The sequence below is a fragment of the Daphnia pulex genome, chromosome 2 (assembly GCF_021134715.1).
Source record: "Daphnia pulex isolate KAP4 chromosome 2, ASM2113471v1".
Lineage (NCBI taxonomy): Eukaryota > Metazoa > Arthropoda > Branchiopoda > Diplostraca > Daphniidae > Daphnia > Daphnia pulex.
Genome location: NC_060018.1, coordinates 11,513,839 through 12,575,805, shown reverse-complemented (window position 1 = coordinate 12,575,805; position 1,061,967 = coordinate 11,513,839). Strand labels below are relative to the sequence as shown.

The 1,061,967-nt window shown below is 40.0% G+C and overlaps 173 protein-coding genes, 30 long non-coding RNA genes, 84 other non-coding genes and 2 pseudogenes across 425 annotated transcripts; 157 read left to right on the top strand and 132 right to left on the bottom strand.

Annotated features, from left to right (window-relative positions):
* Positions 1 to 155: 155 nt before the first annotated feature.
* LOC124205229 lies at positions 156 to 575 on the top strand. The gene is made up of 3 exons (XR_006879255.1): positions 156 to 202; positions 268 to 365; positions 435 to 575. It is a non-coding gene; the product is annotated as an uncharacterized LOC124205229 (long non-coding RNA).
* Positions 576 to 2,483: 1,908 nt separating this feature from the next.
* Positions 2,484 to 4,057, bottom strand: LOC124210410. Of its 2 annotated transcripts, none has more exons than XR_006881186.1 (5): positions 3,908 to 4,057; positions 3,636 to 3,799; positions 3,197 to 3,542; positions 3,000 to 3,128; positions 2,484 to 2,894 (listed from the first exon to the last, which is right to left on the bottom strand). It is a non-coding gene; the product is annotated as an uncharacterized LOC124210410 (long non-coding RNA). The 2 variants fall into 2 exon arrangements; XR_006881185.1 differs by having other exon boundaries at positions 3,000 to 3,125; positions 3,908 to 4,056.
* Positions 4,058 to 4,370: 313 nt separating this feature from the next.
* Positions 4,371 to 15,363, bottom strand: LOC124210409. Of its 2 annotated transcripts, XR_006881183.1 has the most exons (6): positions 15,219 to 15,363; positions 15,026 to 15,144; positions 6,836 to 6,927; positions 5,841 to 5,956; positions 5,375 to 5,755; positions 4,371 to 4,630 (listed from the first exon to the last, which is right to left on the bottom strand). It is a non-coding gene; the product is annotated as an uncharacterized LOC124210409 (long non-coding RNA). The 2 variants fall into 2 exon arrangements; XR_006881184.1 differs by lacking the exons at positions 15,026 to 15,144; positions 15,219 to 15,363 and adding an exon at positions 6,986 to 7,129.
* On the top strand, positions 9,674 to 10,918 carry LOC124210408 (fibroblast growth factor receptor-like). Its single transcript, XM_046608459.1, has 4 exons — positions 9,674 to 9,785; positions 9,850 to 10,143; positions 10,207 to 10,336; positions 10,402 to 10,918. The coding sequence occupies exons 2-4, from the start codon at positions 10,111 to 10,113 to the stop codon at positions 10,698 to 10,700; spliced, it is 462 nt and encodes a 153-aa protein (XP_046464415.1). The 5' UTR covers positions 9,674 to 9,785; positions 9,850 to 10,110; the 3' UTR covers positions 10,701 to 10,918.
* On the top strand, positions 11,046 to 15,063 carry LOC124210404 (putative ankyrin repeat protein RF_0381). Its single transcript, XM_046608455.1, has 3 exons — positions 11,046 to 11,248; positions 11,716 to 14,763; positions 14,826 to 15,063. The coding sequence occupies exon 2, from the start codon at positions 11,749 to 11,751 to the stop codon at positions 14,719 to 14,721; it is 2,973 nt and encodes a 990-aa protein (XP_046464411.1). The 5' UTR covers positions 11,046 to 11,248; positions 11,716 to 11,748; the 3' UTR covers positions 14,722 to 14,763; positions 14,826 to 15,063.
* Positions 15,364 to 15,731: 368 nt separating the features above from the next.
* Positions 15,732 to 23,824, bottom strand: LOC124210403 (F-actin-uncapping protein LRRC16A-like). 7 transcript variants are annotated; one of them, XM_046608448.1, is made up of 25 exons: positions 23,377 to 23,638; positions 23,101 to 23,198; positions 22,925 to 23,035; positions 22,712 to 22,839; positions 22,478 to 22,652; positions 22,337 to 22,410; positions 22,103 to 22,267; positions 21,935 to 22,029; positions 21,747 to 21,788; positions 21,311 to 21,498; positions 21,168 to 21,245; positions 20,913 to 21,094; positions 20,532 to 20,826; positions 20,344 to 20,459; positions 20,130 to 20,267; positions 19,624 to 19,963; positions 19,176 to 19,553; positions 18,941 to 19,099; positions 18,832 to 18,849; positions 18,340 to 18,745; positions 17,961 to 18,240; positions 16,992 to 17,860; positions 16,798 to 16,908; positions 16,545 to 16,579; positions 15,732 to 16,468 (listed from the first exon to the last, which is right to left on the bottom strand). In XM_046608448.1, exons 1-25 carry the CDS (start codon positions 23,420 to 23,422, stop codon positions 16,256 to 16,258), a joined length of 4,740 nt encoding a protein of 1,579 aa, XP_046464404.1. In that variant the 5' UTR covers positions 23,423 to 23,638; the 3' UTR covers positions 15,732 to 16,255. The 7 variants fall into 7 exon arrangements, with proteins under 7 accessions (XP_046464404.1, XP_046464405.1, XP_046464406.1 ...); XM_046608449.1 differs by lacking the exon at positions 18,832 to 18,849 and having other exon boundaries at positions 23,377 to 23,637; XM_046608450.1 differs by lacking the exon at positions 21,747 to 21,788 and having other exon boundaries at positions 23,377 to 23,637.
* A 1,042-nt stretch (positions 23,825 to 24,866) lies between these two features.
* On the bottom strand, positions 24,867 to 28,246 carry LOC124210405 (transcription factor IIIB 90 kDa subunit-like). 2 transcript variants are annotated; one of them, XM_046608456.1, is made up of 11 exons: positions 28,062 to 28,246; positions 27,595 to 27,899; positions 27,389 to 27,525; positions 27,220 to 27,324; positions 26,765 to 27,147; positions 26,609 to 26,705; positions 26,293 to 26,544; positions 26,013 to 26,225; positions 25,835 to 25,948; positions 25,576 to 25,765; positions 24,867 to 25,503 (listed from the first exon to the last, which is right to left on the bottom strand). In XM_046608456.1, the coding sequence occupies exons 2-11, from the start codon at positions 27,891 to 27,893 to the stop codon at positions 25,275 to 25,277; spliced, it is 2,019 nt and encodes a 672-aa protein (XP_046464412.1). In that variant the 5' UTR covers positions 27,894 to 27,899; positions 28,062 to 28,246; the 3' UTR covers positions 24,867 to 25,274. The 2 variants fall into 2 exon arrangements, with proteins under 2 accessions (XP_046464412.1, XP_046464413.1); XM_046608457.1 differs by having other exon boundaries at positions 28,080 to 28,209.
* A 942-nt stretch (positions 28,247 to 29,188) lies between these two features.
* Positions 29,189 to 31,139, top strand: LOC124210407 (retinol dehydrogenase 12-like). Its single transcript, XM_046608458.1, has 8 exons — positions 29,189 to 29,478; positions 29,550 to 29,786; positions 29,863 to 29,998; positions 30,081 to 30,154; positions 30,239 to 30,304; positions 30,386 to 30,429; positions 30,495 to 30,584; positions 30,657 to 31,139. Exons 1-8 carry the CDS (start codon positions 29,223 to 29,225, stop codon positions 30,759 to 30,761), a joined length of 1,008 nt encoding a protein of 335 aa, XP_046464414.1. The 5' UTR covers positions 29,189 to 29,222; the 3' UTR covers positions 30,762 to 31,139.
* Positions 31,140 to 32,678: 1,539 nt separating this feature from the next.
* Positions 32,679 to 33,555, top strand: LOC124208037 (short-chain dehydrogenase TIC 32 A, chloroplastic-like). The gene is made up of 5 exons (XM_046605730.1): positions 32,679 to 32,694; positions 32,758 to 32,823; positions 32,902 to 32,942; positions 33,023 to 33,112; positions 33,192 to 33,555. Exons 1-5 carry the CDS (start codon positions 32,679 to 32,681, stop codon positions 33,294 to 33,296), a joined length of 318 nt encoding a protein of 105 aa, XP_046461686.1. The 3' UTR covers positions 33,297 to 33,555.
* On the bottom strand, positions 33,379 to 35,863 carry LOC124208027 (putative fatty acyl-CoA reductase CG5065). Its single transcript, XM_046605722.1, is given in 11 exon segments — positions 33,379 to 33,389; positions 33,466 to 33,481; positions 33,700 to 33,721; positions 33,789 to 34,042; positions 34,108 to 34,354; positions 34,413 to 34,548; positions 34,617 to 34,739; positions 34,742 to 34,797; positions 34,867 to 35,012; positions 35,078 to 35,326; positions 35,410 to 35,863. Coding segments are annotated over 11 exon segments (1,458 nt in total). The 5' UTR covers positions 35,608 to 35,863.
* A 737-nt stretch (positions 35,864 to 36,600) lies between these two features.
* Positions 36,601 to 38,713, top strand: LOC124209073 (mRNA-capping enzyme-like). Its single transcript, XM_046606941.1, has 6 exons — positions 36,601 to 36,823; positions 37,172 to 37,712; positions 37,778 to 37,963; positions 38,026 to 38,123; positions 38,197 to 38,387; positions 38,464 to 38,713. The coding sequence occupies exons 1-6, from the start codon at positions 36,753 to 36,755 to the stop codon at positions 38,541 to 38,543; spliced, it is 1,167 nt and encodes a 388-aa protein (XP_046462897.1). The 5' UTR covers positions 36,601 to 36,752; the 3' UTR covers positions 38,544 to 38,713.
* Positions 38,714 to 42,955: 4,242 nt separating this feature from the next.
* On the top strand, positions 42,956 to 45,039 carry LOC124203462 (mRNA-capping enzyme-like). Its single transcript, XM_046600135.1, has 6 exons — positions 42,956 to 43,177; positions 43,485 to 44,025; positions 44,089 to 44,274; positions 44,334 to 44,431; positions 44,497 to 44,693; positions 44,774 to 45,039. The coding sequence occupies exons 1-6, from the start codon at positions 43,113 to 43,115 to the stop codon at positions 44,851 to 44,853; spliced, it is 1,167 nt and encodes a 388-aa protein (XP_046456091.1). The 5' UTR covers positions 42,956 to 43,112; the 3' UTR covers positions 44,854 to 45,039.
* A 2,056-nt stretch (positions 45,040 to 47,095) lies between these two features.
* Positions 47,096 to 48,755, bottom strand: LOC124204929. Its single transcript, XM_046602178.1, has 4 exons — positions 48,436 to 48,755; positions 48,001 to 48,289; positions 47,803 to 47,935; positions 47,096 to 47,728 (listed from the first exon to the last, which is right to left on the bottom strand). The coding sequence occupies exons 1-4, from the start codon at positions 48,515 to 48,517 to the stop codon at positions 47,405 to 47,407; spliced, it is 828 nt and encodes a 275-aa protein (XP_046458134.1). The 5' UTR covers positions 48,518 to 48,755; the 3' UTR covers positions 47,096 to 47,404.
* Positions 48,756 to 50,238: 1,483 nt separating this feature from the next.
* On the top strand, positions 50,239 to 52,725 carry LOC124208019 (glutamate receptor 1-like). The gene is made up of 10 exons (XM_046605710.1): positions 50,239 to 50,287; positions 50,351 to 50,412; positions 50,478 to 50,581; positions 51,001 to 51,088; positions 51,153 to 51,311; positions 51,387 to 51,537; positions 51,610 to 51,827; positions 51,898 to 52,020; positions 52,091 to 52,239; positions 52,303 to 52,725. Exons 1-10 carry the CDS (start codon positions 50,239 to 50,241, stop codon positions 52,529 to 52,531), a joined length of 1,332 nt encoding a protein of 443 aa, XP_046461666.1. The 3' UTR covers positions 52,532 to 52,725.
* Positions 52,726 to 53,140: 415 nt separating this feature from the next.
* Positions 53,141 to 54,585, bottom strand: LOC124204532. Its single transcript, XM_046601612.1, has 2 exons — positions 54,230 to 54,585; positions 53,141 to 54,057 (listed from the first exon to the last, which is right to left on the bottom strand). Exons 1-2 carry the CDS (start codon positions 54,378 to 54,380, stop codon positions 53,513 to 53,515), a joined length of 696 nt encoding a protein of 231 aa, XP_046457568.1. The 5' UTR covers positions 54,381 to 54,585; the 3' UTR covers positions 53,141 to 53,512.
* A 1,176-nt stretch (positions 54,586 to 55,761) lies between these two features.
* Trnar-acg lies at positions 55,762 to 55,834 on the bottom strand. The gene has a single exon. It is a non-coding gene; the product is annotated as a tRNA-Arg (tRNA).
* Positions 55,835 to 56,058: 224 nt separating this feature from the next.
* Positions 56,059 to 56,131, bottom strand: Trnar-acg. The gene has a single exon. It is a non-coding gene; the product is annotated as a tRNA-Arg (tRNA).
* A 407-nt stretch (positions 56,132 to 56,538) lies between these two features.
* Positions 56,539 to 57,324, top strand: LOC124209139. The gene is made up of 2 exons (XM_046607020.1): positions 56,539 to 56,593; positions 56,677 to 57,324. The coding sequence occupies exon 2, from the start codon at positions 56,685 to 56,687 to the stop codon at positions 57,195 to 57,197; it is 513 nt and encodes a 170-aa protein (XP_046462976.1). The 5' UTR covers positions 56,539 to 56,593; positions 56,677 to 56,684; the 3' UTR covers positions 57,198 to 57,324.
* Positions 57,325 to 58,700: 1,376 nt separating this feature from the next.
* LOC124206092 lies at positions 58,701 to 60,112 on the top strand. The gene is made up of 5 exons (XM_046603739.1): positions 58,701 to 58,845; positions 58,914 to 59,131; positions 59,228 to 59,350; positions 59,431 to 59,579; positions 59,649 to 60,112. The coding sequence occupies exons 2-5, from the start codon at positions 58,973 to 58,975 to the stop codon at positions 59,917 to 59,919; spliced, it is 702 nt and encodes a 233-aa protein (XP_046459695.1). The 5' UTR covers positions 58,701 to 58,845; positions 58,914 to 58,972; the 3' UTR covers positions 59,920 to 60,112.
* Positions 60,113 to 60,316: 204 nt separating this feature from the next.
* Positions 60,317 to 60,389, top strand: Trnar-acg. The gene has a single exon. It is a non-coding gene; the product is annotated as a tRNA-Arg (tRNA).
* Positions 60,390 to 60,648: 259 nt separating this feature from the next.
* On the bottom strand, positions 60,649 to 60,721 carry Trnar-acg. The gene has a single exon. It is a non-coding gene; the product is annotated as a tRNA-Arg (tRNA).
* Positions 60,722 to 61,299: 578 nt separating this feature from the next.
* Positions 61,300 to 61,372, bottom strand: Trnar-acg. The gene has a single exon. It is a non-coding gene; the product is annotated as a tRNA-Arg (tRNA).
* A 72-nt stretch (positions 61,373 to 61,444) lies between these two features.
* Positions 61,445 to 61,517, bottom strand: Trnar-acg. Its single transcript has one exon. It is a non-coding gene; the product is annotated as a tRNA-Arg (tRNA).
* Positions 61,518 to 61,591: 74 nt separating this feature from the next.
* Positions 61,592 to 61,664, bottom strand: Trnar-acg. Its single transcript has one exon. It is a non-coding gene; the product is annotated as a tRNA-Arg (tRNA).
* A 39-nt stretch (positions 61,665 to 61,703) lies between these two features.
* Positions 61,704 to 63,653, bottom strand: LOC124206028 (chitinase-3-like protein 2). The gene is made up of 3 exons (XM_046603644.1): positions 62,487 to 63,653; positions 62,208 to 62,415; positions 61,704 to 62,129 (listed from the first exon to the last, which is right to left on the bottom strand). Exons 1-3 carry the CDS (start codon positions 63,524 to 63,526, stop codon positions 61,998 to 62,000), a joined length of 1,380 nt encoding a protein of 459 aa, XP_046459600.1. The 5' UTR covers positions 63,527 to 63,653; the 3' UTR covers positions 61,704 to 61,997.
* Positions 63,654 to 63,889: 236 nt separating this feature from the next.
* LOC124204409 (lachesin-like) lies at positions 63,890 to 66,527 on the top strand. Of its 3 annotated transcripts, XR_006878873.1 has the most exons (8): positions 63,890 to 64,050; positions 64,138 to 64,379; positions 64,437 to 64,637; positions 64,695 to 64,891; positions 64,962 to 65,084; positions 65,230 to 65,369; positions 66,013 to 66,254; positions 66,293 to 66,527. XR_006878873.1 is itself a non-coding variant. In XM_046601474.1 (7 exons), the coding sequence occupies exons 1-7, from the start codon at positions 63,999 to 64,001 to the stop codon at positions 66,174 to 66,176; spliced, it is 1,119 nt and encodes a 372-aa protein (XP_046457430.1). In that variant the 5' UTR covers positions 63,890 to 63,998; the 3' UTR covers positions 66,177 to 66,527. The 3 variants fall into 3 exon arrangements, 2 of the variants coding, with proteins under 2 accessions (XP_046457430.1, XP_046457435.1); XM_046601474.1 differs by having other exon boundaries at positions 66,013 to 66,527; XM_046601479.1 differs by lacking the exons at positions 66,013 to 66,254; positions 66,293 to 66,527 and adding an exon at positions 65,466 to 65,605.
* Positions 66,528 to 66,790: 263 nt separating this feature from the next.
* On the top strand, positions 66,791 to 69,875 carry LOC124204432 (lachesin-like). Of its 2 annotated transcripts, none has more exons than XM_046601488.1 (6): positions 66,791 to 68,021; positions 68,291 to 68,400; positions 68,473 to 68,672; positions 68,732 to 68,857; positions 68,951 to 69,090; positions 69,183 to 69,875. In XM_046601488.1, exons 1-6 carry the CDS (start codon positions 67,976 to 67,978, stop codon positions 69,329 to 69,331), a joined length of 771 nt encoding a protein of 256 aa, XP_046457444.1. In that variant the 5' UTR covers positions 66,791 to 67,975; the 3' UTR covers positions 69,332 to 69,875. The 2 variants fall into 2 exon arrangements, with proteins under 2 accessions (XP_046457444.1, XP_046457452.1); XM_046601496.1 differs by having other exon boundaries at positions 67,269 to 67,368.
* Positions 69,876 to 69,916: 41 nt separating this feature from the next.
* LOC124204406 lies at positions 69,917 to 70,698 on the top strand. The gene is made up of 2 exons (XR_006878866.1): positions 69,917 to 70,086; positions 70,186 to 70,698. It is a non-coding gene; the product is annotated as an uncharacterized LOC124204406 (long non-coding RNA).
* Positions 70,699 to 72,914: 2,216 nt separating this feature from the next.
* LOC124188814 (fasciclin-3-like) lies at positions 72,915 to 85,006 on the top strand. Of its 6 annotated transcripts, XM_046581689.1 has the most exons (11): positions 72,920 to 73,486; positions 78,504 to 78,700; positions 78,797 to 78,902; positions 79,028 to 79,150; positions 79,712 to 79,915; positions 80,026 to 80,225; positions 80,300 to 80,459; positions 80,532 to 80,645; positions 84,291 to 84,324; positions 84,410 to 84,653; positions 84,761 to 85,006. In XM_046581689.1, exons 1-11 carry the CDS (start codon positions 73,447 to 73,449, stop codon positions 84,920 to 84,922), a joined length of 1,584 nt encoding a protein of 527 aa, XP_046437645.1. In that variant the 5' UTR covers positions 72,920 to 73,446; the 3' UTR covers positions 84,923 to 85,006. The 6 variants fall into 6 exon arrangements, with proteins under 6 accessions (XP_046437648.1, XP_046437646.1, XP_046437645.1 ...); XM_046581688.1 differs by having other exon boundaries at positions 72,959 to 73,486; positions 80,300 to 80,645; XM_046581692.1 differs by lacking the exons at positions 84,291 to 84,324; positions 84,410 to 84,653; positions 84,761 to 85,006 and adding an exon at positions 82,146 to 83,618 and having other exon boundaries at positions 72,915 to 73,486.
* Positions 85,007 to 87,882: 2,876 nt separating this feature from the next.
* LOC124210414 lies at positions 87,883 to 92,687 on the top strand. The gene is made up of 9 exons (XM_046608466.1): positions 87,883 to 89,074; positions 89,137 to 89,491; positions 89,677 to 89,849; positions 89,960 to 90,105; positions 90,551 to 90,595; positions 90,694 to 90,809; positions 91,500 to 91,754; positions 91,842 to 91,934; positions 92,144 to 92,687. Exons 1-9 carry the CDS (start codon positions 88,542 to 88,544, stop codon positions 92,303 to 92,305), a joined length of 1,878 nt encoding a protein of 625 aa, XP_046464422.1. The 5' UTR covers positions 87,883 to 88,541; the 3' UTR covers positions 92,306 to 92,687.
* Positions 92,551 to 97,729, bottom strand: LOC124210413 (serine/threonine-protein phosphatase 4 regulatory subunit 4-like). Its single transcript, XM_046608465.1, has 9 exons — positions 97,588 to 97,729; positions 97,333 to 97,513; positions 97,016 to 97,266; positions 96,816 to 96,938; positions 96,646 to 96,743; positions 96,022 to 96,576; positions 95,710 to 95,941; positions 95,187 to 95,637; positions 92,551 to 94,309 (listed from the first exon to the last, which is right to left on the bottom strand). The coding sequence occupies exons 1-9, from the start codon at positions 97,658 to 97,660 to the stop codon at positions 93,076 to 93,078; spliced, it is 3,198 nt and encodes a 1,065-aa protein (XP_046464421.1). The 5' UTR covers positions 97,661 to 97,729; the 3' UTR covers positions 92,551 to 93,075.
* Positions 97,730 to 97,823: 94 nt separating this feature from the next.
* On the top strand, positions 97,824 to 98,570 carry LOC124210420 (DNA-directed RNA polymerase II subunit RPB9-like). The gene is made up of 4 exons (XM_046608476.1): positions 97,824 to 97,984; positions 98,052 to 98,106; positions 98,161 to 98,234; positions 98,299 to 98,570. The coding sequence occupies exons 1-4, from the start codon at positions 97,824 to 97,826 to the stop codon at positions 98,486 to 98,488; spliced, it is 480 nt and encodes a 159-aa protein (XP_046464432.1). The 3' UTR covers positions 98,489 to 98,570.
* A 397-nt stretch (positions 98,571 to 98,967) lies between these two features.
* Positions 98,968 to 104,137, top strand: LOC124210415. Of its 4 annotated transcripts, none has more exons than XM_046608469.1 (11): positions 98,968 to 99,083; positions 99,153 to 100,585; positions 100,651 to 100,663; positions 101,178 to 101,476; positions 101,541 to 101,740; positions 101,808 to 102,048; positions 102,122 to 102,233; positions 102,302 to 102,600; positions 102,660 to 102,940; positions 103,008 to 103,913; positions 103,984 to 104,137. In XM_046608469.1, the coding sequence occupies exons 2-10, from the start codon at positions 100,520 to 100,522 to the stop codon at positions 103,132 to 103,134; spliced, it is 1,638 nt and encodes a 545-aa protein (XP_046464425.1). In that variant the 5' UTR covers positions 98,968 to 99,083; positions 99,153 to 100,519; the 3' UTR covers positions 103,135 to 103,913; positions 103,984 to 104,137. The 4 variants fall into 4 exon arrangements, with proteins under 4 accessions (XP_046464425.1, XP_046464424.1, XP_046464423.1 ...); XM_046608468.1 differs by having other exon boundaries at positions 98,971 to 100,585; positions 103,008 to 103,544; positions 103,625 to 103,913; XM_046608470.1 differs by having other exon boundaries at positions 98,973 to 99,083; positions 100,409 to 100,585.
* Positions 104,138 to 104,737: 600 nt separating this feature from the next.
* Positions 104,738 to 106,550, bottom strand: LOC124208012 (glutamate receptor ionotropic, kainate glr-3-like). Its single transcript, XM_046605697.1, has 8 exons — positions 106,542 to 106,550; positions 106,356 to 106,462; positions 106,197 to 106,257; positions 105,964 to 106,122; positions 105,745 to 105,895; positions 105,243 to 105,664; positions 105,036 to 105,184; positions 104,738 to 104,966 (listed from the first exon to the last, which is right to left on the bottom strand). The coding sequence occupies exons 1-8, from the start codon at positions 106,548 to 106,550 to the stop codon at positions 104,738 to 104,740; spliced, it is 1,287 nt and encodes a 428-aa protein (XP_046461653.1).
* A 1,961-nt stretch (positions 106,551 to 108,511) lies between these two features.
* Positions 108,512 to 110,086, top strand: LOC124210416. 2 transcript variants are annotated; one of them, XM_046608471.1, is made up of 6 exons: positions 108,512 to 108,679; positions 108,741 to 108,965; positions 109,031 to 109,221; positions 109,279 to 109,501; positions 109,572 to 109,674; positions 109,748 to 109,956. In XM_046608471.1, the coding sequence occupies exons 1-6, from the start codon at positions 108,584 to 108,586 to the stop codon at positions 109,894 to 109,896; spliced, it is 987 nt and encodes a 328-aa protein (XP_046464427.1). In that variant the 5' UTR covers positions 108,512 to 108,583; the 3' UTR covers positions 109,897 to 109,956. The 2 variants fall into 2 exon arrangements, with proteins under 2 accessions (XP_046464427.1, XP_046464428.1); XM_046608472.1 differs by having other exon boundaries at positions 108,516 to 108,679; positions 109,751 to 110,086.
* On the top strand, positions 109,926 to 109,998 carry Trnar-acg. Its single transcript has one exon. It is a non-coding gene; the product is annotated as a tRNA-Arg (tRNA).
* A 1,043-nt stretch (positions 110,087 to 111,129) lies between the features above and the next one.
* LOC124208004 (glutamate receptor ionotropic, kainate glr-3-like) lies at positions 111,130 to 113,331 on the bottom strand. The gene is made up of 9 exons (XM_046605686.1): positions 113,248 to 113,331; positions 113,034 to 113,134; positions 112,861 to 112,960; positions 112,624 to 112,782; positions 112,143 to 112,293; positions 111,833 to 112,062; positions 111,640 to 111,762; positions 111,427 to 111,575; positions 111,130 to 111,367 (listed from the first exon to the last, which is right to left on the bottom strand). The coding sequence occupies exons 1-9, from the start codon at positions 113,329 to 113,331 to the stop codon at positions 111,130 to 111,132; spliced, it is 1,335 nt and encodes a 444-aa protein (XP_046461642.1).
* A 6,681-nt stretch (positions 113,332 to 120,012) lies between these two features.
* LOC124210419 (interferon-inducible double-stranded RNA-dependent protein kinase activator A homolog A-like) lies at positions 120,013 to 121,778 on the top strand. Its single transcript, XM_046608475.1, has 4 exons — positions 120,013 to 120,946; positions 121,015 to 121,153; positions 121,219 to 121,418; positions 121,479 to 121,778. The coding sequence occupies exons 1-4, from the start codon at positions 120,769 to 120,771 to the stop codon at positions 121,556 to 121,558; spliced, it is 597 nt and encodes a 198-aa protein (XP_046464431.1). The 5' UTR covers positions 120,013 to 120,768; the 3' UTR covers positions 121,559 to 121,778.
* Positions 121,779 to 123,214: 1,436 nt separating this feature from the next.
* On the top strand, positions 123,215 to 126,598 carry LOC124210418. 2 transcript variants are annotated; one of them, XM_046608474.1, is made up of 5 exons: positions 123,215 to 123,459; positions 124,037 to 124,255; positions 124,319 to 124,509; positions 124,567 to 124,789; positions 124,860 to 126,598. In XM_046608474.1, the coding sequence occupies exons 2-5, from the start codon at positions 124,082 to 124,084 to the stop codon at positions 125,049 to 125,051; spliced, it is 780 nt and encodes a 259-aa protein (XP_046464430.1). In that variant the 5' UTR covers positions 123,215 to 123,459; positions 124,037 to 124,081; the 3' UTR covers positions 125,052 to 126,598. The 2 variants fall into 2 exon arrangements, with proteins under 2 accessions (XP_046464430.1, XP_046464429.1); XM_046608473.1 differs by lacking the exon at positions 123,215 to 123,459 and adding an exon at positions 123,818 to 123,977.
* Positions 125,857 to 127,804, bottom strand: LOC124207996 (glutamate receptor ionotropic, kainate glr-3-like). The gene is made up of 9 exons (XM_046605673.1): positions 127,721 to 127,804; positions 127,509 to 127,609; positions 127,337 to 127,436; positions 127,097 to 127,255; positions 126,870 to 127,020; positions 126,560 to 126,789; positions 126,367 to 126,489; positions 126,154 to 126,302; positions 125,857 to 126,094 (listed from the first exon to the last, which is right to left on the bottom strand). The coding sequence occupies exons 1-9, from the start codon at positions 127,802 to 127,804 to the stop codon at positions 125,857 to 125,859; spliced, it is 1,335 nt and encodes a 444-aa protein (XP_046461629.1).
* A 7,450-nt stretch (positions 127,805 to 135,254) lies between these two features.
* LOC124210412 (interferon-inducible double-stranded RNA-dependent protein kinase activator A homolog) lies at positions 135,255 to 158,823 on the top strand. Of its 2 annotated transcripts, none has more exons than XM_046608464.1 (4): positions 135,255 to 136,193; positions 136,262 to 136,400; positions 136,466 to 136,665; positions 158,524 to 158,823. In XM_046608464.1, the coding sequence occupies exons 1-4, from the start codon at positions 136,016 to 136,018 to the stop codon at positions 158,601 to 158,603; spliced, it is 597 nt and encodes a 198-aa protein (XP_046464420.1). In that variant the 5' UTR covers positions 135,255 to 136,015; the 3' UTR covers positions 158,604 to 158,823. The 2 variants fall into 2 exon arrangements, with proteins under 2 accessions (XP_046464420.1, XP_046464419.1); XM_046608463.1 differs by lacking the exons at positions 135,255 to 136,193; positions 136,262 to 136,400; positions 136,466 to 136,665 and adding exons at positions 154,072 to 157,991; positions 158,060 to 158,198; positions 158,264 to 158,463.
* Positions 138,462 to 143,568, top strand: LOC124210411. Of its 2 annotated transcripts, none has more exons than XM_046608462.1 (5): positions 138,462 to 138,706; positions 139,284 to 139,502; positions 139,566 to 139,756; positions 139,814 to 140,036; positions 140,107 to 143,568. In XM_046608462.1, the coding sequence occupies exons 2-5, from the start codon at positions 139,329 to 139,331 to the stop codon at positions 140,296 to 140,298; spliced, it is 780 nt and encodes a 259-aa protein (XP_046464418.1). In that variant the 5' UTR covers positions 138,462 to 138,706; positions 139,284 to 139,328; the 3' UTR covers positions 140,299 to 143,568. The 2 variants fall into 2 exon arrangements, with proteins under 2 accessions (XP_046464418.1, XP_046464417.1); XM_046608461.1 differs by lacking the exon at positions 138,462 to 138,706 and adding an exon at positions 139,065 to 139,224.
* Positions 153,659 to 153,731, top strand: Trnar-acg. Its single transcript has one exon. It is a non-coding gene; the product is annotated as a tRNA-Arg (tRNA).
* A 3,469-nt stretch (positions 158,824 to 162,292) lies between the features above and the next one.
* Trnar-acg lies at positions 162,293 to 162,365 on the top strand. The gene has a single exon. It is a non-coding gene; the product is annotated as a tRNA-Arg (tRNA).
* Positions 162,366 to 162,716: 351 nt separating this feature from the next.
* LOC124209440 (integrator complex subunit 11-like) lies at positions 162,717 to 165,457 on the top strand. Of its 3 annotated transcripts, none has more exons than XM_046607428.1 (12): positions 162,717 to 162,836; positions 162,900 to 163,042; positions 163,112 to 163,294; positions 163,361 to 163,477; positions 163,539 to 163,637; positions 163,694 to 163,987; positions 164,049 to 164,267; positions 164,346 to 164,459; positions 164,525 to 164,842; positions 164,905 to 165,047; positions 165,114 to 165,240; positions 165,302 to 165,457. In XM_046607428.1, exons 2-12 carry the CDS (start codon positions 162,917 to 162,919, stop codon positions 165,353 to 165,355), a joined length of 1,794 nt encoding a protein of 597 aa, XP_046463384.1. In that variant the 5' UTR covers positions 162,717 to 162,836; positions 162,900 to 162,916; the 3' UTR covers positions 165,356 to 165,457. The 3 variants fall into 3 exon arrangements, with proteins under 3 accessions (XP_046463384.1, XP_046463388.1, XP_046463389.1); XM_046607432.1 differs by having other exon boundaries at positions 162,726 to 162,836; positions 162,880 to 163,042; XM_046607433.1 differs by having other exon boundaries at positions 162,742 to 163,042.
* Positions 165,458 to 165,544: 87 nt separating this feature from the next.
* On the bottom strand, positions 165,545 to 166,188 carry LOC124209474 (dual specificity protein phosphatase 19-like). Its single transcript, XM_046607471.1, has one exon. The coding sequence runs from the start codon at positions 166,186 to 166,188 to the stop codon at positions 165,583 to 165,585; it is 606 nt and encodes a 201-aa protein (XP_046463427.1). The 3' UTR covers positions 165,545 to 165,582.
* On the bottom strand, positions 165,545 to 167,367 carry LOC124209459 (tRNA pseudouridine synthase-like 1). Its single transcript, XM_046607445.1, has 3 exons — positions 167,156 to 167,367; positions 166,937 to 167,086; positions 165,545 to 166,874 (listed from the first exon to the last, which is right to left on the bottom strand). The coding sequence occupies exons 1-3, from the start codon at positions 167,200 to 167,202 to the stop codon at positions 166,157 to 166,159; spliced, it is 915 nt and encodes a 304-aa protein (XP_046463401.1). The 5' UTR covers positions 167,203 to 167,367; the 3' UTR covers positions 165,545 to 166,156.
* Position 167,368: 1 nt separating this feature from the next.
* On the top strand, positions 167,369 to 168,812 carry LOC124209466 (succinate dehydrogenase [ubiquinone] iron-sulfur subunit, mitochondrial-like). Its single transcript, XM_046607458.1, has 6 exons — positions 167,369 to 167,545; positions 167,608 to 167,747; positions 167,810 to 167,953; positions 168,011 to 168,206; positions 168,269 to 168,370; positions 168,428 to 168,812. The coding sequence occupies exons 1-6, from the start codon at positions 167,498 to 167,500 to the stop codon at positions 168,641 to 168,643; spliced, it is 846 nt and encodes a 281-aa protein (XP_046463414.1). The 5' UTR covers positions 167,369 to 167,497; the 3' UTR covers positions 168,644 to 168,812.
* A 374-nt stretch (positions 168,813 to 169,186) lies between these two features.
* On the bottom strand, positions 169,187 to 169,934 carry LOC124209488. Its single transcript, XR_006880927.1, has 2 exons — positions 169,668 to 169,934; positions 169,187 to 169,587 (listed from the first exon to the last, which is right to left on the bottom strand). It is a non-coding gene; the product is annotated as an uncharacterized LOC124209488 (long non-coding RNA).
* Positions 169,935 to 170,012: 78 nt separating this feature from the next.
* LOC124209405 (tyrosine-protein phosphatase non-receptor type 14-like) lies at positions 170,013 to 175,490 on the top strand. Of its 5 annotated transcripts, none has more exons than XM_046607388.1 (17): positions 170,013 to 170,104; positions 170,171 to 170,322; positions 170,406 to 170,600; positions 170,660 to 170,706; positions 170,773 to 170,901; positions 170,962 to 171,059; positions 171,127 to 171,197; positions 171,266 to 171,424; positions 171,503 to 171,591; positions 171,653 to 171,788; positions 171,858 to 172,898; positions 172,987 to 173,111; positions 173,178 to 173,553; positions 173,630 to 173,789; positions 173,858 to 174,021; positions 174,085 to 174,894; positions 175,307 to 175,490. In XM_046607388.1, the coding sequence occupies exons 3-16, from the start codon at positions 170,427 to 170,429 to the stop codon at positions 174,211 to 174,213; spliced, it is 2,898 nt and encodes a 965-aa protein (XP_046463344.1). In that variant the 5' UTR covers positions 170,013 to 170,104; positions 170,171 to 170,322; positions 170,406 to 170,426; the 3' UTR covers positions 174,214 to 174,894; positions 175,307 to 175,490. The 5 variants fall into 5 exon arrangements, with proteins under 5 accessions (XP_046463344.1, XP_046463336.1, XP_046463327.1 ...); XM_046607380.1 differs by having other exon boundaries at positions 172,987 to 173,553; positions 175,307 to 175,324; positions 175,391 to 175,490; XM_046607397.1 differs by having other exon boundaries at positions 170,027 to 170,089.
* A 17-nt stretch (positions 175,491 to 175,507) lies between these two features.
* LOC124207987 (ATP-dependent RNA helicase me31b-like) lies at positions 175,508 to 177,611 on the top strand. Its single transcript, XM_046605661.1, has 10 exons — positions 175,508 to 175,602; positions 175,666 to 175,738; positions 175,801 to 176,035; positions 176,094 to 176,237; positions 176,296 to 176,390; positions 176,451 to 176,573; positions 176,631 to 176,759; positions 176,920 to 177,100; positions 177,270 to 177,481; positions 177,546 to 177,611. Exons 1-10 carry the CDS (start codon positions 175,508 to 175,510, stop codon positions 177,609 to 177,611), a joined length of 1,353 nt encoding a protein of 450 aa, XP_046461617.1.
* A 1,247-nt stretch (positions 177,612 to 178,858) lies between these two features.
* Positions 178,859 to 180,687, bottom strand: LOC124209480 (28S ribosomal protein S2, mitochondrial-like). The gene is made up of 6 exons (XM_046607483.1): positions 180,523 to 180,687; positions 180,201 to 180,453; positions 179,763 to 179,780; positions 179,661 to 179,709; positions 179,169 to 179,605; positions 178,859 to 179,106 (listed from the first exon to the last, which is right to left on the bottom strand). The coding sequence occupies exons 1-6, from the start codon at positions 180,588 to 180,590 to the stop codon at positions 178,906 to 178,908; spliced, it is 1,026 nt and encodes a 341-aa protein (XP_046463439.1). The 5' UTR covers positions 180,591 to 180,687; the 3' UTR covers positions 178,859 to 178,905.
* Positions 180,688 to 180,726: 39 nt separating this feature from the next.
* Positions 180,727 to 183,834, top strand: LOC124209431 (serine/arginine repetitive matrix protein 2-like). Its single transcript, XM_046607416.1, has 5 exons — positions 180,727 to 180,875; positions 181,217 to 181,280; positions 181,339 to 181,495; positions 181,554 to 183,069; positions 183,140 to 183,834. Exons 2-5 carry the CDS (start codon positions 181,248 to 181,250, stop codon positions 183,465 to 183,467), a joined length of 2,034 nt encoding a protein of 677 aa, XP_046463372.1. The 5' UTR covers positions 180,727 to 180,875; positions 181,217 to 181,247; the 3' UTR covers positions 183,468 to 183,834.
* A 360-nt stretch (positions 183,835 to 184,194) lies between these two features.
* On the top strand, positions 184,195 to 188,071 carry LOC124205907. 4 transcript variants are annotated; one of them, XR_006879501.1, is made up of 7 exons: positions 184,195 to 184,375; positions 184,431 to 184,578; positions 184,678 to 184,816; positions 184,892 to 185,263; positions 185,331 to 185,486; positions 187,379 to 187,694; positions 187,775 to 188,071. XR_006879501.1 is itself a non-coding variant. In XM_046603491.1 (6 exons), the coding sequence occupies exons 1-5, from the start codon at positions 184,275 to 184,277 to the stop codon at positions 185,483 to 185,485; spliced, it is 915 nt and encodes a 304-aa protein (XP_046459447.1). In that variant the 5' UTR covers positions 184,195 to 184,274; the 3' UTR covers position 185,486; positions 187,226 to 187,348. The 4 variants fall into 4 exon arrangements, 3 of the variants coding, with proteins under 3 accessions (XP_046459447.1, XP_046459454.1, XP_046459434.1); XM_046603491.1 differs by lacking the exons at positions 187,379 to 187,694; positions 187,775 to 188,071 and adding an exon at positions 187,226 to 187,348; XM_046603498.1 differs by lacking the exons at positions 187,379 to 187,694; positions 187,775 to 188,071 and having other exon boundaries at positions 184,505 to 184,578; positions 185,331 to 185,573.
* On the bottom strand, positions 187,764 to 188,259 carry LOC124205932. The gene is made up of 3 exons (XR_006879511.1): positions 188,192 to 188,259; positions 188,005 to 188,109; positions 187,764 to 187,886 (listed from the first exon to the last, which is right to left on the bottom strand). It is a non-coding gene; the product is annotated as an uncharacterized LOC124205932 (long non-coding RNA).
* A 19-nt stretch (positions 188,260 to 188,278) lies between these two features.
* LOC124205925 lies at positions 188,279 to 189,653 on the top strand. The gene is made up of 4 exons (XM_046603510.1): positions 188,279 to 188,784; positions 188,848 to 188,910; positions 188,975 to 189,067; positions 189,133 to 189,653. The coding sequence occupies exons 1-4, from the start codon at positions 188,508 to 188,510 to the stop codon at positions 189,606 to 189,608; spliced, it is 909 nt and encodes a 302-aa protein (XP_046459466.1). The 5' UTR covers positions 188,279 to 188,507; the 3' UTR covers positions 189,609 to 189,653.
* A 2,021-nt stretch (positions 189,654 to 191,674) lies between these two features.
* LOC124206686 lies at positions 191,675 to 192,501 on the top strand. The gene is made up of 3 exons (XR_006879695.1): positions 191,675 to 191,725; positions 191,942 to 192,100; positions 192,172 to 192,501. It is a non-coding gene; the product is annotated as an uncharacterized LOC124206686 (long non-coding RNA).
* Positions 192,502 to 192,718: 217 nt separating this feature from the next.
* LOC124204807 lies at positions 192,719 to 196,214 on the bottom strand. Of its 3 annotated transcripts, none has more exons than XR_006879128.1 (10): positions 196,071 to 196,214; positions 195,885 to 196,006; positions 195,702 to 195,785; positions 195,125 to 195,241; positions 194,908 to 195,051; positions 194,332 to 194,582; positions 194,160 to 194,219; positions 193,972 to 194,077; positions 193,504 to 193,640; positions 192,719 to 193,128 (listed from the first exon to the last, which is right to left on the bottom strand). It is a non-coding gene; the product is annotated as an uncharacterized LOC124204807 (long non-coding RNA). The 3 variants fall into 3 exon arrangements; XR_006879126.1 differs by having other exon boundaries at positions 192,726 to 193,128; positions 194,908 to 195,075; XR_006879129.1 differs by having other exon boundaries at positions 192,726 to 193,128; positions 194,332 to 194,585.
* On the bottom strand, positions 196,214 to 200,314 carry LOC124207977 (annotated as a pseudogene).
* A 453-nt stretch (positions 200,315 to 200,767) lies between these two features.
* LOC124209065 lies at positions 200,768 to 202,935 on the bottom strand. Its single transcript, XR_006880765.1, has 3 exons — positions 201,981 to 202,935; positions 201,842 to 201,905; positions 200,768 to 201,767 (listed from the first exon to the last, which is right to left on the bottom strand). It is a non-coding gene; the product is annotated as an uncharacterized LOC124209065 (long non-coding RNA).
* A 547-nt stretch (positions 202,936 to 203,482) lies between these two features.
* On the top strand, positions 203,483 to 204,181 carry LOC124207972 (gibberellin-regulated protein 14-like). Its single transcript, XM_046605638.1, has one exon. The coding sequence runs from the start codon at positions 203,483 to 203,485 to the stop codon at positions 204,179 to 204,181; it is 699 nt and encodes a 232-aa protein (XP_046461594.1).
* A 4,783-nt stretch (positions 204,182 to 208,964) lies between these two features.
* On the bottom strand, positions 208,965 to 239,613 carry LOC124209859 (nuclear factor 1 X-type-like). Of its 8 annotated transcripts, none has more exons than XM_046608084.1 (13): positions 238,999 to 239,613; positions 227,585 to 227,740; positions 223,509 to 223,700; positions 223,244 to 223,427; positions 222,742 to 222,807; positions 218,256 to 218,351; positions 215,540 to 215,683; positions 215,145 to 215,453; positions 214,146 to 214,571; positions 213,009 to 213,238; positions 212,803 to 212,926; positions 212,428 to 212,702; positions 208,965 to 211,515 (listed from the first exon to the last, which is right to left on the bottom strand). In XM_046608084.1, the coding sequence occupies exons 1-13, from the start codon at positions 239,260 to 239,262 to the stop codon at positions 211,066 to 211,068; spliced, it is 2,916 nt and encodes a 971-aa protein (XP_046464040.1). In that variant the 5' UTR covers positions 239,263 to 239,613; the 3' UTR covers positions 208,965 to 211,065. The 8 variants fall into 8 exon arrangements, with proteins under 8 accessions (XP_046464040.1, XP_046464049.1, XP_046464058.1 ...); XM_046608093.1 differs by having other exon boundaries at positions 215,540 to 215,680; XM_046608102.1 differs by lacking the exon at positions 238,999 to 239,613 and adding an exon at positions 233,260 to 234,374.
* A 383-nt stretch (positions 239,614 to 239,996) lies between these two features.
* On the bottom strand, positions 239,997 to 242,299 carry LOC124209914 (hydroxymethylglutaryl-CoA synthase 1-like). Its single transcript, XM_046608162.1, has 7 exons — positions 242,035 to 242,299; positions 241,694 to 241,937; positions 241,304 to 241,630; positions 240,928 to 241,240; positions 240,679 to 240,849; positions 240,388 to 240,611; positions 239,997 to 240,318 (listed from the first exon to the last, which is right to left on the bottom strand). Exons 2-7 carry the CDS (start codon positions 241,917 to 241,919, stop codon positions 240,215 to 240,217), a joined length of 1,365 nt encoding a protein of 454 aa, XP_046464118.1. The 5' UTR covers positions 241,920 to 241,937; positions 242,035 to 242,299; the 3' UTR covers positions 239,997 to 240,214.
* A 1,791-nt stretch (positions 242,300 to 244,090) lies between these two features.
* On the top strand, positions 244,091 to 245,903 carry LOC124209923 (39S ribosomal protein L3, mitochondrial-like). The gene is made up of 8 exons (XM_046608172.1): positions 244,091 to 244,307; positions 244,394 to 244,487; positions 244,568 to 244,786; positions 244,851 to 244,985; positions 245,066 to 245,226; positions 245,295 to 245,484; positions 245,565 to 245,668; positions 245,738 to 245,903. Exons 1-8 carry the CDS (start codon positions 244,207 to 244,209, stop codon positions 245,856 to 245,858), a joined length of 1,125 nt encoding a protein of 374 aa, XP_046464128.1. The 5' UTR covers positions 244,091 to 244,206; the 3' UTR covers positions 245,859 to 245,903.
* A 273-nt stretch (positions 245,904 to 246,176) lies between these two features.
* On the bottom strand, positions 246,177 to 251,819 carry LOC124209843 (5-oxoprolinase-like). 2 transcript variants are annotated; one of them, XM_046608065.1, is made up of 20 exons: positions 251,531 to 251,819; positions 251,223 to 251,388; positions 250,945 to 251,136; positions 250,642 to 250,874; positions 250,410 to 250,572; positions 250,058 to 250,348; positions 249,733 to 249,993; positions 249,365 to 249,665; positions 249,080 to 249,305; positions 248,883 to 249,021; positions 248,539 to 248,816; positions 248,334 to 248,481; positions 248,170 to 248,282; positions 247,978 to 248,103; positions 247,757 to 247,910; positions 247,461 to 247,690; positions 247,282 to 247,393; positions 246,743 to 247,211; positions 246,585 to 246,682; positions 246,177 to 246,516 (listed from the first exon to the last, which is right to left on the bottom strand). In XM_046608065.1, the coding sequence occupies exons 2-20, from the start codon at positions 251,382 to 251,384 to the stop codon at positions 246,370 to 246,372; spliced, it is 3,843 nt and encodes a 1,280-aa protein (XP_046464021.1). In that variant the 5' UTR covers positions 251,385 to 251,388; positions 251,531 to 251,819; the 3' UTR covers positions 246,177 to 246,369. The 2 variants fall into 2 exon arrangements, with proteins under 2 accessions (XP_046464021.1, XP_046464030.1); XM_046608074.1 differs by having other exon boundaries at positions 251,223 to 251,390; positions 251,534 to 251,773.
* A 37-nt stretch (positions 251,820 to 251,856) lies between these two features.
* On the top strand, positions 251,857 to 254,422 carry LOC124209904. The gene is made up of 3 exons (XM_046608150.1): positions 251,857 to 252,775; positions 252,861 to 253,104; positions 253,178 to 254,422. Exons 1-3 carry the CDS (start codon positions 252,607 to 252,609, stop codon positions 254,295 to 254,297), a joined length of 1,533 nt encoding a protein of 510 aa, XP_046464106.1. The 5' UTR covers positions 251,857 to 252,606; the 3' UTR covers positions 254,298 to 254,422.
* A 3,253-nt stretch (positions 254,423 to 257,675) lies between these two features.
* On the top strand, positions 257,676 to 257,748 carry Trnar-acg. Its single transcript has one exon. It is a non-coding gene; the product is annotated as a tRNA-Arg (tRNA).
* A 1,308-nt stretch (positions 257,749 to 259,056) lies between these two features.
* LOC124207567 (uncharacterized protein DDB_G0271670-like) lies at positions 259,057 to 294,431 on the top strand. Of its 2 annotated transcripts, XM_046605115.1 has the most exons (5): positions 259,057 to 259,671; positions 274,238 to 274,297; positions 291,508 to 292,549; positions 293,515 to 293,703; positions 293,855 to 294,431. In XM_046605115.1, the coding sequence occupies exons 3-5, from the start codon at positions 291,607 to 291,609 to the stop codon at positions 294,427 to 294,429; spliced, it is 1,707 nt and encodes a 568-aa protein (XP_046461071.1). In that variant the 5' UTR covers positions 259,057 to 259,671; positions 274,238 to 274,297; positions 291,508 to 291,606; the 3' UTR covers positions 294,430 to 294,431. The 2 variants fall into 2 exon arrangements, with proteins under 2 accessions (XP_046461071.1, XP_046461064.1); XM_046605108.1 differs by lacking the exons at positions 259,057 to 259,671; positions 274,238 to 274,297 and adding an exon at positions 290,083 to 291,366.
* Positions 294,432 to 300,993: 6,562 nt separating this feature from the next.
* On the bottom strand, positions 300,994 to 302,778 carry LOC124207647. 2 transcript variants are annotated; one of them, XR_006880076.1, is made up of 2 exons: positions 301,920 to 302,778; positions 300,994 to 301,259 (listed from the first exon to the last, which is right to left on the bottom strand). It is a non-coding gene; the product is annotated as an uncharacterized LOC124207647 (long non-coding RNA). The 2 variants fall into 2 exon arrangements; XR_006880075.1 differs by having other exon boundaries at positions 302,142 to 302,778.
* On the top strand, positions 301,616 to 324,265 carry LOC124207583 (tRNA dimethylallyltransferase-like). Its single transcript, XM_046605127.1, has 7 exons — positions 301,616 to 301,808; positions 305,317 to 305,454; positions 306,090 to 306,463; positions 313,202 to 313,346; positions 317,193 to 317,314; positions 323,117 to 323,327; positions 323,413 to 324,265. The coding sequence occupies exons 1-7, from the start codon at positions 301,650 to 301,652 to the stop codon at positions 323,893 to 323,895; spliced, it is 1,632 nt and encodes a 543-aa protein (XP_046461083.1). The 5' UTR covers positions 301,616 to 301,649; the 3' UTR covers positions 323,896 to 324,265.
* Positions 324,266 to 325,011: 746 nt separating this feature from the next.
* On the top strand, positions 325,012 to 325,984 carry LOC124207608 (MRG/MORF4L-binding protein-like). The gene is made up of 3 exons (XM_046605157.1): positions 325,012 to 325,278; positions 325,378 to 325,499; positions 325,565 to 325,984. Exons 1-3 carry the CDS (start codon positions 325,158 to 325,160, stop codon positions 325,823 to 325,825), a joined length of 504 nt encoding a protein of 167 aa, XP_046461113.1. The 5' UTR covers positions 325,012 to 325,157; the 3' UTR covers positions 325,826 to 325,984.
* Positions 325,985 to 326,113: 129 nt separating this feature from the next.
* On the top strand, positions 326,114 to 329,236 carry LOC124207593 (TATA box-binding protein-like 1). Of its 2 annotated transcripts, none has more exons than XM_046605145.1 (5): positions 326,114 to 326,360; positions 326,776 to 327,112; positions 327,181 to 327,434; positions 327,496 to 327,590; positions 327,657 to 329,236. In XM_046605145.1, exons 2-5 carry the CDS (start codon positions 326,795 to 326,797, stop codon positions 327,887 to 327,889), a joined length of 900 nt encoding a protein of 299 aa, XP_046461101.1. In that variant the 5' UTR covers positions 326,114 to 326,360; positions 326,776 to 326,794; the 3' UTR covers positions 327,890 to 329,236. The 2 variants fall into 2 exon arrangements, with proteins under 2 accessions (XP_046461101.1, XP_046461095.1); XM_046605139.1 differs by having other exon boundaries at positions 326,232 to 326,613.
* A 1,175-nt stretch (positions 329,237 to 330,411) lies between these two features.
* LOC124207613 lies at positions 330,412 to 335,994 on the top strand. 10 transcript variants are annotated; one of them, XR_006880070.1, is made up of 11 exons: positions 330,412 to 330,625; positions 330,687 to 330,753; positions 331,682 to 331,737; positions 331,807 to 331,883; positions 331,983 to 332,083; positions 332,143 to 332,309; positions 332,381 to 332,481; positions 332,587 to 332,732; positions 334,386 to 334,524; positions 334,589 to 335,446; positions 335,503 to 335,614. It is a non-coding gene; the product is annotated as an uncharacterized LOC124207613 (long non-coding RNA). The 10 variants fall into 10 exon arrangements; XR_006880061.1 differs by lacking the exon at positions 331,682 to 331,737 and adding exons at positions 335,796 to 335,864; positions 335,936 to 335,994 and having other exon boundaries at positions 330,413 to 330,753; positions 335,503 to 335,615; XR_006880068.1 differs by lacking the exon at positions 331,682 to 331,737 and having other exon boundaries at positions 330,413 to 330,603.
* LOC124207526 (bumetanide-sensitive sodium-(potassium)-chloride cotransporter-like) lies at positions 331,010 to 336,338 on the bottom strand. Of its 2 annotated transcripts, none has more exons than XM_046605041.1 (23): positions 336,031 to 336,338; positions 335,776 to 335,949; positions 335,397 to 335,663; positions 335,137 to 335,305; positions 334,964 to 335,059; positions 334,876 to 334,894; positions 334,573 to 334,810; positions 334,392 to 334,506; positions 334,185 to 334,324; positions 334,004 to 334,109; positions 333,835 to 333,935; positions 333,533 to 333,770; positions 333,329 to 333,450; positions 333,128 to 333,263; positions 332,846 to 333,057; positions 332,545 to 332,786; positions 332,336 to 332,484; positions 332,130 to 332,265; positions 331,960 to 332,069; positions 331,787 to 331,901; positions 331,585 to 331,724; positions 331,412 to 331,523; positions 331,010 to 331,339 (listed from the first exon to the last, which is right to left on the bottom strand). In XM_046605041.1, the coding sequence occupies exons 1-23, from the start codon at positions 336,052 to 336,054 to the stop codon at positions 331,207 to 331,209; spliced, it is 3,294 nt and encodes a 1,097-aa protein (XP_046460997.1). In that variant the 5' UTR covers positions 336,055 to 336,338; the 3' UTR covers positions 331,010 to 331,206. The 2 variants fall into 2 exon arrangements, with proteins under 2 accessions (XP_046460997.1, XP_046461004.1); XM_046605048.1 differs by having other exon boundaries at positions 332,342 to 332,484; positions 336,031 to 336,337.
* Positions 336,339 to 336,515: 177 nt separating this feature from the next.
* LOC124207541 (golgin subfamily A member 1-like) lies at positions 336,516 to 341,299 on the top strand. 7 transcript variants are annotated; one of them, XM_046605089.1, is made up of 9 exons: positions 336,516 to 337,388; positions 337,643 to 339,345; positions 339,408 to 339,503; positions 339,558 to 339,662; positions 339,717 to 339,779; positions 339,976 to 340,038; positions 340,099 to 340,203; positions 340,273 to 340,424; positions 340,485 to 341,299. In XM_046605089.1, exons 2-8 carry the CDS (start codon positions 337,755 to 337,757, stop codon positions 340,350 to 340,352), a joined length of 2,103 nt encoding a protein of 700 aa, XP_046461045.1. In that variant the 5' UTR covers positions 336,516 to 337,388; positions 337,643 to 337,754; the 3' UTR covers positions 340,353 to 340,424; positions 340,485 to 341,299. The 7 variants fall into 7 exon arrangements, with proteins under 7 accessions (XP_046461045.1, XP_046461034.1, XP_046461025.1 ...); XM_046605078.1 differs by having other exon boundaries at positions 336,516 to 337,395; XM_046605100.1 differs by having other exon boundaries at positions 336,967 to 337,395; positions 339,567 to 339,662.
* A 573-nt stretch (positions 341,300 to 341,872) lies between these two features.
* LOC124207636 lies at positions 341,873 to 345,154 on the top strand. 2 transcript variants are annotated; one of them, XR_006880073.1, is made up of 8 exons: positions 341,873 to 342,011; positions 342,077 to 343,009; positions 343,067 to 343,230; positions 343,560 to 343,668; positions 343,736 to 344,190; positions 344,253 to 344,346; positions 344,417 to 344,696; positions 345,086 to 345,154. It is a non-coding gene; the product is annotated as an uncharacterized LOC124207636 (long non-coding RNA). The 2 variants fall into 2 exon arrangements; XR_006880074.1 differs by lacking the exon at positions 344,417 to 344,696.
* Positions 345,155 to 345,892: 738 nt separating this feature from the next.
* Positions 345,893 to 349,141, top strand: LOC124207503 (extensin-2-like). Of its 4 annotated transcripts, none has more exons than XM_046605009.1 (6): positions 345,893 to 346,654; positions 346,733 to 346,861; positions 347,050 to 347,295; positions 347,360 to 347,508; positions 347,568 to 347,750; positions 347,848 to 349,141. In XM_046605009.1, the coding sequence occupies exons 5-6, from the start codon at positions 347,684 to 347,686 to the stop codon at positions 348,438 to 348,440; spliced, it is 660 nt and encodes a 219-aa protein (XP_046460965.1). In that variant the 5' UTR covers positions 345,893 to 346,654; positions 346,733 to 346,861; positions 347,050 to 347,295; positions 347,360 to 347,508; positions 347,568 to 347,683; the 3' UTR covers positions 348,441 to 349,141. The 4 variants fall into 4 exon arrangements, with proteins under 4 accessions (XP_046460965.1, XP_046460970.1, XP_046460978.1 ...); XM_046605014.1 differs by having other exon boundaries at positions 346,221 to 346,654; positions 347,357 to 347,508; XM_046605022.1 differs by lacking the exon at positions 346,733 to 346,861 and having other exon boundaries at positions 346,221 to 346,654.
* Positions 349,142 to 350,685: 1,544 nt separating this feature from the next.
* LOC124207496 lies at positions 350,686 to 351,384 on the bottom strand. The gene is made up of 5 exons (XR_006880010.1): positions 351,341 to 351,384; positions 351,158 to 351,277; positions 350,964 to 351,075; positions 350,799 to 350,904; positions 350,686 to 350,735 (listed from the first exon to the last, which is right to left on the bottom strand). It is a non-coding gene; the product is annotated as an uncharacterized LOC124207496 (long non-coding RNA).
* Positions 351,385 to 352,327: 943 nt separating this feature from the next.
* Positions 352,328 to 356,203, bottom strand: LOC124207484. 3 transcript variants are annotated; one of them, XM_046604990.1, is made up of 8 exons: positions 356,013 to 356,203; positions 355,622 to 355,735; positions 355,480 to 355,554; positions 355,344 to 355,415; positions 355,059 to 355,283; positions 353,698 to 354,997; positions 353,010 to 353,632; positions 352,728 to 352,921 (listed from the first exon to the last, which is right to left on the bottom strand). In XM_046604990.1, the coding sequence occupies exons 1-8, from the start codon at positions 356,040 to 356,042 to the stop codon at positions 352,853 to 352,855; spliced, it is 2,508 nt and encodes an 835-aa protein (XP_046460946.1). In that variant the 5' UTR covers positions 356,043 to 356,203; the 3' UTR covers positions 352,728 to 352,852. The 3 variants fall into 3 exon arrangements, with proteins under 3 accessions (XP_046460936.1, XP_046460927.1, XP_046460946.1); XM_046604980.1 differs by having other exon boundaries at positions 352,328 to 353,632; positions 355,059 to 355,280; XM_046604971.1 differs by having other exon boundaries at positions 352,338 to 353,632.
* Positions 356,204 to 356,553: 350 nt separating this feature from the next.
* On the top strand, positions 356,554 to 357,155 carry LOC124207478. The gene is made up of 3 exons (XR_006880007.1): positions 356,554 to 356,865; positions 356,931 to 357,028; positions 357,098 to 357,155. It is a non-coding gene; the product is annotated as an uncharacterized LOC124207478 (long non-coding RNA).
* A 1,537-nt stretch (positions 357,156 to 358,692) lies between these two features.
* LOC124207463 (extensin-2-like) lies at positions 358,693 to 361,941 on the bottom strand. 4 transcript variants are annotated; one of them, XM_046604938.1, is made up of 7 exons: positions 361,743 to 361,941; positions 361,180 to 361,645; positions 360,973 to 361,101; positions 360,539 to 360,784; positions 360,326 to 360,477; positions 360,084 to 360,266; positions 358,693 to 359,986 (listed from the first exon to the last, which is right to left on the bottom strand). In XM_046604938.1, exons 6-7 carry the CDS (start codon positions 360,148 to 360,150, stop codon positions 359,394 to 359,396), a joined length of 660 nt encoding a protein of 219 aa, XP_046460894.1. In that variant the 5' UTR covers positions 360,151 to 360,266; positions 360,326 to 360,477; positions 360,539 to 360,784; positions 360,973 to 361,101; positions 361,180 to 361,645; positions 361,743 to 361,941; the 3' UTR covers positions 358,693 to 359,393. The 4 variants fall into 4 exon arrangements, with proteins under 4 accessions (XP_046460894.1, XP_046460885.1, XP_046460914.1 ...); XM_046604929.1 differs by having other exon boundaries at positions 360,326 to 360,474; XM_046604958.1 differs by lacking the exon at positions 360,326 to 360,477.
* A 738-nt stretch (positions 361,942 to 362,679) lies between these two features.
* LOC124207459 lies at positions 362,680 to 363,289 on the bottom strand. The gene is made up of 2 exons (XR_006879989.1): positions 363,138 to 363,289; positions 362,680 to 362,748 (listed from the first exon to the last, which is right to left on the bottom strand). It is a non-coding gene; the product is annotated as an uncharacterized LOC124207459 (long non-coding RNA).
* A 161-nt stretch (positions 363,290 to 363,450) lies between these two features.
* On the bottom strand, positions 363,451 to 365,605 carry LOC124207453. The gene is made up of 5 exons (XR_006879988.1): positions 365,367 to 365,605; positions 364,776 to 364,858; positions 364,251 to 364,713; positions 364,095 to 364,188; positions 363,451 to 364,024 (listed from the first exon to the last, which is right to left on the bottom strand). It is a non-coding gene; the product is annotated as an uncharacterized LOC124207453 (long non-coding RNA).
* A 5,416-nt stretch (positions 365,606 to 371,021) lies between these two features.
* Positions 371,022 to 393,838, bottom strand: LOC124188603 (ecdysone receptor-like). Of its 4 annotated transcripts, none has more exons than XM_046581341.1 (9): positions 393,632 to 393,838; positions 384,017 to 384,582; positions 383,174 to 383,733; positions 373,399 to 373,581; positions 373,194 to 373,334; positions 372,541 to 372,761; positions 372,270 to 372,437; positions 371,819 to 372,191; positions 371,022 to 371,732 (listed from the first exon to the last, which is right to left on the bottom strand). In XM_046581341.1, exons 2-9 carry the CDS (start codon positions 384,346 to 384,348, stop codon positions 371,491 to 371,493), a joined length of 2,220 nt encoding a protein of 739 aa, XP_046437297.1. In that variant the 5' UTR covers positions 384,349 to 384,582; positions 393,632 to 393,838; the 3' UTR covers positions 371,022 to 371,490. The 4 variants fall into 4 exon arrangements, with proteins under 4 accessions (XP_046437297.1, XP_046437298.1, XP_046437300.1 ...); XM_046581342.1 differs by lacking the exon at positions 393,632 to 393,838 and adding an exon at positions 387,212 to 387,542; XM_046581344.1 differs by lacking the exon at positions 384,017 to 384,582.
* Positions 393,839 to 394,027: 189 nt separating this feature from the next.
* On the top strand, positions 394,028 to 396,682 carry LOC124188604 (26S proteasome regulatory subunit 8). The gene is made up of 8 exons (XM_046581345.1): positions 394,028 to 394,203; positions 394,490 to 394,637; positions 394,689 to 394,912; positions 394,972 to 395,164; positions 395,233 to 395,365; positions 395,429 to 395,582; positions 395,686 to 395,895; positions 396,161 to 396,682. The coding sequence occupies exons 1-8, from the start codon at positions 394,192 to 394,194 to the stop codon at positions 396,299 to 396,301; spliced, it is 1,215 nt and encodes a 404-aa protein (XP_046437301.1). The 5' UTR covers positions 394,028 to 394,191; the 3' UTR covers positions 396,302 to 396,682.
* Positions 396,683 to 398,086: 1,404 nt separating this feature from the next.
* LOC124188563 (WAS/WASL-interacting protein family member 3-like) lies at positions 398,087 to 402,919 on the top strand. 2 transcript variants are annotated; one of them, XM_046581281.1, is made up of 5 exons: positions 398,087 to 398,517; positions 399,399 to 399,750; positions 399,827 to 400,086; positions 400,164 to 401,163; positions 401,700 to 402,919. In XM_046581281.1, exons 2-5 carry the CDS (start codon positions 399,435 to 399,437, stop codon positions 401,804 to 401,806), a joined length of 1,683 nt encoding a protein of 560 aa, XP_046437237.1. In that variant the 5' UTR covers positions 398,087 to 398,517; positions 399,399 to 399,434; the 3' UTR covers positions 401,807 to 402,919. The 2 variants fall into 2 exon arrangements, with proteins under 2 accessions (XP_046437237.1, XP_046437238.1); XM_046581282.1 differs by having other exon boundaries at positions 398,113 to 398,517; positions 401,703 to 402,919.
* On the bottom strand, positions 401,445 to 405,967 carry LOC124188562. Its single transcript, XM_046581280.1, has 4 exons — positions 405,788 to 405,967; positions 404,648 to 405,722; positions 404,488 to 404,572; positions 401,445 to 404,415 (listed from the first exon to the last, which is right to left on the bottom strand). Exons 1-4 carry the CDS (start codon positions 405,879 to 405,881, stop codon positions 403,078 to 403,080), a joined length of 2,592 nt encoding a protein of 863 aa, XP_046437236.1. The 5' UTR covers positions 405,882 to 405,967; the 3' UTR covers positions 401,445 to 403,077.
* A 700-nt stretch (positions 405,968 to 406,667) lies between these two features.
* On the top strand, positions 406,668 to 409,186 carry LOC124188564 (argininosuccinate lyase-like). The gene is made up of 12 exons (XM_046581283.1): positions 406,668 to 406,870; positions 406,943 to 407,113; positions 407,212 to 407,346; positions 407,432 to 407,532; positions 407,662 to 407,855; positions 407,951 to 408,011; positions 408,077 to 408,117; positions 408,176 to 408,273; positions 408,360 to 408,503; positions 408,578 to 408,658; positions 408,726 to 408,832; positions 408,904 to 409,186. The coding sequence occupies exons 1-12, from the start codon at positions 406,748 to 406,750 to the stop codon at positions 409,073 to 409,075; spliced, it is 1,428 nt and encodes a 475-aa protein (XP_046437239.1). The 5' UTR covers positions 406,668 to 406,747; the 3' UTR covers positions 409,076 to 409,186.
* On the bottom strand, positions 409,099 to 411,606 carry LOC124188565 (protein C3orf33 homolog). Of its 4 annotated transcripts, none has more exons than XM_046581288.1 (8): positions 411,402 to 411,571; positions 411,112 to 411,317; positions 410,936 to 411,041; positions 410,632 to 410,875; positions 410,004 to 410,563; positions 409,883 to 409,942; positions 409,431 to 409,811; positions 409,099 to 409,361 (listed from the first exon to the last, which is right to left on the bottom strand). In XM_046581288.1, exons 5-8 carry the CDS (start codon positions 410,070 to 410,072, stop codon positions 409,191 to 409,193), a joined length of 681 nt encoding a protein of 226 aa, XP_046437244.1. In that variant the 5' UTR covers positions 410,073 to 410,563; positions 410,632 to 410,875; positions 410,936 to 411,041; positions 411,112 to 411,317; positions 411,402 to 411,571; the 3' UTR covers positions 409,099 to 409,190. The 4 variants fall into 4 exon arrangements, with proteins under 4 accessions (XP_046437244.1, XP_046437243.1, XP_046437241.1 ...); XM_046581287.1 differs by having other exon boundaries at positions 410,647 to 410,875; XM_046581285.1 differs by lacking the exons at positions 409,099 to 409,361; positions 409,431 to 409,811; positions 409,883 to 409,942 and having other exon boundaries at positions 410,206 to 410,563; positions 410,647 to 410,875; positions 411,402 to 411,592.
* A 769-nt stretch (positions 411,607 to 412,375) lies between these two features.
* Positions 412,376 to 417,168, top strand: LOC124188560. The gene is made up of 11 exons (XM_046581278.1): positions 412,376 to 412,482; positions 412,548 to 412,680; positions 414,645 to 414,738; positions 414,807 to 414,966; positions 415,032 to 415,429; positions 415,497 to 415,781; positions 415,850 to 416,054; positions 416,125 to 416,268; positions 416,334 to 416,496; positions 416,564 to 416,963; positions 417,044 to 417,168. The coding sequence occupies exons 2-11, from the start codon at positions 412,561 to 412,563 to the stop codon at positions 417,100 to 417,102; spliced, it is 2,028 nt and encodes a 675-aa protein (XP_046437234.1). The 5' UTR covers positions 412,376 to 412,482; positions 412,548 to 412,560; the 3' UTR covers positions 417,103 to 417,168.
* LOC124188561 lies at positions 417,160 to 419,045 on the bottom strand. Its single transcript, XM_046581279.1, has 3 exons — positions 418,708 to 419,045; positions 417,939 to 418,085; positions 417,160 to 417,866 (listed from the first exon to the last, which is right to left on the bottom strand). The coding sequence occupies exons 1-3, from the start codon at positions 418,995 to 418,997 to the stop codon at positions 417,326 to 417,328; spliced, it is 978 nt and encodes a 325-aa protein (XP_046437235.1). The 5' UTR covers positions 418,998 to 419,045; the 3' UTR covers positions 417,160 to 417,325.
* Positions 419,046 to 420,558: 1,513 nt separating this feature from the next.
* LOC124209094 lies at positions 420,559 to 423,560 on the top strand. 4 transcript variants are annotated; one of them, XM_046606975.1, is made up of 11 exons: positions 420,560 to 420,760; positions 420,832 to 421,035; positions 421,095 to 421,188; positions 421,367 to 421,557; positions 421,635 to 421,758; positions 421,823 to 421,923; positions 421,987 to 422,173; positions 422,238 to 422,606; positions 422,685 to 422,908; positions 422,966 to 423,125; positions 423,207 to 423,560. In XM_046606975.1, exons 4-11 carry the CDS (start codon positions 421,411 to 421,413, stop codon positions 423,341 to 423,343), a joined length of 1,449 nt encoding a protein of 482 aa, XP_046462931.1. In that variant the 5' UTR covers positions 420,560 to 420,760; positions 420,832 to 421,035; positions 421,095 to 421,188; positions 421,367 to 421,410; the 3' UTR covers positions 423,344 to 423,560. The 4 variants fall into 4 exon arrangements, with proteins under 4 accessions (XP_046462917.1, XP_046462931.1, XP_046462938.1 ...); XM_046606961.1 differs by having other exon boundaries at positions 420,559 to 421,035; positions 421,104 to 421,188; positions 421,370 to 421,557; XM_046606982.1 differs by having other exon boundaries at positions 420,560 to 421,035; positions 421,104 to 421,188.
* A 456-nt stretch (positions 423,561 to 424,016) lies between these two features.
* On the top strand, positions 424,017 to 426,999 carry LOC124207318. Of its 3 annotated transcripts, none has more exons than XM_046604719.1 (9): positions 424,017 to 424,177; positions 424,254 to 424,338; positions 424,786 to 424,973; positions 425,048 to 425,159; positions 425,225 to 425,370; positions 425,430 to 425,886; positions 425,954 to 426,396; positions 426,463 to 426,622; positions 426,682 to 426,999. In XM_046604719.1, exons 3-9 carry the CDS (start codon positions 424,806 to 424,808, stop codon positions 426,840 to 426,842), a joined length of 1,647 nt encoding a protein of 548 aa, XP_046460675.1. In that variant the 5' UTR covers positions 424,017 to 424,177; positions 424,254 to 424,338; positions 424,786 to 424,805; the 3' UTR covers positions 426,843 to 426,999. The 3 variants fall into 3 exon arrangements, with proteins under 3 accessions (XP_046460675.1, XP_046460684.1, XP_046460668.1); XM_046604728.1 differs by having other exon boundaries at positions 424,018 to 424,177; positions 425,225 to 425,307; positions 425,951 to 426,396; XM_046604712.1 differs by having other exon boundaries at positions 424,018 to 424,177; positions 425,951 to 426,396.
* A 1,036-nt stretch (positions 427,000 to 428,035) lies between these two features.
* On the top strand, positions 428,036 to 430,147 carry LOC124189049 (mitochondrial amidoxime-reducing component 1-like). 2 transcript variants are annotated; one of them, XM_046582012.1, is made up of 7 exons: positions 428,036 to 428,235; positions 428,546 to 428,762; positions 428,837 to 429,013; positions 429,090 to 429,267; positions 429,354 to 429,562; positions 429,625 to 429,699; positions 429,828 to 430,147. In XM_046582012.1, exons 1-7 carry the CDS (start codon positions 428,208 to 428,210, stop codon positions 429,955 to 429,957), a joined length of 1,014 nt encoding a protein of 337 aa, XP_046437968.1. In that variant the 5' UTR covers positions 428,036 to 428,207; the 3' UTR covers positions 429,958 to 430,147. The 2 variants fall into 2 exon arrangements, with proteins under 2 accessions (XP_046437968.1, XP_046437969.1); XM_046582013.1 differs by lacking the exon at positions 428,036 to 428,235 and having other exon boundaries at positions 428,350 to 428,762.
* A 381-nt stretch (positions 430,148 to 430,528) lies between these two features.
* On the top strand, positions 430,529 to 432,121 carry LOC124208503 (tRNA-specific adenosine deaminase 1-like). Its single transcript, XM_046606263.1, has 3 exons — positions 430,529 to 430,621; positions 430,691 to 431,297; positions 431,369 to 432,121. Exons 2-3 carry the CDS (start codon positions 430,695 to 430,697, stop codon positions 432,080 to 432,082), a joined length of 1,317 nt encoding a protein of 438 aa, XP_046462219.1. The 5' UTR covers positions 430,529 to 430,621; positions 430,691 to 430,694; the 3' UTR covers positions 432,083 to 432,121.
* A 277-nt stretch (positions 432,122 to 432,398) lies between these two features.
* On the top strand, positions 432,399 to 439,092 carry LOC124202608 (telomere-associated protein RIF1-like). 2 transcript variants are annotated; one of them, XM_046598968.1, is made up of 13 exons: positions 432,399 to 432,709; positions 432,775 to 432,893; positions 433,023 to 434,994; positions 435,065 to 435,391; positions 435,464 to 435,734; positions 435,800 to 435,968; positions 436,031 to 436,828; positions 436,899 to 437,571; positions 437,636 to 437,784; positions 437,853 to 438,364; positions 438,440 to 438,673; positions 438,734 to 438,855; positions 438,926 to 439,092. In XM_046598968.1, exons 2-13 carry the CDS (start codon positions 432,775 to 432,777, stop codon positions 438,956 to 438,958), a joined length of 5,379 nt encoding a protein of 1,792 aa, XP_046454924.1. In that variant the 5' UTR covers positions 432,399 to 432,709; the 3' UTR covers positions 438,959 to 439,092. The 2 variants fall into 2 exon arrangements, with proteins under 2 accessions (XP_046454924.1, XP_046454927.1); XM_046598971.1 differs by having other exon boundaries at positions 432,448 to 432,709; positions 435,464 to 435,713.
* A 758-nt stretch (positions 439,093 to 439,850) lies between these two features.
* Positions 439,851 to 441,277, top strand: LOC124209167. 4 transcript variants are annotated; one of them, XR_006880806.1, is made up of 4 exons: positions 439,851 to 440,042; positions 440,105 to 440,256; positions 440,318 to 440,520; positions 440,935 to 441,277. It is a non-coding gene; the product is annotated as an uncharacterized LOC124209167 (long non-coding RNA). The 4 variants fall into 4 exon arrangements; XR_006880809.1 differs by having other exon boundaries at positions 440,312 to 440,520; XR_006880808.1 differs by having other exon boundaries at positions 440,105 to 440,261.
* A 599-nt stretch (positions 441,278 to 441,876) lies between these two features.
* Positions 441,877 to 444,007, bottom strand: LOC124207965. The gene is made up of 4 exons (XM_046605624.1): positions 443,592 to 444,007; positions 443,269 to 443,506; positions 442,419 to 443,196; positions 441,877 to 442,095 (listed from the first exon to the last, which is right to left on the bottom strand). The coding sequence occupies exons 1-4, from the start codon at positions 443,758 to 443,760 to the stop codon at positions 441,877 to 441,879; spliced, it is 1,404 nt and encodes a 467-aa protein (XP_046461580.1). The 5' UTR covers positions 443,761 to 444,007.
* A 1,177-nt stretch (positions 444,008 to 445,184) lies between these two features.
* On the bottom strand, positions 445,185 to 446,937 carry LOC124208752. Its single transcript, XM_046606632.1, has 3 exons — positions 446,652 to 446,937; positions 446,329 to 446,566; positions 445,185 to 446,261 (listed from the first exon to the last, which is right to left on the bottom strand). Exons 1-3 carry the CDS (start codon positions 446,815 to 446,817, stop codon positions 445,208 to 445,210), a joined length of 1,458 nt encoding a protein of 485 aa, XP_046462588.1. The 5' UTR covers positions 446,818 to 446,937; the 3' UTR covers positions 445,185 to 445,207.
* Positions 446,938 to 448,299: 1,362 nt separating this feature from the next.
* Positions 448,300 to 453,651, bottom strand: LOC124203296 (calcium permeable stress-gated cation channel 1-like). Of its 4 annotated transcripts, none has more exons than XM_046600033.1 (16): positions 453,082 to 453,651; positions 452,927 to 453,009; positions 452,562 to 452,594; positions 452,181 to 452,315; positions 451,925 to 452,116; positions 451,685 to 451,870; positions 451,535 to 451,615; positions 451,248 to 451,446; positions 450,994 to 451,181; positions 450,774 to 450,933; positions 450,506 to 450,706; positions 450,248 to 450,426; positions 450,043 to 450,179; positions 449,700 to 449,980; positions 449,042 to 449,238; positions 448,300 to 448,970 (listed from the first exon to the last, which is right to left on the bottom strand). In XM_046600033.1, the coding sequence occupies exons 1-16, from the start codon at positions 453,286 to 453,288 to the stop codon at positions 448,850 to 448,852; spliced, it is 2,580 nt and encodes an 859-aa protein (XP_046455989.1). In that variant the 5' UTR covers positions 453,289 to 453,651; the 3' UTR covers positions 448,300 to 448,849. The 4 variants fall into 4 exon arrangements, with proteins under 4 accessions (XP_046455989.1, XP_046455973.1, XP_046455998.1 ...); XM_046600017.1 differs by having other exon boundaries at positions 449,589 to 449,980; positions 453,082 to 453,605; XM_046600042.1 differs by lacking the exon at positions 452,562 to 452,594.
* Positions 453,652 to 453,736: 85 nt separating this feature from the next.
* On the bottom strand, positions 453,737 to 455,873 carry LOC124204834 (bifunctional coenzyme A synthase-like). The gene is made up of 4 exons (XM_046602054.1): positions 454,832 to 455,873; positions 454,572 to 454,769; positions 454,263 to 454,505; positions 453,737 to 454,202 (listed from the first exon to the last, which is right to left on the bottom strand). The coding sequence occupies exons 1-4, from the start codon at positions 455,603 to 455,605 to the stop codon at positions 453,825 to 453,827; spliced, it is 1,593 nt and encodes a 530-aa protein (XP_046458010.1). The 5' UTR covers positions 455,606 to 455,873; the 3' UTR covers positions 453,737 to 453,824.
* Positions 455,874 to 456,088: 215 nt separating this feature from the next.
* On the top strand, positions 456,089 to 458,001 carry LOC124204840 (collagen alpha-1(XVIII) chain-like). Its single transcript, XM_046602062.1, has 6 exons — positions 456,089 to 456,416; positions 456,522 to 456,668; positions 456,762 to 456,951; positions 457,020 to 457,117; positions 457,228 to 457,359; positions 457,469 to 458,001. Exons 1-6 carry the CDS (start codon positions 456,263 to 456,265, stop codon positions 457,489 to 457,491), a joined length of 744 nt encoding a protein of 247 aa, XP_046458018.1. The 5' UTR covers positions 456,089 to 456,262; the 3' UTR covers positions 457,492 to 458,001.
* A 2,258-nt stretch (positions 458,002 to 460,259) lies between these two features.
* LOC124205577 (glutamate receptor ionotropic, delta-2-like) lies at positions 460,260 to 462,847 on the bottom strand. Its single transcript, XM_046603028.1, has 7 exons — positions 462,250 to 462,847; positions 462,058 to 462,164; positions 461,897 to 461,984; positions 461,635 to 461,793; positions 461,420 to 461,570; positions 460,680 to 461,324; positions 460,260 to 460,601 (listed from the first exon to the last, which is right to left on the bottom strand). The coding sequence occupies exons 1-6, from the start codon at positions 462,391 to 462,393 to the stop codon at positions 461,068 to 461,070; spliced, it is 906 nt and encodes a 301-aa protein (XP_046458984.1). The 5' UTR covers positions 462,394 to 462,847; the 3' UTR covers positions 460,260 to 460,601; positions 460,680 to 461,067.
* Positions 462,848 to 464,795: 1,948 nt separating this feature from the next.
* Positions 464,796 to 465,412, bottom strand: LOC124209129. The gene is made up of 2 exons (XM_046607011.1): positions 465,260 to 465,412; positions 464,796 to 465,181 (listed from the first exon to the last, which is right to left on the bottom strand). The coding sequence occupies exons 1-2, from the start codon at positions 465,340 to 465,342 to the stop codon at positions 464,953 to 464,955; spliced, it is 312 nt and encodes a 103-aa protein (XP_046462967.1). The 5' UTR covers positions 465,343 to 465,412; the 3' UTR covers positions 464,796 to 464,952.
* Positions 465,413 to 465,487: 75 nt separating this feature from the next.
* On the bottom strand, positions 465,488 to 466,681 carry LOC124207960 (glutamate receptor ionotropic, delta-2-like). The gene is made up of 5 exons (XM_046605613.1): positions 466,638 to 466,681; positions 466,477 to 466,564; positions 466,215 to 466,373; positions 466,000 to 466,150; positions 465,488 to 465,904 (listed from the first exon to the last, which is right to left on the bottom strand). The coding sequence occupies exons 1-5, from the start codon at positions 466,679 to 466,681 to the stop codon at positions 465,648 to 465,650; spliced, it is 699 nt and encodes a 232-aa protein (XP_046461569.1). The 3' UTR covers positions 465,488 to 465,647.
* A 2,742-nt stretch (positions 466,682 to 469,423) lies between these two features.
* On the bottom strand, positions 469,424 to 470,234 carry LOC124205972. Its single transcript, XM_046603579.1, has 2 exons — positions 469,844 to 470,234; positions 469,424 to 469,765 (listed from the first exon to the last, which is right to left on the bottom strand). Exons 1-2 carry the CDS (start codon positions 469,996 to 469,998, stop codon positions 469,537 to 469,539), a joined length of 384 nt encoding a protein of 127 aa, XP_046459535.1. The 5' UTR covers positions 469,999 to 470,234; the 3' UTR covers positions 469,424 to 469,536.
* Positions 470,057 to 471,731, bottom strand: LOC124207949 (glutamate receptor ionotropic, delta-2-like). Its single transcript, XM_046605604.1, has 7 exons — positions 471,414 to 471,731; positions 471,222 to 471,328; positions 471,061 to 471,148; positions 470,799 to 470,957; positions 470,584 to 470,734; positions 470,259 to 470,488; positions 470,057 to 470,194 (listed from the first exon to the last, which is right to left on the bottom strand). The coding sequence occupies exons 1-7, from the start codon at positions 471,555 to 471,557 to the stop codon at positions 470,057 to 470,059; spliced, it is 1,017 nt and encodes a 338-aa protein (XP_046461560.1). The 5' UTR covers positions 471,558 to 471,731.
* Positions 471,732 to 477,561: 5,830 nt separating this feature from the next.
* Positions 477,562 to 487,679, bottom strand: LOC124202969 (vang-like protein 2). Its single transcript, XM_046599505.1, has 10 exons — positions 487,023 to 487,679; positions 482,031 to 482,229; positions 481,604 to 481,950; positions 481,197 to 481,323; positions 480,328 to 480,876; positions 479,868 to 480,023; positions 479,619 to 479,795; positions 479,290 to 479,476; positions 478,954 to 479,162; positions 477,562 to 478,631 (listed from the first exon to the last, which is right to left on the bottom strand). Exons 2-10 carry the CDS (start codon positions 482,190 to 482,192, stop codon positions 478,413 to 478,415), a joined length of 2,133 nt encoding a protein of 710 aa, XP_046455461.1. The 5' UTR covers positions 482,193 to 482,229; positions 487,023 to 487,679; the 3' UTR covers positions 477,562 to 478,412.
* A 7,943-nt stretch (positions 487,680 to 495,622) lies between these two features.
* Positions 495,623 to 497,996, top strand: LOC124205600. The gene is made up of 2 exons (XR_006879405.1): positions 495,623 to 497,763; positions 497,912 to 497,996. It is a non-coding gene; the product is annotated as an uncharacterized LOC124205600 (long non-coding RNA).
* A 2,704-nt stretch (positions 497,997 to 500,700) lies between these two features.
* LOC124205586 (protein FAM177B-like) lies at positions 500,701 to 501,907 on the bottom strand. Of its 2 annotated transcripts, XM_046603046.1 has the most exons (4): positions 501,812 to 501,830; positions 501,617 to 501,730; positions 501,329 to 501,547; positions 500,701 to 501,258 (listed from the first exon to the last, which is right to left on the bottom strand). In XM_046603046.1, the coding sequence occupies exons 2-4, from the start codon at positions 501,638 to 501,640 to the stop codon at positions 500,938 to 500,940; spliced, it is 564 nt and encodes a 187-aa protein (XP_046459002.1). In that variant the 5' UTR covers positions 501,641 to 501,730; positions 501,812 to 501,830; the 3' UTR covers positions 500,701 to 500,937. The 2 variants fall into 2 exon arrangements, with proteins under 2 accessions (XP_046459002.1, XP_046458993.1); XM_046603037.1 differs by having other exon boundaries at positions 501,617 to 501,907.
* A 4,721-nt stretch (positions 501,908 to 506,628) lies between these two features.
* On the bottom strand, positions 506,629 to 509,486 carry LOC124202707 (RNA-binding protein 42-like). Its single transcript, XM_046599090.1, has 5 exons — positions 509,348 to 509,486; positions 508,874 to 509,279; positions 508,650 to 508,815; positions 508,390 to 508,584; positions 506,629 to 506,865 (listed from the first exon to the last, which is right to left on the bottom strand). Exons 1-5 carry the CDS (start codon positions 509,389 to 509,391, stop codon positions 506,747 to 506,749), a joined length of 930 nt encoding a protein of 309 aa, XP_046455046.1. The 5' UTR covers positions 509,392 to 509,486; the 3' UTR covers positions 506,629 to 506,746.
* On the top strand, positions 507,178 to 508,324 carry LOC124202713. Its single transcript, XM_046599101.1, has 4 exons — positions 507,178 to 507,518; positions 507,664 to 507,916; positions 507,995 to 508,064; positions 508,140 to 508,324. Exons 1-4 carry the CDS (start codon positions 507,319 to 507,321, stop codon positions 508,211 to 508,213), a joined length of 597 nt encoding a protein of 198 aa, XP_046455057.1. The 5' UTR covers positions 507,178 to 507,318; the 3' UTR covers positions 508,214 to 508,324.
* A 70-nt stretch (positions 509,487 to 509,556) lies between the features above and the next one.
* On the top strand, positions 509,557 to 515,755 carry LOC124202702 (zinc finger protein 236-like). Of its 2 annotated transcripts, none has more exons than XM_046599076.1 (25): positions 509,557 to 509,732; positions 509,799 to 509,917; positions 509,995 to 510,138; positions 510,202 to 510,336; positions 510,420 to 510,782; positions 510,843 to 510,995; positions 511,065 to 511,185; positions 511,251 to 511,402; positions 511,473 to 511,641; positions 511,713 to 511,800; positions 511,875 to 512,007; positions 512,073 to 512,212; positions 512,286 to 512,506; positions 512,573 to 512,759; positions 512,840 to 513,080; positions 513,149 to 513,265; positions 513,326 to 513,595; positions 513,664 to 513,716; positions 513,790 to 513,922; positions 514,002 to 514,134; positions 514,217 to 514,349; positions 514,422 to 514,636; positions 514,695 to 514,870; positions 514,946 to 515,104; positions 515,178 to 515,755. In XM_046599076.1, the coding sequence occupies exons 1-25, from the start codon at positions 509,657 to 509,659 to the stop codon at positions 515,568 to 515,570; spliced, it is 4,224 nt and encodes a 1,407-aa protein (XP_046455032.1). In that variant the 5' UTR covers positions 509,557 to 509,656; the 3' UTR covers positions 515,571 to 515,755. The 2 variants fall into 2 exon arrangements, with proteins under 2 accessions (XP_046455032.1, XP_046455021.1); XM_046599065.1 differs by having other exon boundaries at positions 509,796 to 509,917.
* Positions 515,756 to 516,448: 693 nt separating this feature from the next.
* On the top strand, positions 516,449 to 516,952 carry LOC124188353. The gene is made up of 3 exons (XR_006872322.1): positions 516,449 to 516,637; positions 516,713 to 516,777; positions 516,867 to 516,952. It is a non-coding gene; the product is annotated as an uncharacterized LOC124188353 (long non-coding RNA).
* A 750-nt stretch (positions 516,953 to 517,702) lies between these two features.
* LOC124209083 (glutamate receptor 2.9-like) lies at positions 517,703 to 518,871 on the top strand. The gene is made up of 4 exons (XM_046606948.1): positions 517,703 to 517,910; positions 517,988 to 518,110; positions 518,189 to 518,337; positions 518,426 to 518,871. Exons 1-4 carry the CDS (start codon positions 517,752 to 517,754, stop codon positions 518,697 to 518,699), a joined length of 705 nt encoding a protein of 234 aa, XP_046462904.1. The 5' UTR covers positions 517,703 to 517,751; the 3' UTR covers positions 518,700 to 518,871.
* A 5,024-nt stretch (positions 518,872 to 523,895) lies between these two features.
* Trnar-acg lies at positions 523,896 to 523,968 on the bottom strand. The gene has a single exon. It is a non-coding gene; the product is annotated as a tRNA-Arg (tRNA).
* A 266-nt stretch (positions 523,969 to 524,234) lies between these two features.
* On the top strand, positions 524,235 to 526,450 carry LOC124208879 (retinol dehydrogenase 14-like). The gene is made up of 8 exons (XM_046606750.1): positions 524,235 to 524,816; positions 524,893 to 525,129; positions 525,206 to 525,338; positions 525,414 to 525,481; positions 525,544 to 525,609; positions 525,684 to 525,727; positions 525,885 to 525,974; positions 526,045 to 526,450. The coding sequence occupies exons 1-8, from the start codon at positions 524,561 to 524,563 to the stop codon at positions 526,147 to 526,149; spliced, it is 999 nt and encodes a 332-aa protein (XP_046462706.1). The 5' UTR covers positions 524,235 to 524,560; the 3' UTR covers positions 526,150 to 526,450.
* Positions 526,451 to 541,318: 14,868 nt separating this feature from the next.
* Positions 541,319 to 542,824, bottom strand: LOC124204493. The gene is made up of 6 exons (XR_006878938.1): positions 542,737 to 542,824; positions 542,481 to 542,669; positions 542,261 to 542,393; positions 542,087 to 542,179; positions 541,882 to 541,998; positions 541,319 to 541,809 (listed from the first exon to the last, which is right to left on the bottom strand). It is a non-coding gene; the product is annotated as an uncharacterized LOC124204493 (long non-coding RNA).
* Positions 542,825 to 543,111: 287 nt separating this feature from the next.
* Positions 543,112 to 544,164, top strand: LOC124204519. The gene is made up of 4 exons (XR_006878956.1): positions 543,112 to 543,221; positions 543,337 to 543,577; positions 543,664 to 544,022; positions 544,088 to 544,164. It is a non-coding gene; the product is annotated as an uncharacterized LOC124204519 (long non-coding RNA).
* A 13-nt stretch (positions 544,165 to 544,177) lies between these two features.
* LOC124204508 lies at positions 544,178 to 545,285 on the top strand. The gene is made up of 3 exons (XM_046601597.1): positions 544,178 to 544,620; positions 544,682 to 544,853; positions 544,927 to 545,285. The coding sequence occupies exons 1-3, from the start codon at positions 544,249 to 544,251 to the stop codon at positions 545,139 to 545,141; spliced, it is 759 nt and encodes a 252-aa protein (XP_046457553.1). The 5' UTR covers positions 544,178 to 544,248; the 3' UTR covers positions 545,142 to 545,285.
* A 10,764-nt stretch (positions 545,286 to 556,049) lies between these two features.
* On the bottom strand, positions 556,050 to 556,914 carry LOC124209652. The gene is made up of 3 exons (XM_046607746.1): positions 556,758 to 556,914; positions 556,445 to 556,674; positions 556,050 to 556,372 (listed from the first exon to the last, which is right to left on the bottom strand). The coding sequence occupies exons 1-3, from the start codon at positions 556,876 to 556,878 to the stop codon at positions 556,226 to 556,228; spliced, it is 498 nt and encodes a 165-aa protein (XP_046463702.1). The 5' UTR covers positions 556,879 to 556,914; the 3' UTR covers positions 556,050 to 556,225.
* A 1,813-nt stretch (positions 556,915 to 558,727) lies between these two features.
* Positions 558,728 to 559,614, bottom strand: LOC124207164. The gene is made up of 3 exons (XM_046604493.1): positions 559,495 to 559,614; positions 559,285 to 559,427; positions 558,728 to 559,186 (listed from the first exon to the last, which is right to left on the bottom strand). Exons 1-3 carry the CDS (start codon positions 559,597 to 559,599, stop codon positions 558,934 to 558,936), a joined length of 501 nt encoding a protein of 166 aa, XP_046460449.1. The 5' UTR covers positions 559,600 to 559,614; the 3' UTR covers positions 558,728 to 558,933.
* Positions 559,615 to 559,668: 54 nt separating this feature from the next.
* On the bottom strand, positions 559,669 to 561,250 carry LOC124207942. Its single transcript, XM_046605595.1, has 6 exons — positions 560,847 to 561,250; positions 560,638 to 560,744; positions 560,474 to 560,567; positions 560,235 to 560,393; positions 560,017 to 560,176; positions 559,669 to 559,922 (listed from the first exon to the last, which is right to left on the bottom strand). Exons 1-6 carry the CDS (start codon positions 561,012 to 561,014, stop codon positions 559,669 to 559,671), a joined length of 942 nt encoding a protein of 313 aa, XP_046461551.1. The 5' UTR covers positions 561,015 to 561,250.
* A 358-nt stretch (positions 561,251 to 561,608) lies between these two features.
* Trnar-acg lies at positions 561,609 to 561,681 on the bottom strand. Its single transcript has one exon. It is a non-coding gene; the product is annotated as a tRNA-Arg (tRNA).
* A 196-nt stretch (positions 561,682 to 561,877) lies between these two features.
* On the bottom strand, positions 561,878 to 563,503 carry LOC124206777 (fatty acid hydroxylase domain-containing protein 2-like). The gene is made up of 6 exons (XM_046604175.1): positions 563,320 to 563,503; positions 563,142 to 563,245; positions 562,927 to 563,072; positions 562,660 to 562,844; positions 562,457 to 562,586; positions 561,878 to 562,386 (listed from the first exon to the last, which is right to left on the bottom strand). The coding sequence occupies exons 1-6, from the start codon at positions 563,415 to 563,417 to the stop codon at positions 562,147 to 562,149; spliced, it is 903 nt and encodes a 300-aa protein (XP_046460131.1). The 5' UTR covers positions 563,418 to 563,503; the 3' UTR covers positions 561,878 to 562,146.
* A 1,362-nt stretch (positions 563,504 to 564,865) lies between these two features.
* On the top strand, positions 564,866 to 566,998 carry LOC124206734 (retinol dehydrogenase 11-like). The gene is made up of 9 exons (XM_046604172.1): positions 564,866 to 565,141; positions 565,201 to 565,461; positions 565,548 to 565,784; positions 565,866 to 565,998; positions 566,068 to 566,135; positions 566,276 to 566,341; positions 566,421 to 566,464; positions 566,555 to 566,644; positions 566,721 to 566,998. Exons 1-9 carry the CDS (start codon positions 565,063 to 565,065, stop codon positions 566,823 to 566,825), a joined length of 1,083 nt encoding a protein of 360 aa, XP_046460128.1. The 5' UTR covers positions 564,866 to 565,062; the 3' UTR covers positions 566,826 to 566,998.
* Positions 566,999 to 567,798: 800 nt separating this feature from the next.
* On the bottom strand, positions 567,799 to 569,942 carry LOC124206750 (fatty acid hydroxylase domain-containing protein 2-like). 2 transcript variants are annotated; one of them, XM_046604174.1, is made up of 8 exons: positions 569,878 to 569,942; positions 569,462 to 569,611; positions 569,248 to 569,391; positions 569,072 to 569,175; positions 568,859 to 569,004; positions 568,607 to 568,791; positions 568,401 to 568,530; positions 567,799 to 568,339 (listed from the first exon to the last, which is right to left on the bottom strand). In XM_046604174.1, exons 2-8 carry the CDS (start codon positions 569,476 to 569,478, stop codon positions 568,064 to 568,066), a joined length of 1,002 nt encoding a protein of 333 aa, XP_046460130.1. In that variant the 5' UTR covers positions 569,479 to 569,611; positions 569,878 to 569,942; the 3' UTR covers positions 567,799 to 568,063. The 2 variants fall into 2 exon arrangements, with proteins under 2 accessions (XP_046460130.1, XP_046460129.1); XM_046604173.1 differs by having other exon boundaries at positions 569,462 to 569,580; positions 569,683 to 569,913.
* A 165-nt stretch (positions 569,943 to 570,107) lies between these two features.
* On the top strand, positions 570,108 to 573,957 carry LOC124188800 (mRNA-capping enzyme-like). 4 transcript variants are annotated; one of them, XR_006872489.1, is made up of 7 exons: positions 570,108 to 570,346; positions 570,529 to 571,036; positions 571,095 to 571,277; positions 571,341 to 571,438; positions 571,515 to 571,708; positions 573,077 to 573,253; positions 573,364 to 573,957. XR_006872489.1 is itself a non-coding variant. In XM_046581660.1 (7 exons), exons 1-7 carry the CDS (start codon positions 570,243 to 570,245, stop codon positions 573,132 to 573,134), a joined length of 1,218 nt encoding a protein of 405 aa, XP_046437616.1. In that variant the 5' UTR covers positions 570,108 to 570,242; the 3' UTR covers positions 573,135 to 573,338. The 4 variants fall into 4 exon arrangements, 2 of the variants coding, with proteins under 2 accessions (XP_046437616.1, XP_046437617.1); XM_046581660.1 differs by lacking the exon at positions 573,364 to 573,957 and adding an exon at positions 571,800 to 571,872 and having other exon boundaries at positions 573,077 to 573,338; XR_006872490.1 differs by lacking the exon at positions 573,364 to 573,957 and adding an exon at positions 571,800 to 571,975 and having other exon boundaries at positions 570,109 to 570,346; positions 573,077 to 573,338.
* Positions 573,958 to 576,893: 2,936 nt separating this feature from the next.
* Positions 576,894 to 577,682, bottom strand: LOC124188801 (fatty acyl-CoA reductase 2-like). Its single transcript, XM_046581662.1, has 2 exons — positions 577,223 to 577,682; positions 576,894 to 577,145 (listed from the first exon to the last, which is right to left on the bottom strand). The coding sequence occupies exons 1-2, from the start codon at positions 577,573 to 577,575 to the stop codon at positions 577,133 to 577,135; spliced, it is 366 nt and encodes a 121-aa protein (XP_046437618.1). The 5' UTR covers positions 577,576 to 577,682; the 3' UTR covers positions 576,894 to 577,132.
* A 1,214-nt stretch (positions 577,683 to 578,896) lies between these two features.
* On the bottom strand, positions 578,897 to 582,118 carry LOC124207934. The gene has a single exon (XM_046605588.1). It carries the CDS (start codon positions 582,116 to 582,118, stop codon positions 578,897 to 578,899), a length of 3,222 nt encoding a protein of 1,073 aa, XP_046461544.1.
* Positions 582,119 to 585,697: 3,579 nt separating this feature from the next.
* On the bottom strand, positions 585,698 to 586,360 carry LOC124207924 (alpha-(1,3)-fucosyltransferase C-like). Its single transcript, XM_046605578.1, has one exon. The coding sequence runs from the start codon at positions 586,358 to 586,360 to the stop codon at positions 585,698 to 585,700; it is 663 nt and encodes a 220-aa protein (XP_046461534.1).
* Positions 586,361 to 590,310: 3,950 nt separating this feature from the next.
* Positions 590,311 to 592,717, bottom strand: LOC124188799 (annotated as a pseudogene).
* A 1,402-nt stretch (positions 592,718 to 594,119) lies between these two features.
* On the top strand, positions 594,120 to 597,708 carry LOC124188798 (ABC transporter G family member 20-like). Its single transcript, XM_046581658.1, has 13 exons — positions 594,120 to 594,190; positions 594,360 to 594,450; positions 594,520 to 594,757; positions 594,850 to 595,272; positions 595,337 to 595,430; positions 595,503 to 595,903; positions 595,981 to 596,191; positions 596,272 to 596,449; positions 596,517 to 596,632; positions 596,712 to 596,782; positions 596,868 to 596,956; positions 597,024 to 597,200; positions 597,266 to 597,708. The coding sequence occupies exons 3-13, from the start codon at positions 594,576 to 594,578 to the stop codon at positions 597,571 to 597,573; spliced, it is 2,250 nt and encodes a 749-aa protein (XP_046437614.1). The 5' UTR covers positions 594,120 to 594,190; positions 594,360 to 594,450; positions 594,520 to 594,575; the 3' UTR covers positions 597,574 to 597,708.
* An 874-nt stretch (positions 597,709 to 598,582) lies between these two features.
* LOC124188797 (ABC transporter G family member 20-like) lies at positions 598,583 to 603,294 on the top strand. The gene is made up of 14 exons (XM_046581657.1): positions 598,583 to 599,042; positions 599,185 to 599,607; positions 599,672 to 599,765; positions 599,893 to 600,216; positions 600,309 to 600,526; positions 600,597 to 600,807; positions 600,876 to 601,053; positions 601,121 to 601,236; positions 601,300 to 601,370; positions 601,426 to 601,514; positions 601,588 to 601,764; positions 601,826 to 602,720; positions 602,792 to 602,832; positions 602,924 to 603,294. Exons 1-12 carry the CDS (start codon positions 598,936 to 598,938, stop codon positions 602,128 to 602,130), a joined length of 2,313 nt encoding a protein of 770 aa, XP_046437613.1. The 5' UTR covers positions 598,583 to 598,935; the 3' UTR covers positions 602,131 to 602,720; positions 602,792 to 602,832; positions 602,924 to 603,294.
* A 362-nt stretch (positions 603,295 to 603,656) lies between these two features.
* LOC124188796 (elongation of very long chain fatty acids protein AAEL008004-like) lies at positions 603,657 to 604,862 on the bottom strand. Its single transcript, XM_046581656.1, has 2 exons — positions 604,485 to 604,862; positions 603,657 to 604,419 (listed from the first exon to the last, which is right to left on the bottom strand). Exons 1-2 carry the CDS (start codon positions 604,540 to 604,542, stop codon positions 603,788 to 603,790), a joined length of 690 nt encoding a protein of 229 aa, XP_046437612.1. The 5' UTR covers positions 604,543 to 604,862; the 3' UTR covers positions 603,657 to 603,787.
* Positions 604,863 to 605,367: 505 nt separating this feature from the next.
* On the bottom strand, positions 605,368 to 608,019 carry LOC124188793 (putative fatty acyl-CoA reductase CG5065). Its single transcript, XM_046581653.1, has 8 exons — positions 607,825 to 608,019; positions 607,509 to 607,757; positions 607,298 to 607,443; positions 607,059 to 607,243; positions 606,859 to 606,994; positions 606,545 to 606,791; positions 606,208 to 606,461; positions 605,368 to 606,138 (listed from the first exon to the last, which is right to left on the bottom strand). Exons 1-8 carry the CDS (start codon positions 608,017 to 608,019, stop codon positions 605,913 to 605,915), a joined length of 1,638 nt encoding a protein of 545 aa, XP_046437609.1. The 3' UTR covers positions 605,368 to 605,912.
* Positions 608,020 to 608,063: 44 nt separating this feature from the next.
* Positions 608,064 to 611,294, top strand: LOC124188794 (putative fatty acyl-CoA reductase CG5065). Of its 2 annotated transcripts, XM_046581654.1 has the most exons (10): positions 608,064 to 608,294; positions 608,383 to 608,749; positions 608,812 to 609,308; positions 609,378 to 609,626; positions 609,695 to 609,843; positions 609,902 to 610,071; positions 610,155 to 610,287; positions 610,366 to 610,609; positions 610,668 to 610,921; positions 611,045 to 611,294. In XM_046581654.1, exons 3-10 carry the CDS (start codon positions 609,096 to 609,098, stop codon positions 611,184 to 611,186), a joined length of 1,554 nt encoding a protein of 517 aa, XP_046437610.1. In that variant the 5' UTR covers positions 608,064 to 608,294; positions 608,383 to 608,749; positions 608,812 to 609,095; the 3' UTR covers positions 611,187 to 611,294. The 2 variants fall into 2 exon arrangements, with proteins under 2 accessions (XP_046437610.1, XP_046437611.1); XM_046581655.1 differs by lacking the exon at positions 608,383 to 608,749 and having other exon boundaries at positions 609,169 to 609,308.
* A 2,025-nt stretch (positions 611,295 to 613,319) lies between these two features.
* LOC124210437 lies at positions 613,320 to 614,852 on the bottom strand. Of its 2 annotated transcripts, XR_006881191.1 has the most exons (4): positions 614,636 to 614,852; positions 614,431 to 614,573; positions 614,162 to 614,376; positions 613,320 to 613,659 (listed from the first exon to the last, which is right to left on the bottom strand). It is a non-coding gene; the product is annotated as an uncharacterized LOC124210437 (long non-coding RNA). The 2 variants fall into 2 exon arrangements; XR_006881190.1 differs by lacking the exon at positions 613,320 to 613,659 and having other exon boundaries at positions 614,132 to 614,376.
* Positions 614,853 to 618,928: 4,076 nt separating this feature from the next.
* LOC124210435 lies at positions 618,929 to 622,052 on the bottom strand. The gene is made up of 3 exons (XR_006881188.1): positions 621,859 to 622,052; positions 621,674 to 621,796; positions 618,929 to 621,604 (listed from the first exon to the last, which is right to left on the bottom strand). It is a non-coding gene; the product is annotated as an uncharacterized LOC124210435 (long non-coding RNA).
* A 4,234-nt stretch (positions 622,053 to 626,286) lies between these two features.
* LOC124210436 lies at positions 626,287 to 643,645 on the top strand. The gene is made up of 3 exons (XR_006881189.1): positions 626,287 to 626,389; positions 643,388 to 643,457; positions 643,554 to 643,645. It is a non-coding gene; the product is annotated as an uncharacterized LOC124210436 (long non-coding RNA).
* Positions 629,123 to 632,703, bottom strand: LOC124210422 (ABC transporter G family member 20-like). Its single transcript, XM_046608483.1, has 11 exons — positions 632,182 to 632,703; positions 631,650 to 632,072; positions 631,492 to 631,585; positions 630,979 to 631,415; positions 630,643 to 630,853; positions 630,382 to 630,559; positions 630,199 to 630,314; positions 630,059 to 630,129; positions 629,890 to 629,978; positions 629,634 to 629,810; positions 629,123 to 629,568 (listed from the first exon to the last, which is right to left on the bottom strand). The coding sequence occupies exons 1-11, from the start codon at positions 632,358 to 632,360 to the stop codon at positions 629,261 to 629,263; spliced, it is 2,283 nt and encodes a 760-aa protein (XP_046464439.1). The 5' UTR covers positions 632,361 to 632,703; the 3' UTR covers positions 629,123 to 629,260.
* On the bottom strand, positions 634,039 to 659,159 carry LOC124210421 (ABC transporter G family member 20-like). Of its 6 annotated transcripts, none has more exons than XM_046608480.1 (13): positions 654,285 to 655,098; positions 653,942 to 654,200; positions 653,388 to 653,810; positions 653,230 to 653,323; positions 652,743 to 653,084; positions 652,443 to 652,660; positions 652,159 to 652,369; positions 651,912 to 652,089; positions 651,737 to 651,852; positions 651,603 to 651,673; positions 651,451 to 651,539; positions 651,197 to 651,373; positions 650,720 to 651,127 (listed from the first exon to the last, which is right to left on the bottom strand). In XM_046608480.1, the coding sequence occupies exons 2-13, from the start codon at positions 654,121 to 654,123 to the stop codon at positions 650,820 to 650,822; spliced, it is 2,409 nt and encodes an 802-aa protein (XP_046464436.1). In that variant the 5' UTR covers positions 654,124 to 654,200; positions 654,285 to 655,098; the 3' UTR covers positions 650,720 to 650,819. The 6 variants fall into 6 exon arrangements, with proteins under 6 accessions (XP_046464434.1, XP_046464436.1, XP_046464435.1 ...); XM_046608479.1 differs by having other exon boundaries at positions 653,942 to 654,174; positions 654,285 to 655,085; XM_046608481.1 differs by having other exon boundaries at positions 653,942 to 654,206; positions 654,285 to 654,640.
* LOC124210432 (ABC transporter G family member 23-like) lies at positions 637,029 to 639,159 on the bottom strand. The gene is made up of 4 exons (XM_046608495.1): positions 638,467 to 639,159; positions 637,890 to 638,312; positions 637,729 to 637,822; positions 637,029 to 637,599 (listed from the first exon to the last, which is right to left on the bottom strand). The coding sequence occupies exons 1-4, from the start codon at positions 638,583 to 638,585 to the stop codon at positions 637,483 to 637,485; spliced, it is 753 nt and encodes a 250-aa protein (XP_046464451.1). The 5' UTR covers positions 638,586 to 639,159; the 3' UTR covers positions 637,029 to 637,482.
* Positions 639,303 to 649,820, bottom strand: LOC124210426 (putative fatty acyl-CoA reductase CG5065). The gene is made up of 9 exons (XM_046608486.1): positions 649,760 to 649,820; positions 644,321 to 644,533; positions 644,003 to 644,251; positions 643,789 to 643,937; positions 643,521 to 643,690; positions 643,293 to 643,425; positions 642,982 to 643,225; positions 642,578 to 642,831; positions 639,303 to 639,738 (listed from the first exon to the last, which is right to left on the bottom strand). The coding sequence occupies exons 2-9, from the start codon at positions 644,531 to 644,533 to the stop codon at positions 639,603 to 639,605; spliced, it is 1,548 nt and encodes a 515-aa protein (XP_046464442.1). The 5' UTR covers positions 649,760 to 649,820; the 3' UTR covers positions 639,303 to 639,602.
* Positions 639,874 to 642,424, bottom strand: LOC124210431. Its single transcript, XM_046608494.1, has 2 exons — positions 641,654 to 642,424; positions 639,874 to 640,147 (listed from the first exon to the last, which is right to left on the bottom strand). The coding sequence occupies exons 1-2, from the start codon at positions 642,388 to 642,390 to the stop codon at positions 640,060 to 640,062; spliced, it is 825 nt and encodes a 274-aa protein (XP_046464450.1). The 5' UTR covers positions 642,391 to 642,424; the 3' UTR covers positions 639,874 to 640,059.
* On the top strand, positions 645,256 to 647,437 carry LOC124210427 (gastric triacylglycerol lipase-like). The gene is made up of 9 exons (XM_046608488.1): positions 645,256 to 645,480; positions 645,569 to 645,791; positions 645,881 to 645,907; positions 645,970 to 646,060; positions 646,130 to 646,376; positions 646,467 to 646,622; positions 646,731 to 646,815; positions 646,912 to 647,057; positions 647,144 to 647,437. The coding sequence occupies exons 1-9, from the start codon at positions 645,286 to 645,288 to the stop codon at positions 647,327 to 647,329; spliced, it is 1,356 nt and encodes a 451-aa protein (XP_046464444.1). The 5' UTR covers positions 645,256 to 645,285; the 3' UTR covers positions 647,330 to 647,437.
* Positions 647,543 to 649,765, bottom strand: LOC124210425 (putative fatty acyl-CoA reductase CG5065). The gene is made up of 8 exons (XM_046608485.1): positions 649,547 to 649,765; positions 649,227 to 649,475; positions 649,013 to 649,161; positions 648,738 to 648,907; positions 648,526 to 648,658; positions 648,215 to 648,458; positions 647,887 to 648,140; positions 647,543 to 647,810 (listed from the first exon to the last, which is right to left on the bottom strand). Exons 1-8 carry the CDS (start codon positions 649,757 to 649,759, stop codon positions 647,675 to 647,677), a joined length of 1,548 nt encoding a protein of 515 aa, XP_046464441.1. The 5' UTR covers positions 649,760 to 649,765; the 3' UTR covers positions 647,543 to 647,674.
* Positions 659,160 to 660,570: 1,411 nt separating the features above from the next.
* On the top strand, positions 660,571 to 661,720 carry LOC124210430 (elongation of very long chain fatty acids protein AAEL008004-like). The gene is made up of 2 exons (XM_046608493.1): positions 660,571 to 660,720; positions 660,800 to 661,720. Exons 1-2 carry the CDS (start codon positions 660,657 to 660,659, stop codon positions 661,579 to 661,581), a joined length of 846 nt encoding a protein of 281 aa, XP_046464449.1. The 5' UTR covers positions 660,571 to 660,656; the 3' UTR covers positions 661,582 to 661,720.
* Positions 661,721 to 662,041: 321 nt separating this feature from the next.
* On the top strand, positions 662,042 to 674,922 carry LOC124210428 (galactose mutarotase-like). 2 transcript variants are annotated; one of them, XM_046608490.1, is made up of 6 exons: positions 662,042 to 662,169; positions 672,576 to 672,788; positions 673,495 to 673,768; positions 673,831 to 674,362; positions 674,490 to 674,613; positions 674,675 to 674,922. In XM_046608490.1, the coding sequence occupies exons 1-5, from the start codon at positions 662,100 to 662,102 to the stop codon at positions 674,565 to 674,567; spliced, it is 1,167 nt and encodes a 388-aa protein (XP_046464446.1). In that variant the 5' UTR covers positions 662,042 to 662,099; the 3' UTR covers positions 674,568 to 674,613; positions 674,675 to 674,922. The 2 variants fall into 2 exon arrangements, with proteins under 2 accessions (XP_046464446.1, XP_046464445.1); XM_046608489.1 differs by lacking the exon at positions 662,042 to 662,169 and adding an exon at positions 671,715 to 671,935.
* Positions 674,629 to 676,797, bottom strand: LOC124210429 (calmodulin-lysine N-methyltransferase-like). 2 transcript variants are annotated; one of them, XM_046608492.1, is made up of 9 exons: positions 676,718 to 676,790; positions 676,543 to 676,646; positions 676,282 to 676,478; positions 676,157 to 676,218; positions 675,686 to 675,923; positions 675,479 to 675,553; positions 675,302 to 675,365; positions 675,018 to 675,146; positions 674,629 to 674,892 (listed from the first exon to the last, which is right to left on the bottom strand). In XM_046608492.1, exons 2-9 carry the CDS (start codon positions 676,621 to 676,623, stop codon positions 674,824 to 674,826), a joined length of 915 nt encoding a protein of 304 aa, XP_046464448.1. In that variant the 5' UTR covers positions 676,624 to 676,646; positions 676,718 to 676,790; the 3' UTR covers positions 674,629 to 674,823. The 2 variants fall into 2 exon arrangements, with proteins under 2 accessions (XP_046464448.1, XP_046464447.1); XM_046608491.1 differs by having other exon boundaries at positions 676,543 to 676,797.
* A 203-nt stretch (positions 676,798 to 677,000) lies between these two features.
* LOC124210424 (choline transporter-like protein 1) lies at positions 677,001 to 681,172 on the bottom strand. The gene is made up of 15 exons (XM_046608484.1): positions 680,683 to 681,172; positions 680,463 to 680,573; positions 680,214 to 680,356; positions 680,052 to 680,138; positions 679,866 to 679,965; positions 679,732 to 679,795; positions 679,544 to 679,652; positions 679,393 to 679,471; positions 679,044 to 679,289; positions 678,869 to 678,975; positions 678,537 to 678,802; positions 678,237 to 678,403; positions 678,041 to 678,133; positions 677,871 to 677,963; positions 677,001 to 677,786 (listed from the first exon to the last, which is right to left on the bottom strand). The coding sequence occupies exons 1-15, from the start codon at positions 680,734 to 680,736 to the stop codon at positions 677,580 to 677,582; spliced, it is 1,926 nt and encodes a 641-aa protein (XP_046464440.1). The 5' UTR covers positions 680,737 to 681,172; the 3' UTR covers positions 677,001 to 677,579.
* A 2,194-nt stretch (positions 681,173 to 683,366) lies between these two features.
* On the bottom strand, positions 683,367 to 683,946 carry LOC124205457 (enoyl-CoA delta isomerase 2-like). Its single transcript, XM_046602898.1, is given in 3 exon segments — positions 683,367 to 683,543; positions 683,546 to 683,624; positions 683,692 to 683,946. Coding segments are annotated over 3 exon segments (312 nt in total). The 5' UTR covers positions 683,851 to 683,946; the 3' UTR covers positions 683,367 to 683,469.
* An 11,320-nt stretch (positions 683,947 to 695,266) lies between these two features.
* LOC124188816 (RNA helicase Mov10l1-like) lies at positions 695,267 to 698,976 on the top strand. Its single transcript, XM_046581695.1, has 4 exons — positions 695,267 to 696,172; positions 696,235 to 696,612; positions 696,680 to 697,203; positions 697,267 to 698,976. The coding sequence occupies exons 1-4, from the start codon at positions 695,460 to 695,462 to the stop codon at positions 698,916 to 698,918; spliced, it is 3,267 nt and encodes a 1,088-aa protein (XP_046437651.1). The 5' UTR covers positions 695,267 to 695,459; the 3' UTR covers positions 698,919 to 698,976.
* Positions 698,977 to 698,995: 19 nt separating this feature from the next.
* LOC124188821 (peptidyl-prolyl cis-trans isomerase FKBP8-like) lies at positions 698,996 to 701,037 on the bottom strand. Of its 2 annotated transcripts, none has more exons than XM_046581700.1 (8): positions 700,853 to 701,037; positions 700,565 to 700,752; positions 700,341 to 700,475; positions 700,034 to 700,242; positions 699,853 to 699,967; positions 699,625 to 699,792; positions 699,338 to 699,559; positions 698,996 to 699,279 (listed from the first exon to the last, which is right to left on the bottom strand). In XM_046581700.1, exons 1-8 carry the CDS (start codon positions 700,905 to 700,907, stop codon positions 699,202 to 699,204), a joined length of 1,170 nt encoding a protein of 389 aa, XP_046437656.1. In that variant the 5' UTR covers positions 700,908 to 701,037; the 3' UTR covers positions 698,996 to 699,201. The 2 variants fall into 2 exon arrangements, with proteins under 2 accessions (XP_046437656.1, XP_046437657.1); XM_046581701.1 differs by having other exon boundaries at positions 698,996 to 699,251.
* Positions 701,038 to 701,224: 187 nt separating this feature from the next.
* LOC124188818 (UDP-glucosyltransferase 2-like) lies at positions 701,225 to 703,421 on the bottom strand. Its single transcript, XM_046581696.1, has 3 exons — positions 702,199 to 703,421; positions 701,909 to 702,128; positions 701,225 to 701,817 (listed from the first exon to the last, which is right to left on the bottom strand). The coding sequence occupies exons 1-3, from the start codon at positions 703,298 to 703,300 to the stop codon at positions 701,520 to 701,522; spliced, it is 1,620 nt and encodes a 539-aa protein (XP_046437652.1). The 5' UTR covers positions 703,301 to 703,421; the 3' UTR covers positions 701,225 to 701,519.
* A 2,820-nt stretch (positions 703,422 to 706,241) lies between these two features.
* Positions 706,242 to 708,047, bottom strand: LOC124188820 (UDP-glucosyltransferase 2-like). Its single transcript, XM_046581698.1, has 3 exons — positions 706,900 to 708,047; positions 706,609 to 706,843; positions 706,242 to 706,542 (listed from the first exon to the last, which is right to left on the bottom strand). The coding sequence occupies exons 1-3, from the start codon at positions 707,963 to 707,965 to the stop codon at positions 706,257 to 706,259; spliced, it is 1,587 nt and encodes a 528-aa protein (XP_046437654.1). The 5' UTR covers positions 707,966 to 708,047; the 3' UTR covers positions 706,242 to 706,256.
* Positions 708,048 to 708,093: 46 nt separating this feature from the next.
* On the bottom strand, positions 708,094 to 710,036 carry LOC124188819 (UDP-glucosyltransferase 2-like). The gene is made up of 3 exons (XM_046581697.1): positions 708,924 to 710,036; positions 708,632 to 708,851; positions 708,094 to 708,562 (listed from the first exon to the last, which is right to left on the bottom strand). Exons 1-3 carry the CDS (start codon positions 709,984 to 709,986, stop codon positions 708,259 to 708,261), a joined length of 1,587 nt encoding a protein of 528 aa, XP_046437653.1. The 5' UTR covers positions 709,987 to 710,036; the 3' UTR covers positions 708,094 to 708,258.
* A 3,548-nt stretch (positions 710,037 to 713,584) lies between these two features.
* Positions 713,585 to 716,445, top strand: LOC124206563 (la-related protein 6-like). The gene is made up of 2 exons (XM_046604163.1): positions 713,585 to 714,220; positions 714,440 to 716,445. Exons 1-2 carry the CDS (start codon positions 713,786 to 713,788, stop codon positions 715,529 to 715,531), a joined length of 1,527 nt encoding a protein of 508 aa, XP_046460119.1. The 5' UTR covers positions 713,585 to 713,785; the 3' UTR covers positions 715,532 to 716,445.
* Positions 716,446 to 718,916: 2,471 nt separating this feature from the next.
* Positions 718,917 to 724,075, bottom strand: LOC124206412 (enhancer of mRNA-decapping protein 4-like). Of its 4 annotated transcripts, XM_046604150.1 has the most exons (15): positions 723,849 to 724,073; positions 723,579 to 723,787; positions 723,230 to 723,514; positions 722,914 to 723,158; positions 722,740 to 722,852; positions 722,488 to 722,674; positions 721,596 to 722,423; positions 721,386 to 721,520; positions 720,956 to 721,306; positions 720,533 to 720,884; positions 720,286 to 720,451; positions 720,108 to 720,216; positions 719,911 to 720,033; positions 719,683 to 719,846; positions 718,917 to 719,626 (listed from the first exon to the last, which is right to left on the bottom strand). In XM_046604150.1, the coding sequence occupies exons 1-15, from the start codon at positions 723,896 to 723,898 to the stop codon at positions 719,440 to 719,442; spliced, it is 3,504 nt and encodes a 1,167-aa protein (XP_046460106.1). In that variant the 5' UTR covers positions 723,899 to 724,073; the 3' UTR covers positions 718,917 to 719,439. The 4 variants fall into 4 exon arrangements, with proteins under 4 accessions (XP_046460106.1, XP_046460105.1, XP_046460109.1 ...); XM_046604149.1 differs by having other exon boundaries at positions 720,286 to 720,884; positions 723,849 to 724,075; XM_046604153.1 differs by lacking the exon at positions 721,386 to 721,520 and having other exon boundaries at positions 723,849 to 724,075.
* A 204-nt stretch (positions 724,076 to 724,279) lies between these two features.
* LOC124206491 (uridine-cytidine kinase-like 1) lies at positions 724,280 to 728,989 on the bottom strand. Of its 3 annotated transcripts, none has more exons than XM_046604159.1 (13): positions 728,854 to 728,989; positions 726,788 to 727,004; positions 726,615 to 726,714; positions 726,444 to 726,550; positions 726,209 to 726,379; positions 726,070 to 726,141; positions 725,748 to 725,999; positions 725,470 to 725,679; positions 725,322 to 725,405; positions 725,159 to 725,260; positions 724,922 to 725,087; positions 724,733 to 724,861; positions 724,280 to 724,637 (listed from the first exon to the last, which is right to left on the bottom strand). In XM_046604159.1, exons 2-13 carry the CDS (start codon positions 726,965 to 726,967, stop codon positions 724,618 to 724,620), a joined length of 1,593 nt encoding a protein of 530 aa, XP_046460115.1. In that variant the 5' UTR covers positions 726,968 to 727,004; positions 728,854 to 728,989; the 3' UTR covers positions 724,280 to 724,617. The 3 variants fall into 3 exon arrangements, with proteins under 3 accessions (XP_046460115.1, XP_046460113.1, XP_046460114.1); XM_046604157.1 differs by lacking the exon at positions 728,854 to 728,989 and adding an exon at positions 727,164 to 727,825; XM_046604158.1 differs by lacking the exon at positions 728,854 to 728,989 and adding an exon at positions 727,094 to 727,532.
* Positions 727,608 to 729,208, top strand: LOC124207918 (dynein axonemal assembly factor 11-like). Its single transcript, XM_046605566.1, has 8 exons — positions 727,608 to 727,653; positions 727,710 to 727,750; positions 727,822 to 727,948; positions 728,018 to 728,192; positions 728,289 to 728,461; positions 728,523 to 728,742; positions 728,812 to 728,977; positions 729,113 to 729,208. The coding sequence occupies exons 1-8, from the start codon at positions 727,608 to 727,610 to the stop codon at positions 729,173 to 729,175; spliced, it is 1,011 nt and encodes a 336-aa protein (XP_046461522.1). The 3' UTR covers positions 729,176 to 729,208.
* Positions 729,209 to 729,212: 4 nt separating this feature from the next.
* Positions 729,213 to 732,245, bottom strand: LOC124206527 (putative aminopeptidase W07G4.4). Of its 3 annotated transcripts, none has more exons than XM_046604160.1 (12): positions 731,812 to 732,245; positions 731,656 to 731,712; positions 731,503 to 731,566; positions 731,267 to 731,399; positions 731,067 to 731,212; positions 730,888 to 731,005; positions 730,706 to 730,821; positions 730,462 to 730,637; positions 730,031 to 730,404; positions 729,743 to 729,965; positions 729,563 to 729,675; positions 729,213 to 729,491 (listed from the first exon to the last, which is right to left on the bottom strand). In XM_046604160.1, the coding sequence occupies exons 3-12, from the start codon at positions 731,547 to 731,549 to the stop codon at positions 729,354 to 729,356; spliced, it is 1,584 nt and encodes a 527-aa protein (XP_046460116.1). In that variant the 5' UTR covers positions 731,550 to 731,566; positions 731,656 to 731,712; positions 731,812 to 732,245; the 3' UTR covers positions 729,213 to 729,353. The 3 variants fall into 3 exon arrangements, with proteins under 3 accessions (XP_046460116.1, XP_046460117.1, XP_046460118.1); XM_046604161.1 differs by having other exon boundaries at positions 731,786 to 731,847; XM_046604162.1 differs by having other exon boundaries at positions 731,503 to 731,712; positions 731,812 to 731,952.
* A 517-nt stretch (positions 732,246 to 732,762) lies between these two features.
* Positions 732,763 to 734,402, bottom strand: LOC124206632 (ras-related protein Rab-10-like). Its single transcript, XM_046604168.1, has 5 exons — positions 734,175 to 734,402; positions 733,999 to 734,059; positions 733,798 to 733,936; positions 733,639 to 733,728; positions 732,763 to 733,580 (listed from the first exon to the last, which is right to left on the bottom strand). Exons 1-5 carry the CDS (start codon positions 734,299 to 734,301, stop codon positions 733,392 to 733,394), a joined length of 606 nt encoding a protein of 201 aa, XP_046460124.1. The 5' UTR covers positions 734,302 to 734,402; the 3' UTR covers positions 732,763 to 733,391.
* Positions 734,403 to 734,776: 374 nt separating this feature from the next.
* Positions 734,777 to 736,993, top strand: LOC124206579 (protein lifeguard 1-like). 2 transcript variants are annotated; one of them, XM_046604164.1, is made up of 5 exons: positions 734,777 to 735,028; positions 735,401 to 735,509; positions 735,599 to 735,755; positions 735,817 to 736,078; positions 736,142 to 736,993. In XM_046604164.1, exons 2-5 carry the CDS (start codon positions 735,428 to 735,430, stop codon positions 736,508 to 736,510), a joined length of 870 nt encoding a protein of 289 aa, XP_046460120.1. In that variant the 5' UTR covers positions 734,777 to 735,028; positions 735,401 to 735,427; the 3' UTR covers positions 736,511 to 736,993. The 2 variants fall into 2 exon arrangements, with proteins under 2 accessions (XP_046460120.1, XP_046460121.1); XM_046604165.1 differs by having other exon boundaries at positions 734,889 to 735,028; positions 735,406 to 735,509.
* On the bottom strand, positions 736,989 to 739,756 carry LOC124206475 (dynein intermediate chain 3, ciliary-like). Its single transcript, XM_046604155.1, has 11 exons — positions 739,489 to 739,756; positions 739,264 to 739,425; positions 739,126 to 739,199; positions 738,872 to 739,059; positions 738,543 to 738,796; positions 738,331 to 738,484; positions 738,081 to 738,273; positions 737,882 to 738,017; positions 737,677 to 737,823; positions 737,222 to 737,620; positions 736,989 to 737,158 (listed from the first exon to the last, which is right to left on the bottom strand). The coding sequence occupies exons 1-11, from the start codon at positions 739,681 to 739,683 to the stop codon at positions 737,126 to 737,128; spliced, it is 1,935 nt and encodes a 644-aa protein (XP_046460111.1). The 5' UTR covers positions 739,684 to 739,756; the 3' UTR covers positions 736,989 to 737,125.
* Positions 739,757 to 739,867: 111 nt separating this feature from the next.
* LOC124206648 (isochorismatase domain-containing protein 2-like) lies at positions 739,868 to 741,051 on the top strand. Its single transcript, XM_046604170.1, has 4 exons — positions 739,868 to 740,133; positions 740,205 to 740,326; positions 740,399 to 740,529; positions 740,624 to 741,051. The coding sequence occupies exons 1-4, from the start codon at positions 739,950 to 739,952 to the stop codon at positions 740,772 to 740,774; spliced, it is 588 nt and encodes a 195-aa protein (XP_046460126.1). The 5' UTR covers positions 739,868 to 739,949; the 3' UTR covers positions 740,775 to 741,051.
* Positions 741,052 to 743,944: 2,893 nt separating this feature from the next.
* LOC124206664 lies at positions 743,945 to 744,443 on the bottom strand. The gene is made up of 2 exons (XR_006879693.1): positions 744,367 to 744,443; positions 743,945 to 744,291 (listed from the first exon to the last, which is right to left on the bottom strand). It is a non-coding gene; the product is annotated as an uncharacterized LOC124206664 (long non-coding RNA).
* A 1,077-nt stretch (positions 744,444 to 745,520) lies between these two features.
* Positions 745,521 to 747,516, top strand: LOC124206606 (protein lifeguard 1-like). 2 transcript variants are annotated; one of them, XM_046604166.1, is made up of 4 exons: positions 745,521 to 745,645; positions 746,192 to 746,331; positions 746,397 to 746,673; positions 746,752 to 747,516. In XM_046604166.1, the coding sequence occupies exons 2-4, from the start codon at positions 746,192 to 746,194 to the stop codon at positions 747,115 to 747,117; spliced, it is 783 nt and encodes a 260-aa protein (XP_046460122.1). In that variant the 5' UTR covers positions 745,521 to 745,645; the 3' UTR covers positions 747,118 to 747,516. The 2 variants fall into 2 exon arrangements, with proteins under 2 accessions (XP_046460122.1, XP_046460123.1); XM_046604167.1 differs by lacking the exon at positions 745,521 to 745,645 and adding an exon at positions 746,025 to 746,094.
* A 129-nt stretch (positions 747,517 to 747,645) lies between these two features.
* LOC124206459 lies at positions 747,646 to 751,769 on the bottom strand. Its single transcript, XM_046604154.1, has 2 exons — positions 751,537 to 751,769; positions 747,646 to 751,427 (listed from the first exon to the last, which is right to left on the bottom strand). The coding sequence occupies exon 2, from the start codon at positions 749,977 to 749,979 to the stop codon at positions 747,715 to 747,717; it is 2,265 nt and encodes a 754-aa protein (XP_046460110.1). The 5' UTR covers positions 749,980 to 751,427; positions 751,537 to 751,769; the 3' UTR covers positions 747,646 to 747,714.
* Positions 751,770 to 773,530: 21,761 nt separating this feature from the next.
* LOC124207912 lies at positions 773,531 to 775,939 on the top strand. The gene is made up of 10 exons (XM_046605553.1): positions 773,531 to 773,658; positions 773,732 to 774,056; positions 774,137 to 774,256; positions 774,336 to 774,443; positions 774,508 to 774,798; positions 774,881 to 775,104; positions 775,175 to 775,349; positions 775,426 to 775,490; positions 775,594 to 775,813; positions 775,875 to 775,939. The coding sequence occupies exons 1-10, from the start codon at positions 773,605 to 773,607 to the stop codon at positions 775,937 to 775,939; spliced, it is 1,647 nt and encodes a 548-aa protein (XP_046461509.1). The 5' UTR covers positions 773,531 to 773,604.
* On the top strand, positions 775,857 to 776,557 carry LOC124208106. The gene is made up of 2 exons (XM_046605828.1): positions 775,857 to 776,355; positions 776,422 to 776,557. Exons 1-2 carry the CDS (start codon positions 775,971 to 775,973, stop codon positions 776,481 to 776,483), a joined length of 447 nt encoding a protein of 148 aa, XP_046461784.1. The 5' UTR covers positions 775,857 to 775,970; the 3' UTR covers positions 776,484 to 776,557.
* A 4,238-nt stretch (positions 776,558 to 780,795) lies between these two features.
* On the bottom strand, positions 780,796 to 782,788 carry LOC124209667. Its single transcript, XM_046607769.1, has 2 exons — positions 782,468 to 782,788; positions 780,796 to 781,955 (listed from the first exon to the last, which is right to left on the bottom strand). The coding sequence occupies exons 1-2, from the start codon at positions 782,606 to 782,608 to the stop codon at positions 781,131 to 781,133; spliced, it is 966 nt and encodes a 321-aa protein (XP_046463725.1). The 5' UTR covers positions 782,609 to 782,788; the 3' UTR covers positions 780,796 to 781,130.
* A 5,928-nt stretch (positions 782,789 to 788,716) lies between these two features.
* Positions 788,717 to 791,438, top strand: LOC124208689 (protein lifeguard 1-like). Its single transcript, XM_046606549.1, has 5 exons — positions 788,717 to 788,861; positions 789,829 to 789,940; positions 790,028 to 790,184; positions 790,260 to 790,521; positions 790,602 to 791,438. Exons 2-5 carry the CDS (start codon positions 789,856 to 789,858, stop codon positions 790,968 to 790,970), a joined length of 873 nt encoding a protein of 290 aa, XP_046462505.1. The 5' UTR covers positions 788,717 to 788,861; positions 789,829 to 789,855; the 3' UTR covers positions 790,971 to 791,438.
* A 777-nt stretch (positions 791,439 to 792,215) lies between these two features.
* On the bottom strand, positions 792,216 to 793,438 carry LOC124208067 (RNA-binding protein FUS-like). 2 transcript variants are annotated; one of them, XM_046605785.1, is made up of 2 exons: positions 793,321 to 793,438; positions 792,216 to 793,183 (listed from the first exon to the last, which is right to left on the bottom strand). In XM_046605785.1, the coding sequence occupies exon 2, from the start codon at positions 793,177 to 793,179 to the stop codon at positions 792,439 to 792,441; it is 741 nt and encodes a 246-aa protein (XP_046461741.1). In that variant the 5' UTR covers positions 793,180 to 793,183; positions 793,321 to 793,438; the 3' UTR covers positions 792,216 to 792,438. The 2 variants fall into 2 exon arrangements, with proteins under 2 accessions (XP_046461741.1, XP_046461733.1); XM_046605777.1 differs by having other exon boundaries at positions 792,216 to 793,191; positions 793,321 to 793,410.
* A 1,172-nt stretch (positions 793,439 to 794,610) lies between these two features.
* On the bottom strand, positions 794,611 to 798,108 carry LOC124205944. Of its 3 annotated transcripts, none has more exons than XM_046603556.1 (10): positions 798,009 to 798,108; positions 797,786 to 797,940; positions 797,333 to 797,720; positions 796,204 to 797,272; positions 795,998 to 796,119; positions 795,838 to 795,913; positions 795,688 to 795,766; positions 795,440 to 795,612; positions 795,172 to 795,349; positions 794,611 to 795,093 (listed from the first exon to the last, which is right to left on the bottom strand). In XM_046603556.1, the coding sequence occupies exons 2-10, from the start codon at positions 797,914 to 797,916 to the stop codon at positions 794,712 to 794,714; spliced, it is 2,598 nt and encodes an 865-aa protein (XP_046459512.1). In that variant the 5' UTR covers positions 797,917 to 797,940; positions 798,009 to 798,108; the 3' UTR covers positions 794,611 to 794,711. The 3 variants fall into 3 exon arrangements, with proteins under 3 accessions (XP_046459512.1, XP_046459500.1, XP_046459508.1); XM_046603544.1 differs by having other exon boundaries at positions 797,786 to 797,952; positions 798,009 to 798,106; XM_046603552.1 differs by having other exon boundaries at positions 797,786 to 797,945; positions 798,009 to 798,103.
* Positions 798,109 to 799,363: 1,255 nt separating this feature from the next.
* On the bottom strand, positions 799,364 to 799,436 carry Trnar-acg. The gene has a single exon. It is a non-coding gene; the product is annotated as a tRNA-Arg (tRNA).
* A 499-nt stretch (positions 799,437 to 799,935) lies between these two features.
* Positions 799,936 to 800,761, bottom strand: LOC124205961. The gene is made up of 3 exons (XR_006879523.1): positions 800,682 to 800,761; positions 800,421 to 800,513; positions 799,936 to 800,223 (listed from the first exon to the last, which is right to left on the bottom strand). It is a non-coding gene; the product is annotated as an uncharacterized LOC124205961 (long non-coding RNA).
* Positions 800,762 to 801,012: 251 nt separating this feature from the next.
* On the bottom strand, positions 801,013 to 804,507 carry LOC124205937. Its single transcript, XM_046603530.1, has 9 exons — positions 804,276 to 804,507; positions 803,806 to 804,211; positions 802,667 to 803,750; positions 802,461 to 802,582; positions 802,320 to 802,389; positions 802,156 to 802,234; positions 801,914 to 802,086; positions 801,645 to 801,822; positions 801,013 to 801,567 (listed from the first exon to the last, which is right to left on the bottom strand). The coding sequence occupies exons 1-9, from the start codon at positions 804,386 to 804,388 to the stop codon at positions 801,165 to 801,167; spliced, it is 2,628 nt and encodes an 875-aa protein (XP_046459486.1). The 5' UTR covers positions 804,389 to 804,507; the 3' UTR covers positions 801,013 to 801,164.
* A 1,192-nt stretch (positions 804,508 to 805,699) lies between these two features.
* On the bottom strand, positions 805,700 to 805,772 carry Trnar-acg. Its single transcript has one exon. It is a non-coding gene; the product is annotated as a tRNA-Arg (tRNA).
* An 827-nt stretch (positions 805,773 to 806,599) lies between these two features.
* Positions 806,600 to 809,988, bottom strand: LOC124208740 (zinc finger protein GLI1-like). Its single transcript, XM_046606623.1, has 5 exons — positions 808,975 to 809,988; positions 808,724 to 808,885; positions 808,303 to 808,576; positions 808,063 to 808,218; positions 806,600 to 807,764 (listed from the first exon to the last, which is right to left on the bottom strand). Exons 1-5 carry the CDS (start codon positions 809,818 to 809,820, stop codon positions 807,691 to 807,693), a joined length of 1,512 nt encoding a protein of 503 aa, XP_046462579.1. The 5' UTR covers positions 809,821 to 809,988; the 3' UTR covers positions 806,600 to 807,690.
* Positions 809,989 to 815,134: 5,146 nt separating this feature from the next.
* On the bottom strand, positions 815,135 to 817,976 carry LOC124205241 (glutathione hydrolase 7-like). Its single transcript, XM_046602629.1, has 7 exons — positions 817,438 to 817,976; positions 817,200 to 817,351; positions 816,710 to 817,119; positions 816,337 to 816,633; positions 816,076 to 816,268; positions 815,678 to 816,003; positions 815,135 to 815,613 (listed from the first exon to the last, which is right to left on the bottom strand). The coding sequence occupies exons 1-7, from the start codon at positions 817,600 to 817,602 to the stop codon at positions 815,435 to 815,437; spliced, it is 1,722 nt and encodes a 573-aa protein (XP_046458585.1). The 5' UTR covers positions 817,603 to 817,976; the 3' UTR covers positions 815,135 to 815,434.
* A 110-nt stretch (positions 817,977 to 818,086) lies between these two features.
* LOC124204120 (ragulator complex protein LAMTOR3-like) lies at positions 818,087 to 819,247 on the top strand. The gene is made up of 6 exons (XM_046601136.1): positions 818,087 to 818,190; positions 818,280 to 818,314; positions 818,412 to 818,470; positions 818,535 to 818,598; positions 818,686 to 818,758; positions 818,828 to 819,247. Exons 1-6 carry the CDS (start codon positions 818,185 to 818,187, stop codon positions 818,960 to 818,962), a joined length of 372 nt encoding a protein of 123 aa, XP_046457092.1. The 5' UTR covers positions 818,087 to 818,184; the 3' UTR covers positions 818,963 to 819,247.
* A 26-nt stretch (positions 819,248 to 819,273) lies between these two features.
* LOC124204102 (endothelin-converting enzyme homolog) lies at positions 819,274 to 825,509 on the top strand. 2 transcript variants are annotated; one of them, XM_046601118.1, is made up of 15 exons: positions 819,274 to 820,020; positions 820,472 to 820,585; positions 821,266 to 821,503; positions 822,203 to 822,418; positions 822,508 to 822,797; positions 822,861 to 822,959; positions 823,047 to 823,223; positions 823,327 to 823,398; positions 823,472 to 823,548; positions 823,618 to 823,964; positions 824,054 to 824,210; positions 824,322 to 824,534; positions 824,603 to 824,715; positions 824,776 to 824,915; positions 824,987 to 825,509. In XM_046601118.1, exons 1-15 carry the CDS (start codon positions 820,003 to 820,005, stop codon positions 825,161 to 825,163), a joined length of 2,448 nt encoding a protein of 815 aa, XP_046457074.1. In that variant the 5' UTR covers positions 819,274 to 820,002; the 3' UTR covers positions 825,164 to 825,509. The 2 variants fall into 2 exon arrangements, with proteins under 2 accessions (XP_046457074.1, XP_046457080.1); XM_046601124.1 differs by lacking the exon at positions 819,274 to 820,020 and adding an exon at positions 820,060 to 820,401.
* Positions 825,510 to 825,565: 56 nt separating this feature from the next.
* LOC124204199 (ATP-binding cassette sub-family F member 3-like) lies at positions 825,566 to 828,932 on the top strand. Its single transcript, XM_046601247.1, has 13 exons — positions 825,566 to 825,720; positions 825,872 to 825,977; positions 826,038 to 826,242; positions 826,302 to 826,504; positions 826,573 to 826,677; positions 826,748 to 827,107; positions 827,171 to 827,353; positions 827,435 to 827,608; positions 827,676 to 827,780; positions 827,929 to 827,998; positions 828,063 to 828,243; positions 828,317 to 828,537; positions 828,610 to 828,932. The coding sequence occupies exons 1-13, from the start codon at positions 825,633 to 825,635 to the stop codon at positions 828,763 to 828,765; spliced, it is 2,157 nt and encodes a 718-aa protein (XP_046457203.1). The 5' UTR covers positions 825,566 to 825,632; the 3' UTR covers positions 828,766 to 828,932.
* A 136-nt stretch (positions 828,933 to 829,068) lies between these two features.
* On the top strand, positions 829,069 to 832,144 carry LOC124204210. Its single transcript, XM_046601256.1, has 8 exons — positions 829,069 to 830,023; positions 830,200 to 830,451; positions 830,634 to 830,781; positions 830,879 to 831,009; positions 831,107 to 831,229; positions 831,299 to 831,438; positions 831,603 to 831,843; positions 831,924 to 832,144. The coding sequence occupies exons 1-8, from the start codon at positions 829,909 to 829,911 to the stop codon at positions 832,034 to 832,036; spliced, it is 1,263 nt and encodes a 420-aa protein (XP_046457212.1). The 5' UTR covers positions 829,069 to 829,908; the 3' UTR covers positions 832,037 to 832,144.
* Positions 832,145 to 832,894: 750 nt separating this feature from the next.
* Trnaa-cgc lies at positions 832,895 to 832,966 on the bottom strand. The gene has a single exon. It is a non-coding gene; the product is annotated as a tRNA-Ala (tRNA).
* Positions 832,967 to 833,670: 704 nt separating this feature from the next.
* LOC124204849 (NACHT and WD repeat domain-containing protein 2-like) lies at positions 833,671 to 846,837 on the top strand. Of its 2 annotated transcripts, XM_046602074.1 has the most exons (33): positions 833,671 to 833,900; positions 834,004 to 834,092; positions 834,150 to 834,210; positions 834,281 to 834,306; positions 838,488 to 838,517; positions 838,601 to 838,804; positions 838,882 to 839,026; positions 839,092 to 839,317; positions 839,399 to 839,760; positions 839,836 to 840,279; positions 840,347 to 840,537; positions 840,597 to 840,735; positions 840,802 to 841,003; positions 841,083 to 841,293; positions 841,373 to 841,617; positions 841,678 to 841,824; positions 841,901 to 842,006; positions 842,084 to 842,256; positions 842,603 to 842,626; positions 842,874 to 842,940; positions 843,022 to 843,174; positions 843,235 to 843,390; positions 843,460 to 843,516; positions 843,590 to 843,685; positions 843,756 to 844,077; positions 844,136 to 844,463; positions 844,531 to 844,642; positions 844,703 to 844,809; positions 844,876 to 845,022; positions 845,084 to 845,263; positions 845,335 to 845,600; positions 845,665 to 845,783; positions 845,849 to 846,837. In XM_046602074.1, the coding sequence occupies exons 1-33, from the start codon at positions 833,798 to 833,800 to the stop codon at positions 846,404 to 846,406; spliced, it is 5,796 nt and encodes a 1,931-aa protein (XP_046458030.1). In that variant the 5' UTR covers positions 833,671 to 833,797; the 3' UTR covers positions 846,407 to 846,837. The 2 variants fall into 2 exon arrangements, with proteins under 2 accessions (XP_046458030.1, XP_046458040.1); XM_046602084.1 differs by lacking the exon at positions 842,603 to 842,626.
* Positions 846,838 to 847,687: 850 nt separating this feature from the next.
* On the top strand, positions 847,688 to 849,183 carry LOC124204145 (transforming growth factor-beta-induced protein ig-h3-like). The gene is made up of 6 exons (XM_046601169.1): positions 847,688 to 847,879; positions 847,966 to 848,059; positions 848,138 to 848,391; positions 848,454 to 848,652; positions 848,723 to 848,929; positions 849,005 to 849,183. Exons 1-6 carry the CDS (start codon positions 847,748 to 847,750, stop codon positions 849,097 to 849,099), a joined length of 981 nt encoding a protein of 326 aa, XP_046457125.1. The 5' UTR covers positions 847,688 to 847,747; the 3' UTR covers positions 849,100 to 849,183.
* Positions 849,184 to 849,588: 405 nt separating this feature from the next.
* Positions 849,589 to 851,394, bottom strand: LOC124204140 (transforming growth factor-beta-induced protein ig-h3-like). The gene is made up of 6 exons (XM_046601155.1): positions 851,170 to 851,394; positions 850,924 to 851,026; positions 850,615 to 850,844; positions 850,331 to 850,529; positions 850,042 to 850,248; positions 849,589 to 849,875 (listed from the first exon to the last, which is right to left on the bottom strand). The coding sequence occupies exons 1-6, from the start codon at positions 851,344 to 851,346 to the stop codon at positions 849,733 to 849,735; spliced, it is 1,059 nt and encodes a 352-aa protein (XP_046457111.1). The 5' UTR covers positions 851,347 to 851,394; the 3' UTR covers positions 849,589 to 849,732.
* Positions 851,395 to 853,727: 2,333 nt separating this feature from the next.
* Positions 853,728 to 855,501, bottom strand: LOC124204130 (transforming growth factor-beta-induced protein ig-h3-like). Its single transcript, XM_046601144.1, has 6 exons — positions 855,276 to 855,501; positions 855,039 to 855,141; positions 854,730 to 854,959; positions 854,469 to 854,667; positions 854,180 to 854,386; positions 853,728 to 854,013 (listed from the first exon to the last, which is right to left on the bottom strand). Exons 1-6 carry the CDS (start codon positions 855,450 to 855,452, stop codon positions 853,871 to 853,873), a joined length of 1,059 nt encoding a protein of 352 aa, XP_046457100.1. The 5' UTR covers positions 855,453 to 855,501; the 3' UTR covers positions 853,728 to 853,870.
* A 1,452-nt stretch (positions 855,502 to 856,953) lies between these two features.
* On the bottom strand, positions 856,954 to 858,291 carry LOC124205989. The gene is made up of 4 exons (XM_046603601.1): positions 858,082 to 858,291; positions 857,878 to 858,000; positions 857,570 to 857,721; positions 856,954 to 857,489 (listed from the first exon to the last, which is right to left on the bottom strand). The coding sequence occupies exons 1-4, from the start codon at positions 858,232 to 858,234 to the stop codon at positions 857,240 to 857,242; spliced, it is 678 nt and encodes a 225-aa protein (XP_046459557.1). The 5' UTR covers positions 858,235 to 858,291; the 3' UTR covers positions 856,954 to 857,239.
* A 115-nt stretch (positions 858,292 to 858,406) lies between these two features.
* Positions 858,407 to 859,710, bottom strand: LOC124207902. Its single transcript, XM_046605543.1, has 6 exons — positions 859,504 to 859,710; positions 859,309 to 859,415; positions 859,097 to 859,181; positions 858,861 to 859,022; positions 858,553 to 858,763; positions 858,407 to 858,429 (listed from the first exon to the last, which is right to left on the bottom strand). The coding sequence occupies exons 1-6, from the start codon at positions 859,666 to 859,668 to the stop codon at positions 858,407 to 858,409; spliced, it is 753 nt and encodes a 250-aa protein (XP_046461499.1). The 5' UTR covers positions 859,669 to 859,710.
* Positions 859,711 to 860,604: 894 nt separating this feature from the next.
* LOC124208125 (protein lifeguard 1-like) lies at positions 860,605 to 862,326 on the bottom strand. 2 transcript variants are annotated; one of them, XM_046605852.1, is made up of 5 exons: positions 862,087 to 862,324; positions 861,872 to 861,878; positions 861,595 to 861,727; positions 861,250 to 861,511; positions 860,605 to 861,162 (listed from the first exon to the last, which is right to left on the bottom strand). In XM_046605852.1, the coding sequence occupies exons 3-5, from the start codon at positions 861,690 to 861,692 to the stop codon at positions 860,785 to 860,787; spliced, it is 738 nt and encodes a 245-aa protein (XP_046461808.1). In that variant the 5' UTR covers positions 861,693 to 861,727; positions 861,872 to 861,878; positions 862,087 to 862,324; the 3' UTR covers positions 860,605 to 860,784. The 2 variants fall into 2 exon arrangements, with proteins under 2 accessions (XP_046461808.1, XP_046461800.1); XM_046605844.1 differs by having other exon boundaries at positions 861,872 to 862,326.
* Positions 862,327 to 864,941: 2,615 nt separating this feature from the next.
* On the bottom strand, positions 864,942 to 870,753 carry LOC124207893. Its single transcript, XM_046605531.1, has 2 exons — positions 865,192 to 870,753; positions 864,942 to 865,076 (listed from the first exon to the last, which is right to left on the bottom strand). The coding sequence occupies exons 1-2, from the start codon at positions 870,751 to 870,753 to the stop codon at positions 864,942 to 864,944; spliced, it is 5,697 nt and encodes a 1,898-aa protein (XP_046461487.1).
* A 1,003-nt stretch (positions 870,754 to 871,756) lies between these two features.
* Positions 871,757 to 872,935, bottom strand: LOC124207349. The gene is made up of 3 exons (XR_006879904.1): positions 872,744 to 872,935; positions 872,422 to 872,576; positions 871,757 to 872,338 (listed from the first exon to the last, which is right to left on the bottom strand). It is a non-coding gene; the product is annotated as an uncharacterized LOC124207349 (long non-coding RNA).
* A 21-nt stretch (positions 872,936 to 872,956) lies between these two features.
* LOC124207882 (glutamate receptor ionotropic, delta-2-like) lies at positions 872,957 to 874,281 on the bottom strand. Its single transcript, XM_046605521.1, has 7 exons — positions 874,151 to 874,281; positions 873,931 to 874,034; positions 873,736 to 873,826; positions 873,511 to 873,669; positions 873,263 to 873,419; positions 873,066 to 873,178; positions 872,957 to 872,986 (listed from the first exon to the last, which is right to left on the bottom strand). The coding sequence occupies exons 1-7, from the start codon at positions 874,274 to 874,276 to the stop codon at positions 872,957 to 872,959; spliced, it is 780 nt and encodes a 259-aa protein (XP_046461477.1). The 5' UTR covers positions 874,277 to 874,281.
* Positions 874,282 to 877,087: 2,806 nt separating this feature from the next.
* On the bottom strand, positions 877,088 to 877,836 carry LOC124209757. The gene is made up of 3 exons (XR_006881055.1): positions 877,730 to 877,836; positions 877,542 to 877,632; positions 877,088 to 877,455 (listed from the first exon to the last, which is right to left on the bottom strand). It is a non-coding gene; the product is annotated as an uncharacterized LOC124209757 (long non-coding RNA).
* Positions 877,837 to 879,622: 1,786 nt separating this feature from the next.
* LOC124206066 lies at positions 879,623 to 881,290 on the bottom strand. Its single transcript, XM_046603697.1, has 4 exons — positions 880,791 to 881,290; positions 880,574 to 880,702; positions 880,257 to 880,405; positions 879,623 to 880,142 (listed from the first exon to the last, which is right to left on the bottom strand). Exons 1-4 carry the CDS (start codon positions 880,899 to 880,901, stop codon positions 879,812 to 879,814), a joined length of 720 nt encoding a protein of 239 aa, XP_046459653.1. The 5' UTR covers positions 880,902 to 881,290; the 3' UTR covers positions 879,623 to 879,811.
* A 9-nt stretch (positions 881,291 to 881,299) lies between these two features.
* LOC124206072 (glutamate receptor ionotropic, delta-1-like) lies at positions 881,300 to 882,509 on the bottom strand. The gene is made up of 4 exons (XM_046603707.1): positions 882,177 to 882,509; positions 881,871 to 881,977; positions 881,659 to 881,749; positions 881,300 to 881,567 (listed from the first exon to the last, which is right to left on the bottom strand). Exons 1-4 carry the CDS (start codon positions 882,315 to 882,317, stop codon positions 881,394 to 881,396), a joined length of 513 nt encoding a protein of 170 aa, XP_046459663.1. The 5' UTR covers positions 882,318 to 882,509; the 3' UTR covers positions 881,300 to 881,393.
* A 2,029-nt stretch (positions 882,510 to 884,538) lies between these two features.
* On the top strand, positions 884,539 to 885,300 carry LOC124206350. Its single transcript, XR_006879692.1, has 2 exons — positions 884,539 to 884,712; positions 884,850 to 885,300. It is a non-coding gene; the product is annotated as an uncharacterized LOC124206350 (long non-coding RNA).
* Positions 884,849 to 886,765, bottom strand: LOC124206339 (protein rolling stone-like). The gene is made up of 4 exons (XM_046604141.1): positions 886,472 to 886,765; positions 886,182 to 886,398; positions 885,990 to 886,109; positions 884,849 to 885,927 (listed from the first exon to the last, which is right to left on the bottom strand). The coding sequence occupies exons 1-4, from the start codon at positions 886,553 to 886,555 to the stop codon at positions 885,512 to 885,514; spliced, it is 837 nt and encodes a 278-aa protein (XP_046460097.1). The 5' UTR covers positions 886,556 to 886,765; the 3' UTR covers positions 884,849 to 885,511.
* Positions 886,766 to 887,579: 814 nt separating this feature from the next.
* LOC124207871 (protein rolling stone-like) lies at positions 887,580 to 890,470 on the bottom strand. Its single transcript, XM_046605510.1, has 4 exons — positions 890,392 to 890,470; positions 888,354 to 888,584; positions 888,175 to 888,294; positions 887,580 to 888,089 (listed from the first exon to the last, which is right to left on the bottom strand). Exons 1-4 carry the CDS (start codon positions 890,468 to 890,470, stop codon positions 887,686 to 887,688), a joined length of 834 nt encoding a protein of 277 aa, XP_046461466.1. The 3' UTR covers positions 887,580 to 887,685.
* A 112-nt stretch (positions 890,471 to 890,582) lies between these two features.
* LOC124188601 lies at positions 890,583 to 891,841 on the top strand. 3 transcript variants are annotated; one of them, XM_046581337.1, is made up of 4 exons: positions 890,583 to 890,723; positions 890,820 to 891,128; positions 891,211 to 891,378; positions 891,462 to 891,841. In XM_046581337.1, exons 2-4 carry the CDS (start codon positions 890,823 to 890,825, stop codon positions 891,567 to 891,569), a joined length of 582 nt encoding a protein of 193 aa, XP_046437293.1. In that variant the 5' UTR covers positions 890,583 to 890,723; positions 890,820 to 890,822; the 3' UTR covers positions 891,570 to 891,841. The 3 variants fall into 3 exon arrangements, with proteins under 3 accessions (XP_046437293.1, XP_046437292.1, XP_046437294.1); XM_046581336.1 differs by having other exon boundaries at positions 890,604 to 890,727; XM_046581338.1 differs by having other exon boundaries at positions 890,637 to 890,724; positions 890,817 to 891,128.
* A 99-nt stretch (positions 891,842 to 891,940) lies between these two features.
* On the top strand, positions 891,941 to 892,626 carry LOC124188602 (NADH dehydrogenase [ubiquinone] 1 alpha subcomplex subunit 7-like). The gene is made up of 4 exons (XM_046581340.1): positions 891,941 to 892,104; positions 892,166 to 892,262; positions 892,324 to 892,429; positions 892,490 to 892,626. The coding sequence occupies exons 1-4, from the start codon at positions 892,039 to 892,041 to the stop codon at positions 892,548 to 892,550; spliced, it is 330 nt and encodes a 109-aa protein (XP_046437296.1). The 5' UTR covers positions 891,941 to 892,038; the 3' UTR covers positions 892,551 to 892,626.
* On the bottom strand, positions 892,623 to 910,237 carry LOC124188600 (KICSTOR complex protein SZT2-like). Of its 5 annotated transcripts, XM_046581332.1 has the most exons (41): positions 910,016 to 910,237; positions 909,693 to 909,941; positions 909,484 to 909,627; positions 909,307 to 909,427; positions 909,153 to 909,232; positions 908,873 to 909,090; positions 908,702 to 908,808; positions 908,421 to 908,627; positions 908,203 to 908,349; positions 907,936 to 908,136; positions 907,510 to 907,872; positions 907,239 to 907,436; positions 907,043 to 907,179; positions 906,879 to 906,976; positions 906,607 to 906,809; positions 906,243 to 906,536; positions 903,481 to 903,811; positions 903,200 to 903,406; positions 903,024 to 903,117; positions 902,778 to 902,952; positions 901,168 to 902,707; positions 900,713 to 901,098; positions 900,512 to 900,644; positions 899,976 to 900,437; positions 899,778 to 899,908; positions 899,014 to 899,698; positions 897,953 to 898,951; positions 897,706 to 897,828; positions 897,557 to 897,639; positions 897,335 to 897,436; positions 895,992 to 897,076; positions 895,613 to 895,924; positions 895,408 to 895,543; positions 895,102 to 895,336; positions 894,851 to 895,032; positions 894,645 to 894,785; positions 894,365 to 894,579; positions 894,107 to 894,299; positions 893,637 to 894,030; positions 893,153 to 893,577; positions 892,623 to 893,077 (listed from the first exon to the last, which is right to left on the bottom strand). In XM_046581332.1, the coding sequence occupies exons 2-41, from the start codon at positions 909,932 to 909,934 to the stop codon at positions 892,913 to 892,915; spliced, it is 11,694 nt and encodes a 3,897-aa protein (XP_046437288.1). In that variant the 5' UTR covers positions 909,935 to 909,941; positions 910,016 to 910,237; the 3' UTR covers positions 892,623 to 892,912. The 5 variants fall into 5 exon arrangements, with proteins under 5 accessions (XP_046437288.1, XP_046437287.1, XP_046437289.1 ...); XM_046581331.1 differs by having other exon boundaries at positions 909,693 to 910,237; XM_046581333.1 differs by having other exon boundaries at positions 897,980 to 898,951; positions 909,693 to 910,237.
* A 259-nt stretch (positions 910,238 to 910,496) lies between these two features.
* On the top strand, positions 910,497 to 915,173 carry LOC124202664 (phosphatidylinositol 4,5-bisphosphate 3-kinase catalytic subunit alpha isoform-like). The gene is made up of 16 exons (XM_046599016.1): positions 910,497 to 910,684; positions 910,768 to 910,932; positions 910,990 to 911,150; positions 911,208 to 911,509; positions 911,576 to 911,786; positions 911,851 to 912,267; positions 912,336 to 912,471; positions 912,549 to 912,886; positions 912,954 to 913,057; positions 913,120 to 913,259; positions 913,329 to 913,522; positions 913,590 to 913,884; positions 913,950 to 914,133; positions 914,209 to 914,478; positions 914,540 to 914,645; positions 914,713 to 915,173. Exons 2-16 carry the CDS (start codon positions 910,800 to 910,802, stop codon positions 914,866 to 914,868), a joined length of 3,147 nt encoding a protein of 1,048 aa, XP_046454972.1. The 5' UTR covers positions 910,497 to 910,684; positions 910,768 to 910,799; the 3' UTR covers positions 914,869 to 915,173.
* Positions 915,174 to 915,238: 65 nt separating this feature from the next.
* LOC124202672 (mRNA-capping enzyme-like) lies at positions 915,239 to 917,282 on the bottom strand. 2 transcript variants are annotated; one of them, XM_046599029.1, is made up of 6 exons: positions 917,118 to 917,282; positions 916,138 to 916,681; positions 915,904 to 916,071; positions 915,739 to 915,836; positions 915,471 to 915,661; positions 915,239 to 915,406 (listed from the first exon to the last, which is right to left on the bottom strand). In XM_046599029.1, the coding sequence occupies exons 2-6, from the start codon at positions 916,576 to 916,578 to the stop codon at positions 915,327 to 915,329; spliced, it is 978 nt and encodes a 325-aa protein (XP_046454985.1). In that variant the 5' UTR covers positions 916,579 to 916,681; positions 917,118 to 917,282; the 3' UTR covers positions 915,239 to 915,326. The 2 variants fall into 2 exon arrangements, with proteins under 2 accessions (XP_046454985.1, XP_046454994.1); XM_046599038.1 differs by having other exon boundaries at positions 916,138 to 916,678.
* Positions 917,283 to 921,955: 4,673 nt separating this feature from the next.
* LOC124189010 (mRNA-capping enzyme-like) lies at positions 921,956 to 923,342 on the bottom strand. Of its 2 annotated transcripts, none has more exons than XM_046581960.1 (3): positions 923,155 to 923,342; positions 922,175 to 922,715; positions 921,956 to 922,112 (listed from the first exon to the last, which is right to left on the bottom strand). In XM_046581960.1, the coding sequence occupies exons 2-3, from the start codon at positions 922,613 to 922,615 to the stop codon at positions 922,029 to 922,031; spliced, it is 525 nt and encodes a 174-aa protein (XP_046437916.1). In that variant the 5' UTR covers positions 922,616 to 922,715; positions 923,155 to 923,342; the 3' UTR covers positions 921,956 to 922,028. The 2 variants fall into 2 exon arrangements, with proteins under 2 accessions (XP_046437916.1, XP_046437915.1); XM_046581959.1 differs by having other exon boundaries at positions 922,175 to 922,718; positions 923,155 to 923,341.
* A 1,050-nt stretch (positions 923,343 to 924,392) lies between these two features.
* Trnar-acg lies at positions 924,393 to 924,465 on the top strand. Its single transcript has one exon. It is a non-coding gene; the product is annotated as a tRNA-Arg (tRNA).
* A 2,723-nt stretch (positions 924,466 to 927,188) lies between these two features.
* LOC124203441 lies at positions 927,189 to 928,751 on the bottom strand. 2 transcript variants are annotated; one of them, XR_006878536.1, is made up of 8 exons: positions 928,564 to 928,749; positions 928,400 to 928,506; positions 928,152 to 928,342; positions 927,859 to 928,068; positions 927,670 to 927,797; positions 927,536 to 927,606; positions 927,404 to 927,472; positions 927,189 to 927,340 (listed from the first exon to the last, which is right to left on the bottom strand). It is a non-coding gene; the product is annotated as an uncharacterized LOC124203441 (long non-coding RNA). The 2 variants fall into 2 exon arrangements; XR_006878530.1 differs by having other exon boundaries at positions 927,859 to 928,342; positions 928,564 to 928,751.
* A 449-nt stretch (positions 928,752 to 929,200) lies between these two features.
* Trnar-acg lies at positions 929,201 to 929,273 on the top strand. The gene has a single exon. It is a non-coding gene; the product is annotated as a tRNA-Arg (tRNA).
* Positions 929,274 to 930,006: 733 nt separating this feature from the next.
* Trnar-acg lies at positions 930,007 to 930,079 on the top strand. Its single transcript has one exon. It is a non-coding gene; the product is annotated as a tRNA-Arg (tRNA).
* A 411-nt stretch (positions 930,080 to 930,490) lies between these two features.
* LOC124203399 (mRNA-capping enzyme-like) lies at positions 930,491 to 1,011,431 on the bottom strand. Of its 2 annotated transcripts, none has more exons than XM_046600119.1 (6): positions 1,010,993 to 1,011,431; positions 1,010,025 to 1,010,565; positions 1,009,781 to 1,009,951; positions 1,009,601 to 1,009,698; positions 1,009,335 to 1,009,525; positions 930,491 to 930,585 (listed from the first exon to the last, which is right to left on the bottom strand). In XM_046600119.1, exons 1-6 carry the CDS (start codon positions 1,011,079 to 1,011,081, stop codon positions 930,506 to 930,508), a joined length of 1,170 nt encoding a protein of 389 aa, XP_046456075.1. In that variant the 5' UTR covers positions 1,011,082 to 1,011,431; the 3' UTR covers positions 930,491 to 930,505. The 2 variants fall into 2 exon arrangements, with proteins under 2 accessions (XP_046456075.1, XP_046456074.1); XM_046600118.1 differs by lacking the exon at positions 930,491 to 930,585 and adding an exon at positions 1,009,065 to 1,009,260 and having other exon boundaries at positions 1,010,993 to 1,011,430.
* LOC124203425 (mRNA-capping enzyme-like) lies at positions 936,544 to 938,651 on the bottom strand. The gene is made up of 6 exons (XM_046600120.1): positions 938,489 to 938,651; positions 937,531 to 938,068; positions 937,292 to 937,462; positions 937,126 to 937,226; positions 936,863 to 937,056; positions 936,544 to 936,780 (listed from the first exon to the last, which is right to left on the bottom strand). Exons 1-6 carry the CDS (start codon positions 938,506 to 938,508, stop codon positions 936,701 to 936,703), a joined length of 1,104 nt encoding a protein of 367 aa, XP_046456076.1. The 5' UTR covers positions 938,509 to 938,651; the 3' UTR covers positions 936,544 to 936,700.
* Positions 939,418 to 939,490, top strand: Trnar-acg. Its single transcript has one exon. It is a non-coding gene; the product is annotated as a tRNA-Arg (tRNA).
* Positions 939,943 to 940,015, top strand: Trnar-acg. The gene has a single exon. It is a non-coding gene; the product is annotated as a tRNA-Arg (tRNA).
* Trnar-acg lies at positions 940,991 to 941,063 on the top strand. Its single transcript has one exon. It is a non-coding gene; the product is annotated as a tRNA-Arg (tRNA).
* Trnar-acg lies at positions 941,516 to 941,588 on the top strand. Its single transcript has one exon. It is a non-coding gene; the product is annotated as a tRNA-Arg (tRNA).
* Positions 942,564 to 942,636, top strand: Trnar-acg. Its single transcript has one exon. It is a non-coding gene; the product is annotated as a tRNA-Arg (tRNA).
* Positions 944,139 to 944,211, top strand: Trnar-acg. Its single transcript has one exon. It is a non-coding gene; the product is annotated as a tRNA-Arg (tRNA).
* On the top strand, positions 944,666 to 944,738 carry Trnar-acg. The gene has a single exon. It is a non-coding gene; the product is annotated as a tRNA-Arg (tRNA).
* Trnar-acg lies at positions 945,717 to 945,789 on the top strand. Its single transcript has one exon. It is a non-coding gene; the product is annotated as a tRNA-Arg (tRNA).
* On the top strand, positions 946,242 to 946,314 carry Trnar-acg. The gene has a single exon. It is a non-coding gene; the product is annotated as a tRNA-Arg (tRNA).
* Trnar-acg lies at positions 946,767 to 946,839 on the top strand. Its single transcript has one exon. It is a non-coding gene; the product is annotated as a tRNA-Arg (tRNA).
* Trnar-acg lies at positions 947,294 to 947,366 on the top strand. The gene has a single exon. It is a non-coding gene; the product is annotated as a tRNA-Arg (tRNA).
* Trnar-acg lies at positions 947,819 to 947,891 on the top strand. The gene has a single exon. It is a non-coding gene; the product is annotated as a tRNA-Arg (tRNA).
* Positions 948,346 to 948,418, top strand: Trnar-acg. Its single transcript has one exon. It is a non-coding gene; the product is annotated as a tRNA-Arg (tRNA).
* Positions 948,871 to 948,943, top strand: Trnar-acg. Its single transcript has one exon. It is a non-coding gene; the product is annotated as a tRNA-Arg (tRNA).
* Positions 949,922 to 949,994, top strand: Trnar-acg. The gene has a single exon. It is a non-coding gene; the product is annotated as a tRNA-Arg (tRNA).
* Trnar-acg lies at positions 950,447 to 950,519 on the top strand. The gene has a single exon. It is a non-coding gene; the product is annotated as a tRNA-Arg (tRNA).
* On the bottom strand, positions 951,649 to 951,721 carry Trnar-acg. Its single transcript has one exon. It is a non-coding gene; the product is annotated as a tRNA-Arg (tRNA).
* Trnar-acg lies at positions 952,174 to 952,246 on the bottom strand. Its single transcript has one exon. It is a non-coding gene; the product is annotated as a tRNA-Arg (tRNA).
* Trnar-acg lies at positions 952,701 to 952,773 on the bottom strand. The gene has a single exon. It is a non-coding gene; the product is annotated as a tRNA-Arg (tRNA).
* Positions 954,278 to 954,350, bottom strand: Trnar-acg. Its single transcript has one exon. It is a non-coding gene; the product is annotated as a tRNA-Arg (tRNA).
* Positions 954,803 to 954,875, bottom strand: Trnar-acg. The gene has a single exon. It is a non-coding gene; the product is annotated as a tRNA-Arg (tRNA).
* On the bottom strand, positions 955,330 to 955,402 carry Trnar-acg. Its single transcript has one exon. It is a non-coding gene; the product is annotated as a tRNA-Arg (tRNA).
* Positions 956,384 to 956,456, bottom strand: Trnar-acg. Its single transcript has one exon. It is a non-coding gene; the product is annotated as a tRNA-Arg (tRNA).
* On the bottom strand, positions 956,909 to 956,981 carry Trnar-acg. Its single transcript has one exon. It is a non-coding gene; the product is annotated as a tRNA-Arg (tRNA).
* Positions 957,433 to 957,505, bottom strand: Trnar-acg. The gene has a single exon. It is a non-coding gene; the product is annotated as a tRNA-Arg (tRNA).
* On the top strand, positions 957,946 to 958,018 carry Trnar-acg. Its single transcript has one exon. It is a non-coding gene; the product is annotated as a tRNA-Arg (tRNA).
* On the top strand, positions 958,473 to 958,545 carry Trnar-acg. Its single transcript has one exon. It is a non-coding gene; the product is annotated as a tRNA-Arg (tRNA).
* Positions 958,998 to 959,070, top strand: Trnar-acg. The gene has a single exon. It is a non-coding gene; the product is annotated as a tRNA-Arg (tRNA).
* Trnar-acg lies at positions 959,523 to 959,595 on the top strand. Its single transcript has one exon. It is a non-coding gene; the product is annotated as a tRNA-Arg (tRNA).
* Positions 960,575 to 960,647, top strand: Trnar-acg. The gene has a single exon. It is a non-coding gene; the product is annotated as a tRNA-Arg (tRNA).
* Positions 961,102 to 961,174, top strand: Trnar-acg. Its single transcript has one exon. It is a non-coding gene; the product is annotated as a tRNA-Arg (tRNA).
* Trnar-acg lies at positions 961,629 to 961,701 on the top strand. The gene has a single exon. It is a non-coding gene; the product is annotated as a tRNA-Arg (tRNA).
* On the top strand, positions 962,154 to 962,226 carry Trnar-acg. Its single transcript has one exon. It is a non-coding gene; the product is annotated as a tRNA-Arg (tRNA).
* Trnar-acg lies at positions 962,679 to 962,751 on the top strand. Its single transcript has one exon. It is a non-coding gene; the product is annotated as a tRNA-Arg (tRNA).
* On the top strand, positions 963,206 to 963,278 carry Trnar-acg. Its single transcript has one exon. It is a non-coding gene; the product is annotated as a tRNA-Arg (tRNA).
* Trnar-acg lies at positions 963,733 to 963,805 on the top strand. Its single transcript has one exon. It is a non-coding gene; the product is annotated as a tRNA-Arg (tRNA).
* On the top strand, positions 964,260 to 964,332 carry Trnar-acg. Its single transcript has one exon. It is a non-coding gene; the product is annotated as a tRNA-Arg (tRNA).
* Trnar-acg lies at positions 964,787 to 964,859 on the top strand. Its single transcript has one exon. It is a non-coding gene; the product is annotated as a tRNA-Arg (tRNA).
* On the top strand, positions 965,837 to 965,909 carry Trnar-acg. The gene has a single exon. It is a non-coding gene; the product is annotated as a tRNA-Arg (tRNA).
* Trnar-acg lies at positions 966,364 to 966,436 on the top strand. The gene has a single exon. It is a non-coding gene; the product is annotated as a tRNA-Arg (tRNA).
* Trnah-aug lies at positions 966,891 to 966,963 on the top strand. Its single transcript has one exon. It is a non-coding gene; the product is annotated as a tRNA-His (tRNA).
* Positions 967,417 to 967,489, top strand: Trnar-acg. The gene has a single exon. It is a non-coding gene; the product is annotated as a tRNA-Arg (tRNA).
* On the top strand, positions 967,944 to 968,016 carry Trnar-acg. The gene has a single exon. It is a non-coding gene; the product is annotated as a tRNA-Arg (tRNA).
* Trnar-acg lies at positions 968,996 to 969,068 on the top strand. Its single transcript has one exon. It is a non-coding gene; the product is annotated as a tRNA-Arg (tRNA).
* Positions 969,523 to 969,595, top strand: Trnar-acg. Its single transcript has one exon. It is a non-coding gene; the product is annotated as a tRNA-Arg (tRNA).
* Positions 970,048 to 970,120, top strand: Trnar-acg. The gene has a single exon. It is a non-coding gene; the product is annotated as a tRNA-Arg (tRNA).
* Positions 971,098 to 971,170, top strand: Trnar-acg. Its single transcript has one exon. It is a non-coding gene; the product is annotated as a tRNA-Arg (tRNA).
* Positions 971,622 to 971,694, top strand: Trnar-acg. Its single transcript has one exon. It is a non-coding gene; the product is annotated as a tRNA-Arg (tRNA).
* Positions 972,684 to 972,756, top strand: Trnar-acg. Its single transcript has one exon. It is a non-coding gene; the product is annotated as a tRNA-Arg (tRNA).
* Positions 973,734 to 973,806, top strand: Trnar-acg. Its single transcript has one exon. It is a non-coding gene; the product is annotated as a tRNA-Arg (tRNA).
* Positions 975,798 to 975,870, top strand: Trnar-acg. Its single transcript has one exon. It is a non-coding gene; the product is annotated as a tRNA-Arg (tRNA).
* Trnar-acg lies at positions 976,325 to 976,397 on the top strand. Its single transcript has one exon. It is a non-coding gene; the product is annotated as a tRNA-Arg (tRNA).
* Positions 976,850 to 976,922, top strand: Trnar-acg. The gene has a single exon. It is a non-coding gene; the product is annotated as a tRNA-Arg (tRNA).
* On the top strand, positions 978,952 to 979,024 carry Trnar-acg. Its single transcript has one exon. It is a non-coding gene; the product is annotated as a tRNA-Arg (tRNA).
* On the top strand, positions 979,477 to 979,549 carry Trnar-acg. Its single transcript has one exon. It is a non-coding gene; the product is annotated as a tRNA-Arg (tRNA).
* On the top strand, positions 981,055 to 981,127 carry Trnar-acg. Its single transcript has one exon. It is a non-coding gene; the product is annotated as a tRNA-Arg (tRNA).
* Trnar-acg lies at positions 983,156 to 983,228 on the top strand. Its single transcript has one exon. It is a non-coding gene; the product is annotated as a tRNA-Arg (tRNA).
* On the top strand, positions 991,085 to 991,157 carry Trnar-acg. Its single transcript has one exon. It is a non-coding gene; the product is annotated as a tRNA-Arg (tRNA).
* Positions 998,689 to 998,761, top strand: Trnar-acg. Its single transcript has one exon. It is a non-coding gene; the product is annotated as a tRNA-Arg (tRNA).
* Positions 999,212 to 999,284, top strand: Trnar-acg. Its single transcript has one exon. It is a non-coding gene; the product is annotated as a tRNA-Arg (tRNA).
* Trnar-acg lies at positions 1,003,738 to 1,003,810 on the top strand. Its single transcript has one exon. It is a non-coding gene; the product is annotated as a tRNA-Arg (tRNA).
* Trnar-acg lies at positions 1,004,783 to 1,004,855 on the top strand. Its single transcript has one exon. It is a non-coding gene; the product is annotated as a tRNA-Arg (tRNA).
* Positions 1,005,830 to 1,005,902, top strand: Trnar-acg. The gene has a single exon. It is a non-coding gene; the product is annotated as a tRNA-Arg (tRNA).
* Positions 1,006,878 to 1,006,950, top strand: Trnar-acg. Its single transcript has one exon. It is a non-coding gene; the product is annotated as a tRNA-Arg (tRNA).
* Positions 1,011,432 to 1,011,575: 144 nt separating the features above from the next.
* LOC124203373 lies at positions 1,011,576 to 1,016,150 on the bottom strand. Of its 2 annotated transcripts, none has more exons than XM_046600117.1 (3): positions 1,015,990 to 1,016,150; positions 1,012,173 to 1,012,902; positions 1,011,576 to 1,012,106 (listed from the first exon to the last, which is right to left on the bottom strand). In XM_046600117.1, exons 1-3 carry the CDS (start codon positions 1,016,075 to 1,016,077, stop codon positions 1,011,686 to 1,011,688), a joined length of 1,239 nt encoding a protein of 412 aa, XP_046456073.1. In that variant the 5' UTR covers positions 1,016,078 to 1,016,150; the 3' UTR covers positions 1,011,576 to 1,011,685. The 2 variants fall into 2 exon arrangements, with proteins under 2 accessions (XP_046456073.1, XP_046456072.1); XM_046600116.1 differs by lacking the exon at positions 1,015,990 to 1,016,150 and adding an exon at positions 1,012,963 to 1,013,111.
* Trnar-acg lies at positions 1,015,488 to 1,015,560 on the bottom strand. The gene has a single exon. It is a non-coding gene; the product is annotated as a tRNA-Arg (tRNA).
* A 730-nt stretch (positions 1,016,151 to 1,016,880) lies between the features above and the next one.
* LOC124207861 lies at positions 1,016,881 to 1,023,324 on the bottom strand. The gene has a single exon (XM_046605502.1). It carries the CDS (start codon positions 1,023,322 to 1,023,324, stop codon positions 1,016,881 to 1,016,883), a length of 6,444 nt encoding a protein of 2,147 aa, XP_046461458.1.
* Positions 1,023,325 to 1,025,490: 2,166 nt separating this feature from the next.
* Positions 1,025,491 to 1,027,716, bottom strand: LOC124188989 (protein lifeguard 1-like). Of its 2 annotated transcripts, none has more exons than XM_046581929.1 (5): positions 1,027,594 to 1,027,716; positions 1,027,072 to 1,027,177; positions 1,026,749 to 1,026,971; positions 1,026,429 to 1,026,690; positions 1,025,491 to 1,026,365 (listed from the first exon to the last, which is right to left on the bottom strand). In XM_046581929.1, exons 2-5 carry the CDS (start codon positions 1,027,148 to 1,027,150, stop codon positions 1,025,997 to 1,025,999), a joined length of 933 nt encoding a protein of 310 aa, XP_046437885.1. In that variant the 5' UTR covers positions 1,027,151 to 1,027,177; positions 1,027,594 to 1,027,716; the 3' UTR covers positions 1,025,491 to 1,025,996. The 2 variants fall into 2 exon arrangements, with proteins under 2 accessions (XP_046437885.1, XP_046437886.1); XM_046581930.1 differs by having other exon boundaries at positions 1,027,072 to 1,027,172; positions 1,027,594 to 1,027,614.
* Positions 1,027,717 to 1,027,724: 8 nt separating this feature from the next.
* Positions 1,027,725 to 1,032,464, top strand: LOC124188986 (phosphatidylinositol 4,5-bisphosphate 3-kinase catalytic subunit beta isoform-like). 4 transcript variants are annotated; one of them, XM_046581925.1, is made up of 8 exons: positions 1,027,725 to 1,028,047; positions 1,028,193 to 1,029,374; positions 1,029,439 to 1,029,685; positions 1,029,749 to 1,029,928; positions 1,030,004 to 1,030,398; positions 1,030,470 to 1,031,268; positions 1,031,336 to 1,031,772; positions 1,031,845 to 1,032,464. In XM_046581925.1, exons 2-8 carry the CDS (start codon positions 1,028,214 to 1,028,216, stop codon positions 1,031,971 to 1,031,973), a joined length of 3,348 nt encoding a protein of 1,115 aa, XP_046437881.1. In that variant the 5' UTR covers positions 1,027,725 to 1,028,047; positions 1,028,193 to 1,028,213; the 3' UTR covers positions 1,031,974 to 1,032,464. The 4 variants fall into 4 exon arrangements, with proteins under 4 accessions (XP_046437881.1, XP_046437878.1, XP_046437879.1 ...); XM_046581923.1 differs by having other exon boundaries at positions 1,027,905 to 1,028,046; positions 1,028,211 to 1,029,374; XM_046581924.1 differs by having other exon boundaries at positions 1,027,906 to 1,028,046; positions 1,028,189 to 1,029,374.
* Positions 1,032,452 to 1,034,433, bottom strand: LOC124188987 (zinc finger protein 184-like). The gene is made up of 4 exons (XM_046581928.1): positions 1,033,780 to 1,034,433; positions 1,032,919 to 1,033,660; positions 1,032,734 to 1,032,851; positions 1,032,452 to 1,032,660 (listed from the first exon to the last, which is right to left on the bottom strand). Exons 1-4 carry the CDS (start codon positions 1,034,281 to 1,034,283, stop codon positions 1,032,540 to 1,032,542), a joined length of 1,485 nt encoding a protein of 494 aa, XP_046437884.1. The 5' UTR covers positions 1,034,284 to 1,034,433; the 3' UTR covers positions 1,032,452 to 1,032,539.
* An 885-nt stretch (positions 1,034,434 to 1,035,318) lies between these two features.
* On the top strand, positions 1,035,319 to 1,036,120 carry LOC124202520 (uncharacterized protein SYNPCC7002_A0175-like). The gene is made up of 3 exons (XM_046598868.1): positions 1,035,319 to 1,035,570; positions 1,035,666 to 1,035,875; positions 1,035,955 to 1,036,120. The coding sequence occupies exons 1-3, from the start codon at positions 1,035,399 to 1,035,401 to the stop codon at positions 1,036,065 to 1,036,067; spliced, it is 495 nt and encodes a 164-aa protein (XP_046454824.1). The 5' UTR covers positions 1,035,319 to 1,035,398; the 3' UTR covers positions 1,036,068 to 1,036,120.
* Positions 1,036,121 to 1,036,976: 856 nt separating this feature from the next.
* On the top strand, positions 1,036,977 to 1,038,410 carry LOC124206793 (protein sll1483-like). Its single transcript, XM_046604176.1, has 6 exons — positions 1,036,977 to 1,037,050; positions 1,037,121 to 1,037,226; positions 1,037,309 to 1,037,517; positions 1,037,592 to 1,037,796; positions 1,037,865 to 1,038,092; positions 1,038,168 to 1,038,410. Exons 1-6 carry the CDS (start codon positions 1,036,988 to 1,036,990, stop codon positions 1,038,266 to 1,038,268), a joined length of 912 nt encoding a protein of 303 aa, XP_046460132.1. The 5' UTR covers positions 1,036,977 to 1,036,987; the 3' UTR covers positions 1,038,269 to 1,038,410.
* Positions 1,038,411 to 1,038,900: 490 nt separating this feature from the next.
* Positions 1,038,901 to 1,040,936, top strand: LOC124205509 (transforming growth factor-beta-induced protein ig-h3-like). Its single transcript, XM_046602955.1, has 6 exons — positions 1,038,901 to 1,039,516; positions 1,039,588 to 1,039,702; positions 1,039,792 to 1,040,000; positions 1,040,074 to 1,040,275; positions 1,040,352 to 1,040,564; positions 1,040,644 to 1,040,936. Exons 1-6 carry the CDS (start codon positions 1,039,331 to 1,039,333, stop codon positions 1,040,763 to 1,040,765), a joined length of 1,047 nt encoding a protein of 348 aa, XP_046458911.1. The 5' UTR covers positions 1,038,901 to 1,039,330; the 3' UTR covers positions 1,040,766 to 1,040,936.
* LOC124205493 (proton channel OtopLc-like) lies at positions 1,040,815 to 1,045,029 on the bottom strand. Of its 2 annotated transcripts, none has more exons than XM_046602936.1 (14): positions 1,044,831 to 1,045,029; positions 1,044,690 to 1,044,752; positions 1,044,201 to 1,044,619; positions 1,044,035 to 1,044,127; positions 1,043,935 to 1,043,947; positions 1,043,756 to 1,043,857; positions 1,043,546 to 1,043,645; positions 1,043,024 to 1,043,164; positions 1,042,791 to 1,042,951; positions 1,042,065 to 1,042,727; positions 1,041,956 to 1,042,001; positions 1,041,759 to 1,041,898; positions 1,041,597 to 1,041,701; positions 1,040,815 to 1,041,530 (listed from the first exon to the last, which is right to left on the bottom strand). In XM_046602936.1, exons 1-14 carry the CDS (start codon positions 1,044,846 to 1,044,848, stop codon positions 1,041,321 to 1,041,323), a joined length of 2,274 nt encoding a protein of 757 aa, XP_046458892.1. In that variant the 5' UTR covers positions 1,044,849 to 1,045,029; the 3' UTR covers positions 1,040,815 to 1,041,320. The 2 variants fall into 2 exon arrangements, with proteins under 2 accessions (XP_046458892.1, XP_046458899.1); XM_046602943.1 differs by having other exon boundaries at positions 1,044,252 to 1,044,619.
* A 3,563-nt stretch (positions 1,045,030 to 1,048,592) lies between these two features.
* On the top strand, positions 1,048,593 to 1,051,255 carry LOC124208792. The gene is made up of 7 exons (XM_046606665.1): positions 1,048,593 to 1,048,688; positions 1,048,797 to 1,048,949; positions 1,049,017 to 1,049,240; positions 1,049,314 to 1,050,370; positions 1,050,438 to 1,050,630; positions 1,050,699 to 1,050,810; positions 1,050,868 to 1,051,255. The coding sequence occupies exons 3-5, from the start codon at positions 1,049,048 to 1,049,050 to the stop codon at positions 1,050,580 to 1,050,582; spliced, it is 1,395 nt and encodes a 464-aa protein (XP_046462621.1). The 5' UTR covers positions 1,048,593 to 1,048,688; positions 1,048,797 to 1,048,949; positions 1,049,017 to 1,049,047; the 3' UTR covers positions 1,050,583 to 1,050,630; positions 1,050,699 to 1,050,810; positions 1,050,868 to 1,051,255.
* Positions 1,051,256 to 1,061,967: the final 10,712 nt, after the last annotated feature.

Here is a 1,061,967-nt window from a genome sequence, read left to right as displayed (position 1 = left end):
CCAAAAAGTTGACTTAGCGCTCAGTCACTTTCCATCCAATAGACCCATCATGTTGTCAAAAGCCTAAAACTCATGTGTGAAGCTCACATATCGTGGAATACAAATGTGTGGAGACGAGGCATTTCCCCATTACAGCTACCACACCAACCACACCACATCAAATGCCTTACTAAATTCAGCACCATTCACCCATATGATAAAGGTAAGCATCAATATAACCTATCAACACGCTACTGCAATACTACATGACACTTTCTTTAACATCAGGAAATTTACCTCAACCTAAGGAGTAAGCCTGTTGGTTGCTGTGATTTCCATTTTTACGGTTTTTTATCATGAAAACTTCAGTGTGCTTGTTAGTTTAGGTAAAGATTGAAATGCTTTATTAACTGTTATATTTTCAATTCATTAATGCAATACATTTTTTGTTACAGAGCACATAATAGATCCTTAAGCCAATGCTGACCTTTGTCCATAAAGGAAGAGGGACATCCAGCAACGTTCTGCTTATATCTTCCCGACGTACGCTCATCTAGCTTCACTGCTTTTGCTGCTACAACTTGTCTTACTTCACCGACGAGTTGGAACACTTCAGTGGTCGCTACCCTTTGCTGTTACACACCTGCAGTTACTCACCACGGGATTATGCCCAGGTACCCGACAATTGTCTTACTTTTGTAGATTATCTACTAATAATCTAGTTGCGTTAAACTCTGTGTCTGTGTAATAATTCCAAAATCAGGCCTTTCTTGCGCGCAAACAAAGTTTTACTTGGACGTTTCTTTTTTCTAACGCTAGATGGCTTTTTGAAAATTTGCAGCTGTCAAATAGTCAGTTTCAGTTACTTTGCACATCTTTTTAAACATTTATTGGCAGTTATTTTGTTGAAATATTTAGTGATAACTAACGATAACTATTCCCCCAACAAAGCTCACTTGGTAGATTTTTAAAAATGTGTATTTTTTTCTACTTCCGGTTTTCTCATTTCTGTCAGTAGTTTAGTAAATATTGATCTGACGCACAAAAGAACCCCATATTCGTAATCCTCGTAAAATTTGTGGTAAAGTTCATGTTCTGTTTTTTACGTACGCGTACTTCCGGTTTCAAGAATTTTCCTGAACTATAGTTCAGGAAAATTCTCGATTTTGGCCAAATTTTGGATTTCGTTTAAATCACACCTAATCGACCCCAAATTTCATGGGGATCACGAATATGTGGTTTAATTTGACGACAGCTCAATGGTTGAGGCGCTGTGGTTACTTCCGGTATACTTCCGGATTTTTTTTTAAAGACTAGCAAGTGAGCTTTGTTCTGTTTACAGTTCTCAACGTTGCAAGCTTGATTTAAACATTAACAAATTGCATATTTAAATCTTTGAGCTAAAAAACCTGATTATTTTTTCTTTCTGTATTATGTAAGTTTTATTGGCATGTCAGTAAATAAGAATTGTTTTCTCTTTATTCAGGTAATGCAGAGGAAATTTCGAGAAGATGGACACCATAACGTCGCCGGTATCTCCAAAGTGTCAGCGCGGATCATCATTTGTTGTTGGTAATATGTGTTCGTTTGTGTTAGTTAACCCGTTGTCTGCCACGCCTTTGTTCTCCCCTAGCTCCTTCGCACGGGCCGCGCTGTTCGGCCTCGTGGTTTTCATGCCGCGGGGTCGGAGAGTCGCCAAGCCCAAAATTTGCCGCAAGGCAAGCCTGTTATAAGGCAATGCACATAGTTCCCCCTTTTCAGCACGGACTTGTCAGCAATGGCAAGTCCTACTTGGTCATGGATCCTTCTGACGTGGCGCGTAAAAAAGTAGAGTACAACCTGCGGGTTGTATGGCGTGGCAGCTAATGGGTTAACTTAGTGTATGTATATGTGTATGTATGTATGTGACTGTAAAATGTGGTGGAATTGTGGGTGGAGGTGGGACAATATAACATAAATCTTTAAGTGTTTTGTTCATTGTTTCTAAATTTATACCAAGTTTTGTTTAGGAATTGTATCAATATATTTTTCTCAATTTCAAATCTCAATTTCAATATGCAGAGGTCATTAGTTTTGAAAAAATCAACAGTTACAAGTTTCTTTCTTATTTTGCCCTTGAAACGTCATCGTCAAACCACAAAAACATGTAGTAATAGTCAAACATAAAACAATTTACAACTCGGCATACTGGCCTTGAAGAAATCCAACACCAAAAGACACATGTCGCAGTACTCTGGAGCAACGTAGGTTGTAGTGAAGTAAACTGAAGCCATGGTGTATCGTGACGGTGACTTCGTGGTGTAGTACTCCGCTGCCTTCGTGGTGTAGTACTCCTCTGCCTTCGTGGTGTAGTACTCCACTCCCTTCGTGGTGTAGTACTCCACTCCCTTCGTGGTGTAGTACTCCACTCCCTTCGTGGTGTAGTACTCCGCTCCCTTCGTGGTGTAGTACTCCGCTCCCTTCGTGGTGTAGTACTCCGCTCCCTTCGTGGTGTAGTACTCCGCTCCCTTCGTGGTGTAGTACTCCGCTCCCTTCGTGGTGTACTACTTCGCTCCCTTCGAAGTGTAGTACTTCGCTCCCTTCGAAGTGTAGTACTCCGCTCCCTTCGTTAGTATGTTGGTGTTGACGTTGTTGTTTAGTAAAGAGGCGGCGTAGTGAAGGTTGTGAAGTTAGGGGAAGAAAAATACTTCGGAGATTCAGCGTAGTAGCTCGGGCCAACATAAACTGGGGTGGCATAAGTTACGGTGTAATACTCTGGAGCCTTTGTGGTGTAGCACTTGGGGACCTCAGTGTAGTATCCGGTTGTTGCGTATGTTGTTGTTGAAGCCCGCCAAACCCAGGAGAAATCAGCACACCATTGGTCGATCCAGCAATCAACGATACGACACCCAACAGCAGCACGACGCCATAGTTCACTAGCAATTAATAAATTTTAACATTAATATCCTATTATGGTACTGGTGTATTAACAAATAGAAAAAAAGTATAGTTGATTCAGTACTCTATAGAAAAAATTTTACCTTTATTTAAAACTTGTAATGCGACGAAGAATGAAGTTGACGACAAATAGATCACGCAGTTACTGTTGCTGTAACGGAGATGCTCACTCGGCTGCTGAATTATTTCACCTTTTCTCTCCTTTCATACTGCTAGACAATAAATAATTTGTTTATTTGGTAAGTTGGCATAATAAAACTCCACGTAACAGAATATTTACCCATGATAAGTGGTGGTTATAGTACCACGGTGCCTTGATGGTGTAGTACTTCGGAGCCTCGGTGTAGTAATCGACCCTTTGGTAGTGTAGCTCGGGGAAGAAAAATAATACTGCGGGGATTCGGTGTATTAGCTCAGGACAGCATAAGTTGTGATGTAATAATCTGAAGCCTTGGTGCAATACTTAGGGATTTCGGTGTAGTAACTGGTCGTTGCGTATGTTGTTGTGTAGTAAGGCGGCGGCGTTGCGGTTTGGTATCCGCCTTATCCAGGAGACATCGGTACTCCAGTGTTCGATCCAGCCATCAACGATACAACAACTAATAGCAGCACGACGGCATAGTTAACTAGACAATATTAAATATTCAACAATAACGGACATATTATCAAATAGAAAAAATAGTGATACAAAATTCCACGTAGAAATACAGATTATTTACCCGTGATTGCGACCTGGTAATACGACGAAGAATGCAGTTGTTGCCGGGTAAGAGATGCTCACTCGATTGACTTCTGTTGCCTTTTCTCTTTCCTTTTGAAAGATTTTCTCTCGTGGTCGACATCAACGATACAACACCCAACAGCAACACAATGCCATAATTAACTATGCAATAAACAATCGGAAATTATTTTTCGAAAGGTAACTAGTCGTATCAACAACTAATAACAAGATAGAATAGATTTACGACTCGAAATAAAAATGAACATTTACCAGTGATTGTGAACTGATATTACGACGAAATATGGAGTTGTTGCCGTGTCGGAGATGCTCACTCGACTGATCCCTGCCAACTTTTCTCTCGCCTTTTATACAATTTTTTCTCACCCCTCCTCTTAAGCCTAATGGCTATATTTTACCTTCTTGATAATGAAGCAAAACGCCCCGTTCTCACCCAACCTCTACACTAATGCCTGACACCTTTTACGTAATGATCTACACGACCTTCGATTGAAATGCAAACTGGCCTTTCTTTCTGCAGGTGACTTTGCCGGGGATGGGTCTACAATAACCAATATCAAAATGAATACCAAATAGCTTACACTTGCGGCTATTGTACCTTTTAGATAATGAAGCAACACGTGTCATTCTCACCCAACCTCTACACCACTGCATGACACGTTTAACGTAATGATCTCCGTGACCTTCGAGCGTCAAGGTCGTAGAAACTGGCCTTTTTCTTTCTGCAGGTTGACGTTGCTGGGAATGGGTCTACAAAAACCAATATCAAAATAAATATCAAATCATAAATGATGATGGCTTAAATTTTAGTCACTTTAAAAATACCACATTTGAGTCATTTGACTCGTTTCTTCGGTGAATGAATTCCATTTCGAACCGTTTGAAAGACAGTCGGCTTTTTTTTTTAATATTCTACTGCAAACTTTTCTAAGTTTCAAACACATAATCCTTGCACCTGCGATCGGAGAAGAAAATCTAAAAAAGATAAAAAAAGGTAAATTATTAATATAAAAAAATACAAATCAAAGCTTCTCATTAAACGGTTGAATAAAATCAATAAAATAAGATATTAAGAACGCAATTGCTTAAGCTCGATAGACTGTCAGAGTTCGTCCGCTACGTTCACAACGCATAACTAAAAAATGAACTTAAATGATCCTAAATAACCACCCAGGAGAAGCAGGGGGAATCGTATTTCCACAACTGATTTAGGAGTATCTAAAACGCAAATCAAATGATTGATTGACAATACCTGAACTCTAGGGCTATGGATTTTGTAACCGCAAATCAACAATGAGATCCTACTAGCAGCTTTTTAATAACATAAATGAATAACATTTACAGGAGCTACCCTTACCCTGTCTTTTACATTGACAGGTCTATCATCTTGAATAGTTGACGATAGTTGATTACCGCCAGAACCTATCGCGTGTCGTTTGATGCTGCATGAACAAAAGGGAAAACAAATTTCACCCTGTTACATAACCAACGCGTTTCTGCCATAATAAAGTATGCGCAAGTAAAACAATGTTTTGACACTCGCTTTGTTTTCGTTGCTAAGCAGTAAAATGGGTTGAAATTCGGGTTTTGCCCTTCACACCGAATGTAGACGGAAAGGACTCGGCTCGGATATATAAAGGATCGTTGGCTGCAAACAAATTCACATTATTTTGAAGCATTATTCATGAAGCAAAAGCTTCATGTCGTATCTAGCATTACCCTTTTTAAGGATTCTTCGAACACGACTGGACGATGTGTTGTAGCCCTAAGTCTATCAAGGGGAGCCTTTGTCCCAGTTGAAATTTCCTTTTGTCCAAGGATTACAAAGGCAACCGGAGAAGAGAACGCGTCAGGTCATCCCGAACACGAATGTTTACAACATTCGGACCGCACGGCATGTCACCATCACACTTTTTCTTTTTGCTGTTCTGACCCGCCTTTGACGTTAGACAGCGTAATAGATGCCGACGCCTGAAACAAAAGCCAAAAGGCCTACGAGGGGGGGTTGTTCTTGCACCCAAGTGCGGATGTATCCAAAAACTCCGTAGCCGTGATATGACGCAGAGACGAACCGCCAGTCTCCATCCTGCTTTGATTCCCCTGTTGTAAGTAAATTGTGAGACCAAAGTAATATTAAATTGTAAAGAAAAATGTAAACTAGTGGCACGATTACTGATATAATTACATTCAAAATGACACTGATCCATGCACCACGAACGATGGCGCAACTCGGGAATGCACCTTCTTAGAAGCTCCGACCCCACTTCAACCACCATTAGAGTGGACCGCTCTCATGGTAACCTAAATATGAAAGTAAATTAATCTCTTGGTGGCTGAACGGCAATGACACGGTTCCGTATTGGTATTTCGGTACCATTGCTATTGTATAGTACGTCATTGCGTACGGGACTTGAAGGCCAGTGACAGAGCCTAGGTGCACATGTTGCACAAATACACATACGAATTCGATACGACACACAAATATGTTACACAAATATGATTTGCATACGCATGTTTGGATCACTGAGCTGCAGTGGCATTGACACCTTTGCGATTGCCGAGTTTTGCAACAGCTAAAAGAAGAAATTCAAATGAGGAACTAACTTCCCGCCTCGGTCTACGGACCCACAAGGGAGCATGGGCATGGCCACGGGGGAAGTTCCTGGTGGCGCTCAACCATGAATTTACAACTTATCTAATTTCACTTTAACATTGATATTTCTTTTTCAGTAAAAGACAAATCTCTTTCAAGACGCTTGACGTCAACTAGGGGAGGACAAACAAAACTTCACCCCATTTGACTAACACAAAGTTCTGACAGTGACGGAAAATCAATCGACTACCGATCTCAAAGGGAAAGCGTTTCAAGGCATAATTCCACAGTACTTTTGGTTAATCTCTGGCCTAACTCGTTTTAACGTTATTATTGCAGCAGACCTGATGACTTGTAAATGACAAAATGGTAACGCTTGGTAAAAAAACCAACCAACCAAAGTAACTTTACCTGAACTGTAAAATGTAGATTGTTTCAGATTTTACAACTTGCCCTTTTCTAATAACATGACATTAATAGCTAACATGTTAATAGTTTCCAGTTTCAATCACAACAGCTAAAGGTTGCAACAACCTGAATTTGGCAAAATGAAGAGGGGGTGATGAAAAACAAATAAAATTTGTAACCTGAAGATTGAATGTAAAAGGCATCTATCTCTCTTCAGCAGCGAACAAAACAATTGTAGTTCACCAGCTCTAAAGCAGCAAAACCAGCCACACTGAAACATAAAAAATAAATATTAATTCTTTTCTCTTCGCATAATACAATAGACATACAATACAAAATGAAGAACTGAGAGGTTTACACGACTAACATAAACCATGTAAGATGAACAAATATTGCATCACATTTTTTGGATGATGGCACTTGGCAGTCACCTGCCTCTTCTGATACGCAGACCACTAAAATTAATCTTCAAACATTAACATTAAGCTAACATTAAGCTCGAACTCGGTAATCAATTTTACAAAATTTACAACAGCAAACAAAACTTACAAATTACAACGCTTGTAAAGTGATTTATACCAATACGGTAGGCACTTTCAAAACTCTGATGCCAGAAGACCGCAAATGAAATGTGAATCGTAACCGTTATATTATATTCTTTAAGCATTTTGACGTAAAAATGCTGCCATGTCATGTGAATCCGATTCCGATATGCAGACGATTCATTGACGTCGTGGCATAATCCATCTGACGGTACGTTAAAGAAGCTTGATGGGCAAATTGAAAGTTAAGACACGTCACACGTTGTTCGTCAAGGGCAAAGTCCTTTTCAGTATGGAAAAAGGGAGCGTTGTCATCGAGACTTTCGAGAACCAATAAGTATTTCTGAACAAAAATCTTACTCTACCTCTAGTCTACCCCTGTTCATAACGACGTTTCTCTCGAATATAAATCGATTTGTTTCTGGGCATTTGGCATCAACATCAAGTTCATTTCTCTACCAGATTTAGTGAAGTCAACAGCATTTGCCACGCTCATCTCACATTTCTAGCTGCCAAATTCCAAGTGAAAATGGAAGAAGCTTTTAATTGGTTCCGCCGTGGTTACGAACTAGTCAAAGTGAATTTTCAATGGAACGTTCAAGTGCCATTTCTGCATACTACAAACGGTTGGGAAGAGATGTTGGAGTCGTCTTTCTTTTCTTCGAGTGAAATTCCTGGACGTCAATGGACATTAGCACTTCTCGTCGAGAGTACAGAGTTAATAATCTACGCCTTTTACTACAAAGTCTACAATTTCGCGGGACAATCAGCAAACATTGGAGACCCTGTTCTACTGAAAATCTCCATTGTTAACAAGAGAGGGCAAAAGGTTCACCAGCAAGTGCTTCAATCAAAACCAGGTTTAAACATGCATTTCAGATTGTCTAAAGAGGACATTGAAGCATCCGATTGTCTTCAATCGGACGGCAGTCTCACCTTCTACTGTAAGATTCTGTGTCATGTGATGAAGGAAATCGATTCACCGGTTAATCCTCCAGTTCTCGAAATTGACTGCTGCAAAGAGTTGGCTACTGAATTTGAAAACATGTTTGATGAAATGCCGTTTAGTGACGTGACTATTAATGTTCACGGCCGTGAATTCCCCGCTCACAAGTACATTTTGGCGACCAGAAGCCAAGTCTTTGCTGCCATGTTCAATCACCCGACGAAAGAGAAATTGACCAATCAGATTGTAATCGAAGATGTCGAGCCGGAAGTGTTTCACCAACTTCTCCGCTTCATCTACACGGGACGCTTGACTTCAGTAACGATGGAAGCAATGGCCGCCGCCCTCTACATCGCTGCTGATAAATACCTGCTGGATCGTCTGAAATTGGAATGTGAAAACTATTTGCTTTCTAAAATGTCTTCCGTGAGTTGCTTAGAACTTCTTTTGCACGCCCATTTGCTCAACCCGGCGAAGCAATTAAAGAAGAAAACGATCCAGTTCTTTCGTCAACACTCAGGCGATGTAATGGCTACAGAAAAATGGAAAAAGGCTAGACAAGAAAATCCCACTGCATTATGCGACATTCATCAAATGGTATTGTGCAATGAAATCTCATGATTAATTGAAAACTTACTGGAATGGAATAATAACGTCTTTAAGGCAGGAATGTTGGATGAGCAGAATCAATAAAAAATTCAATTTAAAAATTAAAACCAAATTACAAAATTAATTTTTCCACCCGAACAGAATGTGAAAACCAGTACTATCCAACCGTTTAGCAGACTAATCGAGATAAGGAAGAAGCTGTATGGACAAATTGCAAATGGTGTTCGGGTTTTTTGCATAAACCACGGAACACATATAAATAATTAAATCACACCTCTGAATAATAGTAAATCTCTAACCAATAGTACATATATAGGATACTCTAAAATCAGAACAGTATCCCAGTCGAAAATTTCCAAAGAGTTTTGTGCTTTCTTCTTTTAGAGCGTGGTTCTGAGTACAAAACCGGTCTCCGGAAACTGAGCAAAATCGACTATCAGTTACAGAAATTCAATTGTCAGCACAAATAATTCAATTTTTATTGCTGACGTTTAGAGATTCCCAATTGCTGCGTGAAACAAATAATTCCAAATTTGATAATTCCATCCTAAGCATTTCAAAGAGCAGACTTTATTCATTTACACCTAGACGGCTGTTGGATTCCTGATGCCCGAACTTTTTTGAATTCAAAATTTCGAAGAAGGGAAAGCTTTATCAACCAAGCCAATCAAGACTGTTATACAATCTCGAAACCACTTTCTCAATTTGGCTTTTCACGCTGGCAGAACCCGTAGGGCACGGACATCAGCATACCGTAGACAACCTAGACCTATTATAACGTAAACGTAATGTTGCATCTTCACCTTGAAGGATGGATACATAGGACAAGCCATGACCCGAATTTCCTTTAGAAATTGATATGCAGCCCGAAAGGTAAAAAAACAAACTATAATGATTTCATACTGCAATTAACGCTTATTACTCCTACATTCCTCAATGATATGGCAAGCCCATCGGTTGCTAACAATTTTGATGAGCATCCATTATCTAGCACAATGGATAGCTCATCCAAAGATAGCTCGGAATTCTCACGTAAGTCTGATAATAGAAATACTAAAGATAATGAACAACCCAATTGACGTATTGATTTTCAAAGAAGCAAATGACAATGTTCCTGCAATACCGGACACAGCCATCAGCATAAAAACGAGTGATTTAATTTCTTGGTCGTTGCAAATAGCTCGAGGGATGGAATTCTTGGCCAGCAAAAAGGTGACGGGCGCAATTTGCTAGATTAGATTTCATCTAAATTCCCCGATCCCTTATACAGGTTCTACATGGCGATTTGGCCGCCCGCAATGTTCTTTTGGCCAATCACGGAGTCGTCAAGGTATCCGATTTCGGTTTGTCGAGAAAAATGAAAGATTATATTTACGAGAAGAAGGAAGGGGTAATTAAATCGATTCGTTCTTCTCATGGTGATTTATGGTTAAGCTAATATTCTACATGACAGGAGCTGTTGCCAGTCAAGTGGATGGCAATCGAATCCCTGACTGATCACATTTTTTCCAGCCAATCGGATGTCTGGTCTTACGGGATTCTATTGTGGGAATTCTTTTCCCTCGGCAAAGTTCCCTATCCAGGTGAGAAAAAGAAATACAAGTACTACATTTCCTAGATGCTATCCTATTCTGCTCATCTCACATAGGCATGAATGGCAGAGTCCTTATTGAAGATTTACGAAATGGATATCGCATGAAACAGCCGAAATATTCGCCCAATGTCTTTGGAGAACTGATGAGAAACTGCTGGCAAAAGCACCCGAAAGAAAGGCCAACGTTCTCTCAGATGGCCGAGAAAATAGAAAAATACATCGAGTTGTTGACGATCTCAGACTATTTGGACATGAATGAACCGTGCGAAAACGTTCTGGCCAAAGAGATCGACGACCCATCCCCGACTTATCATTTGGAAATTGTGAAAATGCAAAGCAACAAATCGCTGTAAGAACAAACAGACGTTGCTGTGAGCAGAGATACGTGAAATCGCTGAATCTTCAATTGGAATACAATGAACTAACAATCTACACAAGATAATTCGATACCCAAATAAAATAAATCACTTCGTGAAATTAATAAATATTTTCAAAATAATGTGGCGATTTCATAATCTCTATCGTATTTTTCTGTAGTTTAAAGTGAAAGTGTCTGTTCGGCACAGCTCAGCCGGATGCGTTTAAAAGAAATGAATAAAACCCTTTTTTACGTTTATCGTTTGAAAACCAGATTGCCCCCAGCGTTCTTGCCAGTCCCGCATGACTCACGCAGCAGCTTATCACTAGCCGTGTAGTCAGCCGCAGTGTTGCTCGACGTTTACAGAAGAAAGGAAGCTGCACAAGTGGCTGATCTAAAAACATCTCACTCAAATCAGTTCAAGTTGGGGAATTCGAATCTCGATTCGAATACAAAAACTGTAGCGACCGAGACTGTTCATCTTTGAAAATAAGCCACGAAAATTATTTGTAATCCGGCGATTTGATTTCTATTGTTTAAAAGGTTAGTGAAAAACAAACAACAAAAAAATTATCCAATTGACATGTCGCATAGTCAAGATGATTGCGCATTCATTTAAAAGTTTTAGAGTTAGTGTTAAGAGTAAAAAAGAATATAGAACGGCGTTGGTTTTTCACTTGTTGAATACACTCAAGGACAAACGCGGACAAACGCTCAACATTTTCTGGAATTTAGATATTTCCTTTTTGAGAGTCTGTTGACAAACTGAAAGGGTTCTTTTTGCTGATGAAATCTCACTGTTACTGCTGGCTGGTAATAAAATACGGCCCCCAAGGGCTGTCACCACCGTCTAGCCAGTATAGATGGTTGAATGAAGATACTACGCATGGAGTCGGCAATACGAGTCCGATTGCAAATAACAGTGGGCTTTATGTTACTATGATTAAATTAAAAAGATGTGCGTAGTATCGGCAATAATTAATGGCTGAATCTTGTTTACTATCCAACAGATTCAAAAGGAAAACAATCGACAACAGGAAACAATGTCCTTTTCATCGTGCGACCTGCCAACAGGGAAACTCTTTCTCAGGAAGTTGCTCTACGTTCAACATGTGGATAAAGCAAAGGATGTGACCACTGAAATATCCGAATTAGACTTGAAAATCAATGTCTTGGACTACAGCTTCAACTTTCGCGATAAGGATTTGGAATTCCCGCTCAATAAAAAACAGGTTTCCGGCCAGTCTATCCTGGACATTTTGAAGGATTCTCTACCAGACTTTATCACCAACGTCTGGGTCTACTCCAATCCTCTATTTCAAATATTTCCAGTCGTTCCAGTCCGTTCTGGGTTGTTTCACGCCTACGTCGTTTTCACAACGAATAAAATACCCTCGTCGCCGTCCAGTGAAATGTGGTGGTCGCTCGAGAAGAATGGCAAGTACATAATTCTGCAACAATCGCCCAATAAAACGGACATCATAGACACAACATTCGATGTCAACCAGGGAAAAATTGGACCGCGACTTTTGCCAGTGGAAGAACTGGAAAGGGCAGAAGGCAACCACGGATCCCTTGAAAATTTATTGGAATCTCTACTGTTTAGCAGTCAACTGGGCATTCATTATCACCTTTTATGGGCTAATTGCCAGAGATTCGCATCCTACGTTTTCGAGAAAGCCAACGGCGAAAGGAAAAAATGGACGTCGGGAACGAGTGGGTCAGTTCCAAATGAAAAAGAAACTCTCTTCGGTGTCAGTGCGGATACAATTAGATACAATTCGTTTCTACAAAATGAACTGATTCCTTTTTATCACGCCATTGTCGAGAATGAAGAAATGTCCGTATTTGAGAGCATTCTGGCCAACTACACCAGCGAATCAATAAATAAGAAAGACTCTCAGGGCTACACTCTGCTCGAGTGGGCTGAAGCATTTTCAAGGGAACATGTCAAAAATTATCTGATTACAGAGAAAGGCGCTGTCCAATCGGAATCATTCCACCGCAATGTCTTATTTATAGCTCTACAGTATTTAGATTCACAAGACGAACTAAACGATCCCAAATTATCTTTCGACGGAATTGACATCACCAGCGTGAATGGAACAGGTGACACGGCCCTGCATTGTGCGATATACGGAGAGAAATGGAAATTAACCAAGAAAATTCTCGAAGAAATGGAAAAATTTGCAATGCCAATAGTTGACGCAATCAATCACATGGGAGAGACGGCGCTTCATCTGATAACCAAATTGACTTGCCCAATTGAAACGTTCAAAAATATCCTCGGTAAAATCCATCGAGAAAAAGTTGACAAGGCCGACAAAAACGGATGCAACGCCTTTCATTGGGCAACTATAATATGCTCACCGAAGAAAATGAAATTACTATTAAAGAAAGGGGCAGATATCGACGCCAAGACAGTAGACGGACACGCCGCCATTCACTTGGCCTTACAGGGCGAGTTGAACATGACAAGCAAACACCAAGTAGTAGAACAGCTGTTGAAGTACAAAGCAGGGAACACTACAGATACGATTGATTGTACACCACTTCATCGTGCCGTTATGTGGAACGACATTTCGCCCAAACTGTTTCAGAAAATATTGGACAGGTATCGTGATAATGTTACGGCGCAAGACAACGAAGGGGACACACCTCTTATGGTGGCATTATACAATCAATCGGAAACTAAAGCGAAGGAACTGCTGAAATACTCACAAGTTAATGTCAAGAATAAAGCCGGTTGGACAGCGTTACACTATGCTGCAATGTGGCCAGACATGCCAGTTGATTTGTTCAAGGAAATTCTTGACAAATCAGACGATGCAAATGCACAGGACGACAAAAGAGATACACCACTTCACTGGGCATTACAAAACCAATCGAAAGGTTCAGCTTATCAACTTTTACAACTAAAAAATGTGGACGTTAATATAAAAAACAACGATAAGGAGATGGCGATTCATTTAGCAGCTAACTGGTGGGAAATGATTCCTGCCAAACTCTTTCGATTAATAATGGATAAGACCAATGATATCAACGACGTAACCTATAATGGAAACACTGCACTCATCATGGCGTTGATGAAAAGATCTGAACTTAAAGTCAAGGAACTGCTAGAGCATAAGAAAAATGTGAACGGCACTTTTGTTGAGGTGATAAACGTCAATGTCAAGGGTAGCGATGATTTAACAGCGCTTCATTGGGCCGCTCGGTGGCCAAATATTCCAATCGACTTGTTTAAGACAATCTTAACAAAGTCCACTGACAAAATCGCCAAGGCGAAACACGGGATCACCCCGCTTCACTGTGCTCTAGCGAAAAAATCGGAAAATGCAGTTCAAGAACTACTGAAACAAGAGGCTGTTGACGTCGTCAACGTCGGGAATGACAATCATCGTACAGGGCTACACCTTGCTTCTAGGTGGCTGGACATCCCAAATGATTTGTTTCAGTCAATTTTAAATAAATCAACCAACATCAACGCGCAAGACAAGGACGGCAATACTGCTTTACACTTGGCGGTGCGATTCAAATCTACAAGTACAGCAAAGAAGCTACTAGAAATAGTGGACGTTAACATAAGGAATATTGGAAACGGGTCGATACTACATTTTGCTGCTGTATGGCCAGAAATTCCGTTAGATTTGTTCAGGGAAATTCTGAACAAAACAGACAATATCAACAATCAAGTCAAAGACGGGAGTACTGCTCTTCAATGGGCATTGATGAACAAGTCAGAAACAGCAGTCCGAGAACTACTCAATCAAAATGTCGATGTCAACATCAAGAACAATTATCAACTTATAGCATTACATTTTGCTGTTGCATGGCCGGAAATTCCAATTGATTTGTTCCAGATGATTCTACAAAAAACCGAGGACATCAACGCGAAAGACAAAAATGGGAAAACTGCCCTCGACTTGGCCTCATACTATAAATCGCAAGATTTAATTCAATTGCTAGAAGAATTCGGTAAACTGTCACTCACAAAGCAAAATAGAGGTGAATGACCGACAGGATAACGAGGTCAGCAATCTGATGCATGCACCAAGGTGAACACTTTTCTGATCGATTTTAATATTATCTAAGTTTTGAGTTGGTATGTTGTTTTTAGATGTGTACAAGTTTCCAAATTTCAAACGGATCGCGCAGAGGCATTGTGTACCTACAAATTGGGCTTTGACATTGATCAACATGCCTGGCTAACTGGTGGTGAGCAGGAAGAGCGGACAAAGAATGATTGAAAGATAAAGTTTCAACTGTACTTCAATAACAAGAAGAAAGAATAGATTTACTGTGTAAACTGCATCCTACCTTTCATGTTGATGTCGAATTAAACAGTTTAAACCGTCCTTCAGGAATCGGGCGTCGATTTTACTCGTCTTTTTCTCAATGGCGTCACATTTTTCCAGGTCGAGCAAATTAAATCCATCCTTTTGCTGAATAAATAAATAGTAAACGATTATCACGGTAGATACAATGATACTCTCAAAACAAGAAATTTTACCGGGATTTTGTTCTTCAGTGCAGATTTAACGAGGAAGTTAAACAAGTAATTGATGGGACGATAGCGTTAAGGATAAACAAACACGTGTTATAGACTACGGATTGTACGCAGCCCTGTACGGACAGGGACATTAGGAGTTAGGACAACTGACAGCTCCAGATAACTGAGAGTTCGTCTGCTACTCCGGCTGCTCACGCGCCATCTCGGTGTGGCCAGTGAAAGTAGTTCTTCAACTATTGATCTGCCAAAGCTGGATTGTCAGCTACCACAGCTACATGCGCTGCGTAAGTGCGTTTGCAAGGTTATACCCGAAGGGCTGGCTGTTAGTGATTTTTTTTTCATTAAAAAAATAACAAATAAATAAACAAATAGAAAATGATCCCCCTTGTTATATATCTCCTGATGCAACCAAGGATGACTCTGGTTTCGTTGAGAATAAATTCAAATCTGTATATGCTTTCGCGTCTTCTTTTTTATCAGAGGCAATAATATGTAATAAGAAAAAACTTAATCTAAGACAATGACTCTGATGTGTATGCAATCATTACACGATGTTAAAATAAACAAGTTTGTTTTAAAAAGAAATTCCCTGGGGAAAAAGGTCACAGAAACGGGGAAAAAAAGACAAGACGATATGACACAGTCAAGATATAAACGAAAATAAAAAGAATAAACATGTTGGAGAGGAAAATTATTTACGGTGGACAATGGTATGTCGAATCATTGTGCACTCATTTTCAATATAATCGATACTTTCGTCAAGTAATACGAAATGTTTTATCATGGCGGCAGGTTGGAATTTGAATCGATGTATCGACTTGGCTTATAAAGGAAGATAAGAGAATCTAAGAATGATGAATAAATCTCGCGACTGAAAAAAAAAACTCGACAAATACGACTGATATATAGATTAAAATATGAATGCGGGATATATACTGTACGAAGACAGATCACAGCAACGGGGGCCGACATTAATCAATTGGCAAAGCAGTCGACCTATTGATTGCATGGTCCACCGTCACGTTAAATTGATTGCCTTACACGTCGACGGCATCTTCAAGGGAAAAGTTGTTTAAAATTAAAGACGCTGGGGATTGCTGGGAAATCAAAGGCTGCTGCTGCTGTTGCTGTGGAAGCGTAGCCTGTTGGTTGAGGAACCCGATGGAACTCAGAGAATCTGGCCCATCTACTTGATCAACTGCTGCACCATCCTTGGGCTCCGAGAACTCAGCTGGAAGTCCGTCCGGTTCCTACACGAGTAAGGGAATGCAATTAATAATGAGGGCCAAACACTTGCGACAGGAATGAAACATCTAAACTATTTACCTCATGAGAATGTTTGTTGCTACGGCGGACAACATCTACGAAAAGGGTGAAGGTGGAAGGAGGGATACGAAAGAAAAGAGGTTGGAGAAAATAAAATAAGAAAATCGTGCACAACTCAATTCATGGAATTTAGGGAAATCAAGGCCAGACTAACTAGATTCGAAATTAACTACACTATTCGAAACGTGCAGAAATAAAATAAAAAAATTTAGAAAAAAAAAATGTATGCAGATAAAATTCTTCCCAGACTTACCGGAATTTGAATTATTAAAGTTGACTGCCGCAGCCATAGCCCGAACTTTGCTCGGCTTGACAGCTTCTTTAGCGTCATTTTCTTTTGCGGCATCAGAAATATCAGTATCTTCTATACAAGATTAATGAAAGGAACAAAGATTGAATGAGTTAACTGCACTTGTATAGTTTAAAATTCTATGGATAATTTCATACCTGTTTTCTTGTCGGAACCGACTATAGACCAAGGTCGAGGTTTGGGTGCCAGTGGCGGGGGTTTTAATTTCGTCAAAGAGTTCCTTGATTCGCTCTTGATTTCCGCACTGGAATCGCCATTATTGGGCGACTTGAGCGGATCTGTCACGTTGATTCCGGTTGAGCGCAACCGGACGCCACTCAGAGGATTGGCCTTTGCGTCACTGGTAGGATCGGGTGAAGGTGAATCGTCGACAACCGTGCTGGTAGCTCTCAGTCGAATCTGATTTAGCGCATTCGATTTGTCTTCCAGCTTGGCCGTCTCGGCTTCTTCCGCTCCGCCTCTGTGACGGAGCCGGAAGCCGGTTAACGGGTTGGTTGATTTGTTACGCTCTGACTCCACTTCCTCCAGTCCCGTTGGCCGAACAAAGCGAGCATTATTTCTTTCCGGCAATTTCGGCGGTTCCTGATCTTCTGGCGTATGCGGTGTCGGACGCAGTCTGATTCCTCCGAGCGGATTCGGCGACAGGCTGTTGGCTTTACTGGGCTCGGGTTTTTCAGACCGTTCTGAAAAATCCGATTCCTCAGAGTTCTGCTTGTGCAGTATGCCGGAAATTCGACGCTCTTGCCTGGCTTTCATTTCAGCCAAGACGTTGCCTCCGACACCAATGCCCAACTTGGATGGAACAGCGGAGCGTTTGGGTGCGGCAGGTTCAGCTTCATCTTCAACTAGTTTCGGTTCAGATTCTGGCTCCTTGGTCATGGATGAGAGTTTGGTTTTGGCCACAGGAGATTTGGTCGGCGCTGGCGGTGGCGAACCATCGCCCGTCGGTGACGGACTCGGATTTTTCCCAAATATGGAAGACAGCAATCTAACTCCCATCCCACGACTACGACAAACAAAATGGAGACACACAAAAAAAATAAACGAGCCGAGTCATTAAAAAGCGATTGAAACGTTCAGCGAATAGTTGGCGAAATAATTTTTACCCAGAATCTTTCCGTTTCTCCCTAGTCACTGAAGACAAATCATCTTCGCTCTTGCGTTTTTCCTTCTCCTTTAATTTGACGGCGTCCTCGTCCAGAGTGAGCTCCTCCCTGCTACTGCTCCCAGCAGTTTCGTCACTCGGTTTGTCACCTGCCACCGAACGATGCATTGGGCTGCTCTCTGCCGACACGCTTTCTAATGAGGGCGAACCCAGCTCAGCGCTGCTGACACTGCCCAGACTACCTCGCATCCGGCTACTGCCTAAACTTACGCTGCTCCCACCTGTTCGCAAAAGACAACAAGGTAAATACAAGAAAACAAATAAAACGAGGACACGTTGATAAGCCTTGAAAAGAATGCTTGTTATCATTAACGCCGCACCTGTCGTGGTTGCCATTGTAGTCGAGTGAAAGAATGTGTCAAGCCCTTGGCTAAGATCCCCGTCGACGTCGAGACTTTCTTGCGACGCCGTTTCAGAGTTGCCGCCGACGCGCAGTGCGGCACTTCGGGTGGGCAAACGTGTCTTGGGTTTCTTTGGCCGACTCAGGCCCAAATGTTTCAAGGGAGCCGATTTTCTAGACACATCGGCTTGAGACTCGTCTACGTTGACTCCAGGTTCTTCTTCGTTGGCGTCAGGATCATCATGACCGCTGCCCAGCTGCTCGTTCAACGGTGGAACCAGGTCGGGAATGTCGTCAGCAGAGGCGCCTTGTCCCATGCCGACCGTCGATTTCGGACGCAATTTTCGACTCAGCAAATTTCTTCGTTTGCTGGCCACTGGAGTGGCCTGTCAAAATGCACGAAAAAACCATTAAAATCCGATTTCGTCAGAGAGCACGAAGTGAAATTTTGAAGTGGCATGCAATCACTTACGAGATTGAGGTATTCCAACTTATTAGAAGCGTTCAAGCGTTTGAGTTTTCACGTTAGTCAGTTAGTTCAATTGTACCGAAAAAGCACGAAATGAGTAGAGAAAACTTACCACTGGGGAATGATCCGATTGTTGATTGTTGATGGTATCTTCAGATTCATCTCCGCCGTCCTGGGCGTTCATTTCGGTGTTGATTCGTGTTCGCGATTTGAGTACATCTGGCGTGGACGAGCGTTTCTTACAGTCTAGGGGTAAGTTGGAATCTCCAGCCTGTAATGATACGCATCAGTCAAATGTAAAAAAATGTCGATAACAAACCGTGACATAAGAGATAAAAAGATGATACCAAGGTTTTGTAAATGTTAGTCAAGGACTGAACCACTTCATCCATAACGCCGTCAGAGACCGTCCGACAGAGTGCGGCTGACATCTTATTGAACTGTTCAGTCAACTGCAGAATGGCATTGTCCATCACAGCCTTCTGGATAACACTGACGGGGAAAAGCGATTGGTTCTCGATCGATTTGCGTAGCTGTTCAGTGGCGACCGAGTCGCTCATAACGGTGTTGCAGTGCTGCAGGGCGCAATGCCACAAATTGTCCCCAATGCTTTGCAGATGAGATGTGAGCAGAGCCTGAATTTCGTCGACCATGGGTTTCATCGACGAACTCAACGATATGTTATCCTGAGCCACTTCAACGCTGGACACTAATTTTCCGAGAAGCTAGAGATAAGGGAGGTTTAATGTTAAAGATTTCATCAATGTTTGTTTTGTCTTTACAACAATTATTTACCTCCTTGGCCGAGTGGGCGTCAGATAGAAGGTTCCGAGCATTTTCGATATCGCTGCTCCTGCCCTCGCTACCCTGTCTCTGGAGGCTACGAATGGCCTCGTTCACTTGCATGATAAGCCGATCCACCAGCTGATTCTGAGAATTATTATGCGACGTTTCGCTCTTTTGCATTGAACGTACAGAAGTCGAAGGCCCGTTGGTCGAGGGACCAACCAGCGACATGTTGCGCTGTAGTGCTTCTTGTATTTGCTTCCAAAGAATGTCGACTTTGTCGGTGCCGGTTTTAGCGGCTACCATGATGTCGTGCAGCGGGTACGATAGGCACCTCAGTGTTCGGTTACTGAAATAGCAAAACAATGGGTAAACACCAAAATGACAACAAACACAAAAACAGAGGGGTTGGAATGAAGGTGGGGGGCTTGTGTATAGGGTGTTGAGCCGAGGCTGTGTGTTTTTGTTGAGGCGCTAATGTGTTTGGCGTATGCAAATCGGATTAAGGAAAATACCTTTCCAGTGCGTAGGCGATATCACTGTAACCGTGGACGGTAATGCTATTCCGGTCAATCGATAGCGCTCTTAGGGACGTATTGATCTGTAAGGCTTTGGAAAGGAGACGAGCGCCCGGGTCACCCATGTAATTACCGCTACAAGTGGAACAGAAACCAAGCAAATTTGTTTATCAGACGACTACCCATGCGAAAATCGAAATAAATGAATTACTTTAGGTCCAGATGCTGCAGCGACTGATTGCTACCGACCGCGTTGATCAAACTGTACAGCTCGCTCTTTAATTTGCAATCGACCAAACATAATGCCTCGATGACACAGTCCTCTTCCTGCAGCCAAATGTTTCGAAATCAATTTTCGGAATTTCGTTTTATTAAAAAAAAAATCTATTTTTAACTGACCTGCAAGAGATGAACGAAAGCATCAATGACGGTCGTGGCATGTTTCGATTTCATGTTCTGAAAGTTCTTGTTGAGGATAAGCTTTTTCATGGACTTATTCCGGCTTATCGAGAGTAGGACACCAGCCATTTCCACATCGATCCCGTTGTCGCTAATGTCCAAAGTCGAGACGCAACGGACGCCGTGAATGCATGACTCAAGGACGTGACATCCCCCATTGCCCAATATATTGTTGCTCAGATCTAATGTGACATTGTCGATAGATTCATTGCACGCCAGACCAAGGAGAAGATTCCTAATGTACCAGATTATCAGATTAGTCACAGTAACAAACACAAACAAATTTTAAAAAAAATGTTGATGGCGATCAAGTTAACTTACTTTAGTGCCTCTGGTGTAATCTTACAGTGGGATACGATAATAGTACGCAACGCCAGAGCGGAAGTGAAATACTGCTTAAAGGAGGGTGGCAGCTCTTTGCCTTTTTTGGTGGAAAAGTAATTTTTCGACAAATCGAGGTGACGCAGATGAGTCGTTCCTCCACGCAATAGAGCACCAAATATCTACGCGAAAGATCAAGGGCATTATGAAGAAAATGACGTCGTAGGACATATTAATGCTGTGGTCAGCTCTTACCGGTTCAAGTGCGATATCGGTGTTTGATAAATTCAAAAATGTCAGCACATTCGGTTGGGCGAGAAAGCTGCAGATCGTCTATCAATTGCGAAAAAACGGTTTTAAACTAGTTCGCAGTATGGGTTCATAACCTTAATCCTTACATTGATATCATCTTTGGCGACGTTACTGCTCAGATCGAGATGTTGCAAGGACGAGGCCATGCACTTGTTGAGGACAAGAGCATGCCCTATTTGAGCCACGCCTTTTCCCGTTAGCCCGCAGTGAGAAAGCGAGAGTTTCACTAGACCACGATGGGCTTTGGACAGTGACGAGCTGAGATGCGTGGCGCCTGTGAAAAGAAAACGTGAATTGAGCAGAGCGTAAATAAGACGAATCTGAATAGAGTGAGTCATAGAGCGAACCAACAACTCATTCTGTCCCTCGGCAAACAAAAACAAACACGGTGTGAATAAAAAAATGCGTGACGAGCAACGGCACAATTAGAAACAACAAATTCAAGCACCGAGTTGAATCTAGGACGACAAAGCTAAGCCACACACACAAAAAAACACGCAGGCCTATCAGTAAAACTTTGACCTTGTCTAACTTTGGCCAGGAAACCGCATAGGCTAGCAATGCCTGCATGCAAGACGCATACAAATGTGAATGTGCATGAAATCAAAAAAAATTAATTAAGTAAAAAGAAAATTCAAAAACTTGTTACTAGAAATTGCAAAACAAAAGAAGAAAAAGGCCAAATAATGATCGTGAAAACGGATTCATACCACGATCTTCGATGAGATTGTGCGACAAGTCGATTCCGTGCAGTGAGCTGTTTGAATTCGATATGATGGCCATGCTTAGCTTATTGGCGAAATCCCTGAGATAAGAAATGAAAAACAAAAGATTTTAAAAAAAGCTCATGAATGAGTTATGTTACAGATTCCGAGTACCCTTTGAAACCAGCATTGTCAACATAAATCTCTTCGAGAGTGGTTGACTTCTTGAGGACGGCTAAGAGACGTTCCGAGCACTCGTGTGACAGCTTCAAGTGACTGCAACGGAACTGTAGGAAGAAGGAGTTGAGCTCCAAAGCGGCGATAATAGGAATTAAATCCCTAAAAATAATATGAGTTCATTACACGGGATAAAAACAAATGACTATTTGAGAAAAGGGTAGAACTCACTTGGGATCTAAATGGTCAAAATCTCGAAGGTTCAGCTCCTTCGAGTTGTGGGACATGTATATCGTGTCCACATCCTAAATTGATTTATAATAGCTGTGCAGATTAGTGTTGAAGAAAGTAGACAATGAGTTAACTACTTACCCAAGCAACCTCTTCCCGATACGGCAATCCATAATAATCACACATGCAAGCATATTGACGAGAGAAGTTTCCACATGGAATGCTTAATTCGCTATCGTTACTGGAACCGCGAAGGAGATTGGAAAGGTTTTCCATCCTACCGACTGGGCTGACTTCAATACGTCGTACCACTTGACTGAAAACAAAGGAGGGATTAGAATTTGCAACTTGCACTCGAATGATTCAATCCTTTACTCAATGGGAATCCCTGGAAATAAGTCACTAATTGCTGTGACTATGGCAGTGATCAGAGAATCGGAAGTTTGGTTCAACTCCTCTTGGGTATGGAAGGAATAAACCTTGTCCACAGTAGACAAGGTGAGCTATCAAAGGAAAACACAATTTGATGTTCAGTCTTAATCACACAGCATTGAAAGCAAACAAAGTACAAAACAATGATTATTATACCTGTGATAATTTCTTGCTCTCGATGGATTGCAAGTCAAGGTAGTGGAGATTAAAGTCAATTTTAGTTGGAATTTTAGGAGTAAATACAAATAGTCGACATGGAGTAAAAACCTGTCGGAACAAATGATTGAAATAAAACCAGACACAGAGCTGCGATTCAAGTGCAATATGCTTACGAGAATCCTGTTTTCCATTTTATCCCCTTTGGTTTCCATGCGTACAGCTCTCCTCTCAGTGATTTTGACATGTTTACCAAGTACATTTCTGACACTCTCTGGTAAAAAGAGAAAGAGTTATTACTGTGTTGACAATCACATAGAGAAAAAGAAGCTAGACAATTCTTAGAAATAGGGATACGCCCAATTTATCGGGGTAAATAAACAGTTAAACACACACTGACACTCAAGCCGCTTGCACATAGACGATATATGTAAACTAAACGGTTCGTTTACCGTGAATATCATGAGTGAGGGTATCCTTTTTATCACCGAGAGCCATTTTGATGATTTCCTACGAACGCATCCAGAAGAGTGTCACAGAAACCCAAAAAGTGTGTGTGTGTGTCGTTATAAAAAAACAAACAAAAAACAAACAAATCTCTGGCTAACGAGTTGGCTTGAATAAATTCATTGACAGCGGTCTTTTGTGTGTCTTCCTTCCGCAGCTCATAGTTGGGCCACTACTGCACTGGGCTGGGGGCTTGCAGCAGTGACAATTCTGTTCACTAGTAACACACGATGCTGAGGTGGCGCTAATAAAGCGACCCGTTTCGAACGTCCCTTTCTTTTTTGTTAACGAACGATATATCTGTTTTCCCAATCTTCCTTTCTTCTTGTTATATTTAAAAAAGCCTACGCAAAAGAAAAAGTTAAGCCCACGCTAATCGAAACTAGGCATCTATTCTCGATAGTTCTCCGTGTGAATTTTTAGAAAAATATCTAGCGTGGGGAAAACTCGGTCATAGTAGATTTTCATTATTTCTCGTAAAGAATTTTAAGAGGAATAGACATTCTGCGGCTGCAGGATGCAGTGAAACTCTAAAAGAGAAAAGAAAATCGAAGGTCTCAAGTGTTGGCAGTCGACACGTACGTCTCCCCACTTTACCCGACTGACTTGATGTGGTTTTTTTGTTGTATCTTGGCGATGGAAATGTGCTGATTCAACGTGTATCTTCTTCCTTCATTTAAAAGGATCTCGAAATTTTCCTTGTGTACAGTATAAATTTGCCAGCTTTTGTTGACAGATCACACACACACATATAACGGTTAAGATCTAGTATTCCCGTTCTTTTTAGTATTCCACTTGTCTTATTTCATTACACGAGATCGATGCCTACCGTTGACCTGAGTAGTGTTGTACACTTGTATGTTGGGATGATGCATGGTCTTTTGGGACCTAAGCCAGTTTTAGACAACTTTTTTTTCTTCTTTGCTGATTCCGATTCATTCCGGGCTCTCGAATAACATGAAAGCACGTGAGAAGAAATTGAATAAAGATGAAAGCTCGTCCTTACTCTGCAGAACTAACGGCATAGCGTCTATACGCATTAAGTCGTCGCATGCATCCATTATTTTGAGTCATTACCATTGATGTAGATTCTAATCTTGATCTTATTTCTGGTTGTCGGCTCCGAGTGAAAAATCTATACAGCCCAAAAAAATAATAATAATAAGTAACCTGTCCATGTGAACTTGTTTCCCGCTCACGCAAAAAGTTGTCAGTCTAGTCCATTTCGACCGACCGTCACATCCCATACAATCGGCTAACAAGTGGAGCAAAGAAAATAGTCGTAAAAGAAAGACCCCTGCAGGGTCCTATCCTATGTACCCCAAACAATAGATTGATGATCGCGTGGAGCTCCAATGTACGCGTACAAGAGCAGCGGGACGCATTCGATATGCCAAGAAGAGAACAATCAGTCGTTAGACCAATGACAACGTTCTAGTTCCTAGAGTTAAGGGAGGGAGAAACTTCCTTTTTCTTTTATTACGTACCGCAGAAAGACGGTAGCTGTATCAATGGCTATATACTAAAAAATTTCGGTCAGTGGGCGGGGGGAGTCGTGTGAAAAGATCGGCTTCCGTATTTTTAAAAGGAAAGAAAAAGCCGGCCGACATCTAGCGAGAAATACTGAAGAAGGGACAGTTTGCGAGGAAGGAGAGAGCGCCGACAAATTCTGTTGGTTTGACACGCACACATTCAAATATTCAACGGTTAAATAAACGAATGAAGAAACAAAATTTTTTGCAAAAGTAGGATAATGAGAGAAATTGGCATGGGGCTAGGAGAAAAAATAAACAAAATTTTTGTGTGTACACATATTATACGGCATCTCACGAGAGAAGGCTAGCTAGTACTCGTCGTAGTCGTCACCGTAGCCTCCATCTCCGTTGAAGTTGTTGAGTAGGTTTCCGACCGATTCTATTTCCTCCTCTTCTTCCTCTTCCTCGTCCTCGTACAAGTCTTCTGGCTGGGGCGGAGGTGGCGAAGGCGGTAGGAGCTGTTCTTTTTGAGGCTTCGTTTCGGATTTCGTTGCACTGCCTCTGGGCTTCGCAGCTGACAAGTTCACTTTGGCTCCGCTGCTCGGATGCATAATTGAATTAAGTCTCGTGTGCATCAAAGCGCAAAGCATTTTTTTCATTTCGACATACCTGGATCTAGTAGAGGAAGAAACAGACGGTTTGGTTTCCACCACGGGCTCGTCGGACGCGGTTGATGTCGAAGGTCCAGAATCGGAAAGAGATGACGAAGGAGCAAAGGAGAAATCCAAGTCCTTCAATTTATCGTAATTGATTTTATTGGAAATACGTTTGCCGATCAGCATCTTGCCAATCGCTTCACCTGTAAGGAAGGAAAAGTGGTGTCAAACCAGGCATACAAAAACAGAATTACAAAATTAAAATTTATTACCTGGAGTGGACCCCGAATATGATTGCTGGGGTTGCCTCCTGGCCGTCTTTCTTTTGCGCTTTTCGCCCCTCTTTTGCTTCTCTTCTTCTTCTTCCGCCTTCCGCTTTTGTTTGGCTGTTGGCATTGAAATTAATAATGAAACGTTCACCTTGGGAAACAAACGACTATTTATCTTCACCTTCCAATTCTTTCATGAATTCCCCGTTCAATGCCATCCACATGTCAGTAGTCATCTTTGCCTCGTCCTCCGTTTTGATGTACGAGTCCATTTCTGAGTCATCTATTCCTTCCAAATCCAGTTCGCCCGAGTCCGGTGGAGCCTCGTCTTGTTTGCTGAGTTCTTCCTTTTCCACGGATCCCGAGAAAATACCCAAACTGGCTAATGAAGGCCCTAAATAACGTGCGTGAAATAAGTTAACAGAGCATCAGGTGTTTGAACTAGTACGGGGAGTGCTTACTGAGATGGTGGCGTAGTTGAAGGTACGTGGCGCCAGGTGGAGGCATCAAAATAGATTCGTCTGTATCGGAAGTAGTTTTTCGGGCAGTGGGTAAGGAGTTGGCATCAACGGCGGCAGCTTCGGTAGGGGTCAGGCATTCCTTGACGGCTGTCATCGTCATGTCGGCGATGACGTCCTCAACTTCAGGATCGGTGGATGGACTACTTGTCCTGCTGGGGCCGGCGATAGGTGAGTCTGGAATCGCAAGGGCCTCTGTAATGAAATGACGATCCATTACTGACGATGCAACTAGCACAATAGGAGATAGAGACCAAACCTTTGGCGTATTTCGCGTAAGGACCTCGTTTCTTCGCTAGGCTCAAGGCAATCTGCCGGTTGATCTCTTTCTCCAGTTCAACCATCTCTTCTGTCGACTGAACGAATTTCAGAGACGGTTATACAGAAGAATTTTTGGCTAAATTGTTTGCACTACCTCTTCCTCAATTTCGTCAATCCTGTCTTTCTTCCGAGATTTGAGGAAGGCCGGCGGATCGTGTTCTTCTTCCAAGTCCACTTGCATAAACTCATCGAGAGTCAAACTGCTCGACGCAGTCTCACCGAATTCTTGCATGCGTTTTCGGACCGTGTTCTCGTGGACTTTCACCTCTTTGATGACATCAATCACCGTCCGATTAAAGCCATGATATCGGGCAGCAATCAGCAGCGCCGCCCCGCAGAGCCCAGATGGACGTCTACCAGTATGAATCCAATCGCGTTTCATCCGCTGCACAAGTCGTAAGGCAGACCTGGACACTTCGTGAGTCTTATCACCAAAGTTCATTCGATTAGCGTAGCGCATCACGTACAAACAAGGATCTACATTGATGAAAAGGTTAGGGTTGGCGAGTTTCAGAAAATTAGAGGAGCTAAAAAAATGATGCAACTTACCAACTGAGGGAATACTAAGATTAAACATCTTAGCAATCTGCATGAAAGTGTGCCCAAGTGTGTAAACGTCGATATCTATAACATCTGCAATGTCTATCAGAAGATCTAGAAACAAAAGTTTACATAATAAGTAAATATGGAGGCTGTATGGTGTACCAAATAAACCTACGGGCGGTCCCTTCCATGCGGCAAGTAATATAAATGCATGCAGCCACAACATGAGCGGATTTTCTGCCGTTTGTCAAATGACGCTGAAGAGCCATGCCATAAAAATTGACAGCCATGTCTATGCAGTGTTGGTTCAAACTGAAAATCAGATAAAAACATTGTTTCATGACGATATTATTTTAGTTTGAGTTATTAAATGCAAATTACTTTAATTGCTGGCCCATGGTAGTTATTTTTTCCCGAGCCCTCTTCATAGTTATCTCTCTGGACTGTTTCCCATTTCCTCCACGATAGCTGTTGATGAAACCTGTTCCGCCTTGGTTTTCATTCGACACAAACTGTCCAATAGCAGAGGCACCTCCATAGGCATTTTCTTCAAATTGTACTTCTGAAACGATGCAATTTTCTTCAAGAACAGCACCACAGTTTGTGCAGACAACAATGCCTCGAGCATGATCCACATCAACGTCTGTGCCACCACAGCTTTTGCAAGCCTTGCTTGACATTTCCAACTGAAAAGAGAAAGAATAGCAAAATGATTTGAAATGTAAACAAAAAGCACAAAGTGAAAAAGGCTAGAAAAAAACATGATTGCTGCATGCACCCATCTTTCTAAAACCTGCATGCACCCAAGATAAATATTTTTACATCCCGTGCTACTCAAAGATAAATACCTGAAAAACGAGACTCCCAGATATTACGACAAATATTTCATTACAGTCAAATTTATCCACCAAACTAGGAGACGGCAAGACCAAAAACGTCCATACAAGCGATAGGAGAAAAGGAATTGCTCTTCCTTTTGCTCAGTCAAGTTTGTAATAGCAGACGACGTTTCACTCACGCGGTTCGCAACATTGCTACTAGGTGGCAGATTGGCAAGGCTTGCACCAAATTCAAACCATGAAGAGTACAGACTGTTTTTTTTTTACAAGTGTACTTCATGTTTAAACTATTTTACTAAGATTCCGATTGATTACATATCTGGGGACAAATCCACAACACAGTTATGTAATACATTTGTTTTTAAATGTTTTACACTTTCTGGTAATAGTTAGTTCAATCACAGTTATATAATCTGGCATTTGAACACGATTAAATAGAAAATGCTGCCGTTTGCATAATAATGTAGCCTTGTTCAGTTAAAAAACAATAACGTAATAATAATGGAAATACATTTTTAATATAATAATTTTACGGTACGATGCAGGTTTTGAGTGCAAAGTGGTCTTTCTACTTTTACCATTAGAATGTTGCTAAACCGGATTCGAAAACCACTCACTTTCGTAGCTTTTTCTTCGTTGACTTGATCAGATCATTTTTTAAAATTAATTTTTGTGCCTATTTTGAAATGTAATGGCTATTTCGATATGATAATTATATCAAAGGATTTTACATCGAAGATTCAGGGAACGAGCCTATAATCTCTTGTTCCGTAAGCAAGCGCCTTATCCATTGAGCCCCGGGACCACATAAAGACCACATAATTAATACAATCTATGGTTTTAGGGAGTCGAGCTTGGTACTACCATACAAACAATTCCTGGAATTAGACGAAGCAGTTTCACGAAGATAAATCTCGAGCCCCTTTCTAAATTCACACAATCCTTGTTCTTCAAGTCGGCTAAACAAATGTAGAGGGACAGTTAGTTTGGTCTTTTTTTAGAAGTTCTTTTCTGTTTTTTATTACGAGAGAAACTCGTTTCGTACGTATAGTTTGACACACCCTATCTTGTATCTCCTAGGACCCAAAAATCAACGGGAAACGAACTGATTTGTTTTTATATCATCCTTTCTATTTTTTCACCACACAGTTTGATGCTAAACCCAAAGAGATGTGGACGTTTGATTTGTCGTTGTCATTTCTGCTGCAAATTGGGTTGTTGATTACATTGGCACTAGGCTCTTTGAAAGCTTATCTACTTTTGAAGATGGAAGATTGCAAGAGCACCAACAAACTGACGGGCAAAACGGTCATCATCACCGGAGCCAATACGGGAATCGGAAAAGAAACGGCCATCGACTTGGCAAAGCGAGGAGCTCGAGTCGTTCTCGCTTGCAGAAACCTCGACAAAGCCTCCGCTGCCAAAGGTACTAAGAACAATATTTAACCTAATAAGCCTACGACATATTTAATGCATTTCGATGTTGTATTTGTTCAGATGACATTATCCGAGAATCAGGGAACGCGAACGTTGTCGTCCGTCATCTTGATTTGGCTTCGCTCAAATCCGTCCGCAAATTCGCTGATGAAATCATCAAGAATGAGCCTCGCCTCGACATTCTCGTTAATAACGCCGGATGTGTTGTCTATCATGACAAATTGACGGAAGACGGACTAGCCTACCATATGCAGACGAATCACCTGGGCCACTTTCTCCTGATGAATCTCCTACTCGGTAAAGTTTGACTTTTTCGGAGTCCATCATATTATAATGATCTCACGTTAATTCTTCTGGGATTGAATCGATTCAGGATTGCTTAAAAAATCAGCTCCTTCTCGCATTGTCTGCACTGCTTCGATGGCTCACGGATGGACAAAGTCTTTGGACGTGGAAAATTTACACTCCGAATTTTCTTACACCAGCAAAAGCACTTTAATTCACGAAATGTAGGTTAACAATTTTTCATTGGTTTGTTCAATCACGCTAATTGTCGGCTGAAAGTCATTTTTAATTGTATCCCCTTGTTAGATATCTGTACGTGTATTCCAAGTTGAGCCCAGTTCTCTGCACTCGACATCTAGCACCCCTCATCTTCGATTCAGGTTAGTACGAATTGAAATTATTAACTACGCGTTCAAAATGGCACAAATTAATTTAACTTATTTTTTTTTTTTTTTTTTCAAAAGGTGTTACAATCAACTGTTTGTGTCCCGGTGTTGTATACACGGACGTCTTTCGCAACACTTATTCGTGTAAAAATGTTAATCATTCTTTTATTCCCTCATAGATTTTTAACATCTTCAAATTTCCTGTCTTATTTGGTTTCAATCTAGGGTTTCAAATGATTGTCACTTTTGCCGCTCCGTATTTCCTCAAGGTTTGATTTTGCCTTTAATACTAATCACATTTCTCAAAAGGTTAATTTATTTTCTACAATTCCAGACTGCCAAACAAGGTGCGCAGACCAATATTCACTTGGCTGTATCGGACGAAGTAGCTGGCATTACTGGAGAATACTTCACTAGTTGCAAGGTTTAACAAAATTTAAAAAAAGACAAATTTCAACGAGAAATCAATTCGTCATGCTAATGTTCGGCCTTACAGGTAACGGACGTTTCAAAGCTAGCAAAGGATGCGGCAGTAGCAAAGAAAGTGTGGGAGATGTGTGAAACACTAGTCAAGCTTCAGCCGGAAGAACGTCATTATTAATGAAGATGAAATGACACTTTGACTTAGATAAACAAGAGAAAACTGATAAAATCATCTATATAGAAAAAAACTATCGAAAATTCGCACATATTAAAAAATATTACAATTTGATTGTGTACAAATAATCATATACTATTAAAGTGCTAGCTCAAAATATTCACTAACATAACCGGAAAGCCAAGTAACTACTAGTATTTTGCTCTCAACAAATGTTAACCAACAGAATCCCAGAAACATCACATGATATATTTTTTAAAAACCTTACTTTTATTTTCCTGTTTCATAAGCCCGTCAACCGGTTTCCTTATTTACCGGTTTATTTTTCCCGAGGCTAGTAGACTTTCTGGATGAAATATATTCTATCCGTAACCTCAAAAACGTGTTGCATTGACTTCATTTGAAAACAAGATCGCTTTGACCAATTTCGTCCCGTCCCATATACGTTTCCCCTCGGGTCAACAGTGGGTCTTGCTTCTTCTTACACAATCAGTTAGATACCAGCACTCGAAAGATGTGGAGGTTCACGAACAGGACTTACTGGTATATAATCCAGTAAAAAAGGCTAAAAAAAACATGATTGCTGGATACAAGCGATAGGAGAAAAAGAAAATTTGCTCTTCCTTTTGCTCAGTCGAGTTTTTAATAGCAGACGACGTTTCACTAACGCGATTTGTTGCTACTAGGTGGCAGATTGGCAAGGCTTGCACCAAATTCAAACCATTCAAACTAAGATTTCGATTGATTACATATCTGGGGACAAATCCACAACACAGTTATCTAATGCATTTGTTTCTAAATATTTTACACTTGCTGGTAATAGTTAGTTAATCATAAAATTTTATATCTGGCATTCGAACACGATTCGATTGAAAAAAATCTGCCCTAAGCATAGAAATGAACCTTTTTTTTTTTAACCTTGTACGGTTAAAAAACTAAAAATGCAAAAACAGTTTTCGGAAACAATAGTTTATCTTATTATGCAGGTTTCAAGTTTAAGGTGGCCTTTTCACTAGTCTACTATAGAGATTTCTACTTTAGCCGAATTAGAATGTTGCTAGACCAGATTTGAAAACCACTCATTATGTAACCTTACTTCGTTATCTGGAACAGTTTCAGTCCATTTTTGGTCAAAATGGTATACTACGTATACAAACAATTCCTGGAATTAGACGAAGCAGCTTCACGAAGATAAATCTCGAGCCCCTTTCTAAATTCACACCATCCTTGTTCTTCAAGTCGGTTAAACAAATGAAGAGTGACAGTTAGTTTGGCTGTTTTTATGAGTTATGACGAGAAAAACTAGTTTCGTAGTTTTACATATTCTATGTCTATCTCCCCATGCCCAAAAAATCAAGGAGAAACGAACTGATTTGTTTTCATGTTTTCCTTTCTATTTTGGCACCACACAGTTCGATGCTAAGCTCCAAAAGACGTTTGATTTTTCGTTTACCTTTCTGCTGCAAATTGGGTTGTTGATTACATTGGCACTAGGCTCTTTGAAAGCTTATCTACTTTTGAAGATGGAAGATTGCAAGAGCACCAACAAACTGACGGGCAAAACGGTCATCATCACCGGAGCCAATACGGGAATCGGAAAAGAGACGGCCATCGATTTTGAAACACAGAAATTTTGATTTTGAAAAGAAACAGGAATTTTGAAAAAAACGGCTCCTTCCCGCATCATCAATGTTTCTTCCGTCGCTCACACTATGACGAAAACGTTTGACTTGAATAATTTGAATTCAGTGATATCTTGCAAGAACGATGTCCACAACGCAGTGTATAATAATAGCTCATACAATTTTTCAGACCGCCACTGTTATTATTATGAACGGAGTTAAAATTCTTTTCTTTTTTTTTTTCAGATACTGTTGTTCAAAGTTAAGCCAAGTTCTATTTACTCGTCACCTCGCACCCATGATTTCCAAATTTGGTTGGTATTAGACTACGACGTACTTTGCAAAATCTTTATGAAATTTTTAATTTGCCCACACAGGAGTGACGATTAATTGTTTGTGCCCGGGACCTGTAAAAACTGATATATTGCGCAACGCTACTTTTAGTATGTAACGAAAACAGTTGACAGAAGTCGTACGATTTAATTACGCTCATTGATTTCTCAATTTTGTTTTATAAATAGAAGTCAAAATTATTACCGCCTGTATCGCCCCTTTCTTCAAGGTTAGTCACATGCGACACAAAAAAAAAAAAAAACGGCATGCCAATTAAGCGCAAGTTCATTTGAAACTTCCTGATTTCAGAATGCCAAACAAGGTGCGCAGACCACTATTCACCTGGCTGTAGCTGACGAAGTAGCTGACATTACCGGAGAATATTTCACTGATTGCAAGGTAAAAAAAAAAAGGAATAGCTACCTAACAGTTGCTGATACGATTGAATGATTCACATCATTTTGGTTACTATTCTTAGATCACAAAAACTTCCCCGATGGCCATGGATGTGGGTCTAGCTAAAAAATTGTGGGATATCAGTGAAACGTTGGTCAATCTTAAACCAGAGGAACGAAATTATTGATTGTAAAAATAGAAATGCATGGCTTTTCCAATTAAAAAGTAGGCCGGGAAATATTCTAATAGTGCCCAACGAAATTAATATTTCAGTCCATTTCTGAGGCAACCAATGCATGTAGATGATCATTTTAATAAATCACCATTTGATTATTTGATATTTATTTTATAATTACCTCTAATAATGTATGTCTAAAAAACCCAATAATAACAATTACAACAAGAATTGTACGTGCTAGTCATTTGAGTAAAACAAGATCCTTATATCCACCCCCTAAATACTTTAAACGACATCGAAAAAAAAATCTGTGTTGCTTAACATGAACACAAATCACAAACTAATTGGTAAACAAGTTCCACCAGATAGCGTAGAAGAAAAACAATACTAACCCCAACATGAAAAGACGAACCAGGGCTCTGAATCGTTTCATCCTGCACCCAAAAAGAAACGTTCACGTTGCTGTTTACATTTACAATACCAAACTACTTTTGCACTTACCGTTTCAAGTTATTTCTCGCAGCAGGTAATGTGCCCAGGTCGTCTTTGATTAGAAATTGTCGAACTCCTGAAACGTAAACCTCCAAGTAGGATTCCCAGTCGATTTGTCGCACGTCAAAGTTGAAAGTGTTTCGGTCATCATCTGACATCTTGCCCATCAAATAGGAAGCGTTGCGGCTGACAAATTGCCATTCACGAAGATTGTAAAATTCCACACATGACATAACCTTATGCGTTCTCTGGTACAGCCGAGTCTGAAATACACAAGGAAACATAAAATCAAGTGTCACATAAGTTAGGTGCACAGGCCATCACTCACCAGAAAAGGTTTCTTGCCACTCAACCGGGTGACTGCATCCATAAAGAAGGCCGGTATTTTATGATACAGTGCAAGTTCAATTTCATAAATCAGATTGTTGGTTCGTAGTTTGACGCCGGGGCATCTCATCATTTCTTTGCAAGGAAACTTATCGAAGGCACGCATACCCCAAAGTTTGAATTCCCACCATCTAATAGGATTCAGTGTCCCAGATGCGCAGTTATACACCGATATCGACTCGTTTGATCTAGAAAAGATTACAATTATTGTTCGTTATTAAATCAACTATGATCAAAGCTGTATACTCTTCGCAAATTCCTTTATCCCAAGCTGCAGCTATCATCAGATTAATTGGAATGTCAACTGGCATCAAGTCGGTGATGAGTTCAGCATTAGCTTTGACAGTATTTATAAATCCTTTCAACATTCCAGCTAGTACACCTGTCATAAGGAAAATAAAACAACATTACTTTTTCTTTTCCTCCTATTCTATACGATAGTCAGTTTACCACTGTGGCCATTAAAATCATCCACCCAGCCAGGTATGGGTTCCCTTATTGCAGCAATGACAATGGAAGGTCGAACAATCACTAGAGGAAGTCTGCCTTCACATTGAGCTAGATCCTCAATAGTATATTCTCACCGAGAGCTTTTGTGTAAGCATAAACGTTTGGAAAATTTCCAATTAATCTGCCGCAAAATATTTGAATTTGTTGATTAATTAGGCTGACCCCAAGGAAAATCCTTTAGGATTAATACTGTTTAGTGGAGCTGGCTAACAAATGGTCGTCCATCGAGTCCACCAAATCCATCAGCTTTTGGGGATCGAGCGATGCGGGATAAATCTGCTCAGCCAGCTCTTTTTTATCCACATTACTGTAAGTGGTAGAAACATGAACCAACACCTGTGTGTATCAAAATAGGATTAAAATAAATATTAAATGGATGAAATGAATTTGTAATAATGAACCTTCAGATTCTTTAATTGTTGACAGAGGATGAGCACTCGTTTTGGTCCTTTAACGTTACAATCCATGGCCTCCCTGAGATTATTATCGAGCTTGACTCTAGCTGCCAGATGGAAAACGACAGAGACATTGTCAATAAGTTCTCGCATGTCGGTTGGTGAAATGCCAAGATTCGATAATGACACGTCACCGCTGATTGGAATCAACTTTTTTAAGGCATCGGGTTGATTTTGTCGTAGCCATTCAAACGCCTTTTAACACACCAAGAAACGCATCATACAATTACAAAAAAAGCTATTCAACTATTCCAATAGTAAACTCTGAAATATTATACCTGGCTGTTGGTTATCAATTCCCGTAGACGAGTGCTGGGGATCACTTCACGTTTAGTTCTGATCAAAAGGTAAATTTTGTCTATATCCGAACAAGATCTGAGAAGTTTTTCGACCAAGACTTTGCCCATAAATCCGGTAACTCCAGTAACAAAAACAGATCGACCTCCATAAAAATGCTGGATGCTGATATCCGCCATTGCGATAATAACCAACAAGATCTCGTGGCTTTCCAAATCCCAAGTGTGATGTTTTCAGCACGACAGAGTAACTTGTACTAGCTGCTTCACTTCTCCAACAACAATAACGAGGATTCCCCGCACACTAGACTGCATATTATAAAGCCGAAAATTGCCAACGTTACTTGAAAACGTGAAAAATACTGTTATTTGACCATTTGACCATGAGCCCAGAGCTTACAACTACCGGAGGCCAAGACTTTGCATGAACAACTGAATACACGAAGACCAGAGCCCCCACGTGTCCATCAGCTGCGTAGAAAAATGTTTCAAGGTTTCCAAGTTAACGAACCCCCAACAAATATTTTTCACGTGCAACAACAACACTGAAAAATTATTAGCCGGGAAAATAACATTTTATTCGGATTTTTTATCTTTCTTGTACTAACAGCTGCCAACGTCGCATTTGCTGTTCCTTGAACGAGATTATCTTTTCAAATTCGAATGAAATCTTTTCATCTTAAATGTAGCTGTTTAGAAGACGTTTAATTTGTCCAAATTTTGTCTTAAATTGGTTTAGGCATATCTTACGTCATGTTAATCAAGACAATTTTAACCCATTTATGCCCATTTACGAGTTATAGAATGACTTGGCCTGTTTGTTTGTTTTTTGCCGGTTTCCACTTTCAAGTATAATAAGCGTTTCTCGTTTCATTATCAGCCAAAACGTTTAGAGAACATGGCACTTGTGTCTCTGTAACGGGCCAAGGTGCCAGAATGTTATGCATAGGCTAAAAAGTTCTTTTCGATGTTTCCCACGACTCGGTGTTGTTTGTTCAGGCCGACGTTTTTCGATTTCTCGTTTTCGCATTCCCACGGGTGGCGCTATGTTGTCGTCATCCTGTCGTCATCACACGATAATAGTTACATCTCACCCCATTGGTCCCTTGGGTCCACTTTCTGTGAGACGCCATTTCAATTCCAAATAGTAGCGCTTTATCAGTGTAATTCCAAACTCCGAGGGGGAAAGCTGCGTCTTAAAAGTCGTCTCGAAAATTATTGGAAGTGAACGCAAGTCCGTGTTTGATTACCTCTCAATTTGAATTTTGCCGATTTTAAAGTGTGATTAATTAAATCAAGCAAATTGAGTGGAAATTTTTGAGAAGATGGAAGGATCTCGATCAAAGTATTTACGCGATGGATCCGGAGGAAGTGGGCGGAATAAGGCACCGCCGAGGTGAGAGTTTAATCGAAATACTTAACGCCAAGTTTAACGTGAATGTTACAATTTTTTTTTTTTGTTACTTATTTACTAACTTCATAGGAACTTTTAGATCATGTAAGATTTCACGATATTTGTTATAGCAATAAATTTTAAGTTAGCGTCGAATGACACCATGGCTAGTTGCTGTAGCCTACTATGAGTTTCAAATTCTGTTCTGTAATGCGATTCGTGGCAATTTAACACTAGATTTCAAATGTTCTTATGCTAGCTGGCATGGTGATCCCGTTATTGCCCAATAGTTTTACATTTATTAACCGAAAACATAAATAAATAAAACTTAACACGTTTTAATTTTTTTAGCGGGACGTTCTCTCGGATCAATCCGGACACGAAATTTCTTGAGGGCGAAGAAGTGGAAGGTGTCCATCTCGTGAATGACTTTGACCTGGTCCGTCAAATTCAAGTGCGTTTAGGCAAATTTATTCCCAACGGAAAAGATGATTTCTTTTCGGCAATGTGGCCCGTTTCGTTATCAACGGATAACGTCCATTTACTTGCATCGGAGCCTTACGTGGTGGCCCCGAAACCAACTGGACCCCGCTTCTTTCTCTACGTCGATCCTTCCGGCGATATTTTCCTGGAGAACATGACGCAGCACATCTTCCGTGTCGACGAGGATCACGCCATCAAGATGGAATCGTTCGACGGTCGCCCCATCACCGACACCCTTCTAGATGGCATCGTAACAAGAGAAAAATCAAACGGTGCTGACGCCAGCTGTGAAGGAAACGGAGAAGATGGAACGACTAGAAAATTGACTTTTGTCATTTGTGACGCAATCAGATGCAACGGGAAGGATCTGACCAACTCGAGCATTCTTCAGCGAATCGCTTTTGTGAGGGTAAGTAATAATTAATCTGCTTGTACAAATCCAGTCAAACATGAACTCATTTCTATTTGTAACAGGGCGAAATTATGAAACCGCGAATGTTTTCCACGAAAAACCGGATGAGATCCGAGGAGAAAGAGGCGTTTGATTTGGATATTGTCGAGTACCACGAAGCCCATCAAACGGAAAATTACTTGTCTCCTGAATTCGTCGAACGTTACAAATATCCGTATCGTTCGCTAGTCTTTTACCCTCGGAAAAAGGATAGACAGTCACTTGCGCGTTATTGTTATCGTAATTTTATAATCAAATGGTTCTTTTTCAGCTCTACAGAAGCTTTACCAATGAAGACAGCGTCCAGTGGCAGGAAGGGGACCTGCAGGAGTGCAGCTTTCGTCTCAAAATTCCCAAAGGAGTTAAAGAGTGAGTTAACTGCTCATTTTGAGATTATTCTTTCATTAGATAGTTCTATTTTTATTCTTCGTTTTCTTGTTAGGCCAAAAAAAGCTGAACTTCATGTAGGGGGCCCATTTCGGAGAGAAATACTTCACGACCAGATTACTCTGACGGACGAAACTCGGAAGTTGGACGGCTGCATCATTGATTGCCGCTACTTTGATCACCAATGGATCTTCATGAAGCAGCGACTCGATCGCAATCATCCCAATGGAAGGCGTGCAGTTATGGGTGAGAAGTCAATTTTGTTTCATTTGACGAACTAGGATATTTACATTCTTTCTTTTTTAATGTTACTTGTTTCCAGGAAAACTGGTTGCGTTGGAAAAGGCGGTCTCTCGTGACCTGCTGCTGACAAATCTGGAGCAGTCAAAAGGATTGGATTAAAGTTGGTTTCCTGCTGGTTTTATCTTTCCTTGATATTTTGTTTCGAAAAAAAAAAATCAAGACCATTGATTAATCCTGAAAATTTAGAAATGCTTTACCCGGAAAGTGTATCGTTTTTGTACTTATTATTACTTGTGCTATTCTAGAAAAAAATATAATCAAGAAGCTCATCCTATTTTGATTTCCGTCGAGCGAACTCACACAAAGGTAGATTCACGTTTGCCCAATCTACTTACAAGATGTCGCTTTTTTCGTTATCTCAGGGAATATCAATTCTGGCTGCACAGTAAAGTTTCTCACTCAAAACCAATTAACTTAATTTCTTATCCAATTTCATAATTAAATTTTGATTGAATAAGGTGTGAAATAATTAATTGCGTCTTTTTAATAGCTTTTCGACATTGAGAAACATATCCTTCCGTACTTAAATGCCATTTAAAGTCGTCCAGTTCTCTTTGCCAACGCCCTCCGAGCCCCCCTTGTCTATAAGTATCGGACAAACGAACCTCGTAAGTCATTACGTTTGATCAACAAACAAACAACTCCAAACCTTGAATCAAAATGGCTGCCGAACTAATCGCAACGCATTTCAATCAGCTCCCGATCGCTATGAGTTTTTTCCTGGATTCCATTTCCACCCTGGGATCCCTTGTCATCGGGATAGCTTCTATGTTTTCCCTGCTCGTCATCCTGTTGTGTCGTCTGGCATGGACCTACCTTTTCAGCCGACCTGACAGCACCAAATTGCGTCTCCGAGGATTGCCAACTAATGCGGAACCGGATCAAAGCATCGAATCTACAATGGATGCCCTGATGGCCAAAGGTTTCGGCGATCCTGGCGCCCCCCGTCTCATTTCCCGTTTGGAATGGCGCAACCAAATGAACCGCTTCATGGAAATGTTACCGTCGGAGAATAAGGAAGTTATCGACAGGGTGGTCAATCACATCCAAGTGCTTTTGAGCCACCACCAGATGGACCAACCGGAAGTGGAGAAGGATTTAGTTCGTGTTATATGCGACAAAGCCGTTGGGGATCCGGCCAATTCGCATCTGTACGTCCGTCTGTGCCAAAAACTGACGGAGAGTCAAATCAATTGGACACTGGACTTCATCGGGCGACTGTTCCAGCTGGTCGTCGACGAATTCAACCGGCCGCTGGTACAGAAGGATGTCGACCCATTGAAGACAAGCAACAAAACCAACGTCGTCAAACTGATGGCCGCCATTTTCAAGCGGAAGATTCCCCGAGTGCCGGACGAGTGGATCACCGACTGCGTCAATTGTTTGATCCAGCGCCAGGCGGCCAATCTTGACAATTCGACCCAGGAGCTCTGTCTCTTCTTGAAAACGATCCTGATCAGCGAATCCGACCACGATTGCAATAATCTACTCCCCTCGCAACAAAATCTGCTACTGCCCTGCATTGAAGCCTTGCAACGAGCCATCCTCAACCGGAAGTTGACTACTGAGGAGATATCGGAGTCGTCTGACAGCAGCTCATCAGAGTCGGAAACGGACAGCCAATCTGAAACCGAGTCGGAACCGGAAATAAAGACAGTGATGCGGAAGAAGAAGGTTGCAAACCGGAAAAAATAAAATACGCTGCGGCTGATCAATGTTTCTCAGACTTAAATTTCATTTGTCGTAATTCTTAATAATGATGACTTCAGGATAATAAAATAATTTGGATTCTAAAAACTTTGCTTCTTTTTCATTCATTTGCTTGACAATCACAGTTCACATGTCAGCACAAAATTACCTTAATCAATAAAAGCTATAGGATATTATAGCTTGTAACTCTATTTGATATTTGATAAAACGTGTTTAGTTTCACAACGTTTCACGTGAATGTCAAACATTACCTGCCAAAAATCTGTTCCGTGCGGAAGAATATCACGTGAAAGGTCTGAGAAATTGTAAATCAGAAGACCTACACGATTCAATCAATAAGGTGAACAGCCGGCGGGGGTAAACGGTGACGTGTATACTAAATGCACTTAACCTAAATCTATATCGCGCAAAAATAAAATTTTGAAAAAAAAAACTTACGAACAAATAAAGGCAAAACCGAATTGCTCCCGTGACAAATTGTATAGTTCCATTCGTTTCGATTATATGGCAAAGGTGAACCGATTGACTGAACGATTCCGGGCGAATCCACAAAAACGCTCGTTTGATGTGTTCTGTTTGCTGCAATCGAATTCTATTACTCCATACATTCAGAATTCGAATTAAACATGCGATAACCAAAATGTGAACTTATTGTCAATTAACCCTATTTATTATGATACTCGTTCCTACATACAAAAAGGTTAAGTCTGAGAAACTGCAGGGTAGTTTATATCTATAATATAACGGACGTGAATGAAGATCCTGAATTCCATCATTCTTATCTGACCAACGTCCAATAAACTACGGGGAAGCACCATGTAGGGGGGTGGGGGTTCCTGTAGTGTTGCATTACAGTGATTTAAACAAAAACGTTTGAATTGAATAATTTGAATTCAGAGATATCTTGCAAGAATACCGATTTCCACAACGCAATCTATAATAGCCCATACAATTTATCAGACCGCCAGTCCGCCACTGTTATTATTATGAACGGAGTGAACATTATTTTTTCACATACAGTTATTCGTCAAAGTTAAGCCAAGTTTGTTTACTCGTCACCTCGCACCCATGATTTCCAAATTTGGTAGGTATTAGACTACGAGTACGACGTACTTTGCAAAATCTTCACAAAGACTTCCCCGATGGCCATGGATGTGGGTCTAGCAAAAAAATTGTGAGAGATCAGTGAGACGTTGGTCAATTTTAGACCGGAGGAACGACATTATTGATTGTAAAAAAAGAAATGCATTTCTTTTCCAATTAAAAAGTAGGCCAGGAAAAATTCTAATAGTTCCCATTAAACCCACCGAAATTAATAATATCTCAGTCCATTTCTGAGGCAACCAATGCATGTAAATGATCATTTTAATAAATCACCATTTGATGTTTAGTTTATAATAATTTCAAATGTATGTCTAAAAACCCAATAATAACAATTACAATTACAAGAATCGTACGTGCTATTCATTCTAGTGAAGCAAGATCCTTATCCACCCTCTAAATACCGAGCTAAATACTTTAAACGACATCGAAAAAAAAATCTGTGTTGCTTAACTTGAACACAGACTAATAGATAAAACAGTTCCACCAGATAGCGTAGAAGAAAAGCAATACTAACCCCAACATGAAAAGACGAACCAGGGCTCTGAATCGTTTCATCCTGCACCAAAAAAGAAACGTTCACGTTGCTGTTTACATTTACAATACCAAACTACTTTTGCACTTACCGTTTCAAGTTATTTCTCGCAGCAGGTAAGGTGCTCACTGCTCAGAGGTCGTCTTTGATTACAAATTGTCGAACTCCTGATACGTAAATCTTGATGATCCCATTAAGTGCTGTGATGTCTTCAGCACGACAGAGTAACTTATATTATACTATAGCTGCTTCACTTCTCCAACAACAAAAACAATAACGAGGATTCCCCGCACACTGGACTGCATATTAAATAGCCGAAAATTGCCAACGTTATACTGGAAAAAATGAAATACAACTGTTATTTGACCATGAGCCCAGAGCTTATGACTAGCGGAGGCCATGACTTAACTGAATACACGAAGATGAAGAAGATCAGAGAGCCCCCCACGTGTCCATCAGCTGCGTAGAGAAATGTTTCAAGGTTTCCAAGTTATTTAACCTAAAGGGCTGAAGTTAACGAATCCCCCAAAAATATTTTTCACGTGCAACAAAACACACTGAAAAATTGTTAGCTGGAAAATAAAATGTTGTCATATTTTTGTAGTCTTTATTCTCTGTCTTTCTCGTACCAACAGCTGCAACGTCTTATTATTTGCTATTCCCTGGACGAGATTATCTTTCGTTGCAGGGAAATGACATTCAGTAGGGGCAGAGGGCAGTTTTCATCTTAAATGTAGCTGTTTAAGAAGACGGTTAATTTGTCCAAATCTTTCCTAAAATGGTTTAGGCATATCTCACGTCATGTAAATCAAGAAAATGTTAATGCATTTACGAGTTATGGAATGACTTATTGGCCTGTTGTTTTTTTGGCCGGTTTCCAGTTAGCGTTTCTCGTTTCATACGCATCTGTAATATAGGCCTACCATTATCAATCAGCCCAAACTAAACATAAGTTATTTGTCTCCAGGTTTTGTCGACCGAGGTACCAGAATGTTATTGTAGGCCACAAAGTACATTTCGACGTTCCCACCATTGTTGGGGACGCTTGTCTGAGCAGACGTTTTTCGATTTCTGGATTTTCGCATTCCCATGGGGCGCATGGGGCGCGATGATGTCGTCATCACACGATGTTGCATCTCACCAGAGACCATTTTGTCAGTGAGAAGCCATAGCTTTTCGTCAGTGGAATTTCAAACTCCCAATGGAGAGGTTGTGTCTTAAAAGTCGTCTGGAAAATTACTCAAAGTGACCACAAGTCAAGTCAAGAATTTTGTCGATTAAAGTGTGATCAGATCACTTAATCTGAGTGGAAATTTTCAAAGATGGAATTCCAGCTGGAATCAAATTTGCTACGTGATGGAAGTGGACAGAATAAGGCACCACCGAGGTGAGATTTTAATCAAACTATTCAACACTAAAACGTAAATGTTTCAGTTTTATTTTTTGTTACTTATCCTCTGTTAAGTTCATATATAATTTTGGATCATGAAAGATAATTGTTTATAGCAATTAATTTTAAGTGAGTGTTGAATGACACCATTGGTTGCTAGTTCTGGTCGAGACAATCAAACAAAATTTGAAATGTTCTTATGGTATGGTGATCAAGTTATTGTTGCCCAATAGTCAATAAGTCTAACCATAAATTATTAACTGAAATTTTAAATAAATCAATCTTACATTTAAATTTTTTTTAGCGGGACGTTCCGTCGAATCAAACCGGACACCAAATTTCTGGAGGGGGAAGAAGTGGAAGGTGTGCATCTTTTGACGGACTATGATCTGGTCCGTGAATTGCAAGTGCGTTTGGGCAAATTTATTCCCAAAGGAAAAAAGGATTTCTTTTCGGCAATGTGGCCCGTCTCCTTGTCGACGGATAACGTCCATTTGCTGGCATCCGAGCCTTATGTAGTGGCTCCCAAGCCTACTGGACCACGCTTCTTTCTCTACGCCGATCCTTCCGGCGATATATTTTTGGAAAATATGACGCAGCACATCTTCCGTGTCGACGAGGATCACGCCATCAAGATGGAATCGTTCGACGGTCGCCCCATCACCGACACCCTTCTAGATGGCATCGTAACAAGAGAAAAATTAAACGGTGCTGACGCCAGTTGCGATGGAAACGGAGAAGATGGAACTACTGGGAAATTGACTTTCGTCATGTGTGACGCTATAAGATGCAATGGAAAGGATCTGACCAGCTCGAGCATTCTCCAACGTATCGCATGCGTCAGGGTAAATAATAATTAATCCGATTGTAAATCCAGTCAAACTTGAACTCATATCCATTTGTATTAGGATGAAATAATGAAACCGCGAATGTTTGCCATGAAAAACCGGATGAGATCCGACGACAAAGAGGCGTTTGATTTGGATATTGTCGAGTACCACGAAGCCCATCAGGCGGAAAATTATTTGTCTCGTGAATTTGTTGAACGTTACAAATATCCATTTCGTTCGCTTGTATTTTTCCCTCGAAAAAAGGTTTGACAACTACTTGCGCGTTGTTATCGTGATTTTTAATCAATTTGTTCTTTTTGTAGCTCTACCGCAGCTTTACTAATAAGGACAGCTTTCAGTGGCAAGAAGGGGATATTCAGGAGTGCAGCTTCCGTCTCAAAATTCCAAAAGAAGTTAAAGAGTAAGTTTTGCTAATAATCTGGTCGTTTTGAGAACTGTAGAATATGATTCTCTTTCTTCTGCCAGGCCCAAAGCAGGTCAACTTTATGTAGGGGGCGGGGGCCCACATGTGCAAGAAATAGTTCACGGCCAAATTGCGTTGACGGAGGAAATTAAAAAATTGGACGGCTGCATCATTGATTGCCGCTACTTTGATCACCAATGGCTATTCATCAAGCAGCGCCATGACCGCAATTATCCCAATGGAAGGCGTTCAGTTATGGGTTAGAAGTCAATGTTTTTTTCATTTTTTTTCATTTGATGAATTGGCATATTTATTCATTTTTCTTATTCTGTTTTCCAGGAAAACTGGCTGCGTTGGAAAAAGCGGTATCTCGTGATCTTCTGTTAACAAATCTGGAGCAGTCAAAAGGATTAAATTAAAGTTGCTTTCCAGGTTTTATCTTACCTTGTTTGTTTCGAACAATTCGAGACTATTAATTTATCCAGAACATTTGCAATATTTTACCCTACTCTACCCGGAAAGTGTACCGTTTTATAATTGTAATTTGTCCCATTTTTGAAAAATAATAACGCGATAACCAAGAATATTGCCTTATTCTTGTATATTAAAAGTGGTAAAACTCATATAATCCTATTTTTATTCTCGTCGAGCGAAGTAATGTAAATGTGTAGATTCGGAGATTGTCCAATCGACTTACTAGATGTCGCTTTTTTTTCGTTATCTAAGGGAATACCACATTAGGCTGAACAGTAAAGATTCTACTTCAAAACCAATTAACTTAATTTCTTATTCAATTTCATTATTACATTTGTATTGATAAAGGTGGGAAATAATTAATTACATCTTTTTAATAGCTTTTCGACATTAAGAAACATTTCCTTCCTTACTTAAACGCCATTTAAAGTCGTCCATTCCTCTTTGCCAACGCCATCCAAGCCCCCCTTGTCTATAAGTATCGGAAAAACGAACCTCTTATTTTACGTTTGATCAACAAACAAACCACTCCAAACCTTGTATCGAAATGGATAGTAATTGCATAATACCGGAAACGGAATTGGATGATAACGGAATCACAATGCAGTTCAATCAACTCCCGAAACCCATTAGAATTTTCCTGAATTACACTTCCAACCTGGGATCCCTTGGCCAACAGTTTACTCTGTTTTCCATGATCATCATCGAGATCGTCATCCTGTATTGCCGTCTGGCATGGAATTACCTTTTCAGCCGACCTGACAAAACCAAATTGCGTCTTCGAGGATTGCCAAATAATGCGGAACCCGATCAAAGCATCGAATACGGCGATCAATACGGCGATCATCCCCGTCACATTTCCCGATTGGAATGGCGCAACCAAATGAACCGCTTCATGGAAATGTTACCGTCGGAGAATAAGGAAGTTATCGACAGGGTGGTCAATCACATCCAAGTGCTTTTGAGCCACCACCAGATGGATCAACCGGAAGTGGAGAAGGATTTAGTTCGCGTTATATGCGACAAAGCCGTTGGGGATCCGGCCAATTCGCATCTGTACGTCCGTCTGTGCCAAAAACTGATGGAGAGTCATATCGATTGGTCGCTGGATTTCAATTTCATTGGGCGACTGTTCCAGCTGGTCGTCGACGAATTCAACCGGCCGCATGTACTGGTACTTCGTACTTGGTTATTGGAACTATGGGACATTGACCCATTGAGGAGCAATAAAACCAACATCGTCAAACTGATGGCCGCCATTTTCAAGCGGAAGATTCCCCGAGTGCCGGACGAGTGGATCACAGACTGCATCAATTGTTTGATCCAGCGCCAGGCGGCCAATCTGGACAATTCGACCCAGGAGCTCTTTCTCTTCTTGAAAACGATCAGCGAATCCGACCACGATTGCAAAAATTTATTCCCCTCGCAACAAAATACTGCTATACTGCCCTGCATTGAAGCCTTGAAACGAGCCAACCGGAAATAAAGACAGTGATGCGGAAGAAGAAGGTTGCAAACCGGAAAGAATAAAATACGCTGCGGCTGATGATCAATGTTTCAGACTAAAATTTCATTTGTGTCGTGTAATTCTTTATGATGACTTCAGGATAATAAAATAATTTGGATTCTAAAAACTTTGCTTCTTTTTCATTCATTTGTTGACAATCACAGTTCACATGTCAGCACAAAATTGCCTTAATCAATAAAAGCTATAGGGGTCAGCTTGCAACTGTATTTAATATTTGATGAAACGTGTTTAGTTTCACAACGTTTCACACGTGAATGTCAAACATTACCTGCCAAAAATCTGTTCCGTGCGGAAGAATATCACGTGAAAGGTCTGAGAAATTGTAAATCAGAAGACCTTTACGATTCAATCAATAAGGTGAACAGCCGGCGTGGGTAAACGGTGACGTGTACTAAATGCACTTAACCGAAATCTATATCACGCAAAAATAAAATTTTGAAAAAAAAAACTTACGAACAAATAGAGGTCAAAACCGAATTCCCCTCTCGTGACAAATTGAATAGTTCTGTTCGATTATATATGGCAAAGGTGAACCGATGTATTGAACCGTTCAGGGCGAATTCACGAAAAACGGTCGTGTTTGACATTCCGTTTGCTGCAATCGAATTCTATGACTCCATACATTCAGAATTCGAATTGAACATGCGATAACCGAAATGTGAACTGATTGCCAACCCTATTTATTATCTTATTACTCGTTCCTACATGATACAAAAAGGTTAAAAGTCTGAGAAACTGCAGGGTATATCTATAACGGACGTGATGAATGAAGATCCTGAATTCCTACATTCTTATTTATCTGATGACCAACGTCCAATTAGCTACGGGGAAGCACCATGCAGTCTGAGTTATATATAATGCATTACAGCGATTTTTTAAACAAATCAATAACAATCAACCCGACATCAGTACACTAATATAGATTATATATTCACAAAAAGAGTATTAGTCTGACGATGTCCAAATTCTCAATGAACCTTGGATTTAATGCCGGACGAGCGGACGCTTATTTTGATGGCTTTGACTTTGTTCGTCTTCAATGACGAAACAACTGCTGCTGTTCTGGCCGGAGCCGGAAGACTATTAATAGCAGTCGGATGGGATTTTGTTCTGACGGTTTTACGTATTTCACTGGATGAGGTTAACGCTTTCGTTCCGGATGAACTGATGCTGGGAGACGTTTCCTTACGTCTGGCCGTCTTCGTTTTGCTGGACGGTTTCATTTCTTTCTTGGATCGGACAGCAGCACTTTCCCTGCTCGGATTCTCCTTCTCCGTCGGAACATCTTTAGACTGATTGACACATTTAAGGAGATTACACATTTAAACGATTGTTAATTGTTATATTATAACCCTGTTCTACTTACAATTTCGGTTGGAGTCGTAGGCAATTCAGGTAATGTCGATTGACCTTCTTCTGCCGAGTTGTTGTCCCCATTACTATTTCCGTCCGACGCCGCACGATTACCTGAATTATCGACCCGGGCCTTCCCCTTGAACCTGTTTTTTCATTGTTAAAGAATTAAAGTTGATTGATTTTAAATAAAGGTGGACATTGAACTGACCGTGTGAGAGCAGTGGCGACGTTATTTGTGGCCGCTAATCGGCTCATGCCGTTCACCGTGACTTTGCCGACCAGATGCTGCGTCCGGATGTGAAGTTTCTTGAGCCAATCTGCCATGTTCTCGCTGTTGACTTCGTCCTCAGCATCCAGTTCGACTTCCAGGACGGCCAGTGGATTATCCCCTTCGTCATCCGCATCCTCGTCGAATTCCCCGACACTTTTCTTTTTGCAATTGAAGATTTTGCCGGCCACCGCTTCCAAGTTGAACACTTTGACGGCCATTTCCTGGTCTGAACATGTACAAATAAACTCCCAGTTGTATACTAAATCCCTCATCAAACTCTATACACTTCAACTCTAATCAAATAAATCTTCACCCATTCGACATAATAGAAAGAATAAAATTTTGCTAATGATTATATAATGATGTTCTTACCGGCGTCTTCATCGTCGTCCATTTGTAGTAGGTCTTCCAACTGTCTGTCGGGCATAGTCACCGCAACGTCGACGCTGTCCATGTCCTTTCCAATCGATGATTTGCAGAGGACTGACTGAGCCAGGTGGACTCAGTCAAACTGGACAGCACAGTCTTTTGTGTTATCACACGGTGAACACCGTACGTCTTTTACCTACAAATGGATGTCAACAACAAAAAAGGGGGGCCTCCGCACTGGATGGATTTCCTGGTGGCGATTTGAGCCACTCCGCTCGGCGTAGTAGTACGTGTGACTCCGTATGGCAGCACAACACATCCAATCCGGATACAAATCAATGACAGGGGCGTATACTATACGACCATACCCATTTTGAAATCATATACGGATAGGGGGGTTATACATACCGTCGCGATGGCGTGCATAGTTCAGACTGGACAGGAAAAAATTGAAACCATATAGGTCTTGTTTATTCTTATTATTCTGTGTATAGAAATCGACTCGTGACCGAGCTCTCGGCTGACTGTTCAACTGACAAGGATGGAAACAAAAGTTACCCTTGTCGACTTCGATCAATCAAAATCGGTTGGACAAATATCAATAGCGCGCAACAATAACAACTGTACACAGCTCAGCTATATGGATTTGATTTTCTCCGGCACCGAAATCGGATACAACTGCGAATGACTGAATTAGAGTCGACAACAACGCCAAAATAATTCTACCATAGAAAGCTGGATTTGATTGCTGCCAACTCTTGGCATGCAAATTTTATTGGGTGGCGACATCCTATAATCCAGCTTATTTCGGTGAAATAGATGGAACGAGGTCAATCGGCTTTTCTATATGCAATAGCAACGCCGTGTTAAATGGCCTTGTCATCCTGGCAAATTAAAAATGGGTCATACCCTATATAGTTGACTGCTGTTTTGTTCTGTCTTGGTATTATTAATGCGGAGTAAAAGCTTTTAATGTCCAGAGACGTCAATAAAAGCGGCAGCTTACTGTATTATTGAATCACATGTAACATATAGCACAGATGACCCTCTCCATAACAATAAAACAAGGGGACAATAAAAACAAATTTGTTGTTGGCATGTTTTCTCGTACCCCCCCCAAAGAGGAAAAAGGGCACGCTGGGCACGCTATACATTTGGCCATTTCTTATGTTGCTGCAATTTTTTGTTATAGCATTATTCCCCATTGAGATAAAATAATTCCATTAGACTGCGTAACCTTTCATTCCTTTTTTTGGGGAAATCAAATAAGAATTGATGATTTTACCTGCAAAATGGGCCTTTAAAGCCGTCGGGGTAATCTAACACAGTGTGTTACATGGGTAACATTAGAAGCAATTGTATAGTATTGAATCTCGGGAGAAAGAAAGTACTATATACACAGAGTCCCGAACTTTTTGTTTGTTTTCTTTTGTTTTATTGACGTCAAGGTGAATGACAGAGATTGGTCACTTATTATTCAACACAAGCTTTTTTCAAAAGTTAGCCGGGCTTCACGCCAAAAAGCAATCAAAAACTAACTATCTTGTCGTCGCAACTTTTTTGGCGAGTTATATATCTTGGCTTCCGATAATAAGTTGGAAATACATATTATACCGTACGAACGGTACGAGGGCTTATTCTGATATTTATACAATTCATCAATTTATATTGGGTTAAGCCGATTCCCTCAACTCGTCGGTTAAATGATTCAAACTAATGTACGTCGAGTCTTTTATTACGACATTTCGGCAACGTATACAGTATATAAAATGAAATGGCGTCGGCTTATCTGCCACCATTTGCAAGATGATGGTCTTCTACTGGGGTTTCATCCTGATTAGTACCACGGCCGATGGTAAGTTATTATAGTCATTTTTCGTCAAGTATTATTTCATTTGTCGTTTCATTTGTTATAAAGGAAACGACCCCATGGACAACGAGATTATCCAGGGACGTCATTTTCGTATCGGGACGATACACGTAAGAAATTTTGGTTTCCCCCTTTTTTGAATGACGTAACTCTTTGCTGGTTTTTGTCTCATCAGGCCCCTCCATACATCATCATTGAGCACACCGGAAGAAACATCAGCCATGTCAATGGCTTTGTCCACCAAATCGTTGCATGGCTGGCCGAAAAGCACCAGTTCACGTGAGTTTCCCAGGTGAAAAAGTACTTAGAATGTACTTAAGTAATAATATGAAAAACTCAAGTAATACTGAAGGATTTTGGGACAAATACTATATATATATAGGATAAGTACTATACGCTACCAGTGATATAGCAGTGTGTCTTTAGTAATATTGACATTGAAACAAAAAAAAAAATACGCCCACTTAGTGATACTTCTACTTTACAAGGTCCACTACAATAAAATGATAGTTTACTTAAATAAACTATCATTTTATTACAGTGCAAGGCAGTACTTTTTTACCTGGGTTGTCTTTTATTTCGTTACGTTTGTGTAGAGCAACCGGGAAACCCCCGCATGTAAATACAGCAAGGTATACTAACATGTTTATGCAATTCGAATCAATGCGGCCATTGATCTTTTCCACCCCACCGCCCAGTTTTGAATATGTCGGGCCACCCGACGGGGCCTACGGTGCCTTTGTAAACGGCTCATGGAACGGGATGGTCGGAATGGTCATCGCTGGCGTAAGTAGACATATACGTTAAATAATAATCCATTTCATTGTTATTATTCCTTATGTTTGTATAGGGAATTGACATTATAGCCGCGTCTCTATCGGTGACTTATCCTCGATCCCAGGTGGTCGATTTCACTTTTGCATTTTCAGAAGATCCCACGTCGATTCTAATTCCATATCCGCAATTGGACAGCACCATTTCCGGCATTGTTAAACCATTTCAATACGAGGTATAGCCTATACTTTGATTATTGTTGTTAATTTAAATGTTTTTTCTGAGCCCTTTTTCAAATGATTTATTACAGGTATGGATCGGGATTATTCTTAGTATGTTTATCGCAGCCCTAGTTCTCGGATGGATTTCACGATTTGAATGGAGGATGAATCAACAATCATTCCACGGAGAAACGGGATGGTTCCCACATTTCTGGTTCCTCTTCCGAGCCGTGGCCAATCGTAAATGTCCAAATTCACAAATCAAATCAATCACCCTTATAAATTTTTCCTTCATTTTTTATTAATATCCAGCTAATGAAGTCATCACATTCAGTTTGTCAACCAGACTAGTGGTGGCCGCCTGGTGCTTGATAGCTGTCGTCTTCGTCAACTCGTACACCAGCAGTCTGGTGTCTTATTTGATGGCCCCGAAATTCTTGCCCGTCATCACCACCGTCAAAAGTTTGGCAGAAAGTCGCGACGTCCAGATAACGGTGTTGAAACACACTTCAGTCGAATCCATACTATTTGTGAGTAATATTACACGCGTACTATTAATCTTATTATAACAACTAAATCATTTAAAAAATGTTTAATCAGGAGGCGACATCCGGAGTCCTAGCCAAACTGGGAGCCCATCTGAAAGCTCATCCGGAAAACCAGTTGCCATCATTGGAGCACGTCGAAGATGTAGTCTACTATCAGCGCAAAGCTTTTCCCCACGTATAAATTCCGTTAATTACATTCACTATGGCTATTTGATTAATAACTAAATAATTTCTATATTGATTAGGAGGAAACTGTTTTGAAAGTTCGGATAGACAACGATTTTAAAGTTAATAAGAAATGTCGACTGGCCATCGCCAAGGAACCACTTTTCCCGGATCAGCACGGCTTCGCCTTGCACAAGGGTAGCGCTTTAACTGACATGCTTAACTACAAGTAAGTCAAATGAATTATAACTGGGTTATTACAATTTTATTTTCTAATGATGAGTTTTTCAAGTGTTGTTTGGCTACGGCAGTTGGGATTATTCAATCACTGGAGAAGTTCCTTTCTACCTGGACCGAATCGCTGCTCAGTTCCGGTTGTCACTCTACGTTCTCATCCGCATCAAAAATTAACTCTCAATTATCTGTCGAGCGCTTTCCTTTTGTGGGGCGTCGGCGTCGTCGTCTCCACCTTGGCTTTCATATGGGAACGCATTTTGTATTACATGCAATCGATTATTTAATACTTTCCTTGAATTGGGTTAATCGGCACAATTAATAATGACAGTAGCGATCGTGTCGGTAATATAGAAATCGAATACTAAATCACTTTCCGTTATCTGGGCAAACATTAAATAGTTCTTTACTTTTAATAATTCGCACGCAATACAGCTATAGTCTAATCATTGACCTTTTTTAACTGATTTTTATTTTTTTTAAATATGACATTTGAGTTTGTCCATTAGCAAATGTGCACAGGACCAAATGAATTATTTAGTTATCGCTTTTCCTGCCGAGTATATCAAATCGCAATGTATTACACAACATCTTAGATATCAATTGTATTTATTTCAAGGTATCAAGAGAATTATAATTCGAGTTGGATGACTGGGTATAAACTAATAGGACACACTATGAAGGGTATATTACATAAATTTCCTTACAACAGAAGGCCCGAGTTGAACAATTTTTGATTTGACAGAAAAACATCGTTGGAGTAATTCAATTTGGCAAGCAAATGTTTGACCTCGCAACAGAATAGGTAGCCCTTTATAATGATATGACGACTTCGGTAGACGGTGGTCTCTTTAAACCAGGGCATTCGATCGCACACGTCTTGGCAGAAAATCATCCCAGATTCCCAGGATCGATTTTGCCCAAGTAGGGATTGTTAATTCCGATGAAGGCCGTCGCCCGGCCGACCTTTTCGTCCCAGACTATCTTCCAGAAATACTTTGGCACCGGTACATGTCCTTTGCCGTTTTGATCGGTGATCATGTGGATCTCCTGTTGGTTGTTGTTTAAGTCGGGCAACGTGAATGTTCCATAAGTTCCTGTGATGATGACCAAAGTATTCTTACGAGTTTGTCTGAATTCCCGAACAGCTTTTTCGAGCTGATACCAATTGCCCTGATTGATCGACTGCCATTGCGGTGCCGAGTTGACGTAATAATAGGTCGACGTCTCCCATACAATGTTGGGCGTGTCGCTGTCGGCCCTAGCGCTCAAATGGCCTTTGGCAAGATAGAATATGCGTTTCGGGTGTCCGCCGAGGCGCCGATGTAATTGGCCACGCTCGTCAAGTTCAGGATCTTTTTGAGATTCTTCACTTGTCCTATTTCCTTGTAAGAATGGTCGATGAGTGATTTCGATTTGGAATTCCAGGTGTAGAAGAGCTGTTTGGGTCCCCTGCGCCAAGCCATAGTGGATTTTTTAGTCTGCTGCCTCACATGATTTGAAAGTGCCGCCAATTTTGTGTGATGTTGCAGCGTATTGACCGAGTAGAGAGTATTGTCGTTGCTGCGGTCGTGACAGACTTGGTACGAACTTTTCTGGAGCTTGTTGAGTCCAAGATTTCGATTGCAAGAGACTTCGTAGACGGCACTGGTGCTGGTGCCGCAAGGTGCATTCTTTCGAGTGAAACAACAGTCAATTACAACAGGTTTGGTGGTTTTACTTCGATGTATCCATTTATCACAGTTGAATGGCAAACTATTAAGAGGAGCCAAACCCGCCGGAAGCGTCTTGGGATCAGAAGTAGGCCTATCATCTTTGTGCAAACAAGTCAAAATTAAACAGCTTAATAGAATATTGACTTATCTGTGTCCATATGGCAGGCTACGTTATAACACATTATAATAAACCGCACAATTGTATACATATTGAATGATTGTGATGTTAACTATAGCAAATTCATATCAATTTTTATTTATTAGACTTACTACTTGTTCTTGGTCGTTTCAGACGGCGGACATTCGCGGTGGCTGATGTTGTAATGATGAGGCCTAACAATATGATCGACAGGAAAATTGATTTGACTGTCGGACGAAATAGAATGCTGCGTGAGGACTGATGTGCAGTAAATTCCGGCATCTTCAATCGCGTATTAATACGCAGTAAATGCCGTTTAAGAGCGGAAAAAACGCTGACACTATACTTAATGATAGGACCAGTTTTATTACTACCGCACCAAATCCTTTGAACCCAGTGGGTTATTTTGCCAGCAGAAAAACATCCACCACACTTCCTATAATTTTCTCCTCCAAAAAACCCAAATTGGACATATTCATATTCTTATCATTGCATTATTATTATTCTGGTTTTTTTCAGGAGGTGGATGTGGTGGTGGTGGATTTGGTATAGTGGAAGGGGTTTATATATAGACGCTTGTGTAGCTGGAAATGTTCCCGGAATTAAATATTGGAAATTCCCAACGGAAAATTTATCTTTTCTGACTCCCCATACCCAATCCTGTACAGCAATCACAATCATCCACAAACCACCATCAGCACTCTGTTAATTAATTAATGTTTAATTAATTCTGACTCAAATGTTTTTTGCTATATATTCTTAAAATATGATATCCGTTAGAAATCATACTTTTATTGTTTGCTAAACTGTGATACCCTACATAATACCCTTCACTGTCATGCGACCGACCTTGCTGCAACTGGTTCACAAAACTGTTGCTCGCCGATTTCATTCTTTTTTCACATCACAGCTGATTATTCCTTCCTCTTGGTGATCCAACGCCCCAACAAGTTCGCCCTCCAAGGCCATTGGTTTGTTATATCCAGCGCGGATGATTGAACACGGGAATTGCCAAAACTTTGCAAAAGTTGTCGTGTTTCTCAGAGGACACTACCTGCATGTTTGCGAAAATTGGCATCCAGCAGCGACAAGATATTTCTGTCCTGTGACACTTGCAGTTTGACAGGTCGATATCGAAACAGCTGAACACTCTGCGAAACGGCTATGTGTAGTTGAAACTAACGGCAAAAAAACATTACGTTACTTTTATCTTTTTTTATTTTACAATTTGAAAAAAAGATGTATACGCTGTGGAGTTACCGTGCGGTTGATATTGATTTGTATACACCGATCGCGGGGATCCTAATAATCAAATTATCATGTGAAATCAACAGCTGCTGTCCGTAGAGTCAGCAGCTCGTATAATAGAGCATTCTTCAATTATTCTAGTCGAAGTCTCATTAACCAGCTGTCACATTTGCGTGACTTTCAAATCAAATCGAATATCACAAAATAGAACTGACCAATCCAATTCCCCTCAAATCTACATACAACGCACGCTTTATTGCGCTTTATTGAGATCTGCAGGCTAGTTGTATGTTGAAAGAACAGGGGTTGTTTAGGAACCACGGCTGTGTGTGTTTTTGATAATATCATCGAAATGACCGAACATATTTTGGAAGTTAGTTAAGGGCTCTTTAGGGAAATTTACCAGCAGTAAAAATGAACGTGCCAGGGATCGAACCTGGAATCTCCTGCTCCGTAGGCAGGCGCCTTATCCATTGGGCCACACGTCCTTGAAATTTCTGGCGTGGTTTTATTATATTAATCCATCTCTGTAGAATAGACATTTGAGAAAAAAAATTTTAAATATAAAATGTACCACGGAACCAAAAACAGAAAACTTTTAGTAATGTCCTTTTTTGAATCTATTTTGTTCATACTATTTTTTATTAAAAACTATATAAAAATAGTTATAGTAAGTAATATTAAGATTGCTCTTTCTTAAAATGAAACAAAATGAACGTGCCAGGGATCGAACCTGGAATCTCCTGCTCCGTAGGCAGGCGCCTTATCCATTGGGCCACACGTCCTGCAGGAAAATGACCAGTCCCATCAAACATTTTGACCACAGGAATATGCAAGTGCCGCAAAATGTGTTTGCATACACAAATTAATTGCTTGTAAGGCGAACTAATTAGACCATTATCGTCTTATGTCTGGTGAAAGGTAATTTTGCAGCCAAATATTCACCAGAAATAATCTGTGAACGTGCGGGCGAAGGAGATTGTCAGACCTTGCGAATGGCGAAGAATAATAATTATCCAAGAGCGACAGACAAAGCTAAACGACCATAGAACGAGGTCAAAACTATTATATGACTAGCCTGCAAAACATAATTGAATAAATATTTACGTAATAAGAGCCATACAGTTGACCAACAGCACCGGCCTATAAATGGCAATTCACGAAGAAAATTCTCATTGGATTAGACGTCTTCTTACACATAGTGTCATCTCTACTGTTCCACTTAATTTCAATCAACAACTTAAAAGGTAATACACATATTCTCAACCAAGTTTATATTACGTATTCTCATTTCCTCTTGTTATTTTCTAACTGGAAAACTTGAACGCAGAGAAAGAAATGTATAAAGAAGCGAAGATTTTAGTTTTATCTTCAGCCATCCTCTTCTGTCTCTTACCTTCATCCCAAGCCACTTCATCTAATTACAATCAAATGCTGAGGGCCAGACCTTATTACGTCGCTCCTCGACCCGATGACAATCATCAACCCAACGCGGACTCGTATCCCGTTCCTCCTCACGCCGTGTCGTCTTACGCCGCACCTCTCGTTGCCATTTCGGTCGATTACGAAACGACTCCCGCCGCCATCATTCCTCCGACCACCGCAGCAATTCCAAAAAGCGAAGAAACTGATCCTTCAAGTATTAGTAGAGACTCGGATGAGAATACTAATGATGCTTATAATAATGCTACCGAAGTTATTTCTCTCGTTCCCGAGGTTGATATTACAACAACTTCTTACGATGGCGAAACAACTTTCTGGGTACTGGAAACTTCGTATGGAGATGCTGCTCCGTACGAAGGTACCACTCACGCACCCATCTACTTATCTACTTCTACGAGTGCCATCTAATAATATATAGCTGATGCCATCGCGGATGACCGTTTTATCGTTCGTATTATAGCCTGCATGTAGTGATATGCTTCAATTGATTTCACACAAATTTATGTTCTAGCCTACCCGTTCTGCCAATTTTTTAAAATGGAAATTGTAAAAAAATATAATAAAATGATCTTCTGCTAGAAGATGAATTTATCCACTCTAAATCAATACATCAATTCTAAAACAATAGAAAGATCGATAAAATTGCTGCTGTCTTTATTGACTTGTTACAAGCTCGAGTGAAATTTTCTCGGCCTTACACAATAATTCAGCCTGGAATTTGAGCCAACTGTCTGTATAGCACGTATATCCTATACATACAATATTGCTACTCTCGTTTCCATGGCGAAGATATACCGAAAGTGAATTGGTTATTCGGGCATTTCAATCCTTAGTACGCCTTAGTATAGTATCATCATCAGTACATGTGGGAGCAGTCGTATGCAAATAATTGAAACCCTTCGTCTTATACCGTACAGGTAACGTTCATTCCGGCTCCAGATTGTAACGTATCGTCGTTGGGAGACCAGCAGGTATATAAATACTGCTGACAACGTAGTCCGCACAGGCTCACTCAAAGTGCTGAGCTATATAGGCCTACCAACATCTTAAACCTAACAACACATTGAATTTTAGGAAGATGGCGAGTTTCTGTATTCTCTTGTTGCTGATGATGGTGCATGCCACCCTGACGAATTCCAACATCGGATTTGGTAAATCGTAACAACCGTGTATCATTGGAAATAAGCTGAAATTATTTTCTGATTTAATTTAGACTCAACGAAGAAGACGATTGGAAGGGAACTTTTAAATGGTCGCCATTTAGTTATTGGGATTATCGACGTCAGATAGCACATTTAAAATTTTTTTAAATTATATCAATCAGATGAAATTTATGAAATAATTAAACAGATTCCTCCATACGTGTTAATCCAACATAGCCCTCTGAAGAATATCAGTCATGTTGATGGTTTCGTTCCTCACATCATTTCCTGGATGGCCGAAAAGTATAATTTTACGTAAGTTCAATTATCTAATCTAAAGTACAAAAACCAATTTTAAAATAATTACAATGATTTTATCTGTGCAAGATTTGAATATGTCGAACCACCAGATGGGGCCTTTGGAGCGTTCGTTAACGGTTCATGGAACGGCCTAGTTGGACTGGTCGTCCGTGGTGTAAGTTAAATTTAAATATATTGCGCAAAAAGTGTACTAGAAAATTATGCATTTCATTTTTTCTCAGAAAATTGACATTGTAGCCACAGCCTTGTCGGTGACTTATCCGCGGTCGCAAGTCGTCGATTTTACATTTTCTTTTTCAGATGACCCAATGGCATTGCTCATCCCATTTCCTCAATTGGAAAGCACCATTTCTGCCATCGCCAAACCGTTCCAACATGAGGCAAATGTCACTTATAAAACCCTTGTTATTAACAAAATTGCTCAAATGATGCTATTATTTAGGTATGGATTGGGATCGGCCTTAGTTTTCTAGTTGCATCCGTCGTCCTCTGGGTAATATCCCGAATCCAACAAAACATTCATTGCCATCCACTTGCCAGGAAAACGGGATGGTTTCCTTATTTCTGGTTCCTCTTTCGAGCCGTGATCAATCGTAAAAAAAAAATTATTATTATTTAAAAAACCAATTTTATTTATCTATCCATCACGCAATAATAATAGCTAACGAAGTCATCAATTTCACACTGGCAACGCGTCTAATCATCGCCGCCTGGTGCCTGATGGGCATCGTCTTCGTCAATTCCTACACGAGCAGTTTGTTGTCTTATTTGCTGGCCCCCACATTCCTGCCAGTCATCAGCACAGTCCAGGACTTGGCAGACAGCCACATCGTACAGATAACGTCATTGAAACACACTTCCGCCGACTCCGCGTTACTCGTATTATAATAATAAAAATAATTTTTTAAAAAGGAAAAAATGATAGTGTGAGATCAATAATCCGCAGCTGTTTTATCTGGCGATTGGTTTTGACAGGCGGCAACGTCCGGTTCGTTTGCCAAACTTGGCGCAAGTCTCCGAGCTCACCCCGAGAACCTTCTGGAAACGTTGGACAACATTGAAGATATCGTGTTTTATCAGCGGAAAGCTTTCCCTTACGTAACATGACGATCGTTTTACACGTTTTTATTATATAGTTGTCACATAAATCATCATTCGCTATTCATCTGTGTGCACAGCAAGAAACTTCGCTTAAGCAGCGAATTTATGACGACTTCAAAGCAACTCGACAGTGTCGCCTTTCGATCGCCAAGGAACCGCTCTTCCCCGATCAAATTGCATTCGCCCTACCCAAGTCAAGCCCCTTGACGACCGACTACAACTACGAGTACGTTACGCTTGAAGGAATCAAATGAAATCTGATCTTTTAATTTTTTTTTATTGTGCGTGTAAAAAGGCTTATTTGGCTCCGCCAACTCGGATTGTTAAATCATTGGGCCAATTCCTTTTTGCCCAGACCTTATCGGTGCTCAGCTCCGCTGGCTTCACTGCGCCCAACTTCAAATGAAAGGCTGACTCTCAATTATCTGTCGAGCGCTTTCCTCCTTTATGGTGTCGGCGTCGGGGTTTCAATCTTGGCTTTCGTGCTGGAAGTCATTTCCACTTGGTGGAACGCAACTACTCGTGTCAAATCATTTGGGTCACGCCATTCTAGAATTAACGCATAGGTTCACATGCTTATAGGACACAAAACTCGGTCACATTCTTATTTTCCTTGTTCTGTGGATAGAGCTGCTGGGAAACTGTGAAAATCTAGCAGCTATAATTGCTAGCTCATATGTCTGTCTCTGCTTTATAGTCTACGTCTAATAAGCTACTTAACTTTAGGACCAAATATTAGTAATGTATTTGCTATTACTTTAAGAGCTGGGTAATGACAAATAAACGGATCCCAGAATATATTATTTTTTCAATGTTTTCAACCTTTTTATCAATGGTTTACTTTAGATGACAAAAAATGCATAACAAATGTAATAGACTACTCGGGATTAGATATTACTCTTTTCCCAGATGTCCTCCACCAGAAACGGGCATTTCTTTGAAACTGAACACGCACGAATTTGAGGACGTGTGGCCCAATGGATAAGGCGCCTGCCTACGGAGCAGGAGATTCCAGGTTCGATCCCTGGCACGTTCAGTTTTCTTTCTTACACTTATGTTTTTTTATTTCCTTAAAAAATAAAGGATGTCTTCATAACGGCCCAGATAACGTAATAGACACTATTTCGTAGAAACTGAAGTTAAGTTTCAAGTAGGATTTTGACAGGTTAAATAGAAGTTCAAAACAAAATTTATATTTGATGAATGAAATTTAACTGAACCATATTTTTATAACAAATGATATCAATATTAAATCAAAATGATTAAAATAGTTTGTTTTTGTGAGAGAAAATTTTTGAACGTGCCAGGGATCGAACCTGGAATCTCCTGCTCCGTAGGCAGGCGCCTTATCCATTGGGCCACACGTCCTATGGGAGAACGTATTTTTTTTATAAATAATAACTTGTTCTTTTGGTCGTTAAATGTTCCAGTTTTCACAAATTGAAAACATGTGCAGATTCTGTACTATTTCCGTATTTCGAGTATTTTCCGTCCTTCACAACATTGCCCTACATGTGAACAAGAAATCCCAGAAATTTCTCTATTTTAAAACCTTCTGCCGTTTGAATACTGTTTTTAAAAAAGCAATTTAATTTGCGAACTTTGTAAATGGAATCAAATTTTTTACACTTTTCTTCAAATGCAGGCCTACTCCTTATTCACTGAGCGCGATTGAGCGTTAGGTCTAGAATCTATGATAAGGTGTAGTTTTTATTCATAAGGACTACTATTGAAATTCATGCTGTTCAAATGATTACACAAGCTATAATTGTCGACGTGCGGTTTTTTTTTACATAAAGCCGCTACAAGAAAACTCTTTATTTGTTACTTAAACATGTAATACGCATCTAACGTTACTAATTCTAAATCTGCAAAAAATATAATTTAAATGATTAAAATTAAATTTTTTATAGCGATTAAATAACATGGGGGCAGGTGAAACAAAATGAACGTGCCAGGGATCGAACCTGGAATCTCCTGCTCCGTAGGCAGGCGCCTTATCCATTGGGCCACACGTCCTTGGAAATTTCAGCTTTTTTAAACTAGAGGACCCATTTCATAGTATGTGGTGGCTCCTGAAATGGTAAAATTTGAACGTGCCAGGGATCGAACCTGGAATCTCCTGCTCCGTAGGCAGGCGCCTTATCCATTGGGCCACACGTCCTGAAAATCGTCTTTCTTTTCAAAACTTAAATTCCATTTTAAAGTTTATGGTTGCCCTTTAAAACAGGCAAAATCTGAATCTGCCAGGGATCGAACCTGGAATCTCCTGCTCCGTAGGCAGGCGCCTTATCCATTGGGCCACAGATCCACAATAAAATCAAATCATAATAGATTAAATGAAATAATATTAAGATTATCGATTTCTATTGCCATCAGTGCGTACATTTAGTTCTACAGTTGCCCTCCTAGGAACGTATTGGTTACAAACATATTCAATGGATTTCTGAGGTATTACTGTAAACTTATTTGCGATTAAATTAATTTGTGGACTAGTGATATATAGTGATATTTGTAGGATGTGACTAGGGTATTCAATACGCAAAAAAATGGGATCTAATAAATACGCAAATAGCTTTATAAAGTGGTTGATTGATGTGTTGAGTGAAACATGGATATGGATATCGCCATCGTCAATAATTCTTTAAGCTGTTAATCCACGTAGTACTGATTTGATCAAGGGAAACGTGTTGTTTCCACAAACGTTGTTGAAATCGTCACAGTTGAGATCGAAGATCATAACACCACCGAAGTAATTACTCCTAATCCACCTTGCCTACAAGAAAAAAAGCGTTTCATTTTAATAACAGCAAATACTACTTAATTAAGACAACAAATGATTCTAGCTAGTTACCTTTTCTTCTAAACTTTGTTCATCGTCGTATGAGATCCAGGTTCTTTTATGATATGCGAAGGGAACCCTGCTTTCTGCGTCAAACTCTCGGATTCCACCGTTGGCAAGAAATTGGCACACAACTGGATATGAGATCTGCCCACCAACACCTACGGTGCCAGCACCTATTGCAGGGGCGTAGAGGCCATGGAAATTCGGATTGTATAACCTGTAAAGATGAAGCATGTAAATCATTATGGGATTTCGGAGATTTTGAAATAGAACAGATCATTTACTCACTGATATGTTTGGCCGTAAGTCGGCAATCCTATAACGATTTTCTCTCTGGGCATTCCCAGTTGAACCCAATAAAATGAGGTCCAGTTTAAATTGACGGTGCTAAACATGTTCCATTCATCTGAGCGAGGGTAGAGCGGTGAGTTATGACCCGTTAGAGGAAGGTACCATTTGAATGAGTGAAAGTCGTAACCCATCAAGGATACAAAATCAACGTATTTCGCCATTTGAGCCACACGATAGCTTCGATCTATAATTGATTTCGAAGCGGCCACAGCGACTGATATCGTGAGATTATAGACAGGATTCTTGTAAACGTAGTAAAGTTCCTGCAGCAACATTTGAAACATAAATCTCTCTTCGAATGGCCTGTACCAAGCGGGGAATTCCCAATCAACGTCGATTCCATCGAATCCGATTTTCTTCAAATACTTGGCTGAATTCACAGCAAACTCTTCGCGATCTTCAAGTGTTTGAACAACACCGTGGAATCCTAAATCATTACTGGCTCCACCCACAGAGAGCAAGACTTTCAACTCTGGGGCTGTTTTCTTCAATCCAATGACTTCTTTGTAAATGATTTCATCTTTGTCACCTATGGGAGTCAGCAAGCCACCGGAAATTTGTGCAAAACCGATAATGATATGAGTGCAGAGGGATACATCAATGTGGCTAGGACGAAGATCGGGCCATTCATCTGTAGGTACTGTGTAGTAGCACACTCTTCTAAAACTGTGATTAATTTGTTGCTGTTTTCTTGTGACATGGTACTTTTTTGGGCCATGGAGATGTCGATTGTGATGTCTTGTTGCTCTACTGTAAACTTCTTGGCGATAAAGTCGATTCGTTATTCCTGGAAGAAATAGTGTAGCGTTCTCCAAGTTCCATTGGTGTACAGGAGGCCCTGAAAGGCTTGTTAGCTTTGTTGAAGAAGTGAAGCCTAAAAACGTCAAGCTTAACTTGGACATAAATCCGTAAATAACGAAAAGAGTACACAGCACAATAGCCGTGCTGAGCAATTTTGAGATCATTGTTATCGTCATTTTAAACTGTATACTAATAGAAAATAAAATGAACCCAAATCACATCACCATTAGCGAAAACTATTTTCTTTAATCACTTAATCAGTTGTCAATATTATTCCATTTCCCACTCCCCCTCTGATTATCTGTCAAAATAGGACGTTGCCAAAATTTCGCTATTTTGAGACGACGCTGCAATGAAAATGAAAATATATCCGATATTGTCATATTGATTCAGAAGTACAGCTACTCATTAAACATTTTCAAAAAACTAACATTTATAAATTTAGAATGAAATAATGAAAGAGTCTTCAATAATTATGCTTTTATTTTAAGTAGGCTGTTAAGGCTACAGGTGGAAAGGCCTCAGGTGAACTTGCGCCAGGTGGCAGCAGTATCGGTGCATTCAAAGAACAAGTTTTGGGAGTGGCGTCTAAATTTCTGTGTTATTTTGATCGATTTTAATTTGGTTTTTTAACATTTGTTTTTGATAATGATTTGGACGAGAATAGCGGCCGTATTGGTTGCCAATTTTTTTATCATCGGTAAGATTATTAATACATATTTTCTTGGTATTTTGTCAGCCAACATCTGGACGTCCTGTCATCGATAACATTTCATTTCTTCCTTAGTTACTGGACAACGATTCCCTACCATTTCATACATCTCTCAGGAGAAAGTAATTGACATTGGTGGATCCATTGAATTAGAATGCTCAGTGCAATACGTCAGAGATTTCCCTGTTTTGTGGATTAAAATAGACAATGTTGACCCCTCCAGGACCATCCCACTTTCCACTGGCTCTAACCTTATTGTTAAAGACAGCAGGTTCAGCTTGCGCTATGACCAAGCCAGCTCCACATACACCCTACAGGTACAAATAATTGTAAAACTGTTGGTCCAAAATATTAATTCACAATGTTGTTTTCAGATCAAGGACATCCAAGAAAACGATGCTGGTAAATACCAGTGTCAAGTCCTGTTGACGGTGACAGAGAAAATCTCTGCAGATGTTGCAGTCTCTGTCCGTATCCCACCCATCATTTTTGACAATTCCACAAGATCTGTGGTAGTCAGCGAGGGAGAAGGTGTCAAACTAGAATGCTATGCTGGTGGATATCCAGCACCAACGGTTAGTTGACTCAATTGTTTCATCCCAGTCATTATTTGATCAATAACTCTCATCCAGGTATCTTGGCGTCGTGAAAACTATGCCGTGCTACCCACGGGAGGTTCCCAGTACCGCGGTAACATTTTAACAATCCCAAGTGTCAGCAAAAACGACCGTGGCACATACTACTGCGTTGCCGAAAACGGCGTGGGTAAAGGCAAGCGTCGAAATATCGCAGTCGAGGTCGAGTTTTCACCTGTGATCACAGTACCTAGGTATGTAAAATTCAATTGATCCTATAGTACCTTTGCGTGTTGACATTCAATGGCATGTTTGAAACTCTAGACCCCGACTGGGACAAGCCTTACAGTACGATATGGATCTCGAGTGCCATGTCATTGCTTATCCACCACCGGCAATCACTTGGTGGAAGGACGAAGTGCAGCTATCGAATAACCAACATTACGCGTAAGAAACCCCTACTCGGTCGGATTGATTGATTTTTATAGTTGAATGATGATGATAAGATTGCGTGTCTTGTACATTCAACCCAGAATTTGTCATTATAGACCATTTTTTAAATTGTTTTTTTTTTTTGTCCTATGTAATTTAGCATTTCACACTTTGCCACTGCTGACGAATTTACCGACACAACGTTGCGTATCCTCACGGCCGAGAAGCGCCAGTACGGCAGGTATTATTGCCGTGCCGCCAATAAGTTGGGCACCGACCAGGCCTCCGTCGAGCTCTTTGGTATGCAATCATCCTTTTTTCTAGGACACTATGTCTCAATATTATTTATTATTTAGCATTTGCCTGACGTTTTTTGTTTGCTTTTTTTCCCCAAAGAAACGGTCATTCCCATTTGCCCGCCTGCATGTGGTCAGAACCTGTTCTCCGTTAGCGTTGCCGCCTCTCTCGGCGGAGTCGACATCATCCTGCCCGTCCTTTTAATTGTCTGCATGTTCCGTCGCATCTTCTACTAAAAACACAAAAAAGAAAAGGAGAAACGACGACAACTACTGGTAAATTTATTGACATTCTAACGGAAATGTGTTGATTTCTATTTCCGGCGGGCTGCGATACGCTTTCTTGAGCACATCATGACTACTCCGACCGGATCCCGTCTCAGATCAATATGTACACTTACTACGGGGAGTAGTGATGGGGTGGAAGGAGCGTGCGATGTATTTTTATGATACAACGGGAAACACCAGAGAGTGGGGGGGAGTTGTGTAATAAATCAACCGCTCCATTGAACTTCACCGGGGAAACAGACCGTGAATCTAAACTTGGCCACTTTTTCGTTATTACTCTTCTTGTTATTCCGCCTTTTATTTCTCCCCCTTTTTTTTAAAATCTAATCGAAGTTAACGTGAACATTTTGTTGTTGCAGAGACGGAGATTGGTTTTCGAAGATATCCGGTCCAACTTCATTGGGCGTCAGAGAGCAGCAACCGAGCAACATCCTTCGATACTTTTCTCAGCATTTGTAGCACAAACAGCTATTCTTATCTCGTGCGAATCTCTTTCTCGTTCTTTTTCTCATGTCTGAATTGATCGTCAACGCACTGCAACTCAATCCCTCCATTTAATTTTTTAGTTTTAATCGACAAGACAAACAAAAATGTTAAACGTTCCATGTTGTGAGACGCTGCTTGCAGTAAAAGAGTATGTAAAAATATGTACCTCTCGGGACAATAGCAAACAACATCAGGTACGTATATAGTATAGGGTGTTTGCACACACACACATTCCATCACTTGTTGACGCTGGTTTATTCTACCGTGTGTGTTTGTAACTGTGCAGGGATTGTCTGTTATTTTTTTATTTCGATCTTATTTTTCATTTCTTTTTTTTAAGCATTAGTGCCACAACAATCCTTTGAACAAATAAAAATGTACCATAGTTTTTTTTTCTTTAATGAATTATTTTGTGTGATAAGAAAGAATTTTTTTGTCTTTTAATAAATTTGGATTACTGCGATCAGGTAATGGACCAGGTGCGATTGATGAAAGACATTATATGTTAATCGACTTATTTTCTGCTTTTCGTTATCATTTCTGGATCATGCAACGCAGCAATCAAAGTTAAAATTCGTCATCTTTTTTTAAAAAATTCGATTTAGCTGAATAAATAAATAATTAATGCACTCACTATAAGTTGAAAAAAAAAAAATTCTCATTGAGTATTCAACATAACTTTGATGGTGATTAGTTAACACCATTAGTTTATAAGTCTAAAAGGCTAGGGAGCGCCCAGCGCCGCCGTCTTCTTTTTTGTCCGTCGTAAATCGACTCATAACTGACGAAAATGTACGATCGATACTTAAATGCAACTATAAAATTAAATTCATATAGCACACTTAACTAATACAATAGTTTTTATAACTTGTAATGGTGGCTTGATGTTCGTATGTGTTTGCTAGGAAGGACTTCATATTTAAATGTTGGAATTCTTATGTACAGCAAGGGAATGTGTGCAAAACTAGAAACGTATTCGTATGTAGATCTACAGAATTAAACGGGCAAAAGAATTGTAATTCCCTTAAGATGAAACATACTAAACTGCAGATAAAATATTTTTTAAAAAGGCGATAATTCAAGTAAACGGCGTAACAACTGAATATCGATACTAAGGAAAGTAATCGATTCTGAAACCGGATATTTCTGGTAAAAAAGGCAGTCATGTTGCGTCCCCGTTTGGAAGTATGCGTGTGGACTAAAGAGTAACGATGGATGAGCAAAAAACGGTATGTTAACAAATAATAAAATTTAGTAAACATTGCAATTTTTAATTGATTTGAAAAGATACACAAGAGAGTCGAAAAATATCCTTCAGAAACATCCCTTTTAAGTTTCAACATAATAGTAAAATTACGGTTTCAGCAACTGTTTTCGATGTGAAAAATCGTTGCCGAAACCGACAGGCTCCGCACCTCTAGAGCAGTGAAAAACACGGATGGTTAAAAGTGTTCTCAAGTCAAAACCAACACACTATTAAATTAACTTTATACATTAATGAAATCTTAGAAAACATTTCTTAAAATCCATCTTAGACCTATCCATAATCCACCTCTGCTGGTTGGCCGACTAGCAACTTTTCCATCTGAACTTTAACTAAACTAAAGGGAAATTTTTGGACAACGACCGTAGCGCCCACACACCAACTTGCAGGCTGTTTTTTTACAACGATAAATGACAACGCTGGCCCCACAAAGTTTTGGTGGGAACAGCTACAGTAGCTGAGTAGACTAGCAGACGAAACGACATACACATTTTTAGGTCTGAAATTGCGAAAAAGTGTCTTGATATCCAAGAAAATTTTGCCAATTACAGCTAGCTCTATTTAGTTGTAAAATGTTTTATCTTGGATTCTTAGCAATTTCGTTCTTTTGTGGTTTAGGTGAGTTATTATCCAACTATAGCTAACTGTATACTATTATATGCTGAGTTCAGCTCCTAAAAGCTGCGTTCAGACTAGACTACAGCGGTCCTTGATAGCTTATGCGTATCGTATGGGTCTATAAGCAACAGTTTCTTCCCAACGGAAAGCCAGTCGCCTTCCATTCTTTATATGTAACATGTACAACACTCAAAATGGCTGTAGTCTGAACAATGCTTAATATGTTTTGTGACATTATTCACTTTCATCATCATTTCTTGTCTTTTCAGTTTTCAGTGAGGAACCTATTATCTTTGGAAATTCTACTAAGGATGTCGTTGTTTTTGAAGGGCAAAACTACACGCTGAGATGCTATGCCGGTGGAAATCCTCCACCAATGGTAGTTTGATTAAATCTTGCTTACTTTTTATTTGATTACTTTACTCATTATTTAATCTTGTTTTTCATTCAGGTGTCATGGGTTTTACACGGCAATGAACCTAATGCTATTCCAGTTGCAAAAAGTTCTGTATATGAAAATTTCTTAACTATATCAAATGCTACACCATACAATTGTGGCACATACAACTGTATGGCTCAAAATGGAGTTGGTAAAGTCCACCAAGAAATAGTGTTCTTGGTTAACTCTCCTCCAAGATCATGTATTCAAAGGTGAGTTCAAAAATTAACTGTAATTGATTATTTTCCTCAATGTTTATTCGAAATCATAGAAAAATATGGACACAAGCCTTAAGCTTTAGCATTGATCTGGAATGTTCTTTCCAAGCATTCCCCTTGCCAGAATCATATTATTGGTCGAAGAATGGAATTCAGCTGTCAAATAATTCACAATACGAGTAAGAAAACTAGTTATTTCTCTTTTGTCTCATTGATTGTATTATTAGTCGATTATGTGTGTTATTGATGGATTTTTTCTTAATCTATTCCAGAATTCAGAATTTTTCTTCAGGACACAATCTTTTTCACACCAAGCTTCGTTTAAAGAATATTGAAAAAAATCATTTTGGAGACTATGTTTGCCATGTAATGAATCAGCTTGGAACTGCTGAATCTTCTGTCACATTGACTGGTATGTATAGTCCCTTTAAGGAAATCTAATATCTACCCATTTTAACATTTTTGACATCTGAATGAAAATGTTATGGATTTTTTCATATGCAGAAGTGAAAGATCCAGTATGTCCACCTGCATGTTCACCTGCTACTACGCTTCCACCCAATGCGAGCGCTGCATCCATCAAGCTCAGCATTTTTTATTGTATTATGTTCTTACCACTGACGCATGTCTGGCACAATTTGAATAGTAACTAAAGAGTTCTACTTCGTCACATCCCAGGGAGCTAAACCAAACAAAAGTAAATAGGTTAATTTAATTTTGTAATATTCACGCAAATTGGGGATTCTCGCTATTTTTTATGGTGCCATACTGCTCGCTGCCATTTCTTGTAATTGTAGGTAGCCCCACGTGAATATTTGTAGACCAAAGCTTAGACCAAATACCTAGACCCAGTACTAAGACCCAATACTTTGACCAACATCACATCGAGCAGTATTTCAAAAGAAACAAATTTGGAACATAACGCGTTCCCCTTCCCTTTTGATGCACATTGATGCCTTAGATTGTTGCTCATCCATATAATATCTTATGTGGAAAAGATGTGAATTCCTTCGATATTCTATACTGATATCGATTCTTTCGTTTGACATGATTCTATCAATTGATTGTCCCTTTTATTTTTGATGTCTCATGACGATTCAAAGTTTTTGAGAATCATTTTTTTTTTATTTCTCTACATTGACTTCAATCATTTGTATTTTTAAGATATTCAATACAGCAATCTCTTGATTTATTGAAGTCTGAGTCGTACATTATTTATCAAAAATTTACGATTCTTGAAAATTTAACACTTTGTTTATTTAAGCATTAATGAACCTTCCACCAAAAAGGGGACAAATGGAAACCAAATTATGCGAATAACCAAAACACCAACGGAAGACAATACAGAGGGAAATACGAATATACCAGGCTAACAACAAATTGGGCCACGCGAAGGATGTCATTTTTGGTATGAATAGCGTTGCAGGACAAAACTACAACGAGACGACATTTTAGTATCATCTTTTTATGTGCATAACTGCATATATTTATAAAAATCTTCCTGTAGTATCAAATCAAGCTCAGTGCGGCGGACAACAGAGCGGTGGATGGATAGTCCAGCGTCCATCGTATTGGTTGTGTTAATTGATGGATGCATTGATTCATGCTTTTTCACACTGTAACACCAATGCTTTCAGACTTCTTAACACGCTGTGTAAACCTAAGTGGTTTCCCGGTAATTCGTTAAAATACATGATTTGTTTCCATGTTGAAATAAAATGATTTCAATTAAGTGTAATGTTTGATGGTCAATTTTTGATTGCAGATGAATTCCTTTTTTTTTTGTGAATAATATATCCCAGTCTTGAAGGGAATTAGATCGACCTTGCCTCATTGAAATTCAGCAGCAGCGTCTACTTATTGGGTTCTATCTTGAGAATCCGGCACGCAACTCCACAGGGATGGAGCGGGGGGATTCTGGCTGACGACCTGTCGACCGACTTACTACTACGGGGGTGGTGTTGTTCAGGTGTAATGTGAAAATATTACTTACTCCAAAACTCTCCTAGTAAACAGGGGGGGGGGGGAGAAAAGAAGACAACATACCTGGCAAACCGGAACGAAAACTACTTTTTCCCTCTCTCTATTCCTAGTCAGAATGGGGAGGATCATAGAAAAAATAAGAATTATGAGTAGTAATAATTCTCTCAAGCTTTTCTAGAAAATAAAAAACAGTATAATTTCCATGGAAAATCATCCGACTGGAACGGTAAGATATCACACACCGCCGCCGTCCGTCCGTCCGTCCGTGAGCGTGTGTGTGTGTGTGAAAGGGGTCGCTTCTTGTTGAAGTGAGGATTTCAATGCAATCAATTCCCCCCTCCATTTTCTCTCATTTCAAACAAGTTTTTCTTCTTCTTTCTCGTTTATTCTTTTCTAATTTTCCCTTTATTATTTTCTCCCCTACTGTACACGAATTTTTTGGATAGTTTTGGGACACGGTCCGCCCCACATTAAATGGAATAAACCGAGCGTGATTATGATGAGCTACCTAATAAATATGCGTAACAACCACCTTGTGTGTGTGTGTCACACGCAATCGACGTGTCGTTTTATTCGCCCCTCTATAATGATCAAATACCGAAACCCAGAATAAAATTACAATTTTGTTGCATCCGTTATTTTTTCTCAATTTGTCCAACGAGTTCCAATTAAGGAAATTGACAAAGTAGAATAATAGAACCAGTCCGTTTTCATTCTGAAATGCTGAATGGGGGATAGTACTATCATCCCTTTTTCTCTTTATAGCTACTAGAGGAAAGACTACTTAGCGATGCAGACGGAAGTCTAGCCATCAGTATCGAGTGTCACACACGAGTCATGGAAAAATACAAAAATGGCTGGAACCACTGGCGCACTGGTGGTGCAAAATAGTCGGCGCGGGGTCTCAGAGTGTCGGGGGGCCTTTTTCAGGCATCCGATTTCAAACCAAAAAAAAGAAGTACACAACTATCATGTCTATCCGTCAAAATTTATTCTGTGTAAACAGAGTTGCGGCTTTGTCACCTTTTGTTTTCTTCCCAAAAAGTTCTTTTTTTTCTGTTTAGTCTCACCCCTCCAGGAAAGTCAAATATTAGCGGGACCCGCCAATTGGTTAAAAACACATATATAGTATCTGGTGTTTCCTCGTGGCAAATATCTTGGGCAAACTGATAAGAAATTCAATGGCCCGAGTAAATACGAAAAAAATTCTTTTTTTCTTTCCTCCTCCGCAAACAGCTGATAATCTTCTCTGCTTAACGTTTTCCCGTTAAGATAGCACACCTCGTTAACCCACATTTCCGTACCGCGAAAATGTACTTTTAATTGCATTTAAAAAAACTATCTGTTTTTTGGAACGCCAAAGAATCACCTGTTTGCAGGGAATAATAACTATAATAATAAAAAGATGGTACCGAAAAAAGAATAAATGTATAAACATGAGAGATGAGAAAGAAGTCAATGAGTCATGAGGTATGTGGCCGCTACTTGTTGACATCACCGGCGTCGTGTGTAATACATTTCCGGTCTAGGCATTTTCCCTTTTCCACATCGTGGAATCCAATTGTTGCACGTACAGAAAAAAAAGATAAAAGATAACTGAATAATATTATTGGGTTAATTGAATGGTTTTCTATTTCGTGTTGTTGTTTCGATTTCTAGACGACAGTTTTGGGTGGAGGTAATCCACACGACTTTGAAAAGAGATTTACTTTTTAATTTTACTTTTTCTTTTAAAAAACACGTGGTCAATAAAGTTGAAAAAAGAAACCCCGAGAAAAATTGTGGCGTCCGTAGATATTTACCTGTACGGCAATGGCCGCCATTACATTCTTCAGGGGATTAACAATTGAATCTACGCGTTTCGATGAAAGAGGGGGGATTGCAAGGCTACCGTTGATTCTTCCAACAGAGAGGGGGGAATCTTTTTCGCCATTTTATTCTTCGACTATGCCACCACCACCTACCCAAGAGAATTCCTGTTTTCAACCGAATGTGTATTCCTCGAGGGAGAATAGTTTTTCCAGACGACATTTTACGAAGGTTACAAGGTAGAAATAGAGATTTAAGAAATAAGATGGTTGATTGTTTTTTGTGGGGTCTAAAAAAACACGAGTTTTAGGTGTGTAGGTGATGGCGGTTGGTCAATTTTTCAAAAAAAGGTAGGAAGAAGGAAAAATGAGACTGGATAGTGGCGCCTCTAGCGGTGGCTGTCGCGCGCCATGGCCCCGCCTGGCAGCCGTTGGTTTCCCCCCCAGTCACCACCCACCCGAACCCAAGCCACCCCACCTCCGTTCTTCCAAGCTGCTGGAAAAGAAGTCGAAACGCTTCAGTCGAGGACGCCGAGTCGAGTTGGAAAGTAGTGTTTGACTTTGCAGTCTATTATTTTTGGAAAAAAACATTTTTTCTTTTCTTCTCCTCTCCAACGTCTACATATATTTTTTCGAAAGAAGAAACGCCTTTAGGCTCCAGCCAATTCCAAATTCATAAAAAGAAGAAGATTTTTTTCGACTGGAAAAAAGCCTTGAGGACAAGAGAAGAAAAAAGGAGAACGAGTTTTTGTTATCTTGAACCAAGAGGAATTCGAGTTGGAGAAGAATAAAGTTCTTTTCTATTGTAGCAACGCACACACACAGTCGGTTGGCCAAAGTAGTGTGTGTTTTAAACTTTGGTTTTGGAGGAAAATTGTGTTGGGCGCGGGATATCAACTCTTGTGCTGCTGCTGGAAGAAGGTCTCTGGTGTGCGAAAAGTTTTTGTTTCTTCGTCCCACCCAAAGAACAAAGAAAAATGACGCGATTGAGTTTCATCGGCCTCTTCCTATTGATCGGTAAGAAACATTTTTCATTTCTTTTTGGGATTGTTGCCTTGACCCTAAAAATGCCATCCCAAAATGATGGGGGGGAAAAGTTTTTACTTTTTGTGGCGCCATTTTTGCACATTCATGTCCGAAAAAAGAAGAATGATTACTGGTGCACACACACAACATATTTCCAGGGCGAGGCTTTATATATATATCTGTCGGTTTTTCATTTTTTATCGAAATAAAAAAAAAAGAAGTTCAGGGGCCTGTGAGTTTGGCGGTTACGGTTAAGGGACCACCACCAGCGTGTTACACACACAACGAAGCGTTGGCTCCAGGGCAAAATGGCTCCTATAATGTAGAAAACTTCTTCCTTCCTCTATCCCTGTATACATTTGATCCTTTTTTTCAGATGGCGTATCATTCCGTTCTGTGTGTAAGCTTCAATCAGAGTCAATCTAGTCCAATTCTCCTTTAAAAGATAGAGGCATAGAAAACCGGGGGGGGGGGAAATGGGTAACTCCCGAGCTGTGCGCACTTTATACATCTTACACACACATCGTGAAGGTTCAATTGAAAAAATAAAAAGGGGGCACACACACAGGAACTGGATGAGATAGAGAGAGACGCTGTGTGCACCACTCGGCGGATGTCGTATTGTTCCCTTTTCCCACCAATTACCTCAAACCCCCCTAGACAGCATAAAATAAAACGACTTTTTTTCTCTGCCCAACATCCTCTTCTTCCAGCTCGGAATCAGACAAGACAGAAATGAGAAAAAGTAATTAAGGTGAACTTCAATCTTTTTTAAAAAAAGTCCCCCCTTTTTAGTCTTCCGGAAAGAAAAAAACAAGATGGAGTCTTTTTAAATATAGAGGAGGAGCTTTTTTTAGATTTGGTTGGGGGCTGCTACTCAGGTACAGGTGGTCGCAGGTGGTAGATACACACACACAAGAAGAAGAAGAGGGGTCAAAAACTTTTTCATCCATCACCCAAACGGAAGTGGCGGATTTGAACCGTTTCTTTCAAGAACTTGCATTTCAAATAATAATATCTGAGCCAAATACAGTTTCGAAGGGTGGATTATATACATGTCCCTCCGCCTCCTGTTATGTTTCGTTTTCCTGTTCACAAGAGAGAGATAACAAAAAAAAGCTCTTGAGCGAGAGATTTCCGGTCAATTGTCTTCTTCTTCTTTTCTATTTGACTCTATTATTATTATTATTATTTAGATCGACGGAATCGAAAGAATTCCCGTTTGTATTTTGGATCCCGTGTGGAATTTGAGATGGGCAGATTTCTTTTTTCATTCGCCAGCACGCGCTTCATCATATATAAATAGCTAAATCTCTCTCGTTTCATCTCTGATGTACTTTGCTCTCTATTTACTCACTGGCTATTCGACCCTTCTTTTTTTCAACACACACACCCACACACGGTGCTGGTTTGTTTGTTTGTTTGGATTCGTAAAGGATATAGATCGGATAGATTCTAGTGTCCGGAGAAACAGCGTGGGAAACTAAGAAGGGCAATCGGATTTTTATTTTTTCAAACATGTTTTTCAACCCCTTTTCTTTTCACTCTCGTCCGGCCGGAATAATTCAACAACCACACGAAAGTAGTAGAAAGAGGGAACCAAAAAACCTTGGGTGAATTATTGATTACGTTCGTTTTTTTTATTGTTTTTTTTTGGGTTTGGAAAAAAAGACCATGGCGGTCGTTTCCTTTTGTTTCGGGTATATAAAAATTCCACGGAGAAGTAAAATAAGGGTATGGGGGGAGATCAAGGAACGAAAACTTTCGTGTGCCGGTTGTTGTGTAGTTGGCAGACGTTGCGTGATTAGCCTCAACATACTTAATTTTTGTTGTTTTGACTCTCGGTGAAAGGTCTCCGAGTCTCTCTCTTCTCGGTCCTGTTTGGGTGAAAGCAGCGGCCTCTATCATCGTTTCTTTTGATTTTATTTGATTTGTTTCTTTTTGATGGATTAAGAAAAACTGGTTGTGGCAGTTCACGTTCAGATTTTGATTTCTTTCTGTCTCTCTCCCCCTCAAGTCGACTTTAATCGTATCGCTTTAACTGTTGAACCAAACAACTCAAATGGGATCAAAAAGTAGCCCGTGCCCAAATGTGAACTCGATTAAACCGGAATTGGAATCATCAAACCAGCTCTTTTATAATTGAAAAGTATATGGGTACGCTCGAGTACACGTAGGGGAAAAGGTTAACGTATTAGAAAGGAGGTGCTGAATATCTTCCAATTTAAAAACCCCCCAAAATAAAAAAAGTTGAGCCGAGAAAAATGGAAGAAGAAACTTTTTTTCTTTCTTTGCATCAACAGCCCGGAACCGAAACTCTTTGAAGCGTGTAGCTCTCCTCCACCTTTTTATTTTTCCATCCAGTTTTCTTCTTATTTCTTATTTCTTTATGGCGTTTTTTTACTTCTAGTTTTCTACTGCAGTCTGCGGTTTTTAGCGAACACACTCACTGCTATTGGTCAAACCGAACGGCAGGTGTACCTTGTGTGTGTGTACGTCATTGTCGTGAGCGCTGGGCAAACACTCTTGAAGTAAAAATGAAATTTTTTTTTTCTATACACACGACCTAAAGTTCGTTCAACCGCCAGTTTTGGGCCTTTTATTCTTTGACTGGTGACGTGGAGTCCATCTTCTTCTTTCAAGTTTTGATTTGAAGATTTAAAATGGGATTTGACAAACAGGATCCCTCCTAATTTTGTCTCTCTTGTCACATTGTGAATGCGAATCATGTCTTGCACGACCGGTGGAAAAAAAAGTTGCAACGTCGCCTGGTTTTCTTCTTTCTTTTGTTTTCCCTTTTCATTTTCTCCCTTGTTGTTTGTTCACAGTTTTTTGGGTGTGTTCCTCTGTGAGGTCCCTCGCCTTTTTTCCTCCTTTCTGGACACGCACGTAATTTTCCCAGTTTTCCAGACGAAGGGAATTTGACACTTGAAGCTAAATGTGGGGGAGTTGGGGTGGGCTGGTGTGGCCTGTAAGAGAAAACGTCACATGTCGAAAGTCAGAAGACACGCACCAAATAACAGCGCGCCGAAGAGTAAAAGAAGAAGAAGAAGAGAGTGAAACATTTCGGTCGTCCGAGGAAAAAAAAAATTATTTTAAAATCGACACCAAACGTCTCGATTTCAAATGGCGGTGTCGCCTTACTTCTTTCTTTTTCCATCGACTCGAGTTACGCGATTCCACTTGAAATCTCTTGAGCGGGGCATTTCGTCTTTAATTTCTAGACTGGAAAAAAATGACAAGAACCGCAGGGGATATTATTTAACAGGTTAGACTCAAGGGAAAGAGAGAGAAAACCTGTTGTCTCCTTATCCGTTTGGTTAATAAATTTCTTTTGACTAAATTTGGCAATGTCGCGCAGAGCCAATCGTTTAGAATGGGTTGAAATAAACGCCGCTATGCGCATGCAAATGACCTGCTGGTGAAAAAAAAAGAGCCCGAAATGATGATGATGATGATGTGGAGAATCAACAATTCTCGTCGTCTAACGGAACATACACTCACGTAAACGGGAATGAGAGAGAAAGAGGAAATCTCTGTGATGGGAGGGAAAAGCGACGCTTTGCCAATGGGGAGGAGGTGGTGGTGGGGTGGTGAGGAGGAGATGCTATATAACTGTGCATGTATACGCTAGCACACAGACAAAAGGGTGGGACGACGGCAGCTGCCCCGGTTGCCCGTAGCAACAAGAGCGAGTCTATCGATTTTTCGCCCCCCTTCCATCCGTCGTCGGATGGAAGAGAGAGAGGATCGGATCCCCTAGTTTTCCAAGGAAAAGGGCGAATGGAAAAAAAGAATATCCTGATGAAAAAAGGGAAGTGGAGTAGGAGTAGTAGGGTGTGTGTAGGGGGGACTTGGGGATAGATCCCGTGGATTGGCGATGATGGACTTTTTAGCGGCACAAATACACATCCACAGCAGCATATGGCGCATACATTTTGAAAGCGACGACGACGCCATTTGCATCCGGAGCGGATTCTCTCTCTCGAAATATCAATTTCTCTCGACGATTGATTTGTTTCAATTCTTATTGTTTAGTACTAGAGTTTTTGTGTCTTTTTCAGTTTCTTTCTCTTTGGGTGGAAACTTGTTTTTTTTTCGTTTGTTCCAGCACTCTGAGGAATAGAAGAGCAAAGTGACCGTTGGAAGCCCTCGGGGTAGATCACAGGTAGATGGTGTTCAAGGTGTTTGGTTGGGGAGTTCGTCGAGTGTGGTGCGTGTGCACTCGATGTTCTTCTTCTTCGGTTCTCTTTTCTATTTCAAACCGTGCCCTCGAGCCAAACGAACCGCGCCATTCGCTTTTCTTCTTCCTTATGATTTTTTGGTTAAAATCTTATTTTTCATTCGGAATTAATTCTTCTTCTTCCCCCCTCTCCTTAGATTTATCAAAAAAGTTTCGGGTTATGTGTATATTATCTATTACATGTTTTAATGCCCAGAGGGTGAATAAAAGAGAAGGGGGGTGGGGTCGTCCCTGAGAACACACAGACAAAAGAAGAAGAAGAAGAAGAAAAACTTTTTCTTTCTTTTCTGAACGAAAAAAGGTTGTTGTACTCTCTTAGACTTCTATTTGGTCGGCCACCACCACCAGCAGCTACTGATCATTTTTTCCCACAGTCCCCCCCACCACCACCACCTCCACGGTATATATCCGAGTCTCTTGGTTGTATTATATCTCCGATGCCGGTGTGATTCACGATCGAGGAGCCAAGCGAAAGAGAGGCTTGGCCTCCCTCTTCTTTTTCCCATGTACTTATTTCCTTTTCTTTCCCGTCTTTCTTGTCGATTATTATTATTATACCTTTCTCTTTTATGACGGGCGTCTGTTCAGGTTCTCTGTGTGTGTGTGTGGGTGTTGTCGGGTGTGTCATTGGTTGCCTCCATCAACCTCAACCAGAAGGGGCAATTGTGACTTTGTTGCTTTTCTTGAGCGCTAGATGGCGCCAGCTGTCGGGCCTAATCGCCCTATGCATCGATAATAATTTCTTCTTTTTTCCGGTTTTGACAGGTGTCGCGATTTGCCAGGTGACGATCGAGCCGCAGAACATCGTCGTCCGACAGGATCAAGTGACGAGGCTCATGTGCAAGACACGCACGCCCATCAAGAGCTGCTTGTGGGAGATTAACGGAGATCTTTACAATTTGGCCGAGGGCAGCCCTTACGAGCCGTTGGGAGTCCTCGAAGACGGAGAATGCGGCATTCAGGTCAGTCGGCCGAACACCAATTTTTATCATCTTGAATTTCTTAAGAAAGAAAAATGGATAAAACGGTAAAAATAAATTTGTGTCTATTTGCAATAGGCCAGAATTACGGATATGGAAAACGGAGTGTGGGCATGCCGAGTGTTCCTCAGCGGAACGAGCAGATCGCCAGCCGAACGGGCCAGCACCAACGTCACCGTTTTGGGTTAGTTATTTATTCTATTTATTTATTTTTTATTTATTTTTACGAGTTCATCCAGTATGCGGTTTTGTTTTATTTTTGCCTGGTCAAAATTTTATTTTAATTTTTTTTTTTTTTTATTTTTGCAGCTTTGCCGCAGATTTCCCTGAGGCCCAGAGACGATCCCATCACTGTCATCGCCGGCGAGAACGCTCAAATCGATTGCATGGTGGCCGACGCCCGTCCCGCTCCTGCCATCACTTGGGTGTTGGGTACACAAAAAACCATTTTCTTTCTTTTTTTTTACTTTTTTGTTTCATCCCTTTTCCCTTCAGGATTCCTGGAATAATCATTTGATAAAAAATGACACACATTTTCCTTGATTGTCGTTCGCTCTATCCCCCAAAAAAAACAATTTTTCCCGTCAAATAGCTGTAGATAGAACCTAATCAAAAAATACCAACGGAAACTAAATGGGGTTAATGATTGCCCAGTGAAATCCTGTCCAGTATTTACTGCGTCCCACTAGATCGAAAGAAGAAAAAAAAAGACTGTGGCTGGTTAACGAACCGGTTGATTTCCTCGAATTCTATTATCAAAGGGGGTAAAAAGGAGAGGGGGATTACTCGTGCATGACAATCTATAAAAATACTTTTTCAATTTAATCGAATTTTTTCTCACAGCTATAAAAGGACACCGTTATGTGTTTGAATTCACCTCGTGATCTCATTCTCCTTTTCAACTTCTGTGCTGATGATTTCTTTCTTTTCGTTGTTGTTGTTGTTGCTGTTGTTGTGTTTGACGTTAATCCCCCAATTCCGCTGGACTTCCAGGTGATCGCGATTTGGACTTCACCAATACCCAGACGGTTATGGAACCGAGACCGGCTAGCGGAGACTCCAAGGTGAGTATCACCAGCAAATTGAACTACGCCTTCCAGGCCGTCGACCACGGCAAGTTACTCCGTTGCGTCACCAATGGCCCGTGGCTGTCGATGGACGATCCTCGCGAGACTTTTGCCCAATTGAACGTCATCTGTGAGTTTGTCTTTTTCTTTTTTGTTCCAGTTGACGACATCTTCTCATTTCTGGGTCGAGCTAACTGTTTCCCAAATCTGATTTTTTTGTTTTTTTAAACCATTTTACAGTTCCTCCTCAACCCAAAGGTGAGATGACTCTCTACGATTTCGTGCTCGGCCAGCCAGGTGACATCACCGTCAACTTTACCGCCAACCCCCGCCCGTCCAGCGTCGCCTGGAAGCTCGACAGTGAGACCGAGTTGGCTGTTGAACCCTTTACCGGTCGTTCCAGCGATCCTCGTGTCGAAGTCTTTGAGCTCAAGAGCCTGGTATAAACATTTGATTTTCAATACGAATTTAATTATTAGAAATTGAATTTTTCTGTTTTTTTATTTCATTCCAGAACGCCACATCCTTCGAGGCCCGTCTGCGGATCAAGACTTTGGGCGAGGCGGACGCGCGTCGCATTTTCCGTCTGATTGTGGAGTCGTCGATGATGAACGGCGAGGCCATCTCACAAGAGTACACGGTGCGCCTGTCAACATCACCAGCACCGGCGCAATGTAACCCGAATCAAATTGAGAACTGTTCGAATCAAGCCAACCAACGGACCGTTGATTCTCGTTCTGATTTAGCCGGCGGAGTCAGTGGCGCCGGAGTTGCTGCCATTGTTATCGTCATCGTGGCCATCCTAGTCGTCACGGCCGTCGTCCTCTACGCCCGCAACACCGGCCGGTGGTGCTTCGCTGGTTAGTCAAATCATTTCATTCATTTCTTATTTTTATTTTTAAGACTTTAATTTTTGGTCGTGCGGTATTTTATTTTTATTTTACCAAAAAAATTTTCTATTCTTTTAGCTCTATTATTATGATTATTATGATTACGATTCTTCTTTACACTTGTCTCTTCTTTCTCTATTGTTCGTTTTTCTCTTCTCTTTCTCTTCCTAATTAGTTAAACCAACAGTCAACACCGACTGCTAGTGTTTCTTTTCTCTCAAATAGTTTCGTCGTAGTTAGAGTCTGGCCATCAACATCTCCTTTCTCTCTCTCTGTCAGATGTAGAAGATCTCTCAATTCTTATTCCAAACCGCCCTTCTCTCCACCCTCTTTCGTCAACCTCCCACACCTCCCCCCTCCGACAAAATTACAAACAAAACAATATTTTCTTCTTTATTTTAAATTATTATTATTAGCTTTAAATATTTTTCTCAATTTTTTTCCTCGACCGGATTAAGTGACACGAAATCCATTTTTATGCCAAGCAGAGAGAGAAAAAAAATTGAGGATTTTTTTCCTTACAAAAAAAAACAAAATCTGGTTTGAAGCAACTACCTTTTTTTTTAAATTACTGACATTACATTTTTATTTCATTTTTATTATTTTTTTTTCTCATAAAATGGCTTAGGGATTTAATATTTTTCATTAACTCACCCAATATCAAACATGCTAAAGAGGCTTTCAATTTAATGTAAAAAAGTTTTTAATTTTTAAAAAACATTTCAAAAAATTAAAAAAAAATCTGTTACTTTTTCCACTATCAGCTTTCTCTTAAAGTTTTTATTTTTTCGCTTTCGTTGTTTTAAAAAAAAGTTGAATTAACGCTATATCGAATAACAGTAAACAAAAAAGGGATTTTCATGTGTTGCTGCTGTTTTTTCTTAACTCGATTAACAATTTTTTATTATATTGTATTTATAGTGTTTTTGTTGCCAATCAAAACCAGCGCTAAATCCGCGTTTTTTTTCTCTCTTTTTTTTTTTTTGTTTTTTTGTTTTTTCATTTTTTTTTATTATTTCGAAAAATCTCCTCTCCACCCACACCCACCCTGATTACCCCCCCACCTCATTGTCGATTGTTTTTTTTGTTGATTGAATTTGATTTTTTTTTCTTTCCCGCAACACAAAACAATTTTGTGTGTCCCCCCTTAAACCACATTTTATTTTCGCGTGGTTTCCCTCCATTTGGATCATTTTTTTTTTGTTCCGTGCGTTCATCAATTTCATCATGGAATCCGTTAATCATCCTCCTGTTGTTGTGTGTCGCACGAAATTTGATTTTTAAAAAAATCATCCGATGTGTTTCTTTTCATTCATCGCACGTCATCCACCCGATGTGTCTGCGTGTGTGTCTTGTGTGTTGTTGTTTTGTTGTTGCCCCCCGCCCCCTTTTTGGTCCGTCCATCACATCCCCCACCCACCACCACCACCCCCTGCCCTGCCCCCGTGTTGTGCGTGAATGCCTCCTTAGGTGGACGTCGGACCGTAGGCGAGGGCGAGTCACAGGCGCGCATCGACGAGGAGAACCCCGGCGAGATCGTCAAGGAGAAGGAAGGCAAAGAAGGGCCGCTCAAGGGAAGCAACGAGAACCTGAACCTCCAGCTGGCCGGGCCCGACGGGGCCGAAAACGGCAACGGACAACTCCCGGCCTCGTCGCCCATCAAAGAGTCTCAACAGCAGACCAACGGTGGCACCACGCCCGATGGCAAAGATACCGCCGTCTGAGAGCTCCACACACACACAGAGAGAAAATTAAACTAAAAAAAAACAAAACTAATTCTAGAAAAGAACACAAGAAATTCCATAGAAAATTTGAAGACCAAAAAAAAATATTTGACACTCGAACAAGAGAACGAAAAAATATCACAGAACACGCAAACATAAAAATGTGGGGGAGAGAGAGAGAAAGAAAATAATTAGTAGTATCGCTCATTTATTTTTCAATGTTTTTTAACTCTCGATTTGATTTTCTCTCTCGAATCAACGTAAAGGGGAAATTTCGATCGCTGACAAATTCTCAAAATATTTCAAAACAATTTTCGACATTTCACAAAAATTTCAAAATTTCATCTCTTTAATTTTTTACTTTGGGCTACGCTTCCAAGTATTGACCAAAAAGTCTCGTCAGACGAGATTTTTGTTTTTATTTTAGAATTCTTTTTTTTTTTTTTCGGGGTTGGTTTTCACGTTCATTCGTTCGTTCGTTCATTTTTCATTTTTACGGATTGAATCATCTTCCATTTTTTAGCGGATTCCATTTTCTCATCTATCCCCTTCCTCCGGAAATTTAAAAACTAAAAGAATATCCAAACTGTGTTACATATTCAAAAAAGAAAAGACGAGAGAGAAAAGAGAAAAAAAAATGTTTGTTACGTCGCTGCTCTGCGTATGTGTACTCTGTATGTATGCCCCCCCGTGTGCTGCTGCCGCTGCTGCTGTGTATAATTTGGCGCGTTAAGTTTTTTCGCCGGAAGGGGTCGGACGTCGTTAGCCGATTTTTTCTTTCTTGTAATCTGATCAACTTTTTCTCCCGTTTGGTTTTTTATATTGCGAAACGAGAGAAAAAGAAAAACAAAACGATTCCGCCCCTTTTTATTTTTTTTATTATCGCTCCATATTCTTCTTTAAGTCTCTCTCTCTCTATTGGTAGTTTAGTAGGAGTAGTAGTTCTTAAGTAGTCTATAAATCATTCTCTATTTTTTATTTTTATTTTTACTGAGTCAAGGTCTCTCTTTCTCCATTTATTTTTTCGTTTCGATTTTCTCCAAAAAGGTTTATTCTTTCTCTCTTTAAATTGAGTGAGGTTTAACCGTAAAATATTCCATTCCATTCTCTCAGCTTTTTATTTTGTTATTCAAAACACTGACCTCCCCCAGAACAGTTTTCTGTGGGTTTGTAAGATTTTTTTCAAAGTAATTCAAACATGAACCAACATCACACAACAGATTCCATTTTTTATTATGATGACATTTTTTGGGCTTTGTCCATTTTTTTTCCCCCAACGGGTTTATTGCCCAATCCCGTCCTTTATGAGAAATTGAAAGACAGAGAACAAAAAGAAAAATCATTATTTGAGAGAAACGAGAACAAAAGGAAAATTCCTTCCCACACAGACACATTTCCAGAATCAAGAGACAAAAGTTTTACAAAGAAGAGATTAATCCGATCGATGTAGTGTTTGTAATTCCCTCCCCTCCATCCCCCTCCCCTCGTTTCTTAGGTGTCTATATTTAAGTGGTTATGTATAAGCTTGTGTGATGTGAGTGTTGCCCCCTCATCCCCCCCTCATCCATTTCTCTTTTGTGTTTGATATCCGATTCGTGTAATTTTTTTTATTTTTCATTTCTCATCTTTTGGCCTCTTCCCATTCAAAAAATACAAACCAAAAAAGACAAAAAAAAAGACAAAAAATGAGAGATTCGTTGTGTCACTTGACATTCACTTCCTTCGACGCGGGGAATAAGGAACAACAACAAAAAAACGACACACAAATCACAAAAGAAACACACGCTCGAAAAAAAAAAACATAAAAATTTCGTCGGTTCACGATTGTCGCCTTTAGTTCGCCATCACGTCTAATATCTTTTTTTTTGTTTCTTTTTTTTTCTCTCCGCAGGAAGCCACTCTGTTGGCGTCAGCACCAAAGAAAGGTAAAAAACCCAAAAATAGAAATATGCAAATTAAATTGTAATATGATGTAACCAAAATTCTTTGATTTTTATTTTTAAATTCAAGTGCGGATGAGGAAGCTGGAGAAGTTGGACCCAACGAGGACGACGAGGACAATGCCGGCGACAACCAGCAGGGAACGACCGGTGAGGTCAAAGTGGAAACGAGTCACAGACAGAGTCTCACCCGCCGGATCTCCAATCTCTACGGGTCGCTGATCAGCAAAGCCGCTCCCAAGAAATCGGATCGCTCGGGGTCTTCCGGCGCTTCGGCCGGAATTGGTAACGCGGCCGCCGATGTCGATGCCAAGGTGAGTGAAGGAAAACAAAACCCTCAAAAGAATGGGGACAGGGACGTCATCATCCGTCAAATTTTGATTTTGATTTTATTTTTTATTTATTTATTCGTCACCTCTAGGAAGGAGCGATCGTGTACGCCGAATTGGATTTGAAATCACCGCCGGCCGAGGGAGGCGCCATCACCGACTCTGCGGCCGTTCGGATGATCAAGGACGAGACGACCGAATACGCCGAAATTCTGCCCGTTAAAGGCAACAACGCCGTCACTCCGACTGAATAAAAATCCGAAAGGTTGACGCTTTTTTCTACCACCATATCCAAAACAAAAAATAAACTATGAATAAAGTGAAGAAGAAAACAAAAAATGCAATTTAAATAAAAAAGAAAAAACATCACCAACTTTTTTTTTTACATCATCAAAAGAAGAAGAAAATTGACCTCAGCACAAGTTTATTTTGTGCGTCACAAATTATTTGACACAAATGGCAACTTTTTTTAAATCATCATTTTATTTCAATGTGCATTTTTCCGTGTTTTATTATTTTTCAATGGCCGAACAATATTTGTTTTTCTTCAAAAACTGCCCTTCGAACATTCATGACAGCTTTCTTCCGGTTTTATTTAAAAAATAAATAAATGACAAAAAAAATTTTTAAGGAATTGCGTGTATGTGTGTATGAGTGTATTTTTGAAATTATTTTTCGCTTGTAAAATTTTTCTCTTTCATTTGTTGTACAAAAACAAAAATCGTGGAAAAAAATCACGGCGAAACATTTTCGAAAACAATAATTATTTCCCGTCTTCCTTTCTTTATATCATTTCTCTCCAATTTTTTAATTTGCAAATTGTTGCATTTTCCATCCTGTGTCACGCGCAACTCTAAAACTTCACAAACAAACAAAAAATGTTTTTTGAGCCTCCCCCCCTCGTTGATGATCTTTTTATATTTCTGAATGTCATTTTATTTCGATGTCGAAATTTATTTCATTTTATTCTCTTTGAAATTCCTTTTGAATTGACCGGGAACAAGAACCATCAACAACAAAAAAACAAATGTGTGTTGTGTATCATTGTGTGTGTTACGTGTGTCAATTTTTTCCTTCCTATCCGACAACAAACAAATTAAAATAAATATACAAGAAGAATTAAACCTAAAGAAAGAAATGTTTTAATTTAATTTAAAAAAAGGGGCGATCGCCATTTATAGGTTTGACGGTCGACTCTTTTATTCTATAGGGGGGAGAGAATTATTTATTAGTTTTGGGCGATAGCTGAAGAAATCTTGAATTACGATCCTCAAGGGCTGGGCAAAGGATAGCCTCTAACTTTGTCGGGACGAAACACACACGCCAAATGGGCGGTTTTATTTCAGTTTTTCGGGGCGGTCCGTGTCGGCTAATTTTTGCGCAATTTCTCGAGCCCCTCTTTTTCTTTTCTTTTCTACGGTTAAACGTGACGGACTTGATATTCTTTACGAGATGTTTTTTTGTGTGTACATCAAAAGAAGGTGGAGGACCCGATGATTCACCTCCCGGCGCTTAAAGGAGAGAGAGAGTCGCCCGTAAATTTCCATCAATATAATAAAAACACACGGGCCATTTTCTATGGGGCAACTAAGCCCCGCGTTTTCTATGTCTTTTTCTTTTTTTTTGTTCTAATCTGAATGAGAAAAAGAAGAGGCTCTTATTCGCCTCCATTCTCCGACACGTTTTGCCCATTTTCTGTTTTTTTATTTTTTTCAAAAATCGCGCCACCAGAGTTTTTTTCTTTGATTATCTCAAATAGTTCCATTATGTTAGTCCATTCCGGACAGTGGAAAATAAGAGGCCGACCGAGATAATGAATTTGTCTATCTACTGTGCCTTTGTGGGGGGTTCTCGACGTCTAATAATTCATCGCAATCAAATAGAAAAAAATGTACATATAACTTTAATGCACATATATATCGATATCTCTTTTTCCAAAGAATATCAAAAGGAGAGATTGTGTGGAACGAATTTTTCTATCGTTCCCGCCTTATGTATATATTCCAGCCCGTGATTACACACGTGAGTCACGAGTCTATATCCATTACATCATCGCGCCCTTTTTGTTCTCGATTGAATATGCAAATGTGTGTCCATCGGGGACCATATTGCGCCCAGGCTTCTTCTATACGGATCCTGATTGGATTTCCAAACGAGAAAGAAATTCACATCAATGTCCATCTTTTTTCATATCAGAAGCTACACACACACACATCTCTACCGTTTTCTCATAACAAAATGGCCGGCCGACGATAAGACATCAAAAGTCGTGAATCATCTGCCGTGAAGGAAGAACTGCCAGCCTCCTGGTTATAAAAAGAAAAATTCTGGAAACTTACTTATATAACAACCCGTATTGTTGGATGGTTGGACAGGGTGTTTCCCCGGTCAGAATTCGTTTTGATATTTTTTGGTTGGGGAGGGGGATATTGCGTTTGTCTTCGTGAGAAAGTTTCCAAGTGTTTGTGTGTGCGCGTACCTTCCACCCCAACCGAAAAAAGTTTTTACGAGCTACGAACAAGGTGTATACAACGTCTTATTATTACGTTACTACTACATATACCTTTACGTGTGTCACACAGGTTTAACGACTTGTCTGAACGAGGGTTACATTCAAAAGAGCTGAGAAAAATGTTTCGTGATCGGCTCGTTTCTTCAAAGCTTTTCCCCCCTTCCGAAGAAAACGACTTGTCAATCACACTCAAATACACGTTGAAAAACTCTATTAATGAGCTTGTAGCTTCAGGCTAGCTAGACACACACACTTTATGCAAATTAACGGGGGACGACGACACACACCGAATAGCCAAAACGAGAGAAATTTGCATTTCACATCTGTTGAGCATCTTTTTTTTTCCACAGTGAGGTGCCATTCAACAAAAAGCTCAAAGAAGAAAATCGTGAGTCGATGTGAAAAACTTGCCTACAGACGTCTACAGACATTCTTTTATTTATTTTTACAAAAAGTATTTCAGAGATAAGAATCTTCTCTCAAGTGCTCATTGGTAAAAAGAAACAAAATTTTTCGTCAGTCATCTCCCACATGCCAAAGACCGAAAAATGTGTTCAAATGCGATACGAAAAATTCCGAGTAACACCACCACAGCAACCACCACGTGCTCAACCCCGCCATTTTGTCTGTGCCGAAATTACAACAAAAGAAAAAAAAAAAAGAAAAAAAGAAAAAAAGTTGCTGTGTGTAGTCAGTCACCATGTGGATATATACTATACAAAAGATAAAAAGAGTCAGCCACTAGCCAGGCTCCGGTTCAGTGCCGTTTCAGACTGGACGCAGTGCGGAACGTCCTCGCTCGAGCTCTCTGAAAAATCCCCTACAACCAAAAACAATCAAAACTGTGTAGTTCTATTCTAGTTTTCGAGTGTGTGTGTCTGAAATTCCTCGTGTGCATCCAGTGTGTGTGTGTGTTTTTCGGCCATTGTGTTTCTTTCAGCTATTAAAACGGTATCAAGAGGGAGCTAGGGGCCATATTGTTCATCGTGAAAATTTAGTTGTCGAGTCACCAAATAAATTTGTGACGACGAGAGGGGAAAAAAAAGGGGGACAAACAACAACAGAGAGAAATGGGCAGTCGTGAAATGTGTCGTATTATTATTCAGAATCTTCTTGGCACCTTTTTATGTGTCGAGTGAAAAAGTCAAAACTTGTCGCGCACAGTCATCACACGAAAAATAAGAATAGACACACGTTCGGTTTTATTTGAATAAAAATTCACCAGAGCTGCCAATTCCATTCAAGGGGATTTAGGCACTGACCACATTTTTCTCCATTCAGCTAGGTATTTGCACGAGGAAACTTGTTTGAGACGCCATTTTTATCACCCTACACACATACATAGTCGAGCTAGAGAGAAAATGGAATTTTATTGGTTATGGGTGCCGTTGGTGTTGCTGCATGTGATTGTCACGCCAGTCTGCCGGGCATTGGTGCCGGAGATATCACTCAAATCCAACAATCACGTACACCCTGCGGCGAAATCGTCTGTCACCATTGGCAATGACGTCATCTCGGAGACCAGAACACTCGGCGGCGTCGGCAAATGGCCAACGTTGAACATTACCCGAGTCAGAACCAGCAGCAGCAGCACAACAACAACTAAATTGGCCATTGACGAGAGTCGGCGCAACTTTGGCGACCCCGATCCTTCGTCCGCCGGCTTATCGTACACGATCCACCATCTGGACACTAATTCCAACCCTTCTGCTGGAGGACCCGGCAGCCAGAGAAGGAAGAAGAAGAAGACTCGTAACAAGTGGAATCATCACTCACCCAGTTCGAAATTTGGAATCGCAGCTGCTAAAACAACGCCGGCCGGCCAACCTTTTTGGACGCGGAATGACATTTTTGAATCTCCGACCACTAAACCACCGCCAACTTATTCCGACCAGTAAAACATTTTTCATTAGAAAATTTGTTTCTTTTAAATTCCATTTTTCTTCTGTTGTCCAGGATGACACCGTCGACTTGCCAATCTTTGACGTCGACTTGCCCGCCTTATCGGCTGCTGGAACGGCGCAGAGAATACGACGTCCGCTGGTATCCGTCGCGGAAATGGGCGTCTGCCATCGTCATGACGGAAGACGATCGCCTCCTGGCCGTCTGGGAAGGATTGGCAAAGTTGCAGGAATATTTCAACGGCTACAACGAGCCGCAAATCGCCATGAACTTGACGTTCCCGCTCCTGACTCAAGTCAAACGCGGCAAACATCCCGGCATTCTCAACCAGGAGCTGAGGGACATCACCTTGTCCGTCCCCATCCCATCTCGACACCAAATCAATCCGCCGTCACCCAACAGCGCAGACGTAAGCCAAAAACGCACAAAATCCCCAACGTCTTAATTACAAAAACGTTCACTGTTGTTGTTTCCCTGGCCACGCCCTCCTCCTTGTATACGTTAACACACACACACGTCTCATCATAATATCTAGGGACATGATCTTTTCTTGTTTAACAATCGAAAATGACTGGCTGGAATTGTTTGGAACAGGTCCTGCTGGATACGGTCGAGTCGAGCACCGTTTTCGTCCAGAGCTTCCGAGCCCGTCTGTGGGACTTGACGGACCGCGCCCTGCGCCACCGGGCCGACCGCTTCATGACAGCGCTAAGGAGTCACGGAGAGGCTTTTCACGACCGTTACTACTATCTCGCGGCGTTCACCAAGTCAGTTTTTGTTTGGTTTTTGGTTTTCCTTTTTGTGTTTTGTGTTTGGTCCAGGGGGGGATTGATGGATGGATCAATTATCTTCTCACTCGTTCAAATAATAAATCTAGGCCCGATAACACGGACAACAACGTCTACGAGATGTGGATTCACGCAACCCGATTAAGGGATCCAGGTCGAGTCCAGCCGGTTATCAAGTCCAGGGATCCGCCGCTCAGCAAAGTGACTCTCCGCACCCGGAAACGGCTCTGTCGTGGTAGTACAACAACATTTTTGTTTTATTTTTGGTTATTTGTTTTGATTGGCCGCACGCGGGACCACCCACGCGATAGGATCATTAGCATAATGACCAGCGCAACAAAATAAGTTCCGCGTGCAATCCCCCCCCCCCCCCCCCAGTGGTGCCGTCAATGTACGGCCATTTCTTTTTCTGTTTCCTACCCAAGTTCCAGTTAATTTAATGGCAGGAGAAAGAAGAAGAAAAGATAAAGAAAAACAAAAGAGGGGAGGATGATGAGGAGGATCGATGACGCCATTTTTCAAACCTAACAACCTTTCCCATAAGGGGGGAGGGGGGACTCTAGTGACCAATAAATCATCTGTTTCTCAATGGCCACTTTTTTGTTTGGAAAAAGAAACTGAATTTTTGTATCAAAGATTTTTTTAGTTTATCATTTTCCCTTTTTATTATTATTTTTAAGGAGTGGAATGCCCGTCGTTTGACGTCCTTCGTGTCTACAAATTCGGTAGGGAGGAACTTTCACGAGTAATGAAATCTAATTGTGCGCATGTCTAAGGAATGAAATTGTTTCTTATTCGTTTTGGGGTGTGTGTGTGTATGTAGGAATTCAAAAGCGACGCTATTTCGACACGGTCCTGATCCAGGCGGGGACCAACGAGTGCGAATTCAACAGCCTGTCCGTCTGGCGAGGATTTATGCCACTTCATCTGTACAAACATTTTCTACTATTTTTTCTATTTTTTTGGGTTTTTAATGTTTGTTCAACGTCTTCATATTTTTCTTATTTTCTCTTTTTTTTTTTAAATCATAAATAAAGGTACAAACATGGTAATCAAGTCGAGTCACGCCGCCCGGCGGTTTCCCGCCGCCGTCTGACGCCGCCAAAAAAGAAAAAAAAAAAAAAACTTGTTGCGCGTGCGCAACGCAACTCCCTAAAAGAAAATCCCAAATAATTTTAAACTATCGACAAAGAAAAATAGCAAGAAATCTTTTTTTTTTCTATTTGTGATTTGCATAAATATTCTTCCGAGAAAAAAAGAAAATTCCGGTCGACAATTCAGAAAAATCGATTGGGAATATTTTCCGATTCGATTTATTGGATTCTCGAGATGAAAGAATTTCGAGTGTGTGTCCCCTTTTTCTTATCTTTGTATTTGTTTGAACATTTTCCGATACTATCAGAGCCTCTCCCCCCTTTAACTCACAAAATCAACAATCAAAACTTTAGTAGAAAAAGGGATTTCTTGCTTTTATTTTTCGACTGACCAATCGGACAATCTCAATATTGACACTCTGGTCCGTCTTTGACAAGTTTGGAATGTTTTCTGCTGGACGTGTTTGACAGGCTTAATCTTTAACTCGTTGTCAATTCTATTCTCATTTCCTGATTGACGTTGTTTTTAAAAAAAGGCATCAACTCGCACTGGGAGGTGCTGGAAGCGACCAGACCTATCGGCATCGTCCATGTCGTCGACCGACTAACGGCCAATCAATCGTTAACGAGCGGCATCGATCAGCGTCTCGGCCAGCTGCGCTACAACAACACCAGGACATCTGCAGCAGCGGACTCGTCCGTCTCTTTTGATTGCAAGCACAATCTGACCGTTTCATTGTACCTGCCTCGACGGTTGCATTCCAACCCACCATCAGCCGGCCTGGGAGCCGTAAGTTGACCATTAAAAAATAAAACAAAATTATTTTTCCTTCTCTAAATGTCTTTTTTATTTTTTAAATATTTATTTGGTTAACAGCCACCTGTCAAGATCAATCGCGTGAACGACTTGATCGTCTACGTACAAACGGTCGGTGGGTCCATTCTCGATCCTGTCCGTTCGACCATCGAGGTTAGTGTCCACTACATTTATTATCTTTCTAGAAACTTAAAAAAAGGGGGGGATTGTATATCCTCTCGCCGTGATGGTGGTGGGTGATTAAGTTCCTGGGGTTCCTTGATTGAGGTCACGATTTGTCGTTGTCACGTCTACAAACACACAAAACATTATTTTCTTCTTCTTCTTCTTCTTTCCCCCCCCTAACGAAACAAACAAAACAGGTGAAGAAGTTTGGCTCACGTCTCAAACAGTTGGGACTGTGCTACAAACCGGGCGAGTACTACCTGGTCGTTTACGATTTCATGGTCCGTTTTCACGGACGCCAAAACGAAATTTGGTTCCTGGCTGACCGTTGCCCATTGAGAGCCGAGCTGCCGACTTGAAATGATCAAATTCGTCATCTTCGTTACGAGCTGCGCGCGCCTGTATAACTACATCATAATTCTCTCTCTCGTCTACCCCCCCAAAAAAAAGGAAAAAATATTTTAAAAATAATTCTTTTTTTTTTATTGCATGTTGTCAAGCCCATTTCTATACTTTTTTTCCTCTTTTTTAAATGTTTATTATTTTATCATACACACAGAGAATCGTATTTTGGGTCGCTGAAAAAAAAACGAACGCGCGAGGATTTAATTCTAATTTGTGAATATTAACGAATTTTTATTTAGAATTAGGTAAACAAATTAAGGATCGTGAATTTTTCTTCTTCTTCGCAATAACAATGTTTGATTAATTATTTAATTACATAAATTTTTTTTAAATGATTGTCTTTGGTTAAAAAAAAACGTTTTTCGCATAATGTAAATAACTTGGGGGGGGGGGGGAGAGCAGGAGGAAGAATAGCGTTTGGTAGTAACTTTTTGTTGGATTTTTTTCTCTTTTTGTTCTTGCAACTCAGAAATTGTGCGGAATAAAAAATAATACGTGTGGGATAGTAAAAAGGGACTAAGAAATCATTTTGCGTGTGGTAAAAACTTAACAAGCGACATCTTTTGGCTGCCATTTTTGTTGTTGTCCCATTTCTTTAAAAACTTGAAAAATGTTTTACGAGAAAATTAAAAAATACTGATTATAACCACAACCGTAATCACACCTCGATCGAAACTTGTTAAGGCGGTTAAATTCAAAAAACAGAAAAATTACGTTTTGGAAATTAAAAATTGGAACCTAAATGTGAGTTGCGCTTGAAGGCAGGTACGGGTAGTTTGCTGTTAGGATTAGGATTGTGATGAAGATTGTTGTTATTATTGTTGTTGTTGTTGTTGCTGCTGCCGACCGAGGAGGAGGAGGGAGTGGCGCTGCTGCTGGATTGGGCGGATTTCGGGAGCGTTGCGAAATTTTTACGCGGCGGAGGTGGCGGAGGCGATGAAGTGGCCGTGGTGAAATGCAAGGATCGTCGCCAAGCGTTGCGGCGAGGCATGGGAGAAGATTCCGGCGGAGTGGCTTCGCTGCTCTTGCTGGTGGAAGTGACCAGTTTACTAAAAGCGGCCGCTGTCTGAGGCTTGCGTAGTTGAGTGGTCAACAAATTCAGAGATTTGATCATTTGAACGGCGGATTCTTCCAATTTATCGGCGGCCGGCTGTTTCCTCCTAAACTGCTGGATCGAGTGGAAGTCGCTGGTCGTTGACAGTTTCCTGGCCGTTACCGGAGTGATGGGCATGGCGTTTTTCATGTCCGACAATTTCACAGATCCCGTCGTCGTCGTCGTCGTCGTGGAAGATGAAGAGGCGGAAACGCTCGTCGCTTTGGCCAGTGATGGACGGGACACACCCCATTTGGTGGGGGTGGGCTCGGAGCTCCTGGCCGGCGGTAAAGTGGCGATGGGAGGAGCCACATGTTTATGAGACGAAAACGAGGCCGTTCCTCCAATGCTGGCCCTGTGACGATTGCGGATGAAGGGATTGTGATGTTTGCTGACCGACAGAAGGTCGTTGGAGCCCAGACAAGTGGACACTGGACGGGCGGCTCGAGGTTTGGGAGGCACGTTCAGATTTTCCTGCGATCGCGATTTGGCGGGGCTCAAGGACTGGGCAGAGTTGCTAGCCGGACGGCGGACGTCTCGTCTCATGGGTGGGGCCACCGTGACTCCGTAGGCGATGCTGGGCTGCGGCTGCACCTGCTGGACACCTCTGGCGATTCCGAAATGCGGCAAACAAGTCGCGGCTCCCGTCGACGATTTCAACGGCGGTCTCAGCCGACTCGCCTGCTGGATGGAAGGGATCCGCGACGATTCCGGCCCGGTGGCAACTTGACTTTTAACCGCTGCCGAATTCTTGATGGATGACGCAAAATGGTTGGCGCCGCTCATCGTCGTTCCAGGTGTTGTCAGCCGGACTCCTGCGTCGCGGTAAAATTCATCCGTGCTCGGGTCCAGGGCGACTGGCTTCCTGCGATTCCAACCAAACAAGGAAATAAGAAAAAAAAAAAAAGAGAATGGCATTATTGGTTTGGTTAGATGTGTAAAAAGGCCTGGAGAGAAAATGGAGAGTCATATGATGCCAGTTAAGATAAGCATAGCGGGTTGCCCATCACTTCTTCTCGGCCGTGTCATAACCCTTTTTCCCTTCCATCCCATGGCCTTTTACCACCTACTGAGCTAAGAAAAGGATCCCCGGGTCTACTCCCAGTTGGATATAATATTTCTTTTATTATTATTATTTTTCTGGTTGTTGTCAAGGTTTTCTTTTTTTTCTTCTTCTTTACGGAGAACTGGCTTGGCCCAGCAGCACCTTACTGGGAGCGAATGGCCAGGTGGGGGATATATACGACGAGACGAGATGGCTCCTGTCTTTTATTTATCTGATTCTTTCCGTCGTGAAAAAAGCTTGGCACCGGGAGAGCGGAAAACAGCATTTGATCACGTGTAATAATCACAGTCGTATACGAACGAATTAAGCAACAAAGAGAGAGAGAAAATGGAAGGAAGAAGAAGAAAAATAAATTTAGTTCTGGATTAATTTCTTTCCAACAAGAGAAAAAACGGACAAAAATGGGAACGAATTTAGAGAAAAAGAGGAAAGACTAGTTCAATTTTGTGAGGCAACGTGCGCTTCGTTGTGTGTTTTTGTGGAATGATTTTTTTTAAATATCGGGTTATTCCCAATCCATTTGAGAATCCCTAGAGAAAGGAGAAATTTGTTATCAAAGACGATGACGCAGGGAAAAAAAGAAGCCAAACAAAAGAAATCCCGAAAAAAATAAAACAGCCGGTGAGTAATGACAAGCGAGCGGGAATGAATCGATCAAGTGAATTGGTAAACTTACTCGTCAGGTTGGGCGGCCGAAGCTGCTGATGGTGGCGATAAAATCGGGGAGGAGTCGGGCTCGTCTTTGGAAAAGAAATTGGAACGTTTCGAATCGCCGGATGACTCAATCGCCGGTGTCTTGGGCGAGACGGGAGTTTCCGACACGGCCAGATCGCGACTCACGCTCTCCTCTTCCATCTCTTTGCGCTTGTCGGCCTCTTCTTCCTCTTGCAATCGCTTAGCCACTTCGGCTGTCTGATTTTGGGCTTCTTGCTCTTCGATCCAGCGGAAGAAGCTCGACAACTCGTTCTTGACGTCGCGATCCTTTTCCGACTCGACTAGCCAACGGACAGCCGAGTCCAGCTCGACAATAAGTCGCTTTTCAGATTCAACGTCCAGTCCACGCAGGGAAATGTGCAGTTTAGGCAACAAGGTGGCGAATCGTAGCCGGACGTTGGCCACTTTATCGCCTGGATGGATGAAAAAAAAGGGAAACTTCAGCTTAAGTTCAGATGGATGAGATCAAATATAATTGTTACAACCTGCTAGACGGATGAGGGGTAAAAAGAATTGCTGGCGGATGAACTTTCTCGACAGGAGATCAAAGAGGACGGGGCAGACACGTAAGAAGAGCATCCGCATGTGGCACGATTTGGCCGAGGCGAGTCGCGAAATGATTTCGCTGCACAAAGTGGATCTCTCCTGACGTCGGCGTTCACTCCGCACGCACAGCATCAACGTTTGGGCGGCCGAAACTCGACAGGGAAGCGGACGCTGGACATTTTTAAGTTAAAGAAAAACGGTAAATTTAGAATTTTGTTACGATGGATTTTCTAAAATTGTTTGGGACTGACCACTGTCTCGATCCGGTGCCAGAGGTGTGGGACAAGTAAATCGTGAACCGGATGACACGGAAGGCACAATGGGAAGGCTGCCAGCTGGGAAAGAATGTCGGCTTGTATCCGCCAAGAGGATGAATTCATCACTTGCTCCTCGCAGCGGAGGGCCGCTTCACACGTTTCCAGCACAATGGCTTCATTAACGAACGGGCTCTGATGGGATGACAGGGGAAGACGGGCGAGATTTTCAATGACAGCGCCGATTTGAGGCACCAAGGCGAAAGTGACATCCGGACACGGATCGATAAGCAGCTGGTTGAGTAGCGAAAGGATGACGCTGCTGAAAGGGTGGAGCTGACGACACAAATCCAGGACGTTGGCAGCAACTGCCCGTCTCACCACAAAGTAAGGATCGGCTGCTAAGGCACGTACGGTCGATATACGTTGAGAAAACGCTTCCGCACCAATAAAAGGCACCATGGCTACGCTATTGACGGCACAGGCGTGACGCACTTCGGCGTAAATCTCCAATTTCTGGCCCGTGTCCGTATGCGCAACAACATCCGGCATCTACACAGAAACCAAATAGCTTTAGGGATCAAGTTGAACACACAACACGAAACGGAAAGATCGAATTACGTTTGTTTTATCTTTGATTGTTTGATGAGCTGATCCAAGAGATGCTAAGCTGTAAAAGTATTCGACGAACCAATCTTTTTCTCCATCTCTCAAATGCGCTGGAAATAAGATTAATAACAAAAGGATGTAATTACAACGAATCGGAAGCTTGACAGATGCTTGTAATTTACTTTGAATTGTTCTAGAGATTCTAGCCCAGTGCTGGGCTAATAAGGGTAAGGTTTTATCTTCTACTTTGGAAGCATGTTCACATATTCTCTGCAGCCATGGGACCATCAATGTTCTGACTGATTCTAAATAAGAGAGGAAAAAAAAGAATTACTGTAATTGTTTTTGTGCTGCAGTAAACAAAAAATTCACAAAGACTAACCTTCATCCAGATACTGCAGTATTGCTGATGCTGTCTCCACTACAACTAGTCTCACTGCTTCCACTTCATCATCTCCCAACTCAAACAAAACAGATAGAACTACCCTGACTGGAATTTTGGCATCAGAATGCTCTCCATTTTTTGTTAAGCCCTTGACGATTGATACCAGTTGTGCACACATGGAGGCCCTAATGGTCCACTCAGCATCTTGACTTAGATTTTGAGTTACTGGGATTAACTCATCCTGGATCCTGTGAAATGAAACAACATTATTTGAGATGTTGAAATTTTCGAATAAAATAACATCAACAACTTACACTTGTTGTTCTAATTTCATTCCCAGCTTTCCCACCAGCTGGCAGCTACCCAATCTGGAGAACGTAGGTTGTGAATCACTTGCCTTATTGACTGCTATTTCCAGCACCTCTTTACCCAAAACCTCAATGGGTAGCAAGTCAATTACATCTAATAGTGTGTCCAGCCATGCATTCGCCACCACTGTAAAAGAAAACAAGTTAAACACATCAGTCCAGTTACTTTCCCAATGGGTGTGTAAGCAGTGTTCAACTCACCAGGATCTGTACTGTCGATGGACGAAAGAATGGACTGGAGGAAGCTTTGAGTAAAAGGCGTAAAGTGAGTCATTTTGTAAACATTCTATTTCTTCGTGAACACTCCCAAATCACAAAACATCTGCATGACGTGTTTTCGCTTTCGCAAGTCGAGCAAAAACCTTTTTTTTTTATTGCAACAACGACAATTCCTGTAGCCTTGAACGAATTCAAAGTTCGATTGCTAGAGGGCTCTGATGGTACTTGCCGCTAAAAGCTCGTTTCGGTGGGACACGAAAAATTCGGGAACTTGTGTTGGCTTTAGAAATTGGAAATTGTTGGCTTTTTTAAACATGTTCACACAAAATAAAAGGGATGACGGACCAGGATTTGTAGGAATTCGTTTCTGTCCTAGTTGGTATGACAAATATTTTGTTTACATTTACATGAAACTTGTGTCTAACTTTCGTTATCAATCTTGGCAGTAACAACATGTTGTATCCCAAGGAAGACAAGGAAAATCGAGCTCTACTTTACGCAGTAAGTGATTTAAAAGAAGATAAATTTGAGTTACTAACGTATAGTTTTAAATAGTGTCGGAATTGTGATTTTAAAACTTTGGCTGATAATCACTGTGTCTATGTCAACAAGATCATGCACGAAATTGAGTAAGCTATACCTTTTGAAAGCAAAGCAAGAGTTTGTTGATTAACACTTTTTGGTTCAACACAGTGAACTGACTCAGATAGTGGCTGATGTCATATCAGACCCTACACTGCCGAGAACTGAGGATCACCCATGTCCCAAATGCACTCACCGAGAGGCAGTATTTTTCCAATCTCAGTCACGACGAGCAGAAGAGGAAATGAGACTTTACTATGTCTGCACCAATTCAAATTGCACACACAGATGGACTGAGTAACATTCCTACCCATCTCTTAAAATTCTCATCAAAAATGTAAACTTTTTTATTGCAATTAAAACGTGGATGAAGAAACATCAAACGGCTCAATCTTCTGTTTACAATTCTCCAAGGGAGTTTATCATGTTTGACTTCAGAGTTGGATAGGACCATCCATACTCAAGTAGAAAAAGCTAGACATGATAAAGAAACACTAGACTGCTTGATTTGTTTGTTTACAATTTCCCTAGAGTTTATCATATTTGATTCCAGGAAATGGGTAATTGGGTATGGCCATCCACTCTCAAGTTCAACTATATTGAATTCAGAAACGCAAGTATTTATCCTTCTTATAACTGAAGCCAAAATCAAACAATATTTTAAGGGAAAATTGAAAATGAGTTAACTAATTAAATGAATTTTTTTTTTATTTTTTTTTATTTTCGGAAATTTTTCGTGTATGAAAGTATCGCTCACCAAAGAAAATTAAATCATGAAAAATGAAATTAAAATATTCTCAGATACTGATCAAACGCGCGAAGAAACTCTGGGTCGTTGGCCTCTATAGGTTCGTGCAGAAAATGACCTCGTGTATCGTGGGTGGCAGGACGTTCAGGTATGTAAACTCTCCTCTCTTCAGTTGATTGAATGCTATGATAGAAGTAATTGAAGGGTTTCTTGCAAGACGGACATTCGCGTTTGATGTGGCACCAATCGACCAGACATTGGAAACAAAATACGTGACCGCAGTCAGGTAGGGACTTGTTGATGTGCGGGCCCAAACAGATTGCGCATTGGCCGTCGTCGTAGATCATTGTGGTTAATTCGAAACCGGAGATATTGTTCGGATTATCGTTTGCCATATTAAGGAAAGTTTTTTCAATGTATGATGATTAATGGGATTATAGTTGGGTGATATATATAGCTTAGAGTCGCAGTAAGACCATTCGCAAGTAACATTTCCGCTCTTTCATTTTACTTTTAAGTTAGAAAGAAAACAGCTACAAAATTAAATTTGATTGATTCAACTCCGTAATGTTATTACTCACAATGTTCAAAATATTTTTCTTGGATAGTAACGACCGCGCTTTTTCAAAATAAGACGAAATTCCATCTTTTGGTCTGCGCCGACATGGAAATGGCTAATGGCGCTCATTTACTTTTTAAAACTAGTCCCATTAATCACTGAAATTAATTTAGAACGAAAAAAAAAAGGCCGTTCGTTGCATGTTTTAGCTTATTACTTTTCAGGTCACGGATATTACGTTGTCCCAGTCGGTAACTCATTTAAAAGTTGATTTCGGTTTATTAAATAACAGGATGTCTAAGCTACACATCTTTCGAAATTTCATGTAAAGTTTGATTCATGTGTACAGTAAAGCTCGGTGTGGGGCTAGGTTTGAGATATGACCTTCCCGGAAGCCGTTGACAGAACGGAAAGGTCTTATCGTTTGGCGTGTATGCTCAGTTGTGACAAAGACGGAGTTAGTCTTTTCTTGAGAAACCGAAAAAAGGAAACCAATATTTTTCAAAACAACAGCACTGGTCGGCCAACTGTCGCTCACGGCCAGTAAGACAACCTGATACCCGCCTTAGCCTTAATCTGTTTTTGTATGTTTTTTAAAAAAGATCGCGGGACGTCAATAGAGATCTACGGGAAGCGGCCTGGGGTCATGGGGAATGTAGACGTTAACATTTCGGCAGGCGGTACTTCTATATTTATTTTTCGTTTTCTATTGGAAATCTGACTGGTGTCTATTGCCGCCGACAATGAAAGCGGTGCGCTAAAGTAGTACAAACCGCAAAGAAAAAAAAAGCGGCATAAAAGTGGCCGTTTTCATATAGACGCCGCACATGAATGTGCTCACTTTCTGCTCGAAAAAGGGTCTAGCCGTGTGTATAGTTCCTGCTGCTCGTAAGAGTCGCAACTCTCCCAAACAGGTTGAGTTACCAGCACGCATGGGTCAACAGTCTTCGAAGGTGGCTGTTCCCGTGTAGTCACGAATCTTCTCCTCGCGCCTCAACTGAATTTTTTGGGTCAAATGCTACAAGATGCGACAGACTTTCTTGCTCTGGGCTCTGTGTTTTTCGTCTCGTCTTCTCTGCGCTGTTGCTCAGGTACGTTTTGATCCCGAAATTTTGAAAGTTTCAAGTGCTAACTCAACGTTCTTCTTTTTATTTAGGAATCTAAATCAAGTAAGTACCCACATCATTCAAATTTATAAATCTATGCGCGCCTAGTTTTATGGCCTAGTTAATGTAAATTTAATGGAGCGAAAGGTCAGCCAAGTCAATTGGAAGGTCACAGCACATTTCAAACCTCTTGACAGTTCAAATGGGAGAAATATACTCCCTAGTATTTCAACAAAAAAAGAACTAAAAATCCGTGATTTCGCAAGAGTGGAAATCCATACTTGGAAAACTGACTGCCATTGAAGTCGTTTACCAACTGACCCAGTGCCTTTTTTTATTCTTCAAATCGTACCAGATAATTATCTTGTTAGTGCAAACCTGTTTGGCTTGTTTCTTTTTTTGATATCAAGCGACAGAAATATTAAATTTTTTATTTTTTTGGAAAGCTTAGAGGTGAAAAACTGAAAAAGTGGGTTCCATGCAAAGTGTAGCGTATAACTGGGACACACCCGGCGCACACCGTTATGTTTTTTGTTTTACGTGATTAGTCTCATTCATTTTCTTCTACACCTTGTAGCCATCTCTTTGGAAGCCAGTGGATACGTGCACAATGGATCGACGGTTCACTACGATGCAGCAGCAGCTCAATTGGAGTTGCAGCTCAAAATGCTAATCCACCCGTTGTCTAGCAAAGGGAAATCGCATCAGCGGGGAAACGACTACAGAGTCGAGTTGGCCTTGGTCGACGGTTCCAAGAAGATGATGAATGATCAAGAGTATTTGGCCTGCAATTTGGCCTTCTCACGATTCGCTGGCTATTGCAAGGAACGCCATATATTCACTCCGATCTATCAAAATTATAGTCACAACCACACGGTATAAAAACAAGTTAAAAACGTTGATTTCATTGTTATTTACTTAAATATGATTGTTCATTTAGAATGACGTAACTGTCCAGTTTGACCACGTCTACAGCGGATGTTACAAGCTTAAAATCAATCATTGTTCTCATGGAAGATTCACCTGCGACTCGAACAAATCTGGGGTGTTCGAGCAGTACCTAGGCTACTTGGAGACAAGTATCCAAGACGTGAACGTCAGGCGAATGAATATGAGCATCAGTCTACATCCAAGTCTAGGGTAAATATTTTTAGAAATTAATTATTCATGTGCTGACCGCTAATTGGCAATTGCTATATTTACATAGGGGTGTTGAAGTGGAGTTTGTCGTCAACTACTTGGAAAACCCGCATCAGATACTCAAATTCAACGAATTTGAGGTGAAAATTAAGAATCAATTCAACCATGCTGTGCGTAAAAGAATAGTGAATAGCAATGTTGTCAACTTCCTGAACTGTACGGAAACGGACGCCAATTGTAGCCTCTCGTCTTCAGATAATTCAGACAATAAGTGCTTTTGTTTGCCGATTGGAAACTACACAGTGGAGGTAAGTTCATTCGCATTTGAATGCTGATTACATCACATTTATAATCAACATTCGATTTCAAATATTTTGAAAGATTGACGTCCTTGACAACCGGTGTAACCACCCGATACAAACGTGCGCCAGCTATCGAAATCCATGCAAACGACACACAAGGACACCTGTATTTATCGATCTATCCAAAAGTGGTAATAAAAAATCAAAACAAAAAAACAATCATCCGGTTTTCCCACGATAAAACGATTCGTTTCTATAGATGACCCCGTTTCTATGACCGTCACGTCTAACGTCACTTGGATTTGGACGAATTTATTACTAGGGCTGTTGGGCCTCGTCTTTATAGCCGCACTCGTCTACTTTAAAAGTAGCTGTATTTTTTACCGGAAACTTTACGGTTCATCAGAGATCACAGCTGAGCAGCATACCCCTATACCTTTACATCATAGCCCTATCGTTAACACCAGAGTATTACTCGTTTACGACACCAACGACGACTCGATTCAGAAAAAGGCCTCAATCCTTCGACAGCAATTGATCTGCAGCGGCGTTTCTATCGTAATCTATTTCCCATAAAATGTTGTATTCAATCGTGTAAATTTAATATCTAATTCTAGGTCTATGATGCTGGCGACCCAGAACAACAAGAAGATGTCATCATCAGGGGAGAAATCCACTGGTTTAACGGCTACATCAACGATCCCAAAGTCCGGATCATTGTGATTCAATCGACAGGTTTGAATCGTTGTCACGAGGAATTGAATCGAGACCGACATAACGGTCCACTGCAACAGGATTTAGACAAATTGTCAAGTCTAATGTTTGTTCTCAGTGAACTGATTGTTCTAGCCGCTTCGATTCGCGAAAATGGTCTATACGGTCGTATCTTCGTCATATCGTAAGTTATTTGACTCTAGAAATGTTATGTAATATACAAATCAAGAAGATTGTCTTTGTATTTTCAGATACGATGACCTCAAGTGCAATTCACCTCGTAATCTATTGACGCCTTACAGATGCTACGAATTGCCGGAGCATTACCCAATGATGATGGGCCAATTGTTCGTTAATCGCAATATTAAAATGGGATAAATTGGGATGACTTTGCTCACATTTACCGTAACGATGTATTACGTAACGATGCATCCGTAACGATTAATAAGGACCTGAAACAAAATGACTGTCTCATATTAATCTATCAAACTGCTCTTTCCAGTAACATTTTTTAATGCTTGCTGAATTTGAATGAATGCTTTTGTGTCTGAATGCTGTTCATTTTTTTTAAATTTTGTGCTTGTTCAAAATTGCCAAATCTCTCATACTCAATTTGTTAATTAAAATATTATATTATTACATCCGTATACGATCAAGAAAGCTGATTGCTGCAATAAACTCATTGTAAAAATTGAAAAAAACAACATTTTCTGGATTGGAGGGGCGGGTTCGATGAATTGGACCACGTTTCACCTTATTGCCAAGGCCAATTAAATTCCAAATTCCGAGTACTGCTTTCCCTTTTCATTTTTTTGCTCGTTTCAAAATTTTGTTTTTACCTAACCTATCCTCTATTTCCATTTTGCAGAGTTTCTTGGCCCTACCTTTCACTGAGTCACACGGGTTTCTCCAGCCAGCACTTGATAACTGTCTCGCCTGGACTCGTGTGATCAAACTCATTTGGCCAGGAGAAACTTTCGCATTCTACAGCTCGTTAACTTTTCTTTTGTGAATTTCTAACTGGATGCAAAGAGTCTGTTAAAAAAACTGCTTACAGCACTATCTCCATTTCACGTCTACTAATGATTACGTTGACGAGCTAATCAATATGTTAATTTCATCGGACTGCTTGAGGACTGGATTTGCTTTCGTTTTCTGTAAGTGGTAATCGATTTTTTTATTTCGTTTCTATTCGAAATCCGATTATTTTACTGATCATGTGTACAGATACTGTTAAATCTGTTGCGGTACCATTCCATATCAAACAAATGTGAAAGAGAAACAATGTTTATAGCAAATGATGGAATGTCGATTTTGATCTCTGCGCATCGTCGCGCGCTCTGGGAAAATGTCTAGCACGACAATACAATATCTGCCTATTGCTTGTTGTTGCGTTATCCGAAACCAAATGAAGTCGAACCACTGGTATTACGAGTTTCATAGAATTTTGATACTATCTTGACAGTATACCTAGATGGAGAATTCACGGTTATTTTTTTTTTTAACAAATTTTCCTTTGTTTGGACGACTGCATTTTTGAATAATAGTTACCTTTTAGCTCTACAGGAATGTGGTTGTCATTTGTTTCTTTTAAACTTTCGCTGGCCTTTTGAATTCGTATGACAGTTCTCGGACAGTTCTATTCTTTTGAATTCGACCGAAAATTGCAACACGCAAGCGGCCAAGTAAACTTTTGATTTGCATTTTCACATTCTTTCCAATATAAAATAATGACTGTATCGAGTCCCGTTAGATAACATGCCCTCGCTATTTGTTGTCAAGAACGATTTCAACACATCAGAAATTTGGCCGAACGCCAAAAACATTTCCAGACAAGTGGAATAATACGGGTTTTTTATTGTTACTCGAATAATTTTTGAAAATAGTCGCAAGGGTATGGGCATTTATTTTTGGGTGATTGTAAATAATATTATTTTCTTAAATTATTAGTAATGTGATACTTTATATTTTAGGTTTCTCCTTATGGGGTTTGACGAGTTTTGAATCGCCGAAATTGTTCGATTGAGAAAGCAAGTAACGAAATTAAAGCTCCGATGCCGAGTATGAAGAAAGCGCTAGCCAAATCTTTAAGGTTCAAACGTCGTAATATTTTAGATTTGTTTTTGGCAGATTCACAGGGAGATGAGTTCCCTAGAAAATATTCATTGCGCCAATGTTCGACAAGTCCAGTTTGGTACAGTTCTAGAATTCTAAAAAGCAGAAAAGTAGTAAGTAAGTCGTGTATTTTTTAATTGTTTCAATTCTATGGAAACCTGTACCCTTGATTTAATGAATTCCTGCGCAGGCTTTTCTTCTTAAGAATGAGACCTGAAAATCCATAGCCTCTGATTGGCTTCCCAATGTGGACCCGACACTTTCCAGTTTCTTGAAAATCCTTGCCGATGCGGAATTTCAAATAATTCACCAACTAAATATGATTAAGAAATTCATTATTCCTCCCAAACTAATAATCAATTTTGATATACATCAGTGTAGGCACAACACCCCGATGCAGCTTTTTGAAAACCAGTTTCTTGATCGGGAATGAAATATTCCGGATGGCGACGAAATATGTCGCCCATTTTCTTCAACGGCCCGCTAGTGGCGCTCTGCTCCCAAATGAAAAATATGAGCGAATGAATAACTGCGAAATCTTTGCCATTGACAAGGACCGTTACCAAAATAATCTCTCGTCCTAAACCGTCAGTTACAACAAGGTAAGGTAAAATTCCTTGTTCCATAACTTCGATACTATCTCCGGGTGGAACGCTCATCTTTCGAGCTGTAATGTGGGCCGTGAGTGTTCCGCTGTAGACGTTGACCATAACCAAGGCAAAGAGGCACCAAACACCAGCCGCCAAACGGAAAGACAATTTTGATTGTCCGTAGGATTGCCAAAACACGGGCCCTTTTTTTTAAATAATTGCTCAAAATTGTTGAAAAAGGACAACAGTCCCGACAGTGAATAATATAGGGGTATAGTGTTACCTTGGTTTATTAAAATTGCTGTAGTGTACAAGACATAGTCACCAATATTAAGCGACTTCGCATTTCTATCCGAGCTATCAAGGTTTAAGGTTGAAGATGCTGAGAAATAGATGGCCACCGTCAGCAAGGACATGAGCATCACTAACCATACCTTTTTTGGGAATTAGCGGTGAACAAAAATTAGGAAACAAATATTTAGATAAGTTAGAAAATGCTTACGGTTGGTTGAAAGGGTTTGATGGTTGATAAAAGCGAGCTCTCCTCAGTCAAAGCGGGAGTAAGTAAAGCGCTGGTTTCGTCTTCGAAGACGCCCACGTAATCAAATAACCGGATGCGTCCAAGCATCATTACGACTGGTGGCCCCACTACATCAAATTCCTTTTTTAAGTCATATAAAATAAGAAAACTTCGACATTTTTGGTAAAGAGAAATTTTTGCAAATCGTCGGGTACCTCACGCTGTAGACGACCAGATGTCTCGCCCCATGCTTCTTTTGATTGTATAATCTTATATCTTGAAGTGAATTAAAAACATTTAATTTAAATAAGGTATCGTCATATCACTGGACTACAATTGTCCGAGAGTATACCGAGACCAAATAAAATAATTACGAGAAATTCAGACGTCTTGAGAGCCATTCGATTGCGTCAGCCCAACTCCCATGGAACGTTCGATTGTTAGTAAGCGTCGTATTTCTAGCCATAAAATGCGGAGGCCTCTGTAAGCATGAACATATGCAAATATCGAGCTACAGTAGGCCTACAGAACGGAATTTTGAACAAAACAATAAATCATACCTCAGTCATTCCGAAATTCAAAAAATCCTCCTGAAGTTGTACCAGAAACACATTTAAGAAAAGAATCAAAATCTGAATCAACATTTCTTTGTACAGAAATTTATTGCGTGTACTAATAATCTAAGCTTTTCAACTACTAATTTATCATCAACTGCGATCTGATTAGTCCAATTGTCTAAGCAGGATTAGACAAAAGCTACTTCACTTCACTAGAGCCTAAACCAAACTGCAATACCAGATTGAGCTACTCCCATAAGTTCATACAGCTGGGTTAATTGCTTTGTGTTATCCAGTGTTGTCCAGCATTTTTGTTTTCGTAAATAATAATGCATTGAATGATGCTAAATATCGAATGATGCTATAGCATCAGTAGTACGTAAAATTGATATATTCATAAATATTGAATGATGCTACTTCAATGTCAATTTTGAGTTCTAGTCAATAGGTTACAGTTCAAATCGAGATAATCGAATCGGTAGTCTATACTTTGCCAATAATTGACATTGGCCATTTGATTATTCTGTGTAGTTACTTGTATCCCCCCTCCAAACTTCTTATAATCATGATTTCATGTTTAATCCCAGTCAAATTTAAATTAATAACCAGAGTAGGCTACAGTGGGTACAACAGTACACTCTCTGCAAACTTTACTGGATCGGACGGAAACGGATAGTTATCATTGTTGTGTTAATAAATCTTTTCACGCTAACTGCTACCGAAATCTCGCCAATTATCGATAGTTTTTGTCGTCAAAGAATTTGATCGTTGGTTGTAATTTTTTAGCGCTATTTCACAACTTTTGCTTTGCCACAAATTCCTTCCGGTATATACACAAACACCGGAATATTTGTCTTGTATTATTGTGATTGGCTGACTGTCGAGATCGATATATTGACAAACGCACGTCGGCCAGAGAACATTTGTTTGTAGTTCTAAATTATTCTAATCAATCTGCAATAACCTCTAAATCACCTTGCAACTTGTTTTTGCTAGCCTCGTAGCTACTGCGTCATTTATTTAATTATTGGTTAGGTTCAATAATTGTTTTCTGGGCATGGCTGAATCTAGACCACACGTGTTAGCAGCTTTTCAACTAAAATGTACTTTTGCAATCGATTCAGCAATCCGCCATTTTTTTTTTTAAGTTTCGAAATAAAAATTTAAATTTACATATTCACATCCGACCTTGAATTTGTTTTATTGGGGCTTTACCGTTTGCCAAGGGGGCCCAAGGCCAATGAAATTCGAGCCTCCATTTTTGTTTCGTTAAAAATTTTGTTTTCCGAACCCTTTCCTCCATTTTCCACTTTTTCTGGCCCTTCCTTTCCATTCGTCTGTTTGTTTGCCCGAGTTTGCCAGGACCTGCAGTTCTTCACAGTAGTCTGTCTCGTGGACACGTGGTTATTATTTGGAGGTGAGAAGAATTTTGAACGACTTGTCACCTTTCCTGTGGGAATTTTGATTGTGCAACCTGATGTGTTTTTAGATCCTGTTGAAGGGGTTTTTACACCAGAAATTCTACATTTATTCTGCGGTGCCGCGTCTTCACAGTGAAAATGTTATTTATGGTGTGTGTGTCAACGTGCCAATCAAGATTCAGCGGACATGGCCCGGATCCTTTTTCTTTACTGTAAGTTTCAAATCAGTTGCATAATATCCGTTTCTCCGTATTCAAAACGCCATTTATACCGATAGCCTACATATTTTCTATATAATTTGCTGCGTCATGTGCTATCGCAACTGTGTGAAACAGAAAAGAAGTTAGAATGCCATCCCACTTTTTTTTGTTTTTTCAATTCGTTGTGTTCAAAGGGCGTGTTGTTGTTTTACAAATAAGGAGTTTTACAAGGAAAACAACGTTATGTGGCAACCAGATAAGCATTACGTAGTTTCCGGGAACGGGTATTTTTTTATTTTTTAGCACGTAGGCCAGCATCGTACGCTGGGAAAAGGTTCAAAGATGGCCATGTGCGTAGCATTCTTTTCATTGACGTACAATCCTTTACCGATTCAAGTCCAACCGCTGGTATTGCGATATCGTGATGGAGAATTCACGGAAATGTTTAATTTTGAAATCAATCGTTTTTTGGACGACATTAATTTTTAACTGTTTGATAGTTGACAGTTCCCCAACTCGGGTATGTGTTTTGTCATTATTTTTTTTAAACCTTTCGCTGACCTTTTGAATTCGTATGGCAGTCTATCCTTTTGAATTCGACCAAAAGTTACGACACGCAAGCGGCCATGTGGACTTTTGATTTCAATTTTGGCCTTGTCTCAAACACAAGTAAATCGCCCGTAATACTTCGCGTCATTTTGGAACTACTAGATCAAGATTTAAATAACACGTCTTCGCTATTTGCCGTCAGTTCAAAGGAACGATTTCAACACATCAGAATAATCGGCCGAAACAATTCCGACCAAGTAGTTTAATCACGAATTTTTATTATTACTCGAACCGTTTTAAAATGTTTTATTTTTTTTACAAGGCCAATGTGTCAGTCAACTTTGACCATGTCTACAGCGGGCACTACAAACTCAAAGTGGAAGAGTGTTGGAGTCGATTCAGTTGTTTTCAAACTATTCACGAATCTGATCTTGGTGTTGTTAGTACCGATCTTACAAACATTGATGTTGCTAGGATGAACATTAGCATTAGGACCACACCTACTGAAATTGGGTAATACGATTGCGAAAAATATTGACAATTTTCTTTGCTCATGTCAACTTATTTCAGAGGAATGGACGTTTCATTTGCCGTCCTATATTTTAACGTCTCAAACGCATTCCTGCCGTTTGAGGAATTTATGGTTTCGCTCATTTCTGTTGACGGCGTTCAATCGTTTAGTCGAAGAGTGATTGGCGAAACTAAAGCGGAATTTCGTTCGTGTAGGAACAACAACGACTCAAGCGTTTCCACCGATTGCTATCAACTTGTCAACGGACAATACATTACGAGGGTGCGTTAAATTTCCACAGTACAAAGTTTAATACGGAATTTCAAGTAACAAATTGTTTCAAACTATTTAGATTGATCCTATCGATTCGAGATGCAATTATCAGAAACAAGTTGTCGCTTCTATTAAACGACCTTGCAGGCGATACATTTTTACGAATATTACCGTCATTCCAAGTGGGTTTTTCAGATTTGCTTAACATTAACTTTTATTTGGCTATCTTATCCCTAATTTGTTGTGAATGTTAAGCAGATCGCCTTAGAAGAGAGGGGAAAAATGCGCTGGAAGACAACAGCAGTTTATTTCAACCGATTGTTAATAATTCAGAAGCCACCGTTACACATTATAACTGTTCGATCGTTTGTCAAGTTTTGAATTTTATTATTCGCATTTTTTGATTTTATGGATGTTTTTTTTAAATTTCCGTGGTCCTGTGGCCCAATGGATAAGGCGCTTGCCTACGGAGCAAGAGATTCCAGGTTCGATCCCTGGCAGGATCGTAATTTCAATAAAATAGGACAATTCATTTTGTTTTTCAACCACCGTAAAAATTATACGTCATTACAAAATTATTTTGAACTAAACAAAATAAATTCCTAAATTGTAGGGAAGCGTAGTCAAGTTCTAATATTGAGCATAGATGATGAATTCCGAGTTAATTATCACTCGATCCCTATTTTATTAATATTTACAAAAATACCGGGTATTTTTTTACAACTAAATTTTTAAGGTTTGACCTAACGTTTCCGTCGTTTGTTTTTTTACGAACTATCGCGTGTCATTGCATTGCATCATTTAGGGCGGTTTTCCAAATTTTCCTTGTGAATTGTTTTTTTACTTTAAGTCATTGACAGTTAAAAATGTCAAACAAGTCGTATCCTTGTGTTGTAGAGCATTGCGCAATTTGAAAATTCCCTTTTGATGTCATCCTAACGTGTTTTTACTCGTCTTCCGTGATCCGGCATTCTAATAACCTGTTTGTGACGTAAATGACAAAGCGGTGGCCTTGGGATCAGGAACACTAAACGGGGAATGCAATGCAAGATAGCGACAAATGATGATATAATTTACTTTTATTGGCTAGATATTCAAGTTTACATTAATCAATTAAGAGTGAGTTACAAAACGTAGCATACGTTTTTAAGGGAAATCAATTCGCACAGCAAATCAATTTCCGGCAAATATCAGGTACCGTTCCAAGCAGTATAATTTGATTGCCAAAACAAAGACAATTGTTTTAGGTTATGTAACAGCGAAGTGCGTGAAAGTTCAATTGGTTGGAATGGTTTGATAGTTTATGTAATGGTATTTTTCTCAATGAACGTAGCGTAACGGGGCGCTAGTTTCTTCGTCGGCAACGCCCTCAAAATCAAAGGTCGGCTGATATCAAATGATTTTTTTTTTGTGGGCCACGGAAATCGAATTCCCTTTTAATTTTTAAACAAAAATTAAGGGGCGTTGTTGATTAAACTTTAAATATTTGAATTTTTTAATGCCTTCAAATCTTTTTTTCTGGGGTTTGAAAAAGAATTAATTGTTATATAACGGATCTTGTTGAATTAAGTTCATGGTAGGATTTTCGTATTAAAAAAAGAGAGATTATTAGAACACTTTAATCAAATATTTTTTCATTAGTTACGCAATTGCTTCTTTTGGGACTTCAAACGTCTAAACTGTTCTGCCAAGAAAACAAGGAATGATATCAGAACTCCAATGCCAAGGATAAAAAAGGCGCTGGCCAGATCTTGAAGGTTCAATCGTCGTAGTTTTTTCGACTTATTTTTCTTTTGAGATTCGCAAGGTGACTCACCAAACGAATATCTCTTGCGCCAATGTCCAACAAGCCCAGTTTGGTACAGTTCCAGGATTCTTTGATAAATATTCGTAATTAATTCCCAAACATGAATTGTTCAATTACGAAAACTTACCCTTTATTCATTGAAGTTTTATGAATATCGCCCTTTCTAAGAATCAGACCACAAAGTCCATAATCTTTTATGGGTTGGCCAATGTGGACTCTGCACTTTCCAGTTTCCTGAAAATCCTTGGTCAAGCGGAATTTTAAATAGTTCACCACCTAGTTTTATAATGAGATACTAATTGAAGCCATTCGTAAACTATAATAATAAATTTCAATTTACATCATTATAGGCACAGCAACCCGACGCAACTTTTTGAAAAGCAGTCTCCTGATCAGGAACGAAATTTTCGGGATGGCGACGAAACATGTCGCCCATTTTCTTCAACTTCCCGGTTGTGGCGCTCTGCACCCAAATGAAAAGACTTGATGAGGGGAAACTGCAAGAACTAATGTAATGAAAATAATTGCAAGACCAAGATGAATTCGCGGGCGAATCCGTCATCAAATGCAAGGTAAGATAGAACTCCTTGTTCCATAACTATCATACTATGTCTGGGTGGAATACTCATCTTCCTAGCAGTGATGTGGGCCGTGAGTGTGCCACTGTAAACGTTGACCATAACCAAGGCAAACAGGCACCAAACACCAGCCGCCAAACGGAATGATATTCGTGATTGGTGGTTTGGTTGCCAAAACACGGACCCTTTTTAAAATGATAATTGCGCAATATCGTTGAAAATGGACATGCTCCCGAAAGTAAATTCTACCTTTTTTGTGGTTTACCTTGGTTTATCAATACGGCTGTAGTGTACAAAAAATAGTCACCAATACGGAACGATTTCGCATTTTTGTTGGAGCCACCAAGGTTTAAGGTTGAAGAAGCGGAGAAATAGATGGTCACCGACAGCAAAGAGATTAGCACCATTAACCATACCTATTTTTTGTAGTTTAAATATTACTTATTAGTTATTACAAATGAATTAATAAGCCGTTAGAAAGGGGTCCGCAACTCAATTCAACTCAATATTTTATAGTTTTTAAATTTTTTTCGTAACGGGTAGGCGTTTTTACAAGCGAAAGTAACAGAGGGTGGGAAAGATAGGAGAATTGAGGTGGAAGGAGCAGCTGGAGGCTTCGCGCTCCTTCGTTACAGCTTTTATTAACACTTTCCTTTTTTTTTCACTTTAGTTTACTTTTTTCTTATTATTTCTAAGCAAATTGGAGTTGCGAAACCCTTGTCCGAAGTGAGGTGTGTCAAATGTACGATTGATTGAAAAGGTTTGACAGTCGATGTAATGGGACTCTCTTCAGTTAACCCGGGAGTAAGTAGAGCGCTGGGTTCTTCGTCGGCTACTCCCACAAAATCAAAGAATCGATTGCGACCGGATGACAATAAAATTTGCGGACCCAGCAAATCGAAATCCTTTTTTTTTTAAACATAAAGTAAGATTTTTTTGTTATTAAAAATCGAAAAATCTTGAAAGAGTTTTGCGATGCCTACTCCACGAAGGAGACGACCGGACGCTCCGCTCCATGAGGCACTTCCGTTCACAATTTGAAGATTACCCGCAATGTTGTTGTTCATGGGAATTATTTTATACCTATTCGTACAGAAAAAAATTATATTAAATCAGAGGAATTCAATGGATTCATTATTAGATGACAGACTCAAACTTTTGACGTCTTGAGAGCCATTTGACCGCTTCTACCCAACTTCCTTGGTACGGTTCATTTTCGATTCCTGTCGAATTTTTCGCCATGAAATGCGGAGGCCTCTGTTATTATCAAAAATGAAATCTCAATTGCACTATCAGTTAAGTTTCGTTGAAACGATCAATTTGATTTAAGCGGGAGAGAGTTAAAGTGTTATAGGTGTAATTTGCTATACCTCAAGCATTCCGAATTTCAAGAGATGCTGATGAGAGTTCACCAGCAATCCATTTAATAGGAGAAATAGAATTTGAATTTTCATATTTCTTGTTCGGCCTCGATTTGAGTTGTGCATGAAACCAGGAGCAACTGGATTTAAAGATCTTCCTTGAAAGTTATATAGGCTAGCCTAGACTTATGATACGAATCTTTACAATGCACAGCAATTTTGAATGCAGTATTCTGCAAGGAATCAATAAGTCGGTTGCTGGTGTCCATCGTTTGTTTTTCGTTTTATGAAGGGAAATTGTTTTAAAATTGGATGCCAGCAACAGTGGTCGTCGTGGTAACGGTTTGTTTTCAAATTTGAATTGACTTGGCATTGACAGTCATCTGTCACGCATAACAGCGATTTTGTTGAATTAATCTGTTAATATCAAACTCGGCACTTGCATCGACTTTGCCTAGCACACTCTATTTGCAGTTGACGTGTATGCTGGGAAATTTCAACGACAAACGAGAAGCGACTGCTTATCCAAGTTTCGAACGTTTTTCACTCGGGATTTCTAAGATCACAATAAGGGAAATGAAACTATCTCAAATAATTTTCAGAATTTGAAATAAAATTTTGAAGGGTACGACAGCAGAAAATTTGTTTTAACTTTTAGCTTCACTTCCCTTGAAAATTAATTGTAAGCTGCGATGATGCCGCAAAATTCACTTTGTAAAACTCGTTAATCCTAGCTTCCTATAGCCAGATCGTTGTTTGGTAGTGAAAAATAGGTTTTGATAGGGATTGAATACAAATTTATTGAATTTACGTTATCTTAACAGAACTTGTGCAGTGCAATTCGTAGGTATGGTGTATACTAACTTAATTCTGAGACAACGTTGCGGATGAAAATCGGAAATTTATTCCCATCATGATGTGTGTGTGTGTCCACATTTAATTAATGCACCCTCGTCGTTATTATCTTACAGCAACGGATAGCAAATAATAAGCGATAAAATAATATGTGAAGCCAATATGCAAGAGAGTAGCTATACCTGTCCCGCATATTCTGCATCACACAAATGGTCAACTCCAAGATTCCCCAGATCAATCATCAAATATTTGATGACAGTCAGATCCGTCACTGGTGGTTTCGGTTCGTTTTTTATTGTGGACGCTCAGTTTTGCATTATTTAACTTTGTGGGATGACAAATTTGGACACACTGCCTTATTTGGCCCCCCAGTGATGAGTTCACCTCCAGGATCGATCATTTTGTAGACGAACGGATGAACGCCGTGCAGTGATCCAAGAGGGAAGTCCGGATGTTGATAGACAAATTATGTTAAGCAATCTGAAATAACTTTCAAATCACCCTGCCGCATGTATTTGGTGATCAGTCCCAGTCCTTTTGTCACTGTGTTTAGCGAAAATTCATTATCTAGATCTGTGTTTGATTGATAGTGAAAAATTAGCTTTTGATACGGTTTTTCTTAAGTTATTGGGTTGTTGGTTATGCAACAAATCTTGCTGAATGCATTTCTGAATAGGAATTTTGCATTACAATTCAGATTATTAGAGAATTTAAAATAGATTGTGTTATTGGTTACGTAATTGCTTCACTTGAGACTTAAGCGTTGATATTGTTCAGCCAAGAAAAGCAACAAATGACATTGAAATTTCAATGACGAGAATGAAGAAAGCGCTAGCTAAATCTCCAAGGTTCAAACGTCTTAGGTTTTTTTTACTGGTTTTTAAGAAGATTTGTTCCTTAGAAAATATTTTCCGCGCCAGTTCAAGTCCAGTTTGGTATAGCTCCAATAATCTAAATAATGAAAATGAAGTAAAAAAAAAATAATACTTGTCCCACTTCCAATAATTCCATATTTTTACGAATCCTTTTGATTGACTGAATTTCTGTAATGGCTGGGTTTTTCTGAGAATTAAACCTTAAAATTCCCAACCTCTTATTGGCATCCCTATGTGGACCCGACGAATTAAAAAAAAAATCATAAACTAAATACCGGTATATTGCAGATGAAATTCGGTTTTTCTCTTCTACCAGTACCAATCACTTTTTCAGATGATAAACAAGAAAATGTTTTTTTTTTTGAATTTAATTTTTCTTCAATAATTTTTTAATATGATTAAAAAATTAATTATTTCTACTAAACTAATCAAACAATTTTTATGTACATCACTATAGGCACAACACCCCGATGCAGCTTTTTGAAAACCAGTTTCTTGATCGGGAATGAAATATTCCGGATGGCGACGAAATATGTCGCCCATTTTCTTCAACGGCCCGCTCGTGATGCTCTGCTCCCAAATGAAAAAGATCAACGAATGAAAACGGAAAAATCTTCCGCAATGGAACCGTCATACCAAAATCATCTCGCGACCTATAAACCGTCAGCTACAACAGGGTAAGATAGAACTTCTTTTCCCATAACTTCTATGCTATCACCGGGTGAAACGCTCATCTTCCTAGCACCTTTTTTGGGGGGAAATTGTTGGGGAAAAAATTTAGTAGAAAAATATTTAGATGGGCCAGAAGAAACTTACGATTGGTTGAAAGGATCTGATGGTCGATAGAATTGAGTTCTCCTCAGTCAAAGCGGGAGTAAGTTGTCAGGGCGAAACAAATTGCATCTGCGTTTTTATTGTAATATAGAACAGGATAGGGAAATACTCTTGGGAATATTTTACCTCAGGCATTCCGAAATTTACTGTAGAAATAAAGAGTGTTCGAGGTGTGCCAGCCACACGTTTAAGAAGAAAAAATAATCACAATCAACATGATTGTCTACAACAAAATGACCAGTAAAATCTAAGTTCTCAACTGTTGGGCTCTAGGAACTACTGGTTTCATGTACTATGGTACCTTGTCTCACAGCTTGGGCCTTTCACTAATAACGCTGCGCTAAGAAGTGACGAAGTGACTAGTTTAACTGATTGTCTAATCAAGTATAGGTGTCGAAAAGTTTAACTTTCCACAGTCAGTAATGTAACACGTTGCGAACAAAGCACGATGGTCATGTCAATGCCATGTTGTCCGGCCTCTGTTGTCGTCCAGTTTGAATTGACAAATCTTGATGTCGATGTATTTTTGAGCTTGAATCCAAATGGAACGTGTCTTCTTCTGTATGTGTCCACTTTTGATGTTACCCAGTCGTTATTCATCTCATTACAGAAACGGATTACGTTTATAAGCGATGAAATTAATACGTGAAGGCAAATGCAAGAGAGTACATGTCGGATATTCTAGAGAAGTTACAATTCCGAGATTCCCCAGACTGTCCCCAGATCAATCGGCAAATATTTGATGAGCTTCAAACCCGCGTCATTGGTGGTTTCGGTTCGTAGCTCATTGTGGACGCGCAGTTTTCTATTACATCGAACTGGGTGGCATGACCAATTTTGACACATTTGCTTTGTTTTGCCCTGGCAGTGTTTGGGTTCACCGCCGGATCGCCGGATGAATTATTTTGTGGATGACAAGCTCAGGGAAATCTGATGTCGATAGGTAAATGATGTTTGAAGCGATCTGCAATAACCTTCCATTCATCCCGCCGCGTTTGGTTGAAGATCGATTTTCAGTTCCTACCGGTACTTTTCTCACATCTCAATTCAAAAGTGAATGACGTCCAGTTTGCGGACGTCATCAACATGTTTTTACCAGGTTTTTACTCTTCTTCAACGATGACTTGCCTTCATGGATTCGACACTCAAAAATCCTGTGGCGTAATTAATGAAGCGTTGGCCTTTGGATCAGAAACAATTCTATCCCTGGCAGGATCTATTGTTTGCATCGAAATTCTTTTAGACATTAGTCTAAATGTCTAAAGCGGAGTGCAAGACACCGACAAATTATGATATAATCTACGTTTATTGGCTAAACATGTAAGTTTACATTAATCAATTGGGAGTACGAGTAGAGTACGTTTTTAATGAAAATCAATTCGCCCAACAAGTAATTTGTTGTTCAATTCAATTTAAATCAAATATGAGGTCTTTGGTATTAATGCACAATGATTTGGTTGCTAAAACACGGACCCTTTGTTAGGTTATGCAACAGTGGAGTGCGTGAACATAGAGGGTAAAGATTGCTAGCCATAAGGTGATGGGGTAGTACCTTCGGTTTTCCAATATGGGTGCAGTGTGCAAAGCATAGTCATCGATAATAAGCGACAGCGTATTGTTATTGTTATCTAAGCGATCAACGTGTAACGTTGAAGAGGCTGAGAATCCAAATATAAAATCACAGCAAAGAGATAAGCATCATTATCCACACATCTTTTATGATAAAAATTAGAATGGCCATTAGGTGGATTATAGTATAGGAACGGCTTGATAGTGGATGCAACGGGGATCTCCTCAGTCAATGCGGTAGTAAGCAAAGCGCTGATTTCTTTGTCGGCAACACCAATACAAATCAAAACATGAGGAGCTATTGTTTATCAGAAACTTGAAAGATTAAAAAGAGTTTGGTAATTACTTCAAATTATTTTTAAAGGGTTTGATGAAATTGATTGTTATTTAACGGATCTTGTTGAATGCAATTCTTGGCTGGAATTCCATTAAGACAACCAAAAATGCGTTTGTAATTAATTATTTCTTCATTAGTTACGGTACGCAATTGCTTCACTTTTGTCGTCAAACGTCTAAACTGTTCGGCTAAAAAAGCAAGGAATGACATAAGAACCCCAAGACTAAGGATAAAAAAGGCACTGGCCAGATCTTGAAGGTTCAAGCGTCGGAGTTGTTTCGACTTATTTTTCTTTGTAGTTTCGCAAGGTGACTCACCAAACGAATATTTCTTGCGCCAATGTCCAATGAGTCCAGTTTGGTACAGTTCCAGGATTCTTTGATAAATATTTGTAATTAGTTTCCAAACATGAATAGTACAACTACGGTGATTTACCCTTTATTGATTGAATTTTAATGAATATTGCCCTTTCGAAGAATCAGACCACAAAGTCCATAATTTTTTATGGGTTTACCAATGTGGACCCTGCACTTTCCAGTTTCCCGGAAATCCTTGATCAAGCGGAATTTAAAATAGTTTACCACCTCGTAGAATAAGATACAAAATGAAGCCATTGTTCGTCAACTAATGATAAATTTCAATTTACATCATTATAGGCACAGCAACCCGATGCAACTTTTTGAAAAGCAGTCTCCTGATCAGGAACGAAATTCTCGGGATGGCGACGAAACAAGTCGCCCATTTTCTTCAACTTCCCGGTTGCGGCGCTCTGCACCCAAATGAAAAGACTTGATGAGGGAAAACTGCAAGAACTAATGTAATGAAAATAATTGCAAGACCAAGATCAATTCGCGGCCGAGTCCGTCATCAAGTGCAAGGTAAGCGAGAACCCCCTTTTCCATAACTTCGATGCTATCTCCGGGTGGAACGCTCATCTTCCTAGACGTAATGTGGGCCGTGAGTGTTCCGCTGTAGACGTTGACCATAACCAAGGCAAACAGGCACCAAACACCAGCCGTCAAACGGAAAGATATTCGTGATTGCTGGTTTGGTTGCCAAAACACGGGCCCTTTTTTAAATAATGGAAACAGAATAGTGCGTGAACACCTCTCGGAGTTCCGACAATTAATGCTATTAGCGACTAGCTGTAGAATGGTTTATACCTTGGTTTGTCAAAATAGCTGTAGCGTACAAGACATCATCACCAAATATTAAGCGACCTCGTCTTCCTAACCAAACTCCCTTGGAACGTTTGATTGTTAGTATGCGTCGTATTTCTAGCCATGAAATGCGGAGGCCTCTGTAATTATCAGGAATATAATGTGTCAAATAATCAGTTCAATTTTCATCGAAAGATTCCATTTACTTAAGGCAGGAAAAAGTAAAATGATATAGCTTAATATATACCTCCAGCATTCCAAATTTCAAGAGATGCTGATGAGAATTCACAAGCCATCCATTTAAGTGGAAAAATAGAATTGGAAGCTTCATACTGTATTTCTGGTTCGGCCTGTGCATGAAATTCGGTAGAAACCAGGCCTCCAACTGGATTTAAATATCTTCCTTGAATCTTATATAGGCTAGCCTAGATTTCTGATACGAAACTTTACAGCGCACTCAAATTTTAAATTCACTTTTCTGCAAGTCGATTGATGTCCATCATTTCTTTTTTATTTGTTCATTAAAGGGAAATTGTTACTAAATTGAATATGCCAGCAACAGTAAACCTATAGACTTCGCTAGACTTTCAGTTTAGATTGCATATCGTCATGGTTACGGTTTGTTTTCAAATTTGATTTGACTTGACATTGGCATTTGACAGTCATCTGTCACGTCCATTAACAATAACGATTTTGTTGAGTTGGGAGACAGGTCACCCTCCTTTTTGAGCAAAAGATAATCATCAGCAACACATTTTTTTATAGTCATACAATGCGGAGGTCGCACCATCATGTCGATGCAGATTATAGGATAGATAATTTTTCCTAGGAAGATATTTATACCTCAAGTGTTCCGAAATTTAGAAATAAGGGCCGTTGAAGGTGTACTTGCAATATGTTTAGGAAAAGAACAAAAATGTGAAACAATATAATTTTACAAAAACAAAATTACTTTTTGTATAGCGATTCTCAACTATTGCACTCTAAAAATAGTTTTTAATGGAGCAGTTGGACCTGGTGTCTGGAAATCAATTTTGTGTCCAAAAGGGCCAATCAGCGTACAGCCTCTTTAAAATGTTGTACGCTGATTGGCCCTATTGGACACAAAACTGATTTACAGACCTGGCAACGCAGGATGTCCAACTGCTCCATTGTTGCTAATCGAACTATTTTGTACTCATCAATTGCTGTTTTTTTTTAACAGACTTAAAATTATTATTCAATCTTTTCCTAAAACTTTAAGATTATCATTGGTATCAACATTGAAATTTAACACTGTACTTGGTGACATAAATAGGGTTATTCCAGAAACATCTATTCTTGCTTTACTGAAGATGTGGGAAATGTAATTAAATTCCAATTCAACTTCAATACTGACAAGCTTCAGCATCATTACAGTTGAACCCACCGTAGAATCCTCCAAGTAGAACATCTTATTAATAATGTCATTCATTTTTAGGGTTGTTTGACCTAGCCCGTATTTTAACGAAGCAAACAATTTTCTTCTCCTCACATTTTCATAATGTCAGTCAATAACCATATTTGGCTGAATTCACGTGAAAAGAAAAACTAAATACTTGCTTTTTATTTTTTATTTACGATTGAAATCTTAACTGGCGTTGCCGTCATCTAAACTCTAAAATTACATTATTATTTTTTAATGACATAGGCGGGAAAACATATGAATCGCGTGGTCGATTATGTATCGATTACTTAATCGATTCGTTTATATTTTGAACACCGTTGACCTTGACCGTTTAAAAGGCTGCAAATTTCAGAACTCATCACAGATCACATTGCAAAACAGTCTTGAAGCCAACAGGTGATTCCTTGGAAGTTGTCATTGTTTTTTGTAGCTAATGCTCAAATCCACAAATAACATAAGAAAACATCACTAACAATGGAACAAGTTTCCCTGAGACCAAGTTCTGCTAAACAAGAAAAGACTTTTGTCAGTGTGTTTCATGAGCTTTGTAAAAAATTTGAGTTTGGAGTAGCCAAGTATAGCTTGGCGGCTGAGCTTCCCCACAGTCGAACTTTCTTGATGAATTTGACTGTAGACATTTTGGGCATTACAGGTATCACCTTTAATTGCTATAAATTATCGTTAAGAATCTGCAATAATTGAAATTTGATCTATCACCAGTTCAAGGCATTGGCTTAACCAAGATGCAAGCAAAGCATGATGCTGCCTATAAAATGATGTTTCAAATCAGGGAGACTTATCAAGCCGGTGGAACTATCAACACTGTCCCCAGAGTAAAACTCGTGAACTGCTGTGAATGGTTAGTTCATTTTGGTACTATTTTACTTTCTACGGGTCTCTTTTATAGACTTTTATCTTGAGCAGGCTGGAAAAATTGGGAACACTAAAGGAAGACATACCCAAACCACCAACAGAACCAACTCTAAATCCAGCTGAGGTTCTCACAGAATGGCGCTTGACCAGACACAGCACTCTTCCTGAATACAGGGTTGTTCGAACTTCAGGTCCTTCTCACTCCAAAACATATTTTATGACTTGCAAGCTTAGTGAACGTGTCACTGAAGGTATCATCATTTGAAATTTTATTCACGACATTTTTGGAAAACACCTTATTTTTGTATCAGGTGAGGGAAAGTCAAAGCAGGCAGCCAAAAATGACGCTGCCGAAAAAATGCTCCAAATTCTGGAAGACGAAGAGTTGTAATAGCTTTTCCGAGAAACGTGATTTCAAAGTGGGGTTGGATATGGAAAACGATGAACTTGTAAAAATTTGTCCCGGTCAGTTCTTGTATTTAGGGCCTACACATTTTCGCTGTAGTAGAGGTAAAGCAACATTCATGTTGATTGTTTAAATTGAAATATGGACTCGTGGCCTTGTAATTTTGCTGTACGTATGTAAAATATTAACGGTGCTTACCATTCTATTCTTGGACGTTTTCGGGTTTATCACAAAAGAAAGTATCATCAGGGTTGTAGATTGTAACAAGTGGACATCCTCCTAATCGAGATCGACCACTCTTCAAGCACACGAAGAAATGCCGACAATCTCGCTTCTGTTTTTTATTGTTGAATTTAGTAATGGAATTCCAGGAGGGTAACTAGACAAATTCTCACTTTTGGAAAACGTTCGTGATCACCAAGTTGCAGTACAACTACGTCGGATTGAACATTAGGATTCGGAATTACTATATCGAGTCCCGTTAGATAACATACCCTCGCTATTTGTTGTCAAGAACGATTTCAACACCTCAGAAATTTGGCCAAACGCCAAAAACATTTCCAAACAAGTGGAATAATACGGGTTTTGTATTGTTACTCGAATAATTTTTGAAAATAGTCGCAAGGGTATGGCATTTATTTTTGGGTGATTGTAACTAATATTATTGTCTTAAATTATTATTAATGTGATACGTTATATTTTAGGTTTCTTCGTATGGGGTTTGACGAGTTTTAATCGCCGAAATTGTTCGATCGAGAAAGCAAGTAACGAAATTAAAGCTCCAATACCGAGTATGAAGAAAGCGCTAGCCAAATCTTTAAGGTTCAAACGTCGTAATATTTTTGATTTTTTTTTGTCGTTTCACAAGGAGATGAGTTCCCGAGAAAATATTCATTGCGCCAATGTGCAACAAGTCCCGTTTGGTACAGTTCTAGGATTCTAAAAAGCAGAAAAGTAGTAAGTAAGTCGTGTATTTTATATTTTTTAATTGTTTAAATTCTATGGAAATCTGTACTTATGATTTAATGAATTCCTGCGTAGGCTTTTCGTCTTTGTCGTCAAAGAATTTGATCGTTGGTTGTAATTTTTTAGCGCTATTTCACAACAACATACACAAACACCGGAATATTTCCTGTGATTGGCTGACTGTCGAGATCGATATATTGACAAACGCACGTCGGCCAGAGAACATTTGTTTGTAGGTATAAATTATTCTAATCAATCTGCAATAATCTCTAAAGTCTAAATCTCCTTGCAACGTGTTTTTGCTAGTCTCTTAGCTACTGCGTCATTTATTTAATTATTGATTAGGTTCAATAATTGTTTTTTGGCATGGCTGAATCCAAACCACACGTGTTTATCAGCTTTTCCACTAAAATTTGTTTCTGCAATCGATTCTTCAATCCCCCATTTTTTTTTAAGTTTCCAAAGAAAAAGTTAAATTTACATATTCGTCCACATCCGACCTTGAATTTGTTGTATTGGCTTAAGGCCAATGAAATTCGAGCCTCCATTTTTGTTTCGTTAAAAATTTTGTTTTCCGAACCCTTTCCTCCATTTTCCACTTTTTCTGGCCCTTCCTTTCCATTCGTCTGTTTGTTTGCCCGAGTTTGCCAGGACCTGCAGTTCTTCACAGTAGTCTGTCTCGTGGACACGTGGTTATTTGGAGGTGAGAAGAATTTTGAACGACTTGTCACCTTTCCTGTGGGAATTTTGATTGTGCAACCTGATGTGTTTTTAGATCCTGTTGAAGGGGTTTTTACACCAGAAATTCTAAATTTATTCTGCGGTGCCGCGTCTTCAGTGAAAATGTTATTTACGGTGTGCGTGTGTCAACGTACCAATCAAGATTCAGCGGACATGGCCCGGATCCTTTTTTCTTTACTGTAAGTTCGAAATCAATTGCGTTATTTCCGTTTCTCCGTATCCAAAACGCCATTTTTACCGATAGCCTACATTTATTCTATTTAATTATTGCTGCGTCATTGTGCTATCGCAACTATGTGAAACAGAAAAGATGTTGTTAGAATGCCATCCCACTTTTGTTTTTAATTCATTGTGTTCAAAGGGCGTGTTTATTTTTACAAAGGAGTTTGACAAGGAAAACAACGTTATGTGGCAACCAGATAAGCATTACGTAGTTTCCGGGAACGGGTATTTTTTTATTTTTTAGCACGTATCGCCCATCATCGTACGCTGGGAAAAGGTTGAAAGATGGCCATGTGCGTAGCATTCTTTTCATTGACGTACAATCCTTTACCGATTCAAGTCCAACCGCTGGTATTACGAATTTTAATTTGGATATATCGTGATGGGGGATTCACGGAAATGTTTAATTTTGAAATTGGTCGTTTTTTGGACATTATTTGTTAACTGTTTGATAGTTGACAGTTCCCCAACTCGGGTATGTGTTTTGTCATTATTTCTAAAACATTTCACTGACATTTTGAATTTGTATGGCAGTCTATCCTTTTGAATTCGACCGAAAATTACGACACGCAAGCGGCCATGTGGACTTTTGATTTCAATTTTGGCCTTGTCTCAAACACAAGTAAATCGCCCGTAATACTTCGCGTCATTTTGGAACTGCTAGAGTTAAATAACACGTCTTCGCTATTTGCCGTCAGTTCAAAGGAACGATTTCAACACATCAGAATAATCGGCCGAAACAATTCTGATCAAGTAGTTTAATCACGAATTTTTATTATTACTCGAACCGTTTTAAAATGTTTTATTTTTTACAAGGCCAATGTGTCAGTCAACTTTGACCATGTCTACAGCGGGCACTACAAACTCAAAGTGGAAGAGTGTAGGAGTCGATTCAGTTGTTTTCAAACTATTCACGAATCTGATCTTGGTGTTGTTAGTACCGATCTTACTAACATTGATGTCGCTAGGATGAACATTAGCATTAGGACCACACCTACTGAAATTGGGTAATACGAATGCGAAAAATATTGACAATTTTCTTTGCTCATGTCAACTTATTTCAGAGGAATGGACGTTTCATTTGCCGTCCTATATTTTAACGTCTCAAACGCATTCCTGCCGTTTGAGGAATTTATGGTTTCGCTCATTTCTGTTGACGGCGTTCAATCGTTTAGTCGAAGAGTGATTGGCGAAACTAAAGCGGAATTTCGTTCGTGTAGGAACAACAACGACTCAAGCGTTTCCACCGATTGCTATCAACTTGTCAACGGACAATACATTACGAGGGTGCGTTAAATTTCCACAGTACAAAGTTTAATACGGAATTTCAAGTAACAAATTGTTTTAAACTATTTAGATTGATCCTATCGATTCGAGATGCAATTATCAGAAACAAGTTGTCGCCTCTATTAAACGACCTTGCAGGCGATACATTTTTACGAATATTAACGTCATTCCAAGTGGGTTTTTCAGATTTGCTTCAAGCAATGAACTATCGCGTGTCATTGCATTGCATCATTTAGGGCGGTTTTCCAAATTTTCCTTGTGAATTTTTTTTTTACTTTAAGTCATTGACAGTTAAAAATGTCAAACAAGTCGTATCCTTGTGTTGTAGAGCATTGCGCAATTTGAAAATTCCCTTTTGATGTCATCCTGACGTGTTTTTACTCGTCTTCCGTGATCCGGCATTCTAATAACCTGTTTGTGACGTAAATGACAAAGCGGTGGCCTTGGGATCAGGAACACTAAACGGGGAATGCAATGCAAGATAGCGACAAATGATGATATAATTTACTTTTATTGGCTAGATATTCAAGTTTACATTAATCAATTAAGAGTGAGTTACGAAACGTAGCATATGTTTTTAAGGGAAATCAATTCGCACAGCAAATCAATTTCCGGCAAATATCAGGTACCGTTCCAAGCAGTATAATTTGATTGCCAAAACAAAGACAATTGTTTTAGGTTATGTAACAGCGAAGTGCGTGAAAGTTCAATTGGTTGGAATGGTTTGATAGTTTATGTAATGGTATTTTTCTCAATGAACGTAGCGTAACGGGGCGCTAGTTTCTTCGTCGGCAACGCCCTCAAAATCAAAGGTCGGCTGATATCAAATGATTTTTTTTTGTGGGCCACGGAAATCGAATTCCCTTTTAATTTTTAAACAAAAATTAAGGGGCGTTGTTGATTAAACTTTAAATATTTGAATTTTTTAATGCCTTCAAATCTTTTTTTCTGGGGTTTGAAAAAGAATTAATTGTTATATAACGGATCTTGTTGAATTAAGTTCATGGTAGGATTTTCGTATTAAAAAAAGAGAGATTATTAGAACACTTTAATCAAATATTTTTTCATTAGTTACGCAATTGCTTCTTTTGGGACTTCAAACGTCTAAACTGTTCTGCCAAGAAAACAAGGAATGATATCAGAACTCCAATGCCAAGGATAAAAAAGGCGCTGGCCAGATCTTGAAGGTTCAATCGTCGTAGTTTTTTCGACTTATTTTTCTTTTGAGATTCGCAAGGTGACTCACCAAACGAATATCTCTTGCGCCAATGTCCAACAAGCCCAGTTTGGTACAGTTCCAGGATTCTTTGATAAATATTCGTAATTAATTCCCAAACATGAATTGTTCAATTACGAAAACTTACCCTTTATTCATTGAAGTTTTATGAATATCGCCCTTTCTAAGAATCAGACCACAAAGTCCATAATCTTTTATGGGTTGGCCAATGTGGACTCTGCACTTTCCAGTTTCCTGAAAATCCTTGCTCAAGCGGAATTTTAAATAGTTCACCACCTAGTTTTATAATAAGATACTAATTGAAGACATTCGTAAACTATAATAATAAATTTCAATTTACATCATTATAGGCACAGCAACCCGATGCAACTTTTTGAAAAGCAGTCTCCTGATCAGGAACGAAATTCTCAGGATGGCGACGAAACATGTCGCCCATTTTCTTCAACTTCCCGGTTGTGGCGCTCTGCAACCAAATGAAAAGACTTGATGAGGGGAAACTGCAAGAACTAATGTAATGAAAATAATTGCAAGACCAAGATGAATTCGCGGGCGAATCCGTCATCAAATGCAAGGTAAGATAGAACTCCTTGTTCCATAACTATCATACTATGTCTGGGTGGAATACTCATCTTCCTAGCAGTGATGTGGGCCGTGAGTGTTCCGCTGTAGACGTTGACCATAACCAAGGCAAACAGGCACCAAACACCAGCCGCCAAACGAAATGATATTCGTGATTGGTGGTTTGGTTGCCAAAACACGGACCCTTTTTTAAATAATAATTGCGCAAAATCGTTGAAAATGGACATGCTCCCGAAAGTAAATTCTACCTTTTTTGTGGTTTACCTTGGTTTATCAATACGGCTGTAGTGTACAAAAAATAGTCACCAATACGGAACGATTTCGCATTTTTGTTGGAGCCACCAAGGTTTAAGGTTGAAGAAGCGGAGAAATAGATGGTCACCGACACCAAGGAGATTAGCACCATTAACCATACCTATTTTTTTTAGTTTAAATATTACTTATTAGTTATTACAAATGAATTAATAAGCCGTTAGATATATCAAATGTACGATTGGTTGAAAAGGTGTGATAGTCGATGTAATGGGACTCTCTTCAGTTAACCCGGGAGTAAGTAGAGCGCTGGGTTCTTCGTCGGCAACTCCCACAAAATCAAAGAATCGGCTACGACCAGATGACAATAAAATTTGCGGACCCAGCAAATCGAAATCCTTTTTTTTTAAACATAAAATCAGAAGTTATCTGTTATTTTAAAATCTTGTTGAATTTGGAAATTGTTTTTCAATGCCTACTCCACGAAGGAGACGACCGGACGCTCCGCTCCATGAGGCACTTCCGTTCACAATTTGAAGATTACCCGCAATGTTGTTGTTCATGGGAATTATTTTATACCTATTCGTACAGAAAAAATTATTTTAAATCAGAGGAATTCAGTAGATTCATTATCAGATGACCGACTCAAACTTTTGACGTCTTGAGAGCCATTTGATCGCTTCTACCCAACTTCCTTGGTACGGTCCATTTTCGATTCCTGTCGAATTTTTCGCCATGAAATGCGGAGGCCTCTGTTAATATCAAAAATGAAATCTCAATTGCACAATCAGTTAAGTTTCGTTGAAACGATCAATTTGATTTAAGCGGGAGAGAGTAAACGTGTTAGGTGTAATTTGCTATACCTCAAGCATTCCGAATTTCAAAAGATGCTGATGCGAGTTCACCAGCAATCCATTTAATAGGAGAAATAGAATTTGAATTTTCATATTTCTTGTTCGGCCTCAAGTTGATGTGGATGAAACCAGGGCTCCAACTGGATTTAAATATCTTCCTTGAATCTTATATAGGCTAGCCTAGATTTCTGATACGAATCTTTACAATGCACAGCAATTTTGAATGCAGTATTCTGCAAGGAATCAATAAGTCGGTTGGTGTCCATCGTATGTTTTTTGTTGTAGGAAGGGAAATTGTTTTAAAATTGGATGCCAGCAACAGTGGTCGTCGTGGTAACGGTTTGTTTTCAAATTTGAATTGACTTGGCATTGACAGTCATCTGTCACGCATAACAGCGATTTTGTTGAATTAATCTGTTAATATCAAACTCGGCACTTGCATCGACTTTGCCTAGCACACTCTATTTGCAGTTGACGTGTATGCTGGGAAATTTCAACGACAAACGACAAGCGACTGCTCATCCAAGTTTCGAACGTTTTTCACTCGGGATTTCTAAGATCACAATATAAGGGAAATGAAACTATCTCAAATAATTTTTAGAATTTGAAATAAAATTTTGAAGGGAACGACAGAAAATTTGTTTTAACTTTTAGCTTCACTTCCCTTGAAAATTAATTGTAAGCTGCGATTACGATGCCGCAAAATTCACTTTGAAAAACTCGTTAATCCTAGCTTCATATAGCCAGATCGTTGTTTGGTAGTGAAAAATAGGTTTTGATAGGGATTGCATCAAATTTATTGAATTTACGTTATCTTAACAGAACTTGTGCAGTGCAATTCGTAGGTATGGTGTATACAAACTTAATTCTGAGACAACGTTGCGGATGAAAATCGGAAATTTATTCCCATCATGATGTGTGTGTGTGTCCACATTTAATTAATGCACCCTCGTCGTTATTATCTTACAGCAACGGATAGCAAATAATAAGCGATAAAATAATATGTGAAGCCAAAATGCAAGAGAAGTAGCTATACCTGTCCCGCATATTCTGCATCACACAAATTGTCAATAACTCCAAGATTCCCCAGTTCAATCATCAAATATTTGATGACAGTCAGACCCGTCAGTGGTGGATTCGGTTCGTTGTTTGTTGTGGACGCTCAGTTTTGCATTATTGAACTTTGTGGCATGACAAATTTGAACGCACTACCTTATTTGGCCCCCAGTGATGAGTTCACCTCCAGGATCGATCATTTTGTAGACGAACGGATGAACGCCGTGCAGTGATCCAAGAGGGAAGTCCGGATGTTGATAGGCAAATTATGTTAAGCAATCTGAAATAACTTTCAAATCACCCCGCCGCATGTATTTGGTGATCAGTCCCAGTCCTTCTGCTGTCACTGTGGTTAGCGAAAATTCATTATCTTAGCTCTGTGTTTGATTGATAGTGAAAAATTAGCTTTTGATACGGTTTTTCTTAAGTTATTGGGTTGTTGGTTATGTAACAAATCTTGCTGAATGCAATTCTGAATAGGAATTTTGCATCAACAAATCAGATTATTAGAGAATTTTAAAATAAATTGTGTTATTGGTTACGTAATTGTTTCACTTGGGACTTGAAACGTCGATATTGTTCAGCCAAGAAAAGCAGGCCAATGACATTGAAATTCCAATGCCGAGTATGAAGAAAGCGCTAGCTAAATCTCCAAGGTTCAAACGTCGTAGGTTTTTTGGTCGGTTACTCGACACTTTCCATTTTCTTGAAAATCTTTGCCAATGCAGAATTTCAAAAAATTCACCAACTAAATATTGTTAAGAAATTCAATATTCTTCCCAAACTAATAAGCAATTTTGGTATACATCACTATAGGCACAACACCCCAATGCAGCTTTTTGAAAACCGGTTTCGTGATCATTAGGAATGAAATATTCCGGATGGCGACGAAACATGTCTCCCATTTTCTTCAACGGCCCGCTAGTGGCGCTCTGCTCCCAAATGAAAAAGATTAACCAATGAACAACGGAAAAATCTTCCGCAATGGAACCATCATATCAAAATCATCTCGCGACCTATAAACCGTCAACTACAACAAGGTAAGATAGAATTCCTTGTTCCATAACTTCGATGCTATCTCCTAGCACCTTTTTTTTTGGTGGGGGGGGGGGGGAATTGTTGGGGAAAAAATTTAGTAGAAAATTATTTAGATGGGCCTGAAGAAACTTCCGATTGTTTGTTACGAAGGGTCTGAAACATGGTGGATAGAATTGAGCTCTCCTCAGTCAAAGCGGGAGTAAGTTGTCAGGGCGAAACAAATTGCATCTGCTATTCTGCTTGTTTATTGTAATATACAACAGGATAGGGAAATACTCTTGGGAATATTTTACCTCAGGCATTCCGAAATTTAGAGGGGGGCGGGTAGGTGAGTCGGATAAGGCGTCGCTTGGTGATCGGGGGGCACCGGAGACCTGAGTTCGACTCTCCTGGTGAGCATAGTTGCTCCCATACCCGGGCACTACCACTACACATACAATACAGATCTCTTCCTACACAGGCCACTAGTTAGTAAAAATCGTACACAATGATGGTACTTCCATCCCCCTCCTTGGGGCTCCTTCCACACAATACAACACTTACACTGCTCACGCCATCGAACAAAAAACCATAGCAATCTACTATCGCCGGTGCGTAAGGTCATCTAGATTAGAAGACCAGTCTGTGAATAAAGCAGACGGCACCAAAAATACAAATACAAATACAAATTCCGAAATTTAGAAATAAAAGCTGTTCGAGGTGTGCCAGTCACACGTTTAAGAAGAAAAAAAAATCACAATCAACATGATTGTCTACAACAAAATGACCAGTAAAATCGAAGTTCTCAACTGTTGGGCTCTAGGTACTACTGGTTTCATGTCAAGTACTTGTAGACTACTATGGTACCTTGTCTCACAGCTTGGGCCTTTCACTAATAACGCTGCGCTAAGAAGTGACGAAGTGACTAGTTTAACTGATTGTCTAATCAAGTATAGGTGTCGAAAAGTTTAACTTTCCACAGTCAGTAATGTAACACGTTGCCAACAAAGCACGATGCTGTCGTGGTCATGTCAATGCCATGTTGTCCGGCCTCTGTTGCCATCCAGTTTAGATTGACAAATCTTGATGTCGATGTATTTTTGAGCTTGAATCAAAATGGAACGTGTCTTCTTGTGTATGTGTCCACTATTCATCTCATTACAGAAACGGATTACGTTTATAAGCGATGAAATTAATACGTGAAGGCAAATGCAAGAGGGTACATGTCTGATATTCTGGGAAAGTGACAATTCCGAGATTCCCCCAGACTGTCCACAGATCGAATCGGCAAATATTTGATGAGCTTCAAACCCGAGTCAGTGGTGGTTTCGGTTCGTAGTTTATTGTTGGACGCGGAGCATATCTAACATCGAACTGGATGGTATTACAAGTTTTGAGACATTTGTCTTATTTGGCCCCAATGTTTGGGTTCACCGCCGGATCAATGATTTTGTGGATGAAAAGCTCAGGGAAATCTGGATGTTGATCGGTAAATTATGTTTGTAGCTATCTGCAATAACCTTCCAGCCGCCGCATTTGGTTGGACATCGATTTCCAGTACTTCTCTCACATCTCAATTCAAAAGTGAATGACGTCCAGTTTGCGGACGTCATTCGTCCGCTAACAAGTAATTTGTTGTTCAATTCAATTTAAATCAAATATGAGGTCTTTGGTATTAATGCACAATGATTTGGTTGCTAAAACACGGACCCTTTGTTAGGTTATGCAACAGTGGAGTGCGTGAACATAGAGGGTAAAGATTGCTAGCCATAAGGTGATGGGGTAGTACCTTCGGTTTTCCAATATGGGTGCAGTGTGCAAAGCATAGTCATCGATAATAAGCGACAGCGTATTGTTATTGTTATCTAAGCGATCAACGTGTAACGTTGAAGAGGCTGAGAATCCAAATATAAAATCACAGCAAAGAGATAAGCATCATTATCCACACATCTTTTATGATAAAAATTAGAATGGCCATTAGGTGGATTATAGTATAGGAACGGCTTGATAGTGGATGCAACGGGGATCTCCTCAGTCAATGCGGTAGTAAGCAAAGCGCTGATTTCTTTGTCGGCAACACCAATACAAATCAAAACATGAGGAGCTATTGTTTATCAGAAACTTGAAAGATTAAAAAGAGTTTGGTAATTACTTCAAATTATTTTTAAAGGGTTTGATGAAATTGATTGTTATTTAACGGATCTTGTTGAATGCAATTCTTGGCTGGAATTCCATTAAGACAACCAAAAATGCGTTTGTAATTAATTATTTCTTCATTAGTTACGGTACGCAATTGCTTCACTTTTGTCGTCAAACGTCTAAACTGTTCGGCTAAAAAAGCAAGGAATGACATAAGAACCCCAAGACTAAGGATAAAAAAGGCACTGGCCAGATCTTGAAGGTTCAAGCGTCGGAGTTGTTTCGACTTATTTTTCTTTGTAGTTTCGCAAGGTGACTCACCAAACGAATATTTCTTGCGCCAATGTCCAATGAGTCCAGTTTGGTACAGTTCCAGGATTCTTTGATAAATATTTGTAATTAGTTTCCAAACATGAATAGTACAACTACGGTGATTTACCCTTTATTGATTGAATTTTAATGAATATTGCCCTTTCGAAGAATCAGACCACAAAGTCCATAATTTTTTATGGGTTTACCAATGTGGACCCTGCACTTTCCAGTTTCCCGGAAATCCTTGATCAAGCGGAATTTAAAATAGTTTACCACCTCGTAGAATAAGATACAAAATGAAGCCATTGTTCGTCAACTAATGATAAATTTCAATTTACATCATTATAGGCACAGCAACCCGATGCAACTTTTTGAAAAGCAGTCTCCTGATCAGGAACGAAATTCTCGGGATGGCGACGAAACAAGTCGCCCATTTTCTTCAACTTCCCGGTTGCGGCGCTCTGCACCCAAATGAAAAGACTTGATGAGGGAAAACTGCAAGAACTAATGTAATGAAAATAATTGCAAGACCAAGATCAATTCGCGGCCGAGTCCGTCATCAAGTGCAAGGTAAGCGAGAACCCCCTTTTCCATAACTTCGATGCTATCTCCGGGTGGAACGCTCATCTTCCTAGACGTAATGTGGGCCGTGAGTGTTCCGCTGTAGACGTTGACCATAACCAAGGCAAACAGGCACCAAACACCAGCCGTCAAACGGAAAGATATTCGTGATTGCTGGTTTGGTTGCCAAAACACGGGCCCTTTTTTAAATAATGGAAACAGAATAGTGCGTGAACACCTCTCGGAGTTCCGACAATTAATGCTATTAGCGACTAGCTGTAGAATGGTTTATACCTTGGTTTGTCAAAATAGCTGTAGCGTACAAGACATCATCACCAAATATTAAGCGACCTCGTCTTCCTAACCAAACTCCCTTGGAACGTTTGATTGTTAGTATGCGTCGTATTTCTAGCCATGAAATGCGGAGGCCTCTGTAATTATCAGGAATATAATGTGTCAAATAATCAGTTCAATTTTCATCGAAAGATTCCATTTACTTAAGGCAGGAAAAAGTAAAATGATATAGCTTAATATATACCTCCAGCATTCCAAATTTCAAGAGATGCTGATGAGAATTCACAAGCCATCCATTTAAGTGGAAAAATAGAATTGGAAGCTTCATACAGTCCCCTCCATAAGTATGGGATCACCCCGCGCCGTTCCATAAGGCGGCGTGTATTTTTCATATGGGTTTTTCGGGTGGCAAAAATCGAAAAAATGACATAAATTCACCAAACTTGGGATTTATGTCATTTTACGTTTTTTCTATTGTCTGAATTTTTTTCAGATTTTTCCCCCTATTTTTTATGCCTAGAAAAGTGGCGCACAAAGTATCGGATCACTCCGACGGCGGCCATGTTGTCTTATGGCGCAAATGGGCTTTTCATATTGCTTTTTATATAATTAATTTTCTAGAAGGAATTTTTATTTTCAAACCGTGTATACTATACCCTTTCATAAATTTACTCTCAGTTTTTCATGATGATATGAATTATTTCCGAATTTTCCCAGATTTATTCGTTTCCCGAGTTTCTGAAATAAGAGACTGCAGAAGACTTCATTTACGGTTTACAACCTCTATCAGCTGGCGTAGGCCGGAAAATTAGTGTCGTTTCTATACACCACTGGCGCTCTGCTTCCTTTTTTACTTAAGGGGCGTATAGAAACGACACTAATTTTCCGGCCTACGGCAGGCGATAGAGGTTGCAAACCCTAAATGAACTCTTCTGTAGTCTCTTATTTTAGCAACTGGGGAAATTAATAAATCTGGGAAAATTCGGAAATGGTTCCGATCATAATGGAAATCTTACAGTTAATTTATAAAAGGGAAATGTAAAAAGGGTTTGAATATAAAAATTCCTTCTTAAAAATTAAATATATAAAAAGCAATATGAAAAGCCCATTTGCGCCATAAGACAACACGGCCGCCGTCGGAGTGATCCGATACTTTGTGCGCCACTTTTCTAGGCATAAAAAATAGGGGAAAAAATCTGAAAAAAATTCAGATAATAGAAAAAACGTAAAATGACATAAATCCCAAGTTTGGTGAATTTATGTCATTTTTTCGATTTTTGCCACCCGAAAAACCCATATGAAAAATACACGCCGCCTTATGGAACGGCGCGGGGTGATCCCATACTTATGGAGGGGACTGTATTTCTGGTTCGGCCTGTGCATGAAATTCGGTAGAAACCAGGCCTCCAACTGGATTTAAATATCTTCCTTGAATCTTATATAGGCTAGCCTAGATTTCTGATACGAAACTTTACAGCGCACTCAAATTTTAAATTCACTTTTCTGCAAGTCGATTGATGTCCATCATTTCTTTTTTATTTGTTCATTAAAGGGAAATTGTTACTAAATTGAATATGCCAGCAACAGTAAACCTATAGACTTCGCTAGACTTTCAGTTTAGATTGCATATCGTCATGGTTACGGTTTGTTTTCAAATTTGATTTGACTTGACATTGGCATTTGACAGTCATCTGTCACGTCCATTAACAATAACGATTTTGTTGAGTTGGGAGACAGGTCACCCTCCTTTTTGAGCAAAAGATAATCATCAGCAACACATTTTTTTATAGTCATACAATGCGGAGGTCGCACCATCATGTCGATGCAGATTATAGGATAGATAATTTTTCCTAGGAAGATATTTATACCTCAAGTGTTCCGAAATTTAGAAATAAGGGCCGTTGAAGGTGTACTTGCAATATGTTTAGGAAAAGAACAAAAATGTGAAACAATATAATTTTACAAAAACAAAATTACTTTTTGTATAGCGATTCTCAACTATTGCACTCTAAAAATAGTTTTTAATGGAGCAGTTGGACCTGGTGTCTGGAAATCAATTTTGTGTCCAAAAGGGCCAATCAGCGTACAGCCTCTTTAAAATGTTGTACGCTGATTGGCCCTATTGGACACAAAACTGATTTACAGACCTGGCAACGCAGGATGTCCAACTGCTCCATTGTTGCTAATCGAACTATTTTGTACTCATCAATTGCTGTTTTTTTTTAACAGACTTAAAATTATTATTCAATCTTTTCCTAAAACTTTAAGATTATCATTGGTATCAACATTGAAATTTAACACTGTACTTGGTGACATAAATAGGGTTATTCCAGAAACATCTATTCTTGCTTTACTGAAGATGTGGGAAATGTAATTAAATTCCAATTCAACTTCAATACTGACAAGCTTCAGCATCATTACAGTTGAACCCACCGTAGAATCCTCCAAGTAGAACATCTTATTAATAATGTCATTCATTTTTAGGGTTGTTTGACCTAGCCCGTATTTTAACGAAGCAAACAATTTTCTTCTCCTCACATTTTCATAATGTCAGTCAATAACCATATTTGGCTGAATTCACGTGAAAAGAAAAACTAAATACTTGCTTTTTATTTTTTATTTACGATTGAAATCTTAACTGGCGTTGCCGTCATCTAAACTCTAAAATTACATTATTATTTTTTAATGACATAGGCGGGAAAACATATGAATCGCGTGGTCGATTATGTATCGATTACTTAATCGATTCGTTTATATTTTGAACACCGTTGACCTTGACCGTTTAAAAGGCTGCAAATTTCAGAACTCATCACAGATCACATTGCAAAACAGTCTTGAAGCCAACAGGTGATTCCTTGGAAGTTGTCATTGTTTTTTGTAGCTAATGCTCAAATCCACAAATAACATAAGAAAACATCACTAACAATGGAACAAGTTTCCCTGAGACCAAGTTCTGCTAAACAAGAAAAGACTTTTGTCAGTGTGTTTCATGAGCTTTGTAAAAAATTTGAGTTTGGAGTAGCCAAGTATAGCTTGGCGGCTGAGCTTCCCCACAGTCGAACTTTCTTGATGAATTTGACTGTAGACATTTTGGGCATTACAGGTATCACCTTTAATTGCTATAAATTATCGTTAAGAATCTGCAATAATTGAAATTTGATCTATCACCAGTTCAAGGCATTGGCTTAACCAAGATGCAAGCAAAGCATGATGCTGCCTATAAAATGATGTTTCAAATCAGGGAGACTTATCAAGCCGGTGGAACTATCAACACTGTCCCCAGAGTAAAACTCGTGAACTGCTGTGAATGGTTAGTTCATTTTGGTACTATTTTACTTTCTACGGGTCTCTTTTATAGACTTTTATCTTGAGCAGGCTGGAAAAATTGGGAACACTAAAGGAAGACATACCCAAACCACCAACAGAACCAACTCTAAATCCAGCTGAGGTTCTCACAGAATGGCGCTTGACCAGACACAGCACTCTTCCTGAATACAGGGTTGTTCGAACTTCAGGTCCTTCTCACTCCAAAACATATTTTATGACTTGCAAGCTTAGTGAACGTGTCACTGAAGGTATCATCATTTGAAATTTTATTCACGACATTTTTGGAAAACACCTTATTTTTGTATCAGGTGAGGGAAAGTCAAAGCAGGCAGCCAAAAATGACGCTGCCGAAAAAATGCTCCAAATTCTGGAAGACGAAGAGTTGTAATAGCTTTTCCGAGAAACGTGATTTCAAAGTGGGGTTGGATATGGAAAACGATGAACTTGTAAAAATTTGTCCCGGTCAGTTCTTGTATTTAGGGCCTACACATTTTCGCTGTAGTAGAGGTAAAGCAACATTCATGTTGATTGTTTAAATTGAAATATGGACTCGTGGCCTTGTAATTTTGCTGTACGTATGTAAAATATTAACGGTGCTTACCATTCTATTCTTGGACGTTTTCGGGTTTATCACAAAAGAAAGTATCATCAGGGTTGTAGATTGTAACAAGTGGACATCCTCCTAATCGAGATCGACCACTCTTCAAGCACACGAAGAAATGCCGACAATCTCGCTTCTGTTTTTTATTGTTGAATTTAGTAATGGAATTCCAGGAGGGTAACTAGACAAATTCTCACTTTTGGAAAACGTTCGTGATCACCAAGTTGCAGTACAACTACGTCGGATTGAACATTAGGATTCGGAATTACTATATCGAGTCCCGTTAGATAACATACCCTCGCTATTTGTTGTCAAGAACGATTTCAACACCTCAGAAATTTGGCCAAACGCCAAAAACATTTCCAAACAAGTGGAATAATACGGGTTTTGTATTGTTACTCGAATAATTTTTGAAAATAGTCGCAAGGGTATGGCATTTATTTTTGGGTGATTGTAACTAATATTATTGTCTTAAATTATTATTAATGTGATACGTTATATTTTAGGTTTCTTCGTATGGGGTTTGACGAGTTTTAATCGCCGAAATTGTTCGATCGAGAAAGCAAGTAACGAAATTAAAGCTCCAATACCGAGTATGAAGAAAGCGCTAGCCAAATCTTTAAGGTTCAAACGTCGTAATATTTTTGATTTTTTTTTGTCGTTTCACAAGGAGATGAGTTCCCGAGAAAATATTCATTGCGCCAATGTGCAACAAGTCCCGTTTGGTACAGTTCTAGGATTCTAAAAAGCAGAAAAGTAGTAAGTAAGTCGTGTATTTTATATTTTTTAATTGTTTAAATTCTATGGAAATCTGTACTTATGATTTAATGAATTCCTGCGTAGGCTTTTCGTCTTTGTCGTCAAAGAATTTGATCGTTGGTTGTAATTTTTTAGCGCTATTTCACAACAACATACACAAACACCGGAATATTTCCTGTGATTGGCTGACTGTCGAGATCGATATATTGACAAACGCACGTCGGCCAGAGAACATTTGTTTGTAGGTATAAATTATTCTAATCAATCTGCAATAATCTCTAAAGTCTAAATCTCCTTGCAACGTGTTTTTGCTAGTCTCTTAGCTACTGCGTCATTTATTTAATTATTGATTAGGTTCAATAATTGTTTTTTGGCATGGCTGAATCCAAACCACACGTGTTTATCAGCTTTTCCACTAAAATTTGTTTCTGCAATCGATTCTTCAATCCCCCATTTTTTTTTAAGTTTCCAAAGAAAAAGTTAAATTTACATATTCGTCCACATCCGACCTTGAATTTGTTGTATTGGCTTAAGGCCAATGAAATTCGAGCCTCCATTTTTGTTTCGTTAAAAATTTTGTTTTCCGAACCCTTTCCTCCATTTTCCACTTTTTCTGGCCCTTCCTTTCCATTCGTCTGTTTGTTTGCCCGAGTTTGCCAGGACCTGCAGTTCTTCACAGTAGTCTGTCTCGTGGACACGTGGTTATTTGGAGGTGAGAAGAATTTTGAACGACTTGTCACCTTTCCTGTGGGAATTTTGATTGTGCAACCTGATGTGTTTTTAGATCCTGTTGAAGGGGTTTTTACACCAGAAATTCTAAATTTATTCTGCGGTGCCGCGTCTTCAGTGAAAATGTTATTTACGGTGTGCGTGTGTCAACGTACCAATCAAGATTCAGCGGACATGGCCCGGATCCTTTTTTCTTTACTGTAAGTTCGAAATCAATTGCGTTATTTCCGTTTCTCCGTATCCAAAACGCCATTTTTACCGATAGCCTACATTTATTCTATTTAATTATTGCTGCGTCATTGTGCTATCGCAACTATGTGAAACAGAAAAGATGTTGTTAGAATGCCATCCCACTTTTGTTTTTAATTCATTGTGTTCAAAGGGCGTGTTTATTTTTACAAAGGAGTTTGACAAGGAAAACAACGTTATGTGGCAACCAGATAAGCATTACGTAGTTTCCGGGAACGGGTATTTTTTTATTTTTTAGCACGTATCGCCCATCATCGTACGCTGGGAAAAGGTTGAAAGATGGCCATGTGCGTAGCATTCTTTTCATTGACGTACAATCCTTTACCGATTCAAGTCCAACCGCTGGTATTACGAATTTTAATTTGGATATATCGTGATGGGGGATTCACGGAAATGTTTAATTTTGAAATTGGTCGTTTTTTGGACATTATTTGTTAACTGTTTGATAGTTGACAGTTCCCCAACTCGGGTATGTGTTTTGTCATTATTTCTAAAACATTTCACTGACATTTTGAATTTGTATGGCAGTCTATCCTTTTGAATTCGACCGAAAATTACGACACGCAAGCGGCCATGTGGACTTTTGATTTCAATTTTGGCCTTGTCTCAAACACAAGTAAATCGCCCGTAATACTTCGCGTCATTTTGGAACTGCTAGAGTTAAATAACACGTCTTCGCTATTTGCCGTCAGTTCAAAGGAACGATTTCAACACATCAGAATAATCGGCCGAAACAATTCTGATCAAGTAGTTTAATCACGAATTTTTATTATTACTCGAACCGTTTTAAAATGTTTTATTTTTTACAAGGCCAATGTGTCAGTCAACTTTGACCATGTCTACAGCGGGCACTACAAACTCAAAGTGGAAGAGTGTAGGAGTCGATTCAGTTGTTTTCAAACTATTCACGAATCTGATCTTGGTGTTGTTAGTACCGATCTTACTAACATTGATGTCGCTAGGATGAACATTAGCATTAGGACCACACCTACTGAAATTGGGTAATACGAATGCGAAAAATATTGACAATTTTCTTTGCTCATGTCAACTTATTTCAGAGGAATGGACGTTTCATTTGCCGTCCTATATTTTAACGTCTCAAACGCATTCCTGCCGTTTGAGGAATTTATGGTTTCGCTCATTTCTGTTGACGGCGTTCAATCGTTTAGTCGAAGAGTGATTGGCGAAACTAAAGCGGAATTTCGTTCGTGTAGGAACAACAACGACTCAAGCGTTTCCACCGATTGCTATCAACTTGTCAACGGACAATACATTACGAGGGTGCGTTAAATTTCCACAGTACAAAGTTTAATACGGAATTTCAAGTAACAAATTGTTTTAAACTATTTAGATTGATCCTATCGATTCGAGATGCAATTATCAGAAACAAGTTGTCGCCTCTATTAAACGACCTTGCAGGCGATACATTTTTACGAATATTAACGTCATTCCAAGTGGGTTTTTCAGATTTGCTTCAAGCAATGAACTATCGCGTGTCATTGCATTGCATCATTTAGGGCGGTTTTCCAAATTTTCCTTGTGAATTTTTTTTTTACTTTAAGTCATTGACAGTTAAAAATGTCAAACAAGTCGTATCCTTGTGTTGTAGAGCATTGCGCAATTTGAAAATTCCCTTTTGATGTCATCCTGACGTGTTTTTACTCGTCTTCCGTGATCCGGCATTCTAATAACCTGTTTGTGACGTAAATGACAAAGCGGTGGCCTTGGGATCAGGAACACTAAACGGGGAATGCAATGCAAGATAGCGACAAATGATGATATAATTTACTTTTATTGGCTAGATATTCAAGTTTACATTAATCAATTAAGAGTGAGTTACGAAACGTAGCATATGTTTTTAAGGGAAATCAATTCGCACAGCAAATCAATTTCCGGCAAATATCAGGTACCGTTCCAAGCAGTATAATTTGATTGCCAAAACAAAGACAATTGTTTTAGGTTATGTAACAGCGAAGTGCGTGAAAGTTCAATTGGTTGGAATGGTTTGATAGTTTATGTAATGGTATTTTTCTCAATGAACGTAGCGTAACGGGGCGCTAGTTTCTTCGTCGGCAACGCCCTCAAAATCAAAGGTCGGCTGATATCAAATGATTTTTTTTTGTGGGCCACGGAAATCGAATTCCCTTTTAATTTTTAAACAAAAATTAAGGGGCGTTGTTGATTAAACTTTAAATATTTGAATTTTTTAATGCCTTCAAATCTTTTTTTCTGGGGTTTGAAAAAGAATTAATTGTTATATAACGGATCTTGTTGAATTAAGTTCATGGTAGGATTTTCGTATTAAAAAAAGAGAGATTATTAGAACACTTTAATCAAATATTTTTTCATTAGTTACGCAATTGCTTCTTTTGGGACTTCAAACGTCTAAACTGTTCTGCCAAGAAAACAAGGAATGATATCAGAACTCCAATGCCAAGGATAAAAAAGGCGCTGGCCAGATCTTGAAGGTTCAATCGTCGTAGTTTTTTCGACTTATTTTTCTTTTGAGATTCGCAAGGTGACTCACCAAACGAATATCTCTTGCGCCAATGTCCAACAAGCCCAGTTTGGTACAGTTCCAGGATTCTTTGATAAATATTCGTAATTAATTCCCAAACATGAATTGTTCAATTACGAAAACTTACCCTTTATTCATTGAAGTTTTATGAATATCGCCCTTTCTAAGAATCAGACCACAAAGTCCATAATCTTTTATGGGTTGGCCAATGTGGACTCTGCACTTTCCAGTTTCCTGAAAATCCTTGCTCAAGCGGAATTTTAAATAGTTCACCACCTAGTTTTATAATAAGATACTAATTGAAGACATTCGTAAACTATAATAATAAATTTCAATTTACATCATTATAGGCACAGCAACCCGATGCAACTTTTTGAAAAGCAGTCTCCTGATCAGGAACGAAATTCTCAGGATGGCGACGAAACATGTCGCCCATTTTCTTCAACTTCCCGGTTGTGGCGCTCTGCAACCAAATGAAAAGACTTGATGAGGGGAAACTGCAAGAACTAATGTAATGAAAATAATTGCAAGACCAAGATGAATTCGCGGGCGAATCCGTCATCAAATGCAAGGTAAGATAGAACTCCTTGTTCCATAACTATCATACTATGTCTGGGTGGAATACTCATCTTCCTAGCAGTGATGTGGGCCGTGAGTGTTCCGCTGTAGACGTTGACCATAACCAAGGCAAACAGGCACCAAACACCAGCCGCCAAACGAAATGATATTCGTGATTGGTGGTTTGGTTGCCAAAACACGGACCCTTTTTTAAATAATAATTGCGCAAAATCGTTGAAAATGGACATGCTCCCGAAAGTAAATTCTACCTTTTTTGTGGTTTACCTTGGTTTATCAATACGGCTGTAGTGTACAAAAAATAGTCACCAATACGGAACGATTTCGCATTTTTGTTGGAGCCACCAAGGTTTAAGGTTGAAGAAGCGGAGAAATAGATGGTCACCGACACCAAGGAGATTAGCACCATTAACCATACCTATTTTTTTTAGTTTAAATATTACTTATTAGTTATTACAAATGAATTAATAAGCCGTTAGATATATCAAATGTACGATTGGTTGAAAAGGTGTGATAGTCGATGTAATGGGACTCTCTTCAGTTAACCCGGGAGTAAGTAGAGCGCTGGGTTCTTCGTCGGCAACTCCCACAAAATCAAAGAATCGGCTACGACCAGATGACAATAAAATTTGCGGACCCAGCAAATCGAAATCCTTTTTTTTTAAACATAAAATCAGAAGTTATCTGTTATTTTAAAATCTTGTTGAATTTGGAAATTGTTTTTCAATGCCTACTCCACGAAGGAGACGACCGGACGCTCCGCTCCATGAGGCACTTCCGTTCACAATTTGAAGATTACCCGCAATGTTGTTGTTCATGGGAATTATTTTATACCTATTCGTACAGAAAAAATTATTTTAAATCAGAGGAATTCAGTAGATTCATTATCAGATGACCGACTCAAACTTTTGACGTCTTGAGAGCCATTTGATCGCTTCTACCCAACTTCCTTGGTACGGTCCATTTTCGATTCCTGTCGAATTTTTCGCCATGAAATGCGGAGGCCTCTGTTAATATCAAAAATGAAATCTCAATTGCACAATCAGTTAAGTTTCGTTGAAACGATCAATTTGATTTAAGCGGGAGAGAGTAAACGTGTTAGGTGTAATTTGCTATACCTCAAGCATTCCGAATTTCAAAAGATGCTGATGCGAGTTCACCAGCAATCCATTTAATAGGAGAAATAGAATTTGAATTTTCATATTTCTTGTTCGGCCTCAAGTTGATGTGGATGAAACCAGGGCTCCAACTGGATTTAAATATCTTCCTTGAATCTTATATAGGCTAGCCTAGATTTCTGATACGAATCTTTACAATGCACAGCAATTTTGAATGCAGTATTCTGCAAGGAATCAATAAGTCGGTTGGTGTCCATCGTATGTTTTTTGTTGTAGGAAGGGAAATTGTTTTAAAATTGGATGCCAGCAACAGTGGTCGTCGTGGTAACGGTTTGTTTTCAAATTTGAATTGACTTGGCATTGACAGTCATCTGTCACGCATAACAGCGATTTTGTTGAATTAATCTGTTAATATCAAACTCGGCACTTGCATCGACTTTGCCTAGCACACTCTATTTGCAGTTGACGTGTATGCTGGGAAATTTCAACGACAAACGACAAGCGACTGCTCATCCAAGTTTCGAACGTTTTTCACTCGGGATTTCTAAGATCACAATATAAGGGAAATGAAACTATCTCAAATAATTTTTAGAATTTGAAATAAAATTTTGAAGGGAACGACAGAAAATTTGTTTTAACTTTTAGCTTCACTTCCCTTGAAAATTAATTGTAAGCTGCGATTACGATGCCGCAAAATTCACTTTGAAAAACTCGTTAATCCTAGCTTCATATAGCCAGATCGTTGTTTGGTAGTGAAAAATAGGTTTTGATAGGGATTGCATCAAATTTATTGAATTTACGTTATCTTAACAGAACTTGTGCAGTGCAATTCGTAGGTATGGTGTATACAAACTTAATTCTGAGACAACGTTGCGGATGAAAATCGGAAATTTATTCCCATCATGATGTGTGTGTGTGTCCACATTTAATTAATGCACCCTCGTCGTTATTATCTTACAGCAACGGATAGCAAATAATAAGCGATAAAATAATATGTGAAGCCAAAATGCAAGAGAAGTAGCTATACCTGTCCCGCATATTCTGCATCACACAAATTGTCAATAACTCCAAGATTCCCCAGTTCAATCATCAAATATTTGATGACAGTCAGACCCGTCAGTGGTGGATTCGGTTCGTTGTTTGTTGTGGACGCTCAGTTTTGCATTATTGAACTTTGTGGCATGACAAATTTGAACGCACTACCTTATTTGGCCCCCAGTGATGAGTTCACCTCCAGGATCGATCATTTTGTAGACGAACGGATGAACGCCGTGCAGTGATCCAAGAGGGAAGTCCGGATGTTGATAGGCAAATTATGTTAAGCAATCTGAAATAACTTTCAAATCACCCCGCCGCATGTATTTGGTGATCAGTCCCAGTCCTTCTGCTGTCACTGTGGTTAGCGAAAATTCATTATCTTAGCTCTGTGTTTGATTGATAGTGAAAAATTAGCTTTTGATACGGTTTTTCTTAAGTTATTGGGTTGTTGGTTATGTAACAAATCTTGCTGAATGCAATTCTGAATAGGAATTTTGCATCAACAAATCAGATTATTAGAGAATTTTAAAATAAATTGTGTTATTGGTTACGTAATTGTTTCACTTGGGACTTGAAACGTCGATATTGTTCAGCCAAGAAAAGCAGGCCAATGACATTGAAATTCCAATGCCGAGTATGAAGAAAGCGCTAGCTAAATCTCCAAGGTTCAAACGTCGTAGGTTTTTTGGTCGGTTACTCGACACTTTCCATTTTCTTGAAAATCTTTGCCAATGCAGAATTTCAAAAAATTCACCAACTAAATATTGTTAAGAAATTCAATATTCTTCCCAAACTAATAAGCAATTTTGGTATACATCACTATAGGCACAACACCCCAATGCAGCTTTTTGAAAACCGGTTTCGTGATCATTAGGAATGAAATATTCCGGATGGCGACGAAACATGTCTCCCATTTTCTTCAACGGCCCGCTAGTGGCGCTCTGCTCCCAAATGAAAAAGATTAACCAATGAACAACGGAAAAATCTTCCGCAATGGAACCATCATATCAAAATCATCTCGCGACCTATAAACCGTCAACTACAACAAGGTAAGATAGAATTCCTTGTTCCATAACTTCGATGCTATCTCCTAGCACCTTTTTTTTTGGTGGGGGGGGGGGGGGAATTGTTGGGGAAAAAATTTAGTAGAAAATTATTTAGATGGGCCTGAAGAAACTTCCGATTGTTTGTTACGAAGGGTCTGAAACATGGTGGATAGAATTGAGCTCTCCTCAGTCAAAGCGGGAGTAAGTTGTCAGGGCGAAACAAATTGCATCTGCTATTCTGCTTGTTTATTGTAATATACAACAGGATAGGGAAATACTCTTGGGAATATTTTACCTCAGGCATTCCGAAATTTAGAGGGGGGCGGGTAGGTGAGTCGGATAAGGCGTCGCTTGGTGATCGGGGGGCACCGGAGACCTGAGTTCGACTCTCCTGGTGAGCATAGTTGCTCCCATACCCGGGCACTACCACTACACATACAATACAGATCTCTTCCTACACAGGCCACTAGTTAGTAAAAATCGTACACAATGATGGTACTTCCATCCCCCTCCTTGGGGCTCCTTCCACACAATACAACACTTACACTGCTCACGCCATCGAACAAAAAACCATAGCAATCTACTATCGCCGGTGCGTAAGGTCATCTAGATTAGAAGACCAGTCTGTGAATAAAGCAGACGGCACCAAAAATACAAATACAAATACAAATTCCGAAATTTAGAAATAAAAGCTGTTCGAGGTGTGCCAGTCACACGTTTAAGAAGAAAAAAAAATCACAATCAACATGATTGTCTACAACAAAATGACCAGTAAAATCGAAGTTCTCAACTGTTGGGCTCTAGGTACTACTGGTTTCATGTCAAGTACTTGTAGACTACTATGGTACCTTGTCTCACAGCTTGGGCCTTTCACTAATAACGCTGCGCTAAGAAGTGACGAAGTGACTAGTTTAACTGATTGTCTAATCAAGTATAGGTGTCGAAAAGTTTAACTTTCCACAGTCAGTAATGTAACACGTTGCCAACAAAGCACGATGCTGTCGTGGTCATGTCAATGCCATGTTGTCCGGCCTCTGTTGCCATCCAGTTTAGATTGACAAATCTTGATGTCGATGTATTTTTGAGCTTGAATCAAAATGGAACGTGTCTTCTTGTGTATGTGTCCACTATTCATCTCATTACAGAAACGGATTACGTTTATAAGCGATGAAATTAATACGTGAAGGCAAATGCAAGAGGGTACATGTCTGATATTCTGGGAAAGTGACAATTCCGAGATTCCCCCAGACTGTCCACAGATCGAATCGGCAAATATTTGATGAGCTTCAAACCCGAGTCAGTGGTGGTTTCGGTTCGTAGTTTATTGTTGGACGCGGAGCATATCTAACATCGAACTGGATGGTATTACAAGTTTTGAGACATTTGTCTTATTTGGCCCCAGTGTTTGGGTTCACCGCCGGATCAATGATTTTGTGGATGAAAAGCTCAGGGAAATCTGGATGTTGATCGGTAAATTATGTTTGTAGCTATCTGCAATAACCTTCCAGCCGCCGCATTTGGTTGGACATCGATTTCCAGTACTTCTCTCACATCTCAATTCAAAAGTGAATGACGTCCAGTTTGCGGACGTCATTCGTCCGCTAACAAGTAATTTGTTGTTCAATTCAATTTAAATCAAATATGAGGTCTTTGGTAATGCACAATGATTTGGTTGCTAAAACACGGACCCTTTGTTAGGTTATGCTGGGTTATGCAACAGCAGAGTGCGTGAAAATAGGGGGTAAAGATTGCTAGCCATAAGGTGATGGGGTAGTACCTTTGGTTTTTTCATTATGGGTGAAGCGTGCAAAGCATAGTCATCGATAATAAGCGACAGCGTATTGTTATCTAAGCGATCAACGTGTAACGTTGAAGATGCTGAGAATCAAAATATTAAATCACAGCAAAGAGATGAGCATCATTATCCACACATCTTTTATGATAAAAATTTGAATGGCCATTAGGGGGATTATAGTATAGGAACGGCTTGATAATAGTGGATGTAACGGGGATCTCCTCAGTCAATGCGGTAGTAAGCAGAGCGCTGGTTTCTTTGTCGACAACACCAACGCAATAAAAACATCAGGGGTATTGTTTATCAGAAACTTGAAAGATTTTAAAAAAAGTTTAGTAATTACTTCAAATTATTTTTAAAGGGTTTAATGAAATTAATTGTTATTAAACGGATCTTTTTTTGATGCAATTCTTGGTAGGAATTCCATGAAGACAACCAAAAATGCGTTTTTAATTAATTATTTCTTCATTAGTTACGGTACGCAATTGCTTCACTTGTGACGTCAAACGTCGAAACTGTTCGGCCAAGAAAGCAAGCAATGACATAAGAACCCCAAGGCTAAGGATAAAAAAGGCGCTGGCCAGATCTTGAAGGTTCAGGCGTCGTAGTTTTTTCGACTTATTTTTCTTTGTAGATTCGCAAGGTGACTCACCAAACGAATATTTCTTGCGCCAATGTCCAATGAGCCCAGTTTGGTATAGTTCCAAGATTCTTTGAAAAATATTTGTGATTAGTTCTTACAAAATAAATTCAATGTTCAAAGAAAGCCTACCCTTTATCGATTGAATTTTTATGAATATTGCCCTTTCGAAGAATCAGACCACAAAGTCCATAATTTTTTATGGGTTTACCAATGTGGACCCTGCACTTTCCAGTTTCCTTGAAATCCTTGGTCAAGCGGAATTTTAAATAGTTTACCACCTCGTAGAATAAGATACAAAATGAAGCCATTGTTCGTCAACTAATGATTAATTTCAATTTACATCGTTATAGGCACAGCAACCCGATGCAACTTTTTGAAAAGCAGTCTCCTGATCAGGAACGAAATTCTCAGGATGGCGACGAAACATGTCGCCCATTTTCTTTAACGGTCCGCTCGTGGCGCTCTGCTTCCAAATGAAAATACTAATGAGGGAAAACTGAAAAAATCTGTGCTAAGGAAATTAGTTGCAAGACCAAGATAAATTCGCGGCCGAATCCATCATCAAGTGCAAGGTAAGCGAGAACCCCTTTTTCCATAACTTCGATACTATCTCCGGGTGGAATACTCGTCCTCCTAGACGTAATGTGGGCTGTGAGTGTGCCGCTGTAGACGTTGACCATAACCAAGGCAAACAGGCACCAAACCCCAGCCGCCAAACGGAACGATAATTTTGATTGGTGGATTGGTTGCCAAAACACGGACCCTTTTTTTAAATGATATTTGCTCAAAATTGTTGAAAACGGACATGTTCCCGACATTAAATGTTAGCTATACTTTGGATTACCTTGGTTTGTTAATATGGCAGTAGTGTACAGGACGTAGTCACCAATTTTAAGCGTATTCCTATCCGAGCGATGAAAGTTTAACCGGTTTAACCTTGAAGAAGCTGAGAAATAGATGGCCACCGACAGCAAAGAGATAAGCACCATTGACCACACCTTTTTTAACATTTTTATATGACTTCAAACAGATCAATTAATAAGCCGTTAGATGTATCAAATTTACGATTGGTTGAAAAGGTGTGATAGTCGATGTAATGGGACTCTCTTCAGTTAACCCGGGAGTAAGTAGAGCGCTGGGTTCTTCGTCGGCAACTCCCACGAAATCAAAGAATCGACTGCGACCGGAAGACAATAAAATTTGCGGACCCAGCAAATCGAAATCCTTTTTTTTTAACATAAAATCAGAAGTTATCTGTTATTTTAAAATCTTGTTAAATTTGCAATTGTTTTGCGATGCCTACTCCACGAAGGAGGCGACCGGACGCTCCGCTCCACAAGGCACTTCCGTTCACAATTTGGAGATTTCCCGCAATGTTGTTGTTCATGGGAATAATTTGATACCTTTTCGTACAGGAAAAAATTTTTTAAATTAAGGAAATTCGATAGATTCACTATTAGATGACCGACTCAAATTTTTGACGTCTTGAGAGCCATTTGATCGCTTCTACCCAACTTCCTTGGTACGGTTCATTTTCGATGCCTGTCGAATTTTTCGCCATGAAATGCGGAGGCCTCTGTTAATAGCAAAATTTTTTGAATAATCAGTCAAATGTTGAGAGGAGAGAGTAAACTTGTTAGGTGTAATTTGTTTTACCTCAAGCATTCCGAATTTCAAGAGATGCTGATGCGAATTCACGAGCAATCCATTTAAATGGACAAATAGAATTATGATTTTCATATTTCTGTTTATAAGCCCCGGACCCGGTGTAACATGAAATCCGGTTGGAATCCGAATTTCAACTGAAGACAAAGACCTTGTTTCAACTCATGGGGGGTAGACTAGATGTCTAATGTGAATTGTTGCAACGCATGTAAATTTAAAACCCACTGTTTCGTAACAAATCAATAATCGCAGTCTCGTTCATTTAAGGCATTTTAAATCAAAATTATGTCTAGATTAGAATATAGTTAAGGTTACATCGTCATGGTCACGGATTTGTTGTCCAGTATGATTTGACTTAACGTATGACAGTGATATGACAGTCACCTGGGACGTTTAGACAAGAGTTGCATTGAATAAATAATTGAATTAAATATCGGTTTTTGTCTAGACTAGCCTTTGGTTCATAGCGGGCGTGTATTCTGAATTTTCTGATATTGGTATGACAACCCAAAATAACACAATCCGAGTTAAAATTTTCAATCGACGAAAACCGAATGAAGGCCCATCGAATTCTTGTTTAATGTTACCATTTCGACGGCAGATGTGGAAATAATGGAAATAACATAAATATTTTTTTTATATCGCAAATTAGCTTAAACAATTTCAATAATATTACCAGAATTTCGCACTTATTCAGGGAATGAATCGCCAAAAAAAATTTATTGACGAGCAGCAATTTTTTTGTTCGATTTCCGTTGGGATATTATTTGAGCAGCACAGCAACAATGATGCCGTGAAATTCACTTCATATTATCCTGAAGTAATATTTGGCTGAGAAAAATTCTTTTTTATTATATGCTATGTATGGAAATTATTGGGATATTCGTTATTTAACGGGTCTTGTTGAATGCAATTCTTAGTAGGAATTTTGTAAAAGAAATCAGATTATTCAATCGTTTTAATCAAATATGTATTTTGTTATTAGTTGTAACGCAAAATATAATATACATAGTCATCAATGTTTAGCGACACCGTATTTTCACCTAGTAAGTGATCAACTTGTTACGTGGATTAGATGTAGAGAAATCAAATAATAGCAGACGATAGTAAAGAGATGAGCATCATTATCCACATCTTTTTATGATGACAACGAAACGTGTTTTATTGGCCATTAGAGTGTGATAAATGTGCTGTCGGTTCGAACGGCTTGATAGTTAATGGTTAATGTAACGGGATTTGCTTGACTTTCGCTTCTGCTTAACCTCGGTAACGCCCAAGCATCAGAGACGCATCGGCTGCTAACTTCCCTTAGTCAAATGCATTTCATCAAATATGTTATTAGTTACGCAGGTGCTTCACTTTTGTTGTCAAACGTTGAAACTGTTCTGCCAAGAAAGCAAGCAATGACATAAGAACTCCAATGCCAAGGATAAAAAAGGCGCTGGCCAGATCTTGAAGGTTCAATCGTCGTAGTTTTTTCGACTTATTTTTCTTTTGAGATTCGCAAGGTGACGTTTCACCAAACGAATATTCATCGCGCCAATGTGCAACAAGTCCAGTTTGGTACAGTTCTAGGATTCTAAAAAGCAGAAAAGTAGAAAGTAAGTTGGGTATTTTTTAATTGTTTAAATTCTATGGAAACCTGTACCCTTGATTTAATGAATTTCTCTGCAGGCTTTTCTTCTTAAGAATGAGACCTGAAAATCCATAGCCTCTTATTGGCTTCCCTAGGTGGACCCGACACTTTCCAGTTTCTTGAAAATCTTTGCCAATGCGGAATTTTAAATAATTCACCAACTAAATATGATTAAGAAAATCAGTATTCCTCCCAAACTAATAATCAATTTTGATATACATCACTGTAGGCACAACACCCCGATGCAGTTTTTTTAAAACCGGTTTCTTGATCAGGAATGAAATATTCCGGATGGCGACGAAATATGTCACCCATTTTCTTCAACGGCCCGCTAGTGGCGCTCTGCTCCCAAATGAAAAAGATCAACCAATGAACAACGGAAAAAATCTTCGTAGTGGATCAAATCCGTCAAACCAAAATCAAATCGCGTCCTAAACCGTCAGTTACAACAAGGTAAGGTAAAATTTCTTGTTCCATAACTTCGGTACTATTTTCGGGTGGAACGCTCATCTTCCTAGCAGTGATGTGGGCCGTGAGTGTGCCACTGTAAACGTTGACCATAACCAAGGCAAACAGGCACCAAACTCCAGCCGTTAAACGGAATGATATTCGTGATTGCTGGTTTGGTTGCCAAAACACGGGGCCTTTTTTATTTTATTTTTTTTTTTCATTTTTTTAGTAGAAGCACAAAAATGTTTAAAAAACTGAACAGTAGGCTAAATAATAGATATAGGGTGGTGTACCTTGGTTTGTCAAAATAGCTGTAGTGTACAAGACATAGTCCCCAATACCGAACGTCCTCGAATTTCTATAATCCGAGCCACTAAGGTTTAAGATAGAAGAAGCGGAGAAATAGATGGCCACCGCCAGCAAGGAGATTAGCACCATTAACCACACCTTTTGGGGGGAGAAATTATGAGGGACCAAAAATTAGGAGAAAAATATTTAGATGGGCCGGTCAGAAGAAACTTACGATGGGTTGAAATGGTTTGATGGTGGATAGAAGCGAGCTCTCCTCAGTCAAAGCGGGAGTAAGTAAAGCGCTGGTTTCGTCTTCGAAGACGCCCACGTAATCAAATAACCGGATGCGTCCAAGCATCATTACGACTGGCGGTCCCACCACGTCAAACTCCTTTTGAAAGAAAGATAATAAGATAATACTTAAATGTTTGAAGAGACATGGGTCGTATGGAATTTCATGTACCCCACGCTGTAGTCGACCAGATGTCTCGGCCCATGCTTCTTTTGATTGCATAATCTTATACCTTGGAAACAAATTTAAAAACATTTCATTTTAAAGAAGTTATCATCATATTACTGGTCTACAGTTGTGCAGTCGAGAAAAATAATTACGTGAAATTTAGACGTTTTGAGAGCCATTCGATGGAGTCCACCCAACTCCCTTGGAAAGTTTGATTGTTAGTAACCGTCGTATTTCTAGCCATAAAATGCGGAGGCCTCTGTCAGTACGAAACAAATTTCAACTCGTTTACTAAAATACACCACAGGATAGGATTGGAGAAATTTGTTTACCTCAAGCATTCCGAAATTCAGAAATAATGGCTGATCTAGGTCTGCTAGTAACACGTTAAGGAAAAGGGAGAAAATCATAATCAACATCATTTTCGACAGCAAAATGACTATTACGATTCTGAATTGTTGCTGGCCTGTACTATACTGGTTCCACATAGAGCGCCTAAGACTTATATAGCTCACGAGTCCCACTTTTGATATTCCGCTAAACAACGCTGCGCCAAGCGAATAATCTAAATTTTGTCTAATGAGCAACGTAAGTCCAAGTTAATTAGAGCCAGTCAACAATTCAGTTTGGTCAGCAAAGCACGAGATGCTGTCATGGTCATGTCAATTGTCAATGTCAAGCTGCTATCCGGCTTTGTTTTCGTCAAATTTGGATATATTGACATGTCAAATCTTGATTTCGAACTCTAGAGGTCAAAGTGTTATCCTAGCTGCATAACTAGTCAACATGTTCTTTTTTAATTGTTTCTAATAATAAAATAATTTTGTTACCCATCGGCGATTGCCGGTAATAGAGTTGATCAAATTTCCAATATGCCGTAGGATAGCTCAGCACTCACCTGTCTTATACCATTGTCTCTTCTCGTGGGCGGTATGGATGTGTTAACTTAACTCTGAGACAACACTGCAAATGGAAATCGTAAATTTATTCCCGTCCAGATCGCAGCAGGACTTTTGTGCTTAAATCCACAAGGAACATGTTGTATGTATGTGTCCACATTTGATTGACGTCCATAACCAAGTCTTTGTTATTTGACAGAAACGGATAACGTGACAGCGCTGGAATAATAGGTGAAGCCAAATGCAATAGAGTACAGCTGTCTCATAACTACATTGTCTCAACTCCGGGATTCCGCAGATCGAATCGGCAAATATTTGATGAGCTACAAACCCGTCAGTGGTGGTATCGGTTCGTAGTTTATTGTTGGACGCGGAGCATATCTAACATCGAACTCGGTGGTATGACAAGTTTTGACACATTTGCTTTGTTTGGCCCCAGTGGTTCACATCCAGTTGATTAATAATTTTGCAGATGAACTTCTGAATGCCAGAATGATCCAGTAGGGAAATCTGATGTTGGCATAGGTAAATTATGTTTATAGCAATCTGCAATAACCTTCAAATCACCCCACCGCACATGTACACTTGTACAGTTACAGTAATTGACTATCAGATCTAAATCCACAAAATGTCGTTCCCTGATTTAGATTCTTAATCCATCCAACAGAAGCAAAGTTGTGGTACGTATTATTAGCTACTAACATTGTATTCTTTGGTCCCAGAAACAGAAATTAGTTTTAGAATGAAAAAATTGAACGCATTAGAACCGGACGTGTGGCCCAATGGATAAGGCGCCTGCCTACGGAGCAGGAGATTCCAGGTTCGATCCCTGGCACGTTCAATTTCTTGGAAAATGATTTTTATATTTTATTTCTATCCGTTTTCTTTTCTTAAAGAAGTTCATTGAATTATCGCGTCGCCTAAGGTATAAGGCACCTGCCCACGAAGAAGGAGATTTAGATTAAATTCCTCGCAGGATCGTCCTTAGTTAACTTGTTTAGACTTATGCAAATAATCAATAATTCGATCGATGTCATTCGACATCTTATTTATATCGTTTAATCCAGACAAATTTGAATGCCAACAGTACAGTAGAGTTTAGTTTGGGTTGTAACGCCATTAGTTTGTTATTAAATTTGATTTGACTTGACACTGGCGGTTATGTGCCACGTTCATACCAGCGATTTTTCGTCAAACATACGAATCCTGAATTAAATTTGTAAATTTGCGAATGCTAATCGATTGCCAATTGAAGTTTCAAACGTTTATTGTTTAACTTTTGAAAGGGATCGAAATAAGGACGGTGTAAATTTTCAATCGTTATATTTTGAGGTGATTCAACGACAGCAGTGATGACGTGACGTGACGGCTATTAATAAAATCATTATCTTAGCTCTATGTTTGTTAGAAAGCGAAAAATTTGCAGATGATGGGGTTTAAATTTAAGTTATTGTCCGAACATTCCTTATTCAACAGATTTTGTTGAATGCAACCCCGAATAGGAATATTGCTACATCAAATCTAATTACTAGAGCATTTTAACATCAATTGTGTTATTGGTTACGTGATTGCTTCACTTGGGACTTTAAACGTCGAAATTGTTCGACCAAGAAAAGAAGCAAGGACACTGACATTCCAATGCCGAGGACAAGGAATGCGCTAGCTAAATCTGTAAGGTTCAAGCGTCGAAGTTTTTTTGATCGGTTGTTCTTGGTCGTTTCACAAGGAGATTTGTTCCCTAGAAAATATTTCTTGCGCCAATGTGCAACAAGTCCCGTTTGATACAGTTCCAGGACTCTACATTATTATGATAATTAATAAGTCAGAAATGCTTGGCCCACATTCTAATAATTCTAGAATTATTATGAAAACTTACCCTTGATTGATTGCATTTCTGTAAAGGCTCTTCTTTATTAGAAGCAAACCTGTAAATCCATAGCCTCTTTTTTGCATCACCAGGTGGACCCGACACTTTCCAGTTTCCTGAAAATCTTTGCCAATGCTGAATTTCAAAAAATTCACCAACTAAATATGATTGAAAATTAAGTATTTCTCTCCACTAATAAAAAAAAAACTTTTTTTGTACGTACATCATTATAGGCACAACATCCCGACGCAACTTTCCGAAAAGCAGTTTCTTGATCAGGAACAAAATTCTCAGGATGGCGACGAAATATGTCGCCCATTTTCTTCAACGGCCCGCTCCTGGCGCTCTGTTCCCAAATGAAAAAGATCAACGAATGAATAACGGAAAAATCTTCGCAATGCGGAAAATACCAAAATCAACTCGCGTCCAAAACCGTCAGCTACAGCAAGGTAAGCCAGAACTCCTTGTTCCATAACTTCGATAGGATCTACGGGTGGATTGCTCGTCTTCCTAGCAGTGATGTGGGCCGTGAGAGTACTGCTGTACACGTTGACCATAACCAAGGCAAACAGGCACCAAACCCCAGCCGTCAAACGGAATGAAATTCGTGATTGCTGGATTGGTTGCCAAAACACGGACCCTTTTTTAAATAATGGAAACAGAATAGTGCGTGAACACCTCTCGGAGTTCCGACAATTAATGCTAGCGGCTAGCTGTAGAATGGTTTATACCTTGGTTTGTCAAAATAGCTGTAGCGTACAAGACATAATCACCAATATTAAGCGACCTCGTGTTCCTAACCAAGCGATCAAAGTTTAACCGGTTTAACTTTGATGATGCGGAGAAGTAGATGGCCACTGACATCAAGGAGATGAGCACCATTAACCACACCTTTTGGAATAATTGTTGGAGAAAAAATTACGGAAAATTTATCTATGTGGGTCAGAAAATATTTACGATTGGTTGAAATGGTTTGATGGTCGATAGAATCGTGCTCTCTTCAGTCAAAGCGGGAATAATCATAGCGCTGTTTTCCTCTTCGAAGACGCCCACGTAATCAAATAACTGGATGCGTCCAAGCATCATTAGAACTGGTGGTCCCACTACATCAAATTCCTTTTGAGCGAAAGATAATACTTCAATATTTGAAGAGACATGGGTCTTATGGAATGTCATATACCCCACGCTGTAGTCGACCAGATGTCTCTGCCCATGCTTCTTTTGATTGTATAAGGTTATAACTTGGAATATATTAGAAAACATTTAATTTAAAGAAGTTATCGTCATATCACTGGTCTTAGTCGAGAACAATAATTACGAGAAATTCAGACGTCTCGAGAGCCATTCGATAGCGTCAACCCAACTCCCTTGGAACGTTTGATTGTTAGTATGCGTCGTATTTCTAGCCATAAAATGCGGAGGCCTCTGTTATTATCAGGAATGAAATGTGTCGAATAATCAGTTAAATTTTCATCGAAAGAATCCATTTAGTACTTAAAGCAGGAAAAGTAAAATGATATAGCGTAATACCTCCAGCATTCCAAATTTCAAGAGATGCTGATGAGAGTTCACAAGCAATCCATTTAAGTGGAGAAATAGAATTTGAAGCTTCATATTTCTGGTTCAGCCTGTGCATGAAATTCGGTAGAAACCAGGCCTCCAACTGGATTTAAATATCTTCCTTGAATCTTATATAGGCTAGCCTTGATTTATGAAACGAATCTTACGCACACAAATTTCGAATTCAGTATTCTGCTAGGAATCAATCGATTGATGTCCATCATTTCTTTTTTATTTGTTCAGTAAAGGGAAATTGTTACTAAATTGAATATGCCAGCAACAGAGTAGGCCTAGACTTCGGTAGACTTTCAGTTTAGATTGCATATCGTCATGGTTACGGTTTGTACATTGACAGTCATCTGTCACGTGCATTAACAACGATTTTGTTGAATTGGGAGACAGGTCCGGCCTCCTTTTTGAACAAAAGATAATCATCAGTAATAAATTTTTTACAGCCATACAACGCGGAGGTATCTGCCAATGAGGGGAAAAAATGCGTTTGCTACAATGCAGATTCGGATAGGGAAATTTTCTTAGGAAGATTTTATACCTCAAGTGTTCCGAAATTTAGAAATAAGGGCCGTTGAAGGTGTACTTGCAATATGTTCAGGAAAAGAACAAAAATGTGAAACAATATAATTTTACAAAAACAAATTACTTTTTGTATAACGATTCTCAACTATTGCACTCTAAAAATGGTTTAATTGCTGATCGAACGTCGTTAGCCTACTAATCGACGATTGCTGTATTCTTTAAAAGAGATGATCATTGGTATCAATATTGAAATTTAACACTGTAGTTGGTGACACAAATAGGGCTATTCCAGAAAAATCTATTCTTGCTTTACTGAAGATGTGGGAAGTGTAATTAAATATTCCATATTAACTTCAATATACTTTCAAGCTTCAGCCTCAGCGATGTGTTTTACACATATTACATTTGAACCCACCGTAGAATGTAGAATCCTCCAAGTAGAACATCTTATTAAATATGTCATTCATTTTTAGGGTTTGACCTAGCCCGTATGTTTTAACGAAGTAAACAATTCTTATTCTCACTCACATTTTCATATTGACAGTCAAATATATCGGAATATCCATCCATACTTGGCTGAATTCTCGTGAAAAGAAAAACTAAATACTTGCTTTATGTACGATTGAAATTTTAGCTGCCGCTGCCGTTATCTAAATTCTAAAATTACATTATTATTTTTTAATCGACACTAATTTACACTTCATCATAAAAGGCTGGAAAAACATAAATCGCGTGGTCGATTATGTATCGATTACTTAATCGATTAAATCGATTAGATTTTGAACACCGTTGACCTTGACCGTTTAAAAAGCTGCACGCTGCAGATTTCAGAAATCATCACATTGCTGAACAGTCTTGAAGCCAACAGAGGTGATTCCTTGGAGTGGTCATTGTTTTTGTAGCTATTGCTCAAAACTCAAATCCACAAATAACATAAGAAAACATCACTAACAATGGAACAAGTTTCCCTGAGAGAACCAAGTTCTGCTAAAAAAGAAAAGACTTTTGTCAGTGTGTTTCATGAGCTTTGTCAAAAATTTGAGTTTGGAGTAGCCAAGTATAGCTTGGCGGCTGAGCTAGGTGATCCCCACAGTCGAACTTTCTTGATGAATTTGACTGTAGACATTTTGGGCATTACAGGTATCACCTTTAATTGCTATAAATTATCGTTAAGAATCTGCAATAATTGAAATTTAAACTATCACCAGTTCAAGGCGTTGGCTTAACAAAGATGCAAGCAAAGCATGATGCTGCCTATAAAATGATGTTTCAAATCAGGGAGACTTATCAAGCCGATGGAACTCTCAACACTGTCCCCAGAGTAAAACTCGTGAACTGCTGTGAATGGTTAGTTCAATTTGGTACTATTTTACTTTCTACGGGCCTCTTTTATAGACTTTTATCTTGAGCAGGCTGGAAAAATTGGGAACACTAAAGGAAGACATACCCAAACCACCAACAGAACCAACTCTAAATCCATCTGGGGTTCTCTCAGAATGGCGCTTCACCAGACACAGCACTCTTCCTGAATACAGGGTTGTTCGAACTTCAGGTCCTTCCCACTCCAAAACATATTTTATGACTTGCAAGCTTAGTGATCGTGTCACAGAAGGTATCATCATTGGAAATTTTATTCACGACATTTATGGAAAACACCTTATTTTTGTATCAGGTGAGGGAAAGTCAAAGAAGGCTGCCAAAAATGACGCTGCCCAAAAAATGCTCCAAATTCTGGAAGACGAAGAGTTGTAATAGCTTTTCCGAGAAACGTGATTTCAAAGTGGGGTTGGATATGGAAAACGATGAACTTGTAAAAATTTGTCCCGTTCAGTTCTTGCATTTAGGGCCTACACATTTTCGCTGTAGTAGAGGTAAAGCAACATTCATGTTGATTGTTTAAATTGAAATATGGACTCGTGGCCTTGTAATTTTGCTGTACGTATGTAAAATATTAACGGTGCTTACCATTCTATTCTTGGACGTTTTCGGTTTTATCACAAAAGAAAGTATCATCAGGGTTGTAGATTGTACCAAGTGGACATCCTCCTAATCGAGGTCGACCACTCTTCAAGCACACGAAGAAATGCCAACAATCTCCCTTCTGTTTTTTATTGTTGAATTTAGTAATGGAATTCCAGGAGGGTAACTAGACAAATTCTCACTTTTGGAAAACGTTCGTGATCACCAAGTTGCAGTACAACTTCGTCGGATTGAACATCAGATCCGTGGGGGCATGTGAAGTCCAAGATCTTTTCAGCTTGCATTTTAAAAGTGGTTTTAAAGGAAATTTAAACTAATTTGAATATTTTAGTCACCTGAACATTCGGTACGATTAGCCACATCGGGAAATTCGCAAACAGCTTGGTCAATGTCGAAAATTAAACCTTCTAAAGGATTTTTTTTAAAGTTAGGTCTCGTTTGAATTTTGGCACAACGTTGTTTACCTGGCGGGCAGTTTACTTTGGTGGGTGTGCCTTGTTCACATTCACTAAAAGCAAAGCATTCATTTTCGATGGGGAATCTTCCGTATAGTCTTGGGCAAAGGGCGTTTCCTTGTGGTGATTCTTTTAAGATACAAGATTTTTGTGGTCATTGTTTAACAAAGTAATTAGAATACCAAATGTTTTTCTCACGTAAGCGCTTCCTCCTGCAATATTTAACTCTTTGAATCATGAAACAAGCCTGGCTTTCAGACTCATAGACCTGTCCCGCTGTCCGTCTGGACAAAGTTCTTCAGTTGTTTGCTCATCCTTACATAATTGTAAAATAGGTCACACTGATCCTAATCAGCGATGTAGGAAGGGAATCGTCTTTTTCGACACAGCCGCGCCATTCGTCACGTAAGCCAAGATATTTACTATTCATAGGGAAAAAACGATTTTGATTTTGGTGAGGTTCACTCGGTATAATATGGGGAAAGTAACCTGCGAATGCGCAGTAAACCAACGTTGCAACACACTTGACCATGGTTTACGAATTACGACACAGCAATGATTGCTCTTCAAGGACTCGGCACGACATCCTTCATGTACTTTATTACTTGATCTGTACTGCATGACCATTGAGTAGAAATCCTGCTATCTCTTCCACGAACCCCACGATTATGGTAAAATTAGATGGCGATTCGATTTAATACAGAATAGCCAAGGCTCCTTATCTCTTTTGGGTTCTCACGGGTTCCCAAGGAAAGCTTTAGCGTTGATGAGGATGTTTCTGTATCTGTTATCATGAAGATATTGCGTCATTCATACCCTTGCCAACATCCGCTAATCTAGGTTCGACAAGCAGATACATCCCAATAAATGTCAATGAAATGGATCACAATCGTGATCCTGTCAGTTACGGTAAGTTAAATCTTATATGTTATTTAATAATAGTTATCTTTAAAGACCATTATAAAATCTTGTTGTGTATATAGCGGTGTTTTTCATGTTGTTGCAAGTTGATTAACTTATACATAAGGAAAGCTTCCGTTTTAATTCAGCAACTGGCCGATGCGGATGTCCACCCTGACGCCGTCCTTTTCGTCTATCTGACGGCCAGCGGTAAAGACATTGACTGGAGAAAAGACTGCCTTGCCAAGAAGATGTCAGCTGGAACACTCGACGCCCTGATGGGAGACGTTCTCCGCTCCCAGCTGCTGGAACATGCCTCTGAGCTTCCGTGGGATTCCCGCTGGTTCGGCAACGTGTACGGGCATAATTTCAACGTGGACGCGAGCGTCGAAGACTTGCCGGCCAATCAAGATTGGATCGACCTGATGGAAGCTCTCCAAATGAGACGACACATGCTGGACGTTGATGCTCTCTCCGTGGAAGGCGATGAGCTGGAAACAACTTTGTCTCGAGTGGCCCAGTATTTGGTCGTGGCTGCTGAAATGGACGGTCCCGGCCGTTTGCGAACTGCTTCGCCGTTTCCCCGTCACTTCGCTCAACATGCCTGCCGAAGTGGACCGTAGCCAAGCCGTTGTCTTATCGCGACGCTTGCGGCGATGGCTGGAACAGAACGTGAAACCGTTTTTGGACGAAACTCATTCACACGTCACGTGTGCCGAGGACAAAGGAGTGATTATTCTTCGCGATGATTATTCCGCGGAAGGATCTCAGTTGGTGCCCAGCGTCGCCCTCGTCGTGTCTGAAGGTGATATCGACAAGTCGGCACAACTGGATCGTCAACTAAATCGCATCTCCTTGAAAACGGAAAGTGCAAATGGCGCCGCTCAGCTCCATCTCCTGTTTCTGATGGATCACGTCTTGATGCTGGGACATTATCGCCTGCCCTGCGGAATCGCTCAGATGATTCACGGTGCGGAATTGATGGTGAGAAACGTGAAGAGCGCGGCCTGGAGGAGAGATTTCGGCGACGCCACCCCCCTGGATTGGAGCGATTCCATCGCTGACCTGTTTGATCGCCCGTCTCGATTGGCGGCGGAACAACCCACTTGCGTGTTGGCTCAGGCGCAACTCTGCACGTCGACTGATGTTGGCCGGCTCTTCGACGCAGCGTTCCATCACCCAATCGATCGGAATCAAAACCAGAAGACGCTTCTCTTTCCCGCCTTGAAAGATGTCGAGCGGATCCTCTCTTTCGCCGTGGACAGTCCAATCATGAAACTGGTGACGGGACTGGAAATGTTGCTGACCAAGTGTCACGGAAGCCAATGCTCACCGGGGTGTGTCCATCAGTGAAGAACTATTTTGTTACTAATCGACGATCGACGATTGCTGTTTTTTTTTTCTTAAACTAAAAAATAATAATATATTTTTTTTAACTTAAGCGAGTAACATTTTAAATTTCAACCAAATCATAGGATTTTTTAGCTTAAACTTTCTTCCACAGATGGATAGCATAGTATATTAGCGCTGAAATAATATGTGAATCCAATCGGTCCCATGTCCCCTCTATTGTGCATCGCGCTGTTTGTGGTGGTTTCAAGACAAGAAGCAAATTTTCTATTCGAAGATTTCAAAAATCAATCAGCAAATATTTGATGGCCGTCAGACCTCTGTCAGCGTCTGCCAGTGAAGCGCAGTGAAGTTCGTTGTGGACCAAAATTGTCCATAATTGAATTCGGAGGCATAACAAATTTGGACACATTTGCCTTATTTGGCTGCAGTGATGGATTCACCACAGATATGAATAATTTGGTGGATGAACGTCAGTGATCCATCAGGGAAATCTATATTGGTAGATAAATTATTTAAGCAATCTGCAATATCCTCAAATAACCCCGCCCGTGTTTGCTAGCGTCGAAACCAAAATGCGTCATCTCACTCAATTGATCAAATTCCATAAGTTCTTTCATACCTAAATTCACAAACAAATGTCGTTCCCTAATTTAATTTTTAATCCACCCAGTAAAAACTAAAAAGTTTTTGTGTACCTGGGTAGGCCAGAACTTTAATCTTTATGTACTTTTAAGAAATACTCGTTTGCGTACAGGACGTGTGGCCCAATGGATAAGGCGCCTGCCTACGGAGCAGGAGATTCCAGGTTCGATCCCTGGCACGTTCAAATTTTTTTTATTAACATTTTTTTATTATTTTTTGAATTCCCCGTCGTTTTCATAACAAAATGAATTTAATAATCGTGTTGCCCCACCTACGGAACAAAGGATTTTAGAATAGATTCCTCGCAGGATCGACCTTTAGTGGCTTATAAACTGGCTTAGTAAGTTAGTATCTGTATGCGCAGTATTTGCGATTGAAAAAGGGAGTTACGTTGTATTAAACTCAATTTAGACGCTCATTAATAAATGCTCCATTAATTAGATGGGATAAGATTAGAAAATTGGCTTGTCTTCATTTTCAATTTCGAGTTTTCGACTTCCGATTCCGAATTCCAAAATCCGAATTTTCCCCAAAAGTGATCAAAGCTTGAAATATGGCAACAGAGTAACCGGCAATATTTATTTCCAATTTTCATTTAGAAAAGAAATTTTTTCACGCAGTGCTGTTGAATGTTGATGATATAAATTTGAATCAGGTTTGTGGAAAATTTGAAGGACAATTGTAAACTATTAATTAAGGCTTTGGTCGTTTGAAAAAGGCCAATTGAATTCAGCTATGACAGATATCAAAGTAACACCACTTGGGGCTGGACAAGATGTGGGGAGAAGTTGTATTTTACTACAAATGGGAGGAAAGAATATCATGTTAGATTGTGGCATGCATATGGGGTACAATGATGAGGTAAGTTTAGTTTTGGTTGTTCAAACATCAAAGTTTTGTTTGTCCTTACCCAAATCTTTTATTCTGTAGCGACGGTTTCCAGACTTTTCATACATTGCTGACGGAAACTTGACAGAATCCCTAGATTGTGTCATCATATCCCATTTCCATCTAGATCATTGTGGGGCTTTACCATTTATGACTGAAATGGTTGGATATAATGGCCCAATTTACATGACTCATCCAACAAAGGCTATTGCTCCTATCCTTTTGGTAAGATTCTTTTTACATTTCACAAATTGGTATTATGTTACAGCATAATTTATACTTGCCAAACAGGAGGACATGAGGAAAGTGGCTGTAGAGAGAAAGGGTGAAACCAATTTTTTCACTTCAGCTCACATCAAGGATTGCATGAAAAAGGTTATTGCTGTCACTCTGCATCAAACTGTTCAAGTATACCATTATTTACTTCAGCCAGGGTTTTCATATCTTGATTAATTTTTTTTTGTTATAGGTAGACTCAGAAATTGAAATAAAAGCTTACTATGCTGGTCATGTGTTGGGTGCAGCCATGTTTCACGTCAAAGTAGGCAACCAATCTGTGGTGTACACTGTAAGTTAATATTGGAAATCTTGGTTCTGTGCATACCTGTAAAATATATCTATTAGGGAGATTATAACATGACTCCGGATCGACACTTGGGTGCCGCCTGGATCGACAAATGCCGACCCAACATACTTATATCGGAATCCACTTATGCTACAACTATCCGTGACTCTAAACGCTGTCGAGAGCGGGATTTCTTAAAGAAAGTACATGATTGTGTAGACAGAGGAGGCAAAGTTCTCATTCCCGTGTTTGCACTTGGTCGAGCTCAAGAACTTTGTATTCTTTTGGAAACTTATTGGGAACGAATGAATCTTAAAGCGCCAATCTACTTTGCTGTGGGTCTCACTGAAAAGGTAACTTCGATTGAAATAGTTAATCTTTTGAATCCTCTTAAACTTTTTTCCCTTTTCATAGGCCAACAATTACTACAAAATGTTCATCACCTGGACCAATCAAAAGATTCGCAAGACTTTTGTTCAAAGAAACATGTTCGAGTTCAAACACATCCGTCCTTTCGATAAAAGTTACGCCGATACACCTGGTCCAATGGTCGTTTTCGCCACTCCTGGGATGCTTCACGCAGGTCTTTCTTTGCAACTCTTCAAAAAATGGGCACCCAATGAAAATAACATGGTAGGAAGAGATAAATTATAATACAAATGTATATTTTCAATTATTTCAACTAACTGGAATCCTTTTTTCCCCACGTAGTTAATTATGCCTGGTTACTGTGTCTCTGGAACGGTTGGTGCCAAAGTTCTCAGTGGTGCTAAAAAAGTTGAAATTGAAAACAGACAAGTTATCGAAGTGAAAATGTCTGTTCAGGTGAGTTATTAGGATTCACTAATACGCCAAATATCTGTCAATTAATCCCATTCATTTGTTATCAGTACATGTCATTTAGCGCTCATGCCGACGCCAAGGGTATCATGCAATTAATCCAATATTGCGAGCCTCAAAATGTGCTCCTTGTTCACGGAGAGGGCGTAAAAATGGAGTTCTTGAAACAGAAAATTCAACAAGAGTACGGTATCGACTGTTACATGCCGGCAAACGGGGAGTCGGCGTACATTCCATGCAAACCTGTTGTTCCTGTCGATGTATCACTTTCATTGCTGAAAAAAGAAATGGCTCTCTATGATACGGTTGGCGCACCAGACCCGAAACGACCTTGCCGTATGCATGGTGTGCTCGTCATGAAAGACAACGTAAGTGTACTTGATTTAGCTATACTTTCTGCCTACATTTTTATTCATTGTTTTGGCCATAGGTTCTCAAGCTTATGGAACCCGAGCAGGCATTCGGTGAACTAGGTTTAAACCGGCATTCTATCCGATTCACTTCCTGTATCCAACTAAGATTACCCGGAACCGCTATTAGAGCTATGGATCAGATACAGCTTATTTTGAATTCGTAAGAATTCTCAATACTTTTTTTTAAAGATAATATAACTTGAGCATCTTTTGTTTAAATTTACAGACAAAATACTAACTACCCGGTTAAACCGTCTGACGAGGGGTTACTCAATTTGGAGTCGGTTAGTATTAAAATGGAGACGACAGACAAAGAAGATCGCAAATCCATGATGATCTCCTGGGCCTTGCAGGTTAATTGTTGTTTTTAAAAACAAAACCTAATAAAGTTACTGAGTTTCTATTATTTTCTAGGACGAAGATTTAGCAACGTGGATTATGTCTTCACTACGACAAGTCATTGTTTGATAAGGTCGCGTAATCTCTGTGAATTACCTTTCATGAAATGAATACCCTCAATATGTATTGATAAAAAAATGATTAATTTTTTAAATATCACTTTCACGAATATTTCCGATTGTCCGAGTGTAAATTATTTCCTTAATGTTCACATACTTGTGGATCCCAACTACCCGAATTTTAGGAAATTGTAGACAATTGGCATGTGGCAATTCGTGTATTAAGAAGGTTTCACTCTAACTGTTAGGTTTTGAATCATTGTTCAAAATACTAGACTCGTACATCTTCAACTGTTTTACAAATCCCGCATTAGGTTGAGCTCTTGGTCTGGCAGCTTTGACTTGACTTATAGCCTCACAGAGACTCTTTTGTCGACGACACATTAGGAAGGCGACCACGATTGAAACAGAACGAGAAACACCAGCATTACAATGGACAAGCACACGACCGTTTTTAAGCGCTTCATCTATAAACTCAAAACACTTGGCAAAATGACAACTTAGCGGTTCTTCGGGCAAGTCCAAAATGTGAACATCGAGATAGTGAAGGTCAAGTAATTTCTGAGATGGAACTCCGGCAACGTTCAGTACGTGGGTGATCCCATACTGTTTAATCAATTCTGCATCATTGGCAACATCTTGAGAAGCGACAAAAAGGCCTTCCTCTACTTGGCCAACCTGTAGATCTGGTGTGTTATCGATGACAAAACCGTAAGATTGTTCACTCTCCACTGCAACTCCGTCGCCTTCATGAAATACTCGTCCACTCGGTAAAGTCACTCGCGTAGTCACTCGGCGCAAATTTTGTCCCTTAGTTTTCAATAATTCGTTGAGGCTGCTCATCTTGAGGAATCTTGTAGCCAACGTCTAGAAGATACAATCCGTACGGTGGAGCTGTCATAGCTTTCGGATTCCACTGTCCTGGATGATCAAATAATTGACGGGCTTCGTCAAGGTTGATATGACCATTAGCTACAGCCACCACCAGAGCCACCATCCGACGCACTTGTCTGTACATGAACGACCGAGATTTGATGTGGAAATCATAAAAATCAATGCCCGAATACAAAGGATCGTATAAAGGATCAAACAAAGGCCTTCCAGGTTTGATATGGAAAGCATCTATTGTTCGAACAGTAGGGTACCCCGGTGGTCTCCCGCTGATGCCGTGACAGAATGACGCGAAATCTTTAGTTCCTTCAAATAGTTTGCAGACTTCAATAGCTTTGTCCAAACAAAAAGGTTTCTCTATGAAGTAGCACTTTCTCCATTCAATGACAGGATGACACTTAACATCCTCTGGGGTTACACCAATTCTGTAAAGGTAGTGTCTCGAATAACTTGAATATCTTGCATGAAAAGTTGATGGCACAGCTTCCACATTATTCACTGTAAGATTGATGTCAGATTTTTGACAGAACACATGCAAAGTTTTCTGGAGGGTGCGTGGTGGGATGCAACTACCATTCTTCAGAAGCTCCAAGTCAACATGAGCTAAATTGCAAAATGAATGCACTCCTTGATCTGTACTGTTCAATACAGGAAATTAATCTTCATATTACTATAAGCGAAGATTACAGGATATTTTTACCGGCTTGAGAACTGGACACCAGGTTCAAAGGAGGTAGCTGACTTTTTGTGTTGAAGGAATCTTAAAATTCCTTTTTCCAAAATTGTCTGAATTGAAGCTCGGTACGGAATTTCATCGTTGTATATTTCTCCAGGCTGTCTTTGTAACCCCCTGAGAAATGTAAGATTCGTTATTTTTTTACATATGGTCACATATAATTCTATGATTATATTAACATACCGAAAGCGCGTTCCCGAATACGAGAATTTAATGAGATAACGCTGCATTAGAAATTTCGCTCTGTAAACTTTGCAAAAATAAAAAATAGACGGACGGAATCACATCACATTGTGATTTGTGATTATTTCTTAGCAGACGATGCACTTTAGTTGCCAGATTTTGAAAATAATGAATATAGAAGAAATGCAACGCCGAGTTGAAAAAGGAAAAAGGGAAAATCACAAAATTTCCGATCCGACGACGATATACGGTCTTGTTCTCAATCAGCTGCTAGTAGTACAGCTGGGAAAAATAGTGTTGGTATTATTCGTTTTGATTTTGTAATTCCTACTTTTCCTAAACATGGAAAACATAGGCAGCAAGGCTGTTGGATTATCCAGGCAGTACATGGTAATTTATATATTTCATCTAATGGTTATTATAGGTGTACTTCATGTTTACTTGTCGTTCAGCAATTACGTAACCTGGCTACCGCTGCAGCTGCGAAGCCTGCTGTTGCACCTCGAATCAAGAAATTTGCCGTCTATCGATGGAATCCTGATGTCTCTGGGGATAAGCCGCATCTTCAGACCTATGAAGTGGACTTGAATACGTAACACAATTTAAACTCAGAAATTTGAAAATTTTGTGGCATGTCTAACTGTATATGTTTAGGTGTGGGCCTATGGTTCTTGATGCTTTGATTAAAATCAAGAGTGAAATGGACCCTACACTTACATTTAGGAGGTCATGCAGAGAAGGTATCTGTGGCTCCTGTGCTATGAATATTGGTGGTTGCAATTCTCTTGCCTGTATTAGGTAATTTGAAAATATTTTCAAACTGATCCTTTTGTATTAATTGTCTTCATTCTACAGCAAAATTGATACTAATTTGGACAAACCTGTGAAGATTCATCCACTACCACACATGTATGTTGTTAAGGATTTGGTGCCTGATATGAGTAACTTCTATGCTCAGTACAAGTCCATTCAACCTTGGCTGCAACGCAAGGATGAATCAAAGTTGGGGCAGAAACAATATTTGCAGAGTGTAGATGATCGTCAGAAACTGGTATTATTCCACTTGATTTGCACAATAGGTCCTTCTCTACTTTAAATACATTTTTTTAACAGGATGGTCTCTATGAGTGTATTCTGTGTGCATGCTGCAGCACATCGTGCCCCTCTTATTGGTGGAACGGCGATAAATATCTTGGCCCTGCTGTGCTCATGCAGGTTAGGAATTTGCCTAATTCTGTCACGTTGTTCGTACTGCTGACTTGATTATCTTAGGCTTACCGCTGGATGATTGATTCTCGTGACGAAGCTACTAAAGATCGTTTAGATCGTCTGAGGGATCCGTTCTCGGTCTTCCGCTGCCACACGATTATGAACTGTACGAAGGCGTGTCCAAAAGGCCTGAACCCGGGAAAAGCTATTGCCGAGATCAAGAAGCTTTTGACTGGTTTTGCCACCAAACCAGAACCAACAATGAATCCCGCTGGTTAAGGAAAATTATCACGCGCACATTCGCAATTTGAGAAGGGGTGTAGTTGATTTCAGCTCCGCGTTTATTTTACAACCTAAAACGACACACTTTGCCCTATTCTCCTGTAGTTATGAACGAGAAATAATATAAGATTTTGGATGTGTTTCATCTGGAGTCATCAAATTAAAAGACTGTAGACCACGTAAATAATTTTGTTCATATTCGTTGCCCATCGCTTTGCTATAATGATGCCTTGTCCGCCGCGTTCAGTTTAAACTGAAGTCGTTTCATACATCTTAGTGAGGTGGAACTTGATGCCAGAGCAGATTTCTTCAGGTTACCTGTAACCGTGCGATCGTTATGTAATAATTTATTGAGCCATAGAAAATGAAATTGGTTTGCAAAATGGTATTCAAATAGTAGCTACTCGGCTTTCTAGTGACATCTGATCCGGTTGATCCCGTAAGCCGTGTGCTTTGCTGTCTCTTTAATTTATTTTACTCGCATTAAGCGTTGAATAATTTAGATTACGAGTCAAGAAAGGAATCGATGCGAAGAAAATGTTAACTTGAAAATCTTGAAATTTTTATGGTGAACAATTGCATACATCATACAAATGTAATTACCTTTTTTTTACTATCACAAAGCCTAAATCCTAAACTAAAAAAGAGCACTATGTATTTTTAGTCTGTAGTGAAGGGGAGACATTTTTTTCAAATATTGTTCGAGGAACAAACTTTTTCTCCTTCAAGCTTTCCATTTCTTTAGCATCAACATTTTCAAGATTTTTAAGCATTCTCTCATCCCTCTGCTCCTCTACACTGTTTTTAAATGGTGTTGTTCTATCAGATATTATTCGTTCGATATTATATCCAATAACTCCGATAATGGCAGCAAACGGTAACGTAATATACGGTGCATTTACCCGTAGCATATTCATTAGAACAGGCCACATTTTAGGTTTCTAAAAAATTGAAAATGTAAGATTAGATCATTGTTGAATTTATAATGAACAATCAAGAAGCCAAAAAATGCTTAAGCTACCTGTCAATGACCAGCGATTTCTGTACTATAAAGGGGAGTTATTTGCAGCTCCGTATTTCAACTAACTTTCAACTAGACTGAACTTGCAAAAAAATTAAATACAATTATTCTTTAGAATCTTCGATTTGCTCGACTAAGAAAAAATCATTTAAAGTTATGTAAACGTCGACTGCTTCGAGATGCAACTCAGCATCGTAGGCTATTCGATATTATTTCGCAAAGTAATAAAACAGTTTTATAGAAAATTTAGAAATTAAAAATAATGAAATTGTATTGCGTACGATCACAATCGTATCAAATGTAGTTTCTTTTTAAATATAAATTGCTTTTCCAATTAGCCGCAAGCAACGCTGTTAAGAACAAATGATTGCTGTTTATTATTATTTAATATTGTTGTGTTAGAAAAATCAGGTGAACTAAAGGTGATTTGATTGTCGGTATGACGTTTTCCTACTGTGTCTACCCAGAGATTAAAGTTCTATAATCGAATTCTTGACAAATAGTGCCGGCCCTCTAAGGATTCCAAAAATTCCCGTGCGAATAAGTTACGCAAGGAGTCGTTCAGTTTCACAACAACGTTTGTTCTCATTGTCCCGAAAAACAGGAAACTGCACAAAACCTGTGTAGGGTGGTGTTCCATGGATAGCACACTCAGGTTTCTCAAAACTTCTCAAATTTTCTAATCTCTCAGCTTTCCCCTGACATCCCATTTCATATTTTTCTCCCTTCCACAACCAGGTGAAAAATTCAGATGTCAGAATGCCTTTTAAACTGAGATTGAAGAAAAGCAAGCAGTACAATGTTGTGACCAAAACAGTTTTTGTTATTTGTGTAGAACTTCTTGATAATAGTATTGTGGAATGCACTCTTTCAGCAGATAGTCTTGGCTATGATTGCCTCGATAATGTTTGTCAACGTCTGGGGCTCAACCAGGTATCAAATTTTTAAAGAGCAAAAGTTGAAATATTCACTAATTTATTGCCTGTTTACAGCCTGAATTTTTTGGATTACGCTATGTCAGTCAAAAGTCATACCCAAGGTTTATTAGCCCATGATATTTTTCTAAAAAAATATGTTGCTAACATACACCTTTTTTTTAATGCAGAGTACGTTGGGTTGAACTTGATCGTCCACTCAAGAAACAACTGGATAAGCATGCCCAAGAGGCCTATCTGTATTTGAGAATCATGTACTATGTAAATGATGTCAGCCTTTTGGAGGATGAAATGACTCGGTATTTCATAACATCCTGCTACATTGTGAAATTGAATAAGTATTCATATTCAAAATCTAGGTACCACTATTTCCTGCAGCTGAAATCAGATGTCATGGAAGGACGGTTGAGATGTAGCTATAATGAGGCTGTTGTTCTTGCTGGTTACAGACTTCAAGGTATTGATCTATTACAGAGAAATCCTTTTTTCTCAACAACTAACTAACTAAAAAAAAATTATTTTAGCCGAATTTGGGGATCATGATCCTGAGCGTCATACTTTACAATACTTGAAAGAATTCGTCCTTGTTCCCAAAGTAAATAATTTTCCTAAAATATGTTTTTTTTAGTCGGTAATTTTATTAATTACAAATTTTCCGTGTAGCATCTTGTGACTAACGAAAGTCAGTTGGATGCTGTAACCGAAGCGGTAGCTGCGCAACATTCTAAACTACTTGGATTTCCTCAACCTGTAGCCGAATGCTGGTACATTGTGGAAGCCCAACATCTTGACGGTTACGGCCAGGAACGATTTTTAGCAAAGGTTTTTACCCCAATTTTCAAATTCAAGTTTAGAGATTTGAATGCACGCTTTATAAACTTTCTCCGTTTGTATTTTCAGGAAGAACCAGCAGGCGAGGCACTGGTTGCTACGTCGTTGCAAGGAATTTTGGTGATGCGTAACAATACGGAGCGAGTTGTTTTTTACAGGTAGCGCTGTCGATCGTGTTGTTTTCTCTTTACGGTATTTTCAAGTTTTCAAACTTGCTAGGTGGGACGATATAACAAACCTGCTGAATCAAAAGAGAATGTTTGGTATCGAATGCCAACGTAGCGAAGAAAATGTTAACTTTTATTTCGATGATCCTGAAGCAGCCCGTTATGTCTGGAAATTAGCTGTTCTTCAAGTAGGGTCTACTTAAATTACTCGATATTTTAATGAAAACATTCTAATTGTGATCCGGTTTGCTTTTTAGCATACCTTCTACAAACAAACGTTGTTAACTCTCCAGTCCCTGCAATCCCAAGCGACCGAAGACAAAGATATAGACATGGGGATAGCTGGTTTAAACTTGGAATCAAACAGTGCCACTGTCAACAGCAATCTGGTCCCATCCACTTCAATGTTTGAATCTGCAGAGCCCAGGAGTTCCAGTGCAATGGCCGAATATCGCATTGATAGCTTAGGAAGCGTTCGAGCCCTACCACACTCAATTTCATCACCTACTTTAACAGTTTTAAATCCTGCTCAAGCACAAACGCATTTGTTAGCTGGCACTGCGGGCAGTGGTGGAGGATTCGCATCAGGTGCTGGATCACTTGCTGCCTCTCAACAAAATTTACGCGCTTTATTGCCGGCTTACCGTCCTGCACCTGATTATGAAACTGCCGTTCGAGTCAAGTACGGCGACGATATCGCGCAATTGCTTCTCAATCCGACTCCTCCAGTCCAGCAACCAGTACAACAACCAGCAGCTGTAGCTGTTCAGCCATCCGCTCCTGCACCTTTTCAGACACAGCAACAACAGAGTGCCCAACAGCAGATGCAGATGATGAAAATGTACAAACCCCCTCCGCCTTACCCTTATAGCAAAGTTGGCAGTAATAGTAGCCCAGACTTGGCAGTGGCCGTTATTAATGGAGTGGCACCGGTCAATTCAGGATCGATGAGCCATTTACCAGTTACTCAAGCCCAGACAGAAGTTTCTGCCACATTGCGAAACGGCGAGCCCATCTATCAAAATATTCCCTTACGCCAGCCCGGAAGCCAGCCGAATCTCTCTCCGTCCACATCCGCACAAACTGCTTCCCAACCCAGGAGAAAATGGGGTTTGCCTGTCCGTAGCTCTGCTCGTTCTGCTGTCATCAATCGCGTCCAGACCGATTCGCCTTCGTCATCCCCAGCCGCCAAGCGAAGTACCAATGATTCAACGTCCAGTTCTGCTTCCCACTCTCATCACTTGGTTTCACCCGCCAGAGCTGCCCCTGCTGATGCAACTCTTGTCAAGGATCATTTGGTAATTCAACAAATTTTCAGCAGTAATTAGTTGAAATTATAGTGAAGAGGATTTATTTTGCCATTTTCTTACAAAAACGACCATCTAGCGCCAAGAAATGGAATCCCGATTGGCTGATGGCCAACTTCTCCTGGAATTTGAACTGATTCCCAGACGAAAAGCCGGTGCGGATTTTAGCATGGCTGCTCACCCGGATAACGCATCTCGTAACCAGTATGGACAGTTTTCAGTAAATTATTGCGTTGTATTAGTAATTAAACCATTGGTTGTTTCTTTTAGGTATCAAGACGTTTTGCCCTACGAGGAGAATAGGGTTAAATTGACTCCCAGCCGAGAAAACCGAACAGGCTACATCAATGCATCACACATCTCCGCTGCTGTTGGTTCGGCTCAACGCTTCTACATTGCGGCTCAAGGTCCACTGCCATCCACCGTAACTGACTTTTGGCAGATGGTATGGCAAAGTGACGTCTACGTTGTCGTTATGCTAGCCGACACGACGTCAAGCAGCAATAACGGTGGACAGCAAACCCCAACTCACAACACAAAGTCGGTCAGCTCTTTGCGAAGCCACGTCAGCAATAGCAGCATGAATGGTTACAGCGGTTTTATTTATTGGCCGCAACAAGATGCTGCCACATTAGAATTTGGCGAAGTACTAATTGCATTGCTCATGGAATACCTAGAGTATTGTTTTTATTTGTTGCTTTTTTGTTGTTGTTGTGGTTTAGTACAAAATCACGCGGCAGGTTGGCAAACTATCCGGCCGTCAATCCATCACAAAGTTAGATGTAACTCACCTGCCAACAGCTCAACAACGCAGCATTTGGCATCTTCAATACTCTGACTGGGCTGATCACGGTTGCCCCAAAGATGTGACCTCTTTCCTTAGTAAGACAAATTTGATTGGATATTTTGTTTACAATGTTTGGGGTTAACATAAAAATAATTGATTTCAGGTTTTTTGGAGGAGATGGACACAGTGCGAAGACATTCCGTGTCTGATGTTCCACTGGGTAAGAACCGAAACACGCCAGTGTTGGTTCATTGCGGAGCGGGTGTTGGTCGAACAGGTGTCACCATCGCTTGCGACGTTTTACTTACATCACTCGATCACAATGTTGTGAGTATCATTCAAATCTGCCTAATCAAATCATTGGGCTAATGTTCTTTCTATAATCAACAGGTCGTCGACGTCCCGAAACTTATTAATCACCTGCGCCAGCAAAGGATGCTTATGGTGCAGACCGTTGCCCAGTATCGTTCAATATATGCCCTACTACTTGCTTACCTTGGCCGCTCTCGACTCATTTGATCTTGCAATGATATATTTAAAACACACACACACACACGATGCATTCGGCCTTTGATTCAATTGTTGAAAGATGAACAAGCCAATCAACATGTTCCTCCATTTTTGTGATACTTAGGCAATTCATATGATCACCAACCATTATTTGCTTGCTTTTTTTCATAACATACCACTATTAATGAATTGTGGGAAAGCTATTATACAATTTGTAAAGAGTGTTTCAATCACATGCGTTTCTTCAATTTCTATTGCATTTCTACTAACTCCACGATGTGCAGCAATTTTATAGATTATTAACTCACGCCTAGTCCCTATGACGTGCCTTTTTTTATTGATAGAGAATTAAATAATAAACGATATTTTTAAACAACACCTGATCTTCATTCATTTAATAAATAATAAAAATTATCGAATTAATATAATTGAAATTCCCTAGATGCTCTACAATTTGGCGACGTGGAACTCAATATACCTATCCTCCCGCCTCCCCCCTTAAGCCAGGCACGAGTAAGCCCTGAAGGGATGTTTCATTACCTCTAACCGCCACCAGGAGGACTAAACAGAGACTTCGACTACTATCTCTACTCAGATCCCTTTCGACTCTCGCGCAAAATAGATAGACATTGTTCCCGAACATTGACACACTTGTTAATTATTTTCCAATTTAGTCAACATCTTCGTAAGGTTGGTATATTTTCTTCTCTTAATTTCTTCATTTTGAGTGATGTCAATTGTTGAATATTATCCAAGTTTTGTTTTGCTTGCTCTAACTTGTTTGTCACGACCCTCCCCCTATCTGTGGACTGACTCACTCACAAACAGTCGCTGCTTTGCTTTCGATGCGTAGAGCGCCATAGTGAACACTGTTTCTCAGATAAACCAATTCTTTATCCGTTGACATCCTTGCTCGTGTTTAAAAACTTGTCTATTATATCTCAACTACTGGTCTACTAGGTCAGTTTGTCATTTGCTGAGATTTATTTTATTCGAAATTGAATGCTTCAGTGTTACACGATCAAAAGTCTTTGTGTATATGGACGCCGATTCTGTTGACTTACCGCCATTGACAGATTCGATTTTTCTCATTTTATTTCAGGTTTAGTAAGCGACGTTTGTATGTGCACAGAAGACTGAAGCCATAGTTCCTGCTTCTTTGGTTTCACGTTATTTTCGTTTGCAGAAATCGTTCGCCTTCGTTGGAGAAACTTAAGTTCAAGTGATCGTTGTTGAAGAAGGAATTCGGCATTTTGCTCGAAAGTTTTGTTAAGTAAGAAGAAAAAGAAAAGAAGAGAAAACCATGGCAGAAGCCGTTGCTAGTCAGCCAAGCTTAGTGGCCAACAATCATGCCCTTTCGCCGATGAGACCCAGTCCTCAGCCGCTAATTGCGAAGCAGTAAGTCTTAAAAATCATGTGTTCTTTGTTCGTATTTCATGACTGTTTTTGTTAATATTTTAGAGAGAATAACTCTGACAATTTCTGGAAGTCTCAGTTGAAGATCCCACCCAAGGATCGTAGAAAACAGACTAGCGTAATATTCTTTCATTCAAACATCTATGAGAGTTGGGGGTTAAATTTTTGGTTTAATTTCAGGATGTTACCAACACTAAGGGAACAAGTTTTGAAGACTTTTGTCTGAAGCGTGAATTGTTGATGGGTATCTTTGAAAAGGGATGGGAGACACCTTCACCCATTCAAGAGGTTGGAATTCCTATGGCTCTGACTGGGCGTAATATCCTGGCTCGTGCTAAGAATGGAACTGGAAAAACAGGTGCTTATTGTATACCAGTATTGGAACAAGTAGTTCCGTCTGAGCAACACATCCAAGGTACTGACAAGTTTAAGTTTTTCTTACAGTTCTGGGCCTAATTTTTTTTTCTTTGTAGCATTAATTGTTGTGCCAACACGTGAACTGGCATTGCAAACAAGCCAAATCTGCATTGAACTAGCTAAACATTTGGATATTCGTATCATGGTGACTACTGGTGGTACTGACCTGAAAGATGACATTATGAGGATCTTTGGAAAAGGTATTCATTATTCCTTGTTTACTTCCATGCAAGTTTTAACAATCATTGTTTCTTCCAGTTCATGTTGTGATTGCCACTCCTGGTCGTGTTTTGGATCTGATGGAAAAGAAGATTGCGGTAATGGACCGTTGTAAGGTCCTTGTTTTGGATGAGGTATGTGGGAATTATTAAGAGTTCTGTTAGACGATTGTTCTTATTCTTTTGTGTAACTAGGCTGACAAACTGCTCTCTCAAGACTTCATGGGAATGTTGGATCGTATAATTTCGTTCCTACCAGCCAAGCGCCAAATTTTGCTTTATTCGGCAACTTTCCCTGTAACTGTCGAGGAGTTTATGGTAGGTTTATTGGTTCTTGTAATTTGGTTCTTGATTTAACAATGATTGTATCCACAGAGGAAACACATTGATAACCCATATGAAATCAATTTGATGGAAGAACTAACACTGAAAGGTGTCACGCAATACTACGCTTTTGTCCAAGAACGGCAAAAAGTGCACTGCCTCAATACGCTGTTTTCTAAAGTAAGTAAAGGTTTATTTAGATTTTCAGTATAAGACTGATGAGTTATTGTTGGATTCCCCTTCTCTCGTCTGAGAGAAAATCAACACCTGATTTTACTTGAATTAATTTTAACTGCTGTGTTTTAAAGTCACGATATTAATATCTGTGTTGATATTATAGTTGCAGATCAATCAAAGTATTATCTTCTGCAACTCCACTCAACGTGTGGAACTTTTGGCTAAGAAGATCACTGAGCTGGGCTACTCGTGCTATTACATTCATGCCCGTATGCAGCAAGCTCACAGAAACCGCGTCTTCCATGATTTCCGTAATGGGCTGTGCCGTAACCTCGTGTGCTCCGGTAAGATTTGCTTCATCTTTGTAATGTTAAGTGCTCGACTGTTATGATGAACTTTTTGTTGGATTCCCCTTCTTTCGTCTGAAAGAAAATCAACATCTGATTCATTTAATAATGTGAAGCCAAGAAGAGAAAAGGATGTTGAAACTAATCTTTTGCGTTTTTATAACAGATTTGTTCACTCGTGGTATTGACATTCAAGCTGTGAACGTGGTCATCAACTTCGACTTTCCCAAGATGGCTGAAACTTACCTGCACAGGATTGGTCGTTCGGGTCGGTTTGGACACCTGGGTATTGCTATCAATCTGATTACTTATGAAGATCGTTTCGCCCTGCATCGCATTGAGAGTGAACTTAGCACTGAAATCAAGCCCATTCCTAAGGTTAGTCTTGGATATCTCGTGCAAGTATTCATTGTATTTACATTGTTTTATTTTTTCAATGAAGGTCATTGACAAATCCCTCTACGTGGCCGAGTTCCAAGAAGATTCCGAGGAGCAATCAGGAAAGTAAAAAGGCGAGAGAATGTCTTCGAAAAGCGCATGCATCACACAACGTCATGATAGGACACAAAAAAAAATTGAGAAAAAAGAAAAGAAAATGAATCCTGTAAGTGAAATTTATGAAAGGTCGTTCACTGGGACCAATGTATTGAAGATCAGAATTAATGAAAAGCACTCATTAGCAATTGGAGGAGTGCTGCAGCATGTAGGGAAAAAAACCATTGTACAAGAGTAAAAACAAGGATAACTTTAAGCATGCGCTATCGAAAGACTGTTGTAAATATGTAAATTCTCACGGTGGCGAAGAGCCAGTTTTTTTTTCAGTTTAGGAGAAAAGTTTTTGTTTTGTTTTTTTGGGTACAATGTTTTGCGTGAATGGATGTGTGAACGTCGAAGGCTAAAGCGTTAGGGCGGCAGGTTCCGTAAAAGATGAGATTCCGTCAGGGAGTAAGTATGTGAAATGAAGTTTGGGGGGGTCAGCTTGGTACACTTTGCATTGCTTTTGGAATGGAAGAATCTCGCTCCCAAAAGCAGTCCACTGGTGATGTTACAATGGCTCCCTCGTCGAGGAAAGTTTCACCGATATAAGACTTGAAAGCCGCCCGTTACATTTTATATACATAATCTAGCCGACCCACTACCTGAATGTGAATTGTATATTTGTTAACATGTATCGTACCAAAATTCTCGCCCAACTGCGTTTGGATGGAATTTTTCGTACTCCTCTTAATACCGATTGTGACTCTGTGCTCGCCGAATTGCACGAGCTTTATATCCCGAACGCGACAGTTTGCTGATGAACATTACCGAACGTGACCTGATAGAATGAGCGAGATCTCAAGTGTCATTATGCACTTCTTCCCATCTGTATACCCTCAAGAAGTCGACTTCAAAACAACAAAAAAAAACATAAAAATTCTTAGTTTCACCTCCAGAAGAAACAAAAAAAAAATTTTTCTTTTCAATTTCAAGTGTTTGCCGTTTAAACAAATTGTCGAAATTATTAATAAACGCTTTCTGAAATTGAATTCATTTTCTTAATTTTTCTGTGAATTTACTATTACAATTTATAATGATAAAGTATGTGTAATGAACTTTCATTGTAGTACCTTGGGCGGGTTTAGTTTTCTTTAAAAATCAATAACGATAACTAGATCAAGTAAGAAAATGTAAACAATTTTGTATAATGTTTTGGTTAAAATTTGTGCACTTGGCTATTGCTTTCTTTTTAACAACTTAATTAAGAAAGAAAATAAATGTCGTGAAATCCATTTTATTATACTTCACAAAAAATACTCTAGGATCTAAGATGATGGTACTTCTGATTTTTTAGATTTGCCCAACAAGATGGCATCGCGAAACAAATTACAATATAACCGAACTGCTGTTGGGGAATCGTCATTACCCGGTACTGGATAAGTTATCAAATTTGGATTGCTGTTTGAGTCCACAATTCCTATAGTTGGAATACACATTTTGGCTGCATCCCTGACAGCAGTGTGTTCCTGAATGCACACATGTAAACAAGTAAGCTTGAGATTTAAGTCTGTAAGATTTGTACAAATACCTGCATCTGGGGGTTCAATGTGGAAACCATAATGATAAGATCAGGTAATCGGGTTACACCTTTATAAATCTTTTCAGAATTTGTCAAGAGATGGAAATCCCATTCTCTTGCATGAGCATATTCCCCTGCTTCTTTTGCTGCATTTTCTACTGTTAAAGTGTGTTGTGGATAGTGAGATACAAATAAAATTATTCCTCCTTTATAGGCTATATGGGCTGTGAAGTTGAGTGCATCTTGTAACAGTTCAGTTGTTTTATCCAAATCAAAGATGATGTGACCTAGTCGAGATCCAAAAATGTAGGGTTTCATATTGGGATGCAGTGTTCCATCCTTGTGTCCATAGTGCACTTTTGCATCAAACAAATCCTTCAGTCTGAACAGATTCCTTACACCAAAATAATCAGGAAATCGGAGAGGATTTGTGATTTCCTTCAATTCTACAAGTAAAACAAGGTATAATTTTAAGATTTGCAATTTTCCAAATTATCATACCCCTCTCTTTAAGCTCAGTTGGTTGATTAACTTTCAAAGCTGTTGCGTTCTGGCAGTGAGAAGTATCACTTGTGAGTGAACATGTTTGTGTTAAGCACCTACCAAATTTCCAGGAGAAACCTAGAAAAAACAAACAAGAAAGGATTGGAAAGGACAGTACTTTGCAAAATAAATTTAAGTCGAGCTGTACGATTTGTAATTGTTCTAATCATCGTGAAAGCAGAAAAAAAATTCGCCGCACTACTCCTTCAGAAGTTAATAGCAGACGATGTTGTTGCACCCGTTGTTGCTAGGTTACGACAGAATGAGATAAAAACGCGATGAAAAATTTCGATTAACTAAATCGAAGATGTAGAAATGTAGAATATTTGTAATAGAATATTGTAAAATAATCTCCTAATTTCATGTTGAGGATTTAACAAATATTATTAATAAAATTAATGAACTAATTACAGCTGGTACGAAATTGAAAATCATGTATTTGAATGAGACAATGTTATGCACATAAAATTTCCAGAAAACTTATTTTGTCCAGCTGACTTTAGGAATATCAAAATGCTCTGTTAGACTGTCAAGATGTCTGTTAAATTCCTCAACACGTTGCTTGTGAGTCTTAGAGGCCTTTTCTAGAATTCGCTTTTTCTGTTGTTCCTCCTTCATCTGTTCAAACTTCAATTGAGCCTTTGTTTTAACCACAGGCTGCTTGTATGATTGTGGGGTTTCATTTTGCTCTTTAGTTTTAGAAGACTCTCCATCATTCTTAGCCTTTTCCTTGTTCTTCTTCTTAAGTTTCCTAATGGAAGACAAATCAAATTATAAACAAAGAACATGGTATGACCTTAGCTGATAATTATAAACTTACTTTTGAATATCTTTATTAGCAGTTCCTTTCAATTTTAAACGGCCTTTCACAGCAGCCTCGTACTCCATCGTTTATTGTGTATTTGTGTTGTATAAATAACAACGAATCGAGAAAAAATGGCCTAAATGGGTGCTCGAAAATGAATGTCAACCTTTCGTCAACAACTTTGCGTCAATAATGAAGACTAAAATGAAGAAAAGCTTCGGCAACGAAGTATAGATGGCGAGCGGCAGTAGTATCGTTTTGAAGCTCTCAAAGCGTCATAGACCTCGAGCGGAATCATGCAATTGTTTTGAATTAATTTAACAGTGAAGTTTTAAATCCCATTCTTGTTGAAATTTAAGTTATCCAAGGTTAGTATTTAGAGATAAAATTACGTTCAATTCAATGCCATAATCACTGCATGTTGACATCATATGTCGGGTCTGGTAGATAGTGGAAAGGGCTCCATCTCTACCGGATGAATTATAATATTGATTAAATCGTTAATATTCCATCTGTGAAGAATTTTAAGAGGGATTATTTAATTTATTTGCATTAACTGTATAAAGGAATTAGGTTGTTTACTGTTTTCTCAATATTGTTTCAGCAACTATTGTCGTAGAAGTCTACTCCAATCATGTGTCAAACATACCACATCCTTCTTGAAAGTAGACCATGTAAACTGACAAAACTTCTTTTTAAAATGATTTAGCTATTCCTGACATCCACATATCAAAATTAATATGGGATCTCCCAGAAGAGCACAACAGGACCAGGTATTTATTTGTCTGTTTTAACGATTGCATCTACACATTTCAAGATTTCTTTTTTCAGGACAGCAGAGTTGATATCAAAGATAGGCTGCAAGCATTAGCAAAATCATCAAGTGGAGTTAAGAAAAGTTCAAGCTCAACCAATGATAGAACTGCTTCCAAATCCCAAAACAGCAGCCAGTCTGGGAGAGACCGTGGAAGAAATAACAAGCTTTCTAGTGAGTTTTTATCAGTTTCTGTTTGTTTCTTCATAATTTTCATTATTAATATCTTTAGGTCGCAAGGATTCCATGGAACGTGTGATGGAACGTGCAAGAACGGAAGGTGGGAACCGTTGGACAAAAAAGTTATTAGACGAAGAAGCCAAAGATCCTGATCGTTGGGGTCACAGTGGATTCAAAGAAATGTACAAAAATGAACTTGGCATCAGTAGAAGTCGAAGATCACGTTCTCGTGAGAAAACAAGCGCACGTCGTTCGAGATCTCGCGAACGTGCCCATAAAATCGAATCAGGACGGACCACAAGTAATCGAGAAAGAAGTGGTGGTGGAGGAGTAGGAGGAGGGCAGCGCAAGAATGTCCGTCCTCAGATTAAACGTAGTTTTTCCAGCTCTGATCGTAGCCCAAATTCAGATGTCAAAAGACGATCTGATTCGAGTAAACGTCCCAGCAACGGAGCTTCACACGAAAGAAAATTGGTTTCTGACAGATTTGCAAAAACAAATGCCAGTCGAACGAGTAGACTTGATTTGAACAAGAAGCCAGCAGAAAACCGACGTGAACTAGCGTCCAGGAAAGACAGGGTTGTGAAGAAAAAGAGTCCGTTGCGATCCCGCAGTCGTAGTCGAAGTCCTCTTCGACAGACAGAGAAAAATAATGGTCCATCTAGAAAGCAGATTGCTGGTTTGAAGACTAAATCCAGCACGCGACGTGGGCCAGTCTCTCCGCCGGAACGTGGTCGCTCCTATTCCGGCACGCCTTCTCGGTCGTCTACATCCCCAATAGCACGACGTCGGAAATGCTTGAGCGACGATGCGAGCAGTCGAAGCAGCTCTTCACTATCTCATTCATCCTTTTCTCGATCGTCGTCTTCTTCGTCGAGCAGCAGTGGATCATCGACTAGTTCAAGTTCAAAAGAAACTGGCTACCGCAAAAGATCTGCCTTGAAACCCAAATCTCCACCTGCTCCTCCTCGTATGAAATTGAAGGAGCAGCTCAGGCCAGCCCAAGAGTTGCATGCCGCCAAGCAAACTTCTGCCTCCAAGACTGTCAAACGCCCAATTTCAGCTAGCAATAAAGTTGTATCGCCCGTGAAAAAGCGTCGTGCACTCTCAGAATCAGATTCAAGCTCCAACGAGTCTAGCTCTGAAACAGACGACGACGACATGGAAGAAGGCGAAGAAGAAGAGGAAGGGGAAGACACAGGAGAAGGCCCCAATGCTGCCAAGGAACTCAAATCTGGAAACCTGGGCTCTCGCCTTTCGTTGTCGGAGAGATTCGGAAAACTGGCCCAGTTGAGTTCTCAAAGAAGAAATTTGGAGTTGGTTCAATTGCGAATCGTTGCTCCTGTCGGGGGAGCTGCGACGACTGAGAAGAACGTCAGCATTGATGAAGCTAGCGCTGCTCCAGTCATATCGAATGCAAAAGCCGCAAGGGAACGTTCAATCGAATCATCTCAACCGCCCATCAATCATCATCATCACCATCAAATTAAGCATGTCCATCCGCCTGAAGAACCGATTCGAAAAGACGAACGAGCACGAGATGACAGATGGAGAGATTGGCATGAAAGGTTCCGTTTATTTTCAGTTTTTAATTATGTGTTTGCGGTGATTTAATTGTTTCTTATTCTCGTTATTCAGATACGATCAGTACCGACACGTCCAGCCTCCTCGTCAGCTACCACGAGACTGGGATGACATTCGTGTTCGTCACAAATATTATACAGATCGAGGTTATTTCGGCCACGATATGACGTTGGAGGAGCTGTCGCGATGGGAAGCTTGGTGGCATCGCTATCAACTGTGGCGACGTGGCTACGAACATGCTTGGGTGAAAACTCACGGTCCACACGTCCCTGTCGAATACCCTGACTGGACCAATTATAGATCTACCAATAATCGAGGAGAAGTCGTCCAACCAAGTTCGATGAGTTCTTCTATTCGCAGCAGACTTGGATGGAGACGATAGCGTTTCGGCTGATTAGCAGTTCTGACACAAGAGACTATAGGATATTTTGGAACTAAAAGGATTGTGTTTCTCGTTTGTATTTTATGGACTTTGTGGTATGTCGTTTAGACTCCACATGTAAGACTTTGTTTTATCGTCTCACCGTCCGTCAGAATCGACTTGAATCGAACCGACGAATTAATTTACGAATGGAAAATGCTCCTTAGATTTTGTACAGGGGCAGCATAATGCAGATACAGTGATATAGCAAATCATAACATCTTTAATAATATACTAACTGTTCTGCTGATTGTAAAGTGTGATTTGACGCCACTATTGTGCTTACTGTGTATCATTCAGGGTGCAATAGATCAGTTTTAGCGTTTTACAACTTCATTGTCCCATCTCATTCTATCCTTTTTGTTGCCTTGCTTAGATATGTTTAGATATTTATTTAAATATTGCTTCTAGTTTACATTGAATGCTCAATTAAAAAGAAATATGAATATTCTAGTATGTCCGCGTTGATGAGCGAATTGCCTTTACCCGACCAATTTTGATCGATCACATCACCATAATTTCGACTTATATATTTTTTTAATGAACTTGTTTTCTAGATGTAGGATTGTAGGCTACAAAAAAAGCATTTATCCTATATATATAGTTTGGTGAAAGGTGATTGGTGAAATAATAAAATCACAATTCACAAGAATGGCAACAATGTATCTAAGGCAAAGAGTCAAAGTCAGCAGTCAGCACTTGACTTCAGTAAACAGCAGTAGCATTTCCATCTAGGCAAAATTGAGTCGTGCCTAACAACTCCATGATATGCTTGACATAGATGCATATATCGCTGACCGTCAGTGTTTCGTCTGTGGGTTTCAACTACAATATGGAATATCTTCACAACTTGCCCCTTTTCTGTTTCGGTAAATAGTCTTATGTCAGTTGCGGTAGTTTTTAATAACCTACTCTCTGTTGCAGTTCTCCTGCAACCCTTTCTCTGCCTATATCATTCATTTGCTCTATTCATTTTGATGAAAAATGTCTGACTTCAGTCAATAGAATCTGGTATTTAAATAAAAATTCCATTCCAACATTGTTTCTTCGTCAAACTGCTGATCTTAAGAAGGTATATAAATTACTTAAGTTAAGATTGTGTTCTATTCTAAATTCTTTTGTATTTTAAATTGTTACAACTTTGTAAAAATATGTTAATTCAAATGTCAAGTCGGGAAAATTGCAGTCAGATATTGAATGCCAATTGAAACAATACGAATATGCAGTTAGTGAATTTCAAACCTCAAAAACTTCATTGTCTGTAGTGGAAATTGAAGCAACAAAGCTCATATTAACCAATGACGAATGTGGTGGGAAATGAATTATTTGGTTAAGTTTTGAGCACTAATAGGCGGCTTTGCTGAACATAAAATTCTTTTATGTAGGTATTCCTCAGAACTTGACGAGTCGACAGCGTGAATTACTATTTAACGATAACACTCAAACCTGGTCCTACGAATGTGTTCGTCTTCCCGAAAACGAGTTACTGATTTCATCGCCTTCCTCATTGATCCCCTTCATAGAGGGTGATAAGGAAGTTTCTACTCCATGTGTTTCTCTTGAATGCACAACAGCACCTAGTTCTGATTCTATTGTTGCACCATTTGTTTATCGTTGTTCAAGCATGACTGAAATTCCTCTTCGCATATCTACTCGACAAAAAACTCGGCCTCAGAGATACCGAGGTACCGATAATGATTTGAATATGAGACATGCAAGAATGATGAAGGCGAGGTCCAGCTCAACCAAACTTAGAAGTAAGTGTATGCATGTATTTTGGATAGATGTTATTTAGTTAAATAATATGTTTATTTTATTATGCAGAACCATTGATCAATGCAGTCAGATCTGTTAATGTGGAGCCCGTTGTTGAATGTGAAAATTTGGAAAGTTTTCATGTCGATGACGTAGACGGTTTTCTTATTTTTTCATTTGCTAATTCTGAGGATCTTGTCAAGTTTTGTGCTGATCAGCTATAAGGTAATCGTTTTTCTTGTTAAATTAATCAGATAGTGATTTTCTACTTGAACAACGCTTAACCAGAAAGATTAAATTGTTCTTTTTTTTCTCTTTCGACTTTTTGTTTAGTATAGCAATGGTTATTTTGCATTTGGGGTTTATGGTTTTGCACTACATACTTCTTGTTTCTACGTAGAACTGTTAATTAATTAGATTAAATTTCGGGAGTGCTATCTTATCTTGATCATTCTAAATTTAGTTGGATAATGCCTGAAACTGGACAATTCAAACCAGTCAATAATATCGTTAATCATAACTTCATTTGTTGATTGTAATTTGTAACTTTCTCTGGTAACTTTTAACAAAAAGTTAAAGGTACTGTAGATTACATCTAGTAATCACACGGTATGCACTACACTACGGGAAGGGTAAATATTGAGCTAGCGTCTGTTCAGGATTAGTAAGTTTAATTTACTCGATCAAACCGGGCAATCTGATAGTTAGTAGAAGATAAGTGTAGTGATGTTTCGTTAGTGCTTTTTCTAAACGTTAGCGTTATCCGTTAAGTTAACGATGTCTCATTTTTTCACGTTCGTTAACGCCGTTAATTAACGCCGTTAAAAATGTCTCCGTTAACGAAAATTCGACGTTATTTTTACCGTTATTTAATTTAAAAAATTGCACTATAAAATCACTGAAATCAGTCACGGTCTTGATTACTTATATTGAAATTGCTGCTGGCGTTGAACAATGTCACAATGAAGCAATTAACAACTAAAAAAAACAGAAACTGTGGATTAAATAAACGCACAGACAAAAGAAAAAAAAAACAAGTTCCAACTAAAAAAGTAAAGGCCTCAATAAATCTTTATTGCAAGTGAGGAAGACTTTTGCGGCCAAAACTTCTTCCGCCGTCCTATTTTTGTGTCCTAGACAGTGCCATCCGACAATGGAAAATTCGCGTTCAGATGATGCCGAAGAAACTGGTATAACCAGTAAATTATAGGCCAATTTGGATAAGTAGGGGAAACGACCAGACAAATTCTTCCAGTAAGAGATCACATCTTGAACTGGTAGATCCTTAGAAGGATCAAATTCGTGACTTGCAAAGTGGAAGTAGTCTAAAAGTTCAGTTTCAATGCAGTCGAGAGAAGTGGCTAGAAGGTAGGAGCAGTCGAAATCAGGATCTCTTTAATCTGACATGAAATCGCATGAATATAAATCTTCTTTTGAGATCTTCTAACCTCGCAGATGCCACGCTTCTTCACCGTCAACAGGAGCATCAGAGTCTGAATCTGACATTAAAGATTTACACTCTGATTCTAGTTGTTTTCCTACTACCTACTCTACTTATACAGTTTCGTTTGCCACGTTTTGAAAGCAAAAAAAAAACCTCAGAGAAGCTAAGAAGACTACTGCTCACTGTCAATTGCTATTTAAATTCGTTTTCATAGTCAACCTACTACAGTAAAATGTTGAAAGCGCGCAAAAAATACAAATTTCATTTTGAAAAATCAAAAAATTTCATATTTGGCAGCGCTGTTAAAAACAAAATAACGTTTGAAAATAACGTCTGAAAAATGCCAAACGTTAGCGTTATCCGTTAAGTTAACGAACCCCAAAAAAGGTCCGTTAACGGACTTTTTACGTTATCCGTTATCGTTAACGAAACATCACTAGATAAGTGAATATGAATAATAAGATGACGAAATCGATTCTCATTCGCCTCATTATATTTCATTATATTATTCTCATTATAGTTCATCAGCGTAATAGTGACCCGTGTTCATCAGAAAAAAGGTTGCTTTCTTCATCATCAATTTCGACCACTTAAAAAAAACTAGATTTCACCGTATTTCTTATAGATTTAAATAGAAGACGTAAAAATAGCATTTCATTTCTTATCGAGATAGATCCGTGGGCACTTCGACCGGATGGTGCGCTGACTGCTTCGCTAATAGGCATTCCTATTTCATCAGTCAGATGTTGGATTCTTGGCCCATTTGTTGAAATTTTTAGGATTAAGTATCGGACATTGTCAAGCGAGCGCGAGCTATTTTGAACTGAGACATGGAATTTCCTTCTTTAAAAAAAAGTTGGACGTTACAAAACCATCTAATAAGCCAAACGTCGAAAAAAAAAGCGGAAAAATTTACAATAACCATATCAAAAATGTGTTTCTACTCATTACGGTGTACTTCGATATTCTTCATTATGGAATTGAAGAAGGTAATTCTACTATTTTGACTGATGGTTTGTGTTCTTCGAGGTTACTGAATGATAAATCTTTCTGTGTGTATTTTTTACAGGTAATCTAGCAAATGATTTTCACTGGGCCAAATCATCTGAAGAAGTTTTCTGACGGCTGTCAATTTTACCGACCGGCTGTAGGGTACGTCCCATTCCGTGCTCAAAACTTCACTGCAAAAGTATTTGTGTTTTCAAATATATTGTAGGGACAGCAAGTAAAACCTCAAATCTAACTTTAACACGACAATCTTAAGTTTCCCTAAATTAGAATGCAGCAAATGGTGCTCACCTCAACCTCTTTAGTAGTAGTATTGTCTGGCAGTTGTCCTCAAAATAAATAGCAGCATAGAATTGGATCTGGGGAAGGCAGCAATATTTTGGAGATTTACTATGACTTAAATGCAAAAAGTTAATCTGAAATGTGATACTTATTAAATGCCACAGTTATAATTTTAATTGCTGGATAAAATAAGTACCTTGCAAATAGAAACTATTTGGCTTTAGAAGACATAGCTTTCACTATTGGATCCGTACCATTTAATCAGAGCTATAGATACCTGGTCAGTTCATGGCTGTGTTGGCTTCCCTATCCCGGATTCAGGGTAAACGTAAGCCGATTTTCAGGGGGTTTTAGGGCGGAGCTTGTCAGAAGTTGTGAAGTGGAAGAATGAATCAGCGCCATCTAGTGATAAGACGTTGAATACTTTCGGCGGCCATTTTTGTGTAATATGTGAATACGGCGGCCATCATCGTGTATTACGTGAATGAAGCCTAACCATAATTTCTGTAAAAATGGTTGGCAGGTGTGCTGTTCCTGGTTGTAAAACAACATATTACAAAGGAAATCAAAAAGAAAACGAGGTTACCCTGTTTACAATTCCTAAAACTTCATTATCAAAATGGCAAGAACTAATTCCATGTAGCAATTTGACGAGCACCTCACGTATTTGCTGCCGTCATTTTGACGAAAGTGACTTTAAATCAGGGATTGAAATTTTGAACGTGTTCCATCCTTTCAAACGTAGGAATCGTAATGCTGGAGCAATTCCCAAACATTTTCTGATAAATGGTATTGATATTATATTTCCTGTATAATCTGTAAAGCACAGAAACTGAACCATTTTCATTTTAGATACACCTAGTCGACAAGCAATGCAAAATGTTGATGGTTTCAAATGGAGAAATAACCTTAATGGTATTTTTAAATATGTTTATTTTGTTTAATATCAAATAACGCAATTCTTAAATATGTATTGTAGTGGAAGCAAATGCTAGCAATGCATCAGTAAGGAAACGACCAAAAGTAGACAAAATACCTACTACGTCAAAGAGAAAAAAATTTGACAGTACAGGTATTGATAATAGTTCTCTTTATATTTTATTTTGAAGAGCAATTGCTTTAAATTTTATCTTATAGCACCCTCCATGGAAGTTACCTCTACTATTCAAGAATCAATCAACATTCCCCAGGCTGCTGAAGAATTAATTTTTGATCCACTTCCAGATTCAATCAAAGAAAATCTTGCTGTTGTCATGGAAGATACGACAGTTGCATCGCCTTCTATGGAAGCTACCTCTACTATTCAAGAATCAATGGACACTCACCAGGCTGCTGAAGAAGCAATTTTTGATCCACTTCCTGATGTAATGAACGAAAATGTTGCTGTTGTCATTGAAGATTCGACAGTTACATCACCTTCTATGGAAGCAAGCTCTACTAATTTCAAGTCTAATTTTGTGACATTTCAGTCACTAGTAACTTCATCAATGGTACCAAAGAATTGGATATGGTCTTTTGATCAAATAAAACAAATGATTTATTGCATTTCGATGGATCAACTACCAAATGGAAATTATAATGTGAAAAGTGTATATTTTCAAAACAAGAAGTAATGTATTATGTCAACGGAACAATAAACAATTTACACAACCAAACAATAAAATGTAAGAATGTTTGGACACTTAGAAAGAATAAACAATTTACACAACCAAACAATAAAATGTAAGAATGTTTGGACACTTAGAAAAGACTTAGAGGTTTGACAGTTGGATACTTGTTCCTTTTTATTATTGTTTACTTCTTGTAGAAAAGTAAGCTGTGATTGGCCAATGAGTTTTTCATAGACCCTTCCTGATTGGCTGGCTTCACGTAGTAGCTGACACACTCACTAGAGGCGCTCATTCATTCTTCCAAATCGGCTTACGTTTACCCTGAAACCGGGATAGGGAAGCCAACACAGCCATGAACTGACCAGGTATCTATAGCTCTGATTTAATCTCTGTTTCACAAGCACTAAGGCTGCACCTAGGTCAACTTCAGCTGAAATTTTCTGAAAACATTGAGCCAAGAATGCAATAAGAATCATTAGTTAAATTTTGTGAACAAAATGAATAAACAATCAGATGTGCAGTCCCTAGTGTGAGGATTGCATGAGCCCGGAACATGCTGTTGTTGTGAGACAGGGTAGAGTGGAAAGGATTTTTCATCTTCACCATCGTTTGTGATTGACTTTACATTTGCTGTTGCCTTGTAGTATGTAGCCTAGTAGAATGCCACAATGAATAGAAACACATTCTGAATAACAGGCAGGTTTACCTTACCAACTGGGTGTTTTTCCTTTCAGCAATCCACTGTCCAAGCACTGTTGCCTAGGTGCAAAACGTCGGGAATCACTTACAGACAAGGAACATGAACGGATATCACTGCCTTGAGTGCCTTCTCCTCAGTGTAGAAGTTGGACTGGCGTCCATTATCACCTTGGGGATTTCGTCTGTTGTGGTGTGTGATGCTGCGTGGTGGCTTCTTGGTGAAATTTGACAGGGGGAATATTACGTGAGTATGAAAATTATGTGTTACCTTTGTTTGTTAGTTCTTTCAATTGAGTGTCACCGAGCTAGAGCGGACATCTTTTTCATGTTACTTTTAATTTAAACGTTTCTTCTTTCTGACGCTAGACGGCATGGCCTTTGATGTCAGAATCAGTTTAGTTATTACTTTGCACCTCTCTTAAGAAATTTCTCGCTACTACTACAAAGAACTTTTTTGTGAAAACTTTCAGTTTCTGTAAAGGCAACAAAGCTCACTTGTTAGATTTTAATAATAATGTGTTTTTTTCTACTTCCGGTTTTCTCATTTCAGTCAGTAGTTCAGTAAATATTCATTCGACGTACCAAATAACCACATATTCGTGATCCTCGTCAAATTTGTGGTAAAGTTCATGTTTTCTTTTGTACGTTTTCGTACTTCCGGTTTTGAAAATTTTCCTGAACTATAGTTCAGGAAAATTCTCGATTTTGGCCAAAATCTGGATTTCGTTTAAATTACATCTAATCGACCCCAAATTTCACGTAGATCACGAATATTTGGTTTATTTGGTCCGCAGCTCAATGGTTGAGGCGCTATCGCTTACTTCCGGTATACTTCCGGAAAATTTGCATAAAACTAGCAAGTGAGCTTTGTTCTCTGCACAATTCTAAAGACTCCTTGCCTGTTTAAGCAAACAGAAATGGTCTTTTTGATTATTTTTGTGACTTTTGTGACTATCTAAACTAAAGCCGGTCAGTTTTGGACGTGTCTAATAGATGGCGTGAAGGAATATTGTGTTGTCCGATGTTGGCTTATGGCGGCTGGTTGTCTTAATCTATCCTCAGCTAAGTTAAAAATGAACACATAGGCTAATTCGAGTGATTTCGTGTGTAACTTGTCGGTGATGTGTTCTATTCGGTGTACATGTTGGATAACCTTAGTGTTTCTCATCAACTTACAGGAGGAAACGTAGCCTACCGTTGACTATTTTATTCAAAATGTGCCATCGAAATGACACAGGTAACTACCAACACTAGCTTTATTACAGTATTTTTGAAACATACAATCTTCTCATCTTTTATTAGGATTCATCATAATTATCTGCTGTAAGAACTGGACTTGCTAGATCACCAACCCCATCACGGACCAATCTCTCCATTCCATCTTCTAGAGAACCTCGGCTAACTGTTTGGTGGTTTCATGTGTAAGTTCACTTGTCATGTCACAGAACTTTCTTTGTTGCAGTCTAACATGTATTCAAAGTATTGATCTGCACTCACATCTATCTAATGTTATAAGACGATTTCAACTGCAGTATACAGATTACTGTTTAATTATTCTTTTAGATCATAGTTGTCAAGGACATTGATGACACAAATTATTAACAAGGTGACTTAATTTTCTTGTTTTTTATTTACAGGTTTTAAACTATTGGTTTCTAAATTTGCATGACAGACTTTAAGAAAAGTCATGTTGAAGAAAAAGGACTGTGACAGTCAACAAGGTGCTACCTTGTTTGGTAACCAGTTTGGCTACTTCCCTTGAATCTCCCTTTTTACTTCCTTAAGCTTGATTTGAGGTACTGCTTTCTGCTGCTCAAATATTGCTGAAAATTATTGTCAAACTAATCAATGTTCATTCTGTCTACAGGGTAACTTCTTCGCTACTTATCATGGACATTGGACTTCATCCATTGGTGATGCTATAATTCAAGAGAATGCTGTCATTCAAGACTGAAAAATTGTGTAGTTGTTAGACATATCTGAGCTCCCTTCTTTTCTGTGTCCCCATTTCCCTAACTAACCAGTAACCACTAACCAACGCCCGCCACTCGGCTGGGTAATCTTCCTGGCTGCAGTCAATTAAGGCAGTCTCCCCCTGTCTTGATTGACTGTATGTGCGAGTTTCAAAAGCAATTTATCACCCAAATGAGACAAAAAGAGTAGATCAGTTTGTTTTATTTGGTTATAAATTGTTTTAAATTTGCACAGAAAAACAATTTGTCTTGTACCGGACGCTTTGTTTATTAAATTTCAACAATTCTGGTTAATACATAAATTTGTTATTAACTTAATTCATTTAAACTTAATGTAATTAAATGATTTATTTTAACTTAATTTAATTAACTTGATTTTTATTTAATTAAAAAATATTTTTTATTTTTTTATTTTTAATTAAGTTGATAACTGTTTAAGAATTTTTTTTGTTGTTCTTTTTTTACTTTTTATTTGTAACACAATGTAAAAACAGATTTCTATAATAAGTTTACAAGTATAACAAAAAATTGCAGGATTGACTTTGATACACAAATAATAAGTAGATGAAACAATTATGGTTGAGGTAATTTCATCATCTAAGATGACCCTGTTATAGGTTTTGTTGCGACATATCATGTTGGAGGATTCGATCACATACGTTGAAGTTCATCAATCACATAAGCCTACTTAGGATGAAACACAAATACAGATAAAATATTTTCATCAACTCCTTTTTCACAACAGCAACATGAGGCTAACACCAGAATCAGTTACTGCAAGGACTTGCACAATCCAGGATAAAATCTTGAACAGGAATCAGACTACGAAACCGCTGAACATTTTCACCATCCTGTGAGAAAGAAAAAATTGAATTTAAATCAAGTTAACAGGAACTTAAAATTTTCTAATGGTGACAACTGCCAAGTTGGTAAAAAAAATTAAAATTAAGTTTATATTAGGATAAGAGGAAATTCAGTAAATTTGATTAACTCATTTTAATGTTAATAATGGATAGCAAAAATAAGAGAAAATCGAAAATTTGCTTGCTTCTTTAGAAAATCGACAAGGACAGATATCTGATATTAAAGTAAATAACTTCCCACAAAAACTTATCTTATCACACATCGTCTGCGTAAGTTTAGAGTTAAACTTGTGACTGAACACAGATTTATAAAAGAGAACTAGACATTTTCAAAGTAGCAGTCAATAAATTCTGTCAAATTACCACTTCTAAAAGTATTCAAGGCAGCTTTGTCTCAACTCCTGCTTCAATATTTCTGGAGAACACCAGCTGCATGGACAGCATGCAGCAACTTGATGCATCATCATCGCCAAGGCAGGTAGATAGGTTTGTCATAAGTCCTATTGCGAAAAAGAGAAACCAGTCATTTACAAATAAGCCTGTACCACACATAAAAAACATGATGGAAGAAATAAAGAATAATCATGTCAAGTTTAAATTAAAATTAACATTAAATTTAAGCAGCAGCAAATTACTTTAATTACAAGACGAGGTTGCATCAAAATTTTATAAAAAAATATGGAATTTCATGTTTTAGTTTTATCAAAGAAAATTACAATTCAGCAAAAGCTGATGGGGCAGGTAACTTTTTACAAAAACTCAAGACCCAATACAATTTTAATTGGAATTATTAACTTCGCAAATTACAACCGAATATCACAATCAAATTACCATTTCAAGATGACTATCGCTGTTACATTTCAGGATGACACCAGCAATGTAGATTGCTTCCAGAACCTGCAGCTAAATTTGACTTGAACCCCCTTTCAACCACTGGCTGCAACAAAACCACGTGCATGACAGTAATGAAGCTTAAAGTTTACCAAATTCTTCAAAAAATAATGAAAGAAGTCTCTTACCCAAACATGAACTGTAGACCAAATAAACCACGCAAATAAACTAAAACTGACTTTGGAAACCTAACAAGCAAAAGAACATTAAGGAACACCAAAAACATTTTGAGATGTGAAAAAAAACAATAATAAAATATATGAAGTAAAAAAAAGAATTGAAATTCTAACTTAAGCTCACAATTATAAAATGAATGATTCAAACACTCAATTGATAAGGCAGTGAGTTCTTCAAATTTAAAGCTAGCACCACTCTACAGACAGCATACAGCACTTAGGCACACCAGCACCACAGACTGCATGCAGAAGCTCATCACAACAGCGCCTGGTCTTCATACAACAGCTCACAACACTGTTAACCAGCTGGCTGCAACAAATCCAAGTGGACATTGGACTGCCTTGAAAAAGCTCGACTTCACCAAGCCATTAATCCTACTTGGAAAGAAACTTAGTTAATATCAAAGGACAAGTATTAAGTGGCAATGTAAATTAACTTCATTCCTATTTCTTACTGTCCAACAAGTAACCAACAAAACCTAAAGCGAAAGACTTTAATGACAAGAACAGATGTGTACCGCAGGCAAGACCCAAAGTACAAAGCTAAAGTTCTCTCACTGTTATTCAAAAACCTCAGCATTTAAATTTTATTAATGCATCTACAATTTGCAAGATGGAAATATAGTATAATAAACCTAGAATTCTCAAATCGGAAAAATCTTTACATTCAGAAACCCTAATGAAGTAAAACCTAAATTACCTTCGGGATATTTGCGAAGAAGAATGTTTAAGTTGACGGCACTGATCACGAACACCGTAACTGACGTAACTGTCAGCGCCCGGAATAGAACTCTGACGTCAGCGGAATAAGCTTGCCATGTTGCCAACACCAGCAAGTTGCCCCCTGGTGTAGAAGCCAACACGATTACTAAAACAAAATAATTATCTTTTCCATCGAGTTAAAATAATTCATTTACCATTAAACAATAAGTCTGCACAAGCTGCACTTCTACGCATCTCGCAACTGGAAAACCACTGCACCCCAAACAGCCACAACAAAAAAACAGCTCAATCATCAAACCGTCCATGAAAACCTATAAGGACAAGGCAAAAGACCAATAACTTTGTTAACATGAAAAATAAATTACAAAATGCAATTTTCAAATTAAGACAAAAATGAAAGTTTAACTTAAGCTGACAACTGTAATATTAAGCAATCAAATATTTATTGGTTAAAGTAACTATTAACTTCAGTTCAGATTATTAAGAAAACAGGGAATGTCAATTTCTGTTCCAAACCATAAAATTACCAATCTCTACAAGCTGATGAATATCTTTTCATAAACACCGTCTTGATTAGAAGCAGGAAGTAGTTACCATGTCATTTGAATCAAAACTAAGATGCATGGGCCACACATACATAGACAAATATAAGGCTAAATGCTAACCATTGATTTACCCTACGAGTACATTATTACCATTTCAGATTTCCTATTTACATCACAATTTTTTCTCGCAATATATTAGAGAGCAGAGACCCTCTTAAAGACTAACCTTAATTCTACGTCAGCTTAATTCCACGTCAACGTCAGCTATCACGTACACGTACTGCAATGAAGAAGCTTGGACTTCATCAGGCTGTTAAAAGATAAATAAAAGCTCTATTACTATCAGAAACAAAGTCGAAGAATTTTGATTCAAAGAAAGCCTTATTTCTAAGTTAATCAACATTGTTACTTCTTCATTTCACGAAATGTGCAACATGCAGCAAGAGACAACATTTTGGGGAGAAAGTACAGCTACAGCAGGCACCATGGCGCAATTCTTCCAACTGCTCAATGTGAGGAATGGTGGGATCACTAAAACAAACATCAATTCGTTATAGGTATTAAAGTTAAGAATTAAGTTGTTTTCTGTAAGTACCAGTAGACGAGAGAAGAAAAGAAGTTGGGGGCCAACAACCGGTTACGACGGATTTGTTCCGTCGATTGTTTAGCCACCGCATGCAATACGGAGCGGATCAGGTCAGCTTCAAGTAGGTCTGGTTGCGAGGTGTTGGTCAATACCTAAACAACCTGTAGAAATATTCATATGTTTTCTTTCGATTTATTTTATTTGAAATAAAAGAATTCTAAACGGAACCTGAATAGAATACATTGCCGATTCACGGACGATAGCTCCAATATCTCCACGGCTATCCACCGTGTAATCTTCAAAGCCATCGATGAATGTGCGGAATATTCCGGCCAGTGTCACTTGATCAACCCCACCTGTGTAATAATAAATAAAATTGAGACTTATCTCAAAATAAATGAAAATGAGGCCGTCTGTCATTTTACCTGGGCTGGATGGGGCGATCCCAACGGTTGTGCAGACGAGCGAAAGAGCTGTCAGAGCATTTTTTCGAGATTCGGCCCATTGGAGAGTCTTGTCGGTGATGAGAGCGCAGGTGCACAACTGTTGGATGACTTTCGGCAAAGAAACGGTGAGGAGGAAGCGAGGCATTGAGCCCAGGGCTAGTGCGTTTCTTACTCTCGCCTGTTGGTTGTTGCTCGTCACCTCGGGTAGGAAATGGTTCAACAAGGCAGTGAGTTTCTCCACTGGCTGATGCCGGAAGTATTCGCAAATCAAAGCGGTGACGGCGCTGATGGCCGATTGCTGGACATTTGAATCGGCTGAAGCGAGACACTCTCGTAACGCCTTCAACCAACGGTCGACTACAGCGTCCAGCAACGGGAAACCCCCCGAACTAAGATCTTGGATGAAATGGCAAACGGCTATGCGTATTTGATCGCCGCCGAAACTCCGCCAGAAACGCTCCTCCAGGATGTCGATACAAGTTTGGGTAATGGATTCCATCGCGGCATCACCTAAAGGATCGTGAAAACATTGTAGAAATAATTCAGTAAGAAATGACCAGCGGTAACTGACCAAGTTCATCTGGCAGACGACGTTGATGGTCTTTTGCCACTTGACAAAGAGCGCTGATGACTTTGCCACTGGCCAAAATGCTTCCGTGCCGTAAATAAAGTTCAGGATTTGTGCAGCGAGGAAGGATCTGAGTAGAAAGAATCAGTTTCATACTCTCCGGATCGAGGAACGTCATTTGATGCAAGGCCTGAACAAAAATTCTGATTAACAACTGAAGTTAAATGAGCAAAGTTCAATTGCACCACCATGCCATACCTGAGATGTTAGCTGTCGAAACCGTGTCCCAATGGATTACTTTACGATCCACTAAATGCTGGATGAGATGCAGCCGGTACTCTTCGTATTGCGCCACGAAAAGACTGGAGAGAAAAGAGAATTGTTATCAGAATGAAATGAATTTGAAACAGAATGAAACTCACCTGAGTTGGAGATAGGCATTTTTACGTAAGCGAACTAATCGCAGGTAGTCAGAATGTCGATGCCGTGAGGGAAAGTGCCCTGTCGAGCGACGTGTTCCTGGAAGGCAGAAGCGGCAGCCCGTCAGCAGTTGACCTCACGATCGAACACGGTGGTGATGACTAGGGCTTTAGCCAACTGATGGACGAATGGCTGGAGCAGAGACGGGTCGTAGGATCGGGCAAGAGCCCAGCAGAGGTAACAAGCGGCATCACGTACAGCCGAGCCAACGGAAAAGTTACCGCGTAACTCATCGTACAGCATGGCCTGCTCCATAAAAGGCAAGACAGAAGACAATCGCTGGGGCAACAGCAATCCATGACGGGCTAAAAATGAAGAAGAGGGAGACTATTTGTTTTTTAACAATCAGATATAAGCTTCAACATTCAAGACAATTTTAACCTAATTCGGCCAAAGCCAAACATCCTCCGTGCCAGGCCATATCCGACTCCCAGAGTGAAAAAAGTTCCATGATCGATTCAATTGCCTGATTAATAATTAATTCGTTGTAATAATAATAATATTGTTCAGTGTTTTCTATTGAGATACATGAATTACTGAATGTAAGCCACACAACAACAATGAATAAGGCTGATTATTATTACGTCTTCATATTAATATTAAGCTAACCTGGTCGGCAAAGTTCTTTGATAAGCGACTGGTCAGCCGCCTAATGCCTTTTGCTGCAGAGTACCTGTAAAAATAAGATTTTCATGACAAAGGAATGCTTTAAAAAATGAAAGCGATTTAAATTCAGTACTGGACTTCACGGTTCTTGTCTCGGAGGGCTTGCAGGATCTCGTTAAGTACTTCTTCGATTTCTTCCGGCACGTCGTAATCGTGGTCATCTTCATCATTCACCGAAATAGCTGCTTTAGTCTCAACGGGTTGGCTCTGTTGCAGATTGGCAGCTTATGATCTGCTGCCCCGCTGGTATCTCCAAGAGGCAACTCGAGGTTTCAAGAATATCAAACCTGCCATTCAGAAATACATGAAACGTTTTAATTACTTCCAGCTAAATGAATCGAAAAAGGGGCTCACCTATTCGCTGCGTCAGCTTCACCAACGGTTTCTTAACTGTATAAGCAATTCTAACGGTTGGAATTTAATCGTCAGGATGGTACGCAGCACAGCATGTGCATGCTCCATCATTTGTTCTCTTTGCCCATGTTTGAATCTGCCGGCCAACCTTGAAAGAACTCCTTTTTTGAACTGAGCACTATCTTTGGTAAGAGCCTGTTGGAAATAAAAACAGTAAGCTTGACAGTTATTTTCAAGTTGAAAACAAAAGGGCAAAACTCACGAGCCCAATTGATGAATCCCGTCAGATAGGAATCTTTGACATCAGGCCTTGTAAGATAGATTGCCAATACATAAAAGGCCATGTCCTGAGCTTTTGTTGTCCCAGCCAGGTATTTCTTACAGACATTTAGAATTCTGAAAGAAATTTTAATCATCTTAATTCAGAAGACATCAATATTGTTTAATTTTGTTCTTACCTTTCCATGATTGGCTCTGAAGTACTGGTGTCAAATCATGAAGGTGGAATGGGATTTTAACTACAATGCTGAGCCAGAGAAGCAAGCCGTAATGAGTCTCCCATTTTAGTTGCACACCAGCGTCTTGGTTTTCCAAGTAATGTAGCAAAGGCTCCAGATCGGCAGTCTAGAAAGAATTTTGATTTAGACGATTACATCACAGGTAAACTCTATAGTACATTACCTCATGAGGAAGATGTCTTGCTACAACTTTGTAGCCCCTGACTTTCGATATAAAGTAGAGGCATCAGAGGCCACATGTTTCACTTCATAATCCAGCACTTGAACGTCACATAATCCTCTCGAATGATGTTGATGCTTTTAGTGAGTAGTCCATCGAGGTGTGAATCGATCAAATGTGGTTGCTCTTGGTATTGATCTAGAATGAACGAAAACCTTTGCCAGTTTCTCTCCACTAAACGAATATCCGTTTGGTTTGTCTGATGTTGGGCTGACGTCCTCAGTTCGTCAATGAGTTTTTCAACCTCCGAGTGCTCAATGATTCTTTTGAGCACCCAAGTCAAATGACATCGATTTCTTTTTCGGTGCACTCATCTCCAACTTCTAGAGTCATTTTGATTTCTCAAAAAAGTTGTCAAAGAAGAAGAAGGTATGAGATTAAGTCGTCTGCTTTGTTTTTATTTTACCAAGTTGAAATTGTGGCTGCCGTTTATTTCTTTTTCATTTTTTAAAAAATTTAATAATTACGACAAATGGAATGCTATGGCATGAAAACGTTAACAGAACATTTTTATCTGTAATTATTAATCCTTAACATTCTTTCCCGAATTAGTTCTAACTTCTAAGTAACTTAAGAAAACTCAAAATCCATCTATTGCGCTTGGCAGGCGAATTTCATTAATCTCCAAAGCCATCTATTGAGCTTAGCAGGCGAATTTCATTCGTTTCCAATTTTTTTTCCTCCAACCCCACCCACAACCCCACCAACCCCAAAACCCAAAATGCCTCGCCCTAAATCCCTTCGGGAAATTATAATTTTTAAACCATAGAAGAAGGGGATGGGTAGGTGAGTTGGATGAGTCGTCGCTTGATGGTCAATGACATCTTGAGACCCGAGTTCGATTCCCCAGCAGGTGAGTAAAAAAACCTATCCCTCATATCGCCAGATGGCGGTAAACCGTAAGGTAAGCCTTCTCGTTAACAGCCATCATGTGTTCATGCAGGCACTGCATTAGTGGCACTGTTCATACAGGCACTGTAATTTGTAGCGGCACTGTTCATGCTTGGTACTGTAATGGGCGATTATGCATTGCTATGCATCTTCTATCGGAGGCTATGGTTGTTTGCAATTGAATCATATTAGAATGCATTAAGTTGTACTATTGTAAAAGTAATAGACTATGGCGTACCTGAACTAATTTTATCGACATTTTTTTTCTTTTACATCAGTTTCAAATTGTTATTCAACGGATATTTTGTTTTACTTTACGACTTTTTATTTTTTACGACTTTACGCTAGACAAAAGTTCCCCGGATTTGAACGGGGCTCAGGTTACTCGTCATTAAAGAAACTTACTTTTTTAAAAATGTCGTTGAATTTATTCGAAAAACACAAATAAAATTACGAAGAAACAAAGAAAGCAGCATCACAAGAACTTTCGACATGCGTGACTAGAAAATAAAAAATAATGCGATGTTAGCGACATCTAACTACACGAAAGTGATCGTTTTTTTCATTTCCTTTTACACGCTACTAATAGAAAGTGCGCTGTGTAAGTTTTGTGATTTGTTTAAGAACTTATCTCCACTGAAGTATATTTTTATATCTGTGCTCCCTTTCTTTTCTGTTGTCCGTGGCAATTATTTCGGTATTTTCGCAATTATTTCCAGAATCGACCAGAGATGAGAGAAAACTGATAGAAAACAAATTAATTAAAGAAATACTATAAGCCGATGAAGCTATAATGCTATATCACAGGCATATGATGGGAGATGGTACGATTGGTACGTATGAACATAGATATCTCTCAAAAAAGTAATCCCCGTGGGAAAATTGCGGGGTGATTGATGGGGAGTAAATAAGAGTATGGACCAACGGAAAAGGGATGAAAACGACAGGACTCTTAGAAATTTCAGCAACCTCTGCTATGTACCACTCATATCGTACGGTTAGGCACGCTACAAGTTCAGACATTCATTCACCTAATATTCTACACAAATGGGCATAAGAATGTGTGTGCCGAAATTTGCTGCCTTTAATGTCTGATACCTCCGGGGAGCTTTATCCATCTCACATTCTCACGGGCAAATTCACGTTAGAAAATCAGCCCCGTTAAGTTCTTTGGCTTTTCAAATCCTGCACATAAATCAAATTGAGTCAATACAGAGAAGGTTCCAGTCACTTAACATTCCGTCGTTAAGTACCACCATTAAACTACTTCGATGAACATCTAATGCTTATTAAATATCATCGGCAAAACTGCACTGATCATATATAGTTAAACAAATTCGTTTTTCTGCGAGCAAGTTAAAACCTTAAAAAAACTATTTTATGAAAACCCCAAACTCAACGAGTCAGGTCAAACTTATTCGATAACAATCACCAGCATATCTTGATTATCTTCTTATAAATTCCATATCATATTTCCAATTATCGAGATAATTCGTCGATCGTAGGTTGGGGGGACTCTTGGTTGAAAATGTCTTAAGTCTGGACTCTGGACGACAGCTGTTTCTAAAGGATTGACAACCAAATAAATTCTACCATTAGTCCCGAAAAGTGATCTAGGAAAATACATATTCAATAACCTCTTTGTTGCTGATTTCCTATGATTTTGGCTTCCTCCATGTCGCCTTCTATGTTCTAGGAGGGCTCCAATTAGAAAATGAAGAAAATAATCAAAATTGCTGTAAACGTGACTAATCCTGTAAATCCTACTTAACTTACAGATAATCTTTGCTGATCAATGCAATAAAATAACTAGAAGGTTAAGACTAAGTGGTAGTCAATTTCTTCACTTAATGCACAAATCCACAGTTTTTGGCCTATAATAAAGCTGATGTTGGCAGTTGAAGATGTGTTTAGTTTGAAATATTCAAGTGAGAACTGGTTATGTCTATGATCCATGAAAATAACCTGATGAAACAACAGCACAATATCATCAGTAGAATACAGAAATGTTTGAAACAGTCAGCAATCATTTTGAATTTCTCTCCTAGATGACGTCAATCGCGTTCAAAGAGAAATTCTCTGTTTAATTGAAATAGAAAAATCGAATCAGATAAAAATAGAAATAAAATTAGATGTAAATTGTGCCACCGGGAACTTCGACCGTTGGCTATGCCCATGTTCCCTTTTTTATCCGTAGACCGAGGCGGGAAGTTAGTTCCTCAATTGAATTTCTTCTTCTTTTTCGTCTAAAACATTCAAAATCTCGGCAATTGCTTTATTGCTTATTAAGGTGGTTGTCAACGCCACTGCAACTCAGTGATCTTACAGGCGGACGCACACTTATGCACACCCTCTGTCACTGTGCCTTTTAGTCCCGTACGCAATGCCGTACTATGCAACAGCAATGGTACCGGAAAACCAGTGCGGAGCCGTTTCATTGCGGCTCAGCTACCGAGAGATTAATCAAGACACGAACAATAACATTTAAGTATTATACCTGGAGAGCGATCCACTCTAATAATAGCATGAGTGGCGTAGGTAATAGGCTGGTAATAGGATTATCGGTGAAGGTGCAACATCACCAGTGGCGTCCTCTGCTGGTGAACGGGTCAGCGTAATCATTTGTAATAAGAGTAATCACGATTACTTGCATGGACTTGCACGGACTTGCATGGAAATGTGAGGGACAATGTCAATGATGACGAATAAATAATTTTTAAAAAAAATTTAAAACCTGAAAACTCTCACCTTTTCTTTAAACAGCGTTGAAAATGACTACGCCATCTATAATCCACTCGAACAGTTCACGGCTAAAAACCGCAGTTGCAATTGAATTTAAACAAATAATTTGTTTATTTAGGGCATTACGCATTTCCGAGCACTAAATTGAGGACGCTGAAATGATAGCTCTAATTTTATTACCCTATGTACAATTGAATTAAAACATCTAACTAGCAATTATTTCTATTTGTTAGTTGTAGTTCTAAAAATCTAGCTGAACATCAGGGTTCTCCCTTAGCTACTTAAGGAAAAAGTTAGGTAATTATTCACATTAAAAAGTTTCTGTATAGGAAAAAGAATTAAATTATGTTTGAACAATATTTGAAAATTCATGGTGGGAGTAAAAAATGATATCAATAACGATACTGAATGAAATTAGATTTGTTATTGAGTAAATCAAGTGTGTTTTGAACCTTGCAAACTGACTAACGGATGTCCTCCTCTATATAAGCTAGGTAGACTGTAGGTAAAGTACGAAAGATTCTTGCATATCGAAAATGAAGAAAAATTCAAAGATACCTGTCAATTCGCCTACGCCATCAAAGGGAAGGGTGCAATCCATACCAGATAATAAAAAACAGCCGGTGAAACCGCTCACGACAAAGCAAGTCCCGACTGACACCAAAAGAATTCCGGCTCCTGCCAGGCCTACAGCGGCACCACAAAAGGCTCCACAAAGAAAGCCAGCTGCTGCAGTTACTCCAACTCCAACGGCCAAGAAAGGATCACCCCCGGTTACGAAAACAACACCGGCGGCAAGACCACCTCCGCAGAGAGGGCCGGCAACTGCTCCGGGTTCTCCTCAACCAGTCAGACCGGCGCCAATTCCGGCAAAGTCAAACAATCCCGTAACTAACAGAACAACTCCGATTCCGGCTAAACCTGTGTCCCAAGTTACTCCATCTTCAGTCAGACCGCCAGTAGTTCCAGCAAAACCGACAGCAGCTCCAGCAAAACGGGCTCCGGCAACACCTGCTGCAAAACCAACTCCAGCCAGGGCTGCTGGCGTTCCAAACAAACCGACTACTCCTCCAACCGATGAACTGAGCGACCAACAGCCACCTGAAGAGACCGACGGGATTGACGGAGGGAACGATGGAACTACTCAGCCTCCCAAAAAGCCTTCAAACCAAATTTACTGGAAGAAGGTGGGCATAACTGTCCTGAGGTTTTATTTTTGTTTCTGTCTGCCCTAGTTGGCAAAATCAGTGCCCATTTGATATAGCGCGAGTGTAAGTGAGTTGAGATTGGATTGATCTTGCAAAAGGTTGGTCGAATTCTCCTCCTAATCGCCGCAATCAGTTGAAGACTCCATCGTTCCGTGCTGATCAAATGAGTGCTGCAGTTACATGTTCCCAACTTATGCCTTTTCTTGATAATGTAAAAGATTCAAATCTTCGATCAAATAAAATCTTTAAATAAAAACCAAATCTTGAGTCAATTAAAACTTTAATCCTCAACAGTTATTATTTCTAAAATTATTTACCTCTGAATCCTCGTTAAATTACTGGAGATCGAATTAAAAGGACGGGCACAGTGCCATAATCTGGAACACCTTGTTTATAGAGCAAGGACGACTGGAAGGTATGGGACTGGAGCAAGGGCAAGGACGACTGGAAGGTAAGTTTGAAACGCAGACAAACAAACACATTCGCACTGTGAGACGATTTGAGAATGTCAATATGTCTTATTACCTCGCATTCTCTACATGTGCTACTCAACATTGTAGCCATTCTGAGCAATGTGTTTCAAGTTCCAAGAAGATGGGATGGATGAGGTTTCAGTTTGAGAGCACCAAAGTTCGTAGTGGTATCCCGCAAATCCCTGTCAAAAAGTCTCACCCAAAGTAGGGCGCGTCAATATCCCAAAATCCATGGAGCTGTCCATCAATCTGAGCGTCGGAAAAGTCCAATAACATATTTGCATTTAAGGTTCACAACTACAAATAGTGAAAAAAGAGGTATTAGATAATTTAAAGTTGAATTCAACCTTTTAACAGACTAATCAAAATAACACATGCCTATTGTCATCTTTATCTGGGATTCCACAGCAATTTGCAATCAATCGCCTTTCATCGTGAAAACAAATTTTGTTTCTCGTCAGGCCCATGACAACCCTGGTGTAGGAAATGGTGTATGCTTAAAGTGTCCTGTTGTTGTTGATGTGACTTCATCTTACCTGCCATAATGTGTTTTAATATTACAAAAGAAACTATTACAGAGTCATGTATCGGTAGCTCACCTCAGGTGAAGAATAGCACCTCCAACCACTCCAATTTTTCTTTACAGCTTTCTTGAGTCAAACTCTGTTAAATATGAGTGAAACAGTGCTCAACATTTTTCACTGTCAGAAATGCAATTTCTCCCAAGTCACTCCATAATTGAGAAATACTCAGTCATTAGTTATTCTCAAGTGAATCTATCAGGACAAAATAGAATAAAGTGCTTAGGTTGGCTATTCTATCTTTTAATTAGTAACTTGAAGTCATTTAAAATCAAATGAAATTACTTCATAATCCAGATCAGACACGAAACAAGACCTTTTCAATTGACGTCGTAAACATTCTGCAGATGAAATGCAATGTTGCCGTGCGATGTAAATCAACCCCCGTCGCACCGACTGTAAAAATCGTGAAAAAAAACATAAAAGAAACCAAAATAAAAAAGAATTTCGATTTCAAATAAATAAATGGCAGATTTTATCGGATCAATTTGCTATCCCTTTTTTTTTTCTTTTGTGTTGTTCTAGCGCTTACTTTTATTGCAGCAGGTTTAACTCTGGATCAATTTGTTCTCCTACTTTACGGCACAGTCACACTGGCGACGTGTAAGAAAAAGTGCAGAGAAGAAAATCCCGACATTCCCAAATCTATATACACCCCGAGCCTATAGGGAGAGAGAGAGAGTGCATAAAATTATACTGATTTTTATTTCCACAGTCATTCCAATCGGTATAAAAGTCGACTGTGACCCAATCTAAGGAAGATATAAAATAAGGAAGAAAGAAAAAAGGGGGGAAAAGCACAACGACTTGTGATCTCAGGATTTTTTTCCTGGCACGGCTCCCGGAGCAGCCCAGGAGCAGCAGCAGTTCAGCAGCTCCCGGTATATCGTACAGAGCAGTTCTGCGGCAGACAATGGAGAGACTGAGAGGAAGGAGTCACCATGGAACGATGGCGGTGGATATAAGGAGGGATGCATAAAACGGATAAAACTGGTCGTTGGAGGGGGGGAAATCACAAAGAATCGAGGTAAAACGATCACCCCCAAAAGGAGAGTCTAGTTCTAGAGGAGGACATCAACAAGACCGAAGAGAATGAAACGAGTTTCTTTCTTTCTTTCATTCTCTCTTTCTCCTTTTCCTCGTTTGCATCCGTTATATGTTATTTGTGTGTAGCAAGAAACGGGACCGGCACACATTGCACCGAACCAATGGGCCGTGAGGAAAAAAGGAATATAGCCTCATAGATTTCGTATCACGCCGATTCCGGTGCTCTCCCCTCCACACACAACGGTGAACCAGAGCGTCTAGCAAAAAAAAAGATCCTGCTAGCCTTTTTTTTTAGCTTTTTATTCCTTCTGCAGAGACTTGCGTCGTCGTCTCTTATTTATCCCCCCCCCACCCCACCAACCCTCCGACGGCAGCCGGAGAGCAAGGACTGGAATCTAAGCGGCTTTCCTGTGCGCTCCACAGCACCATCATAGTATATATCTCAGACATGTAGAATGATACAATATAAAAAAGGAGGGGGGGGGGATACCCGTTGAAGCTGAATCGATCGGCGGCTATAAGCGCATAGAAACCGAATAAATATCATCGATGGATGTATAGACAGAGAGACATACACCCCGCCATTTTTTGTTTCAGTAAGAAAATATATATTTGAATTAAATATAAATATGAAATATAATTCGAGTGAGAGGTGGAAGAGAACGAAAGTGAACGGAGAAATAAAAATTTAATAAATTTCTGGGCACTTTCAAATGAGTCAGGACACCCCACCTATATACGCTGGGCTCTTTTTTCTTTCTTTGTGTATATGTGTGCCAAGTGATTATACCACGAAAACAACACTGAATATATATACGTGACGCAATAATCAGGTGTATAAAACTTGTTCGGCTGCTAAATCATTAGAAAAAAGAAAGAAACAAAAAGAAAACAAGAAAACCGGTACACGAGCGAAGAAAAGTGCGTTTAATAGCTTGAGGACAGCATGAACAACCCATTCTTCATTCGTTATATAGCGTCTGACTATCTCTGCTTAACAACAAATGATCCCCTCTTGTCCCGATCAAGTACAAAAGAGCTGAAATGATTGTAATTATTCATAAATATCGACGGTTGTGATAAATCAATTTCCAGCTGTTTTTGCACTGGAAATAATAATTGGGATTAGCCAATCGTATAGAGCCCAAAATACACCAAACCTGTCCACCATTTATGATCATTTACGAGTGTGTACCATATATTCCCTACTAATTGGTCGGAATGTCTGACATCGCGACGCATTAACCGACTTTTTGGTTTTTTATTTATTTCTACGCGTATAACGGAGAGATGAAAATCCTCCATGGAAAAGAAGAGGTCAGCAGAGATTTGCATAAACCGTTTTTACCTCTGGTGGTTACATTTTTATTGCCGCATTCCACGTCGCATCGTCTATATAGAAGAAAAGAAAAAAAAAGGTTTTTATATTTTATTTTATCAAGTACAACCGTCGCCACTCTGTTTCTTCTCCTCTTTATAGATAGACATATATATCCTCTCTCGGAGCAAAACAAAATCCTCCGGGGCCAAATAAAAACCCACACACAGTATTACGTATTTTTATTGTTCATTTATTTTTATTTCTTTTAAATAATTCTCTACAATCGGACACACACATGAAACCCAAAAAGAAAAGGAAAAAAAACACGAAAAGGGACATCACAACAAGACACACACACACACACACACACGTACATATTTGCTTTTTACGTAAAATATTATATGATACTGCGCGGTTTTGTTTTGCTCTTTTTGCTTTTTTTTTTTCGTTCGTCATTTGAATAAAATATGCCACAGCCAGAGAAACAGCACAGATACATTAGCATATTATTTAGCGGTCCTTATTAGGCTAGGTATACATACTATAGACTTAATTTTGATCCGACTTTTGGGCTTAAAGCTAATCATAATAATATAACTTGACGTGTGCTGCTGTCTCTAGACGACTCTTCTTCTCTCTCCTTTTCGAATCTCGGTTCTAATCGCTTATTTTTTTAAGATTATATTCCAGAAATAATCAAAATGAATTGAAGAAAAAGAAAGTGTTGCGAAATTTCGCCTGGTCTGCTGAGAGTTGAGTCAATTATTTATTTATTCTTCTACTACCATCACGCCACGATAGTTTTGTGCTTTTATAATTGTTTTTGGGTACCTAGAAATTTTTTTTTACGCGCCCCGTTACGCACACACACACACCTGCTGATTACACACACACACACGTATAAATATATTTATGCCGTGAAAACAAAACGAGAAGAAAATGAACCAACGATTTTCTTATTGGGCTTTTTCTTCTCTCTCTTTTCTTCTTCCACCGGTTAATTACACGATAATAATTACATCATTCATCTTTTAAACAGAGTAAAAAAAGGGGCGGATTAGATTAGATGTAGAACTCCGTTTTGTTTTTCTCTTTTTCTTGCTTTTAGAGATTGGCTCCGGGCGATTATTTGCACCTTATTGCGATTTGACACAAAGTATTGCGTGATTGAAACGAAAAAAGAGAAATGAATTGTTGAATTAACCACCGGCTAAATGTGGAAGGCGAATCTAGAAAATTAAAAACAAAAAGGCGAAATAGTTTTTTCTGATTTTAATCAAAATTGCTATTTAAAAATAATAGCGTTCGTTATTGGTGTGCTTTCCGAATAATAATTTCCTACATTATTAAATAGTAGTTTAAGAGATACAGTAGAATTAAGCACTTGGTGAATAGAACCCACATGAAGTTTTGTATTTGTTTTCCTTTTTTTTTGAATTTTTAATTTTGACAAGGGGGGAGAAATTGGGCAAGGAAGGAAGAAGGAATTTCAAAATAAACGAAATGAATTAATTTTAATTATTATTCCTATAATCCTCCCCCGCTCCCAATTTTCGTCTTTTTCTGGCTACAGGCACGGCGTCAATAAAAGTGAGCGTTTGGTTACAAATAAACGTCTGCGTTGTAATTTTTCGGTTATAATTCAAACAAATAAACGGAGCGAGAAATTTAATTTTCCCCGAAATGTTTTCCAAAAAATTGTCCGAGTGTTGTCTCTGCGTGTATGTGTGTAACTATATGAATGTATTTTATTGTTTGGTATGTAAAAAAAAAAAATCTGTTTGTTCCAAAATGTTATTGTAAGGCTATTTAATTATTATTAGTCCAGTTTTGGGGTTGTAAGGATGAAAAAAAATTGTGTGGGTAAATATACGGAAGAATCAATCGATCAACAACAGTGAGGGAGGTTAAAAGGTAATTTAAAAAAAAAAAGAACACACTCACGTCGAAAAGAAAAATTTGCATCTATCTTGTATAAATATCTCATTTACATGAAGGCCTAAGTTTATTATTAATTTTTTTTTTGCTGTTATTAGAGGCTATATATGCAACACACTATAACTCTTCTGTCAATTATCTTCAGTTCAGCACGAGAAATTATTGCTACGTTTTTTTTTCTTCTTCTTGCAGCGACACAAGACGTCACGCACGCACACACACACACACGACACGAAACTCTTCACTTTGCACTCGATGACGCAACTAAATCACAGCAAAATATATTCAAAAAAAAATAACCAAAATTAAAAAAAAAAAAAAAGTTTTTTTTTTGTAGTGTGTCGGTGTGTGTGTGTGTGTGTCTGTGTGATGTTTAACCAAACAACAGCGAGAGAGAAAGAGAGAGAGAGAGAGACAAAACACAAATGACAAATATAACAGACCAAACCAAAAGTATGCAGATGAACATGACACGATTCATTAATTCATTAATTATTGTTTGTTTGTTTGTTGTTGTTGGAAGCACGCGCACAAAACTTTTTTTGGGGGGAGTGAGGGGCTTCTTCGTACAATTCAATTCGAAACGACTATGGTAAAAAAAAAATTTTTGAATTAACAAACGACATTTTATTAGAAATCCAATCAAAATGAATATAACTCGTCACTAAAAAAAAATCAATTAATGGCACTCGCTTATTGGCTCCTACAACGGCGCGCGTGTGTGGGGGGTGAGGTTTGATTGAACAGAAAAATTTTGTGATTTTTGTTTTTTGACAAGAACGAAATTTGATTTTACAAATAATTCTAAAAAATCGATTATTATTATTTTTTTTCGAAAAATTTTGGTTTGGCGCAATTATTATTCCTCGACGACAATATTTTGTTTTTTATTGCATTAATCTCAACTTATTATAATATATACGTACGGGGATGAGGGGGTTATTTCTCTATTTGATAATAAAATTATAATAGCAATTTTTTTAATTAAATTAAAATTGGAACTAAATAATGATAATAATTATAATCATCCCCTTTTTTTCAAAGTAACAATACTAATAAGTTTTTTGTTTTTAATTTTTCAATTAAAATCAAGAAAAATTGGTTGGTTTGTTTAAATTTTTTGTAAAAATGACGAGTCACCACAACCTTTAAGTGAGTGAGAGAATCGCGAGAGCGTACAAGGAGGGAGGAGGAGGAGGTTATTGCGTTTTTCTCATTTTGTGTGTGTGTGTGTGTGTGTGTATGCATGTGTGTAAAGTATTTTTTTTTTTAATAAAACGGTTTACATGTGTATATATATGTATAATATATATATATAAATAGTGTAGCTGCTATTTTGCCCAAGTCCATCCAGTGACAATCAAAATCCTGGACGGACTTGGATGAGGGGCGGGCATTTCAAATTTTTTATCCCGAATTTTTTTAAATTATTTTGCATTTCAATTTCCATTTCCCTTTGACTTGAATGGCCAAATTTGTTGTTGTTCGTTGTATAAATCAAAAGGAGAGGATCACCACAGTTGCGAGAAAAGAACTGCGCTAGCAACATTTTTAAGGAGCCAATCGAGTGGGCGAATGAGGGCGTGAGGCCAGGTATTGTATACCGTCGTCCATGAGGGATCCGGGACCGTTGGGTCCTCCTTGCTGGTCCACCACTTGGTTGCCGCCCGATGAGATGAGCGGCGACATCATTCCGTAGTCCATGTTGTCGTCCAGCGCGATGAACGAGCCCGTGTTCCACCTGGAAACCGACTGCTGCTGCTGTTGTTGTTGTTGCTGTTGTTGCTGTTGCTGCTGGCTGGACGTGTTGTTGCTCGGTCCATTTCGCTGCTGCTGCTGCTGGTTCGAGTGGTGCTGCTGGTTGGGCGTGATGGTGCGAGGCGATTGGTTGTTGACTCCGTTTCCTCCGCCGGACGGAGACGACGAGAACAAACTCAAATTGGTCGGACTGATCACGCCCGACATTCCACCAACCGGTCCGATGTTCGTATACGTAAATAACTGTTATTTATTTAAAATAATAAAATAGAAAAAATAAGAAAAAAATAAGAAAAAAAAAATGAAAAATTTAGTTCAAACGTTAAGATAAAAAGGTTACCCCCCGTGAAATTGATAAAAAGAAAAAATATCGTTTCTTATTTTTATAATCACGATGGGTGGGGACCCGATAACGGGTTTTTTTTTCTTCATCTTATATGACCTCGTATATATTACGCACTCCAGAATAAAACCATCAATAACGCAGCGAAAGAGAGAGAGAGAGAGAGAGGACCAAATAATAATAAAAATCAAGTTGTATTTGTTTTGTTAAAAAAATTTAAAAACTCTAATTTTATTTCAGACTTAACCCCACAGTCTGAATTGGAACTTAAAAAAAGCAACGAATCTTTTTTTGTTGTTTGTTGTTGCGGTTTGGTTTATCATTTATTAAAATGAATTCGTCAAATGTCTAGACGATTGCGGGCGATTTGATTTGACGACTCGGCGCTAATAGCAATTTTGAATTGCTAACGAAAAATGGATCCCAGTCGTCTGATTTATCCCCCCGAAATTTCGCCTGGCCGTGTTTCATGACCCGAACCGCATCTCCTACCCCCCCAAGTAAATTACAATAACAAAGCTATAGCACGCTCTCTGGTTTGGGTTTTTCAATCTCGGACGGACGCTAGACACACTTAGTTCGTGTGTTGTGGGGCAATCAGCGAATAGAAAGACCATCTCTCTCCTTTTCGGTGATTCTGATGCCCTCCCCCGGGGCTTTAAATAATAATAATAATCATACGGAATTTTCTTTTTCTAGCGCCGGTCGGATGATTTATTTATTAATTTGAGTGGGGTCATTAATTTTCGTGAATCATTTTAAAAAGAAAAAATTGAGGGAAATGATTTTTTCTGTCTAGTTTTTTTATTTACCTGTCCCGATTGCGCGTGCAAGTGAGAGAAGGTGTAGTCGCGCCCGGAGCCGAACGACGAGGAGCCGGCCGATGAGCCACCGCCGGAACCGCCGCTGCCGCCACTGACGCGTCCGTGTTGGAGGACTTCCGAGCCTCCGCCGCCGTTGGATCCGATCGACGTCGGACTCAGCGGCGGACCACGGTTGCCGCCGCCACTGCTCGACGACGACGGGTTGTTATCACCGACGCCCAGAGGAGGTGGCGTCACCGAAGGCGGCGGCGAGTTGGTCATGTCTTCATTTCATTTCAAAAATTAAAAATAAAAATTTTGAATTATTTTTGATTTTGAAAAATTGATGGAAAAAAATGAAATCAAATTAGAAATTCGTCGAACCTGTTGAGCGGATGATGGCCACCGGACGGGCCATTACCGGTGGCGGAGGAGGCGGTAACATGCTGGTGGCGTAATACGATGAGGACGAAAGCTTCATGGTCCCGCGTGACGATCCCGCTTGAACCTGAAAATATAATTTTTGAATTTCGCGGGTTAAAATTTCCCCCGCCAATTTTGAAAAAAAAAAAAATATTTCAAAAATTCACCTGGGCGTTCTGAGTGTTTTGGGCTTCTTGGCAGACGAGCGTGACAAAATCGGAGAAAGTGTCGTGGCCGTTCTCCTGGTACTTGCCGGGCGAGTGAGGGCCGCCGTTACCTCCGCCGTTGCTTCCGCCGGCCCCGCCGTGGCCGCCGTGTTGCGTCGCCACCACCAGTCCCTGATCGTGACCGTAGTAGCTGGACGCGGCCAGCGACACCACAGAACCGTGCTGCAAACCTGCTCCCAACCAAATGTGCGACCGGGCACGAACACAAAAAAAAAACCCCAATGAAACCCCACCCAAAAAAATGGCGGACAAGAAAAGAAAAGAAATAACAGAATTTTAGAAAACAAAATCTTCCAATTTCTCTTTTAAATTAAAAAACAAAATCAATTTTTTTGGGTTGTTATAATGAATTATCCTCGTCTAAAATAATTTGTTTTCTCTCTGATTTGGGGTTTCACTAACAGACGAACAACTAATAGAAAATGATTAAACGAAAAAATATAATAAGAAGATGACAATTTTGTTTGTTTGTTTGGTTGGAGGAATTGGACAACTGCTCACTATAATATTTATATATAATATGTATATATATTTGTTTTGTTTTGTTTCATAGGGGGTTGGATCTATATCCGGGGGGCAATTCATGCTTCGTGCTGTATCATGCTAATATATATATATTTTTCTCATTATGTCATTTTTTGTTTCGGGGGGCGACTATAAGAGAATAGAAAAGTTGTCGGTGATTTCAGATGGGAAATCGGTAGGGTTAAAACAATTCATTTCTAAATTTCGCTGCATCAGACATTCTTTGGCGCTAATCATCTAAAGTCTACCGTCTCTCTCAGATCACTCGACAATATTTAACCGGACATGGGGGGGTCGTTTCATGGGAGAGTTTTGTCTAAAAATTTGAAATTGTAGATGTACACAAATACCGTCGCCCAGTTGATAAAACTCTGTGTGTGTTTTTGTTTGGAATGTGTGTTTTCAAAGTGAAAGTGTTTAGCTCCGTTGGTGTTGGTCTCTCTCTCTACATGAATCTCGCTCGAAAAAATGTTTTTTTTTGAATTTCGCGCCAATTTTTTTCAAAATTTGTTTTTTGTTTTTTTTCGCGGGGATTTTGAATTGGCGACTCACCGTCTCTGCTGTTGCTCTGCAGATGATGTTGTTGCTGCTGCTGCTGGTGGTGTTGTTGGTGGTGGTGGTGCTGTTGGTGTTGGTGGTGATGGTGGTGAGGACTGGCCAGCTGCCGGCCATCGTGACTAGAGATGATGGCGCCCTCATCGGCCGAGGAAGGTCTGGCCGCGCCGCCACCACCACCACCGCCGCCGCCGTTATTATTATTATTACAATTGACACTTCCCGGCTCTATCTTGAGCGTTTTGGAGCCGATGGACGACGACAAGGCTGACGACGACGACGGCGGCGACGGTGGCGACGTCGCCGACGTGATGGAAGAAGTTGCGGAAGAGGAAGACGTGGAGGAAGTGGAGGATGTGGCTGGGATGGGGATGGTCGTGATGGATTGTTGGCCGACGACATTGGCAACTGCACTGCCGCCACCTAAACACACATTTTGGGTTTTTCGTTTTTCTTTTTCTTTTGTTTTGGTCCGTCTTTTTTCTGTAGTTTTAAAATTTGTGCTGGTCGGGAGGGAGGGCACTGTGCTTGTGGGAGGGGCTCAAAATCTCAAATCGTGCACAACCACAGATCACACATAAAACAAGACGCTAATTATCAAGGCCCAATCGACTCCGTCACTTCATCAAATGTGAACAATTTGTCCATTTTGATGACGTGACCCAGTCGGAAGAGCCCCTAGGTCGCTAGTTCAAATCAATTGTTGACTAGCTCTAAAATCATTTGCATATGCCAAAAATTTCCATGTTGTTAAATCTAATCTTTTTTTTTTTATGTCTATCAAAAAAATGTTTGTAAATTTTTTGCAGGTGGGTAATTAAATTAAAAATGACATGCGTCTACTGAAAACTAATTTTTCTTTTTTTCTTTCTCATCAAAAAGATTTTATATGCAAATTTTTTTTTGTTTTCGTCTGTCCGGCGATTTGTTTCCCTGGAAATTTTAAATTTTGGGGGTGTCAAAATGAAAAGAAAATGGAGGAAATGGTGGACTGACCGTGATCCATTTCCGAGTGCCAAGAGGTCTGATTGGACAGCGAGTTGGGACTCTGCTGATGGCCGTAGTAGCTCAAATCGGCGGCCGACGGGATGGATTTGTTGGCGTCGTTGCTGCCCTGTCCGCCGCCGCCGCGGATGATGATGCTCGACGACGTCCCTCCGCCGCCGCTGCCACCGCCCTGCGACGAAACGTCCTGCAGGTCGTCCTCCGTCGAGCTCATCCGCCGCAGTCGCTTGTGCTGGTGGCCGCCACCGCCGCCTCGGGGGTCGATCGGACTCTGCGAATTGCGGTGCAGAGACAGAGGACCTCAAGGAGAAAAATTGGCAAATGAATTCAAAAAATTGGCCAATTAAAATTTGGCAATTTGAAATCAAAATTTGGAAATAATTTACTGTAAGCGCCAGTTGCTTGGAGCATGGAGGCCGAGTGATCGGGAGCCGGTGGCGTGTAACTGTTGCAATAATAAGACGGGGCTTCGATCTTGATGGCGTTGAGCGGCGGCTGGAGCCCGTTGGAGCCCTGCATGATTGACGCTGCTTGGAAACGAGCATCAAAACGAGTCGAGAAAACAAAAGGAGAAAAATCAATCAACAATACAAAACAAAGATTCTAGTCCAACATTTAAATTCATTTCAATTTCAAATTCGTTGATTTAAAATATAGAACTTTAATACAACAGAAATCAAATCAATAAATAATCCATCAAAATTTCTTGTTCTCTTTTTGGAATTTCAAATTGACGCGCCGAGAAAATTCCGAACGCGGAACATCAACAAATCAAAATTCGATCGAAAAAAAACGCATATGTGAAGCAAAATAAAATGTTTTATTACCAGCCGAGGTTTGGTCACGAACTGCTCAAAAATTATTTCAAAAAATAAAAAGTTAAAAAAAAACTAGGGCGTAGTTGATATAATCCGCTGGATTATTTGTTTCCCTACTCAAAGGCGACCGGCTGGTATTTTCCCTTAACTCGCCTATTAAATCTAATCCCCCCAAAAAAAATCAAATGCCGCATTTGAAAAAAGAAAAATTGAGCGCGCCGCCCGCGTTCGCTAAAAGGTTATTCGAGTTCACGACACAACAAACCGAAGCGTCGTATTTTCACGCTGGCTCCGATGCGGAAGAAGATGTAGCGAAAGACGACCTTTCCATATGCAAATGGCCGCCCAAAAAGCCAACAGAAGAAAAAGAAAAAGAGAGAGAGAGAGAGCACAGCCATATAATGTGTGTATAAAAGGAGTTGTTGTCGATCCTCCTTTTATACAACGACCGACTTATACACACGCCTGTGTGTGTAGTGTGTGTAGTGTGTGTACGTGGTATTATAATACGACGGGGCTCATTCCCCCCCGCCGAGAGAGAGAGAGAGCGATAGTATATGTAGTAATAACCGATAGATGATGGATAAAAAGGAGAGAGAGAGAGTCCAGTCGGTTCATCACCGAAAAAAAAAAAGTTTTTTTTTGAAAAACGAACGAACGAAAAAATAGCCGAGTGAGCGGGACTAAACCATCCATCCATCCATCCGTAAAGAGAGAGAGAAGAGAGTTCGTGTGTGGATGTATATGAGCTGCTCTCCCGCTGCGGTTCGAAAGAAAAAAAATTTATTTTATTTTATTTTTTGGCCCGGCTAGAGAGAGAGAAAGAGCTCTAGTAGTAGGAGTGTGTGTGTGTTGGTAATAGTCATCAAACTCTTCTCTTCTTCTCTCTCTCTCTCTCCGTGATGATGGCGCTGCGCAACCATTTATGGGCGGGAGTCTATAATATTCGCGCGCGCGCTCGTATTTATTTTAATTCTTTTTGTCCCGCGGGACACGATATTTTATCTTTTTTTATTTTTGCGAAAAAATAAATAAATAATTTATTTAAAAAAAAAAATAAATTCCACAAGTTTTTTTTTTTTTGTTATCTTCCCTTTTTGTCGTTCGTCGTGATTCACGCATATTATCCCCATCAGATAGCGCAGTCACGACCATTAGCTACGGGGCGTAACATCGTTCCGCCATCTTCTCCCCCCCCCCCACCTTCCAGCTCGTTGGAAAAAATCGCGGTCGAATCGGGAAAAATAAAAACGGATCGCAACGCAAAACAAACAGAAATTACCGAACGCGTCCAAATGTTACAAAAGCCAACGAATTATTATTATTATGCGATGAAATAAATTTCACGAGCGACGGTCAAATAAATTGAAAAACAAAAAATCGTCCAACCGCGAGGCTTTTAAAATACTAATAAAAGCGGACGAAATGTAACATTATTATTTATTTATTTTCATCGGGTCGCGTGCCATTTCGTCATCTATATCTATTGCGGTGATTATTTATTGGAAAAAATAATAATAGCAACCAACGACGCGCTGCAAAATAAATAAAACTGCCTAAAGCCTGAAAGTATATTTATAAAAGAGTCTAAGGTGAAATGGCGGGGAAACTATTTTTTGAAAATGGGTCGACCCCGTGTCTTTCGGTCAATCGATTCAATCCATAAAAATAAATATAAGAAAATGACGGCCAGAGAAATAATATCAAAAACACAACATCACATCTTCATTCAGAAAAAATAAAATCAATTTTTGTCTTTCTTTCCTGGAATAAATCTCATCGAATTTTATTTATTTTCTTTTCTTTTTACCGGAAGAAGATGAACAGGAAGGATATCGTCCGAGGGGTGGATGAGGCTGCAATGAATTGATTTACGATACGACCGATGCTCCAATCTCAGACAACATCCCTACCCCCCCCCCTCTCTCTTTGCACACATTTATGGGTGTCCTGTATTTTATACTCGGCAATAGAATAAATAAAATATTCCCCCCAACTCTCAACGACCATCTCATTGCGAGTAAAATAAGAAAAAAAGGAAATTTCAATAAATTCGCCATCAATAAAATAAAATAAAAAAATGGAGGGGAAATGGACATGGAAATTTTGGATATTTCACCGGACCCTCTCTTTTGTATCTTATTTATTTAAATGTATCAACTTCTATGATTTTTTTCCGCCCCTTTTGATCTCCACCACCGATAAAATCAAAATGGCCGACGCCAGCGCAAAAACCGTTTGTGTCCTACGTACTGATATAAAATGAAATGAGTTGGCGACTTACTTTTGGAGAGCCGCCACAATTCCTTTGATGAGAAGACACCTGTCGCCAGGATCGTGTCGTTGTAGATGACTCCATTGTACGGGTTGTGAGTATATCCTGCGCTCAATCAATTCAAAATTAAAAAGAAAAATTCCAATCAATTTGACTCGACACATCCGCAATTTGAAACTAATGAAACCCCACAACCCCCAAAAAATCAAAAATAAATTCATTTTGAATTTTCTTTTTGGAGAATAAAATGGCGGGATCATTGCCAGCACACACACACATGTGTGTGTGAAAAAACGGGCAGTATACCATCTAAACAACATTTTCTTCTTTTTTATTTTATTTTAGTTTTTGTGTGTGTGTTTAGTTTCTTGGCTTTTGCTGCTTGACCGACTGGGGTTTCTGCCCAAAACGTGTTACGTACATTATTGGCGCTCGACAAATGTTTTGATACACCACGGTCTTAATATCCAAGTCGGGATCTAAAGGCAAAGAGGAAGGAAGATAGGGATAGGGATGTGTTATGACATTGGTGGCCCGATCCCAATACCATCAAAGTTTTCCATTTAAAAAATTTCAAAAAATAAAATAAAAATAAACAAATAAAATTGTGTTGAATTTTGAAATTCAGTTGGGGAATTTTCGGGGCCAAAAAACCAAAGAAGGAAGTGACGAGAGAGCGGGAGCGGATGACTCGTGCTCGTTGTTGTACCTCGACCAGAGCCAAAAAGGCAGCAGCAGCCGAGGACGCGGCCTTGCCCTTGGCACTTTGCACACATTTGCACAAAGTGAGTCGTGGAAAAAAGAGAAGAGCCAACGACCAATGGCATCGGGCACGCAGCAAAAGAGCCAAGGCCAAAGTACAGCCGCGAGCAGCCAAACAACAAACCCGTTTTGATTCCTCCTTCTTCTTTGACCCCGTCGTATGGATACAAGAAGAAGAAGAAGTTTCATTGCGCCCAGGTGCCAAGCACACAAGAGAAAACCTTCGCCTCTTTTGGGCTTCTTCTTCTTCTTCTTCTTCTTGTGCAATAAAAATTAAATTCAACAGAGAAACTGATAACGACGACCGGTTTTTTGTGCGTTCAAGATTGTACCGTTTCGTCCATTATTTGATTTTCTTTTTTTCTCTTTTTCGCAGGTGCAACTTTTTTGTAGTTTCTTCTTCTACTCAACGCTCTGCTGGCCAGGCGAGGCCTCACATCACAAGTATAGCGGCCAGCCAGCCACTTCAATCCATCTCGATGAGAGACAATTTTCGAATCGATCCGGCCAACCGGTTTGGAATTTCTGCACCCAACTAGCCAACCAACCAACCGATTTCTCTAATAATTCATCTGAATTTCGATTGAAAAGAAATCTCTCTAGCTCCAAACAACCCTTGGCAACAACAGTTATACGTTTGTACCCAATCCCCCGTGCCTTGTTACGCAATTGCAATTCGAATTTGGCGCCCATTTTTCTCCCATCCAACTAAACTAAATTCACACATAACCTTCAAGAACCTAAAAATAAAAATCCAATGAGGTGTACAACACCTAGCCGAGTGCGTTTCTCAGAAAATTTGAAAAATCCAAATCTTTTGAGTGAGAAAAGGGGGGAGTGGCGCATCGGTGGGAGGGATGCTCCGCGTTCTAAATCGGGAGAGAAAAAAAAAGAGGATGCGAGACTTTCTGAAGAAACCAGAGCAGAGTCACAAGACACGAGAAAAATAAAAAAAAACCTCAACCAAAATAAATCGTCATATTTTTGTTTTTCTTTTATCAAATGATGAAACTGTGAAGCAAGTTGAAGAAAAAAAAAATCAAAACAGAAAGAGAAAGACGGACGGGTGGAAATGTCTGCCGGACGGAATAATATATATTTACTGCTTGCTCCTGCTGCTGCACCGGCTCTCTCAAATATAGAAGAAGAAAATAAGAGAAGAGATATATATGTGCTGAACCAGCTGGGCCAGCACAAGAGAGCACACACACGCATTCCACACGGGGGAACCTGCAACGTTTTCATCTTCAGTGTGTGTAGTGTGTAGTGTAAGCTCGTCGCCGTGTCTCAGCACCCAAAACCATTTCTAAAAATATATAGACACACACACACACAACCCCGCGAGAGAAGTATATAGTTGAATATTATGAAGATGGGCTAAATCTGGGGTGGCCGGCGGGCGCATGAGCTGGGCGGGAACAACATTTCCCTCCTTATTTTTTCAAATTCAAAAAAAAATAAAATAAAATTCAAACTGGGAAAAAATGCATCGGAGTTTAAATAAAGTGCGGAGCTGGCCAGGCCAGCACCACCAGCGGGAGAAAGGGGAAAAAAGAGCCATCAGAGTGTCGGGCTCAAATACACACGGCCATGTTTAATGGCCGTCTCTCAAAGGAGATGGAAAGGAGGAGGAGGAGGACGGGATCGATGACGTCAAAGACATTCCCCCCCCCCTCACCATCTTCTACTCCTCCAGAGGAATATATTTATACTGCACACACACATCTCCTGGAAAAAGAGAAGAGAATGGCAAGAAGCTTTTTCGGGCCGCCCGTCCTATATACATTTGTCAACACACACACAGAAAACTGCCGGCCCATTTTTTTCTCTTTCCCCTCCTCCTCCTGCTCTTCTGACTTATTATTACAGTCTTATACCTCCATCGCCAAGCTCCCAGTTAATTCAATCTCATTCAACTTGTAACATCATTTCCCTTGTAAGAACATCCATCGGCCGGCCAGCCATTGATTTCTCCCCTGCGGGCGACAGCCATCGAGGTGTACACTATCCCCCCCCCCCTCCTCCCAATCAAGATGGATGGGGTGATGCGACAACATTACCAAACAAATCCCCCCCATCGTCTTCCAGAAGAAAGAAAAAGAATGTGGGAATCAACGCGATTAACTCTGATTCGCAAAGTTAATATCAAGTCTATCAGGGTTGTATATCTCTAATCATCATCCAGCCACGCCCTTATGTGTGCCGTGTGTGTGTCGGTATTAACCCGGAGCTGCTGGGAATGAGTCAAATAGAAAACGGGATTGCATCTTCTCTTAGCTTCTCCCCTATCGTTCGATTCAGTTGCAAATTGGGTGATGCGAGCGAGTAACCGACACACGAGCGACTCTCCTCGTTTCTAATCAAAAGGGGAAGGGAAGCGGTGGGATGGGAGGGAGGGGATAAACCACAAATTTATACCGCCAAAAAGATCAAGGGCGGGCGATGCAAATTGTGTGACTGTTGAAAAGGGCCGGCCCCCCCCTCACCAGCGCCCATCCATCCGCCCAGCCATCCAGCGACACAGCAGAAAAAGAGCCAGTCGATATCGATCGGGGGGCCAGACGATCGACCGATCATTCCTCCTTCCCTACATTCTGCCCATTCATCACATCATCCCGCAGTCTCAAATAAAAAATCAAACATTTTTCAAAAATTTAAAAAATGGCGCCAAAAAAATATTTTTTGAAAATTCAAATAAAAATCCCTCCCCCTTTTGTGTACACGTTGAGAAAGGAAGGAAGGAAGTAAAGGGGGTGTGTTTTCTAGCGGGGGTGGTGGTGATGGGAGAGCAGAGAGTGATCTAATCGATAGCGCCGGGGTAGTAGAAGATCCTGTTTGATGAGAGCGGGGGGGTAGTAGTAGTGCTGACGCCACACTCGTGGGGTTACGAGTGACTATATATGCACCGATGGATAAAGATGGAGTGGGAGAAGAAGAAGAAGGAGGAGGTCGCCTCTTTTCTCGGTGACGGGCCGTGACGGGCAAAAGAGAAGAAGAAGAGGATGACACACTATATAACATCTTATAGGAAAATTATTATGATCTATCTTAATTCTTAACTCTTCTTCTTCTTCTTTTGGCCTGTAGGCTTTTGTTGGTGGGGTGGGAGCAGCTCCTGCCGGCTCCTGATGACGACGGCCATCGTCCAAGTCCCGGGGAGGAGGAGGAGGATGACGAAAAACAGGCGGGTTTGGGTGTGTGTGTGTGTGTGTCCTCCAATTGATGATCAATCAAGAGTTACACACAGACGAGGGATCAAGGGGAGAGGAGAGCTCTGCAGCAGCTACACACAATGTGTGTCTGAAGGGTAAAAAAGAAAAGAAGAGTCTGCATGGCCGGCCCGCCCACTTCTTCGCCCACCCTCCACCCCTCCTCTTCTTCTTATGTGTAACAGAAAAAAGGCCGGCATCGACTCTTTTGATAGAGTTGGGATGTATCAAGAGTTGAAAATACATTTTGATTCAATTCCCCACAATTTGATTAGAAAATCAAAATGGGCCAGGGCCTTTTTATTCCTACCCGGTGAGGGACGGACATGAGCTTCCAATCAAAAGGTCACCATCCCCACCCACCCCATTGGGTGGTGGGTTGAGGATGATCTAATGAAGAAACTCTTTGCGAGCGGGGGGTGGGATGTTTCTTTTGGCTGTTCACCAAGAAAAAATTGAATTTACCCCCAAAAATAAAAAAAAATATTCTCAGCGGGGAAATTGAAATTTTTTTAAATTTTTACCTTTCAAGTTGCGATCGTCGTCCACCTTGTCGCCAGTATCACAGATCCCGCTCAATGTCTCCGCTCCTAATATAAAAATTGAAAATTCAATTCCAGTCAATCCATACATAATTAAAAATCAAAAATCCAAGCCAGGCAAAGAAAAATGTTGAAATTAAAATTGCTCGTCACTAAAACGGGGCCGGACTGTTGCGCGTTTGTTTCTTTGGCTCATTCCCAACACACACACACACACAAAAATAAAATAAAATAAAAATTCGACTCCGCAGCCAATGTGGTATATCATTTAAAAATAATAAGAGAGAAAGAGCTGGCCGGGACAACTGCTGGGAGAGAGAGGAATATCATTCAATCCGTCACGGCGAAACACACAAAAGTTTGTACAGGCTAAAGCCCAGCCACGGGGGCCGGCCGTATAAATCATCAAATGGTGCTGGGTCAAATCACAAATATGTGACAAGAGTAAAAAGCGTCGAAATAATAGTATACACAAAATCAGTACCGTGGCTGTTGATAAAGTTGGCCAGGTAAAGGTCCAGTTCTCTGACGGAGACGTTGATGTGATAGGGATTGACGCAGAGGCCCGGATGGAGGCAATCGGGCGACTTTTCCAGCCGCTCGCCGTCCGTACTCTCCAGCGGAATGGCTTTGAACAGGATGACCATCACCAAATCCAGCCGCCAAACCTTTTTTCAATTTGAAATGAATTTTTATTTCAATTTAAAAAATGAATAAAAATTGGAAAAATTGGAAATTTGAATGTTTACCTTATCGGCTTGTCTGAGACAATCGATGCGTCTCATTTTGCCCTTCTGGTCCGGATTGGATAGGACGCACATGGCCGGCTTCTTGCCCGTGATGCTCAGCACGAAATCTTCCCGGCACTCTTGCGTGATGTCCTTGCGCAGTTTGCCCAGCAGGCGGCTGGCCCACTTTTGCTTCACCTCAGGTTTCTCGTTCTGTTTTTATTTTATTTTTTTCATCCCAAATTGACACAGAAAAGAAAAAAAGAAATAAATAATTCAAATTAACTTTAATTTCCCCGTTGGGATTTTTTTTTTTCTAGTTAAGATATTCATCTGAGTATAAAGAAGAGAAAACCGCGGCAAAAATCATAAACAAGTCAATAAGTGCCGGGATAGATGGCCCAGCCGCCCAACCGCCTTCTTCCCAATAGTTTTTTCTTGTCTATTCCTTCGTTGGTTGGTTGGGTTATTTTATTTTATTTTATTTTATTTAGCCGTTTGATGGTTTTACGACGGGCGCCGCGCGCGCTGATGCAACAACAACAACAACAACAACACGGAACATGTTTCAGGCGTTTTCACGTCTAAACTCTCCTCTGGACACACAACTGCTGCTCCAGCACCACCACAGCACTGCTGCTACTTAACAAGAGAGTGGGGGCAAGAGGCGAGCGCATTTGCATACGAGACGAGATTTTCTCTCTCTCTCTCGTCTCTTAGCGACGACGACATCCGATCGACGAGAAATGATAAAACCAATAAGAGAAGAACAAGAAGAAAAAGCCAAAAGGGAAAAAGAAAGAAAAAGACTCTTTCGCCATATCACTCCCGTCTCCCAGGTATATAAGATCTTCTTCTTCTTCGTCGTCGTCGTGTTAAATGCTGGAAAAATCCGACTAGGAATGTTGGGTGGGTGCGCAACTAATAATCGATCCGTCTAGGGGAAGGCCAACAAACATTTTGTCGTCGATTGCAGGGGGGGAAATGTTGTGCGTGACCGACGGCACTGGGAAATTGTTATACAACATTATAAGCCGTATGCGCAAAGAACTTTGAATTCACGTAATTGTGTGGAATGTTGGCCATCAAAAATATGCGACTTTTCTTCTTCCAAACGGAATATTTTTTGATTCTTCCAGAAAAAGAAAAGAAAAGAGAAGAGAGAGAGAGGAGATATAACCGGAGAGTCAACTTTTTGGGTTCTCTCAAAGGAGATAAAAACGTCCTTGCCTCGAGCGGGAAATGATTATTTTTACGAAAAATCAAATAAAAATTTATACAAAAGGTTGACACCAAAAGAAAAAGAAAAAAGACGACACGACAGAAACCGCAACTATTTCGATGATATTTTTCCAATTCAGAAAGATTAAAAAAAATAAAAATAAGAAAAAACCAGAAATTTTGATTTTATTTATTTTTTTGGGTTGAAAAAAAAATAAATAAAAAAATAATTTCTTCATTGGAAAATAACAAACAAACAAAATCAAATCAATAAAAAAGAAACAAGACAATTTGTGGCAGTTGACCCAGAGAGAGAAAAAAAAAGAGAGGGAAGGGGGGAGAATAGATACAGGACGTGTTTCTTTTTCTTTTTCTTTCGTGAGTGTGTGTGATATTGCGCACGAGCAGAGAACGAGCAGCGCGTTCTCTTCACGAACGCCCCATGTTTTGTTGCTGTTGCCGTGATGACGCGACGCGACCGACCGACCGACCGACCGACGACCTTCCCAAGGCCCTCATATGCTAATCAAGTCGTTTCTCTCTCTCTCCACAGCACAGAGTCGTTCCCCTTCTCTTTTTATTCCCCCCCCCCCCGTCTTCCATAATCTTGCGTCTCCGTTTTGAAATTGAGCGCGCGCGCGCTCAAGACATTTCGTCTTTGCCACATTTTCTACCCTACTCGTTACGTCAATTTGAAATCAATTTAAAAAAATCCAAATTTTCAAAATTTCAAATTTTTCAAATTACCCGCCATTTTGCGAATTTTCTAAAAAGAACAAAATAATTTAAAAAAAAATACGATGGTGGGAGGGGGGGGGGATTGGATGACCTAACGAAGAAAAAAAGGCGAACGAAGAGAAAGGAGGATAAGGTGGAGAGAAAATAAAAGGAATACACGGGTGGAGAAAGAAAAAAGCTTTTCTCTCTCTCTCCGTGTGTGTGTGTGTATGTGTGTGGGTATTGTGAACGCATAACCCGGAAGTCCTTTTTTTTTCTTTTTTTTTTCTTTTTCGCATGTAAAAGAAGAAGAAAGAAGAAGAAGAAGAACTTAATATTTTATACTGACGTCATACACCTTCTCCCCACCAAAAAAGGGGGGCACAGCCATCTTTAACCCGGGAAAAATCAGGAAAAACCGTGAAGAAGAAGAAGAAGAAAAATAAATATAAATCAGTCAGGCCAACTCCGCAGCAGCAGCAGCAGCACTCCTTTTTATGTACACATCTATATGGCCATTTCCCGCGCTCGGCTCAATCAAATCCATCACGTTCGTTACACACACACAAGACACAATTCTTCTTCGTCTTCTTCTGGCTCGGTAATCATTTACAGTACAGAACACGACGGAATGCGTGTAATTGGCGATTCGTTTTCCAAAAAAAAAAAAGACCCGCGAATTTTGAAACAACAAAAAAATCAAAATAATTTTTTTTTAAACAATCACGAACGGTAAATTACAGGTCCAATTAAACCCCCCCGAAAAATAAAATGCTAAGCGGAGACTGTGATGATAGTCATCACCGCTACAACCGTTTAAAAACCTCGTGAGCGATTTGTTGCGTCACATTTAGCCCTTCCCACCTTTTCTAGTAAATCAATCAAATTTTCCCGCCGAATTTTCAAATTTTAAAACGACACCCAAAAATTTTCAAATTTTAAATTTCTTCTTTTATTTTCCAGTAGGAAGAAACGAAGAAGAAGAAGAAGCTTCTGCTTGTTCTTCCCCACTCCCCATCCCCCACCGCCTGGAATATATAATTATAGAACTAGCTCTCCTTCTAAACTTACAGGAGCAGAGAGGAGAGAGAGACAACCGGGAAAAAAATAAAAAATAAATTTCGGGAGGATAACCCGATGGCGAGAGAAAATCAAAAAATCGAAAAATCATCTCAATCATACACGCACTGCGATATTATTACATCAGGTGAAAGTCGAGAGCTACAGCAACTCTTCTCCACTCGTCAGTTTTGCCTTCGAACCCAAATAGACGCAGAGAGAGCAGGAAGAAGAAGATCACGGACGCCGTTTTTTATTTAAGTAGAGCACACACAAAAAAAAAGGAGTTTGACGTCATCCCAAACATCTTTTTCTTTTTGTTTGTGTGTCCACCATTTTTGTTTCCCCCCCAATCGAGTTGAAAACTTTATTTCTAATAAAATTACAGTTGGTGACTGCAGAAAGTTGAATAAATCTCCAGTTGGAAAGTCAAAACTCCTCACGCGTCCACATTTTCTCGGGTTGAAATTATTATTTCCGGAGTTGGTAAGAAGAAGACGGGCGGCTGTTTGAACAGCTCAGCCTAAAGATAGGCTTGTCTGCTGCTGCCCGACGTTCCCCTGAGCAGTGAGTTATTAGACGCCACACACACCACCAGCAGCAGCAGCAGCAGCCGCCGCTCTCCTTTCGTTCCAGCATCTTGGTGTAACCCGACAAACTTCTAGCCCAGAGTTTTATATATATATCTATATCTATCTAGAATACTATATATCTAGAGAGAGAGAGAGACGTATAGTATTCCGGCTGCTGCTGCTGGGCGGAGCCGGCCCAGTTATAGGACTAGGCTAAAGCCAAGAGGCCTAATACGTCAAAGGCAAAAGTCAACGACAGTCGCCGCATCTTATGTCGTTTCATCTCACTCGACAAAAAGGTATAGTAGATATCGACATTGGGAGGTCTTGACCTCAAAATAAAAAGAACGACCATCTTCTTCTTTTATTTCTTAATCCGGAATGATGGAAGAGAGGCCTCAGGGTGGGCAGGTCCCTCGTCGTCCATCTCACTCCACTTTTTTTTCGACTTTTTTGACACATATGACATTTCCACTGGGTCGCCCCCCAATCATCTTTAAGTTGAGAAATGGATTTCTAAAGAATTACCTGAAGTTCTTCCTTGCAGCGACGCTCCTCCTCGAGCGACATCCGCTTCTCGTGCTTCTTGAAGTACTTGCGTTTGGCCGCCTGCAGGTTGAACCACGTATACGAGAAAGACTTGACGTGAGGCAGCAGCGCCTCGATGAATGGATGAAATTCATCCTGTCAATATTTGAAGAAGAGAAAAAAAATTCATTTTAAATTTCAATTCAATTTAAATGATCAAAATAAAAATATTTTTGTTTTCTTTTTTAAAGTGTGTCTCTCGTATGGAAATGACTAAAAGGGCTGGCCAGATGGAGGTTAGATACTCGCAGCACAAGAGGGGGGTCTTCTCTTTCTTTCTTTTTTTTTTATTTTTTTGAATTTTTTTTTATTTTCCCGCTTTGAGGTTTTCTGCATAAATCTGACAATCGAGAGCTGCAAGTTGTGAAAGAAATCGCTGGAGGACGGGCCGTGTAGAGAGAGAGAAAGAGAGAGAAAAAGAAGTTGCTGGGCGCTATATGGCTATCACGTAGACACATAAGATACGTGGCCGGGCGAATTTAGCGCACGACGCCTATACAACACAGCCGACGGCGGAAAAATAATCATAAAATAAAAAATTTCTTTTAATATAAATATATATATTTCTATTTCTTTTCTTTTCTTCCGGGCGGAGGAGGAGAAGAAGGAGGAAGGGAAGCTTACAACAGAGAGAGAGATACGGGGGGACTCCGTCCCTAGTGTGTGTCAGCCCGTTTGTTACACACACACGCAAGACATTTCGCTTGTCCGGAGCCAACGCCGAGATTCTTGTTCCGTTATTGGATGTAATATATTGGAGTAGATGAATCCCCACCCCACCCCAAACCCCTTCCTTTTTCCCTTCATTACATGTGTCGGACGATGAGATTTCAGGGGTGGAATAAATAAATCAGAAAATATATTACGCAACATCTCTTTCTCTCTGATTAGATTAGATTTCCCGGAGTAATTTTTTGTTGTTTCCTTTATTTTTTTTTCTTTTTTAAACGAAATTTCACGCGTGAAAGTTGATCGACCTGGCCTAACAGCTGACCTAGTCACTATGTTACAACTACTTTCTTTGTGTGTGTGTGTGTGTATTTATGAATTTTTCATTTGCGTGACCCAGAAATGGTAAAGGAGAGAAAGAGAAAAAAAGGCAAACTCCGGCTATTTATCGTCGACCTATTCCGCGTGAGATTTTCTTTCCCTACAGGAAAAACTAAAAAACAAGAAACCCTCCACACCTTTAAAGATTTGAAGAAAATAAAATAAAATCGAGAATTTATCCATCAAAAAATAGAAGAATGTTTCGTTCTAATAACAAGTAGCTCTGATTGTTATCCGGGCAGCCCATCAAGCTCCCGTGGAGCTTTCAAACTGTCAATATTATATTTTAAAAAAAGAAAAAAAAAGGCCAATGAACAAAGATGGAAAAACAAACCTGATTCTCTCTCCTTTCATATTTAAAAATTTAAAATAAAAATGTTCACAAAAATATTTTCGCGCTCCCCTTCCAAATATTCAAATCGCCAATTAAGCCACCCAATGTTGACAAACTGTCACTTCTCAAAATCAAATCAATTTCCTCGCAGTCCAGCTTTAAAAATAAGAATATTTCTGATTTATACAAGAAATCTAAACAAGATTTTTCTTTTGAAATATTCTACATAGATGGTCTTATACTATTACTAGAGCTCTCGGATGTTACTCCGTGCACTCCTTTTTTTTTCTTCCCGGATACTCCCGAGTTGCTCCTACTACTACAGCACTAAAAGAAAGAAGGAAAGAGATAGACAAGCTAGACAGCTATATATACGGGGCAGGAACTAAGAGAAAAGAAGGAAAAAGAAAAAAAAAAGAGGTTTGCGTGAGTGATGATGATCACTTTCTTCTACATGGTGGAAAAAGAAAAAGAAGAGCTCTATATATAAATCTATATCCCAGTTATATAAGGCGGAAGGAGGAAGAAGAAAAGAATCTGCTGTGTGTGTGGAGGGAGGGGAAATGTATCTCTCGACTCTCTTCGATAACGTTTCCTCCACTATATGCCAGTAGTAGTGGGCCCTTTAAGAAGAAAAAAAAGACTCAGACAGAGTCTCTACGGCGTTTGACGCGAGGCCGTGCATCAGTCATCCCGTCCTCTCTTTCTCTCTCTCTTGTCCCTCGTACACGATCAAATGTATCGAGGGGAAAAAATAAATATCAAATAATCTTTGATTTTCAACAGCTAATCGTCAGACACTACGAGATTCTCTCTGTGAATAGACTCGCACCAGGAATTTTGGTTTTTCACACACAAGTTAAGATTCCCCCCTCCCACGTTACGTGTGTGTATAATAAGCGACTCCATCACATCGATTCGTGAGTCCCCCACACGCATTCACGGCACGTCGTCACAATCTCCAACCGATTGAAACTCGATTTTATTTTCCCTTTTTTTATTTGTTATTTTTACACTCGAAAAAATCAGAAATTCAACGTCCGACCTTGCCCATTTCCTCACATGACGTTCCTATTTTCTCAAGGGACGGTGGTATACACAAACCCTGGTCAGTGTGACATTTGTTTCACGCTAGCCGGACACATCAACAAATAAATTTGACAGTTTCCTAAGGGATCAGATCAGATTAAAAAAATTGGGCAATTCTTTGATTTTTATTTGATTAGAATTATTACGCGTTAGTGTTTTATTTCCCCGCAAAAAGGTGAAATAAATTAAAGGTGCCATTAGGACGGGAGGGAATACAATAACGTGTCTTCTTCTTCCTTCTTTGTGGACGCGCCACGTACATAAAATGTCGGGTCCGTTGATTTATTTCTCTTTTTGCATTTTTCTTATCATCAAAGGAAGAATGGGAAATTTATTGTATGACATCACCGCATTCATCTCGTTGCGGGAATGATTATTCCCCCCCCCCTCTCCTCCATCTCTCCTGTGTGTGTGTGTGTTTGTCTGTTGATGTGCGCAGTACACCCTACCTGGCGCTGACACCCGCATGATCCATCGCCGTCCTACCAGAAAGTCTTGAATCTTCTTCTTCTTCTCCTCCGTTTTTATAACGCAATCCCCAGCGTGAAAGGATAAATATCTACGCCTTTTTCTTATTTTAATATCTTTCTATGTGTCATTATTTTTTATTTTAAACTGCCGAGATATCATTACGGGGATGGATCATTATTACATTCCGCGCAAAACATTTCCTGGGAAATAATAAAAAAATTTCTTGTTTTTTTTTTTTTTTAAATGGCGCGGGCGGACTAGTAAAAACTAAAAAGGATTGACCGTGGTGCAGGATAGAAGACAAAAACAATTTCATCGCTATAACCTTTTTGTTCTTGGTCACGTCACATTTTGGATATCAAAAGAAGACGAACTTTTGTGCGCCACGATCCATCAGGTTATAATAATTAGGGCGTTGTGCGGATCAAATATTTTCTCTCTCCTTTTACGTCGATGATTTTTTGTTATCGAATTTGAAAAAAAGAAATTTGGCGCCTTTTTGTTTTGTTTCATTTGAAAAAAATTCGAACGGCGCCTGCGTTCGACGACGACGCTGAAGGAGGAGACACACACTTGAAATAGAACCCGTGGTGCGTCTTCTACCAACAGCCCCGATAGGAGATGTTAATTTACGAGCGTGTGATATGCATCTGTCGACCCGACGAGAGAGAGACTCCACCCTTTTTTCTTCTCTCTCTCTCTCTCCTCCCGATATATATCTACACTACACCTATACGTGACCTTATTTCGCGCAAAATCGAAATTTTTTTTTCAAATTTCCCGCCTTTTAAAATTTTTTTTTAAATCATTTGAATAACATTCAAAATAAAACCCCAAAAAGAAAAAAAGAAAAATATAGGGTCCAAGAGGGAGCGATCGAAATAAAAGGGAAAAGAGCTGTGCTGTGCGCGTCTTATATATTCCTGGAATAAATATCTGCTGGCGTTGTAAAAATAGATCACACCCCTCCTTCGTTCCTCCGTTCGTTCGTTCCTTTTTTTTTCTTTTCTCCCGAAAGTCCCTCCGCCGCACCATCTTCAACAAATAAAATAAAAATGTGTGTGCCGGGCCAGTGCGTCTTTTACAAAAAAAGAAAAAGAAAAGAAATTCTCTCAACCTGCGCACAAGCCGACAATCCTCCCGCGTTTAAAATACGAAAAAGAAAAAAAAAATGTTCCCGGCAGGAGACTGGAAATAGCTCCAACCCCTTTTGCATGTACAGGCCACCAGGGGTCACCCGATGAACCGAAACGATTTTTTTTTTTTCCTTTTTCCCCAATTGAGTCCATTCACTTTTTATTTTTATTTTGATTATATTTGAGTCGGTTCGGTTGTTACGGGATTACACCAGCGCGGGTCAGAGAGAGAGACACTCTATCGAGTTTGCGGACACGTTTGAACTCCGCCCGTTTGGCCGTGCGGATCCAAGGCCGTTAGCTCTTTTTTCTTTTCTTATTTTTATTATTTCGTCCCCACCAGCGCAGTTGTTGTGTGTGTGTGTGTGTGCTGTTTTGCATATGTGTGCGTGTTGTGTACGTGGATGCAATGCATACGGGCTCTAGCACGTAGACAATAGAGACTCACGCAGAATCATCATCATCACCTTTTTCTTTTATTTTTCTCATTCCTTCGTGAATTGTTAAGAAAATCAAATGAAAAAATAAAAATGAAAAAATGTAAAATTTACTCGCCGATGCTAATCGATGGGACCGATCGATTTACAGTCGTTGCGGAACTGTGTCGAAATGCGGAAGTCGCTGGCATCGATCGCAATCCAATAAATAATTATGATAATCCTTTTTTTTCTTTTTTCTGATTTAGTAATCCTTTCAGTCCGTCCATCTTTTTTCGCCCGTGTGTGTGTGTGTGTTCTTTTGATCGCCATGTTTTCCTGTACTCTCTCTCTTTCTCTTCCATCCTTCCGTTCATCATCATCAGCCCACCCCGGGACCCATCATCATCATCATCATCCGAAAAAGGGACTGTCTGCCGGCGAGCCGGGCAAAAAGGTATAATATACTATCCCGATCTTCTCTCTCTCTTACACCAAGGCTCGATGGAGATAGAGAGGACATGTATAGTACTATCCAAAGAGATATAGCTTGCAGGATCGCAGCAGTAGAAGAAGAAGAAGAAGAAGAAGAGAGATGAGACGGAGCTGCGGCTTGACAGGTCCTAAAAACCATTTCCAACCGGGAATGATTGAACGAAAAGGAGTGGCAAAAGAAGAAGAAGAAGAAAAATTTCCCCCTTTTTCTTCTTCTAACTCGGGAGAAAAAAGAAAATTCTTTCATCCAAACATTTCTCCTGGGAGAGAGGAGATGTTTGAATTCAACAAGAAAATGTGGATCAAGATGATGATGAACTTTGCAATGCCGCCGATCGATACATAAAAATTCGAGCTGCCCTAATCTTTCATAGACACACTCGAGGGGGGGTTTACTAATCGTCTTAATCATAATATTTCTCATTAACTAGGAGGAGCCAGCCGGACAGTTCAAGGACTCGACCAACACACACCGAAAAATGTGAGACACACACGCGTGCGAGCAGTTGCTTAGTTTTCGCAGAAGCGCCAAAATAAAACGGGTTTGATTAGATAAATATCGATCGGATTGGATGGATGGGGAGGGGATAAATACGGAAGGGGATATATAGGCAGAGCTCTTACCATGGTCATTTTACCGTAGGCACTCGCTGCTGCTATATCCGAGTTGTCATAGCGGACGGTGGCTATTTTGGCGCCGGTCCTGGGTCACTCCTGGGCGGCCACAGAATTTTCTTGGAGAGTCGAAAACAACCAAAATTGTCGGGGGGTAATGAAACAACCCAAAAAAAAGCGGGTCGATTGTGTTTTGTTTTTGTTTTTTCGAAAGGAAGGAACTCAGAAGATGTTCATGTTTTTGTTGGGAGTAGTCTGGACGGGCAAGAAGAAGAAGAAGAAGCTGAGCTGAGCTCGGCAATATATAGAAATGAATGCGAACGAGAGAGAGTAGGAAGAAGAGTAGGAAGTCCGGGCCCCCGCACCCAACACGAACGCACACAGTAGAAACAACAACAACAACAACACAAGACCCCCGACGACACTCTTGTTGTTTCAAGCCAACCACTTTTTTCTTTCTCTTTTTCTTTTGAACTTTTTTTTAACTTGGGGGAATTTTCGAGTTTCAAATTATCCCGCCAGTCGACTGAATGAATTTCGTCGCATTCAAATGAGGCCGACGCTCAGGTACTGCACACACGACGACAAACACACAAAACCCAAAACCCCCAAAAAAGTTGCAGTTGTTTTTTTTTCTCGAGAGGTTGTTGGTCCACTCACGAACGCACCGCGAACAACACAACCGAAACAAAATTCTCTCGTCCACGAAATAGAAAAAAAAAGTTGTGAATTTTCACGAGCCGACGAAATATTCAAATCAAAAGTTGTTGTTGCCGTGTGAATCTACCAACAACAACAACAACAACAACAAAACAAAGTTTGGGGGCTCACAAACAACACTCGATTCACTTGATTTTATCAACTCTCCTTCGTCGAAAAAGAAAAAAAACAATTTCTCCCGAAAATCAAATTTCGCGCGAAATTCAAAAAATCCTCAAAAAACTTTTTGAGAAATTTTCTCCTGCGATCGCAAAATCGACCCGAAAACCGAAAAACTCAACCGAAAAAGGTTTGAAAAAGAATAAAGGGAAAGGGGAGAGGAGAGGAGAGACCAAAAACAGCGCGCGGCCGTCACGGACACACAACAACAACACACTGAGCTCGGCTCACGCTACCGCTGGCACTCTTCAAGGCAGGCGAAGGACGCGACACACACACACAAGTTCTTTTTTTTTATTTTCTTTTTTATTTTTATTAGTTGGATTTTTTCCTTCTTTTTTTTGTTGTTGCTCTGCTGTGCAGTGGAGACTCCGCCCATTCCCGCACGCGCGCGCATCGTCGGTTGGACGATGGGTGGGGTGGTGGTCCTCCCTTTTACCGTTTGCGGGAGTTTTCGGCGGATCGGATCGGATCGCCAGACCGCATTCCCAGTTCTTTTTCGTTCTTTTATTATTTATTCACTAACTTATTTTTTTATTTTTTGGGTTGTTGTTGATGTTGTTGCTGGCTTCCTCATCTCGTCCGTCTCTGTCGCCCACCTCCTCGATTATGTCCATTTTTATATAAACGGGAGAGGAAGAAAAACGAAAATTTCGCGGGGAAAAGGTTCAAATTTGATTTAAAAGAAGAAAAAATAATAAAAATTTGGGGGATTTGATTATTTTCGCGCGACCCACGTCAAGAAATAAAAAAATCTGGGGAGAGCCACACACACTAAAAAAGAGTTGCACCATCAGAGAGTGCCATCACGCAATCGTTTGTTTCTTTTTTTTTTATTCTTAAGGAGAAGCGAACGAGGAGGAGGAGGAATCTGTAAATTCGAAAAAGAAAAGAAAAAAAGGCTCTTTCGTGTGTGTGTGTGTAATTCAAGCGTTTAATGATTGGCTAATCGTTCATCAACAGCAGCTCGCAGAAGAGAAAAGAGACTGTGAGAGTTGCTGACCCTTTGCCGTGGCTCATCAATCATCGTAGTTGATTGTAATTCTTCTTTTTATTTTTATTTTTATATTTCTCTTTCCCACTTTGAGCGATGGGGCCAGTTGGGAAATATGAAAAGGACCGGATGATGATGATGATGAAATGAAGAGAGAAGAAAAATTAGATATTTTTCTTCTTCTTCTTCAATTTTAATTCAAGTAAAAATAAATGGCCAACGGCTTTTTCCATTTGGTTTAGACATTTTTTTTAAAGAAAAAATAATCTCATTCTCGATATTTATTCCGACACGGGCGTGTCCCACTAAAATAAATATAAATCTTTTTTTATTTTTATTTTTCGTCGAAATTTAAAAATTTGAAAAAAGAAAAAAGAAACGAAAAAAGTTGTTTTTGATTTTCTCCAACACGTTTCCATGGCCCCGTAATTCCGAAAAATTGTTGCTCCTCTCATGGATCGCTGAAACATTTCTTTATTTATTTCATTACACGTTTTGTAGTCGGTTGGGTTTTTAAAGGTTTTGTAACCAACTAATCGGACGGCGATATCTCTTCCATATGCAGATGACTCTTTTTCTCTATAGCTCTCTCAGTCGGGCGAAACAGGCGAGAGAGTTACAAGTTACAGGTCCATCTCGTCTTTTTTTGACGTTGACACTTGTCCAACTCCCGGACATTTCACGCTAAACAACGATGGCGTGTGCCAGGGCTCAGTCGACTGTCAAAATGTGGTACAAACTACATTCTCACACCTGTGCTTGTCTTTTTTTTTCAGGTGGTGGAGCGACACACACAACCGGGGCGCTAATTAATTATTCATAAAAAAAAGAAAACAAAAAATCCCAGGGCCCCCCGCTAAACATTTTCCAGGAAAAAGAAGAAAATTTCAAAGCGCGACAGATAACAAGACAACGAAAATAAGTCAATTCGAGTTAACCCGAATTACATATCCCCCTGTGCATTTCTCAGTGTCTCAGCATCTTTTGTTAGTGAAGGGGGGATCGTATATATAGGATCGTCTGAGCCGGGAATTCAATGGGCCAGGAACAGGAAATATATAGAACTGGAAGCAGGAAGCGATTGACTCGGGATGAAATGGCTCGTAAAAGAAAACAAACAAGAAAGAAGAAGAAGAAGCTTCGGATAAAAACCAAATCAAATAAACCTGGGAAATAATAATCCACCAAGAAGAAAAAGAAAAAATCCTCCTGTATTATTATTATTATTATTATTATAGTATCCTGAGCGCAATAAACATATCCCAGAAGTCTCGGCAACTCAGTTCAGAGCATCCTGGATGCTCCCAAACTCGACTAGTAGCTTTTATAGATGCGGACCAATGGGAGTATATTATGTCGTCCCCCCTCTCTCTTCTTTCGATCCTAGCTCTGGGCCATTTCGCTGGCGTTTGTCTTGTTACACAATTGACAATCTCAGATGTCATCTAATATACTACAGAATATATCCCCCCTTTTTCTTTTTATCTCTTTCCCGGTTCCCCCCCATCGGGCTACAACATATCATTGTGTCTAGTCTCCTTGTTGTATCGACCGTTTTCGACATTGTCCATCACCCAACTTTGATTTCATTAACGTCTAGTATTTTTTGTTGTTGTCTTTTTTTTAGTGCGGCAACTAACTCTATTTGTACACACACACACACACGGCTAGATGCTTCAATCAAGAAAAGAGAAAAAGGTGTCGGAAGATGTATACATTGCCCCAGCAACGTCACAGGATCTTTTTTTCCTTTTTCCGACAGAGCACATCCTCTGTAATAAGTAGATATAACTATCTATCTTCTTCCCTTCTTACACACACACACACATATATCTCTCTGGCCCTGGCCCCCCCTTTTGCCTATACATGTGTGTACACGCTTCACATCCGACCAGAGTCAATGACGCGTGAATACATCTACACGCCGAGGGGTTATAGAGCCTCTTTTATAGTTTTCCTTTCGATCCTGCGAGTTCGATATTCTTTACAAGAAGGAAGGAAAAAAAATATAAGAGGACATCCTGAATAATATAGGACACAGTTCTCTCTCTTTCTATACACATAAAACTTTCTTCTTCCTGAGCTTCCGACTTCTTGTCGGTACATTGAGGCCGAGGCTAACGTCAAAGATTGTGGTGCATCATCTTCCCTTTTTTTACCCCTGTTGTTGTTGTTGTTGCAACAACCTTTTGATTATTTATCCCAAAAAAAAAGGCGAGCGCGCGCTCAGTTTGAAAATCAACACACAAACCTTTCGGTGGGATGATTGACGAGATCTTCTGCAGGGGGAAATATAAAAATAAAAAAAACAAGAAATCGAATGTAAAGCCGACGCTAGAGGCGCATGGGTTCGGACATGTCAGTTAAACACGCACTTTGCCGTGTTGTTTGGGGGGGAAAAATTGTGATGAAAAAAAGAAACGATCGTAATGACGAGCCCGCGGTAGCCCAACAACCCAACAACAATCCATCTATAAAAACCGAAAAGAAAAACAAGAGCCCCTTGCAAGAATCATTAAGAGTGCACACACACAACACTAGCCAAAAGCTCCCATCCATCAAAGACACAACGGACATCAAGCCTGGGCGCGAGTTGGTGAAAAAATATTTAAAAAAAGTAGAGCAAAAATAAAATACAATTTCTTATTCTTTTTTTCATGCGAGAGAAAAAGAAAGAAGAACTTATTGACACACGACAAAAGAGTTGTTTGGAATATTTTATAAAAAAGCTTTTGTTACGAAAAAAGGATCGGTTCACGTTTTCAATGGATCCTGGGATCCGGATTAGCATCGATATTGCTCAACTTGGCTTTTAGGTTAAAAGTTTTTCACCGTTCAGAGAAGAAGAAGAAGAATTCCGGGTTGATCAACGATGTGGCATCCGCACCGTTAACGGTTACACATAGAAACGCTCCTTTTTCCTAACGACTCCTGTACTAGCCTGGCTGCTCCTTAATGATGCTGGAGGGGGGGTAGCCTAAAAGATGGGAAGGCTGTTAAAAGGAATCTCTCTCCCCCCTCTCTGTTGAAAATGTTTTGGGGGGAGGGAGGGCGGGATGTGAAAGCGTTCCTGCCAATCAAGTCCCAAATAGTTGCAACCATTCTTGTGTGCCTTTTATATTGAACGTTGGTGTGTGTATCTGTGTGTGTGTGGTGGAGGAACCATCAGATTCACTCTCAACTCCCGCTAAAGGGGGTGGAACGAACGAACGAACGAACGGGAAAAAAAAGAGTTGGTGTGCTGTAATAACCCCCCGGGATAGAGAGAGACGACGACGACGGTCTTCCCAAATAAGTCCGTTGGGGTGTATCCTGCTAATTTGATCTGAGGTTCTCTTTTTTCTTTTCTTTTTCCCTCGTCGCCCGTTAAAATAGGAGAAGACCCTGGATAGAAATATATAACAAAAAGGGGGGAGAACCTATCGTCGTCATTTGCTGACTGTTGCGGTCCTTTTTCGTCGTCGTCCCCCCCCCCTTTCATCTTGCCCGCAAAGTCGTCAGGGACGTCTACGCCCATCGCCTAATAGAATAGGGGGAAGAAAATCGGGACATTTCCCAATGAATCCCTTTCAAAACACGCGCAATCCAATTCGGGACTATCAAGGCGCCCATATTGCACGCCCAGCACCTCGGTCACTCTTTTTTTTCCAGAGAGATCTTTATTAACTCATTTCTTTATTCGTTTAAACGCGTTTAAACGGTGACGTATTAACCAAGAATGGGAAAATTCAAGGCTAAAAGTCAATTCAATAATCAGAGGCTAATCAAACCAAAAAAGATTCACTTGAATAATTAAGGGTGTGAAATTTCAGCAAAGAAATGCACCACATTCAGAATGGAAACAACCAATCAATATTATTGTGAGGTTATCCTACCTTCTTCCACAGAAAGATGCTGCAACCTGAAGCTCGCTGCCTTGGTGATCTGATGAGCAAATGGTGTTGGGGAATTGAGCTGGTGTTCGATGGAAAGATGATGTGGTCCATCACAGGAAAGTTGAGCAAATTGAGTAGAAAGAGCATCAAGCAGCATGTTGAATTAACTTGATGAGACGGTCCAAGAGTTTTTTGGCTATGCACCTGAGAGCTAGTCATGCCATGAAAGTTACGATAAGCCATGCTTGAAACCCAGCAGAGCATGAAACACAGTCACTTGAAACTGTTAATGTGAATAAATATGCTGAATTAGATGTAGAATAACGATAGAGCACGAGGTAATTTACACTTTGCGTTTTTACGTCTTATGAAAACACGTGGTGGCTTGGCAATTGCCATGGCTTGGCATGCTGCTGAGTGTGCCAGCCATTATCACGCCACCGAAAACCACATTCGTTGAGAAATTGTTTCTTTAATCATCACTGATTTAGATCAGTACTTTTTTTTTGTTTCAGAAAAATTTATTTGTTCACGAAACCAGCAAAACTGGATTGAATCGTGCTGTTAAAACTGGCGCTATTGAAATGATCACATGTTAAAATGTCCTCCAAACTCCATCTGGAGGCAGATGGCTTCACCAGGCGTTACTTTCTTTTTTTAGTCCCGCCTTCCGTCTTGAATGCCCTCTTATCGTGAATAAAAGAAATGAATTTTTAAAATTAAAAATTCAACTCCAAACGCCCAAACTTTATGAAAATTGATGATTTTAATAACGAAATTGTTTTTAATTTTTAGTTCTTTTGGATTTATATGTAAAATACACGAAAGAAATTCATAATTACCAAAAAATAAAGTCAGAATCAACGAAAATATGTCAAATAGTTAAAAGTGCAGAAATCAGGAATTTTTCTGATCGTATAAAAGAAACGAATAAAAAACTTTTATTAATACCTGATAGAAGGTATTAAAGATTAATAAAGAAAAGAGGCGACTCTTTCATAACTAAATTGTCAAAATGTATTACAGTCGCGTTAACTGATTGGCTTCAGAAACAAGATAAGCATTATTTAGTATTTACCCTATCTAAATGAAATTATATGTGTGTAGAACTACTTAACTTTTGTTTTTAACGAACGGGAAACATTTTTGAAAGGACAACATATTGAATTTTTCAAATTTTAATCCATTCAATAAATGCTGGCTCGTTAAGGAATACCTAGGGACGACGGGCGTAACTACGCCGATACTTGGAATCAATTTCTAAAAGGTAATACGTTCCTGGAGTCAACGTATCCAACGAGTCAACGGGTTGGTACGGAGCTGATCAAAGACGAAATGTATCATTATTGAACCTCTAAGTGTGGAGAGAAAGGACAAAAATACACTTACCTTTATTATAAGCATCTTCTTTGGCTTTCAAAATGGTAGTGAATTCAGCGGCCGAAACGGCACTTCGAGCTTCCAGTCGACTTGGAACATCATTTATTAAAGTTAATAACTTCTCAATCTTCTCTTGATCTTTACTAACATGCAAAGAGAACATGGTGGAAGCCAGTCCCGAACCGTACGAAAACATACCGATCCGTTTACCCAGCAACGATTCTGCAGTTGTACTAAAGAAGAAGAAAATATATTTAGAAAATTTTTATGTTAACTTGAACTGGAACTTTGATTTCTTACTTGGCCAGAAGAGACACCAATCCACCATACAAGGACGGAGTGTACATATTTCCCACCATACTGGCCAGCATCAGACTAGGAAGAGTCTTTGTTTCGAAAGCAGCTTTACTACACTTGACTGCAGCTTGCTCCAATTCTCGATTAAAATAAGTTTCTTCTAATTCTAAATGTCTAAAAAAACAAACAATGGAAGGAAAATATTAAAAAAGATCTTACGTAATAATAAGGAAATTATTTTTGGTTCGTTACTTGAAAGGCACTAGATCAGGATATTTGCTGTCGGCATTTTCATTGCCATTTTTTAGATGAAAGACATAATCGTTGACGCATAAGCGTGCGAAGCTCTTTTGCACCAACTTGCAGTAGGGTGCGTGAAAGCAAAAGTAATCAAAGTCATCTAAGCTCACGTCTGGACGGCCATCTTTCTCACTGTGCCTCTTGAAACAAGCGTCAAGGGCACTCAGATAGCACTGGATGGAGATTTTCCCATCGACGGTGGGGAATTCGGAAGACAAATCAGGCTTGTAGAAATCGTAGACATTTACCATATGAGAAGATTGTACTGCAATCAAACAACATAGAAAATATTAGTCTTTTTTCAAATTGAATTAAAAATGTGGAATACTTCTGTTGAAAGTGAGAGGAGCATTTGGTCCTATGAGCATAGCTACTGCACCTGCACCTCCGGTGGGCCTGGCTGGACCGGGAGGATACACTGCAACATCGCCAGCCACGGCAATAGCATAACGACCATCCCAAAACTGAGATTGGACCCAGCATACAGCATTGAACAGGGCAGCTGTTCCTCCGTAGCATGCATTAGTTGTGTCAATACCAACAATATCTGTATTTTGGCTGGGCTCAAATAACTGCATCAATACCGATTTGACACTCTTTGATTTGTCAATTATAGTTTCAGTACCAACTTCTAATCTTCCAATTTGTTTATAATCTGCAGAGAAAAGGAAATCAAAAACTTTTGATTTGGAGTGTGAACATCACCGGGAGTGCATACCTAATTTGTTCTTTTCTAGTAGTCTTTGGACGACTGTTAAACACAGAGAATGGATATCTTCCCTGTCGTTACAGAAACCCATCTTGTGCTGACCGAGTCCAATGGTATATTTCCCTTTGGAGACACTGTCAAACTCTTCCAGGTCACTTTGATCGACATACTGGTTGGGGAAGTAAATTTCCATTGCCAGAATTCCCACATCCTTTGGATTTTCATGCGAGTTCATGTTGAATAAATGAGCAATCTGAAAAAAAAAAACAGGAAAAGAAACGGAATGCAACACAGGTTAAGAGCTACCGCAATTTACAAGCGTCTTACTACACCACAGAATAAAAACTAACCGATAAATAGCAACAGAGAGCAGTCGAAAAGACAAGCGAAATTGAGCCGATGTTATTCAACCCTCATGCATTCGAAACTAGTGATCGAATGAGGGGGAAATGAGAACCGTTTTCCTGTTTAAAGCGGCACAGATGAAATCCGCTTTCAAATTATGTTCTTACGTAATTTCGAAAAACGTAAATTAAAACGGATTCAAAACGAGTTTCTTGATTTGATCATTTCTGGTTGTGTTTTTGGCCTCAAGGCACTCACAACCGGAGTTGTCTTTCATGATATTTTACGAGTTTGATGCGCTTTCGGCTTTTGTTTCAAGTTAAACAAAAATTATTTTACTGTAGTTGACATCATAGTTTCTTTTTTGTTTTATTGAGTCAAGAAGAAGTAGGGGAAATTTGAAAGAGAAAGTTTGAAGACATTTTTTTTTGTTAAACGTGTTTATACGAATATGGCAACCCTTAAGGCTTCACTATTTTCAGCGCTGATGAGAAGAAGAGTTTGAATAATGAATAAATTTAGCTAGATTTAGAACTTTTATGTGTTAAAATCTCTTCTGATATTCTAGCAGATTTTTCGTGTAGTCGATTTAATCTGTTCTATATCTAAGTCTCTGTAGGCGGTAGGCCCATGTCTAGACTCTAGACTAGTAATTATATAGATTTATAGCTTTCAAAACTACAATACTACATAAACTAACTAACCTTTCCAACAAAAACAGGAAATTTTCTATTTTTCTACTTAACCTAAATCTATTGGTAATTATATTACTGCTACAATACTGGATAAGGTAAACTAACCTTTCCAACAAGAACCAGAAATTTTCAATTTTTTAACTTAACCCAAATCCATTTGTAATTATGTTACTACCATATTAGATAAGCTATCAATTAACTTTTCCACCAAGAACCAGAAATTTTCAATTTTTGTACGTAACCCAAATCTATTCCAGCACTTTTCTTGTAAAGAACTTAATACAAAAAAAAAAATAAAAAAAATAATTCACACCTTTGTGAACATTTTGATTTCCTTAAATTAAAAATTACGTTGAATATTCTAATTCTACTTACATGCAAATATGTTATTTTATCCACAAATTTCACATTTGCTAAGAAACTAAATTTTCTATTACAAATTTACTAAGCATGAAACAGGTTCGCTTCTAGTAACTCCATAAACCGGAACAACTAAGGTTATCCGAAAGGATTCTTTACCAAGTTAGTCCTTTATAGCGTCCAGGTACCTTATATACGTGATTCGATTCCAAAAATGGCCGTGAAACTCACATAGCGAATTTGTATTCGAATCTCGTCCTGCTGAGCTGTAATTTACATTTGACTATAGAGAGCTTCACCTTGAATTGCAAATTTGAATGTTTGATGAAAGTAAACGAACAGCGTATTCACTGAACAAAGTTTTTTCGGAGAACTCATTCTCATTTCGCTCAGGGGTTCACTTTATACACCATCAGAACTAAGCCCGTACAGCAGGATTTTGAATCAAAGATCACAAAAGTCATCGCTGGGGTGATCTCGGGCTTGAGACGTCGTAACCAGTCGATAATCTTTAAGATCAAGGAAATGAAATGACTGCTTGAAGTCTACATAGCATTGTGCTGCGTCAAAACTCAAAAGAGCTATTTTTGGTTAGACTGTTTCTTATTCGTATAGAATATGATTTATTATTATGACTTCAGACTTTTTACTAACACTCGGTCAACCAGTCGGGAGGACGACAATTGCTAACTAGGACACCATTTTCTAAATTTGAATTTCCAGCTGTCACATAACTCATAAATCTACTGTAAAAATCAATTCTATGTACAGATTACAGAAGATAGCCTTATGAATTTGGCTCACTCCTGGGGGCAAAACCATGGAGAATGAACGATAAAAGGAGAGTATCCGTGACTGTGTTCTCTGTGACCCGACTAACTTGACCGACTCTGTCCTTACAAATCGAAACAGATTTTACAAATTCCAAAACTCCTGATGTTTTTTTTTCAAATCTGCATAAAAATAAGGAGATATATAATCTATCTGGCAACAAAGTAACTGACGGAAAATTGAGCAGACGACAAGTGTAATGAAAACGTGAATTGTGAATGTTTGATTTTCTCAGTCCACAAAATATAAACTGCTAATTTATTTTTGCAAAAGACATTTATTGACTGTGAAATGTCGACAGTAGGACTTCTTCGGACTCTCTTCAATCCCAAAATATTACCATCTAATGTGACTCAGCTGCAGTCATTGAACAGAAGTCCATTCTTGCTTGGGTATAAAAACTCAGAAACATTAATGACAGTCTGGTTAAAAATTGTTTCTTGTTATTTAATACTCTTATATTATTGTTATGTCAAAGGTTTTTATTTAACCATGAACAAGTAAGAAATATGTCTAGAGTGAAACGAAGAAATACACATCCAGGATACTGGCTTCCACTGAAGAATGTTCAGGTAAAGTCATAAACTTTTTTTCACTTTACCAAAAAAGTAATTAATATTGATTTTAAATTTTTTTGGGTATGTTTTATTAGAAAAAAGATGACAAAATTTCAGCTGACAATCTACGTTTTGTGAGAGAAGTTATTCAGGATAAGTATAAGAACAAATCTCCCCTCAAAGGGTCAGAGCTTCAAATAGAGAAAACAGAGTGGGATCCTAAAACCAAAAGAAGTGGTGTGATTGCAAGAAACATTGGACGACAACAAATGTGGGACAAGGCTGGAAATAAAATTGTCTGCACTGTTCTTCATGTATGACATATTCCTTCTTTTTTGTATAATAAAATTTTTTAAAACTACTTTTTGCGCATCACAGGTTTTGGACAATCACGTCATTCGTTACATACCACCAGAAGAGTATGTAAAAACTTCGAGGGGTGCCATTCACTTCAAAAATAAAACACCGTTAGGATGTTTGGTAGTTGGAGCTGAAGCTACAAATCCTGAAAAGGTTAAACATTGATCTATTCACAATCCAATACATAGTTCCATTGAAAAAAATCAAATTAAATTCAATTTTTCCCCGCATAGTTCACCAGGCAATACTGCAATCTTTTTTCCGAAGTTGGTCTCTTGCCTAAAAAGACATTGTCTCGTTTCATCATTACACCCAACGCAGCTCTGCCTCCATGCACACCCATCACCGCAGGACATTTCCTCGTTGGGCAGGCAGTAGATGTCTATGGGAAAACGTAAGTTTACCTGCTTTCAAATTGTGTTAGCGGAAAAGTGGTTTCTAAAACACAATTTTTTTGGGCAGAATCGATCACGGATTTCAGGGTGTGGTAAAACGTTGGGGTTTCAAAGGTGGCCCAGCCTCTCACGGTGCCACCAAGTTTCATAGAAGGGGAGGTACTATCGGAACTGGTCGAGACAAGGCTCGTGTCTGGCCTGGAACAAAAATGCCTGGACATATGGGGTCTGAGCGGCGATATAACAGAGGTCTCATGGTAAACAAACGTCATTTAAAAAATATGTTAAGTCGAATCATAAAATAATTGGTGAAAAAATCACTGGTTTTCCCTTTTAGATCATGCGAATTAATATGAAGTACAACGTCATTTACGTTAAAGGGACTGTGCCAGGTGCCACCAATTCAATCGTGCGGATTTTCGACACTCTTTTACCCTTGAGGTGAGTTGACAACAAACTTTTTTGCTCTTGAAAATCAGAAATCTAATGAAATTCATTTTGAAACTATAGAAAACTCAAAGAAGCTCCACCTCACCCAACATATTTCCCTCCAGAGGACGGAACACAAAAAGAAGAAGACATTTGGGATTCTAGCCTTCACGTATATGGTTCACCTTCCATTTCTGTCTAGTTGACCGATATCGATGCTTAGTCAATAAATTGTCTTGGAACCATTTTAAGCCGATATGTTTAGGGAACGCAATTGCGGAGGAAAAAAAATAATAATTTAGTGATGGCTTCAATTTTATATGTTCGTCTTGGCAATTAATTGTCAACGAAGTTGTCTTTGAATGTCGAACATCTCGTTAAAACCTTAAGTTACATGAAAGTTAAATCTCCAGTAGTTCGGCTTTGCAAAGTTTTTCTTTGTACGTTGATGCCGAACGGTCGTTCTTATTCGTAATATTTCGCTTTTTCTATTGAAATATTGAGATGAAGAAATACGTAATTTGAAGTTAAGTCAACGATAAAGTTTTATATTAAATTATTATAAATCTATTACAACAAACTTGAAAACTACTAGAAAATTTTAAGTATAGCTCCCTTCACCGGAACAGACCCCACTGAAGATATTCGGGTTTCTGGCCTCCACATTCTTCTTTCAATTATCTAATGGAAAATTATCTATGGGTTGAAATAATTTAAGCCGATTCTTGTAGAGAACGAAATTCGTAAACGCTTCCTCGCTCAGTAAATTTTGTTGCGATCGACGGTGAATTATGTTCGTTATCTTCGTCATCTTTTCGGCCATATCCACCTCCGCCCGGAGTTAGGAGTTTAAAAGTGTCCTGTAATAGGAGAAAATTATTGTTTAAGTATATTTTCTCTATTTTATTGCTCAAATTCCTCGTCTTACTCCGGCATGGACGGGCACTGAGCATTTCGCCCCCAAATTCAATAATACTCCATCTCGACGAAGTAATGAATTGCTTCCTTTGGCACCTTCTTCTCCGCCTAAATAAAACATTTAAATGGAACACGTTTCAGAAATTGATTTCAGATTTCAACTATCACCTTCTAGTCCGTAGGGAGCGTACACACGCCTCTCGGTGAGCACTGATAAAGTCATTGTTTTCCGGAATAGAAGCTCCCTGCTGATTCCATCCCCACCTCGATGTTTTCCAAGTCCTCCACTTCCGTTTCGAAGAGAAAAGGATCGCAAGATGATTGGGTACCGGCGTTCAAGTACCTCTGCGTCAGTAATGCGAGTGTTGGTCATGTGTGAATGTATTCCGCTCCTTCCGTTCCAGGTGGATCCAGCGCCTGACCCACCTGCTACCGTCTCGTAATATCCCATGGTTTCGTCGCCAAACGTAATGTTGTTCATACATCCCTGTGAAGCTGCGCAAGCTCCAAAAGCTTTGAGGACAACGTCTACCACCCGCTGTGAGGTCAAAACGTTTCCACCCACTACGCCGGCTTCAGGATACGGATTGAGAAGACAGCCTTCCGGAATGATGACTTGGACTGGAACAAGGCAACCCTATTCCATGGAAAGAACAACGTTAATTATCTGTCATGATACATGATAGACGATGATGGATGAGACCAACTTGATTAAGCGGAATGTCATGACCCACAAGGGAACGTAAACAGTAAATGATTGCCGACAACGAAACGGCGCGAGGAGCGTTCGTGTTTCCCCAGACTTGGCAGCCGGTCCCACTGTAACAGTAGACGGTAAGATTATTACGCCATCAACTTTCAATTCTGGGTTTATATATATGATTACGTAAAGTCAAATGTGGCGGATCCTTGATTCGGATCAATAGCGACCGATAAACGGATATTGGTTCCATCATCCATGAAATCCTCAGCTTTCAGCATCCGCCCAGACTTCTTGGCTACTTCTTTGAGCAATGACCGAACGGCATTCTCGGCATTGTGTCTCACATAACTCATGTACTGCTGAACCACTTCTATGCCATAATAGGCCATCAGTTCGCTTACGAGGCCGATACCCTAAGAATAATTAACGTTTCTTTAATTGTTGTCTTCTACTTCAGGAAACAAGCGGAAGAGTACTACCTTTTGGTTAGCTGCTACTTGAGCACGAAGGTCAGACAAATTATCATGCAAATTACGCGTGCCGGAAGCGCCAGGTATGTCTACCTTACCAGGAGCATTTAAAGCGTCAACAAGTTCCGCCTCTTTGAACTCTCCATTACGTACCAACACGAAGCTGGAAAACGAAATGAGAATAAGTTAAATCGCAGGTCTGTTTGGTTATTCAATAAGAGTAGAAATACCTTGTAAAAACAGCTCCCTCCTCATTTAAAGTATGCGAATGTGGTGGCATAGAGCCAGGTGTGATACCCCCGATATCAGCGTGATGTCCACGACTTGCAACATAAAACACTGGTTTGGGTTGATTCCTAAAGAAAAAAATTTAGTTAATAACTGCGATTGGTGAATTAGACTTCAAATAAAAATGAACATACTCCCAAAAGACAGGAGTGATAACAGTGAGATCAGGTAGATGAGATCCACCAGCCGACGGATGGTTTGATAGAAAAACATCGCCCGGAAGTATATCGCTACCTCTTGAACGTAACTAAACCGAAAAAATTAATCTTTTGCCACAAAGACTTTACAGAGTAATTACTTGATATTGGACAGCTTCTTGCATTGCTCCGAGATGAACAGGAATATGTGGGGCGTTTGAAACTAATCCTCCATCGGGTCCGAATAAAGCGCAAGAAAAATCCAATCGCTCTTTGATATTGGTGGAAACGGCAGTGCGTTGAAGGATTCTGTTTAGATTAGCATTGATGATATTGGTTGGTTGTCAAGTAGATCGGCATATTTACCTTCCCATCTGCTCTGCAATACTCATGAAACGATGCGAGAAAATCGAAAGCTGAACTGCATCGAGTTCTAGACTAATCTTGTTGGTCGGCGCGTCGTGAATGGTAATTCGCAAGTCACCTTGGACAGTCAACTCAGCTGTCGAGTTGGGTTCAACAATAATGGTACCTAGTTGATCAATAATCATAGCTGGACCCGGAATGGAGTGACCTGGCAATAGATCTTTTAACATAAAGACTTCACATTCTCTGTAACCACCCTCAAAGTAGATGGGGCTTGTCTGAATAAGACGAATGAATGCAAATTAACAAAAACCATTACAATCATTTCAATTCAATAAATGTACCGCAACAGCAGTCGCTGGCGAAGAGGCAGCCGAGAGAGATTTGACAGTTTGAATGCCCGTTTTAGCGATCCCTCTAACTCGAATATCGTCGACAATTACTAGACGCCCATCAATACTGAAGCCAAACTCCGTTTTATACCTAAAAACAAGGGTTAAAAAAACTCTTTGAATGGAATTCGATTATAGATTTCACTCACTTTTCGATAAACGATTTCATGAAATCGCCGTGCAAAGTCATTTGATTTGATCCTTTATCATCACAATCTGCTGGTTCACAAAGAAGGGCGCAGTCCGTTCGATCGTAGCGCATATGAAGATACGGTTCGGTATGTATCTGATCTGAACGAAAGCCTCTCTCCAGCAGGGAGTCTCGACATCGCTCTGCTAACTGAGAAATTCTTTGATCGATGTACTTGAAATGATCTAAACACCCAACACAATTAAGGAAACATCACGGCAATTCTGCTTGAATAATAAATTACCGATTTGGTAGGGTTTGCTACAAGCTTCTTGCTCCTCACGAACGACGTCTGCCAGGGCCATGCCGTAAGCAGACAGGATTCCGGAGTACCGATGAATCAGTACGACTTTCATGCCCAGGCTACGAGCTATGGCACAGGCGTGCTGCCCTCCCGCACCACCAAAGCACGCCAATACGTGGCGTGAAGTATCGTGGCCTTTGGCTTGGGTAAGGGCGCGGATCGGTCGGCACATGGCCTCGTTGGCGACATTGATGAATCCCATAGCGACTTCTTCCTCAGTCATGTCGAAGCGCTCGTTCACCTGTAAAAAATTAGCATGCGGATATGTAAGAGACGGCATGCAATGATTCATTCATGATTGATTAAACCTGCCGGGTAAGTTGTTGAAACGCTTTCGTGGTAGCAACCGAGTCTAGAGGTTCATTTTCATGTTTTCCAAAAATCTTGGGGAAATAGTCAGGAATCAGACGGCCGAGCCGAAGATTGGCATCCGTCACAGTCAGGGGTCCCCCTTTCTTGTAGCAAGTGGGACCAGGATGGGCTCCAGCTGATTCAGGACCCACAACAAACATTCCATCGCGGAAAAACAGCATCGATCCACCTCCTGCTGCCACAGTATTGACGTCAAGCTAATGAAAAAAGACAGCATGATGTTTTTGCTGAATTCTTAAAAGAGAATGAAAGGTTTCAAACCTGAGGGGCCTGAATAGTTACACCGGCGGTTGTGGTTTCAAATACATGCTCCCATGCACCGTCGTAGCGACTGACATCTGTCGATGTACCGCCCATATCGAAGCCGATGACAGGCAGATTATTTGAGACCGATCCGTAAAGCGTGCGTGCATAACCAACTACACCTCCAGCCGGGCCAGACAGAATGGCACGGGAGCCACTAAATGTATCCATTGGGGTCAGACCACCGTCACTCTGCATGAACAGAACGTTTACACCTTCGAGCTCGTTTTTGAATCCAGAACAGAATCCCTGAAAGAATTTTAAAAAAATATATAGAAAAGTGAACAGAACAAGCTGTTAAAAGTGGAACCTGCAAATAACGCTGGATGTGAGGAGTCAGATAGGCGTCAGACGCAGCTGTAAAGCCTCGAGGAACGATTCGCATCATAGGCATAATCTTGGACGACAAAGAGACACTTTGGATTCCTACGCTACGGGCAATCTTTTCAATAATTTCCTCGTGAACAGGATATCTGTTAAAAAATGATGAGAAATTATTGATACACTGTTCCTGTCGAAGCTGATTTAGTAACAGAGCTTACATGTAAGAGTGCATTAGCACTACAGCGATGCTTGAAATTCCTATCTCATGAATCTTTTTCAGTTCGCTTTTTAGATGTTCTTGATCGAGTTCTTCGATGACCCATAGTTTCTCGCCATTAGTTGCATCTACCTGCCTTCCTTTCGTGGTCAATTGGCACGTTGGATGGTCCAAAATCACTCGTTCTTTAGCTTCAATGACTGCTTCATACAAGCCTTCAGGCATTTCAATTTTCTTACAAACAATAAATGGTATGTTAAGTGTATGCCAATGAAATATTGCAAAAAATGTTATAGATATTTACCAAGTCAAAGATTTTTGGTCTGGCTTGGTTTCCAATATACAAAAGGTCTCTAAATCCACTAGTGATAACTAGAGCCATTCTCTCCCCTTTTCTTTCGAGCAAGGCATTTGTGGCTACAGTTGTTCCCATTCTTATCCATTCAATCATTGAGGTATCCACTGGTTGGCCAGCAGGCATTTTGATTCCCAACTCCTATATTCAACAGAACCAAACAAAATGACAAAACAATGTTAATAATCCTTTTGATTATGTAGCCAATTTGTATGTAACAAATATACTTCTTCAAGAATTCTTCTGATTCCCTCTCTTGGAGCATCAGGATAATTTGAAGGATCAACGCTAAGTAGTTTTGTTACTCTCTCTTTTCCATCAGGGCAAATAGCATAGACATCAGTAAAAGTTCCGCCTCGGTCAATTGCAAATTTGAATTTCCCAGACATTTCCCTGAAAAAAATAAAAAACCATTCAAGTAATCATGTTCAAATTATCCACAATCGAGAAACCAAAGTTAACATCTTTTAGAACATGAAGGTTATAACATTTTAGAACAGATAATCAAACATGAAACTAATTACAAATCTTTTACCTTTGATAATTAGGAGGTTGGTATTTGGTAACAGCAGCAGAAAGAATGTACAAAACAGCACAGCACAAAGTTTTGTAGAATAATCTGGTGTAACAGCAGAACACTGACCGCTTAGTGTTTCATGTGTACGAATTTTTAAGGATTTTTACACAACGATTATATTTTCAGGAGCAACAAACTGCTTTTGTTAGAATGTGATTATTGTGATAACGTCTAGCTACCAAGAAGACAAGACCCAACACCCAACAGGTTTTTGTTTTGATAGAGATCAGCTGCCAAGCAGACGAAACCTGAAAATCTAGCGGCATTTTTAAAAAGGGAACTTGAGACATGGCAGCGCGCGTTCCGCGCTCGATCATATTGTATGCAAATCTTGCTATTGTTTTCTCTGTTCTAATCTTACAACAACATTGTGTATATTTCCATGAATATTTCTTTCAATTTACGTACCGTATCAGTTCATAGTGTACCAATTACTTCATTTCAATGCGGATTTTTGTAGATAAGTAACAATAACGCTCCAATTTTAGTTTATTTTCTTTCACACTTGTATCTGTCATTTAGGGAGATAATAGGCGAGATTTCAACCCATTGTTCTCTGTTGGCTCTATGAAGCCGATTTCGCAGACAATATTTATGGATGTGATGAGAGATAGAACATCAACGTTCTTAGCCCTTTCTCCGAAATGGCGAAGTCAACAAGCGTAGCGAAGGACACAAGGAAATCGTTGGTTCAAGGCCTCTAGTCTGACAAGTAGTAGGCAAGAGGCATTTCTAGAAATTCATGGCGTATAGCCGAATACCAAAAGCGTTATAATTAACCTCTAGAGAAACTATCATTTCCACCGTTTCCATGAAGTAAGTCCACCAAAATCCTGGTGTGCTTCATGTTATCATTCATGAGTAACAGCTGCTACGACGCACTATACAAGTTCAGGACTGGGGAGTCAGACAGATGAGACATACAGTCGTGAACCGATCTTTAAATATTCATTTGTAGAATTTCCTTCTATTTTGTCAGTTTGATGAAATTTTAGTGCCCTAATTGGTTGATCCAACTGTAAATATCATTCAAAATGCCCATAGTGAAAATTGTGAAACCTCTTTTTAAATTGTGCATCAAAAGCATTAGCACAAATTTAGAAATCAGTGATTGCGTGGATAAGCTTAACATAGGGAATAAGCGAGATAACAACTTGGTCGGAATTTCCAAAATAAGCAATTATCCATTTATTCATCAGTTGCGTAAGTTTCTAAATAAAAAATATGTCAAGTACAATTCATCCTAAATTTAAATTTGTCTATATTTTATTTTTTATTTTTATTTCAGCCGCAGTTGTTTCAGAAGAAATTTTTAAACATCTCTGGAAAGCAGAAGAATCGCTTTATAAGAAAATGCTTCCCGAACATATTACGAATGCACCGTATTTGCATTATTTGAGGCTTTGTCCTTATTTCGAAGACTTTTTGCATTCCATCCCAAAGTTTGGAAAATTGCAAATATTGGAAATGCCCCGCACTGAAGTTGGAGATCTTTGTTTGAAACTCGTAGGAACTTACTGCCTAGATCTCAGGTGGAATTATAATTTTGTTGTTATTATCAAACAAGCTTTAAATTAATTGTTTTTTTTTACCCCTATACAATAGAGTGTTGAATGTTTTTGCTTGCAGTAAGGTGACCGATATTGGAATTCAATGGCTCTGTGTTGACGACGATAATCCTGAAACGGTGAAGGACAGACCGGGTCAATGCAAGGCAATTAAAAAATTAAATGTTTGCTTGACCAAAGTAACAGAGGAAGGAATTAAAACAGCCCTCAGGAATTTGCCCACTTTGAGTGCTATCTTCCACGAAACTAAAATCTTTCAAGTCTTGATAGAATTGACTGAAACGAGGCTGGATCAAAACCAGAAGCGCGTTCCATTCTCATTATCCAGGCTCATTGTATCTGGCCTCTTTTTATCGACTTGTTTAAGTCGTAATCTGGGGCTGACGTCGTCCATGTGCCCTTCGCTTCACAAGATAGACATGATTTTGGAGAAAGGACTCACCGATATCGACCTCCAGTGTTTAACGTCCTTAAAAATGCTCCGCGAAATCAACTTTTACAGGAAAACGGGTGAAGAAAGAGAAGATATTGACATCACTTTCGATGGCGGAGTGGCTAAACTACTGGAGGAAATAGGAAGTTCGCTGGAGAAGCTGGGTCTCTCTTGCTTTGATGTCGTCAACATTTCGACCATCATCCAATTGTGTCCCAACTTGAACTTCCTGGCCATCCATCATACTCGCGATAGCGGTAACAGGGAACTGTTGGAAAGTGAAATCGACCGATTCAAAATCGAATGGAGGAGAGAAGAAAAGCAAATGTTGAAGAACCTCGCCGTTCTTTTTTGCGGTTACAACATTCCGTCGGAACTTTTGCTCTGGCTTTTGAGCTTCCCCTCGCTGGTGGATGTCCGGCTCTTTTTTTGCGATTCGTTGACCGACGGCCTTATAGAGAAAACCGTCAAACGTCGCCATTTTCAGAATTTGAGGGTGTTGGCGCTCTTGCGTTGTCACCTGGTGACCAATAAGGGAATCGACGCATTAATGGTCGATGGTAATTTAATCAGCGAAATGTTTTTCTCTCATTGCAATCAATTGACGCTGAAGAATGTTTCCGATTGGCACAAGCTCGCCCGTAAGAAAAATTGGGAATTGTTTTTCTACATGCAAGAATCGATTACTCATGTTACGGCCAAGTTTGGTGAACGAAAATTCTGATTTTTGTTTCTGTTTAATTCTGCTGATTTTATTTCCTCCAAGTATTCATGAAATGTTGTATGTGATTGGCAATCGATATCCGCTCCAAATCATCTGATCAAATACATATGGCGACAATAGAAAAATGTGCGCGTGTTAGTATTATTGATTTAATGAATAGATAACTTTATTTGCTGTCGAGTCAATTGGGATTTGATGGCAATATCTAACATATATAGTTTCAATTGGCTATTACTTTCACTGTTATTGTCGCAACCGTTCCGGTCGGTCGCTCTCTTCATCAGTTTGCCAACAATATAAAAAAGGTTGGTTGTCAATTATTTGATTCAAATGAAATTGAACTATACCCTAAACATCCATACAATTTGTAAATATTTTAACCGCAGGATGAAATCATTTCTGTCAGTCACATTTCTGCTAATCTCAGTCGGGATAACGACGACCGTGTCCGATCCTGTGAAGGACTGGAGACAAGGCGACAACGGTAGGTCACGCTGGGCCGTGAACTGCGTATTCCGGATTCTACAAATGGATCCGATTATTGGGTCTGCTGTCGTCGTTTTAGCGACTCCAGTCTAGAGACCTATACCAGTTCAAAAGGCTTGTGTATTATGTTGAAAAAAAACGAGTTACGATTTGAAAGCTGTCACTTTTCCGCAATTGAGCGGTAGCCTCTGCGGCTACATTCCCAGTCGCACCCGTCAACCATATTAGTGAAATTGTATAACAATAAGTCTTGAACTGCCAATAAATATGAAATAACAGGACGAGGTCCATCCGTGTATTGACGTTTGTGAAGACGGGATTAGTTTTAATACAGTTAACAACATTTTCGGTCAACCGATTCGTAGACAAATTCTTCTTACAATCTGCTTAGCAGTACATTAAATAATGATTATAGTTGAAACTATTGAATCGAAAGAGCGTCGCATTTCTGCCAATTCTGGTCAGCGCTTTTAAGTTTCAAGTAAGACTTTCGGATGTGCTCCAAGAGTTTCGCCAGGGTGTCCGAGCTGATCGTGTTCTGGGCCTTCATCTGCTTGAGCTTCTTCATCTGGACGCGGAACATGTGAGTCTGCCTGGATATCAATTTGGGAATGATGGCGTGAACGGCGTCGTGATCCAGGGCTTCGCTGATGGTCTTTTTCAAATTGCTCCTCAATTCGTGAAACGCGTCGCTGGGCATGGGCCGGGCAATGCTGACGTTGTCCAAAACTGTCGGTTCCAAAATGGCCAAGTTATCTGAGATGCGCGAACTGATGTCCAGGAAGAATTCGGCCGCCTCGTTGTACACACGGGTCAACCCTGTGGTCATTTTACACGTCTCACGTTCCATCCGCACGAGACTGTCGCTACTGGTGCCATTAAACAGGGCCAGTTTTCGATTGAGATTGTCCTGATTCTCGACCAGTCTCTCGATGGCGATGGAAAGCTCATTGTCAACCTCATTCCATTTTTGAATTTGTTCTGTCAAGTTATTCAACTCGATAGTGGAGCAGTTGCTTTTCCATTTGGCGTGTTCCAGCCTGGCATTGGAATTGGCCCACTCTTGATCGGAAGGTCGCCCGAAGCAGACGGACGTCGACGTGTAAGTGATGGGCCACCAGTTCCATTCCCAACTCTCGAAGCAATTGACCGAATCGCTCCTCATTTTGAGCGATTGCCATTCATGCGAGGCCGATTCCAGTTCGGCGTTGTCTCGTTCCAAACGCAGGGCCGATTCGATGCTGGAATTCGTGACAGATTGAATGGCTTTTTCCAATTGCCTTCGGCTGTGGGCGGAGGAATGTAGATGTCCTTCGACGATGTTGATTGCGTTTTCCAGATTCATTAGCTTTTTGCCCAGCGAGCCGTTGACGACGACTTTCATCAGGTGAAACAGCTGCTCGAATTTTCTGGCAGTCGACAGGTAATGGTGGGCGATTCTCTTGGTGGATTCAGTCACGTTTCTCAACGGCTGCTCGACGAATTCGAAGAGGCGATTGGAATTCGAATAGACATCCAAGGAGCGGTAAACGTGAGTTAATTGATCGTCAACTTGGGTGGAGAGCGAATCAATTCGCTCGGCGCTGGCGTTGGCCACTCTGAAGCTGTCGACCAATTTCTTGGTGATTTTCAGCATCGACGCTTGAAATCTCTTCGAGTCTTTGGCAAATTTTCCCACCGTCACCAGCGGGAAATTCAATTGAGGAATTTGAATGGCGATTTCACCTTGGAAGGTGCACTCTTTCTTGGTGAAATCATCACTGGGCTTGACTGACAAAACTGTTCTAGTGGATTCCGTGCTATCGAGAGTCCGATTCTGCTGGTGATTCAAATGGACAACTAACGTGATCAACAACAAAATAATCCAGAGAACGCAAACGATGAGACAGACGACTCCAGTCCGTCCGCCGCACCAAGAAGAACTCGATGAACCCCTCCGTTTAGACTGACACATGCTGAAGCTGGGCGGCCACTCGATGGACTGTTTCTGGGTCGATTGCAACCAACGACAGTCCTTTTTATAACCTATGCTATTTCTCTTGTATTTACGAGTTGCCTGCTGGGTTTTGGCAACACGCCTTCACGTTTCACTCTGGCCAGCCTGATAAGCAAACCCGGTTGCTCCGTTGCTTATCCTGGATGACTGTAACATTTCCCTTGAGGCGATATCCAGCTTCGACTTACGGTCACGTTCTCAATTTCTTTTCCGGTTTGCCCAGCCCAAAGAGCTTTCAAGTTTTTCTCCTGCTCTCTCTGACAAGGGCATGAACGATGGTTGAACGGTCTGCTCCCTTTACATATAACCATACCACGAATTAAAATATAATTAACTCGTTAATTAATTTTTTTGGTTTTTTTTTCTCGTTCACGTCGACTGTGTCACGAACACGCAACACAAAGTGCGTGAAACAAATTAAATTTCGGATTGATTAAAATGTAGAAGAGAAATACAAGGAACAAATCTTGATCTCATTAAAAAGAAAGTAAATACATTTTCACGAGTACAAAATTAATAGCTTAATGAAGGGAATTCGAAACAAGATATCAAAATTTTGTTTCTGAAAAACCCTTAACTCGGGAGATCCCCGAAATCCCAATCTATAAGTTCAATCTTCTGTTCAATAAACGGGGATCGACAATAAATTTATTTTATTGCGTTTCAAGTAAAAGTATTCTTGTTAACTTTGTTAAATAAATTTTAGGAGAAAACGAAAGAAAAAAGGAAAATGTCTTGATGAATTCTAGTGGGGGGGGGGGGTGATTTTTCTTTGCATCATTTTTACCTGTTTTCCAACCAGAACTAGATCTAGAACACGCATATTTGGAAAGGTAAAACGTTTACAAGAAAAAGTAATGAAAATATTTTTAGTGTAAATTTTTGTTGAAGTTGTAGGTCCTGTGGCCCAATGGATAAGGCGCTTGCCTACGGAGCAAGAGATTCCAGGTTCGATCCCTGGCAGGATCGAGACAAATGAATAACTGTGGAAATTTCTCAGTGAATTTAACCTTTCGTCGTATTTTACAGAACAAATGGCAAAGTTAATTGGTGATAGCTTCATTAGTTATAACTTGGACAGGAATCAACACAGCCACTATATACTTCGAAAACCTGGATTTCATTTGAATATTGGGCGTGCCCGCATTGGCAAGTCTGTTTTATGAGCGGGTGAAACTGATTAGAGAGAAATGACCCTGGCCGCCCTTTTGGGACATTTCATTGGCTTTGCTTCAAAACTGAATAAAATTGTTTGATTATTTTTTTTGCCGACCAGCAGCTATTTTTTTTTTTTACTATTATTTGTCGCAACCGACTAAGCGACTCGGTGACTGTGACGGCCTTGTGCGAAAACCCTGTTCAATACATACATGGTCTGCGATTGGCTCATTGTGCTTTGACGAGCATCGACGAAATGTTTTTCCAACAAAGAGCTCGCATCAAATGTGGAAATCCCCCTTCACGGTTCACGCAGAATTAATGAAATTTTTCGAAAGGTATGATAGTGTTGTTTGTGCCCTCGTGATAAATCGACGTAAGTAGCTAGCAGCCTGTTTAGCAGGTTCTTATCGAGAGGTAAAAAGGAGATCGACATACAAAAAACTAAAAAAAACAAAACACGTCTTACAAACATTTCCAAAAGAGGAAAATAAAATAATCGACAAAATTCAATGTTAATTCTTGGTGAATTTTTAAATTAAAATTAATTCGTTATTTATGTTTTTTTTTTGTTATTGGTGGTTCACATTTTTCCATCACCCAAAATAGGACTTTTGATTTGGGCAAGAAACATGGTTTCAACTCAATTATGCCGATTTGTTTCATATTACATATTCACATTTCTTTTTAATTTGTTATTTACTTTAATTTTCACTTTACATGTATGTAACGCGAAACCTTTACTTATTTATGAAAAGTTCCGTCAAGACTTCTGCCTATGCTGCAATTGCCGCATTCCATGCACCGGTAGAAATCGTGAAAAAGGCTTTACGAGGAAGCAAATTAGAAGATTACAAAAGAAAAGTACAGCATCATGCAGGATGTGTGTGTTACAAAAGAATATGGAAATGATGGAATCTATGTGTATGTATTAACCATGTATGCATCATCAATTGAAAATTAGTATAAATAAAATTACTCCCGTCATTTACCAACAATTTTATAAAAAAAAATTATTTCTTTTAGTCACGAAAAGAGGGCGTTGGCGAGGCGGGAATAAAATAAAGAAGCACGCGGTGAAGTTATCTGTCCCCAGATGGAGTCTGAAGAACATTTTAACATGTGATCATGATGTTGATGATTTTCAATGGCGCTAGTTTTAACAGCACAATTGAATCCATTTTTGTTGGTTTCGTGAACAATAAATTCTCCTGTGAACAAAGAAAAAGTACTGAACAAAGTCATGTTCGATTAAAGAAGCCATTTTTCTGCGAATGTAACATGCCATGGTTTTTGGTGCGCGTGATAATGGCTGGCAGTCCTGGCACACTCAGCAGCATGCATAAGCCACCACGTGTTTTCGTAAGGCGTAGGAAACGCAAAGTGTAAAATACCTCGTACTCTATCCTTATTCTACATCTAATTCAGCATATTTATTCACATTAACAGTTTCAAGTGGCCATGTTTCATTCTCTGCTGGGTTTCAAGCATGGCTTATCGTAACTTTCATGGCATGACTAGCTCTCAGGTGCATAGAAAAAAAAACTTGGACCGTCTCATCAAGTTAATTCAACATGCTGCTTGATGCTCTTTCTGCTCAATTTGCTCAACTTTCCTGTGATGGACCACATCATCTTTCTATCGAACACCAGCTCAATTCCCCAACACCATGTGCTCATCATCAGATCACCAAGGCAGCGAGCTTCAGGTTGCAGCATCTTTCTGTGGAAGAAGGTAGGATAACCTCACATAATATTAATTGGTTGCTTCTATTCTAGATGTGTGGCCTTTCCCTGCTTTAATGCCACACCCTTCATTTCACTTCGTGATTTTTTCTTTGACTCGCCGCGAAACATTTTTTGTTGGAACTGTTTTTAGCCTTGAATTCTCATTCGTGGCAAACATTTCGCCATCCACATTTTAAGATGCTCTGATCGCGATCGAAGTAGTGCTAAAATTAGACCACTGATACACCAGTCAAACTACGTTTTAATTTAACATTAAACTGGTTTCCACCTGAATTTAGAAAATTATCCCAAGGAAACGTTGAAATCGTGTTTTTAAAATATATCAGTTCCCAAACAAAGTTGTAAATCACTGAGAAGTTCAAACTGATCTCTTTTTGGATTTTGGTAAAATTATTTCTTTTTAATTTGATGGAATAATTTAATTCAAAAACACGACAAACTTCTCCACCTATTTTTTCTTGGAATTCTTCGGTTATGCCTTTTGCTTTATTAAGTAATAGTCGAGACCAGTTCTGCGTTATTGTTGACAGCGTGCGTTTGATGTAGAATGCTTGATTGCGCAACTTTTGCCTTATTCGTGACTGGAATAATTTGATACCGTAGACAATTTTGGTCTTCCCATTCATTCAAAATCAATCACGAAAATTCACGAAAATCCATGTCCATGTCGTTTCCGGCTACTAGGTGGCGTGGCAGTCGCGGAAATCGAATCGAACAACTCTCAATTCGATTCGCCGATTCAAATTCGCCTGTTGAAACAAAAAAAAATGTATCGCTTCTCTTTTAAGTGTCCCCTTAACGAAGAAATGGATTCCGTGTGAATCGAACTTAATTCCCTTTATCGAGGTGAATCACCAAGGCTGAGAAATTGAAAACAGCGCGCCACTAAAAAACGACCGAAAAGTTTTTCGAGACGCAGTTATGGGTTGGGTTTTTAAAACAAAAAGTGAATAGGAGAACCCCTGCGTGATGGATTAGGTAACAGAGTAGATGGGATTTAGATTGGCGTCGGCGGCGGTCGACTCTGTGGTGCAGTTACGAAAACAAAAAAGGAAAAAAAAAGCAACACGTTGGGTGCCCTTCGTCTGGTGGGGGATGTGTGTGAGGGGAGTCTCGAATGGATATGGAAGCAAGGACCCAATATACAACATATCTTTAACGACATCCGATACACAGAGAGAGAGAGAGAGAGCCCCCAGTGATTAGGTTGTAAGTGAGTAGCCCCCTGTTGGAGATGGTGGCCGGGGCCATCAGCCAAGGGCCAAGAATCTATCAATTCCAATAGTATAGTCATAGCACAAGGCATTTTGTTCGGCGTTGATGGCGTGGTGTGTCGAGCTCGTTCACACGACGGACGGACGGCCAATGCGCGGCCTTGTTGTTGTTGGCTGGCGACTGGGACGGACTGGGTCATCGCCGGCGATTAGCCCCTTGGTATCATCAGACTCTCTTGGTTTTTGTTTTGTCATTTCTGTTTTTGTTGCGAAAACTTCAGATATTTTTTTTTTATTATGAAAGTCTGATAAAATTGAGATTATGGCTCCCATTTGTTGGACGAACTTTGCAGCCCCAGTCGGTAACTATATCTATCCGCTGTTGCAATAGCGAAATCCAATCCAAAACTAACGACTTAACGACTCGCTTCTCCCCAACCCATGCCGAGATAAAATAAGATGCGACGTGAACTTGTTGCGGGATTTGTCGCCCGCAATCTTTGTCTCTCTCTGCGTGAAAACGAATCAGACCGGCAACTCTTTTTATCCCATAAAACGCCGAAAATCAAGTTGAATCTACCGCCGGTCGGTTCGGGATCAACTGGTTCTCGGCGGCGTGTTCATATGCGCAGTTTTTTTCTCTTTGAAAGAAATCTTCCGTTTGAGAGAACCATGAAATGGAGATGACATTGAATGAGAAACTCTACGACGTATACCAACGAACGAAACGACTGGGTGACCTCGCCAAAACAGAGAGAGATGAGCTGAATCGGCAAAATTGATTCTGTGTGAGAGAGAGAGAGATGTAGTCAACGACACTCGAGAACTTTACTACACCAGACAACACAACACACAAGGGTCCTCGACAGATTTGTTCTTGTTTCCAATGAGCTAGGAGATGGGGGGAGAGAGAGAAGTTGCCCGGAGAACGTTAGATGGTCATCAAGTTACGGTGGCAGCAGCAGCCCCGGTTCGACGATGATTGCCGGCTGCCTTGGAGAACAGTTATAGGTCGGGGCTGCTCATGTTTAAGAGCAGCATTTTCAACATGATGTACCCGTTTAAATCAATGTTGTTGTTTAACCCCGGCCTCTTATCGAACCCGGCAGTTGTACTCTGGCGTGTACATTGTCCCTCCCCCCCACTTACATACTCGATGGGAAAAAAAGAAAATTTGTTTTTATCTATCAGGTCGGCGATATGGTGGACTATTCATTGATTTTTGCAGTTATCTCTTGTAGCGAGTGAGGGAGAAAACCGACTCGAGTTGATGATGATGATGAAACTTTGTGTGTGAGAAATGTCTTTTGGGGTTGAAAAGATATGGACGAGAAGAGAGAGCCCCCCTCTCAGTTTGAACAAGCCGTAGGAGATCCTTAAAGGCGCGCTATATTTGAACAGAGCTGCAAAACACACCAGTCGCGAGCTGGTGTATGTGCTGCGGTGCTCTATATATACAGCGTGTCTCAGACTCCTACTGCGTGCATGTAGATTAGGTTTTTCTCGGGGTGTCTACTACTGAGGCTCCCTTTTTTCTCTCTCGATACGTTTGTAAGTTACTTCTTGGGCTCCCTTTTTCTTTCCTGTCCTTGCTCAGAGATGCCGACCGTACGATAAAACAAAACTTTTGGGTTCCGTCTTTTCTATATTCTTTTTGAAAATGTTTTGTGTGTCCTTCTCCCCCCTACATCTTCTTATAGGCAGGTTTGTTTTTGTTTCAATGGATGTCTTATCAGGAGACAGATCTGTCTCCTAGACGGATCTATAGGAAGAAGAGAAAAAAACAGGAGACAGACTAGACGCGCGTGGAACGTGGAATCCTTGGATATCTTTCGGGGTGAATGCGGAAAATAAGACTGGCAGCTCTCGATCTAGAGCTAGCAGAGATATGTGTCGATACATCTAGCTGCGAAAGGGAATAATGCCAACCGACAGGATTCTATTTCGTTTCTTCTTCTTCTCATGTGTGAATCGATTCCAGCACCTTATTCGTACACACTCTAATTAGATGCACACATATGCATCACAGTTTCTTTTTTTTTCTTTGAAAATTTTTTGACTGATGGTTGCCGATTGACAAATTCTAGAGGGATCAATTGTTTTACCGCGTCCTTCACCTTTTTCATTTTTTGTTTCAATTCCCTGGAGTTTCGAGTCCAATCCGACAAATTTCCAGGACTTTTTTTGGTGGGGGGAATGGACTTAATTGGAGGTATTTTTTGAAGGTTATATATAAGCTTGGAAGGAAGCGTCTTCGTGGAAAAGCCACATTCACTTTTATTTAATTTCTACCGAGTATAAGACGGCAATTTAATCTCTTGGACGTCTGGAAACGTTGGCGCGATTGCACCATCATCCCATCCGCCACCTTACTCGTCGGTTTTTCCGAGTTGTCTTTTGTCCATTCTCATTTCCCTTTTTTTCCGTATTGAATGCATATCTTTCTCTCATCTGCCGGGGGGGGGGGGATTTGACAGGCACATGTGGCATAACACTCGCACAGGTGAGCAACATTAGCCTGTTCGCCTCAATAATAAAACCATAGTGGCATATCGCACACTGTTTCCGGTTATTTTTTCTAGGTTTGCAGAGTTCATTTGAGGTGCGTAGGTAGTTAGCACTAGGTTGGGCCGCCATCCCCATGAATTGGACAATGCGACAGCCAGAAAAGGAGAGATTGATAAATTGACATGTCAGACAGACCAGAAGTTGGTAGGAGGAGAAAGGAGTACGGTAAAAAAAAGTAGATATTTGTGAGTGTGACACCTGTCTAGGGCTATCATGAAAACGAGGGGGGAGGAAAAGGCTGGACACTCGATTGGAACAGGTGTCGGTTGTAAATGTCTGACAAACTCGCCAAAAAGGAGGGTAAACGGTGTGTCTGCGTGTACTATACCGACCAGTATAGTAGGGCAGTATAATACGATAGTATGTGTTACACTCAATATAACCAACAATTTACCAACACCGCACACTTTTACTGGAATATTCAATTGTATCGTCGTACGTTACACCATTTTCCTCCTTTTTTTCCCCCGTTTGTCTGTCTGTCTGCAGGGACAGATGATGAAAATGCCGAGGTTGACAAAAGAGGATGCCCCCTTCTTATTTTTCTTTGAAAAAAAAAAATGAAAAAGAAAAAGACACAAGTGAGATAAAAAGGAGGATTGGATGATGTGGACAGGTGTGTTGCCTCTATGCAGCAGACGTTTTCTCCCATTTTATTTTTGGCAGGTAAGAGCTTCTTGACACTCGAGAGGCTCGTTCCTTGATCCCTAGCTGCTTCCACTCCATTCTGGTAATAGGCGAGCGTATATGACAAAAATAAAATCAAAAAGATAAGCCAATCCATCAACGGAGACAAGGTCATTTCTTCTTCTTAACTTTCCCCTTGAAAATGATAACCTAACGAATATTCAAAAAGAAACAAAAAATCTCTGTGCTGCTGCCTTTTGCCTAAAGAGGGAAATCGATCACAATGAAGAGGGGCTACTGTCATTCCTTTCGCCCTCCATCTACCGAACCCGAAGGTTGGTAATTGTATATCTGCATCTATCATGACTGGGAAATCTTAATTGGCAATAAATGGGAGAGACGGAGAGAGAGAAAGCAGACGATTGTCAGCAGAGACCAACAGTTATTTTTGGCTTGTGCCGGACCTTTTTTTTTTTACTTTCCAACGCCCTCGGTCCCACCCCACTTGAAAGAGCAGCAGCTGCCCATAATAATTTTCGCTTGCGCCGTCGAATAATAATCTCACAATAACACACACACACAACAACAAACCACCCGTAGGAGCGGCGGACCGCTAGGGGAGGACACGGGGCATTTATTAATCGTTCTCTATTTCTTTTTTTATTACATCACTGAAGAGGAGGACGAAGGTTGTGGGGTACAATTGCGAGAGCAATCCAACAACACACACATAAAGTTCATAAAGTCAACAAAAAAATATGAGGGGATGAAAAATTGTCGTTAGAATTCGATGGCCACCCAGAGCGAAAAATAAAATAAAAGAAGCCAAAGAGAGCTAAACAAGACAACACCTGAGATACGAAATACTCTAGTCCCACTGGGGTTTGGTAGCCAGTAAAAAAACTATTAATATTTTTATTATTATTTGGACTAGAAAAGGGACGACAACAGTTTGACCCTTTTTTACTTTTTTGTGGCTTTTTTTTTTCATTCCGGCCAAATGGAAAGCATATGCCCGAATAAATCAAGTGAAAAACTAAAGCGCATTTCTCGAGCATCTTCTTCTCCTTGTTGTTTGTTTCCAAAAGTCGAAAAGAATTTCGTCGCTAACAAATTAGCTCAGACGCTTGTCAAGACACTCCTCCTTCGGCTGTCCTCTCCCAGGTTTTTTTTGGTATTTTCCAACTTTTCAACATTCATTTTCGTGTGAGAGGCTATCCGTTGGTCTTCCCCCCACCCGTCATTCGACTTCACTTTGGTGCATGCATCTCTTATCGTCTTTAATGAGCCTCCCACGACATGGAGGAGAAGAACCCCCCCATCTCTCAGAAGTCATTAACTTTTGCTCCGTACACTCTGTGAGAGAGACTCCCGAGCATATAACTTGACCTTCTGTGTTATCTGTCATCAATTACAGCCGCTCTCTCCGGGGTTAGAAATTTTAAGTCAATATACGTAGGCCACAACACTTACTACACTTGCTACTGCTACTACTACCACTATTCAAACAAAAGCGATATGGGTCGTCTACGAAACATATATTTCTTGATTCCTTGTTTGTTATCGTTGTCTAATGAATAAAAAGAACATTTTTTTTTGGCCAGCCAGCCAACACACAATCAGATGACATTAATCAGCCGCGCTCAGATGGAATTGTGCGCAAATGTATGATGGTTGTGCGGGTTTTTCTATGTGTGTGTCTGGATGTGCAAGCCCGTATGTTTGCGATTGCCACAATAATTTTAGCAGCCACTAGTGAAAGAAGAAACTTATTTTTTTCCTCTTTCTTTCTGTAGCCTGTGAATGTCATACGAGTTGAAGGAGGGAGAGAGATATAACTTGATCTCTCCGATATCGTGATGGATGATGACACTAGGGCTAGAAGAATCGTTTGTCCTTTGCCGATTTTTTCTTCTTGCACCCCCTAAAAGAAGATGAAGAAGAAGAAGATGCTGGGCATATGTGTGTGTGTTGTTATACGAAGACTTTTGAAAAGAAAGGTCGGCAAGGTTATCGACTCCTCCCACCGAGCTAGCAACTTTCTCTCGGCTGTAACCGAACCGAATTTAAAACCTCCGCGTAGTACAATTTTCGCTGGGCCCCCCTTTTTTTTGTGTCTTTGCTCTCCTTATATTTGGGCGTTTACAAGTGAAATACTAGAACATGGAATTTCACCAGAGTTGCTCGGCCTGATGATTCACGATAAAAAAAAAGAAAAAAAATCAAGTTACATTTTTTTTTTTTTTGCCTTTTTAAAAAAAAAGATTTGTCCTTTTTATTTCTTGTAATATTATTTAAAAAAATTTCCCACTGGAGGGAGACAAGTCAATGGGACTGTGCCCCCGTTACGTCTTTGGTCGTCCGCCATCTGTTGTTGTATCTCGTCTGTTTCACTTTATTTGGTTATTTTCACACTGTTTCTCTCATCTCATCATTTGTGTGATTTTTTTGAGATTCTCTTCTGGAGGGGGTTTACTTTTTTATTTTCTCCATTTGGGGCTTTGAGGGGCAGACAAGAGGGATGGGGGAGTGAGCTGCGTTTGTTATATTGTTTTAGATTTCTTTCTGGTATATAGAAATGTTAGAGCCGAGCTCATCCGAGACGTGCGGAACGGATGAGGTAATTGGTGGAAAAAAGAAGAAGACAACAGGTGCCAGCCGCACCGAAGGGGGGCCGAGAGGGGAAGCTCTGGGTGTGTTTTTTCTGGACATCATCCGCCCCCTGAAACAAAAAAAAAATAACCAAACTAACTTTTTTTAAAAATCGAAGAAGGAAGAAGAAAAAAGGGTAAATAATAATAACAGCCCGTGAAGTAGCCGCCAAAGTCATATACACCTCGAGTTAACAATAGATGAAAATAGATTAGGCCTCTCTCGCCCAAATTGGTGGTTTGTCGAAATTGAATTGAATTTCATTAGACTTTTGCACGAGATGGAAGAAGAAGAAGATTTATTTATCCGAATCGATCCACATTCTATATTGGAGATTGTTAACACAAATCGACCGTATCTGATGATGTGCTACCCCTGTGAATCAGTTCGTTAAAAAAGAAAAGAATGGAATATGATTCATCTTTCTCCGCTGGATTCCGTCCGCTTCCGTGAAGCGGAATGGATTTCCCCCTTACCAAAAAAGTGCCCTGTCGCGTCACTGTCGATCCTTATTTGATATCGTCCATCATCAGAGAAACTAGACGGTTGCCGCCCACACAATATCTATAAGGTCTCTCTCTCTCGCTGGGTGCACTCTGCTGTGCATACCTGTGGGAGAAGAAATAAAAGCAGTGCACACCTCTTGTTTGTTGAATAGAACGAAAATCAACTTGATGGTTTTCTGCTTGGAGAGAGAGAGAGAGAGAGGGGGGAACTTGAATTTTTCCCGCTGAATCATTCCACAGTGGCGGCAGGTCGGATGGCCATGAATGGGAAGAAAAAGGGACTTTTTTTCTTTTCTTGTATGTAGCGAGTGACCCTGGGTCCAGGTCCCAATATCACACTCTTTGGCGCTCCTATGGGCCCCAGTGTATCTTTGTTGTTTCCGTTGGGAGAACCCGAAATCTGAAGAATGAGAGTAGAAATTTCGCCGGTAGAAGAAGAAGAAACTGCTTCTTCCCTTTTTGTTGTGTGTCTGTCCATTCAATGGAAGGAAAAAAAACCATTGAAGAAGAAGGGACAAATACCAATTTTGTATGTAGGAATGGCCGTTGTGCGGTCAGAATTCTTTTTCACATGGACGAAAATGGCGATAAGACTTCTTCTTTTCAAATTCGTCTTAGGTCGTTTTTCTTTCTTGAAATAAAAGATGCGAGGTGAAGTTTCTTAAAGCTCAGGAAACTTTTGGGGTTCATCAGAAACTCTGCAGGGATCAACTCGGTTTCCTACAGTTTATTTTTTAGTATCCGCTTCTCTTTTTTTGTGTGTGTGTGTGTTCATTCTCTTATTTTGTTTCATTACCGGAAGGACCTTATGACCGCCCCGGTTATGTATACTATTGAATGAAACTGCCCCCACCAACACACACACACACACAACAAAGCAATCGTTATAATGTCTACTATACTCTGGGGCCATCAATTTCCAACCTTGTGAATGAGTCGTTTGCAATCGTTTCTACTCAACAGAGTAATAATAGAGCCTTTTTTTTCTTCTTCTCTCGATCTTTGTCCGAAAGTCGTAAAAGAAAAAAAACACAGTATACACACGTACGTGTCCGTGGACAATTTGCCATCACTTAGTGTATGTTTGTTGCTAATAAAAGAAAGGTGTTGGGGGGGTTTGAAAAAAAAAATGAAACATGTGTGTGCAAGTATGTCTTTTTCTCTCCGGAGGGCCGTAAAACATTTATTTTTCAGCTACTACTTTAACACTTGTTGTACAGAGCTATAGGGGGATGATCCCGATGGATAGGTGTAGAAAGGGATCCATCAACGACTCTGATATGGACGGTTGGACACAATGGCGAACAAGAGTGTAAACATTCGGCTGCTGCTGGTGTGGTCCCCCTTTTTTCTTCCTATACTGGATGGTATATTACTGATTGCCGTACTAATTAAACACCTGCCCTGGACTGTGTCGAGCATCTGGTTCTATCAATAGATAAATCCCAACCCCCCTTGGAAAAATGTTTCATAGAAAGATCAACATGGGCCTCTTGGATGATGATGGAAGAGTTGTTGTTTCTCTCTTCTTCCATCTGAACATTTCTGGGCCCTTGGGGTGTCCTGTTGTTGCATTTTGGACATCGGAGGAGGAATAATAAATGCGGCCGGGGCTGTACACAAAAGTGTGTGTGTGTGCCTATTTGGGCATGAATATTTCGGGGAGGGATATTTACCTGATGGATTGATTGATAGGCTGAGGTCTATAGTCTCCCAAGAAAAAAAAAAAATTTTATTTCTTTTTTTCTTTTCAAGCTTTTTGATTTTTCACACATGATTTTTTCCAACCGTCTCCTGTGTGTAGTAGTAGCTCTCTGACTTTGGTTGCTAAGGGGTCGTCGGGTACAAAGGTCGGTCACATTTCTTTCCTATACGGGGTTTCATTTTTACTATGATTTCGAATATCTCTCTGCTTGTGTGTGTGTGTGTGTGCTGTTTGACGTTGTTGAATAAACAAGGCGTGGCAAGCCAACGAGAGAGTGAACAATTTTTTCTTATCGGACAAGGACCCCATTCGCATCCCCTCTGTTAACCTTCAGAGCTTCACTGACCGCATATTTGTGTTTTTAAGTTCAACACACACACACAGAGAAAGTCTACAGGCGGACAGATTACGTGCAAACACACTAAATCCAATCTAACCTGAACCCCCCGCGCTCGAAACCCCTACACTCTGCGCTTGTCAATCAATAACTGCGAATCGAATTATATAGCCTTGGCCAAAAGCGAAAATTGTGGGCGGGAAATTTGAAAAATCAAATTTGCCAGTCACACACATTTCATTTTTTTTTTTCAAATATTCCGCCTCTTTTTTATTTTTGTTTGACAGTTTTTGAAAATGTCTCGAGTTTTTGTTGTCGTCCAAGCAAATGTCAATATTGACGCGGGACTTAGGGAGTCATGGGGACTTGGATATGGAAGAAGTTGTGACAGACGTGGGATCAAAAACCACGGCGCTTAGTTCCGGTCCATAGTCTCCCGTATTTTCTCTCGACAGAAAAGTCTCACCCCAAAAAAATAAAAGAAGAGCTTGTGCATCATCTCTAATGCTCTAGATTTGTTACCCTAGTCCGTAACTTTTGCCTTATAGCTCTGAGAGTTCTTGCGACAACTACCGGGATATGATATAAATCGCTCCGCACGGAGATAACTCCCGAGAAAGTGGAGAAATGTTTCTTAAAAAAAAAGCTTGGCGCCCATTTATCTCCCTGTCGCATTTTCTAGACGACAAGAAAAGGAAGAGCTCGGCGCGTGCACGGCATTTGTGCGGATGGGAAGGAAGAAAAAAATAAAAGTTTTCGGATGATGAAAGAGAGCATCCTCCTCCTTCTTTGATTTCGTAACAGAAAAATGGAGTAGGTGTGTCCTTGTAGGAGAAGAATACGGTACAAACACACAGAAACCTTCAGCAAAGGTTCGTCTGTACTCCTATTACAACTCGGTTTTGTATGTACGTACAAGAAGAAGAAAAAACGAGAGCGCAGAAATATCCTGTTAGACCACACCTGTCCTTGTACAATTTATTTCTCGCTCTCCTTTTTTGTGAACGCACTCGAGGCCATTGTGTAGAGTGAAAGAGACGGGAGGAGAGAGAAAGAAATAATACAGAAACCTTGGTTATAAGATTGCAAGGTCTTCCAAGATGCGCTCAGCCCCGACACACTCAAAAGAAAAAAAGATAGGAAGGTGTTTTTGTTAAGAGACTCTAGACGACTGTACGGTGGTACGGTAGGTGTTTGCGTGTGCAAGGTCCTCTATGGGTTAGCCAACACATGGCGTTTTTTTTTCTGGGGGGAAGAGCAGCTGTACCGCAGACAATTGCGTCGGTACCGTACAAGGATCTAAGCTTTTGTTATGAAATACATTTGAAATTGGGCGACATGTTCCTCCAGCACTGGTGCTGAATCGCGCGCACACCGAAATATATATCTGGAAAGAAGAAGAAGAATCGGGATTGTGTTTTGGTCGGTGTTGTAATAATGTTGCGGCCCGATCGACAAACCTCAAAGAAGAAGAGAAAAACCCCAACTGGGTTTTTACCCCCGTCCTATTATTATTAGTTTGTTTTACAAAACGTTACACGAAAAACCACCGGTGTATTATGTTTTGTTACGGTCGAAATGTAAAACTTTGTTTGGTTGTTTTTTTAAAAATGCAATTGACTTCGTTATTTCTACCGCTAGTCTTCTTCTTTCCTAGCGGTCAGTGGTCACCGAGCTCGGCCAATCATGCCGTAGTTGATTATCTATTAGTTTATTTTTGAAAGATATTATACGGAATCGTAAGGTTATATATCCCCCCGCACCAATTTACTGGCGGAGCAGCAAGTTGTCCATTAACGAAGGTAGGAGGAGTCGCGAGGTCGAATGATTGTTATTTTTTTACAAACAGAGAGAAAAAAGCGAGCCCGATATAATAATGATATAAACCACCGCCATTCGTCTATTTTTCTCTCCCCTGCTCGGGATTTTTATTGCGCTTTATTTGTGGTCGGTATAATTACGGCCGGCCGGTATTTACGACTCGCCAGACGGAGGTGAAACATCTCTCATCATCCCTTCTCTTTCTCTTGTTGCTTTGACACAGTCATCGAGATGTTTTTTTTTGTTTTTCTTTTGGGAGTTCGTACCCGTCGTTTGACCCCTCGGAGGGCCTTCCCTTCAACGCTTTCTCTCTTCACACACACAACATTCGGTTGCGTAACACACTAACAAAATGAAATCAAAGTGGTTAGGTCAGATGACTGGCAAGTCTTTTTTTTCTTTCTCTTTGAAGGAGATTGTCTGTTGGCTGATGGTTTTCCTCTCTTCGAACCGTTTCGAAATACAACAATCAGTTTTGGCTGTTTGTATGTATAATTCCCCTTGGCTGGCGAATTTGCATATTCACGTATACAGACAGACGAATAAATAACAAGTGGTGTGATTTTTTTCTTTTTAGACTTTTGTGCTCGATTTTTCTCTGTGCTTTCGGGGAATTTTTATAAATAGACGAATTTGACCTCCTGCTTCTGGCTAATTATCGCTAGAGGTACGCATTCACGCAGAGTTTGTGTGTGTTTGTCGTTTAGATAGCCTGAAATCTGTCCTTAGCAACAGGAGCGTCTAAAAAAGAGGTAATTCCAGCTCTTTTATATAGATGGTCAGCTGGTTCGCTCGCCTGATGATCTTTAAAAGGCGTTTTTTTTCGTGATAGGAAAATTTGAAAAAGAAAAGAAAGAAAAAGTGGGGAGTTTAGAATAGATGTATTATCAGCTAATATAGGCAGCAGTGATGAGGAATGCTGTCGGGACTAGTTTTTATTTTTATTTTTTGGTTTGGTTTGGTTTGTCGTTGATGCCCCTCGTCCACCATATTTGGGGGGTCAGTCCTTTGTATTTCTCGGTATTATTATAACATCCATGGCAAGAGTCGATTCTTTCGATATGAGCAACCATTTTTTTGTTTGTTTGTTTCTTCTTAATTTTTTCAAGAAACATTTTTCAATCAAAACACGAGACGAAGTTTTTATTTAAAAAAAAAAGATTTGACATTTTTTTATTTTGTTTTAACTCCCTTCAGCTTTGTGTTACCAAAAAGATTTATCTTCATGGTTTAATTTTATTAATATTTTTTTTTTTGGTTCTTCTTATCTTTCAATCTCATTTGACAGAGCAAGCCCCCTCTCTACTCATAAGAAGTTTTAAACAAAATAATATATTTTTTTAAGATAATACAAACCTCCTTTTTGTCTTTTGAAACAAATCGAAAAAGAAGAAGCTCAGGAAAATAATAAAAAAAATAATAAAATTCAATATTATGTGAACCGGCTCTTGTGTTATCCTTCCCATGTGTGTGTGTGTGTGTGTCTGGGGTTCTTTTGCGGATCTTTGAGTAACTCGACACGCCCTTTACTATATAGCTGCTGCTCCTATCCTGCTACCGACTCTTTACAAGGGAGAGAGAGAACATAATAGCTTTGTATAGGCCTATTTCTTCCCCCGACACACAGACACATGCACGAAATTGTTCCAGTTTAGGCCTTTAAAGATTCAGCCGAAACTGAAGAAGAAGAAGAAGAGAAATTTTCATCATTTGATATAATAGAGAGGTCTATATACGAGGAATAAAAGAAGAAAAATACAATTTTTTTTCTTCTTTCCTTTTCTTTATAAGGCCCCCCTACATACAATCCTTGTTTGATGTAGATATAACGGACGATATGTCGATCTACCGCCCTTTTGATATCCCGTCTCCTTCTTTTGACCGGGTGATGACGGAGCCGCTTCTGGCCGAGCAAATCATCAGGTAAAAAAATAGAAAAGAAAAAGCTTTACAGCACACACACACACAAACTAGAACTAGAACTCAATCGCAATTCTATTGTATTTGATTTCCCCCCACCGTTTTTCGGTGGAGACCACCCTCCTATTTTTTCCCTAGTCTGACCCAATCACTGGGCTCGCAGTCGCGTCTAGAATGTGCAGTCGACCGTAAAAAGGAAGAAGATGGAAATAATAATAAAAATAACAAAAGCCAAGAAAAGAAGAAGGTCCTTTTTTCTTCCTACCGAGGCTTGTTGCTTGACCGTTTGATGGACGAGAGGGACGAGGTGGTGGTAGGTGGTCAGTTCGGCGTGAAATGTGATCTCATAATGTAAGAGACAGAAGGAGGGCAGACACAGGGCTCTTGGCCAGCTCAACGTCATTTATATATAGTCCATAAACACTATATATCCAACAGTATACACTTTTGGTAAGAGGGGGAATGAAATTCGACCGAAAACGGCGGTGCTGGGGAGTTTTACGTTTCCCCGATTGAGAGAACACACAACGGTCCCTCCGCATTTCTCTCTCTTCTTTTTTTTTAAAGGGACTCAGGGAAAACTGGGCCCGGCAGATGCATCGATTTTTCCAGGAAAATGTAGCCATGGATCGCGGCTGCGACTAGACTTTCGGGTTTGTTTTTAAAAGTCTACAAAAATATGGGGGTATCCCGTTTTTTGACAGTTGAGACTTTGTATTAAAATAAAAAACCCTGGAAATTTAATCCAACAAATTTTTAAATTGAAAATAGATAGATTTTTGTTTTCTCTCTATCTCTCTCATTCCGAACCATTTAAAAACGGGAATCGACTATGTGTGGATTATGTAACCTATTTCTCTCTTTTAATAGATCGCATTTCTACCGACGTTTTGGGTGCGTTTGGGGGGGGGGCTCTCTCTTTCATCACTTTATAATTTCTATTTCTAGTGTCATTTCAAATTACTTTCACAACTGTCGCTCCTGGCGGCGCTCAAAGATTGCGAATTAGATTTTATTAGTTTGAAAAAGGAAAAAAAAAAATGAACGCGGGCTCAAAGTCTATTTTTGAACCAGCAATTTCAAAATTTCTAAGATTAGATTGATATTTATTTATTTAGACTCTCGGCTGAATGTGTGTGTATCATTTTCGAAAATAAATAGAACTATTTTTTTTTTGTGATTTACTTTTCTTTTTTTTCTAGTCTGCTGTTGCTGCTGCTGAACGGTTGACATTTCCGGCACGCCGCATTTCGTCTGAAAAGGTAAGCAACACACGTAACATTATTCCGTTTCTTTTTTGTACCTGTTGGCTGTAATGAGCGTCTGTCTGGCTCCTGTCTGCGTGAGTTGCCATCAAAAATAGCAGACGAAATGAGAGGCAAACAACACGAAAAAAAAATGATTGTTACGGCTGGCCCACTTTTATATTTTTGGGGTTTTAGTCTTTTGATTAACTGTCTGTTGCGTTGAAAATGTTGTAACGCGCTAAAAGCGATGGGACATGTCGACTTTTGCTTACACACGAAGAAACGTCCATCAAAACACGAGAGAGAGAGGACTGTTATTAAATGGATGATACAACAACCAGTTCCGCTGCGCACACTCGACGCGGTGTATTATATATTTTTGGGGGGGTTTGAAAGAATTGGATTTCTTCCAAATCAAACAAAAAGGGGGAGACGACATTTTGTTTGTTTTGGTTCAACCGGGGAATTCACTGGAAAAAAGATGAAATCTCTCTCAAAAAGTTGAGCGGGAAACGAAAATGAATGGAAAACCTTTTTTTTTTTTTCTGTGGAAAAACATTTCCGAAATGAGCCGGAAAGAACTCGTAAAAAATAAAAGAAATGGGAAGAATTCGTTTTTCTATTCCATTTCTTCTATTATTCGAATCATTCCGTCGTGTTTTTCTTTTTGTTCTTCTTCTTCTCTACTGAACGTGAAGGAAACGAGTTCACGCACATCGAAACTCACCGATCTCATAAAACATTTCTTTTTTGTCTTTCTTCTAAAAAAAAACTGAAAACTAAAATAGTTCGAATGTTATATAAAACCCCGAAATTTTTTCCTAAAAAAAAGGCTTTCAAGCAGCTGCATCGGAGTAAAAAAGAAAAAATTTCCTGGAGAACTCCGCCTACCCTGTAAAACCCCAAACTTTTCGAGTCAGAAAAGGAAAGAAAAAACCGTCCCCCAATTACGAAAGAAAATGAAAGAGTTTAAGGGGGAAGAAGAAGAAGAAGAAAAGGGTAAAAGATGATGGTAATCTTTTCCCTAGTCTATTATGAATAGGTACATACAGAGACCAAGTATAGATGTAGTGGGGACTCCGCCTCGCCGACTTGTGGGAGGAGGACAGTTAGACAACCGGAAAGTAATGTTACAACAAGGCGCCCATTTATTTTCGCCAGTTGGGAGAGAAAGAGAGCTCGTAAATAACCGTAGAGGCGTCAATGGAAAGAAAAATGCCTTCTTTGCCGATTGGCTTTTTGAATTTTCTATCTATCTCTCGGCTGCTGTCGAAACTGAATTGGATCAAATCACATCATTCGCTTCGATTGGCGGTTTGAAAAATTGTGTCGCGCCACTTGTCGGTAATATTATGATCCCCTCCAGGTGTTGAATAATGGAGGTTTTTTTTGTCGAATGAACGATGAATGATGAATCCGTGAGCCCCCTTGTGTGTGTGTGTATGTGATCCAGATTCGAGGGGCCCAACCACCTTTACGGTTGTAGCCCCCCAACTACCCCCAATTGGAGAATAACAAGGGCTCGCTAGGTGAAAGAAGCTGCGCAACAATTGAAAAAAAACAAAAATAGACCTAGTAGACAAAGGTCTAGAAAAACTGGAAAAAAAAGATCCCTTATAAACTAGCTTCTTTTCCCTATCCTATTGTTTGGTCTCGGTTGTGTCGTTAGATTGTATATACGGCCGAAGTAACTCTCTACTGGGTTATCCGTGGGAATCATGTGACAAAAACCTTTGGCGTCCCCCCATTTTTTTTAAATTTTATTTTACAATTTTTTTTGTAGAGACGTTGATGTCAATCAAATTATTTTTTCGTTGAATATTGCGTTATTTATATATTTACTGCTTGGAGAAAAAAAATGATTGGTCTGCGGCTGCCGAGCCGGACGGAAGCGGTCAATATTGTGCGAACGCCAACGAACAGTCACCCTTAACTAACTTACACGCACAGCCAACTGGAGTGAGTGTCTGTTATTGGGTTTCTTTTTTTTTTCTGTTTTCTTTTCCTTTCTTCTGCCTACGCATTCGGAAATTACATTTATTTAATAGACAGACAGACACAGAGAGAGAGATAGGGGCTGGTCGTTCTTTTATGATTATTTTTTACTCGCCATTTGAATTCCCAGGTAATGCTACACCTGTAATCTATACCGTCGCTGCACAGGTATGGTGGCATGATATAATAAAAGGTCCGTGCAATGATTCAATCGTCTAATGTTACCAACTACTTACTGTATTACAGGTATTTATGGCCGTTGTTACGGGCTGCCAACTCCCGTTTTCCCGCGCTTTTCTCGTCGTCCTTTTTTTTATTTTATTTTATTTTATGGGGCGGCGGCGGTGGTGAAAATTGATGAAAATAATAATAAAAAAATGCGCAACCATTTGATTATTACGTGCTGCTGAACAGAAAAGAACTTATACTTATCAGTAGTATACGGCAGTGCGTAAAAAACACACATATAGGGGGGTGGATGTTATTTTTATTTTACATTTTTTTCTTGGGGGGGATTTGAAATTGCATTTCGCCTATGAATATAGCGTGCCCAGAGCGGTTAAGAAGAATTTTTTTCCTTCCCTAACTACCAGTTACAAGAGCGTGAAAAACAACAATAACAGCTGTTGTTTGTTGGCGGTGGTGGCGGTGGTGTAACCCGGTCCAGGAAATGCCTGGCGTTTATGTTGGCGAGACGTCGTTCGTTCGTTTTTTTATTTTTCTTGGAATAGCCAAAAGAAAAAGGAAGAAATTCGGTTCACGTGCTGGAATTGAGTTGACGTTTTTGAACGATATTGGAATGAATGAATTCACCGTTTCTTATCTGTGTGCACTGTGGCGCGGGTTTTTTAAAAATGGATTGCGGCCGAGTCAATCAACAACGAACCCAACGACGACATTTACAGAGAGAGATAACGTTGCTACTTATCAATGGGCGGTGGTTGAGGTTGTTTGAACTTTGCTGAGGTCTAGCGATCTCCGCTAAAAAACAAAAAATTTTAAATTACAAATTTTAGATTTAGTAAGCCCCCTTTGATATCTAACCACAAAAATGTTGTTCGTCTACCATACATTTTGGTTTAAAAAATTTTTATTTCAATTTTATTTTTTAATCAAAAGAAAAAAAAAACTCGCTTTATCATTCAATTGTGTGTCTTAATTCTATTTTTTTATTTTTTGAAAAATCGCCTAATCTCCCCGTAGGGGATTGAAAAATGTTATGCATGACAATCGAAAAAAAAAGAGTCGTAATAATCCTGATTACGTCATTGCCCTTTTTGATCCGAGATCACAAACAAATTGTTTTGTAATCAATTTCTCGACGTTTATTGTTTGATTTGGGAATTATAGATGGACAGAGAGTGAGTGTGTGGATAAAAGGAGGGCTTATATGAACGCACGATCGAGTGTGTAATGTGACCTCGTTATGCACAAGGGCATAGCCCGAAAAAAAAATAAAATAAAAAAACTGGTTAGTGTTTTTTTAAGAGACTCGTTACGTAACTTTTTTTTTTTTTTAGAAAATTCTATAAAAATCGTGTCTAATTTTTAAAAAAAATTTTGTCGGAAAAAATTGAAAAATATGTTAAAAAGGCCTTGTCTAGTCTGCTGGTGACGTGCAATCCAGACAAAAGGCCGTGGTGAACGACGGCCGTGGCGACTTTGACTGAAGGACGGGCGCGAGCGCGCATCAGAAAACCTCAAAAATTATTATTTTCCTTTTTATCTTTTTGGCAACACAAATTTTTGGTATTTTATTTTAGACTGAAAAATATGTACGAAATGACGGATGCGATGACGACAGAAACAACTTTGGGCCGATTTTGATTGAACGCTTCGATTGTCGATTGGTGCAGAAAGCGCAAAGAAATGCTGTCCGCTTTTGATCCGAGTCATTTATTTATTTTGTTGAATTTTGATTATTTGGAAGTGTACGGTTCACTTTTGTTGGAGCTTTTCTTCTTGTGTTGAAATGCTTGATGATGATGCGATTGTTGCGGTTGTCGGAGCGATATTCCCGTCGGCGGGACCGATGGAGAGAGAAAGAGAGAGAAATAAAAGGAGGTCAAAACACGCGGGAAATCTAAACGAAACAATGAAGAACAAAATAATAATTTTAAAAGAAACGGGGGTAGAAAAGAAAACTTTGCTTTCACGCCGGGGTTTTGTAGAGTTTTTTTCAAATTTTTATTTCGGTCATGGCACGCACACAAGGCACCGAAAAACCATCTGCTGCAATGTGGCAGCGCCGGCTGCTCCCGACGCCCTTCGTATATTTTTTGGTTTTTTGTTAGTGAACAATTTCCCTGAATGTCCCCCTCATTTATATTCACATCAATTCGCATTTTCTGCATTGCTTTCCGGCTCTCTTTCCCTCTAAAATTTATTTAAAAAACAAAAAACAAAAAAATCACGTCGTCGGCGGGAATTTTGAAAAAAAAAAGTGATTTTCTTTTCTTTGCCCCTTTTATTTCTTGGCGGGAAACACGTGACCGGCATTCTTGAAAATTCTCCTTATTTTTCTTTTTTTCTTTCTTCCTTTCCTTTCTTTCGTTCCCGCTGCATAACATTGCGTAGTATTCACGCCCCGCGGGCTACGTTCAGACCCGTCTGCCATAGTCTGGAGTCCCGCGGGTGGTTCTCTTTAAAGAAAAAAAAAAGGTGGAAAAGGTTTTGGTGTCTGAACGTTTTTTTTTCTTTCTTTCTTATTTTTATTTTGGCCTTGAATGAATGTAACAGCACGATAACGTGAAACCGCACACAAGAGAATTACACAGTCTGGTAGGTTTTTCGTCTGTTTTGTCATAGTATTACCCCCCTTTAATTTCAATTTTCTATTTTTTTTTGCGTTATGAAACGATTGAAATGGTAAACGGGAAAAATAGTAATAATAATAATATTACGGTCGACCCTTTTCCTTAGCTTGCAAATGAACACTGACGAAAATAACTCGTAGTAGTAGTAATAGTAATCGTAGTAGTAGTAGTAGTACGACCGGGAGGAGGGGTAACGGGAATAAAGTGAATGTGCGTATAGACGGGAGAAAAAAAAAACTAATTTGCATTTCGAATCGCCCCGGGGCGCTCCCTTTCCCCCGCTCCCTTCACGAAAATTAATGCGTGTTTTTTTTCTTTTTAAAAAAATTTTTTGGCAAACACGCAACACCCCCTATATTTTGACGCTCACGCGGTCCTATACTCTCGTGCATTCTTCGACTCCCCTCAATAAAAATGGGAAATGGGTTTGACCGACATTTTTTTCTTCCACGACGAACGGCGCCCAAGGCGCTTTGGAGAGGATGGCAGGGAGACTATTAGGTCATCGTGAGTCTCTAGAATTTTGAAAAGAAAAAGAAGGTACGAGAGAATTAAAATACAATACAAAATATTTGATTGTCGACGTTGGTCGAAGGCGGGAAAAAAATAATAGGCAAATATTTGAAATTGGCCATAGCTCTCACTCAATCTTTCTCATTTTGTTTGTGTGAGTAGATGATGTTCGATAGTCGTCGACGTCGTTTTCTCTTTTATTTTTTTCAATTAGCGCTCACGTTCAAAACTCTTTTAAGGTTTCTTTTCTTTCCCGAAGGCCTCTCGTGTGTTTTATTACATTTCACTATTTGACGTAGTGGCTCGTAGAGTTTCCGGTGGAAACTGGCGGCGCCAAAATGTCGTTTGAAATGTTGTCACACACCAAAACAAAAAAAGAAAAAAAAACTTTTGCGTGTATAGTAATATTATGGTTTTATTATAATGGGACCGGGACCCTGTTATCTTTTCTTTGCTCGTTGACTCAAACGCTGAGAGAGAGGACATTGTGCAATAAAAAGATCTCGAAACGAACCGCAACTCTTTGGCTCTCAATTAAAACCGAGCGACTAAACATCATCACAAACTCCCAACAGGTTCTCTTATGTACTCTCTCTCGGCTACTTCTCTTTTGGAGTCGAGTTGCAGCAATCAGCAACAAATCGGTGTGTCTCGACAACGAACAGAAATTAAGAAACCAAATTTTAGTGGCTGAGTGCAATTTAGCCAAAAAAGTTTTTTGGGTATTTTTTTTGGGGGGGGTATTTGGTTTCGGGATAACCGGGAAATGAGACAAGTTCTTTTCGGCAAAATACCTGTAGACGAGATTAGAGCGGGAAAAAAAAATCAATTCGCCAACCCAAGAGTCTTTTTTTGGGGTTGTGTTTTTAAAATGGTCATCATTCTCAAACTAAGAAAAGGCGATAAGAAATTTATTTCTGTTGGTTTTCTTTTTTCGTTGTTGTCCCTTTTTCTTTTTTTTGCGTGAATTGCTTCACGCTCGGCGGCGCCGACTGTAATCTCTGACCATTTCTTACTATACCCGGCTGCCAGTTGTGTGTCTCGTTTTTATATTCATTCGCAGGGCAATTAAATTGAGTTGCTAGTGTTTCTTTTATTTTTATTTATAGATTTTTGCATTCGTCGTAGTCGTCGTCACAAAAACCCAAAACTTTTTTGGTTTTATCCATCGAGTTTTTTATTTTTAAATAATTTAAAAAGAAAGAAACGCGAACCATTTTTGAAATTGGCGCCACTCGAGAGTCTCGGCATCTGTCACGCGGTTCGAATCCATTATCGTCTAGCTCCTCTTCTTGTTTTTCTTTCTTTTTCTTTTTAGCTCTAGCTTTCAGTTTCTGTTATTGTTATGGCACGCACGATATGCCACCCATTGTGACAGGCAGTGGTCGCACCGGTGGTGTGTGGCAGATGGCGCGTGACACGGGAGATGATTCCCATCTTCCTGTACACAACCAAATATAAATGCAGCAAGAGGAAATGGAATATAGAAAGGAGATGTAAACACAAATGTGTTCTATCTTTTTTGAAATTTTTTTTCCATCTGTGATCTAACGACTAGGAAGGCGGAGGGGATAGTAACGAAACGGGGGTCGATGGATACGTTTGGATACGTTTGGGTGGGGGGAAATGATGATCATTTTGTCATTGAAAATAATATTGTGGGAGGCATAGTAAGAAATTTGGGTCGACAGCCGTTGCTGGTGGTGCATCATCAGTAATTTCTTTTATTTTTTTACCTTTTTAAAAAATACAAAAATAAAAGATATATCCGCAAAGGGCCGCGAAAGTAACCGCCCACCTCATTTCAGCCTGGAGGTAGATGATTATTATATACCCCCCCCGATGGCGTCTCGGTCGCCGCAAAGTCGGCGAAATCTTTTTTTCCTGTTTTTGTTTGAAAAATAAAATAATTATTTGTCTTATTTTTTCACTTCAGACGAACTTTGTCCGTCACACGCTCGAGCCAAACGCACAAACTCTGTGCGAATTTTGTATTGCGATTGAAAATTTGCCAAAGAATTCGGACGAAAAAAATGTCTTGTTTTGTTTTATTTGATTAATTTTACATTTTGTTTATCGAGTAAATGAAGAAATCGTTTGGTGGGAAGCCAAAGGGGGCGTCTTATGTCTTGAAAGTGATTTTTAAAAAGAAAAATTGTTGGACTCACATGACCAAGCAGAAAATGGAATTATTATTTTATTTTTTTTTTACCTGTGTTTTTTAAAAAAAGGTAAACAATTCCCTTTTCTTGTTGTTCGTTTTCACATGTCAGTGACGGAAATGGTTCACATTCGAAGCGAAATGAAGAAATCTTCTTTTGACCCTCTGATGTCGGCTTTTGTTACACGTGTGTGTCTAATGTAATGTGATTGTGAACAACACACGTAACAAGAGATTTTTCCGAGATTTTCATCTTTTTTGTGTCGTGTACTGCAGTCAAAACCAACACTGATGTTGTGTGTCTTGTTTATTTTTTTTCTTGTTCATTCACAAAGAAACGAGGTGCATTAAGACAACTTTTCTTTTTTAAAATTATTATTGAAATGGTGGAAGGGGGGGGCTAGGCGTGTTTTGATGGTCATCCATCACAGGTTGGCTTTTTTCTGGGAATGGATATAAATAAACGCGTTAATGGATTCGCGGAAATTGAGCTTTTTGATGAATAAATCAATTCCCGCGACGGGTCAAACATCTTTGAAACATCCAAATCATTTGTCATTGAGTGCAGACGGACTCTGCCAAAAGAAATTTGATACCAACCGCGCCAGTACGAGACTTGATCGACCTCATTTTTTAACTGCCGGCGCATTTGACGTTTGGCCAAAATTGGAATGATTCCGCGAATTATATAAACTTACCTTTTTATTTTGAAAAAAGATGCGCGCCATTTGATTCCCCTCTGTTGACATGTTTTCAAATGAAAATGAAAACGCCTGTGAAAATATGCCAAAACAAGAATGGGAAAATGAAAAATAAAACAATTGGAATGTTTCATTTTTTCCCCTTTTTTATCTGGTCGGTTTTTTCTTCAGCAGAAAATTCCTTCGTCATCATCATCATCGGTGGCGGTGATGTGTGACAGGTTCTCTCAAAAGAAACAGGTATTTTTCAATGAACAAAAAACAAATTTTCAGGAATATCTAATTGGTTCATCAGAGAGAAAAAAAAAGAAAATAAATCAATAGGGAATCAGCGAAATCCTTTTTGTTATTTTAAATCTGGCGCCGTACGGATTCATTCCTTATTAGAATTTCACGGTCGGAAGATTTTTGTTACTTTTTTTCTTTCTGCGGCTAAAGTATTTCCCCCCTTGTTGTTGTACCAGCACCACCACTACAACAACTACTACTACTACACACGGAGATCTACTATCTCTGTAGTACTACTGATAGCACCTACTTTTTTTGCTTTACTATACAATCGCTGTGAGAAACGCACAGGTACTCACTTCCCTCCCAAAAATGGGAAAATAACAAATTCTTCTTCTTCTTCTTTTCATTTTGGAGGGAAATTTCTGTGCGACACATTCATTGAAACGGACGGATGAGCCTGTCGACATTGCTGGATTAATCTATATATGTATATTTTTCTAATCAGATTGCCGTTGTGTACTAGCTCTTTCTTTCTTTTCTGCATTGAAACAACAAGAGCTAGTAGGGAAAATGGTGAAATGTGTACGCAAACACAAAAGAATGTTTTGTTTTGATTCAGAGCCGCATGGATGGTCGGTGGCGATGTTGGATCTAGACCGAGACAGCTTTTTTTTCTCTTCAAAGAAAAATGTATATGGTTGTTGTGTTTGTACACGTTGGCAAAATAAAGAGAAGGTTTTATCTCTGGAAAAAAAGAAACAATATTGGTGCTCTGTGTCTGTGTGTGTGTTGGGGAAAAAAAGCTCTTTTGGAGCCGCTGAGCTATTGTTGTCGGGTTGACATTCCCCGACAGTCTTCTTCTCTTGGCCAAAGAAAGAAAATGGTTAGATTGATATATATATATTACATTTGTACAGTAGAAGCTGAGGTATTTCGATTGAATTCAAGTTTCAACGGGAATGCTGTTGTCATGATTGTTTACAGCCAGTTCACTTGTGCGTGAAGGTGATCCGATGATGATGATGACTTCTTTTTCTTCTGTTTCGTCTGTCTGTTCTTTTTTTGGGATTTTTGTCGAGCCACCCGTGAAGATTCTATTCTTTTTGCAGGCTCATCCGATCGTGAAACGCCTTTTGAAACGATCCCGGACGATCGTGATTGCGAAAAAAATTCCAAATCGGTAGACTTTAAAAACAAAATTAAATCTTTAGACAAAAAATCATACGCATTTTTATTTTTTTAATTTCTTCTAGCCGAATTGTTAATGTTGTACTAGATCAAACCGGATTTGGCGGAACACGAAATTTGGTTACTTTATTTATTTTTGTTATTTGGTCGTCCCCTCGAGAAAAATTGGCAATGGCTTCTTCTCTTTTTCTTTCTTCTTTGAAATCTTTTTTTGTGTATTCCTTTCGTTGTTGTAAGAAAAGAAGAAGTGGCCGATGTGATTCTTTTTGGCGTTTGTGTCCACCCGATTGTGCCAAACCCGTTTTCGACTATTTTCCCCTTTTGGTGCGAACGCAAATACAAATCAGAAGGAAATGAATAATGGATCTAAATACTATTCAACTGTGTGCGACAGTCGAGAAAAGGCTTCCATTTCTTTTTTCTTTTCTTCATATACCTGTCAACTGTGCGCATATAGAAAGAAGGAAACATCAATAATCATTGAAATGGGATTTTGTCTGATTTATTTTTATAACTATAAAAATAAACCAGGAACAAAAAAAAAAAATATTTCTTTTTTAAGAAATAATAAAAAAGGTCGCCATTTTGCACTGTGCGTCCTCGGCTGTTTGCGGCTGGACAACAAAAACATATCGGCATCGTTATCGTGGAACTCTTAAATTTGTTTAGGGTTCGCCACACTTGGCAAACACAGGTGTATAGTACTACCCCTCAACTTTTTCTTTTTTTCCATGTGTGTATTTGACTGTCTGGTTCTTTTAAAAAAATATATATTCAGGTCACTATTCTATTTTTGCCGGACCCAAAGAATTGTCTTTTCACCCCTGACGTGAATCATGAAAATATTCGTGTTACCAAACATCCAAAACCGGATGAATGTTTTGATGAAAAATCATCCTACCTTGATTCCTTTCTCTCTCGTTTCTTCACGTAAGACGTTGGGGGGGGGGGAGAGAACACACGGAGGGTGTGAAATTACATCAGACGTCTTGTTTATTTTATTTGAAAACAAAACGTTTTGTAGTAGAAGAAGAAGAAGAAAATTGGCGTTTTCTCATCAGCGTCGTAAGCAGGAAACTCATTCGACACCAGTTGGGCATTCTGGAGCGGCGTCTCTGAGGTTTTATTTGATTTAAATTAAATTTTTTTAAATTTTTTTTTTTGGGCGGTAGGACAATCTAGACGTCAGCGCCACCACTTCTTCAATTTCTTATTTTCTAGAGAGAGAGGGGGGTTGGTTTGTTTGTCATTGAATATGTAAATTACATGCCGTCCGTCTGTACGGTTTGCCGACTGCATAATAAGAATGGGAATGACGTCGGTAGTCGTCGGAGCGATTTCAGTTCGATGTCTACCGTTTCGTCTAGCCGACAGAAAATAATATTGCGGTGTGTGAGCTGAATGAATTTAAACAGATATAATAATAATAATAATAATAATAATACAAGTTGCATCAAACGAGCCATAGAGCGAAAAATAAAAAGGAGGGGGAGAGATGGAACCGCAAACATCCGGCGGCGGATTATATACGTAAGGCAGCTATATAGCGCTATATAGCTGCGGATATCCCGCCGAGCTTATCTGACGAGGAAAAAAGTGGAGGGTTTTTTCGAAGATAAATTTATTTAAAAAACAAAAAAGAACAAATTTTGTTGAATTTTTGAAAATGTTGCAAGTTTCCATCGGCTATACAAAAATTATTAATTCAATTAACATTGTAGTTCAACATTGGAAACAAGATTGACAAGGCTAAGCCCAGCATACACACACACCTGGGGGTGACACAGTGTGGAGATCAATGGCTGAAAAAAAAGGTGATGGGAGACGAGGTTTATTTCTTTTTCGGTTACCTTTTGTGTGTCGATAAAGCAACTCTCCAGGTGAAACGGGGGGAGGAGGAGTCCGGACATCCGACAGCGGATCATGATGGTCTTTGGTTTGACACCTATTGTGTCGTCCAACTTGTGACTGTATATTTATAGTAAGGCCAAGAATGCTTTCTTTTATATCTCTATCAAATGCCGTGTGTGTGTATTCATCTCCTGTCGATTTTGTGATTGACACCAAACAGGACAAAAATCGCCGCCATTTTCGGTTGTTTGAAGAAAAGAAAAAATGCATGTACATTGGCTTTTTCTCAGTCAAAAGTTTCCAGAGCGACATTGTTGGTTTTCGTCGGTCTTCTTAATAGAGATTATTGTTAGTTTCATTATCATGCATGTTCTCCTCGGCGTGTAAGTGGTTTAAATATCGATCGATCACATACAGAACGAGAGTATTAGACGTCGAAGAAACCTTTGAGATGTCTGCCAAGTTACGTCAGAGAAAATGTAGGACAGACGGTCGTACGGCTGCACCTTGTCGTCTATACTACTATTGATTAATTCAATCACGAGAAACACTAATAAGCCAATTAATATGAATTGATTATTATTCCTCGTTGATTTGTTTTTCAAACATTTTCGTGAATAATCTCTCGATTGCGCAAAATATTCGTGCGATATGAGAAATGGAATTTTTAAAAAGTCGTTCGGGACGTGCGTTATCAAAAAATGACACGTCAAGTTGGCGCCCTTTTTATCAAACCGTGATCTTCCATCGAATCGTTTCGCCACAGTTTTGTGTGTCTATCTGTCTGTGTGTGTAAGTTTCAACATGTTTTTTGTGTTTGAACAACTTTTTTTGTGGACGTCATAAAAGATCTGCGAGGAGCCGCAAAAAAAAACTGAAGAAGAAGACACAATGAAAGACACATGTCTGGAACGCAGACAGCATGAAAAAGACGAGCTGGGGTTGTAAGTTGAGGAATATGGAAGCGAAAAAATACAAAAAGGGGAAAAACAGAAGTACAACAATATGAGACGCCACGAACGAGTCTAGAGAAAAAGAAATGCCGTGCAACAGCTGTTGTACATTTTATTTATTTTTTAAACCATTTTTATATTACAGTTTTTCCTCCTAAATGAGAAAACCATAGAATTCAAATTGAAGCCGATTTGGAGGGAAAAAAAATTGTAAACCTTGAAGAGAAAATCGGATCACAATTGTTGTGGGTACTACTACAAAAAGGCAATTTTTATTGCTGCCAACACGTGCACTACTTGTGTGCTCTATGTCTCTGTGTTAAAAAATAGGGTCATCTCAGGTCAATTGCAGTCTATAAAGTAGTTGTTTTCTCCCCGCCACTCTCTCCGTTTTTCTTATTGATTTTCAAAAATGCCGCCAAATGGTTCGCCGCTTTTTTCAAGTGTCGGAAAAATCAAACAATTTTTTGGCGAAAAATATCGAAGCCAACGAGATTTTGTTGTGTTTGTAACATAATAAGTTGAACCATATTTTATTTGGCGATAGATAACACGTTTGAGTGTGAAAGCTAGAGAGAGATGTCTATATGTATTTAGGTTAGATGTGCTGATGCCGATGGAAAATGCGTGTGGCGAGATAGTGGGAGAGAAAAAGAGTTATATTAGTTTGTGTATACACAATATCGAGTGTCTTATTTTTAGTTGTTTGAGCTGAGAGAAAACTGACTACGTGACCATTTTCCCCGTCAAAACAAAAAATTCGACTATTTCTTTTTTCGGGTGAATGTGTGTGAAATAAATAAGAGATAAATTGGGCGTTCAATAACCAACGATAGTTGACTGCCATATCGATAGCGGTTACAGTGGCTGCTGGGGTTGTTGTGTATGGGTATCTATGGCACATTTTCAAGGATAGACACACCACAAGTCTCTATGTATTTTGTGTAATCAAGATGAGATAATATGTTGAAAAATTACAAATTTCATTTCTTTTTTTCTTTTTTAAAAAAAAGGATAGGTCAGCATTTATTTATTTTCTGTAACAAATCTAACGAGTTCGTTAACTTTTGATTGGATTTCCGGATCGGATCGTTTCAAATTTGATTCTTCTTTATTTTTACGACCTAATTTTGAAATAACCTCCCCTTTGAAAACATTTGATTTGTTTAAAAAACCGGTTGCGACTCATTATTCTGCTGGCGTCTAACGAGCACATCCGTTTTGATTACCGGCTTATTTCCATCTAATGTTAAATTTGAGTTCATAATAAATTCACCGAGTATCTTTTCAACAGGTCCCTTTGTTCTTCTTCTTTTATTGGAAATTTGATCCGATGATTTGTTCCCCCAAGAAAATATCTTCAAGTCAAGCAGCTCCGAATAATATCACAAGGAAGAAGAAGAAGAAGAAGATTCCCTTTTGTTATTGTTAACAAAAAATAACTAAAGAGAGGGGCTGCTGGAAGTGGTGGCATGTCCGGCACTTCTTTTCTCTCCCTGAAATTTATTTTTTTAAAGGTAAGATGGGGGGGGGGGGAAATACGATACTCTATGGTAGTACCGTGTATTATTGTTGTGCTTTTTTTCGGTGTGTAGTAGTAGTAGTAGTAGTAGTAGTGTAATAAAAGAAGAAAAGAGTCAGAAAAGGGCCAGCTGAGAAAAGGGGCACAACTAAACTTTGTGCTTGGATATTCTTCTTCTTGAATATCGTTGAGGAATAAAGTGTCCACTACCGGAAGTTTAACGTGTCCACTAGACAATTGTCTTGCTGTGTGTAGTAGAGAGCCAAAGTGTTTGGGCAATTTTGAATGAAAAAAAGAAGAAAAAATATGTTGTTATTGATGACATTTTCTATTTTGTTATCTTTGAATTGTCCTCATTCCATTTTGACGTGTTTACCTGGGCGATTTGTTGTTTACTCAGCTATCAGCAATTTTAATTCCATTCAATCCTGTTGTCACGATAACAATTTTATTTCATTAGGTAACAAGGATTTATCAAGTCAAATGTGAATGAAAAATAAGAAAACCCCTTTCCGAATTGTGTGTGTTGCCGGGCAAAATTGGTCGTCGTTTTCCACCGGGATTTTTACGACATTCATTTTATGACCTAACTTTTTTGTTACATTTAGAAGGAAAAATAGTTATAGGAGGAGCTAGTGGGCGGACAGAATCGTATTTTTATTTATACCTTTCCTTTTAACCTTTTTCATAATAATCTCAATTTAAAGTTGAAAGAATTTCTTCTTCCGTTTGACACGCGCGTCTAGACTCTCTACGCACCACCTGTACAACATGGCAGCAGTCTGGAACGACCGCAAAGAAACCGCAGGTTGTTGCGTGTACGTTGGAAAGTCTACCGAAGAAGAAGGATGTCCTCAGTATTATATTCTATCAAATCAATATTTGTCTCTCAATAATAATGGGATATATAGAGTTGTTACACACACACCTTTTAGTAGTACCAGCTTTTTCTACGTGTGACACACATATATCTCTCATAAAAATATGAAACGTCTGTTTTATTTTATACCGTGTGTGGTGTCCTTGGGGTGATGAATAATAGACCGGATACGGGTTCTCATCTGCATCAACGTTGTTTTTTGGGGGGAAACAGGTAGTTGAACTAAAATGGCGATTTCATAATTTTTCTAAAAAAAAAAAAATATCGTTAACGAGACGACTGTTTTTAATTTACTCTGGAGAATAATTCAGACAACCTCATTTGTTTTTTTCAACGCCGAACCAATCTCTAATGAAAAATCTACACAACTTATTAGTCTACTAATGAGGCCTGAAATTGCAAAAGAGATATTTTCCAATAAGTAGAAAATGAGCTGTTTCCGGTGATTGTAAGTAAACATCTTTAAACATTTCTTGACATGTGAGAAGGGATTTCATCCCCAGTGTATGTACATGTCGACACATCAACACGGTATTAAGCATTACAAATCCCTCCCTCATTTATACTTTTTTACACACGGATTATACCCCGGCCATTCTCGAAGAAATTGATCAGTATCATTTATTTGAACTACTAAATACCCTGCCATTCAAACATTTAAAAAAGATTACAATCAACATTCCACAGCCTCCTATTTTTTTTACGATTAAACTCTTTCCCCATAAAAAGTTATGCTATTCAGAGGTGGAGAGAGATTTTCTAGAACCCTAGAGGCGCTCCTGTACGTTTTTAAAAAAAAAGTCGGCCATCTTGGATGCGCGTCTTGGAGAGGGGAGGGGGGCACAAAAAGATGAAGAAAAATCATAAAAACTGGGGGTAGGGTAAGGAAAAATAAAAATGGTGGGGGGGGGGGGTTCATAGGGAGGAAACACAATCCCCTTGGGGAGGTAAGGGAATCCACCACCGTCTGGAAATCGTCCAGGCATGTACAGACTATTGGAGTGTGTGTGTGTGTGTGTGTACCATATAAAAAGGGGCTTATATGGTAAGGCTAACACACACCCTATGTCTGGTTTTTTTGTTTGTGGGTTAGGGAAAATCATCGTCTAGTCTAATATTATTTTTTCGCACACACCAATTTTTGTACATGATACATTTTAATCCCATTGAAACAAAATTTGCCCGCCAGAAATGTTTGTGAATTAAAATTTGAATTTTTGCGCCATTGTTGTTTGACAATCTTTTTAACAGACGCTACTTAAAAAGCTCTTGTTACACACACACACACTTGTTTTTTAAGGCCAATATAACAAGTGTCATTCGAACGACCCTTGGAATGACGTCACGTCAAATTTTATGGACATATTTTTTAATTTCTAGAAAATCTTGGCGAGTTGGGAAGGTCAAAGGGGAGTGAAAGATAACTTGTGGGTGGTGAAGAGGATGGGTCTGAAAAAATGGGATTACTTTTTTAGTTGTTTTCCCCCCTTTAGGTACTGGAAACATTTAACCTGAGGGGGGGGGGGGGGTGATGGGGTGAAAAATTATTGCAATCGAGAAAAATCATTTCTAGAAGATTCCTTGATTTTTCTTCCAATTTTTCCCTCCAAAATATTTTTCTGACATACTTTTGCGTTATATTTTAATTTCCATTTGATTATTGCCGGTTTTTATTCCGCATTTTAGTGCAACCATTTCCCTACGCGCAACTCATGCCGGCTAGTGGGCACTTTAACGGGACCGGTTAGTCATTTTCGCTGAAAGTAATCATTGATAAGACTTGATTGACTCATTAAAAGATGATTCACCTCATGAAAATGCATTGAATGAAATATTTCAATAATGACAGTTGCGAGAAATGCCCAAGAAAATTGAAATTATTGTTGGCAAGGATCTAGATTTCTCGTAGTAGTAGTGTGCGGAGCGATACAAAAACGATCCGCCCTAAAGGCATCGAACACCCACCCACCCCCTACTACTAGCCTCCTCCCCCCTCTTTTGAAAGGGCCTCTCTCTCGCTTCTTAGACAGCCGTTCGAATCCTTTTTGATGCCAGTCACAGGGTGGATGTCGAGTCGGTAACATTGTCTCTCTCCAACTCGCTCTGAAACGTCCCTTTCAACTATTCGAAACGATTCGATTAATTCTGTTCCCGGCCAATACCCATTACTCTGTCTGATCAATTTTTCATCACGACGAAACAAATAAGTGCACAATTCAAACGGATTATCCAACTTGTTTATTCGACTTTTTTTTTAAACACCGAATGTCACGGTAAGAAAAATTTTTACTTAATTTTTTGGGTGAGGGTTTTTCCATTAAAGGTGTGTTGTGTGTGTGGGAAACCGGCTTTCACATGATGATTTCACCAAAAAACTTATTAAATTATTTCTTTTTTTGTTGAATTGAATTCAGGACGTGCGAGTGTGTTGTTGGTCCGTGATTTTGTGTTGAAGAGTGTTGACAAGTTTTCTACCCAAAACACTTGAAAGATTAAAAGAAACAATTTGTGAAATGGCAGCCATCAGTTTTTCATCGATGATGTGTGAACCGTTTTCTTTCGGTCACAACGATCCGCTCTTTTCGTCCACCGGCATCATGACATGTTCCGATCTCCAGTTTGACATGCCCACGCCGCCCGTCTCTCCGACTCGCAGCAATGACATCGACATTAAAGTTGAAACAACAACGACGACAGCCATCGAGGAAGATCTCGACCTCGGATTGGGCGAATTGATTAACGGAATTGACTTTCTGGACGGATTCGATCCAGATTCTTGGCTAAACGATTTACAAACTGATGCTGTCGTGCCCGAAATTCTCCTCTCCGATAACAATAATACGAAATGTGATGTCAACGAATTGAGACACGATTGCATGTGGGCTGGACATTGCCCAGCTGAAGAGCATCGCGGCAAGAAAGACCTAGTCCAGCTGCCTTGTTTGTTGTCATCTAGCCCTCCTGAATCGACCGTTTTATCCTTGGCCAGTTGCTTACCCTGCGTATTGCCCGTTGTCGGTGGTAGCCGAACCCGACTGGATACATTGGGATCCATCAGACCTGAAACGCCACTCTCCCTGTCTGATTCTGAGCTGGACGCCGATCAGTTGACCAGCGATGAAGGAAGTAACAACAACAAAGGTCGCCATTCTTCTTCTTCATCGTCTTCCTCCTCCTCATCATCATCTTCTGGCGATGAATCCGAGTCTGATGAAGATCGACCCATCACCCATTATCAGGCCACTCTACCGCCCAATATTCATCCGGTGCGGAGTCATCAGATCCGTAAAATCAACAACAAATCTCTGGTCAAGATGGTGGTGTCGCCATCGCTCATTACCGATCACAGTTACAGTCACAGCGATCATTCTTACCACACTCAAAGGAGACCGGCCATGCCCGATCATCACATGGCCATTCCCTTCGACCTTGGTGCACCGACACCTTCCGATTCCGGTAAGTTTTGTTTACTTTGATAATAATATTAAAAGAAAAATTGGTTAAGAAATATATCGTGCAGATCCGGTTTTGTTGTAAGAGAATTGGCGGGGCAAGTTCAATGGCGTTCTTTTATTATTCTTTGGCGACCTTGAATAGATATTCAGACAGCGATTGAATTCTTAAAAAAAGGCAAACCTTGAACGACTAGTAGCGCCACTAGACGGCTGTCAACTGTAACTGGGCATTTATCACGCTTTTTTTTCGCTACCCACTTCCTCCATGACTCATGACTTTGGCGCCCTTTTAAAAAATATTTGATTTCATTTATTTCGCGTATATTCTAATGGGTAAATCCACCAGGTGGCACAACTTTTTCCCCTTAAAAAATTTCACCATACGTTGTGCAAGGGGGATCTTTTTAGCAATAGTTTTATTCCCAAGGACAGACACCATCTGCCCGCGCGCAAACTCAGTCCGTCAATGACGCAGGGCGGCGGTGGTGGGTGGGCGAAGCTGCTGCTGGATTTTTGCCGCGCGCGCGGATGTATTGAACGAGTCTCTCACGATCACGTGACTGTCTGGCGGTTTTTTTTTCTCTCCATCACGACATTTCTTTTGCCGACTGGAATTTTTCCTTCTTTACTTGATGCCTGGGAGGCATTTTTTAACCACCACCACTACCACACATGGGATGATGTTGTTATTTCAATATTTAAAGTGGCGGGCGCCCGAGGCTATCTTGCACGCCAATGTTATTTGGTGGTGGCTGGTTGGGTCCATTCACGTTCATGTCCTTGAAATAGCTCGACCGTGCGTTTTTTGTTTGGTTGTTTTATTCCCGCTCTTTTTTCGATAGCCTTTTGTAGGGTTATGCAAAAGCCCATGAGGAGAGAGCCTTGCGTCACAGCAGACGCTCCTTATTTGGCCATTGTCTATGTTTTTCTATATTACTCATTTGTTTGTTTTTCATATTTTTGCAGAAGAAGAAATTGATGTCGTCTCGTTGGGTGAGGTGTTGCGGATGAATCCGTCAGCTGCCGTTTCTTCCATGACCACAACATCATCGCATGGCAAGTCATCGACAACGACGTCGCTCACCACTAACCTAACCACGACGACGTTGACCAGCAGCAGCACCTCGGTCGCTCCGCTACGACTCAAACTGAAAGGTAGGTCCAGTCCGGAAGGATAGAGAAATGGTTGGCCTTGTGCCCGTGTTGCGCCACTGTCTAGACATACGGCCGTTAAACTGTTTTTGGCAGACGACGCTTTGCAAGTTTGATGGAAAAATAACCCCTAGAATTTCCTATGTTTTTGCAGTTGCACCTGCTGCTGCTGGTAACGGCCAAGTTTTGATGCGCAAAGCTCTTCCGTCGCATCCGTCCGCCTTGGTTAGACAGCAGCTCCAATTGGCTGTGGCGTCTGCTGCTCAACAGCGCAAGCATTCAGAGTCGTCAAAGAAATCCTCTGGTGAAATCAAGTTGAAGAGCAACAGCCACCACAGCAGCGAGCGGAGCAGCAGTAGCAATAGTAGCAACAGCAGTAAAAGACCGCGGTCTTCCGGCAGCGGCGAAAGCGGTTCCAGTTCCCCGCGGAAACGTTGCTCCCGGGCGGCTAGCGATTCGGAAGACAGCTGCGAAAAACGCTCCCAGCACAATTCGATGGAGCGTCAACGAAGAGTCGATCTGCGTAACGCTTTCGAATTTCTTCGATCGCTCATTCCTGACCTGGAAGCGACGGATCGAGCGGCTAAAGTCGTCATTTTGAAAAAAGCCGCCAACTTTTGTCAAGGTTTGACCAATAGGGAAAAACAATTTGTCGCCGATAAAGACGCCCTGCAAAAACGTCAAGAAATGCTCCGCAAGAGATTGGCACTGCTTCAGCGCCGGCGCTAAAACACTAAATAATTATCGTCGTTATTATAACAATTATTCGAATTAAGTAGACCAAAATTTTTCTTCTTTTTTTGCCTCCCTTTATATTTTTTCACTTAAAACAAAATTTAAAAAAATTAAAAAAAAAAAAATTAATAATCCAGCTAAAACCTGGATCGCACAGATATGCGGGAAAAATACTAGGTTTCAGTTAAATACGAATTAAAATTTTTTTTTCTGTTCTCCATGTACAAAGAGGATTATTCCGCTTTCCGGATAAAAACAAAAATAGCCAAGTGGATTTAGTTTCTTTTTTTCTTTCGTTGGGGTAGTAGATGTCGGGGCGAATTAAATACTAGCCGCTCCCGTTTTTTTTTTTGGATGATTCGAGTGTTTTTTGTACAGCGGTATGAAACACGTTCGGAAATAAAAAGTAAAATTCAAATTAAAAATGATTACATTGTACAAAAACAAATCTTTTTTTCAGTCGGGGTTTTTCTGTTTTTTGTTCTCGAGCGACTCGGAGTTCGCTTTGAAATAATTAGATTTTGTTCCCTTTTTTTCTCTCCCCCCTGCTACTACACATACACACACAGAATGGCAAGATTTATTTTTCATTTAATTTCGGTTTAGTTCGGACGTAGCACACACACATACACAACACACACACAGTTTCTATTATATATATATACATATATATATACATTTATATAATCTATTCGGATGGAAAAAGAATGTTTGTTTTTTTTTGCTCTACTTTTTTGTGTCTTAGCTCCCCTCAGTTATTATTATCTAATTTGCGTGTAATGTGTCTCAATAATCCCCCTCCCGCCCGACGGTACAAAAGCGACATTGTGTGTATCTTTCGAGTGCGTTTTCTTCTTCTTCTTGTGGCGAGTGATGATTCAAGTGTACAACTATACTACCACCACACGGGGTGTGTGAGTGTGATGTGATTTTTTTTCTCTCGTGTTCGTTGGGTGTGTAAATGATAGCCCTCTTTTCGATTGTGGAAAAATTTATTATCTTTTTTTCCCCCTTATTTCACGTCAACACAGCAAGTGCCTTTTTTCGTTTATTATATTAAGCCATGTGTTTTGTAATTTTTTTTTTCTGCTTGTCAAACAACTAATTTTTTTCTAGCGGGATTTGATAGATTCAAAAATATCCAAGAGATAACATATCAGTTCATTTAACATTTTTGTTTTTCCTTTTTTCACGCGGGGTATTATTTTTAATTTTTGTTCTTCTTTTGTAGTAGGGGTGCTTCACAATTATTTTGTTTATTTTTCATTCTGTCGAGCTCCGAATTTTTTGCGAGTCCCTTGATTGTGCATCATCACAGTGCCTTGTCTTTTGATTTTGCCCGGAATTTTCTTAGTTGCGGAAAACAGAAATTCGATAACTTTTTTGTAATTTTTTCGGGAATTAATTTTTTTGTATAAAGCGAGCTTTTTGTGTCTCCCGAAATAATTTTTTTCGTCGACTTTTTGATAGCGGCTGAAAAGCTTGGACGTCAGTGGTACACACACATTTAAATAATTCAATTTTTTTTCTTCGTGGCTTAGCTCATTATTTTTTCCCTTCTAAAATTTTGTCTTTCGCGTGTTCGTTAAAACTTGCGTGTGTTGAAAAATTAGCATCGGTCACATCCACACACATCATCTGTCGTTCCATTTGTCCAATTTGCAATCAGGTCGAAACTCGGAAAATAAGAAAAAAAATAACGAAAAAAAATCTACTTTTTTTCTTTGTTTTTTGGGGTGTAAAATGAAAAATCTGCTCAGGAAAGAATTACACTTTCATTCGTCTCTTTTGCCAATATTACCTCCTCTACACTGGTTTATCTTTAAATAGAAGACAATTCAATCAGAAAACTCAACTTTGTTTCTCAAAATTCAGAATATATCAAATAAGTAGTACAGTCTATAAATATGCTAAAACAACCAATCAATTCAAAATCCCGTTCTCTCTCTCAATCCTGAAGTAAATAATTCAACGCAAGATGATGTGATGATGATGTTGTCCCTACCCCCCCAACTAATTTACTATTATTATACATAGAAAAAAATTTACGAGTGTGAGTGTGTGAGCTGTTTTCTTCATTTGTGTTACCCCTTTACCCCCCCATACGATGTTTTGTATTTTTGCAAGATAAAAAGAATGGAAGAAAAACGCTTATAATACGATTGTTCGGAACAGAAGGAAAAAAAAATAATAATAAAACGGAATAAAAAAAATTTTTTTTTAGTTCAACGGATTTGTCCAATTGTTTCATTTTTATTGCGGCGATTGGCAACTATTCGATAACGTTTTGATTGCAATCGGCAAAGTGCTGCCACGCAATCGTCTCCAGCCCCAACTGGAAATTTTTAAAAATGTTTGTTTATCTAGGGTTTCCATGAAAGATAATGAGCTTAAAAACGTGAAAGGCCAGTTTGAAAAATTTTAAAAATCAATAAAAACACTTCACAAGATATATTTTTTCCCTATTCGAAAGAAAGTTTCATAAAAACTGGCTAATCTTGATAGAGAAAAGGTTGAATGGTCCCTTATCGTTTTCTAACCGACCTCTACATGGGACGTGACGTAATCCCCCCCATAGAAACAAGAGAGAGATGTGTTACAGCTGCGTCCTCATTCACGACTATCGATGACTTCCTTCTGGCAAATTTACATAAATGCAAATGACGTCTATCCCGAAATTCCTTTCCAAAGTCTCTTGTCTTTTTCACAAAAAGGACCCGTTTTTTCTTCAAGAATTTCAATCAAACAAAATAAATTTTAACCAGAAAGAAAGAAGTAAATAAGAATTGTGGTGGGGTGGTCTAGATGGTCTTTTTCCCACCCTCGTTCGAGCCAGAAACCAGCCGACCGTGAATGTAGTAATAGTTCCCCTATAGCAAATTACAATACTCTTATTGACAATGGACCAGCAGAGTACGCAGGTACTGTGAAGTTTCCTTGCGTAACGGTAACTCTTTTAAAAGAGAAACGACGTTGGAAATCGTCGGAGGCGAACGGCGGTGTAATTTCCTCCACGAAAAAATAACAATTTCCCGACATTATTATTTTTCACGAGGAATTTCCCGCCTTTTTTCAAAACTGTCGTCTGAAATTTTTTTACGGCGTCATTTCAAATCGCCGATGATTTTTTGGTTTTTTAGACAGATGCTCATTACATTCAACACCTTTTTATTTTATTAGTTAGTTTTTTTTTGCTGGTGGACTATTTAACTGTTGTTTATTATTCAATTATTTCTCGCTCGACTCGGATTATTTTTATGGAGATTGCATTTCCCGCCCACCGCGTATAGTAAAAAGAAAAATTTTGCCTTTTTACAACCTGTCGATGGATGCGCACACCGCGTCTCGTTACCCAATTTACGTCAACGCTGATAGTTCTCCGCCCCACAATTTCCTCTTGTAATAAATTTCAAAAAAGAGCCGAAAAAATTTTCAATTTGGAAACGACCCGCTGTGGACTGGCAGTTCGGACAGATGCAGAAGTCCAACTCGGAAAAAATTGGGATTCCCAAGGTTCCCGTGTTATTTTGTTTCTTTTTCTACCCAGTGGCATTGCTTCATTCATTCGTTTGTATCTTATTAGATAAATGGAATCGAACAAACACATCCAAAGTCGAGACTTTCAAAACACATTTTTGATTTGATTGACTTATCAGCGCTCGGCTCCCATTTGGAGGCGCCAACTGGCTTTAAATAAATTAGCAGGGGTCAGCAAGAAAAGGATCGACTGGAACGACTTTGTGTCTCAGTTGGTTACGCCATCATCATCATCCGAGGAGACTGAGTGTGGATAGAAAGGGAGCCGATGCAAACCCTCCCCAAAAAATCGGGAGATAATGTCGTTGGCGTACGAATATTTTATGTACAAACGTGGATTGAATGAGAGAGAAAAAAAACTAGTCTCGTCTATTCTTATCAGCCACTCCATATTGATTTCAAATTAATCTGGAATATATTTATATGTTGATCGCTAGTTGAAACGAGTTTGTGTATTGCTGTGTAACCTTATGCACTTTTGGTCGTTTTTCTTCTACAACAAAATCTCCACCATGCCAGTATATAGTGAGAGACGCATATAATGTTTGTTACGACACTGACCGATATCTCTGATTAGATTAGTACAAGTTCCAGGGGCGAAGGGGGTGTTCAATTTAGATTCGAGTTCCCATTTAGGTCACAACAACAACAACCAGCAACTACTGTCTTGGATTGGTTGTAAGCATTCCGCGCTGCCTTATATTCCTCTCGGGTTGTCGTCAACCGCCAAATAAGCCGGTCTCTACAGCGCTGCTCATGTCCTTTAATTAAGCAAAAAAATACGTCGAGTAATTGGATTGATTTTTAAGGTGTTTCCACATATAAGGATTGATTTTCGCCAATTTCGTTCACTCGGCTAAAAATACTTTTCTGTTTTTTGTTATTCCAAAAGTGGAAAAGAGAATAAATTTACTCGTTTATGACATTCCCTAATGAGGGAAAAGTTTAACATTGTTTTGGTTTTTTCTTTCCACCGGGGGGTAAACATTTTACCTTAAAACAGTGAAGTAAGGGGGGACTAGACAAGGTAAAATAATAAAAAAAGAAGCCCCACTGTATACTTTTACCCTTGAATATTCTTATGGTTCATCATCAGCCGACTAAACGCTCTTTTCTTAATTACCGTAACGAAAGCAAAAGGTTCAAGTAAAAAAAAAAAAGCTAATAAAAACCTTTGGCGTACCTAACAAACCCCCCCTCACTCCCCCCTGAAAAAAAAGGTAAAATAATTGTTAAGAAAAGGAAGTCGACACAATCAAAATCATTCAAAATTCGCCGGTTTAAAAAATTATAAAAATGAAAAGTGTCGGGTGTTTTTCCCACCACCCATTGTTATTCGGAAGGAGGGACTGTCATTGATACGTGTGTGTATAGTCGTAGTAGCTCTTAATAATAATAAAAAAAAAACGAATGAAGAATTGAAAGAAGAAAATAATAATAAAAGGCTTGGCTCAGTGTGTTGTTCGAGACAACAATAGAAGAATGCCTGCGTGTGCAACCCGAGCTGTTGGATCATAATTCAACACTCGGAAGAAGGCCAATCACACCACACCACTTTACTATAACACAAGCAAACAAAACAAGAGCAACAGCAAACCAGACGTTTTTGAACTGTGGGAAGTATCATATTTAATAACAATCAAACTTCTTTTTTTTTTCTTTTTTATTAACAAAGCAGACGGGAAGAAGCCAAAGACCATTAATAATAATGGAATCATTTTTGGAACATTTTCCCCCGTCCGATTAATTCATCATCAGACAGACACACGTACATTAAGCAGCTGAATCTATATTATAAGGGGGGAATGCTCCATCTCCACAACGCCGTCAATTAGTTTGTTACACACTGAATTCAGTTTATCTAGCCTACTTTCGTATTCATATATTATTTGTCCACCGCGTGTGCTGGATTAAACACTGACAGACATTTAGAACAGACCCAGACTGGCGCCATATTCGCACCTGTCGACAGGGGGGAAAACGTCGTTCGGAATTAGAGCTATAGCTGGTCCTTGATTGACGCACACTTTTATCGTGACGCGAATGGAAATATTCACTTTCTTTTATATTTTTCTTTTCTTTCATTAGCTTATAAACACGGATCTTGATCGATTAACTATTTTATTTTTACGGATACGCCATTATCTTGTGTGTGAAAACCTACACATTGTCCACTTGTTTATCAGTTTGAAACATTTTGTATTTTGACCGAGTGGAGAAGACCGATAAGGCGTGTAACAGTCGGCTGTGAAATTTGAAATTCATTATTCGGACAGTTATTCAAATTTCCCCAACCCACCGCCAAAGAAGAAGTGGAAACTGTCAGTCTCATTCCCAAAAGTTGAAATGATATTTCCAATAAGGCAAATGTCAAATTGGCTTCAATCAAATTATCCAGCCATTTTCCTTTGCTATATGAAAATACTCTTCAGCCTGTACATACCTTGTATAATCAATGTCAAGTTGTCGGCTGGAACAAGAGAGTCTCTAGATAAAATCCAACAAAAATAACCTCGGCTGCTACTACCCCCAGTCGGTCGGTCTATTTCCGCCAACAGAAAAAGAAGCTCCTAGCACCGCAATTCCTCTTCCTATATACCCCAGTAGTATATTTAGTGCACCCATGTTAGGAGAAGAAAAAACAATTTCCTCTTGACCGTCTGTGTGTGCCGTGAGAAAGTGGAGTAACACGTGTACGCACCCCTCTTCCACCTTATTTTCTCCAAAGGAAATAATCATTAAGGGTTTTTAGGGTCCTTGGCCGTTTGGTGGGGTGGTGTAAACAGCTCACGCTCGACTTGCACAAGCAACTGATTGTTGTTCATAGAATTTCGTGTGCTATCTACATATTAGGATTAATCATCTGATAATTTTAAAAGTTGACCGGTTTTCCTATCGCCATCACTCAAACAAAAAGTCTAAACGTTTAAAATTCAAATCGACCTTTTATGGAATATTCACCATCGGGAATGATGTATTTCATAATTGAGAAGAATGTTTTTTTTTTTCTTTTTTTAAAAGATTATATTTTGGCTCCTGTGGCAAAGCTAATGTGATTTCTTCTGGTGATTACATATATGCATGATGGCCAGACTGGATGAACCGGTTATGAAACAGGTCGTAAAGGTCATCCTCAAAAAATTCAGTTTTTCCCCTGGCAGCCAGAATGTGTATAGAAAAAAGAGAATTGCATGTTGATGATGGAAATAAGAAGAAGAAGAAGATTCTTTTGCAGCAGCTGATCGATGACCCCCGCTATATACGCCTCCGCTGGTCACGTTATTTACCTGCAGGGATTTGATCGCCCAAAGAAAAGAAAAAATGAACAATTGAGGTATGAAGAAAAATAAAAAAAATTACAATTTTTTCCCCCTTTATAACATGTACATGTTTTTAAAAATTGATTGATTTAAATCTAGAGAAAAAGGGGGACCAAGTTATTCAGGTGGACCGTAACGAAGTTCATGGTTACGAAAAACGGATTGTCGTTAATGTGTGGTTTTTTTTTTGTCGAAACTGTTAAAAAGAATTTCTTTGGGGGTGATTTTGCCAGGTTGAATGGCTGATGAGCTCATAAAAGAAACGGGAAAAAATGGTAAAGGGGCCAGGGCCTCGGGGTTGCGCTATGCGTTCGTCGATTGTCTCCCAAGTGTGTGTAGTGTTTTGGTGTTTTAAAGATGGCGGCCGTGGGGTTGTCAAGAACCACCACGAGACTTTTGAATTCTCGTTTGCCGGTGATTGTCGTGTGTGGGGCAACCGGCACTGGGAAATCGAAACTCGCTCTAGAATTGGCAGTGAAATATGGAGGTGAAATCATTAGTGCCGATTCTATGCAGGTATTTCTATTTTCCCCCCTCCTTTTAGTCTTGTGTTCTCACATCTTTCTCTCTGGTGGTCGTGAATAAGTCATAAACGTTTTGTATTCCGTGCCACGGCCTCCCACTTACGTCAGCATTGTGCCAAGGTGCCGCATTGTTAAAGATCCCCAGGTCTACAACAAGTCTGGCTGCTTTAAAGTTTGATGCACTACTTTGAATAACAATTTTCTCTTTTCTCGAAAACAGCCAGGCCTGTGTTGAGTTGTAGGGTCAGTGCAGCAGCCATTGGAAGCGGTTCAAGCCCACCACTGCAGAATGCGAACAAGCCATAAACTAGATTCAGCGATTAACCTCTTTCTAAAAGAAATAATCTTGGCTAGGTCTGGGACCGGTGATTTCACTTTTTCGACTAAGGGTCAGATAAGTTCCATGCCAGAATGCAGACAAGGCCACACCATCAGAGGCTCTAGAATCCTTTTTTTTTCTATTTTGCCCGGAATCCAAGTCACTGCTGCCAGTTGAGATTCCAAGGCCTGGAAACAAAAAAAACTTGTTTGCCTGTGCCCGTTTACGTCACCAGGCTCCTAAATCACGTTTTTTTTCTTTCTCTTACGTGGTGGGTTCGGCCTCAGTTCGAAAAAGAAAAAGGAAGATTATGGTCGTACATTCCCGCTTGAAGCTCTCCCCAGACACAGCCTCAAGGAGGAAAAACATTCACCTTCCTTCCTTCTACCATTTTAACCGTCTGGTCTCGGTTGTTGTGTCCGTAAGCTTCTTTTCCCCCCTCTCTTTAACACACCCTCTTCGTTCGTTCGTTCGTTCGTTCGCCTCTTTTTATTTTTCACGCATTTCTTTATATAGAGCGCGTGTGCGCTCGTTCTATTTTCAGGTGCGCGCCATGCACAAAGTTCAATGACTCGACTAGAGCAGGGCGTGGTCCTTCCTTCTTGTTTTTGGCGGAGTCTCTTCTTAAATTTATCGACTCGCTCTTTTTATGAGTTTCATCAGCCAAAAAAAGACCGAAGAAGGTGGGCGACGAAATGTTGTTGCACAACCCAGCGAAGAGAGCTTCGAGTAAACGATCGAAATTGGATAGAGTCTTCGTGTGTGTGCAACAACAACAAGGCGAGAGCAGGGCAGACTTAATTGGATCCACGATCGACCTCCCCCCTGGCCCCTTGTACACATTTTTCTTGTTTTACCAATTTGAACATTCCGAACGCTCCCGCCAAAAAATGAAAAAACAACGACGTAACTTATTTTTAGATGCATTTACGAGGGACAAGAGACAGACACACACATAACAAGGTCGACACAAAAAAATACTGTACAACTTGTAGGGTGTTGGAATGACTGGGCTCCTTTTATTTCTGCCAAGCGAAAACAGAAATGGTCAAAGAATTTTTCGATCGGTCCGCACGTGAGTCGGCCACGTGACGTTTGATTATCCGTGTGTGTGTTTGTGTCCTCAATTGATTGTTATTTGCTCGATGACGGGACAGATTCTCTCTGATCAAATAAAGTGGAAAAGATAATTTTTCCAAAGTTACTTTTGCGATAGCCGATAGTACAGCGTTACATATTTTTCGGTTGCTGCTGTCTGCCAGCTACGAATCTAAAACTGCGCCGTTTATGATACATCCCCCACCTCCCCTATCTCTCTCCCGCTCTTTCAGCGATGGCGTGAGAAATGGGGAGGTAAGTGTGGGAGGCTTGTCTGGCGGTCAAGGACGATCACGCGGAAATCACGCCCCTCTTGCACGACCCACATGAGCCGAGCGATCTTACGCCAAAAGCAACAAGACAAAAAAAAATGCGTATTTCTTTTGTTTTTTGTTTTATTGTGTGTTTGGAATGTTGTGTTTGACATTAATCAATTGATATGTATTCATAATTTGCTGGGGGTTGAATCTGAAACTTTATTAAAAAAGGAGAGAGAAAGAGACGAGCTGTGGTTGATTAAAGAACAAATCAGATCGGATGACGTGTCGGGAGCGTTGGTGGTGGTCGAATTCGTGACTGGGCGCCTTTTTTTTCTTAAATTTTATTTTCTGCCTTTCGTGCGGAATTTCCCGACCGCCGTGAACAATTTTTATATTTTATTATAGGCGAAATTCGTGAGTCGTCTCGACATTTTTTTTTGTGTTCGCTCTTGACCGCAGATCCTTTTTGTTTCTTCGTCCATTTGCGCCGCGAGTCGGTGACCATCCCTGCCCTGGGGCTGTTGTACCTTGAACAAGTACAACAACCGCGGCAGTCGGCCAAAAAATTGAGAGCCCCGACAGACATTCGCACGTCAAAGTTAAAACAAACCAAAAACAAACGAGAATTCAACGATTCCTGAAATTTTTTGGGTTTTTTCTGGGTGTGGTCGATTGGCGCCACCTGTCACTATTTCTCGCCATTGGTACAAACTCGTTGACAATTTAATTAATCGATGGCCAATCTATGGAAATGATTTTCAATGTCGACAGCACATTCCCCATTTACGTCGACGTTTCATTTCGCAATGCCCTCAGACGCCCAGGTAAACCGAAAAAATAAGTCGATAAAGATAAATTTCAGGGACTTTTTCTGTCTCTCCTTTCCTCCAGCCGTTCGTACCCAACGACCTCACGTTTTTTTTTTTTTTTTTTATGTCAGAGAGAGCGGGAGTGAGGTGGTTCGTATGAGGTTGCCTAAACCAGCCGCTAGTCGCAGTTCTGCCAATAAAGTTGCCTAGCTCCAAGGTTGACGTTCCTGTTGTTGTTTGTTGTGGGGGGAGTTTCGATTTCACAAAAAAGAAACGAAACCGGCACAGCGACTACTGCCCATTTTCGTCGTGCGCCTTTAGAATAATCGTCTAATAAAAAAGTCCTTGAGGGAATGAGAAAATGGCCTAACTCTCTCGTCGGCCGCAGCCTCACACACACGGGAAAAAAATTATCTAATCGGTCGTCTAGCGGCGACGGCAGGGGGCCCCGGCAGCACAGCCCAGCTCAGCCCAGCTCGGTCAGCGCCCGATTTCATTCAAGGACCGCCACCACTCGCATACATGTACGTCTTTGAGGCCGTTGGGATCAAAAGTTGTCGGTAACTCTTGGCAACCGCGAAAAAATAAAAAAACCAAAATTAAAATTGTTGTCTTGTCGACATGATAATCTCCCCCCTAAAAAATAGGCCGGCAGCCGGCTGTTTGGTTGCCTGTGGCCGGCCAGCGAATGAATCGAAGACGCTTGTTGTCATGAAACGTCGAAGGACGTGACTGCCATTCAAAGGTTGATCCCGTTGGCTTGTGTTCCTTTTTTCTTTTTTTTTTCTTTTATTTCTTGTTTGTTTTCATTTCGAAATGCAAAAGATTAATCAAGTGGTGGGACAGAGAGATAACACGTTTGAATGGGCCGGCACTCACGGGACGCACACACAATGTCCGTGAATCAACGCAGAAAAACAAGAGTCCATTTACGAAACCAAATTGTCTTTTGATAGACATTGTCTTTTCTTTTACATCATTTTTATCTTTTATCTTTTTTTCTTTTTTATTCAGATCTACCAAGGGCTGGACATAATCACGAATAAAGTCACGTTGGAAGAGCGGCAGCTCGTCCCCCATCATCTCATCGATTGCGCATCACCCTTGACCCGCTGGACCGTCGTGGACTTTCAACGCAAATCGTTGGCTGTTGTAAGTTTTTCATTCATTTAATTTCTCGTTTGGAAACTGCTGGGCGGTCGGTCTGTTCCGGTTGCTACGAGCTTCCGTCCAGATCGCGCCATCCGATAGCCAATGTGTGTGTGTGGTTGTCGGGTGTTGCCGCCCAGCTGTCAAATGTGCAACCGGATGACCCCGTGGTTTTGATTATTTCTTTTTTTGTTGTCTGATTTTGAATGGAAATGTCGTTTCTGTGTGTGGTGTCTGCCACTGGGATTTTTTTGATTTGACTATGAGCGCTGAATCAGCAGTTTTTGTTGCGCTCCTTTTGGTCGAAAAACTTTTGGGTTGTTTGGGATGACCTCTTGGGTTTTCGGGGCATCTCGCGGTGTCCAGTCAACCGTCGAGCAGTGGCGATCCCCATCGGTTCAAGGTCCTCCGGGATTTTTTCATTTCCAAATTAAAAATTAAAAGAAAACGAACTGACGTTGTGTCTCTGTCTGGACCTTCTCCAATTCCTAGAAAAAGAAGCGATTGACACGTAACGACGACTTGGGAAAAAGTCCGCGGACGAGATATTGTTGGACCGGTTCCCCTCCCCCCTACCCATCCCAAAAATGTTCTATTAATACGAATTTACTACAATTAAAAATAATTTGGGCCGACAGATTGACGACTTGCTGCTCAACGGACGGGTGCCGGTCATCGTTGGCGGGACTCACTACTATATCGAGTCGTTGCTATGGAAAGTGTTGCTGGACGGTGACCACAAGTCCGGCCAGGACCAGACGACTTTGCTTTACGAACGAGACGAGCAGCTGCGACGGCAACGGCCGTCCACGTCCACTCAGACGGCCCAGACGCTCGACGACGGGAACGATAATGACGAGCTACTTTTGAAATTATTACCGTTGGGCGAGGTGGGATCGGACGCCAAGGCGCTGGAGCATTTGAGCAGCGCCAGACTTCACCAGCTGTTGAGGAAGGTCGATCCCGTTATGGCCGACACTATACACCCGAATAACCGACGTAAAATCTTCAGGTAAACCGGCCAAATTCTTTCCGTCTTTTTATTTGGTTGAAATTTGAATTTGAATTTGGTGACCGCGCCCTTATTATTCAAATTTCGATCGGCAATGATGAGGGAATTTCCCGGGAGTATTTCGAATGCAAAGAATTAACGAAATCATTATCAAAATCAACACGAAATGACAAGGGCACGCGCTTGATGGGAGGTAATGGGACTATCGAACCTGTTGGTCGAAATTCCTTTTTTAATTTGGCGGTTCCAAAGTTTTTGAAGGCAAACAGATTGACACGTAGACAATAAACAGGAAAATAATCGGAATAAAAAAACAAAACCAAATTTTTAAGGTTGATGGGTTCTTCTTGTTTTGGGGGGTTGTCTGGGGCTCGGTCCCTGCCGGGCAAGGACAGCTGGACCGAAAGAATAATTTTGTCCATGCTGCAACAGTATATATCTGTCAACTTAATTAAGACGTTGGAATTGAGCTTTTCTTTTTTTCTTTTTTTCCTTTTTTCTTGACATGTTGTCAACTGAAATGGATCGAAGAAAAAAACAAGAAGTCTAATAAATTCCACTGAAAGAAAGGGGAGGGCAAACGTTTTAATAAAAAAAAAATAAGACGATCGAACCCAAAAAAGGCGGTAAATTTGAAACCGGTTTTATTTTATTTTCTTTAAAATTAATTCTTTGTGTGTGTTTGATCGTTCCTTAATTCGAAATTCAAACGAACACGGAAATCCTCTTTTCTCTTTTTTGGGGTTGTAGAGAGAGAGAAAGAGATATCAAACATATTATTATGTATTCAATCACGTAATCATTTGTGAGTCGCGCTCATTTTTCTTTGGCTCTTGGGCGGCCCGGAATCTTTTTTTATTTTATTTTATTTTTGCGATATTGAAACGACATTCGTCGCGCAATATAAAATACCCAGACAAACTAAACTTGGTGTATACGTGCATGGGTCCTGTCTGTCTGTCTGGATAGTTTCCTCGACTATTTCAAACGGACGTCGTCGTGTGTTCTGGCGGGAAACTTTTGGTAAAGTTGCTGCCGAGACGGCAATTTCCCAACTTGTTGTTTTTCTACTTGCTGAACTTTGTGGTCGGTTCCAGAGTTGGTTGTTCAATGAATGTTTGAACGCGACCCGCTTGCAAATTACCCGCCGCACACTGGTGTAGTAAAAACGGGAATCTATCCGGAATGATGGACATCCTATGCGTGTAAACGGATTGCGCCTCTAGTCTTGGGAGGGGTAAACGAAAATTTTCCAAGTTCATCCGGTCCGGAATCGACTTGAAATCTATATTCCATTTCTTTTTAAAATTAAAAAAAAACGGAAGAACTTTTTTTTGTTGTTTAGGGGATTTGTTCCCATGGAACAAATTCACCCTAGAAGAAATAAGTCGACCAAAGCCCCTCAAGCCGCCGCCGATGGCGTCTTTAAATCCCCCCCGCTGTCTTATTTTCCCTTTTGTTCCAAAAAAGGCAAAGAAGAAGAAGAAGAAAATAATACAAGAAAAACAGTCTGAAGAATCTATACGACCGACCGATGGTGTGTATTTGTGAAGCTAATATCCACCAGCCAACACAATGGGGGGAAGGAATAGGAAGAAGCAAAGTGGAAGGGGGGTAGAGAAGAAAAAGATAATATATATCCGGAATAGTGGTGGCGATGGTAGTACCAGAGGGGGGATGTGTGTACATGTAAGTAGGAAGAGAAAACCCCCGCGCCTATAGGTCACACTTCCGCCGCTTCCGCCGTCGCCCGCTCTACTCTGAGGCACTTAACATTAGTGCGCCCACGTATATACGTATATACCCATCACTATACTTTTTCTTCTTCTTCCCATCTGACGTAATTTTTCGATTCTTCCTTTTTCATATAATTTTTAGTCGTGCCCATATTTATTTTATTTTTTCGTCTGGTGTCAAAGGAAATGCAAATGACGTTAGCGCATCAAGTTTTGGTGCAGGGGATTATTTTTGTTTTTTATTCGAAAGAAGGGGAAGCGAATCAATTGGGTTGATGCCACGGAGCGCGCGCACGTTCTCCAAAGAAGAAGAAAAACAAAAATATGATTATCTTCCATCCAAGACATTCCTGTTGGATAAAGAAGAAGAAAAAACAAAAAAACAATGGGGAGCTGCTGCTGGCCTGGCGCAAGCCACACACACTTCTTCTTCTTCTTCCAGTTTTTAAGACCCACAACCGGCTTGGATTCCTTTATTTTTTTCTTCTTGTAAATCGGTTCGAATTTTTATTTAAAATTTTTATTTTATTTTATTTTTTTCTACTCTCGAAAAACCCAGGGGTTGAAGTGGTAGAATTCGGTAGGATGATGACGGACGGACGCTCTTCTTCTTTCTTTTTTGTTTTGGGGTGGATTTGATGTTTCTAACTCGATAACGATGCTGACCTTCGTAAGGGAAAAAGATTATTTGTTCTTTCTTTTCTCGGTAGTGTGGAACCCGGCCAGGTTTCCGTGTTAAGATATTCCACGTGTTTTTTCTTTCCATTTTTTCTTTTCTTTTTAAATAAAAAATATTTAGATATAATTTCACCCCTGGTTTTTCTGAGAAGAAGAAGAAGAAAAATGCTTTTTTGGGAGCAGCCTATGGCCTGAGGAATGATGTCGTTCGACGAGCATTGATGATCCAACTGGAACACTGTCAGAAATGTGTAGTAGTAGACCTTTCTGGTGCGGACCCGGTCCAATTTATTTCGAATTACTTCAACGTTTTTTTTATTATTATTTTCGTTGGGATGGCTACTGCTCTGACCGGTAGCCACGTAATAATTAGGGGATGTTTACTTCTTTTTATTTTCCCAAAAATAAAATAACAAAAAAGGTGGCGTGATTTTTTCTGTTTCTCCCCGTAGACGGGCATCGCTCACTTTCTCTTCTATTTTCGAATAGAAATTTTTTGTGTTTTTTCTACACCAGAGGTTCTCTAGCCAAAGCATAAAAAGTTACCAAGGTCTGTTATTTTTTAAAGGGTTTTTTGGGTCCAAATCGCTAAAATAAAAAGACAAACAAAAAATAAAAATAAATAAAATGTCGAGGGCACATCCAACCCTGACCGGTCTAAAGGTAAAGAAAATCCTTGTTGGATTGATTGTTGGCCTCAATTTGTCATGTGTGGACATTTCTCGTTTTCTAACGGACGCACGGATAAAACGAGAAAAACAAAATAATTTCAATCAGCTCTCATTTCTAAGCAAATGATATGCAAACAATGGATTTTTATTTTCGAAAAAATAAAAAGAGCGATCCCCCACCCAGATTGTCCAGTCACGTGAAATTCCCTCCTTTTAGCACTGCAGCGTATACCCCTATTTCGGCGATGCTATCGCCCATTTTGCTCGTTTTTTATCTGCGAAACAAATTCCCGTTTGGTCGTGAGGAAAAAAAAAAGTTGAAAATTTGCGGCTAAAAAGGAAAAAGGTGAATTTCTGGTGAAAACAAAAAGGTTTGCGCAACAACCCCATAAAGAACAGAGCGGGTATATAGCTGGTAAACATTGGCCCCGGTGGGTTTGCCAGCTGTTGTGTGTTCCAAAGCGCTGAATAAAAAAACCTCCCAATCAAAATCAGTCGATTGTCAATCATTCCGTTAGATTTAGATTTAGTCTCTCTCTTTGGTTGTTGTCTTGCTAAATTTGCATAACCCTATTGTTAACTACTGGCGTATTTTGGTTTTTACTTTGCCCGTCCGTCCGTCCGTCCTAGCCAAGGAGGAGAGAGCGCCTAGCAACAAGAATCTATCCCCGTGAAGAAGAAAAAAAAATCTGAAATTGTTGCGTGACGAGCTTCTTTTTCCGTCCTCTCCAAAAAATTTGTATTTTTTTTTTCGGGTCGAAATTCTTTTTCCCATTTTGGTCGAATCTCAAGTAAAAAGAAGGATCGACTCTTCTTCTTCTTATTTTTAGAAGAAGAAGAAGAAGAAGGGCGATTCTTTGTTGATCGCTTCAAGTTGTTTCCTCCCACCCCCTCTGAACGGCTGCCACTTGTTTTCCCCCCAACAAGTACGAAAATAGCCGCCAGTTTTTATGTAATCGCTCGTCTCATTGAAAAATAAAGTGTAACGAAGAGTGTGTGTGTGTGTGTGTCTGGGATCTGCCGCCGCCGCCGTCGTTTCATTTCCCAAACGTAAAAGTTTCTTCGGGGGGTATACACAGGCAGTAGTAGTCGTCCAATAAAGAAAAGAAGAAGAAGAGAGAGATGCTAATGTCCTATCCCCCCCTCTTGTTTCTTAAATATGCCCCTCCATGCTCGACATTCTTAGCTGTCAAAAACTTTTTTTTTTCTTTTCCAAAAGGGGAATGTGTGTATTTTATTTTTTTATTCGTCCCTCTCGTCCCGTACGTGCTCGTGCCGAGACGCTCGCAACCGTCCCTCAACTCCCCTATATCTTTGGGTAACGATTGGAAACGCTGGAAATTCATTTGGAAATGGCCAAACTCAAATAGGGGGAAATGATTTTTGATTTTGCGCTTCTAGACGAAACGTTTAATTGATTTTGTATCGGGAATTTGTTGGTACTCTGTCGACTCGGACGACCTTGCCGATCCTTCCACCTTGTACTCTGGGAACTCTTTTCCTTCGTGACTTTTGCTCCTTTTTGGGTCATTTTTCGAGTTTGGTCTTGATTGACGATTCAACTCACGTAAAAAAATAGGGGGTGAATTTCAACCAGAAAAATGAAAATGTTCGTCGCCCATGCTACCGCATTGTCAGCTCATGTTTTCTTCTTTTTTCTTGGTGCCCATTAAATGTTTGAAATTTCTGTTTCTCTCTCTTCCCGCCCATATTTTTTCTCTCTCTTTTTTTAAGATGGAAAAATGCGTTGATTGACAGCGTAAAACATTTCAAAAATGGCATTCTTAACATTGTGCACCCCCCTTAAAAAAAAAATACTGAACTGAACTTTTATCTCAGATTTTGATTGCATTTTTTTTTTCTCTATAAATTCAATGTCTTGTAGGGAGGGGGGAGGTTGGGGTGGGGCTCAAGAGAGCCGAAAATATTATTCGAAAAAGGAGATAATAAAAAGTAGGTCTGACGAAGAAGAAAACACGGCGCGAGGTAGACCCCAGCGGTTTGTTGTCTGGACGAGCCAGACGGCACACAAATTACCTGATTTTCTTTTTTCCCATTTTTTATTTCATTTTTGTTGTTTGTCGACATAGGGATTTTTTACCTTTTTTGATTTTTAAAGTGGAAAAATTTATTTCAGCCGCTACCAGCCGGTTGTGTACCTGTGTCTGTGTCCATCGGATGAAATTCTAATTTGTGTGTGTGTGCTGTCGATTCAACCAGAGTCCGTCTCGTCTGAATCACATAGCCCAGGCCGTCTTATTTTATTTTTTCCAACCCGACTGGGATTTAAATTCAATTGGAAGATGATCAGGTTTCTTTTGATTTTTGTTTCCCTTTTTGTGTGTGTTAAATTGGGAAAATGTCACTCGCCTCTCTGCGGGTGTGACTGTCGTTTTGATTTCGACTGCTTTTTTTTTTCTTTTTCTTTCCGGATATACACAAGAGGAGACAAGGCAGACAGAGGAGAGACAGGAAGTGTCGTGTTATTGTCGACTAAATATAGTTTTTCCCCACTATTTTTTTGTTTGGTTAAGTTCCAACAAAAACACCACCACCACCACCACCACCCCCAAAAATAAAATGAAATAAAAAAAAAATAATAAAAGAGCCTGACAACATTCCACACGATTTTATACTTTTGAAAAATTTTTTGTAATTCGACAGTAACAACAACAACAAGGCACCCCTAGCTTGCTGCTTTCACACAGCAGACGCTTTCCTAATTCATCATGGGGAACCTTGTAAAGATTTGGATTAGACACGCCGTCAGAAATAGATGTTCAGCCATTTCTATTTTATTTCCGCTCTTTTTATTTTTCAAATTTCAAAGTTTTTTGTTATTTTTATTTTCTAGTCGGTACTTTTAATCGCATCAACTTCTTGTCTTTTGGCGGGTGATTAGCTCCTCCTCCTCCCCCCTTCATCATTTCCTCACCTTTCTATAAATCTATTTGTAAGGGCTGTTCAATCGCCTTAAATCGTCAAAAGGGTATAGAATATAGAAAGACTCTCCCGTTTAAGCCGGCCGTTGGAATTTTCTAGAAAATAAAGTATAGGGGGGTGCCTCTGGGTCCGCTCCGCTCCGGTCCAGGTGCCTGGTGCCCAGGTGTCTGTAATCTCATTACACCGTGTGATCCTTTTGGCTGACTACTTCATTGTGTATACTCTCTCCTTGTACAGTTTGGTTGTTCCTTCCTTCCCAGGCGGATGAAAGGCAACTTCAAACTAGACGCGTGTTTCTTTCTGGCTGGTCGGGAGTTGTTAATCATTTTGCGGCATTCTAATTTGGTTGTTGTTGTTGTACTACGTCACCTGGACAACGCTCCCATCGCTTCATTAGCATTTAGATGATGAAAGTAACAAAAGGGGCGCTCTCTGCAAATTGTATTTTTATATTTTATCTACCGTCTCTATTGAAAACGAATTTCCCCATTTGAATTTCTTTGATCGCTCGTCCAATCCAATTGCGATCCGTGTCAATCGGAGCGTGAAAATGGGCGGGGGGAAATCTCCCCTCTCGCCCTTTTGATTTATTTTCCCTTTTGACAAATTGGTGATTGAGAATCAAAAGGTGAACTAATCATTTCGTTTCTTTTTCTTTTCTTTTCTTTTGAATTGTATGTGCTGGTTCGGTTGAACGAACGGGCGGGCAGGTCTCTGCAAGCGTGGCAACAGCACGGCCGACCCCATAGTGAGCTGCTCCGGTCGCAACGGGACTCTGAGGGAGGCTCGACGCTGGGAGGTCCCCTCCGCTACGACGCCGACCGAACGCTCATCTTCTGGGTCCAATGTCAACAGGTAAATCAAAAAAAGTTTGAAGTAGTCTAAGTTTAAGTCTAGTCGGTGCCTGGCCCAACTTTTGAATCATTTACCCGCCATTTTCCTTGGTTGCAAAATTGATTTGAAATTTATAAAAACAAATACGACGAGATTAGGAGAAGAAAAGAGAAAAAACTGGGGCGGATTAGAGAGCTCTCTCCCGGTGAATACTGAACTCGATTTTCAATTGATAATGAAGTTTTTTTTTTTACTCTTATAAGTCGCTCGAGTATACAGAAGTTTCCCTCTCATCTATTTATAGGATTTCGTAATGAGATTCCGTAGAGATTTTTCTCATGTCGTTTTCAGTTTTGGGTCTGGTTTTGAGGACAGTGGAAAAGTATTTTTCTCGCTCTATGCGGACGCACATTGTGGACACGGTTTGCTACTTAACAAAACGTCGTCGGCTGCTGGGTGCCGACTGTGCGTCTCTTTTTCTCTCTCTCCTTTTTTTCGGCGGGATTCTATTTTTAAATTATGAACATGGCGAAGGGACAAGGCAAGAAGAGAAAAGAAAACAAGAAAAATGGGGAAGCAAAAACACGAAAATAAAAAAGGCGAATGCGAAATACAAATGCGAATGGTAATCGATACACGCAAGTTCAGCGACAAACTCGCGACAGAGTCTCTCATTTGCATGTCCTTAGATGGGCGTGTCACCTTGGCCAGCCGCCGCGCTCTCGTTTGTTATTCAGAGTAAAAATAAAGACGCCAAAAGATTTTGGATTTCTTCTGGAAAGTGTCGAAATTATCAATTGGATTTTATCGATTTATAAGTAGAGAATTTAGGCGATTTAAAAAAATAAATAAAAATTTGAAAATGTAGTCGTTCCCGCCGTGTTTTAGGAGATCGGGAGCCAAAAGGAAAAACAAAACTGCGGGGATGAGAAAAAGATTTAAAAAATAACTATCAAATAAATAAATAAATGGTAAAAATAAGGAAAACAAAAAAAGGAAAAAGAAAAACAATTTTATTTTTCACGAAAAAGAGACGGCGGCCAAGTCCGTGTGAGACGGTCTGCGTCCTTGGAGGGTCTCACCGGGTGTCGTCTCCTCTCTCTCTGCGGCCGCTCACATCGGAAGAAGAAATACGGAAATAAGAATTGGGTGTGTCGTGCCAAATAGGCGAACGAGAAAGCAAGGAAATTGTGAGGCTCTCACCATTTTGTTTTTCGGTCGTCGGGGTGTATAGATAGGCCAGTGGAATTAAAAATAAGTTTTTGTCTTCCTTCTTCTTCTTCTTGTTCTTGGAACGGAGTTGCGGGGGATCCAAGTTCAACCACCCAGACACTGGACGGGGGTAGGACAGAGGGAGGAAGGAGGCCAAAACAACAGGGTGGTGCCTCGGTGTTTTTAGCTTTGCATAATTCACGGCGACGTCCTAGCTGCTGGCCTTTTTCTCACTCAACACCACGGGCTAATCAAGACGTGTCTTCGACGACGCGGCCAAGACATTGTGTGCTCTTACACGACAGACGCTCTGTGTGTGTCTGTGTCTGTTTGTTCAGAGCTCCAAGAAAAAAGAAGAAGGAAAGAAATTTTGATTTTTCTTTTTCGTTCCAAAAGTCACTGGGCTACTCTACCTTTATGGCATCGTAGAGGATAGGAGGAGGAGGCCGTTAAGGAGCTACTGGGACACGTAAGCCTTCACATCTGGCTGTTGATGGATGCCCTTGTTTTTCTTTGGTGACTTTTTCAGTTATATTTATATTTTTATTTTTTTAAACAAACTCTGGGAGATTCTTCAAAAGAGACACACACTTGAAGGGATTCGTGTGGTGCTAGCGGGGGGGAGGCACCAGACGATTTCATTTTTCCTTTTTTCTTTGAAAGAAACAGTTGAAATCGGATATCGTTTCTTTATTTTTCTTCCTGCGGAAGAGAGCCAAAAAAATTAATAAAAAACACATCCAAATTTGACACGCACCAAATTCACACATTTGGCGCGCGACTCCTCCCACTTTTGAATTTCTTCAATCGATATTATTTCTTCATTTTTGTCTCCAAATTTTTATCCTTTTTTTTTAAAAGTCGGCGAAAGGGCTTCTCTCGTTTTCTTCGGGCTAATTTAAAATAATAATTAAAAAAAAAGACTTTGGGTTGTTTTTTGTTTTTTTTGGTTGTTGTTTGCGTGTTGTTCCCGTCTGCTTAACACGCCGAACAAGGGCTGTGGAGGGAAAGAGACTAACAACAAAAAGGAGGGGAAAACGGATACCCTTGGTTCGATATTGAATTCCTGCCCATCGTTACAATAACACAACAGCAGTAGGTCGTCGTCGTCAGCTCGGTCGGCCGACAAGGTTAAGGGGGTTGCTCCGGTTGCTACTACACGTGAAGACGAGGGTGTGACGGGGTTGGAAATAAATTAATTCAACGTTATTCTTCTTCTTCTTCTTTTCAAGAAGCCGCTTCTGAATTATTTAATTTTATTTGTTTTTTTTTACGACTTCAACCGACTCGATTTCTTGATCTTTTTGTTTGGTTTGTTTCGCCTACAACCCTTTTTTTACGGTCAGGATGAGTCTGATACGAGAGTTAACCGACCGAACGAAGGGGGGAAGAAAAAGTCAATCGGACTAATCCGCCAAAGTCCAGTTTATACTTTGCGTGCGCACAAGGATAGAGAGACTCAATAAGGCTAGTCCCACAGTCCCAACTTGTTAATGAGTTGGTCAAGCCTCATTAGAGAAGTTAAGGTCATCGAGTCGGAGAGAAAGGAGTAGGGCGCCCTGGATGGTTTTTATCATAACGAAACAGCGGCGAGCGTGTGCGAGCATCGAGTGGAAAGAGATAATATCCAATAATAAATGACAATGACGCCAGTTTCTCTAGGACATTGTATGTAGGAGAGAGACCTCCTCCTTAGAGGAGAAATGAGAGCTCTATGCTCCTGGGCTCTTCATCCATCAACTGATTGACCGCCAAAGTCGGTCGGTCGGATCGTTAGCGCGCCAGAAAATCCGCCCAAATCTGCTTCGATCATTTCTTTTTTGTTGTTTGTTGTGTTTTTATTATTATTTTTTTATATTTTGTTTCTTCTGCGCAAAACTCTTTTTTTTTCCCTCCGGATTTTGTGTACGTGTGGTCGGGCTGGGATTTTTTTTTTCGATTGGACGACCTCTGATTTGGGTGACATTAGCCCAAAAGAACATTTGAAAGTCGCCTCTTTTCTTATTCGTCACCTACTCTGGAAGCGAACGAATTTTTTTAGATTTTTTTTTTCTCTTTAAAAAATGTTTAAAATTTTGAAAAAGAAAAAATTATATTAATCAAGAGAAATATGTTTGTTATCTTCAACTTTTTTTTTTTAGAAGTCCGAGAATTCTGTCGCGCCAAAACATTTCAAACAATTTGAACGATCATTCAAAACATTTTTTTTGTTGCTCCTTTCACCTTTCATTTGGAAATTGAATTTTAATTAAATTCAAAAAAGGGAAAATTCCCCAGACTATTTGAAAAACCAACACATTCACGTCTTGATTGCCATCATCGAATTTATAACGAAAAAACCAAATTAATGAAAAGACAAAAATGATTAAATTAAAAACGAGCAACTGCGTACAGGAGAGAGAGATAAAAATGATGTTCATCCCACCGTTTGCAGGTCGGGCCCTCGAGCCGAGAGCGAACCGATCGATCAGACTACAAACAAGAAAACAAGAGCGGAGTCAGTCTGCGCTAATTCTTTTTTTCTTTTTTTTATTTTTTATTTCTTTCATATTTTTCTGTTTGTTTCGTAAGTATCTCCAACAAGGAAATAACTTCATTTTTTCCTTTTTTTTTTTTATTTTTCACCTCAAAAAATTCCTTTGGACGAAAAATCAGGAGGTGCTGGACCGTCGACTCGATGCCCGTGTGGATGACATGATGTCTCGCGGCCTTGTAGCCGAATTGGCCCATTTCCACCACCTTTACAACGAACGGCGCCTACAGGATGAAAAAATCAAGTACCGTCTCGACACATTCTTCCTCGTCTTCTTCTTCTTCTTCGACTACTTTTCTCACTCGCGCCATTTTGGCTAAAAATAACGAAATCAAAATTAGTGTGTCGTTATGGCATTGCCAATGCCACACCGGATTGGCTGGCGTATGGCATTCTACGAAACAAAAACTTGTTTTTCTTTCTGTTTTTTTAACTGTCGTCTGCCTCCGTAATACTATTAAATTGCGTCCGAGTTTATTTTGAGACGACGAGCGGGGGTTAGCCCCGAACTACTGTACATTTTCAAAATGCAAAAGTTACAACAGTTTGTTTCTTCGCTAAACTTAATGCGGACCCTCTTTCGTGATTTTCCAAACATGTCGTCGGGATTCTTTCGCATTGTTTGTGAGAGCAGCTGCCGGCCCCGAGGCCCTTTTTTCTAGTAAGCCAAAAAAAGAATAGGAGGGAAAATATTTGCAATTCAAATTCACGTTCCCTTTTTTTTCTTCCTTCTCCCGCCGTCGTCGGATTGATGGACTAGTGGTGCCCTCTCCTCATCTCATTTGTTTGCAGCCAGGATAAGAGATAGGTTCGGATAGGATTTAGTCTGTAAATAAGTTTGATCACGTTTTAAAAGAAAATAGAAGATTGGCTGTTCGCTATATACTCGGGCGGAGGGCGCCGGAAGGAGAACTTTTAGCTCGTTGATAAACGAGCGGGAAGGAGTAAGGAAACTCTGGCGATAGTAGAGGGGCCTTCATTATCGCGACACAAAGTTTGGGAGTCAATAGAGATGGAAGTAAAACTACTACTACTACGACGCACACTATGCTACTTATACTACTACACAAGTTTCTTCTTGACTCCAACTTACTACCATCACGTGACAGCTCGGCCAATCAGAGCGAGATTTTGATCAGTGGGATTTTTTGCCGCCAATTTTTTCAAATGATTTATGATATTCATTCTTCTCTTTCTTGTCTAGTGCGGCGTCTATTCCGTTTCGGTCAATATGTTTTTGCCACGTTTGAGTGAATTTCTACAGTCGCCCCTTTTTCTTTGCTCATTTGGGTCCAAAAGTCTCTCCATCGTCCAGCCGGAACGGCCGCCGCGGTATCTCTTTTCTTTTCCGTCTTTCAGTCGCCCACCGAAACCAAAAAGAAGTTTGTTTTGTCTTCCTCTTTTGGCGGAATGGAATGAATTGTATGGCGAAAAGAAATCAAATTCTACGGCGCGCTCAGCGGCGGTGGCGCTGCGTGCCGTTGCGCAACACATTTTTTCTTTTTTCGGGAGGCAAATCAAATAGAAAAGACCCCCAAAAATATGGGCGCGCGTTGTAATCGAGAGTCAAAACGGACGCCACGATAGTGTATGCAAAAATATCCATCTCTCAATATAAAAAAGAAAGAAAAAGGTACATATTTATTTTTTATTTCATTTTCTTACCTGAACCTACACACACGCTAGGCATTTCGCGGAATCGGAGGAGCGATGAACTCTGCTGCTGACGGTCCCTTCCCTTTTTTTATTTTTTCCTTCCTGATATCTGACGTGAAGGTTGTCTGTACCAACGTAGTAAAAAACAAAAAAGAAATATGAAAAAAGGCGAAACAAGTACCGACGACGACGATGTGAAGAAGGAGAAGAAAAGCGCCAAATTCTTTGCCAAATGGGAGCCATTCCAAGAGTGACTTTTTCGGCGGTGGTTTTTTTTTTCTTTTTTCGGCTCCTCTCTCGTGGGACGACAGTGTGAGTGACCTGTTTTTTCCTCCTTCCCTCATCGTCTACCTACGCGCATTTATTTTTTAATTCAACCAGAATTTCTTGGAAAAATTTGAAAAAGTTTTTCGGCGAAAAACATTTCCCCCGTCTCTCTCACCTTGAAAAATGTTTGAGGAGATTCGAATAGTCGACGTCCTTGTCTATCCCCTATGTGGCCTTGATTCGTACATTTGACTATTGCGCAATAGGGTCGGAACGAAAGAGAGAAAATTCGTTCGCTCTTTTTTTCTGGCCTATTGTCTTATCGATCGGGTGTGTGCACGATGTCGACGCATGTTGTGTGTATATATACAGTCATGCGTGAAAGTTTCTTGAACAGGCAAATGGCTCTCTATGTTTTCAGTTTAATTTGACGGAAGGGATACTACGGTGCCTACCGTACCCCCGATATTTTACGCCCTTTTCTCTTTTTCTTTATATTCTTCTCTTCCTTTACCTACGAAAGAAAAAGAGAAAAAGGCGCAAAATACTGGGGGTACGGTAGGCACCGTAGTATCCCTTCCGTCAAATTAAACTGAAAACATAGAGAGCCATTTGCCTGTTCAAGAAACTTTCACGCATGACTGTATAGCAGTCTGGGCCTCTGTGTGTGTATGGGTGATTTTGATTTTCCCGCCTTGGCGACCGCGCCATTTCCCAGACACATCGGGCCCGTACCCCGTGACTCCCGACGTTTCACGTGACTCAGCACCGCCCACCGCAGCCCTAACGTGTACGGGTGGCGTGATGGGGTATGGAGCCGAAAGTTTTTTTCTCTTTTTCTTTTTTCGCCAGGGTCTTGTGTCGTTTTCTGGCGCGTTGGCCAAGCGCAACGTCAGAGAGAAATGGGGCCGACTCACGAGAGAAATGCGAAACTTCTTTTCTAGTTCAGCTGCTGCTGCTGCTACTGCTGCTCTGTTGTCACCGTATAAAGAGAGTACTACAAACTGCTATCTACTTCTTTTTTTTTACTAGTGTACAGTCGTCGCAATCGGTCGTCTGTTTGGTCGAATGTCGACACACTAGCGTGTCACGAAAATAGCCGCTATCGGAGGGAGTCCAACTGGGCGGGAAATTCGGTTTCCCGTAGAAAACAACCTATTTTTTTTCTATTTTATTTTTCCCATCAACAACAACAACAACAACATCCCGGGGTAGAGAGATTTAGATGCGACGCTGTTAAGTTGTTTGTCTCAAAAGTCCTTGACTGACCCAACCAAATTAAATTTTTGTTGACCGAAATTTGTTTTCCGTATTTTTTGGGCTCTGTTGCGCAACATTTTTTCGAGTGTTACATGGCGGCCAGGAGCATTTTAGATAGGGGGGAGCCATTTCTATAGGTTGTTGTTGTTGTTGTTGTATTACTCCATCACCGGCCGTGCCAAGGACAACCTCTATTTGGCATTGAGTGGGCCCAGAGTCGAAGGTCCTCCTCAGATACTCTTGTGCTCTATCTCGACTCTCTACTCTGAGATGTTTTTCATTCCTGGCGGCCGAGAGCGGCTGGAGGAATTGGCGTCGAGACAAGAGTCAGAGAGTGGGGACCAGCTTTTATTTTGTTGTTCACGTAATAATTCGAAGGCCGACGTCCAACGTCGTAGGCTCTAACGCGCAAAAAGTTCCTTTCCTCTGGTTGCTAGGAAGGAAAAAAAAAAGAAAAGTCCAGGGACGGACAACCAATTTCTATGGTGAGAGTGTGTCTGTCTGTCTGTCTGGCTGGCTGGCTGGTTCGCTGGGGCTGGTGTAGAACAAGCTCCCGTTAGACGTCCTTGAGCGCAGTTTAGCGACGTCGCCACTGGCGGCGCTACCGTCTATACGACGCCACCCCTTTTTTATTTCCTTTTTTTTGGGAAATTATTTTCATTTTCCAGGGTTATGGCGTAACTTGTTATCGATAAAGAAGAGCTTTTTGGGACGCCGTTACGTCATCGATTTCTTTTGCCACTTCCCAGTTTTGTTGTCGTTTTTGTTTTTTTCTTTCTTTCGTTCTCTTTTCATTTCGATGTTATTCATAGCTCCCGCCCCTGGTTACTTCACTCGATAGGAAAAAATGGGCGATTATTTTTGGGGGGTTTTTATTTTAGCAAAAAAAAAAGGAGCTCTGGGACGTTTTATTGGATCAAGATGCGGGATGCATCACGCGAAGCCACACCAATGTGTGTGTGTGGCTGTGCGTGAATTCCTGCCATTGGAAGTTGTCCAGGAATCATTTCGGGGACACTTTTTCTGCACGCGAAAATGCGACGCAACTTCTCTCACACACGCCCAATCGATACCCTTGAGCTCTCCGGCGTTCCTCACTCTGCGCGTTCGTGTCTGGCTGCCGTCTTGGTGTAGTCGTGTGACTCGTCTGTATAGGGGGGGGGGGGGGGGGTTATAGATCCCCCCCATCCCACCCTCCTAGCCCCCCCTACAAGGACCCCGAAATGCGTAGTAGTAGTAGTAGTAGTCGAGCTGGATCGATTACACACGGAACCGACCAGAGTTTCCGCTTCTTCTTCTTCTTCTTTTTTGTTCATGTCCATGTCTGGCGTGTCTGTGTCTTACAGCCCGGGACTTTTGAATCAATACTCTTAACAGAAACTTATGAAGCTCTTGTATGTATGTATGTACGTCTCTCTCGTCTCAAATATTAATATAGCTAGGACAGGTGACTCGACTTTTAATCTTTTGTTATTTTTTATGGCCCATCTGGGCCTGGCTCCCGCTCGACGGGAAAGAGAAAACAGAAAATATGGAACGTTTGGGGGTGAATTATTGCGCACTTTTTTCTTTTCCTGATGTCGCCGTCGTCGCCCTTTATCCCCCCGTTTCTCTCTCGCCGTTCCAGAATTAGATATGTCTGTATGTGTGTGGCTTTTCTCTCAAGCAAAACGGTTTTTTTTTCGTCTGCCAGACGGTCGGGAATTTTTCGGTCCCGACGTCGTTCGTTCGCCAGTCCCCGGCCGAGAGGGAAATTCCTCACGAGTAATCCCATTTCAGTGGTGGAGGAGGTCGAATAATAATGGCCCGTAGAAGAAGAACGAAGAGAATTGAAATAGAAAAACGGTGTATTTTCTCCCGACGTCGACTTGTGTGACGGTATGTCTGTGCACAAGTCTACTGGCCCATTTCCCGTTTGTTTTTTTATTACCGTAGACGACCTACTTGAAAAAATAAAAAATAAAAAAAAGTTTTTTGATAATCCCGGCGCAAAAAAAAAGAAATTTGCCCCTTTTTTTCACCGTGTGATTATTTTCTTATCGAATCCGTTTTCTCTTTCGGCCCTCCGTAGAAAAAGAAAATCAAATAACCGCATCTCTCGAACGATTTAACAGACGCCGTATACCCTACGGTCTCCCACCCATTTCGATTCCGTCTGGCCTTCGTCTTTCTATTGGACTTTGCGAATCGCCACCAATCACGTGGCTCTCTCTCCCTACTCCCGCCACGTAGTAAAAAAAAACTACTATTACTACGACTACTACGACTACTACTACCACCGTAGAGTGTGTGTAACACATACACACGCGCGCTCTCGCTCACGTCAACTCGAATCAATTTATTAATTTCTTTCTTCTTCTTCTTCTTGGCTTGTGTTCTCATTTTCTTCATTCTACTCTCATTCGTCCCGCCCATTTTCTTTTTTTTTATCACTGTACATAATTTTCCCGCGGGAATTTCGCTCTTATCTTTTCGCATCTCCATTCAAAATTCTTTTTTTTTTTCTGCGCGTGATTTTCTCGCTAGATAACAAAAAATGTCGACGTTCAATCCCAAAAAATGAAGGGCAGTAAAAAATAATTATTTTCGTCGTAAATCAATCGGCTGACTGACTTCTTGCATGGAAGGAAACGAGAGAACAAAAAAAAAGGCGATGGAATTTTTTTTTTTGTTTTTTATTTTGGGTATGAGGATGGAATAGTTTGGGCGTATTCCACGTCATCACGATGAAGGAAAGAAAAAAAAGAAGAGTAATTTCCTTTATTTATTAATTCTTTTTCTTTTTTTGTTTTTTTTTTTTCACGAAAATATTTTTCCCGTCCTGCGCCGCTGCTCTGTCGTGAATTGAAAATAAAAAAAATAGGGAAGCGGATTACACCATCGGCATTTTCCAGTCGATCGGACTGAAGGAGTTTCACGAATTCCTGGTGCTGCCATCTAGCGAGCAGACGACTCAAACGGGACGGCGTCTCCTCGACCAGGGCGTGGAGGCCCTGAAAAGCCGCACCAGACGCTACGCCCGTAAACAGACGAAATGGATCGTCAAGCGTTTCCTTGAGCAACCCGATCGCCAGGTGATTTTTGAATACCATCAATCAAATGAAATCAAATCGGCCGATTTTCTGATATAATTTAACCAAATTGTTTTCTCATTCTCAGGTGCCTCCGGTGTACGGACTGGATGCCACGGATGTGACCGAGTGGAACGAGAAGGTCCGCGACGTGGCTTTCCGGATTGTCGACTCTTTTGGCTCCGACGAGGAGCAAACGGGAGACGGGAGCGAGTGCCGGCCCAAGCCGCTGGCCGTCGCCGAGACGACGACGCGGGAAGAGCAAACGTCCTTTCACTGCCCGCTCTGCGAAAAGGTGACGGTCGGCCAGCGCCAGTGGCAAGAACACCTCGGCAGTAACCGACACCGCAAACTGGTCAAACGGGCGGCGACCAACGGAGACGGCCTCGACCAGCAGTCCAAACCTAGACGACGCCAACCAAGGAGCGCCAAGACGGACCGAGCTGACGAAGACGAAACAAACGCGGGCGGATCGCAGGAGGCGGCTTTGACATCCGCTCAGGCTGCCCAGGAGGAACAGCAGCAGCAGCCACAACTACCATCACTACAAATAGATCAGCAGACCTCTTAAACAACCAACGTTAGCGCGCCCAGCCTGCCCGGCAGACTTTGAAAAACAACACAAAAAATTCCCGTCTCTTTCCCTCTAGATCTTTTCTTCTCTTTCCGGAAAAGTCCTTAAATGATCCGGCGTCGTTTAATGATCCGCTTCCCTTTCATTCTTTTTTCTCTTCTCCAGGGCAGCCCGGCGTGTTGTGTGATATTTCTCCCGTTTGCCGGCCAATGTTTCGCACAATAAAACCAAAATTTGTAGAAGGAAAAAGCTGAAACTGAATGATAGTCAATTTGTCTGTGTGTGTGTTTTGTAAATTCTTTGGCTGAGCTGGGAAATGTTTGGGGGCTAAACGGCAATACACAAAAGTTTAGTACTAGACAATGAAGAGAGATGGAAGCGATTTCTATGGGTTTTTTATTTTGCTTTCTTTTCACCGTTGAAATAAACGCTGGCTGGTTTTCTACGCCTCAATGGAGTCGGCCGGCCTGCACGGCAGTTATATCATGTAATAACAGTTGTTTGGAGAGGAAAAAAATTGACCAATAGCTCTTTTTGTGTTCACCAGCATTTATTCCGTGTGGGAGGAGGAAATGGCTGTTTTGTGTCGGGACTCTTTTCCGCTTATTTTATTTTGATTTTACAGGGCGGATATTTCGTTTGCATTTACACACACACCAACGCCAAAAAACTCTCCTCCGTATTATTTTATTTCTTTTCCTTCCCATTTTCTGCTTACGCTTCGTGATCGTGATGATTCAACTGGTTGTGACCTTGGGAAATGGACACGGGAAATGGGAAAAGTATTTCGTCGGAATGTTTCGCCCAGGACATTCTAAGAACCGTGCCTGATTTATCATTCGACAATCTTGGTGTTGTTCAGATAACGATTAACTAACGTCGCTGGATTAAATAAAACAGGATGTTTGTTTTGTTTTGTTTTCTCTCCATTTTGGCTGACTGAATTAATTTCTGTCGGGTCAATTATGAAACATTTATACAACAACAGTTTTTTTAATTAAATTGTGAAAAAGAAAAAAAACAAAAACAAACTGACTAGCAGTTGAATAGTTGAATCACAGATGGCGTGTCTGCTAGCATAGCAGACGCACCTAATCCTACCAAAACCAAATCACAGATGGCGTTGCGGAGTGTGTGTGTGTAGTATTTTCACTTGTCAGAAGGGAGCCGGTTGTTATTTTCGTTTTCCTCAACCACTAGTCGAACGTCGGAGAAATCTCCATTCAATATCAACGTACTCAGTTAAAATCGATTGAAATATGGCCGTTAAAGAAAAAACTGAAGGAAACGAAGAGACTTTGGAGGCTGCAGAAGTGGAATGGGGTACCGTCGATAACGAATTGCAGCTGTTACAAATTCTGTGTGGCACCAGACCCATAGGTAATAAGATAAACGTTTGAAAATGACGACGATTTTCTACACTTGTTTCACAGCAGGTTTAATTTGTGTTAAATATTTAAAACATTTTCTTTTTTACAGGAATTAGTAAATACTTTCAAATGGCCTGCATCGTAGAAAAACTGGCAATGAATCTGAACAAAGAAGTCACTTCCAAAGGTGTTTGGGATCACCTGGCGAGCTTGTACGATCTCAAGAAACTGGTTTGTTCACTGTCATTAATATTCACTGTATTGTTTTGTATTAAAGTGTTTGTTTCTTTCTCTAGGATGAGCACGAGACGATTCCTTTCCCCAACGAAGAAATGGACTTTGTCCTTTCCACTGAGGAGTATGGCGAATTGATGGATAGCAAATTCAAGGATGCTGAATCCAAGAAAGTGATAAAGAAGGAAAAGGAAGAAGTTAAGAAGGAAAAAGTTCCTGAAACACCCCAGCCAATTGAAAAGAAAGCTGTGAAAAGAACAAGAGCCAGCACTGCCCCAAGCCCTGGAACACCGCAAATCACTCCAAAACGTCGACGAATTTGAAAACAAGAAGATGAATGACTTTTTTTTTTTTTACCATGTCAACTTTTTCGGCACTCGTACATTATTGATTGCGAAACCGTTTAATGAAATTTTGTAACTCGGGTATTGTGTTAAAAAAAAAATTTCGGCCGGACTAAAAAATGACCGCCCACTTCAAAATCATGCGTTTGAATTTTTATTCGTTAGAAAAACCTTTCCATCTTCAGTTTAATTACCTCACTTATTTTAGAGAGTTAAAAAAAAGTTGTCGATACGATTTCCTGTTTCTCAAGTGTATGAAAATTATAATAATTAAAAATGAATTCGACGTGACCACATTTCGAAAGAGTTGTTGGAAGAGGCATCGGAAGGAAGAGAATGCACCGGTTTTGTAGTGCGTTTCATTGCCACTTGAAAGCGCCCCAGTGCAGCACTGCGAGCAACTGTTTGTTCTGTTCTTCGGTTTTTTACAGAGCCCTCGCCGACGATGTGCTGGGATTTGCAACGTGTATTTTCATTCGTATAAAAAATTGATTGAAGAATTTATCTAAGTCGGGTAAGAACAACATTGATCAATAGTAGGTTTCTCTATCGATTCCAAAACGAAGCCAAAGTTGAGATAATTTAAGGATGAATCACCATTACATTTTCGGCCATGTGATGTCGCCCTATGAGTGTGTGTCTGTGTGTGTATCAAGTGAAGAGAGGGAGGACGTCACACACTGAATTCTTGAAAAGCTCATCAAATTATGTGTGTTTTGACCGGTTTTCTCAATCTGTTTGGCATCTAGTTGGAGTAATTTCAGACGGTAGTTGAATTTTTAAGTTGATCTCGTGGTTAGAGACACACGATTCGGGCTACAAATGGATACCGCCTGATACGGCTATTGCCCAACCAGACACCCCTTGTGTTTACGTTAACATCGTTTCAATATTCTAATTTAATACGTTTTTTCCCTGTCTTTTCACAGTTGTGGCTCTCGGGAAGGAATGGCCATGACGCTTCAAGGATCTGTCTTGACCAATGGAAACACTGCCACGAACTTTGTTCCTCTCAAACTGGAACCCAACAACAAAGACTCACCGGAAGTGTTTCTGAACGAAGCCAGCAATGGTTTTGGTGATTGTGAAAAGAATGGATTGAACAATGGTGAAGTTATTGAGGAAGTTAAAGAAACACCTAGTGAAGAGCCAGTCATTGATATTACAATCAACAATGTGGTATGCAGTTTCAGTGTTAAATCCCATCTCAACTTGAAGCAGATAGCTCAGAATGGCTACAATGTTGAGTACCGTAGAGAAAATGGGGTAAGATTCAGTCACAGTCTCTAATCGTTTTCACAGTTTTTGGATTTCAATTTACGTTTCTGTTGCAGATGGTAACCATGAGATTACGGAAACCCTACACTACAGCTTCAATCTGGTCCTCAGGAAAAGTTACCTGTACAGGGGCAACAAGTGAGGATGAAGCCAAACAGGCCGCTAGACGAATCACTCGTTCGGTCTCCAAACTAGGCTACCCAAAACTACGCCTAGTAAATTACAGAGTAGTCAATGTTCTGGGAACTTGTACAATGCCTTTTGCGATAAAAATAACGCCTTTTTCAGCCAAACACAGAGATATAGCCAGGTTCGTAAATGTTTGATGAATTCGTTTTATCTGTGCTGACGTGTGTGTGGCTTTGATTCAGTTATGAACCTGAATTGCATCCTGGAGTTACATATCGTCTCAAGGAACCTAAGGCCACCCTAAAAATCTTCTCAACAGGCAGCATTACAGTTACAGGTATACACGATTGGCTTGTGAGTTTCTGGTTCATTTTTGTTAATTGTTTGATGCATTTCATTTCAGCGCCATGCGTGGGTAACGTCCAATCAGCCATCGAACACATATACCCCCTAGTGTTCGAATTTCGTAAAGAACGATCTCCTGAAGACATACGAACAATGCAAGCCACCAAACGGTCACGCGGGTTTAAACGCAAGTGTTCCTCAGATTTTGGCTTCGAAGCTGATGAAGAGTGTATCGCAATCGACGACGAAGAGGAGGCGGAAGACTTTGACAGTGATCAGAGCCACGATTAAACCGTTCAGAATCACCAACTAAAATTACGTATCACAGCAACCGAATCGTGGGTCGAGTCGTTGAAAGCAAATTCAGACTCAAGTTGGAAATCTCTTTGGTGCTCTTCTTCCCCTTCCTGAAATCCGTTTGGCCACTTCGCTGTCAGTACGACCAAACCTTTTTCAGCTTTCACTCTTTCGATCCCAACGATCTTGTATACTATCATCTAATTTTTCCCCCCTCACTTCTCCTCCCTTTCTCTACACCCTGTCACTAGCTGTTCGAACTTTCAGTTATCAGTTTTTTCGAGGCGGATTCACCTTTCATTCGCGACCTTTCGTTGGTTGGCCACTATCGAGGTTAATAATTGTTGTTCAGTTCAATTTTTTTATTTTTTTTTCTAATTCTCATGAATACTCTTCTCGATTTAGTAGTCCCACCAACCAAACGTTTTACCGTTAGGCTAAAGCTTAAGGTCGTGTGTCAGATGTGAAACAGTCTTCCGCTCCTTTTGGACATTGCGACTTTTGAATTCTGACGAAAAAAGAGTTGACGGAAATCAGCGTTCAAACTCTATTTAACCCTCTCAAACGATTTTCATCTTCATTTTGCGTCTGAAGAAAGGATACCCATTTTCGAAGAGACGACAAGCACTCGTCAAAAATAACGAAACAAAAAAAAGTAATTTAGGTCCAGTCGATTCTTAAACAAATCGCCAGCCTTTCTCCTATTCACCACGTTTGATTGTAGTTTAAAACAGTTAATATTTCGTTCTTCGAAATGGTGCTTAAGGCTGTCGGCCTGCTTTTGAGTATCCTTAATTTGTCTTTCGTTTCGTTTACCCCCCTGATTTATTTTTTCCTCCTCGGTCGTGTCCCATGTTATAGTCTACAATGTACAATTACGCTCTTCTGGAACACGGGCACGTGCCCTAATTTTCGTGTTAAACATGGAACAAAATTTTGGTTCGCAGGTTCCGCTTTTTCTGCTCCCTCTCAATACAGAAACTGACGAATCCTTATTTCCCTATTTGAAACTAAGATCCACCCAGAAGAATGAGAACACAAGGAGTCATCAGAATCGTTCAAATTGTATTGTTTTTTTTTTCTTCCCTTCACGAACGACTGCGAAGTCCAGTCACCAAATTGCCCTCCGATTGCTCCTCAGCTCTAGCCCCCCTCCTCCTCCCCCCCACTCCCCCCTGAAAGCGGGTTGATTGCCTCAGTTCAGCGAGCAATAACAATCGGATGATACCAATGCTTGTGAGTGAGTGTGCGAATGCGTGTGCGTGTGTGAGTGTGCGTGTCAAACTTACCTTCCAATCGTCCTTGCCCAACGGTTCTCAATAAACGAGATTTTCCAGATGATGGAACCGTGTCCTTCATTTTTAATTCGATTGTGGTTTTATTGTCGGGTTATTATTAGATTTGTTTTCTTCTCCTCATTTAAATCATTTCAAGTATTTGTGCTAAAGCATTGCCTTGACTGATTTTAGTTTGACAACAACCGTGTTTTGCCCAAGTAGCAGTATTTATTTGATAAACGTATCGCGTGAGAGGTAAATCATTTTACATACAATTTGTGTTTAGTGTTAATTTTTTTTTTATTTGACTCCAGATTTAATCGAAATTACTGGAACTTTTACAGTGTCGCATAACACGGGAACATGCAGTAGCAGCACACATTTGGTCAAAAATGGAACGATCGAGTCATCCACCGGTGACAGCGAGTAAAGGAAAATGCGACAAAAATCTTAAATTCAAGCACCAAGAGAAAACTAAAACCTTTTTCCAGGAAATGATGTTCCAAGTCTTCTGGTCTGAGGAGTCCAATCGCTTGTCACGTCAGTCAAGTTGGTCTCTTGTGGTGGCTGTTGGTTATTCAAATATTCAGTCTATTGGAGGAGCTGCCGTCTTCTTTTTTAATCCCCAGAACAAGCCGCCGCTCCGGACAAAGAAGGATTTTGTGGCTTGTCCAGATGCTGTAAGGGCCAGTTTTGCTGGTATTAATTTCTCGGAAATTTATTTTACCTGAGCTGCTGTCGGTTTGGCTGAAACTGTCACTGTAAGGCTGACAGGAGCCAATTTGTTTTGGCGGCAACCGGGAGTTGGTTTATTTGTTCGTGAGCGGCTTTACCGGCTGTTTTCTAGGATCTGGGATGGATTGCGCTTATTCGTTTAGTGGCGAAGACGAGACGAACACACTGGTATATTACTTTTTTTTTTCCTTTTTTATTTCTATCCTAAAATAAGAATCTTCGTATTTGATGTACTTTCTAGCTGGCATTTATAGAGGAGGGCATCCGTAAGTCAGCTCGGAAGATTCAAAACGCACTTGATTTAGACCTGATTTAGACTTGATAAATAACCAAATTTCATTCATTATCGTCATAAGTATAAGTTCAATGCACGTAAGTCATAATTTATGTAGGGCTATGGCATTTTTTTTCATGTGAATAATTACCCAACAACTACCTCACGGTCTCACGCTGCCATTTTCTTATTCTTCTTGCTTGTATTGGCTGAATCCTATGCAGAGTTGGGCGTCGCTCACCAATTTGAGAGCGCGCATATTGGTTATTAGGAAAAATAATACTGAATATGAATTAATGACATGTAAATTCACTTGATATAATCGTAGCTCGTAAGAACGGCAACAACGCAATCTAAAAAGTTACACATTTAGTGGAGGAGGAGGAAGATTGATCAGCTGTGCGAGGTGTGTATGACCAAATGTATCGTCACAAAGTGGTATCTGTACGTCAGGTGACACAATGGAATTTGTTTTATGCCGTTATTTATTTTGAGTTACTTGTAGGTAATAAATACTTGAGGAAAGATACGCATTGTGGAGATTGTCGCCTTCCAGACAGCATTTTTTGTTGGTAAGTCAAGATGTTAGTGTTACACGTTATTACTGTTTATGTTCATGTTTGTATTCACACGTGGGAAATTTCAAGTTTCAAATCGTTAAAATCAGTTAGATCTTACACAACATATCATTTTGAGCAAGATTAAATTTAAAAATGTTTGTTTAAATAATTAACCTTAAAATTCCAGATGTTATGTGATGTTCTAGTTTAGAAGGTATATCACGAACTGCTGCACGAGCCTTCTCATGAATAGATTTTGACAATATTGTAATTTTTTAAAGACATATATTCATAATGGGTTTGTTAGAACCACAAAGGGTGCTAAACTTAAGAGAAATCAATAGAAAGTTTATGGGAATGGTTAGAGCTATATTTTCAGTGGGTATCTTATAATAATAGCCACGTAATTTTATTTGTTAGACAATAGGATCTACTATGTCAACAAATAAAAAAGTGGCCTTTTGTTTAAGAATAAAATGTTAAAACGGACGTTTGATTCCCACGCACGAGCATGAATGGAGGCATGTTCGCTGTGAGAGCTTCCAGCCAGGCCGTGTAAAGTGCATTAAAATCTCCTTTTGGGGGTATCGGCAAAGTCCTGATAGCAAAATCGAAAAACGTTTAAATATTTTGTTTGTTTAATTCCGATTATTTAAAGAAAGATTATTACATAACGACCAAGTTTGAATCCGAAGAGTGAGACAAGAGTAATTCCCTTAATCTCAGATAACGATTGGTTTTATACTGGAATAGTTCAAGGTCTTCTTCCTTAATGCGAGGTCCTATAAATAAGTTGATCTGAAAACAACTCAATTAGTGTACAAAAGTAATAAAAAGCATTACCACTTTCTCCTTGATGTAAGAAAGATCGAATCTGGCCATCAAACCATAACTTTGTTTTGTTTTTCGGCTCTGCGTTAACGTAACTGATCACCACGAGGTCGGAGTAATCAATCCGGAATTTGGAAAGTAAAACTGCCATCCTATTTTTTTGGTGTACGAAATAGATCTAATGCATTTTTTAAATAGAAAGAATTAAACTAACCCCTTCTTTTCATCTTCCAGTTCCTGAACACCGGACGCCGTACAGAAAATGCGCAATTTAGTCTCTGACCAGTTTGATCGACTGTTGATGATAACCGGTAACAATAGTGTTAAGCCTATTAGTCAATCAAATTCAGTGTATAAAAGGAAATCGAAATTTATTTTTGATTTTACCTCCATCGTCGCTCAACCACCAGACATCTATGGTGTCCTTTTTCTGTTTTTTCTGGAAAAAGATGACTCTATTCATCAAACTTTTTGGCAATTCGTTTCCATCGGGATCTCTACGTAGCAAATGGTAAGTTTAACTTTCATTATTAATAACGTGGTTATAATTTATGCACCTAAAAGAAATAGCCTGCTTTTTCATTTTCTTGCTCTTTTTATCTTGCGGAATTCCGAACTCCACCTTTTGGCTGCCTTCAACCTGATCTGTGGATTCTGATTCTGCTATCGTTTCCAAGCTACTCGTGGTCATTACTGTCACGTTTTGAAACGAGAAGGATGTTCATAAACACTTGAAGGTATTTTAAAAGATATGATTGTGCACTGTTACTTCTCGTGGGATTGGTAATTGTCGAATTGTCTTCGCTAGATTTACTCTTCATCAAATCGTCAATGTCAGCCAAGATTTCCGTGCAATCTAATCCTTCCTGTAGTCGAAGGATTGCGACGGCTACATTCATTTCGAATCCAGTACTAAAATGTTCAAATTGTTTTCTCTTTGAACTTTAATATTTTAATGTATTATAAACTTACTGTATTGTCAGCACATAATCATCCAGTGATTTTCCATCGCAGGTCAACCAGTCGTTTTTGTATCCCATCATCAGGATGTTTGGCTTCACTTTGCCCAATCCCGTGAGGCCAAGCATTGAAGCAACGCCCGTGTGTAGATTCGAGTTATCCGCAACGGAACAGAATCCCTTGATGTTGGCGAATCGCAGGTATTTATAAGCTTTTTGCTGCAGTTTTGACCGCTTTTCAAATGTCAGTCGTTCCTTTTCATTATTCAAATAGAATTCAGTGTTATTTTTAAGATTCTCAGGTATGTTCTTACTTGAACGATATTGGCGCTGATCATCAGGGAATTATTTTTACAGATGAGATAGGCAAAGTCTACCAGAGCAGGGCGAGTGGTGGGAAGTCCCGTTAGAACCAAAATCTGTGGCCTGTAGTTTTTGACATGTTCCTCGATGTGAACGAGTTGTTGAATACTATTCAGAGCGGCGCGATAGGTCTGTGCTTGAGTAGATGATCCCCAGTTCACCTCTTAAAGTAATAGTGAAATGTTTGATGATAGTCTCTTTCTTAACGTACTGATGGAACACTTTAGCCTTACCTGGTTTTCGGTAAAGAACCAACAAATAGAAAAACAGAATAATGGCTATTGTAATTATTGCTAAAGGAAGGCTCATGAGGATCATGGACGCGATTGACAAAATTCCCGTGAGCAAACTCAGCCATTTGTTGTAGTACTGAAATTATATCAGAGCAGTCATTGACTCATGGAATCTTTTGCATTTTCTTAGTTAGATACTACCTTAAAAGTAGGCCGCCATCCGATTGGTTTGATTAAACTAACGTGGAAAGTGGAAAAATTTATGAGGGCAAACGTAGCAAGAAAGAAATCCGAGATCAGCAAGGCTATTGTATCCAATTTAGCTGGAAAAAATTCAGTAGATTTTTTATTAATTATTTAAAAAAAAACTTAATCTTTGGTTTTTCTGAAAATGTTAAAACGTACCTATCAGAACGAAAGCCAGGGATAGAAGGAAAGTAAAAGCGATCGCGTTGACAGGCTGCTTTGATTTCCCATATCCAATCCCCAGAAAACCAACCATCCAATAAGGGTAGAGGTTATCTGCTGCGATTACTTTCAGTAACTCTGGGCAAGAGACGAATTCAGACAGAGCTGAACTAAAGGTAGCGGAGATGCATCCCAAATAGTTGAGGGGAGCAAATGCAGAGATTAAAGACATCGCCTAAATTGCATTTTAAAAAATTATAAATTCATTTCACTTTCAGAAATTCGATCTACACAAACACCTGGTAATCATGATAAAGTCCAAAATGGTTTTCGGTACTGTTTGCTAAGAAGACGTTTTCTAAATAAGTCATGTTGGAAAATTCTATAACTACCCCAGTAGCTAAAAATAAGCAAACAGGTTAGACAATGTCGTTAATAATTTTGTCATTCCTCTGACAATATTATTACCTTCCCGTGTCATTGTGGCAGCACAAATGATGGCTACCCCGGCGTAAACTGAACTGCAAATAATGATGGCTAATATGGTTCCTTTGGGAATAGCCGAGTTTGGGTTCTAAATTAGATTAAATTTGAGCGTGTAAAGTCTTATCGAAATGCACCGTTCTTAACCTTATGGCAGTAATCGTACTTTTAAGTCACCGGATACGTTTGCTCCGGTGAGAATGCCTATGCTTGCCGGAAAGTAAACTGAAAATACAGAAACAAAATTCTGCAAATGTCCGTCCGTGATGGAGTAAGCTGGTTTCCAGTTCTCGCTCATCAGATTCACTGCATTAATACATTTTTAAGTTAGCATTGTGGTCGAACATTTATTTTTTTAAAATTTCAGGTGTACCGCTGTAGCCAGTGAATCCCTTTGCTTTTTCCAAGTCATCCGACGGGCCCATAATGCTTCCAGCAACGAAGTTAGAGAGGGAAATCATCATAATGAGCAACATAATATTCTTCATCTATAATTGTAAAATTTGGTAAGTTGTGTGCTAAATTGTTTTACGTCTATGTTAAGAGAATCAAACCTTTGTTTCATAATAGGATCCAAGTCCGCAGAGAGTGCAAATGAATAACATGGTGAGGGTGCCGATGATGCGAATGTTATTGTCACCTCCATCTAGGATTATCAATCCGCCATATTCCTTCATCATGTCCTGCACGGTTTGAGCGAAACCAACGGCGTTGAGGGAGGAATCCATCGCATTGGCGATGGTAAAGATGACGCCGATTGAACCTCCAAACTCAGGACCCAAAACTCTTGACCTAATTTCATCGGTTGTTAGAAGTAGGTTGTTTTGTTTTTCATTATTATTCTTATAATGCCTTACATGACAAAATAAGTGCCGCCTGAAATGGATAATAGCGTAGACATTATTCTTGATTCAAAGAACGATTTTGACTAAATGAATTTATTACCTCCACCGATCTCTCCATTTGTTGAGATAGCGGACATGGACAAGGCCGTCACCAAAGTGATGAACGTCGAAATACCGATGATAACCAAAGTTTCGCCTTTGTGTTTAACAGAATATTTAATAGATTTTAAGTCCGATTAGGTTTTAGTTTTGAAACAGCGAAAAATAGCTCACCTAATCCTGCTTGCCCTACTACCCACGAAAGTCGCAAGAAAAGCATAACACCCCAAATGCTCATCATATTGCGGATTAAAACTCCTTCGATCCAACCGAATTTGACGTCTTCTTTTTTAGTTTCTTTCACGGTTTCCTCAGTTATTTTTGGCCCACTCTCAGTTGGTGTCTGACGATCACGCGAATTATCGCAAATCGAAACGTATGAATGTCGTAAACAATGCCATTTTGAACCGCAATCATTTAGAGAGAACATTTACCTCCCCAAAATCCTGAATCATTATCTCTTCGTTTACTGAAGGTTGGCTAGGTAAAGGATTGCACAAGTCTTGCAGGCTAGGTCTGATGGATGTTTGTTTCTGATAGGAAATCCGGTAATTATCGATACTAGGAATGACATCCCGGCTCACGTTGCGCATCAATTGGCGGAACGAAGCAGCAGAAGCCCTCCCCTTTTGAATCAGAACTGAGGCTCCTAAGTATTCCAAACTGTTTCTTTTACTCAGTACTGGTGTTTGTTTAATTTCCTATGATTGGAATTTGCATGATTAACTAATCAGTTTGTAAAAAAAAATATTCAAATTTATTAACTGTAGCTTCTTATTTATCAGCAAATTATTAAATTTGGAATTGCTATACCTGATCGCTTTCCATTATAGGAGACAATGGAGGCATTTCGTGCAATGTGGGAGAGTCTTCTGTTGGACCCATCACGTTTATTTTAGAAGGTAATTTTCGAAAACGGCTTTTATTACTACCAAGTGCATCACTCGTTGGCTGCCATTTTTCGTTGGTGTAGTGACTTTCGACTGACTTTCAACCAAATCAAATCAGCAACCAAGGAAATCAGAATCAGAAGTAAGAATTTTAAATTTCATTTGCTTGTTTACTCACATTTTCAAATGCTGGATTGTCCATCCTTTGGCCTAGTGTTGTACTGACACAGAGTTGAAATAATTTAGTGAAACCAAAGAGCAAATTTTTCACTTGAAAACAATAAGCAGCCAATATTTTTTTATTGGGTAAGCAAAGTTAATGTCAGATCCAACGCATCTGAACGCCACAAGTCGGAGACTTGTTTGATTAAATTGTGCCTCTTTGATTTCTTTTGCGATTGTTTATATAGCATAGGGAGTTGTTATTGACGCAAGGCATTTTCCCTTTTGAACGTGTTAAGATTTCGGAAATGAGTACCATTCCCTATCACTACCCAATCTTGCCGGTGGTAAGCAACAAACAAGAGAATTTAGCTGAGAATCGATTTAGTAAAACAGTTAACGAATGGAAGTCGATATTTCATTAGTTGCGCGCGTCAGACGATTTGGCCAACTACAAATCTAGACTGATTAATAATTAGTCGAATTCTTCAATTGAGTGTAGTACGCCAAACGTTTAAAGCAATTGTGGATAGCCTACATTATTGCTATTTTGTGTTGTGTCTATCGTATGACGTACTACGAAGAAATTCTCACTGGGATTTCGATAGAAATTCCACTCTCGTCTACGATGACGTCTAATTGCGTAAACCGTGATTAAAATCTAGCATTCAAACCACTCAACCGAGTTTACTTTAGAAAATTTGATGACGTGAGTGGCTACTGATAGATTTTTATTAATTCCCGTCACGTACCCAATAACCTTAAAGTGATCGTGCATGTTTGAGTTTACAGCCATTAATGCCACCTGTTTATTTTATTCCCATACTGTTTTAGAAAGATTTTGTATTATGTTGGACCAATAGGAGAATTCTTTAATGTTATTGTTCGCTGCTCTGAATTTTTTTTCTGCTTAGCATTTGTTTGCGGGTCTCCAGGTCTGCTGTAGCCTTTTCAATTAAAATCGATGACGTAAAACGAGTTGGTTCACGAATAAAAAAAGAAAAATACATAGAATAGAATTTGATTGTTCAAACACTCTCTTTCAAAATTAGGATCAACAGGGAAGGGCATGTGGCATGTAGTCAACGATTGACTTATATTTATGTGTGCTCAATGCTGACGAAACGATAGTGTTTGATATGTATAACCTTTTGGTTATACATCCGATTGGTTTATTTTCTTTATCAGGCTATCGTTTGAAAGTATCAAAAACTTGTTTTCAGAACGTTGCTTGTATCATTACCAGGAATATCAAATGAAACTTATGTTTTATCGTCCACTAGATGCTGGACTTTCACCGCGCGAACTTGCAGACTTGCATGTGCACTGGCGAGACTTTGGAGGGTGCCTTCATTCTTTCTTTATAAATGCGTAGTAAGTGGTGAGTTTCCGTTCAGTTTGAAATATTCGCCAACAGTCGTGTCAACAAAACTGAAGCTAGTCTCCGTATATTTTCAACATCTGTTGACAGTTGATCTATAGATAAGTTAAACCTTTTCGTACTGTACACTTCATTTAATTTTTTTAAAAATTGGCTCGACAAATACTTAAAAAAAAACAGCTCAATCCCCCCTCCCTCCAAACTCACTAAACACGTTTTGAATGAAAATGGCCATGTTTCCGATTAGATGGATCCTCATCATCTTTTGGGCTTTTGCCGTTCGCTGTAATTGCCAATCAGAAAACTTGGGTGCTTCTTCTTGGGCGAAACTGCAAATCTCACCGGATACGTTAAGTTCCATGGAATATGGCAATTTCCTCATTGAAATTTACGAACATGCTAATAATCACAAGATAACGACAACTGCCGGCGACAAAAAATATTTCTACTCTCCCATTGCGCTACTGGACCACAAAAGTGCCGTTAGTAAATTCAACAAGGTGACGAAGCAATCAGAAATGAGATTCCGCATTGAAATGTGGAACGACAAAGTTCAAAGTGAAGTTGTGAAACATTTGAAGGAAATCGTCGGCCAAGAAATTTTAACCAATAAAGTGAGAGTCATTCCCTTGGAGAAGGTCATTCTCACCAGCAAAAGACCTACAGTGGATTATTCGCTTTATCCTGAGTGGACGAATTATGACAAGAGCAAGACCCTGTGGTTTTCTTTGTTGTGTTACGACCAAGAAGTCTGCGACGAACTGGCCGAAGAAATGCAATCCGATCCAACCCAATTCGACCATTTAAAACTCCTCTACAGTTTGTCGTCGCAGACGTCGCAAACCAAACAGACGACCATTAGCATAGACAGCGTCACTTCCGGTCAAATGGTCACTAGTCTTTTACAGAAATTTGGAGACAAAAAAGAAGTTTTTCTTACGGCCAATGACGAGAAGAAAATGCTGACGGAAACGGCCACCAACATCCGAATGGACACATTCGACGACTCCGAGGTCGGATCTCCGGACACGGAGTCTCATATTTTGAATATTTTAAAGGATTTGCTGATCACTTCCAGGATGACCATCAAAGAACCAAGTGAAAAGATGTGGGACTCTGTTTTCTGGAATGAGGACAATTACCGACCGGACAAAACGACGAAAACTTTGAATGAAATTATTAACAAACTGGACATGGAAACTCAAAAGAAACTAGCAGATATGTTTCAAAAAGCGGAGAAGCAATCGGAAATAATCGAAAAATTGGCTTCGAGTAATAAAGACGCGGAGAAAAGTCAAGAGGAACAAACTCGTCGCGTAAATCAATCGAAAGATGCGAATCTAAATGAAACGAGTAGATCAAAAGCAACAGAAGAAGAGCAATTTAGCCGCAATCAAATTGCAGATGGCAATTCTAAAACCAACGAAGTTGACACGGAAGTCAGTGGGCAAGGGTACGGATTTAGTGGTAGCGCCAAAGTCGGAGTAGAAAATAGTAACACGCAGAATACCGAACGACAGAGCGAGATGAGGGAAAATGCAAAGAAAAGTTTGAATAGATACGCCAGAAATTTAGAGAATAAAGAAAGAATGCAACACAAATACGACTCAAACAGTTGGGCTGACGTGGACAGAATCAGTTCGGCGATTTCAGAAAAATTAGCAAACAATTCCGATAGTTCCCGGCGGGATGAAATTTTGAAAGAAGACGTGGAAAAGCTATTACAAGAAAGCAGAGGTCACGTCCAATGGGACGGAGAGAAATTCGTACCGAAACCTATGCAACTAAGCAGAATCAATTTGGGCAAATTTCGTGACTCTCAATCGTTTCAGGATCGCAATGTTCGTGTCCGTTACACGAACGCAGAACTGTCGGCGCCTATTAAATTTGTGGAACACGCAGAATTGACCGTCACTGATGAATGGAACCATTTAAAGGACGAACTGAAAGGTTTGAAACAATTTGTAGACTTAACGAAACATTTAATTCACAATAATTAAATTGGTTTGCAGACATGAGAGAACTCTTAAACACAACTCTGATGAACTTGGAGAAAACAAATACGGAACTGAGTGTTGTGAGAAGTGTTGTAACTAATCAATTAGAAGGTATATTTTGAATTATTCTGGAATTAAATAAATCCTAAATTAAACAAAAACATGCGATTACAGGCACTAAACAGGAGTTGTTGAAATCGAAATCCGAATTAGAAAAAACGAGGGAAGATTTCAACATAACCATCTATGATTTATCATTAAAATTAAATGGTATTAGTGTTATATTGAAAATGAGAAAAATACTAAATTTCAATTTTAATTTAGCGACTGAAAAAGAATTGAACGAAATGAAGATCAGCGTCGAAAACTTGTCCATGGAACTCAAAGGTAAACCGGATATTAAATAGATGGGAGAACTAAATTATCTTTATAAAAATATATTTTAAATAGTTCTACTATATGCTAAAAAGCCGATACATTGCTTTCTCTTCAACCTATGTTAAATTTATATTATTATTTTTTTCTAACAAAATATTTCAGATTTACAAAGAGATTTTTTTTTTTGTTCCCTGTGATTTTGTAGAAAATTCGCAATGGTTTAGCTATCCAAAAGGCACCGAATCCAATCTGAGAGAAGAACTGAAAGGTATATTTTATATTCTAATAAATTAAGATTGTTTTAATTAAGACGAAGGAAATGGTTCAGCAACTTCAGGTCAACTGGAAACTATAACAACTGATTTGGCCACAACGAGAACGGATTTGAGCAGCACGAATTCCGCTGTCGTATATTTGTTAGCAATATTAAAAGGTATAAAATTATAAATAAAAAGTTTAGTTTTATATGACAAAAAAATAAAATCTGAATTTTCTTTCGAAGCCCGAACGAATGAAATTGCAGATATTGGTAAAATGCCAACCAACTGTAAAGATCTTAATCGAATGGGACATATAAATTGAGCGGATTCTTTTTGGTGAAGGGATCGGAAAAGATGGAAATGGTGTACTGTGATTTTTATCCAAATGAAAATGGTAGGCCTACGATATGTTTACGTTCCTGGGTTATTTATATTATAATTCTTATATTCGCAGATTTGCAGAAATTGATCGGATACGCTGACGTTAAATCGGCGCCCGTCCATTTCTACGTCCAAAAAAATGATTCATTTTACACACCCAGAACTCCAATTCCTTTTGATTTTGCTCGGGTGAACCAAGGAAATGCCATGGATTTGACATCAGGGACATTTACGGCACCACTACCGGGAATTTATTTCTTCACATTCGGGGGAATGGCGCGATTTTCATCTTCTAATTCTTCTGCTTACTTAGAAGTTGCTCTGCATTTAAATGGGGAGAAAATCGGATTTGCTTTGGTTGAAGAGGAAAATGTCGTCAGTCATCAATATAGTCAGTTAACCCTTCAATCGACCCTGAACTTAAAAAAAGACGATCGAGTCTGGGTGGAGATTACTTCCATAAGGAACTCATTTCTGTTGAACAACCAAAAACATTACACCTATATCACCTGTTTCATGTTGGAGGAAGAAATTGTCGGATCCCTTTGAATGTTGATCATACGAAATGCCCAATTGACAATAATCGACTGACAATTTGCTCGAATTTTTCATTAGATTATATAAGGTATCGATTCTAATTCAGGGGTATGAATTTCTTTAGAAAAAGACGCTTTATGTAGTGTAGTCATGGTTGTAGTGATTATAATAGCACACAACGCGTTACACTTTTTTTAACCCTCTGGCAAAACCGAACCAGTAGTGCCACTGAACGGAGTGAAATGCAAAGTAAAAAAACGTCGACTGCGTGCCCTGAAATAATTCAAACAAGTGGTGTTCTTATTTCTTTCTTCTTGGTGATAATTGATAAATACAGTAATACAGCATTGACTCAAACTTGATATAGTCATTGATTGAAAACAAAAGATATAGGCTAGATCATGTTGAAAAGAACTTTTGTTTTCAATAGGAATTCTCAATTAAGGAATTAATAATGACAAAATATTGGAAACTGATACACCCAATGTGGGCAAAACAATTTTATTCTGTTCTTAACTTCTTAATCACAAGTTCACAATAACCCCTCATTAAGTGAGGCCTAAGGTAAAAATTGAAATGTAATATATTGTGACAAATTTTTAAAATAACTTTTTCGTTTATGTGAAGGAGGAGGGGAGTATATCTTAACAGTGTTATAGGAATAGTTTTACTGCTTCGAACCCAACCTGCTATCAGTAAACTAAACAGAGTTGATTACAAGGTTGTTATTATGATCATTGAAGAAACTGGAAAAAGGAATTTGGAATTAGAGACATCACCACCAAGTCCAGCTTATATCAGACAACCTCTTATCAAGCCCTTAAAGGAACATTCATACTTTCTGTCTCATCTATTTCAATACTGCACGAAATTTATCAATAACAAGAATCCCTTAGCAACATAATTTTTCCCCTCCCCCAGACTTCGAAGAAAACATACACTGTTGTATGTTGTTAAATTAACAACCTGGAAAATTCGCAGGAGGTTCTTGATAAAATTCATACAGTGAGGACTGGTGGATGTCCTGATCCAGCATTTATACAGAACATTGCAACAGAAACCAGTAAATTATTTCTATTTAACTGATTCAAATTTTGTATTGCTTGAACTCTTTCGTTTCTCTATCAGATGGACGGGCCGTTTATAGTGCGCAACTCTTCTCTCTATACCTGTAAACGCAAGATAGCGGAAGCGCCCAAATTGTTGCCACCAACTATCACAGAAGAATAAAGATTGCTTGGATCTTTGGGTTATTGATGAGCACTTCCACGAGAAGATCGAAACAACTGCTGCCAGTACGACCACCTGATTTAAAGAACTGAAGAGAAACCCAAAGCGGAACTAAAAGCCCAAACAGCTGATCGCCCAACGTACTACCTAAGAACACCATTCACCAACTTAAGGTTGCCCGCCTAAAACACATCCTGCTGGAAAGTTGAATTGCCTGGGAACAAGTTGACGTCGTTGGTGTCTACGCAGCCGAAGCAACTGGAAGCCCTATGGACCTATTTCATATCCCCAAAGACGATGAAACATCTTAAGTTGTTAAGATGAAAGTCGGTTCCGCTTCGGGACCCGCCTAGCCTGGGCTAGTTGCCCTAGGCTCCAGCCCATGATAACCGCCCAATCAGCTTAAGCGCAGGCCCAAGACCACCCTGCTGCATCCGGTGACGGAACAAGAACAAAGCTACTTTATTGTTAAAAGAACTGAAACTGTCAGTTTCAGCTCAGCTCTTAAACTCTTGCACCTGCTTGATCAGCTTCCCCGTTTGGAACGAGCGATGCATCGACCATCTGGCCAACAGCAACAGACTGCACCAAAATGTTAGTGATACAGATACCGCGAGATCTGAAGACCGTGGTGCAGAATCTTTGGTGGTTCTCTCACTCAATAACTAGCTGTTATTCAAGAGCAGCCCAGGAGCAGATGCTGACTCGTGGTCATCAGCCACGAAGCAGTAACTAACCAATCAAGTTAACGGTTTGGACCTCAGTGGCTTGTGCATCTGCTACAGCTTCCACGACGGCTCGTGCCACCACCAATGTCGCTCTGACTTCTACGTAAGACGAATAATTCATTTACTAAATTGGTTCTTTTAACATTTAATTTAATTTAAGGTTGTCAGCAGTAGAACGCCGGGGATTATCAGATCACCAAGATCCCATGGAGTTGCTCAACCAACCAACAGGTTGAGAACAAGATTACAGAGAGACGCTACTAACGACTTGTGGAGTTTATTAGAGACATCACCAAGATATCACCATTCATTCAACAGAAGTTGGTTAGTGTAAATTTATTTACGGTATCTTTACAGTATTACAGCCGAGAACGAGTGCTGACGCCTATTTGCCTTGCTCATCAGTGACACCTTGTAGAAGAATGTCGTAGGCTATATCGTCTGTTTTATTCTCTCTTCGCTTTTGTTGAGTCGTTCGTCTTTTAGAATGTCTCTCAAATTTCAAGTGCACTGTTTAGACTTTAAAAGCTTTTAATTCCCAATTGTAGAGACTTTTTCATTTCAATATCTTAGATCATGGTGGTAGTAGTAGCGACACAATTTTTAGCTCATATTTATAAATGTGTCATTTGCCTATGTTGGTGTCCATGCAGTATATGCAGTGTTGAACAGTTGGGTTAAATAGTCAATGTTGCCTGATGGCTGTCGGTCTTGTTTTATCGGCTTGACATGTCGTCTCTTGCTACCTGTACCGGCGTTGAGGTAGGCCTAATGCTTGATGTTTCGTTCAGTTATTGACTTTTAATTAAGATCTCTATTCTTTTTTCAGTTTAATCGTTTGCTGCCGTTCCATAGACTCGATCCATTGGCAAAACTGAGGAGAGGTTGCTGAAATTCAAGACTCGTCAATAAATTATGTAGATGTAGACAAATTACAAGTGCATATCTGGGCTCCCTTCTTCAGTGGCCCCGTTTCCCTAAATAACCACTAACCAACGCCCGCCGGTGGTCACTCACTCGCTGCCGAAAGCCTACTATGATGCATTGCTCTCTTAAAAACTGTTCCTCGTCTCTCTTTGCTCTTTTTCCGGTTTCTCTTAACCATGGCCGGGTAATCTCCCTGGTAAAGTCAGTCGGGCAGTGTCTCCCCCTGCTTGACTGGCTGCAGTTTGAACCGGACGGTCTGTTAAAATAAGAATTTAAATCGAGAACAACGCCTCCTTTGAGCGGCCCGGACAATCCTGAAACCTTTAGGGTTGCCATTTCGTCGAGGCTTAAACGAGGGTAAGTAATTACACGTTAGTCAAATTGCTAAAGCTACTGATTCAATTGTTTGTATTACCCAGATGACGCGGAGGTGTTTCCTATTGAGGGGTTTTGGTGACCAGGAGTCACTGAACGAAACGCTAAACCAAATGAAAAAAAAAAACATTAAAAAAGGTAGGCCCCTAATGCTAGATACGACATGAAGCTTTTGCTTTTGCAGAAAATAATGTGAATTTGTTTGCAGCCAACGATCCTTTACTATATCCGAGCCGAGTCCTTTCCGTCTACGTTCGGTGTGAAGAGCAAAACCCGAATTTCAACACATTTTACTGCTTAGCAATGAAAACAAAGCGAGTGTCAAAACATTGTTTTATTTGCGCATACTTTATTGTGGCAGAAACGCGTTGGTCATGTAACAGGGTGAAATTTTTTTCCCTTTTGTTCATACAGCATCAAACGACACGCGATAGTTCTGGCGGTAATCAACTATTCAAGATGGTAGACCTGTCAATGTAAAAGACAGGGTAAGGGTAGCTCCTGTAAATGTTATTCATTATTGTTAAATAGCTGCTAGTAGGAGCTCATTGTTGATTTGCGGTTACAAAATGCATAGCCCTAGAGTTCAGGTATTGTCAATCAATCATTTGATTTGCGTTTTAGATACTCCTAAATCAGTTGTGGAAATACGATTCCCCCTGCTTCTCCTGGGTGGTTATTTAGGATCATTTAAGTTCATTTTTGAGTTATGCGTTGTGAACGTAGCGGACGAACTCTGACAGTCTATCGAGCTTTAGCAATTGCGTCTAATTTCTTATTTTATTGATTTTATTCATTTTATTCAACCGTTTTATGAGAAGCTTTGATTTGTATTTTTTTATATTAATAATTTACCTTGTTTATCTTTTTTTTTTAGATTTTCTTCTCCGACTGCAGGTGCAAGGATTATGTGTTTGAAACTTAGAAAAGTTTGCAGTAGAATATTTAAAAAAAAAAGCCGACTGTCTTTCAAACGGTTCGAAATGGAAGATTTATTCATTCACCGAAGAAACGAGTCAAATGACTCAAATGTCAAATGTGGTATTTTTAAAGTGACTAAAATTTAAGCCATTATCATTTATGATTTGATATTTATTTTGATATTGGTTTTTGTAGACCCATCCCCAGCAACGTTAACCTGCAGAAAGAAAAAGGCCGGTTTCTATGACCTTGACGCTCGAAGGTCACGGAGATCATTACGTAAAACGTGTCATGCAGTAGTGTAGAGGTTGGGTGAGAATGACACGTGTTGCTTCATAATCAAAAAGGTACAATAGCCGCAAGTGTAAGCTATTTGGTATTCATTTTGATATTGGTTATTGTAGACCCATCCCCGGCAAAGTCACCTGCAGAAGGAAAGGCCAGTTTGCATTTCAATCGAAGGTCATGGAGATCATTACGTAAAAGGTGTCAGGCATAGTGTAGAGGTTGGGTGAGAACGGGACGTTTTGCTTCATTATCAAAAAGGTAAAATAGCCATTAGGCTTAAGAGGAGGGGTGAGAAAAAATTGTATAAAAGGCGAGAGAAAATTTGACAGGGATCAGTCGAGTGAGCATCTCCGACACGGCAACAACTCCATATTTCGTCGTAATATCAGTTCGCAATCATGGGTAAATGTTCATTTTTATTTCGAGTCGTAAATCTATTCTATCTTGTTATTAGTTCTTGATACGACTAAGTTACCTTCGAAAAATAATTTCCCATTGTTTATTGCATAGTTAATTATGGCATTGTGTTGCTGTTGGGTGTTGTATCGTTGATGTCGACCACGAGAGAAAATCTTTCAAAAGGAAAGAGAAAAGGCAACAGAAGTCAATCGAGTGAGCATCTCCGACCCGGCAACAACTGCATTCTTCGTCGTATTACCAGGTCGCAATCACGGGTAAATAATCTGTATTTATACATGGAATGTTGTATCAATTTCCATTTTTTCTATTTGATAATGTGTCCGTTAATGTTGAATATTTAATATTGTCTAGTTAACTATGCCGTCACGCTGCTATTTGTTGTTGTATCGTCGATGGCTGGGTCGACCACTGGTGTACCGACGTCTCCTGGATAAGGCGGATACCAAACCGCAACGCCACCGCCTTCTACACAACAACATACGCAATGACCAGATACTACACCGAGGTTGCACTGTTGGGTTTACAGTTAAACCACCAAGGATCGAGATTATTACACCACAACTTGTGCTGCTCCTCGAGGTACTACACCGAGGCACCTACTGAGACTACGCAACTACGTATGCTGCCCCAACCTACGACACCGAGGCTCCAGCTTATTACATCACCAAAGCTGTCGAATTCTACACTGGATCGCCAAAGTACAACAGAAATCAGTCAAGTAAGCTTGACGACAACACGACACGAGCGACACCCAACACGGCAACCCCGAAGTTTCGAATAAACTTCGTTTCAAACAGTGTAACGGCAAAAAGTGAAGGTGAGTTCTTTATTATTGTAATTTTGTGCAACATGTACTAATGACTTGTTTTCGTTCCTTGTCTGTCTTTCGAACAAGACGAATTCGACTGCAATCGCGTCGAATTGAATAGCAAAGATAACATATTCGTACGTGTACACCGCGCCGTTAAACTTGACATTGTCGGTCTGCAAGCCGCACTTGACGACAAGTGCGTTATTGCCACAGGTAAACATTTTATGCCAAGCGAAATTTGTCTTTAAAAGTCTCAATGATAACACCTTTACGGAATGTTGAATAAATTTGATAATCTTCCTGCTCGATAGTATCTAAGAGTCTATTTAAACTGCTAGCAATTTATTTCTGTGAATTAGTTCTACGAATTCCTCTAAAAATGGCCTTTATTTTCTTGTTAGGTGTTAAACGAAAATCTTTTTCAATCCCTGAGCGGTGCCCTTAAAGATGCCCACGAGCACGTAGCGCTGTTCCGCAACATTGATGGCGGTAACATAGGTCGAGTTCTCCGTTCTCCTAAATATTTGAGCCAATGGACAACCGAGAAGGTGAAAGCGGAAAGTGTTAATGGTTTGCTCAAAGCTAATGTGGAGGGTGCAATTTTCGAAGACTACAAGGTCGCATTGACCTTAAACGATGGTCAAAAGGTAAACAGTTATTTCAGTACATGTTTTAGCGATGTTAATTAAAATCTAAAAATTATTTCAGCAGATTTAAACTGACAATGTCGTCGCTGCTGTCGGTTGGTTGGGACGCAAACACGGATTTGGCTGTTGCTTTTGGTTTGGAAATAAAGGAGAGGAGATTTTGGTGGTTATCGAGTGAATACCGAGCTTGAAGCACGATCGAACGTTTGGTTGGTAAGAATCCTTGAACATTTTATTTCATATAAATTGTACTACTGTGATATTTTTATTAGGCTGGAGATGTTACGTTCTTTTGTGATATCAAATTGGGTCGCTGTTGTATGGAACATGATCACCATGCTGTTGTATCAGGGCGATTGGCTGGAGAGAACAATACTGGCAAAGAAACATGGATGAAAAACTGCAGTGCACTGTTACCGAGTGCATTCTTCGTCGTATTATCAGTACGCAATCGGGTAAATATTCTGTTTCACGGAGTTTGTATAAATTATTTGTATTTTATCTGTTTATGTACCATATTGAATATTAATGTTCAAATTATTTGCTGAATAGTTGATTGTGATTTCGTGATGTCGCCGTTTGCCGTATCATTGAAGGCTGGGTCGATCACTGGTGTACCGATGTCTCCTGGGTATGGCGGATACCAAAGCACCACGCCGCCGCCTTGCTACACAACGACAACATTCGCAAGAACCAGTTACTACACTGAGGCACACTATTACTACACCACCAAGGCTCCAGAGTATTACACCGAAGCTGATGCTGCCCCGAGTTACAACATCAAACGTACTACACCGAAGCTCCCAAGTACTAAAACCACCAAGTCACCGGAGTATTACACGTATGTTGCCCCAGCTTGCTGCACCGAGGCTCCCAAGTATTACCTAGTTCCTAGCTACTACACCGAGGCTCCAACTTATTACACCACCAAAGCGGCTGAATACTACACCGAGCCGCCCAAGTACTACACCAACAAGGCTCCCACCACAACTTGTGCTTCCCCGAACCTCTACACCGAAGCCCCGAAGTATTACTCTGCCCTAAGCTACACAACTACAACTGAGGCGGCCAAGTACTACGCAGCCCCAACTTACTACACAGCGGCTGCTCCTTCGTACTACGTTGAATCGGAATACTACACCTAGGCTTCAGTTTACTACACCACAACCTACGCTACACCTAGCTACTACACCGAGGCCCCTATGTACTACACTACCAAGGCACCTGAGTATTATAACGCTATTTACGCTGCTCCGACCAACTACACCGAAGCTCCGAAGTATTACTCCATCCCGAGTTACTACACCACTAAGGCACCTGAATATTACACCACACCCTACGCTTCTCCAACTTACTACAGGGACGCTCCTAAATATTATAACTATGTTCAGATTTGTCGGTCATATCTTAATAGTTACTAATCACTGGGAATTGTTGATCTTTAATAGGGAAATAATTTTTTTTTAACCTGGGTAATCATTGTGTACGACTTTTTGCCACCTAAAAGCCTTAAGTCATTGCGACGTTTTCTTATTTTGGTTGGGTCTTTCCTATTTCGCATGTTAGAGGTGACTATTGCTCTAGTCGCTCCGCATTCCGACACATTCTAGTGTTTGGACGAACTTCATTTACAGGGCAAGTTACGAAAGAGACGTACTTTGTGGTGTTCTAAAATTGTTTGATGTTAACAGCTCTCTTTTTAACTTAAGTTGGCGTAACAAAAGAGTTGCAGATAGTGTGTGGTTCATCATAGAAGTTTTATTTGAAGAATCTGAAGTTGATCAATCGCGTGCCTATAACTTATGTAAAACTTAAGTTGTAAAAAATATACAAGTCGTGAACTAAACATTTTTTGTATTACAAATTATGCATGCGACATAGCAAACACAAACATTAAAAGGAATTGCTTTTTGTAGTCCCACCTCCACCCACAATTCCACCACATTTTAAAATCACATACATACATACACTTAAGTTAACCCGTTGGCTGCCACGCCATACAACCCGTAGGTTGCTCTCTACTACTCTACGCGCCACGTCTGAAGGATCTATGACCAAGGTGGAACTTGCCATTGCTGACAAGTCCGGGCTGACACGGTGACAGAAGAATCCATCACCGCATCGACAAGGGGGAACTAGGGTAGTATGGTGCATTGCCTAACAGGCGCCTTGCGGCAAGTTTTGGGCTGGTGCGACTTTCCGACCCCTCGGCATGAAAACCACGAGACCGAACAGCGCACGCAGCCCGTGCTAAGGAGCAGGGGAAAACAAAGGCGTGGCAACCAACAGGTTAATTAACACTAACACATATTACCAACAACAAATAATGATCCACGCTGACACTTTGGAGATACCGGCGATGTTTTGGTGTCAATCTTCTCGACGTCTCCTCTGCATTACCTGAATAAAGAGAAAACAAATATTCTTACTAAGTGAAATGCCAATAAAAGTTACATAATACATATAGGTACATTGATCTGTTATTTTTGGCTCAAAACTTTAAAGGCGCGCTTTAAATTGCTTAAAATCTTGCTAACAATATTGAAAACTGTACACATAACAAAGCTCACTTGCTAGTCTTTAAAAAAAATCCGGAAGTAAACCGGAAGTAGCCACAGCGCCTCAACCATTGAGCTGTCGTCAAATTAAACCACATATTCGTGATCTCCATGAAATTTGGGGTCGATTAGGTGTGATTTAAACGAAATCCAAAATTTTGCCAAAATCGAGAATTTTCCTGAACTATAGTTCAGGAAAATTTTCAAAGCCGGAAGTACGAAAACGTACAAAACGAAACATGAACTTTACCACAAATTCGACGAGGATCACGAATATGTGGTTCTTTTGTGCGTCAGATGAATATTTACTGAACTACTGACTAAAAAGAGTAAACCGGAAGTAGAAAAAAAAAGCAATTATCGAAAATTTAACAAGTGAGCTTTGTTGGGGGAATAATAATCGTCAGTAATCACTAAATATTTCAACAAAATAACTGTCGATAAATGTTTAAAGAGATGTTCAAAGTAACAGAAACTGACTGTTTTGACAGCTGTTTAGACTGCAAATTATCAAAAAGCCATCTAGCGTTGGAAAAAAGAAGCGTCCAAGTAAACTTTGTTTGAGCGCAAGAAGGGCCTAATTTTGGAAACTATTACACAGACACTGTTTAACGCAAAATTGGTATATAACCTAAGAAAATAAGTCAATTGTTGGATACCTAGGCATAATCCCGTGGACTGCAGGTGTGTAACAGCGGACGGAAGCGATCTTGAAGTGGTCCAGAAACTCGCTAAGTCGCCAGTGAAGTAAAACAAATCTTGTTCAAAAGCAGTGAAGCTAGATGAGCGTGCGTCGCGAAGATAAGGATGGAGAAGAATGTTGTTGATAGTCCTTCTTCCGTCATGGACAAAGGTCAGTATTGGCACAAGAATCTCCGTGCTCTGTAAAAACAAATTTTTTCATTATTGAAAATATAACAATGAATGAAGCATATCAATCTTTACCTTTTTTTTAATAAGCACACAGAAATGCTCATGATGAAAAACTGTAAAAATTGAATTCACAGCAAAAAACAGCATTATTCCACATGTTGAGATAAATTTCCTGATGCTAAAGAAAGTGTCATGAAGTATTTCAGTAACATGGTGATAGGTGGTATTGATGCTTACCTTATCATATGGGTGATGAATTTAGTAAGGCATTTGACTTTCATCAAGCAGATCCGGTACATGTGCATACACATGGCAGGTTATTCACTTCACACGCTTCATGTCTCTGAAACTGAAAGTGGCAATGGGACAAGGAAATTCTCTATGTTACTTATAAATTGACATAAATTTACCCATGAGAAATAAAACTGTACCTATTTCTAAGCTGGGTTGCCTTCTAAAGAGAAGTAAAAACATCCATAACAAAAATCATGCTGTTGCAGGGTGTGCCACAAAAATTGCAAGATTCAGAAAAGTCTTATGGTTCAGGAAACCTATGTAATAAATAATAAGAAAATCTGAATTGTAATGGTCTGGTAGCAGTAATGGGGAAATACCTTATCTTGGCAGATTTGTATTCCACTACATGTGATCTTCAAACATGAGTTTTAGGCTTTGTCAAAGAGCATGATGGGCCTAATGGATGGAAATTGACTGAGCGCTAAGTCAACTTGTTGGAATGACTGACACTGACAGTATGCATCTAGAAGACTAGAATTTGAAGAAATAAGTTAGTACAGTATAAAAATAAGGAAACTAGGTCAAGATAAACCTACATATGATACGAAATTCAATTTGGTAATTGAAATCACAGGAATATAAGTATAAATTAGCTACAGTTTTGTTTCGCCCTTTTCGGCTTCGCCTCGTTTGTAACAACAACAAAGGCGACACTGGCGACATCTTGAGTTTTGAATCCTAAGTTGGTTGTACAGTCGTAGCTCAAATTATCGGAGTTCTACTGTCTCCGTGTCTCGTAGTGGAGTTCTACTGTCGAGCACTGGAGTTCTATTGTCGGGTATTTTTTAAAAAATAAAATATTGGGGTTCTATTGTCGGTGGAGTTCTATTGTCGGGTATCTTTAATAATATTGCAACCAAATTAGGATTCAAAACTCATTACCAGATGTCGCTAGTGTCGCCCTTGTTGTTTTTACATCGTGAAACGAGGCAAAATGGGTGAGACAATGCTGGCATCCCGTTCCGGTTTGCGAGGTTCCCGTAGGAAATAATATCAATTAAAAATTTAAAAAAGCAAAAGTAAAGTAAACATGAAATTCAAAATTAATTACATGAATCTATCGGTATGGTGAATCAGGAGGGGGGGGGGGGGACGGGGGTGGCGGGCTTCGCCCGCCAACCCCCGCCCTCCCCCCCTTCGCGCTTCGTTAATCGCTTAAATTACCGTTATACATTTACATTAAATAGTATCAATCAAACATAGGCCTATCGGAACATAAAAAAATATCTGTGAATCATTAGGGGTGCGACTTAGGTGTGGCGGAGGCTTCGCCCCGCCACCCCACGTCGCACTCTCTTTTTACCTTAAGTTACAACAAAATTTATTATTTTCATAAGCAATATGAAATAAAAAATAATTAGTTATAGTTAAAGAAAAATCTATAAACAGTTAGAACAAACCAAACCACAACACCCAACAACCCTTGCACCAACCCCCACCCCCTCTTAGGCTCTTACGCTTCGTTTTTCGTTTAAGTTATTTTGATATTTTTACTTGAAATAGTATTATAGTAATTATGATCTTTTTGTCTTTTGGATGCAAAAAAAATTAGAAATAAAAATTAAGGAAATTAACCTGGAATAATTCGTGCATGTTGTGGGATACATCATTCGCTTTGCGTTCTTCTTCGTCCAGTCTAGACGCGCGGAGCAGTTGTCGTTCTATATTCTCATGGCCGTAAAGCCATATAAGAAAATGAGCGTGCAGTGTGAGCCTCGATTGTTCTTCAACGAGATACAGGTAACCTTTAGGAACACCAAACACACCTCCCGATCTGTATGGCAATAGCTGGCTTCGATTCCAACCCAAGACTTTTTTTATAACCATCTTCAAAATGCGTTGAAAATGAAGGGCAGCTGCAACGGGATGTTTGGCCAACAGTTTGAATCGCTTTTCCCCTGTTGGAACGGGATTTTCGAAATTAACTGCTTGAGATCCCAGTGCGTTCACAACGATCTTGAATGATTGAGTGTCGTCGGGACTCACGGTAAACCATATTTGAGCTTTTCCCAGTGAATTGTGTGCTGCATACACCTTTTGGCGATTTCGATTTGCTGCTGCCTGTGAATGCTGCATGGGTTGCGTAGAAATTCCGATGTCCGTGAAGAAATCTATTGCTAATCCGTTTAAACTCGCTGGAGGCAAGGGAAACCGGCAGCCTTGACTTGCTGCTTCGGAGCAGGTAACTTTATAACCATGGGCAGCTCTCAAATCTTCCATCGAAACTCGTCCATACACTTCTCCTTTGGAATTTGTAGTGCCCCTCTCTGATCCTGACAATCGAGAAGGAAGAATGGAACGTACATACGCCATATTGGACACTTGCTGGCGTGTCACCATGTCGTAAATGGGTAAAACAAAATCCACTTGCTGGAATTGTCTTGAACTTAAATTAAGGAGGTGCTGAACTAATGCTTTTCTCGAAATTGGATTCTTCCGTTGCTCTCCGAATCCACCACATCCAAATGGGAATAAATCCGGATAATGGAGCTCAAGGTAATCAGGGTTGGAATCCGACATGAATTCCTTTTCTGGGCGAACAACATAAGTAGACGAACTTTTATTCGTTCCCAGATCATCTTTGCTAGTCACCTCATTTGAAGATGTGCCTTTAAATGCATATAAATATAATTTTAATATAATATTTAACGCCAAACCAATAATAATCAATTACCTTCGTCAAGTATCGTGTGTAATACACGAGCTATTTTCCCATGATCGTTGATCTCTTCCGGTTCTACAGTTCCAATTGTAACAGTTGCGGATTCAAAAACCCCGTCAAGAAATTCTTCATTTGATCTAAACAGAGAAGGTCCACCTGTACCGTTGTCGAATTCAACTGATTGAACTAAATCAGGATCTTGATGAGAATCTTCAGTTTCCTGTTCTGTCGTAAATAGCATGTCCACTGATGTTTTATCAGAAGGCAAATTGTTGATTGCATCTTGATCTATTTCAACGTTTTTCATGACTTTGTTACCAACATCTCGGAAAAAGCGTAAAGAACTAGCAATCTTTTCGGGTTCAATAATATAATCGGACTTCACTGATGCCATCTTCCCTCTTGATACAGCTGTTTGGTCGGAAGCCATTGGGGAAACGATCAATACCCGAATTGCTGTAGTTGCAGGGGCCATCGGAAGCTTCTGCCTTACTAGGGCTGTATTTAGACGGTTTGAATAAACATGACCTGTTAGCCGCGTTCCACTAGTATCAGAGTAACAAGCCATTCGACCGAATGAAGTTATTGGCCGAATTAAGGATCTAGAGGCAAATGTCATTTCTCGTATCGCTTCCGGAAGTTGACCAATATAGTTGCCATGAGCAATCGCAAACTTGGGGATCTTGTTGTGTTGAAGAGCTGTTAAACATCCGTTAGTAACGCAAATGTAAAGTTGAGATTTACAACAGTTCTGATATTTCACTAAGCATTTTTTGTGGTGAATTTCCAGACCTCGGGGTGATATTAATAATCCTTGAAACCGTGGATCAGCTGGAAAGTAATGACTAACATCATATTGCTGTAGAAGAAGTGGATGTAAAGCTGGGACTTCATTAGGCAATCCAGAAGGTTTACGTAAAACACTGAAAAAACTGATTGGCAGATCAGCTGCACTCATAAGTTTGGTTTCCAAATGACTAAACATTTCATCACAAACAGCACAAACGACGATTTCGGAATGGTATTCTTTATAAATTGCTTCAGTAATAGATACTAGTTGCTCAGACGTAATTGGATGCGGAACCCCAGCTTTTTCTAAGCAAGCAAGTTCGTCGGGAGTAAACAATTCTTCATTCAATCTACATCTCTCTCTGCTCTCACATGATTCAAATTTGTCTTCTGTTCTTCGTTGTGGCTTTCTAACGCCTCTCCGAGCACTGATGATTGTACGGGATTGCGAAACACTTTTCACTGCATTTTGAGACTGTTCAAGACTATCTGTTTCTAGAGATTTAGCCTCTTCACGACGCGACTGGGGAAAAATATTAGAAATTAAAAAAAGAAACAAAATTGTCAGTCATTATTATTATTACCTGTCTGTTCACTTCAAAACTTTCCCTTATTTCGTTATCAAATATTTCAGAACGTTTAACGCCTTTTCCAGCATTTATGATCGCCCGGCATACTGGAACCCTTTTTGCTGTCTTTTGAGAGTATTCAATCTTATCTGTTTCTTGAGGTAAAGGCTCTTTGCGAAGCGTTATATTATCAAACACAACGTTTCGAGAACGTTTACGCTCATATGTTTTACGTGACTGCTGAGGGAAAATAATAGATATACAATAAAGATGAAAATTGTCAGTCATCATTATTATTACCTGGCGGTTCACTTCAAAACCTTCGCTTATTTCATGATCATCTATTTTAGGGAAATTGTTAACTCCAACAGTCTTCAAAAATTTCAATATTAGGTGAAGAAAATTACTAAATCATATGAATAATTTTTCTTATTACCTTGTGAATAATTTCTACTCTTTCGCTTATTGTATTATTATCATCTATTTCTGGCAGATTGTTAGCTCCAAATGTCTAAAAAAACAATTAAAATATTAAATATTTATCTTAATTAGACGAATAATCCTGTTGTTATAATCACTTGTTTACGCTTCGAACGTTTCGGAGGTTTTCTATTTGTATTTCCAATACCTTCTTGAACGTGTTTCTTTATTGGTTCACATGAAACTTCAGCAACAGCCTCATTGAAAGCCACCTGATAAAAACATAGAGCGTTAAACTTTAGGTTACATACATCACAAGATGAATGTATGTATGAATACAATTTCAATACACAACAAAGAAAATGATTCAAATGCATCATTCATTGAGCCTGATTAATTAAAAAATCCGCTATAGTTTAGGGCTCTACATAAGACTCACTTTATCAGATTCAGTCTTTAAAACTTTTTACATTCCAAATACACAATAAGTCTATGCAAAAAAAATCTCAATGACCTAGAGAAGTGAAAATCAGTCATATTCCTTATTACCTGATTAGACAGTGGATTACTTGAACTCATTTTTTTTCGCGATCCTCTTCAGAAGATAATGGAACATGACAGGCAAGACTGAAAAAAACAAAACAAAACTGCAATAGCCTATTGATTCACCTCCAAAAGGATCGAGCCTTTCTTCAAAGTTGAAACAGTCGTTATTGATACGACAGCAAATTATATTTCAGGCGTGCAAGTAAATAAGCCATCTATGGGGTAAATAAATATTCAATAGGTTAATCAGGTCATACTGAACCAGCGGTCGATCTCCTTTCTCTATACATTCTAATTCTTTTAGGCGCGCAGTTCAAACCGTTTTCCATTTTCTACGTACAAACGCCATCTATTGGTGAAATTTCGAACTAATCCTCCGTGTGTGCAAACATCTATTGGGGAAATTTCGAACTAATCCTATCTATTGGGGAAATTTCGAACTAATCATCCGTGTGCCTCCCGTATACCAAAAAACCTGTACAGAATCCCTACGGGAAATTGGATGCGAATTAATACTTATATTCCTGTGATTTCATATACCAAATTGAACTTCGTAACTTGTGTAGGTTTAACTTGACCTAATTTACTTATTTTTATACTATACCAACTTATATCTTCAAATTTTAGATGCATATACTGTCAGTCATTCTAAAAAGTTGACTTAGCGCTCAGTCACTTTCCATCCAACAGACCCATCATGTTGTCAAAAGCCTAAAACTCATGTGTGAAGCTCACATATTGTGGAATACAAATGTGCGGGGACAAGGTATTTCCCCATTACTGCTACCACAACAACCACACCACGTCTAATGCCTTACTAATACTAAATTCAGCACCATTCACCCATATGATAAAGGTAAGCATCAATACCACCTATCACCATACTACTGCAACACTTCATGACACTTTCTTTGGCATCAGGAAATTTACATCAACCTCAGGAGTAAACCTGTTGGTTGCTGTGATTTCCATTTTTGCGGTTTTTTGTCATGAAAACTTCAGTATGCTTGTTAGTATAGGTAAAGATGGAAATGCTATATTAACTGTTATATTTTCAATTCATTAATGCAATAAATTTTTTTTTACAGAGCGCATAAAAGATCCTAATAAGCCAATGCTGACCTTTGTTCATGACGGAAGAGGGACATTCAGCAACGTACTGCTCCATCCTTATCTTCCCGACGTACACTCATCTAGCTTCACTGCTTTTGCTGCTACAACTTGTCTTACTTCACTGACGAGTTAGAACACTTCAGTGGTCGCTACCCCTTTGCTGTTAAACACCTGCAGTCACTCACCACGGGATTATGCCTAGGTATCCAACAATTGACTTATTTTCTTAGGTTATATACCAATTTTGCGTTAAACAGTGTCTGTGTAATAGTTTCCAAAATTAGGCCCTTCTTGCGCTCAAACAAAGTTTACTTGGACGCTTCTTTTTTCCAACGCTAGATGGCTTTTTGATAATTTGCAGTCTAAACAGCTGTCAAAACAGTCAGTTTCTGTTACTTTGAACATCTCTTTAAACATTTATCGACAGTTATTTTGTTGAAATATTTAGTGATTACTGACGATTATTATTCCCCCAACAAAGCTCACTTGTTAAATTTTCGATAATTGCTTTTTTTTCTACTTCCGGTTTACTCTTTTTAGTCAGTAGTTCAGTAAATATTCATCTGACGCACAAAAGAACCACATATTCGTGATCCTCGTCGAATTTGTGGTAAAGTTCATGTTTCGTTTTGTACGTTTTCGTACTTCCGGCTTTGAAAATTTTCCTGAACTATAGTTCAGGAAAATTCTCGATTTTGGCAAAATTTTGGATTTCGTTTAAATCACACCTAATCGACCCCAAATTTCATGGAGATCACGAATATGTGGTTTAATTTGACGACAGCTCAATGGTTGAGGCGCTGTGGCTACTTCCGGTTTACTTCCGGATTTTTTTTAAAGACTAGCAAGTGAGCTTTGTTATGTGTACAGTTTTCAATATTGTTAGCAAGATTTTAAGCAATTTAAAGCGCGCCTTTAAAGTTTTGAGCCAAAAATAACAGATCAATGTACCTATATGTATTATGTAACTTTTATTGGCATTTCACTTAGTAAGAATTTGTTTTCTCTTTATTCAGGTAATGCAGAGGAGACGTCGAGAAGATTGACACCAAAACATCGCCGGTATCTCCAAAGTGTCAGCGTGGATCATTATTTGTTGTTGGTAATATGTGTTAGTGTTAATTAACCTGTTGGTTGCCACGCCTTTGTTTTCCCCTGCTCCTTAGCACGGGCTGCGTGCGCTGTTCGGTCTCGTGGTTTTCATGCCGAGGGGTCGGAAAGTCGCACCAGCCCAAAACTTGCCGCAAGGCGCCTGTTAGGCAATGCACCATACTACCCTAGTTCCCCCTTGTCGATGCGGTGATGGATTCTTCTGTCACCGTGTCAGCCCGGACTTGTCAGCAATGGCAAGTTCCACCTTGGTCATAGATCCTTCAGACGTGGCGCGTAGAGTAGTAGAGAGCAACCTACGGGTTGTATGGCGTGGCAGCCAACGGGTTAACTTAAGTGTATGTATGTATGTGATTTTAAAATGTGGTGGAATTGTGGGTGGAGGTGGGACTACAAAAAGCAATTCCTTTTAATGTTTGTGTTTGCTATGTCGCATGCATAATTTGTAATACAAAAAATGTTTAGTTCACGACTTGTATATTTTTTACAACTTAAGTTTTACATAAGTTATAGGCACGCGATTGATCAACTTCAGATTCTTCAAATAAAACTTCTATGATGAACCACACACTATCTGCAACTCTTTTGTTACGCCAACTTAAGTTAAAAAGAGAGCTGTTAACATCAAACAATTTTAGAACACCACAAAGTACGTCTCTTTCGTAACTTGCCCTGTAAATGAAGTTCGTCCAAACACTAGAATGTGTCGGAATGCGGAGCGACTAGAGCAATAGTCACCTCTAACATGCGAAATAGGAAAGACCCAACCAAAATAAGAAAACGTCGCAATGACTTAAGGCTTTTAGGTGGCAAAAAGTCGTACACAATGATTACCCAGGTTAAAAAAAAATTATTTCCCTATTAAAGATCAACAATTCCCAGTGATTAGTAACTATTAAGATATGACCGACAAATCTGAACATAGTTATAATATTTAGGAGCGTCCCTGTAGTAAGTTGGAGAAGCGTAGGGTGTGGTGTAATATTCAGGTGCCTTAGTGGTGTAGTAACTCGGGATGGAGTAATACTTCGGAGCTTCGGTGTAGTTGGTCGGAGCAGCGTAAATAGCGTTATAATACTCAGGTGCCTTGGTAGTGTAGTACATAGGGGCCTCGGTGTAGTAGCTAGGTGTAGCGTAGGTTGTGGTGTAGTAAACTGAAGCCTAGGTGTAGTATTCCGATTCAACGTAGTACGAAGGAGCAGCCGCTGTGTAGTAAGTTGGGGCTGCGTAGTACTTGGCCGCCTCAGTTGTAGTTGTGTAGCTTAGGGCAGAGTAATACTTCGGGGCTTCGGTGTAGAGGTTCGGGGAAGCACAAGTTGTGGTGGGAGCCTTGTTGGTGTAGTACTTGGGCGGCTCGGTGTAGTATTCAGCCGCTTTGGTGGTGTAATAAGTTGGAGCCTCGGTGTAGTAGCTAGGAACTAGGTAATACTTGGGAGCCTCGGTGCAGCAAGCTGGGGCAACATACGTGTAATACTCCGGTGACTTGGTGGTTTTAGTACTTGGGAGCTTCGGTGTAGTACGTTTGATGTTGTAACTCGGGGCAGCATCAGCTTCGGTGTAATACTCTGGAGCCTTGGTGGTGTAGTAATAGTGTGCCTCAGTGTAGTAACTGGTTCTTGCGAATGTTGTCGTTGTGTAGCAAGGCGGCGGCGTGGTGCTTTGGTATCCGCCATACCCAGGAGACATCGGTACACCAGTGATCGACCCAGCCTTCAATGATACGGCAAACGGCGACATCACGAAATCACAATCAACTATTCAGCAAATAATTTGAACATTAATATTCAATATGGTACATAAACAGATAAAATACAAATAATTTATACAAACTCCGTGAAACAGAATATTTACCCGATTGCGTACTGATAATACGACGAAGAATGCACTCGGTAACAGTGCACTGCAGTTTTTCATCCATGTTTCTTTGCCAGTATTGTTCTCTCCAGCCAATCGCCCTGATACAACAGCATGGTGATCATGTTCCATACAACAGCGACCCAATTTGATATCACAAAAGAACGTAACATCTCCAGCCTAATAAAAATATCACAGTAGTACAATTTATATGAAATAAAATGTTCAAGGATTCTTACCAACCAAACGTTCGATCGTGCTTCAAGCTCGGTATTCACTCGATAACCACCAAAATCTCCTCTCCTTTATTTCCAAACCAAAAGCAACAGCCAAATCCGTGTTTGCGTCCCAACCAACCGACAGCAGCGACGACATTGTCAGTTTAAATCTGCTGAAATAATTTTTAGATTTTAATTAACATCGCTAAAACATGTACTGAAATAACTGTTTACCTTTTGACCATCGTTTAAGGTCAATGCGACCTTGTAGTCTTCGAAAATTGCACCCTCCACATTAGCTTTGAGCAAACCATTAACACTTTCCGCTTTCACCTTCTCGGTTGTCCATTGGCTCAAATATTTAGGAGAACGGAGAACTCGACCTATGTTACCGCCATCAATGTTGCGGAACAGCGCTACGTGCTCGTGGGCATCTTTAAGGGCACCGCTCAGGGATTGAAAAAGATTTTCGTTTAACACCTAACAAGAAAATAAAGGCCATTTTTAGAGGAATTCGTAGAACTAATTCACAGAAATAAATTGCTAGCAGTTTAAATAGACTCTTAGATACTATCGAGCAGGAAGATTATCAAATTTATTCAACATTCCGTAAAGGTGTTATCATTGAGACTTTTAAAGACAAATTTCGCTTGGCATAAAATGTTTACCTGTGGCAATAACGCACTTGTCGTCAAGTGCGGCTTGCAGACCGACAATGTCAAGTTTAACGGCGCGGTGTACACGTACGAATATGTTATCTTTGCTATTCAATTCGACGCGATTGCAGTCGAATTCGTCTTGTTCGAAAGACAGACAAGGAACGAAAACAAGTCATTAGTACATGTTGCACAAAATTACAATAATAAAGAACTCACCTTCACTTTTTGCCGTTACACTGTTTGAAACGAAGTTTATTCGAAACTTCGGGGTTGCCGTGTTGGGTGTCGCTCGTGTCGTGTTGTCGTCAAGCTTACTTGACTGATTTCTGTTGTACTTTGGCGATCCAGTGTAGAATTCGACAGCTTTGGTGATGTAATAAGCTGGAGCCTCGGTGTCGTAGGTTGGGGCAGCATACGTAGTTGCGTAGTCTCAGTAGGTGCCTCGGTGTAGTACCTCGAGGAGCAGCACAAGTTGTGGTGTAATAATCTCGATCCTTGGTGGTTTAACTGTAAACCCAACAGTGCAACCTCGGTGTAGTATCTGGTCATTGCGTATGTTGTTGTGTAGAAGGCGGTGGCGTTGCGGTTTGGTATCCGCCTTATCCAGGAGACGTCGGTACACCAGTGGTCGACCCAGCCATCGACGATACAACAACAAATAGCAGCGTGACGGCATAGTTAACTAGACAATATTAAATATTCAACATTAACGGACACATTATCAAATAGAAAAAATGGAAATTGATACAACATTCCATGTATAAATACAGATTATTTACCCGTGATTGCGACCTGGTAATACGACGAAGAATGCAGTTGTTGCCGGGTCGGAGATGCTCACTCGATTGACTTCTGTTGCCTTTTCTCTTTCCTTTTGAAAGATTTTCTCTCGTGGTCGACATCAACGATACAACACCCAACAGCAACACAATGCCATAATTAACTATGCAATAAACAATGGGAAATTATTTTTCGAAGGTAACTTAGTCGTATCAAGAACTAATAACAAGATAGAATAGATTTACGACTCGAAATAAAAATGAACATTTACCCATGATTGCGAACTGATATTACGACGAAATATGGAGTTGTTGCCGTGTCGGAGATGCTCACTCGACTGATCCCTGTCAAATTTTCTCTCGCCTTTTATACAATTTTTTCTCACCCCTCCTCTTAAGCCTAATGGCTATTTTACCTTTTTGATAATGAAGCAAAACGTCCCGTTCTCACCCAACCTCTACACTATGCCTGACACCTTTTACGTAATGATCTCCATGATCTTCGATTGAAATGCAAACTGGCCTTTCCTTCTGCAGGTGACTTTGCCGGGGATGGGTCTACAATAACCAATATCAAAATGAATACCAAATAGCTTACACTTGCGGCTATTGTACCTTTTTGATTATGAAGCAACACGTGTCATTCTCACCCAACCTCTACACTACTGCATGACACGTTTTACGTAATGATCTCCGTGACCTTCGAGCGTCAAGGTCATAGAAACCGGCCTTTTTCTTTCTGCAGGTTAACGTTGCTGGGGATGGGTCTACAAAAACCAATATCAAAATAAATATCAAATCATAAATGATAATGGCTTAAATTTTAGTCACTTTAAAAATACCACATTTGACATTTGAGTCATTTGACTCGTTTCTTCGGTGAATGAATAAATCTTCCATTTCGAACCGTTTGAAAGACAGTCGGCTTTTTTTTTTAAATATTCTACTGCAAACTTTTCTAAGTTTCAAACACATAATCCTTGCACCTGCAGTCGGAGAAGAAAATCTAAAAAAAAAAGATAAACAAGGTAAATTATTAATATAAAAAAATACAAATCAAAGCTTCTCATAAAACGGTTGAATAAAATGAATAAAATCAATAAAATAAGAAATTAGACGCAATTGCTAAAGCTCGATAGACTGTCAGAGTTCGTCCGCTACGTTCACAACGCATAACTCAAAAATGAACTTAAATGATCCTAAATAACCACCCAGGAGAAGCAGGGGGAATCGTATTTCCACAACTGATTTAGGAGTATCTAAAACGCAAATCAAATGATTGATTGACAATACCTGAACTCTAGGGCTATGCATTTTGTAACCGCAAATCAACAATGAGCTCCTACTAGCAGCTATTTAACAATAATGAATAACATTTACAGGAGCTACCCTTACCCTGTCTTTTACATTGACAGGTCTACCATCTTGAATAGTTGATTACCGCCAGAACTATCGCGTGTCGTTTGATGCTGTATGAACAAAAGGGAAAAAAATTTCACCCTGTTACATGACCAACGCGTTTCTGCCACAATAAAGTATGCGCAAATAAAACAATGCAAGTGATGTGCACGTCAACGGGATTTGTTGACGTACCAAAAAAACGTAGAAGTCATACGTATTTTAAAAGTACTACGTAATAAGTCAAAAAAAAAACGTCAACGTAACGTAAATTTTTTCATACTTCAAACGTATGACGTTACGTCACATATACATCATTACATTATTTATTGCTATTGCCCATAATATACACAGATTGCATTTGGAAAAAATAAGAATGAAAATTAAACATGGAGGGCTATTTTTAGAAGAATTAAAATTTAATAAATTTAAAATGGCAGACGAATTTTCGCAAAGCAAATGTTGCCAAATTTTTAAAATTGTTTTTTGACTTTTACGGTAAACTCATAACTGGACTTTTTTACACGTCAAAAGTATACGTAAAAAGTCAGTATTTTTTTTTCACTTACGTAGAAGTCACCGTAAACTTCAAAAACAAGGAAAATTGACGTAACGTACGACGTAACGTCAAATTTTCGAATAAGTCACCGTATGACGTGCACATCACTGCGTTTGATGCTGCATGAACAAAAGGGGAAAAAATTTCACCCTGTTACATGACCAACGCGTTTCTGCCACAATAAAGTATGCGCAAATAAAACAATGTTTTGACACTCGCTTTGTTTTCATTGCTAAGCAGTAAAATGTGTTGAAATTCGGGTTTTGCTCTTCACACCGAACGTAGACGGAAAGGACTCGGCTCGGATATAGTAAAGGATCGTTGGCTGCAAACAAATTCACATTATTTTCTGCAAAAGCAAAAGCTTCATGTCGTATCTAGCATTAGGGGCCTACCTTTTTTAATGTTTTTTTTTTTCATTTGGTTTAGCGTTTCGTTCAGTGACTCCTGGTCACCAAAACCCCTCAATAGGAAACACCTCCGCGTCATCTGGGTAATACAAACAATTGAATCAGTAGCTTTAGCAATTTGACTAACGTGTAATTACTTACCCTCGTTTAAGCCTCGACGAAATGGCAACCCTAAAGGTTTCAGGATTGTCCGGGCCGCTCAAAGGAGGCGTTGTTCTCGATTTAAATTCTTATTTTAACAGACCGTCCGGTTCAAACTGCAGCCAGTCAAGCAGGGGGAGACACTGCCCGACTGACTTTACCAGGGAGATTACCTGATTACCCGGCCATGGTTAAGAGAAACCGGAAAAAGAGCGAAGAGGGCCGAGGAACAGTTTTTAAGAGAGCAATGCATCATAGTAGGCTTTCGGCAGCGAGTGAGTGACCACCGGCGGGCGTTGGTTAGTGGTTATTTAGGGAAACGGGGCCACTGAAGAAGGGAGCCCAGATATGCACTTGTAATTTGTCTACATCTACATAATTTATTGACGAGTCTTGAATTTCAGCAACCTCTCCTCAGTTTTACCAATGGATCAAGTCTATGGAACGGCAGCAAACGATTAAACTGAAAAAAAGAATATAGATCTTAATTAAAAGTCAATAACTGAACGAAACATCAAGCATTACCTCAACAAACCTCAACTTCAAAACCACTGGACACCAAACAGCAACACCATAAACAGCTCAGACATCATACCGACGATGAACTCCTAAAAGGAAAAGAACATTAATGAATCAATTACGTTTTGAAATGTGTAAAAGGGTACCGATAATAAAATTTACTTAATTTAAAATTAATAATTAATTTAAATTGAAAAAGAAACGAGGAAAGAATTATGTACAATTGTACATCTAGCATCTACTTTCAATATGTTATAAATACTTGGTAATACAATACTGAGTGGGAATTTTCGTTCAAGATTGACTGGAAGAAAATTAAAAAAAAACTGTGGAAGTTGACCAACAATGTGGCTATCTTTGAACGGAAACAATTATTTGGAAGGAAGAAATATTACCCTTAATTTTCTACAATTTAATCTAATTTTAAACTTGTCAATTGAATACAAAATTTAAAAAACAAACGAAAAAAACACAAGACTAATCGAACAAATATCATGAGAAATAAAGTACATCAGGAAGGGGATCAAACTATACAAAACATGTGGAAGAGAATTAGGTAGGTAATAATAAATGCATGTCCACAAAGTTATTCTTTACCGTTTGCAGAAGGAACAAATACTTAAAAGTTTTAGCTTGTCCAATGAAGACATTTTCAAAGCTGAAAGCAAACATTCAGAGTATTACAAAAGACTCTCAATGGCATATCATTTGGACTTCCGATTGTACGGTCGGTCTAGAATATGGCATTCGAGAAGTCTAGAATCTAGATTCTAGATACTCTGGAATCGCTGGAATGAAATGTTGACGGGTTGACGTTTACAAGTTTTGTTTATGTTACAGCATAAACAGCGTTGCGACATAACGAACATGTATAAGATGGTGGGCAATGAAAGCTGCTGAAAATCTGAAATCCGTAAAAACAAAGAAAATACTTAAATTTTTACTTGGACAGTATTGTCACTTGATTTCTCCGACATTAATAATAATTCTACTTCGATTTTGTTTGTACGTCAAAATTAAATAAACCAGATCGCTGTCACTTATTGCCAGATCGATACCATACAAATGTGGTTTCAGCAACCGATACTATCCAGCCCCATAGCGCAACTTTCTTTCTATCGCTAAATTCTCATTAAAGTATTTCGATTGTTTTTTTTTCCTTCTTTAAGATTATTTAGCTCCGCCCTTCTTTATCCTACATCACATGAATGAATAAATGCCATCCGCACTTCAGTGTTGTTTTTTGTCGTCACTCTGACAAGAATGAACTTTCTTTGTTTATATGAGCCTCTAGCGCACTATCGCTTTCTTCCACCGTAAAAAAAATGTGTTTCCTTATGTAACCAGGAAAATGGATTCAGTTGGCCTTGACCGTGAAATATCAAGTCTCAAACGTGATGGAATCACCAGCACAGTCTGAGTGGGGTATGTGGGGGCGAATGGGGGAGGTCTTTACACAATTTATTTTAAATTTCAAATGCATCTGTCGAAAGTGAAAATAGAACGACTTTTATTTATAAACGTCCTTGTATTTTCTAAACGTCAGCGTAAAAGAATATCACGAAACTAAAAATTTTTGAATTATAGGCGGTTCTACAGTAATAAGATACTTTTTTTAAAAATGAACATTCTTGGACCCCCTGCACCAGTCTATCGTTTATATCTAGCAAACACATTGGATAGATATCGTGTAATCAATCAGGGTGTGATCACAAAATAATTCAAAGTAATTTAATAGAGCGACGAGTACAGATTTTTATCATCAAAATTGATCCTTGCCAAAAAAAAAGGCAGTTTTTATGAAAACAATCTCGAATAAATGTTTCCCGGCAAAACAGCTTATTAATAGTGACAGTGATGGAGTGACGATGGTCTAAAATAAGTTAAGCGAAGCACTGTGCGACAAGAGGACAATGCTGTGAGTGAATACATTTCTCTAATGACGGAAACATATACGAAAAGCATAAAAATATTATTAAAAAAGCAAGATGTATAAACCTGAAATGAGTGAAGCAATCGTGACTAGCGTTTCAGTTGAATACTTGAAAATCCAGAAATACCGGTGCACCTCTCCTGAGAATTGACGTTATTTTATAAGCGCCATTTGCTTCAGAGTTGATATAATCTGGTGGGGAGGAAAGAAAAAATGACAAACGAAGTCACGATGTTTAGAAGAAAAAAGTGAAATAATTAGGTCCGCATTGGCAGTAATAATAACAAGGAATTCCGACTATTTTCCAGTCCATTTTTTTAATTTTTAAATAATAATCGTCAAAAATCTCCGAATTTACACACAAGGAATTTTTTAAAAATTTAAATTTCTCACGAGCCCAGTTGATTTTGCAAATATATATATAGTGCACCGTCATTTCCCGCACATATAAAACAGGTTATTTAAAACAGAACAGGAAAAAGGCCGAGCCATGTTTTTATATAGCTGTACTCAATTCCCTCTGCCATCATCAGAGCCCACGCAGTTTGAGTGAATATCGGTTCAATTAGTTGCTGTGTGTTCTTTCCCGGTTATCAAAAGACGCGGCGGGCTCTTATGGTCCATACGAATAACTTCCCAAAATAGCCCGAAAAACGTCCCGAGGCATAGATTTCTGTAAGGAAACGCGCACCGAGTCGTTTCCTATTTCGTTGATGAATTCAATTCGTCCACACAGCACACAGCAACAGTATGTGGATTACATTTTCGATAGAATATACGTATGTATACATACCAGTCGAGCTGGTTGCCATGATATATATTACCTCTCGGAACTCACAACATGTGCAATTCCTCGAAAACAAACAAGCCCAAAAGAAACAGATCAACATCAGGAGAGACGGGAGAGCTTTTTGGGTTTCAAAAATCACTCTCCAGCAGAGAGCTCTGTGTGCATATAATATAAATAAATATGCGGGATATAATTCCGCCATAAATAACTGTGTAATTTTCTGGTTTCGCTCCATTTCTGGATCAAAGTGAAATCGTTTTTCCAATTTCGAGCGAAATCGTTCACATTATATTGCGTAGACATAACACCTTTTTATATCCCTTTAGGGGGGGGGTGTGCATATATTTCACGTGCATGAGATGCATGATGCATATTTGAGCCGTCTGTTATATAGAGATCGGAATTCGGATAACGCTCTGATACTTCCAGCAACGTCGCAATAAAAACACAAAGTCTTTGAAGAATGTGTTTTTTTCCTCCGCGCTCAAATCAAAGGCCGTTCCGTCCATTAAACACCCGAGAGCCGCTGGCGCAACGCACGAAATTATATTGCGCAGGTAAAACGAGATGATTATTTGGGTTTCTTTTTTCGGTGTTTAACGTGTGTATAAATGGTTCATCGGTCGGTGAGATGAATTTGAGACTTTTAGTCTAATTCCAGTTATTAAACGCCATTGGGGAGGCGGAGGTGACGGACCTTTACTGGAATAAACAGAGCAGCATAAGGAGCCGGCCCACAATACAAATAATCAATGCAAATGATTCCTGCCCTACGAGCTCTCAAAAGGGAGAGATCGCCTACGTATGACGGCTGACGCTTTTCTAATGAATTCCGACAGAAACTACAGGAATTATCCAAAACTTTGCCCGGGACAGCAGCAGCATCCCAGCAGCAAACAGCTGTGACCGCTACGAGTTCACATATTCTCATCATCATCATCATCAAAAAATGAAGGTGAAAAATACACAAAATCTGTTGTGCTGGCGTTGCTGGCAGAGGTGGAAGAAAACTCTTGTTCGAAAAAAAGTTTTTTTCCCATCTGCTGCCGTGTGTCTTTTCAGCTCGTGTGTTTATGATTATTTGGGTGGAAAAAGCTTTTCGTTGTTGTTGTCGACCAAGAATGTCCCAAGGTTGCAACAGCTGCCATTTTCACGAAAGGAAAAAATTTAAAACAAAATTATTTTCACCAAGTCTAGAAACTTTTCTTTGAAATAAATCATCTTATACGTGTGTGCAACACATTGGGTGCGAGAGTTATACTTTATTTTATTTGGTTTGTTTCTGGAGGAAGAAGAAAAAGTGACTTGACGGGAAGAGTCGACAAGAAAGATTTCGGGAGTGATATGATAATAAATATACTCGTTTTATTTAAATTTTTGACTCACGAGAATTGAAATGACGCCACGTCTAATGTCACGGGGAAAAGAGTCGCGTAACGGAATTAGCGAGAGATGCCGCCAGATATATACGTGTCAATCTTTTTGCGTCAAGTTGATTTCAGTTTGAAATAAAAACAACCACCCAAGTTGAAAGATCGGACGACCCAAAAAAAATATGTCTTTGCCCATTTTGGGACGTGACACCTTATAAGAATTTCCGTGTCAAAAACTGTTGACTGACATTTGGAAATTCAAAAAGTGTCGGAGAATAAACGGGAAAAAAAAAACAATTTTTTTTTTGAAAAATTCGATAATATTATATAATAAACGTTAATTTCGTGTTTCATGTTTAATAATGTTATGCCGAGAGAAATCAAAAGAAACAACAACAGAATTTGTTTTTTACACCACACACAAGTAGTTTACATACTTCACACACACACGTAATTATTTCATGGAGCGAATTAGACATGGACACACACCGAGGCGCCAACGCAATTATCTTCGCGAATTAATTTCTTTTTTTTTTTAATTCAAAAAATCTTTTTTTAATTTTTGTTTTCCACAAGAATTATTTTATAAAAAAAAGTGAGGGTGTAATAGGGGGAACACAATCAACACGCCGGCATACACATTTTATTTAATTGTTTTTGTTTTGTTTTTTTTTAGTTATTGTGAATCATCGTAATAATATAGAGCACTTCCGGATGAATATATTTATATGTATACATATAGTTTAAAAAAAGGTCGCGTGTGTGTGCATTTTATATATAAAATAGGAGAAAGCAGCGCCGTGTAATAATAACACACACACCAAAAAGGCAAAACTTGTCATTTTTGTTTTTCAATTGAAAAAGCAAAAAATTCAAAATTTCGATGGAAAAAATCGTTTCAAAAATCGAATTTTTTTTTAAAGAAATAAGAAATACAAATTAAAAAGGCTCTTCAAGTCTCTTACAACAGAAACGAACCTTTCAAAAAGTAAAAACAAACAAATAAAAAAAAAAACAATTCGATTTTGCATCTTTTTGTAAATTTATGCACAAAAGTCCAGATAGAAACAAAACTGATTCGAGACACAGAGGAAAGAAGGAGGGTTATATAATAACACACCACATGATTTTAAAAAAAATTAAGAAAAAATAGTTACGTGGTATCTTGTTGTTTTGTTTGGGGGAGAAAAGAAAACACTGTCAAAATTAAAGACGGAATAATTAATTAAATCAACCGGACAAAAATAGCAAAAAAAAAAAATAATTAAAAAAGAATTGATTTTTTCCCCTCCCTTTGTGTGTGTGTGTATGTGTGTGGATTCGAAAAAAATGAAACGGGTGAGGAAAATGGCGTTCACAGTTTTTTGTCGTAAGTAAAGGAAGAAAAACAACTGAATAGATATTGAGGGGAAGGAAACAAACAAAATTGTTTTTATGTTACAACAAATAGCACGGCAAGATGTCGAATTGGTGAATAACGATGAACAATTGTTTGACGCGCAACTTTTTCCACGTTTACATCATTTCTATTAATTTTTTTTTTGTAATTTTGTTTTTTTCGTGTAGAAAAATATATAAAAATGGTCCACGCTCGTAAACTCGGTCGGTGTACATGTCGGTCACGAACGTCTCTTTTGAATTTCTTTTTTTTTTTAGAGTTGACTTTTTCAACAGAGAGAGAAAAAATTGGAAAAAGCGGATCGAAAAATGTGTTTTCTGGTTTTCACGAACGAAATTAATTTCTCACGAATTTTTATTTTAATAATAGTACCGCGATGGATCGATTTTTTCTGAATTCTTCTTGGCCTTGGTTATTTTTGTTTTTCACTCGCCCAATTTCTAGCGCCGATAAATTACCAAGTTTTTCTCTGTACAACATTCGATAAATATTTTTTCTTTCTCAAACAAAAATTCGTTTTTTGGATTGACACCATCTTCTTTTTTTATCTACGCGCAAAAATAACAAGAAAAAGATTCACAACCCCATGCTTTTGAATTGTCCGTTACATCCAATCAAATTTTTAAAAAAATTATCTGCTCGTTTAAAGTAGATTTTTAGCTAATCGGCCATTTTTAAAAAAATCTCACAACCCAATTAGAAGTGAAAAAAAGTTAATTTCGCGATAACAAATGATTACACAATTCCAATGTTTTTCTTCTAAATTACATAAAAATGGATTTTCCTTTTTTCTTTTCTGTTAAGACTCTCTCTCTTTCACACGATCTAATAACGCGCCAAGAGAGATTGCGCGTCTCTCTCAGGTACTGATTTTCTCTCAAATTCCAACAGGAAAAAAATAATAATTATCGATCGCACCAGAATTGCCCAGCCCTCCCCCAAAGGATCTAATTAAATGAAAAAAAAAAAAAATAATCCCCCCCAAAAATATTAAGGGAAAAAGAGAGAGAGAGATCTCAAGGGCCAAGACAACCAAAAAGAAAAAGAAACAAAATTTGTATGTATATATATATATATATATATGGGGCGGGGTGTGTGACATTTTTTTGTCTGGTAAGTTTTGTGTGCGAGTCGTTAATTTGTTTGTGTGCCCGGGGCTTTTTTCAAGGGAGGCGGAAGCGAAGAGGAGAGTTGGTAAGGGGGTGGGAATAGAGAGGAGATCGTTTTCACGAATGAACGTCCCAGATTTCGGCGAGGAAGGGCGGCAGTTTCTTGTTTTTGAGCTTGAGAGAAAAGCACATCTCAGAGTTGAGGTTGCCGAGCGTGCGCAACTCGGTTAGCACCGACAGGAGCTTTGCGAATTCCGTCATCGGCCGCACCCGGTGGTTCATCACGTAAGCCTGAAGCGCTTCGAGGTAAATCTCCTGAATCTTTTCCACTTTTCTCGCCTCCACCAATCCCGGTCGTTCTATTCAAATAAATTTTCAAATTTAAATTTTAAATAAAAAAGGCGGGAAAAATTTGAAAATTTCAAAAAAAATTCAAATTTCTCACCAGAGAAGATGACGATGGCCGTGAGAAGGGCGTACTCGGCATTGTCGACTTTCATCTGCGACATGCTCTTGCCGAAGCGGAAGAGCGGCTCGGCCGTGTCTCCGACGCCGGCCATGTTGTACGACTCGCGCGTGTAGGGCAGGTTGTTGGCGAAAACGATCGAGTCCGTGTTGGCGTCGTAGCGTCGGGCGCAGCGCAGCATCATCACCTCGCTCGAGCACGCCTTGAGCAACGTGATCTGATCCTCGCGCAGGAGCGTGTCGAAGCCCGGCAGCCGCTTGGAAAACTCGACCGTCAGCTGCACAGTCAGGATCGTCATTTCCGTTATGTGTTTGAATTTGGCGTCGGCGTCCGATTCGTGAATGCCCGACGTCTGCAATAAAAGTAAAAAAATCGGAAATTTTAATTTTTTGGAAAGAAAAATAAAATTTGATAAAAAGAAAAATCTTACGGAAATTTTTCTCAGATCCTCTTCGGACGGTTGATCAAATTCTTCCTGGAAATAGACGAGCCGATTGATGAGCTCCTCCTGCTCGGGACTGAGGGGTTTGACGGCCAACCCGTTGCCAACACCTCCGTTGGCGGTGCCGCAAACCACCATGGGTTTCTCATCCAACACCTGTCGGTTCGGCCACGCCCATCAACAACAACAACAACAACAAAGAAAAATTATAGATGAAAAATTCCAACAGGTTGGAAATCTGTTCCTCCTTTACACTTACGTGAATGTGTTGCTGCTGTTGTTGTAACTGCTGCTGCTGCTGCAATTGTTGTTGCTGCTGTTGTTGTTGCTGCTGCTGCTGCTGTTGTTGGTGGTGGATGGCCTTGATTTCAGGCTCTTTCATGTCGGGCGATCCCAGCGAACTGGAATTGGGCCGGTCCTTTTCCTTTTGCGCTTTCTTGGCTTCCCTTTTGACGGCGCACTGGTACTCTGGAACGACACCTGGACAAACCCAAACAAAAACAAAAGATAAATTTAAAATCATTCAATAAAAACATAAGAAGAAATGATGAAACCCGTTTGGCAAATATTCAAGTTTCCATTAGACAATGGAAGCCTCTCATTCCAATTAACAACTGGAAGAAAAAGAGACGGAATTGAAACCGGATGTCTGCCCGATCGCCCAAACCCATCTCTGATTTACATACACGCTTCATTCTCAAACCCCCGAAAAACGTCTCATCATTCAACACCGCCAGCGGCCATTATTACAGAGACATGAGTGTAACGAGTAAGTTGATGGCTGTGGGAACACGTCGACACAAAAAACTACTACACGGGGGCCGGCACATAATAAATCCAAATGGCCATCCTTCGGGATGAAATTGAAAACGGATAGGAAGGAATGAATTAACATTAACATTAACAACTTACATTCCGGTCGCATGCCAACCGTCAGGCACTTTTTCAGTCGGCACTCTTGGCACTTTCGCCTCATGTACATGTCAATGTCGCAGCCGTTGCCGTACTTGCACTGGTACACTGCATTTTTCGTGATACTCCGCCGGAAGAATCCTGCACCGGATAAATTGAATGAATTAATGATTTGGAATGATTCATTTGATTGATGATGTCATACCTTTGCATCCTTCACAGGTGAGGGCGTTGTAGTGGTAACCGGAAGCTCGATCACCGCAGACCAGACACAATTCCTCCTGTTGTCGCGGTACGGGACCTTTCTTCTTCTTGGCATCGGCAAAACTGTCAACCGAGTAACCGCCACCGCCATTGACGCTGCCCGGCGGCGACAAATCTTCTCGACCTGCCAAATATATTAAAAAAAAAACAAAATTTAATATTTTTTCAAAAAATCGATCTATTTAAATAAAATAAAATGAAAAACATCTGGAGACTAAAAAAAATGATGAAATCAAGATGTTTCAAATTGAAACGACATGCGTCATAAAAAAAAGGGTTTTTTAAAAATTCTTGAAAAATGTGCACACAAAGGGGGGTAAAAAAAATGTTTTCCTAGAAAACGTTGGCCAGCAGTCCTCTAAGCAACATAAAAATTCGGAGGACACGCAAGGACATGTCGAAGGTCCCACAAGAGACACTTTTTGTCTTAATAATTCCGGAGCCGATTCCGCGGAATATTAAAAAAAAAGAAAAATAATATAAGGTTTTTTTTTTTAAGGCGAACTGGTTTTCTTGTTTGTATGCCGCACCCCCCCGCTAGGGATGTAGCTAAAAGAACCTTTTTCCCTTCATCCCTCTGCGCCTTTAAGCTAAAAATCCTCAACCAGGTCTCTCTCACAGGTAGCAACTGACGCGACACACAAAAAGAAGCTTCTTCAACAGCCAATGGAGAGAAAGAAATAGAAAAATGGTTTCAGTTGGTCTAAGAAAAACCACACGATTGAAATGTGGTTTTCGATTCACATACACACGGTTGGTTAATCGGCCGAAAGAGAAGGTGGAATGAAGGTGACGTCGACCTTGAAAAATAAGAAAATAAGAAAAATCTAAAAGCGCCGCGACGCCACATTTCCTTCCTCCCCCCTTCTGTTTGACGATAGGGCGGGGCGTTACCGTGACGACGCCCTTTACCAAATCAAAGACACGACACACACACAAAAACCCGTGTGTCATCTTCCCGATCCGGTAAAAACTACAAAGGAAAAATTTGCTGGAAAAAAGGACCTGAAGTTGAGGATGTGTCGGAGGATCGTCGGCCGGGCGGGACGGCCGGACTGTGGCCGCCGCCCGTCGACGATTGGGGACTGACGGATGGCCCGTTGATGTCCAGATCCCACAGATCCAAATCGACTTCGCCAATGTCCGACGATGGGAGCGAATGCTCGTCGGACGGACTTCCGCCGATCCTCTGCTGGACATGTCCAGCAACCTGGTGGTGGTGGTGGTGCAAACCGGTCAAAACGACGGTCGTGGCTATGCCACCGCCATTGGTGAAAGATGGCGGTTGCATCAAACCGGTTGATGGCTGCTGTGGAGTCGATCCGCCGTAATGCAGATGTTGTTGCTGTTGTTGATGATGATGATGGCCGTTGGCCGTTGTCGTGCTCACAGCGTTACTGCGCATCACTTGGCCGGGCAGAGAGTAACTGGCCAGCATTTTATTAGCACCGCGAGTCACGTGACCGTAGGGATACTTGAGCTGTTGCTGCTGTTGTTGCTGCTGGACTCGGTTGTTGTTGTTGTTGGACGGCCACGAAGACGGAGAAGATGTGGTCATCGGAACAGACGACGACGAACTGACTTCACCATGATCGCCCATGGTCATTTTGTCAATAAATTGAAAAAAATCAAAAAGAAGAAGCTACTAATTGTTTCGGTCGTATGCAAAACGAGTTAATTAACGAAGCTTGCTGCTGCTGGGCTTATCACGGTCTTTGCCCCACGTCGGGCCACATGATTGAATTGAAGAAAAAAGGGAAAACGAATGGTGGCCGATGTCAAGGACGACGGATGGCCCAAAAGCCGCACAACATTCAGTTTTTATTTCCCTTTGGTCCTCCACGTAACCAGATACTCCGCCAAGGTTGTCCGCCGATACTCAACTCCACAACTAATAACCGATCCGTTGGAAAATCACGACAGTCAGCGAATCAATTTACACTTTCGCTCTCTACAGTTCTAACGAAATTCACCTTTTAATATTTTAAATAAAACCCCAAAAAATAATTAAACACTCGCAAGTAAAAGACAAGACTGAACTGGTTGACGTCGCAAAACCGACTGCTAAAGAAGTTGGAACTTGTTCTCGGCTCAACCACTCTCTCTTTTTATTCTTTTTATTCTTTCAAAAGATATTCGGAAAAGAGAAGAAGAAGAAGAACAAGGGACTTTGTGTGTGTGTGTTGAGGGGTGGAGGATAGTTTCAATTGGCTCCGCCTCTTTTCTTAGATTCGGTTTCGGCAACTCGACCAGGAAACATTACACCCACCATTTCTGCTACTGCCACCTGATGAAATATTTTTTCGTCTGCAAAATCGATTCCTCCCACTTTTTTGGAGGGGGCGGAGTTTAGACTGGGAAAAAATGGCTCAAGTCACGTGCTTTTACTTTTTGGCATTGAAAAATAAATACGCTCGACAGTATTTTTTTGGCCAGAAGCTACTTTTCAGCTTGAATAATTCGTTGAATTATTTCAGAAAAATAAGAACCAGCCCCGAGGCTTGATCGAGGTGTGCAAGAGGAGAGCCTCGAGCTAAAAAAATCAACAGGTAAAAAAGAAAAAGAAGAAAAGGAAGACGAACACAGAGAGAGAAGAAAAATGATGATGAAAAGGAAGAGTGATCCAAAAGATGTTTTCAAGGATGCCCTCGGGCCACGCACGAAGGCCACATACACACACAGGTAAAAAATAAGCGAGGGGGTGGGAAAATAAAGATGGGGCGCCCTTCTTCACGTGTGTCTCCGTGTTAACACAGAGACACACAGAGAGAGCCCCAATCGAGTCTTGTTTTGTTTCTTTGGAGAAAAAATATATATCTTTTTATTTAACACACACAGAAAGAAAAAGTCATCGAACCTCTAACGAAAATTGTTATGAGCCTACGCCCGAGGGCTAACCATCTGTTGTTGTTTCTTTTTATTGCCGGTTGGCAAGGGGGAAGGAAAAACCCCCCAGTGACAGCGACGCACTGGTCCAACCCCAACCGGCAGCAGCAGCGGTGGCCATCTTGATTTTTTCCCAACTTCCGAGTTCCGACTTAATTATCAAACAAACAACAAAGTCGGTTGGAATTTGTGGCATGTGCCGCCCCCGTCACACGCAACGCGTTACCCAACAAAAGGAGTTGGGGGGTTAAACGTTCCAACTAATCTCACGTTACACTTTTCTGAGAGATAAAATGAACAACAATGAATTGGAGATTTACTTTCTAAATTTAAAAAAAAAATAACAAACGTCGGTATGGCACCCCCGGTCGTTGCACTTTTAAAGGAAGTTGAAAAAGATACAAAAGTAAATTTGAATAAAACACTCTCGATTTCTTCCAAAAAACCAGACGAAATTTTTCCTTTTAAGGGAGGGGGGAGAAAAGGTGACGTCACCTTCTGTCGTGTAAAAGGGACCGTGAATTGCATTCCCCCACCACCACCAGAAAGGTGCACAACAGGTGCGCAAACAAGAGGCAAAAGGGTTTTCTCTTTCGGTTGGTTTGGCGCTGGAAGCTTTTTTCTTGACTTTGGTCGTTTCGTTCGTTCGTTCGTTCATTTTTTCTACAAGGACACGACAATTAAAGTCCGGGAAAAAGAAAAAAAAATACACACGACGGCGACCACCACCACGTTTTTTGGTAGCCGAAAGTAAAATCAGACAAATTGAAGGTGAATTTCATCATCATTCAAACGTGAACGCTGATGATTACACACGTATCTCTCTCGGGGGATTGTAAAAAAAACTAGACGAATATATATGTCTATCATTTCGGAATTGTTTTTCTTATATTTCTTATTTTTTCTTTTACGTTTCAAGGGACGCCAAACATTTCACCCTTCACGCAGAGTTGATTTTTTCCCGGGCGCCGCGACGCCATTTTGATTTTTCGACTCTTAAATTCCTCTCGTTTCTTTTTTATTTTTATTATTATTTTCCCGATTTTTCCAAGGACACGGAACAGACGGAGCGTTGCCGAAATTCTCTCCGCGGCCAAAAAAAACTATTGAACGAAATTTTTGAGACACATTGCGGCTGCACACTAAACTATAAATACTATTACAGGCGCGCATCACTTGATTAGCTAAGCGCGTCGTTACAATCAACTAAGAAAAAAAGAGAAAAAATTTAATTCCCGGACCCACCCCTCACATTTTTGGTATTGCATTTTTTCTCAGTTTCACGCGCGGGAAAATTCAAATTTTTTTGAACGTTGAAATTATTTTTTCACGTTTGATGGATCGATACAACAAAATTGTATAGTCAGTAGAGTAGAGAGGAGGGTGGGATGGTTGCCTGGTTTTCTGTCCCGAAAAAAAAAATGCGATCGTGAATTCGGTCACGGCTCTGTGGATCAAAAGTCAACGTCCCGCGTTCAAAAAAATGGAAACGAGAACGTTCTCAAAGTCATTCCCAAGAGAAGAAAAAAAGGGTTTCAATCTTCACGGGAGCGTGATGATATTGAATAATAATAAAAAAAAGGGGGTTACTCAATTCAAATTTAATTCAATTAAACTGATCATTTAATTGATTTAACTATTAAAAATATAAATGTTTAACGATTAGTTTTCTTAAAAAAATAAAAAATAAATTAATGTATTGGAAGAAGGGGGTAATCAAATGGAATTTTATTAATTTTGTTATTCACGATGTAAAGTATTAAAAAAAATAAAAGTGAAAAGCTTGCGGCAAGGTGAACGAACCACCCCAAAAACCGACAAACACAAAAAATAAAATAAAAATCTCCTTTTTCTTTCCGGCTTTCAAGCGGAACGAATTACGTCCACTCGATTCCCTTTTCCATCCATCCCGCGGACTTGTTTTAACGATCGTCTCTATCTCGCCCACCAACAACAACAACAACACATACTCGTTGTTTTTGTATAATGTTTGTTAAATGCTCTTCTCGAGTTATATCATAAATATCGGCCTTGTTTTTGCTTTTCTTTTCACTAAAAATTTCATGTCGGGATTTTTCTTCTTCACCTGTTTCCGTCTGCCCAACAATGGCGCAATTTTCAAGGGCGTGTATATCCTCGACCCGCATATCCTTTTTTATACATTTCCAACGGCCGCAAAAATCCTTAAATATATTCATGGTAATATTACGCCATCGTCGTTTCTTCTTTCTGGCTTGACGACAGACAAGAACCCACCACTCCACTTGACTACAATAAAATTCGAGTTGCCCTTCGAGGAAAAAACTGGTTATTGGGTACGATGGCTATCGGGGTGAAAAAGTTAAAACCAGGTAAAAAAGGAAAGAGAAAACCCCCACGGGAAAATTTCGAATTTTTCCCCTTAAAAAAAGATTTCTTACACTCGAAAAACACACCCTTGGAAACAGTGGAAAAGTCAGACTGTCAACCGTTTTACGATTGAGATAGGTCTGGTTTTTCTGACTGTAGAAATGTGATAAGAATGATTTTTTTAAGTTGAATGAATTGAAATCAAATGTCAGACGATATACCCCTAGGGCTATTTTTCTCTCTCTCATCAACACCTGAAGCCATTCGACGAAATATCCAATCCATCCCAATCTTTTTGATTGGGCGTGGCGATGGTGGTGAATACGTGATGGATTGCACGATCTTATTGCCCCCCCCCCCCCCACCACTCCCGGGCATCCAATTTTTGTTGTTTGCTTCTTTTTAAAAAGAAAAATTACAAAATAAAATCCAGAGAGCTAAAAAAATGATTATTTTCTCGGTAACTTTTGTGATGTTGTTGACACAATTGTTACGTTGCCGATTGCCTCGGGCTAATCAAATCAAGACGCAATAACATCCACCTCTCTATAAAGGACTGCTCCGGGAACCGCGTTTTTAATAACTTTTTTCTTTTCCTCGTCGATTAAAAATAATAAAAAAAAAGAATCTTTCGATGAAAAGGAAAATGTAACAAAAACACACACCTGTTGTGTTGTCGTCAACAAAGATTTTCCAATTGTGTGTGTGTTTGTGTGTGGCGTCGCATTTGAAATAGAGACAAGGCCGGGAAATTCAGTAGGACGGTGGTGCGGTCAACACCACCACGAAGGAAGAAGAAGAAGAAGATAAAAAACAAACGAATGAAATCAAAAAATAAAGGGAAATAACCGACCTTGGCCGCTTTGGGATGAACAAATATTTCCAAAACTTTCTCTCTCTTGTTCTACTAGTGGGAGAGAATGTCTTGTTGGGCCTATGGTCTGTGTCAGTCCAACATCATCATTAGTTGAAACAGTATATAATCAATGTGGATTTCTTCCCAATCTGGATTACATAACTTGGGGAAACCGAGTTTATCTGATCATGTTTCTTCCTACAGAGTTTTGAATTTATGAATCAGACAGACACACAACAAGCTCGGGAAAAAAGATGGTGGTTACAAGTACGGGGGATAATTAACCTTCGGACGTCCTTGGTCTAACGTGCGGGAAGGTAAAAAATGAACTAAAAAAAAATCAAAGACGAAAATTGTCCCAACTTGTTTTTTTTTACGGAATGAAATTGTGGGGGCCATTATTAATTAAGATTTGTTTTTTTTATGACATTTTCCGAGTGAATTGGTCTCGTAGCGCCCCATCACGACATCTGTCGCACTCGTTTTGTGAAAACATTATGACTCGGTAATAATTATCTATTTCGGGAGAGAAAAAATAAATAAATAAGAAAGGGGTAGGGAAAAAATTCCCCATCTCTGGAGCAATTGAATTCGTAAGTCACGCTCAAAGTTAAAAAGTAAAAAAGGTCTAAAGGGGAGAAAAAAAAAGAAGACAAATAATCATTCGTGAGTGGTGATGGTGGCGCCATCATCTTTTTTTCCCCACTTCAATAAACGGCCATGACCGTCAACTTTCTCTCGTCTGACTTAACAATTCACATTTCTTTTTTTAAATTTTACGCGCTCTTGTTTACGCGGGTTTGAAAAATGAAATAAAATGAAATAATTGCCCGGGTTATTTGGTCTAATAAAAACATTTCAAATGATTAAACTTTAAATTCTACGGAGTATTATTCGTTACGAAAAATGCCATCAAAATTGAAAAAAAAAATTATTTCTTTTTAAAATTTTTAAAAAATAAAATTTTTATTCTTCAAAGTGCGCGCAACAGGTGCGCGCGGGATTCTTCTTCTCCTTTTTCCTTGCGGGAGTATTTTTTTTTCACGGAACTCAGCGGGATAGTCTCATCTGCCATAATGTCTGCTCGAGTAAGAAATATACCGACGACAGATGGTCGAAAGAACCACACATTTTACCATTTATTTATTTTCATATTTCTTTCTTTAAAAATAAAAAAAATATTATTTGAAAGGCATCTAAAAATAGATCCGGCTGCCGTACAATCAAAAGAAAATTTGATTTAAATTTATTTTTACTTCTTAGAATTTTTCAAAATTTTATTTCAAAATAAATAAATCATTTTTCCTTTCTTGTAATTCAAACGTCGATAAGGCACTGCTATATTTTTCCTACCCACTTTTGTTAAAAAAACGAACAAAAAAATATGTATAAAGAAGTCGACAGGAAATTCGGTCGTGACACTATTTCCCCCTCTATTCTTCGATTAAGGGAAGAATTCTTTTTTCCCCCTTGCGTGCGTGTCGTGACTTCCATTATTGTGCGCAACTGCGACCGACAGGAAAACGAAGCAAGGAAATCGCGACTGCGTGCTTTCTATTATAATGCGTACAGAATAATAATAAAAAAAGCCCATTCTTGGATGGATGGATGTATAAATACACGTAGAGTGTGTAATCATCCTATAATCGCTATCCAGCGCGACGCTTAAAAATTCTTTTCAAATGTCGCCATCAACCAACCGCAGGTCAACTCTCAATTCTTCTTCTTCCGTTTTTCTTGATTTATTTTTCGATGATTTATTCTTCTAGAATTTTCCATTGAAAATTAATTTGAATGGGGGGAAAAAAGTTCAAAATTTTTTACTTTTTGAAATTTTTTTCCGTTTGAAAAAATTGGCGCCATCTGTGGATTAAAAATACAACTGGACATTGAAATTCTTTAGTAGCCCTCGGGGCGTTGCGGAACCGCAAGGTTGAGTACACCCAACAAGGCGAAGAAAGAAAAAATACGGGGAGAGTCAATTGTTGAAAAAGAACAAATAATAATAATAATAATAAGACATAAAATAAATAATTGAACGCTCCAGGAAATGGCGCGTTTCGTTTTTGTTTTCTCCCAAAAAAAGAAAAAAAAAAAGTTAATCAGAAAAATCGTGACTCCCGAAGTGACTCTCCCACCACCACCATCACCACCCACTTGAAACGATTTCAGAGCCCGCGGGAATGTTTGGTGGCGCATCGCCGAACGAGAAAGTGGTGCTCCGACTGGCTCTTTCTGGCTATATTTAGTCTATATATAATAAACGCCCTACTTAACACTTAACACAAAATATAAAAGTCGCTCTCAGCCTGTTTTATCTATCCAAAGAATATTTTTCTGGTTTGGTTCTAGGAACCGTGTCTGGTGTTTTTGTCTCTTCGTCACCCGTTTGACACCTCCCCCCCCCTTTCTCCCCAAGTTGGCCGACCATTATATAGCCGATATCGGTTTTCTTTTGGCCCTGCCGTTTTTGTTTGGCGTCTCGACTTTGTCTTGTCGGTCGGTGACGGCGACCGAACGAAAAGAAAAACGGCGCTCACGGATATCGAGGTCGAAGCGTCGCAGGTGAACAAGGAACAGAAAAGAAGAAAAATCCCAAAAGAATAAGAAACAAAATAAAACCCTGGGGCGAAGGTGAACGTGGAGATTGAAAACTGCGATGACATTGCGCCACGCCATTCTTCGGCGTGAGTCTCGCTCCGTGAATTTTAACTTTAAGGGCCTTTTTTTTGGTTGCTGTTGTTGTTGCTGTTGTTGTTGTTGTTATCTGTCCGAGTTTTGTTTTCTCGTTTTTCTTGGTGAGGGACCGACCGGTTGAAACCGATAGGGAAAAAAGAAAAACTTTCTAAAACTTCTTGTACGCACAAATTTGTCTTACCAAACGGAACAAAAGACATATCAAGGCTAAATAATCTTGGGCGCCCAACTCTCGTCGCCATTCTTTTCTTTTTGCAAATAAAACCCAAATTCAAAACGCAATTTTGGTTATTTTACAAAATCATTTCAAAAGAGCTGTTGGCATGTTTCAAAAAATTCGAATTTTCCCGCGGTTTCATTTTCGACCGCTAGATGTCGCTGGCGCCAAGCGGCGAAAAATACACACACAAAAAATCCCAATCGAATAAAAAGTAAAAATGGGATAAAATTCTTAATCTAATTGACTGGGCCCTATAGCTTTACTACCCCACCCCATCCACTCCTTTCTTCTTCCATCCGGACGCCGTGTTATATTATACACACATATATAGAGAGCAGAGAGAGCCCCAACAACCGACCGCGGACTCAACGGGCGGAGGGCACAACCCAAAAAGATCCGGTTTTACGTGTGTGTGTGTGTCGATGGATATTCTTTCCCCTCTCTCTCTCTTCCATTCTAACCGTCTCGGCACGTGATCGTGACCCTCAATTGAGGCTTTATCGACACACACACACACACACACGAAAGTGTGTTACAAAGACGGACGGACGGCTCGTTTCACGGAATCCTTATAGGAAAGCGGATCGATCGCTTCTCTCCTCAATCAAAGGCGATGGAAGAAAAAGACGACGGGGGGTGGTGGTGCTCCAGCTACACACATAGAAGCTACAAGGGTAAAATGCAGAAAAAAAAGTTGTTGGAACTGACCCAATTTGCCTCCACCGCCTCCGCCCGGACTGAATGGCGGCTCGTAGCTGCCCGTCGACATGGGCGACGGCGAGTAGCCGTTGGACGATGAGATGACCGAAGGCGGCAAGGTGGACCCCCGTTGTTGTAATAGTAGTTGCTGCTGTTGTTGCTGTTGTTGTTGCGATTGGCCGTCCAGCATCAGCAGCCCGTCGTTGGCTCCCCTCATCGACATGGAGGAGCTGCTGGGCGGAGGCGGCGGTGACATCGAGTCGACCGACATTTGCCCAGGCGACGGCAACCATTCCTCCATGGCGCTGCTGCTGTTGTTGCTGTTGTTGTTGTTGTTGTTGATGATAATGTGGTTGTGTCGGGAGCGCTTGAGCGGACTCGGCGAGTGGACGGAGCCGCTGGTCGACGCCCCCAAGGTGGGCGTCGTCGCTCCGCCGTAAAACGAGTGGTGCGGATGGTGCGGATGCGAAGACGACGGAGAAGACGAGTGGAGCAACGACATGGAGATCGGGTGCATTGCGGCCGAGGGCGACGTCGGAGAAGGTGAACTACCCAATGGGCTGCCTCCCCTAAAATAATATAAAATATAATAAATTAATTAATTAATTGCATTAAATTAAATGGAAAACGTTCAAACTAATTAAAAAAAAATATTTTGACTCCACCCATTCAAGGGTTGTGGATTAGTAAAGAAAAAAAGGATCAAAGAAGCAAAGAAGAGGATCGTTTTTGTTTTGTTTTTTGATGAAGCGCATGCGGATTGACAGAAATTTTGTGAGGCGGGAAATTCGAATTTTTTGGGGTTTTTTCAAAACACCAAACCGTTTTTTGTTTGTTTTAGGTTTAGATTACCCGGTACTGATGCGGGAGCGTGATCGACGGATCGAACTAGCCGAGGACGGAGAAGGAGAAGAACAAGAAGAAGAGTTGTTGTGCAGTTGTTGTTGTTGCGTGGTGGGCGAGTCGGAGGTGGAGCGCGGCTCCGTTTTGATGATGGTTGCAACCGAGAGGACCGACGAGGCCAGCCGGATTCTCTGCTGCTGCTGTTGCTGTTGTTGTTGCGGAGGAGGCTCACTACTAATCACCACACCTTCCATACTGTTGATTCGATTACGGGAGGCTGGCCGGTAAAACACCCGGCCGCCGGCCGTCGTCGACGAACGTTCCAGCTGTTCCACTTCCATTGTTCCGCTCACACCGCAAACCGACACTTTTTGTTTGATTTTTCTTTTTCTTTTTTAAATCTTTCGGTTCGCCAAAAAGTCCAACAACAACAACCCAAACGACACTCTCACTTGATGGAGGAAGACTAGCCCCGCCTTTTTTATTTTTTAAATTTCAACTTCCAATCAACAAACAGAAAGAAGAAGAAGAAGAAGAAGGAAGAGAAGGCGGTCGTGACAAGACAAATCTTGCACCTGCAAAATAAAAAATAAAAAAATTTCAAAAAAAGAAATTCAATAAAAAAGGGGCTAAAGGGTAAATAAGATTTCACCACACACACACACAGAGAGACACACAGACTGGAAATCGGACAAGAGTCAGCTCGTTGGCTGACCTCCGGCGTGACCCAACAACATCCTGTGGCCCGGTCGGTAAAATAGCTGATCAGATCAAGGACTCCGGGAGTCTTTTTTTCGTGAGTTTCTCTCTCTCTCCTACACCTAAGCTACTGCTACTACTACACCCCAGTCTATTTTGACAATGTCACAGCTAGCTCGTGAGTTGCAACCAATTTGGGAAGGAGAATTAAATTTTTTAAAAAACTTGTCGTTTGGAAATTTCGGGTAGAACCGGCTCCAACTAAACAACCGACACCCCACTCCCGACAGTCAAGAAAATCACGAAGGACACAAGGAGAGTCGGTACACCGGCGCAGAGTAACGAGTTTTCTCCCTCCTCTCCATCTTGGTCCGTTCGTGAGAGATGACGATGATGATAAAAGCTCAACTGCAAGTTTTTTTTTGGTTACACGAACGAACGAACGATGTAGAGAGAGAGGAAGAAAACCTTGAAACTGGTTGGTACCCCACCAAACTTGAATGCAAATCAAGTCTGGAGAGTATGTATCTCTTTTCTTTTCTTTCTCTTTTGTTATATTATATCCAAGCATATTATAGCCGAGGGCAACAAGCAGAGCGAGCAGCAACAACAACAACAAGGTTTCAAAGTTGTTGTCTTCTGTCTGTCTCCCAATCAATAAATTTGTACATTTTTCTCAGACGAAAATAAAGACAAAAAAAGTAGAACACGGGGGGAGAAATATTAATATTAACCAGAGCTCGGGTTATTCTATACCTGACGACTTGTCGGATGACAGACAGAGAGAAAGAAGAAATTCGAGATATTCCCGACTGCGGGATTCGGTTCAACGAGGGGAAGAAAAAAGAAAAGAAAAGAAAATGAGAAAATTCATATATTAAAAAAGTCTTAACTCTCCGATTCCGTTTTGTATTCCGAGATGATGATGAACCTTTTTTTTTATATTTCGTTCGCCCCAGTTGGGAGAATCGCCCACATTGTTCTCCCGAATAACAGAAAAACCCCGAAAAATGCCAGCCAATCCAGACGGACAGATCCGGTTGCAAAACTATGGAAAATGTCACGCGGCGTCAAGTTGAATTGATCCACAAGTCTATAGTATCCGGCGGATGTGACAGAGAGTTTTTCTCTTTTTTACATTCTTTTTCTCTTATTTTTTTACTTTTATTTCGTCGGGAAAAAAAACTACAACACCTGTCGGGACTGGGGTATAAATTTAAGAGAAAAAAAAGCCGCGCGCAATCATTTATATATTTCCTTTCCGTTCCACCGCGATTGCTTTAACGATTTCCCAATCATAAAAAGAAAGAAAAAAAAACCCCACGCGCGCGCTCCGGATTAATCAAGACACTTTTTCTCTTCTAGACACACAAAATAACTACAACAATAATGACGTCACGCTTTCGAAAGACGGTGTAATATAAAGAGTCACGTGACTGATGGAAAGTTTCTTTTCTTTTGGGTAGGATTGACCCCCCCCCCTCCAAGGTCACACCGGATTTTTAAATTTTTATTTTCTTTGAAAAGGCGTGGCATTTCAGAAATAAGGTCATCCGAGGTTGAACCCTCCCATCAACTCCCTGACAAGACCCAAGTCTCAATAAAAATAAAAAATGTTTGAATGGCGTCCCATATTCCCAGGCTACATCACCTGTACTTACTACACACCCGTATAGTTGTAGACGGGGGAAATTAGGTCTGCTCCGGGGGCCAACAAACCCAACAGGTGCACCACAACCAGCACATGTCGGACAAAATCAACCCAACTACACACACACAGAAAAAGAAGTTGGCAAATAAATTAAGAGAGTAAACACAAGACTTGATTCAACTCTCTCAATCAATGGAGACAAATAAATATAAAAGAATCGAAATGAGGGCACTTGGCGTCTCATCATTGCGCCGGCGAATGGAATTATTGTGCAACTCGCACACACACAAACACATTTGTCGTGACAAAGACAGATGGTTGATACACACGTCTGCCTGCCTGCCTGCGCGCGTGTGTATGTAGAAAAGGGTGGGCGCCCTGATCGTTCAAGGTAAACGAGTCGACTCGTCGACTTTCACGCTCTGATGGTAGCGAAATGGTTAAGTCGCTGAAATAATCAAATATCCAAAAAAGTTCCATCAGAAAAAATAAAGAAAAAAAGAGTTCGACGTCAACCAAGGACACGTATAACTCTCATCCATAAATGGCAAATCGAGCAAGAAGATATAACAAAAATTCCCGCCCACCCCTGCAGCAGCATTCAAACCCTGGGTAGCCCGAAATAGTTTCAATAAAGAATCCCCCCAATCCAACACAAAAAATATTTGTCAAATTCAATTTTCACGAAAATCCTTTCGACGCGTGTCGTGTCTTTTTTTCCCGACTTTTTTAGGTCATCCAACGCCTTCAGCTTATTTCGCCTTGCACTTTCCATGGCCGCCTTTTTTTATTTTTTGGGGCCCCCAGTTCCCCACTGGCACTACAAGGCGTAGAGACGGTAGGGAATTATTTACCTGGAAAAAAAAGGATTCTTCTTCTTCTTGTCTGTCGACTAAAGTGAAATATATCCGATCAATGTTGCATGATGCGAGTTGACACACACACAGACACACACCAAACAAAACTTGAGACAGTCGGGAAAAATATACAAGTCGTCGAATCGAAAAAAACTGCACACAACTTTTTTTTAGACGGGAGAAGAAATAACAAAGCAGCTGCAAGCTCTCTCTCTCTCCACTCCAGCGTCCGTGTACACACTAATACCTGGAGAAGCGGGCGCGGGAAGACGGAGGTGGCGCACCTCCCTCCTAACCTTCTCTCTCTCTCTACACGAAGAAGAAGAAGAAGAAGAAGAAAAGAGAGAGCTAAACAGCACACACGAGGAGAACGAAAAAAAGAATTCTTTTTATTACATGATTATGGGGCCCCTCTACCAACCACCACCACCACCATCATCAACTTCTTCTTCTTCGGGCCGGCACATTCCGGTTTTTTTTTACCTGGTGGGAGGAGGAGCTTGTGTCATACACCTGGCGGCTATGGGAGTCAACCATTTTGGGTTTTTCGACCTCCTTTCTCGTTTGGTAGAATAAAAAAAGAGTCGGCGTAGAGTTTTTATTTTCGGTGGATGGAAAAGCCGCAGAAAAAACCCATTTGAAACGCTCTCGTTGCAAAAGAGAGGAGAGAAAAGACGAGAGAAAAAGTGACCGCAAAATAAGAAAAAAAAATGACACAAACAGGAGCAGAACAGCGTGTGCCGCCCGCTTTCGGGAACTCCCGAAACAAGAAAATGAGGTGGCGGTTTAACCCAGTTACCAAGAAAGAAAGAAAGAAAGAGGCTTTAGCTTAGTCTCTCTCTACCGCCCGTCGTACCTAAACACACTTACTACAATTGGAAACTAGGCCAAACCGTAGAAAAGAAATCATTTCTTTATTTATTTTAAAAAAGGACCCAGATTCCAAGAGTTAAACAAAAATGACGTTAATCTTTGTATTGAAAACCTAACCTACGCATTTGACCTGCGACAATTTCATTTTCAAGGGTCCGAATTTCTGTGAACGACAAAAAGTTGATTGAACGCGAGGGAGGGCGGATTGATCCCGGGTTCCGATTAGGGCCACCTAGCGGCGGGATGACGTCACTTTCTCTCCCGGTGCTCTGTGTGTGTGTGTGCACACACGATATCGTCGAACAAGTTCAACGACCCGTACGTATAGGAGACGAAGAAGAATGATTTGACATTTTTCTTCTTCGGGAGGGGGGGAAAACCCATCAAGTGTGTGTGGACACCCGTCCAGGGGACAGTCCAGTAACTCTACAGCCTGGGCGGGGATTACAAATCCGTTCATATATCATGTCTCTAATCTCGTTCAAGCCTCAAACGACAACAAGTCAAGTGAAGGCGCGAAACATAAATAAAACACAACAAAATATTTAATCCCTCCCAGCAGTCTTGCATATTACATCAAATTCATTTTTTAAAAAAGTTTACCGACGCCCAAATCTATAATCTGTGTGTGTATGCGGTGGCGTATAATCCAACCAATGCTTCAACACGTTCGGGAGAGAGAGAGGGGGAAAATATTTAAAAAAAAAGTAAAAGGTTCAAGGTTGAACTAATCCCTCATAGATTCGTGAGAGAATAATAATTGACATCCTGTTGTTCTTTTCTTTCTTTGAAAAGAATGGAAAGTTATTCTTTTTGTCTTATTCCCCCCTCCCTCTTTCTAGGATTCACGCCGGGGTTGTTTAAAAAATCCCCGACACAAACTTTGACTTTGTACAGGTACCACCACGACTGGATTTTTTAAAAGACTAAAAACTAAAGGACTCATTGTGTATGTCGTACGGTACCTCCACTCGTTCGTGGTGTAGCAAAACCGGATGTTTCTCCACGATACATATGGGGTGTGGGTGGGGTAAGGGGGGACAACATTTTTGAATACGTAATGAAAATGTGTGTGTGTGTGGTGCCGTTTCCGGGTTCTGTAAACACACACACGAAAAACCCCGACAATTTAAAAAAAAAAACAAAGTTTAAGGAACTTTGTTCTTTTGTTTCTGTTTGATTAAAAGTGGTTGTGTCTACACGAACAAATTGTTTACTTTTTTTTTTCAAAAAGACCGCCATTTTTCTCTCACCCCCCGAGTGAAGAAGAAAAACAAACATTTAAGTCAAACTGGATTTATTCCTCTTTGAAAAAGTATTTGGAGAATCGCTGGCATCTCGGATTGACGGATGGTTATCCATTAGATTCCATCCATTCCTTCTACCACCTCTCCCCCTCTTCAATGATGTAACGTGACGCTCGAAGACATTTTCCCGTGGATATCCTGAAGAATGGCGAGTGGTGGGCAATAAGCAAACAAAAAACAAGGAGCTCGGGACTAAGAAGAGTGAACGAACGGGAAAATTTTCAACGCGTCACTGCGAAACTTGCAATTTCATCGCTCATGATGAATAGTCACTTTGTTTGAGGCAATATCCCCCCCCCCCCTTCTCTTGTTGTTCTATCGATTGCGCCGCGGGACAAGAAAAAAATAACTTTCTTCGAAAGTTAGTCCCCGTTTTTCATATTAAAAAGAGACAAAAACACAAAAAATCGATTTGCAATGAAGGAGAAACAAGGAGGTAGAGCTAATACAAAATGGCATCAAACAGCCCCCGAAAAAAGCGAATTTCTGGGTTATTATACAGTTAGCGTCTATCAGGTCTGGTGACGTCAATAAGCGTCGGTCGGCGTCGTGCCAGAAAGAAAAATAAAAAAACAAACAAGTGAAAGTGTGTCACTTTCGACTAGACGAAAAACTCTACAACGGTGGACTCACGCCCATCATCCGTCTCTCCACTTCCGTCCGATCGTCCGTGAACAATGACCTCTGCCACGTTTATTCCCGTATGTTTTTCCCCCCTTTAACACACACGATCACCATACAATCCTACCGCGCCCCTAGACCTTTTAGAAATCTGGTCCTTTTTATTCTTTACTTCTCTCCCGACAACAAATTTTCAGCTGACTAAAATTAGAATATTTCTCGTGAGGTTCTTTTTTCCTTGTTCCAACATTGGCACAAACCAAGTCCTCCCCCCCTTCCGACTTCTAAACAAAACCCCAAAAAAATAAAAACAGAGTTTGAGATGGAGCCAGAAAAAAAGCCGAGTATAAAGAGAGCGTGAGTCTTGACCCCGTCACCACTCCCGCACGCCCACCACCACCACCGCCGTTGCCGCCGCACAGACACACAGAGCCAAGTCGAGCGCGGCGGATAAGAAAAACTAGGTCACGCCAGATTATTACATGTATATACTATACTATATACTACCTCCCTTGTTTTTATTCAAACACACACACAGTCTATAGTCTACGCAGGCTATGTGCGCGACTGGGGCAAGTTAACAAATAAGAAATACTGTGTCGCTTTTGATAACAATTCAATGTGACGATAAGCGGCCAACGTGAATACGTAATGCCCTCAAGACGGACGAACCGAATCATTTTCTTTTTCATGTCTTAAGAGGGAAAGAATAAAAGAATAAAAAAAGACAAAATCAAGTTGTCGTCATGGCAACGGGGTCAACAATCACGTCGAGTCTATCCATTCAATATTACAACAGACACTGAGCAAAAAGAAAAAAAAAAACAGAATCTGCAGTTGTTGAACCCTATTGGCTTTGTTTGGGTTCGCAGAACATCACACACACAATACACAATGTAAGTGTGTGGCACGTCAGAGAGCCGGTAAAATGTGGAGATGGAATGAAGGAATTTATAGCTCACTTGACCTCCTTTCTTCAATAACTTATCCATCCTCTACTGCTGCTGCTGCTGCTACCCTATTGGCCATTTTCTTCTTCTTCTTTTATATTTATAGAGGAAAAGTATAGTCCTTTTAGAAAGAAAGAAGAAGAAGAGTTGATTGCGTTTTTCTTGGCAAAGTGCCTCACCAAGTAAGTGGGCGTTACCCCCACCCACCACCGCAAAAAAATCTACTACTTGTACAGTACGACGTCTCCTAACCATTAGACTCCCCCCAAAAACCCCCCATAGTGAGGGAGGGGGCAATTTCATCAAAAGCTCCAGAGACTCGGTCGTATATATCCAAACTTATAAGCAGGGGCGTCGTTTATCATCATCCCACCCGGAGAAGAAGAAGACAAAATAAAAGTAAAATGATTACATCAAGTTAGAAAAAAACTTCTTTTTGTTTCGGCCATCAGAGAGTTGGTTGACTTCATCATCTAGTAGTCATCACGACCGCAACCGCAAACGGTCGGTTCTCGGATATCCCAACCACCCGAACGCCTCAGAGGTTTTTGACCAAGTTTTACGCGAAGGAGCCTAGAAAACTTTGTCCTCGGGAGTCGACGACGTGAGTAGTGAAAGTGAAATAGGATCACATGACACATTCCACCGTCAGCAGTAGCACACACACCCCATTGAGAACCAGGAGAGAGAATTAAAAGCAAATTTGTCTTTTGATGTTAAAGAATTGGGTGATGAGATCACGTCTTTTAGGGTCCAGTTCATCACGAGGGCCACATGAACTCAATCAAGAGACGCTTTTTTTTCCCCCCAGACTCTCCACGGGGAGGTTATTTCTACTTGTGAAAGTCAATCACGTACCAATTCAAAGAAATATATAAAAACCACCACACGCCCAACCCAGACGCTATTCACTTATTCAAGAACGACATCATCACATGTACAATTCAAGTCCAGGACATTCACTTTATTATGTGACTTTGGTGGGTTTGCTTAAATTTTTACTTTGGGTCACATTGTCCATCCCCCCAACTCCAACCCGCTTTGTATTTTTTAACCGCTAGAGAATTTGTTTGCGTTGACTAACAACACGCGTGAGTCTAGTCCATCCTTTGCTCGACGTTAACAAAATTTCGTTTGAAAACATAAAAAAGAAAAAGTAGCGAATTCAGCAGACTGACGACAGTTGCGTGCGGGATGTGACCCCATTCTAACCGTTTCGGGAGGGGTCGGCAGAAAAGGAGGGGGGAGGAGTCCCGCCCCCCGTGATTCTTTTTCGTCTGCCTAGTAGTAAGAGGGGGGGTTCTCTTTTTTCACGTCGCTCTATTTACCAACAGTGCGTGAAAAGAAATAAAAATCTGCAACCGTCAAATACACAAGAAGATGCCAAATGATTTCCAGTGAGAAACACACGGGGGTCTCTCGTTACCGAACGCGGTTGTCACGGCGCAGAAAAGAATCGCACTGATTTCCTGTCTTTGTGTGTGTCTGTGAGCTAATGTAGTCGAAAGGCCCTCCCATTGAGAGAGAGAAAAAATAAGACGCCCACGTTCAATCCCGATTCCTATTCAAATTAAGTTGATTTATCTCTTTCCCGATTTCTTTCTAAAATTGGCAGAATATTCTCGGTAGTAACCGATTTGACGATCGACGAGTGCGAAATTAACGTCGTCCCTGCCTACCTGATGCTTTATCCCCAACGACAAATCCCCGACATTTCTTTCTTTTATAAATAAAAAAAAGGAAAGTTTTGATGTATAAAAAGATTGTGGACGTTCAACTCGGTCAACCGGGAACGATTGCCGAAAAATCGATACAATTCTGGGTCTACACGAGTGGGTGGTATCAGAAGGTAGAAAACTTTTCTTTAAGTAAAAGAAGTTTTGGCTAATTATTGGAGGGGAACCAAAATGGGTCGTATTAGAACCAAAAAAATTTATATCTGTGGGGAATTTGAAGGTAAAACCCACAATTTCTCCGAATAGGAGGGACAAAAATACGCCCATTTCTTTGGAAAACTCTTTTGGTTTCGACAAGATGTCTAAAAATCCTCCTCCTCCCGTTCAACAAGAAGAAATTGAAAATTCATTTCATCAATGATATTTTTTCAAAAGATCTTATTTACATCGTGAGCGCGGGCCTGTGGGTTGTGTAATCTGATTCCGTTTGACCCGGCGTGTTCCGTTTGTGTGGCGCGTCTTCTGCCTCTCGGTCGTGCAACAAACGGCAAAGTTTCGAAATACAAACAAATTTAATTTTTTTCAAGGTTACGAACTTGAAAATGTATGAACACGAGACATCAACACACACACGACACTTTTGGCCGAAATGTTTAGAAAAGAAATTTTCTCTCTTTTTGTGAAAAGCGAATTGGGAAAAATATAAAAACCACGACAGACAGACAGACAGAAGAACCGCGGGTTGTTGGCGAGATTCCAACAACTTCTATCTAGTCAAACTCTACCATATATATACACACACACACACACACCAACTCGCCATGTATATGTACGGCCTGAGAGAAACTAGGTCAGCCACTGCGGCATACATACACACTTGATGGGGAGAGAGAGGGGGAAAGGGAAAAACATTGGAAAATGCCTGGGAAAAAAGAAAACACACACGAGAGAGAAAGAGCTTTTTAAAGATGGAGGCCGATGGAAACTTACCACTAAGAGTCCCGATTGAAGTAAATCAAATTTGCACCAATTGTTTTTTGTTCCTCGGTATAATGCACAGTCAATTTAAGCAGGCCGAAAAACCAAATGAAAAAAAAATCCGAATGCAAAACTCGATTTTTCGGTTACCAACACACTAAGCACACACACACCAACTGTCGTCCGCTCTGTCTCCGGCGGACTGCACATGAAAACTGAGTTTTAGGGGAGGAGAACTCAGACCACGACTCACCACAACAACCGAAACTTTTAAGTGAACTCGGTTTATATTCAGATATTTTTTAATATTCGAGATATTAGTTTTCGAGATGATTTTAGTCTTGGGAAAATTCGTTTTGGTATTTAATCATTTATTTCTCTACAATGTTTTTACCAGACGCTTAACTGATTTTGTAGTAGAAAACATGGCCGACGTTCCTACCGTCGCGCAAGCCGATAGGGGCGGTAGACGGTTGAACTAAACAGTCAAACAGCTTGTCATCCTCTGGTGAAATTTTTCCGAGCTCGTGATAAAATTTGGAGGATCGCGAAAACGCCGATTGAACGTTTAAATGAAAAATCACGTAATTCTAGATTTAATTCCTTAACAGTCTACTTATTTGGCATTCGTCCTTGACATTTGTCATCTACCCTTGTCGTAATGCAGTGCTGCTGCTTCTCATTCATTAACTCTTTTGCAGACGTAGCACCGAAGAAGAGCATTAATTGTACAAATAGAACAACCATGAAATTTTTATTTTCTCACTAACATTGTGTTACATAAAGCTCTCAAGTGTATCAAATAACTAGCAATTCCTTTCGTTCCGAAGCTCCATAATTCATGCAGGCTAATGTGTATTACTGTTTCAGATGATGGAAGTTGATGTGGCTCCTCCTAAGGGAGAGGGTCTTAGGCAATACTACATCACCAAGATTGAGGAGCTCCAGCTGGTAGTTGCGGAGAAAGCACAGAACCTTCGAAGGCTACAGGCACAAAGGAACGAACTCAATGCCAAAGGTAAATGGAAAGTTCTCGTTTTCTTTCAATCATGCTAATTTTCTCCTACAGTTCGCATGTTGAGGGAGGAATTGCAGCTGCTGCAGGAGCAGGGATCATATGTCGGTGAAGTTGTCAAAGCCATGGACAAGAAGAAAGTACTTGTCAAAGTTCACCCAGAAGGTAAATTTGTAGTGGACATTGACAAGAACATTGATATCAACGACATCAAGCCCAACTGCAGAGTTGCTCTGAGAAATGACAGCTACACACTGCACAAAATTCTCCCCAGTAAAGTAAGTGCTTGAAATGTTACAGTAAAGTATTGTTGTATATTTACGGTGTGGTGATTTAGGTTGATCCGTTAGTGTCTCTCATGATGGTGGAGAAAGTACCAGACAGCACTTACGAAATGGTTGGAGGCTTGGATAAGCAGATCAAAGAAATCAAAGAAGTCATTGAGCTTCCCATCAAACATCCGGAGCTCTTTGACGCCCTCGGTATCGCTCAACCTAAAGGTGTCCTACTCTACGGACCCCCAGGAACAGGTAAAAATAGAACACCATTTATTTCTCTTTAATTTCGTGATTATTTCATAATCGTTGGTGTATTTCAGGTAAAACACTTCTGGCTCGTGCCGTCGCTCACCACACGGACTGCACTTTCATCCGAGTCTCTGGCTCCGAATTAGTTCAAAAATTTATCGGTGAAGGTTCTCGTATGGTTCGTGAACTTTTCGTCATGGCCAGGTACCGATTTAGATGTTGAAATTTCCCAATACAATTGATCAACGTTGAATTTTTAAAATAAAGGGAACACGCTCCTTCCATCATTTTCATGGACGAGATCGATTCCATCGGCTCTTCGCGTATCGAATCTGGTAGCGGAGGTGATTCCGAAGTTCAACGTACCATGTTGGAGCTGCTGAATCAGCTCGACGGTTTCGAAGCCACCAAAAATATCAAAGTGAGCAGCCGTGTACCAGCTGGAGGGGGGAGAATTGTGTCGATTGTGTTTGAATCCTGTCAGATCTGTTGACACTGTCCCTCTTTCCTTTCGTCTCATGTAGGTGATTATGGCCACGAATCGTATCGACATCTTGGACCCCGCTCTATTGCGACCCGGCCGCATTGATCGAAAGATCGAATTCCCGCCACCAAACGAGGAGGCTCGCCTCGACATTCTCAAAATTCACTCGAGAAAGATGAATCTGACTCGTGGCATCAACTTACGAAAGATTGCCGAGCTCATGCCCGGCGCTTCCGGAGCGGAAGTCAAGGTTTATATCTTTTTTCTACACTTTGATTGGTTTTTTCCTCCCTTCTAACATTCCACACCTATATAATATTGGTTGCATATGTGCAACAAATACTCTTGTGAGTAGTGGGCCACATGATTGCCTAATCGTATCAGATTGGCGAGCTGCACAATCGAGAGCTAATTGAGGTCCACTTACTGATGCACTTGAATTAACCTTTGACTATTTGCGCTCTGTATCTGATGTGATCGCATTAACATCCTCTTTGTGGTTTTTCAATCTCCAGGGTGTTTGCACAGAGGCTGGCATGTACGCTTTGCGCGAACGGCGCGTCCACGTCACTCAAGAAGATTTCGAGATGGCCGTCGCCAAGGTGATGCAAAAGGATTCCGAGAAGAACATGTCCATCAAAAAGCTCTGGAAGTGATTTGTTATCCTTTTACTTCGAATCCAACGGTCCGATACTGGACGAAACTTCATCGCACTCACTCGGCAAGCAATCAACTAAAAATCAGAAACAAAAATTTAGAAAATTAACAATAATTCGAATTCATTGAAAAAAATATGGCTGTAATCCCGAAAGCTTTTTCCATTTTCATTTCACAAGATTGAATATTTCTGGACTTGTTCCACGTTTGAAAATCCTAAGCCTATCAAGCCCAGCCCACGTTGTCATTACTTATTTCCTTCTTCTCTACTGATTAAGTGATATCCTTGAGGAAAGAAGTGATGTACCGATGGATTTTCCAAACGCTCGTTATGCCAATACAAAGAGATCAGAGTGCGCTAAATAAAAGTTGACATCCCAAGACGGGGTGGTTCATTCAGTTTGGATTAGATTAACCTTGAGAAGTTGATCGAAAGAATCAAGAATTTAAATGGTGGTCGTATTAGACGTAAAAACTTTTGCTTTGACGGTAGAAGCTTTTGGTATCAAATATTCCATAAGATAACTACGTTTGGATGCCCTTGAATAACAGAATAAGGAAGAAGATTGTATAAGAAAAAAACTGGTAATGCCGGATTTATTCCCAGAATCTCGGATGAGTTCCATCCTTTTTTCGTGCAATGAAAGAACGCAACTAATTTCGACTGCATAATACAGCTCGGATAAAACGGAACCAGATTTGATTAATTTTGGTTGCGCATCGAAGAACGTGAATAAATCTAATCCTGTAGAGATTTGTTTTTGAGAAATTCTTCAATAATGAAGGCTTCATTGTGAACACAACTCACTTGGGCGGCAACTAACGAAAAATCCTGTCTAGACTCTAAACATTTATCTTTGATAGATTCCTACGTCAATGCTGGGAATTTCAAGTGCGTGCGTTATTTCGCCCTCATTAACTGTTGGAAATCGATCGTGTGTCTTAATTCCCTTAATTGATGCCAACAAGCTGTGAAATGCTTCTGAATAAATTGACGTCGTTAAGTATGCGCGCTGCTCTGGGCATGGGGGCAGTGCAATAAAAAGAACTGGCATTTACGTACAGTTGTGAAATCACCAAATTGGTTAACGGCACTTGACGTTGGCAAACTTCAAACTTGAGGAGCTATTTAAATGGATACATTTCAACACCAGTGAATAACGCTGACTCAAACCACGGCCAAAACTTTTGAATGAGCGAGGCTAATTTAGCAACGCATGATTCAACAACAAAACCTGCTGTAGCAGGGAAGACCATCGAGTCATTGTATTGAAATGATGCAAGCAAGTTTCACCTATATTGACGCTGGATTTTCTCAGCGATATTGGGACATGCCTTCAGGTGGCATTTCACTAGAAACCGGCTGATTGATTTCGACTGGTTACTATACACAACTTGAATTCCAAATGAACATCAATTTTTGATTCGAGTTTTTAGCACTCTTAAGCAAAGTGGCTTTTTTTTAATTTGCATGTGTAGTTGCGCAAGTCGTACAAGATAAAATCTCCAGATTACACGCAATCAGTGAATTTCTCTTGAATAACAACTAGATCAAGGGCGTAGTCAAATTAACAAATTTATGTTTTGGGGGGAAATTCTATTATTCAAATTTTCATCTTTTTAAACGAATTTAAACGAAATAAAACGCAATCGACGTTTGCTGTAATGCAAGCTAATAAAAAAAACAACTGTAATTTCATTCGATTTGTTTTTCAAATCAAACGGAAAATTGATTGAACGAAATTAAATAAATCTGGCAACGTGTTACTTTTACCGACCCCCCCAGCGATACTGCCGACCGCCGCCAGAGCGCCTGTGTTGGGGCAGTGGTGGTGGGCTATAGACTAGTGTACACTGCAGCAGTAGAAAGAAGGTTTCGTGTAACGTTGTCTTCATATAGGTATTTACTGTCGTGTGTGAAGTGGGTTTGCAGGTGTCTGAAGACACAGTTTTACCTCGGCAACTCCAACTGTTTACGAGGCCGAGCCTCGCCAATGTCAAACGCCGTTTGCATCGAACAGAAAACTCGGCTAATTCAATCAATATGTGGAATGTGTTGAACTCTGTGTGCAACGCCGTTGATTGAGAGACTCATTGCTGGTTTCAACCCAGTGTGTGTGTGTGTGTATATGTGAGAGTGTTTATTCGATCGAGGAAAAGAGAAAAACGGGTCACTACAACCAGAAATTTGTGTTCGTTTTCCAACGTCATTAAGGTGAGATTTTCTGATGGCTGACCGCGGACTTTGGACTGAATTTCTCTCGCCGAGCTTTCACGTCCTCCCACCAAACTTTTTTCTCCTACCACCTCCCACCGCCGAAAAAAAAAGAATAATAAAAAGAAATAAGAACGACGGTGTATGAAATCGTGTGACGTGATCACATGTTCACGTAAATTGAGTTCATTATTTATCAGACGAAAGGAAGTTGTTTGCTGTTTTCTTTTCAATCGTCACAGTTATTATATTTCTTTAAACGAGAAAAACGAGTCGAAACGAAAAGGAAGTTGGCGGCTTGGCGATAAGGTCGATAAGAGTGAAACAACCTCACAGAAAAGAAAGAAAGAAAAGCAGAAGTAGTTTTTATTGTTCCCGATTTCACCCCCACACGTGAAAGCCCAACGGGCACGAACCATCGTTTTGTTTGGCCATTCCATTGCGATTGAAAGGTCCCCCCCCCCTACATTATCGGTCTCTCTTGTAAGGTTTGATTGCCTAATTTATTCCAAGTGGAAGAACTGCAGTGACGTAAAAAAGCTTTTCTTTCTTTCCGGAAGTGATGATGTATGACTGTTTACGTGTGTGTTGCCGTAACGCCCACACTCGTCTTGTTGTACCTGTTGGTGGCCAACCAGCGCCTCCCAAAGTCTGAAAAGAACTAAGATTAGACTCTTGCTATCTAAACAAAATATATATATATCGATACCAAAAGTTTGAGAAAGGAAAAAAACGTTTGAAACATATCCAGACAGACGTACACGCAGAAAGAGAAGCCCCTGTAACCGCCTTGTTATTTAATCCGGTGGGAGGAAATGTTAATATTCTCTCTGTACTTTTTATTCTTTTTGGCTTAATACAATGATTGATTTATCTTTCAGGATACACTAGGAGGTTGGAGAGAAAAATAGAGAAAAATGCCTCCTCCGCCACCTCCGCCGGGTCCTCCTCCACCACCCGGACCTCCTCCGCCGCCGTCATTCGGCGCCAAAGGACCCAGCACGTCTAAAATGGGCAAATCGGGAGGCGCCGATGATCGTAACCAGCTGCTCAGTTCTATTCGCCAGGGAGCGGCGCTCAAGAAAACGGTGACCAACGATCGCAGTGCGCCCGTCATCGAAGGGGGAGGCAGCAGCAGCAGTAACAACAACAAACCCAGCGGGCCGAAACCGTTTGCCGTGCCGGCCGTCAGCAATGGGACATCAGCGCCTCAACTGGGCGGACTTTTTGCTGGTGAAATTATTTTTCAAGACATTTGACAGGCCAAGACAAAATACGTCATGATTCTTATAACTCTATCTCAATCCAGGTGGAATGCCGGTTTTGAAAGCGACAGGTAGAGGGCGACTGGGCCCAGTCAATCAGAATTCGTCCGGCGGTGGCGGCGGCGGCCATCCAGGTGGTTTAAGCAGAACGCCTTCAACGGAAATGGCTCCTTCCAACACGCCGTGGAAGCCCAAAACGCTTAATGGATCCACATCCGGCTCATCCATCTCGTCCGCCTCGTCAGTCAACCGAGGACCTCCGCCACAGCCTCCGCCAGCCAGCAGGAAACCGTCGCTCGTAACGGTACATCTAACCGTTTCTCTCTTATCGTCACCTGTTTGTTTATCTTATCAAATTTTCCTTTTTTTATTTTTTAAAAGAGTGACTCGACGGATAATGTGTCGTACGCTCGGAATCCGCCGAGCGTGCCCACCAAACCGCCGACTTTGAATTTCGGCAAACCCAATTTGGCACCGAAACCGCCTCCGATGGAATCGAAACCCACTAGTCCCGTTCCGCCTCCGGCTGGAAGCGCTCGAGCTGGGAGCGGGACATCTGCTTCGACTAAACGACCTTCGCCACCTCCCAAATCGCCCAGCATCGCCAGTATGAGCATGAATTGGCCCGTCAATCCGACGAGTCCACCTCCGCCGCCGCCGCCCAGTGCCAAACCGACGGTGGCCCGGGCTCAGAGTCTTCGATCCGTCAAACCAGGAGCTCCGGGATCTTCGGAAGTCGAAGAGTCCATCATGGAGAGCCAAGAGAGGCGGAATCAGAGTTCGCAGGACATTTCATCACCTCCGGTGGCTCCTCCGCCGCCGCCCAACCGATACGCCACCTTACCACGCAACGCCATTCCGCCGGCAGGAATCTCCGGAGCTCCTCGTGGCCCATTACCGCCGGTGCCGCGAGCTCCAATGGCCAACGGTGTTCATTCCAGTCCGGCCAAAATCCGGCCACCTTCAGTGCGTCCCCCGCCGCCTCCGCAGCGGATCAATCCTCCTGCCTCAATCCCTCCGCCGCCGCCTCTTAGTGCTCCTCCGCCACCTCCGCCGCATCGAATGAGCCCAGCACCTCCGCCACCTCCGTCGTCTTCCATCATGTCGAACAGGTCGCCCGGCATCTACAACAACAGCGGCCCGCCGACGCCGCCCACCCGTGGATCTTCCATGCAGCGGAGTAGCGGCTCGGTGACGTCGCTGTCGTCGATGGTCGTCCCTCCGCCACCTCCGCCACCACCCAGCGTGGCCTACGCCTTCCAGCAATCGTCGTCAGCCGAACCGGAAGACTTTGAGTCGCGATTCGCCAGCCGCTTCCGCCCGCTGCACCACATGCCGTCGCCGGAGCCCTTCACCAACTGCCAGAAGCTTTACCCAACGCGTAGGACTCAAACTTAAACATTTCTAAATCTAAAAATTTTAAGTGTTAGACAAACAATTGACTCGACAGTTAACTTACTTACAAATGTTTTCATTTCAATGAGAGAAAAGATTTAAATTTTTGGGAGAAACTTCTTTGGCTTTTGGGTTTCAAGACCTTTGATAGGGTTTCCTTTTGATTTATTTTTATTATTCCGGTTATTGGCTTATTTTTACGCTTCACAGCTCAAGTGTACATTTCTTTTTTTTTTTTTAAATGGGCAATGGGTTTTTTTCTCGTCATTTTGTCTCTTAGATGTCAAAAGTCTTATAATTCTTCAAAGTAACTGAACTTGTCAGGAAACTTTGGAGAGCTTATTTGTTTAACCGCCTTGTCTGACGCTTATTTTTTTTGTGTATTTTCCCGGCTTCTTTTTCTCTCCTCCTGGTTATTCCTATTTTATTATTGGAAATCAACATCTTCTTCTTGGTGTGGTGACGCTTCTAAATTGACGTCCTTGTTACCCGACACACCCGACACATCCCAACGACCAACAGTAGCCAACCAGAGTATGAAACGCCAGCAAGCGCCGCAGCCGCCAACGATGCAGCAGCCCAGCAATTCCGGATCGCGTTGGCCCAGCAGCAACGCAGCTCCTTGCTGAAATTATTTTTTACGAATAATTACGTAACTCGTCGAGCTTTTTTTCCTGCAGAGATGGAGAGAAAAGAACAGACAACTTTGGGGTCGTTTGGCGTGTTGCTTCAATGACTGTGATCGTCCTTGTGCCCATTGAAGAGATGTCATCAAACAACACCTGTCTTCTGTCATTTTTTTTTGTTACGTCCGTGTTCGTAATTGCAGGGGAGGTGGAGGTTCCGATCACTGGAGATTCGCAAGATGAAGGAGGAAAAAAATAAGTGCCACATACAGCCATATTAATAATCGATTATTGGTCTAATGAAACTTGAAACGATCGTTATTAAAAAATGTTATTTCTCTCTCCCCCCGTGTGCATGAAACTGCTCTTTCTTTTGTCTTTTGTTTTAAAATGATGTTACGTCTAGCAAATTCAAGAAAGAGTAGAAACGAATATAAAGGGGGGAGTCTATATGTTGTAAATAATTTCTTTTTTTGTCGGGTGCCCCGTTTAGTCAAAACGCGATTTATTATTACTACTATTTTTTTTAAATCCACCCCTCAATTTTCTTTAACCGTTTCATGGCGGGAAACCTGAAGTGCGCTTAAAATCATTTATTTCCCGTGTGTAACTACTATTTACCATTCTGTATTTCCGAGTATATATATTTTTCTTTCTTTTTTAAAAATTGGCGTGCTTGTATTTGTGCGTGTATGATGGAATTTTCGGTAAAAAAGAAAAGAAATTAGAATAAGAATGCCCACTGTGTGTAAAAGAGCTTTGGTTGTCACGCCCGTTTCCTTTTTTGAACGTGGCGCTCTATTGAGCTGAAAGAAAAAGCAAACAAAAGGGAGGAAGGAAATCTATATCCTCGAAAAGGGTGTGTGTGTGAGAGAAATGTGTGTTCAACCAATCCCCTTTTTTTCCCGATATACGATTATTATAAATATGCCTCTTAAATCATTTTGTCAACCTTTTATGGTCTTGTTTTTCCTTTTCTTACTATTTACCCTTTTGTATTCAACTATATAGGCCTATACATGCGAGTGTGTTTCATCGATCGATTTTTCTGCATTCTCCATCGTTTGTTAACTATACATAATAAAAATGCCCAGAATAACAACGAACGTTCAAATATCCGAGTGTTAAAAAATTGAAAAATATCTTTTTTATTCAAGGAATTTCTAAAAAAAAATTCTAATAAGAACTGAACGATCACCATATTTCCTGCTGAAAGCTATGTGGGGATGTTATGTAATAATCAACTTGGGAATAAGTAAGAAAATTTGTTATTTTTACATGTGGAGAGACGTTTCACGGTTTGGACTAACATCTCCGGCATCCGAATTGGAAACAAGGGTCTCTACCGAAATGGTCTTGGCTTGACGGGACTGGTGAGAGACACTGGCGTGGGCCGTCTTGGTTTTCCTGGTGCTGCTGAGGCTGTCGGCCGTCGTCGTGCTGGAGCGGCGCAGCAATTGATTACGCCTTTTGGCCCACCAGCCGCGGTAGAGGAGGTAGACGCGTCGGTTGCACGTGAAGGCCACGAAGATAAACAGACCGCCCATCGAGTTGAGGATGACGTAAATGAAGGTGAAGATCATGCCGGCCGTCGAAGACGGGTCGAAACAGGCGGCGATGAAGGCGAAGATCCAGGCGAATCCCATGACGGTCGACATGCGGGCGTAGAGTTTCAGCTGGCACAGGGCCCTCTGACGCCTGGAACACTGGCCCTGACAGGCCGATGAACTGTAGATGATGGCCACCGTCCGGACGAAGAGGACAATGTTGGCTACCAGAGCCAAGGCCAGCGGCAGGCCGAAGAAGACCATGTTGGCCGTCGGATTGCTGATCCAGCAGAAGAGCTTGCCGTACTCGACCTCGAACTCACCGGTGCAGTCGCAGAAGTTGATGGCCACCGCCACGGACACGATGGCCAGCGGCAGGCCGTAGGCGTAGAGGCTGTAGCGCGGAAGGATTTTCGAAGGCTTCCGGGGGGCCGCCGACCATCGGCCCAGCGTCAGGAAGAGGTCGATGGCCATAACGTTGGTCCAGAAAATGGATGCCAATCCTTCGTAGTGGACCAAAATGGCGGTGGCCACGCACAGCTCGGATTTCTGGTGGACCGACAGCGACATTCCGATCATGATGCACAGCTGGAATCCGGATGTCATTAGACACAAATTCATAACGGCCAATCCGGCCAAATTCCGCAATTCCGGAAAGATCAAATACGTGACGATGGTGGCCATCATGGCCAGGATCGAGATGGACATCAAGCAGAGCGTCAGGTAGGATTCGACGATCAATGCCGTTGGCCATTTTTGAGAGATGTACAGGCAGACGGCCAGCCCTCCGTCCGGAAGACTTTCGTACTCGCCCGGCTGCAGAGTGGGATCGATGAAAGGGATGGATCCGTTGTAGAGGACCGTGTTGTTGTCGAAGAAAATGAATTCCGTCTGGTTCAAATGGATGACGTTGCACGACGTGTCTTCGATGACACTCCGGTTCTCACAGACGGCCACCGAGCCGGACAAACTGGTCAGAACCGACGAATTGGACGAGCCGTAAAAGAACAAATCGGCCATGTACTCGCCCGATTTGTACCACTGATCCGTCGCTTTGATGTAGACCTTTTAACAATCGAGAGATGATTAAATAATAATTGTTAATGAAATAAGAAAAGATTAGATATAATAGACTACTATCAATTCGCTTTGATTCGTTTCCGTGTTGTTGGTGACGTCGATCACGAATTCGTCATTGTGGTAAATGGCCGTTATCCCACCTCTAAAAAAATAATCGACCTGTCAATTTCATTATCTTTTAAAGAGATAAGAGATGATGGTGAAATATATATCCAACCTGCACCAGTTAGCGAAAGTGTCCGTTTCCGATGGGACGGGCTGTTCGTGGAGACCCACCAGTTGGCAAACGACTCCATCAATGACGGCGATCAAACGATCCTGGACGATCAAACTGCCCATCAGAGCGACAACGCTGTCGATTGTCGGCTCGTCCGATCCATCTTCCGCCTGACTCAGCCAGAAATCGATCGTCAGCGATCGCTGCTGGTCCATCATCGGCGCCGCCGGCTTATTCTCCTTGGCCGTCCGGTTGATGAAAGCCACGTCCAGGTTGGTGATGCGCCCAGGATCGATCCCGACGAAAGCCGCAAAAACGGGAGCGAAAGAGTCTTGAATGATGGCCAATAAATCGTCGTCGGAGATGTTGCGGCTGTCGTAAATGGCGTCGACGTAGAGCGTCAGCTGGATCACTTCCAGCTCCATGACGTACGTCATCCGCCAATCGGTCTCCGTTTCGTTGGCGTCGATGTAATCGCAGAAATCCTCCTGGAAACCGTGGACGTGGCCCGGGGAGCAGTAGATCCGGCGGCAGGCGGATGCGAACGGATCCCAAACGTAGCCGGAAGAACATCCGTGATCCTCCTCCAGGTAGTCGAGCATGCTGATGAGGAATTGATAGTATTCACTGTTGCCGAAATTGATCAGGACGGAGAAGATGGCCGGCAATTCCACGTGATGTCGGGATGACGATGAGTCGACCTCGCCGGAATAAACCACTTCCGCCATCAACCTGTTGGTAGCCGCCGGCGGGCAATGCCAGTCAGTGGCCTCGTAGAGATCGGCGGGCCTGGTCGATCGATGGCCTAATTGATCGGACGGAAGATTGCTGTTGTTGTTGTCAACATTATTGGGATTCAAATGACCCTCATGGTGATGACGCTGGCGGCGTCGACGACACCACCAGCCGGAATGATCCGTCAGGCAGCATTCTTGATTGTCTTGACTAGTCGTCGTCTGCTGGCCTAGATCTTTGTTGGTGTTGAATTGATTCGAATCCAAAATGTAATTCAAAACTCGAGTCCACGCCGGATTGACGGACGCCAGTTCCCGGTGGATCAAATCCAATTTAGTCGCTAATATTTGTAATTATTCATTAAATAATCAACGTGATGTTTTGATTGCGTAATAATAATAATACCTAAACTGGAGGAGCAATCGTCAGGTAATAATAAGACGAGGAAGACGAAAGAGAAGACGGAAATGGACGACAGGATTTTCCGCTTTTTCGACATGGCTAATTGGCTGGGATCGGATGGCGATTAAAGTTAAGTGAACTGTCGGTTGTTGGCGGCGGTTGACTGAGCATTCAATGACAATGATACTCGTTAATAGTGACTAGACGAGAGCGATGATGACAATCACCGAATATAGCGCGTGCGCAACAGCAATCACCGACCCCTATCTATCGCGCTCTTTGATACCAATAGATGCAATAACATAATAGCCCGTCCATTAGTAATCAAACCAATTAGCTCGCTACGTCTCATAGTCTCTCTTGTCTGTAAAAAAAAAGGTTTTCCGGCTCGTGATTATCTTACGTTATATATCGTTCACGGTCGTCTATTTGTTTATTTATTATCCACGGTCACCTAGAAGCCTCTCAGCGATTTGACCAGCACTTAAATTCACCAAATGACATTGTGGAAAAAAGGAAAAGAAATCTGTAAGGTTATTTGGGAGATAAATAGACACACACACATTTTCGAAAGGGAAACCCATCAGAAACGTTTTGTGTTTTATCTTTCGTGTCGTTGGGTTTTCTCCGACCTTTGCTTGTCACGATTTCAACCCAAAAATCAATCGACCTTAAAAAACAATTTCAGTAAAATATTGGAAAAAAATAAGAATGGATGTTCTTTACTTTCGCTGTCTTACATACAATGTTTGCATATAATCAGCTGATGTTGTTGTTGTTTGTCGATTCCCAGAAAGAACAATGGCTCTAGACAAAAGATAAGAGAAAAGTCGTGATACTTAATTCCATAACACGACTCCCCAGCAGCACTGGCGACTATTGAGAAAACTTTCGCCACAGTCAGCGATCGCGCAGACTGTTGTTATCTCAATTCCTTTGAGACGGAATCGGCGGACGGCAGTGATGGAAGAAAGCGGAGGGAAACTCTGGGGTGGCCGGTTCAGCGATCGCCGGATCGATCAAGTGATGGAGCGATTCAATTCTTCCATCAGTTACGACAAGCGCCTCTGCTACGTCGACATTTTGGTATTTTTGAATAGCTAAAAATATTTTCCTAAGAAATTTTTATTAAAATTTCAATTGAAAATTTGCCATCAGGGTAGTAAAGCGTATGCTGCAGGCTTATTCAAGGCCGGACTGGTAGACCAGCTGGAATGTGCCGACATTTGCAACGCTCTGGCCGCCATTGAGGACGAATGGCGCAATGAGACGTTTGAGATCCATCCATCTGACGAAGATATTCATTCAGCCAATGAACGACGACTCAAAGTAAAAAACCACCGGCTCGATCGTGCGGAAATGTTTTTTATCACCCGCGCGTTTAATATATTTGATATAATATCCTCTTCTTATTTTGCCTTTAAAAGGAAATGATAGGGAAGGCAGGTGGGAAATTGCACACGGGCAGAAGCCGGAACGATCAGGTGGCCACCGATTTGAGACTTTGGTTGCGACAAGAAATTGATCAATCCTTGGACAAGTTTCTTGTTCAAATTATCCAGGTATGCGTATAGAGGCTAGACGAGCTTCCAATTAATTTTGTTAAGCCAACCGGAAACAGAATTATTTGTTATTTTTCTTCAAAAGATATTGATCGAACGAGCTCAAGACGAAATGGATATTCTTCTACCTGGCTACACCCATTTACAGCGGGCACAGCCCATCCGCTGGAGTCACTATTTATGCAGGTATGTTATTAAGAAGTGGTGGTTAAATTACAAATATTTACTATACTAGTACTTCCATTTTGCGTTTTGCTAATGACATATGTTATTCAAATTGAAATCTTTTCATTTTCTTTTTTTCCCTGCGTTTAGTTACGCCTGGAGTCTATGGTCAGATGTCCAGCGTTTGATTCAGTTAAGGGATCGAGTGAATGTGATGCCTCTGGGCAGCGGAGCATTGGCCGGCAGTCCGTTCCCGATCGATCGGCTTTATCTTTCGGATCTGTTGGGTTTTGATAACATCACGCCCAATTCTCTGCTGGGTGTAGGCGACCGCGATTTCGTCGGTATGGATTTTATTGATTGATGCAATCTATATGTAGCTCGGGTATATAATAACCTACACAAGATATTTATTACATATATTCTTCCCACTATATAGTCGAGTTTCTTTCTTGGGCGTCAATTTTGAGTTCTCATCTTAGTCGACTGGCCGAAGATCTGTAAGGTTTCAAATTGAAAATCATTTTAAAAAAATATTTTTTCTTTTATATTTTATCGATTTCAGGATCATTTATTCGACCAAAGAATTCAATTTTGTGACTATTGGTAAGATATCAATGCTATCGCGATTAAATTTGTCTGAAACCTTTTTTTGTAAATTCAGCGGATGCCTACAGCACTGGAAGCAGTCTCATGCCACAAAAGAGGAATCCAGACGGATTAGAACTGATTCGGGCTAAAGCTGGACGAATATTTGGACACGTAGATTATACACGGCGATGACCCGATGAGATTATATCACGTCTTGTAAATCCTTCTGGAATCTTTTGACTGGATTTTCTTTGCAGATGGCGGGTTTCTCCATGGTTCTAAAAGGATTACCTTCCACCTACAATAAGGACCTACAAGAGGATAAAGAGGCTCTGTTTGATGTAGTGGACAATCTTTACGTATCTCTTCAGGTCGCTGCCGGAATCCTATCCACTTTGAAAGTATTATCATCGAGACAGCGCAGACCTTATTTCTTATTTTTGAAAGCGATTTGGTAACAGAAATATTTTTGTAGATAAACGCACAAAGGGCAATGGGTGCACTGAGTTCCGACATGCTGGCCACTGATTTGGCATACCATCTAGTGCGAAGAGGCGTTAGTACTATAGCAATTTTATTCAAATGTTTGCATAACTGGATCATGTTAACTATGTGTGTCATAGGTGGCTTTCAGGGAAGCTCACACTATCGTCGGAAAGGTGGTATCAATGGCTGAGGATCAAAAGAAAGAAATGTCAGATCTAACCCTTGAAGAATTGCAGACAGTCAGGTTTCGTATCATCGTCATTAATATGGCGACCAATGTTTTGCGATCTATCATTTTATTACACAATTATACAGCTCGGCATTTGATTCATCCGTTGCAAGTATCTGGAATTACGAACACAGCGTAGAGCAGTATCAAGTCGCTGGTGGGACCAGTCGAAGGGCGGTTCAAAAACAAATAGATGATCTGAAGGCACTTCTTGAATTGCGAAACATCCCTACCGCTTCCAGTAGTACGGCATTGTGAAAGATGTAAACGAATCGAATTAGTCGTGTCAAATAGTTTTATTATTCATCCACTTAGAAATCTCAGATGAATATTTTGTGGTGATAACATGATACACTGCTGTATTTTTCAGTTCTCAATTATAATTTTTGTTCTTGATTGCACAGTACAGCAACTTCCTGTAATATGCCGGATATTTATTGTTATAGTAGACTTGTTGACTAGGTAAGTAAGAAGCCACTACTCCTTCGTTGTGTTTGAGAACAATTGAGGATAGGTCCCTTTGCCTCCAGAATTTCCACCAAGGCTGTTATTAGAAAGTTGAAAGTAAAAAGAATAATTATTCAACATAATAAATAACACATTTTTTGTTTACCCTATGTAAGAGAACTGAAGCGTAAAAGAGATTTGTGTTGGAATTCACACCATAAAGTCTAAACCAAATTACTGGATTTGACTCGAGGGGTGATTTGATCCACCTGTTTGCTCCATCAAGAGTTGTTAGATTCACTCCAATCAATTCAATCTTCAACAAACTGCTGGCAGATTTCTCCAAAAGCTTGTCAGATTGTTTTGGTTGTGTCCATAGGTTTACAATAGGAATGTGCTCAATATGTAATCTGACGGCATAAAGTGGCTGCTGTTCTTGTTGATGTTTGACAGGTGGGAATTCAATTCCTTTCACTTTTCCTTGTAACTTCACGGCTCTTGTAACAAACTCTCTGGGAACAGTTTTGGAAGGAGTGAACTTACTGAACTTGAAAATTCCAATAATTTAAGATCAAATTACTAAAGTAAGGAAAATAAATCACAGTTTAAAAAACTTACTATATGTGTACTTTTGGCGACAACTGCCAAACCAATTAAACCCACAGCATACACGGAATACTGCGTCCATGAAAGACTACAGAAATAGAAATTATCTAGCGTTTACTTTAACTTTGATTACCTGGATTATTCTAATATTCCTATCAAGGATTTCATTAATCCTCGATTCCAAATCAGATGGCTTCTTCATAGTTCATATCACAGTCAGTACATTTCGTTTGATCGACATGACATTTTTGTTTATTTACTTGTTAGTTATCATTTCAGACCACCAGGTTACAGCACTGAATAGAGAGCGAAAATTAAGAAAATTTCGTAGTCAGTTAACTATTTAGAAATTTATTGTCCTGCATTTTACAAGAGCATCGATTCAGAACGCAACGTAAGTAAAGTGCACTATGTACATTTTGATAGAAAAGTTAAGAACGGTTAATAGCTTCCAATGAAAATTTAAAATCCGATAAATATTTCACCAAACGGTAGGATCGGGTAGTGATGAGAGATCGATATATTTTCCCGTTTACATTGCCTCTCTATGTAACAATCAAATTAGGCGCTGATCTAGTTTTGAACATTTGTTCATTGTTTCCTGATTCGTCACCGTTGCGAAGAGACGTGTGATCTTCCGCGTCGTTAGGAATCCCGGAAAACTCTAGTCGAGCGAACTCGTCAGCAAGTATTCTGTGACACATATAATGGCCCATTTGGTATTCAACTCAGACGTCAGCAGAGTCTCTCGCGATCAATACCGTATATATAGTTACCTAGCGCTAACTACCGTGTCGTAGGATGGCGGGGGCGGCGTACTACCGGGGCTATTAAAGCCATCCTCCAGCAAAATGACTGGTGCCGACGCAACGAAATAACTCTGATGATGCTCCATGAAAGTTACGGATCGCCTATTTTTCACGACGAGTCCCACGATGGTTATTATCATTGCCAGAAAAATGGGTATTCCGCATATGATGATGACGAATTCGCGTAAACTCAGATCTACATCAAATTCTAGCGGATTAATAATTTCAATTCAATCCAAATCATTTGTTAACTGACCGAGAATGTTTACGTGAGTCGATGCGCTTATTTCCGACATGGGGTTAGTCGATGACAAATGAAGTAGACATCTCCATTTGCCGTTCTTGGCGGTAGCAGCTAATTTCTACCAAGTTTATAATAGTGGGAATAGTATGGTAAATTATAAATTTAATGATTCGTAAAAATTCACTTACTACGATAATGGCACATTCTCTTAGTTTTTCGTCGACGGAAAACTGGTAGACTTGTCCACTGTCAATTTTGTTATCGTTGATAAACCAACTGCATTCCTTCACTTTAATGTTGGACGAGGTTCTGCAAGTGATTTTGATGTAACTGTCCAACCAGTAGAGTGGATTAGCCGGAGCCATGCTGATATTTCCTCGAGCATTTCCGCAATCTATCGACATAACAACGTCCGGATATTTGAAAATAAAGTTTAAATGTTGGAACCGATCGAAAATGTAAATGTTCTCACACTTACTGATGGCAGATAGCAAAGCGATCAAAAAGAGCAAAGAGAATTTGATCGTCATTTTCTTACAGAGTTTTGACTACAATTTGAGAGGCAATGATGCATCCTAGTGCATCCATGTTCACACTCGGATAGCGCTTGACACACACTGATATCCGGCGCCGAGAAGGCTCTTGGTAAAATAAGATTGCGCGGTTTATGGGTTGCTGTGGAGCTGCGACCCGGCCGTGAATACGATCAGTCGATTCTCACGAAACTATAAAAGAAGAAAGAGAGAGAGAGAACGAATAAGCTTGAGAGGGAAAAGAAGGATGGGTTCTCAGTTTCCGATTTTGAAACTCCAATGTTACATGATCCGTCAGCTGCACTTTATGAGTTTTCATAAAAATTTGTATGGAAACAAGTTCGACGCCTCTACGTGCCGTAAGACCAAGACTACGAATTACCACGCTTGAGTCGCATTGGAAAGGCGGCGACATGGAATTCGATCATTCATTTACAATTCTTTATACATATATTGCGACCGTTTTAAGGAAAAACTGGGAGACCGAATAGGCTATACAATTTTTTTCGCTGAACCAACACAACCAATCGCAACCTTTTTAACACGGGAATGACGGGATGTGTGGTCGAATGGGGACGCACATGCGCTAGATAGATATCAGATGGTCAAATATATTTTGTCGTGTTCCGTGTCGTTTTTCTCTTGTTCGCAAATGACACTGTTTTAAACGATCTTATTCTATAATATTGGATTACCAATGAAGCTGTCGAGATGGTGTATGCATTATTGTAATCTTATACACACGATTTTGACTTTGTCTCAATTTGATAGGTTTAAACCATTAAAATTCAGGAAGCTAAAATTTTTTTCCTGATCAGTTAAAGCCCCTTTCAACTTCATAATTCGATTGCTAACGAATCTTGAAAAACAAGAACTGCGAAAAGAGGTACCATACGGTTCATTCTCCGAAAAACAGATGTCGCTGGGGTGCATTAAGTCTCATTTAAGAGTAGCAGACGACCATCGAGTTTGGAAAGTTTTACCACTTCATTATTCTTCATTTATTGTACTTCTGAATAAGCTTGAGTAATCGTTATTTGTTCATTTTATGATTGCTTTGCGTTTTTAATCTCTTTGTTCATTTTATCTAGAAACGACACATGAATGGAATACGTCGTTGGTACTAAAGTGCCATTGCAACGTGTGACTGTTACGCCTTTCGCTGTATCCACGTCTGAAAGTAATGTGATTGCTGCCATTACCCTACAAGGCGTTCATTTGTTTGTAAGTTATTTCGTCCGTTTATCCAACACGCTGCGTACAAGTGGGATGAATCGAATTTGCCCAATCCTGTTCTGCTTCCTCATTGGAAGATCGTTGGGCCTCGACTTCACAGACCAAGTCTTTGACGGGAAACCACTTGGCTTATTGGCAGCTTTTGGTGATTTCAATTCTGACAAGCTCACCGATGTGTTTGTGATTGACAATCACCAACACAGTTTTGGTGTCCTGCTGGCTTATACTGAAGCACCATTTTTAAGAAGAGAACATTTTGACTGCAACCTTGGGGATGAAATGATCAAAGGCCTGGTGCCGGGGGATTTCGATGGTGATGGTGCAATGGATGTTCTTGTTCTGAGCCAACCTAAAGCTGGCTTTTGGTCATCGGCATCTGAAATATTTAACATTTACATTGCATGGGGAGAACTAACCAAACTGGAATGCCCCATCCAAGAAAAGCCAATTTTGCAAACAAAAGGCCATCCCCTAGTCCTTGACTATAACGGAGACATGATTTCTGATCTCTTTGCTCTGGACTCTAACGGGACCCGCCAGTTTTGGATCTTCAATACCAGCCGTCAAGTCGATCGAATAGTCACTATGGAAGCTGACAATCCTTTACGCATTCCCCATTCTCACGCTTTCGTCGATTTGGATGGCGATATGTCAACCGATCTCCTCCTCACTGGCAAACACTCCTTTGAATTGTGGCGTTTTAACGGCACCAATGGTCTCCAGCTGACTCAAACAATTCCACTGCCTGTCAAAGGAGCCGCCGTCATTGGCCAATCCATCTTTGTCGATGTCAATTTCGACGGAAAACTGGATCACCTCGTGCCCGTCTGCTCAGATTACAAGTGCTACAACAGTAGCTTTTATATTTTCTCCGACAACCAATGGCAACCTGTGCTATGTGATTTGAAAGATCCTTCCGGCAAAGCATGGACTTTCCAGCCACCTGATGCATCGCAATTTTACCAAGAAGCCTTGACTGCCCGAAGTGGAGATTTCAATTTAGATGGATATCCTGACTTGCTGGTGACCCTCACCTACAACAGTCAAGTGCGAGCCGTCCTGTTGGAAAATGCTGGAAGCGAGGGAACTGGCGTTCGACACTTTGTTCCTAAATGGGATCTGCTGGCAGAGTGGAATACAACTAGCGTCATGGCCACCATGTACGACATTCAAGAGAAAGGCGTGCTGGACGTGTTGCTGGTTCACCGTCCTTCCGACGGCCAGCTACAAATGGCAGCGTACAAAAACACTTTGGACTACGACGCCAATTTCATCAAAGTCGTCGTCTTGACTGGGCGATGCTTCTCCAACTGTTCACACGGGCGAATTCCCTACGGTACCAACCTTCCCGGCCCGTCGATCAGCTATCGAACAACGCAGCCCAACGGTGAACTGCAATTGGCGTGCAGCGCTCAGTTATCCCAGAGCGCCTACAGTGCACTCCAGCTTCCGTACACGCTCTTCGGTCTGGCTCGATCTCCCAATTTTTTGGAAGCTCTGCGTGTCAGTTTGAGTTACTTTCCAAACACTGCCACTCGGGAATGGACTCAGATCATCCCCAATTCTCAAATGATCATCATCCCGACCCTGGAGGCCAGTTCTAGACATTGGCTCAACAAACTCTTTGTCACTCCGTCGAGAGCCATCGTCTTGTCGGCTGCCGCTCTGGGTGGTTTTGGATTCTTTTTGGCCATCGTCGTCACTATTTTACACGCCCGCGAACGACGGGCCGATAAACTCGAACAAATGGCTGTCGCTAACCGATTCCACTTTGACGCAATGTGAAACTTATTCGCCCCCCGTTCAATTGTCTCTTGATATCTATATGTTTTCAAAATTTTGGTTTTTTAAAATATTTTTCATTCCGTGACGGTGTATCTCCCGTTTCTTGTCAAATAAACCGATTGTTACATCGCTCCGTCTTTGATTCTCATTCAATTTTTTTTATTTAGGAGGTTGTAGCCGCCGTCAATAGGAAGGAGGCTTTCAAGTTCGACCACAGGATCATTACCACCCCGACAGAAATCAATGAAATCCAAAACAACGGTAGGCAGAATACAATCAACGTCATTGTTAAAGATTGTTTCTACTAATTGTGACTGTCCATCCATTAGGTAACCAGCGGGCAGCGTTGAATCGCGATATCCAATTTCAAGAAATTCACGATGTCTTCCTCGACAGGACACTGTCAGCTGGTCGAACTACTGACGAACCTCTGAGCACCGCGTTTCGCCAAGTTGCTTGGTCGCCTTCCGGATTGATTCCATTTCGGAAGTAAGAATTTTGATCAGATTTTCACACATTACCACCGTTTTTATTTAATTTTCAAATGTTTTCAGATGCATTCTGGCTACGGTGACAGCAGATCATAGGGTCACTCTGTATCGAAACGGCTGTTGGGCGTGGGAGGATATCGACCAGCTTTCTTCTCGTTGGTTGCAACAGATGAAAGATAACGATGTGTTGACATCGAGCCAGGTGGCGGCCGAACCAGGCCACAGTCTGGTTTTTACGCTCCACAAAAATCGATCCTACATTCTGGGAACTATGGCTTTGGCCTGGAGTTCATTGTACACGGAAGACACGACGAACTATGCTTGGTTGATCATGTTGCAGCGCAGTGGCCATATCGTGATTTGGAAGGCACAGACTCCGTTTACAAACGTCTCATTTTCTGCCTACCACGATTTACAGATAGTCGATCCCTCCATCGTCAAAGTCCATCCAGGACCTGCTGGTATGACTGCTTTCAAAGAAGAAAAAAGAATATTTGATAATAAAAATAAAACATTTTTAATTTCTAGAAAATCAGATGCTATTGTTTGCTGGATCTCACCGTGGCCAAGTAAAGTGCTGGACACTCTCCTGGGACCGTGAGAATGCTCCGAGTTGCAATTTTCTGGGTGCCATCATTCCTGATGAAGATCACATACCTGTCAGTGCCATCGAAATATCAAATTCCAACGATTACCTTGTCGTCAGTGTGACAAAGAATAACGCTGTCGTGGCCGTCTCTGTCAAATGCGACGGAAACGGACTGCAGTGCGTCGACACCAAATTTGTTTTACTTCCCGGCGTGCAGCTAGCAGGTATATTTGGCGTTATTGTCTCTACCCCATTAAAATAACAATGTACTTTTTTTTTTTTTTTATATCAGGATTGTCGAAATTGGCTGGAGGGAAGATTTTGTGCGTCACGGAAGATTATTTCTTGAACGAAATCGATTTAACCATTAACACGGAAGGTGTTTTCAACGGATTAGAAGTGACCCAAATAACAATCCCATCTAATCCAGTCATGTTGTGCCGCGGAATAGCTACATCCTGGTCTGGTGATGGTTCAACACTCTTCGTGCTCGAGAGGTACATCTAACTAACTAAAAAAATCCCTGAAATTATCGACTTGTCAATTCATTTTGTCTTCTTTCAAAAGTGTCAAAGTGGCTTATGATCACCTCAAGTGCCGTCAACCTAGCAGCCTAACTGTTTACGTTGGTAGCAACCTGGAAAAAGTTACCTATTGCCTACAAAATGCAGAGAGCATGGAACAGTCTTTGATAGCTTTAGAAACCTACAAGTAAGATTTGAAAATCATTATCATTGAAATTGCATAAACTTCAATCGTCTGTATAAACTGATTAGGGCTCTCAATGGATCCAACTGGGAAAGCATTTGGGAAATGGACCTGGAAAATTTGAATTCCGAAGATGATTACTACGTACAACTGCTCAGATGGTTTGCGCTATTTAAATGCAATGCCTGTTTCGTTGAACGGCGCTATGATAAAGATTTACAAGACGATTTGGTAACTAAATTTCCTTTTGAAATTCTTGCGTGATCATTTCAACATCTTTGAATTAAAAAATTTTCAGAAAATGCGGGCAGATAAGGCCGAGTTTTGCCTCCAGTTGCGCCACATCGAGAAGATGTTTCAAAAAATTCTTGTTAATCGACCGGATGGGAAACTAAGTGCCGACGAGCGTCTCAACGTTTCCCTTGCCTACCAGTTTGTGAACACGCCTATCGTCGCCGAATCAAACACGAAATTGGATCAAACTCTAGTGGAAAAGATAAAGGCAACGTTTCAGATAAAACCAAAGCCACCCAAAGAAGAATGTCTGATCTGTCAAAAGCCAATCCCTTTCGAGAAACGTGAAGATGGGCAGTGCTCTAGCGGGCATAGAGCCCTACGTTGCCGGGCTACATTACGAACTTGCTTCGACAACACTCTCTGCTGTCGTTGGTGTGGAACTCATTATCATCTTGATTCAGGTATTGTCTCAATTATTTGATAAAACTTTGATTTTTCTGGAATTTATTAATGAACTGTTTTTCTTGGGATTTCTTTATAGGGCTGGATTGCTGCATTCTCTGCGGTGGATCGTTGGATTCAAGAAGTATAAGCTTGTGATAATTCAGTTCAAATTCGATTGATTCTTTGATTGAAAATTTCATTAAACAACTGGATACCCTTTAATCTAATAATGTATTAATTATCTCTTGATGTACGCACGTTCGTGTGAGGTCATTTCTTGTTGTGACTAGACTATGTGAAACAAACACATATTTATTTTTTTAATGATAGAAAGTAGATTTGGGAATTTACAGGATTGTTCCAGTATTCGTTAAATTGACTAGAAGTCGGTGGGGGGATCGTCGAAATCAAAGGAAGAACTATCCCAAGTATCTTGACCAGTCCAGCTGCTGCTATTGGCGTCATCCATCAGTAATTCCTGTTCTTGGGTAAGTAAATTTACCAATGAATCCAGTTGAGCTTGATCTTCTTCACTGATGGGCGTTTGGCTCTCCTGGTTTTGAGAACATTGGTGATAGACAGTTAAGAGATCATTAAGTCGGTAAGCGCTATTCTCTGCTCCCTTGGAGCGTGGTGATTCGCTGTCTTGCACGAAATTATCGTTAGTGGCACTGGCCTGCGCTGGAATCGAAATGGACGAACGGCGGTTGATGCCAAGTAGCGAATGAATGACATTGACAGTGGCTTGGGATAACCCGGGAGTTAAAACATTGGCTGTTTTGATGTTAGACGCAGCGGATGCTGAAGCGCTGGCAGGATTGTCGTTCAACATGTCACTCAGCAGTTTTATGTAATTCTTAGCCAGTCGAAGTGTTTCGATTTTGGATAGTTTTTGACTGTCCGAGACGATTGGTGCCAATCTTTTTTTAATCGAATGAAAGGTGTTGATAAACAACACAGTTTACTTATTTGTGATCTAGTCAAGTTAAAACCTGCGCAAATTGTCGAGTGCGCCGTTCAGGCCGTGCATTCGTTGGCGTTCTCGAGCGTTGGCTTTGTGGCGACGAGGTCCAGTTTTGATACCGCGAGTTCTTTTCACTGTCGGTTGTTGGTTTGCGGAAGTGCTAGCAGCAACAGTCCTAGATTTTAATTGTTAGTAATTTGTGTTATTAATTAGAAAAAAAAAAAAAAAACAATTGAGAACATTTTGAACACGAAATCAGATTCTTGTATAGGCCTACGTTTTCTGCTGTTAAAATAAGACTGAACTTGTTTAGATTGCCGAAGTTCATGTAACATCATAGCAAAATTAATTAATTTGTAAATTTGAGATCAAGCGCGTTTTTTTCGGAGTTTCCAATCGTGGTTTTCCCGACGGGCCTATTTATTGTACTGAATCCATGAACTTCAGATACCGACTCTGATCGGTGTTTTAAGTGACCGAGACACAACGCTTACTTTAATTTTATCAGCAATATTAATGAATTAAAAGCGAAAAAAAGCGAATTGAAGGAATGCCTAACTGTTAAGAATGATTAGAATTTAAAAATTGCCATCTACCTTTAAATTAGACATTCAATAATAATCTTTCACGTAGAATAATAGAAAATTCGATTAGTTCTTTCTCGAACAGCAAACGGGAAAAAGGATTGAAAACTATTGCATTAGTTATTTCTTGGATTATTCTTTTAAAAAGTGCAAACATATTAATCGCTACAAAGAATTAATAATTAGCCAAATAAAAAATTTTTTTCCTCTTACCCAGTTGTCAGAAAATCGGTTGACATCATGTTGTGCACGCATTGGCTCAGAGCTTGGAGAGGGTCAGTAGAAGATGTGCTGAACACTGGAACTCCAACTTGCGATGACGAAGAAGTACTGGAATCGGCTGCAACCGCCTGGATAACCTCCGGTTCGTCCTCTTCCGTGAAAAAAGACTCCATGCCGATCGTAGCAAAGGCCTTGTCCCAGCAGCAATCCAAGGAAGAATAATGCTCACCGCACACAAAATACTCGCTTCTAGGTGACCGATGGAAATTATCTACTAACATTTTGCTTGTTTAACTCTATCCGTCGCCATGGAGGATTTGCTGGCAACTGCTCGAAAATCGATCCGAAAACTCGGCTATATATGCATCGACACCGTTCGACTGATAAGCCATCATTTTTTGTTTAGGCGCGGCTTGAATCGCTTGATATTCATTTAAGCGACACCTGAACCGCCTTCTCGTATCATTTTGAACTTTCGCATGTGCTAATCGCGGCGCAATTTTTGAAAGGGTTACATTTTATTTAAACAATTTTTGTAAAATTAGCCCCAGCAATTAAGAAAAAAAAGACCAGAGTTAGAAAAAAGACGAAAGTGAGAATATCTAAGATTCTTAGATTTCCGGCATAAACTTTAATTGAATTTTCGTATAGTACATTTTTATATTCTAAACGTCATTTTAAAAAATTACAGGTACAAAATTCTTTTTGACTTGTCAACCTCTCGATCATGAGATTTTGCAGCCACAGCAACAGCAGTTAATTAATTTGCTGGAAGCCAGTTAGAAACGACTTTGACATATAGCGTGACTCATTGATACGTTTACATTACAGATTATACGTTTTATGATACGTTACTCATGGATGTGTCTACGTTTGCTGCAAATGTCACCGTCTATAGCCAATTAAGTAAAAACCCAGCAGAGCAATAAAGGTCATTATTGATAGTAGCATCAGCACGAAAGATTGTAATCTTTCTTTAAAATATTATTTTGTTATAAAGGTCTTGTTACAACTCCGTGTGAAAGAAAGTGTGACTAATGCTATAGTTGCACCCTTTACGGGCTAGGATAAACGTAGTATAAACCCTAGGCCAACCTTATCTTTTTCATGAAAGGGCGGAGCACAAAATCTGTTTGAAAATCACGCTGAAGCTAGCTCAGTCGCGGTATCGTTCTGGCTGGAGTTAGAACCTGGGTAAAACCTTTGTACGTGACTTTTATAATCAGTGCTGATTCGTTTATATAGGCTACATAACTTTGTATTCCCTATGTTAGTTATAGTGAAAATAAGCGATCCAATGAATTAGACATTTAAAAGAAATAGAGATAGACGAAATGTACGTATTTATTACTGATGAGAATTTCGTAAGGTAGCTTAATGATGTGTTGAAGTCCTTGACTTCCGTTTGTATGACCAACACACTTAAGTAAACAAATACGTCATTATCAAATGGTTTTATCAGCGGTCCCGGCCCATCCTTTTCTCGGGTACAGTTACACCGATTTCTTTCGAATTGTCGTAACGATGCGGCCATAATACACGAGTTGCACCTTATTCGTTTGTATAGTAAGATTTGAAATGAAATCTTAGAACCATCATCATTCACAGAATTTTTTCAATGAATATACTATGTACACTTTGTACAGTGATCTCGTCCGATCTCGGCATTGTCGTTTTTTCTTATCTCGATATATTATTTGGTTAAAACCTTTTTACTAAGCACATTACAGTTTCCGATTAGTGATATACTGTATTCATAATTTATACATAACTGTATTCTTGTTGAAAAATAGTTTCTACGGCCCATGGAGCATGATGGACCGATCGAAACTCGACAACTTCTATTAGGCCGAAATCTTTTGGGGCGAAAAAATTTCGCCTTTCAATTCGAAGCAATTCGTTAATTTTAATATCTGACTAAGCATTTGCTTTCATAATAAAAAATAAAAAATAATAACTTTAAGCCAAACCGCTATCTGATTTGGCAACGTCGTAAGTATCATTGCCGCTCTCTGAGTACCCGCCACTTTTGTGAAGACTGGAGGTAAACACAACACCGAATTCAAGTCTCGAACAAAAATAAAAAATAATTTAAACTTTGGATGATGTAAACAGATCACAGACGAGTGAATGTAATCTGTGCAACCGAAGGGAGTTTTAAACTTGGCCGAATAAAACATATTAAGAACCCCAGGCCCAAACGCCAAACGTCCTTGTTACAAGGCACACTGGGTTGTGCTGAAAACCAGCTCTCTTCTTAGAGCTTGCAACATGGAAACAAGAATTTAATGTGAAGAAATTCAATAACAGATGAAAATTGTAATGAATGAATTTACTCTTTTAAGTTTCATAATCTTTCTATTTTTTGTCTAATTAAGTATTTATAGATATCTACGTATGAACAAAATTCAACACACCTCAGTCCAATCAAATTGACCTCAACTCACAATTGTTGCCCAGAATCGAGAAAAGGTAATCTGGGGTTGAACAATAACATTTTTATAGCTTATTATTGTGTTGTGTGTTGTTTCACTTCGTGTTAAATTATTCCTATGGCTGTTGACGTTACACATGTTGTGCAGTAACCTCCTTATTGATATTCTTCAAGACTTATTCTCAGAAATCTATGTTGAATGTTATTGTTTATTAGTAGGTTAATTCTCACGTAGTAACATACTGGATCCAAAGACAATAATGACACAACTAACTGAAGAATCCAAAGAGAATGAGCGGGTGGCAAGAAAAGGTGTTGACCTTCACTCAAATGAAACTCATGATCCTGGGAACCAACATTTTTCAAAGGATAATTACCTATCCTCTACATTTCTTTCAGTGGACACTGTAAGCAACAATAAATACTTTAAAAAGAAGTTAGGGGATTTTATGTATCTCGTTTGCTTAAAAACCGTTTTGTGCAGACAGATTTTTCGCTCGCCAGTCTATCACTTGATTCCGACATCGTGCTGGATGAGGTACAAAACTCCGATTGCACTTTGCAGCCTCATTTAGATGTCAATGCTTCGACAAGCCCCAGCACTGATGGTAATAATGGCCTGAAAGGATAAAATGAATTCAGAATTCAATTACCTAATTTTTCTTAATTTAGTTATGCACTTCGATACTCAAAATACTGCCAGGGAAGTAATCGGCTTCAAACTGGAAAAAGAGCTTGATGTTGGCCAGTGCGATATAATCGATGGATTTATGGTATCCGAATTTTGCATCGGTTTCCAATGTTCTATCCAAATCGAATTTTGCTTTTATCTAAAGATTCACTCATTCACGACCGCGGATGCCTTGGAACAATTTGTTGCCAGTAGCGCAGCTGAAAAGACATTGAAACTCTCATCTCGTTTGAAGAAAGGCAGAAAATTAGCTCCTTCATTTTTTAGAGACGTGAACAGCATGGATGCTTCATTATTCGTTCTTTCAGCAGAGCCGTATTACGAAGATTACAGTAAGTTATTTTTCATCTATTTGATTTAAGATTTTCGGATAATGGTGATTTAATTTTCAAACAGATGTTCCCTTTCCCCCATACAAGCGTCGCTTGACTGTCGAGTGCAAAAAACGTTTCTGCACCATGGGTTGCATCTGTGATAGCTTGAATTCGACTAGACCATTTTATGAACACTGCAATCATCCTGAATGTATGTTCGATCTCGTATGTTGCTACAAACATAAACTGAGATATCGCGATTCTCCTTCACCAACCAAAAGATACGACTCCCGAGATTTCAACAAGTTTTCTGATAACGCTTTGCTGAAACAGTTGTCATCGATAAAGGAAGAAATCTACTTCAAAACGGATCTCATCGATCGATTAGTATCTGAACTGAATGAGAAGCAATTGGAAATAGAAAACCTTAAAAAACAATTGATGGGAAAAAGTACATTTATAATCTTTTAAGTTTTATTTTATTATCTGTTATTGAAATGTTACATTTCTATTTCACTTATAAATGCAGGTATCTTCAGAAGCAACATTACTCTCCGTCCGTCTCCCCTCCAAAGCGAGGCTTCCGCCACAGTGAAAAAAGTGAAGGCTGAGGAAGATAAGAAAGGGAAGATGAAAGAAAGGCCCAAAGTTGAGATTAAAAAAGAAGCTGAAGGCAGGAGGGTAAAGGCCAAGGTCGAAGTCAAGGAAGCAAAGGGGAAGATCAGCCATGCGCATGCGGATGGACTTTATGCGGTAAAATGAAGTCCTTTTTAAGTTATTCTTATCGCTTTAGCTCTCTTTATTTTTCAGAACTCTTTCCCGTTTGATGAAAGATTTCTCAACAGGCTTGCTGAGAACACCACATGTTCGATTTTTGTGCGACAATTGATGCGACACACGTTTACTTTTGATTTTTTGGCTAGTGCGAATTGTAGTTCGATGAACGATGAACACATGGCCGCCATCATAGGTGATAGATAGTTCGCAGTGATTTTAATTTTTTTTATTATCAAAGTACAGTTTTCTTACTTGCTTTTATTTTTTTATGAAGATGCTACTATGAAGCGGTTTAAATTTTACCATAGAAAGAATGGTGAATTCGTTCATCTGACTCCAGAACTGGTCAAGAAGGTAATTGTGTCTGAATTCAACCTCAAGCAAACGCAAAAAAAGAGGAAAAGGATGTAACCGATTTATTGACCGACGTGCTTTTGTCTAATTTTCTGTCTGAGAGGATTATTGAAACTTATTGTATATTACTTGAAGCGTTTTATATTAACTCCTAAGTTTCCTTGGTTAAACGTTGACGGTGATCCCCTTTTTTCGAATTAAACTTTTGTATTGGTTACCTTTTAAGAACTTTCCAGTTTATAAGTGTAAAAATAAAACATTTTATGTCCAACTATCCAAGTTTAGTAGCCTTCTTTTTCCTACATTCTTAACACATGCAGACTGACACATGGTATGAAAATGTTAAATGCTAATATTCAACGATCAGCATTAAGTGAGTATCATTAATGTAATGAAGTTGATTGAAATTAATTTATGAAATATTGAATGAAATTTCCACTTAATGTCTGCTACGTCTACGTCCACGAGATTTTTCTATGCATGAATTCAAATGATGTGTATTTACCTTTACTTTCTAATTATTCATAGTCATTATTTAAACCGAACCTGTGGACGCATCAACAGAAAGGGAATATTTTTTAGATTACAACCTTTTGAATTTTATCACCATTTCCCCACTCTGGTTTCCCGTTTATTTTATCAGTCATCATATAAACCATATAAACTGATATAAAATTGTAGTAAAATTGGAGTTCAGAAATTGGCAACATCGCCAATTCAAATCCCATCTGTTCAAGCCTCAAGCATTTGTTTTATAGTTGAGTTGTGTCCCTTGTGTCTGTGCTCTGCAGTTTACACACATGGTGGATTTCTGAAACCATTAATCTGTTTTTTCTAAGTTTTCTTCTGAAAACATCATTTTGCCATATCCTGCCGTATGGCAACTAATTTGTATGGATATCTCGTAACATGCACATCACATTCATTCAGTAAAACATCGGATTTTTTTTTTATTTTTCATTTCAAGGAAATTGTCAAATTGATGTGAAAGTTGAAGAACGACTTGGGCAAGATACTGGAAGAATCAATTGTTACATTCTTTCACATATCAGGTATTATGGCTTATTTTCTTATTTATTGTGGCAGATGTTTGAAAAGTGTTACTGGTATATATATCATGCTCTCTGGCCTATTGCCTAAATGTAGTTTTTAAAATCAATGTTTGAGAAAATCCGCTGCATCAAGCCAGTGATGGACATTGTGGTTATAAAATCAAGAACATTGCCCAGCATTTCTCTCTCTGCGTTACTTGAATGACATTGTGTTTTTAGTATTTTCGACTAAATCCAATTCTGTCCCTTTGACTTCCATTCGACTAAATCCCTAAATCATTAGTATAAAGTCAACAGCAAGAATTGTCCAGCTTAATTGAGTGTAATAAGCTTGAACTTTGGATACCGAAACTTTCTACTGATATTTAAGAAAATGAACATTTGTCAGTGATGCTTAAGTACTCATGTACTTCAAAAAATGTGCATTAATTGAAGTCATTTCTACAGGCCTCATGAAATAGTTTATTATGTATCAGAAGGTTCGGTCAAATCTTACTACAACTAGACAAGACGGCGAGCTAAAGGGAGGTGAAGGCGAACGGTATTCGTCAATAAGAAACATTGACGATTTGAGTTACGAGGATAACTTCCCCAAAGGAAATCTGCTCTTTCCAAAATTTCATTCTTCTGAAGACGTGAGACAACTAGCGAAAATTGCAGTAATAACAACAAAGTTTTTTTATTATATTTAAATCATTTTGTGTCGCAGGAAGATTTGCCACCTGTGTTATCACTTAATTCGGAAGTCTCTGTTGACGATTTGGAGTCCAACTGTAGTTCACCGCCTGATTTGACGGCGAGTGTGCCCTTGGAGTCTGATGGTAACTAGAATTAAAATAAAATTTTCAATTGAAAATCATGTTACATTCAGTTACTCGATTTCCAGAATTAGATATAGATGTTTGCATCGCCGATGCTAAAAAAGCTTTAGCAAAAATCGTCTCTAAAAACGAAGTTAGTCTACAAGAGGTAAAAAAGGCCAGATTAGACTCGTATTCTATTGTAGAGTGTGACAAGATAGACGGAAAAATGGTATAACTTGAATTAACGATGTTTTTAATTGAGATTCAATTTTCTGGTTTTCGCTCTAGTTTCATTCATTCGTTACTATGGATGACTTGGAAACTTTTGCTACTGGGCGTGCAACCAATCGAGGAGGAGACCCTACGAATTCCCAATCTGATTCCTTAGAAAAATCTAACCAGGTGTCTACTTCTAATGCTGGACTCACCTGCATTAAAAAAAGGATTGGACGAGACATAGAAAAAAGTCGTCCTTTGTCTAACAAAAAAATTCGGGTTTTTACGATCGATGAATATGATGATTTTGACGAAACAACACCCAAAGAGAAAGAAACATCATCATCCGAATCAGATCTTGAAGTTATCGTTATAGAAGATTACAACGTGAAACCTGGAGAACATACCGAGAAAGTAACGACTGTGCAAGATCCTGATGGACTTATGAATATAGATGAAAAAATCTCTCCCGATAAACGAGATGCGTCATTTGTCATACTTCCAGACGAGACGTATTACGAAAACTATGGTACAGTAATCTTTTTCAATTAATTCCATGTTTAATCAATAATAAAATTCAATTTTTTTTCTAGAAGTACCTGGCCTGTTGAAACAGCCAGGTTTCCAATCCGTGGTCGAATGTGGCAATCGATTCTGCATTATGGGTTGTGTTTGCAGTAGCCTGCATTTATTAAAACCTCGGTCCCAGCGATGCCTTCACATGGAATGCATGTTTGATCATGTCTGTACCATAAAATCGAAGCCTACACCTTCAACACCAACCAAGAACGAGGATAACTCTCTGGCGGATCTTCAAAGCCAAAACTTGTCGATGAAGAGTGAAATTGAACTTCAGAAGGATGAAATTCATGAATTGGAAGTTAGACTATTGCAAAGAGAGAGTGAAATTGAGAAATTGAGAAAACAATTGATTGCTGATCAGCAATTCGCTACTATTGAAAAAAGGAAGAATATCAGGGTGATGACAACCGACGAATTGATGGTGCATGGGAGGCACGTACAAGATGGACATTATGTGGTAAAACACTATTGCTTAAACATTTTAAACAACAAGTTTTCTTTACAATGGTTCGCTTTTTGTCAGGATTCATTTCCATTTAAGAAAAGCATGCTGGATAGCCTGGCGAAGAATACTACTGTATCCACCTTTATCAGACAGCTGATGCGGAAAATGTACACACCAGAATACCTTTCTTTGGAGACTATGAGAAACATGAATAAAGAACATGTGGCTGCCATTACAGGTGTTTAGATCTCTATCTTCAAGAATATGTCTTACTTATAATTTCATCTTATCTCTCAGAGGCTGCTAAAGAACGATTCTCTCTATACCGTGGGAGAAATGGTAACAATTTCAATTTAACTGAAGAGAAAATCAAGCAAGTGATAACTTCAGAATTCAACCTAAAACACAATGCCAGAAAGAAAAGCGAAAAAACATCAGCTGGCCTTAAGCCAGCTTGATTTTTTGCCGCATCTTTTTTTGGCGACATTTGCTTTAGTGGTTAAACGCTTGGCTGTCTATTTTATCATCCTAATCAAATGAGACTGACTTTAATACTATGGGTTCAATAAATTCAACACGGTAATAAATGTAATACAGTATAATCCTTGTAATCAATATTTGTAATTTGTATCAACAATTATTTAACAAATTAAGAGCAAAAAATGTATTACATTAGAGTTCATAAATGTAGAAAAAAAGTACTTCTAGTGTATAGCACTATCTGGTTCATTTACTGTTTATGTTTTATTAATATTTTTAGTTTTTTTAGCTAAGAACTAATGGTCTTGTCTGTTGACCGCAATTTTCAATTTTAGTTGCCGACAAATTCCTTCTTACTACATTTGGCGTTTTTAGGCTATGCTAGATGAATGTGGCGGATTTGACCTTACGTGAACACAACTACACGGAAAATGAACGAAACAGAGAAAAAGAACGATCGAAGGATCGTAAAAGAAATCATGAACTCCGACTCCTACATCCAATCACCACACAGTTTGCTCTGCTGTATCTCAAGACCAAGTCTTTCGACTTTCTTAGGCAGATGAAGAGAAATCTGAAGAAACAAAAGGGCAAAAGTTTTAATTCTACTCTTGCTACGCTACGCAAACAGGTAGAAATTGGAATCCACAAGTTAAACGTTCGAAAGATATTCTAAATATTTCCGTTTATTTAGTGAAATGTCACCATCTCAGACGGATTTGCCAAGTTCAATACGTAAACAGTGACTCGAAAGCTCCTATCTTTCCTACCCCAAATCAGGTTAAAAGAAATTGTACGTTTATCCTTACGATGTAGTTACATTCTTTTTACTCCTTGTATTCAGAAAACTGCAGACTCGGCGATAAAAAGGCGAGATTTCAGCTGTTGGTTCTATGTCTTCCGGCAACACATCATCTTTGAGATCGAGGAAAAAGCTCGCTTTCGGCCGTCGTGGTAACGCAACCTTTCTTTTAATGTAAATTGTAATGATAATAATTTTAGTTTCGCTTCCGCCTCCGTCTGCTCGTGTAACCTACGGTATTCGACCTTATGGTTACTGATCAAATTCGGAGGCTGATCTGAATTCTAATTCGCTTTCCATATCTGTGCACATGTTCCGTTTCTAGCTTTGCAGTAAACGAGGTAAAGACAAGAGAAATAGCTGGCGTAGATTTGTCCTTCTATGTCCTGTCTTCTCTTTTTTTTGTGATTTTGGCAGTTGACACATCAAGTAATTTGAGTCGCACCTTTTCTTCTTTAGCCAATTGACTTGCTATTGTTACCGCCGCCAGCGGACCATCACCAGCGTCGAGTATCTCTCAAAGCTCCCTTTCACCCAATGAATGAAGCCCAAGTTGGAAATGATAAGCGGTAAAATTAACTTTATTTCAATTATATTGTACACTTTTAAGTTTAATTACAAAAAAATTGATTTTTAATTTAAGGAAAGAAATAAAGAAAACACATAATTTGCGTAAAAATATTTGTTAGTAAAAAATTGGCACTGTTGTGTCACAACAATTGCAACTGATGTGTTTCGAACAATGTTTACGTTTGTAAAACGTAGTTTGTTATTGTCGCTGTCGCGTTTTAGAGTTTCAGCGTCACTTCAGGTCGTTTTGCTCTAGTTTCTTCCATTCTATTGTCGAAAAGGATATGGATCAAATAAAAGTAGTTTTAGCTGTCGGAATAGGAGCAGCCTTCTTAGGGGCCGTTGTTTACAAACTCTACAGGAAGTCCAAAGAGGAGAAAAATTTCAGGAAATTGGTTAAGGGTTGGAAAGCGTGCGGTGTAGTGAGTCAACTGCACATTTTCCCCCTTAAATCAGGTCATGGCATTCCTGTAGAAGAGGCATATGCACAAAAAATTGGCCTTGTCAATGGAGAACTTCAAGACAGGTTTGTCATCCCAAATTTTGCTAACATTTGCATATTTTTAATGTAATCTTAACTGCATTGTGGCTTAATTTCAGGTCTTTTATGGCATACAATGAGAACAACAACTTTTTGTTTGGTCGAATTCACCCCAAAATGGTTCTAATCAAAATATCTGTTTCTGGCAACAAAGTAGAATTTACAGCACCCAACTGTGAGTCAATTACTTTTCCAATTCCATCTCAATCTGAAACAGAGAAACAAATCAAAGTGAGGTATGTATTCTTATGTGTAATAATGGAACTTAGGTCAAAATATTTTTTTAATCCATAAAGAACTTTGATATTACAGAATATTTGGAGAGGAAGTAGCTGCTTTTGATTGTGGTGATCAAGTAGCTCAGTGGCTTTCACAATATATTTTCCAAAAAGATTCTGGTGCTAGACTGGCCCACTTGTCCTATCCTAAAGTATCTCCTCGCGTGTTGAAATCCAAGCCGGGCCAGAACTGGTTGAAGCCGACTGACGCGGTAATTAATTACACTATTCAATTTTACAGAAATCACACTAATAAGGCGTGAATTGGTTGCATTGATTTATTTGGGTAAATACGTAGGGATTGTTCTCTAACGCTACCCCATTTCACTTGCTATCGGTGGAGTCGGCCAATGATTTGAATTCTCGAGTGGATGGCGTAGAAATTTCGACTTTAAATTTTCGTCCAACCATTACCGTCAGTGGATGTCAGCGTCCCTACGAGGAAGACGATTGGAGATTTGTCCGTATCGGCGAAGCTGTCTTCCGCTACGTCAAGGGAACCGAGCGGTAAATACTATCTTCCTACCCCTCAACAATGGATCTTATCTTTTCATTTCTTATTTATGTAGATGTATATTACCTACAATTGATCCAGCGACTGGAATAAAAGACCCTAACCAGGAACCTTTACGAACTCTTCGAAAGTATGTACACGCACTCATTTTCGATCCACGTCGATGCGTGTTGTTTGTCTGCAAAATTTTATCTTTTATTATTTTCTCCCCCTTGTCGTTTCGCTCTCTTGTTTTTTCTTCTATGTCTTCGTGTATAGATACCGTCTTGCAGAGGATCCGGTGTTGCGTAAAGCCATGGGCGAGTCTCCTCTCATGGGAATCAGTTTAGCTCTGGAACAAGCCGGAAGGATCCGTATAGGTGATGTTGTCTACGTCGGCCAACTGTAAATTACTGTGTCATCCAAAGAGATTGCACAGTTTCTTGGATTGATTATATTTTTTTATTATTATTTTAGTTGAAACTGGCCTAAAGTTATTTGTTCCAATTCCATTTTTTTGCTACGGATTTTTATTTAAATTTTATTATGGAATTTCGGTTGAATTTCCATTAGTTAAGAATAAATCACGAAAAAATGAACTACTGGTGTTATTGACTATAGTATTTCACAATACCGCGAAGGAATCCTCGATAATTCTAGCTATTACAGCAATAATCGAATCGTTATTGTTAATTTTGTTTTGCAAACAACCATCAGAAGATAGACGCTTCTCCATAATCCTTTCAGAAGAACAATTCATCCGTGATTGAATTGTGAGTCAAAACTGTCTGTAACTTTGTCTTTTTTGCTCCATGAATTTTCGTTTCGACATGTTCCAATACACTACAGTAGTAGAATGATCAGTGTAGCTACACTTTTCGCAATTCAAAACAGGTTCTAATAAAATCTTCGCTAATATCCGCCATCTACTGGTCTAATTTATTACTTGCCTCTTATTCATTTGCAGACGACAACGTCCAATCTCATTTGAAAAAAAAAAAAACATTGTTTTGTTCCGTTTTGAACGACTTGTTTTGAAAGCAAACTCTTTGTTTTTGTTTGTACATTTACATGTAATTCGTTTTTTAGTTTTTATTTATTAAATTTTAATAAAATAAGCTTGATTTTCTTATATCTTTCAGAACAATGGATTCAATCTATGATAGAAAACTTCTGGCGAATCAAGTTGCTCAACTATGTTATAACCATTTTGACAATCTCCCAAAAAAAGGCAAACCTATAGAAGGAAAAGAATGGACTGTAGTAGCTGCATTTGTTCAACAGATTAGACAAAATGATGATACAAAAAGTTCCCTTGAAGTTGTTTCCATGGGTACAGGCTCTAAGTGTGTTGGACAGAATAAGCTGTCAAAAGATGGTGATAAATTGAATGATAGTCATGCTGAAGTTGTTGCTAGGAGAGGTTTTCTCCGATACATGTACCATCAAATGGAAATAGCTGCTTCTGGCAAAGAAAGTGGCCTATTCATTGTGGACCCCATTTCAAAAAAGTTTTTGCTGAGAGAAGGAGTTTCACTTATTTTCTTCTCCAGTCATACACCATGTGGTGATGCATCTATAATTGTAAAGGAAAATAGCAAAATTATGTCTAATACCACAGAGGAAATATTAAAACCATCTGAGATTAAGGTAACAAGTTTTGACGAAGAACCACCCTCAAAAATGCCAAGGTTTGATATTCCAGACATTCATAGAACAGGAGCAAAGTGTGTAGAAGGTGGACCCCAGGTAACAAAAACTTTAATAACTCTAAATTTTCTTTCTTTAATTTCAATATCTATTCCTTAAATATTTCCTAGGATTTAAAGCAACCTGGTGTTAATCACCATGTAGCTGGTGTTTTAAGAATAAAACCGGGAAGAGGGGACCGTACATTGTCAATGTCCTGTAGTGATAAACTCGCCAAGTGGAATATTTTGGGTGTTCAAGGATCTCTGTTAATGAATTTCCTTTCTAAACCTATTTATGTCTCTCACGTTATTATAGGGAAATGCCCCTATAGCCAATCCGTCATGGAACGTGCCTTAATCACAAGATTTGAACATTCAGACAATCAAATGGGAAATGCTGTATTCATGCAGCAAAAACCAGACATTAGTCAATCTCAGATTGAATTCAAATTTGGCAAAGTAGAAAATGATGAAGATGACCAGATGCACCCTTGTCCATCCAGTATAAGTTGGTGTGCTTGTCCTATGAAACAACTAGAAGTTGCAGTGGAAGGAAGGAAACAAGGAATTACAAAGAAGAACCAGAACAAACCGTCATGTCGATTAGAAATCTGCAAGAAGAATTTATTCCAGAAATTTGTCAGTCTCCTCAACTGCTTCCCAACTGATAATTTGCCAATTCATTTAAAAGAGCAGCATTCTGATATTCAATGTATGACATACAATAAAGCAAAGCGATTGTGTTCTGACTATTTTGAAATGTGGGAACAAACGCGCGCAAAAATGCTGTCGACGTGGACTTCAAAATCCACAACTTTGACTGAATTTACTGTTTGTGAATAATTAACTAATACGTTAAATAAACGTTCATTTTAATTCGTACTGAATTTATTTTAAAAAAATATTAAATTATTAAGGGGAAAAGCAAAAGCTTCATTTCACAGAGATTTATCTTGATTGCCATCTAGTAGTCGTGATTTTCGTTCAGACTGGTTTTTAATTTTTTATTAGTTCATTTCATTGCCCTTTCATCTTACTTTTATAAAAGAAATAATGGAAAATCAAAATTTCTTTGTCTAATGTAATTTTTTTTTTCATGTAAAATAATTATGATGAATTTTCGAACTAAATCAGAGCTAAATAACCAAAAGATCTAATAGGAAGACACTGGCAACGTCTAATGTCTTGTTATGATGTTCCCGCCTTCACGAACGAAGAAAACCTTAACTTCTCGTGCAGTAAGCTGGCATTCGCTATTCAGCAGTAATTCTTATCTATTCGAATGTGACAACCCATTTTAATATTCATGCGGTATTGTTAAATCGACAAAGTAAAAAGTATTCCTTTTGAAGTATTGCATACCAACAAGATTACATAAGTACGAAGACTCCTCAAAACCAGCAAAAGTCGTTCGTAGAAAGACATTTTTTTTTCAACTCTTTGATCATTCAATGTTGTTGGGCACTAAAGGTATATTTACATGGAGTTTTTACATTTTGTTCTAGAGAAATTTTGAACATGTTTCTATTACTTAGATGTCTGTAATAAAGTCCCCGACCAAGGCTGTCATGGCTTCACTTTTGAAGAATATTTCAGATCTAAAGAATGAAAAGAATCCCAAGTCCCATTTGATGATTTATGAAACATTGACTCAGTAAGTATTAACATTACATCACTCACTGTTTAACATGTGCTTTATTTGTACTTGTTTGCTTGATTGACTATTCATGATGCCATGGGTTGTACAGTTGAAATATTCTTATATTTTTTCTTGTTATTACAGGTTAGGTGCTAAAAGTTCTCTATTCAAAGATGAGTCATGCAATGATAGTCTGCATTCTGTTGCGATACCAGTGACTCTTCAAGATATCTCTACTGGGAATGATAATTTAGTGCTGGCTGCACTTAGTTTTTTGGGAGGCTTGCTGCAAGTGGTGAAATTCCCTTTAGACAAACAATTGTTGGTTGTTGAAGTACTAACTGAAAAGCTTGGCAAAGTTTCTGAAAAAAACCTATCAAGAAAGCTTATGTGGAGCCTTGCCAACATTCAATTTGACACCCAGCTTCCTGAATCGCATTTAACAAAAATGCTCAAGGCATCCTGTTTGTTCTTGCAAGAAAATCCTCCTGTTCTGTCACTGAGCACAGTTTGCGAATCTTTGAACGCCTTACGGAATATGGGAGTGAGAAACAAAGAATATTTCGCAAAGAATTTACCGATGGTTCTGACTTTTGTGATTCCGTGGCTATTCAACGAAGCAGATCGAATTCGTGAACTTTCTCTTGGCTGTCTTGAGCCATTTACAGCCAATATAGCCAAACAAAGACTACTTGATACTTCATTTCAAGTTCTCCTTAGGAGTAAGTACTATGGTGTACTGTCGCAACTAGTCCTGGGTGAATCTGTTGACAGCTTGAAAATCTGGAGTTTCCTCATTCAAGCTTTCGGAACCGAACTCCACGAATCTGTTTCTTTGCTTAATGAGTTGCTGAAAATGGAAGAGAGTGCCTTAAAATGCAAGAATCCGGTCTATCGCCAGTGTGCCTTGGAATATTGGAAGTACATCATTGATTGTTTCGCATTGAATGCTGTCGTATTGAACAACTCCAAGAGAATAAAACTGGTTCTAGTGCCACTCAAATCAACAGACACACGCACGGTAGATTTCTCAAAAACCAAAATTGAGCTATGGTGGTATTTGCTCAACAGACTTGGACCCGACGCAACTCATCGTTTTCAAGAAGTGACATTGCCTCTTCTCACCTTCTGCTTTGGCGCTCAGGATGAAAAACAACAAACTAAAGGAACGGCTCTCGTTTTCTCCAACATCTTGCCCTTGGCAACAACCGTTTTAGCTGGAATTCTCTCACTTGAAACGGAATTCAAAATGAAACCGACGGATACTGTTGAGCTGTCTCGCTCTTATCCCTACCTTAGTCCTGAAGATTTCCGTTTGAACGTCGACAACTTCCGTCGATTTTCTCTGCTGACCCTTAATTTAAAACCAACATCGGAAAACACTAACGGAGTTTACGAGCTTGTCATGCGATCCTTCATCGAACGATGCTGCTCTTCTAATCTAACAGAACCACTAAAGGTGTTTATTCACGACCTCATGAAAATCATTACGTCTAAACCAGCACTGATGGAAGTCGTCTTTGACGTGCTCACCGCAGCCTTCAGCTTTTCTCTTGTAACGGAGCTGGTCACGGAAAATATGACTTGTCTCTTGCAATGGTTTGTTGAAAATGAGCCCCTTCCTGCACACCCACTCGTCCGTTTCCTCTCCAAGTTCTTCGAAGCCGCAATTATTTGGAATGTAGCGAAATTTACAGCGAAGATTACTGACACACTGCAAAACTTAAGCCACTCCAAAGACCAAGAATTCAATGCATCAGCCGTTGAACTGTGGAGTAAATTTGCGAGTGCTCTGATTGCTAAGAGCCACGTCATTCATTTGCCTAATGCCCACTTGCAATCACTTCTACTACCTCTTACCTGGTCTCGTATCGAGTCTGACGAGGGCGTCTTCCTCCCGTGGTCTACGCTCTTATCAACATGGGCGAAAAAAGATTCTTCAGTCTTGGAAAAAGTTCTGAATCCTCGAGGATTAGAAGAAGTTGATGTCGAGGAATCCACAATCCATTCTGTGCTATCAGCTCTTCGCTCAGAGTTATCTTCGCATTCAAAGGACATTTCTTCGTGGATCAAACGCTGGACAGCATCTTGGATTAAACTCGCTGACATTGCAGAGGTAAAACAATGATTATGCTTAAGCCCTTATTATTCTATTAATCCATATAATTTCCTATTTTTTTTTATAGAATAAGAAGAAATGTACGGATTTGTTCGTGAATTTTCTATCAACGGTAATCGAGGAGCTAAAAGTAGAGGGGAACCCCGATTCATTGCTGACGCAAGTGAAATCGTGTCTTCAAGGAAACACTCTTTCGAAAGAAGTGTCGAACATTCTATATGGAATATTCGGTCCTGCGGCCACTGCTTTTAAGACACCAAATGTCCTGAAGTTGCGCAAGCATAATAATATTTGTAAACTGTTTTCAACTTTTGTTCAACGTAACCTTCTCCCGAGAAACAAGCAAAAGCCCAAAGCCCTCGACGATTTTGTTGTCATTCAAACACCCGAAAAGGTATTTACTTCAGTGTTTCATTTCAGTGTTTTTCATCTTTTAAAATTGAATTTTTTTTTTTTTTTTTTTCAGAAAAAGCGTGTGCTGACGGAGCACCAGAAAGAGGTGATGCGATCCAAGAGACGATCGACGTGTGGTGTACCCGCCATGTATAACGACTTGTCCCAGAGTAGTCAAACCACAGATTCAATGGATACTCAATCCGTAAGTGAGTTCTCAGTTTCTGCAGCTGCTTCCAGTTTATCTGTTCTGAAAGAAGAAGACGCACTTCTTGAACCCCCGGTGGTTTTGCAACAAACGGAAGTTTTGAACGAATTGCCCGGTAATGGAAACCAAATTGTTGGTATGATTATTATTTTTTTATTTACGCGTGCCCCTCTCCTCCTCTAAACCATTTTTCTGTTCAAGGTCCTGCAAAAACAGATGATCCAGCTACCCTCAGTGAAATGTTACAGGTAGATTTGAAGTTAAGAAGCAAAGTCAGCGTTCAAGTGGATAAATTGCCATCCCGCCGATCACTTCGTCGATCCTTGCCTTCTTCAGCCACTTCGTCCCAATCTCCTTCATCAACAGAAGAGTAAAAACAATCGTAATAATATTTTGTTCAAACATCTTATTCCGTTATTCTTTTCCAAATAGATGTATGGAAGTATTTCAACGTCCGGGACCAGCTTCAAGGAAAAGGGGATATAAAAAGCCTGTTGCTGTTGAGAAAGAAGAAGAAAATTGCGTAATTGCAACCACTTTGGAGCCACGAATTGATGAAAGTCATGACAAAGAAAATGGATTGGCCGATACTCAACCGACTCGAACTTCCACCTCGTGTTCCAGTTCGCCTCGTAAAACTCCGCCTCTGGAACCTTCTCCTACTGCGGTTGACAAGCAAGAGGATTCTACTCCGCCTCTGGAACCCTCTCCTACTGGAGTTGACAAGCAAGAGGATTCTCCTCCGCCTCTCGAACCTCCTCCCACTGAGGTTGACATGCAGGAGGATTCCCAGGTTACAGCTTCTGTTGTGCCTGACGAGCCGAAAGCTGGTCCGATTCCAGCTAGTGATTGTGACATAGAGGAAGTTGCAACTCCCCAAGTGATGGAACCTAGCGCCGAAGTGAAACCTGTACCTAAAAGCGAAAAATCTATTAGCGACGACCTTGTTAACGATTGGGAGGACAGCGATGAAAGTATGGTGGTTGATCCCAATGTGCCTGAAATGCCAAAAGAGGTTACAAGTGAGACATCAATTCCATCTACTGATTCTATTGAAGCCTCCAAGGAAAATTCGACGTCTATTGAAAATATTGATCTAACTTGCACGTCGAAGACGGACGATGAGAAAGTTCCTGCTGTTGACGTAATTTCTGAAACAACACCGTCTGCCATTCAAGTGGCCGAAGAAGCAGATACCGTGGAAGCATCACCTTTAACGTCTGAGCAACTGTATTGATTTATTTCGTTTATTAACTTGTGATTTGAAACTAAAATATTTTATTTTATCTGTTAATTTTAGGAAATCATCGAATGATAATCCTTTATTGGAAAACAACAACGTTGAATCTTCGGTTGATTCTGTGCACCCTGAAACAGTTCAACAGAAAATACCAGTCGTTCCATTGAAGAGTTTGATTAAGTCTTTCAGCTTACGTTCGAAAAAAGTGATTGTTCCAAAGATTGTCGGGCCGTCTCCTAGCAGCGGGAAACGTGGAGCTCATATTTTGGAGCTCTCCCGAAAAATACAGAACGAACCTCCCAAGAAGAAATCCAAAAGAGGAGAATCTCCTCAGAAGGAAACAGTGGAGTCCACAGTTAGTAGCGCCTCTCTGGGGGAAGTTGTTGTTACTCCGGAAGGATCTCCGGCAAGAACTGCTCCATGGCTTCCTCGCACCTACTCACCCTACGCTAGTCCCAGTACTGGAATCTTGAAAAAGAGAGGACTTCTAGAAGAGTCTGAAGATGCTTCAGAGAATTGTTGCTCACCTGCATCTAGCGCGTCCAAGTCCCGCCGTGTTAGCTTTGCCGATCCGGAAGTCTCCCACAGCGTCAAAATATCGCCAATTAAGAAAAAACTATCAAGAATTCGCACGCGTCGTTCGTTGATTAGAACCTATGATGATTCTCTGTCCGATGAACAACCTACAGCTGAATTGATTGGAAAATTGGAAAATGTGTCCGGATCTTCAGAGGTACGTATCGAATATGAACTTATCGACCTGTTTGGATGGATTTTTAATGTTATTATCTATCTAGAAATCTCCTGACGATGAAACTGTTCCGGCCATCAGTGGAAGTATTACTGCAGATCCACAAGCTTCTTCGTCCGTAGAAGAGCAGCATACTTCTGATTCGATTATTGTCACTCAGGAAACGAACTCGCAAACCGATAACGAAGTGTCACAGTACGTCATTCTAATAAAATCTATAAGAAAACATTAATTTGACGCTATATTTTGCCTTTATATCACAGGATTTTGACAGAAAAGAGCAGCCACTCATCAGAAACTCAAGAAATTGTGGATTCGGAAGAAATACAACGAACGGCTATTTATCCAGCGGCCACCGACTGTATCGATTCTTTGGCGCTAATTGTCGATCGAGTGACGTCCCCTACATCGAAAGGTCCTATATTGGCCGTTCTCGAAAAACTTGGGGTCCGCACTATCGGAGACTTCTGCGCCCTATCTGAGACTGACATCAAAGGACTGGATTTCAAATTGCCTCAACATGAAACGATCAAACAGTTTTTAGAAAGCCATTTCGCCAGAAAAAGTTCTACGAGAATTGAAACACAACCACTTGAGCCAGAAAACTCCAGCTTGAACGATGCGAGCCCATCAAGAGCGGAAAAAGTTGAGTCTGAAGTGGCCATTCTGTCATCAGACGAAGGAAGATCCGACGATTTGATCAAATCGTCTGATGAATTGAAAAGCGAGGAATCCAATAAAACACCTGATTCATCTCCTAACGGACAGATAATAAGTAATAATTATTTTTTTAATTGATTTTAGTTTTAGCAGAGTAAAAATTCAGGCATTTGTCTATCGTGTTATTTAGCTGACAGTCCAGAAATGCTTTTCTCATGCCCGTCGAGCAGCAACGACATCAACAGTTGTAGTGTGCTAGCTAGTCCCGAGACATCAGATGATTGTGACGAGGTTACTGACGATCTCATGGAAATATCTCCCTGTAGAGATGAGGAAAAGTTACCCGCACCAAATTCTGATTCTTTAAAGACACCAACAACAGTTTCTGATGAAATTGTTCTACCTGACGCCAATCCAGCCAATGGTATGTTTAATTGTTGTTGTTGTTCAAAAGCTGTACTACTAATTTGGCTTTTATGAATAGATGTCTTACGACTTTCCGCTGATGACGTAATCAAAATGGTTGAACATCACCCCCAAAAAGACGAGATTATTTCATCAATCATCAAAAAATATATGTCGCTGTCTTTTACTGTAAACGGAAAGGTATGTGAAGTAATATTTTTGGTATGGAGTTGTATTATATAAATATTTTTCCTTTTTGGATCTCTTCTAGGTATTTCCTTTTCCTATTCCGAATAATTTGTAGTTAGAAATCAAGTCTATGTTTTACCGTACAAACGAATCAACGAAACATAATCCATACCCGAGTTTTTAAGGCGAAATGTTTCTTCTGCTCATTTCCCTTGTTCATAGGTGTAATACACGGTTTTTTTAATTTTACTAATTGATTGTGGTGTATTGCTCTATATCTATAATTTGTTGGCACTAGAGGGAACGTTAGCCTATTAGGTAACAAATAACCGTACTTTGAATAATTAAACTTCATTTGTGTGCAATTTTAGTGATTCCTTCATATGGACATTTATAAATTATAGCATCCATCAAAGAGGATTCCCTTATAACAATGGCTGTAGGAGAATCTGAAATAATCGTGGTTGTCGAAAGTTTTCCTCGTTAACTTAACGGTAACGATAACGAAATGGAAAATCACTGAAGTGCCAACACTAGTAATCTTCAGATTAATTGCAGCAACTTTTGCAAAGTCACATGAAAATATGCAGGGCCATACCAACATGTGTTGTATTTATATGAATTTTTTACTCAAGCAGTAGGTAGCAATTGAGTTGACTTAAGTTTATTGCATTAATGATGGCATATTTATTGGAAAATTTCCTTTAGATTCAAAATGACTATTTGATGCCAAAGTTAGTTGGAAATCCAACTCAAACACAGATAACCGTTGCTGCTGCTGCCTTACAGCCACAGGCAGGAGAATTATTCTCTTCTTCAGAAAAATGTAAGTTTAATTTTTTTGTATCGACCCCTATACCCCCCATCTATTCAGATTTATTTGTATGTGATGTTTATCCGAATATTCATTTCTCGTTAAGTCGTTAGTCGTGATGTTAAGCTTCGGAAACAGAGTACGGGATCGGGAAGTCCAAAATGCCCAAAATCCATCCGTTCCGTACAGTCAAAAGTGGTAATCATGAGGGAATCTTTTGGCTGTCGGTAGGTGGCTAAAATGGATTGTCCTCCAGCCACCAGGTGACGCGAGTGTCTTCGTGAGGACGAAATATTTCGCATTTGTTTCCGAGACGCTGACTGAAAGTGTAATTCAATTTCATTAAGGAATTGCGGTGTCGATCTAAATTTTCAGCCATGAAATGGTAATAATAGTTTGGATTTCTTAAATTTAATTAATCTTAGATGTTTCTGTCTGAATTTACAGGCAATCTGGCGTTATAATTTTACTTGGCCAAATAATGTGACGACGTGGGTGGAAACTGCTGTCCAATGGTCCAATGTCGGCCATTGTTAACCTATACGGCTGTCGGCTGCACGTCTTATCTCGTGCTGAAACACTTCGGACTTTCGGAGCTAGTAAAGTAATGTTGTTGATTTTCCTGCAATAATGCAATAGGTTTTATTGGTTAAGTTTCAGATTGGAGAAGGAGATCCCTTTGCTCAACTATTGCAGAACTTGTGAACACGACAAAGTCTGAGCTTCTTGGCTGTTCATCAACATGGTTTTGTTGCAGTCAGCTGGTGAAAGATGTGATCAAGTCAAGTTGAGCTGCAGGTGCTGCATGCAGTTTATCAAACTGGTGTTATCCCAAGTGTCACTCCAGAAGACTTCTGGAATTGGTAATTTTATTGATATTTATATTGGTTGAACATGGAAGTCTTGTGCGTTTCATGCTTGTTTTCTAAATTTTGTATTCATTTGATAAGTTTACCTCTGATGTGTTGTAGAAAATTAGGTGTAATATTTCTTCCTTCCGAATAATTGTTTCCGTTCAAAGATAGCCACATTGTTGGTCAGCTTCCACTGTTTTTTTTTGTTTTTTTCAATTTTCTTCCAATCAAACTAGAACAAGAATTCCCACTCAGTATTACCAAGTTTTTATAACATATTTGAAGTAGATGTACAGAATTCCTTCCTGGTTTCTTTTTCAATTTAAATTAATTACTCATTTTAAATTAAGTAAACTTTATTATCAGTATCCTTTTTCACATTTCAAAATGTTATTGGTTCATTAATGTTCTTTTGCTTTGTAGGAGTTCATGGTCAGTGTGATGTTTGAGCTGTTTATGGCGTTGCTGTTTGGTGTACAGTGGTTTTGCAGTCCTTTTCCAGTCGAGAGATGCTCTGAAATGGAGTTTGTGTAGACTTGCAGTTCAACAACACACTAAAAATGTGTCATTTGCCTATGTTGGTGTCCATGCATATGCTGTGTTGAAAAGTTGGGTTAAATAGTCAATGTTGCCTGATGGCTGTCGGTCTTGTTTTATCGGCTGCATTTTGTCGATATGTCGTCTCTTGCTACCTGTACCGGCGTTGAGTTAATGTTTGATGTTTCGTCAGTTATTGTCTTTTAATTAAGATCTGTATTCTTTTTTTTTTTTCAGTTTCATCGTTTGCTGCCGTTCCATAGACTCGATCCATTGGCAAAACTGAGGAGAGGTTGCTGAAATTCAAGACTCGTCAATAAATTATGTAGATGTAGACAAATTACAAGTGCATATCTGGGCTCCCTTCTTCAGTGGCCCCGTTTCCCTAAATAACCACTAACCAACGCCCGCCGGTGGTCACTCACTCGCTGCCGAAAGCCTACTATGATGCATTGCTCTTAAAAACTGTTCCTCGGCCCTCTTCGCTCTTTTTCCGGTTTCTCTTAACCATGGCCGTGTAATCTCCCTGGTCGAGTCAGTGTCTCAGTGTGCAGTGTCTCCCCCTGCTTGACTGGCAGCAGTTTGTACCGGACGGTCTGCATGTACACGAAAACGAAATGTGATTACACAAATGGCACTGTCATTATCATCGAGTGTGCTAAGTCTTTTGATTTGAATCATTCGAGACACAACACAATACATTATTAACAATCGTGAATTCCACAATTTCCTTTTATTACGCTTGCATTCCATGACTTTGCCAATAACAGATTAAATCGAATAAATGAACGCAGAACTCTTAGGATTCGGAAAGCAAAATTTGTACATTTATTCTATGGAAATATTCAAATCCCAATTTTTCTTGGCAATAAGGGAACACAAATCCGTATAGGTTTGGAACCTAAGATTTGTACACCCTTTGAGGTTCATGGTTTCTAGAGAATTGCAGCCATTAACCAAAAACGCTTCGATACCACTACCCGTCACTGAACTACAATAAACTAGTTCAAGCTTTTTAAGGTGCTCAAACTGGTGATATTTGACGGTCTTCAACAAGACATCATCAGTGAGCGCAACGCATCGAGAAATTCCAATGGTGTTAAGCAAAGGAGATGACAATGGGGCTCTTCGGGATCTGTTTTATTTAGCCGATTTATCTGGCAACGCAGCATGGTTCGAGACTTTTTTGAGGGAAGAACGGGGAGAAGAGGGAGAATGGGGCGAGTGGGAGGGAGGAGGGCGTACGAAAAAAAAGGGGACCCACGTTTCCTCTTCTCCCCCATTCGTCCCATTCTCCCTCTTCTCCCCGTTCTTCCCTCAAAAAAGTCTCGAACCATGCTGCGTTGCCAGATAAATCGGCTAAATAAAACAGATCCCGAAGAGCCCCATAGTAACATAATAATATCGACTGGAATATATGCAACACAATATAACACTTTCAGTTCTTTCAAAATAGGCGGCTTCTTCTCGATCTTGAAGAGATCTCTTTCTTTCTTAAACGAGCCCAAGACACCGCCGATGTACAAAGTAGTTAAATTTGGGCAAAATTCGATTATGCTGGAAATACAGACTAAATGTAAACTTTCCAACATGAGAGTCTTCAAAGATCTTCCAAATACTTTGAGAAGTGGAACCACACAACCATCAAACGTGATTCCAGTTTCGTTTGGTAGGCCTACCCACAATCTAGACCTATAAATGTCAATTTTATGAAGGGACTTAATGGACAATAAACATAAAAGGTCCCTGTCTTTGAGGTCCTTTGTGACACAAATTGAAACATTATTAATTGAATGGCATAAGGAGAGCGCTAGTGGAAGACTGTTGTCTTTGTAGGGTGCATCAGAAGTGTACAAGGTAGAGATTGAGAACATATTATTATAACGACCGGGCTGCTTTGAATCTATCGCTGATTGGGATAACTCTACCAATGCATCTACAATATAAATATTTTCAAGGACCTTCAAGGACAACAAATTTTGTAGCGCAACTTGAATTCCTTGCTTTGTAACACTAGTAAAAACAATACTTAATTTTTGGATGGTCTTGCAAAGTTTTGATTTCCCCATTCCCGGAAAATCAACACCAGCACAAAGCCATCGAATTCCATCGTCTGTCACGTAACTGCAAAAATTTAAATTGAGTGACCTGTTTTTAGGCAAGAATTAATACACCATATTCTCTTGAAAGAAACCAATTAAAAATAATAAGCTGAAATACCTTAATTGAGAACAATAAATCCCAATATTTTGTAAACCGCTGTCATCCACTAGCGTTTTTTGAAGGTGTAATATATGCAAATTTTCAAGCTTGGGGAAAAAACTCAAGTAACCATCAAAGTACACAGGAAAAGTTAAACGTTGAATTTGTGGGGTGATGAGATAACTTAGAATATTTGGATGTTTAAGTTTTTGGGAGCTGATGAAAGATTGCATGATTTCTTCCACAAGCACAGCAGCTAAACATGTGAATATGATGACACAACAAAAATCATGATTAGATTGAAGAGATAACAAATATGTATTATTCTGTGGAAAACTTACGTAATTGATGAAATGCATCATTGCAGATAAATAAAGAATTGACAGTGGTCACATCGCCATACCCATTAACTGATGAAGGGTCAGCTGCAAATTTACTACTTTCAATGGCATTTGTAATACATTTTATGCACAGTTTAACGAGACTTTTGGTTTCAGACACTCTTGGCATGGTGACGTTTGAAAATGGTGTCAGTTGACCAAGATCCAAGTGGTATCACTAAAACTCGGGGGTCGGGGAACTAAAACTCGGGAAATGCACTCGGGGGAAGGGAAAGAAAGATTCAAATAGGCATTTCGAGAAAATAAATTCACTTCTTCATAAAAGAAATTCACTTCAGCCTATGTTAAAATTCAATAAAACTTTGCTACAGGGCCTAGCTAACTTTTGCTAATGTTGCAAACACTGAACACAACAATAAAACGGGCGTCCCTAAACTGCGAAAGCGAAACGCGAAACGCGAAACGCCTAAAATGCGGAAAAGCTGTGCGAAACGGACCAAAATTTTGGGACCGTTTCGCGGGACCAAATGCCGGAGGGCATACTAAAGAGCGAAACATCTTGCGAAACAAATAGTTTTCCTTTTCCCCACAGAGGTCCAAATTGACGGAGATTGCCGCCATTTTTCATTGTCTCACGCTATGATGAGGCATTAAAGGAGGAAGGAGGTAGGGGGGCAATCAAATTCGATTTCTTCGGCCACTACCCCTGTTATGTTTTAATGCGCATTTTACGATTAAACTAATGAATGACATAGAGCAGCACGGTATGGTGATATTTGTAAATAATAATATATTAGATAATGGCACAGGGATTACTATACATTACATTAAATTATTTAAAACAACTAGTAGGCTACGTGCACAAAGAAAAATTGGCCATTACAGCATGAGTGCCTTAAATCAAGCTAAAAATCAAAGCTCATCCCACGATCCCATGTTCCAAATGAAGCTAAAATTTAATTAGCTAAAACTTTCCTTAAAATTAAGAATGTTAATCTGATTGATACATGAAAACGAGAAGTTCCATTAATTTTTTATACCAAAAAATTTAATAAAAACACCTATTGCATTCAAGGTAAAATTCCGTATTCATGGTCAACACACAAATAGACCGGCCATAATAAGGTGCGCGAAACTCGTAGTCGCTTCGAAAAATTGAAACTCTAACAATTTGTTTGTTGATGGCGTCCATTCCATTGTCGTCTGCTACCAAGACGTTTACACTGCGACGTTTCGCACACACCGATTTCGCAGTTTAGTACGGACCCAAAGACTAAAATGCGAAACAGGGTCCCAACTTTTTGGTCCGTTTCGCACAGCTGTTTCGCATTTTAGGCGTTTCGCGTTTCGCGTTTCGCTTTCGCAGTTTAGGGACGCCCCAATAAAACTGCCCTCCACCGCACAGCGCCGCCAAGCGGATACTGTCATAGCACATTATCGAGTGTGTTACTTCTTTTGATTTGAATCATTCGAGACACAACACAATACATTATTAACAATCGTGAATTCCACAATTTCCTTTTATTACGCTAGCATTCCATGACTTTGCCAATAACAGATTAAATCGAATAAATGAACGCAGAACTCTTAGGATTCGGAATGCAAAATTTGTACATTTATTTTATGGAAATATTCAAATCCCAATTTTTCTTGGCAATAAGGGAACACAAATCCGTATAGGTTTGGAACCTAAGATTTGTACACCCATTGAGGTTCATGGTTTCTAGAGAATTGCAGCCATTAACCAAAAACGCTTCGATACCACTACCCGTCACTGAACTACAATAAACTAGTTCAAGCTTTTTAAGGTGCTCAAACTGGTGATATTTGACGGTCTTCAACAAGACATCATCAGTGAGCTCAACGCATCGATAAATTCCAATGGTGTTAAGCAAAGGAGATGACAATAGTAGCATAATAATATCGACTGGAATATATGAAACACAATATAACACTTTCAGTTCTTTCAAAATTGCAGGCGGCTTCTTCTCGATCTTGAAGAGGTCACTTTCTTTCTTAAACGAGCCCAAGACACCGCCGATGTACAAAGTAGTTAAATTTGGGCAAAATTCGATTATGCTGGAAATACAGACTAAATGTAAACTTTCCAACATAAGAGTCTTCAAAGATCTTCCAAATACTTTGAGAAGTGGAACCACACAACCATCAAACGTGATTCCAGTTTCGTTTGGTAGGCCTACCCACAATCTAGACCTATAAATGTCAATTTTATGAAGGGACTTAATGGACAATAAACATAAAAGGTCCCTGTCTTTGAGGTCCTTTGTGACACAAATTGAAACATTATTAATTGAATGGCATAAGGAGAGCGCTAGTGGAAGACTGTTGTCTTTGTAGGGTGCATCAGAAGTGTACAAGGTAGAGATTGAGAACATATTATTATAACGACCGGGCTGCTTTGAATCTATCGCTGATTGGGCCAACTCTACCAATGCATCTACAATATAAATATTTTCAAGGACCTTCAAGGACAACAAATTTTGTAGCGCAACTTGAATTCCTTGCTTTGTAACACTAGTAAAAACAATTCTTAATTTTTGGATGGTCTTGCAAAGTTTTGATTTCCCCAATCCCGGAAAATCCACACCAGCACAAAGCCGTCGAATTCCATCGTCTGTCACGTAACTGCAAAAATTTAAATCGAGTGACCTGTTTTTAGGCAAGAATTAATACACCATATTGAAAGAAACCAATTAAAAATAATAAGCTGAAATACCTTAATTGAGAACAATAAATCCCAATATTTTGTAAACAGCTGTCATCCACTAGCGTTTTTGGAAGGTTCAATATATGCAAATTCTCAAGCTTGGGGAAAAAACTCAAGTAACCATCAAAGTACACAGGAAAAGTTAAACGTTGAATTTCTGGGGTGACGAGATAACTTAGAATATTTGGATGTTTAAGTTTTTGGGAGCTGATGAAAGATTGCATGATTTCCTCCACAAGCACAGCAGCTAAACATGTGAATATGATGACACAACAAAAATCATGATTAGATTGAAGAGATAACAAATATGTATTATTCTGTGGAAAACTTACGTAATTGATGAATCGGATTGCAGATAAATATAGAATTGACAGTGGTCACATCACCATACTCCTTAACTGCCAAAGGGTCAGCTGCAAACTTACTACTTTCAATAGCATTTGTAATACATTTTGTACACAATTTAACGAGAGATTTGGTTTCAGACATTTTAGGCATGGTGACGTTTGAAAATGGTGTCAGTTGACCAAGAATTATCTCAAGGAAAGACGTTGTTAAATAAGGGACCCCTGTATTTCGTGGATACGTGGAACGTGTACCGGTGTTCCGTGGAAAATGCTCCGTGGAAACTGGAAAGCTTAACTCCGCCCTGAAAAGGGGGAGGGGAAGCCAACTCCTCAAATTTCACTAAATTTTTTTTCTGTTTGGACTTTGGGTTCCATCAGAGTATCAGACTGATCAGAGGTAATAAGGATTCGACAAGATAGTATATTTTAATGACTCATTACTGAGAATGTGAAGAAAGGGACTTATTTTTTGATAAGAAAGAAGCGAAGGAGAGAATTTTGTATAGGTAAAATGTAAGTCGACTTAATCAATAAATCTGTCATTAAAGTGAAAAGAAAAAAAATTAACCCAAAAAGGGATTAAGGTATAATAATGCGACTTGTCTTACTCTTAAGTTATGGTTAAGTCTTAATAAGATATGCTTCTTAAGTAATAAAATAATCATACTCGAGCAGCTTTGAGCGAGCAACCTTGACTTGAACAGCATTTTGTTTTCACAACAAGGATTTTTCGCAGCGTTTAGTAGCCTAGAATGTGCTACCTTATAGAAGCAAATAAGTGTTAAGTTGTGACGTAAAAACTAGGATGATTCTTGCCGACTTGTGTTTCTTTCAAACTGGATTGAACTTTGAACATTACCTTCATAACTTCATTACCCCCTCCCCCCCCCCTGAGTGAGGGTGGCAGGAGTAATGGCAGCTAATAAAACGTTTTACGGTATGAGTAGGCCTATATGACCCAGACCCTGGATTACGCACCTCACGTCCTCACTCAACTGTAGCCGTGTCGTGTGAACTGTGAAGACGTTACATTTTTTATCCCGTCAGTAAAGTATTTTGATTATCGCGCCTTCACGAATACGAATAAGTGTAGAAACAACGAAACAACTTTGTGAAGATCTAGATCTGACGCGCAGCTAGGGTAGAGATTTTACTTCAAAGTTTTAAGCAAATCAAAAGGTTGTTTTGGTTATTGAATACTTCTTGACCGTTGGAGACTGCCAAAGTGGATCCCAAAGCCTTTGCATTTGTACCCTTCACGCCAGACAAGGATTTTATTGGAGTGTTTCATTTTTACAATAAGGTCTATGTTGCTGATAGACAAGATTCTATTTAATAGCTAGACAAATTTCAAGTCGTACGTGTGACGTGTAGGATCCGTTTTTTGTACAACGAGATCGGAGCATAGTCCGCGTTCTCACGGTCGAAGTTTGTGTTGACCACTTGACCCCTTTATTGGATAATTTCAGAATTTTTGGAAAATTACTTTATCCAACTTTACAAAGCAAAAAGGAAACCGTAAAAAAAGTAGAATAAATTTAGTCAAATGAATCCTTATTAGTTAAAGCTTAATAATAATCGAATGTCGAAATAAAAGTTATATATGGGATCAAGCGTTAAAAAAAATAAAAAAACTGAAAGTTAAGGTTTAATGTTTATAGTTTGGGCACATTTAAAAGTAATACAGTATTAAAATTTCGATAAGACAATTCGTTTCAGTTTATAGCTTAAAGCATTCCACCAGTTTAAGGATCCAACATATACCCAGCCAGCAAATATCGATTAAGATTTCCACCACTTTTCAGTGAAACTGCCACAGCGAGAAAAGACAATGGAAAAGCAGATGAAAAGATGATCTGAATTTGTGGATAATAGAGTCTAGAGAGCACTGGCGCATACACAGACGAAACAGTGGGAATTGAATAAGGATTGCCCAATAAGAAGAACATGATTGAGCATTGGCTCTTGGTAGAACAAATACCGTAATTTTGGATAAGTGAGAGATGGGTCTATCCGCTATTAGTCAGATCGATCACATATACAGTATGATGACTTAGAGTTCATAGAAACACCAAGAATAGATGGGATTAGGGTAAGATCCGTTAAATAAAGCAAAAAAAAAAGGCAGGCGGTATAAACAACATGAATTAGGATTGTAGTAAGGCCCATTTTAGGTAGAATTCTTAAATATTTTCTTGATCATTGTTGTATTTCTGGTAAGAATAAACCTGTTCGGCAGGAACCGCTCTGTCACGGCACGGAATGGGTTGTTGTACCGTAGCAGTATCTCCACTGACAGCAATCCTTTTCAAAATAATTACGATTCAATTAAAATTTCATAATAAACGAAACGAGAATGAAAATTAAATTCATACTTGTTCGATCGTCCTGAATCCAAGGCAGAAGTAGTTGCTATGGTCTCCATTAAGTGAGCGGGACCATTGCATTGCGACTCGGTCAACACTTCAGGTAGGAAGATATTATTATGTTGTCCTTGATTGTTTACTGTAGAAAAAGAGTCAACGCGTTGACGGCCAGGACTGTTGGTGCTGCCCCTCGGCTCGGAGAATTTCTGCAAAAAAATTGAAACGTTGACATGTTGACCAAATGCAGATTTTTACAAAAACTCATTCAATAATAAATTAAGTGCAATGGCTGTTTAAGAGTCGGGGTAATTAGTTAGCTAACACCGAAGTAATTAAAAAGATGAAACGTGGCTGTTAACACTACTACTAACCATCTACAAGATCAGGATCCATGGGATTATTTCAAAATGCATAAAGGCAATTCTAGCGAAATCAAAAGCATCAACCACCATAAAGTTAAACTTAGTCATCGTGCATTATTAGCTACTCCGCTAAAGTAAGGACAGGAAAGAAAGAGTAAAGAGTAAAGAAGAAAAAGCCAAGCAGCCTAGCGTACACCAGCATGGTAGGTTTCGTTCGATTCAGCAAGCAATAAGTCTTCGGCAGTCGGTGGAAGATTGGGTTCGTGCAAATCCGTTTCGTCCGTATCACGACGACGTTGGCTCACCCGGTATGAAATGGGCGCCAGCCCACGGAACCAGCGAAACGAGGCTTGAACGAACACCAGGAACAAAGTGGCGCAGAACCCAACGAGGGCAAATATTGTCACGCCAAACAGACCGTAACGCAGCAGCGAAAAGAAGAAAATTGTCATCTGCAAGATTAGAAACGCAATCATGACGAAGTTGATGGCCGTTGTGTGGATGTTCTTGTTGATCCTCGAAGGGGCGTAGGCAAAAAATATATTGTAGCGATCCACAAAATGTTTCAGAAGGACATAGACAAAGCCTGTGGTTTAAAGAATAAAACGATATATTTTTGTGATATCCATTTAAAGTTAATCGACTTACCGAATGGTGTTATTAAAGGACAAGAGACACTGTACATGGTAATCAATGAAAAGTTTAGCAATGTCCAAGCATACTGAACTCCGAAATTGAATTCCCACAGTAAATTACGGCGTACACCAGGAACTTCAGCTCTCGACCTAATGCAAATTGATGAGAAGAATAAACCACTAAATCCAATTTAAAATGTCAAATAGGTTTTTCTTACTTGGCACAGGACAGTTTGCAGGCGTACATAAACAACTCGGAAAATCGCATGAGCTCCAACGCCGTTCCAATGAAACTTGATGTGATGACATAGTTCACGAAAAAGGCACCATTGTCAGGTAAGAATACGCACTCCCAACGGTAGGTTTCATTCGATCTGGTGGCCCACTCAAAGAAAGCCTTTAACAAACGCAAATGATGTTAATCCATCGCAAATTTTAAAAAATAAAGCCATGAAAACATTGAAGAGATAGCTTACTTGCGCGCTAGTCAGTCCTAATGATGGTAAGATAACCACCATGAACATCAGAAAGATGAAGGTCTTCCTCATAATAGTGTGGTTAGCTGTAGATTTCGTCCAATGACTCATCCATTCGTCGGAATAGGCGACCATGACCGGCATCAGAGCTGACGTCGTCCACAAGAGGAGAGTTGGTAAGAATTGAGACAAAATTGGACTCTGCGAATACCAAATTACGAGTTATGTAATACGAGACTGTTTGCAACAACAAAAATTGAGGTCATACCATTTTTTCAATTTTGCTAGTAATGTTAGAAAACTGAAAGATGTCCAGCGTATTAACAACGACAGCCGGAGTGGTCAGGAAAAACAGCACGATGAACAAAAAACTGTTAATCAGAAACGACCTCAAGTACCAAAATCGCGATGGGATTGCCAAGTTTCCCCTATTATAACAAAGGACATTATAGAACTTGAATTAACCTTAATTAATGTAATCTAATTACCAATTGATCTCATCTGGACGTGGCGCAAAATCAACTGACCAACGGTGAGGCTTAAAGATAACACTAAGGCTCGAGCTTCCTGGGTTTGATCCACATCGCCAATTGGGCCTATGATCTTGTCTTACCCTCGCCGCTTGAATGTTTGAGGCGAAGGTTATAAAAGCTATTCCAACTGGTCGTTTGATAGCCTAAATGCAAGATAAAGTAGTGGTTACTAGACCACTACGACATTTTTTCATTTAAAAAAAATATACCTTCAGTTTTTCTTGATCAACAAGTGACGCTAGTTGCCTTTCTTCGCTCGTGTAATATTCGGCTGCGTCAATTTTCGATTTCGGGCAACAAGGATCGCAACAGACGCAGATATTACCACAGAAGAATGGACGGACTAACATGCGATTACCGCTCATGGCTTCACTGACACTATAATTCCTGGCGTGTAGTGCAAATTGTCTAAAATAAATTTAGATGGGAATTTAAAAAAAGGATTAGTTGCTAGTAAATTTCAATTGTAGTGAAGTAAAATATTTGTTTTCTATACCTTGCTCTATCTAGTTTAATTAGTTTTGACAAATTGTAAGCAAACTGTATGTCTATTACTTCATATTCGGGGTACGCTTCACTGCAAGTGCACAAATAATGGGCAATTTGATTAAAAATACATAAACTGCGATTAAAGTTTTTGTCTTACTTGAAGTGCTTTAAAAGATCGGCTTTGTTGCAGCGCGACCGTGGGATGTGGTTGATCATTAAAGTCCTCGATACTGTGGAATCAACTTCAGGGATGTCAAGTCGCTTTGAAAAATGCCGCATGATAAAAATGGCAATAGGAACAAACAGTATCGAAAGACCAACGTGAATCCACAGATACCACGACCTAATAAGAAAGAATTAGTACATCTTCCACTTACAGGCTTTTAACTATTTATACTTTGGGTCCAAGTTGCTGAGTGTAGTATGGCCGAATTGCTTTTCGTCGCCTTTAAGGTCACCTTGCATATTGATGGGCAATGCGATACCCAAACTTACAACCATGGTAATCAACATCAGTACGATAATGTGTCGCTGGAATGAGAGGTACTGAACAGCGTCGTCCCCGCATTTTGAACGAATCTGATCATCCCTATAAAATAGAAGAGTTAAGGGTGACCGAAATTGGCTACGACTAAAAGTAATTTAATTATTACTTTATTCTAAAAACCGCTAATATCCAAGAAAACATTCCGTGATCGTAATGGGAACCTGGATCAAAGGAGGGTGCAGCCTTGTGGTTTTCGGAATCTCCATCTCGGTCTTCTCTTCGATAGAAAATTTGCGTCCATCTGAAGTCAATAAAATTTTGTTATTTATAACGTTTTGTTTGAGTTTTTATTGATAATAAATTGCTCAGCTAGCGTCCCAATGCCAAGCCAACCAATGAAATGTTATTGGTCACCAAATTTCCAAGTTAAAAGAAAACCCTACACCACTAGGCAAAACAGTTAAGAAAAGTTGTTTTTTTTTAAGTCAGGGGAAAAACTAGATAGCAAAATCGTGCAAAGGGAGTCAGCAAAAAAGAAAAAACCTACATGTTATATTCACTGAATCCCGGGGTAGTTTCTCTGTCAACAGCAACAAAAAGATAGGGTGTGAACATAATAATGAAACTAAGTTCAAATCAATTTGAAAATTGCTTTAGCTCTCCATATTAATAATCTAAATAATGGGTGTTTGGTTGTAAGGGTCTGCACAATAACACGATGTTCAAAGTAAAAACTATTAATTACTTTACTAGTTAAAATTACTTGACTTGGATAAAATGTTAACAAATCAAAATAATTGAATAAAGGAACAAGATGTTTTCATGCATACGAAAACACCTATTGCTATCAACAAAGAAGGCAGAAACTTACAACTGTCAAAAACGAAGATAATTATTTTACAAATTATTTACCTCCTTTCTCTTCTTTGAAGTAATGCCATTCTGCCATAATTCCAAGCATTCTTCCTTAGAACTGAAAAGAGGATTATGAGGCACTAGATATGAAAACACAAAGGGAAAATAACCAATTGTCGCTCATGAAGGATACTAAATTTAGAGGTACATACAATCCAAGCAACGAAATTGATACACAAATTTTGTGGAATTCCTTCATATCCTCCAGGAATTATAACCAACATTGAAGAATTTTTGGGTCTGTAGTAATTGCAGTGTGAGGTGTTTTCAGCTCTGATTATGTTGACCATTTGTGAAAACTCAGCCGCACGGCTATAAAAAGTCTTTTCTAAAACTGATGTGATCTCATGGCCGTCCATTTCTGAAAGAAATGACAACAGATGCGAAGCAAAATCCAATAATTGGGGTTATCAACTTCCACAACTTGATGAGTCAACTCAATAACAAGGCAACTACTGGCAAAATGAAAGGCCCCTTCGTGAGAAATTAGAGTTCGTCTGCTTCTTAAAGAAAACTTAAGGGGTTTGCGTGAGTCGTATTGATGATTAACGGATAAACGGATCACAAATTTGTTACGCAGCTCTCATTTTCTTTATTAAAATGCAATTTCAGTTTAAGCTCCTGGACTCCTAGAACCTAGACAATCTGACATATTCAGCTGACACTTGGAAAGTTAGAATAATCTGAACAGGAAACTAGAAAGGGTATGCCCAAGTATCGATACTTTGTAAACACGATTACAAATCTTATATCGATTCTAAAATGTTGATACTCGTAAATTTTACGAATTTTGTCAATTTTCAAATGTAAAAATAAAACGTATATTTTTTTATTTTGATACCACATACACCGTAATAAATTTCTACACACACAAGGCCAAATAATAATGCAACTTCTAATTTTCAAGAAATTCTTGCACAAATTTCCAGGCTTTTAGGACTTGAGCAGCTGTGACTTCAGGTTCCCAACTAGAGCAAATAACGACATTAGCGCTGGCCACCCGGTCACTGTTGCTGAGCTGGCATTCAACGCGCTTGGCTGCCTGTTCTGGCGATAATCGATCTCGTTCTACGATGCGTTTGATTGCCTCTTCTTTTGGGATCATCGCAACCCATACGTCAGCGCAATCTTCTTGCCATCCTGCTTCTAAAAGAACGGCAGCGTCAAGCACGACTACACCTTGGAAGTTTCGTTCCCTAAGCTCGTTGATTTCCTTGGTGTATAAACGACGGATCTCTGGCCACACCATCATGTTCAGCCTTTCCAAGTGCTCCTGCAAATTAAAATTAAATTAAATCTCCTTCTGCATCAAATTCCGCTTTTTAAATTATACCTTGTTCGAAAAAACTAGAGGTCCCAATTTTTTCCGATCAATTTCGTTGTCTTCATTTAATATGGCTGGTCCAAAGTATTCAACCATTTGATGGTAACACTCTGTTCCCTTTTTATAAGCCAGATGACCCAATTGGTCGCACGAAATGGTGTGCGCACCCAAACCTTTCAAGCGCTTTGCAATCGTTGATTTCCCACTCGCGGTGCCACCGGTCAATCCAATAACGAAAGGCTTGGTCTTGAACTGCGAACAACAATTTAAAAAAGAGTTAGTCAAAATAAACTCTAAAGATCCTGATCAAAGTCTTACTTTGGGCGGTTTAATGTGGGATCCGAGAAGGCGTTTCCTAAATGACGAAGAACTGATTTTGCTCTCCTCTTCTACTCCGGCATGATGATCGTCAATTATCGAAATGGTGTGGATATCCAATAGATTCATCCCTTTTTCTTTTCGTAGTTCGTTGATTTTGAGTCCTCCTCTTTGGGTTTCTTCGCTTACAACCAACAGCTAAGATAATAAACGTTACATTATGATACAAGGTTTTGAATAATGTGTTTAAACTTAATTACTTGTAGAGCAGGATCGTCTTTTGTGGGCCCATAAAGATCTGTAATGGGGACGACACGGTATTCTAGTCGAGGCTCGACATCCATAAGGAACTCCTCCAGCTTCTTGATTCTTGTTTGACAAGGTTCAATCAACTCCCACAGCTTTTTTGTTTTGATCATAATGCTGTCAGTGACGCCAATTGTTAAACTCTTTTTGGCCCTCAATATTGCTGCTGATATTAACATTTTGTGGCCACTATGGAGATTGTCGAAGGTACCTCCTATTACAACATGATCATACATTCTATCTTCATCAGCAGTATTAGGAAGGTCCACAAACTTTTTCTGTTGTGGTTCTAGATTCAAAGGTGTTTCACAGTCACTCAAATGGGAATCAACCTGCAACACCTCATTGGTCATTCCATTTCGCTTATTCAAAATATACTCTGTGAATGACTTTTCTTGATTTACAGTGATCACTGTATCAATTAAGCAGCTTGTTTGCACTTTGTTTGTACTGGAATCATTCAAACTCAGTAATGAATCCTTGAAATCAGTCAGTATAACTCTGGTGTCAAAACGGTCAACGGCACTTCTGGAAGATAAATGGTAAATCTGATTAACAATTCTGTTGTAGGTTGAAATTTTGGTTTCAGATAGAGGAAGGCCTTTGACTTTGATGTAAAGAAGTTTTTCAGCCTTCTGAACTGCTGCTGAGACAATCTTGGATAGCAACTTGGGATTGATTACAGAGCTAAACTGTAAGAAAAGTATGCCTGTATTAACTGGGGACATTTTTGACAAGATCCTGAGGTAGTAGGTTAATAACGAATTATAGAGAATTAAGTAACCAAATACAACTTATAACTGCGTAGCTCTTTTGGTTTGAGCATGGGTTTGAGTTACCCCACTAACTCCTGTACCGCAGTCGTTTTCCAAAACTTGTGTCGTCTGTTTTGTAAACAACTCATCAGCTTATCCGCCAGAGTTGTCAAATTAGGAAGCGGTAAAATCAAATTTGGAAAAGTTGCTGGGAAACATTAACAATAACCAGTAGGATTTCAGCCTTAGTATTCTTAGAAATTATAAAAAAAAAATAACAGGAATGACTTGCTTGACTAACAGTTAAGAAAAGATTCAATTGTGTTCGTCTCGTTCCATATAGGTTAATTCAAATCAGATCACGCCTCCGTACACCGACAGAGGCGTGTAAGGTGTAACCAAACCTGCTAATGAATAATTTTTGTCTTGCTGCCACTAAAAAAATAAATATTTCATTATTAGAACAGTTGAATTTAGCCTCGAGTGCTGCGTAGACGTAACGTCCCCTGCGAACTTAATTTTTTAGCAACAACGCGTTTAGAAATATTTGAAGTAGTAAAAGAGTATTTTGCTTGTTGAAACAATTGTGTCTCATACGACAAAGAGTGGGGTACAGGATCAATTAGCACGATGACACGAAAAATGGAATTGCCGGGAAAGGCCGTCAGAAAGTCCAGCTATTGGAACAGACAAATCTTCTATGCGTGTTGCGTGTTGGTTCTGATGGCGGTAGCTTTTGCAGCGCTGTACTGTGGCGTACTATACGGATTGAAAGATGATACAGGTAAACCATTTTTTCAAATTGAATTTTTTAAAGGGTTCAATAGGAATTGAAATGAAATTTGTATCCCAATTTTTACCTTTTTCTTATCATCTTTTATGAACATAGAATTAACTACCGAGAATAACGTCACGTCGAGTGAGAATCGCATTCCGATTTCGCCACAATCCGTTGAAATCAATCCGCCAACGCCCCCGCAACCGATGAGTAACTCGACAACAAATGCAGATGTTGAAAACGTGCCCTACGTCACAGGTAAATTTTAAAAACCATTTGGATATTACAAAACACGTACAACAAACTAACATCTACATGACGGTCATAATTATAATTCAAACGTTCGTGCAGAGATGATTCCAGCACCGACATCGTCATCGAAGGTGATGTCGGGATCGCAGTGTGTTCCCCGCAATTTAGCCTATTGCAACAACACGCTCAATTACACGGAAACGGTTTATCCGAATTTGTCGGGCGACCTGTCGGAAGATGATTTCGTCAGAAGCTGGGCGTTCCTGCAAACCGTCATCGATTCGTATTGGTGCGTGTAAATATGTTTTCTTGACACACAGAAATTAATTAAAAACTTATTCAATTGTTTTCTTGTAGTCACCCGTTGATTGAACAGTTTGTCTGTCAAGCAGCGCAGCCAGAATGTCGTCCAAATGACAAAATGCCAATCGGTCCCTGTCGTCAACTTTGCCTCGGTAAAATTTCAAATTTCTGATTTATTTATTGTTAATAACCGTTTGATTGAAATTTAAATAATAATCGACAGACTTTATAAAATCATTGCTATTAATCTCAATTTTATTAGAGGTGGCCAAGGCTTGCGATCCTCACATTTGGTCGATTTTGGAGAAGGAGAAGATGATGTTCAACTGTGAGCAGTACGCGATGGTCGACGACCTGAATTTGTGCTTCCATTCGATGCCAGTAATTACGCCAAGTAAAAAAACATTCTGAATAAATCTCCTTTGTTTTCTATTTTACCAACGTCATGAAAAAGAAAAAAAAAAGAATATCTAATCGAGTGGAATTCATTTTCTATGTGGCAGGCTACGTCAATGCAAAAATGTAGCTCTCTTGGCTATTACCATTGAATCATTGATCAATTCTTGACTGGTGGCCGTAGGACATTTTCATTTCCAGACACGCACATAACCAAAAGAATATAATATGAAATTTCCAGTACGTCATAGCAGTCCTGTTAACTCTTAAATTATATGTCGATAGGCTATATCCAGCGTTTTCTCAAGTTATCTTTGATTTTGGTCAATTATTTTAGAGATTATGAATTAACCCTCGAAATTCCTGTTTTATTATAGTGTTCCAGGCGGTTCCAGGTAAACTTATTTTTCTTGTGGCTGGTATAAATTGCCTCGAATTAGTACATTTTCATTTAACCCTGTTTGACATTGGAAAACTCGTTATTATGTGCATCAAGATTGCGAAACGCTCTTTTCATATACGAAATACTAAATTGCTAATACAGCCAAGCAAATTTTTGTGCAGCGCATTCACGTGCCAAATATAATTGCTTTTCTTATTACTTCATCGAAAATACAATAGATGGAAATTTGTTCAAAAACTTCGTGCTGTGCGGTTATAGCAAAATAATTAACATCGAAGCTTGGGGAACCCTGGGTAATTTAATAACTGGTATACCTGGAAGAATTTTCATTTTATAGGGGTTAAGCGGATTTGAGTTTGCCGCGGAAAAAATTACTTCGTATATAAGGTAATATTTCTTTATCGCTCGTCATTAATAGCAACATATTTAAGTCAAACTCTGCAAATAGAACATGGGGTCTCGCGATCAGCTCACTGATTAATTCAACAGCTAGAAAATTGAAATATGGATAATTATAATTACCATCACATCGTTGCGAGCCCTAAGGGCGAAGCTAATAATCGCATACGCAGAAAAATAAAAACCATGTCACTTTGTCTGTCTGTATGTAACGCTCCCTAGCTCGGGCGTTTCACGACAGATTTCAGACATTTTGGTCTTAAAAATTAGACAAAAAATATGCGGTGCGACCAGAACAAAAATAATTCCATTTACTTAATTAGTTCTCCTGTAAATAATGAAAAACTGCTAAAATAATCGCTTGACGACTAGTGACATCTGGCGGTTGCGACTTGCGAAAAGGATGAATTGTGAATAAGTCCGACCTAACAATAGGCCCTGAATTTGTCATTTAAGACAGTTTTTAACTGGCTTACGACTATCCCTTCGCGGCGAGCTGATAAGCTTGCTTTTCTATATTCTATATATAATAAAAGAACAAGCTTTTGGGGGAGGAGCTTATTCATGTCACGCACAATGTCACGGATAATGTCACGAACATTTTGGGGGAGGAGCTTATTCATGTCTCAAGGGGGAGGAGCTTATACCAGTCGCTGCCTAAACATGCCCAAACATGCCCAAACATGCCAATCACCACCAGATGTCTATAGCGTCGCCGTGATGACGCAATCTTTGAGGTCCCAAACATGACGCAACAACCAGCATCACCACCAGATGTCAATTGCATTTTATTATTTATGGATTTTAGTCATTGAACTTTATGTGTAAAAATAGGAAAATATGAGTTGAGCAAACTAAACGTAATTAACTTGCAAGGATATTGAACTGTGAATGAAATATCCCACAGGATTGCAGTTGCGAAAGGGAAGTGTGGATACGAGGTTATATAAGGGCGCTTCGACACGAAAGAAGAAATGAAGAAGTGCTGGAAGCGAGGGAATCGAGATTGAGTGCTGATAGGGAACGTTACGCCGAAAGGATGTATATGTTGACTCACGAAGACGAAGCAAGAGCAAAAGCAAGAGCGGAAATGAAAATTTTGGCCAATAATGAAACCAACACGAAAAAAATCTTTCTGTACAACTGTTTGAGATGGAAAACGTATGAAGAAAGAGAATTTTGTATTCCGGAAGAAGGTGAACTTTGTATTGAACCAAGGCGTTTGTTCCAGCACTTATGTTCTGGTCTTCTTGCCCCTCAAGCCAATGTAGTTGAATTTAAAACCTACCATACTACATCAACTAGAAAAATAATGCATCCCGCATTTAATGTTTTCAAAATATTGGATGGAAGAAGATACTACTACGTTTCCGCCGAACGTCAAGTCAAAGGCGTTGTCGTCCAGTTATCCAGCAACGAAACATTTGTACTGAACAAACTCTCAGGTGTTCCCAGATGTGACGCAAAGGATTTGCACCTTCAGTGCACTAAAAAGGTTCGGCTAAGTATTGCGCAGTTGATAAGGATCCTCACCAAAGAAGATTTTTTAGACAAGCCTTACTCGTTATTGACTAACAACAGCCAACAGTTCGTACAAAAATTAAACCATCTCGTTTCAATAGCGAATAAGTGAGTTAAAGTGACTTTTGTTGATATGGCATTATACGAGGTGGTTCAAATGGCTTCGGCTAACGAACGGCATAATTATTCTTGGAGGTGATGTAGTGCTTGTTTTCGCATGAATACACGATATTTCAGTACAGCCTGTTGTTGATAAAAGAAAAAAAAAACGGAAATAAATGTGGGATCGATTGTTGCGCCTTATCCATTGGGCCACAGGACCATATTAATTTAATTAAGTATAAAGTTTCATCCGATGCGGACCTCCTATAAACATTTGTTGTCTGTCCTAACTTTTGAACTTCGTAGAACAATTTTGGTGGTCAAATTAATTCATTCATTCTCGCGTGTGACCGGGTATGACTGGCATTATATTCCGCCGTTTGAGCTTTCACTTTCATGATAAACATTTCATATTTGTTGAAGATGAAATGAGGTGGTTTCCATTTTATTGTAATCTATTGTAATCGCTTTAAACTTTCAGTAGGCCTACAGATCGACACTTGTTCCAAATTTAAGGAGATTAAATAAGAACTTTATTGTACAGAGTTGCTTGTGGATTATAGTTATTAAAAAAAATCACACCTTATTATTGAAGTGGGCAGATGAATTTCTCCCTTAGAAACTGCATGAAGGCTATTAAATAGCCACCAAAAAGAATCAGAAATGGTAGATGCAACTGTTCGAGTTTGATTTGATTGCTGGATCTCTTGGTCGCAACGCCCTTGCTGTTGTAGTCCAGTCGACACTGTCCGGGCGGTTTCTCATAGACATCGAACCAGTGATCCCGCAGTCCAGTGTCATAGAACCACAACGATCTAAATGATTTAATCCATAATTATTTTAAGTGGCTGAATATCATCTTACACGATTAAATAATTATCAAATACTCTTACGCTCGTTGGATTTCTTCTTTGTAGGGACTCGATTTAGGAACGGCCAAGTACATGGGCTTCCACGAAGTTGACTCGAACGCCATAGCCAGACGGCAACTTCTTTGGAAATTGTACTTTCCCAGGAGAGCTACGCCAGCTGAAAATGGCTGTTGCATTCGAGAAATGAATATCGAATTATAAAAGAAACAAATATGAATAAGATAAAAAATTAGCTTATATAACTAAAATGGAAACGCAGTTCTCTTGCTCTAAAACCGAAACGGCCAGTTCATCGAAGGAGAATTTCCTGCAATCCAGTGCACATTTCTTGACTCGATCGGCGATCATTTTCAGATCACCATTTTGGTATCGCTATTACAACCGCCAAAATTAATTTGTGCTAGTTAATTTAGATTATATACTGAGACAGATAAACCTCCATCACCACCCGCAAATCGATGTCTTGAATAGATCCGATTAAGACAGTGGCCTTGTAATTTGTGGCAGTAGCCAAATCGCGAAAGGAATTGATTTCGGGTCTTTGATAAGTCACCGACATGTAAGACCTCAAAGTCGAGTTGTAAATGTTGACGAAGACAAAAGTTGCGAAACACCAGGTCGCAACGAGAAGTTTCTGCGATGGTTGTCGGCACGGAAAATATACCCCTTTTCAACAAAGTGAAGAATTGACTGTGCTGACAGCAGCTGTATATAGTGCGAGATTGATCGACACCAATGAACAATATCATTTTGATTCATACCTTGAGAAATCGTGGTTCCATACAAGTGCCATAAAAAATGCTCAGCACTCATCGCCGGCCAATCGTTAATGCGCAATCGTTTTGTCAGGTAAGAAAAAATGACAGAAAGGGCACAGATTCCTATTCCGGAAGATATCCCTCCGATCCATATCTGCGAAGTGATTTACCATATTATTTGTTTGTGAATAACCTACATAGTCGTAGTAGTTTATTACTCCGATCGAAAAGACGTCGAAGGCGCTGGTAAATGAAATGTTGGCGTCGGGATATTTGACAAGGATGCCGGTGTTGTCGCCGCGTACGAATCCACAGAATTCAATGGCTTCGTACCGCTCCAGTGAGACAGTCAATGGCAATAAACCGATATCGGCTTCCTGGATTAATTTTTTGTTTAAACAAATTGTTTGATTAATTTCAGAAATAATAAAAGTTGAATATTGAAATCGACTTATTTTAATAATTTTGCTATTTTCGTACGAGATTAGCGACGGCTCCTATAACGCCGTTCCAAATTCCGTTGTTCTTAACTCCCAAGGTGTTTTCACGAGCAGGGAATATTTTGTAACTATAATTATTGGTGTTAAAAATGGTCTCAGTCACAAATGCTGGTTTTCGTGAACAAACCAATAAATACTTACGTGAACTTTAGCTTCTGCGACAAGTAGAGTAAAAGATGATACATGTGGTGTGAATACCCAGTAATGTGGCCGGATGAATTCCGCAAAATGGAAATGTAGGGTGGAAACTGAAAAGTTAATAATTCACGCATATACCAATATAGTAGCTTACAATTTAATTTTTTAAATCTTTTTCAAATATGTGTAGCCTACATGTCCTGTAACGACTCGTAGTTCCTTTCCCTGCAAACTGCCTCGCAAGTAGACATCGCTGCTGTTAGTTGCGTTCGTGATTCCAATAAAAATCACCGAACCTACAACCAGAAACGCAAATTTTATTTCTCTGGTTGCGATCATTTCCTTTGCGATCCTCTTTGGCTGAAAGATCCTCGTTTACTTGCTAAACTCGTTCGTTTATATCTCGTTTTCTACATCCATGCGATGCTGTTTACCGTTGAGTTAAGACGTATATGTTTGCACGCGATTCGCATCGATTGCAGATTCAAATCAATATTGAATGCGCATCTCACTCCCACGTGTGGTTTCAGTTCTCTTCAGAGTACACAGTAGACTAGACGCTAGACAGCAAGGTCCAATTCGTCGTTTTATTTTCGCGTCGTTTTATTGCGAGCCCTAAGGGCGAAGCTAATAATCGCATACGCAGAAAAATAAAAACCATGTCACTTTGTCTGTCTGTATGTAACGCTCCCTAGCTCGGGCGTTTCACGACAGATTTCAGACATTTTGGTCTTAAAAATTAGACAAAAAATATGCGGTGCGACCAGAACAAAAATAATTCCATTTACTTAATTAGTTCTACTGTAAATAATGAAAAACTGCTAAAATAATTGCTTGACGACTAGTGACATCTGGCGGTTGCGACTTGCGAAAAGGATGAATTGTGAATAAGTCCGACCTAACAATCCGACCTAACAATAGGCCCTGAATTTGTCATTTAAGACAGTTTTTAACTGGCTTACGACTATCCCTTCGCGGCGAGCTGATAAGCTTGCTTTTCTATATATAATAAAAGAACAAGCTTTTGGGGGAGGAGCTTATTCATGTCACGCACAATGTCACGGATAATGTCACGAACATTTTGGGGGAGGAGCTTATTCATGTCTCAAGGGGGAGGAGCTTATACCAGTCGCTGCCTAAACATGCCCAAACATGCCCAAACATGCCAATCACCACCAGATGTCTATAGCGTCGCCGTGATGACGCAATCTTTGAGGTCCCAAACATGACGCAACAACCAGCATCACCACCAGATGTCAATTGCATTTTATTATTTATGGATTTTAGTCATTGAACTTTATGTGTAAAAATAGGAAAATATGAATTGAGCAAACTAAACGTAATTAACTTGCAAGGATATTGAACTGTGAATGAAATCACCACCAGATGTCTATAGCATCGCCGTGACGCAACCAAGCCCCAACCATGACACAACTACCAGAATTGCATTTAAGTTTGCAGTTATTAAACTAAAGGGTGGTTATTTTTAAATTTCAATCAATGAACTTTATGTGTAAAAATAGGAAAATATGAGTTGAGCAAACTAAACGTAATTAACTTGCAAGGATATTGAACTGTGAATGAAATATCCCACAGGATTGCAGTTGCGAAAGGGAAGTGTGGATACGAGGTTATATAAGGGCGCTTCGACACGAAAGAAGAAATGAAGAAGTGCTGGAAGCGAGGGAATCGAGATTGAGTGCTGATAGGGAACGTTACGCCGAAAGGATGTATATGTTGACTCACGAAGACGAAGCAAGAGCAAAAGCAAGAGCGGAAATGAAAATTTTGGCCAATAATGAAACCAACACGAAAAAAATCTTTCTGTACAACTGTTTGAGATGGAAAACGTATGAAGAAAGAGAATTTTGTATTCCGGAAGAAGGTGAACTTTGTATTGAACCAAGGCGTTTGTTCCAGCACTTATGTTCTGGTCTTCTTGCCCCTCAAGCCAATGTAGTTGAATTTAAAACCTACCATACTACATCAACTAGAAAAATAATGCATCCCGCATTTAATGTTTTCAAAATATTGGATGGAAGAAGATACTACTACGTTTCCGCCGAACGTCAAGTCAAAGGCGTTGTCGTCCAGTTATCCAGCAACGAAACATTTGTACTGAACAAACTCTCAGGTGTTCCCAGATGTGACGCAAAGGATTTGCACCTTCAGTGCACTAAAAAGGTTCGGCTAAGTATTGCGCAGTTGATAAGGATCCTCACCAAAGAAGATTTTTTAGACAAGCCTTACTCGTTATTGACTAACAACAGCCAACAGTTCGTACAAAAATTAAACCATCTCGTTTCAATAGCGAATAAGTGAGTTAAAGTGACTTTTGTTGATATGGCATTATACGAGGTGGTTCAAATGGCTTCGGCTAACGAACGGCATAATTATTCTTGGAGGTGATGTAGTGCTTGTTTTCGCATGAATACACGATATTTCAGTACAGCCTGTTGTTGATAAAAGAAAAAAAAAACGGAAATAAATGTGGGATCGATTGTTGCGCCTTATCCATTGGGCCACAGGACCATATTAATTTAATTAAGTATAAAGTTTCATCCGATGCGGACCTCCTATAAACATTTGTTGTCTGTCCTAACTTTTGAACTTCGTAGAACAATTTTGGTGGTCAAATTAATTCATTCATTCTCGCGTGTGACCGGGTATGACTGGCATTATATTCCGCCGTTTGAGCTTTCACTTTCATGATAAACATTTCATATTTGTTGAAGATGAAATGAGTTGGTTACCATTTTATTGTAATCTATTGTAATCGCTTTAAACTTTCAGTAGGCCTACAGATCGACACTTGTTCCAAATTTAAGGAGATTAAATAAGAACTTTATTGTACAGAGTTGCTTGTGGATTATAGTTATTAAAAAAAATCACACCTTATTATTGAAGTGGGCAGATGAATTTCTCCCTTAGAAACTGCATGAAGGCTATTAAATAGCCACCAAAAAGAATCAGAAATGGTAGATGCAACTGTTCGAGTTTGATTTGATTGCTGGATCTCTTGGTCGCAACGCCCTTGCTGTTGTAGTCCAGTCGACACTGTCCGGGCGGTTTCTCATAGACATCGAACCAGTGATCCCGCAGTCCAGTGTCATAGAACCACAACGATCTAAATGATTTAATCCATAATTATTTTAAGTGGCTGAATGTCATCTTACACGATTAAATAATTATCAAATACTCTTACGCTCGTTGGATTTCTTCTTTGTAGGGACTCGATTTAGGAACGGCCAAGTACATGGGCTTCCACGAAGTTGACTCGAACGCCATAGCCAGACGGCAACTTCTTTGGAAATTGTACTTTCCCAGGAGAGCTACGCCAGCTGAAAATGGCTGTTGCATTCGAGAAATGAATATCGAATTATAAAAGAAACAAATATGAATAAAATAAAAAATTAGCTTATATAACTAAAATGGAAACGCAGTTCTCTTGCTCTAAAACCGAAACGGCCAGTTCATCGAAGGAGAATTTCCTGCAATCCAGTGCACATTTCTTGACTCGATCGGCGATCATTTTCAGATCACCATTTTGGTATCGCTATTACAACCGCCAAAATTAATTTGTGCTAGTTAATTTAGATTATATACTGAGACAGATAAACCTCCATCACCACCCGCAAATCGATGTCTTGAATAGATCCGATTAAGACAGTGGCCTTGTAATTTGTGGCAGTAGCCAAATCGCGAAAGGAATTGATTTCGGGTCTTTGATAAGTCACCGACATGTAAGACCTCAAAGTCGAGTTGTAAATGTTGACGAAGACAAAAGTTGCGAAACACCAGGTCGCAACGAGAAGTTTCTGCGATGGTTGTCGGCACGGAAAATATACCCCTTTTCAACAAAGTGAAGAATTGACTGTGCTGACAGCAGCTGTATATAGTGCGAGATTGATCGACACCAATGAACAATATCATTTTGATTCATACCTTGAGAAATCGTGGTTCCATACAAGTGCCATAAAAAATGCTCAGCACTCATCGCCGGCCAATCGTTAATGCGCAATCGTTTTGTCAGGTAAGAAAAAATGACAGAAAGGGCACAGATTCCTATTCCGGAAGATATCCCTCCGATCCATATCTGCGAAGTGATTTACCATATTATTTGTTTGTGAATAACCTACATAGTCGTAGTAGTTTATTACTCCGATCGAAAAGACGTCGAAGGCGCTGGTAAATGAAATGTTGGCGTCGGGATATTTGACAAGGATGCCGGTGTTGTCGCCGCGTACGAATCCACAGAATTCAATGGCTTCGTACCGCTCCAGTGAGACAGTCAATGGCAATAAACCGATATCGGCTTCCTGGATTAATTTTTTGTTTAAACAAATTGTTTGATTAATTTCAGAAATAATAAAAGTTGAATATTGAAATCGACTTATTTTAATAATTTTGCTATTTTCGTACGAGATTAGCGACGGCTCCTATAACGCCGTTCCAAATTCCGTTGTTCTTAACTCCCAAGGTGTTTTCACGAGCAGGGAATATTTTGTAACTATAATTATTGGTGTTAAAAATGGTCTCAGTCACAAATGCTGGTTTTCGTGAACAAACCAATAAATACTTACGTGAACTTTAGCTTCTGCGACAAGTAGAGTAAAAGATTATACATGTGGTGTGAATACCCAGTAATGTGGCCGGATGAATTCCGCAAAATGGAAATGTAGGGTGGAAACTGAAAAGTTAATAATTCACGCATATACCAATATAGTAGCTTACAATTTAATTTTTTAAATCTTTTTCAAATATGTGTAGCCTACATGTCCTGTAACGACTCGTAGTTCCTTTCCCTGCAAACTGCCTCGCAAGTAGACATCGCTGCTGTTAGTTGCGTTCGTGATTCCAATAAAAATCACCGAACCTACAACCAGAAACGCAAATTTTATTTCTCTGGTTGCGATCATTTCCTTTGCGATCCTCTTTGGCTGAAAGATCCTCGTTTACTTGCTAAACTCGTTCGTTTATATCTCGTTTTCTACATCCATGCGATGCTGTTTACCGTTGAGTTAAGACGTATATGTTTGCACGCGATTCGCATCGATTGCAGATTCAAATCAATATTGAATGCGCATCTCACTCCCACGTGTGGTTTCAGTTCTCTTCAGAGTACACAGTAGACTAGACGCTAGACAGCAAGGTCCAATTCGTCGTTTTATTTTCGCGTCGTTTTATTGCGAGCCCTAAGGGCGAAGCTAATAATCGCATACGCAGAAAAATAAAAACCATGTCACTTTGTCTGTCTGTATGTAACGCTCCCTAGCTCGGGCGTTTCACGACAGATTTCAGACATTTTGGTCTTAAAAATTAGACAAAAAATATGCGGTGCGACCAGAACAAAAATAATTCCATTTACTTAATTAGTTCTACTGTAAATAATGAAAAACTGCTAAAATAATTGCTTGACGACTAGTGACATCTGGCGGTTGCGACTTGCGAAAAGGATGAATTGTGAATAAGTCCGACCTAACAATCCGACCTAACAATAGGCCCTGAATTTGTCATTTAAGACAGTTTTTAACTGGCTTACGACTATCCCTTCGCGGCGAGCTGATAAGCTTGCTTTTCTATATATAATAAAAGAACAAGCTTCTGGGGGAGGAGCTTATTCATGTCACGCACAATGTCACGGATAATGTCACGAACATTTTGGGGGAGGAGCTTATTCATGTCTCAAGGGGGAGGAGCTTATACCAGTCGCTGCCTAAACATGCCCAAACATGCCCAAACATGCCAATCACCACCAGATGTCTATAGCGTCGCCGTGATGACGCAATCTTTGAGGTCCCAAACATGACGCAACAACCAGCATCACCACCAGATGTCAATTGCATTTTATTATTTATGGATTTTAGTCATTGAACTTTATGTGTAAAAATAGGAAAATATGAATTGAGCAAACTAAACGTAATTAACTTGCAAGGATATTGAACTGTGAATGAAATCACCACCAGATGTCTATAGCATCGCCGTGACGCAACCAAGCCCCAACCATGACACAACTACCAGAATTGCATTTAAGTTTGCAGTTATTAAACTAAAGGGTGGTTATTTTTAAATTTCAATCAATGAACTTTATGTGTAAAAATAGGAAAATATGAGTTGAGCAAACTAAACGTAATTAACTTGCAAGGATATTGAACTGTGAATGAAATATCCCACAGGATTGCAGTTGCGAAAGGGAAGTGTGGATACGAGGTTATATAAGGGCGCTTCGACACGAAAGAAGAAATGAAGAAGTGCTGGAAGCGAGGGAATCGAGATTGAGTGCTGATAGGGAACGTTACGCCGAAAGGATGTATATGTTGACTCACGAAGACGAAGCAAGAGCAAAAGCAAGAGCGGAAATGAAAATTTTGGCCAATAATGAAACCAACACGAAAAAAATCTTTCTGTACAACTGTTTGAGATGGAAAACGTATGAAGAAAGAGAATTTTGTATTCCGGAAGAAGGTGAACTTTGTATTGAACCAAGGCGTTTGTTCCAGCACTTATGTTCTGGTCTTCTTGCCCCTCAAGCCAATGTAGTTGAATTTAAAACCTACCATACTACATCAACTAGAAAAATAATGCATCCCGCATTTAATGTTTTCAAAATATTGGATGGAAGAAGATACTACTACGTTTCCGCCGAACGTCAAGTCAAAGGCGTTGTCGTCCAGTTATCCAGCAACGAAACATTTGTACTGAACAAACTCTCAGGTGTTCCCAGATGTGACGCAAAGGATTTGCACCTTATTCAGTGCACTAAAAAGGTTCGGCTAAGTATTGCGCAGTTGATAAGGATCCTCACCAAAGAAGATTTTTTAGACAAGCCTTACTCGTTATTGACTAACAACAGCCAACAGTTCGTACAAAAATTAAACCATCTCGTTTCAATAGCGAATAAGTGAGTTAAAGTGACTTTTGTTGATATGGCATTATACGAGGTGGTTCAAATGGCTTCGGCTAACGAACGGCATAATTATTCTTGGAGGTGATGTAGTGCTTGTTTTCGCATGAATACACGATATTTCAGTACAGCCTGTTGTTGATAAAAGAAAAAAAAAAACGGAAATAAATGTGGGATCGATTGTTGCGCCTTATCCATTGGGCCACAGGACCATATTAATTTAATTAAGTATAAAGTTTCATCCGATGCGGACCTCCTATAAACATTTGTTGTCTGTCCTAACTTTTGAACTTCGTAGAACAATTTTGGTGGTCAAATTAATTCATTCATTCTCGCGTGTGACCGGGTATGACTGGCATTATATTCCGCCGTTTGAGCTTTCACTTTCATGATAAACATTTCATATTTGTTGAAGATGAAATGAGGTGGTTACCATTTTATTGTAATCTATTGTAATCGCTTTAAACTTTCAGTAGGCCTACAGATCGACACTTGTTCCAAATTTAAGGAGATTAAATAAGAACTTTATTGTACAGAGTTGCTTGTGGATTATAGTTATTAAAAAAAATCACACCTTATTATTGAAGTGGGCAGATGAATTTCTCCCTTAGAAACTGCATGAAGGCTATTAAATAGCCACCAAAAAGAATCAGAAATGGTAGATGCAACTGTTCGAGTTTGATTTGATTGCTGGATCTCTTGGTCGCAACGCCCTTGCTGTTGTAGTCCAGTCGACACTGTCCGGGCGGTTTCTCATAGACATCGAACCAGTGATCCCGCAGTCCAGTGTCATAGAACCACAACGATCTAAATGATTTAATCCATAATTATTTTAAGTGGCTGAATGTCATCTTACACGATTAAATAATTATCAAATACTCTTACGCTCGTTGGATTTCTTCTTTGTAGGGACTCGATTTAGGAACGGCCAAGTACATGGGCTTCCACGAAGTTGACTCGAACGCCATAGCCAGACGGCAACTTCTTTGGAAATTGTACTTTCCCAGGAGAGCTACGCCAGCTGAAAATGGCTGTTGCATTCGAGAAATGAATATCGAATTATAAAAGAAACAAATATGAATAAGATAAAAAATTAGCTTATATAACTAAAATGGAAACGCAGTTCTCTTGCTCTAAAACCGAAACGGCCAGTTCATCGAAGGAGAATTTCCTGCAATCCAGTGCACATTTCTTGACTCGATCGGCGATCATTTTCAGATCACCATTTTGGTATCGCTATTACAACCGCCAAAATTAATTTGTGCTAGTTAATTTAGATTATATACTGAGACAGATAAACCTCCATCACCACCCGCATATCGATGTCTTGAATAGATCCGATTAAGACAGTGGCCTTGTAATTTGTGGCAGTAGCCAAATCGCGAAAGGAATTGATTTCGGGTCTTTGATAAGTCACCGACATGTAAGACCTCAAAGTCGAGTTGTAAATGTTGACGAAGACAAAAGTTGCGAAACACCAGGTCGCAACGAGAAGTTTCTGCGATGGTTGTCGGCACGGAAAATATACCCCTTTTCAACAAAGTGAAGAATTGACTGTGCTGACAGCAGCTGTATATAGTGCGAGATTGATCGACACCAATGAACAATATCATTTTGATTCATACCTTGAGAAATCGTGGTTCCATACAAGTGCCATAAAAAATGCTCAGCACTCATCGCCGGCCAATCGTTAATGCGCAATCGTTTTGTCAGGTAAGAAAAAATGACAGAAAGGGCACAGATTCCTATTCCGGAAGATATCCCTCCGATCCATATCTGCGAAGTGATTTACCATATTATTTGTTTGTGAATAACCTACATAGTCGTAGTAGTTTATTACTCCGATCGAAAAGACGTCGAAGGCGCTGGTAAATGAAATGTTGGCGTCGGGATATTTGACAAGGATGCCGGTGTTGTCGCCGCGTACGAATCCACAGAATTCAATGGCTTCGTACCGCTCCAGTGAGACAGTCAATGGCAATAAACCGATATCGGCTTCCTGGATTAATTTTTTGTTTAAACAAATTGTTTGATTAATTTCAGAAATAATAAAAGTTGAATATTGAAATCGACTTATTTTAATAATTTTGCTATTTTCGTACGAGATTAGCGACGGCTCCTATAACGCCGTTCCAAATTCCGTTGTTCTTAACTCCCAAGGTGTTTTCACGAGCAGGGAATATTTTGTAACTATAATTATTGGTGTTAAAAATGGTCTCAGTCACAAATGCTGGTTTTCGTGAACAAACCAATAAATACTTACGTGAACTTTAGCTTCTGCGACAAGTAGAGTAAAAGATGATACATGTGGTGTGAATACCCAGTAATGTGGCCGGATGAATTCCGCAAAATGGAAATGTAGGGTGGAAACTGAAAAGTTAATAATTCACGCATATACCAATATAGTAGCTTACAATTTAATTTTTTAAATCTTTTTCAAATATGTGTAGCCTACATGTCCTGTAACGACTCGTAGTTCCTTTCCCTGCAAACTGCCTCGCAAGTAGACATCGCTGCTGTTAGTTGCGTTCGTGATTCCAATAAAAATCACCGAACCTACAACCAGAAACGCAAATTTTATTTCTCTGGTTGCGATCATTTCCTTTGCGATCCTCTTTGGCTGAAAGATCCTCGTTTACTTGCTAAACTCGTTCGTTTATATCTCGTTTTCTACATCCATGCGATGCTGTTTACCGTTGAGTTAAGACGTATATGTTTGCACGCGATTCGCATCGATTGCAGATTCAAATCAATATTGAATGCGCATCTCACTCCCACGTGTGGTTTCAGTTCTCTTCAGAGTACACAGTAGACTAGACGCTAGACAGCAAGGTCCAATTCACGGGCATATAATAAAGTTCATGGCCAATACGAAAGACATAGGTTACTGGGGATCACCCGCACTTATTGGCTGATGTGAGGTCGAATCAAGTAGTAATGAACGGGCCATTAATTCTGTAAACGTTCGGACCCCAATTAAAGTGTCCAACTCTGTTTCGTCTTCCGTCCGTAAACTATATCAAGTATAAAAGTCGTCAAACGGCACGTGTATAGCCTTTGGCAAACTCATGAAATCGAGGCCAGGTCAACGACGGAAATTATTGTAATGATCGCCTTCAATTATATTGTCAATTTTGAACTTTGCGCTTGTTCGTAATAATGAAAACAATTCATTGATCTGTTCTCTTCTGTTTTGTTTTCCCCTTTTTCTATTTTATACGCAGGGCCGGAAACGCGTCAGTGTTTCCAAGGCTACAAAACTTTTTACTGATGACCAGCAGACTCTTGGAAAAAGAAGTATAAATGCTGCACTTAACATTCAAATATTCATACACACGGGCTCAACGGAACTCATATCCTTTATTTTGGACAAATCTGATTCCTTTTTCAGTTGAAATGTCCTAATCTATTTTTTCGGTTGTAGCCATCAGCAGCATTGCTCATTGATTTCCCGAACCGGAAAGAGTGCTGCTAAATATTGAAATTTCAAATCTGGGCCACTTCCCGCCCGCTTGTTTATTTGTTGATTACAATTCTTTTCGAACGAATTTTTTCCCGTTCTCGCTCACGAGTTTGAACGGTGGCCACCAGAGCGTGTTGCCCTTTTTCAAATATCCCCTCCAAAAAAATCCAAATGGTTCATCAATTTTTAAAATATAAAATGCGCAACTTTCAAAAATAGAAAATTACATGCACCCATTTGATTATAGCGGGGAAAAGCAGTGGAAATATATGAACTGATGCGCGGCGCTAATCAGCAACAGGAAAAAACTAAAAACTAAAGAGAAACAAATTCAAATGTTTGAATATGTTCGAATCGTTCGCTGTTTTTACGAGCTGATCATGAGCGACGTAAATCAAAAATTCCCCCCAGAAAAAAAATGTTCATCTTCATCCTGTGGAGTATTTCTCGCTTTGATGCGGCACACACACACACGGCCATGTTATGCCCATTCATTTCCTCGTAAAATAATCCAAAAAACCTTCGAAAAATTGTTTTCCCTGTTTCTATCCTTTCATCAATAAAAACTGGAAAGATTCTTTGGTTGTGTCTTGTTATATACTATTCCCACACACAGCATCTCGGCCCAGAGACGAGATAGATGTAGCTCTAGTTTAACAGCAAACCAAATATCCATCCATCTATCCGTTGTTTGTTTTTATTTCGGTCCCAGACTCTTAAAAACCCCCAAAAAATTTGTGTTTTCTTTGGCCTTTTTGCTGGCCACAGCCAAAATATCTAAAAGGCATCACTTTCTGTGTGTTCCAGGTATATGTATAGTATTATTTTAAGGCAGCAGCAACAGGACATGAATATCCATAGTTGCTGCTCGTGCATGTTGCTGGACTCTGGAACTACCGGCTGCTGGCTGCTGCTGGCTGCCACCCTGTCGTAAAAAATCGAATAAAAAAGGCAGAAAAGAATAAAAAAGGAGAGATACAAACATCCAACTACTACTACCACAGCGCAGATATCTCTCCGAGAGCTGGGCCCTTTTGTGCTGTGTGTGTCGCTGATGCTCACCTGCCTCTATCTCTAATATGCGGTTCTTTTTTTGTTTTGTTCTTATATTGTTCCGACGGTGAATAGAAAATCGAGTCCCGCGTCCTATCATATCCACTGTGTGTGTGTGTGTGTGTGTGTGCTGTCTATGTATATATGCATGTCCGCGTCTGTTTTTGTCTGTGCGTATAAAGTGGGGCCCCACCGCATCGTCTCTTATATGTTTTCTGTTCTGTTTTTTCTTTCCCTGTATACGAAATGAGCTGAAATGCCGTGGATTCGAAAACAATTAGGCGGCGATTTACGACGGGACCGACGTTGTAAAACCCACAAGCGACCTGTCGTAAAACGAAAACAGAAAACGAAAATCAAAGAAGGAGAAAAGAACAAAAACCCCCAAAAATACAACGCGCGAGCCAAAAAAGTCTGAAAAAACAACTTTCGAATCAAATAACGGCGGGAGATATAAATTATATGATTTTGTTTTGTTTTTGTTTTTTTTCTCCCGCTTCTTATTACGTAATATGTGTTACAGAATAATGAAATTGACCCAAAACGATCAAACGGTTCTTTGACTTGTTTGGGGCTGTTTTTAAAATTTCCCGCGTTTATTTTTTTGCTCCTTTTATAACCTTCGTAACCTCACGTATTTTTTATTATTGAATTTACTTATACAACCCCGAAGAATAAGAGTGCATTGGCCAACTTGATTTACAATACATGCTCTGTTGTGTGTGTGTGGGTCTGATATAGCTGGTAACCGAATCAATGTATACACGTACAACATAAAAACCAATAAAACCGTTGAGAAAATAAAAAAAGGAAATTGTTTTGTTCTTTTTTTCTTTTTGGTTTTCTTTTACGCACTGAAAGGTAATTTCCTCACTCCCTTTTTTCTCTTATAAGACTATTTTTTTTTTTACTTTCCCGATCAGAATCGGCCTTTTTTTCTATACGTTCAGTCGTGCAGGAAGATGGAGACCGATGGAGACTACGACTACTGGGCCCCGATGCGATTGGGCGGTCGTGATCCGGTCAAATTCGGTCGCGGGAGAGTGAACACAGAACACAGCAGCAGCACGGGAGTGTATATATTTTGTTTCCAGTCACGTTGACTATTATTCAAAATAAAATAAAAAAGACACTGTAAATAATAATAATAACAACCGTCATAAAGTTAAAAAAAAAACGAAAATCAAACAAAAGGAATATTTTATTTGTATTCTTTCTGATATCTCTTTATAGGTTATGTGTGTATGCGTCAGTAGGAGCAGAGTCAGTCAGTAAATCTCAAAACTACAAGTCTCTGCTGCTGTTGAGACAAGCATCTTTCTCTTGCTGCAGTTGCAGCAGACGTTGTAAAACAAATCAAAGCTACATTACGTAATATATAGACAGCGAGGAACGTTCGAGAGCAGAAAATGAAAATTTAAACAAACCAAAAATTGTTTTTGAAATATGGCGCCCTTAAACAACACACAACCACTCGAAAAAAAGTTAAGTATATGTAAGAATAACTGCGCAATATAGAGCTACACTTTGAGCCATCAAAGCAGCAGCGCAGTGCAACAGGCAGGTCTAAAACGTCTAACTGTTATCGCCCGTCGTTATAGACATTTCGTCATGTTACTTTAGTTTTTTTTTTTCATTTTTAATCATTATTTTCTTCTTCCTACCTCCTCTAGCTCTCGGTGATAATAGAGTGAAAAATGGGCGCATTAGCGGGTCGTTATTTCAGTTTGACCAGCCGAAAAACTCGAGGAATAAAAAATTTTTTAAACAAAAATGAACGACGAGTTTTCACGCGAAAAAACCAGTGAGGTACCATCGAGAGCTGCTACCTGTGTGTGTCTGTGTGCATTTACACACACACACACACACTTGACGCGTTCTTAATGATAAGGTGCTGCTGCTCCAGCACGACGTGTGTAAATGTGAACGAAGAAAAAATATAAAGAAAATCAAATATAACAAACGACCCGCTGAAGATCTATGCCCGGGAGGTTCACAAACACACAAGAAAAATAAAAAGATTGGAATCCAAGAGAGAGTTGGCTGTTGTGCTGATGATGAGGAATTTAACTCGGTCGTTTTTGTTCCATTATTCCAACATTCTCCCCATATTTTTATGTTGGAACGACGTTCGAGATGATGAGAGACCCCGCCATTGGCTTCATTAGCGAACGTGCACATTTCGGTGCACAGCACACACGGAAAAGTATTTTGCTTTTATTTTTCTATTTTCTTTATATCCCCCCACCACCGAATTTATACCTGTTTTTGGTCGTGTGTGTGTTATTTACTTATGGGGAGTGAGAGAAAAACGCGGGCGTGTGCTGCTCATCGACTGTGGCTCAACTGCTGCTGCTGCTGTTTGAACAGTGCGCATACACAACACGCAATTGCCCCGCGGAGAGCCCAGTTTTTTGGTGTCCATACCATTTTTCTTATTTAGTTTCCCAAAGCTCATGGCGCATATTATTCAAAAAAAAAACCAGCTTAGAATTTACCGAAGCCAACAGACTGGCAGACACATAAGGCCACAGAACGATTGCTCATGGCCACAGGGCGAATATCTACTACAGAAGAATAGAATCCTACAGTACAGCAGACGAATAGAATAATGATATAACGCGAAGTAAGGAGCATACTAGATAGATTTTTAAAAAAATATTTCTTCGTTGCTCACCTGTCGACGCTCGGGATGGGCCCTCATCATCATCATCATCATCATTTTTTCCCGAACGAAAAAATCTTTGGGCCGGAAAAAACCTCCTCCACATTCTCACAGGTTCTATAGCTCTCTCTCTCTCATAGAGTTCTGGCAGTTAACTAACTAACTAACTCTATAACTAACCAGTTGAAATTACAGACAACATTTTTCACATTAGACTCATTTGCGTGTGAAGGGTTTTTTTTTTATCGCTCTGGAAATTTTTGGCGCCATTCAATTTATTTGAAAAATGAGCAGCGCGCCAAATTCAAATTCGCCCAACTTTGGCCTTGTCACAAATCAATTGAATTGTCTAACCGATTTCGCTAGCTCGATCAATTTATTTCAATCAGAATTCTTTTCCCAAAACTAAAAAAGGAATGTCTATACACATTTCTCTGGCACACACGAAAACCTTCGATAAGTTGTTTGTTGGTTAGACTCTCATTGGAGAGTCGCTTACATTTTTATAACCGGACGGGAGACGAGCTGAGAGAGGGCGGCTCCTCATATCTCTGTGGGTCTCTCCCGACAGACATGATGAAATATGCAAACTGACGTTGAGCATTCGAGATATACACACACACATCCCATCATCATCATATATATATCCAGCAAAACATTCTTCTTTTTTGGGCTGCTGCCGAGCATCCGGAGCTTTTTAGGAAAAGAAAAAAAATTTATTTTTCTATTTCATTTGATTTTGATTTTAATTTTTTTTTTCCTCTTCAGTGGCTGTACCGACACGGCGGAGTGACTTTCCTTGTAGTGCAATAAAAAGATTCCAAACGTCAGGGTCGTCTTACAAGCTATACAATGACCACACATGGCCAAAAAAAAATCACGCGGGACGGTCGCTGGGGCAGAAAGAAGAAGACGACGACAGCCCCTGGCAGCCGGCCCTTTCACGTCTTTTTTGTTAAGTGAGTGGGTGCAGAAATGAAGGAAGTGAACGTCCTCGAACCCAAATGAAAAGAGAAGCGATGACGTAATAATTCTTTTTCAAAACTTTGTGGCGCGCTTAAATCACGGTCATTTATTTTTTTAATTCTTTTTTTTTTTAAATAAACAAAATTTTGATGGAAAACATTTTTCTCATCAAAAGGTTAAAAAAATGTTGATGATGGGCGGTGATGATTTGTTAAATGGTTTACATCATCGCCACACGGGTCCCGCAGGACATGAATGAACGAGTTTCAGCCAAAACAAATAAATAAATGTCTGCCAATTACTCAACGTGAAAAACTCCCGCGTGAAAATTATAAAAAAAGAGAAAATTTTAAATTTTTTAAAATTGTAGATTTTTTTCAAAAAATGGCAACACACCACACGAACATTTTATTAAAAGAGTTTTGTTTTGTATACACAACACAATGTACTTTTTTAATAATCATTTTTTTTTGTATTTTATTTTTCAAATGGAGGGGGATGATGACGCATGGCACCTACATTCCACCGTGTGTTGTGTGTACTTGTGTCTAATAACTTCGTTGTTGCCAACAGAAATGGGGGTGTCAATTATTACACACGTATACAACACATCGTCGAGAAAAGAATAGGCGAGAGAAATAACCAAATAACAAAGGGAGAAAGTCGACATCAGCGATTGTTATTAGACCAAAAACAAAACAAAAAAAGAATTTCTTTTTTTAAATCAAACAAAATAAATCAGAGCCCGCGTGAACAATGGCCAATTTTTGCGTGGGTGTCGGGAAATGAAATTGTTACGGGTGCGAAGAATGAGGTTCCCTTATTTTTATTATTATTATTATTATTATTATCATTATTTGCCCTCGACTATAACATGATTATGTACACACACACAGGAAAAAAAAAACCCCAAAAAACATATTGTTGAGCCAATCATATTATTAATCAGCGCGTCTATAATTATTAGCCAAAAATGGACGAAACAATTTTATTAATTATTATCGAGTCCGGAGGCCATTAATTCTTCTTATCTTTCGATATGTTTGCGAGTATTTTTTTTCTGAATATTATCAACGATCAAACCGGAAATAAAAAAATTGGGGGGGTTGCACGCAAGAAAAGGACACGAATTTTACGCAAGACGACTAGTTTCTTGTTTCAAAAATTATTATCCAGCGCGGGAAAATAAATTTTTTTGAAAAGAAAACGAAAAAAACAAAACAAATTTAATTGGTCAAATGAACTGAATTATTTTTTTACAAAAATTTATTCCGTCGAGTCCGTCCGTCCATCACTTGAATATTTCATCAGACGGAAGTTTCGGAACTGAGCCGCAGGACAAACTTGTTGGATTTGGGTTCGATGATCTCCTCGGTGATGTTGAAGTGCGGCAAGTTGGAGATGCGGCAAAGGAGCGAGACGTCGCCCTGCCTCAGCTGGAACACGGTCCCGTCCTCGATGCCACGCGACAGGAGGACGTCGCACACCAGCGACCACGTCTGAATCGGACACTTTTCCTTGTCGTTCTATTTAAACCGCCAAAAATTAAATTCAAACATTTTAAATTTTTATTTTCAGCGGGAAATTCAAAGTCGATCAAATATTTTGTGGACATTTTTCCGCGCCAAATTCGAAAAGCTATTGGCCATAAATAAATTGACTGCCAATCAAATGTTGGAATTTTGTTGGAAAATTTTTAAAGCGGGAAATTTGAAAAGAGATTGAGGGGAAATTTACGATGAACCAAAGTGGCCCTTCACGGACGTCGGGAATTCCGAATGAAAAATGGGGTCCGCTTTTTTTTTTTAAATAAAATAAAATAAAAAAAGAAATGCGGACGAGTTATACCTGCATGACGGGCGAGGCAGCCAGGAACTTTTCGACAAAGGCGCGGGCGGAGAGGTCGTGACTGAGGCAGATGGCCAGGTGCTGGAGGATGGACTCGACCGTGTGGCGCGGCTGCTGGCGCGTGATCCTCAGGTACTTTTGCAACGGGCGGGCCATCGACGGGAAAATCGCCTGGGCCGCTTCGTAAGGATCCATCGGAACGGCCGGTCCTTTTATTCCACCCCCAAAAAAACATTTTTTAAATAAAAGAATTTTAATATTTATTGGTGTTGAATATTGCCGCAAGGATAAGGAGGGAAAAAAGACATTTGGTTGTGTATAATTGTTGACATGTACCTGGTTCCGCTTGAAGTCGTCGGATGTGGGTGAAAGCCTCTTCGGCGGACGTGACCAAACGGGCGCGCCTCTTTTTCAAACGTCGTTCGTATTCGTGCTCTTCGTAAAATCTCTCGTTGTGGCTGGAATTGTTGCGACGAGCCGTCGTCGATGAGCTGGTCGTCGACAAAACGCCACGGGCATTACCCTGGAACATTTCCCGCCACCCAACAAAAAAAATTCAAATTTTAATTTTAAGTTTAATTCAATTAATTTTAAGTATAGTTTTAATTATTTTTAGTTTAAAATAAGAAAAAAAGTTGAAATGAAATTTCGTCGGGTGGACTTACCGGATTGAGGGAGCCGTGATTGTTCTGGGCGTCCAGGTCGTAGAATTTGAACGAGGACGAGTGGGCCAACTTTGAGCGGCTCCTCCTGGGCGGCAGCCGCTCCAGGAACGGGTTGTAAATCGGAAATTCCGTGTAGTACTTGTCCAGCAACCAGACGGCGGCCCGCTGGATCGATATCTGATGGCCAAGAAGAAAAAAACAAATCTAAACGATCGAAATAAAATAAGAAAAACAACAAAATTTGCTTACGGCTCCGATCGGGTAGCCCCTGGAAATGCCATCGGGACTGCGGATGACGTGTAGGTAATACCTGGGCGGCATTTGGCGGATCTCCAGGAGCAAAACGGCAGCATAGTGGACAAACAAAAGAGCGTCGACCAGCGACAAAGCGAACGTCACAATCGCCTGGATAAAACCAAAAATAAATAAAACAAAAAAACACAAAAATGTTGTAATAAATTCGTCGAGAGATGAAATAAAACGGCGGGCAGACACGGAATGCATCCGCCATATTTGTTTATTCCGTCCGAGTGAAAAAAAAAGATAAGTTCAAGCTGTGATTTGAACTCACTCACCACCCACAGAATAAACCAACCAACCAACCAAGAAAACTATTACACCGCCCGCTGTTGCACGACATGCCGGCCCTGGACCGGCCTGGAACCCAAAAATAAATAACAAATGAAATTGAAATGGATATGTAATTTACCTTGTAGTCCAGCTGATCCTGTTGCTCGACCACCCGAACACCGTAGAAAAGGCAATAGGCGAAAGTGGTGACGAAGACCAGGAGGAGGACCAGGGTCCTGAGGAAGAAGATGCGCGGCATGGTGGCCCTGGTGGGCCGCCAGAAAACGGCCCAGCTGCCCAGGACCAGCAGGACCAGCTTGACGGTCAGGGTGATGAGCAGTCCCTCGCACTCGGCCGGGCAGCGCAGCTGCTCAGAGCGGAGTGGAACGATCTGCATCCGCGGCAGGAGGACCATGGCCACGGGCGTCATGACGGCCAGGACGGCCAAGACGGCGGCCGTGATGGAGCCCAGGTAGCGCTGGCATTTAAAATTCCAGCCAAGGTGGCCGCCTTGGCTTTGAAACTGGCCCATGGCGTTGGACGACCAGGCCGGATCGTTAGGCCCTCCGTCGCCTCCGCCACCGCGTCCGCCGTCTCCGCCGCCCAGCCTCGACACGTCATCCATCGATCCGGAGGCCACGGACGTGTTGCCCGTCAGAGCCGTGGCGTTGTCGCCCCATCCGTCATCCTGTTGTGTGAATCACCAGCCCATTCAATCAATTGCGCAACATCAAATTCATTTGAATCAAAAAAATTCATTTCCATTTTTTCTTTTTCTTTTGTGTGTGCGGACGGACGCCGATTTACAAGGTCCGGCGCGGCTTTTTGGTTGGACGGATTCTATACATATCTAAATATTTCTGTTTACACGAAAGACTTTTCTATGCAGGGGGAATCGATCAACGGCGCCGTTTATATTCCACAAACAAAAATAGCGCGGGAATATTTGAATCTCATTGAAAATATTCCAAAATTTGAATAATAAAACAACAAAAAGTTTTTTTTTACCTGAGGTAGGATCTGGACTTCGATGACTTCTTGGTGCTGGTTGTTGCTGCGGTCGCCGAGGACGGCCGACGTTTGCATGGGCGACGATGAAATCGGGTGATCCCGGTGTTGTCCCGCCCTTGCGCTCCTGTCAAAGCCAAACAACAACCACAAACAAAAAACATTTTTAGATTTGAAATTATGACGCCATCGACTGCAGGACTGCAGGTTCATTTACTTTGATATCAACAGCATTAAGGATAGGATAAACGTTGCAGCTCCATGAAAGGCAAGGAACAAAACAAATTTAACAACGGCTGGTCCGTCTTTTTCGTTCAATCCTTTTAAGGCTCAAGACGGGCCACGCCAGAACACCTGGCCCGTCTTGTTTTTATTTGAGTCAGATTTTAGTTATAAAAGAAACGGACCTGTGCGATCGGTGGTGGCCGGAACTGGTGCTCTTGCCGGACTGGGTCGAGGCCAGCGGCCGGTTGCTGTGCTGGTGCTGGTGGCGTGAGGATCTGGAGTGGGCCCGATTGGAAGACGACAGGCCGCCGGCCATGGAATTGGAGTGATCGGAGCGCAGCGATTGGTTCTCCTCGCGGTCGTCCACAATGACGTTGTTGCGGTGATGGTGCGGCGGTGGCAGCGGTGGCTGGGCGACGGGCGACTGCATCTGCTGCTGCTGCGGATGGCCGACGTTATTCCACATCTGATGGCCGCCCATCTCCTTAGCGCCGGACGATGATCCGTTCATCATCAAACCGCCGTTTGTCTGTTCAAACAAAATTTATAATTTTTGGTTTGAAAAATATTTTCCCGTCCAGCAGAGACGGGCCATTGTCAATAACGGACCTTGAGGGCGTGGCCGTTGTTGCCGAAGACGGGCGTCGATCTCGGCGAGCCGATCAGCGACGGAGCGTTGGAACTCGAATTGCCTCCGCCGATTTGGTGATTGGATCCCGATCCGGATTCCGGCGAATCCGAGAGCATGTAAGTTGTCATGTTGTCGTACATTCGTTCCAGCTAGAAATTGGGAAAATTTTCCGCTCGGCTGGAAAATTGAAAAAAAATCAAAAATCAATTTAAAATTCCGTTAGATAATAGAAAAAAGAATAAATTCGATTGAATTGATTAACGCCCAGGAGAAACCCAACTGGTCCCGTTTTGTTCCAATTCCAAATCGAGAAATTATAACAAAAAAACATTTTTCTTATGTAATCTCGTGAATCGTTTAGACGCATTTCGTGCACTGGCGCGTGCGCCAGCCTTATATTCAAATCGACCTGCTCTTTCCAGTTCATCTTCTCCACCAGTTTCTATCCTTGGAAAAAATAATAATCGTACCCGTCGTCTTTTTTTAAAATGATTTCTGGTTTTTTGTGCGGGTTTTTGACGGTGACACAACCACATTCTCTTCCAGTCCAGCAGACGTCCAGTCCAGTGCGTTGACACTATCGCTAAATCATCAAGACAGAGCCCAGGCATCACAAGAGAAATATTACCCTCGAGCCATGGACGGCCAACACTTCCTTTTAGGAGATAGAGGCCATACAGCTGCAGCTGGACAACACACACCAGCACCGTGTTGTCTATAGTGTCACGCTGTTGTCGTCGCCTGGGCTGCTTCTTTCTTTTTCCGAGTTGTTGAACAACTTATTAACGAGATTTTCGCTTGTTTGTTAGACCAACTAAAAAAAATAAATCTGAACAATCTTTTTATTTTTTGTTTCTTTTCCAAAGTTCATTGGACCCGCGTCTCAAGTCAGCACTCAGCAGCAGCTCTCGTCTCTTTCTCTATTTTAGCCTGAATCTAATATAACGGTGAATTCCGGCCGGATGCTAATATAACCGTAGATAAGACTGCTGTGAGATGCCAGCAGCTTAGTAATTCTATCTCCCATAGAGTTGACACACTGGAATAATATTTTTAGAATTTATTTTATTCCTTTTTTTTATATTTTGAAATGTGTCGGAAGGGTTCAATCCGGTTGGCACGGAATTGTGTCGAATAATATCAATGTGACGATGTTTTTTTTTATTTTTTCAAATCTCCCGCCAGAATAACAGCTGCTGTTGTAATTTATATTTGTGTGACGGAATGGAATCGGAACGTGCCCGATTTTGTCTTCTCTCCAGCCAAGAAAAAACCTTTTTTTTTATTCCGGCCGGATCTCGAAATAAACTTTTTTGGTGGTGGCAGGAGGAGGGTGTGGAAATGGATACATCGGATATTATACCGGCGGCGGCGGCGGAATTTCTCACAGGAAGAAGAAGAAAAAAAAACTAATCCCTCCCGAGAAACAGACGGGAAAAAATAAAAATAAGATACGACGACTGTGGGCTTGTGTAAACCTAGACGACCCAGTGCCTGGGCACACACACATATCTTCTTTCTTTCTCCCATCTCTGCTCGGCGGGAGTTTGAACATCCATTTAGCATCGGAAGAATAATAATATCGGAGCCCCTCTTTCATTTCTTTCTTGTTTCATCCGCCATCGATCGCGCATCATATCAAATGTCTCGAACTCTCGACTCTTTTTCCCCCATCTATATCCATCGCCTGTGCAGTTGAACAATTTTTTCTATTTTTCAAATAAGTCTAAAGATGTTTTGGGAATAGAAATGTGCTGGTCGGCCATTTTTCGGTGGGATTGAAATAATAAACGTCAGGCAGAGGCCCAGAGATCATCATCAAATAGCATCTAAACAGCCAGGCTGCCAAAAAACTATAGACCTCTATCAGCTCTAAAAGCCAAAAACAACATTGTTGTTGTTCACAACAGTATAGGGGGGGAAACAAAATTCTATAGGGCGGCCATCTTCACGCCGGATCCATCGTAAAAAAAAACTTTTTCTCTGTGTGTCTATGAGATTGTCCGATAAGAATATAGAAGCGCACAAGAAAAATATTTTAAAAAAGATTTTTCTGATTTTTGTTTTTTTTTCACGACCACGAATAAGTAAGAAAGGAAAACAAATGTCACACACAGGTGACACACAGCACTAAACAATCTCTCATCATTTCGAAAAAAAGAAAAAAAATGTTTTCTTGAGATGGTATTCGGCTTCGTCATCTATCTCTTAGTAGATGACCGTCATCATCTTCATCTGTTTGGTATTTGTCGAGCTACCAACAGGAGCACACAGCCAGCCAGGTTCCTTTTTCCTTATATTCAAGGCAACAACAACAACAACAACTTCGGGATTTGTGATTTAAAAAATAATAATCCTGCGCGGTTCTGCTGTAATAAGCGCAACATTTTCTCTTTCTCTCGTGTATTTTTTATATTTATATTTGAAATCTAAAAAAAAGATGGCTACGGGCTACCAGCAGCCAACAACTTAAAGGCTCGTCATGTAACACAACGCTATGAAACATGGAGATAAATGAGGCAATTGGGCCCATCAGCCATGCCAAAAAAGGGACACAACGGCCGCTCAAAAAAATAATAAAAATAAAAGAAAAAAACAAAACTTTTTATTTTATTTAATATTTTTTGAAAAAAATAAATGAAGAGCGCGAAAAACAACATTTAAGCGCGGGCGGTCTTGGTGAAGAAAAAGAAAAAATGTTGTTGGTTGTTGTTGTTGGCTGCCGGAGAAAGAAAAAAAGAACGACGAATCGGCCAGACATATTCGAGACCGTCTTTTGTTTTTCTCTCAACAGGTAAGAGAAGAAGAAGAAGAAGAAGAAGGTTTCTTGTGGGTGTAATAAAAGAAGAAAACGGTCGCGCAACAGTTCCCCCCTCCCTGAAACCGAATGGAATGAAGAAGAAGAAGAAAAGGAAGAATGAAGGAAAAGGGAGAACCAGGTGTAGCCTGGAGGGAAGCTGAGGGCCAAAAAAATTCAACATTTTCAAGTTCCTCCGGTTCTTCTTCTTCTTCTTCTGGTATCCCCCAACAACAACAGGTGAATGGCCCAGCAGCAAGACAACCAAGGAGAACCGCCACTGTTGCCATACCGCATCATTATATTACCTTCTTCTATTTTACTATTTAACATCCCAGCAGAAGAAAAGAGGGGGAGAAGAGCTTCTTCCTGTTTTATCTAAAGAGATCGAGTTTTTTCAACCCTCGTTTTCATCAAAGTTGAGATTGATAGATTTCAACCCACCGAAAATATATCTAATACAACCGCAAAGAAGAACTTTTTAAAAATTTTTATTATTTTTCAAATTTTGGCGCCGACTTATTTACGACTCCGCTATGGGCTACTACTTGAGAATTTACTTTTTTCTTACGATAAACATCTCTCTCGATATAGTTGCCGGGGCCAGTTGGAGAATGTCACGAGTCTATAACAGCACGGGTGTCATAATATTTGGTCAAGAGCTGCTGCTGCTGCTGGGACGCTGTGTGTATTAGATATTTAGTTGAGTCTAATAAATCTCTTGAGTGGTATAATTAATCTATATATATATTTATCCTGTTACTGGATAATCTTCTTGTCGGTATATAACACAGACGATTGATGGCAGAAAAAAGGAATTTTGGTTGGTTGGTTTTGGGATCCATCTGTTCCGACATATTGGGAAACTGTTCAGTCTATTTAATGAGCTCATTTGTGCATAGATATTTTTTCGTCCATCCCATTTTGGGTGTATCGGATGATTGGCCAGGGTGAAATATTCGTGTAATTGGTCTCTCTCTCGTCAAAGCAGAAAGAACGAAGCAAGAAAATGGATATGCCATTATGAAAGAAGAAAAAGATTTCAATATCTGACGTTTTTCTTATCTACGCGTAAAATAAATAAGGGCGGAGCCCCCTTTTTTTTAGTACGAATTTTTTATTTTGGAAGAAGACAAAAATATATACGACGACAACGTCTAAACCTGCCGAATGACTTTTTTTCTTTCTTCTTTTAATCCAAACAAGGATGGGTTATTTATTTTCCCTTTATTTTCTTTTTTCGTCAAGGAAAAAACAAGTTCAGCCATTATAAATCGACCGGTTTTTCTGTTTTTCTTTTTTCTTGTCTCAATAATATATTAATCTATCCTCTCCTCCCCGATGATATCCTTTTCCCCTCCAATAAGATTTCAAACAAAAAAGGACCAAATCTCGAATTTCCAGTTTTTAGTTTCCCTTTTGATTTTAATTCCATTTAGCCATGTCGCCTTGTAGATTTTTTTGTTTTTCAAAACTTGGCGGGACCAGATCTTACTAATGAGATTTTTTGATTTTTGTTTTGTTTTGTTTTCCCTTCGAAACAATCCGCGTCGGGTCACGAATACTTAACAGCGACATCTCATCCCTACCGGTCTGCATTTATTTGTTAAAACAAAACAGATGGAACATATATCGAATGGAATCAAAACCAGATCTATTTTATTATTATATTCAACCTGCTCTCATTTCAAAAAAATAAAATTTCTCCAGTCGAATCGTTCCAGCTATTATTTAGTCGCCTTATCTCCAAATTTAGACGTTTTAAGCCAGTTTAGATTTGCGCAGAAAAAAACAAATTTATTTTATTTTTCTACCGTCCGACGAACGACGAACGACGACGAAAAAGAAGACATTAAAGAAATGCCGTAACTTTTCATCTTTTCTATTCAAACATTTTTTTCCTTTTTTTCCCGTCGTCGTGTGTTGTCCTTTTATATCATTTCTCTTTTCATTCGCCAAGGGGACCTTGTGCTATCCCCGTACTACGGCCGCAAGGATTATAAACACCGGGCCAGAAATAATATAATAATAAAAATATCTTGTCACCGGGATTAGAATGCCAAAAAAGAAAAATGTTTGGTGTTGCTGCTGCTGGACAGCCGTTGGACAAATAGCGTTTCTTTCTTTCTTCTACTATTTTAGAAGAAGAAAAATAAAATAAAAAAACACTCACCTTTATATTTTAATTTGATTTCAAAATGTGTAGGAGTTTGTTCCGGCCTCGCTCTGCTGCTGCTGCTGGTGTCTTAAAGAAAAACAGGATGATGATGTGCAATTACATCCACACACACACAATAGTCGCTGCTGCTGTTGAAGTTGTTTTTTCTCTCCGGTGTCTGATTTCAATCTACAGCACCGGTGCTGGGGTGCGCACTGCTGGACTTTTTTTTCGGACGGATCGATTGTGTCTAATAATAATAATCCATATACAACGCGCACGAATAAATCACAACTTTGTAAGCAGATAATCCATAATGGAAATCCCTGGGAATCGTCTCTGATCTTATTATTCCCTGGAAATATAAGCGATTCACTGCTGCAGACGACACTCATGTGTAGTAGTAGATCGACACTTTTTTTCTTCTTCTATTTCTTAGAAATTTCTTCCAGATCTTCTCCGAGTACACCGGAAAAAAAAAAAATAAATAAAAATCTACACAGACACACACACACACACAATCACACGAACAAAATAATAAAAATTGTTGGTTGGTTGCTGCTGCTCCTGGTAGCTGCTGCTGTTGCGGCTAAGCGTCCACACTCGACTGAGCTGCTCCGGCACGATAAAGCCACGCCATACTCTTCTTCTTCTTCTTCTTCTTCTTCTTCCAGCTCTTTTTTGTATTTTTATATATAGTACATATATTTATATATACACGGGGAAAGGGAGAGAGAAGGGGGGGGGGAATGAAAAGAAACGAAAGAGAATGAAAGAATGGTTAAAAAAGGAGAGAAAGAGAGAAAGATGGAAGAACGTACCCTGTGGCAATGCGGTTCCTATTGGTGGGTTTTTATTTTTCCCAGTCGTGCTAGCTGGGGTTCCAGCACTCTCGTCGGGTCTTTGGCACCCCCGAAAAACACAACTGCAACCGTAAAAGAAAAGGAAAAGAAAAAAGGATAGACGGACTATATCCACTCTACTAGATTCTCTGTGTGTGTGTGTGTACATTCATAGACGGACACTTGGCGTCAAGCCGAAAATAAATATCACGAGTAAAAACACACCATTGCGTGACCGGTGAAAGGATAAATTTGTTTCTCCGGATGAATAAAAATGACATTTAAAAAAAATAAAAACAAAAAAAAAAACAATTGAAGTGGAGATAATCAATTTTTCTGAGAAATCGAATCCGCTTATATTTTTTCGTGTACCATTTTATATTTTTAAATTTTTCTTATCGGCCTTGTAATAGAGAAACACACAGTTCAGGTCTCACTAAATATATATACGTCCGTTCCGCTCGAGTTGAGCCTGTCCGGTTCACCGTCCATCCAGATCCGAATTGGATAATAGTATATAAGGCTCTTGGTTTTATTTTTTCTATACAACACCAAATCATTAAATGGAATTAGATGAAGGAGAGAGAGACAGTGGAAACTATACAGCTCCCCACCTTTTTAATATCTTTAAACACAATAGAATTTGAGAGATGCTGACCGCAGCTTTTCTATGTGATGAAAACCGCATCATTGACGCAGGAGTTGAACGTCCATTTAACATCAAGGTTATACCTGTTTATCGATAGATATAAAAGATGATGTCAATTTCACCCCAAATATTTCTTTCAACACCGGTTATTGTATTTTATAGTTATTATAAACAAAGAATAATGAATTTAGCTCCTAGTTTTACACACAGACATTCTTCTGCGTTCTAAATCAAATATAAAAAGGGATCAACGTTAACTTGAAATAAATTGGAATGACAAGAATTTCCGTCGAGATAACAAGCGAATCAAAAAATATTCCAAAAATTAAATTTTTCCATTCTCTTTTTTTGGCTTGGCTTATATATACGCAACATTCCGGAAGGATATTTCATTACGTTTTGGATCTATCTCTCAGCTTGAGGGACATTTGTGAGTCTTCCGATTTTTTCCCCCCGAAATTTTTTTTATTTTTTCAAACTGCCGGACACACACACAACAACAAAAGGATCGACCACTAGACTCCCAAGCTACACAGTATATACGTACACGTTTCGCTGGCTACATCTTACATATGCGGTTTGCTATCTTAGAAAATACCCCCAAAAAGAAATAACATGACTTAATCATTCCAAGGCCTTTTTTCATATTCTTTTCTTTTCTTATATTCTAGATGGTAACGCATCGTCAATTCGTCTGAGGATTGGCTGACGAAGTCAAAAAAGAAAAAGGGCTGTCGCACGTCAATGACGCCAGGCCAACGTGAGAAAAACCACGGCGGCTTTTCTTCTTCCCTATATAACATCCGAAAAAAAAAATGTTTCATGAGAAAATCACGTCCTATCGCGGTCGTACATAAAGAGACTAATCCGCTCACCATCGTTAGAGTTATCTCTCTCCCTTATATAACTATTTGAATGTTTTGTTGTCAGCCAGCCAGCCAGACGGACACACTTTCCCGCAGTCTGAGGTACGTCGACGAGCCAGCATCCGCCGTGCACGAAGATGGAAAAGACAAAAACAAGAGTAATATTACACATAGAAAGGGGGTTGTTGCTGTGATGTATAAATAGACACTCTCAGACGACGGTCTGAAAGCAGAGAAGACGCTCGGTGATTCATGATGGTAAAATGTGCTGTACAAGAGCAGAGCGCACAGGTCCCTGTTGTCTATTACACACCAGTGTTGGATGATGATGATGTGTGGCAATCAAGACGGACAAATGGCCTCGTATAACCCAAAAAGTTTTTTTTTTTTTATTCCGAGAAAAAAGTTGAAATCCCACCGGAGGGGCGGAGAATGTGGCACAAAAATTTGTTTTCTTTTTTTCTTTTTCTTATTTTTTTTGGCAAAATGTGTAACTCACGAAAAATCATCTCTCGGTGGGTGGGATACAAGTGAAAAGTGCCGGGCGGTTATTTTTTTCTGGTTTTTTTCACGCCGACCTATCCACTAGAGAAAAAAGTGTTGGATGGATATGCGAGCGGCGGAGGCGTGAGAGAGAGAGACTCTTTTTTTGATAGTACGGCACAGGTTATATTCGTCTGACGTGATGACCTCCCGAACTTGACATCTTCCAAGTGAAAATCTTTGTGTGATGTGTCTCGGGGTTTTCATTTTATTATTAGGAGGAGTTTGGAAATGACAAAAAAAAAATCTAGTCGACACGACCGCTGGATTTTTTTTTTTTCAATTGAATAAAAAATCCCCCGAAATTTCCATTTGTTATATTTCTTACATCTTGTTTAGCGTGAATCATTCAACGTCAATTTTTCCGAATAAAAAATAAAATAAAATTTCGATTTTTTTATTTTTTTTTTTTATTTTCGATTTTGCAGTTTGACGTGAAAATGATTGATAAGAGCGAGTTACATTCTATTACCACATTAACTGTGTATATGTAGATTCCCCTCTTTTATTCGGTCTATTGAAATAACCATCACACAGAGGACCCGCACAATTCTTCATAGATATGCAGATGAAATGAAACGCGCGTCTTTTATAACTTACAACAGTCCCGGAAACTTGTGCAAGTGAGCCATCCGCCGGATTATAATTTTCATTTCTTCGGACTCTTATACATAAAAAAATAAAAATAAACATTTTTTTGATACGTTTCATGTTATGCCGTTGTGTGTGTCACGACCCTTTTTAAGTGGATGTAATTGACAGAATGATCTATCATCTCTTTTTTTTACTTTCTTTATTCTTTCCCCCCTATATAGCAGCAAAGAAAATGTGTCTTTTTGACGTCCCCATTTCTATTCATTCAAAGGGGAAAATGTTAAAATGATGGGCATCACATCACCGCGCTCTCGTCTATAAGAAAAATATTTTTTCGAATATTAAAATATTAAAATAAAAAGGAGAGAGACACGGGCGCGAGCATTCCGACGAATGGCGCAATGATCCATCGCTACTGCGCGTTGGCCAATGGACCGGTAAACCAAACCAGAAAATTTCTATATAATAACATTCTTTTAATAGAAATGATAAATTAACGAGTCCAGCGCGCATATAAAACTGGTTCACAATCACACATCTTTCCTGATTTATATTTAGAGCACTTTTCTGGGATTTTTCCGTCTCAATTTTGATTTAATTTGAAGAGACAGACGAGACCAAGTTCGTGCCGTGACGAGTGACCGTGACGGATATTTTCGTCCCTCTAAAATGTTGGAATATTTCCATCGATAATTTGACGACTCAATTAAAGTCAATGACGAGAAAAAATCAAAATAAAAAAGGGAAACGACAGTGAAGGAACGTTTTGCTCGATAGGCCATGTTCCTTCATATTATTCGTGAGCGGTCGTCACCATAGCAACGCGCCCTCAACAGCACACCACACCACCAAGAAGACGTGTGTGACGCATAGTTCCAGGAAGAAGGGTGGGGGGGAAAGCATCAGCAGCAGCAGTATATAGAGTCTATCCAGCAAAACTTATTGATCTGTTACTTTCCCCCATTTTCCCGTTTGGGTTCGTTACTACGACGGGAAAAAACCTACAAACATATTCCCCCCTCTCTGTCCTTCAGTGTCGGTTATATGTACACAGCACACGTCTATATATACACACACAAAAGAAGGGGTGTGTTATATTGCGGAGGGGGTGCTATGTCGTCGGATGTTATCCGCGTCTAAGGGCGTGACCGGGAGTATCTAGAAATTGGAACGTGCTGCCCCTCCAGTCAGCTGTGTGCTGTGTATGTTTATACAGGAGTCGGACAAAATGTATATGCTGCTGGACTATTAAGAATTGTAACATGTAAAAAAAGGCAAACGGTTGATTTCTTTTGAGATATTAAAGTCAGCACTCAGCAGCCACCAAATCGGGTGATTGCAATCAAGAGCGATGTACATTCGTGAGTTTGTTAGTCGGATGATGGATGATCCCTAGCCAGTCCCATACAGCCTGTTATATAGTAGATACCATAGCTTATAAAGGGAACGAGAAATATTATATAAGAAGAAGACGAGTTGCTCCATTTCGATGTGCATGTGAATATCACGCGAATGAATCACCGTGTGCTGCACACAGGCTGTTATAATATCTTGAGTCTGAACACACATACAGATAGAAGTGGGTGATGGAAATGGATCAAAATAGTTTGGTGAGGGACAGCGGAGAGCACCGATTTTTTGTCTTGTGTGTGTGTGATGGATTGTTGTTGGTGTGTGTGTCCTGCTATCCGAGTGTGTCGGTTATAATTGAAAACAACGGCGTAATGAACTTTTTTTCGACTATACTGTATATTCAAACTCTCGCGGTGGCATTCCCGCGTTTTTGTGTTTCATTCGAATTTCTGTTGTTATTCAGTTTTTCAATTGAGATTCGGCCAACTGTGGACACGCAGGGCATGGACTGTTGACCGTAAACGGAAAACAATGAGACGACTCCCCGTGAGAAAATTTTTTTTTCAAAAGGCGTTTGACCTATTCAATTTTCATTTTGAATGAATAAGTGGGCGGGACCCCCATTTTTTGGCTCGTCCAAGCAAATCAAAAAGACTCGACATGTAGCCTACTATATAATGAAAGCTTCCGGTTTTTTCTTGAAGGAATATAATAAAGAAAACAAAATTATACACAGACAAAAGAATTTTGATGATTACACACAATAAAACAAAAGCTGATGCTCAACGGCACACGGAAAAGGTAATATAAAAGGCACTTTTTCGATTGTTATTATATTATATAATAAACTCAACTATATAAAGTTAGGTGTGGCCACCCTTGACACTATCCGGAGAATCCTTTTTGGCAAAAATGTATTTAAAACTATTTGAAAAATGAAACATTTTTGTTTTTTTCTAAATAAAAGTTGATTGTAATTATCCTTTTCATCAGCTTAATTATCAAAGGGAAAAGAATTTCACGCTTGTTAAAAAATATTGTCTAACGAGTCGTCCGGCGAAAAAAAAAAATCGTGAAATAATTTTATCACTTTTGACTGCTGTGCGCGTCTTATCATTTCATTCCTCCCGGTTTTTCTTTCGATGTAATCAGAACTCACAAATTCCCGAAAAAATAATGTGTAACATCTCAAAAAGCCACATGGGAAGAAGATAATATAAAGAGAGCAGGTTGTGTGAGTGCTGTGAGCAACAATAGACAAGAGTGTAGAGCCTCAGATTCAAATGAGAAAACACATTCCGAGAGACGCAGAAATGATAAGACATTGAAGGTTATCATTATCAAAACCAGAGACAATGGAATATAAGAGCAACAGCAGCAGCAGCAGCCAAAGAAATAATGAATAGACTCGGCTCTTTTATGTCGTTGCGTGTGTGGGACGAAATGGCCTATTAAGACGGGCAGCACAGCTCTACATAATGTCTATTAGCGCATGTAGTATAGAAAAGAAAAACGCGAGCAATTGCATTTCCAACCGCCAGCACTTCTAGAGTAGTAGCCTACATGTTTAATACACAGCAGATGGTCTCCAACAGCTCTAGTTTAGACATTTACAAGGCTGTTCTTGTAATATACATGGGTGGGCCCCACGTCTAACTAATCCCGCCAAAAGTTCCACATTTTACACGTGTACAGGGCATATATGAGGCTTGGTGGTGTGCGGCCATGTTCTTTATTCCTGTCAATCTCTCTTTAATAAGGTTTCAATCTGATGTGATGGAATAAAATACAAAATGGTGGCCGCCTGCCACTCATCATCTCTGGGGACTTCTAATTCCCTCGCATGCTGAATTCGATTAAAAGACGAGTTGTGCACATCAGCACAGCCCAGCACACACCGGACCGACGTCATATTATATAAATAAGTTGCCGCCTATATAGGGAGACGTTCTATTGTCTACATGTGCTGTGCCGCAGCAGCAGAGACTTTTGAAGTAACTACGCACGCGAAGTACGACCAGGAGCGACCGGCGACCCCATCACAAGGCCGCCTGGGTCGTAAAGAACAAGCGAAACAACAAAAGCGCGGCGGGAATAAATGTAATAAGAAATAGAGAAGATGATTATATAGGACACATCACTTTTCAGTGTTCTGGTGAAATAGAAAATGTAATGGAAACGATCTGATGGAATTTCGAGACCCAATCAAACGGAAATATGAAATGATACACCGGAGAAATTCAATAAGAACTCATTATAATCCATCGTTGTATAGCTACACACGAACTTCCAACAAACCAAAGATAATACAAACGAATGCGATAAGATATAAACAGCTGCTGGCCTCCTTGTGTTGCTGTATAGTCCTTCTCTTTTTCTTTATCATTTCCCTGGGAATGTCTAATTGTCTGTCTATATAGGAGCGGGTGAAGAGAGCTACAGCGGCCGTCAAACAACGCTGTCACGATCTCTGTATTTATAAATCAAGAGGTCAGGACCGAAAAGGATATAACTGCCAACGCTGGAATAAAGAAAGAATACATATGAAAAGAAGATATATAATATATTAAATGACGTACTACTACATAAAGAACAACTAAATTCCGGAGGGCAATTGATGGAAATGAACATCAAGCAAAGACTTATATTTCAGCATCAGCAACACACACCCGAATTTTCGATGATTTTAAATCATCGAGAATATATTTAAACCCGCGGCATGCAGCTCAATCAACTGCTGCGCAGCTAATCATTTTTCTTTCGGGGTCTCTTTCTAAAAAACCGTAAAAAACTTGTTTGATTTTTAGCATTACAATCACGTATATAATAAAAATTAGGGGGGGGGATAACGAAAGCTAATACACAAAAGAATAAGAAAAAGAAAATAAGTTGTTGATGGAAAAACAATCGAAGACCACTCTCATCTATATAGTATTGAGAATCAAAGAAAAAAGACAAACTGGTTTATCTATTGGAGATTTTGTGAATAACAATTTCCTATTGGCCGTCGCTATAGCTTTTCTATATATGATATGAAGTTGATATTCTCCTTGAATACTAAAAGATTGTCGAGGGACGGCGACGAGTTGGACGGCGGGGGATGACCAAGTATGGGAAATTACATATTAAATGCCAAGGTTGTTTCTTTTTCAGAGATGTGGGGGGGGGGGTATATAGCTATATACATAAACCAACAAGAACAGGAATTAAACACACACACACACACAGCACACAGTAGCAATTGGATAAAAGTTTTTCTAGTTTTTCTGTTTGTGCTGTGTAGACATTTGGAGATATTTATTTTTTTGTCCATTTCTCTCTCTCTCTCTCTCTCGCTTGGGAATGTAAATGAGAAGCTTTAGAGAGAGACCAGTTTTTATATTTATATTTTGTTAATTCTTTTACTGTTGCTGGTTGTTCCTGGAAAAAATAACTGACTTCTTTATAGGGTTTTTTTTTTATTTTTTCATTTCAGATTTGAACAAAATGTGTCTGCCATCGTGAGTGACATGTGAATTCTATACCCGCCACGCCCAAAATGGTGGTTATCTCTCTAAGAAAAATGGTCATTATATTTTCGAAAAAAGTACCTATACAATTTCGCTTCGTTGCACTGATGCCAAGTGACTGCTCTTACACCATCTGCGACTTATTAAGTAGACGTTAAATCATTGAGCATCAATTACTTGCGCTAGATAATATCTGATCTAATTCTCAAACGCGTCGTATAATATTCAAATGTGTTGCGTGACACGACGAATGAATTCAACGAAAAGATTTTTATTAAATAAAGGACAAATTTTTCCCTCCGAAAAATAATTATGTTGATTGATTCTATACGACGGTCTAAACCGCGCGCCAGCAGACCCACCAGGGGTGACGGTGGCGGGGACGACGACATGTTCATTAGTGAAGAAAGCGCTCCCGCGTGTGTATATGGCAGCATAGCAGCAGCAGCAATGGAATATCTTCCCGTCTGCCTCTCCCCATTTTCTACACGCTCCATTAGCTCGTTAATGCATCCGTCTTGTCTTTTTCTTTTCTTATTTTCTTATTCTTATCTGTTGCGCTGCGCACACAGTCGTCATCCTGCCTGGCCCCTGCGTGCACGGCACGAAAAAGCCGAGACTAACAAACTGGAAAGAAAAATAGGAAAAAGAACAAATTTCCCAAGACTCCCGAAGTTCAACGAATGAATCTATCCAGCATACTACCTACATATAATATAATACCCATTTGTGGCAAATGTCATCGCACTCGACCTCCACCATCCAGGGAAACTGGTTTTTCTTATTCTCTTATTAGATGCTCGAATTTTTGATCACATCACAGCACTGAATACAAAAAGATTTCTGCTGATTAGCTCAAAACAAAATATAAATCACCGGAGCGCTCTCATTCCTTTTCCGGAATTATTTATATTTCCAACTTCAAACAAAAGTATATAATAGTAGTAGAATAATAATGGCCTTGCCAAAAAATGTGTGAGCAAGTTTAGGGCACCCTGAGCTTAAAAACCAAAAACTTAGACGGTCAAAAATCGTAAACTTAAAAATGTTTTTCTTTCCTTCAAAAAATCAAGTCGCGATGAATTTTTGGAAGTTGTTTGAGGTGCCGGACATCATGGCGGCACTGGCGGAAGGTTCCTCAGTATCCCGAAGAAGGATGCTGCTGCTGGATGGTTGCGTGGCCGTTATTGCCAGTTGCTAATGGCCCGAGTCGGCCATTAACTTGCTGAATAATTACGCCGACAGGTAGTTCTTGTCGTTATTTTTTCTTTCCCTTCTTTTTTCTTTTTAAAGATGAAAAGAAAAAGGCAAATACTACATGTTAAATCTTTTTTTTTTTTCGATTTTTCCGAGCATCATGATGATGGGCGGCCATTGTATATCCCGATATACATATACCGTGAGTGATTCCGATCCGATACGCTTTCGTAAATGTTCCCGCCCTTTTTTTTGAATTTTTTTCTCCGACACACATTACAGCAGAGAAATGTTGAACATTTCCACAACAAAGAGTTATAGGCGCCGGGATGTAACACTCTTATTCTCATCCATCCATCCATTTTGGTATTTATTCTTTTCTTATTCTTATATATCTATTCCTTTTGAACTTGTCGTCGTTATGTAGCTATATACATTTGAACGCGGCACGATTCACGCTCGCCCGCATCAATCGTCCGCTATGTGTTGAGCTCTTCTCTCCGCAGCACTCTTATATATATCTAAGCATAATAATAGCCGGCAGCTATGGAATATATTGTCAGGTTATTCGACTCATCATCCGCATACCCAAACGGCTTCGGGCGCCAATTATTGCCCTCCAAAATTCATTTTTATCTATTTCCCGAAAAAGAACGAAAAATTCAAATTTATTCAAATTAAGAAAAAAACACAAAAATTGAACTGCAAAAAAAAAAAAGATGGACCATTTCTCAGGTATCCCGAGCCATGGGACTTGTATTATATTTGATGTCTATTCCGGCGCGTTGAAGTAATTAAAAGACACTAAAAACAAAAAATTATTTCAGACGTAGAAAAATATTTACGTGAAAATAAAAATTTATTTATTCTTTTGTTTCGACGAGTGTGTCTGCAGACGTCGCCGCTCTTTTGTCTCGTTTTTCCCCTTCGCCCTCGAAAAGTGACGAACTGGTTCTTATATATTTCTTCTCTCGGAAAAAAATTATAGACACAAAATTTCAAAAAAACCAACAAAATTGAAATAAAACAGAGAGAAGGACTGTGAGCGGCGGACCGTCAAAACATCTCGGCTAGGTCTTTTTTTTCCGCTTGACGAGGTCGAAAAACACAAATTTCCCAAAAGCGGATGAGGAGATGTGCATGTTCTTCTTCCCCTTCAACAGTCGGTGCTGGGGCATGGAGACCACACGCATACTCCAGCAGGTATAAATGTTATTAAATAGTATAAGGAAATGTCTAATCTTTTTTCTTTTACTGTTTTCTTTCAAAACAATTTTTTTGCCTTCCTTCTTGTTGTGTTATAAACCGACCACCACGTACACGTATATAATCACCGGGCAATAACGACAAGGACCCTGTCGACAATACACAGCGACAGCACAAAACTGGCGATTTCATTTCACCTTTTTCTGCTGAAATGGCAAGACAAAAAACAACAAAAGCGCTCTTCAATTTCTCCCAAAAAAATTTTCTCTCTCTAATTTCAGTTTGGTAGACATAAAGACCCACCAAAAAAAGAAGAAAGAAGAAGATTCTTGGCATTTTTTAAACATCTTTGGGTGCTGCGCTTGGCCTTCTTCTTCTTATATGATGTCTGTTGTGTGTATATAGGAACCCCATCAGTTATTATCATGATTTTGCGGCTCCCTTTTCGTCCCCCCACCAAACAGTCTAATAGTAGTAACCATCTTTTTTTTTGAATTTATGGGTGCCCCAGCGCAGTTGTTGCATAGTCTATCCCTTCATGTCGCCTCGGCTATTTTCTCTTTGTAATTTCTGTTTCCTGATTACCTTTTCCGTATAGCGTATACACAGAAACCTTTCGGCCATTAATTACAACTTCAAAAAAAAGGTCAGCCGTGTATGTATGTACGTACCTTTTCCTTATTTTTATATTTTGACCGACAAAAAAAAAATAAGAAGCTATACACACATAGACCATCCCACTTCTTCTTTTTCTTCTTCTTCGCCTATTATACAACCCCGTAGGAGACGATAAATAATAACGACCGTTTCGAATCGAAACCGCCCGAGCGACTTTTCTTTTCTATTCTTCTCCTATACCTACTCCTGGAAACTGGAAGTTTTATATTTCTTTAAAATAAAAAAATAAATAAAAATGACACGGATTTTATTTTTTAAACTTTTAAATTAACATTTAAAAAATTCGGGACTTTTATATAGAAAAATTTTGGTTTTTCTTTTGTCAAAATAAAATAAAAGTTTGTTTGACGCCGAACGCAGAAGCATCATCAGCAAGCGCCGTCAGAAAGATTCACGAAAACACTGGGAATATAGGAGGAGGAATAATTTTTTGATGGAAATCTTTTTTTCTTTCTTTTGAGATGGAATGGATTATGGAGGAGGGGGGGGGGGGGTTATGGCGTGTTTTCCCACCGGCAGGAAGGAGAGAAAAACAAGGAGGGACATTGCGATAGCACGACGACGAAAAAGGGCAACATCAGCATAGAGAAAGAGAGACCCCTCTTTGTCGACAATAATGACTATCATTTGCCGATGATGAAGAAGGCAAGAAGAAGAAAGACGAAGCCAAAAAAGCTAGCTGTTATGGGCCGTGGTGTGTGTGTACTACTTCGTGTATATGGCCGCTGTTGATGTGTTTTTCCTCATTTCTTTTGATTCGAAAAAATATTACATATAACCATTGCGCTAAAAATGTGTTTTTCTTTTTCTTCTGTTGGGGTCCGTATATAATCATCCCTGGGCGCCCCGCTAAATATCCATTTGCGGTTTTATTTAAATAATTTATAAATAAAGAATAAAAAAATTTACGCTCCGGGTGAAATGAGAAAATTTCAGAAACTGTCACGAAACTTTTGATTGTTTTTCTTTCTTTTTTCGGGGTTAATTAGCATTTTTCTAACAAACAAAAGAAGAAGAAAAATGGTGGATTCAATTGAATTTGACTGGATATTATTACGCTTTGTGTGTGTTGTTCTGTTTGAGCGCATTTTCTCGTTCCCACTGTATGTGTGTTGTGTGTACACCTTTTCATCATCTCTCGTGTGTACATATATACATGTGTGTGTGTACTGCCCTTTGTTTTCAATTTTCCCTGCCGACTCTATCTAGCAGCTCGGTTATTTTGGGTTATTTCCAGCCAGAGAGAGGAGCTCTAGCTGCGTGGAGCCCAGCAGTGCGCACCGTTAAGTGTGTGGAAGGTGTTACAAGGGATCCGCGCCGACAAGGGAGTGCAAATGTTGAGTCTAATGACGGGGCATTATCCATTTTATTCCTTTTCCAAGAGTCAAAAAAAGAAAAAAAGGAAAGAAAAAATTCGGCCGCCCCGCTGTTCGACTAATTCGATCAAATTTCAAAAAAGAAATAGAAAAAAGACCCGACCGTATTGTAGAAGCTTCTCAGTGTGACTGGACGCTGAGATGATGATATCATTCTTATAGTCGCGTCGAACAACAATAACCCAGTAAAAGAAAAAAAAGAGTAAGAGCAGAAGCTAAATTTATACCAACTTCATTCAGTAGATAGAAGAGAAAAAAGGTGTGTAACACATTCACCGCAGAAACTCTTCTTAGCTCTCGATTGCTCTGCTGTGTAACTATATATAGGGTCTCTTTTGTCTACGCAGTCGGGGTACAATACCCCAGAAAACTCAGAGGAGGTCTTCCCCCCTTACATGGTAATCAGGTATAAAAAAGAATAGATAGTAGCTACTAGACGAATGAATAAACGAGGAGCTAGGAAAGAAAAGAAGAAAACAGTAATCATGTGTCGAGTCTCGAATGGAAAAATACAAGGCAGCAGCAGCTACTATATACCACGGCGCGTCGGAACGGAGGGAACATTTTTCGATTGTTTCCTTCTGTGGGAAAAGAAAAATCAGGGTACGAGGTGGAGAATGGGAGTCGGAAAATGGCGTGACAAACTCACGACAAATTGGGCCGGCGTATACAGTCGGTAGCGTCAGCATTTTTTTTTCCTGACAGCTTCGCGGAGATTATAAATTATGTACCGAAGAAAAAAGAATTCATGTCTTTTTTTTTTCTTTTTTCACTCTCGAATTTGGCGAGAAAAATAAAAGACGGGGGGAAATCTCGGAGTCACGCAACACACGAAAACCTCAACTCGATAATGAAAGACAAATATTGGTACAAGACGGCGCTCCCTTACATATAGCCAGGCTCTTCATATTTGAACGAAACTCTCTCAACAGTTGGTAAACATTATAGTACAAAATTTTTGACAAGGGAAAAACGGCTAGAAATTTGCTTGTAAAGCGGCCAGAATATTATTTAGGGAAACAAAACAAACCTAAAGGCATGAGCAGAGCCATCTGTTGGTGTGGATATAGTGGGAAGAGTAAGAAATAACACATGATGTAAATAATGAATGAAGGAACTAGATGTGGGTGCCAGCGGTGGCTGGCTGGTTTGGAATGACTTTAGGAAGAATCGAAGCTGGGGTGCTAGTTTGAGGAACTTGTGGACGGTTTGGGTTTGGAGTGGACGGACTCTGATCTCTCCACCCTGCCATTTCCAGATCGACAGCTCTCTTCTCAGCCTTCTCTTCTTCTTGCATCCGTTTAGCCTCATCAATTTCATACTGGTATTTCGGGGCAGTGATCCCAAGGAAGTCTGCAAGAGTTTCCCCGACATAATCACAGGCAGCCAGGGCTTTGGAAGACACATGGGAGAACCAAGGGATCCACGTCATTGTTTTCTAGAAATGGAACAAGACAGAAAAATAAATCTTCATGTACAATTCATGTTTGAGTTGGAAATGGACTTACAGGATCTACCAGGGAGGTACCGGCAGGGACCTGGTAGACACCTTCTTCATCGCTGCTGAATTCTTCATAGACCCCATCGCTGCAGTGAATGTATCTTTTCACTTTCCTGCCATTTCCATTTCTGTCAGGCTGAATTGGACTTGACAGTTGTCCCAGAGTAGACTGTTCCAAATTGACACTGACAGTCATATCTCCAAGGCTATCCCCAGCACCACTAGACTAAATAATACAATCAATAAACAATTACACAATATCAAAACACGTAAAAACTGTCGTAAAAATACACACCTTGGCCGTTGGCAGATCCTCCATAAAAAGAAAAAAATAACAATATCCGGGAGGAACGAGCGATGATAAAATTCGAATATAGATTGCCACCTGGCAGTGCAATCACACAGATAACTGCAGTGTTAACAAAAAAAAAGGGAATAAACTGCTGCGCCGGACTAGATAATGGGGAAATTCAGAGAAAGCTATAAAAACCTCTGCAGTGGATTGCAACAATCATGAGGCAACAATAACAAATCGAAATATCCCTGGCAACGTTGCGAAATAACTTTTTTTTCTTTTTCCAGTAAATTCTATTTTCTTTTCCTGCTTTCAAATTGCAAATTGATTGCACCAGGAAAAGACATAAAGAGAACTGCATTCAATAAATAAGAGATGCTAAGATTTACTAAGAAAACTCCAACCTCAAAAGATTTTACCTTAAGTTTCTTCTACTCAAACTAATGAAAGGTTGACAATTTTCGCTCGGTTGTGTAAACACGCGTTTCAGACGGCCCTGAATGTGGGCCTTCGTGACATTTCAATGAATACCAAAGTGATGAAACGCTAAATGTATACTAATCTTTCCGGTTGGCAGGAAAGTCTCAAAAGATATAGTTGAGGACGCAACACATATAAAAGGCCCCCTTCTTCTTCTTCTTATCTTTTCTCTATACATGCTCTTCAATAGCCAAGTCCGATCGTATATAATCTGTGGAATTTTCGTCCCGAACTTACGCGTTCGTTATAGTCGCTTTCAAAGTTGTCGAAGCGACTTTTTTCCCTTTTTTGAAGCCGATCAGGAATTCGCATTCTCCCGCTCTAATTTGAGTACTCAATTTATATAAAGAAATGTCTGAAAGCGGATGAGAAAGGAAAAAACATTTTCAACCGTCGTCGGCAAAAGTTCACACAAGTTTTCTTTCTAGCTGTATGTGTATAAAATCCACCACCATTTTCGCGTGCTCATATTATATTGCACAACAGCTTGGAGAGCGTGGGAGAGCATCTAAGACAGATCTAAGACTTGAGATGCACTCTAGGAAATTTGGATGTAAAAGAAAACGAGCTAAAAAAACCCTTGGAATAAGCAAACAACACAAATCGAAAATTTTTTTTCTGGACAGCAAAGCAAAGCCCTACAAGCAACATAATAATATTACACACCAAAATTATAACTCTGTGCAGTTGTCGTCAGTGCGTTGGGTATTATACAAAAGCCGGGAGCTGTTCCGCATCACTCTGCGGACTCGCTAACACTTTAAAAAAGCTGTGATGGCGTAGTTTCTTTTTCAAAAGACTTGGAAAAATTCGTGCTTGACAGATTTTATTTTATTCTGAAGGAAGAAAGAAGAGAGACAGGAAGCTGGACACGGGCGAAAGACATGGATTTGACAGATATTATTTGATGGTTTCATGGCTATATGCCGTGAGAATCTTGTTATCACGCCCTCAAGATCGTGTCGACGCACCGAATCAACTCTTCACTCTCTGAACAAATACACTTCCGCTCAAATATTGGACCTCACAATCGAAATAGTAAAGCGGAATTTTCTTTCACCGCAATTCTGAGAATCAAAAATGAAATCCTCTGATTATTATGCACACGGCGGTTGCGCCGGTTGTGGGGTGTGTTTGTGTAAAAATCCAAATATTTTCCCCCTCCAGCCAGGAGTCTATCCATCTCTAATATAAATATTATTAATAACCCATCAAGCTAAGTAGCGTCTAATGCGGTTATAAGTCTCGGCACTATACGTGCTGCAAGCCTACGCAACAACCCAAAAATGTTAAAGGGTTGATGATGATTGCGCGACGGACTAATAAAATAAGTGAGCGTACGTGAGCCCCAAGAAACTTATTAATGGTATTTTTAAAAGATGAAGGTAATATCAAAGGTATAAAAAGCAGAGACATTGGACTTTGTAAAACTTTCTTTTAGAAATCTTTCGGCTCTGCTGATGTTCATCCACTATTCAAATGTTGAAAGCGATCGTCAGCAAAGTAGATACACCCTTGACCTTATAGGAAGAGATAGATCCTAAATATTTAGTCAAGGCCTTTGAGAGCGAATCTATAGTCGAGAGAAAATGTTTCTGAATTGGTCAATCGAAGACTTGGACGACAAAAGGATCTCCGCTATAGCTGATGGTCGGCCGCTCCACGTTTAATGAGATTGGCCTTTTGTTGTTGCCCAACAATTCTTGACGGCCGCCTCTCCTCTATCGCCGTGGTCGGAATGCGGGAATAGATAAATGCTTCAGGTATACATGTAGTCTATTATAACAAGCTGACGTCGATCAAAGTGAGTGTACAGCAGCTGCTGTATAAGTGTACGCATGGAAAGGATTGGAAGAATGGCCGACAAATTGGTCCTCGAAACATCGTGACTTTCTCCCAAAGATTAAGTTTTTCCCCTTCCGCATGGATCCTCTATATAGTTCGTCTATATAGATTACTTTCGTTTACAACAAGGAAATCGGGAAACTTCCGGAAACTTCCGACTACGTGCTGTCGCTCCACCGACGGAAGAGAGTTATTTCCCTATATCAAAAGAAAAGAATTCATTTGAATTTCATTAATTAACAATCCCGGTCCATTTTTTTAAAGAGCTCCACCATTCCATTCGATTCCATTTCTATGTTATTTTCAACTTGATGAAAATTTGGTTGTGCTGCCGCATCACAAACTGGTGAGTGGCAGACAGCCAGAGCTAAATTGCAAAGTTCCGCTTATTATTATGTCTAGCGTATTAATGGTTGCGTTGCTGGCAGCTTCGATTTCAGCTTCAAATCCTTGGTGTATCAATTATAAGCCCTTCTCCTATACACAGCAGCAACCATGTCATCCCTTCATGTTCGTGAGATTCTTGTCGCGGCGCTAGAAACTGTCGTTTCCGCCCACACCGGTTGTCAATGGCGACATGGAGCTTGACACATTTGCGCAATAAGAACCTTTATTGTATTATATACATGACACGACGAGGTGAAGGTCTATTTGTCACTTGAGAGAAAAATAACAATCAACTATGTATCAAAAGAGTCTTTTTTCCCCCGGTATATTATAACCGCCAAGCTTCTATAGCTGGCGGTATATTACAACCAACCCAAAAGTTATCATTCGAGTGTCACGGCAACATGACTGGCTTCGACAAGGAGAAGAAGGTGTATACGCCAGTACCGGCGTCAATCGATCACTTTGATATTTCACAAAGAAAAGCTTTTTCTTCACTTCCACCTCAAGTTTTTCGAGTTCAAAAAAAAAAAGGTATCGTGAAACATCTAAATGAGTGGGTCTTACATCACCACCGGAAGTCTATGCTGGGAGTCACGTCTATACCAAAATTCATTGTTTCATCGACATATATCTCATAGAAACAAAAACCGTCAGATCTCTAAAACAATAGCGCAATTCTGGTTGATGAGGCCATCGGTGACCAATGAACATTTGAACACGGGTCGGGAATGATGAAGCGATCGAATGATTGCGCCATCTCTTCAAATATAGAAAGCGTGTATCACTTTTAGAATAGCAGCACACTATACGGACGTCACGGTACATGTACACTTTTCTTGATTGAATTGCCAGTCGAGCTCTCTTCCGTCTTTTCTCTGTACATCATAAGCCAGCACAGCGACCGAGGCGCAGTAGAGACGAAACCAACAATTATTGGAGTCTTGTTTCTCTCCAGCAGTAGCAGCTCTATAGGACATGTAAAGGTTGATGGCCGTTTCTGTAGAATATGCTCGATATAATATCGTAAGAGGAGAGCGGAGGAGAGCCCCCCACCAATGTTATTAATATATACGAGCCCCAGAGTCCGCGTATCATAAACTTCAACATTCTTCTTCTTTTTCCGTCGACTTATTTCGCTGTAATTCCCCGTAGACTGTCACGATCATTTCTACGCATCGAGTTTGACAAACTTAAGCAGTACACTTCATTTTCTTTTTTTTTTTCCAGGGAAAAGAATAACGTAGGTGGAGCTAAAAGTTACAACCAAATTACATAAATACTGACGATTGATATCGCGTGGGAGGGTTTTCAACAAATTATCTAATGCACTAAGACAACATTCGATCGTTTTTGTCCTTCGGGGAGGAGAGTGTCACTCGTGTAAACTTAATTACCACGCTGAGCTGACTTGTTCTGTCTAGTAACAATAAACGTGACAAAAGTGTTGACAGATAGACTTATAGAACTGATAATAATAATACCTGGAATCCTTTCAACATCAGACATCTCCCACTCTCTTTTTCCACATGTCCTCGTTAGCACAAGTTAACACACACTCTACTTACTTTCATCTTTCGGGGGACTCGTACCGATCACGACGCTACTCAGTACTCACCCCTCCCGTTTCCAACTCTTCTACTTTGGTTCGAGTACTTACAAACTACACAGATAATACAGCCTACGAGATTCATTTATTCAGAGTGCACGCCAATTTGAGCCATTTCAATTATCCATTCGCACATCTATATGTACGAGCTATCACCAAATTTAGATGATAGATTCCTAACTAGTCGCAATTAAAAGGGTAGTACCAGGGTAGTACAATCTGATCCAACCAACTTTGATTTTTTCACGCGCCCAAGGGTGGATGAGTATACAGTTATACACACAGGATTGTTCGAAAATAAATACACGTCGAATAACCTAATTGAGCCAAAGCTTCTCTCTACGAACTAATGGTGTATATAGTCGATTTTCCCCTCCATTGACTCAAAATGGCCCCGCAGTTGGTTACGCAGCAACACTTCATCGGAGACAGCAGCTCGCCACTTGCGATGAATGGTTTCCATGAAGACTTCTAATCGACTACTGTAATCACTGTTCACAATGCAACTTGGTAACCCCTGGCAAATAATTAACGCCAACGGCGTCACGGGTGGATCCCGACAGCTACATGGCTCTCAATCGATCATCATCCTTGTAGGTATTATAGTCGAGAAGCCTTAAAATACTATTTAAGCCTAAAGTTGTTTTTCGCTGGCTAAGTTCAACAAACCTTGAAGAGAAGATGGACCAAGTTTTTGTTCTGGAAATCTTGTTGATTGTAATGATTTTCCATTTGGGGATGTCATAGGAGCAGTCTGATCAACTCATTAAAGTAAATTAGAGAAGCGGGGGGTGGAATTTTGGAGAGAATCATCGGCGCTTGCCCAGCAGGACGTCCTTTTCCTTTTGTCGCTTCTTCACCTCGTCAATGTTGCGGTTCTTCCAATTGCTCTTGCGCAATTTGATGGGCCGACTTCCCACGTACTTGCCTGTTGAGCGAAAAAAGAAGACAAACAAAATGAGAAAAATCATCTGACATCCAATCTAGATCGAATCCAGCCAACATAATAATACGGCTTCATCACCCAACACACAAAATGCCAACTCGGGCAGCATGATGTAAACCAAACTGTCGGATGGATGGCTAGGGCAGCAGCAATCCGGCTCAAAGACAAACAAGCGGGGCACGGCCCGGAGTAGGGGAGAAAATGATCAACCGCATCAAACGACGTTTCAGGCGCATGTGCATCCCCCTCAAAAGAGAGACTATAAGAACCCATAGCGGGGTCGTTCATGCCCTCAGAGCGAACTCAACTTTCTACAGTCGATGGCAGGTTAAGTGGCGCTGCCATTGACACCTTGTTGCCCCCCGCCAAAAAAACAGGAAATCAAATTGGAAAGAAACCTTCTCGATAAAAAACGGAAAAACAACAACACAGAACATGGAGTTGCATTTGATTTTGCGAACCATCTGCCTCGTGGCCCTGATCAGCACTTGTACCGTGGCCGACTCAACCAGCCGTGGCGGCGATTCGCTGGAGGATTCCTTCTCCTTGATGGGTCAATTGGAGAAGCGCCAGTCGTTCAAAAAACTACGATCGCACAATCCCATACTCATTTATCACCAGTCTATCCGACAACCGTAAGTTTTAGACCCTTATATTCCTCTAATCCTTACGCCCAACCCTCTGTTGGATTTGTAATTTTGTGTCGATCCTGTAGTTTTAAGTTTGAGTGCAGCGGAACAAGGATAAAAAGTTAATCTGATTGGGAATGATTAAAAACAGACGGTACCTCCCAAGAATAAATAGCCATAGCGAACCGCCAGTGAGCGAACGAGACATCCCAAGACGACTCATTCGGCGCGGGAATAACAAGACTCATTCTAATTTGCAACCGCTACTCGTCTGGAACCATCAATTGCTGCCCAATTTCTATAACAAGCGACAGCCGCCCTTCTTCATAAGCCCGTTGCGCAAAGACGGTTACCCCGGCGGTAATACGAAGAACAGTTTGGCCGTCAAACGATCCGGTGGATGGGTAATGAAACTAGATTATTATTATACCTAAAAATGTCTCGTCGTTAAGTTGACGTTTTGGCTCTCTCACTTTTTACAGCTATCCAAGTCTTATGACGAAACGAATGCACAAGGATTTCCCTACGAAAAGTTCAACTACGAAAATAAAGGTTGACTTTGGTTCATTTTTAAGTGTTTTTTTTTTAAACAAAAATCTAATTTTCGTCAAACTATTTTCTGATTAGATTATTACCAGGTTGAAAACGATTTCAACGAGCCCGAGTTCGAGCCAGCCGAAGCCATGAATGAAGATTTTTAATTGCCATGAAAATTATTTTTGTTCATGCACCACACACGATTGATGCTTTACCATACACATTCCCACAAATGAAATGATCGAAAAACTAATAAACTGAATGGAAATTCCAAATGTTTCCCTCGTCTCATACTACCAAAAAAAAAAAAAAAATATGTAATTGTTGGGAGATCACTTACCGTTCATCTCTCTCATAGCTCGGGTGAAATCCGTAGGATCTTTGAAGCTCACGAAGCCAAAGCCTTTCGTTTTATTGGAACGTGCGTCTCTGATCACTTTTGCCTTCTGAAATGACGGAAATTTGCCGAAAACGCGGGCCAGTACCTCATCTGTTACATCATTGCCAAGATCACCGCAAAAGATTCGGTAGTCATCTGAAAATGAAAGGAAATGATCAAATAGGAAAGTTAAAAATCATGTAGTGTGAAGAAAAAATTACTTGGATCCCATTCCAGCAGCGAGTCGTCTTGCCAAACTGTACCACCAGCCGCCCTGACAAATTTTTTGGGTTTCTTCATTTTTTGTACTTTGGGTTCTTCTGTTCCAGCTTTGACAGTTGCTGAACCAACCGTAGAAGATGGGGCCCTCAAAACAGATGGTCCGCTCTGAAAACATAGAAAGTTCTATCAACAAGTTTTACAAAATGTTAATTGCTAGTCTTACTGCTGCTGTTGGAACAACTTTAGTTGGGGATTTGGCTTCAATTTTTGCCTTTTTGGCTACAGGCTGTGGAGTTTTGATCAAATTCGCAGTTGCAGAAGTTGATGATGATGCCTTAGCCTCTTTTTCAGGTAGATAAAGAACAGGTTTGTTACTGATGATGGCTGTTCCGACACTTGAAGCTATGCTGGAAGGTGGTGCAGATGTGGAAGAAGAAAACGGCTGGGAGATAGAAGAAACTGTTGGGCGTACTCCAGCCCTTTGAAGCTGTGTAGGCAGAAAGTGTGTGGGAGGCTGAAACTTTTGCTGAAAAACTCCTGGTGCCCCAGAAGTAGGACGTATCATGTTTGGTTTTAAAACAGATGGTATGCTAGGTTTAGACGTGGAGTTGGAGATTTCGGCCTCAAACCTGTCGCATTTCAAAAATATTTTTTAATACTAAAATTTACGGAAGTCTTAATTCTTTAGAATTTTTACCTTTCCATTTCATCTTGCATTTGTCTTTGAGGAAAACTAGCCATTTTGAAAACAGTAAACAAAATTCGTTCACAAAACACCGCAAACACAAATTTTGGTTCTTCTGCACGCTTGTTAGCACGTTGCCAAGTGCAATCAAACATTTCACTCATTTCCGTCGCTTTATTTGGGTTTATTTTGATCGTACGACAACGTCGTATCCTTACAGACGACATGTTGTTTTTTTTGGAGAATTTTGGTTCGGATGGCGATTTCTGAAAACACTTGACTGACACAGTTTTAAATTTTCAAAGAAAAAACTAAGCTAATATGGAGTTATCCACGAATGATTGTGATGGAACTAATCCAGCCACTGCATTCAGTTTCGTCCTGTCAGACTCACTAGGTAATAACTAGAAAAACTATTTCCAAATTGTGTAATGGCTTGATAGAATTGCATTTCTGATAGGAGGAACTGAAATTTTGGATGCCGAAAGTGCTGGCTCAATCATATTTCCCACAGATTTTGATATCAACAAGCTGCTGAAAACAGGGAATGGAGTGCAGGTGCTGTTCATAGATTCTTCACAGGTTAGTTGCCACTTGCCAGCACATCTAAATGATGCACAAAGCCTTTTTATTTGGAATTTGTTTTTATGTCGTACAAGGTTGGCATTGTTTCTGAAAATGGTGCAGCTATCATCACAAGCTCACCCCTTCAAGATGAGATTGAAGGTGGTGAGCAACCCAATTTGACAGAAATACAAGTTGGCAGAAATCATCCTGACAGTTTTCATGTCGAAACTTCTATGGTAATTGCATCTAATGTATGTAGACAATGTTGTTCATGTTAATTATCAACATCACTTATTTAGATAAATGATGTGTTATCATGCTCAGAGTGTGGAGCTACATTTAAGAAAAATGCAGACTATAAAAGGCATCAGCTGCAACATTTAGACAAGAAGCCTCACCAATGCCCCAACTGTAACCTTTCGTTTAATGTCGAGGTAAGACTTGTCTTGCCAAATCACTACTACTAATTACCATAATACCAATTTTATTTATGTCATGTTATTTCATTAACAAATAGAAAAATCTTAAACTTCATATGGCCTTACACAATACATCAAGTCAGTGTCCAGAGTGTGGGAAGAAATTTTCAAGACTGGCCAGTTTAAAAGCTCACATCTCCCTTCACATTGAGGAAGATACACTTACCTGTCAGCAGTGCGATAACGAATTCGAGACTATGAGGGCTTTACGGCGTCACATAGAAGAAGAACACCAACTGAACAAAACCGCACCTTTAACGCTTGCCGAACTGAATCACTCATTTAACGGTTCGGCGAATCGTGAAACAGATCCTGTTATAAAAATCTTCCCCTGTAAGCAATGCCATGACAACTTCAACACTATGAGGGCACTAAAGGAGCATTCGAGATATCATCAGAAGGTACCGAAACTGTAGGAATATTTTAATTGAGTCTTTTTACAACTTTGATTTGTTAAACAGGTGAATTCTATCTTGTCTTGCAAGAAAAAAAGTAAAAACAACAAAGTTGTTGGAAAACCACGTTTCAGATGCTCTCACTGCTCTATGGAATTCGATAAGCCGAGTCTCCGTGCTCGACATGAGCGAGTTCATACAGGCGAGCGGCCTTACAAGGTTACTCAATTTTAAAAATATTACATAATCAATTTCGATACTCAAATAATTGTTTCATTCATTTGATAGTGTGATCAATGCAATCGGGGTTTCAGTCAGAAGAATTCGCTGGTTAGCCACCAAAAAGCCATTCATGGACGGGAAAAACCCTACCAATGCACGTTGTGTCCTTACGCCTCAAGTCAGAAAGGTATCTAGCATGTTTAAATTTTTGTTAATTGTGTGCATTCTAATAAACGGAATATGATGCTGTAGGAAACCTTCGAGCTCATGTTCGGCGTCTACACCTTCTTGCCAGTAGCGAACAACAAGGAGACGTTCATCGCTGCGATGATTGCAGTGCCGTATTCAGGAATGTATCGAGTTTGACATCTCATATGAGCAAATTTCATTGTGATGGCATCCAGGTGTGTGTGTTTTAAGTTTATATAGGTTTTGCCTTTTTTTTTCTTTAATGACTATTTCCTTCTTTATTAGACGCATTTGACAATGCCACAATTGCAAAATTCAGATTCCATGGCAGCTCTGAATATAAATGACAATGACTCAGCGCCACGGGACGATCTCAGCCACAAGAACGATATCCTTCAAAAGGCTCTGGAACGTATCGGATTACCACTTTCAGATGGTGGCACGGAGAATTCAGGTGTGACAGAAATCTTATTCATTATTTTCTTCTGAGGTTTCATCCGTACATGGGTTACATTTGTCTCTCAGATCAGCGGAACGGAGAACAAAATAAAACAAAAGAACGAAGTGCCTGCACCACTACTCTCGTAGATAGAGCCAATCCAGCTAAACTAGTGTGAGTCTAATAAATTTACGTATCCCGTGTTAAAGCAATGTAGAATGGCAAGTTTACGATATATTTTTTTAAAGGCAATATGTTGTTGAATATCGCATGGAGAATTCTGTTCGCTTCCTATTGTGCGGAAACTGTCCGAAGCGGTTCAAGAAACCGCTGGATCTGGTTCGTCACCTTCGTATTCACAACTCCATTATGCCTTATAAGGTATTTTCTTTGTTGAGTGTACATTCAATACCGAAATTCCTAATAACCAAATTTTGTCTCGACAGTGCCCTGTTTGTCACAAAACGTTCCGTCTCAAATCCACTTTGATGTCTCACTTGAATTCGCACAATGGGACCAAGGCGTTTGAGTGCCCTGTCTGTTGTAAAAAGTTGGCCAGTCAGGCAAGCCTTGTTCTTCATCAAAGGTGAGTTCCAGTTAATCGTAGTCGGTTTACGTCTGCAGTCTGAATAATATTGTATTACACATGACTAAATTAGGCTCCATACTGGGCAGCGACCTTATTGCTGTCAGTTCTGTGGCAAGCAATTTCGACATCGGAGTTATTTCAAAGTACACCTCCAGGCTCACCAGCGATCTGCCAAAAGCAAAACTAAGACTGCTCTCACATCGGAAGAGCCACGAATAGCGAGCGATAGCTTAAAAACGGGTGCAAATATGTCTGTGACGCTGGCTGAACCATTAGAACTAACCGAGTCGGGTAATGAATTCATTGCAAAGCTGCAAACCAGTTGGCATGTTGAACAATTAATGTTTATCCTATTAGGAATCCTCCCGAGACAACCGGTGAATGCCCAGCTGTTCAGCAGATCAGAGGAGAAAAACGGCACGCGTCAAATCCGTCCTTTTAAATGTTTGCAGTGTGGCGCTGCTTTCAAGAAATCTGCTCATCTCAACCAACACATACAAACTCATTCGGGATTGAAACCTTTCACTTGCAACATCTGCCTCCGGTTAGTTTCTTTTTGTTGTTAAACAAAATTAGGTTAAAAATAACTGTGCTTCATTAAATTGATTGATTAATCTTTCATAGGAATTTTGTTTCCAAGTGGGTTCTCAAAGCTCACCATCTAACGCACGAAAGAACGTCTGCTCCCAACTTTCAATGCTCGGAATGCAATCGCAGTTTTACTACGCGGGGTACACTGAATCGACATAAAGCAAGCCATAGTGATTCCAGGCCTTTTATATGTCCTTACTGCCAAAAGTCCTTCAAGACTTATTCGGTTTGTAAAAAACACGTAGGGACCCACACAAACGAAGTCATCCATATGGTAAAGAAACTCGCAAATGGGTTCATTTACAGTTACAAGCTAATCGATTTTTTTTTTATTGTTTGCAGCAACAAGCGCAGTCCTCTTCAGAACTGCCTGAAGTTTCCATTGATGCGGAGGCGCTCGAAAATTCAACAACATTACCACCAATGTCTGAAACCCAAACCGAATCACATTGGGATTTGGTAATTATTTTTATCAATAGCTTTAAAATAATTGAATTCCATGTTTGTTTGATTTTCTAGTTGAATTACGAGCCAAGCAACATGCCAGCTGATAGCAGCACAACTCAGCCAAGTGACGAATCTACTTTAAATGGAACGAGAGAAGTCACCGACGTACATAGTCTTCCTTGCACGACGTCGACCTTGAGTGATGCTTCCTCCTTTGGTCCCATGCAGCTAGGCATGGAATTCGATGGTGAGGAGGCGTCCGATGTTACCGACGCTCCAGCCCACTCTGATCTTCCAACATTGTACGACAACCAAGTTCTGTCGCAAAGCTTTACTTTCCAGGTTGGAAAATCCGTACATTGAAACAAGGAGGCAGTTAATCTTCAACTATTTTCTGTTTCCATTCGCAGGAATCTGAACTACTTACTGCACCAACGGAGGATTCTAAAAGAGAAGAAACCAAGTATGTACATTTTGTTTTTAAATTTAGATTTGATTTGGTGTACTTCATGTTTGCTTGTTGAATGTCGGAAAAGATGTCTTTCATGCGGACGAGAATTTAAACGAGCTTCCCATTTAAAGACCCACATGCGAAGTAACTGTGGAGCTAATAAATCCCACGTTTGCCCTATCTGCACCAAATCATTCGCAACCGCTCAAGCTTTGACGGTAAGTTGTCTGAATCCGTTAACGTACTTAAGGAAAGCCTTTTATTGACACGTCATTTGAGCGACCTTGGGTTTAATAGGCTCACGAAAAGTCTCACACCGACCCAGACCCAGAACCTATGCACTGCGTGTGCGATTCGTGCGGGCTCAAATTTCTGTCGTTTCAGCTCTACTTACGTCACACCGAAGAAGGATGCACTCAAACTAATGCTCGTACGTAGGAGTTATCGATTACATTTCCTATTAACATTATAAATGGAAAGAAAGTCTTAATCTACTTTACTAATTGTTACAGTGGAAACGAGCTTTAAAGATCAGGACTCGGCTATATTTACTGATACTTCTTCCACTCAAGGAGGTGTTGCCAACGTTATAGACAAGATTTCGAAAAGCCTTAAAGAGTGCACTCAGTGTAACAAGAGTTTCAAGTAATAAGGGTTGAATATGTAATCGACAAAGGCCTTGCAATTCTAATTATTTTTTTTTACTGTTGTGTTTAGAAAACAATCGGATCTTGTTCGTCATATGAGAACTCACACGGGGGAACGTCCTTTCGCCTGCGAAATATGTGATAAAAGTTTCACGCTCAAATCCACTTTGACGGCTCATTCGCGTACTCATTCTGCCAATGGTAACAAGACTGTGTCGTGTGAGCTTTGCAACGGCCTTTACTCATGCCGGAACACGCTTCGAATCCACATGAGAATTCACACAGGCAAGTCGAGGAATTCATTATTTTGAATAGTTTAGATTCACGGCCTTTTCTTTTCTAGGGGACAAACCCTTCAAGTGTCCGGAGTGTAATTTGTTCTTCCGGACAACCGGTCACCGACAATCTCACCTCAAGAGTCACCGGAAAGCTGCCCAGGCAGTCGGTAAACCCGGTGCGATCCGCACAGTGTCTTCTGCCGCCAACAAGAGGAAATTAAAAGCTAAGTCGAACAAACAGGTAAAATCCACCCAAATTATTTCGTAGTTTTATTTATTCTTCGTTGTTGCTAAGCGCATATTTTTTTCTTTGTAGCGAGTGTTGAACGGAGACATGGATTCTGAAGCTCATCTGGCGAAAGTCATCGCGATATCTGGCGACCTGTCGAATCAACACAATTCTTTGGGCGATCAAAGTGGATCCCTGGGCAATTTGACTGTGAAATTCCACTTGGACGAAGCCGGCAATGTCCAAGTAATACATATCGCTAGTTCTAGTTCGTGTCAGTTGAATTGAAAGTTAAAAAAAAAAATTCCTTTTCTTTTAGTTGCCAACATTGGACTCGACCACGTTGCTGGACTTGAGGGACTTGAGCGATCTTTTCCTGACCCAGAGCGATGGACAGGTCCAAGGGATCGCATTGACTCAGGAGATGAATTTGTCGCATCTGTTAACCGTGAGCGAGTCTAACCGGGACGAGCTGAGCAGGAATCTTATGAACTCTGAATCCGGTTTGCGACTTTTGACGGGAAACCACGGAGGAACAATGCTCGTTTCCAGTTCGCATGCGGATCAGCACCATTCTGAAGTAGAGGAGGGAGCAGATCACACTATTATGCTAGAGGCAGTCGATCCTGTTGTTATTTTGGGAGCTTCCAGCGAAACAAGTCCTGAACGGGTGTCGGTAATTACGGCAAGAAATCGCAACTTCCAAAAGTGAATTCAAATGTTCAAATTTATTTTTATTTGAAATAATACTGTTTCTCTGACACTACTCAACGATCGGTCATTGAGTTATCGGACATTTGCATCTCGCTTATTAGTAAATTTTGTGTTTATTATCATCGATTATCATATTTCTGGAATTTTATATGCTCTCTTAAAATAAAATGTTTGTATAAATTACATCGACATATAATTTTGTAATTAAAGAAGTGCACAAAATTTCAAATTCTGTCTATTGTGAACAATGAAAAACAAAAATGTTACGTTTTGCTCACTTAATCGCATGTAATCTTACCCACCTCTCTTTTGATACCGCTTATCGAACTTAGCCAGTGCTTTTATCGATTAGATAGCGGAATTCATTTCAAGTTCTCCACTTCATTAATTTAGATTAGTAACATTGATTAAAAGTAAACGGAGTCGAACTCAATTCAAAGAAAAGTAGTCGCAGCGGAATTATTAAACTCAATCAGTACTTTCAGTAGTCGATAAAGCCTCAACCTATTTTGGTTCGCTCTGTCACCGCATGTGAAAAACCATCACAACCACATTCATGAATGAAATAGTCTGCGCGATGCCCCAAGTTTTATTAAACCTTGGACCTTTTTTCTCACATCTATCCGTACGTACTTTCTGCATTAGTGCATCATGGACGGAAGGAGCGAAACTACTTTATATTGTCCCCGATTCCTGTTTCCCTGGTTCATTAGCAATTCAGCGAGCAGAAAAAACGCGCTCGGTAAATGAAATATTCTGACGGTGGACTGGCCAATGTTCCAGTGAGTATTAGCTAGGGTGATGCAAGGCCAAGCCCCAACTACGTCATTAAAAAATAAAATCACGGGTGACAGTCAAGTATCGAGCCGAGTTGTCTCCGTTACACAAGGGCCCTTCAATCCCCTATCCAGTCTGCCACCGTATCTATAGTAGCCTATCAGAGATGGTGTATATAAACGCAAACTTGCTTCGTGGTTTTGTTGAAGAAATTGTTGGCCATCATGCTCTTTTACCACTGGATCGTCGTACTCTGTAGCTGTGCTGTCCAGGATGGAATAGCTAGCAGTATGTACACCATAACACTGTTAAGCCACTTTAGTAAATGTTGGATAATTTTGACATTCCGGTTTATATTAATAGGCACATCAAACACAGTTAAGAAGTCAGTACTTGGCGGACACCATTTGATCATTGGAACAATACACGTAAGAAATTTGAATTTCTTTTTAAATGTTTATTTTTTTTTATTCTGGCTAACATGATAGAAATTACGATAATCAATACGTTATTACAGATTTCTCCGTATATTATTATCGAACGTTTTGGAACACGCATCCGCCATGTTAATGGACACGTCCACCAAATCATTGAATGGGTAGCTAAAAGACATAATTTCACGTGAGTTATTTTAAAACAGTAAACAAGACGTGTTATGCAGCGCGGGAAATAGAATTCCGATTGTTTTGGATTTATTATTTTAGTTTTGAATATGTCGAACCGTTGGACGGAGCCTATGGTGCCTTTGTTAACGGATCGTGGAATGGATTGGTCGGATTGCTCATTCGTGGAGTATAAATAGAAATAGACATTTTATTAAATAGATTAAATAGGCGTTAATTAATAATGTATGCCAAAAAAAATCGACATCACTTCGTTTGTGGTTTTTTCTAGGAAATTGACATGGTGGCAACAGCTTTATCTATAACTTATCCGCGATCCAAATTCGTTGATTTCACTGTCGCCTTTTCGGACGATCCCATCTCGTTACTGATTCCTTATCCACGATTGGATAGTACCATCTCTGGCATCGTGAAACCCTTTCAATCTGAGGCATTTGAATAATTATACGCACAATAATGATTTACGAATGATTCGCACTTTTGTTATTTTATATCAAATTAACAGGTATGGATTGGGATTATACTTAGCCTGCTGTTTGTGGCCATCGCCCTCTGGCTGATTTCTCGATTTCAAGTAAACAATTATCCGCAATCGTTCCACGGCGACACGAAATTGATTCCCCACTTTTGGTTTCTCCTCCGAGTCATATTAGCTAATCGTAATGAGTTTTTATCTACGATCCCGTTAAAGGTCATACGTATATCTGTCTAACTTTTTAGCCAAGGAGGTTGCAACTTTCACGTTGGCGACGAGACTGTTGGTGGCCACTTGGTGTCTGATGGCTGTTGTATTCATCAACTCTTACACCGGAATTTTAGTTTCCTATTTAATGGCTCCGAAATTCCTGCCGTTGATCACCACAGTCCAAAGTTTAGCGGATAGCCGGGAGATCTCCGTAGCGGTGTCCAAACACACATCAGTGGAAGCTGCACTATTTGTAAATACTGAATAAAATTCCTTTCTTTCTTGCAATTGAAGTTAAAATTATTAAAAACCGGCTTGCGGCTTCAACAGGCTGCAACGTCCGGACCGTTGGCTAAAATTGGCGATCAGCTCCGAGCTCACCCTGAAGACCGGTTGACAACCTTGGAGAACATCGAAGATAAAATCTTTTATCAGGGGAAAGCATTTGCTCACGTAATTTTGAATTGTATAACCTTACCTTACAATTTAACATATTATTATTATTTTTTTTAACAATAAAATATCGAATAGGAAGAAACGACGCTGTTTGTGCGAATCCACGATGATTTGTTATCTACTAGACATTGTCGCCTAGCGATAGCCAAGGAGCCGCTTTTCTCAGATCAGCAAGCCCTTGCCTTGCCCAAATCAAGTCCCCAAACAAGCTTATTTAACTACGAGTAAGTTGTTACATGTGAATAACCATTCAACCTCTTTGATTTTTTCTAACGAAAATAAGCGGATTGCATTGGTTGATTTTTTTTAAAGGATTGTATGGCTACAACAAATGGGTTTGTTGAACTATTGGCGAGCTAGCTTCTTGCCGAAACCAAACCGGTGCTCAGCTCCGGTTCCTACTTTGCGCTCAACTCCCACTGAAAAATTAACACTAGATAATCTTTTGAGTGCTTTCCTGCTCTACTTTGTTGGCGTCGTTGCTTCGGTCTTGGCTTTTGCTTTGGAGCTCATTTCTCGGAAATACAGAAATCCCATTAAAATAGACGAAGCTAGTAGGCCCAATGAGTCTGTAATACAACTTTAATCGAATTCGTAAAGTGCACTCGTGTTACATAGTCTCATAATAGGTTTAAACTGTATAACAAATTTAATGCAATGCAAATAGAAATTGTAATTGTAAGAGTCATGGATTTAGACCGAAGTTACACACATTAAAACTACTTTTGTGCATTTCAATATTTTAATTCGAAACACTTACAACCATCGTACTTCGACAACCATATAAAATAATCAAAACTTTTCCTCATATCTAGCTATTATCTTTTTATCTATCCTGCCAGGGATCGAACCGTGAAGGTCTTGCTCCGTAGGCATGCCCCTTATCTATTGGGCCACAGGTTCTCACATTATGACAGCAAATTTGTCTGTACATTTAATTAATTGCCAGAAATAAAATCAATCATTCCCTATAAGTGTGTCTGTGTGTTGGTTTCTGTGTACGTCTTTCTTAAGGCAGCCGACGCCCGACGGCTATGCTTCATTATGTTTTTTTTTCCTTCTTGTCAATTTCTCTTTGAACTCGATCCTCATTTGCATTTCAGAATAATACAACAATAAAAAAAGGGAAAAAATTTACAAGGCAGAAAAATTCGTTTTTTCTTTCACAACAACAACCATTTTCATTTGGCCCCGCCCAAATTTCACTCAGTTTTCCATGTACTGTACTTGGCCTGAAGATGAATTTAATTGCATTATGTTTAAACACTCACCTGCGGTACAGTTGGCCTTGGCCCCAATGAAAGATAATTCAAAACGTGAATTTTTAATTCAAACGTGAATCCAGGCTTTAGGCTTGATCGTTACCATTCGCTTTAAAGTAAATAGCTTGGATATTGAATTCAAACGGACCGCTTTATTAGAAAAAATAATAGAAAGCAAATGTAGGACCGAATAAGAAAAGTGACATGGACCAGCAAATAATCAATCCCACCATGAAAAGGGAAAATAAGTACTGGGGACTTAAACCAGGTTGGAAAAAAATAAATGATTTCAAAAAAGCTCGGCGTCTCGTATTATTTAATTTGGAATTTGTTATGTTCACACGGCCACTATTAGGCATCACGGGTCGGCCAACAGACCCGGTGGAAGACGACTTGATACCATCAAGCTTGATGTTACTTGCTACATTTTCAACAGCCAACTATGCGTTAGAGGATAACTGGTACCCGTAAGGAAATCTCAACCCAACCCCAAGAGACTCTTTTTACGTGTCACAACCCCTTAGCCCATCCCCGGCTAGGGACCCATAGTTTAAACTGCCCAAGTGTGTCCACCGCATCGCTGCAAATGGCTTGCCCTGGCTGTAACAATTTGTTGAATCAGTTGACGCTACATAATCGCTTCCTGAGGGAGCCACAGCGGCTGTATGAGCAACTAACAATTCTCACTTGGGGGTTCGAACCCTGGTCTCAACGTGCACCGCTGCACTTAATATTCATAAATGACGCCTTATCCAATACACCCACTCGCTCCCTCATAATGTTTGAAAAAGAAAATATTTTATATTTCAGTGGATGACATGGAATCGGGTGTAATATTTAAACACAAGTCGTGAAACAAAAATGCGATTAATTTAAAAAGATGCGCACAAAAAGCCCAAACTATTCTGGCAATAGTCGATGGCCGCCGACCCGGATCAGTTCCTGGCAGTTTGTGCAACTATAAGAGTTTTTTTTTTCCTTATTTTTCTTTTATTTATATTTATTTCCTCCTGAATTTTAATAAAAATTCTTTCAGTTGTCCCTATTAGAATTCGATGTTTTTTGCCACTTCACTATATTCGGTTGTTCTATATTCGCGTTTTAGCCTTAAACAAAAACTACGTCAGTAGATGGTCGCCAAACCCGGATAGATTTGAGTCGTTTTTTTTTTAAATTATAAATTGCAGTTTAAAAAATTACAAAAGTTATAGCTTTATTCAAAGTACCTAATCACAACAGTCAAAGATTTCTTGCCCGAGGTGAAACAAAGACAACAACACCACACTCCATTTGCTTGTGTCTTAATAATTCAAGCAAAGGGTAAATCGACCCAAAGACTTTAATACAGCTACAGCTCTGTATAACGAAAACATTGAATTTGTTCGATTAGATTCGTAAAAACTTGTTCATAAAATTCAAGAACGGAACTGACATACTATACAAATATTTTTTTTCTTATGTACCGTATCTCATTAACTGCCTGACAAAAAAAAAAGAAATGAGCATGAAGCTTACAATTTGATTTTAATAATTTAATTTGTTGTTTGTTGTCGAAGATTATTTTATATATTTGTCTTTGGCATTATAGAATGTGTACGTATGTATGTTGTAAGCTCAGAATATTTTGACACACATTTCGATCAATAAAATAATATCTTTTAGTTTCAGGAGCTATAGTCTTGAATGTCAATTGTTATGCCTATATATGCGAGGAGTCCAAAATCACTCTTATTCTTATGGTCCCCTTTTACCGAAGGGGGCAGATGAATTTCTCCCTTAGAAACTGCATGAATGCTAGTAAATAGCCACCAAGAAGAATCAGAAATGGTAGATAAATATGTTCGATTTTAATTTGATTGTTGGATCTCTTGGCCGCAACGCCTTTGCTGTTGTAGTCCAGTCGACACTGTTCGGGCGGTTTTTCATACGCTTTTAACCAATATTCCCTTAGTCCAGTGTCAAAAAACCATAACGACCTACATAATCAATCAATATAGTACACATTACCCGCCAAAATTTTTTTTAGAAACTGTGTCATCCTATTCCGAACAAATAATTATCAAATACTAACGCTCGGTTGATTTCTTCTTTGTAGGGACTCGATTTAGGAACGGCCAAGTACATGGGCTTCCACACCGTTGACTCGAACGCTATAGCGAGACGACAGCTTTTGGAATTGAACTTCTTCAGACAAGCTATGCCAGCAGCCCAGGGCTGAATTAAGGAAATTTATATCGAGTTATAAGAATAAAATATGAATAGATAATATAGCGCTTATTACTATAATCGAAACGCAGTTCTCTTCCTCTAAAACGGAAATGGCCAGTTCCTCGAAGGAAAATTTCCTGCAATCCAGCGCACATTTCTGGATTCGATCGGCAATCATTTTCAGATCACCATTTTGGTATCGCTAAATATTACAACCACCAAAATTAATTTGTGCTAGTTAATTTAGATTATACTGAGACAGATAAACTCCATTATCACCCGCAAATCGATGTCTTGGATGGATCCGATTAAGACAGTGGCCTTGTAGGGTGTGGCAGTAGCCAAATCGCGAAAGGAATTGATTTCGGGTCTTTGATAAGTCACCGACATGTAAGACGTCAGAGTCGAGTTGTAAGTGTTGACGAAGACGAAAGTTACGAAACACCAGGTCGCATCGAGAAGTTTCTGCGATGGTTGATGGCATTGAAAATGGTTCCCTGTATGAAGCGAAGAATTGAACTGCAGTTGCTGTAAGAAATATCGAAAACTATCGAGTGAGTTTTACCTTGGGAAATGATGGCTCCATACAAGTGCCATAGAAAATGCCCAGTGCTCATCACCGGCCAGCACTCATTAATACGCAATCGTTTTGTCAGGTAAGAAGTTCAATGATATAACTTTTTTAAAAAAATTGAGTTAGATATTACTGTTAACGAGAACACGTCGAAAGCGCTGGTAAACGAAATATTAGCGGCAGGATATTTGATAAGAATCCCGGTGTTGTCACCACCCACGAATCCACTGAATTCAATGGCTTCGTATCTCTCCAGTGAAACGGTCGCCGGCACCAAACCAATATCAGCTTCCTGGATTAAATTCGTGAAACAATTTTTTTTTTAATCTCAGAAAATAAAAGTTAAAATGGAAATCGACGTAGTTTTGTTCTTACGAGATTGGCGACGGCTCCTATAACGCCGTTCCAAATTCCGATATTTTTGACTCCAAAAGTGTTTTCACGAGCAGGGAATATTGTGTAACTAATTATTGGTGTTAAAATGGTCTCAGTAAAAATTGCTGCCTTTTCGTGAACAAACCGATAAAGATCGCTTACGTGAACTTTAGCTTCTGAGACAAATAGAGTAAAAGATGATACATGTGGTTTGAATACCCAGTAATGTGGCCGGATGAATTCCGCCAAATGGAAACGTAGGGTGGAAACTGAAAAGTTAATAATTCAGTTTTAGTAACCTAGTTGTTAGACATAATGATTAAAAATGTTTTGTATAACATGGCCTGTGACAGCTCGTAGTTCCTTTCCTCGCAAACTGATTTGCATTTGATTCGTCGGGGTATTATAGACGTCGCTATCGCTACTTGTGTTCATGATTGCCAATACCAACACCAAAAAACAAATTAGAAGAGCAAATTGAGCAAATTTGCCCTTGTTTATGACCATTTTCTTTATTAGCGATCCTCTTCGGTCGGAAAATTCTGATGTACTTGATAAACCCGATCGTCCCCTTGGTTTATATCGTTTCCTATCCGGGTATAATATCGTCGATTTATATAACCACATGAGGTCTTTGCACGCTATTCATATCACGCATATCCTACATCGATTTGAGATGAATAAATAGTCAAGGTTATTCAGCTTTTGGCAAGAGTCGTGGACATCCTTCCATATCCCAAAGAGTTTGCCATAATACCCAGCAACAGCGGACATATCTATAAGATGGATGACGTTCACGGTCAACACAGAAAATGCATTGCTGAATTACCCAAAAGCCAAAACTATTGGCTGTATTATAAAAGGTTAGCGAGGTTAGCTAAAGATGTAGTATATCGGTTCAATGTTTTGCTATCTATATAGAAGTCTCTCCTGCGAATCCGTGCAGCCGCCAACTCGTTGTAGCTATGGCATCGGAGGTTGGCCGTCGTAAACAACACGTACACCCTGGTGAACGCTATAGACCATTTTTTTGCCGACCGGTATTAATAGAAAGATCGATTGTCATTTAGTAGAGAGACATATTTACGTTCTTTATTTCCCTTAAGAAAAACCCAACGTAATTAATCTCTTTCAAAGTTTTATTTCCTTTTTTGGGTTTTTAGGAAAACTTGTTAGCAAAGCTCCTTTTATAGAGAAATGCTAGAATAAACAAATTGAATGGCGCATGACAATTCACTAATTGGTATACGGGGATAAGTTAATCAGTTTCCGTGAGTAACAGGTTTATAATTCCAGAATTGCCTTCTAAATTTTACCAAAATAAACACTTTCTCCGTCATAATCAATTTCCTTTACTGAATGACGATCCTGCCAGGGATCGAACCTGGAATCTCTTGCTCCGTAGGCAAGCGCCTTATCCATTGGGCCACAGGACCATATTTAATATGGGAAATCAAATTCAAATTAAAATGAACAAGAAACGAATAGGGAAAGCGGCGAAAGTTTGATTTGGGAATGATTTACAGCCTTGAGGGCGTGTGAAAGAAGAATTTTGAATTCATGAAAAAATATAGCGAGAAACGCGGTTCGTTGTGTTTGGCTGTACAGCCAACGGCATTGTGAAAGGGGCGGATGAGAACTTTTTATTTTCTTTCTCTTTAGTCCTTACCCCGAATATAAACAACGTTTCAACCTTGAACATCATCTGCGTTAGTGCATTGTATACCGTACACCTTGGTTGTCCATCTTCAGACTGTGGTCTCAGTGAGTTTCTCTTGCAGTGTGCTCCGAATCTCCTCTTCTACTCCATCGTCAAATGCACACCTGTTATTTAATCTAGTCTTGACTTAAACACCAATTTCGTTGAAATATTTCGCAGCTTTATGCATTATTTATGCCGTGTGTAACAGGTGCCGTGCTATACAAGACTAAGAATTTACCGAGACTAAACACAGCGGGTAGTTATTGCTGTCCGCCATATCACCGGTTTAACCAGAACCACATTTCTTTTAATTCGCCAGTGAAAAAATGTTGACGTTTCTGTTGGCGTTACCTTTTTGGGTGAAAATCGCATTGCTCGTTCTGTTAGTGCTCTCTGTTTTGAAAGCTCGTCTCGTGCTGACGATGGGCGTGTGTAGAAGTCGAAACAAACTGACGGGTAAAACCGTGATCATCACCGGAGGCAATTCGGGAATCGGCAAGGAAACGGCCATCGACTTGGCAAAGAGAGGTGCTCGAGTGATTCTCGCTTGTCGGGACCTCAAGAGAGCAGACGACGCTAGAGGTAAAGTTTGCAATAGTTACGTAATTACGTACCGCAATCAATTATAATTATCGTTCAAATTCGCTCATTTTTGCAGACGACATTATTCGGGAATCGGGCAACAATAATGTGGTTGTCAATCAACTTGATTTGGCATCTCTGGCGTCCGTTCGCCAATTCGCTTCTGAAATTCTGAAGAATGAGCCTCGACTCGACATCCTCATCAATAACGCCGGATGTGTGACAATGGAGAAAAAGTTGACGGACGACGGACTCGAGTATCAGATGCAGGCTAATTATTTCGGCCACTTCTTGTTAACAAATCTCTTACTAGGTATATGTTATTTGAGCGCTATCCTAACTTACAGTCTCTTGAGTCTTATTTGCTGTTTTAATCCTAATCACTTCAGGACTGTTGAAAAAATCAGCTCCGTCCCGGATCATCAACGTCACATCTGTCGCTCATTCCTTTATCAAGACTTTCGATTTGAACAATTTAAATGCGGAACTCTATCACAACGGCAGCAGCTTTTATAACTCGATGTAGATTTCAAATTCTTCTTTAATCTGTTTGCTGTCATTTTTTAACGAAATTTTATTTGAATTTTTGGGTTTTAGTTATTATTACTCAAAGTTGAGTATAATTCTTTCTACTCGGCACCTCGCCCATTTGATCTCCCAGTCCGGTGAGTGTCGATATTCAAATAAAGCTTGCCAGCAATTTTCAAACTGGATTTATTCAAAATAGGTGTGACTGTCAACTGTTTATGTCCTGGGGCCGTTAATACCGGAATATTCAGGAACGCTTCATCATGTAAACAATTCAAATGAATGTTGCTACCCTTACTATTTTCAATCTAATTTTTTTCTTTTCATTTTTCTGTATAGTGTTCCAGACAGTGGTCAGCGCCCTAATTCCTATATTCTTCAAGGTAATGTCTTTCTTTTTTTTTAAGTAGGTTTTATTTTCATGGATGTTATTAGTTACATATGTGCAGATTATTTCGCAGTGTTTTTATTTTGTCATTAATTTGCAGTTCATAATTTTTAATTTGCGGTTCTTAATTTTTAATTTTACTGTGGTTGCAGACAGTTAAACAAGGTGCTCAGACCACTATTCACTTGGCTGTGGCTGACGAAGTCGCCGACGTTAGTGGAGAATATTTCACCGACTGCAAGGTCAATAATTCTCTTGTAATACTCGTGGTGCAATTTTGTATTCACTTTCATACTTTTACTTTTGACACAGATCTCACAAACATCGAAGTTGGGCATGGATGTTGGCCTAGCGAAGAAGCTTTGGGACATTAGTGAAACGCTCGTCAAACTCACGCCTGAGGAGCGACAATATTGAAGATGATTAATTTGAAAGAAAATATGACTCAAAGGATGATTCCAATGTGCTGTAGGCCTATATATTATTATTCTATTATTACGGTAGTAAATGTTGGTTTACTGTGGAAAAAAAACAGTAAAAGCTTTGTAATTAGTACACATCATCATTCATCAACTCATCTACAATTTAGATTGAATTTAGATCTTTAATCAAACTGTAATGCACTCTCTCGGTGTTTGAGATCTCATATTAAAGCTTAAATTGACGATGTAAGCACAATCAGAACACCAAACAAATATAAGGTCTAGTATGATCACTATGATGCATATATTTCAATCGTACTAGTTCCACTCATATTCCCACAAGAAATCATAATAACATAATCAAATTTTCTTAAATTTTAATTTTAATCTCTTAATTGTCGATCCTGGAATCTCTTGCTCCAACTCCGTAGGCAAGCGCCTTATCCATTGGGCCACAGGGCCGCTTTTAACTCAAGTTCAATTGATTTTTAAAATGTTGTTTTATTTTCAGATGTCTGACGATACTGATATCATCCTCTGTAATAACTCAAGCCAACATCTTACGTGAACATGTCGGAACAATATGTGAGGAATATTATGACTTTCTTTTGATCCATGTCATCGACACATTTTGATCAGTATAAGATAGCCTGTGTAAAAAATGACTTTCCAGAATACAATTTCTTTTTATCAGGAACTATTCGGCTTGAATTATAACGTTAATTGTATAAGACGACACAAGGTAAATTATGGGGACGATTCTAAAATTACTACTAGTATTACTAGTAGTACAGCTACTGCTACGGCGAAGTGGGAAGATGAATTTCTCCCTTAGAAACTGCATGAATGCTAGTAAATAGCCACCAAAAAGAATCAGGAATGGTAGGTAAAAATGTTCGAGTTTAATTTGATTGTCGAATTTCTTGGTCACAACGCCTTTGCTGTTGAAATCGAGTCGACACTTTTCGGGTGGTTTTTCATACGCTTCAAACCAATAATCCCGCAGTCCAGTGTCAAAAAACCATAACGACCTACACAAACGATCAATATAAAACATAATATACCAAACATAATTAAGAAGCTTTCTTTTTAACGAATAACAACAATCCTAACTAACGCTCGGTTGATTTCTTCTTTGTAGGGACTCGATTTGGGAACGGCCAAGAACATGGGCTTCCACGAAGTTGACTCGAACGCCATAGCGAGACGACACCTGTTGGTATTGAACTGCTGTAGGCAAGCTATGCCAGCAGACCATGGCTGAATGCAACATATATAAATAGATAATGAATAATTAGAAAAAAATTACGTTCATTAGCTACAAATAGGTAGCTTGTTGGTTATTAGTTACTATAATCGAAACGCAATTCTTATCCTCTAAAACCGAAACGGCCATTTCCTCGAAGGAGAATTTCCGGCATTCCAATAATGAACATTTCTGGATTCGGTCAGAGATTATTTTCAAATATCCTTTCTGGGATCGTTAAAAACGCGAAAATCACGTAGGATTTTTATTAGTTAATATCGGTTAATATAGTCAAGTTAAAATGACGAATAAACCTCGGTGATGCATTGCAAGTCTGTGTCTTGAATCGATCCGATTAATACAGTGGCCTTGTAATGTGTGGCAAGAGCCAAATCGCGAAAGGAATTGATTTCGGGTCTTTGATAAGTCACCGACATGTAAGACGTCAAAGTCGAGCTGTAAATGTTGACGAAGACAAAAGCTACAAGACACCAGGTCGCAACGAGGAGTTTCTGCGATGGTTGTTGGCACGGAAAATAGGTCCCTTAAACAATATCATCCGAAATTTAATACTATAAAAAGTGGAGGAAATATGCAGTAAAAGTAAAAGACAGATAAAAAATAATTAACCCTGAGAAACCATGGTTCCATACAGATACCACATAACAATCCCAGCGCGCATCTCGGGCTTTTCATTTACAGCACCCAAGCGTTTTGTTACGTAAGAAAAAATGACAGACATTGCAACGATGGCTATTCCAGAAATTACGAAGGCGATCCATATCTGCAGGTATAATATAATATCGAATGATAATTTTGTTTTTAAAAGAATCGAGTTTAAATTTGTGAATAGTCGTTAAAATACTCCTATTGAAAACACGTCGAAAGTGCTGGTAAATGAAATGTTAGCGGCAGGATATTTGATAAGAATTCCAGTATTGTCACCACCTACGAATCCACAGAATTCAATAGCTTCGTACCACTCTAGTGAGACAGTCAATGGCACTAAACCAATATCCGCTTCCTGAATTTAAACATGAGAAAACATTTGTATATATATTATACTAATCTGAGAACATATATTCGTTCGAATGACAATAAATCGGCGTATTATAAGTTTGTACGAGTTTTTCTATTGCTCCGATTACTCCGCTCCAAGTTTCGTTGTACTCCACTCCATAAGTGTTTTCAGGCGCAGGGAATATATTGTAACTATTTAAAAAAAAACGGCCTCAGTCACAATTGTGCCTTTTGTGCCCAGAGGCCAAAACTTATAAAGACTTACGTGAACTTTAACTTCCGAGACAGGTACAACAACTGTTGGTAGAGATAGTCTGAATACCCAGTAATATGGCCAGATGAATTCCGCAAAATGGAAATGTATGGTGGAAACTGAAAATTGAATATAGTAGTATACATTCCAGTTGTATATAATACATTATACATGTGTGGGATCAGATGATGCTATGGTTAAAATGTTTTACATACGTGGCCTGTGACGACTTGTAGTTCCTTTCCTCGCAAAGTGCTTTGCAGGTTTTGCAGGATGGCGTTGACTTCTCTACCATTAGATGCGTTGGTGATTCTAATCAAAATCACCATCAAACATACCAGAAACGCAAATTTTCTTCGGCTGGTTAAGACCATTTTCTTTGCGATCCTCTTCGGTCGGAAGGTTCTGATGTAATACTTGCTAAACTAATAGCTCACGTTCGTTCCCTTTGCGTTTATATCGTTATTCTCTATCCGAGTGATATACCGTCGATTAATGACATTTCTTATTGCACGCAATTCATATCACGCATATCCATTGTTGTCATATATTATCGATTGTATATATATAGACTAAATAAATATTTTAAGGCGCGCGCGCTATGCAGCTATTGGCTAGAGAGCGCCTGTTGGGCATATCTCAATTTGATGCTGATGAGTTTGCCATAACTGCAGACAGATTTAAGCATTTATGGTATGAAGTTCATGACTAAAACAAAAGATTTTAGTACTTGTTACTGAGTTTCCCGAACTGATTGTCTGCAATAGGTCAGCGGTCAGGTAGAAGCACATACGTCTGAAAGCTTTATTGAGCACTATCTATATAAAAATCTCTCCTGATGACATGCAATTGCCAACGTGTTGTAACCATGACGCCGGGAGTGGACAGTCGTAAACAATATATCTAATAATAACTCACTGGTGAACGCTCAACCAAAATAATTTTTGATTGCATATCGAACAAGCAGTAGTTTGTTCTGTACACTTTGTCGTTTCGTTTCGTTCAAACGTTTTCATATCGATATATAATGTACAGTCCCCTCCATAAGTATGGGATCACCCCGCGCCGTTCCGTAAGGCGGCGTGTATTTTTCTAGTTGGTTTTTCGGGTGGCAAAAAGTGAAAAAATGACATAAATTCACAAAACTTGGAATTTATGTCATTTTACCTCTTTTGTTTTGTCTGAATTTTTTTCAGATTTTTTCGTTCATGGGATAGGCCTCTAAAAGTGGCTCCAAAAGTATCGGATCACTCCGACGCCAACCATGTTATCTTATGGGCTTATGGCCCGAACTTGTTTTTCACATAGCTTTTTATATATTTAATTTTTAAGAAGGAATTTTTATTTTCAAACCGTGTATACACTACCCTTTCATAAACTAACTGTGAGTTTTGCATGATGATCCGAATTATTTTCGAATTTTCCCAGATTTATTCGTTTCCCGAGTTTCTGAAATCAGAGACTGCAGAACACTTCATTTACGGTTTACAACCTCTATCAGCTGGCTTAGGCAGGAAAATTAGTGTCGTTTCTATACACCACTGGCGCTCTGCTACCTTTTTTACTTAAGGGGCGTATAAAAACGACACTAGTTTTCCTGCCTACGCCAGCTGATAGAGGTTGTAAACCGTAAATGAAGTTTTCTGCAGTCTCTGATTTCAGAAACTCGGGAAACGAATAAATCTGGGAAAATTCGAAAATAATTCGGATCATCATGCAAAACTCACAGTTAGTTTATGAAAGGGTAGTGTATACACGGTTTGAAAATAAAAATTCCTTCTTAAAAATTAAATATATAAAAAGCTATGTGAAAAACAAGTTCGGGCCATAAGATAACATGGTTGGCGTCGGAGTGATCCGATACTTTTGGAGCCACTTTTAGAGGCCTATCCCATGAACGAAAAAATCTGAAAAAAATTCAGACAAAACAAAAGAGGTAAAATGACATAAATTCCAAGTTTTGTGAATTTATGTCATTTTTTCACTTTTTACCACCCGAAAAACCAACTAGAAAAATATACGCCGCCTTATGGAACGGCGCGGGGTGATCCCATACTTATGGAGGGGACTGTATAAGGTTATCGGATTATTTCGATCCTCAGGGATCGAACCTGGCATTTCTTGCTCCGTAGATCAAGCACCAAACACAGCAGAGGCGCAAGTTTTATAGTTGGTATACGAACCATTGATACGTCTGTTCCTCCCAGTCTTGACGCAGGATTAGTTTTGTAATCCAGGATTGTCCGTTATCATATTAGGCCTACTAATATGCCATATTGTCCAGGCGAGTCCGAACTTGAATTATCTACGACATGTCAGTGCTGATGTCACATCATCGAAATTCCGAATTTGTATTAGCTATAATTAATTAACGCTTCGCTCTCTTCGTATGTGCAAGTATAAAACGACCATTTCTAACAGAATGGAATAACTGGATGTGTTTTGTGATTTATGTGTTATTACAGGTACAAAAGTTGGTATTTTATGGCAACAGTAAAAGTTTTGCATCAATTGGTCCATCATACATCATCAACTCATCTTCAATTTACAGCATCTTCTTCAATCAATCTGTAATATACACTGTCTCGGTGTTTGAGATCTCGTATGCTTAAATTGGCGATGTCATAAAATCATAACGGCAAACAGATATACGTATAAGGTGTACGATATGATGCACGTTCATTTCACCTCATCACCACAAAAAACTATTATAAATTTCATCTTGACTAATGCCACATCTTGTTATCTTGTAATCGTCGATCCTGCCAGGGATCGTATCTGGAATCTTCTGCTCCTTAGGCAAGCGCCTTATCCATTGAGCCATAGGACCATCACTGTCTACATTAAAATTGTTTTTCTGATGTCTGATACCATCCTGATATCATCCCCTAAAATTTCCTTTCAGGAACTATTTCACTTGAATTATAATGTAAATTGTATTTAGGACGACACGAGGAAAATTACAGGGACGATTTTAAAATTACTATACGAGTAAATTACTAATACGGCTACTGCTTCGATTCTCACGAAAAATTGAATATGTCGAAGTACATGAAAATGTCCAAGTTTAGTTTGATTTGTTTATTGCAAAATAAACACTCCTACTCCTGCGTGTTATTCATCGCATTAGACCAGAAGCCAAGAAGTCCGATCCAAGTCATAGAATTTCTCCGCGACTTTTCATTTCAGAAATTTCGAACTTTTTTGTCGTTAGCGGGTCACGCAATTGGTCCTGGGCGCCTCATCAGCATAGGGGAGAACGGGGCAATTGAGGTAGTGGGTAACTTGGCACCCACCGTATTTCGTCCTCTTGCGACCGAGGGATTGTATTTTAAAAATTACCAGTTATACTCTTTAATAATGCGCATCTTTAAAAAAAAATTACTGAAATAGTCCAAGTAGTATGGGAACAAGAAATAAAATAGTTTTTCTACCCTTAATTCGTGTCGTCCATTTCGTTTTCTTTTTTCTTTTGTGGAATTAGTTAACTTAAAATTTATGAAAAATAAGTTTCTGAAAGGAAATTCTTTCTTCTTTCAGAAACCAATTTTTATTTATTTTTATTAACAAAATTATTGCTTGAAAACGCAGTAATAACAAAGAAACCTTTTCTCGGGGCAACTTGTGTGGCTACCGGTAAGAATAACATGGGCCGTCCTACCCCGCGTACATGAGCATGTTGCCCCCCGACTCGACCCACCCTCCTTCATTTTCAAAGCGCTTTTGGTTTTTAACAAAGCAAATTGTCATAAACTAGAAATACGCTTTTGATAGCTGATTTTTTCCTCTTTTCTTTAAGCCTAGCGGGGATAAAAAATATTTAAAAATAAAGAAGTGGGGACTCAAAAACAAAAAAAGCGCCAACTAGTACAACTCTCCCCTACTCTTGTTCATTTGAAGAATTTAGATGACGTTCTGCTGTCGTCGTTTCTGTTAACCACATAAACATCTTTTATAGTTATCTCCTCCTATCGGAAACAACAATGGCGTTACAGCGTATCCTTAACCGGATTTATCAAGTTTTTAAATTTTGCGATAAATTTGATCTCTTTTCCCATGGTAAATTATAGACGATTTACGTAACCGAATTTAATTTTTTGAATTTCTTAAATTTAAAATTAATGAAATAAATATGCATAGGTGATGGCTACTACCATCTGTTGAACTGCCTACTACTTAATAGGAAGTAACATAGTAGGAACTCAAAGCGGATGAGTGTGGCAGCTTTACAACACTGGCTAAAAGAAATAGATTTACTGTGTGCGGTAGCCGGTTGTTCCGAATCGGAGCCAGACGAGGCTTCCCCAGCCGCAGCAACAATAGTTCCCTTCGGCGCGTAGTAGTCGGAGCAGAAAACAGTCACGGAAGAGTTGCCGACAGTTGCGTACGAGTCGCATAGAGTTGCGGACAAGTCGCAGTCGGAGTCGTTGCGCAGCAGCGCAGTCGCTGACAGTCAGTCAGAATAGAGTTAAAGTCCGTTTATTGTATGTGTAAGAGCAAACTAGGTCGCGCCTGCCAGCAGGTAGCCGTGACAGTAAATCTAGTCCCCCCTTTGTATCGTTGAATATTTCCGTATCTTTAAATACATTAAGTTAAATCCCAACCCCCCACGCGTTCTGAACACCGGTAGAACCCAAGGAGCAATTAATTTTATTTAGAGTTCCAGTCAATTAAAATGGTTGCTTTTAGACGTAAGTCACGGTATTGTCACCACCCAAAAATCCACCGATTTCAATGGATTCGTACCGTTGCAGTGAAACGGTGGCCGACGCAGTCAAAACGGCAAGGGCGTTCCATAGAAGGTTGCACTGAGGAAAGATATGAAGATGAGGTGGCCAGGGGTGACCACTGGAAGAGACGACGTCGACTAAAATCGATCTGAGAGATGAGAAGATAGGGCAGTGAAGAATGAAATGTGGAATAGTCTTGGAGGGGGCACCACATAGGCAGGAAGCGGAAGGAGAGAGGCCGAAACGGTGTTGATATGAATTTAGGAAGCATTGGCCGGTGATGAACTGGGTGGAGGTGGCATTAGTTCTTCGTTCTAGCAGCACATTTGCAGACCGCACAGCTGGGAAGAAGGCTTTGGCACTTAAATTAGGCGATATGAAGGCCCACTATTTACTCCAGATGTTCCATAGCGTGGACCTAATCAGCTGTTTCACATGTCTTGGGGAAAAAGGGGCAAACAAAGTCGAGAAAGGAGAGGGAGATTGCGCCCAAAAACGGGCCAGGATGAGACCCGGTGATTTTGCACTAGCAGTAGTAAAAATATGACAGAAACTGCCGAACGTCGCTAGAAGGGCCAGATTTCTTGCCTCAATTGGATAATGCTGCGTCGCAGGCTGCAGAAAAATTAGTTTTTCGGGAACAAAAACCTCGCACGCAGAGAAAGTCTGCCGGTATTCTCCAATTTTCTCCAAGGCAGCAGAAAAGGCTAGGCTCATGCCGGTGCGGAAAGAGATCGCTGAGGGAAGCGAGAAATTAAGAACTTCGCGGATTGCACTAGAGTCGGTGAACACAACACTAAAACCAGCCGCACCGCGCCTGTGATGGGCAAGAATAAAGCAATAGAGGGTGCTGGGAATACTTGGAAGGAGAGGGATAGCCATCACGGACGAAAGCAGAGTGAAGAGAAAGATGTTCCAGGGTGGGCAGTTTGTGAGAAGAGAAAGACTGACACGAGGCAGCAAGTGGTCTTTGTTCACGAAGGAGAGGCGTTTGTTAATGTTCTATTCGTAGTTCTATTCGTACCTTAGGTTGGTGATACTTCCAATGACGCCACTCAAAGTTTCTCTAGACTTGACTCCGTCATGGATGCCTTCAGCCGCAGGGAATATTGTTTTATATTATTTTTGGTGTAAAATGGTTTCATTAACAATTCTGCTTCTTTTGAGTGAGCCACCGGAGACATTTGTAACAACCCTAAGTGCTATAACCAGCATTAGACTATGGTCGCACATACTATTTGAATTGGAAGTTAACTTTAAACACAAGTAAATCATGAAATAGTCTTAAAGAAATTATATTTTGTTTCATATTATTTTTAAATTTACAACATTACTATTCAAATTCATTATAAAATCACATGTTTGCATGCAGTTGAAATTCTCCCCATAGATGTATATCATGTTTGATTTCTTGCGAGGATGGGTAGGTATTTAGTCAGTTAGTAGTTAGGCTTAGAACAGTAATAGAGGGCAACACGCAGCAATTGGAAAATAAAGAACTACACTAACATATAGAAAACTTTCGCTATACGCTCTTGAAATTGAAGATAGAGCAGGCTATCTGCATTGATGATCATCTGGTGCATTGATTGTCAAATAACAAGGAGTCGCCTCATTTACTGTCGAATTTGGCTGTAATTGCTCACGGGAGGAATACACTTCTACATCCTGACCTCGATCCTGACAAACTTGTCAAATGAAATACATCAACGTCAACCAAAATCGCAGCGTGACAAATTACAGGAATTTACTATTCACGTGTGAAAAGAAGAGACTTCGCGACTCTGTTGTCGTCACAGGATCGGAGATGGTCGTTGTCGCTAATTGTGTGGATGTTGCGATCCGGTTTTCATGTACTGTTGTCCAGTTGCGATCGAACCAGCCTGAGGTGCTGAACGACAACTTCACGACCATTACATTGCAAAATGAAATGTAAGTCTCGTTCTCGATGTACGTTCTCGATGGACTGAAAGGATAAAATTTGCATCGTCCATTTCAGTTAGCTATATATATGAAAGAGAAATTGTAGTCAACTAAATAACCATTTGAAAAGAAATGAATTGTTTTTGTTATGACAAGATTACCCATCACATTTTCCCCCCAAATAAGAAATTAAACTTGTCCTACTTCGATGTAACTGGCACTGTTAAAACGGTTACTAAATTTTCGGGGTTGCCAACCACGAAAAAAAACGGAACGCCCCTGAAATTTTCGTATGTAGCCTAAATTTTCGTGGTTATTGGCACGAAGTCCGCTGTTCTTAACATCTCTAAATATTGGTAGTTGTGTAACGTATTGCGAAACGTCACCGAATAAGATGAATTTAAAAAGGGACATAATCTGTATTAATCATATTAGTTTCACGTGACTATATGTGGAGTGCGAGACTTCTCCAGCATGAGACGGGCAAATGCATTCAACAAATAATACAAATAAGGTCAGATATAGGACAGAACAGTGCATAGCCAATTGCTACCAGTGCACAGACGGGGAATAACTCCCAGCGTACTGCCTGAGGCCTCATCTCGCCTGCACAACTAGTGACAACTGACTAAGGAAATGAGTCATAGAGACTGAGCTCTATAAGGAGTGAGCCAACACTAGACCGCGTGAACGGCCTGGCATTGACTGAAGAAGAACGGCATTGGGTGGGCTTTTATACTAGTTAAGACAGAATCAAGAGACAAAGGCACATTATTAAATAATAGTCGCCCTTTGTTAAGGGTACCCCCAAGTAAGTTGACGTGTGGAATGACCGCTTGTCAATACTATTCGGGGGTAGGCCTAACACTATGGGAACGTACACATTTACACACGATTTATGGGTAGCTCTAGTTCTACAGTAGCTACAGTATTACTGGCGCCGGGCGGCGTCAGGTTGCAGCATCATCAGCTGTGCTGAACAACGCTTCGTTACAGTTGCAAGCCCCAAAAATGCATGGTTACAATAATTAAAAATGTGGTTGAAGGAAAAGATGAAAAATGTTTTATTCACAGTACCATTCGAAGCATGTCAGTTTTTGAAGTGAGATATAAATGTTTAGTACGTTGGAAACATGGTTTGTGAAGAGTGTAAACGGAATAATCAGACAATTATTTGGGAGAGAGAGCCATATGGAAATTATCTTCTCTCTTGACAACTATAAAAGACTGGAAATTTTTATCAAATCTAACTGATCGGTAGATTTCACAAACGAACACGAACTCACCATCATGAGAAAAAATATTGACAATCAAACCAAATGCACTTCTCTGATTACCAGACAATGGACACGCAAGAACGCTTTCATTCACTTTGAACTTATTTGAGCCAATGGATATCCACTTATACACACGCAATGACATATCAAGTTTATCAAAGTTGAAAAAACAAGCGACTTGGCCAGCAAAAGAATTGTTACTAAGACATTTAACTTTAAATGGGGACACGAGAATTGGAGAGGGCAGGAACATATCTCCGGCAGATATAAATTGATTGCATTGCCACTGCTGGTGTCTCATAGATAAGGTGTACGGTGGGTCAATAAAATTTTTAATTTTTCTATGCAATTGCTTGAAATAACTATGCTTTGCTTCAAACCTCATACACCAGAAGGATTGAAGCGGACCTAGCAACCTAATAAATCTAGGGTAGTGAACAAGGTGATGCATTTTGGGTATGATTGTGCATCTCAACAAAGATTTGGGGTCGTTTCTTTTGTAGGATTGGAAATAATGTTCTTGATACTCAACACAGAATTCTTCAATCAACAATTCAAGTTTAACTAGTTCAAAAATCTGATATTGATTCTAAGAAGACTAGCCGACAAATCTCGAGAAGAGTGATGAAACAAAGCCTCCAAGCCTCCTCTCTGTGACCATATTTGAAATTTTCAATAATGTGGTTCAATGTTTTCAATTTAAAAAGTTTGGACTTAATGCAAAAGGGGAGAACGGGGTCATCCTGGACAACATTTTTATTTTTCAATTATTTCTTTTTGTATTTATTTTTTATGAAATATTTTTTACATGCATTGTAAAGTATCCTCTTGTCTACCTACTATATTTTTTATTTATTTTTCCGTTTGAAAATAAAGGAGTTGTAATGATTTTTACAAAGTCAATTTTTTGTACCTTCGCGAAAAAACGTGGGGTCAAACTGGACAGGCTATGTATGAGATTGGACAGTGCTAATTAAAGGCACAATGATCCATGACAAAAATAAAAAAAAATATTTTCGAATTCTCTGTCCATTCTTTAGTCATCCACACTAAAATGGATAAAATCGTGCAAAAAACTTAAGAGTTAGTATTAGAGTTATGAGTGTTTCTGTAAAGAGGGGGCTAGATTGGACATTTTACGGAAATTTGGGCCCTAAGGCTACTAAGCTCCTCCCACTGCTATAGTTAGCGTTGTCCAAATACACCCCTAAAACTGCTGTCCAATCTGACCCGACTCTACACTTTTTTGTATTTTGCTTTTATCTTTTAATGTACTTGACATTAAAATGTAATTTTTACGGTAAACATAAAGGAATGAATGCTCTAGTTATATCTAGAATTTTTTTTATCACGGTATCACGTTTGTATGTTATTTTATAGCTATTGAAATCGAAAAAAAATTACATCACACGCCCCTATTATATTTAATTTGGGATAACATCCAAAATAATCACGCGATCTCAATAACAAGTTTATCCCTGATGTAAAACACCAAATTCTACATAAAAAATGAAAAAATAATTTCATCTTCTGAACTGAGGGAATAATTACATTTGTCCAATATATGACCCGTGTCCATCATGACCCCGTTCTCCCCTACATGATAAGTTTTGAAATAACAAGGGGAAGAATTCCTTCTAGAATATCATGCATAAAATCTGGTGGCAATCCCCCAATTACATGAAAGTGGGCCAGCTCATTCAAAATAGAAGTGCCCGTTATTCCGTATAAACGTTCAAAATGTTCTCTTAGACAAACCATCGCAATGTTGATCATGCAAATTTTTTTCTCTGGGAATGAATTGGTTATCTCTAAATTTACACTGGATGTCTTCTGCGACAGCCAAACAGAATCCGGAACCCTTTCGAAAAACCAATTTTAAAACAACCAATCTGATGACTACCTAGATTGTCTGCAATAACTGCAGCAAGTGTCCCTTGAATAGTTCGCACTTCCCCAAGAATATTCATTTGAACGCCAGCTTCTAGTTTTTCAAATCTTCTACAAGTGGTCTTAGCAAAACATTTAATCCGAACTGCTTCATCGTTGTGTTACGAAAAATTGAAACTACATTGATGGCTTTAAAGGTTGACCTGTCCTTTCTTTTCAGATTACCAAGAGAAAAGTAAACAAAAACAAGTTTGTTTTTTTAGAACGCTTTCCTTTGTCAGCCGTAATCGAAGCTTCATCAATGTACAAAAGAATTTTTAGGGATCCAACACAAGTCTTAAAAAGGGAATTTACTTTAAAAGCTTGCCCACATTCATAACTAGAATATTCAGTTGTCAAAATTTTCTTAACCTCAGTTACTGCACTATAAACATCCTTAAAGTTTAAAATTCTCTCCAATTGTTTTAAAATGGGGACATAAATATACTATTTTGGCTTAAAATGTTGATCCTTTCCAGTTTTGTGACGACCGAAATCTGCTGCCTGAATAGGGAGGACGATGTTTACTGGTTCAATCATTCCTGTGTAAATATCAATAATTTTCAACTAACACATGATTCAATATGAAAAAAAATAGAATCACTACTAACCAAAGTGTTTAACAAAGTATTTGTTTTGAGTAGACTGGTGTTTGAGTTGAGCAAACGGGGTTTCCTTGCAATCCAAAAGACTAGACAAAGCTGACATGGGGTCCAATTTGTTTCCCACAATTAGTCGGATAGCTTCTTGTATGTTGGCTTTTATAGCATTGTTCAATAATTCTGTTCAGATATATACATAAGTCATGATGTACTGAATATTTACTTGTGTCAACTTTTGTTCAGCTAAAAGCTTTAGAACAAAATTACGGAACTTAAGCCCAAGTCGATTTGAGGAAAAAGTTTTGATCCAACATCATGGCCAGTATTTGTCGGAACATCTAAATGTAACAACAGTTACAATAAGTTTAAGACTACAATAAACCTGAATTTACCATTACCTAATTTCTCTGTTGAGTCAATATTATCTGATTGTTTAGGGACGACGCAATCAAGCATGCGAAATTGGGAAAAAATGACATTAGACGTAAACCAACGGCAACGCCTTGATACTGAGTGTCTAAACTCTTCTTAAGTTCCGAGCACTTCGAATAAAAATGGCGGTTAATGGTGGACGTGAGGGTAATTTTTGCAAGTCTACAAAATGTGTGTTTGTAAAGTTAATCAATGGATCAATTAATACGTCTTGTGACATTGTCTTACAAAACGAAGTTCAAGAAAAAAAAGAGAACCGATCTAAAGAAAATTGCTCAAGTCCTGCAACAGAAAAGTAAAGATCTGTCATCGGTTTTTGTCTCTTGTGACAATTATTTTTTTCAGAAACTAAGCGATGTAAGATCCAATACTTGGATCAAAATTGGGGACAACTCGCCTGTCAAAGATAAAAGTGAAATCCGTTGCGTCGTGGTGAAAACAACTAGTTTTACACTCCTTCTTGATGAAGATAACCCAAATTCTTGTAGTGTGATCAATTCCACTGCAATGGTCAAACATGTTCCACGGCCAAATTTCTCAATCTCATCAGATGAAGAGTTTTCAAGCAATTCTTTGCGACCTGCCACTTATCAGCAACAAATTCCTCGTTCAGATATTTCTGACATTGAGTCTGGTATCATTGATTACTTCTTATATTTTGCTATTACAGATATTTTACTAATGAGACTCCATTGAAATTTAGATGGTGAATCCCAACAAGTTGATGATAGTGATGGGCAGCGTATCTTTACTCAAGTTTTCCCCATTGTTGACAGACAGGACAGGGAGTATGTTCGACTCAATTCTGCTACATGCAAGTTGCCAACCTTTTTTGGCACTCAGTTAACTGAAAAGATGAACGATACAAAACAAAGTTTGACAAGTAAAGACTACTTAGCCATCTACAGAATACTTGCCAACTCAATCGAAGAACACATTCTCCATCCACACCCTGATTCCATTCGTTTTGTTGTGGATAGAATGCTGTCAAAGTACCCAAATTTAATTTTGGACAAGAAAAATTCCATTGCAACAAACGTGAGTATGCTGTTATATGTTCAATACTGTACTTAATTCAATTTCCAATTGCATTTCATTCTCTAGGGGGTATTTTATTACAAAATTCAACGGTTTTTTTAGTATAAGAGAAATAAAAACGAATGCACGTTTTCGAAGAATGGAGGCCCTGTTACGACTAAGACATCTGGAACTGATGAAAAGAATCCATCTTCAAAGAAAGTGTGTTTACAAAATGGGACAGAGAGGGGTAGCTACAAAGGTGGTATTTGTTATTACAAGTTAGTTGTAGTACTTTCTCTCTAATATCCTCCTATTGATTTAAATTTAGATGTCGACATGGTCTCTTACAAAGCCAATGTGGCAAAACTGCTTGAGGTGTGTCGAAATTTTGGCGACCAACAAAGCGTTAGATATTTATGCCCTAGTGGCACATTTCCTCCCTTGGACGTCCATGGCACGTCTGTACATCCGAGCCATATCCCCATCCATTTTGAAAATTTTGGATCAACAGCAGATAGCTATTGGATGTCTATCATCGATATCCAATAGATATCCCTTTTTTGTCTTTTAGTTTATCCACCCGACGTATATTATGCATATATAATTTATTATTAACTAATGCGCTGATAGATAATAAAACAAGAAACTCGTCGCACTCAGAATTTTAATGTTAATACTTAGTATGTACTATCGTAGGGAAAACTAATATACAGTAAACAAAACAATAAGATGTAAATGAAAAGAAAGGTTTATTTAATGAAAAATGAAATTCATAGTATACAATTATTAGACAACAACAAAGATGCAACGTGGTAATAAATATTCGTCTTCCCATTCTCCAAAATCCCAATCTTCTCTACGGTCTTCTCCTTCAGGTTCACCTTCGGGATCACTTCCATATTCGTAGGAGTCGTATGAATCTTGACTACTATCATATTGGGAATCGCAGTCTGTGAGAAGGTGAAGATCGACTGTTTCTTGAAGAGATGAGTCAGCAAAATCGTGAGGAGGTAGCGGTGAATCGTGAAATGATGCGCCAAGTTCTTCTTCTTCACTCTCGACTAACGGTGTCGGTTGAAGAGGTGGTGTTATTGAGCCGTGAATTAGTGCTCCTTCCGCTTCAAGGTGAGCGGCATCTTCCCTGATTCTGTTGCGCAGTTGTCTCTCACTGACAATGGTTCTCTGTTTTCTTCTCATTGCTGATTGCCGAGCGTCTATTTAATCTGAAAATACAATTATAGAAACTGTAATTAATTCATAGCAAAAATAAATTGCGAAATAGGGATTAAGTTTACCAGCGCTAAAGAATCATGCATCAGAGAAAATCACTGGCTGTTGACAGCAGCATATGTTAGGTTGTTCACATGAGTTGTTTACATGTGATTTAAGAAAGCAACGTGAAGTTTTGGATTCTATTAAAACATAAATTAAGACAATTTAGAGAAGCTGAAAGTATAGTAATGGACAAAAATTTATCGATAAAATAGGGAAAAGGTTTACCAGCATTAACCAATCTTGAAATCAAGAGAGCAAGAACTCGATGAGAAAGCACTAGCAGCAGTTGGGAGATATATCCAACACAAGACCGAGCATCTATTTAGTCAGAAAATACAATTATAGAAACTGTAAATAATTCATAGCAAAAATAAATTATGAAATAGGGATTAAGTTTACCAGCGCTAAAGCATCATGCAATAGAGAAAATCCTTACAGCGATAAATCACTGACTGTTGACAGCAGCATATGTTAGGTTGTTCACATGAGTTGTTTACATGTCATTCAAGAAAGCAACGTGAAGTTTTGGATTCTATTAAAACATAAATTAAGACAATTTAGAGAAGCTGAAAGTATAGTAATGGACAAAAATTTATCGATAAAATAGAAAAAGGTTTACCAGCATTAACCAATCTTGAAATCAAGAGAGCAAGAACTCGATGAGAAAGCACTAGCAGCAGTTGGGAGATATATCCAACACAAGATAAAGATGAAACAATCTTGAAGTCAAGACGAGAGCAATATCTCTTGAGAAAGCACGTTGTTAGAGCTACCAAACACACGATAAACATGTGTGCTGCTTCATTATCTGTAATGGCGTAATGTAATGGCATAAAATTAAACTATAAGCGATCATTAATAAAAATTCCACTTACGGCTGAAAGAATATCAATAATAATGATGATGTTGCTAAAAGTTAACCACAAAAATAGCTGTAAGTTATTTACGAGCGTTAGAAAAAATTGTAGCCATTTGACAATGAAAAGAATGAGATCGCGTCTTTAAGATGCACCGTTGCCGGTTGATAAATATTATTACGCTTTAGGTAAAATATAGTAAAATAAATAACATCGTTCATTGCGTAAAGTTTTTGACTGTGTATGAGGTTTTAATAAAATTTATATTCTATTTAACAATACCATTCATTACAATATTATGATTTAATTTAACATGTAATGAAGGCGCTATATGAACCGGGAACTGGCAACATACGTACCACTTCCGATCTATGCAGTCGAAGCTTCTTTCATTTTGACGCGTCTTACAATCTCTTACACTAACGTGTTCAACGTTCAATCGTCTCTTATCCTCTTGATCAGTCATTTTAAAGTGTTAAAGCAGCACTACTTAGCTAATAACGGTAACTATTGTTGTTTATTACTATTGAATGGTTTTAGTTTTTCAATCCCCATATTTATGTAGTCCATACATGTACTGCCACGCATTGTCGTTATAACGCTAATTTCTTTTCCTAGATAGCTAGTATGGCCGGAGTATACAATTCATTTCACATAGCTGACTTATGGATAGCAGGCTCTACGAAAGAAGTCTGTATTGTTCATGATCTCTGGTTGTTAGATGATGGGTTGGCATGCCTTTGGCCACCGGCTTCCATGAAGGTTACATCACATGTAAAGCTTCAAAAGCTGCTGCGTTTGAACACAAAGCCATCATCAATTTGGATTCGTTATTTCTGTAAAGTTCGCAAGTCCTTTGGTAAGTTAGAAATCAAAACACACAATTGTGTAAGTCAATCTTATTCGCTTAAAATTTACTGATAGTTTATTTATCCTTCCTTACAGAAACCTTAGAAAATGCCGAACTATTTTTCAACTCAAGAAATGTGGAATTGAGTGAACAATCAGCTGCCGAAGAAACAGGAAAAATTCCCTTGAAAAGAGCCAGAAGACCAACAGAAAGATACTCACCAACTCTAAGCTCAAATGAGTCATCTAGTGCATCGGAATCTGATGAAGAAGCAGAAGCTGCTTCAAAATCAGCAGCTAGTAGAATCAATCGAAGTTATTCTGCCAGACACTATCTGCAGTTACCTAATATTCCAATGCCCTCTGCTCCATCTATCATTTCCGGGCTCTCCCCGTCTTTATAGAGGCTCTTACTGGGGTTATTAATGGATCATTGGAATCAACTAGTAGTAGAGGTCTAAATTTTATTGTTTTAATTTCAGTTCTCTTAATTAATATTTGTCCTTTTTTCACATTCCAGCAACCAGAAAGAATGTGGACAAAACACAGCCGCAACAAACCCAATCTTCTCTCTTCGCTGGCATGCCGTTGCATGACGAATTGTGCCATGTTGCTAATCCTTCCGCGAATCCTGTGCGTCACAAAAGGTCTAAGCTTACAGCTAACGAGTGCCCTCCATTGATGCGTCCCAGCCACAATCCCGCTACTAGTAGAAATCCTACTGCTAATAGAAATCCCTCTGTTACACAACCGGTATTCGGTCCTACCGCTCCACTTACTGTCAGTGTTCCTTCCCCGGTTCAGGTTAGCTCCTTGCTCCAACGGCCATCTTCAAATCGAGGGGATCAGTTTCAATCAGTGCTGATAAACATGTTAACAAAGCAACAAACTCAAATTGACGTATTAATTCTGAACCAACAAGCGTCATCAGCTGATGCAACAATTGACCAAATGCCAGAATGGTTGCCGATCAACGACTACATGCAATTCCAGAGACTCAACAGGACTTTAGCATTTACTCCAGGTGTAGAGAACAAAGTTCGAGACAAACTGGTAATAACTTTGTACTTCATTTACAACAATAATCTTTAACTTTTCCGTTTGTAATTTACAGCTGGCTTACTTCAATTTTATTCATGGGAAAACTGCTGCTAATATGATGACTCGTTGCATGGGTGCACTATTCACTAATTCTATGGCTGGAGATTTGAACTGGAACGGATTAGCTCGGGAAGGTGTAGCAAAAGGAAAATTTGGCAATTCAGAAAGCCAAAAACTAATTCACCGTAATTAATACTACTCTGTTTAATAGTTTATTTTTTAATATGAAGCCTTAATAATGATGCATTTAAATTTTAGTTGCTGTCAACCGGCGATTCCCACAAGCTTCAAAGTTTGAAATGGAGAAGGGCTCCAAGGATTTTCTCCGACACGCCCCAGCGCGCGTCAAGCAAACTGCAGCCAGAGCTGAGAAAGAGGAAGCAGCTATGGTTGCACATGCTGCTGGTGTTGCAGCCGGTGCACGTCATCCCTTGGATCACAGTTACGATAATGTTGAAAGTAATAACTACTAGAAGTAATTAGTGGAAATCAACATTCGACTATTTTATGTGTGACGAATATTTTGTTCAAAAACTGAGAAACCTTACTTTAATTTATTGTATTTATGTCTCTGTTTTTGTACCGTTTATCAGCAATACACACAATAGTCGAACTCGAATAAAACTAAATTTTTATTTTAATATATGCATGTAGGAAAGAGGAGGGGAAATTCTAGTTCGATAAGTAAATTTTAGGGCAACAATTACCTCATAAAACGAGTCCCGGGGTTATTTTTAAGACGTCGTGGGGTTATTTATAAGACGTCTCTGGTAAATAGAAAAATTCGTCTGTAAGACATCTCAGTGACTTGGTATGGAACGGTAATTAAGACGTCCACAATACATCCAGATGTCATCTATTGGGATCAACACAAAACCAAGGGTGGACATCCACAGGCCATCGTGTGCCACTAGGGTGAAAGCAACTTTCGATGGACGAAGAAAAGAAATTGTATCAAATAAATTTGATAACGTTCATCATATTCTACAAACTGCTTGTCCAGTATTGAAGGAATTGAACCAAGCGGACTATGTGAGTAAATTTTTTTTTCTTTTTACATTGAATTGTACCTCACTGACATTTGTTTTCTACTAAAGTTCCAGCTTCTATGAGAGTTTGAAATGGTGACGTGTTCTGGAACCTGCCGAAAATTCATGGATAACTGGGTGACACATGTACCGCTCATTCTGAAGTATGCAGTTAGGACGAAGAAGAGAAACGATGCAGTGAGCAAAGTCTTTCAAACGTACCAGGAGTCTGACATACTCAACTCCTTCGGTAATGAATCCAATTTTTATTTTCATCTTATTTTTGCTGATTTTGTTTGATTACTATAGAGACTCAAGCATCCATCGCCCTGGAAATTCTTCCACTTTTGATCCCGGTCAAAAACAGAAAAGAGGTTGTTGTGGTTAATTATTTTTACTACGTAGAGGAGGTAATCGCTTATACAATCATTGTGTTACAACATTCTGAAAAATCATTATTTATTTGGGATTCTGTCAGCCTAGAAGCCGTCCTAAAGAAAACACTAAATCGCCCGCCATTCATTCTCAACATAGGGGATTCATTTCACATTATTGTGGATAATCAAGTTTTATTAACATCCAATTCCTTGTGTGATTCGCTACCGAACATATTTGCGGCCTATTACGTTTTTTCCATCGCATTTTGTTATTCATTCAAAGTGTAATTCTTGGCTTTGAAGATGAACACTCCAAAAAAAGTCCAGTACTTAAGATGTTCGTTAAAAATCTTGAAGTTGTCAAAGCATCGCTACCCTACTAACACAGCGATGTACCATGGATATGACTGCAGCGTACTCCCAAGGATAAGGGAGATACAAACAGCATATCCATGGAATGCTTCATGGTGATCCTTATTTCCCCTTCCCCGCACGTACCATTTGTATGTCCCTTGAATATACCGGTTTGTGTATACACAGTATCCTTAAATAACATCCATCTTTGGATATGATTTCTGTCAGAAATTAAAAGATAAAAGTCTACCTCGAGACTTGAACTACTGACTTTCAATTCCGTAAAAGGAAATAGAGATATTCTTTAGCTTTTTCGTCCACTGTGTACCTTATATGGTTATACTGTGATGCACATTCTGTGTATGTACCAAATGGTATCACAACAAAATCATACCCCCGGGTATATTACTTTGACGTACAATCAGTATATTAATGAATATACGCTGGTGGATCTACGATGAATATTCTTTATTTCATCCCATCCTAGATCCGAATAAATTTATACCTACGCTATACTACCGCCCCCCAATTGTGACCTGGATGTATTCATCCCATATTAACCTACATCTTACATAAATTGGATGGGCCGTGTTAGTAGGGTAGCATTAAGTAAAATTGCTTAGGCATTGTATTTCATTGTTTACTCTCAGTTAACAAGTTGGCTTTGAAAAAGTTGTTTGAAATACAATAATTTACACTCGATTTAATGAACCAAGTTTCCTTTTATTTACATAATCTAGGGTATAATAGGTCATAGCTTTAGATCCTATAATTTGATGTTAAAAACTTCGAAAAATTAGTACCGTCAACCACGAATTTTTCGTTGTGGTTTATTATACGACTTTTTCGTAGCTAACAACCACGAATCTCCGACTATTAATTTTTGGGAGCTACAACCACGAAAAAGTCGTGAAATGTTTTAACAGTGGGTGAATAAGTAGCTGTTCATTTTTACGACAGAGCAAGTCATTTGAACTCGCTGACCAGCAGCAGCTGTGTAAATGTTGAAGGTGCATCCCGTTTTTGGATACCAGTTAAATTCCCCTTAAATGGCCAAATGGTTCCATTGAAAGATCTGGTTTCGTTGACGAGACACACTAGACAAGAAATTCATCATATAACGTTATTGTTAGTTAAAAAAATGAAATATGAAAAAACCTCATCAGTGATCAGTTTCTCATCAGAGTAGCCGTTCTACCTTGGAAAACGGGTTGTTTCGACTGTGTTACTGCTGGGAGTGGCTCAACAGATGTCCACTGGCAATTAAACCAATCCAGGTAGGTGGAACGAGCAGTGACAACCATCGAATAATAATAACATGTGAGTCAGCAATTATAGCAACGTTCCAATCGCGCAACTAATTTAAAAAATTTATTTTTTGGTAAATTCAATTGTAGTTACAAATGACATACTTGTAAATCACTTGTAGAAGTGGCATATTGACGACTGAACAGGAAAACCGAACCGATCTATTAGTTGAAACTTGAATAGCAAAATCACGCTATCTCCGCATTTTTGTATCGTAATCAGCGAACGGTTGAAAGGTTCCATTGGCCGTTGCTGCTGAGACGTCACGACTTGGAACGAAAGACCCAAATAAAAAAGAGGGTGAAAAAGCAGTTTAAGATTGGCGCTATTTATAACTTTTGAAATTAATAGCTGCTACGATTGTTGTATGAAGGGTTCCCATCTGCATTCAAACTGATCCCATTCGTCATTGAATAGTAAGTTCGGTTTCCTACAGGCACACGCCCATTTCGCGCCGACCTGTAATGAAAGAAAGTTGTATTAATCAGAAGAATATTTAGGAATAATTTGAATATCAAAATAATGTGGAGTTTTCGATTGACGTCCAATTAACTTCCAGGGTCAGTGAGATTAAAATGAGAGCAGGAAAACTGGATCCGCTTACCGGTAAGATACAATAGTCAAGTAGCGATATGAAGAAATTGCACGGTGTGAACTCTCCGTGAAACCACTCTCATACCTTTACTTTTAAGGTACTCGAAGTGCACCGAAGCTCCGTGCGAAAACTCAAATTCGGTGCGTAGACATCTCGGCCAAAACCAACCCGGCCAAGCTAACTCGGCCAGGCCCGTTTTTTGCAGCACGCTAGTTTTATTATCACACAATCTTATATACATTTATAAATTAATTTTGAGGTTGGGACTTTAAAAAATATTTTCCGATTTAAAATTTTTCATTTAGTTTGGTAGTAATACTTTTGCAGTTTGCATGGACTTATAAATTTTTCGAGATTGAAAGTTTTCCATTATTGTAAATGAAGTTTTTCGCACCGAACTTCGATTATGTTTAACTGTTCGAGTGACCTACTCGAATTCTCGAGTAAGTTCAATAAGGCTAGTTCTGCGTACTCGAAGAGGTAACCGAAGGGCTTCGGAGCGCCAGAGTAACCGAACTCGGGTATGGAACTCGAAGGTCGGTATAGGGTGTACAACCCTTTGAGTACGCTAATGGTAATCGAAGGCATACTTGAAGAGACCCTACCCGGTCTTCGAGTACCCAAAAAGAATGAGAGTGTACCCAAATTTTGTAAAAAAAGCACATTTGAAATCGGTGATATCCTACTCTATTTTACCAGCTGACGCAACAATTTTTGAAACTGAACGAGTCTATGTTGCTCCAGGAAAGGAAAGTCCAACTGGGATGTACAAGAAATTCCACCATGGTAGGTAAGTAGAAATTAGGTGCATATGTCTCTATTAGAAATCACAATAGTTTATGCTTTGCTTAATTTTTCCACACTTGAAAAATGAAATAAAAGAAAAAATAATTGTATTAATACTTGCTTCAGCTCAAATCCCCGGTCAAATGTTGAAACCACTTTGTGGTTAAGACGGACAGCGAACCAGAAACTAATTAACAAACCTAGGTTATTATATTAGTAGAGGTTGACGCTGGCTATACGGAAGCTGTCGCCGTCCTTTCGGCAGCTCCGTGTGTATGCCTCCGATCTCTCTCGATATGTATTGACTTGTATATACTGACCTCTGTGTGCTCTTAAACTTGGCTTAAAGAGAATAAATAACGTCAGAACGATGAGACATCAGCTACGTTTCACAGAAGTCTAAGAACTAGAATGAAAAATGTAGTGTTCGTAGTCGGTCCAAAGCCGAGCTTACTCTACAAAGCCAACGAAAACAAGAGGTATTGATGTTATTCATTAAATCAGCTATTAAATCATCATTAAATCCTTCTCGACTTCAAGGGAGATATATGAGGAAAGGTTGAGACTCAAGAGTAAAGTCAGCACCGTGGTTTCAGTGCCACACTCTGTAAAACCTGGCCTGGAAACTTATAAAAAGCCAAAATTAAGACTCAATAGTGTCTCATCGGCATGGTTTCATTGCTGAACTATAGAACAGCAAAAGTTGAATATAATCAAGATGCGATCAAGTTCAGCAAAGAAAAGGTGTCTGAAATGAAGTTTCGTCAATGTTTGTCAAGTTTGTGGTACAATGAACAGCATCCAAAAGATCATCACGGTATTTTTTATTATCACGAAAACTGGCTAATTTTTCCAGACACCGAAGATAATTTTCCGACGCTGCGGACTTTGTCAATAAGAACAATTCAAAATAACTTTCATACCTTGAAGATAAATCTGAGAGAACTACCATTTTCACTGCAGTGGGAAGTTCATCACCAATCTGTTTGATTATTATTTGGAAGAAGCATCAAAATTGTTAATAAGTTTAAGTTAGATTTTAAGTATTTGAACTGTAGTTTTTTTTTGTTAGGTACTGTTGTATTATAATTATTTAATTTGTATTTCTAAATATGGACTAGTCTATACTCTGAAGCCGTTTTGAAACCCCTGCTTTATGAGGTAATCGTTAATCACCTGATTGGACGAAATTCCAGTGAGAAGTACATTATCGTGTCGTATTTTTTTGGAGGAAGCATAAAAATTCTGAAGTATAAGTCTATCGACGAAAGTTTTTTGTTCTCTTGCATTTTAATTATTTATTTTGTATTTCTATGTAGGGCCTAGTTTCAGGCAGTTTCGCACTCATACCTGAACTATCGCTTCCTAAACTGACTTGAAAAATTACAACTTTACAAAATTTATCTCTTTTCTTCCCCACGTCCTGGCCTCCAGAGATTACGAAATCTGAACGTGCGTTGTGGAGGATGTGAGCATGTTGGATAGGTGGAGAATGCGGCTATGAGGCAGAGGTAAATCGTAAATAGGGTTATTGAATATATCGACACCGAAGATAATTTTCCGACGCTGCGGACTTTGTCAATAAGAACAATTCAAAATAACTTTCATACCTTGAAGATAAATCTGAGAGAACTACCATTTTCACTGCAGTGGGAAGTTCATCACCAATCTGTTTGATTATTATTTGGAAGAAGCATCAAAATTGTTAAGTTTAAGTTAGATTTTAAGTATTTGAACTGTAGTTTTTTTGTTAGGTACTGTTGTATTATAATTATTTAATTTGTATTTCTAAATATGGACTAGTCTATAGTCTGAAGCCGTTTTGAAACCCCTGCTTTATGAGGTAATCGTTAATCACCTGATTGGACGAAATTCCAGTGATAAGTACATTATCGTGTCGTATTTTTTTGGAGGAAGCATAAAAATTCTGAAGTAAGTCTATCGACGAAAGTTTTTTGTTCTCTTGCATTTTAATTATTTATTTTGTATTTCTATGTAGGTTCTAGTCTCAGGCAGTTTCGCACTCGTACCTGAACTATCGCTTCCTAAACTGACTTGAAAAATTACAACTTTATAAAATTTATCTCTTTTCTTCCCCACGTCCTGGCCTCCAGAGATTACGAAATCTGAACGTGCGTTGTGGAGGATGTTAGCATGTTGGATAGGTGGAGAATGCGGCTATGAGGCAGAGGTAAATCGTAAATAGGGTTGTTGAATATATCCCCAAAATAGCTGGGTGGAAGTTATCCAGTTATAACTCTCGATAACCCAGGTAGCCTAAATTTTTCTTGAGCAAGTCAGAAACTTTTCAGTGTCCTGCTACAGAAAAATCTTAGCAATATAATAATTCATTTCATCATTTGGTTCTACACATTTTTTCTTTCATTTAGAGTCAAGTTGATATTGCTATACACTATAGCCTAGCTGACTACAGTATTTGGGACTCACTACTTATAGTCCAGGAGCCAGCCTACAATGACGCACATTTTGATTGGCAAAAGGTTTGAAGCTAGAATATGAAAGAGGGGGGTGGGGCGAGTCATGGACTACTTAAGCTAGAGGACGGGTCACTTCGTCAATTCCTATGTCGGCTACCATTTTTTTTTTGTTACTGAAATCAATAGAGCTTTAGAAATGAGCTATAGTTTATTAAATTATCCCTATGCGGCAAATATTTAATTTCGATGATATTCTAATTAGAAATTGACGGAGGTGCTCGTTAGTTGTCGCCGCCTAGCGGTGATTGTTGGTTTACCACTCTATGATTCTCTGGTTTTGCTTTGGTTTGGTTTGATTAGGTGCGTCTGCTATCTGTGATTCTCTGGTGATTCTCTGGATTCTGTTTGTTTCTAAAAACCATAGTTTAGAATTCTTAGCGCTAGGTGGAGACAACCAACGAGCACCTCTCCCGTTCCCCTCAAAATTTAAGCGCAAATATCTTTTTTTTTTAATATCTTCACAAGAAAGGAGCTTTGGAGACTTAGAATAGCTTTTTAAATCTCTATCGATTGACCCTTCTTAAAAAAATATGATTAAAAATTCACCCGACAAGCTATAACACGGCGGGATAGGACGAGGGTCCCGTCCTCTAGCTTAAGTAGAGTCTAAAAAACTCACGTCTGGTCCGCCAGAGCGGCCGCGTCTAAGCGTGACAGGTTGCCAAAGTCGGCGTGAAATACAAAAAATTCCACTTTCTTTGGCAGGAAAAAAACTTATGCCATTTGATAGAAATAATAATTAGGCAGTGGCCTAGAGTGGCACGGAATCTCCAATCTAATCAAACTTAACGCCATTCGATAGAGCTCGTTAAGCCGATTCGAATGGTATATGAGAAAGTTTGTGCAAATGAACGCATCCCTGAGTAAATCGACTTTAAAGTTTTTGGTTTACCGGGCTTCCGTAGCGTCCTTGGCCGCCCCTTTGCGCACCCCTGAGCCCACCCCTCGTCCCTTGAGGGATCACCCCTATTTTATTTCTCGGTACCTGAGAGCCTTTTTTTCGAAAAATTTTTGTGCGCCACCGGACTCGAACTCGGAACATGCTTGCTCAATATGTTCTACTAACCGAGAACTATAACCACTATAAGTCTATTAGTACAAGACCAGACGTTTTACACGTCGCAAACATAAAACCAGACACGGTTAAAGATAGGGGGTTTTGGTGAAATTTTACATATTTGTTGGCATGTATCATAAACATACAAAAAAATAGTTCAAATCATGATGAACACAATGGCGTAAGACCAGACGTCATTAAAAGTCGTTTTAATCAAACCAGACGTTATTTTGTTGTTCAGTTTGACAGATATGCAATAGATATTCGGTTACTAACCGAATTTAATTTTTTTAATTTAAAATTTTCTTAAATTTAAAATTAATTAAATAAATATGCCTAGGTACTAGGCTACTATATCATCTGTTGAACTGCCTACTAGGGGAGACCGGGGCTAAGTGGGACACGGGGCTAAAATGTACAGGACAGTTTTGTTATGTAAAAATTTGTTTTAAAATTCTGAAATAAATACAGCGTATTTTAAATGATGTTTTATTGGTTTTATTTATCCTCTTAACTTTTTTTCCCGAATTTCTGATTAATTTTGCGAGTTTTATGGGAAAACCCAAAAAATGGGAATCAGAAAAAAATTTTTGGACGTTTAGTTTTCAATTTTTTTTTATAATTCTATAAATATTTTTATAAACCCAGATAGCTATTTGATAGGGTTTTCTTTCTAGTTTAAGATAGTATTTTTATTTTATAAAAAATGTGTTTCTAAGTATTTGATAATTTAGTTTATTTGTTTTTGTTTGGGTCCGGGTTAAATGGTACAGCCATCTGTTGCCAGGTTAACGATCAAAAAAGATCGAAAAAAAGACATCATTACTTTTTTTATTGTATCTCCACTTATACTCAATATAATAAATAAAATTACAGTAATTCTGAAAGAGTAATGAATTTCCTTTTCAATACTACGTCTTTCAATAAATGTAATCCATCCGTTGCAGAGAAAAATGGAGTTCCATTTTGCTACTGGCTCTGTACCGTTTAACCCAAAAAAAAATTTTTTCTTCTTTTTTTCCTCTTTACATTTAATTAAATAACTGTTACATAGTTTAACGAAAAAATATGAAAAAATAGCCTAACGTAGAGAAATGCATGAGAATCACTCCTATACTTTAATTTTTTCTTAATTCTTATATTTAAAAAATTGGCAGCGTAAAGAATAAAAGTGTCCCACATAGCCCCGGTCTCCCCTACATAGGAAGTAGGGAACCCCTAGCGGATGAGTGTGACAGCTTTACACTGGCTAAAAGAAATAGATTTACTGTGTGATGTAACCGGTAGAACCCAAGGAGCAATTAATTTTATTTAGACTTCCAGTCAATTAAAATGGTCACCACCCAAAAATCCACCGATTTCCATGGATTCGTACCGCTGCTGCGGTGAAACGGTCGCCGACACTATAAAGCCAATATCCGCTTCCTGGATTATTCGTGAAAATAAAAATGAGCATAGTCTGAGAATTATGCATATAATTAATTAAAAAAAGAAATATGACATGCAAAGGCTGATTCCACTGTAGGGGAGAGTGGGGCGATCTGGCTCACTTTTTTTCTTTTAGCTCCCATTCCTTTATTTTCCACTGTATTTAGATCCACCAAATCTTAAAAGAAAGAGAATTCTTCCTGCTTTAAATGGTGATTTTTTCAATCCGATCTAAATAAATTAAGACTAGGTTATTGCCGATTTAAAAAAAAAAAAAAAAAAAGAGCAAACCCGCCCCAGATACGGGGTCACTTGCTCACACCGCCGGGGTGTCTCGGCCCCTGTATTTCTTACGGAAAAACCGTTGACTGACAGTAGAAACTTAAAGTTTAAAAAAATAACCCAATATGCAACCCACCAACGGAATATCAATTAAAAAGCTTAAATAAGTATGGTAGTTGACTAAAAACACGGAAAAAGTCGAACACAAATGATTTTACTGCTATTTTATGCATATGCAATTTTATGTAAGCCAAAAAGCCCCGACACTGTGTGGCCGATGCGCCCCCAACAAAGGGGTCTTAGTAGATTATTGAATATCTCTTATTTAAACTATTGTAAATATAAAGCAAACTAAACAGGCTTAAAGAGGAGATAACGTAGAGAGTATTTTACATATTTTTTTTATAATTTTAAAGTAATCGGGAAAGCCAACACTTGATTCGAAAGTCAAAGTAGGACGACCCAATTTTAGACGAAAAATTTTACTTTTCATTCCTCAACCGTTCGTCGTACTACCATGAAATTTTGTTTTAAGATGCGCATTACTAACATCTACATCTCCTGATTTTTTGAATATTTTATTGCAATTCTAACCCATCAAGAAATCAATTGAGCCTACCGACCCGAACGCCAGATCGCCCCACTCTCCCCTACTGTAAATTATTCTTTCATCATTACCGTAGTGAATTCTGATTTACTTTGAAAAAGTCTCGGAAAAAGTTGGTATTTTAAAATCAGTAAAAGCTTATCATTCATTCATCATCTACTATTTTCATCTTTAATCAACCTGTTATACACTCTCTTGGTGTTGGAGATCTGATAAGCTTAAATTGATGTAAGTACAAACAAATATAAGGAATGATGCATGCTTCAACTGTTCTAGTCCTATTCATATTCCCACAATAAAACAAAACTTAAATCATGACTAATACCATTAATAAATTTTTTATATTTCTATCTTAATTTTTACTCTTTGATCCTGCCAGGCACCGAACTTGGAACCTATTGCTCCGTAGTCCGTAGACCATTAATAAATTTTTTATATTTCTATCTTAATTTTTACTCTTTGATTCTGCCAGGCACCGAACTTGGAACCTATTGCTCCGTAGTCAAGCACTTTATACATTGAGCCACAAGGCCCCCGATTTCATTGGTTAAATTATTTTTCTTATGTCTGCGCCTGGATAAAAAATGACTTTCCAGAGTACTATTTCCTTTTATAGGAACTATTCGGCTTGAATTATAATGTAAATTGTATAAGATGACACGAGGTAAATTATAGGGACGATTCTAAAACTATAGTATTACTAGTACTAGTACTATTGCTTCGGCGAAGTGGGCATCAGATTATGAATTTCTCCCGGAAAAACTGCATGAATGCTAGTAAATAGCCACCAAAAAGAATCAGGAATAGAAGGTGAAATTGTTCGAGTTTAATTTGATTGTCGTATTTCTTGGTCGCAACGCCTTTGCTGTTGAAATCGAGTCGACACTTCTCGGGTGGTTTTTCATACGCTTCAAACCAATAGTCCCGCAGTCCAGTGTCAAAAAACCATAACGACCTACACAACCGATCAATATAAAACATAATATTCCAAACATTTTTAGAAGCTGTCTTTTTCACGAAAATTAATACAATCCTAACTAACTCTCGATTGATTTGTTCGATGTAAGGGCTCGATTTGGGAACGGCCAAGAACATCTTTCCACGAAGTTGACTCAAACGCCATAGCCAGACGACACCTTTTGGTATTGTACTGCTGAAGGCTAGCAATGCCAGCAGACCATGGCTGAATGCAATAAAGAGATAATGACTAAAATAAGAACGAAAATTTGATTAGTAGCTACAAATAGCTTATTACTATAATGGAAACGCAGTTCTCTTCCTCTAAAACGGATATGGCCAGTTCCTCGAAGGAGAATTTACGGCATTCCAATGAACATTTCTGGATTCGGTCAGAGATTATTTTCAAATATCCTTTCTCGGATCGCTATATAGAAACGCGAAAATTACGTCAGGATTTTTGTTAGTTCATATTGTCAAGTTAACGACGAATACAAACCTTCGTGAGCATTCGCAGGTCTGTGTCTTGAATGGATCCGATTAATACAGTTGCCTTGTACTTTGTGGCAAGGGCCAAATCGCGAAAGGAATTGATTTCGGGTCTCTGATAAACCACCGACGTGTAAGACGTCAAAGTCGAGTTGTAAATGTTGACGAAAACAAAAGCTACAAGACACCAGGTCGCAGCGAGAAGTTTCTGCGATGATTGTCGGCACGGAAAATAGATCCCTTAAACAATCAGCCGAAAAATACTCGTGAAAAAGTATATAGAGGAAATGCAGTAAAAAACCAGATCAAAAAATATTAATTACCCTGAGAAACCATGGTTCCATACAAGTACCAAGCAACAGTCCCAGCGCGCATCTCGTCGGCCTTATTTTCATTTACGTTAACACCCCAGCGTTTTGTTACGTTATAAAAAATGACAGACATTGCAGCGATGACTATTCCTGAAAATACGAAGGCGATCCATATCTGCAGATCCAATTATATATTTTTGTTTTGAAGGATCGATTTTCAATTTGTGAAAAGTAATAGACGTTAATACTCCTATTGAAAACACGTCGAAAGCGCTGGTAAAAGAAATGTTAGCATCAGGATATTTGACAAGGATCCCGGTATTGTCACCGCCCACAAATCCACAAAATTCAATGGCTTCGTACCGCTCTTGTGAGACGGTCAATGGCACTAAACCAATATCAGCTTCCTGAATTAAGACATGAGAAAACATTTGTACTAATCTGAGAATAAATTGGTTTGAAAGAAATATCGACGTATTAGTTTGTACGAGTTTGGTGATTGTTCCGATAACTCCGTTCCAATTTTCGTTGTACTCGACTCCAAAGGTGTTTTCAGGCGCAGGTAATATCTTGTAACTATTTTTTAAAAACGGCCTCAGCAACAATTGCGATTTTGAGTGACAAACATAAAAAAGACTTACGTGAACTTCAACTTCTGAGACAGGTACAACAACTGTTGGTAGAGATAGTCTGAATACTCTGTAATGTGGCCGGACGAATTCCGCAAAATGGAAACGTATGGTGGAAACTTAAAATTTAATAATACACGTATATTCAAATTGTATACAATACACTACATGTGGGATCAGATGAGACTGGTCGAATGTTTTGTATTATACGTTGCCTGTGACGACTTGTAGTTCCTTTCCTCGCAAACTGCTTTGCAGGTGATTTCGCAGAATGGCGTTGGCTTCTCTACCGTTATTAGTTGTGTCCGTGATTCTAATAAAAATCACCAAACACAGCAGAAACGCAAATTGTCCTCTGCTGGTTACGACCATATTCTTTGCTGCGATCCTCTTCGATCGGAAGGTTCTGATGTAGTACTGGCTAAATTCGTTCGTTCCCTTTGTTTATATGGTTCTCTAATATATCCGATTGATACCGTCGACTAAAGACATTTCTTATTGCTGCACGCCATTCATATCACGCATATCCTACGTATCGATTGAAGACTAAATAAATATTTGAGGCGCTATATATGCAGCTTTTGGCTAAAGAGAGCGCCTGTTGGGCATATCTGAATTTTCTGATGAGTTTGCCATGACACTGTATAGCTGAACTGACAGATTTATACGCATGGATAAAGTTCATGACTAAAACAAACGATATGTACTACTAGTTAGGACTTTCCCGAACTGATTAGGTCAGCAATAGGTCAGGTATAGAAGCTACGTCTGGAAGCTTTGCTATCTACAGAAATATCTCCTGCATGATATGCCATGAATTGGCCAACTCGTTGTAACCATGACGCCGGGAGTCGGCAGTCGTAAACAATATACCTACAAATACACACTGGTGAATGCTAGACCATTTCTTTTTTTTATGTATGAATATACTCGAATGGATATAGATTATTTTTCCCTGTTCGATTAAGGAAATTTAATTTCATCGTTATGCGCAAAGAATGTTTTCATTTCTTTATTGCTGTATCGATTTTATGTCGGACCAGCAAGAGTTCGTTCAAGTTCATTTGTAAAATCGTTTCTTTTCGTTCGAATTGATAGTGCGAAGATTTGGGGTCTTCAGCAATTTAGGGAACACTTAGGAAAATTTATAAATTTAAAAATTTAGAGTTTCCGATTTCCCGCTGATATTTATTTCGATCCTGCCAGGGATCGAACCTGGAATCTCTTGTTCCGTAGGCAAGCGCCTTATCCATTGGGCCACAGAACCTTATGTATTTAAAACTCCAAAAAAATAAAATTATTTAGGAACGTATCTACGTGCGCATTTTTCGATGCCACAATTTTATTCTCGGGTCTACCACAAGCCAACATCTTATTGTGAACATGTCAATATATGAGAATTGTAATTTTTTAAAATTCATCAACACACATAGGGCATTCATCAGTATAGGTAAAAAATAACTTTCCAGAGCACTATTGGCCTTTTAGGAACTATTCGGCTTGGATTAAAATGTAAATTTTAATAGACGACTATTAGCAGAAGTCTAAACATTTCTGAGCTACACTGGAGCTACAGTCCCTCTTCGTCGAAGTGGGCAGGTTAATTTTTCACGAAAAAATTGAATGAATGCTAGCAAATAGCCACCAAAAAGAATCAGGAATGGTAGGTGAAAATGTTCCAGTTTAATTTGATGGCCGAATCTTTTGATCGCAACGCCTTTGCTGTTGTAGTCCAGTCGACACTGTGCGGGCGGTTTTGCATACGCTTTTAACCAATAGTCCCGCAGTCCAGTGTCAAAGAACATGAATGACCTAAGTAATATCGATCAATATGACACGTATCATTTTAAGTATAGCTACTAATATGCTTCTTATTCTCACGAATAAATAATTATTTCTAAAATACTGACGCTCGGTTGATTTCTTCTTTGTAGGGACTCGATTTGGGAACGGCCAAGAACATGGGCTTCCACGAAGTTGACTCGAACGCCATAGCCAGACGACAACTTTTGGCATTGAACTTCTTCAGACTAGCGATGCCAGCAGCCCAGGTCTGAATTCGATAAATCAATATTAATTATAGGCTAAATTGAGAAACAAACACGATGATGATGTCTCACTATTAACGAAACGCAGTTCTCTTCCTCTAAAACCGAAACGGCCAGTTCCTCGAAGGAGAATTTTCTGCAGTCCGATGAACATTGGTCGATTCTGTCAGCGACCATTTTTAGATAACTTTTCCGGGGTCGCTACAAACGGGAAAACTACCTTGGATTTTTGTTTGTTAAAACATGTTATATATACTGACAGACATATACCTTCATGATAACCCGCAAATCTATATCTTGAATGGATCCGGTTAAAACAGTGGCCTTGTACTTTGTGGCAAGAGCCAAATCACGAAAGGAATTGACTTCGGGTCTTTGATAAGTCACCGACATGTAAGACGTCAGAGTCGAGTTGTAAGTGTTGACGAAGACGAAAGTAACGAAACACCAGGTCGCAACGAGAAGTTTCTGCGATGGTTGTTGGCACGGAAAATAATTCCCTAAAACACAAACAACAGAAAAATACTCGTGAACAAGTGACAGCGTGAACAAGTGATTTAATAAAACCGATTATTAATTTAAGATAAAATTTACCCTGAGAAAACGTGTTTCCAAAAAAATACATCAATATAGTCCCAGCTCTTATCTCGGGCTTATTTTCATCAACGTTAATACGCAAGCGTTTGGTTACGTAAGAAAAAATGCGACAAATGGTAACAATTGCTATTCCTGAAATTATGCCCCACATCCATACCTGCGGACAATATCATCAGTGTTAATTTTTTGAAAGATTTTTGAATGATGGACATTACCTCGATTGAAAACACGTCGAAAGCGCTGGTAAATGAAATATTAGCGGCAGGATATTTGACAAGAATCCCGGTATTGTCACCACCCAAAAATCCGCAGAATTCAATGGATTCGTACCGCTCCAGTGAAACGGTAGCCGGCACTAAGCCAATATCAGCTTCCTGGTTTAATTTTTGAAAATAGAATTAACAAAATCTGAGAATTATTTGTCGAATGAATTAAATCGTCGTATAGTTCGTACGAGGTTGGTGATTGTTTCAATGACGGCACTCCAAATATCTATAGACTTGACTCCGTCATGGATGCTGTTTCCAGCCGCAGGGAATATTGTGTAACTATTTTTCGGTGTACAAAACGGTTTCAGAAACAATTCTGCTTTTGATTGACAAACATAAAGACTCTTACGTGAACTCCAACTTCTGAGACAGGTACTGCAAATGTTGGTACATGTGGTCGGAGTAGTCAGTGATGTGGCCAGAAGAGTTCCGCAAAATGGAAATGTAAGGTGGAAACTGCAAAGTTTAAAAAACAATTTAATTATAGCTATTATGTTATCGTAATAAATACGTAAGATCCAATGCTTTGAAATGAGTTAATGATATATAGCCTAATACATGTCCTGTGACGACTCGTAGATCCCTTCCTCGTATATTGCCTTGGAGCTTGTGCGGGATATGATGGACCGCTTTTCCTTTGCTGCCGCTAATACCTGCGTTCGTGATTGCTATTGCAAGCACCAAACATAGCAGAAGCCCAAATTTTATTCTGATGGTTACGACCATTTCTTTGCGATCCTCTTCGGTCGGAAGGTTCCAATGCACTTGGTAAACTCGTTCGTTATTTCTTTGGTTTATATGTCATTTTGTATCCATCACGGGTCATTTCGTCGATTGCTCAACACGCAATTCACGTCACGCATCACAACTACGTCGACTGTAGATGAATAAATAGTCAAGGTTATTCAGCTGTCGGTAAGAAGCCTGTTGGAACTCAACTTATATTCCCGGTGAGTCTGCAATTTTCGCTCTATGCTGCTGAAGTCAGAATCATCCATGAATGAACTTCATGGCCAACCGCCAACGCAAAGGTTGCATTACTCTATTACCCAAACTTTTTATATCATAAGGTCAAACTAATATAATACTCGATACTTTGGCTCACTAATCTTTCTATTTATATAGTTGAAGTCTCTCCTTGATGCATCAGTTGTCAACTTGTTGTTACCATGACGTCGGGAGTGGACAGTCAGCATCAGCAATATACACACTGATGAACGGTAGGCCAACTTTTTCGTTATTAGATAACACGGCCTATTGGAAAGCCACGTATTAATTTGGAAACCACTTTTTTTCGAACGACAAAAGGCTGATATTAATCGATCCTGCCAGGGATCGAACCTGGAATCTCTTGCTCCGTAGGCAAGCGCCTTATCCATTGGGCCACAGGACCGTCATTTTCTTGTAGAAACGATTTAATTACGTTATACACATGAAGCCGGCAGGGAGGCTTCATCTAATTTAGTAATTTCTATTCGTGTCTGCCATCGTAGACCTAGCTTAAAGTCGGTAATGCGAAACATTAATACGTCTGTTCCGCGCAGTCTTTGCCTGGTCTTGGCGCAGGATTAGTTTTATAATCCAGGATTGGATCAAATCGAATTCGAATTTGTATTACAATGATTACAATTGATCAACCTTGATTCAACCTTGATTCAACCCCCGCTCTCTTCGTATGTACAAGTACAACGACCATTTCTAATAATAGAATGGAATAACTAGATGTGTTTTGTGATTTATGTGTTAATACAGAGCCAATAACGCCAATAAGGTTATAAATAAATTAAATATGCTGACAGCTTAATTCTGAAGCATGAGTCTTTAATCATCATTTCCCGTGATTCATTTATGATCTAACCTACTTGATATGAGACTTCTTGCGAATGTAAGATTTGAAACCTTTATCCGTTCCATGGAGCCAGTCTAGGAAATAGGAATGACTGTAACAGGCATTGCTCATTATGTGGTGGTAGTTGTGATGCTCGGCAGATGGCAACCACGGGAACTCGTAGCCCGTGTGTTCATTCACGCTCCTCAGCTGAACGAAAGCGTACCACACCCATTGCGTAATTATGTGAGGGTTCATTAGGAGCGGACCCTGTTAGAAAGAATTGTTTTGTAATAACTGGATCGGCAAGATATAAAAAAGGCGATAGTTGTGCACGTGCCATAGCTGCTGCACTCAAGAGCAAGAAATATTCCGTGCCGGTGCTATACATGGAGGCTATGGCGACAGGTGCGCGCCATTCGTGATGTTTCTTGTGAACTCGGATGTACAGTTTGGGATGGTGGATCAGTCTGGCAGTGAAAACAGTTGGTGAGACAACCATATTTGCATTAGAAATACGCTTACACGGCTTCTACTAAATACCTGTGCACATAATAAACTCCGACCTCCTCAAAAATGAACAAGACCAAAAAATCAATTAACGTGCGCTCGACGGTTGGTAGCTCTTGAATTTCTGGCATTCTGTTAATCATTTTCTGGAAATAATAGCTGGCGACGAGCAGTGGAAAAGCGATGGCCCACTGATTGACCAGCACTACCCTGATGGTCTTTAAAAAAATAAACGAAAATGAAGTAACGCACCAATTCACCGAAATTAACCGCGATTTTAATCAAGTTGAGTGGAAATACCTCGGCAAGTTTATTTAAGTCGACAGGCTCGTTGGTACCTGGCTGAATTTTGTATCTCATAATCCATTTGGGCCAGTTGTAGTAGTCCAGAAAAGCGAACAAGATGCCAACACTCCAAAATGGAATTTGGATAGACAGCACAATACCTGTTTTTATTTTTAGTAGACTCAAATGTTATCGCAGAAAACCAATTAGTCAAATAAAAAATTTTTTACCCCAGACGTACAAATTCCAGTCGTCCGTTCCAACCAGTTGAAGAAATGTTATCCATTTAGACTCCGTAGCGACACCAACAACTGTCCGAAACTGTTGCATAAGTCTGTACACGACAAGACAAAAAGCAACGAAATTAGACTACCATAAATCAACACTATTTGATTTCCACAGCCTTACGTCGTCAGCGTGTGGCCATAAAAGACGGGAACAAGAAACAAAGTGCTGGCAAAGAATACTAGGAATCCGCACCATCCGGCCATTCGTTTGGCCTCCATACCAAAATAGAATCAATAGAATGATGAATTGTGCAGCAATGAATAGACTTCCACTCGGTCCGATTGTTGTTTCACAATTACCAGTGTCGAGCAGGCGGGGTCATATATGTTGCTTAACAGTATAGACAGTATATACGTTTCGCCTTTCGCCTTATTTGTTGTCAAGGGAACTCCCCGTGTAAACCTGTTTGGGTATACAGTCGGGGATACTATACAGCCCCGTTGGGCACTAAAGGTTTCGTCTCACTTCAACTCGATTATACACTTTTTGGATTTATTGCATATGCAAAAATACGTATTCCAAGTAAGTCGCCATATATTTTGGACCATTTTAGTGGCCAGCGGTGGCGAGTTGCTTGACTTAACATTGACAAATAACCGTCAGGTACGAAGCGAAAGGAATCACAGAGCTTTTGTTAGTTTTTTAAAAAAGCTATGTGCATATGGGCCTCGCAGCAGAAGATTACCGGAAAAGTTCTACGTAACGAAAGGTATGAAATGAAGAAAATAGCTTTGGTTTAAATTAAACTACTGATTTATTAATAAATGCATTTCTCGCCAATACTACAATAGTTATATCTAAAATAATTCCAAATGCAGTTAATTGGCATTGTCACCTGCGTCAGTTTGATTCTGATGTTGGTCAAAAATAAAATGAAAAAAGTAGGCTATACCCAAAGTAATTCAAAATGAAATAAAGTAACGTAAAATTTTTTAAAAGTAACAAAACATGGGAAAATAAACGAAAAAAAGGAAAGAAAATAAAAAAAAAGTTAAAAAAGAAGGTAGGGAGAATAGAAGCAAAAAAAAAAATTATACTTATTTTTAAAAAACAAATTTGAGTTGATGCGGACCCCTTTGTGTTTTCTTTTCTCTGGCCTTGCTGCAGGCGCTGCAGGTCTAATGCGAATTTAAACGGAGGTGGTGATGACTGATGAGTTATAGTAGCTATGACCTCACCTTGAAAGTCATATCTAAATAACCTCATCCATCAGACGTGTAACGAGAATGGCTTTATAATCGTGTAAGATTAAGCAAATTTCTCCTGTTTTCAGGTTGTTGTTGTTGTTTTTGCGTACCGTTTGTGAACCGAAAACTGGTTTCGGGTGAAAATGCAGATAAGTGAATGGCGACGTTATAGACGATTCACGCTGTCCCGCTCTCCCACTTATTCAAATCATTCAAATTCTCCTTTTTTATCCTTCGCCATTTACATCAACAACTAAACTATTTACGTACTTTTGCCAAGTTCTTTTCGGCAACGCATGTGAAGAAAGGTAAAGGCGTCGATGATGCGTCTTTGAAAAGTATCTTTTAATTTTTCAAAGACATGCAGTATATCAGCAGAGTTCACTCTAACGCTTACTCTTTAATTATTTTTAAGAGCATCATTTCTTATTATCGGCCTGATGACAAGTTATAACAACAGTCAACAACAGTTACTGTAATTTATGACTATGCTGTATACATAGGTATACATGCAGTCTCTGTTGCCGATGGCATTACACGCACCAATGGAACAAAAGAGATTGTCTCTCTCCGTTCAAAAGAGCTTTCTAAATTCCCAAGCGCCAGCAGAAGGCCTCCGAACTCCAGCGCGGACAAACAGAATTGATTACTACCAACGCAGCATCAACAGCAGTTGATGGAAATTTTACATGAAGACTCCGTCATCATCCATCCTCGATTAATTGAATCATTGGAATCTGGACATTTTCAGAAAGGTAAGAACGGCTGTTAAAATTCAAATTTATTTTTTATGGCTGATTCTCTGTTCCTATAGGATATTATACAATGTTGACGTTTGTGTTGTCATTACCTTTCCTGATCGGTTTGCTCGTTGTGGCAACCCTCGGGGTCGTCAAAGCTTACCTGCTGATGATGAGGGGAGTGTGCAGGAGCACCAATAACCTGACGGGCAAAACGGTCATCATCACCGGAGCCAACACGGGAATCGGCAAGGAAACGGCCATCGATTTGGCCAAGAGAGGTGCTCGAGTCATTCTGGCTTGTCGAGATACTAAGAAAGCCCTGGCTGCCAAAGGTATCAATTAATTATTTGACGATTGACAATTTTTGGGTACGATGAAACATTTCAACAAATATTTGATTTTGATTTTTCTTTTGCAGATGACATTGTTCGAGAGTCCGGTAATGATAACGTGATTGTCCGTCACCTTGATTTGGCCTCGCTCTGGTCCGTTCGCCAATTCGCTTCTGAGATTCTGAAGAATGAGCCTCGACTCGACATCCTCATCAATAACGCCGGATGTGTGACGATGGAGAAAAAATTGACACCTGACGGACTCGAGTATCAGATGCAGGCTAACCATTTTGGCCACTTCTTGTTGACCAATCTGTTATTAGGTAAGACGTAGGCTATGTTCCGATATACGCTTATAGGATTTAGTTAATTTGTGTTAACACTTTCATTTATTATTTATCTAGAATTGCTAAAGAAATCAGCTCCATCCCGGATTATTAACGTCTCCTCTTGTTTGTACACCTGGAAGAGGACTTTGGATTTGAACAACTTGAATTCGGAGCTGTCTTATAACAACAGCAGTTTATATCACGGAGTGTAGATTTACTAATTTACTTATTTTGATCATGGCGGGATTTTTTAACGTTTTTTTCTCTTTTTACGCAGGTATTACAATTCTAAATTGGTCCAAGTCCTATGCACTCGGCATCTCGCACCTCTGATTTCTCAATCCGGTAAGTAAATAACGTAACAAAACAAAACAGGCTCTTATTGGGTTTCTGAACATAGTTACAGAAAGTAAATTTGAGTTACTAAATTAATTAATCTTTAATTTTTAATTTTCTCACGGCATTTGACGGATGAATTGGAAAAGGCGTTACGGTTAATTCCGTGTGCCCGGGTCTAGTAAACACTGAAATATTTCGCTCGACTTCTTCTTGTAAGAAAACAAATTTTAAAAAATAGTTAATTTCCAAATTAGTTTCTAATTCGATAAACTATTCCTTTGATTCGGCTAGGGTTCCAAATGGCAGCTTCCTTCGTCCTTTTTATTTTCTCCAAGGTATATTCGGCTTGGTTTTTCTTAGTTTGGCAATCTTATTTTAGAATAAGAAATTATTTTCGAATAAGATTTTTTCTTTTTGAAATTCAGACAGCTAAAGAAGGAGCGCAAACTTCCATTCATGTAGCTGTAGCCAGCGAAATCTCTGACGTCACTGGCCAATTTTTCTGTGATTGCAGGGTAAAATCGAAATTCATGTTCTGTCTAAGACTTGTTATTATTTTACAATTCTATTTGCCATTGAATTTATTTGCAGATCATCAAAACTTCAAAGTTGGCCGATAATCCCAACCTAGCAAAGAAGGTGTGGGAGATCAGCGAAACTTGTGTCGATCTGAAACCGGAAGAGCGGAATTACTGAAAAGTTATGCCCTATCTAATCGGCGATAATCACCCAGGAAGAAAGTATCCGTCATAAAACGTCTTTCAACAGGAAAACTGCCTCAAGTTCGATTTGAACCTTCGTGTTCTTATTTTATTCATCTTCTTATCTTTTTTTTTTGTTTTATGAGCGAATAAACGTTTCTATCCTTACGCTATATCTACAAGCCGATCAGGATTATTCACTAGGATTCATACGGAAGGAGCGATCGCGCTGGTTATTTAAGAAATCGAAACCATTGCCTAACAGCAAACGCCTCTTTCCATATGTTTGTTTGACTATGTATTTCCATAATTCGCTGCAGGCGAAATTAGCGTGATCCTGCGTGACGGTTTATGCTTTGCTCACAGCATGTGACAAGTCCAAGAGAGCCATCAGGAAGTTGAGTAATACTTTTACGGTGCCCGCCAGCCAATAAAGTGTTCGTAAACTTCTGTCGCAGTAAAATTCAGAATTATAATAACGCGTGTGTTGTGACAGGAATGCTGTAATAAAATCATAAACATTGCTCAGTGTTCCGCCAGGCCAGTCACGATTTTTTTTTTACTGAACAACTTGTTGAACCAGAAAGAATAATAAGAATGATAACAACACGCAATGACGAAAATAACCTTCGATGACGAATCATGTTCAAATAAAATTGGTAGTATTACAATCGAACATTCCAGAAAGCAACAAACTATACTTTCGGTCATAAAAGAGGTGCTGATGTCAGTTTGATGGCCTGAATAATCAAGGTTGTATATTTTAGATATGTCCTAGGTTTATACTTTCACACGAAGGTAATTTGTTTTTCTATTGGCACCTGTCTGTCATATAGATATTTTATTAGTGATACGCGCGAACGAATGGAGCATTGTGTTTACGTTTATACGACAGCCCTGTCTGACATTCAAGATACAAATTTATACTTGACTATAGGCAAGATTTTTTCGATATGATAATAATATTCTTTCCAAAAACAAAGAAAATTGTATTATGTAATAAGATTAAGTAGGCTAAATGGTACAAACAGGAATACAGATCGCACGCACGTAACCTATTGCAATCGAATAGACAAATCAAAATTAGCTATGACCAGAGCTGACGTTCTGTACCCAAAATCAAATATCACAAAATGTTTCCCTCCGACATTATCCTTACCTCACAGACATTTGTGCAACAATTTCAATGAAACATTAAGCTCGAAAACGCCACCAAATGTTTTAAATGGTACTTCAATTGGCATTTGAAGTTTCCAAACGTTCAGTAGAATTATTCAGAGCTTTTTTGCGTGACATGTAGGATCGGAAACCTTTATCCGTTCCATGGAGCCAGTCTAGGAAATAGGAATGACTGTAACAGGCATTGTTGATTATGTGGTGGTAGTTGTGATGTTCGGCAGTTGGTAACCACGGGAACTCGTAGCCCGTGTGTTCGTTCACGCTCCTCAGGTGAACAAAAGCGTACCACACCCACAAAGTGAGTATGTGAGGGTTCATTAGGAGCGGACCCTATTTTAAAAGACAAGCTTTAATTTCACTGAATTAGTGGGTAACTATAAGAAGGACATACCACAGCTGCTGCACTCAAGAGCAAGAAATATTCCGTGCCGGTGCAATACATGGAGGCTATCGCGACGGGTGCGCGCCATTCGTGATGTTTCTTGTGTACTCGGATGTACAGTTTGGGATGGTGGATCAGTCTGGCAGTGAAAACAGTTGGTGAGACAACCATATTTGCATTAGAAATACGCTTACACATTGGCTTCTACTAAATACCTGTGCACATAATAAACTCCGACCTCTTCAAAAAGGAACAAGACCAAAAAATCAAATAACGTGCGCTCGACGGTTGGCAGCTCTTGAATTTCTGGCATTCGGTGAATCATTTTCTGGAAATAGTAGGTGGCGATGAGCAGTGGAAAAGCGATGACCCACTGATTGACTAGTACTACTCTGATGGTCTGAGAAAACATTTAAAAATAATAGATTTAGGCTGACAATGTATAATATGACATGGTACTGTAATACCTCGGTAAGTTTATTTAAGTCGACTGGCTCGTTGGTACCTGGCTGAATTTTGTATCTCATAATCCATTTGGGCCAGTTGTAGTAGTCCAGAAAAGCGAACAAGATGCCGACACTCCAAAATGGAATTTGGATAGACAGCACAATACCTGTTTCAATTTTAGTAGTCTCAAATGTTATCGCAGAAAACCAATTAGTCAAATAAAAAGGATTTACCCCAGACGTACAAATTCCAGTCGTCCGTTCCAACCAGTTGAAGAAATGTTATCCATTTAGACTCCGCAGCAATGCCAATAACTGTCCAAAACTGTTGCAGAGACCTGAATGTCAAATCCAAAATTACTAAACACTTCAAATTAGTAGGCTAGCTAAGCAGCAATTAGCGTAGTTACGTCATTAGCGTATGGCCGTAGAAGATTGGCAAGAGCAGCGAAGCCGTAACGAAGAGAAGTGGTTTCTGCCAACTTGACTGTTTCATCTCTGCGATGATTATATTTGGACTTCGTGTGACTTCTAGTCGAATCCCCGTTTGCAACCTAATGTTGGCAGAGAAGAAAGGCGGGTCTTAAGGCCAAAATAAAAGCATATAATATTAAAAGGACTTACATAACACATAGAGCCATTAGGCGGTCCGTCACGGCAATAAATTTGATTGTTCCCAAGAAGCAAGTGAGCAAAGGCGTCAATTCATGACGAATAAGGGCTGAAGAAATCGCATTCACTACCTGAAAGTTCTGATTTTATTATTTATTTCGGCTAGAACAATTTTCATTGTCCGTAACAGAAAGTAAAAATAAAAACAAAATAAATAAATAAACTGGAATTACCAAATGTTTCAATGACGAATAGGACGTCACACAATCGTCTCAAACTGAGGCAGGTTTCAATTTAATAAATGATTTCATTGTGAAGTCCACGATTTTGATAAAATGTCTCTAAAGGACATTTTAAGATCTCTAAGCTTTGATAGCAAGGGTCAGCAGCATTATCTTCTCTTAGGGGAATCAGTAATATGGGCTAACAGCTTAGTTTAAAGTTTCATCAAAGGATTTGAATGAAGTGCCTTTCACAATGGCGGTGTCAACGGAACACAACAAAAAAGGGGATAACTCACTCGTCAAAAGCACAAAAGGGGTGATAATGTCAAAAATGCGCGCCAACAAATGGCGATTTCTTTTTCGTGATCGCATTATTGAATTGCGCGCAAGTTAGTGTGTGTGTTAGGCGCGGAAGTTATTTCGCGCAAATTAGATACTGTCTGCTCTGCTGATTCAGATTCACATTCACTGAGTGATTTAAAAGACGTGTGCTGAAGGCTGATTGTGATTGCTACAAAATATTTAGTTATTTACTTAGCAACACCGTTTATTTTCAAAATTGTTTCAAAATGAATCGTGGTGGATCCAGAAAGCCACGGCGAGTTCCGAGAGACAAGCGGTACCCAGATAAAGCGTTTTCAGAGCTTGTTCTCAGTCAAAACCAACAACCAAGGTATACAAGGAAATCATCAGCAACTTCCATTAGTAAAAAGTCTAAAATTGTACACAACATAGTTAATAGAGAAAATCAAAACATCAGTGGTTAAATGCATGACGTTTAAACCACTATTTGATTGAAATTATAACCAGAAAGCTTAACCTTACGATTTATTTTGTTTGTGTTTTATTTCACAGGTTATCACATCAATTCCTAACCAAAGAACCTGACATCCACTTTATGGATGAAGAACCTGTTGAGGGTGTCAGTCTCGTTAGAGATTTTCAACTTGTCCGACAAATGCAGGTCCTGCTAGGAAATTATGTTGGAGCTCGTATATTTGAGCACACATTCTTCCCAGCCTTGTGGGCCATTCCATTATCCATGGAAAACATCCATCAGGTCCTGTCGAAGACTCATTTTATGATGCCTAAACCATGTGGACCCCGTTTTCTACTTTACATCGACTCTTCCGGCCAAACTTACTTGGAGAACATGACTCAACACTTCTTCCTCGTGGACACTGATCGCGCCGTTCAATTCATCTCCACTGATGGTCGAGCAACAACCGACACCGTCCTCGATGGCATTTTTACCAAGGATGAGAAGGGCGGAATACTGACGTTTTTCGTCTGCGATGCCGTTCGATGCAATGGTGTAAACCTCACGAAAATGAACGCCTTTCAACGCATCGCATTTGTCAAGGTAATTTCATGAATACTTCCTCGCGTAAAAATTCTTATAAAAACATTTTTTTATTAAGGAAAATTTGATGAAGCCGCGATTGAATGCGGTGGAGCACCAAACGATATCCATTAAGAACGAGGTTTTCAATTTGGATATAGTGGACTGCCTGGACTGTAATTCAGCTGATTTTCTGGATACCGAATTCGAAAAAGAGTTCAAATATCCACTTCGTTCTTTAGTCTTCTTCCCACGAAACCAGGTTAAATCATTTTTACTGTTTCATCGCAATTCAACTTGATTTTTAAAATTTTGCGCCTTTTAGGAATACGTCGGTGGGACGTGTACAAATGTTTTAAAGTGGACAGAAGATGAGAATTATGAGTGTGTCTTTCGTATCGTTATTCAGAAAGGGTCAAATGGGTAAGTTCTCACCGAGTTCCTTTACTAAATTGTAACATCATTTTTACTTGTCCTTTCTCTTCGTTATTTCGTGTAGGACTGACACTGCCGGATTGCAGGCGGTTGGTGGTCCGGGTAATCGTGAAATTTATTTTGCCTCTATCGACATGACGGATGTAATCCAACAACTTGATCTTCGCATCGTTGAGTGTCGTTTCGTTAACGGACAATGGATTTTGGTCAGAATCAGGAACGATCGCCCGCATCCCCACAGCAGACGTGCCATTATAAGTATTATTTTCCAATTTTTTTAATTGAAAGCAAAACAAATTTCAACTCTGAGAGAAGCATAATAGGTTAATTAATTCATTCGTTTGTTTAGATAAATTGAACATGCTGGAAAATCCCGTGACGAGGGAAACTTTAAGGACAGCTTTAGACAAGTCTAAAGAAAGGTGCTTAACTCCACATAACTGAATGTCGAAGTCGATTAGAAGAAAAATAGCTAATAAGCTAGCTAAGTCCCGAACTACAAGGCGAATTCACTTTTTTTTTTTCGTACGTTTCATTCTGTAGGCCTACCAGGATTAAATTTTCCGATTTTAGTTCTCTTGTTGGTACCATTGCTTTAAATACTGACTTATCAAAAAGTTCTTTCTTGCTGCGGGTAGAGTACCCAATCGTCTTTAAATAGTTATTTGCGCACTCCAGCTACATAAGTGTCTATGTTAGTTTCCCAGTCGATTTTGCGTACGTAGAAATTCAAAGTACTCTGCTCTCTATTCGACATTTTGTCCGTCAACTGGACAGGGTTGCGGCGTTACGAAATTTCATTGGCGCATCGCGTAAAATTCTAGAAACGTCATCGTCTTATGCGCTCTCGTGTACAACCGTGACTGTGACATACAAAGTACATTTGATAATTAATAATATTAGCAACTAGGCTATAGTCGACTATATAGCCAATTTGCCCTGCCTATTACTTGCCTAGTGCCCACCGACTTTGTCATAGAGTCTTGTATAACGCTTTTGAAGGTTGGGGAGGGGCCATTCCGAAATGAACTTGTTTTCCCAGTTGACGCTTGTAGTGCATAAAACATTGAATTTATTTCCGGATGATCTTCATTTGATATTGCGTGAGAAACAGTTGATTCGCCGTCACCGATGTCTTGATTCAGATGTTTTTGGTAAACCTGTCTATTTAACAGTTGCTCTCTCTTTTCAATCAGAGTTAAATGATTCTATATGATGGCCGCTCTTGCGCGTTGGCTGTTATAGCTCTCGATAGTAATGTAACCCAGTCCCTTTAGAATGCCGATGGCGCCTTTTAGGTGTCGTCACGCAATCGAGTTATTGACCCCAATGACCCCTTCCCCTCCCGAAATTTTATTAGTTTTCTTGCCACATCCCATCCCAAGAAAATCGTTGAGTAGTGCGGCAGATTGGGTCCTTTGTATTTTCGAGGGTGATTAGGATGTAAAAATATCTGATCTAATGATGCATGCGTCACACAGTTCCAAAGCAAAGTAGTAACGAGTTTTACCATCTTTTTCTAATAATCAGCCTCATCAATTAACACTTTTTGAGACGCCATAAAATCGCATAAAATTTGTTTTTCACGCGGTCTTTCAGTTTTTTAATTTCATCTTTCTCCTATAGGCGAGGAGTCACGGACCTCCTCTTCAACTGCAACACTTTGGAACTGTACGTTCCTTAAGAAACACTGGAAACGCTCTGTTGATGAAAAGCGGACAACAACATCAAAGTGAGAATGATATTCCTGTGAGCTTTTGATGTTTGCATCTTGTCGGAGGAGGAGAATTTTCGGACTGACTGGTGAGTCCCTTGACAATTTGTCTTTTTCTCTTGTGAATGTTGTTTAGTAAAGGTTGTGTACATAGTAATAGCGTTTCGTCATCTCTATCACTTTTTCATTTCATTTGCAGCATCAGTCGTTTTCGAATCGATTTTGAATTTCTCTTTGTGCTGGGTCTTCGTTACGACTTTTGATGTGGTGAATCGCGCGTATTTCTATCCGGACGTGTCCATCTCACCTTATATACTGTAGTTGTTGCAGTTGCTGATCGAATGATAGGAGGAAGTCGGCCGCTCTTTTCTTTAATTTCGTCAAATTGAGCAAATTGGCGTGAAGGAGAAGTTTGATTTATGTATTATTCAACGCCCATTATTTATTGTTGTTTTTTTCCTTTTTCATGGCGACTCAACAGACACAAAACACACTACTGGCTCGATTTACCCTTTGTTGAATTATTAAGACACGAGCAAATGGAGTGTGTTGTTGTTGTCTTTGTTTCACCTCGGACAAAATTCTTTGACTGTTTTGATCAGGTACTTTGAATCAAGCTATACCTTTTGTAATTTTTTAAACTGCAATTTTAAAATTTAAAAAACGACTCAAATATATCCGGGTCGGGCGACCTAACTACTTACGTAGTATTTTTTTTTAAGGCTAAAGCGCGAACTAAAATTTTAACATTAAATACAGTGAAGTGGCAAAAATATCGAATTCTAGGGACAACTGAAAGAATTTTTTTATTAAATTTCAATCAACATAGGCCGCAGGAACTGATCCGGGTCGGCCGGTCGGCGGCCATCGACTATCGCCTATATCGCCAGAACAGTTTGGGCTTTTTTGTGCGCCTCTTTTTAAATTCGCCGGATTCTTGTTTCACAACGTGTGTTTACATTTTACAGTATCGATATCGATTCATCATCGATACACCCGATTATTTCATGTTTGCTGGTCATCCACTGAAATACAAAAGCATTTTCTTTTTCAATTATTAAGAGGGAGCGAGTGGGTGTATTGGATAAGGCGTCATTTATGAGTGGGTGCAGTGTTGCACGTTGAGACCAGGGTTCGAACCCCCAAGTGAGAATTGTTAGTTGCTCATACAGCCGCTGTGGCTCCCTCGGGAAGCGATTATGTAGCGTCAACTGATTCAACAAATTGCTACAGCCAGGGCAGGCCATCGCCGTAGTGCGGTGGACACACTTGGGCAGTTTAAACTATGGGTCCCTAGCTGGGGATTGGCTAAGGGGTTGTTACACGTAAAAAGAGTCTCTTGGGGTTGGGTTGAGATTTCCTTACGGGTACCAGTTATCGTCTAACGCATAGTTGGCTGTAGAAAAAATGTAGCAAGTAACATCATGCTTGATGGTATCAAGTCGTCTTCCACCGGGTCTGTTGGCCGACCCGTGATGCCTAGTAGTGGCCGTGTGAACATAACAAATTCCAAATTAAATAAAATTCGAGACGCCGAGCTTTATTGAAATAATTAATTTTGTTGCAACATGGCTGAAGCCCCCAGTACTTAATTTCACATTGGGGATTCCCTTTTCATGGTAGGATTGATTGATTGCTGGTCCATGTGTCCAGATTTAGGTAAAAGTCACTTGTCTTAATCGGTTCTCAAGTCCTCAATATTTATTTTATGTCATCTTTTGTTTTTTTCCGGTTTTTTCTCACTGGGAAACTTCTTGAAAAGGCCTTTGACGATAAATCCGTGTACGACCAAGTATCTTGTATACTGCAAGCATCATAGGACAGTATATGCTTGAAGCCTTTATGCACTAACTGTAAAGAAGAAAGTTGGTAAAATAACAGTGTTAAGATTTTTTTCTTCTTTTACGAGTGAACTGCAGTGGTGCTTGTGAATTCCGGGTCAAAGCGCCTCCGTGCTGCCCATATCTATAGGAGCTACTGGCATGTTGCTACTACAAAATGCGCTAATTTGAACCCGCGAGATTTAAACTTTTGACTTGCACATAAAGCCACATATAGCAAGAACCGAAAGTAGTAACGGTTTGAGTAGACCCGCACATATACCGAAATGGAGGATGGGCAAGCTTACGGGATTTAATCCGTGGAACAAACGGAAGACCTCGCGGAAGACAAAAATCTTGATATACAATGCGATTCGAAGTTGACAATAAGTTATAAGGGCATTGATTTTCATTTTTCCACGCTTGACGACGAACAATCTGCACAAGAGAAAATCGCCATTCACTGTTGCACTCAGATTCATCTTTTGCAAGAGGTGCTCATCGAGAGCTTTTGTTTTGCAAGCATAAACGTTTAGCTGTTAAAATGTGCATAATTTGTCCCATCATACTGTAGTAAACTCCACTTCAAGTGGAGTTTACTACAGTATAGGACGAATTGGACCACTTCGTCCCAGTGTAAATGCACACGATTATTTTTCGCCAAGAAGCTTGGATGGTTTGACAGCACATGTTTGAAAATTTCAACTTCTATTATTTATTGTACGACCAAAATAACAATTTTTTAACGATAAAGAAGTAGTCACAGTCCAAACTCCAAAGGCTATCTATATAAATGAAGCTGTATATGTTTAACTATTGTATAAGCTAGCCCGTATGTTAGTAATAACCGCTGTTCCACTTACAATTCTAGCTCTGATTTTAGAGGAAGAATATGTGCTGATTTTACTCTGAAAAATTGTTCATTTTCTAAAATATCCTGAACAGTAGACGAGTTATTTGTGTTTTGGAATAAAAACGAAACTATCGACGAAGTCTCCGTCGCGAATTTGGTCCAGAGGGCGTAGAGGAATAATAGCATCAATCCCAAGATGACAAAATGAACCACCATCCTTAACAGTTTCATCCTGTTAGAAACAGACAATTCAAAATTAATGTTTCAGAATAACAAATTCTTTTTTTTTAGCATTCAATATTACTTGTTCAAATTCTTTCTGGCAGCAGGTATAGGGAACTCAAATCGTCTTTGAAAAGATATTCACGAACTCCAACCGCGAAAGTAGTCATGTATGTCTCCCAGTCGATTTTTCGTACGTCAAAGTTGAAAGTAATTTTTTCTTGAACTGACATCTTGTCCATTAACTGAGCAGCATTGCGACTGACGATTGCGGATTGCGACGTTGGTAAAACACGTTCGTCGACTGGCTGCTGCAGAAAAGTAGCGCAAGTCCGACCAAAAAGATCAAATTTACTTTTCAAATGTGTCCAACTGCTTATAGATATTGACTTGTTCAAGATCTTTCTTGCTGCGGGTAAAGTACCGTACTCAAGTCGTCTTTGAATATTTTCTCATGTTGTTCTCATTTCTCATGTTTTTCTCATCATTTGACATCTTGCCCGTCAGCTGGACAGGGTTGCGACTAACATAATTTCTTTCGCGCATCGTGTAGAATTCAAGACATCCTATGCGCTCTCGTGTACAACCAGGAAATCTATTCGGTTAGGTTAGGTCCAGAGAATTGAAATAAAGAGTCGGCGACTCAACGTGCAAGAACAAGCCTGGGTAATAACATAGTTTGTGCAAGCGTTTTATAATCTTGGGCTATGTGCACTTGCGTTGTTATATATAGACGGGTAAAATTAACGATCTTTAAGTCTTATACGAAAAGAAACCAGGCAATTTGCTATTTTCTCTCATATTTTAGTAATTAAACGAAACATTGGCATAGAAATAAAGTTGGTGCGTATACGAAACACTATCCCATCAGAAACTCTTGGGAAATAAAGTGCGATTGGTGTAAGAAAATATTTCGGCTGTAAAATTTTTAATAGTAACCGAGGAATTCGAAGGATGAATAACGGAACAAATATCAGTGGAAATATTTGAGTTTGACGTACAGACGAAGTTAGACAAGAAAAGGTAAAAGAAGAAAAATATAACCCCGATGAAACGAAGACGAATCAGCATTTTCAATTTTTCATCCTGTCAAAAATTATGAATTAAAAATGCAGATTTAAACTTTTCATCCGATAAAAAATTACTCTGATGCAGATACTCACTGTTTCAAGTGATTCTTTGCATTAGGCACGGTGCACAAGTCGTCCTTGAATAGATGTGTTCGAACGCCGAATACATAAGCGTCCATGTATTTTTCCCAGTTGATTTGTCTTACGTCAAAGTTAAAAGTATTTTTTCCTTGGAGTGACCTCTTGTCCATTAACTGAGCAGGATTGCGACTGACGATTGCGGATTGCGACGTTGGTAAAACACGTCGTCGACTGGCTGCTGATAAAGACGAAATGACAAACACTGCTCGTGAAAAACAACAACCCCAAGACACTGTGTTGAGCATTGAACTTTTTTTCCGTAATATCTTCAAATGTTTTACACGGAAAAGGGATTCGTTATTCATTTTGGTGAAGAACGTCTTACTTATGCAACTTTTCTAGGCTCAACCAAATATCACACTGGATATTTAGCTATTTTTTGACGTAACGTTATATAGAAAGTGTTGACGCATCGCTCCACACTGAGCCATCCCACGTTTTGTTGCGATCCGTTACAATTCGTTGAACTATTTATAACTTGCTTTTTACTCTTAGTGCATCCAACAAAAAGTATTCCTATTTGTAGTAAAATTCATTTTATGAAGTTTGTTCAAATTAAAAAAAAATGCAAGAATCAATTACTATTTTGATAAAAATGTACGCACAATATTCAGATTTTGTAAGAAAACACAGTTATAGGCTATACCAATTTCACAAGTCACAATTTTGAAGCTGCATTTTAAAATGAAGATCATGGTCTCACCGCTCCTGGGATTGTGGCATTATTCATGTGATAGACGTTAAATGTTAAATATTCAAATACTGAAACAGTACACGGGTCGGGTTATTTTGTCGGATCGGTTAGGCAACCTTTGTTGAACGTCTGGGCTGTCTTGCGAAACCATTTGTTGATGCTGACTGTTTTTCATCTTCTAGAGGCAAAATCGATGGCTCGTCAAAGACGACGACACATTCCGAGACTTCGAACTCGTCTTTGATGAAAGGCTCACTAAAGATTTATCACTGGCTTTTGACTTTGAACGTACAAGAAACCCAAAATTTTTATTTTTAGCTATAGACGTTTTTTTTTCAGAGTTATACCTCGTAAAGAACCAAGGAAGTTACTGTATAGCGGCACGCGCGTATACACATCGAACGTGGAAGCTTTTGAAATTTGAATGACACAACAAGTCAAATATATGAAATTTTAAATGAAATTTTATTCCGATTGAAAACGAGAAAAAATCAAAGCACGAATAAAAGACATTGAACCAGCCCTACAATCGATAATGGCCAACTTGCTCGTCCGCTACCTCCAGCGCAACGCACGTCAAGAACCGATGGACTCGTTTGAGGGTAATGAAACCCCCCGTCAAGGTAGTCAACTGCTGTACACCGGCGTGGAGTGAAGACGACCTAGTCCTTTTTCTGTAGAGGTTTTGTGATGGGTCAACACTTTCGTGTTTTCCCATATACAACTCAACTCGTACAGTGCCAAGGATTTCGGTAATCCACACTCGCAAACACCAGTGCACCGCAGCAACTCCGTTGACGGGTTCATCCACCGATTCTTTCGGATTGTCGCGAGGAGGAGCGTCATCGCAAGCCAACAATTACCGATGGCTAGACTGACTGTTCAGCATTACTCATCATTTAACTTAAATTAAAAAAAAAAAAGAAAAAAAACTATTGGTTACCGGCTTGCAGTAGTTTTTGGTAGACCTGACGGCATTTTTCTAAAGTTCCCGAAATGGTAAGGAATTTGTTTTCTGGAGATGGGCGGGAAATGCGCACGCTGTTTTGAAAATTTAATTGTTTAATGTAAGTGGTTGAGTAAACCTTCTTAGTAAGAACCAAGTTCCGACATTCGATCGTTACAGGTAGATTATCAATCACGTCGCTACAGGCGGCCCTGCGTCCCTCAGCATCTCCGTCGTAAATGTAAAGTGTATCCTCGAAAAAACTTAACTTCACTCCATACTCCTCTTGTAATCTCTTAATGTTGGATCCAGCTCGTCCGATGACTCGCCCGCAGTCTGACTTCTGAATTCCAGTCACGACAATCTCGTCATAGTTTACTTCTTTCGTCACGGATGACAAAATGACAAAATCGGGCGATGACGCATTTGAAGAAGGCTTTTTCGTTGGCTGTTCAACTTGTTTTTCAGCTATTACGAGGCCTGTTGGAGAATTTTTGGTCGAGTCTGTTTGACCTGTTTTAGTCATTTTAGTGACCTCCGTTGGGGGTGAATTCGTCTGGGTGGTTTGTTTATTCTTTAGTTCGCTAGCAGCCGACCGCCGGAGTTGAGTACTTGACGGAAGACTCTCGGACTTGATAATCGAATCTAAACCGTCGCCACTCGTCACCGTGTACCCATTCATTGGTTTGTTCTGGTAGCGGGCATCGATAGATGCGAATTGAACTTGTTGTTTGGCAGACCCTGCGGCTGGAACAGGCTGTTTGGTTTGGTCAATACGATCCGGTATGTTGTAGGGTCGAAACTGCTGTTGCTTCGTTAAAAGTCGAGTCGTTTCCTTATCGGACTGAAATCCACAGGTTACGTCGTCACAGGTCCCCTGTTCGGTAGTCAGAATTTTGCTCGGTAGTTTCTTTGATTCACAGCCAAATTCTTTTGTCGCCAACTTGGTGGTTTGGAGAGTGGACGCAACTGGCTCGTCAGCACTTTTTGATTTTCTATTTTCAACTGTGTTGGTATTAGGACTACAGGGCTCATTTCGATGTATCCAATTGCGTTTTCGTAAGTCGCAAACGTCTTGGACCATAAAACGGATGCGGTTTGAGATGTTGTTTTGTTTCGTGATTGTTTCCATTGCATGGAAGTAAGAATTCATAATTCCGATGTTTTTCTGGTTCTCCAAGCCTTTTCCGATTGTTGTCAATAAGCGACACAAGGACTCAGTCGCTTCCTCGTCCGGTGCTTGGAGAAGACGACGTATACAACTGTGCATGACATTTTCGGAAATGTTTCCCACCTTGTAGAGCTCTCCAATGAACTTGATATTTCCTAGAGTTATTCTTCGGTTCCGTTCTACGAGATCATATAGTTCCGTCTCAAGTAGTTTCTTCTTCTCTTTCGTGTCTGCATTTTCTACTTCTTCTCTCTTCTTCTCAACGTCAACGAGGGAATCGCTGTCCTTTTGGAACACTTTCTGGCAGCGAGAAAGCAACAACTTTCTAAAAGTGACAATTTCTGTTGGATCGGTTGAAGATGCGACTTGTTTGGTGGCCAATGCCTGGCACATTTGAGCGTACGTGGCGGCATATATTGGTTCATCTAGAGCTTTTTCGAAAAAAAGTTTAATAACTCCAGAGAGACTTTCTTCATTATTAATTTCCAGAGCTACGATCTTTGCCAAGAATCGCTCGTGGCTGGCCGGCGTCATCTTGTTTAAAATCCCGCGCACCGTTTTGAGAACCACGTCTGTTGCTGATGTGACAGTGGCTGCAGCGGGCGTCGCTCTTCTTGGCTTCCACACATTTGATGTGTCAACGACACGCTCTGATGGTTTCATATCAAACAGCTTTATCTGTCTTTTTGGTGGAGGTGGTGGTTCGGTTATTGTGGATGAGTTTATGCCTATAGTGCCTTTACGGACAATCTCAGAAAGAAGACATTGGGGTTTCTTATTGCCAAAAGATTTTCTCTGCATGAGAAATGCACGATCGTAGGTTTTCGGTAGGGAATAAGGCAAAACTGTTATGTGACTTGTGTCTGTCTGTGTTCCCTGGGAGGATGCGTTCGGCACAGTTGGTTTCTTCGATTGTAAATCCAAAATCCTGTTTTCCAAGTTGGAAACTGTTTCCCTCTGGTTTTCAAATGACGAAGAAAGTGATTTAACATCGGACTCGGCTTGTATCAATTTCACAGCGAGATCTTCCTTCTCCTTCGTTAGTCGTAAACAGTTTTCTTCCAGTTCAGAAATCTTGACGTGGCTGTTAATTTCCATTTGGGCTTGTTTTTGACCCAAAAGTTTGTTTTCGAGTTTCGATTGATTTAACTCAGCAACTAATTCATGGTGCGAACGGTTCAAATCATCCAGTTTTTGATGGTGTTCCTGTTGCTTGCGGGCATGAGACTTTATCAACTGATTGTTTTTCACACGCATCAAGCTGTCGCGAGCCAATGACGCTGATACAAATTTTTGTCCGAGTATTTTTTGTCGTAAACAACTGTCCTCCAGTTCGGAAATCTTCAAGTGAAGTGTGCGTTCCATTTGGGCGTGTTGGTGCTCCAAAATCTCGTTATGGTGTTGAGATTCATTCAACTTAGAAATTAATTCATCGTTGGAATTTTTCAAGTCTTTGATTTCGTTCTCGTGTTTTTGTTGTTTCGAGACGGAAGATTTTCTCAATTTAGTGTTCTTAATTCGCAAGCTGTCGCGAGCCAATGACGTAGCTACGAGTTGTTGTTTGAGACTGTTAACTACGTCATGATCAGGTTCATTCGGCTGTTGTCTGTCTACTTGCACTTTAAGGTGTTGTTCGTTGTGCAAATTTCCCGCGACAGAGGTAACAGTCGGATGGGTTTGGGATCCGGTCGGATCTTGTTCGAGAGACACACGGTTGTTGTGTGTGTCCGTCGACGATCCTGATTGAGAGACCGGGATTAGCAGGCGTGGATCTGCTGCGATGTTAAAATTCGGGGAAATGGGTCGCATCCATTTGAAACAACGGATGGCCCAATTTGGGAAAAGAGAGTCTGGGAAAAGTCTGTCGTCCGATCTGGGATGTGCCTCAAGGGTCACTCCCGAACCGGGTTGTGAGTCCGATTGCAGACGTGGAGCTGCGGGGACGACAGAAGTCAGGGAAAAAATGGAATCCTCTAGGTGGAAAAAGAGGATCCATTGACGCAAGAAAAAAGCAAGGAAGTTTGTAATAGGATTCATTTTGTTGTTGTGGGAACAAAAGTGAAAGCTTGAATATCTTGGTCAGATTTGTGCGCCCTTATATCAACTCGGATCACGTCAACACTATTGGCACTCGTTCATTGGACTAGTTAACTTAAGTTTAAAAATACATTTTCAAGTTTACGCGGAAGAAACTATGATGGTTTGGTTCATTTTATTTTTCCAAACATTATACAATCAATTTTTTTATTAATTAGCGTCAAATTAATTAAAAAACTTAAAAAAAAACTATTGATGGAACTCCATTGAACGAACTTGAACCTTCAACGTGTTTGAACGTGTTTGAACGTGTTTGAACATGTTTGAACATGTTTGAAACATCAGTGAATTCGATAATCTGCGAAAAGGCATAGTTAATTTGGGTTTAAAAATACCTTTTCAAGTTTACACGAAAGAAAATATAATTTCTACGTTTGTTTTATTTTTTCAAATATATTACAATCATCTTTTTCATTAATCATTATCAATTCCAATCAAATAAATAAGATAGGAACATAGGAGGATAGGAATAAATAAGATGTTGGACTGAACACCGCTTGACTACCTTGAGTGTGTTACGTCGGCGAATTCGGTAATCTAGAAGTGTAGCTAGCTCCGCCCATTTTTCAGAAATAGGCGATCGTGCACTGCGTTCCCCTAATATTTTTTAAATAATATTTAATTACCCTTTTAACAGAGTTGGTAATGTTTTGAATCGTTTATTTGTCCTACCACATAGTATTAGAGATTTATAAAAAATGCCGACGTCACAAAATGTTAACGTTGTATTTTCTGTTTTTTAAGAAAACACATTGTCAATTCACAATTCTACAAATCACAATTCAAAGTTGAATTTAAAACAATTAAGATCATATGGTTCCACTTCTTCTGGGATTGTGGAATTATTCAAAACGATTGCCCATTAACAACAACGTAAAAAACGCTAAATATGTATACGAATGCTGAAATGTTATACAGGCGTCGCGGATTATTTTGTCGGATCAGTTAGGCAGCCTCTGTTGAACGTCTGAACTGACTCTCGAATCCATTTGTTGCTAACTGAAATTTCAGAACGATTTGATTTCTAATGTAAAAAATCTTTCTAAATTTCTATGAAATGATTCAGCTGAGCGAAATTAAATAGGACATAAAACTCACCCCACTTGTGACCCAAAACGACAGGGCAAGCTCCATGAAGGGTATCGGGATTACTTAATCGTTACGTTTCAAATTGTACCAAAATGCGGCTCCGCCTCGGACGGGTCTGACAGCCACACCCGCCCGCGGGAATGCAGTTGACCCTCCTCGCTCTGCAAGTCTACATCGTTGAGCTATTTGAGAAACAAAGCAACGAGTTATAATTAACACTGATTTTCAATAGGATAGTCTATAAACCAGGGAGTGTTACGTAAAACATGAAAGTGGCGATCCTATCGCCCAGACGCCCATGGCCTTATCCCGGGGAGAGAGTTTCTCCATCTGAAAACAATCAGCAAAATGTTTAGGTAATTAATCACCATATACGACAACATACACGTAAGACGTAAGTGAATTAAAATACTAAATTCTTCATCTGTTTTGTTTTTCAATAGGTAGTCGTGATGAGGAGAATAATGCCCACCAATTCCATAATTAGCCACCTGATGAAAGCATCATGAAAAAATCTTGATTCATATGCCCTCCTGTAATGGAACAATTTACGGCCAAACCTGAAGGATCTCTGCATCGCCCCGCGAAGAGTTGGTTTTTAAACCGTTAATGAGGGAAATCCTTCGGGAGAGTCTATCCATCAAAGGGTGGACTTCCGCAATCCAGCATCCGCAATCCAGGCCGTTTTCGAAGTCTTAAGGCTGGAGATGCTGGTCATTTCCGAGCTCGGCTCTTTCCTCAACACAGTTTTCGACAACTACATAATAATTCTAGTTTTAAAATTATGACACTTGCATAGTTGACTAATGAATTTATGTTACCAAAGGACTGAAGGAGTGGCCAATTCATTGACTGTTTCGATTTCTTCGTCACTCAGAACATCATGTAATAATTCATTTTGTAACGAAATTTCTCATAACTTATTGGGTGTGGCAGCTAGGCAGGCTAGAATTAGATGGGTAATAACATTTGGTCAGTATAGTAGGGCTTCCAATATTTCAAAAAAGAATCACAGTTGAATTAATTAAGAATTTTTTTCAGTTAAATTACAATACTCAATTTCAAAACCACTTTTATCGTTTTAGTTTAGACTTAAGAGCGGTTTGGATTTAGGGGAGGAGTCTATTTTATGGTTTCTAATCTATCGATTTCTTTGGCTAATAGAATAGTAGAAGAAAAGTCAAAACAAAAGGGTCGTCTGCTGATTGCTATCGTTCGTCAGATCAGGAAACGCACACGGGGACGTAGCTGCACGAAAAATAGTCTACAACAAATAAAATCCCCAAAACGTGGTCGTCTTGTGCACTTTATAGAATCTCTTCGTAGTTCGTACACACCTCATGCTGTTCAGCAGGTAAATAAAGCTAAGAACACAAGTAGAATGATTATGGGAGTGTAAATAGAAGACACCTGCTTGTGAAGTGTTAGTTTCTGACTAGCATGTATTATGTAAGCCCCCTGTCAATGCATGGCAGTTTGTTTGCACTATGTAGTAACCTTTTCCTTTGTGCAGATTTCAGGCCTCAGTCAGCCTTCAACAAGAATGCCTATGCAAGTTTTGCTCGTGCTGCTATTCACAGGTCTGTCATCAGCAGCAATTTCACTATCATCGCTTGGGTAACGATTTGTGTTTGATTCAACTTTTATTCTGTTATCTGCTTGATATTCTAATGACTGCACAAATGCAGCTTGAACGTGGAAACTCTAAATTCTCCTGTTTATTAAAAATTTGGGTTTACCCTGTCCCTTTTAAACTTTTCATTATTTATTGTTCTGTAGATATTTCTCATGAACCAATTTTTAATTTTTATTTTTAGATAAACACCTGATTGGAGATACTACCGATGTTGCTCGATACGTGTGACGGATATCTTCTTCCCCTTTCTTTGAATCTCCTCTGTCCTCGTGTACACCCATGAGAGTGTGGGGGTATTCACGAAGACTCCCTTTTTTCCCATTCAGCCTGGTGGATTCACTTTCAACTTTTCTGCAGATGGATGGAGCACCTGGGGATGCCTGGCTGTATTTCCCGGGCACAAAGGTAGGACAAATTTATCTCTATTTTTCTATTTTTACTGTTTAATGGCGTTGTCTTTACTTGGTCAGTCTTTACATGGTACGGATTACGATTATTCCTGAGATAGGCGCTTGCCTGTAACCATTTTCACTTGCCAGTTTTGTTTACTCAGTTAGGGTTAAATACTCATTTGTTGAACGACTGCATATTTTCCACATGAAAGTTGAACTCGAGTTTATTCAGCCTCAAGACATCAAATGCATTTATCAATCGAATTGTCAAAATTATTGGAGACCAATTTCATTGCATTCTATTTGCCAGTGTAGTAGATGATGTAGTTGTTCCCGTCTCCCAAGAAAAATATCTGCACTGTGTTTTTGGGTGCCATTATGATATCAATTCGGGGTAGTAGCCTACTTGGTTATTTTTTCGTCCTCGTGAAGTTTCTTGCACAGATCGCAGAAAGCGTGTTGCGCCATTTGCACCACTCCACTTTCCACTCGTTGGTGATCCTTCCACCAGAAATATTCGTTGTAAAAATTGTCGTTGGCGTTGAGCAATAGCAGGTACTGGGCCAGTTTCTCCGGAGTAAAATCCAGGGCGTTGATGTACCAATGATGGGGGGCGAACTGGCTGTAATTGGGCCCACCGTAAACGATAGGAACGATATTGTGGTTCATGATTTCAAAGAATTTCTCCATCACGTAATCGTTGCAGATGAAATTTTCAAAGGACAAGTAGAATTTGTATTCCGTTTCCATCATTTCGTAGTATTTTGGATCAGACACGAAATTTGTTTTGCTGTGAGGGCAACTGAAATTGCCGCATCCGCCGTAAATATCGACCGGAATGTATTTGCTCAGTTGTTTGACGTACCTTTCTCGCAAACTGTTTGTGGTGCAATGAGACGCCATCCAAACGACCGGGCGCGTGTTATTGGCAGCATAATTCCTGGCGGATGGAAGATGCATCGCTTCAATCATCCGGTGCGTCTCTTCAAGTGTTTCTGGGGCCGTCGATTCCGGATGGATGCGACCGTAAAGCAGCCGGACGTCTGAATTCAATTTGTAGCTCATGGTCCAGTTAAACCCGAGTTAAACAAATTCCCCATTTTAGTAACGTCAATTGTGTGCATCGAAATGGGCGATTCTTGGGTCAGAAAAACGAATCGCTGATGCTTTTACCTATTGAAATCTGGCATGCGAGACTTCCATAGCTCATGCACATGCACTAGGATGGCATCGTATTCTTCTAGAGGCAAAATCGATGGCTGGTCAAAGACGATACAATCTGAGACTTCGCACCCATGTGCAATGAAAGGCTCGTGTTACAAGCCAAACGGGGCGGTGTCCAGAATTTGTGGGCTGTTCCAAATTAAAATCGTTTTGTTTTTGCGAATCAATCCGGTTATTTCTGAGAAGGGGTCGAAAACGGAATACTCGACAGGTGTGTACAGCTGGAGTAGGAAGACTAAATTTGTTAGCACAAATATCACCAATGACTTCGTTTTCACTGTGGATAAAATTCTGTGATGGGAATTGTTTTTCATTTTGATTGTGGTTATTTTTTTAGACACTTTAGCGGATTAAGGATGAGGGTGGGCACAATTGAACGTGTTACAATTCCGGGTAAAAGTTGGATGACTGCACTCAAGCCGTGGCCTTTTCGTTTCGCCTTCTGTGTTTGACGGCTCTATTCGATGGAACGTATTTCATCAGGAAAAAGTGATGCCGAAGTCTTGTGTCGATTATTACCAAAGGTCAGGTTTGTTTCCCCCTATCTGCCGGAGGTAAAATTATGTCCCAAATATACAGCTTTTGCCCCCCTTTCCCTTTTTATCTGATCAATTGATCATGAAGGGGCAAGTGACATGACCTATGACAACTATAGCAGCCACCAGCGGCCTGGGGGAAACAGATTTTATCAGTTTTGTTTTAAATTTTGAATTGCTGGAGCTGGAAGCGGTAAACTCGGAGAAAAAATTTTTTTCTCAAGACATGAAAATTGTTATTTGATTTTTCGTAGAGTTTCAATTTTTAATTTGATGGATAAATTAATTCAAAATTTTAAGTCATGTAATAGTCTTTTGCTTTTAAATATTTGTTGTATCCAAGTGGGATAAAAAGGATCACACTGGTTACCATCACCCCATTCCAAGTCCAGATCCGGATAAGTTTGGATGTCATTGTTTTCCTGCTCGTGCAGTTTTTGACACAAATAACAAAATCCGTGGCGTGATATGTCTTCACTGCTGTACTCCTCACTGTAGTAATCCTTCCACCAGAAATACTCGTTGTAGAGCTCATCGTCTTCGTCCAGTATTTTTAAAAATCCCGCCAAATATTTCGGTTTGAATTTGCGAGCGTCGATGTACGAATGAGGCGGTGCGTGTTGACTGTAATGGAGCCCTCCGTAGACGACCGGGACTATGTCGTGAGCCAGAATTTTGAAAAGCTTTTCAGTGACGTAATCTGGACAAACGGCATTTTCGAAAGACAAGTAGAATTTGTAAATCGACTCGATCGCATGTCGTAGCATTGCGGGTCTGAACTATGCAAATCGTGACGAGAACAAGACAAGGTCCCGCAACGCCCATACACACGACGTTGGCCGTAAATATCACAACGAGAAACCATCCAGGCGATTGTTTTCGTCTTGTTGTGATGTTGTTTAACTTGATTATTACGAGCTTTTTCTCTTAATTGTTTAACCTCTTTTGACGTCCTGGGAGCGTTTTCTTTCGGAATGACTCGGCCGTAGAGTAAAGGAATATCGGCGTCTATTCTGTACGTGATTGTCCAGTGGAAAAAAATTGGCTAATCGAGTCATGTCGTAGTAAGGAATCAGCGCTGGGGGAAATTCTTCCGTGAAAAAGACGAGGCGTTGAAGTTCGTTGCGCTTGTTTGGAAATTCTGGTATCATCAGCTGATCGGCAGATGTGAATTGGTCATTAAGTACAACGAAGATTGCGTCGTAATGTTCTAGGGGACGTTCTTCTCTTTTATCGACGATTTTGCATCAAGTGTAAGTGCAATTTTGATTGGCAATAACGTCTTTGCCCTTACCAAAGATTCTTACTTCCGCTCGTTCCAAAGCATTCCACACTAAAATTGTTTTCGTTTCGTTTTTCTGACGGATTTGGTGCTGCTGATCACTTGTTTTAATTTCTGTTGTTTCTGTTGGAGTAGTGTTAAAATGACGATAACTAAACACGAAATACCCTATAAAACGAACGAGAAAGTTAGAATTTTGCTGATTGAAAAATTGCCGTCGCTATTCGCAATTGCAATCGCAATTGCCGGGCAACAGAAAGAATTTTTATTCAAATTCAATTAAAGTAGGGGAAAAGGAAAAGAAATAAAGAAAAATGAAAGAAAAAAAACTCTTAGTTGCTCAAACTACCAGGAACTGATCCGGGTCGGTGGCCATCGACTATATTGCCAGAGCTTTTTGGGCTTTTTGTGTGCATCTTTTAAAATTCATGGCATTTTTATTTCACGACGTGTGTTCAAATTTTTATCGGTATCGATTCATCATCGATACACCCGATTATTTCATGTTTGCTGATCATCCACTGAAATATAAAAGCATTTTCTTTTTCAATGATTATGAGGGAGCGAGTGGGTGTATTGGATAAGGCGTCATTTATGAGTAGGTGCAGTGGTGCACGTTGAGATCAGGGTTCGAACCCCCAAGTGAGAATTGTTAGTTGCTCATATAGCCGCTGTGGCTCCCTCAGGAAGCGATTATGTAGCGTCAACTGTTTCAACAAATTGCTACAGCCAGGGCAGGCCATCGCCGTAGTGCGGTGGACACACTTGGGCAGTTTAAACTATGGGTCCCTAGCTGGGGATTGGCTAAGGGGTTGTTACACGTAAAAAGAGTCTCTTGGGGTTGGGTTGAGATTTCCTTACGGGTACCAGTTATCGTCTAACGCATAGTTGGCTGTAGAAAAAATGTAGCAAGTAACATCATGCTTGATGGTATCAAGTCGTCTTCCACCGGGTCTGTTGGCCGACCCGTGATGCCTAGTAGTGGCCGTGTGAACATAACAAATTCCAAATTAAATAAAATTCGAGACGTCGAGCTTTATTGAAATAATTTATTTTGTTGCAACATGGTTGAAGCCCCCAGTACTTAATTTCACATTGGGGATTCCCTTTTCATGGTAGGATTGATTGATTGCTGGTCCATGTGTCCAGATTTAGGTAAAAGTCACTTGTCTTAATCGGTTCTCAAGTCCTCAATATTTATTTTATGTCATCTTTTGTTTTTTCCGGTTTTTTCTCACTGGGAAACTTCTTGAATAGGCCTTTGACGATAAATCCGTGTACGACCAAGTATCTTGTATACTGCAAGCATCATAGGACAGTATATGCTTGAAGCATTTATGCACTAACTGTAAAGAAGAAAGTTGGTAAAATAACAGTGTTAAGATTTTTTTCTTCTTTTACGAGTGAACTGCAGTGGTGCTTGTGAATTCCGGGTCAAAGCGCCTCCGTGCTTCCCATATCTATAGGAGCTACTGCTAATGGCGGCTACTGGCATGTTTCTGCTACAAAACGCGCTCATTTTAACCCGCGAGATTTAAACTTTTGACTTGCACATATAGCAAGAACCGAAAGTAGTAACGGTTTAGGTAGACCCGCACCACCCGCACATACCGAAATGGAGGATGGGCAAGCTTACGGGATTTAATCCGTGGAACAAACGGAAGACCTCGCGGAAGACAAAAATCTTGATATACAATGCGATTCGAAGTTGACAATAAGTTATAAGGGCATTGATTTTCATTTTTCCACGCTTGACGACGAACAATCTGCACAAGAGAAAATCGCCATTCACTGTTGCACTCAGATTCATCTTTTGCAAGAGGTGCTTATCGAGAGCTTTTGTTTTGCAAGCATAAACATTTAGCTGTTAAAATGTGCATGATTTTCTCATACTGTAGTAAACTCCACTTCGTCCCAGTGTAAAGCACACGATTATCTTTCGCCAAGAAGCTTGGATGGTTTGACAGCACATGTTTGAAAATTTCAACTTCTATTATTTATTGTACGACCAAAATAACAATTTTTTAACGATAAAGAAGTAGTCACAGTCCAAACTCCAAAGGCTATCTATATAAATGAAGCTGTATATGTTTAACTATTGTATAAGCTAGCCCGTATGTTAGTAATAACCGCTGTTCCACTTACGATTCTAGCTCTGATTTTAGAGGAAGAATATGTGCTGATTTTACTCCGAAAAATTGTTCATTTTCTAAAATATCCTGAACGGTAGACGAGTTATTTGTGTTTTGGAATAAAAACGAAACTATCGACGAAGTCTCCGTCGTGAATTTGGTCCAGAGGGCGTAGAGGAATAATAGCATCAGTCCCAAGATGACAAAATGAACCACCATCCTTAACTGTTTCATCCTGTTAGAAACAGACAATTCAAAATTAATGTTTCAGAATAACAAATTCTTTTTTTAAGGTTCATTATAACCTGTTCAAATTCTTTCTGGCAGCAGGTAGGGAACTCAAATCGTCTTTGAAAAGATATTCACGAACTCCAACCGCGAAAGTAGTCATGTATGTCTCCCAGTCGATTTTTCGTACGTCAAAGTTGAAAGTATTTTTTTCTTGAACTGACATCTTGTCCATTAACAGGACAGGGTTTTGGCTGGGGAAATTCCACTCGCGCATCGTATAAAATTCTAAACAAGACATCATCTTGTGGGCTCTCTTGAATAGCCGAGACTTAATGAAAAACAACATTTAATTTCACTAGTCTATGCTGCTTGAATAACGTAACTACAAATAGCTAAAGAGAGAAACTCACCACGAAAGGCTTTCTCCCACACAACAGAGCGATTGTGTCGAAAAAGAGAGCCGGCAGATGGTGATATAGGATGATTTCAATGTTGAAAAGGAGGCGATTTGTTTGGAGCTTAATGTTGGGATACCTCATGATTTCTTTACACGGAAATTCATGAACACCACGCAAACCCCAGTTTCTGAAATCCCGCCAAATGATGGGGTTTAAAGAGCCAGATGAGCAGTTGTACACTCGAATCTGATCGGACGATCTAATAGAATATGTTAGGTAATAATCGGAATAACGAACAGAATTCAGATCTAATGCTGAAATTGTACTTTGTACATGTTGCTTCATCCCATGCTGCCGCTAACATCAAATTGATTGGAAAATCAACAGGAATAATATCGGCAATAAGTTCAGGATCGACTCGTACAATTTGAATAAGTCTTTTGCTTGTTCCAGCCAAAGTGCCTGTATAAAAATTCCCCCACGGATAACTTAATTTAGCTACTTCCTCTAATTATATTTTTCTTACCGCTAGGTCCATTGAAATTATCGATCCAGCCAGGCAAGGGCTCCTGTACAGCAGCAGTGACCATAGAAGGCCGAACAATCACTAGAGGAAGTCGTTGTTTACCGCTTTCAAACGTCAAATCTTGCAGAAGGTGTTCCCCCAGAGCTTTCGTGTAAGCGTAAACATTCGGGCTTGTTCCAACCAATCTGCCAGAGGTATCATTTTAGTCTAGTAAATTATTTCTGGTGTAGAATTTGTACTGATTGGTGATGCTGGCTAGGAGCTTGTCATCCATGCAGTCGATTAAATCCAGCAGCTTTTGGGGATCAAGCGATGTAGGATAGACTTCCTCCTCAATCGTATCTTTTTCCACGTTGTTGTACGTGGTAGAGACGTGCACAAATGCCTGAATTTAAATGAGGCCACAGGTAATATTGCACAGAAAAGAAGGAAAATGTTTTGGAAATTTACCTTAAGGTCCTTTAATTGCCGACAGAAGATGGCCACTCTTTTCGGTCCTTTGACGTTAGAGTTGATGGCGCTTCTCAGATCGTCATCAAACGTGACACGAGCTGCCGAGTGAAAAACGACTGAGACATTCGCAATTAGTTCTTGCATGTCGGAAAATGAAATGCCGAGATCTGGCAAGGTAACATCGCCGCTTATGGGAATTATTTTTTTAAGGGCGTCCGGTTGATTTTGTCTTAGCCATTCAAACAACTAACCAAAATCGAAAACACATTTTTGATTAAGCTGATGTGCCATTGTGTGGTCTTTATTACCTTGCATTTGATCATTTCTTGAAGACGGAAACGGACGTCCTTGTCAGTTTTAGGTCTGATCAGTAAGTAAACACGGTCTATCCCAGGACAAGACCTGAGGAGTTTTTCAACCAAAACTTTTTTCCCATAAAACCAGTTGCCCCGGTAATGAAAATTGACCGACCGACGTAAAAATCGTGTATGCCCAAATTCAACATTTTACGCTGTTTATTACTCCCCTGTCTTTTCGTCGTCGGATTTAATTGCGCGGTTACTTAACAGTTTTAGCAAAAACGTGAACCTTTAGGTGTTTTGTGCACAGCGGACCGAAGAAGTTCGAATGTTGAACCTCTCATGTCCCCACGCCTTTATATAGTCTCCTCTAAAGTAAGAAAGATCTGTTCTAAGAAAAACTGTTTCCTATTCGTTCAATTGTAAGTACATGCGCGCCGCTGCTTCGCATGTTGCACAACGCAAAAAAAGAAGGAAAGTCGTTTTTGCATCATATTTTTTGGTAATTTTTTGGTATGGTGGCACAGAAAGTAAGTTGAAGCGTGAATGAAGCCTGAATGAAGGCCTGCCGGATCTATTTTGATGTTTATTTAATAGCTCTGTTTTAATAGCATGTCAGCCCACACATGTATTCGGACATCATCAATCTTGAATGATGCTGTGAGTGAATGCCCATAATTGAACTCACGAGTCAAGATCAAGGAACATGACCTTCAAAAAGGGGGTTTGGGGTACATGTGCGCGAATGTTAACCACCAAAATACTTTCACCTTCAGTTTTACTTTGGGATTGGGAGCGACGCAGGTTTTTCATCCGTTCTTTTGAATAACAATATATAGAGAAGAGACTATAGGCGCGACTATATCCCAAGGAAATCTGAAGAATACAAAGGTTGATTTTGCGGTCACGATTATAAGAATCCTCGTTCATCATTGTACGATGAAATCCAAAAATCGTGATATGTGCCTCAAAGCGTAACATACAGGTATTTTTTTTTTAATCTGCTTATTCCGGGTTGTTCTTGATCGCCAGCTGAATCGTGTTGCGTTGCATCATTTGGCTTGGGCTTTAGGACCCAGCTGTTAAAGTCTTTTAAATTTTTGCTCACGAGGAAGGGTACATACATTCGCAGAGAAAAGAAAATGCAATCACCAAACAGACGAAAAAGGGAAAAATCGAAAATTCTTTCATTTTCGAATTAAATTACAGAATAGAGCTGGCGAAAAGTTTGCTTTATAGCTGTTACTAGTCAATTGGGGGAAGCGGAATTATTACCACACATCCTGGTTACTGTCGGGAAGCCATTTCAATTCGTCCTTTTGACTTTCAAATCCGGCTCTACAAGATTTTGGCATTTCTTTTTATTAAATCTCCCATTATTAAACGTATCCGCGTACATATCCACGGGAAATCGGTAGATGAAGGTTGAATTTGCGGTAACGACCACAACATTGATAATTATGTGGGGTTCACCGAGTACCTCAGACTGGTTTGCCATCCCATAATTATAAACCAAGTTGCCAAAGAATCGTGTTTCTTTGTCTCAGCAGCATTGACGTAGCACTTTCTCACTTGTTTATTCATGCACATGATTATTCATTCTCACTTCATCATCATTATGTTTTCATGGTCGCCATCTCAGACTGTAATATTTTAATTTGCTTTCGGCGTGTAGTTTTCCCCTTGCGCAACTTTTCGTTCTCGACATCCGTATTCACTTACGCCCATAACAGGGTTTTTTTTTAATTATTATATCTTTTACCTACAGTCCTACATGTACTCTTCAAGCTGCTGGAGGCTTTTACAGTATGTGGGTGAGTATAGTTGCGTTCAAGGACGAATTTTGCGTTTCACGAGTAGACTCCAGAAAGCTACCACCATTTCATGTCCATTTTTGAAACCATTCGAACCGTCTTAATACTTGTTCTCGCAAAAAAAGAAAGAAATAGAGACTAATCTTGTTGTATATTACCACCATTTAAGTTCATTCAGGAATCGGCCAGAGAGGAACTGCGTCTTTTTTAGTGCTTCCGTGTTTATTTCCGTCTGTCTTGAACACAGCTACCGGAAGCTGGTAAGTTTAGTAGAATAATTACATCGTTGTAATAACTTTTTCATGGGCTTCGTACTTTATACACAACAGGGAAAGAAGATCACCTCTTTCGGCCAATCAGTAAATTTGGATTTTCTTTTACTAAGATGACGAGACGTGTGGAATTTGTTTCACCGCAAGAATCCAGCCAAGAAGAAGCGTTCAGCAAAACAAGTGATTTTGCAGCTCAGGGTGTTCTAATCCGCAATGCAAGTAAAATCTATGGCGTCGGCAAGAAGCGCTGTGCCGTACTCAACGGAATCGACATGAGCGTTAAGAAAGGAACCATGTAAGACAAATCTGATTTTAAAATTGTCTAAGATGTGCACACGACATAATTCGGCATGAGTTTATAAATAATCCATGGCTTTGATATGACAGATACGGTTTACTTGGTGCAATTGGCTGTGGTAAGACGACCCTGTTGAGTTGCCTCGTCGGACGTCGCCGGCTGAATAGCGGAGACATTCTCGTCTTGGGACATGAGCCTGGATCTCCGGAAAGCGGAATCCCCGGTCCAAGGGTCGGCTACATGCCGCAAGAACTGGCCTTGTTCGGTCACTTCAGCATCAAAGAAACACTCCACTATTTCGGCCGCATCTACAATTTGAAAAAAGATTTCGTCAATTCGCAATTGGAGTTTCTGTCGAAATTGTTAGACCTTCCCCCGAGTCATCGTTACGTCGGGACGCTCAGTGGTGGCCAACAAAGACGCGTCTCCTTTGCTGTCGCCCTTTTCCATGAACCGGAGCTGCTCATCTTGGACGAGCCAACGGTTGGCGTTGATCCTCTACTCCGGCACAGGTAACTGTTTGAATTTTTCCGCCTTAAAATAGCGACAAGTTAGTAAATTAATTGTGCATCGCAGTATATGGAATCATCTTGTCCGTCAGAGTGTCGACCATGGTAGAACAGTGATAGTCACCACTCACTACATCGAAGAAGCTCGACAAGCCAACACTGTACAATTTTATAGCATTCCTTTTTTATCTACGACATAATAATTTTGATATCTTATTGATCCGATTTTCCAGATTGGGTTGATGCGATCCGGCCGTTTACTGGCTGAAGATTCTCCGGATAATCTTTTACAAGAGTACAACCTGTCATCATTGGAGGATGTTTTCCTAAAACTTTGTATGGCAGACTGTGGTAACGAAGACAAAACTGCCAACAGGATCCCAACACAGCAGCAGCAGTGCACAGGAGGCATTGATAACGTGGCTTTTCATCCTAGTAGCAGTGAACTGGACATTTCTGGAACGGAAAATTCTCGGCGACTAAAACTCGAAAATCAAACAAGTTTTCCCAATTTGAATGGAACGAGGGTCAGCAAACGGCCAAATCGAATTTGCAACAAGTCTGTCCTACCGTCTTCTAATCGACTGAATGCACTCATTCGAAAGAATGGCTTGCAAATGTTTCGAAATATTGGGTACGATGATACATAGCCTAAAGTTAATTATTTCTCATTCATCCCGGTTAATAATTTCAAATTTTTATCCTTTATAGAATGTTGTTTTTTATCTTCCTCATCCCAGCTATTCAAGTAATCCTCTCGTGTCTGTCATTGGGGGGAGATCCATCTTATCTCAAATTGGCCATCGTTAACGACGAGCTGGATCCGAGTCAGGATCGTATCTGCAACTACACGACGACCTGCACTTATTCCATGTTCAGTTGTCGCTATCTTCGGTTTATAGACAACACGACGGTCATCCAGGTTGAATTATTTCCACTTAAACACTAATAAGAAAACCATGGATGATTGAATTAACTTAATGAATTTCCTTGGATTTGCAGGTGCCATTTCAAAGTGTCTTGGAAGCTCTAAACGCGGTGAAACGAGGGAAAGTGTGGGGCGTGGTCCATTTTCCTCAGAATTTCACGAACGAGTTGGTGGTCCGACGGGCGGATGGAAAATTTGCGGACAAGGAAACGATCCTCGCCAGTCGCATTGCCATTACTCTTGATTCTTCCAGTGGGTTTATGACCTTTAATTTTAATTTTAAATCCATTTGACGTTGGATTCCTTTGATTCACGACAGGTCAGCAGATTTCACTGAGTCTGAAACAGAGTCTGATTGAGGCGTTTGAAGACTTCAGCAAAGACATTTTGGCGGCTTGTTCTTACGAACCAACAGCCCTGGGAATTCCCGTCACGGTATAAATCAATCCTGAATCAAATTAATCTTATTCTATCATTTATAAATGCAATGTTCAATTTCCCATCCGCTATTCAGTTTTTAGATTCGATTTACGGTAAAAGTGAACCGTCTTTCGTGGAGTTTGTTGCTCCCGGAATCCTTCTATCGTAAGTCAATGCATGAGTTTCTGACTCCTCCATCTTCCGTATAATTCTAACGCTAAAAAATTAACTGCCCCTTTGACATTTGTAGGGCGATTTATTTCATTGCCGTCTCCCTGACGACTGCTGTTTTTCTCAGCGAACGAAAGGCGGGGCTCTTCGATCGTAGCATAGTCGCCGGTATGGAAATTGACGGATTCTTTCATTTAATTCTCTGTAATTCAACACGAAATTATTTGTCAAACAGGTGTCCAAATGTCTGAATTTATGATTGCTCACGTTGTCAACCAACTTATTGTGCTGATCGGTCAGACGATTTTCGTCTACATATTTGCGCTCCTCGTCTTCAAGATTTCCTTCCACGGCAGTTTAGCCCTGGCCGTCCTCATCACTCTCCTTCAAGGACTCTGTGGCATGTCCTTGGGTAATTAGCCAATTGCTATTTATTAAATAAGCTGCTGAAATCATTTGGGATATTTGATTTCGCAGGTTTGATGATTGCATCTCTGTGTGACGAGTTGACCAGTGCCATCCAACTCTGTCTAGGCAGCGTTTATATCAATCTCTTTGCAAGTGGCATTTTGTGGCCCACGGAAGGTATGTCAGTCTACCTGCGCTACATCTGTTACGCAATGCCTCAAACGTATGCTCTCGAGTCGCTGAGAAACATCTTCGGGCGAGGGTGGGGCGTTGAACGGCCCGAGGTTTACGGGGGCATCTTGATCAGCTTCGGTTGGATTTTCTCACTTCTTGGTTTGGCTCTCGTGATTGGTCGCATTCGCAAATACGCAGGATAAATGTATTAAAGTTCATCGAATATTAGAGGCCAGAAAAGCAGTAGAAAAGCATAAAATTATAAAACGCAATTCCTCTTTAAGTATGGGCGTAAAATGTAATACGCGTGAAATAAATGCGCTGATTTATCAACTTAATTATTTGCGTGCTGATGATTTGTGCATCCTCATCTAACGTAACAAGCCTTAAAAGCATTTCCATGAAAGTAAACGCCACAGTAATTGTTAAACTTGTTAGCAAGTCTACCATTCAATGTCTGAAAATCATGGTTTGAATAATAATAAAATATTAGATTAGAAACTCTTCAGATTTATTTTTTTAGGAATTCTCGCCAAATTGAAAAAAATACGCAAAATAAGAAAATGTGTCGTAATAGCAATTCAGTTTGATCTATTGGTTCGAAAATAGTTAATCTTTAAATCAATTCATGCTGAAAATACCTTGAAAAAGTTTTGCAATCATTTTTAGTTGCTGTTTATCTCTAAGTTCGAAATAAAATTAAAATGACAATTCCAACTGCACAGGCTATTATATCTATAACTTATTATTGTTTATTTGTGGAGTGTGTATACCTATAGAGGCTAATATGATGCGCTTTCTGCAGCACGACTTCATACCGTAAAGCGCAATCGATCAAACAACAAGATTTATTATTCTAATATTAACATGATTTTGTTTTCTTTAAAATCTTATCCTTTGATTGCGTACACGTGTTTTTATGCGACCTTGAGTCCTTGACTAACGCGGAGGCGAATATTTCACCTTTGGAAGTGAATGCGAGTCGAGCGGAGTCAAGATCAAGGCATAGTACAACTATACTATACTCTACGTACCAAACTGAAGAAAACCAGTTCTGCTGTTAGCAAGGTTATTCCCGGTTATTCCTTTACGCCGATTACTGTGTGTAACCAAAAAGTAGAAGGCTTAATTTCGCTGTTCGTACATTCCGGCATGTTTTATTTGAATTCCTGGAAATCTTTGACAAATCGGAAGTCGAATGCTTTATAATCGTTATGGAATCAAGGACAACTGTGGGATGGGCTTTGCTGGTTGCAGCATTGACTCGAACATTACTTTTTAGCTGACAGTGTTAATCTTGTGCCCAGTTGTCTGCATCCTGTAGGGATAGAAACACATAGATAAAACGCGCTAAGAATTTTAAACAAATACTCATTGCACAACAGTTTTCTTAGTGAATCGGACGTACGAGACGTTGAATGTGGGAATGTCATCGCTCGCAATTTAAGAGAGAGAAGTGCCAATCAACCACGATAGTCTTACTAGCAAAAATCATTCAGCCTGTTCCTTAGTACTGCAATCGCTGATTAGTTTTTTAAGAAAAGACCAACGAGATTATTATTGCAATGAATAAAGGAGTCCTTGTCCAAAATGCGACTAAAACCTATGGCGTCGGAAGTGGTAAGTGTGCAATACTCCAAGGGCTCGACATGAACGTGATAAAAGGAACCATGTAAGTGATTTATTACAATGAATATTACTTCATTTATTATTGTGTTTGTCATTGAAAAAGTAATAGTTGTTCATGCTATATTATTGAATGGAAATGTTGCTCTCCAATTCTTTTAATTTATTTGCAATTTCATTAATTACAGATACGGTTTGCTCGGAGCCAGCGGTTGCGGTAAGACGACCCTGTTGAGTTGCCTCGTCGGACGTCGCCGACTGGATAGCGGAGAAATTCTCGTCCCAGGACATACGCCTGGATCACCGGAAAGCGGAATCCCTGGTCCAAGGGTCGGCTACATGCCGCAAGAACTGGCCTTGTTCGATTACTTGAGCATCAAAGAAACGCTCCACTATTTCGGCCGCATCTACAATTTGAAAACGGATTTCGTCGACTCGCAATTGGAGTTTCTGTCGAAGTTGTTGGATCTCCCCCCGAGTCATCGTTACGTCGGGACGCTGAGTGGTGGCCAACAAAGACGCGTCTCTTTTGCTGTCGCCCTTTTCCACGAACCGGAGCTGCTCATCTTGGACGAGCCAACGGTTGGCGTTGATCCTCTACTCAGGCACAAGTGATTGTTTGAATTTTTCCGCCTTAAAATAGCAACAAGTTTGTAAATTAATTGTTTATCGCAGCATCTGGAATCATCTTGTCCGCCAGAGTGTCGACCATGGTAGAACGGTGATAGTCACCACCCACTACATCGAAGAAGCTCGACAAGCCAACACGGTAGCCATAAACAAAAGATAATTTTAAAACATCTTTTGAACTGAAGCACAGAAGTGAAAATGATTAGAATAACGGGTCATTATTATCTGTGTAAAATGAATCGATAAGTAATGGTATCATTTTCCAGATTGGATTGATGCGCTCGGGTCGGCTGCTCGCGGAAGACTCGCCGGAGAATCTGCTAAGAGATTACAACCAAACTTCGCTGGAGAATGTATTTCTGGAGCTTTGCATGAAAAACGACGAAAATAAACTCACTTCGATTGTCACAAACGACATAAGTTGTAACCAGACTGAATACAAAAATGAACAGACACAACAATCGCAGGGAGGCGTTGGCAACAGGGTCTTCGACGAAAGCGCACTGTCAAACGTAACTGAAACGGATATCGCCATCCAACTCCAGAATCATAACAATTGCGACGTTATATCACCAACTGATTCTTTTGTGGTAACACAATTACTATCCATTATTCATTTTTAGCTTTCTATAGTTTATGTATATCAAATGATTTATTTTGACATTCTCCGTCTGCCGAGCAGAACATATCACATTTCAATCCTGACATCTGTGTCACGACTGATAAGTCTGACCGGTCGGGCGGAAGCGAAACGAGCAGCGCACTTCAATTTACTGGAAGTTCCAACAGTACGACTTCCGGCAAACGTCAAAATCGGCCCTTCCGGGTGTCCCTGCCATCCCCGCATCGCCTCATCGCGCTCATTCGAAAGAATTACTTGCAGACTTTTCGTAACATTGGGTGAGCGTTTTTACACTTTTCATCAAATAATTAATTACTTACGATTTGATTATTATTCCCTGCAATGAAGGATCGTCCTATTCATCTACTTGATGCCCCCCTTCCTGTCAACTGTTTTTAATGCGACTCTCGGACATGACCCGATTGGCCTCAAGTTGGCCATTGTCAACGATGAACTGGATCTCAGCCAAGGTCGAATCTGCACCAGCAACACAACGGACTGCACTTATTCCATGCTCAGCTGTCGCTACCTTCGCTACATCAAAGATAACATTATTCGGGTCATTTTTATTTTTCGTCTGGCTGGACAAACTGCCATGGAATTATAACTCTTTCCTGATTCCTATAGGTCCCATACGACAATGTATCAGAAGCTTTGGACGCTGGAAGGAATGGCCAAGTTTGGGGAGTGATCCATTTCGGACATAATTTTACGGGGGAGTTTGAGATTCGACAGGATGCTGGAGATTCGGCAACGTTAGAAAACATTATCCGCAGTCGAATAAGCGTCAACATGGATTCGTCAAGTGCGATGATAAAAATTGTTTTGAATTCATTTTATTATTTTAACCTAAACAAACTTTTATTGTTTAGATCAAATCATCTACTCTTCCATCGAGAAATGGATATTGGAGGCATTTGAAGATTTTTACAAGGATTTTATGAGATCGTGCGGACATGAACCAGAGGCTGGTTTTATTCCTTTGGAGGTATTGTTCAAATTTTTGTTTTGCATCCGTAAATATCAATTTACCATAATTATTTTATTTTAGTTTCTTGATCCCGTTTACGGCCAAAATGATACCCCATTCACAGAATTTCTGTCTGCTGGAATAATTATTTCGTAAGTTTTTATCTATATAATTTTCATTCCATGATTCATTGTTTTCTTTTTAAAGTCTTGTGTACTTCATGGGAGTTTCATTAACGGCTGGCGTCTTTATTACTGAAAAACAACAAGGTCTTCTTGACCGCAACTTGGTGGCAGGTAACAACTAACACCTCGAATTTGAACTGCGAAAATAGATTTTATAATTCCAAATTTGGTTGATCTTTTACAGGTGTGAAGATGACCGAAGTTCTAATGAGTCATTTAGTCAATCAATTTACCGCAATGATTGGTCAAACTGCGTTGGTTTTCTTGGTTATGTTATTGATCTTTAGCATTCCGTGCCAGGGGAGTTTGGTTCTAGCTGTATTCATTACTTTTCTTCAGGGTTTTGTGGGAATGAGCTTCGGTAATTTTTGTCTTCATTTTGCATTTGATTATTTCACTTAATAATCAGTTAATTTATTTAGGTTTGCTGATCGCCACTGTGTGTGATGATGAAATTGGCGCCCTTATACTTTCGCAGGGAAGTTTTCTTCCAATGATAGTAATCAGCGGAATTTGGCCAATCGAAGGAATGTCGTTTTACTTTCGCTATTTTGCATACTGCTCGCCGATGACGTATGCCATTGAATCTTTAAGGTGTGTTTTCACTCGAGGATGGGGAATAGAAGAAACCGACGTCTACGTGGGAATCTTAATCAGCATTGCTTGGATTTTTTCCTTGTTAAGTTTATGCTTGATTGTTTTACAGAAGCGCAAAAATTCTAGATAAAAATGATAAAAATTGAAAATCTGGATGAAAGCATTCAAATTTTGGTATACTCAGTTTGAACGAATAAGAAAAATTGTATTTCCATTTATTTTATTAGCCATTTCGGTCTTCTGATCGACGATGACGAAATACTTTCTGTTTCTAATTTTCTTTAGGTTGCATAACATAAGAATTTTTGTAAAATTTGATGAACAAGTTATTATTAATAAACCTACTTCAGTTTTCCAAAGAGAAAGTTCAGTTTTATTAGACGGTCCGTCACGGCAATAAATTTGATTATTCCCGAGGACGGGTAAGAAATCGCATTCCCGCGCAAATGAATCAGCTGAGTCAGCTTCCAGTCAACTGCTGATCAGCTGATGGCCTGGTGTGGTCCAATGCTGATCGTGATGATTCATTAACGGATTGACTGATCCACACGTTGACGTGATTTGTGACTGATTGTTGATTCCAACCGGTGTTTGAATAATAATCACCAAATATTCGTCGTAACATTTGACACCGTTTATTCTAACGTTAAAAAAATTCGTGGTGGATCATGATCTGAACATCTGATTATTCTTTGTCTACAAAACCAACAACCCTATTAGGTACAAGAAAGTTATCAGCAATATTATTTTCATTAGTTAATGTCTTGTATTGTTTCAATTACACAATGTAGTCAATAGATAAAAACAGAAAAGTAGCCGTCAAATGCAAGAGGTTAGAAGTATTTTTTTTACTGAAATGTGTTAAAAGCTTAACCTGCTGGTTATCATATTAATAATTTGTGGATCATTTCACACTTTCACAGGTTATTACCACATCAATTCACAGCAAACGGACTTGACATCAACTTTATGAACACGGAACCTGATGTGTTGAGGGTGTCAGTGTTGGGTGTCAATCAATTGTTAGAGATTCTTGTCTGAAGACCCAAGACAGGTTCTTCTAGGCAATTATGTTGGAGCCTGTAATTTGAAAACACGTTGGAAAGAAGAATCCACTAAATTGCACACATCTGTGTCAGCTCTTCCGGTATCAAATCTAATACTCCAACCTTTCTTCGGAATTTCTCTTCAACAAAGACTGTAAGTGAATCCATCAACTGCTTTTAATTTTTAAATGTTATGTGTAAGTTGAGATATGAATAGAATTTTGCAAGATTGCTTATGTTTAACGTAAAACAACTCGAAGTTACACAAAAGAGCGTAGAAAAAAAATAGCCTAAGTCTCATGACAATAAGACGGCTTATTAACCTGGCTTAAAACTCTTTCCCAGACGATTGTACGGAATGTACGCACGTCGAAATTGAAAGTATTCTGCTTTGCATTCGACATCTTGTCCATCAGCTGGGCAATTGTACATAGATTAATGTGTAGGTTTTCTAAACCAAAATGGCATCTCCCATTCCTGATGGCATGCCTTGGTGTTGAATTTGAACGCAACATCCAACTTAACAGTCAACTCTTTTTGCATTGAAATTAAATTTATTCCACATCTAATTTTTTCGAGTAGGTTACTAGAATGCGATGTTCTCATTTATTCTTGCCATTTTGGTCCGGCGCCGATGAGATTTTAGGTTGAATAACGTAAGATTTTTTGTAAAATTTGATAAACAAGTAGAGAAAAAGTAACTGGTGGCCACCGATCCACCAGCAGTAAGCAACGGGAAAATCACATTCGATGAAAATCAACTGGAAACAGTGGATCAATCCCACGACGAATTGTGTGATCTGAAGGGTGGTGAGATGTTTCTTCCAACCGAGGAATTTTTGATAGCGTGGTCCCATCGCTGCCATGAAGTAGTAAAAGTACATGACGGCGTGAACGAACGTGTTGAGAAAAATAAAAAAAAGTGGCGTGTCCTCCGAAGACGAATCTGGCCCCAGGCCAAGTGTTGACCACAATCAATCCGTGATGGATGACGTAAAGCGTCGTTATTTGACTGAACTTCTTGCGAAGAACAAAGAAGAACGTGTCGATTAAATCGAAGAATTTCAAAATATAGAATAAGTAGCTTGCCCTGAGCATTCTCAAAGCTGATTCGCTATTCGAATAGTCAACTGGCTGACAAGTGAAACTGTAATTGCCACTGAGCCAGCCGTAGCGGCCTAATTCGTAGAATAACCAGCCGTTTGAAACGATTTGAAATAAGTTGTAGACCAATAAAGCCTCCTTTAGCTTATAAGCTGGTCGATCTTTCATGTACTGCGGACCCCATATTTTGACGACGTATACGTAAGCCAGGCAGATCACGATTGGCATTATTGGGGAGCTCATCAAAGGCCAATCGTCCACTCGTTTATCTGGTGGGTTTTATGAATATAGGAAAAGTTAAAATGCACACGTTTAATTTTATTAACCACTATACCTCGTAATTCCCAGAATCTTGTAATTTCGTGTAGGGTCGTTTTTATGATCGACGTCATCGTGTAAGAAATAATCGCAGTAGCCTGAACTGAAATGTCCTGATTGTTCTCAGATCTTCAGTAGTATTTATTTAAGTCCTGCTGTTGTGCTGAAACGTTGCACCGCTTCGATAGGAATAGCCTTAGTAAGCAGTCTATATACTTTTAAAATTTTCTCTGATTTCGAAATTTTAATTTGCATAACCGTATACTAACTACTTCCATGCAAAATTAACTTGAACAAACAAGAGATTCACCTTACTGAGCCTGGTATGGACTCACTGCGAATAGATTGAAAAGGCTTTTGACGTAAATATACGTGTACGATCAAGCATCTTATATACTGCAAGCATCTTGTAACAGAATATGCTTGCAGCTATTATGCACGACTAACTTTAAAAGACAGTTGATATGATTTTTTTTACGAGTGAGACTGCAATGGTGCTTGTGAATTCCGGGTCAAAGCACATCCGTATTGCCAATATCTAGGAGCTACTGGCATGTTGTGAAATGCGCAAATTTTTACCCGAGATGTAAACTTGTGACCGGCACATACAGCAAAAACCGAAAGTACTAACGGTTTCAGTATAGACGCGCAAATACCAAATTAGAGGATAGGCATGCTTAGGGCATTTAATCCGTGAAACAAACGGTAAAGCAAAAAATAGAAAAATTTGAACGGGGATTTACCTGTATCAGGATGCTCGTTTTCACTTTAGAAACGTTTTGGTTGGGTTTATTTGTGTTGAATCTTTGAGAGAAACTTAATTCATTTACAACTGCTCCGTATTTGAGGGAAATTGTATAAATCTTTTAGATTTTTGTCAAAAACGTATAAAAGCTTACTCGTGCGGATTAGTTATACTTTATTATGGCTGTGGTCTGTGGAGATTCCAGAAAAAAATCAAAAGTGATACATTGCAAGTCGAAAGTAGTTTTTTTAAATGTTGATATACGATGTTATTTGACAGATAAGTTATAAGGGCATTGATTTTCATTTTTTCACGCTTGACGACGAACAATCTGCACAAGAGAAAATCGCCATTCACTATTGCACTCAGATTTCATCTTCTGCAAAAGGTGCTCACCGAGAGCTTTTGTTGTGCAAGTATTAACGTAATAGCTGTTTAAATATGAATGATACTGTGCGTAATTTCTACTTCGTCTCAGTATACCGCACCCGACATATCGCACGATTAATCTGTCGCAAAGAAGCTTTGATTGTACAACAGCAAATATTTAAAATTTAACTTGTTTTATTATACAACTGGATAAAAAAAATTTTAACGATGAAGAAGTAGTCATAGTTCAAAGGCTATATTATTAGTAAAATGAAGTTCTATGCGTTTAATTGTTGTATAAGCTAGCCTGTATGTTTGTAAAAATTCCACTTACAATTCTAGAACTGATTTTAGTGGAAGGATATGTGCTGTTTTTACTCCGCAAAATGTTTCATTTTCTAAAATATCTTGAACGGTAGACGAGTTATTTGTGTTTTGGAATAAAAACGAAACTATCGACGAAGTCTCCGTCGTGAATTTGGTCCAGAGGGCGTAGAAGAATAATAGCACCAGTCCCAAGATGACAAAACGAACTACCATTCTTAATAGTTTCATCCTATTAGAAACAGACAGTTCAAAATTAATGTTTCAGAATAACAAATTTTTTTTTAAGGATTCATATAACCTGTTCAAATTCTTTCTGGCAGCAGGTAGGGAACTCAAATCGTCTTTGAAAAGATATTCACGAACTCCAACCGCGAAAGTAGTCATGTATGTCTCCCAGTCGATTTTTCGTACGTCAAAGTTGAAAGTATTTTTTTCTTGAACTGACATCTTGTCCATTAACAGGACAGGGTTTTGGCTGGGGAAATTCCACTCGCGCATCGTATAAAATTCTAAACAAGACATCATCTTGTGGGCTCTCTTGAATAGCCGAGACTTAATGAAAAACAACATTTAATTTTACTAGTCTATGCTGCTTGAATAAACGTAACTACTAATAGCTAAAGAGAGAAACTCACCACGAAAGGCTTTCTCCCACACAACAGAGCGATTGTGTCGAAAAAGAGAGCCGGAAGATGGTGATACAGGATGATTTCAATGTTGAAAAGGAGGCGATTTGTTTGGAGCTTAATGTTGGGATACCTCATGATTTCTTTACACGGAAATTCATGAACACCACGCAAACCCCAGTTTCTGAAATCTCGCCAAATGATGGGGTTTAAAGAGCCAGATGAGCAGTTGTACACCCGAATCCGATCGGACGATCTAATAGAATATGTAAGGTAATAATCGAAATAACGAACAGAATTCAGATCTAATGCTGAAATTGTACTTTGTACATGTTGCTTCATCCCATGCTGCCGCTAACATCAAATTGATTGGAAAGTCAACAGGAATAATATCGGCAATAAGTTCAGGATCGACTCGTACAATTTGAATAAGTCCTTTGCTTGTTCCAGCCAAAGTGCCTGTATAAAAATTCCACCACGGATAACTTAATTTAGCTACTTCCTCTAATTATATTTTTCTTACCGCTAGGTCCATTGAAATTATCGATCCAGCCAGGCAAGGGCTCCTGTACAGCAGCAGTGACCATAGAAGGCCGAACAATCACTAGAGGAAGTCGTTGTTTACCGCTTTCAAACGTCAAATCTTGCAGAAGGTGTTCCCCCAGAGCTTTCGTGTAAGCGTAAACATTCGGGCTTGTTCCAACCAATCTGCCAGAGGTATCATTTTAGTCTAGTAAATTATTTCTGGTGTAGAATTTGTACTGATTGGTGATGCTGGCCAGGAGCTTGTCATCCATGCAGTCGATTAAATCCAGCAGCTTTTGGGGATCAAGCGATGTAGGATAGACTTCCTCCTCAATCGTATCTTTTTCCACGTTGTTGTACGTGGTGGAGACGTGCACTAATGCCTGAATTTAAATAATGCCACAGGTAATATTGCACAGTCAAGAAGGAAAATGTTTTGAAAATTTACCTTAAGGTCCTTTAATTGCCGACAGAAGGTGGCCACTCTTTTCGGTCCTTTGACGTTAGAGTTGATGGCGCTTCTCAGATCGTCATCAAACGTGATACGAGCTGCTGAATGGAAAACGACCGAGACATTCGCAACAAGTTCTTGCATGTCGGAAAATGAAATGCCGAGATCTGGCAAAGTAACATCGCCGCTTATGGGAATTATTTTTTTAAGGGCGTCGGGTTGATTTTGTCTTAGCCATTCAAACAACTAACCAAAATCGAAAACACATTTTTTATTAGGTTAAGCTGATGTGCTATTGTGTGGTCTTTATTACCTTGCATTTGATCATTTCCTGAAGACGGAAACGGACGTCCTTGTCAGTTTTAGGTCTAATCAGTAGGTAAACACGGTCTATCCCAGGACAAGACCTGAGGAGTTTTTCAACCAAAACTTTCCCCATAAAACCAGTTGCCCCGGTAATGAAAATTGATCGACCGGTGTAAAAATCTTGAATGCTGACCTTCTCCATTGTGCCAATTTTTTATTTCACAGATTATTTCCTATTTTCACTTTCTTTCCTATCAAATTCGGAAATTTTTATTTTTGCAATCCTACTTTACTTACGCACCACCTATTTTTATGTAACAGTTGCAGAATTAAAGTGAAGAAAGTTAGAATCAACTTACTACTGAGCTCATCGGACAAGCTGCTGGAGAGAGTGAAAAGATTTTCGACAAAAAATTCGTGTACGCAGTCGTCTTATATACTGAGGCTAAGAGGAGAAAAGAACCGTTAAATGCGCAGGTACACGAACAACAGTAAAAAGAATTTTTTTTTTTTAGATATTATTTTTCTTTTTAGTTAGTGGTGAAAGCATCCTTGCAACTTCTAGGTCATAGCGGCTCAGCTATCCATATCTTGCAGCTATCGCTCGTGTCGTTGTTGCGAAATGCGAAGCACGAGATTTCAGCGCATTTCAACTTGTGACCGGCAAGTTCAGAGCCAACTAACGGTTTAGAAAGAAAGTACCGAGTAAGAGCACGCTCAGGGCATTTTATCCGTGCGGAGTACATAGAAAGCAAGAGGCAGCAGTTTTCATCGGGGGTTTACCTGTACCAACCTGTACCAGGATGTTATGTTTTCGCCTTAAAAACACGTGGATTTTTTATTTGGTGGCCTTTGGAGAGATTTCAGAGAAACTTCATTCAACTCACTATATTTGGAGTATGCAGTTGTTATAAAGGGCCCAATGCTTCAAGGTGAAGGACCGATGGAATCTTCGACTACACAATAAAACCGCTTAATAAACATACTCTTATAGGAAGGGACTCCAAGACAAGTGGGTTGGACTACGCAGAAATAGGTGATGACATCTACGAAAAGAACAACAATGTTGAGGATTTAAGCGTTCAAGTTTGGTTCCCATGCTGGTCTCTGCAAATAAGTTTCTGCTGAGGGGAGAAGAAATGCATAAAAGAAGCGATAGTCGGAAGGAGTCATCGTTATACTACAGCAGCACTGGTGGGAATTGGTCTAAGAAAAGAAAGTCTCCTTTCGCTCTTTTCGTTTGAAATCCGCACATCAGCATTAATTAACGTCTTCTATATGGCAGAATCTAAGGATATGAGCCAATTGAGCATTGGCGAATTTTACGAAAATCGATCCATTTTTATTACAGGAGCCACGGGATTCATAGGTAAAGTTCTGGTGGAGAAGATTTTGCGATGTTGTCCTGGCGTGGAGCGTCTCTACCTGCTGATGAGACCGTCAAAGGGTCAAAGCGTCGATTACCGCCTTCGAGAATTCATCCAAAATGAGGTAAGCCAGCATTCTGCTTTTATTGAACTAACGCCAAAACAGAAATGAGTTCCTAAAATTGTTTTGCAGATATTCAGTAAGGTCAAAGAACAGCAGCCGAAAGTGATGGAGAAAGTCACGGCCGTGAGAGGCGACGTGACATTACCGGAACTGGGTTTGTCGCCATCCGATTTGCAGCTGTTGATTGAAAATGTGTCTGTCGTGTTCCATTCTGCTGCCACAATCAGATTCAACGAGGAACTTAAAACGGCTCTCGTTATGAACGTGAAAGGGCCGATGGAGTTGCTCGAAATTTGTCGCAAAATGAAACATCTTGTGGTTGCTAATTTCTGCTATCGCCATGATTGCTTAATACATTATCAACTAATCCTGTCTATCTCTTTTAGGCATTTGTACACGTGTCAACTGCCTTCAACAATGTGGACCGGGAGAAAATTAAGGAAGAGATTTACTACAATCCGAACGTGAATCCAGTGAAATTAATTGAATACCTCGATGGTCTCGGCGACGAAACACTTAAAAATATGACGCCAGAGTAATTAAGAATGATGACGTTTGAATGTGGACTTATTTTAATATCTAAATTTTTCTAGACTAGTGGGTGAGTGTCCAAACACGTATGTTTATACCAAAGGCTTGGCCGAGCAACTGCTGGAAACTAAACGTGGAAGCGTTCCGTTGGCAATTGTCCGGCCATCCATCGTGACTGCGGCTGAAAGTGAACCTTTTCCCGGTTGGGTCGACAACATGAACGGTGCAACAGGTGAAACGAACTGAATGCCTTTTTTTCAAATCTTTTTATAGCATAACAGCAAATAAGAGATTGCCTATTCCTACAAATGTTAGGTGTAATCGCTGGTATCGGAAATGGATTTATTCGCGTTCTGAAAGTAAAAAATAATCTGGTGGGCGATTGTATTCCAGTTGATTATCCAATCAATTTGTTGATTGCTGTGGCTTGGTTCATAGCAACTCGAAGGTAAAGTTAAAAAAAAAATCAGTTTTGATAACTTTAATTTTGGAAACCTATAAAATAATTTTGCTGGCATATAATCAGGCCGTCGGGCGTTCCCGTGTATAGTTGCACCACTGTTCATCGAAACCCACTGACGTGGGGTATGCTAAAACATTGGGTCTTGCAATCTTGGTTGAAATTCCCTACAAAAAAAATGCTGTGGTATCCCAGCGTTCATTACATAACTAACAATCTTTCGCTCAAAATCAACCAGACGTTGTTTCACTATCTGCCAGCCTACTTGATGGACTTGTTTATGCTAGCGACGGGCAAACGCGCAAAATGGGTATGATATTCGCAACGAATTTAACTTGGTTGTGAATTATTTGAATCATTAAATGCAGGTCCGGCTCTACATGAAAGCAGATAAAGCTATTGCTTCTCTTGAGTTTTTTACGACACATCAGTGGCGATTTATTAGTGACAACCCAATTAATTTATTGGAGGAGATGACCACCAAAGACCAGGAAATGTTTTACTTCGATGTCCGAAATATAAACTGGCAAAGTTACTTGGAAAATTACATCCTAGGTATTAGGCAATTTACCCTTAAAGATGATCCTACCACTCTTCCCGCTGCCAGAACAAATCTCAAAAGGTATAGGCTACACTTAATTTGCATCGCTAGCTTTTTTAGCTATGTTTTTCAACCTTTTCAAATAGTTCCGTCAGTATATACTCTTCCTTTATATCTCGTGTTTTTTTTTAAATCAATTTCTAGGCTGTACATGGCGCAACTCTGTATACCACTCCTGCTGTCAATTGTTATTGTTTTCGTTTTCAAAAGTCTTTTACTTTCATTTATTCTTTATCATGGAAAAACTATTTGTTTTGTTACTGAAATTTTTTCCTTTCATATTTGAAAACAACTAACGTAAACAAAGAAATACGTTAATGATTTGGAAATATTTTCTAAACAATCAAACGTAAAGATTCGCGATTTGCACCAATAAACTAGCTGAAAAATTCTACACGTGTTGATGAAATTAGACAAATTTTAACTTGACTGACGCAAATTTCAACAAAAACGAAGCTTTGCAATACATCCGTTCCGACGGTTCCGTACAGTCAAACGTGGTAATCGTGAGTTATCGTGAGGGAATCTTTTGGCTTTTTGGCTGTCGGTAGGTGGCTAAAATGGTTTGTCCCCCAGCCACCAGGTGTCGCGAGTGTCTTCGTGAGGACGATAAACTTGTCATTTGTTTCCGAAACGCTGACTGAAAGTGTATCATTCATTACGGAATTGCGGTGTCGATCTACATTTTCAGACATGAAATGGTAAGGCTAGTTTGGATTAATTAAATTTAATTAATCTTAGACGTTTCTATCTGAATTTACAGGCAATCTGGCATATAATTTTACTTGCCCAAATAATGTGACGACGTGGGTCGAAACTGCTGTCCAATGTCGGCCATTGTTAGCTGTACCTTTACGGCTGCACATCTCATCTCGTGCAGAAATACTTCAGAGGTAGTAAAATAATGTTGTTCATAAATTTCCCTGCAATAATGCAATAGGTTTTATTAGTTGATGTTTAGGTTGGAGAAGGAGATTCCTTTGCTCAACTGTTGCAGAAATTGAGAACACGACAAAGGCTGAGCTTCATGGCTGTTGTATCATAAACATAGTTTTTTTGCAGCCAGCTGGTGAAAGGTGTGATCGAGTCAAGTTGAGCTGCAGTTGCTGTATGCAGTTTATCTAGCTGGTATTATCCCAGGTGTTCATGGTCCACTGCAGGAAAACTTCTGGAATTGTTACTGGTTGAACATGGGAAGTATTGGGTTATTTGTTTGTTTTCTAAATTTGTATTCAATTGACAAGTTTACAATTAGATTAAATTGTAGAAAATTAGGGGTAATATTTCTTCCATCCAAATAATTGTTTCTGTTAAAAAGATAGCCACATTGTTAGTCAGCTTCCACGAAGTTTTTTTTTTTTCAGTTTTCTTCCAATCAAACTGGAACAAAAATTCCCACTCAGTATTACCAAGTTTTCATAACATATTGTAAGTATATGTACAGAATTCTTTCTTGGTTTCTTTTTCAATTTAAATAAATTATTATTTAAATTAAGTAATATCAGTACCCATTTTCCCATTTCAAAATGTTATTGGTTCATTAATATTCTTTTGCTTTGTAGGAGTTCATGGTCAGTTGGAGCTGTTTACGTTGTTGCTGTTTGGTGTCCAGTGGTTTTGCAGTCCCTTTCCAGTTGAGAGATGCTCTGAAATGGAGCTTGTGCAGACTTGCAGTTCAACATCACTCTTAAATGTGTCATTTGCCTATGTTGGTGTCCATGCATATGCTGTGTTGAAAAGTTGGTTTGAATAGTCTATGTTGCCTGATGGCTGTCGGTCTTGTTTTATCGGCTGCATTTTGTCGATATGTCGTCTCTTGCTACCTGTACGCTGTACCGGCGTTGAGGTAATGCTTGATGTTTCGTTCAGTTATTGACTTTTAATTAAAATCTCTATTCTTTTTTTCAGTTTCATCGTTTGCTGCCGTTCCATAGACTCGATCCATTGGCAAAACTGAGGAGAGGTTGCTGAAATTCAAGACTCGTCAATAAATTATGTAGATGTAGACAAATTACAAGTGCATATCTGGGCTCCCTTCTTCAGTGGCCCCGTTTCCCTAAATAACCACTAACCAACCAACCAGGAGGAAGGGAGATGTTTGGTCGAACGGGGACTTGCAAGGCGCATGATTCGATGAAATCTGTTGGAGGGTCATGAGTCTAAGCCGGAAGCCTACTATGACACACTGCTCTCATAATAACTGCTCCTCAGCTCTCTTCGCTCTTTTTCCGGTTTCTCTTAACCATGGCCGGGTAATCTTCCTGGTCGAGTCAGTCGGGCAGTGTCTCACCCTGCTTGACTGACAGCAGTTTGGACTGGACGGTCTGTTTAATATATTATTTTATATAAATATGTTTGTCAATTTTGTTGATTTTGTATAAATATATGATGAAAAATAAATCGAAAAATGAAGCAATTGTAAGTTTTTATAAATGGTTTATTTATTAAACTGCTGACATGCAAGCAGGGGGAGACACTGACCGAACAGGAAACAAGAGACGAAACATCGACAAAATGCAGCCGATAAAACAAGACCAACAGCCATCGACAACATTGACTATTAAACCCAACTTTTTAACACGGCATATACTGCACGGACACAAACATAGGCAAATGACACATTTAAAGTGAGATTTTGAACTGCAAGTCTGCACAAGCTCCACTTCAGAGCATCTCTCAACTGGAAAGGGACTGCAAAACCACTGTACACCAAACAGCAACACCATAAACAGCTCAAACATCAAACTGACCATGAACTCCTACAAATCAAAGGAACATTAATGAACCAATGAACCAATAACATTTTGAAATGTGAAATATGGTACCGCTATTGAAATTTACTTAATTTAAAATTAATAATTAATTCGAAATGAAAAAGAAACCAGGAAATAATTCTGTCCATCTACTTCCAATATGTTATAAAAACTTGGTAATACTGAGTGGGAGTTTTTTGTTCTAGTTGGATTGGTAGAAAATAATTAAAAAAAAAAAAAATCAGTGGAAGCTGAGTAGCTGACCAACAATGTAGCTATCTTTGAACGGAAACAATTATTTGGAAGGAAGAAAAACTCTAATTTTCTACAACTTAATTTTATCTTATACTTGTCAATTGAATACAAAATTTAAAAAAAAAACTTAATTCCCAAGTTACAACCAATAACATCAATCAAATTACCGATTCAAGAAGTCTTCCTGCTGTGACAATAGGAATAACAACAGTTTTAATTCCCAAGTTACAACCAATAACATCAATCAAATTACCGATTCAAGAAGTCTTCCTGCTGTGACAATAGGAATAACAACAGTTTGATTAACTTCATGCAGCAGCTGCAGCTCAACTTGACTCGATCACACTTTTCCCACCTCATGAATGAAACAAAACCACGATGATGATACAACAGCCATGAAGCTCAGACTTTCTCATGTTCTCAATTTCTGCAACAGTTGAGCGAAGGGATCTCCAACCTGGACATCAACTTAAAAAACCTGTTACATTATTGCAGGAAAATTGATCAACAAAATTACTTTACTAGGTCTGAAGTGTTTTAGCACGAGATGAGACGTACAGCCGTGTAGGTACAGCTAACAATGGCCGACATTTCGGTGAAATGGACAGCAGTTTCGACCCACGTCGTCACATTATTTGGCCAAGTAAAATTATATGCCAGATTCCCTTTAAATTCAGATAGAAGCGTCTAAGATTAATTAAATTTAATTAATCCAAACTAGCCTTACCATTTCATGGCTTAAAATGTATATCGACACCGCAATTCCGTAATGAATGATACACTTTCAGTCAGCGTTTCGGAAACAAATGACAAATTTATCGTCCTCACGAAGACACTCGCGTCACCTGGTGGCTGGGGGACAAACCATTTTAGCCACCTACCGACAGCCAAAAGATTCCCTCACGATTACCACGTTTGACTGTACGGAACCGTCGGAACGGATGGATTGCTTACCGGAAACTCTGTTTCCGAAGCTTAACATCACGACTCACGAGAAATGAATAATTAGATACACATCATATACAAATAAATCTGATGAGATTGAGGGTATCCCCATTACCCCTAATCTCCCCAACGGTCCAGACAAAAAATAAAACTTAAAATTTTCTGAAAAACATCCTCAAGTTGGCCAGCTGCCGTCCACCAAACCTGGATTGTACTTTGTCGATCTTTTCGTCAATCAAAGTAAATTAAAATTTTTAAAACTCTGGGGGATTTCTTTCTTAATAAATTAGTTGATTGATTTATAACAGGTCGAAAGAATCAACATCGATTTGCAGTCGAGTGAGTCGACCCTGGTTACGTACTAACACTAACCAACTTGACATCAGTAGTCTACGAAGAACCTGGAAAACCGTCCGCCTTCTTCTTCAATTAATATTTGTTACAAGAATCAGACCGGAAAATTTTGAAGAAAAAAGTTTTAGAAAGCAGATATCCTATTGATAATGGGTAGTAGAACTCGAATTCAATTAAAGTTTTCTTTGAAATAATTGGTAAGCCTATCACAAGTTGATCTTCGTGCCCTTTTTCAATACGTCACGTCAAAGAGACGTTCTCAATAAGGTTTCCCTTAGAGTAAAATTTAGTAAACAATAAAACAACGCAATATCACTGATCACATATGGCAATACTTATTAAAAGAAAATGTTGACGCGTTTCAAATGACCGGAAATTAAATAGGAAGTAGTCAACTCAAGCAGAAGATCAATCAACAAGTTCGTTTGAAATGGGAATCTTTTTGTGATACCTCGCCAGAGCTTATGGAATCTGAGACATTTCGGCCAAGGTCACGCCTATACCAACATCAAGTTATGGAAATAATAAAAATATAATTCTAGCTAGCAAAAGGAGAAAATTATTTCAGAAAGCAATGGTAACACTTATTTCAAACAGATTAAAAACCCGTATATCGAATGCAACCACATAAATTAACCCTTAGAGAATAGAGAAAGAGTTTGAATTTCAGCAATGACAACATTTTGTAGAGGAGCAATGGAAATATATTTGGAACAACCAATGACAGGGTTTTGTTTCTTCATTTTATTTGTAAGGTCATTTCGAAAAACAAAACAAGAAAAAAAAATTACTGAAACTGAATCTGAAATCTGAATAACTCAACTGCATTGTGCAGACGCTTTTTCAATTCCAACATCACTCTAGCGGTAGACTCTTAAACTGGCATGATAAATTAAAAGAAATGAAATTTTAATTTTATCAGCTACAAAATACAACTAATTTAGTTCGTAAAATATTCCGTTCACATTGCACCCATCTTTTGATTCCAATAAAAGTGATTCTATTAACGTAATAAAAATTGCGCTTTTCACTCACAAATGTAAAAAGTAAAAAAACTTGGCTATGAAATTTATTGTAATTTGATCGTTAGCAATAACCGGCATTTTGCTGTGCACAACATACGGAACTTTTAATTGTTTCTTGGTTATCTTACAAATTTCATGAACAACAACTATTGAATATTCAAAGGTATTTTCAAAATACAATTGCGCAATGTTGTATTGCGCAGTTGCATTGATGTTGCATTGCGTAATTCTGGATTGCGCAATACACGTCTGTATGACGAGCATCACCCACAACTCCTTTAAGTACAAATTAATCAATTCAAAATTAATTTAATTAAGTTGAATGTAACTGAACATTCAGCGTATAAATAAAATCTTTGATATTAAAAAGATTTCAATAGTTTTCGAGGTCAAATTAATATGAAAACCAAAGTTGAAAAGGGCAAAAGTTGATTGCGGACGCCCATGTCGTTGGCCGAGGTTATAAAGCCTCGACGGTTCTGCCCTAAATATCACGAAAAATTTTCTCGAGCTATTGAGCAATTTTCTACCAACCTTCAACCAAACTCTAAAAAATGGAAGTTATTTTGGCTTGCTTGTTTGTTCCTGTGTGGGCGATGTTGATTTTTTACGAACATGAAAAAGATGAGCCTCGTTCCCAGAACAAGTCTGTTGCCTCTCCGGCAACTCCCAACCAGACTGTAAAGCGCGGAAACTCTTCAGCCGAATCGATCACCCCGGCTCAGACCGTGAAGAAACGCGACTCGAAACATAATTCGGTCTTGTCCGCATCCATTCAACCTGACAGGAGATTCCACCGATCCTATTTCGCCGCCCTGCCAACAATCATTGAAAACCAAGAAGGAGAAGATCTTGCGGCGGAAGTAGAGAACTTGACGGCGGAACTTGCCAAGTACGTTTTGCAGCAACAACAGCAATCGGCTTGTTTACCTATCGATCAAACCGACCCTAAAGAAGAAGCGAAGCATGATATTCTCTGTGACAACATGACAGAGGTGACGCAAGAGCGGGACGAGCTTCAAATGCAATTGTGCACCCTGAATAAGGTACTGTCGCAAGAAAACGAAAAAATACAACATCTGGAAAAACTGTTGAGAGAAAAAGAAGATATCTCCACACAACTTGCCAAGGACAAGGCTGCGAGTAATTTGGCTATTGAACATCTGAACAACTCCTACGAAAACCGTATTGTTGAATTGCTAAACGAGCTTGCGGTTGCCAAAAATACCGCGAAACCCATCACCAAAGAAGTCGGATGTGGAACAGAATTGGAGTTGGCCGTTGCATGCACACAGACGGAATGGATAGCCAAAGACGTTGGGTGTGGGACAGAAGAAGTTATGCCAGATCCGGCTCAAAGCCGTAGTACCGGACAAGAAGTAGTCACAGACGAATCCTGCGGGTTTACATTAGATTTTCAAATCATGCAGCAATGTAAGAACCCTCGACGTTCGTTTTCGATCCCGGCCCGCGAAAGAACCAAGCCGCCCGCCCCTGCCGCTCCAAAAGCGCAGGTTCACTTCCCCGTCGGAGATGTCCGGTACAAAAATAAACCCATGAGCGGGTATGTGGTGAATTCGGATGGGACGCAGGTGATTTATGGCGGTGCGGTCCCATTGACCCGAAAACCTACACCTGCCATTCCAACTAACAACACGGAAGCTGCAGGGCCGCCCGCCTTGGAACAACCGAAACAAAAACCCTGCGCCACCAACGACCCGGTCAAGACAGACGATCTCGTGGTTACTTCCATACCTATTGAACGAGTTTCGCTCCCCGGCAACAGGTTAATGTTGAAGAACGTTCCGGGTGGAGATTATGGAAGAATCATCGGTGGTGGTGGCTCCAACATTCGCCGCATCGAAATGCAATATCAAATTGTTGCAAGGCTAAACACATCCCCCGACGGTAATTATTCATTCTTGATCACCGGAAATACGGAAGAAGTGAGGCAGGCAGCTGCAGATGACATCGTCGGTGGACTTACGGTTACGGCAGAATTTTCCAACTCGAAGCTGCCAAAGCGGATTAAGAACTTTAGGCTTAACGAGATCGGCAGACAACATTTTGTAAGGATAAACCGACCCTCCGACAACAACGGGATGATCACACTAACCGGAAGATTGAGCAGCTGTCAATCAGCGTACGCTGAAATTATGGGCATCAAGGCAATCAACTAAAAGACACCCAACCTCAAGAACTACCCTAACTTAACTGACGGGACGAAACTAAGTAAACGGCGATTGCCCGAGCAATTGAGTTGTTTAAAGTTGCCTTAACCGGTGGCTTTGGATGACGACTTTGTCTCGAGCAGTTGACCAGGTGCCAGGTCAGTTACCTCCTTAATTGGAGGTGGCTGATGGCACTTCGTTTTATATGGTTTATTTTGCTAGTCTCGTCAATTTTGTTTTTTGTTTTTCTTTTGTAAGTTCAATAAAAATCTTTCTAAATTCAAAAAGTGTAAATTCTCATTATTTAAAATTAAAAAAAAAACTGCAGTTTAGGGGCCCGTCAAGGGATTTATTAACAGGTGGAGGAAGAGAACAACTTCGTTTTTTTAATGTTGATAAAATTCTTTTTATCAAAACGAATGTCACAAATTGATTGGAATCCTCGTTTTCGAAAACAGCTGACCACTAAGCTAAGAGTTGGACATATGTTTTCCTTTTCGTGAAAAATGGTTAAAACATTATCCTTAAAAACGGAAAATAAACTTTTAGACGTGTCTGCATGTCTCCTAAGATAATTTTGCTCACTTTGCATTTGATAATGTTCTGTATCTCCACTGTTTCACGGCTTAGATTAAACCCCCTGCAAGTCGTTCAATTTTCCTCGCTTCTACGCTGGTATAAAAAACAGTGGTGCCAAATTCAATTTAAAAAAACAAAAAACAAAACCAAAAAAAAAAAGAAAATTCAATTTAAAAAAAGAAAGTTTGTTAATCTGCCCCTATATCTCCCAATATCTATTTCATAGCCGATAACCTATTTTATTTCACATATCTCTGCGGGATAAACACACGGAACAAAGGCCAGCCCTTTGCACGAGCCTTTGCATACCAGGCGAGCTGTCGATGCCACGCGCAGCTGAGAATGAAATAAGATATTCGGCCCAGGCTTTAATGTGTGTTGGCTGGGCAGCATTTTAAAACAGACCAAAAATCAAAAAAGCATTTTTCAAAAATTTCTCTGCGAGTCAACACATTTTCAGTTAGTGTTCATCGATAGATCCCATCCCATACTGAGGTCGGAGACATTGCCTCGATAAAAACTCTACAACATCGTTACATACAGGCGTAACTATCAAAATTATACCACTGGATTGTTTCATACTTTAAACTAATAGCCGAAAAATAATAATTGCACAGAATACATTCGCCCGATTTGTCTGACAACTTACAACAAACCGAGTTACGTCAACATTCAAGTTACCGTTGCCGGATGGGGTACAACTATGACGGTTTTGACGCAGGAGTGCACCACCGAAATGCTTAGCCGTGGGCCATGCAACGTAAGTTTCTTAATCGAAAATAATTTTTTGATTTCAAATATTACGCAGAACGATAATGGAGGGTCGTTGATTTTCAGAGAATCAAATGGCCGATGGAAGCAGATCGGGATCGTTTTGTTCACCTCTAGTCAAGGTTGTCAGACAGGCTATCTGTACGGTTACGCACGAGACTCAGTTCCTATTCGACGAGTTCGAATCATTTCCTTCTTCTTCGCTAATTTCCGTTCTATTGGTTAAAAACAGGCAGCCGAGTCGTCGTTGATTCTCTGTTAATTGGCTGCGGAATTTTGATTGTCCTCGTAAACACAATCATAGCATCAAAGGCATCCTCATTGGCTTTTTCAAGTTACTGATTCAAAACTCAATTGTTTCCCGCGTTCGCCATTAGCATTGCTCAGAAAGTTTTCTTCCTCAAGAGTAATTTATGAAATCCACGGGAAATGCCGTCGAATAAAAATCAAAAGAAAGATTCAACAAATGTTCAAAAAGTACAAATCAATAGAATAGAATCAATTCCGATAAAAAGAAAATCTTCAAATATTAAATGAATTCAAATATTTGAACATCTATAGCGTAAAATAATGGGATTTCAATCGTCTTTGATGACGTAAGGTTTAATTTCAATCAATTAAATAATAAAAACAATCCAAACGACCAATCACCTTCGACGCCTGACAATCAGTGAACAAAGGGTTCCAAGAGATTGTTGTTGTGCAACAACATAACCACATGAATTTCTGAGCAACAACAGGAAGCGCAAACCCTCGCACAGCCCAACAATAATAGGATCCTGGGATCCTGGCAACTTATTCTCTCTACGCCATGTGTCAATTGCGGCACACTAGTTTCCATATGGGAACTCGCATCGAGCGGTTAGAACGACGATTCGATGGCAGGAAAAGAAAAAAAGCCGAACTGGAAGAGCTCCGTCGGTCCTTGTCACAGCTTAACCAGACCTGCCAATCGGCTATTTAAGCGTATCAAGCGAAAAGTGTCTTTCCACCGGCCATATATCCATTCAGCTTCAATTCATTTGAGTCTCCCGTTCCCAACCAATTGCACAACCTGTCGCCTTCCTGGGACAACAATTTCACACATGATCAATTCAGTGGCCTGTTCATCCCACGCCCAGCAAAAACGATTCTTGGATGATTCTAATTCTCAGGCTGAGTTTGCAAAGCACAGCCGGCATAAACATTTGGATCTCCTGGCAGAAAAACAGCTTGTTATGGGATCCGATACGCAAACTGAATCACAAATGACTGGGCAGCAGCTGCCCCCCTCTGGGAAACACCCACGAACCAACAGGTAACTGATTCAAGATAGATTTCAATCAATAAAACACAGAAGTAATGCGAAATTTTCACATTTGAAAAATTCACAACCAGTGTTCTTATTCCACCAGGAAAATACATGAATTTCTAGAAAAAGATAAACCAGCTCATCCTTTCCTAAATTCATTCCCCCACCAACCGGCGGTTGTACACGATCATTTTCTTACACATAAGGTGTGACGCATTTCCACGAGAAAATTAAACAAATGGCCTATAAATCAAATGAACGGCGAGAATAAGAAAAAGCTCTACAGTTCGCTTCTTTCCTGGCAACAGATTAATTGCCTTGTCATAAAATTCAAAAGTTGTTCAAGTCTACGGACTAATCGGATGGAAAGCGGAAAACCCTTGGCGATTGAAAACTTTTCTGCAACACTCGATGGAAAAATAAAATCAAAAATTTATCCTACCTTTAAATGGCGATGCAGAAGACTCGAGTCAATTCCAATCGGGCGTTTTCTGGCTTGACAATACTGGAAGGAGGTAGTTCTATTCCTAACAGTTTTTCTTGAAATCGTTTGGAACCATCTGAAATAAGAAAAATATGTTAATGTCAAGAATTGTTCGAATAGTTTGTAAAACGAATCACAGCTGTACTAGATTAAACGGTATAATAGAGTAAATCATCATAAAATTGCACCATCTCGGCTGTTCCGTCGCGAAAATAAGGCAATGGCTGAAGAATTCCGTTAGCCTTGGTTGTTGAGGAATCGCGACAACCTGGAAACAAAATTTTTAGTCTTCAGAAACAAATAAAGAAAAGGTAGGATTGGCGCTATAACTCTTGAAATCGTTGGTCGTTCATGGTAAACTGTTTCCAACTTCAATCAAACTGATCCCCGTTGGTGAAACGAGACAATAACGACAGTAGGATCACTTGAAAAAAATAGACTCTGTTGACAACCACAGAGACAAAGTCCTTGTCTAGGGAAGGGGGGACCTATAATAGAAAGTAGTATAATCTTAACATCAATTTTAGGATCATTTCAATGTCTAAAACGATGTGAAATTATCGGCTCACTTCTATATAACTTCTGTGGTTAGTAAGATTGACAACGAGCGGGAAAACTGGCCCCTTTCAACAGCATTGTAGGAGAGACTTGGCGGGACGAAGAAATAGCACCATCTGAATTCTCCCTTTTGACCGCTTTTGATTACATTATCTAAGGGGTGAACGTTTCCAATGGAGGGCTGAGATGTTGTTTGTTGACAAACTGAAATCAGAAAGGATCAATAAATGTAAAGAATTTTTAAAATTCTGTAACAAACAGCACATCCAAAATTAGTGACATTAAGGGGTAGTTTCCACGGTTCCACGGTGCCCATTCAATTCAAAATTCAAGCACGGGTGACGGGTTCCACGGCTACTATTAAGGGATGGGGGGGGGGATAAGACGATGGAAACAGAATAGCGTTAGTTGCGCATGGTCACAGTGGAAAGAACTTTGAAAACGACAAACGACAAGATGAAGCAGGGATAAAGACAGTCTTCGTCGGAAACACTTTTGAACGACCAAAGCTAATTGAATTCCACTTGGGCAGCAGATCCTTCCCGGAAGGAAAACAACACGTCAACTCTTGTCTCAGTCTGCACATTGAAGCCAGTGAATGCCTATCGAATTCTCTTTCCTGTTGGCACGGCAATTAGGTTCTCTGTAAACATGCGACGAAGATTGTTGCGAAATGAAATATTCGTTTCAAAAACAGAAGGATGCATTGTGACTTTATAACCAGCAGCTTTGTCGCTTAGCAGCTTTTTACTAACACGCGCTATTATTTCCGTTAATTTCTTTTTTTTTATCACTTTGTTTTATCCTCATCCATACTAATTTTAAAATTAGTCGCCAAATCAATGCCTAATAATAATCTGTTAACAATTTGGTTCGTGGTAATACCATCTAAAAGGTCTTATAATAACCGAGAAAACTCTAAGCAAATTACTGCTTACCATGAAAGGAAATCCCTCGCCGATTGGCTGCCGCTTTCTCCATAAACGATTCGATCGGCTATCTCTTTGATATGAATTGAAAGGAACAGAATTAATAAACTTTTTCTGTGTAGATGTCGTCAACCGAAGCAGCATCGCCCACCATATGATGAATAGGAAGGCAATTTTTAATGTGCGTATAATTAAGCGCAGGATCCTTGCATGTTGAATAAATCAGTGAACCATGATAGCTACATCTGTCACCTGAAAATGCAATAATAAATTAAAATGTGAGATTATTCAAAATGCAAGAACACTAGAATATCATGTATACAGCTGCACAGACTGACATATTCCTGCTGAAAAATATTCATTTATACGTCCTTAACTAGATTCGAACAACAGAAAGTCGAAGCCTATGCCACTTTGCTACTACTATGTCAAAGATTTCAGATTGAAACATTATAAAATCACCCTCACCCACATTTAAGGCTGTAAACTTCCCAATGTAGTTCAGACCGGATGTGCGACTATGAAACAATGGTTATGGCAACTAGTGTTGATCAATTGTCTGTCTGTCTGTATAATATAACCATGCAGGTCTAACTCTTACTCACACATCTACTAACTAAAATGCATTTTAGCATATACCGCAACTTGAAATAAAGAGTTCAGGGAAGCGAGATCGATTATCATCGTAAGACGTGGGACAATCTGGTACTCCGTTGTACTCGAGTGTTGACTATGCTGTAATAGACCGGTATGAGATATGGAAAACCCTGGATGGAAAACCTTTTGTTTCTTAGAATGGAAATATCTTAATAATTACGAAGGAAATTTAACAAAGGGGGAGGGGATATAACACATATCCTTAACAACAACAGCCTAACAAATAGACTTTAAATATACTTAAGATAGACAAAAACGTAGAGAAAATTAAACCTTAATGAACGGTAGCGCTATGATTATTGAATGAGTTCAATTCCCGGGGCCAAATGGAACAGGAGGTAAAGTCATTCCACGTCTGGTCCTGATGTGGTCCTGAAGAACAGAAGAGGAAACAATGAGCAACAACTCAAATGCCGTAAATCGACTCTCATTGGTCGCATGAATGCGTGTAGGCGCGGCATATTTGACAATTTGAGTGTCAGCATCTCTATGAGGCATATCAGAAGAGAAAAGACTGCTGTTTCATTTCCTGTTGATTGTCATTCAGATCGAGGATGAGTAAATCTAAGATGACCTATTAAAAAAGATGGATTTAGCTCTGCATAATGAATTTAATGATAATGAAACTGTAAATAATGATGATAAAATAACATTCTGTGTCCTCTCTACTTCACACACTTACACTGTTCACCAAACAAGTATTCCAGAAATTTAGGGAGTAAAAGTGACATTCAGAAGATTTAGGCGATATCTGTTTCCATTTCCGGCTTCAACCTCAGTACTCCACCATTCCGACTAAAGCAACAAAATGTTGTAGGTCTGGACTCTGGAAGCTGGAACCTAAGAAGAATAAAAGAAACAATTAGATAACAAGGTTCATAACTGACATAATAGGTACTTAATTTCATTTTTTATAAGAACTAAATTCCTGAGAGACTAAAGAAGCAAAGTTTCATTAGAAATAAAACAAAATAATTTATAAACACTTCTTCAGCTCGATTCCCCCTGCCAAATGTTGACACCACTCTGTTGTTATTTTGTTAAGACGGACCAAGACAGACAGAACTAGAAACTAATTAACAAACTTCAAGGCTATTGTAAGTAGTAAGCCCAAATAGTGTACAATATGAACTTAAATCTTAAACCTAAAAAATCAAAATCCTCTTAAACTTAAATTTTTAAAAATGTGTGGAATATTGAAAATGAATTACTATGTTGCTAAGATTTTTCTGTAGCAATGAAAGTTAGTACTTTCAGTAGCAAGACTGAAAAATTAGTTTCTCAGGGTTTATTGAAAATTTCTAAATTCCACAATTCACCTTTTACCACACTAGTTCGCTGAAATTTTACAATTCTTACTAACTTACTGTGGAAAACTGCTTTCTTCTCACAATCCACACTCCACGGTGATTTGTCTTTGCACTGCCGATTTGTTACCGCACGTATTTTGAGTTTTTGACGTAGGCGTCTCTTGGTAATTATTGGTAATTATTAGATTATATTATCCGACACTCACAACGTGTTCGCCATTTTTTACGATAAAGAAGGGAAAAAGTCCCAATCCAACACATTTTTCCATGACCACGGGAAGCGAGATTCATAGCTCAACGGTTTCGCCATCTAGGCATTTGAGTAAAAAGTTTACTAAATTCATACCCCTAGATGGCGGAGTCGTCGAGCTATGACTAGTTTTAAAAAAAATAGGGCATTACAAACTTCTAGTCTGTGGATGAGTTGAGTTGCATAAAAGAATAGTGCATTTTAAGATAGTTCTACTTCATCAAGTAATTCATGAAGACAACAATTCGGTAAACAGAAAGAAAGTCTGAGGACCAATAAGAATGAAAGACAAGAAAATGTTTTTAAAAATGAAAATCAGAAACATTGAAATAATGAGCAATAAAATATGTCGCACCACGTACAATCTGAAATTGATAAAATAGTACATTAATTACGTAAATTTCTTAATGAGCCTTATAGCGCACATTAAATGTATGTACCTTTCAAGATTGCTTCTGGCCAATGGAAGAGTGGTAGGATCATCTTTAAAAACAAGCTGCCTAATTCCTAATATGTAATTTTCGAAATAACTTTGCCAGTTTATTTTTCGGACATCGAAATAAAACATTTCCTGGTCTTCAGCGGTCATCTCCTTCGATAAGTGAATTGGATTGTCACTAATAAATCGCCACTGATGTGTCGTAAAAAACTCAAAAGGAACAAAAGCTTTATCTGCTTTTGTGTAGAGACGGACCTGCATACAATACGAACGGGTAAATAATGATAATTTAAATAAATAAATAAATATGATGCCGTCGCATATTTAGCTTTAATTTACGCCGTATGCAAATTAATAAATTTCAAATTATTCAAAATCAAATTAATTCCGTAGCGGATGCCATACCCATTTTGTGCGCTTTCCCGTCGCTAACATAAACAAGTCCATCACGTAGGCTGGCAGATAGTGAAATAAAATTTGCGTGATTTTGAGCGAAAGATCGTTCATTGTGCAATGAACGCTGGGATACCACAGCATTTCTTTTGTAGGAAACTTCAACCAAAATTCTACGGTCCAATGTTTTAGCATACCCCAGGTGAGTGGGTTTCGATGTCCAGTGGTGCAAGTGTAGACGGGAACGCCAGTTGGCCTTTTCAAGTTCAGTGTTAAAAATATTGATTTTTCAAAACTAAAATTTAACATCGAGATATTTTTACCTGTGAGTTGCTAAATACCAAGCAACGGCAATCATCAAATTGATTGGATAATCAACTGGAATGATATCACTGACTAGTTTTTTGTTTATTTTAAGGGTACGATAGATCCCTTTACCGACAGCAGCAATTGTTCCTAACCAAGAAAAATTAACCCAATACTAAAAGGTAAGTCATCTTAAAACCAGATAAAATTAAAAGAAAATTCATTTTTGGGATAAAAAAGAGAATTTCACCTGTTGCACCGTTCATGTTGTCGACCCAACCAGGAAAAGGTTCACTTTCAGCCGCAGTCACGATGGATGGTCGGACAATCGCCAACGGAACGCTTCCGCAGTTCGTCTCCAGCAGTTGCTCGGCCAAGCCTTTGGTATAAACATACGTGTTTGGACACTCCCCCACTAGTCTAGAAAAAAATTTAAAATAGTATTTAAAGAGGAGGTGAAGGATAAATGTTATTTTTTAAAAGAAATCGAAATGAATATTTCTTATTGTAGTTACTCAGGTGTCATGATTTTAAGTGTTTCGTCATCGAGACCATCGAGAAATTCAATTAATTTCACTGGATTCACTTTCGGATTGTAGTAGACCTCTTCCTTAATTTTCTCCCGGTCAAGATTGTTGAAGGCAGTTGACAGGTGCACAAATGCCTGAAAGGAAAGAGATGTACAGGATTAGTTGATAATAACCAATCATGACGATACCAGCAATTGGCAACCTCAAGATGTTTCATTTTGCCACAAATTTCAAGTAATTCCATGGGCCCTTTCACATTCATAACGAGAGCCGTTTTCAATTCCTCGTTGAATTTTACAGTGGCGGCAGAATGGAAGACAACAGACACATTTTCAATCAACAGCTGCAAATCGGATGGCGACAACCCCAGTTGAGGCAGTGTGACGTCACCTGTCACGGCTGTGATTTTCGCCATTACGTTTGGCTGCTGTTCTTTGACCTTACTGAATATCTGCAAAACAATTTTAGGATCTCATTTCTGTTTTGGCGTTAGTTCAATAAAAGCAGAATGCAGGCTTACCTCGTTTTGGATGAATTCTCGAAGGCGGCAATCGACACTTTGACCCTTTGACGGTCTCATCAGCAGGTAGAGACGCTCCACGCCAGGACAAGATCGCAAAATCTTCTCCACCAGAACCTTACCCATGAATCCCGTCGCTCCCGTAATAAAAACCGATCGATTCTCGTAGAATTCGACAATGCTCAAATGACCCATACAGGCCATACTTGTTTTCCCCTGCATTTTGTTGTTTAAGAATTGCCCCCCTATTAACATCAATGTTTTTAAAAAAAAGAATGAATGACAGTGCACACCTACAACTCTACTTGAGTTTAAAAATGGGACTGGATCACCAATGATTTTTGCGGGTTTATATAAACTTTCTTGTTTCTTATTGAGCGAATGATAAAAAAGGGCATGTGGAAACTCACACGAATAACTGTGGGGTCCATTTGCTGGTGGCTTGTTTCCAAATGTATGCGAATAATGAATGCAAAGTCGGCTTATTCAGTTTTGTTCAAGGTGACGGTAAGGACATATACACGAACCAATCCCATCGCTCCCGTTATATAAAAATAGAGCGACAATAATAAATACTTAACTGTTCTTTTTAAGGCTTCTTTATCAATAATAAAGAAGTGTTAAAAAAAACATCGAAGAAACTTCGACCAACAAACACCTTAGAAAACTGTCGTGTAATGATTATTTGTACTTTTTGATCCACAATCTTTTTTATATGTGCTTCGTCAGACTGACAACCGGATTCAAGAGAACTTATCAACTCTATTCAAGAAAACTCATCACGAAAACTAGAAAATTCACGTCACGAATAAGTTGATTCAAGACTGGTTTATTTTTGTTGTTGACCAATATTGGGTCCATCTTGTGCGCTTGTTGCCGATCGCCGGACCTTTGAGGAATTATAACCTTGATCTTGACTAGAAATCTCTTTTACATGTGGAGCGTTCCCTTCCATTTTAGTCAAGGTTCCTATAAAATAACCTGCATACGCAACCACAAAACAATGTTGTGAAGCGCGACGGCATTCTATATTTGATAAGCATATATAGGGAACTGAAGAACAAAAAATATGGTAATTTGTTTTTATTTCAACTTATATAACAGCAACTGAAGACTGCCGTTTTCCCAACTTTTCCAAGGTGATTTAATGCACCGAAGGAAATTTGTATTTTGCTATTGTAGATTCTACGCTGTATCTTTTATTTTCTGATAAAAATTTGTTTGACTCTGTCTAGAGTGGTCTTATTATGTTTTTATATTTTAAAAAACAAAAAAAAATTCCTTGATACCTTTCATACTCTTATGCATATATCTTATGCTGGACTTTCAATCGTTGCATTAGCATTACATTTTATTTTTTAATTGAATTGAATTTTTTTATCGATTGACTCAGTCTTATTAAGTATTATAAGTCTTTTAAATGGTGATATTATGTTTTTATATTCAAAACAAAATTCCTTAATACCTTTTATACACTTTAATATGCTGGACTTGCCAGTTTGACTTCCAAACGCTGCATTAGCATTATTATTGTCTTTCAAACCTGTTATGTTATATAAGTAGGTAAAACGAGTCATCGCCCATCACCTTGAAATACAATCATACATAGCGCATTTATCTCATGCGCAATAGGATGCATTGTCCAGGCATGCGATGCCCTTGCATAGCTCCGCAAATTCACGGAGACCAAGACCATATCACATTGCCAGTTGCCACCAATGTATTTTGTACTACAACTTTGGCAATTATTACGTTAAATGCTAAAATCGGTTCTCTTCTTTGCGCATCATTTGCTGGGAAACATCTTTAGTTTCTTTCAAATCACAATCGACGCCCATCATTAGCCTGTGTATTTGCGGATGCGTCCAATAACGAGAGCCAAGCCAAGAAAGGCGAATATCCAACCGGAGCTGATCAAGATGCCCCAGAAAATCTCGGGTCGTTCAATGCCCCACCCTCGACTGAAAATGTTTCTCAGCGATTCGATGGCGTACGTTTGCGGCATCAGGAAACAGAAGTAGCGCAGGTAGACTGGCATCCCCTCTGTGGGCCACAGGACTCCGCTTACAAAGAGGTTGACATAAATGCTACCAAGAGACAGTTGGATGGCGCTAGTCAACTCGTCACAGAGAGATGTAATCATCAAACCTGCGAAATCAAATATCCCAAATGATTTTAGCAGATTATTTAATAAATAGCAATTGGCTAATTACCCAAGGACATGCCACAGAGTCCTTGAAGGAGAGTGATGAGGACGGCCAGGGCTAAACTGCCGTGGAAGGAAATCTTGAAGACGAGGAGCGCAAATATGTAGACGAAAATCGTCTGACCGATCAGCACAATAAGTTGGTTGACAACGTGAGCAATCATAAATTCAGACATCTGGACACCTGTGCAAAAATTAGGAAAGGAAACGAAAGTTCTTATAGTATGGAAAATTTTGAACCTATATTAACTAGGAATACGTACCGGCAACTATGCTGCGATCAAAGAGTCCCGACTTTCTCTCGCTGAGAAAAACAGCAGTGGTAAGGGCGACGGCAATCAAATAAATAGTCCTATAGCAAAGAACACGTATACAAGAAACAAACAGTGAAATATTACGAAAAGCGTTGCTGGAATTTGGATTAAAACTTACGTCAGGATGATTCCGGGCGTAATAAACTCCACGAAAGACGGCTCGTTTTCACCAAAAATCGGATCTAAAAACTAGATGTAAAATTGAGCAGATATTAAAGTGATGGAATAACATTAATTTGATTCAGGGTTGATTAATACCGTGACGGGAATTCCCAGGGCTGTTGGTTCGTAAGAACACGCCGCCAAAATGTTTTTGCTGAAGTCTTCAAACGCCTCAATCAGACTCTGTTTCAGACTCAGTGAAATCTGCTGGCCTGTCGTGAATCAAACAAATCCAATGTCAAATGAATTTAAAATAACAATAGATAATCATAAACCCACTGGAAGAATCGAGAGTAATGGCAATGCGACTGGCGAGGATCGTTTCCTTGTCCGCAAATTTTCCATCCGCCCGTCGGACCACCAACTCGTCCGTGAAATTCTGAGGGAAGTGGACCACGCCCCACACTTTCCCTCTTTTCACCGCGTCCAGAGCTTCCGATACACTTTGAAATGGCACCTGCAAATCAAAGGAAATTCATTAAGTTAATTCTTTCATCCGTAGTTTTCTTATTATAGTGTTTAAAGTGGAAATAATTCAACCTGGATGACCGTCGTGTTGTCTATAAACCGAAGATAGCGACAACTGAACATGGAATAAGTGCAGGTCGTCGTGTAGTTGCAGATACGATCCTGACTCGGATCCAGCTCGTCGTTAACGATGGCCAATTTGAGATAAGATGGATCTCCCCCCAATGACAGACACGAGAGGATTACTTGAATAGCTGGGATGAGGAAGATAAAAAACAACATTCTATAACGGAAAAAAATGAATAAAAAATTGCTATTAGCCAACACGCGATAAGCAAAAACAAGATATAAGGCAAATCGTAAATATCCATATAATACATAGAGAGAAAGGCATTATTTGCATTTTACCCGATATTTCGAAACATTTGTAAGAAATTCTTTTGAATAAGTGCATTCAGTCGATTAGACGATGGTAGGACGGACTTGCTGCAGATTAGCTTTGGTCGTTTGCGTGCTTCGCTGTTGGAATTGATGAAACCACTTTTTTTATTCGTGAAAGCAATCGGGGTTTTAGTTTTACTGTGTTGAAGATTTAGTTCCATCTGTTGCAAATGACCCGTTCCAGATATGTCCAGTTCACTTTTACTAGCATGGAAGGCCACGTTATCGATGCCTCCTGATAGCTGGCATAATGACTGAGCTCCGGTATTAATTTTCTCTTCGTTACCAAAGTCTGCCATACAAAGTTTCAAGAAAACATCCTCCAATGATGACAGGTTGTACTCCCGTAAAAGATTATCCGGAGAGTCTTCAGCCAGCAAGCGACCGGATCGCATCAACCCAATCTGGAAAATCGGATCAATAATTACGAAACGAGAATTATTACACCATAGATGAAAAATGAATTCGATCAAATTTTACCGTGTCGGCTAGTCGAGCTTCTTCGATGTAGTGAGTGGTGACTATCACTGTTCTTCCATGGTCGACACTCTGGCGGACAAGATGATTCCAGATGCTGAGATAAGAAAATAATTTACTAACTTGTCACTTTTTTAAAGCGGGAAAATTCAAACAGTTACCTGTGCCGGAGTAGAGGATCAACGCCAACCGTTGGCTCGTCCAAGATGAGCAGCTCCGGTTCGTGGAAAAGGGCGACAGCAAAGGAGACGCGTCTTTGCTGGCCACCACTCAACGTCCCGACGTAACGATGACTCGGGGGGAGATCCAACAATTTCAACAGAAACTCCAATTGCGAGTCGACGAAATCCGTTTTCAAATTGTAGATGCGGCCGAAATAGTGGAGCGTTTCTTTGATGCTGAAGTAATCGAACAAGGCCAGTTCTTGCGGCATGTAGCCGACCCTTGGACCGGGTATTCCGCTTTCCGGTGATCCAGGCGTATGTCCTAGGACGAGAATGTCTCCGCTATCCAGTCGGCGACGTCCGATGAGGCAACTCAACAGGGTCGTCTTACCACAGCCACTAGCTCCAAGTAAACCGTATCTTTCAAAGAGATTATTTTAAGATTATTTGTTAATTGAAGAGAAAAACAGCACAAATTATAACTGATTTATTTGAGAATTGTAATTAGGTATTAAAATTTTTTTCTTACATAGTTCCTTTCTTGACGCTCATGTCTATTCCGTTAAGCACGGTACAGCGCTTCTTTCCAACGCCATAGATTTTAGTTGCATTGCGGATTAGAATACCTTGGCCGCAATCGCTTGTTTTGCAGGTCGTTTCATTATTTCTGAGCTGATGCGATGAAACGAATTCGACATTTGCCGCCATCACCAAACAAATTCTAGATTCTTCGAAAGATAAGATATTCTTTGGCTGTTTCAGCTGAAAGAATAAATATAGCAAGAGCTTCAGGTAATGTGAAACTAAAGCGGTAGCTGTGTTATATACAGGGAGATTAAACAAGTGAGTGTGTACTAAATTAAATACAGCAGTTCTTCTTCAAATAGGGCTGAATGATTTAACTCTTGTGAAACTGTATTAATTGTCTTAGTCTATCCCCTGTTTTCTTTTCAATAGATATGTATCAGACAACGCGGTTCAGACAACAGTTTTTAAAATGGACAGTGAATGTACTGAATGGCGATGGACTACTGAAGCTTACTCGAGAGTCGAGATCCGAGTCGAGACCCGCCAAACAACCCAACATTTGGTCCTTGAAAGTAACTTCGGTCAACCTCCAACCGCACATCAGAGATCTCCAGCCGTCTCTAGCCCTCTAGCTTTTTTCGGGCTTTTTTAACGGTGTCAATCAGAAAAATTCAAACAGGTTTTTTTTTTTTTTTCCAAACACAAAACACGAAACAAACATTTTGTTGCATTTATATAGCTGATTCGTAATTTTTACAAATGACGAGACGTTTTACTTCGACAGCTTTAATTTTTCAAGTGCAGTTTTTGTTATTTTCTATTTTTTCCCCACAATGTTATACACTAGGTCTATACTAGTGTGGAAGCTATAAGCTTTAGGTAGGTATACATCCAAACTCAATACTTAAACAAAAAATAAATTAGACATACCCTATCCATATAAAGTGAAGACGACGAGCGAACCGGAAAAGTGACGCATCACTGCTTATTTGGAAAAATAAAAATATCATTATTTTGTTGACTTTGTCGTTTCCCTGTCAATTTTGAGGGAAAACAAATCAGATTTGTTTCTCTAATTCAACCTTCGTCCATATCAGCAGATTCCTTAGTAACTATGCTATTTACTATTTAATGTAAAAACGCCCAGTCCCGCTTTTTAGATGGTTATTCAAAACATCACGTTTGGGAAGCGCATAAAACTGTTTCTTTGTTATTTCCAAAGTCAAGCTGAAGGTGAAGCACATGGCCAACAATCCAAGCAAATGCTCAACACATTCTCGTATACCCATTAACCCCCCCCCCCCATCCATCCCACCAAACGCCTTTCACATTCTTTTTTTTTCCATCAAACTTGATTTCTACTTTGGTGATCAATCATGGGTATTCCCATAGTTTCGATCAAGGTTGCATTCCCATATGTTTGGCTTGTTATATAAGCAGAGTAACATCCGGTAACATTGTTATATAAGCACAGTATAACACTGTGTTTATATAAGCATCAAGACAGCTTTGCGGAGGAGAGCCTTTTTATGCCCTATTTAGCTTATTCGTCTAGTCAATAGTCATGGCCTTTAAAAGTTTATTACGTAAAAAAAACAAACATACAAATTTGTAGTAGGCTACTGCAACTAAAAAGATAACGCGCTCCGATATACCCGCGCAATGGAAACACTTTTATTGAATAACACGTCATATCATTATTGCCATAAGCCCGTACCCAATTCGCCCAAATTTGAAAATTTCGCGCTCTAGAAAATCATTACAATTTTTATATGAAATTTTTAAAGCAGAAGGGAAGTATACCCGGAGGATAAGTAAAGCTTATATAAGAGGACCCAGATATCAACCAAATTTAAAAAAAAAAAAAAAATCTCTTCCGGATTGAATTCACTTTTAACTCGAATTTTTGCGCGCGTGTAAAACAATCAAGCATAAACTCAGCAGAGAAATAATCCATGCGATGCTGATTAAAATTCCGGCATAGACGTCAGTTTGTTCAATACCCCATCCTTGAGTGAAAACACACCTCAAAGATTTAATGGCATACGTCATCGGCGAGCAGTATGCAAAATAGCGAAGGTAAAACGACATTCCTTCGATCGGCCAACCAAACCCGCTGATTACTGTCAATGGAAGAAAACTTCCCTGTGAAAGTATAAGGGCGCCAATTTCATCATCACACACAGTGGCGATCAGCAAACCTAAATAAATTAACCGATTATTAAGTGAAATAATAATCAAACGGCAATGGAGAAAAAATGAATTCGTTACCGAAGCTCATTCCAACAAAACTCTGAAGGAAAGTAATGAATACAGCTAGAACCAAACTCCCGTGGCAAGGAATGCTAAAGATCAATAACATAACCAAGAAAACTAGCGCAGTTTGACCAATCATTGCGGTAAATTGATTGACTAAATGACTCATCAGAACTTCAGTCATCTGCACTCCTGTAAGAAATAAATGAAATTCGGAATTAAAATCGGCAATTGTGGCCGTTCAAATTCGAGCTTTTACCTGACACCAAGTTGCGGTCAAGAAGACCTTGTTGCTTTTCAGTAATGAAGACGCCATATGTTAATGAGACTCCCATGAAGTACACAAGTCTTTAAGGAGAACGCAAATTGTGTTAATAAAGTTGCTGCACAAATGATCATTTAAAAAAAAAATTGCATTGATAAAAACTTACGAAATTATTATTCCGGGAGCCATGAATTCAGTGAACGGGGTATCATTTTGGCCGTAAACGGGATGAAGAAACTATGAAATTTCATTAATTCAGTTAATGGCAAAGAGTAAGCCAAATCGCATGTTGCGGATATTTAAAAAAATAAAATGACCTACCTCAAGTGGAATAAAACCAGCTTCTGGCTCATGTCCACAAGACCTCATAAAATCCTTGTAAAAATCTTCAAAGCCCTCCAAAATCCATTTTTCGATAGACGAGTGAATTATTTTATCTGAACAAGAAAATTTGTTATCTTTGGAAATAACTTAATTAATTCAAAAGTCAAAACTATTTTTTTATCGCACTGGACGAATCGATGTTGACGCTTATTCGACTGCGGATAATGTTTTCTAACGTTGCCGAATCTCCAGCATCCTGTCGAATCTCAAACTCCCCCGTAAAATTATGTCCGAAATGGATCACTCCCCAAACTTGGCCATTCCTTCCAGCGTCCAGAGCTTCTGACACATTGTCGTATGGGACCTACACAATAAAAGGAAAAAAAATCGTTTCACCATATCCGTTATCTCTAGCTAGACGGGAAAATGAGAATAACCTGAATGATGTTATCCTTGATGTAGCGAAGGTAGCGACAGCTGAGCATGTCATAAGTGCAATCCGTTGTGTTGCTGGTGCAGATTCGGCCTTGGCTCAGATCCAGTTCGTCGTTGACAATGGCCAACTTGAGGCCAGTCGGGTCATGTCCGAGAGTCGCATTAAAAACAGTTGACAGGAAGGGGGGCAACAAGTAGATGAATAGGACGATCCTTCATTGCAGGGAATAATAATCAAATCGTAAGTAATTAATTATTTGATGAAAAGTGTAAAAACGCTCACCCATTGTTACGAAAAGTCTGCAAGTAATTCTTTCGAGCGAGCGCCAAGAGGCGATGCGGGGACGGCAGGGACACCCGAAAGGGCCGATTTTGACGTTTACCGGAAGTCGTACTGTTGGAACTTCCAGTAAATTGAAGTGCGCTGCTCGTTTCGCTTCCGCCCGACCGGTCAGACTTATCAGTCGTGACACAGATGGCAGGATTGAACTGTGATATGTTCTGCTCGGCAGACGCGGAGAATGTCAAAATAAATTATTTATACATAAACTATAGACAGTTTAAAATGAATAAATGGATGGTAATTTTGTTACCACAAAAGAATCAGTTGGTGATATAACGTCGCAATTGTTATGATTCTGGAGTTGGATGACGATATCCGTTTCAGTTACGTTTGACAGTGCGCTTTCCTCAAAGACCCTGTTGTCAACGCCTCCCTGCGACTGTTTTGTCTGTTCATTTTGGTAGTCAGCGTGGTTACAACTTGTGTCGTTTGTGACAATCGAAGTGAGTTTATTTTCGTCGTTTTTCATGCGTACGCGACAGATAGCTTAAAAGTGCTTTTTTATTTTTTTCCCCGTTTCCCAAGCTTACGTTAGCTTACATTAGCTTATATTTCATATAGTAGCCCAAGAGTTAGGTTTGTTTTGCTTAACGTAGCTAATCTTTTTTTATTCCGTCGATGATGTTTTTTTCCAAGCTTTATTAAGCTGAAAATTACTGATATTTTCCAAGCAGCCTTCATACTTTTTTTTAGTAAGCTTGATTTTACTTTTTCTTTTTCTTCCTTGGTTTTGATTCACCTTAAAGTTACTTGAAATAGTAAAAGTAATGAAAATAAAAGCTTGGGCAAGCTTTCGTTTTATCTTCTAGGGAAAAAATAAGCTGAAAACAGCTAACATTTTCTTATTGATTTTATACTGTATAATTCTGAATAAATGTTATGTTAAAGTAAGCTTATTCTATGCTATGATTAGAAAAGTAATGATTATATAAGCTGAAAACAGCTAACTTTTCTCCTAATTAATAATCAGCATGCTGCAATCAATAGGCTAAATATAAAATCTGCTCTCTTGATCTAGATTTTATAATGTAAATTATTATTTTTACCGATAAATTGACTATTTTATGGTCTAATTTCTTTCGGATATACCCTGCGCTTTTTTTCTATATTGCAAGTATTTTTCATAAACACATGCAAGCCATATCAACTAAAGGCTAAATATACATCGAGTAATATATTAAATTAAAAAAAAATTTAAAAGTAATTTTAATAAGTGATTACGATGCATTACAAGGATTAAGGGAAAGAGAAAAAGAAGAGAAAAATATATCTGGTGTAAATTCGGTAGTATTCATTATTGAAAAATAAAGCGCATCAAAGAATGCCACATCAGGACCAACGGTGACCACCTACAAGGAACGCAGCAACCCCTCATCACATCAGCAATTGGATAGGTGACCCAGAATTTACGAAAAAGCTTAGAAATATAAAAGTTAGCTTAGTTAAGCTTAGAAAAAGTGAGCGCGCGCGCGCCATTTATTTTCCCCCTTTTTTTCTAGGATAGATGAGAATAAGCTGAATCAAGCTTTAAAAAAACAGCAATTCTTAGCTCACCACGGGACCAGCTATGTTTAGCTTATATATTTCATGGTTCTGTGTGTTGCAAAGTTAAGCTTACTAAAACATTACTAAACAACGAAATTTTGCGTTTTTTCTAAGCTTAAAAAAGTACTTCTAAGCTATCTGTCGCGTACGGGCTCCAAAAATACATTCTCCAGCGAAGTTTGGTTGTAATCCCTTTGCAGATTCTCCGGCGAGTCTTCCGCGAGCAGCCGACCCGAGCGCATCAACCCAATCTGGAAAACGGTATAATTATTTATTCACTATAATTTCAAACAGAAAATGACCATTCCAATCTTTTCCACTTCAGTGCTTCGTCGTCAGTTGGATAGATTTTTAAAAGTTTTTTTGTATGGAGCTATTACCGTGTTGGCTTGTCGAGCTTCTTCGATGTAGTGGGTAGTGACTATGACGGTTCTACCGTGGTCGACACTCTGACGGACAAGATGATTCCAGATGCTACAATAAGAAATTAATTTACAAACCTGTCATTAATGTGAAGCGGAATTGTTAACCCAAACACAACCTTTGTCTAAGAAGAGGATCAACGCCAACCGTTGGCTCGTCCAAGATGAGCAGCTCCGGTTCGTGGAAAAGGGCGACAGCAAAAGAGACTCGTCTTTGTTGGCCACCACTCAGCGTCCCGACGTAACGATGACTCGGGGGAAGATCCAACAACTTTGACAGAAACTCTAATTGCGAATTGACGAAATCCGTTTTCAAATTGTAGATGCGGCCGAAATATTGGAGCGTTTCTTTGATGCTCAAGTAATCGAACAAGGCCAGTTCTTGCGGCATGTAGCCGACCCTTGGACCGGGGATTCCGCTTTCCGGTGATCCAGGCTCATGTCCCAGGACGAGAATGTCTCCATTATTTAGTCGACGACGCCCGACGAGGCAACTCAACAGGGTTGTCTTACCACAACCGCTGGCTCCGAGCAAACCGTATCTATAGTCAATGAGATTGCAAATAAATCATAATTGAATTAAGAGGGAAAATGTTTCATTCGGATTTCTCGTAAAATAATTAAAGCAACAAACACTTACCACAATAAAAAAATAATAAATAAAATAAATAAAATAATTAGCAATGAATTTCTTACATGGTTCCTTTTTTCACGGTCATGTCAAGTCCTCTTAGTATCGCACATTTGCTCTTTCCAGCGCCATAAGTCTTAGTCGCATTTTTTACGATGACTCCCTTCATGTTAATGTTTTCCATGCTGAGACTTTTCTCTGCTTAGGACGGAACGTCTATAATAACTGATTCAGAAACTATATCCTCAACTATATAATCAAATACAGACTGAAATTGAAATTACTTTGTAATAATATATGTTATTGTGCGAGACGGTATAGGGTGCGCTACTTTAAGTTACGAGTGACGCCTTAAAAGGCTAATTTTAAACCAATACGTCCAATTCCTAAAAAAAAAACTGTTTTGTAAAGTAAGATACTTCGAGCGCTCTATTATGTATCTCTTTTCACTCCTTCAGGATGTTGGCAACTGGACGCAAATATGGAATTGAAAGCCGTCAAGCAATGCTGAGTCAATGTTGCCAGAGATCAGCCAGAGACCATCCCCTATTTGTCCTTGAAGCCGGTAGCCGGCTATGGCGTACCGTACTAGCTTGTTTCGTCGACAAGGTTTTCGTGAATATTCGTATAAATGAACAGTCGAGAACCGAAAACGTTAAACTGACACGCACGCACTAACCGGTTTATCAGACTGGTTTTTCTTTATAAGTTTTTGTTTTTGTACAAAACTTGCACCATGCGATTTCACTACACACAAGAAAAATGTCTTTGCAATTTCCTGTTGAAGAACAAAAAGAAACATGTCTCAAACTAGCACAGCACTATATCAGCAGGGCACTCCCTAAACGCATCGGTCCAGCATTCAAGAAAAACGATGACGGGCAAATAAAATTGATCGGAGTCAAGTTTGGCAGGTGTAATGCAATAAGTAACCCTTACACTCGACATCTCTCTTACTAAGACTCGCTACGTATTCTAGTAACCGGTGAATAAAAAGCTACTCCTGATGAGTCATGGGTTAATTGCCCACTTATCCTTTTGTTTTGTTCCTTTTATTTTGAGCTACTTCGGCGATATATTAGTGTTATCAAAAAGTGTTATTAATATACGTATACATTATAATATGTAACTGAGGTAAACATTATTACATTAGGTATGAGGATTTCATTGATATTAAATTGAAATTCTAATAGAAATAAATTTATAGAGAAACTAACTCGGTAAGTAGAAAAAAGGTCTGAGGACAAATTAAAGAGAAGGAGAAGAAAATTTTCTGGAAAATAAAAATAAGAATCATTGACAAAATGAATATCATAATCTGTCGCACCATGTACAATCTAAAAATTGAGAAAAATATTAAGAAAAGGAATGTCTTATTCAGCCTTGTAGCGCACATTTTGTAAATTGTTCGAGCGAGCTTTAGCTCGCGATGAGCAATTTGGATTGTTGGGGGAATGGAGTGAAGACATTGACTGTGTGCGACCTCTATATTTCAGCTGCTTCTCAGCAAACAAAAGAACAACAAAAACGGGGGATAGGTGAGAGATGGCGCTCAGGTGGGCGGACCTTTCCCTTAGACACATCAGAATTGGAAGCAAAAACAAACTGTGGATCTGGCTTAACGGAAAATGTGTAAGGTGATCCATGGTTCAAATGGCCTATTTGTTGTTGTTGTTCTGATCGCCTTTATTGGCGGGATTGGGTGAGCCACGGTCGAAATTGGATCTGCGGCTATCATTGTTGTATCTAGCAAAAAGATAGAAGGAAAGAGGAATTAGTGGGCCGTCAATAATCAGATGCTGCACCTAATTCAAGTTAAATAATATAATGATAACGGGAATGAAGTGGGCGGGATGGGTGGTTAGAAGACAGTCAATGTCTTCACTCCATTCCCCCAACAATCCAAATTGCTCATCGCGAGCTAAAGCTCGCTCGAACAATTTACAAATTGTCGGTAAATTCGTTCGACATTGACTGTGTCTTTAAAGCAAGATATAATCAGATATAATAAGATATAAGATAAGACCCCCTGATGGTCGACAGTTACCAACGCCTGATTGAAAATTGGAGCTCGTGGGAGCCCTGCTGGACTGTGTAACATGGATGCGCCACCAAATCGGCATTTCGTCTAAAAAGGCGTCAATACTCTTTCATACGAATAGTTGTCGGAGGGTTCCTTCCCACCGTGCTGCAGCTCTTGCTGGAATGAAAATTAACAAGGAAAAGCTAATACCTCCTTGACGCCAGACAACAGAGAGTTGTGGTTCCGTTGCTTACACCAACTGCTCCAAGCGACCTCAGCGGACTGGTATGCAGGGTGCGTATTCGATCGAATTGCTCCCAGTATGAGCTCGATAATTTCCTTCGGAAAGGTTCGTTCTTCCAGACAACTCCGGAGAACCACCGAGCGATAAAACAGATGGATTCGTTCCTGTCAATGGATGACCCTCCCCCAACGGGGAGATCAGCCTACTTGGATGGGAAGAGAAGGAGCGGAATTTCCGTTGCTAGCTCTATCAGGGACGGGAGGTCAGTGGTGTTGCTAGGGCAATCTCGGCTAGTTTCCTAGTCCTTATTCGTTTCATACTGCCCCCCTCCCTTCTTTAAAAAGGATGCATCCGACGCCCTGGACAAATCCGTCGTCGGGAAAACTGAGCGGACGGCCAGATGTAAAATCTGCCTTTGAAACCACCCAAGAAGGATTTCTAAGAGCCTCTTGTAAACGTGCCGAAAGCGTAAATTGCTCTCTTGACCTGATCAGATGATCATCCGGTTTGGAATCTAAGGGGATCCGAAGAGCACGGAAGTGTGCTGGGGCAATTCTATACCCGTGCGCCGAGATTAAAATCTCATCCCAATAAAGTTCGAGGCGAAGGTCGTTCTTCCGCAGGAAGGTTACCACTCCCCTTGCTAGTCTGGTGAACGCCCATCACATTGAGTTTAAAACGAAGGAGGGGGGGGGCACGAATTCGAAGAAAACGCCCCCATTTAAACTGAAGGAATTTCAAAAGGCCTTCAAAAATAGGAAAAAAAATTGAGACCGACAAGTATGAGTCAATCAAGTTCAACTTGGTGAGCCAACCCGCTCCCGAATAATTGGACGGGATCACAAATAGAATTTAGTTGTAGATATGGGGCCACCGTTGATAAATTCCACCGATCGAAAGCCGGTCTTGACAATTTAACATAAAAACGCGCTATGCGTCCAAGAGAAAAAACCCATAAAAGGAAAGGAGAATAGATTGGACATACCGAGATCCTTTAAAATTGGAATAGCGACCGCCTGAAGATGAAGGGGGGTGGCTGAAATCGCGACTCGATTGGCGTTGATCATGACCACCTTTAGATCCGGGCGCGCGAGGGGCTCCCGCGTTTTCGAGAGCGTTCAGAGTTTTCACTTGCTCGACCAGGGCCTGGGTGAACTTCGGACCGAAGAGGTGTTCTCCACCCGTTGGCAGGACAGCTTTGTCGTCTAGCAGTCCAATATTCTGCGGGTAGATTTGGGCCAGAATGTTGCGGCGTCGCGCGTTCGTGATGTCGTGGTACACCACCGCCCAGAGCTTCAGAGCTGTTTTGACCGCCTTGGCGTCGGCTCGGGATTTCTTCTTTTTCTTGAGCCGACTTGCTAGAAACATGATGGGCTTGACTAAGTCAAGGATCTTGAAGGTTTGATTTCTGTAGATTTTCTCGATTGGGTCGATGTTGACCTTGGCTGCCGAAGATGACTTAACTGCCTTCAGCCGGATGTAGAATGCATCATCTAGATTGGGGTTGATCAGCAGGTCGGCGTTCTTCTTTAGCTTGGGTCTAAAGGCCTCTCTAGCACTTTTCGCTCGAGTGTCATCTAAACCCGATACGACCCAGTCGGCCAAACTAGCTGACTTTTCACTTGAGAGACGAAATTTCTTTACGCCTCCTCTTCTTGATGAGTCGGAGCCTGAACTACTAGAATTTGAGCTAGAATCGCTTGACTGTTCGGGATCCGACATGATGTTTGCACAACGAGAGCGAAAAGAGATCTGATGTGTCTAAGGGAAAGGTCCGCCCACCTGAGCGCCATCTCTCACCTATCCCCCGTTTTTGTTGTTCTTTTGTTTGCTGAGAAGCAGCTGAAATATAGAGGTCGCACACAGTCAATGTCGAACGAATTTACCGACAATTATATATGGTATGTACCTTTCGAGATTGCTTCTGGCCAATGGAAGAGTGGTAGGATCATCTTTAAAAACAAGCTGCCTAATTCCTAATATGTAATTTTCGAAATAACTTTGCCAGTTTATTTTTCGGACATCGAAGTAAAACATTTCCTGGTCTTCAGCGGTCATCTCCTTCGATAAGTGAATTGGATTGTCACTAATAAATCGCCACTGATGTGTCGTAAAAAACTCAAAAGGAACAAAAGCTTTATCTGCTTTTGTGTAGAGACGGACCTGCATACAATACGAACGGGTAAATAATGATAATTTAAATAAATAAATAAATATGATGCCGTCGCATATTTAGCTTTAATTTACGCCGTATGCAAATTAATAAATTTCAAATTATTCAAAATCAAATTAATTCCGTAGCGGATGCCATACCCATTTTGTGCGCTTTCCCGTCGCTAACATAAACAAGTCCATCACGTAGGCTGGCAGATAGTGAAATAAAATTTGCGTGATTTTGAGCGAAAGATCGTTCATTGTGCAATGAACGCTGGGATACCACAGCATTTCTTTTGGGGGAAACTTCAACCAAAATTCTACGGTCCAATGTTTTAGCATACCCCAGGTGAGTGGGTTTCGATGTCCAGTGGTGCAAGTGTAGACGGGAACGCCAGTTGGCCTGTTCAAGTTCAGTGTTAAAAATATTGATTGATTCAAACTCAAATTTAACATCGAGATATTTTTACCTGTGAGTTGCTAAATACCAAGCAACGGCAATCATCAAATTGATTGAATAATCAACTGGAATGATATCACTGACTAGTTTTTTGTTTATTTTAAGGGTACGATAGATCCCTTTACCGACAGCAGCAATTGTTCCTAACCAAGCAAAATTAACCCAATACTAAAAGGTTAGTCATCTTAAAAACAGATAAAATTAAAAGGAAATTCATTTTTGGGGAAAAAAATTTCACCTGTTGCACCATTCATGTTGTCGACCCAACCAGGAAAAGGTTCACTTTCAGCCGCAGTCACGATGGATGGCCGGACGATCGCCAACGGAACGCTTCCGCAGTTCGTCTCCAGAAGTTGCTCGGCCAAGCCTTTGGTATAAACATACGTGTTTGGACACTCCCCCACTAGTCTAGAAAATTTTTTTAAAATAGTATTAAAAGAGGAGGTGAAGAATAAATGTTATTTTTAAAAAAACAAATCGAAATGAATATTTCTTATTATAGTTACTCAGGTGTCATGATTTTAAGTGTTTCGTCATCGAGACCATCGAGAAATTCAATTAATTTCACTGGATTCACTTTCGGATTGAAGTAGACCTCTTCTTTAATTTTCTCCCGGTCAAGATTGTTGAAAGCAGTTGATACGTGCACAAATGCCTGAAAGAGATGTACAGGATTAGTTGATAATAACCAATTATGACGATAGCAGCAAAATTGCCAACCTCAAGATGTTTCATTTTGCGACAAATTTCGAGCATCTCCATCGGCCCTTTCACGTTCATAACCAGAGCCGTTTTCAATTCCTCGTTGAATTTAACAGTGGCGGCAGAATGGAAGACGACAGACACATTTTCAGTCAACAGCTGCAAATCGGATGGCGACAAACCCAGTTGAGGCAGTGTGACGTCACCTTTCACGGCCGTGATTTTCTCCATTACGTTTGGCTGCTGTTCTTTGACCTTACTGAATATCTGCAAAACAATTTGAGGATCTCATTTCTGTTTTGGCGTTAGTTCAATAAAAGCAGAATGCAGGCTTACCTCATTTTGGATGAATTCTCGAAGGCGGTAATCGACGCTTTGACCCTTTGACGGTCTCATCAGCAGGTAGAGACGCTCCACGCCAGGACAAGATCGCAAAATCTTCTCCACCAGAACCTTACCCATGAATCCCGTCGCTCCCGTAATAAAAACCGATCGATTCTCGTAGAATTCGACAATGCTCAAATGACCCATACTTGCATTTCCCTCCATTTTCTTAATGTGAAAAGTGTTTCTCTTAACATTAATGTTTATACTAAAAGGGTGAATATGACAGTGTACCTGCGACTTAGGAATGGGAGTGCTGAATCGCCTAGGATAACTGCTCGCTTATATACTCCGTTTACTTTTCGATATAAGAAAAGGTGATGGCAAACGGTCACGCATGCGCGGAAACTTGCCCAAATACATCTTGGTCCTCTTGCTGGCTTCTTTCCCCAGTATTTGCTCGAGTAGGATGACGAGCATACAGTTGTTGATGATAGCTTTAGTTTCGACCGAGTTTCGCTCGGGTTCAACATCCGTGCGCATCCGTGTTATGCGTTTATATTATACAAATACGCAGATGATTCCATACACGTGCACACACGTACACATAGCCTAGAGCAAAAAATCTGTTAAACTCAGTTGGCGAAAAAACATTTCCCTCTTTCTTTTATGATGAACTTCAGCGAAAAGTATTCTGCCATCTTTTCCGAATTTGCATTCCTACTATGTTTTCATTTCTCTTGTCCTTGACCTTTGTCAAAAGGCCAAATTTATAAATCAATAATATGTTCTTGAGTCTCGGTGGATTTACAGCCACAGGCTATAACAGGCTATGGCACAGCAACAAGTCAAGTTCAAAAAAGGAAAAAAATGTTCTTCGCTGCATGAGGGACATGTTGGGCATTCCGTTTCTTCCAGTTGACTAGCAACAGCCATAGTATCAACTATTCACAACTTCACTCGTCCGAAATTTGACGATGAAAGAATTTTCAATTTTCCAAATTTTCGTTTGTTTGGCGATCACTTATTCGTTTTTCCCCATGGACACACTGCGAATGTACGCACCCTCCCTAGTGATCAGACGTTTAAGAAATTTGAACAACTGGTTTCTCAAACTCAGCCAACTGATGGAACGCCACATGATTCAAGATCCAGAGACCTACATGACGACGGTAAATGATGATTCGTTTCTCTTATTTCTGATGGCTAAGTAAAAACTTATTTAGTTTTCCCTCTCGAATTATACTTTTGAATTCGAAGCCAGAAATTATTAAACACCGAGGATATCCAGTGGAAACCCATCACGTAATTACCGATGACGGTTACATTCTGGAGTTACATCGGATTCCACATGGACGAAGGGAAACGCGAAATGAAACATTTGATCCATCGCTTATTCAGCAGCGAAGAGCGGTTTTCCTGCAGCACGGAATGATGGGTACCGATCACTTTTGGATGGTCGGTTCCACCAACAACTCCTTGTGCAAGTTTAAAATTTTTTTAAAACATAATTGTCACAAAATTGTTTGTTTTTTATTTCAATTGATTTAACTTTTATTTGATCCTGGACAGCTTTCATCTTGGCGGATCTTGGATATGGTGACAAATGATTTCGTACACTCATCGTTTCTAATAGCTAACATATACCTTTCTTTATTCAGATGTGTGGATGGGAAATTCGAGAGGAAACATTTATTCACGAAAACACATCAGCCTCAATCCCGATGAAGACAAGGAATTTTGGGAATTTTCGTACGACTGATTATTTGTTTATTTCACTGATTAGCCTATTCAATTGATTACTCGGAAAATTTCAAACAGTTGGGACGAAATGGGTCGGTACGATATTCCAAACAGCATCGATTACGTCCTCAATGTGACAGGACAGCCAACACTGGGCGCTTACATTGGCTATTCACTGGGCGTCAGCATCTTTTTCATCGGAGCCATCGAAGAGCCACGACTCAACGACAAAGTGGAACTGATGATTGGCATGGGACCGACTGTCAGTTCAGCCCATTTGAAAAACTACTTCCGTTACATGGCGCGATTTGAGATATTTTATCAAGTAATTTAACATTTTTATTTCTCAACAGTATTCAATTTAAAATATTCAGGCTACTTATAATGCGTTTTGCTTGATGTTTTCACTTTTCAGCTTTACCAACGCTGGTTTGGCATCGGAGAGGTTCACGCCAAAAATAGTCTGTTACACACACTCGTTCGTTTGATGGGCAAGTCAAGTGAATTCGGGGAACAGATGGCAAGGCAATGGTTGTCTCAAGTTTTCGGCAACACGGATGACTTGACCAAGGTTTTAAATTATCCGCATTATTTATTATTTAACTATAGCTCGCTATAGCTAGACCATAATAGTTTCCGAGTTGTTCTTAAAATTGATTATCAATTTTCGTAATAACAGGTAGAATTCCATCGCTTAATTAGTCATTATCCGGCAGGTGGGTCGGCCAATACTATGGCTCATCTTTTTCAGAATTATATTGTCGGTAAGCGCGATATGAGATAATAACAAAATAACAATTAATGGAGTAAGTAATAGTATAACACCTTTAACACCAAGACAAAACTAAATTTGATCACAGGTGAATCCTTCAACTACTACGACTATGGACCGGTTGGTAATTTGAAGATATACGGATCAAAATACTCGCCCGAGTATAATCTCACTTTGGTGACCGCACCTGCCATTTTAGTTCACGCCGATAACGATCCATTCGCTCCACCAGAGGTATATATCTATGCACTAGAACTCAATGCGTCATCACCAGGGTTAAATTTTTCTAAATTGGTTTTCGTTGTTATTACCATTGTCAGGACGTCTCTTGGCTGAAGGGTCAATTAGGTAATTTGGTGGATTCCATACGAGTAAATTGTCCGACGTTCTGTCACGGTGATTTTATTTGGTCTCATCGTACATCGGAACTTGTTTACTGGCCTGTGATCCGGCTCTTGCCCGCTCCCTTACCTGTAACAAAAATAACTGTCAATAATTCAACATGATTTGTACCAATAAATAACTAATCTTACATGGGAATTGGGGAGATAATTGAATTGAAAGTATGCAACAGTAGAAATGTTGTGTCGGGACTTGAAAAATATTGGCTAATATTTCACAAAAGAAAAAAATACACAATTTATGTTCAAAATTCTTATAGTAGGTATGTTTTCAGCTACGTCGGTTTATTTCTGTCAGTCAGTAAATAGTAATCTGTGTAACGTTTTTTTTTTTTATTTTTTGTATCCAAACAACATTAATTGTCATAAAAAAAAGCGTACGTTATCAAAATGTATCAATGTTTTTTCTCAATAAATATTATGAGAGCAGAAAAAAATATTAAATTTGAATTAAAAAGAAAATAACTCAGTAAACAGAAAAAAAGCCTGGGGACCAATAAGAAAGAAAGACAAGAAAAAGTTTTTGAAAATGAAAATAAGAATCATTGACAAAATGAGTAATAAACCCTGTCGCACCATGTACAATCTGAAATTGATAAAATTTGGGATTAATAAAGTAAATTTCTAAACGAGCGTTAACGCGCAATAAAAAATGTGTGTACCTTTTGAGATTGCTTCTGGCCAATGGGAGAGTGACAGGATCATCTTTAAAAATTAATTTCCTAACCCCTAATATGTAATTTTCGAAGTAATTTTGCCAATTGATTTTACGAACATCAAAGTAAAACATTTCCTGGTCTTCAGTGGTCATCTCCTTCGATAAGTGAATTGGATTGTCACTAATAAATCGCCACTGATGAGATGTGAAAAATTCCAAAGGAACAAAAGCTTTATCTGCTTTTGTGTAGAGCCGGACCTAAATTAATTCACGAAAGAAAGGTACACCAGTATTTGATTTTGATAATGCAAGTTTAGTTAGGATTATCATACCCATTTTGCGCTTTTGCCCGTAGCTAGCATAAACAAGTCCAACAAGTAGGCTGGCAGATAGTGAAATAAAGTCTGGCGGATTTTGAGCGAAATATCGTTAATTGTTAAATGAACGCTGGGATACCACAGCATATCTTTTGTGGGAAACTTCAACCAAGATTGCATGACCCAATGTTTTAGCATACCCCACGTGAGTGGGTTTCTATGGCCAGTGGTGCAGGTGTAGACGGGGACGCCAGTTGGTCTGAGCAAATTTAACATTTAGTTTTCGACGTATTAATAACAAAAATTCAACTTCAACAAATCTTTACCTATGTAATGCTAAGTACCAAGCCACAGCAATCATCAAGTTAATCGGATAATCCACTGGAATAATATCACTGACTTGTTTTTTGTTTATTTTCATGACATGACAGATCCCTTTGCCGACAGCAACAATCGTCCCTTAACAAAATTTAAGTTATATTTACTTCTTTAGTCATATCGTAACATCAGGTAAAGCAAAAATAAAAATTATTATTACCTGTTGTTCCGTTCATGTTGTCGACCCAACCGGGAAAAGGTTCACTTTCAGCCGCAGTCACGATGGATGGCCGGACAATTGCCAACGGAACGCTTCCACATTTAGTCTCCAGCAGTTGCTCGGCCAAGCCTTTGGTATAAACGTACGTGTTGGGACACCCACCCACTAGTCTAGAAAAATGTTAATATTAGTACTTTACCAAGTCAATGTAAGGGGTTGAAGAATTAATGTTTGACTTAGAAATCGAAATGAATAGGCCTATTTCTCATAGTTACTCAGGTGTTATGATTTTAAGTGTTTCGTCATCGAGACCATCGAGAAATTCAATTAATTTCACTGGATTCACTTTCGGATTGTAGTAAACCTCTTCCTTAATTTCTTCCCGGTCAAGATTGTTGAAGGCAGTCGACAGGTGCACCAATGCCTGAAAGAGTTATACAGCTATGAATATGTAAACACAATCATAAATATTGGCAGAAAATTAACAACCTCAAGGTGTTTCATTTTGCGACAAATTTCGAGCAACTCCATCGGCCCTTTCACGTTCATAACCAGAGCCGTTTTGAGTTCCTCGTCAAATCTGATTGTGGCGGCAGAATGGAAGACGACAGAAACATTTTCCGTCAACAGTTGCAAATCGGATGGTGACAACCCCAGTTGAGGCAGTGTGACGTCACCTGTCACGGCCGTGATTTTCTCCATTACGTTTGGCTGCTGTTCTTTGACCTTACCGAATATCTGCAAAACAATTTTAGGAACTCATTTCTGTTTTTGCATTTGTGCAATTAAATCTCAGAATGGAGGTCTACCTGATTTTGGATGAATTCCCGAAGGCGGCAATCGACACTTTGACCCTTTGACGGCCTCATCAGCAGGTAGAGACGCTCCACGCCAGGACAAGATCGCAAAATCTTCTCCACCAGAACCTTACCCATGAATCCCGTCGCTCCCGTAATAAAAACAGATCGATTCTCGTAAAATTTGACAATGCTCAAATGACCCATACTTGCATTTCCCTCCATTTTGTTGTGTAAGAATTTCCCCCTATAAACATCAATGTGTACGAAAAAGATATGCACACCTACAACCACACTTGATCAGTTTAAGAATGGGACTGGATCGCCAATGATTTTTGCGGGCTGATATAAACTTTCTTATTTCTTGTTAAGCAATCGTGGGCATGTGGAAACCTAGACACGAATCACTGCGGGGTCCACTTGGCTTGTGTTCTTATAGCCTATCTGTTGATGCGAGTTGGCTTCAGTTTCGTTCAAGGTGAAGGTTAAGGACACGGATCAATCGTTTCCACGTACACAACACTTCGTACCCAGTGCACTCTGGCACCGACATCCATATAGAGATGGTTGTTTTTTTATCGGTAGAGATGCCTGCATAAAAACTGTTCCGTTATATAATAATTTTCCCAACCACAAAAAAATATTTATTACTACCGTACTTGAGTTTCAGTAGCGAGGTATATCGCAAGATACACGAAACGATCACATAAATAATTAACAGCTGTAAATACAAAAAGGAATATCAGGAATAACAGAGATATTCTGCTTAGTTTGTTGTTGGCTATATAATATTTGACGTCGCCATTATTGGCTATGTTTCCAACCGTGATGGCCGAAGGTCACATTACATTGACTTAAAAAACCAAACCAGTCGTAAGCTGGTGGTAAGAACATGGAAGAAAAAATTATGAGCCACTTCGAATTTAATCACCGTCCTTGAGTCCCGCCAACAGGCCGACAAGAGAGCACCAAACATGCAAAACTTATACAGTCGCATTTTCTTGCAGGTCAGAAACCACTTCCACAGCCGTGTTATTACTTCATTTGACGCTTTATTAATAATATCAAGCGTCTTATAGTGAAAACTCAGTTTTCACAAATTTTAAACAATTTTGATTCTGATACTTACATTGGACTTACATATTTTGATATCTTTCGTCATTAATCAAACTCAAATTTCCTAACCTCTTTATACCCTATTTTATTTTTTATTTTCCAACAAAAATGTTTCAAGTCATATTTCATAATGTTGATGCACATAAAACGTTAGCCGGATATTCAACTTTTAACTGGCATTTTTGCGTGTGTGTAAAACAATCAAGCATAAACTTAACAAAGCGAAAATCCAGGCGATGCTGATTAAGATTCCCACATAGACGTCGGTTTGTTCAATACCCCATCCTCGATTAAAAACACTTCTCAAAGATTCAACGGCATACGCCATCGGCGAGCAATAGGCAAAATAGCGAAGGTAAAACGACATTCCTTCGATCGGCCAACCAAACCCGCTGATTACTGTCAATGGGAGAAAACTTCCCTGTGAAAGTATAAGGGCGCCAATTTCATCATCACATACAGTGGCGATCAGCAAACCTGCAAATAAATTGATTGCCAATTAAGTGAATAACCGATTGCCAAACGAGCTATAAATTCCTTACGTACCGAAGCTCATTCCGACAAAACTTTGAAGGAAAGTAATGAATACAGCTAGGCCCAAATTCCCCTGGCACGGTATGCTAAAGATTAATAATACAACCAAATAAACCAATGCAGTTTGGCCAATCATTGCGGTAAAATGATTGACTAAATGACTCATCAGAACTTCAGTCATCTGCACTCCTGTAAGAAAAAAAAAATGAAATTAGGAATTAAAATCAGCAATTCTAGCCTTTCAAATTCGAGGTGTTAGTTGTTACCTGCCACCAAGTTGCGGTCAAGAAGACCTTGTTGTTTTTCATTAATGAAGACGCCGGCCGTTAATGAGACTCCCATGAAGTACACTAGTCTTTAAACAGAGAGCTTAAATTATTAAATAAAGCCACGACACAAAGTACATTGAAAAACTTACGAAATTATTAAGGCAGGAGCCATGAATTCTGTAAACGGGGTATTATTTTGGCCGTAAATGGGATCAAGAAACTAAAAGAAAATAATTATGGTAAATTGTTATTTACGGATGCAAAACAAAAATTTGACCAATACCTCCAAAGGAATAAAACCAGCCTCTGGTTCATGTCCGCACGACCGCATAAAATCCTTGTAAAAATCTTCAAAGCCCTCCAAAATCCATTTTTCGATGGAAGAGTAAATGATTTGATCTAAACAATAAAAGTTTGTTCAGGCCAAATTAATTGAATTTTTTTTTAAATCATCGCACTTGACGAATCCATGTTGACGCTTATTCGACTGCGGATAATGTTTTCTAACGTTGCCGAATCTCCAGCATCCTGTCGAATCTCAAACTCCCCCGTAAAATCATGTCCGAAATGGATCACACCCCAAACTTGGCCGTTCCTTCCAGCTTCCAGAGCTTCTGACACATTGTCGTATGGGACCTACACAATAAGAAAAAAAATCATTTATCCATATCGTTTATCTCTAGTCAAACGGAAAATGAAAATAACCTGAATGATGTTATCATTGATGTAGCGAAGGTAGCGACAGCTGAGCATGTCATAAGTACAGTCCGTTGTGTTGCTGGTGCAGATTCGGCCCTGGTTCGGATCCAGTTCGTCGTTGACAATGGCCAACTTGAGGCCAGTCGGGTCATGTCCGAGAGTCAAACTAAATACAGTTGCTTGAAAAGGGGGCAACAAGTAGATGAATAGAACAATCCTTCATTGCAGGAAATAATAATCAAATCGTCGTCAGTAATTAATTATTTGGTGAAAAGTGTAAAAACGCTCACCCAATGTTACGAAAAGTCTGCAAATAATTCTTTCGAATGAGCGCGATGAGGCGATGCGGGGACGGCAGGGACATCCGGAAGGGCCGATTTTGACGTTTGCCGGAAGCCGTACTGTTGGAGCTGCCAGTAAATTGAAGTCCGCTGCTCGTTTCGCTTCCGTCCGACCGATCAGACTTTTCAGTCGTGACACAGATGGCAGGACTGAACAGCGGTGCGCTCTAGATGAGAGATTTCAAATTGAGTTAATTCTAAAAAACTAGGAATAAGTAAGAAAAGGGAAAAAAAATCTGAATTTCTTACGCTGCAAAATTCTATTGGTCTAGAGGATACAGCGTCGCAATTATTATTGTGAATTTGGGGATCGATGGCGATTTCTGTTTCAGATACGTTCAGTTGACTGCTGACGCTTTCGTCAAAGACCACCATGTTGTCAACGCCTTCCTGCGAGTGATGTGTCTGTTCAGTTTTGTAGTCAACCTGGTTACAACTTGTGGAGTTGGTAACAACCGAAGTGAGTTTGTTTTCGTGATTCTTCATGCAAAGTTCCAGAAATACATTCTCCAACGAAGTTAGGTTGTAATCCCTTAGCAGATTCTCCGGCGAATCTTCCGCGAGCAGCCGACCCGAGCGCATCATTCCAATCTAGAATAAGATTTCATCCGGATTTAATTTAATCATTCATTGGTCGTACACAGAAAATGACCATCCCGTTTTTTAAAAGTTTTTTCTCATCTTCAATTCGATGTATATATATATATTTTTAAATCTTTCGTTTGTTTATGGCTACCGTGTTGGCCTGTCGAGCTTCTTCGATGTAGTGAGTGGTGACTATCACTGTTCTTCCATGGTTGACACTTTGGCGGACAAGATGATTCCAGATACTGCGATACAAACAATTATTAATAATTTGTGGCTTGTGTTAATCGGAAATCTTAAAACAATCACTTGTGCCTGAGTAGAGGATCAACGCCAACCGTTGGCTCGTCCAAGATGAGCAGCTCCGGTTCGTGGAAAAGGGCGACAGCAAAAGAGACGCGTCTTTGTTGGCCACCACTCAGCGTCCCGACGTAACGATGACTCGGGGGAAGGTCTAATAACTTCGACAGAAACTCCAATTGCGAGTTGACAAAATCCGTTTTCAAATTGTAGATGCGGCCGAAATAGTGGAGCGTTTCTTTAATGCTGAAGTGGCCGAACAAGGCCAGTTCTTGTGGCATGTAGCCGACCCTTGGACCGGGGATTCCGCTTTCCGGTGATCCAGGCTCATGTCCCAGGACGAGAATGTCTCCGCTATTCAGTCGGCGACGTCCGACGAGGCAACTCAACAGGGTCGTCTTACCACAGCCACTGGCTCCAAGTAAACCGTATCTGTCGAAAGAATTATCAAAGAATTAGAATTCATTTTCCTTATTTATATACGAAGACCTGAATTATTAAAATGAAAGTAGCTATATTTGAAGAATAAACATTATTGATACAAATTTTTAAATAGTTCTTACATGGTTCCATTTTTCACAGTCATGTTGAGTCCTTTGAGCACTGCACAGCGTTTTTTTCCTGCGCCATAGATTTTTGTCGCATTGCTGACGAGGACACCCGAATCACTGGCACTGACGTTGGTTGCATTTCCGAGTTGATGTGATTGAAGGGAAGCCACTGATCCTTCCGCATCATTCGTCATTTTTCTCTGCTGGTGCGATTGTTGGACTGCAGATTGGTTCAGTCAATTCAACTGCGCAGTGGAAACAAAATTGTGGACTGAGACTTAACATTTTTAAAAATGAATTAACGAAATTTAAAACACCAACACTAAATCAATGAAATAGAAAATAAGCTTCGTACCTATAAAAGACTGTGGTGAAATGAAATTTTGGAAAAATAAAATACGAGTGGATTTTTCACAGAACTGATTCTATCGTGCAAAACTTCTCTTGTGAGCATATAAGAAAACATTGCACAAGCTCAGTGTTTTCTCTCTTTTAATCCTATTGGATTGTGGCCAGTTTTTGAATGCGGAAATTGACATCAGCATTTCGTTGCTATGGCGCGTATCACTCGATCATTTTCAGAAAGACCAGCCCCATTGACCGAGAGCGTGAAGTCTAGTAAGTTCCCAAATATGGGACGCATACGCGTAGTTCAGTTCAGTTTCGTTCAAGGTTCAACAACCGTACACGAACAGAAAAATATAAAAAAAAGTGAAAAAAAATCCTGTTAGATTTTGCGCATGGTGCGAATTACCCTAAGAAGCGGTAAAAAAAAAGTCCCGTTGCGACTGTTGCAAAACACTGACTAAGTCTTACTATACTACTACGCCTTCGATGAGAACTGCGGGCAAAAAATAAAAACATCAAATGAAAAATAAACAACACGCAAGAAGGGGATTCCCGGTTCCCCATGACGGCATCACGAAGACGGAATTCACGCGCCTGACTGCTGACCCACACAAATATTATTGAAACTGTAAACAAAACCCTAAAGGAAAGCCACTGCAACTAAAAAAAAAAAATACGGTACGATTTTTTATTGAATGAGGTAGTACATGCCGAACAGCTGACTATTTAATGAGCACTATACACGTTGCGATGCCAGCTCGTATTATGCACTTATACGCCACAATCCATCCGCCCGCAAGTTCAAATATAAATGACTTCCAACTGCGGAGAAATTAGAAATTGTACTCGACGTATAGTCCCCAAACCGGTCCTCGTGGCCAAAAGTTCGAGGTGAACAATCCTCGTCACCTTCCCGGATGTTTGTTTTTCCAAGTTTTTGGGCAAGAGTATCATCTGTCAGATCTGCAAAAAGGAAGGGAAATTCCGTAGTCCGCTGTGGCAGAGAGGAAAACGCTATATTTTAATGAGGTCCAGGAATTCCCGAACCGCGTTTTCATTTTCTTCTTGCACGACCATGCTTGCGTAACATGGCCGATCGACCTAAACCTTGTAAAGCGAACAGCATTCTAGCTGTTATTCGTTTACTCTGACCATTTATGGCAAAATAAGAATATAGTGAGCGTTGTCAAAGTCCAGGCGGTTTACCTACCAAAATTTTATCCAAACTAGTTAAAGATTTTTTTTTTAAATTAAAAGAACAGAATTAGGCAAATCAAAGTTATACGCTGTATTTCACAGACTGTCACATGAAACTCTTAAAGACATAAATTAATCGCTGGAGAGTATATAAAGTGGAAAATACGTGCAGCATTTTTACAAAGAAGATAACGAACAATACAAGGTACACGAGCATACGCTTAACTGACGAATGCAGCGTACACTTCAGATCTATAAAATGAAAACTACAGGCAAAAGTAAAAACCTAGAGTTATATGGCCAAAGAAGTTAAATCGATTAAGGCTACTGACGTTATTTTTAAATTGAAAAATCTGTTATTATATAATTTTGTTTTCCCTTATAGAAGCGGTATACCAGCATATACGTTAAGGCTACGGTCATGTCTAGCCGGTTAATTTGCGAATGCGACCAATAACGAGACCCAAACCAAGAAGTGAGAAAATCCAACCGAAGCTGATCAAGATGCCCCCGTAAACCTCGGGTCGTTCAATGCCCCACCCTCGACTGAAAATGTTCCTCAGCGATTCGATGGCGTACGTTTGCGGCATCAGGAAACAGAAGTAGCGCAGGTAGACTGGCATCCCCTCTGTGGGCCACAGGATTCCACTTACAAAGAGGTTGACATAAATGCTACCCAGAGACAGTTGGATGGCGCTAGTCAACTCGTCACACAGAGATGCAATCATCAAACCTGCGAAATCAAATATCCCAAATGATTTCAACATCTTATTTTATATAAATATCAATTGGCTAATTACCTAAGGACATGCCACATAACCCTTGAAGGAGAGTGATGAGGACGGCCAGGGCTAAACTGCCGTGGAAGGAAATCTTGAAGACGAGGAGCGCGAATATGTAAACGAAAATCGTCTGACCAATCAGCACAATAAGTTGGTTGACAACGTGAGCAATCATAAATTCAGACATTTGGACACCTGTTTGACAAATAATTTCGTGTTGAATTATAGAGAATTAAATGAAAGAATTCGCAATTTCCATACCGGCGACTATGCTACGATCGAAGAACCCCGCCTTTCGTTCGCTGAGAAAAACCGCAGTCGTCAGGGAGACGGCAATGAAATAAATCACCCTACAGATGTCAAAAGACCAGATTATTTTGTTAGCGTTCGAATTTATGGAAGATGAAGGAGTCATGGATTTAAATCTATTAACTCACGAGAGAAGGATTCCGGGTGCAATTAACTCCACGAAAGAGGGTTTACTTTCACCGTAAATCGGATCCAAAAACTGGAAGTCGAAACAAAATTGGATTTTTATATTCAAGTAAATTTCATACTGGATTGATTTATACCGTGACGGGAATTCCCAGGGCTGTTGGTTCGTAATTACACGCCGCCAAAATGTCTTTGCTGAAGTCTTCAAACGCCTCAATCAGACTCTGTTTCAGACTCAGTGAAATCTGCTGACCTGTCGTGAATCAAACAAATCCAATGTCAAATGAATTTAAAATAACAACAAATGGTCATAAACCCACTGGAAGAATCGAGAGTAATGGCAATGCGACTGGCGCGGATCGTTTCCTTGTCCGCAAATTTCCCATCCGCACGTCGGACCACCAACTCGTCCGTGAAATTCTGAGGAAAGTGGACCACGCCCCACACTTTCCCTCTTTTCACCGCATCCAGAGCTTCCGATACACTTTGAAATGGCACCTGCAAATTAAAAAAAATTCATTAAGTTAATTCAATCATCCAGAATTTTCTAATTAGTGTTTATTTAAATGGAAATCATTCAACCTGGATGGCCGTCGTGTTGTCTATGAAACGAAGATAGCGACAACTGAACATGGAATAAGTGCAGGTCGTCGTGTAGTTGCAGATACGATCCTGACTCGGATCCAGCTCGTCGTTAACGATGGCCAATTTGAGATAAGATGGATCTCCCCCCAATGACAGACACGAGAGGATTACTTGAATAGCTGGGATGAGGAAGATAAAGAACAGCAATCTGTAAAGGATAAAAATTTAAAATTATTAACCGGGATGAATGAGAAATATTTAACTTTATGTTTCGTACCCGATTTTTCGAAACATTTGCAAGCCATTCTTTCGAATGAGTGCACTCAGTCGATTTACAGACGGCAGGACGGACTTGGTGTAATTTCGATTCGATCGTTTGCTGACTCGCGTTCCATTAAAATTGGTGAAACTAGTTTGACTGACATCAGCCAGGGAGAGGGACAACGGAAGCTCGTGCTTTTTGTGATGCAAAAGATTTAGTTCCATTTGTTGCGAATTTTCCGTTCCAGAAATGTCCAGTTCACTGCTACTAGGATGAAAAGCCACGTTATCAATGCCTTCTGTGCACTGCTGCTGCTGTGTTGGGATCCTGTTGGCAGTTTTGTCTTCGTTACCACAGTCTGCCATACAAAGTTTTAGGAAAACATCCTCCAATGATGACAGGTTGTACTCCCGTAAAAGATTCTCCGGAGAGTCTTCAGCCAACAAGCGACCGGATCGCATCAACCCAATCTGGAAAATTTGATCAATAAGATATCAAAATTATTACGTCGTAGATGAAAAAGGAATCCTATAAAATTGTACCGTGTTGGCTTGTCGAGCTTCTTCGATGTAGTGAGTGGTGACTATCACTGTTCTTCCATGGTCGACACTCTGGCGGACAAGATGATTCCATATGCTGAAATAAGAAATTTATTTACTAACTTGTCGCTATTTTAAAGCGGGAAAATTCAAACAGTTACCTGTGCCTGAGTAGAGGATCAACGCCAACCGTTGGCTCGTCCAAGATGAGCAGCTCCGGTTCGTGGAAAAGGGCGACAGCAAAAGAGACGCGTCTTTGTTGGCCACCACTCAGCGTCCCGACGTAACGATGACTCGGGGGGAGATCCAACAACTTCGACAGAAAATCCAACTGGGAGTCGACGAAATCCGTTTTCAAATCGTAGATGCGGCCGAAATATTGGAGCGTTTCTTTGATGCTAAAGTGACCGAACAAGGCCAGTTCTTGCGGCATGTAGCCGACCCTTGGACCGGGGATTCCGCTTTCCGGTGATCCAGGCTCATGTCCCAGGACGAGAATGTCTCCGCTATCCAGTCGACGACGTCCGACGAGGCAACTCAACAATGTTGTCTTACCACATCCACTAGCTCCGAGTAAACCGTATCTATCGAAAGAATTATAACAAAAATATTTCCCCATAAATCATGAAATAAATCAACCAAACGCACTAGAAATAAAATCATCGAAATAAATAAAATTTCTTACATGGTTCCTTTTTTCACGCTCATGTCGATTCCGTTGAGCACTGCAAATTTGTTCTTTCGAACGCCATAAGTTTTTGTCGCATTACGTACGAGAATTCCCTGAACAGAAGAGTCAGCACTCGAATCACTGTTACTGCAGTCCGTTGTATTTCTCAGCGACGAAACGAATACCACTGACCCTTCGACGTCTTTGGTCATTCTTAACGAATATTGTGTTATGTTATAATGTTTAAAAATCAGATCAGAAAATGTTGTCAGAAGATTGAGTCGACAAACGAAAATAAGAAGAGCTCTTTTGTCTATGACCGATTCCAAGTGAAACTATTTTATAAATAGTGAGAAGTATTACGTTTTGTTGCTCTCTCGCTATGTTATCCCGTTCAAATGGAAACGGGACCCCAATATAGCGATTTGAGCCTTGTCAGAGCTCCTCTTGGTCCAGCCCTCTTGAACTTCGTCCGCCTTCGTTTTCAGTTTATTGGGTTAAAAAGATGCAACAATATACCGTTATTTCTTATTGCGAAAGCGAAATCATCAAGAAGACAAGAACCATCTGCCACTCTCGTCCGGTATACATACTCATTTATATTAACTTTTTTTTTTTTAATTTCCTTTCATAATCATTTTCATTTCAAACTTAACAAATTAAAATGCCCTTTTCAAATGTTGAGTCTCTCACTATCTCAGCACTAAAAAGCAATTAGTGATGAGCACTTTTCTCCTTGACAATGTGAAGTGAAAATCGACGAGTCATATACTAGTATCTCTCGCCAAAACACAGAGAGCAATGCCCCTTTGTAACTCACGAAATGCTACGTGAGTGGGAATTGCGTGAATCACGTGTTTCGACGAGGGCACAGGGAACACGCAGAAAAACAACCGCGACTACATACCTTGCGGCAAAATCACCGTAAGTCGCTCTAAAATCTGCTTGCACTCCTGATACACTGCTGTAACTTTACAGTTGCCCTTATTCATCGCGGACGCGGCAATCGCATTATATATTGGTTCCCGAAGGAGACCTGCTGCTGCCGGCAGAAAACAAAAAATGATTTTTAGCGTGTAAAATTCGATACGTTTATTTTGTGTCAATCGTCAAGAACAGCTGTTTATTTATTTTTTTCAACTTTATCGCCGTTATACTTTATTCTTAATTCACTGCAATTGCTTTGTTTTTTTTTGTGAACTTCTGTTGGGTGGAATGAAAAGATGGAATCATCAAGGGAAAGGAGTGAAAGGAATAATCAAACCGCACCATGATCAAATATAATAATAAAGTTAACTTAACTTATTTTAGATATTGTTGTGTGTATATATATTTTTGTGACTATAAATACGTTCTCCTTTGTGGATTTAAAATTGTTAATGCTGAATGCAGAACCTCTCGTTAATGTTTACGTCGTTGTATGAAACTTAGAACCGTTAGTTAGCCAGTTTATATTTTACGTTTATATATGTTTACAAAAGCGAAAACGCTGCATATCCTTGTGCGGGGAAATCCCCACTGAAATTCACGGCTTGCATGCATATGCCCATATGCCGTAGGTCCATCCTCCAAAACCCAAAATATTATTTTATATTATTAGTCCCGTTGCTGCTGTGTGTATATAGAAACTTGGACTCGCAATTTTGAACAAGCACGGCGCAGCAGTCTCGTCACTCGTACAACATTTAAACACTGTTGTTATTTCATTAATTGCTTTTACAGTTAGTCGTGCGCAATAATAGCTGCGAGAGTTATTATATACTGTTTCTTTTTCTCTTTCTTTAGCCTTAGTATAAATAAGATGCTTGATCGTACACGGATTCGTCCTCAAAGACCTTTCCGGTCTCTCGGCAGTGAGTCCATTCCCATTTCAGTTCAGGCTGTAGCGTGCTGATTGTTTTAGTCTATTATGATGACTTATTCACTCGTACAAACGGTCGTACACGAAATCACCAGATTATGGGAACTACGAGGTATATTGGTTATTTCGCTATTCATAAAATGAAACGTACGTGCATTTTAATTTTCCCCATACTCATTAAAACCCACCAGATAAACGAGTGGACGATTGGCCTTTGATGAGCTCCCCATTAATGCCAATCGTGATCTGTCTGGCTTACGTTTACGTCGTCAAAATATGGGGTCCGCAGTACATGAAAGATCGGCCAGCTTACAAGCTAAAGGAGGCTTTATTGGTCTACAACTTATTTCAAATCGTTTCAAACGGCTGGTTATTCTACGAATTAGGCCGCTACGGCTGGCTCAGTGGCAATTACAGTTTCACGTGTCAGCCAGTTGACTATTCGAATAGCGAATCAGCTTTGCGAATGCTCACGGCAAGCTACTTATTCTACATTTTGAAATTCTTCGATTTATTCGACACGCTCTTCTTTGTTCTTCGCAAGAAGTTCAGCCAAATATCGACGCTTCACGTCATCCACCACGCGTTACTTGTAATCAGTCCCTGGCCAGGAATTCGATTCGTCTGTGGAGGGCACACCACTTTTTGGATTTTTCTCAACACTTTCGTTCACGTCGTGATGTATTTTTATTACTTCATGACAGTCATGGGTCCGCGCTATCGACAATTCCTCGGTTGGAAGAAACAGCTCACCATCCTTCAGATGACTCAATTCGTCGTGGCATCTCTTCACTGTTTCCAGTGGATATTCATCGATTGCGATTTTCCTGTCGCTTTCTGCTGGTGGATCGGTGGCCACGAATTACTTATTCTCCACTTGTTTATCAAATTTTATCAAAAAACCTACGCTCTCCAACGTAAAGAAGCGGGGGCTTTTTCATCGATGCCAATCCTGAATGACAAAAATAAATGAGAACATTATCCTCGCTTCTATAGGCCTGGTTCCCGCCATGAAATGAATTTAAACGTAAATGTTACTAATTGTTACATTATATTAAAATATTTATTCCCCTTGGTCATGACTTGCAAATAAATAGAAACATAAATTACTAGCCTACTCTCTTCATATCCTCCAGTAACTGAAATGAGTTGTTAGGGTAGTAATAAAATTTCCACTGATGTATCGTAAAAAAAACAACTCAAAGAGAACAATAGCGGAAGCATTGAATGAGTTAAAACTTGACTGTAATCCTAATCATTCCTAGCGCAGCCATTCATACTAATATCAATGATGAATTATTGGCGTCTTCTCTGTATCCAGCAACACAAAGCTGCGCTCATTGTCCAGCATCATATTGTTACCAAGTGCTGTGCGTGCCGAGAAATAATCCGCCGAGAGAGGAAATAATCTAGCGAGCATACCGGCCAGAAAATAGTTTGACTGTAAGAGAGCTACAAGTAACAAGAGAGCATCGCATCCGCAACGCCAGCATGATCTCCTTTTTTGTGTACCTAGTTTTGAGTTCGATTTACGCTGTCAACAAATTGCCGTCCGACACTGGTAAATCGGCCATCCCACACAGCACCGGGATGTCTTAAAGACGTCCTAAAGATGTCAAGTTGTCCCGAGCGGGAATGTCCAAAGGATGTCTCAGAGTTTTCTTAAAGACTCCTTACTTGTGTCCAAAATGACCGGGACAATCTTTCGGATTAGGTTAAAGACTTCCTAAAGACGTTCTTAAGACATCTTGCTGCCGTCTTAAAGACATCCTTGTGACATCTTTAAAAAAGTAAAATAAGCTTAAACAATTTAAATACTCTACCCCTCAGCCCACTTAGGCTACATGATCTTCCATCTTTTCTGATAATCATTCGGCCATTTTCTCTTCGATAAGTTCGATAATTCTTAAACATTTAACACAGGAGCTTTTTTATTTTTGTTTTATCGTATTACAAATTGAATAAGTTAGCTTTGATATCTAACCGGGAATCGAACCGGTGCCTTCCTTGTTACTGTGCCAGTGCTATACGGGTACGTGCTAATTTATCTATGACTAGTAACTTCAGCCCGGTCGACACCGGGGAACTTGGGTCTAGCAAAGTTTGAATCATTGTTTTCACTTTTTTTAAAAGCAAATGAACGTAAGTGAAAGTCAGTTTCGAATGTAAAGAACAAAAATGATAGATGATAATTATACTGAATATATTCCCATACTAAGATAGGAAAATGCGCGCTAATTATTGCATGTTAACCTATCTTAACCTAACCTAACCTATTTTTTGAGCAACCTTTACTGTACGAAACTTATTATTTCACAGTTTAGCGCACTTGGGAACTGCCCCCAAGGCCATGCCCGTGCTCCTTATTGGTCCGTAGACCGAGGCGGAAGTTAGTTCCTCTTTTTTCTCCGTTTTTCCGTTCACTTGGGCAGTGATTTCTTTAAGTTGATGAAAGAACTTCTTTATACACAATATTATGTGTGAAAACCTTTTCCCGGTCTTGTACTGTTGTAGATTTGTTGAGAATTTTGCCTTGTTTTGCACCTTCTATGCAAACGACTTTGACTCCTTCTCTTGAAGTCGCTCTGGAAAAGGCGACGTACAATTGTCCATGGCTGAAAACAGGTTCTTGAAGAAGAATGCCAACCCGATCGAACGTCTGACCTTGTGATTTGTTTATGGTTACGGCAAAGGCGAGAAGCACTGGAAATTGCAGTCTATTTAAGGTGAACGGCAGATCAGAATCTGTTGGAGACATGTTCATTCTTGGAATGAACACACAAAGTCCTTTATTTTTTCCAGAAGAAATTGCTGCAACGATAACGTTTTGACGGAGCTGTTTGATGACTAATCTTGTTCCGTTGCATAGTCCTCGTCTTGAGTCTATATTCTTCAGAAGCATTATTATGGCACCAACTTTGAGTTTTAACGTATGAGGTGGAATTCCAGATATTTTCAGCGTGTTGAGGAATTCTGTTGGGAAATTAGCAACTTCTTCCTCATCACCTGTGATTGTGTCTATGCTCTTATAAACACACTGCTCACCAGGCATGTTTTTGATTATTGCATTGTTTATCTTCAAACATTCATCATTCTTGGGGCATAATATCGCACGGGAATTAACTTCTTCAGAGACATCTTGATCCAATAGATGCTTTGGATCACCGAACACGTGATGAATTAAAGCATCGATTCTTGGATCTTGGTCATCTCCGGTGATATTCAAAGACTTAGCATATTCTTCGGTAATCAGGAAGTCAGGAGGAATTTCAACGACATCTGAACTCAAATTTGCTGTTGTTGGTAACGTCCCATTTCCCAGTTCAATCAGCCAATTTGCGTACTCTTGACTTCCCGCCGTGGTGCGCATGTTTTCTGTTAAACGAAGGTGACGAAAGGTGGACCAACTCTCGCAGTTTTTAATGGTAGCTTCAACTACCTTAACTCGATTTCCATGTTTGACTACTGGCAAACATTGTCTAAAGTCTCCCCCGAGGAGAAGGACTTTATTTCCATAAGGCTTGTTATTCTTAGTCACTTTTTCAGTGACGTGCTTAATCGCATTGAGAGCGTGGTTGGTCATAACAGTAGCTTCGTCCTCGATGATTAGTGCGGCATCCCTTATCAATTTCGCCGAGAAGTGGTGTTCTTCTATTTTCGATCTGGTTGTTTCTGTGATGGGCGGATAAATTTTAAACTGAGAATGATAAGTGGCTCCATCAATCAACAGTGTTGAAGCGATTCCAGTTGAAGCGACAGCAATGATCTTTTTTCCTTCACCCTGAAGAACGTTGATTAGAGTATTGTAGAGAAATGTTTTCCCTGTTCCACCAGGACCATCTAAGAAGAATTGACGTGATTGAAGAGAGTTTTCATCATTGATTGCGGTCATTATTTGATCAAATGCCGCTCGTTGACCAACATTTAATTTAGCCATCATCATTTCCCCTCTCAATTTCTTTTGTCTTTGGACATTCTCATCATTTTCTTCAATTTCAGCGGAAATAAGTCTATCAATCAGTTGGAAATCAGGTATGGGTAGTTCAAAATCTTCATATTTTTCACCATTTTGCACTATCTTATCTTGAATCCATTTTAACGCTAGATTTTTGGCCACTTCTTCTCCATGCCCAGTTCTTTGGTAGTCTTCAGTGAGATGCTGTAGGTTGTTATTAAAAAGAAGTTGCGCGTTCGTCGGACGACAGTGACAACATATGTCGACAAAAAGTTGTCTTAACTGGACTGGCATTTCAAAGGCAGCGGCTTCTTCCATTACTTTTTCCCAAACACTGTCATCAGCGAGAAGATTTCTTGCTATGGCCGCTTGCTTGAATGTGGGATACAAAACGTTGTCGACTGTTCGAAGATATTCAAAACTTGTTGCTCCTTTTACCTCAAGCAAAAGCAAGCGAAGACTGTGTCTTTCTACTTGTTTCACCCCAACAGAATAAATTCTGCCGATAACATTTATTCTCTTCTTTCTTGGCTTCCATTTACGTTGGTTGTTATGGAAGCAGAAATGATTCGGAATTTCGCGATAGTAGTACTGTCTTGCCGATTCGTGATCCTGGTTTAATTTAAACCAAGCTGTCAACGTAGTTAATTTTGAAGCTGCATTTAACACTGCTCGATCTTCAAATCCTGCTTGGAAGTAAACAGGTTGTTCTTGAGGAAGATGAACAGCCAATCGACTTACGGCGTGAGATCGGTAACAAAGTGGGTACTTAAAAAGTCGCCAGCATGCTTCTGGAGCGCTCACGTATCTTGTGTCCAAAAACTGCTTGGTTTCATCCCACACTATTTCCTGTTGACCTTGTTGATTTTCAGCTCTGCTAATTTGAATATTTGCGCAATCATGGCCTTTGTATATATATTTAAATATATACTTGACACTTGTAATAGACGCGCAAAACTCTAAATTGATGTGAGAATTGTATTTCAGGGAGAGATAAGCATTAAAAGGTACAACCCAGCTGTTATCAACTCGAGGAGAGTTGGGCTTGTCGTTTAGAGGATACGATATACCGGTGTCTCTTCTTCTGTAGGTTGGATATCCATTGGAATTAATGACTGTAGATGGTGAAAAAGGTTTTGGAAACGATTTCGTGCATTTACCACCGTCCATGCAGGGTGAGTTTGGATTACTGGTACCACACGGACCATGAATCATGTTGCTCATGATTATTTTGTGAAGTTCTGGGTGTGTTTCTGGATCCGGAATTTCAGCTGAAATTGTCTTGTCGATTTCAGATTCAGTTGTAGGAACGTCATGTTGATCAATCCAAATCAACATATGACAATGGGGTAGGCCTCGCTTTTGAAATTCAATTACGTGAATTCTTGCAACAACAACCCCTAAAATTTGTTTCTCTTGAATATCTTTGATGAGTTCTTTTAATTTAAGTTGATAGACTCTTGCGACAACGTCAGGTCTGTTGGCTGCTACTTGATAGCTCTCGATGCTCTCTGTAATCTCTTGCCACTTTGGATTACAGGTAAATGTGAGGAAATAAGTCGGCTTTCCAAATCTACTGCAAATAGCCATTGCATCTTGATATCCTTGTTTCATCGCTCTTGGACTACCTATGAAAGACGAAGGTAAAATCACAGGTGTCCCTACAGTAATGTTGTCTCTTTCAGCTCGCGTCGTAATATAGTCCATAAGACCATTATACTGTGCGACGTGCAGATCCTTTTGATGCGTTTGAATGTAATGGATCCTGTTCGCCTCAACTTTCACGTACGCATCAACAACATATTGTTGAAACAGCGGTCCTCCGTATAAAACCGCATTAAAAATCCCTTTACGTATCGAGAGTTGACTACTATAAAACTCACACTGAGTTATTCTGGAACGCGGTCCTCTTCTGTTGACGTCATAGATTGGTACTGGAACATCAGGATCAATGTCGACTTCTGTTTCAAATTCTGGTTCCGGTACAATTTCAGTTCGCATCTGGTCTTCTTCGTCGTTTAAGTCTGCGATTCTAGATTCTTCAGCCAATAATTCTTGTTCTTCATCATGATCATGGGAAACATTATCTTGGTCTTCATTTAGATTTCTTCGTTTTAAATTTTGATCCCATCCATTGTCACCATTCGGAAAAAGCAATGGGTACGTCATGGGATCGCACATGGGTTTTTGAGTATCAATCCTAATGAAAACTTTTCCTCTCCGTGGAATTAATAGATGCCCTCGGACATCCCTGTTTTCAGGGGGTGCTCCATCAATGCTTTTAAACACAACCGCAATTTCTTCTCCTGCAGGGCTATTGTATCTTCTTTCATCCTGTGTTCTTCGATCGTTATGAATAACCATCGAAATCACTAACGGAGCCCTACCTTCATCTGCTGCTTGACGGTCCTCTTCCATAGCCACTTGACGCATGTTTTTGTACATGACAGCATATGGATTAACACGACGAATGAGAGCATCTAGTTGTTCCATGAGAGCGCTATCACAGCTTCTGTTTGCTGGATTATTAAATCGTTGTTCGTTCGCTTGAGCAGAATCCAGGAAATATAGTTGCGCGTACTTGAGAGCGGGAGGAACGGATGTTTCTTCATCATAGTATTGAACGGCAGTTGTATTGTGGTACAGTTGCCCATGAATCTTGTAACAATATGGTCCTCTTCCACGTATAACGTCAATGGATGCTCCCAGTGATGCAAATGCGAGAGCATTGTTGTACTTTCGGGCATCTTTGATGAAACTTGCAGATTTAGGATGGCAGTTGGTAAATAACATTTGAAGCAATTCTGGGCATTCCTTAGGAGGAGGGAGAATCACCTTTCCTTTGGAACAACAAAGATTAAATTTCTTGCCACTTGCCAATTCGCCTTTGAAATGAATTGCTCCGCAGAATTCACAACTCACGTCCATTTTCCCACATGAATAAATCTTAATTTTACTTTCATCTAAGATTGGCTTCTGAGCTAGTTGATGAGTCTTCTTCACCTTAGTTAGCCGATTTTGCTCCAAAAATTCTTGTCGGTGACGTTGCTCTTCTTCTGTTTCGACTGGAACAATATCTGCATGATCTTGAGCATACTTTGCTCGTCGTAAATCTTCAGATTCTTGGTCAAATTGTGTCCAATCAACGCTTTCCAAACCATCCAAGAAAATTTCTGCTCCATCGTTTTCAGTTGCCGTCGATTGCTCTTCATTCGCTTCACATGTTAATTCCGCCACCTCCTGTGTTTCTTCAATAAGACGAATTTCGTGATGCATTTCTTCTACGCTACTTCTTTCGTGATCAGCTTCACTTTCTTCTGCAACACGTCGAATCTGGTGGTATTCTTTGTCAATTCTGCGTCTTTCTTCTCTCTTTTCGGGAAATTCCTGTTGACGTACGTTACGTTTTCTTTTAGCCTGAGCAGCCTGATCTTGGATATTTTCTTCTTGGGTGTTTTGACGTTTCCTTTCGGCGTAACGTTCCCTAACAATACGCAATCTCAAATCCCTCGCTTCCGGTGTTTCTTCCTTTCTTTTCGCTCTTAGTTCTGCATTTTTTTTTGCTTTCTCTTCATCAGTTAGTTGTTTTCGTTTGGGGGGCATTTTGAGGGTCAAACACTATTAAATTACTTAATTAAATGACTTAATAACTAACACGCATGCTCCGGGTGGAACAACGACCGACTGCTATATCTGTATCCCACCACAGTTAGCCTATCGGTGATGATAGTCCTTTGCAAGATGGGTGGGGGAAGGATAGGGTTCAGGAATACTTACTTGAAATAAAAAGTCCGGATAATCCGGGATGTGATGGTAGACTCGATGGCGAAGAGGCGAACCGTTTAAGAAGCGTCCTTCAATGGGGGTATGGTTGGTAAACCAATGGAAATTTGGTTGTGAATCCGGGAATAGTTCTAAAAAAAATGAGACCCATTGTTTGATTTTTAAATATTAAATAAGTATAAGTAATTGTAATAATACAACAACAGCTACTGACAGCCAAGGAAATGAGAATGGAAATAAAAAAAACACATTTCCTAAATTGTCTCAAATTTAGGAAAATACCAAAATTTTAGAAAGCGTAAACCCTTCTGAAAAAATCATTAATATGATGGCACTCCAAATAAAGTTTCTGGGAACGTATTCTTTTCAATTATTAGAGATACCCATCAATTGTCATTGGAAGGACTGCGAAGGAGATTTGTAAGGGAAACATTCAAGTTTCATACATTTTCTACTGCGAAGAAGAAATTTGGTGAAATTCTTAGGTTTCCTTCAATTTCTTCTTCGCAGTCTTGTTCGCAGTCTTTCCACTGACAATTGATAGGTATCTATAAATTTTGAAAAGAACACGTTCCCAGAAACTTTATTTGTAGTGCAATCATGTTAATGATTTTATTAAAAGTGTTTACGCTTTCACAAATTTTGATAACTTCCAAATCTGAGATACCATAAGGAAATGAGTGCTTATCTCTGACTACACATAAAAAAAATTCTGGGAAAATAATTTACGGCATGTGAATAGAAAAATTACCTTTCTGTTTGCGGGGAAAAAACTGCCAAGACCAAATAGCATTTAAAAATACTGTTTAAATTGAAAAATTGAACAGAGCAAATGAAAAATTTATCTCCTGTCATTCAACGTCAGAGTAGAAGTGTATTCTGCTATCAAATTAATCTTTCAATTCATATGCGACATCTGTTGAGCAGTTTGGAATCCCTCTAACGGCAAAAAGTGCATATTGTAGTCCGTAAGCCAAGAAAATAGTAAAATAAAATTAAAAACTCTTTATTTGCCCTGAATATGGTAATCAATCAATAACTGGTAATCATTTTAACAACTTTTCTGTCATCTGTAAATTTTACTGTTCTCGCCCATACTTCTTCAACACTTCCCTTCGCCTCTTCTGTTTCCTTTCCTTACTTACATCTAAACTTTCTTTTTCAACATCTTCTTTCTCTTTAACTAATTCTAGATCTGAATCAGTTTCCATTTTTAAATTTTTTTTAAGAGAATAGAAAATTTTCAACTGCGAGAGGGGACTGGCAAAGATAACAATGAGGTCGAGGATGGTGTAAATCCAGATGGCTCTGATGCATCACCAGAACCATCTGGATTAACGCCATCTTCGTTCTTCGACCTCATTGTCTTCTTTGCCAGTCCCCTCTCGCAGTTGAAAATTTTCTATTCTCCTAAAACAAATTTAAACATGGAAACTGATTCAGATCTCGATGAAAGCATGCAACAAATAGATTTTGACAATCTGCAAGTTTTGGATGAAGTAGGCGAGGGCGAAGGCGAGGGCGATTCAATTTTACAATTAATTAAAGAGAAAGAAGATGTTGAAAAAGAAAGTTTAGGAGAGTCAAGCAAGAGTCAGGAAGAAAGTTTAGATGTAAGTAAGGAAACAGAAGAGGCGAAGGGAAGTGTTGAAGAAGTATGGGAGAGAACAGTGAAATTTACAGAAGACAGAAAAGTTGTGAAGAACGAAGAAGGAGAAGAGAAAACTCAAGAAGAAAAAGAATTGTTTGAAAAGTTGCAAGCGTGTAAAAGAAAGAGAAAGGAAGATTTAGAAGAAGAAATTCAGATTACGAAGGAGCTATTCAGGGTGCAAGAAAAGGGAAGAGAAGCGGCAAGAGCTGTACAACTTAAAAAGCAGAAAGAAGAAGAAGAACGGAAGAAGAAATTTAAGCCAGAAGAAAAGGCACGCATTGCGTATCAAGAGGTTCTTCTGATGCACCAACAATCTGAACATCTCGTCATTTTAGCTAATGAAGTCAGGGCTGCTGCTTCGGTTGCTTCAATAGCAGCTTTTAATTACTTGGAAAAGTAAGTTAAATTTTATGTTACCCCAGTTAAAGAATTTTCCAAATTTTCAGTACGCAGGCCAACTTCCCAAAAAAATAAGTGGAAGGACTGCCAAGAAGGATTTTCCAAATTTTCAGAACGCAGGCCAACTTCCCAAAATTGTAAGTGGAAAGACTGCGAAGAACCCTGAACTCCTTCTTCGCAGTCCTTCCACTTATTTTTTTGGGAAGTTGGCCTGCGTACTTAAAATTTGGAAAATCCTTCTCTACAGTCTTTCCACTTATTTTTTTGGGAAGTTGGCCTGCGTACTGAAAATTTGGGAAATTCTTTAACCGTTCTCTACTACACTAAGAAAGAAATTAAGAAAAAACAGAAATTTAGACTAATGATTATGTATTTTTAACAGAGTTACCCAGCATGAAAAAAACTTATCTAAAGTTGCTACTTACCTGAAAAAGGAGTGGGGTGATCGCCAAGGAGAGCGGGTGAGGTTGGAGAATTCCGAAAAAAATCAGGCATCAAAAATCGCCAATGAAAAAAAGAATCCGGAATAATGTATTTATGTATGGAAGTTGTCTGGCTAATCAGTAAATACATTATTTTCTTCAGAAATTGAAGCGAATTTCGAAATTTGAACTTGGTGTAATTTTTTATTTGACTGGTAGATGGCACATAAAATGTTTAATAATTTGGTTGGTAGATGGCGTTCAGAGTTATTTGCGTTGAGAAATTCCCCCTTTTTTTGGTGATGGAAAAATAGCCGCTGGCGGTTTTCACCCCTTTCCAGAGCGACTGGACTAACCAATCACAGCGTGCTCTCATTGGGACAGACACAGGCTCCTCCCAAAAAAGCTTGTTCTTTTATTATATATGGATAGTATTCAGTTTAAAAAGGATAGTTTGTCAATCAATTTAGCGGTAAAATTTGCCAAGTCCAAAACCTAGTAGGATGAAAAGGACATCAGCAGAGGCACTATCATGTCTGTTTCTCCTCTCGAAGACATCCCAGACTAAATATAGGACGTCTTTATTAAAGATTTCCGAACAGGACTATACCTGTCAGGATGTGATCTAAACGTCAATAGGTGGACAAAAACACCGGTATAAAGTTAAGTGTCTTTAAGATGCCTTTAACTTTAAGACGTCTTGATCAGACAAATTTGGAACAATCTTATGCCTTTTTTTTATATTGGAAATTATGAACCCTAGTTAACATTTTGTAAAAATATTGCTCTTTTTACTTGGTATAATATATCTGGGAAAGAGAAATTAATTTTTGCTTAGAGATATAAATGATTTTTTTGGATAGACATAATTTGACAACGCCAGTCGATCGAGAGTCAGACGACCCTGATTGTTTTTGACATCAAAAGTCTAAATGAAATTGAAGTGAAAAAGAGTGCAACCAGTGAACATTTGAAACAAAGTGTCGCGGTAAACAATTCTGATCAAATTATTTTCGTTTACCAGCCGTGTTTAAAAACATGAAAGTTTATTCGATCAACATCATGATTGCAGTTGTTGTTTCTTATATACCTATTCATTTTTGGATTCAATTGAAATGTAAGCATTATTCAGAAAATAGTGAATTACACTTGTTTATTACATGTGTGATTGATAGTTGATATATGTTGTTTATGTAGACTAGTATCTTTCAAAGTAATCTATCTGGTTCTCAGTCAATAATAAAGACAACTTTAAGACACCCTATTTTAATCATGAACTTCATTGAAAAAGTCGTCCCAAATTTGTCTGGTTAAGTCATCTTAACGACACATTTTAACTTAACCCAAACTGGCAAACTTGTCCCAAAGTTATCTGGTTTGGACGTCTTAAAGACACCTTCTATTAGTCCTTTTTTCATTTGTGAAATTGTCCCAAGTTAGTCTGATCTCGGACATCTTATGGGCATCTTTTTTTTGTGTCATTCCTTTGTCCTGCGTTCGTCTTCCCACAGACATTCTAAAGACATCTGTTTTAAGTCCTCGAACAGCCATGTCCTTATAGGTATAGTCCTGGCCGGACATCTTTAAGACGTCCTTTTTTAGTCTGGGATGTCTTTGGGGCTATCGGACATCTTTGGAATGTCTTAAACATGACCCGGTGCTGTGTGAATTTGAATTATTTCATCTTATTGTGTCGATGTTTTTATTCAAAAATTTGTATTGCAGATTTATTATTATTTTTGTTTTTTCATTTATAGATCAAACAAGTACACTGTCGGTGCATGCCACTCAAGAACAATTTGGCGTCATTACTTCTAAAGGAGACGAATCTGTTACTAAGTATACACTGACCAACTTGCATGGAGTGAAAGTGCAATTGATCACCTACGGCGCTGCGCTGACCAACCTTCTCGTACCCGACAAAGAAGGAAAACTTGAAGATGTGGTGCTTGGCTTTGATGATTTAGACGGTAGGATTCTATTATATTATTCATATGCAGATCGCATATTCATCCAGTAAAAGTTTAATTTTTAAATCAAATCGATTTTTTGTTGACTTAATTATGTGATTGGGTGGGAGGTAGGTAAACCCCCGGCCCCCCCCCCCTCCCCCCCTACTCTCAGGATTTTTGAAAACAAAAAACCTTTTAAAACTTTTCCTTTTTAAATTTTAAACTTTTCTTCTTATGTCAGTCTAAGAATATATGCATATGCGTATCGATGCGTAAGTGTAACAAGTAACATAGGGTCTGAATCGAATATAGTCCTGAGTATATATAGAAGTCAATATCAGCGCGAGCTATGAAAGTTTGAAAGTCACGCCAAAAATAGATCGACATCTAGCCTATAGATTTGACCGGAATAACTTAATAACTACCCATCACGGTCTCTCTATATAATATTGGAATAAAAAAGGAAAAGTTCAGAATATATAGAGCACGATAGATGAAGCGGCCATCTGTCCATTATTGCGTGACACTCTATAAAAATTCAATTTTCCCTGTTTTCCCCCACCGGATGATATATGGCGAGTGCAGGCACGTCCATGGAAAGATTCTTCACTCGCGCTATAATTTTATATATAAGCAACAGCAGTTTGGAAACCCAAGTTGATAATTATATAATAAAGCCCGGCATATTTTTTTCTTTTTTTTTTTGAATGGCACATCATCACAGGGTACAGGGGAGTCAAGGCACGGAATCCTTACTTCGGGAGCACAGTCGGTCGCGTGGCCAATCGAATCGCCAAGGGCCGATTTAACTTGGACGGAGTCGACTACCAACTGGCCACCAACAACGGAGCCAATCACCTACACGGAGGCCTAGTCGGATTCGATAAAGTCGTTTGGCGAGCCCACGCCCATCGAAACGGAAGTGTCACCTTCACCTACTCCAGCCCGCACATGGAAGAAGGATATCCCGGCCAACTTTCCACTCAAGTGACTTACACGTAACGTATTTAATTAAGTTAATAATATTTCGAAAGTATCAATTAATAGTTTGTTTTTACAGGCTAACGGATTCCAACGAATTAATTATTGATTTTAAAGCGCTAACCGATCTGCCAACACCCGTCAATCTCGCTAACCACGCCTATTTCAATTTGGCCGGGCACGAGGCCGGCAGCCAGCAACTGTACAATCACCGCGTCCAGCTCTACGCCGACCGCTACACGCCCGTCGATGACGAAAAGATTCCAACCGGAGAGCTGGCCAGCGTCAACGGGACGGCCTTCGACTTGAGATCGGAGACGCGACTGGGCGACGTCATCCACTCGATTCCCGGCGGCGGCTACGATCACAATTTCGTGGCCGGCCATAGTGGCAGAAAATCCTATCACACAAATCTGCCGCTAGTGGCCGAGTTCTGGCATCCGCCGTCCGGCCGGCTCATGAAAGTGTTTAGCAATCAGCCGGGATTTCAACTCTACACGGGAAATTTCCTGCCCGCTGACGACTCGTTGCTGGGCAAAAACGGACGTTTCTACCACACGCACGACGGTTTCTGCGTGGAAACTCAAAATTTCCCCGACGCCATCAATCAGGTATACCATACGGCGCGTCTATAACATTTTTTAAAAAAATCTCGTCCCGTATAGTTAACTGTGTCAATATTGGTTATAACGGATTCTATTTTTATAATTGCTGGTGCCATGGTGCGTGCTGTTGCAGCCCAATTTCCCAGATTCCGTCCTTCGACCGGGAACGGTTTATCATCGCACCACCGTTTTTAAATTTAGCATCAAATGAGTTCATAAAGTTCAAACGAAAAAATAACAGAGCAGCCGTATCACAAGTATAACGTTCGATATTAAAATTGTTTTAAAATTTATTCAACGTTTTTTTTTGTTTTTTAGTTTGAACACACGAAACGGAAGTATAAATCCACGCTTTCTATGAAAAACAATTGGACGATCAAATCACACACGCATCAACAGGAACTAATCCAATTAATAGTAAAACAAAATAAACTAGATTCAAAATTTGTTTAGTACGTCAGAAAAGATCAGCGTTTCCTCAACTGGACCAATAGCGGGTAGTTGTGATCGGAATTGTAATCTGAACTAAGCAACTTCTGTAGAAAAATAAAAATAAATAAATATAACCCTCCTTATTTTTTCAAAAAATGTCGGTATGTACACAAAATAAAAAGGAATAAGCTGCTAGCGCTCGGGAAATATTTTGGGTGACTGTAATAACCTTTTGATGTGAGAGGGTGACATCGCCGTCAAATTCTTCGTCGAGGTAGATATCAAACTTGCCTTGGCAGAGCTCCAGGAACGCGTCTAGTGTGCGGCCTCGTCTCGGTGCCATGATTAAAATTAGTCCCTGAAGAGGAGAGAAGAGAGAAAACAAACACGATTTTACTAGGGTACACATATCATTCAAGCCTATATAAGATTTGAGAGAAAGGACGGAAACAGAACTGAGCATAGGCTCTTTAAAAAACAAAATAACAAGCTACCGTAGTCTATATAACTCACATTGTTCGTTGTTATTCGTTGCATAGTGTCCACTAAAGCTTCCCGGCCGTCGTCGAAAAACAAACTGGGCAAACAAAAACGTCCGCAATTGGAATAGACAAATATTAAAGCTGTCGTTATATACTAGAGTATAATTGAGCGCGTTTATATAGATATGGTAATAATAATTTAGCCTACCAGTCGGCACAGAGAATGACGTCCCACATGGATTCCATTTCTCTAAAGGACGATTCGTTTTTCCAGTCTAACACTCTAAATACATTGTAAGTCATTTCAAATGTCCGTTTGTTATCATAGACACAGCCACAGACGACTATACATGTAAGCATTGACTACTACACCATTGAATATAGCTACTAATATACGTATAAGAATGAAACATACTGGGCGGTTATTGGGCAGGTGCTGCTGAGATTATTGTGCTCAATAATGCGCTTAACGTTTTCTACGGAAGCTGGATTGCCGTCAGTGCAAGCGACTAGAATGGCGTCAGAGGTTTTGGCAACGGCAAAGGAAGCCAGGCACGTCATCCCGCCACCTAGCTCTAGGACGGCTTTCTCTTTGAACACATAGTTATTCTTCAGACAGTAATAGGCCAGCACTTCCTCCGAAGGCCAAACACCTAATTTTGTTTTTTCGCGACGGGTCACACAAGATATACACGTGAGGTTATTATTTATTTTTATTTTGGTTTAAATTCTTGTGCACGTTTTTTAAAATTCTTATTCAATCACGGGGGGTCACTGATCTAATGATACTAATAATGTGTGGTGGTGTAATTCTTTAAATGGAAACGGCCAGTGCTGCCAATCAAACGCGGGGGGTTTTCAATCAAAAATTGGTGTGGTTACTTACAGACATTTCCAGTGTTATTGAACCCTGTTAATTCGTCGATGGAAAACTGATTGATGAGAAACCTAAATTACAGATTTTAAATTCTAATTCTAATTTGGCCTATTCATTTTTTTGTTAAAACTGACCTGACATTGAGAGAAAAGTGCGGGTGGTTAAAGGAGCGGCACTGCAACCACTGGCCGCAATTGTCTTGCCAAAAGACTTTCGACTCGGATTCGGCCCACTCGAACAGGCCGTACAATTCCCTTGAGGTAGTCGTCGTCGGGACAACCAGGTGATGCGAACTGCTTTCATCATTTTCCTTTTCCGTCTTGTGCAGAACCTGCCCAAAAAGTTACAACTGTAAACTAATTAAATATAGGTGATGTGTCCGATTTTAATCAAACCTTGGCCAGCAATTTCCATCGGGTTCTAGCAATCACTTTTGCGCTCTCGGCACAGAGCGATGGCTCCTCTCCATGTTCCATCGAAGCCACGAATGTGAAGACATCTATGAGTTTTACTACATTAGTCGATGCCAAAAGAAGAAAAAAACAAAAAAACAAAAAAAGAAAAAACAACAAAAATGTGTGTGATGTTGTGTGTGTGCACAGTTATCCGGCGCCCGACCTTCTTCCCCTTCGGAGCAGACAACACTGAATGCGGGACGGCCGGGATTTTTGGGATGTTTTTGCTCCCGCGACGTGACACACACACACACACACGAGAGAGAGAGACGTTGCCGAACGGGCCCTAAAGGAAAATAGAAGAGACGAAGCCAATCCAGATAATGGATATCGATCCAACAGCTCTACTATAGCTATGGCTATAGTCTAGCTAGCAGCTATACACAGCAATAGCAGCATTCACTTTGGTTCCATTTTATTGCAGAAATTGAGCATGAATCACTTGTGACAGTTCAGATCGCTTATTTTGTGTTCAGGATCGAGTGAGAGAGGGAAACGATTCATCATCAACGCGTTAAGAAACAATTCTCTACGCTCGCTCCCGCTAACATAACACGGTCTCCGAACACGAACAACACAACCCAATGGTGTGCAAACACGACGACGACGAGAGTGTGTAAACGAACAAGGGCGTAGAGAACAAACGGATAAACAAGTCTAAAGAACGTTGATGACGGTAAACAACCTGATATATATAATAATAATAAAAACACACACACCGTGTAGAATAACGAACGCGGCAAAACACATTCGGCGTCAAACGGAAACAAACGGACACTCAAGAAAAATTCCAACTTGAAGTTAACATCATCTCTTCTTGGTTTTGGTGTGTGCAGTTTACTAGGTACTTTGGTTTGTATCAATGGGGGGGGGGGGGAAATAAGAAAAGAAAATAGGACGACAAATGACTCATTGATCGCCATCGTGTTGGGCGTGATGACGACAAAAAGATCTTTCGTTTTTTTCCTTTTTCTTTTTTATCTGAGAGGAGGGGCAGTCGGACGGAATTGATACGGAGGAGGCGGAACGCCAGTGTTCCAAACGCCAGGCTGCTGCTGCTGCCGGCCGGCATCCGAATCCATCGTCGGGTTGTTATCGTACGCCCCTTTCGGGGGTTGTTGTTGCCGAGCACGATCTCGACCAGCGCGAGCTCGCAGAGCTTTTTGACTCTTTTCGACAAATTCCTAAATAAGAAAAACAAAACAAAAAGAATAATATCACCATCAACTTAAAACTGGGCGACATTTTGTCTAATCATTTGTGTTTACCATTAAACCACGGCTCATGAAATACGGCTGATCCTGTCCGTTGTTTATCTCGCAGTCTTCGCAAAAGCAGATGAAAACGGTATCGATGCACATCTAATCCAAAGTCCGAATTGGTGTCAATTAGACTAACGAAGGGCGTGGCCTAGATTTTTTAAAATGATGATCATTACCTCGAAGACGGAAATGAAGCAATGGGCAATCAAGTAGGCAAAAATGGCCGCCACCAGGATCGGTGTCCAAATATACACAACACCCGGCTTATCCTGTTTTAAAAAAAGAAAAAGAAAATGGGAATATAATTGCATTATATAAGAATGCGGCTGCTGCTGCTGCTGCCGAGCTCGAGAGAGAGAAAGAAATCAATACTTTGATCAATTCGATTCCGACAAAGACGACGGCCGTGACGACGCCAGCCTTGCCCAAGAAGAGGATAAAGTCACCGACAGAGTTGATTGCCATGACCCGCAGGGCGTTGTTGGACAGCATTTTGAAAGCTCGGCCGGCCGACCAGCAGAAATTCTCCCCATAAATGCCTAAATCATTAGTTAATCAAAGTTTAAATTTGAGGATATCATCAAATTCGGTACGTCTAGGAAAGAAATAAAACCCCCCAAGGGCAATCGTAATAAAAGAAATAAACGGTCTACACACGTATAGTGTACATACCTATTTCGATGTAGGCATTGGAGCAGAGTCCCTGAAGGAATTTCTCAAAGCAGTAAAGACAGCACTTGCAGAAACAAGTGAGGCAGGTGACTAGACCGAAGCACGTCGTCGTGGAATTGCGCAACTTGCGCTCCAGATAGTTGAAGAGCATCCGAACCAATTTCATCAAGGCGATGAGCAGAGATCCAAAAGCCAACGAGCCCAAATGGTAGCGGACGGCATAGCCCGTCGATTTGGCCACTGGGCACGACAAACGCGATTTATCCCTGTGTTAAGTAATAAATAATTAGGTAAATAATTTAAGTTCAACTTTTGACTAGCAAGCTATATACCTAGTGAAAAACCATTCAGCAACCGCTCCGGCGATGATAAGGTTCTGGAAGGCCAGGCAGAGTTGCGATAGCCAAAGAGCGGCCAGGATATTGTACCATCGAACGACCTTGTAATCAAATCAATACAATATTCAACTTTTGGTTTCTCAACTTCTACTAGGGCGATGACGCTTACTTGCAAATAAGTGTCTTTCTGAAAGATGACGGTCCCCACTGGCGCTCGAGTTGGCTGGCCGGCGCTCTCGATCCACAATGCGGCGTAGGCCCATCCGGCGCACAAAGCGCACAATGCCAGCAGAGTCCAAAGCGGCTGGATGAGGAGCATCGGCATGGCGTGGACCGATTTGCCGGCTTCGCGAAACAAGGCAGCCACCAGCTCGACCCGCTTTCTCATGGCCACAACGATCAACAAAATCAATACCTGCACATCGTCGATTAAACCAAAATTTCAATTAACATTTCTTGGTTTTTTTAAGTAACCGGATAAGGTGAAAAATAAAAAGACAAAGTTACTTTTAATTTACCGAAACGATTGAGAGGGTGATTGCATAAGCCAGCATGCTGGTCTCACCGGAAGTGCCTCGCATGCCATGCCACGCCCACCTGTATATCATCACGCGTGCGAAACCGGTAACGAGCTGATTTTAAAATGATAACAATAATTATTATTATTACCAGAGGTAACCGGTCCCGCCGAATGAACCGAGGACAAGGGCGACCAGCAGCAGCCAAATCATCGCTCCGGCCAAGAAGCGGAAGAGAACGGTAAGTACCAGCGATAAACCTTGGAAAAAATAAAAATTTTAAAAATGGAATTCAACAATGGGAAAAGTAAAAGGATAATCAAACTTATAAAACTGTACCCAATGCAATGAGGCAGAGGTAAACCACCTCTTTCCAGCACAGTTGAAAATCTATGGCGAATTGCTAAATATTTTAAAAGCCAAATGGTGTAATTTACCTAAAAAAGAATTTGATTGTTTAAATCGAAATTTACGTTGAGAAATTTGGCCAGTCCCGTGGATGTCAAAAACCAGTTGGTCGCCTCAGTGGACGAGGCGTGAATTGCTAAACAGCGGTTCAGGATAGGCGGTGACCTGAATTATAATTTAATCAAAAAAAAAATTTGGGGGTTCCGGTTATATAGTCTAGAAACGAAAGCGTAACGACGAGTTTGCTATACTTGCTGGCCGGACAAGTGATAACACATCTTCCCACGACAACCGGATCCAGATTATGATTCAGAGATAGCGATTCTACATCGAGGAATCTAATGAAATTCAACGAATCCATGAAAGAAAAATGTTTTCAAATTCGAACTGATTGAATTGAGATGTGAACTTACGTCAGCCGAGTCATATCTTTGCCGCTAGATGTGATGTTGGCCAGCGGGTGATTTGGCCGGCCGCATACGTCACCGTCCATGTCAAAGCCGTAAACGAGGCGATTAGTATCTCCTCGGGCAACGGCATAATACAGCCCATATCCCTAAAAATACACACACGCACGAGGAAGAAATTAAAATAATCAACTGGGGCAAGTCCACAGTTGGTAAAATCACAGAAATAGTTAGACTATATTTTATAGAAGATACCAGTCCGCCGAGAAAAGCCAGGAAGAGTGCCAAAAAGAAAATGTCGGTACAGCTGCGCTCGTTGACGACCCCGTCGAAATCCTCTGATTCCTTCCGTCGTCCTCCACCATTCTAAATATGCCGGGCACATCAATCACCACAGTCAACATTTGAAAAAATAAAAAAATTAAAACACAGTTTTAAAAGAAAGTTATGAGTCATTCAATGAACTGATTTTTACCTGTGACGGCCCGGGCTCGACGCGGTCAGATGATTCACAACAACAACACCCCATTTACGCAATGATACGATGACGACACAACTGAAATCAAAACTTTCTCCTGTTTTCGTCTAGAAGGCGAGCCGTGCAAGGCACGTCTTGTAAGGCGACCGGTTTCCCAGCTAATGCCTCCGCTGAAGTATTTTAAATGAGCCACTTCTTTTTTTTTCTTTTGTAGTTTAAGGAAAAAGGAAATTCGGACGATAAAAAAAGCGTAGGCGAAAGATTCACGAAATTCCCTTCGAAACAAGGTCACTGTCGAAATGACGTGGTTACTGGGCTTGTTCTCCTACTTTCCAACAATGCTGGGAAATGATTTTCGAATCGGATATGGGGCCGGCACGACACAAGAGAACGCATGGCTTTTCGGATGCAAGGGCATAGACGTGCTGCAGTCGTGCAACCGCACGCCTTCCCCTCTTCAATGCAACTGAATGGACGTAAAAAGTCGAAGCAAAGAGGATAACAATGAATTAGAAAAGAAATGAAAACAAGTGAAAAACGGTAAAGCGTATAAAGCCCGCAGGTGGAAACAGCCTTTTTGATTCAGACAAGAAAAGCCATCGTCAGTCACATGACCAACCAACAACCAATGGGCTTGGCTCTGACGTGATTCGGGGGGTTGGGTTTTCACGCTGTTGATGAAACGTGTCTTATCATAGTAACTAGTAACTTGAGCCCGGTCGAGACCGGGAACTTAGGTCTAGCTTAAAGTCGGAATCATTTTCTACTTTTTTTTAAAGCAAGGAGTGTTGCACGTAAACAGCGCCAGACGTAACCATGTGTAATTTTGTTTGGCAACGTCCGTTTCTTCATAGGTAGCTGCCTGGTGATAGCAATTCGTGTTATTTAACAAATGTAATATTATTGCGAGTAATTAATTTCCTATGATTATTTCCCAGGTTATTAAGCAAAATGGGTAAAAAATAAGTTTTGATCATTTACTGCTAAATTCTCATGGGCCGTTGCCCATCTGCCCGTGCCAATGTTATCGTAGAAAATCTGCCCAGGCTTCCCAGACAAAAGAATTGTTTTTTCTTGCGTAGTGATAGGCTCTTCTATTGTTGTTATTTCGATAATTATTCGTTTTCTGCCTGCCGATTGGGCGATTGGAATTCAATTGATTTTTTTAATTAAATTCGATTAAATGTTTATTTGAATGTAATCTTTTTATAAGAAAGATATGTCCGTTTACCATCTGCCCGCCAATTTTTCTCGTTGAAAAATCTGCCCGTGCCAAGTCAACAGATTTTTATTTTCTACCTATATTTTTAAATTTTAAATCATTCCGTGGATAAATCGTCCAAAGTTATTTCGCCCGTGGGTTCCTATTCGTTATTCTACCCGCCAATAAATACGTTTTCACGTGAAAAATAATAACATTAATTGCTAAACTGTAAATAAGACGGGACTTGATCTGAGGGGAAATCTATGGTGGGGGCGGAAATCAGTATCCTTCGAACAGAAATACCGATTTGAATTTGGTGCTATTTGACATATCGATATTTGCGGCGTAGAAATCGATGCCACGTACTGCGTTGTGAGTGTGAGCCAGTACCCACCCTTCTTTTTGCAACGGCGCGGAAATTTACCCCATTGTCTTTCCCCCCTTTCCCCTTTGCAGCGACCCCCCTATTTGACCATCAGCAAGGAGGGTGAAAACCTGCGGCGGTTTTCACCCCTCTTGATGGGCGACTGGACTGACCAATCACAGCGTGCTCTCATTGGGACAGACACAGGCTCCTCCCAAAAAAGCTTGTTCTTTTATTATATATGGACTAGTAACTTTATGCCCGTCCAGGGCCGGTCTTTAGTTGGGCTAGTGTAAATTAGCCCGTTATGCAAATTCCCTTGCCCGTGCTGATTCCCCTCGCCCGTGGATCCCTTGCCCGCGAGCGATCGCCTTTGTTTGAGCTTTTAGGCGGTCTTTTGTTCAAGTCGCCGAGCGAGGTCAGTCGTAGCCCCGGGCGTAGTCGACCCTTTCGCAGGTAGTCGCCCGTGGACCAATCACAGCGCGCGCTCACACGGACTTACAAACAGACAGATACACAAACAAACTCCGCCCCCTTTTCCCCCTTTCCGTTTTATAGACAAGGGATAGACTTTTATTTTAAAATAAGAAACGAAATAGTAGGGATTTGGTGGCTACTTAACTGTGTTGATTATTACCAGAGCAGCAGAGTATTATAGTCTATAGCAGAAATAATGTAATGAAACGAATGACATGTGATTTAAAATATCCAACTCTCATCAAGTCATATAAATACCTTGTTTGTGGCCTCGTTCGGGAAGCACCATTTCGGACCCAACCCATGTTCGAGATGATGAACTCTATAGCTGTTTCGAGGCGTTACCTTGACGACGTGTGTAGGTAAACAAACGGCGAGAAAAGTCAATGATTTCAAACCGCATCCCGTGAATAATTAAATGAAGCCCTGCTGCAGTCGCCGAAGGACGTACTGGTACGGCCCTGTGTTTACGCATAAATCCGATTTCGATCGCACAGCGATTATTGCAATTATCAGGAAATCTAAAATTATGATTTATTTTTCTTCATTTGCTATTCGTGATATAAACGGGGTAGATTTCTATCGCATAAACTTAAAAGAAAATTTATTAAAAAAAGTGAATTGACAACATTTTACTAACCAATTCATATATATATTTTTAAAGCTTTCCACCATTTACCCATATACCAGGACGTCTTTCATTAGAGACAATCTGTCTGAATTAAGAAACGGATTTGATTCATTTCGAATTTTTACTGAAGAATTTCATGATGGCTTCCATGCAGTCTTCTGATTGCCAACGCTCCAGCAACGTTCGCATTCGGCATCGTTATTAACTTTGTGCAATATTTCAGTGTCAAACTGGCGACTCAATTGCTTGCTGTAAACTAACGACTGTAAAAGAAAGAGAAGTGAAATTAATTATAGTCAATTTAATGAAATATTTTAGCAATCCTCTCACGTTGATGGGTAGTTCGGACCATTCCTTAATTTTTGGCCACACCTCACTTTGGAAGTTGGCATCTTGAAAGACTTCAGTGACCAGACCTATTTTGCACGCTTCGACGGCAGTAATTTTCTTGTTGAAAAGCAGCATTTTGTTGGCTTTTAAGGATCCCATGAGCTTGGGAAAAGTATAAGATGAGCAGGCTTCCGGCGACTGTCCCAGCGCACTGAAAGGAGTTTGAAACCATCCCTAACATACAGGCAGACGAAGAAAGAACATCAGGATAAAGTAATTCCTGTTTTAATGGGAACTGGAAAAACAGAAGTATCTCGACTACCGAAGAAGGATAGCGGATTCGTCAAACCTGTTAATGGGGTATTACCGAAAACAGAGTATCACAAGTTATCCCACGGAATCTGGTGCCAGGATGAAGGCCACCTGGGGTCGGCTGCAAACCTTCACAAGAAAACAGAAATTTGTCGTCAATGCAAAGAAAATGGTCCTAATCTAACACACAGAAGACATGCATGGAATTGTCCACCTATGAAATATATTCGATCCTCTGCCAATTGTTTTGTTGTTGCCCTGGCAACTAGATCGTCAGGTGGACGAGCGATTCCAGATAAGGTTTTCAATAATTTGCGAAAATGTGTGCATGATAACTTTGGGTAAGAAGAATTCCATTTGCAATTAACATTCAAAACTATTTTTTTTTTATTTTAGGAAAATTCGAAATTTTCTAAAAGAGAGTACAGGAATGGACTACGAAATAGGGTAGACCGGACCCATATTGGACAGTTCCGTTTTTTTTTTCTATATCTCCCATCCCCTTACCCAAAAGAAAGATTTTTTTTGCAAAAACACGCGGAAATAGTTTCCGCACACCCATGATTTTTTTCAGTTACGTACCTTTAAAATGGTAAAAGTTATAGAGATTTCAATTTTTTGGGGTTTTTTTTACCAGACAAGGGTAATATTGGACAGACGTCTGTACCATGTTAGACAGGTTATTAAAAGAGGGATAGGATAAATAAAAAATTATGAAAAAAATCAGGAAATGTAGATGGTAATGTAGTCAAACCCCAAACACATTTTGGAAATGATATCTTTAAAACTGAAAAAGTTTTCTGATCTATATTTTTATGAGAACAGTTTTTATTTCGCCCGTCACTCTTCGACAAAATGTCACTGTAAGTGGGGAAATTATTTGCGAATTTTTTAGGGTTTTTTTTATTTCTTGAATATCTCAGGCAATAACCAAGAGATTTTGATGAAACTTATAATAGTTAAAGATTACCCCACAAAGAATAAACTATAGAAAAATTGGATTTTTAAAATCATTTTTACTATTTTTACCGACCCTGTCTAACGTGGTACAGTGTCCAATATGGGTCCGGTCTCCCCTACACATCATTACTGAGGCAGCTGGACACGGATCTATCCATAGTTTGTTATCGGATATGTTGACACACGACCAGTCTAATATAGGATACTCCGATCTCCACCTTCCACTGGCATATGTAGCCGATCTTTTTAAATTTCACTACATGCCCGGCTGGAAAGTCTCAACGGAAAACTTGCAAGCTATTTACGTAAGTTTCATAGTCCCCCTTTATTACTTCAATTTTCCCACATCTTCATTCTTGTAGGTGGCTCTCCTGAATGATCTAGAAAATGCTGGAATTCCACCTTCTGATGTCATCTTCATGTCATTCGGTGACAACATCATTTCGGCTGAAGAATACGGTGTTTATCCCGATTTCACCATTTTTAATGGGCAATCGTTGCTCGATAAGATTTTTGGAAATTCGTTCCCTTAACCTTACCGTACCAGACTGTACAGAACCGACGTTAATGGGTTTTTGTCAGCCTGCGGGAATCGTAAAAATTAATTCGTTATTTAAAAAAAAAAGAAACAGCACCTCCTTTCCGGTGGTCATTTTCAGTTCTTTGGAAGATTTTCTATCAACCCTTATTTCTATTATTTTTCCTTCATGCATGTCTTAATAGATTCATTGATTTTAAAGACTTGAAATAGTGTATTGGACATCTATTAACATATCCTGTAACAGAAAAACCCTTGAAATTTGTAAAACAATCAGAATTGTCATTTCAAATTTATTGAAGTGGTAATTTTAAGTTCCTGGAAGATTTTCTATTAACCCTTATTACTATTTCTTTTCCTTCATGCATGTCTTAATGGATTCATTGATTTTAAAGACTTTGAATAGTCTATTGGACATCGATTAACATATCCTGTAACAGGAAAACCCTTGAAATTTGAAAACAATCAGAATCGTCATTTCAAATTAATTGAAGTGGTCATTTTCAGTTCCTGGAAGATTTTCTATCAACCCTCTTTCTATTTCTTTTCCTTCATGCATGTCTTAATAGATTCATTGATTTTAAAGACTTTAAATAGTGTATTGGACATCGAATAAACATATTGTGTAACAAGAAATTTGTTTAAACTTGTAAAACAATTTATATCGTCATTTCAAATTCATTGAAGTTGTGTTTTGACTTCCTGGAAAGGTTACTATCAACTCTTATTTCTATTTCTTTTCCTTCATGAATGTCTTAATAGATTCATTGATTTTAAAGACTTAAAATAGTGTATTGGACATCGAATTAACATATCGTGTAACAAGAAATTTGTTTAAACTTTTAAAAAAATTTATATCGTCATTTTAAATTCATTGAAATTGTTTCCAATCGATGTTTATTTCCAAATCGTGGTGGAGACTTTTCCTATCACATGAATTAGTATTTTTCGTGTTAAATAAGTATAGAATACTCTATTTTACAATAATTATTAGAAGAAACTCAGTACATGTGACAGGTTGCATTGGTGTTGAAGAAATACGAAAAAAACGTACAAAACATCTAGCCTGAAATATTTCCAAATCATAGTGGAGACCTTTCCTATCACATTGATTAGTATTTTTCGTGTTGAATCAGTATAGAATACTCTATTTAACAATAATAATAAGAAGAAACTCAGTACATGTGACAGGTTGCATTGGTGTTGAAGAAATACCAAAAACATGTACAAAACATCTAGCCTGAAATATTTCCAAATCGTGGTGGAGAATTTTCCTATCACATGTATTAGTATTTTTCGTTTTGAATCAGTATAGAATACTCTATTTTACAATAATTATAAGAAGAAACTCAGTATATGTGACAGGTTGCATTGGTGTTGAAGAAATACCAAAAAAACGTACAAAACATCTAGCCTGAAATATTTCCAAATCATGGTGGAGACCTTTCCTATCACATGTATTAGGATTTTTAGTTTTTAATCAGTATAGAATACTCTATTTTACAATAATTATAAGAAGATTCTCAGTACATGTGACAGGTTGCATTGGTGTTGAAGAAATACCAAAAAAACGTACAAAACATCTAGCCTGAAATATTTCTAAATCGTGGTGGAGACCTTTCCTATCACATGTATTAGGATTTTTAGTTTTGAATCAGTGTAGAATACTCTATTTTACAATAATTATAAGAAGAAACTGAGTACATGTGACAGGTTGCATTGGTGTTGAAGAAATACCAAAAAAACGTACAAAACATCTAGCTTGAAATATTTCCAAATCATGGTGGAGACCTTTCCTATCACATGTATTAGGATTTTTAGTTTTGAATCAGTATAGAATACTCTATTTTACAATAATTATAAGAAGATTCTCAGTACATGTGACAGGTTGCATTGGTGTTGAAGAAATACCAAAAAAACGTACAAAACATCTAGCTTGAAATATTTCCAAATCATGGTGGAGACCTTTCCTATCACATGTATTAGTATTTTTCGTGTTGAATCAGTATAGAATACTCTATTTTACAATAATTATAAGAAGAAACTCAGTACATGTGACAGGTTGCATTGGTGTTGCAGAAATACCAAAAAAACATTCAAAACATTTAGCCTGAAATATTTCCAAATCGTGGTGGAGATCTTTCCTATCACATGTATTAGTATTTTTCGTGTTGAATCAGTATAGAATACTCTATTTTACAATAATTATAAGAAGAAACTCAGTACATGTGACAGGTTGCATTGGTGTTCTAGAAATACCATGAAATATTTCCAAATAGTGGTGGAGACCTTTCCTATCATATATAATGGTATTTTTCATGTTTAATCAGTGAAGAATACTCTATTGTGTCCAATACACCATTTTAAGTTCATTGAAGCAATGAATTCCAAAGGAATCATGTAAGATTAGAAATAGAAACTTTGAAAGAGAGAAATAAGTTCAGTAGCTGGGCCACACCATTTTTGCTGAATATGAATTTGCTATTTCGATGGTTTCACTAATCCAAAAGATTTCTTTCTTACAGGATGTGTTAATCGATGTCCAATACACGAATTTAAGTTCATTGAAGCAATAAATTCCAAAGGAATTCATGTAGGAATAGAAATAAATTCGGTAGCTGCGTCACACCATTTTTGCTGAATATGAATTTGCTATTTTGATGGTTTCCCTAATCCAAAAGATTTCTTTCTTACAGGATGTGTTAATCGATGTCCAATACACCATTTTAAGTTCATTGAAGCAATAAATTCCAAAAGAATTCATGTAGGAATAGAAATAAGTTTGGTAGCTGGGTCACACCATTTTTGCTGAATATGAATTTGCTATTTTGATGGTTTCACTAATCCAAAAGATTTCTTTCTTACAGGATGTGTGGATCGATGTCCAATACACCATTTTAAGTTCATTGAAGCAATAAATTCCAAAGGAATTCATGTAGGAATAGAAATAAGTTCGGTAGCTGCGTCACACCATTTAGCTGAATATGAATTTGCTATTTTGATGGTTTCACTAATCCAAAAGATTTCTTTCTTACACGATGTGTTAATTGATGTCCAATACACCATTTTAAGTTCATTGAAGCAATGAATTCCAAAGGAATTCATGTAGGAATAGAAATAAGTTCAGTAGCTGGGTCACACCACTTTTGCTGAATATGAATTTGCTTTTTTGATGGTTTCACTAATCCAAAAGATTTTTTTCTCTTTAGGATGTGTTAATTGATGTCCAATACACCATTTAAAGTTCATTGAAGCAATGAATTTCATAAATAAATAAATTCCCTTATTTTTTGGTATTTCTTCAACACCAGCAATGAAACCTGTCAAATGTAATGAGTTTTCTCTTATAATTATTTCAAATCAGAGTATTCTTCACTGATTAAACACGAAAAATACCATTACATGTGATAGGAAAGGTCTCCACCACGATTTGGAAATATTTCAGTCTAGAACTTTGGGACGTTTTGTTTTTCTTCAACACCAATGCAACAGGTCACATGTTATGAGTTTTCTCTTAAAATTATTGTAAAATAGAGTGTTTTACACTGATTCAATACGAAGAATACCATTATATTTTATAGGAAAGGTCTCCACCACGATTTGGAAATATTTCAGGCTAGATTTTTGGAACGTTTTTTTTTTCTTCAACACTAGTGTAACCTGTCCCATATAATGAGTTTTCTCCTATAATTATTGTAAAATAGAGTATTCTACACTGATTCAACACAAAAAATACCATTACATGTGATAGCAAAGTTTTCCACCACGATTTGGATATATTTCAGGCTAGATGTTTTGGACGTTTTTTTTTGTATCTCTTCAACACCAATGCAACCTGTCACATGTAATGAGTTTTCTCTTATAATTATTGTAAAATAGACTATTCTACACTGATAATACACGTAAAATACCATTACATGTGATAGGAAAGGTCTCCACCACGATTTTGAAATATTTCAGGCTAGATGTTTTAGACTTGTTTTTGGTATTTCTTCAACACCAATGCAACCTGTCACATGTAATGAGTTTTCTCTTATATTTAATGTAAAATAGAGTATTCTACACTGATTAAACACGAAAAATACCATTACATGTTATAGGAAAGGTCTCCATTAATCAAATGGCAGCTCCGCGAATCGAAGTCGCGCTAGCCATTCAGTCGATAACAGCCGTGCTGGCAATGCGCCAAACCGCATGAAACCTTTGCCGGAATCGTTGATTTTTTATATGAGGTGAGCACATAAAATCTTTCCTTTCTATAGGGGAGAGGGGGGTTAGTTGGCAGGTGGGGTAAGTTGGCATTTTGCTATTTAGACCTCTTACAGACCAAAACAAATCAAGCCTTTTACACCAAATATGAAAGACAACATCTAGATTGCTCATACAAAATTTCAAAAGTATACGACTTCCCCAACAGGAGTTATAGCAAAAAGAAAAAAAAACGGCAAAAAGTTTTTTTGGGCCTCTCAGCACTTTTTATTTTTCTCATAGTGTCTCTAAGTCGTCGTCTCTAAGTCTCTTAGAGTGTCAGAAAACCCAACCAAAAAAGAATTAATTTTGTCTTATTTTAAAAAGAAACCCGACATTTCTACATTAACAAGCGATCCACGATTCAAGTAGACCGAAATCATGGAGGGGCTTTCCAGATCTAAATCCGGAAAAGGCCTTAAAAATATATAAAAAATACAGACATGTTTGTCTTCGCACGCCGGATTTACCTGCGTTTGCAGAATTACAAAATTCCCACCCGTTTAGGAGTTATTTAGCTCTAAAGTTTGGGTTTTTTGAATTTTGTCAGAAAGTGGGGGGGCTTTGACATCCATTTTCGGAAAAGCGGGGGAGCTAGGGAAAAAACTAATTTTTTAAAAAGGTTTATTGCATACTCAACCACCGAAATCCAAAAGGAATTTCCTTTCCGGATTTTATTGGTTGAGATATGACTGATTTAGTGAAAGGATTATTTAGCTGGTTTCCCTCCCTGGCTTGCAGCCATTTTTTCGTACGGTCCGCTGCGCTCCTGGCGGAAGCCAGCAGAAGGTCTTATATATCGGCCTTCTCATTAGACCCATTGCATTTATACAGGCCTTCATATATAGTGAACCCAGATTTCTTATTGGCCGATGTATAAGACCTTCTGCTAGCTTCCACCAGGAGCGCAGCGGACCGTACGAAAAAATGGCTGCAAGCCAGGGAGGGAAACCAGCTAAATAATCCTTTCACTAAATCAGTCATATCTCAACCAATAAAATCCGGAAAGGAAATTCCTTTTGGATTTCGGTGGTTGAGTATGCAATAAACCTTTTTAAAAAATTAGTTTTTTCCCTAGCTCCCCCGCTTTTCCGAAAATGGATGTCAAAGCCCCCCCACTTTCTGACAAAATTCAAAAAACCCAAACTTTAGAGCTAAATAACTCCTAAACGGGTGGGAATTTTGTAATTCTGCAAACGCAGGTAAATCCGGCGTGCGAAGACAAACATGCCTATATTTTTTTTATATTTTTAAGGCCTTTTCCGGATTTAGATCTGGAAAGCCCCTCCATGATTTCGGTCTACTTGAATCGTGGATCGCTTGTTAAAAAGTTATTTAGTTATCAATTTATTTGTTCGAAAATCACCCTGTGGGGTTAGTTGTCAGTAATTTTGAGGGGCATGTTGGCATACAGATTTCTCACGAGATGCCGAGTTGAAAGTTTTCAAAATTCGACCTAGAAATTTTGGAGCAATGGAGAATCGTCAGGTGCCAACTTACCCCGTAGGTTGGGCAAGTTGGCAGACTTTTGTTTGCAGTTTTTCTCAATTTCACAATTTCGTATAAATGAACATTGTAAACACATACGATCAATTCACAGAGAATTGAAATCTGAATTTGATTTATTCATTCAATTTGCAAAATGTGTGGTCAAAAAATTCAAATAAATTCACAAAAAGTGACCCTGCCAACTAGTCCCCCTCTCCCCTACGAACCGTTCCAACTTTTCCTTGATGCGCTTGGGTGCGATTATGCTTAGAAAAAAAACTATTTTACGTACATTTAACCACTCTCCTATCAGAAGAAAGTCTCCTAATGTAAATAATTGATACAAATAGTCTTTATTCTAAATTAAGCACAATTGCAAGATCATTTTGTTCTTTAAAGACTTTGTATAAACCCTACGCTTTCCTGCGTTTTTTTTTTGCTTCTTGTGTTTCAGTCTTAAGGGTTGATAATCTGTGTGGGCATATGTATGTGAGAAGGTCTAATAACCCCGAGACGAGCGAAGTTTTTCTTCGTCTTTGCCAAACTTTTGGTTGACATCATTCAACTGATTGTGGAGACGTTTGAGCTCTGCTTCAGCTTCAAGCCATTTCTGGCGTCAAGCTTCCTGATACAAGGCAAACTTGAGGAATTCTAAAAATAAGGAAAATGTAAATTGCAATGATTCCCACACACTGTCTTGAGAAATACCTTTTTAAGAACTATGACGTAGAATTTTTTCGCTTAATACATCCAGTGTGAAGTTTTACCATGTCAGCATTGTTGGTTTTTGTGGAATAGACTTGATGCACGACTAGCAGACGAAGAAGTTGAAGATGAAAGTATCCAACATCTTGGAAATGCAAGTAATTCGGCAACGAAAGAAACAATAACGAGATTTGGCAATAACACCCTACATTTTTGAAGCATGTAAATTTTCGTGAGTTTTCTTTCGCAGAAATTTTTCCCTTTTTTTACATGTCGTTTGTAGTACTGGAAGCTACCGTCATTAGCGCTAGTGTTTTTTGTTGCTAAATTTGAATTTGTTTATGTTTCGTTTAAATGTTTTGTAATATGATGAATAATAAACTGAATTAAATACAGAAAAATTTCGTCTTGTTTAATAAATTTTTTTCTTTTCATTAATGATAGTAGATTATTCTATAATTTCCTTTACATTAATAATAAAAATTCGAAGAGCTGTGATTGGCTACAGAAAACCGCGGTGTTCTAAGCGTTTAGAACATTCAAAAAGCAAGCAGGGAAAAGGGAACACTGAAAGAATCCTAGTTTTAGGCAAGTAATCAAAATGGAAAGTCGTATGAAACAGTTTCGTAGAGGTGTTGTGTGTAAAAAACCAAACGGTCCAGATAATTGGAAATACTCTGATTTTAAAGCAATTCTCTTGAAGAACAGCAACTGCCCGGATCTTGATTCGTTTCTAATCAGCTTTGACTATCACAGTAAGTAACAATCTGAATTTATGGTTAAATGCCCATCTCGTTGTGTTAATTTTATGCCCGTATCTTGCATGTCGTTGAAATGAATATTGTTTTTAATTTGTCTTTGTGTAGTGGGGGGGCCAAAAAGAAACTTGTATGCCCAAAAAGAAAAGTGGATTTATCAAATTCGAGGTGGCCAATGGTGTTATTCCCAAAACTTATTACTACAAAGAACCACACGGAATTCAATGTCAACATCCCGCTCATCTTGGTTCGTCGCAGTCACTTGATGTTGAACACGATTTTTGCGAGAAATGCATTAAAACTGGTGGAAATATTCTTAACCAACACTATTGGACACTGCCTAAATTGATCTACTTACGGTCAACATGTCCGATTTTTTTCGTGGTTTTAGTAAGTAGAAGTTCGACACATATGACCATTTCGAATTCTATGTACGAAGCCTTGAATGAGACCATCATTGAAAACAATAGGTAAACTTACAGCATATAGTTATTTTTTTCTTAAATAACAAAATTCTTATTTTACAGAAAAATCGCAGATGTATTAAGACGTGAAACTGGGTTACAGTACGAAATTCATGTGATTGCGGAAGTCGGGATACAAGGATCCGCTTTGTCAGCGTTGGTGGATTCGCACGGTCATCTTGGCAACGAAGAAAACAAACTACATCTACCAGCAGCGGACATTTCCAATCTGTTTTTTTTTACAACACCTACCGCTCAGCCAAGTTTGGTTATTTGTCCAACTCTCCAGGAGACCTAACTGGCAAGCTCTCAAACCATGTAAGTGTATTTCACAATAACCAAATTGTAATTCACTAACAATCTTTCTCCACATTTAGATACATAATCTAAGGCTATTGAAGAGAGGAGGCATCAACCCATCTGATGTCTACTTTATGTCTTATGGAGTCCACATAAAAAAAGCCGACAACCAGAAAATTGGCGTAGAGCAGAACTTTACAATGTTCAATAAAAAAAAAAATGTTGGAGCGGGCCGAGGAAATCAAAACAAAGCAAAATTATCCTGACAGCACTAAAGCCAATATCGATGGGTACATCACCGGAATGGCTAAAGGTATTTTAATTAAACAAATATATTCCTAATAAATTTTAATAAAATTCCTTATTAGAGGGTTCATCTCGCGTTCTGCGCAATATAAACAGACGCAAAGTCAGAGTTCAAAAGAAAAAATGAGTACCCGCTTGTAATTTTCCTTACTTCAGCCAATAATAAATGCTAATGAAACCGACTTTGGGAATTTTCTTATTTATTTAACGTAGGGGTGGGGGTTATTAGACCTTCTCACATACATATGCCCACACAGATTATCAACCCTTAAGACTGAAACACAAGAAACAAAAAAAAAACGCAGGAAAGCGTAGGGTTTATACAAAGTCTTTAAAGAACAAAATGATCTTGCAATTGTGCTTAATTTAGAATAAAGACTATTTGTATCAATTATTTACATTAGGAGACTTTCTTCTGATAGGAGAGTGGTTAAATGTACGTAAAATAGTTTTTTTTCTAAGCATAACGTTGGCGAGACAACTACTCAGCAAACACTGGCCGTGCGAAGACGAGCGTAACCTCTTCTTGGCATACTTAGACTGGTTGCGCCTATTGCACCGTGGAGTCCACGGCCCTCTAGTGTCACATAGTGCTATTGCACCGTGGATCCACGGCGCTCTAATGTCACTTTGTGCTATTGCACCGTGGATCCACGGCGCTCTAATGTCAAAATATGCTATTGCACCGTAGAGTTTAGCACACACACCGTCACGTTTAACTAAAGTAACCCTGTGTCGTAAGGCTGGTGCTCCTTATGAAGTAATTGCCGACACTCGCACATCCAATAGATAAGGACTGATAGGATAAGGACTGTAAAGCATGCTCTCCCAATACTGCCTCCCAAGATTCACCTTGTGGCTTTAACACAGTCACTCCTACTGCGGTTGCTCATAATAGCAATTATGTCAGCTGTGGTCGACCTAGTTAAAAACAAATCGTATATAAGTGTCGACCCTTTTAACCTTCAAAAAGAAAACGGACCTGCATTGAAATGTCCAGCAACTACAGTTACTTATGTTAGTATACGCTAGCTAGCGGCATATGCCGCTAATTTTGGAACACAAAGTTCGCTTTCTGCAAAGGGCTTAAAATAAGACTTAATCAACATGTGATGCCCAATGGTTGTCCAGTGCAAATTAGATTTACCTACGATGGTACATGTGAAAAAAATTTGCGATAACAAAGTTGGAACGCATAGAGAGACCTCTCCATACCCCTGCTGGAACTAGCTCGTCCGCGCCACCTGGTATCCACGGCGCAATAGCATATTTTGACATTAGAGCGCCGTGGACTCCACGGTGCAATAGATTTTTCCTAGACTTAACGCTGCGGACTATCATTCTTTTACACACATACACCAGCACTGGTATTAGCACGTTTAATTAGCGTGGTTCCTACTGCTTTGCGTGACATAATAGAATTTATTTTTATTAATTATATGTTCTTTCCGTGACCACTAGATGACAGAAGAGTTTTAGTTTTTTTTACTACTAGATGGCTTATTAAAAAGCACATGTTTACATTTTCTCAGACTCAAAAAATCAGACTCAAAAGTCAGACTGCAATGCAAATATTCAAATGAAATCTCAGTTTTGAAATTTTGAAATAGAGTATTTAAAACAACGAGGATAGTTAACTGTTAAGCTAATCGACCTGTGCTTTCGGTGATTCAATTTACTTTTATCAAGATGTTTCAACAATTTTGGGATATACTCCAATCTTTGGTTCCCTATGAAACTGACCCTGGCTTTAGTGAAGACTTGCTAGAAGTTCTGTTTGAGGATGATGGATCTCACTATGAAACGGAGAGAATTAGTGGCACTGTGACCACGTTGCGAGAGAACCAAACTTTAGCAATAATCAATCATGATGTTTACATGGATTTGTCAGTTCCCATTCCCGGTGGAAAGAAGCTTCGCCTGAATGACTTCATTGTTGCTGTGGTGAAGAGACGCTGTGAGAAAGATGATGCATGGAGGGTAGAAAGAGTGGAAATGGTTGAAAGAACTAATAGCTGGAAGAATAGAAAAGATAATGAAGATCTTTACGACACACAAGAAGTGCAGCATTTTCACAATGGTGGATGCACTGATCAGTCTGCTGAACACCTCCAGTCTAAAACAGTTGTTGGGCAAGTCACAAGTGTTTCTAGTAAAGTTATCATCAACAATGGGGAATTTGAACTCTCTCAAAGTAATGTTGATGGCATTATCTATGTTGTTGGAGACTGGATTACGCTGAAGATTCTTTTTGATCCTGAAGAAACTGAAAAAAAGCCAAAATGCACAAGCGCTGAGCCTTTGAGAAAATGGAAATTTGAAGGCAGAATCAATATCTTTCAAGAAGACAAAGGAATTATTGATAATGACATTTTTTTTAATGTGGCAGTATGCATGAACGGGTAATAAATCTCTTTTGATTATTCAAAATTATTATTTCTTTAACAAACCAATTATTTTTTAGGTACAAACCCAGTTTGAAAGATTTCGTTCACGTAACCGCTATTGAGAGCAACGCTGGTGGTGAAGATTTCATGTGGCGTGCCATTTCTGTAGTCCCTACCTCCAATTGTGGACGTTCAACACGAAATAACGATTTATCTTCAACTCGAATTCTCAAAGAAGCTCGTGAAATCGCTATCGACAAAGAAACAAATTTCGGTTCCATGGAAATAGCAACTCAAAAGGAAATTCGCATTGAAGTAATGAACGTCGACTTGTTCGAGCACACATTGTTAAACGCTAAATTCCTCAACACGCGAAGCAATTTCGAAATATGCAATCAAAGTTTCCCCGTCATCGTACCTGTCAATGGAAAAGTCTACATTGAGATATTCTTCAAGTACTACATAAATAACTCCTTTTTCAGTCGTTTTATGAATTAATTCAATCCATATTTTTATTTTCAGGGCCACTACTATGGGGAAAATGGATGACGTGTTGGAATTGGACTTTGGGAAATTCATCGTTGAACGAACCGTGAGTGCAGAGGTCCGAGGAATAGAAAATGTTGCTGGCGAAAATTCGGCGGTTCCATTTCTAACGCGCTTCAAACAGCGGCAGTCAATCAGTCGTCGACAAGTGATGGAGGACGAATCACATCGAGACTCTAATTGGGTGATGAAAGGAATCCGGCCCTTCAAGCCTCCGCCATTTACAACCCTGCGATTGGCCGAGTATCCAGTTCCGCGCTCTTTATGGCAAGCGGTTCAGCAGAAAACTGATTTGGTTGCGAGCAATACGTCGTTGGGTGATATTTTACAGCCAAAGAACTACTGCATCAAGTTCCAGACACTTTTGCATCTGGAAGAAATCGAAACGACCACGCGCTTGCGCGATTACGACATTGACAGGGCTTCACTGAAACCAATGGGTCCTTACTTGGCCCTAGAAGTCATTGGATTGTCAGAAAAAAGACCATCACTTGTTGCAGGTGAGTTAACAATTTCTATGATACGCTTGTGACTGCATGCCAATGAAATTTATTTTCGTTTAGGTGATGGAGTAATACTCTCAAATCCATGGGGAGGAGGAGGCTTGTGTTACGAAGGATTTGTCCACAAAACATTGAAATCAGAAGCACTCATCCAGTTCCATCCAGACTTTCATCAAAAATACGACGGGGAAGACTACGCCGTCCGCTTCGTGTTCAGTCGGACGACGATGCGGCGCTACCACACGGCAGTCGAAACGTCGGCCAAACACCCTGGATTCAAAATTCTGTTTCCCAACGATCCCGAAGTTCGCCCGCCGCAGTTCAAGTTGCGCAAGACGAGTTCCGTTGCTGATCGTCTGTTCCAAAAGAAATCGGAAGAAGATCAAATTGACTGGGTTAATCCTTGTTTAAATCGCGAGCAACGACGGGCTGTCCTCCGCATTCTGGAGGGTGTCCATCGTCCCATTCCTTACATCATTTACGGTCCGCCGGGCACAGGCAAGACGGTGACGGTGGTCGAGGCAATCTTACAAGTATTTTTGTTGTGCCCACGCAGCCGCATTCTCGTTGCCACACCATCCAATAGCTCTGCGGATTTGATTGCTCATCGGTTACACGAAAGCGGCCGAGTCAGCGTCGGTGAATTGGTCCGTTTGAACGCCTTCAGCCGTAATATGGACACAATGTCTGAAGCCATACAGCAGTACTGTATGACGTGCGACGAACTTCAAAAGGCTATTCGCCACCGCATTCTAGTCACGACGTGCACTACGTCAGGAAAGGTTTACACCATGTGCCTTCAGATCGGACATTTCACTCACCTCTTTATCGACGAAGCTGGACAGGCCACTGAGCCGGAAACTCTAGTCTCGGTCGGCCTGATTCGCTGCGATTCCAATCCGGGACAGATCATTCTAGCCGGAGATCCTAAGCAGCTGGGACCTGTGTTAATGAGTCAGCATTCTTCTTCCTATGGATTAAGCCTTTCCTTGCTGGAACGATTGTCGAACAATCCGCTCTACTCGCGCAGCAAATCGTTCGCCGACAGTGGCCACTACAACCCCAATCTACTGACGAAGCTTGTCCGCAATTATCGGTCTCATCCTTCGCTCCTAACTTTGCCTTCTTTGATGTTTTATGAAAATGAGCTCGTGTCCTGTGCACCAGTGGAGACGGCCGAAAAGATGGCCCATTTCAGTTGGTTGCCCAAACCTGGAATTCCTCTGCTCTTCCACGGCATCCGCGGTGAAAACTATCAGGAAACTGACAGTCCCTCTTGGTGCAATCCGGCTGAGGTCTACCACGTCATCCGCTACTTGCAGCTGCTCCTCAACGCCAAGGTGGATCCAATCAACGTCGGTGTCATCACACCCTATCGCAAACAGGTTGAAAAGATCCGCAGTTTCATCAAGTCCAACGATCTAGTCCCGTTCAAAGTGGGCTCTGTCGAAGAGTTCCAAGGCCAAGAGAGGGACGTCATTATCGTGAGTACCGTTCGCTCACACGAGTATTACGTCGATCAAGACGTCATCCAGCATTTGGGATTCCTCCGCAGTCCCAAGCGATTCAATGTCACTGTCACTCGTGCTAAATCTCTGTTGATTGTCATCGGAAATCCACATTTACTTGTCCACGATGAACATTGGGGTCCATTCCTCAAACACTGTGCTCAACTAGGCGCTTACACCGGCTGTGATTTACCTGATTTGTAATGATCAAACATTATTGTGTGTGTAATAAGAAATACAATACAAGGAATATTTTCATCAATTTAAGGGTTTCTAAAGCGTTTTAAGGAAGGCATTTATTACTTTTTCGCAAAAAGAAATGATTGCGGCCACTTAAAGTTACGAACAAGATAAGGGAATGATTCCATTCAAACTGATGACGAATAATTTTTTTTTTTTTAACTTAAACCGGTCGATAGGCCTTGAAATTTTCCAAAGCAACTTCATATTTGATCAGCAGCTTACACACGAACCACCAACAAATATTTTAGAAGAGTTTGAAACGGTATGTAACGTAGCTGGCAACGACTGCAGTCACTGCACCGATCATCAATGTCCATGGCACCTTTTAAATGTAAATTAATTAATTTGAAAAAGAGAAAAAGCCTCCCATTTCAACTGACCGTCAGCTTAACTTTGGGCTTTCCTTGCGAAGTGGTGGGTGCTGGTGTAGAATTCAGATTGAACATTTTCTTGTATAAAGACTTCTCCTTCTGAACTTCCAATTTCTGCTTGGCTTGCAGGCGCATTAAATCTTGCTGGACGATTTTGGTGGATGGATCGAGATGTAAAGCCCTCTCCAACAGTGCTATTCCTTCGCCCATTTTACCCATGGCCGTAACAATCTGTTTGAAAAATGTCAGACAAATAAATAGCGGTTGATTTTTTAGAATAAAAACGGTGCACAAACCTTGGATTTGCGGTAGATTGCCTTCACATTGTCTTTCTGGCATCTCAAAACATTGTCCACTGATTTCAGAGCTGCATCGTAGGCCTCGATTTTCATTTGTGCTGCTGCCATGTTATTGTAGACTTTTAGCCGGTCATCCAAGATCTCTTGCAATTTCTCTGGAGAATCCTATTGAAAGAAGAACAATCTATGCAAATCCCAAATAACGTTAAGAAGCCAAATTTGTACCGTTTCTGTTTCATTTTCTGTGTCGAGATAATCCAAGGCTCTCCGATAACACTGAATAGATGACGTGAAATCTCCTCTGCTGTACCACCAGTTGCCACGTTCGCGTTTAGCGTTTCTGCAAGTAATATACATGTTGGAATTCACCGTATTGCTCGCTCGGAATATATTTGACGGTGCTTACCCTATCCGGAGTCTTTCGTCGATGTTGACCAATTCTAAATCTGTTTCTTTAGATACCTCTAGCAGTTCAATTGTGTAAAGAATGGTGGCCTCCGGTGGAATATCTTTGCCATTTCCGAGACTTCCATAAGCAAAACGTGGCTGAACCTCCACTTGACTGATTTCGTGACAGTCCATCAATGCAACGATGAGATCGATGCCTTGAATAACCTGGATTGAAAGCATATGAATCAGTAAAATATATACTCTGCTTTCTCTCTCAATTATTGTCACACATTTACAGTTTAAATTAATGCTAAACTTTATACCTCCAAGTCTCCAAGTTGGAAAGAGAACTTTTCTTGAACATCAACAGCTTTACCATCTACAAGTTGGCCAGAGATTTTAATTGTGCATATTTCATTGGTTGTTGGTCTGGTGTTTGGTATTCCCTTTTTGACGGTCTGTAATTGATGAACAAAATGAGTTTGTCATCACTTACTGTAATTGATGATAAACATATACAAAGATCATGCATTTAAGCTAAATTCACCTTCTTTTTCAACTGACCACTGCCCAAAATATCAGCCCAGGCCCCTTCAATCAATGTTGTGTCTTCGATATTATCCTTGTCTGGAGTTTCCAAAGGTTGCATCTTTCCAGCCTCTTCATCAATGCTCGGGTCTGGAACTTTAATTTTTTGGCTGTCTTCATGCTCTTTGGTATCCTCACTAACCTGACCTGAATGCGTAAGCAACGTCAGCCAACCAAACGAACCGAAAATACGTGACTTGAAATTGAAGGAAACTATTCTTGAAATATTTCAATAGTTGAAACAAACCTTCGGGTGTAACAATCTCTTGGACAGTTTCTTTGGTTTCAGTAGACTCTTCCATGATGATGAACTTTCAGGTAACCGAGTGTTCTAGAAGAGTTTATTTGATACCAGCCAGCAGTTACTAAAGAACCAGATTTTTATTGACAGGCTACAGACTACTAGCAGACGACGCCACGACGGTAGAACGTCGACCGGCCTTTTTGAAACTCAAAATCTTTACAAAATCAATCGAAATCGAAACTAGTTGGTATCTACGCTATTTGCTATTATGTTTATATCTCACGGATTAGTATGCAAATATTTGCTAAACATCTATAAATATTTGAAAGTTGAGTTTTGTGTGTTTGTCGCTTCATAAATCTTCTGTCGTTTAAGATAATTCAACAAATAAGTACAATCCTACTTCTTTAACAGTATAAAAATTTGATACGCAATATCTTTAAAACTAAAATAAATGTCTCTAGAGTATCACTTGTTAAGTAGTGACAAAGATCTGAGCTGGGGAAAACGAACGTCAAATCGACGTCAAAATGTTGTAAGAATTTTCTTATCTGTTAAATTGTTCATGTTGAAACACTTTGCTTCGTGAAAAAGAAGGAATAAATTTATTCATTGCTCAAGCAATTTATACAAGTTCCTGGAAAACTTGACTCTTAAAATCTAGGTTCTACTACTCTTGCTTGCTTTTCTTTGACATTGCAGTTGCCGCCTTGGTTTTATTAGTAGACCAGCAGCAACGCAAACACAAGAAAACGAGCCAGAGTGGAAGACTGGCGATCAGAACTAACACGAGGTACACATCAATCAGCGAACGCTGGTAAGGTGCCAATTTGCGGGATCCCAATCGCAAGTGGTCCATCGATCCATTATGACGAATCACGTACTCGGTCCAGAAAACGGCACGTTCTAACGGCGACTGTAATTGATCACGCAAAAGGCCGGACAATCTTTTCGCAGCGATCGAAAAGCTGCACAAAAATTCACGAACGAAAAACGATAAAAACAAAATTATACATAGTCCAAGGCTTTCAGCGGAAATCGTTGCGTAATAAATAATACCTGCGATTAAACAGCAACTTCTCAATGGCTGCGCTCAAGGTACTTTCGTCGATATCCCTCCATTCAAGCTGCAATGCGTAACCGTCATTCACGGCCCGAGCTAAATTTAAATACTGATCAATGCCGAAAGGCAATCCCAGTACGGGTACACCGTGAAAAATGGCTTCCTGTAAACTGTTGAGTCCTCCGTGAGTGATAAAACCCCGACAGCCAGAATGTCCTGTCAATTAAATTAAATGAATACCGATTAAAAATGAAATGTTCCTATAATTTTCAGATTATTGTATTACCTAAAAGATCTTGTTGCGGCAACCAAGGAATGGCCAAAACGTTTGAAGGTAAATCTGTCCTCCTTTTGCCCTTCCATTGCCAAACGACCCGCACGCCGGGCAAACGTGCGAAGGTCCCGATGAACGACTGGATAACCCGTTCGGGCATGTCTTCCATTCGCTGTAGGCTGCCCACGCTGAAGAGCAAGAAACCGCCGCCGTCGTCCGATCGTCCCGATGATAAGAAAGTCTCCAAATGGCTGGGCAGAGCCTGGGCCGGCCGGCAATGGAGTCCGCCCACTTCGACGACTTGCGGCGGCAGAGATCTTGGATAAGTGAAACTCGGGTGGCTATTAGTGAAGACCATTGTCACATTTCTAATGATGTTCTGAACGGGCGGGCAGCCCGTGATGCCGCCCGTCTCCTTGACGATGGCCGGGATCGTCAATTCTTCGTACAATTGCTGTAAGAACGTGCACATTTTCGTGACTACGGTGTTGATGGTTCTCTGTGCCAGATTCATCTGATCGGTGTAGCGAGTGAAGACGAACGGCACGTAACTCGTGTGCTCATCATCGCCCAGCACGGTGGCCATGCCCGCGAAAAGAGTGTTGGGACTGGTCACAATCAGCGGCGCTTGAAAGTGCCAGGCCAGCGGAGCGCTGGCCGTGCTCAGTACCTGTGAGGCGATCACCAGATCGAATTGATCGTTGGCCATCATCTGCTGGACTCTGGCGTCGCCGTAAAGGGCCTCGGTAACCTGGCGGGTGTACCTGAACATGCTGAGAAGCAGCAGGTGAGAAAAGCCCAGGTTCCACCAATGATTGGACGATGAAAGTAAACTGTCGAAGGCGTTGGGATACTGGGACATGTCGACGGTTAATTGGTCGAGGACGATTTCGCGAACGTTATTACCATCCAGCTGGGAAAATTCGGCGGTGAAATAATTGGTGACGACGGTGATGTCATGTCCTCGACTCACCAGCTCTCTCACCAACGGCACGTACATGTTCTTGTGGCTTTTCGTGCCAAACGGGGCCGATATGAGGATACGGGATCCTTCAATAATAACGCTGGTCGAGGCCATCACAATTAGAAACAAAATCGACGCTGATTTCACCATGTTCTGTTTTTTTGTGTGTTCTCTTGTCTTTAACAACTACACGAGCACTCAATCATGTGCCCGTTTTGACAAACAACTGCCGTTGCCTTCGACGAACGACCCCACATCAAACTAAAAAGCGATAAAACATTATTATCTACTACATTCTACCTCGGGCTAAATCTAATCTTACCCCTTTTAAATCATTCTATATATCGTTTCTCCTAAAACCTTTATCATTTGGGTACGAATTGGCCCAGGGGACTAAATTTAGCCTTCGAAATGTCGCAAATAATATCCTCTGAAGAATTAAAAATCAAAATCATGTTGGGTATATACATGTATACCATTGAGCCACTGAGAGTACGTTCACTCCCTGTGTGCACATTTGATTCTCAAGGGTAAATATATCTAAAAACACATTCAAACCAGTTTCCCAGCACCTATATATACGTCGAGAGCGCCATCGTATATAAGAAAAACAAATCTCATTGGGCTAAAGATATTCGAACAATAATCAATGGAAATATGCGCGCAAGTCATTAAAAATGCTGCTGGGTGCGGTTCAACAGCTACAGTCAAACATTGTATACGCGCCAGACTCTCTACCGTCTTGACCTATAGTCTCCCCGCCATTGTTATTATAACGCTAGCTCATTTGTCTCAAAGAAATCGAAATGTCCAAAAGTGGGTAAGGCACCGCACCATAAAAAACAAGTTTTGTGCCGTTTTTTGAGATAAATACTCGGATAAATAAAACAAAAGAAATAATAATAATAATGCGGTGCGATGGCTTCATTCATATCTGCGTGCGCCGTTTATTATCACAAACTGCGGCATTTTTGACCCTTTGTGTTGGCTGTCGCTTTTGGTCACATGTTAGATATCTTTCTCTCCTTATTTAGTCACGCTTGGGAATAAAATATGCGATCTCCAGTTATAGATTTCCATTTGAAAAATTGGTTATAGCGGGTATATAGTATCTTTATAACCTACGGGCAGAAACTGTCGCTTGGTAACAATACCCTTTCTAGGAATCATGTCGAAAATTTCTTTTGAACACTTTTTTCGTGATTTTGTTCAAAAAAATGAAAAATAATAATTACATACATTGCGCGAGCGTGATTTACAATTCGTAACGATGTGTGCATTTCCCAGAAATATTATATATACGTCAGGAATAATCAAGAATTGATTTATAGACTTTTTGGGTTTCAGCTCTAATCACAGCATTGTCCAGTATAGTATATATAGTATATAGTTTAATCACCATCAAGCAAAGAACAATTTGAATTGCAAATGAGCCGGGAATAATAAAATATAGTTCCAGACTGTGCTGTAAGATCGAACACACAGTCTTTCTGCTGCTGCTGCTGTCCAATCGATTTTATCTCTCCGCATTCACATAACCAAATAAGTATACAAAGTTAAACAGGAGACACCCCGAATATATATCTTGTGTGTCTCCAAGCTTTAATACATTTTCCCACGCTCCGAATCAAAGTGATGTATATAATTATGAATAAACATATTCCCGTTATTATATTTGTCTCTCTAGCTACACAACAGAATAAATGTTTTGAATGAATGGGCACGCACGCAAACGCTGCTGCTGATAATAAAACTGGAATCAAGCGGTGCTGTGACGTTATCAGAATGACACGGCGGATCTAAACTTTCGCAAAAATCGCACCCATAAAAATGCCCTTTCGCCGATGGTAATTTTCAACACGAACCCGGCCCCTATACACAGAGAGAGGTGAAAAAGTCCCAATCTAAATATGGATATACTTTGGGAAAGGGAATTTATAAGGCTGTGAATAAATTTATATACGTGTTGTGCTGTGTGTGTGTATTTCTCTAAATAGCGGATTGGCGTGTTGATGTCGCAATAATATTATAAGAATGAACGAAGTATATAACGGGAAAAAAAAGTGCAAGCGCGCGTGAACCGGGCCATTATAGATAGTGAACTAAAAGGAGGTGACTGTGATGGTCGTCTCGCCAGCACGAAGATCGCCTGTAGCGATATAATATAAACGTGTGTAAACCATCAACATCTCGATTATCAAGTGCTGTTTCCCCCGCGCACACACGACCGATTAGTCGATTCAATATTTTAAGATGTCAAGGAATTATATAATTGTATAGCTAATACATAGAAAGTGTTTTGAAATTCCCGCTAAAACATTAATAAAACATTTACCTGCATTTTTATTCAAATAATCAATAGGCGCGCACACACACAAAACTTAATCGCCAACAATCTTTTTTATAGGATCACTTTCAACCATCTCGGCATGTCAATTTTTCAAAGAGACTAACTCTCCAGCATAGGTTGGAAGTCCAGACTTCCTATTCTCAACACGCCGCAGAGTCACGACTCTGCTGGTTGTATATAATAGTAGTCGCCCTTGAACTACATTTCTGCGCTGCTCACAACGAAAATGTTGTTTTTTTGTTTTCACGCTGGAAAAAAATGTTTCCCATAATTGTTACAGCGTGAATTGTGCTGTATAGTGAAAACGGGTTTCTATCCAACTCCCCAACCAAAAAAAAAAATGGTTTCATTCATACAAAAGCCCGCGCGTTTCACCTGCTGCTTTTTTTAAACATTTTCTTTCCAGTGGCGTCTATATAATATAACACGATGGCGTCATTATGTAAATTCCTTTTTTTTTTCGGTCTAGTCTATTATTGCTGTCACGGTATAATACTTTGCTGAACAACTGACTATGAGATGCCGACTAGGCTATATATTTTATAATGACCAAATGGCCGAGCTCCACTTCTCACTCGACCTCAATATTCTTTTACGAGACCGCCTTGGAACAATGCAGATATTTTACACGCCGACTTTATTTTTATTTTTCTGGCTGTCATATAATTTTTTCGGAAAAATTCTCTGACGTCCAGCGAAAAATTGAAATTCACGTTACAAAATTATCTATAACAAGTTTCATTTGTTGGAATTAATTTATTTCATCTTTTTATTTGTGTCGACTTGGCTGTTGCCTTGACGACGGCAACAGCAGATCCGCAAGCAGACGAACGTCAAGAGTAGCGGGACGATGGCCGAGATGATGATGATGAGATAGACGTCGATCAAATTGCGTTGAAACGAATTCAAATGGCGCGAACCCATTTTCAGCTGCTCAGTCCCGTGACGGATCACGAATTCCGTCCAGTAAACGGCTCTCTCCAGCGGAGTTTGCAGTTGGTCGTGGAACAAATCGTGTTGCTTCTTAGCCGCCGTTGAATAACTGCGCCCAATTCAAATATTAGTTACAGTTACATAATAACAATAAAACCGCGTTTGTATATAATACCTAACGTTGTTGGAATTGTTATTGTACAATAAATCGATAATGGCGCTCGTCAACGATTCCTGATTGATTTCAGTCCAGGCCAGTTTAGTTGCGTAGCCATCGTCGATTGCCCGTCTCATATTTAGTTTCTGGTCAGTCCCGAAAGGCAATCCCAGGACCGGGACTCCGTGATAAACCGCTTCCTGAAGGCTATTCAGACCTCCGTGAGTTATAAAAAGCTTGCAGTTTTTGTGTCCTGTAATAAAATTATGTAATGAATTGAAAAATAAAATAAAATTGTATAATGTATACCCAATAGATCCTGCTGCGGTAGCCAAGGGATGGCCAAAACATTTGCTGGTAAATCGCTCCTGACTTTTCCCTTCCATTGCCAAATAACTTTTTGTGGCAGCCGGGCGAACGTTTGAATGAACGACTGGGCCAGATCCTCGGCCATTTTCTCCATGGGCAACATGCTGCCCACGGCAAACAAAATGAATCCAAAATCATCGGAATCGCTCAGGAAATTTTCCAAATCCTGCGGGAGCGGGCGAGCCGGGCGGCAGTGAATTCCGCCCACCTCGACTATGACGGGCGGCATGGCCCTGGCGTAATTCAACGACGGATGAGTGTTGGTGAAGACCAGCGAAATGTTTCTCTCCAATTCCAGGAGAGGTGGGCAGTCCGGCAGGATCGTCTTCCGAACGATCGCATGGATTTTGTCGTGATGGAACTGATGGATGAAATAGCCAAACAGATGGGTGGTGAAGGTGTTGACGGTCCGCTGGAAGAGGTTCATCTGGTTGGTGAAACTGCTCATGAAAAACGGGACGTGACTGGGCTGTTCCTCCTCGCCCAGGGACGTAATGACGCCTGGAAAAATGGCGTTGGGGGTCATCATGACCAGAGGCGCTTTAAAGTGCCACGCCAGTGGGTAACTTGCGGCGTTGAACGTGATGGAGACCATGACCAGATCGAAATGATTATTGGCCATTAATTCTCTGACTCGTTGGTCGTTGTAGAGGGTCTCAGTGATGATCCCGGGACGAGTGAACATGTTTTCCACGCCGAGAGCCATGGATTTGAGCAGGATCATCTTGGAAAGCATCGCATCGAACGGATTGGGGAAATGCGACATGTTGATGGCCAATTGGTCGAAAACGATTTGATTGACGTTGGCCGTCTGGTCCAGGTCGGAGCTCTGGTAGTTGGTTAGGACAGTGATGTGGTGGCCTTTAAATGCCAATTCTTTGACCAACGGTACGTACATATTCTGGTAACTTTTAGTGCCGTAAGGACATGAGACTAGAATTCTAGACGCTTCAATTAACCCGATAACAAATAATAATAATAATAACGTAAACTTGTTTAACACCATTTTCTTTAATTGTGTTTTTTGGAACAGCTTTTGAATGTGACCTGATTGGTAACAAGACTGCCGAAATGTATCGACTACTTTTGACTCTATAACGTAACAATTTATCTTATCACCTTTTATCTATTTGTTTGCATAACGTGTAGATCATCCGATGTTGTTAAGTCAACAATGGGTCGTATTGACACAATTGTTTTAAATATTTTGTCGAGTCACGAACAAATATTGTATAAGGGAAGTTCTTCTGTATTTAAAACACGCCATCCATATTTCTCTGACTTAAAGTGACAATTGAATTATTGCCGTTTCTTTTGCTCATTTCTGACCGCTGCTGGTGGGGCTGCCGGCCGCTTATTAGCGCAGCAACATTTTCTCACGCAGAAAAAGAGCAAAAGGAGAGGAATGATGAAGAAGAGAGAAAAGACGAAATAGACGTCGACCAGGGCCCGCTGGTAGGGCGCCAAGTCGATGGATCCCAACCGCAAATGGTCCGTCCCCTTGTGGCGCAACACGAATTCCGTCCAGAAAACGGCCCGCTCCAACGGCGGTTGAATTTGATCGCGAAACATGCCGGAAATTCGTTTGGCCGATTTCTTGTACCTTTTTTTTGAATTCATTTTTAATTTGTAATAGTCTGAACCGCCATAAAATGAATTGAATTAGATATACTTTGAATCGTGCAGAATTTCTTGGATGGCTTTGGTTAACGTTTCCTGGGTGATTTCTTTCCATTCCAATTTGGCAGCGTAGCCTTCCTTCACGGCCCGTCCAATATTCAGCGTCTGATCGGTGCCGAACGGGAATCCGAGAACTGGAACTCCGTGATAAACGGCCTCTTGCAAACTGTTCAATCCTCCGTGAGTCAAAAACGCCCTGCAATGTTTGTGACCTGTATATTATGAATAAATTTGAATAAATTAGCATCTAATAATTATTACGTCAAATTAATCTAAATTTGGACCTAAAAGATCCTGTTGAGGTAACCAAGGAACTGCCAGTACATTGGCCGGCAAATCGCTTCTGACTTTTCCCTTCCATTGCCAGACGACTCGTTGCGGCAGCCGGGCGAAAGCTTTGATGAACGACTGGATCATTTCTTCCGGCATGTCTTCCATTTTGATGGCGCTGCCGATGGCGAAGACGACGAATCCGGCCTCGGAGGAAGACACAAAAGTTTCCAAATCATCCGGAAGCGGCCGGGCCGGCCGGCAGTGGAGTCCGCCCACTTCGATGACCTGCGGCGGAAGTGTCCGTGGGTAGCTGAAACTCGGGTGACTATTGGTGAAAACCAGCGAGAAATTCTTTTCAATTTCAATGAACGACGGGCAATCAGGATCGACCATCTTTTTGAAAATGGAATGAACCGAATCGATGTGCCAGTCGTGGACCAGAGTGTTGAATAATTTCGAGATGAGGTAATTGCCCAGCCGTTGGTTCAGCGACATTTTGTCGGTGTAGGAGGACAGAATGAACGGGACGTAACTGTAATGCTCCTCGTCACCCAGTAGGGCCGCCCGTCCTGGGAATAAAACGTTGGGACTCATGGCGATGGTCGGGGCTTTGAAGTGCCAACCGAACGGATAGCAGGTCAACCCGCAAGCTTCCGAGAACATGACCAGGTCGAATTTCCCCTTGGCCAGGAGAGTCTGGATGCGTGAGTCTCCGTAAGTGGTTTCGGCAACCATGGCCGGGAAGGTGAACATCATCCGGGCCACTTGGACGCCCATTTCGATTTTTTCCCGCCACGTTCCCGTCGTGGCTTTGAACATGTTGGGAAAAATGTTCGTGTCCATGGCCAGCTGCTCCAGCAGGATCTGATTGACATGGTCGAGTTGGGCCACTTCGCCAATGTCGTAATTGGTGATGAGAGTGACGTGATGGCCTCTGCCCACTAATTCTTTGGTCAGCGGAACGTAGACGTTTTGGTGGCTCTTGGTGCCGTGAGCGGCGACGATCAGGATCCGCGATCCTTCCGAAACTGCTAACCAGGCGACAAAGACGACTAGAAAAATGACCAACTTCATTTTATTTTAGATTCTGGCACGCTACTACACCAGCTGACGACTGATTCTGTTTTTCTTCTAGATATCAGTCACGTCACTATTGTTTTTTATCTCATTATATCGTGATACAGCACTTTGTTTGAGGTCAATATAATTCTTTATCGCTCGGATTCATCAACCTAAGATAACGATTGATTTTTAAAAAATTCGAAATTGAAAGTTTTTCCCGCGGCCGCTAGATGGCGTTTTATTTTATAATTTAACGTATAGATGGCGCTGAGCGCTAATATGAGAAAGCAGCGGCCAGTCAACAACAAAAAAACCAAAAAGGTCCCAACAACAAAAGTTCCAATTTCGAAAGAGTTTCCCGTAACGAGAAAATGAGGTCCAGAGCTCCCGAGATAGGGACAGATGCATTTATTTCTTTTCTTTTACGACCTTTTTTTGTTTTTTTTTGGCCCGATTGAGAACAAGGACTTGAGGGCCTTCCATTGTTTTCTATACTGGGAATCTTTGGGCAAATGATGGGAATCATCTGTCACCAAAACGAATAAGAGAGAGTAAAATCCCATCCCACCCGAATATCATATTTAAATTACAAAAGAAGAACAAAACAATGCTACGATTTGTTACATAATCGTGTAGCATGGCTCTCGGGCAATCGGTTTCCACTGGATATGGAATTCTGGACTATTCGCAGAAATCCTCCTTTCGCATTTAAATGTAATACAAAAAACCTGAGTGCGAGATGAGCCGATTAATCGGAAAAAAGAGCGAAATGATTTGGTTATTCAGAGGACGATGAACCGTCAAGATGTTCCCAAAATAAAAAAAGGAAACACACACGTGAGTTTTGTATATTTGTGTGCATATATTTATATTTCGCCATTGTTGCTCACGTACGCGGAACGGGGTTTTAGAAAGTGACGAACACGTTAGACTTTCGCTCTGTGCGTGCAGCGCCCAGGAGAGGAGAAAATTCCATCCGGGTTTTCTCCAGGAGAAAAGAAAGTGAACCCCACACACAACCACTAGCATAACCGATCTAACATGATTTCCCCAATAACCGAAAGAGAACCGGAAGAGTTCAGCGAACGACCCCCGGCGATCAGTTACTAAGGCAACAACTCGGGCAACAACCCAGCAACAAAAAGAACAGCCCAATAAGTTTGACGACCGACAAGAGATTTCAATAGATGAACAATGTCCCCTCTCTTTCTCCCTCTGCGACTCGTATCTGTACATCAAAGCGCAAGGATCGTCGACACGGCACGAGTGTTGCACCACTTGTTCACGATCTCCGCTCGTGATTATATTACCAAGTGCATTAACACGATGGCTATAGGCCAACTCTGAAGATTTTTGAATAGCAACAATGAAAAGTTTGTCAAGATTGTACGAGACGTTCACCTGCTCAGCACGAGATTGCTGCTTTTGATGAACTTCCACCCTGCAAAGCCTTTTGGAAAACGTTTACCTTTGATCATTTCCTTTGGAGATAACGAAAAATATATATACTATTGCTCATATAATACATTCGAGAGAGTACAATATTCTCCGTTTGGAGTTTGACCGGTAAATAGAGCGAAAGAAGAAGTTTTTGATCGAACCAATGCCGACCCCGTTCACTAACTAATGAAACCGGCAGCAGCTAGGCAATATAGAGAATCGAATAGAAAGTTGCATCACCACCACCAGCAACTATACCCCCCGCAGTTGAATGGCTTTTTCTTTTCTCTCTCTCTGCCTTTAGCTGTTTAAATTGAAAATAAAAATTAGGACCGTGAGCTGAATGACTGGACTAATAATAATAATAATCAGAAACCGGTTGCCATTTTTAAAAAACCGGAACGGCTTGGATTTTAGCCCTGAAAATGCTGAAATTATAAAAATATCTCAAATAAAAAAGACAAATTTGTTCGTACATTTATATAATAATAAAACAAGGTCAGCTGTGAGGTTTCCTTGTTTGGTCCTTTATTATTAAGTTTTGCTGACTGGATGTGTGTGTGTGTGGGCCGGCCATGCCCGAAACTGCGTGTCCCGGCACAAGGTGGACCGGACCCATCGTTTAAGTAACAGGATTTGTCGTACGATGAGAAAGAAGGTATAGGTCCTGAAAAACCTTTTGCCTTACATGGAGCGAAAAACTTAACAGAATACCTTGACGTCACACATTTTCAAATTCAATTTACTGGCTATAGGCTACTTTGTGTGTGTGTGTGCCATCCTATTATTCTGCACGCCCCAAGTAAAGTCATATTGACACCAATAACGTTACGGCGACACTGGCTGTAATAATATGCATAGTAGTGTAAGTTGTTAGGTTTCCTCTGTGACTCATTGTACAGGTAAATAAGCCGGATCGTATGATGGATGCCCAGCAGAAATGGCTGACGCAAGGTTTGGTGCTAACCGTCTTAAAATTACACACCAACGAGACAGTATAGGCGATGGTATTTCGCTCTTAATTAGATTAAATCAGCAAAAAGGTAAAATAAAAGCTGCAATAAATATCGAACAAGGTCGTTGGAGAAAATCGTATTATCACAGAGAGAAAACAAAATGGCGGAAAAACAGAAATAAAATGTGCCATACTTCTTAATGTTCCGAATTGCTGAATTCACCGCAAGGCCACACACTCGTAAAAGATGAAGAATATAAACGATTGTCTTATTTCATTCACAATAAAACAAGAAAAAGAGTTTGGGAAAAAATGGTGGGAAATGATTTAACGGCTATTCAGACTTTATGACATAACATTTGATTGGATAGATTTTCGAGACTGGCGACCTTGAAAAATACAAAATGGTTGCCCTCAAATAATGTATCATCTTTGTTGCCAGGTGTGACGAGATGAAAGGAAATGGGTTAATCAAAATTTTGATTTCGACGTCGCCAGCTCATTCGTTTATCACGTGGACTTTACATCCGTTTTATTGCATAAGGTTATCAGGAACGAAAAAAAGAAACGAATCGGAAGGATCCCGAATATGTGGAACTTTGCCCGGGCTTACCTTATGTATTAAAAAGCTCTTTGTCCGGTGTGCGATCACGCCGTTTGGCCGTGATCAAACCCATACCCCAACATTTGCCGAGAGGATAGGAACGCATAAGGTACACCAAGGAGTTTGAAACAAAAAGATTTTCAGTGACGGCCATTTTGGTTCTTTTTGGAGTCGGGGAGAGCAAAATTTTTCTTTCCTTACCCCCCCCCCCCACTCCACGTGGCGAATCTCAACAAAAATTTTCCTCCAAAACGGGAAATGTTTAAATAAAATCCCCGAAAAAAGGAAAAGTAAAAAATGAACTTTACAGCTCATCGTTTGCCCTATAAAACGTAATCATCCAAAAGCGGTAAAAATCTAAATTCAGACGTCATTTGACGAGAGTATCTTCTCGAAAAAATGGGGGGAAATGATGAAATAAAGTGCCAGACTTGAAATGGCTGGCGGGTAATACCCCCCCGTCACCACCCACACATACGGCCACCGTATCGACGTCAAGAGCCGAGTCGACTAACCAGTAGGAGCTCCCCCCCACCCCACCATCTACGTCACTACTACCCAGTCCCCACTGTGTGACGTCACTCGAGTCACGGGTATAAAAAGGCTCAGTGGTCAGACGGCTTGAATCAGTGTTTGCGCGGCAGATCACGCGGACGGACGAGACCCACAACTCGCTTTTGGCTGCGCTTTCTCTCTTGTCTCGAATTCCCAATTTGGTTTCATTTGCAACAACAACGCGAGTTTTTCTCTCTCTCTAATCCAAAACATTTCAAAAAGAGTAAAAAACAAGATCTTCAATTTTACTCGAAAAAATGGCGCCCAATCCCAACGAATGCGTGGTGGTCCTGCAGATGCAGCAATCAACTCCAACACCTCAAGAATTGGCCGGTCAGATGATCAAGATTGTCACCAGCGACGTCGACTCCACTTCGGAGGATGGTGAGCATTTCTACGACGCTTCTTCGGACATTGGCTGTGGCAACGGCGGCGTCGGCGATGGTAATGACGACAGGTCGGACGACAGCGCTCCAGAGGAGGGAGCCAATGGCGGGAGCAACAAGGCCGATTCTGGCATCGAAGACGTGACTTTCGAGATACCCGACGCCCAGTTGGCAGCTCAAATTGTTGAGCAGGTCGAATTCTACTTTTCCGACGCTCACATCCTCAAGGATGCCTTCCTCCTCAAGCACGCCCGTCGCAACCGTGATGGATTCATCTCACTCAAACTCATCACCAGCTTCAAAAAGGTAAACGCAACTTTCCCTATTAGACTTTTTTGATTCGATTCGATTCCTTTCACTTCTCTACAATCGTTGTAATAGGGCCGTCTGTGCATTAATAGCTCGAGACCTTGGCCCGTTTCCAACTCTAGTGAATGAAAGAAACTGAGACTGAGATGTCAGTGTATGTGAAAACTGAAATTCAATTTTTCTTCTTTTGGCTTTTGTGTGTCTGCCCCTGTACAGGTGAAACACGTCACCAAGGATTGGAGAGTCGTGGCTCACGCTTGCCGGACCTTGTCCAAGGAGCTGGAAGTCAACGAGGCCGGCACCAAGGTGCGACGCGTGGCTCCTCTACCCGAAACGGACGAGACGAGCCCATCTCGCACCGTGGTGGCTATCGGCTTGGCCGTCGACAAGGCCAGCATCGAAGGAGTCGCTGAAATGTTTAACGGCGTCGTCCCGCAAGGCGCCATCGGATTGATTCGCATCCTGCGACCTGGAAACACCATCCCGCCCGACGTCCGCCAATGCGCCAATCGCCATCAGGACATTTTGACGTCCATCTGCGCCGTCGTCGAGTTCGAGCAAGCCGAAAGCGCCAGGGCCGTTTTGAAAGATGCGGCCGCTCTGATGCCGGCCGGCGTCAAATTGGTCGAATTGGCCTCACGACGCAATGGCGGAAGCAACAAAACTTCGCCCACTTCGTCTCGTCCCGTCACTCCCAACTCGTTGCCGCCGTCGGAGAACAACACGCCAAACAATCGACGCAAGCGTCGCGGCGCCACCGCCCAGCCCAAATCGGTGGTGTCCGCCCTTCAGGATTCCGACGCCGAGGCTCCGAGGTCGCCGTTTTTGCGCCGTCACCACCACCAGCAAAACGATTCGACGTCGTCGACGCCTCTTCACTCGCCGCAACCGCGCCGTCACATGCCGGCCCATTTGACGGGCAACAGCCGCGGCGGCTCCCGCCAAAACAGTCCCGATCTTCACCAGATCACACGCCCCAAATCGTCAAGCTACTCTGAAGCCATGACCATCAACAGCAGCAGCGCTACAGCGGCCGGAACAGCTACTCCGCCCGGATCGCATAGCCCATGGGTCCGCCGTCGTCTGGGTTTGGTGGCATCGGCAGCTGGTGGCTCCGGTGGTCAGGAATCGGGCCGATCCAGTCCATTGGTCGACAATCGTCTCTCCGTTCCGGCCAATATTGTCCGCATGCCCAACGGGCCGGACGGCACTCGCGGCTTCCATTTCCAGCAAGGACAACAACAGCAGCACGGTAAGCCGCGTTCAGCCTCCGCTCCCGAAGTTTCGCTCATGGTGACCGTTTTCTAAACAACAACAAAATTTAATCAAAAACACGCGCGGGAAAATTTGAAAATTTAAAAATTCACCAGCGAGGAAATTTCAATATTTTTTTTTTTTTTTTGTTTCTTGTAATTTTGTTCTTTAAAATTTTTGTGTTTGTGTGAATGTGTGTGAAGTGTGAATTGTGAATTTGGGGTACCACCTGAATGGCAAAAGTGGTACAAAATGATTATATTATTAATAATTAATTATTATCTGTCGAAAAGTTTAGTTTTTTGCTAAATAGGCAGCTTTTGAGTTCAATGCCTACAAAAACTTGTTCTTTTCTTTTTCTTTCATTCTTTGAAATTAAATGGGGGGTAAAATAATAACAGAAGGAAATAATCTCTTTTTACGTTAATTATCATGTTATTTCTTCAAATATTTTTTGGGGGGGTCGGCTGTGATAATTCTTGAGTGTTTGTCCATTTATCATCGAGTGTGTCCAATTTATTATTTTGTATAATCATCTAATTCATCGGATCTATATATTTTTTCTTTTGGTCACCAACTAGTCCCTCTCCCCTTCTTCTTGATTATATAATAACCGACCCATTCAATTTCTTTAGACTCATTTTTTTGGAATTGATTTTCCTCTTTTTCTCAGACCCATTCCATGATTTGAATAATTCTCCAAACCCCCTCCCCACCAATCTACCCTCGTCGTACCTGTAAATATTAATATTAATTAATACATCGCAAATTTATTACTCTAATTATTAGATAATCAAATCCGTCGCGGATATGGCAAAAAAAAAACTTGTTGTTGGGATTTTTGGTTGTTGGTCATTTTGATTGTAATTTAAAAATATCTCGTGTAAGAGGAAGAAATGTGGGTGAATAATATTCTATGTGTGTCATGATGAAAGAAAAACAATACACTTTGAATTTGTTGGTTGAAATAGTTGGAAAAAGAGAAATTTCTTTCGCACCCACAACAACACGAAATGAGAACGACAAAGTGAAATTTTGACACAACTGTTTGGTAGTGTAGTAGTATTTTCTACTACTACTACGTGTACTTACTACAGTTCCGGCTTTCTCTCCACTGTATAAAAGAGAACATAAATAATTTGCTTGCAAGTCATCGGGAGTCTATAGTGGCGGCCGTGGCCTACTTAACTTTTCTCTCCGTGAAAAGTCGCAATCAGTTAAGCCAACGCAAACGACAAGTCTATAACATTGAGCGACTTCCTTATTCTTCCCGTTTTTTTCTTCGTGAATAAATGATCGTTTCCCTTATTCGCTATGCGGATGTCAATTGATCGAGGTCGATTACGTCAATTTGATCAAGTGTTACGGAAACAGGCATTGTGTGTGTATACAAATGAATAGGCTAATTGGCAAATTGCCGTCCGTTTTGTCTGTTTGTTTTTATAGCTATGAAAAGTTGTTTCCATTTATTTTTTTTAAGACTCCGGTTCACCGACGGTTATTTTCCTTTCTCCCTCAATAATCAGTGGAGAAAAGAGAATAGCACCGTGACTCACGACACTATTGTCACACTTTCTCAACCGGGAGTACAACGAGCAGAGATATTACAAGTTACGGTCTAGATAAGGTACAACATTATTATTTATTCCGGCGTGATAAAAACTACGCAACCAACGGAACCTTTTGTGCTGAGCAATCAACCGAGATAGTATAAAAGCCCTTTTTCACTTCAATGTCATCTGTACAAAAGCGGAAGCGGAAACATCTGAAGAACGAAAAACGAGGTCACTAGAGGAAATTCAAACCGTATACACGCACACACTATCATCATATCCTGGGGGTATTGCAACGTTCAAGAAAAATGTACAATGATGTGTTTCACAACATCCGAAAGACCTCGGGACGAGTTTTGCGGGAAACCTTGAAAAACCCCAAAACAGACGGGGGGGGGGGATAAAATAAACGAACGCGTCAACAACACCTCAAATAAAAAAATCCCGCGGGCGGAAAAGAGTTGCTTCTCTACTTTCGTTGTACGCATTATACACCCATGATTTCCCAATCATCGGTTTTTGAGATGATGCAATGCGCCAACTAATACAGACGACGCCATTTCCGGCTTTTTGGCTGCTGCTGCAACCTCACGATGAGACGGCGAAAGGTGGTTGTGTTTCTTTTTCGGTTGTTGTTGTTGTTGTTGCGGCGACGACTATCTAAAGAAAAACAAAAAAATGTTCACGTTGACTGGGACACGTACGCCGCCCCCCGGTGCTCCAGATGAACCCGAACTCGACTAAACACGGCCACTTTTATCGCGCGTGAATTTTTAAAAATAAATAAACGTAAGGAGGAGTAGAAGAGTCCAAAAGTTTGGTGAAACAAAAAACAAGCGAGTTGTCAACAATGTTTGAAAATACGCGATCCCGTGACCGTTACATACTATCCCGTGTATACAGACAGACAGAGAGAGATATGCGGTTCTCGTATTATTTCCGCACGCGACTCACGGCAGACGAGCAACGTGACACAGAAAAGAAAAAAAGAGGAGGTTGGGAAGGAGGTTGACGATCTTGTTGTTGCGGGATGATAAAAATGGACTTTGGGGGAGAGTCGAGAAAATCGAAAATAAACTGCTGACGTGAGCGTCGGGACGCCCATTTCACGTTGTTTTTCTGCAAAGTTGCGCACGTGACGCAACAATACCCGAAAAACAAAGTTGCACCACCATCGCAAAAGCCAAAAATTGTGAAACGCTTACCAACTAGGAAAAAAAAACTTGTTTGTCTCACCCAAATTATCTTCTACACAACAATTCTCGTGGTGGTGGTTTATATTACTCACACAATTGTCCCGGGTGGACTCGATGGCCATACAACTGAATGAACCAATCACAACTCAATGGCGTGATGGTTCAAACATCAGAAGGAAACAAAAAAAAATAAATGTGTTAAGGGCTGTGTTGTCTGGGAAAGAGACAAGACATCGTTCGGGTCTCGCCGCCGCTGCTGCAACGTGATAAAGCGGAGGAGAAAAAAAACCCGGCACGCATATCCTCTGCGACACTAGGAAGCGATAACGGCCAAAAAAAAGAAAAAAAAAAAGGAAAAATTCCAATGGACTTGATGTTGCTTAGTGGATAATCTAAAAATAAATAAAAATAAGAAAAAACTGAAATCCACGTGCTGGATTCTTTTTGGTCACAACAATCCTTGGGCGAAGGGGAAGAAAAAACGCAACAGCGTCACAGCAGCACAGCAGCTTCATGACCTCCAGACACTCTATTCAAAATGAAATAAACTTATTGAATTACAAACATGTGCGCATTTACCCACCGCCATCATGTTGGTTTGTTTAACCACAACAAACCAATGTCCTTCGGGGAGGAAAAAGGAACTGGTATTACGTGCGATTGTACAACAAACAAACACACAACCGTATCTTTATTTGAATTTCCTTGTATTATGTTTTAGTTTTGTACGTCACGTCTTCTCAGATTTTAAAGATCGCATCGCTTCCAAGTTGATAAGTTTCTTTGTTGTGCGACAAGAAATTGAAGGGGGCAAAGAATAAAGGAGGAAGAAGAGCAAGCGCAATATTTATCGATTACTAAATCAACACAACATGGAATAAAGACAGCGGTTAGAGCTAAACCTTTCTTTACCTGGGGGGAAATTGAAAAACACAACAAAACGAACCGAAAGAATTATCAAGTCACGATCATATCAAGCTGCTTCGGTTTTTCTTCAAAAGATTAAGTAATGTTTCTTTTTTAAATTGGCAAAGGGAAAATTGAACTTTGCTTGGGATGGAAAATTGAGAGTAGCTAGACACGCATCGGGGAAAAAATTAATGAAATCAAAAATCTGGGAAGGAAAGAAATGCGCACCATTTCATCGCTGTTATTTTTTTTTTTCAAGGAAGGACCTGTTGTTGGTATTTTGTTGCTCCTTCAAAAGAAGGTCCTACTTGGCTGAAGCCAATGGCTCGGCACAGCGCAGTAACATGCGCAATTGACGTTGCAGTGTGACACTAAGATTGTTGGCCAGCTGGGCATGCAAATTCACCACCAGTTGAGGCATCACCTTGGGTGCGTGCTCCTTAATCTGCGGATCTTGAGTGTTCACAGCCAAGAGTGCTTCTTGGAGATATCTGCCAAATTCAAATTCATTAATGAAATTCTAATTAATGGAATGTTTATCATTTACTCTAATTTCAATTCAGTCGACGAGCCAAGATCTGCAGATAGTTGCTGGATCAACGCCAAAAGGATTTGTGGTGGGAAGACGCAAGGATCCGAGGCGAAGAGTTTACCGGCATCGACTTTTGAGCAAACGAACGTTACCATACTCAAGTCGTTCATGTAGAGCGCCTGAATCATTAAAACAAATGAATATTCATGAAAAATTACCGCATGAAACAAAGAACTCGGTTACCCTCTGGAAAGCTTCGAATAATCGTCCTTGGTCAATCATGTGTTTCAATTGGATTTGATGCTCGGCTGGCGTCAGCTCCACCACCGCTGGCGTCACAGCGCGCGATTGAATTTGGGCGGCTTGCTGGAAGGGAATAGATAATGAGATTAACGACGAAATAAAAAATAAAAAAATGGTAAATAGGGTGAGAGAATTACGTGAACTGCCAACATGGCACCGTCCAGAGCCGCTTTCTGATCCTTGATGGCGTGTTGCATCTCGGACTGGATCACAGGAGTCAAAAGTACACGAACCCTCTCCGGAAATCTGAATTAAACAACGAACATTTCAATAGAAATTCTAATTAGGTTAGAATTTGGATAGATTAGATCTTACTCGTGAGAGATTTTCTTCAATTCCGTCTTGGTATCGGACGAAATCGACTGCCGGACTTGGTCCAAAACGACGGCAATCTTATCCATGGTGGCGTTGAGTTGAACGGCCGATTCCTTGTCTTGCAGCCTGCGGTGTCGTTCCAGGTTGCTCTCGATGTTTCGTACGACTGGTAAGGTAACGTTATTCATATTGAAGTGACGAGTGACGCAAATCCTTTCTGAATAGTCATTTCTAAATGAATGCTCACACTCGGTGATCCCCTTGGAAAAAGTGTTGTGCAGCTGGGCGAAGAGTGTCTGGAACGAGACTTCCAGCGACGGAAGCAGCTGTGACGTGATGGCATCCTTGCAGCCGCGATTCATGGCCGACACGGCCGCCGTCGAAGTAGCTTGGCTGTACGCATCGATGATGGACTTGTTCTGCGACAAATGGCTCATCATTTGCATCGTAGAGTTTTTCAAAAACGGTTCCAGTTTATTCATCTCCGTCGCAATGACCGATTGCAATTCCTTGCGGATAAAATCAACACTTCGTTGCTCCAGTGTATGCGCCTTGTTCTCGAATTCGGATCGGATCGTCGACTGAAGTTTCGACACGGACTAGAAAATAATAATAATAATAGAAAAATACATCAACAAGAAATAATTAACTGATTTCAATAGTCAAATACTTGTTGGGTTTTTGCCGGAGAATTAACTTCGTCCAACTTTTTAGTCTGGCGATCGAAATAAACGGCCAAAGTGGATTCCATCTGAGCGATCCATGGAGGCTGGATGGGTTCCGGTGAGTGCATCCGAGTCATTTCCGCCTTCAACTGACCAATCTCGCTCTTCAGTTGTTGTTGTTCTGCGCGTTGAGCAGAGACGAGCTGAACCAATTGGTCCAGTGTCTGTTGCATCATTTGCATCTGAGCAGAATTTCCGGCATCCGTTTCGCGCACTGGCGGCTCTTTGGGCCGTTGTAGTTGTTGAACGTTGAGTGGCGGAAGAACGGACGGCCACGCTGCTTGCGCTGGCAAAGCCTGGATGTGTGTCGGGGTGTGTTCAAATATTAGACACCAACATATAACCCAATAATCAATAGAATAAAGCGAAAGCTACTTCAACGACAAGGGCTTCTTTAAATAATTCCAGCAAACTGCCGTTTAAATCCGCAGATACGGAGGAAGGAGTAGGAGCTGCAACAGCGGAAGTAGGGTAAGTGCATAGCGGATCCTCAACAGTTGGTGCGTTATACTAGATTTTAAATGAGGTGTGCAAATAGTAATTACAAATGGCAAATGATCGGCAAATGATCGAAATACGCCCTACTTTATCCATGATGGGGGATGGTCCTTTGCTGTTGACCGAGGCTGAGCGACCCATAGCCGGCGATAACGAAATGGGATAGGCCGATAAGGCGTCTTGAAGGGCTGGACCTGTAGGCACGGTGGCGGAAGAGGTATCGGGTGACTCGATCGAGCCTTCCGTCATAGGTCTTGTTCCCAGGATTTCTTCTACTTCGCGACTGGGGCTGCTACCCCCACTGGGAATGCCGTTCCGCTTCGGCGTCGTTGATGAGGTAACCTCAGGTGTCGGTCGTCGTGGGCTTGAAAGGGCCAGGATCTCACCTGATGCAGGCGGCAAGGGACTCACGGTGCCTGGTGAAGTCACAATCAATTGCTTTTGAGATGAGGAATCCGTGTTGGTTTTGGCTGGAGAGACGAACGCGTCGGGTGTCAACAGGTTGATGTGGTTGGTAGCGGATGCTGTTTTGACTACATTCACCGGTTCATACTCCGACGTGGTGTTGATGGTGGAGAAGGAGGTTCCAATAGCCTCGCCCAGTGGGACCGAAGTCCCCAATTCAAAGACTGCTTTGCACTTTTGCAGCGACTTGGGCTGCACTACGAACATCTTCATTATCACTTTACTGGCCTTTTCATCTCCATCAAAGTCCTCGTCACCCAATGGCTGGGAAGGTGGCCTAATTGAAGCTTCCCGGATGGCAACACTAATGGCTGAGAAAGGCAACAGGAGTTGAGTGATGCTGCTCACTTTCGAGATGGTTCGTTCTTCCGATTTGGAAGGTACTTCGCCGTCATCAGAGAGCGGATTCCTCTCTTCTGGCTCCTGTTCTATGTGCATAACGTACAAAGCCTATTGACAAAATTAGATTGGTATGAGAGTTGAGTAAATCAAAGAAAGGTGGGATATAAATAACCTTGCGATGAATGTCGGAAATAAGAAGGAATGAAGCCGACAAGTCGAGTGTCATTTTTTGGATAATGGGAATAGAATCATCCGATTTGAAACGGATCGTCTGATGGCACTTCCACAATTCACAGGACCATAGCTTAAACTCTGTGTTGTTTTCCGCGGATGTGACTGCCCACTTCCACAGCGGACATCTATAGACGAATCGAAGAGTGTCGTTGAGGATTGGAAGAAACAATGCCGAACAAAATAGACTTACTCTCTGATAGTTGGATGACTGAGATTGTCCAAGAAAATAATGCCTGAGAGTCTTTTTCCTTCATGTGGTTGCCACTTGTGCAAAATTTTTGGAATTTCCTTTTTAATATTGACCTAGAATAAAAATTGCAGCATTTAGCAAATGCCTAGTTAGTTAAAAGTAATTTTCACATACCAAAAAGAATCTGACGTAGCCATCCAAACTGGCGACAGCAATTGCTGTTGAATCTGGAGAAAATGCCACATCAACAACAGCATCATCAAATGAGGTAATTTGAGTGGATCCAGTAGTCACACTGGGGTAGGTGACTGTTCCATTGATATGACCCAGATGCCATATTTCCACACGGCAATCATGTACCGCTGCAAGCATTAATGCATGATCATCAGCATCATTTCTCAAACCATCACTCAATTCATCTGTGAGAAAGAAAATCAAACAAGAAAATTAGTATAACAAAATACAAATTCTAATAGAAATAACAACAAACCTAGAGTTTTGGGATTTTCTGGGACATAGGGACACCAGACTACACGATGGCAGTCGGTGGCAGTAGTAATTCCATCGGGATTCACTTGCAAAATCAATTGAGCAGTTGATCCAATGATCTCATGGACGAGAAGGTAACTATATTCATCGACAGCAGCCACAAGTATCCTTTTCTCATGGAACGCAAAAGACAGGTCTCGAACAAAGCCATGGAATCCCTTTAATAGGATTCTATCACTGCTCCCAGTTCTTATCACTCGAACCATGCCAGCTGATTTTCCGGGGACTAAACAACCAAAACAGAATTAGTGAATGTAGTTAAATACTTGCACATTGTTGGTATTAATAACCTGTCAGTGCATATGCAAAATATTGCCCCTTGTAATGAGTGGCAACCAGGTTTCCCCAGTGGAAAGCTTTATCCCATGATGAATCAACTATATTTTTAACTTTGATCTGTGAGCTACCAGAACGGTGCCCTCCATTAACTGGATAAATAACAACATCTTCTGATGATTTTGTTGCAACACTTTGCCAATCCATCGCCTCTGAAAACATACTGTAAAAATATTTATGTAATCAAGTCTTTCTCAATAATTTGTTAAGTAATAGTCACACACATGGTAAGTTCCTCATCTTTGCTCGTTTGACCATTAAAACTGCAGCTCATGGTGAATCTCTCGACGGGTGTATAATCAGCGAGAAAAACCAACCACGTGCGATAAAATACAGATGAATTTTACAAAATTTTCTAACTGAACTAATAAAGACAAACGACTCCGACGAAATCGACCGGTGTGCAAGTGCAACAAACTGTGTGTCTGATTTCGCTTCGTCGTAACTCGTAACTGCTGAGCCGAAAACAAAAGAAGATCGCACCGCGGCTTACAAACATGTTGATAAACAAACGTTTATCTTTGTTTTTCCAAGATTCGGCGGTAAATGTTGGTTGTTGCCTAAAATGCCTATGCCCAACAAACTATTTAATGTCTTTATTTAATTCATTTCATTGAAATATAATTTTTTTTATTGAAATGAAGAAAAATGGCCGTTTATAACACATTAACACAAAATGTATTATTGTTCTTTTTCACGAGTTTGCCAATAATCAGTTAGTAAGTATAATAAACTAAAATAGGAGAAAGCAAAAATTTTTATGTTCTTTTCTGTGTAAAAAAACATCAGATTGACTGAGTGGAAACAATAAGAAAAGACATTTAATTTAGTCTTCTATGACTGTTTGGTCCAGATATTAATCTGTAAGATTTTTAAATCACAATTTTATAAGAGAAAGAAAATTAAGTACTGAGTGGTCTCTTGCATCATATAGGGGGACAGAAAAAATACACTAGGGGAATCCAGCTATTTCAAATAATTAGGAAATCTTCTTTACATTTCATTAGGGGGTTCTGAAAATTAACAACAACAAAAATGTTTAGAAGATAATTCAATTATTTAGAAGATGAGTAATTTTATTATGAATAATAGATAAAAATCGACGAACCTGTGCCAAAGTATCGGTCTCCAAAATTACCAATACCAGGCTTGACAAAGAATTTTTCGTTGATTTCTGGGTCAACTGCAGAGGAAACAATTCTCACCCTGGGAAAGGCGTAGGCAATCGAATGTACACCTATTTATAAGCAGAAAAATAAAGCATCGATTAAGATGATTTCTTTTCAATTTTGATTACCTGAAGCGGCCATCAGTAAGGAGGCGACTAGGATATTTTCCTCAGGAACGTCATGATCAAGGAGCACCCTGATCGCCATCATGGCTGCAGCTCCAGTCGCCACAGTTGCATCCATCAAAATGACTAGATAGTCTTTAATGTCACGAGGTAGTCGAAGATAGTACAGCTAAAATTCATTTAAAAAAAAGGAACTTGTTATTAAGTAATGTAATAATAATAAATTGATTAGCTATTTACTTCAGGTTCTCCTGTTTCGATGTTATTCTGGATAAGGATTTTCCCGATACGAATATCTTTACATACTTCAGAAAGTGCTTGTTCCATAGTTTCTCCAGCTCGCTAAAGATACGGTATTTTTTAAAAATATTTTATGGTATTTATTTAAGCTTTAACCAATTACCAAAACGGAAACTCCAACGATTTTATCAGTAGCTATGCGCTTCCCTTGATATGAAACTCCTTGTGGTGTGTCTACCGTGGTATCCTAAAGAAACAATCCATTTCTTTAATAACAACATTTATGCGTATCTTAATTAGGGAGGTTATACCTTAAACGGCAGTAAAGACAGAGCAAACTCTATTGTTAATCGAATCAGCCGACGTGAATAGAAGATGAATTCATCACGAGGAGTCTCTTTGTTACGAATGAAAGTGTGTAAACCCTTGACTTGCGGGGTTAACGGCAGAATATGAAGAGAGTTTGGCAGTGGCTGATCCACTTGTGCGGTAGCCAAGATGGGCCTTAACTTGAAACCTCTCTGTGGAATAAAGAACAATAATTAGAATAACCAATCGTATTAATTCCAAGAAGTAATATCGTGCACACCAATTGTAGTTGCGTCTGAACGTGTTGCACAATAAGACTGATGGCGACTTCATTGTCACCACCACGAGGAACGATAATATCAGCGTGCGCCATCAGAGGTGCAATGTAGTGCTCGAACGATGGTTTGACAAATGAACTGTATTGTTTCAAGACTCCCTCTAGCTCGCGTCCGCGTTGAGAGATGTCGCGCCGCAAACGCCGCGCCAACCGTATATCCGAGTCCGTGTCAACAAATACTTTCATGTCCAGCAACTGATAAGAAATGGTTCCACTTTTTAAACAGAATGCTTTTCAATAGTCAGTGTGAAGCACATCTATTTACCGAAACAATTTCCTGATTGTAAAACGTCAAAATTCCCTCGAAGATAATCACGTTGGCACCATACATGGTTTTCTGTTAGATAACAAGAAGATAGAAAATAAAGAAAACTCTGAAATCATATTATCGTCAAATTGCGTACAGTCTTGGTTTCCCGACTATGCGTGATAAAATTGTAAATAGGGACTTCGACACTCTTGAAATGTTTCAAACGTTGCAGTGTTTTGCGCAACAATTCAAAATCAAACGCGTCTGGGTGGTCAAAGTTGTACTCGTTTATTGCTGCCTGATGATGCTGCTTATCGGTTAACACCTAAATTAAAGATAAACATGACAATAGCTTTGTTTTGCAATTACAGAAAGTATGGAGACTTTACCTTATAGAATGAATCCATACTAAGCAGGGTCACCCACGGATGCCCCAGAGATTCGATTATCTTGTTTGTAACGGTCGTTTTACCGGAGGCGCTTCCTCCGCAAATTCCTGTGTTTAATTAAAAATGAGCAGGTAATTAAAAATGTTCATCTAAGAAAGGGGAATTATTTACCAATGACAAAAGGTTCAACATGTTGCCCAGAAAAGTTGTACCACGGTGGTCTACCAGCAGTGTAAAAAGTTTTTTGTTCCTTTGTCCTTAGGATGAAATCCTAAAAAATATATTTGAAATGGTTTTTATTCATCTTATTAACCTGGATTTCATAATTAAAATTTTACAATTACCTGATTAGTTGTTGTTACAGCGGCTTTAGCAGCAGCACTCTGTGACAAAGTTCTTTGTCTTCTGGTTCTAGGAGATTTGGGTTGAGAGCCTGCAGACGGTGGTCTAGGTGGAAACTGAGGTGACAAGGGCGCTTCACCTTCAATCCTTGGAGTGTCAGATTCAGTGATATTACTATCCATGCCTGAATCACTAAATGGCCACTCATCACCACCATCACTATGGATAGAAGCTCAATTTTAAAATATGCAATCAATGTAACACTATAGATTTAGAAAATATTTGTAATGAAAATCAACGCGATCTACTTTGGAGTTATCACAAGTAGATCCATATTGTGAAGAGCTCCTGGCAATAGTATGTTGAAGCTCTGTATACCTTTCTGAACTGGCCGAGCTCGGAGGGTCGTAAAACCTCCCAGCCATCTCTTGGTTTGGCTTTAAAGTACGCCAATCACTTAAGTAGGCGTTGTACAAAATTTGCAGATTATTCTTTAAAGAATCTGGGATGAAACGGATCGATATTTGCACGCGCTTCCCAGGTTAACGGTAAGAAGAGAAGGAAAGAATAAATGATGTACGTCGTCTGCTATTCTAATTAGTCGGTAACCCATAGCAACTAGAGTTGTTTTTAATGGAATTTGTAATCTAAGGATATCACCATGTCTCAACCAACCTCAAGTAAGAACAAGATCCAAAATTAACTGTCAGCAGATTCGAACCCAAGCTTAAGAGTCGAATATCTAAAATTCTAGCTGATGATGTGTTTTCCCTCGTTGGTTTCAGAACGGTCTAGCCTTTTTTTTTGTAAGTCTTTCTAATCATGCCAATCTCGTCGGATTTGGAAACCGCGCCCGTCTGGATCGAAAGTATTTGCGAGAAAAAACTAATTAAACTTTTTTTTTTTGAATCTGAACATTTACAGTAACACGCGATTTGATTCGAAAAAGAGCTGAGCATAACGAGGTAATAAAAATTAGTTAAAAATATTTTGTAGTCGGTTAAAATCTTTAAACGCAGACACATCACGCCGAAAGGGGGAAATTTTCTCTCTAGAAGAAATCGCCCTCCATCAACAAAACATATGCAAAATTGAGCACATCGACTTGTGGTGTCCTAGTTTGAAGATAATCTACCTACAAGCCAACGAAATTTCTAAAATAGGTTTAAACCTTAAATAACTGGCTGATGATGCAGAACTCATGACGCTCAATGTTGCAATGTACTACGCAGAAAACGTCCGTCGGTTCAAGAACTTGGAGTATCTCAATTTGGCGTTGAATAAAATTGAAATTGTGGAGAATCTGGAAGGGTGCGAGTCACTCAACAAACTGGATCTTACACTCAACTGCATCCGCAAACTGAGCAGCCTCACGTCTCTTACCAACAACTATGCCCTACGGGAAATGTATGATAACCGGCAAAGCAACCTAGATTTTGTGTACACTTTCTTCAAATAATTTCTAGCCAGCGACTGCATGTATTCTTTTGTTGCCATTTCAAGATACCTGACCGGCAACCCTTGTGCAGCGTTCAAGTTTTACCGTTTATATGTCATCGGTACTTTGCCCCAGTTGGAATCTTTAGATGGAGTGGCTGTTTTACATACCGAACGGCTGGCGGCAAAAGCTAACTTTGATTACATCCAGTCAGAAATTTTGGAACAGGAATCCATCAGTAAGTGAAAATGGTGAACGTGACGTTGCACACTATTAAGACGACCCTTGTTGGTATTTAGAAACGCACAATCCGCCAATTGAACGAGCCTCCGAAATCCGCCGTCAGCTACGCAATGAAAGAGAATGTCTAGCTACAGCAGATCAGACTCCTTCAAAACCGGAGATAAACCGCCTGCTGGTTTCTAAAGATGGCCGTGTTTTGAATTCTAATCAAGCAGAAGTCAACTTTAAATTAGTCGAAGAAGACGACACTATCATATTGACCGTCAAACTTGCAAAGTTAGTATACTAATATAAGGGCTTTAGCTGTAATCACAGAACATTTACACATCTAGTTATTTAAATCAGGTACATGGACACGTCACTAATAGATGTAGACGTTCAACCTACCTTTGTTCGAGTCATAATCAAGGGCAAATTATTGCAGCTGGTCCTTTCAACTGAGGTGCAGAGCGATAGATCCGTGGCACAGCGTTCTCTGGCTAGTGGTGATCTAGTCGTAACTATGCCAATGGTAGGTCCGCTTCCCAGCCTTCTCTCGAATAAATCAATCGATGGAAAACGTTTTAGACCTTGAATGACTTTTCCTGTCATGGCTACCTGCGAGAGATAATGACGTCTTTTCTTTTTATATCCTATTGCGCACCAGGTTAAAGATGTCGTCAAACCCAGAGACAATTCTGATATTCCTGCTTTAGAACCGATTGCTTGACAAATATAAACATTAAAGGTAATTAAGAGAAAAGACAACTTCAATCTCTTCGTTTATACCCCTCAACATTCCCATTTAAAAAAAAAATACTTGACTACAACAAGTGTGACTCGATTGAATCCGAGTAAAAAATTAAGGGAAAAAAATTAAACTAAACCAAAGTAATATCCAAATGAATTCATTGGAAAAACTGTGGTAGGTAATAACGCACGAGGGCGAGAACAGGAGCGGCAGACGGAATTCCAGGGAATGGTCCAGACGATCCTGCAATATCCAAGTGCGAATACGGAATAGGCACAGCTCCATCGATACCATGCTTTTGGAATAAAAAGAGGAAATCATTTACATTCTGGTGTAAAAGATTTAAAAATCTTTGGGAATTCTTACCTTGTTTAGCCCTGATGTCACAATAAGGAATGCGGCTGGGGCTTGGTGGCCACGTGGAGTGCGAGACGACGGCAAGTTGTTGCACTGCAAAATATCTTCATACTCCGATTTGCCTACAAACAAGGAACAAATGGTCAAAACAATGTTAGAGAAATCAATTGAAGCGTTATAGCTTATTACCCTTAACGAATGCATAGTCCTCTTTCCGAATGGTTGAGATTTCAAACATATCGCCTAGAAGGCTTCCAGCTTCCTGGACTTTCTGTGAGACTTGCTGACGAGCAGCAGGTCCGTTATCCAGGATGATGGAATACGGTTCACCCACCGTCAAATAGGCATGTCCAGTGAGCGTAGCAATTGTCATAAGCTGAGGGTTAACGGCCTTCACGGCTTCTTCTTTCAACTTGAATTGGAAACAGAAATTTAGGAATGTCGAATCAAAATCTGGAAGAACAGAATACTTCATACCTTGCACAAAACATCGGCCATGGCCATTCTTCCTTCTGCATCAGTGTTTCCTACACGGACGCGGATACCGGCTCGAGAAGTGATAATCTCATCCGAAACGTAGGCATTTGATCCCACACTGTTGCGTACCATGGCCATCGCTCCAACAACTTCAACGTTGGCTGGTTTCAACTCATCGACGACTTTCATGAACGCTGCAACTGCGGCCGAACCGCATTTATCACGATGCATACCCGCCATCACACCTCCAGCTTTGATATCACAGCCACCAGTATCGTATGTCACGCCCTTACCAACCAAATAAATGGTCTTTTCGATAGGTCCCGATCCTTTGTAGCGAAGATAAATCACTCGACCAGCATGTCGATCAACATCTGCACAAAATTATAATTAGTTTCAATGAAATAAAATTATATGCAAGATTTCTTTACCGTTGGCGCATCGATTAACGGCTGCGAAAAGAGGATATTCCTTTTCGATAGTTTTAACGTCAGACACCACTTCTACGCTGATTGAACTTCCTTGGAAGAGCTCTCTGACGTATTCTTCCACTCGGGGAGCAGCCATTCTTTCAGGATCGGATCCACCAATATCCCTTCCAGCAATTCTGTGTCATGAACATATTAACACAATGAAACTTTATAAAGCATTGTTTGCAAATGGCGTGAACTTTACCTTCCGCTCTCCAATGCCAAGGCAAGCTTACGAACTGACTCTGCAGCCGGACAGTCCAAACCAAGAATTTCGGCTTTATTTGCTTTCGCAGGAATGCATTCTCGAATTTCCAACGGCTATTTAAGAAATTCATTTTAAAAACGAAAGTACGAGAAATATAAAAAAAAAAAATGTTTACTGACCACATATAATGCCTGCAGAGCTCCAAGTACGCTGACTAGATTTCCGTGTTTGTACAATGGATTGTTTGAAACAGGGAGCAGCGAGAGCAAAGGTCGCTTGATTCCAGCTGCCAGAGCTCTGAAGATAAAAATAATAGTTTTAAAATTCTGGAACTATGCATTCATTCCATTATTATCACCTCTTTACTCCTTTTTCAGCAGCTTCTCCATAGCTTCTTACATCACTGAAATCTTTATTGAGAGCACCAGTAGGGGCATAAACAGTCCTGCCAGTGGAATGAGAAGTAGCAACTACACCACCTTCCTCTTCAAACGCAGCATCAACCTTTCAAGAACACTTTAAATATAAATCCCAGTTAAAATGTTGGTGTCATAATACTTTGCTTTGTTGCAACAAATGTTCAGCATGGCTTGAAGTATTGTTCAGAGAATCTGAAACCAGCACTACACCATCAAAACGAGAATCAGATTCTGCCCCAGCCTTGCAAGCTTCAAGGGCACATGCTGCCCACCTACACAACCAATTAAAATTAAAAAAGTGAAACTAATTCAATTAAACATGGCTAAACTAAAAAGATTTCCAACAAATCCAAAAATGTTTAAACAAAAACATACCTAGCACCAGTTGTTGTCATCCTCAAAGACTGAACTGAAGAAAGCATAGAAGGCTAATGGCAAACTACAAAAATGTGAACAGTTTAAGAAATCTTTTGTTTGATTATCTTTTGTTGAGTTAAGGAAGTACAGCCTATGAGTTCAAAGGTTTACCTTTATCTATCAGAGCTGTCAAAAAAATTGATCTTTTCAGACTCTCCAAATTGTTATCTGTAGTAGATGAACAAACACGTTAACAGCCAATTAGCGCCTCAGAATATTTAGTTTCCAAGTTCAAAATTACACAAATACAAAGAAGGAAGAACGAACCGGTTTTTGCTTTTGAAGGGGCGGAATTCCAATTCAAGACTGATGAATTTGCATTTTCTGTTTACGGTGTAAATTCACACACATCGTCTGCTTCTGAAGCAATGACGTCAGATTTCAAAAATCAATTTGTTTCGATATTCTCGTTCGCCAATTGGCAATTGCGATTGCGAAACAACATTGAGCGCAAGACGACAATGGTTAGTCAGCCACTCCGAGTTATTTATTTCACAAAAGGAAGTGTCTTGTTTTGACAAGACACACCCTTAAAATGTACAAAGATCATTGCCTCGAATAATGTTACAGGAAGATGAAGGTTTACAAAGAAAGAAAGAGGAAGTTGAAAGGGTTTTAATAACTTAAGAAAACTACTCATGGCATACATTTTAGTAAAACTTGTGTCCAGCTAGAAAAAGTAGAGGAAAACGAGTCGTACGACGTATACTGTAACTGTATTGACATGTCCCAATAACTGTAAAAGCGCTGAGTGACCTTTTTGGATCTGCTGGGACTCTGCTGGTATCTCATTTCCAACGATAAGAAATCTACGCATCTATTCGTCAGTGGTCCCTATCTGAGTGACTACAATCATATTTAATTTTTTTTTAGCTCAGGCCAGTTGTTTTGCCAATATTAAACCCTAAACCTTGAAGATAAAATTATAGCGGAAGTCAATGCTTATCTCTCTGATGCCGTTGGTTGAACAAAAAAAGATGAAGCAACACCCACACCGAAAACCCGCTGCGAAGAAAACGTTTTCTTGTTCGAAGGAAAAAACCCATGAAGTAATCGCTTTATCGCAATGCTTCTGGTCAGACTATTGCACTAACTGAAGAAACTCAAGTCTACTGGAGGGTAACACAAGTTGATGATTCATCCGCATCGATATCGACATACCATCGAATTTTATCCTATTGATTGGTTATAAAGAAAGAAAAGAGTATATATTGTTAGTTATTATGAAAACGGCTCTGTATTTACAAGCTTCAGCAATAAGAATCAGCAAAAAAATGGAAATTTCGGATGAAGAATGTGTGTGGTTTAGCGCAGCAGGTTACAGGGCCAACAGTAAGGAAAAGGACGCCTTTTCTTGCATCAAAGTTACTTCGAAACAGTAAAGTCACCAATTGCAGAAAGAAAAGATTATCGTGGCATCCACGAAAAAAAAAAAGCAACTCGGACAAAAAGAAAGAAGTTTTCACAAACCATTTAGAGTAGTTCGGTACAAGGCAAGATTATTGGAAAATGGAATTGGATTTTGAGTCGAGCAATAACGCCACCGGCCAAATTTGAACTTTTCGTTTCTTTTATTTTAATTAGTCAGGTGAAAGGAGACGTGTTAAACGGGTGTGGATTGACATGTCTCCTCATTCTGTCAACAGCTCTCAATTTAAAATCACCCACTGAACCTTCAAAGAAGAATGAGGATAAACAATCCATTAAATACCATCTCATTTTGCTTCTTTCCCTGTTTTGGTTACAAAAATGCCGGTCTAATTGCGCGGAACTTCAACGTTGATCACATCCATGTTTAATTGGGCGCTTAAGAATTGAAGAAATTTGTGTGTTTATTATTACTACTACTAACAGCACCGATTAGATTGGCGATCATTGCGACTTCCTTCCAGTGGGACGCGATCTAAGGGCTCGGCTTGCTCTCGTCCGCAAGTTTTGGTCAAGATCGCTTGGGCCAGTTCATAGAAAGCACTCTCAATGTTGATATTGGCCTTAGCTGATGTTTCCATAAATCTTATTCCATGTTCCCTGGCAATCTGCAATCATAACATGTCATTTTCAAGATAACCAAGAACAAGAAATTGATTAAATTACCATCTCTCCTTTTTCTTTACTAACTGCCCTTTTGTCTTCAACATCACATTTGTTACCAAGAATCATTTTCTCTACATCTTCATTGGCATGCTATGGAAAAAAATGGAACAAATTTTATTTCTGGTTCCTTAAATTATTATTCATGACTATTATTATTACCTCATCTATATTTCTGAGCCATTTTGCAATGTTGTCGAATGTTTTCACACTGGTAATGTCATATACAAGCATGATACCCATTGCTCCACGATAATAAGATGTTGTGATGGTGTGGAAACGCTCTTGACCCGCAGTGTCCCTAAAAAGTACAATGTACATGTTAAACCAAGATAAAGTTTTGAGAAATTTAATAATTTTTACCATATCTGAAGTTTGATTTTTTTCCCTTGCAGCTCAATAGTTTTGATCTTGAAGTCGATACCTGCAATTGACGAAATAGTGACGTTTTAAAAGGCAATCATGTGAAAAAAATCTTGTCAGGGGTGCGGCTGGGAAATTTAAAAAAATTTAGGGAAAATGAAGATCCATTAGCTCACCAATAGTGGAAATGAATGTTGTATTGAATGCATCATCAGAAAACCTGAACAGAATGCATGTCTTTCCGACACCTGAATCCCCAATCAGCAATAACTTAAACAACAAATCATACGATTTCTTTGCCATATCTTTCAATTCTCTTTTACGAACGGGTTCTGCAACTCTTCACTACACTCTCAGACTCAAACCATATGATGACGGAAAACGAAATAGAACAAAAATGATCACATTCACGATTAAACGGAGAAGGCCTTGGTCGTTTGAGATCATTAACAAGTGGCTCCAACACCAACTTAACTTGTTTTTCATAAACTTAAAAATAGGCGAAACCGTAAATTCATTGGCATTATCTTTAACAACTTTATATTTAATGCAACGAAATCTTTATCATAATTTAGCTTAATCTTTTCAAAATTTACTTCCTAATTTGTTTGTAACATAGGTGGCGCTAGTTGAATCCCCATAAAATTTCGCGCGACCAAGTCGATAAATCCGCGATAGCAAAAATAATACAAAACCTTACGTATTGAAGACTTGACAACTACCAGAAAAAACTTCTAATGATTTAACATCAAACTGCACTACGCTAAGTAACCATCACTTAAAATTCTGTAAAATTAAAAATCTTTGACATCTTCATCTTCGTTTGAAAAGTGGATTTACAAGTGGAGGAGGGAACAAGAATGGAGACGAATAGACAATTTGTCAGGCCTGGTTTAATAGTTAGATATCACTGAATCCATTTTGTATGCTTGTTTGTGCAATCCAATCGTTTGCTTGTTTTGGACTTTGTATGACGTATCGCTAAAACACCTCTTGAGATAAGAGTGGGTGGGATATTTTGCGATTCGAAGTAAGTTTCAAACTAACCCATTTAGCTTTTCTACTTGATCACATAGCTGTCAAGAAATTCACCTATTTGAAGCTAATGCCTAAATAGCGGCTTTTTGCATGTCGTTGATGGGGTTTCTAGAAGGATCGCAGTTTAAGCTTCTTAGTAATGTTAGTTGTGCAACAACATGGACTCATGATTCAATATCTCAATATTTATTTCTTTTACATCACCTTTCCTATAGAACTTTTGAATGATATTTTAAAAGTTACCTTTATTATTATTAAAATATCTGAATGGAAGTGGTCTTGATATTGTTATCTCGTCATATTTTTCTTCAAATTTTTGCTAGGCCTTCTCTCGTTCTTGATTAATTTCATGCATTTTGCTTAGGGAAGGCTTTTCCTATTAAAATAAAACATGGCATCTCAACCCAACCACCCAACCTACCCTTCTCAGCCTGGGCAACCAAGCTATGGCTGGGCTGTCCCGGTAGATCAAGGTGATTAAGTCATCTTTTCAGTTTTGAATCCCAAAACTTGTACGACGGCTAAAGGCCAGATATTAATGTATATGTGTTCAACATTCCAGGACCACCACCTCCGTACAATTCAAATCCACCGCTTAATCCACAACCACCCGCAGCTCCAGCCAACAACATGTACGGTGGTGCAGATTACGAATCCGGAGGACTCGGCGATGCCGCGTTTTCCTTCTCTGAAAAGTCTATCCGTATGGCTTTCGTAAGGTATGGATTAAAAACTTTACTACACGATCCCATCATAAAATAATAACCAATGTCATTGCAGGAAGGTGTACGCGATTTTAATGGTGCAGCTTGCCATCACAGTGGGATTCATATCTCTCTTTGTCTACGAACCGAACGTCAAGATGTACTCCCGTCAACATCCTGAAATGTGGTGGATCGCGTTTGTCATGACCTTCGTCCTTTTAATCGTTCTGGCGTGTTGCAACGATTTCCGACGACGCTGGCCTTTAAATATTATTTTACTGGGACTTTTCACGGCTTGCGAAGGCTTTATGCTTGGCGCTGTCTCGTCTCTCTACAGAGTACGTTCAAGTATTATTTTTGGTTGTAATGGTATCCACTAATCCAATTATACTTGTTTACAGTCGGAAGATGTGCTAATCGCCGCTGGTATCTGCACGGGGGTTTGTCTTGCGCTCACCATTTTTGCTATGCAGACTAAATGGGACTTCACGGCTTGTGGAGGAATCCTTTTTGTCTGCGTCATCGTTTTATTCATTTTCGGAATCGTTGCCATCTGCATTCCCGGAAAGGTTATCCATCTCGTTTATGCCTCGCTGGGTGCGTTACTTTTCAGCGTTTATCTAGTCTTCGACACCCAATTGATGCTCGGTGGTAAACACAAGTACTCGATCTCCCCTGAAGAGTACATCTTCGCAGCTCTTAATCTCTACTTGGACATTATCAACATCTTCTTGTACATCCTAGCTATAGTTGGCGGCTCACGTAACTAAAGGGTGTTGGTTTTCTTCCCAATTATTCAGAAATCTCCACAGAGTTAATTTCTTTAACCTAGTTAGTCATAGTATTTTGTCTGTCCATAATTTTTTTTTAACATTAAACTAATTGCTTGAGACCGTAATCTCCTCAAAATTGCTGTTACTTCATTGGTTTCCGTTTAGCTTGATGTAACCATTCCACGTCCATTGCTATTATCTATTATATTATATAAAGTTATCGGGCATATCAATGGACGAAATCAATGGATAAGGTACTCTTTAGAAATATTGAGATACGGTTGTGTTTCTCTCGCCCCTTTTTTAAGTTGGAAATTCAGCCAACTTGCCATTGACGTTATTTGATTTCGAATTCATTTGGTATGGCCATAAATGTCGATTAATGTTCAAGCCCCCAAACATACGCTTTTAGTTGTGGCTAAAACATTCATTCAGTTGTGAGCTAACAAAGTGTATTGAAATAAACCAAGTTAAATCATTTCAAATGGATTTATTTCCGATGTGAGGAAATAGGATTCAATAGGAACACGAAAGTTGGGAGAGATCGTTGAAAATAATCGTTAGTAAAAATCGAAATTGTTGTTATTACATACTTTGATTTAACAAAGACATTTACTTATCGTCGATTCCACGGGAAAGAATATCCTGTTGCAAAATGTTAAATGTGTTAGGGTCTTTCAAATACTGGACTATAATAATTCATTTTACCTGATTCATAGTTTCAAAGAAAGCATCTTCGGCTGATTGTAGGGTTTGATCCACGGTGGGTTCCACTGGCTGGGAGATGGATAAGTTGATTTGACTTCCCTGGTTATCAACGGCTGGCATCATATCAGCAGAAGGTTCGATACCATTTTGTACAGCGTCGTTGTTGCTTGTATTCTCCTTATTATTAAGTGCCTGGAGTGTTTCCTTCAAACTCTCAAACATTTTTTTAGATGGAGAGGTGGGAGACGGAGGTTGCTGAACCACCAATGAGCCAGTTGACTGTGTGACTGACGCAACTGCCATATGAAATCCAGATGCCGTTTTGGATCCTTGTTTACCCTTGCCGTCTTTAGTCCGCTGCTCCAAAGTCTTTTCTCGTCGGGTTTCTCGTTCCAGTAACTAAAACAGTTGATTGGGTTAGGACACACAAAATCGAAATCTCCTCTGAAACTTACTGAGGTGAGCGCTGCTTTATCGTTTTTGGTAACCGACGACAAATTTTCGCTTATTTGAATAACGGACAAGCGCCCGTCTTTGCTGCCCACTGCCATGATTTTTCCCTGTTCTTGGGTGCTCAGACTTAAAAGCGGGGAATCGCTAACCTATATTGTAAAAACTTGTAAAATTAAATGTTTATCATTTATAATGAAATGATCCCACCTGTGTGCATAACGTAGGATTGAGCCGCTGGGCTAGAATATCCCACAGGTAAAGAGCTCCGTCTGTTGCAGCAGTGAATATGACGGACGGCCGTGTGTAACTCCACGCTCCGGCCAGTAACTGGACATTTTGATTCCTACAACGTAGAGTATGAAACAAGTTATTATGTGAATCTGCTTGTCAACATAAACGAACACACTTTAAAGTTAAAATGGGCGAATCGCGAATGTCCTCGGTCCAAACATTCGTGGTCCAATCCCCAACGGTCAAAAAGATTTTGGGCAATTGCGGGTGTCGATGTAGACCGTGAACTGGGCCCAAGTGTGCCTCGTATTGGCACATTATCCTCTCCGCTGTTGTTCGGGCTCTTCTGTTGCAATTCATCACAATACCTGCAAATTGGCAATTCATTTTTTTAAGTGAAATGTATTAAGAAATTAGCTGTTTACCTTGACGTGTTCCAACTAGGAATTTGTTTGGCATGGAAGGATCGTACTCGAGACAACTAGCAGATAAAGCGCTTTCCGATCGAGGGTTTGAACTGGGATCCAGTAAAATTGCGTCTATTGGCGCATTTAATTTTCGCATGTCCCACCAAAGAACCTAAATTGTTAATCATAATCCAGATGTAATAATCAAAATTTTGTTATCGTGTTTTTACTTGGCCGTCGCCAGAGGCGGAGAAGAATTCTCCTCCAGCCTTTGAATTGCTCCAAATAAGCGAAGTGACACTTTCCGAATGACCGACTCCAATGGGGACACATTCGACTGGACCTTGACTCTTACGAACGTCCCAAATTCCCACAGCGCCAAAAATTGTTCCACCAGCTAAAATGTGTTGGTCACGAGGATTGAATGAGACTGAACGTAGTTGACTCATGCTGCGTAAAACAACTTCCGGCTGCACTGCCCTTTCTATCGATTGGAAATCGGATCGTTTGGAAAAAATAAATAAATAAATGGACAAAACAAGCAGGTCAATGTCAATACCAATATTCCAGATGTAAGAATCGTTTTCCTTGTAATCAAACAGATTTTTCCAAAAAGGATCTGAATAAGCAGCGGCCAATTTGGTTCCTCCATCGGGACTCCAACTAAGGCCAGTGACTGCGCGTTTTATCGGCGACGGATCCTTTAACATATGAATGGTTCGCAGGGGATTCGGATCTGGCGTTTGTCTAATTAATTTAAAAAAATAATCAATTGAAATAAATTACATATTCATAGAAGTTCAATGACTATACACATCGGGAGCATCAGTAAAATAATCCTCGTAGATGTTAAACACGTTGTTTTGTTTGATGTAATGTTCCATTTGCTGAAAGAAAAAAATTTCAGACATTTTGCAAAAATTAATTGAATCAAAGTTATGCAAATTCAACCTGTCCGAGATTAAGCACAGCTTGAGAATAAGCTTCATCCTTCTCGATTTTCTTGCGATAACGAGCCGTTTGATCGGATTCATGGGGATTGACGTCGCGAGGCCAACCGCCTTCTTTGTGATAAACTCCTCGGTTCTCGGTCGAAGCACATTCCGTATTGATCTGCAGTATCAAATATTTTATTAGGTTTGAAAACCCATTCATGAGCTTTGAAAAGAGACTCACGTGAAGAGCTGATATATCACAAGCCTGGCATTGAACTCCGATTTCCTTATTCTTGGCTATAGTAAACGATGCCGTGAGTTCCCGATCAGGGAAAATGTCGACCGATTGCGATGAATGGAAAACGGCATCGGAAAAGTTACATTTTCTTTTGCTGAGCAGTTTGATATCACGACGCACAACACAAGTAAGATCCATTTTTGTTGGGACCAACAAGAGTCATAAATGTATCAGGTCCCTTATAACATTGGTTCCGACATTGATCAAACTGGCACGGTAAATGGGCAGCTGGGCACACGCACGACTGCACGATATAATTTTTAGATAAAGACGCATTGTGCTAATAAACGTAACTGGCTCCACCTCTGCATTGCGTGGCAATAGCATGTTGACGAAGTATTTTCGTCGTTTCAGACGTTTTTCTCTCATTTGACATTTGTTGCGCTTATTCAAATTCGGGTAAAATGAACAAGCTACTTCTGGGACGATTTCCGGTCGAAAAAAGTGCCCTTTTTGTCTGTGACATCCAAGAAAAATTTGCCCCGAGTATCAAATATTTCCCACAGATTGTTGCTAATACCAAGAAAATGTTGGCATCTGCCAAAATTATGGATATTCCTGTAGTGTACACTGAGCAGTATCCCAAAGGTATACTTTTAACTATACTACAAGCTGATAGATAAGCTTCATAGAATCATAGACCTTCTTTACACTTTCAGGATTGGGGCATACTGTACCAGAATTAAACATTACAAAATATTCCAAGAACAAATTTGAAAAGCTCCAATTTTCAATGATGATCCCTGAATTGGCGAATCACTTGAAAACCGATCTGAAGCACGTAAGATTTTTCCTTATTCATTCATCCAGTTGCACACTATTCTCAATGACTAGGATATTTTCAATTTTACAGGTAAACACAGTTATTCTATGTGGGATTGAAACACATGCTTGCATTCGCCACACCACCATTGATTTAATTGAACAAGGCTTCAATGTTCATGTTGTTGTGGATGCCTGCTCTTCCCGTACCATGGTAGACAGGTAAATCGCTCATGATATAGGTCAACCCATGAAATTTTAATCCCTACTCTACTAATTGAAAACTGGAGTAAAACATTTGTTCATCTGCATTTAGGAAATATGCATTGAAAGCTGTTGAGCGAATGGGGGCTAATTTGATTACAACAGAGAGCGCAATTTTTGGTTTTGCGCCGGACGCGGGTCATCCCAAATTCGGACAACTTCGTAAGCTGCTCATAGAGCCATCAGCTGATACGGGGCTGTAAGTACCTGACGAAGAACATACCGAAATAATGTTCCGCAGTTTTTTTCCTATACAATAAAGTGAAATCATCAATTGGAAATAAGCCTTCGTTATAAATTAAGATTAATATATGTTGGAATAAGTTACGTTGTTGTTAGCTTACAATAGTGTTGATATACGATGTTTAAATGTTGAAAGGCTTGCAGAAAATGATATTGATTTAGTTAGCCCAGAGATGAGTTAGCCTATCAACATGTAACTTTCCTCTATAAAAGAAATACACACAGATACTGAAATTACCAAGGATCATCTGGAGTAGATTTCTTTTACCGATTTATCCTCGGGTTGTTGTATTAAGGGGTAGCTCCTGTTAAATATTTTCGGATTAATATGGTATTTCAAGTAAACTTTTCCATAAGATGTAAAAAAATTACCCAAGGAATTGGCATGCGAGCATAACATATAATATAATACACTACTTAATAAAACACGGAAATGTCGGTATTTATTAGATTAAACCTGTATATTTAATCTGTAATTTTTAATTTTCTGACAGTTAGATGCTCTACTTAAGCACCAATCAATCACCAATTAAATAATTAATCCCCCAATGCTTATCGTTATTTCCAGTTGGTCCTGCAAAGGTCATATAGCTTGATGGACTCGTTAAACACTTTATCCCTGAGGTATATTTATATACGAAGGTCCTTAACAATATAGGGTGTGGGGTATAGGGGGTAGGGTAGTAGTAGCTAGTAGTGAAATTCAGAGGGTTTAATGTCCATTTAGTGTTCCTTTATACGTTTCTTCCCTGAATGACCAATCGTCACCAAATTTTGTACATAATTCTGTCAAAATTTGATACATGGCGTAACGGGGTTTTCATTTGTTTTCATTACTGTTTTAAAAATTTAATTTGCGTACTTGTTACCTAGCTGGTTGCCGAATCCTAGGCAGTGAATTCGCTTTTTTTGCGTAACCTTCCAACTGTCAGTGCATGCTCAGCAGTGTAAACAAAAACAAAAAAAAAGTTTGGATCTTCCCTAGCAAGACAAGTTTTCTGCTACGGGAGTGGAGAGTATTTATTATTTGATTTTGTTTTTATGTTCGATTTCGATTTCGTCTTTATTCTTCTTTTTACTTTGTATTTTCCCATTATTACTTTTTTAAATCTTTTGTTTTATTATCACCTCTTTTTGTTTACTGTTTTTTGTCTTGATTTTAATAAATTTTTTGATCAAGTAAAATTTCTATTCCTCCTTTTTTTAACAGTTAGTCATCAACCAAGAAGTTGAGGAACATTTAAAAATATTTGATTATACTCATTTTGAAGCTCTGGGTCATCTCTCTCTTCTTCCCTTGTCCTCTTCACAGTCATCAAGATCTTCTGGTGGTCGTGAAGAGTTACCACCGATCTTCCACTTCCATTTACCTCCGAAAGCTTTTTAAGTGTAATTTTTCAAAAATTACAAATTTATTTTTCGAGATCGAGATTCGAACCCTAAACAATACGAGTGGCAGCCCGAGTTCCTAACCATTAGACCAGCATTGACATTTTTATATAAGGGAATGCTTGGCCCGGTTGGTGAGTACACCAAATAATGTAACAAAAGTCGAAGTAAAGCAATGGTAATATCGCTAGCGACGCTACCATCGGTATCGATTTCGGAACCGGTCGTAAAACACTTAGGTTATATGCCTTAATTATAAAGATTTTTTCAGCGGTGGTTTAATCTAACTGCTATAAGAGCACATCCATTTCTTTGTAGTTAATATGTAACTAATAATTTTTCTAATTCCATGTTACTATAGTAATAAATATTGCTATAACTTAATCTAAACATGAAGTGCGACGTGGGGTGGCGGGGCGAATCCTCCGCCATTCATAATTCGCACCACTCATAATATTACAGATTATTTTTCAATTAGTTATAAAGAATCAATTATGGAAGATAATAAAGGGAAACAAAATTTTCCAAACGTTACAGTATGTATTAATCTACTAAAACCTTGATTTTCTGTCTCTTTAACGTTTAAAAAAATTACCGAAGGACGTTACCGAAGGAATCTTGTTCATTGATGAATGTCACGTACAGTAGGAAGCGCCTGGCGTATCTCGGTCATGACTCATGAGGAATCGACGTGTCATCAGAATCGGCATAACTCCAGACGACTAATATTGGTCCAGGCTTATTTTCTAAACAATAACGAAATAGTGAATCATTAGCTTCGAATATTTAACTGTTGATTTCAAAAGTCACAATAATTTTACCCTGATGATAACATTTGCGAATCTCCGGTGTCGATGTTGCGTCGGAAGCGAATAATGCTCCATATGGTTCTTGGTAAGTTGCGCTCACCAAAACGACGTTGGAATTGTCATCAATTTCACCGCCTAACACTAATATCGATGCTAACAATTTATCAAATCTGAACCAGAATATTCATTTAAAAAAGACACATACTTTGACAATGTAATCCAGACCGAGTTCGTCATTGTATCCACCAATAGCTCCGTCGCCAATGGCTCCTGGTTGACCAATGCCATTTCCAAATACGAAACCCATCCAACCGGTGCAGTTGGTTTGCAGTTCCATCTCAATTTCGCTTGTTTCGTTGATGATCGTCCAGCGCAGAATCATTGGTCCATCAGGGTCTAGTACTTGCTCCGTTGCTCGTTCTCCATAATTACATCGCCGAGTTTGTTGTGCGCTGGCAGAGCGGAACAAGTTGCAAGGATAATGGCAACTGCCATCAAACCAAAGGTGCAGAATAACTTCATTTTCTGTTGGACACAAAATTGAACAATTAGTGAAACAATCAGTGAAATAAGTCATATCGACTTGAAAACGTAAAAAAATAATGGTGTATTATACCTACTTGATTGTTGAATAGAGAGAGAGATCAAAAGTCAGCTGGCACTCGAATGTTATTGTTAATATTCCACTTCGATCCCGCGGCTCTTATATAGGTCTCAACGGTCTCAACATCATTCCGAAATCTCACCATATGGCTATAATCATGCATGCTTATTGTTAATCTGAAGGACGGACATATGGTATAATTTACTATTGCACTTTGTAATCCAAAAAGATTTTAAAGAAGCTCACCATTAAAGTATTAATCAACACATAAAGCAATGTTGAACCATGCACAGTTGTTCTGATTTGATTTACATTGCACTCTGTCAACTATTGTTTAACGTAATATTTATTCTGATTACAGTGTATCGGTACACAAATTTTAAAAAATCTGTTTCCTTAAATCAAATATAAAAAAAAAGAAAAAAGGTTTCATGGAGATATCGGGGATTGAACCCGAGGCCTCTCATCACATGCGAAGCGAGCAAAAATAATTAAGATGTAAATATATTATTTCGAGTATTATTTAACAAAAGGAAAAAAAAACACGTACCTCACACAATAGCTATTCGCGTAAGCAGTCACTTGAAAGACTCATATAACGTATCTAACAAGGAGCTTATTGTATGCTCGTATCAGATTCAGATTATATATAATCTTTGATGTAATGGACTTCACCTGTTGGATGAGAGATAAGTTGAATTAATAATTAGTCCTTTTAGGGGATTCGAACCTAAGTCTATGAATACCTACAATTTAGTCCTTTTTGGAGATTCGAACCTATGTCTGTGAATATCTTGAATAGTGAAGTAACGCCCTATCCAACTCCCCTACTGCGCGCCCGCTGTTTCTTATCGTAATTTTTATTCTGTTTCCAGTGTAATTTTAAAAAATCAGTTTCTTAAAAAAAAAAATAAATAAATAAAATGAAAATAATCAAGTAATGAATGTCACCTGGTGGATGGGAGATAAGTTAATGAATAATTATGCCTTCTTGGAGACTCGAACCCTAGAATGTGAATACCTTTTAACTACGAAAAAACGCCTTTTTCCGACTCTCGTGCGATGTTGAATAACACCGAACAAATCCTGCAGGCCATATACAGTTAGATAGGAGAAAGGGGAGGAGATTTTCGAGTGAGTAACAGTTTTGTCACCTCTGTTATATCACGTAGGAGCGCTCTTATGATTCATAAATGAATCAGACAAATAAGCACAGGGAAACTTTGGTCGCATGGATGCCCTTTGGTCTTAAATAAATAACACAAGTAGATCTGGTAATTATAGAATTTGTATGAGGATATCAATTATCAACAGGCTACTGACGGAAGCACATATAACAACGTAATTTGCGTTAAAAAAATTAATTTCCTTAATTCAATCTTTAGAATTAAAAATCAATCAGCAGATTTTAACAGTAACATTTAGAAAATGTTTCTTCATTGACAAATTTCGTTGAAAAATCCGCTGGCCCAACAAGGGCAACCGTAGTCGGCTTTCGGCTAGCGACGTAGTCCATGACAAATAATATCACAGCTGATTCTCGAGTCCAATAGTTACAGTATAGCCTTATAGGCCTGCGCGGAGATCATTTAAATTTCCTTAAAAGTTCACTATAGTTAATGGGACATTATAATTTCCTAGAAGTTGTACTTTTAGTGCTGTATTCCTATAAAACATAAACCCATTCAGCTTATAAATTGTTAGATTGGCGCTCTCGCTAGTATTCCTCCTATCCTGCTATGCCACAGGTGCAGACTGCAGTCTAGCGAAGGGAGAAGTATTAAGTGGCCTCAACGAGTTCAAAGTGAAGTATGTTGTCGGTAGGGAAACGGGAAATATTACATAATACAAATCTCGCCGGAATCGTACGACCCGCCACTAGTGGCGAGCTCGAGAATCGCCCGGTTGAAATCTCCCAAACTTATAAGGAAGACAGTCGTTTTGCCTTTCCTTCTTATTCAGTCTGTGGTATGACGTATCACTCAAAAACTTGTTTAAAGATAAATTTGGGGGTATATTTCGATTCAAAGTAAGTTTCAAATTATTTATGTGCGCTGTTTTATTTGGACACATAGTTGTCAACGGTTGTCAAGGAGCTCATCCATCGCAAACTCCTAATTACCGGCTTCTAGCACGCCACTTTTTTAAGTAACTTTCTAAAAATTTTGCTGTTAATGATTCTCTTTGCCATTAACTGTGCAGCAACATGGACCCATAAACAAGACACACGTGTTAAAGGATACAAGCGACTTGTTGACTAATTTTTTATTTTTTGTTCGTCTATTCTTCGTGAAAAAAAAAATCTCTGATAGATCTAGCCCGAATCGGCGTCACAGATGAATGGGACACTGGATATCATACAAGAAAAATCAATAATTGTATATAGCTGCATAACCAGAGAGATACGAGGGCGGTGGTTATCTTCCGGCGGGTTTTAAAAAGGGATTTTTTTCCCGTGTAGGGTGTGATGTTCATAAGGTGTACAATTGCGAATTTGCACAGCAATTTAATAATATTTAATATCGTTCAAACATATATATACCTTTCAAATAAAAATTCTTCTTACTTTTCTTAGATGGTAGAACCGCCTAAGAAACAACCACCTGCGGTTGCAGAAAAAACCATGGACGATGACGCAGATTTGGAACCCGGAGAGCCCGGCGATGCTGCCGCTTTTTCCTACACTGAACACTCAATCCGTAAAGCTTTCGTTAGGTATTGGAATTCAACTTTACTTTGTTACTATATCCCATCATGCAATAAAACCAATGTCATTGCAGGAAGGTGTACGCAATTTTAATGCTGCAGCTTGTCATCACGTTGACAGCCATATTTCTCTTTGTTTACGAACCAAACATCAACTCTTACTTCCGTAAAAGTCCTGAAAATTGGTTGATTGCGGTTGTCATCGCTTGGTGTTTGGGCTTAGCCCTTTCAATCGTTCTGGTGTGTTGCAGCCGCATCCGACGACGCTGGCCAGTGAATATGATTTTACTGGTACGACTTTTCACCATTTGTGAAGGCATTGTGATTGGAGCTATGTCGTCCACCAAGAGAGTATATATACATTCGAGTGTTACTTTTGGCTATATAATTGTATCCACTCACCAAAGCACTTTTGTTCAATTTTTACAGTCGGAAGATGTGATAATTGCCGTTTACATATGCATGGCTGTTTGTCTCGCGCTCACCAATTTTGCTATGCAGACGGAATGGGATTTTACGAATTGTGGAAGAATTCTCATTACCGGTTTGATCGTCCTAGTTATTTTCGGAATCGTTGCCGTCTACATCCCCGGAAAGGTATACGATTTCGTTGAAGCCTCAATGGGCGCGATATTGTTCAGCGTTTATCTAGTCTACAACACCCAAATGGCGTTCGGTGGTAAACAATTGGCAACTTCCCCTGAAGAGTACGTTTTGGCAGCCAACAGTATCTATGTGGACATTCTTAACATCTACATCTACATTGTAGATTTAGTGCGACTCTCACATATCTAAAGAATGTTTTTTTTTGTTTTGTTTTGTTTTTTTTCAATCCTATTATTCACACCAGAACAGAATTATAATTATTTTACCTATGTATTTAGTCATATAGTTATTGTCTAAGTAAAAACGATATAATCTTTGCCATTTCTAGAGAAAAAAAATTAAACAATATTACCTGCGGATTACCAGGGTGTATTTTATTATTGGGATTTGAAAAAATGATATTCGTTAACGAAGTTCTTAAGTATTTTGTAAATAGTATCAGGCAAATCAAAAAAATTTTTGATTTAGATTTAGATTTTAGATTTTTATTTATCAAAATTTTTTTTTATTTGCCTGATAGCGAATACCATTTTTATGTGCTACTTATGTGTGATGTAAGATTCAAATACACTACTAAAAGGTGAATAATTCTATCTTTAATTTAAAAAATAAATCCTATATTGAATGAAGCAAATGAAAAGACAAATAAAGACAAATACAATATTAACTTGTGTTTGAAAGAAATTTATTGAAATCAACTGACGGAACAGTGCTGACCAAAACTGAAAGAAATTAGCTGAAATTTAATCTTGGAAATTCTTGACAATAATTCCAATCGGCGTCTTATTAAATTATTGACTGAAGAAAGTGGCGTAGAGCGGGCGGAACCTGGTCCTCGTCGAATAGAATTCCACTTTTGTGCAAGACTTGAGAAGCCAAACACCTCAGAGACGGTGGCGGGACGTAGTTGATGATAAATTGAAGGTCAGGATCGGGATGGCCCTGACTGGCGAGTTGACTTTGCCATTGCTGGAAGAGCATCAAGGGTGTCCAGTCGCTTTGGTCCAACTGCTGGTCAATGCGGGCCCCGTATTCCAGCAGCATCCGAGATTGGGCAATAACGCTGTCACGATTCATGGCCAGCAAGTGGAGGGGAGTCGCTCCGTGCAGGTTGGTGGCGCTGGGATCGGCTCCGAGTCCAAGGATCAACCGGGTCACAGACAGAAGCAGCTGCGAATCCTCGGCCCGAGTAATAGTCGGCTCTTCCTCGTCGCCATGGTTACTCATCACTTCCACAAATTCCGCGTCGTCTCGTTCGTCCGACCACATCTGAGCATCCCGGTGATGGGCACACGACGGACATCCGCTCACGTCAGTGCTGTAGTCGTAGTCGTATGGATCAATGACTTCATCCTCCGACAAATTAGAAACGTCGTCGTCACGCACATTTTGGCTCTCATCACCATCAGCAGGAGCAGGGCTAATATCAGGGCTGTCAATCAAGTCGCCGCCAGCGTCAGCATCACAGTCGCTGCTGCTGTCCAGGTCGCTCCCATCATTGGAGTTGCTCCAGTCAAATTCGCTGTTGTCGTCTAGCCCATCATCACTGTGGCCATAGCTGCCGGTGAGTGAGCCGGACACTTGGCTCCCGGAGTCGCTGCTGCTGCTGCTGCTGTCGTCATTGTCATCCATGTCGTGAGGAATTTCAGCGACCAGCATGTGACCGAGACTCGTCAGATTGCAAATGGTGTGCAGGAGATTCTGATTGGCGTTTCCCCACCGGTGATCCTTGGCGATGAAGAGCGACAGACTGCGCTCAAACTGTTGGCGATCCTGGTGGCTCCATTCTGGCGTCATCTCGCTGGCCCAGAAAATCAGTTCGACGATTAAACCGGCCAGACTGACCAGAGTGTTGGGGTAGATGTTCTCGAGTCTGCGATTTGCCTGCAGATGAGACATGTAACTGCAAGCGAAATCGAAGGTGGCCATCAGACTGGCAAACGGGAATTCTTCCTGGCCGGCCGGCTTCTTCTGTCGTAGATGGGCGACACTTTTCGTCATGATGTCCAAGGCCCAGTTGACTATACGACTCGTCTTCCATCCCTTCCACTCGAGTCCTTGCTCCGATTGCTGCAGAAAGAGCCTCAACGCGCGGATGCTGGCCTCGCCGCTCTGCTCTTGCTGGCCGAAGGAATAGACGGAAGCGCATCGGCACAAGTAGGTGAGATTAAAGATGTGCGGACCATCAGGATGCACCATGTCCAGCACTCGCTGGCTGACCAAAAGTCCCTGGGTGAAGAGCTCGAAGGTGTTGCTGGAGAGTTGCTCCAGTTGTTCCAATGTGGTAAACTCGGACGTCAAGCCGAAAGCCAGGCCAGCTTCTGATGGAAGAATAGTTTTGGGTAGATCCGGCTCGTCGGCCGCTGTCGAGTGACGAAGATGCAGGGCTGCTTTCCAGTACTTGAGGCCGTTTTGCGGGGCTGGATGCGTTTCGTAAAAGTAAAAATTGACTGCGCCCATCAGTTCCAGAATGTTGATCTTTTCTTGTCGGCCGTTGGGACTGGAGACGATGGAATCGATCATTCGGTCGGTTTGATGTGATCTCACTTCCGCGGTAAGGAGGTAGGCGGCAATGTCCAGCTCTCCGCAAACGATAGCCGCGTACAGGGCTGGGACGTCCAGGTATTCGACGCCACCGCACACGAATCGTCCGATTTGCACGATGGGAACGTCCAGTTTGTCAACCAAGAATTGAACCATTTCCAAATTTCCCAGCTGGATGGCCACCAGCAGCGGCGTCTGCCCGTGTTCGTTGTACGATGTCGACAATTCGGTGGTCACTGCCGGCCCGTGGGTTTGCAGAATGTCAGTCACATCTTGACTGGATCCTCCGGTTACAGCCTGGAAAAAGGCCTCGCAGTCCTCGTAAGTGATGAGCTGGGGATCCGTTGAAGGGAGTGGATACGAGGCTGGTGGCGTATAATTTGCCGGGACACGCCTCAACACTTTTCGCCATTTCTTGATCATTCCCATCGAATAATCTTCGTCGGACCAAAATCTTCGCCAAATCTTTCGCCAAACCATTTTGACTTTCTCACGAGATTCCTCCATCTTGTTTGCACAGGTTAATGACAAGTTACGTTATATCTAAAAGAACACAGTTAAGATAAACGATGGGATCCTTCAGATTTTCGATCCTTTTTATATCAACGGGAAGAGCCAGTTTTTGTTGGCAAGTCGACCTCCTCCTGCAATTACGATGATATCTCGAAAATGTGCCAACCGATTAACTTGAATTTTTTGGCGTTGAATACGTTTTAATTTTTCAAATATTAACCAACAGTTTTATTTCATGCAGAGTAATACAATTTAATTTTATAATCGTTTCAATTCAACGTTTTGACTCGCGCCGATCGGTGTAGTTTGCAATGTGGCCGCTTGGGGGTGAATTGCGCAACGGCAATTAGGACATTGTGTCGCAACACATTGCGCCACATCGTGTCACAATACATTTGGAATTTAGACCACCGTCAGAATCGATCCCGTTTGCAACTCCATTGGCGTAGTTTCAGGTACGTTGTTTTCCTGTCGCTGAAGATTTCAACATACTGTAGTAACAAGTCACAAACTAACAATAATGAATGACAGATCAAAATACCGAGAAATACTAGACTAATTACAATTTACAAGTCTTCCTTGTTAAATAATTGCACATAGTACGATTTTACTTGCTCACCTGGGGCTTTTTTCCACAACAACATGCACAACACCGTGAACATGCGATCAAAAATGCCGCCATGCACACATAAATAAGTTCGGCATCCACAGGACAAAGTTTAATATAGGTCTATTCGCTGTCAAACTTACTACTGACTATACTGACTTGTTTTCTTGACTTATTACGTACGCTACGTTATTGTGATTGTGTTGTAATTATTCGAATGTTAATCAACAATTTTATTTCATATAACAGATGAATACAATTAGATTCGATTATTGTTTCAATTCAACAAGTTGCAGTCCAGTCGATTCGCGCCGATCGGTATAGTATGCCAAATGTGGCCACTTGGGGACGAATTGCGCAACGCCCATCACGACATTATGTCAAAATAGAAAATGCATTTGAAATTTCAAAATGACTCAAGCAGGAAGCGATTGAATTGTTTTTTTGTTAATTTGCCGATAGTAGATTATACACAATAATTTGTTCTTTAGTTGGGAAGGGGAATGTAACAATAATATTAAAATTTAAAAAATAAATATACGTAGATTAAATTATAAAAATAAATTTAAATTTAAAAAAATTTAAAATAAGAGATGAGTTGTTGTCTTTGCGCTTTTTCTTGTGTGTCGCGTTGTCTTTGCTATCACGCACGTTGCATGGAAAGGAGCAGAGAAACGCAGAAATTAGCAGTCGCCACCGCCACCACCGTCGCCACCGCCACAACCACCATCGCCACCACCACCGTCGCATCCGGCGGACGCACCGTCACTCGAAGAACAATCGATGGTAACGATCCCGTCTGCACCGCCATTGACGTAGCCTTGGTTTGCCGTCACTAAAAACAAGGTAAATGATTGACCGATCAAAATATACTAATACGTAGATGCTAATTGTTCTTCTTGTCGTGAATAATTGCAGTATAGAGTATTTTTTAACTTGCTCACCTGTTTTCCCTTGTTTACCACAACAACAACATAAACATAATAACAACGTAAATGACAAAACGGACAACAAAGTTATTACAACAACGCAAATTGTATCCATATTGCAGTTGAATAGTTGTCAAACTCGATAGGAATAATTCGATTATCTTGTATACTAAATAATATTGACTGAATTTATTCTTGACTTGTTGAACTTCAGACCACTATCAGAGAAGCGTTGTTTTGAAATAGGTAAAAGTGGGCACGTTTCGTCCATTTTTATATACTTGTGTTTTCCTATAAGCCAATCAGTTGGCTTATTTTTCGCGATTTTGGGGTTTTGGGTTTTCCCGGGGGAAAACCCAAAACCCCCAAAATCGCCAGAAGCGTCTATGGATTATGGAATGGGTACATGTTCGAAACACCGTGTTTCCTATGCACGCATATATGCATGCTATGCACGCGAGAAAGATGGCAGTCTCTCATCCCTTGATTGGGGAGGAACAGCAAGGGTATGGTGCAAATGGTGCAATATCCGTGCGTAATAGTTAGGGAAAGAAAAATTTTTGCACAGACTATCTCCTTTTGTCAGCTTTTTTTCTTCTTCAGGAAGAGTTAGTGTGTGACTTTAATTCGCGCCGCAATCTTTCGCAACAATGGGTCAAGCTAGGCAAACATTTTTGTTATTTTTGCTCGTTATGTTGTCTTATCAGAATTGATATAAAACACCGCGTCAAGCAAGGCCAAATGTTATTATCAGATCCCAACCCGATCCCAACACAAGTTATCAGGGAAATAATTTATTAAAGCTATATAACCATTAAAAGCACATAGGCCTACACATCATAAATTGCACAATGCCGGGTTAATAATCTGGTTCTAGTTTTATTTGGCGATCCATTTTTGCTGTCGGCTTGTTTTAATAACATTGTCCTCTTATGATGATGACTTAACTGACTGGGAGATATTTCACGTGCGTTGCGATAATAGGTGTGTGATGCAATAATGCAATGGACAGTTGCCACATTATGTCAATAAATTTACAATTTACAGATTATTGCTCGTAAGCGACAGAGTTTCTTTTTTAGTTGCACTATGTAAAGGCACAGAAAAGTTCGTCAACCAGAAATAACCGAGTCCAGCAGCACTTTAATCAATCCAAGTCCAGCAAACGGGAGTCAATACCAGCAGTATAGGCTTATGCATCGCTGTCGCCATTTCGTAACTTGGCAAGGGATCGTTCTCTTTGTGAACACACGTTTCATAAGAAGGAATAGGGGACAAGTTGGTGCGCTGGCCTCAGTTGGATGTTTGTTAATGCCTCCCGGGCCGAGATTCCACTTCAATTAATGAAGCCTTTCTCCGATTATCAAGCCCGTCTATATTAAGCGCCTGAGCAACCACACTTGTTTTTAAAGTGGGCTCAAAATTTGACAGCGGTACAGATACGCAATAACCTAGTCCAAGAGATAAAATGTAGACACCAGATACCTACTTGAAACCGCAGGTTATTCCTAAATTAAAGTACCGGGCTGGTTAAAGGCATAAACCATACAACGTCATCGCTAATCCTTAGTAATACAACGTCATCACCAACCATGGTAGTTTCTGGTCTAAAGGTAATTATCAGCTGATTTTTTTACTTTTTTCTTGTCTGGGAGAATTCCATTCGAATTAGACTGGAAAATTAAAAATAATATTATCCTTCAGCAGGTGAGAAAACCGCTTTAATTGTTGTTGATCGGTGTGTTTAATTCAGGTTTGCTTAATTAGGAGAGAGGTCGATTTTTTATAATTTTGTCTATCGATATCTTACGAATGACTATAATTAGAATATTACTGTCATCTGCATTTCGTTTTCGTTTACAACTTTACAATAAATTAGCTACAAGTTCGAAAAGGTCTTTATAAAGAGACGAAGTTTTTAGATCCCAAAGATAACGGTATTAAGATCACTATTTTGGAAGCGTGGCTGCACCTGCACGAAAAATAGCTAGCAGGACAAATAAAATTTCAAAAATGTGGTGGTCGTGTCAGCTCTGGTCGTGTCTATGGAATCGCTTAATACACAAAAAAGTAAAAGCAGCGGTAAATAAAACCAAGAATATGAATTGAATGATATTAGGAGTTTAAATAGAAGATTATACTTGTTCCAAGTTTGTGAAATGTTAGTTCCTGACTAGCATTTGGCATGAAAGCCCCCTGTCATCATGCATGGCAGTTTGTTTCCGCACCATGTATCAACCTTTTCCTTTGTGCAGATTTCCGGCCTGAGCTAGACATCATGGGACATTCCAAGCCAAAACGACAAAACCTTACCGCGGTCATATTCTCGAATTATTTTTTTAAAATGATAAATCTTAAATATAGGTCAAAATAAGACTTTTTGTCGAAGGGTTTTGAAAAATAAGGGGATGGGTGGGCGTGACATCGATTTATATTTTTCGTAGGCCTACCCTGTTGATACCGTATTCATTAAATTAAAATTTTTGTATTTTAAACTAAAATTAAGGAGAAACTATTGATCAAAATGTGTTAAGGGAATAACAACTTAATTTTAGAAAAAAATCGCGTCGAAATCGGACGACCCAGGTGGCAGCACCATCGATATTTCCGAACGCTAAAACTACTCTACTTTGAACTATGCGCTAGGGATGACGTCACAAGTTTTTCCATATTTTATTCGATCATAATATAGTAAGATATAACTAGTTTAAGTATACAAAAGATGGTAATTCTAACTTAAGTAGAAAAAATTTAAAAAATTCCATAAAATGCAAAAAGTGTCAAAATCACTCTTTTTTGAAAATTCACAGAAAAGGTGTTGACACTTTTTGGTTCGTGAAAATTACACATTGTATAGCTTAGTATGTCTTCAAAAACATATCACAAATTTGGATGTACATTATTTTTGGTTTTTGAGTTATAAGCGTTTTTCTGTGATATGGTAAAAATTAAAAGTTCAATAGGAAAATTTATTTTAAATTTTTTAAATTTTCAGTAAAAAAATAAAAAAAATATTACGTGCGATTAGCCGATTACCAGAGTGTATTTTAATGTTGGGATTTGAAAAATTTTGATTTCGATTTTTGATTTTTGATTTTTTTATCAAAAATTTTTTTATTTGCCTGATAAGTGATAACGAATACCATTTTTTCAAAGCCCGACATTAAAATACATTAAAATACACTCCCATTCCGCGGGGAAAGGGAGCACGTGCATCAAAGGCATAGGTAATAAAAACGAAATTTAAAAATTCATAACTCTTGACCAGATTGCGGAACAAGTTTTATTCTTTTACCAGATGTCCATCATACTACCACCTATAACTGGTACAAATTTGGCTTCAATCCGAAAGACCAGATTTTTTCAGCTGACTATTAACAAAATATTTTTGAACTGAGATTGCTCCATTAAGACAAAATCTTTTTTCAGTTACAAATACATCATTAGAAAGAGAAAAAAATTCTCTTTTTATCGTTATTTTTTCGTAATTTTAAAAGAAATTTAAATGACCTGCGCAGTAATTTAAATGAAAAAAAACGCGATAAAATTTGTAAAAAAACGCAAAACTTTAACATTTAATTAAAGGCTTCCCGTTCATGATAAAAAAATCCTTTGATACAATGTTTCTTCATGTTATGAAGAACACGCGATAAAAAATGAAGCAAATCAAATTTTTTTGCGACGAAAAAATTCGAAATTCGGCGGAATGACTTACAAAAGTATCTAGACTCTAGAGACAGTTCTGACTTTTCCGACCCAATCGTTGATTCTTCGTTTTCAGACGGATCCATTCAGTATACAGTAGGCACACAAAGTATCCGGACACCCGAGAGAACCTTTTGGGAAACCGCTGTTTTCGCAAGGCGAAAAAGTAGTCAAATTTTTATTCGATTTGAATGAAAATTTTTCTGTGGGTTCTCTCGGGTGCCAGGAACAATCCTAATTTTTTTTTAGAATTTTTAAATAATGGGAAGGGTAGGTTTTTGTCGAACCCTAAAAGTATCCGGACAGTAGAGAGGCCCATATGTAAATGGGCTCACTTTAGGTTCAAATTGTGACTCACTGGGAAGTGCTAGAGAAACGCAAACGGTCTTAAAAAAGATCTGCGTTTCTTCTATGGCACCCGTCACGAGTCACGAGTCACGATTTTTTTAAACAATTAATATTCTTTCCATTCCCACCCTCAAAATTGATTTCGTTCAGATCTCCGTTTATGATAGCCATGCACTGCTGCCGGGTCTACGGAATTTCTTACTCTCCCCCCAGTACCTACTAAACCCCTTTGTTTCAGAAAAACGTGGGGGGGGGGAGAGTAAGCAATTCCGTGTCTCTGATCAAACCTTAAATGGCTCTGATCCAACCAGGATCCAACTAATCGCAAAAAATTTGCAATTAATCTAAATAAATTAGATGGTGAGAAGTGGTTTCAGTTCAGTCCCTCGCACGCCCCCTGGATCACCCATATTGTTTCATCCCTTCGAGGGGTTGTCAACTCGATCCGAAGGTGTACGGATCTTAAATCCAAAAATTGATTTTTTCAGATTTTTGGGATTTTTTCAGATTTTTTGATTTTTTCAGATTTTTACGATTTTTTGGATTTTTGGGGGGATTTCTAGATTTCCTTAAGATTTTTTCGATTTTTTAAAGATTTTCGTGATTTTTCAGGATTTTTAAGATATTTTGCAAAATTTTTTTAACTTATGTAATAAACAAGTTAAAGACAGAATCCTTTTATTAAGTTTTTCATTTCCATAACAGTGATATCGGAAGAAAACAAAAGTTGGGACTCATTATTTATCACAGGGGGAGGCAAACTACATATATAATTACTACAGCAATGATACCCGTGCGCAAACATTGGCTGCTCGATAAGTGTTGTAGTCTTGGTAGTCTCTGTGTGTCTGTGTATTCTCTAGTGCCGCCTCGGTGGTCTCGACATGGAGGAGGGGAAGATGGGAGGCCACCTAGTGGTAGACTTTACAACATCTCCCCCCTTTAACCATAAACGAACGAACAGAAATGAATGCGATCAAAACGGAAAATGAGAATGCGAAAAATAAACCAACATGAATGAACAATGAGGATGTGTACGAAGATGAATGAACAATGGGTAGGTGAGATGAAAATAAACGCATGAACAATGAGTAGTGAAACGATGAAAAATGAAACGACAACGAACTGAAATGACATGAAGATAAATTGGACGGGAGACTGAAATGTCGACTTGCGCCGTTTACTGAGAGGGTGGTGGAGGTTTAATGTAGCGTCGGCCCGAGCGGGTAACGCCAAGGGCGGCCACAGGAGCATGTTGACCACTGCTGGCCGAAGGGGGCACCCAAACCACCCGGTCACGAACGGGAATACGGGAAACAAATAAACGAGCGGGTGAGGCCGGAATCTCTCGAACAGGACGGCTGGGCGCTTCAACAGAACGGACTGGCGTAGACTCTTGTTGAGCAGACGACTGGAACACGGAAGACTGTCCAGACGGAGTATTGACACCAGCGACTGGACGGGCCGTCCTTGCGACGGCTGACTGGACAGCCACTGATGAACTTCCACTCGGCTGAACCAAAGCCGACGGTTGAGTGGGTGGAGCGACAACCGGGCCACGTGAAAAATGCGGACGGGAAGGTTGCATGGTCCGCTGATCGGCTGTCGGTCTGGTCGCGTTATCGACGTTAATTGCCCAGCGTGTACGACGAAACAGACGCCCATCAGTTAAGCGGACGATATAAGAGTGTGGTTCTGGGCACACCACATTTACGACACCAAGTTGCCACTTCCCTTTGATCAAGGCACGAACACGTTGTCCTACAGTCAACGCAGACGACCGAACACTCACTGGGCGGGGTTGAACAAACGCCGCCGTTTGTTGGCGACGAGACAACTCTTGACGTACAAACGACGCCGGCACCAGCTTTGGAGATAAGGATGCGTCGAGAAAAGGCAGCACACCACGAAGATTACGTCCTTGAAGTAGCACTGAAGGGGCCGGTAATGAGCTGGACACCGGGGTCGAACGGATGGCTGCCAGGGCCTCCCATAGTGACTTTCCTTCAGCAAACATCTTCAGCAAAGTGCGTTTTACCGTTTGGATGTGTCGCTCAACCAGTCCGTTGGATTGGGCGAACTCGGGACTCGACGTCACTTGCTTGATGTTCAACGACGCACAATATTCACGGAACTCCGCACTGGAAAATTGAGTCCCGTTGTCAGACTCCAACTCCTCTGGCCGTCCAAAGTCACAGAAAAACCGTGACATCTCTTCAATGATGGCTGACGACGTTGTTGATTTAAGGGGAACGACACACGGCCATTTGCTGTATGAGTCCACCAGCAAAATATAGTTCACGCGCTCAAACTCGAACAAATCAGCAGACACCAGCTGAAAGGCGTAATCCGGAAGCCGGACGGGATGTAACAGCAGCTTAGGGTTTCGACCACGGTTTTCTTGGCAAACCGAACAACTGGCCACCATATTTTTCACTTGATCCTCCCAACCGGGCCAGTACACTGCTGACTTCGCGCGTAAAACAGACTTCGTTTCACCGAAATGACCGTCGTGTATACCCTCCATGGTCTCGCGACGAAGGGACATTGGAACCACTAAACGACTGCCACACAATAAAACGCCTTCCACCATTGACAAATCGCTCCGCACCGACCAATACGGTTTGACTGAAGCCGGACACTGAGCACGCTTCTCAGGCCATCCTTTTTGAATCACCGTTTTCAAAAGTTGCAGAGTAGGGTCCAAGGCCGTGGCTTCGGCATAACGCTTCCTTGTGGACACGGACGTAACGAGACTATGAAGCACATGATGCACTTGGTCTTCACTATCCTGGGTGACGTCATCCGTGAATAAACGCGGTGAAGGTGCACGGCTCAAGGTGTCGGCGATGAAAAGCTCCTTGCCGGGCTTATACACAAGCCGAAAGTCGAATCTTTGCAGTTGAAGTCGCATCCGTTGGATCCTTGGGGAGCAAGTTGCTATCGGCTTTTCCAGCAGACCAACAAGCGGTTTGTGGTCCGATTCAACGGTCACTTTTTGTCCATAAACATATTGCCGGAATCTCAGCAAACCAAACTGAACCGCCAGCAGCTCCTTTTCTATTTGACAGTAACGTTTTTGAGTCTCAGTCAGTGACGTGGACGAAAAAGCCACCGGCTGGCCATCTTGCAATAACACTGCGCCAATGCCGATGGGCGAAGCATCCACTGACACCACCAACGGTTTGGAAAGATCAAATAAACGTAAAACCGGCAACGAAGAAATGGCGGACTTGAGGGCATTTAAGGCTTGATCTTGTTGTGCGTCCCACACCCATGCCGCATCCTGCTTCAACATGTCACGAAGAGGTCGCGTTAGAACAGCCAAGTCTTTACAAAATTTGTCCAAGTACGTTACCATTCCAAGTAAGCGTATCAACCCGTTTTTGTCCGTAGGAGCCGGCATCTTCACAATAGCTTCCACTTTTTCAGGATCAGGCTTCAAAGATCCATTTCCGATCACATGACCCAACCAGGGCAGATTCTGAACAAAGAATTGGCATTTCTTTAACTGCAACTTTAAATTCTTTTCTCGGCAACGTACCAGCACTCGGCGCAGATTACACTCCAGTTCCTCCATTGTTTCTCCCATCACCAAAAAGTCGTCGAAGTAAATCAGCACTCCGAGCAAATCGCCGAACAGCTCCGACATGGCCTGAAGGTAAACTTCGGGAGCCGAGATGAGGCCAAACGGGAGCCGCAGGAAACGATATCTTCCTTTGGGTGTCGCCATGGTGCACAAATATGAAGATCGGTCAGACAGGGGTATTTGGTAAAAACCAGATGCAGCGTCAAGGCTACAAAAATACTTTGCCTTACCAATCTTTCCAAACAGCTGTTCCACCGTCGGCACCATGAAGTGTTGCCGCTGTATAGCCTTGTTCAAGTCAGATGGATCAAGACAGATACGGACGTCTCCATCAGGTTTTCCAACTACCAGCATTCTGCTCACCCACTCCGTCGGTTCGACTACTGGAGCAATGATGTTGTCAGCAACCATCTGATCCAGTTTGTCGAACACCTTTTTCTCCAAACTAAACGGAATACGACCCGCCGCCGATACCACAGGATCCACATGATTAGGGCCAGTTGCCAGGCGTATTTCATGTTCAATTGGAAGCTTTCCAATGCCGTTGAACACGTCTGCAAACTCTTTCACGATTGGCGGCTGTAGTTGTGGCGGCGACACGGTGATGGAATGAACACGCTTGATGAGCTTCATTAACTTGCACGCCGGAAGCCCTAAGATGGCTGGTTGACCAGGTTCATTAACCACCACAAATCGAAGCACATAAGCTACTCCACGGCGAACCACTTGTCCCCTGTACACGCCCAGAACATTCAGATAACCACCGTTTGCGCTGTAGTTTCTTACTCGAGGGCCAGGTTCTAAAGGAGCACCATTCGGGCACACACTCACATACAATTCATATGGCAACACATTACACGTAGCACCCGAGTCAAGTTTAAAACGAATAGTTGCCTTTCCATCGACCGCCATATCTTCATACCACTCGTCCACTTTTTCTTCTGTGTAGGTGAGTTGATGAGTGACGTAATCTTCTCCCAAGAATGCGTTGGCTCCTGTCAACTGGCCATCAAACTCTTCCTCCTCGACGGCGTGCAACTGCTGTTGCATAAAAGTTCCGCGTTGAGCAGGCCGCATTGTCGGTTGTCGGTTATCCGTCGGAGGTGCAGGTGGTGGCGCCATCTTACGAGGGTGTGACGTACCTTGTTGAGGTCTCCCAATCGGACACCTATTTGCAAAATGGCCGACCTGCTGACACGCGAAGCACATCACCCTTGCTGCAGAACATTGATCTTTTCGATGACGTCTGCCACAATCCTGACAATTAACATACTGCTGCATGTTCCCGCCAGGTTGACGCGACTTGTTGTAAGAGCTCATGCCCTGCTTTCCTTTTGGCTGGTTGTCCTGTAGGCGATGAACAGTAGACTCTCCTCGTGGCGCCATCTGGGTCAGTTTTGATGAAGCTGATTCACACGCGCGAACAATGTTGCAGGCCGCAGCCAACTTTAAGTCAGTTTCAAATAAAAGTTTTTCGCGCACATGTTCACTGGCCACGCCCAAAACAATCTGGTCCCGCAACACTGACTCAATAACCGGGTCCGAACCATAATTGCACGACGTTACCATACTGCGTAACTCCATCAGCCACGTGTCGAAAGACTCACCCGGTTGCTGGTGACGACGATGAAAAAGGAAGCGATCAAATACTTCGCTTTTTAAGGGCTCAAAATACGTCGTGAATGCAGTTAACACTTCAGCAATCTTCTTTGCATTTGCCGCTGTCAACGGTAACGTCTCATAAATCTTGACTCCCTCTCTTCCGAGCAGGGACAACAGCACTCCAATCAAAACTTCTTCATCCTTCTCGTCCTTACGCGTGGCTTTAATGTACCACTCAAACTGACGACGCCATTGCGCCCACTCCACGGCCAAATTAGGCGCCGTGAACGCAAACGGATCAGGGAACTTCAAGCCTTGGGCCATGGCTGCACAATTTAAAACGTCGGAAACACAAATAAACGATAACCAGGATACACACGCAACAGAAAATGTTGAAATCAACCACGAGAGAGGACGGATGTTCTCGATTGGCCTGGATACAGTTTAGTTGAACCACGTGCGAAAAGGGATGCTTGAGATACGAACGGATAGCGTTGACACTACAGAGCCGTAATTACCACGTAATTACCACGAATCACCCCACAATCAGGGCTAGGGAACGACAATTACCAGTTCCAACTCAGTGTGAAACACCAAGAAACACACCACACGCGAGAAATTGAAAAATTACTCGAGCACTTCTGACACCATGTTGTAGTCTTGGTAGTCTCTGTGTGTCTGTGTATTCTCTAGTGCCGCCTCGGTGGTCTCGACATGGAGGAGGGGAAGATGGGAGGCCACCTAGTGGTAGACTTTACAACAATAAGTCTTCCTGTTAATTGCTGGTTGACATGATCAAAACAATACCAATCACATTGAGCAACCACATTTTTCTCTCCGTCCCAGTTATAAATGATTTGCTTCATCTCATTTTTCCCCCCGGACATCAACATAAAAGAAAGTACACGTCCCACCAAAACTCTTTGTTTCTTTTTTACCTCTACCAGTTACATCACTCTTAAACATACACCAATCCCCAATACGAATTTTCCTTTTTTCCGGAAAATTTATAATCAATTTTTGTGCAAGTAAGAAATTTGAGCTCTGAGTAACTCTTTTGAGGCGATCGTTACTCTGTTTTTTAACTCCATTTTCACAAAGCCATACTATTGTCTGCTTTTTAAAAGTTACTACGGCCCCATCTTCTCTTTTTATTACGATAAAAGGACTAGACAAAATCTCTTGGTCAGTATCACGAACTGGCTTTTCCTTTCGTTTTCGCAATATTTTATCAGTCTGCTTTCTAACAAGGAACTGTAATCTGTAAGCTGCGCGCCTTCAATTGATTTCAATAAACTCTTTTCATAGGAATCAATGAAATTAAAAGTATCCTCTCCTTCGCAAGCAACTTCTTCACATTCATCAAATTCAAAAGCGTCATCATCAGTAGGGGCTGGCGCTTCCAACGACTCGCTTAATTTAAAGGCTAAACGCGCGTCAAAATTGAAAATTTTGTCATCTGAGTCGCCTAAACAAACCCCCAGTGCTTCCAATTCCATTTTGGCGTCGACCCTAGCCTTTTCCATCGTATTTTTACTTTAATCCAAAGAAGGAAGTGTGTCGCACAGGTATGTTTCCTCCGACAGGCTGCCATAACGTTCTTGGTTTTTAATATGCCTCGGATACACAATGTTATCAGCTGAACCGAGGGATGTTAAACGAATGTGGGCATCAGCCTTCCTACATCGGTGAATTAAAAAATCGAGCAAAGTAAACGTCAATTGGGTGCTCCCAACCGGTGAAAAAGAGCGACAAGCCTTGAAATATGACTCGCATGGCTGACTAGAAAAAAGCCAAGGTTTGAACAGCTGTGGTGTGTTGTCTTTTCCTAGCCTGACTATTAACATAATTAACCAATGAGCATTGAGTTCAGAACATAGATATGCATTGGGGGTAACAAAATGTTTACCTAGGGGGTAGGTACAATCACAAGACATCCAATATCTCCAGTAACGAAGACTAAATACTGAAAACCACATTTGGTACACACGGGTTAAAGGATCAAGTTTCTTATCAATAAAGCTATTTGTCAAAAAATCCATAAGTTTAAGATAAAAGATTGTTCCTTCCGCTCCCGGTACTTGTTTCAGTAACGAACGTAGCTTCGGATTGCTTAAACGACGGACCGCATCATAATTCATTTTGTCATCGAAGAAAATATCTCCTTCTCTCAACCCATGAAGGTCTTTGCCGACTTTAGCCATTATCTCGGTTACATGGGCAACACTGGCAATCTTGTTGTCTAGTGGCATAAACTTGTCCAACTTTCCTAAACGGCATCGCCATTTAGCACCGAGATGCGTAGGGTCTTGAATACATACGAAGTCAGAAGAAGAGAAATCAGACACGAAATATGGCACCTCATTTCGAAGACTTTGAAGATGGACTCGACGACTGATTGTAGAGGAACGATGATCCGATGAAGAGTGCCCGGAAGAAAGAACACCCAGTTGCGTATAATACCGCATCAGTTTCATCTCTCTGGAATCCCCATCAGAAGAAAATACCAAAATTGAAATCCCAACAGCTTTTAACTTTTGTTTCACGTGCTCAAGCCGATATTTTACATCAACTGCAGTGAATTTATTGTTAGTTCCAAACGAGTAGAGCCGAATGCCTGGGAGACCATCAACAATTGGTTGGATGATTCCAATCATCACCAGGTTGAAACATGAAAAAAAAAATAATTGGTTAATTGCTAAATATTTGTCAATTAACGCTAATAACACTTTAGTTTTCTTATTTGAATAGCAAGGAATTATTGAAATACACTTTACCTTGCTCTATCGTACTGGCCAAATTGATGCACAATGTCATTTGCTGTTCTAACAATGAATGCATTTGGAGCTGGAAAACCATTGTTCTGTAGTGGTCCAGAGAAGCCTATCAAAGAATTCGTCTTTTCATAGTATTCCACACGACCAATTACTCCTGTTGCATCCTCGGACAGACAGACAGTCAGTGGAGCGTTGTTTGTAACCAAGAAGTCCTTCACTGCAGAGTAGTTTACACTGTCCTCAGTCACCGAGAGATCAAAACGAAGGAGACGATTGTGAATTGTTGTTGGTGACGGAAAAGCTCCAGTAAAATTGCTGTGGAAAATTTCGTACAACCGGCGTCCTCCAAGAATCCATATGTTAAGACAAAAATGCTCAAGCACAGGGTCATCATGACGAAATCCTCTTGACTTTTTCCCTGCTTGTTTCATTGCTTGATTCATCATTCGTTGTAGTAGAGATTGGTTTGATTCCTCTTGAGAAGTCGACTAAAGAGCGTTGAATTTGGCTTCTATGACACTGAGTTTTGATTTGAGACTTTGATTAAGATTCCGTAACTGAATTACTTCCTCAAGTTTCTCAACAAATTTGAAATAGTCTTCGATTCTTCTTTGATTCTGATCACTCGATACAATAGCTTCTCGTTTGTATTGCCGCCTTTGAATTCGATGACTGTTCCATTTCCCTTTACTGCTGGAGGATCCTGACGGCATAACGGTTGCTCCAGTCTCACACCATCAAGAGAGGTCCGGATCTTTCGACGTCTTTTTTTTCTTGGGCGCCGTTACTTCATCTTGATAACCTTTTGTTGTTATAAATGACGTTGAAAATTAAAAACATGTCAGATCCATGGCATGTATGACATTCTACTTACTAGAATCTGAGCTTTCGCTAACCACAGGTTCTGTCAAATCAATTAAGTCATTTTTTGTCCACTCCTAGCTTCTAAAATTGGAGATAAATAATGCTGCATAAGATTTTCATACAAATTTAAAAATAAAAAATGTGTTCATCATTTACCTTCTTCGGCTTCTTGGAATTTTTCAGACGTTTGACGTTTGTTAGTTTTGTCCAACAACGAAGTAATACTATCAGATAAAGCTTTACAACTTCCTTTTGTTAAATGTTCCTCATTTAAATGCCTAGTAAAGTTTGCGATATTCCAAATGCAGTCTCGTTGTTGTGATTTAAATCTTTTTTGACAGAATGCATCCTGAGAAACTCTGAATCTGCATTCGATTGTTGTACCATCAACTCCAAACAAAGATTTGAAGTCTGGAATTTGTTTCTTCATTCCCCAGCGTAAGATATGGTCATCCAAAGAAAGGAGTTCACTTTGTTTGTTTCGAGGTGTGTTGAGGTGTGTGTCTAATGCAGCAGATGTTCTGCGAAGGGAACCAGAATTACTAGATGTAGATGACTTGTCAGGAGAGTTTGAATCGCTTGTTGAGAATAGCTGCTCTTGTCTTTCTGTAAAAAATTAAACAATTATATTAAATCTTTAACTTTATAATATATTAGCAAATGCTATAAAGTCTTATTTTACCAGATGGAACACCCATTGATTGACGTGGCTTTACTTTACAGATAATTGTCCAGCGCTGGACAATTTCTTTGCAAACCTCTGACAAAATTTGGAATGTAACTTTGTGCCCAGGTGAAAGTTTGAACTTGGACGGGCACCGTGAAAAGATAGATCCAAATATTTGTAGTTTTTCTTCTTCATTCATAATTTCGAGAACATCAGGATCACCAAGTACATCTCGGATGTACTCTTCAATCATGACACTTGACTCATTTACTTTAGCCAACGCACGAATTCCACTAAAATTGAGATCGTTAAGTATTTTTTTAATACTTTCAGGTACAATGACCTTGTTTTCTTTTAACAATTCCCATGTATCGTCATCCTCTCTAGAAATACCAGAATTTATAGAAGTCATTTTTCCCATCAAAAATTCCTAGCATGGCCATGGCACTGCAGCAGACAGACCAAGAGACAGACAGAAGCCCAAGGGGAATTATTAACACAGTAAGGGGAATTAGAATCGATAACGAAAAAAATCGATTTTTGTAAAATTTTGTCGATTTATTAAACCCCATTCTTGGAATTTTGGAATTTTGGGATTTTTGGGATTTTTTTTATTTTTTTATTTTTTTTTATTTTTTTATTTTTGGGATTTTTTAGGGATTTTTTTGAAAAAATCCGAGGGTGTACGAGGATTTTTTTGAGTTGACAACCCCTCGCATCTCTTCCCTAATAATATTTTTGATTCACGATTCAGTGATTCGCTCTGATTCAAATTTGATCAATAGTTATATGGACGTTGCTTGTAGACATCCTTGAGAAGTAGTCAAGATCAAACATTTTTAATTTTTCTTACGAGATTACCAGCACATTTGCACTCATGGTATTTGGTTATTCAGTTTGAAAATTCCGATGAATTGTTTGAAATATGTCATTTAGAAAAGCGGCAAGTGTTTTGTGACTGGATTTAAAAGTAATTTTTAAAAAAGAAGAACTGTTCAGCCAAACTATTTTTTGCACATTGATGAATGATTAAAATGACATAGTTATTCAAATATTTAAGAATCGTGTTTAATATCTAAAAGTTAATGTTAGATGCTCATTGTTCGCTTTCATGCAGATGGCTAGTGCACAAGGTGCAGCTGGTGGTGAATCAGAAAAGGAAAAAACATTATTTCAGTCGAAAACAAATAGGAAAGACGATATCAAAGTTTTATCTGCTGAAAATGATGATGGATATAGGCTAACACTGATTTTGCTCAAGTTCCACATGGTGGATTGGGTTGGATTTGGTGGTGGTAATAAATATTTATTTATTTGCCATATCTTTTGCACAGAGAACACTAGCGCCACTCAACGGGAACGGTGGCATCTCTAGGGACACCCTGCCATGACAGTGAAGGGGTCTGTGCAATTGAAACGGAGAATTGAAAAATATTTAAACATGCATAACTAATTAACAAAGTGTGGGTAAAACTTGAAAATTTTACACGAGATGCGCACACGTTAGAGCTATTGATGAGTAAAAAAAATTTCAAATCGAAGTTAACATATCTTTGCTAAGGCCTTTTTTTAATGTTTAAACCCCAATATCCTTACTTTTTTAAATTTAATTTGAATTCCAAATAAATGATTAAAAAGAGAAAAAAATTCTCTATCTTTCCTCTGTTTTTTAAATCTGTAGCACAAACGGTATTGGAACAAATTGATTTTTAACGAAAAAAATCAATTTTTTAAATTAAAAAAACCAAAACTTTGGGATTTTTTAATCTCCCATTCGGTAAACAGGAAAATTTTTCCCTTTACAGAAAATTTTAAACAAACACAATGAACACACTGTAAAAAAATTAAAAAAATCGGTGATGTCGAGCGCCAAAATTAATTTGATTTCAGCGGAATGACCCAGAGTTATGAGTGTTTCTGTAAAGAGCTGGGTAGATTGGACATTTTACGCGAATTCGGGCCCTCAGCCTACTAAGCCCCCCCCCACTGCTATATAGTTAGCGTTGTCCAAATACACCCCAAAAACTGCTGTCCAATTTGACCCAACCCTACACTTTTTTGTATTTTGAAATCTTTTAATGTACTTGACATTAAAATGTAATTTTTACGATAAACATAAAGGAATGAAAACTCTAGTTATATCTTTAATTTGTTTATTAAGGTATCACGTTTTGATGTTATTTTATAGCTATTGAAATGGAAAAAAAATACATCAAACTCCCCTATTATTTTTATTTTGCGATAATATCCAAAATAATCACGCGATCTCAATAAAAAGTTTATACGTGATGTAAAACACTAAATTCTACATGAAAAATTAAAAAAATTAAATTTTCTCTTCTGAACTGAGGGAATTATTACATTTGTCCACCCGAGGAGAATTTTCGCATTGTGTTATACGGTCGGATCAGCACATGCATGTAGAACGCAATTTTAATTCATTATTGGAATGAATTCTCCGTTTTTGAAGAGGAGTGGTTAGAAAAAAGGGCGCTGACTGCGAAAAAGAATTTTCCGTTTCAATGACGGATGAAAAATGCAATGTATATGGTATCCAATAACTAAAATCAGAATCCGTTTAAAGTCATGTTAAAACATAAAATTTTGTATTTATAAATGCTTTCGCTACAAATATTGTATGGCTAAAATAAAAAAATCCTGTTCATTTGGAAGGCCAAATAACTCAAAGACTTTGAAAAAAGCTACTTCGAGGACAGGAATCGAACCTAAGACCGAGGAGCTTTGCCTAGCTTCTCATACCGAAGCTATAACCACTATGCCAACCAGACCACATATTGTTTATATACATTGATAAACAATACAACACACAAAACGAGATAACTGTTGATCCTTTAGTCAAAATGGCCGTCTTAACTCTTTAAAATTATTTTGTGGAAGACGCATATCGTCGTCAATCAAACAATATTGGTTGACTCAAGAATAACCTGACTGTCTGAAGTAGAAACCGAACGTAGGCCATTACCATCTTACGACACTCTAACCACTGCAACAGTTTCAACAAAACAACTCCTGCAATCAAAACTGGTAACTTATATGCATGTATAAAAGATAAGAATAAATGAAAGTCGCACATTATTACTCTTTCATTCAAAATACTCTAAATTCTTCATAATGATTAAATGTTGAAAATTTCAGACGGACGAAGGATTTGAACGTTAAACTCATGCACCGCAACCCAACACTCAAACCACTACACTGATCGTTACGATATAAAGCTGCACAATGTTTTCAATTATAAAATTTATAAAAAATGCGTGGATTTGTTTCTTATAAATGCGTTTATAACTTGAAACTGATTAGTACTTATACAAGCAAGTTCAAATCAAGACACGCAAAGAAGTCAAACATTTCTTAATGCTTACATGTTTATTTCAATATGGTATTACCGGGAAGATTTTAGGAGTGTTTATTGATTGCGGTTTTCATATGTGTGTAGTAAGGGAGCTAAATACCAAATGAGCTCGATATTTTCAAAAGATATTGGGGGGGATGGGTTTAATGAAATAGCGAAAACTTTACAAAAAACGTCAGAGGGGCGCATGGGAAACGTAACACTGCTCAGATTTGAACCAGAAAAGATATGAAACCGGGAAGAAATATAAGGATATGTGAATGCATTGACAAGCTCGAGAAATTTGTGTGCAATTATTTGGGTAATACCATTCTTAATAGCAATATCGACGCATACAAAGGCATCGAATGAATTTGATAAAAATACGTTGTTGGGAAACGTATCACTCAGAACAAAATCAGTAAAAACAAGCTTTTTTGGCCAGCGATTACCTCTATGTACCAATTGCAAAAGTTTGTTTGATTTCTTATTCAAAGTCTTTGCTTCAATAGTAAGTTGCAATTTGTTTTCAATTATCATTCCACACGATGTTGTTGGTAATTGGTATTTACTCTTTTCGATACAGCGGTTTCGAATTTGTTCGGCTTGTAGATTACCACTACGTAAGCACCGTCGAAAAAAGCCTTGAAAACTCTCAAAAGGGAAAGCACTATTCGTTTCAACGCCACACTGATATTTTTGTACGTCCTCCCACAAATGAGTCACCTGATGGCTCACAAACCTGCATGGTATACCGAGCTCAGTGAGACCCACAGAATATTGATTGAAAGTTTTCTTAGCTTCCGCGATATTTGTACTAGAAACTGGTTTTCGGTTGAATGAACCCAAGAGCAACATCCCGTATTGTAACAACATTATATGTTCCAGATCTTCATCGCTTAGAATCCCTTTAAAAAGTGGATACAGGAAATAATACAAAATGTTGCGCTTCACATGAGTTTTGAAATTTCTGCAGGTGGAAAGTTTCCCGACGGAACGATCGAAACCATAAGGGCGACAAAAATTTAAATGACCCATTCGACGGTCAGCTTCAGCTACTTGAGCACTAGAGAGTTTGCCTTCCCCCGAAACAAATATAAACCCTTCAAGTCTACGTCCAAAAGCCCCTTCAACTGCTGTGTGCATAGGATCAATTACGAAGCCTGTCACCATTGGGAAATACATTTCTACAAACGGACTTATATCAGTTGGATCTTTTAAGTGGTCGTCGGCAGAAAACTTACTGGCGTGATACGTCAAAAAATCAGTGTCCGTTCTCTTTGGAGCATTTACATTTTTTAATAAAATTGCTCGATTAACCATGTCCCCCGTCTGAATACAACGATCGCATGACCAATAACCAGAGTGACCCTTAGTACGTTTCAAATACGATCTCATGGGACCATCTGCTATTATGCAGCGGAGTGAAGCAGTAAAACCGCGTCCATTAGTACATACGTTGTCACAATTTGAGGGCGACAAACGACAAAATTCAAGGACAAGATTATACAGAAAGCTAGAGATATCATCGGGCTTTCCCCTACCAACATACAGTACCTACCAGAAGTTTGGAAACGCGCGAGAGGAGCGGAGAGAAGCTTATGTAAAAAGCCGATTTTCGCCGCGTTCCCCAAAAATCGGGTTTTTGACGGAGGGTGTTGAAATTTTTTTTGGAAGTAGCCATAATAGTTGGCTACTTCCTGATTTTTTTTCAGATTTTTATATCTAAGGGGAGGGCAGCTACAAATGGATCCAAAAATTTGGAAACACGCTGTAGAAGCGTATTAAAAAGTGGCTACTTTGCCGCTCTCTAATTAGGGAAAAAATAGCCCTACAAACACGCCAAAAAAAGCAAAATAAAGAGCTTCGTTAGCTCTATGACAAGTGTCATTTTCAAATTTTTTGAGTTTCATTTAATATAATGAATTTTAAATTGAAAATGAGATTTGTCATTTTTGCCCATTTCTCCCCTTCTATCCCACCCCGCGGTGTTGTCGCGATTTCTCCTTTGTTTCATTTTCGGAGGGGGGAAATTTTCGCCTTTGCTCTAGTAGGCGATATTTACCCTTCCTACGAAAATGAAACAAAGGAGAAATCGCGACAACACCGCGGGGTGGGATAGAAGGGGAGAAATGGGCAAAAATGACAAATCTCATTTTCAATTTAAAATTCATTATATTAAATGAAACTCAAAAAATTTGAAAATGACACTTGTCATAGAGCTAACGAAGCTCTTTATTTTGCTTTTTTTGGCGTGTTTGTAGGGCTATTTTTTCCCTAATTAGAGAGCGGCAAAGTAGCCACTTTTTAATACGCTTCTACAGCGTGTTTCCAAATTTTTGGATCCATTTGTAGCTGCCCTCCCCTTAGATATAAAAATCTGAAAAAAAATCAGGGAGTAGCCAACTATTATGGCTACTTCCAAAAAAAATTTCAACACCCTCCGTCAAAAACCCGATTTTTGGGGAACGCGGCGAAAATCGGCTTTTTACATAAGCTTCTCTCCGCTCCTCTCGCGCGTTTCCAAACTTCTGGTAGGTACTGTATAATCCAATAACAAATACAGAGGTGGCAAGCAGAATTTCGGTACCTATTCCAGATGAAGCTGTTGGGCGAACGGAATGTATTCGTCCAAGAATGGGTGTAATGGTAGCAGCATTTTTATCCTCGTTCAGTTTTGCCTCGTCAATGTTGATATCTATTTCGTAATGAGGAATACCAGCTGCATCAGTCATTTCTTCTTCATCGATGAATTCATCTCGGAGCATACCCTTCGCTCTCTCACTTTGTAATTTGTAGTCAAAAGCCTGAATCTAAAAAAATCGTCCGGAAAAAAATAGGAAAAATAAGAAAATATTTGGAAAGGCCACTCAGTTTGCTGGAAAAAGTTGAGGAAAAATTCTATTTTCTCCGGAGATTATAATTGGTAAAAAGAGTGAACAGTCCCTCGGTTACTTAGATATATTATATATATCAAGATGAACAGCCTTATAAACGTAATCTACTAATCTTACCCTATCACGTAATTTTTCCGGTAGAAGACCTGGTTGTTTGCGATATAAGTCAACAAATTGGATCAGGTCCGCATCGCGATGAATGAGGCCAACAGAGGAGCCATTTAAAGCATTCTCAATCCCAAAATGAATATAATGGCCCTCATTTATTGGAATTGCTGCAGGCAGCTTTCGTGGTGTTGATTCATTTGAAGTGATAGGCCAGTCACTACCATCAATTTTTAACAACTCCTTTCCTGTGCTTGGCAGCAATGAATAACAGGGGATAGGCTCGTAAAGTTTAAACAGTGTCAACAGGTACGTCATGTGTTTCTGTTTTTGATTAGTATAGACAGCGAAATGTCTAAGCAGCTGTAACATTGTGATTGAATTCAGTTTGAAGTTATCTGCTTCTCTTGAATCTAAAATATGATTAAATAAATTATAGCTACGATTTTTTTATAAATTTTGACTTTCATGCTAACTTTGTATATCAGGGTCAAAATCTACGTTTCCGTCCGTCACACTATCTGTACAGTCATCACTAGGATTGTCATCCAATGTTCCAGGAACAAACAACTATAAAGTGAAAGACCCAATTACAAATTATAGTGAGCAAAAATATTTTTGATTGATTGTGTCATTCGTTTACCTCATTTTGCGATTGACGCATCGTATCTGCTTCTGGTTTCAATTGCAATTTAGACACCAAGTCAGGGTGGCTCTTCATATTCACCCAAAAATTGTGGGGAACTCCCTGATTTTGCCAAACTTCCACAATCTCATTAGCTCTGCGGCGTAATTTTGATGCATATTTTTTTGACAGTTCACTTATCGGGCGTTTTCTATTATAATAATCATTAAGAACTTTTTCGATCTCATCATCCGACAGTTTGATGCTATTTTCCCTGAAAGAGTTCAAAGCCATATTCCTGCCCCAAAACTAAATGGAAAATTCAGAGAATCACTTCAATCATAGGTTGTTTTTCACTTCAACCACAGTCTACGAAGTTCAGGGAATAGCCGCTGTAAGCTGTAATCATACTGTTAACTGTTAATGATACTGATTAACAAGCGATCCACGAATCAAGTAGACCAAAATCCCGGAGCGGCTTTCCAGATCTAAATCCGGAAAAGGCCTTAAAAATATAAAAAAAATATAATCATGTTCGTCTCTGCACGCCGAATTTACCTGCGTTTGCAGAAAGACGAATTTCCCACCCGTTTACGAGATATTAAGCGTTAAAGTGTGGGTTTTTTTAATTTTGTCAGAAATGGGGGGTGCTTTTACATCGCTTTTCTGAAAAGCGAAGGAGCTATAGAAAAAACTAATTGTATAAAAAGGTTTATTGCTATCTCAACTAACAAAATCCAAAAGGAATTTTCTTTCCGGATTTTATTGGTTGAGATATGGCACATTTACTGAGAGGCTCATTTTTCCCTTTTCCCTCTCTGTCTGGCAGCCATTTTTTTGTACTCTCCGCCGCGCTCCTTGCGGAAGCAAGCAGAAGGTTTTATCTGTTGGCCTTCATTTTAGACCCATAGAAGTCATATCGGCCTTCATATTTATAGGAACCAAGCTGGCTTCCGCAAGGGGCGCGGAGGAGAGTACAATAAAAATGGCTGCCAGACAGAGAGGGAAAAGGGAAAAATGAGCCTCTCAGGAAATTAGTCATAACTCAACCAATAAAATCCGGAAAGAAAATTCCTTTTGGATTTTGGTCGTTGAGATAGCAATAAACCTTTCTATAAAATTAGTTTTTACTCTAGCTCCCCCGCTTTTCCGAAAAGCGATGTAAAAGCACCCCCCATTTCTGACAAAATTAAAAAAACCCACACTTTAACGCTTAATATCTCGTAAACGGGTGGGAAATTCGTCTTTCTGCAAACGCAGGTAAATCCGGCGTGCAGAGACAAACATGATTATATTTTTTTTTTATTTTTAAGGCCTTTTCCGGATTTAGATCTGGAAAGCCGCTCCGGGATTTTGGTCTACTTGATTCGTGGATCGCTTGTTAATCATTATCTATTAATCATACTGATTAATCGATTAAAGCGTGACTAGAACAATAGTCCCCCCCCCCTAAGTTGTAAAAGTGCGCAATCTGATCCGTTGTCTTCTTTCATTCAGAAACGCGTTCATTACACGTATAACTCTCGGGGCAGTCTACCAAGAAGAAATCACAATGGCGAATTTTGACGGTACCAGCTCGTCTCCTCTTCTGAAATTGGCAAAGCAAGTGAGTTCGAATTTCAACTTAAAAGTTTTTTTTGTGAGTGGGTAAAAAAATGTTACTTTGTTTTAAAATGCAGCCAGGTAGTCGTTACAATGGAGGCCCATTTCGAGGGACGTATCCCACGATTGGCCTTCCTCCAGGATCGTCAAGTCAAGAGCTGCTTTTTCACGTGGTCTCCATTGATCCAACCGGGCCTGATGGGAAGTCGTTTGAACTTGTATCCTTGGTGCCAAAAGATTGGGTAGATGTAGATTTCAAATATTTTCTTCATCCCCATCCTGACTTTAATGTCAACGGACTCTACACTTGGGAATGGCTTTTGATTAATTTCAAAAAGCGCAGGTACCCTGAGCTGACTTTTGTAGAATACGACATAATGGATCTTACCACTGAATGCCCTGGTAAGTTCTGTAAAAAAATTTCTTACCTTCGTCTAAAGTGCTGTAATTTATTCCCGAATTATATTTTTGTCCATGTGTAGTTCCTTATGAAGAAGTTGAGAATGAAATTAGTAAAGTTTTAAACACCTTGCAAGAAACTCAGCTAGGAAGCAACGAGAGCCTCGAATCCTGGGAACGACCTCCGAAAGAGCTCTCTTTTTGTATGTAATTTTTAATATAAGGTGATTTCTTCAACTAATTTAATTAAAGTTATCAATGTTTGCCTTTATTTTTCATAAGGCTCTAATGGTGATACAAGTTCGCACGCCCTTATGCAGCTAGCGAAAAGAATGGATAACTCCAAAAACTTGTCTAGAAGCTTTTCTGCAAGTACTCCTAATAATAGACGTAATTATTTTCACATTCATTATCAAATTCTTGCTAAAATTATTTTGTTTATTTTGGTATTTAGCTGGTTCTGGTAGCAAGCCTTTTCCTACTACTTGTGGAAATATTGCGAAAAAGCCTCGAACAATTGTCAGTAAGAAAGGAGCAGCATCAAAGGGAACGGACGATGAGCGAAATTCTACTCATAGTAGAAATCAATCCGTGATTTCTCTTGACAGTGAACCGAACGCAAGTTCTAATCGTAAAAATTCCGAAACGAGATTTACGGGAGTAACGGCTTTAGAAAAACGAAATAGTGTTTCCAATGGTGAGACCGGAATTGCAGTTCAGAACAATATTCCAACAAACACTTCTGGTATTTATGGCGTGTTTCCTTCTTAATATTTATCTTTCTTCTTACTATACTTGATATGTCCCTTTTTCGTAATTCATTTTAGATGATGCAGCTTGGAAAGCCCAAGTGTTGCAGGGCATAAATGCCACTAATTCATTACTGAAGCATTTGATTCCGTCAAAAAAATTTATAGAAACATGTCTCGATAAAAACATGGATCACTTTCGGAAAACGGTAGACCGAAACTTAAGTCTTCCTTTGAACCGGTTAGAAGACGTCATGATACTCAACACTGCTCTAATTGATTTGGATCTATCCGTTAGTCTGGTAGGTCTAATTATTATATTATTACATCGCATTGTGCCAGTCAGATCATTTTACTTTGCTTTACATTTAGTGCGCGGTCCAAATTACGGATCTCGGTCACATTTCGTACTGTTCAACTTTAGCTAAAAGAATAATGGACTGCTTGATGACCCGTGAAATCTGCACGAAGATGCAGTGGAAGACGCGTACCAAAGATTCGCGGCCGGGTATTTGCCCTCTCGTCAACATTCTTTCAATTTTCGGAGGTTTGTACTGTGGTCAATAGCACCCTACTAACGAATGTTTTAATGCCCATTTTTCGATTTGTTCTTTCATTTACAGCAGTGATGACGGCTGTTTTAGAGAAACACAACAAAACCACTTCAATGGCCAAGATTGTTTTTGCCGTATTGCAATATGACCTGTATCCATCATGACCCCGTTCTCCCCTATACAAAACATTGTTTTTGTCTTGTATTTGCATAGTAAGTGAAATATTCTCTTTGATAGGATTTGCAGAGAATTGTTAAAGGTAGAGCTGGAGGTCTCTTGGTGCAGATGAAAATGCAGAACAGTACGAATCAACAAGTGTGTTATACTGGAATTCAACCAATGGCATCTGGTCAGTCAAGGCCTCAGCAGCTTCAACACCCGCTAAACTTCCAGAAATTTCAAAAATTGCTGCATATCGAGCAACAGAGGCTATGCTTGAAGTCAAAATGCTCTACCGGTAAGAAAGAAACTATTTTAGTCTAAAACTTGTATTATCAAAATGATTTTTCGTTTTGCAGAACACTGTTACAAGAGCTGGAGTTGCGTGTTGCGTGATGCAGACGCAAATGCAGAAGAGCGCTAATCAATAGCCGTTGAATGCCGCAGTTCGTCCAATGGCATCTGGTAATATGAGGCCTAGGCACCTTCAAAACTTCCAACAACCACAGCATGTGCGGTATCATAAACCACAGAAAAGACATAACGAAAAAGTCGAAGAGAACGCGGAAGTTTCTGAGACGTACGCTGATTACCTACCACCCGTCAAAATTACACGGAAAGATCCAGATCTGGTTGTGGAAACCGCGTCGCATTTACCATTGGCAGCTGTAGCTGATCGTCCAATCGTCAGTGCCAAAATGATCAATCAAGAGCAAAGGTTTGCATTTTTTAAGAAGAAAAAGGAGAAGAAAATGCAGAAGAAGATACAGAAGAAGGTGGAGAAAAAGAAAGCGGAAGAAGCAGCTGAAGCTGCCACTCGTATCCTGATAAGAAACCATTGTATAAGTTACAAATAACGTAATTCTTTTGTTTTCTTGTTAATAATATTTATCCTTTAAAATCTAGATGGCAGGAATGACAACGATCTATACGGCGAAAAGGATGACTTGATGACCAAATGGGTCTAAAAGCAGCTACCTGTAGTTTAACGTAAAAACTTTAACGTTTTTAAATTTTAATCCGTTATTTTTAAAGTTTCTTAATTTTCTTCCAGGGGAAAAATTCGAAATAAGAAGCTTTTGCAGCAAAATTTCCTCAAGAAAAATTTAAGAGTATGCCGTGAGCCTTGCTTAACTAAAATGCGTTGTGTTTTGTGTGGGTCATGCACAACTCGCGCAAACCCAGGCTTTTGGTGTAATTTAAGCAGTAGGACTGCAGATGTTTATTTTCATCTGTTATCTTCTGTCAATTTCACTCTGCTGCTGGAAATGCTTGTGGCGATCTGAGTTCGTGTGAAAGGTTTTTTGTGCAAAGATTGTAGGATGTGTCAAAATTTATTGAACAAGGATAAACAGGTTGAAAACCATGCGTTCAAAATCTTTAAACCAGTTTTGTAACTTGAATAATTTGGATCCCTATCACGCTGGACTGGACTTTAGTGCAACTTAATTGACTACCTTGATAGATATAATTCTGTTTTCTAATGAAGTTAGAGCTCTCTGAATTTTTTACACCCATTTTTGTCATATTAGGTTAGCGAGTGTAGTTTATGGAAGAACTCAATTGAACCTAGTAAATTTCTTCCGATTCATTCTAAAGGTGCTTTCACACTGCCACTAACGCAACGTTACGGAGCAAAGTGTAGCGTAGCGCCACCTGGTGGTGTCATATGGTATATGGGTATGGTATTTGGTATATAGTGGTATACATTCTTATATCTTATATGGGAACTCAGTGTGTCGACCTTTTCTCGAAACTCTGATTATGATCAACTTAACTGTTAAGGCAAAATAAACTTATTTAATTTGAAATTTCAACATAACAGTCTCAAACTTATTTTTCTAATTTGTGTTTATTATTCGCCAAAATGATTGTAGAGGGAGGTACTATTGAACTGACATCATTGTTGTTCTATTTTCAATTAAAGGTAAACTTTTTTTGTACAATGAACTTCAAAACAATAATCACCAAATAAATGTAGGATATTGCGCATTAATGCGCAATGCCTTTTTCTCTCCTCCATCCACTATGTGCTATCTGGCAACGCTGTCTATCTGACAAGCGCCGTCATCTGCTATCCTCTCCATCTAGTTCTGTCTCTTGTACCATAGCTATGCTTGTTAACTCGTGTGAGGATGGTAAATACACGCAGACCCTGCCTCTAAATAAAGTGACTCTTATTGAAAACAAACCCCTCCGGTAAGAGATGTATTGTTCATGTGTTTATGTGTCATGACATCAAGGCGATCCCCTGACGGGTAGACAATGATACACCACAATCATGTGCGAGTCTCATATTCTATGCATCTGATCTATAACAATAAATAGGTATGAATCGATAAGATTCTAATTCGCGCAAAGTTCTTTTTAAGCATGGCGATTCGTTTCTTTGAATTTAATATTTGATTCTTGTTTAAGTTATCTTAACTCTTAAAAGCTGATATTATTAAGAAAGCAAATACAGAACGCGAAGCTGCCTAGCAAGAAAAAATCATCAAATTGCAAAGAAGTGAGCCAGTTTATTCTTCAACATCAAATTAATTTAAGGAATTAATATAAACAGGGAACTTTAAATGTCTATGAATTTAAAAAGCAGATTTATAAAAAACTTTTCCCATTGTGATTTCTCCGACCTTTTCTTTACATACAAAAAAGTTGCAATATCCTTAAATTCTATTTCCTAAATAGTAGAACAATTTGGAAAAATTCTGTATTGATATTTTACTCATTAAAAAGTGTATAAAGTTGGGGAATATGGAAAGCTTACATCAAGTGTCTTTAAAGTAGGTTCATTCACTTTCAGTTCAATTGAATGAATCAAAATAAATCACATTAAGATTATTTCACACTCCTTCTCATCTTCTGCCCGGAAAATTTTGGCAGTGTTAATCTAAAAGCGGGGAAAATTATTCCCTCTTGGCTTCCAAGAGGGATTTCCTATTTCCATTCAAAGTAGGTACAAAAGAACGATTGTAACTTAAGACAATAGTTCAGAAAAGATTTGATTTCACATACAATTAGACTTGACATCTTAGTTGAATGTTTCCAAGTTAGAATAAAAGAATTGAATGAATTTTTCTCACACGCAAACACAAATCTGGAATAATAGGAAATGCTTTACAGCTTTAGTAGGTTCTTCTCTTTTTGGACTTCTTGGTTTCTTCATTGCAGTGTTTGATTTGATAAGCCCACTGGCGAATCGGGACGCTTGATTGGGAGAAGTCGCATTCTACCCCTTCGTCTTCAGACTGAAAGCTGTGGATGTCTTGATCGGGACTGAAACAATCAGTTTTCCCGACAATCTCTGGAAATGGGAAACAAATGTTGGCTTTTAGTAAAATGAAAAAAATTTATAATAAACTAATATATAAATCATCAAAACCTTTCAAACGGGAGCTGTCGAAGTGATGTAGTACTGAACAGTTAAGTTCCGACTAAGTCCTGGTGATTTCGTACAAATGTAGAATCGCTTGACTTCCTCTAAGCGGGGAACGTCCTTCAAATTAACAGATTACAGTCATGTAAAATTGCACGTAAACTAATCATAACTTACTTTTTAAAAACTCTTAAAACATGTTTTGAAGAGCCGTTGCTTTTAAATGTTACATCGCATCGAAGACCTAGACTATCATGATCCACGGTCGGTGGAATTACTTTGGCGTCCGAATCAGCCACCAAAAACAGATCGTTAGAAAAAAATAATTTCTTCTCTTCTTTTCTTCCTATAATTATAATAAGCATTCAATGTTAAAATTCAAACACAAATATAATATGCGCAAAATTACGGAATGCACCAAAAAAGGGAAAATAATTAGGAACATATCTTTCTTCCCTTCCATCAACGCCAATTTCGACTTTCTCATCAATTCATCCATTTCGGACTTAACTGGGGAAAATTTCTAGTGACCTTCCTTTTGTTCTTGGGCATTTCCTCCTCAGACGAATCGACGGAAGAATCGCTACTTGATGAATCACATGAATCTCGATATTTACTGGATTTGCTGAATGTCTTCTTCTTCTTCTTCCTATCGTTATCCTTAACTTTTAGTGCTTTAACCTTTCTTGAAATAGTCTGGATTGCTGAGCTTGATGACTCTTGCTGCTTTCCGATTTTCCGTCGTTGCCTCTCGAGTTGGGGCGGTATGTGAGCGGCTTCCCCTTGAAGTTGACGGCTGAGCGACAGAGAATTGCTGGATGTTTATTAAAAGGGCTATGAAATCATAGTCGCTTTTGAGATTTTCATCCAAACTAAGTCGACCGTTTGGTGATGGAGTATCCAGTTAGCAGAGAGGGCACTTGATTTGTTGAAAGACATCATCGAACATATTCTTTAAAAACAATGGCAGTAAACATTTAAGATAAGCAATATGCGTCACCACAGGTCTGACCATGAAATCACATATAAACCAAAACATGTAAAAAAAAAAATAAACAAGCAAACCAAACCAAAAAAAAAAAAAAAAAAAAAAAAACTTGGCTCAACATGCAGCATTCAAGACAAAATCTATAATGGCAATTGAGAAATTTTGGTGGGCGACCGTTAACATCATAGCTAGTCTTACGTAGTCTTACAAACAGCGCATGTGCTTATGACACCAACAATGCCGGACATGTTGACTGAATAAAAAACGAACAGCGACTGATGGTTCCAATTTTGTTGTCAATATTTATATCGAGGAACACCTACAAGGGGAGGTCGTTAAAACTTAACATTTTTGTGCCCTGTAACACCCTACTAAGTCGGCGATCCTTTGAAAGTATTATCGAACTCAAGGTTGGAGAGGCAAGGTCATATAAGTGGCAAAATAAGACCTTCATTAAAGTAGGTGATGGCAGCGGTAGCCCAGCTTCAAATTGCAAACCTAGTAGTTCGCATCTGCTACTTGACCTTCTGTTGCCTTCCATAATTTTTAGGTCATCATTTCAGCAAAGAATACACGGACAATTATTCGTCAATTTAAGGTATAAAAATATCTACCCAGCCTAGGAGTAATCAACGGATAGACCGTTGGAAAACATGAGCCCCAGCAAAATGTTCATTATATTTTAACCTTTCTTCGAGATTAGTGTTTTTTTGCTGCTGTTGAACTGGTGAATATCGAAATGAATTTGGAGATCAAAATCACCAGATATTTAAGTATATTTAAGCGAAGAATTAAAATATTTTAAGTCGTTAAAGCCCATTTATTTAGATCTTGGGTTCCTGCTGCGGAAAATTGCTGAGGAAATGAACATGACTTCTAGGTGTTGATATAGAAATTAACACGTGAACCTGTTTGCTGCAAAGAACGCTTTGTATTGCTACTCGCCTAGCCACAATCGTCAACAGCACTGAGTCCCCCTCTCTTATTCCTTTGTCTGGGTAGGTCCTTCTCCCCCTCTCTTCTTTCCTGGCTATCCTGCGTTGCCGCACTGTCCAGTTTGTTTATCTTTTATACTCAACACCTCCCCTCAAACTGGACCCCCAAAAATAAACATGAGCACAGAATACACAGCATATTTGAATCAGACATAAATACTAGGTTCAGTGTCACAAGACAAATAATAAGAAAAGAAATATCAGCCTCCTTTAACTCTTCAGTTACACCTCCCCTACACCCCGAACGCCAATCTTGTCACGGAGATACTTGAAGCGTGGAGCAGCCAGGGGTTTCGTGAGTGCATCGGCCAGTTGCTCCTGGGAGCTTACATAGTTTATCATCTCTTCTGTCATGTCGATCGTAACGCTTCCTTTTTCTGTCCGCTTCTTCTCCTTCTCTCTCACGCCGGCGTTTGTATTGACGGCATTGAGCTCTAACATGCGTAGTGGAGTTGCACTCCCAGCATGTTCTCGGTATACCAGCATGTTGACTGGAAGGGTGGCTTTTTCCTTTGTTCTGACCGTACTGGGCAGGAAGTGCTTGCTCTTTGTGCTGTGATTCATCTCTGTTCGGCTTACTGAGATAGGCAGTATCAGATGTCGATTTTGCTTCTTCGTCGTTGCGCAGGCTCTTGTCCAATGCTATAAGGCGAGTAGTCAGTTTCTTGAGAGTTTTCTCTGCAACAGGCGTGCTGTCCCATGCAAAGGCAAAAACACGGAACTCTGGAGGAAGCGACATGAGTATCTTTGCCATTATTTGATTATCATCAATAGCTATGTTGAGGCTCTTCAGACGGAATGCTATCTGTTCCAACTCAGTCAGGAAGCTTGATACACTTTGGCTTGGTCGAAATGTGCATCCATAGAACTTTGTCCACAATAGAGGTGCATTGTCTGCGGCATCTTCTTCATACTCAGTCTCCAATTTCATCCACATCTCTTGGGCTGTGCTACAAGACATCAGGATCCTTGATTGGTCTTCTTTGATGGCGCCAAATATGTTCTGCATTGCCGTGGTATTTCTCTTGTTCCAGTTGGTTATATCAGCTGCATTTTCAATCACCTGGTCAGCATTGCGTCTCTGATTGTGGTAACAAAACGAGAAGATGGTTAGGTTTGTGATATCCATGGCAGCCTCACATTATCTCAATGTGGAATCTCCCTCACATCATCTCGATGTGGAATACCTCTCACATTATCTCAATGTGGAATCTCCCTCACATCATCTCGATGTGGAATACCTCTCACATTATCTCAATGTGGAATCTCCCTCACATCATCTCGATGTGGAAAAACACTCAGCTGTCTCCTAGATGCTTGCAACTCTAGCACACACTTGTCCACCATCATATGATGGAATTTAGCCAGAGTGACCAAACAGATTGAGAAAGAAACACAAAAAAAAGAGAAATGTCCAGCAAACACAAACACACAAAAAACAAAATCAAGTGGCAGAGATTAAGCACTCACGCCGGGATCTAAGTTTGTCAATTTAATAGTTGGTACCACGCCACAGATAGGCATCTCATATCGCGTTGTTGTCAGGCACGGATCACACACATAAAGAAAACAATAAATCATCAATAAACTTACTTCAGCAGGTTGCCGTTGAGTCCCGTTCACGACTTCCCAAAGCTCAACACTTTGTAACGCCAGCTTCATTCCAAATTTCCAAGACGCGTAGTTTTTCCCATTCAGACACCATACAACATGGCGGCGGCCATCTTTCTCCATCACTCCAGAAAAGAATTTCTAATTTCTTGGGAACAGTTAGCCGGGGACACACACAAAAAAAAATAATTGTTCAGACAGAGTAGCTGTTAGCTGTGCGTACAGCTGGGCCCATAACCTGTTGATATAGAAATTAACACGTGAACCTGTTTGCTGCAAAGAACGCTTTGTATTGCTACTCGCCTAGCCACAATCGTCAACAGCACTGAGTCCCCCTCTCTTATTCCTTTGTCTGGGTAGGTCCTTCTCCCCCTCTCTTCTTTCCTGGCTATCCTGCGTTGCCGCACTGTCCAGTTTGTTTATCTTTTATACTCAACACTAGGAGTCTTCGGAGATATATGGGCAGACGACAGATTACTGTAAGGAGGTTCTACAGATTGATATCTGCGGATGCTCTTCATACTCTGATTCATACTGATTTATCAAATTTGCTCCGAGAATCCACGGCTTGAAGTAAAAATGGTCGTAAATAGACTTTTGGCCATGGGACATCGTGTTCAATGGGTGAGGGTCCGTGAGGCCATGAATCTCATTTTTTGTTCAAGACAGGTGAATCGGAGATTGAGAAGAAGAGAGTATTCAGTACGGGCCCCCTTATCTGTGTTCCATTTTGATGGGGATCATATAACCTTAACATGTAAGAAAAGCTGGTCATTCATGCGAAGTCCGTACATCAATGGTCAAATTTTCAATTCCAATTATCTCGGGAACGAAACAAGATAAAAATCCGGACTTTATTCCATAAAAATCAGCTTGCGATTCTGAGCCGAATAGATCTAGTCCGGATTTTTAGATTCCTTTTCCGGATTACGATTCGAAAACAAATTCCGGAAAACGGGGGTATTTCTCGGTCCGGTTGAGTGGGAGATCGCTTGTTAAAATAACTTCAAAACTAAATTTAGTTTTGAAAAAAGATTTAAATATACGGGAAAATGGGCTATTGAATTATTGTATTATATACATAAGTTTTGATGTACAAGACAGCGTAATTTGATATAAATTGGGCAAACTACGATTTTGTCCAAAAATGCCCTGGTCTACCCTAAGTTTCTTCAAAATTACCCCAAAATTTAAGTTTCAACTATTTTGTTTTGGGGCTGATCACGGTGGAGAGAATGTTCTTAGGGGCCAGTTTATGCTAGTGAAACGTGGGTTGTACCGTGGTAGCTTCATGACTGGTCGATCGGTCCACAACCAGCGTATCGAGCGTTTGTGGGGAGACATACGTGTGGAATTCGTGCACATCAGTATTTTACGAAATTTTTACGTAATACCCCTTAATAATATTTCAAATTTCGAAATAAATAAATTAAAGCTTATGTTTTTACAGGGAAACGGAACAAAAGCGCATCCTTGATAGGTTTCAGAACTTCATCTGTATTGCCTCCATCTCGTCTTTCTTCCAATCATCCAACAACACATCAAAAATTCGTCGACGCCTGGAATGTTCATGGTATTCACACTGCACCGTTATCAATGTCCCCAATTCGAATGTTTATTCGAGGGCTGACATCTTTACTTCGAAAATTTTCTTCGAAGCGGAAAACACAAGATTTACCGAGCTTTTACAGGTTAGAGTTTGCCATAAAAATACAATTTGTGAATTATTTCTTTAACAAATTTTGTGTCAGGATATTGAATTCGAGCAATATATTGAAGACGTCCCATCAATTGTTGTCGATTCAGTTGAGGTCCCGGAAATATATTTTGAGATAGATCGAAGAACAGAAAGGAGCCTGAGAACAAAATATGGCCTTCTGTTTTTAAAGCTAACTGTAAAACGACTTCTGCAATTTTTCAGTCTAATTGTATAATCTGCAATCAAATTTTGTCTGAAATTTTGTCTAAACTCTCTTTTTTATCTACTTTGAATAGAAATAAAAACTCTGAGATAGCATAAGAGACTGCTGTATTATGAAATATTTTCGTTGCATACCTTAAAATAGATTCGGTGAATGTTTATTAAACTATTAGCTATAGTCTACAGAAGTAGTAGTATTTGTGAAATGCACAATTAGGGCCTACCACTCAATGATATCCATCTTATCAATATTCCCAACTTCTTTAAAAAAAATTTAATATCAATAGTTAGTTACGCGTAACTGAATTTGAATTTAAAAGGTTTCGAGTCTTCCGCCCAGTTTCCCGCTCGAGTTTTCGTAACTGATAGTTATCACGCACAGAGATTTTTCGTCCGGTGTCTGGCTTTCCAGCAGATACAGAGGCGGGTAATAAAATTGCACAAATGTCTTCGATCCGGAATCCTTTCCAGAATAAAAAATCATTGAAGAAGAGCTGCATAGAACGAAGGAAACGGCAACTCACCTACATTTGAAGTCAAATAGGTGTTCGCATCGAGAATAATCTGAAATGGAAGAGATTAAACCATTGCACATGATTTAAATACATGCCGATCCTTGCCTGTTATGACGAGCCTACCACACATATTTGCCTCTAAATGCATTGCAAGGAGTACCAAGGGAATTCAAAAATCCCTGATAAAACTTCTCAGTTGTCATCCATGATCACTTATTCAGGTTTTCTTATCAGATGTTAGCACACCATGCCATTTCATCTTTTCAAATCTATTGAATTCAAAAAATTCTTTCAATAAACGTTAAATAGGTGTACACGAATTAGTCACAATTACTCCTTGTGAGTAATGGTGACTAATTTAAAACTCACCTTTATCCATTACCATTTTATCCACTGGTTTTGCAATCCTCAACCAGTAATTGTGGCTGCTGTCTAGTGGTGAGTCCCCAATAGGCAAAGCTAATCCGTGGTTCGGCTCTATCTTTTCTATAATGATTCCCCCTAGAAACTAGAAAATGATTTTAATCATAGCAAAAGAATCAAACAAGATTGAAGTTGAGGTTACCATTCTGATTACTTGCTGCAAGTTGGCAATCATAGCTATGTAATGCAGAGTACTCATCACAGCAAATCCGTGATTTTGCTCTATCCCGACTACATCCACTCCCCAGGCTGTAGAATACTAAAAACATGATTTCAATGATAGATGAATAAAATGATACTGATAAGAGGTTATACTATCACGATTACTTGCAGGTTTGAAATCCTGAATTTGCAATTATGGATGTGTAACAGTGAGTCCTCATCTCTTCCAGATTCATCCCCAAAATAAAAAAAGAAGGGGTTAAATCATAAATGAATAAAACACGAATGAAGTTGAGGTTACCATCATGGTTACTCGCAGGTTTAGACAACTGGGCCGTGACCGCGAATGTTGTACCTGGTACTTTATCACGAACATAACACGAACTCCAACTTGTCACTTGACTGATACTGCTTCCCATCAACATTTCAACATCGACGTCTATAATCTACCTTTGTCTAACAAACCAATTTTTCCAGCTGTGTCACGGAGACAAGCGACCACAGGGCAATCGACCAAAACATTCTTTGTGATCTACCTAAACACAAACTACAGTATCTTGCAAGAAAACCTGACACTTTTGTCACCTGACAACGCTGACAAATCTGTCAGCTTTTTCTGCAAGGTACTGTACATCTAGTGGAAGCAACAGTTGTCGGTGGATGTCCCACCATTCTCAAGTCTGCCACCATCGACTTTTTTAACTCTTCTGTGACGAAGTACATGATTGGGAAATTTTGTGATCGGGTGAATTGTGGAAAACCACAATCCACAAACGTTTTCTACTATCGCCGAGGCAAACGCCATTTTACAAGATTTCACTACGCAGACTAGGTGTGTTGGAATTAGTGATCCTGAATTCAAAGATTTTGTTCACGTTGCATCTGCATCCTATTTGCATCATCCAGGGTACGATACTAAAATTTTGCGATCAAAGAGATAACAATGGAATTGTGCTGCGAAATTTAAAAAAAACATTTCGCTAAGCCCTAAGGGTGTAGACACATATATTTGAGCTGTTTTAAGAAAAAACATCGTACTCGTCTTAGGCCGGACAACGCCCCATATCCTCAGACATATTTTAGCTCTAACAGCGTAAATATGTCTGGTTTAGTGGCAGGTATAGAGACTTTTGGTTTGACCCGGATCGCACAACGGATCGCATAACGTAGAGAGACAGCAGCAGGAAAGGAACCTTGTTGAACGAGTGGGTACACGGGGTGACTATTATGAGTCGCGTTTTCAAGAGAGAGAAAAGCCATCCTTGCGTTCTGCTCCGAGTGATTTTTATCGGGATCAAGCGCTTTACCCAGCTGTAACGGTCCAGGTTTACTACGCGCAAGGTTTTGGTAGAATAGGGCCAGATTACGGGTTTGATCAACGGGATTTCCATTCGCAAGGGACCAGTAGAAATTCGAGAAACGGAGGTAGGCCAATCTAAGACCAGCGTCGGGTGGATTCAATAGCCAAACAGGGAGGTAGAAGTCAATACAATGATGTCGCTCCCCGACGGGAGAAATCAGAGAGACCTAGCAACCTGTAACAAGGGACCGAAGATAGTTTCGTTGATAAAGAAGAGCCGTAAAATGAGGAAAAGATTAGACGATTTTGTTATGGACGATTTAGACGATCAGCATAGACTGCAAAAATTCTACAAGCGCCCATGGTGGCCAAGCAACAGTAAGTCCGAAAAATCAACGGTACCACCACTGGCCACCAAATCAAATCGTGCGTCGGCAGTCAAGTCCGTGTCACCCAAGCCGGGTCCGTTGAAGGAGAGGACTCCAGAGCCAAGTAGCAATGCGGATCCAGCACCGTTAATAGTACCTCAGGAGGTGAGAGATGTGCTTTCGAGTTGGATGACGAAAGGGGTTTTGACGGAAGATTCCAAAACCATTTCATAGAAAACGCTGCTAGATTTTCTAGACAAAGAATTTTCTGTGAAGCCCCAAAACTGGACGTAAGGTTCTCTACATAAGGCCCGAGAGGGAAAAACACAGTTGAATATTGCAAATACATGCAACTCAGAATCCGATCCACGTCTATATTTGGACAACATTTAATTTTAAATACGTCTAGAAAGCGCATGTTAGCAGACCTTGAATTTATGATCGAGTTGCTACTGCGCCTGGGTTTTATTATTAATTTGGAGAAATCTGTACTGGAACCAGCACAAAGGCCAGAATATTTAGGGCCGGTTACGGTTATCGATTCTAATCGATTGTCATTCGCATTGCCAATAGCCAAGATAGAAGCGGTTAAGGCTATGTGTGAAGCAGTTCTTAGCGAAGGTCGTTTCGCTGAGAGAGATAGCATCCATCATGGGAAACTTTACATGGGCAATTCCAGCAATCCCGTACGCACAGGCGCACTACCGTCGTTTACAAAGGTTCGACATTTAGTAAGGTACAAGAGCAAATTCGAATCTAAAAAGCAAGTGCTTGCTCTCGCTCGAAGCGCAGAGGGATCTAAGATGGTGAGTGGCTAACCTAGATAAAGCGAAAGATGAAGTTTATTTTCCTCAAGCGTCGGATCTCGAAATATATACTGACCCTTCCTTATCAGGCCGAAACTACACGTTCTTGGCCTTCACTTTATACCGTAGGACATGCTGTAGGCCCCCTACATATAGTCTAGTGGCCAGTATTTTGAAGCCCGAGGTGCAGAGAACTCGGATGCTTCGGCTGTCATCCGCCAGGAGCGCGAGGGAGAGTGATAAAAAATGGTGACTAGACTGGGTGGAAAATTGGCCAAATGAGGGCTTCACTAGATAATAACCACTACTAATAACTCGGCCAATCTAATCCGGAATGTAAATTCCTTTTGGATTTGTATTGAGGGATGACCGAGCAAACTTTTGGGAGAATTAGTTTTTTTTATATGTTCGCTTTTTCCCAAAAAGCAATACCAAAGACCAACCCCCCAAATTGCGAAAATTTGAAAAAACTCAAACTTTAATGTAACTTATTTTCTGAACGGTAGAGAATATTTTAATTATGAAAAAACCGGCGAATTCGGAGTAGAAAACTCAATTGGCCTGAATTTTTCCGATTTTTAGGTCCCATAGCGGAATGGGGAAAAAACGGAGGGTCCATGAATTCGGTGCGCTTGAGCTAGATGGAGAAAAAAAAACTGCGTATTGCATATGGAGAAGTTAAGTGGCCCCATCGCATTCATAGGGCAACATACGAATATTGTTATAAAAAATCTCGCCTGAATCATACGTCCCGCCACTAGCGGCGAGCTCTAGAGGAAGACAGTGTAGTCTTGTCTTTCCTTCTTAGTCTGTTGCTGGTATGACGCATCACTCAAACACCTCTTAAAAAAGATAAAATTGGGGATATTTTTCAATTCGAAGTAAGTTGCCAACTAATAACCCATTTATTAGCTGTTCTTCTTTACTTAGTCACATTGTTGTCAAGAAATTTATCCATTTCCGGCTGTAAGTAGGATCGCAGTTTAAGCTACTTTTGTAGAGTTGTACATTAGTTGTGCAATAACACGGACCCAAGATTCAATATGCCATTAAAGTTTTCCCCCCAAGATGTTAACTTCGGTAAATGTTTTTGAAGCGTGTTGAAGGCTATTATAGTGACTTCATTGGCAATGGACTTTTAATTTTAAAACATTGATTAGCACTTCCAAAGGAAATCAAAGTTAGATTCTTATTGGTTTAAAAATTGGGGGATCTATTTCAGGGACTCCTAGTGGATTTGATTTTTTCCTTTTATTTTATTTTAATCGAATCTTCGTGAAAAATTACAACTAGTAGGGTGTAGTACGGCCTACGAATCGGCGTCACCATTCATGAATTCCACCCAAGGAAAATCAATAAGTGTGCGCTGCTTACGGCTATTCGCACAGCACACCCAGACTTGGCAAACTATCAACTATCAGTTTCCATTGGCAAGTTTCCTGAGGTGCCAGATAACCGAATTTCGTATTCTCTACAAAACTGCGCCGGGCTTGTTACTTGTTAGAAACCAAGCGAAGACTTGATAGTTGTCAAGAAATCCAACTATCTCATGCTAATGTCTATTTAGCGGTTTTTTTTCAGTTTCTTTACGTCAATGGGGTTTCTAGAAGGATCGCAGTTCAAAATTAAGATTCTTTTATGCTATTACAGTTGTGCAACAGCATGGACCCATGATTCAATATCCTAATATTGATTCCATTTACATGACCTACCCTATGTATCCTGTGATGCTGTGAATACTAGAATGATAATTTGGAAATCACCTTTATCATAAAATATTTGAATATAAAAATGGTCTTTAAACTGTCATACATTCATCTTTAAATTTCATGCATTTTGCTTTATAAGGAAAGGCCTTTCCTACTCAAATAAAACATGGCATTTCAACCAAACAACCCAACTTACTCTGCTCAGCCCGGGCAACCAAGCTCCGACTGGGCTGTCCCGGGGGTAGATCAAGGTAATTAATTCGTCTTCACTTTTTAATCCCGATCCTTAAAGAATGTTGAAAAAAAGGATGTAAGTAATATACATTTAATCATTCCAGGGCCACCACCTCAATATATAAATCCAATAAGTCAACCACCTGACCAACAACCACCTTTAGACCCAGACAACAAAATTTACGGTGTAGCAGAATCCGGAGGGCTCGGCGATGCCGCGTTTGCCTTCTCTGATCAGTCTATCCGTATGGTTTTCGTAAGGTATGAATTCAAAACAGCATGACACTTGTTACTATACACGATCCCATAATAAAATAACAACAACTACCATTGCAGGAAGGTGTACTCAATTTTAATGGTGCAACTTGCCATCACGGTGGCAATTATATCTCTCTTTGTGTACGAACCGAGCGTCCAGTTGTACGCATTTGAACATCCAGAAATGTGGTTAATTACGTTTCTCATGGCCATCGGCCTTATAATCGTTCTGGCTCGTTGCCACGAGTTCCGACGGCGCTGGCCTTTGAATCTGATTTTACTGGGACTTTTCACTCTTTGCGAAGGCTTTTTGCTGGGCACACTCTCGGCTTCCAACGAAGTACGTATGGGTGTGATTTTTGGTTGTATAATTGTACCCACTAATCAAAGTCATTTTTTTTTTTTTTATTTCTCTTACAGTCGGAAGAAGTGCTAATCGCCGTCGGTATCTGCTCGGCTGTTTGTTTTGCGCTCACCATTTTTGCTATGCAGACTAAATGGGATTTCACGGCTTATGGAGGAATCCTCTTTGTTTGCGCCATCGTTCTAATTATTTTCGGAATCGTCGCCATTTGCATCCCCGGAGATGTTACCCAACTCGTTTATCCCTCGCTGGGCGCGTTACTTTTCAGCGTTTACCTAGTCTACGACACCCAATTGATGCTCGGTGGTAAGCACAAGCACTCGATCTCCCCTGAAGAGTACATCTTCGCAGCCCTCACTCTCTACGTGGACATTATCAACATCTTCCAGTACGTGCTTTCCCTACTTCGATTCACACGTAAATAAAGGGCAAAGGACTAAAGGGTGGTATATAGCCTAATTGTTGTCTTCCATTTATTGTCTAATTATTCATAAACCTTATCTTCAGGATTATTTCGTTTAGTCTTAGTTTTAACTGTCCAATAAGTCAAAGTAATCTTTAAAAGAAATTTAAACTAGTTTGTTGTTTTTAATATTTATAATGTAATTGATTGGAAATTGCTGTTACGTATTTTTCATGTATTTTTAGCTTATGCTTTTACTGTTATTACGTGTTTGCTGGTACTTGATTGTTTTCTGTTTACTCGAAATTAACCGTTCCACTATTAACATTTGCTATTTCTATTACATTCAGTCATGAATGAATCTCGAACATTTGCTATTTCTGTTACATTGTATTCCGTTATTATCCATCGAATTCTGTCATCAATGTTGTCAATGTCAATAGATGTCAAAGAAATATATAGGTAGCGGGTAACCTATACTCTTTCAAAATATTGAGATAGATTACGGTTGTACTTCCGCCGTTTTTTTTTTTTTTTTGTTTTGTTTTTGTTTTTTGTTAATTTTGTTGGAAATACGGCGGCCAGTTGCTGGCTGCTGTTATTTGGATCGTGATTTCTGATTTGATTAACTGCGGAACGTTTTTTTTCTTCTTACTAACCAAAGAAAGCGATGGCATTGTTAATGAAAAAAAAATGGTTGCCTTTGAAGAATCAGACCACAGTCTGATTGTATTGGCTCAGGCTAAATAACGTCCAATCGATGCAATTAAGTATATACTTCTATTTTTCTATACCAAGATTTATTAATTTGAGGATGATGGGTTTATTTAGCTATTGTTTGTTTTCCCTTATAGTCTTTCACAGCGGTCGTGAGGTCGTATAACTAATACATATACTAGATGAACACAATTATTGGAACGGAATTCCGAAATGTTTGTTTTAGGCGGTTCGCGGTTATTTGTCGATCATAAAAAGAGTTACGAGACGTATATTAGAATATTACGAGATTCGTGTATAAAGACCTGCTCGTCAAATCTGCACACTGCCAACCTTGAAAAGGCTATTACAGCTTACAGCGACGTTTAGGAAGGACGCTGGAGGCAAATGCTGCGGAAGTTTTAGTTTCCCTGGGGTTGACCTTAATAGGAGTAAACCATGCAGTTTTTATCTGTGTGTTATTATAGGCCAACCCGATTCTTATTTTAGATGCTAATAATTTTTCTTTATGCACGTGTTATTATTTTAAAACATTAAACATGAATAAAAATCGCAGATTCGTTGCCATTTATTTTTTCTTCGCGTAACAATTTTTATATATAAAGTATTTGGAATTTCAATAAAAATAGATAACAGCAAACAAAATGATAAACATTGGCGTCTTGGCAACAAGTCAAATTGTTCCTGCCAAGGTTCCTGCATATTTAAGTGATGGTTATAATCTCATGTCACTCCCGTGGCGTCACTAAGTCATCCAGCAGGTATAATGTGAATTAAAAGCAACGTTTGCTTCTGGCTCCTCGCTTACGTCGACATGCCCAGTCGCTGTCACCACCCCCGCTGTCGCCACCCGAGTGTCCACCACCCGAGTGTCCGCCATCCCCGTTCGAGTGCCCGTGCCCACCCGAGTGCCCGTGCCCCGAATGCCCGTGCTGCCCGCCATCCCCGTTCCCACCTGAGTACCCGCCATTCGAAGGGGAATAACCAGAACTGGACGAGCCAGAATTATAATAAGAGTGAGACGGCGACGAATAAGTTGGTCGGGTGTAATGGACTGGCTGCCGATTGTAATATGAATAGCGATTGACGCTGTGCCTCTGAGGATATCTGTTGTAATATCCGCCGAAAGCAACTGGTCGGCGATAGTATTGAGGATATCTTGCTGGGTAATGGTAACGACGATGGAATGTGCTGGAGGTTTTCAGGACATCGTTGTCTAATACAGGTGACTCTGTTGATTCAGCGGACACGATGGACTCGGTGGATTCAGCCGACTCGTTTTCTTGATTTCCTTCTATCGCCGGAGTACCGCTGGTTAATTTCGGATCGTTGCTTCCGAGTGACTCGATAGATTCAGCGGATTCGACCGATTCGGTTAACGTTATTATGACATCATCTTTCTTGTCTGCTACTACAGCGTCGGTGACTTGAGCATCGACTGCTGCTGGAACAACAGCAGCCAATGTAACAGAAACCAGATGAATAAGTAGTAATACCATTAACCCCGTCTTCATTTTTCTGCAAAAGTAAAAAATAAAAATGGATGAGAATTTATACTGGCATTGCAGCGCACCATACGTCGGGTATACACTTGAAAGAAAAGAATCAGCAGCAGCAGTTTGACCAAATATTAAATTGTTGCAAAGGTAACTTACCGATTTGATCGAACGGACGTCAGAATTGAACAAATAAGACTTCCTCTGCTTCACGTCTGCTTGTTTAGTTGTTTTGGGACAAACTGTGCTTTCACAACAAAGCCTTCGCTCTTTTTATACTCGCCCAGGACCTTTGGGTTAACACTGAGCTGAACGTTATACAAATTCAGCTGCAGGCTAAATTTTTTGAACTCCTTATAGCGTCTTGATGTATATGGACGGGAGACGGCCGTACCAGGCAGTTAAAAAAAACGAGTATTCGGCACCGCCTGGCACCATATATCCATTTGAACAAAAATGCTCTGCGCCGGACTTCCATATAGACTCGCTTGAAGGAAACAAAAATAACCTAAGCATTTATCCCTACGTAAACTAACGGTAAACTGTATTATCGGTTACCTTTCGTTACACAGCCAGCTGAGAAAGGGAGGTGTAACGATGGAAATTGATGACTCCAGGCCATTTGCGGTCGACCAGCAGACTTTGCGTGTGCAACTGTGCATCCATCCTGTCCGATCCTATCCAACACTTGATGCGCCTGTTGCTGGTGTATAGAGCCATCTGTACCCAGTCCGTACCAGGTAATAAATTTGGGACACCTTATACTACGTACCTGGTACGAGGAAGAAGATGACCCAAAACGGCAAAACCTCTCACCACATCACACAGACACACATCCTGCTTCCACCTGTCTTATCCTCACCATCCATTTGATCAGTTACCAAATCAAACAAATGTAAAACTGCTTATCAAGATCTTCTTTTGCTATGCGAATAGACGACAGTTGATTTAGATTTAGCTTTTTATTTACGCAGCGCAATTTCTTGTTCCGTCGTCATATCTTTATAATAGCATTTATTTCTATTTCTATTTACAAATCTACTTATTACTGAATTTTGGTCTGACAATATTGTTTACTTCGTTCTATTAAATTTTACATTTGCAATCTGATGCGATGTTGGTGATACCTACGTGAAAAGAGCGAAAGATTTATGGTCGCTGATGTATCGGACTTTTAGGTTTCGTGTGTCTATTTTGCATTGATTCATTTCCCTACTTGTTCATACGTAGGAATGGTATGGCTAGTAACACACCGTACTACACTATAACCCAAATACGGAGACGTTCGGGCGTGAAGCCTTGGGGAGAAACTGCGAATACGGACAGGTAAAAAACAGTTAACAAATTTTTTTTCTCGGATAACAAATACAGTATTGGTATTTCACAATAATTCAATGTATAATTTGAAAGCTTATAATTAAAATCAAATCTAAAAATGCACTACACTAATACAGTTTGAATTTTGTAGATTGTAATCTCATGAGCGATCGTAAGTCTATACACAGTATATATTTTTATAAAAAATAAAAAATTCTTAAACTTCATTTTATTTACACTGAAAAATTCGAATCGTCTCTCCCCTCTGATATGCAGAATGAATTGGAAGTGGAACTCGTCATCCCCAATTGTGTCGAGAAGGACGACGGGTCTTCGATATTGGATCGATTACTGCGTACGATATTTGAATCCTCTCGGACAAAAATCCTCTTGAGACGAGGCCACAAGAAACGACGGACGTCTCGATTCAAAACAATGAAAATGATGAAAATGATGACGCCACGCAGTGAATTAAGTAAATTGGTGATTTCGAAAACATAGACGAAGTTGGTTCGTAATAACGAGTCATCGTTCAAGTAGATAGGGAGCCACGCAGCGATTTCAAACACCCAAGGAATTCCGGTGATGAAAAAAAGTTTCAGCGCCATTTTGAAACTAAATTTGATAATACTTTAACTTTTAAACGCAAAGGAAAAAAAAATATTTAGGACATTATAATTTTGTTTTGCTTACTCTTGCTGCTCTTGTGAATCTTTCGATGCGTTTCGATTGGTATGCGTTGTCATTCCCTGTTTTCCTCTCCAGCAATGCATTACATTTTGATTGAACAGTAAAGTTAGAAAACAAGCAATGTTGAATATTAGCAAGGACCCGACGGGTGCGTAAAAGAAAACCAGTGCGGAAGTGCCATCTAGATACGTACATATTATTTGCAATTAATGAGAACTTACGCACTGAATATGTATAAATAATATCATAATATCCATTCAAGTAAACTAACCAGCAAACCAGCAATTCAAGAGACCCATGTTGGGATTGAAAATTTCCGAGATTCCAATCTGGGAAGACTGGAATTGTGTGACCAAAGCAGCAATCATTGACAAGACAGGAAAACCCCAACCGAAAGCCGAATACAGAATGAATAGCATTTCGTTGGAAACTTTGAATGATCCACTAAATTTCGAAAACATTGTTTCGAGAATAATCAATCATAAAAATTATCTTTGAAATTTGGGATAAGAAATTTACCTGTAGATACGGGAGTAATCGAAACAGTACACCGTCAACCAGGAAAACGACGCAACCGATGAGAAATAAATAATATAGCCTATGCGTACATGTAAAATATTAATTTAGTCTGCCACATTGTAATTTACATAAATAGAAACAAATTTATACCCATCACTATGCATGAAGTTTGGCCTTGCGGTAGGCTTACTAGTTCTAGTTGAACAATCGACAGCGACATGAACGACTAAATAATTTAAAAAATAATAATCTTTAACTACACTGTAACGTCTATGAAGAGACTAGAACCAATAAAAAGTTTTAAACAAACCAAACACAAGGTAATGATGTGGCATAATAAAATTCGACCAGTCAACATCATCGCCATCGTTGTAACTCTGGACCTCTTCCTACTTCCTCCTCCAAATCCTGATGTAACTAATTTCGCCGAACCTGAAAGACCAACATTTACATTTTTTCCCTAATTATCTACTGGTGCTTAATAAAAACAGAATGGTATATGAAAAGTTATATTACCGGAGGCTGGAACAATAAAATAAATAATAAACGTGGCTAATAAACCGGCGGCCGAAATCAGCAGAAGAATCGGGTAGTGGATTGAAACACGATGAGATTTTGATGTGCAGTAAAAAGCTTTGGGCTGATAGAAAACTTCTCTTTCATTTCGAAGAAGTGCCAAGTCCACGCAAAAAGGCTGGTGCTTCACTTTTAAATCCCAATAATTCTCAAAATAAAAGTGCGTTAAAAGTGACAGACTATTATTTTCTCCGCCGACGGATTCGAACAAAACTTTGTGATGCTCTGATTGCAAAGGAATGTTTTCGATGACTTGGCAAGAAATCGATGTGTTTGCCATTAAGGTGATGGAAATGTTGTTATTCTTCTGGATGTGGTTGTTCAGCGCTCGTGAGATAATGGTGTCAGCATCTGAGTATTCTTCTAATCTCAGTGGCTGACAGGAGTTATCTCGCTCGTCCATCACAGATCCAGATGGACAACACTTGGGCATATTCACTTTAATACTCGACTCGTTGCGAACAACCATTTTAGATGCGGTTTCGTTAATGGTCTGCTTCTCTGCATCTTCTTCGAGTAAATCTTCTACTTTTTCGTTGGAGCAGAAAATGGCGAGATTGGATGTGACGGGTAAACCAACGGGATCCTTGTAGACAATGTCCTCTATGCAATAATTTTCAATAGAAACTAAATTGCTACCGGAATTAATTTCCAAACTGCCGTTCGAGTTTAATACAAAATCGCTTGTTTGTCGTCGGTAGAGAAAAGGGTCGGAGCAAATGGGTAATCCGAACCGGAAGAATAGCTCGTCGCTTTTTGAGAACTGAAGATCATCGAAGAATTGTGTTGAAGCTCCTCTAGTTTCAGTGCACCATTTTTCCTCTTTATTTTGCGAATAAACTTGGTTTCGGTCGCAGCACTTTCTAACAACCGATTTACCGGCAATGGCTGTCAGTTCCGCAGGTGCCGTCGATCGGATAAAATCCAATTGTAATTTTCCAAAATCGTTCATGGCACTTGTGGGAAACGGATGGATGTGCGACGTACAAATAAACGCTATTCTTCTAGCCTAGAGATAAATAAGTAGCAATATAGGAAAGCAAACACATGAATAGAAATGCGAAAAAACCTCTTCGAAATTTCCGTCCAAGAAGTAGTCTTCTATGCAGTGGTGTTCATTTTGTAAAACCCAAAACCGATGCGGCACTATCAGCTGGCCAGATGGCATTGGGTAGAAGAGATCGCCCATTCTCATGTCGGGTTCTAGTAAGAAATCCGGCGTGCAATTGCTAGGAAATCCCGCGTCGATTTCTACATCTTCAATGGCGTATTGAGATGGCACTGTCTGCTCGGAGCCAAAGAAAATCTGCCGAGAATAGTTTTGCGAAGACGGATTGCTGCTGGTGTTGGAATGTTTAACACATCGATCTCTACGATCGGCTACATCCTCTTCCCGATTGAAGTTGTACACTTGGCCTGGACCACAGCATTTGCGAATCACAAATTTTTCCTCTGAGCTTTATTAGTTCAAAATTAAAATGATTTAGGAATTGATTTTGTTTTTCACATAACGCAATTTTACTTGTTAATTGAAGAGTATTGAAGCTGCAAAGATGGAAATGCAGTGCTGGATTGCGGTGGAGACGCGTTTGCCATCAGTTGAAAGTACAAGATGAACCCCAGAATAATAGAAGCTCTTTGAGATATTTCCATGATTAGCTAATCCACAATTTAGGGCTACACTAATAACTGAAAATTAATTAACAACGAATTCTACAACCGAAGTAAAAGTAATATTTCAATACCGGTACGCAGTTTGGAGATGCTTACAACATTCGTATCAGTCCAGCTCACAAAATCGTATGAGACGTAGAAGAAAATTTCCTCATCTTTCAAAGGTATATTCAAGGCTCTTTCAAAAAGCCTTTGGGAACTTTTCTGGGACGCCCTCTTTTCGTCACTAAAAGAATTAAAATTTTTACAAAATTGATGATAAATGAGTAAATGACAGAAGTAATTCAATTTACTCATTTTCAATTTATGACGTATACGATTATACGGAGTTAATACGTACATACGCATGGATTCCATAATTTTCTTATTCTTTTGTAACACACACATCCTGCATGATGCTGTACTTTTCTTTTGTAACCTTCGAATTTCCTTTCTCTAAATCACTTATCACGATTTCCATATTTGTACTTGGAATGCGGCAATCGCAGCATAGACAGCAGTCGTGACGGAACTTGTCATCAATTAAATATAGGTTTTGCGTACATACATGTAAAGAGAAAATTTAAAAGAAATGTAACTATGTGAAATGAAATAAATCTGAATAATTAAGGTAACCATGTCTCTTGTACAAATCAAGACTCCTATTTAGGATGATAAGAAATGTGAACGACCAATCTTTATGAAAATCCAAAAAAAAAGGGCGTGAATGAAGAATTAATTTTACTCTAAAAACTCACCATGAATTAGCATTAAATCTTGTCCGTTATTCTATTTTCCTCTTCTGAAAATTGTTACGCGTATTTGTGAGACTTTGGGTTTTTCCTTACAGATTTTATGGTGATTTTTTTTTACCTTTCGGAAGAACCGGGGGAAGAACCTGCTCAACTGGCTGCTAGCTACTGACGTCTTTCGAAGTTATAATTAATTCTGCATCATGAAGGTGATTTCCAGATTTGATACAAGCTCTTTATTGAAAAAAAAAATTCGCTGATGTTTGTCGAAGCAAAATGAGCCAATCGCAGACCATGTAAGACCCTGTCTTTTTCTGGAATAAAAAAAAGGGCTAGTTATGAACACAGTTTTCGAACTCTGTTGCGACAGATCCTAGTCAACAAAAAAATAGCTGTTGGTTTGGACAAAAATAAAAATGTTATCCAGTTTTGAATCAAAGGCAATGAAATGACCAGCACGGGCCGCCAGGGTCCTTTCTCTCTATTATCAGTTTAAGTCGCTCAAAACCAGGATGCGGGAACGCCCAATATTCAAATGAAATTCAGGTTTTGGAAGTATATAGTGACTATGTTGACTACTGTACAAGTTCTAACCAAAGAAGCTACACCAATTAACTTTCCTAAACAATTCTTCTTTAAAATACAACTAAAACAAATTACTTCAAGCAGAATCATGCATCTAATTCATTTCCTCTCGATCCTGCCAGGGATCGAACCTGGAATCTCTTGCTCCGTAGGCAAGCGCCTTATCCATTGGGCCACAGGACCTTGTTACTCCATGAAAGCAGTGTCATCCACTTGCCTGTGGGTGAAAAGTGGAATAAGAAAAAAAATGCCAGTTTCGCATTACTTTGCTGGTGCATCAAATTACGTTTGGCTGTCCCACAGACACGCTTTAAGTGCGCTGTAGCGGACGCTATAGAATTGCGACTGGCACGTTTTACTTAAAATTTTGTAAATATTTCTGAAACTCTCGGTAGTTTCATTTTGTTGGTTTTTTGTAATTACTTTGCAAAAAGGAAAATCATTTATAGTTTATTCTACCAAGGCTTATGCAACGTGAAATTGCATGCCATTCATTTTATTATTGCGACTGACATGCAAGCTGACATGTTTGCCATCTTCTTCAACTTTTAGAAGAAGATAATACCATCTACTTGTTATTCTCATTAGCCTAATCTCAAAGTCCTTGAATTAAAATAACGACCTTGCTCGTTATTAGCCGGGGAATTTTTCGACAGTTCTAGTCAATAAGGAAAAAACGTACTCCGTACTGTGTTACCATTTATAATCAACGCCACTAAATAGTTGAAGAGGGAGAACAGATACATTTTTCTTACTTTTATAGCGTGTGAAATACGGCCAGGCATCCTCAAGTGCTCCATCCGCAGTAAAGTTGAATACGGCAGCAGGCAGAATAGGTCCTCTTGAATAGACTCACATGGAAGTATGGGACACACGAGGACAGCTGGAGTTTAAAGAATGGGGAAGAAATGATACGTAACTCGACCGACATCGGTAAGTAGTTTCTCCTATCAAACAGAATGCTGTTTATCTAAATAAAAAATAGAAACTGGGTTATGAAAAACATTCACAGAAACAACCAAAAGGAAAAGTTGAAAATGAGAGAGTGCTGGGTAAACCCTAACTGTGAATAAAAAGTAGAATTTAAGGTTTTCATGCAATACACTGCATTTATGTAAATCATGCATAATATCTAGTCACAGGAATAAAAGTAACGAAAATCATTACCCAATCGATGAAACTGAGATTGTTGCTGGTGTCAGGTCATTGCCAACACAATCAAAACTTGCATAACTTGTCGTTATGATAGCTGGCTCAAATCTGCACGAAGGAAAAAAAGGTTATATAGTGCAAATAAACTGCCGTGCATCAACAGGTGGCTTCCATGATACGAAATGTTAGTCAAGAAACATTTCACAAACCTGGAACAGGTTTATCTTCTTTATAAGCTCCCATAATAATTCTATTTGTATTCTTAGTTTTATTTACCTGCTTAAACAGCATGGAGTGTGTATTAAGCTATTCCATAAAAAGACGCGACCACATTTGACACGACGACCACATTTTTGTAATTTTTTGCTATTTTTCGAGCAGACGACACTGATAGAAAACCAATAAAAATACCCCGCGGCCCGCGCCCCCTTAAATTCAAACTGCTCAAAACTATTTTAGCGGTTTTCTCACCCTGCTCGACATCTGCTGAACGGATTAGGTCATTGGGATTATTTTTAAAAAATCAAATAATTAGTTCATTTCGACAAAATTCGAACGAAACCCGAAGACAATTACTTTAAGACCAAAACACACGTATTGGAAGCCAAAAGTGGAATAACGATACTGTATTGGTATTTCCAACATTCACAATAAGCAATGTAGAATGTTATAGCTTATAATAGAACTAAAAAAAAACACTAATACAGTTTGAATTTAGGGATCGATCATGAGTCTATACATTTCTGTAATCAGAAATTGTTAACTTGATTTCGTTTGCGATGAAGAATTCGAATCGGCTCTCTCCTCTGACTTGCCGAATGAATTGGAAGTGGAACTCGTCATCCCAGATGTCGATTGAGTCGAGAAGGACGACGGGTCTTCGATATTGGATCGATTACTGCGTACGATATTTGAATCCTCTCGAACAAAAATCCTCTTGAGACGAGGCCACAAGAAACGACGGACGTCTCGATTCAAAACAATGAAAATGATGAAGATGATGACGCCGCGCAACGAGTTAAGTAAATTGCTGATTTCGAAAAAATAGATGGCGTTGGTCCGTAAAAACGAGTTATCGGTCAAGTAGAAAGGGAGCCAAGCAGCGAATTCAAATATCCAAGGAATTCCGGTGATGAAAAAAAGTTTCAGCGCCATTTTGAAACTAAATTTGATAATACTTTAACTTTTAAACGCAAAGGAAAAAATATATTTAGGGCATTATAATTTTGGTTTGCTTACTCTTGCTGCTCTTTGGAATCTTTTGATGCGTTTCGATTGGTGCGCATTGTCATTCCCTGTTTTCCTCTCCAGCAATGCATTAAATTTGGATTGAAGAGTAAAGTTAGAAAACAAACAATGTCGAATATTAGCAAGGACCCAACGGGTGCGTAAAAGAAAACCAGTGCGGAAGTACCATCTAGATAAGTATACATATAGTTTACAATTAATAATGAGGACTGCTGAAAATGTCTTTTTATATCGTAATTAACATTCAAATAAATTATAACCTGCAAACCAGCATTTCAAGAGACCCATGTTGGGGTTGAAAATTTCCGAGATTCCAATCTGTGAAGACTGGAACTGTGTGACCAAAGCAGCAATCATTGACAAGATAGGAAAACCCCAGCCGAAAGCCGAATACGGAATGAATAGCATTTCGTTAGAAACTTTGAATGATCCACTAAATTTCAAAAATATAGATTTTTGAGATGATAAATAATAATAATAATCTATATTATAAGAAATTTACCTGAAGATACGATAGTAATCGAAACAGTACACCGTCAACCAGGAAAATGAAGCAACCGATGCGAAATAAATAATATAGCCTATGCGGATGTAAAATAAATTACATACGCAAACGACATAAGTTTAGTCTGACTTAAGAATACATGAATAGAAACAATGTTATACCCATCGCTATACATGCAGGTTGACCTTGCGGTACTAGTTCTAGTTGAACAATTGACAACGAAATGAACGTCTAAATAATAATTTTAAAAAAATCTTTTGTTAAGGTATATGAATAGAAGCAATAAAGAGTTTTAAACAAACCAGACACAAGGTAATGATGTGGCATAACAAAATTCGACCAGTCAACATCATCGCCATCGTTGTAACTCTGGACCTCTTCCTACTTCCTCCTCCAAATCCTGATGTAACTAATTTCGCCGAACCTGAAAGACCAACATTTACATTTTTTCCCTAATTATCTACTGGTGCTTAATAAAAACAGAATGGTATATGAAAAGTTATATTACCGGAGGCTGGAACAATAAAATAAATAATAAATGTGGCTAATAAACCGGCGGCCGAGATCAGCAGAAGAATTGGGTAGTGGATTGAAACACGATGAGATTTTGATGTGCAGTAAAAAGCTTTGGGCTGATAGAAAACTTCTCTTTCATTTCGAAGAAGTGCCAAGTCCACGCAAAAAGGCCGGTGCTTCACTTTTAAATCCCAGTAATTCTCAAAATAAAAATGTGTTAAAAGTGACAGATTATTATTTTCTTCGCCGACGGACTCGAACAAAAGTTTCCCAAAACTATGATACATTGGTTGCAAAGGAATGTTTTTTATGAATGGGCAGGAAATTGACGTGTTGGCCATTAAGGTGCTGGAAATGTTGTAATTCTTCTGAATGTGGCTGTTCAGCGCCCGTGAGATGATCGAACCAGCATCCGAAGATTCGTCTTCTAATCTCAGTGGCTGACAGGAGTTATCTCGCTCGTCCATCACAGATCCAGATGGACAACACTTGGGCATATTCACTTTAATACTCGACTCGTTGCGAACAACCATTTCAGATGCGGTTTCGCTAATGGTCGGCTTCTCTGCTGGTGCAACTTCTTCTTTTTTGGGTAACTCCATTTTTTGATCGGAGCAGAAAATTGCGAGATTGGATGTGACGGGTAAACCCACGGAATCCTTGTAGACAATGTCCTCCATGCAATAATTTTCAATAGAAACTAAATTGCTACCGGAATTAATTTCCAAACTGCCGTTCGAGTTTAATACAAAATCGATTGTTTGTCGTCGGTAGAGAAATGGGTCGGAGCAAATGGGTAATCCGAACCGGAAGAATAGCTCGTCGCTTTTGGCGAATTGAAGTTCATCGAAGAATTGTGTTGAAGCTCCTCGATTATTTTCAATGCAAATCAGATTTTGTGAGTAAACTTCATTTCGGTCGCAGCATTTTCTAACAACTGTTTTCCCGGCAAAGGCTGACAGTTCCACAGGTGCCGTCCATCGGATAAAATCCAATTGTAATTTTCCAAAATCGTCAATGGCACTTGTGGGAAACGGATGGGTGTGCGACGTACAAATAAACGCAACTCTTCTAGCCTAGAAATAAATAAATAACAATTTATAAATCAAATGAAAAGAAATTCAAAAAAACCTTTTTGAAATTTCCGTCCAGGAAAAAGTCTTCTATGCAGTGGTGTTCATTTTGTAGAACCCAAAACCGATGTGGCACTAACAGCTGGCCAGATGCAATTGGATAGAAGAGGTCGGCCATTCTCATGTCGGGTTCCAGTAAAATCAAAGTGCTTCCGTATCGATCCGGCGTGCAATTGCTAGGAAATCCCGCGTCGATTTCTACATCTTCAATGGCGTATTGAGATGGCACAGTCTGTTCGGAGCCAAAGAAAACCTGTCGAGAATAGTTTTGCGAAGACGGATGGCTGCTGGTGATGGAATATTTAACACATCGATCTTTACGATCGGCTACATCCTCTTCCCAATTGAAATTGTACACTTGGCCTGGACCACAGCATTTGCGAATCACAAATTTTTCCTCCGAGCTTTATTAGTTCAAATTAAAATAATTTAGGAATTGATTTTGTTTTGTTCGTAACGCAATTTTACTTGTTTGCTGAAGATGGAAATTTAGTGCTGGATTGCGGCGGAGACGCGGTTGCCATCAGTTGAAAGTACAAGATGAACGCGAGGATAATGAAACCTCTTTGAGATATTTCCATGATTATTGGCGATCAACGATTTCGGGCTAGACTTAACTAAAAAAATTAATTTTCAATGAATTCTACAGGATTCTCACAACATTCGTATCCGTCCAGCTCACAAAATCGTATGCGACGTAGAAGAAAATTCTCTCATCTTTCAAAGGTAATATTCAAGGCTCAAAAAGCCCTTGGGATCTTTTCGGGGACTTTAATATATGTCTTCTTCATGAACCTATTGTACGAACGTATTTCTACAATTTTTTTCTTTTTCTTTTCGCCACCAGTAGTCGAAACGCAATAATCATAAATCTCGTAAGTGTTTCAACAGTAGGACCCCTTTGGGTCGCCAACTTGGCTGCTGCTGGGTGTCATTAAAAAATTGTCGGCTCCTTATTAGGTCGCTCATTTAGGTAGCGCTCATAATCGTTGATAATTGACGTCGCGCCAATTTTCGGACATTTGCCAGGTCCCCCCTCCCCTGGCTTTTCCCCATTCGTAACACTTTTCACCTATGGACCTGGCATGTGTTAATTTAATTCTTAATGTGTTCATTTTGCCCTTCGTCACACTCCGAGTGCCGCCCTTTTCGCCCTCGAGCGTGACGTGATTTATATGCCAAAGTCTTGGCCAGGATTATTACTACGTGAGGCTGTATAATGTCTAAAAATGGTTTATTGACTGATTTGCATGGTTTGAAGCACACCAAACACACTAGCAGAAGAGCGCAGTAAATATCTTCAAAGTAGACTGAAGTGAATATGTATAACGCCATACATTTTGCTACAGCTTGGCGGAGTGGCGGAGTCAAAGAACAAGAATGCCCATGGATGTATTGGGTAACGCTGGTCCATCAGTTTAAAATAAAAAATTTTGAAACTGAAAAAGACAAAAATTTATTTTAAAAGTTGAACATGTAAGAATTTTCCGACTTGCTGACCCTGTACGGACACAGCCCATCTCCCCCCTTCATTATATACACAAAACTCGATCCTCATTACCAAACTGGGACGTAGGCCCTATTTCAGTTTATCCTTTTTTTCAAAATAACCCTAACCTTGCCCACTTGCGCATCTTCATGTTACAGAATACGTACTACTCAAAATCACTTCTAATGGAAATGTCCAAATGTTTCCGATTTCATTCAATGAAATATGGTTAGTTTTTTTTAGCTATAACAAAATTTTAGGGGGTTATCTATCCTTTATCGCTGAATGGGTCTCATTTGTGCTACTTATTTCATTATTCTTGACACTGGACAATGAAAAGGTTGACAGAAAGTAGTGGAAATCTACATAGAAAAATTATGCGAATTGTTTTAAAATGATAGTTTGATCCTACCAGGGATCGAACCTGGAATCTCTTGCTCCGTAGGCAAGCGCCTTATCCATTGGGCCACAGGACCTTGTTTTCCGTAAAAGCAGTGTCATCCAACTGCTGTGGGTGAACTGTGGAATAAGAACAAAAATACAAGTTTCGCATTACTTTTTGATGGTGTATCAAATTACGTTTGGCTGTCCCACAGACACGCTTTAAGTGCGCTGTAGCCAGTTGTAGCGAACGCTAACTGGCATGTCTTATGCTTAAAAGTTTGAAAACATTCCTGTAACTCTTGTTAATTATTGTGTAAAAGATAAAATCATTCAAAGTATATTCTATCAAGGTTTATGCAAAGTGAAATTGCACCATTCATTTTATTATTGCGACTAATATGCTTGCCATCATCTTCAACTTTTAAAAGAAGATATTATACCATCTACGTGTTATTCTCATTGTTAGCCTCATCATCACAAAGTCCTTGAATCAAAATGACGACCTTGCTCGTTATTAGTCGGGGAATTTTTCTATTTCTCCTTTCAAATGGGTTTTTGCACGCGTTTTTACATGTCACGCCTACTCCCGCAGTTCCAGCAAGATAACATACTGTGTCTTCAAATGCCATCAAATTTAGTAAAAATCCAATTCAAGATTATGTGATGGAAAACAAATTTTTGCAATTATTGTAAGCCTAAAATTCGATCACCTTACGCCGATAACAGATTTTCATAATACAAAGAAAATGGAGGAATTAATTTTTCCTAACGTAAAATTTCACGGTCGAAAGTTTTGTTTTTCATTTTCGTTGCGCAACCTACTGTCGAATAATGTTTGCAAATAATTTACAAAATCAAATGCGCTGATGGCGGGAATTTTTAGCTTTTCAAAATATAATTTACAATGTCAATTGTCATATATAAAAAAACGAACCGGAACTTGTATTGCAGACCAGCACATATAACTCACTCAAAACGGAAGTGATAGAGAGCACCATTTGAGCAATTAACATCGCATAGTACTTTTTTTTTATTATCAAGAAATTCTAGAGGAAAACAAAAAAATCAGTTTGGCAAACTAAAGGATTTCAATTGGACGCAACGAAACGATCGAATAGGATTTTAGGTTCAAAATCCATCCGCCGATCCAGTATAGCGCGGAAATTGCATTGAAAGACATATAATTAAGGCCGCGAATGTCACACGATTATTATAGTCGGACAGGATTTGGGGACCCATCAAATGTGATTTATAGGCACGTTGAAACGTATAATACGTATTGTGGCATACCCCAGCAATACACGGAAACAAACATGCATTTAAAAAAAAATTCATTTTTTTTTTTCAGCGGGAAAATATACGAAATTCAATTTGGATTTTTTAAAAAAAAGGGAGAGAAAAAATCAGGAACATATTTTTGTTATCGCAAAACGTTACATAAGAGACGAGAAGGACAGAATCGGGTTCGACTTTGGCGCTAGAACGGTCAACAAAACGATTGCAATTAAGACAACAAAAAAAGTATAGTATAGACGACGTGAAAATCACTGGAGTAGCTCGACGAACGCGAGACTTGTCGCCGCAAAACGCGAAAGACTCGATTTTGAGATCTGGTCAAGTTCATTAATTATTTTTTTAAAAAAGAGATATCGAAATAATTTGAAAAAAAAAATTGTCAATCAAATATGACGCAACTGTACAAACAAAGATCATATTGAAAAAGCTGATTGGATTGTTTTGAAGAGAGAGAGAGAAATGATGAGCACACGCCTTCTCTTTTATATTAGGGCGCGCCAAATTCAAATTGTACCATGAGCAGGCGCTGCGCGGTCATTTTGAATCTACGAATGGAAATAATCTCTTCAGAACACATACTATGAAAGACCAATATGGCAGTGGAAGTGAGAGAGAAAATTGACGAGAAAAAATTTAAAAAAATAAAAAAGGTTTCAACATCATCATCATATAAACACTGAAAAACGGCCGGACCGAACAGCATACAGCAGTTGTCTAAACAAAGCAGGACGATGGTAGACCACACAGGCGCTCCACATCGTCGCCAATGGCCGGGAACAGCCAACCACCTAATAAAATAGAACGAAAAAAGGGCCATTTGTTTTTTAAAAAATCCCAAATAAGTTCAAAAGTTAAAAACAAAATTTTTAAAATTAAAAAGAAGAAAGAAAATATTGGGGTCGAGTGTTTAAAAATGGAAACATTTCGCAGAGAGGCACACGCTCCCGATCGTGCTGTGGGTCCAGCCATAGACTTCACCCCCAGCTGCGTCTAACGTATCGCTCACGAGTCGTCATCACGACCCCGAGGGGTCGCGTGGCTACAAACATTCACAGATCATTTTGGAAATCATAAATAATAACGTACCGTTGTCGTCGTGGACGAAGCGGTTCATCTCGGAGAAGAGGAGGCTGCCTTCATCCAGCAGCTGGGCCGTCGAGTCTTCCGAGTTGGCCGTCGAACTGCCCAGCACTTCCCCACCACCGTAATAGTCGCCTTCGTTATGAACCGACCCCACAAAAGCTGAAAAAAAAAATACAAACCAAAACAGATGAGAAATTGAATTTTGGTTTTATTTTTTAAAGCAACAACAAGCGGACAACTTACCGCCATGTTCCCAGTCGGCCGGCGATTCTTCGTAGCTGTTGACGGATGATGAAGTGGAGCCGTGACGGGACTCTCGGCGGGACAATTTCATGCCGGCTTCTTGGCCGCTGTTGGCAGTAGTAGTGGCTATGTTACGAGGTTGGCTCTTTTCAACGTGGCCAGCGCTGCTGTGCTGATCCAGCTGCTTGGTCACGTGATTCTTGACGTGCTTCCGCAACGAACTCGGGTCCGTGTACCGCTTCAAACAGCCGGGCATTTGGCAAGCGTACGGCTTCTACAAAATGTCAATTATCTCATTTAAAAATCAATCTTATTTCCCGCTCAATTCCCCCATTCGTCAATTTCAATTAACCAAATTTGGATGATTTTCTTTCAAAATCAAGTTCTGATTAAAATAAAATAATAATGGGATGAATTATACCGTGTCGATGTGGGTCCGCTGGTGTTTGGCGCGGTCGGAGCTGTTGGAAAAGGTTTTCCGGCACGTCGGGTACTGGCACAGGTAAGGTTTCTCGCCCGTGTGCGACCTCAGGTGAATTTTCAAATTTTCCAGACGCGAAAAAGCCTTGAGGCATCCGTTGTACTGTCATTTGTCAAAATGAATCACCCCAGAAATTAAAAAGGTCATTTCAATATGCAAATTTCAATTACGTAATAGACGATGGAATTTACCGTGCAGCGATTGGGTTTCTCGCCCGAATGGACGCGCATGTGAATGAGGAGCTTGTAGCGGGCGTTGAAGGGCCGGTGGCGACGCGGGCAGCCGGCCCAGAAGCAGGTGAAATCCTCGGCCCGGCGCTGGTCGACGTGACTGCGCTCAATGTGCTGGACCAGCTCCTCCTGGGTCTGGTAGGAGCTCTTGCAGTCGACCCAGCGGCAGTGGAGGACCCTGACTTCTTGGTCATCCCCAACGTTGTCCTCTTCCTCTTCTTCCTCTTCGGCTCCGCCCTCCAGCCGGCCGGCCCAGCAGTCTTCCGTGTCCGGCTGCTGCTGGTGGACGGGCGGGAACTGGAAGGTCTGGTGGTACTGCGACGGTGACGTCATGAACGGCGATTGCGTCATACTGTCGCCATCGCCGCAGGTGCTGACGCTCGACGTGCCCGGCGAGTTGATGATCCAGTCGCTGCCGCTGTAGCTTCCGCTGCATCCGAATCCGCCGGAATAGAATCCGCTCGAGTCGTGGTGGTCGTGCAAGGGGCTGGTCAGGTCCACCATCAGGTTCTCCTCTTTGAGCTCCTGGTCGATGAATTGCGACGGACCCAAATCGGCGCAATAGTTGTCCATGAAGACGTCGTCCAGCATGCTGCACAGGGGATCTTCGATGATGGACGGACGGCCGCTGGCGGCCAACGGCTCCTGATGTGGCGGCCAGTAAAGATTCAACGGCGGCAATTTCACCGGTGAAGACGACGACGCCGGGGCCTGGACGGACGAATTTTCGACCAGGCCGTCGAAACAAACGTGTCCGAAAGTGGCCGTCGCATCTTCTGACGAGTGGCTAATTATTTCGGTAAACATTTTTCCTTTTTTTTCGTTGAAATTTAAAAAAAAAATTTTGGCGGCAAATTCAAAAAGTTTAAAATTTGTTTTCGGGGGGATTTGGGGGGTTTTTCAAGTGGGAAAAGTTGAGAGGGTTTCCAAGCAGTGTTGACTCATCGACACTCGCCAGACTACTGTTTGACACGGAGAAAGTGTCCTCGTTCAAATATATAGAGATGCCAAAGGGCGGCGTAGAGAAGGGAGGAGGAGGAGGGATCCTTATGCTCTACACACAGAGTCAAATGAGTTCATTACATAGATGTGGACGGTGTAGAGTATATAGATCTGTACGCTGTGTGCCATCCGAAGCTGGAAAAAACCTTCGAACCTGCTCAGATCCTATTGGCTGCTAACCGAGCCAGCGAATGGCGCTATAGGAAAAATAAAAAAAATAAAAAGTATAGCGGGGGAAACCAAATAATGTCAACGCCCTCCTAGCTTCATTTGACTCTTTCGCCCTGTTCTAGTTATATACTATTTTACATCATAACATTATTTAGTACTGATTATTATAGCTACTATTTCTATAATAGCTTGTCAATGTTTATCTGTTATTTTTTGGCTGGATCAATTGATATTTAGAATTATTTTATGTTTAATTCATTCAATCGGTTCTTTTTTAGTTAATTTGTAAATGGGTAAATTTGGGAGAAATGAGGAAAATGTTGGACCTATTAACAAATGATGACATGTGTCAATTTGAGGTAATAGGCCTTCAGGGCCATTTCACGTTCGAAACTCCGGAGGAGGCCACTTAAAAACGAACATTGGTAACAGTCGAATGCCACACGAGTCTGGCGATACACACATAACTATATAGCCTAACTAAAACTTCTACAAGGAGGGGTGAAATATTTTTAATTTGTATTTTTCTCCGCGTTTTTCATCATTTGTTTTAAAAGAGAAAAAAAACATAAAAATGGCTGTCTAGAGAAACAAAGTTCTAGTCCTCCCATATTCTATAAGATAGAAGAGCTAATAATACATTTTATTTTTTCCCAAAGTATATAAGAGGGAGGAGGCCATCACACACAGTCGATCGCGCCGGTTGTGTGTGTATGTGTGTATGTATTCTGTACACACACACACACACACACACACTGTTGTATATATGAGCCGGTTGGAGAGACGACGAGAGATGAGGCTGCAGCAGGAGCTGCCGGAGCACAGCAGCAGCAGAGTGTCTCGTTACACGCCAGGACCAAGATAATGGATGACTTTTTTTTTACTTTTTTTTACTTTTTCAGAGTTTTAATATGTACACTTTGCCGGCCCGGTAAAAAATAAAGAAATAAGAAGAGAGAGTAATTCTTTTTGAACAAAAATATTAGATCAAAATGAAAAGACGACAAGAGGATAATAAATTAATATAATGTTCAAGTGTTAAAGAAAATGATGTTTTTTAATTTTAAAAGATGACGACCACTTTTGGATATAGCCCGGCAACAGCGAGCTAACTCTGTATAGCTATAGAGTAGCATCTTTTATTATTATTAAAAGGGAGTTCTCCTCATGTTGCACGGTCGCTGCACAATCCTAGTGTCCAATTAACATACCGAAGATGGCCCCGGTGAACCCTGGGCTGTGCCCTTTCTTTCTCTTTTCACATTTTTCGCTTCTTCTTCTTCTTAACTTGACGGTCAAAAACAATTTTGGGTGAGAGTCTCGGGCTTGATCGATGACCTCAACAGAGAGAAATTCAAGACGAACGAGAGAGAGAGAAAGAGATCCTTCAGTATACTATAGTGTCTCTTTTAAGGAGCCATCACAGTTCACAACATCATCACAAGCGTGTGATGATGTTATCCAAATTGTTTAATGGCGTATTATTATTGTTGATTGGATTTATTTCTATTCGGTTTTTAGGTTAATGATGGCGGGAGGTCGAAAGTTCGAACATGTTGACACTTTTGGGGCTCCCCCCCAAATATTGATGATGTTAGACTGGCCCAGTGGAATATAATGGGACTAGCACATACATTACGTCATTATATATCCAGGCGGTGTACATCTATGGTCTAACTCGACAAAATCCACACAAATAATTGTATCACATGATCTCCTCCTGTCGAAAACGGAGACAACAGCAGAGCGCTCGGCGCGAAAAGGCTCCTATAGGAGCGCGGGATCGTTATTATTATTACGAGCGCGTCAGAGACGAAGAGGAGAAGAGGAGGAGGATGATGATGATGCGCAGTGGTAGCTGAAATCGTTAAGAAGAAAGCGACGCCGATATCCGACACCGCCCGCTCGTTCATTTTCCAGAAGGACAAAAAAAAAAGTTTAAAACTAAAATAAAAAATAAAAAATTTTTTGTTACCCAATTTTATGTTCTTTTTTGAAAAACAATTTCGTTTTTCTTTTTTTTTTTTGAGTTCTGACAAAGTCAAGGATCCGTGCAGATGCGGGACGAAATGACCCCTAGCGACAGCTTGTTAACATTGCCGCCCAAAGCTCCCGAAAAATCATTTCAAATCCCAAATGATAGCCGACGGAAAATTGGAGGCGCGAAAAAAAAAATTTTTGAAAAAATGTTTGAAATTTGAATTCATTTTGGTTTCCAAAAAATCAGGATAAAATGTCGAGAAATTAATCTGATGGCTCGGAGCGTGGACCGACGACCTGTGTGTGTGTGTGTGTCAGGTTAAGATTTTTCCCACACAGTTGAACGGGAGAAAAATGTTGACTGAAAACAAATGCGCGAAAGGTCAAACCCTCTTCGTCAAACGGCACACAAGTCCCGCCGCCCGTCCGTCCGTCCGTCCTAACTCCTAAAAGTTTGACAAAAAAGAAAAATACCAGAGTTCACTCACTGTGGGGATTACATTGTCAGCCATCAGTTATCAAATGAGAGTGTAACAACATTCCAGCTCCCCCCTCAGCTACTGAGAAAAGGAAAATCTAATATTCCGCATTTCCATTTTGAAACGCAGCCACATGTGTCAGCTGAGCGATCAGGGGTGCTGCTTCTGCTGTGGAGGTATTCGGTGTAGTTGCTGCTGGGCCGGCCGGCCTATCCATCACGTCCGTTCCAGCATCGCTGTGACATCTTTTCTCTATGAAATCAAACGAAGCGGAGACAAGATGGAGAGAGAAAAGGAATGAGCCGAGTTTAACCATTTCAAGAAAAAAGAGCTGGTGGTACGATAGGCTCCAACTAATTAGCGAAATTCTAGACTCTCAATCATTCGCCACCGCAGCAGCAGCAGCAGCAGCAGCAGCAGCATGCCATCTTCATCGCCGGCAGCTCAGAGCTCAGTTCAGCTCTATTAGAAACAGATGGGCGGTGTTTTCTTCATGATTATGACGTGCGAATGCGCAAAGGTTTTTCAAACTGAGAAAAGATCTCAGTTGACCAGTCGATTATTTGATTGACAGTCAAATTCTATTTCGATTCAAACGGGTAGTGTCAAATGAATGGGAATGACTCCGGAGTCGATCCTGGGTGATGCCATTCAAATGTCGTCTGATATGGAGCGGGAGCGAACAACGTTACGTACGTACGCGTACGATATTTGCTGCACGTGCAGAGCCGTTGGGGGTAAAAATTGTTCCAAAACATTCGAAAAGATGCGCTCTCCTTATTTTGACTGTACATAATAAACCGCGTAGACGATTGGGTTTCCTAAAAAGCTTTTACTTTCTTTTCTTTTTTTTCTTTTCTTCTTCTTGGATGTTTATGAACTTGTGCACGGACAGAATATTATGTCTCGTCGCTCAAGCTGCGGTTTGGTGTCGTCGTCCTTATAGCTCCGTTTTCGGTGGGCCCATACCAGCCGGCCCAGCAGCCGCCAGCCACTCTCCTCCGAGCTGTAATATAGTCGAGCGGAGGAGGATCTGTCATTGTAACAACAGAGGAACAAGTGAGGGGGTGATGATGACGACCCCACGCGACTCGTTGATGTTTTTTCTTCTTCTTTCTTCTTTCTTTCCCCTCTTGACGCAACCGATTCCACGTCTTTTAAAGAGCATTGCGCTTGCCGCGATTGTTTACTCAACTCTTCAACACGGGCCCCCACCACCACCACCACCACCATCCCCTTGGATGTCAAACTCGGTTTTGGGGGCTCATCAAAACAAAAAGCGGATCAATTTCCCCACTGGAACAAAAAGAAGAAAAATAAAAAATAAAAATGGCAAAAATCGGTTGATGATGATTAATGAAGGAGCAATTCGCGCGTCAAATTGTAACCCAATCTCTTTTCAAACTTTGCCCACAATTTGTGGCCTTTTAACGAGAAACGGAGGGGGGTGTCCCCCCTATTTTATTTCTTACATTTCTCCAAGAATGGAGTTCAGCAAGTGGCCAACTGAGAAGTCAACAAATCTCCTTTTCTCTCTGTGTCTGCCTGTCTGTCTACTAGCTGTACACGTACCTCTTTCGACCAACTTAACCCCGAAAAAACACAAACAGAGAGAGAAAGTGTAATCTTATGATGTGTATCCCCTTTTTCTTTCTTTTTCTTCTTGGTGTGCCACCACACGTTGACAGGCGTTGCTGTTTTCTTTCTTTCTAGTCGACTTATTCCTCTTTTCTTTTCTTTTCTTTCTTTTTTGGCAGTGATCTATTGGTCTGACGACGAAGAGGGTGAACGCCTCTTCGGCTGGCTGTCGAGAGGTGCCGGGGTCAAATGTTAAATCCTACGGCGCTATAGCTCATATCTTCTAACATGGGCCTCTATAGACGGGCGATCGGCTACACACTTGTCATTTTCATTTTTTCAAAAGTTTTTCGAAAGAAACAAAGAAGAAGACAACGACGGCGCAGGGGGTGCACAACTCGGCCAGGCTGGAGAGAAACTGCTGGGCCCGACGCACCAACACACACACAACAGGGTTAAATGACACGCAACAGCTGCGTTGGTATGGGGTAGTAGTAGTAGCTAGTAGTATAGTGGCGCGCATATACTATTGGCTGTGGGTTAGTACACGGCCGCATCATCTTGTGTGGGGGTGACTGAGCCAGCAGGCGTCGCATTTGCATTTCGCGGGAGACGAACAGAGAGAAGAGAGTCAGTGTCACCCTCTTCTTCTTCTTCTTCTTCTTCTAAAAATTTGAATTTTCTTTTTTGTCTTGAGTTTCCCGACTTATTCCTCGAGCTGACACACTTGTCGCGTGATTTACCATTCACGACCCTGCAATCCGAGACGTGAGCGAGGGGGGAAGGTGGCCCAGCAACGACACCAGAGAGCTGGAAAATGAGAAACTCTTTTCGAATAATAATAAAAAAGAAATGTCCTTTTTTCGTGTTCTTCTTCGTTGTGTCTTGTCTAAAGAAGAAAAAAAGAGGGGTGAAACTTAATATTTTTTTTATTGCCTTGTGTGTGGCTACATCAAACGGGCAATAAAAGAGGAAGACGTTCCAAAAAAAAAGACCTAATAAAAAGAAAATGAATTATTGCTGATGATTCTTTGTCAGAGCTGAACTGAACTGATCGCCACCGGGGGGGAGGTTAGAACAGAGTTAAACAAGTTGTGCGCAGATCTTATTCTTCCGGATGGTTTAAACATTAAGAGGCAGTTGTTTCGTGCAAAAAAAAAGTCTTGTTCCATAAAAAGCTGGAAGCGTTTTGAGAAAAAAAAGGCAGTTATTTAAGGGCCGTATTTTACGGCGTAGCCGCCACCGCGGCCGTCTGATTGAGAAGACAAGGCATCGCCACTCTTGAGCACGAGATTAACGGACGGATAGGGCGGAGGACGGAGTAGGATCGTGTGACCCATTTGGGTCAGTGAATTGATTAAGATTTCGGGCAGCTTCGCTTGCGGCATATCTACGAATGAAATGAGAAATGAAATATTTTCGGTGGATTATTGATCCGCAGAAATCGAATTTACCTTCCAGTTCGAGGGAAGAACTCTGCGGTTTGGAGTGGATTCTGGCGGAGCGGATGGCATCGGCGGCTGATTGATTGAACTGGAGGAGATTCATGACGACCTGGGCGAGTAGAGTGGCATCCGCCGAGCCTGTGACGAACCGGGTGCCGCATCGCCCATTCGTTTCGGTCGCAATCACCGGTAAAAGGCCCTGCAATGGACGTTGGCCGGCTTGACCGCCCACATTGTCCGGCAGAGAAGGGTCGTCGTAGAAGCTGGCCATGGCGTTATTCAAGACGTAACCATCGGGAGTCACCAGATGGGCTCCGAAAACGGAATTCAATCCGCTAGGTTATGGGAAAATCGAATCAAATAAAAATTGGCTCGTCAATCAGTTGATTGAAATTCAAGCAAATTACCTGACGACAGCGACGTAAATCTCTTCATTGTCAATCACAGAAACGACTGAAGCGGCAGGTTCCGGCATTGAAGGCACGTCGCTGTTGGGAAGGATCACATTCGGGTGGATTTGCTTCCTCACTTCATCCGCCAGTGTTTTATTGGTCATTTGAGCGACAACCGACGCCACATCTTTTCCAAACAACGGGTCCCCTTTTGACAATGAAAAAGATAATAATGTGACATGAAAGAAATAAATTTTAATTTTAATAATTACGTACCTAATTTCGAAACTTGGTTTTGAGTCACCCTCATAGTTTCGATCATGTCGTGTGTATATCCTAGGGTCAAATAGTCCCTGACAGACAACTGGAAGCCCGATAGGATATTGAGAAGCGAAATGAGCTGGGGACCTGAAGTCGGAGCGGAACTTGTGTACAGAGTGGTTTTCCCATAAGTTCCAGTTATTGCGGTTTCTTCTCGAGCTCGGTACTTTCCCAACTCTTCCATTGTCCAGTCGGCTCCCGCTTTTGCCATGAAATTCACCAGTTTCATGCCCGATTTCCCCTTGTAAAATTCTAAATGAAAAATAAAAAAATGAAGAAAGTTAAATCTGATTGAAATAAATAGAAATTATGTCAAATGTGAATTTACCTTCGGCCCCGTTTTCATTTTGGGCCAGAGAATCCAACAGTTTACCGAAGGCTGGCTGACGAATGACTTGGCCTTCGGCGAGAGGGATGTTGTTGGGAAAGAAGAGCTGGGATCGGCGCAAGGGAGAATCACTCGGAATTCCTTGCACCGCCCCAGCTAGCTGAGATGACACGTTAATCCCGAGATTACTCAACTGGATGGAGGGTTGTAAAAGATCCGCCCACTTCAGTTTGCCAAATTTCTTGTGACTCTCCCACAGGCCACTCAAAAGACCGGGGATTCCCACAGCCAAGGGTCCTTGGCCGTTGACGATCAAAGACGCATTCACTGGTCCGGGGGCTGCGTCTTGAAAGTTGATGACCATTGGTGGCTTTGAAGTCAGGTGGTTGAGTATAATCATAGCTCCACCACTGTCAACATTAATTTTAAAATAGATTTTGAAAGAGGATGCAGGGATGACAAGCATTGCATTTCAAAATATTGATCTCACCCTCCAAGTGAAGTGATGTGAGGATTGACAACACACATGCAGAACATTGCTGCAACTGCTGCATCGATTGCATTACCCCCTTTTTGAAGGGTATCAACACCGATTTGAGAGCATTGCTGGCTGTCTGTTGCAACTGCACCTCGTGGCAGTATCTAAATGTGAAATTTCAATATTAATTTGTTGTGTAGATAGCAGGAATGTATAAATGTTGTCATTGAGTAGAAAAATGGATACACACCTCAGGATCTCCTAGATAGATGCTTATAACTAATGCAATTGTGACACAGATGCATAGAACTCCAAAGCAAAAGATAATCACTCTTAGCCCATCATTTTGTTGGCCAGAACAACAGTTCCCAAATCTTGCTTTTTTGTGGGTTGGAGAGAGTGGAATGGTTTCCATGATATTAAATAGTATTTGATTAATTGCAGTTTGTAGGAATTAAAACATCACAGCGACGAATTCTAAGGCTGTCAGATATCTTGAGTAAACCAATCACGACTATATATAGTTGGAGAAAGTTTTATGACGGGGAAGCGGAAAAATAATAATAATAATAAAAAAAAACGTGTAGGCGGGATCGCCCTGTCAAAACAAGACCCTCCTATGTTTTGTTTTGATTATAAGCTATCAAACAATTCGCTAGATGTCGCGGAAATTTGCAAATTACGCGCGATAAATGAATCACGAAGTGCAGTTCATGAAATATCAATTGTAAACATTCGATTACACGCGATAAAATAATACACTTCATTATAATTAATAATGTATCATTTTAAGTACATCAGATGTTACGTGGCTTAAGAGTAAATGATCACAACAAACTCATCTAGTGGTGACATATGGAAACATTAATTTACTGATTTTCCGACTTTTAGATGGCGCTTTTGTTAATAAATATTTGCTGACACTTGCTGACTTCTTCTGCTAATCTGCTATTGATGTTGTGAACTGTGATTCATAAAAAAGTCACAGACTTGACTAATGGAGGTAATGTTTGTGGGCGTAATTTATTTGTCAGTTAACGATGTTTTTCTTAAATCTTTCTTTAAAAAACTGTTTCTGTTTTCTTTCGGCAGGAATTGCGAAAATATGTTGCGTGCATTTTACAGCGGTAAGTTAAACATGGCTAAACTCTACCATTGATTATATAAGAAAAGTCTTGATAGGTTTATAAACTATGTTTATCTTTTGTACTGCCCTATTTTCAGAGTGGACGGTCTTTTGGCAATTATTATAACTGACCGAGATGGTGTGCCTCTAGTCAAAGGTTTGTAAATATTCAGTATATTGTGATCTCAAATTCATTTCCCGATTTGTTTTTATCTTTACAGTGGCCCTTGATTCTGCACCCGAGATGGCCCTTAGACCAAGTTACCTTTCCACCTTTTCAGCTATGTAAGGGCTTGTTTGTAGAAATCAATTAGCTACGTAATCGTATCCACACAACAAGTCAACATAATTTTTCATTTGTGATTTCCACAGGGCAACAGATCAAGCTGGAAAGCTTGGAGTTGGAAAAAATAACAAAATCATTTCTATCTATTCAAATTATCAGGTATAACAATTTTCAATTACAGACTATTTAAGAAAGTGTTGTGAAACCTTTTTCTCCTGATTGTACTAGGTGATTCAAATGAACAAGAGTCCGCTGACAATAAGTCTGATTGCCAGCAAGACAGCAAACACTGGACAACTGGTCAATTTGGAAAATGACCTTTTAGTTGTTGTTAATGATCTAGCTTCTTCAGTTGTTGAATGAAACAAAAAAAAAATCATTTCAATTCATGTTACAATTTTCATCATATCTTGAAAATCATGGGAAATTGTTTTCATCCGTAAAAAAAACCATGTTTATTCTTCCAATCAATTTTTGTGTTTTTCCAGTTTCGTTCCAACAATATCCATTTAGAGGGCGTATCACTTGACCTTGTGTTAGATCGAATGTCATTATTACATATGCCGTAGTGTGGCGCTTTATTTCGGTCATGCGATCCCACATTGGCCAGACAAATGAACGTCTTGGATTACACTTGAGAAAGCATTATTTCCTGTTCGATGCCCCGCTGTGATGAGGGAACCTTTTCTGTGCATCGGGTCGATATACATTTGGCTCGTCTTATTTTCCAGGTGGTGGCCAACAAATAGTTGTGAAGAAGACGCCACAAGTGTCAGATAGTCGTACGACGAGTGCGTTCCTCTTCTTGACGGCCGCACAAAAGCGACCTGGGGTTTTTATTATTGATCGTTCTTTGTATATAGGGGCCGGGCTGCACGACGTGGAAAAGCTGGCTGCTCTCTCTCTCCATTAGTGGGGGTCCTGCACACGCAGCTCACGGGACGATGGATGCAAAAGGGGGAAAGACGCGAGAGAGTTATGCTGCGCTTGCGCCGGGGCGTTTTCCCAGTTCGCCGCAGTAGGTTATCTACTCCCGGTGGCACCAAGACGTCCGGGTGGCTTGGCTTTAATTTTTTTTTGTTTTAGTCCTTTCGGACAGCTCACCGACCTCTGATGTGTGTTTCCCCCCCATTTGTTTTCCTTTTTTGAGTTGTGTTAAGGATTTTTGTTTGTTTCTGTTTCGCCATTCGCCCGTCGTTCACCTGCTCTTTTCGTCGGTACGTAATTATGGGAACGAAACCCACCCGGATGACGTCCCCGTGTACATGAGACAATTTTGTGTCCATCTTCCTTCTACCTCCAGTTCGATCTGACATCGACATCTGTCTTTTTCGTTGAACGATTGACCTGTTGTGTCTCCTGTTGTGCAACATCAAGAACAATCGGCCAGTCTCTACAAGACAATGAACAGCTACGTTCAGGTATACATCAACAACTTCCTCCTTGAACTCTTCCTGCTGTGTAGTAGTCGTAGTAGTAGTAGTAGTACGTCCACTTCATGCAAGAGCCTGGCCCTGTTTTTGTTTAGCTTCTGTTGTGTCTATGGGGTACTACTCTCTCCCAGCTGTAGAACTAAATCGATTGCCGGAGCTGCTGAGAGCCAGGCGAGAGAGAGAGTCAACCCCATCTTCTCCCCCCTCTCTCCTGTTTGCAACCGAAAAAAGATAGCATACTGTGTTACTTGTCAAGCTAGAAACTCTCTTGAGATTGTTAGAACCAAATAATCCGTTCCCGAGAAATTCGTGAAATAAAAACAACAACCCTAAAAGACATTTTCCTGTTTACAGTGTTCACTGTGATAGGTGATTATTTTCTTCCTGTTTGACTTCATCCGTCTTTTAACTCTTTTTCTTTTCGTACTCTGTTTGACAGATGACTTGTTACGATCACGGTGGCGTCGAAGAGGACGACAGCTCCATCTTGACGGCGTCAGTCCCGACCACCGAAACCGCCAACTTTATCAGCCCAACCGTCCACATCCGCACGGTGAGAGGCTTCAAATTTTTTTCAGAATGTTTAGTCACTTCTTATAAAGTGTCCACAAGACCAAAAATCAATAACTTTGATGTGATATGTACCGAGGCGTCTGTGTGAGTTGGTTTTTCCTTCATGTTTATAAAATTCTCCGCCTCGACGGATTATTGTACGCCGTTCACCGCCGTTAAATGCTTGCGCCAACGAAGCTTAACGGCTCAAGTGATCATTAAATATTTGGTTTTGGCTTTGAATTTCCGTTCTGCCAATGGGCGCTGGAGAACAAACAACCCAAAAAAAGAGTCTAAATATAATCCGTTCCGTGTGCGCATTATTTCCTTCGCCATCTCTCCCATCGCCTTTTTTCCTTTTAAACTCCGTCAAATGTTCCTCTTCTTTTTCTTTTCTTATTTTATTTCAACGACTTGTTCCGGCCATTACTTTCGTGGCTACGGAGCCTCTCCGTCGGCGCGGCCTGACAGATAGACCAAACTAAAAATATTTACCCTCATTTCAAAGCAAAAAGTTTCGTCGGGATTCGACCGTTCCTTTAGCCGTTGCTGTCCCGATTCCCCCCCAAAACTGCGCAATTCTTTTGTTTTCTGCCAGAAAGTTGAACTAATCAGAACTTTTTTTTGTGATGATCACCCACACCGAAAGACAATGTTGCTGATGTTTTGATTGATACACAGTTTCCAGTTGCCGAAGGCGGTGGAGTGGGCGTCTTGTCCGGATGGGCTCGCGTCCGCAACGGCTGGAAATCGCACACGGCGCTGGAGCGTAGCCTGTTGCTGGTGACTTGTGGACTGGTCACACTCATGGCTCTCGTCTTGCCCGCTCTCATCTCGGCCTACGTCAATCTCAAATCGAAACAGGACCTTCGTTTGCTTCACATTAGTCACCGAAGCGGCAACAGCGACTCGGCTTCAGGTTCATCTTCTTTGATTCTTTTATTTTTCTACTCTAACAATTTCCACATCGAAAATCACATCCAGACAATATCAGAGTTCCCCAGTGCGTCATTCGTTAGTTGTTACCCGGGAAACGCTTCTCGGGTGAAACTTATTTTGGGAGTAGAAGAAAAAAAGAAATTCGACGGTATAATTTCATTTGCCAAGTCACTCAGCCAGTAATTAGATGAGAATAATTCTGTTCTTTCTTCTCTCTTAAACGGCGACATTATTCCATAATTGGGGCGGAATTGGACAATGTTGGAAGGGGTTATCAATCGTGCCCGTCGATTTCTATGTCGTTCCACGGGTAACCAAATATCAGCCCGCTTTACAAAGCCTTCATTCTTTTTACTTCCCTGGGCTGCACTTAAATGAATCGAATATCGGGGGGTAGCAGAGTACGCTTGTTAGTGACTAATGAGCATGATTTCCCGTGAGATAGCACGCTTGTCATTAAAAAGAAAATAAATACGGAGAGCCCATATGCAAATGATGACGAAAAATAAAGCGACAATATAAACTACATTAGACGAGTCTCTGCCTCTGCATCTTTTATTGCTATCGATTAGCTGTCACAACGTTGAAATGGAGAGCCACTTTATTGTGACATACTATTTGATAACCTCTTCTTCTTCTTCTTCCTTTGATGGCCGCTTGATTTGAAAACGGAGAACAGATGATGGGTGTGGTTTATGCACGAGCACCGCTTGCGTGAGCGCTTCTGCGTTGATGATGTCTGCCATGGATACGTCGGTCGATCCCTGCCAGGACTTTTTCCAGTATGCGTGCGGGCGCTGGATTCGCACCAATCCCATTCCGGCCGGAAAACCCATTTGGGGCACCTTCGATCGACTTTGGCAGGATAATCAGATCGTCATGAAAACCATTCTAGGTATTATATATCGGCTTATAATAGATTACACATCTTTCTTCTCAACAACAATTCCATTTTTATTTTGGGTCGACTTTTGACTATTTTAGAACAACCGGCCGAGTCTTTGAGCAGCGAAGCGGAGAAAAGAGCCCAGCGCTACTATCAATCCTGCCTGGACGTCAACGAGACAATGGAAGCGCTGGGTGGCAAACCGGTGATTGACCTATTGACTCAAATTGGAGGCTGGCCAGCCATTGAACCGTCCAACGCCGAGGCCGAGAAACGTTGGGTGTTCCAAGGAGCTCTTCAAACTGCTCACAATGTCATGAACATGGGCGGTTTCTTCACCTGGGCCGTGGCTGAAGACGACAAGAATTCATCTCGTCATATTATTCAGGTGAGTTCATCTATCATTTTTCCAATATGGAGAATTAAGGCGAATTTCTTGTTGATGTAACAGATGGATCAGAGTGGACTGACATTACCCAATCGAGACTATTACATCAACAAAACGGAAAGCGACGAAATCCTGGTCGCCTATCTGGACTACATGACCAAGGTTTGTTTTTCCTAGAGCCGAGCTAGTTCTATAGTTGCACAGCGCAATAATCAGAGTAAACAACAACGTGTCGAATTGCATTTTTAGGTGGGCGTATTGTTGAACGCTGCGGTCGACCCGCAAGAAATTCGAAAGCAGATGAAGGACGTCATCGAACTGGAAACTCGTATCGCGCAAATCACCGTCTCGTCTGCTGAAAGGCGAGATGAGGAGAAACTCTATCACGCTCTCACCATTGCTGATCTCCGAAACCTAGCTCCATTCGTTAGTTATTTACTTTTTACCATTAACAACTAGGATGTTGGGTTTTATTTAATCATTTTAACGGTTGTATTTCAATTTTTCGAAACACACCTGATGGTTTCAGCTCGATTGGAATGCCTACTTTCAATCGGCCTTTTCTCAAGTCAACATCACACTCACGCCGACCCACCCGGTGGTATTTATAACAAACATTAAATTCATTTCTTTTATTATCAAGATGTTAATCTTTGATTTTTTTTTACGGTTAGGTCGTCTTCTCGCCAGACTTTCTGCGCAATCTCTCTGTAATCATTGAAGAACTGGTGACCAATGACAGAGGCAAAAGGTAGTAATCTATCGAGATTATTTCTTTTTAAACATTCCCGGAATTCTCATTGAATGATTAACATAATAGGATGCTCCACAACTACATGGGATGGCACGTCGTCCGCTCATACCTGTCCTACTTGCCAAAGGCGTTCAGAGAAGCGGGCAAGATCTTGCGAAAGTTGCTGATGGGCTCGGACGGCAACGAGGAAACTTGGCGCTCCTGCGTGACGGACACCAATAGCGTGCTGGGCTTCGCCGTCGGCGCCATGTTCGTCAAACAAAACTTCCACGGCGAGTCGAAACCGCTGGCCGAAAACATGATCGCCGCCGTCAAAGAGGCTTTTAAAAATAATTTCGATAACCTGGACTGGATGGATGACGAGACCCGACTGGCGGCCAGAGATAAGGCCGACGCCATCACTGATATGATAGGTTGCGTGCCGATGATGATGACGTATTATGGTCCTACTTTTCAACGGAAAGTAATTATAGAACTCTCGTTTTTTTTGGGGTTTTTCCAGGTTACCCCAAGTTTATTCTGAATCCGGAAGAGCTGGATGAGCTCTACGGCGACTTGAAAATCGAATCAAACGAATACTTCCTCAACAACGTCCGCTCCAATCAGTTTGCCCTGCGCCAAAATCTAATTAAACTCAACGAACCCGTCAACAAAACACTGTAATTCTCTCAATTAATTTAATATAATTCATCTAATTGAATTCTGAATGAAGCATAAGCTGCATGTTTCCGGTGGATAATAAAATTAACATATTTCCAACCTACATGCAGATGGGGAATGACGCCGTCGATGGTCAACGCTTACTACACTCCCAACAAGAATCAAATCGTTTTCCCCGCCGGTATCCTCCAGCAGCCGTTCTTTGATAATTCATTTCCTTACGCACTCAATTTCGGCGCCATGGGCGTCGTGATGGGACACGAATTGACGCACGCGTTCGACGACCAGGGCAGAGAATTTGACCGCAATGGCGACTTGGCCCCGTAATTCATATAATTTTAATTTTAATAATAATCCAATAATTATAATAAGAAATAATTATAATACCTAGATGGTGGAATAATGCCACGATCGAACGTTTCCAGAAACGCACCGAGTGTCTCATTCAACAATATTCTTCCTACACAATCAACGGTCAACCTCTAAACGGGAAACAAACATTAGGTAGATTGTTATTTCTACATATATGTAAGAAACAGTTTTTGATTGTCTAGTCTTTAATAGGTGAAAATATAGCTGATAATGGCGGGTTAAAAGCTGCTTTTCACGCTTTCGACAATTGGTCGTCTACTCGCGACGAGGAGCTTCTGCTACCCGGACTCAATTTGACAAGAAACCAACTGTTTTTCCTAGCATTCGCTCAGGTGAGAGTTGATTATTAAAAGTAGCTCACCTAGTACGATTAATCAGCGCTAAATTGATATTGTGTGAGAAGGTGTGGTGCTCATCGAGCACAAAGGAAGCCCTCCATCTGCAGATATTGAACGATCCACATTCGCCAGCCCGTTATCGAGTGATAGGACCTGTGTCCAATATGCCTGAATTCTCGTCAGTTTTTAAATGCCAGCCGGACACTCCGATGAACCCGAAAAATAAATGTGAAATTTGGTAGTTATACTTCCGTGGGTTCATAAAAACGACCTAATCAGAAATACGTTTTTGGGACAAATCTTTGACGCAACTACATTTATCTTCCCTCTTATTGTGTTTGATCTTGGTGTTAATATTTATTATGTGGACAAAACTATACCCCTTGCCAAACCAAATCATATCATAAAAAAAATGATGTGTCGTCGTCCATGATCTCCCAATATCAGTCGTGGGGTTTCATTATAATCATACGTGTTTTCCGTTTAAAAAAAATCATTATCTCTCATGGCCGATTTTAATATTACTATTCTGTAATATCCACGATGAATCAAAAGAAAAATAATGAATACAGCTTTTAAAAACGCCAACGATATTGAAAAAAGTATTAATCGCGATACTTGGACCCTAACAATCGATCATGCTATAAATCGTTTGAACTTGAATCGATTCGTTGGTTCTATTTCTTTCCTTTATTTCTCAAGTAAATAATAATGTCGGAGGCGAAAAGCTCTGCAATTAGTAAAATTCTGAGATCCGAATTTTCTCAGATTGATGACAGCATCTATCAGTATATAGAAGGTGATTGTTGAACAGGATTGGGGTTTTCATTTTTGGTGTGGGGCATGGGAATTGTTTCCTTCGACAGCACGAAATACGTGTAAACCATGTGCTTTGAGACGTCTGAAAAGTGCTAATAGTGTCCCTATTTTTCATTTCACTTTTGATTTAGGTGTATTGGATGTTGGAGATGATTTTCAAAATTCTAATGAAGTCTACGAAGCAATTGGAGAAGTCCTTCATGAGGTCGCTGCCAACAAAGGAGAGGACGAGATCAGGTACTTTCAACTTTTTGCTTCTAAATCACACAACATTTTATATTCTTACTTGTTATTTAGGAAACTATGCCAACAGCTCTTGACAGTTTTAAAACCTGACTTGGTTGACGGCCAGCAGAATGGAGTACATTCTAGTTACAATGGCGGTGAAAGAAAACTCCTCAACAATCCAGTTATGATGAGTGATGCTGCGTCATTCATGAAGGAAAATGATGGAGAGGCCCCAGCTGCAAGTATATGGAATAAACCCAAAGGAGAGGATATGGTAAGTGAGTTCTGTAAATGTTTTCTTAAATCCTTTGTTAAACAAACTTTTGTATGCAGAAAGTTGACACTAGAAAATTGGAAAAGGCTGAAGCCAAACTGCAGCAAAAGCAACAGATAAAGAAGGAGAAAAACTCTAACGCACCTTCAAATGCTACAGCTTCTCAAGTATTGACGAAAAAGGAAACCAGAATGGAAGCCAAAGGCACAAACAATTGCAAAGATATTCGTATTGAGAATTTTGATATTGCCTACGGAGACAAGTAAGAAACAACATCTCTCCTCTTTTGTGCTTAATTTATGTATTTATTGTGTTCTTTTTTTTGTGTAGACTCTTGTTGCAAGGTTCTGACCTTTCTTTGGCTCATGGCCGACGGTATGGTTTTGTCGGCCGAAATGGACTTGGAAAAACGACGTTGCTTCGCATGATTTCATCGTAAAAAAAAATACTTAAAATATTCTTAGCTCTTCACATCATTCAAAATTCTTCCTTATCTAACTTTTAGTGGGCAATTACGGATTCCGTCGCACATTTCCATATTGCACGTTGAACAGGAAGTTGTCGGCGACGAAACTCCAGCCATTCAGAGCGTATTGGAGTGCGACTTCAAAAGAGAAGCTTTACTCAAAGAGGAGAAGGAACTTGGCGAAAAAATGAACGGTCCCAGTGCGGATCCTGAAATGAGCGCAAGATTGTCTCAAATCTACATTGAACTTCAAGCCATTGATGCTGACAAAGCACCAGCAAGAGCGGCGCAGATTTTGGCCGGCTTGGGCTTCTCTCCAGAGGGCCAGTTGAAGGCGACTAAAACTTTTTCTGGCGGCTGGAGAATGCGTCTAGCTTTGGCGAGAGCACTATTCTCAAAGTAAGATCCTTGAATTTAATTTTATTTCCTACACAGTGATTTAAATGAGTTCTAACATTTTAGGCCAGATTTACTCCTTCTCGATGAACCGACGAACATGTTGGACATGAAGGCTATCATTTGGCTCGAGGATTATCTTCAAAATTGGCCTTCCACTCTGCTAGTAGTTTCTCACGACCGAAATTTCTTGGACTCTGTTCCTACCGATATCATTTTTCTACATGCGCAATGTCTAGAAAGTTACAGGTATAACTTTGGCCGACTACTTATTATTCCTTTGCTTCTCGAACATTCGTTGTATTTCATTTTCCCTTTTGCAATTCCCAGAGGTAATTACGAGAACTTTGTTCGTTCAAGAACAGAAAAGTTTAAAAATCAGCAACGAGAGTACGAAGCACAGCAGCAGTTGAGGGAGCACGTCCAAGAGTTTATTGATAAATTCCGTTACAACGCCAAGAGAGCTTCCTTGGTTCAGAGTAAAATCAAAATGTTGGAGAAACTGTAAGTTCATCAACTTTCCTTATTAATTTTAATGACTAACTAAAGAAACTTTTTATTTCGATCCAAGGCCTGAATTAAAACCTGTAGAAAAGGAAGTTGAAGTCATCCTGAGGTTTCCTGAAGTCGAGCCTATTGCACCTCCCGCAATTCAATTGGACGAGATGTCTTTCGGGTACACTATTCTGTTTCGATCTTTATCAGTTTAATTCGTTCTATTCACCCGTCAGCCTCTCAAGTTATTATACCTCACTGCGACCTCTCAATGAATGCATAAGAAGGGAAGTTTCTAAACTAATTGTATGAAATGAATATCCATACAGGTATACTGAAGGGAAAACTATTCTCACTCGTGTTAATCTGTCGGCTGGATCCGACTCGAGAATCTGCATCGTAAGTCTTATGCAAATGACTTGAGTTTTCATAAAGCTTCAATCACGTTTCTTTTGTTGTACAGGTTGGTGAAAACGGTGCCGGCAAGACTACTCTTCTGAAGATTCTTACTGGCGAATATAATCCCACGTCTGGAATGAGGCATAATAGCCGGCATTTACGTATAGGTTATTTCAGTCAGCATCACGTTGATCAGCTTGATCTGTCCTTATGTCCTGTCGAGCTGCTGCAAACCAAATTTCCTGGTAAGTAACTACTCCATGCGTTTCCGTTGGACATGACATTTAATCTTGAGCTTTTTTTCCCCCTTCATTCCAGGTAAGCCCATCGAAGAGTATCGGCGTCTGCTGGGTAGTTTTGGTGTATCCGGTGACCTTGCCCTTCAGAACATTGCTAGTCTCTCTGGAGGTCAGAAATCTCGCGTGGCCTTTGCTGTCTTAGGAACAGCCCGGCCCAATTTCCTCATCCTCGACGAGCCGACCAATCACTTGGACATTGAAACGATCGAAGCCCTTGGAAAAGCCTTGGGGAAATATCAGGTGAGTGCGACTTGTGCTTTAGATGAGATTGGGAAAGTTGTATTTTACGACGATTGGGCAATCTATTTCTAGGGTGGCGTCGTTCTAGTTTCTCACGACGAGCGACTTATCCGAATGGTCTGCAAGGAGTTGTGGGTCTGCGCCGGCGGTTCGGTACGCTCGATTGAGGGCGGATTCGACGAATATCGCAAGATGGTGCAGAGAGAACTCCAAGAGGTCAACAAATAGCTTAATTAATTGTAAATAAGCCCCTATTGGTAAACGAATTTTTTTTTAACCTGTTACCTTACGGATCTTATTGCTTTTTTTGGTCATGATGCGATGAGTTTCTTTTCGACACATACACAAAATTCAAGCTATGACGGCAATAAAAAAACAAAACTTTGGGTGACTGATTTTGTGATATGTCTTATAACATGCATTTTTTTTTTTATGATAGAACATCCGGAAAGGGAAAATTTATCAGAGAGAAAAGAAAGGAGATCATTTACAACGAGCAGAGTTCTAACTTTTTGTTTTGCGACCTATAGGGGAAGGCCGGAAGGCCACATATCAAATGAATCACGTCCGGTCACAACGAGAATCGCGTGTGTGCACTGCGGTGTTTAAGAATCGGGTCTGCTGCGTTTAACACCTTTGTTTGCACGGACATTGTGTGTAGTCAGAGACTTGAAAGTTGAAGGCTTTTGGACACGTGCGTGCATTGTGTTTTTACTATCCAACCTAGTAAAAGCTAGCCGTTATTCTTTTAGATTTTTTTTTATGTTGTAGGAAATTGTTTTCTAACCCTAACTTTTTTACTTACATCGTCCTTCCAGCACCGTTTTAACCTCGACATCAATACGAAACCCAATATGTTGTAGTCAAGTCTAAGAAGGATGTAAAGTCAAGAGTGTTGTAGTCAAGAGCAAAATTCGGTTCAATTGTAAAGCAATTTCTTTTGAAATTTGTTTGCGTCGTAGCAGTGCCTTGTCGGTTGTGCTGTGTTTCTCCGTAGGACCGTTGATAGCCTATTGCACGTGTTATTAACGCTGCTGTGTAATCTGCATTAACGTCTTGTCTCGTTCTGTTTTAGATTGCCGAGGGGCCCCTTTTAGAAACTGATGTCCACATTCTTTTACAGGTTAACCAATAAGGTAGAATCTAGGTCCTTGCTCAACTGCTCACAAGTTGATATCTGTTGGCCTTACGCCGAATTTGGTGGACGATCAGATGACTTGTAAAAAAAAACTTGTTTGAGGATGAGTCCTAAATTGGCTGTATATATCAGCGTGGAAAAAAATAAGGGCAACCGGCACACATTGGATAGGTGTCGACTGGGCTGCAGGCTGCTCATTTTTTCGTTGACACGATTATATTTTGGAAGTAGATATGAATTTGAGTGTATTGATTATCAGCTCTATCCTTGCGGGCGATATCGTTTGCGGTGTAGTAGGTGACGTTGGCACAACCCGGTTTCATTCTAATTTGGGGCGAAATTTATCAGGTATTTTATTTGTATGCTAATTGTATGCATAAGTTAAATTTAATTAGTTATTTATTCAACATCTCATACCACCGTGAAGTGAAATGCTTGTCTATTTTTAGCTTTCTGTTACTCCCGATTGAGTTGCGGCGCACCGATCGATAACAAATGTGTAACTTTCTTTTTTTCTGATTAAGTTGGGTCGCTGCGCCAACAGAATATTTTCGAACAGCCGTGGATGAGCAGTTTCTTCAACTTCTTTGCACCATTCATCAACAGTTTCAACGCCATTCGCAGACCCAATCCCGGTAGAAACTATACACAGGCGGACTTTACGAGTTGTCAGGATCCCGACGGTCTGATAGGCAACTGTCTACCCGCTACAGTTTGCAAATCATACGGCGGCCGCCCAAGTGGTTCTTGCAGAATCGCAGCCGTTTGTTGCATAAGTATAAATTAGAGTTTTCCTTTTTTAACCTTATTAGCTGGATAAACTTTCCAACATGGCCTTGGAGGAGGGGGGGGGGGGTATTTGGGAGAAGTAACGAAATTATTCCACCACGACTCTGATTGTTTTTAGTCCATCCGAATTTCCCAATCATCGGTTATTATTTTATTCCTTTTTTTAAAGATTTAATTTCGAAATGCGGAGAGAAAATGACGTTAAACAACACGGAATGGAGAAATCCTCCTGGGGTGAGCTCAGATAGTTCGTGCAGTCTGATTATTGCGCTGGACAGGGATCTTGTCGAACAAAGAGGCCCTACATGTCAAGTTCGGTATGGTTCACTTGATGAAATAGCTTTGGGCAGTACTATTGATTTCACGTTCTGTTGGTTTAATTACTGTAATCGACATGTTCTGGCGAATGATTAGCTTGGATTTCAAAACCTTCGCCATCGCGCAACCTAATGCATCTACTTCACAGTGCGATACTGGTTATTTCCAAGTGGGCGGAGTCGTAAATGACGTGCCCCTTTTGTGTGGTGACAATGACGGACAACACAGTAAGATTTTTCTTTTCCTAATTTTAAAATTTTATTCTTGGATGACGATCGTTGCCCGTAGATTCGACATATTAATTTGTATTGATCCTTTTGATAGTGTATTTAGAGGCACCTTCGTCAAAATCTGATTTGCTGTTGTTGTTCAAATTCGGCGGATCGACCCTCAACCCGAAATGGAATATCACAATCTCCTTGATTCCATGCGGTTCAGATCTCATCGGTAACATTTTCAAACTTGCCATTTTTTTAACAATCTGTTCACAGTATGAATTTCATTTATCAAACAAAGCTCCAAGAGACTGTCTACAGTACTTCGTCAAAGGTTCCAACACCGTCAAGTCCTTTAATTGGAAGGACACGACCGGAACGCGCCAGTTGAGTAAAATGAATTACAAAATATGTTTCCGAAATGAACTCGTTAATAACCAGGTAAAGAGCATTATTATTTTGGATTTGAAGTATATAGCTGCTGGGCTGTTGATTTTAGTTTCAAATAATCCCGCTTATACTTAAGCTGTCACTTGCAGCTATATTTTTAAAGGCAATTTAAATATTTAGACTACAGAAGGCTGTTATCAATTAATTTATTACAGAGAGCAACTAGAATTTGCTATACTCAGTGTACGACACAAGCTGGTGGTCGTAGTTTTCTACTCAGTGGCCCTCAGACGGGTAATCCTGCGTCCAAAAGCGGCGCAATTAATTGCCCACACAATTTCCTTCTCATCCGCAATGGATTTAATCCTCTGCTGCCTGCCGCTGTTTACGCCGATCGATACTGTGGGGGTGCTCTTAATCCTGCTGCTTTTGAGGCGCCAGCTGTTACAGTTTGCTGTAAGATCCGCATTTCAAGGATACTTTAATTTTCTTGTCACTCGTTTTCTCATTTTTATTTAAAAATCTGTTACTTTTAGCAACCACCAAGGATTTCAATATCATTTATTATACGAATGACGCCGAGGATTCTGCTTCCCATGAAGACGGAAATGCCGGATTTTGTTTAGTTTTCGAGCAAATATTGGCTTGAAATGAAAACTTATCTAATTAATTAACAGTCGCAAAGGTTTTTCGATTGTTTTTCATGATTTTATATATTTCTTGGAATGAATATTTATTTTAACGGTCTTCAAATTCATACGAACTTTTTGTGCACTTTATTTTCTTACCTGCGTAACTGCGTTGCGGCTACGACGGTTCCATGTTTATTTATTTTTTTACTTCCTGTATATTATATAATGGGACTATATCGGTGCATGGTGCATGAGGACGATACTTTCCCAAACTATCCATTGTCTAAAGTATCAACGTATCAACAGCTAAAGTTCCGCACCTACCCTACCTGATAGTTTAAAGTAGGTCTAATTGCGATTAAAGATAAAAAAAGTCAAATTATGCAAGCATATGTAAGGATAAATTACAAAAATAAATAAGATATAAAAATATTATTTAACAAAAAGAAAAAAAAAACACGTACCTCACACAATAGCTATTCGCGTAAGCAGTCACTTGAAAGACTCATATAACAAATCGAACAAGGAGCTTATTGCATGCTCGTATCAGATTCAGATTATATATAATCTTTGATGTTATGGACTTCACCTGTTGGATGAGAGATAAGTTGAATGAATAATTAGTCCTTTTTGGAGATTCGAACCTAAGTCTATGAATACTTACAATTTAGTCCTTTTTGAAGATTCGAACCTATGTCTGTGGAAATCTTGAATGGTGAAGTAACGCCCTATCCAACTCCCCCACCGCGCGCCTGTTATTTCTTAACGTAATATTTATTCTGTTTCCAGTGTAATTTAAAAAAAAATTAGTTTGTTTACATATTTAAAAAAAAAAAAAAAAAAAAAAAAAAAAATTAAAAAGAAAAAAACATTCGTGGAGATATCGGGGATCGAACCCGAGGCCTCTCACATGCGAAGCGAGCGCTCTACCACTGAGCTATATCCCCGTACTATGTCAAGTACTTGCTTTAAAATAGATGATAGTAGAACATCGTTGATTTTTCGTTACACGTTGAGTACTGCTTTCTGCATTTTAAGCACGAAATTCTTGATTATGTTGCCTTTTCACAACAATACAAACATTAAACCGCTAGTTGTAATGGCAAGTGCGTGTGTGAAATGCAATAAAACATTTTGCGAAACATTGTATTTAACTGAAAGCGACGAAAGACATAACCTGGATACTGGATTTTGTTGTCAATATTTCAGATTTAAATTTAGTAAATCTTGGACTCGGTCAACCAAGTGACGACTGGCGAGTAATAAATGTGTTATAAAAAGATACCAAAAAATCAAATTGATTCCTCAGTAGTTGCCAGAAGCGCGTGTCTAATGTTTTCTTGCGTGTTTCTGCGTCCTATTTGCGAACGAAAGAATCGCATCAGTGCTGTCCAATATTCTTGTATAGTTAATACGCAGTAGTAGCCTAATGCCCATCACAGGATAAAATGTTGCGTCTCCAGCTCAATTTTTAAAGCTAACCGAGTTGTTTTCTTATTTCCCTTCCGTAATTTTTCTATTCACTTCATTTGGTCCCTAGTAGAGACCTTATTCTTAATAATAACCATTGTCCAGTCATAGCGTTTTAAGACTTCGTTGAATATAAACATTGTTTGATCGATAAAGACAGGTGCAATGCTGCATTCTCCGACAGTCGGGTAGTCAGGGTTACTTCGACAACAATACACCATCGTCACTGACTAAGTTTTTTGTATATGAACTTGCAGATACCTTCAAAATCGCTGTACTAACCAGTCTGCTTCCAAACTGTTAACATCATGGACGACCAAACGGTCGACAAAATTTTCGCTGGCTCTTTGGGCACCTTGCCCCCAGTCAGCTCCAAAATTGTCCGTATCTTCACCAGTTCCACCTTCACAGGTAAGAAAAGACAAAAAAGAAAAAGTCTATTCTCGCTTTTATTATAGTGGTCTAACTTTGATTTGTTTTTTAACCCTTTTTTTTTGTTATTGCGCATGGGCAGACACTTCGATGGAACGAAACACTTTGATGGCCACAGTCTATCCCAAATTAAAAGAATATTGTAGGGAAAAGCACGGATTAGAATTTCAAGTATGTTATTGACATCAGTTCACCTTTCGACAACAATTCAAATCTTTTTTCAACTAGGTTGTTGACATGCGATGGGGTGTTCGAGATGAAGCTACCGACGATCACATGACGACAGAATGTAAATATTATATTATGAATGAAAATAAATTATGTATGAATTAAGTATGTTTTATTATTATTGAATTAAGTATGTATGAAGGAAATTGAAAACTGTCAACGTCTGTTGGGAATTTATTGCATCCCAACAGTGATCGACATTATTGCTACTGTTAATTCTGTGTAATTTGTAGGGACCTCAACAGAGGGCCCCGATTTTACCCTCTCTTCCCATTCAATCTATTGTTCCCTACCCTACTCAACCCTAAACCAACTATTGAAATACCAAAATGCTGTATTATACGGCAGTGTGAAATATAAGGACGAACTAGCAACAACAAAGGTGTCATCTCTTATCTCAATCTTGGAAGTTGAACGGTCGACACCGCCAACAAGAGTTCCATTTCCAACATGGTCCTTCGAACCGGAGTTTTCTCCAACCAGTGTTAAGTTAGTTTCGCTCTATCACACTCAAATCTTTCTCTCGTTATCTCCTTTTGCTTAATCATTGCCGCCATTTATCAAAGAAAATTGTGTTTAATTATGGCAGGTCAGTCATTTATTAGAATCTTTTTCTCTCTCTCTGAGTTTAACTTGTTCTCAGGGGTCTAGTAAGCAAATAGATCCCTCTAAACAGTAAATTATTTTTCTTCTCTCTCTTGAATTAAAGCTAAAATATTTCCTCAAAGTTTCTTAAAATTAAAATAGGATTCCTAAATCATTTTTGAAGGGGGATTTCTTTTTTTGTCACGTAAATTATCATCGCCTAAGTTGATTATTCTCTCTTCCCTTTCAACAAATTTTTTTTTTTTGGGGGGATATTGCTTTCCAATATCTAAGATTGGGCAAACTTGGGAACTTCCCTACCTCTTTAACGTGTTCACCTCGTGTGAGCCTTAGGTTAAATTCCCTCTCTATCTCTTGATACGCCTCCCGGCATTGTAAAAACGAATCTCAGCTGATTGGGTTCACTGCCCGTTCTTTAAAAATGGGATAACGCGGGAATCTCTTTCCTTTCAAGAATTTTTTTTTGGGGGGGCTTGCTTCCCTACCTCTTAGATTGGGAAAACGCGGGAACTTCTCTAACCCTTCAATGAGTTCGCCTCGTGTGAGCCCCAGGGTGAAAAGACTTAAATAAATTATCGCTCTCTTTGCTATGGCCTTAGACCATTTCCCGAAAACAAATCTCTCTCATTTTTTGAATTAATTTGCATTGTTTGTTATTCAATCATTTGGGTAAATCTCTCTCTGTCTCAGAAGGCACAACGATCTCTCTAAATACGACAGAAAAATATTCTCTTTTTTGGGGGGCTAGGCCGGTTTCCCCTTTAAACTGGAAAAAACGCGGGAAAATTCTCTACCCTTTCAACGCGTTCGCCTCGTGTGCGCCTTAGGGTGATTAAAACTTGAATTTTTTTTTCTCTCTCTCTATTTACAAAGGCCTTCCGCCATTTCGAAACAAATCTCGCGCTCTTACGCTCTTGCATTTTTTGTTTGCTTAAAGGGAAATCTTTCTCTTTTTCTGAGAAGGCACAAAGCGCCCTCTGAGCACAAAATTGGGAATTAGAAACCGCCGTCTTGCGGCAAAAACTCTTTAAATTCTCTTTCCTAAAAATTGTTATTATGCCGTTTGTGGGATTGTAAGGAGCTAGAAAATTACCCTAGCTCCAAAATCATTCAGTTTTTGCAGATATCTTCACATAAAGGAATTCAAAGAAAGTGGAAAAGACAGCAGAATTTAATTCGGCACCACGAATCTCCGAAGACCGAGCAGAACAACAAACAAAAAGGCTAATCAACTTAATCAAAACATTAATTTAAACTAATTATCTTCTTTTCGTACTCTCAGCAGCTCCTTAGGAGCCACCTCCAACTCACAATGGCTCCAAATTACGCAAGAACTTTAATTAAAAAGCATATCACCCGTATCATTAACCTCGTCGAAACGTACAAATCAACAGAAATGACGTTGGAAGCGTTTATCGAAGTCGAAAAATTAGAAAAAAAGCTAGATGGATTCTACAAAACTTATGAGATATTCTCAAAAAGGGTCCAGGCTGAAATGTACAAAGAAGGCGAAGACCAAGAAGAGATCAATGCAGACATCGACACCATGTACCAAACAATGGACGATGTTATTGTCGCCAAAATTCACATCTTAAAGAAAAAACGAAGAGAATGGTTAGACAAACTCGAAAAGGAAGCAGATGACGAAGAATGGGAGAAGGACAGAGAAAGAATGCTCCAAATTCTCCAACATCAGGCAGCAACCCAGGCAGCAAACCAGGCAGCAACCCAAGCACAACTCAATCGGGACATAATCAGTCAGGTGATCGCAGCCATCTCAACAGCCTTTTCAGTGCCCGTCGCTCCAGGAGATGTCAACTTATCACCAACAGCTTCTCAGGAGCCAGCTTCTCAAACAAATCCAGTAATAGAGTCAATTCTCAAAACCCTCTCAACATCTCAATTTGCAGCAGTATTAGTGCCAAACCCAACTCCACTAGAAGTGTCGTCGCTTACGACAACAAGCTGTAGTTTTCAAAACACCCCTTCATACCAGTCAAAAGAAAATATCCAGACGGAAGAAAAAGAGACTGGAACGGCCAGTCTCCCTCACCCACCGAAAAAAGGAGACTCACTCTCGGATTCTCCGGATGGGCCAGACGGATATCCCGACAAAAAAAGGTTTGAAAGGAACGAAATAAAAGAAAATAATTCCTTTGTTTCAAAGTTAGAAAACTCAGCAAATCTGGAAGGAGCAGAAAAAATCCCATCATCGAACGCGAAAAGTTGCTACAGCGACCAAAACGTCAAATCAGCCCAGTCAAAAGAAGTCCCGATGGAAAAGGAGCCTGGAACAGCCAGTCTCCAACAACGACCAAAAAAAGGGCTATCAATCTCAGATATTCCGGTCAAATCCAGTGGAAACAAAGACGAAAAAAGGTTTGAAGACGAGCTGAAAGCAACTAACCTCAAATTTGCAAACTTAGATGGTGTAGATGCAGTGGAGTCCAAAAATCTCTTGAGCTCCTCTAGCAACGAAAAAACTGCTTGCACACTCATTATTCAAGAAGCTCCAGCTACTCCGGCAGAAGCTCCTCGTCCTCTCATTATTCTAGAAGCTCCAGCTACTCCGGCAGAAGCTCCTGGTACTCTCAATCTTCAAAAAGCTCCAGCCAATCCGGCAGAAGCTCCTCACTCTCTTAGTCATCAAGAAACTCCTACTTATCAAGCAGAAGTTCCTGACACATTCAATTGTCTAAAAACTAAAGATTCAATTATTAGGATTCCGCCAGCCGGCTCCAAAGAAAAGGATATTCCTACCTTTCTTTTTTTCCCCTCGGGAAGGCCAGCTGCATCGCTGGAAACACTTAACTCTTTTCCGAGTCAACTTAAACAAACCAACTTCTCTTCTTCTGGAAATTTATCATCGTCGCCAGAAATCCAGGAAGCTTCGAAAGAAAATCCTCAAGAAGCCGCTGCATTTGTCAATTCAACAAACGTAGAAAGCAACCAAGAAATCATTCCGAAGTTCAGATCGCCGTGCAGTCAAGCAGCAATTCTTCCGGAATTGGCCAATCAACAAAACTCAATGAAACGGAAGCGCTTGGAGCCAGTAAAACCAGCTCCTAAACGCATCTCAAGGTTACCAAGTATAGAAGAACATCTCATCAACCAGTTGCTGTTCTCTTATTCGTTAACCCAGGTACCAAACAAAATCGTTTCACATCTTCTAAAAAATATTCTTGTGTTAAAGGACATTGAAGAAGATTCCAACACACACCAATCGGTATGGGATCCTGGTGGCAAACTTCCAAAGAGTCAGCCAACTCTCAATCGGAATCAAATGGAATGGACAATTAACTGAATCCGTAGCCAGTCAACGAAACAGCTCCTCGTAATCCAGGCCATCCGGCCATCCTTCTTCAACCGCATTCTCAGATCTCTAATCCAACGGATATCAAGTCGATCAGGATGTCGAGCCAATTGAACGGGCTCTACTGGGGAGTGTGTTGGGAATTTATTGCATCCCAACAGTGATCGACATTATTGCTACTGTTAATTCTGTGTAATTTGTAGGGACCTCAACAGAGGGCCCCGATTTTACCCTCTCTTCCCATTCAATCTATTGTTCCCTACCCTACTCAACCCTAAACCAACTATTGAAATACCAAAATGCTGTATTATACGGCAGTGTGAAATATAAGGACGAACTAGCAACAACAAAGGTGTCATCTCTTATCTCAATCTTGGAAGTTGAACGGTCGACACCGCCAACAAGAGTTCCATTTCCAACAACGTCTGTCAATGGGACCCAACTTTGTGGTAATGTCAAATTTGAATATCGACAAAAATGTCGCCTGCTTCACGTACACACCGTTGATTGACACTGTTTATATTGTGAACAGGTCTTCTTAGGACAAAAGTATGGCTACCGTCCCATACCAACTTATATTTTAGCTTCTGAATTGGCTCAATTTCGTGAAATACTTTTGACCATGGGTCAAGAAGTTATATTGCTCGACACGTGGTACAAAAAGGATTCAAACGCCGTGCCTCCCATTTGCATTCTCCAGCCTATTTCTTCCATCCTGGTCAATTTCAACAACAAAGTATGCCGACCCAAATTGAGCGAACTTTTATCGTTCAAACCTAGCTGGCTTAATTCAAATCATTTGATGTCATGTAGAGGGTACCGAAGCTGCAACAAGAAGATCAAGCCAAATGGTGGGATACCCTGGATCGAATGCAGAAACTATTGAGAAAAGCTGCCACCACACTCTATGCTCAAGGGCAGCTGGATTTTGATTCAATGCACAATTACTTAATGTCTGGTGAGAAATTAAATTTTAAATGTTTTTCGCATAACCAATTTAATGAGATGGATTATTGTTTTCAGTCACTGAAAGAGAAGTCATCAATGGATTATTAAAAGTGCGAAATACCAAGAATCACGTATTGGCCTACGTCCGTTACATCAACAACATAAACCTTCAGAATTTGAGAAGAGCCGGTCTTTTTATTGATATCGCCAATAGGGCTCTAGATGCTGAAGCCGTTCGCTTATTGGCCAATCTCCGTGATGAACGAATGCCCGCTAAAATCGAACCGTCCAATCTTATGAGGTATAATTTATTAATTTTGACAAAACACAATTCGATGAATGCTTGATGGAAATTTCTATTACACTTTTTATTACAATTCAGATACACGGTGGAGTGGATTGGCCGTGATGGGTTGGCAAACGACACACACGACGAGTACCTTCAGAATTTTATTTCTCATTTTTACCGTAATATTGCGCGGTTAGTGGATCGAGCTATGCGCAAAGAAGATTCAAGCCCTCAAGGGCAGATAGTTACCGAAATCCTTCAACATCTTCACGCCTGCAATAATTCCGTCAAAGTCTTTTACGGGCGAGAGAACGATCTGGAAAAGGTTCGTCGCTACATCCTGGGTCCTTCTATTCAGCCGCTCACTCTTTTCGGAGCCGGCGGATGCGGCAAAACTTCACTATTGGCTAGATCTGGCAGTCTCATCATCACCTGGCTGACTGAAGCTCAGGAAAGTTAGTTTTCAGTCTACATTTTTACTAAAATATAGTCAATTAACTTATTTTTCTTGCTGCTGTTTTTGATGACAGAAGACTCATCTTCTCCTACGGGGGATGACGGAAGCAACCACCCTCCTCCGCCTACCGATAACCGACGCCGTGGAAGTAACATCAACGGGTCGGGAGAAGGATCGAATACCAAGAAAGGAGGTGAGACGGATCGGAGTAACATCAACGGGTCGGGAGAAGGATCGAATAACAAAAAAGGAAGTGAAACGGACCGGAGCGAAAGCAGCAGTAAAACCGATAGCCACAACGACGCTACCAATTTCTTGAAGGAAGAAGAAATGTCCCGTCCGGATTCCGGAAGAGCCAGTCCAAGTCAAGGAACCGCTTCCGGAACATTAAGTCGGAGGAGCAGCACCACCTTGTCAAGACAAGAATCTGACGATACAGGATTCACAGCAAGTGGTGCCAGTAGTCGTCGTCAAAGTTCCAGTGGCATCTTCAGCCCAGTTTCCACCATGACTGACGGTAATTTGATTGATTTTAAAATGTAGAATCAACTGGTGAAGATCGTTGTTAATCAATCCTGATCCAGGTCGAAGTAGCCATCGAGGCTCTATTGCTCTTAGCACTCCAATACAAGAGCATCCAGATCCGGATCCGACATCAGTTCCGTCGACTATCAAAATTAATAAACCAATTAAACCCGTCCTTATCATGCGCTACCTTGGGACGACACCGGATTCCAGTGCCATCACACCCATGTTAATTTCACTTTGCCAACAAGTAATATGCTTATTTGAATTAAAAACACATCTTTTTAAATTCCCTAACATTCGTTCCAGATATCTTATAACTACATGATCCCTTTTGACGCCATTCCGGACGACTTGGTACCACTGACAGCATATTTCAAACAATTGCTGGCGTTAGCTACAAGAGAACAACCGCTTCTCGTTTTTCTCGACTCGGTGGATCAAATCGGTATATACCTTATGAATTAAAACATTTGCTTTCAAACAAAAAAACAATCTTGTCTAATACTTTTAGGTGGAGCTCAGGATGCCAACAAGATGGCTTGGTTACCAACTCGTTTACCTCCCTTCTGTAAAATCGTTGTCTCTTGTGTCTACGAACCGGAAAATCCCGAAATTTCCAAAGACTGTCAGACCTTACGTCGAATGATTGACGAAGAAGATAACTTCATTCATGTTTTGGCTTTGGGTGAAGAGCTGGCCTCTCAAGTCATCCGGTATTAAAACAATAATTGATGTTTTTTTCCGTTTTGTCGAGATCTGATTTACCTTCGGCAATAATTATTTGTTTTACAGACATTGGATGCGCAACAGTCATCGTGATCTGACAAATTATCAGTGGCGTGTCGTGTCAAACGCTATCGCCCGATGTTCGCTTCCGATTTTCGTCAAATTGGTTTTCGCCGAGATCTGCAGGTGGAAATCGTATTCACGCGCCCAGGAAACGCATTTGGCTTCAAACGTTATGGACAGTATTATGATGTTGTTCGAGCGAATTGAAATTCAGGTATACTGAAATTATATAATCGGTTTCAACATTTCGATCGGATCTAATTTTTCAAAAAAATGCGATTGGGTTGTTGCAGCATGGTCGCATTCTGGTGTTTCACGCCTTAGCCTACATCACGGCTTCAAAAAGCGGATTGTCGGAGACGGAACTGGAAGATCTGCTGTCGCTGGACGACCGTGTGCTTGACGATGTGTATCAGTATCACATGCCGCCAGTTAGGCGAATTCCACCTCTGCTGTGGACGCGCATCCGCAATGATCTTCCCAATTACCTGTCTGAAAGAGAGGCTGATGGAGTCTCGGTTCTCAATTGGTACCACAGGCAAGTCCATTGTTACTATTTGACTATATGGAAAATGTCATTCATTTATTATGATGGTAGACAATTTAAGGAAGCGGCGAAGGAGCGTTACTTCAAGAACCAGAACTTGGCTATTTACTTCCACTCTTCCATAGCGGAATATTTCATGGGCACCTGGGGCGGTGGCAATCCCAAGCCATTTAAATACACCGAAATTCAACGAATGCGGTACAAACTATTTGAAAGCAAAACGTACAGCTGAATGTGTATTTTTGTTTAAATTTTTTCTTTTTCTTTTGAATAGATTTAATTTAGCTGAAAAAGAAGGAGAAGCCGACCGCAAAGTTCCACTCCAGCCGCTGGTATTTGTTGGTAAAGACGGCAAAGTGTCTCGCTACAATTTGCGCAAGGTCACACAAATAACTAAACGTTGAACGGATACATTATTTAAGCAATAGCAGCAATTGAATTTCCGCTATTTCTATAGTTTGGAGAGCTGCCGTATCATTTGGTTCGTGCCAGGAGATTGGACGACCTTTTCCATAACGTCTTGTTTCATTACCAGTGGCTCCATGCCAAACTGTCGTCCTGTCCACTTCAGGCCGTTTTATCTGATTTTGAAGACACATGCAACAACCTCGAGGATCGAGAAATGTCCAGGTTTGACTGCAATTTGGGCATGGGCATTAACTTTTCTTTATTTAAAAAAAAAACAAAACAAATGCTAAAACCATGATTTGCATCATATCTGCTAGCATATGCGTAAGTAGTACAAATACGGATAAACATATTATTTTAAACCACACAACATATAAACAAACTAATTAACATGTTAAAAAGTAGACTAGAAAGATAAATTTTGGTTCTAAAATTGAATGTGTTTTCTACACTGACATAATCATATTCCTATGAATTTAAAACTTTAAACGATAAACAAAACCATCCTCACTTTGCACATTCGTGTCCACAAACGCACGCAACACTACTCACTCGTCGAAATCATCAGAGAGACTGTCCGCCTAACTACAAGGTAAAAGTCACAACCCGAACCTTAAGTTATAAATAGCTGAGTAATCAAAGTAGTTTCAAATGTAGTAACATCAAACAATCTTTAATCTGGAAACTAAACCCTTTGTTTTTAAAAAAATAAGCACAATTAACTAACGTTCATTCAGCAGTGATATAAATGAAAACAGGGGCCCGTTTGAGCCCCGCAACTCAATAAACCAATAGCGGATGTTGATTACATTTTAATAATGAAATATTGGTCGTTAAAGGGAATTGATGCTTGTAGCCGATGCTCTGCGTCTTGGAGGAGCCATTTTAACGCAATACCCTGACCTGGTGAATTCCTGAGTCTCTAATTCAACTTTGAAATATCTCTAGAATTTTCACTGAGGATATGTTGCATCAATGTCGTTTCAGCTGGCTTCCCAATTAATTGGTCGCTTGCTGCCGGAAGCCGGAGCCAATTTGAACGTTCGTCGACTTCTGGAACAGTGCGATAAAGAAGGAATCAACAACTGTGCTCTTATGCCTACCGCCCACTGTCTCCACACACCTGGAGGACCTCTGAAAGTATACTTCGTTTTATTCGAAAAATTATTAAAATGATTGTCATTGAATTTTGTGGCTTAGTATTCGTTGGAAGGGCATCAGTTTGCCGTGTTTGGTGTCTGCCTAACGTCGGACGCTCGATTCGTTGTTTCCGTTTCCAACAAGTTTCTCATCTGGGATTTGTCCACTTCCGATTTAACAAGAGCCGTCAATCCGGGAATCGAAGGTGTTTTTCAGGTATTTGTATTTATTGTCCTATCCTCATCCTTTTTTTTTTCAATCATAAAATTCGTATAATTTCACCAGGGTCTGATACTCAGTCCGGACGATCGCTTTGCTGCCGCTTGGACAAACAACAGTCAGGTATGTAAACTAAATAAATTTAATAATTCACTTGATCTCCCGAATTCTTTTTTTTTTTTTTTTTCAAAAATAGACCATCATATTGAACTTATTAACCAGCGAGCAGATTGTGATCAACAATCCACTCCAGGAAGACGAAACGGTCAGAGGAGCCTGCTTGCTCGACACGGTAAATTATAATACTATAATTAATTATTTGCATTGAATTGAATGAATTATTACGTCTATCGATTAAACAGCACTGCGTACTGTACGGTCAAAGCCAGTGGGTGCTGTTGACCATGCAGGGCGTTGCCGTTGAGATCCGCCGTGAAAGGTGTCCGTTAAGTCAGCCGCAGTTCCAGCTTCTCTCCATGGACTTTGAATCGCACGGGAAATATCACGTTGTGTTTTGGACGGGCGACTTGGATGACAAACGGTTAGTGTTGCAAACCATCAACGACGGGCAGCGAACCAGTCCACTCGAACTCCACAGCGCTATGGTGATGAACCGGAAGCGCGATATTCTCTACACCTGCGCGGATCTTAACAGTGCCAACGTTTCCGTCTTCAGATTAAACAGTAGGAACAACATTCTTTTAAAATAAACCACATTTTTAAAAAATCTTTCTCGCTATAGAAGATCAACCAACAGGGAATAATAGAAAAGGTCGTAACTGCAACGATGAAGAATCGGGTCAAGCTGGCGGATGGTGTAAAGGCAACATTCTTGACGGTGATGACTTGCTTCTTCAGTTGAGCTTAAGTGAAACGGAAAATCACGTCTTGGGCACCACTGCCCTCGGTTTCTGCATATGGAACGCTGCAGATTTTGAAAACAAGACGCCGAGTGCCAAAAGAATTGATTTGAAGTTACCCACCGGAGTCAGGAACATCTCCGTCAGTCTGTTGCAATCAAACAGCATTATACTCAGCAAAAACGACGAATTCGCGGTTGCTGGTGTCAGGTTTGAACGTCAATTTGTATTTTATTTCTTTAAATAACCCATAATCTATGAAAATATTTTTGTAAAGGAAAAATCTCTACGTTTGGAAAATTCCTACCGGACAACTAGTCAAAGTCTTGGATGCTCATTTTGGCAGAATATTAGCCATCGTGCCGTACACGATTGGTCCGTGGAATTCGGTAAATCGTTCATTCAAATTTCCCGGTTATTAGAAAAATTGCTGATTGGTCGGATTTTAGGTCATCACTTCTTCAATCGATCGTAGCGTCAAAGTTTGGAATTTGAATAACGTCTTCGAACAAGTTCACGTGATCGATCGTCACGAACTCCAAATTGATTCCATAAGGTAACATCGTCTAACATTATGGTCCGAATCCAAATCTTAAATCAAATAATTATTCTTTCGTTCCAGCTTGTGTCAAACAACCGGAGTGGCCGTGACGGTGACTCGTGGTTGCGTAGGGGTGTGGCACATCCTAACAGGCAAACTAATGGATAAATTGGCGTACAACGCTCTAGGAGCTATCGTAACTCACGCGTTAATCACACAGGACGGCAGGTATAACATCTTGATTTCAATCGATCCTACGATTTCTGATCGATCCTTTCTTTGGATTTAGACACATTCTGGCAGCCGAGTCTGGTAGCATATTGATATGGGAATGGCCGAAACGTCGCGTTTGCTTCCGGGCTGAACAGCCTTCCGTCAAGCAAATTATGCTCATGGAGGAGGACACCAAATTCTTAACGGCGTCTCGTTTAGGACCGGCCAACGAAGGAAAAGCTGTTGTGGTAGTCCGGTAAATATTGGCTTTGGTAACACAAATAGTACCCATTGTTGATGTGTTTTTCGTCATTATTCTCGCTTTAGTGACTGCCCGAATGGTGTGGCTTTATACGAAGTGGAAATTCCGGTGCGAACCTTCCGTCCAGCCATTTTGACCAACGACGGTCTAATGCTGGTTATGCAGGGACACGAAAAGAATCGCGACTACCTTTATGTCTTCCAGTCTCAGACGGGCGTTCTGATACACAAATTCATTCCGCGCTACCAGGGCGCTAAGAAAGATCAAGCTGGCCTGCTGATCCCTGTGCCCGGTAAGGCCACTCAAGTCGCTCTGATGGACCAAGACAAAGGTACACAAATTGATGGCCAATTTAATGGAAAACTAATTTTATCTGCATTTTAATATTTTCAAAGGGGTTGTTTTCGATGTCCGTACAAAGAAACACATCCGCACCATTCGTCGCTGGAGTGGCCAAGTGACCAAGGACGGCCGATTAGGACTCTACGCTCCTTCAAGAGGCGGATTGGAACTGGTAAACAAATTATTTTCGTATCAATTTTGGTCTTTTAATTAAAAAAAAAAACTTTTTTCTTTTAGATTGAATTGCGATCAAGTTCGACCGTCTCCCAGCTCATCTCTCGCTCGGCTGAAGGTGTCTTTACCAACGTGACTAGTTTCAACGCCACCGATCAGTACGTGTTGTACTACCACAGCGGACACAAGACCCTGCGTGTATTCCGAGTTCTTGATGGTCAAATGTTAGCCAATTACCGGCTGGCAGCTGAGCTAACAGCCATTGACACCACAACGGATGGCCGATGCGTAGTGATCGGTACGCTGGATGGTTGTCTGTCAGTTTTGGCCATTGCCGATCCAGCGGTGCCCGGATCGTTTCAGTTTCTCGCGTCGTTACCGTCACGCACTCGACAAACGCGAATTCCATCAGCCGTCAGTGGCGAATCGAGTCGTTCAGATCAGGATGGCGATTCAAATAAAAAGAACCGAAAAGGCGACAAAGAATCCGGAGGTGGCTCCCATATCACGTTAAAAGCGGCCGCAACCGTAGCGGCTTCTTGGGCTAAAGCAACTCAAATAACGAATAATAAAACTGGCACCGTCCAGAAAGTGACGTCAAAAGCCTGCGTCATTTCTTAATTGCACGTACGTCTGTATAACAGTATTCCGTATTTTCCCTTTAATTACTCCACGTTTATTTTGATTGTGCTTAAAGACACTATACTATATGCCTTTTCAAAAAGAGGAAATAATGTAAGACTGTATAAGCTGGAAGGAAGCTTTATAATTCTGGAACCGTCTGGAATGCAATATTTATGCCATATGTATACTCTGTTCTATTTTATTCGACCTTCAAAGTACCGTGTAAAAATTTTCTCGACGTCATATGCTGGAATTTCTAAATCACTTATGTAATAGATCGCTGGATCTAATTCAAAGTGTCAGTTATTGTTTATTCAAGTTTCAAAACAAGAAGAATTTCGTTGAATGTTTTTTGCAGTATTTCTTCTAGTCGTTATCAGCAAACTCGTTTGTTTTGTTTTTTTAAATAAAAATATTGAAAAACATAATTTTCCAGTTTTTCTCCTTCTAAATTATTGATGGATACATGAGGGGGGTTGGCAGGGCGTGCCGTAACATTATATAACTACAAGCAGTGTCAAATCGGAGTAAACTTTCACAAGACCCATTAGTATAGTCAGTCAGAAGCAGGTAAGATAATTGTTATGCTGGCGAAATAAGAAAGGCGACGCGAGCCGTAGGTTTTCTTCGTGGTCCGGTTGTTTTGTAAAACTTGAGCAATGAAATTGTAAACAATACAATGGAGCGGCTCCATTGGAGCCCAAGCGTTCAATCTCCGTATCAAAATCCCTTGTTTGTCGCTACCAGGCTCGGTTGCAGAATAACTTTCTCAATTTCTGGATGAATTTGAAATAATTTTATTTGTTAAATAATATGTACCATTGTGTTGTACCTGTTACATGAGAAATGTGTGCATAATTTTAACAGCCTTCAATCCATTGTAGTCGCCTTGAAATAAAGATGACATTTTTGGCACCTATATATATTTCCTTTTCTCGATAATTACATTGTGGGTACACCCACATCACGGTTTACCTTGATAGTGACGTGGCATAAAAATTGCTAAAAATTTTGACTGTATTTCATTTCATTCAGGGCCGTGTCCGATTTTGTTCGCCCCAGTTCTGGCATATCCCAATTAGAGTTCATTTGAACTAGAAAACCCTTCACATGCAAAACACACCGTATGCTGCAGGTGATGCCGACGTATAGTTTTAGATAAACCGGATTTCGAAATGCATGTAAACAACTTAGAAATAGAAAACGCCCTCTCATTTATACGGAATTGCGAAAGTGTCAATCCCGCTAAAAAGGACTATAAAACGATCTGCTCTCAGAATTAAAAAAAATCAGTTTCATCTGGAAATTGGAAGAAAGAACCCGCATCACTACGCTACAATGAAGTTTCTGGTTTTAATTGTCTCCGCTGGTCTTTTTGCCTCTTCTTTTGCTTTTACTCCGGCTAATCGTCATCCACAAAATGTCCCACAACAGAATCCCAAATCCTCACCTCCAGTAGCACCGTCGTTGGTAAGAAATTAATTTTGGTCCTTATTATAGTTACTTAGCTTAATAAAAATTAATAACTAATCAATGATGTTTTTTATTGCTATCAGGGGAAAATTCCTGCCGTTTTGAAAGAAAATGGATTGACAACATTGGTCGACTTAATTACCAAAGCTGGTTTAGCTGAGACTCTTTCTGGAGAAGGTATGCTGTGGTCTCTATAATTTTCTTTGATTTGATGTTAGACATGGACCTTAAGAAATCCATCGATCTATGATCCAGGGTCTTTCACGGTTTGGGCACCAACTAATGAGGCCTTCGCCGCCTTCGCCGCAATCGACTCGCCGACTCTTGCAGCTGTGTTGAACGACGTCAGCTCACTGAAGGATATACTTACGTATCATCTCGTTCCGTTCAAAATCAGCCCGACTTTGATTCCTTCCGTGCACACTGAGCTGACCTTGCCGTCTGTGCAGGGCGAGATTGTACGCATTAACGTCTACAGGAAAAAAGGATCTTCATTTTCTTCAGAAACCGTGAGAATGTTTTCATTTCATGTTTTAGTAAAAATTTATTTCTTTATTAAATCGGCATTCAGGTTGTGACAGTCAACGGAGGACTAGTGATTACAATTTTACAAGCTGGTAACGGCGTCATCTACGTAATTGACAAGGTTCTCAATCCTCAAGATTTGAAGTTGGGCAACACACAAATCGAAATTCTAAGAGAAACCGGAGACTTCACAACTCTGGTCAAGATGTTTGACACTCTCGGCATCACAAAGATCAGTGACAAAAGTAAGTGGAATATTCAAAGATATTAATGAGTTGTTTTTATTAACAGTTACTTTGTGTTGAATAATTGCAGTCCGACCGAAAACGCTTTTTGCTCCGACTGACGCCGCATTTCAAGCCCTACCTTCTGGAGTCCTTGAAGCTCTGTTTGCCAATAAGGCAGAAATGGGAAAACTCATTAACAAGCACACCCTGTCCGGCACTTGGTACAGCAACGGACTCGTTTCTGGCCCTCTTCCACTCTTTTCTGGCGACACCGTTAAAGTTGTTGTATCTGCCCGTAAGTGGCCTTATCCTTTATTAATCATGCACACACGCAACGTTGTATTAATTATTCATTTTGACTGAACTATAGGCGGTATTAGTGTGGGCAGTGCAAATATTATTGGGGCCGACCTGTCAGAAACCGAAGGAGTGGTTCACGTTATTGACGCTGTCATCCAACTCTGAAATTAATTTTAAACCTGATAAAAATAAGTAGTTGCAAAAAAAGTTTATAACATGACAAATTAATACAAAACCGAAAATCTCAAATAAATGCTATAGTTTTTTCTGAGGGAGGCTTTGTGTTAACTTGATATTTGATGAGACGAAAAAATAACCGCTTTTATCGTTTGTGCGGTTTGGATTTAGGGGAGGGACGATTTCTCAAAGACAGTGAAAGGACAAGTGTCGTTTGTTTTTGTTTTGTTTCGAGGTATAAGTTAAAATAAATGTAGCAGAACGGAATCATGACATTTGAAATTTGTACGAAAAATTGCAAAATGATTTTTTGAAATAAGGTCGATCAGATTTTAGTATTTTACTGATGCTGGTCACTGGATGATTTATTTTTTTAATTTATTTTCTTTTCTAAATTATCAGTAAATGTACTTCTAAATTTGATTTAGCAGTCTATGAACTAATTCCAGAAAAATTTAACCAGTTAAAAAAGTTTATGCAATTATCATTTATTCTTATTCGTGAGTGCAAAAAAATAAGACACATTTATAAAACCCTGTGGTGACTGGTGAGCTAATGGTTTATACAATAACCATTGCTCACTGTCACCCCGTCTCACATTCGCATTAGATATCGTAAAAATTAGTAGTTCTTGATTGGGGCCGTACACATCGCTGATGGAGTTTCCGGTTTGTTTGGAATGACAGCATCGATGACGTGGATAACTCCTTCGGTGTTGGTCAGATCGACGCCGATAATTTTGGCATTGTCAACTGTCACGCCGTCTATATATTGGGAAATCGGGCGAAATTAATTGTAGTTGTGAGAAGGTTAAATAGGTTCATTCACGACATTTTTTGGCAGTAATTCGGATAGTTATGTTGTATAGGTTATGTTAGGGTAGGATCGGTTAGCTTTTAAGGACTTTTATGGCATTCAAATCAAACTTACTTGGAGACACAACAAGATCAAGGTTGCTGCCAGAAAAGACAGGGACCGGTCCAGAAACGAGTCCTCGACTGTAGTGAGTGCCAGAAGCGGTGTGAGTGTTGATAAGTTTGCCGATTTCGTCTTGGCTGGCGAAAATAGCGTCAAGAGCACCAGCTGGAAGAGCTTCAAAAGCGGCGTTGGTTGGAGCGAAAAAAGTTTTCGGGCGATCTGCAACAACACAGAAAAGGTAAAAAATTCATTCCACTAATATGTTTCAAAAATAACACGACTGATTTTGACTATAACTAACATTTGTCACTGACGAGTGTGATGCCGAGATCTTCAAACATTTTGTAAATGATGGAAAATTCCTTGGTGTTTCTCAACACTTCCATTTGGGTGTTTTTGAACGCCAAATCCTTAGGATCAAGAACCCTGTCGATAATGTAGATAATACCATTGCTAGCTCTGAGTGTCTTCAGTACTAGAGCTCCGTTGATGGTAACAGTCTAAAATAGAAAAAGAAATAATGTCTCAATTTTCAAAAAATCAATTGCCGTTAATAATTGCCATTTTGTGCACTATAACACTTACCTCGCCGAAAGCAAAAGAAACCCCCTTTTTACGATAAACGCTGATGCGCACGTTTTCACCTTGCAAAGTGGGAACACTTAGTTCGTACTGGATGGAAGAAATTTCTTTGGGATCATTTTTAAACGAGACAAGATGATAGGAAAGAACATTCTTCAATAGATCAACATCGTTGAGATTTTTGAGCTCACTAGCAGCGAACGCTTCGTTGGTAGGTGCCCAAATGGTGAGCTCTGAAATAAGAGTTATAGTGGTGAGAAATGATGAATTAAATTATGATGAATGAGGTTTTGAATCTGGCGGCATTTATACCTGGTCCATTAAGAGTTTCTGATAAACCAGCTTTGGCCATCAAATCGAGTACGACTGTCAGACCATTTTCTTTCAAAAGAGCGGAAATATCTTTTGGGGTATTCTGAATGAATTATAGATAGAATTTAATTCATTCAGATTTTTCAAATGATTATTGATTTGAATAATATTTATTTTTTGAATTTTTGTCCGGATGGTAGTGTTTAAAACTAAGATAATAATCATTTCTTTTTTTTAACTTCTTACCACTGGTGCTGGTGCTGAGTCCGACCTGTAAGATGGTTGGGCTGGTGTCCGGTAATGGGCAGGTGAACTTGGCTGCTGTCGACGTTGTTCAGGACTATACCTACTCGGAGTATAGGCGACAGTAGATGCTGCTAGGACAACCACTGAAATACAAGCAATCAGGATCAGGAACTTCATCTTGGATACTTGATGATTTCAGTTGCGAGAACAGAATGATTTTACATGTTGAAAAACATGGCTTTTTATATAGCACAACACGGTAGTCACGCCCGGACAGTCGTGACTGCTCGTTGTTGGCCTAGGCAACGTATAAGCTGTGTGAAAATAGGACGGCAACTCTTTGACTTCGAGGGCTTTCCCTTTAACGCCTTCATTACTATGCTTTGAATCTTACAGAAATTATTCAATTGAATAAAAAAGTGGGTTAAAAGACCACAAACTTTAGTCGACGGAAAGTGCTATGCTGGGGTAATAACACTAATTAGTGGGAGCTAGCGGTTGAGCGATATAAGGTCGGATATGGAGTTATCATATACATTATAATATCATATGTTATTACTCTCACTAAATTTATATACTCTTATCAGTAGTGTGACGAGTTAAACTCCCTAAATAGTGTGATGACTGATATAGCTGCATGTGTAATAGCTATAATAGCTCTAAATTTCACGCTGAATTAAAATTTTAATTTATCGTGCTCGCCCTTCAAATAAATTTGGAAATTCCCTAACGGCTAATAAAGAATCGGTATTGCGACCTTCGTCCTACCCAACAATTCTAAATAACACGCTTCTGTGTTCAGTGAATTGTTTTATTGTTCAGCACTACCTTATTCAAGATTTTCCTTATCACTCAAGAATGGCAAAACTGCGGTTAGTCAGTTACTTCACTATCCTATTTGTGGTGAGCGGAACCACGATGGTAATAAAATGGAACTCTGATGTGATTCTGGTGAAAGTCGAACGTATTGAAAGACGGAATTCAACATAATTTAAGCGCGTTCGTTCGTTATTCAAGTGAAAATGGAGCGTGACAGTCTGAAAAACGTGTTGATATCTTGTTTATGATGTTTGCTTATGGGTCGATGTGATTGATGGGAACGCAAATTTTGGAAAACAAGGTTTTTGAAAATGCATGAGCTCACAACATTTCTCACCATATAATAAGTACCAAGGTTTAGGAGTTACTGTGAAGCGTACTGTATACTTACAAAGGCAAACATGGGACTGAAATCCCGGAAAGTTTGGAATCGTAGGACAATTGCTGTCAATTCCTCATTTGAAGAGTCAGGACTCAGGATGACAAATAGTGAGACAGGGCAAAAAGAAACAGCGCAAATTCAATTGATTATTCGTACCATATAGAGACGCATAAAACAACCTGATTAATTTACTAAAAAAAAAAATTTTGAGGCAGTAGAGTAATTGCAAAAATAAGCAACGCCGTTATTCCTTCAAAACGAAAGTTTCCCCATTTAAAAAAAATTCAAAAACCGAAAGCGTCATAGAATTCTCGTTGGTCGTAAACTAGAAAAGTCGCTTAGGACTTCATGACTGCATTAACCATCCGAGTACTGATGTGCCGAGTGTCAAATATAGCCTGAAGTTCCCCCGCGCTCCTCCCCGCGCACACCAAAATCTCTAAATAATAAACACGACAGCTCATATTGGCCCCGATTGATTAATCACTAGCTATATGTGATAATTAATCAACACCATAGTAACCAGTCCTAAAGAGGACGAGGACGAATTTTCATTTACTTTCGAGGAATTTTCAACTGTGGTCTCGATGCATTTCTAACCCTAGAGCCTCGTTCAGACTACAGTGCAGCCTTTGGGAGCGTTTTACGTAAAATAAAGGGTTCAAACAACCGTTTTTCACAACGAAAAGCCAATTTTTTTCTACGATAAGGTTGCTTATTTAGTTGCTTAACCCGAACATACATTTTACGTATTACGTAAAACGCTGTAGTTTGAACGAGACTTTTAACAGAGTCTGAATTCAAGCCAAATTTGAAAGTCGTTTTTCACGAAAAAAAAAACAAAAAGCTGAATCGAGTCGCAATGAAAATCGCCGTCTAACAGACACCGCACCAAACTGGATTGAAGAAATGAAGCAAGCACACAGGAATTTGAACGAATTAGGCTACATAGACAAAATTGGCGTGTTCAAACTGCAGATAAGTTCCTCTGATATTCTTGTTAGAGTAATATTGCGGCTACAAATAAAAAAAATATATACACAGTTTTATTTAACAATAATACTTTTACACAGCCAAAATTATGAGCTCTCATCAATGTTTGTGAAGTTCGTTGTCCAATGCAAATTTCAAGCAAAAAGTACAAACGTTCCATCATCAGATATAGCTATGGTTAGAAGAAACGCCGAAATTATCAGTATCATAACTATGATGAGACATTCATCGTATCCACCCTTAACAACATTAAAATGTGAGTAAAGTTCGATCGTATAATTTAAAAGTAAATGCTAATTAAGAAATAGCCCGTGATCTTTTAAATTTATTTTTGTTTGAAGAAATATTAAACCAGTTAAAAAAGTTTATGCAATTATCATTTATTCGTGAGTGCAAAAAAATAAGACACATTTATAAAACCCTGTGGTGACTGGTGAGCTAATGGTTTATACAATAACCATTGCTCACTGTCACCCCGTCTCACATTCGCATTAGATATCGTAAAAATTAGTAGTTCTTGATTGGGGCCGTACACATCGCTGATGGAGTTTCCGGTTTGTTTGGAATGACAGCATCGATGACGTGGATAACTCCTTCGGTGTTGGTCAGATCGACGCCGATAATTTTGGCATTGTCAACTGTCACGCCGTCTATATATTGGGAAATCGGGCGAAATTAATTGTAGTTGTGAGAAGGTTAAATAGGTTCATTCACGACATTTTTTGGCAGTAATTCGGATAGTTATGTTGTATAGGTTATGTTAGGGTAGGATCGGTTAGCTTTTAAGGACTTTTATGGCATTCAAATCAAACTTACTTGGAGACACAACAAGATCAAGGTTGCTGCCAGAAAAGACAGGGACCGGTCCAGAAACGAGTCCTCGACTGTAGTGAGTGCCAGAAGCGGTGTGAGTGTTGATAAGTTTGCCGATTTCGTCTTGGCTGGCGAAAATAGCGTCAAGAGCACCAGCTGGAAGAGCTTCAAAAGCGGCGTTGGTTGGAGCGAAAAAAGTTTTCGGGCGATCTGCAACAACACAGAAAAGGTAAAAAATTCATTCCACTAATATGTTTCAAAAATAACACGACTGATTTTGACTATAACTAACATTTGTCACTGACGAGTGTGATGCCGAGATCTTCAAACATTTTGTAAATGATGGAAAATTCCTTGGTGTTTCTCAACACTTCCATTTGGGTGTTTTTGAACGCCAAATCCTTAGGATCAAGAACCCTGTCGATAATGTAGATAATACCATTGCTAGCTCTGAGTGTCTTCAGTACTAGAGCTCCGTTGATGGTAACAGTCTAAAATAGAAAAAGAAATAATTGCCGTTGATAATATGCATTTTGTGTACAACAACACTTACCTCGCCGAAAGCAAAAGACACCCCCTTTTTACGATAAACGCTGATGCGCACGTTTTCACCTTGCAAAGTGGGAACACTTAGTTCGTACTGGATGGAAGAAATTTCTTTGGGATCATTTTTAAACGAGACAAGATGATAGGAAAGAACATTCTTCAATAGATCAACATCGTTGAGATTTTTGAGCTCACTAGCAGCGAACGCTTCGTTAGTAGGTGCCCAAATGGTGAGCTCTGAAATATGAGAGGTATAGCGTTGAGAAATTAATTAAATTTTGAATTGATATGATTTTGAATCTGGCGCAATTCATACCTGGTCCATTAAGAGTTTCTGATAAACCAGCTTTGGCCATCAAATCGAGTACGACTGTCAGACCATTTTCTTTCAAAAGAGCGGAAATATCTTTTGGGGTATTCTGAATGAATTATAGATAGAATTTAATTCATTCAGTTTTTTCAAATGATTATTGATTTCAATAATATATTTTTTTTAAATTTGTGTCCGGATGGTAGCGCTTAATAATAATAATTTATTTTTTTAACTACTTACCACTGGTGCTGGTGCTGTGGCCGACCTGTAAGATGGTTGGGGTGGTGTCCGGTAATGAGCAGGTGAACTTGGCTGCTGTCGACGTTGTTCAGGACTATACCTACTCGGAGTATAGGCGACAGTAGATGCTGCTAGGACAACCACTGAAATACAAGCAATCAGGATCAGGAACTTCATCTTGGATACTTGATGATTTCAGTTGCGAGAACAGAATGATTTTACATGTTGAAAAACATGGCTTTTTATATAGCACAACACGGTAGTCACGCCCGGACAGTCGTGACTGCTTGTTGTTGGCCTAGGCAACGTATAAGCTGTGTGAAAATAGGACGGCAACTCTTTGACTTCAAGGACGTTCCCTTCAACGCCTTTCTTTGCTTTGAATCTTAAAGAATTTCTTCAATATACCATTGAATAAGAAAGTGGTTAAAAGACCGCAATATTAATTCGACTGAAAGTTCTATGGGAATAAGATTAATTCGCAGCAGCTGGCGTTTAAGATATGAAGTTGGATATGAAGTCATCATACATTGATATATCTTGTGTTCTTACTCTCACCAAACTGATGCACTCTCAGCAATGCAACGAACTAAAATCCTTAAATCGTTTAATACCGATTTTAATGACTGATAGCTGTTTAAGTTGATATATAGCTCTAAATTTCAATCTAAATTGAAATTTTAATTGATCGGGCTCGCCCTTCAAATAAATTCGGAAACTCCCTAAGGGCTAATAAAGAATCGATTTATCGTGACCTTCGTCCTACCACACAGTCCTACATAACACGCTATTGTTTTCAGTTATATAATCATTTTAATTGTTCACTACCTTATTCAAGATTTTCGTTATTGCTCGAGAAAGGGGATACTGTGGTTAGGCAGTTACTCACTCTCCTATTTGCGGTGAACGGAACCACGATAAAGTGGAGCTGCTGGTGTGGTTCTGGCGAAAGTCGATAAAAACCTTGAAAGACGCGGAGGAATTCAACATAATTCAAGCGCGTCCAAGTTCTATCGTTATTCAAGCGAGGAAGGAGTTATACCAACGGAAAAACGTGTTGATTGCTTGTTTATGCTGTATGGGTTTATTGCGGTCGGGATTGCGGTTTACAGCTGTGACTGTGAACAAAAGATTTGGAAAACAGAGATTTAAAAAAATAGGCCCATAAAATTTCTCACCATACAATAAATTAATACCAAGGTATAATAAGAGTTATACTGGAAGGCGTACTTGAAAGGGCGATAAAGTGGGACGAAAATCTTGAAAATTTGAAATATGGTATGCATATTGCCAACTCCTCATCTCAATGAGTCAGGATGACATAATATTGATGGGAAAAAAGAAACGCAAATCCAATAGATTATTCGTATCACAGATATTAAATACGTAATTTTACTTTATCTGTATTCGTATTTTATTCGCAGTGGTATCACAGATAAAGACCAGCACGGTGATGGAATTTAGACCTGATGTAATTATATTGTCGTCAGGCAATAAGCGGTACACTACATTGAGTATAATGCTGACTATACAGAGATATTTGAAAATTAGAAAAGGTGTGACTAATAAAATTAAACACAAAAAATTGACACACGTAAAATAATGCATAATATGGATTAAAGAAATTAAGCAAATACAAGAATTTGAACGAATAACATAAAGACAAAATTGACGTGTTCAAACTACAGATTAGTTTCTCCAAAGTTCTAAGTATAGATTAACAAATAACAAAACAGAAAATATTAAAAAACAAAGTATATGCTGATGGTGAGTTAAAAACTTCCACCCTTAACCACATCACTACGAAAGTAAAATTCGATTGCAGGTTTGAAAAGAAAAACTAGAAGAAATGCTACATTATTCAATATTCATAGCCCGACCGAGAGCTATATATTTATAGCCTACAGATAATATCAAGCTAAACCGCTATATATAGAAATATATAGGCTTATACGTATCTGCCATTAAATCATCGATAATTTTGTACGACTGTGAATTTTCGACTTGATTAACTCATGTACGAAGGCAATGATAGCCAAGCCAAGCCCAATCCCGAGAATTAAAAAGGCACTCGTCAGATCGGTTAAGCGAATGGGAACTTGTTGGGCGGAACTTTTCTGACGCTTCTTCTGAAAGCACTCGGTTGCTTTGTTTTTGCCAATGGCTATATTAGCCCAGAAATACGTAAGGCCACTCTCCCACAATTTCACCAATCTAAACGAATTTCGAAGAAGACAGATGACAACAATATAATGCCACATAATTAAACGCATCACAGTTTCTTTGAACTGTACCCTGGATCAAATAGGCGAGCGTTCGGATTTCCCTTTTTGACGAGCCAAGAATAATAACCGAGTGGCACCGGCAGCGGCTTGGTAGCGTGAAATCGACACTGCCCTACCTTTTTGTATTGTTGCGCCACAAACCAAGAATTGAAAGCTTGGATCTAGAACAAATCAGATTGTTGCGATTGAAAAAAAAAAACGGTTATTGTTGTAGCTGCTGTACCAGTAGGCTACCCACACAAAGAACAACCCAAAAAATAGTATGATACAGCTGTTATATAGTGGTACTGTTATATAATTATTTGATGGGTACTTACAAAAGGATACGCATATCTGCCGGTCTCCAACATAGCGCTTACTTTAAAGGGATCGCCAAGAATATGACCAGGATATTTACGAGCTTGATCTCCAAGAGTTTTATACACTCCAGTTCTTGCTTGCTTTAAAGATGAACGTATTAAATGATTAGTGGTCGAGTTTCGCTTCCTTTATATTATAGCTTTGTTTCGTTTCTCACTAACCAATATTTGCTCTCCTATCAAAGTGTCGTGTCGAACAATGATCTCAACATCTTTACTAACAGCCAAGTCTTCCAGCGTTTCTATGGGAGGCATCATCTTTGGAACTGTCAGCGATGAAATGACAATACCCGAATAGGAATTAACCAAAACCATGGCACCCAATAGCCAAAATCCAGCCAGAATGCGATACGAATTTCGGTCGAACGCTTCTCTGCAGCCTAAAAAGAAGAAAGTAAGTCCTACCGTGCTCAAATGATCTAAATCAAAAATGATCTAGCGGCTGATTAAGTAATATGTAAGTATATGCTGTCAATGTCAAATAGAATTACAGACCTATTTGACAAGTAACTAAAGGTGGTTTAATATTAAAAAAAAATCCTTATTCAAATTGTTATGCAGAATGCCGTAGAAATTGAGGCATATAGTACATACAGCTTTAAGAAAAAATATTTGGAAAAACAGTAATTTTACCTTGATTTGTCATAATGTTGACTATGTATATCATGTTAGAACTCAATGAGGAATACACTGTTGGTTGACTTGGTTTTGATGAGTCACGCTCTTCCCTATTCATGATGTACACGTTTTTTGCGTTTGTAAGAAGCGGATTAAAGTAGAACCATGTAAAAAAGGTCATCACTCCAACTACAAAAATAATGGTCACCAGAATCCAAAACCAAACCTATAAAATTATTAACAGAACAAATTCATTAAAACTGGTGATTTCGGCGTACTAGGCCTATATTCTATCACGTTAATCTTTACAACACGGCACTCACAGAAGGTTGGAACGGACCAATAAAGGCGAACAGTCGACTTTGTTCTCCTGGTTTCGGCACAATAAGACTCAGCCCGTCGACCCATACGAAGTAACTTGTATAGTCCATCCTATTTATCCGATCCTGAGTCAAGAAAAAGGCGCAAGGGATTCCGTCGATTTTCTACTCCAAAATTCTTTCAGTTACCCAGCAACCAATTTATTGTTAATTAAAACCGTAATTCTTGAGGTTTATACTTTTTCGTTGATGAGTTGGTAAAAAGCTGCTTCGTGCATACCATACCGTTCGACAAGAGATTCATTTACTGGCACCAATGTGTACCTAAAATATTATTGTGTTACAAATGTATACAGGCAAATTTTTGATAGACTTCTTTATATCAACGAAGTCGTGTAATCTGAAAAAAACTCGACAAAATCAAGCATATGCAAATATGACGTTATCCTACTTGAAGTTATATTTGGTTGCTATCCAATGTAAAATGTTAAGTGCTACACCGGTGAATGAGGCAACAGTATTATTCGGTCCTCGAACGAACACATCAAAGGGTGGATTCTGAGGCGTATACATCACGTGGAATATGAGTCAAACAAATGTTAAGGAAAAACGAATCATTTTTAAAAATCAATTTAAAATTATTTACCGGAAAAACGAGAAAATTAAAGTTCTCGCCGCCAAAATCGACGCGCGGTGGCAAAGACGTAGCAAAGCTCGTTAGAAATAAAAGTAAAATCACGATTGATGATGGCAATAAGGTGCCATGAGCAATTTTCAAGCTGATTTTTGGAGCTCGATTCCAATGCATCATGTAAAAAATGAATATTTCAACGCAAATTATCTTGAGTTGACAGAGCAGATGATCGGCAAATGCACCAGTGAAGAATGAAGAACCTTTATTTATATATGACTGGGTTTTCCTGGACTTGGATAAGAAATTGGAATGGTCACGAAGTGTTAAATCTTGTATTTTTGGTTCGTATCTTAGCAACGGCTTGCGTATAGCTATAGAGATGTTTCTCATGAAATGTAGCATGCTACATATGTTTTGCGTTAGTCAGAAAATCTTTACCTGGTGGCACTTTCTCTTCATTATTATTTTAAAATGGAAACTGCTGGTGATGGGAATTTTTTAGCTGGCCATTTCTCACCATAGAAATGTGGGCAAATTTAAATTTGAAAATAAGTATATGATCGATTATCGCGTGATGAGCGGTTATGAGTTAAAGAATCACAAAGCAAACCTGCGTTATGGCCATAAACTATAAGGATCAAGAGGTTGCTCGCTTATTTCTCCGTGTTTACTGTTTACTATCTCAGTGTTTCACACGGAAATCCTACTATCTGTGTGAGTGTTTCCTATCACGAACATCAAATGCAATTTCCAGAAAATAATTTTTGTCAAAGTATTAATGAGCATTTGATACATCAGCACGAACGAACAACTACTCGGAATACTCACATGTGTTACACCTATACACGTCCCGGCTGGTATCGATATGCGTTACAATTTCCCTGAATCAACAATAAGTCAATATAGAAGACCAATATGACGTGCTTGTTTCAAATGCAACCTCTTGTCTTTTTTAATTTCTGATGGCCTTTAACAATATCTATATAGGCTATATAACATCGGAATTCTATAACCTACACGGTCGTGAGAAATAATCAGCTGTTCAAATTCCCATTCCACCAAAAATGGTGGTGAAGTAAAACTCTGAAACCAAATGTTAGATTTTAATTAGGCTAGTTTTATATGTATTTTTCGCTTCTACATGTGAACGATTAATTGTATTTTTATTCAGTAACAAGATAATAATAACGCGCAAAGATTAAGGTGAACAAGATTGAAAATAACTGCACCAAGACAATTTCAGGGAATTCGGGACTTATGTGACCATTATTCCCAATAAAAGTTTGTATGACACTATCGGGAACTGCCACCAACTATTGCCAAAATGTAAATGAAAATGTTGACGATGTCCAAGTAGAGATTGAGAGCAGCAAAGACGTATTCTTCTGGGGAGATGGAGTACCTGTGTTTGCCACCTAGCATCAACTGGGTATCGAAGACTAGATAGATGCTGAAAACAAGGGCACCTAACGACGCATAAACTAAATTGACGACTTTGTCTTGCATGCAGATGGCCATAATGCCGAACATCAATAGGACGATCAGTGAAACAAAGAGGAACCCTTTGCAGACTCCACTGGACGTGATATCCCATTTAGTCTGCAGACTGAATATGGTAATAGAAAGGCAAACAGCTGCGCAGATTCCTGCTGCGATCAGCACTTCTTCACTCTGCAAGGAAAAGATTAATATTTTAAAAGTAATCTTTACTATAGCTAATTACGCGTCTAATAATTATAAACGGCTGATATATTTTACTTCATAAAAAGACGCTATGGCGCCTAGCATTATGCCTTCGCAAATAGTAAAAAGTCCGAGCAGAATGATATTCAGAGGAAAGCGTCGCCGAAAATCGCTGCAGCATGCCAAGACTATTAGCAACACTATGGATATCGAAAACGCAATCCACATAATTTCTCCGTGGTCCTGAGAAAAGCTAGCAACGCTAGGCACGAATACAAAGAGGGCGATAAATCCCATCGTTATAGTTAGCTGAGCCATCAGGATCGCGTACACCTTTCTGAAGTACATCACAAATATAGAGAATATTTTGTTGGCCAGAGAAAACATATGATATTTAAACGATTCATTCGTAATGTCTACCTGACGAATGCCAAGCGAATTGATTTTTCAGAAAAAGAAAATCTGCTGCTGTCGTCGAACGAACCCGATTCGTCGAAATGATTCATTCCGCCGTACATATTGGTATCTGAAGATGGCGCTGTATGAATTGTGTCTAAAAAAAGTATATGAACTTTAAAATTTGAATACAAACCGAACAAACGACGGTCTAGGTATAAAGAGAAAAAAAATCTGGAAATAGGCGGTGCTGGTCAAACCCAGGCGCGTCTTGCTTCCAGCTCTCGTGTTTTTGGCTCACCTGTTGACTGATGAGGATAAGACGTATTAGTTGGTTGTTTTGGTTGAGTTGTCATTTTGTATGTTACACAATAATTTTAAATCCAAAATATTGACGAGATTTGTGTGATAAGAAAACAAAAAGGAAAACTTTTATGAAATAAAATTTTAAATGATCTAGAACTTTTTTTAAACTAAAATGAATCACAATTTTTTTTAAAGAATAAGCTCACTCACGTAGATCACTTGTTGTTTCCATTAGTGAAATAGCCCCAAACGTTATGATAAGAATTTGGGAGATTCGGTATAAAGATATGGATATGCTGGTGACGAGGTAGATATGACCTGATTCAAATTATCAGTTTGTGTTGGAATAAGGTTAACTGAAGTATTTCGTGATTTCAAAAGGAAGATTGCGTAATATAGGCTACAAGAAAGCAAAAGACAAGAACGTTGAGTTCAAACTGCAGGTTGAAACAGTTGCTTTCGTCCATGTCGAAAAATGTTACCTTTCGTTGACGTAATATGACTAACCAAACCAGCATTTATCTCACATCATCAAGAGCTGATATCTCTTGCAAATAACCAACGCGCTCTCTAATCTGTCTGATGATCTTTAGCCATCAGCCCGGTGTGTAAATAGCGCTGGTTTGATATCAGGAAGAATAAATTTTGTTATCTTGTTTGGCCGAGAGCGGCCGAGCTGGCGCATTCAAGTATTATACTACCAATATTCACTACTCTTAAGATAATAATTATTATTTAAGGAATATTGAATATATAATGCTAATTTGGTTAGTCTACTTCCTATACATTATAATAAAAAGAAGATAAGAATCACCATATGCCATATGCGTGTATTGTTTATTCCGTATATAATAATTCGCGGAGGAAAATAATAAAAGTGAAACTAAAAAGTAAAAATAAAAATATAACAAACAAATATTAAAATTCTGGGCAGTTATAGCCATAATAAGACGCTTTATTCCTTATGACTAACAGCAGAACTTCTGACCCGACGGCATTTATACTCGGTCAATTTTCGGGTGTGGGTCCACGGCTGGTCAAAGACAATCACATCACACAGAAGCAAATAACGCGAGTGATGCTGAGGTCTATTGGCAAACAGCAGAGCCATTTTGTAGTTCGTACCGGCGACCACTTGCGATTCGGCCTTCAGAATCTTAATTAACGCCAACAAGTGCGGATGGCTGTTGCTGGCCGTCAGGATGCTGGAGGCAAATGCGGCCATCTCCTTGACATCAGGATCGTTGACATTTCTTACCACGTATCCGCCCGGAATCTGTCTTCTTTCTCTCTTCGAGAAAAATCTGAAACTCTTAAGCTCCAAAGTATTCGTCCACGGCTGGTCGAATACAATCACCTCACATAGTAAGACTTGACCTGTGTTCGTGTTGAGCAGCTCCAGAATCAGCTTGTAATTGGTACCGGACACAACTTGTTTCCAGGCTCTTCTGATCCGGATTAGTTGAACTGCTGGTCCGGAGTCGCTGGCCGATATAGCGCTGGTGGCGAAGGCGGCCATCCTCTTGACATCAGCGGCATCTACCATAGCTGGTTTGTAACCACCCAGCAATGGCTGGCGTATGGATACATCACGCTTGTTGTGTGAATCAGCCGAAGCAGGGCCGTACAAGTTTAGAGCAACTAACATGACAAAAAGAACTGATGCTGTGGTCAATTTTAGCGTCATGATTGCTGTCCGCCCTTCGTCGACGAACGGTTCAAGTACGTCTGTTCAATAATGAAGATGAACAACCCCTATTGGGGCTTTTTATAGGAGATATATAGAACTGTATAGAATAAACCGTTATTCTAAGTTCTAACCTATAGTCTGAGAGATTGCGTATTATAAATATTGAGTTCTAACTCAATAGCATACAGACTATACTGACGACTACTATTATACATAGTGATTATATCGGGCCACAAAAGAAATTACATTAGTCGAAACCTGTATGTAGATTGTAGAAGGATGTAACGGTGTTTGAGAAATAGTATAACGCAAGCTATAGCATTGGTTTCATGTTTACTATATGTTTATTTGCTTTTTTTTTTGTTTCTGACGGTGTGAGGCAAGCCATGGGTTATTGTTACAAGACCATCCTTGCCAACGTTACAACATATACTACTATAGGAGTGAAACCGTGAAACAAAAGACTTTCAAGCATGAAATGAAAATATGCAAGTGTAGTTGGTATCGATGATATACCGATCGATGAGCATTGTGTCTTCTTATTGACCGAGCCAATTTATGGCAATAATTAAAATCTCGTCCCGTTAGAATATAGAAATCATTGATCTGCATCAGCCGTCCAACCAACAGCGCTCAGTCCCTATATAGATGTGACCTTGACTACTCGAGTATCAATGCCCGGCAAAATGTGTCGGTTTTGCGACGTCGATCAAGTTAGCGCGGGGTGATGATGGATCCTGTGGGAATTATCTTAGTCTCATATTATCACCAAGCTATGCATGTTCGCAACTGACTGAGATACTGTTATCCCTATATTTTTTTAGTTGAAATCTATTAACAACCAGTATAGCGACGTCAATAAGTTTCGATCGTCGACCTTCAATGAACACCGGCAGTCCATGTATCATCATTCTACGTCCAAATTTGCTTGCACTGCCATGCACTTTCCCATTTGCATGCAAATAGGAAATTCACTACTACGTACTATAATAATAATTATATTATCCCCCATGCGGCGGGATATATAAGCGATTGCTAATCGGGAATAATAGGAATGATGAACTTTGGGTCCAGATCTTGTCCAGCATCATCTCCGCCCGTTTTAATCGACGAAGAGCGCCAAAAACAATCACCACTACAACAGGTTATTAGTTCCCCTTCTCAATTTCACAAAATTTTACTTATAACAACTATATATTAAATTGATTTTCTTTAAATGGTTTCAACTTAACAATAACTGTGAACTACTCGCGTCACAGCGAACGAAATAGACGGTAGAACGAGAAGCAAGTTTTGTATTTCACGGAACTTGAACACGACAGGGAGAAGTTATATTAATCAGAACGAGAGAAACGTGATTCTTCTTGAGGTTTTTTTACTCTCGACTGCCCGTCGTCTGCTGCTCTGCTTTCTCATCCTCTTCTCTTTCGATGTTGCCAGGTATCATTGTGCCGGTGCACAACACTCCGGCCGCCACGATGGATCGATTATTCCGGTTGCGGATTACTTTCTGAAATGACACAAAGTTTAATTACAGGGCGTAGGTATTCACCGGTTTTGGTTTTAACAACGGCCTTTCGGACGACGCCTTGATTGTCGGGGAGGGTTTTTATCACTACACCAACTGGCCATTCTCCGCGGCGATTGTTTTCATCGATTATGATGACTTCGTCTCCGACTTCGAGACGCTTTGTCGGACGGAACCATTTTTGGCGCTCGATTAAATTTGGAACGTACTCGCGCATCCATCTGGCCCAATACTGGTCTACGATGAATTGCGTTTGCATCCAGCGGCGGCGAGTAAGTTTGTGCGAGTCGTCAGTGATGGTTGGTGGAATGTGGGGCTCGTGACGACCGAGAATAAAGTGGTTGGGCGTGAGAGCTTCTGGTTCGCGGGGGTCCATATGGACGTTGGTGAGTGGACGGCCGTTCAACAAGGACATGACTTCGCTGAACACAGTTTGAAGTACTTCATCGGTGACTGACTGATCTTGGAGGACTGCGCGTAGTGCTCGCTTACTGGATTGCACCATCCTCTCCCAAACTCCACCAAAATGCGGTCCTGACGGTGGCGAAAAATTCCATTTGATGTTTAGCTCGGCCGCGTGCGTAGTGACCCTTTCTGAATTGAGTTTGTCGATTCCTTCTCTTAATTCCTTTTCTCCTGCTACTAAGTTGGTCCCGTTGTCGCTGAATATGGAGGCGGGTTTTCCACGGACGCTTATGAAACGGCGAAGGGCGTTGATGAAAGCGTCGCTTGTTAGTGACCAGACTACCTCTAGATGAACAGCTCGTGTTGCGAGACAAGTGATTATTAGACCATATCTTTTGTCCGTTTTTCTCCCGATGACAACATAAAGTGGGCCGAAGAAATCTAGTCCTACATTTGTAAATGCTGGTAAGAATGCTTGAAGACGTTCTTTTGGCAGGCTTGCCATAATGGGCGGTTTTGGACGGGAGCGAGACAGGCGACATTCGCGGCATTTGTACAGCATTTTTCGGATTTGGCGTCGACCACGGGGCACCCAGTATTTCCATCGTAGCTCACTTAAAGTCCATTCTACACCTGAATGGTGTACCTTCTGATGGGCGTCGGCTATAATGAGGGTGGTTAGGTGGTGATTAAGTCCTAGAATTACGGGATTGCGAGCCTCGGGGGAGATTTCAGCGTGTTTGAGGCGGCCTTCGGCTCGGAGAAGCCCATTCTTGTCGATAAACGGATTCAATTTTCGTAAAGGAGAGGTATTTTTTACGTACTTTCCGGCGGATATGGCGGCATATTCTTGAGGGTATGCTTCGCGACATGCTGCTGACAGACATAAAGTAAGCGCTTGGTCTAACTCATCGGCACGGAGTGGCGTTTTGTCTTCGGCGGGGCGATGTAGCTGGGCTACGCTGCGTTTCAAGTCGTTGAGAGTTTCGTGATGGCGAATTATTTCGTTAATAGGCGCTGATTGCTGGGACGGGATTGGTTCTACATTTACGTGGCCGACTGTTCTTTTTGGGCACCACTCGGTGTCGTTAGTTCCGAGTGGTAGTAGCTCGGCCTGTCCTGATTCGAGAGACAAAGGTTCCGTCAGAAATGCTGGTCCACTTAACCATTGAGAAAAAGATTCTAGCTTGGAGGGGAACATTCCTCTCGTGCAGTCGTCGGCGGGATTTTTTGATCCGGATATGAATCTCCATTGTTCTGGTTCTGAATGCCGGAGAATTTCGCCGACGCGATGTGAAACAAAGCTGGAATAGTTGCAGTGGGAAGAATGGATCCAGCGAAGGACTATTTCTGAGTCCGTCCAGAAATAGTATTCTGCAATGGGCAATCTTAATTCGCCCTTTATCGTTTTTGCTAGTCGAACAGCGGTGACTGCGCCTTGGAGCTCGAGGCGGGGGATAGAGAGTAACTTTAAAGGAGCCAATCGGCCTTTAGCAAGAACAAAGCTCAGATGAATCTTTCCTTTGGCGATGGTTCGAAGGTACGCTACTGCGCCAAATGCGTCGGACGACGCGTCTGAGAATAGGTGCAATTCGAACTGGCTATCTTTAAGGGGGAGATCAGCCGTTCTAAAACATCGTGGGATGGAAATTTTTTCTAACGATGGTAGCTCTTTGGACCAAGAGTTCCATTTCAGCAGGATTCCATCTGGCAACGTTTCGTCCCAACCTATTGCTTCTAAACGAGAGCCTGATTTTCGGGCCGGTACGCGTTCTTGGGTTGTTCGCCATGTCGCTTGAAACAGAATTTTTGCTTGAGTGATAACGGGTAGAAGGATGCCTAATGGGTCGAAAGTACGGGACATTGCGGACAGCATTTGACGCTTCGATGTGACCATTTCCATTGGCCGGATTCGGATACGGTAGCAATCGACGTCGCAAACCCATACGAGGCCGAGCAAGTATTCGATCGGCAATTTGTCGAAATCTAAATTGAGTGACTTGTTCGATCGTTCTGAAGCTGGAATGGAGGCTAAAAGGCGTCGGGATGAGGAAGCAAACGCCGTTAGACGGAAGCCTCCGGACGCGAGAGACTTGACGGCCTGTTTTGAGAAGAGGATGGCTTCCTCTTCGGTTTCGAACGAGTCGCTTAAGTTGTCTGCGTAGAAATTGTCGACGAGTTTTTTAGCTACGGCTGGGAATTGCGAATTGCTGTTTACTGCGTGCTGCAGGACCCAAAATGAGGAAGTGGACGAGGAGATGGCTCCAAAAACTTGCGTCGTCATCTGTAGTGTTCGGAGCGGTTCGTCACTGCCTGGAGTGCGCCATACGAAGCGTAATGCGGATTGGTCTTTGGGGGTGACTCCGACTCGGTGATACATGCTTTCTATATCTGCAGATACAGCGACTAAATACTGCCGCGATCGGAGCAGCACGCCGGTTAAGTTGGAGAGTAAGACAGGGCCACGTAGGAGAAAGTCGTTAAGGCAGACGTTGTTGAATTTAGCTGAACAGTCAAAAACCACACGGATTTTGTTTGGTTTATTTGGATTAGTGACGAAATGGTGTGGGAGATACCAAACCTTTCCGAAAGGGAGTTGCAGCTGGTCGTACGGGACTTCGATGGCGTAGCCATTTGCGAGATGACCTTCAATGATTTCGCGATAACGAATAGCGTTTACTTTGTTTTCTTGGGACAATAAGCGACGTTCGACAGCGTAAAAACGCGACACTGCATGTGCGCGGTTGTTTGGCATGTTCGGGTTTGGTGATTTGAACAAGAGATCGACTTGCCATCCGCAACGAATATTTACGATTGACGATTTTAGGATGCTGATTGCTAAAGCGTCTTCGGGGGAGCTGGGTTTTGTCGCCTGAATGTCTACTCCGAACGTTTCTGTGCTGTAGAATTTTTGTACGAGGTCGATTAGCTGCAAAGTGGGGGATATTCCATTGACGTTTACACTTCGCTTTGCGCTCGGTCCGCGGATCAGAGAGGGTGGAATTTTTCCTACTACCGCCCAACCAAATACTGTTAAATTAGCGCGTGGTTCGTTGTGGCTGGATGTTCGAGAGTCTAAAATTTCGTGCGCGTCTACTATATCCATTCCGATAAGCAATTCTACTTTAGATGAGTCGATAGGAGGCAAATTTAAGTCGGAGAGGTGGGGCCATTCAAATTTTTCTGTATGCCAGTTGATATTACGTGGTGACAGCTGGATATCTGGGACGGTGAAGGCATCGGTTACTTGAAATGTCCTGGCTTTATCGGCAGATTCAATGACGAAGTTGACAACGCTAGAGTCGAGTAGAACGGCGTTATGGAATGACCCGAATCGTATTTTCTGAATAGCTCCTTTGAGGCGAAGCCTTTGTGCGAGACTTGATTTTATAAGAGTGGCTTCACTACCAGGATCAAGAACGCCGAAAGTAAGGATGGTTTCTTTGTCACTATGAACGACTATTGGGGTTATGGCGAGTAGGACGGGTTTCGGCGACGTTTTTGGTGCGTGAACTAATAAAATCTGGAGAGTTGCTTTACCTTTTGGCTGAAGTTTTCCAGGAAAAACGCGTTCGGCTCCATGAATGAGAGAGTGGTGCTTGCCGGGGCAGGCATTACACGCCACGTCGGTGTTCCTGCAGGATCGCCCATAGTGTCCAGGAAGCAAGCACTTGAAACAGTGGTTATTTTCTCCGCAAAGAGCTGCTCGCTGAGACGGCAACATTTTTCGGAATATGCCGCATGCTTCGAGACGATGGCCAGGGTTATCGCTGCAAGCTGGACATGCAGGCCATTGGTTGTCTGCTCGATTGGGTCTCTCGGACGGGCTTTCGACGGATTTTGGAATCTTGAACGCGACGGAATTTTTTAGAATTGTTGGCGGGAAAGGTAGTGCAGGGCGCGGTGGCGGGTTTTGCTTCGGTGCTACGTAATTGTTGAGTTTGGCGCCGCGCAACTCTTCCGCTCCTACAATGGCGTCAATCCAACGGTCAAAGTCGGCTAAGGAAGAGACCTTTGGACGTAGATTGTAAGCATAACGTCCCCAGTCCTGTTGCAAATTGAAAGGCAACTTAGTGGCGAGCTGGTTGACGACCGTTGAGTGCGTGAATTCGTTCATGCTTTGGTCTCCGGCTACGCTAGATACTGCATCCCGGACGAGAGAGGCTAGGTCGGCGAGGGACTTGAAATCGCCGTTACGGAATGATTGGACCATCTGCAAGTGCTGGATGTGGGCTTGAATAATCAATGCGGGCACACCGTATTTGTCCTTTAGCTCGATCCAGGCTTGAGCATAAGTGTAAGAGCCGTTGAAAAGATTCGCCATTCTCTTCTGGATGTCTTCAGTAAGGTTCTCACGCAAAGCTAGCACTTTGTAAAGGTCTGGTAGTGCAGTTTCCTCTATAGTTGCTCTCATCACCTGGGCGAAAGCCGGCCAGCGGCGGCAATCGCCATTAAATCTTGAAATCGCGATTTTTGGCCAATGAGCTGGTGGCGGATAGTTGGATGGCCCTGAAGATGGATGCGTGTACTGGGCTGATGGCGACTGTTGCTCTCTGTGAGACGTGGTTGTATCGAACTGAAGGAACCTTCTTGGCTGCTGGTTGACTTGCGTTGTAACCGCTGATGTTATAGGCGTAGAGGCGAATGGATGGGGTGGTTGTAGAAGATTTTCTGGACAGACGCCATCCCGTTGATTGATTGCCGCTTGAATTTTGCTTAAGTTTTCTTCTCCTCTTTTTTTAATCTCGGCGAGTGTGCGCTCGTGATCTTGCTTTGCTTGTTGCAATTGAGCTTCTAGATTGAGATTTGCATCGAGCGGTGGCTGATGTGAGCGTATGCTTAGGTCCGGTGTTGTGCCTTCATCTGCGCGGCTTCTATGCTGGCTTACACTCCATTGACCGGATGTATTCTTTCCCTTCCGGGCTGAATTTTGGTCCAGGGAGGAGAGGTACGACCTCATTCGGTTTAGACAGCTCCCGTTGGAATCTTGAACGTTGTCGAGCCATGTGATTGCAGCTGCCTTTTCCTCCTCTGATAAAGTTGGCCGGCTGGCGTAGCGCGTATGGAGCGCTACTACTCTTCTCAGGGCAGCTTCGAGTTCGGATATATTACTCCTTACATCGTCGGCCTTCGGCTTCTCGTTCAGAAAGTTGCCAATACGGGTGATGAGTTTCGTGTGAAATCTCTTGGCTACTGTGCGTTGAGCAAATAGCACATGCTTGTCGTTCGCCAAGTCATTTTCGTCTTCCTCCATTGCTTCGATAGCTTGATTGGTCGGATGATGTGAAGAGGCAAGGCAATGTGCTCCTATAAGAGCCGGATTAGTTTGTGAACGAGAGAGACATGATAGAAATTAAATACCCTTTTTGATGTTATTTGTCGGGGGTTCGTAGGTCGATGTTCGGTTCTAGGGTGTTCGATGTTCGATGTTCGATGTTCGGTGTTCGATGTTCGGTATTCGATGTTCGGTGTTCGATGTGCGGTGTTCGATGTTCGATGTTCGAGGGGCGATACAGTTAGATACGGCTAGAATCGCTCTATCAGATGAGAGGGACATACAAAAAAAAACAATTGATTTTCGAGTGCTTTTGGTAATAAAGACTTAATCGGGCAACAATATTCACTCGGGCAGATGTGTTGGGGATATTTGTCAGCAATTCGGATACGTAAATGAAGTGCTTGCCGAACGAGAGACTTACCGAAAGAAGCACGTGCTGCTGAGTCGTTGTCGGCTTCCTTCACTAGCGTTTATCCCGGGTTTCGGCACCAAAATGTGAACTACTCGCGTCACAGCGAACGAAATAGACGGTAGAACGAGAAGCAAGTTTTGTATTTCACGGAACTTGAACACGACAGGGAGAAGTTATATTAATCAGAACGAGAGAAACGTGATTCTTCTTGAGGTTTTTTTACTCTCGACTGCCCGTCGTCTGCTGCTCTGCTTTCTCATCCTCTTCTCTTTCGATGTTGCCAGGTATCATTGTGCCGGTGCACAACAATAACGAACAGCAAGACGTCCTACCCTATAACAGAATTTTTGCCACATCTTGCACTCTCTACTATTACTTTTAATACCCAACCTGCTCATAAAGAAAAAAAGAATAAGAATAAGTTATGGATACAACTTTGCACTTCGTCTCCTTTCTGAGTTGCAATCTGTTGAATTGAATTGCTGACGAAGAATTTTTAGTCCGCACCTATTTCTAAAAGATTGCGGTAAAAAAATGCTTCTGCAAGAAATATAGTACTTAATAATTAAATGTTGGCCTTACAATAATAACTTAATTAACTTATAGGTATGTGTAGTTGTTTGAATTTAAGTGTAACTACGAAAAAACAAACAAAAAGACATTATTCGGGATTTAATGTGTTGGGATCGTTTCCTGGGATTCTCTTTACATATTTTATGTATATAGTTATGTATACTAAGACTATTCTGAAAGTATTTCTGAAGTAGCTATAAATAAGTGGCAGTCTAACTTAAATGTCTGTATAGGGGTCGATTCACAAATGAAGATAGACTCAAAATCGGGCGACTAAAAACACTGGCTAGGCTATTTACTATGGCACAGCATTTTTAGTGCCGCTCCAAAGTTGAAGTGCCTTTACGACGGACAACTCTGCTTCTAAGATTTTCGCGACAGAACTGCACGAAAGCCAACAAATAGCCACCGAAAAGAACGAGAAATGGTAGATAAAACTGCTCCAGTTTGATTCGGCTGCTGGATCTCTTGGACGCGACGCCCTTGCTGTTGTAGTCCAGTCGACATTGATCGGGAAGTTTGTCGAACTTTCCATGCCAATAAAAGCGCAGTCCTACGTCAATGAACCAAAGGGATCTGAATAGAAAAGCAATAGATGATTAGCTTTATAACCGATCTTTGAAGGTAGGCCTATTTTATGAGCAGATCGAAATCATTACTCTCGATTGATTTCCTCAATGTAAGGGCTGGATTTCGGAACACCTAAGAACATGGGCTTCCACGACTGAACCTGTTTCTGGTAAGCCATGGCGAGGCGACATTTTACTCTCTCGGAGTTGTACTTTTGTAAAAGTGACATGCAAGTGCTAATCGGCTATATAGAAAATTAGGAGAAAATATAAAAAAAACTTTTAACATTTAATATCATTATAGAAAAAAAACATTAGGAATAATCTACCAAATTGAACACAGAGAGTAATATTAAAAAATTAACAACTTAAGGTAATAATTCTATCTCACATAACATTCTGCGGTTATTACCAACAAAGCAACGTAGTTATCCTTCTCTAAAACTGGAGTGACAATATCAGTTATAGAGAATTTGTTGCAGTCGGACGAACATTTTTTCACTCTGTCTGCAACAATTCTGTGAGCCTCATTATTTGATAGCTATAGATAGAAAGAGATAGAAAATATGTGAATAACGCATCGACTTAGATTAAACGACTGAATATTGCATGCGGAAATTTCTGTTTACATGTAGATCAATTTCTTGGATAGACCCTGTAAATAGAGTCATCTTGTAAGATGGGTTAGCTGCCAAATCGCTCATAGAGTTGATTATGGGCCTCTGATAAGTAACCGACATGTAAGACGTCAAAGTGGAATTGTAGACGTTGACAAATACGAAAGCTATCAGACACCACGTCGCAGCGAGAAGCTTCTGTGAAGCTTGGCGAAAGCGACAGTAGTCTCCTTGTGAGTTGAAAAAACAACAAAAAAACTGGTAATATGAATCGCCTGTGTAACCAAAAATAATACACGCGAAAAAACCTATACCTTGAGAAACCATGGTACCAAATAAATACCACGCAAAAGTTCCTGCTCGTATTGCGTTATGTTCGCCTACGCCAAAACTTTGGCGTTTCGTCACGTAAGCCAAGCTGATAGAAATGACAACGATCACTAGACCAGAAATTATCCATCCGATCCACATCTGAGCATCCCATTCGAATTTCATAAACAATAATTTCATTAGTTTGAAAGTTGTCGAAAGACAATTCAAAATTGAATCCGTTAAAACTTACTCCAACTGAGAATACGTCAAATGCCCCAGTAAAGGAAACACTTGGATCTGGATATTTAACTAAGATTCCGGAACCGTCTCCCCCTATTCTTCCACTAAACTCAATAGCCTCGTAGCGTTCTAGGGTAATGGCAAATGGTACTAAACCCAAATCAGCTTCCTGAAGAAATATTTTAAGTTAATAACACTTGGAGTAAAAAAAAAATTCCAAGTGATTGACACGTACCCCTCGTAGGATATGTCCAATTATGCCATTCCAAGTTCCGTTTTTCTGCTTGACTCCGTTGGTGTTTTCTCTCGAAGCAAATATATCGAAACTGTGTATGCAAAACTTACGATTTATTTTATTTATTTAGAACGCAAATGACCGCGCCATCTGTTATTGTGAATTTTTTTACTTCAGGATACGAAAAATACTTACGTGAAGTTTAACTTCGCTGATAGATAAAGTAGCTGGTTAGAAAGCAATCCTGAATGTCCAACAATATGGCCAGAAGAGTTTAGTACAATGGGAATAACTGGAAACTGGTTATAATGAAGTTTGAGATAATTAATTTCCAGCACCGGCAATTATATACATTGCGTAATATAGGCCTAATATTTTACGCTACATCAAAAATTGGAATACGGCGAATGCTTACATTTCCTGTGACCACTCTTAGGTTCTTTCCCTGCAAATTGTTGATTTTACTACCATAAATTGTGTGCACAAAAGATTCCATCACCAATAAGTACGTAAGGGCAATAACTTTGATCGTCGACGTCATCGTCTCCCAAGAGGTTCAACCGTAGTGTTCCATGAAACTGAATCCTTCCGAATTTATACACTGTTCTTCCCTGGATGTGAGGATGACTTCAATTGTAAGAGCTTTAATCCAGTGAAGCAAAAGCTGCTTTTGTTTCTACACATGTCACGTATTTCGACTATAGGACAACATCGAATGCTATACAAGAGCTATATAGCTTGCTGCCACGCGGTTATAAAACTTTGATAAAACTGAAATTGAATGGCATAGGCTATCACGTAATTATTGCTCGCTGACTATAGACAAGGCGTTCATTAGTTTTCTTTTGTTATGCTGTACTGTGCCGTATTCTTATAATATTCAGGCTTTTGCCAGCAGCTACTATGCTATAGCAGCAGATACTAAGGCTATAGTTACATGTCTCATTGTCTTTGATATACCGACGCATCATTTTTCTCGTCGAATCATCAGAAAGCGCAAACAAATTTGCCCACAAGTCCGCAGATTAATTTGATTCCTAAATTTGAAATCGCCAAGTTCTTTGTTCTAATAATTGAATTTTATAGTAAGCAGAAAAGGCTTGCACGGCATGCCTGCAGCAAATATCGATTGCAATATCTGTTATTCTTTTGCCCTCATTATTCTTTGTCCTCAGAATTTGGTATGTGAGTAGCATCTCAGGAGCACAGACACGATTATTTTAACAAATGAACCAAGTATTATTATCCTACATTTTCAGAGAATATGCTGAGTTACGCCAAAGCCTATGAGTACATTTCTCTTCAAAGGTCAAGGTCACCAAGAAGCCACCTGCCACCCTCAATCTCTTCCTTCTTCCCGCGAGACCGCGACGCTCATTGGACTATGAAGTTATCGTTATTCGCGTCACTGGAAATTTGATTTTGCTGTTTTTAAAATACTGATAAGTTGTGATTTGACGAGGCTTCGTTGTGTTACTCGGTTACCTGAATACCTGTATCTACTGCATCTACTGTGATGAGAAAAGGACAAACAATTTTGTGAAGTGTTCCTTTTATTCAATAAGCAACTAACATAACAAAAAGAACTGATGTCAATTTTAGCGTCATGATTGTCCTTTGTAGACGAACGATTCAAGTATAGGTATATGGGACAGGAGGAAGTATAGGTAGTTGGGTAAGTTGGGTATACCACACCGTTTTTCGTCAACTTGCGATCAAGCATATTGCATTTCAAGAATTACCTGTTATGGTCTTAATAATGCACATTTCGGATCCAAATATGATCGGTAAGGTCTTTATTCAATTTTTTTCGAGTGCCATCATTTCAGTGTTTATCTCAGAAAAAAAAGGTGTTCGGGATTTGATATTTTGGGATCGTTTCCTGGGATTCCCTATCCGTATTTTATATTCCTTTGAACGTCTCTGAAGTAGCTATCTTGAAATAAGTAAATGGCATATAAAGCAGCCTAATGTATGGTTAAATAAATAAATTAATCGAAGATCAAAATATAGGGTTCTAACATTTTAAACACACTGGCTATTTTAAATTTTAGCCAGTATTTACTATGGCACTTTTTAAATACCACGCACCAAAATTCAAGTTCATTGACGACGAACGACTCTCATAAGATTTTCACGGCAGAACTGCACGAAAGCCAACAAATAGCCACAAAAAAGAACGAGGAATGGTAGATAAAACTGCTCCAATTTTATTCGGTTGCTGGATCTCTTGGATGCGACGCCTTTGCTGTTGTAGTCCAGCCTACATTGATCTGGAAGTTTGTCGTGCTTTCCGTACCAATAAACGCGCATTCCAATGTCAATGAACCAAAGGGATCTGAATAAATAAAGGCCAATAGATCATCAACTACAAAAATCAGTCTTTGAAGGTATCTTATGAGCAGATCAAAATGATTACTCTCGATTAATTTCCTCAGTGTAGGGACTCGATTTTGGAACCGCTAAGAACATCGGCTTCCACGACTGTACCTGTTTCTGGTAAGCCATGGCGAGGCGACATTTTACTCTCTCGGAGTTATACATTTGTAAAAACGATATGCAAGTGCTAGTCGGCTATAGAAAATTAGAAGAAAATATTTTTATTAAAGAACATAAAATTTCAAATTTCGTTGTCGAGGAAAACAGATTAATCTACAGAATTAAAGTAATAAGACTACACTTAGGTCGACAAAGGTAAATTTAATAAAAGTAGTTTAACAACTTTGTAATTCTATCTCACATAACATTCTGTGATTAGGGCCTATTACCAACAACGCAACGTAGTTCTCCTTCTCTAAAACTGAAGTGACGATATCAGTTCTAAAGAATTTTATGCAATCCGAAGAACATTTTTTTACTCTGTCTCCAACAATTTTGTAGGCCTCTTTATTTGATTGCTACAAAAAAAAACAGGTAGAAAATATCGGATTATCGCTTCGAATCAGATTAAACGACTGTGTGCTTTATGTATCATAGACTGCTGATGCATGCAGAAATTTATATTATATACCGTTAAATCAATATATTGGATGGAACCAGCTACACAAGCCAACTTGTAAGATGGGTTAGCCGCCAAATCGCTCATAGAGTTGATTATGGGCCTCTGATAAGTAACCGACATGTAGGACGTCAAAGTGGAATTGTAGACGTTGACAAATACGAAAGCTATCAGACACCACGTCGCAGCGAGAAGCTTCTGTGAAGCTTGGCGAAAGCCACAGTAGTTTCCTTGTGAGTTGAAAAAAACGAACAAAAAACTGGTAATATGAATCGCCTGTGTAACCAAAAATAATACACGCGAAAAAACCTACCTTGAGATACCATGGTACCAAATAAATACCACGCAAAAGGTCCTGCCCGTATTGCGTCATGTTCGCTTACGCCAAAACTTTGTCGTTTTGTCACGTAAGCCAAGCTGATAGAAATGACAACGATCACTACACCTGAAACTATCCATCCGATCCATATCTGAGCATTCCATTCGAATTTCATAACGAAAAATTTCATTATAGTTTGAAAGTTGTCGAAAGACAATTAAAAATTTAATGCGTAGAAATTTACTCCAATAGAGAATACGTCAAACACCCCAGTAAAGGAAACACTTGGCTCTGGATATTTAACCAGGATTCCGGAATCGTCTCCCCCCAAGCTTCCAGAAAACTCGATAGCTTGGTAGCGTTCTAAGTCAATGGCTACAGGTACCAAACCCAAATCCGCTTCCTGGTGAAGACACATTTATAGAGTTAACAATACATTTTCAGGGTAGAATCAATTTTCTAATAATTTCTGAATTGCTTGCCACATACCCCTCGTAGGATATGTCCAATTACGCCATTCCAAGTTCCGTTTTTCTGCTTGACTCCGTTGGTGTTTTCTCTCGAAGCAAAAATATCGAAACTATACGAAAAACGTATTATTTTATTCAAAACGCCAGTAAATGGCCGCCATCTGTTATTGGGATTTCATATTTCAGGATACGAAAAAAATGGCTTACGTGAAGTTTAATTTCGCTGATAGATAAAGTAATTGGTTAGAAAGCAGGCCAGAATGTTCAACAATATGACCAGAAGAATTCAGTGAAAAGTAAACCACTGGTGGGAACTGGCAAATTAAATTTAAGACATTTAATCATTTCCAATTAAACACTTACACGCGTTCTATAATTACGCTACATAAGAAATCTTATAATTTGGTTTAGCTTACATGTCCTGCGACTACCCTTAGGTTCTTTCCCGCCAAACTGTTGGATTTTCTACCATAACATGTGTGTAAAAAAGATTCCAACACCAATAATAAGTACGTAATAAGGGCCACAACTTTGGGTGCCCTCATCTTCTTCCGCGGAGATTCGACCGTGTATAGTGTTCCAGACAGCTGATGCTTCCCAATTTATATACTGTTCTTCACTGAAAGTGATGACATCCTTTGAAAAGGCTTGAATCCAGTGAAACAAACGCTTTGTTTGTATACGCCGATGGATATCGACCATAGGACAAAATCAAAAGCCATAGCTTTTCTTCCATGGTTCTAAAGGGCTCCAATAAAACTGAAATTGAATTACTTCGCGTAATGAGCTGGCGGACTATAACAATAAAGGGTCCGAGAGTTTTTTCTTTTGTGCTGATGCTGTGCTTTCTCAGGTTTGTGCCTGATATAATCTTTTGGATTATACCAATTATACATGTCACTGTCTTTTTGCTGCCAACATATCACTTTACTTGTGCGGACTCATCAGGTAGAGCACAGATAATCGGGCACACAAGAACAAGACAATAATTGGAAATTGTAATTGTTAGATTTATACAATCGCAATAAGTTTTTTGTTTCTACTAATTGAATTTTATAGTGTAATATAGGCCAAAAACAGAAGAAGGCTTGTACCGAATGGCTGTAAATCAATTGCCATATTATCTGCGGATATCTGTTACATTTTTTTTTTAATGACCACGGACCTTAGTCTAATATAGACAGTGCCACACGACATGAAAGCACTTTCTTATTGTCTTGCTTTCCAATGCCCTCTATCGATGAAAGACCCATTGGTTATGCAAGCTTTTCATTCAGTTTTCGTTGATTATATGTTTTGCCATTTCGATTGTTGCTTTGAGGCTTTTCATTGCTGTGTTACCTTGGATACCTGCACCTGTATCTATACTGTGGTAACAAAATGTCAAACAATTTCATGAAATGTTCCTTGTTCGAATTTATAGAAAATACTTGCACGGGGACTAGGATTGCGTGAGAATCACAATGTTCACGACCATCAAAGGCCGCGAGTGGCGCATAGGCTATAGAATAGAATTCAAAAGAAATCAAAGACACAATACATGGCCCTTGTGCTGCCATTTTCCCGTTCCACGGATATCAGCCGCAATGCCGCATATGGCAACAAACAACATTTTAAACAAACATACAAAAGTGCTGCTGTTGAAGCTTTTTGACCACAAGATGTGTATTGGAAAGATTTCGCAAGTCTATATCCTATACTACCACATAAGTTTGTGTGGATCGATGTCAGATCGATCGTTAAGTTCTACATGGTGAAAATGACAAAAGGAAGAACACAGACGAGAGTGTATATACTCATATTAAGCATGACAAATCAATCACGCCCAACACGCGTTGATTTAACTTGATGATAGCTTATTCGGGATATCAGGCCTGTTATTTGTTTGTTTTGGGGGTTTTTATGACATTTCTTATTAATTTATTATACAGAATGGAAATGGCGCTTTTGTGACGCCACCAATTCAATAATTTGTTCAACATATAATTTGAATTCAACGTAGCAATAATGCTGTGCGGATTGCGGTGGATTTGGTGAATTTATGAATTTTTATTCAGATTGAACGACGAATAACAGAGACATCGATTACAGCCCAACAACCGTTGCTCTACAAGTAAGAATATATTAAGGGATCGATCAGAGACTTATTCATATATAATTATATCATTCTGATCGTCGGTGCTGATCATACAAGACAATTTTTTAATTATTTTCTATAGAAAATCGATTTAAAAGTATACTTTTAAATCGCCATCTAAACTATGTTTATGACTTGATCGACTTTTGGAATTAAGGTAATATAGCGCCAATATTTCGCCCATCATAATTTCGTGGGCTCAGTTTTTCCTCTTTATTCTTTACATTCAAAATAACGAGTTTTAAATTTTTCTTCGTCGAGAGGCAACGCCCAATTTGTTCGCGGCAGAATTGCGCAAGTGCCAACAAATAGCCAGCGAAAAGAATGAGGAATGGCAGATAAAACTGCTCCAATTTGATTCGGCTGCTGGATCTCTTGGACGCGACGCCCTTGCTGTTGTAGTTCAGTTGACATTGCGCCGGCAATTTTTCCTCATTTCTGTACCAATAGTCACGCAGTCCACTATCTATAAATCTTAGGGATCTATATATAATTAACGATTGTAATTTGTCAGTAGGTATACTATAACACTAACTTGAAGATAGTTATTTAAAAAAAAATATAGACCCATCAGTTTGAATAATATTGTACGGTTACCCTTGGTTAATTTCCTCTATGTAAGGACTAGATTTCGGGACTCCATAGAACATGGGCTTCCACGACATTTTCTCGTAAGCCAAGGCCAGACGGCATTGTGTTCTTTCGGAGTTGTACTTTTTCAAAAGCAGTATGCCGACTGTATAAGGCTGAAAAAAATACGCATAAGAGATTAATAATATTAACTCTCGACAATTATTTCTTAATTCATTCTCAAATTTTTTATTAATGTTTTTAATATTTATCTTTTACGTATTGTACTATATGTATAATACGAATAAAAATTTTTTTTTGACAAATAAAGACTTGCTGCTTACCAATATTGAAACGTAATTGTCTTTCTCCAATACTGTTGTGGCCAAATCAATTAAGTTGAATTTTTTGCAATCGGACGAACATTTTTCAACTCTTTCGGCAATTATTTTCAGAATCTCATTACGCGATCGCTGCAAAGTAAAGGTATAAAAAAAAACAAAAAAAAACAAGCTTATACATCATTGTATTTCGAGAAGCAGACAAATAAAATATCTTCACCTGTAAATCAATATCTTGAATGGATCCAGCTATGACAGTCGCCTTGTATGACGGTGTGAACGCCAAGTCACGAACAGAATTGATTGTGGGTCTTTGGTAAGTCACCGACATGTAAGAAGTCAACGTGGAACTGTAGACGTTGACAAACACGAAAGCTATGAGGCACCAGGCTGCAGCCAACAGTCTCTGTGACACATAACTCGATGGAAAGCGGAGCCCTATTATTTGGAAAACCCAATATTGCTCATATTGGTGTAAAATAAATCACTGTATGTTTGTATAGCTAATGAGTAATGACGATATACTGTTGAAAAATAAATTCGAACCTTGGGAAACGATGGTACCAAAAAAATACCATGCAACCTTTCTGGCTTGCATTGCGGTCTGCTCACCAGCGCCATCAGAACGGTCAGAGCGTAAATGTTTTGTCACGTAAGTCACAGTTACAGAAACTACAACAACCGCTACCCAAGAAATGATCCAACCGATCCAAATCTATAGAAGCGCGGAATTTTATTAGAAATTGACAAACGATTATATATGTACGGTTCATTTTGAGTGTCACAAATGTTTCATATATTTTATCTTGTAATATTATAAAGATTAAAGCTTAATTACTCCGGTGGGGAATACGTCAAATGCGCCAGTGAAGGAAATACTTGGCTCCGGATATCTGACTAGGATTGCCGTGTTGTCTCCTCCCACTCTTCCACTAAACTCAATAGCCTCGTAGCGTTCTAGGGTAATGGCAAATGGTACTAAACCCAAATCCGCTTCCTATATAGAAATTTTTACACCAAATAACATTTGGAACATAACAATTTCCTAATCACTTTCTAGAGTGCTCGCTATAATATAATATACATACATCTCGCAAGAGATAGCCAATTATGCCGTTCCAAGTTCCGTTGCTCAGCTTGACTCCGTTGGTGTTCTCCTTCGAGGGGAATATATCAAAACTACAAAATGCAAAGTTTTCGATTTATCATTCAAACGCCAATTTTTTTCCGCATTTCCCCCATTGGCCTCAATAATATCGCCAGGACGCGACAGAATATGGAAAAAAAAAATACTCATTACGTGAAATTTAAACTCTTCGATAAGTAAAGCAGCTGCTGATAAAGAAGATCTGCATATCCAACGACGTGGCCGGTAGAGTTCCGTAAAACGGAAATTACGGGAGGAAACTATATGTTAAATAATAAGGCTATTAATTAATTATTTCCGTTTAAAGTTCATATTTTAAACAATATAGCATACACAAATAAGAAATAAATGAGTTTAAAAATTTTGGAAGAAAAAAAAATTCCAATTGCGCGTGCAGCGTATAGTGTAAATATTAGATCAAAAATTACACAGAATTTAGTAGTGGAGTAGACTACTTACATGACCTGTGACGACTCTCAGTTTCTTTCCCTGCAAATTTCCCAATTTACTACAAGAACTTGCGTTTGCAAAAGAATCTAGCAACGCCAAGAGTATTAGGATTACTACCGCCCCAACACTGAACGGTTTCGTCAGCTTCATATTCCTGACTGAAGTAGTAATATGCTAGAAGTAGGAATGCGGTCCTTTCGCATTTATATCCTAGCTTGACGCGCTGCCAAGCTGTGTCGAATATATGCAGGTCATCGAAGCCAATTTGCTCTACTCTCAATCATTGTTGGTAAAATTCAATACTGTTGTAGCTTTTGTGCAATTTGTCTTTGTTAAAGGAAGTTTATCCTATAGATATGGCAGCCAGAGAAAAGACTGAAACTGAATTTGACTGCCGAATATCCCAGGTAGAAGATTCAAACTGCTGGCTATAAAGTACACGCTCATCAGTATTGTATAATAGAAGACCAATAAGATTGCTTTTGTGCTATAGGCTACTTCCAGCAATTTCATGTCTACGATAGCCTATACCGGTTTATTTTAATGGGATCGATATTTAGCGTATAGCCTAGCTAGCGCTATAGCCCTATGCTTCATACAAAGGCGATACAAGTGCGCGTGGCTAATCATCATTTCTGATTAACAGTCATTCTATTATGTCTTTGTTCGAATAATAGACTATTGTGTATGATAGGCTATGTTCGATTTTCTGCACGGCCAATTTGATTTAATAAACCTACAAAGCCGAATACAAAGCTATGCAATATCTAGTAGATGATATGAAAATTTGCTTGTCATCATCCTCGCATCACTTTCTTGTTGACTTACTGCTTAAAATCTGGATTCTCAACAAACTGAACGCCAATTTAATAGACTTTTAGCTGCTGTGTAACGTAATAGCAAACGAAGGTGACCGACCGTGCATCGCCAACTATTTCTTCTTTACTTTTCTTAAAGATGAGATCACGAGTGGATGACACGGGTAAAAAAAAAATCTAATTCTTCTATTCCACGAGCTTCAGCATGTAAATTTACCTTGAGAAAAGCCGGAGAAAAGAGACTCAAATGTGTTTTGCGGTAAGTATTGTCTGAAAGTCATTTTCGCTCTGCTGGTTTTGTTCAAGGAAGACCGCGAGGACCATTAATTATAATATATATTAATAAGTGTTTAGACCTTTTGGAAATTGCATGCTGCGTCGACCTCCCTCGCGCAAAAAAGAAAAGAAAAACCTTCGTTTTCTCAACGCGAGAGCTCCAAAAGGTTGGCCTTGGTCGGTTTTATCTGTAAAAATATAAAATTTCGTATAGAATCGTTTGTTGAATTTGAAATTATGTAGACGAAATTGGCCTATCTGTACCCCGCCATATTCGTGCGAGCACCAGCAGGGAAGAAGAAAAAAAACACGGAAATTCATCGTGACATTGAAACGAATAGGCGAACACTTTTCTACAAAAACCTTGCCCGGGGAAATGAGAAGAAACGTCGTGCAAACGATCCATCTATAAGAAATCGACAACGCCTTGTGTATCCAACATTGCGCTCCTCGCGGTGAATTTATATTTCCGATTTTGTGGAAAGAGAATCATCAACAGTGACCACCATTAATATTCCAACCGCAGAAAACAAGTGCGCATAATTACCCGTCGTTTTCTCTCTTATTGTTTCTAGATGCTAAGATTACGTAACGAGAAATGTTGCCCGAAAGGAAACGAACAATAAGATGTGGATAATAATACCAACGGTTTCACCGACCGTCTCATCGTGAAGAGATTTTTTTTTCACATAAATAATGAAAACAGATGGTCCAAATACGAGAATCATCTATGTCTGAGCTACTTGAGCATTCCAGCTGACGGCTTTTCAAAAATAAATGGCAGTGCACCTTCGCATTACCATTTCACATACTGAGCTTTTCTTTTAATTTATAGAAGAGTCTTATATTCTGAGTAGAAACACCGTTTAAACAATATAGTCAGCATAAAATAGCTATGCAGTTATATAAAGAAGTCTTCGAACCTTGAGAATTGAGCCTTATGGGACATAGGTAGACATAGGCAAACTCGAGAGTTCATTTACTTGTTTAAATTTTTATCTTTATATGGTTTTGGTAGTATAGATAAAATAAATATTTTGAGAATTCCTGGTGAGCTGCTATACCTCGATAAAGTTAATGCACCGGATGACGGCGTAAAAGCCACGCTAGCTGCCGGCGTATACTGTCTCGCCCGAGAGAGAGAAAAAAATTCGAAAACCATCGGCTATGAAAGAACAAACAAGCCCAAGGTTGGCGGCGGCAGCAGGCTTCCTTAATCTTAACGCTTATATATTTGCATTGGCCTTATGCTGGGCGGTTCGAAAAAAAAAAAAAAAAAAAAACGAAAATGCGCATTTCGTATCGTTATATAATATCGTACACCTGCTGCTGCTGGCATGTACATAGGCAGAACCGCAGTATAAAAACGGTCGGCAACGCAACCAGAACTCACACTTTGCATCCTAAAGTCCAACAAGCCAGCTCAACACAAAATGAAGCTCGTATTCTTGGTAAGTTGAATATCTAATATTATAACTTTTAATTTTAAACTGTTGTATTACTATTATTCGATTATTCGGTTACGTTGACCATTTTTGTTTTATTGAATTCATTTGTATGCTGCTCCGATCGCTATGCTATATAATAGCTGTTCGCTCTCTTTGCCGTCGTCGCCATGGTCTCCGCGGTGCCGTTGAGTGGCGAGAAGGGCGAAACGGCGTCACTGGTCGCCGGCGATTTGCACACATCCGAGTCCGGACACAAGGCTCACAAGGCGAAGGGAGCCCCTAAAGCTCACGCTGTTCCTAAAGCCCCAAAAGCTCATGTCCCTAAAGCCCCAAAAGCTCACAAAGGCATCAAAGCTAAGGGCCATCACTAGGATTAAGCGTTTCACTTGATATTCTACCTATTATACAGGTGATGTTGAATTCAATCCGACTTTGTAATACGCCCCGGGCACAAACGAGAAAAAACTTCCAGTCAATCAACACCCAGCACTCTTTTGTATTAACCAATGTACCGACAAAAAAAATTCTCTGTTTTGGTGTTTATTTTGATAATCTTATACAATAAAAATCAAACAATTCGAAAGTGAAAAACGCGCACAGTTGTTTAAAAAAAATAGAAGTTGGATGGGTGAAAAATGGCCAATCTTTCAAAGAAAAATTTATATTGGTCAGCTTATAGGACCTTAGGAAACAAATTGTCCAAAAAGATTTACTCGGACTCCGCGGCGGACCCGCTTAAATGATGAGCGTCAAAAATCAATACCCATATGGTTGTAATAATAATCAACCATCATCAGTTTTCCTATGATAATATCCAATCTGGGACAAAGCCAGGGTTCGATTGAATTTGGAAATGGCCCTTGTCGACCAGCTCGTCTTTAGTTGTGCAAGTGATGAGGACCCGATCCCTCAGTAAATGAAGAGCCCAGACAAGGGCGTGGCCGAGAAAGACGCCAACCGTCAGACCGGCCAAGACAAACGGAATCGTCAAAGTGAGGTTATCCCAATTGAGGACGGGGTAGATGGCAGGAATGCCATTTTCTCTACGACCTCCTGCTGCCCAGTAGATGATACTAAATGTGACGTAAGGTAAGAAGACCGCCAACGAGTGGTGAAAGTGAAGTATACGACACGGCCTTTTGCTGATGAATATGTCGCATAACGTCACTATGCTATTAATTCCATGAATGAGGAAATCCGTGTTCTTTGGCTCTCTTTCTATACAGAATATAAAAATCTAATACTGAAATTGTTAAAGCAAAACACGAAATAGCACTAACCTATCACAGAGAGTCCGGTCCAGAAGACTCCCGAAATGCCAAAGCTGAGTAAGTTTGTTACGTTGTACAGGAACCATGAGAATCGAACCAAGAAAGTAAGGTTGCTATTATTCAAACTATCTATACAAAAAAGGGATTCAAGATTGGTTAGATTATTTAAATTTAAATTTTCAAATACAAATTTTATGAAACCTTTTTGGGAAATTAAAAGAAATTGAATTGGAACAGCGGCCGAAATTAATAAATGTAAAGTTTGCAGGAGGAGTCCGATGTGGCTGAGGTAGATGAACCAGTAGTCCAAATGTTTGCTTGTAGTTAAACAGAACACGACATTTGACAAATAGAAAGCCGCCGTCACGAATCGATAAATGCAGTAATAGCCGGAAACTTGGTTCCGTTGCGATTGCCACTGTTATGAACATAATTGCACACATATTAATTGCCATCATCTTTCTCATTTGAATTAAATTAAAAACGCTCACTGAAAAAACAGCAAAGTCATAAGGCTCTTTGTGGTACAGACCAAAATTCTGGAAAGAATTCTTTGTTGCGATGGGAAATTCCATCGTAAAATTCCAAAGTTAATTGGATACTCAAAATTTATTAAGTAATACTGTCTGGTTTTGTATGTCAATGGCTTTTTTTTTCTCGGCAGATTTTGTATGGACACACGCGCAGTCACTGACAATATACAGTAGGAATCAACTGATTCAGAATATGGTCCGATCGCTTGACACTAACTTGCGTGAATGATCCCTGCTCACGGTTTGCGGCTCGCTCGCATCTTTGCTGTTTCGGGTTTTTATAGACCCGTTTGCTACTTGCTGCATTTGGCGCGATTGGGCTTGTGGAAGGTGACGAGCGGTCACTCACCGAATTAACTGTTGAATTTCAGCCGACAAAGTTTTCACACTACTAAGCTCATACGCATTATTCGTGGGTTGATTCACGTTTTTCTTCGTTCAGTGGTTTTATTGTTGCAGTTAATCATCATGATCAAATTTGATTCGAACATATTTGAGAAATTATAGCGCGCAAAAATTTGAATTACTTGTAAATTTTTTTTTGATTTCCTAATACATATATGATTGCAATGGAAGAGGATTTTCCTTTCGTTCGTTGACCGCCAAGTGAAAGCCAGATCTGCCGTCCAAGACACATCGTTGTACAAAAAAATATTATTATTTCTATAACGTGACTTGATCTTGAACTGGAAATCCCGTTAGATTCTGATGCATGACTCACACGTGCTTGTCCTAAGGCCACCGAATGACATCTACAACTGTTACGATAAGAAAATTCGAAAGTAAGAAATTTAAACATGATCCATCTCTACGGATCCCTTGATACGCGCCTTGATATTGCCAAATTGCAATCGGTAAAAATAAATGTATGTGCTGGTCAGTTTTTTGCGAAATATTTCTTGTTCAATTTTTAACAATTTCACGGCGTAAAATCGAGATGAAAATTCTCAATTTTTGAAGCAAAGAATTTTTCTCGCACGCTATTATAGTTTTTATTGATTTTATTTATTTGATAACCAAACTTTTTATACAGCGCAGTAAAATAACACTTAACAGCTACTAAATATTTACAATCGCACCGTGCTTTATTCCTACAAGCGTCCGCGTTTAAACTCCAACATGGCGTTATTAATGGCAATATGTTTCCTGAACATTTTATATGACAAATAAACTCAAGCAGGGTTATTCCGTAGACTTTGGTGCTTAATATTATTGTGTAACTCAACACCGCCAACGTCTTTATTCGCGCAACTGATCACCCCATCTCTCAGCAAGTGAAACGTCCAGACAAGAGTGTGGAAAAAAATGACACCAACTGTCAATATCCCCATCACGAACGGTATGGTCAAAGGAAGATTGTCCCAGTTGAGGACCGGGTAGATGTAGGAGCCGCCGTATTCATTGCGACCTCCCGCTGCCCAATAGGCGACGGTGAACAAAAAATAAGGGACTAAAACAGCCATCGAATGATGAAAGTGAAATAGACGGCAGGGCCTCTTGCTAATAAATATGTCAGAGACTGACATAATACTATTCATTCCGTGAACGAGAAAGTCAGTGTCTTTTGGTTCTCTGTCTAGAAAATCAAGAAAAAAAAAATCGTGTTTTAGAATAATATTATTGGGAATCAATCGAATCATCTTATTGGCGTCTAGCTATACCTATAAAGGCGATTCCGGCCCAGAAGAAAAATGAAATTCCTAAAGTGAGGACGTTTGTTACGTTGTATAGAAACATCGAGAATCGGGCCAATAGTGGCAAAGTATCGTCGACACCATCATCTGGAAACAGTTAGGTATAATCAACAATTTTATAATTGACGGATTTTTGATGAATGGGCACTTTATAGTAAAATGCGTCACCTTTTTGATGAGTGAAGAGAGACGAACTGGGACGGCAGCTGCTGTTACTAAATGCAGGGTCTGCAAGAGAATGCCAATATCGCTGAGATAGATGAGCCAGTAGTTTCGGTATTTGCTTACGGACAAACCGAATACGACGGTCGATAAAAAGAAGGTCGCAACCAACAAGCGATACATCAGGTAATACCCGGACACTTGATTCCGCTGCGCTTACCACTGTTATGGAATTAAAGAAGAAAGCTTTATTGTGGTAATATACACACACTTACTCTACGTCTAATTCCAACAACATGATGATCTTTTTATGAGTTAACTCTTAATTATTTTGTCGCGGCATGCTGTGATCAACTGCAGTTTCCAATTATTGACTGAAGCGACACTTGAAACATTCACTTTCATTCAAAATGCCAGGCGAATGGCCTCTTGAATGATCCTTAGACGATGGGCGACTTGGAGTTTTTATACCTAACCGCGTCAGTATAGCTAATATTTAACATAAAAGGAGGCACACACAGAATGATGCCGCGGGGCCATATCCGCCTTATACCAAATCGGAGTAAAGAAATTTCTGGTAGTCTCGCGTATTTGTCGAAAGTTTGAAAATAATTTATGTTTCGTGTAGTATATGTAGTTTTCGCACAGGTGCGAAAATGACCAAATCGCCACCTCACCAATAAAAATATCATCCCGACTTTGCTGTGTCACTAAACAAATGTCACATGTCGAAATGCTTATTTGCTTTCGTTCATTGACCTCAGCAGAGCAAAGTAAAAGTTAAATATCTGCCAGCATCAGGTTTAAAAAGGGAGATGATGTGCATATATGTTTAACTGCGGAACTTTCTTTTGGCAGTTTGTTGCCAAAACAGGTTGCTGACGTCAGTCGATCTTGAACTTTTTAACTCCAATCCCGTTATGTTCCGCCTGCAGAATAATGAAATATTCAGATCAGTCGCCATTCTTGGTTTTTTTGTTTTTTTTTGTTTTTTTTTTTTCTAGTTTGGCGTACGTGCGTGCCCTCTACAACATATACAACTATAGCAAAGAATTTCAAAAGGGAAAACTTCAAACAAGTTTTCTATAATTCAAACACCCCGCTTTATTTTTTACCCAAGAATGCACGGGACTGGTCTTTTGGGTCGATACGAAGGTGTTCACTTTTAAACTTTCCTGTGCGTTTATTATTGTCGTTAAAATAAATTAGCAACACGCGAAACGATACAACGTATAACTGACAAGCATTCTTGCATTCTTGTATGGAGAATGCTATGTCCTGGAGCAAAAACTGTAGCTATGTGATGTTTGAAGGGAAATCCCCGCTCTTATAGTTGGACCTAATAATATCAGATTTTTCTAATTTTCAACTAGCAGTTAAAACCAACAAGAAACATGACTAACTAACGGTAACAAACAACTTTTAAACTTATGGCATAAGAGCGTAAAAACACCGCTATAGTCGCTCGTAGCTCAACGAGCGTTCTCTCTATTCAGCATTAACACTGGCTGAAAGTGAAATCCAAAATATGACTAGGACTCGAGCTGTGATATTAATTATTTGTCATGGAGTACGTTGCTAGGCTGCAAAGTTTGTCCTTGTGTTGACTCTGGATTTATCAACGACTGTTGTGATGAAGAAACTTAAAATCCAAAATCCATGGATATGGAATTAAAATCTTATAAAATAGATTTCTGAAGCAGGTTGTTATGTGCTTCTATCGGTAGCCACTTGTCTCTACAAATTTTAGAATCACTAGATCTACATCTGTTATTATTTATTAACTTGAGACCAAAGGGCATCCATGCAGGACATAATCAACATTTCCAAATCTTCTTTTTCTTAGCTTTATTCCTTTATGAATCATGGGAGCGATCCTACATGATAGAACGGAGGTGACAAAACCGTTACTCACATTACAAAATCTCCTCCCTTTTCTCCAACTGTTAGTTGACTCAACAACCTACAGTATTTGTTCTGTGTGATTCAACATCACACGTTATCACTAAGCTGATTAATTACTGGAGCGCAGAGTGTAGAAAATCTGTTGCGCAATGTAAATGAAATCAAAACAAATAGTATAGGCAACGTACTTCAGCATTGCTTTATCTGTTGATTAATACCTTAATAGTGAGGTGAAACCAAGGGTGAAACAATATTTCCGCATGACAAAGTACATCATACCATATGTTCGTCTTTCAAATATAAACAATAAACTTTAGTAATACGGTGAGATTTCGGAATGATAATGAGAGACCTATATAAGAGCCGGGATTGAAGTGGAATATCATCAACATTCGAGTGCCAGCTGACTTGATCTTCACCTGAAACACTCCTCTCTATTCAAAAATCAAGTAGGGTAATACACCATTAATTTGTTTACGTTTTCATTTACATATACCTAAGTTTTATCGGTTGTTGGACTGATTGTTCAATATTGTGTCCAACAGAAAATGAAGTTATTCTGCACCTTTGGTTTGGTGGCAGTTGCCATTATCCTTGGAACTTGTTCCGCTCTGCCAGCGCACAACAAACTCGGCGATGTTATTATGGAGAACGAGCAAGTACTAGACCCGGATGGACCAATGATTCTGCGCTGGACGATCATCAACGAAACAAGCGAAATCGAGATGGAACTGCAAACCAACTGTACCGGTTGGATGGGTTTCGTATTTGGAAATGGCATTGGTCAACCAGGAGCCATTGGCGACGGAGTTATTGGTGGATACAATGACGAACTCGGTCTGGGTTACATTGAAGTAAGTGTCTTTTTTAAATGAATATTCTGGTTCAGATTTGATAAATTGTTAGCATTAATTGCTCACTTTTCTCGTCAAACAGGACAGATGGCTCGATATTAGTGTTGCATCGGAAATCAAACCGGGAGGCGGTGAATTTGATGATAATGTCAACGTCGTTTTGGTGAGTGCAACTTACCAAGAACCATGGAGCATTATTCGCTTCCGACGTAATATCGACACCGGAGATTCGCAAGATGTTGTCATCAGGGTAAAATTATTGTCATTTTAAAAATCAACAGTTAAATATTCTATGCTAACGATTCACTATTTCGTACTCGTTTAAAAAACAAGCCTGGGCCGATGTTAGTCGTCTGGACTTATGCCGATTCTGATAACACGTCGATTCCTCATGACCCAGATACGCCAGGTGCTTCCTACGTGACATTCATCGCTCAATGAAGTGTTTAACAAGTAGATCAAGCTACGTATTAACGTATATGGCCTTTGCAGGGCCAACAGGAAATAACGATATGCATCAATGGGTTAAATTGGGGGTTGATTGGGGCTTAAACTAGGCTAGATGTGATTTTTCTCCCATCCTGTGCTACTTCTATCTATCTGTGAAAGTAAATGCAAATATATGCTGCATTTTGATTGAGAATTTAAAAAAAATACTGATAAATTAAAAATGGTAATCTTATAATAGAAATAAAAATCTTGTGTTTTATTAATTTAATCGAATGAACCTTTCTATTTTTGATCAATTTTTAATTTTTCTCTGGGCAACAGTGTTGCGTAGGAAAATGGCAACGTCCTCGCAACAAAAATAAAAAAGTAGCAGACGCCTTAGTCGCTTATCCGAAACCCAGTCCCAAATACATAAAATCCAAGGACGTGAGAGTAAATCGAAGAATAACTTGCAAAAAAAATGTCTAAAGTTCCACTTAGAGATGTTACACCTCTCTTGTACTCTATTAGAGCTTTTCTGCTAGGGGTATGTTCAACACAATTTCGGTTTGCTTGTTTCTCAATGTGACAATTCTTTTGAATTTCAGCGCACTCATAAATCTCAACTACGTTCTGCCAATGAAATGGCATCTCATGACCAACCTCCACCAAATTTGCCCGATGGCCCTTACCAAAAATTGAGTGGTAGGAGAATATTTATTCTTATTAGCTGTGGAACTGATATTTATTTACAACTTTTGAGTAGGGAGTTACTATTACACACATGATGCCCGTCGTGAAGTGCAGCCACCTACTATTGTTGCAGTGAACTCTAAGAATTCTTTGAAGCTTCCACCCAAGGCTGATTCCAAGTACAAAAGATTGATTTAAAATTGTTCTTCACTCAATGTCATTGTATTTTTTGCTCTTAGGGAATCTTCTGTTGCAGTAAAGAAGCCTATTGCCCCTGGTAAAGTTTTCCATTGGGATTAATATTCAATCTTACTAGAGGCAATACGATGAAATTAGATTGTATGAAAGGAGAATAATAAATGATCTAGAATGTAAATGGTTATGTCTTTTTTTTTCAATCCAATTTTTTATTTCCAACAAACTGCATGTAATTGTCCTTTAATCTCCACAATTCCAAAACATAAAGAAAAGCTGTTAACAAGTTAGTGCAAGCTTTTTGCATTGTTAATAAGACTAGTGTTTACTACTTTGAAGCTCTATCTTGGGAATGAACACACTTGCTAACCATATTTTGGATATCAGATTTAACTTTGCGTAAATTTGTACAAGGCACTCTCCCCGAAAAAACAAACATATTCATAAGCAACATTAACACTTTCACATCAACCCAAAAGTCCACTCCACATGTGGAAAGCACATAAATTTACAAAATCTTCGATGAATCCCTGCATAGCCATAGGTCTAGAATTAAACCCGTTATCCATGGGGAAAGCAGTCGACACGTCCATTTCTGTACTTGGCATTTCTTGACACAGGCTGCTTAGCTCCTGTTTGAAAGAAATTCAAATGATTGAATCTAATCCATGGAATTTCACACAATGAAACTGTCGCCACACACTTACCGCTTTATCGGCAAGAACGTCACAAGAGAGCATCATAGCCGTTCCTGGAAGCCTTTGGTTGAGGACGATGACGTACTGAATCTTCCCGTCGGCCGACGAATAGTGGCGGTGGTTCTCCGGGTAGCGCGAAAGTAAAAGTTTGGCAAGTCCTTGGTACCAACTCACCGGTTGGGCTAGCAAAGGAACGAGTTGCGGCTCGCCGGAGCTTATTGGTTCCCTATGCGACAAGGTGAGCAACTCGCGGAACTCAAAATAAGTGAGGTTAGTTGAAGATGAGGCTGGACTTTGCTGCAGTCGCTGCCAAAGCGTGTCTCTCCGGCAGTGTACTTTGGCCTGGTTAACGATGGCACGTATAAGTTCTTCCGCCTTCCTGGCTTGCTCGCTTATCATGGATTGCATATCTTGCTCATGTTTGGTGTAATAGCCTGGCAACAGAAAATGCAATCAGTGCACTAATGATAAATTAAGTAACAAATTGAAATACCCAAATAGTTGATCACTTCCTGCCGGATAAACATTGGCGACCTCATGTCCGTATGCTTCACAGCAGCAGCTGCTGCAGCCGCCGCCGCTGCAACGGCCGCCGCTCCTGCGGGCGACGTCCGGTTTTCTTCCGGCACAATCGCATTGACGATGATACTCTCCTTTCGTTGAGCGAAGCTCACCTCAGGATTACTGACCGACAGCAGCTCGGGAGTTGGCGTTTTCCTTTCTTTATCCGCCAACTGTAAATCTAAATTGCTCTTGGAAATCTTTGGTTGGTCGACAGAGGCTGGCTCTTTCTCGACGACTTGGGTCGAATCATCCTGGGCAGCCGAGACGGAATCCTCCGCCACACGATCGACTATTTCCAATGGGGGTGCTGAGGCCGCCTTAACCTACAAAGTAATCAATTCAAAGATGATTTGAATGAATTCAACATACTACCAAGCTTATTTATGCAATATGTTTTACCGGAGTCGCCGTAGACACGGTCCGGAATTTGCCTGGTTTCTTCTCCATCAACAATCTGGGATAGTATTCCCGCTTTGAGGTCATGATGACGTAAAATTTGATGAAAATGGTCATTGGATCTTCGCAGACCGATTCGTGGGACACCAACAACGTCACGTCATAGTCATCCGCGTGTTTGAGATCACCATATTCCCTACGAAGGAAGTTGAAAAGTTTGGAAAACATTCAACGCCACATTGCGTCATGAATTTAGCTTACCGTTGTATGGTTTTGAAGGGCCACTGTTTCGCTAAAACATACTCCGTCGTGACTTCATCACTGTCCGAGTTGGTCGAAGAAGCCATCCTGAGGACGTGGAACCCGTAACGGCGCTCGTGACTCAACAGATAATTGAACAGCTGTTCACCCGGAGTCGCAGGATCTTTGAGTGTCAGACTGTTGCTGACGACTTGATTTCTGGCAAAGTTAGGAGCCTGTAGAAACATTCGAGTTAGACAAATAGATTTCACCAATACAGCTCAAATCAAGGTGTATATACCTTGTTGTAATATTTGGTAAAATCGTCCAAGAAGCTGATTAAATGGAAACCGGGTTTTAATAGGTAATGACGGCCAGCGACGAATGAGTTGAGACTGCGAAGGTGGAAGTCGTACGTGAACGAGTGCAAGTGAAGTAGAACCTGCAAGAAAATAAAGACACATAAGGGAATGTGAAGAAGGTGCGCCATGCGAGTGGGTTCATTACTTTGATGTGATCGCATTCATTGAGAAAGCGATCGGTGTAATGCGCTTGGGCCGATGCGATGTGCGCCACGTTAGGAAAAGATCCGCCCGTACCGACTTGCAACAGCCGGGACATTTCCAACGCGTAGACTTTGGTGTAGAAAAAAGGTTCTTGAATGGCAACTTCGCACACCAGGATTCCACCTTTTAAAATTGAAGGAATAAATTGAGTCAAACTTATGGTTCTCGATTTTACTTCAATTCAATTCTCACCTTGATGAGATTTGTGAAAATAAAGCGTGTTGACGTCGGAAGAGGAAGAAGATGATGGCGACGATGGACTAGGACCGCCATTAATTCGCGAAGGATGCGAAACATGACGGACTCTACCCGTCTCATCTCCAGCGAGTCTTTGACTTTTCATAGCGCTTTTAGGGCCCCGTTTGGTAGCCAAAGGTTTGATTTCCATCTGCAAGAAGCCCAGTGTGTGGAGATATTGCACGTATTCCTACCATTCGAAACGTAAAAGAGTAAAAATGAGTTGAAACGATTCACGCAAAAAAGGCAAGTTGGACAGACTTGTAAATAGGCAGAACACAACGACTGGTGCCAGTGATCATCTGTCGGTCTTCTAGGTTGGCGAGGAGGCGAATTGCTGGGACTGTTCCGGCCGCCACTGTTGATGGAATTTCCAGATTCGTGTCTCGGCCGATATCTATTCAACACGAAATGACAATCAGTGGCTATTTCTTCTTTGAAGAATTAGAATGTCAAAAGTATTTACTTTAAAAATTCGTTGTTTGATGAAAGCGTAGTCATGTCCATGTTAGGATCCCGAGTTCTGGCCACCTGGAGTCGCCATTTCGGCAGGAAGAGAAGCGGCGTGAAGCAGTAGTGAATGATTCTCGCTACTTGTTTGAACAGCTGGATGATATCTTCAGTAATCGAAATGTTATTTCCCGAAGATCGCGCCGGACACAGGACCAGCAGCCGTTGCATTTCTTCCCGACGTTCGGAATATCTCTTCTCGATCCATTGCTGACCCTGCCGAGTCACCAGATCTCCTTGATTCCCGTAAGGCGTATTGCTCAGCAGTCTTGATAAGGGTACAAACGAGAATTTCAACGAAATTGATTGACAATGAAGTTGAATGATTCAATTACCTGGCTGGTTTGCTATCCCTAAAAGTCTCCAGATGAGCCAAGTGAGGCAAACTGGACTGACTGGGCTTGCGGCTGGAGCCGGCGTTATAATCGCGTGAGGCGGGCGGGACGTGCAGCTTGACCAAGGCTTCCATTTCCGACAAGACCAGGAACGGATTGTTGCGCAGAGTTTGGTGGGCGTGGACTCTGCCGGAGCACTGCTGATTGTGGAAGAGACCCAGTTTCTGGGCAACGATGCTGGAGAGCAAAGCCCAGCGGGCGTTGTGCCACTGGGCCAGACTGTTGCACTGCTTAATCAACGACTCGTAACTGTCCTTGTTGAAGTTGTACATCCACATGACCCATTCCTGGTCACGGCTGACCGTGGCCCATAGGAGTCGCTGACGCGGGATAAATGGCGAAACCAAAAGGCCGTGTTCTCCGCTCGTATTGACCCTGTCCACATCGCCGCCACTGCCGAAATGGCCGCTTTGCGAGTGAATTAGCCTCACCGCTTCTGGGCAAGGATTGTTTGGAGAATCTTGGGACCAAGAGACGAAGCGCTGATGGGCTCGTTGAACTTTGAGAGCCACTTGTCCGTTGCTGTCCTGCTGGATGTGGTCAGGCAAGTTGATCTCGCCACTCAACGACTCTTTCCACTGCGCCATATTGCGTCCGATCAGGATGTGCGTCTTGTCCAGCGTCGAACGATCCAGGCTGCCCTGTTTGGGACACCTGGAAATGGGCAGGCAGGGAACGTACGGAGCGTCGGGCGAGGGCGAAACAAAAATTTTCATCGACAGCTCGGGCGTCACCGAGGACGAGCAGATGTGAATGACGGCCTTCAAGAGCGACGGCACGCTCAACGGGGCTAGGACGGTGGCCTTCTGGAACTTGATAGACGCCACGTTCTTCTGGGCTCCTAAATTGAACCAATTCTCCAGAAATTTCGAGTAGACGGGATGGAGGATGCCACGTTCGCCCAATTCAAATTTGTCCAATTCCAGCGGGAAAGTGCCGGCGGTCAGCGAAGATGTGACAGATGACGTCGACATGCTCCGTTCGCAGAATCTTTCGATCGGCGATGTCGGACCGGAACTCCTGAACTGTAAAAGAACCAACTCGTCAGTTTAGCCAAAAGTTATTCGTTGCGAACCAAATTTTTTAAAGCGGTGGCAATAACTCAACCAATAAACCCAAATACACAACAGAAAGCGTGAAAATACCACTCGAAGCGTGTGTTTTAATTATTGTCCGTCTAGGGGGGAAAAAAGGATGGGGGATAGTGTTGGTGGGGATAGGTAAACCCATTTAGAATTCCCAATCCAAGCCGAGTGCACTCCCATATCTCGTGATAACTTTACCGTTGAGGTGCTGGACGAGACCGAGTCTAAGAGGAGGAGAGTAGCTCTCAAACGGGCCTGTTTGGCTAAATTGATTGGCGTTGAATTGGATCGATGGCCTTCCTGACAACCAACATTTTCCGTTTTCAAAACAACACCTAGTTTTTGTTTTCAACCCAAATTTTCTGCTGTCGTACCGCGGGCCACAGTTCCAGCTTGCCCACAACAACATTTATGTCTTACCTGAATACTAGAAACGGGAGAAAGAGGTCGATCACGGTTGGAGCTGGTCGTCCCCGAAGTATGTCTCACCTTCCACTTGGGATCTGTCAAAATCAATCCAGTTTTAAAACTTGTAAATAATATTATTGGAGAGTTGGATCAAGTAGCACCTGCGGCTGATTGAGAAGTTAGTGGATGGGATACGGTGGATGTAACCCCCTGACGGTTAGGTGGAAGGCCGCTAAATGACACTGATCTCGAACGAGGGTCGATAGGAATATCCTCCTCGGGAACTTTAAAAAAGGATCAAGAACAACGAGATGATTCACAAGTGAGATGACATGAATTCAATCAAATGTTAAGGCACGAGTTAAAGAAATTGTTAAGTATAAATAAAGGAGAAAGGGGGCTAACTACCGATGGGCTGGATCAACTGCCACTTACGGCGAACGGGGGTGGTCGGCTCGGAACACGGCAGGCCGTCTCCCGTAGCTTGCGGGATCACCACACCATCTTCATCGGCCAGTGCACAAAGAGGGAACGGCAAGAGTCGATACTCTAAAACGACATCCCAAAGAGCATTCTGGATGGCCGATTCTAACTTCTCTCTCAACATGTCCAAACCGATGTGGCCACGCTCCCAGATGCGGAATTCGATGGCCGCCATGGGTCCTGGCCGCTTCCTCTCGATCGCCTTTTCGTAGAGGCTCGTGGTAAGGAATTCTTCAAATTCATTATACATCACAGGGCCCACTCCGCCATCCGTTTTGACGGCTGTGATCGGCCGGGGCCATGCCAGGTTGTTGACTGGCGAACCCTGTCCGTCCACAAGGGAAAATGCAATGCAGGCGATGCCACGATTGCCGGACCCTTGAGGTCGATTGTACAAATAGACATCCGAAGAAGGAGACGGAAATGGAGACGAATAATCTTGGAAGTGATGGCCGGCAAAGTTGTCCATGTACTTTGGCGTGTAAACGACCGAGTCCAGCAAGTTCTGGCGCAGGTAATACGCCAGAGCGGTCAAATACGGGAGAGCACAAGCACGGACAGCTGACTGGAGGACGATGTGAGGTGGCTCGTGCGGTTTCTGGATGAAATGGACGTCATCCGACGTCAACTTGCAAGCCGCATTGCGGCTGAGCAGCGAATGGAGGACTTCCAGCACAGCGTCGTCCAGTTTGTTCTGCAGGACTCGAACCAAATCGCCTTTGATAGCCGGACCAGCTTCCGTGATGCCGTGCACTTTGAGCTGGATGCAATCTTCTCGTCGCAACAGATGTTGCTGCGACTGGTACTGTTGGCTACGGTTAAGCGACAGACTGCCCAAGCTCATCTGATCTCCTCCGACACTTTCTCTTTCGCTAAAGGAGCCACTACGCCGTTGCAGGTCGACGCTGTCCTCATCTAAACCGCCTGGAATAAAAACAAAACAATTCATAATTTTTTAAAAAATTTGAAACAAGTTCAAAACGCACCTCTTTCGCTAACGTTCCAGTTGGATGAGCGCCTGGAACAGCTGTAAACGACACCATCCGCTTCATCGGTATTGTAACGAGAGACGGAAACCGAATCCGAGGGGTTTCGGTGACTGATGCACGACGACTCGTTCAGGCGGAGGTAGAAAACGTTGCCGGAATCTTCCTGGTAGACGAACATGTTGTTGCGGTTGTTGACGCTGAAGGCGCTGAGCACGATGCGTAATTGCTGGACACCTTTCGAAGTACCCAGCTTACCGGGGCCAGTCTTGAGGCGCGGATGGAGCGGGAAGTGGGTCTCCCATACTTGTCGGCATTGGAATGTGCCCGGCTGCAACTTGAGAGTGGCTTCAAGGTAGCCGGGCTGCTCCTGGTAACCGTAATGCAAATGATCCGAGTTGATACGGTGGTAGGAAGGTTTGGTGTGGGCCAAATCGTCCTGATGCCAAATGTCGTCGTTTGTTTCCGGCTCCAATAGGCCGTTGCAGAGCCTCGTATCGTGCAGATCTTTGAGCAGCATTTGCTGGTTGATTAATTTGCCCAGTGCCGTTATGCTGCTGAGCAAATCTTCGTGGATTTGCCTCCACTGTAGCAATTCTTCCGGGCGGGCTAGCTCGTAGCGACAATGGAAGTAGGTCACGACAGCTTCTTCGCTAACTTTCAACACCAGCCAAAACGGAGGCATCTGAAATGAAATTGACAGTTTAGAAAATTATCAATCGATTCCCAATCCGCACAGCTAACACAACACGACAATATTTTACTTTGGGCTTTTCCATTTCCAAATCTTTGAGCCATTCGCATTCATCTTCCGAATCCGAACTGCCACCTTCGTAGCCGTCTTCAGTATTGCGGATGCTGTCCACCAAACTGGACGAATCGCTGTGCCTCGTTCCTGCGGAATAATCAAACGCACAATGATGGATATTTTCACCAAAAATCACTTTAATGAATCATTTTACCTGGAATGGATGTGGTTCCAGATTCGAATCTTCGCTTTGAAGATTTCTTTATCGGAGAGTCGGACTGGATGTTGACATCATCCAGCTTCACGTCAATGTCAGCATCCGCTGTATTGTCACCTTCGCTGTTGGAGACTAAGGTGATGGTGGAATCGATCATGACAGTCGCTTCTTTGGTTGCTTCACTCTCCAATTCCGCCATTGTATCTTCGGCCGGATAGTTCATTCGATCTTCTTCGGCTTCTTCCGGCTGTTCTTCAACCACCAACCCGCCAGTGGCGCACGAATCGGTCGACGTCTGAGCGACAAGGGAGCGACTAGCAGACGCATCACTGGTCAGATCACCGTTCGTCTTGCTGAAGGTGGACGAACCCAACGGTGGATCCAGAGATCCTTGAAATTTATTCAAGCTATTGTTCTCCGTGAGATAGTAGAAAGATCCTTCCTCCCGCAAGCGATGGCCTGAAACGACAAGAGTCAAAGTAACCGCGAATAAATAACACACGCTGTAATAATTTCTTCCGAGTTACGATTACCTTGAATGGACATTTTTTTGAATTCCGCTAAAAAACGACGGGAACTCTCCTGTGGATTCAAAACGAAATGCAACGGAACGATTTTGCGGCGACAGGAAGGACGGTGTGGTGATGAATGAACGTGTTGGACCACCTGAAAACGAACAAGGGAAAAGTCTAGTCGAGTTGGCCGATAACTACAAAGAAAACAATAAGACGTACGGCAACCAGTGTCGATTCCAGCATGGGAAACGAATCCAGCATGAAAGCGACAATTTCATCCCTGAGCATCCACTCAATTTCGGCCAGAGCCGCTTTGACGGGTTTTCTTTGGCCTTCTGGAATGTGCAACAATTGGCGTGAAATGCTTTCAGTACGGTCATCCTCGTCCATCGGCATGGCGTCTTCATCTTCACTCAATTCCGACTGCGAAGCCAGCGTCGCGCAGGGATTGTTGGCGTCCAGGATACCCGAAGAACTGCTACAGAAAGATGTGGTTCGGTGATTATGCGGACCAGGAACCAATTCTTCCAGATCCGATCGGAATGTCAAACAGAGGAAATCCAAAGTAATTTTCAATCCTTTCAAATCCAGCACCGCTGATGATCCTGAAGAAGCGAAAAAGAAAAAATTTGAATTGAATTTCTAATTAAAACCAATTACTGGAGATTCCTTACCAGGGAGAATGGACATCAGATCTCCCAAGCAGGTGGGCAGAGCGTTCAGCGATTGGCTGGTAACGTTTTTCTTCGAACGGACAGTGGCCGTCAGGTGTAGGAAAAGAGGGACAGATGGCACTTCCGCCTCACCTTCGCCATCTTCTTCCCATTCGACGTCATCTATGGGCTCTGATCCGGAATCGGAACGGCCTCCAGTCAACGAACAAGTCCGACTGACGGAATTTTCCGTGTCGAAGGATTGCCGGAATTCGACCATCTCGTTGTCGTCAAGACCGACGCTCAAATTATGGGCGGCCATGTCCGTTGGTACGGGTGAAATGGGATGGTCGGGCGGGCAGTAGAAGTAGTAATCGAAAAGAGACGGGACCGGCTTGAAAGAGAGGCAGACAATTTCCTGGAAACGCGTGCGGATGAGTTTGTGCAAGTGCTTGAGGTTGGCGCAGGGCTGGTGCAGGCGGAGCAAACTCAGCGGGAAATGCCATTTGGCATCATCGTCGTCCACCAAGGGCTCGCCGGAAGAGGACGTCTGCCTTTGATGGCGGAGTACTTCGACGCCGGCCTTCATCTTGAAATCCTTCAGATGCCCACAAATGTTTTGAATGAAAGCCGTAATGTCGACTTCCAGGAGCGTCTCTTTACACAGGTTCATGGCTGCTTCGACGTCACGCGAATGGATGGCACGACCCAGCTGGAGCGAGGTGAACAGGGCTTGGCCCAGACACTTGCAGTAAAGAGCCTCGACGACGGCGCAGTACTGGGAAAGGGTATTGACAGATCCGGCAGAGACTGGATCGTCTGGGATAGGCTCCGATTCCGGTTGACCCGGCACTTCTTTATCTTCTTCTTTTTCTTCGTCATTGCTGGCCGAAATGTCTTCCTCATTCGGGAAGGTGTGGTCCCGACTGAGAGACACCTTGGGATTTTCCCCCCTGGACAGCAATTGGCCCACCAGGTTCGTCAATGGGCAATCGAAAACGTAGACGGGCAGAGTCAACGACGCGAAGACGGGAGCAGATCTCACGGGAGATGAGAAAGACGGCAAAGACGTCACGGGCCGGAAGTAGGAAGCTCCGCTACCAAATAAGGAATTGGACGCTTTGCTGCTGTGTCGTCGATCCGCAGATCCGACTGAACAGCTGGCGTGGACGTGATGGTGCTGGAATGGCTGCGGGTGTGGCGGATGATGTTGATCGTGGGACAAGGGAGCCGTGTCGAGCGAGCCTGCCCGGATGCGAGCTGCCTGAACTGACGAATGACTTGCCAGTCGTGGGCGTTGCTGTCCGGCGAACGAATTGGTCCGCGTAGGACCCAACGAGCACGGCTGCGAAGTCGATTGCGACTGAGAGCAACTCGTCATCTGATCGTCGTCCGTCGTCAAATGTTTAGCGGCTTCCTCATTGGTCGACTTGCTCTCCATCGAGCCTTCATTATTCGTGTAGGGCTCTGTTTCCGGAGTGAAATCCGGCTTGACTTTGGTCAGGTGGGGTGAACGAGTCATCTGCAAATGCTCGTCGTTGAGCATCAGCAATTTCAAGTCCTGTCAATCACAATCAAATTTGTTCAAATCAAATTCATTGATCATTCAAGTATTTAAATCGGTTTCCAACCTGGAAGGAGGCCGGAAGGAGGACCAGCACAATGTGGGAGGAACTCACGCTCTTGACAAAACAACGCCACATGGGCACGCCGCCTTCGCTATTGCTGGCAGCCGGATCTGTACGGTCCTCGTGACAATTGATGCCACTTCGATAACTAATGTTCAGCGGCGTCAGCAAAGATGGCCTGTAATGGAATGTAATGGATGGTGTTTAATGTCTTGTAATGGAAAGGAGAAAGAATAGAAATGTTTTCACCTGCTAGGCGGATTACTCAAGTTAATGTCCCTAGGACTGCGCGGAGTAATTGCTTCACGCGCAGTGGCAAAAGAATCCACTTCCGTATCAGGATCTAATGTTCCGCGTGTTGGAAAAAAAAAAGATAAGATATTAAAATCAAACCAAAATTTGATTGAATCTTTAATCAATTTCACCATTGTTGTTGGGGAAATCGTCGTCTTTGAGTGGACATTCAGAGGCCGCCTGAAGCTCCAGATTTTTGAGCAGCTCACGACAGTCGTTGTCCTGGAGTATGACCTCTTGGAGACCCAACTGGGAAAGCTGGCGCGTTAAGAGATCAAACAGGAGCTCGTTAACCGTATCCGCCGAACTGGGGATGTACCGGACGGGGGACTTGAATTCTGCGGGCCAGAAACATGTGAAAATTGAATTAACTCTATTCAATTAATCCAACAATATCAACGCATACAAATACCTTGAACAAATGTACTGAACATCAATTTGGCTCGGCTACATTTGGGCAAGAGTCTGGGCAGCTGGAAACAGAATGGAACACAAGTGACCGTGTCGTCCTTGAGCGCTTCTTCCGTCCGTCGGTCCCATCCGTTGGGCGGAGTGAAGTGACTGGAGGAATCGTTTCCAACGGCAGGTGAAAACCCATCCCTCCGTCCGTGTATTCCGGGTGACGGCGGGAAGGATTTTTCCGGCTCACCCGCAGCGAGCGCTCGGTCCGCCTGGCGGCACATCAAATTCAGATGCTCAAAGGTCACCAACGACGAAATGCAATCCAAATCCATTGGATAAAACTAAAAAAACCAATATGTTGTCATTAAAATAAATGTATTCAAATCTTCTTCTCCCCACTCCATAAGAAAAAATCTTATCTCTTTAGTGTACACACTTGTCTATACAACCAAAATTTATCATCGTTCATTATCTTTATTATTCACGGCTCTTGACCGCAAAGCCTTATTCCGGCCGGAGGGATTGACCGATAAGCCGCGACTATTTATGATGTGCGCAGATCAGTTTAATCATATCGTTCACCACTCTTTTTCTCTGTTGTTGACTTGTGATAAAACATTCTTAGGCCGGCATGTTTCGGTCTTGACACACACACACACAGACGTAGTTTTACTCATTTCCGGTTATCTCGCCCATAGGCGTCAATATCCGTCCGTGACTTCCGCCCATTTCTTAAGAATGCAACCATAGGGCTAACCTCAATTCATTGCGTACGTGTCGTGTTTCAGTGAAAATATCTTTCCATTTTAAAGTAAACAGACACTTGATATAAAAAGTGCGACCTCAAAGACTCGGATTCTTTATTTTCGATAGTTCGATTGTATTTATTTCTAACCTCATCGACCATCAAACGAATTGTATTTCAATTTTCAAACGACACCAATCAAGAATCAAAGACGTCGGCGGATCAAAGAAGAAAATGATCTGGGGGGAAGAAGTTGGAGTAGTTGAATCTCACTTATATCTAATGTATCAAAGTGGAGATCCACTGCTCCACTTATTCCCCAATCCAGTCAGAAAAAAAAAACTTAATAAATCAAAATCAAAAGAAAAATAGCAATTAAAAGAACAAAAAAAAAAAATAGTAATAAAATAGAAAGTTTTAAACCAATTTGTAAAAGCGGGTGGCGACGAGAGTAGCGACCGTGAGCTGGAAGAGATAGATCTGGCAAATAACGATTGTAAGGGTTGGCGCGACGTTTGGAATTCGCCTGGATCCACTAGGAAACGGCAAATTGCAAAGCGCCGGTAACCTTTTTGAGAACCAAAGACAAAAATGCCGAGATCCCCACTTCCAACTCGACGGGCCAGGCTACCAAAGAGATGCGGCAGGGGAAAATGAAATCTTCAACTTGGGATTTCTTGCTGCTGCAACGAAGAGGAGAGAGGCCTGTTCTCTCCTTTGACGACACAACTCGCAACTGGGCTTGCAGATGGGCAGGAACAAGTAGACCACTCTACCTTTTGGCAGCCCAGTTTTATACCACCCGGTCGAAACGACGGAGCAGAGGTGGCGAGGAGTGTCGTTAAAAGAGATAAGTGAGACCTCCCTTCTCTTTGTCCAGTCAGTTATCTCTGACTAATCAGCAGGTTCAACGTGGACTACACTTGTTCCAACTTTGGGGCCATGAGAAAATTATTACGAAAGAGATTTTTACGCGTCGTCTTTGATCCGCTCGACGTTTTGAAATTAAAACAATTGATTGGTGTCTTTATTGAAAATTAATTAAATCGAATCTTGAGTCATGTCGCCTTTCAATTTTCACGCATTCTTAAAAATTCAATTCGCATTGGTTTGCTTATGCCTCTAACAGGTGAATTTCGAACGTTGCAGGTGGCTAAGATTGGGTAACCATAGCGTTGCTCAACGGTAATCTTATCAGGATCGAAAAAAAAAAAATTTTCAAATAAAAAAAAACTTTGAGGATGATGTCAAGTCTTTTAGCGTTTGGAAAACAACGAGAAAGAGAGGGGAGAGGTTCCTAATCTTTGAAAGTGCAAACAAACCGTATTTGCTCAATAAGCTCACCCTTCGCCGAGAAAGTAAAAAAAAAAAAAAAATGAATCCGATTTTGAGGCAACTCGAAACTACGTGATAACTGATAATATCACGTGCTCAAAGAATATGGAAAGACAGCCAGTGTGTGTTTGCTTCGAGATAAAACTAAAATGTTATTTACTCAAAAATTCGAAATACGGCTCTTAAAATCTTTCGTTATGAGCTCGAAACATGATCTTTCATTCCAAAAAATCAGACGCCGGGTATTATTAATATTTTTCAAAAGGAAACAAGTAAAATGGATTCATTAGTCCAGAAAAAGCAAGGGAGAAAAAAAAAAAGAAAAAAAATCAACCTGCTCCGTTGCGCAAACATTTGGTAAAAGTTTGTCATGCGTTAAAAGTTTTCTTATCTTTCAAAATAAAACTCTGGTCGAGTAGACGTTTACATTCCGGCTCTTGACCGTTAAACCCTGTCAATTGGGCGACGAGATATACAGTTGGAGTTTGCTCGTGTTTCAGATACTAAAAGTACACAAAAAGGTAGAGTCATTTTGTGAGACTTGTGGACTGACAGACCGGGTCCTAAAACCCAGCCTTAAACCTGCCCTTATCTTTTCTTGAAAGACAAACTGAAGTGAAAGTAACGGATTCCCATCTTCTCTAAAAGAAGAACATCACCGAATTAGAAATGAATATGAACGCGTGGCTTACCGATTCGGCCACGTCGTGGTAGTCTAATCCCTGGAAAAACCGTCGCTCGTGCGGTGAATCGCCCACTACTCCTGTTTGGGGTTCGACCCAGCATTCGGTGACAATCTCCAACTGGGCGCCGGACGAGTCCAAAATGTCAGACTCTTCCGTCGCCTCGTCTTCCGAATCTTTTTGGCCGAACGTTCCCGTGCTGTGAGGAGGGAAAAGCACGTACTGTACTATGCAGGCGCAATTTTTGGGATGGTCCGGCGATTCTTCGTCGACCGTAGCCGGAAGCAACTGGCAGTTACGTCCCTAATATATAGCACAAAATAAAGAAATAATGACAGTGATGAAGACGTAATTAGGAAATTGGCTTGATTACCTCCATATCCACCTCCAAAAGGAATGTAAAGATGCCCGAGGCAGAGTGAGCAAAGCTGAAACCTTCTTGCAACCTCATTTTGGTGATGATGGACAAAATTCTGGCAACTGAATTCAAACTGAGAGACAAACCCGGAGAGCCCTGGATGCACCAAATCCATCTTCTATGATGCAAATAATGGCTGAGGGTCGACCACTGCGTACCTGTAAATGACACGAAACAATCAAAATGGAATGGTGACACAGGGCAGCGTCAATAAACGTCGAACTAACCAGGACTAGACGATTGACGCTTAAGGAGGTTGTTATTCTGTCCTACGAACGGATCGTTTGGAACAACTTGGAAGAAATCCACTGGCATTTTCTCGTACCTGATATACAATCAAATGGGTTAAATTCCAATAGGTAACCTACGAGTGTCGAATCGAAAAACATACCGTAGAAGAATCTTCTCTGCCGGTTTCTGCAAAACTTTGCAACAAGGAATGGCGGCCACTGATTTGAACGCATCTTGTGGAAGGGAGCGCTGAGGGAAATTTAAGCTCTGAATGACTTTTTTCAGATCACCCACAACCTTTAGAGACGAGGAAAGAAAATTAGCTTAATTTTTGAGATAGTTTAATGGGGAATTACTTTTTGACGGATAGATCCAGTGGTGCCCCCTAAAAAGGCAATGCGGATCAGAACACATGGCGGTTTGTGTGTTAGCCGTACGAGGTAGAAAGATACCGGTTTCTCCGAGTCAGTGCACACCAGCCCGATATAAGAATGATTTTCCAGGAGGACGAATGAGGTGAAGTCTCGTAGCGCTGCATTCAGAGCTGTTGCCGCCTTAATCGAAGGAAAAAGATTTTCGTTAACTTCAAGACGGTGGAGAAATTACAAAAAAAAAATTTCAGTTTACTTGTCGACACTGAATTGAGTGGTAACGGCCGCTAGTCGATGGCACATGCAGATGCTTGGGCAAAGGGCGATCGTGCTGGAACAGAATGCCGATGCGGTGACAATGCAACCAACGCTGCCAGTAACCAATATCCAAAACACAAATCGGTCTCCAAAAGGCGTCGAACTGTGGATAAGCAAAATCGCTCGACGCGTTGACTAGGGAGCTCTCATTCGGAGGCAAGTAAAAGAGAGGAACTCCACTTTTGATGGCTTCTGGAACCGTGTAGAAAGCTGGATTTGATGAAAACGAGTGCAGGTGAACGAGAAGTTGATCCGTCTCTGACAGATTTTTGATCGAGGCCCAATAAGATTGCACGACCAACTACGGAGAAATCCTTTAAAATTAAAACGCAACATTTTTAATATATAAAAGGGTAAACCCCACCTGGCGGTATCTGGAGCAAAGATCCTGGATTTTTTTGCAGGTAACGTCGTGTAGAAATTCGTAAGGTCCTTGTATGCTGATGCCACACCTGACAGTTCCCTGAGTTATGGGCCATTGTCCTCTAATCGAATACTCGATTTGGATTGCAGGTCGCCATGGAAGAGTCAAGAGGACTTCAACAACTTCATCATCCAGATGGACCTGCGGATTGAAGAAACATTATTGCTCACGTTCTTAACACATTGGCCATCGAAAGAAATATTAGACCTCCTTAATGGTGAAACCCTCTCGAAGTCGACAGGACAAGACGCTGTGCAATGAGCAATTGACTTGATATTCGCTCACTTTCTTCTTGACTCGATGGATAGCGCTGGCTTCGAAGCAGCGATTGGAAAGACTCCAGTTTTTCGAATCCTATTTTAGAATTGAACAAAACGTTTTGAGTAAATCAACAGATTAAGATGATTTATTCTTAATTGGTTTACCGTCTGGGTTGGTCTCAAAAGATATTTTTCAAAGCCCCAAGTTAGAAACTGTTTATGATACACGTTCATCTGATAATCGTAGTTATTGTCCACATGCGGAGCACCACTAAGACAAGTGCCGAAAGTCGTAGACGCCACAAATTCCATCAGGTCATTATTTGGCAAAAAACCTTCGGATGACGCGGGATGGCAAGTTCTGGAACCAACCTATCGGATGAATTTAAAAGAAATGCGTTTTAGTGGGATTGTTTAGATTGTATAAAACACAATTTGATTGATACCTGGACAAATGAACAGGCGATAGTGTTGTGTCGAAGCTGAGAAAGCAAAGCTTCAGACCACCCAGCATCAGTCGTTCCAAACACTCCATCAGTGAAGATGATGATTCCTAGTGAACAGTTTAAAGACGTAAAAATCTGATCATATCATTGATTGAACGTATTAATGGTTACCGGCGCTGCTCTTTTCCGGAAGAAGCTCTAAGGCGAGCATCCCGTAGCGTAGAATGCTGATAAAGGAAACTTCTGGGGTGGCCATACTGATGGTAGAACTATTCGTTGTTTTATCGGACAGGCTTTCAAACAATCCACCGACTATCCTTTCGGCATCTGCCAATTGTGCGTCTCTCTGTTCTTCGACGAAGGTTGTCCAACATGATAATCGGATTTCACTGGAAAATACAAAAGGTGCGTCATCAGTTTTCGTTCGAACACGAGTCCTTCATGAACATACATTGAGCTAAGTTTGAATTGAACCAGATCCACAAAGGCATTGACATTATCTTGCTGTAGTAACCATCCAGCAACAAGGACCTGTGAAATAGATAAAAAAAAATTCCAGAAAGTTCTGAAAATGTTTTAATGATGATGGAATTATTTTAATTTACCTGTTGTCCTTTTGAAACTAGAAATGGTGTGTGAGCAATAACAGTGACATAAATTTTTGGGCAAAATAGAAGCTGACTTCCAGGAACAGTAAACGGTCTGGCTAGTCCTTGAACACAATTTCTGTGAATAGAAAAAATATCAGTAAATGTTGATATTGAAAGGAATACTGAAATTACTTGAATGAAGAAAGAATCTCATCAAGCAAAGTAAATCCTCCAATACAATCCACAGTTGCAGCAGAAGGGCTCAGATCCAGACAGAGTGCAAGACGATATGTGTGGGAGAGAAAAGTCACCACAGTTGAAGGAGTAATCACATATCTAGAATTAATGTAATTTTTAGAAATAAATGAAGAAACATGTTGACAAATGTTGTTATGACATACTGATAAAGATGGCTAGTATCCCAATCCCACTCTATGGGTGTTTCTTGGGGGATGGCAGAGACTATTTCTATTTCTCCCTTGAAGTGTTCCACCTTGTCAGCTTTAGGTATTTGGACTGTGTGATTCAGGTGGTTAAAATACCACTCTGCTCGAGCATTTCTTGATATCCTGTAATCTTTCTTCATCAACAAGAAAAGGTGCTCTGCCTGAAGCTCCATTGTTTCTTCATTTTCTGAACCCATTTTAGAGTTAGAAGCAAAATTTTTCGAAAATCTGTTACCATGGGGCTTTTCACATTTCTAGTGACACGTGATCGAATATACCAAAATACGGAACTTTCAGTAAAGAACCAGGCGAAACCAATAAGAGTATTCCATAGATGAGCCTTGATTAGTATTTATTAAGACGTACTGAACGTAAACAGATGTTTCGTTCATATGAACCTGATTTCATATTATCGCCCCACAAAACACATCTTGATTTACTCGTTTTAGTCCCGTATTATTGCTTTCTCCGCAGTCCACACTCGCGAGAATGTTTTGATCTTCATCAATAAACATTGAATGCCTTCTAGAAACTCCCCCTTCATTTTTTCCTGCGCCCCAAGCGGCAAAAAATAATATCACAACAAATTTAAAAAATATTTTATTCAAACTAAAATACGATATTAATAAAAAGATGATTCATTTCGTGAATTAATTCTTACTACAATCAATTTTAACATAAATAATATGTATCGAACGTTTATGAGCTGGGATGTCTATCAGCGCTCTCTAACGGAACGCCAATTACCTCAAGCGGTTGTCAAGGCTATTTACACATTCCCTTACTCTCGTATTATAAGTACGCTATCCGTTGCTGTATTTCAAAGTCACAAACAGCTGCAAGCGAACCAGCAGTTACTGTTTTTTGTACGTGTTGGATAAGTCCAGATCTAATAAGGAAATGCTTTGAACCAGCTGTCAAATTAGTCGGTTGAACTTGTATACGGGGTATGTTGTGTTGCGTTGACTAGGGGCTGTTCCTACTGTATTCGTTATGCATTGATGCTTATTGACTTTTCGTTTCCTTCAAGTGACGAGGTATAGTGAATTAGTGACATTCAAAATGCCTCCGTCTTCAGGAGAATTATGGGGGCATCCTGTTATGCCATCATCTGTCCTTGTTGATTGTTTATTGCCAAATGGAATTGTCATTCAGTTGGGGTGTGTAAGAGATGCCCCCCTAAATGTCATCAAAGGTAAACTTACAATGTTTATTCCTATAGAAAACTTGTCCATTGCATCTCTGTAAACAGGAAACTTGTGGAGGGAAGCAAAAAAACACCCACTGTTCTATCTCCTTGGAGATCCATCCACATACATTTTTGTTTCCATTTCACATGATGCTGAGCAAGAAGAATTTTATGACGAGTCCCGAAGATTGTGTGATCTGCGTTTATTTCTTCCTCTTTTGAAAGTAAGTCATGTTGTGAGATATTCAAAAATGATTGGATTCAAATATTTTCTTTTTCAGATTATTGAGCCCCAAGGAAATAAAATGGAAAAAATTCTCAACTCAGAGATTGGTTTAGCTGTTGGAGTTGCCATCCATGAACTGGATGAAATGAAGGATCCTGAAGTGCAAGATTTTAGACGAAATATTATGCAGGTTTGCAAAGAATGTGCAGAGTTACGTGATCTTGAGGGACTAGAAACCCAAGCGCTTTTCGCCTATCCTGCAGAAGTTGAGACTAAAAACGACTTTCCTTCGTCAATTGAAAAAAAGCTCGATCGAGGAGAGATAATCCTGTGTATATGGCAGTTAGCAAATGACGGGTATGGCAAAATGACTTTTTGTCCAATGAAATAATCCAGCAATAAAAGCAATTTTTTTCCCCGCAGAGCTGACCAGCAAAAGCTAACAGTTCGGGTGTCAAAAGACGCGTTCCCAGAAACGGTTGTCGCTGAAGCTATCGGCAAAAAGAGTAAAAGCCTCCGAATGTCGCGTGAACAGCAAATACAGCTCATCGACGAACACCAGAAAAGTTTTGTGCTAAAAGTTTGTGGAACCCAGGAATTTTTACTCGAACGATATGCAATTTGTCAGTATAAGGTATTACATTAAATAATTCTGTCATCACGCATTTCACGTAGTAATTGTTGTGCTCCTACTTCAGTACATTCGCCATTGTTTAGCGAAAGGAGAAATTCCTCAGCTCTGCCTGTTTTCCCGCCGCGAAGTTTATGCAAGCCTTCCAGAAAACACTTTGCACATACCGTCGTACATGCGAAGAACTCTTCCAAACCCTCCTACTGGCAATTCTCTTTCCCTGTGGCAACTCAACAACTTGTTTCGAGTGCACATTCTTTGGGCCACTTATGTAAATGTCAGAGACGTAGACATGATTTACGTCCGCGCTGGCCTCTATCATGGCCAAGAGCCCTTGTGCTCCACTAAAGAGAGCCAGCAGGTCCCCTTTAATTCTCCCAAATGGCATCAGTGGCTAACGTTTGAGTTGAATTTGGTCGATTTGCCGCGTGGCGCCAGACTTTGTCTTTCCATCTGTTCGGTTACCAAGCGAAAGAAAAGAGAGGTAAGTTGTTTGCTACCATCAAGATGAAAGTACAGGCCACCACATATTTTTGGGGTTTTCAATTACAGGAACATTGCATGCTTGCATGGGGTAACATCAACATGTTTGACTATCGGAATTCACTGCTTACCGGTAAAGTTTCACTGTCTCTGTGGACGGTACCTAAAGGAATGGATGCACTACTCAACCATTTGGGAACAACCGGTTTGAGAATTTTATCTTATTTTAATCTTTCGATCGGTAATATAAAAAAAATATATATTCTTCGATTTGTCGCGTAGGATCTAATCCCAATAAAGATGCACCATGTCTGGAAGTAGAATTCGATCGTGTGACACCGATGATTTTATATCCGGATAGCAATGCGGTTGAAGAGTATGGTCGGTTTGTTACCAGTATACCGATCGTCGGAACTAGTCTTCCTACCGATTCGGCAAAAACGACTTCCAACATCGAGGGTCTGTTGGAGATTCAAGCAAAAGATCCGCTTAGCGAACTTTCTGAACAGGAGAAGGATATGTTGTGGGAAATGAGGCACGTTTGTTGCAAGAAAGTTCCGGATGCGTTACCGAAACTCTTAGAAGCTGTTAAATGGAACAGCCGCGACAATGTCGCTCAAGTGCGTATTACTTGATAAATCTTTGAAATGGAACTTTGATCATAATTTGTTTTTTACTTTCAATCAGATGTTCCTACTTTTAAATGTATGGCCTCCTGTTGCACCCGAAACAGCACTGGAGCTGCTAGATTGTAAATATGCCGATCCTTCCGTACGGAAACTTGCTGTTAGGTAAATTACGAAATCTGATTTTATTTGAATGAACGATTTATTTTTAATTTTGTGTGTTGCAGGTGGTTAGATAAATCATTGAGCAATGATACCCTCGGTCAATTTCTCCTCCAGTTGGTTCAAACCTTGAAATATGAACCATATTTGGACAATGAACTTTCACGCTTTTTACTAAAACGCTCTTTACTTAATAAAAAAATTGGTACGAAATGTGATTCAAACGCATCTTTTCGAATTAGTTTAAATAAGAATTTGTCTCTCGATTGCGTAGGACACTTTTTCTTCTGGCATTTAAAGTCTGAAATGAATAATCCCTCGATCTCACTCCGTTTTGGGATTCTTCTGGAAGCTTATTGTCGGGGCATAGGAGGTCATTTAAAAGGTCTTTTACGGCAAGTAGAAGCCCTAGACAAGTTAACTAAACTGACGGATGTCTTGAAAGTAAAAAAAGACGAACCCCTAAAGGTAAAGTAGATTTTCAAGTGCTTCGCTTACTTCTCTCCTGTTCACTTTCAACTTTTCCCATTTTCAGGATCGCATGAAGTATTTATGTGAATCAGTGTCTCAGTCGGATTACGTGGATGCGTTGCAGAATTTTACGTCGCCCCTCAACGGTAATCATACCCTCGGCTCCTTGGTTGCGGACAACTGCAGGATAATGGACTCGGCTAAAAGACCTCTTTGGCTAATCTGGAAAAATCCTGATCCTCTTGGTCACGCGATTCAGCCCCTGTATTCTATCATTTTCAAAAATGGTGACGACCTTCGACAGGATATGCTCACTTTGCAAGTCATCAGAATTATGGACAGTATTTGGCTCAACGAAGGTGAACGTCATTTAAATTTCTATTTCAAGTGCCGACTCAAACATTTCTTTTACGACTACTCACAGGACTCGACCTTCGGATGATGCCGTACGCCTGTTTGTCGACGGGCAAAGACGTTGGAATGATCGAAGTTGTACGGCAAGCCAAAACTGTTTACGGTATACAGCGGCAAGGTGGAAAGTTGGCGGCTATTCAAGTAGATTCTACGCAGCTGCACAAATGGATCAAGGAGAAAAACAAAGGGCCAAAGTAATTTTCGACATTTTTAATTAGTCAAGGCTTTGAAATGGAAATTTCATTGAAACAAATTTTAAAATATTTCAGATACGAGCAGGCCATTGAAACTTTTACTCATTCGTGTGCTGGCTATTGTGTCGCCACTTTTATCCTCGGTATCGGCGATCGTAATCCGGATAACATTATGGTCAATGAAGATGGCAGTATCTTCCACATCGATTTTGGTCATTTTTTGGGACATTTTAAGAAGAAATTCGGTATCAATCGAGAGCGAGTACCATTTGTCCTCACAGAAGACTTCCTTTACGTCATTTCAAAGGGAGTCGAGAATCCAACGAAAAGCAAAGCCTTCCAACTGTAAGTGAACACATTAAATGCCAGCATACAGCATCTATATTTCTGTTCTAATTTCATTTAGATTCCAAGAACTTTGTGGACGAGCCTATCTAGCACTTCGACGGCATGCGAATCTTCTCATCACGTTATTTATTATGATGTTGCCTACTGGGATTCCAGAGTTACAAGTATGACATTTGTTGGAAACCGTGTCCGGCGGTGGAATTTTTACTAAATTTTCCTTTTTGTTTTTAGTCAGTAGACGACATCGGGTACCTTCGTAAAACCCTAGCTGTAGAAAAGACGGAAGAAAAAGCTTTAGAATACTTTCAAAACCAGCTGTTTGAAGCTTATGGAGGAGCCTGGACCACGAAGTTGGATTGGTTTTTTCACAGCGTTAAGCATATGTAGAATCCTACATTAATTGATCTGAATTCTGACAGTTGGTATTTTAACCTTCATGACAATTGAGTGTTTGGTTTTACGCGTTATACTAGGTAAAAACGCTTGTGATCTGCTTAAATTATAATCGAAAATGTACAAAATGGAGGAACGACAAAGAAATTGCTCCTCTCCCCCTCGATATTGATCGTCCTGCCAGCCACATTGGCTGTGTATTTAAATTGCCGATTTCCTTGGTTGCCTTTTGCAACATTATCTTCGCCATTAACTAGGCGCTTTTTTTGCAAAAATAAATTCAAATTGTGTTTAAATTACCCGACCCTTTTTTTTATTTCATTTGTTAATGGGACAATTTATTAATTTTTATGGGAAACGAATAGATGGTTAAAAGTTCTATTACTACACTACGACTACATCTACACAAATCGGACTTCATTGCTGGAAAAACTGGTGACAAGCAAACAATTTCATTCCAAACCTCTAGATTTTTCCAGATTTGTCAGGAGAAGATCGCGAGAAACGGATTTTTCAAGCGCTGCCATTTTCTCTAGTGATTGAAATGCACCATTAGATGGGTACTAAAAACGTCAGATGTCAAGAGACGAGTTTACCCATAACTGCACGCCTTCCATTGGGATGATTGCGGTCATGGCGCTGCTTGATGAAGATCCATTGGTGTTCAAAATAGCGGCAATCAATGATGCATCCGTCCAGTGTTTTAATTTCTTCTGTCAGTCTAATCGTGTCGTATTTGATTTCAGAGAGATTAGGACCCCCTGCATGAAGCTCGGCTATTTTTAGACTAAAAGTGTAACGGTGGAAGAAATAAAAAAAACTGCTCTGCAATCAAAATTGTAATAAATTTTGTGTTTTAATAACTCTTTAATTCCTTTCGGAATTTTTAGTCGAAAACTGCATTCCTGAACATCATTTTCCTGCCATTGAAAGACGTCGTAGTTGGTTCCGCATTTGTAGCCCTTCAATGACAGAAAGTATAATCAAGTTAAGGACAAGACTAACCAAACAAGTGCATGTGGATGTCACCTTTGCTCGTGGGCAGAACATGAGCGAACGAAACGGATATTTGAAACGCTGGGCGTATTCATCAGACAAATAATTTTCAGTCTGATACGCTTCCTCATACTTGACAATATCCAAATCAAATGCCTCGTTCTTTTTCACACCGGCACAACTCGGTATCAAGATCTCCTCCTATTGTCACACAAATCAGAATGTAATCAAGAACCTTAGTCAATTACCAACATATTAATAACTTACCCTGACAAAAGTGATTCGTTTGAGAATATTATAGTTAGTCAGATCCTTTCCGTTGCATCTGATAGCGTCGCGAATTAAAAACGTCAATTTTCTGTTATTTCCTTCTTCCTTATTTCCTTCGCAACTGGAATCAGCACCATTGAATTTTTCGCTTGTAATGATCCCATCGAGAACAGTGTCAGTGACAGGTCTCCCGTCAAACGTTTCTATCTTAATGGCGTGATCCTCGTCGACATGAAAGATGTGTTGCGTCATGTTCTCCAGAAAAATATCCCCGGAAGAATCAATGTAAAGCAGAAACCGCGGTCCGGATGGTTTGGGTGCCACCACGTAAGGCTCCGATGCAAGCGAGTGGACATTCTCCGTCGACAAGGAGACGGGCCACATTACAGGGAAAAAATCAGTCTGACCTTTGGCGAATTTTCCCAAACGCACTTGCATTTCACGAATCAGGTCAAAATCATTCACAAGATGTACCCCCGCAACGTCTACATTATCCAGAAATTTGGTGTCAGGGTTGAGGGTGAATTTTTTAGGTGCTCTGCTAAGAATTCAAAAAGAGTCGTTTTTCAGTTGCGTTATAATTTGCCAGATTTTTAGTTATCGCTTAACCGTCGATAAACTATTATTGAAGTATTTGTTCAAACACTGAATCATTCGGGTATGCCAGTTCCAATTATCGCAATGTGCGTTGCCAAATGTCGTTATTATCTTCTTCCGAATTCAATGTTTAATTAGTATCAATTGCGCAAACAAATAAGTTATACAGTATATAGTAGGCCTACACATCCACTCATGACACGAATGCTGATCATTTAAAGTTTATAGCATGTTCAAATATTTTAAAATTTTAAACATCATCAAACTAAATTAACCGGACACTGTACTAGCCACTACAGATCAAAAACATATCGTCACAAAAAGACTAATCCCTCGCCAAAGTAAGAGTATAATAATAAATATAAATAATCAAAACTCACTTCTGTGGCTAATGATGGTGACCTCTTCCTCTCCCATTACGCGAGTAATTTGATGGAGTAGAATACCCGGATCGGCCTCGGTGGTCCATCTTAAATGGATCACAGACGGATGACGACCAGCAGATAAAAACGTGAATTGCGGAAGCGGAACACGTCACGCAGTTATTTTTTCATGGAGGAGGATTGGAGGAGAACTAACTCATGCCAAGTGTTGATCTTACAATTTCTTTGCGATCAGCAACAATAGATTCGTCCCCCCCCCCATTAGTTTCGCAAAAGTAGCCGGGTTTGTCTAAATCAAGACATTTTCTTTGATTTTGCCATCATTATGGCGTCTGTCATGTATGAAATGTATCAATCAAAGATTTAGACCATTCTTCGCCATCTAGTGATGATAAAAAGGAACGAAAATATTTTGCCAATAACAAAAAAACAAAGACACATCACTTGCGAGAGTTGTGCTTCCTCCTTTTATCCTTCATGTTTCCAATCTCCTTTTACCGAGTCCGTATAATGAACCTTGAACGTTTATAGCTTCTAATCCTAAAGTGACAATTTATGATCTTGATGAAAATCTTTTGTGTGAAAGGAACCCAGTGAAGAGATTGGAACGAGCGCGTTTTATGGGCGCAACTCGCAAGCGCGCAACTTATACTCAAGTTTACCGGGTTCGCCAACGCTTCTCAGCTGATAGTTATACGTTAGTCAACTGTACACTGGCGTGCGAGTGAAGATGATCTAATTCCTTTCACCGTGTATATAGAGAAGTCACGATAACTCAACTCGTACACAAGTGCCAGGAATTTCGAAAGTCCTCACTTACATCACACCAGCGACAGCTCACCAACTCCGTCGACGGGTTCATCCGCCAATCCCTTTGGATTGTCACGAGGAGGCTACGTCATTGCAAGACAACAAATATACTGATAGGCAAGTCTGACGTTCAGCTTCAATTGTAACTTAACTTAAAAGAAAGAAAGAAAAAAAGAAATCAACGAGAACCGTTTTGTAGAATTTCGTACACTCGTCGGCAATTGTCTATCGTACCCCAGATGGTAACGTACTTATGTTCTCGACATGGACGATAAATATGTACAGTGTGATTGTAAGCTAATTCTCTCAACAAATAATCCTCGGAAAAGATGTTTTCTTCTCAAATTGATTGTAGGACACTCGATGGTGACTGGCAGGTTGTCGATGACGTCACTACAAGGTGCCAGTCGGCTTTCAGCATCTCCGCGCCGGTTATGAAAAGATTCCCATTGATAAAGCTTACACTAACCCAATATTCTTCTTCTAGCCTTTTTACATTTGTTCCATGGCGTCCGACAACTCGCCCGCAATCCTTATTCGATATTCCAGTCACGACGATTCGATCGACGTAGACTTTTTTTTCTATAGTGGTTTTGATGGAAAATTCGGGTAATGCAGCCTGCGGTTGTTTAGTGCACTGCTTGACGGTTTTCTTTTCATTAAAGGTGCGGGCCGGGGTATTCTCCATTTCGTCAGTTACTAGAGGCTGTGGTTCGGTCACTGGTGATTAAGCTTGAACTGCAGTGGAATTACAAGCTAATGACGTTAAGATTTCAGTAATTTTTGTGACTGGAGGGATGATGGGCTCTTCGATTTGGAGTTGGTTGAATACCGAAGCTACGATTCGCCTTCTGTTTTCGTAGCTTTAGCTGCGTTTTGGATATGTTTAGTTGCTTCTTGCATTGCAGCCAGAGCTTCCGATAGCGCCTCCACTTGCTCTTTAGCCAACTTTGTCGATTTTTACACGGAAGACAAAGTTTCCTCTTGAGTGTCCAAAAGTTTTTGATTCTCTTGTTTTAGTCTCTCTAGTTCTTCTCGGCAATCTTCAGCCTCCTTCTTTAGGTTGTCATTATTTAACTCGAGTAAAGATTTATCGCTTTCCAGGTCCAAATTACGGGACTTTAATATCTTATTTTCCCTCTCCTTTATTGCGAGCATACCTTTGCATATGAAGCTGTCTTCGTTTTTAATTCGTTCTCGTTCCAGCTCGCACATTTTTGATGACAGGATCTCATTCTTAGTTCCTATTGTATATTTCAAATGGATGATTTCGTTTCTGAGCATTTTTGTGGTTTCCCACGTCGAGTCATTGCAGAGCAGAACGGATTTTTCTTTCTTGAGCTCGTCGATTTGAGACTCGAATGCAGTTAACTCTTTTTTTAGTTGAGCGACTTTTGCCTTCGAAGCCACGTCTTTATCCATCAGCTCATCGTATTGCAATAATGTTTCCTTCAATTTATTGTTCAGGTCGTTTGTCGTATTCATCAGGTTCTTTATTTCGTCCGATTGGAAACTCACTGTACGATCTGACAGCTCGAGATTGGTTTTCAGCTTGGAATTTTCATATCTGAGTTGCGTAAGTTCATCGGAATCCAGTTTCTCTTGATTCCGGCTATACGATTCGTACTTAGCCACAGATACCTTCAGAAATTTACCCTCGTCTTTGAGTCTCTCCTTCTCCTCTACTAGGGCTATCTCGTCAACACCGTGCATGGCGCTGACATTGTGAAGCCTATTCTGACATACCCTAATCTCGTTTTTTAGATTCTGGTTGTCGTTTTCTAGGTTTTTCACATACTCTTCGTTTATTTTCGTTGTTGTCCCCGGGAAATGATCAACCGGCGACTTTTCGGTATTTTTATCCATTGAATCAGTACTGTCAGGTAATACGGCAGAGGCTTGTTCCGGTTTCCACATAACAGGTAGGGGTGTTATATGGGTCCGGCTGGTTGCCTCTTGCACTTCGGTTGTCGGAACTTGATTGTTACAAGATTCCGGATTAGGTTCTGGTCTGGTTTCAGTTGTGGTATCTGATTCAGAATTTTTTATCAGTAGAAAACAGACCCAAGCAAATATGGTTGCGCAAACGAATACTAAAAGAGCCATTTTTTCAATAGACGAATTGTTCGTAGTAATAGTATTTAGACTATACTCTTCTAGTTAGCTGTAGCCTATATAGCTTTTGACTCTTCCTTATATAACCTCTGACCGACAATGAAGAGTATGCACGAGAGGAATTTTCGTAATTTTGCTCAATATTTCAATTTTCTATGTAATTACTTTAAACTTTTTTATCTGATTGAAATCAGTAGAATTTTACGATCAATGTTCGAAAGAATTTATTGTGTTAAAATTAATTTTAATGATTGTATCGCCGATTTGAAATCACAGATTATTGGATATGGGTGTGTTTCAGTACCGTTGATCGATTGCACAACTCATTTCTGGCATCTTCGCTGCTTTGTGGGATTTTATTTGACTACCGATGGAGAGAAGTAGAGAACACAACTCAAGATCAATCTTCTTACTTTCGTAAATATTTAAATCCATATATAATAAAAGAACAAGCTTTTGTGGGAGGAGCCTGTGTCTGTCACGGACAGTTTGGGGGAGGAGCCTGTGTCTGTGTCAACACAGGCTCCTCCCCCAAAAGTTTGTATGCGGTTTTTATGGATGGATGGATGATATGGAACACGAGTAACCTGAGCCCCGTTCGAACCCGGGGAACTTTTTTCTAGCGTAAAGTTGGACTCTTTGGCAATTCGCTTTTCTGTAGCTTAATCATCTGCCCGTAATAGATTTTATCGTGGGAAATCTGCCCAGTGACTACCTTACTTGAAGATTTCGTCATCACGGAGATGCTATAGACATCTTGCGGTGATGCTGGTTGTTGCGTCATCAAAGATTGCGTCATCACGGCGACGACATCTGGTGGTGATTTGTTTGGGCATGTTTGGGCAGGATAAGCTCCTCCCCCTTGAGACATGAATAAGCTCCTCCCCCAAAATGTTCGTGACATTATCCGTGACATTGTGCGTGACATGAATAAACTCCTCCCCCAAAAGCTTGTTCTTTTATTATATTTAGAATAGATTTTTACACATAAAGTTCAATGATTGAAATTAAAAATAACCACCCTTTAGTTTAATAACTGCAAACTTAAATTCAATTCTGGTTGTTGCGTCATGGTTGGGGCATGGTTGCGTCACGGCGATGCTATAGACATCTGGTGGTGATTTGATCATGAATAAGCTCCTCCCCCAAAATCGACTGACCAATCACAGCGCGTGACAGACACAGGCTCCTCCCCCAAAAGCTTACATGTTTGGGCATGTTCCATTTTGGGGGAGGAGCCTGTGTTGACACATGAATAAGCCCCTCCCCCAAAAGCTTGTTCTTTTATTATATACGAGCAACCTGAGCCTCATTATATACGAGCAACCTGAGCCCCGGTCAAATCCGGGGAACTTTTGTCTAGCGTAAAGTCGGACTCTTTTTGAATTCGCTTTTCTGTGGCTTAATCATCTGTTCGTAATATATTTTATCGTGGGAAATCTGCCCAGTACCTTACTTGAAGATTATCACGGCGATGCTATAGACATCTGGTGGTGATGCTGGTTGTTGCGTCATCAAAGATTGCGTCATCACGGCGACGACATATGGTAGTGATTTGTTTGGGCATGTTTGGGCATGTTCCATTTTGGGGGAGGAGCCTGTGTTGACACATTATGCGTGACATGAATAAGCCCCTCCCCCAAAAGCTTGTTCTTTTATTATATATGGATGGATGGATGCCCAAACATGCCCAAACAAATCACCACCAGATGTCGCAATCTTTGATGACGCAACAAGTCAACAACCAGAATCACCACCAGATGTCTATAGCATCGCCGTGATGACGAAAGCTTCAAGTAAGGTACTGGGCAAATCCTGCCATTGAAAGACGTCGTAGTTGGTTCCGCATTTGTAGTTAAGGACAAGACTATAACCAAACAAGTGCAAGTGGATGTCACCTTTGTTCGTGGGCAGAACATGAGCGAACGAAACTGATATTTGAAACGCTGGGCGCATTCATCAGACCAATAATTTTCAGTCTGATTACGCTTCCTCATACTTGACAATATCCAAATCAAATGCCTCGTTCTTTTTCACACCGGCACAACTCGGTATCAAGATCTCCTCCTATTGTCACACAAATCAGAAACATGATTCAAAATTCAAATACAAACAGATTAATAACTTACCCTGACAAAAGTGATTCGTTTAAGAATATTATAGTTAGTCAGATCCTTTCCGTTGCATCTGATTGCGTCACGAATTAAAAACGTCAATTTTCTGTTAGTTCCTTCTTCCTTATTTTTCTCGCAACTGGCATCAGCACCATTGAATTTTTCGCTTGTAATGATCCCATCGAGGACAGTGTCAGTGACAGGTCGCCCGTCAAACGTTTCTATCTTAATGGCGTGATCCTCGTCGACATGAAAGATGTGTTGCGTCATATTCTCCAGGAAAATATCCCCGGAAGAATCAATGTAAAGCAGAAACCGCGGTCCGGATGGTTTGGGTGCCACCACGTAAGGCTCCGATGCAAGCGAGTGGACATTCTCCGTCGACAAGGAGACGGGCCACATTACAGGGAAAAAATCAGTCTGACCTTTGGCGAATTTTCCCAAACGCACTTGCATTTCACGAACCAGGTCAAAATCATTCACAAGATGTACCCCCGCAACGTCTACATTATCCAGAAATTTGGTGTCAGTGTTGAGGGTGAATTTTTTAGGTGCTCTGCTAAGAATTCAAAAAGAGTCGTTTTTCAGTTGCGTTATAATTTGCCAGATTTTTAGTTATCGCTTAACCGTCGATAAACTATTATTGAAGTATTTGTTCAAACACTGAATCATTCGGGTATGCCAGTTCCAATTATCGCAATGTGCGTTGCCAAATGTCGTTATTATCTTCTTCCGAATTCAATGTTTAATTAGTATCAATTGCGCAAACAAATAAGTTATACAGTATATAGTAGGCCTACACATCCACTCATGACACGAATGCTGATCATTTAAAGTTTATAGCATGTTCAAATATTTTAAAATTTTAAACATCATCAAACTAAATTAACCGGACACTGTACTAGCCACTACAGATCAAAAACATATCGTCACAAAAAGACTAATCCCTCGCCAAAGTAAGAGTATAATAATAAATATAACTAATCAAAACTCACTTCTGTGACTAATGATGGTGACCTCTTCCTCTCCCATTACGCGAGTAATTTGATGGAGTAGAATACCCGGATCGGCCTCGGTGGTCCATCTTAAATGGATCACAGACGGATGACGACCAGCAGATAAAAACGTGAATTGCGGAAGCGGAACACGTCACGCAGTTATTTTTCCACCATGGAGGAGGATTGGAGGAGAACTAACTCATGCCAAGTGTTGATCTTACAATTTCTTTGCGATCAGCAACAATAGATTCGTCCCCCCCCCCCATTAGTTTCGCAAAAGTAGCCGGGTTTGTCTAAATCAAGACATTTTCTTTGATTTTGCCATCATTATGGCGTCTGTCATGTATGAAATGTATCAATCAAAGATTTAGACCATTCTTCGCCATCTAGTGATGATAAAAAGGAACGAAAATATTTTGCCAATAACAAAAAAACAAAGACACATCACTTGCGAGAGTTGTGCTTCCTCCTTTTATCCTTCATGTTTCCAATCTCCTTTTACCGAGTCCGTATAATGAACCTTGAACGTTTATAGCTTCTAATCCTAAAGTGACAATTTATGATCTTGATGAAAATCTTTTGTGTGAAAGGAACCCAGTGAAGAGATTGGAACGAGCGCGTTTTATGGGCGCAATAACTCGCAAGCGCGCAACTTATACTCAAGTTTACCGGGTTCGCCAACGCTTCTCAGCTGATATAGTTATACGTCAAACTTCGACACTTGTATACAACGACATTAGCACCACAAGCCGGACACGGAAGCTTCATATCTTCACCGTTGTGTAAAAACTTGTTAAAGATTTATAATTAATAGTATTCGTCCCGCAGGTTAAAGTTTAATCTACTCGCATGGGGTTCGGAGAACTGATAAAGGCCTTAAACCGCCTAAAACGTAATTTTAAAAAAGGACAAGAGACAAATTTCCTATTCAACGTATTATTAATGTTCCCGTTTCAGCGTTTTTTGGTTTATTTTCATTTTTCATTTTGTGAATTTTATTCTTAATTTTTTTTAGAATCATCGTGAATGAACTCGATATGGTTGAAATCAATAAAACCATATATTTAAAATAGAGTCTAGTTAATCCCCGGAAGGATCAATGTAATACTAAACTGAACCATCCGCTATAACACCTTTAGAGTTGAATATCTGATACATAAGATCCACTGATATATAAGATCTACCCAGGATTGAAAATAAGGATTGCATTCGAAAAAATATTCTAGAATATCATCGGACGTGTGGCCCAATGGATAAGGCGCCTGCCTACGGAGCAGGAGATTCCAGGTTCGATCCCTGGCACGTTCATATTACCATTTAAAAGATAATTCGGATTCTATTTAGTTCCGAACATTTACTATTCAAATCATTATTAAGCAGTTTATAGAGAAAAAAGACACATTTCCTAGCTCAACTTGGTGTATATCTATTTGATTGTCCAGGAAATAGTCAAGGAAATAGTTTACTTTATCTTAACATTATCTTCGCCATTGACTAGGCGCTTTTTTTGCAAAAATAAATTCAAATTGTGTTTAAATTACCAGTGCATTTTTTCTATTTGTTATTACGATATATGTTATTTATTATTAGAATATCGACTCGATGATTAATATTATAACTATACCATACGTCTACACAAACTCGACCCATTGCTAGGCAAACCTGGCAAACAAACAATTTTACTCCAAACCTCTAGCAATATTTAAATGTGTCAGAAGAAAATCACGAGAAACTTGATTTTCAAGCGCTTCCATTTTCCCTAGAAAAAAGTAAAAAAAAGACCAGCTTTAGAGGGAAGCTAAAATCTCCGTTTCACGTCAGTTATAAAATGTTCAGTTTACCCATAACTGCCCGACTTCCATTGGGATGATTGCGGTCGTGGCGCTGCTTGATGAAAATCCATTGGTGATCAAAATAGCGGCAATCAATAATGCATCCGTCCAGCATTTTCATTTCATCCGTCAGTCTAATCATGTCGTATTTGATTTCGATGCGGTCTTGGCTCCCTACATAAAGCTCGGCCTCTGCCGGACTAAAAAAAAAAATCAACGAAGGAAGAAATTTAAAAAAAATTTCCTTTTCACAAATTGGTTGTTTCATCACTTTTTTATTCCTTTTGGAATTTTAAGTCGAAAACTGCATTTTTGATTGTCATTTTCCTGCCACTTAAAAAAATTGGGGTTGGATCCGCATTTGTAGCCCTTTAATTAAAGGGGAAAAAAATTACGGAGAGACCAACAAGAAAAAGTCAGTGGATGAATGAACCTTCTTTTTTGGATAAAAAATAAAAAAATCCAACGGAAATTTGAATCGCCGAGCGTATTCAACAGACAAGAAATTTTCCGTTAGATGCGCTTCCTCATAATCGACGATATCCAAGTCAAATGCCTCGTTCTCCTTTACACAGGCATGCGTCCTCGGTATTAGGCCTATAATCTCTTCCTGTTGTCAGTTTGTCACACAAATCAGAAAGTAATCAGAAACATGATTCGTATACAAACAGATTGGTATAATAACTTACCCTGACAAAAGCGATTCGTTCAAGGATATTCAAACCAGTCAGATCATTTCCGTTGCATCTGATTGCGTCCCGAATAACGAACGTCAATTTTCCGGTAGTTCCGTCTTCCTTATTTCCTTCACAACGGGCATCAGCGCCATTTAATTTCTCTCTTGTAATTATTCCGTCGAGAACAGTATCCGTTATTGGTCTCCCGTCAGACGTTTCAATCTTAATGGCGTGATCTTCGTCGACAAGAAAGATGTGCTGCGTCATGTTCTCCAGGAAAATATCCCCGGAAGAATCAATGTAAAGCAGAAATCGCGGTCCGGATGGTTTGGGTCCCACCACATATGGCTTCGATGCTAGCCAGTGGACGTTCTTTTTGGACAAGGAGACGGGCCACATTACAGGGAAAATATCCGTCGGTCCTTTGGCGAATCTTCCCAAACGCACTTGCATGTCACGAACCATGTCAAAATCATTTACAAGATGTACCCCCTCAACGTCTTCGTTATCCAGAAATTTTGTGTCAGGGTTGATCTGAGTGAATGTTGGCCTTTAATATGTAAAATATTCAAAATGTTGGTAAGTAGTCGGTTATTTCCCGGTTTTTAAATTCCGTTATCGTTTTCTGGGTATAAACTATTTTTAAAAACAATGAATCATCCTGAATTATTGGGCATATATGTTCCAACTATCGCAATGTGCCTTGTCAAGAGAAACATCACCAATTCACCATTATCTTATTATCCGACCTACGACATTGCGCAAATAAAGCTGTTAAATAGGTAATACTCATTTAAGCTATTTAAACTATTAAAATATTTGAAAACATTTCGACTGAAATTTATTAGGTACTTATTAACAGGCCGGTCAAGAACTAACATATGCTACTCTACCACAGACAATAACGAAAATAATCTTACGTCCGCTTACTACATCTAGTAAAAACTCACTTTTGTGATTGTTGAGGACAACCCCTGGCACGGCGGTCCATCTTCGAACAATGCTTGTCAACAACGGTACGGCTCAACACAGACAGTCTGTCTTGACCTTTGCATAAAAACTGATTGAAGATTTGGAGATTTGTAGTATTCGTGCCGTAGTTAGCGCGTTACCTGAACGCTTGGAGTTCGGAGTGCGACTGACAAAGACAAAGACAATTCAATAGATCATGCAACACTCAACATAAGATTACAATACATCGGATATTATTTTAAAAACAGTTAACCACACAGCAGCGGCAAACTACTTAATTCTAACTACTTAATCGTGAGACGTTCATACTTATTTTTTTTCCCTACTTTATTTCATCAACATACTTTATTTTTAAAGTATCTTCTATAATAAGTAGTTTAACAAGTAGTTTAAAACTACTGAAATATTCCCTTATTATCTTGGCAGGCTACTTTTTTTTACTCCTACTTTATTTCACCATACTTATTTATTTACGCATACTTAACTTTTTTACCTACTTAAAATCTGTCTACTAATCTTAAGAAATGAAAGCACTAATTAAACAATGATGTGAGTAACACATTATTGTATTGAAGTTACAATCAATCGTCAAAAAATGAAATATTACGGAACACATCAGTCCATCAGACTCACTTTGTCAGCATTGGTGTTTGAAGTCTCAGCTTGACTTGAACATGTTGGATTGAGATTCTCTGAGCGTACCTGAAATTAGAGAAATATAGCAGCTTAATTGAAAGACTCACTACGAGTAAATTAAAGACTCACTTTGTCAGCATTGGTGTTCACAGTCTCAGCTTGACTTGAACATGTTGGATTGAGATTCTCTGAGCGTACCTGAAATTAGAGAAATATGGCAGGTTAATTGAAAGACTCAACACGAGTAAATTAAAGACTCACTTTGTCAGCATTGGTGTTCACGCAGTCTCAGCTTGACTTGAACATGTTGGATTGAGATTCTCTGAGCGTACCTGAAATTGGAAAAATACAGCAGCTTAATTGAAAGACTCACTACGAGTAAATTAAAGACTCACACAAAGTTTCGCAGATATCCAACTCAAAGCCTTCTGCTTCCAAAGCTTGCTTAACTTCAGAAGCACTCCACTGAGTGATGTCCATCGCATAGATGAAGAGTTTGGAACTTTTATGTGACGGAAAATTTCTACGAGGAAAGCAAAAGCTAAATTTAAGTAACAAGCACAGAATCAGATAAGACTGCTTACCGAATATCGACTTGACGGCTTCTTATTTCACATAAATAAAACACTATTTCACGGTTTCACCACGAGAGAAGTGCTCTCGTAAAGTGCTAGGAGACATGAGCGTCTTTGACGCTCTAAACGTTGCCGATATGTTTGAAATGTGCAAATTTTCATGACGTTGCCATGTCATGAAAATGTGAAATAACAAAATAATAAATAAAATAAAAACTCCTATTTAAGTACAAATGAACTTAATTAAAAAAGTATAAAATCACCACATTAAAATTGCACTGAGTTATTGGAGGGGCACTTACAATGAACTCAGTTCACACTAAGGCATGCCTGAGTGTGTTTGGTACAAACAATATCACTGATGTTGGCAGAGATAACTAGTTTATGATGATCGATTGAGACTGCATGCCTTCAACATTAGCTGGATAGCTGGCAGCATCTTTACAACAACTAAAGGTGTTCCATGTAACAGTGATGATATGATATCAATGATCTATAAAATAAACACAAATGAGTAACTGAGTAACTATCGTGTAAATAATTTTTATACCTTGGCTTGTGTTGTTGACTAGCCAAGTCAAATCCTTCTTCTAAAAACTTGGAGAATTGGTAAGCTGAACCTGTTCCGTGTAACAGTGGTGATATGATCTCAATGATCTATCAAATAAACATAAATGAACAACTGAGTAACTATCGTGTAAATAATTTTTATACCTTTTTGGCTTGTGTTGTTGACTAGCCAAGTCAAATCCTTCTTCTAAAAACTTGGAGAATTAATTGGTAAGCTGAAGCTGTTCCGTCTAAGTGGTGATATGATCTCAATGATCTATAAAATAAACACACATGAACAAATGAGTAACTCGTCTGCAAGTCTCGTTGTCTGCTTCCTGATCAAAACAAAATAATTTTGAGTATTTTTTACCAAGTCCACAAATCAATTCTTAGCTTACCAATCGATAACCGGAAAAAGTAGCTTTTTAAATTTAAGTATGAATAATTTAAGTAGTTTAGTAGTGTAAACTACTGGATTGCTATAACTAATTAAATATTTAAAAAAAAAGTATGAAAATTTAAAATAAGTAGGCATTTCAAAACTACTTTTTTTTCTAAGTAACTTAAATTGGGGTAAACTACTTTTTTTTTAAACTTTCTGTTCAAATTTAAGTATGTTAACAAAAATAAGTAGGAAGAATCACCATTCAGTAGGCATTTTCCGAGTTAAGTAGGATAAATCCTACTTTTCCTAAACTACTTATTAATACAGCAGTTTTAAACTACTGAAAAGGGCCAAATTAAGTAGTTTGCCGCTGCTGTGCAGCAACATATTATTTCACTTAATATCTTATGTTACGGACGTGTGGCCCAATGGATAAGGCGCCTGCCTACGGAGCAGGAGATTCCAGGTTCGATCCCTGGCACGTTCATTTTGTAGAAAATGTGAATCGATTTTGCTAAACCAAAAGAAAATCTATTTGATAGAAAACATTACATGGGATTACTAGAAAAGTGGCATATCCAAGTTTGAGAGCATATATATGAGGCGTACGACGTTAGTTTACTTTTCAATCCACATTACAGGTGGGAGGGGGGGGACAGTTTGACCTGTGGTGAATTTTCCCAAATTGTGTACGTAAACGGGCGAAAAACACGAGCCAGGTCAAAGTAAGGTCTTCGTTATATACATAATTTGTGTCAGAGTAGATATGAGTGAATGTTGGCTTACATGTTTTGTTGCATTAAAAAAGTTGTGAGTCGTTAGCCATATTTGTCGACATTCAGATTATCGTTTGACTGTTTGAGTGTCGGTAAACACCGTAAACTATTCAACTTTTGTCAACTAATGCCAAACAATGAATCATCCTGAATAATTTGTTTCAAACTATCGCTAACGTCAATCAATGAGGTTGTCAAGAGAAACAGGAAGAGAAACATTACGGTTATCTTTTCGGGTACGACCTACAACATTGTGCAAAAGAAAGCTTATTGTGACTCACAAGCAATTTACTCATTTAAAGCAAGCTATTCAAATATTTGAACATATTTGACATTAATTCTCTGGACACTTTCAAACGTATCCTACCCAAAAAAATTCATCAGTGGGATCCGGAGAAACTACGTGCGGAAATTTTACAAGAGGGAAAAAACGGCTCTCCCATAGGACGTGTGGCCCAATGGATAAGGCGCCTGCCTACGGAGCAGGAGATTCCAGGTTCGATCCCTGGCACGTTCATCTTACCATCTAACAATTTATTCGGATTCTATTCAGTTCCGAACATTTATTATTCAAATCATTGGGAAGTATTTTATAGAGAAAAAAGACACATTTCCTAGCTCAACTTAGTGTATTTCTAATGATTGTTCAGGAAATAGTCAATAAGTAAATAGTTTACTTTAAAAAAATGCCACTTTGTTGATTCACACAGTAGATCAAACAAGATTACAAGAAATAGAGCGGAATAGTAATGAATCTAAATGAAGAGCAGGATCATTTTTCCACTTCAGCGTTTTGGCTTGTTTGTTTCTTTGCTTAGATTTTTGTAACCTAATGGGAATGTCTTATTTTGTTTTTATATTAATAATCGCGGATGAACTTCTGATGGGCGAAATTGATGAAACCATGAACAAAGAACGAGACAAACCGAAGGGGAAAACAATTTTATTCCAAACCTCTAGAATTTTCTAGAGTAGCCAGGAGAAGATCACGAGAAACGGCATTTTCTAGCGCTTCCATTTTCCCTATGGCAATAGAAATCCATATAAGGAAAGTAAAAATTTTAGTCTGACGTCAATTGTAAAATGTTCAGTTTACCTTTAATTGCGCGCCTTCCATTGGGATGATTGCGGTCGTAGCGCTGAGTGCTGATGAAGATCCATTGGTGTTTTCAAAGTAGCGGCAATCAATAATGCACCTGCTATGACTCGGCAACGTCGCCCCCCTCCCCTCCCTCTGATCACAAGATCAGTTGGTCTCGTCTCGTTGGTAGAGAGAATACACACCTGTATCGCTCTCGAATTCAGCCTCTTTCAGACTTCATTCTATGGCGCAGTTGATTTTGTTTTCGAGCCTTTTCGTTCTCCCTGCTCTCGTCAATCCATCCCTCCGTGTTTTCGTTCAATTTTATTTTGTGTTGTGTTGATTTCCCCGGCCCTTGGGTGCGCCCATTGCTGCTAACCACCCCCCTCCCAGCAACCAGCGTGGTTTGTGGGGGCCGCCATCTTGTTTCCTTTGTGTTGTGTGCTGAGTATTGAGTTCGTTTGTGGTCCTGCGAGTCATCCATTCCGTCGTTCATAGTTGGACTATTGCACACATTCACCCACTGTTTTTCATATTTCATTTTTTTTTTTTTGTGATTCATTGTCGTGTCTTTACTGAGGGGCCCACATGTTGCGTGCCCACCATTTTTTTCTTTCTCTACCGTTCATACGCAAGTTTTTTCCGCCTTACAGAGGGCCCACATGTTGCGTGCCCACCATTTTTTTTTCTCATTTCGATTCTCTCTTGGCTGTCTCTATTGCTGATAATCCATTTGTTTCTTTTTAATTGTTGGCCGTATTCATTCCACGTCCACCCGTTCCACGCGGATTTCATCCCGCGGTTTAGTTTCTCCCACCATTCCACCCCCTATCGTCATATATTCGTTTGTGTTTTGTTTGATGGCCGTAATTATTCCGCGTCCACCCGTTCCACGCGGATTTCATCCCGCGGTTTAGTTGCTCCCACTATTCAGCCCCCTATCGTCACATATCTCCACATTGCCGTCCCTTCGGTTCTCTAGTGTGCTGTTTTCTTGTTTCACGCCCTCGTTTCGACCACTCATTGCCAATTCAACCCTACACGCTCTCTTCATTCAATTCATTTTTTGTTTCCTGCTCCTCGATTCATCGTCGTTCACCTGCGTGTTTCAATTCTCCCACCCGACGTGATTCATTCCTCCATTCGTTCCGCTGTCGTGATCATCCTACGCCGGTGCCACCCTTCGTGCAGTGTTCAGTGATTCCCTCGTGTCGCCCAGGTCTTGGGTTAATCCGTGTCCCGCCATGCCTCCCAAGCCATTCAAGCCGTACGGCGTGCCGCCTCCACTAGACATCGAGGAATTCAAAGACTCCTTCGAGATCTGGCACCAGCAGTGGAATATATTCCTTGCTCTGTCAACCATCAACACTGCGCTGCCGCAAGCGGATCGACCGGAATATGTTGCCAACATCTTACTATCCTGCCTCTCCAATGCCACGCTGAAAGCCGTGCTCACCATGGGCTTGACAGCCACCGAGTTGAAAGATGCCGACGTCATCATTGGAAAGCTGCAGGAGAGGTGCAATGCGGGTCGGAATTGCCATGTATGGCGCCAGAAATTCTCATCCCGTGTCCAGCGTGACACTGAATCGTCCGATTCCTGGCTCAGCGATTTGCGTGATCTCGCGCGCAAATGTGAGTTCGAGAAAGATTGCTGTGCCGCCTGCCAGAACACGCGCATTTTGGGCCAAGTTGTCTTTGGCGTTTTCGACGACGAGGTACGCCGTAAGCTACTGGAGCGGGGAGCCAATTTAACCCTGGATCGGGCGCTAACAACACTCCGTACAGCGGAGGCCACCCGGCTTCAGGCGTCCACCATCAAACAGGGTGGTGCAGCCCCCGTCCACCAGCTAAAGACTCCGGCAGCCAAACCACCTATGGGCAAGCCGGCCACTCAACACCGGGATCAGCAGCGCGGACGTCCAGCAGCTCGTTGGCATCCGCCTGGAACTAAGCCGTATGGATGTTGGAATTGCGGGTCAGCCTCTCGTCACGCTAAAGAAGATTGCCCCGCCTTCGGCAAGGAATGCCTAGGTTGCCACAAAACGGGCCACTTTCAGGCCGTATGCACCCAAGGCGGCAGTTCAACCCCGAAACCTGAGATGGCTGGAAGCATCACAATCTGTTCCATCATTCCTGATGACATGGTCGAGCTTGGCGTCTTCCCGGCTTCCAGCAACTCCAGTATTTTCATCCGTGTGCTCCCTGACTCCGGGGCGTCGATTGATGCCATCCCGGCCGCCATGTATAGGAGCCACTTCAACCACGTTCAACTCATTGAGGGCGGACCAAACGCAGTCACGGCCACCGGGGCTGCTATTTCGTCGCTTGGTCACTTCCCGGCCACGTTGTCTTGGTCCGGTGGATCATCCCTCCCCGTGGCCACAGCCATCCATGTCCTCCGTGACCTTCAACAGCCTGTACTCTCCAAGGCTTCTCAAAAACAATTCGGCATGCTACCGGCACAGTATCCGCATTCATGCATGTTAGCCGCGGTTATGCCTCCGCCTTTGCCAGCTTCAGCCCCACGTGATGACGCCATGGCTACATTGCGCGTTCTTATGGCGGAATGCCCTTCAATTTTCGACGGAGTGTGCCGGCCCATGCGTGGTCCTCCGTGCCACTTTCAATTAAAGGAGGGTGCTGTCCCTTCTGCCATCCGCGGGTCCCGTCCCATTGCAGTGCCTCTCATGCCGCGGGTTAAACAGGAGCTGGACTCGCTGGAAGACCAGGGCATCATTAGCAAAGTGCCTGAGCCGACATTGTGGGTCCACCCAATCGTTATTGTCCCAAAGGACGATGGCGGAATCCGCATTTGCGGCGACTTTACGTCGCTCAACCGCTGCATCATCCGGCCCACCTTTGATTCCCCGACTCCGTTCCAGGCGGTCCGGACCATTCCAACGGGGATGAAGTTTTTCACCGTCATTGATGCCCTGAAGGGCTATCACCAGGTGGAGCTGGATGAGGAGTCAAGTGCCATGACGACGTTCTCCACACCGTTAGGCCGTTACAAGTACAACCGTCTCCCGTTCGGCGTTTCGTTAGCTGGCGATGACTACGGTAGACGTCTCGCAAACATTTTCGACGATTTCCCGAACTGTCGCCGCGTCGTCGAGGATATCCTGGTTTTCTCCGCCACTTGGGAAGAACATGTGGACCTTGTCCGTCGCCTGTTCCGCCTCGCCGCTGATCACCAGATCGCCATTAACGTTCGCAAGGTTGTCTTTGCCCAGCCTTCAGTGTTGTTCGGTGGCTACGTGGTAGGTGAGAGCGGGTTCCGCCCCAGCCCAGATTTACTGAGGGCCATCCGTGAATTCCCGGCTCCCACTTGTGTTTCAGAGATGCGAGCCTTCCACGGGCTCTGCCAGCAGGTGGGAAACTTTTCGGACGACTTGGCCCCCGTTCTTCGCCCTCTGGCTCCTCTGCTTCGGAAAGATTTTGTGTGGGAGTGGACGATGCAACACGAGAAGGACTTCAAAGCAGCCCGTGAGTCCCTATCTTCATCTTCCGAATTATCGTTTTACGACCCGGCTTCCCCAACCTCACTTCACGTCGATGCATCCCGCCTCCGTGGCCTCGGTTTCATCCTCCGACAACAGAAAGCCGATGGGAGCTGGAACGTCGTGCAGGCGGGATCCCGTTTCCTATCTGATGCAGAATCCAGGTACGCGATGATCGAGCTGGAATGCCTGGCCGCGGCTTGGGCAATGCGCAAATGCCGCCAGTTTCTCGAAGGCCTCCCCACCTTCCAGCTCGTTACCGATCATCGCCCGTTAATTCCGATCCTCAACGATTATCACCTGGATAAGCTGGATAATCCCAGAATTCTACGTCTTCGCCTTTCCATGCAGCGTTACTCCTTCGTCGCTATTTGGGTGCCGGGGAAGAACAATGTGATGGCTGATGCCCTGTCGCGCTCCCCGGTTGATCATCCTTCCGCTTCCGACGAGATCGCGGAGGGCCCGCAATCGTTTTCAGCCCGCATCAGTTTATTGGATACAATGGAGGGTTCCAACGACGCCAGTCCCGACATTTTGCTGTCCTCCGTTGCATCGGCTACCTCGGCCGATCCGGTTATGCTGTCCCTCCGCCAAACAGTCCTTGAGGGATTCCCGAACGAGAAGTGTAATCTTCCCCTTGAGCTTCGTCCATTCTGGCAGGTGCGGAGCCAGCTGTCCGTCGACGACGCGGAGGGTCTCATCCTGGTTGGCCCCCGTGTAGTCATTCCGACTTCCTTGCGTCAGGAGATCATCCGGCGCTTACTTCAAATGCACCAAGGAGCCACTAAACTCCGTCAGCGCGCCCGTCTCTCCGTCTACTGGCCCTCAATGGACAACGATATCGTCGTGGCCGCGAAGTCCTGCCCATCTTGCACAGAGCGTCTCCCATCTCATCCGGCGGAGCCTCTTCTTCCCCATGCTCCGGCCTCCAGACCGTTCGAGTTTGTATTCGTCGATCTCGGCGCATACCGCGGTCGTGATTTTTTAATTGTGGCCGATCAGTTCAGCGGTTGGCCTCAAGTCTTCCCGTTTCCAGACACCAACACGTCAACGCGACGTGTCATCGACGCCCTCCGTTCATTTTTCACGTGCGGTGCCGGAGCCCCGGTAAAACTGTGGTCGGATGGAGGCCCGCAGTTCAAGTCCGACGAGTTTCTCGCGTTCCTTCGCGACTGGGATATTAGTAACGGCCGTTCATCGCCCCACCACCCCCAGTCCAATGGCTATGCGGAATCAGCCGTCAAATCGATGAAGAAGCTCATCGCGGGCTCTTGGTCGTCGGGGTCATTCGACCCGGACAAGTTTGGCAAGGCTTTGCTTCTCTTCCGCAACGCGCCTATGTCGGGTGGAGCTTCACCATCACAAATTGTATTCAGCCGCCCAACGCGTGATCTCCTCCCCGCGCACAGGCGTTCATTCGCGCCGAAATGGCAGCAAGCCGCGGAGTTATTGGAGAAGCGTGCGCAACATGCAAAGGAGCTTCAAATTCAGCACTTCAACCGTTCCGCGCACCCCCTTCCTCCCCTGGTGATTGGCGACAGCGTGCTCATCCAAGACCATAAAACAAAACGTTGGTCCACTGCTGGGATCGTAGTCGAGGTGGGGCCATTCCGGGATTACATCGTAAAAACGCCAGCTGGTCGTTTGTTCCGCCGCAATCGGCGTTTTCTTCGTGTCATCTCCCACCGGATTCCGCAGCCGCAACCTCCAGCAAGCGCTTCATCTACGACTACCCCCTTCCAGCAGCCTGGTCCGGCCCCTCCGACAGCGCCTTCGCCCACTCTCCGTCGTTCGCGTCGCCTGGCCGCCAAGATCGCTTCTTGAATTAATATTTTGTCTGTTTGTTTCTCTGTCTCTCTTGTTCGTTGTTCTCCTTGGAGTCCATCTTCTCTTACGTCGGCTTTGAGACCCGTTTTTGTTTCTTAATTCAGCAATTTCCCCATATCTATTTGCTCCCCGTGTTTCGTCCCTGGGAGTGTTTTCTCGCCGTCACATCACAATTCAGAAATTCTTTTCCGTTTATGTACGGGGAAAAAGACATGCTATGACTCGGCAACGTCGCCCCCCTCCCCTCCCTCTGATCACAAGATCAGTTGGTCTCGTCTCGTTGGTAGAGAGAATACACACCTGTATCGCTCTCGAATTCAGCCTCTTTCAGACTTCATTCTAGCACCCGTCCAGTTTTTTAATTTCCTCTGTAAGTTTATAATCGCTCGAAGAAATCGCTCAATAAGAAATCGCTCCTCCCCCCCCTCCTTCGCTGTTGATCCTCCTGCCAGCCACATTGGTTGTGTATTTACATTGCCGGTTTCCTTGTTCGCCCTTTTACAACATTATCAATTCGCCATTGACTAGGCGCTTTTTTTGCAAAAATAAATTGAAATATTGTTTAAATTACCAGTGCATTTTTTTATTTTTGTTAATTGGACAAAGTATATAATGTTTGATTATATAATTACGATATTATTGTAGAATATCGACTCGATGATTGATATTATAACTACGTCTACATAAACTCGACCCATTGCTAGGCAAACCTGGCAAACCAACAATTTTACTCCAAACCTCTAGCAATATTTAAATGTGTCAGAAGAAAATCACGATAAACTTGATTTTCAAGCGCTTCCATTTTCCCTAGAAAAAAGTAAAAAAAAGATCAGCACTAGAAGGAAACTAAAATCTCCGTTTGACGACAAATGTAAAGAGCTGAGTTTACCCTTAACTGCCTCACTTCCATTGGGATGATTACGGTCATGGCGCTGCTTGATGAAGATCCATTGGTGATCAAAATAGCGGCAATCAATAATGCATCCGTCCAGCATTTTCATTTCATCTGTCAGTCTAATCATGTCGTATTTGATTTCGAATTTCGTTTTTGGGCCCCCTACATGAAGCTCGGCCTCTGTCGGACTAAAAATATTAACGAACTAGGAAATTCAATTCAAATTCAAATTTTTAACAAATTGGTTGTTTCATCACTTTTTTATTCCTTTTGGAATTTTAAGTCGAAAACTGCATTTTTGATTGTCATTTTCCTGCCACTTAAAATTGTGGTTGGATTTGGAGTCGCATTTGTAGCCCTTTATAATGAAAGGGGGAAAAATTACGGAGAGACCAACAAGAAAAAGCCAGTGGATTAATTAACCTTCTTTTTTGGATAAAAAATAAAAAAATCCAACGGATATTTGAAACGCTGAGCGTATTCAACAGACAAGAAATTTTCCGTCCTGTGTGCTTCCTCATATTCGACGATATCCAAGTCAAATGCCTCGTTCTCTTTTCCCATGGTATACGTCATCGGTATTATGATCTCTTCCTGTTGTCACAAAAATCAGAAGGTAATCAGAAACATGATTCGAATCCAAACAGATTAATAACTTATACCCTGACAAAAGCGATTCGTTCAAGGATGTTCAAACCAGTCAGGTCATTTCCGCTGCACCTGATTGCGTCCAGAATTACAAACTTCAATTTTCCGGTAGTTCCGTCTTCCTTAATATTTCCATTACAACTGGCATCATCATCTGATTTCTCTCTTGATATGACCCCATCGAGAACAGTGTCGGTGATTGGTCTCCCGTCAAACGTTTCTATCTTGATGGCGTGATCTTCGTCGACACGAAAAATGTGTTGCGTCATATTCTCCAGGAAAATATCCCTGGAAGAATCAATGTAAAGAAGAAACCGCGGTCCGGATGGCTTGGGTCCCACCACATAAGGCTTCGATGCAAGCGACTGGACGTTCTTCATGGACAAGGAGACGGGCCACATTACAGGGAAAAAAACAGCCTGACCTTTGGCGAATTTTCCCAAACGCACTTGCATTTCACGAACCAGGTCAAAGTCATGAACAAGATGTACCCCCTCAACGTCTTCGTCATCCAGAAATTTGGTGTCAGGGTTGATCCGAGTGAATGTTGTCCTTTAATAAACATTAAAAATGTTGGTAGATAAATCCGGTTATTTTTTTATTTTTAAATTTCGTTATCGTTCGATTTTGGGTAAACTATTTAAACAACGTATCACCCTGATTCATTTGGGCATATATGTTCCAACTATCTCAATGTGCGTTGTCATCCCAATAATCTTTCGGGTACGACCTACGACATTGCGCAAAGAAAGCTATTTTAAATACTACTCACCAGCACTCACAAGAGCCTATACTCATTTAAACTAACTATTAAAATATGTGAAAATATTTCGACTAAAATTTATTAGGTACTTAATAGGCCGGTAGAGAAGAGAACTAACATATACTAACATTTAAAAAAATGACGTTTGTGACGGTTGAGGACAACCCCATTGACTCCCCGTAAAAAAAAAATAATATCGAGTAAGATACCTCCTAGCACGGCGTTCCATCTTCGAAAATGCTTGTCAACAACGGTACGGCTCAACAGCAAAGACAGTCTATCTTGACCTTTGCGTAAAAACTGATTGAAGATTTGTAGTATTCGTCCCGCAGTTAGCGCGTTACCTGAATCCTTGGAGTTCGGAGTGCGACTGACAAAAAGACAAAGACAATTCAATAGATCAACATTCAACATAAGATTACAATACACCGGATATTATTTTCCAACCAGTTGACTAAAATATTACTTAAGCAAAGAAACATGTATACTAAACTGAACCATACACTATAAAACCTATCGACGCCTATCGAGTTGAATTTTTTATACAAAAAAAATCCACCCAGGATAGAAAGCAAATAATATTAATGAAGGAACACGTTACGGATATTGCAACGGATGTGTGGCCCAATGGATAAGGCGCCTGCCTACGGAGCAGGAGATTCCATGTTCGATCCCTGGCACGTTCATACAAATTGTGGAAAATGTAAGCTTAAGAATCTAAACGAATCGTTAATGGGTTCGATAGGATTGAATAATTAAACAGAAATACAAGAAATAAAAGTATTCGAAATAAAATCCCAGTTAAGAGCAAAGCGTATTTTTCTTTTCTAATTTTTAATTTAGTAATAAGAACGTTTTATCTTGTTTCACACGTTGATGTGGATCCGTCGTGGATGGAACTCTGTGCTTAAAATTAATATAGTCGTATACATATTGCTAAACAACCTGGCAATCAAACAACATTTTCCAGATTTGTTAGAAGATCACGAGATGGAAAAATTAAGAACAAAAAAGGATGAATGTGTTCCACAGTCCATAGAGCCCATCGAGTTTAAAGTTTCATTCCCAAAAATTCATCCCTCGGATCCGGAGAAATTAGGTATGGAAATTTTCAAGGACCAAAATTAAGTGGATTACAGGACGTGTGGCCCAATGGATAAGGCGCCTGCCTACGGAGCAGGAGATTCCAGGTTCGATCCCTGGCACGTTCATACGAATTGTGGAAAATGAAAGCTTAAGAATCTAAACGAATCGTTAATGGGTTCCATAGGATTGAATAATTAAACAGAAATACAAGAAATAAAAGTATTCGAAATAAAATCCCAGTTAAGAGCAAAGCGTATTTTTCTTTTCTAATTTTTAATTTAGTAATAAGAACGTTTTATCTTGTTTCACACGTTGATGTGGATCCGTCGTGGATGGAACTCTGTGCTTAAAATTAATATAGTCGTATACATATTGCTAAACAACCTGGCAATCAAACAACATTTTCCAGATTTGTTAGAAGATCACGAGATGGAAAAATTAAGAACAAAAAAGGATGAATGTGTTCCACAGTCCATAGAGCCCATCGAGTTTAAAGTTTCATTCCCAAAAATTCATCCCTCGGATCCGGAGAAATTAGGTATGGAAATTTTCAAGGACCAAAATTAAGTGGATTACAGGACGTGTGGCCCAATGGATAAGGCGCCTGCCTACGGAGCAGGAGATTCCAGGTTCGATCCCTGGCACGTTCATACGAATTGTGGAAAATGAAAGCTTAAGAATCTAAACGAATCGTTAATGGGTTCCATAGGATTGAATAATTAAACAGAAATACAAGAAATAAAAGTATTCGAAATAAAATCCCAGTTAAGAGCAAAGCGTATTTTTCTTTTCTAATTTTTAATTTAGTAATAAGAACGTTTTATCTTGTTTCACACGTTGATGTGGATCCGTCGTGGATGGAACTCTGTGCTTAAAATTAATATAGTCGTATACATATTGCCAAACAACCTGGCAATCAAACAACATTTTCCAGATTTGTTAGAGGATCACGAGATGGAAAAATTATGAACAAAAAAGGATGAATGTGTTCCACAGTCCATAGAGCCCATCGAGTTTAAAGTTTCATTCCCAAAAATTCATCTCTCGGATCCGGAGAAATTAGGTATGGAAATTTTCAAGGACAAAAATTAAGTGGAAGATAGGACGTGTGGCCCAATGGATAAGGCGCGTCTACGGAGCAGGAGATTCCAGGTTCGATCCCTGGCACGTTCATACAAATTGTGGAAAATGTAAGCTTAAGAATCTAAACGAATCGTTAATGGGTTCGATAGGATTGAATAATTAAACAGAAATACAAGAAATAAAAGTATTCGAAATAAAATCCCAGTTAAGAGCAAAGCGTATTTTTCTTTTCTAATTTTTAATTTAGTAATAAGAACGTTTTATCTTGTTTCACACGTTGATGTGGATCCGTCGTGGATGGAACTCTGTGCTTAAAATTAATATAGTCGTATACATATTGCTAAACAACCTGGCAATCAAACAACATTTTCCAGATTTGTTAGAAGATCACGAGATGGAAAAATTAAGAACAAAAAAGGATGAATGTGTTCCACAGTCCATAGAGCCCATCGAGTTTAAAGTTTCATTCCCAAAAATTCATCCCTCGGATCCGGAGAAATTAGGTATGGAAATTTTCAAGGACCAAAATTAAGTGGATTACAGGACGTGTGGCCCAATGGATAAGGCGCCTGCCTACGGAGCAGGAGATTCCAGGTTCGATCCCTGGCACGTTCATACGAATTGTGGAAAATGAAAGCTTAAGAATCTAAACGAATCGTTAATGGGTTCCATAGGATTGAATAATTAAACAGAAATACAAGAAATAAAAGTATTCGAAATAAAATCCCAGTTAAGAGCAAAGCGTATTTTTCTTTTCTAATTTTTAATTTAGTAATAAGAACGTTTTATCTTGTTTCACACGTTGATGTGGATCCGTCGTGGATGGAACTCTGTGCTTAAAATTAATATAGTCGTATACATATTGCTAAACAACCTGGCAATCAAACAACATTTTCCAGATTTGTTAGAAGATCACGAGATGGAAAAATTAAGAACAAAAAAGGATGAATGTGTTCCACAGTCCATAGAGCCCATCGAGTTTAAAGTTTCATTCCCAAAAATTCATCCCTCGGATCCGGAGAAATTAGGTATGGAAATTTTCAAGGACCAAAATTAAGTGGATTACAGGACGTGTGGCCCAATGGATAAGGCGCCTGCCTACGGAGCAGGAGATTCCAGGTTCGATCCCTGGCACGTTCATACGAATTGTGGAAAATGAAAGCTTAAGAATCTAAACGAATCGTTAATGGGTTCCATAGGATTGAATAATTAAACAGAAATACAAGAAATAAAAGTATTCGAAATAAAATCCCAGTTAAGAGCAAAGCGTATTTTTCTTTTCTAATTTTTAATTTAGTAATAAGAACGTTTTATCTTGTTTCACACGTTGATGTGGATCCGTCGTGGATGGAACTCTGTGCTTAAAATTAATATAGTCGTATACATATTGCCAAACAACCTGGCAATCAAACAACATTTTCCAGATTTGTTAGAAGATCACGAGATGGAAAAATTATGAACAAAAAAGGATGAATGTGTTCCACAGTCCATAGAGCCCATCGAGTTTAAAGTTTCATTCCCAAAAATTCATCTCTCGGATCCGGAGAAATTAGGTATGGAAATTTTCAAGGACAAAAATTAAGTGGAAGATAGGACGTGTGGCCCAATGGATAAGGCGCGTCTACGGAGCAGGAGATTCCAGGTTCGATCCCTGGCACGTTCATACAAATTGTGGAAAATGTAAGCTTAAGAATCTAAACGAATCGTTAATGGGTTCGATAGGATTGAATAATTAAACAGAAATACAAGAAATAAAAGTATTCGAAATAAAATCCCAGTTAAGAGCAAAGCGTATTTTTCTTTTCTAATTTTTAATTTAGTAATAAGAACGTTTTATCTTGTTTCACACGTTGATGTGGATCCGTCGTGGATGGAACTCTGTGCTTAAAATTAATATAGTCGTATACATATTGCTAAACAACCTGGCAATCAAACAACATTTTCCAGATTTGTTAGAAGATCACGAGATGGAAAAATTAAGAACAAAAAAGGATGAATGTGTTCCACAGTCCATAGAGCCCATCGAGTTTAAAGTTTCATTCCCAAAAATTCATCCCTCGGATCCGGAGAAATTAGGTATGGAAATTTTCAAGGACCAAAATTAAGTAGATTACAGGACGTGTGGCCTAATGGATAAGGCGCCTGCCTACGGAGCAGGAGATTCCAGGTTCGATCCCTGGCACGTTCATACGAATTGTGGAAAATGAAAGCTTAAGAATCTAAACGAATCGTTAATGGGTTCCATAGGATTGAATAATTAAACAGAAATACAAGAAATAAAAGTATTCGAAATAAAATCCCAGTTAAGAGCAAAGCGTATTTTTCTTTTCTAATTTTTAATTTAGTAATAAGAACGTTTTATCTTGTTTCACACGTTGATGTGGATCCGTCGTGGATGGAACTCTGTGCTTAAAATTAATATAGTCGTATACATATTGCTAAACAACCTGGCAATCAAACAACATTTTCCAGATTTGTTAGAAGATCACGAGATGGAAAAATTAAGAACAAAAAAGGATGAATGTGTTCCACAGTCCATAGAGCCAATCGAGTTTAAAGTTTCATTCCCAAAAATTCATCCCTCGGATCCGGAGAAATTAGGTATGGAAATTTTCAAGGACCAAAATTAAGTGGATTACAGGACGTGTGGCCCAATGGATAAGGCGCCTGCCTACGGAACAGGAGATTCCAGGTTCGATCCCTGGCACGTTCATACGAATTGTGGAAAATGAAAGCTTAAGAATCTAAACGAATCGTTAATGGGTTCCATAGGTTTGAATAATTAAACAGAAGTACAAGAAATAAAAGTATTCTAAATAAAATCCCAGTTAAGAGCAAAGCGTTTTTTTCTTTTCTAATTTTTAATTAAGTAATAAGAACGTTTTATCTTGTTTCACACGTTGATGTGGATCCGTCGTAGATGGAACTCTTTGCTTGAAATTAATATAGTCGTATACATATTGCTAAATAACCTGGCAATCAAACAACATTTTCCAGATTTGTTAGAGGATCACGAGATGGAAAAATTAAGAACAAAAAAGGATGAATGTGTTCCACAGTCCATAGAGCCCATCGAGTTTAAAGTTTCATTCCCAAAAATTCATCCCTCGGATCCGGAGAAATTAGGTATGGAAATTTTCAAGGACCAAAATTAAGTGGATTACAGGAAGTGTGGCCCAATGGATAAGGCGCCTGCCTACGGAGCAGGAGATTCCAGGTTCGATCCCTGGCACGTTCATACGAATTGTGGAAAATGAAAGCTTAAGAATCTAAACGAATCGTTAATGGGTTCCATAGGATTGAATAATTAAACAGAAATACAAGAAATAAAAGTATTCGAAATAAAATCCCAGTTAAGAGCAAAGCGTATTTTTCTTTTCTAATTTTTAATTTAGTAATAAGAACGTTTTATCTTGTTTCACACGTTGATGTGGATCCGTCGTGGATGGAACTCTGTGCTTAAAATTAATATAGTCGTATACATATTGCCAAACAACCTGGCAATCAAACAACATTTTCCAGATTTGTTAGAAGATCACGAGATGGAAAAATTAAGAACAAAAAAGGATGAATGTGTTCCACAGTCCATAGAGCCCATCGAGTTTAAAGTTTCATTCCCAAAAATTCATCCCTCGGATCCGGAGAAATTAGGTATGGAAATTTTCAAGGACCAAAATTAAGTGGATTACAGGACGTGTGGCCCAATGGATAAGGCGCCTGCCTACGGAGCAGGAGATTCCAGGTTCGATCCCTGGCACGTTCATACGAATTGTGGAAAATGTAAGCTTAGGAATCTAAACGAATCGTTAATGGGTTCCATAGGATTGAATAATTAAACAGAAATACAAGAAATAAAAGTATTCGAAAAAACATCCCAGTTAAGAGCAAAGCGTATATTTCTTTTCTAACTTTTAATTTAGTAATAAGAACGTTAAATCTTGTTTCACATGTTGATGTGGATCCGTCGTGGATGGAACTCTGTGCTTGAAATTAATATAGTCGTATACATATTGCTAAACAATACCTGGCAATCAAACAACGTTTTCCAGATTTGTTAGAGGATCACGAGATGGAAAAATTAAGAACAAAAAAGGATGAATGTGTTCCACAGTCCATAGAGCCCATCGAGTTTAAAGTTTCATTCCCAAAAATTCATCCCTCGGATAAGGAGAAATTAGGTATGGAAATTTTCAAGGACAAAAATTAAGTGGATTACAGGACGTGTGGCCCAATGGATAAGGCGCCTGCCTACGGAGCAGGAGATTCCAGGTTCGATCCCTGGCACGTTCATACGAATGGTGGAAAATGAAAGCTTAAGATTCTAAACGAATCGTTAATGGGTTCCATAGGATTGAATAATTAAACAGAAATACAAGAAATAAAAGTATTCGAAATAAAATCCCAGTTAAGAGCAAAGCGTATTTTTCTTTTCTAATTTTTAATTTAGTAATAAGAACGTTTTATCTTGTTTCACACGTTGATGTGGATCCGTCGTGGATGGAACTCTGTGCTTAAAATTAATATAGTCGTATACATATTGCTAAACAACCTGGCAATCAAACAACATTTTCCAGATTTGTTAGAAGATCACGAGATGGAAAAATTAACAACAAAAAAAGGATGAATGTGTTCCACAGTCCATAGAGCCCATCGAGTTTAAAGTTTCATTCCCAAAAATTCATCCCTCGGATCCGGAGAAATTAGGTATGGAAATTTTCAAGGACCAAAATTAAGTGGATTACAGGAAGTGTGGCCCAATGGATAAGGCGCCTGCCTACGGAGCAGGAGATTCCAGGTTCGATCCCTGGCACGTTCATACGAATTGTGGAAAATGAAAGCTTAAGAATCTAAACGAATCGTTAATGGGTTCCATAGGATTGAATAATTAAACAGAAATACAAGAAATAAAAGTATTCGAAATAAAATCCCAATTAAGAGAAAAGCGTATTTTTCTTTTCTAACTTTTAATTTAGTAATAAGAACGTTTTATCTTGTTTCACACGTTGATGTGGAGCCGTCGTGGATGGAACTCTTTGCTTGAAATTAATATAGTCGTATACATATTGCTAAACAACCTGGCAATCAAACAACATTTTCCAGATTTGTTAGAGGATCACGAGATGGAAAAATTAAGAACAAAAAAGGATGAATGTGTTCCACAGTCCATAGAGCCCATCGAGTTTAAAGTTTCATTCTCAAAAATTCATCCCTCGGATCCGGAGAAATTAGGTATGGAAATTTTCAAGGACAAAAATTAAGTGGAATACAGGACGTGTGGCCCAATGGATAAGGCGCCTGCCTACGGAGCAGGAGATTCCAGGTTCGATCCCTGGCACGTTCATACGAATTGTGGAAAATGAAAGCTTAAGAATCTAAACGAATCGTTAATGGGTTCCATAGGATTGAATAATTAAACAGAAATACAAGAAATAAAAGTATTTGAAATAAAATCCCAATTAAGAGAAAAGCGTATTTTTCTTTTCTAACTTTTAATTTAGTAATAATAACGTTTTATCTTGTTTCACACGTTGATGTGGATCCGTCGTGGATGGAACTCTTTGCTTGAAATTAATATAGTCGTATACATATTGCTAAACAACCTGGCAATCAAACAACATTTTCCAGATTTGTTAGAAGATCACGAGATGGAAAAATTAAGAACAAAAAAGGATGAATGTGTTCCACAGTCCATAGAGCCCATCGAGTTTAAAGTTTCATTCCCAAAAATTCATCCCTCGGATCCGGAGAAATTAGGTATGGAAATTTTCAAGGACAAAAATTAAGTGGATTACAGGACGTGTGGCCCAATGGATAAGGCGCCTGCCTACGGAGCAGGAGATTCCAGGTTCGATCCCTGGCACGTTCATACGAATTGTGGAAAATGAAAGCTTAAGAATCTAAACGAATCGTTAGTGGGTTCCATAGGATTGAATAATTAAACAGAAATACAAGAAATAAAAGTATTCTAAATAAAATCCAAATTAAGAGAAAAGCGTATTTTTCTTTTCTAACTTTTAATTTAGTAATAAGAACGTTTTATCTTGTTTCACACGTTGATGTGGATCCGTCGTGGATGGAACTCTTTGCTTGAAATTAATATAGTCGTATACATATTGCTAAATAACCTGGCAATCAAACAACATTTTCCAGATTTGTTAGAAGATCACGAGATGGAAAAATTAAGAACAAAAAAGGATGAATGTGTTCCACAGTCCATAGAGCCCATCGAGTTTAAAGTTTCATTCCCAAAAATTCATCCCTCGGATCCGGAGAAATTAGGTATGGAAATTTTCAAGGACCAAAATTAAGTGGATTACAGGACGTGTGGCCCAATGGATAAGGCGCCTGCCTACGGAGCAGGAGATTCCAGGTTCGATCCCTGGCACGTTCATACGAATTGTGGAAAATGTAAGCTTAGGAATCTAAACGAATCGTTAATGGGTTCCATAGGATTGAATAATTAAACAGAAATACAAGAAATAAAAGTATTCGAAAAAACATCCCAGTTAAGAGCAAAGCGTATATTTCTTTTCTAACTTTTAATTTAGTAATAAGAACGTTAAATCTTGTTTCACATGTTGATGTGGATCCGTCGTGGATGGAACTCTGTGCTTGAAATTAATATAGTCGTATACATATTGCTAAACAATACCTGGCAATCAAACAACGTTTTCCAGATTTGTTAGAGGATCACGAGATGGAAAAATTAAGAACAAAAAAGGATGAATGTGTTCCACAGTCCATAGAGCCCATCGAGTTTAAAGTTTCATTCCCAAAAATTCATCCCTCGGATAAGGAGAAATTAGGTATGGAAATTTTCAAGGACAAAAATTAAGTGGATTACAGGACGTGTGGCCCAATGGATAAGGCGCCTGCCTACGGAGCAGGAGATTCCAGGTTCGATCCCTGGCACGTTCATACGAATTGTGGAAAATGAAAGCTTAAGAATCTAAACGAATCGTTAATGGGTTCCATAGGATTGAATAATTAAACAGAAATACAAGAAATAAAAGTATTCTATATAAAATCCCAATTAAGAGAAAAGCGTATTTTTCTTTTCTAACTTTTAATTTAGTAATAAGAACGTTTTATCTTTTTTCACACGTTGATGTGGATCCGTCGTGGATGGAACTCTGTGCTTAAAATTAATATAGTCGTATACATATTGCTAAACAACCTGGCAATCAAACAACATTTTCCAGATTTGTTAGAAGATCACGAGATGGAAAAATTAAGAACAAAAAAGGATGAATGTGTTCCACAGTCCATAGAGCCCATCGAGTTTAAAGTTTCATTCCAAAAAATTCATCCCTCGGATCCGGAGAAATTAGGTATGGAAATTTTCAAGGACCAAAATTAAGTGGATTACAGGACGTGTGGCCCAATGGATAAGGCGCCTGCCTACGGAGCAGGAGATTCCAGGTTCGATCCCTGGCACGTTCATACGAATTGTGGAAAATGTAAGCTTAGGAATCTAAACGAATCGTTAATGGGTTCCATAGGATTGATTAATTAAACAGAAATACAAGAAATAAAAGTATTCGAAAAAACATCCCAGTTAAGAGCAAAGCGTATATTTCTTTTTTAACTTTTAATTTAGTAATAAGAACGTTTAATCTTGTTTCACATGTTGATGTGGATCCGTCGTGGATGGAACTCTGTGCTTGAAATTAATATAGTCGTATACATATTGCTAAACAATACTTGGCAATCAAACAACGTTTTCCAGATTTGTTAGAGAATCACGAGATGGAAAAATTAAGAACAAAAAAGGATGAATGTGTTCCACAGTCCATAGAGCCCATCGAGTTTAAAGTTTCATTCCCAAAAATTCATCCCTCGGATAAGGAGAAATTAGGTATGGAAATTTTCAAGGACAAAAATTAAGTGGATTACAGGACGTGTGGCCCAATGGATAAGGCGCCTGCCTACGGAGCAGGAGATTCCAGGTTCGATCCCTGGCACGTTCATACGAATTGTGGAAAATGAATGCTTAAGAATCTAAACGAATCGTTAATGGGTTCCATAGGATTGAATAATTAAACAGAAATACAAGAAATAAAAGTATTCTATATAAAATCCCAATGAAGAGAAAAGCGTATTTTTCTTTTCTAACTTTTAATTTAGTAATAAGAACGTTTTATCTTGTTTCACACGTTGATGTGGATCCGTCGTGGATGGAACTCTTTGCTTGAAATTAATATAGTCGTATACATATTGCTAAACAACCTGGCAATCAAACAACATTTTCCAGATTTGTTAGAAGATCACGAGATGGAAAAATTAAGAACAAAAAAGGATGAATGTGTTCCACAGTCCATAGAGCCCATCGAGTTTAAAGTTTCATTCCCAAAAATTCATCCCTCGGATCCGGAGAAATTAGGTATGGAAATTTTCAAGGACCAAAATTAAGTGGATTACAGGACGTGTGGCCCAATGGATAAGGCGCCTGCCTACGGAGCAGGAGATTCCAGGTTCGATCCCTGGCACGTTCATACGAATTGTGGAAAATAAAAGCTTAAGAATCTAAACGAATCGTTAATGGGTTCCATAGGATTGAATAATTAAACAGAAATACAAGAAATAAAAGTATTCTAAATAAAATCCAAATTAAGAGAAAAGCGTATTTTTCTTTTCTAACTTTTAATTTAGTAATAAGAACGTTTTATCTTGTTTCACACGTTGATGTGGATCCGTCGTGGATGGAACTCTTTGCTTGAAATTAATATAGTCGTATACATATTGCTAAACAACCTGGCAATCAAACAACATTTTCCAGATTTATTAGAAGATCACGAGATGGAAAAATTAAGAACAAAAAAGGATGAATGTGTTCCACAGTCCATAGAGCCCATCGAGTTTAAAGTTTCATTCCCAAAAATTCATCCCTCGGATCCGGAGAAATTAGGTATGGAAATTTTCAAGGACCAAAATTAAGTGGTTTACAGGACGCGGGCCCAATGGATAAGGCGCCTGCCTACGGAGCAGGAGATTCCAGGTTCGATCCCTGGCACGTTCATACGAATTGTGGAAAATGTAAGCTTAGGAATCTAAACGAATCGTTAATGGGTTCCATAGGATTGAATAATTAAACAGAAATACAAGAAATAAAAGTATTCGAAAAAACATCCCAGTTAAGAGCAAAGCGTATATTTCTTTTCTAACTTTTAATTTAGTAATAAGAACGTTAAATCTTGTTTCACATGTTGATGTGGATCCGTCGTGGATGGAACTCTGTGCTTGAAATTAATATAGTCGTATACATATTGCTAAACAATACCTGGCAATCAAACAACGTTTTCCAGATTTGTTAGAGGATCACGAGATGGAAAAATTAAGAACAAAAAAGGATGAATGTGTTCCACAGTCCATAGAGCCCATCGAGTTTAAAGTTTCATTCCCAAAAATTCATCCCTCGGATCCGGAGAAATTAGGTATGGAAATTTTCAAGGACAAAAATTAAGTGGATTATAGGACGTGTGGCCCAATGGATAAGGCGCCTGCCTACGGAGCAGGAGATTCCAGGTTCGATCCCTGGCACGTTCATACGAATTGTGGAAAATGAAAGCTTAAGAATCTAAACGAATCGTTAATGGGTTCCATAGGATTGAATAATTAAACAGAAATACAAGAAATAAAAGTATTCTAAATAAAATCCCAATTAAGAGAAAAGCGTATTTTTCTTTTCTAACTTTTAATTTAGTAATAAGAACGTTTTATCTTGTTTCACACGTTGATGTGGATCCGTCGTGGATGGAACTCTTTGCTTGAAATTAATATAGTCGTATACATATTGCTAAACAACCTGGCAATCAAACAACATTTTCCAGATTTGTTAGAGGATCACGAGATGGAAAAATTAAGAACAAAAAAGGATGAATGTGTTCCACAGTCCATAGAGCCCATCGAGTTTAAAGTTTCATTCTCAAAAATTCATCCCTTGGATCCGGAGAAATTAGGTATGGAAATTTTTAAGGACAAAAATTAAGTGGATTACAGGACGTGTGGCCCAATGGATAAGGCGCCTGCCTACGGAGCAGGAGATTCCAGGTTCGATCCCTGGCACGTTCATACGAATTGTGGAAAATGAAAGCTTAAGAATCTAAACGAATCGTTAATGGGTTCCATAGGATTGAATAATTAACAAGCAATCCACCACTCAAGTGCACCAAATCCATGGACCCCCCTTATTTTTCCCATTCCGCTATGGGACCTAAAAATCTGAAATAATTCAGGGATATCCAATTTTTTACTCCGGATTCACCTGTTTTTGCAGAATTGAAATATTCCCTGCCGTTCGGGAGATATTTAATGTTAAAGTTTGACTTTTTTCAAATTTTAACAATTTTGGGGGGTCTTTGGCATCGCTTTTTGGGTAAATGCTAACCTTAAAAAACAAACAAATTCAACCAAAAGTTTGCTCGGCCATCCCTTAACAGCAATCCAAAAGGAATTTACATTTCGGATTAGATTGGCCGAGTTATTCCCAATCTAGTAAAGTGTAATTTTGACCAGTTTCCCACCCAGACTAGTCGCCATTTTTTATGACTCTCCCTCGCGTTCCTAGCGGATGACAGACGAAGCTACGCTTTCCTGGCCTTCACTTTAGACCGGGGGACATACTGTAGGCCTTTTCATATAGTCTAGTGACCGCCAATATGAAGCCTGAGGTGTAGAGAACTCGTATGCTTCGTCTGTCATCCGCTAGGAACGCGAGGGAGAGTCATAAAAAATGGCGACTAGTCTGGGTGGGAAACTGGTCAAAATTACACTTTACTAGATTGGGAATAACTCGGCCAATCTAATCCGAAATGTAAATTCCTTTTGGATTGCTGTTAAGGGATGGCCGAGCAAACTTTTGGTTGAATTTGTTTGTTTTTTAAGGTTAGCATTTACCCAAAAAGCGATGCCAAAGACCCCCCAAAATTGTTAAAATTTGAAAAAAGTCAAACTTTAACATTAAATATCTCCCGAACGGCAGGGAATATTTCAATTCTGCAAAAACAGGTGAATCCGGAGTAAAAAATTGGATATCCCTGAATTATTTCAGATTTTTAGGTCCCATAGCGGAATGGGAAAAATAAGGGGGGTCCATGGATTTGGTGCACTTGAGTGGTGGATTGCTTGTTAATTATTCAATCCTATGGAACCCATTAACGATTCGTTTAGATTCTTAAGCTTTCATTTTCCACAATTCGTATGAACGTGCCAGGGATCGAACCTGGAATCTCCTGCTCCGTAGGCAGGCGCCTTATCCATTGGGCCACACGTCCTGTAATCCACTTAATTTTTGTCCTTAAAAATTTCCATACCTAATTTCTCCGGATCCGAGGGATGAATTTTTGAGAATGAAACTTTAAACTCGATGGGCTCTATGGACTGTGGAACACATTCATCCTTTTTTGTTCTTAATTTTTCCATCTCGTGATCCTCTAACAAATCTGGAAAATGTTGTTTGATTGCCAGGTTGTTTAGCAATATGTATACGACTATATTAATTTCAAGCAAAGAGTTCCATCCACGACGGATCCACATCAACGTGTGAAACAAGATAAAACGTTCTTATTACTAAATTAAAAGTTAGAAAAGAAAAATACGCTTTTCTCTTAATTGGGATTTTATTTAGAATACTTTTATTTCTTGTATTTCTGTTTAATTATTCAATCCTATGGAACCCATTAACGATTCGTTTAGATTCTTAAGCTTTCATTTTCCACAATTCGTATGAACGTGCCAGGGATCGAACCTGGAATCTCCTGCTCCGTAGGCAGGCGCCTTATCCATTGGGCCACACGTCCTGTAATCCACTTAATTTTTGTCCTTGAAAATTTCCATACCTAATTTCTCCTTATCCGAGGGATGAATTTTTGGGAATGAAACTTTAAACTCGATGGGCTCTATGGACTGTGGAACACATTCATCCTTTTTTGTTCTTAATTTTTCCATCTCGTGATCCTCTAACAAATCTGGAAAACGTTGTTTGATTGCCAGGTATTGTTTAGCAATATGTATACGACTATATTAATTTCAAGCACAGAGTTCCATCCACGACGGATCCACATCAACATGTGAAACAAGATAAAACGTTCTTATTACTAAATTAAAAGTTAGAAAAGAAATATACGCTTTGCTCTTAACTGGGATGTTTTTTCGAATACTTTTATTTCTTGTATTTCTGTTTAATTATTCAATCCTATGGAACCCATTAATGATTCGTTTAGATTCTTAAGCTTACATTTTCCACAATTCGTATGAACGTGCCAGGGATCGAACCTGGAATCTCCTGCTCCGTAGGCAGGCGCCTTATCCATTGGGCCACACGTCCTGTAATCCACTTAATTTTGGTCCTTGAAAATTTCCATACCTAATTTCTCCGGATCCGAGGGATGAATTTTTGGGAATGAAACTTTAAACTCGATGGGCTCTATGGACTGTGGAACACATTCATCCTTTTTTGTTCTTAATTTTTCCATCTCGTGATCTTCTAACAAATCTGGAAAATGTTGTTTGATTGCCAGGTTGTTTAGCAATATGTATACGACTATATTAATTTTAAGCACAGAATTCCATCCACGACGGATCCACATCAACGTGTGAAACAAGATAAAACGTTCTTATTACTAAATTAAAAATTAGAAAAGAAAAATACGCTTTTCTCTTAATTGGGATTTTATTTAGAATACTTTTATTTCTTGTATTTCTGTTTAATTATTCAATCCTATGGAACCCATTAACGATTCGTTTAGATTCTTAAGCTTTCATTTTCCACAATTCGTATGAACGTGCCAGGGATCGAACATGGAATCTCCTGCTCCGTAGGCAGGCGCCTTATCCATTTGGCCACACGTCCTGTAATCCACTTAATTTTTGTCCTTGAAAATTTCCATACCTAATTTCTCCTTATCCGAGGGATGAATTTTTGGGAATGAAACTTTAAACTCGATGGGCTCTATGGACTGTGGAACACATTCATCCTTTTTTGTTCTTAATTTTTCCATCTCGTGATCCTCTAACAAATCTGGAAAACGTTGTTTGATTGCCAGGTATTGTTTAGCAATATGTATACGACTATATTAATTTCAAGCACAGAGTTCCATCCACGACGGATCCACATCAACATGTGAAACAAGATTTAACGTTCTTATTACTAAATTAAAAGTTAGAAAAGAAATATACGCTTTGCTCTTAACTGGGATGTTTTTTCGAATACTTTTATTTCTTGTATTTCTGTTTAATTATTCAATCCTATGGAACCCATTAACGATTCGTTTAGATTCCTAAGCTTACATTTTCCACTATTCGTATGAACGTGCCAGGGATCGAACCGGGAATCTCCTGCTCCGTAGGCAGGCGCCTTATCCATTGGGCCACACGTCCTATTATCCACTTAATTTTGGTCCTTGAAAATTTCCATACCTAATTTCTCCGGATCCGAGGGATGAATTTTTGGGAATGAAACTTTAAACTCGATGGGCTCTATGGACTGTGGAACACATTCATCCTTTTTTGTTCTTAATTTTTCCATCTCGTGATCTTCTAACAAATCTGGAAAATGTTGTTTGATTGCCAGGTTGTTTAGCAATATGTATACGACTATATTAATTTTAAGCACAGAGTTCCATCCACGACGGATCCACATCAACGTGTGAAACAAGATAAAACGTTCTTATTACTAAATTAAAAATTAGAAAAGAAAAATACGCTTTGCTCTTAACTGGGATTTTATTTCGAATACTTTTATTTCTTGTATTTCTGTTTAATTATTCAATCCTATCGAACCCATTAACGATTCGTTTAGATTCTTAAGCTTACATTTTCCACAATTTGTATGAACGTGCCAGGGATCGAACCTGGAATCTCCTGCTCCGTAGGCAGGCGCCTTATCCATTGGGCCACACGTCCTATCTTCCACTTAATTTTTGTCCTTGAAAATTTCCATACCTAATTTCTCCGGATCCGAGGGATGAATTTTTGGGAATGAAATTTTAAACTCGATGGGCTCTATGGACTGTGGAACACATTCATCCTTTTTTGTTCTTAATTTTTCCATCTCGTGATCCTCTAACAAATCTGGAAAATGTTGTTTGATTGCCAGGTTATTTAGCAATATGTATACGACTATATTAATTTCAAGCACAGAGTTCCATCCACGACGGATCCACATCAACATGTGAAACAAGATTAAACGTTCTTATTACTAAATTAAAAGTTAGAAAAGAAATATACGCTTTGCTCTTAACTGGGATGTTTTTTCGAATACTTTTATTTCTTGTATTTCTGTTTAATTATTCAAACCTATGGAACCCATTAACGATTCGTTTAGATTCTTAAGCTTACATTTTCCACAATTCGTATGAACGTGCCAGGGATCGAACCTGGAATCTCCTGCTCCGTAGGCAGGCGCCTTATCCATTGGGCCACACGTCCTGTAATCCACTTAATTTTGGTCCTTGAAAATTTCCATACCTAATTTCTCCGGATCCGAGGGATGAATTTTTGGGAATGAAACTTTAAACTCGATGGGCTCTATGGACTGTGGAACACATTCATCCTTTTTTGTTCTTAATTTTTCCATCTCGTGATCCTCTAACAAATCTGGAAAACGTTGTTTGATTGCCAGGTATTGTTTAGCAATATGTATACGACTATATTAATTTCAAGCACAGAGTTCCATCCACGACGGATCCACATCAACATGTGAAACAAGATTAACCGTTCTTATTACTAAATTAAAAGTTAGAAAAGAAATATATGCTTTGCTCTTAACTGGAATGTTTTTTCGAATACTTTTGTTTCTTGTATTTCTGTTTAATTATTCAATCCTATGGAACCCATTAACGATTCGTTTAGATTCTTAAGCTTACATTGTCCACAATTCGTATGAACGTGCCAGGGATCGAACCTGGAATCTCCTGCTCCGTAGGCAGGCGCCTTATCCATTGGGCCACACGTCCTGTAATCCACTTAATTTTTGTCCTTGAAAATTTCCATACCTAATTTCTCCGGATCCGAGGGATGAATTTTTGGGAATGAAACTTTAAACTCGATGGGCTCTATGGACTGTGGAACACATTCATCCTTTTTTGTTCTTAATTTTTCCATCTCGTGATCCTCTAACAAATCTGGAAAACGTTGTTTGATTGCCAGGTATTGTTTAGCAATATGTATACGACTATATTAATTTCAAGCACAGAGTTCCATCCACGACGGATCCACATCAACATGTGAAACAAGATTTAACGTTCTTATTACTAAATTAAAAGTTAGAAAAGAAATATACGCTTTGCTCTTAACTGGGATGTTTTTTCGAATACTTTTATTTCTTGTATTTCTGTTTAATTATTCAATCCTATGGAACCCATTAACGATTCGTTTAGATTCCTAAGCTTACATTTTCCACAATTCGTATGAACGTGCCAGGGATCGAACATGGAATCTCCTGCTCCGTAGGCAGGCGCCTTATCCATTTGGCCACACGTCCTGTAATCCACTTAATTTTTGTCCTTGAAAATTTCCATACCTAATTTCTCCTTATCCGAGGGATGAATTTTTGGGAATGAAACTTTAAACTCGATGGGCTCTATGGACTGTGGAACACATTCATCCTTTTTTGTTCTTAATTTTTCCATCTCGTGATCCTCTAACAAATCTGGAAAACGTTGTTTGATTGCCAGGTATTGTTTAGCAATATGTATACGACTATATTAATTTCAAGCACAGAGTTCCATCCACGACGGATCCACATCAACATGTGAAACAAGATTTAACGTTCTTATTACTAAATTAAAAGTTAGAAAAGAAATATACGCTTTGCTCTTAACTGGGATGTTTTTTCGAATACTTTTATTTCTTGTATTTCTGTTTAATTATTCAATCCTATGGAACCCATTAACGATTCGTTTAGATTCCTAAGCTTACATTTTCCACTATTCGTATGAACGTGCCAGGGATCGAACCTGGAATCTCCTGCTCCGTAGGCAGGCGCCTTATCCATTGGGCCACACGTCCTATTATCCACTTAATTTTGGTCCTTGAAAATTTCCATACCTAATTTCTCCGGATCCGAGGGATGAATTTTTGGGAATGAAACTTTAAACTCGATGGGCTCTATGGACTGTGGAACACATTCATCCTTTTTTGTTCTTAATTTTTCCATCTCGTGATCTTCTAACAAATCTGGAAAATGTTGTTTGATTGCCAGGTTGTTTAGCAATATGTATACGACTATATTAATTTTAAGCACAGAGTTCCATCCACGACGGATCCACATCAACGTGTGAAACAAGATAAAACGTTCTTATTACTAAATTAAAAATTAGAAAAGAAAAATACGCTTTGCTCTTAACTGGGATTTTATTTCGAATACTTTTATTTCTTGTATTTCTGTTTAATTATTCAATCCTATCGAACCCATTAACGATTCGTTTAGATTCTTAAGCTTACATTTTCCACAATTTGTATGAACGTGCCAGGGATCGAACCTGGAATCTCCTGCTCCGTAGGCAGGCGCCTTATCCATTGGGCCACACGTCCTATCTTCCACTTAATTTTTGTCCTTGAAAATTTCCATACCTAATTTCTCCGGATCCGAGGGATGAATTTTTGGGAATGAAATTTTAAACTCGATGGGCTCTATGGACTGTGGAACACATTCATCCTTTTTTGTTCTTAATTTTTCCATCTCGTGATCCTCTAACAAATCTGGAAAATGTTGTTTGATTGCCAGGTTATTTAGCAATATGTATACGACTATATTAATTTCAAGCACAGAGTTCCATCCACGACGGATCCACATCAACATGTGAAACAAGATTAAACGTTCTTATTACTAAATTAAAAGTTAGAAAAGAAATATACGCTTTGCTCTTAACTGGGATGTTTTTTCGAATACTTTTATTTCTTGTATTTCTGTTTAATTATTAAACCTATGGAACCCATTAACGATTCGTTTAGATTCTTAAGCTTACATTTTCCACAATTCGTATGAACGTGCCAGGGATCGAACCTGGAATCTCCTGCTCCGTAGGCAGGCGCCTTATCCATTGGGCCACACGTCCTGTAATCCACTTAATTTTGGTCCTTGAAAATTTCCATACCTAATTTCTCCGGATCCGAGGGATGAATTAAAGAAATAAAAGTATTCTAAATAAAATCCCAATTAAGAGAAAAGCGTATTTTTCTTTTCTAACTTTTAATTTAGTAATAAGAACGTTTAATCTTGTTTCACATGTTGATGTGGATCCGTCGTGGATGGAACTCTGTGCTTGAAATTAATATAGTCGTATAGATATTGCTAAACAATACCTGGCAATCAAACAACGTTTTCCAGATTTGTTAGAGGATCACGAGATGGAAAAATTAAGAACAAAAAAGGATGAATGTGTTCCACAGTCCATAGAGCCCATCGAGTTGAAAGTTTCATTCCCAAAAATTCATCCCTCGGATAAGGAGAAATTAGGTATGGAAATTTTCAAGGACAAAAATTAAGTGGATTACAGGACGTGTGGCCCAATGGATAAGGCGCCTGCCTACGGAGCAGGAGATTCCAGGTTCGATCCCTGGCACGTTCATACGAATTGTGGACAATGTAAGCTTAAGAATCTAAACGAATCGTTAATGGGTTCCATAGGATTGAATAATTAAACAGAAATACAAGAAACAAAAGTATTCGAAAAAACATTCCAGTTAAGAGCAAAGCATATATTTCTTTTCTAACTTTTAATTTAGTAATAAGAACGGTTAATCTTGTTTCACATGTTGATGTGGATCCGTCGTGGATGGAACTCTGTGCTTGAAATTAATATAGTCGTATACATATTGCTAAACAATACCTGGCAATCAAACAACGTTTTCCAGATTTGTTAGAGGATCACGAGATGGAAAAATTAAGAACAAAAAAGGATGAATGTGTTCCACAGTCCATAGAGCCCATCGAGTTTAAAGTTTCATTCCCAAAAATTCATCCCTCGGATCCGGAGAAATTAGGTATGGAAATTTTCAAGGACCAAAATTTAGTGGATTACAGGACGTGTGGCCCAATGGATAAGGCGCCTGCCTACGGAGCAGGAGATTCCAGGTTCGATCCCTGGCACGTTCATACGAATTGTGGAAAATGTAAGCTTAAGAATCTAAACGAATCGTTAATGGGTTCCATAGGTTTGAATAATTAAACAGAAATACAAGAAATAAAAGTATTCGAAAAAACATCCCAGTTAAGAGCAAAGCGTATATTTCTTTTCTAACTTTTAATTTAGTAATAAGAACGTTTAATCTTGTTTCACATGTTGATGTGGATCCGTCGTGGATGGAACTCTGTGCTTGAAATTAATATAGTCGTATACATATTGCTAAATAACCTGGCAATCAAACAACATTTTCCAGATTTGTTAGAGGATCACGAGATGGAAAAATTAAGAACAAAAAAGGATGAATGTGTTCCACAGTCCATAGAGCCCATCGAGTTTAAAGTTTCATTCCCAAAAATTCATCCCTCGGATCCGGAGAAATTAGGTATGGAAATTTTCAAGGACAAAAATTAAGTGGAAGATAGGACGTGTGGCCCAATGGATAAGGCGCCTGCCTACGGAGCAGGAGATTCCAGGTTCGATCCCTGGCACGTTCATACAAATTGTGGAAAATGTAAGCTTAAGAATCTAAACGAATCGTTAATGGGTTCGATAGGATTGAATAATTAAACAGAAATACAAGAAATAAAAGTATTCGAAATAAAATCCCAGTTAAGAGCAAAGCGTATTTTTCTTTTCTAATTTTTAATTTAGTAATAAGAACGTTTTATCTTGTTTCACACGTTGATGTGGATCCGTCGTGGATGGAACTCTGTGCTTAAAATTAATATAGTCGTATACATATTGCTAAACAACCTGGCAATCAAACAACATTTTCCAGATTTGTTAGAAGATCACGAGATGGAAAAATTAAGAACAAAAAAGGATGAATGTGTTCCACAGTCCATAGAGCCCATCGAGTTTAAAGTTTCATTCCCAAAAATTCATCCCTCGGATCCGGAGAAATTAGGTATGGAAATTTTCAAGGACCAAAATTAAGTGGATTATAGGACGTGTGGCCCAATGGATAAGGCGCCTGCCTACGGAGCAGGAGATTCCAGGTTCGATCCCTGGCACGTTCATACGAATAGTGGAAAATGTAAGCTTAGGAATCTAAACGAATCGTTAATGGGTTCCATAGGATTGAATAATTAAACAGAAATACAAGAAATAAAAGTATTCGAAAAAACATCCCAGTTAAGAGCAAAGCGTATATTTCTTTTCTAACTTTTAATTTAGTAATAAGAACGTTAAATCTTGTTTCACATGTTGATGTGGATCCGTCGTGGATGGAACTCTGTGCTTGAAATTAATATAGTCGTATACATATTGCTAAACAATACCTGGCAATCAAACAACGTTTTCCAGATTTGTTAGAGGATCACGAGATGGAAAAATTAAGAACAAAAAAGGATGAATGTGTTCCACAGTCCATAGAGCCCATCGAGTTTAAAGTTTCATTCCCAAAAATTCATCCCTCGGATAAGGAGAAATTAGGTATGGAAATTTTCAAGGACAAAAATTAAGTGGATTACAGGACGTGTGGCCAAATGGATAAGGCGCCTGCCTACGGAGCAGGAGATTCCATGTTCGATCCCTGGCACGTTCATACGAATTGTGGAAAATGAAAGCTTAAGAATCTAAACGAATCGTTAATGGGTTCCATAGGATTGAATAATTAAACAGAAATACAAGAAATAAAAGTATTCTAAATAAAATCCCAATTAAGAGAAAAGCGTATTTTTCTTTTCTAATTTTTAATTTAGTAATAAGAACGTTTTATCTTGTTTCACACGTTGATGTGGATCCGTCGTGGATGGAATTCTGTGCTTAAAATTAATATAGTCGTATACATATTGCTAAACAACCTGGCAATCAAACAACATTTTCCAGATTTGTTAGAAGATCACGAGATGGAAAAATTAAGAACAAAAAAGGATGAATGTGTTCCACAGTCCATAGAGCCCATCGAGTTTAAAGTTTCATTCCCAAAAATTCATCCCTCGGATCCCGAGAAATTAGGTATGGAAATTTTCAAGGACCAAAATTAAGTGGATTACAGGACGTGTGGCCCAATGGATAAGGCGCCTGCCTACGGAGCAGGAGATTCCAGGTTCGATCCCTGGCACGTTCATACGAATTGTGGAAAATGTAAGCTTAAGAATCTAAACGAATCATTAATGGGTTCCATAGGATTGAATAATTAAACAGAAATACAAGAAATAAAAGTATTCGAAAAAACATCCCAGTTAAGAGCAAAGCGTATATTTCTTTTCTAACTTTCAATTTAGTAATAAGAACGTTTTATCTTGTTTCACATGTTGATGTGGATCCGTCGTGGATGGAACTCTGTGCTTGAAATTAATATAGTCGTATAGATATTGCTAAACAATACCTGGCAATCAAACAACGTTTTCAAGATTTGTTAGAGGATCACGAGATGGAAAAATTAAGAACAAAAAAGGATGAATGTGTTCCACAGTCCATAGAGCCCATCGAGTTTAAAGTTTCATTCCCAAAAATTCATCCCTCGGATAAGGAGAAATTAGGTATGGAAATTTTCAAGGACAAAAATTAAGTGGATTACAGGACGTGTGGCCCAATGGATAAGGCGCCTGCCTACGGAGCAGGAGATTCCAGGTTCGATCCCTGGCACGTTCATACGAATTGTGGACAATGTAAGCTTAAGAATCTAAACGAATCGTTAATGGGTTCCATAGGATTGAATAATTAAACAGAAATACAAGAAATAAAAGTATTCGAAAAAACATCCCAGTTAAGAGCAAAGCATATATTTCTTTTCTAACTTTTAATTTAGTAATAAGAACGGTTAATCTTGTTTCACATGTTAATGTGGATCCGTCGTGGATGGAACTCTGTGCTTGAAATTAATATAGTCGTATACATATTGCTAAACAATACCTGGCAATCAAACAACGTTTTCCAGATTTGTTAGAGGATCACGAGATGGAAAAATTAAGAACAAAAAAGGATGAATGTGTTCCACAGTCCATAGAGCCCATCGAGTTTAAAGTTTCATTCTTAAAAATTCATCCCTCGGATCCGGAGAAATTAGGTATGGAAATTTTCAAGGACAAAAATTAAGTGGATTACAGGACGTGTGGCCCAATGGATAAGGCGCCTGCCTACGGAGCAGGAGATTCCAGGTTCGATCCCTGGCACGTTCATACGAATTGTGGAAAATGTAAGCTTAAGAATCTAAACGAATCGTTAATGGGTTCCATAGGTTTGAATAATTAAACAGAAATACAAGAAATAAAAGTATTCGAAAAAACATCCCAGTTAAGAGCAAAGCGTATATTTCTTTTCTAACTTTTAATTTAGTAATAAGAACGTTAAATCTTGTTTCACATGTTGATGTGGATCCGTCGTGGATGGAACTCTGTGCTTGAAATTAATATAGTCGTATACATATTGCTAAATAACCTGGCAATCAAACAACATTTTCCAGATTTGTTAGAGGATCACGAGATGGAAAAATTAAGAACAAAAAAGGATGAATGTGTTCCACAGTCCATAGAGCCCATCGAGTTTAAAGTTTCATTCCCAAAAATTCATCCCTCGGATCCGGAGAAATTAGGTATGGAAATTTTCAAGGACCAAAATTAAGTGGATTACAGGACGTGTGGCCCAATGGATAAGGCGCCTGCCTACGGAGCAGGAGATTCCAGGTTCGATCCCTGGCACGTTCATACGAATTGTGGAAAATGTAAGCTTAAGAATCTAAACGAATCGTTAATGGGTTCCATAGGTTTGAATAATTAAACAGAAATACAAGAAATAAAAGTATTCGAAAAAACATCCCAGTTAAGAGCAAAGCGTATATTTCTTTTCTAACTTTTAATTTAGTAATAAGAACGTTTAATCTTGTTTCACATGTTGATGTGGATCCGTCGTGGATGGAACTCTGTGCTTGAAATTAATATAGTCGTATACATATTGCTAAATAACCTGGCAATCAAACAACATTTTCCAGATTTGTTAGAGGATCACGAGATGGAAAAATTAAGAAAAAAAAAGGATGAATGTGTTCCACAGTCCATAGAGCCCATCGAGTTTAAAGTTTCATTCCCAAAAATTCATCCCTCGGATCCGGAGAAATTAGGTATGGAAATTTTCAAGGACAAAAATTAAGTGGAAGATAGGACGTGTGGCCCAATGGATAAGGCGCCTGCCTACGGAGCAGGAGATTCCAGGTTCGATCCCTGGCACGTTCATACAAATTGTGGAAAATGTAAGCTTAAGAATCTAAACGAATCGTTAATGGGTTCGATAGGATTGAATAATTAAACAGAAATATAAGAAATAAAAGTATTCGAAATAAAATCCCAGTTAAGAGCAAAGCGTATTTTTCTTTTCTAATTTTTAATTTAGTAATAAGAACGTTTTATCTTGTTTCACACGTTGATGTGGATCCGTCGTGGATGGAACTCTGTGCTTGAAATTAATATAGTCGTATACATATTGCTAAACAATACCTGGCAATCAAACAACGTTTTCCAGATTTGTTACAAGATCACGAGATGGAAAAATTAAGAACAAAAAAGGATGAATGTGTTCCACAGTCCATAGAGCCCATCGAGTTTAAAGTTTCATTCCCAAAAATTCATCCCTCGGATCCGGAGAAATTAGGTATGGAAATTTTCAAGGACCAAAATTAAGTGGATTACAGGACGTGTGGCCCAATGGATAAGGCGCCTGCCTACGGAGCAGGAGATTCCAGGTTCGATCCCTGGCACGTTCATACGAATTGTGGACAATGTAAGCTTAAGAATCTAAACGAATCGTTAATGGGTTCCATAGGATTGAATAATTAAACAGAAATACAAGAAATAAAAGTATTCGAAAAAACATCCCAGTTAAGAGCAAAGCATATATTTCTTTTCTAACTTTTAATTTAGTAATAAGAACGGTTAATCTTGTTTCACATGTTGATGTGGATCCGTCGTGGATGGAACTCTGTGCTTGAAATTAATATAGTCGTATACATATTGCTAAACAATACCTGGCAATCAAACAACGTTTTCCAGATTTGTTAGAGGATCACGAGATGGAAAAATTAAGAACAAAAAAGGATGAATGTGTTCCACAGTCCATAGAGCCCATCGAGTTTAAAGTTTCATTCCCAAAAATTCATCCCTCGGATAAGGAGAAATTAGGTATGGAAATTTTCAAGGACAAAAATTAAGTGGATTACAGGACGTGTGGCCCAATGGATAAGGCGCCTGCCTACGGAGCAGGAGATTCCAGGTTCGATCCCTGGCACGTTCATACGAATTGTGGAAAATGTAAGCTTAAGAATCTAAACGAATCGTTAATGGGTTCCATAGGATTGAATAATTAAACAGAAATACAAGAAATAAAAGTATTCGAAAAAACATCCCAGTTAAGAGCAAAGCGTATATTTCTTTTCTAACTTTTAATTTAGTAATAAGAACGTTTAATCTTGTTTCACATGTTGATGTGGATCCGTCGTGGATGGAACTCTGTGCTTGAAATTAATATAGTCGTATACATATTGCTAAACAATACCTGGCAATCAAACAACGTTTTCCAGATTTGTTAGAGGATCACGAGATGGAAAAATTAAGAACAAAAAAGGATGAATGTGTTCCACAGTCCATAGAGCCCATCGAGTTTAAAGTTTCATTCCCAAAAATTCATCCCTCGGATAAGGAGAAATTAGGTATGGAAATTTTCAAGGACAAAAATTAAGTGGATTACAGGACGTGTGGCCCAATGGATAAGGCGCCTGCCTACGGAGCAGGAGATTCCAGGTTCGATCCCTGGCACGTTCATACGAATTGTGGAAAATGTAAGCTTAAGAATCTAAACGAATCGTTAATGGGTTCCATAGGATTGAATAATTAAACAGAAATACAAGAAATAAAAGTATTCGAAAAAACATCCCAGTTAAGAGCAAAGCGTATATTTCTTTTCTAACTTTTAATTTAGTAATAAGAACGTTTAATCTTGTTTCACATGTTGATGTGGATCCGTCGTGGATGGAACTCTGTGCTTGAAATTAATATAGTCGTATACATATTGCTAAACAATACCTGGCAATCAAACAACGTTTTCCAGATTTGTTAGAGGATCACGAGATGGAAAAATTAAGAACAAAAAAGGATGAATGTGTTCCACAGTCCATAGAGCCCATCGAGTTTAAAGTTTCATTCCCAAAAATTCATCCCTCGGATCCGGAGAAATTAGGTATGGAAATTTTTAAGGACAATAATTAAGTGGATTACAGGACGTGTGGCCCAATGGATAAGGCGCCTGCCTACGGAGCAGGAGATTCCAGGTTCGATCCCTGGCACGTTCATACGAATTGTGGAAAATGTAAGCTTAAGAATCTAAACGAATCGTTAATGGGTTCCATAGGATTGAATAATTAAACAGAAATACAAGAAATAAAAGTATTCGAAATAAAATCCCAGTTAAGAGCAAAGCGTTTTTTTCTTTTCTAATTTTTAATTAAGTAATAAGAACGTTTTATCTTGTTTCACACGTTGATGTGGATCCGTCGTAGATGGAACTCTTTGCTTGAAATTAATATAGTCGTATAGATATTGCTAAATAACCTGGCAATCAAACAACATTTTCCAGATTTGTTAGAGAATCACGAGATGGAAATATTAAGAACAAAAAAGGATGAATGTGTTCCACAGTCCATAGAGCCCATCGAGTTTAAAGTTTCATTCCCAAAAATTCATCCCTCGGATCCGGAGAAATTAGGTATGGAAATTTTCAAGGACAAAAATTAAGTGGAAGATAGGACGTGTGGCCCAATGGATAAGGCGCCTGCCTACGGAGCAAGAGATTCCAGGTTCGATCCCTGGCACGTTCATACAAATTGTGGAAAATGTAAGTTTAAGAATCTAAACGAATCGTTAATGGGTTCGATAGGATTGAATAATTAAACAGAAATAGAAGAAATAAAAGTATTCGAAATAAAATCCCAGTTAAGAGCAAAGCGTATTTTTCTTTTCTAATTTTTAATTTAGTTATAAGAACGTTTTATCTTGTTTCACACGTTGATGTGGATCCGTCGTGGATGGAACTCTGTGCTTAAAATTAATATAGTCGTATACATATTGCTAAACAACCTGGCAATCAAACAACATTTTCCAGATTTGTTAGAAGATCACGAGATGGAAAAATTAAGAACAAAAAAGGATGAATGTGTTCCACAGTCCATAGAGCCCATCGAGTTTAAAGTTTCATTCCCAAAAATTCATCCCTCGGATCCGGAGAAATTAGGTATGGAAATTTTCAAGGACCAAAGTAAAGTGGATTACAGGACGTGTGGCCCAATGGATAAGGCGCCTGCCTACGGAGCAGGAGATTCCAGGTTCGATCCCTGGCACGTTCATACGAATTGTGGAAAATGTAAGCTTAGGAATCTAAACGAATCGTTAATGGGTTCCATAGGATTGAATAATTAAACAGAAATACAAGAAATAAAAGTATTCGAAAAAACATCCCAGTTAAGAGCAAAGCGTATATTTCTTTTCTAACTTTTAATTTAGTAATAAGAACGTTAAATCTTGTTTCACATGTTGATGTGGATCCGTCGTGGATGGAACTCTGTGCTTGAAATTAATATAGTCGTATACATATTGCTAAACAATACCTGGCAATCAAACAACGTTTTCCAGATTTGTTAGAGGATCACGAGATGGAAAAATTAAGAACAAAAAAGGATGAATGTGTTCCACAGTCCATAGAGCCCATCGAGTTTAAAGTTTCATTCCCAAAAATTCATCCCTCGGATCCGGAGAAATTAGGTATGGAAATTTTCAAGGACAAAAATTAGGTGGATTACAGGACGTGTGGCCCAATGGATAAGGCGCCTGCCTACGGAGCAGGAGATTCCAGGTTCGATCCCTGGCACGTTCATACGAATTGTGGAAAATGAAAGCTTAAGAATCTAAACGAATCGTTAATGGGTTCCATAGGATTGAATAATTAAACAGAAATACAAGAAATAAAAGTATTCGAAAAAACATCCCAGTTAAGAGCAAAGCATATATTTCTTTTCTAACTTTTAATTTAGTAATAAGAACGTTTAATCTTGTTTCACATGTTGATGTGGATCCGTCGTGGATGGAACTCTGTGCTTGAAATTAATATAGTCGTATACATATTGCTAAACAATACCTGGCAATCAAACAACGTTTTCCAGATTTGTTAGAGGATCACGAGATGGAAAAATTAAGAACAAAAAAGGATGAATGTGTTCCACAGTCCATAGAGCCCATCGAGTTTAAAGTTTCATTCCCAAAAATTCATCCCTCGGATAAGGAGAAATTAGGTATGGAAATTTTTAAGGACAAAAATTAAGTGGATTACAGGACGTGTGGCCCAATGGATAAGGCGCCTGCCTATGGAGCAGGAGATTCCAGGTTCGATCCCTGGCACGTTCATACGAATTGTGGAAAATGTAAGCTTAAGAATCTAAACGAATCGTTAATGGGTTCCATAGGATTGAATAATTAAACAGAAATACAAGAAATAATTGTATTCGAAATAAAATCCCAGTTAAGAGCAAAGCGTTTTTTCTTTTCTAATTTTAAATTAAGTAATAAGAACGTTTTATCTTGTTTCACACGTTGATGTGGATCCGTCGTGGATGGAACTCTGTGCTTGAAATTAATATAGTCGTATACATATTGCTAAACAATGCCTGGCAATCAAACAACGTTTTCCAGATTTGTTAGAGGATCACGAGATGGAAAAATTAAGAACAAAAAAGGATGAATGTGTTCCACAGTCCATAGAGCCCATCGAGTTTAAAGTTTCATTCCCAAAAATTCATCCCTCGGATCCGGAGAAATTAGGTATGGAAATTTTCAAGGACAAAAATTAGGTGGATTACAGGACGTGTGGCCCAATGGATAAGGCGCCTGCCTACGGAGCAGGAGATTCCAGGTTCGATCCCTGGCACGTTCATACGAATTGTGGAAAATGAAAGCTTAAGAATCTAAACGAATCGTTAATGGGTTCCATAGGATTGAATAATTAAACAGAAATACAAGAAATAAAAGTATTCGAAAAAACATCCCAGTTAAGAGCAAAGCGTATATTTCTTTTCTAACTTTTAATTTAGTAATAAGAACGTTTAATCTTGTTTCACATGTTGATGTGGATCCGTCGTGGATGGAACTCTGTGCTTGAAATTAATATAGTCGTATACATATTGCTAAACAATACCTGGCAATCAAACAACGTTTTCCAGATTTGTTAGAGGATCACGAGATGGAAAAATTAAGAACAAAAAAGGATGAATGTGTTCCACAGTCCATAGAGCCCATCGAGTTTAAAGTTTCATTCCCAAAAATTCATCCCTCGGATAAGGAGAAATTAGGTATGGAAATTTTTAAGGACAAAAATTAAGTGGATTACAGGACGTGTGGCCCAATGGATAAGGCGCCTGCCTACGGAGCAGGAGATTCCAGGTTCGATCCCTGGCACGTTCATACGAATTGTGGAAAATGTAAGCTTAAGAATCTAAACGAATCGTTAATGGGTTTCATAGGATTGAATAATTAAACAGAAATACAAGAAATAAAAGTATTCGAAATAAAATCCCAGTTAAGAGCAAAGCGTTTTTTTCTTTTCTAATTTTTAATTAAGTAATAAGAACGTTTTATCTTTTTTCACACGTTGATGTGGATCCGTCGTGGATGGAACTCTGTGCTTGAAATTAATATAGTCGTATACATATTGCTAAACAATGCCTGGCAATCAAACAACGTTTTCCAGATTTGTTAGAGGATCACGAGATGGAAAAATTAAGAACAAAAAAGGATGAATGTGTTCCACAGTCCATAGAGCCCATCGAGTTTAAAGTTTCATTCCCAAAAATTCATCCCTCGGATCCGGAGAAATTAGGTATGGAAATTTTCAAGGACAAAAATTAAGTGGAAGATAGGACGTGTGGCCCAATGGATTAGGCGCCTGTTTACGGAGCAGGAGATTCCAGGTTCGATCCCTGGCACGTTCATACGAATTGTGGAAAATGTAAGCTTAGGAATCAAAACGAATCGTTAATGGATTCCATATGATTGAATAATTAAACAGAAATACAAGAAATAAAAGTATTCGAAAAAACATCCCAGTTAAGAGCAAAGCGTATATTTCTTTTCTAACTTTTAATTTAGTAATAAGAACGTTAAATCTTGTTTCACATGTTGATGTGGATCCGTCGTGGATGGAACTCTGTGCTTGAAATTAATATAGTCGTATACATATTGCTAAACAACCTGGCAATCAAACAACATTTTCTAGATTTGTTAGAAGATCACGGGATGGAAAAATTAAGAACAAAAAAGGATGAATGTGTTCCACAGTCCATAGAGCCCATCGAGTTTAAAGTTTCATTCCCAAAAATTCATCCCTCGGATCCGGAGAAATTAGGTATGGAAATTTTCAAGGACCAAAATTAAGTGGATTACAGGACGTGTGGCCCAATGGATAAGGCGCCTGCCTACGGAGCAGGAGATTCCAGGTTCGATCCCTGGCACGTTCATACGAATTGTGGAAAATGTAAGCTTAGGAATCTAAACAAATCGTTAATGGGTTCCATAGGATTGAATAATTAAACAGAAATACAAGAAATAAAAGTATTCGAAAAAACATCCCAGTTAAGAGTAAAGCGTATATTTCTTTTCTAACTTTTAATTTAGTAATAAGAACGTTTAATCTTGTTTCACATGTTGATGTGGATCCGTCGTGGATGGAACTCTGTGCTTGAAATTAATATAGTCGTATACATATTGCTAAACAATACCTGGCAATCAAACAACGTTTTCCAGATTTGTTAGAGGAACACGAGATGGAAAAATTAAGAACAAAAAAGGATGAATGTGTTCCACAGTTCATAGAGCCCATCGAGTTTAAAGTTTCATTCCCAAAAATTCATCCCTCGGATAAGAAGAAATTAGGTATGGAAATTTTCAAGGACAAAAATTAAGTGGATTACAGGACGTGTGGCCCAATGGATAAGGCGCCTGCCTACGGAGCAGGAGATTCCAGGTTCGATCCCTGGCACGTTCATCCGAATTGTGGAAAATGTAAGCTTAAGAATCTAAACGAATCGTTAATGGGTTCCATAGGATTGAATAATTAAACAGAAATACAAGAAATAAAAGTATTCTAAATAAAATCCCAATTAAGAGAAAAGCGTATTTTTCTTTTCTAACTTTTAATTTAGTAATAAGAACGTTTTATCTTGTTTCACACGTTGATGTGGATCCGTCGTGGATGGAACTCTTTGCTTAAAATTAATATAGTCGTATACATATTGCTAAACAACCTGGCAATCAAACAACATTTTCTAGATTTGTTAGAAGATCACGAGATGGAAAAATTAAAAACAAAAAAGGATGAATGTGTTCCACAGTCCATAGAGCCCATCGAGTTTAAAGTTTCATTCCCAAAAATTCATCCCTCGGATCCGGAGAAATTATGTATGGAAATTTTCAAGGACCAAAATTAAGTGGATTACAGGACGTGTGGCCCAATGGATAAGGCGCCTGCCTACGGAGCAGGAGATTCCAGGTTCGATCCCTGGCACGTTCATACGAATTGTGGAAATTGTAAGCTTAGGAATCTAAACGAATCGTTAATGGGTTCCATAGGATTGAATAATTAAACAGAAATACAAGAAATAAAAGTATTCGAAAAAACATCCCAGTTAAGAGCAAAGCGTATATTTCTTTTCTAACTTTTAATTTAGTAATAAGAACGTTTAATCTTGTTTCACATGTTGATGTGGATCCGTCGTGGATGGAACTCTTTGCTTGAAATTAATATAGTCGTATACATATTGCTAAACAACCTGGCAATCAAACAACATTTTCCAGATTTGTTAGAGGATCACGAGATGGAAAAATTAAGAACAAAAAAGGATGAATGTGTTCCACAGTCCATAGAGCCCATCAAGTTTAAAGTTTCATTCTCAAAAATTCATCCCTCGGATCCGGAGAAATTAGGTATGGAAATTTTTAAGGACAAAAATTTAGTGGATTACAGGACGTGTGGCCCAATGGATAAGGCGCCTGCCTACGGAGCAGGAGATTCCAGGTTCGATCCCTGGAACGTTCATCCGAATTGTGGAAAATGTAAGCTTAAGAATCTAAACGAATCGTTAATGGGTTCCATAGGATTGAATAATTAAACAGAAATACAAGAAATAAAAGTATTCTAAATAAAATCCCAATTAAGAGAAAAGCGTATTTTTCTTTTCTAACTTTTAATTTAGTAATAAGAACGTTTTATCTTGTTTCACACGTTGATGTGGATCCGTCGTGGATGGAACTCTGTGCTTGAAATTAATATATTCGTATACATATTGCTAAACAACCTGGCAATCAAACAACATTTTCCAGATTTGTTAGAGGATCACGAGATGGAAAAATTAAGAACAAAAAAGGATGAATGTGTTCCACAGTCCATAGAGCCCATCGAGTTTAAAGTTTCATTCCCAAAAATTCATCCCTCGGATCCGTAGAAATTAGGTATGGAAATTTTTAAGGACAAAAATTAAGTGGATTACTGGACGTGTGGCCCAATGGATAAGGCGCCTGTCTACGGAGCAGGAGATTCCAGGTTCGATCCCTGGCACGTTCATACGAATTGTGGAAAATGTAAGCTTATGAATCTAAACCAATTGATAATGGCTTCCATAGGATTGAATTATTAAACAAAATACAAGAAATAAAAGTATTCGAAAAAACATCCCAGTTAAGAGCAAAGCGTATTTTTTTTCTAACTTTTAATTTAGTAATAAGAACGTTTAATCTTGTTTCACATGTTGATGTGGATCCGTCGTGGATGGAACTCTGTGCTTGAAATTAATATAGTCGTATACATATTGCTAAACAATACCTGGCAATCAAACAACGTTTTCCAGATTTGTTAGAGGATCACGAGATGGAAAAATTAAGAACAAAAAAGGATGAATGTGTTCCACAGTCCATAGAGCCCATCGAGTTTAAAGTTTCATTCCCAAAAATTCATCCCTCGGATCCGGAGAAATTAGGTATGGAAATTTTCAAGGACAAAAATTAAGTGGATTACTGGACGTGTGGCCCAATGGATAAGGCGCCTGCCTACGGAGTAGGAGATTCCAGGTTCGATCCCTGGCACGTTCATACGAATTGTGGAAAATGTAAGCTTAAGAATCTAAACGAATCGTTAATGGGTTCCATAGGATTGAATAATTAAACAGAAATACAAGAAATAAAAGTATTCGAAATAAAATCCCAATTAAGAGAAAAGCGTATTTTTATTTTCTAACTTTTAATTTAGTAATAAGAACGTTTTATCTTGTTTCACACGTTGATGTGGATCCGTCGTGGATGGAACTCTGTGCTTAAAATTAATATAGTCGTATACATATTGCTAAACAACCGGGCAATCAAACAACATTTTCCAGATTTGTTAGAAGATCACGAGATGGAAAAATTAAGAACAAAAAAGGATGAATGTGTTCCACAGTCCATAGAGCCCATCGAGTTTAAAGTTTCATTCCCAAAAATTCATCCCTCGGATCCGGAGAAATTAGGTATGGAAATTTTTAAGGACAAAAATTAAGTGGATTACAGGACGTGTGGCCCAATGGATAAGGCGCCTGTCTATACGGAGCAGGAGATTCCAGGTTCGATCCCTGGCACGTTCATACGAATTGTGGAAAATGTATGCTTAAGAATCTAAACGAATCGTTAATGGGTTCCATAGGATTGAATAATTAAACAGAAATACAAGAAATAAAAGTATTCGAAATAACATCCCAGTTAAGTGCAAAGCGTATTTTTCTTTTCTAACTTTTAATTTAGTAATAAGAACGTTTTATCTTGTTTCACACGTTGATGTGGATCCGTCGTGGATGGATCTCTGTGCTTGAAATTAATATAGTCGTATACATATTGCTAAACAATACCTGGCAATCAAACAACGTTTTCCAGATTTGTTAGAGGATCACGAGATGGAAAAATTAAGAACAAAAAAGGATGAATGTGTTCCACAGTCCATAGAGCCCATCGAGTTTTAAGTTTTATTCCCAAAAATTCATCCCTCGGATCCGGTGAAAAGAAGAAATTAGGTATGGAAATGTTAAAGGACAAAAATTAAGTGGATTACAGGACGTGTGGCCCAATGGATAAGGCGCCTGCCTACGGAGCAGGAGATTCCAGGTTCGATCCCTGGCACGTTCATACGAATTGTGGAAAATGTAAGCTTAAGAAACTAAACGAATCGTTTATGGGTTCCATAGGATTGAATAATTAAACAGAAATACAAGAAATAAAAGTATTCGAAATAAAATCCCAGTTAAGAGCAAAGCGTTTTTTTCTTTTCTAATTTTTAATTAAGTAATAAGAACGTTTTATCTTGTTTCACATGTTGATGTGGATCCGTCGTAGATGGAACTCTTTGCTTGAAATTAATATAGTCGTATACATATTGCTAAACAACCTGGCAATCAAACAACATTTTCCAGATTTGTTAGAGGATCACGAGATGGAAAAATTAAGAACAAAAAAGGATGAATATGTTCCACAGTCCATAGAGCCCATCGAGTTTAAAGTTTCATTCTCAAAAATTCATCCCTCGGATCCGGAGAAATTAGGTATGGAAATTTTCAAGGACAAAAATTAAGTGGATTACAGGACGTGTGACCCAATGGATAAGGCGCCTGCCTACGGAGCAGGAGATTCCAGGTTCGATCCCTGGCACGTTCATACGAATTGTGGAAAATGTAAGCTTAAGAATCTAAACGAATCGTTAATGGGTTCCATTTGATTGAATAATTAAACAGAAATACAAGAAATAAAAGTATTCTAAATAAAATCCCAATTAAGAGAAAAGCGTATTTTTCTTTTCTAACTTTTAATTTAGTTATAAGAACGTTTTATCTTGTTTCACACGTTGATGTGGATCCGTCGTGGATGGAACTCTTTGCTTGAAATTAATATAGTCGTATACATATTGCTAAACAACCTGGCAATCAAACAACATTTTCCAGATTTGTTAGAGGATCACGAGATGGAAAAATTAAGAACAAAAAAGGATGAATGTGTTCCACAGTCCATAGAGCCCATCGAGTTTAAAGTTTCATTCTCAAAAATGCATCCCTCGGATCCGGAGAAATTAGGTATGGAAATTTTTAAGGACAAAAATTAAGTGGATTACAGGACGTGTGGCCCAATGGATAAGGCGCCTGCCTACGGAGCAGGAGATTCCAGGTTCGATCCCTGGCACGTTCATACGAATTGTGGAAAATGAAAGCTTAAGAATCTAAACGAATCGTTAATGGGTTCCATAGAATTGAATAATTAAACAGAAATACAAGAAATAAAAATATTCGAAAAAACATCCCAGTTAAGAGCAAAGCGTATATTTCTTTTCTAACTTTTAATTTAGTAATAAGAACGTTTAATCTTGGTTCACATGTTGATTTGGATCCGTCGTGGATGGAACTCTGTGCTTGAAATTAATATAGTCGTATACATATTGCTAAACAATACCTGGCAATCAAACAACGTTTTCCAGATTTGTTAGAGGATCACGAGATGGAAAAATTAAGAACAAAAAAGGATGAATGTGTTCCACAGTCTATAGAGCCCATCGAGTTTAAAGTTTCATTCCCAAAAATTCATCCCTCGGATCCGGAGAAATTAGGTATGGAAATTCTTAAGGACAAAAATTAAGTAGATTACAGGACGTGTGGCCCAATGGATAAGGCGCCTGCCTACGGAGCAGGAGATTCCAGGTTCGATCCCTGGCACTCTCATACGAATTGTGGAAAATGTAAGCTTAAGAATCTAAACAGAAATACAAGAAATAAAAGTATTCGAAATAACATCCCAGTTAAGAGCAAAGCGTATTTTTCTTTTCTAACTTTTAATTTAGTAATAAGAACGTTTTATCTTGTTTCACACGTTGATGTGGATCCGTCGTGGATGGAACTCTGTGCTTGAAATTAATATAGTCGTATACATATTGCTAAACAACCTGGCAATCAAACAACATTTTCCAGATTTGTTAGAGGATCACGAGATGGAAAAATTAAGAACAAAAAAGGATGAATGTGTTCCACAGTCCATAGAGCCCATCGAGTTTAAAGTTTCATTCCCAAAAATTCATCCCTCGGATAAGGAGAAATTAGGTATGGAAATTTTCAAGGACAAAAATTAAGTGGATTACAGGACGTGTGGCCCAATGGATAAGGCACCTGCCTACGGAGCAGGAGACTCCAGGTTCGATCCCAGGCACGTTCATCCGAATTGTGGAAAATGTAAGCTTAAGAATCTAAACGAATCGTTAATGGGTTCCATAGGATTGAATAATTGAACAGAAATACAAGAAATAAAAGTATTCTAAATAAAATCCCAATTAAGAGAAAAGCGTATTTTTCTTTTCTAACTTTTAATTTAGTAATAAGAACGTTTTATCTTGTTTCACACGTTGATGTGGATCCGTCGTGGATGGAACTCTGTGCTTAAAATTAATATAGTCGTATAAATATTGCTAAACAACCTGGCAATCAAACAACATTTTCCAGATTTGTTAGAGGATCACGAGATGGAAAAATTAAGAACAAAAAAGGATGAATGTGTTCCACAGTCCATAGAGCCCATCGAGTTTAAAGTTTCATTCCCAAAAATTCATCCCTCGGATCCGGAGAAATTAGGTATGGAAATTTTTAAGGACAAAAATTATGTGGGTTACAGGACGTGTGGCCCAATGGATAAGGCGCCTGCCTACGGAGCAGGAGATTCCAGGTTCGATCCCTTGCACGTTCATACGAATTGTGCAAATTGTAAGCTTAAGAAACTAAACGAATCGTTTATGGGTTCCATAGGATTGAATAATTAAACAGAAATACAAGAAATAAAAGTATTCGAAATAAAATCCCAGTTAAGAGCAAAGCGTTTTTTTCTTTTCTAATTTTTAATTAAGTAATAAGAACGTTTTATCTTGTTTCACATGTTGATGTGGATCCGTCGTAGATAAAACTCTTTGCTTGAAATTAATATAGTCGTATACATATTGCTAAACAACCTGGCAATCAAACAACATTTTCCAGATTTGTTAGAGGATCACGAGATGGAAAAATTAAGAACAAAAAAGGATGAATGTGTTCCACAGTCCATAGAGCCCATCGAGTTTAAAGTTTCATTCTCAAAAATTCATCCCTCGGATCCGGAGAAATTTGGTATGGAAATTTTTAAGGACAAAAATTAAGTGGATTACAGGACGTGTGGCCCAATGGATAAGGCGCCTGCCTACGGAGCAGGAGATTCCAGGTTCGATCCCTGGCACGTTCATACGAATTGTGGAAAATGTAAGCTTAAGAATCTAAACGAATCGTTAATGGGTTCCATAGGATTGAATAATTAAACAGAAATACAAGAAATAAAAGTATTCGAAAAAACATCCCAGTTAAGAGCAAAGCTTATATTTCTTTTCTAACTTTTAATTTAGTAATAAGAACGTTTAATCTTGTTTCACATGTTGATGTGGATCCGTCGTGGATGGAACTCTGTGCTTGAAATTAATATAGTCGTATACATATTGCTAAACAATACCTGGCAATCAAACAACGTTTTCCAGATTTGTTAGAGGATCACGAGATGGAAAAATTAAGAACAAAAAAGGATGAATGTGTTCCAAAGTCCATAGAGCCCATCGAGTTTAAAGTTTCATTCCCAAAAATTCATCCCTCGGATAAGGAGAAATTAGGTATGGAAATTTTCAAGGACAAAAATTAAGTGGATTACAGGACGTGTGGCCCAATGGATAAGGCGCCTGCCTACGGAGCAGGAGATTCCAGGTTCGATCCCTGGCACGTTCATACGAATTGTGGAAATTGTAAGCTTAAGAAACTAAACGAATCGTTAATGGGTTCAATAGGATTAAATAATTAAACAGAAATAAAAGAAATAAAAGTATTCGAAATAACATCCCAGTTAAGAGCAAAGCGTATTTTTCTTTTCTTACTTTTAATTTAGTAATAAGAACGTTTTATCTTGTTTCACACGTTGATGTGGATCCGTCGTGGATGGAACTCTGTGCTTGAAATTAATATAGTCGTATACATATTGCTAAACAACCTGGCAATCAAACAACATTTTCCAGATTTGTTAGAGGATCACGAGATGGAAAAATTAAGAACAAAAAAGGATGAATGTGTTCCACAGTCCATAGAGCCCACCGAGTTTAAAGTTTCATTCCCAAAAATTCATCCCTCGGATAAGGAGAAATTAGGTATGGAAATTTTCAAGGACAAAAATTAAGTGGATTACAGGACGTGTGGCCCAATGGATAAGGCGCCTGCCTACGGAGCAGGAGATTCCAGGTTCGATCCCTGGCACGTTCATCCGAATTGTTGAAAATGTAAGCTTAAGAATCTAAACGAATCGTTAATGGGTTCCATAGGATTGAATAATTAAACAGAAATACAAGAAATAAAAGTATTCTAAATAAAATCCCAATTAAGAGCAAAGCGTTTTTTTCTTTTCTAATTTTTAATTAAGTAATAAGAACGTTTTATCTTGTTTCACATGTTGATGTGGATCCGTCGTAGATGGAACTCTTTGCTTGAAATTAATATAGTCGTATACATATTGCTAAACAACCTGGCAATCAAACAAAATTTTCCAGATTTGTTAGAGGATCACGAGATGGAAAAATTAAGAACAAAAAAGGATGAATGTGTTCCACAGTCCATAGAGCCCATCGAGTTTAAAGTTTCATTCTCAAAAATTCATCCCTCGGATCCGGAGAAATTAGGTATGGAAATTTTCAAGGACAAAAATTATGTGGGTTACAGGACGTGTGGCCCAATGGATAAGGCGCCTGCCTACGGAGCAGGAGATTCCAGGTTCGATCCCTTGCACGTTCATACGAATTTTGCAAAATGTAAGCTTAAGAAACTAAACGAATCCTTTTTGGGTTCCATAGGATTGAATAATTAAACAGAAATACAAGAAATAAAAGTATTCGAAATAAAATCCCAGTTAAGAGCAAAGCGTTTTTTTCTTTTCTAATTTTTAATTAAGTAATAAGAACGTTTTATCTTGTTTCACATGTTGATGTGGATCCGTCGTAGATGGAACTCTTTGCTTGAAATTAATATAGTCGTATACATATTGCTTAACAACCTGGCAATCAAACAACATTTTCCAGATTTGTTAGAGGATCACGAGATGGAAAAATTAAGAACAAAAAAGGATGAATGTGTTCCACAGTCCATAGAGCCCATCGAGTTTAAAGTTTCATTCTCTAAAATTCATCCCTCGGATCCGGAGAAATTAGGTATGGAAATTTTTAAGGACAAAAATTAAGTGGATTACAGGACGTGTGGCCCAATGGATAAGGCGCCTGCCTACGGAGCAGTAGATTCCAGGTTCGATCCCTGGCACGTTCATACGAATTGTGGAAAATGTAAGCTTAAGAATCTAAACGAATCGTTAATGGGTTCTATAGGATTGAATAATTAAACAGAAATACAAGAAATAAAAGTATTCGAAAAAACATCCCAGTTAAGAGCAAAGCGTATATTTCTTTTCTAACTTTTAATTTAGTAATAAGAACGTTTAATCTTGTTTCACATGTTGATGTGGATCCGTCGTGGATGGAACTCTGTGCTTGAAATTAATATAGTCGTATACATATTGCTAAACAATACCTGGCAATCAAACAACGTTTTCCAGATTTGTTAGAGGATCACGAGATGGAAAAATTAAGAACAAAAAAGGATGAATGTGTTCCACAGTCCATAGAGCCCATCGAGTTTAAAGTTTCATTCCCAAAAATTCATCCCTCGGATCCGGAGAAATTAGGTATGAAAATTTTTAAGGGCAAAAATTATGTGGGTTACAGGACGTGTGGACCAATGGATAAGGCGCCTGCCTACGGAGCAGGAGATTCCAGGTTCGATCCCTTGCACTTTCATACGATTTGTGCAAAATGTAAGCTTAAGAAACTAAACGAATCGTTTATGGGTTCCATAGGATTGAATAATTAAACAGAAATACAAGAAATAAAAGTATTCGAAATAAAATCCCAGTTAAGACCAAAGCGTTTTTTTCTTTTCTAATTTTTAATTAAGTAATAAGAACGTTTTATCTTGTTTCACATGTTGATGTGGATCCGTCGTAGATGGAACTCTTTGCTTGAAATTAATATAGTCGTATACATATTACTAAACAACCTGGCAATCAAACAACATTCTCCAGATTTGTTAGAGGATCACGAGATGGAAAAATTAAGAACAAAAAAGGATGAATGTGTTCCACAGTCCATAGAGCCCATCGAGTTTAAAGTTTCATTCCCAAAAATTCATCCCTCGGATCCGGAGAAATTAGGTATGGAAATTTTTAAGGACAAAAATTAAGTGGATTACAGGACGTGTGGCCCAATGGATAAGGCGCCTGCCTACGGAGCAGGAGATTCCAGGTTCGATCCCTGGCACGTTCATACGAATTGTGGAAAATGTAAGCTTAAGAAACTAAACGAATCGTTTATGGGTTCCATAGGATTGAATAATTAAACAGAAATACAAGAAATAAAAGTATTCGAAATAAAATCCCAGTTAAGACCAAAGCGTTTTTTTCTTTTCTAATTTTTAATTAAGTAATAAGAACGTTTTATCTTGTTTCACACGTTGATGTGGATCCGTCGTGGATGGAACTCTGTGCTTGAAATTAATATAGTCGTATACATATCGCTAAACAACCTGGCAATCAAACAACATTTTCCAGATTTGTTAGAGGATCACGAGATGGAAAAATTAAGAACAAAAAAGGATGAATGTGTTCCACAGTCCATAGAGCCCATCGAGTTTAAAGTTTCATTCCCAAAAATTCATCCCTCGGATAAGGAGAAATTAGGTATGGAAATTTTCAAGGACAAAAATTAAGTGGATTACAGGACGTGTGGCCCAATGGATAAGGCGCCTGCCTACGGAGCAGGAGATTCCAGGTTCGATCCCTGGCACGTTCATACGAATTGTGGAAATGTAAGCTTAAGAATCTAAACGAATCGTTAATGGGTTCCATAGGATTGAATAATTAAACAGAAATACAAGAAATAAAAGTATTCAAAATAAAATCCCAGTTAAGAGCAAAGCGTTTTTTTCTTTTCTAATTTTTAATTAAGTAATAAGAACGTTTTATCTTGTTTCACATGTTGATGTGGATCCGTCGTAGATGGAACTCTTTGCTTGAAATTAATATAGTCGTATACATATTGCTAAACAACCTGGCAATCAAACAATATTTTCCAGATTTGTTAGAGGATCACGAGATGGAAAAATTAAGAACAAAAAAGGATGAATGTGTTCCACAGTCCATAGAGCCCATCGAGTTTAAAGTTTCATTCTCAAAAATTCATTCCTCGGATCCGGAGAAATTAGGTATGGAAATTTTTAAGGACAAAAATTATGTGGAATACAGGACGTGTGGCCCAATGGATAAGCCGCCTGCCTACGGAGCAGGTGATTCCAGGTTCGATCCCTGGCACGTTCATACGAATTGTGGAAAATGTAAGCTTAAGAATCTAAACGAATCGTTAATGGGTTCCATAGGATTGAATAATTAAACAGAAATACAAGAAATAAAAGTATGCGAAAAACATCCCAGTTAAGAGCAAAGCGTATATTTCTTTTCTAACTTTTAATTTAGTAATAAGAACGTTTAATCTTGTTTCACATGTTGATGTGGATCCGTCGTGGATGGAACTCTGTGCTTGAAATTAATATAGTCGTATACATATTGCTAAACAATACCTGGCAATCAAACAACGTTTTCCAGATTTGTTAGAGGATCACGAGATGGAAAAATTAAGAACAAAAAAGGATGAATGTGTTCCACAGTCCATAGAGCCCATCGAGTTTAAAGTTTCATTCCCAAAAATTCATCCCTCGGATCCGGAGAAATTAGGTATGGAAATTTTTAAGGACAAAAATTATGTGGGTTACAGGACGTGTGGCCCAATGGATAAGGCGCCTGCCTACGGAGCAGGAGATTCCAGGTTCGATCCCTAACACGTTCATACGAATTGTGCAAAATGTAAGCTTAAGAAACTAAATAACGAATCGTTTATGGGTTCCATAGGATTGAATAATTAAACAGAAATACAAGAAATAAAAGTATTCGAAATAAAATCCCAGTTAAGAGCAAAGCGTTTTTTTCTTTTCTAATTTTTAATTAAGTAATAAGAACGTTTTATCTTGTTTCACACGTTGATGTGGATCCGTCGTGGATGGAACTCTGTGCTTGAAATTAATATAGTCGTATACATATTGCTAAACAACCTGGCAATCAAACAACATTTTCCAGATTTGTTAGAGGATCACGAGATGGAAAAATTAAGAACAAAAAAGGATGAATGTGTTCCACAGTCCATAGAGCCCATCGAGTTTAAAGTTTCATTCCCAAAAATTCATCCCTCGGATAAGGAGAAATTAGGTATGGAAATTTTCAAGGACAAAAATTAAGTGGATTACAGGACGTGTGGCCCAATGGATAAGGCGCCTGCCTACGGAGCAGGAGATTCCAGGTTCGATCCCTGGCACGTTCATACGAATTGTGGAAATGTAAGTTTAAGAATCTAAACGAATCGTTAATGGGTTCCATAGGATTGAATAATTAAACAGAAATACAAGAAATAAAAGTATTCAAAATAAAATCCCAGTTAAGAGCAAAGCGATTTTTTCTTTTCTAATTTTTAATTAAGTAATAAGAACGTTTTATCTTGTTTCACATGTTGATGTGGATCCGTCGTAGATGGAACTCTTTGCTTGAAATTAATATAGTCGTATACATATTGCTAAACAATACCTGGCAATCAAACAACGTTTTCCAGATTTGTTAGAGGATCACGAGATGGAAAAATTAAGAACAAAAAAGGATGAATGTGTTCCACAGTCCATAGAGCCCATCGAGTTTAAAGTTTCATTCCCAAAAATTCATCCCTCGGATCCGGAGAAATTAGGTATGAAAATTTTTAAGGACAAAAATTATGTGGGTTAAAGGACGTGTGGCCCAATGGATAAGGCGCCTGCCTACGGAGCAGGAGATTCCAGGTTCGATCCCTTGCACGTTCATACGATTTGTGCAAAATGTAAGATTAAAAACTAAACGAATCGTTTATGGGTTCCATAGGATTGAATAATTAAACAGAAATACAAGAAATAAAAGTATTCGAAATAAAATCCCAGTTAAGAGCAAAGCGTTTTTTTCTTTTCTAATTTTTAATTAAGTAATAAGAACGTTTTATCTTGTTTCACATGTTGATGTGGATCCGTCGTAGATGGAACTCTTTGCTTGAAATTAATATAGTCGTATACATATTACTAAACAACCTGGCAATCAAACAACATTCTCCAGATTTGTTAGAGGATCACGAGATGGAAAAATTAAGAACAAAGAAGGATGAATGTGTTCCACAGTCCATAGAGCCCATCGAGTTTAAAGTTTCATTCCCAAAAATTCATCCCTCGGATCCGGAGAAATTAGGTATGGAAATTTTTAAGGACAAAAATTATGTGGGTTACAGGACGTGTGGCCCAATGGATAAGGCGCCTGCCTACGGAGCAGGAGATTCCAGGTTCGATCCCTTGCACGTTCATACGAATTGTGCAAAATGTAAGTTTAAGAATCTAAACGAATCGTTAATGGGTTCCATAGGATTGAATAATTAAACAGAAATACAAGAAATAAAAGTATTCAAAATAAAATCCCAGTTAAGAGCAAAGCGTTTTTTTCTTTTCTAATTTTTAATTAAGTAATAAGAACGTTTTATCTTGTTTCACATGTTGATGTGGATCCGTCGTAGATGGAACTCTTTGCTTGAAATTAATATAGTCGTATACATATTGCTAAACAACCTGGCAATCAAACAACATTTTCCAGATTTGTTAGAGGATCACGAGATGGAAAAATTAAGAACAAAAAAGGATGAATGTGTTCCACAGTCCATAGAGCCCATCGAGTTTAAAGTTTCATTCTCAAAAATTCATTCCTCGGATCCGGAGAAATTAGGTATGGAAATTTTTAAGGACAAAAATTAAGTGGAATACAGGACGTGTGGCCCAATGGATAAGCCGCCTGCCTACGGAGCAGGAGATTCCAGGTTCGATCCCTGGCACGTTCATACGAATTGTGGAAAATGTAAGCTTAAGAATCTAAACGAATCGTTAATGGGTTCCATAGGATTGAATAATTAAACAGAAATACAAGAAATAAAAGTATGCGAAAAACATCCCAGTTAAGAGCAAAGCGTATATTTCTTTTCTAACTTTTAATTTAGTAATAAGAACGTTTAATCTTGTTTCACATGTTGATGTGGATCCGTCGTGGATGGAACTCTGTGCTTGAAATTAATATAGTCGTATACATATTGCTAAACAATACCTGGCAATCAAACAACGTTTTCCAGATTTGTTAGAGGATCACGAGATGGAAAAATTAAGAACAAAAAAGGATGAATGTGTTCCACAGTCCATAGAGCCCATCGAGTTTAAAGTTTCATTCCCAAAAATTCATCCCTCGGATCCGGAGAAATTAGGTATGGAAATTTTTAAGGACAAAAATTATGTGGGTTACAGGACGTGTGGCCCAATGGATAAGGCGCCTGCCTACGGAGCAGGAGATTCCAGGTTCGATCCCTGGCACGTTCATACGAATTGTGCAAATGTAAGTTTAAGAATCTAAACGAATCGTTAATGGGTTCCATAGGATTGAATAATTAAACAGAAATACAAGAAATAAAAGTATTCAAAATAAAATCCCAGTTAAGAGCAAAGCGTTTTTTTCTTTTCTAATTTTTAATTAAGTAATAAGAACGTTTTATCTTGTTTCACATGTTGATGTGGATCCGTCGTAGATGGAACTCTTTGCTTGAAATTAATATAGTCGTATACATATTGCTAAACAACCTGGCAATCAAACAACATTTTCCAGATTTGTTAGAGGATCACGAGATGGAAAAATTAAGAACAAAAAAGGATGAATGTGTTCCACAGTCCATAGAGCCCATCGAGTTTAAAGTTTCATTCTCAAAAATTCATTCCTCGGATCCGGAGAAATTAGGTATGGAAATTTTTAAGGACAAAAATTAAGTGGAATACAGGACGTGTGGCCCAATGGATAAGCCGCCTGCCTACGGAGCAGGAGATTCCAGGTTCGATCCCTGGCACGTTCATACGAATTGTGGAAAATGTAAGCTTAAGAATCTAAACGAATCGTTAATGGGTTCCATAGGATTGAATAATTAAACAGAAATACAAGAAATAAAAGTATGCGAAAAACATCCCAGTTAAGAGCAAAGCGTATATTTCTTTTCTAACTTTTAATTTAGTAATAAGAACGTTTAATCTTGTTTCACATGTTGATGTGGATCCGTCGTGGATGGAACTCTGTGCTTGAAATTAATATAGTCGTATACATATTGCTAAACAATACCTGGCAATCAAACAACGTTTTCCAGATTTGTTAGAGGATCACGAGATGGAAAAATTAAGAACAAAAAAGGATGAATGTGTTCCACAGTCCATAGAGCCCATCGAGTTTAAAGTTTCATTCCCAAAAATTCATCCCTCGGATCAGGAGAAATTAGGTATGGAAATTTTTAAGGACAAAAATTATGTGGGTTACAGGACGTGTGGCCCAATGGATAAGGCGCCTGCCTACGGAGCAGGAGATTCCAGGTTCGATCCCTTGCACGTTCATACGAATTGTGCAAATTGTAAGCTTAAGAAACTAAACGTATCGTTTATGGGTTCCATAGGATTGAATAATTAAACAGAAATACAAGAAATAAAAGTATTCGAAATAAAATCCCAGTTAAGAGCAAAGCGTTTTTTTCTTTTCTAATTTTTAATTAAGTAATAAGAACGTTTTATCTTGTTTCACACGTTGATGTGGATCCGTCGTGGATGGAACTCTGTGCTTGAAATTAATATAGTCGTATACATATTGCTAAACAACCTGGCAATCAAACAACATTTTCCAGATTTGTTAGAGGATCACGAGATGGAAAAATTAAGAACAAAAAAGGATGAATGTGTTCCACAGTCCATAGAGCCCATCGAGTTTAAAGTTTCATTCCCAAAAATTCATCCCTCGGATAAGGAGAAATTAGGTATGGAAATTTTCAAGGACAAAAATTAAGTGGAATACAGGACGTGTGGCCCAATTGATAAGGCGCCTGCCTACGGAGCAGGAGATTCCAGGTTCGATCCCTTGCACGTTCATACGAATTGTGCAAAATGTAAGCTTAAGAAACTAAACGAATCGTTTATCGGTTCCATAGGATTGAATAATTAAACAGAAATACAAGAAATAAAAGTATTCTAAATAAAATCCCAATTAAGAGAAAAGCGTATTTTTCTTTTCTAACTTTTAATTTAGTAATAAGAACGTTTTATCTTGTTTCACACGTTGATGTGGATCCGTCGTGGATGGAACTCTGTGCTTAAAATTAATATAGTCGTATAAATATTGCTAAACAACCTGGCAATCAAACAACATTTTCCAGATTTGTTAGAGGATCACGAGATGGAAAAATTAAGAACAAAAAAGGATGAATGTGTTCCACAGTCCATAGAGCCCATCAAAGTTTCATTCCCAAAAATTCATCCCTCGGATCCGGAGAAATTAGGTATGGAAATTTTTAAGGACAAAAATTATGTGGGTTACAGGACGTGTGGCCCAATGGATAAGGCGCCTGCCTACGGAGCAGGAGATTCCAGGTTCGATCCCTATCACGTTCATACGAATTGTGCAAAATGTAAGCTTAAGAAACTAAACGAATCGTTTATGGGTTCCATAGGATTGAATAATTAAACAGAAATACAAGAAATAAAAGTATTCTAAATAAAATCCCAGTTAAGAGCAAAGCGTTTTTTTCTTTTCTAATTTTTAATTAAGTAATAAGAACGTTTTATCTTGTTTCACATGTTGATGTGGATCCGTCGTGGATGGAACTCTGTGCTTGAAATTAATATAGTCGTATACATATTGCTAAACAATACCTGGCAATCAAACAACGTTTTCCAGATTTGTTAGAGGATAACGAGATGGAAAAATTAAGAACAAAAAAGGATGAATGTGTTCCACAGTCCATAGAGCCCATCGAGTTTAAAGTTTCATTCCCAAAAATTCATCCCTCGGATCCGGAGAAATTAGGTATGTAAATTTTTTAAGGACAAAAATTAAGTGGATTACAGGACGTGTGGCCCAATGGATAAGGCGCCTGCCTACGGAGCAGCAGATTCCAGGTTCGATCCCTGGCACGTTCATACGAATTGTGGAAAATGTAAGCTTAAGAATCTAAACGAATCGTTAATGGGTTCCATGGGATTGAATTATTAAACAAAATACAAGAAATAAAAGTATTCGAAATAACATCCCAGTTAAGAGCAAAGCGTATTTTTATTTTCTAACTTTTAATTTAGTAATAAGAACGTTTTATCTTGTTTCACACGTTGATGTGGATCCGTCGTGGATGGAACTCTGTGCTTGAAATTAATATAGTCGTATACATATTGCTAAACAACCTGGCAATCAAACAACATTTTCCAGATTTGTTAGAGGATCACGAGATGGAAAAATTAAGAACAAAAAAGGATGAATGTGTTCCACAGTCCATAGAGCCCATCGAGTTTAAAGTTTCATTCCCAAAAATTCATCCCTCGGATCCGTAGAAATTAGGTATGGAAATTTTCAAGGACAAAAAATTAAGTGGATTACAGGAAGTATGGCCCAATGGATAAGGCGCCTGCCTACGGAGCAGGAGATTCCAGGTTCGATCCCTGGCACGTTCATACGAATTGTGGAAAATGTAAGCTTAAGAGTCTAAACGAATCGTTAATTGGTTCCATAGGATTGAATAATTAAACAGAAATACAAGAAATAAAAGTATTCGAAAAAACATCCCAGTTAAGAGCAAAGCGTATTTTTTTTCTAACTTTTGTGATGATTTCACAATAGTTCTTGATAACTAAATAACGAGGAGGAGACAGTGTTCTTTGCAAGTATTTGTATTAACGTAGTTGTTGGGTTACAATGCCGGGTACGACTCTCCTAGATGAACAGAGCGTCGGGCTTTTATAAGCGGTTGTCAAGGTTGTTGGGATTGCACCATCACTGCAGAGTGTGGCGCAATCCCGGATGTAGTTGCATAGGCAACAGGTGAGATGGTGCAATAGAGAAAGCCATCAAGGTACTGCGTAGTACAGCGACCTTGAGGTACGGCGTAGTAGATTGACCTTGGGATACTGCGTAGTAGATTTCTCTATACTACAAGCAGTAGGCCAGGTCTTCACACAAGTCATTACACTCCTCCCCCTTCCGCAGAAGTTTGGTCGGGGAAGGAAACCATTTTTGTTTCGAGTAGTTTGGTAGTAAGTTTCAATACATGCAAGAGAAAATTTTTTGTATGCTGCTAATACTACTATTAAGTGTATATATGTATGATTAAATTGAATACAGTGGGAAACAAAATACCATCACCTTTGGATAAATGTGTAAATAATGCAATAACAAAACATTGCATAATTTTTTGAACAGAATATAAGCATATTGCATAACAATGTGAATAGCTAAAATATAAGTATAAAAATAGAAGCATAATACAGGAATAACATAAGAACTACAATGCGGTATTTAATGGAATGTCGATAAGTAATGTAATGATATATGTAATATATATATATTTATATTCTTCTCTTCCTTTACCTACGAAAGAAAAAGAGAAAAAGGCGCAAAATACTGGGGGTACGGTAGGCACCGTAGTATCCCTTCCGTCAAATTAAACTTAAAACATAGAGAGCCAATTGCCTGTTCAAGAAACTTTCACGGATGACTGTATACTGTATCTGCACTAATACTGAACCAATCCCGTATTCTGAGGCGTCCGCGTAGACTAGAAATTCCCATGGTAAAATCTGGATACCTCAGAAGTGGATTGCTGGTTAGGCAATGTTTGATACGTTGAAAGGCGTCCCTTTCTTTCTCGCCCCATACCCATGTACTATCTTTTTTCGTTAGTTCTGTCAAGAAATGAGCTATTTTTGCGTACTCGCGTACGAATTTGCGATAATAATTAGCCAAACCTAAAAAGGACGATAATTGCTTAACGTTCAACGGTTCAGGGTAGTTTAGTATGGAACGTATTTTCCCGTCGTCGGGATGAAATCCACTAGCTGTAATAATATGTCCTAGGTATTTTATTTTCGTCTTAAAGAAGTCACATTTACTTAACTTTAGTTTAAGGTTCTCTTTTGTTAGCAGGTCGAATACTATCCGCAAGTGTCGAATATGTTCATCCATCGTTTTACTAAAAACGATGATGTCGTCCAAATAAACAAGTACAAATTCATATAAGACATCTTTAAACAAGGTGTTCATTTCCCTCTGGAAAGTACTCGGAGCATTGCACAAACCAAAAGGCATGCAGTTGAACTCGTTAAGTCCATACTCGCATATGAAAGCAGTTTTGTATTTATGCTTTTCCTCTATTTCGATCTGCCAATATCCATTGAGCAAATCCAAAGTTGAAAAATATTTCGCGCCGTGAAGGCTATCGATAATCAACTGAATATTGGGAATTGGATATCTGTCTTTAACTGTTACATTGTTTAGCGGGCGATAGTCGACACAAAACCTCATTTGACCTTCTTCCTTCTTCGCTACGAGCAAGATAGGACAGGCAAATGGGCTGGTACTTGGTCTAATGATATTATTTCTTAACATATCCTCAATCTGTTTTTTCACTATTAATCTCAATCTCTTTGGAGTGCGCCTCATGGGCATAACATCTGGTAATCGCGTGGTATGAATGGAATGTTTAATCGATTTCGCTTTATCCAACTCATTAATATTTTCGCTGAAAAGGGAAAAATAGCTAAGCAACAGGTTTTTAAAATTTTCTTCTGCTCCACTGGGACTCCTGCTAAATCGAGCTGTGGAGGTGTGGCTATACTGATTGAACATATTGATAAAGGGGGTATGATCAAGTTTCTTAATTCATTCTCATGTGTATAACTAATAATACGTTCACTGGGGTTAATCAACCTTCATCTAGATCTGTTATAACATAAAATTTGTGAATAAATGGGTGTCCACGAGCTAATCTAATGCTTAATTCATATTTATCAATAGGTTTAACTACTACTACTGAAACTGTTCTAAATAACTGTACGTTTGGGTCAGAAACTTGTAATTCTTTAATACTATTATACGGTATGCATATTAACAAACGGTGTGCTAGGAAGCTTGCGGCTGCACTGGTATCTATTACTGCTTGTGTCTTAAGGTTACTAAATGTTATTGGTATTCTCATTAGCTGAGCTACATTAGCTATAATTGGTAATTTATGTACATTGGTGTGGTTAAAAGTCCTATGGTCGCTGTTCGATATTTAGACCTGCTAGTTGCTTTTCAAGTCTGGAAAGCTTATTTTTCTGTCTCTGAAGCTCTACGTCTTGCTCGTCTTCGTGAGCTGAAATACCTGCAATTGTTGCTTTTAGACTTTTCTCCTCATTCTGCTCCATTCTATTTACTATAGTTTCTGCTGCATAAACTATCTCGCAAACATCTTCATAAGAGCTATTTACGTCAATTCTGGTCCACACGGCCTGTACTATTTTTGGTAACAAGCCTTTTAGCAATATCTTTTGTTTTGCTTCTCCTCTAATTTTCCTAAGGGATCTAGCCAGAACTACGGCTTCAGGGGGTGCAATTGTTTCATCAAGAACGATTTCTTTTCCATGAATAATGTCATACAAATGGTTAAGTCTTGAAACATAAGTTTGGGTACTCTGATCAGGCATCTGTTTTAGTTCATTTAATTGTTTCTTAAGGTTCTCGATCTCTGTTTCCGTTAAAAATCTGCTAATGATAGCTTTCTCCCACGCATCGTAATCTTCTTTATCCGCAGCGTGATCTATGTAGTCACTGTGCCAATCCGCGGCATCACCTCTTAATCTATCTGAAAAATATTTAATTTTATCCTTGGCGCTCCATCCTGCGCTTTGTGCTTCTCTTTCGGCGTCTTTTAACCAATTATTGATAAGTTGATCTCCTCTTTTCCCTTTGTAAACTGGAATTGATTTTCGTTCATCCCGCGAGTATAGTTCACGGAGATGACTTTTAGTCAATGGAACATTGTTTGGATCGGGGGAAGGTGCTCTAGGGCCTTGCTGTTGGTTTAAAGGAATTTGTATAGGAGCGGTCGGCGGTGTTGGAGGAGTCTGAGTCATGTTTGGGGGTTGAGTGATTTGTGCTGTCTGTTGTGAAGACTTTAAAAGCTTTATTTCTGAATTCAACTTCTTTACTGTGAGCTGTTCGTATATTTTGAATCAATGGATCATATACTAAGAAATCTCCCTTTAACTGTACTAAATATGTAGCTATATCGGCAATTACTTTTTCTTCTGCCTCACCGGTTATATATTGGGATCCCCCTAATTCTTTTTTATAAAATTCGTAAGTATATTGCTTTAATGAATTGTAGACTTTATTTTTGATATCTTTCTGTTTCGCAAGAAAATCGCTTCTTGTCACTCGTCTGGTAGATGTCCTATCTGTGACGTCTTTTTTAAGTTTAATTAACTCGTTCCACTGCGAAAAAAAATCTTTCTCTAATGGGTAGAATATTTTGTGGAAATGATCTGATGTAACTGTCTTCTTCTAAGTCTATCTCCCCTATCAGGGACTCGTTTAAAGCAGCATAAGATGTATCTTTACAAGGTAACGTAGGAGTCGTCATTCACTTACCGCTTTGGTGTTTCTCTCCTTCCTCCATGATTGTTGAAAAAGGTCGGATGTTCGAAGCCAAACTGGCACGTTCACCAATTTGTGATGATTTCACAATAGTTCTTGATAACTAAATAACGAGGAGGAGACAGTGTTCTTTGCAAGTATTTGTATTAACGTAGTTGTTGGGTTACAATGCCGGGTACGACTCTCCTGGATGAACAGAGCGTCGGGCTTTTATAAGCGGTTGTCAAGGTTGTTGGGATTGCACCATCACTGCAGAGTGTGGCGCAATCCCGGATGTAGTTGCATAGGCAACAGGTGAGATGGTGCAATAGAGAAAGCCATCAAGGTACTGCGTAGTACAGCGACCTTGAGGTACGGCGTAGTAGATTGACCTTGGGATACTGCGTAGTAGATTGCTCTATACTACAAGCAGTAGGCCAGGTCTTCACACAAGTCATTACACTTTTAATTTAGTAATAAGAACGTTTAATCTTGTTTCACACGTTGATGTGGATCCGTCGTGGATGGAACTCTGTGCTTGAAATTAATATAGTCGTATACATATTGCTAAACAACCTGGCAATCAAACAACATTTTCCAGATTTGTTAGAGGATCACGAGATGGAAAAATTAAGAACAAAAAAGGATGAATGTGTTCCACAGTCCATAGAGCCCATCGAGTTTAAAGTTTCATTCCCAAAAATTCATCCCTCGGATCCGGAGAAATTAGGTATGGAAATGTTCAAGGACAAAAATTAGGTGGATTACAGGACGTGTGGCCCAATGGATAAGGCGCCTGCCTACGGAGCAGGAGATTCCAGGTTCGATCCCTGGCACGTTCATACGTATTGTGGAAAATGTAAGCTTAAGAATCTAAACGAATCGTTAATGGGTTCCATAGGATTGAATAATTAAACAGAAATACAAGAAATAAAAGTATTTGAAATAAAATCCCAGTTAAGAGCAAAGCGTTTTTTTCTTTTCTAATTTTTAATTAAGTAATAAGAACGTTTTATCTTGTTTCACACGTTGATGTGGATCCGTCGTAGATGGAACTCTTTGCTTGAAATTAATATAGTCGTATACATATTGCTAAATAACCTGGCAATCAAACAACATTTTCCAGATTTGTTAGAGGATCACGAGATGGAAAAATTAAGAACAAAAAAGGATGAATGTGTTCCACAGTCCATAGAGCCCATCGAGTTTAAAGTTTCATTCCCAAAAATTCATCCCTCGGATCCGTAGAAATTAGGTATGAAAATTTTTAAGGACAAAAATTAACTGGATTACAGGACGTGTGGCCCAATGGATAAGGCGCCTGCCTACGGAGCAGGATATTTCAGGTTCGATCCCTGGCACGTTCATACGATTTGTGGAAAATGTAAGCTTAAGAATCTAAACGAATCGTTAATGGGTTCCATAGGATTGAATAATTAAACAGAAATACAAGAAATAAAAGCATTCGAAAAAACATCCCAGTTAAGAGAAAAGCGTATTTTTCTTTTCTAACTTTTAATTTAGTAAAAAGAACGTTTAATCTTGTTTCACATGTTGATGTGGATCCGTCGTGGATGGAACTCTGAGCTTGAAATTAATATAGTCGTATACATATTGCTAAACAATACCTGGCAATCAAACAACGTTTTCCAGATTTGTTAGAGGATCACGAGATGGAAAAATTAAGAACAAAAAAGGATGAATGTGTTCCACAGTCCATAGAGCCCATCGAGTTTAAAGTTTCATTCCCAAAAATTCATCCCTCGGATCCGGAGAAATTAGGTATGGAAATTTTTAAGGACAAAAATTAAGTGGATTACAGGACGTGTGGCCCAATGGATAAGACACCTGCTTACGTAGCAGGAGATTCCAGGTTCGATCCCTGGCACGTTCATACGAATTGTGGAAAATGTAAGCTTAAGAATCTAAACGAATCGTTAATGGGTTCCATAGGATTGAATAATTAAACAGAAATACAAGAAATAAAAGTATTCGAAATAAAATCCCAGTTAAGAGCAAAGCGTATTTTTCTTTTCTAACTTTTAATTTAGTAATAAGAACGTTTTATCTTGTTTCACACGTTGATGTGGATCCGTCGTGGATGAAACTCTGTGCTTGAAATTAATATAGTCGTATACATATTGCTAAACAACCTGGAAATCAAACAACGTTTTCCAGATTTGTTAGAGGATCACGAGATGGAAAAATTAAGAACAAAAAAGGATGAATGTGTTCCACAGTCCATAGAGACCATCGAGTTAAAAGTTTCATTCCCAAAAATTCATCCCTCGGATCCGGAGAAATTACGTATGGAAATTTTCAAGGACAAAAATTAAGTGGAAGATAGGACGTGTGGCCCAATGGATAAGGCGCCTGCCTACGGAGCAGGATATTTCAGGTTCGATCCCTGGCACGTGTTGTAGAATCTAGCGCTAGATGGCGTGCCACCTAGAGTGGGCATATCCCCTCGATGCAGAGCCCAATACAATCAGTCTTAGACACACACTTGTCTTTATAACATGGTGTCAGAAGTGTGCTCTCACAACTCGACGCTGTTGATTCGTAACCGCGTGGTTTGTGAGTATTGAACTGCATCCGTCTTCATCGAACGCATCCTGCGCGTTGTTGAACTGTATCTGTCTTTATCTCGTGCATCTCGTTGTCTTGCACCATTTTCTTGAAATGTCGTCTTCGTTGAGGGCTCCTGAACCTTTTTCTTTCGGCGCCAGTGATTTGGCGGCCCAGTGGGGTATTTGGCGTAGACAGTTTTCGTGGTACTTGGTGGCCACCAATGGCGGCCTTAACGTGGATGAAGAGCAAATGGTGGGCGTGCTCATCACTCTTCTTGGCAGTGAGGGCCTCAAAATTTATGATACTTTTGTATTCACCGATGCTGCCGACGCCAGAAAAATTGAACCAGTTTTAGACAAGTTTACAGCCCATTTTGAGCCCCGGCGTAGTGAAGTGTTCGAACGTTTCAAATTCTTGCGCCGTCATCAACTTCCTGGTGAAACTTTCGACGCGTGGCTAATTGATCTCCGCGGTCTGGTAAAAACATGTGGCTATGGAACTGGTGTTGATTCGGTCTTACGAGACCAAATAGTGCTAGGTGTTGCTGATCCTTTGGTCCGTGAGAAGCTACTGTATGAAAAGGATTTGCAGCTCGCCACTGCGTGTGAAATTGTGCGTGCGTGTGAGTCATCTAAAGCCCAGCTCAGCCAAATCGCCACATCGTCGACAGCAGAAGCCGCTCACGCCATTCAGAGTCGACCTGGTGGCCGGAAGGTTGAAAGACAGCCAGAGTCGTCGTTCAGAGCTCAGCATGAGCAGCAACCGTCCGCTAATCAACACTCAGCCCAGCAGTATCCCAAGTGTAAAGATTGCGGCCGGCCTCATCGGAAAAATCAGTGTCGAGTCACCAATTTTACGTGTTTTAATTGTGGTGTGGTCGGCCATATATCCAGTTGCTGTCCGAAACCCCCCAAGTCCCGCAAGATGTCAGCACGTCCAGCACCAAACCCCGCGGCCAATGTTCATGCTGTGGAGGAGGAGACACACTGGATTGGTGATGTCGAAAGTGGCGGTACGGCGATGGCCCTCCCGCGGTCAGTTGAAGAAAGCTACTACGTCTCTCATGCCTTAAAGTCGTCTGGTAGTGAGTCTGAGTGGCGCCAAGACGTGACAGTAGATGGCGTTAAAGTTAACTTCAAGCTTGATTCGGGCGCCACATGCAACATTCTGCCGTATGAGTCATTTGCTCGGCTGCCCAAAACGCGCCGCTGTCTTCGCCCTGGGCCCATTGTTCGCAGTTATCGTTCACAAGATGGCCTCTTACGAGTGCTAGGATTGCACACGGCCAAAGTAGTTCACAGAGGCGCTTTATTTGTTATCGACTTTGTCGTGGTTGACGAACCTGGCCAGCCACCCCTTCTAGGACTCCCGTCTTGCGACAAGCTGAACTTGATCCGGCGGGTCGATGCTGTTCAGTCACCAGTCGAAGCTCCGCTGCCGCCAATCGTCGTGGAATTTATGGACGTCTTCGAAGGTTTAGGCAAGTTACCTGTCGAACATGACATTCGGCTGCTGTCAGGTGCTAATCGCGTGGATCCTGTTGTGTGTGCCGCCAGTCGACTTCCGTTCCGGCTGGAGGATCGCGTTTTCAAGAAGTTGGACGAAATGGTCAACGACAAAATCCTCACCCCCGTGCAAGAGCCAACTGAGTGGGTCAGCCGCATGATGGTGGTGGGAAAACCGGACGGTGATGTCCGTATCTGTCTGGACCCGTTTGAACTAAACAAGGCTATCCAACGTCAACATTTTGCCGTCCCCACCATTGAGCAGCTGTTCAGCAAGTTGGGCAAGGCTCGATATTTTTGCAGCCTTGATGCTGCGTCTGGTTTCTATCAGATTCCTTTGTCTGATGCCGCTTCCTATTTGTGCACAATGGCCACTCCGAAAGGCCGGTATCGGTTCCTCCGGCTGCCGTTTGGGTTGAAGTCAGCACCTGAAATTTATCTTCAGACGATGAACGACTTGTTTGGAGACCTGCCCGGTGTGCTCATCTATTTTGATGATTTCCTTGTAACGGGTGAAACGGAGGAGGAACTTCTCACCAACCTTCGTCAAGTGTTTGTGCGTTGCCGTCTCCATGACTTGAAGCTCCAGTTAAAGAAGTGCAAGTTCTTCCTCCAGGAGCTCCCGTGGCTAGGCCATGTTATTGGCCAAGGAACTTTAAAGCCGGACCCTTTCAAAATTTCAGCGATTGTGGAAATGCCTGATCCAACTTGTCCGGCAGATCTCATCCGTCTCCTGGGCATGGTGACATACCTGGACAAGTTCTGCCAAAATCTCGCGGGTCTGACGCGACCCTTACGTGACTTACTCAAAGCAGATGCAGCGTGGGTGTGGGAAGAGCCCCAGAAGATGGCCCTTAATCAGCTAAAAAGTGCGTTGTCGTCTCTTCCAGTGCTACGACTGTTTGACCTTTCGCTGCCCTTGGTCGTGTCAGTTGATGCGTCTCCCGTCGGCATCGGTGCAGTGTTGCTTCAAAATAACCAGCCGATCGCGTACTCGTCAACGTCGTTAACCGTTACTCAAAAACGGTACTTTCAGATCGAAAAGGAGCTGTTGGCGGTCCAGTTTGGACTCATGCGATTCCGGCAGTACGTATATGGACAAATGGTGGTGGTTGAAACCGATCACAAGCCGTTGGTTGGCCTCCTGGACAAGCCCATTGCTTCTTGCTCCCCGAGAATCCAGCGGATGCGTCTACAACTCCAACGATTCGATTTCAAGCTAGTCTACAAGCCGGGCAAGGAGTTGTTTATCGCCGACACGCTTAGTCGGGCTCCGTCGCCCCGCCTTTTTACCGATGACGTCACTCAAGACTGTGAGGAGCAGGTTCACGCTGTTCTTGACCTGGTTATTCCTCATGATTCAACTCGTGTCAAGTTTGCTGCAGCTACGACAGCAGATCCAACTCTCCGTCTCCTGAAAGAAGTTCTTCATCGTGGATGGCCTGATCACAAAGCCCAGTGTCCGGTGGCCGTAAAGCCGTTTTGGCCAGTACGCCACCACTTGTCTGAAGCTGATGGTCTGCTACTCAATGGCAGCCGGTTGGTGGTTCCGATTTCGCTTCGGCAGGAAGTGTTGGCCGGAATACACGACGGCCATTTTGGAGAGGTGAAGTGCATCTTACGGGCAAAATCGGCCGTTTATTGGCCCGGGTGTGACGAGCAAATTCGCAACATGGTGGCCAGCTGTTCGACCTGCCAAACGCATCGCCATCGAAACCCAGCGCAGCCTCTTCGTCCAGTGCCGTTGCCGGTTCATGCCTTTCAGTGGGTGTCAGCTGACATTTTTCTACATGGTGGCGTTAACTACCTCCTGGTTGTTGATGCATACAGCAAGTGGCCAGCATGCGTTCCGTTGCGCAGTTTATCGTCGTCATCCGTCGTCGCCGAAATGGAACGCATATTTAGTGACTTTGGCGTTCCGGAAATCGTCATGTCAGACAATGGCTCGCAGTTTGATTGCGCCGAATTTCGAGAGTTCTGCGAGGGCCGTGCAATTCGGTCAGTGACATCCAGCCCAACCTACGCCCAATCCAATGGTCTGGTGGAGCGCCACATACAGACAGTGAAAAAGACGCTCCTAAAAATGTTCACGGATGGCCGGTCTCTGTGGGAGGCCTTGGCGGCCATTCGGTCAACTCCTATATCGGCGGAACTGCCGTCTCCGGCAGTATTATTGCAAGGACGCCACCTCCGTGGCAGTTTGCCGTTTTTGCAAGATCGTCTGGTTCCACAGTTTGTCCCTGCCAAGTTCGTTCACGGCCAGCTCCAGCGTCGTCAGGCTACGGCTTGTTTTAATCACAGCGGTCGTCCGGATGTTCGTGGGTCGGCCCTCATTATCGGTCAACGTGTCCGGGCGTTCATCTCTGGATTGTGGTTGCCAGGTGCCGTCGAAGCTGTTTGCAGCGAACCAGATTCATATGTCGTAAGATTGGCGGACGGGCGAGCTTTTCGTCGGACGCGCCGCGACATAAATCTTGACAACTCGCCGTCGGCAGGATTGGCCGTGGGTCAACAGAGTGGTGGTGCTGCTGTAGTCCCGTCAGCTGTTCGCGGTTATCGCCCCGCCCCTGCTAATCATCTACTGCCGGCCCTGTCTTGGTCTCCGCCTGGTCCGCCTGCCCGCGCTGTGAATGTTCCAGTTGCCCAGCCGCTTCCGGTAGCCCTGGGTCAACCGTCATCGACACCACAGCTCCGCCAGTAGTTGTCAACCCGGCGCCCGGCCCGGCATCCCCTGCTAGGCCACGTACGGCGCCCGTCTCAACCGACCAGCGTGCTGCCGTCCAGCGGCCCTCTGTCCAGCCCCCCCCTGGCTGTGTCAAGTCCGCTGGCCGTCGCGCCTCATCGTCCGGGCTCGACTCGCTCTGGTCGCCCTTACCTCAAACCGTCTTAATTGTCTGTATTTGATTCCGTGTCCGTTGTCCTGGCTGCTTTGCTAGTGACACGTTTGGCCGTTTTGCTCTACGTTCACTCATGGAATTCGTCGTCTAATTCTCAATTTTTCTCTCTTCCTGTGTCTCGTCTCATTGTTCATGTCATGTCGTGTTCTTGTCTCATTGTTCGTTTCATTGTGTTCATTTTCTGGTTTTCGTCCCATTGTTCATCTCATGTCGTGTGTTCTCATTGTTCATTTCATTGTGTTTGTTCTCTTGTTCGGCGTGTTAGTTCTTGTCGTTTATTTGTGTGTAATCAGTGTGCAAGGGGGAGATGTTGTAGAATCTAGCGCTAGATGGCGTGCCACCTAGAGTGGGCATATCCCCTCGATGCAGAGCCCAATACAATCAGTCTTAGACACACACTTGTCTTTATAACAGCACGTTCATACGATTTGTGGAAAATGTAAGCTTAAGAATCTAAACGAATTGTTAATGGGTTCCATAGGATTGAATAATTAAACAGAAATACAAGAAATAAAAGCATTCGAAAAAACATCCCAGTTAAGAGAAAAGCGTATTTTTCTTTTCTAACTTTTAATTTAGTAAAAAGAACGTTTAATCTTGTTTCACATGTTGATGTGGATCCGTCGTGGATGGAACTCTGTGCTTGAAATTAATATAGTCGTATACATATTGCTAAACAATACCTGGCAATCAAACAACGTTTTCCAGATTTGTTAGAGGATCACGAGATGGAAAAATTAAGAACAAAAAAGGATGAATGTGTTCCACAGTCCATAGAGCCCATCGAGTTTAAAGTTTCATTCCCAAAAATTCATCCCTCGGATCCGGAGAAATTAGGTATGGAAATTTTTAAGGACAAAAATTAAGTGGATTACAGGACGTGTGGCCCAATGGATAAGACACCTGCTTACGTAGCAGGAGATTCCAGGTTCGATCCCTGGCACGTTCATACGAATTGTGGAAAATGTAAGCTTAAGAATCTAAACGAATCGTTAATGGGTTCCATAGGATTGAATAATTAAACAGAAATACAAGAAATAAAACTATTCGAAATAACATCCCAGTTAAGAGCAAAGCGTATTTTTCTTTGCTAACTTTTAATTTAGTAATAACAACGTTTTATCTTGTTTCACACGTTGATGTGGATCCGTCGTGGATGGAACTCTGTACTTGAAATTAATATAGTCGTATACATATTGCTAAACAACCTGGCAATAAACAACGTTTTCCAGATTTGTTAGAGGATCACGAGATGGAAAACTTAAGAACAAAAAAGGATGAATGTGTTCCACAGTCCATAGAGCCCATCGAGTTTAAAGTTTCATTCCCAAAAATTCATCCCTCGGATCCGGAGAAATTAGGTATGGAAATGTTCAAGGACAAAAATTAAGGGGATTACAGGACGTGTGGCCCAATTGATAAGGCGCCTGCCTACGGAGCAGGAGATTCCAGGTTCGATCCCTGGCACGTTCATACGTATTGTGGAAAATGTAAGCTTAAGAATCTAAACGAATCATTAATGGGTTCCATAGGATTGAATAATTAAACAGAAATACAAGAAATAAAAGTATTCGACATAAAATCCCAGTTAAGAGCAAAGCGAATTTTTTTTCTAACTTTCAATTTAGTAAAAAGAACGTTTTATCTTGTTTCAAACGTTGATGTGGATCCGTCGTGGATGGAACTCTGTGCTTGAAATTAATATAGTCGTATACATATTGCTAAACAACCTGGCAATCAAACAACATTTTCCAGATTTCTTAGAGGATCACGAGATGGAAAAATTAAGAACAAAAAAGGATGAATGTGTTCCACAGTCCATAGAGCCCATCGAGTTTAAAGTTTCATTCCCAAAAATTCATCCCTCGGATCCGGAGAAATTAGGTATGGAAATTTTTAAGGACAAAAAATATGTGTATCACAGGACGTGTGGCCCAATGGATAAGGCGCCTGCCTACGGAGCAGGAGATTCCAGGTTCGATCCCTGGCACGTTCATACGTATTGTGGAAAATGTAAGCTTAAGAATCTAAACGAATCGTTTAAGGTCAATAGGATTGAATAATTAAACAGAAATACAGGAAATAAAAGTATTCGAAATAAAATCCCAGTTAAGAGCAAAGCATATTTTTTTTCTAACTTTAATTTAGTAAAAAGAACGTTTTATTTTGTTTCACACGTTGATGTGGATCCGTCGTGGATGGAACTCTGTGCTTGAAATTAATATAGTCGTATATATATTGCTAAACAACCTGGCAATCAAACAACGTTTTCCAGATTTGTTAGAGGATCACGAGATGGAAAATTTAAGAACAAAAAAGGATGAATGTGTTCCACAGTCCAAAGAGCCCATCGAGTTTAAAGTTTCATTCCCAAAAATTCATCCCTCGGATCCGGAGAAATAAGGTATGGAAATTTTTAAGGACAAAAACAAGATTCCTTCGGTAACGTCCTTCGGTAATTTTTTTAAACGTTAAAGAGACAGAAAATCAAGGTTATAGTAGAATTATACACACTATAACGTTTGGAAAATTCTGTTTCCCTTTATTATCTTCCATAATTGATTCTTTATAACTAATTGAAAAATAATCTGTAATATTATGAGTGGTGCGAATTATGAATGGCGGAGGATTCGCCCCGCCACCCCACGTCGCACTTCATGTTTAGATTAAGTTATAGCAATATTTATTACTATAGTAACATGGAATTAGAAAAATTATTAGTTACATATTAACTACAAAGAAATTGATGTGCTCTTATAGCAGTTAGATTAAACCACCGCTGAAAAAATCTTTATAATTAAGGCATAAAACCTAAGTGTTTTACAACCGGTTCCGAAATCGATACCGATGGTAGCGTCGCTAGCGATATTACCATTGCTTTACTTCGACTTTTGTTACATTATTTGGTGTACTCACCAACCGGGCCACGCATTCCCTTATAAAGAAATGTCAATGTTGGTCTAATGGTTAGCAACTCGGGCTGCCACTCGTATTGATTATGGTTCGAATCTCGATCTCGAAAAATAAATTTGTTATTTTTGAAAAATTAAACTTAATAAGCTTTCGGAGGTAAATGGAAGTGGAAGATCGGTGGTAACTCTTCACGACCACCAGAAGATCTTGATGACTGTGAAGAGGACAAGGAAAGAAGAGAGAGATGACCCAGAGCTTCAAAATGAGTATAATCAAACATTTTTAAATGTTCCTCAACTTCTTGGTTGATGACTAACTGTTAAAAAAAGGAGGAATAGAAATTTTACTTGATAAAAAAATTTATTAAAATCAAGACAAAAAACAGTAAACAAAAAGAGGTGATAATAAAACAAAAGATTTAAAAAAGTAATAATGGGAAAATACAAAGTAAAAAGAAGAATAAAGACGAAATCGAAATCGAACATAAAAACAAAATCAAATAATAAATACTCTCCACTCCCGTAGCAGAAAACTTGTCTTGCTAGGGAAGATCCAAACTTTTTTTTTGTTTTTGTTTACACTGCTGAGCATGCACTGACAGTTGGAAGGTTACGCAAAAAAAGCGAATTCACTGCCTAGGATTCGGCAACCAGCTAGGTAACAAGTACGCAAATTAAATTTTTAAAACAGTAATGAAAACAAATGAAAACCCCGTTACGCCATGTATCAAATTTAGACAGAATTATATACAAAATTTGGTGACGATTGGTCATTCAGGGAAGAAACGTATAAAGGAACACTAAATGGACATTAAACCCTCTGAATTTCACTACTAGCTACTACTACCCTACCCCCTATACCCCACACCCTATATTGTTAAGGACCTTCGTATATAAATATACCTCAGGGATTAAGTGGAATACAGGACGTGTGGCCCGATGGATAAGGCGCCTGCCTACGGAGCAGGAGATTCCAGGTTCGATCCCTGGCACGTTCATACGTATTGTGGAAAATGTAAGCTTAAGAATCTAAACGAATCGTTAATGGGTTCCATAGGATTGAATAATTAAACAGAAATACAGGAAATAAAAGTATTCGAAAGAAAATCCCAGTTAAGAGCAAAGCGTATTTTTTTTCTAACTTTTAATTTAGTAAAAAGATCGTTTTATTTTGTTTCACACGTTGATGTGGATCCGTCGTGGATGGAACTCTGTGCTTGAAATTAATATAGTCGTATACATATTGCTAAACAACCTGGCAATTAAACAACATTTTCCAGATTTGTTAGAGGATCACGAGATGGAAAACTTAAGAACAAAAAAGGATGAATGTGTTCCACAGTCCATAGAGCCCATCGAGTTTAAAGTTTCATTCCCAAAAATTCATCCCTCTGATCCGGAGAAATTAGGTATGGAAATTTTCAAGGACAAAAATTAAGTGGATAACAGGACGTGTGGCCCAATGGATAAGGCGCCTGCCTACGGAGCAGGAGATTCCAGGTTCGATACATGGCAATTTCATTCGAATTGTGGAAAATATAAGCTTAAGAATCTAAACGAATCGTTAATGGGTTCCATAGAATAGATTAATTAAACAGAAATACAAGAAATAAAAGAATTCGAAATAAAATCCCAGTTAAGAGCAAAGCGTATTTTTCTTTTCTAACTTTTAATTAAGTAATAACAACGTTTTATCTTGTTTCACACGTTGATGTGGTTCCGTCGTGGATGGAACTCTGTGCTTGAAATTAATATAGTCGTATACATATTGCTAAACAACCTGGCAATCAAACAACATTTTCCAGATTTGTTAGAGGATCACGAGATGGAAAAATTAAGAACAAAAAAGGATGAATGTGTTCCACAGTCCATAGAGCCCATCGAATTTAAAGTTTCATTCCCAAAAATTCATCCCTCGGATCCGGAGAAATTAGGTATGGAAATTTTTAAGGACAAAAATTAAGTGGATTACAGGACGTGTGGCTCAATAAATAAGGCGCCTGCCTACGGAGCAGGAGATTCCAAGTTCGATCCCTCGCACGTTCATACGAATTGTGGAAAATGTAAGCTTGAGAATCTAAACGAATCGTTAATGGGTTCCATAGGATTGAATAATTAAACAGAAATACAAGAAATAAAAGTATTCGAAATAAAATCCCAGTTTAAAGCGTATTTTTTTTCCTAACTTTTAATTTAGTAATAAGAACGTTTTATCTTGTTTCACACGTTGATGTGGATCCGTCGTGGATGGAACTCTGTGCTTGAAATTAATATAGTCGTATACATATTGCTAAACAACCTGGCAATCAAACAACATTTTCCAGATTTGTTAGAGGATCACGAGATGGAAAAATTAAGAACAAAAAAGGATGAATGTGTTCCACAGTCCATAGAGACCATCGAGTTTAAAGTTTCATTCCCAAAAATTCATCCCTCGGATCCGTAGAAATTAGGTATGTATATTTTTAAGGACAAAAATTTAGTGGATTACAGGACGTGTGGCCCAATGGATAAGGCACCTGCCTACGGAGCAGGAGATTCCAGGTTCGATCCCTGGAACGTTCATACGAATTGTGTAAAATGTGAGCTTAAGAATCTAAACGAATCGTTAATGGGTTCCATAGGATTGAATAATTAAACAGAAATACAAGAAATAAAAGTATTCGAAATAAAATCCCAGTTAAGAGCAAAGCGTATTTTTTTCTATCTTTTAATTTAGTAATGAGAACGTTTTATCTTGTTTCACACGTTGATGTGGATCCGTCGTGGATGGAACTCTGTGCTTGAAATTAATATAGTCGTATAAATATTGCTAAACAACCTGGCAATCAAACAACATTTTCCAGATTTGTTAGAGGATCACGAGATGGAAAATTTAAGAACAAAAAAGGATGAATGTGTTCCACAGTCCATAGAGCCCATCGAATTTAAAGTTTCATTCCCAAAAATTCATCCCTCGGATCCGGAGAAATTAGGTATGGAAATGTTCAAGGACAAAAATTAAGTGGCTTACAGGACGTGTGGCCCAAAGGATAAGGCGCCTGCCTACGGAGCAGGAGATTCCAGGTTCGATCCCTGGCACGTTCATACGTATTGTGGAAAATCTAAGCTTAAGAAACTAAACAAATCGTTTATAGGTTCCATAGGATAGAATAATTAAACAGAAATACAGGAAATAAAAGTATTCGAAATAAAATCCCAGTTAAGAGCAAAGCGTATTTTTTTTCTAACTTTTAATTTAGTAATAAGAACGTTTTATCTTGTTTCACACGTTGATGTGGATCCGTCGTGGATGGAACTCTGTGCTTGAAATTAATATAGTCGTATACATATTGCTAAACAACCTGGCAATCAAACAACATTTTCCAGATTTGTTAGAGGATCACGAGATGGAAAAATTAAGAACAAAAAAGGATGAATGTGTTCCACAGTCCATAGAGACCATCGAGTTTAAAGTTTCATTCCCAAAAATTCATCCCTCGGATCCGTAGAAATTAGGTATGTATATTTTTAAGGACAAAAATTTAGTGGATTAAAGGACGTGTGGCCCAATGGATAAGGCACCTGCCTACGGAGCAGGAGATTCCAGGTTCGATCCCTGGCACGTTCATACGAATTGTGGAAAATGTGAGCTTAAGAATCTAAACGAATCGTTAATGGGTTCCATAGGATTGAATAATTAAACAGAAATACAAGAAATAAAAGTATTCGAAATAAAATCCCAGTTAAGAGCAAAGCGTATTTTTTTCTATCTTTTAATTTAGTAATGAGAACGTTTTATCTTGTTTCACACGTTGATGTGGATCCGTCGTGGATGGAACTCTGTGCTTGAAATTAATATAGTCGTATAAATATTGCTAAACAACCTGGCAATCAAACAACATTTTCCAGATTTGTTAGAGGATCACGAGATGGAAAATTTAAGAACAAAAAAGGATGAATGTGTTCCACAGTCCATAGAGCCCATCGAATTTAAAGTTTCATTCCCAAAAATTCATCCCTCGGATCCGGAGAAATTAGGTATGGAAATGTTCAAGGACAAAAATTAAGTGGCTTACAGGACGTGTGGCCCAAAGGATAAGGCGCCTGCCTACGGAGCAGGAGATTCCAGGTTCGATCCCTGGCACGTTCATACGTATTGTGGAAAATCTAAGCTTAAGAAACTAAACAAATCGTTTATAGGTTCCATAGGATTGAATAATTAAACAGAAATACAGGAAATAAAAGTATTCGAAATAAAATCCCAGTTAAGAGCAAAGCGTATTTTTTTTCTAACTTTTAATTTAGTAATAAGAACGTTTTATCTTGTTTCACACGTTGATGTGGATCCGTCGTGGATGGAACTCTGTGCTTGAAATTAATATAGTCGTATACATATTGCTAAACAACCTGGCAATCAAACAACATTTTCCAGATTTGTTAGAGGATCACGAGATGGAAAAATTAAGAACAAAAAAGGATGAATGTGTTCCACAGTCCATAGAGCCCATCGAGTTTAAAGTTTCATTCCCAAAAATTCATCCCTCGGATCCGGAGAAATTAGGTATGGAAATGTTAAAGGACAAAAGTTAAGTGGAATACAGGACGTGTGGCCCAATGGATAAGGCGCCTGCCTACGGAGCAGGAGATTCCAGGTTCGATCCCTGGCACGTTCATACGTATTGTGGAAAATGTAAGCTTAAGAATCTAAACGAATCATTAATGGGTTCGATAGGATTGAATAATTAAACAGAAATAAAAGAAATAAAAGTATTCGACATAAAATCCCAGTTAAGAGCAAAGCGTATTTTTTTCTAACTTTTAATTTAGTAATAAGAACGTTTTATCTTGTTTCACACGTTGATGTGGATCCGTCGTGGATGGAACTCTGTGCTTGAAATTAATATAGTCGTATACATATTGCTAAACAACCTGGCAATCAAACAACATTTTCCAGATTTGTTAGAGGATCACGAGATGGAAAAATTAAGAACAAAAAAGGATGAATGTGTTCCACAGTCCATAGAGCCCATCAAGTTTAAAGTTTCATTCCAAAAAATTCATCCCTCGGATTCGGAGAAATTAGGTATGGAAATGTTCAAGGACAAAAATTAAGTGGATTACAGGACATGTGGCCCAATGGATAAGGCGCCTGTCTACGGAGCAGGAGATTCCAGGTTCGATCCCTGGCACGTTCATACGAATTGTGGACAATGTAAGCTTGAGAATCTAAACGAATCGTTAATGGGTTCCATAGAATTGATTAATTAAACAGAAATTCAAGAAATAAAAGAATTCGAAATAAATTCCCAGTTAAGAGCAAAGCGTATTTGTCTTTTCTAACTTTTAATTTAGTAATAAGAACGTTTTATCTTGTTTCACACGTTGATGTGGATCCGTCGTGGATGGAACTCTGTGCTTGAAATTAATATAGTCGTATACATATTGCTAAACAACCTGGCAATCAAACAACATTTTCCAGATTTGTTAGAGGATCACGAGATGGAAAAATTAAGAACAAAAACGGATGAATGTGTTCCACAGTCCATAGAGACCATCGAGTTTAAAGTTTCATTCCCAAAAATTCATCCCTCGGATCCGTAGAAATTAGGTATGTATATTTTTAAGGACAAAAATTTAGTGGATTACAGGACGTGTGGCCCAATGGATAAGGCACCTGCCTACGGAGCAGGAGATTCCAGGTTCGATCCCTGGCACGTTCATACGAATTGTGGAAAATGTGAGCTTAAGAATCTAAACGAATCGTTAATGGGTTCCATAGGATTGAATAATTAAACAGAAATACAAGAAATAAAAGTATTCGAAATAAAATCCCAGTTAAGAGCAAAGCGTATTTTTTTTCTAACTTTTAATTTAGTAATAAGAACGTTTTATCTTGTTTCACACGTTGATGTGGATCCGTCGTGGATGGAACTCTGTGCTTGAAATTAATATAGTTGTATACATATTGCTAAACAACCTGGCAATCAAACAACATTTTCCAGATTTGTTAGAGGATCACGAGATGGAAAAATTAAGAACAAAAAAGGATGAATGTGTTCCACAGTCCATAGAGCCCATCAAGTTTAAAGTTTCATTCCAAAAAATTCATCCCTCGGATCCGGAGAAATTAGGTATGGAAATGTTCAAGGACAAAAATTAAGTGGATTACAGGACATGTGGCCCAATGGATAAGGCGCCTGTCTACGGAGCAGGAGATTCCAGGTTCGATCCCTGGCACGTTCATACGAATTGTGGACAATGTAAGCTTGAGAATCTAAACGAATCGTTAATGGGTTCCATAGAATTGATTAATTAAACAGAAATTCAAGAAATAAAAGAATTCGAAATAAATTCCCAGTTAAGAGCAAAGCGTATTTGTCTTTTCTAACTTTTAATTTAGTAATAAGAACGTTTTATCTTGTTTCACACGTTGATGTGGATCCGTCGTGGATGGAACTCTGTGCTTGAAATTAATATAGTCGTATACATATTGCTAAACAACCTGGCAATCAAACAACATTTTCCAGATTTGTTAGAGGATCACGAGATGGAAAAATTAAGAACAAAAAAGGATGAATGTGTTCCACAGTCCATAGAGACCATCGAGTTTAAAGTTTCATTCCCAAAAATTCATCCCTCGGATCCGTAGAAATTAGGTATGTATATTTTTAAGGACAAAAATTTAGTGGATTACAGGACGTGTGGCCCAATGGATAAGGCACCTGCCTACGGAGCAGGAGATTCCAGGTTCGATCCCTGGCACGTTCATACGAATTGTGGAAAATGTGAGCTTAAGAATCTAAACGAATCGTTAATGGGTTTCATAGGATTGAATAATTAAACAGAAATACAAGAAATAAAAGTATTCGAAATAAAATCCCAGTTAAGAGCAAAGCGTATTTTTTTCTATCTTTTGATTTAGTAATGAGAACGTTTTATCTTGTTTCACACGTTGATGTGGATCCGTCGTGGATGGAACTCTGTGCTTGAAATTAATATAGTCGTATAAATATTGCTAAACAACCTGGCAATCAAACAACATTTTCCAGATTTGTTAGAGGATCACGAGATGGAAAATTTAAGAACAAAAAAGGATGAATGTGTTCCACAGTCCATAGAGCCCATCGAATTTAAAGTTTCATTCCCAAAAATTCATCCCTCGGTTCCGGAGAAATTAGGTATGGAAATGTTCAAGGACAAAAATTAAGTGGATTACAGGACGTGTGGCCCAAAGGATAAGGCGCCTGCCTACGGAGCAGGAGATTCCAGGTTCGATCCCTGGCACGTTCATACGTATTGTGGAAAATCTAAGCTTAAGAAACTAAACAAATCGTTTATAGGTTCCATAGGATTGAATAATTAAACAGAAATACAAGAAATAAAAGTATTCGAAATAAAATCCCAGTTAAGAGCAAAGCGTATTTTTCTTTTCTAACTTTTAATTTAGTAATAAGAACGTTTTATCTTGTTTCACATGTTGATGTAATGCCCCGCGGAGCCTATTGGCCCCGCCTCTCCACGTCACTCCAATGACGTCACGCTAGGACGTCACGACCGGCATCACACCCGACGTCACGCCGTACATCATGCTACTCAGCAACTTCTGAGTCAGCACTCGCCAACGCCGGGCTGGCCCTCACTCACGCTCGGACCAGCCGGCGTTGCAACCCGGACCGGACACCATGCTGAGGACTCAGCACTTACAATCCCGGAACGACTTGCTGCACAGACCGGGAACGACTCGCCGTACCAGCCGGGTCCGAGCTTGCAGAGCGCTGACAAAGCGATCCCGCCACATATAAACCGTCTCTCTTCCCCCACTCTCTCTCTCGCTGTACTCCCGCCTAGTAACTCACACGCAATACATCTCCTACTACCACTCAACCCGGTCTCTCTATCGTAGTGTAATCTGTGTATTACATTGATGTGGATCCGTCGTGGATGGAACTCTGTGCTTGAAATTAATATAGTCGTATACATATTGCTAAACAACCTGGCAATCAAACAACATTTTCCAGATTTGTTAGAGGATCACGAGATGGAAAAATTAAGAACAAAAAAGGATGAATGTGTTCCAGAGTCCATAGAGCCCATCGAGTTTAAAGTTTCATTCCAAAAAATTCATCCCTCGGATCCGGAGAAATTAGGTATGGAAATATTCAAGGACAAAAATTAAGTGGATTACAGGACATGTGGCCCAATGGATAAGGCGCCTGTCTACGGAGCAGGAGATTCCAGGTTCGATCCCTGGCACGTTCATACGAATTGTGGACAATGTAATCTTGAGAATCTAAACGAATCGTTAATGGGTTCCATAGAATTGATTAATTAAACAGAAATACAAGAAATAAAAGAATTCTAAATAAAATCGCAGTTAAGAGCAAAGCGTATTTTTCTTTTCTAACTTTTAATTTAGTAATAAGAACGTTTTATCTTGTTTCACACGTTGATGTGGATCCGTCGTGGATGGAACTCTGTGCTTGAAATTAATATAGTCGTATACATATTGCTAAACAACCTGGCAATCAAACAACATTTTCCAGATTTGTTAGAGGATCACGAGATGGAAAATTTAAGAACAAAAAAGGATGAATGTGTTCCACAGTCCATAGAGCCCATCGAGTTTAAAGTTTCATTCCCAAAAATTCATCCCTCGGATCCGGAGAAATTAGGTATAAAAATTTTCAAGGACAAAAATTAAGTGGATTACAGGACGTGTGGCCCAATGGATAAGGCGCCTGCCTACGGAGCAGGAGATTCCAGATTCGATCCCTGGCACGTACATTTAACCATCTAAAAGTTTATTTGGATTGTACCGCAGTACATTTATTACTCACAGCATTACAATGTATTTTCTAGAGAAAAAAGACACAGTTACTAGCTCAACTTATTAATAGTGTATTTCTAATGATATTTTGTTTTACATAATAACCGTGGATGAACTTGATTAAACCGTGAACACACAGCTATAATAGACAAACCGAAGGAGAAAACAATTTCATTCCAAACCTCTAGAATTTTCTAGAGTAATCAGGAGAAGATCACGAGACACGGCATTTTCTAGCGCTTCCATTTTCCCTATAGCAGTAAAAATACAGAAGGACGAAAGTAAAATTTTAAGTCTGACGTCAATTGTAAAATGTTCAGTTTACCCATAACTGCACGCCTTCCATTGGGATGATTGCGGTCATGGCGCTGCTTGATGAAGATCCATTGGTGATCAAAATAGCGGCAATCAATAATGCATCCGTCCAGCTTTTTAATTTCTTCTGTCATTTTAATCGTGTCGTATTTGATTTCAGAGCGATAAGGGCCTATCACATGAAGCTCGGCGACTTTTGGCCTTAGGGGATAATCGATAGATGAAAAGAGAAATTAGGGTCAAAATAACAATATAAAATCCATTGTTTAATTTTACTCTCTGATTCCTTTTGGAATTTGAAGCCGAAAACTGATTTCTTGAACATCATTTTCCCGCCACTGAAAGGCTTTGTAAGTGGATCTGGTGTTATAGCCCTTTAATGACAGAAATTACAGTATGACAAGAATTAAGGGTATTGTAAAGAGTCACTTAAACAAAATGGGTGTTTGGTTTTACCTTCTGTCGTGGATGAAAGACTAGCGAACGAAATGGATATTTGTAACTATTGATGAATTCATCAGACAAGTAATTTTCTGTCTGATACGCATCCTCGTATTTGATTATCTCCAAGTCAAATGCTTCCTTCTCTTTTCCCCGGGCATACGTCCTTGGTATCATGATCACTTCCTATCAGCAGATAAATTAAAATATAATAAAGAACCTGAGCCAATTACAAACAGATTAATATTGCTTCCTATACCCTGCCAAAAGCGATTCGTTCGAGGATATTCAAACCAGTCAGGTCATTTCCGCTGCACCTGATTGCGTCCAGAATTATAAACGTAAATTTCTTGGTAGCCTCTTTTCCATTACAACTGGCATTGTCAATTGATTTCTCTCTTGTAATTATTCCATCGAGAACAGTGTCCGTTATTGGTCGCCCGTCAAACGTTTCTATCTTAATGGCGTGATCCTCGTCGACACGAAAAATGTGTTGCGTCATATTCTCCAGGAAAATATCCCCGGAAGAATCGATGTAAAGCAGGAAACGCGGTCCGGCTGGTTTGGGTCCCACCACATAATAAGGCTTTGATGCAAGCGACTGGACGTTCTTCGTGGACAAGGAGACGGGCCACATCGCAGGAAAAATATTCCTCGGTCCTTTGGCGAATTCTCCCAAACGCACTTGCAGTTGACGAACCAGGTCAAAGTCATTTACAAGGTGTACCCCCTCAACGTCTTCGTTATCAATAAATTTTGTGTCAGGGTTGATGCGAGTGAATGTTGGCTTAGATCCTTCACTGCAGTGTAAAATGGTTAAATTGTTATTTGTCAGTGTTTTAATTTATGTAGACTCTAAACTATTCATTATTTTGTAAACATAAAATCATTGGGCATATCAGTTCTACCTATCTCCATGTCACGTTGAGAGTAACGTGTGTTAGTGCCAAGTGTTATCTTTTTTTTTATCTCGCGTTTGGTTTCAAAATAATTGCGCAAAGTGCTAAGCGAAAAGAAAAGCTGTTAACTCACACTCACGGATGTCCATTTAAAGTTATTCAAACATTTAATAATTTAAATTTTGTATTATCTGACTGAAATTCTTCTTGCTGGGCAGTGGGCACTTAATATTGACCAGTCGATATAATTAACATTATGTACGGAACTAATAAATAAATATCCCTTGAAAGCAAGAGTATAATAGATTTAAAAATAATCAAAACTCACGTATGTGACTGATGATGAATACCCCTCCCTCTGCCATAACGTGAGTAATTGGATCGAGTAGGATACCCGGATTGGCCTTGGCGGTCCATTTCAAAAATGTTTGTCGCCAACGAGACGACTCAACTAACACTGTCTATTTTCACCGTTATCTGAATACTTTTTCCGGTACTTATTCATTTTATTGCGTATACATCCTGTTAAAATGGTGGGCGGTGTTCGACTGATAAAAACAATTAAACTAAGCAAAAGGATATACAATACATCGATTGTTATTTTTCCATGCAGCTATGTAAGTTTCTATAGAGGCTATCCAGTTGAAAATTTCATATCCGAAAATGACTATAGGATCGATCAAAATTAGCTACTGGGATTTACAGAACAAAAGAAACCTCACAAAATTTGCGATTCTGGGATTTGATCCAAAAAATACTAGTATAAGATAAGTAGATAACGGACGTGTGGCGCCCACTGGATAAGGATAATTCAAATCACAGGTTACATAAAAATCTATTCTTTCATATAGACATGACTTGGTAGTCGTCGGATTTCGTTAATCATATATGTATTCGTAATGCTACAGCGCTTTCAACGCGTATGTTATCAAGTGTATTTTTTAAGATTGTTCAGAGAATGTTTTGCTTAAAAATGCACATTGCAAATGTCCGTGAATTCAATGAAATGAATCAAACAGAATTAAATGAAAAGCGGTACATCCAGATTGGGAGAAAAGCTGACAGCCTTGTTCAGTTCGGCAGCGGTACAGCAGAAGGTGTAACCTTTGGCAATGCTATTCAATTCAAAAATCGCGCTGTTTACCCAAGGAATTTGGTCGCACACATCCGGGCAAATAACGTCTTCCGGCATCACTGGGTTCAAATATGGATTGTTGATGCCGATAACCGCAGTGGCAGTGTTAGAGATTGGCTCATGGATGAGTTTCCAGAAGTATTTCGGCGCTGGGATAAGACCGTTGTTATTGGCATCAAATGCCAGATAAATTTGTTGCTGGACGCCGTTGATATCAGCCAACGTCGTCACGGAGAAATTTCCTGTGTAAATCGTCAAATCCAGTTGACGAGCAATTGCCGTGTTGCGAACACCAATCTCCAGCCACCTGCAATTAATATCATGTGAGTTAAATCTATCCACGCTAATATTGAAACAAGGGTTTGTCTTATACTTCCAGTTTCCGTTGTTGAACGTCTGGAATTGAGGCGCCGCATTCATGAAATAGTAGCTGGCATCTTGACTAGCAGCATCGATAAAATCAGCATCGGGAGCCATATGTCCTCGACTAAAATAGTACTCAGTATTGGGAACAATGTACTGGCCGGCCAATGCATCCGAACCGACGATCCCGGCGATGGTTTTCGTTTGCTCCGCTTGCGTGTACAGGGTGTTGACGCTCAACCCCGGGTAGTAGGAACTTTGACTGAAGGTTGGCCCAGTGTTTGCCTTGTCGTCGGCATTGACTGAACGACCGTAGACCGTGTCGATGGCATAATAATTCAAAGCCAAATTCTTGTCGTGGCACATGTCGAAAAGGGGAATGAAATCGGCGCCGAATTGCCATCCGTTGCGGATGAAGGTTCCCGGCCCGTTGGCGCAAGTGCCTTGCTCGATAAGAACTTCATCATTTTGCTTGACGCAACCGATTTCGTCGTAGGAATATTCCGTTCCGTCAGCCAGCTGCAAATTTGAGCTGGCCACACACGTAGCCGCATTCAGTCCTAAACCAGTGGCTAGCATGTAATTGCCAGCGCCCAAACAGCCGATGGTCACCTGTTGCCCTTCGCTCAGATTGATGATCCTGGCCGTGCCCTCCAGGACTGGGAGAACAATTTTCTTATTTTCGTCAATCAAGTGAGGAGGGTAAGCTGGCGAGCTGATGTCCAAGTTGAATGAGCATCCTAAATAAATATGAAATTGTGACAACATGTTCAAAACTATAAGAGGAATGAATAACATACCTGCTTTAGTATTCCTTTCAATTGAATAAGCGAGGCCGACATTCAACTGGGAAAAAATGACAAGTAAAGCAAACCCTAAAAGGCGCATGACGATTGAATTTATTGAGAGTAGTAGGTTCTCCAACTGTGGAATACTCTGGATGTGTATAATTATGATTCTCCCATTATATATAGCGCGTGGTATCGAGCATACATCTCCAAATCAAACATAAGAAATGGCGTTAGTCCCGTCAAACTCTCCGTATCGTTTAAAAGCCACCGAGTACTATATGTCGACATTGTTTGTGTTCTTTATGGTTGATAAGTGCGCATTGGAGTTTGAGTGTCAAGATTATATTGATCGAACTTTAACTAGTATAATCTTTATAGACTCTTTGCTCAGTGCCTTCAGCTATTGGTTGAGGGCTTGTCAGAGGTGCACTGAATGACGTCCAAGAATATTTTCAAGCTACGGTACCTACTATTTATCGTGAGATTCGGTAATCTGACAGTCGTGTGAGGCACATGAAACAAACGTGATGACTTGTGATGGAAATAATAATCCAAGATCGTACTATTTACATTACACTTGTTTAAGACTTTGTTGTGAGCGTAGGTATCCATATATAATAAAAGAACAAGCTTTTTTGGGAGGAGCTTATTCATGTGCCTATGAGAGCACGCTGTGATTGGTCAGTCCAGTCACCCATCAAGAGGGGTGAAAACCGCCGCAGGTTTTCACCCTCCTTGCTGATGGTCAAATAGGGGGGGTTGCTGCAAAGGGGAAAGGGGGGAAAGACAATGGGGTAAATTTCCGCGCCGTTGCAAATAGAAGGGTGGGTACTGGCTCACACTCACAACGCAGTACGTGCATCGATTTCTACGCGGCAAATATCGATATGTCAAATAGCACCAAATTCAAATCGGTATTTCTGTTCGAAAAATACTGTTTCCGCCCCCCTCCCCCCATAGATTTCCTCTCAGATCAAGTGCCCTCTTATTTACAGTTTACCAATTAATGTTATTATTTTTCACGTGAAAACGTATTTATTGGCGGGTAGAATAACGAATAGGAACCCACGGGCGAAATAACTTTGGACGATTTATCCACGGAATGACTTAAAATTTAAAAATATAGGTAGAAAATGACAATCTGTTGACTTGGCACGGGCAGATTTTTCAACGAGAAAAATTGGCGGGCAGATGGTAAACGGACATATCTGTCTTATAAAAAAAAATCAACTGAATTACAATCGGCAGGCACCAGGCAGAAAACAAATAATTATCGAAATCACAACAATAGAAGAGCCTGTCACTACGCATGAAAAACATTTCTTTTATCTGGGAAGGGGCAGATTTCTACGATAACATTGGCACGGGCAGATGGGCAACGGCCCATGAGAATTTAGCAGTAAATGATCCATACTTATAATTTACCCATTTTGCTTAACAACTTGGGAAATAATCATAGGAAATTAATTAGTCGCAATCAAATTACATGGTTAAGTAATACGAATTGCTATCACAAGGCAACTACCTATGAAGAAACGGACGTTGCCAAAAAAGATTATATTTGAAGAAAAGCCTCCACGCAAGACCAAAATATCTATTGACTGGGCAGGGGCAGATTTTCACGAGAAAAATTAACAGGGCAGGTGGTCAACGGGACTACTTTTATGTTTACTATAGAAATTAGGAACACAAGTGAAAATTGCTGATCATTTCATTAGTGAAAGTTGCATCCATCGTTTTTGTTCTTTACGTTCGACACTCACGTTCCCTTACGTTTATTTCCTTTAAAAAAGGTGAAAAGCAAATGAGTTCAAATTTAAGCTAGACCTAAGTTCCCCGGTCTCGACCGGGCCCAAGTTACTAGTAATATTCATAACTTAAAAGTAAGCCAAATATCACACTTGCAGAGTGGTATAGATTGTTTTGTTTACTTGTTTCCAGCAAGCTTGAGTATATCAGTGACCAAGTGTATTTGCTCTAAAGTATACATAGCAGAGTATTAGTTAGTGGTAGATAAGTATTGAATTGTATCCTCCATTACACACAACGCCCTTTATTGTAGCATTAAGAAATGCTAAGAATACTACGTTCTGAATATCAATTGGTTTTCCATTGAAAAATTCGATGCGCTTCGCTGAAAAAATTGAAATGCCGTGTACAAGAATTTTAATTAAAAATTAATTTAATTGGCATTAACCACTTTTTAAAACTGCCAATTTCAAAAATTTTAAATGATTTTGTGTTCGTTTTTAATCGGCAAGTTAATCGGTACGCTATTCCGCTTCCGATGATGGCACGTACGCTGACTGAAGATGATCTAGGCCGAGCCGTCGAGCTTTTGAATAATTGCGCCAACGAAAAAAAACTCTCTTCTGTTGTCTGATGTATTATACAATAATTATGAAAGATATAGGCTATCAGCTTTGCTAGAGCGTTCTTCCGCGTTCTATTATACGCTAATTAGTCTACTTGTCTATGCCTCAACGATTATACTATTTATATCCATATGCTTCTTGGCTTCTCCCGCATAAAATTGAACGTGCCAGGGATCGAACCTGGAATCTCCTGCTCCGTAGGCAGGCGCCTTATCCATTGGGCCACACGTCCTTTGAACTACAATAGTTTTCCTTCAAAGAAATCCCCATATCGTTAATTTCTTATTATCCTATGAATAATGAATTTTTGGTAACGGAATTTTTTACACGATAAATTTGAACTGCCCGTGCACGTAGCCGGATTTAGTTGCAAACCATTCGCTATCATGTAATTGCCAGCGCCCAAACAGCTGATGGTCACTTGTTGCCCTTGGCTCAGATTGATGATTCTGGCCGTGCCCTCCATGATTGGCAGAACAATTTTCTTATTTTCGTCAATCAACTGAATCAAGTGAGGAGGGTAAGCTGGCGAGCTAGTGTCCAAGTTAATTGAACAACCTGTCATCGGAATATTATGAAATAACCTATGATATAGTTTAAGTTGTGACAGCTGTGTAATTATAGTAAAGAGCTAATATCAAGAGTGGGTAAATAGCATTACCTGCTTTAGTATTCCTTTCATTTGAATAAGCTAGGCCGCCATTCAACTGTGAAATAATGACGAGTAAAGTAAACCCTAAAAAGCGCATGTTGAGGATATTGGGTCTTGGCTTGAATTAATTTATTTAAAGGTTTACGTTCTCCTACTTGGATGTAGAATCAACTGGATATGTATAATTATGCTAGTGCGTTATATAGTGAGCGGTATCGATCATATCTCTACAGTATTTCAAACATAAAACGTGACGTAAGTCTATAAAACTGCCTTGAGAATTATGTGCGCGTTATTAGAGTTTGAGTGTCAAGATTGTTTGTCGAACTTTACCTACCTTTAATCTATAGACTATTTGCTTAATGCTTTCAAACTATTAGATGAGGGCTTGAGAATGCAGTATATTGAATGACGTTCAATAAAATATTTAAGCCACCCGTAATATCTCGTCAGTCGTATGAGCAGGCACATGAAACAAACGTGATTGATAGCCTAGTAGTGATCCAAGATCGTAGCTACTATTTACATTATTCTTGATTAATGTAATGCCCCGCCCATCCCATGGTGGCCGCTCCTCATGTCACCGCCTGACGTCACATCCTGACGTCACAACCCGACGTCACACCGGACACCATGCTGCGGACTCAGCACTTACAATCCCAAGACGACTTGTGTTGCGAGCGAAATAACGGGTCGATAAATTCGAGTGATCAGTGTGGGGGGAAAAATTAGCACTTTTGTATTGACACGAAAGAGTACAATTTGAGAAAATGAGTTCGATACAAAACGAGCTTGAATTGTCTCGGATCGAGAATCGGGAGAGATATTAGCTCTACGGTGTCGGAATTGCCACTGCTTGTGGTCTGGACCGCTTTGTCCCGGGATGGGAATTTCGGTGCCCTAAGGGCGCTGAGGTGTCAAATTTCCATCCGTAACACAGCCGGCCCTGTTTCGGATGTCCGAAACATCGCGTTCTTCGGTTTCCAGCACACACAGCTGATGAGCCGCTCGGGTCCAAAGTTTCGTTTCGGTGCCTTTTCCGGACCAAATAGCGACGGATGCGGAGCGAACGGTGCCGTTGAGGTCGGGAAAGACTTCGTGGACGCGGCCGAGCGGCCACTCACCTCTTCGAGTGGCTGGATCAACAATCAAGACAATATCGTTGACAGCGATATTTCGATTCGGCGCTGTCCATTTTGATCGAGAATTAAGTTTCGGGACGATCTCGCGGAGCCACCTACGCCAGAAATGAGTGATAAGATCTTGAGCTGCTCTCCATCCTTTGGTGGTTGGTTTTTCTGACAGATCGATGACGTCCAGAGGTTCGTTCGGATGAGCTTCGAGGAGAAGAAAATGATTGGGGGTCAACGGAATGGGATCTTGCGGGTCGACCGGGACATATTCGAGAGGGCGTCCATTCATTAACGCTGCTGCCCCGACTAAGGCAGATTGCAGAATTTCGTTGGACGCTGTCCGGCCGTTGAGAATGATGCGTAGTGCGGATTTTGCGGACTGAATAAGGCGTTCCCATGAACCGCCAAAATGCGGCGCGACGGGAGGAGAGAAGTGCCATTCGATGCCGCGTTTCGCCAATTTCGATCCAATTCTTTCTTGATTGAACCGCGCCAGACCTTCGGAAATTTCCTTTTCGCCGGCGACTAAGTTTGTACCGTTGTCGCTATAAACGACACCAGGGCACCCTCGTACATTTGCAAATCGCCAGAAAGCGAGAAGAAACGAGTCGGTCGACAGCGTTTCGGCGAGTTCGATGTGGACGGCTCTGGTCGTTAAACAGGTGAACATCACGCCCCATCTTTTCAACGATCGTCGGAGCATGGTGATGGTCATCGGTCCAAAGTAGTCTATTCCCGTTCCGGAAAATGGTCGAGTGAACGGGCGGAGACGATAAGACGGAAGAGGAGCCATAATTGGCGGGGCTGGTTTTGAACGTAACAGCCGACATCTTGCACACTCTCCGACGACGGATTTTATAATGCGTCTCAGCTTCGGGATATAATACCGCGATCGGACATCGTGGAGCGTGCGATCAGGTCGCGAATGTTCGAGATAAATGTGTCGCTCACGAATAACCAATCGGGCCAATTTACTTTCGTGATGGAGGATGATAGGATGCTTCATGTCTTCGTTGAATGCGCTTCTATCTAGACGGCCACCGACTCTCATGACGGAATTGACGTCGAGAAAGGGGGTATGATGTACCAGCTTTGAATCGACGGGCAATGGGCGCCTTTTGCGGAGAAATTCCAACTCACGGGCGAAATAATGTTGTTGATCGATGCGGAAGGCGAACGTCATTGCCGTGCGGAGCTCGGGGACGGATAAAAAACTGGGCGTTGATTGGAGCTCTACCTTTGACGAATAATTTCGCGCAAAGCGCCGTAGCCAGCCGACGGATGATTTGAATTTGTCCATAGTTGACACACGTTCGGCAATGCGGATTAGCGGGTGGATGGGTTCGCTCGAAATCGCTCCCATCCAGCGTGACGGGGCAACTTCTGGATCGTCAGAGCTGGGCTCGGATATTTGTTCGGGCGCTGGCCAGTTTTCGCGGGGCATCCGGAGAAATGATGGCCCACAAAACCAACGGTGTTTCGGGTTTAAAGATGACGCTGGAATGCCACGCGAAGCGTCGTCTGCTGGATTGAGCTCGCCCGGAATATGTCGCCACTCTTTTGCCACTGACTGGTCGACGATTTCGGTTATTCGGTGAGCTACAAAAGCGTGGTAGCGGTGGGACGTCGAATGAATCCACTGAAGGACTGTTTGCGAGTCGGTCCAATATATTTTTGGGACGTCCATCAGATTCATTTCTTGTCGGACTGTGCTGACGAGTCGAGCGGCCAACACAGCTCCTTGGAGTTCGAGACGCGGGATCGATAACTGTTTCAACGGTGCCACTCGTGCCTTGCCAAGCACTAAGGCGACACTAACGTCGTCGTCCGAATATGAACATCGGAGATAAACACACGCGCCAAAACCATTCTCGCTGGCATCACAAAACGCATGAAGTTCCAGATGAACGGGTTGGGACACGCGGCGGATGCAACGCGGAATGCGGAGTTTTTCGAGAAGTTTTAGCTCGATGGTCCAATTTGCCCAGATTTTTTGGAATTCTTGGTCCAGCACGTCGTCCCATCCGCACCGGCTGTGCCATATATCTTGCATTAAGATTCGGGCTGGCAAAATGGCGGGGGCAATGAGGCCAAGAGGGTCGTGGACCTTCGATAAACCTTGCAGCACTTCACGCATGGTCGATGCCGGTTTCAGTTCGACTCGATACATGAATTGATCGGTCTCCCAATCCAACAGGATGCCGAGCGCTCTTTCGACCGGGAGCAACTCAGAATTAAAGTCGAGATGAGGACGAGAGAGCTCGGACGGAGCGACTGTCGAGAGAACACGGCGGGATGACGACATCCACTGTACAACGTTAAATCCACCGGTTAGGCATAGGACCTTGAAGTCCTTGGCGTCGCGAATGGCTTCTTCTTCGTTTTCGGCGGAGTAGAGTAGATTGTCGACATACGTGTTCGACAGCACGAGATCGGCAACCTTCGGATAAAGATGTCGATTATCTTCGGCGGTTTTTCTCAAAGCGAAAATGCACGTCGTTGGTGATGAAACGGCACCGAAAACATGTCGTGTCATTTGGAACACTTTGATTGGTTCGTTACTCCCAGGCGCCTGATACAGGAAACGAAGAGCGGATTGATCGCTTGCTGGAACTTGCACCTGATGGTACATTTTTTCAATGTCTCCGGCAATCGGTACCGGGAATTGACGGAAGCGGAGGAGGACTGCGACTTGGCTGGTTAATAAATCCGGGCCTTGGTAGAGCATGTCGTTGAGGCTGATTCCATTATGCCGAGCCGAGCAGTTGAAAACGACGCGGACTTTGTCCGGCTTATTCACGGACGTGACACCATGATGTGGCAAATAAAACAAGCGACCGGGCGTGCCTGTATCGGACGGATCGACAGGAATAGCGTGGCCGAGCGACAAGTATTCTTGAATGACCTTATTATATTTTTCGCCGTACGCTGGGTCTCGTTTGAAGCGCTTGGACAAATGTTGCAGCTGCTGCACCGCCGACGAATAGTTGTTTGGCAGCACTGCGGTTTCTTCCTTCCACATTAATGCGACTTCTTGTCGCTCTCCGGTGTGGCTGATAGATTTTTCTAGGATGTCCATCGCCTTCCGGTTTTCGGGAGAGAGAATCGGCTGAGTTGGTTTCTGGACACCGAAGGCTTCGGTTTGCCACAGCCTCGCGATATCTTCTCTCAACTCTAAGTCGGATGGCTGAAAATGGATTTGATAAATCCCGGGTCTTCTTTCGGAGGCCTCGAACACTCGTGATGGCACTGCACCGGCTACGCACCAGCCAAATGGCGTTAAAATAGCGTCTGGGCCAGTGTCTCCGGAGTGGCAGCGTTCTTCTAGAATACGATGAGCACCACGTATATCTCGCCCTATAATGACGGTGACGAGGGCTGAGTCAAACGTGGGCAAATCTAAATCAGCCAGATGATTCCATTCTTTCTTGACGCTGGGCCAATGGCATTTCTTCTTTGCAAAATTCAATTGCGGGACGGTCAATGCATTCATAGTTTTGAATCGTGATTGGTCGTCTCTCGGAGAAATGTCGAAGTTGACGGTGCGCGTCGGAATATCCGGATCTTGGCCATGGAAGGTTCTCAGACGGATCGTTTGGGCCTGTCCGGTCAATCCAATTTTGTCGGCCGCATGATCTAAGATAAGAGACGCTTCGCTGCCCGGGTCCAACAGTCCAAACGTGTCGAGATTTTTCTTGCCATTCCAGATTGTGATTGGCACGACGGCCAACAGCACGGACCATGATCTGTCCTTCTCGCGGATGGCGCAGGTGTAGCAATGGGTCGATCCGGCGGTCCCGCCGGTTCCACTGTCGTTTCGCTTTGTTGACACTGCTGTTGCTGGACTTTCGGTCGTCGCACTGACGGACGGCTTCGGAAATAATCGCGGCGCGCCATGTAGGAGACTATGATGGTTGTGTTGACACTCGTCGACACCACACTTTTTGCTGCTGCTACAGTCGCGACCTAAATGACCTTTTTCAAGGCACCGAAGACAGCAACCATTTTTCTTGATGAGGTCGCTCCTTGCGATTACGGATAAATCGGAGAATTTCTTGCAGTCTTGGAGCTTGTGATTGCCGTTGCAAACAAGACATTCTTTTAGGTTCTTGAATTGAACGGTGTTCTGAACCTTCGGTTTCGGATTCGAGTTCGATGCGGTCGATATCGAGAGGATCGTTGGTGAGACGGGCGAATTCAATTTGCTTTGAATTTGCCGGCCCGGTTTTCGGTCTTGTCGTCCAGCTTTTCCTTCTGTCGGTTGAGAATTTGACGCTTTGGCGTGCTTCACAACCATTTCGGCTTTCACGATGGTGTGCAGCCACGGTACAAAATCTTGCAGAGTCAGGAATTGCGGGTGTACTTTTACTATCTTCTTCCCCCACTTGCTTTGAATGTCAGCAGGGAGCTTGTCGAGAATTATTTCTAGTAGGCCGCCGGAATTCAGCTCATTTTCGTAGCCGCCATTTTTCAGCGACGACACGGCGCCACGCAGGGACGTAGAAAATCCTAAGAGGGCTCGATAGTCGTTAAAATGCGGAACTTTCGGAAGATCAAGAATGCTTCTAATGTACGTTCTTGAAATGAGATGAGGATGGCCATATGTACACTCGAGCTCTTCAAGCGCTGCTTCATACAAAGCTGGATCGTTTAGACAATCGCCCAGACTCTGCTGAATGTTTGATTTCAAACAACTTCGGAGAAGCGCCATTTTTTGAGTGCTTGATATCGCCTGATCGTCGTTGACTAAATCTCTAAAATTGGCGATGAAAGTCGGCCACTTTCTTGGATCGCCATCGAACGGGTCAAGATCTAGTCGCGGCATTCGGAATACGGATTTTCGGTTCGGGGTGTTGCCAGCAGCCGGCCCGCTTTTCGTGTTGTTGAACGACCATTTTGACGAGTCGACTGTCGGGCTGTTCCGACTTTCGGTTTTTTCTGTCGGTTTTTTATTCGCTTCTCCAAATGAAGGCGGAGCGGTGGACTGGAAGAATCTCGCACTATGGTTTTGCGTTCCGAATAAAAGCGGAGCGGTGGGCTGGAAGAATGACGTCCCATAGTTTTGCGCTCCAAAGGAAGGCGGAACGTAGCGGTTGAATGACGGATCTTGATCGCCGTCTAAATTCAAATCGTCAAAGGTGCTGCTGTTGAAAAAGCCAGGATTGGAACTTGGATTGGCAGCTTCCGGTTTGTCGCGAGAAAAATTTGGTATTGGTCGTCGAATCAAATATTCTCTGTTGCCATTGTCGTCCGTTTCCTTGGTCCCTTCAGCTGTAACTTCCGTGTTGTGGTCGCTGAAGTCTACACGCTTTTTCTGGATGGCTCCCTGTCCCGGGGCATCAGCTTTTTCGGAACGTTCAACTTCTTTTTTCTGCCGTGACAGCTCTTCTAGCTGTTTGATTCGGGTGTCGACGGCTTCCATAGCCCTTTCGTGTTTTTCGTTCGTCTCTCGTTTATCTTTTTCAACCAGAGTTCGATATTGAAGTTCGGCCTCGTCGCTGTCTCTTTTTTCTTTCGCCATCTGATCAGCTTGCTGCTGGAATTTTCGTTGTAGCTCAGCGTTGCGTTCGATTTCGCTGGAAATTCTCACGGAATCGAGGGTCATCTGCGTCAAAGTTATCGTCGCTTTTGAAAGTTGATCTTCAACGCTCCTTCTTAACTCCGCTTCTTGATTTAGACGTTGCTGCATCTCGCTTATGATGGCGGCGGAGTCGGAACGTTGTGACGCTTTCGATTTTGAAACTGATGAGCCAACGACCGAGTCTGGATTTTCGGGTTGTTTTGTTAACGTGTTGTTAAACGCTGCTTCGTCGCCGACAGATGAGTGTATGGAGGACCGCGGCGTGCGGATATATCTGTCGATTTTGCCATAAACTTCCATCGTTTTTGCTTCACATTTTCTGATCCAGTCGTTTGGGTCTTCTTTTTTCTTTGCGTTGAAATCTGGCGCTTTGATGTATCGCTCATGAGCCGCTGTGCATTCTTCTAGTTGATCGGCTAGTGACGCGCGATGCACTGCTAGCTCCCGTTTGCTACCCAGTCCAGCGATGTGTTGATTAATTTTTGTGATCAACTTGGTGTGTCTTGCTTTTTCAACCGTGCGCTCACGTTTTAATTGCTTTGCACTGACCAGCGGTGGAGAGTCGCTGTTGTCGGAGCTTTGGTCAAATTCGTCAGATGGGCCCGGCTGATTTTCTAAATCGGCGTCCATCTTATAACTCGGAAAGCAGAAAGTTTGAACGGCGAACGAAGGTGAGATGAAACGATGATGAAAAGAATGATGATCGATGAGATGAAGATGAAAGACGATTGGCTTTTACTGCACCCCCACTCGTTTGACGGCCAGCTGGCCTTGCGTGGTGCGGGATTCAGTAAAGATCGGGACGGACAGAGTCAAATGCGGAATTCGGATTGCGGAAATTCAGAGACGGATTAATCGGAGTCGGATGCGGAGTCGGAATTTTCGGAGTCGGATTTTCGGAGTTTTCGGAGTCGGATGTTCGGATTCGGAATTTTCGGAGTCGGATGTTCGGATTTTTCGTCGTCGGATGTTCGGATTCGGAATTTTTCGGAGTCGGATGTTCGGATCGGATTGCAGATTTCGGCGTCGGATGTTCGGATTTTTGGGATTAGCACCAGCCCAACTGGTCGAAACCTAGGACTAAGTGCTTCGGAGTGAATTAGCAACAGCCCAACCGGCCGAAGCCTAGGACTAGCTGCCAACAGACGGGTATCAACAGCCCAACCAGCCGAAGCTTAGGACTAATTGATATTACCGTAATTTTCGGATGGTTCGATCGCAAGCTGCAGGATGAATTCTTCTTGCTCTTGCTCTTCTTGATTTTCGGCACTGTGTAGTTGTTGTTGTTGGCTAGCCGATTTTTTCAATTCTTGATAAATTCGCTGAGCCTCACGCGTTCGTTCTTCAATCAGTCGCCTTCTTTCCTCCTCTCTTCTTTCTTCAATCAACAGCGCTCTTCTTGCTTGCCGTTCCCGCTCCCGTTGCACGCCTGCTGACTCTCGGCTTTGTTTGTGACGGGCAGCTTGGCGGGCCCTGCTGGGTTCGCTGTTGCTACGGCGCGGCAGCTTGGTGGTTTGGAGCCAAATGGCCACGTTACGAAGATGAAAAGAGGGTGGGATGGGGGGAAAAATATCCCACGTGACTGACAAAAAAATTGTTGGATTGCGTGATACGGAATTTCTGAGCTGTCGGAGCTCAGAAATTGATAGGGGACACAACAAACACGAAAGAGTTACCAAAAGAAGTTCGATGTCGAAGATGTGGTCGGATACGGCACACTAATCACGTTTGACGGCGTCAGATTCGAGTCGCATCGGTCGATGCACCAAAATGTTGCGAGCGAAATAACGGGTCGATAAATTCGAGTGATCAGTGTGGGGGGAAAAATTAGCACTTTTGTATTGACACGAAAGAGTACAATTTGAGAAAATGAGTTCGATACAAAACGAGCTTGAATTGTCTCGGATCGAGAATCGGGAGAGATATTAGCTCTACGGTGTCGGAATTGCCACTGCTTGTGGTCTGGACCGCTTTGTCCCGGGATGGGAATTTCGGTGCCCTAAGGGCGCTGAGGTGTCAAATTTCCATCCGTAACAACTTGCCACACCAACCCGTTCAAACTCGTCGCGCCAACCTGTCCTGACTGTCCGCACCAGCCCATCCCGGCTGGCCGCACCGTCACGAAGTGACTTGGCACGCCAGCTGCAAAGCAGCCCATCTTCACACATACCCTCCCCAATTTATAAACCCCATGTATTCATGTCCCTCTCTCTCTCTCGCTGTATACTCCTTGACCAGAATACAACGCCTCATTGTACCTGTAATCCTGTGTATTACATTAAGATAATTCTTGATTTGGGATGTTTCCGCCCTCCCGCCCAGCCTGCAAATTTATACAAATCTAGGTTTTCCGTATTAGCATGTAATACCTGGCAGACTCTGCGAGGTGAGGTGGACATGTGTGTTTGAGAAAAGCACACAGAAACGCATTGACGATTTGATTTACGTCATGATTTGATGATTTAAAAAAAAAAAATTTGAATTTGCCGCCAGGGTAGATTTTGGGAGGATAGTTTTCCATCTGCGAGTGTCATCAATGCCGGCAGAAATCGTCGATGAGGAGTGCGACGCCGGTCGATCAAGTACTCTCAAGTTCCAGGCGGCACATCAACCTATCATCAAGGGACTGAGATTGGCCCGACTGTGGATCAAGTGTTTCTGTCGGGACTATTTTAAATCAAAGTATGTAATAACGACAATTTCAATTTTTACTAACGAATATTTCCAACGATCTCTCTCAACTTTCGTGTTCCTCTTGAATCCTATTTCCTCGCATCGGAAATAAATCCATTTGAAATGATTTAACTTGGTTTATTTCAATACGCTTTGTTAGCTCACAACTGAATGAATGTTTTAGCCACAACTAAAAGCGTATGTTTGGGGGCTTGAACATTAATTGACATTAAATGGCCGTACCAAACGAATTCGAATTAAATAACGTCAACGGCAAGTTGGCTGTATTTCCAAATTCCAACTTAAAAAAAGGGGCGGGAGAAACACAACCGTGTCTCAGTATTTCTAAAGAGTTGATATTTCCATTGGTATGTCCGATATAACTTAATATATTATAGTAATAGATAATATAGCAATGGACGTGGAATAATGGTTACATCAATTTAAATGGAAAATAAAGAAGTATAACAGCAATTTCGAGGAGATTACGGTCTCAAGAAAACAAGTTTAATGTTTTAAAAAAAAAATTATTGACAAACAAAAAACTATGACTAAAACTAGAAACTAGATTAATAGGAAATTAACTCTGTGGAGATTTCTGAATAATTGTGAAGAAAACCAGACATCCTTTAGTTACGTGAGCCGCCAACTAAAGCCAGGATGTACAAGAAGATGTTGACAATGTCCAAGTAGAGATTAAGAGCTGCGAAGATGTACTCTTCGGGGGAGATTGAGTACTTGTGATTACCACCAAGCATCAATTGGGTGTCGTAGACTAGGTAAATGCTGAAAAGTAACGCGCCCAGCGAGGCATACACGAGACGAATAACCTTTCCGGGAATGCAGATGGCGACGATTCCGAAAATGAATAAAACGATGAGGCAGACAAAGAGGATTCCTCCACAAGCCGTGAAGTCCCATTTAGTCTGCATAGCAAAAATGGTGAGCGCAAGACAAACCCCCGTGCAGATACCAGCGGCGATTAGCACATCATCCGACTGTAAATAAGTATAATTGGATTAGTGGATGCCATTATAACAAAAAATAATACTTGAACGTACTCTGTAGAGAGACGAGACAGCGCCAAGCATAAAGCCTTTGCATAGAGTGAAAAGTCCCAGTAAAATAATATTCAAAGGCCAGCGTCGTCGGAAATCGCTGCAACACGCCAGAACGATTAAAAGGACGATGGTCATGGCTAACGCGATCCACCACATTTCTGGATGTTTACGTGAGTACATCTTGACGCTCGGTTCATAGACAAAGAGAGATATGAATCCCACTGTGATGGCAAGTTGCACCATTAAAATCGCGTACACCTTCCTGCAATGACATTTGTTATTTTATGATGGGATCGTGTAGTAAAGTTTTGAATTCATACCTTACGAAAGCCATACGGATAGATTTTTCAGAGAAGGAAAACGCGTCTTCTTCGATGAGCCCTCCGGATTCGTAATCTGCGCCACCTGCGTACATGTTGTTGGCTGCGGATGGTTGCTCTGGGGTTGTTCTGGGGGATTGGGGGTTGTTCTGGGGTTGTTCTGGGGCTGCGGATGCTGGTAGTTCATAAGGCGGTGGATTTGGATTATATGGAGGTGGTGGTTCTTGAATGATAAACAACATTAAAATTAACATACAAAATCTGGCTTAAAGCCAATTTTAAAAAAGGATTGGGATTCAAAACTGAAAAGATGACTTAATCACCTTGATCCGGGACAGCCCAGCCATAGCTTGGTTGCCCAGGCTGAGAAGGATGAGTTGGGTGGTCGGGTTGAGTCGCCATGTTTTATTTAAACAGGAAAAGCCTTCCCTTAGAAGCAAAACGCATGAAATTAATCAAGAACGAGAGAAGGGCTAGCAAAAATTTGAAGAAAAATATGACAATATAACAATATCAAAACCACTTCCGAATATTTTAATGATAAAGGTGATTTCCAAAATATTATTCATAGGTTTTATGGAAAAGGTGATATACGAAAATGGAATAAATATTGAGATATTGAGTAATTATGAGTCCATGTTGTTGCACAAGTATAACGTTAGAACGTTACTGAGAATAAGCCGAAATAAGCTTACGCTTGGATCCTTCCGGATCCTTCTAGAAACCATAACGTGCCAAGAGCCGCTAATTAGGCATTAACTACAAATCTATTTGATTTATTGAATTTCTTGACAAGACCAAGTAAAGACGAACAGCTAATAAATGTAGGTTAGTTTGAAACTTACTTTGGATCGCAAAATATCCCACCCAAATGGACTGGAATGAGTTTTTGAATGGATGGCCGCAACAAGAGAAAAGGCTTCTCTTGTTGCCCAGATTACAATTACGAAAGCAACAACAATAGGAGGGTATCTTCGTTTGAGGTGGCTTTGGGGTTTCCTTTTTCCTGGAACTTGTGTTTATCTTGTTTTGTTTTTTTATATTTTTTTCTACATCTTGGTTCGTTAGTCAACTGTTAGGAATGCGAACAAACATCCGCCCGTATCGTCGCTGAATTATCACTTCACGACACTTATCACCGTTTTCTTATAGGTCGTAATTCCGTGGAAGTGGTAAAACTTGGTTTTTCCAAAGTAAAAATGAAGTAGAGGGGAAGTTTGTTTGCATCTTTGGATCCGTTGATGTGACCTCCCGCAGCGTTAATCATTTGAAGCTGTGATCTCTCCATACACAACAGGGTTTGTCTCATTTGTTTTTATCTCTGTGACAGTACTGTAAATTCGGATTTTTCTTACTTCATAAAAAAAAACATAATTGAAAGACGTTTTCTATAACAATGAAAAGTTCTCAAATCTCAACAACCCCTTTTGTATTCAACAGGTATTATATGTATTGTTTTTAGAAAATGTCACCAGCCAGCCCATTCAACATGTGGGCCAATCCATCTCAAGACGCCAAGATCACGATAAATTGCCTGATGCCCAACAGTATTCTTATTCCCCTAGATGTCATGTCTAATGCTGTGCTGTCAGAACTTAAAGAAGAATTATGGGAAGAAGCAAGGAAATATCCGCTGCAAGGCCTGCTGAAGGAACAGTCCTCCTACAACTTTATGTGTGTCAATTGCATGGCAGAACGGGAAACGCTCATCGACGAAAGCAGACGACTATGCGACGTCAAACCTTTCTACAACCTACTCAAGGTGGTGGAGCGAGAAGGTGACAAAGCAGAAGAAACACTCAACACCAAAATCGGCCAACTTATCGGTAAAGGATTACACGATTTCGATTCACTCAAGTCCCTTGAAGTCAACGAATTTCGATGGAGAATGAAGGACATGGTGTCGGCCATTAGCAGGGAAAGGGAAGACACCTCAACACTCGACAGGATCAAGCAACAATATCCGTGTGACATGGCAGAATCGGATGATTTGCCGGCGTATCTTGCACCCAAACTGCGCGATGGAGTAATGCAGGTGAACATCCAACTGGAAAACATGGAGACATGCTTCTCGTTCTCTATCGCCCATACGTCCACACCGTTCCAGCTGACAACAATGGCGTTGCAAAGGAATGCTCATCTCCTTGGCCAGTATCCCATCGACGAAGATATTGGCTGTGGTCACGTCCTCAAAGTCAGCGGCCGGCAAGAATACCTGATTGGCGACTTTCCTTTGTCCCGCTTTCTCTATGTTCGCAATACGTTAACCAGAGAAGAGCATCCGTCGTTTGTCGTCGTGGCCAGCCAAAGCGTCATTCTGGAATCTGTCAGTACCATGTCCAGCGCTTTGTCCAGCGCCCAAGAAGCTGAAGCTGTCAAACGAAACTCACGCAACTCGTTCCCGACAATGCGCAAGAAACAGTCGCTACTCTCATGGAACGTTGACTCCCATTTTTCCTTTCGAGTGGAAAGCGTTTCGTTACTCAACACAAGCGAATCGGAGGTAGGAATTCAAGCTGGAATTTTCCACGGAGGTCGCTCTTTATGTGAGCCAAGAAAAACGCAAGCGAAAAGTTACGCAAACGGCGAGTGTACTTGGAATGAAGAACTGACATTCGATTTAAAGGTAAAATGACAAGAAAAAATCTGATTTTGTTTTATTTCTAAAATGATTTAAATTATTTTGTTAGGTGCGAGATTTACCCCGCGCCGCCAGATTGTGCTTAGTCGTCTACAGTCTGTCAAAAATGTCCAAAGGTGCCAAAGGATCTCGTCGAACGTTCAAGGATCTTGAAAATGAAATGTACATTAACCAGTTGGCGTGGGCCAACACGACCATCTTCGATTACGAAGGGCTTCTCAAAACGGGATCATTTACCTTATACATGTGGACCTATGCCGAAGATGTACAGAACGAAGAGATCATGAATCCATTAGGTATCCTAAAGAAACATTTTCTTGTTGTAGGTAATTACAAAATAAAGTAAAATCTGCTTAAAGGTACGGTCGTCTCGAATCCAAACGTGGATCACGCAACAGCCCTGACACTGGCGTTCACCAAGTGTCAGGACAGCAAATTGGTTCTCTATCCCAAAATGGAGGACATTTGTGCAGCAGCCGCTAATTTTAGAGATGAACTATCTGACGATAGCGGTTTGTCGTCGCTAAATTCTCTTAGTGGTAAACTTTTATTTTTTATTAACTTTTAATCTTAATTTCTAGTCAATTCAATAGTCAATTCCGAATTTCTTCTAGGAGATACCAGTAGCTTGAGTAGCCTCAGTATTGCTAGCACCGCCAGTATTAACAGTTTAAACAGTATCAACAGTTTGAATAGTATGGCCAGTACGAGCAGTTTGTCGTCGAAACGGAGCAACGGGTCGGCCATGTTTTACATTACGGAGCAGTTGCGTTACACGGCCGAACGCGATCCCCTTCACGAAATGCACGAAGACGAGAGGAGATTCTTGTGGTCTTTACGCTATCAAATATCTCAGCAGGTGCCTAACCTCTTGCCAAAGCTCTTGCTTTGTATCGAATGGAACGATTACAAGGAAACGGCAGAAATGCTCTCACTCCTGCCCAAATGGCCCAAACTGCCTCCGGCCAGGGCGTTGGAATTATTGGATTTCGCTTACGCCGATGCCGGGGTAAGAAAAATTACACGAAATTCAAAAACAAATGAGACGTTTACTCAAAACATGTTGTCAAACAATTACAGGTTAGAAGTTTCGCCATTGAATGCGTTCGTCAAGTCAGCGATGACGAGCTGCTACTTTACTTGCTTCAACTTGTCCAAGCGCTCAAACACGAGAGCTACCTGGAGTGTGATCTAGTCAACTTTCTCATCGTTCGTGCCTTGAGAAACCGAAAAATTGGCCATTTCCTCTTTTGGCATTTGAGAGCCGAAATGCATGTCCCGGCTGTTGCTGTCCGTTTCGGGCTGATGTTAGAGGCCTATTGTCGCGGTGCTCCGGACCACATGAAAGTCTTTTCTCGTCAATTAGCGGCACTCGACAGGCTCCAGGAAACAAGCGAAATGGCCCGGCAGAAGAAGGAGGGCCGTGACAAGCTCAAGCAGCTTGTGCAGGAGTCGTTGAGGCAGAACCATTTCTACGAGGCACTGTCGGACCTTCTTTGCCCGCTGGACCCAGCTTTACGTTGCCGCCGCATCCGGGTGGAGAAGTGCAAGACCATGGACAGCAAGATGAGACCTCTGTGGGCCGTTTTCGAGAATGAGGATCCATCCGGCAGCGACATTTATTTCATCTTCAAGCACGGCGATGATCTCCGCCAGGACATGCTCACACTGCAAATGATTCGCATCATGGATCGATTGTGGAAGCAAGCTGGCCTGGATTTGCGGATGAATCCCTACGGCTGCATTTCCACTGGCAACCGTGTAGGATTGATTGAAGTCGTTCTCGACGCCGACACTATAGCAAACATTCAAAAAGAAAAGGGGGTTACCAAAGTGACGGCCACTTTTGAAAAGGGTTCCCTCCTGGCTTGGTTAAAAGGTAAGTTTCACTTTTTTGAAATACTGATCGTCCCGCCTTTTTAAAAAAATGATTTCTCTTACCACAGATCACAACCCAACTGAAACTGCTTTGAACAACGCCATCGAGCAATTTAGCCTGTCATGCGCAGGTTATTGCGTTGCCACTTACGTGCTGGGCATAGCCGACCGGCATTCAGACAACATTATGGTCAAGAAAAACGGTCAACTGTTTCATATCGATTTCGGTCACATCCTCGGACATTTCAAAGAGAAATTCGGCATTAGGCGTGAGCGTGTGCCGTTCGTGTTGACTCACGATTTCGAGCACGTCATCACGAAAGGTCAAACTAAAAAAGGAAACGGTCCCGTCCGGTTTGAAGCCTTTCAAAATAACTGCGAGCAGGCGTTCCTTGTTCTTCGACGTCACGGCTCATTTATTATCTCCTTACTTGCCATGATGATCTCCACCGGTCTGCCGGAACTGAGCTGCGAAAAGGATTTGAACTATCTTCGTGAAACGATGGTATATATACTACATTTCAAATTCTTCAAATCAAATATTAACAACTGGAATTGAATGACATTTTTGTGACAGGTTCTCGATCTCTCGGAGCAGGAGGCTTTGCGTCATTTTCGTTCACAATTCGAAGAAGCGAAAAAGAATTCGTGGAAGACGTCAATCAATTGGACTATCCATAATTTGGCTAGTGACAATCGCCAGTAAGCGCCAAGTGGACGTGTAGTTCCTTTGACTGCCACATCTCATTCCACAACCGCCTATCACTCCTTTAGTCATCAAATCACAAGCTGGTCTTCTGAGTGCCTTATTATCTAAACTATGGACGATAACAAAAACAAAACCTGATGAACACAACAAAACCATCACCCTTGCCCATGTAAGTGCAATATGTCAACGACTGTCCCATTAAATGAGTCTTTCAATATCGTAGTCGACACCCTTGCCAATTGCTAGACGTGATAATGTTCTCCTTCCCCCACACCCTCATGTTGATTAACCGCCATCCAAGCATGAATTTTTATCTCCCACGCTGACTCCTACCTTATTGCAACACACACACACAAACACACATGCCTGCGTAATGGTTGAAGCAATAATGAATTCACTCATTTTCTTACACTTGCCACCCTGCGTTGTTTTGTTGATTCGTGTGGAGGAAAGAGCAAAGAAAAAATAATAAATTTAAATTGTCGCAATTTGTTTGTTTGTTTTGTGATTTTTTTTTTTTTTTTTTACAAGTATATCCATTTATTTTTCAAGCGTCAGATACTTTAGTTTTCCATAGAAATCACCAGGTAGCTTTCCACTTCTTCAGTCGGAATAGCAGTAGTTTCATCGGCCTCGGCAAGATGTTCAGCTTCATGGGCTTGCAAGCGTACAGTGCTCCGGAAACTAGGACATGCATCAAATTTAGTTGAACGAATAATCGACTAGAGTCAAACAAGATCTTCCACAATTTGATTACCTCTTGTTGCAGAAACGGCAACGACCTTTGGATTCTCCATGAGTCAGTTTATGAGTCGACAAATTAGCCGAAAAAGCAAAACGTTTATCACATTGATCGCAGGCGTAGGGTCTACTGCCTAGAATCAAAATATTAAAATGAAGTTAAAATTTCAATCAAACACAATCAAAAGACGTCTGTTGTACCTTGATGACTATTGAGATGTTCTTTAAGATTTTGTCTGTAACGGAAAGACTTGGAGCAGTGCGGGCAGATAAACGGCCGCTCTCCAGTGTGAATCCGTTGATGGATGAGTAGCTGGGCTTTTGTGTTGCAGCACTTTCCGCAATCCGAACACTCGAAAGTGGTGACGACATTAGGTTCTTGTTGGGCAGATTCAGGTGCCTTCGGCTTGCCATGGGTCTGAACGTGTTCGACCAACTCGTCGAGAGTAGCGCAGACTTCCTTGCAGACTACGCAAACTTGTTCAGTGTCAGCATCAGGCCCATGCGATTCAGCCTGATGTTTCTTGACAGCTTTGGAACTAGAAAATTTCTTTGGACAAGAATCACATCCATGTTGGCCTTCTGGTGTCTGCCCAGTTGGAAGGCAGACATGGGAGTGCAGCTTCTCCACTGTTGGGTAGTAGCGTGAGCAGGGCTTACAGAGAAAGTAGAGGAGTCTCTGAGGATAACGCCTTCGCTTCCCAGTGTGCACCTTCTTGTGATTGACGAGTGTGGATCGCTGTGTAAAGGACATGCCGCATTCATCACAACTGAATGGTTTTTCTCCTGTGTGTACACGACGATGCTTGACCAGTACACTCTGTGTAGCAAAGTCCATCTGACAAAAGTCACACTTGTAAGGTCTTTCTCCTGTGTGAGTTCGGATGTGACGTGTCAGTCTGGTCTTATTGGTGAACCTTGATGGGCAGTGAGGGCAGGGATGCTGAAATTGATAGTAAATTTATGGATTAATTACAAAACCAATTATGCTTACTCTACTTTTTTGTTTTTCCAACTACAGAATTAAAATAACATGAATTTAAAAATTAAGAGATTGGTTACCGGTTTTTCTCCAGTGTGAATCTTCTGATGATCCTTTAGAGTACCGATCTGGTTAAAGCTCATGCCACAGAGCTCACACTGATAGGGCCGCTCTCCTGTGTGAATTCTTGTATGAACACGGAAGACATTGAGCTGCTTGAAAGTCTTGCCACAATGCTCACAGCAAAATTCTCTTGCTTTAGGATCCTTGGTAGACCTGGGGCGGCCTCTCCTCCGTTTGACTGGCCTATCTTTCACCTCTTCTTCTTCATTTTGTTCATTTTCTACCTCTTCAGAATTACTGGCCTCACTCTTGTTAACAAGGACTTCTTCTTCTTCTCCACTTTGATAAACTTGTTCGACTTCTTCAGTGTTCTCATCTGTCATGATGATGTAAACTCTCTCACAATCACCGTCCTCAATTTTAAGGGAGATGCTCGCGGTCTGTTCTTCAGATTCATTGCTGAGATTCAGTTCTTCTCCATTTTTAACTTTAGTCCCTTTTAAATTCTTTTTATTAGTCATGACTTAAATTCTATCAAACCGTTTATAAACGATCAAAACTTAATGGAAAATAGTTAAGTTGTTACAACATCGACGTACAATACAAGGTGAGGCTTAACAGAGACCACCACTCCAGAGTTGCCGCCAAACTGAGTTCATATATGCAAACTCGCAATAAATCGATATAGTTGTTAATAATCGAGTACATTTTTTTGAAAAATTATCCGTTAGGTTTTTTTACTGCTAAATTAAGATAATAAAAATTAATAATATAAGCTTCCAATTGAAGTAGAAGTTTTCAAAGGATATTCCTTTTAACACCATTAATTTTCAATATTGAACACGAACTAATTGTTTTTTTGTTAAAAACTGTCTATCGAATTTTTTACAGTAAAAACAGCTTATCGCTTATTGGTGCACAATGCTAATTTCTAGCCGTTTCTGGCTAATTTAATTAGTCTTTCAATGACGTAATGGAGACAGGCGATGGGGTGGAGATATAGTGCAGTTTAGCGGTAATAACAGGCAAGAGGAAGTATTTTTTGAATGAACTGCTTATCTCATATTATTTATTTCATGAACAATATTGTAACATGGTGTATTTTCGGTGGCAAATTGTTAACAACAAAATTTCTTTTCGCTGGAATTTGTTTCTACCCTAAACAAAAAGCAACAAAACAGGATATCATTTTTTTTCCTGTGGCATCTACTGCTATGTGAACAATTGGTGTACATATGCATCTACTCACAAGGACTCTCACCCTTATATAAAAAATGAAATCAGGATGGCCCATCCTTATTTCCTACTGCTTTCTTTACGAGGACAAATAATTTTTTTTTACGATAAGGAATGTTATGCATACATACCATTGTGTTCAGTCGAATACTGAATGAATCTAAAATGGGCGGAAAAGCTATATCCAGTACACACCATTCACTTTTTTATTTGAATGGAAACTGGTACAACTTGAGAGCTGTTACTACCCAAGTCGGTGTATGTATCTATCCTTGACGTGCCCATATATAAAGCGCATCAAAAATTTGAGAATAGCAGTCGATTTGATTCGTTCAGTCGCAATCACTACAGAAGAAACCTTAAGAGTTCATCAAAAAAACGAATTAGATTTTTGAAAAAAATGTATTCGCCTGTCGCTTTTCTAAGTCTCCTTTTGGCATCTAATTGTTTGGGCGCTCCAGCTCCGGACGGAACCAGTGTTATGGATCTATTGCTCCGAGCCCGTCAGGATCGCTTATCTACTCTGGTGCAAGCGATTCAAGCTTCTGGTTTGGCCGACACCCTACAAAAGGGTAACATTAACCATTTAATTTTTAATAACCTTCATATTTTGTTTTTGTTGCAGTAGACATTTATTTTGTTAAATATATTATACTTATATTTACAGATGGTCCTTTTACGCTGTTCGCTCCAGTAAACGACGCCTTCAAATCCCTGCCGGAAGGGGCCGTTGCGAAAATCTCCGCTAACCCTGCCGACCTGAAGAAATTGCTATTGCGTCACGTTTTCAAGGGCAACTTTGCTGCCAGTGATCTAAAAACTGGCGACTTGACCAATATCGACGGAGGAGTCTGCAAAGTTGTGGTGTCGGGTCCAGGTAACCCTTTCCTTGCATACGTGTAGTTGTTTTTCCTACTAATGGCTATCGTTTTTTGTGGTTTTTCGTGCATTTACAGATAATATTACTATCGACGGAGCCAAAATTTACCTTCCGATGAATACGACCTCAACTACAGCTACCAACGGTGTCATCCACTTTATCGACAAGGTCTTACTACCTTCCGCTTGAAAAATGAATCTCGCCTGAAATATTTGTTATTCCCACAATCGAACCGAAAAATTATTATTTCAAAATTACTCTGATGGGTGCAACTTTGAATAACTCTGTAAAACAATAATAATAATACAATAGCTATTGCAATCCACGAAATAACAGCAAATTCAATTCATTAAAAGGTTGACTTAATTTAGTAGAGGTAAATTGAACCGTATTTAGCAAAGGTGACACGCCAAGCTATACGAATGATTATCGATGACCAACAAGATAGCTGCAAACAAATTTAAAAGAAAAATCTTGTTTCAATTCGTCTTTATTTATATCCAATCTCATTCGCAAAGATATTGGTTTCAATGTTTGCATAGGCACCGGCACCTGCCAGGACTCCTGCTAGTTGTTTTTAGTTATAATATACATGTAAAGTATTATTGGATGTTTAGCGTGAGTTAAAAATCTGTGGCGAGCGTCCCATTGGATTTAGCGCATCCTCATAAGATACTTTGCGCAGATTTGTTACCGGTAATCAAAATAATACTGGCGTTTTATACGTCATTCCGGATGGATAGATTTCGTCTTTTGTATAAATGAGCAGACAATGCACGGAGTTGCGTTGCAGTTCCTCGTTTGAAAAGAGCCGCACCGGAAGCTCTTCTTATGACAAATAAATAATGACATTTATTATTTGAAATCAAAATTTTGATTCAAATTTTGAGCCCTGAATCGATGTGTAGGGCCAAACAACTGCGCATGCAAACAGGATAGACAGACATCATGATGTGCTTCCATATGACAATCGAATTGAAAAATTGAATTGAAATTGGATGTAGCGTGTTTTTCAATCGCAGATGCGCTTTCATTGCCGCAGGCTCGTACAAGCGCGTCCAAGTATAAAAGGGAGGTGAGATTGTGCAGCAAGCAAGTCAGTTGCAAAAATGAATTCGTCTCTAGCGTTAGCCGGTTTGCTGCTGTTGGTGCTGGTTGTTTCAGCTAAGCCGGTAAGTAAAACAATTCCACAATCTATACCAAATTCTGCCCATTAATTTATTTTCGTGCCTAACTATGCAGCAAGATGCCAGCACAAATCTGAGAAATACTTTGATGTCAGCCAATTTTACGAGGCTCGTTGAGGAAATGGTCAAGTTCGATTTGGCCGACAGTGTCAGCAAGGCTGGTGAGTCGCCATTCAAAAGATTAATTTGTCATAATTTTTATTTGATCCTGATGTGAAATAACAAGGAATTGTGTTCCAACAGGACCCAAAACGATCTTCGCTCCGAGCAATCAGGCTTTCCGTGAAATGATGATGGCAAACCGTCCTATGACCAACAGTACCGAGGCAATGATGAAGTTGCTGAGACGAAGCTTCGTCGTCAGTCGCAGAATTATGCCGTCCGACATCACCAACGAGATGGTCGTTGACACCATTTCGGGCGAGAAGCTGCGATTCAACATCTACAATATGGTCTCTTATTCATTTTTCATATTGAAAAGCAGAGCTTCAACAATATTTTGAACATTAATTTTGGGTCGATCCAGGTGATGACAGTTAACGGTGCCATCATGATGAAGGAGCCTATCGTGGTCAAAGACGACGTCATCGTCTACCGCCTTAATAGTGTCATTCTCTCCTCATTCACTAGCGGCCAAAACATGATGGCCGTTTTGGAAATGAACAAGGATCGCTTCTCCACTCTGATTCGATGCATTCAAGATACGGGTCTGACTGACACCCTAACGAAAGGTACGCAATTTAATCGGCATTTTAATTAGCGCATATAGTTTAACCGTACAGGAAACTGAAATGAGCAGATGGTCCGTTCACGCTGTTTGCGCCGACCAACGAGGCGTTCCGCTCCTTGCCGTCCGAGGCCTTGGCCAGATTGATGGCCGCTCCCGCAGAGTTGAAACGCGTTTTGTCAGGTCACGTGACCAAGGGCACTTATTTCCTGGGCGCTCTGGACTCCAAAGACAGTGGAACTGATATGGTGCTGCCCACTCTGGACGGCGGATCAAACAAGATTATGATCAACGGGCGGAGTATGAAATGACAGTTTTTCCATCCTGAAATATTTGAATAGCATTTTAATTCGGTGAATTGATTTGATTTTTCAGGCATCAAAGTGGATGGGACGCCAGTTGTTACCAGCGCCGACAACATCATGGCCGAGAACGGCGTCATTCACGCCATTTCCCGTGTTCTGATGCCCAACTAAGACTACAACCAGCAAATGATTGTTATGACATTTTCTCATTCCGTATGACCATTTAACTGCTTAGATATTTTGTTTTTCTAATTTCTGTTTTGAAATCCACCTTGGCATTGCAATAAACTATATTTACTCTCGCATCGCAAAATCACTCTTTCGATTGTCTTTTAATATTCTGTTATCTCTACCGTAACGCAATATGGTGTCTCATCATGCCTTAATAGTTAACATACGGCTTATTTGCTATGTTCATAAAATAAACGAAAATGTCGATAAAATCAGTGAAATTATTCTTGAGTGCCCCGTGGTGAAAGCGGCTACCGGTACTTTGCAACAGAACTTAAAAGCGCTTTAAAAACAAATTAAATACTTGGCAATATGTTGCTAGCAGTGACGACGGTGTCAAAATACCTTTTTGATTTTTGTTTTTGTCAGTTGTGCTCTCATTCCCCAAACGAAAGGATCGTTGACGCCCCCCTATTTTCTGTTAATTTGGTACCTTTAGTGCTTTCATCATCGTAGTGTTTGATAACATTTTCTTTGATTAAATCGTGTTAAAGTTATTCGCTATACTGTTCATTCCAGGCTTTTGTTAGGTCACAACTCGGAAATCAACCAGGGTAATTATCCATACAAAGTGAAAACGGAACTAGACGGACCGAAACTAAACAGTGAATTTTATTTAGATGATTTGTGTTATGCCTTTTATCAATAATTGAAGTGGATTTCACGAGCGACCGAACGTGAAATCGAAATCAACTTCCTCCACCTATCATGCGGCTCCATAGAATTTTGATTTGACGGTTGCGTGACCCATTTCTCTGGCTATTGAATAAATTTTGAAATCTGGTATTTCCCAAAGCCAATATGCAAAGTGATGTAATCAGCATAATAGGTAACAATAATGCCGGAATCAGAGGAAGCGTCTCCACTTTCTGGTCTACTGTGTAACTAGCCCAAGTGAACAATAACAGTATTGAGTATTGAGCATTTATCCGCTGTATAGACATATTCATAATAATGTAAAGCGTGCAGCTAAAACGTCCGAAGAGCTCAAGGGCGCCGGAAATGAATAAACTAATCGAAAACTCCGGCCAGTTTCAAGGTGACGTCAGCAACTCGTATATATACATCCATCAGGCTAAGAACTGTATCATTCACATTCACCGCCGCAGATTGAGAATAACCGACAACATGAAGTTGCTCATCATTTCCTTCGCTTTGGTTGCTTTTAGTATGGCCATGCCAACAACTGTAAGTCCAGCCAATTTCTGACAATTTATTGACGTTTCAAACTAAATTATTTTATCAATGTTGTTGAATAGAGTAATACAACAACAATGACGTCATCACTGTTGGAGCTGCTGACCAACTCCGGATTCACCGAGTTAGCCGAGTCCCTAATCCATCACAATATGACCAACATCATCAATGCTTCTCGTTAGTTGACTTCAAAAATCATTTAAGCAATGCTTGCTGTTAGCGGATGTTTGTGAATTAACCATGTTATTTTTGGAATATTATTTTAGATGCGATGACCATCTTTGCTCCATCCAATGAGGCATTCCGTCTCCTCAGAGAGAACCGCTGGACGAAGAACATGACCCACGACATGATGGTCAAGGTACTGGGTCGTCTGGTTGTGCCGCATCGCAAACTGCTGCCGACCGAAGTCCGCAACGAAATGATGGTCGAGACCGCATCGAACGAGAAACTTCGTTTGAATATTTACCCGAAGGTAAAATTGTTTGAATTTTGCGGTAATAATTTTTTTTTAAATTATTTTAATCAATGTGATTATTATCGAGAAGGTGAGAACGGTCAACGGCATTATAGTTGTGATGGAACCCAATGTTCAATCTGAAAAAGTCATCATCTACAAAATGATGCGCTTCCCAACGTCGCCCGCTCCGGGACGGGATCTGTTCGAAATGTTGAATAGACGCAAGGATCGCTTCTCCACTCTTTCACGCGCCATAGAGGTCGCCAATTTGAAAGACACTTTGAAGACAGGTGTGACTATAAACATGTTTTAACAGTTATCAGATCTTGATCGTCAATTATTTTTTAAAAACATTTGAATGTCAAGGTGGGCCGTTCACTTTATTCGCTCCGACTAACGACGCCTTTAAAGCCCTGCCTGAAACAAAATTAGCTAAACTGATGGAATCACCGGCCGAGCTCAAGTCCATCTTGCTGGGTCACATTGTCAACGGAACCTACTTCCTTGGTGGGTTCATGACTTCGCCGGATTTGCGCAATCTCATGGGCGGATTCAACCAAATCCTCGCTAATGGAACCAGTAAGTATATTTTTTTCTTGAATGACAAGAGTTTCCAGTGCGGTCTAATGAAGGATTTGCAAAAAACCAAAAATTACAGGCATCAAAGTTAATGGAACTCGGATCCACATTCGAGAGGGTATGATAGCTGAGAACGGCGCCATTCACTCCATCGACCATGTTCTGTTGCCCACAAATTCAAACACCACCACAACCGTTTAGTTCGTTATTTTTAACTCGACTTACCAAGATATGGATATCACATTCTTTAAAAAAATCAAAATATTTCCACGATTTGTCTAATGTGACTGCGATTTCGGGGATTTTCATGGACACAGAATACGTGTAAAAGAGAATCCTCTTTTCTTTACCAAATACAAATTATGCTACCTATTACAGGTTATACAATTTTTTTAATTAACGAAATTGTTTTTTTAATCATTGTAATACAAACTGGAAAAAAACTCATCAGCCGTAAACGGGGAAGCCAGTGATCCGTTTGAAAATTGCAATAAGATTTTGGAATAATTAAAGAGGCGATTAATAATAATGCAATTTTGTAAGAAATAGCCAAATGAAAATTCTTGGAAGTATTCAGGACTGCACCTAAATTTTGAATATTTTGGAGCATCACACCGATTACTGTTGAATTGCGAATCAGAAAAAGACGCGGTAAAATTCAAATTTAATGAAAGATGGATCAGAAGATGATCAGCTGGATCAGAAAATGAAACGACAGTGCATAAGACAATATTAGCGTGGTTTGGTATGTCAGTACTACATCAAATCGGGTTTGACTTTGTAGCATCGCTTCCAGATTTCGCAGAGGACAACTGTCGAGTGGAAGCGATAGAAGATGGTCAATGGCATGGTGACGTTCATGATGATAATCCATGGCCAAAGACCAAAAAACTCGAGTTGCACCGGATTGACGTCAGCTCTAGACTTTTCCAGTGTATTGACCGCCCACATTGCGATATTGCATACCTTTAAGGAAAAAATATTGAAAGTAGATTCAACCCATGTCCAGTTTTGACGAGTTGATAGGCATACCAAGAGGAAAGTAACGACTTCACGTCCTGGCTTGCGAGATTGCTGGTCGACTGTGTAAGTGTGTCGTCTCGATGCGTCCAGAATGAACAATGTTTGAGCCACAGCCTATTTCAAACAAAAAATATAAAATACTGAATGAAAAGATGGAAAATGATTGTATACCTGAAACATGGCGGCAAGAGCGCTCAGTAGAACCAGGGTCGAGTTGTCTTCTCCTTCTGTCTTGACCGAGTAACAGCAAGCGATTATCGTGAAAAACTTGTACGCCATTACCCCAATTTGAGCCACCACCAAGAGGACGGCTAAAATTATTAATAAAAATAATTTTATAATAATTGAATCAACGATTTTAATATTACCATCCAATCCGAAGTGGCGCGAAGAATCAAATTTGAGTTCGCGAATCTGCCAAGGGAATCATAATTTTTTAAAAGAAATGTGAACACTAAACTCGTATTTGCTCAATACCCGATAGATGCCGACTATTGTAGCGACAAAAGCGCAACAGAAAAGCAACAACCGAGACACGGCAACTTCCATGATGGCCAGCGCTTTAAAATTGTGGTTGTTAATCAAAGCGTAGAAGATGATGAGGCTGATTATGATCCCAACCAAAACGAAGATGCCAGCGAAAAGACCTTTATTGGCTTTGGCGCAGTCTACCGAGTATTGGTGTCTTGATCGGCGTCCGGTGGCCGATCCGGCAGAGTTACTCCGGCTGTAAATTCCGCCATCATCTTCGCTCATCGAGACGTTCTTCCACATGACGTAAAGAATAGCAGCACAGATCAGCGAATATTCGATGGCGCAAGGGAAGAGGAACTGGCTGGCGTCTTGCACGACGTTGCCCATCATTTCTGATCTCTTGCACTCGTCTACCAGCGAGCTAAGAAGCGCATTCGATTCAACAACAACGCTTCCGTGTTCCGGGACGACATCCGAATTTGGAATCGTTGTTGATGATGAATTTTGATTGCCGTGATGATCTTCTGTCCCTTGATGAGAAAAGTGATGAATGATTTCGTGTTTGGTCTCTTCGATGATAACGTTAAGCCAAACGCAGAGATTAGTCGCCACAATATGCATCAAGCCAAAATAAGCAATGGCTCTCGGTTTACAATAAACCGACATCTGTATGAACAATCATGTGAGTTCGTTCAGTTTAATAAAATAAATGGTCCAAGAAAATGTAACCTTGGCGTTGAGAAAAATGAAATACATCTGGATGAAAGTAAAAGCCATTCGGACGGCTGGAGTGGCGGCCATTAAAATGTTGTGGCATTCACTGGTAGGGTCCGTTTCAAAGTACTGCGCAAACTCCAAACCGGAATATATCATCGAACCCACACCAAAAGCTTTGAGTGATGTAAAAAAAATATTTAAACTTGAATAACATATTTGTCGCTGCGTTATTAATATTAACAAACCGACAGCGCCGATGCGCAGGTAGAAACTTCCGTAGTGTTGGGTTCCCACATTTTCAATGATACGTGGTGGAGAATCCTCTGAATAGTCATCGGTCATCACCTTGAGCTCTAATATTTTGGACGGTCTCATACTTCCGCATCCTGTGAACAGCCACAATAGTTTTATTGAAATTATATACTTGTATACGTGGTTTTGATTTCATCAATCATTCCATCTAACTTAGGCTACTATTACAACGAAATCACGGATATCAAAATGTGTCAATCAGAAAGAAAGTGCGACTCGCATTTTTACTAAGATACAGCAATCACGTCTCTACATTTCTACACGTTATAAAGCGGAACGGGGCGGTGCGCTCTGGCTAATAGAATATATCAGTCGTGGTGTGAGCGGCGTGCATAACAATCGCCACCGTGATACGCCACCGTAATACGCACGTTGTTTTGAAAACACTGTCACAACAGACAAGTCTAAAAGCCTGTTATACGCAATAAAGAATTCAAATATCAAATGTAGCTCACCGAAGTAGCGATTACCCTTGGCTGCTCTATTTTTCAACATATTGAAGAAGACAAAGAAGAAGTAGGCGATCGAGCCAAAGTACAAGTACAGATAAAAACCCTGTTCGGAGAAACAGCAGATGAAGAACACATGAACGTATAATTGAAAAAGTGTTGATGATACACGTCACTGGGATCCGCGTGCAGATCGACGCTTAGCGTATTACATACCAAATAGGAAAACGACGGGACGTGATTGGAAATAACTTCGGTCATGGGGAAAGCCAAACCCATGACGACGAGCAGGTTGGCGTATAACGCGCTGATTACTGTCTATTTTTAAAAGGACATGTAAAGAATGATTATTAACTGCTTAGCCCTATTGAATTTTAAGGAATTAAAATACTAACCAGCAATGCGTTGCTAAATAAATCCATTGATGGAAAGACACACGAAATTGTTAGAAATTGATTTATAATGTCTAATTTATATGATAGTTTCGACTCATACTCTTCTCGTTTCTTCCGTCGAGTGGATAGTTTGGTAGGTACGCCATTGCTACAAATGTTGAAGGTGCTGTGCCTGGGAGTCAAACAGCATCGCCTTATGGAGGAGTAACAAAAAGCCAATTGCACAACATAAATAATGAGCCGATAGAAAAAAAAATCTTATTTACGAGGAAGATTGGTTACGGCGATTATGGTCGTTAATTTTGCAGCTAACTGACCAATGTGTTTTGGATTTTTCGCTGATCTGCTGCTTAAACTCCTCGCAATCGTCGGACTGTTGGGTCTTGATGTTGCATGACGAACGGCGACGGGCTTTTTCTTTTTGTTGGATGGGTGGAATTCCACCGTCGCAGCAATCACGATAATTCATAGAAAGCGTGACCAAAGACTCGGCAGTCTCGGCTGTTTGACCACTGCAGATAATAACAGAATCAACACGGCCGACGCAGTAGGCCAAATTTTCTGACAAAATCGCTTCGTTTTCGTCCTTGTCAATCTCTACGGTCTCTGCCACGATCGATTCGAAGTCAATTTTTGGCTCCTTATATTCTTGAACGATTGGCGCGTACTCGATGGCTGTCATTTCCTGAATCAGGATCACATCCTCTATTCGCAAAAATTCAACATTGAAATGCCGTTTTCTAATGTTTTCTTACCTCATCGCCTTGAGTTTCGTCGGGTGAATTTTCTTGTGAGCGGGAAAAGGCCACTTTACTTATCTGTAAACTCACGTGTAAAACAGCTTACATAACAGGACGATCCAACGAAGAGACATGGGAAGTGTGAATAATAAGTACCCAAATTAAGGCAAACATCCAAACGTCTTCGTATTCAGCCGTATTAAAAATGACTGCCTTCTAAATTGATAGCTAAATTTATCAGAGCTTTTGCTGTTCCAGAAAAATTCTAGCGCCCCTCGGTCGGTTCACGAGCAGAGTGAATAGGATCACGCAGCTTCCCGCAGCACTGGCCACTGAAGACAAGACTTGTGATGCATGCTGGGTTCCGAAGTTGTACATTATATTTTGGGTCTATGATACTCTCCCATCAATAGTTTCAGGCGTCCATAACGTTTGTCGACGTTTTTTTTAAAACCCTGAGGTGACTGTAAATGTATAATTAACAGTCTTCAATTTATAACCAGACTGCATCGTCTGCCTACTGTTAATTCGAAAATTTTAATCATTATTTATACATTGGTGGATAGCAGAATAGAGGGCGCTTCATTGTCAGGTTCGTGTTCGTGGAATCTATGATGTGATGCCAATTTCACTGTCAGAAATGTCTGGGTGAGTGGATATAGACTTAGAGTACCCAGATCTAGTCAAAGAAAGACCGAAGAAAGAGCGTTCACGACTCAGAAAAAAAAGGATTTATTGGATGAAAGGAGTCGCATTGGAAGTCTGGACGCTCTCTCATAAAAGGGGTTTTCTAATAGTAAACAAATGTTTAGCCGTGCTTAGCTATAGCCAAACAGTTACGTTTACCTATCGCAGCTGAAACATGAAATGTTTTGATGATAAGACGAAACAAAAATGCTTTGTCATAAACCACCCGAGGGGGTCCAAGGTATAGGGTAATGGGAAGAAAAGGTCTTAGCGCTGATTGAAGGTGAACCTCCCTCCCAAACCCACCCCTAAACCACTATTCGATTTCTTTGCCCGCAATTTTTTTTTTCCTTTTTCAAAAGGAAATTCATTTGCCTCCTTGCTATATTTCGATTTACATCCTGACCCTGGGATTGAACTTAAAACAATTTGGTAATTCTATATGCTACCGACTGAGCTATTTGTTCTCTATTGAACGTAATTTGATCTCTATTGAACGTAGCTTTATGCTCGGGAATGACTGAATAGGGACTTGAAAATTTTTCGTAAACCAGGGCGAGATCGTCCACACGCCGCACTCACGCTACTTTTCTATCATGATGTATGGGGAAATAGTTTTTTTTTGCGAACAACATATATATTCCACACACATCCACACATCAATACCGTAAATGTTAGATCTGGCGAATGTTAATTGGGAAACTCTTCGCCCGATAATTCAAAGCAGAGCTATAGACTCCTGGTCACTTCACGGCTGTGTTGGCTTCCCTATCCCGGCTTCAGGGTAAAAGCACGGTCTAACAGGAGAGGTAGACAAACGCCATGGCAGCAGACTAATCAAGGGACCTTGAAGGTTCCCTAATTTGCCGCTTGGATCGCGGGCGTAGCTTGGTCACAACCCTTCAATGCTGCCATTGCCGCCAATTGCCGCTGGCGGCAGAGGGTGGGATTTCCCGAAAACATAGAAGGAGGGGGGAGAGAGAGACTGTGCAACACACAACAGCTGGTGGCCAAGCTACGCCCGCAGCCCCAACCGGCATTTTAAGGAAGCTTCTAAGTCCCTTGATTATTCCGGCTGATCAGAGGGATAGGGCGTTTGTCTACCTCTCCTGTTAGACCGTGGTAAAAGTAAGCCGATTTGGAAACTTTAAAAAGCGCCTCTAGTGAGTGTGTCAGCTTCTACGCTCAGCTACTTTTGAGAGCCTAGATGGCTCTTTTTAACGTTTCCACTTCAAAAATTCTGACAGGTTCCGCCCTAAAATCTCTGAAAATCGGCTTACTTTAACCCTGAAACCGGGATAGGGAAGCCAACACAGCCGTGAAGCGAGTAGGAGTCTATAGCTCTGATTCAAAGTAGGCTGTAGGCCAATACCGGCCTATAGATGTTATTCCAATGAAAAAGTAGTAGACATGCCAAAAAGTCGTGCGCAGTTTACGCCGATGCGCACCACAGCGGCCGATAGCAGAACTAAGATTGTTATTACGCTTGACACCAAATGTAGGCCCAATCCTTTGTTCGAGAACCGTCTGCTTGTCAAACAAAGGATTGGCCTCTAAGACTTAGAGTCTTAGAGTTACAGTACCCTCATGAAGTTTAGAAACACGGCGAGGGTTTCCGCGCTTCTAACACGGTGGCTTACGGGCCAAGGTGTCTCCCTTTTTTACGCGATAACTCACGTCTGAGTTATCACAAAGCAAATCTAAAAATATCCTCTTGTTGAGGAAAGAATTTATTTTCACAATGATTTTTTGCAAATTTTAGTGAATAGAATTTTATCCCCAAAGTCATAGATATAAAGTTTGGAAACATCGGCGCGCTCGCCATATGTTTCCAAGATAAAGTGTAGGCTACTTAAAAAATTATAAAAAATTCAAATATGTCAATTATTACTTGAAACTTGCGCAAACGATAGACGACATAGTCGTGTACATTTGGACAAAGTTACAAATTTTTTTAATGAAACGCTGATTTTTGCCGATTTTTTATTAAATGCTGATTTTTCTTCTCACGTCGCGTGGAGCGTATCCTGCCCCGGGGGAAGAATAGAAGAGGGAAAACCGCTGGAACCCTTTGTTCTCCCCTATTGTCTTCCCTCTATTCTTCACCCGGGTAGGATTTCGTCCCTGCGCCACGAAAATTAATCGGTATGTCTTCTTTAAAAAATCAGAGTTCCATTAAAAAAATTCGAAACTTTGTCCAAATGTAGACGACTATGTCGTCTACCGTTGGTGCAAGTTTCAAGTCATAATTGATATATTTGAATTTTTTATAATTTTTTATGTAGCATACACTTTAGCTTGGAAACATATGGCGAGCGCGCCGATGTTTCCAAACTTTATATCTATGACTTTGGGGATAAAATTCTATTCACTAAAATTTGCAAAAAATCATTGTGAAAGGAAATTCTTTCTTCAACAAGAGGATATTTTTAGATTTGCTTTGTGATAACTCAGACGTGAGTTATCGCGTAAAAAAGGGAGACACCTGCTTGGCCCGTAAGCCACCGTGTTAGAAGCGCGGAAACCCTCGCCGTGTTTCTAAACTTCATGAGGGTACTGTAACTCTAAGACTCTAAGTCTTAGAGGCCAATCCTTTGTTTGACAAGCAGACGGTTCTCGAACAAAGGATTGGGCCTACATTTGGTGTCAAGCGTAATAACAATCTTAGTTCTGCTATCGGCCGCTGTGGTGCGCATCGGCGTAAACTGCGCACGACTTTTTGGCATGTCTACTACTTTTTCATTGGAATAACATCTATAGGCCGGTATTGGCCTACAGCCTACTTTGAATCAGAGCTATAGACTCCTACTCGCTTCACGGCTGTGTTGGCTTCCCTATCCCGGTTTCAGGGTTAAAGTAAGCCGATTTTCAGAGATTTTAGGGCGGAACCTGTCAGAATTTTTGAAGTGGAAACGTTAAAAAGAGCCATCTAGGCTCTCAAAAGTAGCTGAGCGTAGAAGCTGACACACTCACTAGAGGCGCTTTTTAAAGTTTCCAAATCGGCTTACTTTTACCACGGTCTAACAGGAGAGGTAGACAAACGCCCTATCCCTCTGATCAGCCGGAATAATCAAGGGACTTAGAAGCTTCCTTAAAATGCCGGTTGGGGCTGCGGGCGTAGCTTGGCCACGAGCTGTTGTGTGTTGCACAGTCTCCCTCTCCCCCCTCCTTCTATGTTTTCGGGAAATCCCACCCTCTGCCGCCAGCGGCAATTGGCGGCAATGGCTATGGAACGCCGTTTGTAGCAGCGAAAACAGACACCCCTTTTTTCTTTCGCACCCCTCTTTGTCTCGTTGTCTATTTTAGTCGTCTGCTAACCGTTGCCAGGTAATCCTCCCGCAGCGTTTATTTTTTTGAATTCAAGTTATTAAATCCACTTTATAATTAGATATTTATTACTTCTATTTAATTTTAATATTTTTTCGCATTTATTAGTATCTCCCTTTTACTTAATTTTCATATATTTGTGAACAAAACAACACCAGCCCACACAGCTGACTGCTCAGGGCTCACAACAGTCGGAAGCCATTCACCGAGCCATTCACGTGCTCATTGTAATTATCAGAAGGAGCATGCAGTTTTAATTGCGTAAAACTTTGATTTCATTTTATTTTTGTAAATGTCATGTGAATTGGAATCATTAATTTTCAATTAGGACTACGAAGTCTTCCTATCCTAGAAGTAAAATGAGCTGGAAGAAAGATACTTTAGTTCGTATGGTGATCAAGTTACCCACATGTGGAACATTGCTAAACATGCCACTTCAGCTGGATTTTGTTGAACGCCTTATCGACAATGAAGAAGAACATAAGAAATTTGTTTTGCTTTGCGAAAGGCAGTTCAATGCTGGTGTTCCTTCTCACACCATTTATGAAATAAGTAAGTCGTACTCACTCATTCTTGCCCATTTCATCATTTTTCAACTGCTAACCATTCTGTGTGTTTCTTACAGAAAAGCCAGATGAACACAGTTATTCGAAGAATAACTCAGAAATAGATTCTGAAATGGAGGAATTTGATAGGAGAATCACATCGCTCAATAAACTTTCTTCAGATGAAGACATTATTGTGCAAATATCAGATGATGAAAAAGAAAGTGAAGAAAAAGTGAATTCAAGACTCAATCTGTCCACGTCTTTGTCTCCTTACTCATTAAATGAATCACTTGATGAACAACTTCTCACAAATTCTAGATCTGCATCTCCACAAACAGATGAAACAAGAAAGAAGAAAGATGCTAAGGAAGAAACAAAGAAAAAAGAAAGTTATCTGGGCAAGCTAACAGAGTGTCATCCCAAACAAGGCATTCGAAAAGCTGTTTCCACAGAAAAGACTGCACACACATACGATGATGACTGGTTAAAGGAATCACAAGACGAAGCAAAATACCCCACAACTTCAAGAACATTCCGTGCTCGTCAGAACGTTGGACTGACCCAACATACTGAAAGCCATTCTCCAATCATTAGGTATTCCACACCAAACCATGAAAGCCGCGGAGGTTCATCAAAACTAGATTCTCAGCCGATTTCTTCTTACCACTCTTCCGTTGAAAACCGCAAAACTTCAACAGATCGCCAATATTTTCATGTTCGCGAGAATGAAGGTTCTCGCTCTTCTGTGAAATCTCAAAATGAAAACAGTCAACGTCGTACATATGAAACTAAACGCGATTCTCGTCATGGAAGGAAGGAAAATGATCCATTTGTCAAATCTGAAATTGAACGTTATGATCGTCGCAGAAATTTGGATAGTCACAAATCTCACAACTCAAAAAAGAAAGATCATCGAAGCCGCTCTCCTATCGACAAGAGAAGATTATCCAATGTATCCAGTTCCTCATATTCTGACAACGGGTCCCCATCTTACCACAACCGATCTCGTTCTTCTTCGCCTGATTTTCCTGGGCCAAAATACAGTCAGATGGTTAATCGATCAATAAAGGACCTTGTGAAAGAATCAAAGAAAGCTGTAAACTCAAGTTACGGTTCATACACCCAAAAAAGACGGTATACATTTAAAATTGATACGATTATCTCAATACGCATTAAACATGAGTTGTTTCCTTTTCTATAGGAAAACTTTCAATTGGGAAATCGACTGTCAAGTGTCAACAGGTGGAATTCTATTGTTTAAGAAAGTTGGAGTTTTCCATTCGAATCCCGGAAGACCAGGAAGAAATAAAATTATCGAACGCTGGTTTGGGTTCAAAAGTTATTGAAGTTCCCCTGAACCAATCAGGCAAAGAAATGAAAAATCTGATTCACTCGTAAGCAATAATTTATTCTTGTTAAACATATTTTTCTGTGACCATAAATATTTTTTCCTTGTGCATAGAAACTTTCCGTCTTTAAAGGGAGACTTCATCATTGCATGCAGATTGAAAAGAGGAGATAAAGTTCTAGAACCTGTCTTTAAAGAAGTACCGACAATGGCTCAGCTCTTACAGGTATATGTACCAATTTCAATGTCGAATTCATTTTCGTTATCTTACATTTTTTTTTAGAAAGCTCCGACAAAAACTAGCACAATGTATGTCGTCCCTTACGAGGAAATTGATATCGCTGATCTGGAGGGACGAGTCCGATGTTCAATATGCAATAATTACATTAAGGTTTCAAAGCGATTTGAACACCACTTGAAGTGCTCTGAGAAAAATAATGCTTAACTTCCATGAATGTGATGCTATTAATTCAGTGCCAGTTTACACCAGGCCAAATTTTATGTAATTCAATTATCACATTGCCACTATTCAATTGCAAGTTCTTCATTGCTGCAATTACCAGGATGTGTGTTTTTAACTTTAACCATTTTGTTTGAATGTTTTTATGTAATCCAGTTATTGCGGAAGATTGGGCTCGTGTTTGTTTAACAATACAACGAACTGAACCACATTTTGCGTTTTTTAACTATTACAAAAATGCATCAATGAAGTCTACAGTGGCCGTAATAATATTTAAAGATATTCCGGAGAAGTTATAGTGATTTCATACAAGTAAACATTTGTAAAAGTAGATTCGATAAATGCCATTTCTTCTAAATTGAAAGTATATATCTGAAAGCTTAATATTTTGGTGTTCGGACTTTCGAAATGTGATCCAAGATATAACGAGGAACAGCTACCAGATTGATGAAGGCAGCGCTGATTGTGTGTCTTATCATTTTCCACTCCTTATGGATTGAAAAGAGTCCTGAATAGCACGTTGTTTTCAAACAACTCTACTAAGGACCGTTGTAGACGACTATGTCGTCTACCGTTGGTGCAAGTTTCAAGTCATAATTGATATATTTGAATTTTTTATAATTTTTTATGTAGCATACACTTTAGCTTGGAAACATATGGCGAGCGCGCCGATGTTTCCAAACTTTATATCTATGACTTTGGGGATAAACTTCTATTCACTAAAATTTGCAAAAAATCAGTGTGAAAGGAAATTCTTTCTTCAACAAGAGGATTTTTTTAGATTTGCTTTGCGATAGTTCAGACTTGAGTTATCGCGTAAAAAAGGGAGACACCTTGGCCCGTAAGCCGCCGTGTTAGAAGCGCGGAAACACTCGCCGTGTTTCCAAACCTCATAAGGGTACTGTACCTCTAAGAATCTAAGTCTCTTACCTTATAGAAAAACAAATACGTCAAGTGCAAGTATAGAACCACCTTATTGCTGACCTCCTTCCTTTCAGTGAAGTCGATAAAGAAGCATTCAAGGAACTCATTGGTGGACTGTCTGGGCCAATTGTAATCAAGAGTCGTCCCTTCATGGTGGAACTGTTAAAAAAGACCTACAAAAAGAGTAAAGCAGATCTCATTTTGGAACTTGAAAAAGCTGACTATGTCAGCACAACTGCGGACTGCAGGACTTCACGGCGACGAAGCTTTCTGGGAATGACTGTTCATTGGATCGGACAAGACCTTGATCGTTGCAGTGCGTGTTTGGATGTTAGGCGAATTTTCGGTTCCCACACATACAATGTTATTGGAAAAGCAATTTCAGACATCCATACAGAATTCAAGATTTCTTCCAAAGTGAATTGCACTATGACTGATAATGGATCGCAGCGTGTGAACGTCTCTTCAGTACTGCAGGGCTGATTTTTGTACCAAAGCGTACAAATTTATCAGATGCTAATTTTGATAGATTGGTTTTTCTGAAAAAACGGAAATCTTCGAGAAACTGGAAGACTAGTCCTTCTAAAACCAATTGGGCAACATTTTTGTTTTCAACTTCGCACTTTTTAAGCCATTGCGTAAGAATAAATAAGGATGCAATCCTTAAAACAGTTGAGCATTTTTTTAAAACTAGAATTGTAATGTATTTCATTAAAATACCCGTGTTTTTCCTTAGGAGTAAGGACACATCGAAATTTTCTACTCAACAACAGAAAAGTTTTGAGAGCGGAAAAAGAGCTGTTTTCGAGCGCGCTAAGCTCTTTTTTTTAACCACGAGCTAAGAGCGTGATCCGCTCGTTTTGAGGGTAGGAGCGGATAGCTCTGAGCGCGCTCCATTTTCAGTGAGCTCCTTTCAACTCCTCAAACGTATGACACTTAGGTCCAAACTAATACAGTTTTTAGTCTGTATTTTGAAAAAAAACTGCATTCAGTGGTGAGAGGCTAACCAGCAAGAAAAGAATTTATGTTTAAACAAGATAAGTTACTCTGCCATTAATTATCCTAACGTACCTCAATGTTATTAATATCACATACTCCCCTTCATCAACTTCTTTATATATACTATATTAATCTCCATATCGTACATAAAAACCGAAAAACGTAAATAATAAATTTGAAGAGACCCTTAGATTTTTTATTTCCGACGTTCTCCCTATCACTCTGAGAAAACAGTGCCATATTATTGAACGGTGGGTGGTTGGCTTTTGGGGTCGTTCCTAATAGATTTGCTTTTCGGAAACTATCGTATTTTATTTTTGGGGAATTTTCCTCAGATTTTAAATGATTCATCAGCTTTAGTATAGTTTTAATTCGATTTCAGATTATTAGGGCTGTGCTGTTCATTTCTCCCCTTAGAAAAGACATAAAAATTCCGAAACAAATGTCAAGAGATTTTGTAAAATGTGAAGAGTGTCTAATGGATGTCGACACATCCAATCTGTTGGAGCACATTACAGTGTGCACGCCTCAAACCGGATAAGGAACTGTAAGTGAAAATTCTGAACAAGCTCAGTATTCAGCATTCTCTCGTCCATCAACGTCTGCAGCATCACATCATTTGAACGAAGAGGTTGCTATCGGTAGGGTTTTTGAAAAGTTCGCTATTGAAGAATTTGTAATCAAAACATTTTTATATACAACAGGAGATGCACTAAGTGCCCTTCAAGCGTTCAAATCCACGGCGTTGGACTTCTCCTACTCTCCTACTCCGACTCCTAGGAAAACATAATCGAAGTAACACTACCAGGATATCTTGAAGCAGCGACAACCGCAAAGTTTCATCGATAAAATTAAGAAACCACTAAAGGTTCGTTACCTTTACGAAATAGAGATTGATACAAGTGGTTTGAGAAGAGCATTTTTAAACCCATCTTGTAAACGCCATTGTAACCAAATTGATCCGAAGAAACAATTGCAGTGAAGAACTTTTTTTCACGGCCGGCGTCTTCACCGCAGTTGCAGTTCTGCAGGAAAACGTGAAAAGAAAATATGTCATTACTAATCTGAAAACTTTTGTCGGGGATTGAACACACTAGGCCTTGACGACGTAAGTCTTGCTTTTATATTTGATATATTTGATTAATATATTTGAGTTAATAAAAATTTGTTTTATGTCTTAGTTTGTGGTGAACAATCCTTCTGTAACAACCTTATTTCGTGATGACCCGGTTACGGGGGACTGCCCGGACTGCTTGATCACCATGTTAAGGACCAATATAAACGTCAATCCTACTGCCGATTGCGAACAAAGGATTACGTTCCAGCTGTTCACTCGTTTCATGAATCAAGTCGATAGTAATATTATTGATATTTTAAAGAAATAACCCTAATTTTAAATACTTACTTATTCCGTCTTCTTCCTTAGATGGAGAAATTTTCCGTGCGTCATCCATCGAACGAATGGAGGTGTCGGACATTTTAATGTTTGCACTAGATCAAAGCACAGAAGTGCATCTATGGAAAAAACAATCAACGTAAGGTATGTTTTTCCACCAGCCAACAACTACCCCCGACCATCATTATTATCCGACATGTAATGACGAAATCACTTTATCGGTAACGTGTGATTAAAAATTGTTGAAAAATTCATGGATTGAGGCCATCGCCTAAATTGAGGCCGGATTTCATCAGGCCTAATATTCCCGACAATTTCAACTTCAAACAAATGCAAAAAAACTATCAATCTTTTTTGTATTTTTATTGATACTGACTGGACTGGCCTGCTATTATTTTATCAGCTCCAGCTTGAATTTTTTCTAGCTCCAATTGATCAAATGTCATTTCCATTTCAAATTTTCGTTAAGCGATTTTCATTTCAACTGAAAATTATTGTAATCGAATGTTTTTTATTCTGTGTTTTCTATGTTTTTATATTGTGTGTTATCAGTCACCAAGAAAAATTCCCACCCAGATTTCCACCCAGAAATATTCCCACCGAAAAAATTGCTGAACATATAAATAAATTCGAATGATTTCAGTCTAATAAAACAACCTTATTAACAGGTGATTTCCGTCAATATGCCATAAAGATAGAGGAGCTCTGACGAAGTATTGACGCCTGATAATTAATTGCCTTGTGGGAAAACCGAAAGTTACAACAGCTTTCATATACGCAGCACGAGCCCTTAGAATAGTGCTGTAGATAAAGCACCCACTCCACCAACTCGGGTTGTATACGCCAATACCCGGGTGAACACCCGGATAACGGGTAGCGGGTAGAACGTTGCCAAATATCAAATAGAAATAATGGATGGAGTGAATTTATATCGTGAAAACATGTTGCCAGTTTTAAAGAAATATTTCATAAATAATACAGTTTCATCTTTTTAGTTGTAAAATTACTTTAATTTTCGTTTCTTTATGTAAATTTATTTTTATTTTATTTTATTTTTATTGTTGCTTCAAAAAATTACCCATTTTCCCCTTATTTGGCATCTACTCGATCTACTCGAGTGCAACTCGAGTAGACGGGTAGTTATCGATATCACCCGGGTACACCGGGCATCGAGTCAAGTCAGCGGGTTGTACTCGACAGCACTACTTTAGACGGCTTACTTTGAAGCCCTGTCCTCGGATCGCTCTAATAACCCTATTGAATCCTAGAATAAAAATTTATGAATGAAGAGGACTGATAACAATCAGACAACGATCATTTTTCTACCTTTTACCCATTCTCACCATCCAACTCCATTATTTGACGAACTCTATTTTCAAGCTCAATATCCTCCATGTAAGACATGTTCTTTGAAGTTAAACGATCGATGATCGCTCATCATCCTTCGAACGGTTCGAAGACTAATGCCGTTTAATTTGGCAATAAATTTGGCTGTATATCCAATGTCTGAAAGGTTCAATAGGTTTGAAATTATACATTATTTTATGTGTAATATCATTTAAAGATTACAAAGCTAGGCTTCCAACAGCACAATGTGAAAGAAAACAGAAAGCAGCACAATTAATAAAAAGTTATGGAGAACAAGCAAAAATTATGAAAACTTAAGCAACATTCTTTGTCCAATTTTACAATGTAAAATAGTTACTCTGAAGTTGAAAATCTGCTCAAATTAGATTACAAAATAAGAATATGCAGAGAATCTTACAGAACTGCCTTCACATAAACTTGACTTATTCAGGTTTTGAGGTATTGTTCCAAAATATGTTTCATGCGGGCGGCCACAAATTGGGTCAACGGCTGTCAACGCCTTTTCAGTCAATTAGGTGGATTTTATGGGCTATGCGTTTCCTCCATTTACCCTAATCTCAAAATAGATCTAGAAAATTAGGAGGAAATTGACTAACACTGTTATGGTTTGTCCAGTACGGCTGGCGCAGCCTTGGTTTCCAATGCTGCGGGAACTCACATGCGACATTCCTCTCCTTCTGCATCCGTCCTCAACTTTGTTGGTGTCACCCAAAGGTGAGCCACAACCTCTACTGAAAACCGGGGCCTTACAATTAGCCGTTTGGATGTTATCCGGGGACAGTTCCACCGGAAGGAGTTTTCGGAACCATTGGTCAAGCTTCTCGTGGACAGCAACCGGAATTCAACATTTTCGACATAAGAGTCAGCCTAGAAGGATTGGAGTTATTGGTGTTTTCAATGGGGTTGAACATTTCTTGTCGGTATCTTTAAACTCAGTTTTGGAGTTTCTGGCGCATTTGTACCAATCGGGCAGGTCCTATAGCACTATCAATATCAATCGGTTGATGCTCTCCAAAATACTTCCGTCTTTTAACGCAATCCAGTAGGGATTCACCCACTAGTGAAGAATCTTCTGGAGGGGTGATACAAGTGTAATCCCCCTAAACTAAGATATGACTGTACATGGGACCCTAACGCAGTCATTAATTATATGTCGTCGTTGGGTGAAAATCGCAGTCTCACAATCTCGGTTTTAATTCGAAAAACCGTCATGTTGTTGGCTCTTGCTTTTCTGTTGAGAGTTTCAGAACTGGCCTGCAAATGTCTGCCGTCAATAATCGTTTCAAATAGCGGAGTTACTTTTACGCTTTTGAAACCCAGAAAAGCGCAGCACAACAACTAAAGTCAATTGTTATTCTGGGTCTTCCGGATTCGGCGTGTTGTCCATTTGAAGAGATCAGAGTATACGTCGACAGGACGTCGTCAAACCATCGCAACGATAAATTTATTGATTTTCTTTTCATTTCGTTTATTTCACCTCATGGAAACGTTACGGTGAACAACATAAGTGAATGGATACGTCCAGCCCTTACCTCATCCGTAATTGATACTTCCCTGTTCAAAGCAAACTCCACAAGAGGAGAAGCGGCCTCTAAGGCACTGGCTTCCGGCATGTCAGTATATCGTATTCTTTAAGCTGGTTATTGGAGTAATGCGTCTACATTCCGTAGGTTTTACCAGAGAAATGCTATAGCGCCGATAACACCAGCAATATTAAATTCAGGTGCGGGGGTGTTCACGGGACCAATTTTAAAGTCACCCTTAGGGTCGAAAGTAGTAACTTTCGTAAGTATAATTGAAAATACTAAAATCAAGGAACAGACCGTTAAAGTACGTTTTTAACGTGTTAAAACGATACGATATAGTATTCGTTGATCATGGTGAGTGTTGATTGAGGAATCCGGGGTACAAGTGCTTAAGAAGTATTAGTTTGATTAGTGATATCCCTGCCCTTGAAGGATATGACCGAACTATTAAATATACGGAAGATCGCTTTGCATGAATGACTGATGAAGAAAAATTAGAGGTATTTGGACAATTTTTCAAATTGCTAATAATTTGTTGAAAACTTACGAAACCCAAAATAACTATGACAAAAATTGTAGCGGAAAGAAGAGAAATGGTAAGAACATTTTAAAAACGAGGAAATTATTTACCAAGTACAGCAACTGTTCGCTAGATACAAAACCAATTAATGAGCCAAGGAATGAGTCGGCACAGAAAAAGAAGGGTAAATCCTTAAAGGAATATTTTGAACGTTGGTTTGATAAGATGTTAGAGACCGAAAAAGGAGTTCTTGAAATCACAAAAGCTGATTTCGAATTTGACGACGACCGCTTTATAAAGTGTCTGAAGTGTGACATAAAGCATTGCTAGTGACGCTGGATTCACATGGATCTTTCAGAATAACTTCTGCTGTGCGTCATTTTAAAAAAGAAAACACTCTCCTATGACAACAGCTAACACTACAAAACTGAAAAACTGTAGCAATCAGCGCGATAGTCATACTAAGACATCCGGCCAAGAAAAAAAAATTAAGGACAAAATCAGGAGCCGAAAATACGATAAGGAGATTGTTGTGCAACGGATCAGTGAAGGTTGCCAGCCAAAGGAGATAAAGCAACGAGAAACAGCTAACGAGACCCAGGATTTTTAGTTGATGGCTCTAGTATGTCAGTTACTAGTGTCAGGTTCGTCGTTTCTGACGATTCTCCAACGAGCAGCGAAACACCAGACCAATCATCAGATACAATGTCAGATACCATAAACAGCGGCCCTATCCTACTTTTCATGTAACTGCCAAACGGTTAGCAGCTTACTAAAAAATTGATTGAAACTACTTCTAAATTCTTCTGCCTTTTTTACTCGCCTTACTAATGCTATTAGACATCCCTATCCGATGTTAAGCTTACTTAGAATAAACTGAACCACTAAAAATTCTTTTCTGCTTTTATTAAACACCCCCCAACCCCCCTACTTAACAGTTTTGACCACTTTTAGTATACGGCATTCATTTCAGGAGTTTCTCTATACTAACCGTAAGGGATTGCATCCTACTGAAATGGTTCGGCACCACCGTAGCAGTAGCTACTAACCAATTTTCAACCTTCTAAAAAATTTTCAACCCAATAAAATATCATGAATGAATCTTGTGTCTAGGTAACTCGCTGCTTTTTATTATTAATTCACGTTGTCACGTAACAGTGCTCGCCAAACCGGAATAAAACATACAAGAGAAACAAAGATATAGTGCTGGATGGAAAAAAATGGCTGAAGCAAGAAATTATGGCCAACAGTAAAGGAATAAGGGTTGAACATATCTGGATGAGAGTTGACATGAACAAATTAGTGAACATCATATAAGAGCAGGGAACATCGACGATCGACAGAATCATATTTACTGATGACTGAAGCGAGGATGTTTGGATTAGAGTTGGCTTGTGTTTTTATTTCCAACTAGCCTTGGGCTAGAGGTATGCTTTATTGTTTGTTTAAATAGTCCTTTTCACTGCAGGGGGTTGGAGGCTTGTGATGTCTTTTGTCAGTGGGGGCTCTTAGGGGCTCTCTTCTTCTGGGCTCTTAGGGGGGTATTTTCTTGGTGGGTGTTAGGGGGCTCTTGAGATAGCTTGCTTAGGCTGTGGAATTCAATATTTTGGAGTGTGGCACTTGTAGGAGTTTTATATTTCCAATTTTATTTAGTATCTTGCTGGTGTTGTTAATTGTGTTTGGACTTCTAGGTTGTGCTTCATGTGGATTGGTGTGTTAGGGCGGCTGCTGAAAGAGCTCCGGCTGGTTCTTGTTCATGACGGGGATTTTTGAACCATCTCCGGATATTAGACTGATGAGGATCATTCGCTAGCGGGCTCTTCGATTCGCAGTTTGTGTTCTACGTGGGATCTTGCAGAAGATGATCAGTTTTTGAGATCTTCGTCCTCCTATTAGTCCCTCTTTGTTGGTGTCTTTGTTGGTGGTTCAGGATACATTATCTTTTACATTTTTTGTACTCGAACTTATATTTTTCATTGTTACCATGTATTTTTTTTTTCATTAAGGCGTCTTCGTCGTTGATCTCTCGGACGAGTTTTGGGATTTGATCCTAGCCTAATGCTCTCCTGGTGCATTATTTGGCTGCACCCAGAGACGGGAGTAGAACTCTTCCTACTATAAGGCATTCCCTAGTGTTGTTTGGTTTAAGAATTAGGCTAGAGCGTCTCTTATTTTGTATATTGTATTGCTGACCTGTTGAGGCCAAGCAGTGTGTCAACGCCTATGTTGACGTTATGGGCAACAAGTAACTGGTGGATTTTAGGCGGGATCTTCAGTTGCATGGCAGTCGATCAGGATGTGTTTTGAGTTTTCGATGGACTCGCATCAGCTAGCCCTCTTGTCCATTCTAGTTGAAAGAGTTCAAGTAGTTCTGTTCTGATTCTGTGGAGGCATACCATGAATGCTTTGTCATTGTAGTGGAACCATTTTCAGGTATGGAAGCATGGTTTAAAATTGATGAATTGAAACAATCCTGTTATTTGTCACGCTACGTACGGCACCAAATCCTTCGATAAAACGGAAGACCAAAACGGTGATGTAACTAATTAGGGCCACAGAAGTCAATAGAATGAAGACAACATTGATGAAGACAGATGCCCAAACGACCCACTTGGCAGAAAACATTTCGGTCATTATTCCGCCAGAAATTTGAGTGACTACGTAACCCCAGAAATAGGTGCCTAATACCAATCCTTGAACAGGCTCGGGATGACTAAATAGACTAATTTGCTATACGAAATTTCACAGAGCTAAGAACAAACCTTTTCGATTTCTAACAGCTGATGTTTCTTATTTTCCTGAGCAGAATACACCTAATCCAGATTTCCATTCCGGATTACGATCCGAAAACGACCTCCGAAAAAAGGGGGTATTTCGGTGCGGTTGAGTGGAAGATCGCTTGTTAAATATCTTTATAACTTTTTTATTTTTTATTAGAATTTCATCATCGTTAATTTACTCCCTCTCTATGTAGTTGAAAAGGAGGGATTCAAGTCGCATTTTTCTGGTGTAGCATCCCCGCACTTAAAGCTACATGGCCGAACGTGCTATACCTCATTACTTGAAAAAGAATATGCTAATAGACAGGAGCAACTTAAACACGCATTATTTAATTGCAGTGATGCTGCCAAAACTATTGATGCGTGGACATGCAAAAGAAGATGATACTTAGGCGAAACAGTACATTGGTTAGACATGACGAGCATGAAACGAAAGAGTGCCTGCCTTGCGTGCCGTCGCATAAAAGGACGTCACAAGCATGAATTTTTGGCCAAACTCATTGAATCTATTCACGAAGAATACCAAATTATGGACAAATTGCGTGGCTCAACGACGGATAATTGTTCGAACTTCATTAAATGTTTTCGTGAAAGGGGTGCATCATCTACGCTCCCGAACTATGAAGAAGAGAACCATCAAGATTACGAAGATGATTCCGAGGATGAGGAGATGATTTTTTTTGAAATTGGAGATATTTTGAATTTCAGTTATCACAACGATTGAAAACAAAAATACGACACTACCTTTGCATAGACGGTGTGCTTGCCATCTACTCATTTTAATTTCCAAAAAAGATATCGACAAGATCCAAGATTTCATTTTCGAACAATTAAGATCAACTGTTTTCGAGAAACTTCAGAAGTTATGGAATAAGCAAAGTTCTAGTTCTCTTAGCTCTGACATAATCATGCGACACTTAGGTAAACTCTTCGTTGTTACGCGCGATACGCGATACGCGTTGGAATTCCGAATGCTTTGCAGTAAGATGTTTTGTTCAATTATTGAAGAACAAATACCGTGAGAAGAAGAAATTTTTTGCAGAACTCAAGCTTGATTTCATAACTTTCAATGAAGAACTATTTTAAAAATAATATGTTGTCGTCATGAGACCTGTGAAAGATGCATTGGACGTTCTAAAGGCTGACGTACACGTAGGAATGGGCTATTTGTTACCTACTCTTAGTGTGTTGAGAAATAAATTGACGTCTCTTAAGAATTACACTTCAATTACTTTTTGCCAGTAGATATAGTCTAAACATGTAATAAAACAACAAATAACCAAAGTGGTAAAAAGAAGAGGTAAACTTTTGAACTGTGGTTATCGTTTTTCTTCAGAAAACGTTACCAATTACCTTTTGAGTAAGATAGTATGTGTGTATGTGTTTAATGGAGCGTGATAGTGAGCTGGG

Bases quoted from the DNA above. Each gene is read 5' to 3' on its own strand.
- LOC124210408 (XM_046608459.1), top strand. From the start codon at position 10,111: ATGAAAGATTATATTTACGAGAAGAAGGAAGGG. The intron at 10,144-10,206 runs GTAATTAAATCG...TCTACATGACAG, and splicing joins TTTACGAGAAGAAGGAAGGG to GAGCTGTTGCCAGTCAAGTG. The intron at 10,337-10,401 runs GTGAGAAAAAGA...CATCTCACATAG, and splicing joins CGGCAAAGTTCCCTATCCAG to GCATGAATGGCAGAGTCCTT.
- LOC124210404 (XM_046608455.1), top strand. From the start codon at position 11,749: ATGTCCTTTTCATCGTGCGACCTGCCAACAGGGAAACTCTTTCTCAGG.
- LOC124210403 (XM_046608448.1), bottom strand. From the start codon at position 23,422: ATGGCTCTCGGTGATAAAAAGGATACCCTCACTCATGATATTCACG. The intron at 22,030-22,102 runs GTACTCGGAATC...TTCTTATCTCAG, and splicing joins GACAATGCTGGTTTCAAAGG to GGATTTCGCCAATAAGCTAA. The intron at 16,909-16,991 runs GTATGAAATTAT...AATCTTGTATAG, and splicing joins CGGTTCCGACAAGAAAACAG to AAGATACTGATATTTCTGAT.
- LOC124210405 (XM_046608456.1), bottom strand. From the start codon at position 27,893: ATGTCAAGCAAGGCTTGCAAAAGCTGTGGTGGCACAGACGTTGATGTG. The intron at 26,226-26,292 runs GTAAGCACTCCC...CACGTTATTTAG, and splicing joins TCAACTACGCCACCATCTCA to GGCCTTCATTAGCCAGTTTG. The intron at 25,766-25,834 runs GTAATAAATTTT...CCTTCCTTACAG, and splicing joins ATATTCGGGGTCCACTCCAG to GTGAAGCGATTGGCAAGATG.
- LOC124210407 (XM_046608458.1), top strand. From the start codon at position 29,223: ATGTGGACGTTTGATTTGTCGTTGTCATTTCTGCTGCAAATTGGGTTG. The intron at 30,155-30,238 runs GTTAGTACGAAT...TTTTTTCAAAAG, and splicing joins ACCCCTCATCTTCGATTCAG to GTGTTACAATCAACTGTTTG. The intron at 30,585-30,656 runs GTTTAACAAAAT...TCGGCCTTACAG, and splicing joins AATACTTCACTAGTTGCAAG to GTAACGGACGTTTCAAAGCT.
- LOC124208037 (XM_046605730.1), top strand. The intron at 32,824-32,901 runs GTATGTAACGAA...TTTTATAAATAG, and splicing joins ATTGCGCAACGCTACTTTTA to AAGTCAAAATTATTACCGCC. The intron at 32,943-33,022 runs GTTAGTCACATG...TCCTGATTTCAG, and splicing joins GTATCGCCCCTTTCTTCAAG to AATGCCAAACAAGGTGCGCA.
- LOC124209073 (XM_046606941.1), top strand. From the start codon at position 36,753: ATGGAAGGATCTCGATCAAAGTATTTACGCGATGGATCCGGAGGAAGT. The intron at 36,824-37,171 runs GTGAGAGTTTAA...TAATTTTTTTAG, and splicing joins CGGAATAAGGCACCGCCGAG to CGGGACGTTCTCTCGGATCA. The intron at 37,713-37,777 runs GTAAGTAATAAT...TATTTGTAACAG, and splicing joins AGCGAATCGCTTTTGTGAGG to GGCGAAATTATGAAACCGCG.
- LOC124203462 (XM_046600135.1), top strand. From the start codon at position 43,113: ATGGAATTCCAGCTGGAATCAAATTTGCTACGTGATGGAAGTGGACAG. The intron at 44,026-44,088 runs GTAAATAATAAT...CATTTGTATTAG, and splicing joins AACGTATCGCATGCGTCAGG to GATGAAATAATGAAACCGCG. The intron at 44,275-44,333 runs GTTTGACAACTA...TTCTTTTTGTAG, and splicing joins TATTTTTCCCTCGAAAAAAG to CTCTACCGCAGCTTTACTAA.
- LOC124204929 (XM_046602178.1), bottom strand. From the start codon at position 48,517: ATGGACAGCGTCGACGTTGCGGTGACTATGCCCGACAGACAGTTGGAA. The intron at 48,290-48,435 runs GTAAGAACATCA...GTACATGTTCAG, and splicing joins GGACGACGATGAAGACGCCG to ACCAGGAAATGGCCGTCAAA. The intron at 47,729-47,802 runs GTAAGTAGAACA...TGTGTCAATCAG, and splicing joins CTACGACTCCAACCGAAATT to TCTAAAGATGTTCCGACGGA.
- LOC124208019 (XM_046605710.1), top strand. From the start codon at position 50,239: ATGATGGTCTTCTACTGGGGTTTCATCCTGATTAGTACCACGGCCGAT. The intron at 51,538-51,609 runs GTAAATGTCCAA...ATTAATATCCAG, and splicing joins CTTCCGAGCCGTGGCCAATC to CTAATGAAGTCATCACATTC. The intron at 52,021-52,090 runs GTATAAATTCCG...TATATTGATTAG, and splicing joins AGCGCAAAGCTTTTCCCCAC to GAGGAAACTGTTTTGAAAGT.
- LOC124204532 (XM_046601612.1), bottom strand. From the start codon at position 54,380: ATGCCGGAATTTACTGCACATCAGTCCTCACGCAGCATTCTATTTCGT. The intron at 54,058-54,229 runs GTAAGTCTAATA...GTTTGCACAAAG, and splicing joins GAAACGACCAAGAACAAGTA to ATGATAGGCCTACTTCTGAT.
- LOC124209139 (XM_046607020.1), top strand. From the start codon at position 56,685: ATGTATAAAGAAGCGAAGATTTTAGTTTTATCTTCAGCCATCCTCTTC.
- LOC124206092 (XM_046603739.1), top strand. From the start codon at position 58,973: ATGGGCATCGTCTTCGTCAATTCCTACACGAGCAGTTTGTTGTCTTAT. The intron at 59,132-59,227 runs GTATTATAATAA...TGGTTTTGACAG, and splicing joins CCGCCGACTCCGCGTTACTC to GCGGCAACGTCCGGTTCGTT. The intron at 59,580-59,648 runs GTACGTTACGCT...GCGTGTAAAAAG, and splicing joins ACGACCGACTACAACTACGA to GCTTATTTGGCTCCGCCAAC.
- LOC124206028 (XM_046603644.1), bottom strand. From the start codon at position 63,526: ATGACGATAACAATGATCTCAAAATTGCTCAGCACGGCTATTGTGCTG. The intron at 62,416-62,486 runs GTGAGTAAATGA...TCATCTTTACAG, and splicing joins ACTTACGGCCAAACATATCA to GTTATACAATCCGAATTTCC. The intron at 62,130-62,207 runs GTAACTAGCTAG...TTTTTCTTGTAG, and splicing joins AACAAAGTTTAGAAGAAAAG to GCAAGGTGGATTAGGAGTAA.
- LOC124204409 (XM_046601474.1), top strand. From the start codon at position 63,999: ATGATTTGGACGAGAATAGCGGCCGTATTGGTTGCCAATTTTTTTATC. The intron at 64,638-64,694 runs GTTAGTTGACTC...ACTCTCATCCAG, and splicing joins GTGGATATCCAGCACCAACG to GTATCTTGGCGTCGTGAAAA. The intron at 65,085-65,229 runs GTAAGAAACCCC...TATGTAATTTAG, and splicing joins TCGAATAACCAACATTACGC to CATTTCACACTTTGCCACTG.
- LOC124204432 (XM_046601488.1), top strand. From the start codon at position 67,976: ATGTTTTATCTTGGATTCTTAGCAATTTCGTTCTTTTGTGGTTTAG. The intron at 68,022-68,290 runs GTGAGTTATTAT...TTGTCTTTTCAG, and splicing joins TTCGTTCTTTTGTGGTTTAG to TTTTCAGTGAGGAACCTATT. The intron at 69,091-69,182 runs GTATGTATAGTC...TTTCATATGCAG, and splicing joins ATCTTCTGTCACATTGACTG to AAGTGAAAGATCCAGTATGT.
- LOC124188814 (XM_046581688.1), top strand. From the start codon at position 73,447: ATGACGCGATTGAGTTTCATCGGCCTCTTCCTATTGATCG. The intron at 78,701-78,796 runs GTCAGTCGGCCG...TATTTGCAATAG, and splicing joins ACGGAGAATGCGGCATTCAG to GCCAGAATTACGGATATGGA. The intron at 78,903-79,027 runs GTTAGTTATTTA...TTATTTTTGCAG, and splicing joins CACCAACGTCACCGTTTTGG to CTTTGCCGCAGATTTCCCTG.
- LOC124210414 (XM_046608466.1), top strand. From the start codon at position 88,542: ATGGAATTTTATTGGTTATGGGTGCCGTTGGTGTTGCTGCATGTGATT. The intron at 90,106-90,550 runs GTAGTACAACAA...ATTATTTTTAAG, and splicing joins CCGGAAACGGCTCTGTCGTG to GAGTGGAATGCCCGTCGTTT. The intron at 90,596-90,693 runs GTAGGGAGGAAC...GTGTGTATGTAG, and splicing joins CCTTCGTGTCTACAAATTCG to GAATTCAAAAGCGACGCTAT.
- LOC124210413 (XM_046608465.1), bottom strand. From the start codon at position 97,660: ATGACTCACTTTACGCCTTTTACTCAAAGCTTCCTCCAGTCCATTCTT. The intron at 95,942-96,021 runs GTCAGTCCCAAA...AAAAATGTCCAG, and splicing joins GGCACCGGATCGAGACAGTG to CGTCCGCTTCCCTGTCGAGT. The intron at 95,638-95,709 runs GTTGTAACAATT...TCATCCATCCAG, and splicing joins ACCCCTCATCCGTCTAGCAG to GCGATAAAGTGGCCAACGTC.
- LOC124210420 (XM_046608476.1), top strand. From the start codon at position 97,824: ATGGTACTTGCCGCTAAAAGCTCGTTTCGGTGGGACACGAAAAATTCG. The intron at 97,985-98,051 runs GTATGACAAATA...CAATCTTGGCAG, and splicing joins ATTCGTTTCTGTCCTAGTTG to TAACAACATGTTGTATCCCA. The intron at 98,107-98,160 runs GTAAGTGATTTA...AGTTTTAAATAG, and splicing joins ATCGAGCTCTACTTTACGCA to TGTCGGAATTGTGATTTTAA.
- LOC124210415 (XM_046608469.1), top strand. From the start codon at position 100,520: ATGCGACAGACTTTCTTGCTCTGGGCTCTGTGTTTTTCGTCTCGTCTT. The intron at 101,741-101,807 runs GTAAATATTTTT...ATATTTACATAG, and splicing joins AGTCTACATCCAAGTCTAGG to GGGTGTTGAAGTGGAGTTTG. The intron at 102,941-103,007 runs GTAAGTTATTTG...TTGTATTTTCAG, and splicing joins GGTCGTATCTTCGTCATATC to ATACGATGACCTCAAGTGCA.
- LOC124208012 (XM_046605697.1), bottom strand. The intron at 106,258-106,355 runs GTAATTATTTTA...ATTCACTTCAAG, and splicing joins TCAAGACGTCTGAATTTCTC to ATATAAGATTATACAATCAA. The intron at 106,123-106,196 runs GTACCCGACGAT...GACTTAAAAAAG, and splicing joins CTGGTCGTCTACAGCGTGAG to GAATTTGATGTAGTGGGGCC.
- LOC124210416 (XM_046608471.1), top strand. From the start codon at position 108,584: ATGGAGAATTCACGGAAATGTTTAATTTTGAAATCAATCGTTTTTTGG. The intron at 108,966-109,030 runs GTAGTTTAATCA...TTTTTTTACAAG, and splicing joins GCCGAAACAATTCCGACCAA to GCCAATGTGTCAGTCAACTT. The intron at 109,222-109,278 runs GTAATACGATTG...AACTTATTTCAG, and splicing joins ACCACACCTACTGAAATTGG to AGGAATGGACGTTTCATTTG.
- LOC124208004 (XM_046605686.1), bottom strand. From the start codon at position 113,331: ATGAAAATTCAAATTCTATTTCTCCTATTAAATGGATTGCTGGTGAAC. The intron at 112,783-112,860 runs GTAGGCATCGCA...TAAAAAAAAAAG, and splicing joins CCGGTCGTCTCCTTCGTGGA to GATTTCGATTTGCTGGGTCC. The intron at 112,063-112,142 runs GTAAACCACAAA...CATTTTAAAAAG, and splicing joins AGCCGTATTGATAAACCAAG to GGTCCGTGTTTTGGCAACCA.
- LOC124210419 (XM_046608475.1), top strand. From the start codon at position 120,769: ATGGAACAAGTTTCCCTGAGACCAAGTTCTGCTAAACAAGAAAAGACT. The intron at 121,154-121,218 runs GTTAGTTCATTT...TATCTTGAGCAG, and splicing joins CTCGTGAACTGCTGTGAATG to GCTGGAAAAATTGGGAACAC. The intron at 121,419-121,478 runs GTATCATCATTT...TTTTTGTATCAG, and splicing joins TAGTGAACGTGTCACTGAAG to GTGAGGGAAAGTCAAAGCAG.
- LOC124210418 (XM_046608473.1), top strand. From the start codon at position 123,885: ATGGGGGATTCACGGAAATGTTTAATTTTGAAATTGGTCGTTTTTTGG. The intron at 124,256-124,318 runs GTAGTTTAATCA...ATTTTTTACAAG, and splicing joins GCCGAAACAATTCTGATCAA to GCCAATGTGTCAGTCAACTT. The intron at 124,510-124,566 runs GTAATACGAATG...AACTTATTTCAG, and splicing joins ACCACACCTACTGAAATTGG to AGGAATGGACGTTTCATTTG.
- LOC124207996 (XM_046605673.1), bottom strand. From the start codon at position 127,804: ATGAAAATTCAAATTCTATTTCTCCTATTAAATGGATTGCTGGTGAAC. The intron at 127,610-127,720 runs GTATAGCAAATT...TGATATTAACAG, and splicing joins TGAAATTCGGAATGCTTGAG to AGGCCTCCGCATTTCATGGC. The intron at 126,095-126,153 runs GTAAGTTTTCGT...TATTTATCAAAG, and splicing joins AAAACTTCAATGAATAAAGG to AATCCTGGAACTGTACCAAA.
- LOC124210411 (XM_046608461.1), top strand. From the start codon at position 139,132: ATGGGGGATTCACGGAAATGTTTAATTTTGAAATTGGTCGTTTTTTGG. The intron at 139,503-139,565 runs GTAGTTTAATCA...ATTTTTTACAAG, and splicing joins GCCGAAACAATTCTGATCAA to GCCAATGTGTCAGTCAACTT. The intron at 140,037-140,106 runs GTGCGTTAAATT...TAAACTATTTAG, and splicing joins ACGGACAATACATTACGAGG to ATTGATCCTATCGATTCGAG.
- LOC124210412 (XM_046608463.1), top strand. From the start codon at position 157,805: ATGGAACAAGTTTCCCTGAGAGAACCAAGTTCTGCTAAAAAAGAAAAG. The intron at 158,199-158,263 runs GTTAGTTCAATT...TATCTTGAGCAG, and splicing joins CTCGTGAACTGCTGTGAATG to GCTGGAAAAATTGGGAACAC. The intron at 158,464-158,523 runs GTATCATCATTG...TTTTTGTATCAG, and splicing joins TAGTGATCGTGTCACAGAAG to GTGAGGGAAAGTCAAAGAAG.
- LOC124209440 (XM_046607428.1), top strand. From the start codon at position 162,917: ATGACAGATATCAAAGTAACACCACTTGGGGCTGGACAAGATGTGGGG. The intron at 163,478-163,538 runs GTATACCATTAT...TTTTTGTTATAG, and splicing joins CTCTGCATCAAACTGTTCAA to GTAGACTCAGAAATTGAAAT. The intron at 165,048-165,113 runs GTAAGAATTCTC...TTAAATTTACAG, and splicing joins ATACAGCTTATTTTGAATTC to ACAAAATACTAACTACCCGG.
- LOC124209474 (XM_046607471.1), bottom strand. From the start codon at position 166,188: ATGAGCAGCCTCAACGAATTATTGAAAACTAAGGGACAAAATTTGCGC.
- LOC124209459 (XM_046607445.1), bottom strand. From the start codon at position 167,202: ATGCAGCGTTATCTCATTAAATTCTCGTATTCGGGAACGCGCTTTCG. The intron at 167,087-167,155 runs GTATGTTAATAT...TACATTTCTCAG, and splicing joins TATTCGGGAACGCGCTTTCG to GGGGTTACAAAGACAGCCTG. The intron at 166,875-166,936 runs GTAAAAATATCC...TGTATTGAACAG, and splicing joins GGTGTCCAGTTCTCAAGCCG to TACAGATCAAGGAGTGCATT.
- LOC124209466 (XM_046607458.1), top strand. From the start codon at position 167,498: ATGGAAAACATAGGCAGCAAGGCTGTTGGATTATCCAGGCAGTACATG. The intron at 167,954-168,010 runs GTAATTTGAAAA...TTCATTCTACAG, and splicing joins AATTCTCTTGCCTGTATTAG to CAAAATTGATACTAATTTGG. The intron at 168,207-168,268 runs GTATTATTCCAC...TTTTTTTAACAG, and splicing joins TAGATGATCGTCAGAAACTG to GATGGTCTCTATGAGTGTAT.
- LOC124209405 (XM_046607380.1), top strand. From the start codon at position 170,427: ATGCCTTTTAAACTGAGATTGAAGAAAAGCAAGCAGTACAATGTTGTG. The intron at 171,425-171,502 runs GTTTTTACCCCA...TTGTATTTTCAG, and splicing joins AGGAACGATTTTTAGCAAAG to GAAGAACCAGCAGGCGAGGC. The intron at 173,790-173,857 runs GTAAGACAAATT...AATTGATTTCAG, and splicing joins AGATGTGACCTCTTTCCTTA to GTTTTTTGGAGGAGATGGAC.
- LOC124207987 (XM_046605661.1), top strand. From the start codon at position 175,508: ATGGCAGAAGCCGTTGCTAGTCAGCCAAGCTTAGTGGCCAACAATCAT. The intron at 175,739-175,800 runs GTAATATTCTTT...GTTTAATTTCAG, and splicing joins ATCGTAGAAAACAGACTAGC to GATGTTACCAACACTAAGGG. The intron at 176,238-176,295 runs GTATTCATTATT...TGTTTCTTCCAG, and splicing joins TATGAGGATCTTTGGAAAAG to TTCATGTTGTGATTGCCACT.
- LOC124209480 (XM_046607483.1), bottom strand. From the start codon at position 180,590: ATGGAGTACGAGGCTGCTGTGAAAGGCCGTTTAAAATTGAAAGGAACT. The intron at 180,454-180,522 runs GTAAGTTTATAA...GTCTTCCATTAG, and splicing joins GCTAATAAAGATATTCAAAA to GAAACTTAAGAAGAAGAACA. The intron at 179,606-179,660 runs GTATGATAATTT...TTTTACTTGTAG, and splicing joins AACTGAGCTTAAAGAGAGGG to AATTGAAGGAAATCACAAAT.
- LOC124209431 (XM_046607416.1), top strand. From the start codon at position 181,248: ATGGGATCTCCCAGAAGAGCACAACAGGACCAG. The intron at 181,281-181,338 runs GTATTTATTTGT...TTCTTTTTTCAG, and splicing joins GAAGAGCACAACAGGACCAG to GACAGCAGAGTTGATATCAA. The intron at 181,496-181,553 runs GTGAGTTTTTAT...TAATATCTTTAG, and splicing joins AAGAAATAACAAGCTTTCTA to GTCGCAAGGATTCCATGGAA.
- LOC124205907 (XM_046603491.1), top strand. From the start codon at position 184,275: ATGCTTGACATAGATGCATATATCGCTGACCGTCAGTGTTTCGTCTGT. The intron at 184,376-184,430 runs GTAAATAGTCTT...TCTCTGTTGCAG, and splicing joins CTTGCCCCTTTTCTGTTTCG to TTCTCCTGCAACCCTTTCTC. The intron at 185,264-185,330 runs GTAAGTGTATGC...TTTATTATGCAG, and splicing joins CAGCTCAACCAAACTTAGAA to AACCATTGATCAATGCAGTC.
- LOC124205925 (XM_046603510.1), top strand. From the start codon at position 188,508: ATGGTTGGCAGGTGTGCTGTTCCTGGTTGTAAAACAACATATTACAAA. The intron at 188,785-188,847 runs GTATTGATATTA...TTTTCATTTTAG, and splicing joins CAAACATTTTCTGATAAATG to ATACACCTAGTCGACAAGCA. The intron at 189,068-189,132 runs GTATTGATAATA...TTTATCTTATAG, and splicing joins AAAAAAATTTGACAGTACAG to CACCCTCCATGGAAGTTACC.
- LOC124207972 (XM_046605638.1), top strand. From the start codon at position 203,483: ATGAAGAAAAATTCAAAGATACCTGTCAATTCGCCTACGCCATCAAAG.
- LOC124209859 (XM_046608084.1), bottom strand. From the start codon at position 239,262: ATGCTCTGCTGGGTTTCAAGCATGGCTTATCGTAACTTTCATGGCATG. The intron at 223,701-227,584 runs GTAATTCTTTAG...AAATAAAAACAG, and splicing joins GCTGCAAGGAAGAACTTCAG to AACGAGAAACCTGAGGTGAA. The intron at 214,572-215,144 runs GTCAGTCCACCA...ATGTGTGTTTAG, and splicing joins GCACTCGGAAATGGATCACG to GTGGCGGCAGTGCAGTTGCC.
- LOC124209914 (XM_046608162.1), bottom strand. From the start codon at position 241,919: ATGAACTCGCATGAAAATCCAAAGGATGTGGGAATTCTGGCAATGGAA. The intron at 241,631-241,693 runs GTATGCACTCCC...TTTTCTCTGCAG, and splicing joins ACTAGAAAAGAACAAATTAG to ATTATAAACAAATTGGAAGA. The intron at 240,850-240,927 runs GTAACGAACCAA...TTGTTTTTTTAG, and splicing joins CCTGATCTAGTGCCTTTCAA to ACATTTAGAATTAGAAGAAA.
- LOC124209923 (XM_046608172.1), top strand. From the start codon at position 244,207: ATGTCGACAGTAGGACTTCTTCGGACTCTCTTCAATCCCAAAATATTA. The intron at 244,308-244,393 runs GTATAAAAACTC...GTTATGTCAAAG, and splicing joins AGAAGTCCATTCTTGCTTGG to GTTTTTATTTAACCATGAAC. The intron at 245,669-245,737 runs GTGAGTTGACAA...TTGAAACTATAG, and splicing joins GACACTCTTTTACCCTTGAG to AAAACTCAAAGAAGCTCCAC.
- LOC124209843 (XM_046608065.1), bottom strand. From the start codon at position 251,384: ATGTCTGGGAAATTCAAATTTGCAATTGACCGAGGCGGAACTTTTACT. The intron at 250,875-250,944 runs GTAAATATCTAT...ATTGTTTGTAAG, and splicing joins GACCAAAAATCTTTGACTTG to AAAATTGAAATGCCTGAAGG. The intron at 247,911-247,977 runs GTATTTCTACTC...TTCGTTTTCCAG, and splicing joins GAGGGAGCTGTTTTTACAAG to CTTCGTGTTGGTACGTAATG.
- LOC124209904 (XM_046608150.1), top strand. From the start codon at position 252,607: ATGCCCATAGTGAAAATTGTGAAACCTCTTTTTAAATTGTGCATCAAA. The intron at 252,776-252,860 runs GTAAGTTTCTAA...TTTTTATTTCAG, and splicing joins TCCATTTATTCATCAGTTGC to CCGCAGTTGTTTCAGAAGAA. The intron at 253,105-253,177 runs GTGGAATTATAA...CCTATACAATAG, and splicing joins ACTTACTGCCTAGATCTCAG to AGTGTTGAATGTTTTTGCTT.
- LOC124207567 (XM_046605115.1), top strand. From the start codon at position 291,607: ATGGCAGCCATCAGTTTTTCATCGATGATGTGTGAACCGTTTTCTTTC. The intron at 292,550-293,514 runs GTAAGTTTTGTT...ATATTTTTGCAG, and splicing joins ACCGACACCTTCCGATTCCG to AAGAAGAAATTGATGTCGTC. The intron at 293,704-293,854 runs GTAGGTCCAGTC...ATGTTTTTGCAG, and splicing joins GCTACGACTCAAACTGAAAG to TTGCACCTGCTGCTGCTGGT.
- LOC124207583 (XM_046605127.1), top strand. From the start codon at position 301,650: ATGGCGGCCGTGGGGTTGTCAAGAACCACCACGAGACTTTTGAATTCT. The intron at 301,809-305,316 runs GTATTTCTATTT...TTTTTTATTCAG, and splicing joins TTAGTGCCGATTCTATGCAG to ATCTACCAAGGGCTGGACAT. The intron at 317,315-323,116 runs GTACCGTCTCGA...TAAAAAAAATAG, and splicing joins CTACAGGATGAAAAAATCAA to GGAAGCGGATTACACCATCG.
- LOC124207608 (XM_046605157.1), top strand. From the start codon at position 325,158: ATGGCCGTTAAAGAAAAAACTGAAGGAAACGAAGAGACTTTGGAGGCT. The intron at 325,279-325,377 runs GTAATAAGATAA...TCTTTTTTACAG, and splicing joins GTGTGGCACCAGACCCATAG to GAATTAGTAAATACTTTCAA. The intron at 325,500-325,564 runs GTTTGTTCACTG...TTCTTTCTCTAG, and splicing joins TGTACGATCTCAAGAAACTG to GATGAGCACGAGACGATTCC.
- LOC124207593 (XM_046605145.1), top strand. From the start codon at position 326,795: ATGGCCATGACGCTTCAAGGATCTGTCTTGACCAATGGAAACACTGCC. The intron at 327,113-327,180 runs GTAAGATTCAGT...TTTCTGTTGCAG, and splicing joins AGTACCGTAGAGAAAATGGG to ATGGTAACCATGAGATTACG. The intron at 327,591-327,656 runs GTATACACGATT...ATTTCATTTCAG, and splicing joins AGGCAGCATTACAGTTACAG to CGCCATGCGTGGGTAACGTC.
- LOC124207526 (XM_046605041.1), bottom strand. From the start codon at position 336,054: ATGGACAATCCAGCATTTGAAAAT. The intron at 334,325-334,391 runs GTACACCTGAAA...GTATTAATGCAG, and splicing joins GGGATTCACTGGCTACAGCG to TGAATCTGATGAGCGAGAAC. The intron at 331,524-331,584 runs GTAATGCTTTTT...ACTTATTTATAG, and splicing joins CTTACATCAAGGAGAAAGTG to GACCTCGCATTAAGGAAGAA.
- LOC124207541 (XM_046605061.1), top strand. From the start codon at position 337,617: ATGAAAATGGCCATGTTTCCGATTAGATGGATCCTCATCATCTTTTGG. The intron at 339,663-339,716 runs GTATTAGTGTTA...ATTTTAATTTAG, and splicing joins TTTATCATTAAAATTAAATG to CGACTGAAAAAGAATTGAAC. The intron at 339,780-339,975 runs GTAAACCGGATA...GTGATTTTGTAG, and splicing joins CTTGTCCATGGAACTCAAAG to AAAATTCGCAATGGTTTAGC.
- LOC124207503 (XM_046605009.1), top strand. From the start codon at position 347,684: ATGGATGAAAAACTGCAGTGCACTGTTACCGAGTGCATTCTTCGTCGT. The intron at 347,751-347,847 runs GTAAATATTCTG...TTTGCTGAATAG, and splicing joins TATTATCAGTACGCAATCGG to TTGATTGTGATTTCGTGATG.
- LOC124207484 (XM_046604971.1), bottom strand. From the start codon at position 356,042: ATGAGTTCAAGTAATCCACTGTCTAATCAG. The intron at 355,284-355,343 runs GTAATAATAATG...ATTTTCCCTCAG, and splicing joins GTTTTGAAGTGAACCGCCAG to CAGTCACGTAAAACATATGA. The intron at 354,998-355,058 runs GTAATAATAATA...ATTTTTCCCCAG, and splicing joins GTTTTGAAGTGAACAGACAG to TCGCGTCGTGAAGAGGCTAA.
- LOC124207463 (XM_046604938.1), bottom strand. From the start codon at position 360,150: ATGGATGAAAAACTGCAGTGCACTGTTACCGAGTGCATTCTTCGTCGT. The intron at 359,987-360,083 runs GTAAATATTCTG...TTTGCTGAATAG, and splicing joins TATTATCAGTACGCAATCGG to TTGATTGTGATTTCGTGATG.
- LOC124188603 (XM_046581341.1), bottom strand. From the start codon at position 384,348: ATGGAAGTGGAACAGCTGGAACGTTCGTCGACGACGGCCGGCGGCCGG. The intron at 373,582-383,173 runs GTCAGTTCCAAC...TATATTTGGCAG, and splicing joins AGGCGGTGGAGGCAAATTGG to GTCGAGAAGATTTGTCGCCG. The intron at 372,762-373,193 runs GTAAGTTGTTAA...GGGTTTGTCCAG, and splicing joins GGTTGGCATGCGACCGGAAT to GTGTCGTTCCAGAGTACCAG.
- LOC124188604 (XM_046581345.1), top strand. The intron at 395,165-395,232 runs GTAAAAATAGAA...GGTGTATTTCAG, and splicing joins CTACGGACCCCCAGGAACAG to GTAAAACACTTCTGGCTCGT. The intron at 395,896-396,160 runs GTTTATATCTTT...TTCAATCTCCAG, and splicing joins CTTCCGGAGCGGAAGTCAAG to GGTGTTTGCACAGAGGCTGG.
- LOC124188563 (XM_046581281.1), top strand. From the start codon at position 399,435: ATGCCTCCTCCGCCACCTCCGCCGGGTCCTCCTCCACCACCCGGACCT. The intron at 399,751-399,826 runs GTGAAATTATTT...ATCTCAATCCAG, and splicing joins ACTGGGCGGACTTTTTGCTG to GTGGAATGCCGGTTTTGAAA. The intron at 401,164-401,699 runs GTAGGACTCAAA...AACGACCAACAG, and splicing joins CCAGAAGCTTTACCCAACGC to TAGCCAACCAGAGTATGAAA.
- LOC124188562 (XM_046581280.1), bottom strand. From the start codon at position 405,881: ATGTCGAAAAAGCGGAAAATCCTGTCGTCCATTTCCGTCTTCTCTTTC. The intron at 405,723-405,787 runs GTATTATTATTA...TACAAATATTAG, and splicing joins CGATTGCTCCTCCAGTTTAG to CGACTAAATTGGATTTGATC. The intron at 404,416-404,487 runs GTAGTCTATTAT...GATTGTTAAAAG, and splicing joins CGAATCAAAGCGAATTGATA to GTCTACATCAAAGCGACGGA.
- LOC124188564 (XM_046581283.1), top strand. From the start codon at position 406,748: ATGGAAGAAAGCGGAGGGAAACTCTGGGGTGGCCGGTTCAGCGATCGC. The intron at 407,533-407,661 runs GTATGTTATTAA...CCCTGCGTTTAG, and splicing joins TGGAGTCACTATTTATGCAG to TTACGCCTGGAGTCTATGGT. The intron at 408,118-408,175 runs GTAAGATATCAA...TTGTAAATTCAG, and splicing joins ATTCAATTTTGTGACTATTG to CGGATGCCTACAGCACTGGA.
- LOC124188565 (XM_046581284.1), bottom strand. From the start codon at position 411,453: ATGACGATCAAATTCTCTTTGCTCTTTTTGATCGCTTTGCTATCTGCC. The intron at 411,042-411,111 runs GTAAGTGAATTT...TAAACTTGGTAG, and splicing joins GAGAATGTGCCATTATCGTA to AAATTAGCTGCTACCGCCAA. The intron at 410,564-410,646 runs GTAACTATATAT...TATGTGTCACAG, and splicing joins GACACGGTAGTTAGCGCTAG to AATACTTGCTGACGAGTTCG.
- LOC124188560 (XM_046581278.1), top strand. From the start codon at position 412,561: ATGGAATACGTCGTTGGTACTAAAGTGCCATTGCAACGTGTGACTGTT. The intron at 415,430-415,496 runs GTATGACTGCTT...TTTAATTTCTAG, and splicing joins AGTCCATCCAGGACCTGCTG to AAAATCAGATGCTATTGTTT. The intron at 416,497-416,563 runs GTAACTAAATTT...AAAAATTTTCAG, and splicing joins AAGATTTACAAGACGATTTG to AAAATGCGGGCAGATAAGGC.
- LOC124188561 (XM_046581279.1), bottom strand. From the start codon at position 418,997: ATGTTAGTAGATAATTTCCATCGGTCACCTAGAAGCGAGTATTTTGTG. The intron at 418,086-418,707 runs GTAAGAGGAAAA...ATTAAAATCTAG, and splicing joins ACCGATTTTCTGACAACTGG to GACTGTTGCTGCTAGCACTT. The intron at 417,867-417,938 runs GTTTTAACTTGA...GATTAAAAAAAG, and splicing joins GCACTCGACAATTTGCGCAG to ATTGGCACCAATCGTCTCGG.
- LOC124209094 (XM_046606961.1), top strand. From the start codon at position 421,411: ATGACACAACTAACTGAAGAATCCAAAGAGAATGAGCGGGTGGCAAGA. The intron at 421,558-421,634 runs GTAAGCAACAAT...CGTTTTGTGCAG, and splicing joins CATTTCTTTCAGTGGACACT to ACAGATTTTTCGCTCGCCAG. The intron at 422,607-422,684 runs GTACATTTATAA...TTATAAATGCAG, and splicing joins AAAACAATTGATGGGAAAAA to GTATCTTCAGAAGCAACATT.
- LOC124207318 (XM_046604712.1), top strand. From the start codon at position 424,806: ATGTATCAGAAGGTTCGGTCAAATCTTACTACAACTAGACAAGACGGC. The intron at 425,160-425,224 runs GTAACTAGAATT...CTCGATTTCCAG, and splicing joins TGTGCCCTTGGAGTCTGATG to AATTAGATATAGATGTTTGC. The intron at 426,397-426,462 runs GTAAAACACTAT...GCTTTTTGTCAG, and splicing joins TACAAGATGGACATTATGTG to GATTCATTTCCATTTAAGAA.
- LOC124189049 (XM_046582012.1), top strand. From the start codon at position 428,208: ATGAAGCCCAAGTTGGAAATGATAAGCG. The intron at 428,763-428,836 runs GTTTGTCATCCC...GCTTAATTTCAG, and splicing joins AATGGAGAACTTCAAGACAG to GTCTTTTATGGCATACAATG. The intron at 429,700-429,827 runs GTATGTACACGC...CTTCGTGTATAG, and splicing joins CCTTTACGAACTCTTCGAAA to ATACCGTCTTGCAGAGGATC.
- LOC124208503 (XM_046606263.1), top strand. From the start codon at position 430,695: ATGGATTCAATCTATGATAGAAAACTTCTGGCGAATCAAGTTGCTCAA. The intron at 431,298-431,368 runs GTAACAAAAACT...AATATTTCCTAG, and splicing joins GTGTAGAAGGTGGACCCCAG to GATTTAAAGCAACCTGGTGT.
- LOC124202608 (XM_046598968.1), top strand. From the start codon at position 432,775: ATGTCTGTAATAAAGTCCCCGACCAAGGCTGTCATGGCTTCACTTTTG. The intron at 432,894-433,022 runs GTAAGTATTAAC...TTGTTATTACAG, and splicing joins ATTTATGAAACATTGACTCA to GTTAGGTGCTAAAAGTTCTC. The intron at 438,365-438,439 runs GTAATAATTATT...CGTGTTATTTAG, and splicing joins TCCTAACGGACAGATAATAA to CTGACAGTCCAGAAATGCTT.
- LOC124207965 (XM_046605624.1), bottom strand. From the start codon at position 443,760: ATGCCAAGAGTGTCTGAAACCAAAAGTCTCGTTAAACTGTGCATAAAA. The intron at 443,507-443,591 runs GTAAGTTTTCCA...TCACATGTTTAG, and splicing joins TGATGCATTTCATCAATTAC to CTGCTGTGCTTGTGGAAGAA. The intron at 442,096-442,418 runs GTTTTATTTAGC...GTCTTGTTGAAG, and splicing joins TATGGGGCTCTTCGGGATCT to ACCGTCAAATATCACCAGTT.
- LOC124208752 (XM_046606632.1), bottom strand. From the start codon at position 446,817: ATGCCTAAAATGTCTGAAACCAAATCTCTCGTTAAATTGTGTACAAAA. The intron at 446,567-446,651 runs GTAAGTTTTCCA...TCACATGTTTAG, and splicing joins CAATCCGATTCATCAATTAC to CTGCTGTGCTTGTGGAGGAA. The intron at 446,262-446,328 runs GTATTTCAGCTT...GCCTAAAAACAG, and splicing joins ATTTATTGTTCTCAATTAAG to GTCACTCGATTTAAATTTTT.
- LOC124203296 (XM_046600017.1), bottom strand. From the start codon at position 453,288: ATGGACGGCCATGAGATCACATCAGTTTTAGAAAAGACTTTTTATAGC. The intron at 450,934-450,993 runs GTAATTAGATTA...TTGTTATAATAG, and splicing joins CGTCCAGATGAGATCAATTG to GGGAAACTTGGCAATCCCAT. The intron at 448,971-449,041 runs GTATGAATTTAA...TATTTTGAAAAG, and splicing joins GATTCAGGACGATCGAACAA to GATTGCTGTCAGTGGAGATA.
- LOC124204834 (XM_046602054.1), bottom strand. From the start codon at position 455,605: ATGTCCCCAGTTAATACAGGCATACTTTTCTTACAGTTTAGCTCTGTA. The intron at 454,770-454,831 runs GTAATTAAGTTT...TTATTATCTTAG, and splicing joins AAGACGATCCTGCTCTACAA to CTGTTGGTTGTAAGCGAAGA. The intron at 454,203-454,262 runs GTATAATTTAAA...TTTAATTTGCAG, and splicing joins CTCTAGTTTTTTCGAACAAG to GAGCACTTGGAAAGGCTGAA.
- LOC124204840 (XM_046602062.1), top strand. From the start codon at position 456,263: ATGACACGAAAAATGGAATTGCCGGGAAAGGCCGTCAGAAAGTCCAGC. The intron at 456,669-456,761 runs GTAAATTTTAAA...ACGTTCGTGCAG, and splicing joins AAACGTGCCCTACGTCACAG to AGATGATTCCAGCACCGACA. The intron at 456,952-457,019 runs GTGCGTGTAAAT...GTTTTCTTGTAG, and splicing joins ACCGTCATCGATTCGTATTG to TCACCCGTTGATTGAACAGT.
- LOC124205577 (XM_046603028.1), bottom strand. From the start codon at position 462,393: ATGATCGCAACCAGAGAAATAAAATTTGCGTTTCTGGTTGTAGGTTCG. The intron at 461,571-461,634 runs GTAATAAACTAC...ATCACTTCGCAG, and splicing joins TCGACGTCTTTTCGATCGGA to ATATGGATCGGAGGGATATC. The intron at 461,325-461,419 runs GTATGAATCAAA...TTTGTTGAAAAG, and splicing joins TGGAACCACGATTTCTCAAG to GGGTATATTTTCCGTGCCGA.
- LOC124209129 (XM_046607011.1), bottom strand. From the start codon at position 465,342: ATGGCGTTCGAGTCAACTTCGTGGAAGCCCATGTACTTGGCCGTTCCT. The intron at 465,182-465,259 runs GTAAGAGTATTT...TAAATCATTTAG, and splicing joins AAAGAAGAAATCCAACGAGC to ATCGTTGTGGTTCTATGACA.
- LOC124207960 (XM_046605613.1), bottom strand. From the start codon at position 466,681: ATGTATAATCTTTTACTCTACTTGTCGCAGAAGCTAAAGTTCAC. The intron at 466,374-466,476 runs GTACGAAAATAG...AAATTAATCCAG, and splicing joins TAGGAGCCGTCGCTAATCTC to GAAGCCGATATCGGTTTATT. The intron at 466,151-466,214 runs GTAATAAACTAC...ATCACTTCGCAG, and splicing joins TCGACGTCTTTTCGATCGGA to ATATGGATCGGAGGGATATC.
- LOC124205972 (XM_046603579.1), bottom strand. From the start codon at position 469,998: ATGCAACAGCCATTTTCAGCTGGCGTAGCTCTCCTGGGAAAGTACAAT. The intron at 469,766-469,843 runs GTAAGAGTATTT...TAAATCATTTAG, and splicing joins AAAGAAGAAATCCAACGAGC to ATCGTTGTGGTTCTATGACA.
- LOC124207949 (XM_046605604.1), bottom strand. From the start codon at position 471,557: ATGATCGCAACCAGAGAAATAAAATTTGCGTTTCTGGTTGTAGGTTCG. The intron at 471,329-471,413 runs GTAGGCTACACA...TTAACTTTTCAG, and splicing joins TACGAGTCGTTACAGGACAT to TTTCCACCCTACATTTCCAT. The intron at 471,149-471,221 runs GTAAGTATTTAT...CAATAATTATAG, and splicing joins TCGCAGAAGCTAAAGTTCAC to TTACAAAATATTCCCTGCTC.
- LOC124202969 (XM_046599505.1), bottom strand. From the start codon at position 482,192: ATGTACGACAACATGACAACTTACATGCTCTCGGATTCGCCGGAATCC. The intron at 481,324-481,603 runs GTCCGTTTCTTT...TGGCTTTGACAG, and splicing joins GGCCACCACCGATCGCACAG to GAGCGCAAGGGCGGGACAAC. The intron at 478,632-478,953 runs GTATAACTCGTC...CGGTTTAAATAG, and splicing joins CTGCCTCGCCCGTCATGCAG to AACGACAAGGAAAAGTGTCC.
- LOC124205586 (XM_046603037.1), bottom strand. From the start codon at position 501,640: ATGGAGGATCTGCCAACGGCCAAG. The intron at 501,548-501,616 runs GTGTGTATTTTT...TGTATTATTTAG, and splicing joins AGGATCTGCCAACGGCCAAG to TCTAGTGGTGCTGGGGATAG. The intron at 501,259-501,328 runs GTAAGTCCATTT...TTCCATTTCTAG, and splicing joins GTACCTCCCTGGTAGATCCT to AAAACAATGACGTGGATCCC.
- LOC124202713 (XM_046599101.1), top strand. From the start codon at position 507,319: ATGGAGTTGCATTTGATTTTGCGAACCATCTGCCTCGTGGCCCTGATC. The intron at 507,917-507,994 runs GTAATGAAACTA...CACTTTTTACAG, and splicing joins TCAAACGATCCGGTGGATGG to CTATCCAAGTCTTATGACGA. The intron at 508,065-508,139 runs GTTGACTTTGGT...TTTTCTGATTAG, and splicing joins GTTCAACTACGAAAATAAAG to ATTATTACCAGGTTGAAAAC.
- LOC124202707 (XM_046599090.1), bottom strand. From the start codon at position 509,391: ATGGCTAGTTTTCCTCAAAGACAAATGCAAGATGAAATGGAAAG. The intron at 509,280-509,347 runs GTAAAAATTCTA...GAAATGCGACAG, and splicing joins ATGCAAGATGAAATGGAAAG to GTTTGAGGCCGAAATCTCCA. The intron at 508,585-508,649 runs GTAATTTTTTCT...TTTCATTTTCAG, and splicing joins GCTGCTGGAATGGGATCCAA to ATGACTACCGAATCTTTTGC.
- LOC124202702 (XM_046599065.1), top strand. From the start codon at position 509,657: ATGGAGTTATCCACGAATGATTGTGATGGAACTAATCCAGCCACTGCA. The intron at 512,213-512,285 runs GTGAGTTCCAGT...TGACTAAATTAG, and splicing joins AGCCTTGTTCTTCATCAAAG to GCTCCATACTGGGCAGCGAC. The intron at 513,081-513,148 runs GTAAAGAAACTC...TATTGTTTGCAG, and splicing joins CAAACGAAGTCATCCATATG to CAACAAGCGCAGTCCTCTTC.
- LOC124209083 (XM_046606948.1), top strand. From the start codon at position 517,752: ATGGCTGTTGTATTCATCAACTCTTACACCGGAATTTTAGTTTCCTAT. The intron at 518,111-518,188 runs GTAATTTTGAAT...AATATCGAATAG, and splicing joins AGGGGAAAGCATTTGCTCAC to GAAGAAACGACGCTGTTTGT. The intron at 518,338-518,425 runs GTAAGTTGTTAC...TTTTTTTTAAAG, and splicing joins ACAAGCTTATTTAACTACGA to GATTGTATGGCTACAACAAA.
- LOC124208879 (XM_046606750.1), top strand. From the start codon at position 524,561: ATGTTGACGTTTCTGTTGGCGTTACCTTTTTGGGTGAAAATCGCATTG. The intron at 525,339-525,413 runs GTAGATTTCAAA...TTTGGGTTTTAG, and splicing joins AGCAGCTTTTATAACTCGAT to TTATTATTACTCAAAGTTGA. The intron at 525,975-526,044 runs GTCAATAATTCT...CTTTTGACACAG, and splicing joins AATATTTCACCGACTGCAAG to ATCTCACAAACATCGAAGTT.
- LOC124204508 (XM_046601597.1), top strand. From the start codon at position 544,249: ATGCGTCCCAGCCACAATCCCGCTACTAGTAGAAATCCTACTGCTAAT. The intron at 544,621-544,681 runs GTAATAACTTTG...TGTAATTTACAG, and splicing joins ACAAAGTTCGAGACAAACTG to CTGGCTTACTTCAATTTTAT. The intron at 544,854-544,926 runs GTAATTAATACT...TTTAAATTTTAG, and splicing joins AAGCCAAAAACTAATTCACC to TTGCTGTCAACCGGCGATTC.
- LOC124209652 (XM_046607746.1), bottom strand. From the start codon at position 556,878: ATGTCTGTCATTTTTTATAACGTAACAAAACGCTGGGGTGTTAACGTA. The intron at 556,675-556,757 runs GTAATTAATATT...TGATTGTTTAAG, and splicing joins TGGAACCATGGTTTCTCAGG to GGATCTATTTTCCGTGCCGA. The intron at 556,373-556,444 runs GTTTGTATTCGT...GTTTCTATATAG, and splicing joins ACCTGCGAATGCTCACGAAG to CGATCCGAGAAAGGATATTT.
- LOC124207164 (XM_046604493.1), bottom strand. From the start codon at position 559,599: ATGGTCGCTGACAGAATCGACCAATGTTCATCGGACTGCAGAAAATTC. The intron at 559,428-559,494 runs GTGAGACATCAT...TATCGAATTCAG, and splicing joins AGAACTGCGTTTCGTTAATA to ACCTGGGCTGCTGGCATCGC. The intron at 559,187-559,284 runs GTCAGTATTTTA...GATATTACTTAG, and splicing joins AAAGAAGAAATCAACCGAGC to GTCATTCATGTTCTTTGACA.
- LOC124207942 (XM_046605595.1), bottom strand. From the start codon at position 561,014: ATGGTCGTAACCATCAGAATAAAATTTGGGCTTCTGCTATGTTTGGTG. The intron at 560,568-560,637 runs GTAAGAGTCTTT...ACCGAAAAATAG, and splicing joins TCTCAGAAGTTGGAGTTCAC to TTACACAATATTCCCTGCGG. The intron at 560,394-560,473 runs GTACGAACTATA...AAATTAAACCAG, and splicing joins TTGAAACAATCACCAACCTC to GAAGCTGATATTGGCTTAGT.
- LOC124206777 (XM_046604175.1), bottom strand. From the start codon at position 563,417: ATGGAGGCCAAACGAATGGCCGGATGGTGCGGATTCCTAGTATTCTTT. The intron at 563,073-563,141 runs GTAAAAAATTTT...AAATAAAAACAG, and splicing joins CTGGAATTTGTACGTCTGGG to GTATTGTGCTGTCTATCCAA. The intron at 562,587-562,659 runs GTATTTAGTAGA...TTTCACTGCCAG, and splicing joins GGAGTTTATTATGTGCACAG to ACTGATCCACCATCCCAAAC.
- LOC124206734 (XM_046604172.1), top strand. From the start codon at position 565,063: ATGGAAATTTTACATGAAGACTCCGTCATCATCCATCCTCGATTAATT. The intron at 566,342-566,420 runs GTAAGAAAACAA...TGATTCGGCTAG, and splicing joins ATTTCGCTCGACTTCTTCTT to GGTTCCAAATGGCAGCTTCC. The intron at 566,465-566,554 runs GTATATTCGGCT...TTTGAAATTCAG, and splicing joins TCCTTTTTATTTTCTCCAAG to ACAGCTAAAGAAGGAGCGCA.
- LOC124206750 (XM_046604174.1), bottom strand. The intron at 569,176-569,247 runs GTAACTACGCTA...TTTGACATTCAG, and splicing joins TACGGCCATACGCTAATGAC to GTCTCTGCAACAGTTTTGGA. The intron at 568,340-568,400 runs GTATGTCCTTCT...CTTTTAAAATAG, and splicing joins TCTTGAGTGCAGCAGCTGTG to GGTCCGCTCCTAATGAACCC.
- LOC124188800 (XM_046581660.1), top strand. From the start codon at position 570,243: ATGAATCGTGGTGGATCCAGAAAGCCACGGCGAGTTCCGAGAGACAAG. The intron at 571,439-571,514 runs GTAAGTTCTCAC...TATTTCGTGTAG, and splicing joins ATTCAGAAAGGGTCAAATGG to GACTGACACTGCCGGATTGC. The intron at 571,709-571,799 runs GTATTATTTTCC...TCGTTTGTTTAG, and splicing joins CAGCAGACGTGCCATTATAA to ATAAATTGAACATGCTGGAA.
- LOC124188801 (XM_046581662.1), bottom strand. From the start codon at position 577,575: ATGAATAACGAATCCCTTTTCCGTGTAAAACATTTGAAGATATTACGG.
- LOC124207934 (XM_046605588.1), bottom strand. From the start codon at position 582,118: ATGAATCCTATTACAAACTTCCTTGCTTTTTTCTTGCGTCAATGGATC.
- LOC124207924 (XM_046605578.1), bottom strand. From the start codon at position 586,360: ATGAGCTACAAATTGAATTCAGACGTCCGGCTGCTTTACGGTCGCATC.
- LOC124188798 (XM_046581658.1), top strand. From the start codon at position 594,576: ATGACGAGACGTGTGGAATTTGTTTCACCGCAAGAATCCAGCCAAGAA. The intron at 595,273-595,336 runs GTAACTGTTTGA...TGTGCATCGCAG, and splicing joins GATCCTCTACTCCGGCACAG to TATATGGAATCATCTTGTCC. The intron at 595,904-595,980 runs GTACGATGATAC...TATCCTTTATAG, and splicing joins CAAATGTTTCGAAATATTGG to AATGTTGTTTTTTATCTTCC.
- LOC124188797 (XM_046581657.1), top strand. From the start codon at position 598,936: ATGAATAAAGGAGTCCTTGTCCAAAATGCGACTAAAACCTATGGCGTC. The intron at 601,371-601,425 runs GTAAGTTTTTAT...TTCTTTTTAAAG, and splicing joins TCTGCTGGAATAATTATTTC to TCTTGTGTACTTCATGGGAG. The intron at 601,765-601,825 runs GTAATTTTTGTC...TAATTTATTTAG, and splicing joins TTTTGTGGGAATGAGCTTCG to GTTTGCTGATCGCCACTGTG.
- LOC124188796 (XM_046581656.1), bottom strand. From the start codon at position 604,542: ATGACGTCGATCATAAAAACGACCCTACACGAAATTACAAGATTCTGG. The intron at 604,420-604,484 runs GTATAGTGGTTA...AAAACCCACCAG, and splicing joins AAGATTCTGGGAATTACGAG to ATAAACGAGTGGACGATTGG.
- LOC124188793 (XM_046581653.1), bottom strand. From the start codon at position 608,019: ATGGAGAAGGTCAGCATTCAAGATTTTTACACCGGTCGATCAATTTTC. The intron at 607,444-607,508 runs GTAAATTTTCAA...ATTTAAATTCAG, and splicing joins GGCAATTAAAGGACCTTAAG to GCATTAGTGCACGTCTCCAC. The intron at 607,244-607,297 runs GTACAAATTCTA...TACCTCTGGCAG, and splicing joins CTGGCCAGCATCACCAATCA to ATTGGTTGGAACAAGCCCGA.
- LOC124188794 (XM_046581654.1), top strand. From the start codon at position 609,096: ATGGCAGAATCTAAGGATATGAGCCAATTGAGCATTGGCGAATTTTAC. The intron at 610,072-610,154 runs GTGAAACGAACT...TACAAATGTTAG, and splicing joins CAACATGAACGGTGCAACAG to GTGTAATCGCTGGTATCGGA. The intron at 610,610-610,667 runs GTATGATATTCG...CATTAAATGCAG, and splicing joins CGGGCAAACGCGCAAAATGG to GTCCGGCTCTACATGAAAGC.
- LOC124210422 (XM_046608483.1), bottom strand. From the start codon at position 632,360: ATGGCGGCAAATGTCGAATTCGTTTCATCGCATCAGCTCAGAAATAAT. The intron at 630,560-630,642 runs GTTGAATTATTT...TTTGATTTGCAG, and splicing joins ACAACACGACGGTCATCCAG to GTGCCATTTCAAAGTGTATC. The intron at 629,811-629,889 runs GTACGTATTCCT...ATTTTTGCACAG, and splicing joins TGATCGCAGCATAGTTGCCG to GTGTCCAGATGTCTGAATTT.
- LOC124210432 (XM_046608495.1), bottom strand. From the start codon at position 638,585: ATGGAAAACATTAACATGAAGGGAGTCATCGTAAAAAATGCGACTAAG. The intron at 638,313-638,466 runs GTAAGAAATTCA...CATTGACTATAG, and splicing joins ACCGTGAAAAAAGGAACCAT to ATACGGTTTGCTCGGAGCCA. The intron at 637,823-637,889 runs GTTGTGTTTGGG...TTCTTATTGTAG, and splicing joins GATCCTCTTCTTAGACAAAG to CATCTGGAATCATCTTGTCC.
- LOC124210431 (XM_046608494.1), bottom strand. From the start codon at position 642,390: ATGTCGGATCCCGAACAGTCAAGCGATTCTAGCTCAAATTCTAGTAGT. The intron at 640,148-641,653 runs GTATGTCCAATC...TCTTTTTGCTAG, and splicing joins TCCAATTTTAAAGGATCTCG to ATACAACAATGATAGCCGCA.
- LOC124210426 (XM_046608486.1), bottom strand. From the start codon at position 644,533: ATGGAGGGAAATGCAAGTATGGGTCATTTGAGCATTGTCGAATTCTAC. The intron at 643,938-644,002 runs GTTGGCAATTTT...CATCTCTTTCAG, and splicing joins GCAAAATGAAACATCTTGAG to GCATTTGTGCACGTATCAAC. The intron at 643,691-643,788 runs GTAACTATAATA...AAAATTTTCTAG, and splicing joins CTTAAAATCATGACACCTGA to ACTAGTGGGGGAGTGTCCAA.
- LOC124210427 (XM_046608488.1), top strand. From the start codon at position 645,286: ATGAAAGAATTTTCAATTTTCCAAATTTTCGTTTGTTTGGCGATCACT. The intron at 646,623-646,730 runs GTTTTAAATTAT...TCGTAATAACAG, and splicing joins ACACGGATGACTTGACCAAG to GTAGAATTCCATCGCTTAAT. The intron at 646,816-646,911 runs GTAAGCGCGATA...ATTTGATCACAG, and splicing joins TTTTCAGAATTATATTGTCG to GTGAATCCTTCAACTACTAC.
- LOC124210425 (XM_046608485.1), bottom strand. From the start codon at position 649,759: ATGGAGGGAAATGCAAGTATGGGTCATTTGAGCATTGTCAAATTTTAC. The intron at 648,908-649,012 runs GTAACTATGAGA...ACATTTTTCTAG, and splicing joins CTTAAAATCATAACACCTGA to ACTAGTGGGTGGGTGTCCCA. The intron at 648,459-648,525 runs GTAAAGATTTGT...AAATTTGCTCAG, and splicing joins TGGTACTTAGCATTACATAG to ACCAACTGGCGTCCCCGTCT.
- LOC124210421 (XM_046608478.1), bottom strand. From the start codon at position 658,959: ATGACCAAAGACGTCGAAGGGTCAGTGGTATTCGTTTCGTCGCTGAGA. The intron at 652,661-652,742 runs GTAAGAAATTCA...TCTCTCATCTAG, and splicing joins GACCAATAGAATTTTGCAGC to AGCGCACCGCTGTTCAGTCC. The intron at 652,370-652,442 runs GTGAGCGTTTTT...CCTGCAATGAAG, and splicing joins CAGACTTTTCGTAACATTGG to GATTGTTCTATTCATCTACT.
- LOC124210430 (XM_046608493.1), top strand. From the start codon at position 660,657: ATGATGACTTATTCACTCGTACAAACGGTCGTACACGAAATCACCAGA. The intron at 660,721-660,799 runs GTATATTGGTTA...AAAACCCACCAG, and splicing joins CAGATTATGGGAACTACGAG to ATAAACGAGTGGACGATTGG.
- LOC124210428 (XM_046608489.1), top strand. From the start codon at position 671,857: ATGAAAGTTTATTCGATCAACATCATGATTGCAGTTGTTGTTTCTTAT. The intron at 671,936-672,575 runs GTAAGCATTATT...TTTCATTTATAG, and splicing joins TTTTTGGATTCAATTGAAAT to ATCAAACAAGTACACTGTCG. The intron at 674,363-674,489 runs GTATACCATACG...GTGCTGTTGCAG, and splicing joins TCCCCGACGCCATCAATCAG to CCCAATTTCCCAGATTCCGT.
- LOC124210429 (XM_046608491.1), bottom strand. From the start codon at position 676,623: ATGGAACATGGAGAGGAGCCATCGCTCTGTGCCGAGAGCGCAAAAGTG. The intron at 676,479-676,542 runs GTTTGATTAAAA...CTTTTTGGGCAG, and splicing joins GATGGAAATTGCTGGCCAAG to GTTCTGCACAAGACGGAAAA. The intron at 675,924-676,156 runs GTAAGTAACCAC...AAACAAAATTAG, and splicing joins CAATAACACTGGAAATGTCT to GTGTTTGGCCTTCGGAGGAA.
- LOC124210424 (XM_046608484.1), bottom strand. From the start codon at position 680,736: ATGGGGTGTTGTTGTTGTGAATCATCTGACCGCGTCGAGCCCGGGCCG. The intron at 679,472-679,543 runs GTAATAATAATA...GATGATATACAG, and splicing joins GGCGGGACCGGTTACCTCTG to GTGGGCGTGGCATGGCATGC. The intron at 678,803-678,868 runs GTATATAGCTTG...TACTTAACACAG, and splicing joins GCTGAATGGTTTTTCACTAG to GGATAAATCGCGTTTGTCGT.
- LOC124188816 (XM_046581695.1), top strand. From the start codon at position 695,460: ATGTTTCAACAATTTTGGGATATACTCCAATCTTTGGTTCCCTATGAA. The intron at 696,173-696,234 runs GTAATAAATCTC...ATTATTTTTTAG, and splicing joins GTGGCAGTATGCATGAACGG to GTACAAACCCAGTTTGAAAG. The intron at 696,613-696,679 runs GTACTACATAAA...TTTTATTTTCAG, and splicing joins TACATTGAGATATTCTTCAA to GGCCACTACTATGGGGAAAA.
- LOC124188821 (XM_046581700.1), bottom strand. From the start codon at position 700,907: ATGGAAGAGTCTACTGAAACCAAAGAAACTGTCCAAGAGATTGTTACA. The intron at 700,753-700,852 runs GTTTGTTTCAAC...TTACGCATTCAG, and splicing joins AGAGATTGTTACACCCGAAG to GTCAGGTTAGTGAGGATACC. The intron at 700,476-700,564 runs GTGAATTTAGCT...CATCAATTACAG, and splicing joins GTGGTCAGTTGAAAAAGAAG to ACCGTCAAAAAGGGAATACC.
- LOC124188818 (XM_046581696.1), bottom strand. From the start codon at position 703,300: ATGGTGAAATCAGCGTCGATTTTGTTTCTAATTGTGATGGCCTCGACC. The intron at 702,129-702,198 runs GTAATACAATAA...TTTAATTGACAG, and splicing joins GCCGCAACAAGATCTTTTAG to GACATTCTGGCTGTCGGGGT. The intron at 701,818-701,908 runs GTATTATTTATT...ATTTTTGTGCAG, and splicing joins AAGTTGCTGTTTAATCGCAG to CTTTTCGATCGCTGCGAAAA.
- LOC124188820 (XM_046581698.1), bottom strand. From the start codon at position 707,965: ATGGTGTTAAACAAGTTTACGTTATTATTATTATTATTTGTTATCGGG. The intron at 706,844-706,899 runs GTATACATTATA...ATTTTATTACAG, and splicing joins ACCGCAGCAGGATCTATTGG to GACACAAAAACTGCAAGCTT. The intron at 706,543-706,608 runs GTATTATATACA...AATTGGGCGCAG, and splicing joins AACAATTCCAACAACGTTAG to TTATTCAACGGCGGCTAAGA.
- LOC124188819 (XM_046581697.1), bottom strand. From the start codon at position 709,986: ATGAAGTTGGTCATTTTTCTAGTCGTCTTTGTCGCCTGGTTAGCAGTT. The intron at 708,852-708,923 runs GTCCAAATTTAG...CATAATATACAG, and splicing joins ACCTCAACAGGATCTTTTAG to GTCACAAACATTGCAGGGCG. The intron at 708,563-708,631 runs GTATATCTAATT...TTCAAAAAAAAG, and splicing joins GAAATTCTGCACGATTCAAA to GTACAAGAAATCGGCCAAAC.
- LOC124206563 (XM_046604163.1), top strand. From the start codon at position 713,786: ATGGCGCCCAATCCCAACGAATGCGTGGTGGTCCTGCAGATGCAGCAA. The intron at 714,221-714,439 runs GTAAACGCAACT...GCCCCTGTACAG, and splicing joins TCATCACCAGCTTCAAAAAG to GTGAAACACGTCACCAAGGA.
- LOC124206412 (XM_046604149.1), bottom strand. From the start codon at position 723,898: ATGAGCTGCAGTTTTAATGGTCAAACGAGCAAAGATGAGGAACTTACC. The intron at 723,159-723,229 runs GTTTGTTGTTAT...TCTTTCTCACAG, and splicing joins AGAAAATCCCAAAACTCTAG to ATGAATTGAGTGATGGTTTG. The intron at 722,853-722,913 runs GTATGTGAAAAT...TTTTTATTCTAG, and splicing joins GCTACGTCAGATTCTTTTTG to GTCAATATTAAAAAGGAAAT.
- LOC124206491 (XM_046604157.1), bottom strand. From the start codon at position 727,210: ATGGCTGGGAGGTTTTACGACCCTCCGAGCTCGGCCAGTTCAGAAAG. The intron at 726,551-726,614 runs GTAAATAATTCC...AATTAAACACAG, and splicing joins TGTTGAACCTTTTGTCATTG to GAATTTGCGGAGGAAGCGCC. The intron at 725,680-725,747 runs GTGTGCACGATA...TTTATTCCACAG, and splicing joins TTCAGACGCAACTACAATTG to AGAGGTTTCAAGTTAAGGCC.
- LOC124207918 (XM_046605566.1), top strand. From the start codon at position 727,608: ATGCCAATCTCGTCGGATTTGGAAACCGCGCCCGTCTGGATCGAAA. The intron at 727,654-727,709 runs GTATTTGCGAGA...GAACATTTACAG, and splicing joins CGCGCCCGTCTGGATCGAAA to TAACACGCGATTTGATTCGA. The intron at 728,978-729,112 runs GTAGGTCCGCTT...ATTGCGCACCAG, and splicing joins TAGTCGTAACTATGCCAATG to GTTAAAGATGTCGTCAAACC.
- LOC124206527 (XM_046604160.1), bottom strand. From the start codon at position 731,549: ATGCTTTCTTCAGTTCAGTCTTTGAGGATGACAACAACTGGTGCTAG. The intron at 731,400-731,502 runs GTATGTTTTTGT...TTGGTTGTGTAG, and splicing joins ATGACAACAACTGGTGCTAG to GTGGGCAGCATGTGCCCTTG. The intron at 730,405-730,461 runs GTAAAGAAATCT...AATTTTGTGCAG, and splicing joins CGTTAATCGATGCGCCAACG to ATGTTGATCGACATGCTGGT.
- LOC124206632 (XM_046604168.1), bottom strand. From the start codon at position 734,301: ATGGCAAAGAAATCGTATGATTTGTTGTTTAAGTTATTGCTGATTGGG. The intron at 733,729-733,797 runs GTAATAATAATA...TTTTTTCCATAG, and splicing joins GGCTCAGAAATATAGATGAG to CATGCCAATGAAGATGTAGA. The intron at 733,581-733,638 runs GTAATTTAATCA...TTATGATTGCAG, and splicing joins GTAAAGAAAAAGGAGAGATG to ATTGCCAGGGAACATGGAAT.
- LOC124206579 (XM_046604164.1), top strand. From the start codon at position 735,428: ATGGCATCTCAACCCAACCACCCAACCTACCCTTCTCAGCCTGGGCAA. The intron at 735,510-735,598 runs GTGATTAAGTCA...TCAACATTCCAG, and splicing joins GGCTGTCCCGGTAGATCAAG to GACCACCACCTCCGTACAAT. The intron at 736,079-736,141 runs GTACGTTCAAGT...ACTTGTTTACAG, and splicing joins CTGTCTCGTCTCTCTACAGA to TCGGAAGATGTGCTAATCGC.
- LOC124206475 (XM_046604155.1), bottom strand. From the start codon at position 739,683: ATGGATCTTACTTGTGTTGTGCGTCGTGATATCAAACTGCTCAGCAAA. The intron at 739,426-739,488 runs GTGAGTCTCTTT...TTGATACTGCAG, and splicing joins GTGATATATCAGCTCTTCAC to ATCAATACGGAATGTGCTTC. The intron at 738,274-738,330 runs GTAAACAGCTAA...GCCAATTTGCAG, and splicing joins CCTAGTTGGAACACGTCAAG to GTATTGTGATGAATTGCAAC.
- LOC124206648 (XM_046604170.1), top strand. From the start codon at position 739,950: ATGAACAAGCTACTTCTGGGACGATTTCCGGTCGAAAAAAGTGCCCTT. The intron at 740,134-740,204 runs GTATACTTTTAA...TTACACTTTCAG, and splicing joins CACTGAGCAGTATCCCAAAG to GATTGGGGCATACTGTACCA. The intron at 740,530-740,623 runs GTAAATCGCTCA...ATCTGCATTTAG, and splicing joins TCCCGTACCATGGTAGACAG to GAAATATGCATTGAAAGCTG.
- LOC124206606 (XM_046604166.1), top strand. From the start codon at position 746,192: ATGGTAGAACCGCCTAAGAAACAACCACCTGCGGTTGCAGAAAAAACC. The intron at 746,332-746,396 runs GTATTGGAATTC...ATGTCATTGCAG, and splicing joins ATCCGTAAAGCTTTCGTTAG to GAAGGTGTACGCAATTTTAA. The intron at 746,674-746,751 runs GTATATATACAT...CAATTTTTACAG, and splicing joins CTATGTCGTCCACCAAGAGA to TCGGAAGATGTGATAATTGC.
- LOC124206459 (XM_046604154.1), bottom strand. From the start codon at position 749,979: ATGGAGGAATCTCGTGAGAAAGTCAAAATGGTTTGGCGAAAGATTTGG.
- LOC124207912 (XM_046605553.1), top strand. From the start codon at position 773,605: ATGGCGAATTTTGACGGTACCAGCTCGTCTCCTCTTCTGAAATTGGCA. The intron at 773,659-773,731 runs GTGAGTTCGAAT...TTTAAAATGCAG, and splicing joins TTCTGAAATTGGCAAAGCAA to CCAGGTAGTCGTTACAATGG. The intron at 775,350-775,425 runs GTTTGTACTGTG...TTTCATTTACAG, and splicing joins CATTCTTTCAATTTTCGGAG to CAGTGATGACGGCTGTTTTA.
- LOC124208106 (XM_046605828.1), top strand. From the start codon at position 775,971: ATGGCATCTGGTAATATGAGGCCTAGGCACCTTCAAAACTTCCAACAA. The intron at 776,356-776,421 runs GTATAAGTTACA...TTTAAAATCTAG, and splicing joins TATCCTGATAAGAAACCATT to ATGGCAGGAATGACAACGAT.
- LOC124209667 (XM_046607769.1), bottom strand. From the start codon at position 782,608: ATGGAGAAAGATGGCCGCCGCCATGTTGTATGGTGTCTGAATGGGAAA. The intron at 781,956-782,467 runs GTAAGTTTATTG...TACCACAATCAG, and splicing joins CTCAACGGCAACCTGCTGAA to AGACGCAATGCTGACCAGGT.
- LOC124208689 (XM_046606549.1), top strand. From the start codon at position 789,856: ATGGCATTTCAACCAAACAACCCAACTTACTCTGCTCAGCCCGGGCAA. The intron at 789,941-790,027 runs GTAATTAATTCG...TAATCATTCCAG, and splicing joins TGTCCCGGGGGTAGATCAAG to GGCCACCACCTCAATATATA. The intron at 790,522-790,601 runs GTACGTATGGGT...TTTCTCTTACAG, and splicing joins CACTCTCGGCTTCCAACGAA to TCGGAAGAAGTGCTAATCGC.
- LOC124208067 (XM_046605785.1), bottom strand. From the start codon at position 793,179: ATGAAGACGGGGTTAATGGTATTACTACTTATTCATCTGGTTTCTGTT.
- LOC124205944 (XM_046603556.1), bottom strand. From the start codon at position 797,916: ATGGAAATATCTCAAAGAGCTTCTATTATTCTGGGGTTCATCTTGTAC. The intron at 797,721-797,785 runs GTAAAATTGCGT...GAACTAATAAAG, and splicing joins CAATACTCTTCAATTAACAA to CTCAGAGGAAAAATTTGTGA. The intron at 795,613-795,687 runs GTAAATTTCTTA...TTCGAAATTTAG, and splicing joins GATTACTCCCGTATCTACAG to TGGATCATTCAAAGTTTCCA.
- LOC124205937 (XM_046603530.1), bottom strand. From the start codon at position 804,388: ATGGAAATATCTCAAAGAGGTTTCATTATCCTCGCGTTCATCTTGTAC. The intron at 802,235-802,319 runs GTATAACATTGT...ACATCCGCATAG, and splicing joins ACCTGCATGTATAGCGATGG to GCTATATTATTTATTTCGCA. The intron at 802,087-802,155 runs GTAAATTTCTTA...TTTGAAATTTAG, and splicing joins GATTACTATCGTATCTTCAG to TGGATCATTCAAAGTTTCTA.
- LOC124208740 (XM_046606623.1), bottom strand. From the start codon at position 809,820: ATGTTTACCGAAATAATTAGCCACTCGTCAGAAGATGCGACGGCCACT. The intron at 808,577-808,723 runs GTATAATTCATC...GACATTTTGTAG, and splicing joins AGCGGACCCACATCGACACG to AAGCCGTACGCTTGCCAAAT. The intron at 808,219-808,302 runs GTAAGTTGTCCG...TTTTTTTTTCAG, and splicing joins GGCCGACTGGGAACATGGCG to CTTTTGTGGGGTCGGTTCAT.
- LOC124205241 (XM_046602629.1), bottom strand. From the start codon at position 817,602: ATGGAAACCATTCCACTCTCTCCAACCCACAAAAAAGCAAGATTTGGG. The intron at 816,634-816,709 runs GTAAATTCACAT...TTTTTCATTTAG, and splicing joins AAATGAAAACGGGGCCGAAG to AATTTTACAAGGGGAAATCG. The intron at 816,004-816,075 runs GTAATTTGCTTG...CCCATAACCTAG, and splicing joins ATTTACGTCGCTGTCGTCAG to CGGATTGAATTCCGTTTTCG.
- LOC124204120 (XM_046601136.1), top strand. The intron at 818,315-818,411 runs GTAAGTTAAACA...CCCTATTTTCAG, and splicing joins GTTGCGTGCATTTTACAGCG to AGTGGACGGTCTTTTGGCAA. The intron at 818,759-818,827 runs GTATAACAATTT...TGATTGTACTAG, and splicing joins CTATCTATTCAAATTATCAG to GTGATTCAAATGAACAAGAG.
- LOC124204102 (XM_046601118.1), top strand. The intron at 822,960-823,046 runs GTTTGTTTTTCC...TTGCATTTTTAG, and splicing joins ATCTGGACTACATGACCAAG to GTGGGCGTATTGTTGAACGC. The intron at 823,224-823,326 runs GTTAGTTATTTA...TGATGGTTTCAG, and splicing joins TCCGAAACCTAGCTCCATTC to CTCGATTGGAATGCCTACTT.
- LOC124204199 (XM_046601247.1), top strand. From the start codon at position 825,633: ATGTCGGAGGCGAAAAGCTCTGCAATTAGTAAAATTCTGAGATCCGAA. The intron at 826,505-826,572 runs GTAAGAAACAAC...TTTTTTGTGTAG, and splicing joins GATATTGCCTACGGAGACAA to ACTCTTGTTGCAAGGTTCTG. The intron at 827,999-828,062 runs GTAAGTCTTATG...TTTGTTGTACAG, and splicing joins CCGACTCGAGAATCTGCATC to GTTGGTGAAAACGGTGCCGG.
- LOC124204210 (XM_046601256.1), top strand. From the start codon at position 829,909: ATGAATTTGAGTGTATTGATTATCAGCTCTATCCTTGCGGGCGATATC. The intron at 830,782-830,878 runs GTATGGTTCACT...GCGAATGATTAG, and splicing joins GGCCCTACATGTCAAGTTCG to CTTGGATTTCAAAACCTTCG. The intron at 831,230-831,298 runs GTAACATTTTCA...TATCAAACAAAG, and splicing joins ATGCGGTTCAGATCTCATCG to CTCCAAGAGACTGTCTACAG.
- LOC124204849 (XM_046602074.1), top strand. From the start codon at position 833,798: ATGGACGACCAAACGGTCGACAAAATTTTCGCTGGCTCTTTGGGCACC. The intron at 839,027-839,091 runs GTGAGAAATTAA...TATTGTTTTCAG, and splicing joins GCACAATTACTTAATGTCTG to TCACTGAAAGAGAAGTCATC. The intron at 842,257-842,602 runs GTTTGACTGCAA...CGAAATCATCAG, and splicing joins GAGGATCGAGAAATGTCCAG to AGAGACTGTCCGCCTAACTA.
- LOC124204145 (XM_046601169.1), top strand. From the start codon at position 847,748: ATGAAGTTTCTGGTTTTAATTGTCTCCGCTGGTCTTTTTGCCTCTTCT. The intron at 848,392-848,453 runs GTGAGAATGTTT...ATCGGCATTCAG, and splicing joins CTTCATTTTCTTCAGAAACC to GTTGTGACAGTCAACGGAGG. The intron at 848,930-849,004 runs GTAAGTGGCCTT...ACTGAACTATAG, and splicing joins TAAAGTTGTTGTATCTGCCC to GCGGTATTAGTGTGGGCAGT.
- LOC124204140 (XM_046601155.1), bottom strand. From the start codon at position 851,346: ATGAAGTTCCTGATCCTGATTGCTTGTATTTCAGTGGTTGTCCTAGCA. The intron at 851,027-851,169 runs GTAAGAAGTTAA...TAATTCATTCAG, and splicing joins ACTCAGCACCAGCACCAGTG to AATACCCCAAAAGATATTTC. The intron at 850,249-850,330 runs GTTAGTTATAGT...GTGTTGTTGCAG, and splicing joins CACACTCGTCAGTGACAAAT to ATCGCCCGAAAACTTTTTTC.
- LOC124204130 (XM_046601144.1), bottom strand. From the start codon at position 855,452: ATGAAGTTCCTGATCCTGATTGCTTGTATTTCAGTGGTTGTCCTAGCA. The intron at 854,387-854,468 runs GTTAGTTATAGT...GTGTTGTTGCAG, and splicing joins CACACTCGTCAGTGACAAAT to ATCGCCCGAAAACTTTTTTC. The intron at 854,014-854,179 runs GTAAGTTTGATT...CCCAATATATAG, and splicing joins TGATCTTGTTGTGTCTCCAA to ACGGCGTGACAGTTGACAAT.
- LOC124205989 (XM_046603601.1), bottom strand. From the start codon at position 858,234: ATGGTTTTGGTTAATTCCTATTCGGGTATTGTCATTTCATCGCTGACA. The intron at 857,722-857,877 runs GTAAGTACCCAT...GATTTGTTCTAG, and splicing joins GCAGATATGCGTATCCTTTT to ATCCAAGCTTTCAATTCTTG. The intron at 857,490-857,569 runs GTACAGTTCAAA...AAATTCGTTTAG, and splicing joins GCTCGCCTATTTGATCCAGG to ATTGGTGAAATTGTGGGAGA.
- LOC124207902 (XM_046605543.1), bottom strand. From the start codon at position 859,668: ATGATGCATTGGAATCGAGCTCCAAAAATCAGCTTGAAAATTGCTCAT. The intron at 859,182-859,308 runs GTAGGATAACGT...ATAATATTTTAG, and splicing joins GCAACCAAATATAACTTCAA to GTACACATTGGTGCCAGTAA. The intron at 859,023-859,096 runs GTATAAACCTCA...ATTTTGGAGTAG, and splicing joins ACCAACTCATCAACGAAAAA to AAAATCGACGGAATCCCTTG.
- LOC124208125 (XM_046605844.1), bottom strand. From the start codon at position 861,926: ATGACAACTCAACCAAAACAACCAACTAATACGTCTTATCCTCATCAG. The intron at 861,728-861,871 runs GTGAGCCAAAAA...TACTTTTTTTAG, and splicing joins TTATCCTCATCAGTCAACAG to ACACAATTCATACAGCGCCA. The intron at 861,512-861,594 runs GTAGACATTACG...GATGTACTTCAG, and splicing joins ATTCGCTTGGCATTCGTCAG to AAAGGTGTACGCGATCCTGA.
- LOC124207893 (XM_046605531.1), bottom strand. From the start codon at position 870,753: ATGGAGGAAGACGAAAATGACTTGGCGAACGACAAGCATGTGCTATTT. The intron at 865,077-865,191 runs GTTGGTGTAGTG...GTGTCATTTCAG, and splicing joins ATCGCCGCGGAGAATGGCCA to AAAGTAATCCGCAACCGGAA.
- LOC124207882 (XM_046605521.1), bottom strand. From the start codon at position 874,276: ATGACGTCGACGATCAAAGTTATTGCCCTTACGTACTTATTGGTGATG. The intron at 873,827-873,930 runs GTAAGTATTTTT...TTGCATACACAG, and splicing joins TCAGCGAAGTTAAACTTCAC to TTTCGATATATTTGCTTCGA. The intron at 873,670-873,735 runs GTACGTGTCAAT...ATATTTCTTCAG, and splicing joins TTGGACATATCCTACGAGGG to GAAGCTGATTTGGGTTTAGT.
- LOC124206066 (XM_046603697.1), bottom strand. From the start codon at position 880,901: ATGTCGGTGACTTACCAAAGACCCACAATCAATTCTGTTCGTGACTTG. The intron at 880,406-880,573 runs GTAAGCAGCAAG...TATTTTTTTCAG, and splicing joins ACAATTACGTTTCAATATTG to CCTTATACAGTCGGCATACT. The intron at 880,143-880,256 runs GTAACCGTACAA...AATTATATATAG, and splicing joins ATAGAGGAAATTAACCAAGG to ATCCCTAAGATTTATAGATA.
- LOC124206072 (XM_046603707.1), bottom strand. From the start codon at position 882,317: ATGAAGCTGACGAAACCGTTCAGTGTTGGGGCGGTAGTAATCCTAATA. The intron at 881,750-881,870 runs GTAATGAGTATT...TGCATTTTGTAG, and splicing joins TCGAAGAGTTTAAATTTCAC to TTTTGATATATTCCCCTCGA. The intron at 881,568-881,658 runs GTATGTATATTA...ATTTCTATATAG, and splicing joins TTGGCTATCTCTTGCGAGAT to GAAGCGGATTTGGGTTTAGT.
- LOC124206339 (XM_046604141.1), bottom strand. From the start codon at position 886,555: ATGGAATTTCCCATCGCAACAAAGAATTCTTTCCAGAATTTTGGTCTG. The intron at 886,110-886,181 runs GTTTCATAAAAT...TTTTTTGTATAG, and splicing joins TCTTTTAATTTCCCAAAAAG to ATAGTTTGAATAATAGCAAC. The intron at 885,928-885,989 runs GTTAGTGCTATT...TATTCTGTATAG, and splicing joins GACCGGACTCTCTGTGATAG to AAAGAGAGCCAAAGAACACG.
- LOC124207871 (XM_046605510.1), bottom strand. From the start codon at position 890,470: ATGCTGAAGTACGTTGCCTATACTATTTGTTTTGATTTCATTTACATT. The intron at 888,585-890,391 runs GTAATTAATCAG...AACAGTGGTAAG, and splicing joins TTTCTACACTCTGCGCTCCA to CGCAGCGGAATCAAGTGTCC. The intron at 888,090-888,174 runs GTATAGCTAGAC...TTGATTTTCTAG, and splicing joins GGCCGGAATCGCCTTTATAG to ACAGAGAACCAAAAGACACT.
- LOC124188601 (XM_046581337.1), top strand. From the start codon at position 890,823: ATGAAGTTATTCTGCACCTTTGGTTTGGTGGCAGTTGCCATTATCCTT. The intron at 891,129-891,210 runs GTAAGTGTCTTT...CTCGTCAAACAG, and splicing joins TCGGTCTGGGTTACATTGAA to GACAGATGGCTCGATATTAG. The intron at 891,379-891,461 runs GTAAAATTATTG...TTAAAAAACAAG, and splicing joins CGCAAGATGTTGTCATCAGG to CCTGGGCCGATGTTAGTCGT.
- LOC124188602 (XM_046581340.1), top strand. From the start codon at position 892,039: ATGTCTAAAGTTCCACTTAGAGATGTTACACCTCTCTTGTACTCTATT. The intron at 892,105-892,165 runs GTATGTTCAACA...TTTGAATTTCAG, and splicing joins TTAGAGCTTTTCTGCTAGGG to CGCACTCATAAATCTCAACT. The intron at 892,263-892,323 runs GTAGGAGAATAT...ACTTTTGAGTAG, and splicing joins CCCTTACCAAAAATTGAGTG to GGAGTTACTATTACACACAT.
- LOC124188600 (XM_046581331.1), bottom strand. From the start codon at position 909,934: ATGGGTTCAGAAAATGAAGAAACAATGGAGCTTCAGGCAGAGCACCTT. The intron at 899,699-899,777 runs GTAAAATATTGT...ATTTCATTTCAG, and splicing joins TGGAAATGGAAAAGCCCAAA to ATGCCTCCGTTTTGGCTGGT. The intron at 893,078-893,152 runs GTAAGTGTGTGG...TCTTTCAAACAG, and splicing joins ACGTTCTTGCCGATAAAGCG to GAGCTAAGCAGCCTGTGTCA.
- LOC124202664 (XM_046599016.1), top strand. From the start codon at position 910,800: ATGCCTCCGTCTTCAGGAGAATTATGGGGGCATCCTGTTATGCCATCA. The intron at 913,260-913,328 runs GTACGAAATGTG...TCGATTGCGTAG, and splicing joins TTTACTTAATAAAAAAATTG to GACACTTTTTCTTCTGGCAT. The intron at 914,134-914,208 runs GTAATTTTCGAC...AAAATATTTCAG, and splicing joins GAGAAAAACAAAGGGCCAAA to ATACGAGCAGGCCATTGAAA.
- LOC124202672 (XM_046599029.1), bottom strand. From the start codon at position 916,578: ATGCAAGTGCGTTTGGGAAAATTCGCCAAAGGTCAGACTGATTTTTTC. The intron at 915,837-915,903 runs GTGACATCCACA...CTGTCATTGAAG, and splicing joins TGTTCTGCCCACGAGCAAAG to GGCTACAAATGCGGAACCAA. The intron at 915,662-915,738 runs GTTATTAAAACA...TTACACTTTTAG, and splicing joins ATTCCGAAAGGAATTAAAGA to TCTAAAAATAGCCGAGCTTC.
- LOC124189010 (XM_046581960.1), bottom strand. From the start codon at position 922,615: ATGCAAGTGCGTTTGGGAAAATTCGCCAAAGGTCAGACTGATTTTTTC. The intron at 922,113-922,174 runs GTAAGTTATTAA...GTGTGACAATAG, and splicing joins AACGAATCACTTTTGTCAGG to GAGGAGATCTTGATACCGAG.
- LOC124203425 (XM_046600120.1), bottom strand. From the start codon at position 938,508: ATGGAACGCCGTGCTAGGAG. The intron at 938,069-938,488 runs GTATCTTACTCG...TGTTTATTAAAG, and splicing joins ATGGAACGCCGTGCTAGGAG to GACAACATTCACTCGGATCA. The intron at 937,057-937,125 runs GTGATGAAACAA...TAATATTTTTAG, and splicing joins ATTCCAAAAGGAATAAAAAA to TCCGACAGAGGCCGAGCTTC.
- LOC124203399 (XM_046600119.1), bottom strand. From the start codon at position 1,011,081: ATGGACCGCCAAGGCCAATCCGGGTATCCTACTCGATCCAATTACTCA. The intron at 1,010,566-1,010,992 runs GTGAGTTTTGAT...TTTACACTGCAG, and splicing joins ATTCATCATCAGTCACATAC to TGAAGGATCTAAGCCAACAT. The intron at 1,009,526-1,009,600 runs GTAAAATTAAAC...TTATCCCCTAAG, and splicing joins ATTCCAAAAGGAATCAGAGA to GCCAAAAGTCGCCGAGCTTC.
- LOC124203373 (XM_046600117.1), bottom strand. From the start codon at position 1,016,077: ATGCGCTTTTTAGGGTTTACTTTACTCGTCATTATTTCACAGTTGAAT. The intron at 1,012,903-1,015,989 runs GTAATGCTATTT...ATATTTATTTAG, and splicing joins TGAAAGGAATACTAAAGCAG to GATGCTCATTCAACTTGGAC. The intron at 1,012,107-1,012,172 runs GTATAAGACAAA...TATTAATTGCAG, and splicing joins TTCAACAACGGAAACTGGAA to GTGGCTGGAGATTGGTGTTC.
- LOC124207861 (XM_046605502.1), bottom strand. From the start codon at position 1,023,324: ATGGACGCCGATTTAGAAAATCAGCCGGGCCCATCTGACGAATTTGAC.
- LOC124188989 (XM_046581929.1), bottom strand. From the start codon at position 1,027,150: ATGGCGACTCAACCCGACCACCCAACTCATCCTTCTCAGCCTGGGCAA. The intron at 1,026,972-1,027,071 runs GTGATTAAGTCA...TTATCATTCAAG, and splicing joins CTGGGCTGTCCCGGATCAAG to AACCACCACCTCCATATAAT. The intron at 1,026,366-1,026,428 runs GTACGTTCAAGT...ACTTATTTACAG, and splicing joins CTGTCTCGTCTCTCTACAGA to TCGGATGATGTGCTAATCGC.
- LOC124188986 (XM_046581925.1), top strand. From the start codon at position 1,028,214: ATGTCACCAGCCAGCCCATTCAACATGTGGGCCAATCCATCTCAAGAC. The intron at 1,031,269-1,031,335 runs GTAAGTTTCACT...CTCTTACCACAG, and splicing joins CCTCCTGGCTTGGTTAAAAG to ATCACAACCCAACTGAAACT. The intron at 1,031,773-1,031,844 runs GTATATATACTA...TTTTTGTGACAG, and splicing joins ACTATCTTCGTGAAACGATG to GTTCTCGATCTCTCGGAGCA.
- LOC124188987 (XM_046581928.1), bottom strand. From the start codon at position 1,034,283: ATGACTAATAAAAAGAATTTAAAAGGGACTAAAGTTAAAAATGGAGAA. The intron at 1,033,661-1,033,779 runs GTAACCAATCTC...TATCAATTTCAG, and splicing joins TTCACACTGGAGAAAAACCG to CATCCCTGCCCTCACTGCCC. The intron at 1,032,661-1,032,733 runs GTAATCAAATTG...TGCATGTCCTAG, and splicing joins TGCCGTTTCTGCAACAAGAG to TTTCCGGAGCACTGTACGCT.
- LOC124202520 (XM_046598868.1), top strand. From the start codon at position 1,035,399: ATGTATTCGCCTGTCGCTTTTCTAAGTCTCCTTTTGGCATCTAATTGT. The intron at 1,035,571-1,035,665 runs GTAACATTAACC...TTATATTTACAG, and splicing joins GGCCGACACCCTACAAAAGG to ATGGTCCTTTTACGCTGTTC. The intron at 1,035,876-1,035,954 runs GTAACCCTTTCC...GTGCATTTACAG, and splicing joins AGTTGTGGTGTCGGGTCCAG to ATAATATTACTATCGACGGA.
- LOC124206793 (XM_046604176.1), top strand. From the start codon at position 1,036,988: ATGAATTCGTCTCTAGCGTTAGCCGGTTTGCTGCTGTTGGTGCTGGTT. The intron at 1,037,227-1,037,308 runs GTGAGTCGCCAT...GTGTTCCAACAG, and splicing joins CGACAGTGTCAGCAAGGCTG to GACCCAAAACGATCTTCGCT. The intron at 1,037,797-1,037,864 runs GTACGCAATTTA...TGAAATGAGCAG, and splicing joins GACTGACACCCTAACGAAAG to ATGGTCCGTTCACGCTGTTT.
- LOC124205509 (XM_046602955.1), top strand. From the start codon at position 1,039,331: ATGAATAAACTAATCGAAAACTCCGGCCAGTTTCAAGGTGACGTCAGC. The intron at 1,039,517-1,039,587 runs GTAAGTCCAGCC...GTTGTTGAATAG, and splicing joins GTATGGCCATGCCAACAACT to AGTAATACAACAACAATGAC. The intron at 1,039,703-1,039,791 runs GTTAGTTGACTT...ATATTATTTTAG, and splicing joins CAACATCATCAATGCTTCTC to ATGCGATGACCATCTTTGCT.
- LOC124205493 (XM_046602936.1), bottom strand. The intron at 1,042,952-1,043,023 runs GTTTGTTAATAT...CATCACTCAAAG, and splicing joins CCTGCGCATCGGCGCTGTCG to CTTTTGGTGTGGGTTCGATG. The intron at 1,041,702-1,041,758 runs GTATACAATCAT...TGTTTGAAATAG, and splicing joins CTCTTGCCGCCATGTTTCAG to GCTGTGGCTCAAACATTGTT.
- LOC124208792 (XM_046606665.1), top strand. From the start codon at position 1,049,048: ATGAGCTGGAAGAAAGATACTTTAGTTCGTATGGTGATCAAGTTACCC. The intron at 1,049,241-1,049,313 runs GTAAGTCGTACT...TGTTTCTTACAG, and splicing joins TCACACCATTTATGAAATAA to AAAAGCCAGATGAACACAGT. The intron at 1,050,371-1,050,437 runs GTATACATTTAA...CCTTTTCTATAG, and splicing joins TCATACACCCAAAAAAGACG to GAAAACTTTCAATTGGGAAA.